Source organism: Schistocerca cancellata, chromosome 3 (genome assembly GCF_023864275.1).
Source record: "Schistocerca cancellata isolate TAMUIC-IGC-003103 chromosome 3, iqSchCanc2.1, whole genome shotgun sequence".
Lineage (NCBI taxonomy): Eukaryota > Metazoa > Arthropoda > Insecta > Orthoptera > Acrididae > Schistocerca > Schistocerca cancellata.
In genome coordinates this window covers 595,786,847-596,791,227 of record NC_064628.1, presented here as the reverse complement: position 1 = coordinate 596,791,227, position 1,004,381 = coordinate 595,786,847, and the positions used below count along the sequence as shown (strand labels likewise).

Sequence of the window (1,004,381 nt, the reverse complement as noted above, 5' to 3'; positions counted from 1 at the left end):
CTTGACCCAATTTTGTTTTTTTGAATTCCAGACATTTGCACAAAGCTTTCAACAAAAGTTATAGGGAACTGAATTTTGGAGAAATGATGATAATAAATAATGTTAACTGAAACTGTATGAATGTGTCAGATAATCTGCTTTTATTAAGACCATGGCACATGTGAATTCATGTTAGACCGGAAAAAACAAAGGTCATTCATATAGTTGCGGACCTATGTTTATATGAACTTTTTTCTTTAGTTTTACTTGTAGAATAACATATTAAAATATTTGCATATCTTCGTGAATCACCCTGTATATTAGAGTAATTTGATTGTTTGGAAATAAGTAGAGTTTAATATTTCTTTGTTCAAATGCGTTAAACAAGAACTAAAAAAAACCAAGCGCCCTTAGCTATCCTACACAAGTGTTTTCCATGCTTCTTCATTGATAACAATGAGAAACCACTACAATCGACGGTCGCATGCACCGCGTCGCCGTCCTGGCCGTCAGACAGTTGTGAAGTGTGCGCAGGCTAACCATTTGGGCAAGTGTACGTTTCACTTCACACGTCGGTGCATCAAACATATCTCAATGTATGCAGTTCGGGTCGGTTCGAGAATATTTCTGCACACAAGCAAGTTATCATGACTGCGAAGTAGTCTGTAAAATTTATTTAACAACCATTTCGATTGCCAATGAGGGTGTTCTATTGTTAACCCTTAACTACTACCGACCGTCTCTCAGACCGCTATGAAGTTTTGTGTCAAGATATTTCTCACACCCCTACAAAGCCAAATGGACTGTTCCTTGTACTTTCCTATTGGCTGACAAGCTACACGTGCCAGCATTCTTGCGTTGTTGCTCGTCTTTGTTTCGAAATTATTAGCCTTGAGAGGTCTCACAGACTTACCATAGTGTTTGCATGCCGTGTTTTTCTTGCATGCTACTGTTTCTCCATGGTGGGGAAAGCTGGACCTTCTATGCAATGTGTGTTATCTGAGACAGATGTGGACGTTCAAGATCGCCCCGTTGAATCTTCGGATGAAGACCTTGATGACAGCGATAATGACCCTGATTGAGATACTTAGTGATCACAACACTAATTCAGAGCAGGAAACTGAAAGTGATGAAGATGTGACAGCTGATGACGATGGAGCTTACTTCTTCGGTAAGAATCGATGTTTTCGATGGAGAGAAAAGCAGCCACCAGCTAACATAAGAACAAAGCAACACAACATCCTCTTGCAGCTTCCTGGACTGCGACAGATGGCGAAAAGTCTTGGAGAAAACACTGCTGTTTGGGAGGTATGGAAACTGTTCTTTATACCAGACATCATTCGATGGACAAATCTGAAAATATCTAAGCTTAGAGCACAGTATGCTAACGATCACTTATCCTATCTACAAGATGTTGATGTCATTGAATTGAAGGCTCTAGTTGGTCTATTAGTGTATTCAGCCATTTTCAAGTCGGGGAATGAGTCTGTTTACAGCTTGTTTGCAACTGATGGAACAGGCAGAGATGTTTTCAGATGCACTGTTAGCAAAGAAAGATTTATGTTTTTATTGCCTGCATTACGATTTGACAATCCAGATGATTTGGTGGAAAGAAATAAAATAGACAAATCAGTAACAATGTCGCAAATCTTTCTGCGTTTCATCGAAAACAGTCAACTTTGCTACTCTGTAGGTGCAACAGTGTGTGTTGATGAAATGCTTGTTCCTTTTTGTGGAAGTTGTGGGTTTAGCATATACATGCCAAACAAACCGACAAAGTGTGGCATGAAAGTTCAGTGTTCGACTGATGCTCATACAAATTACTTGTACAATGCGTACAGTTATTCTGGAAAAGACAGCAACGGTCATGCCCTTTCCAGCCATGGGACAGATCACAGTGTTCCCACACAGGCTGCTCTTCGATTGGTGAAACCCATTGAAAACACAGCGAGAAATGTTACAGGTGACAACTGGTACGCATCAGTAGAACTAGTCAATGAACTTTCAAAAAAAAAGGTCTCACGTATGTTGGTACGCTGAAAAAGAACAAAAAGGAGATCCCACAGAACTTCTTACCTAATAAGAAATGTGGTGTGAGGACATCTGTTTACGGTTTTACAGAAGACATGACTCTGGTTTCCTTCATGCCCAAGAAGTCCAGAGTTGCAATACTGATCTCTTCTATGCACCATTCAGTAAACAATGATCCTGAATCAGGAAAACCTGAGATCGTCCTGTTTTATAACACAACAAAAGGTGGTGTGGACTATCCCGACCACAGGTGTGCAGCTTATTCGTCAAGTCGATGTAGAACAAAATGGCCTTTGGGCAGTTTCTTCACATTAGTGGATGTTGCTTGCGGTGTAAATTGTTATGTGGTGCATCAAGCTTATCCAAAGGCAGAAGTAATGATGAGATTGAGATTCATGAAGACTCTAGAAAGAGGCCTAGTTGAACTTCATGTGAAACATAGAATTTCTATTGAACGCTTACCACAAGAGTTGAGTGACACCATCAGAAGAATTCTTCACTTACACGATGAGCCTCAGACATCGAAAGAAGAATTCGAAAATCGAAAAACGTGTGCCTTTTGCCCTTCTCGTCTGAAGTGGAAAACGAGATATGTGTGTCAACAGAGTGGAGTTCCGATTTGTTTGCAGTGCTCCAGTAAGGCCTGCGTAAAGCGTTTGCAGGTGCACATTGACTAAAGTATGATTCAGTGGCGTATGAGAACACATACTTAGTTTTTACTTGCAATTTTAGTAGTAAAATGTGGCAAAGTTTCTCCATTCATAGACTTATGGACTGAAATATGCGCTTTACATTGCAAAGATGAGTCGTAAACTGAAAGTTGACTTTGCACACAATTTATCGTAGGTCAAGTTGGATTTTTCCACCTAGTTATATCCTCCGATGATAATCTGTGTGTGAGTATAGAGCTAACTATTTGCTGTTATTTTCGTAACTCATGAAATAAAAATATACTCCAAATTTCACTTTGCTTTAACTGTTGAAGTGTTTAAAATACTGCATTGTTTAAAAACAATCAAATTTCTACGAAGTCCACCTCTAAGAAGTGCAATGAATGATAGAAAGCCAAGAAACTATATATATATTCAGCAAAATTCTAGTTTGATACATAAAATATAAAAATGCTGTCTGCGAGACCCATCCACAGTATTTGTGTTCCTGTTAATGACCATACTAGTTAAGGGTTAATGACAACTTGAACACAAAAAAGAATATACATAATCCGAAATACGAGGCTCGTGGTTCAAACATCACTACAGTCTTTGAAAAGGCTAAATCTGGCTCAGTAGAAAATCTGATTCGTGCAGCTGAAGGTACTTTGCTTTAACACACAGTTTTTCCACCACATGTTATTCAAGTCTTTGGACTGACAATTCCCTAAATCGAGTAATGTTCGCAGATTCAAATGCGGCAAAAATGTTGCGTGCAACTGCATGAAATCTACAGCTATTGTGAATAAAGTGTTGAAGCCATGCATCAAAAAATGGTTCAAATGGTTCTAAGCACTATGGGACTTAACATCTGAGGTCATCAGTCCCCTAGACTTAGAACTACTTAAACCCAGCTATCCTAAGATGCCAGAGGCAGGATTCGAACCTGCGATCGTAGCAGCAGCGCGGTTCCGGACTGAAGATACTAAAACCGCTCGGTCACAGCGGACGGCAAGCCCGTCATCGATGGTCGAAATTAAAAGTGGTCTAAAAGATATGCCATTAATCATTACTAGTAATTACGAAAGCAGTAGAAGCACTAAATTATTCCTCTCACATCAAAGCTACTTGAAATCGACAGTCACAAAATGAGATACCCTATATATTAACGGAGCTTATTCTAAAGCAACTGCGAAAGCATTATCTTCTCTCAAAACATCGGGAACACAAACTGGCCGAGGGTTTAGAGGTGGAATAAGTAATGTTTTCTATAAGCTGATAAGGAAACTTGATCCGAGTATCACTAGCATAGGATGTGGCCAAAAATATGGAAACACCAAAAACACAACTCATTATCGTGCCTAATACGGTGTAGGAAAATCGTTGGCACTCTAAACAGCTTTTAGCCGTCTCGGAATGAATAAATATAGGTTCTGCATGGCTTTCAAAGGAATATTGTACCAATCTTCATACAAAATAATAGCAAGTTCAGATAGCGAGGATAGAGGTGGAGAGCGATCACGTACCCTTTACTCTAAAACACACTACTGGCCATTAAAATTGCTACACCAAGAATAAATACAGATGATAAACGGGTATTCATTGGACAAATATATTATACTAGACCTGACATGTGATTACATATTCACGCAGTTTGGGTGCATAGATCCTGAGAAATCAGTACCCAGAACAACCACCTCTGGCCGTAATAACGGCCTTGATATGCCTGGGCATTGAGTCATACAGAGCTTGGATGGCGTGAAAAGGTACAGCTGCCCATGCAGCTTCAACACGATACCACAGTTCATCAAGAGTAGTGACTGGCGTATTGTGACGAGCCAGTTGCTCGGCCACCATTGACCAGACGTTTTCAATTGGTGAGAGATCTGGAGAATGTGCTGGCCAGGGCAGCAGTCGAACATTTTCTGTATCCAGAAAGGCCCGTGCAGGACCTGCAACATGCGGTAGTGCATCATCCTGCTGAATTGTAGGGTTTCGCAGGGATCGAATGAAGGGTAGAGCCACTGGTCGTAACACATCTGAAATCTAACGTCCACTGTTCAAAGTGCCGTCAATGTGAACAAGAGGTGACCGAGACGTGTAACCAATGGCACCCCATGCCATCTCGCCGGGTGATACGCCAGTATGGCGATGACGAATACACGCTTCCAATGTGCGTTCACCACGATGTCGCCAAACACAGATGCGACCATCATGATGCTGTAAACAGAACCTGGATTCATCGAAAAAATGACGTTTTGCCATTCGTGCACCCAGGTTCGTCGTTGAGTACACAATCGCAGGCGCTCCTGTCTGTGATGCAGCGTCAAGTATAACCGCAGCCATGGTCTCCGAGCTGTTAGTCCACTCTGCTGCAAACGTCGTCGAACTGTTCGTGCAGATGGTTGTTGTCTTGCGAACGTCCCCATCTGTTGACTCAAGGATGGAGACGTGGCTGCATGATCCGTTACAGCCATGCGGATAAGATGCCTGTCATCTCGACTGCTAGTGATACGAGGCCGTTGGGATCCAGCATGTCGTTCCGCATTACCCTCCTGAACCCACCGATTCCAGTTCTGCTAACAGTCATTGGATCTCGACCAACGCGAGCAGCAATGTCGCGATACGATAAACCGCAATCGCGATAGGCTACAATCCGACCTTTATCAAATTCGGAAACGTGATGGTACGCATTTCTCCTCCTTACACGAGGCATCACAACAACGTTTCACCAGGCAACGCCGGTCAACTGCTGTTTGTGTATGAGAAATCGGTTTGAAACTTTCCTCATGTCAGCACGTTGTAGGTGTCACCACCGGCGCCAACCTTTTGTGAATGCTCTGAAAAGCTAATCATTTGCGTATCACAGCATCTTCTTCCTGTCGGTTAAATTTCGCGTCTGTAGCGCGTCATCTGCGTGGTGTAGTAATTTTAATGGCCGGTAGTGTATACACCAAGGCTCAGTAATACTGAGATCTATTGACTGTGGTGGACAGGGAAGACGCGACATTCCATCCTCGTGCTCACAAAATCGGTCCCGGATGATGCCAGCTGTGTGAACAGGTGCGCTGTCATCTTGGAGTACAGCTTCAAACTGGGGTACAAATATTGTACCACGGGATACATCTGACAAGCCAAAATGGCCACATAATCTTTGGCAGTAAAGCGACCTTGCAGAGTACCCATGGGGCCCATGTAACAGCACGATGTGGCTGCCCAGATCATCACCGAACTCCGCCATGTTTCACTTTTGGCAAGAAGCAGTCTGCACCGTAGACACGGAACGACGTAGGCCAGACATGAACTCGACCTGATGTTTGAAACACTGTCGAACAATACTTATCCGCCATCGTTGTTCACGTATTTTCCTTCGCAATAATCTTCAATGATCGTCTGTCACGATTACTCATCACCAGTGTTGTAAAATTCCCGGTAATTTAAAAGCGAAGAAATATTCCCAGGGAATTAGCCCTAGAATTGCCAAACATCAATATTTACGACTCTTACGTTACCTACAACTGCCAACGTCAAAATAATTAACCTTTAGATAAACCGAGTTTATAATATTGATATGTCATCTAGTGAGTAACTGAAGTTACTAAAATACACAGGAAAGTTTGTTTATCAATTTGTTAAGTTTTCTGTCGATGTTATAGGTATTTTAGACTATAAAGTTTAAAATAAACTTGTGCGAATTTTGTCAACATTAGCCATTGAAAATGGCATTTCAGGGAAAAATTATGCGAGTAAACCGGTTGAGATTTATGATTTACTTGAAAATACACGTGATTTTATTGACACAGAACATGGTGAATTATTAATTAACAATTCTAAAAGTGGAAGTGATAGCAATATTTCGAAAAATAAATTTATAAATCATAATTCATCGCAGGAAATGAGGAGTCTTTGAATTCTGAAAGTGAAACACCTCTAGCCATTCGTTTGGAAAAATTAAAAATTACTATAGATAACGGCTGGTTGAGAATTACGCTTACAGAGAAATATTTTGTAAGTTTAGATTTCATTCAGAGAAATGTGGGCTTCAAATTACCTGAAAATAGTAGGCCTAGTGAATATTTTAAATTATTTTTTTTTGCCAGACTTACGGTAAATGATGTTTTGGCTGGACTCTGCACGGAAATTAATGTACGGAATGATAAATCTGGAATTAAAATGTTTGTACTTGCTTATTTAACCCAGTTTTAAGATTCATTAACTGTAAATAAGTGTTAAAACAATGGAAATCTAAAAATTTTCATAAATTCCCAATTTTTGGGAATCTTCCCGGGCCAAATAAATATTCCCGGCAATATTCCCATTTTATAAGTTCCCTACCACTGGGAATATACCCGGCCCACATCATTACTCATCACACACTTTCGCCTGCGTTGACTTACCGGATGATTTTTTTTTTTTTTTCTTTCAGCTTTCCCTGTATGAGGTGTAAATCATCGGTAGGGTGTCTCCTGAAACACCATACACTGCGGCTAGCTTGGTTACTGAAGAACCCACCATAAGACCACCAATAATTAGCCCACATTCGAATTCAATTAGCTGCGACACAGTGCACTCAGAACTATACAGATATCCGTTCTGACAACGAGTAACACTTGCAACGCGTTCAGGAAAATGTGCCGTTCGTTGTCAGATAGAAGAGCGCCAACTCCAGACTCGGCTAGATCTGAATTTATGTTCAAGCATGAATTTCTCAGGGTGTTTCCACATTTTTGTCTTTTTGTCCAACCTTTGTACGTATTCGAACAGTACAGGATTGCATTTCCTTTTCACCTTCATTAAACTTTCCATATTGAAAATAAGCTGCCATTGATGACGCCAAATAGAAATTCTGGCCAAGTCTCCCTGTAGCCTATCATCCAGCAGGTTCAAGTCATCATCTGGTATCCTCGCCTCCAACAGTCACAGAACGGCGACACTTTTCCGTAATTACAGTGTCGTCAACCAGTAGATTATTGCTCACCCAACCCATCACATCGTTTACATTTACAGAGAACGTGAGCAATCCTATCACACTCCCCTGGGGCACAGATTCGTTTCTGGTGAACACTCGCCGTTCGACACAAAGAACTGGGTTGTGTTATTTAAAAAGCCATCGAGCCATTCATATGTTTGAGCATCTATTCTGTGTGCTCGGATGATCTCTAACAGTCTGCAACGTGGCACTGCGCCAAAAGCTTTCCGGAAATCTGGGAATACAGAATCAGCATGTTGCCCTTCATCAATGATCCAAAAGATATCGTGTGAGAAAAATGCATTCTGAGTTTCGAATGAGCGATGCTTTCTAAATGCGTGCTAATTTGTGGGAAAAATGTTATCTCTCTCAAGGAAATATTTTATATTCGAACTTGGAATATGCTCAAGAATTCTACAGCAAACCGAGGTTAAGGGTATTGGCCTGTAATTTTACGAGTCGGTTCGTCTACCCTTCTTATACACGGCAATCGTCTGCTCTTTTTTTCCAGTCGTTTGGGTGTTTGCGCCCGGCAAGAGATTCGCCATAAATGCAAGCTAAATAAGGGGCCAGAACCGACGAATATTCTCTGAAAATGAGGCCTGGCCAGACAGAAAACGGTCTGGCGGCGCGGTTCACGCTGCGACAGTTGGCAGCGTTTTTCAGCAGCGAGGGACGCCACACAGGAAGCGCTTCCCACAGAGCGGCTGATAGCGGTACACGAAAAATTGAGTTTTCCGAATTTCTTGCTGTAAAATACACAGTATGTAAAAGAAGAAAAACCACGTCAATTCATGTAGTTAGTTTTCTGGATGAGACTCTCTTCTTTTAAAGCATTAAAAACCACTTCTTTCGGTTTTTTGTGTTTTCTTCACCATGAAATACTTCTCATTCGATTCTGAAAAAGCTAATTGGCACAAAAATTGATATTTGCATTTCTTATAGTTTCCCGTTATAGCTTCATGGTGAGTATCTGTTTCTTCGATGTTGGTCATAATTACTGTGATACCTACTTTCCAAGTACTACGTAGTATAAATTTTGAAGGGTTTTTGGTGGAACGTGATCGCTGGCTACTTTACGTTTCGTTCATTTTAGATTATATGTTGCTGCGAACTAAATTTAGCTAATGTATCGAAAGTGTTTTTAAAGATAAAATGGTTCAAATGGCTCTGACCACTATGGGACTTAACATCTGAGGCCATCAGTCGCCGGCCGAAGTGGCCGTGCGGTTAAAGGCGCTGCAGTCTGGAACCGCAAGACCGCTACGGTCGCAGGTTCGAATCCTACCTCGGGCATGGATGTTTGTGATGTCCTTAGGTTAGTTAGGTTTAACTAGTTCTAAGTTCTAGGGGACTAATGACCTGAGCAGTTGAGTCCCATAGTGCTCAGAGCCATTTGAACCAGCCATTTTTTGAGCCATCAGTCCCCTAAACCTTAGAAGTACTTAAACCTAACTAACCTAAGGACATCACACACATCCATGCCGGAGGCAGGATTCGAACCTGCGACCGTAGCGGTCGCGCGGTTCCAGACTGAAGCGCCTAGAACCGCTCGGCCACTCCGGCCGGCTGGAACGAAAGCCGTATCTCAGTACAGTATGGAGAAATGAAAAGTTGAAGTACGAGAGTTGCACAGAAAGTAATGCACCACTTTTTTTTTCTCAGCCGGAAACATTGCTATGAATGCGAAACGTTGCGTATGTAGCCTATTATTTGGTGTCTCCAGAGCGAGCGCGTCAAGTTTCCGTAACTTCCGACAAAAAGTGTACCTGCAGGGCAGTTTTAAAATGGCGTCTGTAGGTGATGTATGTTACAAGCAACGTGCCGTCATTGAATTTCTCACTGCAGAGAAAGAACGGAGGGTGAGTTCATCAGAAGGAAATTCGACGGAGCTCCACGGTGTTGCAGCGGTTAAGGCGTCATCGCGGCTGTCACACCTGACATGTTGCAGCGAGCTGATGTCATTCGCGAGGACAGGCGCATTACGACTCGGAAGTTGGCACTGCATCTGTCAATCAGCAAAGGAGGTGTGGATGCAATTATCCGCACTCTTGGATATTCAAAAGTGTGTGAAAGATGGGTCCCTCAGTGTTTTAACGATGGATCACAAATCGCACAGAAAAAACATTTGTCTTAATTTGTTGCAGTGTTTTAAAGCTGAGGGGGAGGCCATTCGTAGAAGACATTTTGAGGACGATGAGGCGGTGATTCACACAGTGAAGCACTGGCTCCGCCACCAGGACAAGGACTGGTATCGACAGGGCATACACGCCCTTGTTTCGCGCTGGACGAAGGCCGTAGAACGGGATGGAGATTACGTGAAAAAGTAGGGTATGTAGATAAAACACCGTTGTTTCGTGTGTGTAATTCTCATTATGTTCAATAAAGAACTGTTGAAGAAAAAATGCGGTGCGTTACTTTCTGCGCAACGCCCGTACTAGCGAGCGCGCTGCCTGAGCGAGCCACAGCCAGGCTCAGCCGCGACCAGTTCGTGGAAACACGCACCTTTTTTAAATTAGCGATCGCGAATTATTATTGTACTTACTGCTGGAAGAAAATGATGAAAAAGACATTCTTCTCCAACAGTTGCATAGTGGAAAGTTGAAAAATGAACTATCTTTCACAGTCGGCTCTCAGCCGTAGCAGCATGCGGACGGCCCCGCGCGCCGGCCAGTGCTCCGCTGCCGATGTTGTTTACTTCCGCGGCGTAGCTTTAAGGCTTGTGTCCGTCCACCGTGAACAACATGTCGAGCGCTTACCGCCGTGCGACCCTTAAAGTTTCCTTCCCAGCTGAACATGCGCGACCTCGTGCACATGAAGTTGAAACGTTCATACGTGAAGAAGTTCGTTTAGATCCTAACCACGTTCTCGGAATTCATTTTTCGATCATGAGCAGTGTCGTTTATATTAAAATGACAAACACCGAGGTGTGTGAAGATGTTATTCGCCGCCATGCCAATTGTGGTCTGATGGTCACGTCGGAGCTGTAACACTTGAACTCGCAGAGTACGGCCAACGCACGATTAGGGTGTTTGAACTACCTTTTGAAGTGCCGAAGGACGAAGTTGTCTCTGCGTTGCAACCATACGGTAATGTCATCAGTTACGTAGAGGAAAAGTGGCAAAACTTTCACGACCTACCATGTCCTTAATGGCGTGCGTCAGGTCAAAATTGAACTGGAAAAACATATACCATCATACCTGACAATTGGCGGGGTACGAGCCATTGTCATGTACGACGGCCAACCCCGAACATGTGCGGGTTGTGGACAAGAAGGCCACGTCAGATCTGCCTGCATGCGACGCCGCCTGATCCGACGCCGGTCGGCGAGGAAGCGTCCCCAGCGGTGATCACTCAGATCCCTGTCACATATGCCAAGGTTGCCAAGGAAGGTAGCACCTCTACACAGGGTCTACCGGCTCCGTTGACGTCGTCTGATCAGGTAAATGCAACCGCTACTGAGATTCCTTCTGAGGTGCCACAGACGCCAGATCCTGACCTGCCAAATCTTCGCTGCAATGTGCCTGCAAATGCTACTGAGATGGAAGTTGATCCAGGAGTGGTACCTACTTCTGCTTTCCTTCAGACTGGTCCGGAGTCGAGACGCAAGCCACCCGCAATCAGACTCTCAACGACATGTTCGAAAACAAGGGTCGACACGAAAGAGAAAGAAACGTAGCCGTACACCTCCTGATGAATCCGTTCTACGGATGGATACCAGGGATGCAGACCCGAAGATGGACGATAAACCGCTCTATGATGACCAAAAGTCTGATGCGAACGGTCCGCCACAGGCGACCATTGGCAACGAACACCCCTCCTTACTGGCGCCGTCGCCCCCACAGGTCGACGTTGAAGAGAGCCTATCCGCAGAGCCGAAAACTACGTCTACTCTCCACGTGGATGATGTGCACAGCCGATGCCCTACCGCAGTATCAGTCTCCTGGGCAGACGACGTGGAGATCGAAGGGAATGGGGTGGACGGTGCTGATGATGGGGTGCCCCCATCGGTTGCGCCCGCACCCGCAAACTCTCCACAATAGCAACCTCTTCCACGGACCGGCAAGATCGACGACCTCTCGCTCCTGAAGAAGGAGCCCCACCTGTGCCTATGGGACACCAACACAAGCATTATCGTGTCGCAACGATTAACCTTGCGACCATTCGTGCGCCCCACAAACTAGCGCTGCTCCTCGATATGATTTATGATGCGGACATAAATATTGCGCTTTTTCAGGAAGTGCATGTCGCCGATTTTTCACCACCACATGGCTTCAGGGCGCATCTTTCTCCCGCTTCGGACACCGGTAGTGGTGTTGCCATCATCTTACGAGAAGGTCCTCGTGCCGAAGATGTCCTATACCTCCCCAACGGCAGGGGGAGGTATCGTCAACATTTATGCGCCGTCGGGCTCCAGCTACCGTCGTGAACGCAATGCCTTCTTCGCGAATGAAGTTACACCCCTTTTTATGGGACCACACGATGACTGGGTCATGGGTGGAGACTTCAACTGCACCCAGCGACCTCAGGATCAATTGCCGCGTCATTCACCATGTGCAGCTCTGGAAACAGTCGTCACGCGGCTACAACTTGTCGACACGTGGAGTCATGTTCACGGTGATCTTTTGGGCTTTACGTACTACACTGCACCCTCCTCTAGCCGACTGGATCGCATCTACATCTCGCGATCCCTAATTCAACACACTCGACAGGCTGAAATCTGGCCTGTTGCTTTCTCCGATCATGAGGCTTACTTCTGTGATGTTGTTCTCACAAGACAGACAGTATGGCACGGACGTGGTTTATGGAAACTGAACACGGCACTTCTTAATTCACCTGACTGTCGACTTCTAATAGAAGACACTTGGATCACATGTAATCGAAGCCGTCCCACGTATCCGTCTACCATATCCTGGTGGATCTAGTGTGGAAAACCTGCTCTTCGAAAAACTTTGATCCGGTATGTCAAAGATGTTGTCGCCTGGAGGAAGAGCACTATGGACTTTTACTACAGGATCCTACGAGAATGCTCCACGATGCCAGCCTCCCCTGAGCGCCGTACAAGGTTGAACCATGCTAAGGCCCAAATCTCCAATCTCATGCGAAGGCATTTGGAAGGAGCGATAGTACGATCTCGTACTGCTGATCGCATGCCTCATGAACATCCGTCGATGTACCATATCATCCAAGAACGCCAACATCGACGCCGAAAATTGATTCACGTCCTAACAGACCAAGAAGGGCGTCGCTACGTAACCCAATCTGGAATAGGGAATGTGCTTCACGCCCACTACCAGCAGCTCTACGCCGCAATTCCACATTCCCCAGAGTTGATCGAGGAAGTCTCACAGCTCAACTTCGGTGGTATCCTAGGGGATGCGGCGATTGACTTGATGTCAGAGGGGACTGATGATGAAGTCTGCGATGCGATCCGAGCAGGAACCATCAATCGCTCCCCAGGACCCGACGGTCTTCCCCTCGAATTTTATCGCACCTTCCGTGATTTGTTAGAGTCCACCTTCACCTCCATCTGTCGGGAACTGATGTCTCCGAAAGTACCTGTGCCGGACGCTTTCATGGAAGGAATTATTATTCCTGTACATAAACCGCATGGTGGCAACAATATCAGTGATTATCGGCCCCTCACCCTCCTTAACAGTGATATGAAAATCTTCACTCGCCTTTTGGCGGCACGACTTAAAAACGTTGCCCGATATGTTGTGTCGCCAGACCAAGCATCTTTGTTAGGGGATAATAATATCCGCACGGCTTTATGCCGCTACAGGGATATGATCGCCGTTACCCAGGCACAACGCCTTTCTGGGGCACTTGCGTCTTTGGACTTTAGTCAAGCTTTTGATAGGGTTGACCATTCGTTCCTTACGGCCGTTCTCCACCATATGGGTTTCCCAGTCGCCGTTATCACGGTAGTGATGCGCCTTCTGCGGGGTGCCTCATCCAGGATTATGTACAATGGCAGACTCACTCCTCCGATTAAAATAGGTCGATCCGAACGTCAAGGTTGCCCTCTATCGGCGATTTTGTACGCCTTTTCCTTGGAATCCTTGCTATGTTGACTAAGACAACGTTTTGTAGGGTTGTCCATAGATTGCTACCGATTCTGTTGCACGGCCTATGCTGACGATGTAGTCATCTGTTTACGTAATGCCGACGAGGTTCGAGCTGTTTTGACGTGGGTAGCGACTTATGGTGAGGCTTCGGGTAGCTCTTTAAACGTGCGTAAGTCACAAGTTATGTTCATTGGCACGGGACTTCCCGTGGAGTGCGTTGATACCATTCGCTGTTTGAGAATAGATTTTTCATCTGATCTCCGGCGTTCAGCCACCATCAACTGCCGACACCTCCTTTTAATGATCAGAGCAGGTCTTATGGACCATCGCCATCGATCCCTAGTTATTCTCCAACGAGCTCGATATGTCAATATATATATCGCGTCCCGAGTTCCCCATGTAGCACAAGTTCTACCTTTCCCAGTTACTGTGGCACGTCGCATGTTGGCAGCGATGGCATCTTTCGTCAGCTCTGGGCTGTTGTTCAAAGTTAACTATGCAACCCTTACTCTTCCCCGTGAACGAGGTGGTATAGGTCTGTTTCACGGGCCGGATAGAGCTCGCGCCCTATTTGTCAGCTCCCAGATGACGGTATGGACACGTTGCCCAACGAGCCTCACTGGTCTCCTCCCGTCGGCATATACGCCGGTCTCACTGTCAGCCCCAGTGATGATCTCGGATGTTCCAGCCCAGTTCCATTATATACGATACTTCTTTCTTGAACTCAGTTATCTACGCCTCACCTTACCAAGACAGCTTTTACTCAAGACAAAGGCAGTATACAATGTCCTCCAATTAGGTCGTCCACCTAACCCGATTCAACAAACGTTCCCCCAGATTGACTGGCGTCATGTATGGCGCGCGGTTTTCGCCTGTTACCTTGACACGAATGTTCAATCTGTCTGGTACCGAACTGTCAATGGTAAGCAAATCAACCAATTTCACCTTCATCGTATCCACCTCGCCCAATCACCTCTATGTTCCACGTGTGGAGTGCCAGACAATGACGAACATCGGTTTGTTTGCGGACCGGCGGCGGAGGTTTGGCACTTGATTCGTCGTATTGTGGCTTTTCTAACGCGGGACATTCCGGATCGGATTACTCCCCTTTCATTATTATTTCCGGACCGTGACTATTTTCCTCGGACAAAGACCAATGCTGTGAATTGGATTCGCGGACATGCCATTCACTACCTATTTGGACAAACTGTAGACTATGTACTCAATTTTTGGACATACCTCAATGACCGTCATTATGTCGTTGTCCGTCACCCAAAATACAGACAATTTTTCTCGAACTTCCTTGGGAGTGCTTTCCACGACCCGCCTCGCAGCTGGAATGTGTTAAGCCAAGAGAGAAGAGAAAAATGGTTCAAATGGCTCTGAGCACTATGGGACTCAACTGCTGTGGTCATAAGTCCCCTAGAACTTAGAACTACTTAAACCTAACTAACCTAAGGACATCACACACATCCATGCCCGAGGCAGGATTCGAACCTGCGACCGTAGCGGTCGTGCGGTTCCAGCGCCTTTAACCGCTCGGCTACTTCGGCCGGCCAAGAGAGAAGAAAGTTTCCTGTTTGAACTAATGAACATTTCTGAACAATTGAACGGAACACATCAATTTCGAGAAGACGTGACTCAACATATTACCAGCGGGGCGCAGAAGGCCTCTGATCAATTACACAACAAAACTAAACAAACAAACAAAAAATAAAAATAAAAAACAATAAAAATAAAAATAAAATTCAGAGAAAGGAAGATTTTGTTTTGTTTGTAAGGATAGCCCTAACCTTGATTTCCCATATTTTCCCTGGTATATAGGCAGCTCTCTGGGGTAGGTTTAGTCAGGAGCCAACGACTGAAGTGGGCCGGATTTTTTTTTTCTAATAGGATGAAAAGTGGCGGTGGCACTTAGGTGTTTTTTTTAGTTCCGTTTTATTAAGGGGAAAATAAAATAAATAAACAAAAAGTAAAAAAAGAACAAAAAATGTTGGTAGAAAAAAATAAATAAGAAAAACAAAAAAAGAATGTCAATCCTAAGGGCCCGGGTTCGATTCCCGGATGGGTCGGAGATTTTCTCCGCTTAGGGACTCCATGTTGTGTTGTCCTAATCATCATCATTTCATCCCCATCGACGCGCAAGTCGCCGAAGTGGCGTCCAATCGAAAGACTTGCACACGGCGAACAGTTTACCCGACGGGAGGCCCTAGTCACACGACATTTTTCATTTTTATTAAAAGAACACGAAGTTCTGTGAGTTCTTCAGGTTAAATATTTCCCACTTCAATTTACCTGGATCTGATCAAAGAAGCTTTCGGGAAGAATTCATCAAATAAATAGTTGTATCCAATAACACCTGACATGAAATAAGCCGTAATAATAGCAAGAAAAATCAAAATACTTTGCCAACTACAGTGGTTTATTTATCATTTATTTATATTGTAAGTGGTGTTTCTTTCCGTATACCTGGCAAATATGAACAAAAGCAGAACAGTCACACTTTCACTTCAGATAGAGCACTCTACAGTTTTCAAGACAATAAAGAAAGTTTTCATTAAAATATGGCACGTTTTGCACAACTACATAACAAATTATCTGAACTTGGTCAATACTTACCAAGCTGAGCCTGTCGTAGACACACAGCCATTCTCTCTCTGATAACTCATAACGCAGTTGACTGCAGAAGTAGCTATGTTGGATTTTAAGTAATGGATAGTTTCGTAGACTACTACAGTATTACATTTGAATAAATGAATACCTTTAAAGGAAAGAGAAACATGCATCCAAGATTGTGTGTGTGTGTGTGTGTGTGTGTGTGTGTGTGTGTGTGTGTGTGTGTGTTTGTGTGTACTCTGCAAATCGCTGTGAAGTGCGTGGCAGTGGGTACGTCCTACTGTACCACTTGTAAGGGCTTCTTCCCGTTCTATTCACGTATGCAGTGCGGGAAAAAAGACTGTTTAAATGCTTCTGTGTGTGCTGCAATTAGTTTCACCCTGTCCACACGATCCACGTGGGAACGATACATAGGGGTGTGTAGTATATTCCTAGAGTCATCACTTGAAGCAAGTAGGCTTTCTCGGGCTATTTTACGTGTACCTTCAAGAATCTGCCGGTTAAGTTCTTTCAGTATCTCAGTGACACTCTCCCGCAGGTCAGACAAACCTGTGATCTTTCGCTCTGTCCCCCTCTGTTCAGTATGCCCAGTTAGTCCTGTTTGGTATGGGACCCACACACTTGGGCAATACTCAGGATGGGTCAGATGAATGACTCGTAAGAAGACGCCTTTGTAGACGGATTGCATTTCGCCAGTATTCTAATAACAAAACGAAGTCTGAAACCTGCTCTGCCCTACCCATGACTGGGTCTGTGAGACCGTTCCATTTCATATCCCCGCAAAGTATTACACCCATGTATTTGTACGACTTGGCTGATTCCAACTATGACTCGTTGATGTTGCGGTGATGAGATACTTCGATTTTTTTTTTTTTTTTTTTTGTGGGGGTACAGTTTCATATTTCTGCATATTTACAACACTTTACCAATGTGTGCACCACACTGAAATTTTAGGAATACCCTAGTGAATATTTACTCAGCTTCTTTCAAACAGTACTTCACAACAGAGAATTACATGATCTGCAAAACTCTCAGGCTTCTATTAATATTGTTCATAAAGTCATAAATACACAACATGAACAGCAAAGGTCTCAACACACTTTACATCAACATTTCTTCATGAGTCTTCATCCAATATAGGTTCCTGCGACTTTGTTAACAAAGACTCCTCACTCTGGTCACAAGTTTCATTTGGTATCTCATACGCTCATACTTTTGATAATAAGCATAGATGTGGTACTCAGTCAAATGCTTCCGGAAATCGAGAAATACTTCATTTACCTGACTGCCTTTATTCATGTCTTTCAGTATGTCATGTGAGAAAAGTGTGAATTAGGTTTCACGTGATCAGTATTTGAGAAATACCTTGCTGGTTGGAATGGAGGAGATTATTCTCTCCGAGATACCTCTGTATGTTAGAACTCAGAATGTGTTTCAAGATACAACAAATTTACGTGAAGGATATAGGGAGGTAGTTTTGTAGATTACTTCTGCTACCCTTCTCGTATATGGTTGTGTTTTACGCTTCCTTCCAGTTACTGGGCACGGTTTCTTGTTAGAGGGATCTACGACAGATTATAGTTAACAGGGGTGCTAATTCAGGCACAATATAAAATTTGATAGGGATTCCATCGGGCCCTGTGGCTTTGTTCAATTTCAACGAGTAGATAAACTCTTTACCGATTGGAAATGTCAAGCATACAATTCCTCGTAAGATAGGAGGTATTGCTTTAAATTGTATTACAAAAGAAGTGTATGGAATAACATCTTCGGTTGTTAGCGCTAGAAACAAGTGAGAAAATAATTCGTTTTGACATCAGTGGCTAGACAATTAATTTTCGTCTCAATACGGCACGTAATTGTCTTATATAAAGTTCGATTTTCTACATGTTACCGGCCTGGGTGGCCGACCGGTTCTAGGCGCTACAATCTGGAACCGCGTGACTGCTACGGTCGCAGGTTTGAATCCTGCCTTGGGCATGGATGTGTGTGATGTCCTTAGGTTAGTAAGGTTTAAGTAGTTCTAAGTTCTAGGGGACTGATGACCTCAGAAGTTAAGTCCCATAGTGCTCAGAGCCATTTGAATTTTTTTTCTACGTGTTGCTTCCCATTTTGATCACATAGCTGCTTACATACTTGCTGTAATATCTATCATATACTTTAAGATGTAATATACACTCACTGATTTCCAGTACTTAACACAGTACTGAACTTCATTTTATGTAACTTACTGCATGTGTGAAAATTAAAATTTTTCCAAAAATATTTATCATTTTGAACTATATCCCGCCATGTTTCAGCCTTATTCATAATGTTCTTATAATCTGCATCGCCTGTACCGTATACGAAGTTGTACTTACTCATCTGTCCGATAAGTTTTTCTGTTTGCATGACTTCTACTGAGTGTGCTGCACACTCGCCGATACGACAGATCTGCCTGCCGCCGCTGCTATGAGAACACGGAAAAAAATGTGGATGTAGGCGCTCACAGCCGTCGTCCGCAGTGGCGAATCTGTATTTTGAGACAGACTGGCGCTCGCCGTGGTGGCAAGACCGCCCTGTGTGCGACCGACACGATGCGCCAACATGCGTTTCAGTGACGCAGCCTGCCTGCCGTGGCTCAAGGTCGCAGACCGCGTTTTGTGTGACCAGGCGTTAAAACCGAATTGGGATTCCAGCTGGACATGGCAACTTGCTTGTTTTCACGGTCTGAGTTGCTTCTCAACACTAGGAATTTAAAACTTTATTTTTCCTTTTCTGTCTCCTATCGCCACACCATACTGTTCGAATAATGACTGAAAATAAGCAATTATGCATGAGAGCAAAGTTTTCTAGGATTCTCGGCAATGTCTTTCGCTAACGAATGACAGTGGAAGCTGTTGTGTGCTTTACCTGTTGCATTATTTTGATAGGAGGACTGTAGGCTGTGCTATGCTTTATTTGGACAGTTTAAAAGTTGATTTCGTGTCTGCACATCAGTGTACTGCATTATTTAGGAGTTTGCATGTCTGTAGTGCGTTATTTAGGAGTATTTTAAAGGTCTGTAGGTTGTATGACCCAAGCACATTAGGTCGACTGTTTTGTAACATTGTGATAAATATACCCTCTCAAATCGGTCTCTAAGTAAATTGTTCCAAAATAAATAAAGTACACTCCTTCCTTATGCTCTCCAGCAGCCCAGCGCAGGCTGAGTTATTTTCCCTTCCAGAGAGCCACCTTGGGTTACATCACAGGAGGGATGACAGCACGCTCTGGTGGTGGTACTGTGTACTAGACCAGTTGGACTGCAGACCTTGTGGTGAGCACACTGTTTCCCGCCATTTTCCCCCCACCATCTTGGATTACAGCACGGAATGGACGACAGCGCCCCCTGGTGGCAGCACTGTGCACTAGGTCAGTTGGACTCAGGACCCAATGGCGACCACACTGGATGGCGGTAGTGCTTCAAATCTCTTAAATGAAGACTGTTGCATAAATTCGAAAGTTGACGATTAGCAAGCATGTTTGCAGAGTCTTTTAGATGGATCATAATTTCGACGATTTAGGAGTTGTTTGGGTCTCTGGACATAAATTTATTTCATTATTTACAAGTAGTTTGCAGGTCTGTAGGGTGTACAATGTATTATTTTGGCTGTTTACAATTAGCAATCCCATCTGCAGAGCATTATACATGGGTTATTTAGGAGTACTTTACAGGTTTGTAGGCTGTGTGGCATGACTCCTAGCATGTCAGAGCGTGTGTTCAGTATCAGTGTAATAAATATACTATCTCTCAAAATCCATCCTAAATAAATTGTTCTAAAATAAACAAAGTACACTCCTTCCTCTCTCCAGCAGCCAAGTGCGGGCTGGGTCCTTTTCCCACTATTCCTATGACGAGGTGCCAGTTGGGTGACTTAGGTTAGTGGAGGTAGCCCAAGTGTCCTTTCTTTCCCGCCATTTTCTTAGGTTCTTAGGTTAGTAGAGATAACCCAATTCACCTATCTTCCTTCCAAAATTCATACTTCCCACCAGTGGAGGTGTGTCACTTTCCCACCATCTTGGATAATGGTACTTGTGTCATCAGCTGATGTCACGGCCGCCATCTTGGATGACGTCATCAGCTGATGTCAGTTGATGACGTCATCAGCTGACTTCAGTTGATGACATCATCAGCTGACATGGCCACCATCTTGGATAATGGTACTTTGTGCTGATGTCCCCATTGTCCCAATACTTTTGTATACCTGTTGGAAGAACAGACGTTCTGTTGCTATCCTACAATACAGGGTCAAAATTTAAACATTATACACTTTCTCCAGTCCATGTAAATTGAGGAAACCGGTTGGTTCTTTTGCATTAGGTGTGGTCTAGGGTGGAACTTGGTCGGCTTATGAAATCACCATTTCTTCCTGGATGATTCCTGAGAAAACCCGATAATCCATGATTTTTGGATACCAAAAGACGAATTGTGCAGATGGCCACTTCTGTAATTTCTATTAATGGCAGATCGTCGAAATTTTTAGCCCATGTATTTAAGATTATGTTCTTGTGAAACTCTTAAAGTTCTTTCGATATCATTATCCGTTACCAACTTCTCGAGTTTCTGAGTTGCAACACTTACGCAGAACATCGCAAATACCTGTTTTAAGCCTTGTTTGCACCGTGGGTCACCATTACCATTCTTAAGAGATGTTGTCGAGGAACCTTACAACTTCCGTTACTGAGATCCAGGAGTTCAGAGTTACCACAATATCTGGTGTAAAATTTGTTTTAACTGACGTACTGAACACCTATCAAGATTTCTAGGGTCATAGCAAGGGCTCGGAGGTCAGGAAATTATGTTTCAGTCAACACTGTGTCACCAATAAGACTTTATGACACGCCATCTCTATATAATGGGTGCCTCACACCTACCCTACATGCCCAAAGTGGTATTGCAGTGACAAAAAATAGGTTGAAAAAGGTCTTAACAACTTGAAATGACTGCCAAAAATTATGTAAATCTGGAAAGATTGAAAATTCTGTAAAACATTTCTAGTAACGTTCTTACACTTATAATACAAATTATAAACCGGGAGTTTCCGGTGAATTGCAGTAAATGAGCACTGTAACCAAAAAAATTATGTGAAGCAAATGATTTTGCGAAAACCTTATATTTCCATTCTTATTTGTTCTTTATAGGTATTAAATTATGTAAATGTGTCGAAGTATATAAATATACAATCAAAACTTTACTGACCTCAATAATTTAGTTTATATAATCAGCACACACAGCTATAGCAGGGAATAGAAGGGAACCAGCGTGAAAATTCTCCTATCTGAGCACAAAAAGGCGTATATGATCTTGCTTAATCTCTTCCATCCTGAGATAAACATGAATTCCTAAACAGGTATTTTTTGATGTTCTAAAACAAATTCATAAATGGAAGAAAATAATAACCATACAATAATTTCTGGCAAGTAATAATTTGCTGCTACCAGTAAATAAATCTTTACGTTCTATGATAAGTTTCAGTACAATTATTTTTCACAATACATTCCACATTTGACACACATGTCTCTTATCTTGGAATTGTAGCTATGTATCCTACTTTTTGAGGCATTCTTTGCCTCTACAAATTTCGGTACTTTGTCAACATTTGTAAACCTAAGTTCTGAAATCGGTTTCAACACAGCTGTTTTTGGCTTTTTATTCACATTTTCGACATCATCTATAACTTCACTGTCAGAGGGTTTCACTGTACAAGGACATCCTCTTCTCCTGGCTAGTGGCACGATGTCTTACCGATATTTTTGTTTGCCAGTCAGTTTCATCAAGTTCAGCTGGACAATCTTCGACCAAAAACGAGAATTCGTTAAGTTCTCAATCACATAATTCCGCATTGCTGCCATCAAGTAAACTTCCAATTGCTCATCAGTTAATACTTTAGGCAATGCTGTAGAGCGCAGAAATAACTGTTATTCCAATATTCCTGTATCATAGACCAAATTTAAATTAGCAAATATGCCTTATCACCTCAGGTCCACATATGACGTTCTTCAGAAAATGTTTAATTTCATAGTGACGAACAAAATTTATGCAAATATGAACTAATTTCAGTCTCTAGAAAGTTAGTGAACGTCAGGTAAAAAAACACATATTCTCAATCTAATATTTAAGCACAATAATTATTTACATACCTTTTCGATTTGCAGAAGTAACTAATTTCTGCTTACAACCAGCTGTAAACTAACACACAAATCTTTCTCTGCAAGGTGGTACAACCTGGTTCTAAAACTAAAAAGTAGAAGGTCCATACCCCTCGACCATCGGTCAATACACAGAAAAATGGGCCTATTTTTCGAAAAAGAAAATGATGAACGGAGATCCACATGTGTGGACCGAGGGTCCGAAGTGGCTATAAGACTCAGACAGAAAAGTGGGGAACACATCTGCACTTTTTCTGCTGGAAGAGACTAGCAGAGAGACAATGATGGCGGAAGAGAGAGGAGACAATGCCAATGGGAGAGAAAGAGAGAGGTGATAGTGATATTGGGGGACAGAAAGTGGGAGTGAAAGAGAAAGCGAGATGGACAAAGACCACAGCAGTGAGAGCTAAAGAGGGAGGAGATCATCATGATCAGAGGGAGAGTGGCAGTAAAAGAAAAAGAGAGATGGGTGGAGATAGTAGAAATGAGACCACAAGAGATATGGGACGGTGGGAATGAAAAAGAGAGACGAGTGGAGACCATACAGAGGCTTGGGTGTTTCAGTGCCTCCACTCCCCAGGTCGTCGAACTTTAACATGAAAAAATCTGCGCACTTACCCCATCCCCTTTACTCACAAGTTGAAGTTACCCAGTCTAGGGGTCAAACCCCTGAGCAAACCGTCCTCAAGGACACGTATAGGGAGGAGAGAATGGAGGTTGAAAAGTAAGACAAAGGACTGTAAGAGAGGAAGTAGGAGACAGTGGCAATTGGAGAGAAAAAGAATGGGTCAAGACTTTGGCAGGGAGACAGAGAGACTGTGAAAGTTCCAGAGAAGGAGACAATGGTAAGGAAGAGCTAGAGAAAGCGATGAAGACAGTGACAGTGGGAAAGGCGAACAGGAGAGATAGAGACATATATAGACAATGGGAGTGGGAGGAAGATGCTGAATACGAAGGCTCCACCACAATTACCAGGCCACTAAATCAGCTGTGGCTGACCATTGTATAGAGACTGGCCACACTATGGTCTATGAAAAAAACAAAATACTTTGTCAATCCTCCTACTTTTGCGACTGCATTACTAAAGAGGCCATCGAAATCCGGCTACAGGACGATCTAATTAATAAAGACAGCGGCCTTCATCTTAGTCAGTCTTGGAACCCTGCACTCAACCTGGAGAGAAAGATGCGGTCCCAGAGATCGAGGATCGCCCCCGACGGCGGCAGCAGGGAGACTGCAGACCCCAGTTCAGACGCAGGCGCCGCTTCCCCCACCACCTCCAGTAGCCGCCGCGCCGGCCGCACCGAAGACACCATGAGAGGAACGGTGGAGGGGGTAACGGCTAGTGTATATAGGGCATTAGTCAGGAACCACCTGAAGATGGCATCACGCACGTCTGCCGAAATATTGTGGAGAAATTACGACGCTACCCGATCGGATACCCGAGAACTGTTCAAATTGGAAATACGATGGGAAATTTGTAAGCCCGCACTCATTGTAAGTTACAATTCAGGCAGGGAGATACGTTCTCCGAACGATGTGTACATGTGGCAGCTGGAGCACCGGGACGATAAATTATGCCCTCCTGCCAACCTCAGCCACCGGACCGCCAGGGCGGACGTGTCAGATTAGAAGGACTAAAAGTTTTAATTTCTTTACTGGTGCTATGGAAAATGCGCTAGTGGTTAAGGCAAATAACTAATTACACATAAGGTATATAGTTTTATGTTATCTCAACACCATAAGTAAGCTTAAAATTTTATTGACTGTCCAGTCACATAAATATGGCCACCTGTCAAAATCGTGAATATCCACATTTTTCAGTGCAGACTGCTGTGAGACTTGCAGGAAGAGAGTCAGTGAGGTTCTGGAAAGTACCGACAAGGATGTAGAGTTTGGTTTGCCAGCGAAATATGGTAAACTCATCCTTGTACTCTTCGAACAATGCGAGCTGTGTGATATGTTGCGTTGTCCTGCTGGTGGATATCATTGTGATGAGAAATAACTAACTGCATGTAGGGATGAACGGGACCCAAGGACAGATGAGTACTTGTGTTGATCCATGGTGCCTTTCAAAATGACGAGATCACCCAGGGAATTCCACGAAAACATACCTCAGACCATAACGCTCCCTCCTCCGGCCTGGAGCATTCCGACGATTGTTGCAAGGTGTTTGCTTTCAGAAGCATAGAACGTAATTCATCCAGAAAGGCCAGCAGTCGCCCCTTAGTGAACGTCCAGGTGCGATACTGGCTGTAAATTCCACCATTTGTCGTCAGTGAACAGCAGTCACCACTGGATGCATGAACCAGGCTCTTGCTGCAGATGACTGAACGCTCATTGAGGAGAAGCTATTGCAAGGGCGCTTAGTTAAAAAGGAAATTGACTAGTATTAATGAATAAATGCAATAATTTTAGTAGCTGTGTGACCGGTTACGAAGTATCGTAACCGGTTGGCCCCGACTAGAATTAGCATGCAATCTGACTGCATAAAATAAAAATAAAGAATGACAAGGAACAATTAAAACTGATATGGGAACAATGGAAACACGGTTAGACTCACGAATAGGGACATGTTTTAAAAACATGAAGGATGAATTAAAGAAAGAAATTAGAGAAGAAGTACAACCGATTTTGAATGCTCACAATAATAGATTAAGTTCAATAGAAATTAGACAAAAGGAACAGGATAGAGAACAGGAAGAAAGAGATCGCGAGATAGTACAAAATTTTCAGAGTTAAATTTACAACGTGCACACGATAAGGAAGAAATATTTGAAAGAATCGAGGAATCCGTACCAAATGACAGAATAAATAACCTAACACAACAATATGAACAGTTAACTACTAAATGTGTCAATACTGAAACCCGAGTCGTGACACATACAGAAGATGTAAATAAACAGAAAGAACAAATAGGTGACTTATCGGAAAGAGTTGAGGAGATTTCAGATAAATTGACAAGTCTTAGTTTAAATGGGGACAGAGATTCAGATGATACAGCTCCATTGCCATGTGCAGAAGCAAAAGAGTACCAGAATATAAATAAACATGTTGAAAATTAGGGAAAATTTAGTAAACGCTTTAAAAGGGAATTTGAGGCTTTACGAAAGCAAGTTAAACAAACTGAAAGCGAAATCGTAGGAAAAGACAGTAGAAGAAATTTAGAATCACCGATAGCAGGGGGTTTTGAAGAAAATAATTTATTTCATTTACGAGATGCAACAAGAGAGCGCCAGGCGCGCGAACTTGACAATAATCGACATTCGGACTGGGACAGACGCGGAATGTCTTGGTCGCCACAAGGCGAAAACTTTGACTATAAACATTTTTTAACTGTTCGGAAATTTAAGATCTTTCGCAATTCTAATAATGACATACATCCATGTTCATGGTTAGATCAATTTATGTACGCACTTACACCTAATTGGCCACTAAGTCACAAATTGGAATTTATGTGTGGATATTTAGAAAACGAACCGGCGACGCGCATGCTCGCACCTATTAGAGATTGTAATAATTTAAATGATTTTTATCATGCATTTCTATCGGCATATTGGTCCGAAAACACGCAAGACAGAGTCAAACATAGTCTTATTATGCAACGTAATTTTAAACAGTCTGAGTTCCGCACGCCGGCAGAATACTTTGAAGGCATGATTCGAAAGAATCAATTTCTTTCCAACCCTTATAGCCCGACTGAATTAATTCGTATTTGTTTAACTAAGCTGCCACAATCGATAAGACACATTGCTTTAGCCGGAAGATGTAAAGACGACTTTTAAGACTTTGCTACAAGAACTTGAGTATGACAACGACGACGGAACTTCTTGTAATTTTTTCAGTAACGGTAATCACAATAGATATTCAGAGAAGGATAATGATCGGAACGGACGTTATAGCGGTAATTTTGAAAATGACAGACGAAACAGACAGGTTAATAGATACCAGCCTTATGACAATAACAGACGTTCTAACAGAAATTACACAGACAGCCGTAATAACAGAAATTCTTACCGGAATGATCAATCATACGGAAACAGTAATTGGTATCATCAAGACAGAAATTATTCGTACTATAATAGAAATTCTTACTACAGAAATTACCAGGATAGTAGACCTAACAATAATTTCGGAAGTGACAGTCGAAATTACACAAGAAGTAGTAATGCAGATAGCCATGAAAATAGAAATTTTGATAACAGACATAACCAAGAATTTACATCTAACTGACAGGAGGGACCTAATTGGCATCCTCCATGTGGCAGAAATTCAGGGAGACATGTGCAAATCGTAGAAATTGATACGCAAAGTGACGCGAATAATCAAAGACGTGACGCAAACAATCGACAATGACTTGTAGCTTCTGCTTCTGGCAGCAATATAGACGGTTCAGAAAGTAATGACACTACGACTTTACACTACGTACGCTTGGAAGACATGAGAGATATTTTGCTAGACGAAAAGTAAAATAATGTAGACGCATTTTTACATCCTGTTATTGAAGTATGTTTGAGTAAGAATAAGTTCACTGCAGTTTTAGATTCTGGGAGCCCATTGAATGTTATTAGTGAATCAGTTTTTCGTATACGTGTAAGAACTATTGCTTGTCCTGTGTTACCTGTTTCTAAAACCACAATTCGAGGAGCTATTTCTGGAAAAAGTGTGGAAGTCAAACAACAGACCAACTTAAATTTCATTTGTCAAGGATATGAATTTTCTGCTAATTTTATTATTGTTCCATTACTCAGTACACAAATTATATTATGTATGGAGTTTCTTAACATATATAAAGCAATTTTAAACTTTAAGGAAGGAAGTGTGAACTTGACTGTTGCCGGAATGCCGAGATGTTTAAATTTTTCGAGTGTGTAACGAAATCTGAATCAGACAGAAATTGTTTAAGGTTTCTTACTTCTGATGTTTTCGCTGAGTATTATGACGACAATGAGTTCATTCATGACAACGACAATAGATACAGAGACACGATGGATGATATGATTAATAGTGAAGAATTAATTAATGAAAAGGTTAACAAAGCTGAAGTGACAGATGACGTTTAATAAATTGATTTTGGTATACACATTTCAGCTATGCACACTTTGGTCCCAGAAAATGCTTTCATAAATCACGAGAAAATTGCTACTTCAGTAATATGGAAAAAGGTATTCGATTTGTTCTTGCTAAATGCAAATTATGTCAAAAGGCTAAGCCGCCAACTATTTCTCACAGACCACCGTTGTTTCGTATCATTCCAGCGAGATTAAAGGTGATGGCTGCAGTCGATTTGTTCGGTTCAGTGGTTCATTCTACTAATGGTTTTGCGCATATTATGGTAATAGTGAAATTGACATAAAAAAATGTGTGTTTTACACCTTTACGCAAATCAACAGCTCGTTCAGTATCTAATGCTATCATTAAACATTTTCTTAAAGAAGTGGGTCATGTTGATATTTATCAGATAATGGATCACAGTTTCCCTCTAAAATTTGCCTTCGTACTCTACGGCGTCGTAAGATTAAACCACTTTTCATTTCACTTTTTCACCCTCAATTTAACGCGTCAGAGAGATGGATGAAGGAAATTAATAAATTATGTCGTCTTTATTGTCATCATAATCACAGAACGTGGGATCAGTATCTTCATATTTTTCAAAACATTCTGAGCGAATTCCCTAATGATTCAACTTCTTTACTGTCTATATTGATAACAAAAAATAAAGCCCCAACAAGTCGTATTTCTGAAATCGTTCCTTTTCCACCTACACGGAAACTGCGGCATTCTGAAATTGTCAACCTGGCTCTACAAAATATGTCATCTGCGGGTGCTAGAAGAGAGAAATCAGCTAAACGTCCTGGTCGTTTAAAAACTTTGTCAGTTGGTCAAAAGGTGTTAATTAAGTCTCATCGTTTGTCTCACAAAGGAAAAAGCTTGCGTCGCAAATTTTTTCTGCTTCATAACGGTCCATATAGAGTTCGCAAAATTATTCATGATAACACTGTTGAAGTAGAAACTCTTGAATCACTGTCCAATATAGACTACAATTACTAAACTACAAATTACTACAATAATACTACTGTGTACTATTTTTATTATCAAAAGAATTCCAAGGTGCGATCCGAAGCAGCGATCGCCACGTGAATGGGGGCTTAATTAAAAAGGAAAGGGACTAGTATTAATGAATAAATGCCATAATTTTAGTAGCTGTGTGACTGGTTACGAAGTCTCATAACCGGTTGGCCCTGGCTAGTATTAGCACGCAATCTGACTGCATAAAATAAAAATAAAGAATGACAAGGAATTTCCATTAACACAATTGATTAATTAAGTCCCCTGCAACTATAAAAGCTACGAAACAACAAAACACAGGTGTAACTGTTCTGTGTGTGGTAGTGTGACTCAACGTACATGTATCTGGCTCGGTTCTTTCTCAATACGACAAAATATTTTAGACACCATTTGCAATGAACTAATTGATTGTTGACTGTACCTGTGAGCAAGAGGGATTGTCATTAAAGAAAACTGTAATACCTTTTTACCTCATTATATATTGATGAAAATATTCCATTACACCAGCATCATAAATCAAAAGCGAATGTCCTTTCTCAAATGTATTCTGACAACTGCAACTTCTTCCATCTATATAATACACCATCCGAACAGTGTCTACTCTCTCTCCCAACAGAACAACAACTGCCCTCGACATCCTCTGGACTACTACTGCACCAGCGGAGGCGGCGGAATAATAATCTTTGCGCAATCTCTGGAGCTGTGACTCAATGTAGCCACCTTTCATATGCCCAACTCCACGGGCTGGAATTTGGTGGTATATTTGCCAGCATTGGTGGTGAAAATACCACCAAATCTGTCCAAAAAACACAGACAAAAATAAAAGATGACATTAATAAGTAAATATCACATAACTAAATAAATTTTGGCCTTGCACTAATCCTTCAATAACCCAATATATAAAAATACGGTAAGGAATACAAATGCTTGCATACATGTGATTTTATATAATAGTTTACGCAAGTATCGCTTCTCAGAGTAGTTAAACAGTTCAATCAATGGCACCAGCAATGACGAATAGGTACAGGTAAGAGTCTCATAACATTTCATAAACAGTAAATACACAATAAATCAGTTTACACATATATTCACATAAAATCTTTTCAATATTTCAATAAACAAGTAGCACTCCTCAGAGTAGTTGACAGTTCCAACAGTAGCACCCAGCAATGGTCAACAGGTGCAAATAGCAGTCCCATAACATTTCATAAGCAGAATTTGAACAGCTCCAACTGTGGCACCCAGCAATGGCGAGCAGGTGCAGGCAGGAATGAGTGACATCACATCAATAGTTGCAGTTGCAACAGTGGCACCCAGTAATGGCGAGCAGGTGGAGACAGCAACAAGTGACATCTCATCAGTGGTTGAGCAGTTGCAACAGTGGCACCCAGTAATGGCGAGCAGGTGCAGACAGCAACAAGTGACATCTCATCAGTGGTTGAGCAGTTCCAACAGTGGCACCCAGTAATGTTGAACAGGTGCAGACAGCAACAGTTACATCGTCTCAGTAGCAGCAGTTCAACACTGGCACCCAGCAATGGCGAGCAGGTGCAGGCAGGAATGAGTGACATCACATCAATAGTAGCAGTTCCAACAGTGGCACTGGCACACAGCAATGGCAAGCAGGTGCAGACAGCAGTCCCATAAAATTCACCAGTAGTAATTAAACAGTTCCAACAGTGGCACCCATCAATGTTGAACAGGTGCACACAGCAACAAGTTACATCATCTCAGTAGCAGCAGTTCCAACAGTGGCACCCAGCAATGGCGAGAAGGTGCAGGTAGGAATGAGTGGCATCACATCAATAGTAGCAGTTCCAACAGTGGCACCCATCAATGTTGAGCAAGTGCAGGTAACAGTCCATAATATTCACCAGCAATAGTTAAACAGTTCATCAGATTTCATCAGCAGAAATTAAACAGTTCATCACATTTCGTCAGCAGAAATGAAACAGTTCATCACATTTCATCAGCAGAAATTAAACAGTTCATCACATTTCATTAGAAGAAATTGAACAGTTCATCACATTTCATCAGCAGAAATTAAACAGTCCATCACATTTCATCAGCAGACATTGAACAGTTCATCACATTTTGTCAGCAGAAATTAAACAGTCCATCACATTTCATCAGCAGAAATTAAACAGTTCATCACATTTCATCTGCAGAAATTAAACAGTTCATCACATTTCATCAGCAGAAATTAAACAGTCCATTACATTTCATCAGCAGAAATTAAACATTTCCAAGTGGCACTCACCAATGATAATAGGTGTAAGCACAAACCACAGTTTGAATGCACACACAATTACTTTTACAAAATTATTATCAATGCTCTTACACTAAACATACAAATTATAATAAACACACAAATGATATCAGATAATCATCATATTAACTATTACAAATACACAAATATCAGTAAACCTATAATATTTATGGGTGTCAGTGCAAGCCACAACAAATAAGTAAAATAATATTTAGGAGGTAGGTTGGTACTCATTATTTGGGATTAGGAAAGGAAAACACACGAAACACACTCACTCATCTTTCATCCACATACTAAGTATTATTGTGTAATTGAATAGTGTTAACTGTGTAAATGCAATTCTGTCAAAATTTCATGTTTAATATGTGTATCAATTAGTAGTGGCAGCAGTGTTTGCCTAGCCACATCAAAATATACAGTTGCTGAACAGCTGTCAGTTTGCCAACATATGCAAGTACTTCTTTCCCAAAAATAAAAAAGTATGTACTGATTATTGATTTAATAATGTGTGTGTGTGTAGACAATCTTCCTTCCACTGGAATGTTCTAGTCTGCCATCTTCATCCTTCTTGTTCTATATAACAAAAAAATATGCTCCTCACTTACCTTACCTCTTATCCACCAAAACTTCAATAATCATCAGCATCACACAATCTCAGTACTTCAATAATACCTCTTCAATACGTTGATACATATAAACCTTATCACAAATATCATTTCACTTCCATAACAATTCTTTCCTCTAGTCAGTCTCCTCGAACAAGTACAGATAAACTCGTAGTGCAAACTTCAATTCATCATCCCGTACAATCTGAAGACACAATGTCCACACACAACCTCTGTGTAATCCACCTGAGACAAATCTTCTACTCATTATGAATTATAAAATACATTTTGGTTACCTTGTCCATCATAAAATAAAAGAAATGCATACACGACTTCTAATGGCCTTCAATTTGAATATGTTTCAGTAAGTAGGTGCGAGTGTACAGTGTTAATGATCACATAAGAATTTTAATGAATAAATCGTAATATTTCACAATGTGTACACCACTTCAAGAATCATGCCGAAACAGAAGCAAACATGTGGAGTATTTCTTTGTGTCAAGTGTCACTTGTTGTTTCAATTGCTCACGAAGAATGCAGTGTAATAAATGTCAATGGTCTAAAGCTAGTGTTGGTATTTCGTGTCGGCAACTTCCTTTCTATAATAATGAATTTATACAGCTTCTATAAAACCCACAGTTCGTGTGTTTTCAATGAAGTTTCTTGTACCCATGTAGTTTGTAGAATTATAGCAGTTCATTTTCTTATTTTAAAATGTAAAGCACTGTGCGTAAGCAAAACATGCAGTAGCGAGTAAATATACCAGTAGAGAACAGAATGTCAACAAGTGGATGCAGCACAATCCCTACAACGAGGCTCTGCCAAGCGAACAATCTATAATTAATACCATATGTAACCTAAACTCTATGTTTGTACACAGTATATAAACATTTCTATGTACTAAATTAAAGAGTAGTTATGACAACAAAACAGTAATGTGTAAATATGCAATCCATACACAAAGCAGCAAATATATATGTTACATAATAAATAAGTCATTTGCATCATATCAGCATAAGCAAATAAATGTTCATACGCAATCATGAAGGCGCAAGCAGATAAATCGCAAAGTGTAACTTACATACATAGCCATATCAGCACAACTAATCAGGTGACAAATATAATTTAAATAAATAGGAACAGTAGGCACATAATGAAATATATGACATCAGTGAAAAAGCATAACAGCCAAGCGATGTATAATATTCACAAGTAACAACCCTGTTCATTAATAAAACATTGTCAAAATCATCAAATGTACGCAAGAATGTCGCTTCACAAGTAAATTCATAAAGCATAAAATTTAACACAAAGTATAAATCACGTAATCGCAAGCAGCAAATTACGTATAAAGTACATACCTAAATACAAATATGTTACCTGAAAAATAAACACAATTAATAGGTACCTTTTTAGTTTATTACTTTCTTCCTCGAAATTACATTCTTCCTGAAATTTTCTCGATAGCAAGTCTTCTTAATGTTGGACACGCAGAGAATTTACCTGTAGTTCTTAAAGATTTATACAACTGTATCCTGGAAAAACTGAACGTTAATAACATAAGTCATCAAGTCGCTGTAGCTTTATACTGAATTTAACAGGACAAATTAGACTGTGTATTTGTCTACGGCTGTCAGTGCATTTGCACTGAGCGCTCGATCAGCTGTAGGTAAACGGGACTTACGAAGTAATTGTTTGCCGTCAACGGCTCCCTTGTGCAGCGCATGGACTGACTGTCGCTTTTTGTATATACTGCTGCTAGGACACGGAGCGGTATCCCTGTGATCTCTGCGTGTTTACGTGTAACTGTTAATTTTCTCAAAACTATGTCATTCCACAAAAATTTTAACATTCGATATATGATGTATTCCCTTAGAGTTTGTAAACACAAAAGCTTAAAGACAGTGAGAGAAAACATCAAAATAGTCCATGTTTAAATCAAAAGTACTATTTCAACTAAAACATTTACCTATAGCAAGTAACACCAGACTTTCTGCTTCAGTTTGTGCTTCTGTAGATAACATGGTTCTCATTTTGACCCAAATTTATGTTTGTATTTCGATGAATAACAATACAATACACACATGCTACTCACAGTGTATTGATCTCCACATTATGGCTGACTGCCAAATCATGTCTTCAAATTCATGGCATTCAATAGTCTGGACACTTTCAGTATTTATCATCAACACTAGTATGTCAAACCTTCCACCTATTGAAGCAATCCTCATAACATCAATAATGCTGTCACAGGGGTAAGATGTTGAACACCCAAAATAAAGCATATGTCACAGTTATATTGTCTATAGCTGGCAAGAAACAACAAAATGACAAAATGAATGTGAAAATGGGTGAAAAAAACGGAGCGACGTGTCACATGTTAATTCACTGTCTCAAATCAGAACCCTGGATCCAAAAGACTTCATAAAGTTTTTTTCGCATGTTGCAACATACAATAAATTACTAGTGTTGATACGATATAAGGAAGAGAAATCAGTTACGTGAATGAGAGAGGCAATTGCAGCCAGCGAGAAATTAGGAGTAACTTAGAAATTTAGAACACAGGTATGTCATTAGAGTGTTTGAAATGTAGTTCTGTAGGCTAATATCAGGGAATGCAAGAACCTAAGTTGTTATGGAAACTTGTGAAGGAAGGATATTTTCAGATATTTAAAGAAAACCTGTTTTATTACAATTTGTTATAATTTGTTGAGAGTGATATGCACTTTACAGATGTCTTATTAGTCATTTTCTTACGGTTTGTGAACATTTGTTGAGACTGACATGCACGTTAGAGATATTGTCTTAGTCATGGCTTACGTATCAGGTGCTATCCGAAACAGAAACATTTTCACTTGCACATCCTCTAGCCCTGCACTGACCACATTACATATCCCTCTCCCCCTGACGTTATGTCACCAACTCTATTTGTTCATGGCCGAATTAACCAGTATCAATTAAAATTAAGAACATCATTACTGGCTCTGTACATACTTTTGTTTGTTACTGAGCTTCTAATGTTAAGTGACATTTTGGATTCAGCAATGCATTGCTACATGCATGTTATTATAAAATACAACTGAAAACTACAAGCCACATGAATACATGGTTTGGTCTGTATATGTACTGCAGGCTGCAGTTTGACAATCACTGATTTAGAGAGTAGAACAGTGAACTGTCAACATTTAGCAAAAGCAACAAACGAATAGAAAACAGTGCACAATGTGACGACATGTAGCTGATTCATGAAGCTCTGTTAACATCTGAATACCAAATATTGTCAAATCATCAATATTCGATCTCAGATATTCAGTAGCCTACATATTGAAAATACTGGGAATATTTTGGGAGACATCAATAATGCTTGTCAGTATTTCTACAATTGACAGTATGTCAATACATACCTTCAGATGGTCAACATACATTGTTGGTTTGGCAATATTATTGAACATGTGAGAGCCCCTTTAGGAACTTAGCAATAGATTCCAATGTTCCTCATTAGTCTAAGCTCGTTGGTAACTAGGTACTTCTGCAAGTAACTTCTGTTAACACTTGCAGAAATTTTTACATTAGAGCAAAAATTTGTGTAAGTTTACTTCTGCAAGTTGTTTCGTCAGGAACTTATTACATGTACTTGCAGAAGTGTTTCCACTCGAGGCATGTCATGAAATAGGCAAGTGGAGATCTACATTGTCATGTTTAAAAACCAGAGTAGCCACCACTGTTGTGGCATTATTATTATTTAAGAGAAATCTTGACAAAAACTGCCAAGTTAAGAAAAGTGATATGTTTGGACAAAGAAATGGTTACAGAGAAATGAATACTGGATTCTCCAGCTTCTTCCAAGTCATGATCAAACAGGTAATGCATGAATGACTGAATGTCAGTATCAAACAGCTACAATAATTCAGTAAGCGACCACATTCATCATCACATCTAATGATGGCCAGTCTGTTGTTAGAGTGTAATAAAGATCTTAGATGCAAGTACATAAAATCCTTAAACAAGAATTTTTTACAAATTCCATTTAACTCTGATACTGCTTTGTTATGTATGTGTGTAATTTGTTTTTACATGGTAAATGCTAAAACTTACAAATACCCGAAACATTGTGAGCATCTATTTTTTAACATAAAAATGAAATAGTTTGTATCAATCTATGTATGTTCTTATGTATCTAATATCATTACAGACATTGATCAAAGGATGAAAAATAAATAAATGGCAATGTGGTCACTTCCTGGAATATGCTCATTGGACACTGACAGCTGGCTGTTCACTTGCAGTTTATTTTGTCAGAGACGTACATATCAAAGCTATCAAGAAACACTTCTGAATGAACTAAAATCAGGGGGCTTTGCTCAGATTAAAATCATGCTAAGGGTGCCATATGGAACTTCCAAACAACTCTTATATACTGGAGAATCAAGTATTCAAAAGCAGGATACAAAATTGATATGAACCATATCACAAACTTATCACCTTTTAATTACTCTTCGACTTTTGTAAACAGTATTTATTACTTTTATTACACATGTAATACATTTATGTTTTCGCTAACATTAAAAAAATAGCTAAAATTCAAAGAAATCTGTGCTGACTTTCAACTTTCCCATCTGGTGAAATAAAGTAATCGGTAAATTCATTGCCCCAATCATATATTTTAGGGATTCCAGTAATTCATTTGTTTCAGCCCATTTGCCTTTTGAATCATTCTCCTTTTCGAAACTGATATTTTCATGATGGTTCTGAACACACAAAGCTTCTGCCAGTTTGAGAAGAACTTCCAGTCACTAGTAAGTTCAGATACTTAGAGCAAGACCCAAAACCTGTTTTCACCTGCGGAAGCTAATTGTGAAAGTTCACAAAACTTGTGGAACTCGACTTGCTGAGGAGTCTTCCCATGTCAAAGAATTTTCAGAAGTAGCTTGGTAGTGGACACATCGGTCGTCATGCATATAACATCGATATAAATTCCAGCTGTCATGTGTACATGCCAACGAGCTTCTCGTTGGTACATGTCTTTATTTACATAAACATTAAGGGAGGTACTGTGGCTGCGCCCCTTTCAAAAATGTACTTTGGCTGAAGCACCTGGGTTAGGCCATATCGCATTTTGTCAAGTTCGTGTTCGATGTGTTTTACATTATAACCACATTATAACTTATGACCTATAAATAAATGGTGTTACAAAACACTAGCACATCGAGGGTCCCTCGAAAAAGGTACAATTTATTGATATTAAATGTCAGACAATGAGTTACCGGCGTTTAATGCTTTCAAAAAGCTTATGAGGCAGGATAAAGGCCGAATTTGTGCATTGTTGTTGTGGTGCAGTGGATGACGTTCACAGTAGTGGATGAAGAAATGGAATTGCGAATACGGTGATTCTGGTTTGCATCCTGCCATTGCCAAAAATTTTATCATTCTCCTTCACATTTTGGTGAGCTTCTGGAACTTCTCATCGTCTATAATTTACAAATGAAATGCGAGTGGATATTCAAAACACATTGATTATATGGTAAAATCAAAATACCACTTGTTGCCAGAAAAAAAAAAGACTGATATATGAGAAAGAATCAAAAGCCTATAAATTATAAAAGAAAATTTACAAGCTAGTTTCTTTAGGAGGTTTCCCTTCCAAAGAACAACGTCTTCAAATAAAGTACGTATGCATACGAAATATATTCTAGTACTGGCACAGTCATATTCCTACTGGTGTTTTTTTCTCATTATTTCAGTTACTTTCCAGAGCAAAGGAATAAGTTTATTTTCCTGGCAGGAAATTGTAATTTTTTTACAATAATTAGAACATATTTCACACAAGCAACACATTTATTTAGCACTGGAGGAACTTCTTAAGTACAGTCCATGTTGCACAGCGCTATGTAAATAACGAGTGTGAAGTTGGTAGGTTCTCCCTTTCAAAGAAACAAAAGACAGTAATACTTTCCAAATTTGCCAAGAATTATCAGTTGAACATACAAAGGCTTCTGCTCTTATTCATCTGCTAGAATAGCTGCTGCACTCACGACGCCACCACAGTCTAAAGCTGGGTACAGGCACGCAACAAATGTGTCTCCACAGATAGTGGCATACTGCAGTTGCAATTAAGTTGCGTGTTTGACCTCAAAGTTTTTAGTGGTGCAACTTAAGAGACGCAACTACTGTCATGCCACAAAAAGTTCAACTTGGTTGTACTTTGATACATCACTTCCCTTCCACCATTGCTCCCTGGTGGAAGTGTTTCAAAACACGAGCATTCTGTTGCACAGTTATCATGGAGTAATTGCTGCTGTACTCCATTCGATGGTTTTCATTCTATAATTGGAAAAGTGTAAACAGTGGTCGGTTACACTAATGCAGCTTCTGGAACTACAAGAGCAGCAACCTGTGCAGCAGTATGTGTGTGTGGGTGGGGGGGGGGGGGGAAGGGAGCAATATTTGTAAACCAAATTCTACAGTCTTAAAAGATTTTTGGATCAATAAATAGATAAACATAATATATATAAACGAGACAGTGAAACGATAATCTTCGTAATTTGTGAGACCATGCATTACACAAATTGCGGATTATTTACAGGAAATAGCTCCCGAGTGTGATGTGGCAGTTGTCAAACTAAAATATGGGTTATCTGAAATATCAGAGAATACAGTACGATTCTAAAACCTTGGAAGAGTGGCTTGTCTGAAGACGATATTTACAGGGCATCTGTTGGTTAGTTTGCCATTGCAGACAACATTTTCATCTTCGAGTGTTATTTCTTTTAGAATTGTGTTTGTGGCCCCTGATTTATTCCTGCACGAAATCTATTTTCGGATCCATTTGGGGGTCATCTTCCTTGTATTTAATTCATGTCATAACTCTAGTGCCATAACCTCCCATATGATTTCAATTGACGCCATATTGAAAGCTGTGCAACTATGTAGAATTTGTGGCATCCCATGTGAACGCCAGCTCACGATGCAACTACACCAAGCCACAATCTATGGCGCCAATTAGTTGCTTATGTGATCACGGATTAACAAATGTATTAGACTGTGGCGATACATTGACAACTGTGACATCTGTCCAACTTATGTCTAGGGGCAGCAAATCTTGGTGACGATCGGGTAACCAGCCGATCGGCTGGCCTCGAATCTGCAGCAGGTAGCTTTCTATGGTGCCAGACAGTGAAGCCTTACACTAGAAGCCGGATTCACACGCACATGTAACGTGGCACCGCAACTTGTGGCTTTCTCTGGTGGCATCATGAGCTACCGTTCACACAGGACGCCATAAATTCTACATAGTTGCACAGTTTTCAATATGGCGTCACTTGAAATCATACGGGCGGGTATGAATCTTGTAGTGCAGGTTACTGCATTAGAGCAGTGTCAAGAGTTGAATACAAGAAAGACAAAACCCAAATTTTGGATCCGAAAATAGATTAAGCGCAGGGATAAATTGGGGGCCACAAACACATTTCTAAAAATGACAACACTTGGAGACGAAAATGCTATCTGCTATGGAAAACTAACCAACAGCTAACATGTAAATATCATCTGCACACACGTCACTGTAGCAAGACTTTTGAATATTATTGCATTCGTTGATATAGGCATTTCGAATAACTAATTTTTAGTTTAACAGCTATCACATCATACTCTGGAGCTATGTCCTACATATAATTCATAACTTTCTCTCAAATCACGAAGTTTATATAACTCGCTTTTTTTGGTGTATATATAAGTTTATTTATGTATTCATTCAAAATAAGGTTGTGGAATACATCATTCGTCTCCGCCCCCCCCCCACACACACACATACACACACTGTTGCTGCTGCTGCAGAAAGTCAAACATAAGTTGCTCTTCTTGTAGTGCCAGAAGCCGCGAAAGTGTACCTGCCGACCACTGTTTGCACTTTCTTCAGAAATAATATGAAAACACACTGATATGGTATGGAGTACAGCTTCAATTACTGCACGATAACTGCAACAGAACGCTCGTGTTTCGAAATACTGCCACAAGGGATCAGTGGTAGAAGGAAGGCGATGCATCAAAGTACAACAAGGGTGAAGTTTTTGTGGCATGACAAAAGTTGCGTTTCTTAAGTTGAACCACTAAAAACTGGGAGTTCACACATGCAACTGCAGTATATCACTTGCTGTGGAGACACTTTTGTTGCATGTGTGGCTCTGCCTTTATGTTAGTAGAGCTACCATCTGAAAAATGGAAAAATATAGTTGCAATTGATGTATGGTATGATATGGCAGTAATAAAAGATTATATTGCAAAACTGTCAAAGACAGAGGCATGGAATAAAAAATTTTCATAAAAATTAACATTACTTACCTATAGCTGTAACATTTTTCTTTACTTTAGGAGAGGAAAATTAGCTCGGAAGCTAAGGAATACAGCATTCTATTTAACCTGCAAGTCCATATAACAGGTTACACTTCAAATTAATTTGCCTTGACTTTTGATCTTGAATATCGTTAACCTTGCTATCCCTGAAAATTACGGAAAGAACTGTGTTGCCACAATGTTCTTCTACTCTCATAGTAAACATTGGCCTCTCATATGTGTAATTTACACCAAATAACGTCAAAATCGAAACTGATGAACTAAAAAATTTATTTATTTGATCTGTGGGACACATATTGAATCACTTGCTGTATTTGCAAATTAAATAGCCCATTTCTCAGGCACTGTTAAGTTTGCAACTCCAACCAAAGAAATCTACTGTCACCTACTTTGTCATCAAAAATGTGCTTTGACAATTTGCTCTACTTTTTTAACTCACTGTCGCTAGCAACGACAATTTTAATTTGCTTTTTATTTATCATCAGAATCACTAACGACAGTCAGACAGCATGGGCAGTATTTAGTCTAAAATTAAAACAGATGCAAAATTCCCAAGATTGGCGATCTTTTACAGAAGCTCGAAATTTAGCGCGGACTTCAGTGCGAGATGCCTATAATAGTTCCCACAACGAAACTTTGTCTCGAAACATGGCAGAAAATCCAAAGCGATTCTGGTCGTACGTGAAGTGTGTTGGCGGCAAGAAACAATCAATGCTTTCTTTGCGCGATAGCAATGAAGATACTATCGAAGACAGTGCCGCCAAAGCAGAGTTACTAAACACAGCCTTCCGAAATGCCTTCACAAAAGAAGACGAAGTAAATATTCCAGAATTCGAATCGAGAACAGCTGCCAACATGAGTAACGTAGAAGTAAATATCCTGGGAGCAGTGAAGAAACTTAATCACTTAATAAAAGCAAGTCTTCCGGTCCAGACTGTATACCAATTAGGTTCCTTTCAGAGAATGCTGATGCATTAGCTCCATACTTAACAATCATATAAAACCGTTCGCTCGACGAAAGATCCGTACCCAAAGACTGGAAAGTTGCACGGGTCACGCCAATATTCAAGAAATGCAGTAGGAGTAATCCACTAAATTACAGTCCCATATCGTTAACGTCGATATGCAGAAGGATTTTAGAACATATATTGTGTTCGAACATAATGAATTACCTCGAAGAAAATGGTCTATTGACACACAGTCAACATGGGTTTAGAAAACATCCTTCTTGTGAAACACAACTAGCTCTTTATTCACTTGAAGTGTTGAGTGCTATTGACAAGGGATTTCAGCTCGATTCCGTATTTCTGAATTTCTGGAAGGCTTTTGACACTGTATTACACAAGCGGCTCATAGTGAAATTGCGTGCTTATGGAATATCGTCTCAGTTATGTGACTGGATCTGTGATTTCCTGTCAGAGAGGTCACAGTCGTAGTAATTGACGGAAAGTCATCGAGAAAAACAGAAGTGATTTCTGGCGTTCCCCAAGGTAGTGTTATAGGCCCTTTGCTGTTCCTTATCTATATAAACGATTTGGGAGACAATCTGAGCAGCCGTCTTCAGTTGTTTGCAGATGATGCTGTCGTTTATCGACTAATAAAGTCATCAGAAGATGAAAACAAACTGCAAAACGATTTAGAAGAAATATCGAAATGGTACGAAAAGTGGCAGTTGACCTTAAACAACGAAAAGTGTGAGGTCATCCACATGAGTGCTAAAAAGAACGCTCTAAACTTCGGTTACAAGATAAATCAGTCTAATCTAAAAGCCGTAAATTCAACTAAATAACTAGGAATTACAATTACGAACAATTTAAATTGGAAGGAACACATAGAAAATATTGTGGGGAAGGCTAACCGAAGACTGCATTTCATTGGCAGGACACTTAGAAAATGTAACAGACATACTACGGAGACTGCCTACACTACACTTGTCCATCCTCTTTTAGAATACTGTTGCGCCGTGTGGGATACTTAGCAGATATGACCGACTGAGTACATCGAAAAAGTGCAAGGAAAGGCAACATGTTTTGTATTACAGCGAAATATGGGAGAGAGTGTCACAGAAATGATACAGGATTTGGATGGACATCATTAAAAGAAAGGCGTGTTTCGTTGTGACGGAACTTTCTCACGAAATTCCAGTCACCAACTTTCTCCTCTGAATGCGAAAATATTTTGTTGGCACCGACTTACATAGAGAGGAACGATCACAAAGATAAAATAAGGGAAATCAGAGCTCGTACGGAAAGATATGGGTGTTCATTCTTTCCGCGCGCTATACGAGATTGTATTAATAGAGAATTGTGAAGGTGGTTCGATGGACCCTCTGCCAGGCACTTAAATGTGATTTGCAGAGTATCCATATAGATGCGGATGTAGATGTAAACTCATACCGTTGTATGACACTAAAGCAATCTTAATTATAAATAATCCTGAATTATTGTAACACACCTTGAACCTTACAAGCGATTTCTGCATGCGAAAGATCTTTAGCAAGAAAATTTCCTAGGTTACTGCTACCGAGACTATACACTATAAAACAGTTACCCAAATTTTCGAAATACCGAAGTTCGTACACTAACAAAGTACATAAACAATGGTATTGTTTATATATTGTTCTAATAATATTCATTAAGTAGCTCATGTCACAAACCCTGTCAAAACTATTTCGGATTCTCCACTTCAGTGCTATACATTAATAAATGCTTCCGCATCTCCTGGATTGTGAAACATAATTACAAGTCTTCGTGTTACAAATCTTTAACATATTGCAGCGTGTCAGCAACTGTGAAATGTACAGCAAATAAACAATTTTTTCAGCCTTCAGTTGCAAGGTAATTTTACTCGTTTACCTAGGTTTCGATTCCAGTAATGGAATCTTCTTCAGAACCTATAAATTAAACCACATACGGACATATATTACTCACTAAAATGCATTATCAGTCTAATGATTGAATAATGAAGGAATTGTGATACTTACAAAAAATGAAATTATTTTGTGAGCCAAACAATGGCCATGTCACAGATTAAAAATTAAAACATTAAAGACGCATAATCATAAGATTATGTCAGTCAAAATTAAAACCATTAAGGCGAACGTAGACGGAGCTGCGCCGTCCATATATCAGGACCACACGTAAGCGGCTCGAAAACTAGGCGTCGTGAGCAGTTACGCGGCGAGGCTCGGCCGCGGCCAAGCGCATGCGCAAGCGCAAGCGCAGGGGCGAGAGACAAACTGTCTCAAAATTACTTAGAGCAAATATAAATATAAACAAAATGTGACTGAAAGCTGTCCTACAATTGGACAAACCTATCTATTGGTATAGCAACATTAAACAATTTACCTGAGAATAAACTACAAAGCCAAGGTATAAATTTTTTTTTCTTTAAATATTATAGTAAGAGGGCGTAGCCCCGCTACAGTAACTAAAAATTAGTGTCAAAACCATGCGTGCTAAGCATAAAATGTCTTTAACATAAAAAGGCCTTAGCAACTATGTGTCATTACCAAGCATATAACGAAATACAAAGACACACATGTACAATCAATTATAGAAACCAATTTGCGATACCATAAAAAATTATCGGCCCCTGAGATCGATGAACTAATGGTTCTGTTACGCACCACCCTCAAGTACAATTATTTCTCTTTCAATAATAAAATATATTCGCAACCCTGTGGTCTAGCTATGGGCAGCCCGTTAGCTGGTATCATGTCAGATATTTTTATAAACTCAATGGAGCAGATGTTTTTTTCGGAATTATCCAGATTTGGCAAATAATATAATATTCTATGCGAGATATGTAGATGATTTGCTGCTTGTGTTTGAAGGTTCCCATGAAGAGCTAGAACTGTTATTTACCACTTTCAATAACCTACATGAAAAAATCAATTTCACGCAAGAAAATCAGACAGCTGATAGGACCTTAGACTATCTCGATCTGACTCTATCCATTATTGGCAACAAAATAGATTTCAAAATTTTTCGGAAAGCAACCTATTCCGACATCATCATCCCAGCTGATTCCACCCATCCCTTGCCCAAAAAATGGCCTTTTTTCGCTCGAGTATCCATCGAGCTCTTTCCATTCCGCTTTTGCCAATCAACTTACAGAACGAATTAAAAGTCCTCGAAAACATCGCTCAGAATAATGGATATAATCCCAGTATAGTGAGACAGATGTTCAATAGAAAAACACGAAAGAAGACTACCACCCTTTCCAGTGCAGATACTCACAATCAACACCAGGCAACGAAATACATATCAGTTCCCTTTATAGGTAACATATCCTATAAGGTAGGTCGTTTATTAAAAAACCTAGGGTGTAAAGTTTCATACTCTACCACCAACAACCTCAAAAAGAACCTAGTTCATTCTCTGGATAAAGGTAATGATAAATCATCGCTGTCAGGTGTATATAAAATCACATGTGCTGAATGTCCTTCTTATTACATTGGCCAGACAGGAAGGGCCCTGTCTGTTAGGTTTAAAGAGCACCTGCCGACAAAAAGCGGTGATGGAACTCGAGGATCTACATTTGCTGAACATCTGGTCCAAAAGGCGCATGCTCCCAAGCCTCTAAAAGACGCAGAGCTTTTGCATAATGAAGTAAAGGGATGTAGGCTAGACACCCTCGAAGAATTGCAAATTTTTAAACATCTTAGTATTGATAGGGACAACTTATTTAATGATCAGCTGCAATTAAAAAATAGAAGTTATTTCGAAGGATTTCAACCTTTACTTCAGTGGAGTTGACCCACAGTCCGCCTCGAATGGCCGATGCTGTTTCCCTATCTGCTTTGTCCCTTTATTATAATGTGATTCTACATGTGTGTCTTTGTATTTCGTTATATGCTTGGTAATGACACATAGTTGCTAAGGCCTTTTTATGTTAAAGACATTTTATGCTTAGCACGCATGGTTTTGACACTAATTTTTAGTTACTGTAGCGGGGCTACGCCCTCTTACTATAATATTTAAAGAAAAAAAAATTTATACCTTGGCTTTGTAGTTTGTTCTCAGGTAAATTGTTTAATGTTGCTATACCAATAGATAGGTTTGTCCAATTGTAGGACAGCTTTCAGTTACATTTTGTTTATATTTATATTTGCTCTAAGTAATTTTGAGACAGTTTGTCTCTCGCCCCTGCGCTTGCGCTTGCGCATGCGCTTGGCTGCGGCCGAGCCTCGCCGCGTAACTGCTCACGACGCCTAGTTTTCGAACCGCTTACGTGTGGTCCTGATATGTGGCCGGCGAAGCTCCGTCCACGTTCGCCTTAATGGTTTTAATTTTGACTGACATAATCTTATGATTATGCGTCTTTAATGTTTTAATTTTTAATCTGTGACATGGCCAGTGTTTGGCTCACAAAATAATTTCATTTTTTGCAAGTATCACAATTCCTTCATTATTCAATCATTAGACTGATAATGCATTTTAGTGAGTAATATATGTCCGTATGTGGTTTAATTTATAGGTTCTGAAGAAGATTCCATTACTGGAATCGAAACCTAGGTAAACGAGTAAAATTACCTTGCAACTGAAGGCTGAAAAAATTGTTTATTTGCTTCGTGTTACAGGCAGATTCAGTCCACTGAAGGTAATGTTAAATAAAAATGCAAATCTTCTCGTAAACTGCTGTAGTTGGATCCGAACTTTTCGAGAAAACTACATAAAGTTGCTAGTTAAAAATCAAATTCGGCTTCAGGTTAATGAAGGAAACCAGCGTCCCTGACGTCTGTGCAGCCATTGACGATAAACACGGGATATACAATGCATATACAAATGTATATGCATTGTCCTCTGCAGTCATTTAAATAACAAGTGCTGGAACACTCTTCTCGCGAAGAAATACCCATGGCTTGGGGAGAATTTACTTATGTTTTTATTTGTGAGATATATTTTCGAGGGTTTTTTAGCAAATTCCTTCATTACCTTAAACTGTAGATCCTAAAAACTGAAAAGCCGCCCAGGCACTTCGACGCATTGCGATGTGGAGATTGCGACTACGCACATGAAATTAAAAAGTTCAGTAATCAACATACAGTTTTGAATTTCACATGGAAAGCTGCAGACCAGTAGGTGAGCCGATCGGCACGAAGGTTTGCTATCCCCAGAGACAAGTCAGCTATCGATGCCTTCGAGAGCGTCAAAGTATAACTTTGACAGAAGCGCAGCAACAGTACCTGTCATTACGATATATGTAAATAAAGGCATGTGCCATGTGACAGCTGTGTTTGTTTATGTTTTGAAGTTTTGCTACGCTTAGTAGTGTGGCAGGAGAAATGGCTGACTGTAACCAGCTAGTCTCTTATTACAGGTTGTAATTTTCTCCAGTAGAAATTAATTCTTTGTATCGTGTACGTGCGCGTAATTCAATAAACTATATTTATACAATGATGACATTCACTTTACAGAAAGAAACATCGAATTGATATTTACTCGTGGTGATGGCCAGATTGCTTCTTCTAAATGACATTGCCCTCTTTTACAGATTTATTTCTTTTTCTCTTGTAAATTAAACGAGTTCAGTTGATTTGTATTTATTTGTAGTTGAGAAGCCATAAATGCGAACATATTTCCTCAGGAGCCAAATACTACAATCACATGATGTGTGTACTACTATACTTATTTACATTGTAGACAGTAATTTTTTCAATAATATAATAAATATCCATTATAACTATGCAGGTACTTCTGTATTTATTTACAGGAAATTCCCGGGTCATCATGTAGAAGAATTGTGGAATAAATTAATGAAGAAAGGAGCCAAATCTGACCAATTACGAGATATTCTGTTGTTTTATATGTACAACTATTTGTATCCAACACCTCAGCAGAAGTATTTTGACTCATTATTACTGATATTTGCTAGTAAAGGAACGTCAAAGAAAACAAAAATTGTAGTCTTCCAAATAATAGAAGAGACATGTATGTTTCTGGAAAGCAGTATTGCAGAAACGGTGTGCTTTTCATCCAATTTTTCATCGATGATCGAGTTACTAAACTGCATACTTATCGGTGGTATGATACCACTTCTTGACGAAACTGCAGTAGATAAATTACTAAGGTAAGGATAATATTTTCTTAAACCAATTTTAATGTCTCGCCAAACCACTAATTATAGCCTTGGTTGTGATAGTTAGACAACATTAAGAACTTCTTGGGTAATGTATTCTACTCTAGAGCACATTTTTCTGTGATCAGTATGAAACAGTTGAATTACCTTTTCTGTTTGTATATAGGTTCAATGTATTGAGGTACCTCAATAGTAGTCGTATTAAAATAACGAAAGGACGTGAATTTCTTGAAGATAGTAAACATGTATGCATTTAGGCCCTTGAGTAGCACTTGCTTGCACTGGGTATCTAGTCTCTGCATTTGATATGGACAAAGACATTTCAGGAGTTAAACAAAAAGAATAGCCCAATGTTGACAGCTGTCACCTGTTCAACACCAAAAGTTTTCACAGGCAAACAGTATCCTGCCAAGTATCCAGAATCAGTTTTTCTTGCACTTTGTCTTTCATGACCCCAACTAACCTGTTGCATCTGTGAACTGGCAGTCAACCTGTACTCCCCGTCATCACCCAATCCTTTAAGCAACCACATCCTTCGCCAGAGCTTTGACTATCGGGAATTTCCCTTTTAATACATTCTACATCTGCATCTATATTTCACAAGCCCCATATGGTGTGTAGTGGAGGGTACCTCTGGCACCACTGTTGTTTTCCCTTGTGTAAATGGTGCATGGGAAGGACAACTGTCTGTCAACTTTCACATGAGCTCTTATTTCTCTGATTTTCTGGTTATGGTCATGTAAAAGGGGGAAAAGTAATATGTTGCCCAACCCTCTGAGCATACACTCATGATATTTCAACAGTAAGCCTCTCTGGGATACACAGTGCTGCTTTTTTAGCAACTCCCCATGGAGTTTGTTGAGCATCTCCACAACTCTCTCACATTGAATAAATGATTATTTTATGAAACATGCTGATTTTTGTTGCATCTTCTCTCTCTGTCCTAACTAATCCCACTTGGTAAGGACCCCAGACTGACGAACAGTACTCAAGAATTGTCAAACAAGTGTTTTGTTAGCTACTTCCTTAAGATTCTTCCTGTTTTATCTCAACCTGACATCTGCATTTCCTGTAGTTATTTTTGTGTGTTCATTTCACTTCAGTTCACATCCTCTAGATATTTTACAGTTGTTACAATTCCCAGTAAGTTTTCATCAATAGTGTGGATCTCACTATCGGGTCAATCCGTACTAAGTGGTCCAGCACTGCAGAAAAATTTTGTATTTGCTGGATGAATTCCCTAATGTGTTTATTATTTTGAAAAGGCGGCTATAATTGTTCCAGACTGCATGCGTTTTTTCGTATTTGCAAGCATCTACATTTCTTTACAATTATTCGGTAGTGGATTGTCCTAAGCCTTTCAGATAAAATGCATTTAGTTCAACATACTCTGGGCTACAAATTAACATCATTATCACTTAGGTGAATGTATTCTTTAATATATTTGTAATAGTTCAAAGTTATCAGTCACAAATTTAAAAAAAAAACTGAATTTTTGAACAGTAGTTTTCCAAAGAAAGATTAATTTCTCAGCTTTAATATTTTTTCTGATATTACTCTGTATAGTATAGTTACTTGTTATAGAGTATCAATGGTGAGCAGCTTACACTAAAAAAATTACACTATTTTAAAAAATGGTTTTTTAAAAAAAAAAATCCATTTTTTGGCCTGCAATATCTTTGTTTGGGGACCAGATAAAAATCTGAAAATTTCACAGTTAATAGATCTGTATAATATCAAACTTAAGTATAAATTTCAACTTTGAGATTCAATTGGAAGTTATGGAAAAAAAGATTACAAACACGAGTCAAAAATACGTTTTTTAACATCTGCGATATCTGGTGGGCTAATCAAATAAAGTATACCAATTGTATAATGTTACACACCACATTACATTAGGTAATGATTATTTGTCGAAACAATGCTTTGGTAATTGTTTCAGCAGGCTAACAATTGCATCTGCAAGGCTATAGAAGTCTGATTGTTGTCTTCCCCCTTACACGGACAAGTGTTTACTCACACTTATTTAGCTAGAAGTTCTTGAAGTGTGCAGTTGAAAAATGGTGTCTCAGTGCTCTGTAGGTGTTATTATTAATGAAGCATGTCATAAAAGTGTGTATGGAGTGTATCCTAAAGACATTCCGTTAATCGAAGACTACAGTGAAGAAGAAAAAGTGTTGTTTAAGTTACGAGTCGACCCAGAGGTCAAATCAACATGCAAGTACCATGAAATAAAATACTTAAAAAAATTTCATCACTTTTTTGGTCAGTTTTGCATGGACCCTTTTGAGAAACAGAATAACAAAAGGTTTGCGAGAAATAACATTTGATCATTATTCTAAAAACAAAAGCCCTTTTGTCAATCTCGTACCAGGAAAATCATTGTGTCCAACATGTTGTCTAAGATATTTGCAATTCACAAGAGAAAGGATAGTGAAACCTCAGATACAGAAATTTGTGACTTATCAGCAACCATTAAAATAGTAGATACAGCTTGTGAAATCCTGGTTATATCGCCTGCTAGTAAAATTAGAAAACTAAGTCAAGATAAAAGATCAAGTGCCTTGAATACAAAATTGAGAAAGTGGCAGCTACAGTCAAAAATAATTTGGAACTTTCATTTCAAAATACAGTTTGTACTAAAACAGATGGAAGTTCTAATACTTCACCAACCGAATATGATGATTGATAGAAAAACTAAAAACTAAATGCAGTACTTCAAACAAAGTGGATAAAATTAAGATTATCAATTTACTGCCGAATTCTTGGCGTTGAGCAAAAGTTAGTGATGAATTTAATGTGTCAGAACATCTTGTTAACTTAACAAGGCAATTAGGAAAAGGACAGGGAACTTTACCAGCATTACAAAAGAAAAGTGCATCTAATTTGCTAGATGAAAACACAATCAATAATGACGATGACAATAACAGCCATTTGATGTCTGGCAAAAAAGACTGTGTTTCTGTGAAAGAAAATGGCTCTAAGATTCAAATACAAAAAAGGAGAATATCGTGTAATTTAAATGAACTATTCACTGAATTTAAAAAAGAAGATCCTGACATTAAAATTGGAAGTTCACAGTTTTGCAAGTTGAGATCAAGATGGTGTATTGTTGCAGGGGCATCTTTGTGTTTGTTTGTATCAGAATGTAAAGTTGATAGATGGAGCCAATCTTTTTGAGTTGACTATAAAGACCTTTTGGAACTTATGGTATGCAATATTGACAGTTACAATTGTATGATCAAGGGAAAATGTGGAGATTGTCCAGGCAAACAAGCCTTACTTGACATATTTGAAGAATCCGAAGAAGATGATTTGATGCCTGACAATATAAAATACAAACAATGGGTGACTCAAGACATAACTGAAATGGTAACAGTCATAAAATCACGAGACGAGTTTTTTGAAGTGTTGGTGGCTAACCTTGAAAATCTTAAAATGCATCATTTTATTGCAAAAGGTCAAAGTAAATTTTTGAAAGACAACAAGCAAACCTTGGTGGCTGATGAATGCTTAGTTCTTCCTGACTTTTCGGAAAATTATTCCTTTGTTGTTCAAGATGAAGTACAAGGGCACCACTGGGTAAACAAACAGGCCACAGTTCATCCATTTGTATTCTATTATAAAGATGAAGATAAACTAATGAGCCACAGCTTTTGTGTTGTAACAGACTACCTTGAACACAACACTACAGAAGTGCACATTTTTCAACTAAAATTAACAAACTACATTAAACAGCACCACCCTTCCATAAAAAAACTGATTTGCTTTTTGGATGGGTCAGCAAGTCAATACAAAAACAAAACAAAATTATTAATATCTTTCATAAAGATTTTGGGTTTGATGTAGAATGACACTTTTTTGCTTCATGCCATGGGAAAAATGGTTGTGATTGTGATGGGGGTACAACAAAGCGAGCTGTCACAAAAGCAAACCTTCAGCGGACTGATGACAATCATACAATAACACCTCAAGAAATGTTTGAATTCTGTAAAAAACATATCAAAGGAATTACCTATGTTTTTGTACAATGTGAGGAAATACAAGAAGACTATGACAGTGTCTTGAAGGAAAGGTACAACACTTAGAAGATTAAAGGCACCTGATCTTTTCATTATTTTGTACCCCATTCGCACAACTTACTGAGGTGTAAGATCACACCAACTCCACCTGATACTGAGCTTCATCAGTGTGGAAAACTTTTACAACTGGTTCTTCAAAATAAAGACATAGTGGCTTGTGTTTACGATCAACAGTGGTGGATTGGCGAAGTTGACTGTCTAAACCAAGATGTACATGTTGTATTTTATCACCCTCCAGAACCAAGAATATCTTTTTAAAAAAATTGAGAAGGATCAAGTTTGGATGCCACTTAAAAATATACTAAGGAAGCTGTCTCCCATGGAATTTACCACTGTGACTGGGCGAACTTATCTAACACCCAAACTGAGTGAATACATTTCTCAAATGTTCAATGATCGATGTACTAAAAACAAATAACAAGAGAACAATATGATGTAATTAGTAGGCTTCTTTTCAATTAAAACTGTAAGTAATCATAGATATGATTAAATTATATACTGTAACTGATATATTTTATTCCATTAGCCTAAATATCGCGGATGTTAAGAAATGTGTTTTTGACTTGTGTTTGTAATTTTTTTCCATAACTTCCAATTGAATCTCAAAGTTGATATTTATACTGAAGTTTGATATCATAAAGATCCAATAACTGTAAAATTTTCAGGTTTTTATCTGGTCCCCCAATAAAGATATTGCAGGCCAAAAAATGGAAAAATTTTAAAAAATCCATTTTTTAAAAATAGTGTGTTTTTAGTGTAAGCTGCTCACCATTGATACTCTATAAAAAGTAACTGTACTATACAGTGTAATAGCAGAATCAATATTAAAGCTGAGAAATTAATCTTTCTTTGGAAAACTTCTGGTCAAAAATGAAATTAATCTTTCTTTGGAAAACTACTGTTCAAAAATTGAGGTTTTTTTTTTAATTTGTGGCTGATAACTTTGAACTATTAAAAATATATTAAAGAATTCATTCAGCTAAGTGATAATGTTGTTAATTTGTATCCCAGAGTGTGTTGAACTAAATGCATTTTATCTGAAAGGCCTAGGACAATCCACTACTGAATAATTGTAAAAAAATGTAGATGCTTTCAAATACGAAAAAAACGCATGTGGCCTGGAACAAATATGGCCACCATTTCAAAAGAATAAAGAATATTTTTGTTAAAAAATATTTTTGTGACTACTAAACATTGGGGAATTCACCCAGCAAATATAAAATTTTTCTGAGATGGTCAAGCAACCAATTATTTTTTTCTTGGACCACTTGGTATGGATTGACCCTGCCTTTATTTATGCACAATATGTTACATTTATTTACGTTAAAGGTCATCTGGCAGTCATTGCACGAGTCATTAATCCTCCACAGGTCTTCCTTCATTTCACTACAGTCTTCTGGCATTACCACTTTCATGTAGACAACAGTGTTCTTTTCTAAAAGCCTCATTGAGCTTTTGACATTATCTGATAGAGCATTTATAAATATTAGAAACAGTAGTGGCCCCATAAGATTGCCTCAGGGCACTTCAGAAATTGCCTGTGCCTGTGATAATTTCATCCCATAAAGAATAAATAACTGAGTTTTCTCTCTTAGAATCTCCCGAAGCTAGTCACAAATCTCGTCCAATCTTGGTTAGCTCATATTTTGTGTACCAAATAACAGTGCATACCGTATTGAATGAATGCTTCACGGAAGTCAAGGCATTCGACCTGGGTACCTTTGGGTATGGCACTCTGGGTTTCATGGTTGAACAGTGCGAGCTCTCTCTCTCTTTTTGGAATCCATAATTTTTGTAGTGGAGATATTTATTACACAGAAACATGATAATGTGTAAGTAAAAATGTATTTCATAATTCAAGGGATTGACATCTGTACTATTGCAGTCTCCCAAGGTTAAGTGGTGGTGGTAGTAGTAGTAGTTTATTCATCCAGAGACAGTATACATTGAATGTATTTTGTCAGAAAATACATGGCATAAAAAATACAAGGGTATACAGTACCCTACATACGACAAGTTGCATGGTATTCTACATCATATCACAATCAGAATTGCATATAAAACTCTGATTAATTAAAAAAATGTAAAGAAGTATTTTATATGGAATACATAACTGATATTAACATAAAACTAAAAACTGAGCCATAACACTTTTGTTCAGCATATAAATCTAAATTGCTGCTCTCTCCACTCCCTTTTCTTTCTCTCTTGCCATCCCCAAACCCAGATCTTGCAGTTAAGAATTATTTAGCAATTTCTGCTGAAAACCACTTGTTTTCCACCTCTCGTGATACCCAAAATAGCAGAACTCATAAACCACTTTTAGTGCAACATTTCATAATCTAGTTTCCTCGGCATTGTCGGATTTAATTTGAATGCATTCCAATACCCTTATTTTACTTTTGTCGTTGTTTGTTTTATAACCTCTTTTCAAGACTCTACCAATTCCACTCAACTTGTTTTCCAAGTACTTTCCTGTCTCTGACAGAGTTATACTTTCATTGGCAAGCCACGAAGTTTTAATTTCTTCTTTCTGAACTGTAATTCCCTTGTTGAATTTTTCCTTGGTTTCCTTCACAGCTTGCTCAGTGTACAGAAGAATAACACTGTGGTTAGGCTACAACTCACTCTCATCACTTCTCAACTACAACTTTCCTTTCATGCTTATTTAATAATTATTAGAGGCTTGATCACAGACACGAGGAAAAATATAGACACTAAAACAGTACTGGACCTAATAGTACTGCAACCTAAAAATAAAGATAGATAAACCCACCAGAGTAACAGAGCCTAGTGAAACTACTATTGGTCACATAATAACAAATGTTACCTCATTCTACTGTGACACACAGGTAATAAACTCCACATTAGCATAGATAGACATAGACATTAACATTGAGACTGATGGAAGTAATCAGAAGATATGGGAGCAAACCAGGCAGATTAACTCACAAACCTTGAGAAACAAAGGCATTATTCATTAAGATAGCTATAAGTAAAGGAGAAAATAACTGAAAAGACTTATGGTCCTCATAAATATAGAGAGAGGAAAAGTGACAAATTGAGCGGAGGACGCGCACATTGAAATGTGCCGGAAGTTTGTAGATCCTCTAGAAATAGCAAACACCTTTAATTGATATTATGTAACTATAGCACAGGAATTGATAACATAAAATAAAACAGTTGAATTAAGTACACCACCAAGAATTCCATTTATAAACCATACCATTGCATTCCTCACAGCAACTGATAGAAGTTTCAAACCTAATAAAGTAACTAAAAGTCAAACATTCATCTGGCTTAGATGGTGTTACAGTACATCTCATAAAGGAATGAAAAGAAAGTATATCAAAACCCTTAACACGTGTGCTGAACCTTGCAGTAGAGGAAGATATTATTTCCAGATTCACTAAAAGCGAGTGAGGTGAAACTAGTGTACAAACCGAGTGAGGTGGTGCAGTGGTTAGCACACTGGACTCACATTTGCGAGGATGACGGTTCAATCCTGCATCCGGCCATCCTGATTTAGGTTTTCCGTGATTTCCCTAAATCACTCCAGGCAAATGCCGGGATGGTTCCTTTGAAAGGGCACGGCCAGTTTCCTTCTCCGTCCTTTCCTAATCTGGTGGGACCGATGACCTCGCTGTTTAGTCTCTTCCCCCAAACAATCCAATCCAATCCAGTGTACAAGCAAGGAAATAGGTGACTTAGAAAACTACGGGCCAATATCATATATCTTCACCTTTGCAAAAATGTATGTAATGGTAATAAAGAATTGAATTGCACAACAGTAACAGCACATTCCGAGTTCACTTGATAGGCAGCAGAAGACCTGCAGGAACTTCATGGACCTGTCTAAAGCATTTGACAGTGTGAATAATTCCAGGCTACTGTAGAAACTCTGTCAGTATGGTCTTCGAGGGAAATGCTATGACGTAATCAGATCGTACATTATGATGGTGTGGAAAGTGCTTACAGCCTTCACATAAGTGATGTCAGTGGGGAGAGAGCGAAGTGAGGAATTTGGCAGATGATCCAAATCCCACCCTGCCACTTCCTGTCAGCACACAGGTTGCTACAAGTCTTGTGCAAAGTTGTCTCTGCCTGACTGCCTATGAACCGTTTGACCAAGAGACTCTCGCTAACTCCTCTTTCATTGTCACCTCCTTGGCAATTTTAATACACACCATTTACTGTGGGCTCTGCTACTCTTGCCCATAGGGATGTGTTGTTGAGATTCTTGTTAACAAAAGATGAGTGACAGAGCATGGGACTCCTCTTTCATTGTCACGTCCTTGGCAATTGTAATACACACCATTTGCTTTGGGCTCTGCTACTTTCTGCCCATTGGGATGTGTTGTTGAGATTCTTGTTAACAAAAGATGAGTGACTGAGCATGGGACGTAGCATACCCTCAGCACTGTCACACTGTTGTTTCCTGCAATCGATTTTGAAGTTGATCCACTTCCTGATCTGGATATAAATGTCAGTCAAAACAGAGTCTGTAAGAGAGTTGGTAATGAGGGTGCTGAACAAGGTTAACTGGATGTTGTACAGGTAGTTGGCTAGCAGGTGGATTATGTTACCAGCATAATACACCACACTGCAAATGCATGCATGCCAAATTCTTGAGTACAACTTAAAAGACAGACTGGTCCTTGGTGGAAGAAAAGAGTGACACTCCACTCAGAGAGACAGATATAATGTGTTGCAAAGGGTCAAATGCAAACCATTAGTTGAGGACCTGAGAAAATGTGTTCTTGAGGCCAAAAAGGAGACATTGCCCAGTCTATGGTGCAGCATTGGACTTGCATAACCACATTTGGCAGCCAAGATCCAGTCTTCCATCAGCATCAACTGATAGCTGAAAGGAGTTCTTTTCACTTTAGTTATGTTGATGATGACCTACACAACTACCCTTTCTCAATTTAAGAACTAGAGTCAACATTGTGATAAGTGATACATTATCATGTTAGACCAGCATTCATTAGAGCATATTGCAGCACCTCAGCGAAAATACTGAAAAAATTCTGCTTGGTGTGTTTAATTTCATTTTTGGAACAGGACAATTAACTGACAGGAAGAAAGAAGGTGTCTCAATTCTTGACCTCAAATCTGGGAATAGTCATGCATGTCTGAATAATTATTGTAGTGGTGTCCTCACTAGCTCTGTGGAAAAGACCTTGGAGTACATGATGAACCCCCATATCGTATGGATGGTAGAATCGACAGCTTTTTAGTCACTTTCTTGCTGGGCTCAGAATGTATCACTCTACCATTAATAACTTGACCCAGCTGGGGATACCTGTACAGCAGGCTTTCCTACACCTGCACACATAACATGAAGGCCTGTAATACTACTTTGGGGGGGGGGGGGGGGGGGACACAAATACTAAATTAACTTTACATATGGGACTTTCAGGTACATCTCCCAATTTTGCTTTGGCCTTCCATGCGTCCAGATTATTTTAGACATAAAATAGGTGGTTTGCTATCAGATTTTCTTATGCAAGAGAATGCTGTATGTCTACTTTCTTGCATTGTAGAATTGTATGCTTTCAGATTTCTTTCTGCCTTCTTTGCTCATTGCTTCTTCCCCCCTGCAGGTGTGGGGGTTAGAATAGGCCCGAGGTATACCTGTCTGTCGTAAGAGGTGACTAAAAGGAGTCTCACACTACTTTTCGGCCCTATGAGTTCAGGTCCCATTCTATGGTTTGACCTGCCACTTTCAAAATTCTACAGAAGTGCAGGCCGTATGGGGAAGGATGTCTTACGTGGTGCACATGTGCCCTTAGATTCGATCTCCTGAATCTCTTGTCATAGCTTTGCATCTCCACTTGCGATTCAACTATTTGGGTGAGAACACTTTCCAGGGTATGTCATCTTCTTCCGTTATCTCCTGTCATCTTTCACCCCCATGACAGTACTGGATTTCTCTGCATCCAATACCCAGGATGGTAGCCAGTCCATTGTGGTGGTGCTGTAATGTACCCATTTGGTGGTAGCCCCCTGACAACACAGGGATCGCATTGCTGATGCCTGAGCTGTGAACTCCCCATTTATGCCAAGGAGTAGATGGCTGTCTTCAGGGGGCATCAGGACTCCTGGTGACGGCAATCATGCCAGTTGGCCTTTGCTGTGGCTGGGTGGCACTCATGGGTAGAGAGCCCCTGATCGGAGTGGGTGGCAGCGCTATCCAAGATGCAAAACAGCACAGTCTTGATTAAGACAGCATCCCCATACCAATCCCGAGTGTTACTCACCTGTGACAAGCTGGGTGATATTTCTGTTTCTGTCACTCCCCATAAAAGCCTCAACATGGTCCGGAGGATTATTTTCCATCGTGACCTCCTCTTGCAGTCTGACGACGATCTCCACGCCAATTTAGACCAGCAAGGCGTTCATTCCATCTGGTACATTTACAGGGGACCCAAAGACAACAGGGTTGCCACCATTGCCTTCATCTTGACCTTTGAGGGTGATTCATTGCCTGAAAAGGTCAAGGTAACGGTTTACCGCTGTGATGTTGAACCGTATGTCCCTCTCCCTGTGTGGTGCTTTAAGTGCCGGAAATTCGGGCACGTCTTCCCGCTGCACTTCCAGTGCCACATGTGAAGACTGCAGACGTTCTCTGCACCCAGATACTCCGTGTGCGCCACCTCCCACTTGCATCAACTGTGGAGAGCACCACTCCCCCTGCTCGCAAGACTGCCTAGTACTCCAAAAGGAGCGGAAAATCATGGAGTACAAGACCCTGGACCGGTTGACATAAACAGAGGCTAAACGTAAATTCAAAAGATTACACCCCATTTGATTGACATTGAAATATGCTGCAGATACATCCCTATCGCCATCCCAAGTGCCAGTCGTTCCTCACTCTGTGCCACGAACAGTGGGCCGTCCGGGCCACCAGAATACATCCGCCCCCTTGGTGGTAGGGTGCAAATCTTCCTCCGTTGCTCTCAAAACATCTACTTCAGGAACAAGTGCCCCCTCCCCCCAAATGCAGGGGACATCGGTCCCCTCCCCCCTGCCAGAGAAGCAACAGCCTACTCTGCTTTGGAGAAATCTTCCCAGCAAGCCCCTAAAGTGAAGTGAGAGAGCAGGCAAACTAAGAAGTAGTCCGCTAAGAAACAGGACCCTCTGGTGACCCCAACACCACCACTCCCTATCAGTTCTGCATCTGAGGATGCAGTGGAGATCTTAGCGTCCCCTGTGGACCTGGATCTCACTGATGCCTCATCCACCATAGAAATGGCTACAAATACTCAGTCAGAGGCAGCAGGTGACCCTCAGGCATAACATGCCTCCTTGTGCGCTTCATGCCTTCCCAGCCTCATGATAATGTCATCCTCCAGTGGAATTGCGGATTTTTTTTCCACCATCTGGTTGAGCTATGGCAACTGTTAAGCTTTACACCTGCTTTCTGCATTACCCTCCAGGAAACCTGGTTCCCGGTAATTCGGACCCCTGCCCTTCATGGCTAGAAGGGATATTACAGGAACCATAGCAACTCTAATAGTGTGTCAGGTGGAGTTTTCGTCTATGTCCTGAACTCAGTATGCAGTGAATCTGTGCCCCTTCAAACCCCTCTTGAAGTTGTGGCTGTCAGGATAAGGACAACACAGGAAATAACTGTCTGCAATGTATATCTTTTTCCAGATGGTGTAGTACCCCTGAACGTATTGGCTGCACTGATTGAACAACTTCCTAAACCTTTCCTACTTTTGGGAAATTTTAACACTCATAACCCCTTGTGGGGTGGCTCAGTTCTTAGCGCCCAAGGCAGAGATGTCGAAAATTTACTTTCACAATCTGATCTCTGCCTCTTAAATAATGCAGCCACCACACATTTCAGTGTGGCGTATTGCACATATTCGGCCATTGATCTCTCGGTTTCCTGTCCTGGCCTTCTCCCATCTATCCACTGGAGAGCACATGTCGACCTGTGTGGTAGTGACCACTTCCTCATTTTCCTGTCAATGCCCCGGCATCAGGCCCACAGATGCCTCTCCAAATTGGCTTTAAACAATGCAGACTGGGAAGCCTTCACCTCTGTTGTCACCGTTGAATCTCCCTACATGGTAACATCAATGTTGTGGTTGAGCAGGTAACTACAACTATCGTTTCTGCTGCAGAAAATGCTATCCCTCATTCTTTAGAGTGTCCCCAGTGGTCGCCAGAAGTCTCTGAGGCAATTAAGGAGCGTCGGCAAGCTCTACAGCAGCATAAGCAGCCCCCTTCCCTGGAGTACCTTATAGCCTTTAAACAGCTCTGAGCCCGCGTTCGCCAGTTTATCAAAAGGCAGGAACAGGAGTGTTGGGAGAGGTACATGTTGTCCATTGGGTGCCATACATCACCTTCCCCAGTCTGGGAAAAGATCATAAGAGTTTTTGGGTACCAGACCCTAACAGGTGTTTGCAGAGTTAACATAAATGGCGTGTTATCTACCGACGCAAACACAATTGCCGAGCACTTCGCTCGCACCTCTGCATAGGAGAATTACTTCCCAGCCTTTCACACTCTCAAATGGCAAAGTCCTCTCGTTCACTACATGCCACAATGAACCCCAAAAATGCTCCATTTACAGAGTGGGAGCTCATTAGTGTCCTTGCACATTACCCGACACAGCTTCTGGGTCTGATCGGATCCACAGTCAGATGATTAAACATCTGTCGTCTGACTATAAGCGACTCATGCTTTTCAACTGGATCTGTTGCGAAAGCATCTTTCCATCACACTGGTGGGAGAGCACCATCATACCAGTGCTCAAACCTGGCAAAAACCCACTTGATGTGGATAGCTATTGGCCCATCAGCCTCACAAACGTTCTTTGTATGCTGCTGGAACGAATGGTGTGTCAGTGGTTGGGTTGGGTCCTGGAGTCACGTGGCCTACTGGCTCCGTGCCAGGCCGGCTTTTGCCTGGCTCACTCTACCACTGATAATCTTGTGTCCCTCGAGTCTGCCATCCGAACAGCCTTTTCTAGACACCAGCAGCTTGGTGCTGTCTTTTTTGATTTATGAAAAGCGTATGACACCACCTGGTGACATCATATCCTTGGCACATTATACAAGTGGGGTATCCGAGGCCCACCCCTGATTTTTATCCAGAATTTCCTGTCGCTTCATATATTCTGTGTCCAAGTTGGTGCCTCCCATAGTTCCCCCCATATCCAGGAGAATGGGGTCCTGCAGGGCTCTGTATTGAGTGTATCTCTATTTGTAGTAGCCATTAACAGTCTAGCAGCAGCTGTAGGGCTGTCTGTCTCACCCTCTCTGTATGCAGACGGCTTCTGCATTTCGTACGGCTCCATCAGTACTGGTGTTGCTGAGTGGTGCTTACAGGGAGCCATCCACAAGGTGCAATCATGGGCTGTAGCCCACAGCTTTCAGTTTTTGGCTGCAAAGTCATGTGTTATGCACTTCTGCCGGTATTGTACCATTCATCTGGAACCAGAACTTTACCTTACTGATGATCCCCTCACTGTAGTAGAGACGTATCAATTTTTAGAACTGGTTTTCTATGCCCGATTGACTTGGCTTCCTTACCTGCGTCAGCTTAAGCGGAAGTTCAGCACCTCAGTGCCCTTGACTGCCTGAGCAACACCAACTGGGGTGCAGATCGCTCTACCCTGCTGCAGCTATACAGAGCTCTTGTTCAATCCCATCTTGACTATGGGAGTCTGGTTTACGGTTCGACAGCACCCTCAGCATTGCGTTTACTCGACCCAGTGTTTCACTGTGGCGTTCGACTAACAATGGGAGCTTTTAGGACAAGTCCGGTGACCAGTGTCCTTGCAGAGGCTGGAGTCCCTCCATTGCAGGTCAGGCATGCACAACTGCTCGCCAGTTACGTTGCACACATACGTAGTTCTTCTGCGCATCTGAATTACCATCTCCTTTTCCCACCAACAGCGGTTCATCTCCCGCACGGGCGGCCTAGGTCAGGGCTTACAATTGTAGTTTGCGTCCGATCCCTTCTATCTGAACTGGAATCCTTGCCTTCATCATCTATAATTGAGGTCCAATCGCTTACACCTCCGTGCTGTACACCTTGGTCACGGCTTTGTCTGGACCTTTCACATGGCCCTAAGGACTCAGTTCACCCTGCAGCTCTCCGCTGTCACTTCATCTCAATTCTTGACATGTACCGAGGCCATGAAGTGGTTTACACCGACGACTCGTTGGCTGATGGTCACGTCAGCTTCCCGTATGTCCGTGGAGGACATACTGAACAGCATTCCTTGCTCGATGGCTGCAGTGTTTTCACTGCAGAGCTGGTGGCTATATCTCGTGCTCTTGAGCACATCCGTTCATGCCCTGGGGAGTCATTTCTTCTGTGTACTGACTCCTTGAGCAGTCTTCAAGCTATCAACCAGTGCTAGCCTCTTTACCCTTTGGTTTTGACCATCCAGGAGTCCATCTACACCCTGGAACGGTCCAGTCGTTCAGCGGTGTTTGTGTGGATCCCAGGACACATTGGAATCCCGGGCAATGAATTTGCTGACAGGCTGGACAAACAGGATACACGGCAACCACTTGTGGAGATCGGCATTCCAATAACAGATCTGTGTTTGGTTTTACGTCACCAGATTTTTCGGCTTGGGGAGATGGAATGGTATAGTCTCAGTACCCACAACAAACTGTGTCCTATTAAGGAGACTACGAATGTGTGGCAGTCCTCCATGCGGGCTTCTCACAGGGACTCTGTGGTTCCCTGCAGCTCCTCATTGGACACACTTAGGTGACCTATGCCTACCGCCTGCATCGTGAAGACCCGCCCCAGTGTCGATGTTGCGTCCAGTTGACAGTGCCCCATGTTCTGGTGCAATGTCCCATTTTGACTGCCCTGCAACGAAATCTTTGGTTACTGGACTTGTTTCCATTAATTTTACCTGACAATGCCTTATTGACTGATTTAGTTTTACGTTTTATTCGTGAGGGTGAATTTTATCATTTGATCTAAATTTTAGCACATGTCCTTTGTCCCTCTTTGTCCTCCACCCTAGTGCTTTTAGGTTGGAGGTTTTAATGTGTCACAGAGGGCTGGCTTCACCTTTTTTTCTCATGGTCAGCCAGCCATTGTAATCTGTTTTGTCATTTTAATCTCTTCTACCTGTTTTTTGTGTTTCTGTGGTTTTCATCTCCCCTTTTTTTCATTTAAGTGTTTGTTGCCCTTCTGTTGTTCTTGTCGTTTTTCCTTTCTCTCCATTTTGAGTTGCCAGTATTGCTTGTTTTATTCTCACCCCTGTGGCATTGTTTTATTCGGAACAAGAGACCGATGACGTGGCAGTTTGGTCCCTTCCCCCCTCTTTTAAACCAACCTCATTGCTTCTTAAGCACACAGTTTAGAAAGAAGAAATTTTTATTCCTCTTTCCTTCATTTACAACATGATGTAGTCTGTGTTACCAGGCTTGCACAGGTAGGTGATGGAGTGTATTTCAGCATTTGGCTTCTCTATCTCTTCAGGTATTTCACACTGAATGTTTTTATTGTACCAACTAATAAATTTTCTTTTCTTTGAGCTTTTTAGCAAGTTTGAATGATGTGAAGGAGCTGTCAGTCATTGTGTTACTTCCTTCGTTTAGAAATGTCTCCATAAGCTGCAGAACAACATAGTGGTTGTTCCTCTCCATGTGTATCTTCTTTTCCGGGGTTTGGAGGAGTACTGCATACATACATTCTTGCTGCATTAGCAAAAATCCAAAATTTGAGATCAGATTTGTAGGGTTTGCTGGGTGTAAACTGGTCTTTTTTGGTGATACAGGGTGTCTCAAAAGAAAATTTATATTTGATGTGTCAAGATAAAATAGAGGTTGAAGTCTATCGCAAAATCTTTATTTCTTATTAAAATATACAGTTTAGGAGTTTACTTCTTAAAAATAATGTTACTTTAATGCAATCCAGCATGCCTACAGCACTCATTTAAATGATAAACAGAATTTTGCGTGACAGCTTGGCACTGGAGTGGCTGCCACTTCATTGTGGATATTTTCTTTCATTTGCTCCAAAGAAGTTGGATTATTGACATAAACTACATATTTGACACATCCCCATGGGGGCTCAAATCTGGACTGCAAGGGTGCCAGTTTATGTCACCTCTCCAAGATCAGTTTGCGAGGGAAAATTTCATGAACACACAGTATAGGCACATTGGACCTGTGTGCTGTGGCTCATCTTGCTGATACCATGTTTTCTGGCTATAAAAAGTATGGCACAGTTATTCCTCGAGCTGACATCACAGCCGTACAGTAACTTTTAGCAAATGAAGGGGTTTCTCATGCTTCCCTTTAGGATTCTTTGCACTCCAGTAGTGGCAATTTTGCTTATTGATGTAAATGTTCAGGTCAAAATGAGCCTCATCAGAAAAAAGATTGAAGGGCAGTCAGCCACTCCATTAACGATCTACAGCCTGTGTTTGGTATCCTGAGGCTTTAATTCTTGCACCAACTGGATTTTGTAAGCGTGCAGTTTAAGGTATCTTTGTAGAATTGAGCACAGTGCTGATCTGTTCACATTTAAAGAACTTGCACGCTTATGAATGGAGAGGTTAGGATCTTCACTAACTGACCAATTTCCACTCTCCACTGATTTGCCTGTTCTCAAGGACCTCGGTTGCCTGCATTTTGATTTGACCACTGTTGAACCAGTCTTCTCAATCGTTTTGATCCATTTCCAGATGAGAGGAACCGTTGGAACATCATTTACATTATACAGTCCAGAATCACTGCAAAATTTCCTCCATGCTACAGTTGCCGAATCACCTTTTCTCTAAAATTCTGGTACACAGAACATGCGGTCCACACCCGAGAAGCCCTCCCTGAATTCCCAGAGGTCAAGCAAGTGAGAAAAGTATCCCTCACTCACCTCTGATTTGTTGCAGACATGCAGAGGGTGCTTCAAATGTAAACTTTCTTTTGAGACACCCTGTACTTGCTCAACCATGGTTATATTTTCTGCACAGCAGTAAGAATGAATACTGTTTTCTATGAGCTTTCTTCAAATTTCTTGTGCAAGAGTGAATTTGTTGGCGGGCAGGCATTCAGCTCGGGTTGATTTTTCATCAAAATGGAGAAACCTGAGAAACTACTGAAATCTGTCCCTTGGTATAATATCCTTGATGAAAGTAAGCCCACAGGAATGTGACCAAATATCATTTGCAGACATACCTTTTATACAGATGACACCCTGAGAAAAAGTGATGGCCATCAATTTTTCCAGTTCCTCAAGTGATACATTCCACTCAATGTTTTTTAGCACTTTTTAGCATTTGATTCTGTGTATTTCTTAATAATATTAGGACCTCCTTCCTGCTGGAGAACTTCACAGCCGTCCTCCTTCTAGAAGATGAAAAATTGGCAGGTTCTGTCCCTAGCGACCATCTTTTTAGAGGCATTCAACTGGATTTGCTGTGATGGATGAGGTGAGGAGTAATGTAGCTCAGCATCTGAATACCCCTCCACTAATCCTTCTTCATTCACAATATCTTCGTCTTCACTTGTCTCTGGTACCAAATCGTCATCTTCATTATCTAAATATATTCTGATTCAGGTTCAAAGTACTCTAAGAGAAATAACATTTCTTCATCAGAAAGTCCACATTAATGAGCTGTGTTCAAAAATTTCTTTCAAGGACAAAGTGTACTACGTGAATGTCACATTATAAACTGTGGCAGATTGGAATGTGCGTGTGTCAAGATGCAACAATTAACTCTACATGATTACTTATTTTTGGACTTCTTCTGTCCTAGGTATATTGAATGAAATTTCAAAGAAAATATAGGTACTTTGTAAAACCTAATATATCATTATGAAGAGAAGTTGAAAAGTAATATGATGTCATGAACAAAGTAAAAAAAAATGATTATAATTTTGAACAAAACAAATGTGACTGGTCATTTTGACCCCTTCACAGCTCTAGTGGTAATACTGGTTTTCTAGCAATAAGGCCTGTTGGGATTTATGCAGAGATTGCCCTGGGCCAGGAAAAGGAAGTATATTTTGTGGTTACCATGTCATGTTATAATACAGGAAAATGAGGAAGCTGATTAGCAGCTAAGGAAGCTTGTCATCCCTTTGTGAGCCATTTCATCACTTTTGAATGGGAAGGCCTTTGGAAAGAATAGTGACTAGAAGTGCGACCCCGATCCAGGTCTTTTACCCCCGGTCCCCTGACCCACGGGATTGTACTCTTGCAGCAATAGAACCCATCAGTGTATGTAGCATTTCAATACTCTTCTGTTTTAACTGTGTGTTTATATTCTGATGAGAGATCAGCTGTTAATTTTAAGTGGGGACCTGCACGGGATGAATGCGGTAAGAATTTTAAAATTTTGTGAATTATCCCGATTCCAGCCAGAACTCTCACATTGGAGGTATTAGTGTTTTGCAAAATAGTTGGTTCATTCATTTTTAGTTGATTAATCAGCCAGCCATATCATCTTCATGAAGCTCTTTATTTTAATAATTATTTTAAATCATTTGTGTGTGTGTGTGTGTGTGTGTGTGTGTGTGTGTGATGTAATAAGAAACTTCCTCCTCAGATATCTTTCCATCATCTGGGAATCAGTCATTTAAAACACGAAAGACTGGTGATCTTCCCATTACTGTGAAACTTGAGATTCTATGAGATGACTGGCACTCGACAACTAATGACACAGTTGGTTTACAAAAACAATGTGCATAAGATAATGAAAATCATTAATTCTGCAGGATAAAAGACAGGGGCCTTTATCATTATATTCAATTTGTTGGTTCTGCCCAGCTTTATAAAGGTTGGATTCATCCACCTTAAATCTCATTTTCAATCCAGTGAAGAGTCGTATAAATCAAAAGTATAGGATACCACACTATGTGAAGGACAGACAGCATTTGTAAATTAAGTTTTGTGATACCAGCACATAAGCAAGACAAAACCCGTTTATCTCTATACCTCTGCATAAATTTCTCAGGAAATAATCCTATGATGTAGATATTGTCTAGTTGTCCTGGGGAGGGACTGTTAATTTATGTTACGAGGGATGAAGAAACACAAATCATATGCCAAGACTAGAAAAACTTGCAAATTAATGCAGCCTACTACTTTTACCACATCTCTAGGTGCAGCCCTGGGGCAACCTACCCCAAAATGGTTACCTCAGATCAGGTTTCAGCATCTGATGGTGGACAGCACTGTCAGGAGGTTAAAATTCCTGTGATAATGGGTGTGGTTGGTGTACATTTCTTAGGTTAAAATGTAAATGAGATTTAGAGGAGTCTAGTATCAAATATGAAAGAAAATTGATTGAATAAGGTTATCTTAATACACCAGAATATTAAATAATTAAAAACAAGTTTAAAAAATATATACTTGAGGACTGTGGTTGCCAAAAAGAACATATTTAGCTATTAAAGTTTATCAGACACTACTAGGAAGTATTCAGATCATTCAACATTAAAACTTGGGTAATTATGGCCTTACTTGCCTGACAGCAGAAAACAAATCGTAACCTGTGGAGATTTGAAATTGTGTTTATTAATAAAAATGCAAAGCACGCAGTTCGTCTAAACCATGGTCACTTTACTTTGATCTCTCTCTCTCTCTCTCTCTCTCTCTCTCTCTCTCTCTCTCTCTCTCTCTCTCTCTCTAATGAGATTCCTTTGTTTATTGTAGTTAATGCATATTTGTCTTCTTTTCCATTAATAATGCAACATTTCACTAATAGCATATTTCTCCTTTCTGATTCAAACAGATTGCTAAAGGAAGAAAGTATAAATGACCAAGAACGAGGGAAGCTTGCCTATTTCATTTGTCAAACTGTGTCAAGTTATCCATCCTTACTTTCGGTGAACCAGGTTGCAAGCTTATGCCAAGATATAAACAAATGGCTTCAGATAGACCATTCAGCATCGGCTGTGTCACCCACACAATCAAATCTACGGACACAGAATCTGAATGCTTTTGAGGTGGATGGGACACCTGCTGGAGGGCTGCAAACAATACTCACACTAGGTACTGGATACAGGTGCTGCACCCCTTGTATACATTTATTGTTTATCTTGTAAAAACAGAAAATTTTCTGCAGGTGATGGTTGAAGTAATCACTGTAGCAAATATATCACATTTGAGGAAGTGGAGAAAATGGTCAATATATTGCAGTGCAATAAAGTGGCTGGGGTGGATGAAATAAGTCGGAACTCATCAAATACAGTGGAATGTCAGGTCTTAAATGGCTACACAGGATAATTGAAATGGCCTGGGAGTCGGGACAGGTTCCATCAGACTGGACGAAAGCAGTAATCACACCAATCTTTAAACATGGAAACAGAAAAGATTGTAACAACTACAGAGGTATCTCTTTAATCAGCGTTGTGGGTAAAATCTTCTCAGGTATTGTTGAAAGGAAAGTGCGAGTATTAGTTGAGGACAAATTGGATGAAAATCAGTGTGGGTTTAGGCCTCTTAGAGGTTGTCAGGACCAGATCTTTAGCTTACGGCAAATAATGGAGAAGTGTTCTGAGTGGAACAGGGAATTGTATCTATGCTTTATAGATCTAGAAAAGGCATATGACCAGGTTCCTAGAAGGAAGTTATTGTCTGTTCTACGAGATTATGGAATAGGAGGCAAACTTTTGCAAGCAATTAAAGGTCTTTACATAGATAGTCAGGCAGCAGTTAGAGTTGACGGTAAATTGAGTTCAGGATTCAGAGTAGTTTCAGGGGTGAGGCAAGGCGGCAACCTGTCTCCACTGTTGTTCATATTATTTATGGATCATATGTTGAAAACAATAAACTGGCTGGGTGAGATTAAGATATGTGAACACAAAATAAGCAGTCTCGCATATGTAGATGACTTAGTTGTGATGGCAGATTCAATTGAAAGTTTGCAAAGTAATATTTCAGAGATAGATCAGAAATGTAAGGACTATGTTATGAAGATTAACGTCTCCAAAATGAAAGTAATGGCAGTGAGAAAGAGATATAAATGGACTGAGTGCCAAATAGGAGGAACAAAGTTAGAACAGGTGGACGGTTTCAAGTACTTAGGATGCATATTCTCACAGGATGGCAACATAGTGAAAGAACTGAAAGCGAGGTGTAGCAAAGCTAATGCAGTGAGCGCTCAGCTACGATCTATTCTCTTCTGCAAGAAGGAAGTCAGTACCAAGGCTAAGTTATCTGTGCACCGTTCAATCTTTCGACCAACTTTGTTATATGGGAGCGAAAGCTGGGTGGATTCAGGTTACCTTATCAATAAGGTTGAGGTTACGGATATGAAAGTAGCTAGGATGATTGCAGATACTAGTAGATGGGAACAATGGCAGGAGGGTGTCCAAAATGAGGAAATCAAAGAAGAACTGAGAATGAACTCTATAGATGTAGCAGTCAGGGTGAACAGGCTTAGATGGTGGGGTCATGTTACATCTACATCTACATTTATATTCCGCAAGCCACCCAACCGTGTGTGGCGGAGGGCACTTTACGTGCCACTGTCATTACCTCCCTTTCCTGTTCCAGTCGCGTATGGTTCGCAGGAAGAACGACTGTCTGAAAGCCTTCGTGCGTGCTCGAATCTCTCTAATTTTACATTCGTGATCTCCTCGGGAGGTATAAGTAGGGGGAAGCAATATATTCGATACCTCATCCAGAAACGCACCCTCTCGAAACCTGGCGAGCAAGCTACACTGCGATGCAGAGCGCCTCTCTTGCAGAGTCTGCCACTTGAGTTTGTTAAACATCTCCGTAATGCTATCACAGTTACCAAATAACCCTGTGACGAAATGCGCCGCTCTTCTTTGGATCTTCTCTATCTCCTCCGTCAACCCGATCCGGTACGGATCCCACACTGATGAGCAATACTCAAGTATAGGTCGAACGAGTGTTTTGTAAGCCACCTCCTTTGTTGATGGACTACATTTTCTAAGGACTCTCCCAATGAATCTCAACCTGGTACCCGCCTTACCAACAATTAATTTTATATAATCATTCCACTTCAAATCGTTCCACACGCATACTCCCAGATATTTTACAGAAGTAACTGCTACCAGTGTTTGTTCTGCTATCATATAATCATACAATAAAGGTACCTTCTTTCTATGTATTCGCAATACATTACATTTGTCTATGTTAAGGGTCAGTTGCCACTCCCTGCACCAAGTGCCTATCCACTGCAGATCTTCCAGCATTTCGCTACAATTTTCTAATGCTGCAACTTCTCTGTATACTACAGCATCATCTGCGAAAAGTCGCATGGAACTTCCGACACTATCTACTAGGTCATTTATATATATTGTGAAAAGCAATGGTCCCATAACACTCCCCTGTGGCACGCCAGAGGTTACTTTAACGACTGTAGACGTCTCTCCATTGATAACAACATGCTGTGTTCTGTTTGCTAAAAACTCTTCAATCCAGCCACACAGCTGGTCTGATATTCCGTAGGCTCTTACTTTGTTTATCAGGCGACAGTGCGGAACTGTATCGAACGTCTTCCGGAAGTCAAGAAAAGTAGCATCTACCTGGGAGCCTGTATCTAATATTTTCTGGGTCTCATGAACAAATAAAGTGAGTTGGGTCCCACACGATTGCTGTTTCCGGAATCCATGTTGATTCCTACATAGTAGATTCTGGGTTTCCAAAAACGACATGATACTCGAGCAAAAAACATGTTCTAAAATTCTACAACAGATCGACGTCAGAGATATAGGTCTATAGTTTTGCGCAGCTGCTCGACGACCCTTCTTGAAGACTGGGACTACCTGTGCTCTTTTCCAATCATTTGGAACCTTCCGTTCCTCTACAGACTTGTGGTACACGGCTGTTAGAAGGGGGGCAAGTTCTTTCGCGTACTCTGTGTAGAATCGAATTGGTATCCCATCAGGTCTAGTGGACTTTCCTCTGTTGAGTGATTCCAGTTGCTTTTCTATTCCTTGGACACTTATTTCGATCTCAGCCATTTTTTCGTTTGTGAGAGGATTTAGAGACGGAACTGCAGTGCGGTCTTCCTCTGTGAAACAGCTTTGGAAAAAGGTGTTTAGTATTTCAGCTTTACGCGTGTCATCCTCTGTTTCAATGCCTTCATCATCCCGGAGTGTCTGGATATGCTGTTTCGAGCCACTTACTGATTTAACGTAAGACCAGAACTTCCTAGGATTTTCTGTCAAGTCAGTACATAGAATTTTACTTTCGAATTCACTGAACACTTCACGCATAGCCCTCCTTATGCTAACTTTGACATCGTTTAGCTTCTGTTTGTCTGAGAGGTTTTGGCTGCATTTAAACTTGGAGTGAAGCTCTCTTTGCTTTCGCAGTAGTTTCCTAACTTTGTTGTTGTACACGGTGGGTTTTTCCCGTCCCTCACAGTTTTACTCGGCACGTACCTGTCTAAAACGCATTTTACAATTGCCTTGAACTTTTTCCATAAACACTCAACATTGTCAGTGTCGGAACAGAAATTTTTGTTTTGATCTGTTAGGTAGTCTGAAATCTGCCTTCTATTACTCTTGCTAAACAGATAAACCTTCCTCCCTTTTTTTATATTCCTATTAACTTCCATATTCAGGGATGCTGCAACGGCCTTATGATCACTGATTCCCTGTTCTGCACATACAGAGTCGAAAAGTTCGGGTCTGTTTGTTATCAGTAGGTCCAAGATGTTATCTCCACAAATCGGTTCTCTGTTTAATTGCTCGAGGTAATTTTTGGATAGTGCACTCAGTATAATGTCACTCAATGCTCTGTCCCTACCACCCGTCCTAAACATCTGAGTGTCCCAGTCTATATCTGGTAAGTTGAAATCTCCACCTAAGAAAATTTATGTGAAATGTATTCCAAATTTTCTCTCAGTTGTTCTGCCACTAATGCTGCTGAGTCGGGAGGTCAGTAAAAGGAGCCAATTATTAACCTAGCTCGGTTGTTGAGTGTAACCTCCACCCATAATAATTCACAGGAACTATCCACTTCTACTTCACTACAGGATAAACTACTACTAACAGCGACAAACACGCCACCACCGGTTGCATGCAATCTATCCTTTCTAATCACCGTCTGTACCTTTGTAAAAATTTCGGCAGAATTTATCTCTGGCTTCAGCCAGCTTTCTGTACCTATAACAATTTCAGCTTTGGTGCTTTCTATCAGCGCTTGAAGTTCCGGTACTTTACCAATGCAGCTTCGACAGTTTACAATTACAATACCGATTGCTGCTTGGTCCCCGCATGTCCTGACTTTGCCCCGCACCCGTTGAAGCTGTTGCCCTTTCTGTACTTGCCCAAGGCCATCTAACCTAAAAAACCGCCCAGCCCACGCCACACAACCCCTGCTACCCATGTAGCCGCTTGTTGCGTGTAGTGGACTCCTGACCTATCCAGCGGAACCCGAAACCCCACCACCCTATGGCGCAAGTCGAGGAATCTGCAGCCCACACGGTCACAGAACCGTCTCAGCCTCTGATTCAGACCCTCCACTCGGCTCTGTACCAAAGGTCCACAGTCAGTCCTGTCGACGATGCTGCAGATGGTGAGCTCTGCTTTCATCCCGCTAGCGAGACTGGCAGTCTTCACCAAATCAGATAGCCGCCGGAAGCCAGAGAGGATTCCCTCCGATCCATAGCGACACACATCATTGGTGCCGACATGAGCGACCACCTGCAGATGGGTGCACCCTGTACCCTTCATGGCATCCGGAAGGACCCTTTCCACATCTGGAATGACTCCCCCCGGTATGCACACGGAGTGCACATTGGTTTTCTTCCCCTCTCTTGCTGCCATATCCCTAAGGGGCCCCATTACGCGCCTGACGTTGGAGCTCCCAACTATCAGTAAGCCCACCCTCTGCGACCGCCCGGATCTTGCAGACTGAGGGGCAACCTCTGGAACAGGACAAGCAGCCATGTCAGGCCGAAGATCAGTATCAGCCTGAGACAGAGCCTGAAACCGGTTCGTCAGACAAACTGGAGAGGCCTTCCGTTCAGCCCTCCGGAATGTTTTTCGCCCCCTGCCACACCTTGAGACGACCTCCCACTCTACCACAGGTGAGAGATCAGCTTCAATGCGGGCGGTATCCCGGGCAACCACAGTCATAGTCCGATCGGGGGATGCACTGATATCACGCATGGATTCAGCAGTAGAGGGTAGGAGGAGTCGGGGTAGACCAAGGAGAAGATACGTGAATTCAGTTAAGAATGATTTTGAAGTAATAGGCTTAACATCAGAAGAGGCATCAATGTTAGCACTGAATAGGGGATCATGGAGGAATTTTAAAAGGGGGACTATGCTCCAGACTGAACGCTGAAAGGCATAATCAGTCTTAAATGATGATGATGATGATGATGATGATGATGATGATGATAATGATAATGATAATGATACCAGTATTGCTGGCCCTTGTTTTGATCACAACAAATGTAAATTGTTCCTAAATGTCGGTCAGGAGCCTAAAGATAGTGTAATAAAATGCAGAAACTGTTTGCCAAATAAAATAAGGTTGGAAATGTTATGGCTTAAAAGTTTTAATTTGACATCCTCTATTGAACAGCCATGTCTTGCAACCATCTCTATAAAGATGGACGTACAGAGAAAATTAATCATCTAAATCTCATCTCATGCCCCATGTGGATTCTTCTTAACTGGATTTGTAGGTGAATCCTGTCTGTTCCTCCCAATTTTTTTCTGTATCACCCATTTCCTTCCTCTGCTCTTGCTCTAAAAAATGAATGTTCTTCTATTGGTTGTACTGATATCACCTTCTATTGTAGAAAGTAACTGCAACCATATCTTTATAGAAATTTAACTATATGTGTTTGCTTAACAAGAGTCATATGTTTGTAGCAATGCATTATGTATGGTGGTGGGCGTAGAAGATGAGTAAATACACATGAAATGCATTTCTTCAGGTAAATAGTGTAATAGAATAAGTCAGCAGAAAAATTTATGATCATATTCTGCAAAATATGTCAGAATAATAGTTAGCAGACTATAAAGTGTCAATGGCTTTGCCAAAGTGGTAACACCAGTTCCAGTCAGGTCACTGAAGTTAAGCACTGTCAGGTATGCCAGGCACTGTTGGCAAGCATGGTGCACTCAGCCCTCGAGCACTGTTGGCAAGCATGTTGCTCTCAGCCCTTGTCAGGCCATTGAGGAACTGCTTGACTGAGAAGTATCAGCTCCAGTCATGAAAGCTGACAACAGATGGGAGAGAGGTGTGCTGACCACATGCCCCTTCATGTCCATATCCAGTGTTGCCCATAAGCTAAAAATGACGTGGTTCGTCAGCACCTTTGGGCCTTCTGAGACCTGTTCGGATGAAGAATTTGAGAGACTAAAAAGTAATGTGGAGAATCACGAACAATATAAACAGTGATGACTTTATACTTGTTTATTCATTCACACATCATATTCCATAAATCTAACCACGAAGGAGAGCCTCTAGAACTTAATAATGAGTCTAGTTATCCTCTTCAGTTCTGCTGGTAGAAAAATATATTTATCCATCTAATATTTCTGTTATAAATAAAATAGAAAGGAACATTCCACATGGGACAAATATATTAAAAACAAAGATTCCATGACTTACCAAACGGGAAAGCGCTGGTAGACAGACACAATAAAAAACACACACACAGAATTTCAAGCTTTCGCAACCAACGGTTGCTTCATCAGGAAAGAGGGAAGGAGAGGGAAAGACGAAAGGATGTGGGTTTTAAAGGAGAGGGTAAGGAGTCATTCCAATCCCGGGAGCGGAAAGACTTACCTTAGGGGGAAAAAAGGACAGGTATAAGGCCTTTTAATATGTCTGCTTGTGTCTGTATATGTGTGGATGGATATGTGTGTGTGTGTGCGCGAGTCCGGTGACGTGCGTACTGGTGGAGGCTGGAGTCCCTCCATTGAAGATCAGACGTGCACAACTGCTCACCAGTTACATTGCACACATTCATAGCTCTCCTGAACATCCTAATTACCTACCGCCTTCTTTTCCCAACCATGGTGGTTCACCTCGCGCATGGGCAGCCCAGGTCAGGGGTAATGATTGCGGTTCATGTTCGATCGCTTCTGTCTGAACTGGAGTCCCTCCCTTCACCACCTCTCCTCGAGGTCCATTCACATACACCTCCGTGGTGTAGCTGTAGGCCAAAGCTTTGCCTGGACCTTTCGCGCGGCCCTGAGGACTCCATTAACCCTGTGGCTCTCCTCTGTCACTTCCTCTCGATCCTTGAAGTGTTCCACGGCTCTAAACTGGTTTACACCGATGACTCGATGGCTGATGGTCATGTTGGCTTCGCCTACATCCACAGAGTCCATTTTGAACAGCATACCTTGCCCGATGGCTGCAGTGTTTTCACTGCAGAGCTGGTGGCCATATCTTGTGCACTTCAGCATATCTGTTCATGCCCCAAGGAATCGTTTCTTCTGTGTACTGACTCCTTGAGCAGCCTACAAGCTATCGACCAGTGCTATCCTCGCCATCATTTGGTGAAGTCCCTCCAGGAGTCCATCTATGCCCTGCACCGGTCCCATTGTTCAGTTGTGTTTGTATGGACCCCAGGACAATCAACATCCTAGGCAACGAACTTGCCGACAGGCTACTCAGAAACTGCTTCTGGAGATGGGTATCTCTGAACCTGACCCACGTTCTGACTTTTGCCACAGGGTTTTTCGGCTTTGGGGGATGGAATGGCATTACAGTACGCACAACAAACTGCTTGTCATTAAGGAAACTACGAATGTGTGGAAGTCTTCCATGCAGGCCTCTCACAGAGAATCAGTTGTCCTCTGCTGGCTCCGCATTGGCCATGCTTGGGCTACCCACAGTTACCTCTTGTGCCGCGAAGACCTGCCTGAGTGTTGGTGTGGCGCCCAGTTGACAGTGGCCTATATTCTGGTGCACTGCCCCACTTTGCTGCCCAGCGACGAAATCTTGGGTTACCAGACTTGTTCCGCTCATTTTATCTGACAACGCCTCATTGGCTGATTTAGTTTTACATTTTATTCAGGAGGGTGGGTTTTATCATTTGATCTAAGTTTTAGCACATGTCCTTTGTCCCTCTGTGTCCTCCACCCTAGTGCTTTTAGGGTGGAGATTTTAATGTGTTGCAGAGTGGCTGGCTCTTCCTTTTTATTCTCGTAGTTGGCCAACCACTGTAATCTGCTTTCTTGTTTTACTCTCTGTTGTTTTCTTGTCCTCTTTTGTTCCTTTTAGTGTTTGTTGCCTTTCCTTCATTTTTGTGGATTTTCCTTTCTTTCCGTTTTGTGTTATCTGTCTCATCTGTTTTATTCTCACACTTGTCGTGTTGTTTTATTAGGAACAAGGGACTGATGGCCTCATAGTATGGTCCCTTCCCTCCCCTTTTAAACCAAGCATCCAACCAGGAGTTTTTCATTGTTTTGGTTTTCAGTTAAATTTTTGTAATCTTTAGAGGTAAGAACTAATACACTAACAAAGAATTTTACTTTAGCCTGCTACCGCAAAATAAAACTGCACCAATAAAGCACAAATGCAAGAATAACACCAAAATAAAACTTTAGTTGCAAAGAGAATGCATCATTTACAACAACATAACACAGTTCACACACAAGTGCCTGCCAACAGCAGAATGTGTCAAAGGCTTTTGGACGAAGACTACGCAATATTTCACAACAACAAACTACTTTTGATGAGCTTGATGGCACAGTTGTTTAAATTAGGTTTGTTTGAACAATTGCCAGTGAGCTCTTGCACACATGCGAAGCAGAAGTTGCATATGAGCAGCACCTTCTCCCGCTTCTCGCTGCAAAGTGTGGCTGTTGCTGTATAAGTAGTAACCGCAAGTGGGCAGATGCTTCTGGGTAAAATTATTCTGGTGCACCCAAACTCAGATTTGCACATGCACAGAGCAGTCAGAGTTGCAGTGGGGGGTAGTCTCTATGTGACCCATGTTTACATTTTTGATTTTACTGTTCTGATTTCCTTTACAGCTCTCAAGTCAAATGAAACCAGAGTGGATTTCTGTCAAATGAATACATTCACGTAATTGCAGAAAAGTAAAATATGTTATTAGTTTCCATTTTCTGATTTTTTTTTTTTTTTTCCTATGTATTATTGGCACTCGAACATTAATCACCTTACACAACAATGAAGTTATTTTTGTTGGTTTGTGAAAGAAATTTGGCTTTTATTAACCCTTTCCACAGAGGAAGTCAACTGAAATGAAGTGTTTCATTCTAAACTGTTGACTATTTTCAACTGTTCACTGAATTTTAATTACATGTTTTCATCTTCTTGTATGTATCACATTACGCCATAATAAAGAACCAACCATGAGATGAGATACAAAAAAATTGGCTTCCCGAAAACCACACTGAAAAGCTTAAGCAGAATTTTACATATCTTCCTTCTGTCAAACACAATATTTTTCAATCATAAGATATGTTTCAACATTTGTCTGCTGCTCCTCTAGGCACGAAATTATTTCTTAATTTGTGTTGTTCACATCTTAAGTTTGCAGAATGCCATTCTTCAGTAAGTTACAGAGTGGCAGCACACCATGTTTTATCATTGTAACTGCCCACAAGGCTTTGTATTTTCTTCTGGAATATAATATAAACTGGCCAATATACAGTTTCTTGGCTTCCCAAATAACTTTGTTCATTTTCTATACAGTTTGAAAAAGTCGTGAAAATTCTTATTCTTCTTAGTTCTGCTGTATACAAACAACATTTTTTCCCCCCTGAAGAAATTTGTATTCCTTCTTACCAGGTTTTTGCAGTGTTGTGTGAATTTAAACTTGATTGGAAATGCTACATAACAGTGTTGCAGTGTACAAATAAAAAAAAAATCACCACATAGAAAAATATTAGAGTCCTTTGAGTTGTAGAGTCTAGTTTTGAAATTAATCTTGTTATGTGTGAGAATGTGCAATGAATTTCTCAAATCACAGAGCATTTATTTTCATTTAAAACTTAACACTTTGAGGACCAACCACTTAGAAAAATTTGGGCCCAGAAGACCAGACACTTATGTAATTATTTAAAATTTTAGTACCACATTTGTGTTTGATATATCTTAAAGGGCAACACATGTAAAAAAAAGAGTAATATTATATGTGAAAACGTTGCTTTTCTTGTTGCCAAGCTATATGTATATGTATATTAAACATATTGTGGTTGCTCCCCCCCCTCCCCCTCCCTCCCCTTACACTTTTGTAATACAAAAATATGCAGCATACATGTTGCTGTGCATCAAAGATCTTTCCAAAATGTGTGTGTGTGTGTGTGTGTGTGTTTTTTTTTTTCTTTTTTTTTCGTTTCCTAAAGTGCCGGGAAATTTTACACTGGTGTATAAAATGTGTGTCATTGAAAGGTCTGGTAAGTTTTAGAATTCCAAGGAAATGTGTACTGTCACATAACATGGAGAATATGTATTTTCACATGGAAAAATGTGTATATTAATCTGGAAAAATGTATATTTTCACCCAGGAGAAAGTGTATTTTTAACTGTCAAATCCGAGGAAAATCCTGACCCCTTTTTTTTCCTTGTCTGCATATGCACCCTGTGTTAAAGCTTGCCAGTTTTCAGTAGCTTGTTGATGTTAAGTGCCCCCAAATGTTCTTGTTCTATGGAAGAAAAGATTTTAAGAAGCTCTGATCCTTGTCCGCATGACATTCCTGACCTGTCAGACTTTGATGATCAGGAGAAATCATACTGCATTTGCCCCAGAGTCAAGGATAGTTCTTGTGCAAGCATGCATTCCATCACACCAGTGGTGCAAGTTGAAAGTTTGTGCAAGGGTGATCATCTGGCATGATGACGTAATTAAAACTAGATTGCTGAAATCAAGCTGGCCGACAACTTTCTTACACTTCCTTTGTGCACCACCTGTTTTACTTTTTATAGTCTTGATCTTGACAACAGCTGCTGCTGAGGTACTCAATCTAAAGTGTAACTTCTAAAGACAGAGTAATAATACTCATACTATTATCATCATTAACACGGGAATAATAAGAAAATTTTAATGGGTTAGCAAAGTAATGTAATGTTTGTCAAATACCAAATAAGCCAATCACTGTGGATGCACAAAATAGAAACAAAATGCAACAGTACAGTTTTTGTAGCTGGAAATAACTTTGTGTGTATACCAGTTATCCATTTGAATGTACATTTTTTTGAGTTAGAGAATCCAAAATATATTGTGTGTTAATATATTAAAATGAAAAACATTTAGTGTAAATTACTATGAAATATTTTAAAAATATACTAAATATCAGAATATTAATTACAATTTTTGCTTAAATATTGAAAATGTACCAAAGAATTAAAACTCCAGGTAGGAATATGAACAATGTAGGAAAATGTAGATTGCTACTTACCGTAAAGACTGCCAAGTTGCAGACAGGCACTATTAAAAGACAGTCACATATAGCTTTCGACCACAGCCTTAGTCAGCAAAAGAAACACACACACACACACACACACACACACACACACTCACACACACACAAAGTATTCATTCTCTGATACAAATGCTTTTTGAACTATCATAAGAAAATGAACTGTACACAATAGAAGTAACATAAGTGTCAGAAATCCGGATCTGTAAAATGCCAAGTAAAAACTGATGTAAGTCTGGACTAAGGAAACCGTGGCAAAATATTATCAGAAGAAGAGACATTCTGTCAGATGTACTCCTATGGATCCAGAGTTCATTATTTTATTTAATTAAGTGTGAGGTAATATAGGCTGGAAGGAGTAGTGTAAAATAAAAGTTGGGTTCAGCGATAAGGAATATTGGCTGTTATGACTGTTTTTAGTACAAGGCAAGAAAAAATGATAGAAGTAAATGAAATCAATAAAAAATTGATGATAAAAATAATTTTCATATTTCATAAATAAAGTATTTCTATCAAATTAAGAATATTTTTTACCAAATTTTTCTCAAGTTTTGAGTTTACACAGTTTTCTGGTTACATCTTTTTTTTTTAATTTTAACTCACCTAAATAACTATTGTACACAGTTATTGAAACTAAATTCATCATTTGTTTCAGATAACAGTGTGGACACAAATCGATCCATGAGGCTGTATGCATTTTCTCTGATAAGAGAACTGGCAGAATGCCACACACTGCTGCATCACCATTTGGCTGAAGCAGTTTTCACTCATTGTGATATACTATCAGAACAGTGCTTTCGAACTGCAGCTAAAGAACATGATGTCTTACTTCAGAAATCAGTGAGTGATTACATTATAATTACTGTTACATTATAATGTCTGTTACTATTGAGATGTATTCAGTATTAAAATTTTATGCACCATATGGACTGACAGAATCTTGTGAAACAGACCAGACCCATATTTTCATATATAATAGGTTTCTTGTAAACAACTTTTTGGTTTCATATCAGACTGAAGCACTACCATACAGTCATCCATCCTGAAGCCTTATATGCTTCAAAATGTTTAATACTCAATAGGAAGGGACTTACTGAAAAGCTTGAAATCCAGGAGAGAAAGATAATGAGGGAGATACTGGGGCCAGTCAAGGAAGACGACAATTATAAAAGGCGACCCAACTGAGAGCTCTAAGAGTGCTGTGGAACAATCACAGATGTATCTAGGAAAAAAGTCTAGCATTTTATGGACAGTTTACAGGTTGCATTGTGATAGATTGACCAACCAGCTCCTCTGTTACTGGCAAAAGAGGAAGACCAAGTTACCATAGTTGATGGAAGTGGAGAAAGATCTTCAGGAACTGGGAGTAACAGAAGGAAACTTGAAGGCTCGGACAATACTCATGAAGAAGCTTAGACAAAAGAGGTTCCAGGACAGACTACCAAGAAAGAAGACTGGTGCCCTCTGGACACAGGAGAGGAAGGAACAACACAGCCAGAGGATGCATAACTACTGTGCAAATGTCAAAGCCCACTCCAAATGCAATAGTCGAATGTCGTGGTCCGTAGTTGGCCTATATGAAATAAGAAGAAGAAGAAGAAGAAGAAGAAGAAGAATACAAAAGTGTGAGGCTTATTTATAAAGTCAATGTATAGATGCTCCACAGCAAGACAAATAAGTGTAGTAGGAGAAGTTTCTGGACCTCATGATACATGCATTTCATATTTTAAATTTAAGAACATCACTTTAATGACAGTGGTATTGATCTCATTTTCAGCATGATCAAGAATAAGAAAAAAGAGAAAAAATGTGCTAACAAATCATTTGTTTCTGGATTTCTGTGAAAGACAGTGATGTAGGGAAACACAATGATGTGGAAGTCAATTCTGTTCAAAATAAGGCTTATTTATTTAACTATTTTTAACGACTCTGTATCTCAGAATATTATTCTAAATCAGTGGTAGTCAACCTGGTCCCTACTGCCCATTAGTGGGCATTCTAGCTTTCGTGGTAGGCAGTAGATGTTTTAAAAAAATTTTGACATAAAGATGTTCCATCCCAACTATACTGACATTGACTTTTCTGGCTTTACTAAGCAGTAGAATGTCACATAATAGTCTTTCTCTAAAACTACAACAATAGTTTGGCAAGCAGACTTCTGTGTGTTATAGTATTGTGCCAAATACGATCATATAACAGTCACACTGTTGTAACTATGTATGTGAGTGGCTCAAAGACTTCTTAAGTTGTAGAACCAAGTATGTTGTCATTGACAGCGAGTGTTCATCGGAGACTAAGATACGATCAAGAGTGCCCCAGGAAAGTGCGATAGGACCATTATTATTCTGTGTATACATAAATGATCCGGCTGACAGGGTGGCCAGTAATCTGAGTTTGTTTGCTGGTGCTATGGTGTACGGGATGGTGTCAAAGAGGAGTGACTGTGGGATGATACAAAATGACTTGGACAAAATTTCTAGTTAGTGTGATGAATGGCAGCATAAGCACAGAAAAATGTAAATTAATGCAGATGGGTAAGAAAAACAAACCTGTAATGTTTGTACACAGCATTAGTAGTGTCCTGCTTTACAGTCATGTTGGTTAAATATCTGGTCATAACATTGCAAAACTACATGAAATGGCAAATGTTTGAGGTTTGTGTGAGGGAAAGTGAATGACTGACTTTGGTTTATTGGCATAATTTTAGAAAAGGATGGCTTATCTGTAAAGGGGGCAGCATACGAGACACTAGTGCAACAGATTCTTGAATACTGCTTGAGTGTTTCAGATCTGTACTAGGTCAGATTAAAGGGAGACACGAAAGCACTTCAGATGCAGGATTTTAGGTTTCTTACCATTAGGTTCAAATAACATGCTAGTGTTCAGAAACTTAAATAGAAATCTCTGGAGGGAAGGCAACATTCTTTCAAGGAACATTATTGAGAAAATTTAGTGAACTGGCATTTGAGGCTGACTGCAGAATGACCCTACTGCCGCCAACGTACATTTCGAGCATGGACCACAATGATAAGATACAAGAAAATAGGGATCATATCGAGGCATGTAGACAGTCATTTTTACCTTGCTCTGTCTCCAAGTAGAACAAGATACGTAATAACTAATAGCAGTACAGGGTACCCATGCACCATATGGTGGCTTGCACAGTATGTATGTAGATGCAGCTAAAAAGTTATTTATTAGGGGAGTGCTCATGATTGTGAGCATCAAATTATTGGACATTAGTAGCAGTAAAAGGAGTCATTTCACAAAACATGGCATATGCAGAAAGAGGAGGCACAACCTGTGACCCCGGCAACAACATATCTGCCACTGTTTCCTGCATACAATGATGCAGCAGAAGACTGGGACACTTGCAAAAGATGCCTGCAGCAACATTTTGAGGCATTTGGGATAACAGACATAAACTTCTGTAAGGCCTTTTGTTGCTCATTTATTTAACCCTTGGATATCAGTTGTGTCAGTTTGCCCCTTATGAGGACCTTCAAGTATTTCTTTATCAGAAGTGTGAGTTATTTTCTACCCATCACTGTAAACATACTCACATTATTGCTGCTCGTGTAGAGTTTAACTGCTGCCAGAAATGCTCAAAACAGTCTTACAGGACATGGGCAGCTGAACTATATGGTCTTAGCCATTATTGTCATTGGGTGACAAATGTTCATAAGGAATCCTGTGCTGATCAAATGGTTTGTACTGCAATTGTATGTTATGCTCCTGATGGGGAAGTTCGAGAGTGAGCTCTACAGTGTGAAAATCCTATGCTTACAGAAATATTGAACATAGCTCAAAAAAACAAATTCTGTTAACTTCTATGTCTGCAAAAAACCACACTATAACAACTTTAAGTTAAACAATGAAACTATAGAATGTGTAGACTACACAAAATTTCTTGGTATGCATGTTGACAGTCAGTTAAAGTGGGAAGAACATATTAAAATACTTAGTAACAGAATCGCTACAGCATGCTATGCTCTGAGAATTCTGACTGCAGTTTGTGATACTACATGTGTCAGACCTGTATATTTTTCTTATATCCACTCTGTTATTACCTATGGAATAATATTTTGGGGAGTCAACAGTAAAAATATTCAAATAGTTTTCAAATTACAGACAAGAGCAATTCGTATAATAACCAAGAGTGGCAGTAGGGCTCACTGCCTTGAACATTTCCAAAAGCTGGAAATCCTTACTGTCCCCTGTGAATACATTTTTCAAAGTGTTATGTATGTAAAAAAAAATATTGACTGCTATATGAAAAATTCTTTAGTACACAGCTATGAAACTAGAAACCAATACAATCTGCATCTAGAGAGGAAAAATAAAGTTAAAACTCAGCAGAGCTTGTTGTACAATGCTGTTAAATTATATAATAAATTACCCCAAAAAATAAAAGATATTGACACAATCGGACAGTTCAAAACAAAACTAAAATTTTTTTTATTAAATAAAAGTTATTACGCAGTAATGGACTATCTGAATTAAAACATGTAGTGTAATTAAAGTAGCCTGCATTGTAATACATGAGGAAATAATTATAATATGAAATCAAAATTGTACAGTACTATAAGAAAATTACAAATTACACAAGGATATAAAACTAATTTAAGATACCTCAAAAATGTGTGTAAATACAAATTTTATATGTATAATTGTAGGTATATTGTATTGTATATGATTTTGCTGACGAAATCCACACAATGTAAATTGTTACATGGATTAATAAAGAAATCAATCAATCATTTGAAGTTTCATAGCCTGCAGATAGTCAGAAAGAAGCCTGATCCGAAGTTTCAGAAATCAGCTTCTCTCACCCATCCCGGCCTTCAGTCAGTTCACAAGGGAATGTAGACACTATTGCAAAGATCCAGCAGACGTCTGTATCATATAGATAATAGGTATTCCAAAAAACAACAGTCCGTGTCACAAACATGGCAGGCTGCTGCTCCACTGGCTTCATGCCCTTACTGCTTCATGTCCCAAGTGCCAGGCAACATGTAATAGGTGTCATAAGGAAGGACATGTTGCTCCTGTATGTAACCTCTTTCCAAACCTGAGTGAGGATGAAACAGACATGGATGTGAACAGTGTGTCAGCAGTGATGATGTCTCAAAGCAAATTATGCATTGAAGTGTGTGTGTTAAACAAGTCATTGAAATGGAGGGGGACACAGGTGCAGCAGCATTGGTGAATTCTCAAACTTATGTGCACTTGGGTTCTTCCCCTCTGACTCCAGTGTTACAGAGGGTGATGAGTTATAATAAACAACAGATTCCCATTGTTAGACAGTTTTCTGCATGTGTGACTTACAAAGCTGTGGTTCGCTCATTAAAATTCCTGGTTGTGAACAATATGTACACTGAAAATCTGTTTGGTTTGGATGCTTGTAAACTGTTTCGATCCTCTATTGATGATGAAGTGCATGCGGTTTATAATCAAGTTCTGTATCAATAGTTAGATGCTCTCTGTGTGGAATTTTCCTGTCTATTTTTTCCAGGACTGGGTTGTGCAACAGAATTTCACGCTGCTCATGTTACAATGAAAGTCTGCCAGCCCACACTTCCCCCCCCACCTGCCTCCATTTTCCCCTGGCCCACCTGATACTGGTAACTTTACCCAATCAAGTAAAAGCAAAATTAGATCATCTTCAATCCTCTTCTTCCAGTGAGTGGTCAGCACCATTGGTGATAGGGAAAGCACCTACCAGTAAATTATGCCTCGGAGGTGACTAAAAAATCTGTTAATCCACAGTCACTCACTGATACCAGTCCTTTGTCACGCCCTGATGATCTGTTCACAAATCTTATGTGGAGGGGTGAGGGGGGGGGGGGGGGTCATTATGGCATTATTTTTCAAAAATTGACCTAGTAGAGACATATTCACAGCTACTGCTCAACAAGGAATCTAAACACCTTCTATTTACAAGTACCCCATTTGTGCTTTATCAGTACTAGCATTTGCCTTAAGGTGTGGAAAGTGCACTGGCTATTTGTCAGTGCTCTTTAGAGCAACTCATTGTATGAGTTCCAAGCTGCATCAGCTATTTAGATGGCATAGTAGTGTCTGGTGCGTCTATAGAGGAACACTTGCCGCACCTTCATGCTCTGTTTTCTGTTTTACAGTATGCTTGTTTAAAGGGCAGTTTGGACAAGACACAGTTTTCTCAACCATACATTATTTGTTTGGGTTTTGAAGTGCTGTATGCTGACATTAAACCATTGCACCAGCATATTGATTCTATTGCTGCATTGCCACGCCTCACATCCATCGAGAAATTACAGGAATTTTTAGGTCAGATTGTGTTGTACCAAAAATTCATACCAGATGCTGCTGCCGTGGCACAACCACTCCATGCATTATTGTATAAAGATGTTCCTTCCCACTGGTCTGTGGTTTATGGCTGGACATTCAAATTGTTGAAATCCCAGCTGCAGTCGACTCCTTGTTTGGTCACTTTTTACCCAGGTCAGCATCTTGTGTTAGTGATAGACCATCTCAGTTTGACCTTGGTGCCGTCCTTGCCCATAAGTATGCAGATGGTTTTGAATGCCCTATTGCATACGCCTCTAAATCCTTAAATTCAGCGCAACAGCATTATTCTCAGATAGAGGAAGATGCTTTCACGGTGATTTATGCTCCAAAGAAATTTCATATTTTTCTGTAGGGTCGAAGTTTCACCTGATCACAGGCAGCAAACCACTGGTGTCTCTTTAACCCTTCTGCATCCTTGCCAGACAAAGCCGCGCATCACTTACAGCAGTGCTCCCTTTTTCTGTCACAATACAATTATGAGATACATTTTTGTCCTACAGCACAACATGCAGTTGCGTTTACCGATTGGTCCGGATCCAGAGTTTGATAAAGAGGAATTACTTAGTTTTCATTTAGACATGGAAACTCAAAATGTTATGGGTGGTTGTCTTATCGCTAGGAGTAAAATTGCAGCTGCAGTAGGCGTGGATCCTGTTTTAAGTCAGATTGTTTCTTTTGCATAACACGGCTGGCCAGACAAACCTCTGGGTCATGCTTCTGATCTTTTAAGAAATTATAAGTTTCCATAAGTGGTGCATTATCTGTCCGCTTCTGCGGCAGCAGTTGCAGAAAATGGCCCCCAGTTTGTATTGAGGAATTTGAAGAAAAGTGCTGTTTGCCGTGTTCCAGCTCCTCCTTTCCACCCTCAATAAAACGGGGAAGCAGAATGACTAGTATAAACATTTAAGATGAAAAAATGTGTTTCAGATGTGTCACATAAGTAGCTCTTGACTGGTTCCTCAGTTCTTATCAGTTCATCCCTATTGGCGATAAAAGTCCAGCACAGTTGCACGGTCATCGTCCCCATAACCTACTGCATCAGCTTTGGCCGACACCAGGCCGTCCACTGGCACTGTCGCCCCATTGCTTCTGGCCTGGCACAGCTTTTTGGGCTCACTGGTTTGGCAGCCGGCAGAAATAAGTGCTGGCAGTAATAGGAAGTACCCGTGACCAATTCCTCTGCATCATCTGCACAGCTGAGGGGGGACGTTGCAACACAGTGACTAGCTACGACCTGTTGTGGGCAACTGTGCACCGGGTATGCCTCTACCGCCCCCACATCCTGCCCCTACCTGACCATCTCCTACATTGTGGTCAGTGCCTTCGCTCCCCCCACCTCCGCTGCCGACATTTTCACAACTGTCTCCTCTGTTTTGGGTGCCCCCTTTTAGCTGTTGGTAGCTACAGTGGGATCCCAGCTCCCACCTTGTCACAGCTGATGCCACTGCCGCTACCACCTCCATTACGGCTGGTGCTGCCTGTTCCACCACCTTTGCTGCAAACTACTTCCTGAGGTTGGACTCAGACATGGAAATGGAAGCTGCGCCAGAATTGCATGTCCTACTATATGGTCTCCAACATTGGAACAGGTGCCGCACCTGTCCGCCCTGTCACCACTTCCAACCATATGCTCCAGTGGTAGCACGTCACATGAATCAACAACCTATGTCAACCACAGTCCCAATTCAACTCAACCTTACCAGATGCAACTAGGGCAACAGACCAACAAGTGGTGTAAGGTAAAAGTGTAAGTTAACTAACAAGTTCAGTTCAGCAAGTTATACTCTTAGAAGCACCTCTAATTGAGTTGACCTAAAGACAGGAATGTTGGCTTATTTTGCAATTTTTCAATTCCTGTCGTCTTACAGAAGCAGTGCACCCAGTCAAAATAAAGTGTTTGTTTAGCAAAAGCAAGCAGTAAAAATACTGTGTACAGTAAATAACCACACATCTTGCAGAGGTGTTTTAAAGGCTCTTGAACTTTTTACAGTCATCTAACCACTCTTCATATGAATTACCTGAGTATTTAGTTTCAAGGATTGAAAACTTCTGTTAGCTACAAGGCAAGTAGCAGTGTTCATTGTAAAACTGCATGACAAGTCCTAGGCATAGCGTATTGTAAGCAGGACACTGTTTTTGCAGATGTTGGTAATGATTTTGTTTGAAAATACCAATGTAGTTAAGTAAATATTAATCTGCCAATAGGAGATAAACAAGAGCTGCTTAATGCGAACCAAGAAGCAGCAGCTTTCTATCTAATATATTTGGTTAAATTTAGCACGAATACTGTTAAGTAGTGTAGTGAGAGTTTAATGTTAATATAGTGTGCAGATTAAGTTTGATTATTTGCTTGTTTTGCATTTGTGTACAGCTTGACTCTTATACATCCACGAAGGGTCTCCACCTTGATGAGATCTATGGAACACAATGACTGATGCTGGCTTTTTGTTGTGATTTTTGGCTTAATGACTGAGTATACACCATTTGTGCAACTGTTTCCTCTCTCGCATTAGCTGATAGGAAATCTCTGGTTTTGAAAACTAGCATTTATGTCATCTTTTATTTAGTCATATATCTCTTACCACCTTGAAAGCACAATTTTTTCCAGTATTTCATTTCATTTGAGCTAACTACATTTTTTCAGGTTCTTTGTGAAGTGCTGGACCTACTCAGTCAACTTGTCCACAGTGATAAACAGTGGGGTCCAAAAGCACTAGTAATTGTGAAAAGAATAAACAGTTACGTTACCGAAAGATTTAAAGGGCAACATTCTGATGTTTCCATCCTTATAAGAGCCCTAAATTTCCTTTTAAATATAGGTATGTATACAAAGTAAAAAATACGTACTTGAGAATATTATTGTAACTTACGCTATTAATGAACAATGATCATGACCAAGTTGACTTTAGGAAAATTAGAACTGATATAAAACTCTTGGATTTCCAGACAATTGAGCTCATTTCAGAAACTTCAGTGACCAACTGTTGATATTGGCTGCAAAGGATTTATTTTTAAAATTTATTGTACTGGACCATTATTGGACTGTGTAATCTTACCCTCCCACACATCACTATTAAAATTCTCTTAGTCTCTTCATGCTTCGAGAGGTGTAAGATATACAAACAAAAAACTTTTTACATATCTTCATTATCTCGTTGTTGTTGTTGGCTCCACTTTTTGTGTCTAGGGGTACATTCTTGTACCTGAAATTTCAATTTAACATTGTGGGTTCCTGATGACTAAATAACTGATGAAGATTTGCCTATATATTTCTTGAATTTTATTCTTTGTCACATTGTTAAATAACACAACATCTATACATTTTCCACATTTAAACAATAATTCCATTATGAGGGTGGTATCTGTTCTTTCGGACATGTCTGAAAGAACAGATACCATCTTCATATAGTTCAGGCTAACCAGCCAGTGACCTCCTTCTCCTGTGCAGATGCACACGCATTGCCCGAATTCTTACGGGACTCTGTAAGATTGTCTGCCACGAGTAATGAGTGTAATGTGCAGGGGCACTACGAATGTGGTGTGTGGACATTAAGTAGGGAATGTGGGTCTCACGGGCTCAGATGGATAGAGCGTCTGCCATGTAAGCAGGAGGTCCTGGGTTCTAATTCCGGTTGGGGCACACATTTTCAACCATCCCTGTAGATGTACATCAATGCCCTCGACAGCTTAGGATATTGATTTAATTATCATTTCAATAATTACATTGTTGCTGACAAACTTATGTAAATGTCTTCTTCCATCAGAGGCATGCCCACTAGTCCTAATATTCTGCCAAACTTACAATATTCCAAAGAGTTTACAAAGCAAAAGAGTTTACAAAGTTTATTGGCAAAAGAAGAATCTTCACCAAGTTATATCATTACTTTATAAACGAGTACAGAAATAAATTTAATAATTATTGTTAGATTGTGCAATTAATAATACAAATTCTAAGTATGCCAGAAAAACCATAAATTCAAATTTTTCTAAAACAAGAGCAATTTTAACTGTTAATGCATATCGATTGTAGCACATTAATTGCTTTTTATACATTTTTGCCTGTAATATAATACATCATATACAGAATCATATGAAATTCTTTTAGTTAAACACCAAGATTATGTTCACCTATACAAGAATTGATAGTATAAATGGTATCAGTTATTTCTTTTAAAAAAAGGTTATGTTAGAGGAGGGTGTCCCATTATAATATCCACCTTACAAAATTTGAAAACAGTATGTTTACAATATTTTGTGACAGACTATAAGGTTTGCCAAACAGTGTACAAACTGATACCCAGGATAGAATATGGGTGTATAGAAGTATCTAATACATAACATATTGCAGAGAACACAAGAAAAATATCTACTACAAAAATCATAATCTATACTTGTTTCAGGATATGGCATTCAAATTTTCAGATCTATGGAACATACTGTCACAAGAAAATACTACAAAATCAAAGCTACAACATTACACCACTAAACTATAGATGTAAATACAGAGACAATTTAAATTACTAGAATAATAAATTGTAAGTTAACATCCATACAATCAAACCTTCAAAATCTTCAAAAGAGAAGAGAAAAATTTCAGAGCCTAAGTGAATGAAAAACTCACGACGATGGGTACAGACCAGAAAAATATACTCAATCAAGAATTAGGAATCAATCAGCCACCTAAACCAGAGTATTCAAGGTTATGTTGACACATGAGAGAACAAAATGTTGGAAAAATATTAGGGACTAAGCTTACGAGTGGGGATCGACCCACAAATCCAAACCACACCTGTTACAAAACAGCAAAAAATGTTTTGACACAACAAAATGAATGAAGTTCATAATCATATCAATAATTCCAATTATGTGCAAAGAGTAACTGTAAGAAACATCTAACCTCAATCACACACACACACACACACACACACACACACACACACACACACACACACAGAGAGAGAGAGAGAGAGAGAGAGAGAGAGAGAGAGAGAGAGAGAGTGTTGCGATGACCAGGGGTACCCAAAACAGACCTAAGCACGAGTCTGTCCACAACTCAAGTTCCAGTCAGATACAATATTGCAATACTCAGGATAGATTCAAGTAAACATAGTCATAAATAGCTTTGAATAATGACACAATCCTGTAGCTTGAGAACCAAACTCAGAGTATGAAAGCAGACATGCATTCATCTTGCTTTATTATCTACACTAGTGAATGTGTACCACACCATTTGCTAAGTGTCCATACAAACTAAGCTACATATATAAAGACCTAGAAAATTCACTTACAAATGATAAAAACAAAATGCACACTAATTTTAAGTCATGTAATGTATTGTACTTGAAAACACGTTCATTTATGCTGTCTTTCACAGCCTTGACTAACAATTCACAAATATCAGTCACAACACAGATCCAGTCAACAGATGCTCAAGTACGTTATCCAGCACCCACGATCTCTTTTAAGTTGACTGATACGGTCAGATACTATTCCTCGTTGTTAGAGCACAAATTATAAACATTATCCCATTTTAAAATTGTAAAAGGATGTACTCATTTAGTCTCATACATGTATCAAATTCTAAAGTACATATCTATTAAAGCACGTATCTATATAGTGTATCATAGATTTTAACTCGGTCAGCAGATAAAACAGGACTTTAAAAATCACAACATCATACATACTACATTCCATTCAAACAAAACACAGCTATGTAGTCTTCTGCATATACAGATAGATTTAAACTCAGTCAATGGATAAGATAGAGCTCTAGAAACTACATGATCTTAAACACTAAATTCATGACAATGGAAAAAGAATGAACATACAAAAATCCAATCCAAACAACTTCATAGATTTTGGATACACAAGTCTGTATGCATTAGGATGTGGATTTTCATGAACCTCGAATGATCCAATATAAATATCAAAAAATGTCTTTATCTCAGATGTCAACATTTTAGATTTCTCTGTGGCTCTCACCAACACAAGATCTCCTACCTCAAACTTATAAAATCTGCCTTTACCATCCTGTCTCTGTGCTTTCTCCTATCCCCCTGGTTTTTCATCATGTCCCTAACACATTCTTCCCTTGCTTGTGGTGACAGACTCTCCATTCTACTCTATCCTGTGCAAGCTTCTTCATCTCCCAGTACCTACTGCAACCTACATCCTTCTGAATCTGCTTACTGTATTCATCTCTTGGTCTCCCTCTACGATTTTTACCCACCACGCTGCCCTCCAACGCTAAATTTGTGATACCTTGATGCCTCAGAACATGTCCTACCAACCGGTCCCTTCTTCTTGTCAAGTTGTGCCACAAACTCCTCTTCTCCCCAATTCTATTCAATACCTCCTCATTAGTTATGTGATCTACCCATCTAATCTTCAGCATTCTTCTGTAGCACCACATTTCAAAAGCTTCTATTCTCTTCTTGTCCAAACTATTTATCGTCCATGTTTCACTTCCATACATGGCGACACTCCATACAAATACTTTCCGAAACGACTTCCTGACACTTAAATCAATACCCGATGTTAACAAATTTCCCTTCTCAGAAACGCTTTCCTTGCCATTGCCAGTCTACATTTTATAGATCCATCATCAGTTATTTTGCTCCCCAAATAGCAAAACTCCTTTACTACTTTAAGTGTCTCATTTCCTAATCTAATTCCCTCAGCATCACCCGACTTAATTCGACTACATTCCATTATCCTCGTTTTGCTTTTGTTGATGTTCATCTTATATCTTCCTTTCAAGACACTGTCCATTCCGTCCAACTGCTCTTCCAAGTCCTTTGCTGTCTCTGACAGAATTACAATGTCATCGGCGAACCTTAAAGTTTTTATTTCTTCTCCATGGATTTTAATACCTACTCCGAATTTTTCTTGTGTTTCCTTTATTGCTTGCTCAATATACAGATTGAACAACATCGGGGAGAGACTACAACCCTGTCTCACTCCCTTCCCAACCACAACTTCCCTTTCATGTCCCTCGACTCTTATAACTGCCATCTGGTTTCTGTACAAATTGTAAATAGCCTTTCGCTCCCTGTCTTTTTCCCCTGCCACCTTTAGAATTTGAAAGAGAGTATTCCAGTTAGTCAAAATCTGTATTATCATCAAACACCTGATACTCACTGTGGTTCACAGTGTTTTGCAAATAGTTACAACTTTTCCCACAGTTTAAGAAACAGAAATTAGTTTTCACATAAATATTACTTTCAGGTTGCAAAATAAATAATTCTTTATCATTTTATCCAAAACAAGCCTCAACTTTCACTATCCAATCCATACTGATGATTATATTTTCTTCTGGACTGGGGATCACTAAGCATCGATGTTCAAAGGTTTTGCCTTCTGTACTAAACATTAAAAGTACCTGAGATTTTACCAATATGCTTTGCTTACCTGTAGCTCCTCTTATCTTTACACTTACAATGAACAGTTCCACAAAATTCTTACTATATTTAATCTTGTTTCTAAATTGTTCAGCTATACCACAAATTGGACTACCTGTATCAATCAAACGGTTCCCTTCCCATTGATCAATCTTAATCTTAATGAAAGGACATCCAAAATCTGAATTATCATCTCTGTTATTAGACACCTCGTGTAAGAAATCACTTTCAATTTCATCAAATGCTACATCTACACTGATTCTGCAAGGTTTTAATAACTTTACTGGTATCATATCATTACTTTGGTTACTCATGTTCTCAGGTAAAGATTGAATACACTGAACGGATTCCATGCCACAACTAACATCACTTATTACAGGAGGAACACAAAATATATTAATGTCAAAATTACATTTCCTACTTAGATCTTCTTTCACTTCATTCCACCAATTTGGATACAAATTCTGACTAACGACAGCTAACTTACTCCAGAATGCACATTTATTTACGTTATTGTCAATTTGGTTCCAAACAAATTTCAAGAAGTTTTCACCTTTATTCTCTAAGCTTACAGATAACTCATCTCTACTGTTTGGAGCATTACTCTGCATGACATTAATGAAAAGCAGCTTTGACTTGTCTGGTATTCCATGACTTTCACTTACATCATTAGATACATCACTTACCTCTGAAACTTCATTATTCTTAAACTCCACAAAACCTGATACTCATCATCATCATTATCATTCTTCCAAAATTGCTTCATTAATAACATCATTAAGACCACAAGTTCCATCTCCATTAAAGTCACACACCTCACCTACATTCATTTGCAATAAGCTACCAGTCTCACACTTACCTCCCTCAGTCATTTCACAGCTCTCATTCATATCTACATCAAAATTCAGATCCAATACAGTCATCACCTATTTTTCATACATCAATAACGCTGTTTTCGTAGCAAGAGAAGAAATCATTAGTACACACTACATCAAAATTCTCCCACCCAGGGGGTCCACAACTCTTTTGTGGATACGTGCGTAGCGAGCACGGGACCCCGAGCTAATGTTGCCCTCCTTCCTTTCCGGGCTGCATACCTTCCTTTTCTGCATCCTTCCCCATCCCCCATCTTTGCCCCCCCCCCCCCCACCACCTCTGCCTCTTTCCTTCCCTTTCTCCCCCTCTGGGAGTATGTTTTGTGCCTACGTCCGGAGACGGACGCTCGAAATTGTCACATTCTTCGCTTTCTCTGCTTGCAAGTCTTCGTCCTTCCTTTGTCCTTCTCTTTTCCTTACCTCTTCTCTTTACACTTTTCTCCTCTGCGGCGTTTGAGACCTCTCTTCTGTCCTTTCCCTTTCTTTGTTTTTCCCATTCTCTTTTTTCCTCCCTGTGCGTGTCTGAAGGCTGACCCACGCACTTTCGTGCGTAGCCAGTGACGGGGTAACGCGTAATTCCCCGCCCCAGGTAGACAGGTAGGACACGTACGTACCTCCTGGTAACGGCCAGGCCCAGGGAGGGGTGATTACCCGAGCTGATACCTTCCGAAAGTGCCGATTGGTCCCTCCATCCATTTCTCGGGAGGTGTGACCTGAGGTGTGAACAATTACCTAAAGCGGGAGTGCCCCCAAAGAGGGCCCTCACAAGGGAGGAGCGTGCCATCGGATACGCCGGTAATCACGGGGGGTACTTCCGCAATGGTTTCCTCATCTTCTACTATGTCTGCTCACAAGCGTAAGTTCAATGAGTCTCAGCCACAGACAGTTCTTCCATTGTTGCCACAGTTCCTTGTTGTTTCTCGGTCTGACGAAGGTCACGACTTCTCCACAGTCAACCCTTTCATTATTCAGAAAGGTGTCGACGCAATTGCAGGTCCTGTAAAGTCTTGTTCCAGATTACGGAATGGCACCTTGTTGTTAGAAACAGTCAGTGCCCTCCAGGCACAAAAATTGCCACGTACTTCACTGCTCCACACCTTCCCTGTCCGGGTGGAAGCGCACCGCACTTTAAATTCCTCACGTGGAGTCGTTTATACATGCTCCCTCGACGGATTGTCTGACAAGGAAATTCAAGACTACCTGTCTGACCAGGGCGTAACGGCTGTTCATAAAGTCATGAAAAGGGTTGACACGAACATCGTTCCAACCTGTACTGTCTTCTTGACATTTGACAGAGTTCAACTCCCATCGAAAATAAAAGCGGGCTGTGAGATAATTTCCATTCGCCCCTATGTCCCAAACCCTATGCATTGCTATCGGTGCCAGTGGTTCAATCATACCAGCCAGTCCTGTTCCAACGCGGCCAAATGCGTTACTTATGGCAAGGATGCCCATGAGGGTGCTTGTCCACCTCCATCCCCCCATTGCATCAACTGTATGGGTGATCACGCTGCTTCCTCTCAAGATTGTCCCATTTTTAAAGATGAAAAGCTCATTCAGGAAATCAGAGTGAAGGAAAAGGTGTCGACCTTTGCTGCTCGAAAATTATTCGCCAGTCGAAAGCCCACTGTGCCTCAGACAGGAAAATACAGCACTGTCCTTGCCTCTCCTCGGCCAACAAAGGAGGTGGCCACGCAGACTTGTGATCTCACCTTTAGTGCCACGGTCGTCAGATCGGCCAGTGCAAAGATCACCCGTTCAACCTCCCCACTTTCGCCTGCTCACTCTATGGCTCAACCTTCATCGGGTTCTGCTAAATCTCGATCCCAAAAGTCGGACACCCAGACTTGCAAAAAAGAGCATACTCGTAAAGATTTTTTACGTACCCCAACTTCACAACCATCGGTACCTCCTTCATCTAAACATCATGTTTCCAAGAAGGCTAATAAGAAACCCAGTTCCTCTCCTTCTCCGCCACGGCATGTCTCATCTACAGCATCACCTGGTGGTAACCGCCCTCGGCCATCTTCTGTGTCACCGAGGCGCACTGCTGGCGGCCGATCAAGCGGCCGATCGCTGGTGGCAGGAGCTGCTCCTGATCAACCTATGGTTCAGGATCTTCTGCCTTCGGCTGAGTGCCGTTCCACACTGTCGATTGCAACCTCCGAGCAGTCATTGAGTTGACGGCAACCTTGGTCACATTCTTCCATTTTCTGTCCACCCTATGTCCATTATCCATTGGAATATCCACTGCATTCGAGCGAATCGGGATGAATTGACGATCCTCTTACGATCCTACTCGCCGGTCATCTTCTGTCTTCAGGAAACAAAGCTGCGTCCCCATGACTGCTTTGTTTTCCCCCATTTTCAGTCAGTCCGATTTAATCTCCCCTCTGTTGAAGGCACTCCAGCACATGGAGGACTCATGATTCTTCTCTATGATACTCTCCATTATCACCCACTCCCCTTAAACACTTCCTTCCAAGCTGTCGCTCTCCGTCTTTCCCTTTCTGGATGCACCTTCTCTCTTTGTACTGTATACATTCCATCGTCCACACCAATGGCACAAGCTGATCTCTTTCATCTTCTTGGTCAGCTTCCACCCCCCTGTTTGCTGGTTGGGGACTTCAGTGCCCACCACCCGCTTTGGGGATCTCCACATCCTTGTCCGCGTGGCTCACTATTGCTAGGTATCTTCCACCAAGCGGATCTTGTTTGCCTCAACACTGGGGACCCTACGTTTTTGTCTGCCTCGACGACAAATTTCTCTCATTTGGACCTTTCGGTCAGTACTGTTCCGCTAGCTCGGCACTTCGAATGGTTTGCCCTTGCTGATACACATTCGAGTGACCACTTTCCATGTGTCCTTCGATTGCAGCCACAACTGCCATATATGCGCCCGAGACGCTGGAAGTTTGCCCAAGCCGATTGGACACTTTTTTCGTCTCTAGCATCATTCGATGACCATCACTTTCCTAGCGTTGACGATGAGGTCACTCATATTACAGACGTTATTCTTACAGCTGCAGAACGTTCAATACCTCACACCTCCGAATTGCCCCGGCGCCCCCCAGTTCCTTGGTGGAACGAGGCATGCCGTGACGCAATACGTGAGCTGCGACATGCTCTTCGCGTTTTCAGACATCATCCTACATTGGCCCACTGTATCCGCTATAAGCAGTTCCGTGCACGGTGCCGTTGCGTCATCCGCGATAGCAATAAGGCAAGCTGGGACTTCTTTACTAGCTCATTTAACACCTTCACTCCTTCCTCGGAAGTTTGGAGCTGGATTCGACGGTTATCAGGAGCACCTAGTTTCTCCCCGGTCTCTGGGCTCACTGTCGCGCTTGATACATTAGTGGACCCCGTCGCAATTTCTAACTCTTTGGGTCAACACTTTGCTGAGATTTCGAGCTCTTCAAATTACCCACCAGCGTTTCTCCCAAAGAAACGTGCAGCGGAAGTGCGACCTCTTGCTTTCTCGTCTCACAATTGCAAAAGCTACAATACTGTTTTCTCCATGCGGGAACTCCAACATGCACTCTCTTTTTCTCGCTCCTCCACCCCAGGACGGATGGTATCCACATCCAAATGTTGCTGCATTTATCATACCATAATCTGCGTTTCCTCCTTCACCTTTATAATCAAATTTGGACCGACAGTACTTTTCCCAGACGATGGCGGGAAGCTATCGTCGTCCCTGTTCTGAAACCTGAAAAGGACAAACATCTCCCCTCTAGCTTTCGCCCCATTTCTCTCACGAGTAATGTATGTAAGGTTTTGGAGCGTATGGTGAATTGCCGTTTAGCTTGGTGGCTGGAGTCCCGCAGTCTTTTAACACCTGCCCAATGCGGTTTCCGAAAGCATCGTTCTGCAGTTGACCATCTTGTTGCCCTCTCCACTTATATCATGAACAATTTTCTCCGGAAACGCCAAACGGTAGCAATATTTTTTGATCTGGAGAGAGCATACGATACCTGTTGGAGGACAGGCATCCTCCGCACACTGTTCTCTTGGGACTTTAGTGGTTGGCTGCCCCTTTTTCTTCACGAATTTATGGCAGAGCGCACATTTAGAGTGCGGGTGAACACTACTCTCTCCCGTACTTTCTCCCAAGGAAATGGGGTACCCCAGGGCTCTGTGCTAAGTGTTGTACTGTTTGCCATTGCCATAAATCCAGTTATGGATTGTCTCCTTCCTGATGTCTTGGGCTCCCTCTTTGTGGACGATTTTGTGATCTTCTACAGCTCTCAACGGACCAGCCTTCTTGAACGTCTTCAGGGCTGTCTCGATCACCTCCACTCTTGGAGCATCGAAACAGGCTTCTGCTATTCTCCCAGTAAGACCGTTTGTGTTAATTTTTGGCGTCGTACAGAGTTTCTTCCGCCTTCCTTACATCTAGGACCTGTCAACCTTCCATTTTCAGACATCGCTAAATTCTTGGGTCTTATGTTTGACAGAAAACTGTGCTGGTCCACCCACATTTCCTGTCTTTCGGCTCACTGTCTGCGATCCCTCAACACCCTCCGTGTCCTGAATGGTACCTCCTGGGGAGCGGACCGAGTGGTCCTTCTCCACCTCTATCGCGCCTTAGTGCACTAGAAATTGGACTATGGAAGCATAGTTTACTCTTCTGCTCGGCCATCTATTCTTTGGCGTCTTGACTCTATCCACCACTGTGGATTACGTTTAGTGTCTGGAGCTTTTTACACCAGCCCTGTGGAAAGCCTTTATGCTGAGACTGCTGAACCTCCGCTGTTCGGCAAGCTGTCCTTCTAAGTCATTATGCTAGCCATTTGTCTTCCATGCCTGCTAATCCGGCCCATGACATTTTTTTCGACGCCTCCTTGGATTTAGGGTATACAGGCCGCCCTTCCTCCCTACTACCACCGGGAGTCCAGTTCCGTCAACTGCTCCATTCGCTTTCCTTCTGCTTTCCTAAAACTATCTTGACAACTTGGGGTACAGCACCACCTTGGCTCCGTCCCCGGACCTACCTGCTCCATGATCTTTGTCAGTTTCCCAAGGATGGTACCCCTTCATTTGTTTATCGTCGGGCATTTTCTGCTCTATGCGCACAAATGAAGGATGCCACATTTATTTACACTGATGGCTCAAAAACATTGTTTGGTGTAGGGAGTGCCTATATTGTTGGCAACACCCCAAATCAATTTCGGCTTCCCGACCAGTGTTCGGTTTATTCTGCAGAGCTTTACACTGTTCTCCAGGCTGTCCAATACATCTGTTGCCATCAGCGGATACAGTATGTTATCTGTTCAGATTCTCTCAGCTCTCTCCTCAGTCTCCAAGCTCTCTACCCTGTCCACCCTCTGGTCCACCGGATTCAGGACTGCCTTTTGCTCCACTTGGGGGGCATCTCGGTGGTGTTCCTCTGGATTCCAGAGCACGTTGGTATCTGTGGAAATGAGGCGGCCGATATAGCGGCCAAGGCTGCAGTTTCTCTTCTTCGGCTAGCTATTCGCACGATTCCCTTCACCGATCTATGGAGTGTTTTATGTTGTCATGTTGTTCTTTTATGGCATGCGCATTGGTCGACACTTCCCCATAATAAATTGCGGGACGTGAAAGCTCTTCCCTGTGCTTGGACCTCTTCCTCCCGAATGCGTCGTCGGGAGGAGGTAATTTTAACTAGACTCCGGATAGGGCACTGTCTTTTTAGCCATCAACATATATTTTAAGCGGCGCTCCCCCCCCCCCCCCTCCCCCCACTCTGTCCCCACTGCTCTCAGCTGTGGACGGTAAGACACCTTTTACTTGAGTGCCCCTTTTTTACTCCGTTACGCGCCCGTCTACAGCTGTCGCCTGAAATATCGTCCATTTTAGCAGCTGACACGCGCTCAGCCGATCGCGTTCTCGAGTTTATTAGTGCCAGTGAGATGACGTCAGTCATTTGAAGCTCTTTTTGGGGACAACCAACCCCTTTCTGTAGTGGTTTTTTAAGCTTTCCTTCTGCTTTTAGTTTCTCCAATTTTTTGAGTTTCGTTCCCATTGCTGCTGGTTTCCATTTTCGTTTTTTACCTTTTCCTACGTCACAGACCGGGCGCTAAAGACCATAGCAGTTTTGTGCCCTAAGACCATAACAAAAAAACAAAAAAATATTAAAATAAAAATTCTCATTACTCTCACATTCTGGTCTGTGATCAGCACCTACATCATTATAATTATACATAGTATTCCAAAAATTTTGATCAAATCATAATTGAGAAATCTGATGTTCCTTCTGTTCAACTTCAGGCACCTGTACCATGTTGTTAGTACTGTTATTATTGTCTAATTGGAAGTGTAAATTGAGGGTCCTGTACTTGTTGTGTTTCCGCACCCCAAATTATTCTTATTCTGGTGATGTTCAAAATTTCTGTCTCTGTTGCCATTTTGACCCTGATGGAAATTACCATGATCTCTGTTTCTGTAGTTATTACTATTATGATCTCTATCATTTTGATCATCATGGTACATGCTTCTTTCTATTGCCCTATCGAGCCTGCCAACATATCACAAAAATTGTTCAAGGCAATCGTCAGGTTCATGTACTAAATCCCACGGCAACCTCTCTGGCAAACTCCTTTTTAGTGCATCAGTCAATGTCATTTTGTCAAATGGTTTGTCTAGATGAGCTAATTTCTTAAGTTGATTCTTACAGAACTCTTTCAAGGTACTGTTCCTATTCGTATAATTTTGACCATTCGTAAATTCACTTTTAATTACTTTTTTTTGAAACTTTGATACGTTTCCCACTGACTTAAATTTAGATTTACCCACGACAGAGCTTTGCCTTGAAGACACGTTTTAACAAATTTAATTTTTTTGGTCGTCGCCCATGCCTGACACAAAACTATCTCTACAGTGGTGTAGAAAATTGACTGGATGTAAATTGTCTGATGGAAAACTTCTTATTGGAATGTTGGACCACGCAATACCATTATTTGAATACAGACTGTTGTGAATGCAATTTTCCTGAACTACTGAAATTTTTGATGTGAAAGATTTACATTAGTTAGCATATTATTTTAAAATCTTTTATCTGAACTGCTAAAGTTCTGTTCCGTTTTTTCCTCTAAGACCTTCTGTTAAACTCTGACATCATTAACATTCTTCTCCTGTTATGAAGATTGTGCAACTAACTAATTTTTGAAAACAATAAATTTAGTTTCTAAGACATCAACTTTTTCATTCACACTTTTTAATTCATCTGACAACCCATTGTTAGTTCCAAAACCTGATTACTAAGTTGGTCTATTTGGTATTGTACCCTGTCCATTTCACTATTGTTTTCAGACTGTTCTGTTTTCATTTCCTATAATTTTGCTAAAATCAACTTCAAAATATCAGTTTTAAATGTTTCTATGTTGAATATACTTTCACTTGGTTTACACATGTCTTGGCTGGGTTCTACAGCTTTCACTTCATCACCCCTACCTTCATCTCTATTCATTTTCCTAGCAATCATGCGAATCCACCATGAAAAACTAATTTCACAAATAGTTTGTACGTATCTTTTCTGATATCCTTCATCGTAGTTGTAAAGTCCTCTTTCAATTCATCCGGTCCATCAAAGTTGATATTATCTCATCACTGTTGATACGACTTTGTTGTGCAGCTCTCAGGTCTTCTTTCGTCAAGTGATTGAAGCTCATTTACATAAAAACTGCAAATACAAATAGCTGTCCTTTCTTCTTTAGCAAGAGACAAAACTTCATTATCAGTCAACAGATCCCAGCTGGGATCCACACTTGTAATCTTACCCTCCCACATATCACTATTAAAATTCTCTTAGTCTCTTCATTATTTTCAAAAGCTTCGAGAGGCGTAAGATATGCAAATGAAAAACTCTTTACTTATCTTCATTATCTCACTGTTGTTGTTGTTGTTGTTTTTGAAGTTGTTGGATCCACATTTTGTGTCTAGAGCTACATTCTTGCAGCTGAAATTTTGATTTAATGTTGTGGGTTCCTGTTGACTAAATAACTGATGAAGATTTGCCTATATATTTCTTGAATTTTATTCTTTGTCACATTATTTAATATCACACTGTCTTTACATTTTCCACATTTAAAAAAACCAGTAATTACATTGTTGTTGACAGACTTAGAAAAAGTCTTCTTCCATCAGAGGCATGCCCATTACTTGCAACTTTCTGCCGAACTCACAATATTCCAGAGAATTTACAAAACAAAAGAGTTTACAAACTTGTGTTGACAAAAGAAGAATCATCACCAAGTTATATCATTATTATATAAATGAGTCCAGAAATAAATTTAATAATTATTGTTAGATTGTGCAATTAATAATATGAATATTAAGTATCCCAGAAAAATCGTAATTTCAAATATTTCTAAAACAAGAATGATTTTAACTGTTAGTGTGTATCGATTGTAACACATTAATTTATTAAATACATTTTTGCCTGAAATATAATACGTCGTATGCAGAATCATATGAAATTCTTTAAATAGGTAAACAACTGTGATAATGTTCACCTATACAAGAATCGATAGTATAAATGGTATCGGTTATTTCTATAAAAGAAAAGGTAATGTCAGAGGAGGGTGTCTCATTACAACTGGCTGCTTACCTTCAGGTGCACAATGAAGATGGACATAAGACCAGGTATTGGTTTGGCATAATAAATTTTAAAAAATTAAAGCTCTGCATCAATGTGACTTTTAGTGATCCTGAAGTTCCTGAGATTCATGCAAAGTGCAGAACAGTGTGTGTGCAACAGGTTTATTTCAGTTGGCAGATTTATTTCAACTGGCAGTTCAAGGACTGTATTTTAATTATGTCCAGGAAAATATCTTAACAGATATGGAGATTTTTACTTATTGTTTGAAAGTAATTAGGATAACTATTCTAAATTAATTTAAAAATATTATATTTTAACTATGTTTTGTGCTTAGTTGAAAATGTTGGATGTGTTGTGTCAGTTATTATTTCATGCTGTAAAAACAAATCTGATAATTGCACTATAAAACAGACATACAGGGTGAGCAGGTAGGCATAACTTCTTTCTTTTCAGAGTTATTTATTTGAAATTAATACAGTGTGTACACTGTTGATGGGAATACAATTGCATATGTTGGAACTCCATTAAATTTCTACGTAGGGACCTGTGGCATTGACCAATCTCCTCAACTACCTGGAATGGAATCCACATCTTTCTGGAGGAACTTGTGTGGAATGTTGGTAAGAACTCCCCAAATCTGTGCTTCCAGTGTGCGAGGTTTCATCCGGTACGCTTCCTCTTTTGCCCCACCCTACAAAAAAAAAAGCTCACAGGATGTCAAGACTGGACTTCTTGCAAGCCACTCGTGAGGTCCATGTCTCCCCAGCCAATGTCCTGGAAACTTCTCATCTAACCAGTTCAGCATGACATTTGCAAAGTGAGGCAGTGCACCATCTTGCATGAAGATGATGTCAGTATTTTCTCATCCACATACTGTGGGTCAAACATAATATTGAAGCATTTGAAGGTAGCTTTCCCCATTCATAGTGTAGTGCAGGAGATATGGGCTGATGACTTTTGTAGCCATTATTCCACACCGTATGGGCACTTTTGAATGAGAATGCCTCTTCTCCACCATAATTCCAGGATCGTGTGACACCAGCTAATGACAGTTCTGCCAATTGACAAAACCTCCCACATGGAATATGGTCTTGTTGCTCCAGATGATGTTCTGAAACAATTGAACCCAATGTGCATGCCAACCCATCAACTCTCTATTCTGTGATCAGAGTCTTCTGGTGTCAGCTGCTGCACATAATGGCGTTTCTGTGCTCAAAAGTTAATTCTTTATACAACACCTGATGCACAGCGTGTCTTGTGTGTCCACTCTCACGAACTGCCTGGTGTGTTGATTTCCCCAGGCTGCGATTGAACTTGTTCTGCACAATCGCCACATTCTCAGGTCACCAAGACATGAGTGGACGACCTGTTTTTGCTTCATCTTTTACCAAACCTGTACTCATTTAGCTTTGTGTGACAATTCTTTATTGTCTCCAGACAAATTGTGGTATTCCTTCCCTTCACCATAAGCCACCATCTCTGCACAAGAATGATCGAATTCCATACCTCATAATGTGAAGCAATCTATGTGTATTATCTAACTGTAAGGCCATCGGTCATCTTTGCTGATGTTGAGTGTACCATATCTTGCGGTCACTATTGGTATTACATGACATGAAAAATGACTATCCTGTTTAGTGTTCGGTGTGTTCGCACTATTTCCAATATTATTCTTTCAGCATTGAAAACTTAACAGCCCTTAATGATACCTAGTTACTTCCTGCCCACCCTGTGCAATCCTTCAGTTTCAAAATTCATTGAAAAGAAATGAGAGTGAAGTGTGTTTGTCTTTCGTGATTTGCTTGTATTAGCTTATAAGGTAATTATGCAGAATGTACTGATATTGATGATAGTTATTTTGCTTTTCAGAAGATGATTTAAGAAGATACTGGCTTATGTTTTGTTTGTTGATCAATAAAAATTCTTTGAACAGCCTTATTCTTATAACAAATGTTGTAATAATTTTTTAAACTGAAATGTGCTTGTCACTAGCTTACTGAACATTATGGAAATTGAAACTTCCTGGCAGATTAAAACTGTGTGCCCGACCGAGACTCGAACTCGGGACCTTTGCCTTTCGCGGGCAAGTGCTCTACCAACTGAGCTACCGAAGCACGACTCACGCCCGGTACTCACAGCTTTACTTCTGCCAGTACCTCGTCTCCTACCTTCCAAACTTTACAGAAGCTCTCCTGCGAACCTGCAGAACTAGCACTCCTGAAGGAAAGGATATTGCGGAGACATGGCTTAGCCACAGCCTGGGGGATGTTTCCAGAATGAGATTTTCACTCTGCAGCGGAGTGTGCGCTGATATGAAACTTCCTGGCAGATTAAAACTGTGTGCCCGACCGAGACTCGAACTCGGGACCTTTGCCTTTCGCGGGCAAGTGCTCTACCAACTGAGCTTCCGAAGCACGACTCACGCCCGGTACTCACAGCTTTACTTCTGCCAGTACCTCGTCTCCTACCTTCCAAACTTTACAGAAGCTCTCCTGCGAACCTGCAGAACTAGCACCCCTGAAAGAAGGGATATTGCGGAGACATGGCTTAGCCACAGCCTGGGGGATGTTTCCAGAATGAGATTTTCACTCTGCAGCGGAGTGTGCGCTGATGTGAAACTTCCTGGCAGATTAAAACTGTGTGCCCGACCGAGACTCGAACTCGGGACCTTTGCCTTTCGCGGGCAAGTGCTCTGGCTGTGGCTGTGGCTAAGCCATGTCTCCGCAATATCCTTTCTTTCAGGAGTGCTAGTTCTGCAGGTTCGCAGGAGAGCTTCTGTAAAGTTTGGAAGGTAGGAGACGAGGTACTGGCAGAAGTAAAGCTGTGAGTACCGGGCGTGAGTCGTGCTTCGGTAGCTCAGTTGGTAGAGCACTTGCCCGCGAAAGGCAAAGGTCCCGAGTTCGAGTCTCGGTCAGGCACACAGTTTTAATCTGCCAGGAAGTTTCATATCAGCGCACACTCCGCTGCAGAGTGAAAATCTCATTCTGGAAACATCCCCCAGGCTGTGGCTAAGCCATGTCTCCGCAATATCCTTTCTTTCAGGGGTGCTAGTTCTGCAGGTTCGCAGGAGAGCTTCTGTAAAGTTTGGAAGGTAGGAGACGAGGTACTGGCAGAAGTAAAGCTGTGAGTACCGGGCGTGAGTCATGCTTCGGCAGCTCAGTTGGTAGAGCACTTGTCCGCGAAAGGCAAAGGTCCCGAGTTCGAGTCTCGGTCGGGCACACAGTTTTAATCTGCCAGGAAGTTTCATATCAGCGCACACTCCGCTGCAGAGTGAAAATCTCATTCTGGAAACATCCCCCAGGCTGTGGCTAAGCCATGTCTCCGCAATATCCTTTCTTTCAGGGGTGCTAGTTCTGCAGGTTCGCAGGAGAGCTTCTGTAAAGTTTGGAAGGTAGGAGACGAGGTACTGGCAGAAGTAAAGCTGTGAGTACCGGGCGTGAGTCGTGCTTCGGAAGCTCAGTTGGTAGAGCACTTGCCCGCGAAAGGCAAAGGTCCCGAGTTCGAGTCTCGGTCGGGCACACAGTTTTAATCTGCCAGGAAGTTTCATATCAGCGCACACTCCGCTGCAGATTGAAAATCTCATTCTGGATTATGGAAATTGACGAGTACACTACCATGCAGTTTCAAGGTTGCACACATTTTCCAGTATTTTGCATGAGATCGTGACTATACAATTAGGGTACAAGTTCTTTGTTCACTTTGTTCCAAAAGTACTTTCTGGGAATGACAAAAAAGTGAACGTAAGACCGATTCTCTGGACTTTTTTAACAGAATGCAGAAGGAGAGGGCTTATGGAACATACTCATAAGTTCTGATGAGTTATAAGTTTTTGTATGCTAATGTAGAGACTGGATAGCAGTTGATGGTGTAGGAGTCACAGCAAAATGCCCAACAAACCAAATGAAAGTTTATTTTGGATAAATAAATCTTGTTTATGGATCTGAAGAAACATGGATGGACAATTAATTCTGAAATTTATTGTAAGGCATCAAGAAAATAAAAGAACCACTTGAACTAAGTGACATAATCAGTACTTATATAATGGTATCATACGTTAATAGATGCTGTATCACAAGAAAACTGATCAGGTTCTGCAGTCTGTCCAACAAAATCTTCTTTTTCAGGTGAGACAATGGGATATAACTCTTATCACATCAGTGAGCAACTGTTTGGAGATGCAGTGTATCACAGCTATTCTTCGGACATAGCTGCTATGGATATCATGCTTTTTATATTAAAGAACCAAAATAAATTAGCTACACTTGAACAAAATATGTTGAAAAAATACTTTCCTAATCTGCTTAAACTTATTGCTTGTCATCCTCATCTTGTCGTAGAAGAGTTTTTAGAAATAATCCCCACATTTGTTGTATCTGCAACTGTTGTTGAGGTAAGTCAGAATTGCTATATTTCTGTAATATCTGTTATTTTGAACTGTACACTGCATATGTTACTTAAATTTAAATCCTAAATACAAACATGTAGAAAAAATCTAGCCTGAGTGACAGAGGAGAAGCACCTACCTGCTAATTTTGGGATCTGTAAGGGTAGGAGAAGAACTGTTTGAAACATGAAAAGCCAAAGATCTTGATCTTTAACTTTTCTCTGTCACATATTGCTTAATTACGGGTACCGTTAAGACTTCTACATTTCTCAGTTTGAATTTGCTGAATACTTTTATTGTCTGATTTTATACATTGGTACTTTTTAGCACATACCTACTTGAAAGATTCACAAATATTAAAATTTCATAGAGGTGTGTTAACTGTGACAATTTAAAATACAAGACCTGAGAAAGAAAGAAATAAAACTTATTGCTCTACAACAGGCTTGCAGCATCATCACATTGAGAATGGGGTGATTGTTTAAATCGAGGCCATGTACAGCCTTTCATAAGAATAATGTCCACAGTTGTAATGCTTACTGGGTTCATTTCTCACTCTTTGCAAATGAAAATCAAGCAGAATAGTTGCATCATGTGACAAAAAATATTAATACATACAATGCTGCTCCCATAATTTGAACAGCACAAGGGGCCACAATACCAACATGCAGTTCCAAATGAGTACTCTCTATAGACATTGTTCACCCATTGTTCCAGCTGGGATTCATGGGTGTGAATGCTTTCGCAGTGGAGTTCTTGCATAAAAAGTTCTCGGTTTACTTGCCGTGTCAAGTTCAGATAAAATCCCAAGCTTTTAACAATGGTGAAACTGGCAGTTCTGCCTTTTTTATTTCCAGGGCAGAGCATCTTATAGGTTGGATTACGACATTGCACCAACACGGAATTAAAGATTACTGAGGTCGTGCCCTCTATGTCCATAGATTGTATTTGCATTCTCTATCAAGCATTGCTTGCAGTGCTATCCCTACAAAAAGTCTTCATCTGTGTCTTTTCCTTGTCAAGTACAAACTTCCTTGCATTGCTAAGTGGATAGCTAGTCTCTGTGTCCAATTAGTTCATGCATGAGCTAGTATTCTCGTTTGTTCAAACAAAACCTTGTATTTATTTCAAAGGTTGTGCTCAGCTACTGCTGATTTTTCTGAATTCTTGTGTTTAAGATGATACTGATGCCCAGTGTAATGAACGGCAACAATCCTTACACACTGTTCCACAGACCTTTTGCCACCCTTGCAAGAAATATAAATTTCCAGCACTCTCAGTCCGAGATTAACTTTAATGGATCACAACATTTCTTGAATTTTCCTGGGTGGCTGGGAGACTTGTCTGAGTCCTTGCCTGTGTATAACTCTACCTATCTTACTAGTTTTTGCAGAACTTGATGAAGTCCACACTTTGTGTTGGTTCTCTTGGCTTGTTTGAAGGGCATCATGTCTTGGTTTCCTCAACAGCAGTGGCCCCATATCAGGGACAGAACACATCTATATCTGTATTCTGCAAATGACCATGATGTGTATGGCAGAGGGTATGTCCCATTGTACCAGTTATTATGGTTCCTTCCCATTCATTCACGTATGGAGCATGGGGGCAATGACTGTATGAGTACCTCTGTGCCTGCAGTAATTATTCTAATCTTATCCTCACAATCCCTATGTGAGCTATACACATGGAATTGCAGTATATTCCTAGAGTCATCATTTAAAACCAGTTCTTGAAACTTTGTTAATAGACTTTCTCATGATAGTTTACGTCTGTCTTCAAGAGTCTTCCAGTTCCTTCAGCGTCTCTGTGACACTCTCCCAAGGACTGAATAAATCCGTGACCATTTGTGCTGTCCTTTGCTGTATACATTCAATAGTCCCTCTTAGTCCTATCTAGTAAAGGTCCCACATACTTGAGCAATATTCTAAAACTGGTCGCACGAATGATTTGTAAGCAATCTCCAGAATGAAATTTTCACCCTGCAGTGGAGTGTGTGCTGATATGAAACTTCCTGACAGATTAAAACTGTGTGCTGGACCAAGAATTGAACTTAGGACCTTTGCCTTTCGCAGGCAAGTGTTCTACTGACTGAGCTACCCAAGTACGACTCACAATCTGTCGCCACAGTTTTACTTTCACCAGTACCTTGTCCCCTACTTTCCAAACTTCACATAAGCTCTCCTGCAAACCTAGCAGAACTAGCACTCCTGGAACAAAGGATACTGTGGAGACATGGCCTAGCCACAGCCTGGGGGGTATTTCCAGAAAGAAATTTTCACTCTGCAGCAGTGTGTGTTCTTATATGAAACTTCCTTGCAGATTAAAACTGTGTGCTGGACTGAGACTTGAACTTGGGACCTTTGCCTTTCACGGGCGCTTCCCTGCAAAAGGCAAAGGTCCCAAGTTCAAATCTCAGTCTGGCACACAGTTTTAATCTGCCTAGAAGTTTCATGTAACCAATTTCCTTTGTAGACTGATTGCACTTTCCCAGTATTCTACCAATAAACGGAAGTCTACCATTTGCTTTACCCGTGGCTAAAACTGTGTGATCTTTCAATTCTTATCCCAGCAAAGTGTTACACCCAGATATTTGTATGAGTTGGCCAATTCCAACAGTGACTCAGTGATATTATAGTCACAGGAAACTACATTTTTTCATTTCATGAAGTGCAAAATTTTATGTAGTAGGAGCCCCTTATCAGTTAGAGGGTCCACCCAACAGACAAGCAAATTGGGCTGCCAATCTCCCTTCAAGAACTGATATCAAAACATTGCCAGTGAATGTAAACATCAAAAGACCTTCCACATAAACACGTCACAACTTTGTGAAAAGCCATGTGCCAGAGATCCACTAATTGGAACTAATATGACTAAGTGTAGCACTCCACAGAATCGGACTTATAAGCACTCCAGTAGAGTCAGACTGGCAGTGTGTACTTACAGCTAGGACAGCACCAGCCATTAGTTACGCTGGCTGTAGCCCAGTAGACTCTTGCCGTAGTCTTCTGTAAAAAATTGTATCTTGTTGGGTGTAACGCCACTTTGGAATTGTGTAGCATAGCATTTTAGTTGTTATTATTTCTTTTCATTGTCTTGTAACTTTTATCTGGTTTTTTCCACCACAAGATTTATTGTGTTTCTTGTTGTTCTTGAGTTTGGAAATTAGTGGACACCAAGATGGCGTTTTAGTTAAATAAAATGTGTTCAAACTTGATCATTAGTTCTTTTCTGCCGACCACAGGACACTACATTTTACATTGCTGAACATTTAGAGCAAGTTGCCGACCTCTGCACCACTTTGAAATCTTTTCAAGATCTGACTGAATATATATGCAGCTTTTTTCAGGCAGTACTTCATCATAGATAACTGCATCATTTGCAAAAAGTCTGAGGTTACTATTAACATTGTCTGCAAAGTCGTTAATATATAACAGGAACAGCAAGAGTCCAAACGCACTTCCCAGGGGCACACCTGAAGTCATTTCTACATCTGTGGATGACTCTCCATCTAAGGTAACATGATTCGTCCTCCCTACCAGAAAGGCCTCAACCCAGTCACAAATTTCACTTGATACCCCATACGATCGTACTTTTGACAGCAGACATATTTGTGGTATTGAGACAAATGATTTTCAGAAATCAATAAATACTGCTTCTACCTGACCACCTCGATCCCAAGCTTCCAGTATGTCATGTGACAAATGTGCGAGTTGAGTTTCACATGATCGATATTTTTGGAATCCATGCTGGATGGCATTGAGAAGGTCATTCTGGTCAAGATACCTCATTATGTTTGAGCTCAGAATATGTTCTAAGATTCTGCAACAAATCATTGTCAAAGGTGCTGTACAGTAGACATCTACTACCCTTCTTGTAGCCGGGTGTGCCCTGTGCTTTTTTCCAAGAACAGGCCGTGGTTTTTTGTTCAAGGGATCTACAATAGATTATAGTTAGAAGAGGGGCTAACCGAACTACAGATTTCGTATAGAATCTGATATGGATTCCATCGGGCCCCAGAGCTTTGTTCGATTTTAATGATTTCAGCTGTTTCTCAACACCACTGGCACTGATACTTATTCATGTTTTCAGTGGTACAAGTATTAAATTGGGACAGTTCTCTTGTGTTTTCCTTCATAAAGCAACATTTGGAAATGGAGTTAAGCATTTCAGCTTTTGCTTTCAAATAAAGGAAAATCCAGGATGGAATGTAACAATATAATGAAAAGGATAGTTGCTACTCACCATATAGCAGAGATGCTGAGTTGCAGATGTTCACAACAAAAAGAATTAAGTATTTGAATGTGTATGTATTTATTTCTGTGTGTGTCCCAATCTTCTGCACAGATCTAAAAATCCATACTAGGTCACCTGGATTGTAGTTTACAAATGGATGTTTGGCATGAGACTATCCTGTGTGATCAGGGTTAGAGTCTTGCCAGCTGCCTTGTTTTTTCAGGTCTGGTGATGAACTGTTTGATGTAATCAATCTGAACATTGCAAAGTTGAAATAGGAGCAAAGTATCCTGATATTGGTTTAGGAAAAAGATGTGAAATGGATATTCCCTTGCTTTGCTGTGTTGAATGCAAATGCCATGAGAGGCAGTATTGTATCCTAGTCTCACTGTTCTGCATCAGTGTATACAGAGTGTGTATCTGCAGGTAGTGAACAGTTTTCATCCAGTAGGTGATGTTGCATTGTGAAATTACCTCTGACACCAGTCTTAATTGAAACACTTTTCCATGATCAAAGACATACTCAGGGAGCTCCATGCTTCAAAATTATGTCTTCTACAATAAAACTGCCAAAATCCAGAAATTTGTTCAAGTGTAGTCACTGAGGTAGTCAGTGCTCACTATTACCCACTTATTACCCGTCTTGGGAAACCTCCTGAAGAGATCAGTGCCCTTCTGAGCAACTGCATTAGGGATTGGTAGCAGGTGTCCTGGGACTAACTGAAGCACATGCTTCCATCACTGGCTTACATAATGTCAGACATAACAGTAGAGACCTGGCAAATGATACCTGCTCCTGGTTCTGTTAAGGGTCTTCATAGGTCTTCAGATGACCTGATATAGGATTTGTAAAAATACTTCAGTATAACTGGTATAGTGTAATTATCTATCTTTACTATCTGATGACTGATAAAAATGAAATGTAAATAATTGAGTTGTAAGTTGAAATTAAAATAACCTATTGAAAAACCCTCATGAAGATGCAAGTGTGTCAGAGGGATGCTCAACTATTACACTACACTAATACTTGGAGTGTCCATATAAAACAGAGAAAAATATATCCATAGTAGTATTTGACTAAGGTCAATGAAATCGTAACAGGGATAATTCATTTGTCCAATTCATCAACCAAGATGAGTAATTTATTGGTGTAATGCACATTACAGGGTGGCACAGGTAGGGGCCAATTGTATATACATCTGTACTGTTTTACCTTCAAAGACTAAAATGATGATTTTTCTCAGATAAATTTACTTTTAATAACAGGCTGTCTACGACCCGGGACAACCGGGAGATCTGGGAAAAACCCGGGAATTTTTTCAAGCTGGGAGAAAACCGGGAAAAACCTGGGAATCTTTTTTAGTTCCAGGAATTTTTCATTGTTTTAGTTTTCAGTTAAATTTTTGTGATTTTGACTGGTAAGAACCAATACTCCAACAAAAAAATTTACTGTATCCCGCGTCTGCGGAATAATAGTGCAGCAACAAAACATGAACGAGAGAAAAAAAATGAAAATAAAACTTAAGTCGCAAAGAAAATGGGCCATATACAACAACAAAACACAGTGCTCATACAAGCGTCTGCCAACAGCAAAGTGTGTCAAAGGCTTTAGGACGACTGTGCAGTGCTTCTTAACAACAGATTGCCTCCAATGAGCGTGACGTGACAGTTTTTTTACATTAGATTCATTTTAATGCAAGATCTTTTAATGTTTCACACGTACGAACATGCAGGCTTCCTGCGTCATCGTAGCTGCACAAGTGCAGTGACGCCTGTTATCTGGTGCTCTGAGGCAACTGCTGAAACATACCTTTGTAATAAGTCACGGAAAGATATTGCGAATATTGCTTTGAAAAGTGTTACTTTTGAAGTAAATTTCCTTTTATGTAAGATAAACTATGTGAGAGAGTGTACGACGAACTTCTTACATCACGGAGCATTTGACTCTCATTTAAAAATCAACTCTTTGGGGATGACCATATGAAGAATTTCGAGCCCAGAAGATCAGACATTTACGTCGTTATTAAAATATTTTACTGGCACATTTATGTGATGTATGACGCGCAAAAAAGATCAACAATATATGTGGAAGCTTAGCTTCTCTTACAGCTTATTAATCTTAGAGACCAATATTATATGTGATAGCTTTGCTTTTCTTGTAGCAACGATTGTACATTAATTTAAGCCCTTAATTTTTCTTATTTGTGTGTTCGCACTACTTAAGAGTGATCTTGCTATTGGCTGACTACATCACGTGTCAAATGCTGTCATTAGCTGGCGAGATCATCTGACATGAGCTGTGACTGGCTTACAAAAGTGTGTTGCAATCTCGATTTTAATGCTTCGGAAAGTAACATGCGGTGTTTGGTGGAATTCGAATTTATACCTTAATAACACGGAAATATGCAGTGTATATGTTGCTGCACATCAAAGATCTTTCCAAAACGTGTTTTTTCCCCTGAGTTTCATTTTCTAAAGTGCCACGAAATTCTACGCCGGTGTATAAAACCATAAACCATAAAAGGATTGATAAGTGCCGAGAAAAAGTATAATGTCACTAAACACGGAAAAAGTGTATTTTCAACCGGGAAATCCGGAAAATCCAGGAATTATTTTTCCTTGTCCATGTAGACACCCTGAATAATGCATTGCAAACCACTAGCTGTATTGCTTTTGTGGTGTCACCGCCAGACACCACACTTCCTAGGTGGTAGCTTAAATCGGCCGCGGTCCATTAGTACATGTCGGACCCGCGTGTCGCCGCCATCAGTACTTGCAGACCTAGCGCCACCACATGGCAGGTCTAGAAAGGCGTACTAGCACTCGCCCCAGTTGTACGGACGACATTGCTAGCGACTAGACGTACGAAGCCTTCCTCTCATTTGCCGAGAGACAGTTAGAATAGCCTTCAGCTAAGTCCATAGCTACGACCTAGCAAGGCGCAGTTAACCATATCTGGAGAGAGTCTTACTTGTATTCACCATGGAGATGTACCACACAGGAGAATAAAGTTGAGTATACGAGAAGCTCCGTTCTTTTCTTTATAGCATTTATGAAGTATCCTGTTTCAGACTTAACGCAGGACGGCGTGAGTTGACGCGTGCCCTATTCGGCCCCTTCATAATAACACTGTGTCGGCACTTCTGTCGACACACATAACATTGGCGACGAGGATGGGATCCGAACCCACGCGTGCATAGCACATTGGATAGGCAAGACACACTTGACTGTGCTCAGGAATCTTTTGAAGCTTCGCCAGCAGTGTGTAACATTAACCGGCCCGCTGGACGCGCTGCGCGGCCCGGTAACCGGCCCTCGCGCACTTCGACGCAGCTGACGCCGCGCTCTAAACCAGGTGTGCCTCGCCAGCCCGCAAATGCAGTGAAATCATGCCCGCGGTGTGCTACTAGACATTCGCGTGAACATTGCCCGTCACGCCAAGCTATTTGCTTTTACTGTCACAAGAAAGAACATGTTCAAAGTCTTTGCCAGAAAAAGCTCAGATCAGACAATCACAACCGTTCCAGGCCCTTTGCTTCGCGCCGGAATCGAACCACGGACACTCAGGCTCGGGAACCTTCGCCCATGGACATTCATGTAGTTAATGCCACTCCGCCCAGTGTTCCTCTCTCTAACAGTGACTGTGTTCGTCCCGCAAAAAGTGTGCGTCGACGTCGACGGAAATCCCGTCACGTCGCAAGTGATTCTGTACCAGTGTCTGTTCAAGTTGCACAAAACAGTCGCTCTTGTCGTCAGCAGGACAATAAACTTTTTGTAGATTTGGACTTTGCCGGACAAGTGATACCATTCCAGCTCGATACCGGAGCTGCAGTTTCATTGCTCAATCACGCCACGTACAAACAACTGGGCGCACCGCCGTTGCGTGCCGCAAAAGTTCAGCTCACTAGTTATTCAGGACAGCATATCCCTGTGTTAGGACAGTGCAGCCTTCTTGCAACATACAAGGGACAAACAAAACTTGTGTCGTTTTACGTTCTTCGTTCTTCTGCTGCAGTGAACTTGTTTGGTTTAGATTTATTTCAATTGTTTAACTTGTCTATTGTGAATCATGTTCTCTCAGTGAACCAGACTGTGCCTTCAGCCAGTGTTTCTAGTCTATGTGAGGAATTTGCAGACATTTTTGCACCGGGCCTTGGTTGCGCTAAGAACTATGAAGCACATTTGGAACTAAAAGTCAACGCGCAACCGAAATTTTTCAGAGCGCGCAATGTTCCCCACGCATTGCGTGATGAGGTCGCAAGAACATTAAAAGATCTAGAATCGCAAGGTGTCATTGAACGTGTGCAGGCTCCCCTCGGACCGAATGGCCGGGTGCGGGTGGCACAGCCTCGCCTGTTGTTAGGCTCCCCACCTCTTCGCATACGTCAACATGGGGCCCTCCCCACGGCGGGCGGAAGCCTTATAACACGACCGTTCGCCGATTTGCGGGGGAGGAATGTGGTGTCACCGCCAGACACCACACTTCCTAGGTGGTAGCTTAAATCGGCCGCGGTCCATTAGTACATGTCGGACCCGCGTGTCGCCGCCATCAGTACTTGCAGACCTAGCGCCACCACATGGCAGGTCTAGAAAGGCGTACTAGCACTCGCCCCAGTTGTACGGACGACATTGCTAGCGACTAGACGTACGAAGCCTTCCTCTCATTTGCCGAGAGACAGTTAGAATAGCCTTCAGCTAAGTCCATAGCTACGACCTAGCAAGGCGCAGTTAACCATATCTGGAGAGAGTCTTACTTGTATTCACCATGGAGATGTACCACACAGGAGAATAAAGTTGAGTATACGAGAAGCTCCGTTCTTTTCTTTATAGCATTTATGAAGTATCCTGTTTCAGACTTAACGCAGGACGGCGTGAGTTGACGCGTGCCCTATTCGGCCCCTTCATAATAACACTGTGTCGGCACTTCTGTCGACACACATAACAGCTTTATTTCAAGTACTTGACGGTGTCTTTGGATTATTGTGATCACTCTAGCAGAGATTATTACCATTGTGATCTGAAATTTAAATACTATTATACTGGCCATAAGTCCATTTATATAGTGTGTCTTCTATTTGTCTGGATTCTTCCTTGAGAGCTTCTTTCATCTCTAACATATATGGTCTTCAGTAATGCTGGATCTTATTTTTGTTCAGCTGCAGCCTTCAATAGCGCAATGATAACTGAGATACCGAGATATCGTTAGTACTGTAATGTTCCCCCAACAGATTTTGTGAAAGGCAGTTGTTATCATTGTGTTTGCATAAATTTTTGTATTGTTACTGTTGTGACATCATACCCCTGAAGCTTCAGTGCCCATCGAACCATTGTCGTGCTGGATATGTTAGGCTTGTCATCCTACATGGAGGAGGGTGGTGGTCAGTCACAAAGTGAATGGCCTGCTATATAAATAGGGTCAGAATTTACAAATTCTCCAAATAACTGCAAGAGACTCTTTCTCAGTTGTATAATAATTTCTGCTGGACTTGGAGATTAATCTGTTGGTGTAAGCAGTCACACTTCCGTGCCTTCCTAGATTTGAATGAGTACTGCACAAGACCCACAACCACTAACATCAGTGTCCCAAGAAGTGGAAAACTTGTTATGGCTATTACGTTTTCTGGATCCAAGCATATTATGTTAACTAGATGCCCAAAGATTTTTGTTTTTTGGTTGATGAAGAGGCATTTTCTCAGAGTCTGGTGAAGACAAAGGTCTTGAACACATTTCAGTACAACTGTCAAATGACTCAGAAGCTCTTCAAATGCCATTCAAGTAGAAAAGACACAGCATCCATGTAACAGGTTGTTATTCATGAGTTCATATATACTTTCTCTACTTTGTGTGTCTGGGCAAGAGCATTTAAGTTCTCCTCTTCCAAAACTCTGCAGCTTTATTGACCTTGTCATTGCGCAGAAATAGATCATCTGCTGTGCAACCGAACTCCATCAACATGAGCAAATGTTCAATCCTCTTGTGTTTCTCCACATTCACAGTAATCATCTTTGTGGTCTAGTGGCTAGTGTTGCTGCCTCCATATCACGAGGTCCTGGGTTCTGAAGTGACACTTTGGGAGGAGTATATTTATTTAAACTCTTTGTCTTTAAATATGTCTTTAAATATGTCTGCTTGTGTCTGTATATGTGTGGATGGATATGTGTGTGTGTGTGCGAGTATATACCTGTCCCTTTTTCCCCCTAAGGTAAGTCTTTCCGCTCCCGGGACTGGAATGACTCCTTACCCTCTCCCTTAAAACCCACATCCTTTCGTCTTTCCCTCTCCTTCCCTCTTTCTACATCTACATCTACATTTATACTCCGCAAGCCACCCAACGGTGTGTGGCGGAGGGCACTTTACGTGCCACTGTCATTATCTCCCTTTCCTGTTCCAGTCGCGTATGGTTCGCGGGAAGAACGACTGTCTGAAAGCCTCTGTGCGCGCTCTAATCTCTCTAATTTTACATTCGTGATCTCCTCGGGAGGTATAAGTAGGGGGAAGCAATATATTCGATACCTCATCCAGAAACGCACCCTCTCGAAACCTGGCGAGCAAGCTACACCGCGATGCAGAGCGCCTCTCTTGCAGGGTCTGCCACTTGAGTTTGTTAAACATCTCCGTAACGCTATCACGGTTACCAAATAACCCTGTGACGAAACGCGCCGCTCTTCTTTGGATCTTCTCTATCTCCTCCGTCAACCCGATCTGGTACGGATCCCACACTGATGAGCAATACTCAAGTATAGGTCGAACGAGTGTTTTGTAAGCCACCTCCTTTGTTGATGGACTACATTTTCTAAGGACTCTCCCAATGAATCTCAACCTGGTACCCGCCTTACCAACAATTAATTTTATATGATCATTCCACTTCAAATCGTTCCGCACGCATACTCCCAGATATTTTACAGAAGTAACTGCTACCAGTGTTTGTTCCGCTATCATATAATCATACAATAAAGGATCCTTCTTTCTATGTATTTGCAATACATTACATTTGTCTATGTTAAGGGTCAGTTGCCACTCCCTGCACCAAGTGCCTATCCGCTGCAGATCTTCCTGATCTTTCCTGATGAGGCAACAGTTTGTTGCGAAAGCTTGAATTTTGTGTGTATGTTTGTGTTCGTTTGTGTGTCTGTCGACCTGCCAGCACTTTCATTTTGTAAGTCACATCATCTTTGTTTTTAGGTGTATTTTTCCTACGTGGAATGTTTCTTTCTATTATAACCATATTTATTTATTTATATTTTTCTCATTTGTTCAGTGCAAAAATTGTTAAATGATTTTTACTTGAAATCTATCACTCAAAGAAATTTAAATATACCCTTTGATTTTTTTTACTACTGAGTTATTTAACTATTTTAGAAAATTATTTCAAAATTGGTTTTACTTTTACGTAACTTGCAACTGAACAGTAAAATCATAAAACATAATGGACTGCAGAATGAGATTTTCACTCTGCAGCGGAGTGTGCGCTGATATGAAACTTCCTGGCAGATTAAAACTGTGTGCCCGACTGAGACTCGAACTCGGGACCTTTGCCTTTCGCGGGCAAGTGCTCTACCAACTGAGCTACCGAAGCACGACTCACGCCCGGTACTCACAGCTTTACTTCTGCCAGTAGCTCGTCTCCTACCTTCCAAACTTTACAGAAGCTCTCCTGCGAAACTTGCAGAACTAGCACTCCTGAAAGAAAGGATATTGCGGAGACATGGCTTAGCCACAGCCTGGGGGATGTTTCCAGAATGAGATTTTCCCTCTGCAGCGGAGTGTGCGCTGATATGAAACTTCCTGGCAGATTAAAACTGTGTGCCCGACCGAGACTCGAACTCGGGACCTTTGCCTTTCGCGGGCAAGTGCTCTACCAACTGAGCTACCGAAGCACGACTCACGCCCGGTACTCACAGCTTTACTTCTGCCAGTACCTCGTCTCCTACCTTCCAAACTTTACAGAAGCTCTCCTGCGAAACTTGCAGAACTAGCACTCCTGAAAGAAAGGATATTGCGGAGACATGGCTTAGCCACAGCCTGGGGGATGTTTCCAGAATGAGATTTTCACTCTGCAGCGGAGTGTGCGCTGATATGAAACTTCCTGGCAGATTAAAACTGTGTGCCCGAAGGTAGGAGACGAGGTACTGGCAGAAGTAAAGCTGTGAGTACCGGGCGTGAGTCGTGCTTCGGTAGCTCAGTTGGTAGAGCACTTGCCCGCGAAACGCAAAGGTCCCGAGTTCGAGTCTCGGTCGGGCACACAGTTTTAATCTGCCAGGAAGTTTCATAATGGACTGATTTACCTCCAAGAATATTACTTGAAAATGAAAATATAACAGTATTATAATTAGCCTCAGCGTATTTGTACTTTAAGAGCATGGATTCAAATATTGAAATTTATTGTGAACCCACACAACACTCAAAGAATACTTCTCTTACCATCATATCCAGGCTTTGGTAGTCGAATCCTGGCTCTCATGTAAGCTGAAAAGTAAAATCTTGAAACTAATGTTGTTCTCTGCTGCAGCTCATTGCTATGAAAAAATGTTTGTTAAATGTTAAGGTGGGTGATCTTTGCGCTTCCGCTATATAGGTTGACGAATAATGGCGTCCATTGAAGCATCGGCCGCTAAAATTGTATAAATGAAAGTATAGTCTGTCACAAAGACATTAGCCTTGTGTGTTTTGTGCTAAAGTTTCCACACTTTTAAAGAACACACACACAGTTTTTCGTGCACGATATTGTCATCTTCCATGTTTTTTTACTATATAACGTTCAATATCTGCACTTCTATGCCTACAACTTTCACAGTTTCTCTTAGTTTAAGATTGTCTCGGCTAGCAAATTCAACACTGACATTTTAAATTCCAGTCAGACCTTTTTTCAGTTCACTCAGGGTTATGCAGTTCTTTCTTTTATAAATTACAGTTCATAATTATGTTTCCATACACACAAAATGTCTCCGTCAGATTTTAGACAATACTATTGTATTTTTGTCCTATCTGTGGCGAGTCCCATGTCATGTCTGCACTTTTTGCCCACCTGTCTCCAGAGCCAGACTCGACTTTACAGAAACTTTGACCATACTGTTATCTATGAATTTTCCATTTATTTTTGACGTCTTAAGACATTCACATATGCTCAAAGTGCAAGCTCCTATGTTTATGGTTGTGTAACCAAGTGGAAATCAATCATAGTTATTCAAAGAAAAAATCTTAGTATTTTCAATCAAGGTCACATTTTACAAGGGTCTATCTTTAGACACGTATGTTAAATGTGTAATTTCCAGTACACACGACACATGAGATGTCTTTGGTGTCAATGCGCCCTACTCTCATGTGTGCCTTTGAAATCAGTGTTCACACATCTCCCATTTTTTTCAACATGTATGCTAAGGACATAATATACAACATTTATATCTACATACTTGGTTACTAACAAGAAATAACACTTTTTCTAGACAGTAACGGAAAATTCAAATTTAAATTCTTTCAGCATTCTGTGCTGTCATTTTTGCTTGAGTAAGTCTTTAGGATATATGCAAACTTATGGCATACATCATATTTTTCAAGATTTGAATTGATTTCAATAGCAGTAGTGCTCTGCACTTGATACAGTTACTCACATAAACTAACTTTTAATGCATGGCTTTCTCTACATACAAGTATTAAAATATTCTGTCTTCACGTTAGAGAATATATCACAAACTGCCTCCTTTTTGGACATGGGATGGTGTAGTTAGCATGGCAAAATGTGCTACAAAGCACTACTTCTGAGTTGTAGGTATATCACTTGATAGTACCTGGCCTCTCTGAGAACATATCCTCATATTGTATTAGCAACTGAGTCAGTTTCTTTTGTTGTGCAAATTCTGATTTATGAGTTCCCTTTTTTCTCTGGTGTTCTCATTTATAAATTCGTTGTAATATTCTTTTGTTTCACATAGCATGCATCTGAATGCATAACCTATAGACTTTCATAGTTTACTCGAAAGCTTCGGCAGTGCTTTCCATGGTTTCCTTGCATGCATGACATTGGCAATACAGTTCGCTTACCCTTGTTTACAAGACCTAGTTCTCTGCACAAGAGGTCGATTATCATGTCACTCTGGCACAGGAACTCTATTTCCAGGATGCAAGCAACCATCAACCCTTTGACTAGTAGGAACGAGCTCTTTATGACTTCATTTCCTGCTCTGAACTCAACTTGCACCTGGTGCCTTATCACTTGAGACTGTGCACCGATTGTGCTTGTCACTCAGCAATTTTTAATCAGTAAGACAGGTATACTGTTATTTCGATTTATGTGTTTATGCAGTTCTAGAGTCAGGATGTTCGTCGATGTGCTTGTGTCCACTATCACCTGGATCGGAATGCCGTAGATTTCTGCTTGTAATACGGCCTGCCCAACATCTTTATCGGTTTGTTGATGCTCTGAAGTACGTTCATTAATTCATCCTCAATGTTAACTCCATTATTGTACCTCAGCATTTTTAGATTTGCATCTTGTGTGTGGAATGTGCCCTCACTACATCCTCTCACAGCCAGCAGCGGAGAGCAGATTGTGGCTGGTTTTAGTTTGATGTGTCGGTTATAGTGGGTTGACTGTTGTTGGTCACCTCCACTATCCTCACGTTATGATTTTGATTATTATTATGATTGTTGGGTCGGATGGTTTGCCTTCCCTGTCGCGTAGTTTGATAAGCTGTATTATTTTGGCGTTGTTGGTGGTTGCTATAACCAGCTGTCACATTCAGGAGGCTGGTTGGAATTCTGTATCCATTGTGGCACCATATTTGGTTGCCACCCCACTGGTTGTTCATTTTACTCACGCCCTTGGTTACGGTTACTCTGCCACTGCAGGTTACCGTGACCATTGTATTCATTGTTCATGCGCTCGTCGTGACACCTTTTCCTACTTTGATTCATATACCTATTACCATTATTTCCCCCCATTTAGTTGCCTCCATTCGTTATGGTTACCATTACCATTAGGTGATTGTATAATACTGTTGCAGTAGTTTTTCAGATTTTTGCTGACTTCAACCTACATGATTAAGTTTACCTTCACTTTTCATGTCTTCGATAAGCAAATCTCCATGTCATATTCCAGTACATTATAAAGTACTTTTTTATATCACTGGGTAATTTCATTTTAATTAGCCGTATATGTCTCGGTCAGACAATGGTTCATCCCAGTATCTTGTCTTATTAATATACTTTTCAAAATACTTGCGGAGGGTTCCCAGTCTTGGATTGAACATCTGAGAAGTGTACAACTTTTTCCTTAGTCTTTCCTGTATACAAGGGGACCAGAACTTTTGTAAAAATGCGTACTCAAACTGCTGCACAGTATGGCATCTCTCAGATGCGTCCATTGCCCAGAGTGCCATGTCACTTTGCATTAGTGATACAATGAATTGAATTCTTTGTCTTTCCGTCCATCCCCATGGAAAAATATTACGAAAACTTTTAATGGTATGCTTTTCACTGTTGAACAGTTGTAACTGCCTATGTTTAATAACATTATGCTCTTTATGGTACAGTGAATTACCACTGTCCATTCCTATCCTCATATCAGGTGGTGAACTGTAAGGCAATCCGCACTGTGAATTTCTGTTGTCAACCAGTGGTGCATGCACATTAGTGCTCTGTGCATTGTTTATGTTATTGCTCGTTCAACTGAGCAACCTGATTGGCTGCTGGTCCACAACTGTCAGCTTGCTTTCCCAGTTCGGTTAGTCTCCGAGTGACATCTCTTTGCCAAATGGGTAACTCTGCTGGTACACGTGACTCTAGCTGAACTAATTCCGTTTAATTGCGGCAGCACCAGCATTGGTTTTTGTGCTCAGATCCACTGTCGCTTGTTCAGCAACTGATTTTATGTTTACTTTGATCTGTGATGAGATTTCATGATCCTCTACAGATAGCCACTCATCATACTCTTTTTCAACCTGTAGTGCTTGGGCGTCTAGATATTTGTCTACATTCTGACGTGCCTCAAGCTCTACATTTTTGACACGACTTGTCAAGTTTTGAACCTCGTCTCTAACACTAGTGTGAACTATTTGTAAATTTTTCATCTCACTAGTTAAGTTTTGGACTAGATCCGCTATTTCTTTGCATTCACCACGCATTTCCACAAGTTCAGAATGTATGCTATTCAGTTTTTTCTCTAAAATTTGTTCTCTTTGTTCAAGTTTCCTATTGCACTCTTGTTCCCACTCACTGAGCATTTAAAATAACCTTTGTTCTCTCTCCCACTCTAATTGATCGAGTCGTTGCAAAACTTCTGCAAAGGGGTCAGCAGTAGGTGAACACACATTGAAATAACTTTAATGTACTATATTAATAATCACTAACCTTCATGGTAAAGTATGCCTGCTTCCTATTACTAGAAACAAGTAAAGAGAGAGGGAGAGAAGAGCAATCTAGGAGCATTCTTCTCCCTTATTAATTGCATAGATGTTATTATATTTAAGTAGTTTACTCCTTGATACTAAGATTAAATTTAATATTTACTATAAAACAGGATAATTTTATGCCGCCTATGTGGTCGGTGAAACACGTAAGGTTAGTGTACATTTATTTCATCATGAGATACACTTCTTGTTTCAAGTTTTTTTAAATGTCTTTATGACACAATTGTCGTTGGGATGGCACAGTTCGATTCCCAGCCAGGTTGAGGATTTTCTCCACCTGGGAACTGGGTGTTTGTGTTGTCCTCATCATTTCATCAACATTAATGAAAGTGGTGAGATTGGACTGAGTAAAGATTGGGAATTTGTACGGATGCTGGTAACCACGCAGTTGAGTGCCCCACATACCGAACATCATTATCATCATCACAGCCGTTGCCTTCAGAGTAGCCCCACTTAACCATGTTCACATCGCATGTTGTGACTCTTGTTCTTAATCTATTCAGTGCTCTCCATGTACAATGGTGTCGTTGCTGCCCTTGTGTGATTTCCTCTTTGGGGTGCAGGTTTGTATATTGCAGAGAGTTCAACAATAAAGATAGGTGGAAAATCACAGATCAGCTTTCTAGCGAACGGGTTGGAACTGTTTCGTGGTTATATATTAAGTGCCATGGGGGTCAGTTTGTTGTTTTTTCCTCTTTGTTTCAGTGGCCAATTTGTTTCTGATATCTTATCTGCTATGGCCAGAAGTGGGTAAACTTTGAGGACAAGTGTAGGCCTCAGGCATCAGGTGATATGATAATTAAATCGAAACCCTTAGCTGCTGACAGGAGTTGTTGAAATACATCATCGGGAACAGCTGAAAATGTGTGCCCCAACCGGGACTCGAACCCAGAACACTACAAATGTAGGTTGTGGCCAGTTGGGAATGTGGGTCTCATGGGAAGCGTGCATGGGGTAAGTCCCTGCAGCCGCACTATCCTCTGTGCCCTCGGTGGCTCAGTTGGATAGAGCATCTGCCATGTAAGCAGGAGATCCTGGGTTCGAGTCCCAGCGGGTGCACACATTTTCAGCTGTCCCCATTGATGTATTTCAACAACTCCTGTCAGCAGCTAAGGGTTTAGATTTAATTAACACTTCATTTTAGAGAATCTGCACGGTCATCAATGGTATCTGTTCTTTCGGGAGCAAATACCATCTTCATCATGTGATAATCCTGTAATCCTGACGGTCTCGTTTAAAGCCATGTCTACTTGTTTGGTGTGGCTAGAAGCCCCCCCCCCCCCCCCCCATACTAGTCCCACATATTCTCTGGGTGCAAAACAGTCCCATTGCTGATGATCAAAGAACTTCAGGTTGTGCTCCCCATGCTGGACCAGTCACTTTACATATAATATTGTTTATTGCACTTTTTTTTTCTTTTAGATAATTGCATTGGTTTTTAAATGACAGTGTACAGTCTAGGGTGACTCCCAAGTATTTTTGTTTGGTGTAGTGTTGTAGTCTAACCCCTCTCCATTCTATTTCCAACTGTCTTGAGACTTCTCTGTTACGCAGTCGGAATGAGCATACTTGCATTTTTTTCTGGATTAGGTTGCAGGTGATTTTCTTCCTAGTAGTTTCCCAAAGTATACAAAGCCTTCTTCAATTTTCTTTCCACCTCTTCAAATGTTCTTCCCTGAGTAGTAATGGCAGTGTCATCTGCATAAATGAATCTCTCTCTTTCTGGCTGGTGTGGGTGATCATTTGTGTACATATTTTACAAAGCAAGGGAAAGAAAACTTCCTTGTGGTAATCTAATTGTTGATTTCTCCATCTACTTTTCTTCCTTTGGAGGGTTATGGAGAATTTTCAATTCTGCAACATGCCTCTTAACATGTAAGTCAGTCAAATGTCCTTTATTATTCCACAGACCTTTGTGAGGAGTTTTTGGTGCTTTAGTGTATCATACGAAGCAGAAAGGTAAACAAAGACAACAGCAGTTATCAATTTCCTTTCAATACCATCTTCAATGTGTTGAGTCATATTTAGTGTTTCATTAAAACATGCTTCCTCTGGACTAAATCCAGCTTTTTCAGGGATAAGTTTTGTATCGATTTTGGTAGCTATTCTTGACAGAATCATCCTTTCAAATAATTTATATGGCTGGTAGGTTAAGGAAAATAGGATGGAAATTTTCTGGCTCATTTGACTCTTTGCTAGGCTGTAGTAATGTTATTACTTGTGCTTTCCTCCATGGTGCGGGAATCTGAAATGTTTCCAAACATTTGTTCATCATCCTCAGTAGCCATTCATTAGTTTCTGGACCATACTGCTCTATTTGTTAAGTTTGTATTTCATCATGGTCTGCTGCTTTATTTTCTTTTAATGCTCACACTGCTCTTACTAGTTCTTCAAGTGAGAATGGGGTTTCTGCAGATTAGCACCCTCCTCCTCTGTTTTGCTTGAGATTCAAACTAGTCACTTTTTGTCTGGTCTTGCCATTTCGTAGCAGTTGATGAGCAGTCTGGTTCAGAGTGACGTTCGTACGTAATGGTGGGCTTGTAAGATCATTGCTAAGATTTTTCATCAGCTTCTGCACTCTTCGACTGTTCTGTTTCATGTCCAGATAAAGTAGTAGTTTAGTCCATCTCTCCCTTCTTTGTTCAGCTATGTTTCAGTGTAGTTCTACTCCCACTTCAGTTGTATCTGCTGAGAAATGATCTGCATTCTACTTGCTATGATAGTTGCTCAAGAAGTGCTGAACTTGACTCAAGGTTAGTTGTAGGAATATACCTCCTTAGGCCGGCCGCGGTGGTCTAGCGGTTCTGGCGCTGCAGTCCGGAACCGCGGGACTGCTACGGTCGCAGGTTCGAATCCTGCCTCGGGCATGGGTGTGTGTGATGTCCTTAGGTTAGTTAGGTTTAAGTAGTTCTAAGTTCTAGGGGACTTATGACCTAAGATGTTGAGTCCCATAGTGCTCAGAGCCATATACCTCCTTAAGATTTATTTACAATTTTGACAAGTGTTTTGTAGTTTCTTGGGTCTGCTTCTATATTTTCAACAACATTCAGTTCTCTGAAAGCATTATTTTAGCTTTCTTGAAATTGAAACAGCATTTGAAGGATACGCTTTCTACTCAGTCAACTTGAGAAACTGTACAAGATATAGGCCAATGTTGCATCCTGGGGAAAGGTTGTTCTACTGTTTTTGCAACATGATGAGCAACGTTCTCAGTGATGAAGATGTTATCAGAATTATACCATCTGTGTCGTCTGCCACTATTAAATGATGGTCTTAGTTTAGGATCAAAAATATGTTTCAGTCCATCACTTTCTTTCCAGCTGCTTAGTTCTTCCCCATTTTTATGAGTTGAATTATATGCCCAGTCAACACTTTGACAGTTAAAATCCCCCAATACAATCTTGATGTTTTTGCCATGAAATTTATTTGAGTTACGGAAGGAAAAGCAGTATTAGGTGTTTTGTACACTGATGTAATAGTACACAACTGTAGCTCAATTTTACTACTATCTTGTTATGAGGGCATTCTAATACCATCTTAATGCCTTCAGTTTTTGGACTTAGTCATTTATTTCTTCATGTGTTTCTTGCAATGCTGAACTGTGCCATGAATGTTGTTTGCTATTTTCTGATAGTTAGACTCCGTTCTCTTTTGACAGTCCTTCAATATTTAATGAAGTTGATACAATTTTTGGTCTTGAAGAGCTCTAATTAAATGTGTTTGCCATTTTTCTCAAGTGTTTTCCAACAGCAGAAGGATTAGCTGTTGACACTAGTTCAGTATTTTCAGGGTATGTTCACTCTACAGCAATCGTTCATGGGGGCTCCTTCCATGCACCCCATTTCAGATATGGTGAAGTGTTGCAGATACTAAATGGCATACCTCTGGGCTTGGAGGTCACATTTTATGAAAGCAGCCTTTTTCTTGTCAGCCTCATCGCCCTGTTTCTGCTAGCTTCCCGTGTGCATGTCCATAGTTCGGATAGTCCAAGATGTCATCAATATGTGGCAGTTTGCATACATCCTTTTTGGTAAGTTTGTTCAGCCACTGGAAATTGATGCAGGAATCCCATGTGCTGTCTTCCTTTTTCAAGAGGATCACAGGAAAGAAACAAGGACTCTGTGATGGCTGAACGATGTCGTCTTCCAGCATCTGTTTCCCTTTCTTCTGAATGGTCTATCATTCAGCTGTAACTACTATGTATAAAGACTGACTGATGAGAGAAAGGGTCCATGTGCCAATATGGTACTTCATATTGGGTTGTCTGATCTACCTTGTTTCTACTCAGGACATGGATGTATCCAAAAACTCACAGGCACTGAACAACATAGTTCATTCCTCTAGTGGGTAGTTGGTAGTGGAAGTGTAGCGTAATTTCCATCAGTGGCACCAAACTGCCTTCCTGGAAAACTGCCCACATGCACATAACTTTAGAAATGAGTAGTTGCTGTCCATGGCAGTTGGTGAACCAGAACTCTGCTTGTTCATTTGTATGATTATTGCTGGGCATATCAATTTCTTTTGTGCTGTACTAAAGTTTCTCAGCTGAAATGAGTGTCTGTACAGGTGATTAGAACTTGTCTTGTTAATAACTGTGGGATGAGTGCACCTTAGATTGTTGTTATCTGATCCTGTTGGTGTAACTTTGTCAGTCTAGAGCTCCAATCTTTGAGCTTGTGATGCCTGATAGAAGTTTCATTTCTGGGTGACATTATGCCCATCTTCTGATAAAACAACAGACTCAAAGGGCTGTGTACTATCGTTGATTATTATTTTCACAACACACAGATTTTTATCAGGTGGACATTTAGCGTTTGCAACCTTCAGCACAGTGGCCTCTGAGCCTCAGAACAGTCTTCTTAACCTAGTGACCATAAGTATTAAACATCTCAGAAAATGATTGGTTGTCAATGACAGTGTCAGTGTCATTTCCCAACATCTTGGCAACTGTCATCTGAAATATTTGTATTGATAGTGACCTAACCTTCATAGATGCTTGCCTCATTTATTTTTCCTGCAGGGTAAGGAACCAGACTCTCTGCCCAAGTAGTGCAACGGTTAACACACTGGACTCACATTGAAGACGTCAACAGCTCAAATCCCCTTCAAGTGTCCAGAGTTACATGTTATCTGATTTCCCTAAATTGCTTAAAACAGATATGCCAAGATGGTTCCTTTAAAAGGGCACAGCCAGTTTCCATCCCCATCCTTCCTTAATACAAGCTTGTGCTCCATCTCTGATGACCTCATTGTTAACAGAATCTAAACACTTATTTTCCTTTTTTTATGTAGAATCTCTGTGTGGTGAAGGGGAATGACTTCAGTGCACATTAGAATGACCTTAACAATGATATTGTGAGGGCCTTATCCCATAGGTTGGCTGTAGTTGTCTACATTTGCCTGGCTTTGATAGAATTAGCCTGTTGTACAACATCTTACTGTGTAATAATCTTGGAACACTCTTCTTCTTTCTGTACTGCAGTGTTCGATGTACCCTGGACATCTACAGTGGGAACAAATTGGCATGTTGTGCTCTGTTCCCTAAATGTCTGTTTTTGTGGTGAGAAGTTGGTTGTGTCTGTATTGTCGAGAACCTCGGATGTGCTGTGATGGTTGTGGTATAAATCTGGGGTATCCAACTTCATTCTGCAAGGTTGCTTCATTACTTTTCCTTGTAGGGATATGTACTAATGATAGAACTAACCTCTTTTTCCTGATTTTATATTCAGAGATGCTGCTTTGACCCATTTTGGTTCAAGCTTAAGATATCATAAACCCTTGTATTTCTTTTTGATGTTTTCCATTTTAGCAATATGAGATCCTGGTGGTCTTAATGAATGTCACTGGTACGACATATGAAAGTTGTTGAATGTCTTTTGACATACTATTTTCTGCTGCATTGCCTCAATGAGCTGGCACCACTTGATGATCTCCTCTGTTGTGGTAACACCCTTCAACAAAAGGTTCACTTCGTAGAATCCTCTGTGACATACTTTTTTAAGTGTTAAACATTGACAGCTTCCCTCACGTTCATGTTCACTGTTTGCCGGGGCCAAAACATATAGAAATCACTTTGTCATCGCTCCATGGTGTTGGGCTCTGTTTGTCAGTTGTACTTCAGCTATGTGAACATGCCTTTGGTTGTCATTAAATAATTTCTTAATTTCTACTCAAATTTGTGTCAGCAACTTGAACTTTCCTTGTTGGCAAGCTGCTGCTAGTCTGTGGCATTCATATGCAGGTGTTGGACAGAAATATGGAAACACCAAAATCACAACAAATTACCATGCCTAATACAGTGTAGAAAACCGTTGGCATTCAAAACAGCTTCCATTCATTTTGGAATGGATAAAAACAGGTCCCCGTGTGGTTTTCAAGGGAATATTATACCAGTCTTCCTGCAAAACAGTGGCAACTTCAGGTAAAGATGATAAAGATGGATAGTGTTCTTCTGTACAAAGTAGGCCGCAAAGGCTGAATAATATTGAGTGAGATCTAGTGACTTTGGTGACCAGGGGAACTACAGTAATTCCTCCCCATGCTCACAAAACCAGTCCTGGACAATGCAAGCAGTGTTAACAGGTGCCCTGTCTTCTTGAAACACTGCATCACCAGTGAGCAACAAATATCATACCATGGGATGGACCTAGTCAGCCAAAATGATCACATAATCCTTGGCAGAATTGTGACCTTGCAAAGTAGTCATGGGGCCCATGGAATACCATGAAACAGCTACCCAAATCAATACCAAGCTCCTGCCATGTTATACCCTTGGGACAAAAACTTGTCCTAAAGTTGAAAACAGTGCGAAACAAGGCTCACCTGACCAAATGACATTCTTTCGTTGCTTCATACTCCATGTTTTATGACTTCAGCATCATGTTTTTCTGTTATGGGTATTTGCATCACTGATGTGTGCTTTTGGAACTCCAGCTTGCTCTGCAGTTCCCAGCTTATGGAGCTACCTTCATGTTGTTTTGTTGCTGACAGGGTTTGTACAATTGCCGCATTCAATTCTGCAGTGACTTAGTGGATGAGGTTTTCCTGCTTTCCCTGTATGTGTTACAGATCTCCGACATAGTGCCTCTTGAAACACCAAACTCTTTAGCTACCTAGGTTACAGAAGCACTCACTATACAATCTCCAAAATTTGTCCACATCTGAATTCACATAGCTCCAACATAATATACTCACAACAATACAGAACATAGTTCTGATCATGACTGATACTTTGCAACATATTGAGGGCACTGCACATGTGCCATTCATGGTCAGATACTGACCACCACCTGCAGGCTGTGCTAGCATCTGCATTTATGTTCAAGCCTGTATTTCTCATAGTGTTTCCAAATTTTTGTTCAACCCTGTACAAGTAGACATTGTCAAGATACACCATGTCATCCAGCCAAATGTATTTAGTGGCACAATCAAATCTGTGTCGCTATTTCATCAGATTCTAGCCAGCATATCCAAAAAACACTACTGGATGCCTGCTATTTCTCTCACTCATTGATGCTTTTGTATCCATGAGTACCTTGACAATGAGGGCCATAGGAAGTACTCAGGTTCCTGCCCTTTTAACCAACAGTTTTTGTGTAATTTTATTGGAGTCATAGCTATGTAATTATCTGAGATACTCTGTGTCTTCACCAAACTATATCACATAACATCTAGGACCAAGTACTAGCTATGAGAGCATCATCATCAACAAGAACGAACAAAGTGAAAGTACATTTATTGAGCTTATACAAAAAGTGCATATGTAGCTGAGCTGCCTGCCTCAGCAGAGTGTCATCTCATTCAAATATACATAGAAAATTCTTCCAGAGATTTTTAATGTTTAATGATAAATAATTGCATGACATAGGAAACAAACTGGTGGCGCACACATCACTGGCCGTTGGCTCTAACCTAAACACCACTGCGGACGATGCACAGCATGCTGTAATATTCTAGGAAATCTTACTATGAATGCATGTCACTTACGCTAACCTACTCTGAAATCTCACTGTTCTGTCCCCACTGTTTTGCAACACACTTACCTAATCAGGCAAATCCTCTTCTGTGTGCCTCTAGCCACATCTGCTTCATCAAGTAACTCTTATTCCTGTTGTCAAGCTCCACTTGTGGTCCACAAGTGTTTCTTTCTCTCTCTCTAATCAAAACACCTTCACTTCTCAGTCCCACTCCTCATCCATGCTGTTACCAGTTAACCTAGCCTGCTTTTCTTTTTGTACACTCGCCTGTTTCATTGTTACTTTCACCGTTGCATCTACACCTGTTTCCTCTGACTTGCAACACTTTGTTTCATATTTCATGTTCTGTTGCCATTTCTCTCCTTCTGTTATGTGCATTAATCTCATGCCTTGTCAATTTCCCTTTACAACTGTTCCTTTTCAATTTTTTTTATATTCTTTTTTCTATCATATGTATCATTGTCAAGGGAAATGCACTTAAATTTCTTCCGTAATCTTGGTCAGAGTCTTTGCGTATAAAATTAACAATAATATTATTAGATATTCTTCGTATAGTGATTGTTGTGAATTTTGTCACTGTATCTGATCTGTCTCATTATAATAACTTATTTAAATCATTGTTTTTGCTACAAAATTCTCCATGTTTGATTATGGTACTCTCAGTTCCTCTGAGTGTATTTCTTTTCTTATTTTGAAGACTGTCCATGATCGAGAATGAAAGTGACCTGCTTGCACCATTCCCTACCTTCCTTTTGTTTGTTCACCAGTGAAAATTAATGACAGTCCCAAAAGCTGAAAAAAGTCCATTGTCTTTTTAATTGGCATTTCTTTCCCTTAATACATGTGTTTTGGAGGTGTCAGTTTGGGGTGTTTTATATAATTGTGTTATGGTATCTTACCTTTTCTATTATAATCTGCTGAAAGTATTATATATTTTCTATCTTTGTTCAGTATGGAAAGTAGAAGTATTGAGAAACATCAGCATCAAGAATATCACACTCATTTGTTGTTGGACACTATAGCATTGTTTTATTGCATACTCCTTCAGTACCCACCATTGCCCAAGCATGTATTTATTCCATCTTCTATTAGTCCATCTCCTCGTAACCTAACCCATCCTAACCTAATTTCTGTCCATCTCCTCCTATGTTTGTCCATTTCCTGCTTCCTCCTTCTTTCTCCACATTATCATCCCTTCTCTCTCCATGTTATCACCCCTTCTTTCTCCATGTTATCACCCCACATCAGTAAAAGGTAGATGGTTTTACCCTCACAATATTTCTTTCCAGATTGTAACTAACGTACACTCCTGGAAATGGAAAAAAGAACACATTGACACCGGTGTGTCAGACCCACCATACTTGCTGCGGACACTGCGAGAGGGCTGTACAAGCAATGATCACACGCACGGCACAGCGGACACACCAGGAACTGCGGTGTTGGCCGTCGAATGGCGCTAGCTGCGCAGCATTTGTGCACCGCCGCCGTCAGTGTCAGCCAGTTTGCCGTGGCATACGGAGCTCCATCGCAGTCTTTAACACTGGTAGCATGCCGCGACAGCGTGGACGTGAACCGTATGTGCAGTTGACGGACTTTGAGCGAGGGCGTATGGTGGGCATGCGGGAGGCCGGGTGGACGTACCGCCGAATTGCTCAACACGTGGGGCGTGAGGTCTCCACAGTACATTGATGTTGTCGCCAGTGGTCGGCGGAAGGTGCACGTGCCCGTCGACCTGGGACCGGACCGCAGCGACGCACGGATGCACGCCAAGACCGTAGGATCCTACGCAGTGCCGTAGGGGACCGCACCGCCACTTCCCAGCAAATTAGGGACACTGTTGCTCCTGGGGTATCGACGAGGACCATTCGCAACCGTCTCCATGAAGCTGGGCTACGGTCCCGCACACCGTTAGGCCGTCTTCCGCTCATGCCCCAACATCGTGCAGCCCGCCTCCAGTGGTGTCGCGACAGGCATGAATGGAGGGACGAATGGAGACATGTCGTCTTCAACGATGAGAATCGCTTCTGCCTTGGTGCCAATGATGGTCATATGCGTGTTTGGCGCCGTGCAGGTGAGCGCCACAATCAGGACTGCATACGACCGAGGCACACAGGGCCAACACCCGGCATCATGGTGTGGGGAGCGATCTCCTACACTGGCCGTACACCACTGGTGATCGTCGAGGGGACACCGAATAGTGCATGGTACATCCAAACCGTCATTGAACCCATCGTTCTACCATTCCTAGACCGGCAAGGGAACTTGCTGTTCCAACAGGACAATGCACGTCCGCATGTATCCCGTGCCACCCAACGTGCTCTAGAAGGTGTAAGTCAACTACCCTGGCCAGCAAGATCTCCGGATCTGTCCCCCATTGAGCATGTTTGGGACTGGATGAAGCGTCGTCTCACGCGGTCTGCACGTCCAGCACGAACGCTGGTCCAACTGAGGCGCCAGGTGGAAATGGCATGGCAAGCCGTTCCACAGGACTACATCCAGCATCTGTACGATCGTCTCCATGGGAGAATAGCAGCCTGCATTGCTGCGAAAGGTGGATATACACTGTACTAGTGCCGACATTGTGCATGCTCTGTTGCCTGTGTCTATGTGCCTGTGGTTCTGTCAGTGTGATCATGTGATGTATCTGACCCCAGGAATGTGTCAATAAAGTTTCCTCTTCCTGGGACAATGAATTCACGGTGTTCTTATTTCAATTTCCAGGATTGTATGTACCAAATTTGGTTGAAATTGTTCCAGAGTGTTAGGATGAGCTTTCTAACCATGGCATTGCTTGGGTACACATGTCAGATATATTTCACGTATATTTAAATATGTCACATGTATTTGTACACATATTTCATCTGTATCTCTAGTGAATTTCACCTGCAGTTTCATTTTCACATAGCACAATATTTATGATGTTGTATCTTCTAAAATACGTGTCGTTCAATGATATATTTTTGTAGGTTCATTCACCAGCATATGTGGATACTGTCTGCAAATGTGCTGCGAATAGAGATAATAGCAAAGAAGTAATAAATTTAAATGTCATACATGTTGCAGCAGTTTTTCATGCATCTCAGTGTTTATGATGTCATATTCCTGAACTGCGGTAGAACCCTGTTTCTATGTTTCTACATTTTACAGTTTCCCACATTTTATGTTCACTTTTATTGGTCCCAACAGATGTCCTATTCTCACAATTCACCGCTTGCTTTCCCGTCATTAGTGATTCCACGTCAGAACATTTCCTCTTTTGTAAGTTTTCTTTGACATTATCACAACCTGTAACAGTGATTTTCATAGTGATTTCCGCAAAAAGTGCATCATATTCCTGATCAGTCAGCCTTAAAACAAAGCAGAAAACACAGACTATGCACAAAGATATTGATCTTGGAACATAGCAGTAGTGCAGTAAATGAGGTTTTCATTGTCGTCATGCTGGGTCATGGCTGCCTGTAGTACATGTTCGCAGTATTTGGAAGAGTGATAAATTATGCTGAGTCACTGCCTTAATGATAATCACAATCTGATGATAGTGACTCTAAAAGTAACCTTCCTTGTGTTCATTGCACAGCTTTAATTTAATTTCACAGTCATTTACACAGATAAACACTGTTTTTGAAGATGGCCGTGTACAATGGACTTTCATGGATTGTTGTTACTTCCATGTGAAGTACACTAATCTGTACTTGGCACATGCAGTCTTAGGTTGGTATGACCTGATGTCAGACATAAACATTCTTCCCCAGGACATTCTGGCAAATGCTAATGATTTCTGCCTTCTTTCTCACGCTGGAAGTCCATGAACAAAGTGACCTCCTTGTCGGCAAAAAGCTGTAGATTTTGTGCCCATTGTTATCTGTTTATAGAGGCTGCCATCTTTTGTGTTTTTTAACCAATAGTGTATTAAAAGTTTTATTTGCTGTAATTTTATAATGATTATCAGTAATAAATCTCAAATAGAACATGGATATCTTTTTAATGTGGTTTCATGAAACAGCACAGCTAATTACTATAAGAAAGAAACAAAAACAATTAATTGTTTCGGATTTATTTAAATAGGCAAAATTTAAATTACTTTAATTTCATATTTTCAACAATATAAAGAGAATGACAGGAAAAGTAAGTTATTCATTTTCACTTGTCGTATTTCCTATGCTTTCCCATGTTTTACACTTTCCTGCATTTTACACTTTTTTGGATCAGTCAGCTTAAAAGTGTAAAAAAGGCATTTTACTGTACGTGTCATACAAAGATGTATTTTTGCTGGTACATCCAGTGGTATATGTGAATACTGTCTGCAAAATGTGTCACAAATACAGTTACCAGTAAAGATGTATAAATTAAAACGTTGTGCCTCATGTGGCAGTTGAACTACATGAACTGCTAAAATGTAGTAGACTTTCCTTTCCTTTCATTATTTTGTGGGGTGTTGTCAGTGAGGAAAAGTTTCTTAAAGTTTTGAAATTATGTGTAAACTTTGTTTCAAGACATTAAGTGCTCTCATTCTTTAATACTGGATGAATAAACTATGGATATTCATTCGTCAGTGGTCTACATAGCTTGTTCACCCCCACCCCTTTGATAGGTAGGTGGTTCTTATCCTCACAGTGATTACCTCCAGACAGTAAGTGATATGTGTACCAAGTGTGGTTGAAATCCCTCCAGTGGTTTAGGAGAAGATGTGGACACACACACACACACACACACACACACACACACACACACGTTCATATGTACATCCACTTTTATACTATGTATTTGTATAGTTACCTCAGCTACTCATATTTGGTGCAGACAGTCTAAGTTTACACCTCTGGTTATTATGATACCTAACTGTTACAGCTTCTGCACAGCCTGTTGGATCTGCCAGTTCTTGCTGCAAGCTTGTTACTGCATCAGGTACCCGCTGTGTTGCCCACAGAACAGAGCAGTAATAGTTGCTGGGCAAGTCTTGTGGTTGATGTACGATCTGCAGCTTTCCGATCTACCTTTAGTTATCTCTTAAGACAACAGAGCCAGAAAGGTCAACTCCCTGGAAGGTACATTTTCATTTAGCGTATCCACTTTAGTTTATTGCAGTACAGTACAATTTTACACATAACTTTTAATTTTTGGGCATGTTATGCACGGATTTATATTTTACATTTTTCTTGTTCGTCAAAGATGTGGTTAACGAGGAAACCACTGTGATGTAGATCGTAATTTAGAAAGTCTTCTCCTTAATTGTACAGAGTATTTCAGAACTGCCTAATCAATCTGCATTTTAAATCCATTCCTGTCATGCTCTTAGGGTGTCATACCATTTTTCTAATTTTTTTACACAAAAATATGTTGTTAAAATTGTTTAAATGCATCAGATGTATCAATGATGAAATGAAATGATATGATATGTTGACCTTGCAATTCCTCCACCAAATCCATTCTCCCAGTGGTATGACTTCTACATAGTGGTTTTTAGAAATTGTGAATGGGACCATCAGTGACAATAAAGTGGGATTCAGGCCTTGAGGCACACTCATATAGTCTAATGGTTAAGGCAAGTGCTCATGGTAACCAGGAAACCTTGCTTTGTGTCCAGGTCTGGCACAGATTGACAGTTGTCATTACATGTGTAAATGTTTTGTTAACATCGTTCCTGCCTAACACTAATCTTACTCGTGGTTTTGCCTTTATATAAATTATTCAAGGATTCCATCCATGTTACGTGGTTAATAATCTGCAAACTTTCAGCTGAAACAATTTCTACCTTTCTCAAGAATGATTATTATGTACATTGCCTGACCAAAAGAAGTGAAGCACCCATAAGAAATTGTCTAATGCCACTGTTACTTCGTACGTGTACACATTATTGGCAGGTGTGAAAATGATTTAGCGTCTCAGTTCTTCATGACAGGCAGAATGGCCATCAGAGTTACCAGGTCTGGTAGGATATATTAGAGGTGTGGGCAACGTTAGATTTTGAAAAGAAAACAGAGATGCCCTGTACTCAGGTGAAACACTGTTATCAGCACCTGACAGAGTCTGAAAAGGGCTTCACTTTAGTTTCCATTTGGCCAGCAGGTTGAATCGTGCAATATGCAGATTTGTGGAGCATTCAGATGTAACAGTGACCTAATGTTGGATTGCAAGAAAACATGAGGGCAGGCATACTCGTCGTAAGCATTCCAGTTGACCCTGTGTGACCACCACAATGGAGAATCGCCATATTGTGCACCAAGAATAGCTCATCACATCTTCATCTCACATCCGAGAACAAGTGTGAGAGTCCCTGCAACATTCTGTGTCATCCTACACCATTGGTTGTTGACTGAGAGCAGAATGGCTAGGGAATTACATTCCTATGTGTGGAGTGCCATTAAGACCACAACATAAATAGTTGCATTTAGAGTGGTTTTGTGACAGGGAAGCATGGGCTGCTGATGAATGGTGTCACACTTATGTTTAGCAATGAATCACAGTTCTGCATTACTATGGATTACAATTGCTGACGAGCATGGTGGCGACCTGGGTAGAAGTCCCATTCTTCCAAAGTTTTGGAGATGCACAGTGGTGGTACTCTTAGTGTCATGACTAGGGACCTGTTGGGTATGTTTTCAGGTCCTGGTTGGTGGTGTTTGAGGAAATTCTGACATCACAATGGTACATCAAGAACATCCTACAACATCATGTGTTAGCTCTCACATGGCAGTGTTGTGGTACCATTTTTCAACAGGACAGTGCTTGTCCACATACGGCACATGTTTCTGTGAACTGTCTGCATGATGTTGGAGTATTCCTGTGACCTGCAAGGTTCCCAGATCTGTCCCATATAGAACATGTGTTCGACCAGCTTCAACATTCTTGACATATTTTCTCAATCTATGAAGTTTCATTTTGTTTCCTCCTCCTTCAATTCTGGGTGCTTCAGTTTTTCTTGTCATGCAATATAATTTATCTGCTGCCCTTAATGCACATGTTGGGTTAGCTATTAGAAAGTCACTATTGGCTAACCTTTATAGTGTTTCTCTTTGCATTCACACTGTAGCATTTAGCTGCCTGCCCCCACCCCTTCCACCTTTTCATATATTGATGTGTTAAATGAATTTTAAACAAAGCTAAGTAGCACATTGCTAATTATCAGCAACCAGTAGAGATGCCCACATTCTTGGCCTGTGACTTGGCCAATGTTGTTACGTTAGGCAAATAAGTGTCATCAAAAATAGTCTATTAAGACCCAGTGTTAAATACACCAGTATCGGTAAGATAATGAGGTGGTTGCTAGACCTGTCTCTGTGGTATACGTGTCACTGGAAAGTCCATTTGCAATATGTACAACAAAACCCCAGATGAAAAACCATACTAAATGTGCAAGATAATTATAAAATTACTTGTTTCCAAAATAAACATAAGGAGCACAGTGGCATTAATGCACTTCTTTCCTATACAGTTTAATGCAGTTATAAATATGGATCATATTGTCCAAGAAGCAAAAAGTTCAGATGCTGGTGAAGAAAGTCACTCATAAAAAATGTTGCAAGACATAACAAGAATAATAATGAGAACATTTTCAGAAGTATTCAAAAATCAGTCTCCAGAGGAAAGCTCTGCAAAGACCGCCTATGTGCCGGTTGGTTATTATTAAACTGATAATGTTCCGAGAGCTGCAGTGTGCCAAAAAATGAAAGGCAAAGTGATGATGTATCCTATCTTCGAGCTTTGTTGGCGCACATTCTGATTCTTGTAAGGGTACCTATGTAAAATGTGCCATAAAATATTTGAAACTGTTGATCAGGGGACAGACAATTCCCTTGGCATAGCTTGAGCAGTGGCTGCAGAGTTTGAGATGTGCTGCACAATCAGCTACAGCTACAGAAAGTTTATCGTCAGATGCCATGGGAATGGACTGCCTCCCTCTCTCTCTGCTGCACCACGTAATTCCACCTGTTTCTTCAAACTTCTTTATCATATTCTTTAGCTCGTTTATAGATGTGATGCCTCTTTGCAGCTGTTTCTGCCAGTGATATTCCCACAGTGTAGCACTGCTATTGCTGCCATTCTGATAAAACAGCTTTACTAGTTGTGCATGCTCTTTCTTCTCAATAGCCATCACATTTCATGCAAAAAACTTCAACCTTCTTAACCTCAGACACCAACAGTCCTTACAGAAGAAGTCAATATTCTTTGCCAAGTCACAAACAGCATGCTAATGTCAAAACAGGAAACATTTCGCACTGTGACAGCTTACAGCATCATATTTTCACCTAGAGGCAGAAAGTGGAACTATTATTTTTTCAGTATACTCCACAAGCGCACCAATTAATGAACGTACCTACAATGTTTCAGCACCCTGTGATGTATACAGCCCACACTACATCACTTGGAACACCATCAGTTTAATTGTAACTACTGTATGCTGTGCATGAGATACAAGGTATTAATGTCATCCCTGTAACGCATGGTGAATTCAATTGGAATTTCAGAGTTTGCTTATAATTGTCCTGTGAGTTGGAGCATGCATCATATGACACACTTGTACCATCTGTTCAGTCAGCCAAAGTCTTTATATTTCATTGAAAGTGAATTTTAATTCTGAAATAGTTTGTTCATCCATAAATGTTCCTGTCAAATGATGTAGGTAGTGGTACTGAAAATGATGATGTGTTGCTCAGTGTTTGGAATGCAATTTGTACAATTACATACAGTCAGTTAATAAACAAAATGTGCACTTACAGAATATTGAAGTGGTGATGAAGCTTGACTGAGGCATAAATCTATGTTTCATCCTCAGTGAAAGACCTAAAAAAATCAAATCACCACTGCACATACCTCAACAAAATATAATAAAACCCTTACGTAATGCTTCATTGTAGCAGATGCTGGTTTTCCTTGGAATGGTAATAGAGGATAAGTTTTCTGTCATGTTAATGTACTATGTTCTTGTTAATAAACAAATCACTCTCCTGACTGATGACAGTTACATAAGATACACATAGCAATACAGAGAATAAAGAGTTCTTACCTCTGATCATTTTTATTTACATCTTGTCTTTATGTTATGTTCAAATTAAGAATTTCACATGGCAGATAAGTAATAACACTTTATATTTACCTTATTTTTCCATAATGTGATAAGTTAATTATAATGATTAGCCTGTAACATGCAGCATGTAGTCATCCATTATCAAATTAATTACATAATTCTGCCATTATGAAATAAAGTTTTATTTCTGTATCCAAAGGTTAGGCGCATACATCGATTTGCTTGGAGAACTGGCAACACAGTCTCTTGTTATAACCTGCAGTCAGATTGTGCCACTTCTGTTAGACAAGTTTTTCTCGGCCCTCATGCTTCAAGGTGATGCTGATGCTGCAGCTGATGTTTTATGTGCTCTTCTTACCAGACTAACACTTCTATTCAAAGTTCCTGGATACACCGATTCAGTTCATAAGTAAGTTTAAAGTGCAGTAAGTGAAATATACCTTATAACGTTGTCATGCGTTACACACACGAAAAACTTATTAAATTTAAGTATCTTGTAAAATTTCTGTTGTTCCATTATCTACTTTTGTGACACGATTCTACAGGAGTTTTTCTTTAGAGATACAGTTGAAGAATAATTTACCTACATATTAGCAGAATATCTGTAATGTATTTATATATTTTCCGTACAGTAACACAGGATTTGTTTTTGAATGTGGACGTATTTTACACTTTTCATCATATCTTTACCTTTACAAACAATAAAAAAGTTATGTATTTTGATTACTGGTACTTACATATACTATTGGTAAAAATGAAAGTCTTTTACTCCTCTGAAGAGAATTCCTTAATACTAGAAAAACATTTATTGGTAAGAAACTCCTGCAGTTCCGTTTAAAAGCAGCTTCTACTTGAGCTTTTCAAATTCTCTTTATATGTGTTGTAAAATCTGATTCCCGTGTAATAGGGGCTGTTGTCTCCACATTCTGCGTTGTGTGTTTCCAGATGATAATCGCTTGTCTACAAGTCTTATAAATGTGTAAATCTTTATTTAAATGATTAATGGAAAATCTCATATAAAGATGTGAAACAAATACTAACAAAGAGATAGAGGGGCTGGCCAGTACTTACCTCAGCTCAGTACAGCCGATAGATACACATAAAACAGAACCGAAAATTTACGTTCCTAGCTTTCGGAACAAATGTTCCTTCATCCGGGAGGAGAGAGGGGAAAGAAAGGGAAGAAGGGAAAGGAGATTCAGTTACTCACAAACCAGGTTATGAAGCAACAGGGAAAGGAAAATAGGGAGGGTAGCAAGGATGGAGGCATGGTTGTCAGAGGGAAGCCAAAGATATTCTACTGTAAGTACTGTGCCAGCTTCAAACCAAAGAGGATGCATACAGAAGTAAAGAGGTATATAGTATAAAGATAAACACAACTATGTAGGATGAAAAGATGTGTGAATGGCTAAAGAGGAAAGGGAAAGAGGAGAAGACTGAAGAGTGAATGGGAGTGAGGTTGTTTAACGTAGGTTCAGTCCAGGGGGATGGCGGGATGAAAGGATGTGTTGGAGTGCAAGTTCCCATCTCCGCAGTTCAGAGGGACTGGTGTTGGGTGAGAGAAGCCAAATGGCACAAATGGTTCCTAGGTCCCTAGAATTATGCTGGAGGGCATGCTCCGCTACTGGGTATTGGGCATCTCCTAGGCGGACAGTTCGTCTGTGTCCGTTCATGCGCTCAGCCAGTTTAGTTGTTGTCATGCCGATGTAAAAGGCTGTGCAGTGCAGGCATGTCAGTTGATAAATGACATGTGTAGTTTCACACGTAGCCCTGCCTTGATTTGTGTATGTTTTACCAGTAGCGGGGCTGGAGTAGGTGGTTGTGGGGGGATGCATGGGGCAGGTTTTGCAGCGGGGTTGGTTACAGGGGTAGGAACCGCTGGGTAGAGAAGGTAGTCTGGGAATATTTTAGGGTTTAACAAGGATGTTACGGAGGTTAGGGGGGCGACGAAAGGCAACTCTGGGTGGTGTGGGGAGAATTTTGTCAAGGGATGATCTCATTTCTGGGGTTGACTTGAGAAAGTCATATCCCTGGCGGAGTAATTTGTTGATGTTTTCGAGGCCAGGATAATATTGGGTGACAAGGGGGATGCTTCTGTGTGGTCTGGGGGTAGGAACATTGTTGTTGGACGGGGAGGAATGTATTGCTCGGGAAATCTGTTTGTGGACAAGGTCTGCAGGATAGTTGCGGGAGAGGAAAGCACTGGTCAGGTTATTGGTGTAATTGTTGAGGGATTCGTCACTGGAGCAGATACGTTTGCCACGAATACCTAGGCTGTAGGGAATGGAGCGTTTGATGTGGAAAGGATGGCAGCTATCAAAGTGAAGGTACTGTTGTGTGTTTGTGGGCTTGATATGGACAGAGGTGTGGATGTGAGCTTCAACAAGATGAAGGTCAACATCCAGGAAGGTGGCTTGGGTTTTGGAGAAGAACCAGGTGAAATTCAGATTCGAAAAGGAGTTGAGGTTATGGAGGAAATTAAGGAGTGTTTCTTCACCATGAGTCCAGACCACAAAGATGTCATCTATAAACCTATACCAGGCCAGGGGAAGCAGCTGTTGGTTCTTCAGGAAAGCCTCCTCCACGCGGCCCATGAAGAGGTTGGCATAGGATGGAGCCATCCTGGTTCCCATGGCCGTTCCCCTGATTTGTTTGTAGGTCTGGCCTTCAAAAGTGAAGTAATTATGGGTGAGGATGAAGTTGGTAAGTGTGATAAGGAACGAGGTTTTTGGAAGATCTTCGGGTGGGCGTTGGGAGAGGTAGTGCTCAAGGACAGAGAGACCATGGGTATGTGGGATGTTTGTGTAAAGGGATGTAGCATCTATGGTGACAAGAAAGGTTTCAGGTGGGAGAGGAGTGGGAATGGATTTGAGGCGTTCTAGGAAGTGGTTTGTGTCTTTGATGTAGGATGGGAGTCTGCGGGTGATAGGTTGTAGGTGCTGGTCTACCAGAGCTGAGATACGTTCAGTTGGGGCTTTGAAGCCTGCCACAATTGGACGGCCAGGATGGTTCTCTTTGTGGATTTTGGGTAATAGGTAGAAGGTAGGGGTATGTGGCTCAGGTGGAGTGAGTAAGTCTATGGAAGCCGTTGTGAGGCCTTGTGAGGGACCTTGGATTTTTAGGATTTTTTGCAGCTCAGTCTGGATGGAGGGAATGGGGTCCTGGGTAACAGCTTTGTAGGTTGAGGTGTCGGAGAGTTGACACAGTCCTTCTGCCACATACTCCACACGGTCAAGTACGACAGTTGTGGAGCCTTTATCCGCCGGGAGGATGACAATAGAGCGGTCTATTTTCAGCTCTTTAATGGCACGGGATCCAGCTGGGGTGATGTTGGGGGTTGTCGGGATGTTCTTCAAGAAGGACTGGAAGGCAACACTGGATGTGAGGAATTCCTGAAATGTCTGCAAGGGATGGTTTTGGGGGAGGGGAGGAGGATCCCTTTGAGAAGGCAGTCGGAACTGTTCTAGACAGGGTTCAACACTGGGTCCAGTATTTGGGGGCTGTGTTTGGGTAGTGAAGTGATATTTCCTGTTGAGGTTCTGGGTGAATGAGAGGAGATCTTTAACCAGGGCAGTGTGGTTGAATTTAGGTGTGGGGCTAAAGGTTAAGCCTTTTGATAGAACATATGTCTCTGGAGGAGAGAGGGAACTGGATGAGAGGTTTAGGACTGAATTGGGACTGGTGATATGTGGCATTTGACTGTGGTTATAGTTGAGATTTGGTCTGCGTGGGGTATGTGCTGGGATGGGGAGATTGAATAGGGTGGCTAGGCTAGGTTTGTTGGCTATGAAGGGGGTTTGTTGAAGGTTCTGTTGTGGTTGGTGTCTGTGAGGGATAGGGAGAGGGACCCCACTTCTTAGGTGTTGCACTAGCACTGTGGATAGTTTTTTCAGGTGGTGTGTGGCATGGAACTCAAGTTTGCACCTGGCTTCTAGGATGATGTTCCTGAGTGTGTTCTCCAAGCAAGGGTTTGAGAGGTGGAGGACTTTGAAGAGAGATAGGAGCTGTTGGGAGTGGTGGTTACATGAAGTAGTGTAGAGATTCAGGACAAGTTGGGTAAGGGCTAAGGATTGAAGGTTCTGGAAGTCCAGGAGAGACTGTTGGAAGGAGGAATTGCACCCAGAGATGGGAACTTTTAAGGTAAGCCCTTTAGGGGTAATTCCAAAGGTTAAGCAGGACCGGAGGAAAAGTATGTGGGATTGCAGTTTGGCTACGGTGAATGCGTGTTTCCGGAATGAATGTAAATAATGTGGTGTAGAATTAAGGTACATAGTGGGTAACTGGTGGGTAGGGAAATTAAATAACTAAAGTTGAAATAGTAATCATAAGAAGGAATAAAACACGGAGGGAAGGACGAGAAGGAAAGAAATTGTGTTGGTAATGTTCAATGCCATAGGAAGACCACTAAATAAGAAAAATACGGAAAAAGTTGACCAGACCAAGCAAGTATGTCCAGATCAGGGGAAAAGAACACATGTTGCTCAAAAACAGAGATAGCGAGTGGCGAAGAAAGATCGCGCGTGCCGCAAAAAAGATCGCGCATGCCGCAAAAAAGATCGCGCGGGCCGCAAAAAAGATCGCGGGTGGCGCAGAAATATCCCAAAAAAATTTTCTTGTGGCACAGAAAGATAGCCAATGGCACAAAAATATCGCCAGCAACAAGAAATCGACGGAAATGAATGATACTGGTAGGTGTGGAAGAGATTGTTGGCAGTGATTGTTGGCTGGGAAACAGCGAATAACGAACGTTAAAACTATGGAATGTTGAATAAATAAATCAATAAATAAAAAAGAGAAGAGGACTATAAACGGAACAAGATAATAGGAGGAAGATGAAACTAGCACAGTTGGTGACGAAAATATTTATTTATGTATATACAAAACATTGAAGAAGAGAAAGTGTTAAGATGACAGACGTAAGTGATAGCTAACAAAAGGGACAAAACAATGAAGGATGTGGACCATATAGGACTGTGGACTGAACCTACGTTAAACAACCTCACTCCCATTCACTCTTCAGTCTTCTCCTCTTTCCCTTTTCTCTTTAGCCATTCACGCATCTTTTCATCCTACATAGTTGTGTTTATCTTTATACTATATACATCTTTACTTCTGTATGCATCCTCTTTGGTTTGAAGCTGGCACAGTACTTACAGTAGAATATCTTTGGCTTCCCTCTGACAACCATGCCTCCATCCTTGCTACCCTCCCTATTTTCCTTTCCCTGTTGCTTCATAACCTGGGTTGTGAGTAACTGAATCTCCTTTCCCTTCTTCCCTTTCTTTCCCCTCTCTCCTCCCGGATGAAGGAACATTTGTTCCGAAAGCTAGGAACGTAAATTTTCGGTTCTGTTTTATGTGTATCTATTGGCTGTACTGAGCTGAGGTAATTACTGGCCAGCCCCTCTATCTTTTTGTTAGTATAAATCTTTATTTAGACTACTGTACTGCTTTTATTGTTAAATTATTTGAAGACTTGTTCCCAAGAGAGATACCTGTTTAATTTTGCTCAAAGGAAGACAGTTGTATCACCCAGTTTCATTTCTATTCCATCATTGACACAACATTCTGTTGCACACTGTCACGTTGTTGGTGTATGTGGAAGTCCATTAAGCTTAATCAGTTATTTTTAATGCCAAGTAAGAAACCAGAGTAATTCAGGACCAGATTACTATTGCTGGGTGCACAGTTAATAACTGTTGTGTCATCTGCATTGTTAAGTACTTTGTTGTTGGACACTATGGTATATCATTAACATCTAATATTAAGAATAGAGGCCACAGAACTGACCCTTAATGCACACTGCACTTTGTTACAGCTCAACTGAATCTGCCACTCTGTATGTCACTTGTGCAATATCATATCTGGCTTGTAGGTATGATTGTAACAGTCTTTTAGCTATTCCTCTTATACCACAAGTTTTCATTTTATCAAGCAGCAGGTCGTAAGATACTTTGTCAAATGCGCATGATAGATCCAGGAAAAACATGCTGTCCTTTCCCTCTCATCTAATTTCATTAACATTGTATGCTCTGGATTGTATATGGCAGGTGATGCTGAGTAGCTTTTCCTAAAATCATGTTGCATTTCTTACAGCACTTCCTGTTTGAAAAGAAAGTTTTCTAAGATCAGTGCAATAATTTTTTCTAATACTTTTACTTGAGATGAAAATAATGGGTCATTAGTTTTTGGCTTTGTTGTTACTATCTTTTTTAAGCAGTGTCTTGACTATTGTAAACTTTACTTCAGATTGAAACACGCCTTCACTTAAACTTTCATTGAACAGGTTAACCAGAGCAAAAATTTGTGTGTGTTTGCATCTTCTTAATATAATGGAGGAATTTTATCTCATCCAACAGAGACCTTATTCTGCTTTATTGTCTCTATTTCTGTTGTATATGTTTCATAAATATAAACTGATTTCTGTACCTGTAATGGCCTGTTTCCAATAACTAAAAGGAGGAAAATGGAGTGATGTTTGTGGATAAATTATGGCCAATGAGAAATAATGCAGTCACTGACAGGAAGTATAAATACATTCTTGTCAACAAAAAGCTGGGGCATTTGATGAGAGATGATTGGCTAACAGAGTGTGGTTGCAAACAGCAAATACACAGAGCAAGGAAACTTAATTCCAATTAATTTATCCCCACTCAAAAATAAGAAACAGACATAATAAACAATCATTAATAGGTGTATGTGTATGATGCAGTACAAAATCAAAAATTCTGTACTATGACATAATGTGGAACTGTTATTCCCTCACTCTACCTCATTTGGGCAACAATCTATAGAAATGTGCTTGATGTCTTTTAATTTTTAAACTTGAATCTGTAACAGACTCATACTTATGTTTAGTCCCATTTACAAAAAGGAGCTATACAGAACTGACTGTATTCATAAATTATAAATATTCTACAACTCAAGCCACAAAGTACAGAAATTCTACTTCTGTAGAAGATAATGCTACAGTACTTTGTTTTTCTAGTGCCCATCTTACAATGTTACCAAATAATTTGGTATTATAACCTGAAGTTGATTTTATAATTGAGCTATTGGCCCAATCACCATAAGCTACCACAGCTTCATTGTTGCTTTCATTTTTATAATGTACAGGTCTACTATAAATAAAATTATTCTTCATTGTTAAAGTTCTATATTTTCCAAAGTATAACGTATACAAATTTGACTGATGCATGAATAGAAACGTGAACTCACCAGATTTGCAATTTACACTATACAGATATTGTATGAGTGCTCCTCTGGCCACCACACAATGCCTGTCGAATCTGTGATCAAGTTTATTCTATACTTTATATAGCAATATCCTACAGTGAGCACAGCAGTATTGATGTGTTCTTTGAACTATTCCAGTGTTCCTAGCAATGGGGGTATGTAAATATGGTCCTTAATGTACCCAAAGGAAAAAGTCACAATGTGTTAGGTCAGGCAACCTGGGGCCAAGGAAGCAGTCACACCATCTTCGCCACCATGCCCAACCCAGCATTGGGGAAGTTCACCATTTAGAGAGTGACAAACATCAATGCTCCAATGAGGGGTGTCTTAGTGAAAGATGAAATTCTCGGCATCAACAGTCAGTTGGGAAGACTGCCACAACTTCAACTCATCAAGGTAGGAGACATTTGTCACAGCCCTCCTGCAGAAAAAAAAAAAAAATTCACCCCCACACCTTCGTCTGTGACATTGCACAGAAAACATTAATGTTAAGCGAATATACCACAATTTCATGAGTATTTTCAGAGACCCTTACTCTCACATTGTGATGATTAACCTTTCCAGATAAATGGAAGGTAGCTTCATCACTGAGTATCAGTTTGGGGCGAAACTCTTTCCTTGCTTTGTCATCATTTTGTCAAGGCACCTCATTCATAATACCAAGAGGTGTACACAATGCTAAGTTCGTGAGTTTGTAGTTATATTCATAAATCAGTCTTTGTGTATGTTATACATCGAAAAATATAGAACTTTGAAAATGAATGAATCATCTATAGTAGCCCTGTAATCTATGATATAATGTGTCTTTTGTGCTAATAGTATTCTATTTAAACCTTTCCTATATGCTTCCTTTGAATCACTCTGATAATGACTGAAATAATTAATGGCAAAGTGTAAATCAAGTCATGCTTTAGTCACATAAAGCAAACATCCTACTAGTTCTCTATAATGCACTTTCTCATTCATTTTCATATTCTCAACTTCTTTGTAATTCACTTGCATGTGTGTGTTAGGCTTACATTCATTCATGCTGAAGCTCTGCATCAAATTTTCTGACTCATAACTATCCCATTCTCCCTTTTATCTACTTTAACTATCAAAAACAGTCTCCTAAATCTTTCATTTTAAATCTACTTGTTAATGCTAATTTGAATTCTTCACTTTTTGTTCTGTCATTTCCCAAAATGTTGATGTCATCAATGTTCAGCAAAACATAAACCTTACAGATAAAGTTCCTGTGTACAACTACCTATAATCAATACTTTAAACAAAGCCTAGATCATTGACAAACTTGCCAAATGTGAAATTCTAAGATCTTGAGGCCTGCTTTAGACCATAAAATGCTTTGTTTAGCTTACCTGCACTACCTGGTTCTACATTCACTACTACCTGGAAATTATATAAATTTAATCTTCTACATTTTTTTAAAGGAAAGCACTTTTTACATTCAGACAGTTTGTAACCAGTTTTTCGCAATTCAGAACTGCACATAATGTCCTCAGAATTGTCAGTCTTGCTACAGGAGCATATGTTTCATTATACTCGAACCCTTTTCTTTGAGAACAGTCATGAATGAGAATAGCCCTCTTGTTTTCAGATAGGTCACAAATGTCCAGGTCTTAATTTCATTAACCTCTTCTACTACTGTGTGAAACCTGTGTTCTTTGTCTGTTCTGCTGAAAATGTCACTGAAATTCTCAGGAACATCGTTGATCTAACACTGCATAGTCTTTCCTCCATGGCGGGCATTTTCTCTCTCTTTCCCAAGTCTATGGCCTTCAGGAGATTTAACTCCTTCAGTTATTTTTGGCTGACATGAAATCATCTCGGTAGTCGATTTTGTCCTCATCAATGATAATTACAACATTTCTGTCTCTTTTCAAGAGAAGTGGTTCTCATTATTACGATCAAAATTATTTTAATCATACTTGACATCCCTTCCAAGAATGATGCATCTCTTTTCTGGGCACCAAAGCAATATTGAACCATTAAGCATTTCTTTATTCTGGCACAAAATTTTCTTGTAATCAGTTCTTCAAGAAGCTATAAGTATACCACACAACCAAACACTTCCAGTTTCTGCAGTTTCAGCATTTCACCATACCACATAAGGTGCTGGAACTTCCAGTCGATGGTGTTCTGGTTATCAGCTAAACAACAGTCAGTACTGCTTCTGGCTGAAATGATTTTCTGAATTTACTGTTCAAAAGCTTGCAGTGAGCTTGGTTTGTAATGTATTTATCATGTATTACATTTTGTTGTGTGTATTCCTTAGTAAATTAATACTGAATTCCCTTTTCTTTAAAAAAAGCTATTCATTTCATTGGACAACTATTCACCTTCATCATCGTAGTGAAATCTATTTATCCTCTAATTGAAATGAACTGTTGCCATTGCTTCATACTGTTTGAAATATTCTAGCATTGGAGCTTTATTATGTATCTTATAAACAGCTGTAAAATGAATATAATTTTCTATAAATGTAATGACATCTCTCTTTCTCGTATAACATATGGGAATAGTAGGACACATGATGTCATTGTATACTAACTCCAGTGGCTATTTTGCTATATCCATTTCTGATCATGTAGAAGTCTTGTCTGTTATCTTCCATACAGATTATTCTCCATTTTGGTGTCTATCTTTAGTATTCATTCTTTCTCTAATAGCTCTTGCCCATTTTGGTTGAGATTTTTAGCAGATCAGTCAGAAGTTTGTCTGCTACTATTAATCAAATTGAGAGCCAAAATATCTCCCTCTCACTGAAACTTTGAATTTGATTGACAGTTTTATACAAATGCTGATTTCCAGAAAGGTCAACAGATTCATAACTGTAGCACTTAATGAAATGAAAAGCCTTGTGGAAGATGGTATTATTATAGAAAAAGATTTCAACATTTTTGATGACTCTGTGAATTACATAAAAAGTGTATTTTAGGTCAGTATCGAGATAGTCAGAGTTGATCTTGGATTCATTGCAAAATCTGCTCACTGGACTGATGTTCAGGATTATAGTGTTTGCCTGTCTGCTTTCAATGAGAATTCACTAATCAGTGAGTTTGGACACATTAAGAACATAATAGAAAAACATATCAAAGATAGGGTAATGATGGAAGTGCCTCTAGGAGAGAGACGGACTACAATATTTGGAAAATATAGAGAAAATTGTTAATTTTGCATTGTGTGTACCAGGTACAAGTGCTGCAGTAGAAAAGGGTTTTCAGTTTGATTAATATGTATTGGCATGATGAAAAAAGTCATGTTGTCATTACAGTGAAAACTCATTGCAACCACACTCTGCAAGTCCACGGAACATGGATATCATGGGTCAAAGTCAGACCGCGCCATATCACAAGGGTGCACACCTATAGGTGGTCTAAGCTTGATGGAACAGTAAAGAGCTTTCCTGAATACCTTTTGTCTTGCTATAGCCACCTTACTCCGCTGAGTGATGCCTGTAGCCCTCACAAACTCACTGAACCCACAATGCCCAGGAGGGAGAGCGGAATGCCATTCTGACAATCCAAAGCATGGCCAGGTGTCAATCGTACAGACTTCGGCAGAGGGAGCTGCTGTGTCATTAGTGAAGTGGCTGGGATACCACAAATATAAAACACAAATAATGATGTGTTAATGTCCTAGTGCACTAGATCATCAGCACAACATGATTTATGTTTTATTTTTGTAGTATTTTATGTTTTACGTGCTGATGCTCCTTTCTACCTTTTATTGTAAAATGAAGTGTCACCACTATCTGGATTGCAAGTTTGTGAAGATCATGAACTTCTGTTAATATGTTACAAGACACAGTGATGACTACAAAGATCTGTTGAAACTGGTAATCAACAAAAAGATTTACAAGTGATCCTGGCAAACTTAATTATTTGACAAAAGAATTTAATTGAGTATATAAAAAGTCTACTCACCAAGCGGTGGCAGAACACAAACTTAAAAGGAGGTTGTAATTAGACAAGCTTTTGAAGCCAGTGGCTCCCTCCTCAGGCAGAAAGGTTGAAGGGGAAGGAAGAGGGTGAAAGGTAAGGACTGGAGAAGTCTAGGAAAAGGGGTAGATTTCGGGAAAGTCACCCAGAAATGCAGGTCAGGGCAGACTTTCTGCATGGGATGAGAAAGAAAGACTGATTGTTGGAGACTGCGTTCGACGAGATTTGAAAACCTGAGAGCTTAAAGGTGGAAGAGGGTAATATATAGGACATCAGTTACTGCTGAAACATCATGCACGAGTTAATAAGAGTGAAGAGCTAAGTGCACTGTACATAACAGAGGTGGGAGACGGGTGGTGAACAATAAATGGGTAAGACGATGAAAGATTTAGAAAACTAAAATGGAATGAAGGAAAGTGTAGTTACTGTGAAATAAATGCTGAGATGGGAGAAATTAACAGAAATTAAGGCCAGGTGGGAGGGGGGGGGGGGGGGGGGCAGAACCAAAGACATGTTGCACTGCTAGTTCCCACCTGCGGAGTTCTGAGAAACTAGTGTTTGATGGAAGAATCCAGAAGGCATATCTGGTGAAACAGGCACTGAGGTCACAATTGTCATGTTGTACAGCATACTCTGCAACAGGATATTGTGTGTTGCCAGGTTACACCATCTGTCCATGCCCTTTCATCCTAATTTATAATTTGGTACTAGTCATGCTGATGTAAAAGGCTGAACAGTGTTTACATAACAGCTGATATATGACATGTCATTTCATAGGTGGCTCTGCATTTGATAATATATGTGTTGCCAGTTACAGCCCTGCTATAGGTGGTGGTAGGAGGATGCATAGGGCAAGTCTTGCAGCAGGAATGGCCACAAGGGTAGGAGCCATAGGTAAGGGAGATGGGTGCAGAAGGAGCATAGAGCCTGACAAGGATATTGCAGAGATTGGGAGGGCAACGAAAATCTATTCTGTGTGTGGTGGGCAAAATTTCAGACAGAATGAATCTCATTTCAGGGCATGATTTTAGGAAGTCATGGTCCTCTCAAAGTAGCTGATTATACATTCCAGATCAGGACAATACTGGGTCACCATTGGTATGCTCTGAAGTCGTTTTTTGGAGGAATCAGCAGTACCAGGATTGGACATGATGGCTCAGGAAATTTGCTTTTGAACTAGGTTGGTGGGGTAATTACATGCAGTGTAGGCTGAGGTGAGAATGGCGGTGTATTGCTGGAAAGAGTCTGCATCCAAACAAATATGTTTGCCTCAGATACCAGGGCTGTGTGGTAGGGAACATTTGATGTGGAACAGATGGAAACTGTCACCGCAATACACCACCACTCTCACTTCAGCCTTCACTGGATTTTATTATCCTAACAGCCTAGTCCAAAAGCAGATTTCCCTGGCTGTCACATCCAGTCCTGGTACTGCTGATCCCTTAAAAAAAAGAAACTTCGGGGTACACCAGTTGTCACTTTGACAAGGCCATGACTTCCTAAAACCATGTCATGAAATGAGATCCATTCTGTCTGAGATTTTGCCCACCAAACCTAGAATAGCGTTTCATCGCCCTTCCAATCTCCACAATATCCTTGTCAGATCCTATGCTCCTTCTGCACCCATCTTCCTACCCTATGGCTCCCACCCCTGTGACCTTCCCCAGTGCAAGACTTGCCCTATGCACCCTCCTGCCACCACCTATACCATCCCTGTAACTTGCAAAACACATACTATCAAACAGAGAGCCACCTGTGAAATGACATTTCATATCCCAGCTGTTATGTAAACACTGTTCAGCCTTTTACATCAGCATGACTACCACCCAGTTATCAGGCAGGATGATTGGGCATAGGCAGAGGGTGTATACAGGCAAGATACAATATCCGGTTGCAGATCATGCTGTACAACGTGACAGTCATGACCTCGGCACCTGTTTCACCACATGCGCCATCTGGATTCTCAGTTTCTCATAACTCCGCAGGTGGAACTAGCACTTCAACATTTCTTTGGTTCTCACCCCCCACCTGGCCTTATTTATGTTAATTCCTTCCATCTCAGCATTTATTCATAGTAACTACTCCTTTCTTCACTCCATTTCAGTTTTTTATATCTTTCATTTTCTGACTTGTCTATTTTTCACCATCCCATTTCCTGCCTCTGTTACATATAATGCACTTAGCTTTTCACTCTATTGTTTTATTAGTAATCTTTGTGTCACATTTCACCCTGTCTTCCACCTTTAAGCTCCCAGGTTTTCAAATCTTGTCTGGTGCAGTCTCCAACAATCAGTCTTTCCTTCTCATTCTGTCCGATAAGTCTCCTTTACCCAGCATTCTGGGTGACTTTTCTAAGCTGTACCCCATTCCTAAAACCTCTACAGTCGTTTTCCTTCACCCTTCTTCCTTCCTTCCTTCTTCAACTCTTCCACCAGAAGAAGGAGCCACTGACTCCAAAAGCTTGTGAAAGTTAAATCCTTTTGTGTCAGATTCAGATGCAGTCCACAATTGGGCTCCAGTGGCCCTGTGTGTGTGTGTGTGTGTGTGTGTGTGTGTGTGTGTGTGTGTGTGTGTGTGAGAGAGAGAGAGAGAGAGGAGAGAGGAGAGAGTGAGAGTGAGAGTGAGAGTGAGTTCTATAGTTCTATTTCAGAGGAAGTACCTTTTGTTTATCTGAAAGCTTACATGTTTAGTAGTTTGCTACTCGGTAAAACTTAAATGTAACAAGTTTTACATAAATGGAAAAAGCCTAACACAGCTTTGTTTTCTTATACAATGTTTTTTAGAAAATTTTGTAAAGTATTGATGTTGAACAATTACATTTGAAGTATGTAAACTGCTGCTAAAGTGCTTAATTATTTTAATTACTACTATTAGCAAAATCAGTGCTAAAGTTACATTATTTTATACAACTAACAATCTTATCTATGTTAATGATTATTACCTGGTGTACTACAGTTTCAGTGGTGAGTCACAGCATTATGCAGTATTTTTCTAGAATTTTCATATCCTTAATTTTGCATACATTGTACAGTTACTGTATTGCATGAGTGAATTATTATCTTTTTGAATTAGAAATTGTTTTAACAGATTGTGAATGTGTATACATGAAATTCTATAGCTAACTTGTTATTTACAGCACATTCAGTTATTGCAAACAGTGTCAGATAATGAATAATAAATGTGAAAGTAGTAAACAGAAACATTAATATACAATAACATATTAAAAGTTGCAATGTATCAAGTAATTCACTACACTGGCTGAACTGGATCAGCATGTGTCTCTGTAACAGGAATAACTAAGTTTTTTAAATAATTGAAAAGTCACGATCACTTCAATCGTTTATTAGATGACCGGTTTCAGCACTCTGAAGGTGCCATCATCAGATCTGTGAAGGTATAACATAACAGGTTTGAGGGAGGGCTTACATGAGTTAACTATATACATTACAATTATTACAGAACCACATACCTGAAACGTCGATTAACATTTATAAAACCATATGGACATCATGGCATATGAGGAATACCATCTGATAAAATCATTGTCACAACCAATAAAAAAATAATAAAAATCTGCTCTTGTGGTTGTTCTTTCCATAAAATATAAAACTGAAGTCACCAGATGAAACTACCACTGCTCGCCTAACACCGGTCGGCATCATCACTGCCCTATTCCGCACAGGCTTACCTGCTGTGATTCTAGCGGTTCACAACCGGCCACCAGATAGCGCTGTCCAAGCAGCACATACACAGTCCTCAAACCTGTTATGTTATACCTAACCTTCACAGATCTGATGATGGCACCTTCTGAGTGCTGAAACCGGTCATCTAACAAACGACTGAAGACTGAAGCGATCGTGACTTTTCAATTATTTTAAAAACAGAGTGATTGTCCCACGACACACCATGTGTTCACTGCTAACTGTAAGTGTTTACACTGTTCTCTCAAACATACCTAATGGTGGAATTCTTTTTTTTTTTTTTTTTTTTTTTTACACACACACACACACACACACACACACACACACACACACACACACACACATTGAAAAAGAACTAAATTTAATTAGTCTTCATCAAATTCTCTCTCTCTCTCTCATGTGACCAGTCTTTCACCTTCATCTCTTTTGGTTGAATTCTTGCTTAAACATCACGTAAGAAGTGCCTTTTCTCCTACAAATCATACAATATTATTAGTGTCAATCAAACCAAGGGCATTAAAGATATAATACACATAAAAAAAACCAAATGTGTGGGTAAATAAGATACACACTTATTATTAATTGGAAATGTGTTCAAATTGGAACCATATATACGTAAGTTAATACACAAATGTAAGTGCAGTGTGAACAGAATGAGCTTAGTGTCATTAGTAAGCAGTTTTTTTTTTTTAATTCTTTTTCATTAGTACTAGTCTAATGTAATTTGATTGCTTAAATCACAAGTTACAAATAGATTTATGTCAGCTGTAGATACCATATGTGTCAAAAGTTGACATTGTAATTAAAAAGATTATATTATTCGAAAAAAGTAGCATATTACTGACAAGACATCACAATGCCGAAATAAATTCATAATTAGTATAAAAATTACAAAGTGCTTTTGTAAACAGATTACCCGTCTGGATAGTCGTGCACATTTGCACACCACTTGTGGGAGGTGCACTGGTCCTGGATCAAATCCATTCTGTGGATTAACAAGTGCCAGAGCCTGGATGTGGTTTTCAGGAGGTTTCCCACTTCTGAGGTTGGTGCCCTTGTCCTGCCTCAATTACTCAATTCACAAAATTTTGAAAATGCTCACACACTTTCACTTGCAATAGCAGTTGACACAGAGAGATGGGGTACATGTAGTCTGTCTCAGAGACGAAGGGGAGGGGGGGGGGGGTTGATAGGAGGACACCCAGCCACCCTCTATCATTAACATTACCAGCTCCAGGATAACATGCTGATGCTGTGAAAGACACTGGATAAGGCCCTGAAAAAGAAGACAACCTTCATACACGAATTATCCTATTGAAATAAACAACTGATTAGTATGTTCACTGATAACAGAGAAATAAAAAAGATCATTATTTTCCTCACTTCTCTTTGTATTAGTTGAGTCCATTTCCTACTGTATAAATTTGTTCTCAGAAATATTCACATACCCATCATCGCACAGACAAGTTAGTCCTTCACCATACTTGTGAATTAAAGTGTTTTAGTGACATGTTGAAACAGTCTCAAAATCTCTCAGTTTTTCATATGTATGTATTATACCACGAAAATGAAATGTGCTTAGGCAAGGATGAATGAGCATAGACAGAGGCTATATGCTGGCAACACACAATATACTGTTGGACAACAAGGTCTACAACATGAGTCATAACCTTGGTGCCCTTTTTACCACACATGCAATTTGGATTCTTCCTCCTGAAGCTAGTTTCACAGGTGGGAACTGGCCTTACAACATGTGCTTGGTTCTCACCACCCACTTGGCATAAATTTAAGTTAATTTCTGTGACATGAGCATTTCTTTTCAGTAACTATCTTTCATTTTTTTATTGTTTATTTTATGACCTGTCTATTTCTACCCACCCCTTCGCCTGTCTACAATGTATAATTCACGTGGATTTCTGCTTTTACGACTCATCTTCCATCTTTAAGTCCTCTGCTTTTCAAATCTCGTTGGTGAAGGTACCAACAATCTATCTTTCCTTCTCATCCCATCCAGTAAGTCTGCACTGATGTCGGTTCTGGATGACTTTTCCATAACTCTTCCCCATTTCCTAAGCCTCACTAGTCTTTCCCTTCAAACCTTCTGCCAAATGAAGGGAACCGCTGACTCTGAAAGCCCTTGTGTTTCCTCCTCTTTTCATGCCTTTTCTTGTACTGCCCCACTTGGTTAGCAGATTTTTTATTCGTCTACATTACTTTATCAAATATTGATTATTTTCATTGCTATATAAATGAAAGTTTGCCAGACTTGAACCTATCTACTAAGACAAAGCTAGGTAAGGGCACCATAGCTTAGAGTGTTCCTACATTTCTCTGGAAATAAAATTTATTCTTTCCCAAGATTGACTTTTACTGGCTTTTTACTTTCTTCTCTATATAATTCATGTTACTATTTTGCAACTGTGGTTTACTGAACTGGTGTTTTGGTAATACTAACACCTGTCAACACCTAACTTCTTTAGTACTGGAGTTATTGCATTTTCCTGTATCATAGGCCCTGCATACTATGTGGATCAGTTTTGTCGAGGTTGCTTCTCTTGAGGATCTAGGAATTTTGTCTGCTCTAGGTTTCTTGTTTATATTTATGTCTGTCAGTGCTCTGTCAAATTCATATTGTCTTTTCATGTAGCTGCTTCTCTTTTTGTCCAAAGGTTTCTTTAATTTTCCTACAAGTGGCATCTACCTTTGCCATCAACATGCATTCTTCTGTAGCTTTGCATTTCTTCTTTAGCTATTCCTGCTTTGCCACTTTGTGCTTTCTGTCAGTTTCATTTTTAGGTGTACTTATTCCCTTTTGCCTGCTTTGTTTTTATATTGTTCCCTTAAATATACAGTGTCAGTTCATTTTTCTTTGTCAAATAGCCAATGAATCATGCATATCATAACACAGCAGTTTACATACCACAAAACAGATCTGCAATAATTGTTCTCTTGCAGCAGGATTGCAATCTTCCTCTTTGATCACTCAAGAATTTTTTAATTCAAAGTACAACAAATTTTCCAATTACTGGATCAGGAAGGACATAAATTTGTTAAAGGTTTTCATTTCAAGTTTTGTAGAACATCACATGTGCATGTAAAATGGTTGACATTTATGTATTGAGTACATTTCCAATGACAGTGGACATGTTGAAAACATGTCAAGAAGGTAAACACAGACTTGACATTGTTCAGACTAGAATCTGTCTGCATATAGAAATGGACCAAAGGGATAATTTTTTTTCCATTATCCCTTTAACTTATCCCCATGTTGTCTTTTCATTTCTTCTGTGTATATTGTTCCCGATTTCTTATTTCTTTTGCATTGAAAGGCTTCTGAATTTAATATTTTATTCTTGAAAATATTTCTGTCTCTTATTTCTGATTATTTGATGATGTTTCTTTCTATACCTTTCCTTACTTCTGTAGTCCATGTTGTTGTCAATTTTTTCTTCCAGAAATACAGGAATATTTGTTGCGTCATCAAACTGTTGTAATTCGTTCGGCAGAGGTGTCAAAAAAAAATCTTCTTTTAGACATGATTTCCTCTATTTTTGGAGATCCCCTCGTCACTTCTCAGTTTCCAGCCATCTGTAGGTTTTATTGCACCCATTATTTTTCTAAATATCCATCTTTCAGGTACCTCTATTCTATTCAGCTTATAATTCATTGTTAGGAATTCATCCCCATATAAACATTTTGGTCATATCACTGTAGTATAGTGTTTTAGTTTTGTTTTTCTAGATGTGCATTTCTTTTTGTAAATATTCTTTGTCAAACCAGATGCTCTCTCCACATTGTTAACTCTTACATCTGCTGCAAAATTTTCTACTCGATGCTGTTGTAAAGTTTCTCAAAGATATTTGAATTTACTTACTCGCTCTATTTTACCTATTTGTTTTTCCAAGAATTTTATTGCATTTTTATGTTTGTCATGAATTTGGCTTTTTCATCTGAAATTTTGAGACCAGTGCTATTTCTTACATATTTATTTGAATAACTGTGTCTGTCAGATTTTCTGACAGTATTGCAAAACTGTGTGCAAAAGCCAGGCAGCTTACCTTAAGGGGAGTTAGAATGGAAAAAATTTTTTTCTCATTTTCGGATTTTTATCTCATTATAAAATTTGCAATTTTCCAAATAAAATGATATAATTTATAAAGTCACGTGAGAAGTATTTTATTTTATTTTTTAAATATAATCTCACCAGTTGAAAATGTTAAAATTTTTACATGCATTACTTCAAGATCAAATAAAATAGGTAATTTTTTTATGTAGAAGGCGATGGATTGCTGTGTTATAAAGGTTAAATTAGGTGTTTGTATTGGTAGCACAGTCAAAAACAGTATTGTATTGTTTCATAGTATAAACATGCATTGTATGTCAAAGTGCTAACATTTTTCTGAGGAAAAGTGACAGATAGATTGGTAAATCTCTCAAAAAGTAAAGTGTGACACCAAAAAGAAGTGTTTTTAAGAAACGTGGGTGTTGTGACTCGCCGATTATTCAAAGTGCGGCCGCGCAAGTACACACGTCCTCTACGTGCGGCGCTGTCTGCCAGCCATGCAGCAGCTGCGCCACCTAAGTGGCCAGCCGAGCAGCGGCCACTAGACTGAGACTCATTGTTTAATCGAATGCCGACTTGTACACAGGTCGACTTACTCAGTGACTTATATGTGATGTTGTGTTGTCCGAAATATGTGTTAAATTTGAAGATTTAACAATTGGCGACGAGGTAGTGGATTTTTCCTTTTCACCGTTGACTCACAGGGTTCCATGGCTACTGTCGAGCAGCTCTTGCAAAATCTCCTTGAACAGCAAACGCTTCTAACAGCGGCGATTCACGATTTCGTCACGGCGTCAAATGCGGGGCGTTTCTCGTCGTTGGCTGTACCTCCTTTTCCACCTTACGACGAGACGGCGGAAGACTGGTCTGATTATGAAAAACGTCTTCGACAGCACTTCTTGGCATTTCATGTCACGGACGAACAACCATGTAAGTCTCTGTTCCTTTCCTGGATTTCACCTCAAATGTATCGCTTGTTGTCGCAATTGGCTCCGTTGAAGGATCCTGTGTCTTTGTCCTTTGCTGAAATGTTCTCCCTTCTGTCTGTCTATTTTCAAAAGCAAACGCATGTGGTAGCCTCTCGTGTTGCCTTTTATCATTGTCAAAAACAACCAAATCAGTCCTATCGCGCTTGGGCTGCTGAACTTCACGGCCTCAGTCGAAAGTGTCAATTTGTTACTGACATTCACAAAGAATCCTATGCCGATTCCATGGTACAGGATGCTATTATCCGGTCGGTGCCCGACAAAGAAGTTCGGCAATGTGCCCTTCAGTTGGCGAATCCGACTCTAGATGAAGTTCTCTCCATTGCACAGTCTTTTGAAATTTCTCGCGCCGCTGGGGCGCAAATAGAAGTGTGGGGTGACGTCGGGGAAATACAACCTCTGTGCACTGTTGACGACGCGTGCGGCGTGTCCCCGCCGGCCGACGTGGCCGCAGTACGCTCCCACGCGCAGCCTCGGCCTAGCTGTAAACAACCCACTAAGAAACTGCAGCAAAATCCCCGGCAACTTCCTTCATGTCCGCGGTGTTTTACGAAACATCCACACAAGGATTGTCCCCAACGTTGGGCTGTGTGTCACAATTTCAAAAAGAAAGGTCATGTGTCTTCCGTTTGTAAATCCGACCGCATACGTGATGTTCATGAACATGACGCTGATTCTATGTTGTCTGTCAATTGCAATTCTTCCCTTTCAGGGAAGTTATTCCTCACTCTCCAAATCCTTGGTCGAGATGTTCGCATGCAAGTGGATACTGGTTCTGCTGCCACTATAATTAATTCTCAGACGTATCTTCAGCTGGGTTCTCCACTCCTGTCCCCTGTCACTCGGCAATTACGGACGTACGGTAAACAGAAGATTTCTCTCTTGGGACAGTTTAATGCTGAGGTATCTTACAAATCCGTCGTTCGCACTGTTCCCATATTTGTGGTCGACCAGAGGAACGCAGAAAATCTTTTTGGTTACATGCCTTTCGCGTTTTTGGGTTCTCCATAGATGACTCTGTCAATATTGTCTGTGACGGTATTCCTTATGCTCAACTGGATTCCTTGTCGACGACATTTTCGTCCCTTTTTTCTCCTGGGTTAGGCCGTGCAAACGACTTTGAAGCTCATATCACACTCGAACCCACTGCTCGGCCTAAGTTTTTTCGGGCTCGGCCCATTCCTGTGGCCCTTCGTGATCGGGTAAAAGGGGGTTGGATCGTCTCACTGCTTCAGGGGTCTTGCTTCCTGTCACTTCCAGTGAGTGGTCCTCTCCTGTCGTTGTAGTTGCTAAGCCCAATGGTGATATTCGTCTCTGTGGCGATTTCAAAGCCACTGTAAATGCTCAATGCCTCATCGACACTTATCCTATGCCCCGTCCTGAAGAACTGTTCACTAAACTCGCTGGAGGACAGTATTTTTCTAAAATTGACCTGTTCGAAGCTTATCATCGACTTTCTCTCGACGCTGCTTCCCGGCAGTTTCTGGTCCTTAACACGCCTTTCGGCCTCTATCAATACCAACGCTTGCCATTCGGGGTTGCTAGCGCCTCTGCTCTCTTTCAGCGATTCTTGGAACAATTATTGCTCCCTGTCCCGGGGTGTATCAATTACATGGACAACATTGTGGTCACTGGCTCCACCACTGAAGAACATCTTCAAAATCTCTGCACTCTTTTTCATGTCTTACAGACTGCCGGTCTTAAGTGTAATCTCCAGAAATCACAATTTTTTCCGGCATCTATCACGTACTTGGGGTTTCAACTATCTCGGGATGGTATTCATCCGCTTCAACACACTGTTGCGGCGATCGATGCCCTTCCTCGCCCTACAGCTGTTAAGGAACTGCAGGCTTTCTTGGGGAAAATAGCATACTATCACAAGTTTTTACCGTCTGCGGCGTCGGTGCCTCAGCCATTGCATCGCCTGTTGCATAAAAACGTGCCTTTTCACTGGTCCGCGTCATGTGACGCGGCTTTCCGGAAATTAAAGACTATGCTGAAACAGGCCCCGTGCCTGGCCACTTATCGACCTGGCCAACATCTTGTTCTTGCCACAGACGCCTCTCAATACGGGGTCGGTGCAGTCCTTGCGCATCGTTTTTCTGACGGTTCGGAACAACCCATCGCTTATGCCTCCAAAACGCTCACGGATGCCCAACAGAAGTATTCTCAAATTGAGAAAGAAGCTTTGGCCATCATTTATGCTCTTCATAAGTTTGGTGTTTTTCTCTATGGCTCAAAATTTCATCTTGTTACGGATCACAAACCACTTGTTTCCTTGTTTCATCCATCAACATCACTTCCCGACAAGGCTGCACACCGCCTCCAGCATTGGGCTCTTTACTTGTCCCGTTTCAATTATGAGATTCATTTCCGGCCAACGGCTCAACATGCGAATGCTGATGCTTTGTCTCGCCTTCCCATGGGTCCTGATCAGGCATTCGATAGGGACGAACTTTTGTGTTTCCACCTGGATGTTGCCGAGCAGCGGGTTGTGGACGGGTTCCCCATCACTGGGGACAGGCTTGCGGCTGCTATGGGTTCTGACCCTACCCTCTCCCGGGTTTTACGCTGTATTCAGAAGGGTTGGCCAGATCGCCCGTCCGCTAAGACTTCTGATCCGTTGCGGAACTACTACACTTTGCGCTACCACCTCACGGCTAGGGATGGTGTTAACCTCCTCTCCACTGACAATGCTTCGCTGCGTGTTGTGGTACCTGCGTCTTTGCGTGCTTCGGTCTTGCGCCTCCTTCACCAGGGGCACTGGGGTGTGTCTCGCACAAAATCTCTGGCGCGCCGTCATGTGTACTGGCCTGGCATCGACTCTGAAATCGCACACATGGTCGCTGCCTGCGGCCCTTGTGCGTCACAGACCGCTGCCCCGAAGTTATCTTTGTCACCGTGGCCTTCGCCTGAGAAGCCCTGGGAGCACATTCATGCTGACTTTGCGAGACCCTTTTTAGGTACTTATTGGCTCCTCGTAATTGACTCCTATTCTAGCTTTCCTTTCATTGTCCGTTGCACGTCACCTACCACCGCGGCAACCACCAGTGCTCTCGCCCACATTTTTTCTTTGGAAGGCCTCCCCTCTACTCTTGTTACTGATAATGATCCGCAATTTGCCTCTTCCGACTTTGCGAATTTTTGTGCTCGTCACGGCCCCACCGTTCCATCCACAATCCAACGGTGAGGCTGAACGACTGGTCCGCACATTTAAGGCGCAGATGCGGAAACTTCTGACTTCTTCTGCTGCTGGTGATGCACTTCTCCAGTTCCTGGCGTCTTACTGTTTCACCCCCATGGGCGATCACAGCCCGGCTGAGCTCTTACATGGCCGACAGCCCCGCACGCTACTTCATATTCTGCGGCCTCCCACCTCACGGCCGCGGGTGCCTTCACTTGGCCGGTTCACCGCCGACGACCTCGTCTGGGTATGGGAATATGGCAGGCGGCCAAAATGGAGCCCGGGCCGCATCTTACAACATCGTGGCAGACGCCTGTATGAAATCCAGATGGACACGGGTGTTGCAGTGCATCATTCGGACCAGCTTCGGCCTCAGGTGCCAGCAACGCCTGTTCTGAATGCCGCCACACCACCTTTGGCTCTACCTGATGCTCGGGATCTTGGCATCTCTCAATACTCACAACGCAGCCCTCTCACAGTCATCGCGATGCCAGCACCAGAACGGACGCCACCAGGAGACGTGCCCATGCAGGAACCGGAGGACCATCCTCTGTCAGAGTACATCTACTCGCCTCCTCCTCCAACGGACGCCGACACATCGCCCATGTCTCCTGTCATATCAACTGGACTTGCCGCAACGGGCAGATTGGTGCATGGGGCCCCAGCAGATTCGACCCCTACGTCTCCTGTCATCTCGACCCGTTATCATCGGGGACACTTCCGTCCGTACGGGAAGCCTCCTCCTCAAGACTTTACGGTGAGCCAAACAACGCCTATGGACGTTAGCCATCTCCAGGACACCTCCATCAAGACCAGTGCAACAATTTCAAAGTGGGGAAAAGTGTTGTGACTCGCCGATTATTCAAAGTGCCGCCGCGCAAGTACGCACGTCCTCTACGTGCGGCGCTGTCTGCCAGCCATGCAGCAGCTGCGCCACCTAAGCCGCCAGCCGAGCAGCGGCCGCTAGACTGAGACTCAGTGTTTAATCGAATGCCGACTTGTACACAGGTCAACTTACTCAGTGAGTTATATGTGTTGTTGTGTTGTCCGAAATATGTGTTAAATTTGAAGATTTAACAGTGGGTTTCATGGTAATAGATTTTCAAGTAAAGGGAAACATTGTGTTCCACCTGTGGCATGTGTAGTTACAGATAGTGAAATACAGGCAAACTCATCAGCATCTAGAGAAACACCCATTAGTACTTCGAAGATTAAAATAAAATGTTGTGATACACAGTTTTCCCGTAACAAAAGTGATGTAAATGGTAGGTTAGGTTATATTCTGGTAGATTGACACATCCTAACAAGGATGTTAGGTGAATGTGTGTGTTGCAAAATATATGGAGGGCCAGTTAGTTTACATGAAGACAGTGAGGTATCAAATGGACTAGCCAGGAAACTTTATCATTAATTGTACCAGTTGTAAATATACTTTTTCATTTTGGAAGTCTACTAAGTGTAAAGATAATTATTTTGAAGTAAATGTTAGGTGGTTTTATGGATTGAGAACTATTGGCAAAGGACACACTGCAGCAGAAACAATGTGTGCCGTGATGAATATGCCATGCCTACCTAGTAAAATTGACAAGTATGCAGGATTTATTGGAGCTGCTGTGGAATTTATGGATGTGAGTCATGAAGGGCGTTGCAAATAAAGCTGTTGAAATAAATGATGGTATGACTGACACACGAGTAGCTTTTGATGACATTTGACAGAAACGCAGCTACAGTTCTAAGAATTCTGTTGCTACAGTGACCAGTGTAGATACTGGAAAGGTAATAGATTTCCAGATTTTAACCAAACATTGTTATAAGTGTAAATCAGAGAATGAAGAAGGGCATATCTGTGACAGAAATTATGAAGGAACAAGTGGGGGTATGGAGGCCTCTGCAGCTATTGAAATTTTTAGTCTATCTGTGAATGAACGGGGAGAGTATTACACTAAGTTATTAGGTGATGGAGACTCAAAAGCATATAATAGTGTAGTAGCCCCTAAGCCTCATGGTGAGAAGATTATCACATAACTGTCCAGAAGAGGATGGGCATCAAGTTGAGGAAGTTGAAAGAAAGTTTGAGGGACAGGAAATTTTATGATGGTAAAACCATAAGAGGCAGGCTGAAAGACAAAATGATTAATGAACTACAGCAGTATTAAGGGATGGCCATTCCAAATAATACTGAGGATGTGTTGAAAATTAGGCAGGCAGTATGGGCTACCTTCTTCCACAGATTGTCAACCGATGAAGAACCAGTACACCACCTTTGACCTCCTGGACGTGATTCATGGTGCATTCCATCCCAACACCACTCACGGATATCATAAAACCTGTTTACAGATAACTGGCAAATCCTGAATTACTGAAGAAGTGTATGCATGGTCAGACTCAAAATCCCAATGAATCGATCAATAATCTTATATGGACTCGCTTACCAAAAAATGTTTTTGTTGGAATGAAGACACAACGTGGAGGGTGAGTGATGCTATTATTGCTTTTAATTATGGCAACATTGGTAGGGTGAAAGTGCTGTAGCATAAGGGAATTAATCCTGGAGCAAACTGCATCAGAGAACTTATGCTCTTTTGAAACTTTAGAAGCAGTTCCTAAAAATTTACGTTTTCTGTTGCATTTTCCCCTAAATCTCAGAAAACACTTCAAGTAGAGTATTCAAATTTTCAGGGACTAATAATGTACATATCCTGAGTCTACTGAATAAAAAGAAGAACATAATGTTATGTACAATTAAAATTAATTTTGTGTTTATGTTTGTGTGTGTATCGACGTGCCAGCACTTTCGTTTGGTAAGTCAAACCATCTTTGTTTTTAGATATATTAAAATTAATTAGGATAACATATAAAAAAGTACACAAAATTTTAAACGGGTAATTAAAAAATTATATTTCCGAAAGCAGTGGCTGAAATGCAATTGTTGTACTTCAGTAGAACATACAGTTTAATGTCCTGTAAAAGTTTCATATCAATGGCTACAGTGGTTCCTGAAGTACAGGGAAGCCAAGTCACTAAATTTAACATTGTCGGGATAGGACATTCCAACTCTCCTTAATTCCATTTGTGTTCCTTCCTAGAACTTTTTGTTCAATATTGTGATTCTTTAGCTCCAAATTCCAGATCCTATAGTTTTTCTTGAATGCTGTTAAACAGTGAAGGGTGATAAGCCATCCTCATGTCTAACAACAATTTAAATTTCAAATGGATGAGACAGTTCTCCTATAAATTTAACTGTAGACATAGTCTTTGTTAGATTTTCACGAATTATATTTGTTAATTTTGCTTTAACGCCAAATTCTCCAAGGATTTTACTTTAGTTTTAATATACTCTATGCTTAGGCAAACCACGACATACACGTGACATTAGCCATTGTTCATCTGCATAACGTTTCTGGCCTTCATGCATTTGATTCCAATTTGGACGTTCCCAAGGAGGCCAATCGTAATTCTGAAGGCAAGAAACATTACCATTACTCTGTTAATTTTATACACTAATTACGCATACAACATACCAAAAATATAAATATATATACCTTGTTTGGCATCAGGCTTCTTTGGATATAACACTTCATCCAATGTTTTTTCAACAGTATGTTTGATCTTTAAACCATACTTTCCAACAAATGAATGCTAATTGCCTGTTTCTTTCCATTTAGAAGGTAGTCGTTATGTAAAAAACATATTGTTACGGGAATACCATTTTAGTTTTTAACGATCTATCTGAATGAGACATTAAACTGCTCCATCCACATCCTTCCTCTCTCTCTTTTCAGATGTACTTTATTTTCAGGTGTTTATGGCATCAGGTCAAATACATCTTCAAGGAATTCCCAAAGCTTGTGTTACTGAAACATTCTGAGCTCAGTGATTACATTTCTATTCTTAATAACAGAAGCATCTGCCCAGAAGTGTATACTCATCTTGTCTGGGCCATTGGAGAGTACACATCAGCACAACAATGGTCAGTGCCATTATTTTATTCTTTTTCAATTTCTATATCAAGTGTGTATATGAAATAGCGATCAGCTTGAAATATGATCATATTTTCTTAGCCTGTCTTATTATGCTTGTCATATGAATAGTTTAGACAAAAAGAGAATACAAGCTTTTGAAATGTGGTGCTACATAAGGATGCTGGAGATTAGATAGGTAGATCACATAACTAATGAGGAGGTATTGAATAGAACTGGGGAGAAGAGAAATTTGTGGCACAACTTGACTAGAAGAAGGGATCAGTTGGTAGGGCATATTCTGAGACATCAAGGGCTCACCAATTTAGTATTGGAGGGCAGTGTGGAGGGTAAAAATCGTAGAGGGAGACCAAGAGATGAATACACTAAACAGATTCAGAAGGATGTAGGTTGCAGTAGGTATGGGGAGAAGATGAAGAATCTTGCACAGGATAGAGTAGCATGGAGAGCTGCATTAAACCAGTCTCTGGAATAAAGACCACAACAACAACAACAACAACAACGACGACAACAACAACATGAATATTCTGATTGTAATGTCGTACAATGCTTGTTGTTACCACAACATTTCTCCTATGACTACCACCCAGGTCACATCTTAAGGAAACAGTAATTTTGAAATCAGATTCCATCACTGAGACAGATTTGGTAAACTTGAATTTCATTTACACAGATGCGACACAGCTCAAACATATTCAGCAATGGCTGCTACTTTGTGACGGTACTGTTTATTGAAAATTCTGGTGGGCAAGGGCTGAAGGAGATAATTATTTATCCAAAAGCTTCCAATTTCTGCCGACTGAAAACTAAGGCAAGAAAGTGTCAGTGGCCACATAGAAAAGGTTACCTTCCTTGGCCTGTCAGCAACCACATTCATTGCTCCTAAATATAGTAAATGAATAGGCTAAAGTGTACCAATGGTGTCCACGGCTCTTGTGTTGCATGCTGATGTTGGCAATTTGTTGATGTTTGTCGCACAACCAATTGGGTGATAGTAAACAGTAGTCAGTTAGATATAATTGATTACATTTGTTTTCAGTAAGAATGGAAATTTTTTCCATTCATAAATGTGCTAACAGACTAACCTGTAGCATAGCCAGAGGTCTAGGTTAGGTTGAAATGTGACAACTTGCTTGTGAGTTGGTGAAGACAACAGGTGTCAGCAAAAATATGATTTCCTGTACCACTATAATAGACTGGTGTGTCATGTAGTCTTTGACATATGTTCATCATTGCAATAATTGACCTGTGCATCTCGCTTCCAATTTTGCCAAAAATTCCAACAATGTGGTTACATTCTAACCTAGTAGAACAAAATACCAGCTAACTTTATTTACAAACCATAGGAAATTATGAATGAGAACTCTTATTGGTTATCGACAACAGACTCCCGATTTGTCAGTTCCCACCATTCATCATGCAAGTTTTACCAATGTTGGCATGAAAGTGCACTTTTATCGAGGATTACATTATGTACTGCAAGTAAGAAATTACAGTCAACAGGCTTGTTTAAAATCCAAGCATGCAAAGTGAGAAACTTTTTGAAAGGTACATTACTATTTCTCATACTGTTCAGTCAGTTACGCAAATATCGAAATTAATCTCTTTGCGTGACAATTTTTAGCTTCAGTATTGTTTTATATTGATTTCTTAATTTATTTCAGTGGTGACCTATGTAAACTTGATGTCATTCTAAAATACTACGAGACCCTGGAGTGTGTTCTGTACGAGATTCTAATGTCACTGAACTCAGAACCAAATATGGACTTGAAATTATTAAACATCACCTGTTCTTCACTTGCTAAGGTAATTCCAGGAGTCATGGTGCAATGTTATCTTTAGTTATAAATGCTGCTGTTTGTAAAAACTGCAAAAATAATTGAGGTAGGGAATGAAAGGGAAACTCTCTCATTACAAGTAGCATATAAAACTGCTTAAGAAATGTATAACACTGTCTTTAGATGCCTTTAATTATTCAGTGAATTTGTGGCTGTGTGCAGTGGTTTTTATGTTACTGTTAGATTATGGTTTGTCAAAACTATAACTCCTAGTAAATTACCTTCGCACTAATCCATGGCAAAGAAATCTCCAAAAGGAGTCTCCTCACACCAATTGGTGATGTTTATGGCATTACTGTTTCAGTCTGATATATTTTAACAATGTCTTGTTTATTTTAAAAACCACACTTAGGAAGGGACAGAAAAAAATTATTTTACTTTACCATCAATTTGGTGTTATTTTCTGATTATTTATTTTTTAAGTTAGAAATTAAGAACAATCTTACCTCATTGTATTTCAGTATTACTCATATATGGAAAATAAATATATATTTATCAGTTACATTGTCCTTATTAGCTATTACACATCAAATTTATTTACAATATTGGACAGAAAGAGAATCATTAAGGTTAATACTAATGAACTGCTCAATTAAAGAAAAAACAATTACACACTTTTAATAATTGTTATAAAGCCTCAAGTTCTATTCTGGGAGATTATGGTGGCAATCTGTCAACTGTTCACTGGACAATGAAAATAGCCACACAGTCTATATTGAAATGTGCCAGCTAAACTGCAATCAGTGCAACAGTAGCAAATTGCAGGTTGTGCAGTTTAGCTGCCTACAGGCATTTGACAGTATCCACATATCCTACTGCAAGTTGTGTCCCTTGAAAATATCTGCAGTGGTATGACCTGCAATTCCAAGTACACATTGCAGACTCTTTGCCATGTCAACATCTTAAGTTCTTGGTTAACATCTTAGGCTGAGCACTGACTTGCATAGATCTGTAGCCAGGACAGCTGTCAGTCTGTGTGTTTGAATGTTTCCTGAAGTATCTGTGTCTTTACATTTTTCAAAATATTGCTGTTTCTGTACTAAAATTCCACTTCCCACAATGATAAAACCATCTTCCCCCTGCTTTTTAATTTGGAATATAGTTCATAAGAAGTAGGGTATTTTGAAGACTAATTATACACTCATATTCATTAAATCATTTACTTGGTCTTTTACAAATGTGGATGCCATTAGAATTCAGTTTACATCATCAGTAGAAAACTAATTAACATATTCAATTCCTGCTGCATTTTATCATCAATTCAAAACATTCTGCCACATAAGTGACTGTGGAAAGCAGAAAGTACCAACATGTCAACACTGAAAGAGGAAATATCTCTTCCTCTCCTTTAAATGCTGCGTATACAAATGCTTTCTCTTTCTAATGTTAGTTATTGTAGAGTTAAACTAAGAAATTTCCCTTGAAAAAACATTTGCATGACACAAGTGAAGCACCTAGAAGACATTGGAGGATGGATCACACAAGTAATTTGTAAGCGATCTCCTTTGTAGACTGATTGCATTTCCCTAGTATTCTACCAATAAACCAAAGTCTGCTATCTGCTACACCCACCGAGTGTTACACACAACTATTTGTATGAGTTTAAAGATCCCAAATGTAACTCACTGATGTTACAGTCATAACATACTTTTGTTGAACATTTGAAGCAAGTTGGCCATCTTTGCACCACTTCAAAATCTTATCAAGATCTGACTGAATATTTATACAGCTTCTCTCAGACAGTACTTCATTAGAGATAACTGCATCATCTGCAAAAAGTCTGAGGTTCCTACTAATATTGTCTGAAAGACAATTAATATATGAGGTGCGACAATAAAATAATGAGACTGATTTTCTTTGCAAGATGTGGCAACCCTGCAGGCTTGTGTAGGCACAATATCTTGTACCTTGGTCTATAAACTGTTTCTAGTCCAAGTGCACATCGATGCACAACTGCTCAGTTGTGAGTTGTGCTGTAGTAAGTTAACACGTGTTTGTGTCTCTCGTCACGGAAATGGAACCGCATAATATTGCGCAACAGTATGCCATTTATTTTTTGCGTTAAATTGGGTGAAAACGCGACGACAACTTATGGTAAGCTTCAGAAGGCTTTTGGGGAGGAGGTTATGTCAAAAGTTCAAGTTTTTCGTTGGCATAAAATGTTTAGTGAAGGCAGAACGAATGTTGAAGATGGAGACCACAGTGGACGACCCTCAACCTCATGGATGGATGTCAACTTGGCCAGGGTGCATGAACTCTTACAATCTGACCGAAGATTATCCATGAAAATAATTCCAGAAGAACCGAACATAAATTGAGAAGTGGTTCGTCTAATAATAACTGGATTCTGCATCACGATAATGCGCCATCCCGTACTGCTCTGTCAGTACAGCAATTTTTAACCTCAAAACAAATTTCAGTACTACCACAGCCACCTTATTCACCAGATATCGCTCCGTGCGACTTTTTTCTATTTCGAAGAGTTAAAACGGTGGTCAAGGGACACCATTTTCAAATAACACAAGATGTCCAAAAAGCTGTGACGAGGGTCTTGGAGCATATTACAGAAGATGAGTTCCAGAAATGTTACCATCAATGGCAGTAGTGCAGGAAAAAGTGTGTGCAATCAGAAGGGAACTACTTTGAAGGAGACAACACTTAACTCGACTAAAACAGTAAGCAACATCAGTCTCATTACTTTGTCGCATCTTGTATAACATGAATAGCGTGGGACTCTCCAGCCAAGATAACTTTCTGCTTCCTTCCTACCAAGAAATCCTCAATCCAGGGTGGTCACCAAATCAAAGGTCTTTATTACTTTTATTATTTTAACCTGGAAAACCTAAAAAAAAAAATCATGCATTACTAGTACATGCTCAATAGTGCATTTTAAATGGAAACATTATTTTGTTGTAATTAATATGCTTCTCTGAAAACCACAGAATTGTGAGTTATGAACAATATGATCAAAAACCAACAAATATATTTAGATGAAAACTACTTTCTCAAATGTTCAATTTCTGCCAACTTTTTTGTTTTCTTATATTCTAACATCTTAATTTCAGACTGCTTTCTTTTTTTGACAGATTCTTGTTCTTTTTGTTTTTCAGTTTCACTTATTGTTTCTTTGTATCATCTTTATACAATGAACTTGTATTATTCAGAGACAGAATTAAACTTTTATAGATTTTGAAACTGTCAACACTGCCAACATCATAGATATGGCTTTTAGCAACAAGACTGTTTTCATTCTGATTCTCAATAATACATTCAGAATTTGTTGAAAAACCATATTTCACAACAGCATTTCCATGTGACACTATTAAAATGATTTTTTAAAAAATCTACAAAGTTATAACATTCTTTCTGTGACAGTTTAATGACATTCATCCAAATGAGTTTCACTTCTTTTGAACAGTCTCATTTCTTATGGAATGATCATTGCTACAAATTTGACAAATTCATGTTTAACACGATCTGCTTTTACACCAGAGATGAGAACTTCAAGGCACAATGTCAACCTTCTTTCAGCCATTTCTTGATTTAATGCTACTGAAGGGTCCAAACATGAAATAGCATGTATAAGTTTATATTTCAATGGTATATCTTTCAAACAGCTTCTGTATCATGGCAATAACACCAGAATGAATTTTTCTTTACGCCTCAAGATGTCAGTTGGGTCCTTAACTTTCTTCAGTCTTCATGAGGGATTTTTCATTTACCAAATTGTCAGATCTGACAACTCGCTGCATTAAAGAGGTGGTAAGCATGAACAATTCGTGGTACAAAAAAGGAGCCATAGGTACATCACTTTAGAAATCAAGTTAAAAACCTTTGAATGCACGTGCAGTCACAGAAAAAAAAAATAGTCAATTTTAGACCTAAATATTTGTGTTTAACTGCTACAGATACTGTTTTAAAACTCGCTGAATTAGAGGGAGTTGTATTTTGAACCGACTGAGAAACATTTCTCAGACGTGGAAGCGTTTTTAAAGCTCGTTCCGCCACATCTGCATTTTCGATCAATCTAGTGCATCTGGGGAGGCTATATAACCTGTATATTAACTTCTTTGTGTAGGCAAACCATGAAACAAATTATATAAGGCTCTTAAAAATTGTGCAATTCCCCAGTTTGTTTGTGACATGCCAGTTTTGAGTGCTCCATGAACTACATGTGGACTGCAGCTACAAGGGGCATTTGAAAAGTCCGTGCAAAAATAAAAACTATTTATTTGTTTGAGTTAAATATTTTTTTTTATTTTTTGGCATAGTCTCCTTTTAGACTTATACACATACACTTCATCCAACGCTGTTCTAATTTGTTGATCCCTTCTGAATAACAGGAATTGTCCAAGTCTGAAAAATAGCTATCAGCTGCTGCAATCACCTCCTCGTTTCAATAAAATCTTTGTCCTGCCAGCCATTTCTTCAAATTGGGGAACAAATAGTAGTCCGATGGAGCCAAGTCTGGAGAATAGGGGGGATGTGAAATGAGTTGGAATCCTATTTCCATTAATTTTGTGACCACAACTGCTGAGGTGTGTGCTGGTGCAGTGTCATGATGGAAAAGGACATTTTTGCTGTGCAATTGCTGGCATTTTTCTTGCAGCTCAGTTTTCATGCGGTCCGATAACAATGAATAATATGCACCTGTAATAGTTTTACCCTATTCCAAATAGTCAATGAGGATGATCCCTTGCGAATCCCAAATGACAGTCACCATAACCTTTCCGGTCAAAGGAACGGTCTTCGCCTTTTTTGGTGCAGATTCTCCCTTGGTAACCAACTGTTTAGATTGTCCTTTCGTCTCAGGAATATAGTTATGTATCAATGTTTCATCCACAGTGATGAAACGACACGTAAAGCCCTGCGGATTTTTCCTGAACAGCTGCAAACCATCCTTGTAACACTTCACATGATTCCATTTTTGATCAAGCATGAGCAATCGCATCTTGCTGATAGCTTTCTCATGTCCAAATGTTTATGCAAAATATTATGTACCCGTTTATTCGAGATGCCCACTGCATTAGCAATCTCACACACTTTAACTTTTCAGTTATCCATCACCATATCATGGATTTTATCAATGATTTCTGGAGTTGTAACCTCCACAGGGCATCCAGAACGTTCAGCATCATTTGATCCCAAATGGCCGCTCTGAAAATTTTGAAACCACTTATAAACTGTTCTAATCGAAGGTGCAGAGTGACCGTAATGTTAAGCAAGCTTCTCTTTAGTCTCCTGAGGCGTTTTGCCTTTCATAAAGTAGTGGTTAATCACCTCACAAAATTGTTCTTCGTCCATTTTTTGACAGTCGTTTACTTACTTGATTCACATGAATGCCAAACACAAAGAAATAGACCGATATGGCTGAAATTTGGTGTGCATTCTTTCCAAAGATGCTACTATCTAAACATGACCTCGATACGTGTCGGTGGTGCCATCTCTCGGACTTTGCATGGACTTTTCAAACCTAACTGTAAGATTTCTGTGTTTTCAGAAATTTTTTCTAGCTCATTATTCAAGTCCTTCCAAACTTTAAAATTCACGTTTGGTCCATCCAGTGACAATTACAAAATTTTTGGAAGATTCCGTAAACCAAAAGAACCTTTCACAGCATCTAGAAAATCACTCCCCCCAGGGGCTCAGCATTCGTTTGCTGAGTACGGGCTTGGCGACCCCGGGGTCCTGAGCTGGGGACTAGTCGGCGCCGCCAGTTTCCTGTCACCGTAACCCCCGGACATGCTTCAGCGACCACTGTATGGCGCGGCGGTGGAATGTTGTGTGCTGCGGGGAATGGTAATCTTGGCTTGACCGCCTGGATTGCGAGGAAGGAAAACCTCTATAAAAACCCCTCAATCTTCCGGTGTGCTCCGCGCCTATGGGATGCATGGCTGTTGGGGTGGAACAGTCGCAAGCGGGCAACCTCTGGGGCACCTGCCGCACCCCAGTTGTATAAGGCTTACTCAGGCACGCGGGGCTCTGTCTGAGCGGACCTTTAGTTCCCTAGTAGCTGCTCGTGGGACCGCAATGGACCCTTAGACCTCTACATTTCCCCCTACCAGTGGCTCGGGTGGGCCACTGGTAGGAAAACACACCCCATCGAAGAAGCGACTTCGTGCTGCGAGTCCTCCAGCGCCTGGTGTTGATCGAGATTTATCAGACTGTCATAACAGAGCACATGCTGATAATCAGAATGTGTTTTTGATTATTAAACGGAAGGAGGGTAGCTTTGAGAGGGTTTCTCCCTTTTACATCCACAAGGGTCTTGAGGGGATTGCAGGAACACTTAAATCTGTGAAGCAACTTCGCAATGGGACTCTGTTAGTTGAGATTTCTAGTTCCCGTCAAGTCGCTTCTCTTAGGAAAGCAACCTGTCTCGGAGAGTACGCTATCGAGGCCGAGCTCCACTCCACTCTGAACTATAGTAAGGGTGTTGTGACATGTAGGGACTTGGTGGATATCCCCACAGATGAGTTAAAATCTGAATGGGCTGATGACGGTATTGTTGACGTGCAGCATATTATGAAACGAGTCGATGGGAACCTAGTCAAATCCGACTCGTTTATTCTCACGTTCAGTTGCCCGAGACTCCCAGAGCATGTTAAAGCGGGGTTCTTACGTTTGCCAGTAAGGCCATATTTCCCCAACCCAATGCGCTGTTTTAAATGTCAGCGCTTTGGGCATACTACGTTGGGGTGCAATGGGATAGCCACTTGTGGTAAATGTGGTCAGCCTGCCCATGAAGGAGCCGATTACAGTGGAACCTGAATGGGTTCAGGACGCATGTGGCCGAATTACAACTCCTTGTACGAGAGTGCCCTTTGTGCTTATGTCTCCAAGAGACACATTTTCGGGCCAGTGATGCTCCTTCTTTACGGGGCTATACCGTATATCGGAAAGATGATCTGACGGGGCAAAGGGCAAAGGGTGGTGTTGCGGTTTTTGTCCGTGACATGCTCCCCTCATCTGAGCTCCCTACCGTTACCGACTTGCAAGCAGTTGCAGTTGACCTTCTTGTGGGTCGGAGGCTCACAGTCTGTTCAGTCTACTTACCACCTCAGGATGTGATAGACTCTGAGGCTCTCACAGACCTTATTAGCCAACTCCCCCGCCCATTTCTTCTGCTGGGGGACTTCAATGCTCATAATGTCTTATGGGGCTCTCCGACTACTTGCCCCAGGGGTCGCATTCTGGAAAGCCTCATGATGTCTGAAGAACTGTGCATCCTCAACTCTGGTGCTCCCACTCATTTCTGTACTGCTTCCGGGTCGTCATCGGCTATTGACCTTTCCTTTTGCTCTCCAGCACTCACGGATTCTGCTCTGTGGGAGGTTGTTGCTGACCTCCATTCTAGTGACCACTTCCCCCTTTGGATTTGCCTCCTGGATGAGGCTGTGGCATTATTAGTGCCGCCTCGGTGGCTCCTCTGCAGAGCTGACTGGACGCTTTTCAGCCAACTGGCTGTTTTGGAACACCGTGCCAGCGTCCACGAATGGGTAGACCATGTTACAGCCGTGATCTCCCATGCTGCTGAATTGTCCATTCCACGGTCATCCGATAATCCCAAGAGGCGTCCTGTCCCCTGGTGGACCACTGAGTGCCGCTCCGCCATCCGAGCCCGCGTGCAGCTCTGCGCTGCTTCAAGTGCCGTCCCTCCGCTGACAATCTTGTGGCCTTTCGGGTGGCAAGGGCCAAAGCGCGGCGAGTGATTAAAGAGAGCAAACGACGGTCATGGCAATTGTTCTTGAACTCCATCTGCCGCTCCACTAATTCTACGAAAGTATGGGAAGCCATCAGGAGGATTTCCGGGAAACGCAGCCAACTACCTGTCACGGCATTGCTGCATCGGGGATGTCTCCTCACGGCGCCGAGAGACATTGCCCAGACACTGGCCATGCATTTTGCAGAATCTACCGCCACTATTAACTGTGATCCAGATTTCTGCCGCTACCGAACTGCCATCGAGAGGGGTCACTTGGACTTCCAGTCTCCAAATTCTGAACCCTACAACTGCCCCTTCACAATGTGGGAACTGGATTCAGCGCTGTCTGTGGCTCATGATACTGCGCCTGGTCATGATCAAATCCGGTACAGCATGCTGCAGCACTTGTTGCTGCCATCCAAGGAAGTTCTCCTGAGTTGTTTTAATATGATATGGTTATCCGGCACATACCCTGACTCGTGGAGGGAGGCGGTTTTGATTCCTCTCCTCAAACCGGGGAAGGACCGAACGCATCCCAGCAGTTATCGAAGTATTGCTTTGACGAGCTGTGTCGGGAAGACGTTGGAACGCATGGTCAACCGTCGCCTGGTTTGGCTGCTCGAGACCAGGCAGCTCCTTAGCCCCTCTCAGTGTGGCTTTCGGCGATGTTGTTCCACTATCGACAACTTGACCCTGCTTGAGGCGGCCATCCAGCAGGCCTTCCTACGTAACCAGCATTGTCTTGGTGTCTTCTTTGACATTCATAAGGCGTATGACACTACTTGGTGCCGCCATATCCTCAATCAACTCCATGAGTGGGGCTTTCGTGGCCGTCTCCCCATCTTCATTCGGTCCTTTCTTTCCCACCGCCTCTTTCGTTACAGGGTTGGTAATGTGCTATCTGATTTGTATGTGCAGGAGAATGGTGTTCCTCAGAGAAGCGTTTTAAGTGTCACCCTCTTTGCCGTCGCCATTAACAGTATCACGTCCACTATCCGGAGTCCTGTCCAATGCTCCTTGTTTGTGGACGATTTTGCTGTTTTCTGTTCTTCCTCCAATCTTGTCACTGCTAGTCGGCAGTTGCAGCTTACGATACAGCGATTAGAAGCATGGACTGCGAAGACGGGTTTTACCTTTTCTGCAGACAAATGTGTGTGTGTTCATTTTAATCGTTCTCGACGTCTTTTTACCTCCCCTGAATTGCGTCTGAGGGACACCATTCTTCCTTTTAGCGACACTGTGCGGTTCCTGGGCCTCACTTTTGATTCCAAGTTGTCGTGGTTGCCTCACCTTAAAGACCTCAAGGTGCGGGCCCTGAAGGCACTGAATATTTTGAAGTGTCTGAGCCATCGGTCCTGGGGAGCAGATCGGGCGCGTCTGCTGCAGTTCTATAGGGCTTTCGTCCGATCGCGTCTTGACTATGGTTGCACCGTGTATGGGTCAGCAAGGCCTTCGTATCTGAAGATTCTTGATGCAGTACACCATGAGGGTATCAGGCTGGCCACTGGTGCCTTCCGTACCAGTCCCATCCCCAGCCTGTGTGCTGAGGCAGGGGAACCGCCGCTCGCCATCCGGCGGAAACTCCTCATGGTGCGACGGGTGTGTCAATTCCTTGCCTGTCCTACCTCCCCTGCGTACCCTACCGTTGCCCGACCGCCTATGGAACGTCTCTTTTCCAGTCGTCCCAGGGCAACGAGACCGTTGGGGATTCGTGCCAAGCATTTGCTTGAGTCCCTTGGTGTGGAGCGTGTGGCCCCCCAACGACAAGGTTTTACTCGCCTGCCTCCCTGGTTGCTCCAGAGGCCCAGCGTCCTTTTAGACTTGTCGAAGTACCGGAGGAGTTGCACTCCTGCGTTTGTTTTTATCTCCTTATTTTCTGATATTTTAAACCAGCATCCCGACCATGTACCAGTATTTACGGATGGCTCTAAACAGGGGGACTCTGTTGGTTGTGCTGTTGTTTTCCCTGATCGAGTCGTCAAGTTACGGCTTCCTGTGGAGTTTACCATCTTTGATGCCGAATTGTTTGCGATCTTGCGGGCAGCGGGCATTGGAGCAGATGAGGTGTGTTCCCAGTCTTAAGTTCCTCATTTGTTCTGACTCCCTGAGTGCCCTTCAGACCATGCACCGCTTGTACCCAGCGGATACGGTCGTACAGAACATCCATGATGCCCTCCTCCACCTGCAACGGCAGGGGAAGGAGGTGTCCTTCTGCTGGGTGCCGGGGCACGTGGGTATTAGGGGAAACGAACTGGCGGATGTGGCTGCCAAAGATGCATGTTCCCTCCCTCACGTTGTTGAATGTGCCGTCCCCCTCCATGCTGTTACCTCCCTCCTACGTTTTCGTGTTATGTGTCAGTGGGAAGAGGAGTGGCTGGCAGTCGGTGACAATAAGCTGCGTCTGGTCAAGGCTACCACGCGGCCATGGCGTACGTCCTAACAGTCATGCAGGCGGGATGAGGTTCTCCTCACTCGCCTCCGCATCAGGCACAGTCCCTTAACGCATGGTTTTTTACTCCGGCGGGAGGACCCCCCAATCTGCAGTTCTTGTGGCGTCCAGATTACTGTCCGCCACATTTTACTTGAATATCTTTTATTCTCTGACCAGAGGGCGGTGGTTTCTTTGCCACCGGATTTGCCCTGTATTTTACAAGATGACGCAACGACTGTAGTTAAGGTCTTACGGTTTTGTGTCCTGTCCAATTTGTTGCCTCGGATTTTAGGGAGAGGGTTATAATGTGCTGCTGGGTGACTGGCTCACCCAGGTTTTAGGTAAGAGGTCAGCCAGTCACGATTACCTCCTTGTTTCCCTTCGGTTTCTGTTATCTTTTCCTTGTGTTTCCTTTCCATTTTAGTGTGTTCCTTCTCCTCTTGTTTTTCCTCTGTATGTGAGGATTTGGAACTGCATCAGGTCTGTGTCTTTTAGCCGTTCTCCTTGTTCACTGTTTGTCTTAGTCCCTTCACTGCCTGTGTTCCTGTTTTTATGCTTTTGGGTGCTGATGACCACGCTGTTTAGTGCCCTTAAACTTCAAAAAAACACACACACACACACACACACACACACACACACACACACACACACACACACACACACACACACACACACCATTGTTTAATCATATCCATAAGTTTACCATGAACATATGGAACAATACTATAAACAATACTGTATGCAATTTTTGTTCTGTGCAATTGCAATTTGACTATATGGAAATGATGATATGCAAGTAGTGGAATTCCATATTGACAAATGATTATAAATTGTACATAAGTACCCCAAAATTTCAGCTTTTGTGACATTTTCTGATAACAAAAATGACTTAACTGAGATGTTTTAGATGGCTAGTTTTTTTAAGCTGAAGGTGTCACACCTGCTTCTGTTGTACCAGTTGCCTGGGACGAAATTCTTCATGTTGTAATTCCTGTAAAATTTTAGTAGTGTTTAACGTATCCTACTTGTTAAATTATGTTCTTTGTGTCAACATATCTCAAAAAGAACTTCGTGATAAATGATATTATGATGTGCAGTTAAGAGTTTTAGAATAAGTCATATACTGACGCTATTTGACATGCATTTCTGCCAGTTATTTTCTCTAAAAACTGTGCAAGACAGCAGGAATCATTCTGGCAGACTGAATGCAATCAACACAAATAATTCAGAAATCAAAAGAGAGAACAGATAAGCATAATTTGTAAAAAATGACTTCAATTACAATTTGCATGGCTGCAAAGAAGATGAAATTTTAAAAAAAAAGGTGATGATAAAATAAATCACTGTACTCTTAAGGAAATTCTGTCATTTCGTAACCACACGTTTACGGAGGATGACACACTCGAGCATAAAAGTTTTAGTGTGTATCATTTTTAAGGCAAAGATAATTGTAATCAACATCGGCTCAGAGTGTTAAGGAATACAGTTCAACAAAGACACCTATATTTCGATTGTTTATCTAAGATGACATTGTGAAAACAACCAAATCTAATAAACAATAGGCTTACATTGTTAACTGCTTTGGGATTGAATTTTCATTGTGTCAGGTTCTTGGCATTGCATAAATATATTTATCTGAAAAGACTTCCATTTGTTTTGTAGAGTTTTATGTTTTGTGCTGCCCAAAGCACTTTTCCCCATTGTCAAAATATTTATCGTTGTGTTGCACCAAGAACATAATGCATTCATTTGTAATTTGGTGTCGCACATAACCTGTGGATAAATTGACTCATATGTACTCTGGTATCAAGTTATACTCTGTTTAGGCATGACTGAAAAACACTGCACTCCGAAAATGTTATGAACTTGTTCAACAGCGCAGGCAATTCACACTATCCGTCTCCATTACTGATGGTTTCCGTTGTGACCTTCCACCTCAGAAAGATGTAGATGGTATTAGTCTCAGAAGAGGTGGAACAATGGGTTCATTTAAGCAGCTGCCAGACAGCTACTTTCAAGCACTAAAAAAAAAACAGGTGTTAATGAGCATTAACAGCTACGATGACACAGAAACCTGTGTCTGGTCTTTCACTGCTTAAATGCTTCTCGTACCATTTCTGGTTAGATTCCCATGCATAGTGGTGGATAAACATCTGATATGCTTACCTTACTATTAACAATGAAGTGTAAATATGAAATAACTGAATACATGAACTGAAATAGCATAAAAACGATTGAAAAAATGCACCACAAACAAAACATGAGTTACATGAAGTGCATCCCACTAACTCTGTTATGTGCATGCACAAATCTGGCTGCTAGCTCTCACTGCTTGTACATCAAACAGCCATACTCCGAGCAGCCAGAAGCTGGAGAAGGTGCTGCTTATATGTGATTTCAGCTCTGAGCATGCGCGACACGCTGTCTGGTCACATTTACTGTTTACAAAAATCGCTGTTGAAGGAATAATTCAGAACTGAACAAAACCCACCTTCCGCTGAATTAATATATTTTCAAGGTTATGCTCACATCTTTTTTGGCTGGCAATCTGCATGTTAAAAAATTGCTACCAAAACTACTCAAAATTGTGTCTACAATTAACACTGCCAATGTAAAGTCAATTACAGGAACTACCTATCATTATTACTAGCAAAACATTAACACCAGCTCATATGAAGTTTTAAATTCGAATTATCAAAATGCTCACAAGCAAGTGTTTCCTGGAAGAGATATCCCAGACTCATGAAGGGAAAAAGAGAAAAACCAACTAACTTACCTATGATGAACAGATCTCATACTTGTGCAGTGTCTAAGATAGGTTTGTGTGTGTCATTTACTGAAATGTGAGCATTTAGTGTAGATAAATAATGACTTTCATTCAAGCTGCAATTTTGCAGAAATGGACACTCCAATGACATCATGTTTCTTGAACAGAGCCACATCAGGACAGAATTTATGTTGAGTCATATGGTTGAAGACATTGAGATAAAGACAGAAATATTCAGATAGTGTCAAAATATGTAGCATATTATTTGTACTCTCTTAAAACAATCATAAATTGAATTTAAAAAAGTTCTTGTATACAAAAATGAAGTTTCTCATGGAAATTCAGTCTTTTCCAGGTTTTTTCCGTACTTTTTCTTTTTTTACAAATTCAAGGCTGTCTTCCGGTTTTCAAGATTAGGTGGCCACCCTGACTATCCAGTCATATATTTTGTCTGATACCCCATATGAATATAGGTGTGGTACTGAGTCAATGGTTTTTGGAAACAGAGAAATACTGCATCTCACTGCCTTGATCCAAGGCTTCCAGGACATCGCGTGAAAAAAAAGTGCGAGTCGGGTTTCTCATTATCTTTGAACGCAGAATATATTCTAACATTCTACAACTAATGAATGTCAATGATACTGGACAGTAGCTTTCAGGATCACTCCTGCTATCTTTCTTGTAAACAGATGTGACGTCGTTTTGTTCCAGCTATTGGGCATGGTTTTTTGTTTGAAGGATATACAATAGATATAATTAATAGAGGATCTCGGTCAGCCACGAAGGGGGTCACTTACCATACTTTCCCGATTATAAGATGTGTTTTTTTCTTGAAGCCACCATTCAAAAAATACGGGGTCACCTTATATTCACAGATTAAACTATTGTTGCTGAGGTCCACATTTTTACATTGTTTAATATATTAATATAGGGGGTTATCTTACATTTACAGATGAAGCTTTGGTTATTGAGGTTTCGTACAAATTTATTCTGAACAATCCTGAAGGATAGGACATATCAGACAATAGTTGCATCTGAATAGGCTCAAGATATCCTGATACACCAAAGTTCTCTATACGGTATCAGCCTTGCTCGAACAATCATGTGACATTTGACTCTTGGCACTAATGCAAGGGATACGAGGGATACGTGAGAAACTATGAACTGGCCACTAAAACAACTAACAATATAATGTTCTGCTTAAAAATTGACAAATTTGTGAAACACAGGAGGGCATAACATTAAATTCTATCAACTTACTAACTGTTATTGTGTTTGAACAGGTTCACAATAAAAGTTCTCAAGCAAGAATTAATACCGAGTACGTACACTTATGCTGCTTTTTAAGTAAAGGTAACATTCAAAGGCAAAAATATTGCCTTTCAAAAACCATTACTTGATTCTGAACCCGAATCAATATTTTACTTGGTTATGACAATATTATGAAAAGGGTATTGCTACTCACCATATAGTGGAGATGTTGCATCACAGATAGATGCAAGAAAAAGTCTGTCAAACAAGTAAGCTTTCAGTCAAAAAGGCCTTCTTCCAAATTAAACACCACACCACACACACGGTCACTGGCCGGCCTCGACAGTCAGACACAGTGGCGGAGTGCGCATGGGTGTGCGCGCATGGTCTAATTCAGAAGAAGGCTTTTTATTCCTGTCTTTGATCACAATATCAATTCTTTTGATGATGACCTGTTTCAGTCAGTAATGACTGTCCTCAGATCGTTGCTACACCATGTCCTAAAGTGATAAGGCCGTATTTATATGTTTTGGCGATGCCATTACGGCCTATCTAAAGTGATAAGGCTGTAATGGCATCGTCAAAACATATAAATACGGCCTTATCACTTTAGGACATGGTGTAGCAAAGATCTGAGGATGGTCATTACTGACTGAAACTGGTCATCATCAAAAGAATTGATATTGTGATCAAAGACTGGAGTAAAAAACATTTGACAGTATTAGATCACTGTTCATACATGTGACTATGTCGCAGCTGGTGAAGGCTCTTTTTGGCCAAAAGCTTTCTTGTTTGACAGCCGTTTTGTTATGCCTATCTGTGACTCAACATCATCTCTACATGGTGAGTAGCAGTCTATCTTTTTCATAATATTGTCATTATTCCATCCTGGATTTTCCATTACTTGGTTATGAGAAACTAATGACTTACCATCTGGGTTGCAAATGAGAAATCCAGTCACTGTACGCATATTAAAATACCGGAGAAAATTATGACCAGCTTTTAATTAGCTTTGAAACGAGAAGGAAAATTAATCCAGAAGAAATTTCTAACAAACAAAATAAATCACATTAAACTGACTGTAATTGTTGTTGCAAGAATAAATGACAGCAGAAAGACTCTTTGTGAAGGTAGTACTAACAGTGTCACCAGATCATGGGAGGAGCAAAAATTTGGTAATTGGACTGAAAAGTGATTGTGAATCTTTTATTTATGTATTACTTGCTCTTTGTACATATGACCTGCACCCTAGAAGATATTGCTGGCCATGTATCGCCGTTGCTCAAGCACAGCACTATGGGAAGTTGGAGGGTGCGACAATGACCCAGCTTGGTTGAGAACTATGGTGAGTGCAGGGAGGGGAAGCAGACAGAAATGTCGTTGTGCAGCCAACCATGGGAATGTGTACTGCTAGCTTTGGCTTTTTATGAACATTTACCATGTTTAAACGGCAGTTACCTGAATCCATTTGCACTCGGAATTGAATTTATTTCAAAAATAGATAAATAATCAATAATAGCAGACATGTCTGTAGGAGATGTTAAAAGTCTAGATGGTGGGCAGTGGTGTACTCAACATGTTTTGTGCAGCAGCAGTGTTGTTGACACTCACCTTGAGGTATCATGGGAACAATTCGAGGTGTGTCAGCTGCTGGTTCTGCACAGCCAATGGGAGAGCAGCAGGAAAAGTATAGAAGCAGTGAAGTACGTTGTATGTTCAAAATAAAATAAAATAAAATAAAAAAAGCTGTTTTCTCAGTTCCCACAACCTCAAATTGCAACGTATTCGGAAGAAACAGCCAGACATTTGTGACAGTTGAGTTATAAGTTACACAGCTGTCCTGTTAAAATGATGGTGATTAAAAATAATGATATCACAGACAACAGGCTAAGTAAACAAAAAAGGCAGTGGAGACAGAAATTAATGTAAACAATTCCTTTTTGTTTATTTTATTTCTCCTAGTATTATGAAAGTGTAGAGAATCAATAAATGGCATAAATTTACAATAAGTGCAAAGTTAATTTTTAGACAGATACCTCAATAAAAGTTTATGTAATTTTGGTTAGTCAAAGATGCTAAAAAAATAAAGTCTTCTGAAGGAGCTGCTTCTGGTTTTGTGTGTGTGTGTGTGGGAGGGGGGGGGGGGGGGTGTTGGTCGTCCTATACTTGGATAACTATGGTATTTTGTGTAGTGTATCACAATGACAAATCTTAACAAATCAAATAAACTTTCTGATGAGATGTTTGGGGGGGGGGGGGGGGGGGGAAAGAGTTATTTTGAAACAATTTCAGAGCAACAAAAAGTGCTTTTGTTTAAGAAATGATAAAGAACTGGAGCAGTGGATATCAGATTTATCTGTTATTTGTAACTGTTTTATTCACACATGACAATTGAATGTTTTTATTGGTGTGAAGAATAAATACTTTAATTTGTTATTCATGAATAATAATTTTTAATCTCCTTTTGTTATGTGAATAAACGTGGCCAAGTGCAGTGCATGCTACACTACAAATTCACAGTCGATGTGCAAGTGGATGCATGCACTATCTGCTTAGCTGTGCACAAGCACTCACTTATGCTATTAGGCCAGGAAGCATCGTTCATATTCAGCAACTTCCGCCAATGTTTGCGAAATGTACTCTTGCTCTATGTCACACATTGGAGGCACATACTGTCATGGCTCTACACTGGAGAGAATTGGTATTGTTGATGTTCAGTATTGTTAAGAGGCCTAGTAGATTATATAAGGGATGTGAACAGCATCAGATGTTCAATGATCAGTGTTCAGGTCACAGAGGTACTTGTGTGAGACAGTGTAAGCAATGACCAGCTTGTCTTAATTGTGCAACATCCAGATTTGTGGGGCATCTAGATGTGACAGTGGCCCAAGGTTGGATTGATGGGAACATGAGGGAAGGCATACTTGTCATCAAGGTTCTCACCACCACACAGGAAGGATCACCATATTGTGCACCAACCACATCATCATCATACGCTCCTTCACATCTGTGCTTGCCCTCCAAGAGCAAGTCTTGGACCCTTGCAACAGTCTTTGTCATTCTGCACTGTTGGTCAGAGGCCAACAGCACTCAAATGAGGGAATTAACAATACCATGTGTAGGTTGCTGTTCACACCACAACACAAATGGCTGTGTGTGGAGTGTTGCCATGATCAGGAAGCACAGACTGCTGATTAACTGCACTGCATTGTTTCAGCAATGAATTGCACTTCTCCGTGCCCTGAATGACAAATGTGAACAAGTATGGTGACCAACCTGGCGAGAGGTCCCATTCTTCCAATGTTCTGAAGAGGCACAGCAGTATTAGTCCAAGCATCACAGTGTAGGGAACCTTTGTGTATGACTTCAGGTCATGACTGGTAGTAACTGAGGGAACTCTAATAGCACAATGGTAAGTTACAGACATCCTGCATCCTCATGAGCTACCTCAGATGCAGTGCAACAGGACAATGCTTTTCCCCACATGGCACGTCTCTACGAGCTGTTCCCAAGATGTATTCTCATGGCCAGCAAGACCTCCAGATCTGTCTCTGATAGAGTATGTTGGACTAGCTCGGACATCAGCCCCATCCCAGTGCCGATATTCAGGCAATCCAGGATCAGTTAAAACAGCTGAAGGCCAGTGTGCCTCAGGAAATGATACCATGGCTTTATGACACCATTGGGAGGGGGGAGGGGAGGGGGTTGTAATGTCATACTGATACGTGGCTTCATTGCAGTAACAGCATATACCCTCCCTTTTCTTCCTTCCCTTCATGTTGTATGTCAGGGAGTGTTAAAAGACTTTACCATTTTCACACTGAGAGCATATTGTGTTGAGGACCTATACACTTGCAACAAAAAGTTTTTGCTCATTTCAAACTTCAACTGTGTTCAGTAACAAAACAAAAACACAAGCTCTTTTGTCAGTACTAATATTGTTGCCAGCTAGTTCCTCCACCATCTCAGCCTTTTGGTAATTTTTTATTACAGGAAAAGATTTTATTACAACAGTGGTAACAGTACTTTAATAAATATAAACTGCTAACTGAAAAATCGTGCTGGTTATTGTAATCAATCGCAGCCTACCTTCAGTTAATTCATTTATCCACTGCTGATAATCTTCGTTTTCTAGTTGGTCTATCATTCTATTGACTTTCAGAAATGTTTATACAGTCCTACAAGCCAGATACTCTGCCGTTTTTCTTCTTCTTATCCACATTAAAGTTGCTGCTAATCAAAGATTTGAAGGTAATGTCCATGCACTTCTGTCACTATTAAATAAATTTTTCATAGTCGGTATATGGTATAATCCGAGTTCACAATTTGATAGATACAGTGTTCATTGTGCTTTTACATACGCAATCTATATCTACAACAAATATAGTCCTGTTCGAACTGTATCTTCAGAAGCTTTTATTGATGAGCAAAGGCAATGACTATTATGCTCTCTATGACCATCAAGCTTGTGCTAATGTGGAGGTGGCACATGGAGATAAACAGTAACGAATACTGAAACATTTCAAATTATTGGAATTTAAATTGCTTTACATATTGGTTTGTTCAATAATAGTACTGTGCCAAAACATTATGTACAGGGACAATGATGGAGGTGGATAACAATCAAGCACCTCTTTCTCTAAAGTAGATGACAAAGACAATGATATTGAGATCTGGTGTGGCCAGGGGAGATACTAGCATTCCTTTTGCTCACAAAACCAGTTTACATTGATGGAGAATGACCATCAGTTTCCTATTATCAACAGTCAGGTGAAATTGTTGGCAAGAGTAGAATCCATTTATTTAAGATGCAAATCTGTCACCACCATAAAGTTCAGTAATTACCTCATTGGTCTTTGCATCACATCACCTGACATGAGACCTGAGATCAGTTGTTTGCATGAGAAATGAAAGATTGTATATAAACTTCAACCTTGATGAAAAAGTATTTATGACATTTTTACACGGAAACTTGAAAACACCAACTTTTGTGAAATTAATTTTTATTAGACTAGTTTTCTCCCTAAACTATTCTAGACCGTAAGATTGCGTTAAACTGTCCTACTGGCTGGCTCATGCACTTTACATCAGTGACCAGCTAGTACCATTTATATTGTTGTTTGTTTCAGAATTAAACATTATTTTGTGTGTGTGTGTGTGTGTGTGTGTGTGTGTGTGTGTGTGTGTGTGTGTGTGTGTGTGTGTCAGTCATTGTATGTCATAAACATAATGAGAAATCTTCTGTAACACTGCACTAAGTCCTCCCCCCTTCTTTTTTTCCCAAAATGCTGAAAGTTCCAGTACTATCGAACATAGTAGGCACCTAAATCCTGAGGTATCCCCGAAATGAGGGATGTGTAACTGCTTGCCTTGAATATATGTACAGTCAGAGTTGCAACACTGCAATTGTTCTAAATATTTCCTGTATCATTTAGAATGTACATGATGGATAAAGAGTCTCCAAAATCTGTTGTTTACATTGAGGAAAAACATGCTGCTATTGTGGCACTTTTTTTTTTAATATAAAAAATTTAGTTACCACAAACAGTAAACCATAAGCATCTTTCAAATTTGTAAATGAAATTAACAAAACCTCATTTCTGTTGCAGTTATCAAGTAGATCAGAAGATCTTATTCCTCGAGCTCTTCTGTCCCCTGAGTAAGGTAAAGACAAACATTGCAGTGAGTTTGTTAAAAAGTAGTAGCGAGAAGCAGATAGTAATACAGCGTGTGGAAGAACTTACTTCTCTTCTAAATCAACCAAGGTCAGTCGTTTAAAACATTATAACCATTTCTGGTACATCAAACTTATTTGGGAAAGGAGTAGCAAACCTACATCCTTAACATTAGCTTATTGTTTGTGTTATCTTAGTCATGTCATACATTTCAATGAGCACTGCAATAGTCACTTGTGCTGGATATGATGTGAATTGTTTGACACCTGATTCCTTTTTGAACTGGAAATTTCTCTGCAATGGATGTTCACACACACCATTTCCAGTACTCACACCAGCTTTGCAATAAGGTTTTGACTTATTTTCTCCCAGTGCAGATGCTCATCATTGTTCCTTTAGTGTCCATTACAAATGTTATTTAGATGCATTCCCCGGAGTGTAACATCAGTCATTAATTTCATAGGTGTTGGAAATTATTTTATACAATAAATGGTGTGTTAAGAGTTTAATCATTAATCAACAGCACAATAATTAAGAGAACTGGAGTGAGAAACCACCTCAGCACTTGTCTTGGGCAGTTTAGAAATAACAGGGAAAACCTTAAGCTGCATGGCTGCACAGGGATTTAAATTGTGTTCATTTTCAGTCTGCGAAGAGAAGAAGGGAAAGGACACTATTTTCTTCAGAAATAAAAAAAGAACTGATACATACTTTATTATAATAGTATATACACATATTCTGCCATGTGTAATAGGTTTACTTTTGCTGTATTTGTGAGAAGAATGAATTGATTCTTGTAGTTCCTCGTCAGAAAGAAGATAATCATAAAATTCTGTACAAGATAGATTGCAGTGAGTTTTCACAGTAATAACAGCATGACCTTTTTCATCATGCCAATATATATTAATCAAACTGAAAACACTTTCTGCTGCAGCACTTGTATCTGGTTGACACAATGCAAAATTAATAATTTTCTCTATATTTTCCAAATATTGTAGTCTGTCTCTCTCCTAGAGGCACTTCCATCATTACTCTATCTTTGATATGCTTTTCCATTATGTTCTTAATATGTCCAAACTCACTGATTAGTGAATTCTCATTGAAAGCGGACAGGCAAACACTATAATCCTGAACACCAGTCCAGCGACCAGGTTGTTGCAACGAATCCAAGATCATTCTGAATATCTCGATACTGACATAAAATACACTTCTTATGTAATTCACAGAGTCATCAAAAAATGAAGTCTTTTTTTTATAATAATTCCATCTTCCACAACATTTTTCAACATTTCATTAAGGGGGTAGGACGTCAAATGGGCCGACTTGGAGTTTTGAATCTGTTGACCTTTCTGGAAATTAGCATTTGTATAAAATTGTCAGTCAAATTAGAAGTTTCAGTGGGGAGAGATATTTTGACTCTCAATTAATTTGTTTAATGGTAGCAGACAAACTTCTGACTGGTTTGCTAAAAATCTCAACTACGTTGGGGAAGTGCTATTAGAGAAGAAATTAAAATTTGAGGGCAGCTGTCAGGGGGCAAAAAGTATGACTTAAGTCCTTCATAAATATCCAGGACTCTCTGAAATGCAGAAAGAAGAGACAGCCAACTTGTTTTGCTGTTATTTAACAGGATCTTAGTATTCAACACCAATTACCTCACAGAATTCTTTTAAGGCACAACAGTGTACGTTTCAAAATATTTGTAAATTTTGAACAGAAGCACCTCAGTATCAATCAGCTGACCATCTGCTGCTGATTGGACACTACTGTGCAAAAAGAAAGCACCACAGCTAAAACCAACAAATAATTTATTTAATTTTGCTTGAAATTTCTTTATTGCATTATTGATTGTGATGTGTCAGCCATTTCATTTGGAACATTTCTAATATCCAATATTCTGACTTTTATGTCGAAACCAGGAATGTTATATTGAACCCCTAATAGAACTTGATTTGATGCATCAGTCATTATAGAAATATTTTTTGCTTTTTGTAATTCATTAGCTGTTGCTGTAGGAGTATGAGTGTGGGCAAACAAATTAACGACAATTGCTTCACTTTTAGTTCTAGCACAACAATAATAATCAGGCCTGTTGAAAAGCTTCTGAATCAAAGTAATAGTACAGTAATTTGAGTTGATTGTGAGAGATGGCATTCCTGGACTGTTTCTGTATAAAAAAGATTTCATCTCTAGCTACTTGTAGATGGCAATGATGCTTCCTTTGGAGGTGATTGTTTATGTCACTTCCTTTAAGAAACAGGATTTTTTTTTAACATTTCATTAAATGAACACTCCCCTTGGGCATTTTTGCCAGGCATCACACTTTCCAAGTTTAATATTCACTTTCACTGTCTACTGCAGAACTGACCTCCTATCAACTTTCACTTCTAAGTAGGAACTGTTGCCAGTTGCACCAAAAATCGGTAGACGCGGTTTTCTATCACTAAGTAAGTGAAATCTGCCAACAATGTACAGCTCTCTCATTTGATTGTTAGGGCAAGCGTGCATACATGCCAAACAATGAACAATGTGAACACATACACCACATTGCTCAAATTCTCCACAAAATTAACTTCCATATGGCTGTAGTTTCATTACGAGAAATGGTTGTGATGCTCCTTTGTGTACCACATGTGATTTTGAGTATACTTGTGTACGAGGCTATTAAGTGGAAGTCTGGCCAGTTAGGGGCGGTGGTAGATTATACCTGTTTTTTCTTTTCAACAAATCTGTTGCTTTTTCATTAGGTTTAAGTTGATTTAAACCAAATGTGATGTACATTGTAAAAATATATATTTTTGTAACATGCTGCTTTTAAGATTTTTTTCAGAAATATTTAATGAATTGGAAAACTCATACTACTGCACGCATTTTGTTTTTCAATTAAAAACCAGGACAATTATGTGTCCCGAATGATTTTATCAGGAGACTGGGACATTTATGCGAAAACTGGGACTTCCCAGCAAAATTGGGATGTCCGCTCAGCCTATTTGAGTGTTGTATATTAATCGCTAAGTGCTGTACTGTACATTTTAAACTCATTTTTCCAATTTCTTGCCATACCATCAATATTCTACCCCCTCTTACTCTCACAAAGGGAAGGCCTCGGACACAGCCAACTGTAAGGAGACTGCCTACACAACACTTGACCGTCCTCTTTTAGAATACTGCTACACGGTGTGGGATCCTTGCCAGATAGGACTGACAGAAGTTCAAAGAAAGGCAGCACGTTTTGTATTATCGCGAAATATGGGAGTGTGTGTCACAGAAATGATACAGGATTTGGGATGGACATCATTAAAAGTAAGGCGTTTTTCGTTGCAACGGAATTTTCTCACAAAATTCCAATCACCAACTTTCACCTCCGAATGTGAAAATATTTTGTTGGCACCGACTTACAGAGGGAGGAACGATCACCAAGATAACATAAGGGAAATCAGAGCTCGTACGGAAAGCTATAGGTGTTCATTCTTTCCGTGCGCTATACGAGATTGGAATAATAGAGAATTGTGAAGGTAGTTTGATGAACCCTCTTCCAGGCACTTAAATGTGATTTGCAGAGTATCAGTGTAGATGTAGATATTTGGCAGGTAACTTGTGTACAATGTAAAATGGAAAGTTCGAAGATGTTTTGACTCAACACAACAAAGTCAAAAAGGACAGGGATGCTGTTGGACCCAATCATCGTAATGCACGATATAACACCTGCCCCCCCACACTGTCATTTGGACAAAGGCTTTGGTTGGGACACACTGCAGCATCCTCTGTACAGCCTGGATCTTTCGTCATGTGATTCTTACACCTTTGGTGACCTGAAGAGATGTTTGTGGATGTTGGTTTCAGTCAATCGAGGAAGTGCAACAGTGGGTCTGTCAGCAGCTGACTGCAGTCTGCTAAACAGGAATTGATAGTCTCCTCTCCCACTGACATAAATGGCATATGGTGATTACTTTTGAATGGAAGTATTACATGATCCCATTATGGGGGTGTCCAATTTTGATTTGACTGCCCCCTTATAGTAATGAATTGAAATTTTACTCCTCGTTATATGAAAATAATTTCGAGTAAGAGTGCTCTGAAGACAAGCTTTCAACATACTGTAGCATAATGGAGAAAAATGATCCCTTGTCGCAGTGGGTAGTACACACATAACAACACATGGCACAATATCCCATCACAGTGTCTGCAAAAATGTTGTCGTGTTGTCTGAAGTTCTCTGTTGCTTATAAGGAACAAATGATTAATTTAGCTCTTTGGGTGTAGGAGAGGTCAATTGTTCAAGTGATTCATTTAAAAATGGTTTTTACTTGCTCCAAATCCGTAAATTAACAAAACATATCTTGAGAAGGTTTTAAAACCATTAGTTGGTAATAACATGTTTAGTCTGATATTCAATTCCTGGGATGGGCAAGCTAATACTGTCATTATAGATGGGAGGATCAGCCAACTTGCATGGTAGAGGTAATACTGCCAACACGTGTGCCAACAATGTGATGTTAATTTTTATCATCAAGTTAAAAACACTTTTTTTTTTTTTGGGGGGGGGGGGGGGGGGGGGGGATGGAAGCTTCACTTGCAATCTGCTTCTGGAGGCTCACAGAAATTGCAAAACTGCATGGAGCCAATAATGATTCACAGCATAATTCATGAGCTTTCCATCACCAATTTTTCAGGCAGTGTTATTGTATGCATAGTATGCATCAAAATTAATACTCAACAAATGAGATTTTTAAATGAAAACCAAGTCTGTTTTCTCTGAATACTGGAGAATATATAACAGAGTGAGTTAAAGAGACATTGTAAAGTGACCAGGATGAAATTTGTAATTCTTTACTAATCCAAGTCATCTGAGAAATTTATTTGCTTACCTTGTTACTGTTTTGTATTGATTTACTTACTTTATTAACCCTGCTATTCCTACCAATTTCAAAACGGGGAAAAATGTGTGAATGTTCTTGGCAATTGAACACAGGTTCTCTGCTCACCATTCAAATGCTTCTGGAGCTACACCAGCAGCACTTTTGCATGTTAGTTTGCAAAACATTTGGGTCGACAGCTCTGTCAGATACTTTTCAGTGGAGTACACAAAAACCTCTTTTACCTGGAAATATTCTAATAAATGCAAAAACTCTACATAATACACAAACTTTTTATAGACACTAACACACTACTTCAGTAAATAGAGTTTAAGTTTCTTTCATTTCGAACTTGCATGATCATGTAAACATTTCACTAACATCAGTTCATCTCCGGCTGATATTCTATGTGTACCATTAACTTTTTCCAGCTGTGCCGTTGCCCCACATGAGGCATTATTTCCTCCCCTTAAATGCCACTTTTATTGTCCACTTCATCATCACAGTCATTCTGCAACCAGGCATCAAAGTCACTACATCTACATCTGAACAACCAGGAAAGTTTACTGACATTTCAAGGAATTCAGAAATGTTGACAACTTCACAAATTTAAGCTAGACGAAGCCTTCTTGGTTACCCAGGCCTGCCAACCCAAAGTTTGGATCATTTGCTTCTTGAGGAAACCAAAATTTCATTTTTTGTGATGACAATCTATTGTAATTTGAGAAATGAATTTGTTGAACAGCCACAGCAACTCCCCCCCTCCCCCCCCCCCCCCCATTCTTCTTCTTCTTCTTCCTCCTCCTCCTCCTCCTCGTCCTTCCTGTGCAAAATCTACTTAATCTTCACATGTTACAGTGAAATCAAATTAATCTGAAAAGCAGGTACACAGCCAGAGAGCTGTGGATGACTTAACAGTCCTTTCATACTCCCAGGTACCTTGGAACTGCTCTGGACAGAACTTTTGACTCTCAAAAAAAGAGCCTACCACACGTACACAAAACAGGTGGTGGCCACAAGGAATGACATTTTATATACTGTTAATTTCTTGGGACCCGAGGTGTTTTCCACAGCAAAATGTGTGCTGTCCATTTGCCACAGGTCCACAGATGCATACGGTGTACCTTAAAGTGGTATTTCAAATGCAAGTGGAGTGTCAGTGCTGTTACATGCTTCTATGCACTTCACATCAGTGAGTTACAGATAAGTGGTTACCTATCCAGTCTCTATTGTTTCATAATAAAGAATGTGACGTGTAACAGCCTGTAGACCACAGTATTTTTACTTAAGATTTGTGTGTGTGTGTGTGTGTGTGTGTGTGTGTGTGTGTGTGTGTGTGTGTGTGTGTGTTTAGTTTAGCTTTCCGCCTGGCAAATTGCAATTCAACAATGATCTATCTTTGTACTGCAGCTTACATTGATTTGCTTTTAAATTCTAATGAAACTACTCATGCCACAAATCTATAACTGAAAACTGAATTATACTACAGTATTTAACTGCTTGTACACTTATTTATAAAACTATGTTGTAGTGCTTTTTCTTTTATAACTTAAATAACCTTGTCTCCAGATATTCTTTACTGTTCAGCAAAATCTCATTTTAGAAACATGTTACAGCATTGCTCGTGCTGTGTTGTCAGCATCGCACGATGGTAGCCAAGCAATGAGTGCAGCTGTGCGAGTCCTGGCTCAATTCATGGAATAGTGATCTGCATATAGAGACTGATGGCTTCTTATTTTATATTTTACCTGTAGATGTCTATGTTGTTTCATGTAGGATTAATAGCAGATTCCATACTTTTGTTTTGTATATATTCATTAAAATGATTTATTAAAATTAAAGGACAATTAATGGAATTATTGTATTAAATAAAGTTAATGTAAATATTTGTATGTTAATAAATTTTGTAGAATGATTTTAATTGATTATATAGTGTTAATTACTGCTTAGCTAACTATCACGAGGCTACTGTTTCAAGGAATTATGAATATTGGAACAGGAAGTCTTGTAAAATCTGTCACTGCCCATACGACTTTCAGCATCATTTGAAAATTCTTAGTGTTGGGATCCATCGACAAAATCCACGGTATCATTTCTGATAAAATCAGATCAAATACATCTATTTGAAATTGTAGCCTCTCTATTAACTGAAGATTTTCTTGAAGTTTCTGCCACTGTTTCTCATCTTTGTAAACCAAGTGTAATTTTTTATTAAGACCTGCAACACAAAAATACACAACTGTAAGCTACAACAAATTACAAAAGAGCAAGTAACTTCATGCCTGAAATATACGAATACACATTAGTTCTTTAAGTGAAATAAAGCCACTAATTCAAATACTATTTAGTTAGTGACTAGCAGTCTTTCAATCAGTAGATACATATTGAAACAAGTTTTCCTGGAAACACAGCGATTGGGAGAGAAACACCCGATATAAATCCAGCTACTTGTAGGCAGTATAGATAAAAAAATTACTGCAACTTGCTTTCAAGCAATGGACCACTCCAGACAGCAATATCAGTATTTCAACTAATTCTACATAATAATAAGCTGCTTTTGTGCAAGTTGCCTAGCCAGTCTGATTGGTGTTTGAAATTTTTTATTTTATTTATCATTTTGCATTTTAATATTCTTCTGTAATGTGCAAATACAATTCATTGTGGCCTGCATGCCAAGTCGGGGACTGTCACTTCAGCAAAGGTTGTTTGTCCTGCAAACAGGCCTACTACACTTCATTGTAGGTAGCTAATTGGGAGCATGGGAGGTAAACCACATTTTAACTGCTGGACGTTCTCTAGCACCAGCTTTCAACTTTTTCAGAATTTGTCCTGACACTTAAATTGATGCTGTGACAGGCTAATGGCATCAACAAACCAACGTAGGTGTATCCCATATACGGAATATAGTGAGTTTACTATCTTTTAACCAACTCTTTCATTTAAAAAATCCGTTCAGGTGCCCATATCCTAGCTGACTTTACGAGGCCTCCTGTGCACCTATAATTTCACACCTTTATTTTCATCTGCACACACTGACATAAGAGAAAACAATGTAAACCTTACAGGATTTGTGAAAGGACCACACAGAATCCCACATGTATTCTGTAAAAATCTAGCACATCTTCAAGTACTGTTTTCTTCCAGATTTTGACCAACTGCTTTGCAAGAAGAGGCATTATAAAACTGAAGATATAGTGTGCTTAAAATTAGTTGCAACTTTTGACATTTGGCTCACCAGAATGGATGTGACACCAATGGCAAGCCGGCTTTCCCACCACGCAGCCAACAGTTCAGTTGGAAAAGAACCCCTGTTGCCACGCAATAGATGTGTGAATGTTCAGCAGTTCTCATAGTGAAGTGGTATTTTTTGGTGTTGAAATGTTCTGCAATCAGGTGTATTGATTAAGTGTTTTATGTTGGCATTGCATTAATAAAAACAGTGCAGCCTGTCTTAACAAGAGATTCACAAAAGAAGAGGTCTCCAAGAAAACATTAATTCACCAGCTGCAAAGTTATTGAGCTTTGGAAGGGGAATTTCAATCTGTCCACAAGGTCACAAATTTGTGTTTTCTGTGCACAGTTATTTTGAAATTGAGTGCAATACTGGCAGTCCAATTTTAGATGTTGCAGTAGTGGTGGACAGAACAGCTATTGCACTTAGCATTCATCGATCTATAGTACTAAGAGCTGGGAAGGAGAAGGAAATGATTAAGCAACATTAACTTGTTCTTTAGTAGAAACCCTGGGCAAAAAAAGAAGTTACGACAGAAGGGTAACCAAGGTGGATGCATTTGTATGCCTATTATCAATGCAAGGAGTACCCCACCTTAAATAAACTGCTTTTCAATGTAAAGAAACAGAGCTGTTCAAGGGGAGTTGGTTATCACATCAAAACTGTCTTCAAGAGATTGGTTTATGGCAAAAGATGATTTCCTGTCAGACATTTATCATCGAGAGGAGTGACATACTGGCCTGGAGAGGTTGATATCTGTTTGCCATGAGGAGCGCATTCAAAGACATTGTTTGACTTGTGATTAACACATGTGACATGTTGACAAACAGGTGGACAGACTGCACAGCACAAGGAACAAGGAACAAAAAAAAGCACTGTGAGGCAGGGGTGGCAGGATAACCATCCTTCACACTGGCTCTGCTTGCTGCTTCATTCAAAACTTTTTATTGCTGTTCCGTTCCAGGCAGCAAAGCACCTATCATGAATAACTGAATGCCAGAGTTTTCATGAAGTGGTTTTCGAATACTCTGCTGCAAAATAGTCCTCCAAATTCAACAACAGTAACAGAAAAGTGTCATACCTTCCTATTGTGATGAATAAAACTGTAACAGTGCAGTGGAGGTAAGTGTATATTTTACTTCGGGTACCATATAAAGTTGCATCTAGCATGAATAAGGTGGAGTTAATGGAACTTGTAGCACAGTACAAGGCAAAAACTTTATGCTACCATGTGAACAAACTGGCTAATGGCATAGGGCAGTGTGTAACCAGGCTTCCTTCACATCATGCTCATTTAAATCTGATTGAGAATATATGGGTCTGGGTGAATGGCAATGTGGCACAAAACAAAAAGAAGTTTACACTCAGTGTTGCGTTTCTGTTCATTGCAGGTGACAAATATTCCAATCCCTTTGAGACATAACATATTCTTCTAGAAATGAAAATGTATATAAGTAAAGTTATTGCTATCAGACTATCAGTGGAATATAAACAGTCTGTATGGATGGTGTAACTCTGAATACTTATCTTGAGATCTGCTTGTTGTCCTAGAGTTCTTGTTGTGAACTGGATTCACATTTCACGTTCAAACAGTGTGTAATGTGAAACAAGGAATAGGTATACCTTAATTCATCTCATTGCAATTTATTGCACACAGTGACACAGATGGAGCAACACAAAATCTCTGATCAACAATGACTCCCAGTGAGCTGGCTCTCTCACTTATCCCTCTGAACAATGTTTCCTAATTGGTATTGTAAATTTTCAATATTACTGTTAAAAATAATTACATCCAATTGAACTGAATCACTTACATTATAGTTCTAAACACTCATCAGTTTTGGACATTCAATTCAGCCTTATTACAGGAATTCACGTCAAATATGTGAAGAAAAAAAAATGGTTTCTTAGTTTTCTTAATGACATGAAGATAAGAGTACAGTAAGTTCTTACCATGTTTTTGACTTCCATACAATCAGATCCTTTATTCGGTAAGTGCAATAATTCTGTTTGGTAATTTGTTCATGCATTTCAGACAGCATTATTTCGTGAATTATTTTAGTTACTTTGGGAACTAATGGCTTACATTACGTATATTTGTTTTATGGATTAACAGTAGCAATTCAGATGTTATTTCAGGTATTTTGACCAACGGAAGAAAATTAAGTAATACATTTCGTATAATTCACTAGGTGTGGATGACTGGTGTGAACACTGTATTTATCTTATAATTTTACCATTAATTGGAATCTGGGTGATTACATGACCTAAATAAACTAAGAGTTGTTGCATCAACCAAGGCAGTAAGCCTCTCTAACTGGTCTGTTACGTATCACCAGTGAGGTTGAAATGCTGGCAAAAGAAGTCATTGCAACTGTTTCCCCATAGGAGCCATCTGTCATACCAAGAAGGTAATTCAGGAGTACTGCTGGAAGGACAGACTGAAGAGACAGTCATTTCTGTTGGTTCAAGTACCAGTTCTGGGTTTGAGGATAAGGATAGGGACTTTTCTTCATTTGGGGACCTCTACTGTCATGAGTAGGTATAAAAGATTCATAGATGTAACTGCTCTGTTCAGTACTGCCATTTCTTTACCGCCAAAGGATGTTTGCCTGGCGGCCAGCGAATGGCCATGACCAAACACAGGCATGGTGTTATCACCACTTGCTGGCACACTTCCCTCCACTTGCTCCATATGAAACTGTCAAAAGCCACAACTTATTTCAAATGCACTATAAAATCATATATTGTAAATGATGCACAAAGATGCTACCCATACACTCTGAGCAGTCATGGTCTCACATGGTAGTCACACTTTTGTGTGTCACCTCAAAAAGAGACAACACCCCCAACTACCACACATGAGCAACCATACTTTCATTAACGTGTACGACAATAATAATATTTATCCTTGGTTATAACTATATTGGTACATATGTTAAGAATAACTGCTCAGACAATATCAGGATTTATCTGCTCACAAGTCCACTCGTGCTCTTCCCGCACTACGTGGCGGCAAGGTGAATTCTTAGCTTGACACTTATTATTCAACAGTTTCCTTTTGGGTCAATAAGCAATGGACATTTTTCCCAGTGAGTAGATTCCGTAATTGATGTAAGTTTCTATTAGATAAGCAAATTACACTTTTAGTTTTGCCTTTGCCAGCATCTCTTTATTAGCATCAGAAGTTTTCCAGCTGTTTCTTTTATCTATGAATATGGTGGAAATCAGAGGGCCAAGTACAGTGAATATGACAGGTACATTGCCAGAGAACCTTTGTGCATATATTTTGAGAATGCTGGTCTAACTCTACTATATTCTTTAGACAGAGCAAGTGGTACTAATCATTCATGTTCCCAAGTGGTTACATGCCATTTTTCAGTTTGGGCATTATGAGTGACAATGAGAGACACCATTAGTTAAGTATTGGCAGAACTTTCTTAGAGTGGGTATGTACAGAAAGTGCAGGTATGGAAGGAATGTGTGGGGCTGCTAAAATAGGGTTATAGAGTTGATGAGGTAGAATTAAGAAGTCAGAGTGCTAAAGAGCAGTTCAAGCCATGAACCCAGGGAATTATGAGGTGAACAGGCACTTAGGTTAAGAAACATAGAACAGTAAAGTGCTGATGTGGTGATTGGTGGTAACCCATGAACTCAAGTTTCTCTCTCACCCTTACTGTTCAACCTATATCTATCTGATCTTCGTCCAGACAATACTGCTATGCCAATGACCTGGCTCTAGCTGTGAAACACCAGGAAATGAAGACAACAGAAGAGATTCTAGCCAATGACCTGTCTGCATTAGATAATTACTTCAAAATCTGAAGACTTCAACCCAGTGTGAGTAAAATAGAAGTGTGTTGCTTCCATCTAAATAACCAGTTGGCGAACGTAAAACTGGAAGTAAGTTTCAGAGGCAGAATCCTTCATCATAATTGGAACCCAAAATATCTTGGTGTCATCCTGGATCGTACAGTAAGCTTCAAACAACACCTTGTTAACTTAGCCCAAAAGCTGAGGACTCTAAACAACATCCTCCGTAAGCTATGTGAAACTACCTGGGGATCTTCAGCAACCACCCTGCGATCTTCAGCTCTGGGCTTGGTGTACTCAAGTACTGAGTATTGTGCACCTGTTTGGATGAACAGTCATCATACAAGGCTTGTTGATACCCAGCTGAATATGACAATGCGCATACTATCTGGCGCAATCAGATCTACTCCAGTTTATTGGCTTCCACTGTTAACCGGTATAATGCCTCCTGATCTATGCAGATGTACTGCCCTTATGAGAGAATTCCACAAGATCTCCAGGAATTCTAATCTACCCATGCATAGCGACCTGCCACTTTTAAATCGCAAGAGACTGAAATCACGCCATCCAACTCTGTGCGATGCTGCTGACATGGTTGCTACGAATTTCAAACCTCTTGAAGAATGGAAAGGTCGATGGGAAGCAGTGACAGATATGCACCTGCATAACATCTTCTCAGGTGCTTAACTTCCAAGTGGATTCGACTTACCACGCAAGACCTGGTCTACTCTCAACAGTATCTGTACCAGTCATGGGCGATGCAGGGATGCTCCCATTAAGTGGAAGAAGCTGCCTGATCCAGCTTGTGACTTCGGGGCTCCATACCAGACTGTTCACCACATTGTCAGTGAATGCAGGATTCGAGCCTATCACGGCGCCAAAGAGGACTTCCTGCTAGCAACTCCATATGCAGTGCGCTGGATTGAAGGACTGGATATTCAGTTGTAAAGATAAACTTAAGTTTCTTGTGTGTCAATATGTACATATGTATAGGTAATTTAATTTCATGATATGTCTGTATTAGCCATACCCTAAATAATTACTGGAATAAATGTCCCACATAATAACAATAATGATCTGAATCTTCTATGATGTATTGAATGTTCTTAGCTTAATGCAAAACGTGGATGCTGAACATGTGATTAGTACTGTGTGTAGGCATTCAATAACAAGTGCCATGCTATTTGGAGTTTAAAATAAACTGACAAAAGAGAAAATTAACTTTCGTGAGAATAATAAATGCAGATCATTATGTATGATGAACTTTTAGTTACAGGCTATGGTCAAGAGTATGGCTTTCAGAGTGAAACTAATGGACTTAATATTGCAGATAAAACTACCCACAATTCCAGTGCCAAAGTGAAGAAAGTAATTTTACAAAATGCAGGTCTTGATTTTCGTTTCTTTGCAATCCAGGCTCTCTTTGCGATTGTTTTTCATCGAGCAGAACCTGAAGTCTAGTGAAGTATTCACAATTTGATTTAACTATGCACCAATAACAATCCCTTTATCATATCAGAAAAACACTAGTTTTAACATTTCCAACAAATGAAATCCAACTTCATCTTTTTTGGAGCAGTGTCAGTATCTTTCACTGTTTTCACTGCTGCTTGGTTTCTGGCATGGAGCAAATGATTCACAGCTGACCTGCATCATGCGTCGTTGATAAAAAATCTGCGGGACTTTTTTTTAAAATGGTCTAAACAAAGCGATAAATTGGTTTTCATATTTGCCTTTTGTCAGTATTAAACAAATGTGCTGACCATACTACACAAAGCTTTCTCATTGTTGATCTTTCATATAAAATGCAATGTGTGAAGATACATTAATTGATGCATTCTTTGTATACCCAGCCGGGCACTGTCTGCAATACATGGCTGTCCCATATGACTGCCAGCAAGAACTTTCTGACCACCGCTGTGGATCACTGCACTGAGATTGTTCACATGATTCTGCCACAATACTGCTTTCGATTCTAAATAAGACCATGTCTTGCATTGTAATATCGTTAATATCTGTTGACCCTGCTACAAATAAAATTTGACTGTCTTTTTGTTACAGAGTGCTACATCAGCCTAAATTTGCTGTGACAATCTCCTCACTGCTATGGATTTTCCTTGCTTCTTCATATTGTGCATAGTGTTACAAAAGCTCAGTTACGCTATGTTGTCCTGGCCACTGGAATGAACATTACTCTCTCAAAACTTCCACTTTGCTAGCTATGACAGTCCTGCTAAATTTTTCTACTATTTGGTGAGCAGTTCTATTCAGGAAATAAGCAGTATGCTGCACAGCTACCTCACATATAATATTAGTTATTTCGCAACTCTCTAATCACAGATAGTTCAAATATGACCTATGCTTGCTCTCAACATTTTCATATTGATTGTAGTTTTGGGACGTCCTTCATATGACTAACCACCAACAACATTGAAATGCTTTGTGTTAACAATCCAAGAAAAATAGTTTTAACGATGGAGCTGTATTCCTGGTTATCCATTCCAACAAAACACACAATTGTTTAAACAGCTGTTCTGAAGATGAAGTTCATACAAGAAACACAAAATTTAGTGAGCAAAGAACAGAAAATCCAGGGTGAAAATTTAACAATATCGTGAAAAGCATAGTTGCTACTCACCATATAGCGCAGATGCTGAGTCATAGACAGATAAAACAAAAAGACTTTTAGAAAATGAGCTTTCACAGCCAACTAGGTCTTCTTCAGAAACAACCACACACACACACACACACACACACACACACACACACACACACCACAGGCTATGAGTCTGCATGGTTTGTGAAAATGAATTCCCTGAAGGGTGGTCAATTTTACTGAGCGACACTGAACAAGACAAAGGCTTCTCCAGGTGATGATGCAGGATCAGAGTCCTGACATTGCTGAGAGAAGACTTGGTAAAATGGTCGACTCCATCTCATGTGAAGAGGGGTAATGTCTTCTGGATCGGTACCCAGATTTTTCCAAGGCCATTGCAAAAGTGGTCATGTGATGAAGATGTTAGCATTTTCTTTTTCACATCAAAGTGTGGTAAATGACCAAAGTGATTGTTTTCTTGGACTGACTGTTTCTTATTGAAAACTGAGCACTTTGACAAGCGGGATCATGTCGGTCCAGACTTCTGACACAAGTTTTAGGATGGACACAAGGTGTGATATCATGCTGGGTACATCCATAATTACCACAGATGAATTCATTGAACATCAAGATGATGTACAAACCAAATGGAAGCAAACAAAGCATTGCACATATGATGGTGCATAAGGTCTGATCATGGCCTCCACCTTTTCTGCACGTGTTGTCCCCTCAAACATTAGACTTCCATGTCAACTCTGTTATCTTTGGCCCCTTCTGGATACAGCGGGCAAACTGTGCCTCTCACCTGGAGACCGGCATGCAGTTTTTTATTCAATTACCAAGATAATGCTCTGTGATTTGTGTAAACTTATACGAGGAGTAAAAGACTCTGGATTGTCACCTATAGAAGTACAGCTCAAGTCTGACAAGCGTGCTGTCCTGATCAGGAGGAACCACACTGTGTCTTTTGCAGTGCTATTCAAACTTGTATTCAATGTGTAACACCAAGAACTGAGGTTTGGTCATTAAATAGGTGTCTCTCTCGGTGTCTCTCTCTGTGTCTCTCTCTCTCTCTCTCTCTCTCTCTCTCTCACTCACTCTATCTATCTATCTATCTATCTCTCCATTCCAATAGAGACTAGCTACTGTGTTGAGTAGAGTTCTCTATGCCAATGTCCTTGTCCTTTCTCCCACCGCATAGCAACTGGTGGAAACACTTGGGAGTTGTACTGCCAGGGCTTCACAACCACTAGCTTTAGTAAGTTTGAATCACTTTATGGCACACTGTCTGCTCTGGTGTCACCCAATCCAACTCAGCACATTCTGCCCAAGTGCCACTCAGCCACCTGGTATGGTGAGTGTTACCCTGAGTCCTAGTACTCCAGTGGGAATGGGCACCTACTCCTTGGCATGCTTAGACAGTTTACAGTGCAGAAACCAGAAGTGCAATCCCCACACTGTCAGTGGTCACAGACTATGTCTGTATTATGCACTGGCTACTATGTTAGGTTTTGGGAGAGGGAAGCAGTTTACCTAGAAGTGGCTGTCAGGATGGTCATGCCTGGGCAGATACACAAGTACAATGTTTATTAGTTACATGTTCCATAGATCATTTGAATGATTCTTTTATTGATTATGTATACACTAGTGTTGTTGATGTTTATGTTGTTTACTGGTCAGCAGTTTTTCAATAGAAATTCATCCATGGAACAGAAGTAGTAGTCCAGGAGAAATGATTTTAGGTTAGACTGAAAATCTGTTTTACTACCTGTCAGATATTTTGTGAGATTGGGCAAATAATCAAAGATTGTTGCTGCTTCGTACTGAACACCTTTCTGAACCACTGATGGGTTTAATAATGGCAAATAAAAGTAACTTTTTTAGATATGGACCTCACTGTTCTGTTCTGTACCTTTCCCTGCACAATTCACACTTCAGTCAAATTTGGAAAGTATGGACATCAAACCTGGGAAGGGACCAAGTTGAGAATGGTAGAAATTAACTTAAGGGGCCACAAGAATAAGCCAAGCTAAAACCTACGTGAAAGCCAGGTTGTCATCAGGAAAGTGGAATAAACTATAATGAGTGGGGGAATAAACTAGGGGCTAGCAACTGCAGTACAGAAAACGTGGAGTACTTCAATGACTCAGCACCCACACTCACCATGGCCATACCCACAAGAGTCATCATGAACCCCCTGGGGGTTGATCTAGTTGCCAACCGCTGGTTCTCAATATAAATTAATACCCATCTGTTACACTGAATCTTTATACTCAATCCTGCAAGCAGCTTTAAGTTCTGTCTCAGCAGAGTTCAGTTTCTTGCCTACTGTGACAAATACACCACCTCCCTTTCCCATTAACCTATCCTTTCAATGTACATTTAAGCTTGTCCCAAAAAATCTAAGGAAGGTCACCTTTCTTTACCTAATATATGTGAGCCCCTTTGCTGTTCAGGAGTGCTTCAAAATCTAGAACTTTGTCACTAATGCTTCAGCAGTTAATCACTAGCTTTTTTATAGTTATATCTACTGGGGTCATTTAGTTGGAATTTACACTAATACTTTAAGGTTTCCTACAGATATTGTTATCTGAACTGGATGGAGAGTTGCTTAACACACAAACAGCCTCTTCTCAGTCTCGGATGTGTGATGCACTTCTGACCCATTAAGGAGGTTGCTACAGTTCTGAAACTGTACGGTGCAGCACAGCTTGTCGCAAAAACCTCTTGTTAAAGCCTTCCATTCCACGCAGAATAAGGAAAACGGAGTGGGGGTCACAATATGATTCAAGTGTGACCTTTGAGCCCAGTCAACAAGAATTGTTCATTCTAACATGTGCTACAATCTGCAACTCATAATATCCTGTTTCCTCAATGGCTGCCAAAATAGCTTCTTTAACATGATAAACAAGGCATCCAGGCATATAAACAGAGAGCAAAAGATGATCTATCTCACCCTTGCCGCTAATTTCCTATGTGGCGTCATTATTCATTATACATCTGAACTGCTGACAATGAACAGACCCTTACCCTTCTGCACTTACTTCTCCTGGTGCATGACAAAGCAGGCCTCCCGACAAATGAAACACGTCTCACTGACTCATTTTCAGTGGGACAAAGAACTTTAAATTTGTTCGTTAGTTGGATGGGCATAATACTCTTATTTCTCCTGGCCTCTGCAATTAGACCTACCACTGACTTGCTACGCGCAGTTTAATTCTTAAGTAATGATACGCCGTGTATTTTCTGGAGAAGAGACAATACGCATGGAAAAGGAGAGTACTTGAAGTACATTCGATCTGTCTGGTATGTAAGACTTTTTATCTCACATACACAACCATTTGCAGCAGTTTCCAGTTGTTTGACAGCTGTCAGAGCGATTTCCACCCACTTGCCAACAGCAGACCCAGTGACTGCATTTTAACTGGTGTAATGTTTTTCTCCATAGTAAACAAATGGCTTTAGAAGTGAATCAACAAGCTTAGTTTAGTTTCTGGGTAAGTTACACTATGAGGATAAAAAGCTCTCCTTACAAAGTTAAGCAATTAAGCATCAACAAAAAGATTTTGTGTTATAATAAGAGTAAAAGCTGAGACAAAATTTAACTTCTTGGAACTTAAGTCTCGAATTTTTTGTTTTGATGGGATTATGCTCACTAACAAACTGTAAAATAGTGGAAATTTGCAATGAATGGAGACATTATAAATTGCTGTTGAAAGGGCAAACAAAACTGTGTACAATATGATAGTTACAATAACTGCAGAACACAATATTACACCACAGCAGTCATCTGAAGTACATTTATGCCACAATCATCATCTTCTAAATATCTCCTCAGAACAAACTGGGCAACAACTGGGAAAAGAAACAAAATCACACTAATTATGTAACTATCAACATTGCAATTAAGGATAAATTATTTTCCAAATCACAAAGTTGCCGAAGTCAGTTGAACACACAACTGTAGCTCACAAATATCAGTTTTCCACAAAATACATTATGTGCATGCACTCATAAGATTCTAAAATTTCTCAAAAATACATTATTATTTACACAAAAATACCTTAAAATTAGATGTAATAATTGAATGAACATACTAACAATGAAATTTGTAAAATGCACAAATGTAGAGTAGCAGTGATGTTATGTTACAAACTAGTGTTCTAAAATACAGAATATATCATGACATTCACACAAGTTTTGATATTAGTGGAGAATAGCGTATTAGTTTGTACATTAAATGTTAATATCTATAGATTTGAAGCTACTTCTTTGGCTTACATGTCTCATTTGTACAAAGGAAAAACTGTAAGTCACCTTGTGTATACAAATGTGCAAAATGCACAGACTTTGCACTTAGCTGATTTTCTGACACTTTATACTAGCTTGCTGTAGTGTCTGTCTATCCCATTAATAACAATGAAAATCATGGAGTCCAAGAAAGCATATCGAAGTGGATGATAACTTATCTCAAACAGTTCTCTCTCTCTCTCTCTCTCTCTCTCTCTCTCTCTCTCTCTCTCTCTCTCTCACCCCCCCCCCCCTTCATCATCATCTTCTTCTTCTTCTTCTTCTTCTTCTTCTTCTTCAATAGTGAAACCAATAAAAATGTTTACTTATATAGTTTGTGATTTGGAGAAAATAAGGTGAATATGTTGGACTGGGCTGTGCAAAACTCTGAAAAGAACCCCACTGAACATCTGTATGTGGAACCAGAGCAATGTGTGTCAAGAAGTAATTCCATCTCCATTATACAAGAACACAGTAGAGTGTCTTCTCTGATAATCAAACTGTAGTATTGTAGTAATGAGAGGAAGTCCCAGAACACTATTAGTTATGAGACAACGTTTCAGGAATAAACAGAAATGTGTGTGTGTGTGTGTGTGTGGACATTTTTGGCCACATACAGAAAATCTTTAAAATATGTCCACAATTATAAATATAATTTTCCATGAAATGACATAACATGTAAGAAGTATTATAATTATAATGACATACATGACCTTAATATCTATACAATGAATGACAGGTAAAAAGATGTAACTATCCTCATACCATCAAAAATAGTGGTCTTCCTCCAGTACCACAGTCCCATGTTCTGACATGGAGTGGTGTGTTTACTCCTTTGAGGTGTTGATCTTGATCTGCTCACAGTATGAACAATATTATCTTGATTTGACAGTCTTAAAAATTGTTTTTCCATTCTTTCATATATATTTCTCAACTCCAACTCTTCCTGTACGTCTGTTCTTGAAATACAACTATGTACATCAAATAGTTTATTCGAGAGACTCATAGTATCTGCAAACAAGCGTCCTAGAGGTTCTGAGAGGTTCTTGAGCCAGATTGTCTTATTCTGCAAAATTGATAAACAAAAATGTCAGAAGTTGTTCTGGCCAAATTAGCTACAAGTCAAGTATTCAAAATGAGACCTACACAGTACACTATTACACAAATAGTCTCCTCCTGTTATCCTTCTCCTCAACTGAATTAATTATTTTCATAACAGATGATGATTCAGCGCCAAAAAATATAACGTGATAAAATAAACAACCCCAGAATGTGGTGTCTGCAGCTCATAAATATCTGAAGAATGTCACATTTAATGCCAAGAGCTGCTGATAAAATTTCTCTACAAACCAGTTTTGCTCCACAAACCATCATCGGGTGTTCATAAAAGCATTTACATCGTATTAGGTGATATACAACCATAGGTGCCAGATAATAAAATTCATGAATTTGTCACTGTTATCACATAGTAATATAGAATACATCCAAACGAATGATGATGTAGTTTATATTACTATGTGGCAACAGTGACGAAATCATGGATTTTACCATCTGATGCCAATGATTTTATTCTGCCTAATATGACGTTGAAAATGCTTTTATGAACCTGATTATGGTCTCTGGACTGAAACTAGATGTTAATTAAAGAAATTTTATCGGCAGCTCTTGGAGGCAATCATGACGTTTTCATATTCAGTAAGTTACTTAGGCTCATATTTTTCATACTAAAATGCAGTAATATAACATTTACAAATATTTTGATACTTTGTACCCTCAATTCTATAAACACTATTTTATTTCAGGTTGCAGCTGTGTCACTTTTTATCCTTTAGCGCAAACAGCTTGCCTTCATTGCCAACTGTTTTACTTATGGTGGATGCTGAAACACTTTGGGAGCAAGCTGGTTGTGTCAAAAATCTATGCACAGCAGGTATGAATATCTCTTGTTGTTTCTCTTAACTGGCATATTTCTCTTCTTAAATCTCAGACATGCATTCAAACACATACAAATCTACTCACCTGCCCCCTCCCCCCCCCTTCCCACCCACCCACTCCATGCCGATTAAGGATAATTGGTTACAGAATGCAGTGTGACGTTTACACTATTGTTGAAAGAAAGAATGAATTAAACTAACCTAATACAGCTAACTAATGTAAATCCCCTTAAGTAAAATTTGATGCTGAGCTGAACATCTTCATGCAAAAATACAGATTACTACAACAGCATCACACATACTCCCACTATGAAGCACTAAAAAAAGGTGTTAAATTTAATCCTGTGCGCTGGTGCAAAATTTGGTAATCAAAGAACATTATCCCACAACTACCTGCCCTTCCAATCTATATCGTGAAGGTGAAAATTTCTTCATGTCCTAATTACACCTGTTTGTTTCTGATAAGAGGTTCCTTGCAGAACTAATTTCTAGAAGAATTCTGTGTAACAAGTGCTGTCTGTCCAATTCCTGAGACTCACAATATTTTCACTAGACCATTTTAGGATAAATTTCTGTGTAATATACAGCTGCCAGATACAGGTGCAACACTCAATCGAGAAACTAGAAACAGCAACTTCGATCGAACACAGTTTAACAATGATAAAATGTTTGGATTTTTCCGTAAAAGCGTAAGAAGCCTGTTAGACGAGGATAATGAGCTTCTCATATCAGGAAACTGAATAATCCAAAGTATTTCTACAGATATGCCATGCATAACAAATCATCAAGTGGAATAAATAAGAGAGAGACCAGATGTACCAACATGGTCATAATTTATCATCTCATTACTGTAGGCATAAAATGAGAAACGGCTGTACACATATAAAGTGGACTAAAATACCAAGCTATACAGCTAAATGCAAGTATTGCATTAAAAAGCTGTTTGAAAGCTGTGGAATAGTGAAACAAGGTGAGCAAAAGTAACTAGGTATTATGAAATGGTTACTAAGTTTTTAATATTGATGGAATAATATTGGTAATAGTGCAAACACACAGAACATTAAATACGATAGTCATTTTTCATGCCACATAGTACCAACAGTGGCCATGAGAGGTGGTACACTCAACAATAAAGATGGTCGATCGCCTCACACTTAGAGAATGAGCTGTAATGAATCACATTATTATTATTATTATTATTATTATTATTATTATTATTATTATTTCTCTCATTCTTTTCTTTTTATAAATATAAAATATATATAAAATAATACGTTATATAGTACCAGCGATACTACCCGTTTGTGTCTATAAGTGGTAGCAGGAAGACGTATAACAAATTCCTCCGCATCAATATTGTTAAAAAATGTGTATTCTAACTAGACATTAAAGAAGTGTTATTAGCTAGAGGAAGTTCATTTATAACCTCATCTGTTCATCATTTCACCCGCGTCAAGATTCCTGCACCAAGAGGACCAAAGCAGACAAGAATTTGCGTGAGCAGGTGGAGGGAGGGGGGGGGGGGGGGGGGGGCAGCAGCAGCGATCCTATCCAGAACCAGCATTGTCATACCAAGTTCTACACATAATGGCGGTAGTAAAAAAAAAAGTACATAAATTTAAATGCTGAATATATGTATTGAATATTGAGAGTCTTTTGATACTAGTAAGTGTGTGTTTTCTTTCTGTACACTGTGTTTTCCAGCGTGTTGTCCACGTTTCTTGTGATCACGATATCCAGAAAGGGTAAGCTTCTGTTCTCTTCTATCTCCATGGTAAATTTGATATTTCGATGTATACCATTGAGGTGTTGATGGAACTCTAGCAGTTTGTCCCTGCCATGTGGCCAAACTACAAAAGTATCATCAACATACCTGCAAAAGGCTTTTGGTTTGTGTTTAGCAGTGTCCAGTGCTAGCTTTTTGAAGTGCTCCATGTATAGGTCGGCTATGCCTGGTGCTAGGGGGGAGCCCATAGCTACACCATCTATCTGTTCATAGAACTTCCCACCACATTTGAAATAGGTGGTGGTTAGCACATGGTGAAAGAGCTTGATGATATCCTCCTCAAAGTGTTCTTCAAGTAAAGCCAGGGAGTCTTCTATTGGTACTCGTCTGAATAAGGATGACATCAAAGCTGACTAGTAGGTCTTCATTTTCCAGCCAGATACCCTGTAGTACCTTCACAAACTCAGCCAAGTGTTTCACATGGTGTGGACCGTAACCCACCAAGGGTTTTAGCATCTGTGATAAATGCTTAGCAATACCATATGTCGGCGAGTTAATAGTGTTCAAAATAGGTTGTAATGGAATGCCTTCTTTGTGGACCTTCGGAAGGCCATAGATATGTGGTGGTGCCGGTGCCCTCGGGTACAGCTTCCTGATGATATTCTTCTCTAGTCCCGAGTTGTTCAGCATCTCAACGGTCTTGCGAGTCACTGTTGTGGTGGGGTCCTTCCCTAGTCATTTGAAGACAGGATCCTGCAGGAGGGAGTCGATTTTTTGCCAAGTTTTCTGATTTAAGCAGCACCGTCACGTTCCCTTTGTCTGTTGCCAACACCACTGTGTCCTGGTCCTCCTTGAGTGCCCGTAGTGCCTTGTGTTCTGCCGCCGAAATTTTATGCAGTGCAAATGGATTTTGGGACTCAGTAATCAAAGAGTCCATAGAAATACGGTTACACGACAACCTAATCAACTGCAAGAGTGGCTACCATCTCAGCACAGCCTGGGAGCCTGCAATCAGGAAAATCAGAGAAGACGTTCCGTTCCACCAAGGGCCATGGACGGACCAGACAAAGACGGACGCCGGGACACAAACCCTGCACAAGCATCGCCCCCCCCCACCACAAGCCGCTCTACGTATATCGGGCGAATCCGCGGGCGTGTGATTGGCCGGCACTGGGAAGCGGAGAGCGGTCCAGCAGAGATATCAGCCCACGACCGACGGTATCCCGACACTTCACCTGAATATGATAGAGACGCATTCCATCGAAACGTTGCTACGAGACGATGACACTACTCGGTTGACAACCCGTGAAGACTTCATATAAGGTTAATGAATGAATATGCACATAAATCTAATTTAATTGAAAAGTACCAATATAAAGAAAATTTCATGTTTGAAAATCTTTTTTTCATAATTTTGTTAAACACTGTTCACAATGGAGTCAAAGGAAATGGCTACTCCACGATAAAGGATGATAGCCAAAAACAGTTGCAGGATAAAAATTTTATTATAATAGAAATAGAAATAAAAGAATTTTAATAAAAAAAAATTTATCCTGCAACTGTTTTTGGCTGTCATCCTTTATCGTGAAGAATTTCAACAGTTGCTGTTGCAGCCATGTTTAAAATCTTGAAATGGCTACTGTTGAGAACTCATTACAAAACGCAGTATGCCAAGATGTCAGAAATCCGAGCTTGGCAACAGTTGAAAGTAATGCACCAACTCATGAACTGGCCGATGACTACCAAAACCACCATGCTGGCAGCCTACTATTAAAAAATGATGACACTGGTAATATAACTAATCATGATATCACTTTTATGACGCTTGATGGGAATTTCTCAGGTCTCACCAGGAGACATTTTTTCACAGCGAAAATTCCTTGGATTATTTGCTCACAACATCTCGAACACAAGAACAGAAAGCAGTTCATAAAAGCAATGTAGCGACACACAATTTGACACAGCTCATGCAACTAACAACACAGCAGTTCACAAGACATCAGGAAAATATATGACAACAGTTTTCACAGCAAAATCAAGCATTTAATGATTTCAAGAATAGTATTAGACAACAGTTCAGTGAGGTGAGCAAAACTACAAGCACTGAATTATCTGACAAATTATCCGGGAAATTCACACAGCTCAGTAAACAACTAAAATAAGAAATAATTACCGACATATCCCACAATATAAACACATTACCAGAAAAAGAAACGTCCATAGACTATAAACAGGAACAACTTGCAGGTAAGTTACAAAACCTTAGTGAAGCATATTCTTAAATTCAGGAGATGCAATCTCTAGTGGATGCATTGGTAAAAAATGTGATGAACACAGTCAGCAAGCTGCAAGATGTATGCAAAAACCTACCCACAGATAAGTTATGTGCAGATTTAAAGGAAATAACCGAAAAAGCTGAAGCCAAGATGCTGGATATGGGCAGCACCCTTGTCAGAGTGCAAAATTTATGCAGATACTGTAGAAGCAGCTCAAAAGAGAAAGAAAGCCATCTTCTAGCTAAAATAGATTCGGGTTTAAAGGAAGCAGAAGAAAGGTTATAGAAAGGTTATGAGGCAGTATTGCTAAAACTACTGACATTCCAAAACAACATACGACAGAAAACAAACCTTTGCTTTTAGAGAAGTTAGATACCTTTACTGGTTACCCACAATATGGTGCTAGCCCATCGAAGGAAAATAGCAAAGGTTGCAGAATGCAAGAACACTTGCCGGCATTTGCACCTGTCAAGCAAGCGCAGTTGCCATTCGCTACCCCACAAGCGAATGTCACTGACAGGGTGGCATGTTTGTCAACGTTACTTGCAGATGAAGGATTACTTAGGCATCAACAATTTCCGATATTTACCTGGGAAGGGAAAAAAACACACCCTGTTGTCTTTATTAGAGCATTTCGAAATGTTTCACGTCATATCTGTAATGAAGCCCAGAAAATTAGATTTGTTGTTGGATACACATAAGGTGATGTTCTGCTATGGGCTACGGACATGGTGGAATGTTGCCTCTATTATGAACACTTTGAGAGAGCCTTTCTGGATAAGTATTGGCGTGAGGCAGTACAAGAGAGGCTCAGACGTGAAGTATTCAATCCAGCTCCATTCTCTAGCAAGTATGGAAGCTTAAGAGGCTATTTTGAAAAATATTTGAATAAAACCAGATACTGGACAAACCCAGTAACTCAAGTAGATGTGCTGAAAATTTTACAGAGCCGTCTTCCTTCCCACATTAGGGAAAAACTCATTACCATACTGGAACACGACACCGAATACTTTCTACCAGTACTGGACTCAATAGATTAATATACGAAGAGAGACCAGTACAACCCAAGCCTGTTAATACACCGATACTGCCACAGAGATTTACGGACCAACAAGTAAACAACGGACTCTTAGTACAACACGGATGACAACCTTGCCCCGAACAGACCCATGGAAATGGTAACGATAATCACAATGGCGATGGAGAAAGCCATAAATTCAAAGGCGGATATAAAAGAAATAGGCAAAAATTTAGCAAAAACAACTACAATGGGTGAGTAGCGTATGGCCATCCTGTACAATATGTACAGGTACAAGATACCAGCAACAATCAGCTGATCGCTTGGCAAAATCAAAACAATAACAGACAACCGAATAAACCACAGACAGTGGAATTCGGCTATCAAAGTAACACACATATGCCAAATAACACGCAGGGGCAAAGAGAATTTGAGTCGAGAGCCTCTCAGGACACTAATTGTCACAATCAAACACCAACAGTCTACATAGTTGAAGTTACGCCTAACTCAGAGACCAATGCCACCACGACGCCGGGAAACATGAACCAGTCATGGCAGGCCCCCATTCTGTGCCCTTGGAAGGGAATGGGGCCACAAGCTTGATTTACACTTGCTTTATCAGATACAATCATGGTAGTGATGTGAGAGACAATCTGTATCAAGGTAATGAGGGTACACTGAAAAACTTGGCAGAGGACAAGTTACAAACTGCTATTAAAGCTAAAATATTTGACCTTGATGTACCCATTGTGCTTGACACAGTTGCTATGACTAATTTGATGTCACAGTGATTCTTTCAAGAATTGAAGAAACATGGATGAATACCCACACTGCCAATGCAAAATTGCAAGGTACAAACTGCCGCTGGTCAGAAATTGAAAGGAGTCAAGATATAAGCCTTAATTCCCGTACAATTAGGAAACTTATCTGCATGATGCAATTTTTTAATAGTACAGAAATTAATAGTTGATTGTTTAATCAGTAAGGATACATTTAGGACACACCAAGTACATATTGATATAGGAAAAAGCCAATGTCATTTCACTGCAAATAACCAATTATTTGTAATAGACCTAATCAGGGGAAGTACTAACAGATGTAAAACTGAACTTACTCACAACTTTGAAGTTCAGTTGGTAAATCCCACAGTTATGTTTGTCAACACATACGATAACAAACAGTTGTCAGCAAAAGAAGTAAACGTCGACACAATAAGCACAACGGTAAGTCAATCCAAGTGCTTGTCGCAAGAACAGCAAGTGGAACTTAGGGGACTGATACTTGCTTATATACATGTATTTGAATAAAGACCAGGTATTATTGAGGTTTTAGTGTACAAAATGGAAGTGTATCCTCACGAAACCTTTTATGCTACCTCATACCCTATACCGTGGACAAAGAGGGAAGCAGTAAGGAAAGAGATTAACAGGATGCTTGAATGCGGCATAATACAAGCATCATTTTCCCCTTATTGTAGTCCTATCTTGGCCATGAGTAAGTCAGATGGCAAGGTGCACTTGGTCTCTGACACGTGTAACATTAATAAGATTATTGTACCAGTCCAAACATGGCCAGGCAATTTAGAGGAACAGCTTATGAAATACTGTGATGCTAAATTTCTTACTATAATTGACCTCCAGTCTTCATATTGGTACATAAAACCACATGAAGAAAGTCGGAAGTATACTGCCTTCATATATGGGGCAGAAGCTTCGAATTTCAAGTATTACCGTTTGGATTGAACATAAGAGCAGATGTATTTCTCTCTGCACTTGATAGAGTGCTAGGGCCCGCTTTTGAGTAAGGTAACAGTATACGTGGACGACCTTTTACTTGTTACACCTACTTGGGTAGAACATTTAAGATTAATTGAAAAAGTATTGAGCTGCTTTTCTGAATATGGAGTAAAAGCAAATCTCCAGAAAATTAATTTCGGACAAGAAAAGGTAAATTTTTAGGACACACAATCTCTTTGGAAGGCATACTGCCAGTCCTAAAAAACTTGATGCCATTTGGAACTGCCATGTTCCTCAGAACAAGAGATGATTAAAGGCACACTTAGGCTAGTGTCATTTTTTCAGGAAGTTCATCCCTAACCAACTAGTGAATAGTGATGCTTTACTCAATCTTCTCCAGAAAAACAGACTTCAGTTATGGGACAAGCAATGTCAAACCCATTTCGAAAACATCAAGCAAGCCTTATTAAATGGTAATATTTTATCTCAACCAGACATGAAGAAAGATTTTTGTTTATGCACCGACATGTCTTCCACGGTCTGGTTGCATGCCTTTTTCAAATGATAGAAGAAGAGGGAAATCTCATCCCTTCGCCAGTCACATCTTATCCGAAGCTGAACGTTCATATTCAGTCATGGAGTAGGAGAGTTTCACTATAATTTGATCCTTCAAAAAGTTTTAATATTTCATTTGTGATAAACATACAAAAGTACACTGTGAACACAGTCAGATAAGAATTATAAGAAGCCAAGCATGACATGGGTTACAGGTCAGATAGAAGAATATGTTAAGTTATTCACAGACTCCCTCAGAAAGATAAATTGGGACTTTGTTTATGAATATGACACAGATCAATCAACTGTTGAAACTCTATTTAATAATTTCCTTAAGGCATATACTGACTTATGGCACTCTTGCTCACCAATGGAAAGAACCAGTACTAAACCAAATAGAAAAGGTAAAAAGCTTAAATGGTACACTGATGATGTTCCTAGTATCCGGGATAAGATGCTTTCACTGTACAAAACACACAAAAACAATGGCAAATTTGGGACAGAACAAAATGATACTTACTATAAAGACTATCTGAAATGTAAGCCAACCTTAACATTGCCAAACAAGCTGCCTATAAAAGTTACGTAGAAAGAGCCCCAAACAAATGCAAGATTGCTTGGGATATTATAAAACAAGACATTCTACTTGAGCCGGAAGAGCTCAATAAATATTTTACAACTACAGTAAATGAATTAAAATCAAAAATTAAACAGTCAGACATACCAGCAATTGATATACTTGCTGATCAGCTACCTAGAGGGGCATGAATGTCACTGGGGCCCTGTCATACCCACAGATATAATAAATATTGTTAGAAAATTTTCAAACTCGAAAAGCATGGACTACTACTGGATATCTAACTACACAATAAAAAGAACAATATACCTCATTTACAATCCACATGTTTTTATTATGAATAAATGCCTAAAAGTTGGAATTTTCCCTGATCAGCTCAAAATTTCCAAAGTTCTACATATACAAAAGGGGGAAAAACACCTCCCTGAAAATTACAGATCAGTGTCTCATGTATCAATCTTTTCCAAAATATTTGAAGCAATTTTCCACAAACAGCTACGTAAGCAACTGTTTTGAAAGTATGACCACCTCTGTAATACACAGCACAGTTTTCGACAAGGGAAAAAATACTAACTCTGCAGTCCTTGAAATAGTTAATCAGACATTAAATGCATTTGAAAATAAACAGCCTCACTTGAACTTTGTGATCTGAGAAAGACATTTGATTGTATCACCTCTGACATCCTAGTAGCCAAACTAAAGTATTATGGTATAAATAATACACAGTTGGAAATAATCAACTCTTATGTAAATAACAGGAGACAATTTTGTGTCAATTCAAAATAGACACTCTTCCATGAATAGTGTCGCATCTGGCATACCTCAGGGCTCTGTCCTTGGTCCTTTCTTCTTCACTGTTGCAATTAATGATTTGCCATCTTATGTTGGGCCTGAGTGTGACGAAGCAAGCCTGAGTGTGACGAAGCAAGCTGGGATAATTTTAATTCCCCTCTTGTTTTGCAATCTGCCTTCTTAAATTCGTTTTGTTACTTTTAACTATTTACCATTAGCATACATTTTCAAAAAAGAGAAAAGTTGGCCCTCAGTTTTAAAGAATATAACACCAGATCTGATTTTGCTTAGTTTTATGAATGTAATTGATTTTCTAATTTATTTTGACTATTCCTAGTTAGTATCTCTTGTTATAGGGTAAAATCAGTAATTGTTTTGTAATGAAAATCTATTGTTGACATATAAATAAATATAATTTATGTAATAATTGAAACATTTGGAAGACAAAATGCTAGTAATCTTAAAGTATCTATTTGGCTCTCTATTCGAAAACATGTTAGCACAGCCACCCCTTAATTAATTCCAAAGTGATTAACAGTTTTGTCAAAAGCATTGTTTGTGTAATGATATTTGTTAATTTCATGATTTAAACAAATAATTCAGCCTAACTCTTGCAGTAGAAGAAACTGCTAAAAAGACGCAATTTTTCGATTTATTCTGTTAATTTAATTAGTTAAGTTTTAATTATAATTTCTCTAAATTTAACTTCAAACAATGTGTAGTTTCAGTACCTATTATTGGGAAGTTATATAATAATTTTTTGTCATGAGCCAGTCAGTCCACAGCAGAGTTTCAGACAAGAAACCTGTGTTGGTTAGAACAACAATACTTCAAAGTAACTGTGGAATAAGTGTTAAATAATTAGGCCGTGTGTAAAAACAATGACAGTGTCTGCTCCAAACTTACCTGATGTTCACCTGCAAACTATTATTGAGGCTTATGGAAAGTTAAGCAATAGTGCACTGGCCATATAAATGTGTATATTGAGGGGTTGTGAAAAGTGAAAGTAAAAGACAGTGAACACAACAATGCATTTGTCAGCTACATTATTTACAGTAGTCAGTGGCCAAACTACAACCCCATATTTCAGCCAGTACGCCAACACTGAGGACTGGAACAAAGAAATGAAAGGAGGCGGAACCACTACACGTCAGTTATCTGCTATGCAGATGATACAACCTTAATCAGCACAAATCGAGATTTATCGAAGCTACACAGAAATCACAGGACACTCTCACCTTAACACTAAACTGGTTCTTGGCTAACAAACTTCTATGTTGACCAGAGTAAACTCAGCATCTGCAGTTTGGAATTGCTAAAAAGGTAGAACCAAAATCCGTATAACTGCTTGGGATACACATTGTTTCCAAACTTAACTGGCAACCCCATATCAACCATGTCTGCAGAAAGTTATCAACGGTGTCCAACCTCATCTGGAAACCGTCTGATCTAGTACGTAACAAATCTCAGAACAGCTTACTTTGGACTTTTTCAGTCTCATATCTTATGGGCTGTTACTATGAGGCCACTCATGTCATGACAGTGATGTACTACTGATGCAGAAAAAGGTGCCACAAATAATGTGCAAGGTTGTTCCTAGGGAACACTACCATCCCTTATTCATCAAAATGAAAATAATGACAGTGATAAATCTTTATATTTATGCATCACTGATATAAGCTAAAAAGAACAAAACAAAATTTAACACCAAAGAGAACATACACTTTCATGACACCAGAAACAAAGAGAGTATTGACATTCCTAGACATAGAGTGACAAAAACAGGCAACTCTCACAAAGTGGACTGTTTGAAATTACTTAACAAATTACCACATAATGCACTCAATATAACTTTCAATAATTTTAAAAGTAAACTGCACAAATGGTTAATATAAAATTCATACTACCATCTTACAGAATTCTTGGATACTTGTAACATAGAAATTGAGTTTTAAGTCTATGATTGCAATTCTGTGCAATTGATTAATGTGGCATAAATAATTTGTACTTGTAAGGTAAACACTAACTAATATAGTAACTTCTTATGTATCTTGACATCATTATAAAGCCTATTTCACTACATGTGGTCATTGGCAAATAAAGAATCAGAATCTGAATCAGTCCCTATCATTTTTGTTAACTTGTAAATTGCTACACTGACGGATAGACAGGTGGTGTATGTATCGTCAAGAATTCGATTTTGAAGTAGTATACATAAAAGGAAATCAAAACATAATAGCTGATGCTCTTTCTCAACTACCACAAGGCTTAGAGGAATTCAACGATCTGGTAGAGCAGCTATGTCGTCATATGTAAACACATGGAGCAATTACAGGAGGAAGACACACACTGGAGTAAGGTAAGAGCAAAACCTACACATAACGGCGATGAAAAATTAAAAAGATTTTTCACTATACACATAGGTGTTCTGTTCCATAGGAACCCTCCTGAACTAGAAACGGCGTGTTTGCCAGAGGAATATGTGGATGATTTTATCTTAAATATACACAATACTTGGGGCCATTATAGCACTGCAAAATTTACTGATAAAATAGCTAAATATTGTTATTTCCCCAATCTTAGATGAAGAGTACTACAGGTGGTAATAAAGTGTATTGTTTGCCAGAAAGCAAAACATTCTAACATCTCCAAACAGATAGAACTTCATCCCACTGTGGCTAAGAAACCTCTAGAAATGGTATCATTAAATGTGGCTGGACCCTATCCCAGAGGTAAAGACGGAGTAAAATATATAGTAGTCCTGCATGATATTTTCATTAAAATATGTAAAACTGTATGCTGTACAAAAAGTTACAGCCAGTTCAATAATAAGATGAATTAAAGAGGATTATTTTGCACGAGTAGGAAAACCAGAAGTCATGTTAACAGATAATGCCTCACATTTTGTTGGACGTGAACCAAAAGAGTTTGTAGATTCCAACCAAATCAAAGACATTTTAGTGTTCAAATTTCATCCCGAAGCATCCCCCACAGAAAGGGTGTTTAAGGAATCCAACAGGTTTGTGAGGACCTATATAACTCGTAAACATACCAAGTGGACTGAATATGTCACACCTTTCTTACAAGTTGTTAACAACCTTCCAAAAACATCAACTGGATTTACACCAAATGAGCTGATGTTCAATTGCAAGCAAGTAGATGAATGGGAAAAACCTTTGCCCAAGATACTGATATCGTAATTATCACTGGACGATAAAATATGACAAGCAGTAATCTACCTTGAAACCTGGGCTAATGTAGGAAAGGAATTTACATTAGAAAGCTGAAATGTACAACACAGTTTTACATAGGACAAAAGGTATTACTTAGAACACATCCCAAATCCACAAAAATTGGAAAACTGAACTGTAAGTGGCAATTACTATACACCAGACCATACATAATTACTAAAATCTCCTACCCGGGAAAATACAGATCGGCACACACAAACACGGGTAAAGACAAGGGCCTTTACCCACACAAAGACTTGAGAACATTTATATACTGAAGAAGGGCTATATACCCTCTAAGTTGCACATATGTATGGCAATATTAGATTTAAGATGCTGGAAGATCATACTCCAAAATTTATGTTGTTAGTTGGTAAGGAAAATTTTTGTTTGTGTTGTTTTCCTTATATGTCAAACATTTAAATGATAAGGTGAGTGGATGTAACAAGAAAGAATTTTACTTGTGTGTGTCTAGAGATGACGATACTTTAAACACAACACTTCGGCTTTCGCGTAGCCCAGTTGTAAATGATTAAACAAACTTGTGAAATTCACAGTAGCGCACAATACAATACATAACTCGCCGTGACATTAGTGGTAACAGAGTGATGCAGCACATGCGCATTGGGGAGCAAGCTAGTCAACAGTGCATAGTGGGAATGTCCGTGTTACCGATAAGTCGTATATATGTACAGTATTTAATAATCACTTTCTGAATATAGCAGGTGAACTAAATAGAAACCCAGTCCCAACAGGGAATCATATAGCGCTCTTAGAAAAAAGTGTTCCGAGACTGTTACTTGAAATGCTCCTCCATGATACTGACAAGAGGGAGATTGAGTTAATAATTAAATCACTAAAGACCAAGAACTATCATGGATATGACAGGGTATCTAGCAGAATACTGAAGTATTGTTCTATGTATGTTAGCCCAGTACTTAGCCATATCTGTAACTTTTCCTTTAGGAGTGGTCAGTTTCCTGACCGATTAAAGTACTCGGTAGTGAAGCCACTTTATAAAAAGGCAGACATTGATAATGTTGACAATTTTAGACCTATTTCTATGCCATCAGTGTTTGCTAAAGTTATTGAGAAGGTTGTATATACAAGGTTACTGGAGCATTTAAATTCACATAATTTGCTGTCAAATGTTCAGTTTGGTTTTAGAAATGGTTTAACAACTGAAAATGCTATATTCTCTTTTATCTGTGAGGTTTTGGACGGATTAAATAAAAGGTTGCGAATGCTAGGTGTTTTCTTTGATTTAACGAAGGCTTTTGACTGTGTTGACCACAAAATATTACTGCAGAAGTTGGACCATTATGGAGAAAGGGGAGTAGCTTACAATTGGTTCGCCTCTTACTTTAAGAACAGAAAGCAGAAGGTAATTCTCCGCAATATTGAGAGTGGTAGTGATGTTCAGTCCCAATGGGGCACTGTTAAGTGGGGCAACAAAGGCTTTTGACTGAGTTGACCACAAAATATTACTGCAGAAGTTGGACCATTATGGAGAAAGGGGAGTAGCTTACAATTGGTTCGCCTCTTACTTTAAGAACAGAAAGCAGAAGGTAATTCTCCGCAATATTGAGAGTGGTAGGGATGTTCAGTCCCAATGGGGCACTGTTAAGTGGGGCGTTCCCCAAGGGTCGGTGCTGGGGCCACTGCTGTTTCTTATTTATATAAATGATATGCCTTCTAGTATTACAGGTGATTCAAAAATATTTCTGTTTTGCTGATGACACCAGCTTGGTAGTGAAGGATCTTGTGTGTAATATTGAAATAGTATCAAATAATGTAGTTCATGAAATAAGTTCGTGGCTTGTGGAAAATAATTTGATGCTAAATCACAGTAAGACTCAGTTTTTACAGTTTCTAACTCACAATTCAACAAGAACCGATATTTTGATCAGACAGACTGGGCGTATTATAAGCGAGACGGAACAGTTCAAGTTCCTAGGCGTTCGGATAGATAGTAAGCTGTTGTGGAAAGCCCATGTCCAGGATATTGTTCAGAAACTAAATGCTGCTTTGTTTACCATTAGAACAGTATCTGAAATAAGTGACACTTCAACACGAAAAGTAGTCTACTTCGCATATTTTCATACGCTTATGTCGTATGGTATTATTTTTTGGGGTAATTCTTCTGATTCAGAAAGGGTATTTTTGGCTCAAAAATGGGCTGTTCGAGCTATATGTGGTGTAAGTTCGACCCCTATTCAATAGTCTGGGAATTCTGACATTGCCCTAACAGTATATATTTTCTTTAATGTCGTTTGTTGTTAGCAATATTAGCCTATTCCCAAGAGTTAGCAGCTTTCACTCAGTTAATACTAGGCAGAAATCCAATCTGCATGTGGAATGCACTTCCTTGACTCTTGTGCAGAAAGGAGTGCAGTATTTTGCTGCATCCATTTTCAATAAGCTACCACAAGAACCCAAAAATCTTAGCAGTACCCCAAACTCTTTTAAGTCGAAACTGAAGAGTTTCCTCATGGCTCACTCCTTCTATTCTGTCGAGGAGCTCCTGGAAGAGCTAAAAAATTAAGCAAATTCCAGTGTTACATTATTGATTTTCTTTATTTAAACTTACGACTTGTCACCTGAATATGTTTTTTTATATTTCATTTTATCTGTTTCTAATATCGTGTTATAATTTCATGTATTGACTCGTTCCATGACCATGGAGATTTCTCCTTAATTTGGTCCCACGGAACAATAAATAAATAAATAAATAAAACCGCAAGCGCATGCGTGCCAGATAGACACAGCTGAAAATGTTGGAGCACCCAAAACAAACAAACCCTAAGAGCTACAGCCTGCACTAGCATTTTTAAAGCCTGTTGCATAAACAGGGACATAGAAAATTAAGGGAGAGTCTATACTACAACTATGTCTCTCTACACAATAAAGACAGAGATAAGCTAAGGGATTATATACATGGAAAGGGATCCTAAACTATGAGATATTTACTGAATTTATGCTACTATATACATTATATCTAAATACTTTCAAATTTAAGTACTGAAAGTACATACACTAATTATAATTGAGAGACCAGAAAACTCTTGCTGCAGGTAAACAAGTGAGTACAATATAAGTGGCAAACTGAATAAGAGGTTGCATCACGCTTATGATACACTTTATCTTTCAGATTTATAAGGTAAGTAGAGCCGCACACATGACATTAAATGAGTTTGTGAAAGCACGACTGCACACTGTAGTAAATAATATATGGTTGAATATAAGAAAGAGGTATTAGTGACCACTGGGCCACTTTACACTTATCTATGAAATCTTAGTTTTATGTTAGTATTAAGTTTTTTCTTCCAGGGAACCTTGAATTGACACATCCTAAAGTGCAGAAAGTACCATATAAACATAAGAAAGGACTGCAGCACAAGTAAATATAGTTGTAAAGTTATGTTATGTATGAATGTGATAATGTGAAAATACGTGTAGAAGAAAACAGTTGCAGTACATCACATATCAGGATGCTGAACTAAGGTTGAACACTACCAAATAATTAAGGGGTCTAACCAAACTAATGTGAACGTCGACTGCCCATGAAAGCGTCAAACATCTGATGTACTTTGAAATATTTATACATGTTGTTACTCGTATAAACACTGTTTTGCGCTCACTGTACATAACATATAGTATTCATGATACAACTCTGTATACCTCAGCATATGAAATTGTTCATCCTTTATACAATGAACATAACAAGTAAATATTGAGCTGCACTTTAAACACTGAATAAGTATTCGATATGTTTGGTATCGTCAGGTTCGCGTTGTGTTTATAAACAACAAACTAATTTGTTCTTGGGGACACAGTTGAGACCAGCAACGAGATGGAACTGAGCACATAAATGACTTTCCATGAAACTCCTTCAACCTTGTAGTGTGTAGAACCTTTCTGGAGAATGCTAGACAGGCGAGGCCATGCGTAGTTACTTGAGCTGCGCATAGAATCTATTGTAGCAACAATTGTTTACTTCTTTAATTCTTTGAAATTGATAAATGTGGTCTGACAAGAAGTCACTGTAAACTGAAATGAAAAGTATGTCAGTTTATGCCATAAAAGATAACAGAATCTATTATTGTATGAATGTTATGTAAAGAATATAAAACCAAATGAGAGTAAAAAGTATACTCATATAATTGGAACTGAACAATGTAATGAAATTATAATTTAACAGAATGTACTAAAACAAAACAACAATCAGACTATAATGTATACAGGGTGGTCCATTGATGGTGACTGGGCCAAATATCTCACGAAATAAGCGTCAAACGAAAAAACTATAAAGAACGAAACTAGTCTAGCTTGAAGGGGGAAACCAGATGGCGCTATGGTTGGCCCGCTAGATGGCACCGCCATAGGTCAAGCAGATATCAACTGCGTTTTTTTTAAATAGGAACCCCCATTTTTTATTACACATTCGAGTAGTATGTGAAGAAATATGAATGTTTTAGTTGGACCACTTTTTTCAATTTATGATAGATGGCGCTGTAATAGTCATAAACATATGGCTCACAATTTTACACGAACTGTTGGTAACAGGTAGGTTTTTTAAATTAAAATACACAACATAGGTAAGTTTGAACATTTTGTTTTGGTTGTTCCAATGTGATACATGTACCTTTGTGACCTTATAATTTCTGAGAACGCATGATGTTACAGCGTGATTACCTGTAAATACCACATTAATGCAATAAATGCTCAAAATGATGTCAGTCAACCTCAATGCATTTGGCAATACGTGTAATGACGTTTCCTTCAACAGCGAGTAGTTCGCCTTCCGTAATGTTCGCACATGAATTGACAATGCGCTGACGCATGTTGTCAGGCATTGTCAGTGGATCACAATAGCAAATATCCTTCAACTTTCCCCACAGAAAGAAATTCAGGGACGTCAGATCTGGTGAACGTGCGGTGCTTCGATGACCAATCCACCGGTCGCGAAATATGCTATTCAATGCCGCTTCAACTGCACACGAGCTATGTGCAGGACATCCATCATGTTTGAAGTACATCGCCATTCTGTCATGCAGTGAAACATCTTGTAGTAACATCAGTAGAACATTACATAGGAAATCAGAATACATTGCACCATTTAAATTGCCATCGATAAAATGAGGGCCAATTACCCTTCCTCCCATAATGCCGCTCCATACATTAACCCGCCAAGGTCACTGATGTTCCACTTGTCGCAGCCATCGTGGATTTTCCATTGCCCAATAGTGTACATTACGCCGGTTTACGTTACCGCTGTTGGTGAATGACGCTTCGTCGCTAAATAGAACGCGTGCAAAAAATCTGTCATCGTCCCGTAATTTATCTTGTGCCCAGTGGCAGAACTGTACACGACGTTCAAAGATGTCGCCATGCAATTCCTGGTGCATAGAAATATGGTACGGGTGCAACCAATGTTGATGTAGCATTCTCAACACCGACGTTTTTGAGATTCCAGATTCTCGCGCAATTTGTCTGCTAATGATGTGCGGATTAGCTGTGACAGCAGCTAAAACACCTACTTGGCCATCATCATTTGTTACAGGTCTTGGTTGATGTTTCACATGTGGCTGAACACTTCCTGTTTCCTTAAATAACATAACTATCTAGCGAACGGTCCGGACACTTGAATGATGTCATCCAGGATACCGAGCAGCATACATAGCACACACCCGTTGGGCATATTGATCACAATAGCCATACATCAACACGATATCGACCTTTTCCGCAGTTGGTAAACAGTCCATTTTAACATGGGTAATGTATCACGGATCAAATACTGTCCACACTGGCGGAATGTTACGTGATACTGCGTACTTATACGTTTGTGACTATTACAGCGCCATCTATCACAAAGCGAAAAAAGCAGTCCAACTAAAACATTCATATTTCTTTATGTACTACACTAATACATAATAAAAAAATGGGGGTTCCTATTTTAAAAAATGCAAACAGATCTGTTTTACCTATGGCAGCACCATCTAGCGGGGCAACCACAGCGCCATCTGGTTTCCCCTTTCAGGCTAGATGAGTTTCGTTCTTTGTAGTTTTTTCGTTTGATGCTTATTTCATGAGATATTTGGCCTGGTCACTATCAATGGACCACCCTGTATAAGTAATGATAATGGCATGTCAGCAAATGAATAGAATAAGTTTATTTTTATAGTTGTATTTGTATTTTTTGTTATGAGTATATTATGATTTGGAAAGGACACTGCAGAAATTTTGTGTAATGCAACAGTACGAAAGACGCTTAAAAAAAAAGCGTGCATGTGAGATATGTGGGTGTGCACGTGATAACTAAACATGACAATACTTAGTGTAACACGAATTTTCTAAGTTCGACAATGTCGTACAAGCAGTGAGGAACTTACTTTGTCGACAGAGATCAGATGTATAGCTGGTGTCGCCACTGAATAAGTGAGAGCGACAAGGTGAAATAAATTCCTCGGGCTGCTGATATGGAAACCAGTTTTCACCGTATCGAAGATTTCACAAAGGATCATGCCGCTGAGCAAAAGCTTCACAAATTTGTGCAGTGGAGGCTACTGTGAATGCACAACATGGACACACTGACTTTGTATTAAACATGTGAAAGTGAGCTGGGACGGTAATGGACGTCGAGCTGCGTACACATGCTCCGCAAACTTAACATTGGGCAGATACTGACTGACAATAATGGGACTACACAGTTACAGCAAGCACTTTGTTATGAAAGAAAACTTATGTATGTATGTATGTGTATGTATGTATGTGTATGTATGTATGTATGTATGTGTAGATATGTATGTATGTGTAGATATGTATGTATGTGTAGATATGTATGTATGTGTAGGTATGTATGTATGTGTAGGTATGTATGTATGTGTAGGTATGTATGTATGTGTAGGTATGTATGTATGTGTAGGTATGTATGTATGTGTAGGTATGTATGTATGTGTAGGTATGTATGTATGTGTAGGTATGTATGTATGTGTAGGTATGTATGTATGTGTAGGTATGTATGTATGTGTAGGTATGTATGTATGTGTTAAGGAAAGCTGACATGTCTGTATAAATCGATAACCATACAGGATAACTCCAATGGCTGAAAAATAAAGGCTACGCCCATACCGGCCAGAGTTATCAACCCATAGAACAGTGAAAGAAGCCCAGACACTGTGCACCTCCATATGACGTCAGTGCACAGTGCAGGCAGGGGGGGGGGGTTAATTGTAATGCATCATTATTATTATTACCATTATTATAAATATTAATATTATTTATCTCGTTCTTTTCTTTCTATACATATAAGATATATGTAAAATAATAAGTTATTCTGTACCAGGGATACTACTGGGTCACAAACAAAACAAGTAGAGATATGTTCTTCAATTGATTAATTTCTATATATTCACCTACATGTCTCTATAAGTGATAGCAGGAGAGGTATTACAAATTCTGCCGCATTAATATTGTTCAAAAATGTGTATGCTAACCAGACATTAAAGAAGTGTTATAAAAGTTATTAGCAAGACAGTTCATTTATAACCGCATCTGTTCATCATTCCGCCCACACCGATAATCCTGCATCAAGAGGATCGAAGCAAATGAGAAGAATTTGTGTGAGCAGAGAGCAGGCGATCCAGAACCAGTATTGTCATATGAAGTTCCATGCACAATGGCGGTAGCAAGAAAAAGAAGTACGTAAATTTAAATGCTGACTATATGTATTGTATATTGAAGGTCTGTTGATATTACTGCCAGTTAAAGTTCACTCAGGATGTGTGTACTTTCCAATTTCTTTCAATTATTCTTTCCAAATTTTTACTTATTCAAGCAGCAATTATTTAATCAGTTTCATTATATATTATATTTTATCCCCGCATGCCTATTCTTGCCACTACTCAGAGCAAAGACTGCTCCACACTATGAGGTGTGGAATTCATTCATTCTGGTGTAGAGATGGCGGTGTACAGTGAATGCCACAGTTCATCTGGAGACAATAAAGAATTTTCCCATGAACTCAATGACCAAAGGTTCAGTATAGGATGTAGCATAAACAGGTTGGCCATTCACAAAAATGGTTCAAATGGCTCTGAGCACTATGGGACTTAACTTCTGAGGTCATCAGTCCCCCAGAACTTAGAACTACTTAAACCTATCTAACCTAAGGACATCACAAACATCCATGTCCGAGGCAGGATTCGAACCTGCGACCGTGGAGGTCGCTCGGTTCCAGACTGTAGCGCCTAGAAACGCTCGGCCACCCCGGCCGGCAGCCATTCACATCTTGGTGTCCTGAGAATGTGATGATTGTGCAATGTTCAGTTATGGCCTGGGGAAATCAACATGCCAGAGCAGCCCTTGAGAGTGGACTCACAAGGTGCGATGTGCATCAGATGTTGCATTAAGAATCAGACTTTTGAGAATTGAAACCGCATTATGTCCAGCAGCTGACACCACAAGATTATCACAGAATGGAGTATGGGGAGTTGATGTTGGATTGGCACAGAGATTGGCCTCAATTGTTTCACAACATCCTGTGGAGTGATGAGGCCATTTTCTATGTGGGAGGTTTCATGAATCGGGACAACTACCATTAATGAACAGGATCCTGGAGTTAAGGTAAAAAAGATCCATTCTCATCAAAAAGTGCCTATGTGGTGTGAAATAACAGCTACAAATGTCATCGGCCCATATCTCCTACATGACGCAATGAATGGGGAACGCTACCTTCAAATGCTTCAGGGTTATGTTTGACCCACAGTTCTGGATACCAAAGACATTATCTTCAAGCAAGACTTGCAATTTGCAAGTGATGTGCAGAACTAGTTGGATGAGAAGTTTCCAGGACGTTGGCTGGGGAGATGTGGACCTCATGAGAGACCTGCAAGAAGCCCAGACCTGACATCCTGTGACCTTTCTTTATGGGGCTGCGCAGAAGAGGTGGTGTACCAGATGAAACCTTGCCCATGGGATGAACTGGAAGCACAGATTCTGGAAGTTCTTACGAACATCCCACACAACTTCCTCAGGAAAGGTGTGGATTCCATTCCAGGTTGTTTGAGGACACTGGTCAACATCACAGGTGGCTACATCAAAATTTAATGGACTCTAAACATATGCAAACATATTTCCATAAAACTGAGTACATACTGTATTAATTTCAAATAAATAACTGTGCAAAGATCAAAGTTATACATAAGTTTCAATACACAGTTATTTCCCGCCCACCTTGTAGAACTGGAACTATACAGGACTGAAGTGCACACCTGTAGCAGGAAATGGTTTCAACTTAATTAAGCAGTTACAGAAAGTACTAATAAAACTCACTAGAGATGGCTAGGAAGTCCTACTGTGTGGAGATTTAAATACCGATTTCATCTCAGATGCTACCGACTGAGGAGACATAGTGTTGCTGATGCCCAGCCTTTTTGTGTTCCCCATATGACCATTGCCAACAAGAACAGGACAGAGTAACAGTGACTGATTATTTATGTTTAAATTCAATTGTCTTTCCACAAACAAATGTGAGCCACATAGTACATAATTTGCTCGCCCATGGTGATCGAGTGACAGCAATATAACACCACCATCAATCTGGTATTTGCCAACTGCTTTTGCTTTTGAAATAGTAGTATCTTGGTCCTATACAACTGATTCAATTAAGACATACTCTTAGTAAGGCATTTTATAAATAGCATCAGCTAGAGGTTTGCTCCAACTTCTACGAACGAGTAAAGGACAACCTTTTCCAAAACTTGTAACCATTGTCTGATAATTATTATGAGTAGATTCAATGGACAGGGATTATTACAAGTGGGTACACTGATTTTTCAAACTTGTGTCATACAAAATCCCTCCCTAGTAGTGTAACTAACCTCTTACAGATTTTATTCAATGAAAATAATCAGTGTGTGAAAATATAACGTGGATAGATAACAAATCTACTCTCAAGGCAGCTGCAGATATGGAAATGCGCAAGCTTTCTGAGCCAGCAGCTCCTTTTTCAAGCAGAAGGGTTAAAGGGAAAGGAAGAGCCTGCCACCACTTGGTGAGTGAATTTTTTATCTATTACAGATTTTGTTAGTTTGGTTAGTAGGCTCACGACAGTAGTGAAGAAGACCCTGGATTTGCCTAGACAGAGTCTCTTATACCTCAGCAATGTTGATACAGTTGGATAGATGTGTTGCATAGGTGTTCCAGGAGCTTGTGCACAAACAAATGTCACATCAACCGTGCACTAATTCCTTTGATCCTTTGTGTACAGAAAATATACACTTTCACAAAAAAAGAGACATAGAATAAGGGAATTATCCAAATGGGATGGAAATTGGTAGATGTGCTGTACATGTACAAACAAACAAATGATTACAGTTTTAGAAAAATTGGATTATTTATTCTATCCAAGTTGTGAGTTAAATCATCAAAATCTAGAGATGGTTGGAGGGCCCTGCAAATAATGCTCTAAACATTCTCAGTTAGGGAGAAATCTGGCAACCTTGCTGGCCAAGGTAGGGCTTGGCAAGCACGGAGACAAGCAGTAAAAACTCTCACCATGTGCAAGTGGGTATTATCTTGCCAAATTGAACCCCAGGCTGGCTTGCCATGAAGGGCAACAAAACAGGGTGTAGAATATTGTCAACTTACCACAGTGCTGTAAGTGTGCCACAGAAGACAACCGAACGGGTCCTGCTATGAAAAGAAATGGCACACCCCAGACCATCATGACCGGTTGTCCGGCCATATGGCAGGAAACAGTCACATTAGTATCCCACCGCAGTCCAGGGCGTTTCCAAAAACATCTTTAGCCTGCAATCTCATTGAATGGAGTAAAATCGCCTTTAGTGTTGAGTCCCACTTCAAACTGAGCCCTTACGATGAGACTTGTCCAGAGACACCTGAGACAGCATTGCCTCCATGTAGCCCTGCACACACTGCTAGACAGCACTCTTCTCCCCCACCCATACCCTGCCATCCCTTCCCCTTCCCCAGCCCCAGCCCCTCCTCACCTATCCTTTTCCTTACACTGTTGACATTCCAACCTGTAGTCTCCATTATCAATTGCTAGTGTGGAAAACTATTTTGTGCTTCTAGTAAGATGCTGTATTATGCATCTTATTCAAAATAACTGAATTCTCAAAGCTACATGGCAAAGCTGCCACCACTGTACAGAATTTTAGTGGTCTCCTGAACCTGCAAAGTACCAAACAGCTTGCAGTATAGTGTATTACATGCTGCATCTGCAATTCTTCAATCGCTACAACAGCAACAAAACAAACAAACAAACAAAACTATTTTTCCATTAATCTTGTCTTTTTAAAATTCTTAAACTATAATAATTGAATATAAATACTATTTCAAACACTGAAATGATTATTAAGTTGTTTTACATTACCATAAATGTATAAACTTACCAGCTCTGAAAACAATTTCAGAAACGCCGCTGAAGCAGCAGCATTCTGTGCAGTAGCTGGATGACCCCTCTTCTCTTCTATATTGTGCAAGAAACTATAATGTAACCCGAAGTTACGAACCAGTTCTGAGGAAGTGGAGCAAATGTTCAATTTCTCTACAGCTTCCTCTAAGGTCAAATACATTGGTTTCACTTTGTTGTTTTCTAGTTTATCACCAACTGTGTTCAATTCTTTCAATTTCCCATTCTCTGTCTGTCTATTTCCATGTTTCTCATTTATATATTTTCTAGTCCTCTCACTTTTCACACCTGTCAAACTTTCACTGATATTTTCCTTTACTTGAGAATTTCTGGCTGTTATATTAATACTATTTGCATTTTGCAACTGTTTTGAATATGTTGTCGGTTTTAATGTTGAATAATCACTCTGATAAGTTGTCCTTGGTACTAATGGATTTTGTCTAAATTTCACAAGAATTTTCTTTCTTAAAGGATCTTTTGATTCAGATGCTGATGGCGACACATTTTCAGTCATTCTGTCTTTCTCTTGAATGCCTTTGTGCACCATGTTTGAATTCCCAGTTGATGAAGTAAATTCTTTTGACTGTGAGTGTACTGAAACACTTTTTTTATCTGTTGTCTCCCCTTGCGTTGACTTGAGGCAAGCACTGCTTCTACCAGCTACATTTTTTGTTTTGCTCGTAGTTTTCTTTGATGAATTACACGTTTCCTTGACTTTCTGGCCTTCTTTGATTCCATCATTCTTATTTGAGCACTCTGAATAAACAACTGCATCCAATTTAATACTTTGAGGTGGATTCCAGTTGTGCAACAGCTGATTCACTTCTCCACGGCTGTAGGAAAGTCTCTGCCTTGCATCAGAGGTCCATGTGACAGCTTCTTCTAGGAAATGTATTAACCTAGATATAGAAATATATTTTATTAGTACATGTCTTTATAGAGATTAACCAAAACCAAAAATATGGAAAATTTAATGAATTATTATTCTGTGTGAACCAATATGAAAGTAGAATGTAAGATTGGTGGGCTGACTTCCTCCTAATGCCAACTGAGAAGAACTATCTAATCCTTTTGATTTCCCATGTTATTGGCTCTGTACAGGTTCAGTTTCATTTATACAGCACAAATTGTACAATTGATACTGGCCAAATCAAAGAAAATTTGCAATAATACATAGAATTAGCAAATAGTAAGCAAATTAAAATTAGGTACCTATTCTTAAAATTTAATTTTTAAGTAACTTTTTTTGTTGCATATCCAGAAATTCTTTTAGGCCCTACAGCATAGAAACATTGCTTTTTGTTTAATTTTAAATACTGGATATGTAGCAAATTTTTATTTCTTCTGGTATGTTATTCTGTAGCATTACATCAATGTTAATTACACTCCTCTGATAGGCTGTTGTTCTGTGATATTTTTTTATGTATATTTGATTTCCCTCCAGTACAATAGTAGTGTACATTTTTGTTCTGTAGAGGGTAGCTTGTTTTCAAGAGGTAGCCTCTAGTGAACAAGATAATTTCATAAACTAATAATAATCTTGGAAAATTCAGAACACCAAGCTCAGTAAAATAATATTTACACGGCTCCATCTTTTCAAAATCATAAATTATTCTTAGAGCTCTTTTTTGCATTCTAAAAACCTTTATACTGTGAGTTGAATGTCCCAAGAAAATGATCCCATGTCAAAGCAATGAGTGGAACTGCACATAGTATGCCAGCAGTAATGTTGTTTTGCTTGTTGTTGACTTTAATATTCTTAGACCATAGCACATTGCACACAGATGAGAGTTTCCTAGACAAGTTATTTTATGTGTGCCTCACTTTAAATCTTGCTGAACCCACAGACCCAAAAATTTTGTGACACTTACATTTTCTAGGCAACAGACATTTGATTAGATGGAGGAAATAAACTAAAGTTGACACACAGCTTTTTTAGTATTTATAATGACTGTTTCTGACGAACCACTCAAAGTCTTTTCATAGAACTTTCTGCTATTGACTGCAAAGTTTCTGGGCTGGATTCAGTAAGCAATATGCTGGTGTCATAAGAAAATAGGATAGTTTTTCTTGCAAAAAATATATATGCAACAAAGTCGTCCACATAAATAAAGAAGAATAGTGGACCTAAGACTGAGCCCTGTTGTACGCCAAATTTTATTGGTAATTCGCTAGAAAGGAAGAAGTTGTTTCCTGTTTTATTCGTAGTGTTGAATTCATAATGAAGCCTTTTGCCTGTGCTTTTTTATGTACAAAGACAACCAGCTATGTGCTACACCTATTACTCCTTGTCTTTCTAACTTTTCAAGCAGAATATCATGGTCCAGTACATTGAGGGCTTTTGACAGCTCTAGAAAAATACCTGCAGCTAATGTACATTGATCAACACATTCTAACGCTGTCTAAAAATTAAAAAATCACAGTCTGTATGGATTCAGACTTTCAAAAACCATGCTGATGTACAGTAATAGGAGAGTATTTGTTTATGAAACTTAAGTGCCTGTCATAAAAGAGGTTTTCTAGAATTTTTGAGATGGAACTTAACCTTGATACTGGTCAGTAGTTTGATATTTTATCGTAAGAACCTTCTTTGGCAATGCTGAAACTTTTGCTACCAATATTTTGAGAATATCTGGAAAGACACCAGTTTGTACAGAGAGGTTGAAAATGTTTGCCAACTGTTTTGCTATTTGGTGAACGCATGCTTTTAATATGGAATCAGGTGCTTCATTAAGGCCGCTTCAAATTTTATTACTTAATATTTAATTTTACTTATAATTTCATCGGGATTTGTTTCATGAAAACACACACAAGCATCCAGAACCACTGATTTGCTAAAGCAGTTTGGGACTGATCCTTTACAGTTTACTTGAATGAGGTCTTCAGCTAGTGAAATGACGTATTCATTGAGCTACAAGTTTCTTTCTTCATAACAACTGTCATTCCACATAATTTTTCCTCTCTGACTACTTTACCATAGATTTTTAGGCTTAGAATAATCTGCAAATTCTTGGGTAACTCTATATTTCTTACAACAATACTGCAGAAATCTGTTTCTTTCACTGGAAATTTTTATGCCTTTAGTTACTCATTGCCTGTTGTTGTTAGGTTTTACAGTTTGTACATATTTTAGGAATGCTACATTAAAATAGTAAAGAAAGACATTCTGAAAACACATGAATATGCTATCAGCATTGTTCTGAATGGAGATGCTTTCCCAATTTTTCTTAGCCAGCAAGGCATTAAAAATTATAATATTAGCTTGAGAAGAGTGAGTTGCACTTGCCCCAGTGTTCCCAGTCTTCAAATACACACTGGAAACCATTTTTTGAGAGGTCCTTCAAAATCGCTTCCTCAGCCTTCACCACTGCTTCTGATGATTGATAATGCCTCCCACAAAAGCATGTCTTCATGTTAGGGAGTAGAAAAAAAGTCACATAGGGCTAAATCCAGACTGTAGGGAGGGTGAGGGATGCACTTCACGTTGATTTTTGCAAGATATTCAGCAACAACATTGATAATATGCAGCCACGCATTATCGTGGTGCAGCATCCAGCCTGCTTCATGGAAATGTGGTCTTTTGCATCTGATATGGACTTGCAAAGTTTTCAGGACATCCCTGTAGTACTGTCCAGTTACTGATGTATGTGCAGGTACAAGAAGCTAATAAACTTATCCATGGACATGTATGGATGGACATCAGGTGCATGTTGAGCTGTCGAGCTGCACAGCAAACAGATTTCTGCAGACACCTTATGAAGTTATGCCGGATGCATTCGACCCGTCTGTCAGATACTCGGGGATGGCCCAGCGATTTTCCTTTGCACAAACAACCCGTTTCTCGGAACTGCTCATGCCATCATCTAACGTTCTGTGCTGTAGGAGGATCCACACCTAGTACGAAAGTCGTGGTGAACAGTTATTACTGATCTGCGCTGTGCAAACGTAGTACACAAAATGCTTTCTGTTGCCCCAACACGATTTTTACCAGAATTCAAGAGAGCACACAATGCTGCTACCTAGTGGGAACCACGTGAAACTCTAGAGTTTGCTCTTTCCGAAAGTACACTGTTCATGCACATATCTCAACTAACATAACAGTTATGATGTTTTGAAATTGGATGATTCTTTTTGTAGCCTGTTACCTACAGTTTAATCATAGGTTGTGCTCATTTTAATTCTCAATATAATCAATCAACTTTTTTCCTATAAATTGGCATCTAATGATACAAAACACACCATTAAAACTATACCAATACTACTTCCCATCACCATAACTTTTTCTACTATTACTGAGATATTGAAGACAAAAGTCTTGAGGAAACAGCGTAGGATTAATGTGGTCAGTATGTCTCTTATTATTATTAGTATGGTGATGCACAGAAAGTGATCCCTCACTGTGAGGTAATGAAATTCCTTGAGGTTTAACAGATGGTGGGCTGATAGCATCCTTCAAGCCTTCTACTCAGCATGCAGCAATCTTTCCAGCATTTTTAATTTCCAAAACTCATTTTGTCTCCTGTCTATCATGTTAGTACTACAGACTAACAACACACAGAGCAATAGCCAGGAATCACTTTCACCCTGTTTCAATGACCACTTAGGTACATTTAAATAATGCTAATCTCAAAACAAATTGAATAGTTTTCCTTGGAATGGTTGTAGAAGCTGATTTCTCCAAGGCATCAATGAACTAGTCCTATGTCCAGTAAGCTGGCAAGGGAAGTTGATCATTTTGCCTTTACTTGTGCTAAATAACACTCCCAGTCATCCACAACAAGTTCTCTTTGTTTGACCCTTCTATTTGGAGCACAGGATCCAAGTTTGCCATCGCAGTGATCAGGATGAATAATGATCCAACCTCTTGGGGTATCTCAACCCTTCCCACACATATATCACACTAATAGATGGAGAACAGTTACAGATGTACACACCTTAGCTTCTTTGATAAAATGAAAATATCTTTGTGGGCAAAAGCTGTTTAAAAGTACAAGGTTTTAGTCTTCTGTTAATGAAAAAATAGCCATATCATTTCAGTCTGTTGCCAGGCAAACTCATGCTGTACCATCAGAATTACAGTTGGCATATGGTTGATTGTGTTTGTGGGAAGACTTCATGTCACACATGAGTTAATATGAATAAATGTTATGGACAGCAGAACGACAGGACTGCAAATGAGGTACCTGGTATTTTCACATGTGAAGCTCGAGCAGGGATGTTCACAGCATGTGCAGTGCCATTTATTGCTGGTATGCCATAGTTTCAACCCTGTCTTCTAGAAATATGTTACATCAGGAGAATCTAATCTGGGGGTTAGACTTTAACAATATCTCCACAGTCGCCAAAACTGACGGACGATTAATTTGTGTCACATGGGAGCATTTATCTTTAGCCAGATGTCACTGACTATGCAGACTACTGGAAGATTTTAAAACGCATTCCTAAACCTGAAGATACGGGTGATTACACCTTGAATGTGGCATGGCTTTTGGAACAATGTGGCCTCATGTAGCACGATGTAAGCAAGCTAGACCTAACCTGTGTATGTCATCAGTGATTTCATGGGTGATATTATGAGCTACAATACTGCCCATAACATGCTCTGAACTAGGCCAACTAGTTGCAGTAGGTTGCACCGTTTCCTATGAGATCAGCAAATACAAATTTTGGACAATCTGTAAAAATGGAAATTGTTATGGCTGGTGTTGAGAATAGGTTTCATAACTGTTGAGTTGTAGAGATAGTTAGCACCTTCTGCAGCTCTGCTTCTGTAGTTAATACATAGCACTGACTCATAATGCACCTCTATCATTGCTTGTGGTGTGGGTGAATGCAGGCTATAATGGGAGCATTCGAAGACTGTTGACATGTCCAGCATGACAACTAGGACTTAGCTGCTACTCATGATGGGTGGAAAGGATAAGTAATGTTGACCACTTTTAGCTGTGTTAACGTATGAATAATAATCTGCCAAAGCCTGGCATTCTTGTAATGAAATTTTGTAAGACTTAATTACAGACCCACATTCCTTCTATAATAATAGATACATGATCTGTTTATAGTGAAATGCTCATATTGGAATTGATACATTTAATATAATAAGTATTACTAAACTGAACTGGATAAGAACCATCACATTTAACCCTAAAGCAGGCGCACTCCTTAATGTTACAGAAGCATGATCATCATGTATGCTTTATTATTTATTGCAGTCATTTACATTACACCATATGGCAATTGCAAGTAACATTTAGACTTATGCTTAACAATACTTCCATACATGTTACAGATGCTAATTTGTTACATAGCAATAATTTACTTGCATTGGTTGGTGTTTTATATGCATGTCTTGAACTTTGTAACAATGCAGATACATGCTAACATCAGCTGGTAAATTTGGTATTGCGGCTCTTTCGATAAGATGTGGTTTCACAAGCTGAAAAAAAAGGTTCTATAGAAAAACTAAATGTGGACATTTCTTGCTCTTTTCATTTTCTTGAAATAACACCTGCACGTCGATATCAGCCACGTTCAACAATGGTGCCGTATAGCCATTGTCCATCTTCTTGTCATTCACGTTACTCAATATTTATTGCACATTTGGTCAACAGAGTCAGTCCCCACACTTTGTATAATTATAGTCTAGTGGTAAAGTTTCTTAGTGGCCTCATCTACTATCCCTTAATTGTGCATTGTAGAAATGATTACAACAGATTTGCTACATTTAGGTAAATATGACACCATAGTAACATCTTTCTGGTATCCAAAAGCCTCCGAACCAATTTCTCAGGCAGTATTTCATTTAGAGCCAGCAGACAGCTAGGATACGAATTATCTGTAGTCATATTTCTATTTGTGCCTTTTATTGGCTTGGTAAGTCTACACACAACATCAAATGGTTTATTAGAAACACAAAATTGTCCTTCAGGCTGTTTGCCACAATACACTTCCAACAAACCAGTGACTTAGCATCATATAGAAAATACTTTGATGCCATATTTAGCTCATTTGTTGGGAATATAATTATGAACCTGCAACGACCTCTGAAAGCTTCTAACACCTTTCTCGTTAATACTAAATAATTGTACTAAAAGATTGTAACTATTTGTGTAGTTTTTCACAAATGCATCCAGAAAGCTCCTAACAGCTGTTAACCTACCTGTTTCTCACGTCCCCAGTTTCTTTATCATCAAATCTAATACAGCTGAGAAGCAAAAAAAATCTCTTGTAATGCATGCAGGATCTCAAAACAATCATTCCTGTTCTCCCATTTGACCAAAGTTTCAGTACATATCTGTGGTTTCCAATCAAATAAAGAATACCTAATATTGCACAAATTTCATTGCAAACTGTCAACCCTGTCTCTTGAATAATTTTCTTCTTGCCTTTTTCTGTGAATGAATACATTTATAAAATGCATAATCTCATCTAGCATATCAATACTGATGATTTTACAGAATGATTCGATTTCCTCATAATACCTCGTGCTACCATTTTAGGGACTGGCCCTGGAAAGAACTTTATAACATTTTTTTCCTGGTACATGTGGTATCTTCTTACACAAATCAGTTTTCATCTATTTTGCTTGTTTCTTCCTACCAATAAATACTTTGTCTTTAATACCAAAAGAAGGTAATCATTCGCCATATTCAATTTCAGAGTCACTGTCATGATCACTCAGTAATATTGTTTCATTTTCTCCATCAGAAAAAAAAAAGCTTGACATCTACCCCATCATCTGCTCCTGCAAGACCTCTAAAAGAATCCACTCCAATTCCTCCTCCATCAAGTAGTTTTTCCCTACAATCAGAAACACAAACTTTTGTCAGCAGCTAATGAAGAATAATAATGGACGTTTCTGAAACAACCGCCTTTAAAGCACACCACTTCGTGTAAACATAGAAGAGATAATGTTGACAATTTGATATAGTACGTAAAGACCAGGCATGTGGTGAATACAGTACACCACTGTTGCAGTTCCAGAAGTAACTTTATCATTGTCCTTGATCTGTTGATGCTGCAATCACTCTGACATAGTTAAACATAAGCTAAACAATGACTAGAAAGGTATCCACCATTAGATAGCTATAAAACTTAGCCTTTTACTGAGAGAGGGTGAAAGGTGAGTCTGGTGTATAAAATAAACCAGCATGTCCTTCTCAGGATTAACACACCTGGTATAACTCTTAAATTGTTAACAAAGAGAGACAATTAAGGCATTGCCTTATACCAGGGATACATGCTGGCACCTGGTATCACAACCCACGAATAACTACACAATTTGGTTAATCTTAATAATCAAATATCGTTAATGAAATTTTCACTCTGCAGCGGAGTGTGTGCTGATACGACACTTCCTGGCAGATTAAAACTGTGTGCCAGACCGACACTCAAACTCAGGACCTTTGCCTTTCACAGGCAAGTGCTTTACCAACTGAGCTACTCAACCTGACCTGTCCTCACAGGAAGGTAGGAGGCGAGGTACTGGCGTAATTAAGGGTGTGAGGACGGGTCATGAGTTATGCTTGGGTAGCTCAGTTGGTAGAGCACTTGCCTGCCAAAGGCAAAGGTCCCGAGTTCAAGTCTCAGTCTGGCACACAGTTTTAATCTGCCAGGAAGTTTCAAATATCCTTAAGATTTGAAATTGAATAATGTGTGTATGCGTTGGGCAGAAGGGGGGATGGACGGGGGGTGGGGGAGGGGGGGGGGCTTAAAGTAGTTTCTCAATACTCCTAGGGTAAAGTTACCCTGAAACTTCTGTCCTGTCCTTCCCAAAAAAATCATAATTAGCACCACACCTGTGATTTTGTACATGTACTTCTAAATACATTTGCAGAGTTAACACTTGTTGTCGCTACGTCCTTGTTATTGGGTGAAGGACTGATGGAAACAATTTATAAGCCCTCTCGTATTTCTGAGTTTCTTGATTTTGTGATGCTCAGTGACATCATTGTTCTATCATTTTTAGTGCTGGGTCAGTCATGGCAATGTCTGTAACATCCCATGGTGTGACACATCTGCATCTGCATCTATACACTGTCAACCACTGTGAGACTCATCTATATCTACATATCTACATCTACATCTACATAGATACTCCGTAAGCTACAGTACTGCGTGTGGCGGACAGTACCCTTTACCACTACTTGTCATTTCCATTGCAGAGCATACATCCCATTGTTCCAGTTATTAGGGTTTCTACCTGTTCCATTCAAGTATGGAGAATGAGAAGGAGGATTGTTTGAATGCAAGCAATAATTATTCTAATCTTATCCTCACGATCCCTCTGGGAACAATATGTAGGGGGTTGTAGTATATTCCTAGAGTATCCATCAGTATCTCTGAGTCATTCCCTCATGGATTAAACAAACCTGTGACCATTCGTGTTGTCCTCCTCTGTATACGTTCAATATCCCCTGTTAGGCCTGTCTGAGATGCATCCCACACACTTCAGCAGTATTCTAAACCACTCACATGAGTGATTTGTACATCTTATCAAGATCTGACTGAATATTCACACAAATTCTTTCACATAGTACTTCATTATAGATAATTGCTAGATAATTGCTTTATCCTCAAAAACCCTGATTTTACTATTAATATTGTCTGCAAGGTCATTAATATACAAAATGAAAAGCAAGGATCCCAACACACTTCCCTGGGGAACACCTGAAGTTACTTCTACATCTGACGATGACTCTCCACCCAAGATAACATGATGGGTCCTCCCTACCAAAAAGTCCTCAATCCAGTCACAAATTTCACTTGATACCCCATATGACCATACTTTTGATAATAAGCATAGATGTGGTACAGAGTCAAATGATTTTCGGAAATCAAGAAATACAGCATCTACCTGATTGCCTTGATCCAAAGCTTAGTATGTCATGTGAGAAAAGTGCGAGTTGAGTTTCACGTGATCGATGTTTTCAAAATCCATGTTGTTTGGCATTTAGGTGGTCATCCTGATCAAGATACCTCATTATGTTTGAGCTCAGAATATGTTCTAAGAGTCTACAACAAATAGATGTCAAAGATATTGGACAATAGCTTTGTGGATCACTTCTACCACCCTGTTTGCAGACAGGTGTGACCTGTGCCTTCAGTTTTTTGTTCGAGGGATTCCATTGGGCCCTGGAGCTTTGTTCAATTTTAACAATTTCCGGTGTTTCTCAACTCCACTGACACTAATACTTTTCAGTGCTACATTTAAGCATTTCAGCTTTTCCTTTGCTACCCTCCATTTCAGTTCCTGTCTCATTCACAAGGGACTGGACATTAACTTTGGTACCATTAACAAGCAGCCTTTACATACAACCAAAATTTCTTTGGGTTGTGTGAAAGATCATTTGACAATATTCTGCTACAGTAGTAATTGAAGGCATCAGACACTGCTCTTGACAGCCAAATGCATTTCATTCAGTATATCTCTATCTCTAGCCCTACATTTTGTTTTACACCTATTATGCAGTAATCTCTCTACACCTATTATGCAGTAATCTCTCTACACCTATTATGCAGTAATCTCTCTACACCTATTATGCAGTAATCTCTGTTTCTTCAGAAGTTCCTTTACAGTGACTGTATACTATGGAGGTTACCTCTCATTATGAACTGTTCTACTGTGTACATATCTATCCAATGCATAGTCAACTATTCTTTTAAACTTGAGTCAGAGTTCCTCTAAATGTTCATGCCCTGTGTTTATGGTTTCACGTTCCTCTTTGAGATATGACACCACTGATTTTTTATCTAGTTTACTGAACATATATGTCTTTCTGCTTGTTTTAGTTGTCCTTTGTACTTTGGTAATCATTGTTGCCTCAACTGCATCACTGTCACTGATACCAGTTTCAATGCTGACATCATCAAACAGGTCTGGCCCATTTGTTGCCATTAGATCCAATATATTTCCATCATGAGTGGGGTTCTCAACTATCTGTTCTACGTAGTCTTCAGAGAAGGTATTTAGTAGTTTCACAGGATGTCTTATGCCCACCACTAACAGAACTGCAATTTTCCCAATTACTTGTTGGATGATTAAAATTTCCACTGATGATTACAGTACGATTGGGAAACTGTATGCATAAATGAACTGAGGTTTTCTCTAAAATTTTCAGTTACACCAGGAGATGAGCCAATTATGATTTTATGCCCATCCCTGATACTGAGTTTTGCCCAAACAATCTCACATGCAGTTTAAATTTCTATGTCGGTAGACTTGAGTTTCTTGTCTACTGTGACAAATACTCCACCCCCATTTCCCACTTATCTATTCTTTCAATATACACTTAAATTTTCCTCAAAAATCTCACTGCTATCAGTTTCAGATTTCAACCAGCTTTCTGTATCTGGTATTATGTGAGCTTCACTGCTTTTCATGAGCGCTACAAACTCACACTTTGCTGCAAATGCTTCGGCAGTTTATCATTAGGTTTTTAATACTCTCACCCGTGGGAGGCATTTCTTTTGATATTACACTGACCTTCAGGGTTTCCTACAGCTATGTTGCTTCTTGAGGCAAGAGACACAATTTCTGTGACTCAAAGTGAGTCAACTAGCAAACTGTGATCAGGAACAAAGTACATAACACTCCTCAAATGACACCAAATAATTCAGATGATTATAGTAGTAATCATTGAGAGAAACTAATATAGAATGGCCACTGCCTGACAGTCTCTTTCTTACCAAGCCTATAAACTTCCACCACTGTGCTTTAAAGTGTAATTTAGGTTCCTCTGATTGACTAGTAGTTTAATTAAGGTAAGCTATCTAAGAAAGCTTCATAAATCTACCCAATAAAGACCTGTATGTACTCCATTAAAAAGCGAAGAATCTATTAAGAAACATTTCAAATACGAGCTAAAAGCATATACTCCTGACATCATCATCCACTCAACAAAAAAATTTCTGGCAGCCTAGCACAAACCACTACTTAAAAAACTATGGGTAGCTTAAAATTATTGGGAAAGAAACATGTAAATGATCATCATCTTGACCTTTTTTCACTGGAAAAATGTGCTATATTTATAAACAAGCTGATCCATTCCACACCTTAGTCACAGGTCACAATTATAATCATGGAACATGTAAATAAAATATGCTGAACACTTCCAGCATTGTTTGGAAGTCGTCACAGATATGTAGCTTCAACCATTTTGTCAACTACAGTATCTTTTTGCTAGTGCAGGTAAAAGTTGACAACAGACAGGAAAATGGTTGGGTTTACCACGTAATGCTACACTATTTCTTAAAATGTTTATGTGCTCAGTTAAAAAACACACATACACAGCACTAAATTCTAAACATAAAAATACATTATTCTGATGACAAGCTCTCATGTTTCCGGCAAGGTGGGAATGTTGAAATAATGCAACATTGATAACAGTCATACTTGTCACTTCTGGCAAAGTGTCAAGATACTGCCACCTATCTACACTCTGAGTGGACTGCAGATGAGGGACAGGCAAAGGTCGCAATCAAATCTCTGAATGGTGTCACTTGATCCACCATGTGTCATCTACCATTCAGTGCACTAAAATGGTGTATGGTCCCAGGTGCAGGTTATCTTTCTACTGCAGGGCCAGATCGATACCATTTTTCCACACAAGTGACTTATCATTTGGTGCCACCAAATCCCCTCATATACTCTCATCCACATTTGTTTTCACTGCTAATTGTGATAAGTTCTGTATAGAAATCTCACAGCTGTTAGAACTCTGGCGCCCCTCTCAGTTTGGCGTGCCAAGAGGTGGCTTGTGTCACTTCTGCCTTAAACCAGCCCTGATATAATAGCTTCCAGGGGCAAAAAACATTTTCATTTCAACATTTCATATCGATCCATGCATGACAGTGTACAGTACCAATATGTTCCAAAAAGCCACATGCAAAAACGCAATTTTTCAGTTGCTCATAACTCCATTATTTTTGGGTATCTTATGTACCAAGTGTGGGGATGACCACTTCTGTAATTTCTGTTCACAGCAAGTCGTCAAAATTTTTATCATGTGTTCCTAACATGATATTCTCAGGGACCCTTGAAACTTTTTTCTGTATCATTATCTGCTACCAAGATCCAGAACTTCAAATTTACCATACTTATGTATGTAAAATGTGTGTGTAATACCTGGTCTGAGGTGTAAACATAGCTTTAAGTGACATAGTGAACATACGGAAAGGGTTCTGGGGTCACCGCAAGGGTTGTACGGTCACCAAACTAAGCTTTTAATCGCTATTTCTTTCACCAATAAAACTTTATGATGCACTGTCTTTGTATAATGGGCACTTTACAGCTATACATACTGTCTTAACCTGAAAATTAAGCATGGTGCCACCTGGAGGCATAAGTACAATACGAAATTCTTTGTACTGTACTTGCAAATCAGACACTGCATTTTTTGGTATACTGCACGTGTAGCCTAAAAATGTCTTGAATTTTTACGTAAAGTGAGACTATTTTTTTGTTACCATTATATTATGCATACTCATTTACTGTTTGTGTGTGTCAAAGTAAGTAAATATGTCTAAGTGTATAAATAAACTGTGAAAACTTTACTAACCCACAAAATTCATTTTATATAAGCAGCGCACCCCGCTGTAGCGGTGCAAGGGGTACCAAATTTGTTATAAGTCAGTAAATTACTCAATAGACAGTATTTTTCAGTACAGGTATTTCGTTCATTCCAAGCAAGTGTCGATTTGTGACGTCATTGTCCAGACACGAGTTGACTGCAATCTGAATCCGTTTTAGCAAACTAATAATTTCTCTCAGGCGATAAAATTTTATTGATTATGAAATATAAATTCTTGAAGTTTATTCAGAATCAGAAATGTTTAATTAGTAATTACATGCCATAATTTATTTGTATAATATAAAGGTGTTTTGAATTTTGTATGTACAAAACAAAGTGTGAATTTATGTGCGGCTTTTACTCTGAGACGAGTTATCACTTAGAGTGCTAAAAGCGCGCGTGTACAGTTCGCTGACCTATGTGGTGAATTTTATTTTGTGATCTTGACCCGAATGGAGAGTAAATCCAGTTTCATTTAAACTTTACGTGAGATACACACATCATGTTATAACAAAAGAGTCATTTAGCGCATTAGGGAAAACTGAAACCTGCTCTCTCGATTTGAAATATGTTACACGCCATTGCGTAATCGAGCCATCCAGTAAATCTAGTACAATAGTTGCAAATGCGTTTGGACTTGTGCACGAAGTTGGAAATTAATTTTGAGACAAGTGCTGATTTGGACAAAAAATTAACTGAAAGTTTATTCAAAATATCAAGGTCCAGTTTTAATTGAGACACGTATCGCGTTGTTGATTACATTGCCTAGCAACACTGTAAAGCAGCTTAATTAATTCATTAGAATGATTTGCGGCGTAGTAAGGCCCATTACACATACAAAATGTTACACAAAGTTTGCTGACCGCATGAGAGTATGAGAGAGTTTTTCTTTCCATAAATGCCAATAAACCTGCAGTTTCAAAGATTAATAATTTAACTGTTGTGTAACTTCATTGATTGTCCTACACCACTACGGAACTTCTTGTATCTTGTCTCTTTACAAGAGATCACAAGAAGCCGGGATAAACAAGAAGAAGAAAAAGACTAAAGAAGTGGCATCGGTATACCACTGCAACAGGGTAAAGAAGGGAAACAGCTGAAAAGAGACCATGTCAGTGCACAAAAAGATGAATATGCTCCTCTTGAGTAGCAGAGAGACAGTGAAAGAGGAGACAGTGCCAGTGTGAGATAAAGAGAGAGAACACAGTGATGGGCAGTGAGAGACAGTAGCAGTAAAAGAGAAAGAGAGATGGATGGAGATAGAAGTACATCTAACAAAATGAGACGGTGTAAATAATAAAAAGAGATGAGTGAAGGCCATACACCCATACATAGGTTTGGGGATGGGGTCAGGAACTGCCGGCCGCCAAACTTTAACATGAAAAAAAATTGCCCACTTTGCCCCATCTCCTATACCCACATGTTAAATTTTCCTGCTTTAGGGGGGGAAACCTCGAGCAGACCATCCCCAAGGACATTTGTGGATGGGAGACAATGGTGGTTGAAGAGAAAGACAGGAGACTAAGTGAGAAAAAGTGAAAGCACGTCAATGGGAGAAAAAAAAGAATGAGGAAAAAAATTGCAATGAAACAGAGAAAGTGGCAAATAAGGAGACAGTGGTAAGGGAGATCAAGAGAAAGGGATGAAGACAGTGGCATAGGAGAAAGCGCCAATGGGAAAGAAAGGAGAGGGCGAGTGTGTTTTTTAAGGCTGCGAGAGGGAGTTTCTGAGCATAAAGCACCCACTACAAAAAGACTGGATAAAAGGATATAGGATTATCTGCGTTAAATGAGTGGGAATATGTTCTCATGCCAAAACTTTTGGTGAGGGGGACGGAGTGAGGATTGAGGTAGCTGGTTCCCCACTGTTCTGTCACAGTCTTTTAAAGAGGAGCATAATTGTGTTTCTGTGCACAGACAGGAGCATTTTTCAGCTGCCAAATACTCACGAAATTTAAAATGCTATCCTAATCTATGCATCAATATATACAGTATTATGTTATATGTCTAACACATCAGTCATGGTCACGGTTTGGTCATGGATATTCATGCAGACAGACAGCTTGTTAGTTGTCATGATTATATAGAAAAAGGCACAGTGGCTGCAACTGGTCACCCTCATTAACTGTTTCTTTACACACAATTACTTCTCCTTTGAATGCATCACATACAATCAAAACCCATGGTACAGCAATGGGAATCTGCATGGTACCATTCTTTGCCAACCTTTTCATGGGTCATCTAAAAGAATCCTTCCTAACCACCCAGAATTCCAAACCCTCACCTGGGTCAGATTCACTAATGACATCTTCGTGATCTGGACATGACATTCTACCAGAACCTCAACACTTTCTTCCCAATTTCCTTCACCTGCTCCTCCTCAGCCCAACAAGCCATCACTCTCGATGTTGACCTCCACCTCAAGGATGGCTACTACAGTACCTACCAACCACCACCAACACGTCCACTAAGACAGCAGCCACCTATTCCATACAGCCTAGCTACCGATCATTGTTGCATCTTTTGTGACAAGCAGTGCCTCTCCAAATATAACAAGGGTCTCACTGAAGCCTTCACAGACCGAAATTACTTTCCCAATCTTGTCCACAAACAGATTTCCCGTGCCTTATCCCTCTAGTCGCTTATCTCCCACATACCACTGTCTGACCACAAAGTAGCACTCCTCTCATGACTCAGTACCAACCAGGACTGGAGTAACTTATTCACATTCTCTGCCAAAGCTTTGACTACCTGTCACCACATTCCAAAATGAGGAAAATCCTGCTTATCCGTCACACAGAGGTTTCCACTGCCCACTGAACCTGCATAACATCCTTATCCTCTCATACTTCACCCCTGCTCCCAATCACTTCCCCCAATCACATCCCTACAACAGACCTACATACAAAACCTGTTCCACACATCCTCCCACTACAGCCTATTCCAGTCCTGTCACAGACATCCCCTACCTAACCAAAGGCAGCTGCCATGTGATCTACAAACAAAGCCACAACTCTAGTGTCACTTCAAATGTCAGCATGAGAACTACCAAGCTGCCTGTCTGCATGAGTAGCCACTGCCAAACAATGCAAAGAAACAGCCAGACTGCCCAATGGTGAACATGCTGCCCAATATAATGTGCTTCACTTGAATCACTACTTCACAGTCTGCACCATCCCAATTCTTCCTACTAACACCAGCTTTTCCGAGCTCCACAAGTGTGAACTATACCTACAACACATCATTAGTTTCTGTTAACCCCATGGCCCCAACCTTCACTAGTTCTTATCCTCTGCCCTTCTTTCCTGCTCCCACTTCAGCACCATACACGCCACCTAACCCCATAGTGCTCATCCTAGTCTTTTCTCCTTCTGTATTTCTCATTTCTCCCCACCCAACAGAGCCTCCAAACACTGCACCTATCAGCCCCAGCCTATCCCCCTCACATCCATCCTGCACATTTGTACAGCCAACACAGCAGCTCTCCCCATCCCTACCCTACTATTCCTCCTGCTCTCTACCCCATGCATCCTCCTTATCCCCACCACCCACCCTAGCAGATCGCTGCTCACATCAGACGCAGCCACAGTCAAGCTGCAGTGCCCATAGAAAGTTGCCATGAGTGTGCGAGTGGTTTCTGTTTCAGAAGGAGGACTTTACCCAAAAGCTTAATATTTTAGCAGTCTCCTTTATTGTGCCTCTCTGTGATTCAATGCCTCCTCTATGTGGTGAGTAGCACACATTGTTATTCCACTCACGACTTTCTACTGTTTGATTTTGCCAAACAGTTTTCTTTCCTTCCCACAATCCAGCGCTGTTTTCCTTCGTTACTTTTCTCTAACACATTACTTCACTCAGTGTCTGTCCCTTCCTTTCTCTTCTTTCCTGTGTTTTATTGTCATCTTCCATATCGCATATGTTCTGACTTCCAAATGACCCAGTCTCAACGGTCTCATCTGCACCCAACACATGGCCACACGACCACATGGACTACAAGTACAGCATCTTGCGTCCCACGTTCTTTCCATCGATGTAGTTATTCCTGGAACTTCAAACAGATCACACTCCTTCCCTCTCCCCAGCACATTTTCTCTTTTTCCTGTACCTTCCTGTGACACATGTACTTTGTTGAACCCCATATCTAACATCAACTCTCTGTCCCTCCTCATCTCAGAATGCATATACTGACCTCACATAATCCAGTTACACCTGCTACCCCCTCTCTTCACATGTATTCACCTGCCGACCTGTATCCTACTATTATCATCTTTTAATTTAATTTTCTCTCTGATCTCATTTTGTTTTCACATCAATTTTGCATCATTTTTATTTTCACTATAGGCGCTACCCCCTCAAATTTTACCTCTTTCCCTATACTTCATCTGTTTTGTCCTTTTTGAGATTTTTTTTCCCACATTTTGTGTGTTTTTATCCTTCATTATGAATCCTTGCTCCTTCCATCTGCTAAAAAACAGAGGTTTCCCTATCCTTAGCCTACTACTGTTCCTATGTTGTTTTCTAGTACTTCGAGTCCTCCCAAATGGTCTGACCATCAATTTACCCATCCTTGGCTGCAACCCCTTCTTCCACAATGACCTCTATCTGTTCAGATTCTGTTAGTCTAAAGCCCTCTCAACCTAGATATGTAAAACCATGTAAATAAGGCCCAAAGCTCCTTGCACTATGTACTCTCCATTCATGAAATTCTCCAGCTCTGCAGTCTCAAAATCCTGCACCCCATTTCTCAGCAAACTCTAGCCCTCCAGGAACTAGAGCAGTATGCACAACATAACTCCAAAAAATTCTCCAACCTCTTCACCTTCTACTCCCACCTTGGACTACCACTGTGTACCACCTTTACAAGAGCCTCCCTCAAACCTCACTCCCATTCCACTTGTCACTGCCAAACCTTGCCTCGCAGTTATACTACACTTATGACAGCCTCAGAAACTCTCTCCAACCAGCATACAGAATCCACAATCCAGACTCCAAACGGAGTCATGAATCTAACCCCCAAACACTTCAATCCCATATAAGTCTCAGTCCTTACCAAAAGCCTTACGTCTTACAACACTCCCAAATTCAATTACACTTGGTTTGGTCATGACCTTCTCTTCTTCTCTTGGTCTCTATAGTGGAAACACTTATTTGCCACCAACCCTATCAATCAGACTTAATCCCAAACAAATATTGGACTCTGCCTGACTTAGTTCACTACTCCATCCAACTGTGATCCACCCCATTGCCCCAAATTGTCCCCTGTTAACTTACAAGAACTTTGTAACTTCAAACCACACTTCATCATTCCCAAATCTCTCAAATGCAAAGTAGCCTTACACTCACAGAAAGAATCATAATCCACCATCTAAAAACTGATCCTGACATTATAACCCAACTCGCCAGCAAAGGCTCCACCAACTCATGTTGTGATCCACGGGATTACTTGGCAGATTAACTCTGCCAGCTGTCACATACACCCACATTCAAACCCTGCCACTTGTGATCCCATTCCTGAAACTCAGCAGGATCTCCACTCCCTCCTCAAATCCTTATGTCCGCCCCAGAACATCTCCCCTCAGTCAATCTCTCTCCTCACAATCACCACACCCTGCACTCCAACCTTATATGTGCTTCTTAATATCCATAAAGTCAAACCACCCAAGACACCCCATTGTGGCCAGTTACTGCGCCCCCAGAGAAAGAATCTCTGCTCTATTGAAAACTACCTTCCTGAACACCTGATTGACTCCAAACATACAATCCACAAATCCTTCCTGGTCACAATGACCAACTATATCCTCACCCGCAATTACTTCTCCTTAGAAGGCATTGCCCACAAACAAATCCATGCTACAGCAAAGGGCATCCACATGGCATCTCCTTGCCAACCTATTTGTGGCCCACCTAGAGGAATCCTTCCCAGCCACCAACAATCCTAAACCTCTCACTTGGTTCACATTCACTGATGACATCTTTGAGATCTGGACCAAGGGTGAGGACACCCAATCCTGCAGAAACTCTTCTCCCCCATTTGCTTCATCTTGTCCCACTTAACCCAACAATCGAGGTCCCCCAATGTTGACCTCCATGTCACAGATGGCTACATCACTATCTCAGCCCTCATGGTTGATGCTTTGGTGCTCACGTAAACTATAAAGTTTTGCTTTTCATTTAACATTCTGCCTAAATGCCTATTGTATCTGCTCTCTGAACAGTCTCTCATCTGATCCTAATCATATGATCTCCGGGGCTGTTCTATGAGCTGCGGCATTTAATTTATTTTCTAAATGCAATTTCTACAGTATTTCCATTGTAATCTTCACCATGTCTTCTGTCTTCTAGATCTTTCAGTCACAATTTCAAATGGATGATGTGCATAAGACACACAGCATGCTACTCCTGGTATCTTTTTATCATGATCTTCATTATTTTTTAAATAAAAACCTATTTGTAACATGGTAGCTGATAAAAGTACAGGGTGGTGCACGAAATGTGTTACCATTTTGTTTTTGAATATAAACTTCATTGTCAATACAATCTGAAAGGAACATATACTACAATGAATAGCCGTCCATGGTTATTTGTTCTAACTCAGCACATGCTCAAATGTCCACCATTTCTTTCCTAACTTCATTCAAACGAACAATGAAGTTAGTGATTACCCTACGGCACATGTATTCCATAATTTCACTGCAAACTTGAATAAGTCTTCTGAGCTCCATTAAATTCCACAGCTTCTTGCTACTGCCTTGCCCTTCAACATGCAATGGTTCATGCAAGATGGAGCAAGGCCACATGCTGCAAACATTGTGTTGGAGTTTTTACACGAGCATTTCATTTCAACATGCGGATCATTCCACTCAGGTTTCCATGTCGCTTCAATGACGGACAAAACTGGCCCCCCTCAATCCATGTGACTTTTTTCTTTGGGGGTACCTAAAGGAAAAAATTTTCCCGAAACGTCCACGCGATTTAATGGAGCTCAGAAGACATTCTTCAAGCTTGCAGTGAAATTACGGAAGACGTGCCGTAGGGTAATCACTAACTTCAGTGTTCGTTTGAAGGAAGTTAGGAAACGAAATGGTGGACATACTGAGCATGTGCTGAGTTAGAAAAAATCTCCATGGACGGCTCTTCATTGTAGTATATGTTCCTTTCAGATTGTATTGACAATAAAGTTTATATTCAAAAACAAAATGGTAAAACATTTCGTGCGCCACCCTGTATTTGATTTGAAAATGAAAGTTCCACAGCTACATTTTGTTTTTATTTTGTCTATAATATTTCATTATTTGTGACTAGTTGAGACTAACCATGACTAATGAAGATGACAGGTTCCAGCTCAAAAGCTTGGCTGTGTACATGCATGGCCACTTGAGAATGTGGTTGAAATCCTGAAATTAGTGGCACAAAATGGTATAAAATTAATAAAATGAAAATGAACTATAGCTGTTGAGCAAAAGAAATACTTCTGAAACCACTGTCATTCATTGTCGCAAGAGCTCTATGCCTACATCCCAAAAAGGAGCCGGGTGAACATACTGTAGTTACTGCTTTTCGCTTTACTTCACTTTGGCAAGTAGAGCCGGTCATTAAACTTTTGTACTAAGTAGTAGGGCACTGCATATCACGGAGCTGTGAAAACACAAAAGGCCACAGCGGGTTGTTGAATGCTCCTGTGATGTCCACCATTATTCCCAGAGCACAAACATCTGCTGTGCCTTTTACAATGATCAGTTAATGGCATTTCCTGTTAATTTCTTTTTCTGTATTCCACACTGATTTTCACTGAGTCCCTTCAATTCTCTTGCCTCTACTAGACACTTAAAGGGCAACCTTTCTTGCATGTTTGCCTATTTGTTTATGAGGCATTGGATCAATAGGACTTCGGCAATGTGAGGTCCTTATCACCACCTTTCTAATGACAAACACGTGTCCAAACTTCCATGGACATGGGATTCTCCCTTGCATCACAGACTTGTTAAACAGACTTTTCAGTTAAGGAGCTATTTCGTCCTCCAGTAATTGATGCACTTCAGCCTTTATGCAAGCTATTTCTTCTCATAATAATCTCCGATTTTCATCTTCCTCATTCTCGATATCATCTAACTGCTACGCTTTCATCAGCTGACAAGTTAACTCTTCCCAATCTTCTATTAGATCATTATCTTCTCTTTTCAAATTTGACAGAAGCTTTGATGCTCCAATTTTGGCAATTAATTTAAAAGGCATGGCCCTGGGACTCAGTGACAGTTAACTTGATACATAATTCATCCACCAATCATTACATGCCTTAATTACTGTGTTTTTATGTGGGAGTCTCAATTGTATTTGTTTGCTTCTGACAGTTGACACTGCCTTGTCAGTTCCAAGTTTTACCGTTTTCCCGACCTAACTGTTCTCTTACCAAGGCTTAGATGACCTTCTTGTTCTTCTCACCAATTAAAACCTTCACTTACAAGTAAACAGTCATTTTTTTTGATACTGCCATGATGGATCTCTCACTTTTGTAAGCCTCTATCCTATTATGATCAACAACTGTATATCTTGTGTTAGCTCACTTATTGTTGACTCATCATCTACCCGCCACTCCAATCTCAAAGGCTTCTCGAGGCAAATGTTACATTAATATTTGAACAAGCTCCTGCTATTTTCATATGTTGGTGGATTTTTAGACTGGTTTACAGTCAATAAATTGGATTATCCAACATATATAGTCCCTTAGCATCAGGGCAGTAATCATCCTGCAATAAACAGGGTATCCAAGTGTCCATAGTTCAAAATGTTTTCTCCACATGGGCACCAGAATTTCAGTCTGCATGTGGTCTACATGTTCACTTACATCATCCTTACATTGAAATTAAGATTTGTTGTTACCAGTTAAGTAGAAATGCAAATAACTTCCACACTGAGCATGTGTTTACTGCAAACCTGCTCCACCTGTTAAACACTAATTATCCCTGTATTGCACATGGGTGACAACCCTTGAGTAGTTTAACTTCTCACAGATTTTGGAGAATCATGAAAGGAGTGATACTGGTCAGTGTTATGGACATCTGTAGAACCACCTTTACTAGAGAGAGGCATAAAAACAAAATATTTTGTCAGGGAAAATATCTGTGATGTCTAACTAAGAACATTATATATTATAAAGCCACTACTTTTTGGTGTAGAGGGAACACGGCTCCACAAAATAACATTGCTTGGGTTCCATGTAGGAAACACTTTGATTAGCAATCGGTCTGATGACTGTCTTGTTCGGTTGCTTGTACAGTGTATGTGTATATCATCAACAAAAGTGTTATACAGAGTACATGGATCAAGCGATTATTCATCATAATTGTATCCTAGACCCTGTGGATTTACAATGGTGACTCCTGACGATCATGATCACATGCAAATTTCAACATTCAGGACTATTGTTCCACAGCAATGCTGTTGGCTTGCTCACATTATGGCACAGTTTTCACTTATAGACAACATTTCTCATGCTACAGTGTCAGCCATTATGGATAACACCCCACACACAGCCCCTGCAATAAAAAGTGACAGTGACTCTTTCCTGGACAGTGCTACTTTAATGTGCAATATTGCTGAACAATGGAAGTTAACAAACAATGGACTTTACAAACTAGCACAGCACTCAGTTCCCCTTGCAGATCAGGCTACTCTTGTGCTACTGCAAACCAACCAGTCAGATTTGAGCTTCACTGCTTTTGAAGAGAAAACCCAACCACAGGTGAACATGATCGCATCACAACTCACGAAGCCAGCTGCATCAACGCCGCACATCATGTCATGCTGCATGTGAATAATTCATGCTCTGCTATTCTTCCACTACGAGCACCAGCCTGGCAATCTTCCGGCCATAGGACAAACCTCAAACTACCGCCTTTCCAGCCAGATCAGCTTACTTTGTGGTTCGCCATCATGGACAATATCGTCACATTGAGTGAAGTCTTCGGTGATGACTAAATTCATCACTTCATTAATATGGGTGAATGTGTGGATACAATAAGTGATATCATCCTCATCCCTGCCTCTGTCTCCAACAGACACCAAATATAAGATAGTGAAAACCACTCTGCTCCGTTGCCTAACCCGTTCCCCAGAGGACCAAAGCCATCCCGTCATTTGCAATGAAGTTTTAAATGACAAGACCCCATAACAACTATTCTGTCCCCTCCGCACACAGGTTGACACCCACATTATGCCCAACCACACATTATGGACTCTGTGGGTTGTGATACTCCTCATGCAAGTGCAGCTGGCAGTGGTTGCTAATGAACATGTACCCTTCAACGCATGCCTTAGGCTTGCCAATCGAATATGTTCAATCAACAACACTGACAGTACATCAACGATAATTACAACAATGGTAATGAGTATGACTTGCAACTTCAACTTCAAAGGCAGTATAAGAGGCAGACCGCTAACTATGAGGCAAGGTGATCCCGTCAACTTCCAGCAATGATGATATCACAGCATCCAGCTGGAGCAATGAACTTTGTGCAGCATCAACAAACCCCTAACCCTCTGCCTGGGCAAAACATTATCAGCTGTGTCATGTTGCATCCGCAACACGCCACCTATCGTGCAACACACATCTTTTTGTTGGTATCATGCAACATATGTTGATTCCACCTGCAACTGCTATTCTCCATGTAGTTTCCCAAACTACATGCATGGTTCAGCAGAGGCACACTGGACCGTGCAAGATTTTTAAATCACCTCACTCTTGTGTGGCCTAATGTACAGAAATACAGTAAACTTTGGGCTCACACTTGTAACCTGTGCCAAAAGAAAGAAGTCTCACATCATGTGCAACCTCCCATAGGCCATTTCCAATTCGCGAAAGGATGCTTTTAACACAAAACATACTAACCTCATAAGCCCACTCTCTCGACGATTAAACGGCTCACACGATGACTACATCTGCCCACAACGACAACAATGGAGCACATCTGCCCAGCCACCTCTATGATAAAAGAATTTTTTTTTTATGCCAACACTTCAGCAGCCAATCACACATGCACAGGCTCAGATGTCAGGATATCACTGCCATCCTCACCAGGTCAAACACCATTCCATGCATTTGTCCAATTCCATGTAGCAAATAATCCTACTATCACAGTCAATGGCTCACAAGACTTCAAGCTCATAGTATGTACACAAGGACCCACAAAAAAAAAAAAAAAAAAAAAAAAAAAAAAAAAAAAAAAAAAAAAAAAAAAAAAAAAAAAACACCACAAACAACCCTCCCAGATTTTTTTCCCAGATAAAAATGCTTTTTTCCTGGGTGAAAGTACATTTTTTCCATGTTAAGTGACAATATACTTTCCCTCAGAACTATGAAACTTATCAATCCTTTGCACACTAAAGGTTTTAACTACCAGCTAACAACTTCTCAGCATTTTAAGAAACGAAACTCAGCAAAAAAACAATGCATTTTGAATAGATCTTTGATGCGTGGCAACATGTACACTATGTATTTTCATATTATGGAAGTATAAATATGAATTCTACCAAATACAGCATAGTAGCTTCCGAAGCTCTGAAATCCAGATTGCCCTGTGCGATGCTTGTCAGCCAATCATAGCTCAGGTAACGTGATCTCACCAACCAATGACAGCAGATATTCCAAGCAAAGGGCACATGACGTCAGCCAACAGCAACATCACTGTTAAGTAGCGCAAACACACAAATAGGAAATGCCAATGGTTTAAATTAATATGTGCACAGTATAGTTACAGGAAAAGCCAAGCTTTCGCATATAATACTGGTCTCTTTTATCATGTGTTACCCTTTAAGATATATCAAACACAAATGTGCAAGTAAAATTTTAGATAATGGTATAAATGGCTGGTTTATGGGCCCCAAATTTTTATAAGTAGCTGGTTCTCAAAATGTTAAGTTTTGAATGAGAGTTAAAATTCGTCACACATTTTCACACGTAACACAATTCATCTTGTGTAAAAGGAAATTTACTTTGAATGAAATGCTTCTTAAACTACCATTCAGAACATTTTCACGCAAAATGTTCTGACATCACACTCATCGAAAGCAGCATGATGTTTCAAAGTATTGCGTAGTCTTCAGCTTAAAGCCTCTGACACATTTTGCTGTCGACAGATGCTTGTGTGTGCATTGTGTTTCATCATCATGAATGGCCCATTTTCTTTGCAACTTAAGTTTTATTTTGATATTATTCTCTCATTTATGTTTTACTGCTGCAGTATTATTCTGCAGTAGTGAGCTAAAGTAAAATTCTTTCTTAGGATATCAGTTTTCATCAGTCGAAATTACAAAAACTTAAACGAAAACTAAAACAATGAAAAATTCCCAGAATTAAAAAATTTCTGGGTTTCTCCCAAACAACAATATTCATGTGTTTCTCCCAGATCTCCGGTTGCCCCGTGGTGTATACACCCCGCACACTAGATCTTGGCTTCAGTGAGACATTTACCTGGACATTTAGCATCACAGATGCAGCAGAAACAATTGCCAGTGCAGACTTTCTCTGACACTTCCACTTGGTCCCAGACCTGACTAACAGTGTGCTAACACACACAGCCAGCTTTTGCTCTGCTGCAAGTGCTGTCGGACACCCCCTTTGGTGCCTCAACAACATGGCACGGCCTACTTTTCACGTCAGTCCCGGCCACATCAGATGGTCACTGGCTAATAAGGAGTACCTCCACACAATCAACCATTTCCTACCACCATCCATTGAGATGCCTACAGCAATGCTTCTAGATACCCCTACAGAGGTCAGTGCCACACCACCCAACTGCTCACCCACAGACGGGTCTTTGTGCACCCTCTCACCAGAACGATTTAGACAGTATGCCATTACAAACAGTGCAGTCCACAAGATCACCACCACCCTAGCTCCCCTTGTGCGTCACAGACCACATCAACTACCGCCAGATCTACTGATGGCCACCAAAGCAGCAGTAAATGAGCGCTTACAAACATGGATAGTTCCTGGGCTTCTCCCATTAAATTGGTCCCCAAAAAGAATAAATCTCCCACACTGCACAGTGATTGCAGAATCCTCAGTACTTGTACCATTATGGACAGCTGCCTGGTACCAAACGTCCTGGATTTCACGCTTTATTTAGTGAACAGCTCAGTTTTCAGTGTCACTGACTGTAAGATGTTGGTTTGTTTGAATTTATGTTCATGTCATACAAACTTAATAATGCGGTACAAACGTGTCAACACTTTGAGATTGTTTACTCTTCAAATTCTTATTCTCACATGCCTATCTGAATAACATTTTAATATTCTCACTGGATGAGGAATCTCACAACAAGCATCTCAAACAAGTGTTCGACACCCTCTCACACAGGTGTCATAATCAGTGAAGACAAATGTCAAGCTTCAATTCAAAGAGGTCATCTTCCTTGGACATACTTCCAATGCATTGGGCATCTGCCAGACACCACAATGTATAGAGACTTTCAAACAAATGGCCCCACCACAATGCAGGGTGTCCCAATCAAACCTCCCTGATTTCAAAGACCCAGGAGAGAAAAACCACAGTAGATACTACAATGAAAAATGCACCACATTGTAGAGAATCTCAAAGAATTTATATTCGCGCATCAGAAGTGCCAAGTATCATTACCAGAGTGCAGCATGGTCGCATGAAGTGAAAATGGCGACTCCACAGCAGTGTGCGCAAGCAGAAGTGTGGTTTGCAAAAACAAAATCACCAATTATTGTGCAAAGAAATTATCATCTTATATGTGAATGTGATCCACCTGATGTGAAAACAATTAAAGGATGGTATAGCAAGTTTCTGGAGACAGGAAGTGTTCTGAAACATTCTGGCAGTGCACGTTACGGAGCTTCAGAAGAGACAGTGGAGGACATCAGACAAATGTTTCTCAGAAGCCCGCATAAGACAATTCACCAAGCATCTAGGCAACTTGATGTATCTCAATCAACATTGCATCGTGTAGTTTACCAGCGTCTTTGTATGTATGCTTACAAAGTGCAAATTTTGCAACATCTGATGCCGAACAACAAACCACGCCAACAGCAATTTACTGTGGATATGCTGAAGCATACTGATATGGATGCCAGCTTCCTGGAAAGATATTTATTATCAGATGAGGCACCTTTTCGTCTATTAGGAAGGGTCAATAGGCACAATGTTCAGCTTTGGGGTTTGCAAAATAGCACATTGTCATTGAACATATTCGTGATAGCCCTAAGCTAAACATCTGGTGCAGGCTAATGCACGACAGGATCGTTGGACCGTTCTTTGCGGAACAAACAGTGAATGGTTCAGTGTATCTGGACATGTTGGAGCAGTTTGTGTACCCTCAGATACAAGACTTTGAACCCAACATCATTTTTCAATAAGATGGAGTTCCACTGCATTGGCCAACGACTGTTCACAAGTTCCTGGATAGGAAATTTCCCAATCATTGGATCGGACGTGGAGGACCCATTGCTTGGCCACCACGTTCACCCGACATTCCACCACTTGATTTCTTCATGTAGGGATTCGTGAAGGACTGCGTGTATGCGACCAAAGGGGATAATATTCCTATGTTGCAACATTGTATCACTAATGCGATTGCAACAGTAACAGAGGAAATATTACAAAAAACTTGGCAAGAAATTGAATATAGACTCGATATTCTTCATGCTACAAGTGGTTCACATATAGAGGTGTACTGATAAATAAAAATATTCTTTGAGATGCTCTACAACATGGTGCATTTTTCATTGTCGTATCTGCTGTGGTTTTTTCCTTTTTTACCTGGGTCTTTGAAATCAAGGAGGTTTGAGTGGGACACCCTGTATTATCAAGAACTTCATCAGTTCTTAGGCATGATAAATTTCTACAGAAGACGCCTTCAAGAGGCAGCCTACCTGCAAGCACCACTACCACAAGCCCTCACTGACAAGAATACCACCAGCAAGCAAAAGCTCATGTGGATTAATGACAGGCACTCTACTTTTGAAAACATTAAGGAGTGTCTTGCTCAGGCCATCACCTAGGCACATGTAACCCGGTGGCAACCCACCCTACACTATGATGTTTCACAAAATCGGATGGTTGAAACCTGCATACAGCTATCCCGATTTAGGTTTTCCGTGATCTTCCTAAATCACTTCAGGCAAATGCCTGGATGGTTCCTTTGAAAGTGCACGGCTGACTTCCTTTCCTAATACAATAGGACCAATGACATTGCTGTTTGGTCCCCTGCCCCAAACGAAATAACCAACCAAAAAAAATCAGACACGCTTCCTCATACCTCAATGATTCCACCATGTCATATTCGGCCAGCACCACAATTTAGCACATCCGGGCATTTTCCCAACCACTCGACTAGAGACAGATAGGTTTGTGTGGCCTAATGTACAGATATGCTGTAAACTTTGGGCTCACACTTGTATCCTGTGGCAAAAGAAAGAAGTCTCACATCATGTGCAACCTCCCATAGGCCATTTCCAATTTGTGAATGGGTGCTTTTAACACAAAACTTACTAACCTCGTAAGCCCACTCTCTCAGCAATTGAATGGCTCACACAATGGGTCAAAGTAACATCACTAAAAAGAGAATGACCTAATATACTGCCAAAGCATTTACTGAAACATGGATCTCATGCTCTGGCTGCCCAATGCCCATCACATCAGACCAGGGCAGGCATTTCAAATCTGCTCTCCCCCTCGAATTTAGCAACATGACAGATCCTAAGCATTTACAACTACAGCATACCACTCTCAACGCAATGGTTTGGTCAAGCAGTAGCAACACACACAAAAAGCAGTCCCCATGAGCCATCAACTATGGACTGATGTTTTCAGTAGGGTCTCCTGGGAGTCTGCGCAGCACAAAAACACATCATCAGAGCCTCACTGACCAAAATTCTATACCATGACACGCTCCCTTCCCCCATCTCCAGTAGACTTTGTGCTCCATGAATCACCACCTACAGCCTCAGATCTACTGGACTCAGTCGCACATGTTGTGTTACAGCACACCTCCTCATACCATCACACCTTCCACACTTGTCACCTAAAGTCTTTGTTCCCACAACACTCAGACTGTGATTTTGTAATGTTAAGAGATGACAATTTACAACCTGCCTTACATCCCCCCCCCCCCCTCTACTCAGAGCCCCACAAGGTGCTCCGAAGAGATGATCAAATATTCCACATCTTAATAAACAGAACAACCATGTCTGTCAACCGACTCAAACCTGTGTTGACACTTTAAAGTGCTCACCGGACGACAACAAGTGCCAAGCACTCCACCTCCAACACCTGCCTACTCTCCCACTAGTGACACCGTAGCGTCAACCTTCGTATTACAACTGGATGTCCACAACTTCCTTCCCAATGACCTCCAATTCAAGCTCATAGACTGCAAACCTCTTATCGAAGTTCAGCACACCAACCATCCAACTGCAGACTGCTCCACCACATAGCACTTCTGCAACACCAAATTGGCACGACACATATACCACAGGCCTCAAATCTTGAATGTCCAGCAAATTTATCCTCACAATCACTGTAGCACGTTTATTTCCGACAAACCCCACACCATTGCCGGAGCCACTCTACCTCTCCCCCTGATGCCACCCCACAGTCGCGCTATGGCTGGCCCCACCACATACCAGACCACCTCCATGATTACCACTTGGATGCCACCCAACGTATGTCACTGCCAGATATCCTCGACACTGAAGATGACAATGCACCTGGGAGGCCTACCTGTCTCTGTGCAACCTCTCGACTTTGACACTTGGCCTAGCCTCCCTCGCCCTACTCCACACTGGGGACATTGCTCCAGAAAATAATATCGCTGGTGCTCGACCTGAATCCCACAAAGGAAATACAGAGACGAGCAGTCAGTCTGGTGACTGTCACATTATGTTGCTTGTACAGTGTATGTTTATATAGCCAAACAAGTCTTATATACGGAGTATATGGATCCAGTGATTATTCATTGTAATTGTCTCCTATGCTCTATAGATCTACAGTGTCTTATTTGAAATATCTTCAACTCCATATTAATAATTTTTTAGAACTGTGACAATTTCTCCTTATTTTGGATGGAAATATATGAGACATTCTTTTCTCTAAATTTCTTCTGCATTCCTTCTTTAGTGTACCACACTGCTTACTTCTGTATACAGCTTGGTAGTAATTATTTATAAATAGCTGCTACACGTGAACTGCATTTATGAAGTTCCTGTTCTCTTTACCACACTGATTTGATTTTATTAAAGCGAAATAAAATCAGTATAGAGTATTGTCTGCCTATTTCTGGGCACACTGCTAGATCCTTTACAACTATTCTAAATGTGTTACAGACTGTTCGTAACATGAAAGTACTTCTATACCGTTACTTGTTCCTGACTATCTTGTGCACATACATTTTTCATTCTGAAGACATAAATAATGATCCAAGGTGACTTTCCATAATTTGCTTGGGTAAATTAGTCTCAAAAAACAATACAGATTCATTAATAAATATGGTGAATTTAAAGTTGGCATTCAGCTCATGGTAAACTTCATCCTAGTCAACATTTTTTTTTTTTTTTTTTTAAGTTTTCTAGGTCATTTTCCATTAGTCTGGCAAAATCACCACCAATATAGTTTTCTTTTGGGTGTATCTGGAGTGTACAAGCAGCTAAGTTATTTAATGTGACTGAATGCGACATGATCCATCGAGCCATTTGACACTGCATAGGCTTGTGCGTGTTAGCCTTTGCTAATTGTATGAATAAGATATTTCTGAGAAGACTACTTTCTTGAGTTAGTCAAGTAGGAAAATTGATGAAAATATGAAACTGTAAGTGGCTAAAAGCACCTCTAGATCACTTTTTTGTCAGATAACTTTAAAAAATTTACTTTAAAATCATCACAGGTCAATAAACTCTTGTATCTGACAAACAGAACACAACAAATCAGAAGTTTTCATGCAAATTTCCTAACTACCCAGAGTGAACTGTATACTGCAAAAAAAAAAAACAAGTTTTACAATGGGCAATATTAACCCACAAGCACATGCTTCTACATCCTGATCTATGAAAAGATTACTTTTACATTGTTGACTTTGTATTAATTTATTTATGATTGTAAGAACTCCTTGTCCATCCACATTAGAATGATATGATTATGTAGCTGCTATATAACCACCTAGTTTAAAATTATGAACCCTGTGGTTGTATTGTGCTCAGGCAGACAAATAACATCAGTTTCATTCCAACTTGTAAGATTCTCTAAAGAAACTATCAGTTATCCCCCTCTTCTTCCCTCGTACTGCGATTAAGCTGGTTGATTTCCTCTAACCCCTAATTTCACGTCATGATGTGTGTGTCACTTACATCTTACTTGATATTGTGTGTCTCATTCCTGATCGGGACCTAAAAGAGCTGTCGCATCATATTCTAATAATTACAGATATAACAATGAAAAGTTCAGGATGGAATAACAACAACATTACAAAAAGGATAGACTTCTACTATCCTTATAGAGGTGGTGGTGAGTTGCAGACAGGCACAATGATAAAGCTGCTATACATTTAAGCATTTGGCCAAAAGGCCTTCTTCTGAAATAGAAAACACAAGCATTCCCACAATCAAAATAGAAACACACACACACACACACACACACACACACACACACACACACACACACACAAAAAGAAACCGCTGCTGTAGCTGGCTACGACAGTGATTGCGTGCGTGTGCGTGTTTTCTATTTCAGAAGACAGCCTTTTGGCCAAAGTTTAAATGTATATCAGTCTTTTCGTTGGGCCTGTCCATGACTCAGCAAATCTTCTATATGGTGAATAGCAATATTACTTGTCTTTATCCCTTATATTCTGGTCTAAACCATGAAAAATGTATTACCATCTTTCTACAGTGTTCACTGGAACAGCATCCACCTAACATCGTGCAGCCACCCAGATCTTTATTTGCCTGCTTTCCAGCAATTGAATCAAGGATGGCCACGCTACCACAGGACCTTATTAAAATCCTTACTTGCATGTTCAGCATCTGCTTCTATTTTCTCCAATTCACAACTAATACTGTACTTTACATTTTTAGCCAGGATTTTTCCATCGCCCAACTATCGACACTTAATGGTATTTGCTAAAATTCTTAAATTTTTCTAACTATTGTTACCTGACCGATACAAGCAACAGGATTCACAAAACTTGTGACCTAGTATAATGATAGTAACTTTTCTTGTGAATGTTTGTGAAATTATGAGTCACTGTAATTATATTGTGCTCAGTCAGACAAATAACATCAATTTCTTTCCAACTTCATTTGCCCCAATATGAATCTTAGGTGTGGTGGCAGACTGCTCTGTACTGTAGCCCAAGGATTAGAATAGGGTGGGAAGTGTGGTAACACAGTGACCTGTAGGATATTCCAGGGTCTAAATTCATTTTTGACAACCTTTGCTCCATTTTGAACATACATCATCAAAAGCTCCCCTCAAGGGTGGATGAGCAAGCTGAGGTTAGGGCACACTTTTATCCTAGGGGTGAGAAATCACCTACAAAGGTGGATAAACCAACATATATTGGTCAACAGCACAGAATGGTAAAGGCAATGACAAACTATTCCATTGAAGATCTTACGAATATCCTGAGTACGCTGCAATCATGGACATTAATGAGGAATTAACTACTGATCATGGATCACGCAGCCCAACATCTGGCAGGAGAGGGAACAGGGCTTCTCAGATCATTATCAAGCAAAACCATTTCAATGCAAAGTAAATAAAATGCATTAGTGGTTTCCCATATAGGCAATAAGACAGCAGGAAATTTTGGGCTACAGGAAAACAAATGAAGGAGTTCAAAATTTGGTAGATTTCTGCAACCAAAATGGTATGGTTATTATAAACACATCATTTGAAGTGCCTCTTAGAAGGACGTACACATAAGAGACAACAGAAAACAGACGTTTCAGTTAGATTATATACTAATGGAGCAAAGGTACAGGAATTGGATAAAATCATGCCACAGCTATACCGGTCCAGACATAAGTAGTGACCATACACTTGTGCTAGCCAAGTGCTAGATTTAAAAGAATCAAGTGGTTTCTCTTTCTATCTGTTTTTTCTTTTTTTACAAAAAAGGAATGTAGAAGACTGAAAGATGAAGCAACAAAGATGGCTTCCTAGGGAACTATCATTTAAATAGCAATTGAAGTGATGAGCCAAAAGCAGTGGAATACAATCACGATGGAAATAACTGAAACAAAAATGAGCTTTTTAGAAAAAGAAACTGAAGTCCAGAAAACCCTGGACATTGGATGCATCAGATTCCACCTACCTGCTTTGACCCATCATGTAATGGTGGGTGAAGGGGTTGGGGCAACCTAGGTGAATTTGTCAGATGCTTTGATGGTATGTAACTTTTGTTTTAATCTACAGCAATTGTGATGTTTTGTCTGTTTTATATTTACGGTATTTCGGTTTTGTTTTAATTGATCTAGTGAATATGGGAGTTTTTGAGTTTTCAAGTTGTTAGGGTTTCAGTGGTGATTTGTGAGCTATGTAGGAGTTTGAAGTTTGTGGTTGTGGTTTCCCAGTAGGTATCAAGAGTTGCGTTTGAGCTATATAGTTCAAGGAAAATGTCTGATTCCACTGTTTGGAGTTGTAGGTGTTGGTCTTTTGGTATCGAGGGCTTCATGTGAGGTATGTAGATCAAGGGAAATGTCCGATTCTGCTTTTCACATGTTTGTTTTTTGGTATCATGGGCTTTGTTTGAGCTACATAGGTAGAGTCAAGTGTATAATTCCTGTTGGTTTTGTGGCTGCAGAGTAATGTCTTAAGTTTAAAGTTAAGAATTTTTCTTTTTTTAAATAATATTCAGTTTGGGATGGTGTGATGTTTTGTACTGTTATATACTTAGCTTGTCCCCACCCTAAACCCCATATTTCCCATAGTTTCCCATTAGTTTCATTGTATGGTTGGAGTGAGGCATTCATGTGGCGTCACGACATCGTCTCCATTTTCTATACACTGGAAGCAGGCGTTTCCAACATATTGACGACATCGTAGGTCAAAGCAGATGGGTGGAATTGGTCACTTCTCTAATGCTCAGAAGATACTAAACCCAATTCAGGAACAGAATATGCTCAGGAAGGAAAACACTGTAGATGACTACAAAAGAATTAAAAATGACATCACAACAAATGTGGAGAAGAAATATAGGTACGGACCAAAAGCATACCTAGAGACAAAGAAGATCAGAACAATAGAAAACAGAAGCAAGTTTATAAGAAAATTAGAGCCCTTCAGTATAAACCTACAATTAAATCTGTACTAGTAAAACATAAAGAGGGAATATTACCAATAGACAATCTTGAGATGTTCGTTCACTGGGAAGTGTATGCAATACAACTTTGTGATAAGGACACCAACAACTGAAGTAAGCTAAGTGATGGCATTAATGAGTTAAGAGAAATGCAACATCCTCCAATCATGTGACATGAATTGTAGCATGCTAGTCAAAAACTCATGGAAGAAAAAGCAGCTAGTGTGGGTACATCCCTGCAGAATTGCTGAAAAATTTAGTTAACAACATGAAACATCAATTATTCAGAATAATAAATTACTGCTGTGAAACATGAATCATGCCACAAGACACAACTAAAATGGGAAAGGCAGATGACTATAGAAGACCAATTTGCATTTAGAGAAACTGGAGAACAATGGAAGCAATTTTGGTCCAGCACATGCTATTGGACAGAAGGATGAATATGAATAGGAGAGCTTATCTTACTTCAGTGACTTAAAAAACCTTTTCGCAATGTGAGCTGTCAGCTAGTCTTTAGAACTATGAAAATATAGGACTTAACTGAAAGGAAAGAGGAATGATCAATTGTATCAGAACCTAAAGCCAAATATAAATATCAGTAACATAGTGGATGAAGCCAATATTAGAAAAGGAGTTAGACAAGGATGTCCCCAATCTCTGTATTTCTTTAATGTGTTCAATGAGGAACCTATTCAGATCATGAGGGCGAATCGAAAGGAAATAAAAGCCAATGGCAAAAAGATGGACCGTACCAGATTTGCTGATGACATAGTAATAGCTGGAGACTCAAACTGAAATGAAAAGTCCTAGCAGGCATTCTTAGCTATGGAAATTTAAAGTGAACAAACAGAAAAATTTGGAACAATTTTAAACCAATGTAGAAATTAGATAGGTCAGAACTGTTCAGGAGAAACAACTTTTTTATCTTGGTAGTATAATCACAGAGGACAGTAGATGTTTAATGGAAGTGAAGGGAAGATTGCATTGGCAAAACAAGCTTTTATGACTAAAAAAAACATTTTAACCAGCAAATGCATGCATACAGATCTCAGAAAATCCTCTGCAAAACCACCTATTTGGAGAACAATGCAGGCTGGATGAAAATAAAAACAAATCTGGAAGTCTTAAGGGTAGTCAAAAACTAGATAAACGGAAAAGAGAAAATGAAAATTTATTGGACATGTCACCAGACAACACTATCATTTTTGAAGGAAATGTGCTGGGACAGAAACCTAAAAAACAGCCTAGGATGAAGTATTTGGGAGACATTAAGAAGATGTTAGAATGTGACAATTACACAGAAGTGTATCAAACAGCCAGTGACAGAAGAATGGGACTGCATCAAGGCATTAGCATTTAGAATATATGAGGGTGTGTTGGAATGTAATGCCTCCTAAATTTTTTGTGGAAACTCTTAAATCCTTTTGAATGAAACAAATTTTATTTACATTCTATATCTTTATTCTTCGTGTCTATACATTTGCTTCTCTCTGCCGTTGGAGTGCTCCGAACTGTAGCATGTAACATGGCGATGTGTAATGTAACTTTGGCGGTGCATGAGAAACAGCATGCTGTAGCTGAGTTTTGAATTCAAAGAGTCTGTCCACACAGAGCACCCTCTCAGCACGACAATGCCAGGACACACAAGCACTGCAACACCTGCAAAAATCAGACACCTTGGGTTCATTGTCATCGATCATCCTCCATACAGCCCCAATTGGTCCCATGTTATTTTCATCTGTCAATGCTCCTGGAAGGACCAGCAGGTGTCCATAGTGTGTGAAGTGATAGTACATAATTTTCATACTACATTATTGTTCAATAGAAACCAACTGAATGAGGCAGGGCAGCATTAAGATATTGACCTCATATCCTGGAGGACAGTTTGCTCTATCTGATCATCCTGTTTGTCTTTGCAAAAGAATGTTTCTGCTGTTAGTTTTTTTTCCCTCTGTTTCAGATGCAGTTCAATACATATCTGAGAAGGGATCTGGTGGTAGCCAAGTTGTTACTGATATAATACCAGCAGGTTTTTTCATGTGTTCGAGCATTACATTTTCTGCAGTGTTGTGTATTGTGTTTGTGTGGTTTCATTTTTTCACATGTGTTTTATACCCAAGTTTCACGATTTAACTACACCACTGACTTACTTATTGTGCATGTTGCACTTTCCATCAGTGTTACGTAATGAATTCATGCATTTTCACTTTTTTGGTAGTGTTTTTATTTTCAAAACTTAATGTTCATTGCTTTACTTTGTTGTCCGCATTGCAGTCACAAGCTCGATTCTGTATTTGTGATTCCCTTTCCAATCACGTACCAAGCAAGTTGGCTGTGCCAATTGTAAATACTGGATTCGCATTTGGGAGGACTAGGGTTTAATTCCTGTCCAGCCATCCTGTCTTGAGTTTTCCATGGTTCCTCATGTTGCTAAGGTGAATGAATGCTAGGATGGTTACTTTGATTAGGCCATGGACGATTTCCCACCCTATCCTCACCTAATCCCGCCCTACTTCATTAATGTTTTATATATGTGTATACTATTTCTGTAATGTAAGACATGGCCAATACTGTTGTACTAAACAGTCTATGGACAAATAAATAATAAATAAATCCTGATTTAGGTTTCCCACAGTTTTCTTAAATCATTTCAAACAAATGCTGGGATTGTTCCTTCAGCAAGATCATGTTGAAATATGTGCTCTATCCTCATAAAATATGAGGATGAGTCAAATGAAAACCTTAAATTTGTAATAACAAATCAAAATTTCGTGCCGTTATCCTGTGAGTTGGTAAGCGTGCTACAAACAGCGTGCAGAATGGCCTATAGGTGGCAGCATAGTGCAGATGCACACATACCGTCGCAGTATCAGTATAAAGATGGCCGCCCCACTTGCAACTTACACCAGGGAAGAACAGCGTTCTGTTATTCAGTTTTTGCATAGCGAAGGTGTGAAACCTATTGAAATTCATCAACGAATGAAGGTTCAGTATGGTGATGCATGTTTGTCACAGCAGCAAGTCTACAAATGGAGTAGGAAGTTCACAAATGGTGTGACTTCAGTGGAAGATGCTCCTCGTCCAGGTCAGGCACAACGAGTTGTGACTCCACAGAACATTGCAGCAGTTGAAGCCATAGTGAAGGAAAACCGCCAAGTGAAACTGAATGACATTGCAGCATGTTTACAGATTAGTCATGAGTCAGCACACCACACTGTGCATGATGTGCTCCAGTTTCACAAAGTGTCCGCAAGATGGGTGCCATGATAGCTCACTCCTGAAATGATAGAACAATGTGTTGATGCTTGTGAAGAACTTCTTTACTGGGGACGAAACCTGAGTTCACTTCCACTAACCGGAAACAAAGAGAGCGAGCAAGGAATGGCGCCACTCCTCATCACCAAAACCAAAGAAGTTTTGAACAGAACAATCAGCAGGAAGGGTTATGCTGACACTCTTTTGGGACGAAAAAGGTGTCATTTTGGAGCATTACATGTCTAGAGGGACCCTGTCACCAGTGCATCATACACAGATCTCCTAAAAAAATCATCTGCAACCTGCAATCAAATCAAAGCGACAGATTGCTGTCAGCAGGTGTCCTTTTGTAACATGACAATGCAAGGCCCCACACTGCCCATACAACAGTTGCAACAATCACAGACCTGCATTTTGAGTGTCTTCGTCATCCACCATACTCACCAGACCTTGCCCCCAAGTGATTTCCATATGTTTGGACCACTCAAAAACACAATGGGAGGAACGAAGTTCCGTTCTGATGAGGTATGCCGTGCAGTGCACGAGTGGTTGCACTGACTACCAAAAGAATTTTTTTCTAAAGGAATTTATGCACTTTGTTGATACAGCTTTGTACCACTTCCGCACAATAAATAATATTTAAAAAAATATTTAAGGTTTTCATTTGACTCTCCCTCGTAGGTATATTTGAGTTACTCACTTCAATCTATTATCATGACAACTGCGAGAATGCCTGGATAAAGAACTAGGGTGAAGTGGGGTAAGTGTAACCACATTTTGGCGTAGTTCAACTTTGGCACCAAATTGCCAATTTGTTATTGAAGATATGATTTTGAAATTTCTCAAGCTTAAAGTATGACTTGTTGACTTTTAAACACTATACACTGTTTCTGGATTTAAAAAAAAAATTATATGGTCAAATAATTGTTTTTAAAATTTTGTGTTGTGAGGTTACACTTGCACCATGGTTCGAGGCAAGTGTAACCCCGCATTGTTGTACCCATACAGAGCATTGTAAAAGAGACTTGGGGTAAGTGACCTGATTACCCAATTTTCACTGAATTTGAGGATTTTTAAATTATTAAAATATCTTATATTTTACTTAAGATATGAACTTTTTTGCACACGCCTCTTGGTGTATTATGAAATACACAGAAAATGTTAGCTAAACTAAAAAATAAGTGTAAGCCTAAACCATAAAACACTGAAACAGAATACTTCATAGATGATTTATTTTTGTTTTAGGCCAGTAATTTAATAGTTTAAGTTCTACAACAGTAATATTTTTTTCTTTAGTAGGCAATTTAACAAAAATAATAATATATCCAGTATCAAGAGAAGAGAAAAATTCACTTTATAAGTTCACTTTCTATTATCTTTCATGGTAATTGAATTACAGTTGTTGGCAATTTGTGTTTAATGCTAAACTGCCCTAATTCAACTTATTATATTCACACTTAGGCCCTAACTATTATTTAGTCACTGAATGTTGTATGAATCAAATATAACACCAAATGTCAGGTCTCCCCTGTGACCCAAAGTAGGCTCAGGCAGCACTGAAATGACATCAGAGGATGGGACTTTCGTCTCATCTCTTCTATCAGGCCTGTAGAATGTGGTGCCATGCTGTCTTATTTTTGCATCTGAGGAAAATCACTTCTGGATCTCCTAAATCACAAATTTTGGTAACTTGGCCAATAAAGTGAACTTTTTACATTTTGTTGCAAAAGCTACCAGAACACAGTTTTATCTTTGGCTTCAAAAAAGTGTGCCTCTCCTTCACAGTTTATCATTTCTTTCCTGAGATCGTCCAGTGTTATTATGGTCCCATTTTCTTCATCACTACTTATTAAAGATAGGCCTCCTTCAGTTTCACTTTCTTCACTTGTTGATTCAACTTCCAGTCTATTTTTCTTGTTACCCACATGAGCAATCAGGGATTTTTTTCCACAACATTCCAAGATGCCATTTCGGATAAAGTAACAGCACTCTGTTTGGAAGATTTACTTCTCATTACCAAGCCCTTTTTTATGTCGATAATGCTTTTTTGTTTTGCTTTCTCCTTATTATTCTTGTTTCCTTTAAAATCTTTTTCTTTATTGACGGCATCTTGAAAAGTGATAACTTCAGCTCCTGGTGCAATCATTTTCTTCTTTGTTTCACCAGTGGGACTACACTGTCAGACTGTTTCCAATAATAAGCTTTCAAATGACAAATCAGAAGTTCCAGAACATAATGAAACATTGGTTAGCTCAGGGCTCAGTAGACATAGGCCAATAAAATTCTGGAGGTTGTTCAGCTGAAAGCTTCCCAAAAATCTGAGTACTTTCTGTTAGAGATGTAGCTTCCATACAATCTATGACTGCATTATCGTGAGCTGGCAATGGATTTGTTTCTGTCAAAGATTTGGTATGAGCTACATATATTTTATATGCCTCCAGATCATATTTAGTTTTATCTATTATTTCTCTACTGTAAGGGAATATTCCTGCTTTTTGAAAACCACTTTTCAACGATTCAGGTGGTGTTTCATTCCATACAGCAGTGAGGAGACTGGAAAAGTCACGTTTGTTAATTTTTACCACTTGATGATGTATCTGGTGACGAGTTAACTTTTGGTCCCAAGTATATTTCACACTCTTAAAACACTGCTACATCCATTGGCTGCAGGATGTGACTTGAATGAGGGGGCAGCTTTATTATTGTAATATCATTTTCAATAGCACTTTTAGTCACACGGTCATCAATGTGTGTAGTGTGGCCACCATGGATTAGAAGGATAGATCTACATGGACACAGAATTTCAAAAAAGATTTTTCAAAATAATTTAAAAAGTGTGACTCCATCCATCCATTTACTGAAGCAGCACAGAAGATTTCAGGAAAAGGAGATTGTGGTGGTGGTGCCATCCAAGTGCCCCAGACATTCTTACCCTTTAACACTATTAAGGCAGGCAGCTTATCCCCATCTGCATTACCACCAAGCAACACAGTGGTAGTTTCCTTAGCAGGTCCCACTGTGATTCTTGCAGAGGGAGAATTAGTTTTACCAACAACTTTTGTTTTTGTTGGGTCTAGAGAGAAACTAGTCTCATCAATATTAAATATCTGCTTTGGTTTGTTTTCAACGTCTAAGTCTCCGAGTGTTTGTTTCAGAATATCAAAATACCCCTCAATGATGAGAGGATCAGAGCCAGCTTTTTTCGTACATATTCAAGGGTCTGTGTCTTTTTTATAGACAGTTTATGTCTTTTCTTGAACTCCAGGAACCAGTCTGCTCCAGGTATACAATTCTTGAACAGGTTTGTATTTTATTTCTTCTTATGTACTTCCCAATCAATTCCAAAACTTCCTTCCTGCTTAGGCCCCACCCCCACTTTTCTAAACTGGTCAGTCCATTTGCTAAATGCTGCTCTTTTTCATATGGGATTACTGTAGATCGTCCTTGAGAAACAATTAACACCACAAGAACCTTTTATGTGTTTCTGAAGTGTTGAGTAGGGTATTTGATATTTAGCACTGGCCTGATGTAATTGTACAAATTCCTCTTTGTATATCATCAATTGCACTGGAAAACTGTTCTTTTGTGTAGGAAGTAGCACAGTTAGTCTTCCTCTGGTAGTTCCTAACAATTTTGGCACTTTATGTTTCACAGATAAAACTTGGCCTACCACACTAAGTCACAAATCTGAAATAAAACAATGGGGTAGATAAGTTATAAAAGATTAGGTTTACTCGTATGGAAACTAATTTTCTAAGAGAAATACATTCTAACCTTGCTGATGAGCCCTCAGTAGTCCAACCTCTCAATACACTGGCACACATGTGAAAAGACAACACAGAAATGAATTATCATACTCAACATTCTTGTCGGTCAAACAATGCTTGACATACTGTACTGTAATTGAAATTGTGACATTCTTTACAGTTCTGTGTCATATTTTATAAAAGGAAACGTGGTTTAAAAATATAATAGACTTAAATAAAAAATATATACATCACACAAACTCAGTAGGCCTACAAATCCAGGACATCAGGTATTCTGGTATCCATATGTACAGGAAGGCCAGTTTACTTGATCTAGTGTGATAGCAAAAACAAGGTTACAGCTTAAATAAATAAATCTGTTCCGGTAAGTTTGTTTGGGGCAAGTGTAACCGCCCCCCTGGTTACACTTGGTGCACATGGGAAAGAGTTGGGGTAAGTGTCACCATGCCCGGCATATCAAGAGCTTTATCAGCAGAGTAAAACGAATCTCATATTTGAAATTATCATGCAAAAGTTAGTTTGTAACCAAAAAATTGTGCAGTTATCTTTAAAACTGCAAAAATGACAGACCACCAAATTCTGAGCATGTCACTCAGAGTGAAAATGTAGACAATTCAAGTCCAAAAATTAATTACCAATTTATGTAAGATTTGACAACTTATGATTAAATATAACAAAGAAAGGAGCAAATTAACATGTGTGATAAGTCAGAGGTAAAAATACAGCTCCTTTAAGGCACCATAAGCCGTGGTTACACTAACCTCATGGTTACACTTCACCCTACATTAAATTCCCCACTTAAGTGGGTGTTTTATTAATTTTTCTCCAGTGCCAGATTTGCAGTTCCGTATAAACAATCAGATCTTCATTAGTTTTGACTCTGCTACAAAAAAGCCAATCTGATGAAGCTTAACATTAATATCTGAAAAATATTATAAATTTTCAATTGCTTTTCATCAGCTGGACACAAGCATCAATGTGTTATTAACTTTACATATATCTGCCAGTTCAGAGAGTGTTTTTATTAAACTCAGTTCCACCATCACACAACAGTACCATCTGAAATTCCGTTTACTATCGTTCCTCCTGTTTTTACTCTAGGCAGTCATGAGACTTTGGTTTATTAGCTGTTAAATGTAACAATAATTATCAATGAGATTTTGAAATTAGTGCTTTGTCAAATACGACAGCTGCGATCACTTAAATGTAACGAAATTCTCTTGTTACGATATAAGAGGTAGTTTCAAATGTTCACATTCATGTTACATCAAAGGGATTATATTTCCACACGAATTGCGATTTTGGTGCTTACAAAGTCTGTACAAAGTAAATGATTCTTCCAGTCAATATTGTGAGATACATTCATTACAAAGACTGTAACAAGATTGTGCTGAAAATGATTATCACATCACAGGTAGTTGTCATTAACACAGTTTACATTTACTTGACGGGCAGTAACATGAAATTCGTGCAGACAACCACAATAGCGTAAAAATGAAAATCGTACCAGAAGAAAAAAAACCTCTCGATAATTCAATTCAGGCTTCGGAGTTAACGAATTCGTATCGGGAGAACTGTACGATATCTGTTTGGGATTCAATATGTTTCTCCAAAATTGAGGAGTCGAATCGACAAATCAAATTACTTTTGAAACAGGCATAGAACGACGAGCTGATTCAACACTAAAGAGTTCCACAAACGAGAGCTTTGTATTTTATATTCTGCTAATAAGACAAACCGAAATGCAAAACTGTTTCGTCCAATACTCATATCACAATTGGCTCAGTGTTACAAAATGTTTACACTTATTTGAAACTTCTTGAACTGTAGTATACATTCAAAATTTTGACCTCTCAGCTGCGTACAGCGGCCGCTGATTATTTACGTTGTTACATCTGAGATATTTGGTAAGCAGCACAAAAATAAAAGGCTTTTTTCGAAGAATTGAAACACTTCTTGCAGGACTGTAATAACGAAGTCAAAAACACACAATTAACCATGGACATTCCCTGAAGTATACATCCCTGAACACCACTTGCAACGAGGAATCAGAGACGGCGATTCCGCAGAGGCTTAATATAAACTATAGCTCCTACGTACGTTTTGAAAGTAGCTTGGTGGGGACCTGCCATTCGTGTAAACTGCAGAATTAAAATTTAATTATTACATGTCACTAACACTACATGTGACACAAAACTGAATCTTCCCGCGAAAAAATTAACTTCCCTGTTCAAAGATGTTTCACATTTGAACTCCCGAATTTTCCACAAGAATGTGTATTCAATGTTAGCGCCAGCGAACAGGTCTTGCTTGTTCTTTATAGTCGAAGGACGCATCCCACATTTGCAGGACTTCATTCAAAGCACCATAAAAATTGAAAGTTTAGAGAGCTAGAGGTGGTGTATTTGTCGCAGTACAGGAAAAACTCGCAAATAACAGAGTCACAAATGCAAGTTACATGCGGAAATGATTACGATTGTTCTTCAGCCACTGACGTCAATGGAGGAGATTTTAATCATCCAACATCCGGCAGGAATAAGAAGGGTCAATGCACACGCCTCTGAAAGGCAACCAGTTGGTGATTTGGATTGGCACATTTTTATATCCTCTTTTGAAATACTTGGCTGAACAACAGACAAGAAATGTTCGAATTTTTCATATGACATTTTCAGCATGTTTTTAACCTGACCAAGTCCCCTACACTTTAAGGCAATTCACACTGGCCCTGACGTCACGTCACTGTCACGACAGGGTATTTTCACACTATCTGTCACGTCACGCCACATCAATTCGCTTAGCTGTTTACCGAATGGTGAAACTGATGTGCATTAATTCACCCTCTCCACAAAAATACGTGCAAAAACCGATCCAAATAATTACAGAGGAATTACACTGCTCCCTGTAATCTACAAAATTCTTTCAAAGTCTCTGTTCAACAGTCTATAAGAACAAGCAGACCAGTTAATAAGGGGAGTAACAGGCAGAGTTTCGCAAAGATCGATCTTGCATCGAACAGATATGTAACTTAAAAACAATTTTGCAAATGAGAAGATGTAGAAATACTGTGGTAACTTTTGTCGATTTGAAAAAGGCTTACGATTCAATAGAGAGACAAACATTATTCCACACTTTAGAGGAGTTCAGGATTGACAGGAAAACAAGGTCACTTCTTCAATAGGCATTAACAGATACAACCTCCAAAGTTTAACTCATTGGTGAAACATCAGAAGCATTTCATACTCATACTGGTGTTCGTCAAGGAGATGGAATGTCCCCCCTCCAATTTAACATGGTTCTGGAAAAAAAATTGTGAGGACATGGGAAAATGAAATAATAGGAATTCAGCTTGGGATTAAAAAAGAGCAGAGAATCAGGGTGAAATGTCTGGCTTTCGCGGACGATCATGCCATTCTAACGAACAATAGAGAGGAAGCCACACTTTCATTGGAAAAACTACACGAAATCTCACAGAAAACTGGGCTACAAATCTCCTATGAGAAAACACAGTGTATAGAAAACAAACCTGTAGATAATCTCCCCATTACTACCCAGCATGGGAAAGTGGCACAAGTTGCCCCCTTCAAATATCTGGGAGAGATAATCCAGCTATCAGGACTGAACCCAATAGCCAATAAAGACAGAATCTCCAGATTACAAAAAGCGTATAAGCTCACTTTGAATCACTATAATAAGAAATCTGTTTCTGTCAATGCGAAACTAAGGCATTACAACACAGTAGTCCTACCATAGGCACTTTATGCTGTAGAAACTACAGTGATTCATGGTCATACGAAAATCAGAGAGATTGAAAAGCAGGAAAGAAAAATTCTGAGGAAAATAAATGGACCAGTGCTTCAGGAAGAAATTTGGATGAAGAGGCCAACTAGAGAGATTTGCAAAGACATAGAAACAATAATAGACACCATTAGAAAGATAAGGATGAAATTTTATGGACACTTCAGCACGATGAGTAAAAGCAGGCTCACAAGGCAAATCTTTGCGATAGTAAACAAAAGCAGAAACAACGCAAAGTGGATCACTGAAACAGAACAAGACGTTAAAGAACTGGGGATCACACAGGACAACATAAACAATAGAGAACAGTTTAGAAACATCATAAAGAAACACACACTTGAACAAGATCACATGGAGAACAGAACGGGAAAAAGATGGTTGGCAGAACACAAGAGAGAACACAGTGAACATATGAAGAGAATTTGGGAAGAACGAAGAAAGAAGAAGAAATCATGACTACTCAAGTTCAATCGCTTAAAAGGGAATAATCGAAAATAATAATAATAAAACAACCATTAAAAGAAACAAAAGCAGAAAATCCACTATTATAACATAAGTGTGCGGCGAAAATTGGTTACATTTCAACTATAGCAAACGACAACACAATCAAAACTTTCCCCCAAGAAACCTTGACTTGACGTGACAGTCTGCTGATGGCCTGTATGAATGATGACATTTGAAATGCATTGTGGAATGTTTTCAAATAATGTGACGTGACATGATATGACACCCAATGTGAAATGACCTTTAGCAGAAAAATTTATAAAACACGAACACATTTTGAACATTGTTGTGCATTTATGTGGGAAAGAAAATCTAATTTGAAAGTAGAAAACCGGCTGCTACAGCGACAATCCTAGAATCAGTTTGGGGTTTTTAAATGAGCATATAAAGAGAAGCATACAAAGTAAATCCATAGCCATAATGTAAAGGAACACTACTAAAACTGGCTTAGCTGTTGGAAATTAATAAACAGCTTTAAGGATTGTAAGAAAAACCAACTACTGATGTTACCATAAATTATAAAGAGAGTATTGCCAAATGCCAATATCAGATCGCAAACATTTTTAATGAGTACTAATAACAGTATACTAGTAACAGTAAGTAACGCAGCAAAATTGATCTCGTGATGTGAATAATTCTCACAACACTCACTACTTATATGTTTCGTTTATACATCTTGTCACAGCGACAACACTCCCACACTGCTCCAGACGATTAATAAATATATACCATCTGATGATGAATCGCTAGGCGGTTCGAAACCGGTAATGGAATAACGCAAACTGAAAAACGAAATAAAAGTCGACTTGTTGCAGTAATTTCAGGAACAATTTATTCGTCACAGTCGCATAATGGATAAAAGTTTTACTTTTCTTCTGTTCAAAAATTCATCAATGACCATTCCAACAATCTTTAGTGTAGATATAAGGCTATCCCACTCAAATGAAGCATACGTTGGCCCCATCTAACACCAAAGAAATAAAATATTAGTTCACTAAAAAAATATAAAAGCAGCAGGCATGATGGACTGTCTACTAACACATCAAAAAAGTGTACCGACAACATATCTGATGCCGTGGCAGCAGCAGTAAATGATGTAACTGCATGAGGTAGTTTCTCAGACAGTGTAAAGGTAGCATAAGTAAATCCAATTTGCAAGAGAGGTGTTAAATTTAAAACCGAAAATTACCACTACATCTTAGCCTTACCTGCACTTTCTAAGGTAGTAGGGAAAGTTAGGCTAATGTCATTCCTGAGTCAACACAATCTCATATTTATAAATCAGAATGGCTTTATGAAAAACAGGTCACCCTCAGTAGCAACACCACAATTAATAATTGAAGTAATATTTGCCATAGAAAATAAAAATTATGTTACTAGAGTGTTGGCTGTTTAGGTTTTTATGTTGGTAACGCCACGTAGCGCTCTGTATGAAGATCACTGACTGTGCTATGTGCGGTCTGTGGCTAGTTGGCGTTGTTGGAATATTCGATATTGTAGTGTTGGGCAGTTGGACATAAACAGCGCGAAGTGATGGGCAGTTGGAGGTGAGCCAACAGCAGTGGTGGATGCGGAGAGAGAGATGCCAAAGTTTTGAGAGGTTACTACAAGCTGACGATCTAGACGTCTGTCCGCCAGAGAAAGGAAATTTGTAAGGATGGATGTCATGAATTGATAGATATATATATATGATGACTTTTGAATACTATTAAGGTAAGTACATTGTTTGTTCTCTATCAAAATCTTTCATTTGCTAACTATGCAAATCAGTAGTTAGTGCCTTCAGTAAGAATCTTATATTTAGCTGGCAGTAGTGGCGCTCGCTGTATTGCAGTAGTTCGAGTAACGAAGATTTTTGTGAGGTAAGTGATACATGAAAGGTAAAGGTTATTGTTAGTCAGAGCCATTCTTTTGTAGGGATTATTGAAAGTCAGACTGCGTTGTGCTAAAAATATTGTGTGTCAGTTTAGTGGTGATCAGAATAAGTATAGAGAAAACTACTTGAGTACGTTGAGTTTTACTCAACTGTTTGAAAATGAAGTAACGTAGAAGTTTACCAGCATAGTCATTCATAATTTTTCCAAGGGTAAGTTTCATATGTGGACCCTTAGCCGAGGATACCTCATTGGAATCTTCCGATATTTTCTTGTAGTTTGAGTAATTAGTGTAGTTATTGTTTGTTGCTAGCGCATAATTGTAGAGAAAATGTCCATTGTCGTTGTAGTTTTTCATTATTGTACTGTAAAATAGTTGTGGCATGCATGTAGATCTGCACCAAGTATTCGCAGGCGCGCTTGCAATTAAGTAGATATTATTTTCAGTGCTATTTTAATGTGTTTTCTTATTTTGCTCATCAAATTGCACTTTTCTGTGTTATCGTGAGAAATACGTTATAATTATGGCATGTTAAAAATGTGACACTACGCTCCAAAGTAAATTGAGAAATGATAGTGACGACGAGCATAGTTTATCAGCTCCACTGTGTAATGTATTAACTGACATTCAAAGTAGTAATTTGGTAATTGTGCATAGGGAAATGGACCAGGCGGCATATAATGGTGTAGCCAGTGAAACAATTAGTGAACAGGGAAGCATTGTCGATCGATCGGTTGGCAACAGATAGCCTCAGGAATCCGAAATGACAGGACAAAATTTTGCAAATACTGTAGATTCAGGTTTTGCGTCCTCACCTTTTTCTCAATTAAGTCAAGACACATTTTCTGCTTTTCAAAATACGAATACTCCTGGTGCAAATGCACTGCCGATAGGTACAAAGGAACAAGTTCCAGACACTAATAGCTTGTTATTGCAGATAATGCTACAGCATCAGAAGTTAGACATAATGGAACAAAATCAAAAACAATCACATCAACAAATGGAACAAAGTCAGGAACGAACACAGCAACAGCTACAAAGGTTAGACACAGTGGAACAAAATGTTCAAAAGTTAAACACAACGCTTAAACAAACATGTGAAGATTTAAGAAACGAGTTACCTAAAATCGAATCGAAATGTCAAAAAGTCTGTAATGGCGTAAAACACAAATTTGTGAGCATTTTCAACCTATTTTTTCGCAGCATGAAAATGCAGACTCACGAAGCAGCCATAAAAGAACTGCAAACCATTGTTCATGAAAATCACAACTTGCGGGCTAAAATTGACTCAGTTGCATCTACCGATTCGGTTACGCAACTTGCAAAAACTCAGGAAAACTTAAAGGACACAGTAGATACTCTGAAGCTTGGTTCAGAAAGACACACGGAGGAAACCAGTTCGTTATCAGAGAAAGTAGTCGAACTTTCGCATCAGCGAAGGTAGATGATAATCTGAATGACACAAGACCAGTCGTCTTTAATGACACAGAAGAATATGAACAAATTAGGAAATTCAAACAAAATCAGAATCAAATTAATACGCAACACAAAAGATAGATCCGGGAAGTACAAGATCAGCTGGCACAAGTAATACAAGAATTACGTATTTCAGAGGACACTCGAGCTCCAATGTGGGAAGAGGGTCTTTGAAGTACAGAAAAGCCACAAAATAATAACAGAGGGCGTTTCGGAAATTATTAAAGAAATTGGGAAGGCGCACCGAATATTGAGATGGAACCGCCGACACGTTGTAACAATGACCGATATGCGACTCGCCGTCATGATGACTTTGACTATAAGCTATTCATTACTACATGTAAATTCAAAACATTTAAGAATTCCAACAACCACATTCATCCACAAGCATGGCTTCCTTAATTCTCTCATTGTTTTCGTCCAACTGGTCATTAGAGCACAGATTAGAATTTATGTGTGGCTACTTAGAGAATGAACCAGCTATAAGAATGTGATCGGTCATTCAGGATTGTCACAGTGAAGGAGAATTTTATCATGCCTTCCTCTCAGCATAGTGGTCTCAAGCTACTCAAGATCGCATAATGATGAAGCATTTTCAACAGTCTGAATTTTCGAGTCCAGTAAAATATTTGAAGAGATGTTGCACAAAAATCAAACCCATACAGCCCCTCAAAACTCATCCACATTTTCTTAATCAAGTTGCCTGAACATTTGAGACATTATTTTGGTGGGACGTTCATTTCCCTTCACAGGAATTGCAGACATATTTTTTTAAAACGGTTTGGTAACTTGCTTGGTTGAGTAGGTTATCGTGATGTATCACTCTAGTGTTAAGATGTTGACATAGGTATTAGACATTTCCTATCTTTACTGTACTTCGTCATGTTTAAGTATAATTTATTGCATTGGCTGCTGCTGTTTGTCAGGCATAGTCTTACTGAATTTTACTTTGTATTACTCTGTTAAGCCAGTTTTACTACTGATTTGTTTTTCTTGTTGCTGCACATTGCCTTATATTAGTTGTAATGTTGCATTTGCTTTGCTAATTTAGATATACTGCTGCTTACTTTGCCAATTTGCATTTTTTTGTCATTGCTGTTTGTGTTAATTGTTTTGTGCTGCTGCAGTGCCTCGTTCTCTAGTATATATGTCTGAGCTCAGTAGATTTAAGTTAGCTTAAGAGGAGGTAGGCTATATAAGAGAATGAGTTGTGATGAATTTGAATAAGTGCATTGAAAGCTATAAGAAAAAGATTTGGCCAAACAAGTAGTGTACAATGAAGAATATTTAATTTGAAAGAGGATATGAACAAAAAAGTAGGGTTTAGGGACAACAGGTTTAGGTAGGATTTTCTTCGAAACTAATCATGAGGTAAGATAATGGAAAATAAATAATGAGGTAAGAAATATGTTAACATGTAAATACAGAAAGCATGCTTAGAAAGGATTTTTTTGTGGGAACAAATGTTGAAATAAGAGGACACATCTGTGGAATGAAGTTTTGGGTTGGACTGCAGTACCAAATGTTATACTGAAAACAAACCCTGTCTTTTCATTTTGCATTATTCCGCTATGTGTTTGTGTATCCTTGTATATTTGTGTTCTTCCTGTCTTTATGTGTTTGTCTGATAAGAGTTATGTTGTAGAATTTTTCTGATACTAAGCTACATTCACTATGATGAGAAATACTGTAATCCTCAAATATTTTGGAAAAATGTTTAGATATTATTTACTCTGTCATGTTTTCCTTTAATTGATCATATGTCAAATTAATGTTTGAATGTTCTCATTTATTTGCTTATCTTATAATTCCTGTAACACTGATGTAAATGCGTATTTCTATTCTTTTGTAAGACCTGTATTACTACTAATGTTATCTGTATTATTATGTTTTTTAACAATGTATTTTGTACCTTTGTAACTGTATTCTCATGGCATAAATTTGTAATTGTATAGACACCAGTTCTTAAAATTAAGTTTCATTCCACTGCACACGTTTCTTTTGGTCATAGTATATGCACAACATGTGAGAAGTTAAAAAAAGGGACTGTTAGTGCTTGCAAGTGTGTTGATGATTCAGCAAGAGACTGGTTAACAGCACTGTTGGTTCTAAGGACATTCCAAAACGTTTGTGAGTGCACAAGTGGTGGTTTATGGACTTGCTATATTATGTGCAAGACTCTTTGATGGTGATTGTGCAGCTACACAGTCGCAACAGATGGCTGCTGGCCAGCACTACAAGGACTACAGTGGGTCTGAACCTTTGATGAACCACCAATACCATCACCTCTACAAGGACTACATTAGGTGTACACCTTTGATGGCCCACCAATACCATAATCTCTACAAGGACTACAGTGGGTCTGCACCTGTGGTGGCCCACCAATACCATTATCTCTACAAGAAATACTGTGTCGCCAGCTCTGTGATGACCTACCTACCAATATTCTTCAAAACTTCGACTGACTCTGCTGTGGGTTTGCTCTGTTGCAGCTCATTACCTGTCTGTATGTCAAGAGTTAGCACTGTCTTTCTGTTGGGAGGACAATACTACTTCTTCAAGACTGTATGGAAATCCACTACTTCCATGTGCATTTTCTTTTACTGCTCAGACTTTGTGCTACTGTGATGAATGATCAGGACTGTCTTTATGGACTGTGAGAACAATTTTTGCTTTTGACCAACAGTGTAGCAGTAAGCATGTGCATCTGTTATCTTTGTTATTGTAATTACGAAAAACTTTTCAAATCGGTATTGTCCACTGCCCAAAACAATCTCTAAAAAATTTTGTGTGTAACAGGGACCGCTATGTAAGTAGGCTGTTTGCTATGTAAGTAGGCTGTTTAGGTTTTTATGTTGGTAACGCTATGTAGTTCTCTATATGAAAATCACTGACAGTGCTGTGTGCAGTCTGTGGCTGGTTTGCATTGTTGGAATATTTGCTATGGTAGTGTTGGGCAGTTGGATGTGAACAGCACGTCGCATTGTGCAGTTGGAGGTGAGCTGCTAGCAGTGGTGGATGTGGGGAGAGAGATGGCAGAATTTTGAGAGCGGACGATCTGGACGTGTTTCCACCATAAATTTGTAATATTGTATATCACGAACTGATGTATATATGATGAGTTTTGAATATTATTAAGATAAATACATTGTTTGTTCCCTATCAAAATCTTTAATTTGCTAACTATGCCTATCAGTAGTTAGTGCCTTCAGCAGTTAGAATCTTTTACTTAGCTGGCAGTATTGGCGCTCGCTGTATTGCAGTAGTTCCAGTAACGAAGATTTTTTTGTGAGGTAAGTGATTCATGAAAGGTATAGGTTATTGTTAGTCAGAGCCATTCTTTTGTAGGGATTATTGAAAGATTGTGTTGCACTAAAAATATTGTGTGTCAGTTTAGTTATGATCAGAATAAGTAAAGAGAAAACTGTTTGAGTACGTTGAGGTTTGCTCAGCCGTTTGAAAATCAAATAATGTAGAACTTTACCAGCACAGTCATTCATAATTTTACTAAGGGAAGTTTCAGTGTTACCTGAACTAGAAAAAACTTTTGTTTGTGTCAACATCACAACATTGCTCGACAAGCAGAGAAACCTGGACATTAGAGGGACTGGCTATGAGTTAATAAAATCGTATATGAGCAACGGAAAACAATTTGGTTTTAAAACAAACAGTGGATCTTCTAAATCCAAAATTACAAATATCAGGTATGGAGTGCTTCACGGTTCCATTTTGGAACCCCTTCTTCTTTTGATTTACGTTAATGTCCTGTAGTGTTGTTGTCCCAATCCTAAAAAAAATGTTGTACACAGATGACACATCACTCATGTGGAAACAAAGAGCTTATGATAGTTTCGAGGTACAGCGCAACACTGTAACCAGTGATACAGTCAAGTATTGCAACGAAAGCCGTCTAAATGTAAATTCTTCAAAGACTGTAATAATGGTATTTGACACCAGGAAACAAATAGAATTTGGTATGAAATTATCCACAGCAAATGACGTTGTAACAAAGGAAAAGTAGACAAAATTCTTGGGAATCACAAACCTCAGATGCGAAATTCATAAACGATTCCTTAGCCTGTATGTTATCAAAGACCATATTTACCTTAAACAAGACTAACAGATATTGTAATGGATATGTGTGACTAAAAACTGCTTATCATTCATTGGTTCAAATGGCTCTGAGCAATTTAGAACTTAACATCTGAGGTCATCAGTCCCCTAGAACTTAGAACTACTTAAACGTAACCAACCTAAGGACCTCACACACATCCATGCCCAAGGCAGGATTCGTACCTGCGACCCTAGCAGTCGTGCAGTTCTGGACTGAAGGGGCCAGAACCACTTGGCCACCATGACTTGCTATCATTCATTATTCTCAACCAAGTTAAAATATGTGTTAGAAATATGGGGTGCAACAACACATAGCAACTTAATCACATTGTTAACAGTATAGATAAAAGTTATCAGAATTATTTGTAGCTCAAATCCAGAGAATCCTGTCAGAATTTGTTTCCAAAATTTGCTGTACTTAGTACTTTAGGTGTATGTACACTAAAAGTAATATAGCTTTGTAAACAATAAATCAAAAATTTAACTGTGACCTACATTAGTATGATACAAGACAAAAATTCATAAGGCCATGTAAATAGCTACAGAACAGTTTTATATAAGCTGGGCTGATGCTAGCTAATGTCCTACTTACTATCAAACTAAAAGACGAACTAAAAAGAATTTTAAATGGAAATTTCATTCCCTAGATGGGAATTTTTTAATACAAAAACAATATTTAAATATAGCTTAACTGTGTTATGGTGTGACAATGAACGCAAAACACTAATTTGAGTGCAACGAATTGATATGGTGGCGAATGGCAGATACCGACTGCGAGAATGGAACGTTCCGTGCTGGCAGATACCGACTGCGAGAATGGAACGTTCCGTGCTACGAATACATCTCTGTGTCTTACTGAACCAAAGATTTTGTTTTAGGGACTCTTTACGAAGGAAATGGAAAGACTGGACATGTGAGAGGAGGAGAGATTGTGTTCTTATGAGAACACCATTTTGGTATATAGTAAATGTGCAAATAGCTTTTTGCACAAAATAAAATCCAATAATAAACATCCATACTGAAATTAGTTAACTATCATGGTACAGATATTGCGAGACATAGAACACTCAGAGGTGAAGTTTGGAATGATAGTGCGAACCTGCATTTTCCACTGTCGAAATTTGTCGAATGATTTTCTCCGAATTAATGAACTTTAACTTACTAAATTGTTGGACCTATTATCCAGACTCATCAAACTACATAGCGCACAGTTGTACCAATCCACCTACAAAGTGAGTGAAGGTTTTAGAGATTTCAGATAGAGCAGATAACGACGAGGAATTTCCACGAGATCGCTGCAGCGGAATAAATCTGTTGCTCTCTTGTGGTATTTTAAACGAATAATTTATATTTTCCAGGCTGTCAGGAGAGATAAGTTAAAAAGAAATAAGGAACTAAGGTAAACCAACTAAAACCAATAACTAAACCAGTAATTAAAATAAAAGCATTCATAAAGAATCTTTATTTATAATAATAAATAAATAAAGAATATTTTTAATTAACTAAACGTCCAATAATGATATATTGAGTGTGAAGTGAATCATAAACTTTCTTCATGTAATATGTCAGTAATAAGTGAAGTGTTCTTTATTGTCATCTATATTGTTATCAAGGAAAAAACATTTTTCAGATGCCAGTCAAATTCAATGTCCCAGGATGTGCAAGCAATTATCACTGTGCAGAGTCGACAAGACACGACTGATTTCCAGATCCAACAAATTCAGACACATACAGAGCAATTCTGAGGAAAGGCTGGATCAGTTCCAAGCTGTGGTCTATGTGAAGCATTTTTAAGGAGAAGAATTAATAACAGTGGTACTTTTAAAGTTCTGTAATGAAATTAATGGAGGTGCCCACGACCTTCACCAGATTTACTTGTAGTTTCGAGTCCAAGAATTTTCTCCATTCTATCACATTATTTACGTGTACTGACGAAATCTGAGTTTGGAAAAGATGCAAACGAAAGAAAGCTGTAGCGAGGAGAAAATATTCATAAGAGAAACGAAGAGTGGCTTGCAGAAAAAGGGATTAAAAGCTTCACTGAGGTGTGTGAAAAGTATGATGAAATGCATGATGTGCCAAGATGTACCATACAGCTACAAACTTATTATTTTCTTAAATATATCAACTGAAAATAAGTCAAATAAACCTGTACCTAAGTGATCCCATAATTTATTCAGGTATCTCTTTTTCCAGTTTTTACTTGTTTTGTCTACTTACAAAAAACGGTTGTGATAAAATAGAATTAAGCAAAGTATCTGGAAAACTGTACCATGGAAAACGTTATCATACTGTAAAACTTTTGAAAGTGTTGCTTAAAAGGAAGTTCTGTCCACATTCCACGTTTTTCTCTAAGGTCACTAATTTTTGAACTTTCCTTTTTAGGAATTGCTTCCAGTGATACAGGCACTAGAACTGAATCTATCAAAACAGCTCGCCAAAAGTAAATGTTTGTCAGATGAGACGTCTCTTCATGTATTATTATTTCTTAGAGGAAACTGATATTGAAATTTCTTTGAATGCAGCGACTATACCACAACATTACAAACCATTTGGTGCTTATTACATTTAATGCATGGCAGGATGAATCCATTGTGTTTAACATTTGAAGATTTGGAATAATTGTTTTTTAATATAATATCGCTGACTGGTGCTTATACACATGTTTTAATCATAGCACTGCTCTTGTCTACGTGCATACAAAACATTCCACCATATATACGACTTTGCACAATATATTTGTATTTGTATTTCTGTTTCTTTATTGATCATGTAAATAGTGATTTAGTACAGTTTGCACTAATGATATAGCACAAGTCAGGTTTGGAACATTAAATTTAGTTTATACGCCCTAGAAATTTTAAATAACGATTCAATATGTGTTGTATGTGACATAATTATAAAGAAAGATCTTTGGAAACAAAAATGTGGGTAGCTACATTGGATAAATTTCATTAATTTTATGGTGTTCCAAACATCAGGAACAGAACAGACAGTGGTCAAGTAATTAGTACTTCAGTTTCACTTTAAACTTATGGAAATTTGTTATTTGTTTCAAATATAATGGCACATGGCTACACAGCATAATGCTAGCATGCTTTACTCCTCCTTTACAAGTATTTGCACTTCCTGTATTGATATGTAGGGTATACTTCTGCCTAGTTTCATAAGAGCGAAAAATTGTAGTTATGCTTGAAGATATTTTCTTCTTTTAAGGTGTTTCGTTTTGTGAATCTTGGTGGTTCACTGACATTCAAGGCAGACACAGTAGGAGTATATTAAGACTTTTAAATATTAGTCTATAATAGTATATGTATTTAGCTTGTTTTATTATCCTGATGATATTTTTCTATAGTCTTAATCATTTGCTGCTAACTATGGAGTTCCACAAAAAGATAATGGCATATATCAGATTTGACTGGATACTCCCATGGTCCAATGTGATCACTGATGTGCAGCTTGTATTTTGTGTCAAATCCTTACAACATGTGTGAATGTATTCAGCATTTTATTTTGATTGTTTAGGTGCATGTCCCATTTCACATTTTCCTGAATTTTATGTATAACTAAAAATTTTGTCTCTCTTACTCATGAGACAGATTTGCCACAAATACTAAAAAATGCTGTTGCAAGGTTGAGGTTGTGTGCAATGTGGAAACTGACTGTCATGGTTTCTTTTTTCAGAATGTGTTTAAGCCTTTTAGTTTTGAACAATGACTTAAATTTTGTATTAGAACCCCAATTGTTTCTTGTAGGTTGTCGTCCTTACACGATCTATTTAGGATATTTGTATCATTCGCTAAGTGATTCAGATTAAGAATGAAAAGAATGAACCCTGGAATTGGCTCTTGATGGACTCCATATCTGAAATTTTGTGCACTACTATGACAATTAGAAGTTTTGTCTGTTTTTTTACCTTTGCGTTTTATTTAAGTTACTTGTTGATGATCATAGAGGCAAGAATGATTATCCACATTTGGTGGTCCTCGAATTCCATAATTTTTAATTTCTGCAACAAAATAAAATGGTCAGTTACATCAAAAGCCTCAATAAGGTCAAGAAATACACCAGTGAGACGTTGATTATTAACTACTGCAGTTAGTATTTCATTTGCCAGCTTGTAGGGAAGCAGCCTACTCACGCTGTAGTAAATTCACATCAGTTTCCATTGTGTGCCAGCCAGTCTGCTGTAACTAGCTCTGACGTCATAAATGTTGCGCAATACCTTAAAAATCAAGCAAATGACCTAAAACTTTTCTAGCATGTCAGGAATAATACTAAATTAATGTGTGTTAAAAATCAGTTCGATAACTTCAGCCATTTTTGAAATTTGGACGTTTTTCTGAAAAAATCATTGGCGCAACAGAAAAGAGCTAGAGACTTCAAAATTTATATTTAGATCCATCTTTCATAACGATTTAATAAAAACAGTACTTTGGATTTCACAAATTAAGACTTTAGTGGAAATTCATGATTTTCTGGTTTTCATCTCAAAACTGAAGGAAGCAAGATAGATTAGGTAGGCTAATAAATAAGGCTAGGATGTTTAGATTTAAATAGGTTGTAGGTCCGCTATGACTGTGAAGATGTGAAAAGTTTCTTTTGAATACCTATAAAATTATAGCGATAGCGGATCTCAAAACGGCCAGTTCAGAGCTCATCTACTGCGTGCAGTGTAATTTAATTAATTCTCTCGCCCAAAATATTTAACTTAGCCACGTCAAAATTTTATTATCAATACTTACCTGCGTGCTGAATGCACGTTTAAATTAAGAGCTTCATCGGCCATCAGCAAAAGAAGCTATAAATTATTATGTAACTTGAAGTGGTGCGTTACTAGCCCAGCGGCTAGTCGGGAGAGCCGATTTGATCAGGCGTTCCCTTAGCCGTCCGCACCGCGGCTATATATATAAGAGCGCTGCGCGAGGAAGGAAGGCCCCAGTTCTCTCCAGACGCTGAATAGCACGTCAGCTGTGTCGGGAGTCGCGTCACTTTGGTAGCACTGCTACAAACAGCCTCGGGTGCCGTATTAAGTTACTAGAGATACACGGAACCATGAAATCATTTCAAGTGAAGGGTTAATTCTGGGATGATTTTCATTATCTAGCTTCAGTTTGCGTATTGTCGTATTTTCACGTGCCGTCGCGGGACAGACATTCTACCAATTATTTAGCGTGGTGTTTGATGAAATATTCTCATCAAATCTTGGAGAGCATTCTTTTTAACATTTAATTCGGACATTTATAGTTGCATCAGCGCATTAGACTCTGAACTGCTCTGTTAGTTAGGTTGTAGGGATACTTGTGTTGTTATCAGTGAATTTCAGAATATACTCAACTACTTTGGAAAATCGTTTTTGATTAGAAATCCCGGACAATCTCCTAATTCCTCAGAGCTATAAGCTGCAGCTATAATGATATTCTCAGATGAAGTGGGCACTAGGATCTCTATTTACCGGCTTCACGTTTGGTTAAATCACTTTCTGGGAGCTAAAAAAGTAAATAGAGAGCCAGTGTTGAGAACGGCGAAAGACAGCATTAACAACATTCTAAAAGCCTGAAACTGATTCAACATTCAAACATTTTGTATTGCAAACATTTATACAGCAATTATTCTAATTTTCACGAGTTCAACCGCCGCCCCACTTATGGTGCATCGGCCGGGAAACTCAACTAAGTGAAAGTGATTTTTAACTATTCGGATTCGCGAGTGGAATGCGACACGCAGCTGAGTAATAGAACAGTGAAAGTGTTACGTGGGCATGTGGACAACGCAGTTGGATTAACAACGCATCTGGATTGACGGAGCTGGCACTGAGTCTAGCGGTGCTGCCGGCATCGCGAGAAGCCAGTTTCGCCGTACCGCAGTCGTCCGCCGCAGCAGCCGGTGCCGCGCCTGCAGTTACGGGCCACGCAAACACACAACAGCCGTCGGAGTGCCGTCTGCAGTTCAACGTGCCACGTCGCATCAGTAATACTGGTACGCCGCACCGACAACGTCTTGCAGAAGGAACTAAGTTAAGTGAAAAACTGTTAAAAATTTTACTAGTCTGCACTAAAAGACTGTCTGCGATGGAACCGCCAAAAGAAACTGAGGTTAAACTTAAATCAGAACCTATGTCTGTTGAAGGAACTGTACATCCAGACAGCGGTTCAAGTGTAAATATGCATGAAAGTAGTGATGTTAAAGTGAAATATGAAGTATTGTCTCCTGACAGTAGTGTGGGAAGGGGTAATGATTCAATAGTAGAGACCCCTGTAGTAAAGCAGAAAGTAGAAATTGAAAATTTATTGGATGATAGTTTCTCTGATGAATTAAAAATGAAACAGTCTTCAGAGATGGTAGAGTTTAAGAAGGAGAAGTTAAATATGACTAATCAATCACAAGTTTCATTTAGTTTTAATGATTCTGGTGTTGGAGCTAGTTTTTCGTCACCAGAGTGTGATAAAAAGCCAGCTAGTGAGCAACCCAAGGATACTGGGGCTATTGATTTAAATGTTATATTACAAGCAATAGCTGCCGATAATGCAAAAATAGCTGCCAGTAATGCTGAAATAAAATCTGATATAATTGAGGTAAATAACAGGATTGTGGCCAGTCAAACTAATTTTAATAAACGATTGGAGGTAATGGACGATACCTTCAAGGCTGGTTGCAATAAGTTGAAAGAGGATCTAGACAGTTTGAATTATAAAATTGACTACAACCATGAGGATATTAAGAAAAAGGTTGCTCAACAGTTTTCTGAAATGTATAAAACAGTTAAATCCGAAGTTGCTGAGGTTCGCAAAGACTTCCAAATGGAAGATGCGAAGCTGGAGCACAAGTTAACAGAAAAGATCGAGGCGGAATCTGAACTGAGCTCAGATAGATTTAAAGATGTTAATATTAAAGTAAACATATGTCAAGCAGACGTAGATGCAATTAAAACTGATACTACTCATATTGTACAAAGAGTAGATAATGTTGAATTGAGAGTAGAAAATATCAGTACTAACATTGCTAACATTGAGAGTAAAGTAGCTTCAGTAACTTCTGGTAATGGTAATATACAACAAGTTGTAGCTGCAAACGCCGCTTTTATCGGGTGTCGGCAGTACTTGCGATTCGATCCAGATAAAAATATCCACCCGCTAGATTTCTGGAACGATTTTGAAGATGTGATTCCACCAACTTGGTCTGAACGAGAGAAAATCTCATTTATTAGAAGCCATTTAGCAGGTGACGCCATGCGTTGGTCAGCTGATGTTATGTTGAAGTGTAAAACATTAGCGGAGTTTAAAACAGCTTTCATTAATGAGTATTGGTCTATCAATAAGCAAAATGAAGTGTTAAGAGAATTTTGGAGTGGAAAACGCTTCAATGCAGGCAAGGAATAAATTAAAGAGTTTGCTAGGTCATGGATTTCACGTTTGTCACATTTGGCGGAAAAGCTAAAGCCAGAAATGATTATACTAGGTCTTGAAGCCAAACTGCCATGGTATTGGCAAACTAGAATTATATCTGCCCCTAGAGACAATCTGGATCGTTTCATTGAGTATCTGGAACGTGTAGAACGTGTTGCTGCCAATGAGGAGCAAGCATGTAATAACAGAAATGCTAATAATAATAGTAGTAATTTTAGGAACGAGCAAAATGGCAATGTAAACATCAGAACAGTAGGTATTCGCCATCCTAAGAGAGGTAGGAATTGGGGAAATAATTATCAGAACCAACAATGGCGTCCAAGGGATAATAATTTTGTTCCAAACAGAAATATGCATGTAAACAACAGTACGGAAAGTAATGCTGTGCCAGTCAACTATAATGAAACTAAAGGAAATAGTAGTAGGCCGAGGCAGGAAAACTAGTTCCCGTCTATGAGGACACTGGCGCTCACCAGGCGGTTACTTTTCCTAAGCCAGTAGTTAAGGGAATTGGTAAGACAGATCAGAATACTCAGACTGAACATGTGGATGAAGAGTCGGTAGCATCTAAGGATACAACAGAAATATTAGATCACTCACAGTATTTGATAGATACCGTGTTAGAAACGCTTTCTAAGTGGGAAGAGAAAGAGAAGGCGCAGCAGTGTGACAATAGGGAGGAGCTACAAAATACTGAATTGACAGGTGAAGAAGCAGAAGAAATTCATGCTTATATTTACGATGAGGATGATGTGCTCTTATCTAAAGTGCCTGTGCAGGATGTTGATAATGTACTAATAGATTTAGGACGGGAGATAAGTGAGAATGTAGAGGGTAGGCTGTTGAGGGTCGATGAACCCAGTAGCTGTGACCAGTTGTCACTTGAGAAGGAAACCGACGATAATGGTGAAAGTGGTTTAGCTGTAACTAGTGTTATGCCCGGTCTGGAGACGCAGAATCGCTCAGACTACAGTAATTTGGGTTATGTTCAGCAAACTAAATGTAATGAAGTCGTGCGGTGTTTCGATTTAAAATTAATAGACCGACTGGAAAAGGCAGCTGAAAATGTAATTCAGGAAACCCCTACACACTGTGACCTAAATGTAATGAAGACAGATGTCGATCACTTTAGTTGGAGACAAATCCAAAAGGAACTACTAGATGAATTTGAGGAACCACCTGTACAACCTAGAATAAGCCACCCTATAATAATAGTGAATATGTTGGGTATCAATGTACGTTGTCTCTTAGACAGTGGAAGTGAGGTGGGTGCAATATCTCAGTCCTTCTTTGATGCATTACCTGGTAAAGACAAGCTTACAGTAATGAAGGTATCAGGACTAAGAATAATTGGTGCTACTGGCAAGGTTTCAAAAACGGTAAAGCAAGAAGCTTTACTACCCTTTAATATTAATGGTAATATAATTGATCATCCATGTTTAATTGTAAACAATCTCAGTATTGAGGTTTTAATTGGCATAGATTTCTTGTCAAAATATCAGAGTGTTGTTGACTTTGAAAGAAGCCAGTTAAAAATGGTCTTGTCAATAACCGGAGTAATTACAGTCCCTTTTAGTGATAAACATGTAGTAACTGATAATGAAACTTGGGAGCTGCCTATACGAGTTCTGAAAAATAGGAGGTATTGGGACGAAGGTGTTAATCTTAGTAACAGTAAGCTGAACACAGAAGAAGAAGAAGAAGCAATTATTTTAGACAAAATAGAAGCTAAATTGCAGGAAATCGATAAGATTTCTGACGATCAAAAGGAAGAACTGAGACAGGTTCTAAAGAGGCATCATAAGGTATTTTCAGATCGACCTGGCATAGTCAAAGGTTATGAATGTCAATTAAAGGTGAAACCTGGCCAAGTGTTTTTCAGGAAGCCATACCAAATACATGTAGCTAGGAAGGAGGCGGTTCGAAAGGAGATACAGAGAATGCTGGAGTGGGGTGTGATTGAGAAAGCGGTCAGTGAGTACAATAATCTTCTTGTTGTTGTACCAAAAAGAGACGGGAGTGTCAGATTGGTTTTGGACGCTCGTTGGTTGAATGAAATAGTGGTTAGGGAAAGTGATAGACCGCAGAACATGGACGAGTTATTGCAAAAATTCTGGGGAGAAAAATTCTTAACTACTATGGACATCACGTGTGGATATTGTAATTTGCCACTGGCGGAAAGTTCAAGGAAATACACAGCTTTCTTGTACGAAGGAGTTTGTTACCAATACCGTGTGGTACCTTTCGGACTTAATATCTCTGTTTGTACCTTCGTACGTGTGATGTGCCATGTTTTAGGACCAGCTTTAAGTAATAAAATAACAGTCTACGTAGATGATCTGTTAATAGCAACTCCTACCTGGGAAGAACATATAGCTTTATTAGAGGAAGTGTTAGAGGCTATTGAGAGAGGTGGTATGAAACTAAAGATTGAAAAGACAGAGTGCGTTAAAGAGGAAATAGGTTTCTTGGGATATAGGATAAGTGGAAAAGGTATTCTGCCTGACCCAGGCAAGTTAGCAGTCATTGAAAAATTTGAGGCTCCCAGAAACAAGAAGCAGTTGAGATCAATGTTCGGTCTGTTCGGCTTCTATAGACGTTTTGTTAGGGATCAGGCTTTTAATGCTCCCTGTCTTCACCTCCTGCTGAAAAAGAATACCCCTTGGGTTTGGACAGCAGAATGTCAACAGGCGTTTGAGGTGCTTAAACAATCTTCAATTAACAGTCCCATTTTACATCATCCTGATTTTGAAAATCCATTCTGTATGTCTGTTGATGCTAGTGGCTATGGTATAGCTGTGGAAATATTCCAGGTAGAAATAGAGAACGAACAAGAAGTGCACAAGACTATAGCTTTCGCAAGTCGATCTTTACAGGCAGCAGAGAGAAATTATGGCATCTCAGAACTAGAAGCATTGGCAATTGTATTTGGGGTACAGAAGTTTGAGCAGTATTTATTAGGTCACAAGATAATTGTTTACAGTGACCATAAGGCGTTGACCTTTTTAAAGACCTGTAAGTTGAGGAATTCTCGTTTGGTAAGATGGTCATTGTATCTCCAGCAGTTTGACCTTGAGGTTAGATATATTCAAGGGAAAGACAATCTGGTAGCTGATGGGTTATCTAGAAGTGCGGAGCTCTGTGATGACGAGGGAATTACAGCAACAGACCTAAATGAAGTTCGAATGTTTGCATTGCACGAAGTAAAGGAAGAAAGTGCATTAAAGAGAGTGTTTAAGAACTTGAGACGTGAGCAGAATGAAGATGACCAACTGAAATTAGTGAAGAGCTATTTAGGAAATGCGAACTATCCTAAGGTTTCGCAATACTATTGTTTGCATAAAGTATTCCTTTTAGGAGGAAAAAGATAGGTGTTTCTGAGTGGAAGCTGTGCTTTCCCTCACAACATGTAGACTTACTAATCGACTATGTACACCTGAGGTATGGGCACTACGGTGCAAAGAAGTGCATTGCAAAATTAAAAGAGAAGGTTGTGTTTGACAACATGTACCGCCGTGTGGCCAAGCGTCTAGCATCTTGTGTAGTGTGCCAGAAAGTCCGTGCTGCTAACACCAGAATACAAGGGGGTATGCATTCAGTAGAGCCAACTGAAACCCTAGAATTACTGGCTTGTGATTTGTTTGGCCCTCTTCCTGTTTCGAGAGGTGGTTGTACCCATGTTTTTGTTGTTGTGGATGGATTCAGTAAATACGTTAAACTATACCCAATTAAAAGAGCAAATGCAAAAACATTAGTTGAAAAGTTGGAAAAAGATTTCTTCGTGAACGTTGGCGTTCCGAAGAATTTGCTGTCAGACAATGGGCCTCAATTTACTTCTGATAGATTTAAGGAATGTCTAGATAAGGCCGGAGTGAAACATCTGAAAATATCTGCGTATTTCCCTCAAGGAAATATGAGTGAACGTATTATGAGGGAATCAAATAGGCTTTGCAGAACTTATTGTGCTCGAAAACACTCAAGTTGGGCAGAGCACATTAAGTATTTTGAGAATGTAATTAACAACTTAAGACATGATGCAACTGGTTTTGCACCTTGCCAATTGATGTTTGGCCAAGAACCGCACAATGTGATTGTAGATATGGTAGAATTCCCTATTCTAACGCAAATATCCACAGACGAGAAGAAACTAAAGGCTAGGGCTAATATGAGAAAAAGAGCGTTGGAAAGGAAGAAGCGTCATGACGCAAAAGCTGTACCTACTAGCTTTGAAATAGGTCAATTAGTTCTTGTTAAAACCAAAGAAAAATCAAAGAAAGTAAATGCAGAAACAAAGAAATTCATGTTCGTATACCAAGGACCTTTCAGGATCATAGGAAAACCACATGCCAATGCATATAGGCTAGAGTACCCTAAAAGTAAGAAGCTATTAGGTCTCAGGAATGTGATCGACCTAAAGAGATTCATAGTAAGCCAATGAATGCTGTAGGGAGGAGGTCGTTCTGTAACCTCTACACAGTGTGGCAGCTGCGCAGTCCCAGCTGTGTGAGATCTTCTTTCCCTTTCAGGTCTCACTCATTCTTCATCTTTCCTATCCTCAAAAATTTCGACCTTTTCTTTCCAAATAGTAAAATTTTCCGTCATGACTATCAAGTCAGCATTCAGCTAATGAATGCTGTAGCGAGGAGGTTGTTCTGTAACCTCTACACAGTGTGGCAGCTGTGCAGTCCCAGCTCTGTGAGTTCTTCTTTCCATTTCAGGTCTCACTCATTCTTCCTCTTTCCTGTCCTCAAAAATTTCGACCTCTTCTTTCCAGACATGAAAATTTTCTGTCATGGCTATCAAGCCATGAGTTCTGTAACCATTCTATCCACCGATTAGTGAAGAAAAATACCTAATGTGACAAACCTAATAGTGACAAACAATAGAGAAGTATGATGTAATTAAGATACAATGTACTTGAGTAACAAGTATGTATAGAACCCTGGTAATATGGTAAGTACAAAGTGTTGTTTTATTGGAAATGGTCCACCAACAGTAATTTAAAAAAATATATGAATTCATATACAAGCAGGATCTGAAGTGGTAGTGAAACCTAGTGTATGCATTAGAGCTAACTAAGAAATAGTAAAAAAGATTGCTTAGTGTTAGGAAAAATATGCAGATAAGTTGTAAGATTAAACTCACCTGGTGTAGCAGGGAAAGGCAGTGTAATAGAATTGAGCAGTGTTTGTGGTTGAGACGTGAAGGACACGTCCCTGAAGTATTTATAAGGTTGGAGCTGGCCATTATTTTAGTGTAGTTTGTGACAGGATACACCTACACATATTGAGGTTATGAGTTGGAGGCATGAATGCGACCATAGGTACCCTTATGTTAGATGAGACAGAGCAGCTCATGGTGTCCTATAGGTTTAAGGAATTTAGCATTACGCTCGTCCATAATTACTTGATGCACTTTAGTGGTAGGTCTGAGAGAGACTACCTGAGGTTTCAGCGTCCGATCGAGTCTAAATGGATTGCCACGTGAGCAAACTAATCAGCTGCAATACACTATGAATATGAAATAAATGTGCTATCCTATGCTTTAAATATTAATAGAGTGAGTGTTAAATAAGTACATACACTAGCAAAATAAATAAGTAACGTACTGGCAGACGTGAAACATTAATTTTAGCTCAGCATAAATACACTTCAAAGTAAGTAAGTATCTAATTGCAGATGTGGAACTAACACAACAGCAGAGGACCAATAAGTGGATTTTGTAGTCAACTAAACGTAGTGTGTTTTGAACACTCAGAACTGTACTATTACCAAAAGTTACTCACATGTACAAAGAAGCTGAGAAAACAACCACTAATCAAATATACTCATACTATCTCTAAGAATAAGGTAATCAAAGATGAGTCAGTTAAGTGCGTAATATACAAATGTGTCAGGAATGTACCGAGCATTGGTTCAGTGTTCCGGCCCAGAAATAATAAATTGATGTTAAATAGGATTCATGATTGTATGCCTTGAGCATAGATTTTCTCTAGTACGTGACTAACGGCGTTTTGAGCCATTTGTTTACCGATTTTATGACATTTAAGTAACCACGAGAGTAAAATTGAAAAAGTTCTGTTAACTTTGTTCCAGTAATATATTGAAGGATAAAATGTATATATACCCATTTCATTGTGACCCACCCTTAGATATTAAGTGAACAGAGTCTGAGGCACTCTTTTTGTTTGTTCTACAGGACAAACCAGATAATGGCAGCCTGGTAGCTGCGTGAAAGTGTGGAGTGACTTGGACACAACTCACAGTGACCCCTCCCCTTTCCCCCATGTAATTTAGAGAGAACGTGAAGGACGCACACCATAGCAACTTCCCCTCCTCTACCCTTGTGAATGGAAGTGTAGGACGCCAGCCAAAGCGGCTACAACCACGTGTGTAAAAATTATTTGTGAACTTTTCTTTCAGGTTTAGAAAAGACTGCTAAGAGATAATCATCTGTTTATGTATCATGTTATTTTCTTTGAATATGTGTATGTAAAAATGAATTTAATGTATTTAATGGATCTAAGATTTTCATAATTTTTCAATTTGTATGTGTTTGTTTATCTAAGGCAATATGTATGCCAAAATATTTCATTGACTTTGCTTAAAATTTTGAGTAATGACATTGTTTAAAAGGCAGTGAACATGCCCACAATTTAAATAATTAATGTAGGTAATCAGTTTTCTTTAATGTTTCTACATGTTTATATTTCAATTTTGATTTTTTTATAGGGAGTTAAACTGTACTCTTGCTTCCCTTTTTGTAATTAAATTTTTTTTTCATTCATTAACATTCATAAACAAAAAATTTAAGTAGAGGGTGATGTAGGGAAGCAGCCTACTCACGCTGTAGTAAATTCACATCAGTTTCCATTGTGTGCCAGCCAGTCTGCTGTAACTAGCTCTGACGTCATAAATGTTGCGCAATACCTTAAAAATCAAGCAAATGACCTAAAACTTTTCTAGCATGTCAGGAATAATACTAAATTAATGTGTGTTAAAAATCAGTTCGATAACTTCAGACATTTTCGAAATTTGGACGTTTTTCTGAAAAAATCATTGGCGCAACAGAAAAGAGCTAGAGACTTCAAAATTTATATTTAGATTCATCTTTCATAACGATTTAATAAAAACAGTACTTTGGATTTCACAAATTAAGACTTTAGTGGAAATTCATGATTTTCTGGTTTTCATCTCAAAACTGAAGGAAGCAAGATAGATTAAGTAGGCTAATAAATAAGGCTAGGATGTTTAGATTTAAATAGGTTGTAGGTCCGCTATGACTGTGAAGATGTGAAAAGTTTCTTTTGAATACCTATAAAATTATAGCGATAGCGGATCTCAAAACGGCCAGTTCAGAGCTCATCTACTGCGTGCAGTGTAATTTAATTAATTCTCTCGCCCAAAATATTTAACTTAGCCACATCAAAATTTTATTATCAATACTTACCTGCGTGCTGAATGCACGTTTAAATTAAGAGCTTCATCGGCCATCAGCAAAAGAAGCTATAAATTATTATGTAACTTGAAGTGGTGCGTTACTAGCCCAGCGGCTAGTCGGGAGAGCCGATTTGATCAGGCGTTCCCTTAGCCGTCCGCACCGCGGCTATATATATAAGAGTGCTGCGCGAGGAAGGAAGGCCCCAGTTCTCTCCAGACGCTGAATAGCACGTCAGCTGTGTCGGGAGTCGCATCACTTTGGTAGCACTGCTACAAACAGCCTCGGGTGCCGTATTAAGTTACTAGAGATACGCGGAACCATGAAATCATTTCAAGTGAAGGGTTAATTCTGGGATGATTTTCATTATCTAGCTTCAGTTTGCGTATTGTCGTATTTTCACGTGCCGTCGCGGGACAGACATTCTACCAATTATTTAGCGTGGCGTTTGATGAAATATTCTCATCAAATCTTGGAGAGCATTCTTTTTAACATTTAATTCGGACATTTATAGTTGCATCAGCGCATTAGACTCTGAACTGCTCTGTTAGTTAGGTTGTAGGGATACTTGTGTTGTTATCAGTGAATTTCAGAATATACTCAACTATTTTGGAAAATCGTTTTTGATTAGAAATCCCGGACAATCTCCTAATTCCTCAGAGCTATAAGCTGCAGCTATAATGATATTCTCAGATGAAGTGGGCACTAGGATCTCTATTTACCGGCTTCACGTTTGGTTAAATCACTTTCTGGGAGCTAAAAAAGTAAATAGAGAGCCAGTGTTGAGAACGGCGAAAGACAGCATTAACAACATTCTAAAAGCCTGAAACTGATTCAACATTCAAACATTTTGTATTGCAAACATTTATACAGCAATTATTCTAATTTTCACGAGTTTAACCGCCGCCCCACAAGCTCAGAATCGGTATTGTGAATCATTTATTATCATTTCTTTATTTAGGAAGCCTGCTAGCCTCTGAATGAATATCCTTCCAAGAATTTTGACAAAGTCTAAAAAAACTGATAAGAGACCTACAGTTTGCATCTTCACATTTGTCCCCTTTCTTGTACAGTGCTGCTACATTTGTAGTTTTCAATTTTTGGGGGGGAATATTCTGCTTGTGGATGACGAACTGTAAATATTTGTTAGTGGTTCTTCAATAAATACTACGTTTTCTTTGATGATAATATCTGGTAATTCATCAGCACCCACTGAATATTTAATGTGTAATGTACTTGCTATCATAGACAAATCCTCAGGTATTGTAGGAGACATAAATAGAGTCATTTTAAAAATTTTGAATCTGGTTGTAGTCTACTGCTATCTGGTTGTGTATTGTGACATTTGGCAATCAGGTGTTCTCCTACTTTGGAAAGGTAATGTAGAAGTCACTCACCACTATTGTCAGGTCAGCTATTGAAATGTAATTTCCATATGTTACTATGTTTTAATGACATTGTATTCATTTCTTTTTTGGTATATTTCCAGTATGCTCTGGTTCTGTTCCTTGACTTTTCTATTTATTTGTCATTTTCTGGCCGGCTGCGGTGGTCTAGCGGTTCTGGTGCTGCAGTCCGGAACTGCGGGACTGCTACGGTCGCAGGTTCGAATCCTGCCTCGGGCATGGGTGTGTGTGATGTCCTTAGGTTAGTTAGGTTTAAGTAGTTCTAAGTTCTAGGGGACTGATGACCACAGATGTTGAGTCCCATAGTGCTCAGAGCCATTTGTCATTTTCTGTCAGCTTTGCTTTTGACAGCATTTGTCTGATTATTCTTTTACATTGCCCACAACAGGATTTGTGGTTTGCTTTGAGTGTTCATATAAACTCATTTCATTTTGGCATGATATTTTCATTTTTACTTTTATAAACTTGTTTCATTTACATACACAATTTATTATTGATTTCTGTTTTGAGAAAGCAATTTTAAAAACATTTCTTTACATGATTATAAATTCATCAAAATTGTCATGTGTATTGTTTGCACTGTATCCGCCAGTCCAAGACTTTTCTTCTCAAGAGAGAAAAAAAGTAAGTTACATTTTCATTACAGAACTTCCTGATGTTAGTTCTGCTTTTTGTGGTTTTATGTCCTTTGGAATAGGTATTTTCAAAATTCTGATCTCTAAAACAAATGTTTACAGCTTGTGTTTTGCTCACATATTTTTCTCTATTTATAAAAACATGGTCAATGGTTGTTATATAACTACCAGTTACAGGAGCAGGAATTCTTACAGCTGGTTTTAAATTAAGGCACATCAGGAAATCTAAGGCATGATTCTTTAATTTATTGAATTTGGATTTATCAAAACTGAAATTTACATATATGAAACTATTTTTCTTGATGGTTCAAAATGGTTCAAATGACTCTGAGCACTGCAGGACTTAACATCTGAGGTCATCAATCCCCTAGAACTTAGAATTACTTAAACCTAACTAACCTAAGGACATCACACACATCCATGTGTGAGGCAGGATTCGAACCTGCGACCATAGCGGTCACGCGGTTCCAGAATCAAGCACCTAGAACTGCTCGGCCACACCAGCTGACCTCTTGATCGTGTTGAATTTTTCTAGTGGTCATTCCATACAAATACAAAAATCATTTTATCACCATCTGGTGATATACACAAACAGAAGTTCACAGTGTTTTGATTTGACAGTTCTACTGTTAAGTATTATATCGATCTTCCTGTGGATCAGCTGTCAAAATTGGTCATGTTACTGAATTATGTATTTTCTTGAATGTTAATCTATATTTTTGACGCCATGCATTAGTATTTCTCTACAAAAAGGGCCTCATAATTTATGCTGAGGTAACTATGACACTTCTAATAAGCTTTTATTCTACCAGTGCTCAGTAATACATGAAACATAAATATGACACATATTGTCTGATAAGATTTCTGTTTCAGTCATCTTGCTGGAGGGAGATCAAACATTCTGGATAACAGTTTAAAATTCAAAGTAGGAAACATATTGTTTCTTGTGTAATGCCACAGTCTGAGTTTTAACGAGAAAGTAATAAGAAGTTGTAAGATAGACATAAGAAGGACTGCATTAGTCACCATGGGTTGGATGCTACGTGTGTGGTGACATGTAGGACAGTGTACACAAACTGGCAAGCAGAGTGTGTTATGAAGGCAGCAGTCTCTGCTATGAATGATGAGACTAGCTGAAACAAATGGGCTGGAGAGAGATGCAAATACTGCTGCATTTTGAGGCAGGTCAGATTAATTATTGATTCGTCATCATGTTCTCTGTACTGCCACTGAGTTCTGCAACTCCACCTCAATGTCGGCGCTGTGCTGAGCTGTGGAAGAACAGAGCATCGCTAGCAGCAGCCATGGGTTTGAATCCAGGCTGCACCTGCCACTGGCAGGGCTGAGATACTGGTGGGATTTAGCAGCCCAGCGCTGCCAGTCTGCTGCTATTGCCTGCTATAGCCAGTACTGAGTTCCAAGGGAGCTCAGTGCAACAGTGTCAGTTACTGTCTGAATTCTGCCCAGGGTCAGTGTGTAAAGTTCAGAGCAGAGCAGGCTCCACATCTTGCTGCAGTGAATGCACATAGGCCAGAGAAGTCTTTCATAAGGGGTCACTACCAACACCGAGAGAAGCAGTGCAACACCGACTTCATGGCTGTGGCCTAGTAGACTGCTGGCTGTCCACAGGCATTCCATCAGAACAGCAGGATGCCAATACGGCATTGCATGCAGACGTTGCCGCCTGTCTGTCACTGCCAGCCAGGATCAACAAGGAGAGCCATGTTTGCCTCACTAAGCCACAAAGCAATAAATATGTAGTGAAGTTAATAACAGTCAACAGCCATTGTACTGGGCACACGACCCCATGACTCACCACCTGGATGCTTCAATTGCTTCATTACTTAACTCTTCTTTTTATCTAATGCTGTTAGCGTAAAAAAATCTTCCTTTTTTTCCAAAGGAGGTTGATGTCTTCTTATCAGCTGGTTCCCTACATTCTGGACCCTTCCTTTGCTGTGCTCAGGTGCTTCCAATAGTTGGTTGACATTTGTTACATTTCAGTCATTTGTTCTTCACTGCCTTTCAGATTGTTTTTATTTTGGTGAGACACCAATGTCTACACACAAATTTATTGGTTTAAACATAAAAGCACTCCATTTGTACAGTTACTAATTGTAATTAATGAAGGAAACCTATTGCATACTTGCTCCTTCTATTTTTTGTTCAGCTGAAAACAGATATGTGTAAATTTATCACTGTATGGACTTCTAATTTCAAAGTTAATAGATACTCTGCTTGTGTTGTACAATTTTCAACAGTTCACTGTTTGCACTAAATGATGTTAATTCACGCCAATTTTTAATTGATGTAGTCTTTGTCGAATCATTTAGGAAGTTGGTGTAAAATTACATTTGCGTTATTAATGAGATGAAGAACATTTTCTTAAACATTGTCAATATTTTTAAAAATATTATTATGTGAGTCGATGTGAATAATCGACCCAAGAAGCAACTGTAATGTGTTATCTTCAGTTAAATTTTATCTGTGGATCTACTCTCAGTGTTGATCCTTCATATCTCATTCACAAACGTGTATTTGTTTAGTTAGAAACTAAATGAAATTTTATACACTTCAGCATTGTGTATGTTATTTTATGTGGTGTATACCCATGCTGGTGCAGGCTTATACCCATAATTGGGGATCCTGATAACATAGAAGCAGTTATAAGTATGGACAGCTAACTATAGCACCTTGGCAGTAGAGGACACTTGTAACCAGTAACTGCTATCTTTGATGCCGTAAGATATTGATATTCTACTCTTTACATCTTGCTGGTTTTTGGAACTTTCAGAACCAAGTGCATCTTTCTTCTGAGGGAGCGTTGTCTTGATGTGTAATGACAGCTATGCCATAGTGCTGGTGGTCACGCACCTCTTCAGTGGGTGCAGAAGAATCGATATTGAACTCCCACTCAGAGTGATCACATGCAGCTACGTTGAGCATAAGCACCACGAAGAATTTGGTAGAAAGTGGGATTCATAGGTGATAGTGTTAAGTCGATTTGTAGAAGAAAAATAATTCAGTAATTCAGCTACTTTGCGGAAAGCTATGAGTGATTGATCATGAGATCCATGGCTGATACCGCATCACGTTTCAGAATCAGTAGTTGCCCTGGAGCAATATGTTGATAGTAGAGTGTAACTGAAAAGGCAATGGTTCCTTCAGTGTCAACGTGAAACAAACATAACTGTTAAATAAGATTGGATGAGCATAGTCATTTTTAGGAAAGTGTGTTACGTGCAAAAGGGACAATAAAAGAAAGTAATTTGAGTTGTACTGTTATTATTTCAAAGGGACACTTGTTCATCCTATAACTGAGTACATTTTATATTTGAAACGTAAGAGAGACACTTGTTCATGTTAGGCCCATGGTCAGGTTTCTTTCATAGCAAAGCATGTTCTCTATGTAGAGGTCCCATATGTGAGTCCAGTGACCAAAAAATTGATCCAAAACAAACAGGAAAAGGCATTTATTGATGAGAGAGGAGATTTACAAGTTGTGCACCATCCACGATGAAATTCAAGAATTTCGCCTTGAAATGCAAGTTAGGACCTCTCGCCTCCTGCATGCAGAAAGTGAACACAGTGCAGTGCAAAGAACTGAACACTAAAACAGTCCAAAGCCCTAGATCAGTTCAATGAACAGAAACAATAATGCCGACTAAATATTATCGTGCTTTTGATGTTTCTGCAATGCCACAAGGTAATTTTAAGCCACATTTTAAAACGTTGATTGTTCCAGTGATTTCTTCTGCACTGCGACCACTCTGAAAGCAATGAACATTCCATTTGTCAGCTCAAGCAATTCTTCCATGCCACACTTGCATTTATGGGCTCTGCCTTTTATCCCTGACCAATTAAAAATTTTGATCAGCGTCATAGAAAACACTTATGTGCACCAGCAAGTACCACATGATCATGAACAATTTACTCTATCAGTCAGCAATTTAAACCCTGAGGCGTCTGCATTGGTGTCAATCATTATTATGCATCCACTATCTCATCAAGCTTACCGTGCCTTAAAACTGATTGGCCATAAACAGTTGTAAGAGATAGTTGACGTGAAACCGAGCTATTGCATGTAAAAGGTGGTAATGATGTGCTTTATTCAAATTGGTCCATAGTTCCATGATAAACTGAGAAATAGCAGCTCTGTCTCTAATTTCAGATTCTTGCTAATGGCAGTTTTGTCAGGATGTGTGCATGTAAAAAGCGGTAAATGCGAAAAACATGGCTACCAGCAGCAGTAATGTATGTGTTGTTTGTTCCAGAAAAATACTTTTCCATGGCGATTTCTACAAATCTGAGAATGATGTCGATAACTATGACTCAGATAAAGGTCCTGAATACTTTCCTGAATGCAGATTTGTATACAAAGTATTTGTTAATCAGGTCAATTAAAACATTTATTTAAGCAAGTAAACAATGTTGAGTGGTCTCCTTTACCATAGCTTATGTGTCTTTATGTGACAGGGTGACGGTAGAAATGTTAAGAACCATCTTAATACTGGTTAGACGCTGTAGTAAGGGCCTTACTAAAATTAATTTTATACTTTGCAGAATCATAGATAAATTTTTGTTATACTTTATTACTGCAAAAAATTGTTATTGTAAATCTTTGTATCAAAAGTTGAAGCAATTAGGACCTTATAGTATTTGGGAGAACCTTTCAGTTTTTAGGAGGATTCACAGTGATGTTACTTTAATTCGTCCAGCAAGCAAATGGTGATAAGGCAACGCTTACCCACGTTAAGTACACTCATTTGGCAAGTAAGTAGTGGTAAGTACCCATTGACGAATTTTTAAGAATAAAATTTTGGGTAGAAGTACAAATTTCAAAATATCTCGTTACTGTAATTATTTTTGGAAGCAATGACTTACCCAACCAAAAAAGTCATATTGGACATACTTGAAATACATCATCTATGAGATTTCATTGAAACGTTAATGTGCAATTTCTTGAAACAATGACTTTGTCCCTTACACTGCTTACAGAAGAGGTATTCAATTAATTGCTCACACCACTAATCGCTAAATCAAATGCTCACACAAGTTCTTTATCAAGAACTAGAAGACAAAACGTTTAGAAATTTTAGTGGCATCTAGGATGTATAATACACACAATTATGGTTTTGGACGATTTATTGTTACATATGTCGAAACGGCAAGTACTGTCACACTTGATAGAGCGTGAAGATCAACCTATAAAGTAGTTGCTAAAAGTTGTTGACAGAGTATATGCAACACAGGAGTCACCAGCAACAACTGCACAGTTGCCATGATGTCATCGGCAGACGACAACCCAGCCACCTCCTTCTGATGGACGAAAAACTTGTCTGAACTGACGACACTGGGCTGCACCACCGTCATCCCTCGTTATCTGTTGAACGTTTCATAAGAGCTACGTAGTTTTCACACCACAGTTGAGATGCTGGCCAGCCAGGTTTAGGTGCAGCAGCAGCGAGGATGTAGTAAATTGCTGTGATCCTGATGCGTTACAATGCCGTAACCACAAGATTACAAACTACCTGGGGACGATTTGACTGCTGTTTGCTGCTGTCATAGGCGTTTCAGTCGATAAGCATAGAAATGCACAAGACAATGGCCTACCAAAAAGATGATCTCAACCTGGGTTAGGCAAGACACATAACAAGCTAAACAAAAAGCGCCAAAAGTCACAGATGCAAAAGAAACAACAGGCGGAAAGTCGTCACACAGCAATAAACAAACAGGACCCAGCTGGTTGGTATGTCCATGAGAGGAACAAAGCGTCTGCACAGCCTCCAGGAACATTACTGCTGCCAGCATATCCGCTGTATCACAACTGATGTGCAATCACTCACATGGACATGCCCTTTCTAATTGCCAGCAGCTTGGATGTCAGTAAGCTCCCAGTCCAACGGTCAACTGACAATAAGCCAGATGGACATTCACATGTGTACATTTGTAGCCGCTGATGGCGCCAAACCTACGTTACGTGGCTGTTTCCTTGCTCTTTATGCATTAGCGGCGGATCTGAGGAAAGCACGACTACAGAACACAATCGACAGCAGCACAGTAATTGGTACCCTGAAGGCACTCTTCTTATAGCACTGTACAGAGAATGGACAACGCCAGTGCTTAAGACAATTCACGGTAGACGTTGGTTAAGAACAAAAACAAACAAAACATTGTCACCTCAGCTGAGATATTAAAAACAAGTATAGAGAAGCTAAACACACTCAGGATAAAACCTAAACCTCCAGAATGTAATCTAGAAGATTTTTCACAATAAAAGAGTAATTGCCACACATTGAAAACTAATCTAAACGGCATAGAAATAAAATATGATTATGAAAAAAAGAAAATAAACAGTTATATGCTAAAAACCAATGTTTAAAATCCAAATTATCTTCCATGGAAAGGGAATTGAAAACTACTCAAATGGAAGTAGGAAAATTGCAAACAGAAAGTGCTCATCCTCAGAATCATTTGAGATTCTTGAAGTGAATTCCCTCACCAATTTATGGTTATCAGTACACAACGGCAACATCAAAGACAACACTGTGCATCTCATAGCACACCTGGGCAAAGTTTTGCAATCTACCCACAGAGTTTCCCCAGAGCGCCTACAAGAAACAAGAGTCATATTGGAAGAAATTCTCTAAGCTAGGATAATCCCTCGTTCTGAAGCCCATAATCTTCACTATTGCATATTGTTCACAAGAATATAGTTCTCGGCGCCGCTGTGGTGGTTAGTATGCTTTAAACGCCATTACAGTCCCAGGCAGGTAATCTTTATCCAGCGTTCAGGATTTTACATAAACCTTAGCTGGCACAAAAGTTTTCAACGTCATAGACTGTCCCAAAGTGTACAACTAAATACTTGTGTCACCTTGTGACAGCTTGAAGACGACTGCAATTACGCCTTTAGGCCACTCTGTATTTTTATTTATGCCATTTGATGTCAGAAAAGATACACATCCATGGCAACAATTTGTAGTTGCGGCATTAAACGAGCTCCTGTTTTGCTCTGCGTATGTTGATGACATCCTAGTTTTCTCAGCAAGCGTTCAGCTACACTAACATGTGCAGAAAGTGTGTCAGCAGTTGCATAGTGTGGTGAGCGTACTGTAAGACCTTCGGTACACACACCATCAGATTATTTGACTTGTCGCTCTAACGAAGTAGGTGAGTGTCAGCAATATGTCTCGTGGTTTTATCGTGGCGTTTTTATCTGCTGCCGTTAGGTCAGACGATAGAAATGCCACTTGCACGCTTAGAGTAGCAGATTGACAGTGACCAACTTTAAACAGACCTTGATTAATTTTCACACACATTTATTAAAATAATAAAAAGCGTAGACATTACGTAACTTAATTCTGGATGCTGTTTACAATTGACAATCTGAAGTTCCTTTTGTCTTGGTAATCTTATTCTCACATATCTCTGATACTTGAAAAAGTGTCTATTCATTTATTTTCGTGGCTATGTACAGGAATATGGTAATCTTATTAGGCGCAGACTGAAACTTGACAATAGACTGGTACAGACAAATGCAGACTGGTACAGACTGGTGCAGACAAATGCAGACTCATTCAGACTAATGCAGACTGACTAATCGGAGGTCTGTACACTCGCTATAATACCTCGCGCGTTCAGGTATCACTGCACGAGCGTGATCCGCGAGGAGAAAAGGTTCTACGTTAGCAGAAATCTCACTGGCTGCTTTACATATTAATACATGGAACGGCGGAAGCAGAATTTGGTCCGTCTCTAAGTCAGCTCCATCTCGTAGTGCGGAGATGGACGAGCGCTGCGCCTGCGCTGTTGTGCTTAGCTAGGCACGCTCTAGTGGGAAAGTTGTGTACGCACTGACTACGTGGAACTATGTACACAACACATAGCCAGTGCATAGTACTGTTTCAAGGGAAGTGCGTCTTTAACGAAACAGAAATGAACTTCCAAGGATGTAGATTTTTGGCAGTGGCCGCAGACTCCCAAGAACACATACTGAGATGAACAGCAATAAATAAGAGAAAAAAATGTGGAAAGCAACCATTACTAAACAAGATACCAGCTCTACAATTCCTTTGAAGTTGACGAACTATCAGTAGTTCTAACAGTCGTCGGAATGGTCAAGTTTTATAACTGCCATGTCGTAACAACGGCAGCTATGCAAACAACACTCACAGATGCACCCACAGTACATGACACCACAGGTGGGCCATACCTCAAGTGGACCTGGGAGACGCAGAAAGCTTTCTGCAATCTTCAAATGAGCCTAAATAGTGGGGTGCTAGTCGCTCAACCAGTATGTGTGCTCCTGGCAACAGTTATACATGCTAGTCAAAAAAACGATGGGTAGAGTCCTACACCAACAAATCGACTGACACTGGCAGCTATTAATCTTTTTTTGAAATAGTTGCAACCAGCGCAGCAGCAGTGGACCGCATATAAGAAAGAACTGCTTGTAATTTATGAAGCATTTAAATATTTCCACATAGAAATTGAAGTTCACCCTTTGGCAATTTACACTGACCAAAAACCGTTTGTCTCTGCTTTCCAGCACATCAGTGACAAGTGAGCGCTCCAAACACATAGAGTTTGTCAGCCAGTTTACGATTGAAGTTGTGCTACATGCAAGAATCAGAAAATATTGTGCAAGTCTGTTGTTTGGTAAATATGATGCACTATAAAGCATTCTCCACGACTAAGACCTTAGATCCACAACTATAACATTTATTGGCTCAAATGGTTCAAATGGCTCTGAGCACTATAGGACTTAATATCTGAGGTCATCAGTCCCCTAGACTTAGAACTACTTTAACCTAACGACATCACACACATCCATACCCGAGGCGGGATTCGAACCTGCGACCGTAGCAGTCGCGATGTTCCAGACTGAAGCGCCTAGAACCTCTCGACCATACCGGCCGGCCATTTATTGGCTTCGATAGTGTACACAGTCTGTCACACTGAGAAGCAAATATGATTGTCAAATTACTGACCGACCATTTAGTGTGAGCAGTGATTGAAGAGGATGCTCTTCACGTATTGAGTGCCAGCAGTCCAAAGGGGGATGACACAGACATACCAACATCAGGCAGTTATAAGGCTCTCCAGTGAGATTCGCCGAAGTTCACATCAATCAATAGCTACAGATACCTTTTCACAGCGGTAGACACATGTATTCGATCGGCAGAAGTTACAATCATTGCAGACATATTCCCTGAGTAATAGGAAAGATCTTTGTTGCTACTTGGATAGCACCATTCAGCTGCCCCGTCCACATCATTATAGATTAGAGTTGAATCTGTTTTGTTTCAAGAACTGTCGAAAATGTATGGTTTCTAGTGTCATCGTATGGAACGTTAGCATCCTTCCAGCAATGAGATGGTAGGAAGGTATCATTGGCTCTTAAACACAGCTCGCATGTGCCACAGCAAAAAACGGATGGACGTCCTTCTGTTAGTCCATTTAGGTATTTTCCCAGAGTTCAAGCAAGACATTGGATCATCATTAGCAGAAATAGTTAGGGGGAGATGTTACACATTGTGGCAGGCCATCTCATATCTGTACCATTGCCATTTCTAGCATAGCTGCCACATTTCAGGCAACAACTCTGAGACCACAGAGCCAAGATTCAACCTCTACCTGCTTTGTGCCACAGCAAACACACCACTATCATTCACAAAATTATGGATGACTGTACTCACATCATGCTCCTCACAGATCTTTTCGGATCGTGGGTCCAGCCTCCATTCAGTGGCTCCTTTCTCGTCTAGTGACGAGATCACACCATGGAGCTACTGTAAAATGGAAAAATCGATAAAGGTGTCTTTCATGCTAGTCAAGCAAGCATGAGTCCTATCTTCGTCCTTACCAGACACCACGCCGACACTGAAAGCCTCACCATGCATCGAGACACCAGGGCAGACCTCATCTGTGGTTATCACTCCCATCCAGTAGCTGGCAGCCATATTGTCGCTACAGTCAGAAGCTACCCTGATGCTATGGCCACATTCCGTACAAGAGCTGACTGGTAAATAAAGTTTAAATTTCCTTAGATTTCAGGTGTTCCACACTATAGGTGGGAGTTGGGAACTGAGTAGGATTCATTGCTCCAGCAATCTATTGTAGTGTGTGTTACCTTAGTTTAAAATTCATCTCTGAAGCTACTCTCAGTGTCTATAATTATATCCTATGCTGCTTACAAACATGTATGTGTTTTGTTAGAAATAAATGTATTTTCGCACCATTCGGTGCTGTGTATATTACTTCAGTATCGATTGACCAAACCATTAATATAACTGTATCATTCATAATCAAGCCTTCTGCTACTTGTCAATTCTTTTAAAAACTTTGTGGAGAGGAGCATTTAGCTTAAAAAAATTTTGAATGTCGTAGTTTGCTGCGAGCTTTTTTCTACAAAGTGTCTACAGCACTTGCCCTGACTCTCAATCACCATTAAAGTTAACAGATTCTGTACTGTATTTGTTGTCTTGTAAATTGATTTCACACGATTTGAGGCTTTACATTCTGGAACACTATCTCTAACCAAAGTTTCCTGCGCTTTTTCGTTTTCGCTGCTTGACATGAAACACTGTCTTTGACTGCACTTACGTGTTATGTTGTATTTTCCTAACAAATGTAGAACATTTTCTTTGTCTTTAGTACACTTTCTGTTCTGTGACCTTTTTTTCTGAATGGCTTTGGCACTGGAGGCCTGTTACTTGTCACTATTTATATAGTTATTTAGTTTTTGCTCTAACTCAGTGACTGCATTGGTGTAGCGTCTCTATTCTTAAATTACCTTGTCTTTTGATACTGAGTCTGTTACGAGATTTTGATTGTCTTGTGTCATCAGAATACAGTTCTTCATTCTCTTTCTCGTATACATACCCTCAAAGTTACTTAATTTAACAGCACATGATTAGTAGAGATGGTCTTTATTGTCACCATTTTTCAGATATTTCACTCATAATAAACAAGAATTTATATCAGTTTTGTGAGCTGTGAATAGAATACGATTTTATTCTGTGCTGTATTTATTTTACTCTGCAAAATATTGTTGTGAGGGTTCATGTTTCATGTTGTGTGCAGATGCAGGAGGAGTCCAAATGCACCTGGAAGCTTTGTTGGCCTCAGTCAACAGCCTCCACCGTGCCTGGGGCAGCATCTGCTGTACTGGACAGCTCTCTGTCACTGAACTGACCTCAGGAGCAACTGAGCCATCCAGCCCACTCTCACATCTATGTGGGTGGCGGACCGCGTCGAGTCTCAAACCTCAAGGCAAAGGCTGCATGGGGGACACAGGCTCCTGTCAAATCCCATACCCTTTGCTAATACATTCAGTGTGCTATCTGATGCTGGGGAGTGGTGGGATGGGGTGGGGGGAAGGCTGAGCCAGATCAAAATGCACCTTCTGCTAGGATAATGGCCACTCCTTCAGCAAGATCCGGACAGGCAGGTGGGGATAGTGGTTTGTTAGTTATTGGGAGCTCGAATGTTAGGCAGGTTATGGAGCACCTCAGGAACATAGCGGCTAGGGTGGGGAAGAAGTCCAATGTTCTCTCGATGTTCTTGCCAGATGGCCTTGTCTGGGATGTGGAAGAGACTCTTCCAGTGGCTATTGAGCGTGCGGGGTGCAGCCAGCTGCAGATTGTTGCACATGTTGGCACCAACGATGCCAGTCGTCGAGGTTCCAAGGAAATCCTTGGGTCCTTTCGACGGCTGGTTAAATTGGCGAAGGCAGCCTCCATCTCTCTATGAGTGGAAGCCAAGCTGACGATTTGCAGCATCGTACCCAGGGTGGACTGGGGTCCTCTGGTTTGGAGTCCGGGCATCTAAACCAGAGGTTACATCGACTCTGTGACGAAAATGTTTGTAGATTCCTAGACCTATGCTATGGGGTGGAAGGTTGTAGGACGCCTCTCAGTAGGTCAGAGGTGCACTACACACAGTAAGCAGCTACATGGGTAGCACAGTACTTGTGGTGTGTACATGTTTTTTTTTTTAGTTAGGTTCCTCCAATGGGAAACAAAAAGTTGGCCTGAAAAATTACCAGTTCATGACACTGATGTGGGTGTGCTAACAGTAAAAACTGTAAATTCACCTAAACAGATCTTCCAAAGGATTTAAATATGCTAAATCACATGTTCGTAAATTGTCGAAGTGTCTGTAGGAAGATCCCCAAGTTACTCTCTGAAATAAACGGTAGTAATGTCAATATTGTACTAGGTACCGAAAGCTAGTTGAAACCAGACACAAACAGCAGTGAAATTTTGAACTCGGATTGGACATTGTTTAGAGAGGATAGGACTGATGCTACGGGAGGTGGTGTGTTCATTGCAGTTAAAATCTGTTTAAATGCAGTTGAGATCATTACTGGGTCAGACTGTGAAATAGTCTGGATAAAGCTGTCAATCAGACAAGGAGTGACTATTGTATTAGAATGTTTTTATAGACCAACAGCATCCGCAACAAATGTCGCAGAACGTTTCAGGTAAAGTCTTGAGCATATAGGTAATAAATATCCAAATTATCCATTAGTTATAGGTGGAGACTTTAATCTGGCATCCATTGACTAGGAAAATTACACGTTTATCACAGGAGGCAGAAGCAAAGTCTCGTGTGAAGTTATTCTAGGAGCACTCTCAACGTACAACCTTGAACAATGGGCTAGAAAACCAACCCGAGTTGGGAACACATTAGATACCTTGGCGACAAACAGACCTGATGTTTTTGAGGAAGTTAATCTAGAAGACGGTATTAGCGACCATATCAGTGGAAGTTGCAAAAAAAGAAAATATTAAAAGTGTCATTAATGAATATCTTCAAAGTCAGCACCAAGCATTCACTGCAGGACTCAAAGATATTGAGCATCTTTGGTCGGAATTTAAAGGTATTGTCCACCACGTGCTAGAGAAATATGTGCCTGGCAAAAATATAAAGGAGGGTAAGAATCCACCTTGGCTCAACAAACATATTAGGAAGTTGCTGGGGAAGCAGAGAATTTTTCACATTCATTTTAAACATAGTCACTGCTCGCGTGGTAAACAGAAATTAGGCAAAATGAAAGCAGCTGTCAAAAGGTCAATGAGAGCTTCTTTTAACGAATTTGAAAGCAATATTTGACCTGCAGATTCTAAAAATTACCCCAAAAAATTATAGTCGTATGTAAAATCTTGAACGCTACAAATAATTCAATACCTTCTCTTGCTGACAGTGTGGGTAATGTAACAGATGATGATAAACAGAAGGTTGAAATTCGATACCTAACTTTCAAAATCTCGTTTACAGTGGAGGACTGCAGCACCATACCTCCTTTCAATTGTCGAACAAACGCAAGGATGACTGACATAGTGTTTAGTATATCTGGGATTGTAAAACAGTTATGATCCTTAGATGCCAGGAAGGCATCTGGCCCAGACGGTATCCCCGTAAGATTATATGTTGACTATGCTACATATGTAGCACCATTCTTATCCGTCATCTATCAGAGATCATTGGAACAGTGGAAAGTTCCGCGGTACTGGAAGTAGGCCTAGGTCATAGCAATCTACGAAAAGGATAGAAAATCGGATGCACATAATTACATGCCAATTTCACTGACATTGATATGTTGTATAATCATGGAACATATTTTGTGTTCAGACATAATGACCTTTCTAGAGTCTGAGAAGCTCATCTGCAGAAACCAGCACGGTTTTAGGAAACAGCGGCCATGCGAGACACAGCTGGCCCTCTTTGTACATGATATACAACAGGCTCTAGATACCGGTTCCCAGGTTGACGCCATATTCCTCGACTTTCGAAAGGCATTCGACTCAGTTCCGCACTGTCGCTTGCTCTAAAAAGTGAGCCCTTATGGTCTATCCGATGACATATGCAGTTGGATAGAAAGTTTCCTAACTGACAGAGAGCAGTATGTCGTCCTCAATGGGGAGACTTCAACAGAAACAAGCGCAACATCAGGTGTGCCCCAGGGCAGCGTAATTGATCCGCTGCTTTTTACGATTTACATAAACGATCTGGTTGATGGTATTGACAGCGGCATTAGACTGTTTGCCGATGATGCTGCAGTCTACAGAAAAGTAGTATCAACAGAAAGTTGTGAATAAATCAATGAGGACTTGCAGAAAATAAATGAGTGGTGTAATGACGGACAGTTATCTCTCAATATTAGTAAGTGTAACCTACTGCGTATAAGAAAGCGAAAACCCCATTAATGTACGACTACAAAATAAATGTCCAGTCTTTGGAAGCGGTAACATCCGTCAAAATGATCTCAAATGGAATAAGCAGATTACACAAGTAACAGGTAAGGCGAACTCTAGATTGCGGTTTATTGGTAGAATCCTGAAGTGATGCAGTCCTTCAACAAAGGGAATTGCTTATAATACTTTAGTTCGTCCAGTCTTGGAGTATTCTTCGTCTATATGGGACCATTACAAGTTGTGTCTGATTCAAGAGATTGAGAAGGCCCAAAGAAGAGCGGCAAGATTCGTGACTGGTACATTTAGCCATAGCGAGAGCGTTACAAATCTCATAGAAAGTTTGAAGTGGGACACACTTGCAGATAGACGAAGGGCTAAACGAAAGGGGCATATATTATTACCACCAACTTTTATATCGCGCAATGAGCACCATTCAAAGATAAGGGAAATTAGAGCTCGTACTGAGGCGTGCTGACGGTCATTTTTCCCTCACGTGATCCACGAGTGGAATAGATGGGGGGGTAGTATGACTTTGACACAAATAGTGCCCTCCGCCACACACCGCTTGGTAACTAGCGGAGTGTATGTGTAGATTTAGATGATTTTCGATATCTGTTAAAATTCCAAAATTCCATTTGTAGCATTTTAAATAAGGAGATATCAATGATTTGTTCTCTTGTACATGTCTTAAACTTACTACAATTGCATATGATAAAGAGTAGAATACCATTGTATTTTTATGTGCAGTGAGATGTCCATTCCGGAATTTTGCATGCTCTTATTTCACAGCTGTGCAATTTTGTCACATTCTCGCTAGTTTGTAGTACACTAGGGTGCTATTGTGTGTCCATCAATCCTGTTCACACGACACATTAACAAAACGAAATGCAAAGGCTGCCAATGTAACCATCAAATGGTGGCATGTTCACACCACACACAACATCAACACGACATCAGTTTGGTTAGATCAGTACCGAAAAGTGAAACTGAGGTAATAAAGTATCATTCATGATACAAAAAGTCAGTATGTAGTATCAGCGTTAGGGAACTAGTAATGATAAAGTTTATTAATGACCAAAGCAAACGTCATAAAAGATGTTTTTGACGAACGTTGTAGGATAAACTGCTGAGAAATGGGTCAACAGGAAAAGGATCTTTTAATCATACACCCACAAAAACGCATCAAATAATATTTATAAGGCAATACCTAGAGCCTGTTTAATTTATTCCATGTGATTTTTAAGTACCAAGCACTGTTAAAATAGGTTATTTAATGAAAAATGCTTCATCTATTTATGTTCTTCTTCATATATAATGCACACTTTTTCGCTGTCCAGTTATTGTAAAAACTGAACTATGTCTTACTCTCTCTCTCTTGTGGTGAACACTCAACTGAAAAAATACTTAAATTGTCATGGAACATTTACAATGTATATAAGGCTAAGAATGTGCAAAAGCTCGATTGCAAATGAGCAAGCATAACGAAAACGGGTTAACTTCTGATGTTAACAGATGACGACATTTGCAACATCAATGTCACTCTTCTTGAGAATCCTTGACCTCGGTATCCTGTTCCATTTTGTTGACAGCCTTTCTGAATGCTACCATTTCATGCTCATATTCATACTGATTCGTCAGCCATTGCCCATATAAATAATACGGGTTTCGACAAACATATTAATTTAACAAGTAAATACATTAATATACATACAAAAGTGTCTAGTGTACATAACTTACATCTCAATAAACAATATTAATAGCCAGGTAGAGCGATCAAGGGAATAAAAATATATGACACAATGTGCTACATGTACTACCACACTAGTCTGTATGAAACAAAAAATGGTTCACAGTACATTAATTTAGCACAATGGTGTTAGTTTCTACTTTTGTAACTGTATGACAACTTTCTTTGACCCTTTCCATTTCAGATGTTTCTCAAATGCCATGAGGTAATTTATTATATAGTTTTAATCCCTGCTATTCGATACTATTTTGAGTTCTCACTTCATGTTTGTTTTTTGTTTTTTTCTAGGTGCAGACATTCACTGGTTCTTGTGTTGTGTTTGCATATAGTTGTAATAATGGAATAGTGGCATATATTTTTCTGGATACGCATTAAAGTTTGGAAAATCCCTGGCTCTTTAAATAACTCTAGGTCTACTTGTTCTTTATCATCATTATTTTAAGAGCCCTCTTTTGTAATTTAAAAATTTTTCCTTAGTACTCACTGTTTAAAATGTATTGTGGAACGTTTTACATTTTCTGTCCCATTACATTAGGAGAGACTTGACTTTTAGTCTTTATTTTATTGTTTGCTTAGTCTTCATGACTCTTGGGGAAAGTTTCATGCAGCACTGGATATTTTCCCTTGATTGTTCTTCTGCAAAAGGTGTCATATATTAAAGTGAAAGTTATTTAGGTTCTACCACACCTGGAAAAATAAAACGCCTACACTGTCCATGAATAAGAACACAGGTTGATTAGACACATTTCATTACGTGTCCTTCTTATAACATTCAAAGGATCTCCTCTATTGGAGAAGAAGATATGGTTTTTTAGAACCTTGTTCGCTACTAAGAAACAAAACACAATCTACAAGGTAAAAAGGCTGTATGTATTGCATTCTAAATGTTGGCTGATATGTTCGTGTTTACATATTTTCTCTAGAAAATAAAAGTCCATGTTCTGAAATATTTGGATGACACTTTTCCCATTATTTTCGTTTTAAGCAGAATACCACACAAACTTTATCAAGAATACCCTTTCTCAAGTTTGCATCCACAATTAATAAACTTTGTTATTGCTAGTGCCTTAATTATGATACTATATTTTGACTTTTTTATGTCGTGGATGGTATCCCATACCTCACTTTCTCCATTCAATGTGGAGGAAAGGAAAGTGATGTTGTGTCGATATTCTGCCTAGTGTGAACTCACCTCTGTTTGATGGTGCCATCGCCTGTTGATATGTACACTCCTGGAAATGGAAAAAAGAACACATTGACACCGGTGTGTCAGACCCACCATACTTGCTCCGGACACTGCGAGAGGGCTGTACAAGCAATGATCACACGCACGGCACAGCGGACACACCAGGAACCGCGGTGTTGGCCGTCGAATGGCGCTAGCTGCGCAGCATTTGTGCACCGCCGCCGTCAGTGTCAGCCAGTTTGCCGTGGCATACGGAGCTCCATCGCAGTCTTTAACACTGGTAGCATGCCGCGACAGCGTGGACGTGACCGTATGTGCAGTTGACGGACTTTGAGCGAGGGCGTATAGTGGGCATGCGGGAGGCCGGGTGGACGTACCGCCGAATTGCTCAACACGTGGGGCGTGAGATCTCCACAGTACATCGATGTTGTCGCCAGTGGTCGGCGGAAGGTGCACGTGCCCGTCGACCTGGGACCGGACAGCAGCGACGCACGGATGCACGCCAAGACCGTAGGATCCTACGCAGTGCTGTAGGGGACCGCACCGCCACTTCCCAGCAAATTAGGGACACTGTTGCTCCTGGGGTATCGGCGAGGACCATTCGCAACCGTCTCCATGAATCTGGGCTACGGTCCCGCACACCGTTAGGCCGTCTTCCGCTCACGCCCCAACATCGTGCAGCCCGCCTCCAGTGGTGTCGCGACAGGCGTGAATGGAGGGACGAATGGAGACGTGTCGTCTTCAGCGATAAGAGTCGCTTTTGCCTTGGTGCTAATGATGGTCGTATGCGTGTTTGGCGCCGTGCAGGTGAGCGCCACAATCAGGACTGCATACGACCGAGGCACACAGGGCCAACACCCGGCATCATGGTGTGGGGAGCGATCTCCTACACTGGCCGTACACCACTGGTGATCGTCGAGGGGACACTGAATAGTGCACGGTACATCCAAACCGTCATCGAACCCATCGTTCTACCATTCCTAGACCGGCAAGGGAACTTGCTGTTCCAACAGGACAATGCACGTCCGCATGTATCCAGTGCCACCCAACGTGCTCTAGAAGGTGTAAGTCAACTACCCTGGCCAGCAAGATCTCCGGATCTGTCCCCCATTGAGCATGTTTGGGACTGGATGAAGCATCATCTCACGCGGTCTGCACGTCCAGCACGAACGCTGGTCCAACTGAGGCGCCAGGTGGAAATGGCATGGCAAGCCGTTCCACAGGACTACATCCAGCATCTCTACGATCGTCTCCATGGGAGAATAGCAGCCTGCATTGCTGCGAAAGGTGGATATACACTGTACTAGTGCCGACATTGTGCATGCTCTGTTGCCTGTGTCTATGTGCCTGTGATTCTGTCAGTGTGATCATGTGATGTATCTGACCCCAGGAATGTGTCAATAAAGTTTCCCCTTCCTGGGACAATGAATTCACGGTGTTCTTATTTCAATTTCCAGGAGTGTATATTGACTTTCAGTGTGAATTGGCCTGTATAGTTCTGTAAGTGGTATGCATGACAAGGCATACTATCTGACATAACTGAATGCCATATCTGGAAACTATCCAGAACAGATAGTTCAGAAGCTCACTCATAATGCAAATGTATTAGACCACAAGATTTAGTTGTTCAGTAAGCTAGATAAAGAGACAGTCAAATCACACCAGAAAGAGGAACTAAAATGATTTACTTCTGGGTAGGTGCAGATGGAGGGACTGTAGATCTAGCTTAAAACATTGGTTGACCATGAACTGGATAGAAACGTACCTGGTAGAATAGTTTATGATGAGGTAGAAATGTACCTAATAGAACAGTTTATGATAGAACGGACTCTCCTTGTTATACAGTCTGTGTATCAAGAGGAATCTGCAGTACCAACTGGGAGCTTTGTCCTGACGACTACAACCACTCTGCTGTTTGATTAGTGTTGATCTCATATGTGTGTTGTTTTTGTAAAATTTGTCGTAATCTCGTTCTTAGCGTAAATATGTTTTATAAATCCATTTTAGTATCACGGTTTTAATAGCATTATTAAGTTTTTTATTGTGGTAATATTTATGTAAAATTGACGCAATGTGCCCAGCCATGTCGAACAACATTGAATTGGCAACAAGCTGGTAAAATCATAGGAATGGCTGCTATTATTTCACTTTTTAACGCACACTTGGAATTGCATTTCTTTATGCTAATTCTCCAGAAGCTGTGGTGCTCAACATTATCATCAGAGGGCCCAAAGTAACAGGCAGCCTCAGCATAGTGTCACATGTATAGTCAATCGCCCCCTAGGTGGTGCTCCTGTAGTGAACTACCTTATGCTTCCGCTACATGACATTCAGATAGGTCTGCCAATTGTTACATCTTCCACCAAAGAGAATGCTGGAACTCGGAATTATTTTATGCATCTACCAAACATGGCACAGTTGTGCATTAATCCACTGAGTGTAAAATTTAAGCAACCGCATGTCAACACTCGGTCGACTCGTCGAGAATTCAAGGCATCTAAAGTTATTCAGATGCCTTGAGTTCTGGACAAGTTACTATCAGGTGCATGTAGTTATACAACAGCTATCGTCCAGCAGTTGCCAGCAATTTATCTACAGTTGCTGACAAGTTCCAGTTGTTGGATAGTTAACGCCAAGTGTCGAAGATTAGTTGAAATGATAGTCAAACGTTTACCTATTGAGAAACTGAATTTCTAAACTCTCTAACTGCAGTCCAAACTGAACTTCAGTTAGATTAGTTAGTCATCATTTATTGTGCTAGCTTAAATTAGGTTCAGAACTTAAGACCATTGTTACATGTTATCAACAAAACGTGAGCTAAGTATTTTTTGATGTACATTATTCTAATAGATTGTTGTACTTGTTTCTCATGTATAGTCCTAGCAATTTGGTCAGTGGCATAGATCCAGGGAGGCTAGGCCCAAGCATCCTCCCCCCACCCCCCACCCCAGAACAATAGAAGCATTTTGTTCAGCAGGTGTAAAATCCTGTGTTAAAATATGGAAAATATTAGTTGTAAAGAATATGAGATTAAATGTTAACTGTTCAACACTTGGAATCATTATTAAATTGCAAAGTTTGCACGGACAAGAAGTGCCTGATAGTAAGTTGAGTGTTGGCTCCCTATTTGTTATTGGTGTATGTCAGTACACTTTGTGACTACTTCTACATCATCTTATGTTTATGACTGCTGCCAATTTCAACGATCTAAGGGATGTAGCAAACTCGTTTTGTGTGTCAGCTGAAAAATAAGTAGTGTAATGAGTGTGTTTGAACATGAATGACTCAATGGTAAGCCTCCACATAAGATTGTTACTTCCATGTGCGATTTATGCCATAGGTAACGATTATTAGCATGCATGCAAGCTTAAAGTTGCATCAGTTTCAAGAAGACAGACAACACCTCCCTCCCCCCCCCCCTACATTCCTCCTGAACGTAGCGACAAAGTTCTGCTTCCTGCTTTCTCAACAACTTACAATCCCCTGAGATCGAAGTTTAACTTTACACTGACGACTTACACCGGATTCTGTCAATATCTGTAGAGTGGAACTATTCGGTCTGAGATCATTAAACATGAAGTAAAAGAAACATACTGGTTACGAAAGAACTTGAAGGCTTTTAATATGTCACCCTATAGAGTGTATCTAAGTTTCACTTGTATTTATGTAATTACACCTAATAGAACTAATGAAAGATCAAATACACAAGTTCAAGCTCTTTCAAAATGCATAATAACCAGTGACTGTGTGCTAGTGTCACTACTGTAACCAGTCACTGAGTTTGAGAGCGCTTGTGTGGGGGTTTAACGACGAATAGAATCTGTGGAAGTTTTAAAACGTTTCGTCATACTGGTAGAAAGAAGGGAGTTGCAGTACTTAGCGTCACAGAGATTTTGTTGCTTGTTCAGGTCACCTAAAGTGATATTTCCGGCTAAGTTTCTTTACTTATATTTCAGAAGAGCGAAGTGTTATTAAGTAATTGTGCTAGTTTAATTGTACTAACATTACATGAAAATAAATGCAGTTTTTGAATCATTTATTCAATATTTTTGGGTGTTGCCATTTAAGTAGAGCATAAATAGCATGCTGGAACACCATTAATAATTTGTCTGTAGTGACCTTCAAATGCATAAAAAATAAGGATAATACTAAAGAAAAAAGACCTGTTGGAAGAAGAAACACTTTAAGAGTGGACATGTGCCTTCACAGAATAGCATTGTGCTTGAAAGAAGCCACGGAAGTAGTTGAAGACTTTACAGGAGAATGGGAGATTCTGAGGTCTGATGCAAAAAAAAAAAAAAAAAAACACAGAAGTAAAATCTCTGAAGATTCCAGACATTCATATGCCATGGAAATACATCAATAACGCAATGAAGACATGTATCCAAATATCAATACCCTTCTGAAGACAATCACCTCACTTTGTGTAACTACAACATCAGAGACATCATCTCCAATTTAAAGAGATTTAAGACATACATGCAAAATTCAACAGGCTAGCCAAGCTTTAAAGTTTATTCTGTCATATGAAGTCATGTAGCAAATATTAGATTATCATTTATTAATCTTTACAAGATCTAAAAATAAATAAAGTACGCTGTTAAACTATGGATCAAAAGTATACTCACACCTGGTTGAAAATGACTTACAAGTTCGTGGCGCCCTCCATCGGTAACGCTGGAATTCAATATGGTGTTGGCCCACCCTTAGCCTTTATGACAGCTTCCACTCTCACAGGCATACGTTCAGTCATGTGCTGGAAGGGTTCTTGGGGAATGGCAGCCCATTCTTCACGGAGTGCTGCACTGAGGAGAGGTATTGATGTCGGTCGGTGAGGCCTGGCACGAAGTTGGCGTTCCAAAACATTCCAAAGATGTTCTATAGGATTCAGGTCAGGACTCTGTGCAGGCCAGTCCATTACAGAGATGTTATTGTCGCGTATCCATGCCGTCACAAGCCGTGCATTATGAACAGATGCTCGATCGTGTTGAAAGATGCAATCGCCAACCCCGAATTGCTCTTGAAGAGTGGGATGAAAGAAGGTACTTAAAACATCGATATAGGCTTGTGTTGTGACAGTGCCAGGCAAAACAACGAAGGATGCAACCCACTCTACGAAAAACACGACCGCACCATAACACTATCGCCTCCGAACTTTATTGTTGGTACTACACGTGCTGGCAGATGACGTTCACTGGGCATTCACCATACCCACACCCCACCATCAGATCTCCACATTGTGAACCAAGATTCGTCACAGCACATAACGTTTTTCCACTGTTCAATCATCCAATGTTCACGCTCCTTACACCAAGTGAGGCGTCGTTTGGCATTTATCAGCGTGATGTGTGGCTTATGAGCAGCTGCTGGACCATGAAATCCAAGTTTTCTAAAAAAAAAAAAACAAAGAAATGTTGAAATGTGTGTGAAATCTTGTGGGACTTCACTGCTAAGGTCAGCAGTCACTAAGTTTACACACTACTTAACCTAAATTATACTAAGGACAAACACACACACCCATGCCCGAGGGAGGACTCGAACCTATGCTGGGACCAGCTGCACAGTCCGTGACTGCAGCGCCCGAGACAGCTTGGCTAATCCCGTGCGGCAAGTTTTCTCACCTCCCGGCTAACTGTCGTAGTACTTGCAGTAGATACTCATGCAGTTTGGAATTCCTGTGTAATGGTCTGGATAGATGTCTGCCTATTACACATTACGACTCTCTTCAACAGTCGGTGGTCTCTGTCAGTCAACAGACGTGGCCAGCCTGTACGCTTTTGCGCTGTACATGTCCCTCATGTCCCTTACCGTTTCCACTTCACTATAAAATCGGAAACAGTGGTCCTAGGGATGTTTAGGAGTGTGGGAATCTCTCCTACAGACGTATGACACAAGTGACACCCAATCACCTGACCACGTTCGAAGTCTGTGATTTCTGCGGAGCACCCCATTTGCTATCTCACGATGTCTAATGACTACTCAGGTCACTGATATGGAGTACCTGGCAGTAGGTGGCAGCACAGTGCACCTAATATGAAAAATGTATGTTTTTGGGGGTGACCGGATACTTTTGATCACATAGTGTATATCAATTGAATTAAGTTGGCAATTGCACTTGATAGTTTCAGGCAAGATTAAATGGATTCCCTCTTGTCCGATAAAATAAAAAAAAAATGTCGCGTGACTAGGGCCTCCTGTCAGGTAGACCATTCGCCTGGTGCAAGTCTTTACATTTGACGCCACTTCGGCGACTTGCGCGTCGATGAGGATGAAATGATGATGGTTAGGACAACACAACACCCAGTCCCTGAGCGGAGAAAATCTCCGGCCCAGCCGGGAATCGAATCCGGGCCCTTAGGATTGGCATTCAGTCGTCCTGACCACTCAGCTCCCGGGGGCAGACTCTTGTCCGTTAATCATGCAGTATCTATTAGACCGTTGGAGATTATTCGTCCAGTATCTATTAGACCGTTGGAGGTGATAGGCAACCTCAGTAAGAGAAAGAAGAAACTGTATATGTCAGTATCAAGAAGATGCATGTTATTTCATCATACCTTTGTTTTACTTTTAATTATTTTAAGATATAATTATTTATTTATTCATCTTTAGAACAATATTCAAAGTCCAGTCACATTAACGTGACCACAGTCTATGTTCGGCATCATCGTGCAATTACCGCTCACAGACGGCGGGTGGCAGGACTAGCAGTGACGGGAATGTAAAGTGTGTCCAGAGAATGTGGAAAATGATGCAGCCATTGTTGTAATGCAGAAATGGAGCGATTTATTTCGTGTCCAAATTGGCATGGTCACTGGCTACTGGGCCAAGAGCAGAAACATCTCTGAAACTGATAAGTTTGTAAACTGTTCGTGTGGCACCATGGTTAAAGTATCCCATGTATGGCAAAATGACGTTATCCAAAACCAATGCCCTCACAAATGTGGAGCACCATGGGCCGCAGATGACAAGGATGGACGACAGCTGCAGAGATGTGTAGTGGCGAATAGATGTGCAATTGTTGAGCAACTGACTGACCAGATGAACCAAGGGCTACCAACAGTTGTCTCCTCAATGACTGTTCAGAAGACTTTGCTGTAAGGGCCTCCAGAACAGGCACCTGGTTTATGCACCCATGCTGACTACCATTCATCGGGAATGAAACCGTAATTTGCAGGTCTATACAGCTACTGGACGCCCACTGAGTGGCTACAGGTGGTCTTTTCAGATAGGCAGCCTTTTCAGATGAATCACGTTTAGTGCTACATTTGACAGAAAGCAAACAACCTGCAATAATCGTCAGAATCTTCCAGGCAAGAGGATTGAGTGTTGTGCTATTGGAAATATTTTCGTAGCATACCCTGGGTGATCTCATGTTAACCCAAACACAAGTATGCATTTATCCTTATGGACCACTCCTACAAGCAGTTTGTTTTCACCCAGCATAATGGGTATACCAGTAGGACAATGCACCATGGCATACAGTTCGCAGTGTAAGTGCATGTTTTGCAGAGCACCAGGATGAGTTTACCATTCTCGCCTGGCCACCAAACTCCCTGGATTTATAGAAAAGCACTGTTTTGCCATCATCTGTATATATATTAAATTTATTATTGTCAGTTTTGGTTATTGGTTGGTTGGTTGATTTGGGGAGGGAAACCAAACAGCAAGGTCATCAGTCCCATCAGATTAGTGAAGAATCGAGAAGGGAGGCGGCTGTGCCATTTTGAAGGAACCATCCCAGCATTTAGCTGTAGCGCTTTAGGGAAATCACAGAAAATCTAAATCAGGATGGCCAGACTCGGGTTTGAAGTGTAGTCCTCTCGGATGTGAGTCCAGTGTGCTAACCACTGCTCAACATCTCTCGGTTTTTGTTATTTCAACCATAATTAACTTGATGATAGCTGAAACAAAATGTCAAGAATAAATTTTATATATGCAGCTGATGGCAAATAAAACTGCTTTTCTATAAATGTCTCACAGCTGTAGCCAGTTAATTGGACAAATTTGTAATCCCTAGATTTAAGCCCAATTGAGAATCTGTGGGACCACCTAGACTGGGCTGTTCAAGTCGTGGATACTCAACTGAGAATCCTAGATCAGCTGACCACGACACTGCAATCAGCATGTCTCCACATCCCTGTCGATACCTACCAGATCCTCACTGACTATCTTCCTCCATGTCTCGCAACTGTCTGTACTCCAAAAGTGGTTATTCAAGGTTTGTACAGGTGCTCACATTAATGTGACTGGGCAGTACACTTGGTATGAATATCATCAATACTTTGCACAAAGCACAATGCACAAAACTTTTCAGAAACACTAATCCTCAGGCTGACTAATGACTTGCTCCCTTATTCAGATAAGGGCTATGTTTATAAAGTGCTTTCTTTCCAGATCAACTATGCTGAGAAGGAAAGCATTTAGATTACTGCTTAACGTACAGTTCATAGACGCCAGACACTCGTGATTTACACTGAGGTGACGAAAGTCATGGCATACCACCTAATATCGTGTCGGACCTCCTCACACGGGGTAGCACAGTGGTTAGCACAAAGGACTTACATCTGGAAGGACAATGTTTCAAACCCGCATCTGGCCACCCTGATTTAGGTTTTACATGGCTTCCCTAAATCGCTCCAGGCAAATGCAGAGATGGTTACTTCGAAAGGACGTGGCCGCTTTCCTTCTCCATCCTTCCCTAATCCGAGCTTGTGCTCCGTCTCTAATGACTTCACTGTCGACGAGATGATCACCTCCCTCGGCTCTCCTTTTGCCCATCGTACTACATCAGATCGATGGGGACATGGACTCAACAAATCGTCGGAAGTCCCCTGCAGAAATTTTGAACCATGCTACCTCTGCAGTCATCCATAATTGCGAAAGTGTCGTCGGAGAAGAATTTTGTGCACAAACAATCTCAGTTTTCCTCGTGAAATCTGTACCTCCCTTATGACCACACATAGTCTCATCCTTGTCATTTTCTTTCTAAACACTGGCACAGTAATGTTACGTTCCAATGGCATAACATTTCCGATTATTGTTTATACAGGGTGTTTCAAAAATGACTGGTATATTTGAAACGGCAATAAATACTAAACGAGCAGCGATAGAAATACACCGTTTGTTGCAATATGCTTGGGACAACAGTACATTTTCAGGCAGACAAACTTTCGAAATTACAGTAGTTACAATTTTCAACAACAGATGGCGCTGCAAGTGATGTGAAAGATATAGAAGACAACGCAGTCTGTGGGTGCGCCATTCTGTACGTCGTCTTTCTGCTGTAAGCGTGTGCTGTTCACAACGTGCAAGTCTGCCGTAGACAACATGGTTTATTCCTTAGAACAGAGGATTTTTCTGGTGTTGGAATTCCACCGCCTAGAACACAGTGTTGTTGCAACAAGACGAAGTTTTCAACGGAGGTTTAATGTAACCAAAGGTCCGAAAAGCGATACAATAAAGGATCTGTTTCAAAAATTTCAACGGACTGGGAACGTGACGGATGAACGTGCTGGAAAGGTAGGGCGACCGCGTACGGCAACCGCAGAGGGCAACGCGCAGCTAGTGCAGCAGGTGATCCGACAGCGGCCTCGGGTTTCCATTTGCCGTGTTGCAGCTGCGGTCCAAATGACGCCGACGTCCACGTATCGTCTCATGCGCCAGAGTTTACACCTCTATCCACACAAAATTCAAACGCGGCAACCCCTCAGCGCCGCTACCATTGCTGCAGGAGAGACATTCGCTAACAATATAGTGTACAGGATTGATGACAGCGATATGCATGTGGGCAGCATTTGGTTTACTGACGAAGCTTATTTTTACCTGGACGGCTTCGTCAATAAACAGAACTAGCGCATATGGGGAACCGAAAAGCCCCATGTTGCAGTCCCATCGTCCCTGCATCCTCAAAAAGTACTGGTCTGGGCCGCCATTTCTTCCAAAGGAATCATTGGCCCATTTTTCAGATCCGAAACGATTACTGCATCACGCTATCTGGACATTCTTCGTGAATTTGTGGCGGTACAAACTGCCTTAGACGACACTGCGAACACCTCGTGGTTTATGCAAGATGGTGCCCGGCCACATCTCACGGCAGACGTCTTTAATTTCCTGAATGAATATTTCGATGATCGTGTGATTGCTTTGGGCTATCCGAAACATACAGGAGGCGGCGTGGATTGGCCTCCCTATTCGCCAGACATGAACCCCTGTGACTTCTTTCTGTGGGGACACTTGAAAGACCAGGTGTACCGCCAGAATCCAGAAACAATTGAACAGCTGAAGCAGTACATCTCATCTGCATGTGAAGCCATTCCGCCAGACACGTTGTCAAAGGTTTCGGGTAATTTCATTCAGAGACTACGCCATATTATTGCTACGCATGGTGGATATGTGGAAAATATCGTACTATAGAGTTTCCCAGACCGCAGCGCCATCTGTTGTTGAAAATTGTAACTACTGTAATTTCGAAAGTTTGTCTGCCTGAAAATGTACTGTTGTCCCAAGCATATTGCAACAAACGGTGTATTTCTATCGCTGCTCGTTTAGTTTTTATTGCCGTTTCAAATATACTGGTCATTTTTGAAACACCCTGTATGTGCGTATAATGTCCATAGAAATTATTGTGTATCGACACCCACACCTGATGGGTATTGTTTTGAACTGCCCAGTGGCAAACCCCTCCTGCTACGTCGTCGTTATCACGTATTTGACGAGCAATAAAAGATGTCATTACAATTAAAAAGCCCTCGCGTCTTTTATTTATGTTGTGTACGTTCTTTCACGGTAGCCAACGTTCGCCAAAGCGGGAAGAAATGATACCCCAACCAAACCACAGAGCTCTGCTAATTTTCTTGAAATTCCATCACGTTCTGGCATCACTATTCTATAGTTAGAAGGCTGTTTAGTCCCCTATCCGTCACAAATTAGGGAGAGAGCTATCACTACGAGCAAAATAGCACAGTAACTTACGGGAGGAAGTTCACAACCACGCAGAGCATATGCAGACTGCACAAAGAAATTGAGAAGCGTTGCACCTACAATTCATCGATACCAAATGACAGTCTATAAATACCTCCTGCACAAGTCCTTATCTCCTTTATCGTATTCCTTGCTAAAAATAAGACAGTCTATTGGTGTCAGTCTTCGTTGACAGCACAGTCTCTCTCTCTCGCTCCTCATTATTTTTGTAACATCCAATGGAGTAAAACTACAAACTAGAAAACTTCGCTAACATCACTTGGCAGAGGACACATTAAGATTTTATCACACCTCTCTCTTCTGATGTATCGAGAATATATACAATCTGCATGTTGACATCTACCATGTGTGTGATCCCATCAAATATGTGTGTTGATCCATTGGAGCAAGCGGCGAGTGATCGAAGTCGCTTCCACGGACCTGCATAAGGCTTGGTCGCCTATACTGGAGGAAGACAATATCCCAGAGACAATCACAATAGAGGGTTCTTGTGTAGCTGTTTCATAAGCAGTTTAATACATTGTCCTTTGCTGTAACACATTCAAAGCAGTGTATGACTATGGCTGTGTACACAGCAATATATTTTGTCTTTCTACCATGACTCTGAGGTCTGTGTCAGGTACTAAATCAACAATAGCGCGTTTTGATTTCTTGACTCTCACAGAAAGCTGAACATCACGTGATGTAAACTCAGTTGCTCTCACAATACACTGAATGTTTGAAATAAAATACAGAGGCAGTGTCTCTTACTGACAAAAATGTGATAGACATCTCAATATATGGAAACTGGAAGAGTTTGCGGCATTGAGACAAAGAGTATTGATTCTTCATATTGGTGGTGATATTGCACTCAGGTAAGTGATCGCTGTTTGAGTGTCCTAGGCAGTAGTCACTCTGACCTCCAAATGTTTGGTAACTGCGTCTTTCATTTTTATGACTTAGAGTGCATAACAACATGTGGAACAAGGGTGGTATTCTGCAGGACTTAAACCCACAGAGTACAGATAGTATGCACCACCAATGGAGGGTCCGCAGCTCGTGGTCGTGCGGTAGCTTTCTCGCTTCCCGCGCCCGGGTTCCCGGGTTCGATTCCCGGCGGGGTCAGGGATTTTCTCTGCCTCGTGATGACTGTGTGTTGTGTGATGTCCTTAGGTTAGTTAGGTTTAAGTAGTTCTAAGTTCTAGGGGACTGATGACCATAGATGTTAAGTCCCATAGTGCTCAGAGCCATTTGAACCAGTGGAGGAATGGAAGAAGGCGAGAACGTAAGTACCCTCATCCCTCAATATCGTTTGCCGTATTTTCACCAATTTTTCATATTTTCTATCAACTTTCGTTATTTCCATATTTTCTTAACTTCAACGCATTTTACTCAACTATTCGAGGCCCAAACCACAACTCATAACGAATTGTCACGTCAACAGAACGTCTCATTGCGTCGATCTCGTATTGCTATCAGCCCACACAGAGGCATACCGACAATCCTTCTTTCCACGAACAATACGAGACTGGAATAGAAGGGAGAACCGATAGAGGTACTGAAGGTACCCTCCGCCACACACCGTCAGGTGGCTTGCGGAGTATGGATGTAGATGTAGATGTAGATGACATTACTGCACAGTTCCCAATTTCTGTATCGCTGCTAAGCCACCCCACCTTTACTTTGCGTGGGTCATATACATGTACACATATTGCGAACCCTATTATGCTGCCTACATCACATACCAGAAATACTGCTTTGTAGTGTAGGAAATAGCCATCAGCAGTGAGGAGGTATAAAAACACTTCATAAATTTAGGAAAACTATAATACGATTTGTCATCTCCCCCTGTGTGCATGGGAGTCACAAAGTATTTTCACATTCGAAGGATAAAGTTAGAATTCAAGGATCTAGCAGTCTGCCCCCTATTTCGAAACGAGCTACCCCTTCGTTGAATAAATCGGCTAAGGACTCTGTGCAAAACTCTAGATGCATCTCGCAACTTTTCATCTGTCTTTAATCAACCCACCCTGCAACATTGTCTGCGATTTAATTTGGAACTGACGAGACGTAGGAGGGTACTATATCCGCTATATCTGACGCGTTGTGAATGAATAGAACGAGCTGAGTTCCACATAAACAGTACACTTAGATATTCTGCTTTCGCAAAGAGTATAAAACATGTTCCACACTTGTAGCGACCAATGGTAGTGATACAGAAAGGTATTCTCATTCGAATACTGTAAATGCCGTTCTGGGAAGACTCTTCCATATCACCCTTATTCACGGCATCCATCCAATTACACATGATCTGTCTAGATGCTTGCATGCTGAGGAATTTCGTACTCCTTATTCGCGTACAGTAGATATGAGCCTGATACATGTGAGAGTACTGTGTAGATATAATAGACGATTAAGAAGAAGAAGAAACGTATGATTATTGCTCAATGGAGCTCCAGATGCAAGCTGGTGAGAGTGTGGATACGCCGTAATTTTTTCGGACGCTATAAACACATATTAAAGTTAATTGGAAAAGTTATGTTGCTGGAACATAACGTTACTGTGGTCAGTGTTCCGACAGAAAATGTGACTATATCTGAACATAATGGAAGTATGGATTTGATGTGGAAAACTGTGATTTCAGTGCATCGATAGCCATAAGAGGTATGACAGATTTTACATGGAAAATTATTATAAGGAGGATACAGTTTTACGTGGGAAACTGATATTTCCAGAGCCACACTCGTCAGGAGGAGGTATTTCCAATACTTTGCTCATTGTCAAACGTCGCCTGGTTGGTGCCGCAATCGTAATATTTAATTGTAATTAAACTGATAAATATGTGGCTGGCTTCCTAGGAAGACGTGCTTGTTGTGTGCAGTATGTGGCAGAGGTAGCTGATAACTAGAATCAATGGACATTTCTGGCTTAAGGCACAAGCCGCCACTGAGACTCCAAACTAACTGGGAAGCAGTTACCTGACTATATCGCCCTCTAGGAGGGTGAATAACGAACTAATACTCAGTATGTGTTGGGCAACCTTCTTGATCATGTGTGGAGGAGGTTATGGGAGGACTGGAGGGTTTCTCAGAAGGACAGATTATCCCCAGAGAGTTATAAATCAACAACCATGTGGTCATAATTCAATTAGTATGATAATAGGTTTGCCCCAGAAGATATGCTTGCCCCTTCTTGTGTGCAAAATGCACTAACAAAATGTGCTCATAATGGTTTTACCCTACTACTCACATCAACATGTGTTGGCACAGGGTGAGGTAGCATTCATAGTAGGATATTAAAAACACACCATCAGACAGTAACTGTAATTTATTTATTACCTCTTATGTCAATTAATAGTCAAAGGAATGCCATTTACTAATGTGTAAGTCATTGTCATTTGCAGGGATTACTTTTTGAATATGACTCCTGTCAAATGATGTCCCCTCTGTATGACACATACATCTAGGTGGTGTTGGAAGCTTTCTGTAACTTGACATAACATATTCCCTGGGACATTACGGATGGCAGTTCTGATTCAACCCTACAGTTCAGGACTGGAAGCACAACACGTTTGGAACACCTCTTGCTTCAGGTGGCCCCAAACGAAAAAGTCTGCACATGAAAGGTCAGCTGAGCGAGGCGGCCAGGAAATGTCACCAAAACGGAAATTACTCTACTGGGAAATGTCTGTCCCAAGAAATCCATGCAAATTCTGGCTGTATGCGAGTCTGCTCCGTCTTGTTGAAACTATAATTGTTCCCCATCCACATCGACCATACCTAATTGGGGAAGGAAGAAGTCATGCAGCATCTTTAGGTAGCGTTCACTGGTGACAGTTTCAGTCACACCTCTGTCGTCCTGAAAGAAGTAAGAGCCAATAATCCCAAAGAAAGCAACTCCACACCACATTGTGACACCAGAACAATGCATGGGCTTGATGTGCAGTTCATGCTGGTTTACATCACTCCAATAACACATATTCTGTTTATTCACTGAACCACATAACTCGAAATGAGCTTCATCTGACATCAGGATGGTGTGCAACATTTGTGGATCTTTTTGGGCTACGCAGTAGTGCAGCACGAACATTTTCCACAGCTTCTTGTGTCTCCACAGTTCTTTCACTTCTTCTTGGTTTGCCATTGCAAACTGAACCTGTTGTTCGAAATGCATGTATCTCACAATGGTCTGTCGATCTGGAACTTTCCCATGATGTCCCAAGTTGAAATGTTACCGAAATAGACGCTGGGTAGCAATAACAGAGTCGTTATTCTTGAAATAACTTTCAACAGCAAAGACATCATGCTGTGCACTCCAACGCTCCGTATCACTGTTACACTCGAAATGGCAGCTCAGTAGTACATGAGCTGGCACGCATTCCTGCAGTACGTCATTGTAGTACTCAAGTCAAATTACGGTATGAACGCTGCCACAGCCTGTATTTTTCTGCTACAGTGCTTTCATCTCCAGTCATTTGTATCTGTGACGGTTTAATTCCGCCTCATCACAAAACTGTTTGAACATCAACCCCCGCCCCCCCCCCCCCCAAATGACTCTGGCGTGTCCTCCATGTGTCACTGCAGAAGTGTACACCACAGTACTGAGGGTACTGAGGGGGCACTCTGAGACTCATTCTGGTGGCATGGCTCTCCAATCGTCATCTTCCCAGTCAAGTGACGAGCAAGAAAATGTCATCTGTCTTCCACCGGCAGCCATAGTTTAAGCATGCATTGTGCCGGTGAATTGGACTACCAACAAGATCTGCCACTGGCATATTACCTTGAGTTGATTTTGATTCAGTGTGGCTTGTATGAAATGGAACTCAAGTACATTGTGTTTTTGCTCACTAGGGACTTGTTGAAAACAGAAGTCCTATGAACTTCACTATTGACAATTTCTAGGTGACTGTGTTCTTTAATTGTATAAATGTTTTTCTGTTCATTACTGATGTTATGACAGTTCCATGTTGGCTTTCATTGCCATCTGAATGGCAGTAGTTGTTTTTTTCTAAGCCTATCTGTGATAACTAGTGGCCATACTTATTCCGAATGTTCTGAGAATTGAGTGTTTCGAGTGGCCCTATATTGTCTATACTGTGTTTGTCAAAATCTCTGATGATAACTGTTTCTGCATGGTTTTGTTTTTGGAAGGATGTGACTGGATTTGAAATAATAATGCACGCTAGGTAAATGTTTAAAAAAAGACAAATGTAAATGCTGCCCTAGATCTGAGATTTTAGGATATTTTAATTGTGGTACTGGCAGCTGGGTAGTGTGAGATTTAAATTTGATAGATTTCTGTGTAAGTAATTCTGTTCTATACTTTCTTTTAATGGTCGTGTTTGTATAAGTAATTCTGTTCTGTACTTTCTTTTAATGATCGTGTTTTGAGGTCACCATAAGCAGTGTATTGTATTGTGTGGTTAACTGTAAGGGGGAAGGTCGAGTAGAGAAGAGGGATATCTCATGATTTCAATCTGTCAGTTAAGATTTAATGTGATTAATAGAAATGTTTTCTTAATGCTGTTGCACACCTCTCAACTCAGCAGCACCAATCCTTGCTATCATCTTGGTATCAGAATTTTAATAAATGTAGCTTATATTCCTGTTTAACACTGAAACACTATATGAAAATATAGCTGCTGATATTTTTCAATACTGGCACTAATGTGAATGAACATCTTGTATTTGACAAGAACTGAACTCCCCCAGAAGAAACAATTATCTATACCCCCGAATTCAGTTTTCGACGTATTGTGGTTTGAGATTGTGGTAAGGGTGCAAGTAGGTCAGTTCCCTATATCCGACAGAACTGTTCAGATGATTGTTGCTTACTGCTACCTTTACGGTAGGCATTAATTTATTGAGAGATACAGCAGTTTGTAAAGCTATTTTGTGTCATATATTCATAGGTTTTGAGAGAAATTGCAATTTTGTTCTAATGTGTATCAAAAAACAAAACGCCGTCTCTTTGGTATTCGGACGAATTACAGTCTACAGTCTACAAATGGCTCTATGCACCTTGCATCTATTTACTCTGCAACTGTTCTTGTGACACATGCAAGTAGAGGCACACATGTAGGTGAATGCTTCTTTCTCAACATGTGCACATAACTTACTCCATTCACACCGAGAGAGAAGTGTTCACACTACTCCAGTGATCATCATGTCCGGTTTGCTACCGGCAACTGCACTCTGAGGCTGGTATTATTTTGACACAACGACGAATTAGTAGAAATAAGAACAAATGCTTGGTTAATGAATACGTTTTAGCATTGTAATGCATGCATGTTTCTTGAGGAGGAGATAAATATGGCAATCAGTATGGTGGAAAAAACTTTACATCTATATCTACAGTAATACTCCGCAAATCACTGTGAAGTGCACGGCAGAGGGTATGTCCCATTGTACCAGTTTTCCTGCTCCATCTACATATGGAGTACGACAAGAATGATTGTTAAAATGCCTCTGTGCATGCTATAATTACTCTAATCCTGCCCTCGTGATCCCTATGCGAGTTATATATAGGGGGTTTTAGTCAATTGCTAGAGTCACCATTTAAGACTGTTTCTTGAAACTTTGTAAGTAGGCTTTGTTGGGATAGTTTACATCTGCCTTCAAGTATCTGCCAATTCGGTTCCTTCAGCTTCTCTGTTACACTCTCTCACTAGTCAGACAAACCTATTACCATTTGCACTATGCTTCTCTGTACACATTCAATATCCCTGTTAGTCCTATTTGTTACAGGTCCCACACACTTGAGCAATATTATAGAATGGGTCCCATGAGTGGTTAGTAAGCAGTCTCTTTTGTAAGAGTATTCTACCAATAAACCAAAGTCTAACATCTGCTTTACCCATGAGTGAGCCAATGTGATCACTCCATTTCATAACCCTCCAAAGTGTTATGCCCAGGTATTTGTATGCGTTGGTCATTTCAAACTGTGACCCATTGACATTACACTCAGAACACACTGTGTTTTGTTTTGTGAAGTGCACAATTTCTGAACATTTAAGGCTAGTTGCGAATGTCTGCACCACTTTGAAATCTTATCAAGATCTGACTGAATATTTCTGCAGCTTCTTACAGGCAATACTTCATTGTAGATAACTGCACTATCTGTAAAAAGCCAGAAGTTACTATTCATATTGTCCACAAGGTCATTAATATACAACATAAACAGCAAGGGTCCCAACACACTTCCCTGTGGCACACCCAAAGTTATTTCTACAACTGTTGATGAATCTCTATCCAAGATAAGATGCTACATTCTAACTACCAACACGTTTTCAGTCCAGTCACAAATTTTACTTGATGCCCCATATAGTAGTACTTTTAATAACAAGCGCAGACAAGGTACTGAGTTAAACGCTTTTCGGAAATTAGAGAAACTAAATCTATCTGACTGTCTTGAATCAAAGTTTTCAGTATGTGATGTGAGAGACACGCAAGTTGGGTTTTACATGACCCATGTTTTCTGTTCGAGGCACCTTATTATTTCTGAGCTCAGAATATGTTCTAATTTTCTGTAACAAATCGATGTCAGGGATATTGGACAGATGTCTTTTGGGTAATTTCTACTATCGATTGTTAATGGGTGTGACGTCTACGTTCTTCTGACTATTGGGCACATTTATTTGTTAGAGGAATCTGTGATAGACTCTAGTTAAAAGAGTTGCTAACTCAACAGCACATTCATTGTGGAATCATATAGGAATTCCACTTCTATTGCACTCTGGGGAATCTTTCAATATTAAAGATTTCAGCTCCTTTGTATCGCAATTGACACTAATTTCTAATTCATTCATCTTTTCAGTGCTACAAGAATTATACTGGGACAACATTCCTGGGCTTATCCTTTGTAAGAGAACATTCGAAAACAGAGATAAGCATTTCTGCTTTTCCTTTGCTATCTTCAGTTTCTGTTCATGCCTCAGCTGCTAGTGACTGGATTTTATCTTTGGTGTCACTAACAGCCTTTACATATAAACTATACTTTTTTGGGTTTTGTGGAAAATCATTTCACAATATTCTGCTATCATAGTCATTGAAGGCTTCACACATTGCCCTTTCCAAAATAAATGGTTCAAATGGCTCTGAGCACTATGGGACTTAATTTCTGAGGTCATCAGTCCCCTAGAACTTAGAACTACTTAAGCCTAACTAACCTAAGGACATCACACACACCCATGCCAGAGGCCGTGCCTAGAACCGCTTAGCCACCCCAGCCGGCTACTCTTTTCACAGCCAAAAACTTTTATTTTGCATCTCTCTGTCTATAGCCCTACCAGCATGCTTTGTTTTACACCTTTTATGCAGTAATTTCTATTTCTTTGGGAGTTTCTTTATAACGATTTTATACTAGGGTGGGACCCTTTCATCATGAACTGTTCTACTGGGTGCATATATGTTAATTGTATGCTCAACTATTCGCTGAAACCTGAGCCATACTTCCCCTATGTGCTACTATCCTGTGTTAAAATTTTCACGTTCATCATTGAGGTGTGAGGCTCTAGCTTTTTTTATCTAATTTATTGAATATATATATATCTTCCTACTCGTTTCAGTTTGGCTTTCTATTTTGGTAATCATTGTTGCCACAACTACCTAGCACTCACTGACATTAATTTTGATGTGAACATCCTCAAGGAGGTCAGGTATATTTGTTGACATTAGATCTTATATATTTCTATCATGATACGGCTTCTGAACTTTCTGTTCTAAGTAGTTTTCATATGAGGCTTTTAGTAATGTTTTACAGGATGTCTTGCAATGCCCACCTATAACACAACTGCAATATTCCCAATTGATTGTTGGATGGTTAAAGTCTGCATCGAATGAGTGAATCCAGCATAATTGGGCCATTAACAGCAAAAGAGAAAACGAAATACAGGGATGCTAATCAATAGCGACAAGACTGGCTGCGACACTTAGGGATCTTGGTACTGGGACAAGGAGCATAGTATGATATTATAGTAAAAATATCTAGAAGAGCGATATCCAACATAATTTCAGAAGTTTGCATGCTCTGGTGAAATAGCTGGAAAGCTATATTCAGGTATGTTGATAACCATTTAATGTTCCTTTCGACTCTCTTTTCATCCTTAATGAATAGAGCCCCAGACTATGTGATTATGTGTTTATTTCAGAATATGTGTATGTTTGGTGAGAGGTGGGGGAAGGGCCTTATTTTGTTTGCAGTGTTTAAGTAGAGTTTTTGGTTAGGTTTTTTGTTTATCTTCAGCCCCTAGAGAAGAGCTGTTGGTTGTCATACAAGATTTTGATGTGAGGTGGAATTTCTCACACTGTTTGGGTGAGAAATATATGTTTTTGCAGAACCCACACAACAGTGGTAGCAGATATTTCGTGATCACTCGTATTCTTCAACATGTACACCCAAGGTGGTACACGCTTCACCCACTGTCCCTGCTGTCGAGACGTCTTCGCGGGTACCGGATGCGGTTGGGCCACCCTCTCCCCAAGGGGAGTGGCGGGTTCAGCGGCGTTTGCGGCGCACGAGGCGGAGGGTCAATGTCATGTGGCCACTCCTTCAGCAAGGTCCGAGCAGGTACACGGGGGGAGGGGTTTATTAGTTATTGGGAGCTCCAACATTAGGCGGGTGATGGAGCCCCTTAGGGAAATAGCGGAAAGGTCGGGGAAGAAGGCCAGTGTTCACTCTGTCTGCTTGCCGGGGAGGTCTCATCCGAGATGTGGAGGAGGCCCTGCCGGCGGCGATAGAGAACACTGGGTGCACCCATCTGGGTTCAGAGATCATCCTCAGTTTGCACGGGTGGTTGGCGGAGTTGGTGAAGGCGGAAAGCCTCGCTTGCGGGGTGAAATCTGAGCTAACTATTTGTAGTATCGTTCCCAGAACCGATCGCGGTCCTCTGGTTTGAAGCCGAGTAGAAGGCTTAAACCAGAGGCTCAGACGATTCTGCGGGGATCTGGGGTGCAAATTTCTCGACCTCCACTATCAAGTGCAGAAATGTAGGGGCCCCTCAATAGGTCAGGCGTGCACTAAACGCATGAAGCGGCTACAAGGGTAGTGGAGTACGTGTGAAGTGCACATGTGGGTTTTTAGGTTAGAGAATTCCCTCCCTAGGCCCGACAAGACGCCTCCTGAGATGCGGCAAGGTAGAAGTAGGCAAAATGTAACAGGGAATAACAATATTAATGTGCTAATAGTAAACTGCAGGAGCGTCAATAGAAAGGTCCCAGAACTGCTCTCATTAATAAACGGTCACAATGCCCACATAGTACTAGGGACAGAAAGTTGGCTGAAACCAGACATAAACAGTAATTAAATCCTAAACTCAGATTGGAATGTATACCACAGAGACAGGGTGGACAGTGAAGGGGGAGGCGTGTTTATAGCGATAAGAAGTGCAATAGTATCGAAGGAAATTGACGGAGATCCGAAATGTGAAATAATTTGGGTGAAGGTCACGGTTAAAGCAGGCTCAGACATGGTAATTGGATGTCTGTATACGCCCCCTGGCTCAGCAGCTGTTGTGGCTGAGCACCTGAAGGATAATTTGGAAAATATTTCGAGTAGATTTCCCCACCATGTTATAGTTCTGGGTGGAGATTTCAATTTGCCGGATATAGACTGGGAGACTCAAATGTTCATAACGGGCGGCAGGGACAAAGAATCCAGTGAAATTTTTTTAAGTGCTTTATCTGAAAACTACCTTGAGCAGTTAAACAGAGAACCGACTCGTGGCGATAACATATTAGACCTTCTGGTGACAAACAGACCTGAAATATTTGAAACAGTTAAAGCAGAACAGGGAATCAGCGATCATAAAGCGGTTACTGCATCGATGATTTCAGCCGTAAATAGAAATATTAAAAAAGGTAGGAAGATTTTTCTGTTTAGCAAAAGTGACAAAAAGCAGATTTCAGAGTACCTGACGGCTCAACACAAAAGTTTTGTCTCAAGTGCAGATAGTGTTGAGGATCAGTGGACAAAGTTCAAAACCATTGTACAATATGCGTTAGATGAGTATGTCCCAAGCAAGATCGTAAGAGATGGAAAAGAGCCGCCGTGGTACAACAACCAAGTTAGAAAACTGCTGCAGAAGCAAAGGGAACTTCACAGCAAACATAAACATAGCCAAAGCCTTGCAGACAAACAAAAATTATGCGAAGCGAAATTTAGTGTGAGGAGGGCTATGCGAGAGGCGTTCAGTGAATTCGAAAGTTAAGTTCTATGTACTGACTTGGCAGAAAATCCTAAGAAATTTTGGTCTTATGTCAAAGCGGTAGATGGATCAAAACAAAATGTCCAGACACTCTGTGACCAAAATGGTACTGAAACGCTACGGTCACAGGTTCGAATCCTGCCTCGGGCATGGATGTGTGTGATGTCCTTAGGTAAGTTAGGTTTAAGTAGTTCTAAGTTCTAGGGGACTGATGACCTCAGAAGTTAAGTCCCATAGTGCTCAGAGCCATTTGAACCATTTTTTGGTACTGAAACAGAGGATGACAGACTAAAAGACGAAATACTAAATGTCTTTTTCCACAGCTGTTTCACAGAGGAAGACTGCATTGTAGTCCCTTCTCTAGATTGTCGCACAGATGACAAAATGGTAGATATCGAAATAGACGACAGAGAAACAATTAAAATCGTTCAAAAGAGGAAAGGCCGCTGGACCTGATGGGATACCTGTTCGATTTTACACAGAGTACGCGAAGGAACTTGCCCCCCTTCTTGCAGCGGTGTACCGTGGGTCTCTAGAAGAGCGTAGCATTCCAAAGGATTGGAAAGGGGCACAGGTCATCCCCGTTTTCAACGCCGAACGGATGTGCAGAACTATAGACCTATATCTCTAACGTCGATCAGTTGTAGAATATTTGAACACGTATTATGTTCGAGTATAATGACTTTTCTGGAGACTAGAAATCTACTCTGTAGGAATCAGCATGGGTTTCGAAAAAGACGGTCGCGTGAAACCCAGCTCGCGCTATTCGTCCACGAGACTCAGAGGGCCATAGACACGGGTTCACAGGTAGATGCCATGTTTCTTGACTTCCGCAAGGCGTTCGATACAGTTCCCCACAGTCGTTTAATGAACAAAGTAAGAGCATATGGACTATCAGACCAATTGTGTGATTGGATTGGAGAGATAACAGGACGCAGCATGTCATTCTCAATGGAGAGAAGTCTTCCGAAGTAAGAGTGATTTCAGGTGTGCTGCAGGGGAGTGTCATAGGACCGTTGTTATTCACAATATACATAAATGACCTTGTGGATGACATCGGAAGTTCACTGAGACTTTTTGCGGATGATGCTGTGGTATATCAAGAGGTTGTAACAATGGAAAATTGTACTGAAATGCAGGAGGATCTGCAGCGAATTGACACATGGTGCAGGGAATGGCAATTGAATCTCAATGTAGACAAGTGTAATGTGCTGCGAATACATAAAAGAAAGATCCCTTATCATTTAGCTACAATATAGCAGGTCAGCAACTGGAAGCAGTTAATGCCATAAAATATCTGGGAGTACGCATTAGGAGTGATTTAAAATGGAATGATCATATAAAGTTGATCGTCGGGAAAGCAGATGCCAGACTGAGATTCATTGGAAGAATCCTAAGGAAATGCAATCCGAAAACAAAGGAAGTAGGTTGTAGTACGCTTGTTCGCCCAATGCTTGAATACTGCTCAGCAGTGTGGGATCCGTACCAGATAGGGTTGATAGAAGAGATAGAGAAGATCCAATGGAGAGCAGCGCGCTCCATTACAGGATCATTTAGTAATCACGAAAGCGTTTCGGAGTTGATAGATAAACTCCAGTGGAAGACTCTGCAGGAGAGACGCTCAGTAGCTCGGTATGGGCTTTTGTTGAAGTTTAGAGAACATACCTTCACCGAGGAGTCAAGCAGTGTATTGCTCCCTCCTACTTATATCTCGTGAAGAGATCATGAAGATAAAATCAGAGAGATAAGAGCCCACACAGAGGCATACCGACAATACTTCTTTCCAGGAACAATACAAGACTGGAATAGAAGGGAGAACCGATAGAGGTACTCAAGGTACCCTCCGCCACACACCGTCAGGTGGCTTACAGAGTATTGATGTAGATGTAGATGTAGATAGATGAAGATGTATTCATCTGAAATAAGAAAGAAGGCTTTTTTGTTTTGTTCAGATATGCATTTGTTGTTTCAAAGTTGTTTTAAGTTTGTAGGTCCTTTAGACAGCCATTTCGCTTTATTGTCTTTATAATCCACGGAGTTAACCAGACAGTATAAGGAAATTGACGACAATATTCTTCACATTTTATGTTTCTCGCTAGACCACTAAGCCAAAGAGTTAATGAAAAGCAAATTTGTATGTATGTGAAAAACTGAGTCTTTTAACAGTGAGACATAGTAAAACAAAGAACCAAATGAAGAAAACCATGAACAGATGCATGACTGTTGCACATGTCAGCCCAACTGGGCTGGGGAGACTCCTGAATCTGTGCATGGAGGCCTTTGCACTAGAGAATAAGTATGAGCTCTGTGCGCTCACTTTAAACTTGCCAGCACGTCCAACAACGTCATTTTTGAACTCGGCATCTGTGTGCTGAGAGATTCGATTCATAAGTTTTGAAAGTGGCACATTTGGCTGAAAACTCATCAAATGTCGGGAATCGACGCACACAGAAAGGAGAGCGACTACATGAATCTGCAGATACAACTGCAGACTTGCAGCATTGCTGCCGCATATGAAACACTTGAGCATGATGATTATCATACACCAATACAGTGATTGATTGGTTAGCAGTGATTGTTGCTATGATTATACAATAATTTATGTAGATGTATATATTACAAGTATATATCTGTGTATATGCTTGTGTGTGTGTGTGTGTGTGTGTGTGTGTGTGTGTGTGTGTGGGCGTGCCTGTGTGTTTATATGTATGTATCTCTGTATATGTACAAAAACTTTTCGAAGATTTCTGTAAATTAATTTTCAGAGAATGTTTGGCAATTACACTTACATATAAATACCTTTGATGAGTTACCAAATCTGTGACAACAGTACATATAAACATTACATGAAGATGAAGTGCATGCTATAAATGGTGATTAATTATTAAAGTAAATTTGAAACACTCTTCGAAAAGGTTACAGAAATGAGTAATAAACTATACAACTTGCTGTTAGCCTTAAACACAGAGACCAAAAGAATGCAGAAATAGCGTGCTTTTTGACCGTAGAGCCATAAAAGTGATGTTGCTCTGTGTCCAGTTTTCGTTTGAAGCAGCACATTTGGTAATATGTTTTCTCATGGTGGAGGTGGAATAAACAAGAATACAACCACGGTATTTGCATTGGATGGGTTGGTTCAAATGGCTCTGAACACTATGGGACTCAACTTCTCAGGTCGTTAGTCCCCTAGAACTTAGAACTACACTCCTGGAAATTGAAATAAGAACACCGTGAATTCATTGTCCCAGGAAGGGGAAACTTTATTGACACATTCCTGGGGTCAGATACATCACATGATCACACTGACAGAACCACAGGCACATAGACACAGGCAACAGAGCATGCACAATGTCGGCACTAGTACAGTGTATATCCACCTTTCGCAGCAATGCAGGCTGCTATTCTCCCATGGAGACGATCGTAGAGATGCTGGATGTAGTCCTGTGGAACGGCTTGCCATGCCATTTCCACCTGGCGCCTCAGTTGGACCAGCGTTCGTGCTGGACGTGCAGACCGCGTGAGACGACGCTTCATCCAGTCCCAAACATGCTCAATGGGGGACAGATCCGGAGATCTTGCTGGCCAGGGTAGTTGACTTACACCTTCTAGAGCACGTTGGGTGGCACGGGATACATGCGGACGTGCATTGTCCTGTTGGAACAGCAAGTTCCCTTGCCGGTCTAGGAATGGTAGAACGATGGGTTCGATGACGGTTTGGATGTACCGTGCACTATTCAGTGTCCCCTCGACGATCACCAGTGGTGTACGGCCAGTGTAGGAGATCGCTCCCCACACCATGATGCCGGGTGTTGGCCCTGTGTGCCTCGGTCGTATGCAGTCCTGATTGTGGCGCTCACCTGCACGGCGCCAAACACGCATACGACCATCATTAGCACCAAGGCAAAAGCGACTCTTATCGCTGAAGACGACACGTCTCCATTCGTCCCTCCATTCACGCCTGTCGCGACACCACTGGAGGCGGGCTGCACGATGTTGGGGCGTGAGCGGAAGACGGCCTAACGGTGTGCGGGACCGTAGCCCAGCTTCATGGAGACGGTTGCGAATGGTCCTCGCCGATACCCCAGGAGCAACAGTGTCCCTAATTTGCTGGGAAGTGGCGGTGCGGTCCCCTACGGCACTGCGTAGGATCCTACGGTCTTGGCGTGCATCCGTGCGTTGCTGCGGTCCAGTCCCAGGTCGACGGGTACGTGCACCTTCCGCCGACCACTGGCGACAACATCGATGTACTGTGGAGACCTCACGCCCCACGTGTTGAGCAATTCGGCGGTACGTCCACCCGGCCTCCCGCATGCCCACTATACACCCTCGCTCAAAGTCCGTCAACTGCACATACGGTTCACGTCCACACTGTCGCGGCATGCTACCAGTGTTAAAGACTGCGATGGAGCTCCGTATGCCACGGCAAACTGGCTGACACTGACGGCAGCGGTGCACAAATGCTGCGCAGCTAGCGCCATTCGACGGCCAACACCGCGGTTCCTGGTGTGTCCGCTGTGCCGTGCATGTGATCATTGCTTGTACAGCCCTCTCGCAGTGTCCAGAGCAAGTATGGTGGGTCTGACACACCGGTGTCAATGTGTTCTTTTTTCCATTTCCAGGAGTTTAGTTAAACCTAACTAACCAAGGGACATCACACACATCCATGTCCGAAGCAGGATTCGAACCTGCGACCATAGTGGTCTCGCAGTTCCAGACTGCAGCACCTAGAACCGCACGACTGCTTCGGCCAGCCACTGGATGGGATTTGTGTGTTTTCCATCTGAAGTGTGGTTTATGCCATAGAATTTATTCCATTGTCCCTCCTCTCTTAGAACACATTTGCAATTGTTTATACCACATCACTTAATTTTCGTCTTACACTCTCTACAGTATCACAAAACACACTTTCGTTAAATGCATTTAACATCGACAGTTGGTCATTTCGCCTTCTCAGTGCTACTTTCCATCACTAAGATTGCATATTCAACTTCTGTACTAAGTCACAACTAGTCTTACACTCCTGCATGCTTCAGTAAGAATGAATGAGTCGTTAGGTATGAAGCAACAGCGGCACAGATTTCAGACTCGTCATTCTCGCAGAACTACAGCCGAAGGAAGGAGTGCATGAGTTTGCACCAGTGTATGTGTCACCTTGCCCCTTTGTACAAAGGCCACATGCAACTAAGTGAAAGCAGTACGTTGCACAGATGTAAATGCTGGGGTAGTGACAATCTGCATGGTGATGCTGTTTATTCCTCCTCTCCCATACTCCTTGGAAGGTGTGTTAAGTTAAATTGCAGTAAATATTGTATAATATATTATTCGTCAATATATAAGTTTATTTTCCTCTACGATAAATATTGGTATTGTTTATTGTGTTCGTCACTAAGCTGTAATGCTATTTTTAAGATACACATGCCATTTTCTATTCGATAAATAGTTAAAGTTCTTCTTGCAATAAACGTTTCGATTTGCTACTGATAAATAACTCTGTTTCAGCTGTTTCTAGTAATATTTTTTCGTCATGTTGATATCACTATATGTGACCTTAATCAAAGCCATCTTTTACCAATATGGGGGAAAATTTGTTGAGCAGTATTTTTCATTATATGTCATTGTATGTTTTTGATAGTCAGAACTCATTTTTTAGTTGATGGTGTGTCTAGTACACAGTGAAACAATTGTATTGGAGTACATAATGAAACAGTGTGTACTCATGGATGATGAGAAATTCAAGTCTGCAAAAATGTATCAAGTTGCAGAATGTGCTGGAGAAAGTTGTCTTAAGGCAGTAATACCAACAAAAATAACTTCTGGGCTTAGAAACTGTGGAACTTATTCACTTAATGTCAACATCCCTGATGAGGCAGATTTATATTTCTCTGCAGTTTCTCACCACACTTAAATTATGATGATGTGCCTACTCAAGTATAACCCATCCTAACACTTTGGTAGATAACAGGCAAAATGCTGAGGCAGCTAGTTGAAGTCAGTGCACTAATAACAGCATCACCAGCGAGTACTATATCACGCTAAAAGAGTTTCATGGTGTCAAAAAAGCTCCACTAAGAAAAACAACTGGACACTCGAAAAGGAGAAGCATCATATTGACTTCAACACCTGAGAAAGTGTCTACTGAAGAAAAAACTTTAAGTTAAAGAATAAAATTGGAGGAGAAGAACAACAAGAAGTTGTTGCATTATATGTTTTTGAGGTTGATGTAGTACATTGCCTCTTATGTTTCTGTTTCACATGGATGCACACAAGATAAACTAAGGACCAGTGCGAGAAGAGCTGCGGAATGGTGTAGACCCTTCTACATAAGTCTGATTCTGCTTGCCACCAGCCACATGGCTTGAGCATATCTTTAGCTTCCCCCTACCTGCACGGGATTATCAAGACAGCACTGTTCATGTTCCATCTCACTACATTGTAACAGCAAAGTACACAACGTTCTAGGGGAGGGGGGGGGGAAGCAGAAAATGTTTAATGATTTCATCCACCCAAGTGTCCATTGTTTTCTGCACAGTTTGTGATTGACCAATGTTCAAATGGCTCTGAGCACTATGGGACTTAACGTCTGAGGTCATCAGTCCCCTAGAACTTAGAACTACTTAAACCTAACTAACCTAAGGACATCACACACATCCATGCCCGAGGCAGGATTCGAACCTGCGACCGTAGCAGTCACGCGGTTCCAGACTGAAGCGCCTAGAACCGCTCGGCCACCCCGGCCGGCGATTGACCAATGTGCTCGATCACTGAGTAGTGTACAACTTCTTGGAATAGTGCTTGAGCACATCTAATGCACAACTCACGCAGTTGTGAGAGCATAGACTGCGACTATCAAGAAATATTGGTAATTGGTTGTATATCCTTTGACCAAGAGTAAATATCAGTGTGTGGACACGTTTTCTGTAAATTAGTCACCATGTCCTGCACCCTGAAGACAGCGTGTGGATACAACCATGAAAATGGCCCACAGTACCACTAACTTGTTAGCAACGATCCTACACATTCCTGCTTTGTATAATTGTTGTTCATCTGTGTAGCATATTATACCATCTACATATCTGTACTAGTATATTAGTTCATATTTTTTGTTTCTAGTACTTCTTCAAAAATTCTGTTTCAAATGTGGTTTATTACTATATTTACTAGTATGTACAAGACTGAGCTCCACAATGGCAGGGCTTCCTTTTCTAAAAGGAATGTATCGTTAAATTGAAAGTAGTTTTGCCAGGTGATCACCTTTATGATATGTACAAGTTCTTCTGTAATGGCTTTTGGAATTTCTGGATGTCCTGTCACTTGTTCTCTTATTGTTTTAACTGTACCACCAAGTGAAGTGTACATGTCTTTCACATCAAAAGAAATTAGTTTGGCCATTATGGGATGTATGTGTATTTTATTTTTTTGAATTAATTCTAAGGAGTGTTTTTATACTTTTTTATCTCTAGTTTGAAATGTTCAGTTAGGTATTTTTTGTGTAAATTTTGAAATGTGATATGGGGGAGCACTCTTGAAGTTGATTAAAGGCCTCGTAGGAATTTCATGTTGGATTCTGAGCACAGGTGCTACTCCATTTTTTGTATAAAATTTTGTTTCTGTTTTTTTCTGTAAGTATGGTTTTGATATCTTTTAGTGTTTTCCATTTTTTCTGAAATCTATTAGTTGGATCAGATTTTATTTCTTCAGCAGGTATTAGACCTACTGTCACGGAATTTGTTTATGGTTGGAACCTCCGACTCATGAGATCTTTAAGTAAAAAAAAAATTCGTCCTCTTTGTTGGCCATATTTCCTCCTATGACAAGTAAATGTTAATGCCATGTGGCTAGGACCTCCCGTCAGGTAGACCGTTCAACTGGTGCAAATCTTTCGAGTGACGTCACTTCGGCGCCTTGCATGTTGATGGGGATGAAGTGATGATGATAAGAACAACACAACACCCAGTCCCTGAACGGAGAAAATCTCCGACCCAGCCAGGAATCGAACCCAGGCCCAGGCCATATGACATTCCATCGCGCTAACCACTCAGCTACCAGGGATGGACGCCTTAAAAATATTGCATAGCTAATTTTCGACGTTCGTTGGCGTCTAGACACATGTACACAAACGTTTTTTTCCATACAGATCTTGATATATATTCTCATGTCACTCTATGTATGGACATGGTCAGGTCATCATCACAGATAGTGTACAGAGGCCCTAGCGCCGTAGCGGTCGCACGGTTCCAGACTGAAGTACCAAGAACCACTCGGCCACACTGGCTGGCTAGAAGATATTGCTAAATGCTAAATCCTCTATGGCGTCTTTGGAATGTGTTAATCCTTCCTACTTGCTACATGGAGACGCAACAGAGGACTACCACTCCATCACTCGCCCAACACCTACACCAGGCGATGTGCAAGAAACCACTATTCCACCTTCGCTTGAGGATTCGCCACAGTTGGATGCTTCACCAGTGTTGCCAGAACCATAACCAGCTCGTACCAGAGCTGGTAGATTGGTACAATACAAATAGCCCTTTATCCAGAGTGTCACTTGTAACACCGAAAATGTAGTTAAATACCTTTTTCACCATTCAAAACTTTTCGCCATTTAATTTCTGTTGATAATTTGTACTGTTTTTCTGATTCTGAATCTGTAAGCTTTATTACAGAAATTATATTGAATATGTAATCGATGTAATAGTGTACATATTTCTGACTGTATATAACTAATTGTAGTTATGATCAAAATACTGTAAATTGGTGGGTAATAGCCAAGGGAACTTTATTTAATTGTATCGACAGCAACGACGAAATGGCAGTAGCTGTGCCCTTGTTTATCTTTGCGTATCGAGCGCCTCTGTTGCGTTGTGAGCATAGAGGAAGATCAGCAGCTTCAGTGATGAAAGAGTGCGGAAGTGTTTACTGGGCGCTCCCACAGATGCAGTGTGCAGATATACTCCCACCAGTGTAGATGCGCCTGCTCCGTTAACCCATGAGTATCTATGGCAGGACTGTACAGGCAGAGGAAGCTGAAATTCTAACTATTGCCTGTGCTATAATTATACATGGCTCTGGAGATGACTCGAGGTTCTCAAACAACAGCAGCAGCAACAGTGGCAGCTCAGCATTATCGTCGGCTACACTCTTCATTGGCTCCACAGCTACAACAGCGTAAGACTGTTAACTGACATACACAGTAATGTAGACGCTTTACCCAGTTGCATTTCTTTCACAAAGTATGAAAAACTTGAATAATAACTCGTAATAGTTAAAAATTATAGGGCTCCTGTGTTGTCATTGTCCTCAGACATTATTACAAGGCAGGGCCCCTTTCCTTTCCATCCAATCATTGTGTGTTTTAAATATATGAAAACTGATTAATTGTTTACTGCCAGTTTTGTTTGTTTCCTAATGACCAGTTCCAGTCTACATTTCCTGCCTCAGTAACTTTTCATTCTTGTGTTGCTTAGCAGAGGCTTAATTAAATTTCAGTTTTGACTATTGATTTCGTTCACTTAAATTAACATAGAATTTTACTGGCAAAACTAATAGCTGAAGATACAGCACAAATTTAAGAGTTCGTAATTTTATTTATTCTGTATTTAGCTTAGTGAGTGACTTCTGCAGGCTTGGTATGTATTTTATTGATGTTATTTTAAAAGGGAAATCAGTTGCTCATTTACTTAAAGTAAATTTAATACAATATTTCAATATTCAAAAGTAAATTGCTTTCCTTTTCATAAATTTTGCATTACATTACACTGAGGTTACTGAAAGTAGTCTTTTTACATACCAAAGTATTAGTTACATTTATTTAACCAATAACACCATTTAACTTTACTTTCAAAATTTAGTGTTTCAGAATAAATAACTGCAAACGCCATCCTTTCTGATTCATTTATTTTCTTGTGAACTGTTGTGTTGTGTAAAAACATGACAATCTTCTGTTGTCATGTCAATGATTACTTGCTTAAATGTCTTTGCCATTACCTTCCTTGAGATTCTGGAGATTCATTGCCCTAGAGCGCTAGGCATTGTTTAATTATTCCCTTTTTAGCTAAGCAGTGTTTACTTTGTATTATCAGTCATTCTTCCAGTAAATATTATGTAGTACACTAACCCCTCCTGCCCTTCCGTGTGGTTTGTGAGCAATTGCAATATATTCCATCCATTTCAAAATTATCATCAGTCTCCAACGAACTCATGTTCTGTTCCTGAGGTAACGAAGGCCTTACTCATTGTAAAGTTTCACTAAGCATATGCAATCACGGTCAGTTATATCGCAATCCAGTAGACCAGTTAGGGATGGGGAGGTTACACACTCTACAGGGTAAAGAGGACAGGGATGGGGAGGGGGGAGAAGGGAGGAAGCTGACTGTTCGGTGATATGATTAATAGATGACCATCCATGTGTGTGCTGATTTTGTATCGCTCTCTGTTTTGTATGTGAAATAATAAGTCCAAAATTTCCTACATCAGTTACTGTTCTCATCATGGATAGTGTTCCCACATGTTTAAAATCTTATTTATACTTGCTGCTTGCTGCCAAATGACGTTTGATAGTGTCTGATGGCGTATTTGTCTTTTTATTGATTTACTTGACACAGCTTGTTGATTAAGGTTGTCAAAAAACTCACTTCTGTTTTTTCTTCATAAATAATAATAAGGAATCGAAAATTGTTTTCAGTTAGATTATATAGCACTTAATAACTTATTGATGGAATAAATAAACATTTATATCACTTGCATTAATGTTGGTTCTTTTCTGATGAAAATATCATTTATTCATAAATCATAACACATACCTGCAGTTTTTTTTAATATTAATGTAGAGTAAGCTCATAAGTCCAATATTCAGTTGTATTTTTGACTTGAAGTTGTCACAAAATCTTAAGTTACTTTTATTTAGTATACTCAAGTGTCCTTGCTCACTGATTGTACTAAAGCCCTCAGATATGCAGTGGCATTGTTTGCATTCTCTCATTAACTGTATTCCATTCGTAACTATAAAAGCTTCAATTTCAGTGAATGATTTAGTGAAATTATTCTTCAGTCAATATCGCAGTCGAACTGAAATTAATGCTTTTTCTTCTTTATCATCTGCCTTTTTTCTCTTAGTCATCAAACCTAACTTCTTCACAGTAGATTCATATTTTATTACACAGTCACCACATGACATGGTTCCTTTTGGCAAAAAATCGAAAACTAGTCTTGATGTAAATTCACTTTCGGTATATTTCCCCTTAACTATTCCTCTGAACTTTTTGAATACGTTTCAATTACATTGTTACAGCTATGAGCATTTATTACATTAAAATGTAGGTCTTCATATATATGCTTTCAAGCGATCGACCAGCACATCGAAAAATGATACACAGTCAAAACAAAAGTCAGTATGTATTAATTCTTGCTAACAGTCATGGTCATCACTGTGCTAAAACTATGAACATTTATTAAAATCCTAAACACTAAGTCACTTCTGATATAAAACCTAATGCTCAGTTAAAGGACATTGTTTGTACAATAGATGGTGTGTAGGTACATGATGACAGACCCCCAGAATATCGTAAAGTTAAAATTTATTAAAACCAAAAAGTGAAATACCGATCGACACTGATTGTTGGCAAAGATGTTAACCACGTATGCGCACAAATGGAAAAACATTCATTCAATTTTTTTGTACATGATTTTGTTTCTCACTCTCTTGTATGTAGAAGTTCTGTTAAGAATCATTGTTCAGAATATGATGGGCTATGAGTGTTTTGTATCATACATGTTTGGATGTAAGAAAAAATTTTATAGCAGTATTAAGTATTTTTTATTCAAGAGAAATGAAACCAAGTAAGGAGGATATTCTTATTTATGACCTGCACTGCGGTACTTGAAATCTGCTCCTGCAACTACAATTGAAATGTAAGAGAAGAAGTCCGATAGTCTAAAATTCGTACAAGCACAGAACATTTCTAATAATCCAATTGTATGTTATCGCCTTTTAAATGTTTTTCATGTACATATGTATTTAATTTTTTTTAACAACACAACTGTCCACCTGTGTGCCAGGACTTCAGGGCACTGGTTGAGAGTAGGTTTTGTTAGCTATTGTTATAGTAAGATATTTATAAGACATTGTCATTAGTCATAACAAACTAATTGTCTGTATTTTTTGTTTGCATGAATCACAGTGGGGATCATGTGAAGCAAAAAGGAACAAACTGAGGAAAAACCTTTGGAAAGGAACAAGAATTGGACACCAATTACATAACATTTTCCATAGTAAGCTGTTTTATTCGGCGCAGCAAAGGTAGGACGGCTACACAAGTTCCTTGCATGGTTATACTTGGTAGATAGAAACCTTTTCCTCATTATTCCCTTCCTTGACTCTTATTTGCGAAAAATTTACAGTAAATTTTCAGTATGATACATACTGTCAATAGAACATAAAGAATTGCAATACAATAGTTTGCATACCTTAAAAGATGGAAAACAGGCTTTGAGATCGCGCAAATTACAATTAGCATATGAAATTTTAATGTTTATGTGAAATTTTTATTTTTGCGTACTCATACAACATGGCAGAAAAATGTATGTCCATTGTTGATAGCAATAGCGAAAACGCAGTCTGCCAAGATGTCGTAGAATTGTGCGATCGAGCAATTACAGTTCAGGCGCCATGCATCCCTGTTGCAGAAGGTTCAAGTAGATCAGAGATGAGTGTCGCAGGTGTGACAAATGATAGCGACGCTCCACAGCAAAATAAAATTGATGACACAATGTTCACAAGTGATGAGGCAATGTCAGGAATCTCCCAAATTGATATACTGCTCATGAAAGAAACATCGGAGAATGATCCTAATATGAATCTTGATAACATGTTACAAACACCACTTGTTCACAACACAGCCACTAGCTTGGAAAGTACAGCTGACAGTAAGAACAGTAGTACAACTGATGCACTGCTATGGCAGTTATTATCTAACACAAACGTGAAATTTGACAATATGAACACCAATCCCAGAGATATGAAACACAATATGAACACCAATCTTACTGATTCGAAACATAATATGAACACCAATTTCAGTGATATGAAACAGGATAAAAAAACCAAAATTGATAATTTGGCATACAATCTGAACACCATCACGTAAGATCAAAATACAATGAAACAAGAACAAAAACGAGTATTCAAGGTTTTGTAAGACACAGTCTCACAGAAATTCAATGACTTAACTAAAAATTTTCGAACTGAAATCGACGAAAATCTGAATATGGAAAAACAAGTAAAGTATGAAGTACTTTCTGAAGTTAACAGTAAAATTACAGAGTTAAAACAGAAGGTAATTTCTTTTCACGACCATCATGATCGAGTAGAACAACAGATAAGGAAAATCACAGACGCAAACATAAAAATTGAAGCGACACAAAACCACTTGTGTTCCACAGTAAAAAAGCTAACCACTGTCGTTAACAAATTAAATAAAGGCTATGAAAGTGTACCTCTGGCTGCAGAAGACCTTACGTTGAGAGTAGCAACATTAGAAGTTGAATGGCATGTGCTAAGAAGAAGAGTGAGAAGATCAATGAAAATCTCAGTGATATCATTAGTCAAGTTGAAGCAGGTACTTTAGATAAGGGTAATACTATTGCAGTAGAGGTAGAATCTTTTTTTCGTAATTTCATACCACAGCAAATGATGAACAGTGATGCATTGCTCAATATGTTACGAAAAAATAGCCTTGGTTATTTAATGATAAGCGTCAGGAGGACCTTAATAACATTAAGCAGGCATTAGTCAATGCAAACAGTCTTAGCCACCCTGATATGTCCAAGGATTTTTGTCTATGCACAGATGCCTCATCTCAGGGGCTGTGGGCGTACTTGTTCCAGATGCGAGAAGAAGAATATAAAGAAGTACCCAAGATCATCAATTTTGCTAGTCGCACATTATCAGAAGCAGAAAGAGCTTACTCTGTGTAAGAATTGGAAAGTTTGGCTGTAAAATGGGTATTTAAAAAGTTTGAATGTTTTTTGTGGTAAAAGAATACCAAAGTTTACTGTGACCATAATTCACTGTCCTTTCTTTTAACATGTGAACTATTGCACTGTAGATTAGCTGGGTGCTGTCTATATTTACAAGAATTTAATTTCGAGATAATTTATAATAAAGGAAGTAAGAATGTTATTGCAGATGCCTTGTCCAGGTTACCACAAGGATTAGAGCAGTTTGGTGAATTAACAGAGCAAGATGCAGAACTCAGAACGTTGTTAATGCAAGGTACAACAAAACAGTCTGATTACCATAAGTTTTGTTAGCAAATGAAAATTATACAACACCAAGATCGCAGATGGAGTAAAGTCATGTAAAGCCTTAAGCAGGATGAAGGTGGAAACGTAAGGAAATGGTACCATGAGTACAAACTCCTTTGCTTTCATAGGAAACACATGAAAAATCTGATCAGTGGTGTGTGTGTGTATTCCTGAAGATTATGTCGACGAATTGATACGATGCACACATGAAGTATGGGACATTATGGAGTAGGCAAATGTACTGAAAAAAATTGCAACACTCTGTTATTTTCCGAATCTGAGAAGGCAAGTCCTACAGGTATTAAGAAAATGTGCAATATGTTAAAAGTCAAAACAGTCGATGTGTCAAAATATACATAGCTACACACAATACTCACAAAAATTCTCTAGTTATAGTACCCTTGGCTATAGATGATCCATATCCAAGACGTAAAGTAATAATAAGATACATAATAGCACTATATGATATTTTCCAGTAGCACTACACGATATTTTCTCGAAACATATCAAAATGTATACCACTAAAAACGCAACAGCCACAGATATCAGAAAAAGAATTGAGGGAGACTGTTTGAGAAGAGCAGGTAAACCAAAGGTACTACTAACTGATAATGTTTCATATTTCGTTGGGTAAAAGTGGAAACAATTTAAGACTACACAGGGCATAAAGAACATGTTACAGAGCATTTTTCATCCAGAAGCAAGCCCAGCAGAACGAGTCTTTAAAGAATTTAACTGGTTTATTAGGACATACACCCCTCCCAAACACAGCCGTTGGGTAGAATATGTATCTCCTTTCATGCAATTTGTCAATAACCTTCCACATTCTTCAACAGGTTTCACACCTAACAAATTGGTGTTCAGGCAAAACAAACGAATGAATGAGAGTAGCCCATACCAAAGGTACCCACTACAGAAATGACACTACAACACAGAATCAAGCAAGCCATGGTTACACCAGAAAGCAGGGCCAAGTATAGAAAGAAAATTTATAATAAGAAACTGAAATGCGTCACACAGTTTTTTAAGGTCAACGAGTCCTCCTACGGACACACCCTAAATCGACAAAATTTGGCAAAATGAATAAGAAGTGGCAATTACTCTATTCAAGACTAATTGTAATTTCCAAAATACCATACCCTGGGACATACAGATTAGTCTATGGAGAGACAAGAGTCTCCACCGTCACAAAGATATAAAAGCTTTTGTAGAATGATGAAGCTAGGTAGCATTTTTTCTTTCTGTCACAAGATAATTATACATAGTGTACTTAACTCTAAGTCTAATTTTTATTCTGGAGTGTATTTTAAGATGAATTAATGTGTATAGGCATAAATATTTCTTTTGATTTGTACACATAGGAATAAAATTGACAGTAGTGAGAAGTAATACAAAGCTTCATGTGAAGCAAAAGGGTAAACAAAATTAGCTTTTGGCTCATCTGTTCGCGCTCAACAGTACGTGCTGACGTCAGTAGTAGGAGAGGATGCATTGACCTGTGCGCATGAGCAACAGACGGGCAGAAGGTGCAACAAAATAGGAATGCAATATGTACAAGTACCTAACTTAAATACAAAATAAACAGAAATACTAAGCAATTATGTCTACTGCCTAAAAACTTAGGAACCTATTGATATATGTACACAGGGATTTAATTAAATACTAAGCTATATACGACATATTTACAAGCAAAAGGAAGCATTTTGAAAAATTATATGAGATGTTTAAGCTAAGGACAAACGACAAGATACCATAAGAAATGTCAAACAATTTTCTTTGCAAGGTAAATGATCATAAAGGGTAACAGAATAAACGAATATCTATGAATTTAAACAAAGTATGGAAATATCTGCTGATGTATGCAATGACCAAATGTTTCAGTGGTCACCGAGCTACGTAATGAAATTGGTTTCACGTTAGTTTTAAGTTTTTTTTTTCAGCGACAAGTGCATCGTCACGGTGCAGAAGAAGGGAATTACGTTGAGAGTAGCAGGTACCAAATGAAGAAACAGGCTGCACCTCGAGTAAACAATTTAGTTATAAGGATAATTATACAAAGTCCATAAGGCAAATGAAAAATGAAATATGCATCATCGAAGTGTCTATCTGTGACAATTACCAGTACCTATTCGCTGCAGAGTACACATAAACATTTAAACATGAGTTTTGTAAAAACCAATCAATTTTTATCGTCTCTCATGAAAACTTGAATAATGAAATTTCCAGGTATTTGAGAAGGATAAGTCTATGATGGTTATAACATCATATTCCAGACTTAGCTTCACGTGAACTGAAGTAAATAGCACTAGCACACGAAGAAACAACATGATACTACGTGACTGATTAGTCAGTACCCATTATTTCCATGAAATAAAAGGTCCCTGTCAACTAGCCCATGACCATATGAGTAACATTTTCTCATAAATCCTTTAACCAGTAGATGAGTATTTCCTTTCTCCCTTCCCAAACAAAGGAGGTGGCTCCAAGCATAGTTAGAGTAGCAATGTGTAATGTTTTAGTCCTATTTCCAATGTTTTCCTCCCTCCTCTACCAATGGAAGAAATGAGCTCCCATAAATGATAATAGCCTGTCTATAAAATGAAGCCTAAATGTATGATATACTTGTATTTCCTCATGATAATGTGTATATAATTAATTTGTATATGTGATCTGAATGAAGAGAAGTTGGAGCTAACAAATAAACTGTAGTAACAGAACCCAGTTAATGAAAATTTTATGACGTTTTAAAACTTAAGACATTTATGTTCATAGTATAAGCGAAGGATGGAATGTCAGTCATAGATTTAAGCTATCATGTTGTGCATATTGTTGTAACTCAATACTTGTATGAATTTTCATTGCAAACCAAACTCCATACGAAGAAATGAACTGTAAAGGCAAGCAATTTGTATTATGGTTTGTATGGCTACATGTGTCTTTCAACAAGTGGATGGTCAAGTGGGGTGACATGAACATGTGTGTGCAACGAAATAATTTCTGAGTGTCATGGCTCACAATGCCTGACACATTAACAAGTGAACTATAGTTTCGAGCCGGTACTTACCTCATCAAAGTATGCTGCTGGTCAGGGTTCTCTCTGCTGAAAATGCGAGTACGACGGGTATTAATGACGCCTGGGCCGTAAAAATGGAGATCTTCTGCACAGCATAGGATTTTGAACAATAAGCACATACCCTTTGCACCCAGAATGAATACAGACACCACAGCAATTCTTCAATATGTAACACTCAGGTGAAAGTGTGACACTCAATGTGAAATCAACACTAAGAAAATGAGTGCAACCACGTGCAACGGTAGCAGCTGACTTGTTGAACATTAGCGATTAGCTCTTTGCACCAAATCTGCCAGTGTGCAAGCACGTAATCCGGCAGTGAGACTGAAGAAAACTTAACATTATTGTCAGCATGCTAAATTCAAATATGTAATGGACTATCATATTATGTATATAATCTTTTAATTTCCTGTAAAACCCAAGCATACATAGGATAAGCTGACATATTCATTCCATTAAATAAAAGAGAAGCCAACAAATAACCGGCATCGACCCCTATCACCAAATGTAAACATGTACAAGCAAAAAGCACTGTATGTCTCCATACTATGTCAACATACAGTGTGGGTGAAATTGTGTAGGTACATGATGAAAGACCCCCAGGTATCGTAAAGTTAAAATTTATTAAAAACAAAAAATTAAACACTGATCGACCATAAGTATTGGGAAAGACGTTAATTATGAATGCACAGAAAGGCGCAGGCAAATGAAAAATCATTCATTCAATTTTTTGTACATGACTTTGTTTCACACTCTCTTGTTTGTAGAAGCTCTGTTAAGAAGTGCCATTCGGAATGTGACAGGCTACGAGTGTTTTGTATCATAAATGTTTCGAAATAAAAAAAAATTTCATACAAGTATTAAGTATTTTTTATTCAAGTGAAGTGAAACCAAGTAAGGAGGATTTTCTTATTTATGACACACGCTGGTGTACCTGAAGTGGATGCAAGAGAAGAAATCCAATAGCCTAAAATTCGTACAAGCACAGAATGTTCCTAATAACGAAATTGTATATTATCTGCCTTTAAATGTTTTTCGTATGCATATGTACTTAATTTTATTTATTTATTTTTTTAACAATGCAAAGGGGAGACCAATGAATATACGAAAAAATACAGTGTCATGATTCTAGGTGGAGGAAATGACATCACAAAGAAATTTGAGGATTTCGAATGCATTCGAACTTATTCTCTTCAAAAAAACAGTTCATACAAAAGTAATCTTGTGCACAATTCCACAAAGACACAATGTGCAAAAACTGAACAACAGAATCTATGCTGCAAACAAAATCTCAATGAGCACTGTGAAAAATTACGAGCATGTAACAGCAACGGACGTCAATTCATTTCTCAGCATAAGCTATTATACAAAGCATGGACTTGACTTACAAAAGGAAGGCAAAGAGAAATTATGTTGATATTTACAACTAGCAGTAGAGAACAGTGTGCGATTTGCAGGGGGGGATTCCCCCCCCCCCCCTCTGCATCAGACCATCCCCTCCTCTGGTTTTAGTTTATGCATCCCAACCTGGGATGTTTATTTCCCACGCACTGGAAATCATCAGAATAAGTACAACTTTTCACAAATGTGCCTCTACGTTTTGAATTCCCCTCTTATATCTGTACCTGTATGTAGATGATTTTGTAAATAAGCTTTACCTATTATGTACTTCTAAAGATATAACAAGAGATGGCTTTTCTGATAGTGCATATGTGTCAATAGTGAGTTTCGGCTTTAACATCTATTTATAAATAGCTGTTTAACCATGCGTAATGCCACGGTCCAAGCTAGTAACATATATAATTCCACTAACCACCTAAGACAGCCCCCCACTGGTAGAAGCACAAATCGCACCGTGGTAGAGACCACTCTGCAAATACCAGCTCTAGCAAACATGGAATGTGAAGATGTTTCAGCAAATATGGAAGAGAAAACACAAGAAAAATTCACAGCAAAAATGGATTTATTCTACTCAACACTGATGAAAGAGAAACGAAGTGCCATATGACACCTTATCGCTCAAAGATGACATGGCAAAACAAAACTATCGGAGACCAAACCTAGATGTGAAACCAGCAACAGCATCTAGCCCAAAAATAGCAGCTCAACGAAGTTCCACATCTGAAGACGTTCATTACACAAAAACAAGAAATGTGCAGCTACACTCTGGATCATCATCATTGAAAGCAGTGACAAGATCTTACACATGACAATGCAAACTTTCAGCCTGCAACCGAGGTTTTCTGTGGGCAGAAACAGCAACAGGTCCCAGCTAGCAGCCTGTCAAAATACAACAGATGCAGAAAATAAACACCATAAACCTACATTAAAAGGAGAACTTTGTGAGTGGTGACTCAAAACGTCATCTACAGTCTAAAGCACATAAAAATCCCTGTCCCAACGGAAAACAGACACCAATACCTCTTAAAATATTACACTACAATGAGCAGTCAGTGTTTAGTAAATTGTTAGAAATAGATTCATTCCTGAAAGCTAATTTACAATTAGATGTTCTCTGTATCACTGCTCATTGGCTAACAAAAAATATAATTGAAAAAACACCAGTTGGAGAACATAATTTAGCGAGTTACTCATGTCAAAATTAAAGTAAGGGAGGTGGTACAGCTATCTACGTTAAAAAGAATGCGAACTACAAATGCTTCACCAAGCACAATAATATGGTAATAAAAAAATACTTTGAAGTTTCTTTGTCTTGACAGGCTCTGATGTCATGTATAGATCTCCCATATGAAATATTCAAACTTTCAGTCACTTCCTTGAAGCACACAAAATAAACTGTATTTAGTCAATAAAATTTTGCTAATATATGGAGATTTTAACATCGAATTCCTTAAACCTGGAAAAAGCAAAGATGAATTGCTAGATATTACTATTTAATTCCACTTATCCCTAACTGTTGGAACCCCAACCAGGAGCACTGAAAACCCTAAATCGGCTCTTGACCAGATCTTTATCAACATTCATAGACAATACTACTCAACTGAAATCATTAACACAGGTTACAGTGACCATGTAGCCCAGACACTAACAGTGGTTTTAAACTGCAAAAAACAATGTCCTGTAAAAACTACAGTGCAGTTTAATGAAAGAAACATAAGGCTTCCTCATTATCTTCTAAGGACTGAGAGGTGGTCAGAGGAATATGGAAAATATTACATGTTAATAGTGTGTTTAGTTCCTCTCACGAAATTTTTCAACACTGTATCAATATTGAATTTCCATTAAAGTCGATGAGAATTGGAAAAAAAACGCGCAAATTAAAAGGTAACAAAGGGATAAAAATCTCTAACCAAAAAAAGCGCCAACTGGAGGACTTCATGAAACACCATGAGGTGGATTATAAGTTTTACTCTACTGTCTACAAAAAAGTAATTCAGCAAGCAAAAAAAATATTTTATGATAAATTAATAACAGAATCTAAAAATAAAATGAAAGACATTTGGAAAGATGTGGAAAATGAAACTAACACAAGCACCATTATATAAACAAAACTCTGAAACTCAATCTAAATGATGAGTTGACATCAGAACCAGAAAAAAATCATAAATGCTTTTAATGACTATTTCACTACAGCAGCTGTAAATCTGAGAAAGAAGAACTGCATAGAGCCAGTACTCAATACCCAACTCATGAAGCAATCATCAAAGCAATAATATTTCTCCAAAAAGTCTAAAACACTGAAGTGTTCACAGCTGTAAAAGAAATAAAAAAATAAATACTTCACTGGCAGTGTCAACATACCAGATTTTATTGTAAGGAATTGTGGGGAATACATTGTAGAATCGTTAACTGTTATAACTAACACATTCTTTAGTAATGACCTTCTAAAGAGTGCTAAAGTTACTTCACTCCACAAAAAGGGATCAGAAAATAATATAGCTAATTACAGGCCAACAGCACAACTCAGCACATTTTCCAAAGATATTTGAGAAATTGTTTAACACCAGATTAGCAAGTTTTATTAGCAGATTGTCTTTAAAATTGGAGCAGTGTGGATTTAGAAAAGCTAACTCAACGACCACAGAAGTGTATGAATCACTAACAATAAAGAAATTACTGGTGTTTTTTAGATTTGTAACAAGTTTTGGGCGATATTGACCTCATCATATTCCTTAGAAAGTTAGCTAATAAAGGTGTAAGAGGTGCCACAAACCAATGGTTACAATCGTATCTGTCAAACAGAGTGCAAAAAGTTGAAATGAAGTTTGGAAAAAAAGAATGGTAATGTTCATCATTCTACTGTGCACTCTACTGAAAAAATGCCTGTTGGATATGGAGTACCACAAGGCTCAATCTTGGGACCCATGCTGTTTCTGTTATATATTGATGACATAAACAAGAAGCTTACTTCAGGGTGCATTACACTATTTGCAAATGACACAAGTGTTTTGGTAACAGGCACAGACAAAGCTGACCATGATCAGAAGATTAAACCATTCATGTCATTACTGAGAGAATTGTTCAATGAGAACAATCTCATCATAAATGTACAAAAAACAAGCTATGTTAGTTTCAGATCTCATCTCAAAAACGAGAAGTCTCTGGTTTGCTAAACAACCAAGAGCTCTCCAGTGCGAGACCTATTGAGTTTCTTGGTATATGGCTTGAAGAAAATCTTAAATGAAACACATGACCATTATATTTCAAATAAATTGTCAACTGTGTGTTATATTCTAAGGGTACTCAGCAAATCAGTCACAAAATTTGTCCTTACACAAGTATATTATTCTTACTTTCACTCCATACTACAGTATGGGATCATATTCTGGGGGAACTCACCCTGCAGCAGAGATATCTTTAAAATGCAAAAAAAGCCAATATGTATAATATGCTATCTGAGATATAATGAATCATGTAGGCAACATATCAAGAAACTTGGCATTACGCCAATGCCATCTTCTTACATCTAGAGTAGTATATCATTTGTTAAAACCTATCTATTAAGCAAAGACAGTCCATTAATACTACATGAACACATTCATAGCTATGAAAGAAGGCAGCAGTCTGACCCTTCAGTCCAGATCAACTTGTTACCAAAAAAGTGTCATGCATGCTGGGATATGGATGCATAATAACCCAATAGCTGAAATTGAAAAACAGAAATCACAAGAATTTTCACATATAAATTTAAAAAAATTCTTTTGGAGCAAAACGTTTACATTGTAAATGATTTTTTTCAAGAAGGTAATAAATGTTAACAAATTTCTTAATAATTCTAAAAAATAAAAAGTCAGGAGGCTTAGATGAAGTACCAATGTGTGTAATCAAACAATGCATATGGATTATACAAGGCCCCTTAACAAATCTATATAATAAATGAATCCTTCACATCAGGGATATTTCCAGAGTAGTTAAAACAGGCAAGAGTTATAACTTTGTTTAAACCAAGCAAGGTGGCGCTGTGGTTAGCACACTGGACTCGCATTTGGGAGGACAACAGTTCAATTCCATGTCTGATCGTCCTGATTTAGGTTTCCCGTGATTTCCCTAAATCGGTCAGGCAAATGCTGGAATGGTGCCTTTGAAAGGGCACGGCCGACTTCCTTCCCCATCCTTCCTTAATCCGATGAGACCAATGACCTCGCTGTTTGATCTCTTCCCCCAAACAATCCAATCCAATCCTTTGTTTAAGAAACATAATGCAGAAGACATAGAAAATTACCAGTCCATTTCCCTGTTGTCAGCATTCACAGAAATAATAGAAGCAATTATGAAAGACAGATTAATGAATTACCTGAATAAATACAATCTTTTAAGCAAATCACAGTTTGCTTTCTGAAGTGGCAAAAATACAGAGTCAACCATAGTAGAATTCAAAAAGTTGTACTTGATGCTCTTGATAAAGATCTTTCTAAGGCGTTTGATACAATCGACCACAAGATTCTATTAAATAAATTAGAAGTATTAGGAATAAGAGGGGTAGCTAATGACTGGTTTCGATTATACTTCAAATAGATCTAAGCATTCAGTAAAACATTTATCGCAACTAAAATACATTAATATAGGGGTAACTGATAGTGAGATATGAGTGCTCAGTGTGACAATACATTATTTAATAAGTTATTTGTAAAAAAAAGTATTGTATACCAGGAGTAAAACTAATGATTGCCTCTAACTAGAAATCTGTAAATATATGTGTAAACGAATTAGATTATTTTAAATTGATCTAAACTTATAAACACTTTGACATGTCCTATTTCCTTGTAAAAAGAGATCTTTGGATGAATAAATCTACTACTACTACTACTACTACTACTTAGACGTGACTATGGTCCATTCTTCCTTCAAGTATGAAGAAGTGAAAGTACAATGTAATGGCTATTACCTTCTTGTAATATAGGACAAAACTTTCAAGAAACAATTAAAACTGTAACAATATAGTTGTAAAAATTACTTGTAAAAATATATGCTGACCTGTCTAATACCACATGTGCAAATTGTACATTATTATTATTATTTGCATCAAAACAATACAATAAAACACAATGGTTAACACTGTTAACACTGAAATGATATGCAGATATTTTTCATAATTATTGTTAGATTATATCTTCAATGGTGAAGCTTAGCGTTGCCTACTCTGAGGCTCCCCTTAAGCAGTTAGTGCGGGTTTTGAAGTTGTTGTAACGTATAGGGTCTCCTAGCGAACTGCAACGACTCCACGCTGCCCAAAGAACACCGAAAACAAACAAAAAAATGATACAGCAAAAACAAATATTTGTACCAACATATCATATGCAAAAGTACGAGACACAAGTGTGTATTTGTGTACTGCTTATGGCATACCCTCTAACACAACATGAATTAACATTACATTTACTCATTTATAGACGATAAGTGCACAGAAAACTTAGCGTCTATGACTAGGGAAAATCCCGAATTGAATTCCGCAAGTTATATTCCTACACAGAATGAATATTTGCTGTTTAAACTCCAAGGGATATGCTGAAACGGAATTACTTAGTGAAATTCTACGAATTTACATCGAAGATCTTCGTTACCGTTATTGAAACTTTTGAAACAATTATGCCAGTTATCAGTTGCATTCTTTCGAATGTTAGGCTACCGTTCGATTACTACTCAAAACATCTTATCGATAACCGTATTAGTCGTTATTGGAAGCGAGAGATCAAGTAGTGCTAACGTGGCGTAAGCGCTAAATTCAAACAGTTGTTCGAAAATAAAATATTTCTAAGGGATTATCGACGGTAGATAAATAGAGTTGTAACTTCGTTACCAAATTACTAGCAACGGAGTTTAAAAGAAAACGAACCAGGAATATCAAGAACTGTTTTTAGCGGTGGTAAATTGAATATGATACCATCATTTGTATTTGTAGCTACTTTCATTTCTTAAAAAACTATATTTACAATTGTTTTGGACCTTGATTGTTAGTTTAAGGCAAGACCCATGTTCGTTTTTCAGTTTTTGTATGAGATACCTGTAATATGCTGGTACTTGGTCAGAGAAATATATAATTTTTGTTGCATAATTATCTGTTTGTATGCAGATAGTTTGCTTGAGTTGCACAGATTTATCCATTTAGAACTCGTCATTCGTTTGACAAAGTAAATGGTCTAACATATAGGCCACTGTAGACGCCAAATTACCATAGCGATGACGCTGATCAGTAGTTTAAGGAGGGCGTGAAAGCAAGTTTACAGATATTGATATTACATACTTTAGTAATAGTAATTTACATGCGTTAAAAACTTTGTGGTGTACAAATAATTGCCAGTCACTGACAATAACTAATTTAAATGATGATTGTTACAGAAACTCCTCTTTATTTACTATACAGTATGCCTTTACTCGTAATTTTTAAGTTAGCAATAGTGTGGAGTGAATGATGTCTTTTATCTGTCTGACTTCCTGCAGTGTAACACCAACTCCAAATAAGGAAAAGATCGCTTATTATTAACATTTCCTTTTAAACAGTTATAAGATGGCATCAGGTGCTGGCATTAAAAGATTACCAATTGAAGCCTTAGGACCCGGGACAAGTAATTACTTTGTAGTTGGAATAATAATAGCGAAGCAGAATCCGAGAAAAATACAAAGTCGAGGTAGCCTGTTCATTTTCAGAATATTTATCTGTTTTCATCACTTGTAGTGAAATGGCATGATTAATGTAGTACCTTTTTTGTTTACTTAAATCATACAGTCGGTTCTGCAGAAGAAAGAGGCGTGTGCAGTTTCACAATAAGAGATTCGCCATATGATTTTATAAATGTTAACTGTTGGGGATCATTACATTTCATTGAGACTGAAATGGAGAACTACAACATTGGTGATGTTGGTATGTGATCACTAAGTACTTAAGAATTTGTAATTATCTGCTTATTTATGAAAATATTTGTGTAACGCACCATAGTTCAACTATTGTGTGTTTTTGTTACTTAACTAGCACCTTTGACTTATTTTCCATAGTTGAAATCAGCAATGCCAGGGTTACACACCGTAAGCCAGATCAAGATGAGAAATTTAGTCCTACTGTGACAAGGTATGATAATTACCAATCATTTTAGTCATTGTTTTCTTAAATTATGTCTAGCTAACTTCAGGCTTAAATAACTGCTTCTACAGATACTCAGTTTTTATTGTGTTACCACAGTAATATAGAATCCAATTCAAAGCATTTGCTTGTCTAATTTGTATATGTGAACCAAACATTACCAGAGGCTGAGACTGGAGGAATTATTATTTTGTAAATGCAGGTGTTTCCTCAGGTACTGACTACCTCAGAAATTAAAATATGAAAGGGAGATGATGGCTAAATAACTTAGAAAGCAAGATTGAAATGGTATAATTCATGAGACTGAATTGAGATCTCTGCAAAATGTCTACTTGACATGCAGCTCCACACTTCCTGGAAGATTTGCTAAGGATAACTTATAATTTCAAATGATTTCAGCATGAGGAAATGGCAGTGCAATTGTTACACATTCGTAGGAACAACTGAAATATACTATTTGGGTAGTGATGGATTAAACTGTGAAGAACTTTGTTTCCTATACTCTGAGTTTCAAGTATTTCATGGAGCTGGTTTTCCATTTGTTACATATGCAAAAGTTGTATACCAGTCTGATTTATTTAAGTGATTACTCATTCATTCAGGGATCATCTCACAATCCTCAAACAAGAAAAATTCCTATGTACTATATAACCATTCACAATGAGATGTTACAATAACAGAAAAGACAACCTTTTATCAAAGTACCATGTACAGACTAACCTCACTTAAAATTACTTAAAATCTACCCAACCCTTGGTCTGGTCGTGCCTTCGTACGACTCATACCACACTTCTCGAGCTGACTACCAGAATAACAGGTCCTTTTTGACCAATACAGCAGGTTACTGTTCGTGCCTTATTTCCACCAAACCAAATCAACTTAGCTTCACAACACAGTTCTACACGGTTCTAGAATAAGATCCTTCATTGGGTGAAACTGAAATCAGTACCCTCGTTTTCAATGACCAAAAGTTTCAGAAGTTCCAAAAGTGACATACCATCATTCTACACAAGACAGCTACCATTGCGTGCTGTCTTCTTCCTCCGAACTAGCAAAAGTGTAAGCCTGTGCCTGCCTTCACACACACATACTCCTCTCCTCCCAGCAGCCACACCAAAGCCATTCTCCTTGCCCGCTTGCGCCCCCTCTCTCTCGCTGGCATCTCATGCTTCATCCATACTATCAAAGACATGCTATGAAGACAAACCTGTCAACTGATCCCAGCAGAAATCTCGAACCATCTAACTTTGTTCAACAAGATGATTTTTCACGCTTTCCACTACTGTGTCATATCCAACATTCATAACAGGAAAACAATATTATGATACTTCGTCCTCCTGTTACACTAAAAGCTGTTCTTTTTAATGCCTGCACATGTTTCATGGTAATACTGAACATGTTTCATCATAATACAGTGTCATCATAATACAATAGTAATAAACAGTTCAATGATATATATACAGGGCTATTACAAATGATTGAAGCGATTTCATAAATTCACTGTAGCTCCATTCATTGACACATGGTCACGACACACTACAGATATGTAGAAAAACTCATAAAGTTTTGTTCGGCTGAAGCCGCACTTCAGGTTTCTGCCGTCAGAGCGCTCGAGAGCGCAGTGAGACAAAATGGCGACAGGAGCCGAGAAAGCGTATCAGGACGAAGTTCAACAAAGATCCACCAACTGCTAACTCCATTCGGCGATGGTATGCGCAGTTTAAAGCTTCTGGATGCCTCTGTAAGGGGAAATCAACGGGTCGGCCTGCAGTGAGCGAAGAAACGGTTAAACACGTGCGGGCAAGATTCATGCGTAGCCCACGGAAAATTGGCTCATGACACAACTGGAGACCGACAGCGCCGACTTCATCTGTCAACAGGATGGTGCTCCACCGCACTTCCATCATGATGTTCGGCATTTCTTAAACAGGAGATTGGAAAACCGATGGATCGGTCGTGGTGGAGATCATGATCAGCAATTCATGTCATGGCCTCCACGCTCTCCCGACTTAATCCCATGCGATTTCTTTCTGTGGGGTTATGTGAAAGATTCAGTGTTTAAACCTCCTCTACCAAGAAATGTGCCAGAACTGCGAGCTTGCATCAACGATGCTTTCGAACTCGTTGATGGGGACATGCTGCGCCGAGTGTGGGGGAGAACTTGATTATCGGCTTGATGTTTGCCGAATCACTAAAAGGGCACATATCGAACATTAGTGAATGCCTAAAAAAACTTTTTGAGTTTTTGTATGTGTGTGCAAAGCATTTTGAAAATATCTCAAATAATAAAGTTATTGTAGAGCTGTGAAATCGCTTCAATCATTTGTAATAACCCTGTACATAGAATATATAAGGATGTTTTTATAAAGATGTTACAGGGGCCAGTTGTGGGTATTGCTGAAGGTATCATACTAGTATCTGCCTGAAATGGTTTAAGAAACCTACAGAAAAACTAAACAGGATGGTTGAACAGAGCAAACTCCAGCCTCTTGAATATGAGGTCAGTGTTTTGACACCTGCACTACCTCATTTAGTAGGTCCTTATTGTACAATATGGTTTAGATTATAAACAATTTGTCCAAAATAACTTATAATGTATAAAAATAAATTAAAAAGAAAGTTCCACTGTCTGTTACCATCTCCCCACACCATCACTGCACACATTATACACACCCGCTGGTGGCTCCAGGACCACAAATATGTGCTATACCCTATGCAGTCCCTTCATTTCATTCAGAAATTTGACTAAAAGTCCATAAACATCCTATTATACCCCAAGCAAATTGCCACATCCTTCCTTCAGACCATCTAGGAAACTAGTAAGCCAACATCCCCTATATGAATGAAATGCTGATTGCAGGAGAATAGGACATTAGTATCATGCGCTACATGTTATGAGCTAATCATGTTCTTATAAAAGTAGTATATTTTGATTCTGCATTCTAGTACAGAGGGTGTTGTAGTTGTCCTCTTTTGTTATTAAACAGAATCTGAGTCCTGTAAGTAATCTTTAATTGTGTAGTAGGCATTGTTTATGAAGTATGTTTTAGGTGCCTTTTTAAATAGATGTATTTTCAGTCAGTTTTGTCACATTCTTGGGCTGTTCATTAAACAATTTTACTTCCTGATAAAAAATGCCATTTTGAGTTGTTTGTTTATTTTTCCTTGATAAATACAAGTCTAAATTGGCTCTTGTCCCAGGACTACGAACATGTGATTCCCCTTCCAATCATGTACCGAGCGAGGTGGCTACACTGGTCTTAATGTACTGGACTTGCATTCAGGAGAACCGGCGTTTATTCCCTATCTGGCCATCCTGACTTGGGTTTTTTATGATTTCCCCAGGTTACTAAGGTGAATGCTGGGATGGTTCCTTTGATTAGGCTGTGGCTGACTTCCTGCCCTGTGCCTATTCTCATCTAATCCTATCCTACTTTGTTAACATATATAGTGAATCATTTAAAACGTGCTCTGCAATTATTGCGGAAATGGAAAGTGCTATTCATGTGCAGTTTTTCCACAGTGGGTTGGTAGTCAGGAGCCTGTATTGTTAGCCAATCAGCAGATTGTAATAATACTTAGAAAGTGTTTTTTTAATGTAAACATACACTTTTTAAATGGAACAATGCCTGTGTCCTTGGAGCAATGCCTGTTGGCATTAACAGATTCAAAGTAAATTAGAATGTCAGTGGTGTTTGTTGCAGGATTCTAATGTGAGTTGTTTATGAGATATTGTTCTTTGAAAAGTTCCCATACTGACACCTGTACAATGCCTGTGATAGCACACTAAAAGAGCAACACTAGTGGATACACTATTAAAGTGAACTGTGACCATTAATAAGACAATTGACCGTCACAAGTTGTGTTCAAACAACACATGCTTCCAGTATGGTATGGAACAATGCTGCACATTTACTAGCATTTCAGTGGAGATGTCCAAGCATTTTGCAGTAATACATCATTGTATATCATTGGGCGTAGTTGGTATGTCCTTGTGGGTAGCATCTTTCAGCTTTCCCTGCAGAAAGTCTGGGGAACAGGTCAGCCAAAGTGCAGATGCTCTATGTCCATCCCAACATTTTGGAAACAATTCATGAAGACATGCTGTAGTACTTTGTGCATTATGGACTGGAAAGCCATCATGTAGGTACCACAAGCTCCTCCTAGTCTGCAGAGGAACGTTTTCTAGCATCCTTGAAAGATCATCTGTTAGGGAGGCTGTGAAACTTGTGCACATTCAGTGTTCTGTCTATGAAAAATGGGCCAATGAGTTGATGGTTTGCTATCTCAAACCACTAATTTGAACTCCATGGGCACTGATGTTCCATCCAAAAAAGCCAATGGGGATTGTCAATAGACCAATAGTGCATGTTTTGGTGGTTTACCTGGCCATGTTTGCTAAATGTGGCTTCATCACTAAACAATATATATGATACATCTGGAATATACTGTCTTAATACTCATGTACAGAAGTTAACACAATTCTGGTAATCATTTCCATGCAGCTCCTGATGGAGAGAGATGTGATAGCGATGGAACCTATGTGGATGGAGAATGCGTAGGACACTCGCGTGACTCACGCCACTTCCTCATGCACTTGCATGGAGCTAACATGCAGATCAACTGCGACAGCAACTAGAACATTAATTTCTCACTCTTCTGTCACATCTGTTTCCTTCTGATACATTGTCTAGGTGTTACACTACAACTTTCACATAATTGGTTGAAGAGGTTGATAAATAATTGTAAAGATGATTGACATCTCTTGAGATATATGCCACATGTACCGTACAAGAACAAACTGCAGTCTTCCTACACTCTCCACACACAATGAGCATGTCATCTTTTTCTGCATTGGTAAATCCCATCATCCACTCATGACCTACTGCTTGGACAGTCACACAGTAACTGACTAGCAATTCACATTCTACTTAAGAAATGCACAACGATACTGTAAGCAAACATAACAACATTGTACCTAGCTACTTCTTGAGTTAAATGGCACAAACAAGTGTTGCTATGGAAACTTTTTATAATACGCTATCTCATAAATGACTTGCACTGGAATCCTGCAACAAACACCACTGACATTCTAATTTACCCAACTTTTAGGTTGTTAATGACAGTAGGCATTGTTCCATTTAAAAATGTTTAAAATACACTTTCGAAGTATTATTTCAATTAAGATTAAGGGCTAACACTGCAAGCCTCTGACTACCAACTCATTCTATGAAAACTGGATACAATAGCACTTTCCATTTCCACAATATTTGCAGTGCAAGTTTTAGGTGATTCATCCCGTATATATAATTTCTGCAGTGTATCTTGCATGTCTAATATTGTTGTGCTAAATGGCCTGTGGATAAATAAATAATAAACGGTCTGTAGAGCTGTTTGTGAAATAATGATATGCACAACAGACTGGTACATATGCTGACTTGGTACAGTAAGGATACAAATTTTTAAAATAGTTCTTTACAATGAACCCAATCACTACTTTCAGTTATTCTTATGGTGCAGTTCTAAAATTTGAAAATTATGTCCATGATTTTGAGCCTCTGCTCTCCAGAAAAGAAATACTTAGTTAAAAACTGGGTGGTAATAGGAATCATACATCACGACAAGACATTGGCTGTTACAAATTGATGGTAGGACTTGAAGAGCATAATGTACTGATGACATTCTTTTTGCCAGTATCTTTGTGTGCTCATTCCATATTAACTGACAATCAATATTCATACCAAAAACCTTTTTATTCATTCAAAAAATGTTTTGTAACACAATCTAAGTTTTATTGTCTGTGCTTAATGTGACTGAGTTGTCTTCCTTTTTTACTGAAATGTATGCTATTTAGTTTATTTAGGTTGTTTGTTAATTTATTACATGCTGTCCAACTGGAAAAATCCTGGACAGTTTCATTTACTTTCTCTATTAGGAGTTATCAGTGACTGTGATGTTGCTATAATCGGTGCAGATAACTTTTTCTCCATGTCTTATGCTGTCTGTAAAGTCATTTATATACATTAAGTACAGAGTTGCACCATTCTACCCCAGAAATACCATTTTTCCAACAATTGTTTTATTAAAAATTTATCATGAGCATACATGTGAATGTGTTCGACTCTGTTTTCCAGCTAAGACTGGAACCATTCACTTGCTATTCCTCTTACTCCTATTGCTTTTAGTTTTGTTTGGCAGAGTTTTATAGTCAACAGGATTGAAAGCATTGGACAAGACACAGTACTTCTGAGTTAACTGAAGGAAACCATTTCAAACATATGCACAACACTAAAAGAAAATTTCATGCTTCCCCCACATCACTTAGCACTCTCCCAACAGGCACAAATGTACATGGGAATTTGAAGTCTACAATAAACTCAAGGGTAGAGATGTACTGAGCATGGAGATGAGTTCACTGAAGCGAAAACTACAGGATCTCCTGGTGGAAAAATGCTGTTACTCAACTGAGGAATTCATGAGTGATGAGATGATCGTTTTAACAATGTGAGAATTTGGTATCATAATGTTGTGTATAATATTGTATCTATGAAATAAGACCTGGAAAATTTAGATACTATGTATCGGTTGTTGTTGTTGTTGTGGTCTTCAGTCCTGAGACTGGTTTGGTGCAGCTCTCCATGCTACTCTATCCTGTGCAAGCTTCTTCATCTCCCAGTACCTACTGCAGCCTACATCCTTCTTAATCTGCTTAGTGTATTCATCTCTTGGTCTCCCTCTACGATTTTTACCCTCCACGCTGCCCTCCAGTACTAAATTGGTGATCTCTTTATGCCTCAGAACATGTCCTACCAACCGATCCCTTCTTCTAGTCAAGTTGTGCCACAAACTCCTCTTCTCCCCAATCCTATTCAGTACCTCCTCATTAGTTATGTGATCTACCCATCTGATCTTCAGCATTATTTTGTAGCACCACATTTCAATAGCTTCTATTCTCTTCTTGTCTAAGCTATTTATTGTCCATGTTTCACTTTCATACATGGCTACACTCCATAAAATACTTCCAGAAACGACTTCCTGACACTTAAATCTATACTCGATGTTAACAAATATCTCTTCTTCAGAAATGCTTTTCTTGCTATTGCCAGTCTACATTTTATATCCTCTCTATTTCGACCATCATCAGTTATTTTGCTCCGCAAATAGCAAAACTCCTTCACTACTTTAAGTGTCTCATTTCCTAATCTAATTCCCTCAGCATCACCTGGCTTCATTCGACTACATTCCATTATCCTCGTTTTGCTTTTGTTTATGTTCATCTTATACCCTCCTTTCAAGACACTGTCTATTCCGTTCAACTGCTCTTGCAAGTCCTTTGATGTCTCTGACAGAATTACAATGTCATCGGCAAACCTCAAAGTTTTTATTTCTTCTCCATGAATTTTAATACCTACTCTGAACTTTTCTTTTGTTTCCTTTACTGCTTGCTCAATATACAGATTGAATAGCATCGGGGAGAGGCTACAACCCTGTCTCACTACCTTCCCAACCACTGTTTCCTTTTCATGTCCCTCGACTCTTATAACTGCCATCTGGTTTCTGTACAAATTGTAAATAGCCTTTCGCTCCCTGTATTTTACCTGTGCCACATTCAGAATTTGAAAGAGAGTATTCCTGTCAACATTGTCAGAAGCTTTCTCTAAGTCTACAAATGCTAGAAATGTAGGTTTGCCTTTCCTTAATCTTTCTTCTAAGATTAGTCGTAGGGTCAGTATTGCCTCACGTGTTCCAACATTTCTACAGAATCCAAACTGATCTTCCCCGAGGTCGGCTTCTACTAGTTTTTCCATTCATCTGTAAAGAATTCGCATTAGTATTTTGCAGTTGTGACTTATTAAACTGATAGTTCGGTAATTTTCACATCTGTCAACACCTGCTTTCTTTGGGATTGGAATTATTATATTCTTTTTGAAGTCTGAAGGAGTTTCGCGTGTCTCATACATCTTGCTCACCAGATGGTAGAGTTTTGTCAGGACTGGCTTTCCCAAGGCTGTCAGTAGTTCCAATGGAATGTTGTCTACTCCCAGGGCCTTGTTTCGACTTAGGTCTTTCAGTGCTCAGTCAAACTCTTCACGCAGTATCATATCTCCCATTTCATCTTCATCTACCACCTCTTCCATTTCCATAATATTGTCCTCAAGAACATCTCCCCTGTATGGACCCTCTATATACTCCTTCCACCTTTCTGCTTTCCCTTCTTTGCTTAGAACTGGGTTGCCATCTGAGCTCTTGATATTCATACAAGTGGTTCTCTTTTCTCCAAAGGTCTCTTTAATTTTCCTGTAGGCAGTATCTATCTTACCTCTCGTGAGACAAGCCTCTACATCCTTACATTTGTCCTCTAGCCATCCCTGCTTAGCCATTTTGCACTTCCTGTCGATCTCATTTTTGAGACGTTTGTATTCCTTTTTGCCTGCTTCACTAACTGCATTTTTGTATTTTCTCCTTTCATCAATTAAATTCAGTATCTCTTCTGTTACCCAAGGATTTCTACTAGCCTTTGTCTTTTTACCAACTTGATCCTCTGCTGCCTTCACTATTTAATTCCTCAGAGCTACCCATTCTTCTTCTACTGTATTTCTTTCCCCCATTCCTGTCAATTGTTCCCTTATGCTCTCCCTGAAACTCTGTACAACCTCTGGTTCTTTCAGTTTATCCAGGCCCCATCTCCTTAAATTCCCACCTTTTTGCAGTTTCTTCAGTTTTAATCTACAGTTCATAACCAATAGATTGAGGTCAGAGTCCACATCTGCCCCTTGAAATGTCTTACAATTTAAAACCTGGTTCCTAAATCTCTGACTTACCATTATATAATCCAACTGAAATCTTTTATTATCTCCAGGGTTCTTCCATGTATACAACCTTCTTTCATGATTCTTGAACCAAGTGTTAGCTATGATTAAGTTATGCTCTGTGCAAAATTCTACCAGGCGGCTTCGTCTTGCATTTCTTAGCCCCAATCCATATTCACCTACTACATTTTATGTATTGGTATATCATGAGAAAAACAATTTCATAATATTATTGTGTTCAACATAAAGATGTGCTGGTAAAATTAGTGTTAGAAAATTGGGTAACTGTGTACACCAAAAGCAAAGAAATGATATCTCTCTTGTACAATATGATCAGATGATCTGTAAAATGTATGTCATGAGACGAATAAAATACAGATACAAAGACTAAGAATATGCCTGTAATATAGGCATTTTTGTTAAGAACATCAACCACCACTTTTGTGAACTGTGTAATGGCCGCTATTATGCTTCTACTTCAGAAACAAACCTTTATTTAATATTTTTTTCAGTTGACTCATTAATCTATCTTTCATTATTAATGTAATCATTTTTTAGAATACTGACAGTACTGAGCCTTTACTCTTTGCATTACCTTTCTTTAATAAGGTAACAGTTGGTGCATGCTTAGAAAACTAAGAAAAAAATACATGAAGTAAAAGACTCATTTATTACATTTGTTAATGGGTTTGTACACTGCCTATGCACTCCTTCAGAGCAGAGACTGGAACATCATTTGTTCCTGCTGACTTCTTTATCTTTTTAAATTCTGTATTGTCTCATGGTCATTTACAAAACTTGCCACTTCCTGAGGATTTTCTGTTTGGTCTTCCATTTACATGTTATTATACTTGTTTCCAGTTTCATGTTTTATGACATCCGCAACTACTTTTATTTTATTTTCTGCATTATGTATTATTTTGTCATAAACAGTTGATCCCTGATTTGATTTGCCAGTGCCCTAGAAAAAATACGTATTGTGTGTTCTGAGATGCTCCTTTTATGGGCCTCTAGTTTTGTGCATTTTACCAGACATATCCTTAGCTTTATTATCTAACAGTAATGATGAGAAAGGCCAAGCTCCTATATAAATACTTTACAATTTTCCCTGTCAATATTTGTCAATACATGGTCTAAGACTGACAATGAACTTTTTGATAGCCTACTATCAGTTTTTATCATTTGTGCTAAGCCATATATTTTCACATATTTAGAAAGTTATTACTAAATTCGTTTGAGGGCTGAGCCTGTACTTCAGTTAATTTGTCGAAGAAAGTACACAGCACCACTAGGTGAGTGGTACAAGCACAGAATGATTAACTTTTTTGTGGATTTCTAGCTTTGTTAATTCAACAGCTGCCAATTCCAAACCTGTACCTACACTATTTGTGTCTGGACTGTTAACCCTGGAGTTAGGTCCCTTTACTCTCCAACCTAGCCATCACTAATTGTGATCAGATCTTCACTAGCTTTAAAATGTGAGCCATTTGTGACATAAATACATAATCCCCCATCCTTTAAGGTACCAGTAGCCCTACAGTAGCAACTTGCACGTACTTGTGATGATAGCACTATATGTTGTACTTCAGTTTCTCTAGAGCTGTGCTCTACAAGGCGTACCACTGTGCTCTTCAAAGACTTCAATTCAACTTCAAGCTGGTGTACTTCATTTTTAATAAAACCCTTGTTTGATGAAGAATATAATTCTGAGTAAATTTTGGTTGTGTTTGTCTGTATGATTTCCTTCCCTCTTTGATAATCCTGTAACTGGTGAGTGTGTACTCTGGTACAGTGCATTCTATCTTCCGTGTACACAGCGAAGAAATCTCCAAACAGATTGAAACACTTTTTAGGGAAGAGAGACTGTTCTCATGATTAGTCCTAAAAAAGGTGTAGTCCTACACACAAAAGGGTCTAGTCCTTCACACTGTGACAGGTATTTGGCCATCTGGCCCCATACCAAACTGCTACACTCACTAATTAGCTCCATCAACCTTTCCATCTCAGTCCTTTTGAGGTGCAGACTGTAGACGCACCTACTGATAGTCCCCACCAGCATCAGTGCAATGTGTACTGAGTCGGCAACCATCTATACCCCTTCCAGCTCTGCATTAACTCACCATAGGGCATTGCCAAGATGAGGCTGATAACACTGTCAGAACAGCTGAGCTAGGCACACTTTGGTGCTACCAGTACGGGGAACTGTCTTGCTCAGGTCACCACCTGTGTTGCACACTCCATTGCTGTCCAAGCTTTTCCCTTCCCCCCCACCCTCAACTAACATTATCTGATCATATTCCATGGATTTTTTACACAAACACCCTAAACCTCAATCACCTGTTTCAGCCCAGCACTGGGCTTGAAAATGTTGGTGATGTGATACTCTTCCTCTGATTTCTCTTGTAACTGAGAGCCTACAATTCTACCATGACTGCTGCGTAGCAGCAGTACTGTCATCTTCTTAAAATTAGTGGTATTCATAGCTTTCCTAATCATGGGCAGAGTCTGTTGCACATTTCCCACTCTTACACCACCGTGAGGCTCCTCTCCCGACAATATGATGAAATTATTTATGTGTATGTGACACAGTAGATAATGTTTACTGTATAACGTGTCACCTAGCAAATAGCTACCAGACAGTTATGTGAATTAACTGTGCAAGCTACTGAAGGAAGTGAAAGAGGTAAGGTTGTTTGTTGAGCAGTAGGTATTCCATGATCAGTAAGCACTACAGGTCCATGATAAAAGTCTCTAAATGCAAATTGTATGGTCTTTCACTTTATTGGAAGTTACCATTCTGAAAAGCCAATTTAAAAATTTTGTTTAATAGGGAACAGATAAACAGTAGTGCATTGACTTTGCCCCAGATCTGTTGCATTAGTTATATAACATATTTTGATCATCATTCATTCATTCACTCACACATTGTGAAAGAGAACTGTCAGGTATGTGGTACGAGTTGAGTTACACGTTGACAACTGTAAATTATATGTAGGTAAATTATTTCAACTCATAGTATTGTCATTGTGAATTGCTGAGTTCATTGTAAATTCACTGTTGTTATTTACCAGTAGTATATGTTTTGAAAATACATGTAAGAATCCTTAGGTACCTGAAGAGGCTTCTTCAAGAGTTTTGGTTACCAACTTTACATGATATTGCTACTACACGCTTGTGTAGGATAAATACTTTTTTGACTTTAGTTGCAATATTCCAGAAGATTATGGCACAGGATAGAACTGAGTGTAAGTGTAAAAGTATGCAACTGATCCTGTCTGCAGGTCAACATAGAGAGGGAGAGAGGTTTCCGAGTGTAAAACAGACAGAACTGAGCATTTTGCTTGTCTTATTCATTTATTATCCATCTGGATACCCAGAAATTCACACAGGAAACCTCATCCAGTATAAGCCAATTGATATCTGCTTCTGGGGCCTGTAAGTTGTTTTTATTTGTTTGGAATTGATCAATATGAGTTCTTGCAAGATTAGGGTAAGCTTAAGCAGTTGCCTATCAACCAATTCAAAGCCTAGTCATTATTCTCCTGGCTGTGTCTGGTATGAATGTGTTTGGGATCTTTATTAATATATGTGTGTCATCTGTTTCTTTAATTGTGATATTCCTGCCACCCTTGTTAAATCCTTGTTTTACTCACCTCATCACTGTTAAGACTCACTATGGATATGAAATGAAATGTCGTGTGGCTAGGGCCTCCCGTCGGGTAGACCATTCGCCTTGTGCGTGATGCACTCTGTAGTAACTGATGATTCCCAGGCTGAACTTAAGAATGCTTTACTCATGGCATAAATTCGCAATAAAGTTTGGCACAGGTTGCAACTAAAAAATTGTTTGTGAGCATTGAGAATAACAGAAACAAAGTTCACTGTCGTAATACCAGTTCTGAGGGAAACCTCATCCTGAGTGGCTGTAGAGCGGCTTCCGGGAGGGCATGTGGTATGGAGTGTTGCAGAGCAGTGTGGAGGTGGTGTGGTGTAGAGTAGAGCATCCAGGCTGGTCTCAGCCTGGGCTATGGGCTATGAGTGTAGCTGGCTCCTGGCCCGGGACTGAATAAGCAGTTGAGTGCTGCCACTGCAGGTTGTGCTTCGCCTTAAGTATCTGGCAAGTGGAACTATGTTCATGACTACGTGACATACTTATTCCCTTAATAGCAGTGCCGTCAGCTTTCTGATGGGTGCACTTCTTGGAAGTGTGGGTGATGTCCCCTGGTGGAACCTGTAACAAACAGTGAGTGAACCAACAGTTTGTACGCAGTATTGCGTCCACAGTGCATGATACCCTGGTAGTATTTGTAAATAGTCTCTGGCCTTTGGGCCAAGGGTAAGCAACCCACAGAGCGAAGACATGGTGCTGGAAGCAACACAGTCAGCGTATGGTCTATATACTACAGTCCTAATTTACTGAATGATTCATAGGTTTATTTTTAATCCTAAATTCTGGTTGTAGAATTTCAAAGAGAATATATGTGTAATTCATAGGGAAGCCATTATAGACTATGAGCTCCTGATGTCAGATCACTGAACATCCTCTAAGCTTGTCAGTTGGGTTCATATTAACTCTGTGCATGAGCCCAGAGATGCTGTGTTGCAGAAAGGCACAACAAAAAGACTGTCAGAAGTTAGCATTTGCCCAACAATGCCTTTGTCAAAAATAGACACACGCACACACACAACCACAGTCCAGGCAGCAGGAGCCACACTGTGAGCAGCGGGGAATTATGGGGAAGACAACTGGCTGGGGGTAAGGAGGAGGCTGGGGCAGGGAGAGGGAGGGGTAGTAGGGTAGGGGTGGGGGATGAAAGAGTGGGGCAGCAAGGTGCAGTCAAGAGGTTAGACAGAGGGTGAGGGAGAAGGGGGGGGGGAGGAGGTTTGCAGAAAAGGAGAGACTCTGCCCATGATTAGGAAGTCAATGAATATCACTAATTTTAAGGAGATGACAGTACTGCTGCTAGGCAGCAGTATTGGTAGAAGTGTGGGCTTTCAGTTACAAGAGAAAATACAGGAAGAGTATCAGGTCACCAACATTTTCACGCCCAATGCTCGGCTGAATCATGTGATTCAGATTTAGAGTGTTTGTGTAAGAAATCCATGGAAGATGATCAGATAGTGTTAGTTGGGGGTGGGGGAAAGGGAACAGCTTGGACAGCGATGGAGTGTGCAACATAGTTGGTGACCTGAGCAAGACAGTTCCCCTTAGTGGTAGCACCAAAGAGTGCCTAGCTGAGTTGTTCTGACAGTGCTATCAGCCTCATCTTGGCAGTGCTGTATGATGAGTCGTTGCAGATCTGGAAGGGGTATAGATGGTTGCTGACTGAGCACACATTGCAGTGGTGCTGGTGGGGACTACTAGTAGATGGGACTACAGTATTATCTGTTCGTTATCAAAATAAACAGTTTATTAAAAATGAAGTACAGCAGCTTGAATTGAATTACAGTCTTTGAACAGCACTGTGGTGTGCCTTATATAGTACAGGTGTAGAGACATTGAAGTACAAAGCATGTGCAAGTTGTTACTGTAGAACTATTGGTTTGGTGGATTGCGTGTTTATGTCACAGATGACACACATTATAAAGCTAGTGAAGATATGATCACAGTTAGTAAAAAGACTGAGTGTGTTTGTGAAATAGAGAGCTGCGTAGTGCTGGAATGGAAACAGGGAAGGAGCTACAGGGCTAAGAACAATGACTAATGAAGGTTGAGGCCACAAGGGTTATGGGAATGTAGGCTGTATTGCAGGGAGAGTTCCCACCTGCATAATTCAGAAAATCTGGTGTTGGTGGGAACACTTATTCCTCCCTCCCCCCTTCCCCCTTCAACCTCCCCTTGCCCTGGCCTCCTTACCACCATCCGGTTGCCTCTGCCCTAATGCCCTGCTGCTTGCAGTCTGACTCCAGCTTCCAGAGATGGTGGTTGTGTTGTCTGTTTTTGACAAAGTCCTTGTTGGCCGAAAGCTAACTTTCTGACAGTCTTTTTGTTGTGCCATTCTGCAGCTCAGCATCACCACTATATGGTGAGTAGCAACTACACTTTTCATTATATTGTTACATTCCATCCTGGATTTTCGATTGTTTGAATTTTGCCTGATGCCTTTTCTTCCATCCTAAACCAGAGCTGTTTTTCCTGTGTTACCATTTTCTAATGCATTACTACTCAGTGCCTGTCCTCTCTCTTCTTTCCTGTGTTTCTCTTATCACCTTACATAACTCATTGCACATTCTAGTTATGAGCCACACTGTGTCAACTATCTCAGCCATGCACAGTAGGCAGCTACAATACCAAACTGATTATTCGTGCATCATCTTATGTCCCACGTTACACCCCACCGATATCATTAATCCTATAGATTCATATTGATCACTCTCCATGTGTCATCCTCATGTATTTCAGCGTATTATTTCCCGCACCTTTCCTGTGACACACGAACTTATATCTCATCCTAACAACACCTTCCCACCCCCCACTCCTTCCTCTCTCTATTCCAGTTCACCTGTACTAATTTCACTTAATCTAGTCACTTCTGCAGTCCCCCTTTTGACACTTATCCACCCAAAGACCTGCAACCCATGTTACAAATGTTTTTATTTGTCATTTGATCTCATTGTGACTTCACGCCAACTTCAGTCTGTTTTCACCTTTCACTACCGGCCTACTCCCTCAGATTTCATCATGCTTCCCGTTATTTCACCCGTTTCTTCCTTTTTGTATTTTTTCCCACTTATCTGAGTGCATTTTTACAAATCTTTTTGGGCATAAGTCTACATTATTTACATATTTTTATTCATTTTTTCACCATCATGGGTGGTAGCCAGAGCCCAGTCCCACATACTGTTCCTGCTTTGTTGCATGGGTTATGGAATCCCCCCAAATGGCCTCACTCATCAAATTACCCATCTCTAACTGCCACCCTTCCTTCCACAATGACCTCCATCTGTTCAGATTCCACCAATTCTTAGCTCTCACCAACAAAGTCCCACAAAACCATATCAACCAGTTACAAACGTCCTTGTAATACCTTCCCTCCAGCTGTAAAATTTTCTTGCTATGCAATCCCAAATTCTTAGATCCCATAACACACATTGAAACTCTTGCCCTCCAGGAACTAGAGCAATATGCATAATTTCACCTCAAAAAACTGTCAAACATGCTCACTTCCTACTCTTCCCTTGGACTATCACTGTCCACAACCTCTACAATAACCTCCAACCCCCCCCCCCCCCCCCCAACATCCTCCATAGCTGACAACCCCTGTCTCATGGACCTGCTACACTTACCCTACCCTCCAAAACTCCCTCCCACCGTCACATAGAACCCAGAAGCTAAACAGACCCAAAAAACAGTCATGAATCTTGCCTTCAAAAGTCTTAGCCCCGCAGAAATATCAGCCCTTTCCAAAGGCCTCACCTTTTGCCCCACCCACAAATTCAATCATGTAGGACTTGTTAAAGGCCTTCTCATCTTCTCTCAGTACCTACAGTGGAAACACTTCTTCGCCACCTACCCTACCAATCAGACTCAAGCAGAGACCAACGTTGGACCCTGCTTGCCTCAGTTCACTCCTCCATCCAAACATGATCCAGCCCCACTGCCCCCAAACCACCCCCTGTTAACTTTCCAGAATTTCTTAACCTCTAACCTTGCCTTGCCACCATTCCCCAACTCCCTTAACATGCAAACTAATCTTACATCTGCAGAACTGTGTGCAATCCACCACCTAAAAACTGATCCCAATCCAATAACCCTACCTGCCGACAAAGCCTCCACCACTGTTGTTTTGAACCACAAGGATTATTTGGCAGAACGATTTCGCCAGCTGCCTGTTTGATCCCTCTACAAACACTGTCACAGTTACCTCATTCCAGAGATGCAGCAGGATCTCTAGTCGCCGGCCGGTGTGGCCGAGCGGTTCTAGGTGCTACAGTCTGGAACCGCGCGACCGCTACGGTCGCAGGTTCGAATCCTGCCTCGGGCATGGATTTGTGTGATGTCCTTAGGTTAGTTAGGTTTAAGTAGTTCTAAGTTCTAGGGGCTGATGACCTCAGCAGTTAAGTTCCATAGTGCTCAGAGCCATTTGAACCATTTGATCTCTAGTCTCTCCTCAAATCCTTAGGCCCATCCCAGAATCTCTACCCGGAGCCCATCTCTCTCCTCACCCCTACCATTCCTCGCACTCCTACCTTCTATATACTTCCTAAAGTCCATAAACCCAACCACACGGGATGCCCCATTGTGGCCTGTTACAATGTCCCCACTGAGGGAATCTCTGCTTTCATAGATCAACACCTTCAGCCTATTACCCGCAACCATCCTCGTATATAAAGGATCCCAACCATCTCCTCCATTGACTCTCCACAGTTCCTGTTCCCTTACCACATGGTGCCCTGTAGCCACTATTGATGCCACCTCCCTCTACACTAACATCCCTAATGCCCATGGCTTTACTACCATTGAACACTATCTGCCCCAATGCCCAACGGACTCCAGACCAACCACCTCCTGCCAAGTCGACATTACCAACTATATCCCATTCACAATTAGTTCTCCTTTGAAGGCATTATCTACAAACAAATCCGAAGTACAGCTATAGGCACCCATATGGCACCATCCTACGCCAACTTATTCATGGGCCATCTAGAGTTATCCTTCCTAAATACCCAGAGTCCCAAACCCCTCACCTGGTTCAGGTATAGTTGATGACATCTTCATGATCTGGATCGAGGGTGAGGACACCCTATCCACATTCCTCCAGAACCTCAGCACTTCCCCATTCACTTCACCTGGTCCTACTCAACCCATCAAGTCACCTTCTCAATGTTGACCTCTACCTCAAAGGTGGCTATATCAGTACCTCGGTCCATATCAAACCTACCAACCATCAGCAATACTTGCAATTTGACAGCTGCAGCTCGTTCCATACCAAGAAGTCCCTTCCATACAGCCTAGCTACCTGTGGCCATCACATCTGTAGTGATGAGCAGTCCCTTTCGAAGGTCTCACTGAGGTCTTTATAGATCGTAATTACCCTCCCAACCTTGTACAAAAACAGATTTCTCATGCCTTATCTTTCCAGTCACCCAACACCACCCAAAGCCCCACCATCTGGCCACAGAGGAGCATTTCCCTCGTGACTCAGTACCATGCAGAACTGGATCAATTGAATTACATACACCGCCAGGGTTTTGACCACCTCTCATCATGCCATGAAATGAGAAATGTCCTACCCACTATCTTTCCCACTTCCACCACAGTGGTATTCCGCCACCCACGAAACCTAGACAATTTCCATGTTCATCTCTACACAACCTCTGCTCTCAAGCCTTGTCTCATGGCTCATACCCCTGTAGTAGACTTAGATGCAAGACATGTCCCATACATCCATCACCACCTATTCCAGTCCTGTTACAAATGTCACCTATCCCATCAAAGGCAGGGCTACCTGTGAAACAGTTATGTGATTTACAAGGTAAGCTGCAACCAGTGTGCTGCATTCTACATGGGCAAGACAACCAAGAAGCTTTCTATCCACATGAACGGCCACTGACAAACTGCGGTCAAGAAACAACTGGACCACCTTGTTGCTGAGCACAGTGCCCAACATTACATCCTTCATTTCAATGTCTGCTTCACAGCCTGTATCATCTGGAGCCTTTCCACCAACACCAGCTTTCATGAACTGCACATGTGGGAACTTTCACGGCAATACATCCTACATTCCCTTAACCCTCCTGGCTTCAACCTTCACCAGTTATTGTCTTTACTCCTCTAGCCCATTCCCTGTTCCCATTCCAGCACTACACAGCCCTCTATTCCACCAACACACCCAGTCTTTTTACTTTCTCCTTTTCTGCTAATCCCCCTCTTTCCCATGCATTCTGTCTACCTAACTTCCAGACTGCACCTAGCTCCCTATCCTCTCTCCACCTCATCCCTGCATGCTCCCCAACAACACTTTACCATCCCCCACCCCTACCCTGCTATTCCTCCTCCTCCTTGCCCCAGTCCCCCCTTACCCTACCCAGTTTCCTCTCCCATAATGCCCTGTAGCTTTCAGTCTGGATCCAGCTGCCAGAGACAGTGGTCATGTGCATGTGAGTTGCATCTGTGTGTGTGTGTGTGTGTGTGTGTGTGTGTGTTTTGTCTATTTCTGACAAAGGCCTTGCTGGCCAAAAGCTAACTTTCTGACTGTTTTTGTTGTGCCTTTCTGCAACTCAGCAACTATCCTTTTCATTATATTGTTAGATTCCATCCTGAATTTTCCATTTTTGATTTAGCATTTTCTTTTCCTCTTTTCTGAAGGGATTGTGGCATGATTAATTACTGCTGCTACCCAGTCTTCCTTCCAACATGCTAATCAAAATATCTGAAAAAACTGGTTCATAGACAGTTTGTTGGCTGGTTTTATAGCAGACTGTGTGTGCTGAACGGGCACTATTTTCTTTTAAGAAACAAAATTTAGAATCTATTAATAAAAAAATACTGTTCATTGGCTTTTTCTTGTGACCTATCTGGGGCATTACGCAGTGTCAACTATTATATTCTTTTAAGGAAAGTGTAATTTTATGAATTAAATGAGGCCAATCGTTATGTAAATTAAAACCTACAAAAATAATAGAAATCAAAAGATGTATCTCAACAACAAGGAAACCGTAGATACCACCCTTGGTGAAATTCTTAATTTGTTCAACTCAAATGAAATGTCACTAAATGCAGAAAGCTCAGTGCGTTCATTTGCAATGATCAAGACTTAATGTGCATGGCATCATTTTGCTCCACTGGTAATGATTAATTAAAAGTTACTTATTGTGTTTGTTGTACGTTCATAGTCTACGCTAAACTTAGTAATTTATATCCTACAGTAAGTAAGGAGTAAGTGTTGTTTCTCTGTGATTACTTACATCACCTATCCTGTTGGGTTTTTTCTGTTCCTAATAATCTTAAGTCATTTGAATGTAGTCTTTATCTGCAAAAAAAGCCTAAATCAAACTAATTTGCTGTTTGTGCTATTTCTTCTCTTTGAGATTTTGTGCAGCAAAACCTCATATTACAACTACCTTCACATATTTTTATCACATAGCTTTATGTTCTCAGGGAACCAGTTTCAGGCAAGAAAGTATTTTTAGCACCAAAAAGAGAAAAATAGAATCGTGGCAATGGTTCATCTCAGTAACTCTAGAGGAACCTCCTTAGTGTGTTGGAAATTCTGACAAACATCAGAATACATTTGTTCACTAATTTGTTTTACTGGCAGTAGTCAGGTTTTATGCAAATGAAACAGCTCATATCACAATCACAATACAAGGACAGTAAACTACATGAACTTGAAAACCTCATCACAATGGAAAAAAGAATGTATTACACCACCACAAATGTGCTCAGTTATCTTCATATTCAGATTAAATTTGCTGTCAGTGAAACACAAGAAATGAAACAGCAACTTGAGTATTACCTAACAAAAAATGATGTTATGAAGTCTGAATAGTTGGGTGGCAGTGTGTCTTTGATTGCTGCATAATACTATTTGAGACATATAATGACAATAATAAATAAACAGTGTTCAAATGTTTGTTCAAGTGCTTCTTCAGGTATATCTTGCAAAGTTTTTGAAGGCTTATTGAATATTAATAATTTGTGCCCCAAGAGTTTACAACTATTAACTGATTTTGACAGTCTGTGATATGGTGTATAAATGCGTCTGTGGCTTCTTGTGTTGTAATGATGCACATTTTGTGTATGTATTGCTTCTGGTGACTTCTTTGTATATATTAAAACATAGTATATACACCATCATTCAAAAAGTTCTAAGACTGATTTTATTCCTGGCTCAGAAGGAACTACAGCACAGTACTTATGGTCCCAGACTGAACTAACAACAGTAAACAACAGATGTGCATTTGACTAGTCAGTTGGAAGGAGGCAGTGTGAAGTTAGTGTTATAACCTATACAGCCAGTGCACATAATAGCATGGCCTTACAATGGCACAGATGGCGCAGAAACTGCTGTGCCATGTGTAAACAGCCATATGTAAGCAGGTGCACCAGGCCCTCGGCCACTCTAAGCAGGTGCGCCAGGCCCTCGGCCACTCTAATGTTTTCATGACTTTGGAACACTTCACTGTTAGACTGTGCATTAATGCAATATCTAATTTGCATGTTGCTACTTATTACCACGCCATTCAGTGTGACTCTTTTTTCCCTTATGTGGAACAAATTAAAAGTTGGTTGGTAGGAATTGTAATATTGTGTTTGTGCAATTTAATAATATTTTTGGTAGCAAGTGCAGTATTCTACTCAGTGTGTTTCATTTTGCGGTTCACTATGGCCAATATGTCGATGGAAGAAATACTTCGATCACTTGTTGACCAGCAGAGAGCTCTCACCAACCAGCAGCAGGGTCTCTCTGTGACATTAAACAATTTGGCAGCTTCTTTGATGTGCCAGAGTTGACTGCCGTTGACACAATGCCAGCTGATACCTCCATATGGTGATACTGTGGAAGATTGGGATGCATACAAAAAACGTCTTCGGCAACATTTCCAAGCTCTTGGTATCACCAATGCCAACTTGTGTGAGGCTTTCTATCTAGCATGGATTTCTCCTTGTACTTATCACCTTTTATGTCAACTTGCTCCTCTGCAGGAACCTGCCTCTTTTGATGAAATGTGTCAGTTGCTCTCTAGATATCATTGCAAATGTACTCATGTTTTGCTGCTCGTGTTGAGTGCTACTGCTGTCAAAGGTGGCCACAACAGTCATACAGAATTAGGGCAGTGAAACTTAATGGACTCAGCCATCGTTGCCAGTTTGTTACTGAAGCTCACTAGGACTCTGATACTGATTTGATGGTTTGTGATGCTATAATCCACTTGGACCATGCTTTACAATGTGAAAATCTCTCTGACAGAGGTTTGAACATTTCCCAGTCTTTTGAAGTATCTAGGGTAGCAGGAAATCAGATAGAAGCTTGATTTGAAGTAGCTGCCATTGTTTCGCCACCTCAGCTGCTGTCTGTTCACTCTTAGGGGGAAGATGACATTGCGATCTTGCAGTTGCGGTCTCCACGTTGAATGGGATAGCACTATGCTAAACAGTAAAGGCAGTCAGCGTCACAACAGCAGCCAAGTGCTCTTTTCCCTTCGTACCCTTATTGCTTGCGGAAAAAATGCAAGTAGACATGACTGCAGCAGTGACTTTATTAAATTCTCAAGCCTATGTGGATCTTCATTACTGGTGTTGCCCCGTCTTTTTGTCAGTTGTGAGATACAACGAACAATAAATACCCATATTGGGACAGTTTTCAACTCCCGTAGTGTATAGATAAAGCAGTTGTTCAAACTATGACCTTTCTAGTGATAGATGATGCCATCTCTGAAAATTTATTTGAATTAGGTGCATTCAAAATATTTGGATTCTCTGTTTCTGATAAAGTACATCTGGTATTTGATCAAGTTCCGTACTAACAACTGGACGCGCATTGCACGGAATTTTCCTCATTTTTTTCTACAGTTTAGAGCATGTTATCAATTTCAACGCTAACATCACAATGAAACTGATGGCGTGCTCCAATCCCAATTGCCTTACAGAAGGCAGTCAAAGCAGAACTCTATCAACTTGCATCCTTGGGTGCTATTTTCCAGAAATTTTTGAAGCAACTCTTGACCTCCATGCCAGGGTGCATTAACTACCTGGATGATATTGTGGTCTCCAGTTCCTCAACAGATGAACACTTGCTGAATCTTCTGCTTTGTTCATGGAGCTGCAGGCTGCCAGATTAAAATGTATTTTGGACAAATCACAATATTTTCAGTCGTCTATTGTCTGTTTTGATTTTGAAGTTTTGCATGCTAGTGTGAAGCCTTTATGCCAGAATGTAAATGCAATTACAGCTTTGCTGCATCATACCAATGTCATGGAGTTACGGACTGTTCCTGGAAATATTGAGTACTACCATAAACTTCTTCCTGATGCGGCCATGGTGGCTCAGCCCCTTCCTGCTCTCTTATGTAAAAGTGATTCTTTTCACTGCTCCCCCACCTGCAAGTGTGCTTTTACACTATTGATGTCCAAATTGCACTTGGCATCTTGCTTGGTTACCTTCCAAAGACGCAAACATCTCTTTTTGGCCACAGAGATCCCCCAGAATGGCCTTGGGGCCGTTCTTGCACACAAATACGCTGACAGTTCCAGTCACCCTGTTGCATATGCTTCCAGAGCTCTAAATGAGGTGCAACAGCGCTACTCGCAGATAGGAAAAGAAGTTCCTGCTATTATGTATGCACTCAAAAATTTCATGTTTTCCTCTTCGGTTCTAAATTTTATTTGGCTAGTGATCATAAACTTCTAGTTTCTCTTTTCCATGCTTTGGCACCTCTTCCGGACAAAGCAGCCCATGACCTGCAATGCTGGGTTCTGTTTTTGTCATGCTATAACTATGAGATTTACTTCCACATCACAGGAGAACATCCTAATGCAAATGATCTTCTCTGTTGTTGATCAGCCTTGACCTGCCATTTTATCATGATGAACTGTTTTGCTTCCATTTAGACATCGAAGCCCAAAACATTGTGGATAGTTTTCCCATCACCAGTTCTCAGATTTTGGCAGCTGTCTTGGCCAATCCTGTCTTACGCTTGGTTGTTCAATTTGTCTGCCATGGCTGGCTGGATAAACCACCTGGCTGAGTGTCAGATCCCCAGTCAGGTGGCTTTCCGCCACCACCTCTCAGTTATTGATGGTGTGGTACTTTTAGCAACTGAAGAGTTGGCGCACAGGATTGTGATTGCATCTGTGTTGCAGCAGTACGTCATGTGCCTTCTCCAACTGGACCATTGGGATGTTTCTCGCATGAAGTTGCTGGCCTGCTGCCATGTGTTTTGGCTGGTTATTGACAATGAGATCACGTGTTGTGTCAGCCTGCCCACAATGCACCACATATCAGGTGGCACCACGGGACACTCTTTGCCTGTGGCCTGCCCCCCCCCCCCCCCCCAAATCCCCCACCTCTCCAACCCTGTCACTGCCCCTGAGAGCGTTTCATGCTGATTTTGTGGGTCCCTTCCATAACTCTCTTTGGATTTTGTAGTTGACACTTTCTCAAAATTTTCTTATGTGGTCCATTGCCCTTTCACATCATTGGCAGCTATGATCTTGGCTTTCACAAAGATGTTTTCCTTGGAAGGAATACCATCTATACTTGTGAAGGACAATGGCCCGCAGTAAATGTCTCAGGATTCTGAGGATTTTTGAACTAAGAGGGGCATTTGACTTCTGTGGGCCCCTCCATTGCATCTTCAGTTATTTGGTGAGGCAGAGTGGGTAGTCCATACTTTCAAAACTCAGATGAAAAAATACATCACACAATCTTGTCCTGAAGAATACCTCAGTAGATCATTGAGCTTCTTTAGGTTCACTCCCAATGGCGACTGAAGCCTGCTGAAGCTGCTTCATAGCTGATACCCCAGTACACTACTTCATCTGCTCTGGCCACCCACTAGTGCTTGCCTTGCAGCTGTTCTGTCTGGGCCTGGAGGTATGGCCAGCACTATAAGTGGATAATGATGGTTGTCCATGGCTGTTGAGGCTGCCACCTCTGCTTCATACATACCTCCAATGGCTTGGTGTCCTGCCACTATGACAAGCTCCACCTCCACGTGACCGACCACACGCCAGAGACCTCGCCGCCCTCATGGCTGCCTCTGCCATCTGCACCGGCCCCCACGGCAAGGCCAATGTCCCCTTCAGCTCCTGCACTATCTGTATTCTGGGTGCTGCCACTGCCATGTGGAGTAGTTAGTCCCGGATCACCTGTTGATGCCATTGCCTCCTTTGTCTTCTCTGCTGCCTCTGTGGCCAAGTGCCTGCCCAGAGGTGGACATGGATAAAGTGCTTCCATCGTGCTCCTCTGCAATCTCTCATGGGGAAGTGCATGCTGTGTCTGTCCATGTCTGTGCCATTTGTGATTATATTCTCCTGTGATGGCACAGCTCCAGCAGTCGTTTCATTCCGATGAAGACATGGTCATCTTGCTGGTGAACAGTTTTGCCCAAGGGGGAAGGAGTGTTGTAAACCTATGCAGTGAGTATGGATAACTGAACAGCATGTTCCTCTATGGGCTGGCCAAAGAGGCCACCTCACAGTGGCACAGACATGACAGCAAGTGCTGTGCTATGTGCAGACAGCTGTATGTAAGCCAGCGTGCTGGGCCCTCGGCTGCTCTAATGTTTTCTGACTTTAGAACACTTCACTGTTAGGCTATGCCTTAATGTAAACTCCGTGTCATGTGTTGGTACATATGACCATGTCATTCAGTGTGTCTGTATTTTCCCTAATGTGGAATGAATTAAAAGTTGGTGGGTTGAAATTCTAATATTGTATTTGTGCAATGTTACAATAATTAGTTAGTTAGTTTCATATTCCAGGGATAACTTAACCATTTTCAGTTTTTTTTTTTTTTTTTTTTTTTCAAATTTTACTCTGCTGTTTGTCAGACATTTTATATCAGTGGGTAAGTTATCAAAAAATTTAGTTGCAGGGTTATGTGCCTTTTTCTGCTAAAGACAACCTTAATGTGGAGTAATGAATGTCATTTTCATTCAGGTACTGTAATTATGTACATCATCATTACTTTTGAACTGCAGTGGATTATTTACAACAAACTTCATGAGGGAACAAATAGGCCGTGGTGCAACAGTCGGAATGCCAAACTCCTTAAACAGATGTCTACAAAATGATCATGGGTGAACACCATATATTACTCATATAGCATGTTTTGAAAAATGAAGACTTTCATTCTAAAAATGAGTTAACCCAGAAAATTAGTCCATATTATACTGAATGAAAATATGTCAACTTACTGATATGTCTCTCCCCTGGTTTGCAATGATTCTAGGTGAAAATGTGGCTGAACTAAGTTGTTTTACCGAATCCAGAAATGTGCTTTTACCACTTTAAATTCTCATCACTATGGACTGCTAAGAATGTTCAAGGTCCCACCCTATTTATTATTTCTTCACCATGTATTATGCTTATCATCAGTGTAGTTCTCCATGATGTACAGAACTGAATATGTTGTATCTTTTTGAAACAGAGGGTGAGACTTTTTACAGAAAACCAGTCAATGATATGTTTAAGAACATTGTTTACCAATTCTGCTCATTGTATATGAAATGGAAGGTCGTTTACATATATGGGGAACAATAGCGGACCTAAGGTTGAGCCTTAGGGAGTACCATATGTGATTTCTCCCCAGTCCTCAAACTACATTGGTTGTATTACTAACTACAACTTTCTGCATTCCTTTGGTTAGACCTGACATTATCCATTGGTTTGCTATACTATAAAGCACTTAAAACTTCAGTTTATCTAGGGGAATATTGTGATTCACACAGTTAAATGGCTTAGATAGGTCGCAGAAAATACCAACCAGCACTATTTTGTTATTTAATGTTTGTAAAATTTGGTGTGAACATGTAAATGGCATTTTCAGAAGAGCAGCTCTTCTGAAATCCAAACTATGATTTGCTGAAGATATTATTGTTGTTCAGGTGAGATACTATTCTAGAATAAATCATCATCTTGAAAATTTTGGAAAATGATATCAGTAGTGAAACAGGTCACTGCTTATTTACATCTCTTGTATCAATTTTTTAAAGAGGGATTGTGTTTGTGATACATCTAGCCTACATATTTCAATTAAGACATGGCTTATTAGATGGGAACAAATCTATTGGAAACACCACCAAAACCAGATGAGCTTTTATTTTTGGAAGACTAGATAATTTTCTTACATTCAGAAGGAGGAGTTGGTGATAGAATTTTACTACTATGTGTAAGAAATGATTATTAAATATATTTACTACCTGTGGCTCATCATTTATAGCCCTTCCATTCAGTTAGTAACAATGTTAGCCTGTTCTGTGGCTGGTTTTCCTGTGTCTTGTTTCACTACATTCCATTTAGCCAGAAGTCTATTGTTAAAATTACTGATTACTGACATTATGTGCATATTCCTTGATTTTGAAAATTTTTTGTAGTGTGCAACTACTTTAGGATCTCTACTCATTCTTGCCTACAAGTACAGTTAACTTTTCCTTTAATAAAATAGTTTAACCCCTCTTGTGAGCCATAATTTTTACATGGTTGTTTAATGCAGGGGTTACCAAATTGTATTCTGCAGAGCTCTGGTGTCCTGTGGGAAGTGAATAAGTGCATCTCGAAAAACTGTCAATAACACAGTGTTTCTACTTTCCATATTTTGATGATACTAATTATTTTTAAAAAAATTATTATGATCTCTTTGTTATTTATTGTGGTTTAAAACTGAAGTAATCACAGGCTAAAACAAGATTTTCTTATTTTTTAAATTTTATAACCCTTCAAAATAAACAAGGGGTTCCATTGGAGTACTAGGATCCTCAAACTGGTCTGTCAGAGGAAAAGTTTGGGAGCTCCTAGTTTAATGCCCTTTCTGATTACCTTATGTGAAAAGCTTTTTTCAGATAATGATATGAATTTACCATGGAACAGATTACATTTTATGTCAGGATTTGGTTGAACATTATAAATTTAATCTCAGGTCATCTCATGTAAAATGTTCTTACAAGTATTTCTGCTGGTGTCATTAATTATTCTAACTGATTTCCACTCAGGAGTATCCATAGTGTATAGCACTATCTTATTTATCCTACGTAACTGTGCAATATGGACAGAAAGAACATTTGTTACTGGGTGGACAGTCATTTTATTGCTTTGAGCTTTACCAAAACAACATTATCACTTAGGCTCCTACTGTCCTTATCCACCCATATTGAGAAGTTAATCACTGAGATCAAATTTTAGGATTGAAATAAACCTTCCAGATCAGTTTTCCTATCAGAATCCTTTAGAAAATCTGCATTGAAGTCACCACAGACTTTTAACAGCTTGACGCTGTTTGACAGATAGTTCAGAATTTCCCAGTAGGAATCTGTATACTGTTACAATTAAAAGTGAACTACTTTTCAGTGTTAATTCCACAAGCACATACTTCTGTGTGCTGATCACTACAAAATGCACTTTTCTGGATACGTGGCAGTAGTGTGTCAACATTGTAGTGCCACAAACCACAATGTAACAACTTCTCTAAATCAAGTGTTCAAGACATTCTCCAAAAAGCTTTGAAGAAAAGAAAAGTGTGTGCCAAGTTTGTTCCGTACATCTTGAGTCCTGAACAATAATGACAATGCATAGATGCTTGCTGTGGCTTGACTGAACTGCAGAACTTGGGGAATTCTTTGGGGGAGGAGGGGGGGGGGTAGGGAAAAAAAATTGTTGCAGGTGACAAGGCTTGGCATTATCAATATGAACCTACCACAAAATGACAAAGTGCAGAAATTCGCATGAAGGGTCAATGCTTTGATGACATAATCAAGACTGGAGCCATTGTGATGTGTGAGTTGAACAGCATCCCAATGAAGGACTTTGCTGACAGTTTCACATGGCTGTATGAACATAATGTGCATTGTACTCAAGTGGGGCAGACTTTGTTGAATGCCTGAAACATTAAAACTACCATCTTAATTTTCCTCTATTTTTTTTATTAATTCAATCTAGAAAAGTCATATGACCGGGTTCCTAGGAGGAAGTTATTGTCTGTTCTACAAGATTATGGAATAGGAGGCAAACTTTTGCAAGCAATTAAAGGTCTTTACATGGATAGTCAGGCAGCAGTTAGAGTTGACGGTAAATTGAGTTCATGGTTCAGAGTAGTTTCAGGGGTAAGACAAGGCTGCAACCTGTCTCCACTGTTGGTCATATTATTTATGGATCATATGTTGAAAACAATAGACTGGCTGGGTGAGATTAAGATATGTGAACACAAAATAAGCAGTCTTGCATATGCGGATGACTTAGTTGTGATGGCAGATTCGATTGAAAGTTTGCAAAGTAATATTTCAGAGCTAGATCAGAAATGTAAGGACTATGGTATGAAGATTAGCATCTCCAAAACGAAAGTAATGTCAGTGGGAAAGAAATATAAACAGATTGAGTGCCAAATAGGAGGAACAAAGTTAGAACAGGTGGACAGTTTCAAGTACTTAGGATGCATATTCTCACAGGATGGCAACATAGTGAAAGAACTGGAAGCGAAGTGTAGCAAAGCTAATGCAGTGAGCGCTCAGCTACGATCTACTCTCTTCTGCAAGAAGGAAGTCAGTACCAAGACTAAGTTATCTGTGCACCGTTCAATCTTTCGACCAACTTTGTTGTATGGGAGCGAAAGCTGGGTGGATTCAGGCTACCTTATCAACAAGGTTGAGGTTACGGATATGAAAGTAGCTAGGATGATTGCATGTACTAGTAGATGGGAACAATGGCAGGAGGGTGTCCACAATGAGGAAATCAAAGAAAAACTGGGAATGAACTCTATAGATGTAGCAGTCAGGGCGAACAGGCTTAGATGGTGGGGTCATGTTACACGCATGGGAGAAGCAAGGTTACCCAAGAGACTCGTGGATTCAGCAGTAGATGGTAGGAGGAGTTGGGGCAGACCGAGGAGAAGGTACCTAGATTCGGTTAAGAATGATTTTGAAGTAATAGGTTTAACATCAGAAGAGGCACCAACGTTAGCACTGAATAGGGGATCATGGAGGAACTATATAAGGGGGGGCTATACTCCAGACTGAACGCTGAAAGGCATAATCAGTCTTAAATGATGATGATGATGATCCAATTTTGAAACTTTCTGGACTGACATGATGTATTTGTACACACACACACACACACACACACACACACACACACACACACAGACTCCACACCGCACAGATATGACTTGATACAATCATCATGTGTAAAGAAGGAAATTATTAAGGCCAACAGAGAATTTCTTAAAATATTTAAAGCATGTAGAAACATGAACTGTGCAGAGATGCAATTCCTGCAAAGGACATGCTTCACAAGGCATCATATGCATTTAAACAGCTCTAGTAAAAAGTTACTGAGCTCTAAAGTAAATCAAATGGATGGAATTATGTGCAAAAATAAACATTTGTTTGTTATTGTATCAACACAAAAAGGAGTTGCCAGCTGATTAGTAATAATAATACAACCAGTAATAGTAGTAGTAGCAGAAGCATGAGTACCACCAACACCAGCAGCATCAAAAGTACCACCATCACCAGCTACAACAGCAGTAACAGCAGCAACCCCCCCCTGCGGGTTCGGGGGTTAGAATAGGCCCGCGGTATTCCTGCCTGTCGTAAGAGGCGACTAAAAGGAGTCTCACATGTTTCGGCCTTATGTGATGGTCCCCTCTCGGGTTTGACCTCCATCTTTCTAAATTATTCTGAAGAGCGAGCCAATTGGGGAAGGGCGCCTTACATGGTGCACTGTATCCGTCGTGCAATTAGACCTTTAGCCGTCTTTCTCGTCGTTGCAATGGTGTCCCGCTCGTTTTCGATCTCTTGGGCGATTACCACACTGCACTCTGCAGTGTTTCTTTTAACTGCGACGACGACCTTGGCCATTTTTGCACCTAAGATCCAGCACGGTAGCCAGCCCGTTGTGGTGGGGCCGCCATGTACCCTCTTGGTTGTAGCCCCCTGACAACACAGGGATCGCTCTACTGATGCCTGCGCCGTTCACTCCCCACGTATGCCAAGGAGTAGATGCCCATCTCCCTGGGGCATCAGGACTCCCGTTAATGGCCATCCTGCCAGGTGGCTATTGCTGCGGCTGGGTGGCGCCCGTGGGGAGGGCCCTTGGTCGGAGTAGGTGGCATCAGGGCGGATGACCCGCAATGAAGCGTGGTACATCATCTCTCGCTGGTGGGCCACCACCAGCAGTCTCTAAGCGATCGAGGTCTAACCTCAACGGCAGGAAATACGATCCACGATCATTTCCCTCCCTGGCCACTCCATGGGAGGAACGTATGGCAAAAGAAGGCAGTGGAGACTATTCACCCCGGTTCCTTGTGTGTACGCGAGTTGATGGGGAATCGTTTATGTCAACCAAGCCCCAGTTTTTTGTGGAGCATTTAGAGGACAAGTTCGGGGAGGTGGAGGGCTTGTCCAAGATGCGCTCTGGTTCTGTGCTTATCAAAACGGCATCCTCTGCCCAGTCACGGAGGTTGCTCAATTGTGACAAGTTGGGGGATGTTTCAGTTAACATCACGCCGCATAAGAGTCTGAACATGGTCCAGGGTATTATATTCCACAGGGATCTTCTTCTGCAGTCCGACGATGAATTACGCGCCAACCTCGAACGACGAGGTGTTCACTTCGTCCGGCGCGTCCATCGGGGTCCGAGGGATAATCAGGTAGCCACCGGTGCCTTCATCTTGGCCTTTGAGGGTGATGTCTTACCCGAAAAGGTTAAGGTGATGGTTTACCGTTGTGATGTGAAGCCATATATCCCTCCTCCGATGCGATGTTTTAAATGCTGGAAGTTCGGGCACATGTCATCTCGCTGTACTTCCAGCATCACGTGTCGGGATTGTGGACGTCCTTCGCATCCTGATACTCCATGTGCCCCGCCTCCTATCTGTGTTAACTGCGGAGAACACCATTCCCCCTGCTCGCCGGACTGTAGGATCTTCCAGAAAGAAAGGAAGATAATGGAATATAAGACCCTGGACCGCCTGTCCTACACCGAGGCAAGGCGGAAATTTGAGCGGCTACATCCTGTGCCAATGCCAACTAGTTATGCCGCTGCTGCAACACCAGTTCGATCTCAGCTCGGTCAGCATTCACCGGCCCCCTTGGTTGTGGGGGGCACTTCACTCCCTGTTGCTCCTGCTCCATCTACTTCAGGAGCAACACCACCCCAACCACCGGGGACATCTGTTCCCCCTTCACAGCCGGAGAAGCGTGAGCCTTCTTCGGCTCCTCTCGCTCGGAAGGGGTCCCGTGGGGCCCTCCCATCCCAGGCTTTGCCCAGTGCCAAAGCGGACACCCGCAAGTTTGTCAAACAACCACCGGTCGCTGGTCGTAGGGCGTCACGGTCGTCTTCAGTCCCAGAGACTGACCCAGTGAGGCCCTCCCAGCCAGAACCACCTAAAGCTCAGCGCGCAAAGCAGTCGAAGAAAAAGGCTCCCAAGCATCCTGAAATTGCGGTGGCACCTGTCCCACCGCACCCTTCTCCCCCTGCGTCCGAAGATGAGGTGGAGATCCTGGCGTCCGCTGAGGACATGGATCTCGCCAGTCCCTCGGATGCAATAGATAGCTGTTGTCCAGGTGGTGACTCAGTAGCAGCAGGGGCCCCGGAGGCGTAATCTGCCTCCCCAGTCCCTTCACGCCTTTCCCATCCATGGCTAATACCATCCTCCAGTGGAACTGCAGCGGTTTTTTCCACCATCTAGCTGAGCTCCGCCAACTTCTCAGCCGTCATCCTTTCCTTTGCATTGCTCTGCAGGAAACTTGGTTTCCAGCAATGCGAACCCCCGCCCTCCGTGGCTATCGGGGTTATTTTAAGAACCGAGCAGCTTATGAAAGGGTGTCTGGTGGCGTCTGCATCTATGTCCTTAACTCTCTTCACAGCGAGTTTGTACCTCTACAAACAGCTTTAGAGGCTGTCGCTGTTCGGGTGTGGACGCCACAGGCTATCACCGTCTGCAGTATTTACCTTCCACCTGATGGTGTTGTCGCACAGCATGTCCTGGCTGCTCTGATAGCCGAACTGCCGCCACCTTTTTTGCTGCTGGGTGATTTCAATGCCCACAACCCTCTATGGGGTGGGACTGTCTCCGATGTTCGCGGTCGGGCCGTGGAGCATGTGTTGGCTCAGCTCGACCTTAGCCTCTTGAACACCGGTGCTCCCACGCATTTCAGTGTGGCCCATGGCTCGTTTTCGGCCATCGATCTCTCTATTTGCAGCCCTGGCCTTGTCCCATCCCTCCACTGGAGAGTGCACCCTGACCTGTGTGGTAGTGACCATTTTCCCATCTATTTGTCACTGCCCCAGTGTCATTCTTCTGGGCGCTTGCCCCGCTGGGCTCTCCACAGGGCTGACTGGCCAGCTTTTACTTCCGCTGCAACCATTGAGTCTCCCCCACAGGGTGACATTGACGAGGTGGTTCGTGTTTTAACCACGTCCATCATTTCAGCGGCCGAGGCTTCCATCCCCCGTTCTTCTGGCCTCCCTCGGAGGAAGGCTGTCCCCTGGTGGTCGCCGGAGATTGCTGAGGCTATTCGCGACCGTAGGCGGGCTCTCCAGCATCATAGGCGGCACCCATCTCTGGGGACCCTCATCGCCTTTAAGAGGCTCCGTGCCTTCGCCCGCCGTCTTATTGCACGGCGTAAGCAGGAGTGCTGGGAGCGGTATGTTTCCTCCTTGGGCTCCCGTGTTTCCCCCTCGCTCGTGTGGTCCCGGATACGGCGGATTTATGGACACCAGACCCCTACGGGTGTCCCTGGGATCTCTTTGGACGGCGCTGTGTGCACGGACGCTGCCGCCATTGCTGAACACCTTGCTGCGCACTTCGCTACGAGCTCTGCGACTGCAACTTATCCCCCCGCCTTTCGCTCTCTCAAGGAGCGGGCCGAACAGACGCCATTATCGTTCCACACGCGTCGTTCTGAAACTTACAATGCTCCTTTCAGTGAGAGGGAATTCCTCGCTGCCCTCGCCGATTGCCCTGATACAGCACCAGGACCGGACTGCATCCACGCACAGATGCTGAAGCATCTCTCCAGGGACTGCCAGAGACACATTCTCGCGATATTTAATCGCATTTGGAGCGAAGGCGTGTTCCCGTCGCAATGGCGAGAGGGTGTTATTGTCCCCATCTTGAAGCCCGGTGCGGACCCACTGGCGGTGGACAGCTATCGTCCCATTACCCTCACCAACGTTTTGTGCAAATTGCTCGAACGTATGGTGGGGCGGCGTTTGTGTTGGGTCCTTGAGTCGCGCGGTCTCCTCGCTCCATCCCAGGGTGGCTTCCGTCGGGGCCGGTCTGCAGTGGACAATTTGGTGCGGCTGGAATCTGCTGTCCGTATGGCCTTTGCCCGACGTCAGCATCTCGTTGCTGTGTTTTTCGATCTGCGGAAGGCGTATGACACCACATGGAGGCATCACATCCTCGCCACATTGCATGAGTGGGGTCTTCGTGGTCGGCTCCCGGCTTTTCTTCAAAGCTTTTTATTGCGCCGCTCTTTCCGGGTGCAAGTCGGTGCCACCTCTAGTTCCTCTTACATACAGGAAAATGGGGTCCCGCAGGGCTCGGTGTTGAGCGTCTCCTTATTTTTAGTGGCCATTAATGGTCTGGCTGCAGCAGTGGGGTCGTCGGTGTCTCCTTCTTTGTATGCCGACGACTTCTGCATCTCATTTAGCTCCACGACTACGGGAGTCGCCGAACGCAGGCTGCAGGTCGCCGTTCGCAAGGCAGCATCGTGGGCTCTGACTCACGGTTTTCAGTTCTCTGCACCCAAGACTCGAGTTATGCACTTCTGCAGGCGTCGGACGGTCCACCCTCATCCTGAACTTTACCTCGACGGCCACCTGCTTGAAGTGGTGGACACTTGCCGCTTCTTGGGACTCGTGTTTGATGCCCGACTCACATGGGTTCCTCATGTTACTCAGCTGAAGCAAAAATGCTGGCGGCACCTCAACGCCCTCCGCTGCCTTAGCCACACGTCTTGGGGTGCAGATCGCTGCACGCTGCTGCGGTTGTACAGGGCCCTTGTGCAGTCCCGGCTTGATTATGGGAGCCTGGCCTATGGGTCTGCGTCCCCCTCAGTGTTGAAGTTGTTAGACCCCATACACCACTGTGGGGTTCGGCTTGCAACTGGCGCTTTTCGCACCAGCCCCGTGGATAGTCTACTGGTGGAGGCCGGGGTTCCCCCGCTGCAGATTCGCCGCCATCGTCTGCTCGCCGACTATGCTGTCCACGTACATTGCTCGCCAGATCATCCCAATCGTCGCCTGCTTTTCCCTGCCATGGTCCTTCATCTGCCCGAACGGCGACCTAGGTCTGGGCTTTCCGTCGCTGTCCGTGTCCAGTCCCTGCTGTCCGAACTGGGGTCATTCCCTCTTCTGCCTCCCTTCCGGGTCTGTACACCTACGCCTCCCTGGTGTTTGTCCCGGCCGTCCGTCCGTCTGGATTTGGCACAGGGACCTAAGGACTCGGTTCCGCCTGTGGCCCTCCGTCGCCGTTTTCTTGCACTCCTCGAATCATTTCCGGGCTGTGAGCCTGTCTACACTGATGGTTCCCTGGTTGATGGTCGCACTGCCTACGCTTTCGCTCACGCTGCCCATGTTGAGCAACGCTCCTTGCCGGTTGGCTGCAGTGTTTTTACTGCAGAGCTGGTGGCCATCTTGCGCGCTCTTGAGCATATGCGTTTCTGCTCAGGTAGGTCCGTCGTCATCTGCAGTGACTCCCTGAGCAGCCTTCAGGCCATCGACCGCTGCTATCCCTCCTCTCCTCTGGTGTCCTCCATTCAGGAGACTGTTTCCGCCATTGCCCGTTCTGGTCGTTCGGTGGTCCTGGTTTGGACGCCCGGTCATGTTGGCATCCCAGGGAACGAACGTGTAGACCGGCTGGCCAAAGGGGCGATCGACGCCCCGGCTTTGGAGGTCGGCCTTACGGCTCGCGACCAGCAGATGGTGTTGCGCCGTAGGCTGAATGGGGTGTGGGCTGCTGAGTGGCGTGGCATGACAGCCCCGAATAAACTGCGGGCTGTCAAGGGGACGACCGATGTGTGGCGTTCCTCCCTGCGGGCTTCTCGCAGGGACTCGGTGGTCCTGTGTCGGCTGCGCATCGGCCATACATACCTGACGCACGGCCATCTGTTGCGTCAGGAGGATCCCCCCTTGTGTCGGTGTGGGTCCCGGCTGACGGTCGGCCACGTTTTGCTGGAGTGTCCTCGACTGCGCACACTCCGGCAATCTTTTAATCTCCCGGGCACTTTGGCTTTGGTTTTATCTGACGATGCCTCCATGGCTGATGACGTTTTAAATTTTATCCGTGGTAGTCAGTTTTATGGTTCGATTTAGGGAGGTCCTGCACCTTTCCCTTTCTGTGTCTTTTGTCCTTGTGTCTGTTGCTGTTCTGGTGTGCCGTGAGATGGTTGACTCTTTCCCTTTTTTGTTGTCGTGGTCAGTCAACCAGTCTCCGGCCATCTTCTTCTCTTCTATTTCTTTCTGTCTGGTGTTCGTCCGTACTCTTCTTTTCTGTAGTGTTCGTTGCCTAATTTGTGTTCTTTAGCACCTGGGGGGGGGGGGGGGCAGTCTCCTTTCCCTTGGGGTTTTATCTGCTCTGCGACTTTGTCTCGCTTGTTTTTGGAATGGGGGACTGATGACCTTCGCTGTTTAGTCCCCCTTAAACATCCCAACAACCACCACCACCACCAGCAGCAACCACAGCAGCATGCCACAGATAACAGTAGCAACATTAAAAAGTATAGCAGTAGCATTTTCAACAACAGTCTGTACAGATGCATCAGGAAAGGAAACAGCCACACATGCAGCACGATAGAGCAGTAAGAATTCAGAAAAGAATTCCTCCTCCTTATCTGAAGGATTTTAAAATGAAGACATGAAGAAAAAGAAGTCACCAAGATAAGTAAATATCTATCAGTACTCCACCAAAATATCCAGTGCGCAAAAACGATGTGTAACAACTACAAGTCGAACTGCAATCTAAAGACAGTTAAGTTATCTGTGTCACAGAGGAGTGGTGCAAAAATATGAAATTGTACACATAAATCTAGCCTTATACTCAATGGAAGCTGAGTGGTTACGTATTTATGTTAAGAATGGTCTTACATGTCCAGCTCTGTAGCAGAGTGATCAACATGACAGATCCTCATTCAGTGGACATAGTTTTAATTCCCAGTACTGCCAGGGATTTTTCCTTTGTGGGAGGACTGGACTGTTGTCCACTCAGACTTGTGATGTCAATTGAGGAGGTACCTGATTGAGAGATAAGGGCTTCAAGTTTGAAAACTGACAATGACAGGGAGTGCGGGTTGTTGACCCCATACCACCCCATTCTGCACCTGATAATTAATGACTGAGGATGACATGGCAGTTGATTCATTATCGCATGGCCGTCAGGGCCTAGTTGCGGGGTTTCCTTTTTTATGGTCTTATATTTAAAGTATGAAATGATAGAGAAACATTTTGAAGTGGCAGCGAGAGAGAGAGAGAGAGAGAGAGAGAGAGAGAGAGAGAGAGAGAGAGCACTTTAGATATGTCAGAATAATTAGTTATATCAATCTAGAGATATTATTTGCAAAACTTATGAAGAACTTAGAACAAGTATCAACTCTGGAAGGTAATATCCTCTCTTGTAGGGGACTTAAAATGTTAACACAACTAAACTAGACGATACTAGTAACATATTTCTAGACATTCTATATAGTTAGGCAAGCACTAAGTAATCAGTTGTGCAACAAGAATAACCGCACACTCAACATCTTCTATTAATCAAGTAGATAGAGAAAATGGTGTCATGATTGTTAAAAATGTCAGACAATCTATGTCAAATTATAAAAGTAAAAGCTTCTGTTGAAAAACCACACAAACTGCATGAATATAAAATATCTTACTCTAAATTGGTTTTGCAAAAATTCTTTTACAGTTAGGATGTGCTGGATTGGAAGAAGCCTATGCATAAACAAATGTCAACAGGAAGTTCTCCAATTTCATGACATTACTTATGCTAAAATTTGAAAAAGCATCCCCCAGAATTAATGTCTACTGAAATGTCCACCAAACAGTTTACTAAAGGAATTAGAATACCTGCACAAATTTGTTACTATCTCAGCTTTATTAGAAGCAAATACAGTGATCCAGCAGTATTGCACAATTACCAAAACTACAAAAAAATTTTAGAAAGGCACTCTGTACTTCAAAAATTCAGCTAGTGATGGACTGATACATTCTGAAAATAATAAAAGTAAAGCTGCCTGTATTGTATCTGCTAGTGAAGTTAGCAATGGTACCTTAGTTCAAGTAGCCTTCTCGTGTTCTTTGCTATGTAGTTATTATCTGTGTTATAGTTGTTGGTGTGTGTGGAAGCATGTAGATAGCGAAATAAAGTGTACACTTTTCATATCTGTGTATTACTGAGCAATCCAATATAAAACCAGGCAACTGACTACGAGAATGTAGTGTGCACAAAAGTGTTATGGCATTGGTATGTGTTCCACTGTGCCAGACCAAGTCTCAGTGTATAAAAGTAGCATCATTAAACAAGTAGATGATGGCTCTGTTCTAGAGTTAATTGTGGATAGAAAGAAAATTCCTTTTGAGTTGGTTACAGGTGCACCTGCCACATGTATGACATATAAGGAATGGTGCAAATATTTCCCGTTAGATATGTTGTGCAAAATCAGTACAAAAATTATCCAGTAAGCTTACACTCATGTAAAGGGCTTTGAACATCTGGTTAATATTGTTGCTGAAGTTGACAAAGTAAGCTATTCTTTGCCATTACATGTTGTAGTCATTGGCTAGCACCACTGTACTGAAGAGAAACTGTCTTAGATCCATTCCACTTAACTGGGACAATCTTGCCAACATGCATAAAGTGAGACAATTAGAAATTTTCTGCCCAGAAATAGAGTCATTGAAAAAACTTGTGAAGGGATATCCTGAGGTCTTCATAAAATGCCAAGAATCTTAAATGGTGCCACAGGTATCCTAGTGCTAAAACAAGGGGCTCAGCCAGTTACCCTAGGTACCAGGTCAATTCCTCTGGCTCACCAATTTTATGTAGAAAATGGAACATGGAATATAGTGTTGAGGAAAAAATCCTTGTCAAGTTGTCAGACGAGAAATTACCCAGAGTTAGACATGCAACACCAATTGTGCCTATCATTCAGTTGGCTAAAGGGCAAATGCCTAAAGTGAGAATTTGTGGGGATTTTAAGCTAACCGTTATTAATCCTAACCTTGCCATTCCTTAATATCCTTTACCAAAGACAGAAGAAATTTATGAAGAAAGAAAGTCACCTGTACAGGGTGGTCCATTGATCGTGACAGAGCCAAATATCTCACGAAATAAGTGTCAAACGAAAAAACTATAAAGAATGAAACTTATCTAGCTTGAAGGGGGAAAGCAGATGGTGCTATGGTTGGCCCTCTAGATGGCGCTGCCATAGGTCAAATGGATATCAACTGTGTTTTTTTAAATAGAAACCCCCATTTTTTATTACATATTCGTGTAGTACATAAAGAAATATGTATGTTTTAGTTGGACCGCTTTTATTGCTTTGTGACAGATGGCGCTGTAATAGTCACAAACATATGGCTCACAATTTTAGACGAACAGTTGGTAGCAGGTAGGTTTTTTAAATGAAAGTACAGAACGTGGGTACGTTTGAACATTTTATTTTGGTTGTTCCAGTGTGATACATGTACCATTGTGAACTTATCATTTCTGAGAATGCATGCTGTTTCAGTGTGATTACCTGTAAATACCACACTAATGCAATAAATGCTCAAAATGATGTCCGTCAACCTCAATGCATTTGGCAATATGTGTAACGACATTCCTCTCAACAGCGAGTAGTTCACCTTCTGTAATGTTCACACATGCATTGACAATGCACTGACGCATGTTGTCAGGTGTTGTCGGTGGATCATGATAGCAAATATCCTTCAACTGTCCCCACAGAAAGAAATCCAGGGACGTCAGATCTGGTGAATGTGTGGGCCATGGTATGGTGCTTCGAAGACCAATCCACCTGTCATGAAATATGCTATTCAATACCGCTTCAACTGCACGCGAGCTATGTGCCGGACATCCATTGTGTTGGAAGTACATCGCCATTCTGTCATGCTATGAAACATATTGTAGTAACCAGTAGAACATTACATAGGAATTCAGCATACATTGCACCATTTAGATTGCCATCAATAAAATGGGGGCCAATCATCTTTCCTCCCATAATGCCGCACCATACATTAACCCGCCAAGGTCATTGATGTTCCACTTGTTGCAGCCATAGTGGATTTTCCGTTGCCCAATAATGCATATTATGCCGGTTTACGTTACCGCTGTTGGTGAATGACGCTTCGTCGCTAAATAGAATGTGTGCAAAAAATCTGTCATCATCCCATAATTTCTCTTGAGCTCAGTGGCAGAACTGTACATGACATTCAGAGTCATCGGCATGCAATTCCTGGTGCATAGAAATATGGCACGGGTGCAATCAATGTTGATGTATCATTCTCAACACCGACCTTTTTTGAGATTCCCGATTCTCACGCAATTTGTCTGCTACTGATGTTCGGATTAGCTGTGACAGCAGCTAAAACACCTACTTGGGTACCATCATTTGTTGCAGTTCGTGGTTGACGTTTCACATGTGGCTGAACACTTCCTGTTTCCATAAATAACATAATTATCCGGCAAACGGTCCGGACACTTGGATGTTGTCGTCCAGGATAAAGAGCAGCATACATAGCACACGCCCGTTGGGCATTTTGATCGCAATAACCATACATCAACACGATATTGACCTTTTCCACAATTGGTAAACGGTCTACTTTAACACGGGTAATGTATCACGAAGCAAATACCGTCCACAGTGGTGGAATGTTACATGATATCACATACTTATACGTTTGTGACTATTACAGCGCCGTCTATCACAAAGCGAAAAAAATGGTCCAACTAAAACATTCATATTTCTTTACATACTATACGAATATGTAATAAAAAATGGGGGTTCCCATTTTAAAAAATGCAGATGATATCCGTTTTGACATATGGCAGCGCCATCTAGCGGGCCAACCATAGCGCCATCTGGTTTCCCCCTTCAAGCTAGACGAGTTTCGTTCTTTGTAGTTTTTTCATTTGACACTTATTTCATGAGATATTTGGCCCAGTCACTATCAATGGACCAGCCTGTATAGTGCCTATTTACAGTTAGAAATGGATGAGCCATCTCAAGATGTGCAAACCATTATTACTCCTTTGGGCTTGTATAAGTTTACTAGATTTGCTATGGGAACTGCTTCCGCCGCAGTTACATGAGAAACAAAAATATTGGTCTTAAAAAAAAAAAAAAAAAAACATATCACTGTCTAGATGATACTATCATCACATGATTCTCCACCATAGAATACTGGTTCCATTTAGTTGTGTTAACTAGAGGGTATAAAGTTACAAGACTAACTGTGAACACTGAGAAAAGTAAGTTATTTCAAACTACGGTGGAATATGTGATTCAGTGTTGTGGTGAAAGTCTTTCTATTTGATGCCAGTTCAGTGATTTGCATGTCCATAACCTACCCTAATTATCCAATTGCAAAAAGGGGAGCTACAGTTTAACGTGGAATCCAAACCACGTGTCGTTTCTGGTGACTACTCACATTATTGAGAGGTGATGTCTAGGTTAAAACAAGGACTGAAAAATTTGTGGTCTGACAGATTCGATCCAGCGGCATCTAGGTTTCCAGGCACATGCTTTGCTGCTAGAACTGCAGGCCTGGCACGTTTGTATTTGGTGATTCAGGAGGAATGTTACATAATTTTTGAGGTGATTATACATGAGAAAATAAACTGAGGAAGCCCTATTAACATGTGTCCCATTTCGATCATTGCGGAACTGGAACAAGTAGAAGCCTGCACACATCCATGAATGAATATGAAGACAAGTGTGAATATTACTTACCTAAATGCTGTGTAGGCACTGTGGTGGACAGAATAGTGATGGGACAGATGACTGATCCATCATACAAGATGTGTAGGGATTCTCCAACAGATGGCAGCACTGTGACATCGCACCAAGGCAACAGCTGCAGGCGTATGCCTTGTCCAGTCGTGGGTTGGATCAGTGAGCAATTGTGAAGCCTTAGCCTTGTGTGTGTGTGTGTGTGTGTGTGTGTGTGTGTGTGTGTGTGTGTGTGTGTGTGTGATGCTTGAGTGTTGTTTAATTGAGCAAGTCCATTGTGCCCATGAATACCCACATGCCACATATGTTCACCCATGGAGAATATGCGGACATGTTTGTTTACTGGTACTGTAGCAATAGTGCCCTTGGGCTGTAACAGAATACCAGAGACGTTTCCCTGATCGACAAACCCCTTGTGCCAGGGTACTTCCTAGAGTTTTTCCAAACATTACACGAATCCAGACCCAGTGTACAAATAACATCAGAATTTGCTGGTGTCCTGTCAGTTGAGGAAAGGGAAGACGTTATTCAGTGGTACAATGAAGTCTCACCACCAGTACAAGGTGTCTTAGCTGTCAGCTCGATGTTTCACAAGCATGAGTGTGGCATACATTACATTGTACCCATTCCATGTGCAGCCCATGCAACATATGCATCTTGGTGACTCAGTAAGCAGACAACAATTTTGTGAATGCGTGGCTGCACACAAAGACATTATGCAGTATACTTTATTTACAGATGAGGCTACATTTACATGCAGTGGTGTCATGAACACCCACTATTCTCATATGTGGATTAGGAAAGGGTGGGGAAGGAGATTGGCCATGCCCTTTTGAGGGAACCATCCTGGCATTTGCCTGAAGCGAGTTAGGAAAATCGCAGAAAAACTAAATCAGGATGGTTGGATGCGGATTTGAACCATCGTCCTCCCAAATGCGAGTCCAGTTTGTTAACCACTGTGCCACCTTGCTCGGTACCGATTCACTGTACCAGACAAGTATCCCAGTATCTGAGTTACACATTTCCTGTGGTGGACCCATTAACTGGGCTGCCGGAGCATCCTACCTAACCCTAGTAGACTTCTGTTTATGGGGCTGGATAAAGGGGGATGTGTACGCTACAAAGGTGGATACATGTGAAGAACTTGTTGTTTGCATCACCAATGCTGTTGCCCACATTAAATCCTGCTGAAATAATGTTTGATGTGCAACACAACACACCCTCCTGCATGTTGAGAAGTGCATTGAGATGGGTGGGGTTATTTTGAACACCACTTGTAGGATGGATCAGTCATCTGTTCCACCATTATTCTGTTCACCACAGCACCTACACAGCATTTCAGTTAGTAATATTCACACTTGTCTTCATAATCATTCACAGATGTGTATAGTCTTCGACCCACTACATTTCTGTAACAATCAAAAGTCAGACGCATGTTCATTGAACTTTCTCGGTTTATTTTCACGTGTAGAATCAACTCACAAATTATGTGACACTCCTCGTGAATCACCCTGTAGACAATTCATGTATAGATTTTGATGAGTGAGTTTGCAAGCCTCAAAATATGTGACATACATCACCATATCTTTTGATTGCATTGACTTAAAAGCTTAAATTATGTAGCCTGCTAAGTGTCAGTACTCTTTAATATTTGACATAAATTTCAATTTGAAACCTGTGCCCATTCCTGAGAAAAAGGGGTCTTTACAAAAGACCATATATTTTGATTGCATTGTCTTGAAGCTTAAGTTTTTACACTGCCAAGGGACCATAGACTTTAGTATCTGACATAAATCTCAATTTCATAACTCTATCTGCTCATGAGAAAAAAGGGTACTGAAAGACAGATGAGCAAAAAAAGTGTGATCTAATTCCAAATTAATGTTTTTTTTGTATTTTTGCTTTATGTGTACTGTGAAACATTGCTTATTACCAAGTTTTATGATTCTAGTTCAATTGGAAGCACCTATAATTTTTGATGAGCGAGTTTGCAAGTATCAACATATATGGCTTATACTGAGGTGACATAGGTCATGGGACAGTGATATGCACATATGCAGGTGGTGATGGTATCAAGTACACAAGGTATAAAAGGGCAGTGCACTGGCAGAGTTGTCTTGTATACTCAGGCATTCATGTGAAAAGTTTCCATCGTGAATATGGCTGTATGAAGGGGAATTAACAGACTTTGAACACAGAGTGATAGTTGAAGCCAGCCATATTGAAAATCATTTGGGAGTTAGATTTTCTAAAATTTCCAGTGTCAAGAGTGTATCAAGAACACCAGATTTTAGGCATTACATCTCACCATGGACAATACAGTGGCCAACTGATTTGAGAGCAGCTGTCAGTGCTAATAGACAAGCACCACTGCTTGGGGGAAAGGGGGGAGGGGGGGAAGAAGACAACAACAAGCAAAGTCACTGCCCTAACGCGTACTATGTTCTGCCTGGATTCTGAGCTAAAGTCCACATCCGTCATCGGATATGAAAATTTGTCTAAGTTCAGTGGTCACCACTGAAAATTGTTCCAAGCCCAAGCAGGACCCACCCAGAAGTGCAACATTAATGGTGGATGGCGGTGAGCAGCGGATGGGGAAGCAGCAGCAGTGGTGACAACTTAGGAGGTGAACATCAGTCTACAGTGAATTTATGAACTGCCAGTTGCAGTCAGAGTATGGTCTTAAAACCTGGCTGTGTGGATACCTACAGATTTCTTATTCGCTGGTTCCCTTGTCGGTGGATGCATAACATAGTCCGATTGGAGTGGGCCACTGGCTGTTGCTGTGTTGATTGCTGGCTCAGTGTGGCCACTAGTCTCACCCTCTGGCAACCCGCTAGCTGACTTCTAGTTGCAGACCAAAGATCAGCTGCTGGCAGTGCAGAGTTGCGTGAGTTAAAATGCAGTGGCTCACAGATGGTCGGTTGTCAGTGCTTTACAGAATATGTGCCACAGCAATCTGTATCTAGGGGACATCACTTTACTGTGATAGTGTATCATAAATCACTCATCTATAACTTCAGTTCCGAAGTTTCACTGTCTTCCATTTGTGACAGGAGAATTTTTATCTCAGCATGATTATGACATTACATATCCTGAAACTGATTAAACTAGTAATACTCATTGTTTATCAATATTGTCATTACTTTGATAATTTGAAACTGATGATAGTGCTGTACATGTAAATTTCCTCATGTTTGATGGTGCCTCTGTTACAGTTAAAGAAATTACCTAAGAGACTGTCAAAGATAAAATACTGTCTGTTATGTGGAAATGTGTCAAAATGGCCAATGGCCAGACCAGGTGCCAGATATTCTTAGAGTATTCAAATCATTGCAATGAGTACTCTATTGATCATAACTGTATTGTTAGAAGGGGGAGAATTGTAATCCCAAATAGTCTAAAACCTCAGATTTCGTAAGAAATATACTTGGACCTTATGGCAATCACTAAAACAAAGTCTGTACGTTGAAGCTTTGTATGGTGGCCAGGATTGAATAAAGAAATAGAAACAAATCACAGCCACTTGCAACAGGTGTTCAAGAGTCAGTAGGGCTCCAGCCAAGGCCCCTCACTACCCACAGGAACTGCCAAGAGAGTCATGGGAGTGAATTCATATTGATCTCACAAAGTTTTCTAAGACCACATATCTAATCATATTGGATGACCCCAGAAAATGGCCAGAAGTACCGTAGTCAGAATGTCCTCTACCAACGCTTTTGCTCTAGTGATGCATTAATACTTTTGTTTGTTCAGTTTGGTCTTCCTAAAGTGACAGTCAGACAATGAGTCCAAATTAGTTAGTAAAGCAATTTTGAGGGAAAATTTAATGTTTGTGCCTTACAATCCCAATTTGAATGGCCAAGCTCACTGTGATGTCTAAAGTTTTAACCATGGACTGAAAGCTAGTATGTTTGATGAAACATCCAACCATGATAAATTAAACAATGGAAAATTCAGGATGGAATATAACAATATTATGAAAAGGATAGTTTCCATCCACCACCTAGCAGATATGCTGAATTTCAGATAGGCACAACAAAAATACTATTATAAAATAAGCTTTCAGCCAATAAGGCCTTTGTCAAAAATAGACAACATACACGTACAAATTCACGCAAACACAACTCACACACACATGCCACAGTCTCTGGCAGCTGGAGCCAGACTGCGAGCAGCGGGCTTATGGGGGAGGCAACTCAGTGGGGGTAAGGAGGAGGCTGGGGCAGGGAGGGGGAGGAATAGCAGGGCAGGGGTGGGGGACAGTAAAGTGCTGCTGGGAAGCATGCAGTGACAAGATGGAGAGAGGGTAGGGCAGCTGGGTGCAATCGGGAGAGCGTGGGAGTAGCGGAAAAGGAGAGAAGTAAAAAGAATGAGTGCTTTGAGGGAATAGAGGGCTGTGTAGTGCTGGAATGGAATATTAAAGTGACTAGATGGTTGAGGACAATGACTAACAAAGGTTGAAGCCAGGAGTGTTACAGGAATGTAGGATATTTTGCCGAGAGAGTTCCCGTCTGTGCAGTTAAGAAAATCTGGTGTTGGTGGTAAGGATCCATGTGGCACAGGCTGTGAAGCAGTCACTGAAGTGAAGAATGTTGTGTTGAATTGCATGTTCAGCAACAGGGTAGTCCAGTTGTTTCTTGGCCACAGTTTGTTGGTGGCTTTTCATGTGTACAGACAGCTTGTTGGTTGTCATGCCCACGCAGAGTGCAGCAGAGTGGTTGCAGCTCAACTTGTAGATCACATGACTGGTTTCACAGGTAGCCCTGCCTTTGATGGGATAGGTGATGTTTGTGACTGGACTGGAGTAGGTGGTGGTGTGAGGATGTATGGGACAGGTCTTGCATCTAGGTCTATTACAGAGATATGAGCAAGGGGTTGGGAGCAGGGGTTGTGTAGTGATGGGCAAGGATATTGCGTGAGTTCGATGGACAGAGGAAACCACTGTGTGTGTGTGGAGGGGGGGTAAGGATAGTGGGCAGGACAGTTCTCATTTCAGGCAACACTGTGCAGTGGTTGAAACCCTGGCGAGAATGTAATTCAGATGCTGCGGTCCTGGGTGGTACTGAGTTACAAGGGCAATACTCCTCTGCGGCCCGACAGTGGGACTTTGGGAGGTGATAGGTGACTGGAAAGATAAGGCGTGGGAGATTTGTTTTTGTACAAGGTTGGGAGGGTAATTACAGTCTGTAAAGACCTCAACGAGACACTCAGTATATTTTGGAAGGGGCCGCTCTTCACTGCAGATGCAACAGCCACAGGTTGCTAGGCTGTATGAAAGGGTCTTCTTGGTATGGAGCGGGTGGTAGCTGTCTTCTCTCCTTCCCCAAGAAGAAGTGGATTACTAAATGAATTAGGATATCTGCTGACCTCTGTACTAGCACCAGTCCAGCATATCATTTATGTGTTCATTTTATGAGTTTCTAAATAGAAGCGAGTTACTCATTTAGATTTGTCTTTGTGTTTGTGTGGTTTAATTGCAAATTTCTTGCTTGTTTGTGCAGTGTAGTTTTCCACGACCTTCAGTATGTACATGGACAGGAATGCTGCATTTGGATGCAAGCTGAGTTGGCGACCATTTGTGGTGCTGGCCTCAGTCACACATCTTGAAGCTGTAGCCAGAGGGATCACTGTGGGGTGCCAGACTTATCCCGTGCATCCCTCAATTGGTCCACTACTGTGGTCAGCCAGGTTACTGCCTGCATTAACACTGACCCTGCATCTGTGACCGAGTGAAGGATCACTTCAAGATGTGAGAGACAGTGAAAGACTCTCCAGAGGATGGATCAACAGGCCTCCTGGTTTGTCTAACAATCAGGTTTCAGATGCTATATATGGCTAATAAAGATCCTGAGCCAGATGCAGTTGCTTGGCCTGTTACAGAGAAATCCTCTTAGCCTTCAAGCTCTGGGCATTCATAGAGGGAGGCATTACTGGTATTTGGAAGCTCCAGTGTTAGGTACGCAATGGGGCACTGTAGGGATATGGCTGCTGAGGAGGGAACTAGTCCCGTGTGCACTCTGTGTGTATACCATGGGGTTGGGGGAAGTCATCTCAGACATGCAACGGGTCTTTCTGGATTCCATGAGGAGCACAGAGTGCAGCCAACTGCTGATAGTGGCTGATGTCCATACTAATGATGTGTGTCACTTTGGGTTGGAAAAGATTCCCTCTGGTGTCCTGCAGCTATCTGATGTAGTAAGACAGCCAGCCCTGCTTGTAAGATGAATCACAGCTCACTATCTGTATTATCATTGACCAGACTGACTGTGGGCAGAGCTCAGTGGAGCATCTGAATCAGAGACTCAAACAGTTCCATGACTGTAAGTTGCATATTCCTTGACTTGTGCCATAGGATGGCCAGGTATTGGTTTCCACACACACAGGAGTTGGCTACGTGGATAATGAGTGATGTGGGAAATAGGTTTGGGTGTCTTTTTTTAGGACAGATGCTTGCTGAAGGTTAAAAAGAGGGATTCAGTCTCAAAGGGTTTGGTTAATACACAGGGCAAGGGTACACCTAGGAAACATTGGTATTATAGTTGTAAATTGTTGTAGCTGTGTTAGAAAAAAATCAGAGATCCAAATTCTTATAGAAAGCGCTGATGCAGAAATCATTATACATACTGAAAGCTGGAGATACATTAAGCCAAAGCTTTTACCAAGGACTTGATGGTGTTCAGAAACAGTAGATTAAATTCAGTTGATGGTGGCATGTTTCTTGTTGTTAAAAGTAGTTTATCTTGTAGTGAAATTGAAGTAGACAGCTGTTGTGAGTTGGGTATGAGTGGAGATTATCCTTGACAACTGGAATAAATTAATAATCGGTTCCTTTTACTGACCTTCTGACACAGATGATGTAGCTGCTGAAAGCTTGAAGGAAAATTTTAGTGTCATCTCAAACAGGTGCCCAACTCATACAATATTAGTTGGGCGATGACTTCAATCTGCCTTCAATATTTTGGTGAAAATACATGTTTAAAGTCAGTGGTAGGCATTAAACCTCATTCAGAATTGTACTAAATACAAAATTAATTTGGGCAGTTAGTTCAGAAGACCATTCAACCTATAAATACCTGTGATAAAATACTTGACCTCTTAGCGACAAATAATCTTGAGAAAATAGGAAGAATCATGATGGAACAGGGTTTAGTGACCACAAGATCATTGTAGTGAGACTGAATATTGCAACATCCAGATCCACCAAAAGTAAATTCAAAAAATATATTCAAAACAGCAGGTAAAAATTCACTTGATGCCTTACTAAGAGACAGTTTCCATTCCTTCAAAACTAACTACATAAGAGTAGACCGGATGTAGTGTAGTATTGACAGAAGTTGAGACATTTGTACCAACACAAGTCACTACGCTGTTGGAGAAGCAACGAAGAAAGCATGCCAGATTTAAAAGAATGCAAAATCTCCAAGATTGGCAGTGCTTTACAGAATCTTGAAAGTTAGTGCAGCTCTCAGTGCAATATGCTTTTAATAGTCTTAAGAACAAAACTCTGTCTCAAAATCTGGCAGAAAATCCAAAGAGATGCTGGTCATATGTAAAGTACACCAGAGGCAAGAGACAACCAATATGTTCACCTCGTGATAGCAATGGTAATGTTACCAACGACAGTGCCTAAAAGTGGTTAATAAATACAGTTTCCCAAAATTCCTCCACCGAAGACAATGAAGTAAGTTTAATGCAATTTTGTCATATGATGACATGTTTGGAGACTGTGGCTGTGAAATGTCACATAAGTCACATCCCAATGCAAATCTATAACGCAACCATCTGTGTGGCATGCTTATGATTATGTATTATTTTGATTTTAGGACAATTAATCAATAAAAAATGCACCATGTTCTAATGAAAGTTGTCTGACAATGAATGGTAATGATTTGAAACCGGTAATGGTACCTTTTGAATAAAGGAGCTTAAGATGAAGTAAGTGTTTCAGAATTTGAATCAAGAACAGCTACCAATATGAATAACTTAAAGTAATACCCCTATGTGTTCAAAGCACTTTAGTCACTTAACCCTTTGCTCTCCATAATGCAGACGCTGGGTGTCTCCATGCACTGTTATTTAAATTGCCGCCACCCGGGCAGCGAGCGTGCCACAGAAAGTCACATGAGTCTCTTTGTGGAAACAATGAGGCCACTGACCAACAATTAGGGTATATATTAAAACAAAATGTGCACTTCCATTCAAATACATTTACAGAAGTATTACAATACAAAACTTTTCATTGTGTGATATTTTTTGGAACTCTTCAGGATGGACTGTTTTCATTGCAATTTCATTTGAATTGTTTACCAATAAGTCACTGTCATCATCAAAATCATTGTTACTTTTGTTTTTACTAAGACTTTCTTCCAAAAGCTCCACAATCTGTTCCTTGGAAAGGACTGTGTATGAAGAACTAGCCATTTCATGTCTGTTAACTTGAACTTAATAATTACAACTTTTCTCTCGACACAACTGTTATAGTTAGTCACTGATATAACACAGGCCTCCCGAGATGTCAGTACCATGCAGCACTGATGCCTTCTGTAGTCAGATTCGAGAATGGAGCATGTGAGACTACAAAAAATTGTCAGCGAGGCTTTACATTGAAGTGGAAAACAAATTTCACAATGTCAAGCACTACTCGCCACTCGAGCAGAAAGAGTTAATAAGGGCAAGTCCTCTGGTCCAGATGTCATACCAGTTAGGTTCTTATCAGAGTATTTTGGTGTAATAGCTCCATACATAGCAGCCATATACAACCACTTGCTTGGTGAAAGTTCTGTACCTAAGGATTGGAAAGTTGTACTGGTCGCACCAATACACAAGAAAGCAACTAGAAGTAATCTGCTCAATTACAGGTCCATGTCAGTGATGTTGATTTTTGGAACATTTTCTGTGTTTGTATATTATGAATTACCCTAACAAAAATTATCTATTGACACGTCAGCATGGATTCAGAAAACATAGTTCTTGTGAAACAAAATTGGCTCTTTATTCACAAGAAGCAATAAGTGCTGTCGACAGTGTGTCTCAAATTGAGTTCTTATTTCTGTGTTCCCAGATGGCTTTTGACACCGTTCCTCACAAGTGGCTTCTAACCAAATTGTGTGCCTATGAAGGACTGTCTCAACTGTGCAACTTGATTTGTGATATCCTGTCAGAAAAGTCACAATTCATAGTAATTAATGGAAAGTCACCAAGTAAAATAGAAGTGATATCTGCTGTTCTACTTATATAACCAATTTAGGAAACAATCTGTGCAGTCCTCTTTGGCTTTTAGCAGATGATGCTGTCATTACTATTTTGGAAAGCTATCAGATCAAAACGAATTTGCAAAATGATTAGGCAAGATAGCCATATGGCAGAAAAAGTGGCAATCAACTCTATACAAAAAAGTGTGTGATCACCCATATATCTACCTGTCAGGCAGCAATATCAAGGTTGATGTTATTTGTTTCACAGAGCACTGGTGCAAAAATCAAAATAGGTCATTCTTCAGCTTTTGAAATTACACTATTGGTAACTGTTTCTGCAGATCTAATAGCAGGATGTTGTCAGGGGGAGGGGCTGTCTAATACTTGTTAAGGAGGCCACAGTAATCTGCACATGCAACAAAACTGTCCACGTAAATATCAAGAAACATTTGGAACATTATGCTGTAGCTATCATGCAGCCTATTGTAATAATAGTCTGTATTTTCCATTCTTCTGTTGCCACCATATCCCAGTTTCTAAACAGGCTTGAAAGTGTCATATATTTTCACAAATGCAAGGGTAATAAGACCATATTTTGTGGGGTTTTAATGTAAATTTTAGTGACATTTCATGTACAGTGAGTGATGTCATTAACTTCATAGTAACTTTCAATATGTAAAATGTACTAAAGAATCCAAAGTACTGAAGAATCCAACTAAAATAACATGTAATTCAAACAGTTGTATGGATGCCATATTCCTGGACCCAGAATATCTCCCATTTATTAGTGTCCTGACTGATCCAATGGACTCTCAGAACATCAGGGTATTTTGTTATGGCTTAGTTTAGGACAAATATAACACAAATAATCAGCTACTTTCATCTACAGAAGACATATCAGCACATTTAAAAATCTACTTCAATCTCAGTCTTTGGATGTTATTTACAAGGAAGATAATGTAGATAAGAAAACTTCACTATTCTTTGACATAGTGTGTCATAATTTCAATGTGCCCTTTCAAGTAAAACAAATCAAAGTACAACATTCAGCCAGGAAAACTGATAATAGGTGGATCACAAAGGGTATAAGAATGCCATGTAAGACAAAGAGGTCACACTTTGTGCAATGTATGGAAACAGATGATCCAAATTTCCACAGTTATTTCAAATTGCCCAAGAAGGTCCTTTGTAAATTAATGTCTAAAGCAAAACAAGTAGCAAATAAAGCTTACATAAACGGGTCTAACAAAAAATGTAAAGCCATGTGGGATACTGCCAGAAAAATTTACAAACTGATGTCAAACAGAAAACAACAGGATCTCTTCAGTATAATGACCAACAAATAACAGACACCAAACATATTCGTGGTGAATTCAGTAAACACTTTTCTGGAATTTCTAGGTATCTTTCAGATTGTCACTCTCCACCAACATCTTTCCCTCCAAAGTGTAAAAGATCTGACAGTCACTTTTTATAATATCTGGAACTTTGGACGAGGTTCTCACAGTTATTAGGAGCATGAAAAATTCCGTCACATAGCCTTGGTGGTTTACCTAGCTGTGTAATAAAACAGGTTGCTGATGAAAACTGCTGAATGGGTACAAGCATTTTCCCTCAACCACTGAAAACTTCCAAGATAGATCCATTATACAAGAAAGGGGAAAAGTAGATGTGTCCAAAATAATAGAAAAAATTTTATATACTTCAGTAATGACCTTCCTTGATAATAACTCCAACCTAATAGCACAACAGTTTGACCTTCATAAAAATAAATCCATCCATGAGGCTCCCTTTTCATTTACTGATCAGATAATACTGCATTTAATGAAAAACACTATGCATTTGGACTTTTCATTGATCTGGCAAAGACATTTGATCTGATCAATCACACACTGCTCCTATGTGAACTAGATGCTTACAGTATAAGAGGAGTGTCCAATGAATGGTTACAGTCATATCTGTCAGACATAGGGCAGCTGGTAGATATAACAACACATTATGGAAGAACAAGCTGTTCAGTTACAATACCAGTCAAATCAGGAGTTCCACAGGGCTCAACCTTTGGCCCCTTCTCTTTCTTCTAATTATTAATGACCTTTCAGAACACCTACCCTCAACAACACCTGTGTTATTCACTGATGATACAAACCTCCTCTCTTGTAACATTTCTTCATAGCAGATGAGAGCCCATTTTGTTGACAACTGTGAAAGGCTCGTATATTGGCTCTATGAAAACAACCTCCCACTTATAGAAAAAACAGGTCATATGATATTCTGTCCATCAACGATCCATTCAACACATGTAGAATCATTAGAGAAGAAAGTTATTGAACTGGTCAATGAGAGCAAAATTCCTTGGGGTCTGGCTGGACAACGCACTACAATGTTTAACCTGCAGAGATAAACTTCTGTGTAAACTGATGCTATGCCTTTAGAATTCTCAGTCAAAGGTGTGACTTGACATTTGTCTGCTTGTGTCTGTGTATGTGCGGATGGATATGTGTGTGTGCGCGAGTGTATACCTGTCCTTTTTTCCCCCTAAGGTAAGTCTTCCCGCTCCCGGGATTGAAATGACTCCTTACCCTCTCCCTTAAAACCCACATCCTTTTGTCTTTCCCTCTCCTTCCCTCTTTCCTGATGAAACAACTGTTGGTTGCGAAAGCTTGAATTTTGTGTGTATGTTTGTGTTTGTTTGTGTGTCTATCGACCTGCCAGCACTTTCGTTTGGTAAGTCACATCATCTTTGTTTTTAGATATATGTATATACTGTCCTTTAAAAGGCATGTATATTTAGAAATCTATGTAAAAAAAGGTTTATGCTCCTTCAGCTGTGTATTGCTATAAGTTGTATTCCATATCATGAGGATGATTTTATGGATAAATAAATAAGGCATCTGTTAAATTTTGGTTACATGATAAATCTTACAAATTCAAAGGCTGTCTGCACAACTAAATACCTAGTAATCACATAGATAATGTAGGGGAAGATGAACCAAAAACTATGTTTCATTGGTAGAACACTTGGAGGGTGCAACTAATCTAAATACGCTGCTCACGCTACTCTTCTCTGTCCTCTTCTGGAGTACCGATGCACAGTGTGGATCCTTACCAGATAGGTGTGACATATGAGATTGAAAAAGTTCAAAGAAAGGCAGTTCATTTTGTATTGTTGTGAAATAGGCAAGAGGGTGTCGTGGGTATGATATGTGAGTTGGGATGACAGGCAAGTCATTTTTAATTGAGACAAGATCACCACTCTTCTCTTCTGAACGCAAAAGTATTTTGTTATGTCCACCTATGAAGGGAAAAATGATGGTAATGATAAAATAAGAGAAATTAGAGCTCCCACAGAGAGATTTATGTTCATTTTTCTGTGTGAATTGCAGTGACCACATAGATGTACATTCAATGGTATTCTTCCTACAGTAGAGGATGAAGTATGGAATGTTACAAGGCAAGAAAAAGCAAAAACTCAACAGGCCTAAATGATATCCCTGTGTGTGTGTGTGTGTGTGTTTGTGTTTGTCAAAAGAATACATAAACAGCCTCAAAGCCACATTAACAGAAAACCTTAATGAATCTTTCACAACTGGTTGCTTCCATAACTGTCTGAAGCATGCAAAAATATTCTGACTGTTTCTTGCGAGTTCATACTCCAGATCATAGTGTACATAAAAAAGACATAAAAAAATTAATACAAACTGCAACCATAGCACAGGGTCAGGCCACTGACTTCATCGGCACAAGAAAAAAGTAGGAGAAACAAAACAGTGCATTATATCAATGTGTAAAAGAATATAATAAATTTAGACAGGAAATTGAAGAAATAAATAACATCCACTCTTTCAGAAAAAAACTCATAAAGTGTACTTGCAAGAACACTGGCACTATACCACAAGTGAGCATTTTATTAAAAATATATGGAACTAACTGGGTGAAGTACTCAAAAAAATTGATAGTGGACAAAAAGTAACTGGCATATGCCTTTATCTGTCTAAGGCTTTCGACATCATAGACCACACCCTATTGCTGCAGAAGCTTGAAAGAATTGGTATCAGAGGTATGCCTAACAACTGTCTTAGATCATATCTTACTGACCGCTAGCAAGTAGTAGAAATACATTTTCACAAAGAAAATAAATCAACAAGACACTATTCTGATTATAAAGCAGTAAAATATGGAGTACTGCAGGGCTTGGTACTGGATCATGCAAATACTGTAATCGTTAATATTGGCTTATACATGTATTCAGTTGTAACTTCAAGTTTATAATGTGGTTTAATTATAACTTACACATTGACTTGCCCAGTATATGAAGTGCTGTAAAATTTTGTGAGCATAATTTTCTAGTTTCTAAAGTGTTTTAATTGTAAGATATACTTTGATCTGTCCAATATCTGATGTGCTGTACTGTACATGTAAGATTTACTGGACCAATAAATACAATACAATACATAGCTATCGAGATGGCTATTTATATCTGCTTATAAATACTTCAATACTTATATAAAAGGTGTTGTATATATATTGACAATATCTATATATTGTACAATGTCTAAAGATGGCTAAATAAATAAGAAAAATAAAAGTTTATTACCATAATGATTTTTTTGTTCACAAAACAAAGGTTTATAGTGGGTTGTATGTAAAGAACCAGTAATTACAATAGTGGCTCTCTTCTGCAGTATTAAGGTGTCATGCACACAAGTAGGGCTGCTCCACAAAATAGTACCATATGATATACTTCAGAAAAATGAAACCAAGGATGTTGTAATACATATTTCAAGCAGTACATAAGTTGCCATAACACATAAATTATTTTAAACAGATTAATACTAATATATTCTACACCTCGACTCCGAGACAATTTACTATCTGAATATACCCCCCAAAACTTAGTGTAAATTGGGTCATCTAAGGGAAGCTTGTGTTTTAGAGTAAAAACCATCTACTGAATTTTGTTTCCACTCAGCAAGAATCCACTAAACCAATAAGATGCTTGAGTGCTTACCCTTTCAACACACTTACCAAGGCTACTGAGGTCATTACTACTATGAAGGGAAGTTGTGTTGTCTGGATCTAGTACTGTAGGCTACAAGAGCTAATAAATGAGGGCAGGTCATTAAACTAGCAGTAACCTGTAAGAACTGTCAACCATCTATAAATTACCAGTATAATATATCTAAAAACAAAGAAGCTGTAACTTACCAAATGAAAGCATTGGTATGTTGATAGGAGACAATAAAAAACACACAAACCCACACACAAATTTCGAGCTTTCGCAACCTGAGGTTGCTTCATCAGGAAAGAGGGAAGGAGAGGGAAAGACGAAAGGAGCTGGGTTTTAAGGGAGAGGGTAAGGACTCATCCCAATCCCGGGAGTGGAACGACTTACCTTAGGTCTTTCCACTCCCGGGATTGGGATGACTCCTTACCCTCTCCCTTAAAACCCACATCCTTTCGTCTTTCCCTTTCCTTCCCTCTTTCCTGATGAAGCAACCTCAGGTTGCGAAAGCTCGAAATTTGTGTGTGGGTTTGTGTGTTTTTTATTGTCTCCAATCAACATACCAACCCTTTCGTTTGGTAAGTTACAGCATCTTTGTTTTTAGATATATTTTTCCCATGTGGAATGTTTCCCTCTATTATATTCTTACCTGTATAATAGTTACACATCTTAGAACATCCAGATTTTTTTAAAAATATCCATTACCCTGCGTCATTTGATCATGTTGTATTCATTATATTTTAAATCGATATTGTGATAATAATCTTTGCAAGATTATTTGGCAGTACTATTATAACTGAACAGTTTGGTGCTAGTGTGCTTTGGTTGTAGCTCAATATGGTACAAAAACTTATAATCTTTATGTAATCTTTAAAGCATCTATCACTTACCATTCAATTATCAAAATGCATTGTTTATCTCATATTGTGTAAGATTTTTAGTTTTTCTTAAATATCTATTAATTTGTTGGTTTGCTTAGGTTTTTTCACCTTACACAGTAATAATTTTGTTATAAGTCTTTCTTTACATGCCCTAAATCTAAATTAATTAGTTTCTGATGAGATACAGGGGATTAATAATTAATAAATTACCAGCAGTTCAAGTATTGATTGCAAATTTTATTGCACTTGCAGTCCATGTCAGCTGACAGTTTCTGAAAACCAAAATTCCTTGAAGTTATATGGAGGAGATGACTGCAGTGCATTTGAGCCTCTGCTGAATCTTACAACAAAGCCCCCAACAGATTTCTATACTCTTGCTGACATACACAGCAATGGGTCCAGCATGCGGGGAGAGTCAGTGAACCTACTTGCTGTTGTTCGTGATGTAAGTTATAACTTCCTTCTAAAGTTTTTCAGTTTTTTTGCTTCAATTACCTTTAGTAAAATGTTTGTGTAGTCATCAGTTTCTAACACGAATAGAAATTGAGAGAGAAAATATCTGTCAAGTGATATATGTCAGACACAGTAGACAATGAATCGTAAAGACAGGCTCTTGAGAGATGAATGAGATGTAAATTAGTAAAGACTGCAGTCATTTGAAATTCTCTGTCAGTTGTGTAAACTATCATATGAAAGAGAGTGGAAATTATATAGACAATATATGAATGTGAAGACAGCAGAAGAGTTAATGTATAGACAGCAAGGAAATAAATCGTGCTACAAGGTCCAAGACAGTACAGTAATAGTGGAATTATGATAGGATAAATCACAAACAGGTTCAAGAACATTCCAGGACAATCCAAACCATAACACAAGTTAAATACCGGCTTAACACAAACCTACTGAAAAGAAGGCCAGGCAGGAAGATAGTCAGTAGCATAGATCAGAATTCTGTCTCACCATGAAGATAGGCGTACTATTCAACAGTAAACACAGCAGTTATTGCTAATGAAACTTGTCATGCAATGACTGCAGTCACATGCTAGTGATGCACTAGTTGATCAACTGAGTGCAGTCAACTCTTGCATCTTGCAATCCACCAGGTATACTAAATCGCTCCCACCAGTAACTGGTCCATAAGTACTATAATGGCTGGAATAAAATCTGAACCAGTGGCATAGGAGCAATAGCTGAAGTGTCCGCAAAGGCTCCTTTGTGGAGCTTGTAAGGGTGTGCCAGATTTGACTTTACTTAGTATCATCAAAGGTGATGTTCAAGGCTGGTATGGGTCCACTGCAGAAAATACCAGAGAGCTGGATGTGTCAGTAAGAGCTGTCCATGTCCATTAGAGCCCATAATTGTTTATGTTATCACTCCTCATGGATGGGAGGCCTGCGCAAAAAAAGTGGTGACAGATAGTTGGGTCATTAGTGGCTATAGAAATTGTGCTGTGTAGTAGTTGGAAAAGGGATTGCATGCCAAGGAGATTGTTTGTAGTCATCATGTTCTGATAGTTGCAGCCCTGTGTCATTATGTTGGCATATGCAGGTCTTTGACTGTGGTGGAGAACATCTGACATCCTTGGTAGGTGATTGTTTCTGGTATCCATTCTGACATGAATCCAGATGTCCATACCTGGACCTATAATCCAGCATGGAAAAGCTGTCATTTGGCTTGTGGTACTGGATGCTGCAGGTGCAGGAGATACTGCATTAAGTGGTGAAAGCAGCTGTGTAAGATATGGACTGGTCTACATTATCAGTAGTCAGTATAATTTGCTAGGAAGCTTGTCTAAGTCTTTTAAGCGCCTTTTTAATTTGTGGCTTGAAGGCCCTCCCTTATCTCTAAAGCCTGGATTTGTGTTCTGGTGAAACTGACTGATTATGAGGTGCTGAATGCTGTTCCCACTGACGGGAGGTAAACTGAAAATCTTCATCAGAAATGTTCATAGTTGGTGCACCATTAATACAAGAATTGCCATTGCCTTGATGTCTGCCAGCGTTGTGATGGATGGCATGCCAGCCAGATGTGGGACATGGATAAAGCATCCGCATCAGGAGTCCAAGAGCCAGTGTAACTCATATATATGGGCTCCCAAGTGTGCTGTTGGATTGGCCAAAGCAAGTAGTAGTGGGATGACAAAGACCAGTTTTCTACACAGACTGTACATTCACAGACTGTCATGTTGATCTACGTATTGGTGCTGGGCCAGTTAACATGACACTGGACTATATACTGTGCTGTAACATGCCTCAACACAACAGATGAAGAAGCTACAGAAATAGCAGGCAGAGGGCCTCCGGAAAGTCCATCCTACAGTCAAGTTATTCCAAGACCTGCAGGAAGATGCTGTGCATCACTTTGGGACAGTGGAAAAGTGTATCAAATCTGTATTGTGAAGAACAGGCATCCATGGGCAGCTGAACTGGCCATGCTGTTTGACTGGATATGAGGATCCACCTAAGGGCTGGGTTCTTGGTAGTGATAGCAGCCACATCTCTTGATGTGACTGTAGAATCATCCTGCGACTGCTGTAAATGTTGCTTTAGCTGGAAGCAGAGTGCCTCTTTCACATTAAATTCAACAACTCCCCTCATTAGGAGGGACAATAAGGTACAGCAGAAAGATAAGAAGCTACTTATATGTAGCGTACAACATGCACTGAAGTTCTTGCTTGAGGCAGAGCGTATTACAGAGGAAATACGGAGATCATTCTCAGACAGAGGGAAGGAAAACTGAAGAGAATTGATGCAATACATTAACACAAAATGGATAAAATTGTTTTGATTAAAGATGAGGAAATAATTGAAAGTGGCAAAGCAAATAAAATTAGAGACTTTATGACCTGATCTTACAGGAAGAGGTGTCTACCTGCACACATGAACACAGCCTCAAAGAGCACCTACCACAAACAGACAAAAAGAAGAAAGTGTGATACCATTCTCTGCTATGTGAAATTTATGGCCATGGTGGCTACAAAACTGCATCTCAGTTGGATGTGGCAAATGATCTAACAGAAAATTATGTGACAGCTGAGTTCTGACAGTCAGTTTATGGAACAAATGTTACAATAGGATGTTAGTAAGTTGGAAAATTTGAAATTATTTGTGAGTGGACATACAAGTGCTTTATTAAGGCATGTGAACTGAAATAATAAGTTTCCTCGCCAAAGTTGCAACACTGAGCTTTAAAATATGCTAACCAGTTTATTTCAGACAAATTCCATTTCTTAGCCTCTTTTCAGGGGTGAAATGTTGTAAAGAATTTGACAGTGAACAGCTACCAGGGTAGAGGAGAGAACCATAGAAGGAGAAAGGACTATGCAGTGGGAACAGGGAAGAGCATAGAGGCAAGTGGAGGGCAGAGATCAGCAAAAGTTGAAGCCAGGGTGGGTTACAGGAATGAGGAATAGAATAGAATATTTTTATTAGCCTTTCAGGATTTTTCATACAATTGGCTTCGTCAAAATTTACAGAAGGATAAGTTACAGAAAGAGTTCCCACCTGTGCAGTTCAGAAAAGCTGGTGTTGGTGGGAAGAATCAAGATGGGGGTTCTTGTTGCAGAATGAATGGCAGCTGTTAAAATGGAGGTATTGATGTTGATTAGTAGGTTTGATATGGGCGGAGGTACTCGTGGAGTGATTCTTGAGGTGGAGGATGACATTGAGGAAGATGTCTTTTTGGGTTGAGGAGAACTGAGTAAGCAAATGGAGGAGAAGGTGTGAGGTTCTGGAGGTATTTCGATAGGGCGTCCTCAGTTTTGGTCCACAGCTTGAAGATGTTATCAGTGAATGTGAACCAGGTGAGGGGTTTGGGATTCTGGGTGGCTAGAAAGGTTTCCTGTAGATGGCCCATGAAAAGGTTGGTGTAGGATGGTGCCAAGTGGGTGCCCACGTCTATACTGTGGTTTTGTTTGTAGGTAATGCTTTCAGATGAGATGTACTTCTGGTTGAGGATGTAGTTGGTCACGAACTGCTGCACTACCTAATTGCCAAGCATGCCATACAACACATTGTGCTTAATTTTAACAATTACTTCATAGCCTGTGCCCTCTTGGTTCTTCCCGCCAACACTAGTTTTTTTTTAAATTGTGCAGTTAGGAACTCTACCTGCAATGTATCCCTTGTTTCCATAATCATCTTCGCCTCAACCTTCACTAGTTCCTGTCTTCCAGTTGTCCCTATGCTGTTCATTGCTCCCACTCCAGGCTCACACACTCTTTATGCCTCTCAGTGCAACTGCCTAGTCCTTTCTCCTCCACTGCTCCCTTCCCCCTCTGACCTCCCCATCCCCTCCGCCCTCAACACAGCCAACTGATGATGCATCTAGCAGCCCACATCTGTACACACTCCCCCTCCAAACCTACTCTGTAATTCCTTCCCCTTCTTATTTCTTTTATGCTAATCACTATCCACAACAGCCATGATCACTGCTCACTGCAGTTGGGCCCAGCACTCTGTGTGAGTTATGCTTGTATGGATGTGTTTGTGTAGTTTTCCAAACATTATGAAGATATTGTAGTCTATTTAGGTGTCTGCATCTAAATAAATATTCCAGAATGAACTGTATAGTGAATGGCGGATGGTACCACATTCCACAACTAGTCATTGGCTTTCCTGTTCCACTCGCAAATGGAGAGAGGGAAAAATAACTGTCTATATTCATGCTTATGAGCCTGATTTTTCTTATCTTGCCTTCTTCGTCCTTATGCAAAATGTATGTTGACAGCAGAAGAATTATTCTGTGATCAGCGGCAAAAACCTGTTCTCTAAACTTTCTCAATAGTGTTTCATTCTTTCCAGGGATTCCCATTTGAGTTCACAAAGTATGTCTCTAACACTTGTGTATTGATTTAGTCTAACAGCACATTACTGAACTGTTTCAATGTCTTCCTTCAATCCAGTGGTTGCTAATACGGGAATAATTGCCGCCTAAGGGGTAAAATGAAATTTTGTGAGGGATAAAAATAAAGAGGTTCAACTGTGTTTCAGTCATAAAACTAAATCATTTTTAAGAGTTCATTACTATTGTCACTATTTTGCAAGAGTATAATACTGATTATGTAATTTTTTCGAATGCTAATGTTAACACATTATCCAAAATGGTTGAAGTTACTGCTTGTAAAATGAATGTATGAATGTCTCTGTCACACAGTCCACACACTGCACACATGCTTTGTACTTTATACCTTGCATCTACAACAGCAAAGTTGAGACATATAATCATATATACTAATATATCTCCTGAAAAGGCCTCCAAGTTGTAGGTAGTTCCCTCAATAGACCAGAAGTTGCTTCATTATTCACTTTGCAACAGTAAATGAATCAACTTACAGCACAACACAGCAGTAACTATGTAATGAGTACTGCACTGCTGCACAGCCTATTATTACAGTGATGTACCTATTCAGTTGCCTTCTGAATAGTATCAGCAGAATAAAAACAGTAATACCTTTAAGCACACAGTCAGAGAAATACTGCAGAATAGTCCATTTTACTATGTAAATGAATTTACTGATTATTGCATGGAAAACCCAAAAATATGGTAAGAAGTAACAATCATTCAATTCAAAAAACAATATGAATGTATGTATGTAAATTTAAATGTAGGGGAAATAGTTATATACTGTGAAAAAGAACTGAATGCACTGTTCAGTATCATAAATGTATTATACTGTAATTTGTGCTATAAATATGATAAGCTGTAGAAAACTGTTGTTGTAATGAGTGTCCGGGAAGTAAGGACAAATCTGAATTCTGGGGCATTATGTCATATTCTACCATATCTTCCTTCGCCGTTGGCGTTGTCGTTGTTACCGTGAGACACCGTTATACCAAAAGGAAAGGCGCGTCGATCTTAGAGCATGAGATATGATGACCTTAAGCCATTGACACACACAACGGTCACGGTAGCACCTGATTCCAGAATAGCTGCGGTAGCTAAGACCTACGAACTATCCCCTGTTGACCAGGTCCCCAAAACTTAACTCGTAACAAGATCCCTTCAAAGCAAATTGTCATAACGATCGTCTATAAAGGCTTCGTACAACAAGAAGAAATGTTACGGTTGATGGAATAATAACAGATACAACCAAACTGTCTTGTCTCTTCTGCTTTATTTAACATAACTTCGTTCACAGTTTCATTTCGCATTCACCACTCATTCACCAAAACCCTTTGATGAACAGTTTTGGTTGCTTAACACCAACAGTCAATGATAATGATACAGCTTTTCTCCTTTTTATAAATTGAAGCCCACTCTCCGTGATATAATAAAAAAAAACTGGTCTCAATACCGCGTCCCTCGTGAGATGCGAATAGACTTATTCCGGAATTGACCGCCCTGTAGGTGTACTCAATTTAATGACCACACTTCGCTGTCCGCTATTTTGCGTAACTGAATGTCCATTTGCTAGTGTGATTATACACCGTAGCTATTTAAAATTCGCCCCTATATTTTTCACAACACACAATTAGCACTTCATTACTTATTTGTTTTCTTTCTAAGAGTAAACGGAAAAAAAGACACCGTATCATGGGCTTAGTCGACATAAAGCAAAACACCTTAATATGCCCAATTTCACCTCTTCTTATAGGATCGGCTACCTTACTCATTAATTTACTACATATTGTTTCCAATAACACTAAACAGGTATCGCCGTTATATTTTAATTGTATTCAAAAGCATGTTACTACTATTATGACCAACCAAATCGTCACAAATCGCGCGGCGTGTGTTTTTAATGATAACTTTGCGCTATTCAATTAAATCGCGCGGTGTGCGTTTTTAATGATAACTTTACGCTATTCAATTTCCGTTATTGCCATTTCTTATTCAGTCTTTTCCTGGTTGATGCTTTTGGGTGATTTCTCAATAAAATTTCTTCCCCTACATCATATGTGACTACTTTCTTCACATTTTTATCAAAACGGGTTTTTCTCAATTGTGCTTGATGCTTCAGGTTTTCGTAGACCTTCTTCACCATATCTTCTTTCTTGGTAATCTTTTGTTCTATCGCAGGTAATTTCTTCATCCATTCTGGCACAATACTTTCACCAAATACTATTTGGTTAGGTGAATAACCAGTCGATAAGTGTGGTAAGTCATTATACACTTTCTCAAATTCATAAATCCAATCGATCCATTTATAATGTTGTTTGGGTATGTACGTCCGTAAAAATCGGTTCAACTCTTGGAAGATTCTCTCAACCGGATTTCCACAAGGGTAAAATCTTGAGATGTAAATGTGCTGGATTCCTTGTTCTTTCATAGTGTCTCTCCATACTTTGCTTGTATAATAAGCAGCGTTGTCTGTTAAGACCATTATAGGTTTGCCAAGCTCAGTTATATAGTTGTTGATAAATTTGCGTAACATGGGTCGAACGTGGAGATTTTTCAAAGGATATAATTTCACATATTTTGAAAAGAGATCATAGAAAGCCAATACATATTTGAACCGTCCACGTGTCATGGGACATGGTCCACAGACATCACATGACACCAACATTAAAGGTTGTTGTGGGATGATAGGATGTAATTCTATCTTCCGACAATAGTTTATGGGTTTTGCCTTCTGACATATTTTGCACTTCTTAAGAATATTTGTAGCTATATGTCCCAAATTTGGATGATAGCAGTATTGTGCTATTTTGGCTGTACATTTAGCGGCACCAAAATGACCCCAATTCAAGTGAGTGTACCATACTAGTGATTCTAAATATTTATTTGGAACACAAACTTTCCAAACATCTTCTTCATCCTTCTTTCGATACAGTATTCCGGATTTTAATTGATACTATTCTTGAGAGTGACTTAGCGTTTTGCTTTCAACAGCATGCCTAATGGCTTTCCACAACTTATCATCTTCTTGCAGTTGTGGAAGACTTCGACATAGCTGTGTAATCTGCCTCTCACAATATTGCCTTGATAAATTCATGACTTTAAAGTCAATAGTCCGTTCTTCACACTCGTCGTCATTCTTTCTTTTCGGTAGTCTTGAAAGAGCATCGGCTATGATGTTGTCTTTCCCTCTGATGTATTTGAGCGTAATATCATATTCTTGCAGTAGCAAGGCCCACCGGGTTAAACGTGAATGGAACATCCTTCCTGTTAAAATAAAAGATAAAGCTTTGTGGTCACAGAATACAATGATCTTCTTTCCATATACAAAATAGCGAAACTTTCTAAGGGACCAGACCACGGCCAGTACTTCCAATTCAGTAGTACAATATGCACGTTCACAGCTGGAGAGTGTTCTGCTGGCAAACCCAATTATTTTGATGATACTGATATCTTCTGGATTGTCCATCTGGAAAAGAGTGACACCCAACTGATTGGGTAAAAATCGTCGAAAAAATGAAACTAAGCCGATAAATGACTTTAATTCCGTCCTATTTTTTGGATAAGCACATCTGTTAATCGCATCCATCTTTTTAGGATTTGGTTTTATCCCTTTAGGAGTGATTATATGTCCAAGAAATTTCAATTGGTTATGAGCAAACTTGGATTTGCTCAAATTTACTGTAACTCCGTATTCCAAAAATTTCGCAAAAACTCTTCTTAATAAGTCCAAATGTTCCTCCCAAGTTTCAGAAGCTATTAGCAAATCATCCACATATAACGTAACTTCATTCAAAAGGTCTCTGCCCAGTACGGTATCTAATGCCGATATGAAAACACCCCCGCTTATTTTCAACCCAAATGGCATGACGGTAAACTGGTAACTTCGGCCCAGAAAAATGAATGCAGTATATTTTCTAGATTCTTTTGATATTCTAGTTTGCCAATATGAACTATGCATATCCAAAGAAGTTAAGAAGCGGGCACCATAAAACTTTTGTACTAACTCTTCTAGGTTCTCCGGTCGCGTTTGTACAGGTATAATGATCTTATTGATCTCTCTGGCATCCAACACCAATCTGATGTCACCATTGGGTTTAATTACCGCCACAAGAGGGTTACAATATTCGGAATCTGAGGGCTCAATAATACCCCATTCTAACATTTTATTGATTTCCTTTCTGACTACTTCTTTCTTTGTCCATGGGATAGAATAGGAAGTACGACAAAAGGGTTTATGTGCATACGTCTTTATATGGAATTCAAAGTCTTTTATTATACCGGGACGTTTACTAAAAATCGACTGATATGCTTCCAACAAGTAGTACAGTTCGTCCCTTTGGATAACAGATAAATATTCTGATTCTAACACCTTTTCCTGCAATGACATTTTATCAATCATTTCTTCAGAACATTCAATAAGGCATATATCATACACATTTTCATCATCAATACTGACATATTTTACCATTAGATTCATACACAACTGATTTGGAATTACTCGGCCCTTTCTCAGGATGGCTGTCAAAACATTACCATTGGAATTAAATATGCATTCACCTTTCTCTAAATTAATGATTGCACCGGTCTCACATAAAAAATCCAAACCCCAGGTACATGGTACTGTCATTTTAGGAACAACCAGGAATGTACTTTCTATTTGAGCCCCCCGGATTGTAACGTCGACACGTACCTGTTTCACAACTTTTTGCATTTTTGCGCTGAACGCGCCAGACACGGTACATCCTGTGATAGGAAAAGTGGGTATTTTTACCCCTCGGCTTATCTGTTTTAAACAGTCCTGCGTCATGACACTAATAGTTGCTCCAGTATCAATTAATATTTCAACGTCAACATTATTTATACTTGATGGAATTATTGCCTGTAAAATTTGTCCACATTTATTAGAAACTTCAGGTTTTTCTTCAATTAATTCATTCCTTATATCCTGATCATTATTGTACCTTAATACTCTCAGTTCAAATTGGTGCCTGCCTTCCTTCTCTTTTCCAGTCATCCTAGGAAGGCATTTGGTGACTGGTATTAGTTTAATCTATCTCGTTTAGTCATCGGTGGGGGTTCATGAAATTCCACAATCCGTACAGTATGATCCGAGTTATGGTATTTACCCCGTCGCACATTGGAGGCTCCTTCGCCCATTGGTATAACTCCTTGTGCTGGATGAGGACTCGAGGCATTTGTTCCATCCTGCCGATGAACATTATGCTTCGAATTATCTTCCCAAGGTCGAATACAATTGGGATCATCACTTGGGTACCTGTTACTCGTATTAATATCACTACTATGCACATTCGCGTCACCATATCGAGGTTTACCTCTAGCACAGTAAGTATCTCTTCTATATTTATTATAATCATTGTTTTTATTGCAACCATAGGATGAAGATTGTCCACGCTCCTGTGATGCGGGTTTGACCTGGTTTTCGGTATTATTATTATCATACGTTAAATTATTATTATTATTATAATTATTCATATTACTATGAGTGTGAGTCGACATTTTATTACCACTCATTTGTCTTGCGTCTTCCATAATCATATCTATAGAGTCAATCACCGACAAGAACTGTTCTACATCGTGGTCAGGAACATTTATTAACTTTTCACGTATATTTATGGGCAACCTTCCCTTCAAAATTCTGATCACTTCCTTGTGAGAAATTGGATCACTCCAATAACGTGTCTTATTTATGTACTTTTCAAAATATTGCCTTAAAGTACTCCTTTTACCGTTAAAATACTCAGGTTGGTAAACCTCTTTTCTTAATTTCTCTTGTTTACTCGACGACCAGTATTTAGCCAAGAAAAGTTGTTCAAACTCAGCGCAAGTATGGCAACTTTCACTTACTTCAGCGGCCCATAAGGCAGCTTCTCCGGTAATTTTGGATACTATAAATTGAAGTCGGTCGTGTTCTGACCAGCTATGTGGAAATATTCTTTTGAAATTATTGATAAAGATTTTCGGATGCAGGTTGTTCTTTTCAGTGGAGAATGTTGGGAATTGTCTACTTTTAAAAATGCTGTTCTCCACCTTTAAAGAAGACAAATATCCTCGCTGACCAAAAGAATCATCATCTTTACCAACCGAATCATCAACTTCCCAATGCAAATTTTCACCATAATTATACTTCGTATTTTCACATGTTCGGTTGTTTTTCGACCTATTCTCCGAACGTTCGTCCTCTGTCAACAAATTTTGTGATGACTTTCGTTCTAACTCTGCCAATTTATGATTGGTTTCCTTTTGCCATTTAGGTAACTCATCAACTATTTTCTCTTTTATTTTCTGAATTTCGCTAGTGAAGAGCTTAATTAATTCATCATTTCTACTTAGGTGCTCATTGATATTTTCATTTGGCTGGGATCCAATAGTAGTCTTAACCTTGTCTACAATTTCATTTCCTTTTATTTCTATCCATTCAGATAGATCTTTGTCAAGTCTTTTAGTTTGACCTACTAAATACTTGTCAATCCCCTTACGAGCATTGGACTCAAACTCGACTATTTGTTTCGAAAGCTCTTCTATCTGTGCGCTAGCATTGAAACAGCTGCTTTCACACTTAACCATCCTATTGGACAGGCCATCATAACTCTTCGAAACTACCTCATATTTCTTTTCTACGTCATGAAGTTTTCCCATTAAATTATTATATTGCCTTTCTAAGGTGTTAGAAAACTCTACATCTAGTTCTCCAAATTTCGCATTTAATTGAGTTTCCCAGTCCGCCTTTAATTCTTTCTTAGTATTTTCCGGTTTATAATCAAAGGTATTCAGTTTGCTTTCCAAAGAATCCATTTTAACTTCTAATGAACCAAATTTGGCCTAAAATTTTTCGTTTAACTTTTGATTGTCCTCTTTTAATTGCTTATTATCTTTTTCTAGTGAACCAAGTCTTCCATTCATTACACCTATTTGAGTATTTATTGATACCAGCATATCAAACATTTTTTGATTAATATTTCCATTTTGAGGATCAACTTGCTGATCTACTTCCGAAACCACAAGATCTTTATGTTCTCCCCCGCTGCTTACCTTACTTATCATTGTATTTGAATCTCCTAACGGCTCTAAATCAATAACTGTATTATTATCTGTACATGTCTCCTGTCCCAGATTGAGCTCATGGGATGCATCATCCATATCCTCTTCACTTTCCTCTCTCTCTCTCTACTCATTACTCTACTCAACTGCACATTATTATGTATTCTTTTTGTTCGTTTTGACATGATTATTCACTACCAAGACATACACTTATTTTCACTATGTATTTATATATATTTATCTACCGAAAACACAAGTCTCAACTTCTTTTTTTTTTATAAATATACAGTTATTTTAATCATACCTGGTACTATCGCTCACTTTTAGCGATTATTGAAGAATACCTCTTTCATTGGACAGACTCACTGGCTGCTACTATATTTTCCAACTCTAGGGTTCGTGAATCCGGATGACACTCGACTCGATGCAGCAGTCCTCCTCGATCGATCGAGCCCCACGTTGGGCGCCACTTCTACCGTATCTTCCTTCGCCGTCGGCGTTGTCGTTGTTACCGTGAGACACCGTTATACCAAAAGGAAAGGCGCGTCGATCTTAGAGCATGAGATATGATGACCTTAAGCCATTGACACACACAACGGTCACGGTAGCACCTGATTCCAGAATAGCTGCGGTAGCTAAGACCTACGAACTATCCCCTGTTGACCAGGTCCCCAAAACTTAACTCGTAACAAGATCCCTTCAAAGCAAATTGTCATAACGATCGTCTATAAAGGCTTCGTACAACGAGAAGAAATGTTACGGTTGATGGAATAATAACAGATACAACCAAACTGTCTTGTCTCTTCTGCTTTATTTAACATAACTTCGTTCACAGTTTCATTTCGCATTCACCACTCATTCACCAAAACCCTTTGATGAACAGTTTTGGTTGCTTAACACCAACAGTCAATGATAATGATACAGCTTTTCTCCTTTTTATAAATTGAAGCCCGCTCTCCATGATATAATAAAAAAAAAAACGGTCTCAATACCGCGTCCCTCGTGAGATGCGAATAGACTTATCCCGGAATTGACCGCCCTGTAGGTGTACTCAATTTAATGACCACACTTCGCTGTCCGCTATTTTGTGTAACTGAATGTCCATTTGTTAGTGTGATTATACACTGTAGCTATTTAAAATTCGCCCCTATATTTTTCACAACGCACAATTAGCACTTCGTTACTTATTTGTTTTCTTTCTAAGGGTAAACGGAAAAAAAGACGCCGTATCATGGGCTTAGTCGACATAAAGCAAAACACCTTAATATGCCCAATTTCACCTCTTCTTATAGGATCGGCTACCTTACTCATTGATTTACTACATATTGTTTCCAATAACACTAAACAGGTATCGCCGTTATATTTTAATTGTATTCAAAAGCATGTTACTACTATTATGACCAACCAAATCGTCACAAATCGCGCGGCGTGCGTTTTTAATGATAACTTTATGCTATTCAATTAAATCGCGCGGCGTGTGTTTTTAATGATAACTTTACGCTATTCAATTTCCGTTACAGCTATCTTGACTCGTAATGTTACAATATGATGGTTGTCAGCCATGACTTTTTCTTGTTTGTTATCTGCAATCCTCTCCCATTAGTAGCCTGACAGATTTTGTGTGTTGAGCATTGTTGTATGATGTTTATTTCCGTCATGAAGCAGATGACAACTGAGCAACATATCCAAGTGGTAAAAATTTATTACAAAAACAGTGAAAGTTCCTTGTCAACCATCCATGAAATGCGTGTGACACTTGGACATAATGCTATTCCATCCGAATCGTCAGTTCAGTTGTTGATTCGGAAGTTTGAGACCACAGTTTCTGTTTCAAACATTAAAAAAAAGCACGACAACTGCATTCCTTCCGAACACAAGAAAACATAGCTGTCATGTGTGACAATGTGACTGTAAGTCCCAGAATATTGGTATGCCAATAAGCTCAACAATTGAATTTATCACCAAGTTCACTGCATGAAATGCTTTCTAAAGATCTGAAAATGCGTGTATACAAGATTCAACTTACGTAAGAACTGATGTCTGCAGCTCATGGAAAGACACATCAACTTGCTCCCTGGGTCTTGGCTTGACAAACAGAGAATGAGAACGTCACAAAAAGAATAATTTTCTCAGCTGAGGTGCACTTCCACCTCAGTGGGCACGTCAATAAGCAGAACTGCAGAATTTGGGGTAATGAAAATCTGGGAGTGACTGTGGAAGATAAAATGCATCCACAACACATGGCTGTGGGGGTTGGGTTCTGGGCGTGAGGAGTGATCGGTCCGTATTTTTTTGGAAATGATGAGGGAGCTGTGAATGATAACCATCACCAAACCATGCTTTCTGATTGGTTTTTACCACTTGTTGAAGAAAATGATGATTTTTTAGTTTCAACAAGATGGTGAGACATGTCACACATCCCATGAAATGATTGCTCTGCTGATGAAAAGTTTCTCAAAAAATTATCTTCTTGATTGGCAATCACAAATGGCCTACCAATCATGCGATTATACACCTCACAACTCTTTTTGTGGGTATTTGTGAAATCAAAAGTGCATTTGAACAAACCACAAACAATACGCCAACTGAAGAATGATATTATAAGGGTTATTAATGGCATCCCACCAGATGTATGTGAATGTGTCATCGAGAACTTCAACGAATGCGTTGGTCATTGCCACTCGGCCTTGGATGGTCAAGTGGAGAATATAATTTTTCATACATAAATGGGAGAAGTTACTTAATGTGTTTATTAAAAAAATAAATAAAAAATAAATTACATTTTCAATAAATTTAGCACTTAAATATTTGTCCCTACTTCCCGGACACACTTTATAACCAAAATGTCAGGGCCTATATGTAATTATACAACACATATCAACTGAAATGCACCAAATGGCTAAACAAATAAATAAATAAATATTATTGTTATTGGTGACAGTGGCAGACACAAAACATTGGCAACTTTAAGTCTTTCTGTTTTTGCCATATCAGAAGTAGGGAATCCTACAAACAAGTGATTTATAAACAATATAATGCAGACATTAGTTGATTTTGAACTGGGTGAAAGGTGCGGGTGAAGCAAGTGTAGCTATGAAAAGGAGTGGTACAGAGTAAACACATTTTTAATGAGCATCTGTCCTCAATGCAGATAGTCAGCTTTCTTTTGTGAGAAGCAGCTGCAGGAAGTACTCATGATTCACTGGGAATTACATCATCAGTATGTAAAAAGAAGGTTGTTAGAAAGTAGCAGTACCAATTTTCTCATTAATTTATGGTATAATAAAATGCTTACAAAAACTAAATATTATTTATCTTTTGTCATCTTAAAAATATAAGTATTCTAAGAAAATTCTTTTCATTCCAAAGTTTAGCTAGGTGCAAAGCGGAGGGGCAGAGGGAGATAATAACTAACATCTGATTGCACTCGGACTAATGGTCTCAGAAAAGTTGGGAAGCACTGCTTTAATCCATCCTGCTGGGAATCCCAAATACTTGAGCAGTACTCATGAATGGATTGCAACAAGTGTTCTATACATGATATCCTCTGTAAATGACCTACCTTTCCCTAGAACTCTTCCAATAAACCAAAATTGACCCTTCACTTTTGCTACTGCTGTCTTTATCTTCTTGTTCCATTGTATATCACTTTTGCAATGTCATGTCTAGGTATTTAATCAATGTCACTTTGTCAAACAGCACACCACTAATACCTTAATCAAACATAATGGGGTTATTTTTCCTACTGAACTGCATTGACTTATGTTTTTCTGTATTCAGAGCAAGCTGTCATTCATCACAGAAAATATAAATTCTGTCTGACTAATCCTGTACCCTTCTACAGCCAGTTGAAGACAATGGTTTCCTGTATACAGTTGCAGATTGCTGCTCACCCTGTCTGCCAGATCATTTAGGCATATAGAGAATGAGAGCAGTGTTATCTCACTTCTTGGGGCACTCCTGACAGTACTCTTTGAAGTGTATCATGCGTTTGTAATGGTCAGTTTGTGTACATCTTATGTTAGTAGCAGATTATAAACTTTACCTTTTGGATCTTGGAAGCAGTTGCAGAAGTTCTGTGGCCCAGGTATCTTGACTTCATACTCCTTTTCCTCCATTACAATGCCTTTGACAGTCTGGAAAGTTACTTAAGATACTAGCTATTGCTGAATGATTTTGGACTCTTCTTGTTTGAGGTGGTTTCTTATGTATGTCTGGAAACATGTTGGATCAGATTTCAGTTTTGTGATATTGTTATAGATGAAATCTTAGTTTTTTTGTATATATTGGTCTTTGTTGATAAGTTGATAAGCTTTATCAGTCCTTGTGACTAGGATGTTGTTAGATTGTAGTTTTTCTTTTAATTTCTTAGTGGTGTTGTTTTCTGTTTGAAGTTTACTGTTTTGCTCTTTCTTTGACATGGAGACTATGTTGTTTATTTCTTTCTTCACTAGTTCTTGTGTTAGCCCGATATTTATAGTGTTATTTTCTTGTTTCTCTTCCTCTGTCAGGATGCTTTCTGTTTCTACTAACAGATTTTTTCTATTCAGGTGGAATTTGTGCTGGTGGGTGTGTTATACTTCATCGAACTTTTCTTCCTGGTTATTTTTATTTGTGAGTGTTCTGATTTATTGTTTGTGTTTGTTCTGTGGACATTGCAATGTTCTTGCTGTGTTGTGTTCAATTTTTTGTATTATGTTGATCATCACTGTTGGGTTCTTAATAAATGCTAATAACTCAAGATGTACGTCATATAAAATTCTATTAAGCATGAATTTCTTGGTATAAAATTAGTTCATTTCATTCTTTAACCAAGTCATTTTTGCAAAAGATTTCATTCTTTGTGGTACCAAAGAGTTGTTTCTGACCTTTACATTAATGTATCTCAGAATTACATTATTTATTTTGCAAGTCTTATTGAATCTAATGTGTGGGATGATCTTATGGAGTTTGAGATGGTTTTTCTTGAAACTGTTGTATAACTTAATGGGAAATGCCTGATATGGCTGTATTATCGCCATTATTTTCTCTTTTCTGTCATTCCTTAGTTGCTTTATAATTCGTGGAGCTATGTTTCATCTATCCAACTAAATGAAAAGCAGTTTGTTTGTTGCCATAAGCATTTCACTTCTTCTATTTTTGAAGCATCTTCAGTGGCCCGTTATACACATTTCTTTTATTTGTAGAATAACAGTATTACATAGTAGTTACAATATGTTACTATGTTACATTTTGTTGCGTTCTTCTCTTATTTTTCAGATTAGAATCAACCTTTGTAGCTGGCCAGAGTGGCCGTGCGGTTCTAGGCGCTACAGTCTGGAGCCGAGCGACCACTACGGTTGCAGGTTCGAATCCTGCCTCGGGCATGGATGTGTGTGATGTCCTTAGGTTAGTTAGGTTTAATTAGTTCTAAGTTCTAGGTGACTGATGACCTCAGAAGTTAAGTCGCATAGTGCTCAGAGCCATTTGAACCATTTGGGCCAACCTTTGTAGGACAAATTTCATGAGGTGAAATTATTTTCATTGTTACTTGCGATTTCAAATGCTGTTAGCCTATTTGTGTGGACCTGGAGATGTGTTCATTAATCCCCATGCTCCAGATGGCCAATTTCTGGGGGGGAGGGGTATTCTTTAACCCACATTTGGTACAACACATCACTTCTATCACTTGCACTTTTCATTTTGTGATCAACATGTGTGTGTTTACAGTGAGTAGTGTTGCCAACTGTTGCTGTGTATTTGTCTCTCGTCTTGTTGATGTTGTGTGTGTGGTTTAATATTTTTCCTTTGTGTGTGTGTGTGTGTGTGTGTGTGTGTGTGTGTGTGTGTGTGTGAGTGAGTGAGTGAGTGAGTGTATGTGCGTATTTTGTTATGTATAATGATATCAAGTGTTGTTCTTTGTGAGAGCATGCGTGATTCTTTAAAATGGATATTTATGTGTGTGTGTTTGTGTGTGTGTGTGTGTGTGTGTGTGTGTGTGTGTGAGAGAGAGAGAGAGAGAGAGAGAGAGAGAGAGAGAGAGAGAGAGAGAGAGAGAAGCAGAAGATTCATTAATTATTTATTCTGGTTGTATTTCAGATGTTTGTTTGTTATTGTTTCAATGGCTAAGATGATCAGAGAATTATTGCTTATGTGGATTTAGTCATTAGGTACTGTATTTTTTATTGCAAGGGCTCTTTGTATATGAAAGTTTTCTTGTAATGTCAGAAACTTTTTGTTGTGATAGTTCACTGTAATAATTGTCATGTCTTGTTCCATGTTGGATGGTTCATGTCCATGTTTTATCAGGTGTTCGGCAAAGGTAGAATGGCTATTTTCATACTTCCAGCTTCTTATGTGTTCTTTATATGTAGTTATGCAGTTCCTACCTGTCATCCTCAAATATACTGATTCACATTCTTGGCACTCTAACTGGTATATAACTGCCCCTCGGTATTTATCAGGTTTGTCTGCTGTCTATAAATGTGAATGGAGTGTTTCCCCTGTGCCTTATGTAGACAATAGAGCTCAGGCACACATGTCCTCATTATTTCACTTAGCAGAATATTGAACTTCAAGGAACTGGACTATCCAGCTAAATTCTTCTGCCTTACTATCTAGAAGTAAGCCTTAGAATAACAATAGCACCCTACCATCATGAGACTGTCGAACACACTGCTTAATGCAGAAAAATACTTCCAATATAATCCTAAACTGACAAAACCAAAATCTAGAATTTGGCTAATGACATTTAATGTAAATTCTCTCTTAAAAATGGGAAAACTAAAAAACATCCTGGACAAATCCAGAGAACATAAAATCAAAATTATTGCATTTCAGGAATCACGATATACAGATGAAAATCCTTTTGATTCGGAAGGATACAGGATATACAAAGGAAAACCTGGAAAACGAGCCATGGCAAATTGTCCACAATTTGGAACTGGATTTATAGTAGATACATCAATACTTGATTCAGTCGCAACTTTCAAATCTTACTCGGGTCGGCTCTCCACAATGACAATAAAATCAGCTAATAAGATATACACCCTAATCAACGGGCATGCACCAACTAACATCACTAACAAAAACAAAATAGAAGAAGTAGAAGAATTCTGGAACCAATTAGATAATATTCTCCAAAAAATCCCAAATAACCATGTCAAAATCCTTTTGGGCGATTTCAATGCACAAATCGGTAAAGGAAAGAAATATCGATATTGGGTAGGTAAATGGTCAGGGCATACACAGACCAACCAGAATGGCATGCGACTCATTGAAATCTGCAAAAACCATGACCTATTTTTCAAATCAACATTTTTCAAGAAAAGAGCCTCGAAAACGAAAACTTGGATCTCACCTAATCCATTACTAGGTGAATATCAGTTGGATCATGTAATGATCTCCCGCGTAAATACAGTAGAAATCATGAAACTTAAAGTCCTTAATGGACTAGACCTAGATTCCGACCATTACCCAACAAAATTCTCCCTAGATGTCATTCCAGAAAAAAGAAAATTCACTAAGAAATCTCCACACCGTAAATATGATGTACAAAAGATAATGGCAATGAACAATTTACAAAAGAAATGCAAAATTTAAAACCACAAAATTGGCAACAACTGCAAGCGGGACTTTTAAATGCAGCTGAAACTGTAGAACCGCAAACAAGAACACGTAAACACCCATGGTGGACAGATGAGTGTGACCAACTGATAAATCTCAGACAACAGGCATGGCAAAATTGGTTGTGCAACAAAAATCAAAAGACCCTGGAAGATCTCAAAGATACCAGGAAAACAGTCACAAAAGCAATACGAACAGTCTGTAAACAACACGAAGACAAAAAATTGCAAGACATAGAAAATGATTTCAAGAAAAAAAATTCCCGAAATTTCTATAGAGTATTCAAACAAAAATTAACAAAGTGCTCTCCTCCATCACTCCAGTTCAAAAATGACCATGGGGAAATTGCTCATGTTGTTGTTGTGGTCTTCAGTCCTGAGACTGGTTTGATGCAGCTCTCCATGCTACTCTATCCTGTGCAAGCTTCTTCATCTCCCAGTATCTACTGCAACCTACATCCTTCTGAATCTGCTTAGTGTATTCATCTCTTGGTCTCCCTCTACGATTTTTACCCTCCACACTGCCCTCCAATGCTAAATTTGTGATCCCTTGATGCCTCAAAACATGTCCTACCAACCGATCCCTTCTTCTAGTCAAGTTGTGCCACAAACTTCTCTTCTCCCCAATCCTATTCAATACCTTCTCATTAGTTACGTGATCTACCCACCTTATCTTCAGCATTCTTCTGTAGCACCACATTTCGAAAGCTTCTATTCTCTTCTTGTCCAAACTAGTTATCGTCCATGTTTCACTTCCATACATGGCTACACTCCATACAAATACTTTCCGAAACGACTTCCTGACACTTAAATCTATACTCGATGTTAACAAATTCCTCTTCTTGAGAAACGCTTTCCTTGCCATTGCCAGTCTACATTTTATATTCTCTCTACTTCGACCATCATCGGTTATTTTACTCCCTAAATAGCAAAACTCCTTTACTACTTTAAGTGTCTCATTTCCTAATCTAATTCCCTCAGCATCACCCGACTTAATTTGACTACATTCCATTATCCTCGTTTTGCTTTTGTTGATGTTCATCGTATATCCTCCTTTCAGGACACTGTCCATTCCGTTCAACTGCTCTTCCAAGTTCTTTGCTGTCTCTGACAGAATTACAATGTCATCGGCGAACCTCAAAGTTTTTACTTCTTCTCCATGAATTTTAATACCTACTCTGAATTTTTCTTTTGTTTCCTTTACTGCTTGCTCAATATACAGATTGAATAACATCGGGGAGAGGCTACAACCCTGTCTTACTCCTTTCCCAACCACTGCTTCCCTTTCATGCCCCTCGACTCTTATAACTGCCATCTGGTTTCTGTACAAACTGTAAATAGCCTTTCGCTCCCTGTATTTTACCCCTGCCACCTTCAGAATTTGAAAGAGAGTATTCCAGTTAACATTGTCAAAAGCTTTCTCTAAGTCTACAAATGCTGGAAACGTAGGTTTGCCTTTTCTTAATCTTTCTTCTAAGATACGTCGTAAGGTCAGTATTGCCTCACGTGTTCCAACATTTCTACGGAATCCAAACTGATCGTCCCCGAGGTCGGCTTCTACCAGTTTTTCCATTCGTCTGTAAAGAATTCGCGTTAGTATTTTGCAGCTGTGACTTATTAAACTGATAGTTCGGTAATTTTCACATCTGTCAACACCTGCTTTCTTTGGGATTGGAATTATTATATTCTTTTTGAAGTCTGAAGGAGTTTCGCGTGTCTCATACATCTTGCTCACCAGATGGTAGAGTTTTGTCAGGACTGGCTCTCCCAAGGCTGTCAGTAGTTCCAATGGAATGTTGTCTACTCCCAGGGCCTTGTTTCGACTTAGGTCTTTCAGTGCTCAGTCAAACTCTTCACGCAGTATCATATCTCCCATTTCATCTTCATCTACCACCTCTTCCATTTCCATAATATTGTCCTCAAGAACATCTCCCCTGTATGGACCCTCTATATACTCCTTCCACCTTTCTGCTTTCCCTTCTTTGCTTAGAACTGGGTTGCCATCTGAGCTCTTGATATTCATACAAGTGGTTCTCTTTTCTCCAAAGGTCTCTTTAATTTTCCTGTAGGCAGTATCTATCTTACCCCTAGTGAGACAAGCCTCTACATCCTTACATTTGCCCTCTAGCCATCCCTGCTTAGCCATTTTGCACTTCCTGTCGATCTCATTTTTGAGACGTTTGTATTCCTTTTTGCTTGCTTCATTTACTGCATTTTTATATTTTCTCCTTTCATCAATTAAATTCAATATTTCTTCTGTTACCCAAGGATTTCTATTAGCCCTCGTCTTTTTACCTACTTGATCCTCTGCTGCCTTCACTACTTCATCCCTCAGAGCTACCCATTCTTCTTCTACTGTATTTCCTTCCCCCATTCCTGTCAATTGTTCCCTTATGCTCTCCCTGAAACTCTGTACAACCTCTGGTTCTTTCAGTTTATCCAGGTCCCATCTCCTTAAATTCCCACCTTTTTGCAGTTTCTTCAGTTTCAATCTGCAGTTCATAACCAATAGATTGTGGTCAGAATCCACATCTGCCCCAGGAAATGTCTTACAATTTAAAACCTGGTTCCTAAATCTCTGTCTTACCATTATATAATCTATCTGATACCTTTTAGTATCTCCAGGATTCTTCCAGGTATACAACCTTCTTTTATGATTCTTGAACCAAGTGTTGGCTATGATTAAGTTATGCTCTGTGCAAAATTCTACAAGGCGGCTTCCTCTTTCATTCCTTCCCCCCAATCCATATTCACCTACTATGTTTCCTTCTCTCCCTTTTCCTACTGACGAATTCCAGTCACCCATGACTATTAAATTTTCGTCTCCCTTCACTACCTGAATAATTTCTTTTATCTCGTCATACATTTCATCTATTTCTTCATCATCTGCAGAGGTAGTTGGCATATAAACTTGTACTACTGTAGTAGGCATGGGCTTTGTGTCTATCTTGGCCACAATAATGCGTTCACTATGCTGTTTGTAGTAGCTAACCCGCACTCCTATTTTTTTATTCATTATTAAACCTACTCCTGCATTACCCCTATTTGATTTTGTATTTATAACCCTGTAATCACCTGACCAAAAGTCTTGTTCCTCCTGCCACCGAACTTCACTAATTCCCACTATATCTAACTTTAACCTATCCATTTCCCTTTTTAAATTTTCTAACCTACCTGCCCGATTAAGGGATCTGACATTCCACGCTCCGATCCGTAGAACGCCAGTTTTCTTTCTCCTGATAACGACATCCTCCTGAGTAGTCCCCGCCCGGAGATCCGAATGGGGGACTATTTTACCTCCGGAATATTTTACCCAAGAGGACGCCATCATCATTTAATCATACAGTAGAGCTGCATGTCCTCGGGAAAAAATTACGGCCGTAGTTTCCCCTTGCTTTCAGCCGTTCGCAGTACCAGCACAGCAAGGCCGTTTTGGTTAATGTTACAAGGCCAGATCAGTCAATCATCCAGACTGTTGCCCCTGCAACTACTGAAAAGGCTGCTGCCCCTCTTCAGGAACCACATGTTTGTCTGGCCTCTCAACAGATACCCCTCCGTTGTGGTTGCACCTACGGTACGGCCATCTGTATCGCTGAGGCACGCAAGCCTCCCCACCAACGGCAAGGTCCATGGTTCATGGGGGGGAAATACCAACACCAAAAACTGTGAAATTCTTGCAAAATACTTTTCTAAATTACTGAATTGTGAAAAGCCTGCAGAAAAATTTGAGTTCCATCATACACAACGAAACCCAGACTCAAAGCCACCAAGTTTACAAGAGATTAAAGAGAAAATTCAGTCACTGAAAAATAACAAAGCATCGTGAGAAGACCAAATCATCGCAGAATTATGGAAAAATGCAGGAGAAAATCTTATTGCAAAACTCAAGGAAATTATACATGAAATCTGGAAAACTGAAAAAATCCCCACAGGTTAGAAGACTGCAATCATACATCCTCTGTGCAAAAAAGGAAGTAAAACAGACCCCAACAACTATCGTGGAATCTCTTTATTGTCAATAACATACAAAATTCTGTCTAAAGCTCTACTAAACCGCGCAGAACCTCAGCTGAATTCAAAGCTAGGCGAATACCAAGGTGGGTTCAGAAAAGGTCGATCTTGCATAGAACAAATCCTTAACTTGAAAAACTCAATGAAATATTTACATAGTACTTCAAACAAAAGTTATGTCATCAAGTTTGTTGACTTTAAAAAAGCATATGACAGTATAGACCGTGAATCCCATTTTGAAGTATTAGCAGAATTTGGACTAGATCAAAAGACAACAAACATCATAAAAGAAACACTCACGGAGACCAAATCCAAAGTAAAATTTATGGGAGAATTGAGCACAGAATTTGAAATAGACACAGGAGTACGACAAGGGGATGTACTGTCCCCAGTGCTCTTCAATTGTGCTCTTGAAAAAGTTGTTAGAGAATGGAAAAATGCAGGTGTAGCAGCACACAGATTGGGACCAAGACATAAGGGCTTAGAATTATACAGTTTAGCATTTGCTGATGACATGGCACTGATTGCACAAGACATTACCGATGCACAGAAACAGCTAGAATTATTACAAGAACAGGCAGCTAAAATAGGATTACAAATTTCATTTGAATAAACAAAATTTATGACTGACGTCAAAGATGCACCTTCTGATCTCAAAATTGGTAATAACTACATCTCTCGAGTAAAAGAATTTAAATATTTAGGTGAATGGATTGCAGAAAATTGTAATGAAAAGAAATCTGTCAGATCAAGAGTCCAGAAAATGGAGACGGCGTTTCAGTTAACAAAAAACATTTACAACAAAAAGAGTCTCTCGTGGAACTGCAAAATACGACACTACACAACAGTAATTAGACCCGAAGCTCTCTACGCATCTGAGACACTAAACCTTCAACACAGAACACTAAAAGAGGAATTAGAAGTGAAAGAACGTAAGATAATGAGGAAAATCCTAGGACCAAGAACTAAAGATGGGGTACATTATCCAAAACCCAATGCAGAAATATATAAAAATATCTCCTAAATAACAGACACAATGTGCATGAGAAGAATCCAATTCATGGGGCACTTAGAAAGAATGGACTCAAACAGGTTAACGCACAAAATCCATACATTTTTAAAGAACAAAACTACAAGACCGAACTGGTACAAACAGACGGAAAAAGACCTGAGAGAATTAGGGTCTCCAAATCTACATGATAGAAATGAAATCAGAAAAATCAAAAACACACGGGGTTTTGAGGAAGAAGAGAGAAAAAATAACCGACATACATGGTCTACGCAACGAAAGCTAGCCCATTCGTTGTTTATGAAGGAATACTGGGCGAAAAGGAAGGCCAACAAATGTTGATTACGCGTGGTCCTAAGTGATCCATCCGCGAAGAAGAAGAAGAAGAAAACTGACATGGTAATAATGTCCCCTTATTTCCTTTTGCTCCCATTGTGATACAGGTTCCCCTTCGAAAGGGTCCACCTGACAACTTTATATTGAGGTGCGTTATCTTGTACATGATGGGAGTATCTTTCTACCCTTCGACCACTTTTCTGTTCTCAAAGTAGCTTACTTCCCTTTACAGCTGGAGCTTATTTATGGATTGCCTAGCTTACTCATTACTGTGGCCCACATGCCTTCCTCTTTCCTGAGCCCACGTTAGAGACTTATGCTGTATCCCCGTCCTGTCCTAAGGTGCATAACTAGATGTTAGCTTGTAACTTACTTCCAAAGGTGGACATCTATTCTCTTGTCCCTCTCCCCAGTGAACATGATGATGCTAACATGTAGCACTTGTAACCACAGTAGAATATTATATATTATTTTATTTTGTTGTAGAGACTGACGATTACATAGGTATTATACTTTCCTCACATCTGTTTTACTGATGGGTTGCAATTTAAAAGGGTTCGCAGTACATTTAAATTATTCTCACTACTCATTAGTTTGTTACATTCATTATTTCCCCTCAGTGAAACTGTAAAAGAACATGTTATTATTATACTTACTTACTTACTTACTCACTGGTCATACCGGACTCGAGAGTCCATTACTGCAGCAACGTATTATTATTATACAGTGATCAAAATGTGTAATTATCTCTGAATAGATGTTATCCAGAGGCCTCCATTTATACATACTGTCATTAAAATTTAAAGAACCTAGAGTCAATTGCATCCTTTTGTTCTGTGCAATTTTTTAAAAAAATTATTCTAAGGTAGCCTAAGGAAAAAAGACTAAAATTAAATGAAACAGGTTCTCCTAGTCATTTAATTTAGTTGCACTGTTATCCTGGAGCATGATTCCTGCCCCAGAATGTCCTATGTTTCCTGACTGTTGATTGGAAAAGAGCTATCTGTAGATATCTGGATCTCTGTTGCTTAAATCACAAGAACTAATTATTTGGGAGCAATTATTTGTTTGGTTAATGCCCCTAGCAATGTTCTACTATGCATCTTAGAGAATTTAGTTTCTTTTATCTGTTGATACCTTGGTGGGTAATGAATGTCTTCATTACTTTAGCCGTGAGAGCTTTCACTGGGTATATAATCTCCAAGTTCCTTGTTAAATCTACCTAATCCATCAATAAATGTTAATAAATCGCTAACTGTGGACCATCCCTGTACCAAATTTCTTTCATGTTATTCTATGTATTTGTTATTACTCCCCCATATATTATTATAATACTTAGGATTGAGAAGTCCTAGTGTTGGTTTCTCCTGAGCACTTGGAAACCAGGCTCCTACTGCTGTCTCGTACACACCTGGTAAGGACAAATTACATATTTAGCTTCTTCTTAAATTTCGTGTGTGTTTTTTTTCTGTATTTAAGAGATTTATTCCCACATTTTGTAACTAAGTGTAATTTCAGGCAGTCAGTAACGCTATAGTTAATCATGTTTGTTTTGAAGAGCCAGGGACCGTTTGTTTTGAGCCTAGTAAGGATCAGGCAGTTGGCTACTGCTACGTGGTACACACCTGGAAAAAGCAAGTTACGTATTTAGCTTCTTATGTGTTTTCTTAGGAACATATTTCTTAAATTTTGTGTGTGTTTCTTCTGTATTTAAGTGGTTTATTCGTCTGGTAGACGCCTGGAAGGGGCAAGCCATGTATTTAGTTCCTTCTGTGTTTCTTGGTGGTATATTTCTTAAATTTCTTGCTTGTTATTTCTCTATTTAAGTGGTTTATTCTCTCATTTTTGTAGTTGTAGAGTGTTGTCATGTAGTCCGATAGTGCACTTATCTTTTCTACCGAACAATCAGCCACACAGCTCAAAGGCATCAGCCACCTTTGGCGACATGTCACGAGATTAGCAGGTTGCATATCTAGGTTTCTGTCTGTGCATTTTTAGTCAACTCTTAAGTTAGTAATACTGAGATGGGTAGGATGTGTTCATGCTGTGTGCAAACGCAGGTGGAGCTGACCGCAGTTCGTGAATAGCTGAATGTGCTTTTGGCTACAGTCAATAATCTTCCGACTGCTGCCTCAGGATGTAGCTGTGGCAGGGAATCTGGTATGTTGCATGAGACACTTCAGGCATTGCTTGTTTTGCCCACAGCCTCTGCTGCTGAGGCATCTCCCAGTTTACCTGATACAGCTGATCCGCCCTCACAAGAAGATAAGTAGCAGGTGGTAACGCATTTTTGTTACTCGAGGCAAACAGCCAGTGTGGAGGCTGGCCATCTGGCCTTGCCCTTCACCCTGTGAGTGGACAAGCGGCCACTCCTTCAACAGGGTCCTAGGAGGCAAATGGGGAGATGGGTTTACTAGTCATGGGGAGCTCTACTGTTAGGTGTGTTAAGAAGCTCCTTAGCAGATAGCATTCAGGGCTGGAAAGAAAGCCAATGTGCACTCAGTATGTCTGCAGTGAGAGGGGGGGGGGGGGGGGGGGGCCTTGCCTGCAGCTATCAAGGGTCCAGGGTGTGCAGTTGTCTGCAAGTTGTGGCTCATGTCGGCATCAACAATGCCTGTTGCTTGGATTCTGAGGCCATCCTCAGTTCAGACAGACGGCTGGCAGAGGGGTTGAAGGCTACTGGCCTTGTGCATGGGGCACAAGCGGAGCTCACAATTCGCTGCATTTTTCCCAGAATCAATTCATTTCCTTTGGTTTGGAGCCCTGTAGATAGTCTCAATCAAAGGCTTTGTTAACTCTGTGACGGTCTTGGCTGCAAGTTTCTGTACTTGGGTTATTATCTGGGGAACTGTAGGACTCCCCTTGTATAGATCAGGGGTACACTACATAAAGGAAGCAGCTACTCAGGTAGCAGAGTACTTGTGGAGTGCACATAATGTTTTTTTACTGTAGGTGTTAGGTTGAAGTTCTCTGACAAACACTTGCCAGATGACTCGCAGACAGTGAAATTAGGCCACGCTCAAAGGAGACACACTTTGACTGTCAAAATTTTATCTGTAAATTGTCAAAGTATTCATAACAAAGTTCCAGAATTTACTACCCTCCAGAAATTTTTTGGACTAAAATTATTCTCAGGACTGAGAGCTGGTTGAAACCCAAAGCAGGAAGCTCTGAAATATTGAGTGATTCGTGGAATGTGTATTGAAAAGACAGGTTAGATACTGTAGGAGGGGATGTGGTCATTGCAATTGACAAAAATACTGTCTCTACTGATGTCGAATTTGAGTGTGACAGTGAAGTTATCTAATCATGTATAGCAGGTCTAGGTGAAATCATTTTAATTGTTGGATGCTTTTACCAGCCATCCAATTCTGCTGTAATGGTTTTAGAGTCATTAACAGAAATTCTATGGTCAGTAGTGAGAAAATACCCAGATCATACAACATTAGTTGGAGGTGGCTTTAACCTACCAAGTATAGACTGCATCATCTATGGATATGGATTCATTGCAGGGAGCACAGACAGACAGTCTTCTGAAGTTCTCTTTAATACATTTTCTGCAAACTGTCTTGAGCAGCTAGTTCAATGGCCCATATGCAGTGGAAATATTTTAGACCTTGTAGATAAAAACAAGCCTGACCTAATCGATGATGTTTGTATAGAGTCAAGGGTTAATTACCATAATCTTATCACGGCAACTTTGGTTATGAATGTTAATAAGTCACTCAAGAAAGCTAGGAGAATATTTCTGCTAGAAAGTGTAGATTCACAGTTGTTAGCATCCCACGCAGACAATGAGCTGACATTATTTAGTTCCAGTGCAATGGACATAGATGAATTATAGGCAAAGTTTAACCAGACTGTAAATCACACGCTGGAGACATATGTGCTGAGTAAGGGGATTAAGGACAGAAAAGCTCTCAGCTCAAGAGAACACACAAATGATGACAAATGGAAGTTAATAGAAATTCGTGTGTCTGTAAAATGATCAGTGTATAAAGCTTACAACTACTACCACTGTCATACCTTAGGAACACATTTTGTCAAGAACTCAAGGAAATTCTGGTCGTACACAAAAGTGCTAAGTGGTCTAAGGCTTCTATCCAGTAATTTGTTGACTAATCTGGTGTTGCAATAGAAGATAGCAAAAGTAAAGCTGAAGCTGAAGTTTTAAATTTTGTGTTTAAGAAATCATTCACACAGGAGAATCATACAAACAGACCATCATTTGACCATCACACATACTCCCATTTAGAGGACATAGTAATGAGCATTGCTGGTGTAGAGAAAGAACTGAAAGAGTTCAAATTAAATAAGTTGTCAGGTCCTGATGGAATCCCAATTTGGTTTTACGAAGAATACTCCACAGCAGTGGCCCCTTACTTAGCTTGCATTTACCGCAAATCTCTCACCCAGCACAAACTCCCAAGCAACTGGAAAAAAGCACAGGTGACTGCTGTGTATAAGAACAGCAAAAGAATGGACCTGCAGGATTATAGACCAGTATCTTTTGAATATATTCTCACCTCAAATACAATGGATTTCCTGGAAAGGGAAAAGCTTCTGTCCACAAATCAGCATGGTTTTGGAAAGCATTGCTCTTGTGAAACTCAGCTTGCTCTTTTCCCAAATGAGATCATGCGAACTATGGATGAAGGGCAACAGGCAGATCCCATATTTTCCATAGAGCATTTGACATAGTGCCACACTGCCAATTGTTAACAAAGGCACAGGCATACAGAATAGGTTCCTGTGTTCTCGTTGAGTTACTGTAGAAGGATACAAAATTACATACAAAAAATTTCTAGCTGGTGTGACAAATGGCAGCTAGCTCTAAATGTAGAAACATGTAAGTTATTAGAGACTTATACAAAAAAACAAACCCATAATGTTCGAATACAGTATTTGTAGTGTGCTGTTTGACACTGTCATGCTGATTAAATATCTAGGCGTGATGTTGCGAAGCTGTATGAAATGGAGTGAGCATGTAAGGACTGTAGTAGTGAAGGAGAATGGTTGATTTCTGTTTATTGGGAGAACTTTAGGAAAGGAGAACACATATAAAACACTAGTGCGACCCATTGTTGAGTACTGTTGGAGAATTCGGGATCTGCCCCAGTTCAGATTACAGGAACACATCAAAGCGTTTCAGAGGCAGGGTGCTAGATTTGTTACTGGTAAGCTCAAACAACAAGCAAGTATTATGGAGATGCTTCAGCAGCTCAAATGCAAATCACTGGAGGGCAGTTGATGTTCTTTTTGATGAGCAATATTGAGAAAATATAGAGAACCAACATGTGGCTGACTGCAGAGTGAGTCTACTGCTGCCAATGTACATTTCGCATAAGGGCCATGAAGATCAGAATAGAGATAATAGGGCTCATATGGAGGCATAGAGACAATCATTTTTCCCTCACCCTATTTGTAAGTGGAAAGGAAAAGAAAAAACAGTTGGAGTCCCAAATGATGGAGGTTGAGTTTAGACTTGACTGCACACATACGTGTGTACATACTGTAAGTGTCACTTGGAACCAGCAGCAATTCAATCCCCATCCGTTTCTTGACCTGCATGAACTGCCATCATTCATAGCTCAGACTGTAATAGTGATACAGGGTACTCTCTACACCACACCATGGCATTCTCCTACAGCCAATGAACGTTCAGTAGTGTTCTGAGTGCTCTGCTGTGAATGTCACACTTGATACAAGCATTAAATGAGATTGTAGTGAATTACTTAGATAATTTCTATTCCATTTGTTGCAAGTTGTCGTAGCTGATGACATTTGTAAGCAACAAATTCTGCACAAACAAGTGACAGACATAATGTGCAGAATACATACTCATACCAAGTGCAAAGCACATGTGTGCATGTACTGTAAGTGTCACTTGGAACTGGCAACAATTCAGTCCCTGTCCATTTCATAACCTGCATGAACTGCCATCATTCGTGGATCGGACTGTAATAGTGATACAGGGTACTCTCTGCCATGCACCACACCATAGCTTGTGGAGTATGTATGTAGTTGTAGTGGAGTATTTTGATTTAATTTTTCTTGGAAATATCCCAAGAAGTAAACTGCTCAGAGTGTGCCCACTCAGGAGCCCTACCTTTCAAATAACTGAGTTCAAACATCTGTCTAAAAATCATCCCATTTAGAGAGCAACCTACAAAATACCCTTTGAAACTAAGTGGGTTGCACCTCACATCTGGTTTAAAATATGGGATTCGTTTGGATAAATTTGTCCCATTCCCTATTTGTAATTCTTTGAGCAGTTCTGGTGACAATACATTACCGGTGCTAGATTTCTTTTTGGTCATCATTTCAAGTTCCTCCCAATTTTTTGAAAATTCTCCTTCATGCTTGTCCAAATCTCCTTCACAATGGGTTGTAGTGACAATCAAATCTACTTTCTCTTGTACCTTTTGATCAACTGTCTCATTCACTTTCTCCTCCAAGTTAGTAAAAACAGATCCTGTGATGTCCATTAACTCTAAATCCTTATTTTGTTCTAACATTTCCAGTTTCCCACATGTATCTGAGATTTATTGAAGAATTGTTTCAAACTTCCATTTGTTAACCTCTTTCAATTGTGTATTTCCTCATTAATTTCTCAAAATTGTTTGTTGACTTTGTTTCTCACCAGGTTGCATTATTTCGTTACTTCTAACTACAACTCCTCATTTAATCTAATTATTGTTGTTTGTTAGTTAGGAATCAAAGTATGCATTCCTTTTTTGTCTTCTCTCAATTCCTTTGTATGTTTTTCTAATTTCTCATTTGTTGCAGATAATTCTATTCTAATATCTACTACATTTGAATCAAGTTTGGTAGACAATTTTATTCTAAGATTTACTATGTTTGTATTAAATCCTTCAATTGTCTTTTTGAATTTATTAATCACCTTCTCCATAAACACTTTTAGTACCTCTTCTACAGATTGTGACATACTTTGGGTGACTACTGGCATACATCAAACAATAACAAATCTACTGCCAAACCTTCACTGTATCCAACTGTCTCCTGGACAACTGCACTCCCAATTATCCCACCCATTCACCAAAACACTGCAGTTAGACAAAAAAATCATTTTGAGTTAAAAACAGCCAAAAGTCCATGGCGATCTTGCCACATACCACTGACTACAAAACACCAATGCAACATGGTGAGTGAACTGCTATGGTGTTGTTGCTGCTGCAGCTGTTGTTTAGTGAACAGCCGACCTGACCATAACCAGCTACTGTACACTGAGATGGAACCACTGGTATGGAAGCACTAATATCAACCACTTGACACCTCATGAATTTTCCATTTTAACTGCAACACTAATAATTACTCCAAGTAAGTGGAGTTGTTGACCAGTTGCTATGGACAACAATCGCAAATTCTGGAGAAAAATTTTCTTCATAAAGCAATAATTTCCTTACAATTTTGTCTTCTTCTCAATCAAAAGTTATTACTTACAGACATAGACACATCCAATCATCCTCATGCAGATGCCAGATATGCGATGTACGATGCATTTGTAATGGTCTGTTTGCCTGTGTCTTACAGTTTCCGTATGTTATAAACTTTACCTTCTGGTACTTGGAACCAGTAGCAGAAGTACAATGGCCCAGCTATTTTGGCTTCAGACTACTTTTCCTCTGTTGCAATGACTGTATCAGTCTGAAAAGTTACTTAAGATACCAGCTATGATGAATGATTTTGAACTCTTCTCTTTTGCTTTATGTGTATTCACTTGCCATTACAAACAAGTACATTGCATTTTTACATTTGGTTACACTCCACATTACATAAAATTGGCCTTGTATAACATGTTGGTATATTCTGGCTGTCAATCAATGACCAGTTTATCTTTTTAGAGAGATCAACAACCAAGTCTCTCACTCCTTGGGGGTTCCTTGGAGTGGAGTATATCTCCTAGGTGGGACATAAGCAACATGGAATAATTGCTCACTGAAGCAAGTACTGCAATATTGCCACCCTGTTTTGCAGGTATGCTGCATCCACTCCATCATACAGTACATGTACAAATAAAACAAAATTTCCATTCACAGAAGGTGTGTCGCAATCGCCTTATAGACTTAAAAAAGGAAGTTCCTTTTTAAAAGTTGTGGACATCATTCATCAGATTGAAAGAATAAGGTATAACACACCGCTTTAAGCCAGAGTGATCTGTTACACATCAACTTATCTCTAATGAACACAGCATTGCGGACAATGTACTGGGTTATATTAGGTAAGAAGTCTTTGAGTCACTCAGATACCGTGGAATCTACTCCATATGCTCGGACTTTGTTAACAGTCTGCAGTGGCGGACCATGCCAAATGCTAGCCAGAAATCTAGGAATATGGAATCAGCCTGTTAACCTTCATCCACAGTTCACAGGATACCATGTGAGAAAACATCATGCTGAGTTTCAAACAAGCTATGCTTTCTAAATCTACACTGAAGCTTTTCTGTCTCAAAGAAAATTTATTATATTCAGATTTAAAATATGTTCAAGAATTCTGCAGCATACTGGTGTTAAGGAAATTGATCTGTCATTTGGCAGAGCTTTTCTTTCACCCTTGTTATATACAGGAGTCATCTGCACTTTCTTAAAATCAATTAGGACTTTGTCTTGTGTGAAAGATTCATGATAAATGCAAGGTAAGTAAGGAGCTGATGCCATAGAGTAATCTCTGTGAAACTGAATTGGGGTTCTGCCCAGACTTGGGAAGTTATTCATGTTAAACTCTTTCAGTTGCTCCTCAGTGAAAGGGACACCTATTTCTGTGTCCTCCACATGGGAGTCTGTGTGACAGTCAAACAGTGGTATGTCCGTAAATTCCTCCTGCATGAATGATTTTCTAAACATGGAAGTTATGACTTCACTTTTCATTTTGCTGTCTTCTGTTGCCACAACGGACTGGTTGAGAAGTGACTGGATAGATGCCTTTGACCAGCTTATTGATTTTATATAGAACCATAATTTTCTTGCTAAGATATGATGATGGAAGTTGTATGTTTCATGCATCAGTCTTTTTATAGACTCATGAATTTCTGCTAACTGTCTGCCACTCAGTGCCTATTTTTTGTTGTGAGTAGCAGTCTGTCATAATTCATACTGTTCTTACCCCATCTCAGATTTACAACTTGTTACTTAGAACAATGCACAACATGTGCTATGTCATTTTAAACCTCTTAATAGTTATGACTAGAATGAAATGAATAGTTTTCATATGCCACATTAACTAAATGTGTACACATCATGTATTTCTATATAAATAAATTTGACCTAATTCTAGTGTTTACCCAGTAGTCTCCATAACTTCTTTTTTATTAACTTACAGCCCAGTATTTTGTTTCCTTCATTATTCAATCTTTCTCACTCTTACTTGCATTTACTGAAACAATATAGTAACAAGTTTGATTCCATGTGGAAATATAGTGCTGTAACTACCAAATTTGTGTGTGTGTGTCCCTTCATAGTTCGAGGATGAAGTCTGTGTTTTATTCGGCTACTTGAGGCCACATGCCCTGCTAGTATGACAGCAGTTGTGTGCACAGCCTGCCAGCCCCCTGTTAGAATGACTATAAAGGCTAGAGTGCAAGGCTCCACTGGCCACTTGTGTGTTGTCTGTTGTATGTGGTTATGCTTCTTCATTTAATAAAGTTACAGTGTTCTTGGATTATAACACTTTGGCAGTGAGTACTGTATTCAACTCTGCTTGTTCTTCTTCAGTCATTGGTCCTTTGAGTTTAATTTCCATGGAGGCAGTGCTTAAATCTCTTCTTGAGCAACAGTAGGTGCTGATAGTTGCTATTTCCAGTGTAACTACTACATTGACACAATGTGCAGCACCACCAATAACATATCCCCCGTTGTTCCCTGCATATGACGATGCAGCCAAAGACTGGGATGCTTACGAAAAATGCCTGTGACAACATTTCCAGGAATCTGCCCCCCTTCTTGCAGCGGTGTACCGTAGGTCTCTAGAAGAGCGTAGCGTTCCAAAGGATTGGAAAAGGGCACAGGTCATCCCCGTTTTCAAGAAGGGACGTCGAACAGATGTGCAGAACTATAGACCTATATCTCTAACGTCGATCAGTTGTAGAATTTTGGAACACGTATTGTGTTCGAGTATAATGACTTTTCTGGAGACTAGAAATCTACTCTGTAGGAATCAGCATGGCTTTCGAAAAAGACGGTCATGTGAAACCCAGCTCGCGCTATTCGTTCACGAGACTCAGAGGGCCATAGACACAGGTTCCCAGGTAGATGCCGTGTTTCTTGACTTCCGCAAGGCGTTAGATACAGTTCCCCACAGTCGTTTAATGAACAAAGTAAGAGCATATAGACTATCAGACCAATTGTGTGATTGGGTTGAGGAGTTCCTAGATAACAGGACGCAGTATGTCATTCTCAGTGGAGAGAAGTCTTCCGAAGTAAGAGTGATTTCAGGTGTGCCGCAGGGGAGTGTCATAGGACCGTTGCTATTCACAATATACATAAATGACCTGGTGGACGACATCGGAAGTTCGCTGAGGCTTTTTGCAGATGATGCTGTGGTGTATCGAGAGGTTGTAACAATGGAAAATTGTACTGAAATGCAGGACGATCTGCAGCGAATTGATGCATGGTGCAGGGAATGGCAATTGAATCTCAATGTAGACAAGTGTAATGTGCTGCGAATACACAGAAAGATAGATCCTTTATCATTTAGCTACAAAATAGCAGGTCAGCAACTGGAAGCAGTTAATACCATAAATTATCTGGGAGTACGCATTAGGAGTGATTTAAAATGGAATGATCATATAATGTTGATCGTCGGTAAAGCAGATGCCAGACTGAGATTCATTGGAAGAATCCTAAGGAAATGCAATCCGAAAACAAAGGAAGTAGGTTACAGTACGCTTGTTCGCCCACTGCTTGAATACTGCTCAGCAGTGTGGGATCCGTACCAGATAGGATTGATAGAAGATATAGAGAAGATCCAACAGAGAGCAGCGCGCTTCATTACAGGATCATTTAGTAATCGTGTAAGCGTTACGGAGATGATAGATAAACTCCAGTGGAAGACTCTACAGGAGAGACGCTCAGTAGCTCGGTACGGGCTTTTGTCAAAGTTTTGAGAACATACCTTCACCGAAGAGTCAAGCAGTATATTGCTCCCTCCTACGTATATCTCGCGAAGAGACCATGTGGATAAAATCAGAGAGATTAGAGCCCACACAGAGGCATACCGACAATCCTTCTTTCCATGAACAATACGAGACTGGAATAGAAGGGAGAACCGATAGAGGTACTCAAGGTACCCTCCGCCACACACCGTCAGGTGGCTTGCGGTGTATGGATGTAGATGTAGATGTAGAAATCTGGGTAAAGGTCATAAACTTGTGCAAGGCTCTTTTTTTTGTGGATCTCACCTCATGAGTACTAGTTGTTGTGTCAGCTTGCTCTTTTACAATAACCTTCAAGTATTTCTTTTGATCAGATGTGCAAGGTACTTTCTACCTATCACTGTAAATGTGCTCAAGTTATTGCTGCCTGTATGAAGTTTTATCATTGTCAGAAGCAACCAAAACAGACACACAGGGCATGGGCAGCAGAACTTCATGGACTTAGTCGGTGTCTTAATTTTGTGACAAGTATTCATAACAAATCCTATGAAAATCAAACGGTTCAAGATGCAATCATATGTCTTGCTCCTAATAGGGAAGTTCCAGAGTGAGCTATACAGTGTGAAAAATCCTACACCTAAGAAGTATTAAACATAGCTCAGTCATTTGAAGTTTCATGGCTGCAGGTAGTCAGATAGAAACCCATTCTGAAGTTTCAGAAATCAGTTTCTCTCACCCCTCCCAGCCTTCAGTCAGTTCACTAGGAAATCGAGAATCTATTGCAGCAGACCAACAGACCTCTCAGTGTCATATAGGTAATCATTATTCATGACAACAGTTCGTGTCACAACAGCAACAGCTTCATGCTCCACTGCCTTAATGCCCATACTGTTTTGCACTGCCTTAAGTCAGGTGATGCTGAGGGAATTAGATTAGGAAAGGAGACACTTAAAGTAGTAAAGGAGTTTTGCTATTTGGGGAGCAAAATAACTGATGATGGTCAAAGTAGAGAGGATATAAAATGTAGACTGGCAATGGCAAGGAAAGCGTGTCTGAAGAAGAGAAATTTGTTAACATCGAATATTGATTTAAGTGTCAGGAAGTCGTTTCTGAAAGTATTTGTATGGAGTGTAACCATGTATGGAAGTGAAACATGGAAAATAAATAGTTTAGACAAGAAGAGAATAGAAGGTATCGAAATGTGGTGCTACAGAAGAATGCTGAAGATTAGATGGGTAGATCACATAACTAATGAGGAAGTATTGAATAGAATTGGGGAGAAGAGGAGTTTGTGGCACAACTTGACTAGAAGAAGGGATCGGTTGGTAGGACATGTTCTGAGGCATCAAGGGATCACCAATTTAGTACTGGAGGGCAGCGTGGAGGGTAAAAATCGTAGAGGGAGACCAAGAGATGAATATACTAAGCAGGTTCAGAAGGATGGCTGCAGTAGGTACTGGGAGATGAAGAAGCTTGCACAGGATAGAGTAGCATGGAGAGCTGCATCAAACCAGTCTCAGGACTGAAGACCATAACAACAACAACAATGCCCATACTGTTTTGTTCGACATGAATGGACTGTGTACCCTGAGTGCTGGGCAATGTGTAATAGGTGCCATAAAAAGGGACACATCACTTCTGTGCGTGACTTTCTTCTGAACCTGAGTGAGGTTGAAACAAACATGGATGTGAACTGTGTGTCAGTAAAGACAGTGTCCCCAAGCAAGTTATACATTGAAGTGTGGATGTTTAATAAACCATTGAAAAGCATGTGGTCATTGATGCTGCAGCAATGCTAGTGAATTCTCAACCTTATGTGGGTTTGGGGTCACCTCTTCTGGCTCCAGTGTTACGGAGAGGCTGCTAAGTTATAAAAAACAACAGATTCCCATTCTTGGACAGTTTTCTGCACCTGTGACTTACAAGACTGTGGTTTGTTCATTAAAATTCCTAGTTATGGACAATGCTTACACTGACAATCTGTGTGGTTTGGACGATTTTAAACTTTTTGGATTCTCCATCAATGACAAAGTGCATTTGGCTTCTGATCAAGTCCCATATAAACAATTAGATGCTCTCTGTGCTGAATTTACCTTGTTATTTTCTCCAGGACTGGATTGTGCAACAGAATTTTAGGCCCATATTACAATGAGAGAGTCTGCCCGTCCCCGTAGGATGAAGTAAAAGCAGAATCAGATTGTCTTCAATCCCTTGATGTTATTCGATCTATTCCTTCCAGTGAATGATCAGCACCACTGGTGCTAATAAAAAAAAAATCTACGGGTAAGTTATGGCTCTAAGGTGACTTTAAAAAAGTGAAGTAATACACAGTCCGTCATTGAAACCTATCCTTTACCGCACTCTGACGAGTTGTTAGCAAAATTATCAGGGGTCCATTATTTTTCAAAGATGAGTATTTACTGCTGCCACTAGATGATGAATCTAAACACCTTCTAGTTATCAATACACTAGTTGGGCTTTATCAGTACCAGCATTTGCCTTTTGGTGTAGCACACCACCTATTTTTCAATGCGTTTTAGAGCAACTTAGTCCATCAGATCCAGGCTACATCAACTATTTAGATGACATAGCAGTGTCTGATGCCTCTACAGAGTAATATCTGCAACACCTTCATGCTGTTTTCTGTTTTACATTCTGCACGGGTTAAAGACACAGTTTCTTTGTCCATATATTAGTTATTTGGGTTTTAAAGTGTCATGTACTGGCATCAAACCATTGCACCAGCATATTGATGCTGTTACTGTGTTACAACATCCCATGTCCATCAAAGAATTTTTAAGCAAAATTTCGTACTACCACATATTCATACCAGATGAATACCACTCCAGGCATTATTATGTAAAGATTTCCTTTCCAGTGGTCTGCAGTTTGTGGCTGGGCATTCAAGCTGTTGAAATCTAAGCTGCAGTTGTCCCATTGTTCGGTCACTTTTCAGCCATGCCAGCACCTTGTGTTAGCCATGGACACATCTCAGTTTGGCTTGGCACCTCCCTTGCTCATAACTATGGGGACAGATCAGAACGTCCTACCTCTAAAACATTAAATTCAGCATGGCAGCATTATTCTCAGATAGAGAAAGAAGCTTCAGCAATTGTGTTTGCTCTAAAAAAATTCTATGTTTCTCTACAAGGATCTAAGTATCACCTGATCATAGACCATAAACCACTGGTGTTTTTTACACCCTTCGGTGTCCTCCCAGACAAAGTCGCACATCACTTACATCAGTGGGCTCCTCTCCTGTCACAATACAATTATGAGATAAATTTTCAACCTGTGAGACAATGTGCAAATGCTGACACCCTATCGCTTATCGCGTTTGCCAGTTAGTCTGGATCCAGAGTTTGAGGAAGAGGAATTGCTTTGTTTTCATTTAGATGTGGAAGCTAAAAATGTTATCGATGGTTTTCCTATTACCAGCATTACATTTGCAGTTGCAGTACCCATGGATCCTGTTTTTTAATTTCTTTTGTGCAACATGACTGGCTAGACAATTACAAAATTGTCTTCCTGTTTGGGACAGTGTTCTGCTGTTAGCTACAGAGGACACCACTCCCCTTGATGTAGTCCCATCTCCCCTTTGGTCTGATGTTGTGTATTTATTATATATGGCCTACTAGGTGTGTCATAGGCCAGCTCCACAGCGGGAAATGATTTCACATAGATTTTGCATGACCGTTTTTGTATTTCTATTGGCTTGTTGTAATTGATGCACATTCTAAGTCTCCGTATGTGGTGCGTTGTCTGTCTGCTTTTGTGGTGACAACAACTTCATCTCTGTCACAAGTTTTGCAATAGAAGGCCTTCCATGTATGTTGGTTGCAGACAATGGCCTCCAGTTCATATCTAAAGATTTTGAAGATTTTTGAATAAAAAGTAGCGTTCACAGTGTCACGGCTCCTCCTTTCCTCCTCCACCACCCTCATATTCTTTAGCTGAGTTGCCTGTCTCCTACATCATGGCCGGTGCCCTAACCCTCCCCCTGCTGTTGCTGATGCCTTTACAACTGTATCCTCAGCTGCATGTGCCCCCTTCAGCTGTCAGAAGCCACAGCAGGACCACAGCTCCTGCACTGTCACAGCCGATGCCTCCGCCACTGCTGCCTCCATCGCAGCTGGCACTGCCTGTTCAGCTGCCCTTGCTGCCGCCTCCTTCACCAGGACTGGACTCACAAGGGGACCATCAGAAGTGTAAATAACGAATTTTGATGGGTCTCGGTTATGGTGCAGAGGGACATGCCTGGAGTATGAGGCTATCCACTTTTTTTAGCGATGGGCCTTGATTTTCAAGAAAATTGATTTTGAAGTTCACTGCACACTGTAATATGCACAACATTAGCCATGCTACATCCAAGTGAGTGTCGCGCAGCAGTTTATGTCTACAGCTACCATGCTGCTCAGGTCCTTTCTGTGATTTTGCTTTTCTTAAATCAGAACAGTCCGACATTTTTCCATTTTATTTTACAGAATATCAACAAACAGTGTACATTGTGTGAAATTATTAAGAAATATTCAATTTTGCTGTAGTAATTTAATTTTCACATCATTATTACAAAATCTTACTCACTATTGCCTGCATTGCTTGCTATGCCACAACAGAAATCCAGATGATATTTGTCATGAAAGCAACCAAAACACAATACTTTTCAGCACCAAGCACATTTCATAAAAGCTACTGTCTTGCAGGCACACGGACTTTTTAAGAGTGATAACAGAAAACATTGTTCATTTACACTCAAAAAAGTTTGTCTTTCATCTGTTAACTTTGATGCGAATGATACATATTTGATCATATTCGGGAAAGCAGGTGCCCTGAATTGATGTAAAATTAAAGAGTGTAGTTTTATGGAATTGTCCCTGTACGTGATTGCTCTGTTGGTCTTCAACAAATCAGGAGCATTCTGAATTTTCTTTGTGAAAATTTTAATCTGTCGATAAAAATATACATCATAAGGCTGGCAAAGCAGAGTATGCTTTGGTGGGATAACTTTCATGGTGAAGGTGCATGCTGTCCTCTTACCCATGAGGATGTGATTGTATACCATCAGATGACTCTGCCCTCCCCATGTATCAATGATATAAAGAAACTTTTCCTGTCTCACGTACAGAAGAATTATATATTTTAAAAAGTCTTCGCACACCAGTTTCGTGAACTTCTCTGATTTCGTGCAGGACACAATTACATTTTTAAATTTGAGGGTTAATTCATCCACTATTTTCTGAATATTAGGGCCAAATTTTCCTGATGGTTCCTACGTACATAAGAAAAACATATGGAATCACTTTTCCTGATGCAGCTACAGTGTATTGTGGCCTGTACAAATGACTTACCTTGCTTAAATCTTTTCTCTGCATGAGAATGAATCTTGCCCCTTTCTCTGAGAGGGATGTATTGCATGTTGATTGATATTGACAACCTGTTTCATTGGTGTAGTCGAGGTTAAAATTACCAATAAGTATTTTTGTTTGTGTGCAGAATTCTTCCGCAGCTACTAAATACTTCTTCCTTTGTGGTACATTCTTTGGAACTGATGAACTTCATAACTTTCCTTTGCCTGATTTTATGCTTTCATTTAAATTGTTCAACCCAAGCCGAGCTGGCCACAAAATTAAAGTTATCCATTAAAAGTGGAACAGCAGCATTCATCGCCCATTGCTGTAAAGTTCTGGTTGTTTCCTGCTCATGAAAGAAATTATATTATTTCCACAAGCCAGTCTCTTTCTTACAATGTATTTGACATATATTTTGATATGATTTACCTGTGCCAAATTCTGTCTCACTTCGGCGAACCGTTCATCCATCTCACAGTCGATAGTGTTCCATTCATCACAAGTTCCATTTATCACAATGACTTCCACCTCATTTCACATCCTCTTTCCATCGATATAGCATTGATTTATGTTTTAATTGAGAGACGCCATGGGGCTGCAAACTCTTTAGGCTCCATTGTGGATGAGCTACTGCAAGAGCGACTGCTCGTTCTTTGTAGGATAGAAGCACATAATCTGCTGGTTCAAGTGTGAATTCGTCGGCGACAAAATTGCCATCTCCCTCTACTCCTGTAAACTGCAAAGTAAATAGTTTTATATTATGTCAATTTGTCTGCAAGAAAGAGAACATCCATATAAAAGTGAAACTTACCGCCTCATATTTGTGCACCTCATCTTCTTATTTGTTGTTTATTAATTCATTACCATTGATGATCCATCTCTTGGCCAACAAGTCTTGTTTTGCAATACATATCTCATTGCCAATTGCAGCTGAATTAGCAGAGATTGTGCTGGGCAGTGTATTTGTTACAAGATTGAAATCATGAAGAAACTTTTCAGTGTATTTGATGGCATTCATGATTTCGCCTCTCGATTGTTCATTCAACTCCTTTACCACTGATATATCTTCTTCTGCTGCTTTTCTGTATACACATTTGGGTCGTCCATTTCACTGTATTCTTTGAACATGCACAGCACTAACAACGCATTGTGAGCAATGGATGTTGAAGACAAATGCAAACTAGCAATTTAGGAGCTAGGTCACTCCCATTTTTTTTTACCATGGCGAAACATGTTCACAATACACAAAGGACTCTCCTTGCAAACACTGTGTATTATGAGATTATATCACCATAGCCAGATAAAAGGCGGTGACCAGAGCGATACATTGTCACAATACACAGAGTTCACATGGGATGTCAAAATCAATTTTCTTGAAAACCAAGGCTCGTCGCTAAAAAAGCGGATAGCATCATACTCAGGGCATGTCCCCTCTACAACATATCCAAGATGAATCAAAATCCATTATTTACACCTCTGATGGTCCCCTTGTCAGACATGGTAATGGAAGCCACACCAGCATCACCTGTCGTACCATAGGGTCTCTCACAGGGGACAAATGCTGCACCTGTTCCTGCTTGCACCACTTCCAACCCTACGGACTGGTGGCAATGGGTTTCATGACTGAACAACCATCATCAATGACAGAAGAAATGTACGTGGGCACATTGCTCACTTCTTCGCAAAGGAAAAGGAATGATGTAACTACCAATTTTATGTGTGTGCCACTTCATAGTTTGCATGTGAAGTTTGTGCTTGACTCAGCCACTAGAGACCACCTGGCCTGCTAGTAGGACAGCAGTTGTATGCGAAGCCTGCTGGCTGCACCTCCTGTTAGAACTAATAACTGTATAGGCTGGAACGTTTTGTGTGTACTTTGTCTCTCATGTGTTTATGCTTTTTCATGTAATAAAGTTACAGCCTTCTTGGATTAGAACATACAGTATGCTATCCCAGTGGGTTTTTGGACCAGGGATATAACTCTGTGTGGGAAGAGAGCACTAGAAGTGTTGTAGGAGCCCTAAATCTTGTAGTTTTAAGCATAATGGAAATGATTGTGAAAAGGGTCAGCACAGTGTGACATAAGTTAGGAAATCATTTAATAAAGTTTCTGGACTGATGGTAAGCCCCAGGGAAGGAACAAAGATTGGCGGAAGCTGGAACTGAAGAAAAATGTTGACAGACCGCCAAGATGTTCCCCCCGCCCTTCCCTCCCCCCCGTCCCTCAACATGCATCCCTCTTCCTATGATGAGTCTTATCTGCAAGAAAGGCTTCTCCATGTGGCCCAGAGGGATGTGACGTTACTCTTCCCAGAGAGGTATTCCCTACTGCAGCCTTGAAAAAGGTGAAACTGCAAAGATCCATGATCTACTCCAGATAATCCTCGATCCACAGCCATGTACTAGCCTCTTCTTAGCCTGTCAAAACATAAATAATCCCTCTTCCTGAATTTAAAAATATACTTAACTCATTTCTCGCCTAGTAATCAGACATTTGGTAACAAAATATTCTCCTTGATGGGTGAACAATTTATGAAATACAAAAAATCCTTCCCCAGTTAAAACTAACAGCCAGTAAATGGTCTACAAAAGCACAAAAATAAATTTTCTAATGTGCTGTTATACTGATTGTTGGTTTATTTCTAGAGTTATATGGGTTTTCACATTGGGTTTTTATTGAAGCACCTGATACTTCCTCTTTACATCTAGAGTTATATTGGTTCTCACTTTTTTTTTTTTTTCCCTGATACTTCCTCACATTATTGACAACTCTTATGAATGTTTGCTCAATTGTTGGCATGTTTTCGATGTAATAATATTGTTCACAGTTGGGTGTCACAGTACTCCTATATGGACTATTTCGTCTTTAATATTAGCAAAGTTTTCTCTCCATATGCTTTTTATTTTATTTTTTATTTTTAAAACATATGGATGGAAACTTGAAGAAACTACGCACAAGCAAACAAAATTATAAAATGATAGGGTTGCTGCACAGGAAACAAAGCAATAAGAAATACTATGCTTGCTTCAGGAACTTGTAGAGGCTAGTTACATATTCACAAAGAACATGAGGCACGCACCTGTATTTCAAAACTCAGGTATCAGGATTCTGTTATGTCCCTTTCTATGTTAAAGTCACTCATTACTTAACATTTGATTAAAACATGCTCAATACATCTTACAAATATGTATTATTCATTGAAGTGACTGCTTCAGTGGATCAGGGTTCATCCCACAGCCCACTCAGTTGTTTGTGATTTCGAGAGTTGTGCAATGCATGTTTGAATATTCTCAAATATATTATCAAAGGAATGGTATCTAGAGAATGGTTATCCATATGGCTATTGCTTTTCAAGAAACATTTCTCCCACTATATTGTGGCATTGCAAGTAGGAATTCTCATCCACTTTTTCTACACAGCCGGATAATGTTTCATACTATGGTTCACATATAATTTTATTGTATACCTCAACCCGTATTTTTAAGGATTCAGTCTCTTTTCTCTTGATTCCTATTTTGTCTTTAGTTCTAACATAGTCAATAAATTCTCTTCTGTGTCTGTATTATCATAAATTTCTATCCTCAAGTTTTCATTATTATCAGGGCATGCTGAAAAGTAGTGCCTCTGAATTTATGTGCAAACTCTTATTAAAGATTTTTAAATAAAATAAATATTATTAACATTTGTAGTCCTACCCTCCCACACATAACCTGTAGTTTTTCAGTCTCTTCAAAAAGACTAATTGCTTTGTTTCAAACACTTTGAGGGGAGTTAGATTTATAAATAATTTTGTTACTTATCTTCATTTTCTCTTTACTGGCTGCAGTTTGTCATGTCTAGGGGTAGATTCTTCAGTCTGAAATTTTTTAACTCTATGGGTTCCATTGGACATGATAACTGATGAAGCAATTTCTGTTTCGAGGCAATTTTTTTATTTTATCCCATTCCTCTACATCACACTGACTTTACAATCTCCACTTTAGAACACAAATTCACATTATTATTGCCAAACATAAAAACATGACCAATTCCATCAGAGGTATGCCCACTACTCTCAACTCATTCTGCAGTACTAACAATATTACAAAGAGTTTACAAAACAAAAGTGTTTACAAACTTTTGTGACAAAAGAAGGATCATCATCAAGTTATATCATTATTCTATAAATGAATCCAGAAATAAATTTAATAATTAGCATCCAATTGCTTAAATAATAATAGGAATTTTAAGTGTGATAGATAATTCGTAATTTCAAATATTTATAAAAGAAGAGTAATTTTAACCATGCATAGATGATGATGATGATGATGATGATGTTTGGTTTTTGGGGCACTCAACTACGCGGTTATCAGCTTCCGTACAAATTCCCAACCTTTGCTCAGTCCAGACTTGCAACTTTTATGAATGATGATGAAATGATGAGGACAACACAAACACCCAGTCATCTCAAGGCAGGTGAAAATCCCTGACCCCGCTGGGAATGGAACCCAGGACCCCATGCTCGGGAAGCGAAAACACGACAGCGAGACCATGAGCTGCGGACTAACCATGCATACAAAGTTAGCATATATTGACTGAAACAAATTAGTTTCTTTTTATACATTTTTGATTAAAATATAATATATTGCGTACAAAATCTTATGAAATTCATTTAGTTAAACAGCTGAGATAATGTTCACCCATACAAGATTCAAAAATATTCCTGGTATCGACTATTTCTATAAAACAAAGGTAATATTAGAGGAGGGTGTCCCATTACAATATCCCCCTCGCAAAATTTGGAAACAGTGTTTTTACAATATTTTGTGATGGACTATAAGGTTTGCCAAACGGTGTACAAAATGATGCCAAAAGTTAGAATACAGATGATTGAAGTATCTGATACATAACATATTCCAGAAAACATAAGAAAAATATCTACTATACAAGTCATAATCTACACATATATCAGGATATGGCATTCAGATCTTTAGGTCTGTGGAACATACTGTCAAAAAACAAATAATACAAAGTCTAAACTACAACATTACAACACTGAACTATAGAAATAAATACAGAAACTATTTAAATTACTAGAATTACAAATTGTAAGTTTACATCCATAGAATCATTCGTTCAAAATCTTCAAAAGAGAAGAGAGAAAAAATGTATAGTCTAAGTGTACGACAAGTGAGCCGACTGAAAAACTCACAACGGGTACAGACCAGAAGAATATACTCAGTCATGAGTGGGAATATAGTACAAAATAAATCAGCCACATAAGCCAAATTTAGTGCCTAAGTTTACGATGTGGGGACCAGCCCATGAATCCAAACCACACCGGGTACAAACCAGCAAGAAATGTTTTGATACAGCAAAATAAATAAAGCTCATAATCACATCAATAAGTTCAATCATGTGCAAAGAGTAATTGTAAGACACATCTAGCCTCAAGCAATGGTTGTACGCTCTCCTTGAGTACACACACAGTCGTGATCTAACGTTCTGCTGACTTTAAGTGTGAGTGTGGGTGTGGGTTATGCTGATTTCTTTCCCAAACCACATTCCACTTCTTTACGAGGTGACTTACTTGTAATTTTGCAGAACCTCTTCTTTACGGGATAGTCGGCTGCTGGAAAATTGCTTGACTTCTTCTCAGTCGAATAGAGCTAGGTACAAGAACTTTTAAGCCTCTTTCTACACTACTGGCCATTAAAATTGCTACACCACGAAAATGACATGCTACAGATGCGAAATTTAACTGACAGGAAGAAGATGCTGTGATATGCAAATGATTAGCTTTTCAGAGCATTCACACAAGGTTGGCGCCGGTGGCAACACCTATGACGTGCTGGCATGAGGAAAGTTTCCAACCGATTTCTCATGCACAAACAGCAGTTGACCGGCGTTGCCTGGTGAAACGTTGTTGTGATGCCTCGTGTAAGGAGTAGAAATGCGTAAAATCACGTTTCCGACTTTGATACAGGTCGGCTTGTAGCCTATCGCGATTGCGGTTTATCGTATCGCGACATTGCTGCTCGCGTTGGTCAAGATCCAATGACTGTTAGCAGAATATGGAATCGGTGAGTTCAGGAGGGTAATACGGAACACCGTGCTGGATCCCAATGGCCTTGTATCACTAGCAGTCGAGATGACAGGAATCTTATCCCCATGGCTGTAATGGATCGTGCAGCCACGTCTCGATCCTTGAGTCAACAAATGGGGATGTTTGCAAGACAACAACCATCTGCACGAACAGTTCAACAACATTTGCAGCAGCATGGACTATCAGCTCGGAGACCATGGCTGCGGTTACCCTTGACGCTGCATCACAGACAGGAGTCCCTGCGATGGTTTACTCAACGATGAACCTGGGTGCACGAATGGCAAAAAATCATTTTTTCGGATGAATCCAGGTTCTGTTTACAGCATCATGATGGTCGCATCCATGTTTGGTGACATCGCGGTGAACGCACATTGGAAGCATGTATTCATCATCGCCATACTGGCGTATCACCTGGCGTGATGGTATGGGGTGCAATTGGTTACACGTCTCAGCCACCTCTTGTTTGCATTGACGGCACTTTGAATAGTGGACGTTACATTTCAGATGTGTTACAACCCATGGCTCCACTCTTCATTCGATCCCTGCAAAACCCTACATTGCAGCAGGATAATGCACGACAGCATGTTGCAGGTCCTATACGGGCCTTTCTGGATACAGAAAATGTTCGACTGCTGCCCTGGCCAACACATTCTCCAGATCTCTCACCAATTGAAAACGTCTGGTCAATGGTGACCGAGCAACTGGCTCGTTACAATACACCAGTCACTACTCTTGATGAACTGTGGTATTGTGTTGAAGCTGCATTGGCAGCTGTACCTGTACATGCCATCCAAGCTCTGTTTGACTCAATGCCCAGGCGTGTGAAGGCTGTAATTACGGCCAGAGGTGGTGGTTCTGGGTACTGATTTCTCAGGATCTGTGCACCCAAATTGCGTGAAAATGTAATCACATGTCAGTTCTAGTATAATATATTTGTCCAGTGAATACCCATTTATACCTGCATTTCTTCTTGGTGTAGCAATTTTAATGGCCAGTAGTGTACTTATAAAATGAGTAGACATACAAACTTTCCTTTTTGTCAGTTAACAATGTATTTGACTTTCATGCACAACATAATTCACACTTTCAACATACATTTGCAACTTTCTGTAAGTACTTCATACCATCAAACATTAGAAACAAAATGAGTTACAGTTAAAAGAATGTTGGCTTGATTACCATGACTTTCTTAAAATGAATCGGAAATAAATCGTGCCCCTACCAAGGCTCAGTCAAGAGTCTGCAAGTGTACTTTTTCAACTGTTCTTATTTCACATAACAATAGTCAATGACACCATAAGCACAGAGTGGCATAAAAACTCCATGGTTCTTCCTTAAACATGCACTAAAACCTCCATGGATTGTCTAACAGGTACTTGTCAGTGCCGTTCGACCGCCACGTTTACTTTCTTCCCATGACTGATTTTAAACCTGCACACACAAACATGTGACACACAGTAGGTAGGATTCTACCATCGCACACTCATATCTAGAATATCGTGTGTTTGAAATGGTAGAAGGCTGAGTGGTTCTAGAATTTACACAGAAATTCTCGAATCACTACATATCCCCCCACCCTCATATCAAACATGCGATATTTTATACAAAATCATTATGCATATAATATCACTCATAATAGCATCTCATATCTTAACAGTATACATTTTTTACATAGCTTTATATACATATCTCTCCTTTCCATAACAATTCTCTGTCCTCTCTGGAACAATCTTTCGCTTTTGTTTCTCTATTCTTTTCTTATTTCACTTTGTGATTAAGACATGAGCATTTACTCTTGGTTTTAGTCAGCTTTGCTAATATATTAGGAATTGTGAGGACGCTTTTTCTTTCTTTTTTTTATTTCCTTTTTCAGTTGAAAACTTCAGATGTTTATGACACATGAGTAATCTATTTTCTATTCTTACCTTTTTGTACTACATTTTTCCTAGTATGTACTATTTTCATTAGTTCTAGCTTGGACAAAGTCTGCACAAAATGAAAGTATTCTTTTGACACTCATTTACTTCCATGAAACATAATAATGCTAGTTTTTATAGAATTTACACTTTCCAAAATAATTCCTATAAAATTTGTTACTTTTGTCACCATACTGTTCACTTCTCCTAGGATCAGCACCTATTCCTTGCTTGGGGTTGACCTAATGAGAGCACTTCCTCTTTCCATTCTGGTAGGTATGCCCCTTACAAAACATCTCAATTTTGTAAGCCACAGATCGTCCTATCTCCATGTAAGTATGTCTGCCTTTTATACTTTGTGAATGCCGGGTACGCCCCCCTTATCCTTTCTGAGTAGGCCTCACGGTTCATTACCCTAATATACATTTCTATGTATACCTTAATTAAGTATCTTCTGGTAAGGATATAAATCTATTTTAAACTTCTCATTCATTCTTTAATATATCATTCACTCCCTGCAGTTCTCCTCTACTTATCAACTTTATTACTTTCAATAGTTATTATGTCTATATATACTACTTATGCCCCGCTATCCTTCAATTCATCAGAGTTTTTAATGCACTGACGTTGCTAACACCTTTTTCTTATTTATCCAGTACACATTACTATTTTATAGTTGTTCATTATGTATGGGCACCTCTCCTTATGTATATTCGATGTAGAACCATCATAACTCCTCAGATATGTGTGCATAATTCCCTATGTACACACCTTTTCCCCTACAACACCTGGTGGTTCTCAGATCATGACAGTCTTTGTCTTATATAATTTAATGTTTGTGTAGAAGAGTATATTTGTGTATAAGTGGATGTGTGTTCATGTAGTCTGATTCTTCGGCCTTCTTATCTAAAGACAAGATGCAGGTTATTAGTAACCACGAAAATAAGGAAGGACTTCAGTGATAGAAGTTTATGAATGTGGAAAGAAGGAAAAGATAGACAGGTTCTCAAGATGAGAAGTAAGAAAGGAAAAAATAGATTTGGTTGCTAGGATCGAAGAAGAGAAAGAAGATAGCATCAAAGACAGGAAACCCTTCGCACCCCTCTACCCCTGGATCCCTACCTCTCAGGTACTAGAGTGAGACGCCGGAGGAGGTTTGGTGTTAAATCTTCTCCTACAGAATGGACTTGTCCCACCTTCACCTTCGAGGTCCCTAAAGAAAATCCTAGCAACCCTATGGAAACAGCAAATGATGAAGCATCAGGCGCACTTGTTTTTGAGGGTTGTTTGAAATGTGTGACATGTGTTTTGTGTTAGTCATGATTTATCTGTTCTTGTAAATCAAGCTTTTAGCTACAATACCCTCTCCTTTCAAAATTTATACAAACCCTCCCATCTATATTACATGTCATAAAAGGTATAAAATACTTTATACAAAATAGAAAAGCCATACAATTTCGTATAACAGTTGTTCAGTTAGTCACATCATATTACATTTTCCACAAATATAATGCTCTATTCAATTTATTTCATCTAGAAATCACTCTCCCCCCACCCCACCCCCACTTGAGTTGTTCTGTATTTTATGGTCATAATCAGTTTTGTTTTTAAGCAATAAGATTATAGGATAGTTTTACAGTTTAAAGGAATTCAGTGCAGGAAACTATTTAGAGAAAACACCAAAAACAATTCAGGATCTGATGGATGTTACTCCGACCATTAATTTAGAATGTTAACAACCCTGGGAGACATAAAATTTTACATCCTCTACATTGTATTCCCCCCCCCCCCCCCTCCCCTCACTGTGTTAAATTCCAATCGAAATATTTCATTATAGTACCCCAAGTATTATTATAATATTTTGGGTTCCATAGATCAAATATTACTTTTCTTGAGTTCTGGCAGGCCAGTACTTCTCTTTAATTTTCTTTTGAAAGCCTCTCCAAGAGGAAAAATTCTCAATATTTACTGCTCCCCATTGTGAGGCTTCCCCCTAGAAAGCACCCCACAGCAAATTCAATCTTCTTGGAGTCTTCCCAATTTTTTGGCAAAGCTTGGTTAAATCTTTTTAAGAAATGGGTCGGATGGACATCTCCGTCCAGCTTAAATTTAGGGAATTGTTTAGATAACCCTGAATTAGCTCCCCATTGCAAATCAGTCACCACTTCACTAGTTAATACAACATTAGGTGAAGTTACCCGTTTTCTACTTTATCTTGGACAAGCTTAATTTCTCCCCATAGGTCATCCATACCCTTCCTGGTATCACTAAGTTCAGAAAAAGGAATAGGCGATACGTTTCCAGATGTTAATCTCTCAGTAACCTTTCAATCTATAATATCTCCAAATTGTTCCTCCAAACTAACTACATTTATAATATCAGAGTTAGCTATTCTCTCTTTGAAATTTCTTTTGACATTATCTACCCGTGTTTTGACACCTGTAATTTGTGGCTGAATGACTGGCATTAATTCATTCTGCTTATCTACAAACTCTTTCAGAGTATTCAGCCCCTACCTTACATCATTATACTTAATATTGTACATGTTTTCAAAAGATCCTAACTTTTCATTTTGAAAAGATCCTAACTTTTCAATAAGTTGGAATTCTACATTATTACATTTTTTCTCAACGTTAAGTTCTAACCTTTTCGATAAATCTTGAAAACTGTCATTCTGTTCCCAACTAAGGTCAGTAAACATGTGATTTATATGAGTGGTCAAAGAATTTGTCAATTTGTTCTTTAAATCTACTTTTAAATTCTTATAGTGTCGAACTCAGTCTTGAAACCATCCATATCTTTGCATAGATTACTAAATTTTTTGCTTTGATAGTCGACTTTGGCATTTAGCAAACCTAAATTTGTCATTTGATTATTTAGAGTTTTACTCTGAGAATTTAATTGAGAATTTACTAAGCCTAGTTCCTTACTTAAGAGTTGCACTCTGAGCATGTAAAGCTTCACTCTGGATATTTAATTGAGAACTTAATGAGTTTAACTTAAGACTCTGAGCTTTGATTAAATTTATCAACGCAGCCCAGTCAGGCACTTCTTTGCTAATTTTCATGGCCATAGCTGGGTCTTGAGTTGCCCCAAACTGTTGTATATTTTCCATACTTTTATATGCCTTAGCTCTTGTAAGCATTTAAAACTAACTTTAAATATGATAATTACACAATAAAAGTTCACTCAACAGTATCTTGTACCACTTCATACTAAAGTAATCAAGTTTTGTTTTACGCTCACCTGGTGTAGATTTCTCATAGCGTAGGTGAGAGGATGTGGAGGCAGGTCAGCACCGGTGAACAGCAGCTGGCACCGCCGGCGTCGGATGTACACTCCTGGAAATTGAAATAAGAACACCGTGAATTCATTGTCCCAGGAAGGAGAAACTTTATTGACACATTCCTGGGGTCAGATACATCACATGATCACACTGACAGAACCACAGGCATATACACACAGGCAACAGAGCATGCACAATGTCGGCACTAGTACAGTGTATATCCACCTTTCGCAGCAATGCAGGCTGCTATTCTCCCATGGAGACGATCGTAGAGATGCTGGATGTAGTCCTGTGGAACGGCTTGCCATGCCATTTCCACCTGGCGCCTCAGTTGGACCAGCGTTCGTGCTGGACGTGCAGACTGCGTGAGACGATGCTTCATCCAGTCCCAAACATGCTCAATGGGGGACAGATCCGGAGATCTTGCTGGCCAGGGTAGTTGACTTACACCTTCTAGAGCACATTGGGTGGCACGGGATACATGCGGACGTGCATTGTCCTGTTGGAACAGCAAGTTCCCTTGCCGGTCTAGGAATGGTAGAACGATGGGTTCGATGACGGTTTGGATGTACCGTGCACTATTCAGTGTCCCCTCGACGATCACCAGTGGTGTACGGCCAGTGTAGATCGCTCCCCACACCATGATGCCGGGTGTTGGCCCTGTGTGCCTCGGTCGTATGCAGTCCTGATTGTGGCGCTCACCTGCACGGCGCCAAACACGCATACGACCATCATTGGCACCAAGGCAGAAGCGACTCTCATCGCTGAAGAGGACACGTCTCCATTCGTCCCTCCATTCACGCCTGTCGCGACACCACTGGAGGCGGGCTGCACGATGTTGGGGCGTGAGCGGAAGACGGCCTAACGGTGTGCGGGACCGTAGCCCAGCTTCATGGAGACGGTTGCGAATGGTCCTCGCCGATACCCCAGGAGCAACAGTGTCCCTAATTTGCTGGGAAGTGGCGGTGCAGTCCCCTACGGCACTGCGTAGGATCCTACGGTCTTGGCGTGCATCCGTGCATCGCTGCGGTCCGGTCCCAGGTCAACGGGCACGTGCACATTCCGCCGACCACTGGCGACAACATCGATGTACTGTGGAGACCTCACGCCCCACGTGTTGAGCAATTCGGCGGTACGTCCACCCGGCCTCCCGCATGCCCACTATACGCCCTCGCTCAAAGTCCGTCAACTGCACATACGGTTCACGTCCACGCTGTCGCGGCATGCTACCAGTGTTAAAGACTGCGATGGAGCTCCGTATGCCACGGCAAACTGGCTGACACTGACGGCGGCGGTGCACAAATTCTGTGCAGCTAGCGCCATTCGACGGCCAACACCGCGGTTCCTGGTGTGTCCGCTGTGCCGTGTGTGTGATCATTGCTTGTACAGCCCTCTCGCAGTGTCCGGAGCAAGTATGGTGGGTCTGACACACCGGTGTCAATGTGTTCTTTTTTCCATTTCCAGGAGTGTAGTTTGGTTAACATGTCTGTGTTCCCGCGATGTGTGTAAGATCTGTTTACTCCCTGCACTGCAGGACCTTCTTGGTTGAAGCGTTCTATGCGTACTACTTCTTAGGCAAATACGTCGAAATCTTCTTTACTATTTTTATCATTATGAATTTGTCATTTTTCCACAGTCTTTCCCTTCAAATTTTTCTCCATTTGATACTTAAACATATTCCAATGTTTTGGAGTGATTTCCTTGTCTTATTGTGTTTGGTTGCTGTGGCAACACACAACAGCTTCTTTCCTCGTTTTTGACTTAAAATCCCTGTTTTCTCAGTCCTGTCATGGTCGCCTCTTCTTTACAGGATAGTCGGCTGCTGGAAAATCTCTTGACTTCTTCTCTGTTGAATAGAGCTAGGTACAGGAACTTTTAAGCCTCTTTCTACTTATAAAATGAGTAGACATACAAACTTTCCTTTTTGTCAGTTAACGATGTATTTGACTTTCATGCACAACATTTATTTATTTATTTATTTATTTTTTTTGGGGCGGGGGGGGGGGGGGGGGGGGGGGTCGCAAAACTGCTACGGTCACATGCGCCCAGTCTGTGACTTAGGAAAATATAAAAAAATGAAACTGAAACCAGAAACCAGCAGCAATGGGAGCGAAACTCAAAAAAGTGGGGAAACTAAAAACAGAAGGAAAGCTTAAAAAATCACTATAGAAGAGGGGTTGTTTGTCCCCAAAAAGAGCTTCAAATGACTGACGTCATCTCACTGGCACTAATAAACTCAAGAACGCGATCGACGGAGCGCGTGTCATCTGCTGAAATGGAAGATATATCAGGCGACAGCTGTAGACGGGTGCGTAATGGAGGAAAATAGGAGCACTCAAGTAAAAGGTGTCTCACCATCTACAGTTGAGAGCAGTGGGGACAGAGTGGGGGAGGATCGCCACTTAAAAGATGTCGATGGCTAAAAAGACAGTGCCCTATCCGGAGTCTAGTTAAAATTACCTCCTCCCGACTACGAGTTCGGGAGGAAGAGGTCCAAGCACAGGGAAGATCTTTCACGTCCCACAATTTATTATTTGGAAGTGTCGACCAATGTGTGTGCCATAAAAGAGCAACACGACGATATAAAACACTCCTTAAATCAGTGAAGAGAATCATGCGAATAGCAGGCTGAAGAAGAGAGACTGCAGCCTTGGCCTCTATATCGACCGCCTCATTTCCACAGATACCAACATGTACAGGGATCCAGCGGAACGCCACAGAGACCCCCCCCCCCCCCCCCCCCCCCCCCAGTGGAGCAAGTGGAGGCAGTCGTGAATCCGGTGGACCAGAGGGTGGAAAGGGTAGAGAGCTTGAAGACTGAGGAGAGAGCTGAGCGAATCTGAGCAGATAACATACTGTATTCACTGATGGCGATGGATGTATTGGACAGCCTGTAGAACAGCGTAAATCTCCGCAGTAAAAACCGAACACTGTTCGGGAAGCCGAAATCGATTTGGGGTTTCACCAACAATATAGGCACTCCCAAAACCAAACGATGTTTTGAGCCATCAGTGTAAATGGATGTGGCATCCTTCATTTGTGCGCATAGAGCAGCAAATACCCGCCGATAAACAAGAGAAGGGGTACCATCCTTGGGAAACTGACAAATGTCACAGAGCAGGCAGGGCCGGGGTCGCAGCCAAGGTGGTGCTGTACCCCAAGTTGTCAAGAAAGTCGTAGAAAAGTGGAAGGAAAGAGAATGTATCAGTTGACGGAAGCAGACTCCCAGTGGTAGTAGAGAGGAAGGGCGGCCTGCATACCCTAAATCCAAGGAGGCGTCGAAAAAAATGTGATGGGCCAGTTTAGCAGGCATGGAAGACAGATGGCTAGCATAACAAATCAGATGGACAGCTCGCCAATGGGACAATGGTGGTTCAGCAGTCTTGGCATAATGGCTTTGCACAGGGCTGGTGTAAAAAGCTCCAGACACTAAACATAATCCACGGTGGTGGACAGAGTCGAGACGCTGAAGAATAGACGGCCGAGCAGAGGAGTAAACTATGCTTCCATAGTCCAATTTCGAGCACACTAAGGTGCGATAGAGGTGGGGAAGGACCACTCGGTCCGCTCCCCAGGAGGTACCACTCAGGACACGGAGGGTGTTGAGGGATCACAGACAGCGAGCAGAAAGATAGGAAACTGCCTAAATGTAAGGAAGGCAGAAGAAACTCTGTACGATGCCAGAAATTAACACAAACAATCTTACTGGGAGAAAAGCGGAAGCCAGTTTCGATGCTCCAAGAGTGGAGGCGATCGAGACATCCTTGAAGATGTCGTTCAAGAAGGCTGGTCCGTTGAGAGCTGTAGTAGATTGCAAAATCGTCCACAAAGAGGGAGCCCAAGACATCAGGAAGGAGACAATCCATAATTGGATGTATGGCAATGGCGAACAGTACAACACTTAACACGGAGCCCTGGGGTACCCCGTTTTCTTGGGATAAAGTACCGGAGAAAGTAGTGTTCCCCCGCACTTTAAATGTGCACTCTGCCATAAATTCATGAAGAAAAAGGGGCAGCTGACCTCGAAAGCCCCAAGAGAACAGTGTGCGGAGGATGCCTGTCCTCCAACAGGTATCGTATGCTCTCTCCAGATCAAAAAATATTGCTACTGTTTGGCGTTTCCTGAGAAAATTGTTCATAATATAAGTGGAGAGAGCAACAAGATGGTCAACTGCAGAACGATGCTTTCGGAAACCGCATTGGGCAGGTGTTAAAAGACTTCGGGACTCCAGCCACCAGGCTAAACGGCAATTCACCATACGCTCCAAAACCTAACATACACTACTCGTGAAAGAAATGGGGCGATAGCTAGAGGGGAGATGTTTGTCCTTTCCAGGTTTCGGAACAGGAACGACGATAGCTTTCTGCCATCTTCTGGGAAAAGTACTGTCGGTCCAAATTCGATTATAAAGGTGAAGGAGGCAATGCAGACTATGGTATGATAAATGCAGCAACATTTGGATGTGGATACCATCCGGTCCTGGGGTGGAAGAGCAAGAAGAAGAGAGTGTTTGTGTTGGAGTTCCCGCATGGAGAAAACAGTATTATAGCTTTTGGGATTTTGAGAGGAGAAAGCAAGAGGTTGCACTTCCGCTGCACGTTTCTTCGGGAGAAAAGCTGGCGGGTAATTTGAAGAGCTCGAAATCTCAGCAAAGTGTTGACCCAATGTGTTAGAAATTGCGACGGGGTCCACTAATGTATCATGCGCGACAGTGAGCCCACAGAACAGGGAGAAACTAGACGTGCCAGATAACCGTCGAATCAAACTCCAAACTTCTGAGGAGGGAGTGAAGGTATTAAATGAGGTAGTAAAGAAGTCCCAGCTTGCCTTCTTACTATCGCGGATGACGCGACGGCATCGCGCGCGGAACTGCTTATAGCGGATTCAGTTGGCCAAAGTAGGATGGTGCCGGAAAACGCGAAGAGCACATCGCCGCTCACGTATTGCGTCATGGCATGCCTTGTTCCACCAAGGAACTGGGGACGCCGGGGCAGATCGGAGGTGCGAGGTATTGAACATTCCACAGCTGTAAGAATAACTTCTGTAATATAAGTGACCTCATCCGATGCTAGGAAAGTGACGGTCATCGAATGTCACTAGAGATGAAAAAAGTGTCTAATCGGCTTGGGCAAACTTCCAGCGTCTCGGGCGCATATATGGCAGTTGTGGCTGCAATCTAAGGACACATGGTAAGTGGTCAGTCGAGTGTGTACCAGCAAGAGTGAACCATTCAAAGTGCCGAGCTAGCAGAACAGTACCGTCCGAAAGGTCCAAATGAGAGAAAGTTGTCGTGGAGGCAGACAAAAATGTAGGGTCCCCGGTGTTGAGGCAAACAAGAACGGCTTGGTGGAAGACGTCTATCAATAGTCAGCCATGCGGACAAGGACGCGGAGATCCCCAAAGCGAGCGGGTGGTGGGCACTGAAGTCCCCAACCAGCAAATTGGTGGAGGGGGGGGTGGGGGGGGGGGGGAAGCTGCCCAAGAAGATGAAGGAGATCAGCTCTTGCCATTGGTGTGGACGATGGAATGTATACAGTACAAAGAGAGAAGGTGTATCCAGAAAGGGAAAGATGGACAGCGACAGCATGGAAGGAACTGTTTAAGGGGATTGGGTGATAATGGAGAGTATCACGGAGAAGATTGGGGTTGGTTGGGTTGTTTGGGGAAGGAGACCAGTCAGCAAGGTCATCGGTCTCATTGGATTAGGCAAAGAAGGGGAAGGAAGTCGGCCGTGCCCTTTCAAAGGAACCATCCTGGCATTTGCCGGGAGTGATTTAGGGAAATCACAGAAAACCTAAATCAGGATGGCCGGATGCAGGATTGAACTGTCGTCCTCCCGAATGTGAGTCCACCATGGAGAAGAATCATGAGTCCTCCATGTGCTGGAGTGGCTTCAACGGAGGGGAGAACAAATTGGACTGACTGAAAATGGGGGAAAACAAAGCGATCGTGGGTACGCAGCTTTGTTTCCTGAAGACAGAAGATGACGGGCGAGTAGGATCGTAAGAGGATCGAGAATTCATCCCAATTGACTCGAATGCTGCGGATATTCCAATGGATAATGGACATAGGGTGGACAGAAAAGGGAAGAATGTGACCACGGTTGCCCTCAACTCAACTGCTCAGAGCCGGTGACCAACAGTGTGGAACGGCATTCAGCTGAAGGCAGAAGATCCTGATCCATAGGTTGTTCGGGAGCAGCTCCTGCCATCACCGATCAGCCGGTTGATCGGCCACCAGCAGTGCACCTCAGCGACACAGAAGATGGCCGGGGGTGGTTACCGCCAGGTGGTGCTGTAGATGAGACATGCCGTGGTGGAGAAGGAGAGGAGCTGGGTTTCTTATTAGCCTTCTTGGATACGGGATGTTGAGATGAAGGAGGAATCGATGGTTGTGAAGTCGGGGTACGTAAAAAATCTTCACGAGTAGGCTCTTTTTTGGAAGTCCGGGTGTCTGTTTTGGGGCTCAGGATTTAGCAGAACCCTATGAAGGGGGTGAGCCATAGAGTGAGCAGGTGAGAGTGGGGAGGTTAAACAGGCGACCCTTGCGCTGGCCGATCTGACGACCGTGGCACTAAAGGTGAGATCACAAGTCTGCATGGCTACCTCCTTTGTTGGCCGAGGAGAGGCAAGGACAGTGCTGTATTTACCTGCGTGAGGCACAGTGGGCTTTTGACTGGCGAATAACTTTCGAGCAGCAAAGGTCGACACCTTTTCCTTCACTCTGATTTCCTGAATGAGCTGTTCATCTTTAAAAATGGGGCAATCTCTAGAGGAAGCAGCGTGGTCACCCATACAGTTGATGCAACGAGGGGTGGAGGTGGACAAGCACCCTCATGGGCATCCTTGCCACACGTAACAAATTTGGCCGGATTGGAACATGACTGGCTGGTGTGATTTAACCGCTGACTCCGATAGCACCGTGTAGGGTTTGGGATGTAAGGGCGAACGGAAATTATCTCATAGCTCGCTTTTATGTTCGATGGAAGTTGAACTTTATCAAATGTCAAGAAGACAGTATGGGTTGGAATGATGTTCTTGCCAACCCTTTTCATGACTCGATAAGCAGCCGTTACGCCCTGGTCAGACAGGTAGTTTTGAATTTCCTCGTCAGGCAATCTGTCGAGGGAATGTGTTAAACGACCCCATGTGACAAATTTAAAGTGTGGTGTGCTTCCACCCGGACAGGGAAAGTGTGTAGCAGTGAAGTACGCAGCAATTTTTGTGCCTGGAGGGCACTGACTGTTTCTAACAACAAGGTGCCATTTCGTAATTGGGAACAAGACTTTACAGGACCTGCAATTGCGTCAACACCTTTCTGAATAATGAAAGGGTTGACTGGAGAAGTTTTGACCTTTGTCCGACCGAGAAACAACAAGAAACTGTGGCAACGATGGAAGAATTGGCCGTGGCTGAGACTCATTTAACTTTCACTTGTTAGCAGACATAGTAGGTGATGAGGAAACCATTGCAGAAGTATCCCCCATGATTACCAGCGTCTCCGATGGCACGCTCCTTCCTTGTGGAGGCCCTCTCTGAGGACACTCCTGCCTTAGGTGATTGTTTACACCTCAGGTCACACCTCCTGAGAAACGGACAGAGGGACCAATCGGCACTTTCGGAAGGTATCAGCTTGGGTAATCACCCCTCCCTGGGCCTGGCCGTTACCAGGGGGTACGTAAGTGTCCTACCTGTCTACCCGGGGTAGGGAATTACGCGTTACCCCGTCACCGGCTACGCGTGGGAATGCGTGGGTCGGCCTTCAGACACGCACAGGGAGGAAAAAAGGAGAAAGGGAGGAACAAAGAAAAGAAAAGGAAAGGAAAGGAAAGAAGAGAGGTCTCAAACGCCGCAGCGGAGAAAATGGTAAAGAGAAGAGGTAAGGAGAAGAGAAGGACAAAGGAAGGACAAAGACTTGCCAGCAGAGAAAGCGAAGAAGAGAGACTGTTTTACAGTTTCGAGCGTCCGTCTCCGGACGTAGGCACTAAACACACTCCCCAGAGGAGGAGAAAGGGAAGGGAAGAGTGGCGGGGGGGGGGGGGGGGTTGGGAAGGATGAAGGATGTGGAAAAGGAAGGTATGCAGCCCGGAAAGGAAGGAGGGCCACACTAGCTCGGGGTCCCGTGCTTGCTACGCACGTATCCACAAAAGAGTTGTGGACCCCCTGGGGGGCATGCACAACATAATTCACACATTCAACATACATTTGCAATTTTCTGTAAGTACCTCATACCATCGAACATTAGAAACAAAATGAGTTACAGTTAAAAAAAAGTTGGCTTGACTACCATGACTTTCTTAAAATGAATCAGAAAATACGTCTTGCCCCTACCAAGGCTGAGTCAAGAGCCTACAAGAGTACTTTTTCAACTGCTCTTGTTTCACCTAACAATAGTCAGTAAACCCAGAGTGGCATAAAAACTCCATGGTTCTTCCTTACACACGCACTGAAACGTCTATGGATTGCCTGACGGGTACTTGTCGGTGCCGTTCGACCGCCGCATCTACTTTCTTCCCGCAACTGATTTTAAACTTGCACACACAAACATGTGACACACAGTAGGTAGGAGTCTACCATCCCACACTCATATCTAGAATATCGTGTGTTTGAGATGGTAGAAGACTGAGTGGTTCTAGAATTTACACAGAAATTCTCGAATCACTGCAGCGATGACCAGGGGTACCCAAAAGAGAGTTAAGCATGAGTCTGTCCACAACTCAAGATCCATTCAGTTACAATATTGTAAAACTCAGGATAAATACAGGTAAACAGAGACATAGTTAGCTTTGAATTATGACACAATCAAGTAGCTTGCGGACCAAAATCAGTGTACGAAAGTAGACGTGTATACATCTTGTTATATTGTCTATACTAGTAAACGTCTTTCACACTATTTGCTAATTGTCCATACAACTAACCTACATACATAAAGACCTAGAAGATGCATATACAAATGATGAAAGAAATACATACTGGTTTAAGGGTACATAATGTATTGGAAAATCAATCTCCCTACTTGAAAACACACATATTTATGTGAAATAACACTGTCTTTAGCAATCTTGGCTAACAACTAACAAATATCAGTTACAACACTGATGTAGTAGATAGATGCTTGAGTACATTACCCAACATCTATGATTTCTTGTAAGTTGACTGGTCCAGCAGGGTACAGCCTTACAGCAGTCTGGGGAATGGATCCACCCACATCTCTCAGTTTCCTCCCTAGAGTTCTCATCACACGCTTCACCGATAGATAACTTCCTGTCTAGCATTCACATCAAATCCTGAAACATTGTTTTGTGTACTAAATACATTGTTCAATACCTTCTTCACATCACACAAGATATGCTCTCCATATTCATTTTTCAAAGTCAATTACATAAGATTTATGTCAGGTGTGATTTAAAAGTATTCACATATGTAACATTAATAAACAGAGTTAAATGCAGTGAAAAAGAAAAATGAAGTAAAAAGCTGATACACGCAGATTTAGATAATATCCCTAATTATTACATTACAAAATTGTAAAAGGATCTACTCATTTAGTCTCATGGCATATATGAGTCAAATTCTAAAGCAAAAATTTATTAGAAAACATAATTATCTAGTGTATCATAGATTTTAACTCAGTTAATAGATAAGACAGGACTTTAAAAATCATATCATCTTACATACTAAATTCATGACAATGGAAAAAGAACAAACAAACAAAAATTAAATCCTCGTGGATCATGTCTATATGCTGTCAGTTCAGCGATATTGCATAATCCAAAAAACCTCTTAGATTTAGGATACACAAGATTGTATGTATTAGGATATGTATTTTCAAGGATTTTGAATGGTCCAATATAAATATCGAAAAATTTCTTTATCTCAGTTGTCAACACTTTAGATTTCTCTTTGGCTTTCTCCAACACAAGATCTTTCACTTCAAACTTAGAGAATCTGACTTTACCATCATGTCTCTGCTTTCTCCTATCCCCTTCTTTTTTCATCGTCTCCCTAACACATTCTTCCCTCTCTCGTGGTGACAGAATTTTACATGGTGGAAACGCAACATTTTCAGAAATAAGGTTAGCTGGTCTGCAATTAAACATGATTTCAAATGGTGAAAAACCTATTGAAGAATGTTGTAAGCTGTTCATAAGATCTCAAAATAACTGATATAATCTATCCAACTGGTATGATTCTTACTACAATACTTACTAAACAGTCTTCCAGTCTCTCTCATATTTCTTTCTGCAGGGTTACTTGAAGGTTAGAAAATGCCTTATTTTTGCATGGTCAACAAAATCTTTCCAAACTTGTGATGGAAACTGATAACCATTATCAGATAAAATTGTTTTAGGAATACCAATCTGATAAAAATATGTGTTTTCAAACTTAGAGATAATCTGCTTACTGGTAGCTTTCTTAAGAGGAAACAGCTTTATGAACTTCAAAAATACATCAGCCACCACAAAAACAGAACAAAATCTGTTCTTAGACTTAGGTAAAGGTCCATAAACATCCACAGACACAAGATCAAGGCTACTATTAAGCAGTATGTTTTGCATTTGGTCTCTACTTGTTTGGTTATGTACCTTCACACTTTGAGATCTGTCATAGCTGACGATCTTCTTCTTGACTCTCCTTCCTATGTTATAAAAATAGATGTTTTCCTGAATATTTTATGTGTATTTGGTTGATCCACATAATTAAAGTATCAATACACTGTTCCAGTCAGCATAGTTCCAATCCTCTGATTCAGTCTTATATCTCCTGAATAAAATACCCTTGTGTACCTTATAATACCGTTGTCTTTTCTCCTCCTTTCTTACCCAACATGCTCTTAACCAATTTTGATCATGATTTTTATACCCTGCTGATGTATTTTTCCTCTTTCACACCTCAGAAGTACATAATTTTAAACTCTTTCGCTTCTTCTCCAAAGCTATTAGATGATTCACTCCCTAAAGGTAACCTAGACAAAGCATCAGCACTACATTGTCTGTGCTCTTAATGAATCTGATTCCATAATTGAGCTGCTCTAAAAACATGGCCCAACAAGTAGTTCTGTTATGGTACAGCTTACACACCTGAGGATAATATAATGCTTTGTGATTAGTACATATGATGATTTTGTGACCTAGTCAATAATTTTTTAAGTTTTTGAACGCCCAATGTACAGCCAAAAGTTCTTTTTCAGTTACAGTGTATGTCTTTTTACGTTTCTGCAATACTCTATTAGCAAATGCAAGAGATATATGTTTAGTAACACCATCAACTTCAAACTCCTGAAATAAATGAGCACCCAAACCAACATCACTACTGTCATAATACGAAAAGGAAGAGACAAATGTGGTCTGAACAATATCTGACTTTGACACAATTGTCCTTTGATCTCATCAAAAGCATCCTGACACTCCTGATTCCAATGTCAAATGGTATTCTTCTTCTAAAGTTCACACAAGCATGGAGCATTCAAAGCTTAGCTTTTACAAAATTTTCTATAAAATCCAGTTAACCCAAAATATGATTTAACCTGTTTTTTGTTGCAAGGAGTAGGAAAATTAGCAATAGCATCAAGTTTATCTTTATCGGGTGCAATTTCTTTTTCAGATATAACTTGTCCTAAAAGTTTAACTTCTTCCACAACAGATTTAGACTTACCTATTTTCAAAGTCATGCCTCCTGATTCCAATTTTGAAAGCACATCTCTTAAAAAGTCCAAATGTTGTTCCCAATCTTTTCAGTGTCCAGAATGTCATCAACATACACAATTAATTTTGAACTCATTTTACTTCCCAAGACAGAATCCAGAGCTCTTATGAATTCAGCTACAGATACATTTAGCCCAAATGGCACCTCCACACAAAAATGCTGTATACTTTCTAGAATTAATTTCAAGTGGGATCTGGTGAAATCCGGAGGTCAAGTCCAAACTACTCAAGTATTTTACATAATCAAATTTGTGTAACAGCTCCTCCATGTTCTCGAAATGGTCATTTCTCTGATAAGAAATTTATTAAGATGTCTAGAGTCAAAAACAATTCTCACTCCACCATTTCTCTTACTTACCACAGCTAAAGGATTATTGTAAATACTCCTACTTCTATCAATTACACCCCATGTTTCTATTTTCTGAATTTCTTTCTCTACATCTTTCCTTTTTGAAAATGTTATATTATATGATTTGAGAAAGAAAGGTTGATGATCTCTAAGGTAAAGTATGCACTGACAGCCTTTCACCTTCCCTGGTTTTTCACTAAACACATTTCTAAACTCCAATAACAAATTCCTAAGTGGTTCCTTTTGTAGGTCATTAAAAGTTGTAGCTTCCCTTACTTTAGAATCTACTACACTTTCAAACTCTTGATCCTCAATCTCGTCAAAATCTATATCATCATCAAATACCTGGCACTCAACTTGGTTCATAATGTTTTGCAAATAGTAACAACTTTTCCCACAGTTTAAGATACAGAAATTAGTTTTCACGTAAGTTTTACTTTTAGGTTCCAAACTAAACAATTATTTAGTATTCCATCTAAAACAAGCCTCCACTTTCACTCTCCAATCCATACTGAGAATTATATTTTCTTCCAGACTAGGGATCACTAAGCTTGTCTCTAAATTGTTCAGATATACCACAAATTAGACTACCTGTATCAATCAAAGAGTTCCCTTCCCAATGATCAATGTAAGGATACCCAAAAACTGAATCACCATTTCTGTTATTAGACACTTCATGTAAAAGATCACTTTCAGTTGCAGACGCTACATCCACACTGTTTCTGCAGGGTTTTATCAATTTTATTGGTATCGTAGGATTACTTTGGTTACTCATGTCATCAGGTAAAGACTGAACACACTGAATGGGTTCCATAGCACAACTAACATCACCTATTACTGAAGGAACACAAAGGATATTACTGTCAAAATTACACTTCCTGCTTAGATCTTCTTTCATTTCATTCCACCAATTTGGATACACATTTTGACTAACCACAGCTAACTTATTCCAGAATGCACATTCATCTGTGTTATCATCAATCTGGACTCAAACAAACTTCCAAAAAGTTTTCACCTTTATTCTCTAGGCTTACAGATAACTCACCTTTACTGTTTGGATCATTACTCTGCGTGACATTAATGAGAAACTGCTTTGACTGGACTGGTATTCCATGACTCTCACTTACATCATCACATACATCACTTACCATACCTGTATTCACAAATAATTCTGAAACTTCATTATTCTTAAACTCCATAGATACCTGATACTCATCATCATCATACTCTTCCAAAATTACTTCATCAACAGCATCATTAACAACACAAGTCTCATCTCCATCAACACCTCCATTCATATGCAGTAAGCTACCAGTCTAAGACTTATTAACCTCAGTTATTTCACAGCACTCATTCATATCTATATCAAAAATACCACCTAATTCAGATCCAGTACAGCCATCACCTGTTTTACATACATCAATAACACTGTCCTCTGACCAAGAGAAGAAATTTAGTACACACTACATCAGAATTCTCATTACTCTCATATTGTGGTTTGTGATTAGCACCTACATCACGATAATTAAACATAGTATCCCAAAACTTTTGATCAAAACATAATGAGAAATCTGATGTTCCTTCTGTTCAACTTCAGACAGCTGTGCCACATTATTAACACTGTTATTACTGTCTAATTGCAAGTGCAAATCGGGTGTCCTATACTAGTTGTGTCTCCACGACCCAAAACTGTGGATCTTCATTGCGGCAGATTGCCATTTCCCGAGTAGTAACTTCTATGATTGTTTCTCCTATTAAATTGCCCATGATTATCCCCATTCCTGTTCTGCTGATGCTCAAAGTTTCTGTCTGTATTATCATTTTAACACAGATAGAAATTACCATTATCTCTGTTTCTGTAGTTACTACCATTGTGATCTTTATCATTCCAATTGTTATGGTACGTTCTTCTTTCTGCTGCCCTATCCAGCCTGTCAACATATTGCAAAAATTGTTCAAAACAATCCCACTGCAACCTTTCTGGAAATATCCTTTTTAGTGAGCCAATCAATGTCATTTCGTCAAATGGTTTGTCGAGGTGTGTTAATTTCTTAATATGATTCTTACAAAACTCTTTCAGAATACCGTCTCTATTCCTATAATTAGGAACATTCACTTTTAACTCTCCCCTGTTCAGCTTCTGACCAAAATTTATTTAAAAATATTTTTTTTAAACTTTGGTATATCTCCCATTGACGTAAATTTAGATTTACTCAAGACATCTTTTAACAAATTTCATTTTTTGACTGTCACTCATGCCTGACACAAAACTATCTCTACAGTGGTGCATAAAATCCACTAGGTGTAAATTAACTGATGGAAAACTTTTGATTGGAGTGTTGGACCACACAATACAATTATTTGAATACATATTTTTGTGAATACAATTTTCTTGAACTGCTGAATTTTTTTTTTATCTAAGTTAGTTTGCACACTGTTTACAACATTAAAATTTTTTTTTTATCTACACTAGTAAAGTTCTGTTCCATTTTTTCCGCAACAGTCTTCTGTTCAACTCTGACGTAATTAATATTCTTCGTCTGTCTTGCAGATGCACTTACTAACTCATTTTCCAAAGCAATAAATTTATTTTCTAAGGCATCAGGTTTTTCATTCACACTTTTTAATCCCTCCGACAACCCATTTTTTAGCTCCGAAACCTGATTATGAAGTTGGTCTCTTTGGTATTGTACCCTGCTCATTTTCCCATTGTTTTCAGTTTTCAGGTCATTTAATTGAAGTAAATTTTTCGGTTAACTGATCATTAACTGCACTACATTTTCTATTGTTATCAGTCTTCATTTCCTCTAATTTTGCCAAAATCAACAGCAAAATATCAGTTTTAACTGTTTCTTTGCTGACTACACTTTTACTTGGTTCACACATGTCCTGGATGGGTCCTACAGCTTTCACTTCATCACTGCCCTCGTCTCTATTCATTTTCCTAGCAATCACGAGTCAAAAAAAAAAAAAAAAAAAAAAAAAAAAAAAAAAAAAAAAAAAAATTTCACAAATGGTTTGTTTTTCTTTTTGATGTCCCTCGTTGTAGTTGTAAAGTCCTCTTTTAATTCATCTGGTCCATCGTTGTTGATAGTATCTCGCCACTGTTGATACGACTTTGTTGGGCAGTTCTCGGGTCTTCCTTCTTCACGTGATCAGAACTTCATTTATATATAAACTGCAAATGACACAAATCACTGTCCTTTCTTCTTCTGCAACAGATGAAACTTCGTTATCAGTCAACTGAACCTGGATGACACCCACAATCGTAATCTTACCCTCCCACACATCACCTGTAGCTTTCAGTAAAAAGATTAAATGCTTTGTTTCAAATGCTTCGAGAGGAGTAAGATGTACAAATATTTCGGTTACTTATCTTCATTATGTCATTGTTGGCAGCAATTCGTCATGTCTAGGGGTAGATTCTTCAGGCTGAAATTTTTTAACTCTGTGGATTCCAATTGACATAATAACTGATGAAGTAATTTCTGTTTCTATGACTTTTTTTATTTTATCCCATTCTTCTATACCACACTGACTTTATGATCTCCACTTTAGAACACAAATTCACATTGTTATCGCCAAACATATAAACACAACCGATACCATCAGAGGCATGCCCACTACTCTCAACTCATCCTGTGGTACTAACAATATTCCAAAGAGTTTACAAAACAAAAGTGTTTACAAACTTTCTTGACAAAAGAAGGATTGTCACCAAGTTATATCATCATTCCATAAAAGAGTCCAGAAATAAATTTAATAATTAGCATCAGATTGCATAAATAATAAAAGGGATTTTAAGTGTACTAGATATTTCATAATGTCAAATATTTCTAAAAGGATAGCAATTTTAACCTTGCATACAGAATCAGTACATATTGATTGAAACAAATTAATTTCTTTTTATACAGTTTAGCCTGAAATATAATGTATCGTATACAAAATCACATGAAATTCATTTAGTTAAGCAGCTGAGATAATATTCACATATACAAGATTCAAAAATATTTCTGGTATCGACTGTTTCTATAAAACAAAGGTAATGTTAGAGGAGGGTGTCCCATTACATGTTCTACACCTTTATTCTTTACATGTACATATTTGCAAGTCTCTGTTGCTAGAGGGTTCCAAATTGTAGCATGTAACATGGTAGTCTATAATGTAACTACGCCGCTGCATGAAAATCAGCATGCTGTAATAAAGTTTTGATTTTGAAGAATTCATCTACCCATGGAGCACCCTCATCTTTAGCATGACAGTGCCAGACCACAAATGAGTGCTGCAACATATGCCTGACACCTTAGGTTCACTATCATCAGTCATCCTTCGTACAGTCCCAACTTGGCCCCATCAATTTTCACCTTTTTCCAAAATTTAAAGAGCACCTTCAAGGGCTTCACTTTGATAGTGATGAAGCGGTGCAAGCAGAGGTGAGATTATGCCTCTCTCGACAAAGTCAAACATTCTGTGGTGTCAGTGTCAACAAATGGTCTCTCATTGGGAGAAATGTGTTCATTGCCAGGGTTACTATGTTAAGAAATAAATATTTAGACATAAAGAATAAAAATGTAAAATGTTAATAATGTTTGTTTTATTTAAAAAGCTTTAAGGGTTGTAGTGTCACAAGGCTTAGGCCTGTCCCACCCCTCATTAAATCGACCAAGACTTATACGAATAATTGTAAGAACAGTTATTATTATTATGTTCTTTAAGTTTGTTTTTGGGTTTTCAGAAATACTGTGGGAAAAAAGTTTATTTATGTTGCAGATAACGTGGAAGACGTTGCCCAACAATCACCATGAAAGTTCGCGTAGCGGCAAGTGGACAAGGAATAAAACAAATGCTGAAAACTACTGCGAGCAATGGAAGAGCCTGGGCCGCGAGCATCGAGCTTCCTAGGTCGTTGTTGGACAACGTCAAAGGAAGAGATATTCTGCTTTCTCTTTGTAAACAGATCGATCGAGTTTTGAAATGTTCATGTAAAACGTATAGGGGGGTGACACATTAGGTGGGACCCGATGCCTGTTAATACTTCCACAGTTATTACAAAGTTGTTAAACAGCAAAACCAATAGTTCATCATTTATATGGATAAAAGGTAGTAAAGATATAGGAAAGGAAGAGTTGTGGCGTCAGAACGAAAAGTGATACATCGGTCAACAACGAAGAAGGACATAAACAGCGGGTGTTACGTGGTGAAAACAAATCAACTGATAAAATAGTAAGTCTGTAATTAAGCATAAAGCCACGTAACGCTGCAGGGTTTTTATAAAAAAATCCAGAAGCAATACTTTTCACCATGCCCTTGGATAAAAATGTCTAGAAAAGTTTACTTCTAATTTAATTAAGTTTCTGTTATTCATTTTAGGTCTCTTTGTAGCTGATCCTTTTTCATTCTCGAGTTAGGTGTTATCTCATGTGTTAAGGTCTAATCAGTGCTTTCCACATGACAAAATAAGATGTTTCTTTATTTAACTTCTTGTTACAATTTTAGAGTTCCTCAATTTTATTTTACATCTCCTTTTTAGTTCTTTATTTCCATTGTTTAAATTTTCAAACAGTCATACTACTTTGACCTCCATTTATGCTTAACAGTTTTTATAATTTTATTTACTGAGCCAAGTTCATTATTGTTAGCACTATTACTGTTAGTGTGATAAGTTCCTAATCCATCTATTCTGTTTTCCACAATGTAATAATGTAGTTTATCCACACATTACTTAAATTATCATATACCATACAGTGTATCAAATAGTGTTTTCTTGTGATGCCATTTTGAAAATGAATCATTGTATTTTTTAATCTGGCGTGACATGAATAGTAGAAGTCTAAGGTGTCATCTTGTTCCCTTCTTTTGCATCTTAAAAGCATGTTAAAAACATCCTAATTGTTGACTTTGCCAGTTCTACGCAGAAGTCCATAGCATTAGGGCATTTCTGCATTTCTTTTATACAGGTATGCCATAAACTATTAAACTCATAGTCTAATTATCTGCCCAGAAGTTTCCTGACACTCTGCTTATTATTCCTCTTTCTCTATTGATTTGCTTCGTATAGATCATGTGACAGCAATGGTAAGAAAAGGCATAAGTAGCTATTTCCAAATTAACTGCATTTGTTTTTAATGATACCTGATACACAATTTCTACCCAGTGTGATACCTTCATAATGTAGATGTAAGTCGATACAGAAGCATTTGTTGGTTTCCATGTGTCATGGAAATGAAGGCTTTCATTGAGTGTCTTCAGTTCTGTTGAAGTTTGCATGTTGGTCAGTAACATTTAATACATAGTAGAAATCACTACCTAAAGTAATTTTTTGTGGGTTCTTACACAATAGTTTAGCTCTCTATACCCACAAGGACCATATATATTCAGTATAAGTGTCAAAAGAAGTCCGACCATTGCATGGTCTGAACCCGCCTGTTCTAACTCAGAAAATGAAATTCCTTCTCTCACTAAAATATCTGACCTTCCTCTACATAAACTTCTTGTAGATGAGCTTGTTGCAAGTGAAGCAATAAGGAAAATCATCAAGGAATCATATTTTAAATTTCCTTTTTAGTTTGTTTACCTTTACTGTTGTAAAGTTATAGATTGGCTACATTAAATTGTAGTGTATTTTGGGATAAAAAATATTAAAAACCTCCCAATGAGTATAGAAGCTCATCTGCCCTTGGTCTGTATTTATGAATGTCGCCTATCTCATATCCTGATATTCCTATGTGTGCAGAACTTCAAGTGATATACCTAGTTTATCTATGTTTTCAACCTTACGTTTCTTTTAGGTGACACTCAGAATCTCAGTAGTCTTCCTTACTGTTTTTCCTTGTTCTTGCGGTGAAGCTCCACATTTTAATCTGTATCTTTCTCTGCAAATGACTGGTGAGGCTAGCCATTTTACTTGTATCACATTGATGTTTTCTTTGTTGCTAGCCACAGAAAACTTCTCCATTTCACAGTCCTCAGACCGAATTACATCCTCACATCTGTTCGCTCCAATTTCACTGTAACTTATTTGCCTGTCAATAATTTGTTCCTCACTTGCGGTTTCCATCATTTCCTTCTCATTTTCCATACTTACTGATGTGCTACTTGTTTCATGATCAAGGGCATTTGTCATTTCCATTTCATGAAATCCTTGCTGAACTGCTGTAGTTTATTCTATTCTGCAAACTTTCTTTTTTATTTCTGTGGATTCATTTGAATTTCCTTGATTGTGTTGCCCTGTACTATGAGTATGCATGTTAATTATTGGTATAGCGGTCTCAGATAGCTTGCTATTTTCCTTCATTTGTTTTTATAGCATTATTTGTTTCTTCTACTCTCTCTACTTGATTTGTCAGTGGTAAAGTGGCTGCCAGGAAACCGAGAATGGATGGGATGGAATCCATTTAGACCATGGAAATTTCTAAGTTCCCTTTAATCCAACTTTCACCTTTCAATGACATTGGGAGACACCAAGAATGACACATTGTTCAGATTCCACATTAAACTGTAGGCCCCTTCACATGGCTGGATAACTTGGGTATGTTAGGTAATCAAACATAGTTCTACCAGTATAGATACTCACATAACTGACATTATTAATACTTCTTTCAGGGCAGGGGTGTTCCCATCAAAACTAAAACTCTTCATAATAAAAGGATAGTACAGCTGACATAAATAATTATAGACGAGTGTCATTATTGTCAGCTTTCTCTAAAGTAATTGAAAGAGTAATGTATGAAAGGCTAGCTGAATTCGTGAATAAAAATAAAATATTAACTAATGCCCAAAATGGGTTTATAAAGAACAGATCCGCAGAAATGGCAGTCTTCCAATTCATGAAAATAGTTCTAAATGCCTTGGACAAGAATGAATTAAGCTGTGGAATATACTTAGATTTATCTAAAGCATTTGATTTAATCAGCCATGACTTATTGCTTATGAAACTAGAATGTTATGGGGTCCGGGGACTTGCCTTCAAATGGTTGAGGTCTTATCTCTCTGATAGACAACAGAAAGTACAAATATGTCATGAAGGCAAAGAGTATCTTTCAGATTTCAGAAAAACTAGCTATGGAGTGCCCCAGGATTCCGTGTTAGGCCCTTTGTTGTTCTTGGTGTACATAAACGATTTGCCAAACCATCTGACACTTGCAGAAATGGTGATGTTCGCTGATGACACTAGCATTTTTATAAAAGGATACACTGAGGATGATCTACAGCAGTGTCTCTAGGACAATAAATGAGACAGGAACATGGTTCAGTGATAATGCTTTGATCGTAAATAAGGATAAAACGGTATTGATGAATTTTGGTAATATTAAAAGTAAAGTAAGAAGAAGAGTAAAAGCTGAGTTAGGGAACTATGTTATTGCACAATCTCCATACACAAAATTCCTCTTTATATGGGTGGATGAGCACTTGAGATGGGAAAAGCATCTAGAAGTTTTAAGTAAAAAACTAAGTAAATGCTGCTATGTGCTAAGAATGCTTCGGGAATGCTGCAACACTGAATCATTGCTGTGTGCCTATTATGCTTACATAAACAGTTTGCTTAGATATGGTGTGATCTTCTGGGGAAATACAGCAACGGCAAAACAAGCTTTCAAACTTCAAAAAAAGGGTTATTAGAATAATGAAAGGGGTTCCCTGCAGAGTGTCATGCAGGGAAATATTTAAAGAATTTAACATTATGACTCTTCCTACCTTATACATCTATGAATGTGTATGGTTTCTGAAAACTCACCAGGAATTTTCGACATTAAATACTCAGGTTCATAACCATGAAACAAGGAACAGGGATGATTTTCACAGACACACCCACAAAGGAGCACTCTACCAAAAAAGTGTAAACTATCAGCTCAAAATACTTTTTAGTGCATTGCCTTCTTCAATAAGGAAAATTAAAGAATTCCATAAATTCAAGGTGGATCTTAAACAAATTATACTAACACATAGTTTTTATAGCATTGAAGAATATCTGAATTTGGAAAAATAATATTATTTATATATACTGATATAAAATATTTGTATTTATTATCCAAGTTTTTGAAACAAATTAAAGACAAGAAACTGTATTGTAATTGACTACATCCATACAACGTATATTGTTAACAGATGAATAAAGAGATTGAATTGAATTGAATATGCAAGTCACCAAAGTGACATCCAGTTGAAAGACTTGCATGCAGCCACTGACACACATACAATTATTGTTAAGATTTTTCTCAGACCTTAGGTCTGGTTAAAAATGGAAAGTGACGCGGACCTTGATCAAGCGTGACTTCCTATTAACTGTATGGTATATGTTACATTGCATTTAGGAACTTTCGGGTAATTGGACATGTATCAATAATTACAGATTTCTGTAGTTGTATATATACATTTGGATGTAGCTGTATTGCGTTGATGTACTGGTGGATATTGTGTGGTATGACTCCTGTAGTTGATAGTATAATTGGTATGATGTCAACTTTATCCTGATGCCACATGTCTTTGACTTCCTCAGCCATTTGGATGTATTTTTCAATTTTTTCTCCTGTTTTCTTTTGTATATTTGTTGTATTGGGTATGGATCTTTTGATTAGTTGTGTTAATTTCTTCTTTTTATTGGTGAGTATGATGTCAGGTTTGTTATGTGGTGTTGTTTTATCTGTTATAATGGTTCTGTTCCAGTATAATTTGTATTCATCATTCTCCAGTACATTTTGTGGTGCATATTTGTATGTGGGAACGTGTTGTTTTATTAGTTTATGTTGTATGGCAAGCTGTTGATGTATTATTTTTGCTACATTGTTATGTCTTCTGGGGTATTCTGTATTTGCTAGTATTGTACATCTGCTTGTGATGTGGTCTACTGTTTCTATTTGTTGTTTGCAAAGTCTGCTTTTATCTGTTGTGGTATTGGGATCTTTAATAATATGCTTGCTGTAATATCTGGTGTTTATTGTTTGATCCTGTATTGCAATCATGAATCCTTCCGTCTCACTGTATATATTGCCTTTTCTTAGCCATGTGTTAGATGTGCCTTGATCGATGTGTGGCTGTGTTAGATGATACAGGTGCTTACCATGTAGTGTTTTCTTTTTCCAATTTACTTTCTTCGTATCTGTTGATGTTATGTAATCTAAAGGGTTGTAGAAGTGGTTATGAAATTGCAATGGTGTAGCCGATGTATTTATATGAGTGATTGCTTTGTATATTTTGCTAGTTTCTGCTCGTTCTAGAAAGAATTTTCTTAAATTGTCTACCTGTCCATAATGTAGGTTTTTTATGTCGATAAATCCCCTTCCTCCTTCCTTTCTGCTTAATGTGAATCTTTCTGTTGCTGAATGTATGTGATGTATTCTATATTGGTGGCATTGTGATCGTGTAAGTGTATTGAGTGCTTCTAGGTCTGTGTTACTCCATTTCACTACTCCAAATGAGTAGGTCAATATTGGTATAGCATAAGTATTTATAGCTTTTGTCTTGTTTCTTGCTGTCAATTCTGTTTTCAGTATTTTTGTTAGTCTTTGTCTATATTTTTCTTTTAGTTCTTCTTTAATATTTGTATTGTCTATTCCTATTTTTTATCTGTATCCTAGATATTTATAGGCATTTGTTTTTTCCATCGCTTCTATGCAGTTGCTGTGGTTATCCAATATGTAATCTTCTTGTTTAGTGTGTTTTCCCTTGACTATGCTATTTTTCTTACATTTGTCTGTTCCAAAAGCCATATTTATATCATTGCTGAATACTTCTGTTATCTTTAGTAATTGGTTGAGTTGTTGTTATTATTATTATTATTGTCATTCATTTGATTGTATTTAATGGATTGCAATGCACTGATTTCATTTCGATTTGACAAAATAGTTGGGTACCTGCTTATCCACTAATATTCCATGTCACTAGGAAGTTGTATAGACCTATGATCCCAATAATCCCTTAAACACTCCAACAAAATTGAAAACAGTCAAGTGTAACTGTGATTTGCATATATGATATATGCTCGATGGCCACAAATAAGCAAATAAGATGTGATATGCTTCTGCAAATTCACTCTAGCTAGTATATTATACATACATTTATCTGACCATATATCTGCCTAACCTCGTAGACAGTGCCCTAAATCTTCAGACTGTCTCATATTTCATCAGGTGGAACTTGAAAGGGCAGATCATAAATTCTGACAGGTCATAAACTGACTTAAGTAATTGCAACAGTGCTTACCAAACCATAATCGTGTTTATCTTTGGACTCTGAGCATCGTCTTTGGACTCTGAGCATTGTCTTTGGGCTGTTCCGCCATGTTCAGTTCTTTGTGGGCCTTGCATGTGTTTAGGTGACTAAATTAACTAGTGCTAAATGGGTGTTGTTTGGTGTAACCAACCCGAACTTTTCCCTCACTGGTGACCCCGAGTTGTAACATCTTCCATTTTCACCATTTTACTGTGTTCACGACCTCCGCGTCGGTTATTTTCGCGTGTATTACATCGACACAGCATTCAAACAATGATGTCAGCCCAGCGCGTAACACCGGATTTTGTGATCAACATGCATCGTGTTGCGGGCGATGTACACCTGCCAGAACTGCAACACGATGCCTCTCACTCGATGATTCCGCCGATTTTGCTGGACATTTTCGAGCCTGCAACAATAAGTGAGGTTAGGAGTGTGCATGACTCCGGCTATCAAACGCCTTCGTTCCCTCCACATGTGCCCTCCCTCATCGACTCTGCAGTTACCTCTTACGGATCTCCGTGCAGTGCGGGACCAATATCAATTTCTACAAATGCTTCGTCTGATAACCTACTACCGCCACAACGACGATTTGCCACGCCGAAATCCGTGCAGTACCATGCGGATATCTGCCACGTGGCCGGAACTGCTTCGTCCACAGCTCAACCTCCTCAGCATCCGACCGCGCCCACGCCTGCCTCGGTTCAGCATCATGCCTTCCTACTTCAATACCTAATCCTGCAACAGGAACAATTACTTGTTATCTGTGCCTGACCCCACCTCTGTCCCACTGCTACACCTCAGTGTTTTGTGCCAGGACATTCACCTTATCCGCACACTGTTTTGAGTTATTATGAACAGTGAACATTCACACACCCCGTCCCATGTTTGACATCATTTCCCACACTGTGCTTTTGTACAGCCCGCACCTCCGCAGCCTCCCCGCAACACAGGTGGCCCCTGCTCTGGTCATACGTCGAGCTTTCCGCGGACTATCACGCGTTCTCAAACTTTGAACTTTTTCTCACCTGTCGCCCCCACGCAGGCTCCTGTCGAGCTTCCGCTACCGTTCTCGGCACATCTTGGTGCTTCATCCGCCTCGGTCTTCCGCGACGCGTCAATCCGAACGCATCCGCAACGTGTTGCGCTTCCGCAACTGCAATCGACACATTACGGTGTCTCACCCACGTCAGCCTTCCACGTCGCGACTGATCACGCTCAACCACAACGTGTCACCTTCACGCTACCACCCGAACAGCCATTGTTGCCACATCCCCTGGAGGCACACTCTCCTGGAATACTATAGCAACAACAGCTCGATTCAGGCAGTGCCACAATGAACTCAACTCAACCTGTTCTTCCAAACATTCTACAACGCTTACCGATGCTGCTGCCGTTTAATCTTGACAGAGCTACAACCTGGTTGAAAACTGTGGACGAAGTGTTCAACCATTACAAACTCAACGAGTCAACCAGGTTTCTGTGCCTCATCACGTACCTGCACGACGAGGAGGACATGATTGCTGACCTGGTCAACGCCCTGGACTCATCTACCCGGTACACTCTAGCAAAAAAGACAGTCCTACGTTGGCTTGCACGCTCAGCTGAGGCAGCAATATGGCAAGTGCTCCACGTCAAGCAACTAGGCAATGACAAACCTTCCCATTGCTGGAGACGGCTACGTGCCCTGGTCAGTGCGGATCTACTCTCTGACACAGCTCTACTCACCATCTGGTCAGATAAACTATCGCATCACATCCGGTTTGCTCTGGCTCAAAGGTCTCCCGAACTTGTCGAGCAAAGAATGACAATTGCTGACAGGCTACATGATGCATCACTACTCTATTTCGCCAGCCACTGCGTACCTGACAAGTCTCAAGTTGAGGCTCATCGTCCTGCAGCTGGGGCCGTACTGTGCCGACCGTTCCGCTCACTCCAGGAAGCAGTAAACATGCAACTGGGACATCACCGGCTCCACCCACGGTCACGCCCCCTCCTGCAACCGAACCTGATGCGGCCTCCGAACCTCTGCCACCGCCACTGGCAAAGAACATTCCACAGGAAATGCAACCGCACTACCCGTACTGTTATTTCCACACACGGTTTGGTGAGGCGGCACGGAACTGCAGACCATCCAGCTACTTCCCAAATGCCAGTCGCAGGTAGGTCCGGGTGCCGCCTCCTGCGCACAACATGACAGGCACCCCCCAGTGCTCCATTCTATCTGGGAACGACAGGTAATTGCGGACGACTTTACATTAGAGACATTTTGTTGGGATACCTTTTCCTAGTGGACACAGGCGCCGATGTTTCGCTACTGCCTACGTCCTTATCATTGTCGAACATCCGCCCTCATCATACTTCAGTGCAAGCCGTGAATTCAACTAAACTACAATGCTCAGGTTCAACTTCCCATGTGGTCTCACTCTCCGCAAACTGCAAACTCGATTGGACTTTTTAGTGTGCAAAATTGATGAACCTATACTAGGCATTGACTTCTTGCGACACCACAAACTTTCACTGGACCTAGTGCGAAACACCGTGTTTCATCATCCACCCAAGACTCTCTTCCCCTGTGCTCCGTCGAGCAAACCCCCCCGTGACACATCGGTCTGGGCTCATCTCATCCGTACATGCTCGTCTCTGTCGATGACATTACAAGAAACCACGCACAAGTGCCTTGTCGAGCTTGAACACGTCACTCGCCTACGCAAGGAAAATTTCGAGCTCTCCCTCTGGCTCCACGAAACACAGCTCCATCTCTCCGATCCAGTAAAGGAATGACAGACACTACAGCAAGGACAAAGCAAGGTCAGTAAGTGCGACGAATCTGTTTGCAGTCCCAGCAATCGAGCCTCCGTGTGTTTACCTCCTGCTACCCCTCGCAACTGTGCTATCAAGACTGCCATACCATGTACTGACAGTTCCGCAGGGCCACACCCTCCTAACACGGCAGCTTTTGACACTCAGCGGACACAAGTGCACATGCGCGATGAGCGTCACGCATTCCCGAACTGATGGCTCCTAACCCACCCCTCGCAGACAGCACCTCAAACTATGCAACTTTGGCTCCTGCGTGCTGCTGTGCGACCGCCACTGACAACCCAAACAGTGCACTTGCACCAAGCGTTTCGCCAGTGACCATGCTGCCACAGGCCGCACCCTCGGACAATGGACTCACTATCGGCTCACGAGCTCTACCGAGCTCACCCAACCACGGTGCCACTGCTTCAGGCCGGCGGCCATCTTGTCACGTCGACTCCTGGGATACTTTGCCGCCTCGGCTCCCGTCGGATCCGCCAAGTGGCTCCGAACACCATGACCACGCCTTGCCTGCCCCGCCTGCCACACATTGTAAACAAACCACCTCCAGCACCGCCGGCAATATTTCTGTCATCACCAACGGCACAGTTCACAAGCTTTGCCTGATGCCAGGTCCCCCGATCTCCAGCAAACCACGTCGACTTTGTCCAGAGTGCCTCTCCGACCTTAAAAATCAGATTTCTGAACTACTAAGCTCTGGCGTCATTGAACCCTCTGCCAGTAGCTGATCTATGCCCATACATATGACACCCAAGAAAGACAGGACCTGGCGCATGTGTGGAGACCATCATCGACTAAACGCACGAACAATTATGGACACCTACCCCACACCCAACATTGCCGACTTTACCAGTTCCCTCGCAGGTGTGACCACGTTCTCTGTCATTGATTGCAAACGGGCCTACCACCAGATCCCCATGGCACCTGAAGACATCGAGCAGCAATCACCACCACAATCGGGTTATTTCAGCTTCGATTCATGCCCTTCAGTCTGAAAAACGTAATCCAGACCTGGCAACGCTTCATCAATGAAGTGCTATTCGACATAAAATTCTGCTTTGCGTATCTTGATGACATCCTTGTGTTCAGCTCCTCCATAGAGGACAACATTCGAAATGAGCAAACTGTTATGAACACTCTCGTGGCAGCAGGCATCGAGACCAACCAGGACAAATTGCAGCTACATCAACCCGCTGTCACTTTTCTTGGTTTACAGGTCTCTGCTAATGGCATTTCACTGCCCCCGAGAAAGTACAAACAATACTTAACCTACCCAGACCCTCATCATTCAAAGAACTCCGCCGCTTTCTGAGGACGGTTAATTATTATCGTCGACATTTACCTCAGGCTGCAGAGATTCAGGCTCCACTGATGGATGCCTTGGCAGGCACCAACACTTCTGGATCTCGGCCCGTTCCATGGACCCCTGCTATGACTGACTCTTTCACTGCCCTCAGAAATCTTCTTGCCGAGGCCTGCACCATTGTGCATCCTCATCTCAATGTACAGCTTTTCATGACCACAGACGCGAGCGATACTGCCATCGGCACTGTCCTTAGCCAGACAACTGACGGCCAAACTTCGCCTCTGCAGTTCTTCTCACGCAAGCTCACCAATGCACAACGGAAATATTCCACATTTGACAGGGAGTTGCTCGTGGTCTACAAAGCGATCAAGCATTTTAAGACTGATGTTGAGGGATGTCCTTTCTATGTGTTAATGGATCACAAACCCCTGGCTGCAGCCGTTACAAACCCGCCAGCTGACCTGCCTCCTCGCCGCTTCAGATACATGGACTTCAAATCTCAGTTCACCACCGAAGTCGGACACATAAAGGGTGCTGACAATATAGTTGCTGATTTCCTTTCATGAGGTGATACCGTCCATTCGCTGTTAGACCTCTCTGAACTGCCTAACCTCCAACCTGCCGACGAGGAAACACAAAACCTGATTTCAGACTCTACTTCTTCACTACACTTTGTCCACACCACCTTCCCTGGCATCTGGTGTGACGACAGTACAGACACGTTATGCCCCTTCATCCCAACCACGCTCCGTCGAGCTGTCTTCAACGTATTGCATAATTTAGCCGACCCCGGTGTTCGTGCATCCAACCGCCTCGTAGCGGAGTGCTTTGGGTGGAGAAATGTCAACAAGGACTGCCAGCAATGGACACGCTCCTGCGTCACGTGCCAACGCTGCAAAGTACACAAGCACACTTCCCCCCCCCCCCCCACCCCCTCCCCTCTCCCTTGGCTCCTTTTCGATCCCTCCTGGGTGTTTCCAGCATATTCATATTGACATTGTCAGCCCTCTCTCCCCCTCTAATGGCTTTCATTATGTTCTCTCGTCTATTGAGCGAACATCTCACTGGGTCAAGGCTGTCCCCTTCCCCAATATTACGGCAGAAACTGTTGCTCGAGCTTTCGTCGAGTCATGGGTATCACGTTTCGGATGTCCAGCTATCATCACGACTGACCAGGGCAGACAATTTGAGTCGGCCCTGTTCAACGGGATTTTTAACATTTGCGGCATCCGGCGCATCCAACGGGCTAGTCGAGCGCTGGCACCGCACTCTCAAGGCGTCTCATCGATGCTGCAACTCTCTATGGATGGAGGCCCTTCCCCTTGTGCTACTCGGCATTCGTACGATCCATAAGGAAGACCTCAAAGGCACGATAGCTGAGTTCGTATACGGCCAGAACATTGTTGTCCCTGGAGAACTTGTGAGCCCTTCCGCTTCTCTCCCTCAGTCTGACTTACCTTCCTTTGTTGACGGCATCAGACGCCACTTCATCAACCTCCATATACCTCCGCCCGCCAGCCATTCCTGCCCTAAGGTTCACGTCTGGAAATCTCTGAACAATTGCGAGTAACATACTGGCCCATACTGAGTTCTCCGGCGCTCAGCCAACACCTATGACATCCAGATGAAAGATTCAGCTGTTACAGTCTCTATCAACAGACGTAAGCCTGCTCATGTCAAGCCTTCTTCTACCCTCCTTCAGGCCACGACCACGACACTCACTGTCGTGGCTCACGACGCTATGACCACTCCCTCCACATCGGACTTACACACTCGATCGAGTGACTTCCAGTTCCAATCGTTGAGCTCTCCTCCGACCTCGCCCTCTACTCCGGTCTCACGCACTCTGTCGAGTGCCCACATGTCGAGCTTACCTACAATCACGCCCTTGCCGTCGGGCCCTTCGCCGGTCCCTTTGACCTCTCCACCATCGCCTGCCTCGCCCTGTCGAGGTTTCTCACTCTCCCCCCCCCCCCCCCGCCCTCCTTGAACGTGCCCTCGCTCGAGGTGTTTGTGCCTGTCCCCATGGAAATAATCCACAACATTTCAATAATACTGTGCGATTATACACTGTTCGTCGTATGTTTCATTTCATCCTGTGCTCATGCCACAACCTCCACCATTCCCTGCCACCTGGTGAAATGTGTTCCCCTCCCGCCCGACGTTGACCTGGACATGCTTCGTGTGTTCACCACGCCAACTGGAGACACCGTCATTGTCACTCCGTTCCACCCACAAACCGCCGGCCTACCTGTCGCCACACGACCAGCACGCCCAGTACGACGCCCGGTTCGCTTCAACGACTTCCAAGTTCGGTGGCCGAACCTTCCTTCACGACATCTGCCCACACAGCTCCCTGACGATGCTGTTGAGCTGACCGTGGTCCGGCTCCCGTGTGCCATCCCTGCCGACGCCTTAGTCACCCCCCTCCCCCCGGCCTCTCAAGAGTACTCCGTACTGTGGGGAGGGGGGGAGGCTATGTTGCGCCAATGAGGTCGACACCAGCATCGATATGCGTTTGTCTTTGGATTCTGAGCATCGTCTTTGGACTCTGAGCATTGTCTTTGGGCTGTTCCACCATCTTCAGTTCCCTGTGAGCCTTGCATGTGTTATGGTGAATAAACGAACTACTGTTAAATGGGTATTGTTTGGTGTAACCAACCCGAACTTCTCCCTCATATTCTTTCATAAACATAGTCATATTCTTTCATAAACTTGTGTCAGTTCTGTTATATGTTTATGTGTTCAATGTGTCGATCTGCTATAGATGAGTGATTGTCTTTCCTTAGTTTTATTACTTACCCACTGATAAAAAATTGTGGCAGATAGCAAAGTAAAATTTGAAAACAAACTGAGAAAGTTTCAATTCACAACTCCATCTGTTCCATAGAAGAATTTCTATTACTCTATCACGTAAACGGTGGTGGATAGCAATTACCAACTCATATCTCTATATTTTTTTTCTTCTTTTAATTAAAAAAAAAACTTAGAAATGTTGAAAATGTAACCATATGTACAAATTAATTTGCGATGTGATTGTAAAATGGCTCATTCCTTATCATTGTGATGTATGATGCAAAATGATCCATGGAACATGTAAATAACTAACTAAGCTTTAATTTTGATGTATCTGTCAAACCTGCCTTTTTGTAACATTGTCCACTTGAACACCTAAAAACTCCTCGTCAACTATTTATACTTCACCCACCAGCCAGTTCCTAAAGGAGAACTGAGATGGACATCAGCATTCCTTTCAAAGATAAACTTCATCTTTATTATATGTGAAAAGAACATTTTCACTGCACTTAGAATTATTATGCTACACAACAAGGGTAAGTGACAAGTGTGCACACTGTAAACATAACTGATCCTTCACAGTGGCCACAGTGTGTGACTGCACACCAAGAATGGACTCTGAAACCACTGAGCCATTGAGAGACATTTTATGTATACATGTTCTAATAAACTCTAACTGGTAGATATTGGTAATTTTACCAGGTTCTCTTACAACATAGTTTCTAATTAAAGTTGTGGTAACTAATGGAAAAAGGTACTTTACATAATGAAACAAGTTACTGTAGTGTAACATCTTAAGATTACCGTATTTACTCGAATCTATGCCGCACGTAAGTGCCGTTCTCTTTGTTATAGGTGTTTACATCACTCTAAGGCTGAAAATGCATTACTGTACTGTGTCATGCATTGTTTGTCGCATTCTGATAATGAGTGTTTACGGCCTGTCGCCGCTCACGGCATGGCTTGCTTTTGTGCGCGCTACCGCCGCTTACAATGAAAAAAAAAATAGAGGAATTGTCTCATTAGCGAAACAATGGCAAGAGACTGCTATTTGTTGTTACTTACACTGCCGCTTTCTTTGATAATGATCAACAAGAACCAAATAATAAACTGTGTATGATAGAAGATGTTCTGAACGGGAGTTTAGCGAAAATTTTTCTCCGTTTAAAAATCTTTGCAGACGCCTCTTTAGTACATTACATTCCGCACAGAAAGTAGAGTCATGTTAGATTTAAAAATCTAGTCAATTGCCATGCTTCGTTTCTGACTGTATCACTATTAGGCGTAAGAATAATACGATAATAAACATGACATGATATGTATATTCTTCCACGTTTGCTGTTGTTGGATAATGTATGAGAATGCAGTGGTCGAAACTCAGGGCGGAGAAAAAAAGCTCGTCTTCCACTTTTTTTAATTTATTTACTGACGCAGGGGTTTTGGCGCCAGTATTTATCTTTGTGCCTGCAAAGCAAGCCTGAGTAGCGTTACATTTATTCGACGGCAGAAGTTAGTTGTGGCGGCACCTACCAACATTTTTCAGAACTTCCGCTTACTTTGCATTTGATTCTAAGCCGCAGGCGGTTTTTTGGATTACAAAGCTGGAAAAAACATGCGGCTTAGATTCGAGTAAATACGGTATACTGTGAGTTTGTTTCCTATAATGAATATAACTATCAAAAACATGTTTTTTCACCATAAATTTTTAATTTACAGATTGGTCCTATCAGAACAATAAAAACAAAAGATGGAAGAAGCATCATATGCCGGGATATAACAATAATGGATCAAACCAGTTCTGGACTGCCAGTGCAATTATGGAATGCTGCAACTGCACATCGTGCAGATTCTTGGGAGCCTCGCAACACAGGTAGGTGCCTGTTCTTCTGTGTTGAGAACTTGTTTTAACATATCAGCTGTGGACTGTAAATAACAATACATGTGAAGTCAAATGACACTTATTATTAAATGACTTACATTTCATTATGGGATTGAAATATTTGTTTCCAAAAAGTATCAGTCCAAATTACATTAATTTTAATTTTATTGGTGGTTGCTGGTTTTAATTATCTACAAACATCATCAGGCCAGTTTTTAAAATTCATAACACGAAACGGGTCAAAACTATAACAACAGCCAGGCCCTCAGACCGAAATTTTTAGATTTAGTAATATTATGTCACTGTTCACCATCTACTCTGCTTTACAAGAGCTGAAGCCTCATACAGTTTCGTGAATCTTCCTCTACTGTTTTTCATCAATTCCTTTACATCTGAAAGTACTTTCACTTGACTTTCAGTCATAATCAAGAATGAATAATATACACATAACCAAAAGTTTTAAATATCAGACTTTACTACAATGTCTTCTTGTGGTACACACATTGAGGTTTATTTACAAAATTATTTACAAAAATTATTCACAAAATAAACAGAAATCCTTATGAAAACAAGGATGATTTTGGTTAGGTACAAAAAATTGTTACAAAACAAAGCAGGCTGTATCCTAAGTGTACATCTTGAGGACAAAAACAGTGAAAATCTTTATCTCTTGGTGATGATTAGTAGTCTTTAGTAGTATGTCCTCCCCATATGCGGATGAGTGCTTCCACTCTGTAAGACATGCTCTGAATGAGACCATCAAGTTTATTTTGGGTTGTGAGGTCCCACTCCTCAATGGCAGCTTCAGTGAGCTCCTGAAAATAGACAGGTGGATTCGGATACTGAGCCATAGCCATTTTCGACAGGTCCCATTCATGCTCAATTGCATTCATGTCTGGGGCTGTCTGGCCAATGCATTTGGTTGATGTTGTATCTTTGAAGATACCGAGACACTGCTACAGGTATGGTGTAGTCTTGCATTATCATCGACTAGGATGAAGTTGTCACCAACTTTACATCTGGATGGCCTTCGTATCATTTGTAGAACCTCTTGGAGGTATCGGCAACCAGTCAAGTTGCAGTAGATGGGAATTAGAGGGGTCCACCATCTCATTGTTATTGCTGCCCAGAACATTACAATTCCACCTGCAAACGGATGGACTTCCTGACTGTATCTGTGTTCCTGGTGTCGTCTAGCACTTCCCCAAATCCTGACACATCTAGTGTCTGGTCACAAACCAAACCAGGTCTTGTCAACAAGGATGACATTGCTCCATTCTGCAATGGTCCAATATTGATGTGCAAGAGCCCAGGTCTTTCAATTGCTTCAGTTCCATTGGTGCAGTTCAAAACTTCTCATTGGTCTTCTGGAATGGAGACCACCTTAATGCAATCTTCTATGCACTGTTTGGTTGGAGATAAGAGTCCCTGTTGCCCAAGAGAAGTCATTTCCAATATTTTTGCCATTTGAAGTTGAGCATCAGCGAGCCGACAGTAGGAGGAAACAATCCTGCACTGGTGTTGTCATATAAGGGCGACCACTATCGTTCACATTTCCCATCTCCTTGTACTCTTTCCACACCTTAGACACAACAGTTTGAGTGACATGTAACCAATCGGCAAAATCTTGCTGTACATGACCTGCTGAAAGTAAAGCCACTATCTTGATTCTATCAAAGTGTTGTGTGCCTCTATGTGGCGTATTATTGCAGTACTGAACACAAACTGAATGAAATTTTTGTTGATACTGGACTGCTCATGGTGTGCCGCTGCAGCAATGGTATTTTTAAATGACTGGGAAATGGCCACTGAGCATGCCAGTAGTAAACACCATCCAGTATATGGGCTCTAACTGGATAAAGCATAAAGTGACTAGGTCAATGAGAGTTCTACTGTGGTAGACTATATTTTACAATAGTATTTCAAACTTTTGTTGGGAGTGTTTTAAGAAAGCATTTTGAGACTAAAAATTTCGATTGTATCTAGTATAATCCCAAACATTTTGGGATGGGGGATGGACCCTCATCCCCCCCCCCCCCCCCCCCCCCCCCCCCCCCCCGCCCTCCGTGCAAGCCTGACAGCCGTTTACATCCTAAATGCAGCATGGAATCATAATTCCTCCCACACACCAGGTGACAAAGTCACAGAAAATGAGTCAGGGGACAAGTTTCAGGGCTGTTCTGTAGCATTTCTGTCATCTTCTGCCACCGTCACAATACAGAAGTCACAAGTCTCAAATTCCTCATTGAACCTGTGACAATGTTATGGAACTTATTGTAGTCTGAACATTTTTCGGGGTCAGTTTCCACTTGCCTGCCATAGAGACAACATTGAAAATAATTGAAGATTTTCAAGTCTTACCATATCCTTGGGATGTGAAATCCCATGACTACAAAAATAGAAGAAGAAACAAAATTTGGCAAAAAAATTAAGAAATGTTGTCACATAACATAGGAAAAAAAAACACACAGTTGAAAATCACAATTCAGGAGAGGACACAATAAGTTGTGTGAGCCAAAAAGAAGAGTGGTTCTACTCCAAAAAAGTCAGACTGATTTAGTTACCATCCATTACAGCTTGTACTACAAGGCATGGAATCCAGGGGAAGCTGGCATACAATACATACTGAAATGAAGGTGATGAATATAGACAGACTTCCAGTGAAGTTGGTACGTCTCATTTTATTTCACAGTTTCTGCATTATGGTACACTGACATTTAGTTGTACTGTAATGAGATATATTAATTATACAGTGTGATTTTTTTTTCATGGGTTACAAATTCTAGGGATTGATCGATGAGAGGATACAGAACAAAAAAGTCTAATCAACTTATGTCTGGAATTACATAGTTTCCATGCTAGGGACCATTTATTCAATCATACTTTGTTACAATGACTGCGGTCTAATACGCGCTGTACCATGCTGCTACAGTTACAGTATGCAGTTTCCTCCTAGACAGTCGTACTGTTCCTCATACATTATGGCCTAGCACTCTCTTCTGCTGTAGTAATTGATAATGTTGTGTCCGATTCACTTGTCTTGCTGACTCATCTTGTAATGGATGTGATATAGCGTTGTACACAATGGTTCCGTATTTGAATCGAGAGGTTGCCGACATGGTGTTTACTTATGGAAAGGCAAATGGCAATGGGTTGCAGGCAGAAAGGTTGTATCAGGAGACTTATCCCCATCGACAGCACCCACAGCATTCAATGTTCGCAACAGTGTTTCGCCATTTGTTTGACACAGGGTCATTTCAGGAAGCAGTTAAATCATGAAGGACATATCCTAAATGTCTGGACATCAGACTTAGAGGAAAACATGATTAACACTGTACAGTGGCGGATTTACATATAGGCCTACTAGGTATGCGCCTAGAGGCGGCACCTTAAGGGGAGCAGTATTTTTTGCTCTGTACTCATTTTAACCTTTTACATTTTAAAATAACTGCACTTACAAATGACAAAAATGTTTAATATTGTTTAACAACTTGCTAGTTTAAATAAGCCTTAAGAACGAAGTTCGACAATACAAGCTTGGAAATATACATAGATTACTTGGTGACTGAATGGAAATTTAACATTGGGTTTCTGTCTGGTATCATCTTCATGACTGTTCAAAATATTCAGAAGTAAGCTGCCAGGACGGCAATCTATAATACAATAAATAAATGTAAATGTAGTGTGACTGGGGCCTCCCGTCAGGTAGACCATTCGCTGGGGATGAAATGATGATTATTAGGACAACACGACACACAGTAATTAATGTGAAAGCTCTGTGATCTTCAGTATCTGAGCTTTGATTTAATGGCACCCGTTTAACAATACATGTTGATATTGGGAGTGTTTTACATTTTTAAACACATGTTTTTACAAAAAGAACATAAGCAGAATATCTAATAATGTGTGAAATATGCTTCACAACAGTTTAAAAATTTTATTTATTTGTTTAGTATCTTTTTTTGGTGAAAAAAGAAGAAGAAACCAACTTTTGTTTCTTTCATTTATTGTGCTGCAGCCTGCACGATATCAAAGTTCCCACTCTGTGCAATCGAATAGTACCTGGCATTGGAAATTTTATATTAGACTTCTTAACTAAGCTTTTTTTTCTTCGAGGATAGGTTATTTTTATTCTATATTGGAACAAAAGGTGCATTTGCATGTAGACATAACAGCAGTGTTCACACAAATGACAATGCACCATATCAACTGCCAATAAAATTACTTAAACTTTGCAGTCTGTCTTCTCTGCCCACAGAAACCGCTAAAATGTTATAAGAATAAGTGGAATAAGAATCGATCCAGCATACCTCACTGCAAGAAATTTACTGCAAAAATTATTTGCTTTTTAAATTAGAAAGATAGTGTCAAGAATATTCAGAACATAGACCATATCTGCGTCCCAGCAAAAATTCCGGGAACGCGGGGAACAGAAACCAAAATTAGGGAATGTCCAATTTTCTTTACGAGACGAATTCCAGCCGGCAAGTGTGCTTATAGTGTTCACTGACAACAGAGAAACAGGCAACAATGCAATTGAATTATTCTGCATTGTGATTCTTTCACAGCACAGTTACGTCGAGTAATCCAATTTGGTCAGTTTATCACTCTATGTTTAAAGGAAAAATCTTTGTGCTCATGTGCCGTGTTTAAAGTAAAATGCTTTGTGTTCATGTGTGATGTAGTACAGTTGGAACTGGATACAGTCTTTCTTTCCTTTTACAATTTTTTTCTTTTGTTTTTTCTGTGTTCTGGCACAGTGTGTTGAAAAGGATTATTAAGTAGCCTAGTGAAGAAGCTGACAAGTCGTGGACTTCCACCACATGGACACGTTGGAAGATTCCATTACATAATGGTCAATTTATGATATCTCTTGAACTTATAGCCGACTTTGATCCTTTTCTCGCAGAGCACAGTGAATGATATGGAAATCCAGGGCAGGGACATACGAGTTATATTTCTTCAACAATCTGTGATGAAATAATAGAGCTTATTTCTGACCGAATAAAAAGAATTATCATAAGTGAAATAAATCAGGCCAAATATTTCTCTATAGTAGTACATTCTACTGTGGACATTTCACATATTGATCAGTTGTCTTTTGTATTAAGATATGTGAACAAAAATGGTGAACCTGTTGAATGTTTCCTTCTGTTTTTAAGACCTGGGACACAAGTCCGAAAACTTAGCTGAGACCAACTAAAAGTCCTGTCTGCAAATTTCATTGATATTACTGATCCTAGAGGCCAATCATATGACAACGCAAGCAATATGCCAGGAACCTACACTGGTTTGTAGGCACGCATTAAAGAACGATATCTGAAAGCGTATTGGGTGCCTTGTGCAGCACACTTAGTCTGCACTAGTGCTGCAAGCTGTTGTCAGGAAGATGTTCATCTTCCAATTTAGTGCAAAATCTTCTCTAACGGGGTCTTTTGGACGGCCGAGTAAAATGTTATTGCGTCCATATGCTGTTAGGATGCGATGCTTGGGCGGTAGTTCCAGGTAGTGCAAAATGTGGAACACGGAAAACGTAGTTTTACCATTTATTAATAAAGGCGGTGCGACAATCCATTATGCGCATCTCGTAACCCGTCATCACTGTGTCGAGAGTGATACGTGTTCGCAATTGGCCGGTCTCAGACTGACTGCTCTTTGTAGCCGGTGACTTTGTACACGCCATGGCACGCAACTCAGATTGCATTTCCCGTCCGCATTCCGTGTGATAAATAAAGCGCACAGCACGGCGACTCTGGCGCTGTCTGCTACGGCCGTACAATTCTGCTGTTACAATCACCCTCCCTCATGAAAACGAGCTACCGCAGGTTGCTCGAGACAACCTCCTGGGCGTCATGCATTTGTCCCGCCAATGGCGGCGTTGGGGGGCACTTCAACATTTATTCTGTTTGCAGACACAGTGACAATGGGCACTGACGAGCGGGTTTTCAGGACAACAATTTCATACATTACATAGGTTGTACACACAAGAGACATCAATAAAAGTACAAAGAACACAGCACTGACAATCAAATATGAATTAGCATTATTGGAAGATTCAATAAACTTAATTTTAGTTTCTACTTCTAAGAAATTTAACTCACTATTAGTATTTATTACACTTTCATGGATATCCACAATTAAATTGTCATCCTCAGGTAAGCTGGACAGAGAATGATTTGCATATGTCAGTAAGTACGATTCATTGTAATAAACAGGTAACAGCCTTGTTAAAGGGAATTTTGCATCTGCATCAAAGGTGGTTGGTAATACAGAAGGCATTTCAAACAGATCACGTGATAAATCACAGTGTGTAACATTCAGAATTAATCCACTACCAGTTAATTTGAATGTGAAAGGTAGTGCAGCTGTGTTAAATGTTTTACAGGTAAATGTGATTTCGAGAGTTGAGTTAAACAATATATTATACCTTCAGAATATCTTTTTTAAGGAATGGTTGATGAAGATGCATTAAAATCCTAGGGCAATCACCGCGAGGCGGATTGTTCATAAACAAATCTTTCTCACAACTGTACACTCTAGTATCTAAGAATACTGCCGTCTCTGGGCAAATTAGCTTATGACTACATTTACACTTACGAACATCGTGTTCATTCAGGGATACAAAATATCTTCTATCTTTACTTATTAATACATAATCCTTTAGCTGATACATTGCGTGAATACCTACTTGGTTCCATTTCACAGGGTAAGTATGAATTTTATACATTTTAAAATTATGCTTGGATCTGGCAATCGGTGTAGAAACAATTACAGTTAATTGATCTTCAATCACTAAAGAATATATGGTAGTAAATCTCTAATAAGCATATAAATTGTAGGAATTGACAGGGTAAATCACGGTAGATGATGCATCTAGCTTACGTTCAATCAACAGCAACATTTGTAAAAATTGGTCTGGATGCAATAGAACACTATTCAAGCACTCATTTGAACTACTTTCTAAGGCTACTCTTAAATTGAGAGCATCAAATTTAGCGTTTGATAAACTGTCAGTAATTCTTAACAGTAGGTGTTTAAATGTGCACTCACAGCTTGAAGAATTGCATATAATTCACGGATGGTTGCATTCATTTCACCACGAATTGTGTTAAAATGTGTAATGAACTCTTTCACAATTTGTTCAATAAACAATGTGTGATTAGTAACAGTCTTTTGCATATTCTTAACAAAATTATTTCATTGGAAAGGTTAATTGAATTTGTGTTAGACTGCTGCTCTAGAGCTAGTATTTTATCCTTTATGTCCAACAGATCTTGGCTAGTTAAGGTACCAAATACAGTACGAAGAACTCTACCTCCAAAATCAAACCAGGCACGTTTACGCCTAATCAAGCTTTTATGTGGCAAAAGTTTTAAGAAACAGTTAATCTCTTACTCATAGCTAGCGAAAGTGGATTCTACTTGCGTTTCTGCAGTAATCCAGTTGTTATACCAAGAGGTTCCAGTTTCCAAGACTGTATCATTATTTTTAATTGAACGGATCAAATCAATTTGTTTTTTTTTTTGTCTGAGATTCTCAGACAAATTATATTTAAGCGCAATTGTAGCACTGTGCATTGAGACTGCCATGTCTGATTGTGGTTCAAACAACACACCTGCATTCTGTGATACTACGTCTACAGCATTAATGGAACACACTAACATAACAAAGAATGGAATTACATTAAACATGATTAATAAGTTCTACACACTAGAATTAAGCAATGAATATGAAGAAATGTGCGTCTTCGGCGACATGTGGAACAGATGTTATTTACACTTGAGCACCTTGCGCAATAACTGCGATATTATGTTACAGAGCACATTTACATATGCACTCGGCTAAACGCAACACACCTTGCATTCACTCACACAACACACGCTTACGGAGGCTGTAAGTGTGCCTTGGGCTAGATCGCTGGGTTGGCGGCGGCGACGCCTCGGGCTCGAAGTCTGGACTGTGAACTCGTGGTGCTCCGCACATGGGTTTTGGAGCAGCTGGGCTGCTGCTTGGTCAGTCCTCGTCGTCGTCCTGCGTTGCTACAGGGAATCTACCCAGGTAGGGCTTTACACGGTTGACATGAACGACAACCGAACGAAAAGGCAGTTGGAGCTTTAGGGTGACAGGTGACACCACCTCCAATATCAGGGTATGGTCCCTTCCAAAACTTCTCAAACTTTTTGACCTGTGACTTCTTTAGCACTACGTTGTTCAGTCTCCCACTCGATACCGTGGCGCAACTGCTTGGCAATCATGTTGCTTGGCTTGCTGAAGGAAGGACTGATGATTCCACTGTTTCACTCCCCTCCATATGTCCTTCAGTTTGCGAACTAACTCCCTTACGTGTTCATTGCGGATTCCAGCTGTCGATCGTGTAAAGTCCAAGGGTGAAGGAATCTTCCGTCCATATACAATTTCATAGGGACTGAGGCCCATTGATGAGTGCATTTTAGTGTTGTATGCATTTACAACATATGGAAAACAGATGTCCCAAGTATCATGTTTGCTGCTTATATAGTGGCTAAGCATTTTAATGATGGTTCTGTGTACTATCTCTATGCGACCATTGCCTTCAGGGTGTGCTGGTGTGGTTCTCAACTGCGTTATTTGCATCAGCTTACATGTTTGTTTAAGTAAATCACTCATAAAATTCGTCCCTTGGCCAGTGATAATGCTTAATGGAGATCCAAACTTTAGAATCCATTCCTTCACAAAAACTTTAGCTACGGTTTGAGCACTTTGATCAGGTACTGGTACCATCATAAGATATCTGGAGAAACGATATAATATCGTCCATATGTACTTCTTTCCATCCTTAGTCTTCGGCAGGGGACCGACGACGTCTAACCCAATTCTTTCAAAAGGTTCACTACTCTCCGGCAGTTCTTGTAATGGTGCCTTGGTTCTTCCCGAATTATTCTGTCTGTTGTAGGAATCACATTGTGAAACAAACTCAAATACGTCAGCCTTACGACTTGGCCACCAGTACTTTTCAGCTACTTTGATATTTGTTGCCTTTTTACCGCAGTGTCCTGATAGTAAGGAATCATGTTGTTCAGTTAGGATTTGCTCTCTCATGCTTCCTGGAATAACTAGGCGATTCCATTTGTTAGTAACTTTGTACAGCAATCCATCTATTTTAACGAACTGTTGATCATTTTTCCATATTTCGCATTGTGGATCTTCTTCTTGGGCTGCTTTTAATTCCTCCTCACCGCTTATGGTGACACAAACACAAACCTTACGACTCATCGCATCAGTATTCACATGTTGTTTCCCAGGACGATGGATAACTGTGAATTGGTAAGCGCTCAGTTCTAACGGCCATCTTGTTAGTCTTGAACTGGGATCCTTTAAGCTCAACAGCCATTTAAGTGCAGCATGGTCTGTGATTACATTACAGTGAATTCTCTTCCTCTTTAGAAACATCTGTTTTGTTTGATACCAAAGACCAGAACACAAAGTTCCTTTTCAGTGGTAGTGTAGTTACATTCCGCCTTATTTAATTGCCGAGAAGCAAATGATACTGGACGTTCTTGACCATCAAATTTTTGGGATAAAATAGCACCAACTGCAAAATTTGAAGCATATGTGTAGAGGATGAAGGGCTTACTGAAATCTGAATTGGCCAAAACTGGAGCTGTAGTTAGAGCAGTTTTCAGTTTTTCCATTCCATTTTTGCATTCTGTTGACCAATTGAATGTGGCTCCTTTTTTAATTAACTGTGTCATTGGCCTTGCAATATCTACATAATGGGTTATGAAGCGACAATAGAAATTTGATAAACCCAAAAATGATTGTAATTCTTTGACTGTTTGTGGTTCAGGAAAAGTTTTGACAGCTTCAATTAATTTTGGATCAGGGCGGACACCTTCACTGGTTATAACATGTCCAAGGTACTTCACTTCACTTTGTGCGAAGTGACATTTATCTATTGATAAAGACAAGTTCGCACTTCTGATACGCTCAAATACTGCTTGAAGTCTCTCAATGTGTTGCCGCATGTTTATTATCACATCGTCAAGGTATACAAGAGCTTGTGTTGGGGTGAGCCCATGTAAAACAGAATCCATTAGGCGTAGGAAGGTAGCTGGGGCGTTAAGTAGTCCAAAGGGCATACGGAGGTATTTGTACACTCCTGTTGCAGTTATAAATGAAGTTTTTGCTTGATCATCTGGATGCACTGTTAATTGGTGATATCTGCTAGTTAGATCACAGACTGAGAATATGCGACATCTGCCCAAATAGTCCAGGGTTTCTACCAAGTTTGGTAATGGGTAAATGTCTGGTGTGGTGACGGCATTTAAAGCTCGGTAATCAACGCAAAATCGGAACTGTGGTTCTCCCGAAACAGATTTCTTCTTTACTACGACCACTGGTGATGACCATGGTGGATCAGCATGATCTCTTGGTTTAATAATTCCGGCCTCTAGTTGTTCCTTGACCATATCTTCGACCAATTCTCTTTGACGGAATGGAATTTGGTTAGGCTTCTGCATGACTGGTGCTGCACTTCCAGTGTGTATGCGATGCTGAACTAAGTGAGTAACAGGTAAATTTGAACGTTCTCTGAAAAGATATGAATACTCTAACAAAACAGGTGCTAAAATCTTCTGATCATCAGCTGACAAATGTTCAATCTTTTTCCAAATTTTGCTCTTTAATTCGATTTCATTTTCAGCTCCTTGTTTCAATGTTTCAATACCACTACAAGAATCTGTTTCCATGACTGCTACATCTGCTGCTTCGTTTGGAATCGGTATTACATCATCTTTACTTATGCTCGACACTTCAGCAACCTTCGTTCCTCGTGGCAAAACGACATCTGTATTACTCATATTCGTTATTGTTATTGGGACTCTCGCCACATTCAGCCTCACCATTGTAGCTAAGCCTATACTTCGGGTAACATAACAATGCATTGTGTCCAAAAATTCACAATTTTCCGACCGTTCGGTCAACAACAGAGCTCCTTTTCTGATCAGTGGCGACTTTACTTCAACATGGATTGTCTTTCCTGTTCCCTGGGGATTTTGCTATAGGTGAGTAATTTGTACTTCGACATGAAGAATGATTTTCCAGGTTGTAATTGTTACGATCTAGTCTGATCCTTCCTTCTGCGACAAATATCTCTGCCCCGTTAGTGGATAAGAAATCAAATCCAAGTACACCATCGTAGCGCGTTTCATTATTAGAAACCACTTGCACTGTTGCTGTGCATTTGTCCTGGCCTAGGCACAATTCTACGTCAACTTCTCCATAGTTACGTAGTTTCCCACCGTTCAGCCCCCGCACATTAAACATTTGCGGTCTCAGCTCGTCCCTTTCGTCTATAGAACACCACATCAATGAGGTCTGTGCTCCCGTGTCGATCAATAATTTAATGTTTTTTCCGCGATAAGCAGCACCTATCACGAAGTCATTATCGAATTGGTTTTCAGCTGCACTAACAGGAATCACTGCCTCAGGCAAGGGGCGGACGCTGTGGTGGCACGTACGTCCCCGCACTCGTTTAAAGATCTGCCAAGTTGTCTGCTGCTCACATTTGGTTTCTTTTTGTTGCGACAGTTCCTCGCTAAGTGACCCTGTATCCCACAGTTGTGGCAGGTCCTGTTCTCCTTACAGTCCTTGCGCTTGTGACTGGGCCTATTGCATCGGTAACATTCCACATTTGAGCTGAAAACGCGACGTTCTTCTTTTCGCATGTCATTTGGACGTCTCAATGCTTCGACAAAACCAACAGTTGCCTCTACTGCTTCTTGAAATGTTTTACAGCGTGCGAGTCTGACTGCTTTGTTTACTTCTTCCCCATACAACCCATGGTTGAATGTGTCAAGTGTTCTCTGATCGGCTTCGAAAAGCTGGATCCGGTTCTCATTTTCGTCCTCTACAAGCTCGTAAGTCTGAGCATTTATGTTTCGGATTCTATCGGCGAATTGCTCGATAGATTCGTCACGCCGCATGCGCAAACTATGAAGTTGCTCACGGTAGAATCTGATTGCATTTTTGCGTTTGAACCTCTGAACCACTACCGTTTTAAAATCATTGTAAACTTATGTTTTCACGCAAATCGGCTCCGCGCTAATGAAATCTTGTGCAGCCCTCAATTTAGCAACTGCTAGCTTATCTGAATCAGTCCACAAACCCAACAGAGCTGCGCCTTCGAGTTTCCGAAAAAATACTTTCACATCTTCCTCAGGTTTTCCACTGAACACTGGTACAGATGGCAACAGTGAAAAATTCTTTATTGGAACAGAAGTGCCGTTATGTGACAAATCAACCGGGAGGCTACGCTCGCTTTTAATTGTTGAATCTCTCTTCGTAGTTCTTTTATAACGGTTTGGAGTTCGACTGTGTTACTCGCGTTTGCGTCTACCATTTTGAATGCAGTCTATACCGGTCACTCAATACAGAAAAATTTAAAATCCGTCACTGCCTTTCGTTTTAGGCCAATCTGAGTAGACTAACCTGAATTCCAGTGCTGGATCTCCCCGTGTTGTCGGGCGATGTCCTTGGCTGCTGCTGCTTGCTGTGTTGTCATGAAGATGCTCCAATGTTAAGTTTACACATCGCTGCACTTTTCAGGACTGTAGGTTTTCCGAAAATAATCCCACACCTGGCACCACTTTTCTAACGGGATCTTTTGGACGGCCGAGTAAAATGTCATTGCGTCCATTTGCTGTTAGGGTGGGATGCGTGGGCGGTAGTTGCGGATTGTGCAGAATGTGGAACACAGAAAACTTAGTTTTACCATGTATTAATAAAAGCGGTGCAACAATGTAATACTTTTCAGGACTGTAAGTTTTCCGAAAATAATCCCACACCTGGCACCTTTTTTCTAACGGGATCTTTTGGACGGCCGAGTAAAATGTCATTGCGTCCATTTGCTGTTAGGGTGGGATGCGTGGGCGATAATTGCGGGTTGTGCAGAATGTGGAACACAGAAAACTTAGTTTTACCATGTATTAACCTTCTGTCGGGCGCGGTGTTTGTCGCAGCGAGATCGGGCGCGGTGTATCAAATTGATTACACCGTTTATTCACGTGATCATTTATTAAATTCTGTTAACAAAACATATTATGAGTGCCAAATATATTTAAAGAAAGACAAAGATGACATACGAGCACAACTGCAGTAGAAATATTCATCATTCAGATTTCTTATCGTCAATGTTGGGCTTTAGTAACAAATGATAAAAACGTTGCTTTTTCATTTGCTTCTTTATTATATTTCACTAATAAAACACATTACAAATGACAATTATCTTTACAGAAAGGCTATTATGACACTGGAGCAGAACAACAATGATATTACAACTCATTCATTTGTTTCATCGTCACTTTTTGACTGTGGTAACAAATGCGGAATTTTTCCGCATTCAGAGCAAAAAGGTTCAATGTGCATCAAACAGATAGGCTTCTGACACATTTTGCAACAATATTTTGTCAGTCTTTTTTCTGTGCAGGTATTACACCTTTTCCTCTTGATCCCAGTCCCTTGTTCTTCGTTTCTGCTTGTGTCTTCTGCTTCTTCTTCACACGTTGGCCTATATTGTTGTAGCCGCAGTTGAAGATCTCTGTGAATTCCTGAGGTGTCCAAGCTTCTACGAACCAAGTGAGGTAGAACTAATGCATGTGAGAGTTGCTTCAGGAATGCTTTTCTTCGGATAAAATTCTCGTTGTTGCCATAGTAAATTACTTGTGAATTGATTCCACTCATTTGATCATTGCAAAAAATATGACCATGGGCCAACGGCACACATTTCTTGCTACATTGTATGAAGCGGTCAACTTATCTGTAGTGTCGACTCCACCTTTGGTGCTATTGTAAAATGTTACAATGGATGGCTTCTGTTTATCTCCAGTGTCAGCATCTACTGAATTATCTCCATGCAAAGTTGATGCCAAGATAACACACTTCCCCTTTTTAGGAACGTAGGAAACTAGAGTACAGCCTTTCTTGAAGCCAAAAAGTGAACTATGGACAGCCCTGCCTTTACTGGTAGCAAACTCCAGAGGAATCTCACGCTTGTTTTTCTTCATCGTCCCAACAAAAGAAAGATTTTTTCTTCTTAGCTCTTCTATCAAATGGTTCAAATGGCTCTGAGCATTATGGGACTCAACATCTTAGGTCATAAGTCCCCTAGAACTTAGAACTACTTAAACCTAACTAACCTAAGGACATCACACACACCCATGCCCGAGGCAGGATTCGAACCTGCGACCGTAGCAGTCCCGCGGTTCTGGACTGCAGCGCCAGAACTGCTAGACCACCGCGGCCGGCAGCTCTTCTATCAAAACAATACTAGTAAACCAATTGTCTGCTGTCACATTCCGACCTGACTGATAAATTGGTTCACATAGTCGCAGAACAACATCTGAAGGTTTATTGCTAACGTGGTACAATACTTCCGGCTGCAGACCAGCGTATATTTCCAGATTATAGAGATAAAATACTTGGGAATCCACAAGATCATATATCTTAATTCCATATTTGTTTGGTTTACTAGGTATGTATTGGCGAAAACTGCACCTTCCACGGAATCCTTCAAGTTTCTCATCTACTGTAACGTTTTCTCCGAGGGTGTAGGATTTCTGGCAATTCTGTACAAACAGAGAAAACATTTCCCGAATCGCTGTTATCTTGTCTAATTTTCTCCTTTCATCGCGAGTCACACGATTGTCAAATCTAAGGCACCGCATGATGAATTTGAAACGTTTTATGTTCATAACGAGACGAAATTTTTCAATTCCATCCCCGTCACTTCCCCACAAATCTTCTAAGCTTTGTCTGTTACTTTTGTTAACACCAGCCAAAAACAGAAGACCAATGAAAGCTTTTAATTCAATAATATCTATAGGTTTTACGTCTCTCTCTCGCTGAAAAGAAGCTTTGATGCTCTCAATATACTGATTGGTATATAGAACTATAATCGACAAAATGTTGTCATCTATGAGGCAATTCCAACATTCCAAAGGCGATCTCAATGCTTTCGCCGCACCTACAGGGCCAGGTAACTTTCGAATAATATTGTGGGCCCTGAAACGTACTCTCTGCGATGGTGGAACTTTATTCCATTTTGTCTCTTTGTCCCTTCCAGTATAATAATGCTGGCTTTCTTCAAGTACTTCCTCGTCGTTTTCACTGTCGTTTTCCTCTGTTTCTGAATCTTCCTGCCGAACTTCAACTGCGTCATCACAATATGTGTCTACTTCATCTTCAAAATCCTCTTGAACTTCATCATTATCCTCTTCGAACAACATGTTCTGTATTTCTGCAACATGATTTGGGTCAAGGAGGTTGTACGCCTTACTGTAGCCTGCCATGATCAAGTGTCTCACACCTAAAATGATAAAATTCCTATAAAATAACGCAGTCAGGCGCAGTGTATCAATTTGATACCTGATACTCAAACATTCTTAACTGACGATTAAACGGTCCAAAAAGAAAATAAGTGCATTATCCATTGTACATTAACATTGTACTACTTACTAAGTTATGTTGATAACCAAAGAAACGAATTGTTGAAATGCAACGCGAACGGGCGCAGTGTATCAAACTGATCAATCAGCACATATATCGACAACAGAGCAGTCGTATCGACACTGAAGCACACAACAATGACAAACGTTCGGAAAAGACTAGCTACTAGCGAGTAGGCGTCAGTGCTGCCACTCGTTGGCAAATAATTTACTGTAAACTTCGAGGTGTATCAATTTGAACAGCCGCGCCCGACGGAAGGTTAATAAAGGCGGTGCAACAATGTATCACTGTGTCGGGAGCGATACATGTTCGCAACTGGCTGGTTTCAGACTGGCCTTTGTAGCCGGTGGCTGTGTACACGCCACGACGCGCAACTCAGATTGCATTTCCCGTCAGCATTCCGCGTGATAAGCGCACAGCGCGGCGACTCTGGCGCTGTCCGCTATGGCCGTACAATTCTGCCGTTACACTTCATAATGTTTTCTCTGCTTCTACACAGCGCTGGGATAAACTTCTTTCTTTCATGAAACCAGGAAGCAAATCTGTAAAAAGTCCATCAAAAACATGTTGGTCAGCAAGAGAGGAAGCGTGTGTAAGTCTATATGAAAACTGGGAGGGCGATATCAGTGTCCTCACACATATTGCCAAGAATACGTTTGAAAAACCACTTGTACGAAATGAGGCTCCAGCTTTATTGAATCTAGAAACTGTATCCATGATGACAATTTGGAAGGACGTACACCAGAGATTTAATAGTGTATATCTGAAATTGCAAAGTGTAAATATTGCTACTAGCATAGTGCATGGATTATTTGAATCACTAGGATTTATTGCATCTATTCGTGGCATGTTCGACCGTTATAAAAATAAATCCATGGAGACTGTGATTGATATCGACTATGAATGCACCTATAAAAGATCACGAAAACGCAAACTTCATGACGATGAAGAGGTGTACTGTGAAGAAGTTTTTCTGACTGGAAGGGTAAAATTTATAGAGTTTATACATCTCTCCCAGTACTCGACAACTTGTATGCCGAATTAGTGAGGAGGAAGGAAAGCTATAGAACACTGTTGGACTCCTTCACAGTTTCCAGTAACCTTAAGAACAGTTCACCTGACAACATTGCTGAACGTGCAGCAATGACACAGATTTAGAGCCTACCTTCTTTGGTGAACGTGTACATTTCGCGAAACTTTTGAAATCTTCTGAGATTAGTGATATACCAGTCGAAATGAGTAAATTTTTATGAAAAGAGAGGTTACAGTCCGTGTTTCCGAATGTTGACATTGCTCTTAGAATATTTCTATGTATGGCACTTACAAATTATTCAGCAGAACGCTCGTTTTCGGCCTTTAAAAGACTGATATCATACCTACGTTCTGCGTTGTCTGAGGAGAGATTGAACGCCTTGTCCATTCTTCACATCGAAGTCGACCTCTTAACTGATAACCGTCTGAACTATGAAGATATGACCAACGAGTTTTTTGCCGTCAAAGCCAGACACAAACTTTGCTGACTGGTGAGTTTATTTATTTATTCATATTAGTTTTAAAAATTTAAGATTATAATGTAATTTTTATTGTAACTTAGAGCACATTCATTGGATTTACAAACTAAGTATTACCTGTTTATTTTACAGTTGCCGATGGCAGAACGCGGAACTTAACAATACCCGAACGATCCTGGCCGCTCGGCGCTGTAGTCAAGTCATACTGATACTGTAGTACGGGGTGTTCAAAAAGTCTCTCCGCAGTGCCGTATGCCGCAGTGAATATACCGAAACGAAATGAGTGAAATACAGGTTGTTAATTGAATATTCATTTCTACTTACAAATTTTCACATTAAATGTTGGAAGTGTCCCCCCTGTTGTTGAACACACAATTCAATTCGTCTAATCATAAGGCACACGCGGCTAACAATCATACGGCACTGCGGAGAGACTTTCTGAACATCCCGTATTTTACAGCTGATGCGTATTCTTGGCGTCTGGTGAAATGTATAGTTATCGCGGAAAAATACGTTATTGGAGAGTACACTCAGATGAAAAAGTGTTAATAAATAACGTAGTTCATTCTGTCAATAAATACGTAAAAGCTTTGCTAATACCGTTAGAAAGAGCTATGGTGAGAGCAGTAGCTGCAGTACAAAACTATTCAGCCCTTACATGAATTAAAGGTATTGTGTACACTTATTATGCAGCATCTAGCTACACAGACCCTAATGCTTTACGCGCTAACTATTAGATTATAAAACAAAAATGATTTTTCCTCAATCGTCTGTAAAATTATGTAAAAGCAAATCCAGTTCTGTGTTTGTTCGTCTGTATTTAGTTATTATTTCGTACACCGAAATCTCTATTTCATTTTCTTACGCTTTCCTATAGATTGACGTATTAATACCGAACGTGTTTTTTTTACCTGTTAGACATTTTAAGTTATTAGATAGTAAAACGGCATTTCAATTTTGAACGCATCTCTGTAAAAGTACGTATTGCTTTCTAATGTATGACACGTTCGCTTTAATTTTTAGATCGTAAAGACAACTTTTTTATGTTCATTTTCAACGGTTTCGTGTAAAAGATATACTGAATCTTTCTGACATGGTATATTGTATAAATATGGATGAATATTATTATGGAATTGTGGAAATTTATGCTTTGGCTAGCGTAAATTACGATAGATATAACCTAAGTTATAGTATATTCATATATTGGCAATAGTTCAGAAATTGAATGACCGTTAAGCAAAATGTCTTCAAACTTAGTGAATCCCAATTAAATTTTCTGTTCTACTATTAGGCCAATTTAAATATATGCATGAGACTACTTACCTTTAATATTTAAATATTCACACACAAATATGAGTGCGTGGAATAATTAGAGATGTCACTCCTTATCCTCAATTAAAAGTAAATGAATTAGGTATTTCACACACACACACACACACACACACACACCCACACACACACACACGCCACTGTTTTTGACCGTATAATAAAAATTATTTTTATCAGAAAATGCACACAATACTATTAAACGCACAATATTATCACTTCACTTCTCAATTTATTTTACTCTTTTTTCCTTTTTTGCTTGAAGTGAAGATCAGTAGGCAGGCAGCGTGCTGAAAACCGGTTAGGCCTAATTTGTGTTTTTTTTTTTTTTTTTTTTTTTTTTGTAATCTCAGGGAAATTTCTAACTGTCTTCTCGCTTCGCGAGAAATTCAGAATAATTTAATTTAATCTCGTGAACACCGTAAGAAAAAAAAGTCGTAAAGAAATATCTACAACATTTATAAATTGGAAATTTGGGACTGCTGTTACGTAATGAAAGCAGAAATGTTAAACAATTATTGTTTAACGAAGTAAATAATTTGTACAGAAATCTAACATTTTATGAAGAATTCTCACAGTTTTGAACATAACAAAGAATTGTGCCATATTTCGGCGAAATACTTGGAAATTACAATGATCTTAGCTCAACTCTCGAGCGAAAGAATAAAGCATTCATAATAAGGTCATATTAATACTCGCAATTGGCGATGATAATAGAATGATTAAATAAATTCCAGCAGGAGTACAAGTTTATTTCATTCGAACAAAATGGAAGAAAATAGGAGTCTGATAGCGTAAGATGCTGTCGGAAAGGCGCGCGATTAAAGAAAATAAAAAAAGACAAGCGCGCATTCTTATATAGAAAAAAATACAGCTCTCATTATTCTGGGCGTACATATTCGCTGACTTGCAGCGCAGTTCATTGACTCAGTGGTTAAATTATATATTTAAACCTTAATATTCCGATAGAAAAACAAAATAGTATGTTATTGCGTCGCGGGCAGGGCACAATATCATAAATAACGTATTAAAAGTGAATATATAACAAAAATCCGTTGTCCCCTACACGCTCTGCTGAATTTTTAGGCCATAAAAGAAAAGTTATTTTCCTTATGTTCGCTTGTGTTGTTTTTCGACAGAACGTGTAACGTGTAACACAATGCAGTTTTTTAAGTTTGTTTTATCTGCTGCCGTACACCAAGTAGAGTTCAGGAACCATATTACATTTTGATTGAGCGTGACTAGATCACTGTCACATTCATCAGAACAACGAATAGCAGAGTACGGAAACAGTTCACAGCGCTCCCACCCAAACCAGCAATTGTGAATGATCAGGTAACAGTTATTATTTAAAATATGTATGGGGGGAGGGCATATAATATGGTGTGCCTAGGGACGCAAAATTTTTCAATCCGCCACTGACACTGTGGAAGGCGACTGCCATGTCAGTACCAGGCAGTTGGCCTACCGCTACAGGGTAAGCCAGATGACCATGTGGGACATTCTCCATGACAGCTGTTACTACCCTTACTACTTACAACATGTACAGGGCTTACTAGTGACAGGCTTTCCACATCAGGAACAGTTTTGTCACTGGTTTCTTCACCAGGCAACTACGATTGCGGGATTTGTGTTATCCATCCTATTCACAGATGAGGCCACCTTTAAGTGGAGTGGTATCTTCAACTTCCATAAAAGTCGTCTGTGGGATAGTAAAGGTATGGTGACAGTGAATCATCAGCATCGGTGCAGCTGGAATGGGGTGGGCTGTGTTAGTTGGCAACCGTATTTTGGGACAGGCCGGAACTGTCAGCATTTCTTGCTGATGACTTTGCTTCTCCTGCTGGAAGAAGTGCCATTGATGATTTAAAGTGTTATGTGGTGGTACACCATGGTGCTCCAGCCCACTTTGCTGTTAACATCCAGACGCATCTCAGCCATGTCTTCTCTGGTCGATGGATTAGACGAGGGTGTCCAGTTGCATGGCCTGCTTGTTCACCGGATCTCAACTCAGCGATTTCTGGTTATGGGGCCTTCTTGAAAGCGTCGTGTGGCAGAGCCGATTCCAGATGTGGAGAACTGGAGCAATGTATTCATGCTGCATCTGTCATTGTTCGGATGCAGCCTGGCTGATGTAAACATGTGAGACACCACATGCACTCATGCGTTGAGGCACATGGAAACCATTTTCAGCACTTACTTTAACTGTGGCTGCATAGTACAGCTCATATTAGACCTCAGTCTCTGTAACTATATATGATTGAATAAATGGCCTCTTAGCATGGAAACCATGCATTTTCGGACGTAAGATCATTAGACCTTTTTGTTCCATATCCTCTCATCGCTCAATCCCTAGAGTTAGTACATATATGTATACATATGTAAGTATTATTTCTAATTCCAACTAAAAATTGTATTTATACATACACAATAAATTAAATTAACTCATCCACATATTAACACCACATGTTATAATAGATAATTTTGTACCATCATTGTTGTTGTTTATCTGATCTTTGCTCCTTGACCCCAATTACAAACTGTTTCTTATAACATATGCTGAATTCTGTATTGCAGGTGACTCCAGAGGTATGGATGTGTGACTTTGTATAAGGACTGTTGTCAATACAGTGTATTGGGACTGTCATTATACAATGTCTCACTACATTATTGCTAGGTGTGTGTGAGACTTAACAACCTTAGTACAGGCTTGAAGTAACAAGTCCACATAGTCGGCATACAAAGCCACTGTTTTATTACCAAGTGGTATCCATCAGTAACTGCTGATTAGCTAGCTAAGCCTAGGAGTTAAAAAGGGAAAGCTTTGCCCTGTGTTATCTATACATAAAATGTTTAAATGTTTTGGCAGTTAACCTTAAAGATTTTAATACTCTTACCTGTGGGAGGCATTTCTTTGGATCTTTTACTAATACTTCATGGTCTCTCACAGCTATTCCTGTCTGGTATGGATATGGAGTCGCCTAATCTAGAAATCAAGAAACCCCATTTGTGTGCCCCACATACAGTCAGCTATCTGGGTAGCATTCTCTGATATGTAGTGCACATCCGACTAATCTATGGGGTCTCTACAGTTCTTAGCCCTTTGATCGAAGTTGAGGAAGTCACAGAATCATTGAAGTCTCTGGTTTAAGACTTCCTCTTGATTCAGAACCAGAAGACCATTGTCAGTTTTTGGACAGTCTCACAGATAATGAGCTTTGCTAGAACTCTGTGTGTTCTTCCCCATCATTTTCTGCCATTTCTCTAAGAGAACTATTATTCATTGCACATTTGACCATCCAAAAATTAATAGATCCCTACCCTTTTGTCTTTGTGCCCCACTGACTAGGGCACAGCACATTTTCCAACAAGTAGAGTGAGTCTCATTGCCTCAGTTTCATTTTCAGTGGATGGCAGGACCTCAAAAGCGTTGGTTCTGAGTAAGTGTAACACCGTGAGTTCCCCCTGATACCTGTCTTCCCTATACCTATACCTATACCTTATACCTACCACTGACCCACCACTTACGGTGAAGCGGATGAATAGTGGTAGATCCCTTACGTCCTACAGTGGAGAAAACATCCACAGGACACTATAGCACTTGTGGTATCTGTGATATCTCTGGTACATGATTCCTGTCAGGGCCTCCCAACACACCCTTTCAAAGCAGCTTACATTGGCTTGACAGTAGTCAGGATGATTTCCAGCCGCTTATGAACATCAACTAACTCATTGCGTGTCCGAGAACAGCATATCTGTGGGCTGCATTGTGGCTGGTAAAAAAAGTAAACAAATGATGTGAAGCTTGCTGGTTGTCTTTTAATTTATGGGTCTTCTGGCAGATATCAACCACCAAAAAACCAACTTTGAGTTTCGACTTGCAGACTTTCACGTATGTTCTTTGACATCTTTGTTTTTCTATGGTTTTTCTCTCATGTTCGTACTTTGTGTTTTGTTCTACAGTTCTGTACTAAAAGTGGTTGTTCAGTGTGTATTGAGTTGCTGGTTTCTGTTCTTTCATCATACAACAAAGGGACAGAATTTACCACATTGGTGACCCTGGACTTGGTTTTGCTTCTTCGCACTTTATTCTGGTGACTGTGTTTTGTGTGCACGTTACGAACTGCAAGCCATTTACTGTATGACACACTGCACTCCATGTTCTCTCATCACATTTCAAATTTAGATTGTGAACTCAGTTGTACTATATACTTCACACCACTCTCAAATTGGAACAGGAACAAATCCTTCCTCACGTGACACAAGTGAGTTCTCTAACCTATCCGAGTTCACAGTGACACAAATCAAGTGTGTTGTCTTTGATGTTTACACAAGGTCACACCTATCTCAGCTCTCCACAAGTTTCGCAGATTGGTGAGAACTAGTGTTTCAGATCTGATATTATCGATCAATGGGATAATGTGCTACATACGTTGCCGCCATCAATACTTAGTGGCCAACAAACTGTGAACTACTTCACTCAACATGTCACTCGAGGTAGTGTACATTTTCCGATTCTGCACATAACGCAACTTCTGCTATCACCTTTCACAGTCACAGATATATCACCTTGCCTCATCACTCTCAACATCTTAGGGTCCTCTGATTCAACTTTCACCTACATAGCATGTTCTGATAGTTAGGTTTCCTAAACGCCCCCCCCCCCTCTGTTAATAGACAATCCCTGGACCTGCTTTGCCTTGGTCAATGACTTCTTTGACATCCAAAGCATCAAGGAGATGACTCATGCTTTATGTAGTTCTCCGCCCACCTACTCACTCAAGAAATCTGTAGACACAGCCACAATAATTGAGCATTTGTCCACCCTCCACCTGAAGTTATTCATCATATCATACATGAACAAAGTTTGGAATCACTGACTTCATCCCAATTCTGGAGCCTGTATAGGTACATGGTGAAAGACCCCCAGGATATCATAAAGTTAAAATTTATTAAAAACAAAAAATGAAACACTGATTGACCATAACTGTTGGCTAAGACATTAATTATGAATGCGTGGTAAGGTGCAGACAAATGACCCTATCACTGCCAAAGGATCTTCCAATCACACAACAAACTCCACATGGAGCACAGTAGATGTCGTGCAAGCGGCATAGAATACCCCACACGCTGTGCACCACCTCTGTTGGTTCCACACTAGATTCAGCAATGCCACCTGGAACTGCCAACCTCCATGTGTATTTCCAAACTTTGCTCTTGGACCGGTTTAGGTGCCCTGGTCCGCACTGCTCCCATATTGTGCCTTATGAAACAATCATCGGTGAATACCACCTCTACTTCAGATAGTCATGTCTATGTGGTGGACCATACATTGGGCTTAAGGTTTGTAGTCGATGCAGGCATGGAGGCTAGCATCATACCTACAGTGTTAGCCCCCGCTCACACTTCTCTAACCTTAACTGCCACCAACAACTCTAGTATCAATGTCCTCAGAGTAGCAAATCTTCAGGTGCATCTCACTCCTGATCTAAATTTTCACTGTACCTCCCACATCACAGATGCCAATGAACGTGTGTTTGGCATAGACTTTCTTATATTTCCAATTATAAGGCTCCCTTGTACCGGGTTCGTTCAGGTCTTCTCATTTATTACCGACAAAGGACCTGTTCTTTAGCGCTCTCTCTCTGATTGCTCCACTTCAACGATTCAGCTCACTGCGTCATTGGACAAGCTTATGGTCAAGTGCTCCGCTTCTATCATCCTAAGAGTTCACAATGCTGTGCTCTGCCAGCTGATTGATGCAGCTTCCATGCAACTGGTGCAAGCTCATCAGACCCTATGTCAGCTCACCACTGTGAACTCATCGTGCTCTGATGACACCCTGACAGCAAAGCCCATTCTCACACTGGCACCACCTTATCCACAGGACTCTAAGGTAGTGACACTTTGCTCCCCAGTGATTCCTCCTGATGCACCCACATGTCGCAGACCTACAGTAACGATTCTCTCACAAGTTCAGACAATATGTGCATAAGTGTGATTACTAATGGTACTTGTCCAGGGTTGCCATAAGTTCTGGAAATTAGGGAATTTCAAATGTATCAGGGAAATTTGGAAAAAAATGCTGGAAAAATCTTGTTTTTGTCTCAGAGGAAGAAATGGTTTGTTTATTGAGAAGTCATGCATCATCGCTGACTGGGCACAGCTGAGTACGTGCGCCACTTCCCTACTCTCCAATTCCTAGTGCTTCTTCCCTTCCTACCACTCCCTTCAGCTTGCAGTCAATGCCAACACCACTTCTTGCTGCTAGCCTAGCAGCTGCTGACAAGAGGCAAGGAGACGTGAGGAGTGGTTTGTTTGGATCTGATTCTCAAGGACTGTAGGTGCAGTGGCCAGAGACAGTTGTCTTGCGTGCATGAGTTGTGTCTAAATGTAAGAATGCTCTCATTTTCTGACAAAGGCTGTGATCGAAAATATAGTTGTGATAGTGTGATTGTCTTTTCTTTGTGCCTGTCTGTGGCTCATCAATCATCTTATAGTGAGCTGCCACCTATCCTCATTACTGTTGATTCTCAGAGTATACACATAACTTACCTGTTGCATGGACTGATCACCCACCATGGTCTCATGTCATCAATATACCGTCTGCAATTTGTGAACCATTGGCCACACAAATCGATTGAACGGATCAGGGTTACCAATCTGAAGCCCATAATTTCTCACTAATGTGCAGGCCCAGCCCATCAGATCTGGTCTTGCCAATCTGCCCACAGGTCAGGTCTGTTTGTACGTGGCGTAATGCAGCAGATTTTCATGGCTTATCTATGGACTCCGGGATGTGGTGCTTCTCGACAGGCCAGAGACCATGGGCAATGGATTTTAGGAACTGCAAATGTCTCACTGCATTTACATTGTACAGTGTGGCATTTTAGACATTTGATTTATTCTAGTCCATTTTGGCACTTCAAAAGTAGTTTATATGTTAGAAAGTATGAATGATAAGAAGAAGAAAATTATGGCAGTCACTGGCTGTTTGTACGCTACATACTCATATATTTCTCAAAAGAAAAAACACACAATACCTGTAAAATAATAGACATAACACAAAGGGTAATAACTGACAATAATGAACAAAGTAGAACCAACATTTTATTAGCAGTCACGTATAGTGTTGGTTTACAAAACTGTTCCCCCACCTTATACACTTCTTTCAAGAGGACTAATTTTTTCCAAGGTAATGTCTGAAATCAGTGAAGGTATTTTAAATCTGTCTTGCAACTCCAAGAAAATGCGTATTTTTGTTACCAAATGTGTTTGATTTTATTGAAATAAGATAACATCAGTTATTATCTTTCTGAAACACATATGCTTGCTTTCTCCATCTAAAAACAGATTGTTACAAATGATGGTGACGTTTGTACTTAAGATTTTTGCTCGCATCTGTAAACGCCATCTGCTTGCAATTCCTTTTGAGATATTTCCTCATTTGGCACTATTGTTTCTTGCAGTGTAGCTGCCAAGACGGACTTAAAATAGCTTCAGTTATTATAAAGCGGCTATGTGCTATATGGTCGCACAAGTGAAGAATTTTTTTCTGAAACTCTATTTCAAATTTTGTAGCTTAGTTTTTATAACAACACTGTGGTCTACAGTTGGAATATTGTCTAGAAATTTTTCAACCATCTCTTTGTACCATCCTATTTCTTGCATTCTTGTTTGTGTAATGTTCATTTGTCAATTCTCACAAACAAGGTATTTCATGGTACAATTATATGTTTTTTGAAATGCTCATTGGTCCTGCCCATTCTTTATATTTGTAGCAACTAAAACTTTCTGTCTCTTGAAAACCACTCACTCAGAAGTTGCGAATTTTGAGTAACACCTACGTTTCTTTTGTTTCCTTGTTAAAATTTACTTCCATGGCAAAGGAAAGCGGATTTGCACAATGTCACCTCACTAACATCCTGAAACAATAGTTTATTAAACAAGGAAATGTGGTCAAGTCAGGTCAAAAGATTATGAAAAACCACATTTCCAGTATCAAAACAAACATATAATATTTTAAATTACCTTGTGCAAAGCCACATTTCAGCAGCTATCGAAGACTTAAAAAAATGACATCATTCCATTACCTAAGTCTACAGTTACCCGTATAACAAGGTAGAAAAATTCCACATGCTTATCATGTAGACACTCAAATATTATCATGCGGCCATTTGCCAAAATCTTGTTTCTATAACTCGGACGGTTTATGACGCATGAGGGATGCTATGAATATTTTGTTCTTGCATTCTGCAGGTATAGTCTCAAGGTCAGGCATCCACAAACACACAGGTAGGGGCTGTAGGTATCAAAGAATCCTCTGGAAATGTTTTGTGGCTCATCAGGGAAATCCGTTTTTTGTGTGGCATCCTGCCTTCAAAGGCGCAGCAGCTTTTGATTGTTGCAGGACTTCGTCAACAAACAATTCTCGCAGTGTTCTAGTAGTATCTCATGGTGAAAACAAGCAAGGTGAAATTCAGTGCTGAATGGCTGGAGATTTGATTGTGTCAAGAGACACAAGTCGTCAGAATTCCAGGAGTATTGTACAGTATGCAGCGAGTCTTTTGCTCACAGCAGCATGAGGAAGATGGACATAATTAGCCATGTGGAAAGAGCTAAGCACTCCACAGCAGTCACGGCGGTCAAGAAGACAGTGGACATGCATCTTTTTCATCGGTCCTCAGTAAGTGAAGTGCTACAACTGATAAGTGATGGCTTCACAACGTCTTACTGACCTTAATTGGATTTTATTTTCAATGGCTGCTTTTTTTTTTCTCCCTGCCTTTTGGTGATGCATTAGGCCATTAAAAAGGTATTCCAATAATGCTTTAAAACAAAAGTAAGGAGAACAGGAACGTTGGGCAAGCTGGGAAACCTTGCCAACAGAGTGGCATTTAAAAAGTGACTGACAGACTTTGACATTTTCAGGATACCCTTGTGCAGGTTGATGTAACCTATCCTTTTCTGTCAAGTTTTGGCATTCATCTTGAAAACTTGCCTTTGGTTTTTCAGTGAAGAGGGAGGACTGGCGATGTATGCTTCATCACCACTGCTTTCCTGATGTTTCTGTTCTTCTTGCTTCCTCTTTAGACAAAGGGGCTGATTTCATTAATCCCTTAGTCATCGCATGTGCATCCTGAAACTGGACATTTATTTATTTATTTATTTTATTTATCTTACAGCTCGAAACATGTATTTAACATGCATGGGCAATGTTATAATAATTACATTCAGATTATTGATACACAATATAAATAGATTACATGCTACTAAATAAAATATCATTGAAGTATATTTAATATAGCATTCCTGAGGTCAAATCATGTCAGCACCATACTGTATGGGCACTTCAATACAAGCCATTTTTTTAACTCGTTTTTAAAAATTCTACCAGACAGCTGTTTCAGGTTGTTTGGCAGAGAATTATAAAATATTGCTCCCTTAATGAATGGGGTATTTGTTGTTAGATTCAATCGTCTGCTCACCATATGAAAGTCTGATTTTTGTCTTGTATTGTAATCATGGATTTCCATATTCCTGTTTGTCACTTTTTTGTCTTTTTTTACTAATAATATTGATTGAAACATATATACTGCATAGATAGTCATAATATTAAACTTAATAAACAGGTTTTTACATGAAGTTCTGGGTCTTACTTTTGCCATAGTTCTTATTACTCTTTTCTGCAATACAAATACCCTTTTTATATTGTATTGGCTACACCCACCCCACAATACAATTCCATAAGATAGATGGGGAAACACCAACCCAAAATACGCTATTTTTATTGCTTCAATATCTAAATATTGAACTAATCTCCTTAGTAAATACAGACTAGATGTTATTTTACCACAGACATGATCTGTTTGCCCATCTATTGATAAGCATTATTCTTCTGCTGCTAGTACATACCTGCCAACTCTCCTGATGTAGGCGGGAGACTCCCAATTTACAGCTTTTTCTTGTGCCTTTCCAGTTATTCCATTATTTTTCCAGATTTTTAGCTAATGATCACCAAAGCTAAGGTGGCTGTTTTGAAAACCAATCATTTTGGTTTTTGGGCAATTGTGGAAGGTCCTTTTTTTCTCAGTAGCCTTTTTAGTCATTGTTCTTCTCAAGATGTGACATGTTATGATTGTACTTTTTCCTCTTTTGTGTGCATTTTGTAGAATGTATACTCATATTGCTGAGCTTTTTGCTCTGTTTGGACTTGCATTTGTGTGTTGTCACTATGCCAGCACTGCCAAGTTACTGGTTTTCCCACTATATCTGGTGGTTTTGAGTACTAATCTAGTGACTAGTAGGAATTAGAGTGATTTTAAACAAATTAGGGAAGTTTTACAGTAAAATTACTATTAAAGATCACTTGATCCATTCAACATACAGAAAATAGCACTATTTAAGTTATTAACATCCACTAGTTCTTGAATTTATATTACTTAACATGGTATTCTGTCTTCTTTCCTGTACTGTACACATTTTAGTATTAATAAATCTGCAGCTGCATGCATTGTGCATACCTATAGTGTCGGTATTAATGTGGCATTTTTTACATCACTGGTTATTGTTTCAGCACTAAAATAAGTAAAGTATAGGTACAGTATGCCCAGGAATGTCATACTGAATGGCTACACAATAGTAAATTTACAGATTGGTTAGAAAGAATTTTTGGCAATGACACAAGAATATCTTGCAAATTTTGTCATAGTACTTCGTTAGCACCTTATACCAACATATAAGCCATAGTGGTACAAAACACACACAAAACAGCCACAACACCGCAAAAAAAATACTGTTGTGACTCGCCGATTATTCAAAGTGCCGCCGCGCAATTACGCACGTCCTCTACGTGCGGCGCTGTCTGCCAGCCAGGCAGCAGCTGCGCCACCTAAGCGGCCAGCCGAGCAGCGGCCGCTAGACTGAGACTCAGTGTTTAATCGAATGCCGACTTGTACACAGGTCAACTTACTCTGTGACTTATATGTGTTGTTGTGTTGTCCGAAAAATGTGTTAAATTTGAAGATATAAAAATTGGCGACGAGGTAGTGGATTTTTCCTTTTCACCGTTGACTCACAGGGTTCCATGGCTACTGTCGAGCAGCTCTTGCAAAATCTCCTTGAACAGCAAACGCTTCTAACAGCGGCGATTCGCGATTTCGTCGCGGCGTCCAATGCGGGGCGTTTCTCGTCGTTGGCTGTACCTCATTTTCCACCTTACGACGAGACGGCGGAAGACTGGTCTGATTATGAAAAACGTCTTCGACAGCACTTCTTGGCATTTCATGTCACGGACGAACAACCATGTAAGTCTCTGTTCCTTTCCTGGATTTCACCTCAAATGTATCGGTTGTTGTCGCAATTGGCTCCTTTGAAAGATCCTGCGTCTTTGTCCTTTGCTGAAATGTGCTCTCTTCTGTCTGTCTATTTTCAAAAGCAAACGCATGTGGTAGCCTCTCGTGTTGCCTTTTATTGTTGTCAAAAACAACCAAATCAGTCCTATCGCGCTTGGGCTGCTGAACTTCACGGCCTCAATCGAAAGTGTCAATTTGTTACTGACGTTCACAAAGAATCCTATGCCGATTCCATGGTACAGGATGCTATTATCCGGTCGGCGCCCGACAAAGAAGTTAGGCAACGTGCCCTTCAGTTGGCGAATCCAACTCTAGATGAAGTTCTCTCCATTGCGCAGTCTTTTGAAATTTCTCGCGCCGCTGGGGCGCAAATAGAGGCGTGGGGTGACGTCGGGGAAATACAACCTCTGTGCGCTGTTGACGACGCGTGCGGCGCGTCCCCGCCGGCCGACGTGGCCGCAGTACGCTCCCACGCGCAGCCTCGGCCTAGCCGTAAACAACCCACTAAGAAACTGCAGCAAAATCCCCGGCAACTTCCTTCATGTCCGCGGTGTTTTACGAAACATTCGCGCGAGGATTGTCCCCAACGTTGGGCTGTGTGTCACAATTGCAAAAAGAAAGGTCATGTGTCTTCCGTTTGTAAATCCGACCGCATCCATGATGTTCATGAACATGACGCTGATTCTGATTCTGTGTTGTCTGTCAATTGCACTTCTTCCCTTTCAGGGAAGTTATGTCCTCACTGTCCAAATCCTTGGTCGAGATGTTCGCATGCAAGTAGATACCGGTTCTGCTGCCACTATAATTAATTCTCAGACGTATCTTCAGCTGGGTTCTCCACTCCTGTCCCCTGTCACTCGGCAATTACGTACGTACAATAAACAGAAGATTTCTCTCTTGGGACAGTTTAATGCTGAGGTATCTTACAAATCCGTCGTTCGCACTGTTCCCATATTTGGGGTCGACCAGAGCACCGCAGAAAATCTTTTTGGTTTCGATGCCTTTCGCGTTTTTGGGTTCTCCATAGATGACTCTGTCAATATTGTCTCTGACGCTATTCCTTATGCTCAACTGGATTCCTTGTCGACGACATTTTCGTCCCTTTTTTCTCCTGGGTTAGGCCGTGCAAACGACTTTGAAGCTCATATCACACTCGAACCCACTGCTCGGCCTAAGTTTTTTCGGGCTCTGCCCATTCCTGTGGCCCTTCGTGATCGGGTAAAACGGGAGTTGGATCGTCTCACTGCTTCAGGGGTCTTGCTTCCTGTCACTTCCAGTGAGTGGTCCTCTCCTGTCGTTGTAGTTGCTAAGCCCAATGGTGATATTCGTCTCTGTGGCGATTTCAAAGCCACTGTAAATGCTCAATACCTCATCGACACTTACCCTATGCCCTGTCCTGAAGAACTGTTCGCTAAACTCGCTGGAGGACAGTATTTTTCTAAAATTGACCTGTCGGAAGCTTATCATCAACTTCCTCTCGACGCTGCTTCCCGGCAGTTTCTGGTCCTTAACACGCCTTTCGGCCTCTATCAATACCAATGCTTGCCATTCGGGGTTGCTAGCGCCCCTGCTCTTTTTCAGCGATTCTTGGAACAATTATTGCTCCCTGTCCCGGGGTGTATCAATTACGTGGACGACATTGTGGTCACTGGCTCCACCACTGAAGAACATCTTCAAAATCTCCGCACTCTTTTTCATGTCTTACAGACTGCCGGTCTTAAGTGTAATCTTCAGAAATCACAATTCTATCAGGCATCTATCACATACTTGGGGTTTCAACTCTCTCGGGATGGTATTTGTCCGCTTCAACACACTGTTGCTGCGATCGATGCCCTTCCTCGCCCTACATCTGTTAAGGAACTGCAGGCTTTCTTGGGGAAAATAGCATACTATCACAAGTTTTTACCGTCTGCGGCGTCGGTGGCTCAGCCGTTGCATCGCCTGTTGCATAAAAACGTGCCTTTTCACTGGTCCGCGTCATGTGACACGGCTTTCCGGAAATTAAAGACTATGCTGAAACAGGCCCCGTGCCTGGCTACTTATCGACCTGGCCAACATCTTGTTCTTGCCACAGACGCCTCTCAATACGGGGTTGGTGCAGTCCTTGCGCACCGTTTTTCTGACGGTTCGGAACAACCCATCGCTTATGCCTCCAAAACGCTTACGGATGCCCAACAAAAGTATTCTCAAATTGAGAAAGAAGCTTTGGCCATCATTTATGCTCTTCATAAGTTTGGTGTTTTTCTCTATGGCTCAAAATTTCATCTTGTTACGGATCACAAACCGCTTGTTTCCTTGTTTCATCCATCGACATCACTTCCCGACAAGGCTGCACACCGCCTCCAGCGTTGGGCTCTTTACTTGTCCCGTTTCAGTTATGAGATTCATTTCCGGCCAACGGCTCAACATGCGAATGCTGATGCTTTGTCTCGCCTACCCATGGGTCCTGATCAGGCATTCGATAGGGACGAACTTTTGTGTTTCCACCTGGATGTTGCCGAGCAGCGGGTTGTGGACGGGTTCCCCATCACTGGGGACAGGCTGGCGGCTGTTACGGGTTCTGACCCTACCCTCTCCCGGGTTTTACGCTGTATTCAGAAGGGTTGGCCAGATCGCCCGTCCGCTAAGACTTCTGATCCGTTGCGAAACTACTACACTTCGCGCTACCGCCTCACGGCTAGGGATGGTGTTATCCTCCTCTCCACTGACAATGCTTCGCCGCGTGTTGTGGTACCTGCGTCTTTGCATGCTTCAGTCTTGCGCCTTCTTCACCAGGGGCACTGGGGTGTGTCTCACACAAAATCTCTGGCACGCCGTCATGTGTACTGGCCTGGCATCGACTCTGACATCGCACACATGGTCACTGCCTGCGGCCCTTGTGCGTCACAGGCTGCTGCCCCGAAATCATCTTTGTCACCGTGGCCTTCGCCTGAGAAGCCCTGGGAGCGCATTAATGCTGACTTTGCGGGACCCTTTATAGGTACTTATTGGCTCCTCGTAATTGACGCCTATTGTGACTTTCCTTTCATTGTCCGTTGCACGTCACCTACCATCGCGGCAACCACCAGTGCTCTCGCCCGCATTTTTTCTTTGGAAGGCCTCCCCTCTAATCATGTTACTGATAATGGTCCGCAATTTGCCTCTTCCGACTTTGCGGATTTTTGTGCTCGTCACGGCGTTACGCATGTCACGGCCCCGCCGTTCCATCCACAATCCAACGGTGAGGCTGAAGACTGGTCCGCACATTTAAGGCTCAGATGCGGAAACTTCTGACTTCTTCTGCTGCTGATGACGCGCTTCTCCAGTTCCTGGCGTCTTACCGTTTCACCCCCATGGGCGATCACAGCCCGGCTGAGCTCTTACATGGCCGACAGCCCCGCACGCTACTTCATCTTCTGCGGCCTCCCACCTCACGGCCGCGGGTGCCTTCACTTGGCCGGTTCACCGCCGACGACCTCGTCTGGGTACGGGGATATGGCAGGCGGCCAAAATGGAGCCCGGGCCGCATCTTACGACACCGTGGCAGACGCCTGTATGAAATCCAGACGGACACGGGTGTTGCAGTGCGTCATTCGGACCAGCTTCGGCCTCGGGTGCCAGCAACGCCTGTTCCGAATGCCGCCACACCACCTTTGGCTCTACCTGATGCTCGGGATCTTGGCATCTCTCAATACTCACAACGCAGCCCTCTCACCGTCATCGCGATGCCAGCACCAGAACGGACGCCACCAGGAGACGTGCCCATGCAGGAGCCGGAGGACCGTCCTCTGTCAGAGTACATCTGCTCGCCGCCTCCTCCAACAGACGCCGACACATCGCCCATGTCTCCTGTCATATCAACTGGACTTGCCCCAACGGGCAGATTGGTGCAGGGGGCCCCAGCAGATTCAACCCCTACATCTCCTGTCATCTCGACCCGTTATCATCGGGGACACTTCCGTCCGTACAGGAAGCCTCCTCCTCGAGACTTTACGGCAAGTCAAACAACGCCTATGGACATTAGCCATCTCCAGGACACCTCCATCAAGACCAGTGCAACAATTTCAAAGGGGGGAAAGTGTTGTGACTCGCCGATTATTCAAAGTGCCGCCGCACAATTACGTATGTCCTCTACGTGCGGTGCTGTCTGCCAGCCAGGCAGCAGCTGCGCCACCTAAGTGGCCAGCCGAGCAGCGGCCGCTGGACTGAGACTCAGTGTTTAATCGAATGCCGACTTGTACACAGGTCAACTTACTCAGTGACTTATATGTGTTGTTGTGTTGTCCGAAAAATGTGTTAAATTTGAAGATATAAAAAATACCTTTCAAAACCGTGAAAGAACCTTTAGAAGTGAATCAAGCTGAGGATTCCCTTGCATTTTTGCCATTGTGCGATCGTATCATGTGGTCACTTAAGTGAGTTGTACTTGAGTAAAGTCAGTGATGTAGCCAGAAAACTTCAAATACATAGAACGGAAGTGTAGTGCAGTCGTAAAAAATGTACTAAGGCCCTTTTTTTGTGGAAAATGGGCGGCACAATATCAGTGACAGCATATATAACATTGAATTGATGAATCAAGACATTAGCATGACTAATTTCTTAGGAATAACAACAATATATTACAGTGCAGCAACCAGTGCAATCATATCAACATTTTTGAAATCAGCCAACCCCAAACATTTACATCATGTTTTCTCAGAGCAATACTGCAACAGTTTCCATGCTTTATTGTGTCAAGGAGAGATTCAGTGTTTGCATTTTGTAATCTTTATCTATATGACTAGCCTGCAATTCACACTTAAGTGCCTGTCAGAGGATTCATTGTACCATTTTCAGATTATTTCTTTACCATTCTGCCTTGAATAGCAGGCAGGAAAAAGACAAAGCTTTTTTTTTTTCGATTCACCCTCTGATTTATTTTGTTATGATGAAACTTTCTCCGTATGTAGGTGGTCAACAAAATATTTCCACATTCTAATGAGAAAGTTGGTGGTTGAAATTTCATAAATAATTCTCATCGCAACAAAAGAAGGCCTTTGTTTTAATGATTGCCACCCCAACTCGCGTATCATTTACATGACATTCTCTCTGCTATATCGCAATAATACAAAACGAGCTGCTTCTCTTTGTACTTTTTCAGTGTTCTCTGTGCACAGTCTTTGGTTCACCTTTCCCACACATTATCTACATGATCTTTCCAATTAAAGTTGTTCATAATTGTAATTTCTTGGTATTTAGTTGAATTGGCAGCCTTTATATTCGTGCAATTTATCTTCTAACTGAAATTCGACGGATTTTTTTAGTACTCATGTTCTAACAGCTTTGGACGACAATTTAAGTGCAAAGTAAATATATTAACTTCCACTTCTTTTACGAGATGACTTACTTGACTTGCTCAGGTGACTTTCCTTGCTGGTTAGTCTGCTGCTGCAAACTCTCTTTCACTTCTTCTCCATAGTATGCTGCTAGGTACAGGAATCTCTTAAGACTCTTTCTATTATAAAAATAAGTAGGCATACAAAGTTTCATTTGCTTCAACTAACGACGTATATTTGAACTTCATACATTTTACAAATTTCCCTCTGCACATAAATATATACTACACTCCTGGAAATTGAAATAAGAACACCGTGAATTCATTGTCCCAGGAAGGGGAAACTTTGACACATTCCTGGGGTCAGATACATCACATGATCACACTGACAGAACCACAGGCACATAGACACAGGCAACAGAGCATGCACAATGTCGGCACTAGTACAGTGTATATCCACCTTTCGCAGCAATGCAGGCTGCTATTCTCCCATGGAGACGATCGTAGAGATGCTGGATGTAGTCCTGTGGAACGGCTTGCCATGCCATTTCCACCTGGCGCCTCAGTTGGACCAGCGTTCGTGCTGGACGTGCAGACCGCGTGAGATGATGCTTCATCCAGTCCCAAACATGCTCAATGGGGGACAGATCCGGAGATCTTGCTGGCCAGGGTAGTTGACTTACACCTTCTAGAGCACGTTGGGTGGCACGGGATACATGCGGACATGCATTGTCCTGTTGGAACAGCAAGTTCCCTTGCTGGTCTAGGAATGGTAGAACGATGGGTTCGATGACGGTTTGGATGTACCATGCACTATTCAGTGTCCCCTCGACGATCACCAGTGGTGTACGGCCAGTGTAGGAGATCGCTCCCCACACCATGATGCCGGGTGTTGGCCCTGTGTGCCTCGGTTGTATGCAGTCCTGATTGTGGCGCTCACCTGCACGGCGCCAAACACGCATACGACCATCATTGGCACCAAGGCAGAAGCGACTCTCATCGCTGAAGACGACACGTCTCCATTCGTCCCTCCATTCACGCCTGTCGCGACACCACTGGAGGCGGGCTGCACGATGTTGGGGCGTGAGCGGAAGACGGCCTAACGGTGTGCGGGACCGTAGCCCAGCTTCATGGAGACGGTTGCGAATGGTCCTCGCCGATACCCCAGGAGCAACAGTGTCCCTAATTTGCTGGGAAGTGGCGGTGCGGTCCCCTACAGCACTGCGTAGGATCCTATGGTCTTGGCGTGCATCCGTGCATCGCTGCGGTCCGGTCCCAGGTCGACGGGCACGTGCACCTTCCGCCGACCACTGGCGACAACATCGATGTACTGTGGAGACCTCACGCCCCACGTGTTGAGCAATTTGGCAGTACGTCCACCCGGCCTCCCGCATGCCCACTATACGCCCTCTCTCAAAGTCCGTCAACTGCACATACGGTTCACGTCCACGCTGTCGCGGCATGCTACCAGTGTTAAAGACTGCGATGGAGCTCCGTATGCCACGGCAAACTGGCTGACACTGACGGCGGCGGTGCACAAATGCTGCGCAGCTAGCGCCATTCAACGGCCAACACCGCGGTTCCTGGTGTGTCCGCTGTGCCGTGCGTGTGATCATTGCTTGTACAGCCCTCTCGCAGTGTCCGGAGCAAGTATGGTGGGTCTGACACACCGGTGTCAATGTGTTCTTTTTTCCATTTCCAGGAGTGTATTTTTTGTAGTTTGGAGGAACTCTGGGCAAAATGAAAGTGTTCTTTTTGACACTTGTAAACTTACATGAAACGTAAAAAAGCTAGTTCTACAGAGAATTCACTTTCCAGAATAATCCCTATAAAATTTGTGACTTACTTGTGACCTTATGAGAGCTTTTCTTCTAGGTACACCCCTTTATAAAACACTATTTCTTAGGTCACAGGTCGTCCTATCTCCATGTAGGTATGCCTGCCCTATACAGGGTGGCCCGTTGATAGTGACCAGGCCAAATATCTCAGGAAATAAGCATCAAATGAAAAAACTACAAAGAACGAAACTCGTCTAGCTTGAAGGGGGAAACCATGGCGCAATGGTTAGCCCGCTAGATGGTGCTGCCATTTGTCAAACGGATATCAACTGCATTTTTTAAAAATAGGAACCCCCATTTTTTATCATATTCATTTAGTACGTAAAGAAATATGAATGTTTTAGTTGGACCACTTTTCTCGCTTTGTGATAGATGGAGCTGTAATAGTCACAAACGTGTAAGTACGTGGTATCGCGTAACATGCCACCAGTGCAGACGGTATTTTCTTCGTGATACATTACCCATGTTAAAATGGACCGTTTACCAAATGCGGAAAAGGTCGATATAGTGTTGATGTATGGCTATTGTGATCAAAAAGCCCACGGGCGTGTGCTATGTATGCTGCTCGGTATCCTGGACGACATCATCCAAGTGTCCGGACCTTTCGCCGGATAGTTACGTTATTTAAGGAAACAGGAAGTGTTAGCCACTTGTGAAACGTCAACTATGACCTGCAACAAATGATGATGCCCAAGTAGGTGTTTTAGCTGCTCTTGTGGCTAATCCGCACATCAGTAGCAGACAAATTGTGCGAGAATCGGGAATCTCAAAAACGTCGGTGTTGAGAATGCTACGTCAATATCGATTGCACCCGTACATATTTCTATGCATTAGGAATTGCATGGTGACGACTTTGAACATCGTGTACAGTTCTTCCACTGGGGAAAAGAGAAATTACAGGATGATGACAGATGTTTTGCACACATTCTATTTAGCGACGAAGCGTCATTCACCAACAGCAGTAATGTAAACCGGCATAATATGCATTATTGGGCAACAGAAAATCCACAATGGCTGCGACAAGTGGAACATCAGCGACCTTGGCAAGTTAATGTATGGTGTAGTATTACGGGAGGAAGGATAATTGGCCCCCATTTTATCGATGGCAATCTAAATGGTGCAATGTAGCTGATTTCCTATGTAATGTTCTACCGATGTTACTACAAGATGTTTCACTGCATGACAGAATGGCAATGTACTTCAAACATGTCCAGCACATAGCTCGCGTGCAGTTGAAGCGTATTGAATAGCATATTTCATGACAGGTGGATTGGTCGTCGAAGCATATATATATATATATATATATATATATATATATATATATATATATATATATATATATATATATATATATATATATATATATAAAGAAAGATGATGAGACTTACCAAACAAAAGCGCTGGCAGGTCGATACACACACAATTCAAGCTTTCGCAACCAACGGATGCCTCATCAGGAAAGAGGGAAGGAGAGGGAAAGTTGAAAGGATTTGGGTTTTAAGGGAGAGGGTAAGGAGTCATCCCAATCCCGGGAGCGGAAAGACTTACCTTAGGGGGAAAAAAGGACAGGTATACAATGGCTGGTGTGCGCGCGCACACACACACACACACACACACACACACACACACACACACACCCGCATATATATATATATATATATATATATATATATATATATATAATGATATGTCTGCTTGTGTCTGTATATGTGTGGATGGATATGTGTGTGTGTGTGCGCGCAAGTGTATACCCGTCCCTTTTTTCCCCCTAAGGTAAGTCTTTCCGCTCCCGGGACTGGAATGACTCCTTACCCTCTCCCTTAAAACCCACATCCTTTCGTCTTTCCCTCTCCTTCCCTCTTTCCTGATGAGGCAACAGTTTGTTGCGAAAGCTTGAATTTTGTGTGTATGTTTGTGTTCGTTTGTGTGTCTGTCGACCTGCCAGCACTTTCATTTGGTAAGTCACATCATCTTTGTTTTTAGGTATATTTTTCCTACGTGGAATGTTTCCTTCTATATATATATATATATGTGTGTGTGTGTGTGTGTGTGTGTGTGTGTGTGTGTGTGTGTGTGTGCATATTTCCCTGTGTACACACATTCTTTCCCCTAAAATACCTGGCGAATCTCACTTCGTGATAGGCTTTTTAGTCTGTAATTTCAGTATTTGTGTCTAAATGTATTTTTGTGTATATGCAGATGTGTGTTCGTGTAGTCTTATTTTTCAGCCTTCTTATCTAAAGATAAGATGTAGGTTATTAGAAACCATGGAAACTAGGAAGGACTTCAGTGATAAAAGTTTGTGAATATGGAAAGAGGGAAAAAATAGATAGTAAGTAAGAAAGCAAAATATAGATGTGGTTGCTAGGATTGAAGAAGAGAAAGAAGATAGCCCCAAAGACAGGAAACCTTTCCCACCCCCCTTCCACAGGATCGCTACTCCTCAGGCACTTCAGTGAGACGCCAGAGGAGGTTTGGTGTTAAATTGTCTCCTACAGAACGGACATTCCCACCTGCAGCCTTGAGGTCCCCGAAGGAAATAGCAACCCTATGGAAACGACAAAGGCACATTTGTTTGAGGGTTGTCTGAAAGGTGTGATGTGTATTTTGTGTTAGCCATGATTTATTTGCTCTTGTAAACCATGCTTTTATTTACAGTACCCACCCCTTTCAAAACCTATACAAATCATCACATTTACATCTCATATCATAAAAGGTATAAAATACTCTATACAAAATAGAAAATTTATACATTATGGTATCAGAGTTGTTTAATTATTCACCTCATATTATATTATCTGTAAATATAATACTTTACTCATTTTATTTTATGTTGATATCACTTTCTTTCCTATTCTGTGATTTTCCTAACTTTTCTTCATCTTGTAGTCATATCCAGTTTTCTAACCACTATGATTATAGGATAGTTTAAGATGTTAAGAATAGATGACAGAATAGTTTAATATTTTAAAAGAATTTGGTGCAGGAAAACTATTTTGGAAGAAACACTGAAAACACTCTGGATCCAACAATCATCACTCCGCCCGTTAACTCAGGATGTGAATGTCCCTGGGGGAATATATAACTCCGCTTGGATCCCGTGGATCTGATATTAACTTTTCTTCAGCACTGGCGGAATAGTATTTCTCTTTAAATAAAGTTATAGGCATGGAGAAACACACAAAAAAAACTCTAGAAAAGATAATTAAAATGTGTACACAGTGACAAAACGGCGAACATTATCCTTGTCCTGTTCATTGAAACATCACATGAAGGAGGGAAAGAATGCAGTGAGTTTATAATCAGCTCATGAAATACGAAAAGATTCACAGCTAGAATGTGGTTTTGCATGACAGAAGCACACATACTATTTGCAAACACATGTCCAACTGATGGGAGAAGTGTACATGGCTACATGGCTTGCAAGGCATGGAAGAAGATACATGCTTGTGTGATGCCTACAAACTTTAATGGTGCTTCTCTCTAGGAGGATGATGGAGAGGGGATTCTCAGCGGCGTAACGCACATCTTGGCGTAAGGGGACAGAGCGGAGAGGTAGACGCAAGGGTGGAGGAAGGGCTAGAGAAGTGAGGTGAGGGTGGCACTTTCAGCACTCGGCACAACACATGTGACTGTTAAAGCGATATTGAAGAAAACATTTTTTGAAGCACAGATGGTGGTGTGCACCAGCAGTATAATGGTAGGTATGCGAAAAAACAGAGGAAGACAGTGCTGTCCAACAGACGGACAAACACCAACAATAATCCCCACAGAGTTATGCCAAATTTGTACATGCGAGTTTCTTAAGTTTTGTAGGACAAAACCTACTGCAAGGCAGCACAATAAACAATGTTTAAGAAGGCTCAGTTCAGAATGTTGGTACAATACTTGATTTAATTTCCAAACGGAAATAGGATGACAGAGTGCATCTGTGTTGAGTTTCAGCAAGCATAAAACGTAGAAAATGCTGGACAGTCGTTTTAGGAATTTGTTGTTCTGCATAAAAACTGCAACAGAGTTGTCTCAAGACAACAAAAACTTCGATAATTAAGGGTCGGAGTGTGGCAGAGTACTGCAGGAGTTAATATACTGAGTAAAACAAATAGGTAAGAAAAAAGTAAATGTTAATTTCACTGGACACAGGACAGGGAAGTTTTATAAAGAGAGACTGAAGGGGAAACGGTAGTTCAGTGGATATCATAATTAAAATGTGCAATTATTTTTAACTCATAGTGACACCTTGAAAGAAAACAGGGAAATAAATGCTCAGAACCGACAATGAAGTTAGCTCATCTGCAATGCAGTGGAACAGTGAAACATTGGTTAAAGTTAGATGAAAATTTGAAGCATCACAAACTATTGAACAATAAAAGACAAACAGAATAGACATCACAAAGTGGGGCTGTACATTCTAGGTTTGACAACAAAATGAAACATTCAATGAAGCAGACTAGTAACAAGTAGCATTGTGGAAAAACTTTAGGAAGGTAAACATGATGCATCCTTTTTTGAAAGACAAAATGAAAACCTTGTCAATAAGAGATGTACAAGTGAAATATAGTATGACATAAAAATTCTACAACAAAGCTGAATAATGCAAATAGCTTAATTCATCACATGACAAAGACCTATACATCAGGTGAGAGAGGTTACCTTTATACACCTCAAAATCTTCAGAAATATTTAAACTCTCCACAAAATATAAACAGGTAATAACTTGAGTCATCTTTCTCACAAAACTATTAATGTGTGCCTACAACCGCTTAATATTTATAATCCACATAACACTCTCAGTACATTGTCACTCAAAACCTATGCAATAAATGACTTACAAATCATATGAAAATTGTCTTAATTACAGAAGACAAGACAAAGAAGGGGAAGAGAAGTGGTAGCATGTGGGGAGTACGGCTAGCTTATCGCAAGTTGACAGCTGTGCCAGTCCACATGTTTGCACCATGCAGTCTCTGCTTACAGTAAGCGTTCACTGGTAAATTAGCCTACAATTTGTATGACTACAAAAATATTGCCTCAGCTGGAAACTCACTGCTTGGTAAAATGAATCATGGTTAACAGTTCTGCTCTGACTTCTGGGGATGACAGCATAAAATAGATCTTTTAACATCAGTAAGTCATCTCTCATACAATTAACAATGTAATTAGCATTCACTGTGCCCTCCACAGCTTCCACAACAAAAGAATGGAAACATCACTTAAAACAATTGACACAGGAACTCTAGCCTGCACATAATTACCTTCAACTACATTAACCACAGAACTTCTTGCCTGCTCACAAATAACCTAAATAAAACAACTTTATACGTATCTTCATACCAACAAAACTTTACTGCCCTCTGGGGAATAACAGCCAGAAGTCATCATATCCTCTTTTATAAACTTACAGGGGTACAACTGATAAATTCTCTTTCATCACTATAACTCTTCCGAATTACCAGTTAAGCAACTACCAGAAAAAAAAAAAGGGTATGGATGGAAGAAGAATAAAAGGTCAGGAACAAGAACGTAAAGAGTGGTGCCTCAGATCACCTAGTACCAGTAGTAGACTATGGACAATACCAGGATCATCAGAAACGAATGGTTTGTCACTTTTTTTAGAACACTTAAATGCTGATTTCGCACCTGTGCCTGGTCTTGCAATAAAAACAAACTTCCATCATGGTACAAGAATTTAGAGTACCAACGATTTCAGAAACCCAGCAGACTTGGTATGAAGGCACAGGGGGGGTTCACAGAGCCCTTAAAGTGCTCACTTCCGTGGAGTAAGGAGTAGGAACCTACTTTCATCAGAGGGCACAGAAATAATACTTTTAGGAAAGATGAAAGAAAATAGAATGGATCATGACAAGAAAAAGAAATGAAAGAAATGTCATGAACAGCTGGGAGACTCTGTGGTTGGTAAACACACTGTGAAAGCTGCACATCCCTGGAGATTAATCAAAAACTCTCAAAGATATATCTTTAAAAATTTTGCTTCGCAACATACAGAATGCGGCAGCGACAACTGGGCAACGGCTGAGGGCCTACGCACGCAGTACCTGTGTAGCAGCAACATGGACAGCAGGGAGGCTGAACGACAGCAAAAGTATGTGCCCTGAGCGATCATGCCAGGACCCTAACACAGATTGCAATGGGAGCTGTCTGGTGGCAAACGTGGGGCAGTACGGTGGCAGGTGGACCACATAGCTAGTCAGCAGCAACAGCAGAGCCCACAATGTGACATCTCAGCCTGCCACACTGCACTCAGTGAACAAGTGGTGTCAGTGGATGACACAGCTGGTACACGGCATCAGTGGCAGGGAAGCTGTGCCAATAGTGAGTTGTGAGCCCATGCTCTCAGGGAACCACGGGAGCAGTACGAACACCACTCGCATTTTTCTGTTATGCTTTGGTGCCTGGCTCAGGGTTAGTGGGCAGTGACTGAGAGACTGGGTTGGCTGCGATCGTCAAATGGGGCCGCTGCGTATGCAGCATGCATGTGCTCTGTGAAGCACAGCTCAGTGTACTCAGTGCTCACAATTTAGTGTGATGCGCTTTGACAGGCAGGCAGTAGACTTTGCCCCTGGCTCTGGAATGCGTGAAGACAGTGTGTGGTGCAGCATCATGGTCGACACACTGTAGCACTCAGGCTTGGCTCGCAGTGGTATAACAGTGCCAAATACTGACCGACCACACAACATCGAACATGAACCAAAAGTAAACAGTCGCCTTATGGACCGAATGGCAGGAAAGAATCACGTTTCTGACACCAATGTACAGGAGGTCGAGTAGTCAAAATTTGTGAGTGGGCATACAGGATTGCCATTAAACGACAGAAAAGAAAATTAGGTAAAATAAAAAGAATATATTTCAGTATATGGTATAGAAGGGGCACACATAGGATCGGAAGTTACCAGGCTGAGGCCAGTCCAGGAGGGTGAACAACTAAACAAGTGAGCAGCGGATTAGGAGGCAGTGACCTGTATCCCATGCTTGCTATTGGCTAAAACACATAACAAGAATTCACTAGCAATTTCAGCAGAGGTCTCAAGGTGTCTCTTGTCAGCAGCTTTAACTGAACTGAACTGCCACAGTTCTGAAAGGGAGGCACATCGGCACAGCAGAAGTTGCTCTGGAAAAAAACATGTAAAGATTTGATTGGGGCCTTTGAAATAAAATTTCTTAAACCAATTCCCTAAAATATTCCTTGGCTGGCTGCCACTCTTTACAGCTGTATGATCTGAGTTCAGAAAAGCAAAAGTGGCTGCCAAAGATATTTTAACTTTCAGGACTGAGTGCAGGGACTTTCTGATCAAAATGTGCACAAACGTCCTTCTTAAGTCATCATTGAAGTACAGCATTTGGAGATACATAAGCTTTTGTGATCCAGTTGTGAGAAATAGCAGCCCCAGAAATAGCAAGACTAGAATCTCGAAGGCCTTGCAGAAATTCCCGTCACAGAATTGGATAAGGACTGAGGACTCTGAAAAACTTGGGAAAGAATTCGTGCACCTTCTTGGTAAGGAGGTATTTTTGGATCTCTGTGCAAACTACAGGAGGACTGAGATGAGAATCGATCACTTTTGGAGAGACTTATTGGATGATGATTCCAGCTGTCAGCATTTGTATAGCTTTCTTTGAAAGGTTCTCAATCTGAGCTATGGTTGGACCTATGTAGAGCAAGATTTTTCCATTTAAAAAAAAGTGTATGATAGTCAACCAAGAAATCGAGTCATTGGTAGCCATATGTCAAGTATATGATGGCCTGAAATCAGCTGGCAGTGTCTTCAAGACTGATGTTAACAAGAGAATGATTCTGGACTATTGCAGTGCTTGAGATCAGTATGGTGAGGCTTTAAACCAGAAGCAATGTGCAGAAGATGAAGAAGCTGAGAGAGCTAGACAGAAGAGGCCCATCACCCAGCAACTTAAAGAACTGGAGGCCAAAAAGTCAGGGATACTGGTCAAAAGGGCCACTGTACTGAGTGCAGTTGATAGAGAGATCACTTTTCTCACAAAGGAGTTTTGACTGGTTTTCACTGATTGTTTTGAATTGTTTGTTTGACAAGATATAAAGTATTATTATTTGGCAGAGAAAAGTCACTAAACGTTCCCCAGTGCTGTTCTTATTTTTTAAACTTCAGTGTTAATTTATACAACATATTTCTGTCATGTTTGTCTGGCCTGACGCATTATCTTGCCTGGAAAGTTCATAAATCCTATATGGTAGGATGAAAGTGTTACCAAAGTATGAAACCTAATCAAAAAGGTGACTGAACAGATCCCTGTTTACATTTTCATTTTTAGTTTGCCAGGCTTGTCATGATGTGAATACATGTTTTGTATACTCTAGTTTGTGTCCATTTTTCCAAACCCCCTTGTAATATTTAGTGCCAGAACCTTGAGCGGAGTGGACAGCCCATAACATATTAATTTGGGGAAATAATGACCAGGCAGTTTATGTGGCCAGATTTAGACTGCACACAAAGAAAGGAAAATTCATAAAGAAATTAATTACAAAATGTGTGACACTAACTGATGCCAAAAAGTATTTCAAGCCATGTATTTTAAAATATTTGTTACTCCATTTCCATCAGTTGTGAAGGAGGCTCGCAACTATTTTTTGGATGAATCTCTTACTTCACAGCCTTTTCAGACACATCCCGTTACCAACATCAGTGCTTCAGTCTGTCAGTACCTATATCAACTTTCCAAATTCAGTTAGAGATCTATGCAAGAGTGTGGGTTTGTGTCCTAGCCCAGCAGACACTACTAAACTGTCAGGAGGGTGTGTGACAATTGGTAATCCCCTGTGGAAAGAATGACGTATTCTGAAGAGTAGTTTTTGATGTCATCTCTGCTTCAGTTTTTGTCCTCAGCCTATCATTTGAAAAATGACTTATTTGGTTTGAGGCAGAACTTAAAAGTGAGATAGTAGTAAATCAGTACTGTTAATGCACAGGTGAATTGTCGTTTCCAGCAACGTCTTACAAGGTTGTGTACTATAATTATAATTTGAATTGTTGTTAAAAATTCTTATTTTCTTCCTTAACAACTTTTCAGATAAATTGTGTTTGACATTGGGCAAGTAAACATTCAGTATTTGCTGAAAGGTAACTTCAAGTACAAATTTTAAATTTCCTATGCCTGTATCTAATAAAGTATGTGATAACTGTTGTATACAAAGGCTGAAGAAATGTACTGTTATTATTTTTGTGTGAATGTCTTGTCATGTTACTTTAGCACTTATATAAAGTTGTTCCATTTTCTTAGTCCTCCAATACCAGATGGTAGTTTTTGGGGCTGCTGATAATCATTGGGACTGCAGCTGTGTAAAAATGCACACTCTTATCATTTGAGACTGAATATAATGCCTGAATCCTTTGACTGCTCATTTTGTACATGCAGTGTGTTTTCTCACGGCTTAAAATTTTTTTAAATTTTACATGAAAGAACTGTAAGTGTCACTTGATTTGCTGAAAATTACTGAATTTTTGCATATTGTAAAACTTAGTGAAGAGGCAAAATTTCTGTTTATTTTTCATTTAATCATAAGATTGTCAGCACTTTAGATATAAAAGCAGTTTTTTGACCAACTTCAAATTTGTTATTGATTTTAACCTGATGAACAGTTTTCTGGCCATATTAAATTCTTGCACTGTGATTCAAACAGTTTGTATGATGATTTTATGATGTCACAAGGTTTGATCCACGGAAAATATGTTCTATCTTTAAAAGCATTGACAGAAGCTATAACATGGTCTTAACATAAACACCTTAAAATCGAAGTATTCAATGTAATGTAGGAGATTTTGGAGTGATAAATTGTAATTAATATTTTGTTCTTCCATAAAAGTTTCTTTTAAATTATGATTTCATAATATGTCACTGTCATAGCTATTAGATGAAAAACAGTTTTAACCAAGTAAAATTTTCTGTACACACCCTAATTCTGTGCTTTGATAAATTTGTGTTTTTAAGGATACATCATACACATACAGATGTGTGTCAATATTTGTTCTGCATTTGAAGAGGACTGATATTTTTGTAGCATTTTTACCTGAGTGTTTTAAAATGTAGTGTTCACCATGTATGTATTTAAAAATTGAATAAAGCAACTAAAAAAGTAAGCTAACAGTAACAGAAGGAAAGTTCTTGAATAAAATGTTTTTTGTCTCAAGTTTTTCTGATTTAGTGTCAGCAATTAAGAGTTGCTGTTAATTCAAATTTAGAATTAACTCATTAATAAAAGCAGAAATTCTTCATCTAAAAATGGCTTTTGTTTACAAGTTACCTGTTTACTTACCCTTCAGATGATAAATCCTATAAAGGAGATAACTTGCTGTTCATTCAAAACTTGAGGGCTAATAATCCGTTTAGAAGTTGTAGGAGTCCTTTACATTTTTTGTCTACTTACATCTTTAATTACCTTTCAGATCTCAAACTTTATGCTAAAACTTGTCTGGAAATCAATGAAATATAAGGGAATTTCACTTGGGGAAACTTATAGCAACCCTGTTGTCACATAATCAACACTACAGAGGGACGACTTGTGCGATATAAGGCTCGCCGCCTCAATTCCAAAAAACTGTGCCACACTAAAACACCTGTCGGTGAGCTAATTGATGTAGGCAATATACAACCATCAGATAGAAATTGATCTCCTCCCATGCATCTTGTCCGGAAAAAAGATGGTTCATTTTATCTGTGCTGTGGTTACAAAGTTCTGAACTCTCACTCTATTGTAGACAATTATCCAATCCCATATATTCAGGACTATGCTCAACTGCTCAATGGTGAGTGAGTGTTCAGTGTACTTGATTGCTGTAAAGCTTGCTACCAAATTCCCATGTTCAAGCACAACATTCCCAAGACTGCTTTACTCAACTGTTTTGGACTCTGAGTACTCTTTCATGCCATTAGGCCTCAAAAATGTGACTCAGCATGGCAGCAGTTTAGTGACTCTTTATTGTTCAACCTACTGTTTGCGTTTGCCTATTTGGATGACATCCTGATATTTTCCTTGACCGATTAGGAGCACGAACAATATCTGGCTCAAGTCCAGGCTACACTACATGACAATGGTGTTGAAATCAACCGCAAGAAGTTACAACTAACTCATGACAATGTAATGTTCCTAAGCTATACTGTGTTGGCTGAGGGCACCTGACAGACATCCAACAGCATTGAGGGTATCCATAACCTCCTTCTGCCCATGGACTAATGTGAATTTCCAAGATCCCTGGATATTATAAATATCTATTGTTGCCATCTGCTTTACACTGCCTCTTCCCAGGCACCACGTGCCAACATATTGATTATAGAAAACGCCTTGGGCACGAGGAAAATTCTATGGACTGACGACATGATTCAAATGTTCTAGGCCCTCAAGCCTGCCTTGTGCACACTGGCACACCCTGTACCTGATGCCTGCATCTCAGTCATTGCTGATGTGAGTGATACTTCTGTAGTCGCAGTTTTGTAACAGCACATGAACAATACCACTGAGCCTCTCAGATTTTCCTCAACAAACTTTTAGGAGCATGAGTTCACCATCTTTAACAATCACCTTCCACTTGCAGACACCATCTGCAATCCTGGTAAAGATGTTCCTCCTTGACATCTGCAGCAAATGGGCCTATTCAGCAAGTATTCTACAGATGTACACTATATACATGGCTCTGACAATGTTATTGTTGACTACCTGTCTCAGGTGAACATTATAACATCCCCTTTAAGATGGATGAGTTGATCCACCTGCAGACTAATGGCATCAAGCTTGTAGATATGTTAAACGATAAAAAATGCACACTGAGTCTCAAGCTGCACCTGCTGTTGGGCTCAGCCACTCCCATCGTCTGTGACACCTCGACAGGTACTCTTCAACCTGTTCTACCTCCCCCTCTCTGAGAAGTGGTGTGCAAATTGCTGTACGATCGCAGTCACCCATGCATCAATGCCACTATGAAAGTGATTACTGAATTATTTGTCTGGCCAGGAATTAAGAACAATTGTCATGACTGAATGTGGGTAGATACATACTGTCAATCAACAACCGAGCCGTGAAGTGGGTCAAAGCCATCCCTCTATTTAAAGTTACAGCTGATTTGGTAGCCCATGCAGTCATTAACTCCTGGACTTCTCACTTCAGTTGGCCTTTATCTCTAACCACAGACCAGGGCCACCAATTTGAATCATTTGCTATTCACCAGACTAAGCGAGCTGTAGGGTGTTGACAAGCTCCACATCACCACCTTAAGAGCAATGGCCTCATGGAGTATTGACACTGCACCATTAAGGTGGCACTTATGTGCCATGGCAGTTCCTGGTCAGAGGCACTATCATATATCCTCTTGGAACACATACCGCTCACAAAGAGGACTTACAAGCATCTCTTCCTGGCATCCACTATGGCAAACCGCACAGCCTACCTGCTGAATTTGTTGAACACTCTCGCCTCCAGAATGATGATGAGCTTCCCACCCTAGTTCATAGAGTACATGAACATATTTCACACACCAGTACTCCTCTACCAAAACTCCATTCAGTACCACGAGTGTTCATTCGCAAAAATCTCATTCTCTGCGATTGTGTTATGCTCCATGAAGACTCAGTCTGTGAATCTCTCCAGCCCCCATATTCAGGCTCTCACAAGGTCCACAACCATGGACAGAGCACATTGGACACACAACTAAATGGCAACAGCCATACAGTCTTGATGAATAGGTTAAAGTCAGCCTGTTCATTAATAGATGACCTACAGCTGTCTGTTTCCACAGATTCACAAGCCATAGTTGACGCCACTCCATGAGGAAAAGTGAATGAAGTGTATGGTGATTTTGCCCCTCAGCATGACACTCTTCCTCTCAACTCCTTCACTCTTATGTGATACAGTGTTTACCATCGACCACACTGATATCTACCTGGATGATCTCGCCATCAAGATTGGAGACAGCACTGTCTTTGTTTTCTCTGTCCTTCCACTTACACAACACAATGCTTCAGCCTCTCACATACAACTATTGAACTCCTTCAAGCTTCTACCGCAGACACTGAGCAGGATCTCATAGCAGTCAAAATCTTGGGCGAGAGCATTCTCTCTATTGATGACCCTCTCCATGCACACATCATGGACCTACCTTCAGGTGACAAATGTCCCCACTCTTGCATGGGATAGCACCTTCAATCAGCTACATGGCTTCAAGATTTTGTCGTGGACAACATCTCCAACCCACCTCCTTCCCCATGCTCCGCACAACTCAGGGGGAGGCTCTGTGGTGACTATTGACCACAGAAACAACATCTTTGAGTGTTAACTTGCAGACTCTTTGTTTTTTGCCATCTTTTTTTCCTGTGGTTTTTCTCTCATGTTTGTACTTTGTGTGTGTGTTCTAAAGTTACTTAATAAAAGTGATTTTCAGCATATATTGAGTTGGTGATTTCTATTCCTTCATCATACAACAGAGGGATGGAATTGACCACAGTCTGATATGTTATAAGTATTACAAGTTGCCTTTAAGAACTGAAGCAATTAACATTCAAAAAGAGATATCTGTTAAGACAAAAGAAAAACTTGAGATAGAATCTGTCTATTCCCTGAAACATTTTTGAGGTTATGATCGCTAACAAACTTGGAAATAGCATTAATTTGTGTTAAATAAAGACAATTTATATTCCTATTAAAAGAGAAAATATATGCAAGATGATATGTTAGTTGAAATACAGGCCCCTACACTACAGTAACTGTAAATCATAAATGCTGATTTACTATGAAATATGTTGTGCTAAATGCTCATAACATAAATAAATTCTCAAAAATAAACATTTATTCATGGAAATATGCACCGAAATATGCGGAAAACAATTCTTCTTCTTCTTCTTTTTATGATGCTGTCACTGCTAAAATTGTGTAAAGCTCAAATACTCACAGGTTTGTGATTGATTAGTTGGTTGGTTTGTGGGAGGGGACCAAACAGCAAGTTCAATGGTCCCATCGGATTAGGGAAGGAAGTCTTCCATGTCATGTCAAAGGAACCATCCTGGCATTTGCATGAAGCGATTTAGGGAAATCACGGGAATCCTAAATCAGGACAGCTGGACTCGAGTTTCAACTGTCATCCTCCTGAATGCGAGTCCTGTGTGCTAACCACTGTGCCACCTCGCTCAGTCACAAGTGTCTGAGCATTCTTAGCACCTAATTTTCCATGTGAATGTACTGTAAAATAGACAATAATTGTTTTTTAACAGATGCCAAAAATTTCATAAAGTTTCTGTTTACTGTTGATGATAGTACTATGAATCTATTACAGCATTTGCAAATATTCAAAAATACACAATACAAAATGATGGAGACAAGGATACTGGTACCATAGACTGATGTTACATTTCCCATGACTCGAAGACAACAAAATGGTCTAAAAATGATGCAGTTGGAGACTTCTAAAATAGCTTGTACAGACCAGTGTCACATTTCCTGAGATCTTACTACAACATACCAAACCAAAAATGACACATTTTGGAGAGATATTTAATGCAGTGTACCATTGGAATTGCATATTTTTGTACACAAGTATAAATACGAAAACCACTAAACACATCATGTTAGCTTCACAAACATGAAAATTAGCAAGCACAACTTTGGTCACTTGTCCTTTGCTGTGACTGTCTGACAGGAGCTCATGCCCTGTGCTGTAATGATGTAATTGGATGACAAAAGCATACAGAACAGAAAAGCATACAGCCACTGGTAAATCTACTGGGTTGTATGGTCATGGTGTGTGAAACTCTGCCATGTTGATTTCAGTGTTTGTGAAATGAACATATTTGGTGGATTTTGTATTTATACTTGTGTATTGCAAAAATATGCAACATGCTGCATCAAAGATCTCTTCAAAATGCATCATGTCTGATATAGTTTGTTGTGCTGAAGTGTTGGGACGTGTGTCACAAGTCTATAAAATCTTTAATCATATGAATCTTTACACAATCAAAGGTTGTATGGAAACAACATGAAAAGCAAAATATTGGAAGCTACAGTTTGATATATCTGGCCCATGTCATCTCATACAAAGGAATATTTTAAACTTGACTCATGTGTATAAATAAATCTGTGAAATGCCCCAATTTGTTACATCTTCTACACAGCAAAAAATGAACACTGCAGTGTCAGTTTATCTCAGGCTAAATAAAAAAAAAAATAGTGAAGCACAAACAAAACACATTGCCTGCTGGCGTAAGCTAACAGTGCACTTATTTCTTTCTTTATTTTTTTGTGTCCAGTTAATCATGATTTAGTAACTTGTTAGTATATATAGCATATGTGATATAGAGCAAGTCAGAAATAATATATGTAATTCATTATTGTAACAGATAAATAAGTTCAAAAGTTCAGTGTTGTTGTTGTAAATATGCAGAAGAACGTAATATAACGGAATAATATATTTGACCATGTTCAATCAGTTACATTTATTTACTACAGTGCTCCAAAAATTCAGAAACACTGTAGGAGTTGTCCAATTAAGCTTTCTAATTTCACTTTCACTATATTTAATGGCAGTATGCATCTCAAGTTAGAAGACACATGGTTGTGTGACACAACTCTGCTAGATATATTCCTATGTTATCTAGAAGCTGATACGAAGATACTTCCAAAGCAGTCCCTGCAAGAGTATTCTTAACAATGAAATTGACAAGATGAGGGAAGGATGTTGTAGTTGTGGTCTTCAGTTTGCAGACTGGTTTGATGCAACATTCCACACTACTGTATCATGTGCAAGCCTCTTCTTCTCTGAATAACTCCTGCAACCAAAGTTCATTTGAAACTGCTTACTGTAATCATTTCGTGGCCTTCATCTACAATTCCCACCCTCCACCCACTCCCCTCCATTACCAAATTGACAATTCTTTCATGACTCAGGATGGGCGTATCAAAACATACCTCCGTTTAGTCAAGTTGTGTCATAAATTCCTTTTTTTTTATCAGTTCAGTTGAGTACATCCTCATTAGTTACTCCATCTGCCTATCTGATATTCAGCGTTCCTCTGTAGCATTTTGAAAGTCTCTATTCTCATCTTGTCTGAAGTGGTTATTGTCCTCATAATCCAGACTAATATCTTCTGTGGGGACTTAGTAACACTCAAATTTATATTATATGTTAATACAAAACCTTTTTTCAGAAATTCTTTTCAAGATATAGCCAGTCTGCACTTAATATTCTCTCTACATCAGCCATCATCAGTTATTTTGCTACTGAAATACCAGTACTCATCTGCAACTTATAGTTTATTATTTTCTAATCTAATTTCCTCAGCATCACCTGACTTAATATAACTAGAGTCCATTACTCTTGTTTCATTTTTGTTTATGTTCATTTTATAATCTCTTTTCAAGGTACTATCCATTCCATTCAACTGCTCTTCGAAGTCCTTTATTATCTTTGACAGAATTACAAAGTGTTCTTCCTGAACTTTGATTCTGTCCAGAAATTTCTCCTTTAGTTTCCTTTACTGCTTACTCAGTGTTCAGGTTTAATAACATTGGAGATGGACAACAATGCTATCTCATGCTCTTTTCAACTACTGCTCCCCTATCCATCGCTTGCTTTCCCAAAGATCTCAGTAATTCTGTGGGAATGTCGTATACTCTAGGGTCCTTGATCTGATTTTGCTCTTTCAATGCACTGACAAATTCTTCCTGTAGTACCACATCTCTCATCTCATCTTCATTTACTTCCTTTTCCCTTGCCTTCCAGTTCATTACCTTGGTATAGCTCTTCCATATATTCCATCCATCTTTCAGTTTTCCCTTCTTTGCTTGGTACTGACTTGCCATCTGTATTCATACAGCTGCGTCTCTTGGCTCCAAAGGTCTCTTTAATTTTCCTACAGGTGGTATCTGTCTTTCTCCTAATAATGCGTGCTTCTACAGCCTTGCATTGTCCCTTAGCCATTCCTGCTTAGCCATTTTGCATTTTCTGACAATCTCATTTGCAGCATTTTATATTTTCTCTTTTCATGAGTTAAGTTCAGCATCTGTGTATCTACAGTAAGGACCATTCTGGCAGAATCAAAATAATTTAGGAGTAAAGCAAATCGCTCACAGAACAGCAGACGTGAATAGCAGAGGCACTGATTTGTTGACAGGCACACACAAAGAAGAATTAAAACTTTGCTAACTTTTGTTTCCAGAATTTGTCGGCATGTACTGGAAACTATTCTGTCAAGTTTCATAGAGTAAGAACACATTATGTCTGTGCCTGTCTATTACTCAATGACTCTGGTATTCAATGCAGAGTCTTCCTAACTCCTAAATTAAATTAAATATATCTTGTACTGTTTCTACATGGTCTTGTTATTCTACATGTCTGATTCTCTGCTGTCATTATTTTTTTCATCTCTGAAAGCTACCTATTCGTCTTCTATTTATTTTTCCCCCACTTCAGCCAACCAGGTCACAATTTTTTTCAAACCAAGTGCTAGTCTGGATCAGGTGACAGAGGATTTAGGTTCACTCTGTAAAGGATTTACCAGGGAAGACACCGTGGTTATTGTGGGAGGGCCAGGGAACAGCATCGACAGAGATCCTGGGTACAGTATAGAGTGTGACCTAGTAAAGATTGCGTTGGCATCGAGACACACCAATGTTGAATTTGTATCTGTCCTGAGATGCCATGACCGGCCTCATTTGAACTCTTCTGTTGGGAGAGTTAATTTGGAGTTGGAACGGCTGCTTGGGTCGGATGCAGGGGCTCATATTGGTGTGGTTCCTGTTGATTCTCTCAGTAGGTGGGACTATACCAGGCACGGCCTACATCTCAACAGGAAAGGGAAGGGGAAACTGGCTGAGGTAATAGCAGGGAATTTAAGGGGGGGAGGCACTGCCATGAATGGTAAAATACCAGTGGTTACAGGTGTTGGAGCAGCACCTTTTTTAGGATAGGTAAGGCAGAAAGATGTCAAGATCTGCGAGAGGTCAGGATTGAAACAAATCTTCAGTTTAGGAAAGAAATTAAACAGCGCAATTCTAGCACATTGGATCACCAATCACAGCTGTCAATTATAAATTTTCTCCAATCACCAGAAATTTTATCTCCACCGAGTTGTATCTCAGTCCTAGGTAATTGCATTGATGAATTAAAGTCACCCAACCCAGTTAACATAATCTGCCTCTCTGAACACCATGTGACCACTGGTATAGCAACTAGGCCCAAGCACAATGAGAAACTCAGACAGGAGAGTACTGCAAATGTTAGAATAAGGAAAGGTTCTCATAAAAGTATAATTAAAAATAATGTAAGTATATTTCATCAAAATATTGGGAGTTTAAAGAATAAAATAGATGAGCTTTTGGTTTGTTTAGAAGATTTAGAAGCTGAGGATGAAATTGATATACTATGCCTGTCTGAACATCACATTGTTACTGATATGGGTAAGGTAAATGTAAGTGGATATAAGCTCTCTGCACATGTATTGAGAGAAAATATGGAGAAAGGAGGAGTTGCCATATATGTCAAAAGTTATCATTGTGCAAAAAGTATAGAAACAAAAAAGTTTTGTGTAGAGAAACATATAGAAGCATGTGCCTGTGAGCTTAAATTAAATAAAGGCACATTTATAATTGTAACTGTATATAGGTCCCCATCAGGAAATTTTCATCTATTTGGACTCCTTGTTGTGCTGTCTGTCAGACAGGGGGAAGCAAATTATTATTTGTGGGGACTTCAATGTAGATTCTCTGAAAGAGGGTAATAGGAAAAATGACCTTGAAGTATTACTCGGTTCTTTCAATTTGACACCCGTTATTGATTTTCCTACTCGGATGGTAAAGGATAGCAGCTCACTGATAGATAACTTCTTTATAGACCAAGATAAGTTTAACCAGATAAATGCTCAGCCTGTTGAGAATGGTCTTTCTGATCATGGTGCACAGCTAGTTACAATATATGACATAGCTCCATTCAGCAATACTAAACAGTCCTCCAAAGTAGTACGTTCAGTCAACGATTTAACAATTGCAAATTACAGGGAAAGCCTACAGCAGTTAGACTGGGATGAGCTGTACCGTGAACCTGATGCCAATTTAAAATATAATTTATTTCATGGCATTTTTGTAAATACATTTGAAAATTGCTTCCCCAAGAAAATAGTTAAATATACTCGTAAGAAACCTTGTAACAAACCATGGCTTACTAAGGGTATAAAAATATCTTGTAACTGGAAAAGGGAAATGTATCTGACAGCAAGAAAGAGTAGTGACCCAGAAACTATCAAACATTATAAAAACTACTGTGTTATATTAAGAAAAGTTATTAAAAAATCCAGAAGTATGTGTATCATGTCTGAAATCAGCAACTCTGATAATAAAATTAAAACAATTTGGAAAATTATTAAAAGAGAAACAGGTCAACCAAGAGCACAGGAAGACAGTATTACCATCAAATTGAATGAAAACTTTATGAACAAAAAGTCAGAAGTTGAAAATATTTTTAATAATCATTTTCTAAATGTTGTGGATATAGTAGGATCCAGGTGTTCATTAGAAGATGCTAGGCTGTTAATGGAAGAGGCCATACATATGCAATTTGATACAATTGAAATCTCACCCACTTCTCCCTCTGAAATTAGGAAAATAATAAACTTGCTTAAAAGCAAAAACTCACATGGAATTGATGGCATTTCCAGCAAAATACTAAAAGCTTGTTCTCAACGGATAAATAAGATTCTCAGCCACCTGTGTAATAGCTCTCGGGAACAGGGCGTTTTCCCTGACAGACTGAAATATGCTATTGTTATACCTTTGCATAAAAAGGGGGATAGATCTGATGTCAACAATTACTGTCCAATCTCCCTTCTAACAGCTTTATCCAAAATTTTTGAGAAAGTAATGTATTCAAGAGTAGCTTCACATATCTGTAACAATGAAGTACTAACAAAATGTCAGTTTGGTTTCCAGAAAGGTTTTTCAACAGAAAATGCCATATATGCTTTCACCAATCAAATTTTGAATGATCTGAATAACCGAACACCACCCATTGGGATTTTTTGTGATCCCTCAAAGGCTTTTGATTGTGTAAATCATGAAATTCTGCTAGACAAGCTCAAGTATTGTGGCATGAGTGGGACAGTGCACAAATGGTTTAATTCATACCTAACTGGAAGAGTGCAGAAAGTTGAAACAAGCAGTTCTCATAATATGCAAAGATCAGCACATTCCTCAAACTGGGGAACTATGAAGAATGGGGTTCCACAAGGGTCAGTCTTGGGTCATTTGTTGTTCTTAATATATATTAATGACTTGCCATTCTATATTCATGAAGAGGCAAAGTTAGTTCTCTTTGCTGATGATACAAGTATAGTAATCACACCTGACAAACAAGAATTAACTGATGAAATTGTCAATACTGTCTTTCAGAAAATTACTAAGTGGTACTTTGTAAACGGACTCTCACTGAATTTTGATAAGACACAGTACATACAGTTCCGTACAGTGAATGGTATGACGCCATTAATAAATATAGACCTTAATCAGAAGCATATAGCTAAGGTAGAATATTCCAAATTTTTAGGTGTGTCCATTGATGAGAGATTAAATTGGAAGAAACACGTTGATGATCTGCTGAAACGTTTGAGTTCAGCTACTTATGCAATAAGGGTCATTGCACATTTTGGTGATAAACATCTTAGTAAATTAGCTTACTACGCCTATTTTCACTCGTTGCTTTCATATGGTATCATATTTTGGGGTAATTCATCACTGAGGAATAAAGTATTTATTGCACAAAAGCGTGTAATCAGAATAATAGCTGGAGTCCACCCAAGATCATCCTGCAGACATTTATTTAAGGATCTAGGGATATTCACAGTAGCTTCTCAGTATATATACTCTCTTATGAAATTTGTTATGAACAACCAAACCCAATTCAAAAGTAATAGCAGTGTGCATAACTACAATACTAGGAGAAAGGATGATCTTCACTATTCAAGATTAAATCTAACTTTGGCACAGAAAGGGGTGAATTATACTGGCACTAAAGTCTTTGGTCACTTACCAAATAGTATCAAAAGTCTGACAAATAACCAACAAGTATTTAATAAGAAATTAAAAGAATTTCTGAATGACAACTCCTTCTACTCCATAGAGGAATTTTTAGATATAAATTTAAAAAAAATAAAAATAAAAACACAAAAAATGAAAAAGTTGTTATATTAACTTAACTATATTGTTAAATTAACTGAATTATGTCATGTATTGGAAAATTTGACTTGTTCCACATCATTACGAAATATCGTATTCATGATCCATGGAACTAGTATTAATCTAATCTAATCTAATCTAATCTAGTCTAATCTAATCATTACCTTTTGGTCCTACTGAAAATCTCAAAAGTCTCTAGTTCCTTTGATTTGTACATGCCCCATCTCCTTAATTTTGCATCTTTTTTTAATTTCTTCAGTTTAGTCAGCAGTTCATAATGGTACATTTCATATCTGCCCCTGAAAATGCCCTACAGTTTAAAATCTGCTTTTGATACCTGTATATTACTATTATATAACCTATCTGAAACCTTCCAGTGTCTCTAAGTCTCTTCAATTCATATCAATAGTCCTTTTTCTAATTGATTATCAGACCTACTCCTGCTGTGTTTATAACCCTGTACTGGCCTCACCAGAAGTCTTGTTCTTTTTGCCGCGCCACTTCCTAATTTCCACTTTATCTAAATTCAACATATCAATTTTCCTTTTTAAATTCTCTAATGTACCTGTCTGGTTAAGGGAACTAACATTCCATGCCACTCTGACCTGCAGAATGCTAGTTTCATTTTTCCTTGTGACGACGTCCTCCTGAGTAGTTCCTGCCCAGGAATATTTTACCCAGGAGGCTTCCATTATCATATTAGACGACAGTAGATCTGCATGCTCTCAGAAAAAATAACAACCATACTTTCCCCTTGCGTTTAGCCATTCACAGTACCAGAATAGCAAGGTCATGTTGGTTGATGTTACAAGGCCCAGTCAGCTGATCATCCAGACCGTTCTTCCAGAAACAGCTGTAAAGACTGCTGCCCCTCTTCAGGACCTATTGATTTGTCTGGCTTCTCAGTTGCGGTTGCAACTGTCATATTGCTATCTGTGTTGTTGAAGCTTGCAAGCTACCCCAATTTCGCAGGGTCCTTGGTTCATGAAGGGAAGATATAAATTAAGAAACGGGACACATTGGCAGCCATACAAAATTCTCACTTTGTGTAATACACCTTGAGCTGTTTGAGACTTTCCCAACAAAATATCTGCTATCGTAGTTCATGGGTGTTTCATCAGATAGGGTTGAGTGAACTACACAATATTTTTATGAGGCAGCTACTTATTATCTTCTGGTGCTATTGACACATTGCTGTTGTGCTCACCAATTTATACACTGCTTTGCTAGACAAGCAAAGGCATCAAGGGGCAGAGCTATAATGTAAATGAAGACAAATCCTATGGAACAGGGGTGGGCAATAGTTTTGGCTCCTGAGCCAATTTGTTGAAGCATAAGTCAGCAGACGGTTGCACCTTTTAAAATGACTGCATGTGTTAGTTAACTTCTCATTTCAGAAAATCTATAAATTGTTACATAAAAATTCTGACAGTCTTGGCAAGCTGCACAAAACCATTAGGAGGACCTCCGGTGGTTGAGTATTTACCCACACCTGCTATAAGATAACAACATCCAGAGCCCCCTGATGAACTAATAGATTGCTGCCTTGGTGTGTACAATGCTGGGGAAGGCAGCTGCTGAACAAAAAGGTTGCTGTCTTGGTGTGTACAATGCAGTGGAAGCGGCTGCAAACTGTGGACCCCGTGTACTTGTGCTAGCACGGTATTGGCACTAACCTTAACCGTCCTGGCATTGATTCCCCATCTTTGTTGACTTCATATGCCTGCAGTCAGTTATTCCTTAATGCCACCAATGCTGGTTCCCATGCTTTATCGAGTTTGTGTTAATTAAGTCATTACTTACATGTATTGACCACCTCATTAACGATGGCATCTCACAAGCCATGCCCATGTCAAGACATTATTCAACAACAGCAAATTTTTCTGGCCGATGCAGTCTGGTGTTGTGTTTATGTTCATCACATCTGTCTTTAACCATGTGACACTTTTGGCCAAAGTAAGATTTCCCACACTAATATGGGGTTTTGTACATTTATGGTCTCCTTAGACTGAGGTTATCTGTAATGTAACCCAGTGTTGTTTACACTTGCACTGGAGAGTGGAAGACAAACTTTATTCAGTGTTTCTTGAATAGCCTGCCAATCTTGAAGGACATGCCACCACCATAAAGTAGATGAACAATCGTCATAGAGTTCTCCATTTCTTCTGGTTGCTCATGAGGTTTGATGCATGTTGGTTGAAATGTATTGTGAATCTGCTTTTCAGGTGCTACTTACACATTGCTGTTGTGCTCACCAACTTATGACCTGGCTCACTAGGAAAGCACAGGCACAAAGTGATGGGGCTACAGCATCATTGAAGATGATGTGCAATATTCACAATCCCTGCCAGAGAAACATCCTCTAAGATTCCTCTATGTTGATGTTTTAGACTCGTCTCTTAGTGCGTGAGCTTTTCTAGTAAGCCAGCACGTAATTGGTGAACACAACTAAAATCCACTAGTGGCACCTGAAGTTGACAAGCTGCCTCGTGGAAATATTGTGCCATTCACACAACACTATCCAACATAACACTGCAAACCATTCAAGCAGATATTATGCTAGGAAAACCTCAAAAAACACCTGTCATTCCTCTACAGGGAGGAGATGGCCAACGAAATACAACAGTTTTATAAACTCTATAACCTGAGAAAAAAATTGTTAGACTCTCTCGCATTTCATTAAGATTTTGGGATGAGCAAACTATACTGATTTTTGTCAAGTTTACACTTTATATAAACCCTGCAGCTGCTAAGAGGCTTGAACAGTGAGCTAGCAAGGCACTAGTGAGAAAAAGAATTTGTTATCCAAGGTGAGAATTAGAGAGAACCTCCAGAATCTATCTTTCACTTCATCTGAATACCTTGTCATGTCTGTCAGTGGATTCCTGGGATTTTGCTCACCGATTATTGCAAGAAGATAAATTATGCAGATGGGCTGTATTTAATTTCACAGGTAAATCACTGAGTTACAGTGTGATATCAGTGTTGGAAAAGGACCCATTTTACACCCATTCCAGGGACTTCGCCCATCAAGATTTTATCAGTGGCACTGAGCAATCTGTCTTAAAACTTCTTAGTGAGACTGCCGAAAAACTAAGGAGAGGGACTTGCAGGACCATAACTAGGATGCCTGCACCCATAAAGAACATCACCACTGCAGAAAGAAAAGCACTCCATTTTTTAAGAGAAGAAACAGAGATACTAATTTTACCTGCTGAGAAGGGAAACACTACTGTTCTGCCTGAAACATTTTGGTAATATGACAGATTTACTGCTGGATTCAGCATACTGTCATCCCAGAAAGATCCAATGGATGCAGTACAACAGAAGACATTCACTTTCCTTACTTCCAGCCAGTTTATTGACCACATAAAAAATAGTTTAAGAGTACAAGTGCCAGTTTTACTTTGAGTGGGCTGCCAAAGGTACACAAAGAAGGAGTTCCAATTCACCACATTATGAGTGTTATAGGAGCCCCAACAAACTACCTTGCAAAACATCTGGCATCTCTTTTGAGCCTTTTGTTAGGGAAATGTGAACACCATATTTGAAATTCAGAAGATTTTATACGGTTACTTAAGAACCTGCATCTCAAACCGACCAATGTATTAGACAGTTTCTATTTGGTGTCTTGTTCATACAAATGTATCTGGTGAATTCACAATAACCCATCTGTATTTTTAAGCTACTATCCTGGGAACCAATACCACTTGCAGGTTGCCTATTTGATGGCTTCCAAGGGCAACAAAAATTTGATTTTCAATATTTCGTGTAATTACTGACTAAATTTAAAATGCTGTCTGTGTACACATGGAGAGGTATAATCTTATGTTCGGAGTTTAACTGAATGAGATAAGTATTGCATTTAGAAACTGTTCATTTATCTTTAGGCAGTGTAACTGATGACATGCAAAGACCCAGACTTACTCATCCAGTATTTGAGAATGAGAGAGCACTTAGCAACTTCCAACAAGCTTTTTACATAATTACAGACCTTTACAAAACTTTTTCTTGCTGACATGTCTCATAAAAAATGACTAAAGGAAAAAAGTTTCTTGTTTACGAAATGTTTGCCATTCATGCAATTAAACTTCAGCATCAGATATGAAGTTTTAATTTATTATTTATTTACTAACAAGTCTATTAGCAACACAGTTTCCAGACAGTATCCACATACATTACTGAATGTACCTGCAAAATTATATCGTTGTATGACACATAGCTCAGGAGATATGACTTCAGTAAACTTTTAGAAGCATGAAAATCTATCTTTTGCTTAAAATGTTGTGGAGTAAAACTTCAGCATCAGGTATGACATTTTAAGTTTTTACTTCCTAACTATTAACTCTATTCACACCATACTATGCAGATATTATATAAATATATCACTGAATTTATATGCAAAATTTTATCACTGTACACCACATATTTCAGGAGATATGACATCTCAAATATTGAGATGCATGAAAAACTTACTTTTGTTTAAAATTGAGCATGAATTACACAGACTATAGTCATGCTGTTTTGCATAATGAGAGAGCACTGAGCAACTTCCAAGAAACCTTAAGCATAATTTCAAACCTTTTCTAAACTTTTCCTCATTTCCATGCTTAACACTAAATACTCATTTGTTAAGTAATCAGATTGTTACGGCACAGAATAGCAAGGGCTAGAATTTAGGAAATTTCATTAAAACTTGCTCTCACTGCCACACAGCAAACATACGTCATGGCAGAGATAGAGGCAGAAACAAGCCAGTATGTTGCAAGACGGTCATTTCATAGACACATTACGACTCTGTCATGTGATGGATGATACACATTCAGCAGAAAGGAGGCAGAAAACCAAAGGAAGTGAAACAAGCATATTCATTAGCTCATAAGTCGTGTTGCAAGAAACTCTATCTCTTTCACAAGAGCACATAGCAAGACACTGACACAGCAATTAACAGCCAGTTAAGTGAATATACCAGAATAAGGAGGAAACATACAATCATTACAAACAAAGCCTTGTGTCATAGCCTCAGGCTAGTTCCCTTTAAATACCCCAGCTCTCCAGTCCTGAGTTGATAACTGGGATTGATGGCATTCACAGTAATGGCACTCGATTCCATGATTAAGATACTGTAGTGAATCTGTGTCCTAGATGTTACAGCACAATCTATGAACTATCCAAAGATGGCCTTCACCTGATGAACTTCATGCTTGCCTTCTACTGCTGGAGGAACTGACTGTTGTCGGACAACACCATGTTGAAGGATACTACCAGCACTGAACTGCAACATGGAAGCCAGCAGCAGGGCCTCTTAGAGTCCCTATTCTGGTTCAACACTCAGGCAAATCCAGGTGCTGAAACCTATGAGATGTAGGGAGGAGATCAACCAATCACCTGACAAACGACACCAGGTGTCACAGATGAGTCATAAAGGGCCACTTTAGAATTTGAAGTGGGACTGAGGACTCTCCAGCAGCAAGCAAGAGACCAATTCACACTGGACGATGGCCACAGTTTCTTGCTGGCAACTTGCTGCAGTGCCAGGGTCTGTTTAACTTTGCATGGGCATGCAACCGGGGAACTGGCTGGACAGATGTCAGCTAAAATCCAACACCCAGCTGAATGAGCAACAGCCGAGGCTAGTGTGGAAGAATGAGGGCTTGTAAACATTCAGAGTATCTGATTGAACTCTAATAATGTGGTACTAGCATCATCGATGCTTTGCAGGTACCCAACAACTATCCTCACTTTGCGCAGAGGTGTCTCCGGTTGGCCCTCTGTAAGATGTTTGCGGATATTTTATACATGGGAGTTCGATTCTTTAAAGAATTAAGACTTTACTGGTAGGAGCTAAAATGGAAGAGGAGATCTTGCACCTTCTTAAACATGTGTCTACCTTGACTTACTGTTTATTTAACAACCAATATTTTGAGCAAATTGACAGACTGATAGTATTGCTATGGGTAGCCCTCTATCTCACATAGTACCTAAACTCTTTTATGGAAGATTTCAAGGATGAAGCACTGGAGGCGACAATTGTGAAATCTAAATGTTTTTGGAAATATGTTGATGATATCTTTGTGGTACATCCACATGGGACAACAATACTTCCTTCATTTTTAGAACAGCTTAGCTTCCTCCATCCAAGCATTTGCTTCACCATGAAAGCGTACGAAAATGAAGACCTCTTGTTTCCGGAGGTTTGGTTTGCAGAAAGGAAGATGGCTCCTTGATTTGTAAACCTGCAGATACTGACTGTATCTATGAGCTGTCATCTCCTATCCCAATGCAGTGATGGACTGTGGACTCTCTTTCATTAGGCTAGATCCATTCCAGACCCAGAGAGTTTATCAGCACAGCTTAGCCATCTCTGCTCTGTTGTACTCCGATAAACAGATTCGTAATGTGTTTTGACCAAAATGCACTAAATCTCAAGAGGAACCAGAAGAAATGGAGAACTCTATGAGAATGAGAATGCTTCTTATACCTTAAGTTGGTGGCATATTTTTCAAGTTCAGTAGGCTATTCAAGAAGCATTGAATAAAGTGTGTCTTCCACCCTCCACCGTAAGTGCAAACAATGTGGCTTTTATTAAAGACAACCCAGTCTAAAGAGACTAGGAATATATATGAAATCCCAAGAGCAGTGTGGGAAATCTCACATTGGCCAGACATGTCACATTGTTGTAAACACCAGATTGGGTTGGCCAGAACAATTTGCCCTTGCTGAACGTTATCTTGACACAGGTACAGCACAGACTATGAAGAGATCAAAATTCTCTCATCTGCCTCCACATATTAGGACTCTATAATTAAAGTGGCAGTTAAAATGGCTTAATTAACAGAGACCTGATTTCAACTCATCAAAGCATGGGAACTGGCACTGGTGGCACTATGGCATTGTTGGCCATGTACAAACGGTTGCAACGACTCAACATATAGCAGAATAGAAGCCAGGATGGTTGAGCTGTACACTTAACACCTTGGCAGCATGCATATAAGAAGCCCATGGCTTGCAGTTGCTTTTCCATGTTCCGTGCATGTGGATGCCGCAGCCCTTTCTCTGGCAGGGGACTCTGGATGTTGATGTTCACTACGATTAATTGCAATGACATTGTAGCTCCACCTCTTGGTGTCTGCACTTTTCTTGTGAACCTGGGCATAAAATGCTGAGCACAATAGCAATACATCAGTAAGCACCTGGAGATAATCAGCATCTGCCTTGTGGAAATATTGTGCAGTTTACACAGCACTATCTGACGTAATGCCTGTGAAGTGTTCAGCATAATACAGCTTGTTAAAAAATTCTTTACATGTTAAATAAGAATGCAGAGTTCTTCAGTTTATGATACTTCACTTCTCTTATTATTTGTCATAAATAACAGTACTCAGTAAATGTATTGACATGAAGGTGTGAACACTCAATAATTCTTTGAGAGGACAATACAATATGTTCAGTTAGCAAAATTATTATTTTTTGATTAGACATCATGTGTGTGGGAGGAATCATATCTCCTCGTGATAAAGCAAATGGTAGAGGCTGAATAACAGTAGCGAAGGTAAATTCAGGATCGGGGAACATCAAATAAAGCTTTCTTACATGGCTTGGTACATTTTCTACTATTAGCAGAGTTTTTCTGCACAAATGAGCTACCTGAATCATTAAAATGCATGTCATAAATTTTAATATTCACTGATGATACTAATAATTCAGCAGAATGTTCAAACCACTTGCAGCTCACTCAACAACAGAATAGATTTTTATTGGTCCTCAGCAAGAACTTTTACTCTCAGCCTTAAAATTGTGTCTTACACAGTTTCAAATCATTAGCAATGATTTACAAGTCTAAGAAATAGATGTTAGTTACTACTAACTAGTTATTACTAACTAGATGAAACTTAGTGGAAGCATTGAGCAGCAAACAGGCACACTGAAAGAAGATGCTTAGATATTATAAGCTATCACCCAGAGCTTTTCTTCAGATGGAGAAACACACACACACATCCACTGTCACCTCAGAGCATTTAAGGTCCTATTGCAGTTAGCAGCAATCTATGGTGGAGCAGATAGTGAGGGTACGGAAGAGACGTTTTGGCAGGGGGAGAGAAGGATAGTAGGGTAATGGTGGGGGAAGATGCTGTAGTGCTGCCTGTGGTAGTGTGCAGAGGCATGTCAGGGACAATATAACAATATACAATGGTGGGCTGGTAGGTGCAGCATCAGCTGGCTGTGCCTTGGGTTGGGGTTCAGGCAGGGAAGAGTTGCTGTGTCACCTGGAGACAAGAATGGTTATGTGTGTATAGTTAATTTTTTCTTCATCTCATGGACTTTGTCTAAAGGCTGAATAATATCCAACGGTCTACTTTTAAATATATCTGTCTGCCACTCAATGTTTATGCATGTGGTGAGTAGAAATCCATCCAATTCCTGTTGCTTTTGTTACTCCTTTCTGGTTTTCCATTATATGTAAGGTCTGTTGGAATTATGTGCACAAAAGCTTAAAGCTAACCACCATCATATCCCTAAATAATTTCAGGAAAATATTAGGAGTGATTTCTTTGGCAACCCAATGTCTGATTTTTTATGCAGTTCAAACCACTCTATGCTGTTCAACTTTTGTAGTCCTGTCTTCCTCAGTTGCGTGTAATGTTACGGTATATTGATAGTTTTCAAAAAATTTTTAAAATTATCAATATACCATAACACTCTGTGCTGTGTTTAATGGGGTATTAAACTCAAACTTTTAATTCTTCTTCCTTTTAAAACATGTTTTACGCCATATATTGCTATAATCTAAGAGTATAAGGCAAGTATTCACTGAGTCTTATAACTGTTGATCTGTATATGATTATCACTGTGTTGGATGACAGTAACATCTACCAGAGCTTGCATCCATTTTTAGAGCTTATTCTGATTCTTCAGTATAATGGTTTTGCTTTGATTTCTTACTTGTAATGTATTTTTAATTGCCATAAAAATATATGCTACATGTGTTTCATAAATTCATGAACTGTTCACAGTGTTGTTTTTAGTAGACATGAGAGTTGAATGGAATGCTTTTAAACGTGGAATGGTAGCTAGTGATGGACTGCGCACTATAATAACAGAGAATCCTGACACTTCTGAAGCAATTATGCTTCGAGCATTTGCAAGAACAGCCCCTATTAAACCTAGTGCAATTCTGGAGCAGCTTGCTAGCACAATACCAGACCGTATGTATTCAAAATCTTCAGTGCTCTATTCCCTTCTAACTTTATTCTCTCTAATATATTGAGTAGTAAATATCTATGAAGCAAATCATTTTAATGTTCTGTGTATGACTTTTATAAGAATGTGTAACGAGTGTTATGGTTTTTGAAGTAATTTTACTTGATGATCATGTGGAAAGCTACCTTCTATTACCCATTTTTTATTATAATCGTATAAACTGGCCTAATAAACAACTTAAGTATGGTATTTTTAATAGCTGAAATTTTCTTAGCTTAAAAACTCAGAAGATCACAATATTCAGAAAATACAGCAGTTATTTTGAATATCCTTAACTTTTAATTGAGATATTTTAGGTTTGGCTTAACTGTAACCATTATGAATAGCATCTAGAAATACACTGCCATGGTCACATTTATTATATTTTCCACTGATCATTTTGGAGGGCTATATCTCCATAATCAAGTGGAGTTATGTCAATTATTAAGGCATGGATGTATTAAATGTATGACTTTTGGTTAAATTGTTATGCATTCTTTAGTGGACACAAGTCTCAGGTTACCAAAAAGACATGTCTTACGAATTGAAATGAATCCACCTGACTTGGAAGTATAGCCCTCCAAAATGATTGTTGTTGTTGTTGTCTTCATTCCTGAGACTGGTTTGATGCAGCTCTCCATGCTACTCTATCCTGTGCAAGCTTCTTCATCTCCCAGTACTTACTGCAACCTACATCCTTCTGAATCTGCTTAGTGTATTCATCTCTTGGTCTCCCTCCACGATTTTTACCCTCCACACTGCCCTCCAATGCTAAATTTGTGATCCCTTGATGCCTCAGACCATGTCCTACCAACCGGTCCCTTCTTCTTGTCAAGTTGTGCCACAAACTCCTCTTCTCCCCAATTCTATTCAATACCTCCTCATTAGTTATGTGATATACCCATCCAATCTTCAGCATTCTTCTGTAGCACCACATTTCGAAAGCTTCTATTCTCTTCTTATCCAAACTATTTATCATCCATGTTTCACTTCCATACATGGCTACACTCCATACAAATACTTTCAGAAATGACTTCGTGACACTTAAATCTATACTCGATGTTAACAAATTTCTCTTCTTCAGACACGCTTTCCTTGCCATTGCCAGTCTACATTTTATATCCTCTCTACTTCGACCATCATCAGTTATTTTGCCCCCCAAATAGCAAAACTCCTTTACTACTTTAAGTGTCTCATTTCCTAATCTAATTCCCTCAGCATCGCCCAACTTAATTCGATTACATTCCATTATCCTTGTTTTGCTTTTGTTGGTGTTCATCTTATATCCTCCTTTCAAGACACTGTCCATTCCGTTCAACTGCTCTTCCAAGTCCTTTGCTGTCTCTGACAGAATTACAATGTCATCGGCGAACCTCAACATTTTTATTTCTTCTCCATGGACTTTAATACCTACTCCGAATTTTTCTTTTGTTTCCTTTACTACTTGCTCAATATACAGATTGAATAACATCAGGGACAGGCTACAACCCTGTCTCACTCCCTTCCCAACCGCTGCTTCCCTTTCATGCCCCTTGACTCTTATAGCTGCCATCTGGTTTCTGTACAAATTGTAAATAGCCTTTCACTCCATGTATTTTACCCCTTGCCACCTTTAGAATTTGAAAGAGAGTATTCCACTCAACATTGTCAAAAGCCTTCTCTAAGTCTACAAATGCTAGAAATGTAGGTTTGCCTTTCCTTAATCTATTTTCTAAGATAAGTCGTAAGGTCAGTATTGCCTCACGTGTTCCAACATTTCTGCGGAATCCAAACTGATCTTCACCGAGGCTGGCTTCTACCAGTTTTTCCATTCGTCTGTAAAGAATTCGCGTTAGTATTTTGCATCTGTGACTTATTAAATTGATAGTTCGGTAATTTTCACATCTGTCAACACCTGCTTTCTTTGGGATTGCAATTATTATATTCTTCTTGAAGTCTGAGGGTATTTCGCCTGTCTCTTACATCTGGCTCACCAGATGTTAGAGTTTTGTCAGGACTGGCTCTCCCAAGGCCGTCAGTAGTTCCAATGGAATGTTGTCTACTCCCGGGGCCTTGTTTTGACTCAGGTCTTTCACGGCTCTGTCAAACTCTTCACGCAGTATCGTATCTCCCATTTCATCTTCATCTACATCCTCTTCCATTTCTATAATATTGTCCTCAAGTACATCGCCCTCGTATAGACCCTCTATGTACTCCTTCCACCTTTCTGCTTTCCCTTCTTTGCTTAGAACTGGGTTTCCATCTGAGCTCTTGATATTTATACAAGTGGCTCTCTTTTCTCCAAAGGTCTCTCTAATTTTCCTGTAGGCAGTATCTATCTTACCCCTCGTGAGACAAGCCTCTACATCCTTACATTTGTCCTCTAGCCATCCCTGCTGAGCCATTTTGCACTTCCTGTTGATTTCATTTTTGAGACGTTTGCATTCCTTTTTGCCTGCTTCACTTACTGCATTTTTGTATTTCCTCCTTTCATCAATTAAATTCAGTATCTCTTCTGTTACCCAAGGATTTCTACTAGCACTCGTCTTTTTACCTACTTGATCCTCTGTTGCCTTCACTATTTCATTCCTCAAATCTACCCATTCTTCTTCTATTGTATTTCTCTCCCCTATTCCTGTCAGTTGTTCCCTTATGCTCTCCCTGAAACTCAGTACAACCCCTGGTTCTTTCAGTTTATCCAGGTCCCATCTCCTTAAATTCCCACCTTTTTGCAGTTTCTTCAGTTTTAATCTACAGTTCATAACCAATAGATTGTGGTCAGAGTCCACATCTGCCCCTGGAAATGTCTTACAGTTTAAAACCTGGTTCCTAAATCTCTGTCTTACCATTATATAATCTACCTGATACCTTCTAGTATCTCCAGGATTCTTCCATGTATACAACCTTCTTTTATGATTCTTGAACCAAGTGTTAGCTCCAAAATGATCAGTGGGAAGTAATATGATAAATGTGATCAATCGTCACAATATATATGTCCAGTTGATGCTTCAACTGGTACTATTAAATGTTGATATCTAAAAAATTTCAACATTATATTGCTTTATTTCAGACTACCAGCTCTTAAATCTATACTGTTTTCTTCTGTATTCTTACAGAATAAAGTTTTCTGTCCCACATACACCCATACTCTTTGATTAAACAGCTAATGTCATGTTGCAAAATGGTACCACAAAACTGGTTACATCAGCTATCACAATATGTGTTATAAAAGTAGACAGAAATATTGAAAAGTAGAGGGTTGTTATAAATAAACTTTTGCTACTTGAGAGGAGCTCCATGAAAGATGAGTGACCCTATGAAAATGGAACTTTGTGGAAACATTTGTAAGAACATGCAGAAGATAAGTAACAAATTAAGTGTGGAAAGAAACGCATTTTAGTGTCCACATGAGAGGATTGAAATCTGGTGATCTTAGTGGGTGCACAGTTTAGGATGATTGAACAATGATTCAGATTTCTTCAGATGTGTTATGGAGTAAGCAATTGACCTCACAACCAGTGTGAGGTAGAGCTCCATTGTGCATCAAAACAGTTGAGTCCAAAGCACCTCTCTGCTTAGAGCAAGGATCACATGTCAGTGAAGCAGATCACAGTAATATGTACCATTCACGCTGCATCTTCTTGGTACTTGAGGCCTGAGTTCCTCAAATAAGAATGGATCAATCATGAGCTTTTCCTTGGAGCCCCACAACACAGTGACGTGTTCACTTTGCAGGAACTTCATGAACTTTCATTGGTGGTTACAGTCCTCAAATGCGACTGCTGTGAGTGTTCACAGCCCAGTGAAAGTAAAGTGTGTTTTATCACTCTACAAAATGTTACAAGGCCACATGTCATCAACTTAAACCCATGCAAGAAATGTAAGAGCAAAGTCTGTTTGAATGTTTGCGTCATGTGGCAAAACAAGTGAGTAATCAGAAGTTTTTATGGATACCATTTCAAAATTGTTCACAGCACTTTCAAATGGTGGGCATTGGAATGTTCAGCTGTTGTGACACAGCTCAAGCTGCTTGAAGATTGTGCATTGCAAACAGCTTCTCAGCCATGGCAACAGTAACTTCTTCAACAATTTGTGGTGCAACTGGCCATCGGCACCTCCCAGGAGTAAACCAAATCATTGGCCAGTCATTCTAAATTGCATAATCACCAAGATCACTGGATTCTAACCCCCTCATGTGGAAATTACAATATGTTTCTTTCAATGATTTATTCATTTTTTCTCTTCGTATGTCCTTACAAATGTTTTGACAATGTTTTACTGTCGTACGATCACTCATTTTTCATAGAGGCCCTCTCAAGTAGCAAAAGTTTCATTATAACCGACATGTATTCTAAAGATGCAGGTTTTGAAATCAAATGTTTCTGTTTATTGATCCACAGAAAGAGGAGGAAGTAAAGATATATTGAGATGACTACGCACTACACCAAAGTATAAGTTAGTGATACTCTCCAGTTAGGAGAGGTACTAAAAGAACAAATTATTTTAGAAACAAAACAATAACAAGTGAAGCTGATAGCTAAGTTCCTTCAAGGTGTATTGTGTATTGCCAGAGAGAAGGTAGAACTGGTGTAGATAACTGATTCGGACAAAAAGTGTGTGGAAACTAAGTGGAGAGAATAAGCAGGGAAAAAGGATTGTTCAGTCTCGGTCATTGTAAATTAATTTATTCACCACACTACATGTTACATAAAGCTGGCTTCCATTGTGAGGTGTAGGAAGCTAAATAATTAATCTATGTGCAGTGGAAGAGGTTGACATTCCTTTTATCCCTGCTTATTCTCAACCTGCCACCTTTTTGGGATGGGTAAGTTTTGAGTGGAGTGAGTTGGAAATTTATGACGCTGTAGGACAAGGTAGAGAGAGAGAGAGAGAAACAGGTGGCTATGTAGAAGAGTGTTGAAGCCCAATGTGTCCTTGAGAGTAGATATCCCTAGGTGAAATTCTTAAGTGTAGGCGGTGATAGAAAGTAACCACTCTTGATATTCGTGTTGGTACATTCTTCATTAGGAGCCTACGCATTGTTATTATTGTTGTTATTGAAATCTTTGATCTCAAGCCTGCCTTAATGCAGCTCTTCACATTAGTCCGTCCATTGCAAGTGTCTTCATTTCCACATGATTAATGCAACCTGCTTCTTTCTGAACTTGTTTACCATAGTCAGATCTTGGTCCATCTCTACAAATTTTACCTTGCACATCTCATCGGGTACCAGTTTAACTACTTTTTGATGCCTCAGGATGTACCTATCCGCTTATCCCATCTTTTAGCCAAATTATGGCATGAAGTCATCTACCTCAAACTCAGTTCAGAATAAATCAAACAAAGGAAAATCCAGGATGGAATAATGACAATATCATGAAAAGGATAGTTGCTACTCACCATATAGCAGAAATGCTGAGTACACAGATAGGCACAACAAAAAGATTGTCAAACAAAGTTTTCCGCTAAACAGGCCTTCATCAGAATTAGAGCACACACACACATATGTGCGCATGAGTTTTGTTTGCATGAGTGTGTATATGTATGATGTATAATTCTGATGAAGACCTATTTGGTTAAAAACTTCGTTTCACAGTCTTTTTGTTGTGCCTATCTGCGACAGATCATCTTCAACATATTACGAGTAGCAACTATTCTTTTCATAATACTGTTGGTTCATTATATTTTTATTGGTTATCCAACCTATCTAACTTCTGCATTCTTCTGTAACTCTACATTTCAAAAGCTTCTATGGACCGATGGCCTTTGTAGTTTGGTCCCTTCCAAACCAACCAACCAACCAACCAAAAGTTTCTATTCTCATCTTGTCCATGTTACTTATCATCAATGTAACAGTTTCATATGAGACTGCATTCATATAAATACTGTCAGAAAATACTTTGCAATATTTAAATTTATCAATTTTAGCATCTATACTTTGGAAAGCACCTAAAATACAATGTGATTCGTAAACCTAAAATTGTAACAATAGTTTGGCACAGACTATTCATCTTTTAGGTTTTTTAATGTGTTTTTAAGGTTATTATTAAAGTTTTCACTTTTTTTTACATATTATTCCAGAAAACTTGAAAAGACCATAAAGTTAGGTTGAAGTCATATTTTTGTTTATGTTTTGATGCAATAAACTTATAGAATCCCATTTAATTGCTCTTTTTTTTCAGAAATTAAGTAGAGCATATCCCTTCATCGTTAAGTTCATATTTCTAGAAAGTAGCACGAATCTTGTTTGATTCAGAAACTTTACTCTAGCAGTTTGTTTCTCTACTGTTTCTCTACACTGAGTTTACATTAAAAGTTACATTTTAATGTGAATAAGTTAATTAACAGATTCAACAGTTAAGTGAGTGATGAGTTGCTGTTTTAAGCAGAAATATTTAACCTTTTATGTTATGTTATATACTAACCAGTAGGTATAATTTTTGCGACTCACAAATAACAAAAATTCATATAGTGTAAAGTGTGGTGAGGGATTAAAAAAAATTGAACTAGCAAGGTTGAAGGGGGAGAAAAACAGTGAGAGCTGGGTGAAGGTAATAAGCAATGGGCAGAAAGGGAAAAGCTCTTCAACTTGTTCATCTACATCTGAGGTTGCAGTATCAAATAAATCTGAGTTGTTACCGGACATAGGAGGGGAAGAGCCTCATCCAGCTGTTGGTCACATTAGAGTGCAGTAGACCTCTAGCAAAGAAACTAAGTAGGACAGTACCAAAAGATAGTGGGAAGAAAAGACTCTTGCTGCTTGGTAGTATCCATGGGAGGGGCATGGGCCAGATGGTACAGTACAAATTAGGAACAGGGTACCAGGTGACAAGTATTGTGCAGCGAAATACTAGCCTTATCCAGGTGACAGAGAATGTAAGGAATTTGTGCAAAAATTTCGGCAAAGAGGATCAGATTATCATAGTATGTGAAGCAGGGAACAGCCTGGCTAAAGGCAGAAATTACAGCATTAGGGATAATATAAATGAAATTGGAGTAGCAGCTACACTTGCATTGAGCAGGCTCCTACTGACTGAAATGAAATCGCAAATGAGTGCAGTGCCCTTGCTACAGTTCGGAGATGGAGATATACTAGTCACAGCCTACACCTGAATAAGAGAGAGAAAGATAGGATGGATGAGCTACTTGCTGAAAATGTACAGGAGGTGACAATCACACAAAGCAAGATTCCCTTGGTTAATGGCGTCAGGTTAGAATCCAGATTCAGGCACCTTGTTAGCAAGGAAGTTAAAGTTACATAAGGACCCCACAAATCACTTAAGAATGCACAGAAATATAAGGTTAGCACATTTCATCAGAATAACAGACAACTGAGTAATAAGGCAGAAGAGCTTGTTGCCTGGAAAATTTAGACAGCTCAGAAAAAATATACATCCTCAGCTCCTTTGAGCACCACATAACCACAGGGTTAGATAAGTCACATATAAAAATGTTTACTCTAGCAGCTTACTCATGTTGAATTAATGTGGGAAAAGGAGAAGTTGTTACATGTACTAAGACAGAACACAAGTTCAAAAACACTGAGACAAGTAGATAGAAGTGTGTTATTGTGAGTTAATAATGGAAACAGTTCATTTTTAATTGCAAGTTAAATAGATCCCCAATGGGAAATTTCGAACTATTCATGAGGAATTTGTATTCCTTACTATACTGTCCATCAGACAGCAGCAAGCAGTTAATAAGTTAATAGTCTGTGGCGATTTCAGTGCAGATTTTTATATAGAATTCTGATAGGAAAAATTATCTGGAAACCTTATTTGTATCCTCAGTAATTAACTTTCCAACATGAGTGGATAAAGATAATAGAACTCTGATTGACAATATTTTGTTTGGTGACATTCAAATAAGAAAATAACTGTACACCCAGTAATAAATGTCCTTTCTGATCAGTTAAAATAAATAAGATAGTGCCTTACAGTATTGATATTCCTCAGTGGGAATCAGTTAGAACAAATGTATTGATTTACAACCTCTTTTATATCTTTTTCATTATGTAAATGTTTGGCAGAACATTGTATTCTTCACATTTACACACCTCTTTTATATCTTTTTCATTATGTAAATGTTTGTCAGAACATTGTATTCTCCACATTTACACAGCAAATGAACACAGCTTCAGTGCCTCACATATTGTTATACTTGTCTTTACATGTAATGAACAGTTTACTATTCATCCAATATCTTTATTTAAATGTTGATTGCAAAGTGCTATTAAAAAGCTGTGCTAATTTAAAAGAGGTCAGTTACACATGTTAGTGGACACCACAACTGAAAAGTGCACCAGAAGAAGCTTCAGTCAAACATGCATAAATAAGTGTTTAAGCAATTTTAGCAACAATCTGTTGTCATTTAACATAAATACAATTGCGTAAGAACACTGGCTTATTTATTAATGAACAAACCTTTATTTATAAGTACTGTGAGTATGCTGAGTGTAAGCAAATGTTTATGATATTTCTTTATTCAAATATTGTTATCACATATTAATTTAGTCTGGGAAATGTGTTGAATCAAATCATGTCTGTAGAGCTAGAGAACGATTTATTATTGGTGGGGATGGCCTTCAGCCGATGAGAGTCACACAGTGGTGGAACACTGCTGGTGTCAAGTGGAGACTGGGACTTTTTGAGTGAAGAGCTCAAGGGAACGATTCTGGACACATTTTCTCAAATGTTGGAAGAGGCAGAGCTGCCTATGGTAACGTGCATGATTCATTCATATAGGTGACTGATTCTGGGCGGTGTAGGCCGCTACAATACCTAAACTTCTGACGGGATTCTGTATTTTGAGAGGTCTGATTGTGCATTCCATAATAGGACTCTAAACTTTTTCTGGCTGTATTATGGAGCTGAGAATAGACAGACTATGAGTTCCCACCATTTGCATCATTTGTGTTAATTTTTGAATCATCATGTGGAGCTCTGATATGTTTTGAGTCTCTGTCATCTTCATCAACTGCAGACATTAAAACAAAACCCTTTTATGAAATTATTCATTTATCTTTTATTTTATATTTCTGTGTAATTTATTAATTCACAGCACTAGCCAGTGCATTAACTATCTGACTGCAGGATCACATTCACAGGCTACTATTCGGAGCATATTGGCTGCAGGGCATGAAAGCAGGCATAACTATTTTTAGCTCTTCTTTTGAAACACAGCCGTGCATAGCCCCAGTGCCTAAAGTATATGTAATCACAGGAAAAGACGCAACTGGTTTGGTTATATGGACTGCTGTTTGGAAGGGCAACTACTCAGCAGTAACTGTCAGGTACAGTCGCACACGGGATGAAATTTGTAATGAACCATATGCTGGTATATAATTTAGTCTATTCCATGTTAAATTCATATCACTATTTGAAAATAGCTTTCCACATAAGCTAATCGGAAAGGACATTAAAAACCCATGTAATAGCCCCTGGATCACTAAAGGGATTAAAATATCTTGTGAAAGGATAGGGGAAATACAGTTGTTGGCAAGAACAACTCAAAATTACCAAGAAAATTTGTTTTTACCATTAGTATTTGTACCATTTGTCATTGTAATTTTCATCTCATTTTTTCCGTACATAGCTTACATCAAACATCCATAAGAAGGGCCATAAATGAACCCTACAAAAATTTTCACGATCAGATCATGGTGAAAGATATATCAGAAAATTCTAGGAAGTTCTGGATGTATGTAAAGTCAATGAACAGGTCCAAACCATCCATTCAATATCTGATGGATCTGTTTGGTGTTGAGACTGAAGACAGCATACAGAAATATGAAATATTAAACTTCCTATTCATGCATGAGGATACCAATGAGAGATGTCTATATTAGCAACCTGGAATTAGAAAACACTTAGACAAATAAAAGTGAACAAGGCATCAGGCCCCAACATAATTTGAATTACATTTTACATTGAACATGCTGTGGAATTAGCAATGTCCCTAGCAACTTTGTATTCAAAATCTCTTGCAGAATAGATAAACTTGTGTGACTGGAGAGGAGCACGTCACTCCTGTTTGCAAAAAGAGTGAGAGATTTGATGCAACAAATTACCACCCATTATCTTTGACTTTCATCTGTTCCATGAGTCTACAGCATATTTTAAGGTCCAACATTCCTGGAGGAAAACAAAATTCTCTCAAAGAATCAACATGCACTTAGGAAAAACCACTCATGTGAAACACAGCTTGATTTATTCATATACATTGTTTAGCAAATAAAAGATACGACCAACAGGTAGCTTCCATCTTCCAAGATATCCAAAAAGTGTTTGACACTGATCACGTCATAGACAATGATACAGAATATCTTTGCAAATATGTGACCAGCTTGAATATTTCACATGTGGAACTGACATTAGGTGGTGCTGAAAGTAAGTATAATAAAACGTCTAAGGTTCTCAGTATACATTAACAATTTATCAGATAGGATCAGCAACAGTACAAGGTTATTTGCTGATGATGATGCAGTCTAAAGTAAAGTACCTTCATTGGAAGATCATAAGGAAATGCAAGAAGGCTTTGGGAAAAAGTTCCTCTTTGTGTAATGAATAGTATCTCTCTTTAAATGAGAATAAATGGAAGATAATGTCTATAACAAAAAGAAAGTCCCTTATGGTGTCCAGTTACAAGATTAGTGGTGAACATATTGAGTATGTCACATTGTATCAGTAATTAGAGGTAATATAAAGAAACTTGTATAATAAGTAATTAGAGGTAATATGAAGAAACTGTAAGTAATGGTATAATCATGTAAATTCAGTATTAGGGAAGGGTAATGGAAGACTTTAAGTTTATTTTACAGATTCTGCAAAAGTGTGCTGTATCTGTTGGAGAACTTGTATACATGATGCTAGTGCAACAAATTGTAGAGCATTGCTCCAATATTAGGAATCCTTATCAAGTAGTCATGACAACAGACATCAAACAGATGCAGAGGCATACTGCTGGGTTCATAACACAGTGGTATAGCCTATAAGAAAGAATAACAAAAATGTTAAGGAAATTTAAATGGGGATCTTTGGGAGAAAGATGCCATAGTTCTTGTGAAACCTTGTTGGGTGAACTTAGACAATCTGTGGTTGAAGAATGTGACCATTATGCTGACACCATCGTATATCCCATGTAGGAACCATGTGAATAAGGTAAGAGAGATTAGGACCTGTACACAGGTATACAGTGTGTCACTTTTCCTTCACTCAGTACATGAACTGATAGGACAGAAAACTGATGATAGTGGTATGATATTCCCTGTGCCATGCACAGTACATTGTTTTGTGGGAAATATATTTGTTGATGCAGACAAAGCAGAAACTTATAGTGTGTCTGTTTAGTACAACATAAAAAAAACAAAGAATGCGATACTACAACAGGAAGCTTATGTGAAGTATCATACATACATATATATATATATATATATTAAAAAGAAAGATGATGAGACTTACCAAACAAAAGCGCTGGCAGGTCGATAGACACACAAACAAACACAAACATACACACAAAAATCTAGCTTTCGCAACCAACAGTTGCCTCGTCAGGAAAGAGGGAAGGAGAAGGAAAGACAAAAGGATATGGGTTTTAAGGGAGAGGGTAAGGAGTCATTCCAATCCCGGGAGTGGAAAGACTTACCTTAGGGGAAAAAAAGGATAGGTATACACTCGCACACACACACATATCCATCCGCATATACACAGACACAAGCAGACATTTGTAAAGGCAAAGAGTTTGGGCAGAGATGTCAGTCGGGACGGAAGTACAGAGGCAAAGATGATGTTGAAAGACAGGTGAGGTATGAGCGGCGGCAGATTGAAATTAGAAATTAGCGGAGATAATTTCTAATTTCAATCTGCCGCCGCTCATACCTCACCTGTCTTTCAACATCATCTTTGCCTCTGTACTTCCGTCCCGACTGACATCTCTGCCCAAACTCTTTGCCTTTACAAATGTCTGCTTGTGTCTGTGTATATGCGGATGGATATGTGTGTGTGTGCGAGTGTATACCTATCCTTTTTTTCCCCTAAGGTAAGTCTTTCCGCTCCCGGGATTGGAATGACTCCTTACCCTCTCCCTTAAAACCCATATCCTTTTGTCTTTCCTTCTCCTTCCCTCTTTCCTGACGAGGCAATCGTTGGTTGCGAAAGCTAGATTTTTGTGTGTATGTTTGTTTGTTTGTGTGTCTATCGACCTGCCAGCGCTTTTGTTTGGTAAGTCTCATCATCTTTCTTTTTAAATATATTAAATATATTTTTCCCACGTGGAATGTTTCCCTCTAATATATATATATATATTAGAGGGAAACATTCCACGTGGGAAAAATATATTTAATATATTTAAAAAGAAAGATGATGAGACTTACCAAACAAAAGCGCTGGCAGGTCGATAGACACACAAACAAACAAACATACACACAAAAATCTAGCTTTCGCAACCAACGATTGCCTCGTCAGGAAAGAGGGAAGGAGAAGGAAAGACAAAAGGATATGGGTTTTAAGGGAGAGGGTAAGGAGTCATTCCAATCCCGGGAGCGGAAAGACTTACCTTAGGGGAAAAAAAAAAAAAAAAAAAAATATATATATATATATATATATATATATATATATATAATAAATTAAAAACAAAGATTCCATGACTTAACAAACAGGAAAGCGCTGGTAGGTAGGCACAATAAAAAACACACAAACACAGACACAAAATTTCAAGCTTTCGCAACCAACGGTTGCTTCTTCAGGAAAGAGGGAAGGAGAGGGAAAGATGAAAGGATGTGGGTTTTAAGGGAGAGGGTGAGGAGTCATTCCAATCCCGGGAGCGGAAAGACTGACCTTAGGGGGAAAAAAGGACAGGTATGCACTCGCACACACACACATATCCAGTGTGTGTGCGAGTGTATACTTGTCCTTTTTTCCCCCTAAGGTCAGTCTTTCCGCTCCCGGGATTGGAATGACTCCTCACCCTCTCCCTTAAAACCCACAGCCTTTCATCTTTCCCTCTACATCTACATCTACATCTACATCCATACTTCGCAAGCCACCTGACGGTATGTGGTGGAGGGTACCTTGAGTACCTCTATCGGTTCTCCCTTCTATTCCAGTCTCGTATTGTTCGTGGAAAGAAGGATTGTCGGTATGCCTCTGTGTGGACTCTAATCTCTCTGATTTTATCCTCATGGTCTCTTCGCGAGATATATGTAGGAGGAAGCAATATACTGCTTGACTCTTCGGTGAAGGTATGTTCTCGAAACATTAACAAAAGCCTGTACCGAGCTACTCAGCGTCTCTCCTGCAGAGTCTTCCACTGGAGTTTATCCATCACCTCCGTAATGCTTTCGCAATTACTAAGTGATCCTATAACGAAGCGCGCTGCTCTCCGTTGGATCTTCTCTATATCTTCTACCAACCCTATCTGGTACGGATCCCACACTGCTGAGCAGTATTCAAGCAGTGGGCGAACAAGCGTACTGTAACCTACTTCCTTTGTTTTCGGATTGCATTTCCTTAGGATTCTTCCAATGAATCTCAGTCTGGCATCTGCTTTACCGACGATCAACATTATATGATCATTCCATTTTAAATCACTCCTAATGCGTACTCCCAGATAATTTATGGTATTAACTGCTTCCAGTTGCTGACCTGCTATTTTGTAGCTAAATGATAAAGGATCTATCTTTCTGTGTATTCGCAGCACTTTACACTTGTCTACATTGAGATTCAATTGCCATTCCCTGCACCATGCGTCAATTCGCTGCAGATCCTCCTGCATTTCAGTACAATTTTCCATTGTTACAACCTCTCGATACACCACAGCATCATCTGCAAAAAGCCTCAGTGAACTTCCGATGTCATCCACCAGGTCATTTATGTATATTGTGAATAGCAACGGTCCTATGACACTCCCCTGCGGCACACCTGAAATCACTCTTACTTCGGATGACTTCTCTCCATTGAGAATGACATGCTGCGTCCTGTTATCTAGGAACTCCTCAGTCCAATCACACAATTGGTCTGATAGTCCATATGTTCTTACTTTGTTCATTAAACGACTGTGGGGAACTGTATCGAACGCCTTGCGGAAGTCAAGAAACAGCGTCTACCTGTGAACCCGTGTCTATGGCCCTCTGAGTCTCGTGGACGAATAGCGCAAGCTGGGTTTCACATGACCGTCTTTTTTGAAACCCATGCTGATTCCTACAGAGTAGATTTCTAGTCTCCAGAAAAGTCATTATACTCGAACACAATACGTGTTCCAAAATTCTACAACTGATCGACGTTAGAGATGTAGGTCTATAGTTCTGCACATCTGTTCAACGTCCCTTCTTGAAAACGGGGATGACCTGTGCCCTTTTCCAATCCTTTCGAACACTACGCTCTTCTAGAGACCTACGGTACACCGCTGCAAGAAGGGGGGCAAGTTCCTTCATGTACTCTGTGTAAAATCGAACTGGTATCCCATCAGGTCCAGAGGCCTTTCCTCTTTTGAGCGATTTTAATTGTTTCTCTATCCCTCTGTCGTCTATTTCGATATCTACCATTTTGTCATCTGTGCGACGATCTAGAGAAGGAACTACAGTGCAGTCTTCCTCTGTGAAACAACTTTGGAAAAAGACATTTAGTATTTCGGCCTTTAGTCTGTCATCCTCTGTTTCAGTACCATTTTGGTCACAGAGTGTCTGGACATTTTGTTTTGATCCACCTACCGCTTTGACATATGACCAAAATTTCTTAGGATTTTCTGCCAAGTCAGTACATAGAACTTTACTTTCGAATTCATTGAACGCCTCTCGCATAGCCCTCCTCACACTACATTTCGCTTCGCATAATTTTTGTTTGTCTGCAAGGCTTTGGCTATGTTTATGTTTGCTGTGAAGTTCCCTTTGCTTCTGCAGCAGTTTTCTATCTCGGTTGTTGTACCACGGTGGCTCTTTTACATCTCTTACGATCTTGCTTGGCATATACTCATCTAATGCATAATGTATGATGGTTTTGAACGTTGTCCACTGATCCTCAACACTATCTGTACTTGAGACAAAACTTTTGTGTTGCGCCAACAGGTACTCTGAAATCTGCTTTTTGTCACTTTCTCTAAACAGAAAAATCTTCCTACTCTTTTTAATATTTCTATTTACGGCTGAAATCATCGATGCCGTAACCGCTTTATGATCGCTGATTCCCTGTTCTGCGTTAACTTTTTCAAATAGTTCTGGTCTGTTTGTCACCAGAAGGTCTAATATGTTATCGCCACGAGTCAGTTCTCTGTTTTACTGCTCAAGGTTGTTTTCAGATAAAGCACTTAAAAAAATTTCACTGGATTCTTTGTGCCTGCCACCCGTTATGAACGTTTGAGTCTCCCAGTCTATATCTGGCAAATTAAAATCTCCACCCAGAACTATAACATGGTGGGGAAATCTACTCGAAATATTTTCCAAATTATCCTTCAGGTACTCAGCCACAACAGCTGCTGAGCCAGGGGGCCTATAGAGACATCCAATTACCATGTCTGAGCCTGCTTTAACCGTGACCTTCACCCAAATCATTTCACATTTGGGATCTCCGTCAATTTCCTTCGATACTATTGCACTTCTTATCGCTATAAACACGCCTCCCCCTTCACTGTCCAGCCTGTCTCTGCGGTATACATTCCAATCTGAGTTTAGGATTTCATTACTGTTTACGTCTGGTTTCAGCCAACATGGGCGTTGTGACCGTTTATTAATGAGAGCAGTTCTGGGACCTTTCTATAGACGCTCCTGCAGTTTACTATTAGCACATTAATATTGTTATTCCCTGTTGCATTTTGCCTACTCCTACCTTGCCGCGTCTCAGGAGGCGTCTTGTCGGGCCTAGGGAGGGAATTCTCTAACCTAAAAAAAAAACCATGTGCACTCCACACATACTCTGCTACCCTTGTAGCGCACACCTGACCTATTCAGGGGGACCCTACATTTCTCCACCCGATAGCGGAGGTCGAGAAATTTGCACCCCAGATCTCCGCAGAATCGTCTGAGCCTCTGGTTTAAGACTTCCACTCGGCTCCAAACCAGAGGACCGTGATCGGTTCTGGGAATGATACTACAAATAGTTAGCTATGATTCCACCCCGCGAGCGAGGCTTTCCGCCTTCACCAATTCCGCCAACCGCCTGTACGAACTGAGGATGACCTCTGAACCCAGACGGCAGGAGTAATTGGTGCCAACATGAGCAACAATTTGCAGTCGGGTGCACCCAGTGCTCTCTATCGCCACCGGTATGGCCTCCTCCACATCTCGGATGAGCCCCCCGGCAAGCAGACAGAGTGAACACTGGCCTTCTTCCCCGACCTTCCCGCTATTTCCCTAAGGGGCTCCATCACCCGCTTAACGTTGGAGCTCCCAATAACTATTAAACCCCTCCCCCCGTGTGCCTGCTCGGACCTTGCTGAAGGAGCAGCCACATGTCCACTCACAGGCAGAGCGGGTGATGCCACACGGCCAGCCCTCACATTGACCCTCCTCCTCGTGCGCCGCGAACACCGCTGAACCCGCCACTCCCCTTGGGGAGAGGGTGGCCCAACCGCGCCCGGTACCCACGAAGATGTCTCGACAGCAGGGACAGTGGGTGAAGCATGTAACACCTGGGGTGTACCTTTTGACGCACCAGACTCCCCACTGCTGCTACACTCCGAGGCAGCAGCCTGAAGACAGCTGACCACGGCCATCAACACGCTCAGCTGTTCGCGAACAGTGGCCAGCTCCTCCTGCGTCCGTACACAGCAGTCACACATCCTATCCATCCTAAGGAATCAATTTACTGAAGAGAGTTAATCAACCTTTAACTAGACTGCTAATTCACTAAAGGTGGCTGTTTATTGACTAAACTGTGGTTGATAGCCACTTCTTGTAGAAAACAATGAAAATAGCACTACCTGTCTGTGGACTGTATTGAAAACAAACACTAGCACTACTGGCACTATGGTTGACTAAAGGTACTTTCTCTGACTGTATTCAAAACAAACACGAAATCTATGGAACTATTAATAGCACTTGACAATTAAAGCTTCCTAAAAGCAAAAACACACTGAAGAAGAAGTGACAAGTAAGAAAAATACATTAATACTTAAATTAAGGTAGCTCGCTGCACAGCAGACGTGAAGCAGACGGCAGTTAGGACGACACTGACACTACTCTCCTTCCCTCTTTCCTGACGAAGCAACTGTTGGTTGCGAAAGCTTGAAATTTTGTGTCTGTGTTTGTGTATTTTTTATTGTGCCTATCTACCAGCGCTTTCATATATATATTTAAAAAGAAAGATGATGAGACTTACCAAACAAAGCGCTGGCAGGTCGATAGACACACAAACAAACACAAACATACACACAAAAAGGACGGGTATACACTCGCACACACACATATCCATCCACACATATACAGACACAAGCAGATGTCTGCTTGTGTCTGTATATGTGTGGATGGATATGTGTGTGTGCGAGTGTATACCCGTCCTTTTTTCCCATAAGGTAAGTCTTTCCGCTCCCGGGACTGGAATGACTCCTTACCCTCTCCCTTAAAACCCACATCCTTTCGTCTTTCCCTCTCCTTCCCTCTTTCCTGATGAGGCAACAGTTTGTTGCGAAAGCTTGAATTTTGTGTGTATGTTTGTGTTCGTTTGTGTGCCTGTCGACCTGCCAGCACTTTCATTTGGTGAGTCGCATCATCTTTGTTTTTGGGTATATTTTTCCTTCATGGAATGTTTCCTTCTGTTATAACTATATATATATAGACACACACACACACACACAGTATAGTTTGTAATGAAAAAAGTGCGAGTTTCTAGTGAATAATAATCTAAAGATAACTACATAAACATAAAAATATGAGAGATCTCGAGCAAGAAACTGAAGTCGTTAGCACTCAAAACATTTCATTAGGAGTCCCGTACAACTATTAGCAAATTCTAACGACCACTGCAGATGGAGTAACATCTTGCAGCTACATGTTTGCCTAGCAACGAAGTCCAGAACAGCAGTCGTATGACAAGTTTCAGGGCAGTCCATGACATTTTTTGTGTATTCCACAACTGCCACGATACAAAAGTCACAAATCTCAGGTTCCTCATCAAAATTGAGAACATGCTACAATATTGCGTGTCTTGTTGTAGTCCGTACTTCTTTTTAGTCAGTTGCTAATTGCCTGCCACAGAGACAGTATCAAAATTAATTAAACTTTTTGGGCCCTCCTGAGAACTTGGGAGGTGACATTCACAAGACTACAAAAACGAAAAAGCCAAGTGAGGGATCTATGGAGCATCTTGTCAGAAAAAAATGAGTCATGTGGAGATAGAAGAATAATACACAATTTAAAATCACAATTCAGGAGAGAACACAAGAAGTTGTAATAGGCAGAAAAAGAAGTCATTCTTTGATAAAGCCAAACTGGTTTGGTTACCACCAATGCATGAGTCCTGGAGAAGTCACGATAGAGACTGCAATGTAGGAGATGAAGACGGATGGATTCTCAGTGAAGTAAAGTATATTTTACTTTATTTCACAATTTATACACTATGGTACACTCACTTCTACCTGTACTATAATGAGAGATATTAATTCAGAAATTATTAAATATTGGCCGGCCAAAGTGGCCGAGCAGTTCTAGGCACTACAGTCTGGAACTGCGCGACCACTACGGTCGCAGTTTCGAATCCTGCCTCGGACATGGATATGTGTGATGTCCTTAGGTTAGTTAGGTTTAAGTAGTTCTAAGTTCTAGGGGACTGATGACCTCAGAAGTTAAGTCCCATAGTGCTCAGAGACATTTCAACCAATTATTAACTATTAATGCAGAAGTTTCGAAATAGATTGAAAACCTATGAACGAATGGTGTTGTACGCTGTGCAGCTCGTACAGTATCAGCATGCATAATTAAACTCGCCTACTGCAAACAGTCTTTGCAATCATAACACAATCTTTTCAAAATGCCTACCAATAGCAGTTGGGAGTTGGCACAAAGAAACAATGAAATTTGCCATCAAATTGTGTAGTGTCTCAAAGGAAGTGGATTCAGATGCCACAGACATCACCAATCGGAGGTCATCCAGTGTGGTGCGATGGTTCCAGTAGACACTGTCTTTCAATGTGCCACACAAAACGTAGTCATAAGAAGTCAGATCAGTCGAATGTGAAGGCCAGTCCATCACTGCACCTGTAATTTTCATAATCCAACGAAATAACACTATTCCAGAAGTATTCATCAAGAAAGCAAAACACCTGTTCAACATGAGTGGGCCTAGCTCTATCTTGTCCAAACCACTCTGTGCCTGGCTGATCCTCCAACGCTAGCTTAGTGACAACAAAATGTTTCAAAATTTCAGTGTGTTGTTCACTAGTGATCGTTTCTCAAATGAAAAAATGGCTAACAATGTCTCTGCTGCATAATGCAGACCAAACAATAAATTACAGAGAAAACTGTACTTCCCCTTCACACAAATAGGGATTTTCGGAACCTTAAAATCATCTGTGTTTCCTTTTCACAACTCCATTCAGGTGGAAGAGTTTTTCATCTGCAAACCGGATGCAGTCAACATCAAAACCATCATTATCAATTTTGTGAGAATTTGTTACACAAAATCAGCCCTCAGTCGCACAGCTCGTACAGGTGTGGCCTGGTGACTTTGGATTTTGAAAGGAAACATGTAGAGGCTCTGTATCCAGTATTTTCTGGATATGTGAAAAGAACTTACGTAAAAGACCTCATACACGAGATGCTAGCTCAACAAATTCTAGAGTATTGCTCCAATATTTGGAATCCTTATCAAGTAGACATGGCAACAGACATCAAATGGATGCAGAGGCTTACTGCTAGGATCATAACACAGTAGTATAGCCTATACAGCTTTACTGTATGATTAAATGATGGTGGTGTCCTCTTGGGTAAAATATTCCAGAGCTAAAATAGTCTCCCATTCGGATCTCCGGGCGGGGACTACTCAAGAGGATGTCATTATCAGGAGAAAAAAAACTGGCGTTCTACGGCTCGGAGCGTGGAATGTCAGATCACTTAATTGGGCAGGTAGGTTAGAAAATTTAAAAAGGGAAATGGATAGGTTAAAGTTAGATACAGTGGGAATTAGTGAAGTTCGGTGGCAGGAGGAACTAGACTTCTGGTCAGGTGACTACAGCATTATAAATACAAAATCAAATAGGGGTAATGCAGGAGTAGGTTTAATAATGAATAGGAAAATAGGAATGTGGGTAAGCTACTACAAACAGCATAGTGAACGCATTATTGTGGCCAAGATAGATACGAAGCCCACGCCTACGACAGTGGTACAAGTTTATATGCCGACTAGCTCTGCAGATGACGAAGAAATTTAAGAAATGTATGATGAAATAAAAGAAATTATTCAGATAGTGAAGGGAGACGAAAATTTAATAGTCATGGGTGACTGGAATTCGTCAGTAGGAAAAGGGAGAGAAGGAAACATAGTAGGTGAATATGGATTGGGACTAAGAAATGAAAGAGGAAGCCGCCTGGTAGAATTTTGCGCAGAGCACAACTTAATCATAGCTAACACTTGGTTTAAGAATCATGAAAGAAGGTTGTATACATGTAAGAACCCTGGAGATACTAAAAGGTATTAGATAGATTATATAATGGTAAGACAGAGATTTAGGAACCAGGTTTTAAATTGAAAGACATTTCCAGGTGCAGATGTGGACTCTGACCACAATCTATTGGTTATGACCTGTAGATTAAAACTGAAGAAACTGCAAAAAGGTGGGAATTTAAAGAGATGGGACCTGGATAAACTGAAAGAACCAGAGGTTGTACAGAGTTTCAGGGAGAGCAAAAGGGAACAATTGACAGGAATGGGGGAAAGAAATACAGTAGAAGAAGAATGGGTAGCTTTGAGTAGTGAAGGCAGCAGAGGATCAAGTAGGTAAAAAGATGAGGGCTAGTAGAAATCCTTGGGTAACAGAAGAAATATTGAATTTAATTGATGAAAGGACAAAATATAAAAATGCAGTAAATGAAGCAGGCAAAAAGGAATACAAACCTCTCAAAAATGAGATCAACAGGAAGTGCAAAATGGCTAAGCAGGGATGGCTAGAGGACAAATGTAAGGATGTAGAGGCTTATCTCACGAGGGGTAAGATAGATACTGCCTACAGGAAAATTAAAGAGACCTTTGGAGATAAGAGAACCACTTGTATGAACATCAAGAGCTCAGATGGAAACCCAGTTCTAAGCAAAGAAGGGAAAGCAGAAAGGTGGAAGGAGTATATAGAGGGTCTATACAAGGGCAATGTACTTGAGGACAATATTATGGAAATGGAGGAGGATGTAGATGAAGATGAAATGGATGATACGATACTGCGTGAAGAGTTTGACAGAGCACTGAAAGACCTGAGTCGAAACAAGCCCCCCCGGAGTAGACAACATTCCATTGGAACTACTTGACGGCCTTGGGAGAGCCAGTCCTGACAAAACTCTACCATCTGGTGAGCAAGATGTATGAAACAGGCGAAATACCCTCAGACTTCAAGAAGAATATAATAATTCCAATCCCAAAGAAAGCAGGTGTTGACAGATGTGAAAATTACCGAACAATCAGTTTAATAAGCCATGGCTGCAAAATACTAACATGAATTCTTTACAGACGAATGGAAAAACTAGTAGAAGCCAACCTCAGGAAAGATCAGTTTGGATTCCGTAGAAATAGTGGAACGCGTGAGGCAGTACTGACCTTACGACTTATCTTAGAAGAAAGAATAAGGAAAGGCAAACCTATGTTTATAGCATTTGTAGACTTAGAGACAGCTTTTGACAATGTTGACTGAAATACTCTCTTTCAAATTCTAAAGGTGGCAGGGGTAACATACAAGGAGCGAAAGGCTATGTACAATTTGTACAGAAACCAGATGGCAGTTATAAGAGTCGAGGGACATGAAAGGGAAGCAGTGGTTGGGAAGGGAGTAAGACATGGTTGTAGCCTCTCCCCAATGTTATTCAATCTGTATATTGAGCAAGCAGTAAAGGAAACAAAAGAAAAATTCGGAGTAGGTATTAAAATCCATGGAGAAGAAATAAAAACTTTGAGGTTCGCCGATGACATTGTAATTCTGTCAGAGACAGCAAAGGACTTGGAAGAGCAGTTGAACAGAATGGACAGTGTCTTGAAAGGAGGATATAAGATGAACATCAACAAAAGCAAAACGAGGATAATGGAATGTAGTCGGACTAAGTCGGGTGATGCTGAGGGAATTAGATTAGGAAATGAGACACTTAAAGTAGTAAAGGAGTTTTGCTATTTGGGGAGCAAAATAACTGATGATGGTCGAAGTAGAGAGGATATAAAATGTAGACTGGCAATGGCAAGGAAAGCGTTTCTGAAGAAGAGAAATTTGTTAACATCGAGTATAGAGTTAAGTGTCACGAAGTCATTTCTGAAAGTATTTGTATGGAGTGTAGCCATGTATGGAAGTGAAACATGGACGATAAATAGTTTGGACAAGAAGAGAACAGAAGCTTTCGAAATGTGGTGCTACAGAAGAATGCTGAAGATTAGATGGGTATATCACATAACTAATGAGGAGGTATTGAATAGGATTGGGGAGAAGAGAAGTTTGTGGCACAACTTGACTAGAAGAAGGGATCAGTTGGTAGGACATGTTCTGAGGCATCAAGGGATCACCAGTTTAGTATTGGAGGGCAGCGTGGAGGGTAAAAATCGTAGAGGGAGACCAAGAGATGAATACACTAAGCAGATTCAGAAGGATGTAGGTTGCAGTAGGTACTGGGAGATGAAGAAGCTTGCACAGGATAGAGTAGCATGGAGAGCTGCATCAAACCACTCTCAGAACTGAAGACCACAACAACAACAACAACAACATAGCCTATATATAAGTATAAGAAAAGTGTTTAGGGAATTTAAATGGGAATCTTTGGGAGAAAGGTGCCATAGTTCTTGTGAAACTTTGTTGGGTAAACTTAGACAATCCGTGGTTGAAGAATACCATGTGACCATTATGCTGACACCATCATATATTCCACATAGGAACCATGAGAATACGGTAAGAGAGCTTAGGGTCTGTATACAGACATGTAGTATGTCACTTTTCCTTCACTCAGCATGTGAACTGATAAGACAGGAAACTGATAATCGTAGTATGATGTTCCCTGTGCCCTGTTTTGCGGAAAATATATTTGTAGACATAGACAAAGCAGAAATTTATAATGTAGCAGAATAGTGCTACATTTACTGAAACTTCGATTCTGCTGATCATAACAAAGAATGCGATATTACAACATGAAGCTCATACATAAATGCAAGAGCTTGAATTGTAGCAGTATTGGAGTCCTCTGTCGAAGAAAATAAGTCAGCTTAAGATTTGTCTTCGATGTACAATAACCACTCACAGAGGGCTAGTGGCTGCACTAGCAGTGTAGGGTATATAAAGCGTGTTGGGGAACACAGATAATAGTGCAGTTGCTTTCATAACGCAGAAACAAAGCAGTTTATCTCGTGTGTACAAAGGCAAAATCACTGGCTTTCAGGCCAAGACTGGGACCATTTTTAAAAGGCTAAGTTTGTATTTTTAAAACGCTAAGTTTGTAAAATGTTGACATGCCGCCATGATGAAAGTATACTGTGCTTGGAAATATGTCACAATCTGAAACAGGTGCTGAGGCAACTGTGGTGCAGATGAACCATGGAGAGTACTGACAGTGTCTCCTTAATGACTGTTCAGTGAATGATGCTGCATGTGGGCATCCACGGCAGGCTCATGGTTCTTTCACCCATGCTGACTGCTGTTCATTATTAACCAAGGCTGGAATTTGCATGCCAGCACTGCATTTGAATGTCAGATGAGTGGCAACAGGTGGCCTTTTCTAATGCCAGATGGCCATTGGTGTGCAAGGTATGAAACATCTAAAAGCAAAGACCCTGCAACAATCTTCGGAAGGTTCCAAGCCAGAGGAGGGAGCATTAATGTATGGGAAATGTTTTTGTGGCGTTCCTTGGGTGATCTCATCATTCTGGAAGGCACAGTGGATCAGCACGAGTATACATCTATCCTAGGGGACCATATCCACCCATACATACCAGTTTGTTTTCCCCCGGCATGATGGAATCTGCCAGCAGGAAAATGCAACATGTCAAATAGCTCACAATGTAAGTGCATGGTTCAAAGGGCACTCATCTGGCTACAAAACTCCCTTGATTTAAACCCAATCGAAAAGCTGTGGGACCACCTTGATTGAGCTGTTCATCACATGAATCCTCAACCAAGAAACCTATTGCAGCTGCCCATGGTAGTGGAGTCAGTGTGGCAGTACCTTCCAGAACCTCACTCAATCTCTTCCTGCACATCTCACAGTGGTCCTCAGTGAAAAAGTTGGTTATTCAAGCTTCTGATATGCGGTCACATTAATGTGACTGGACAGAGTAAAAATATGTCAAAAATAGTGTAAACAAAAGTCCAATTTATCATTCATGTAATTCACATGTAGAAAAGTGATAGTAATTATGAAGCAGCCATCTGTAAAGACACAGGATTTGTGTTCAGAACTGAAACAAAAGTGTATATGTAAACCAATTAACAATTAAAATTAAAACACTCTTATGGATATACACACTCATATAATTTTGATATGAATTATAATTTTTCTACATGATACCTGTATAGAAACATGGCAATGAATTGTAAAGCCAAATTCCATAAACAGTTTTGTAAAAGCATTGAAATCTTAACTGTGAATTCCAATAAGTTTGATTGAAACAATGTATAAAGTAACTTTGCAATTCTTGGTATCTATTTAAGAAGCAACAAGAGTAGTTACATCAGTCCTACATCAGATTTTAGGCACATAACACATGTCAGTTTTATCTGTATTAAGATGCAATAAACATATTTTAAATGTATTTTGACTGTTTCAACTACATTTTTTATTTGATTAATTCAACAAAAAGCACGTGATATGTTTAAGGGAAACTGGTCCCAGATGTTATTTCAGTTGGAGGATATGCAACAAATCTGAATTACATACCTCAGTCAACATCTTCGATCATCAAGAAGTTATGTATTGGAATTGAAGCCCTGAAACTGAGTTGATTTGTAGACGCAAGCTGTTGTTTTGATTGAGTATTGTTTGGAGTCCACAAATTTTCTTCGCTGATACATTAATGTTTCTCGAAATTGCAGTGTGTGGAGAAAATGACCTGGAAGAACTCAAACTCAGAGGATGTGTTGAATATTGTACTACCAACAAGTGATTAAGATTAAATAGTTGTAGCATGCAAATAGGCCCTCCAAAGTCCACTCTTGTGTGACTAGAATGGTTAGTGTTATGCCAAGGTCAATGGCCAGATTTTTAAAAAAAGTGTAAATTTGTATGAAAGTACCAATATGCATCATTGATATCAAAGGATGAAATTCCAGCTATTGGGGATTTAAAATGGAGCAGAATGATTGCTCTCCGGGAAATAGATGACTTTCTTATGCCATGGTATTTTGGCTAATTCATTGTATGCTGCTAACATACAAGGATTGGATAAAAAGTAGTGGTAACACTGTCATAACTTGAAAGATGTGCGTTGTGTGGCATGCGCACTGTCTGTAGCTGATAGCAGATGGTTAGTTATGATGGCTGTGTTTGAGTCAGTTACAGTGTGTACTGTCTGAAAGTGCAAGAGGCCAGCCCAAGCACCCTATCAGTATGTTTAGGAAACATGAACAACATGCATGGATCAAGATTGAAGTGACACACAGGAAGAGCATGTAAAAATGTTTTCAGGGATTGTGTGAGGAATGTCGTGATGCAGCATTGCCATATCGTATGGTGGTGAGGACCTTGCCTTTGGTGGGGAGGCTTGCTTTCTTAAGCGATACAGATAGCCATACCGTAGGTGCAACCACAACGGAGTGGTATCTGTTGAGAGGCCAGACAAACATGTGGTTCCTGAAGAGGGGCAGCAGCCTTTTCAGTAGTTGCAGGGGCAACAGTCTGGATGATTGACTGATCTGGCCTTGTAACACTAACCAAAATGGCCTTGCTGTGCTGGTACTGTGAACGGCTGAAAGCAAGGGGAAACTACAGCCATAATTTTTACCCAAGGGCATGCAGCTTTACTGTATGGATAAATGATGATGGAGTCCTCTTGGGTAAAATATTCCGGAGGTAAAATAGTCCCCCATTTGGATCTCCAGGCGAGGACTACTCAGGAGGACGTTGTTATCAGGAGAAAGAAAACGCGTTCTACAGATCGGAGCAAGGAATGTCAGATCCCTTGATTGGGCAGGTAGGTTAGAAAATTTAAAAAGGGGAAGTGGATAGGTTAAAGTTAGATATAGTGGGAATTAGTGAAGTTCGGTGGCAGGAGGAACAAGACTTCTGGTCAGGCGAATACAGGGTTATAAATACAAAATCAAATAGGGGTAATGCAGAAGTAGGTTTAATAATGAATAGGAAAATAGGAATGCGGGTAAGCTACTACAAACAGCATAGTGAATGCATTATTGTGGCCAAGATAGATACGAAGCCCACGCCTACTACAGTAGTACAAGTTTATATGCCAACTAGCTCCGCAGATGGCGAAGAGATTGAAATGTATGATGAGATAAAAGAAATTATTCAGATAGTGAAGGGAGACGAAAATTTAATAATCATGGGTGACTGGAACTTGACAGTAGGAAAAGGAAGAGAAGGAAATGTATTAGGTGAATATGGAATGGGAGTAAGGAATGAAAGAGGAAGCTGCCTGGTAGAACTTTGCACAGAGCATAACTTCATAGCTAGCACTTGGTTCAAGAATCATAAAAGAAGGTTGTATACATGGAAGAAGCCTGGAGATACTGGGAGGTATCAGATAGATTATATAATGGTATGACAGAGATTCAGGAACCAGGTTTTAAATTGTAAGTCATTTCCAGGGGCAGATGTGAACTCTGACCACACTCTATTGGTTGTGAACTGTAGATTAAAAGTGAAGAAATTGCAAAAAGTTGGGAATTGAGTCGATGGGACCTGGATGAACTGAAAGAACCAGAGGTTGTAGAGACCTTCAATGAGAGCATTAGGGAACGATTGACAAGAATGGCAGAAAGAAATACAGTAGAAGAAGAATGGGTAGCTTTGAGAGATGAAATAGTGAAGGTAGCAGAGGATCAAGTTGGTAAAAAGACGAGGGCTAATAGAAATCCTTGGATAACAGAAGAAATATTGAATTTAATTGATGAAAGGAGAAAATACAAAAATGCGGTAAATGAAGCAGGCAAAAAGGAATACAAACGTCTCAAAAATGAGATCGACGGGAAGTGCAAAATGGCTAAGCAGGGATGGCTAGATGACAAATGTAAGGATGTATAGGCACATATTACTAAGGGTAAGATAGATACTGCCTAAAGGAAAATTAAAGAGACCTTTGGAGAAAGGAGAACCACTTGCATGAATATCAAGAGCACAGATGGAAACCCAGTACTAAGCAAAGTAGGGAAAGCAGAAAGGTGGAAGGAGTATATAGAGGGTCTATAAAAGGGTGATGTTCTTGAGGACAATATTATAGATATGGAAGAGAATGTAGATGAATATGAAATGGGAGATATGATACTGTGTGAAGAGTTTGACAGAGCACTGAAAGACTTGAGTCGAAACAAGGCCCGAGGAGTAGACAACATCCCATTAGAACTAATGACAGCCTTGGCAGATCCAGGTCTAACAAAACTATACCATTTAGTGAGCAAGATGTATGAGACAGGTGAAATACCCTCAGACTTCAAGAAGAATATAATAATTCCAATCCCAAAGAAAGCAGGTGTTGACAGATGTGAAAATTACTGAACTATCAGTTTAATAAGCCATGGCTGCAAAATACTAACATGAATTCTTTACAGGCGAATGGAAAAACTGGTAGAAGCCGACCTCAGGGAAGATCAGTTTGGATCCCGCAGAAATATTGGAACACGTGAGGCAATACTGACCCTACGACTTATCTTAGAAAATAGATTAAGGAAAGGCAAACCTACGTTTCTAGGATTTGTAGACTTAGAGAAAGCTTTTGACTATGTTGATTGGAATACTCTCAGGGGTAAAATAAAGGGAGCAAAAGGCTATTTACAATTTGTACAGAAACCAGATGGCAGTTACAAGAGTCGAGGAGCATGAAAGGGAAGCAGTGGTTGGGATGGGAGTGAGACAGGGTTGTAGCCTATCCCTGATGTTATTCAATCTGTATATTGAGCTAGCATTAAAGGAAACAAAAGAAAAATACGGAGTAGGTATTAAAATCCATGGAGAAGAAATAAAAACTTTGAGGTTCGCCGATGACATTGTAATTCTGTCAGAGACAACGAAGTACCTGGAAGAGCAGTTGAATGGAATGGACAATGTCTTGAAAGAATGATTTAAGATGAACATCAACAAAAGCAAAACAAGGGTAATGGAATGTAGTCGAATTAAATCGGGTGATGCTGCCAGCATTAGATTAGGAAATGAGACACTTAAAGTAGTAAAGGAGTTTTGCTATTTGGGGAGAAAAATAATGATGATGGTCAAAGTAGAGAGGATATAAAATGTAGACTGGCAATGGCAAGGAAAGCGTTTCTGAAGAAGAGAAATTTGTTAACATCGAGTTTAGATTTAAATGTCAGGAAGTCGTTTCTGAAAGTATTTGTATGGACTGCAGCCGTGTATGGAAGTGAAACGTGGACAATAAATAGTTTAAATAGATTAGACAAGAAGGGAATAGAAGTTTTTGAAATCTGGTGCTACAGAAAAATGCTGAAGATTAGATGGGTAGATCACATAACTAATGAGGAGGTATTGAATAGAATTGGAGAGAAGAGAAATTTGTGGCACAACTTGACTAGAAGAAGGGATCGGTTGGTAGGGCATATTCTGAGGCATCAAGGGATCACCAGTTTAGTATTGGAGGGGAGCGTGTAGGGAAAAAATCGTACAGGGAGACCAAGGGATGAGTACACTAAACAGATTCAGAAGGATGTAGGTTGCAGTAGGTACTGGGAGATGAAGAAGCTTGCACTGGATAGAGTAGCATGGAGAAATGCATCAAACCAGTCCTTGGACTGAAGACCACAACAACACAATGGTGGTGAGATGGGTGAAAAGTGTTTCGGTATGGCAGGGATGTCTTTCAAGTCCAGGCCCATACAAGAAGGCTCCCGATGCACAACTTGACAATTGAGCCACTTGCCTCTCTGCTAGATGTCGATCCCGATGGACTGTGCATGAGCTAGCTGCAGAGGTAGGCGCGTGCCATTAGTGCTTCACATTGTACATGATATTCTAGGTTTCCACAAATTTTCAGCGGGTTGGGTACTGCACGCAGTAACTGACGTGCAACTGGGGTACTGATACGCACTTGCAGAGAAAGTGCTCAATTGCTACCACAGGAAGAGTGAAGTCATCCTTGGAAGGATCGTCAGTATGGATGAAACCTGGGCAGGGTCATAGACACCATGATTAAAGCAGCAATCCTATGAATGGAAATGTCCTTTTTCTCTTCGCCCAAATGTGGGCAGTGAACCAGTTGGTACCAAAGCGACGGTTATTGTGGCTTATGATATCCATCAGTCAATCCTGCATTAAGCTGTACCACAGGGGTAGACCATTACTACAGCCTACCATTGCAATTTCTTGTGACATCACCTTCATCCCGTCACTGAGAAGTATGCGTGAGCACCTTTTGACACTTCATACCAATGTTGTTCATGACAATGCGCAATGCCACACGGAGAACCCCATGCAGGAGCTCCTCTGTATGCAGGGGGATGGGGGGGGGGGGGCGTGGGGGGGGGGGGATACTCGAACATCCACCGTATTCACCCTGTATGAGCCCATGTGATTATGACCTGTTCACCTAATGAAGGAATATCTTGGTGCATGTTACAACACAAGAGAAGACATCACCTGTGCCAAATGGCAGTCCTTGTGTGACATTGATAGCGATGGACATGCTGATGCTGTATGGTGCCTTCCATCTCTGTGGTGGAAGGTGATTGGGATGAAATGAAATTTCGTGTGGCTAGGGCCTCCTGTCAGGTAGATCGGCTACCTGGTGAAAGTCTTTTTAATTGACGCCACTTCAGCTTGAAGAATGATTATATTGAGGTCATGTTGATACATAACAGCTCATAATACAATTTTGAAGGTAATTTGGATTGCATGATTAACTGTTACATCATTAGGTAGCATCCATATAAGCAATTTTGCATTTTGAGCTCTGTAACATAATTTTCAACAACTTCATATCAAAGTACAAAGTACATCCTTCCATTGGTAGGAACATGTAACATTGCTGCATTTAACTACAAGTAGCACTGTTCATTTGTAAACAACTGGATAACAAAAAAGCACCAAATACACTGCATTTTATAATATTGAAAACCTGTAACAACTCCGTTTGTCACACTGTCAACTTGCTACACCATTGTTTAATGTGAATGCACCTAATTACTTCATAATTATTGTAATTCACAATACAAAACTAAATTGAGAATGTAAATGACGTGTTTTTTAGGCTACTGGATTATATATCGAAATTCTGCCTACACTAAAATATAATGTGCTCATATTTGAAGCAGGAAACATGGTAGGAATACTTGGGATAATGTAATTTCATTGCATTTAACAAAAATATAATCAGCATTGTTTCTTTGAATCATTTCACTTATTTTTCCATAAAAATGACAGATGTGTATGTCACCATGTATCCTATTTAATTAATGTTAATTGCAAGTACTCGATGATAACATTTTATGTAATTTTTAACAACTTCTGCGATTGTAATTAACAAAATTACTGCATGTAACAATGTCCTGATTGTCAGCATATAAGACCCACGAGAAATTACACAAGGGAGTGGAGGGGGGGGGGGGGGGGTGCAATGTCAGATTTTGAGCTGATCTGTGTGATGTAACATCAAGAAACAAACACTATTCAGAGTTCAAAATCTGCTTACACCTGGTTCACTTTTTGAATTTTCACATTCTTAGAGAACTGTGGTGTTCTCTGGCCAGTCATCACTTAAGAAATTTATGGGAAGAATCAACTACAGCAGAGCGACAAAAAGAAGTTAAGTTCATGCCAACATTTTCTTTTAACAATCTGATTTACACTCGTCGAACTTCAAGAACTTTTATTTCAGCTGCCTCCTACAAGATTAATATTCCTAAATACTTTTACTTTGATTTATTCATTTTTTGATAATTATTATCCACAGCAAGGTGTTTACATCACAATATGGTATTAGGAACTGGGATCATGATTTAATTGGGGTCAAAGTGCTAAAGTCGAATAGTGGTTTCAGATGTATCATTCTAAAATTACGATTAATAGATGATTTTATTTGGGAAGCAAAATTTTGAGCTGGATGCTGAAACATTCTTGAACTAAAAAAATTATGAGGACAAGGAAACTGAACTGTGGAATTGTGAGTACCAGCAGCTACAATCAGTTTGGACATCACAACAACTGACATACACCATCTACAATTATTTAATTGTTTCTACAACATCATCAATACAGTAGGCTGTGTGAAAATCTTTGTTATTTATGTAGTGTTTTTCTTCTTTTGTGTGTGTGTGTTTCGTATAATACATTCATGATGTGTGACGATAGTAGGGTTGACAATCAAGGGCTGGAGAAGGTAGAAAATGAGATACAAGATAATGAGGAGACAGTTGAAATTAATTTTAGCAGTGTAGAATCAGAAGGAGAAGAAGCAGGTGGAGATTCAGACAGTATTTGTTCACTGATTTAAGGTTTTAGTCATGAGGTGATAGTTGGCAATAGTGGCAATCTTTTTAATATGCTTGCGAAACTCACTGGAGAGAAATTAGATAAGCAAAGATAGAAACTTGACAGCAGGATTAGGAAAAAACCTTGACAAACGCAGCAAAAAGTTAGACAAGAAGTTGGATCAACAAGGGAAAAAATTAGATTGTTTGGATGAAAATGTGGAGGGGCAAGGTCAAGCAGTAAAATGTATCTGAATAGTTTCAGACGATGTCTAAGTTCAGGTAGAGAAAAGTGCAGAGGCAGCTGAGGGATTAGAGGCAGATTTAAATGATTTTAAAACACAATATAAACACAGAGCACAGCAAATTGGAAACAAGCATTATTTCTGTAGAAAACAAAACTGAGAAGGTTGAAAACAACCTGATCAATGAAATAAAGAGCAATAATAGGAGCCTAAAAATCTTATGTTCTATGATTAAAAATGAGAGTGACAGTATTAATTTGAAATTGAGTGAAATAATTAATTTGAAATTGGGTGAAACAGATAGAATATTTAACAGAGAACTGTCATGTGTGAAAGATGAAGTTGATGCATGTGATAGTAATATTTCAAATGTTATGGTAAAAGTAAACACAGTTGAAGAAAATATTGCAACTAGAAATTTTCGTGGTAACAACAGAAGTATTGGGAATAGTAAAAACATAAAGAACTTTCCTGGGGAAAACAAAATGTACCCAGTGGACTTCACTTAGCTGTGTAAGGTTAATTTACCAGCCGTAAGTCAGACAACATGAAAATTAAATTTGTAAAGAAATTTTTAAATGGAGAGGCTCTGTTGTGGACTAATCAGAATATACATATTCTTATGGCTTTTGTAGACTTTCAAAAAAATGGATTTTGAAACAATTTTGGTCTGAAACAAAGCAAGCTATGGATCAAATCAGAATTTTTGAGCAGAACATGTTTCAGAGTAGGCACCATTCGCATAAAAGACTTTTGTGAATGGCAACTTAAAACACTTGTGCACTTAGATAAACCATTAGATGAGATAATACAAACAGGTGCTTTAAAGAGATGATTGCCACATAAAGTACAGTTGGGGTTAGTATATGGACCAGACAATTCTATTGAACAATTTTAAAAATATGTTGATGAATTAGATATAGCATGGGAAAGAAATAGGAGACAGGGATGATGACGGGAGAAATAATAATTGGAATGATAAACATAGGGGTGACAAAAGATTAGGAATTTTCAACATTGAACAATTAGGTTCATAACTACAAAACAAGAAACAGAGATGATTTTTACAGAGACGCCCAAAAAAAACCCTTTACCAAAAAAGTATACGTTATCAACCCAAAGTACTTTGTAGTGCATAAATTCAATTTTTAATACTGTATAGCTTTTTAACATTGAAGAACATCTGAAAGTGCAAAAGTAAATGTTTTTACAGATACTGATGTAAGATTATTGTATTTTCATATAACATTGTAAACAACTGAAATATAAGAAATTTTATTGTAACTATTCCTGGCTAGGAATTGACTACAGCCATACAATGTATATTTTTAACAGACGAATAAAGAAATTGAATTAAATTGAATTGAATGAACAAAGAAGTAGGCAACAGGAAAGTAATTATAGAAGATTTGATGATGGGAATTTTGAATAGATCAGAAAACTAGACCACGTCTCATGGAGAGCATGTTGGTTTCGGGACGAGAATAAATAAATACCAAAATCAGGCTACTAATTTTAGAAGAGGAAGAAGTAATTTTCAGAGGGAGTTCCACAGCACACATTACAGTAATTCACACCAGGTAAATAGGATAGAGTTTAGTAGGGAATTTTGGGAAGATATATTAAGAGAAATGAAAGAGAAAGGAAATAGAAAGCAGGGGGCTGAAGTTGATCTTGATGATGGAGTCTTGCCTACTTTATTTGATGAATCTTGTAGTTCTATCAGCATTGTGATTAAAGATACTGATGATGATAATTGTGATGAGTTTGGTCTTGTGAGGTTAATGAATAATGAAAATATAGAGAAGAGTGATGAACCTATTCATGTTGAGGTTGAATGTTGCCGAGACTGAGAATCGTACTTGAGGGGGGCGAAGATAGGACACATACTAATTATGACAATACTGAAGCTTTTTCTGTGAATAATGATGTTATTGATGATCATTTAGGTAATGATAATAATAGTGTTTCTGATGTTGACAGCGATGATGATATAATACTTCATGAAGAATTATATTGGATGATTTATGCTAAGACTACAGAGGACACATACTAATTATGACAATACTGAAGCTTTTTCTGTGAATAATGATGTTATTGATGATCATTTAGGTAATGATAATAATAGTGTTTCTGATGTTGACAGCGATGATGATATAATACTTCATGAAGAATTATATTGGATGATTTATGCTAAGACTACAGAGGACACATACTAATTATGACAATACTGAAGCTTTTTCTGTGAATAATGATGTTATTGATGATCATTTAGGTAATGATAATAATAGTGTTTCTGATGTTGACAGCGATGATGATATAATACTTCATGAAGAATTATATTGGATGATTTATGCTAAGACTACAGAGGAAAAATTGATGAAAGATGATGATAAGAATACAATGGTAGGTCTTGATGACAATTTAGTGAAGAATACATAATTACACAAAGATTTGTTTATACCAGATAATATCCATTTGTTTTTATGGCAGTAAGTGAAATGAGTTGATTAGTAATGAGATTTTGAAGGTAACTTTTGATTATTTTGATAATGTTAGTAATCATAATGAAATACACAATATTTTGAAGGGAATTTGTCGGGACATACATACAGAGTGGGAGGAGGGAGGGGGGGGGGGGGGTGAATTTTGAGCCTAATGAAGAGCCAGTAGATTACAATGTAGTTTGGAAAGCTTACAGCCCATGGAAAATGGAGAATCTGTTGAGAAGGAAAAAGGTATTAATTTCAGAGGATAGAAGGGAATTTGTTGTATGAATATGAAAACATTCATAATTTTGATATACAGGAGAGTTCATACATTTGTGTTCAAACTGTTAATTGGAGAGGTAATTGCCTAATTGATACTGGGAGTCCTATTTGTGGAATATCAAAAAAGCTAAGAGACAGAATAAAAGGGGAGATTTTGCTGAGTTTCCTGTAACTGGAGTCAAAATTAAAAATACCACTGGAAAAAGTAGTAATGAGATCATCAGACAAGTCTTATTGTTTTCAAAATAAATTATGCTTTTTTTATGCAGCGATGCAAAGTGATAGAGGATTTGAATGAGTGAATTGGATTGTCAAGGCTAAAGTTAGTTTTAATTGGAGTGAGGTGGGAACTTCTGGGGAGACAAGTAGTATGATAATAAATAATAGTAACAGCAATCAAATTAGAGGGTAGATGAATTTGATGATAGAGGATACCTTGAGGAAGATGAAGGATTTTGTGATGGGGAAATAACTAATGATTCTTACATTGGATTTGCGTTGAAAAAGATGGGGGAAGCTGAAGCTTTGAATACAGAGAATAAAGAGGAACTAGAAAACTTTTTATGGGAATGTAGTGATGTTTTTGATGAGAGACCAGGTAGAGAGAAGAAATATCAGTGTAAACTGAACTTGAAACCTCATGACCCATTTTTCATTAAGGCTTATACTGTACCCATCTGTAAAAGAAAAGCAGTTGAAAGGGAGTTACAGAAAATGCAAAAGTAGTTGTAGTCAGTATAATAACACGTTGGTGGTAGTTTCTGAATGAGATGTTGGGATTAGGCTACTTCTGGACTCGAGACATTTGAATAAGTACTTGGAGTGAGAGACTGATTACCTGGAAAACAGATGAATTACTGAAAAAAATCTGAGAATGTAAAACACATGACTAGTTTTGATTTAACTTCTAGTTTTCATGAAATTGAATCAGAATATGAATCTAGAAAGTATACCATATTATTATATAATGGTAAGTGTTTTCAGTGTTGTGTGGTCCCTTTTGGGCTGTAAGTTTCTGTTGCTGAACTTGCCGGGGGTTGAATTTTGTTTCGGAGAAGGAACATTTACACATTTAACTACTTGTGTAGATGATAGTTTGTTATCCACTAAAACCTGAAAGGATCATACATGTACTTTAAGGAAAACTGTGGAGAAACTGAGACAGGGAGGTATGATTTTGAAATAAGATAAGATGATTTTATTATCCCGAAGCTTATTAAATACTTTATAGCCCACTAGTTCATAGCTATTGATTGACTTTGATATCTATGGTGTGACATATGTAATGGAGTTATTTTTTCTTGTGCTGTGACCATGAATATTATTTCTACGTTTTGCTTCACATAGATTCTTTTTTGTATAGGTTAACACTTGGTATATATATATATAGATTTATAACATTCATTATTTTACATTCAGAGAACAAGGGCTTAAAATGTGCTTCATGCTGAGAACATGTAATGACTTCCTTCTGTAGAAGTAAAATGTTTTGAACAAGGCTAAGTCCATATGACATAATACTTTGAAAAAATGCAAAATAAGATGTTTTAACATAAGCTTCTGGAACACATTTCATAAGACATCTCAATAAGTAAATTACTCTGGATAATTTACCACTGATGTATTTTATGTGTTGATGCCAGGACAATTTGTCATCTAAGTATATCCCAAAGATCTTTATATAATGGGGATCATTAAAAGGACTTTTGTCCTTTAGACTAAATACCATTTTTTGTGTTTCGTTCTTGTTCAGGACAAACCCATTTAACCTAAACCAATATGATGCTTCGGCTAGTGTATTGCCGACAGAATCTTTTAACTTAGTTAGATCATTATTATAGTTTAGCAAGGTAGAATCATCTGCAAATAGCACTGTATTGGAACTTATAAAGGAGAGTAGGTCATTGGGCATTACCAAAAACAAAAATTGCCCCAACACAGATCCCTGTGGAACTCCCACCTTAGTTTTTTTCTTGGTAGACTCTTATGTGTCAATACATACAACTTGCCTAAGGTTTTGGAGATAAGGCTTAAGTAGTTTTAGGCTGTTATCCCTGATGTCATAAAATGGAGTTTCTGTAGAAATGTATCATGTCCTACACAGTCTAAGGCTTTGCTCAGGTCATAGAAAATAGCCTGAGCAAATCACTTCTCCTCAAACATTTAAGGACAGATTTAATTACACAGTCTATTGCATCAACTGTTGATGATTTTTTTCTAAATCCATATTGTGCTACATTAAATATTCCAAGTTTTTCAAAACAGACAACTGATGGTGAATGATGTGTTCTATTAATTTGGCCATGACTGGAACTACTGATATTGGTTTGAAACTTGGAGAGTTGTCTTTGTCATCCTTTCTATACACAGGAACCTAGATAATTTCAGCTCCTCTGGAAAGTACACCTCTGATAAATGTTTATTTATGCAGCGAGTCAGTGGATAAACAATGGGATCAATGACTTTCTTCAGCAAATTGCAAGACATATCATTAATATCAGCACTATCTGATGACTTATAGTTCCCCACTATTTTTAATACAGTACTAGGTGTAACATCAGAGAAAGTGAGAATACTATTGTAAGGTGTCCCATGATAATTTTTTTCTAAAAGTTGTGATGGACTTATATCTTAGGTGACTCATTATTTGTTACACAATTATTACCATCATTTGTCTGACAGGACCTATATCTATCTGCAAGGTTTTTCCTGAACTTGTCAGTTTTTCCACTGATCATTGCTCTTGTGATCATTTTTGTATTGGTCATGTCACCACTAAGATTGACTGAGCTGATCCTGTTAGCATATATTAAGGACACTGATTTGTGGTCAGAAAAGGGAAACATTGTTATATCACATTGAGCTTGGACACTTGTCTAAGCATGCTTGTTATGGTAGACTTATTTTTTATATTCATTAAACTTTATCCTTTAAAGAAAGTTACTAGTAGAAAAATTATAAGCAATATTACAGAAGACTATTTTCACACTGTTGGAATTTCAAATGCTATTATTTCTGACAATGGAAGTTAGTTCACATCAAAAAGACTGGAATGATTGCACTGGTGATTACAATACAAAATACATACTTACTTCTGTCCATTCACCATCTTCTAATCCCACAGAAAGATATGTGAGGGAGGTGCAGAACTTACGGTAGCAAATATCATTCAGATAGTATGGGCTATATTAGCTGCTTCAGAAGAGGTACCAAACAGTTTACGACACACTACAACTGGATTTGCTAGATATTAAATTTTATATGATAAGAAACCTGCCTACCTCATCAATGACTTTGTTGACTTTCTATTATGTAAGAATATTTCTGCAGCTGAGACATAGTTAGGAAGACCATGGAACAGCACTGTAGTAAAATGGAACAGAGACACAACAACAGAGTGAAACCCACAAAATTTAAAACTAGAGATCTCATGTTAACTACGAATTTTGGCAAATCAAAGTTTATAAACAGATTAAAAAGTTTTTTGATATTTAAGGAAGTCTACATCCAAAAGCATACAGACTTATCTATCAAAAATCTAGGAAGCTATGGACTTAATAACACAGCTGAAATTAAACAGACATACAAACTGGACTAATGGTTGGTATATAATGATTTGTTTATTTGAAATTTCAGGATATAATACACTTTGCAGCCCTCAAAGGGATGCACACTCATTCACACATCATGTGTGTGGCAAGCACAAGAGCCACAGCCATGTGACATTTACTTCCACTGTAACATATTTCTGATGTCACATATTTTCTTAGACCACACGTTATCACTAATTTACACACCTAGGTATATACACTTGAATATTTGATTTATACATTTTGATCTTTGGATAGAGACATACTTGATATAAGATGGAACTTTGATCATGAAAATGTACTTGGTTTTTCCCTACACTCATATAGTATACTGTTCTTATCGCATTTGTACTAGCAATAATGTTATGCTGAGGTGATTTTGCTTACACTATATGATAGACATATAAGTATATATATCATTCGTTTACTGAAAGTTTTTTAATTAACTAGACACAAATATATATAAAGGATTACAAATGTTAAATGTCCATATTTACAGTATATACAATTACATATTTTGTTCAGAGATAAATTCAGAAGATGACCGTTTTCACTTGGCTTGACATTTATACACATACTCGGGAACATCCCTTATTACAGTACAGCAGTAATTGGTTAAAATACGAGTAGCAGGGCTCCACTTTCTGGCATACCTCTTCTCAAATGTGGCAATATCTTGATGAAATCGCTCCCCATGTTCATCACTTTCTGTACCACAATCTTTGTGGAAGAAGTCAAGATGACTATGTAAGAAATGCATTTCAATGACATGTTGCAACCACTTTTTTCATAAGATGACAACATGTTATCTGCAATCTCCTTGTATTTTATTGATCATTTGTTCCCTAAGAACTGGAAACAGACAATCTTAAAACATCCCTGTGCATGCTTCTATCACATTGTATGATTTCATCAATAGTATCATCTCCAAAAGGCTCTCGAATCTGTGGGCCTACAAAGATGCCCTCCTTTACTTTGGCATCTCTTAAGTAAGGGAATTTTTGCCTTCAGTACTTAAATGCATTGCCATCTTTGTTCATTCCCTTAACAAAGTTTTTCATGAGACCTAACTTGATGTGCAAGGTAGGAGCAGAATCTTTTTAGAGTTTACTAGAGGTTCACTCTAAATGTTCTTCATACCTGGTTGAAGAGATTTTCTGGTGGGCCATTCATGTTTACTGTAATGAGGTGCACAAGCTTGGCTATCCCATTCACAGAGAAAGCAGCAATATTTAGTATACCCTAACTGCATACCTAATAGCAGTGCAACCACTTTCAAGTCACCACAAATCTGCCATTGAGAGTCACTATACTTGATGGCTGCTAGTAAAATATTCATGTTTTGGTATGACTCTTTCATATGCACACTACGCCCAACTGGAATAGAAGGAAGCTATTACCACTATGTAAAAGCACTGCTTTTAAGCTCAACTTTGACGAATCAATAAAGAGTCTTCACTCATCAGGGTTGTAATTAATTCTGAGAGCCTTCATTAGACCATTTATGTCTACTCATGCCTCAAGACTATATTGCATGTTAAAAGAAGGAGTTTATTGTTGCTCTCTTCTGCAGTAGAATGAAACATGTACATTGCTTTCCAGAAAATTGCACCTGCTGCTATCTTGATGCTAAAATCTCAGCCTTAGAGAGCCTTTAGAGAGCTCCAAATCTCTAATGAGATCACTTAAATCATTTTGAGACAATTTTTGTGGATCATTAGTTGATGATATATTTGGAAGGAACTCTGGATCTTCTGATGTACACAGTTCAGGACATTCAGAATCCCCGTCAGAAGTAATCTCCTACTCTGTCGGTGATTCAGGTATTGGCAATCCTTCCCCATGTAGAACTGGATGTATAGCAGATGGAATGTTAGGACAGATCACTGTCCGCTTCTTCTTCTTAGATATTCCCTTCTTGATAGGAGGAACCATACGAAAGTAGCAGTCACTGACATGGTTAGTTGGCTCACGCCAGATCATGGGCACTGCAAAGGGCATTGAACATCCTTTCCCATGCATCCAGTTCCTGAGGTTGGTGGCACAAGTGTTACAGGTCACATGTGGAGCCCAGGGTTTATCCTGATCACCTATTTTGCGCTCAAAATAACAACTGTAAGCTTTTTTAATCATTGGAGTTATTTGCTGTTTTTGTGAAGCAAATGTCACTTCTCCACACACATAGCAAAATATGTCTGCACTGTTAACACAAACCCGTGACATTTTGTTCACTTCAGTAGCACTCAACTTGAACAACTGGTAGTTAATCTGGAAACAAATGTGCAAAAATTATTACATGCATTAATAAAGTTGCTGAAGCTGAAGAGGAGGGAGACAAAAAGATCACTAAAATTGGTATCAAAATGTTTACTTCCAAAATATTGCACACAAGTAAGACCAGGGACAATAATATAATTAACTTAAAAATTTTTATATAATTATCTCACCGTAATAAAACTGTGTAAAATGAAAACTAAAGCTAATTTTGAATTGTCTTTGTGATATTCATGATCAGCACATTAGAATTGATAGGAACTGGCTATTTTCATTCTATTTACATTTTCATTGTTGCACACACACATATGTGCAGATGGACATGTGTGTGTGTGCGTGAGAGTGTATACCTGTCCTTTTTCCCCTTCAGGTAAGTCTTTCTGCTCCCGGGACTGGAATGACTCCTTACCCTCTCCCTTAAAACCCACATCCTTTCGTCCTTCCCTCTCCTTCCCTCTTTCCTGATGCAGCAACCTTGGGTTGCGAAAGCTTGAAATTTGTGTGTGTGTTTTTTATTGTCTCTATCAACATACCAACACTTTCTTGTTTGGTAAGTTACAGCATCTTCGTTTTCATGTATGAAAGCACTGAATTGCACATTGCCCACATTTATAGATTATTTTCCGTGTTAATGAAAATATTTTCTAGTTTCTTCTCTTTTAAATCCTCAAATGAATTGATTACTGCATGGCATCGAATAATTAGTTAACTTCATTTTGTCTTGCTTCCATCCTGCCAACATGCACAAGAACGCACACAGACAGTCAATTTTGAGGTGCAAAGATTTCCAATATCGTACTGTTCCAATGAAATAAGCTTTAGTTGAAAATTATTAATGTTAAGTATTTTATTCCTCACATGCTGTATCCTGCATGAGCGAAACTAATATCACCAGCTTTGATATCCCTACATTGTTATTATATGACACCACACTTACCTGTCTCCTTCCACACCGGAAATGTTACAAAATGAGGACTTCTGGTTTAATGTAATTTATTGACTTTAATACATAGAGCCTACAAGTTGAAGCTTTGAATATGGATAGTTTTGTTGGTTTAAATTTAATTGCATATCTCAAAACTCACTTTCTATTATCATTAAGTCCTCCATGAATCCATACGTGGTCCTCAAAATGTGCAGTGTGCCTCCTCGCTGTATATCATGCACTGAAAAGTATTCACACAGTTTATTACATGCATTTACCATATGGAATTAAACAACAACAATGAAACTCACTGCACCACCATTACTTATTGTGGCTTGACATTAACACATGAATTTCTGACGAAATAATTGAATGAAGAACCACCTATAAAAGGAAGAGAAGTGAGATATAAGGCATTAATAATACCATTAAACAACATAGTGAAGTATTTTAATCCAATCGCAAACTATAGAGACAGTTTTGTGCCATATTAGTGTAATAGAAAAGTCATCATTTTAAAAACAGTCATATGCCTTCTTTGCTGTCGAGCATGAAATGTAAATTGTGGATATTGTAGGAGCACCACTCGACAGCATTAAAGCATTTTATACCACCCAAAGCAATTGGCGGTAGCAGGCGCCTTCAACAAGGGAGCACAGCATCAGCATGGCAGCCACTGCTGGGAACTAGTAAATAGGTCCGGATACTGTGGTATGTGTGGTGTTCAGAGACAGACAGTCTGCCAAGCAATCAGTGAAATTCATTTCACTCATGACTTCAACATTCAGATGAAAGGCGCTATCATGAGATTTCACTTTCGGACGTGATGTGTTTTATCGTTAGACCAAGGCCACAGGTGGAACAAACTCACCTGAACTGGTAGCAAGACTTCCTTCAGGAAGTGCCATGGTGTACAGTGTTTCCAGATAGTGCAGATTGTTGGACTTGGAATATTTATCAGTGTGGCCAGGTTATTTGTCCCAACGCGCGGTTGGCACAGATTTAGGCTCTGCAGCAGCCAGCCAGGTTTCATGTCAAGGAGTGTTCATATTTATTTACTGTTTTGACAATTATTTTCCAAAATTTTAACCACAGTTTGTCTACATGCCCAAGCCCAGAGCAAAATGTTTTGAGTTCTTCCTTCAGAGATGATACTACTACTGCCTCTTTATTTACTTTATTGAAATGGAAATCTTTTTGTTTGTTTTAGTTCATCTTCTTAACTTGCTAATCATTATTGCTACAACTTCCTAATGACCATTGATGCCAGTTGCAATGTGAACATCCTCCAATAGTCAGATGTATTTGTTACCATTAGATCTAATATATATTCATCATTGGTAAGCTTTCAAACTATCTGCTCTAAGCAATTTTCAGTGGAATGATTTAGTTAATTTCACAGGAAGTCTTATCACAACAACACTCCATTCATCTCAATTGGTTGTTCGATGATAAAGTCTCTTAAAATAATCAGAGAATTATTAGTAAATAAATAATACATACTATTGAGTTATATCTTGGGGCAGAAAGTGGTGGTCAGTAGAATGGCCAAGTTATAAATTATGCCCACAACTGATACTGAGTCCCGCCCAAACAATCCCATATGCAGATTCAATTTTTTCTCAGAGGATCTGAATTTTTTTATCTGCTGTGACAAATACATTACTTCCATTCCCATTAGCCTATCCTTCCAATAGTTTGAGATAATGCAAAACTCTCACTTCTGTCAATTTCAGGTTTTAGTCAGCTTTCTGTATCTTGCATTATGTGGAGCTTCCACTGCTATTTAGGAGCACATCAAACTATGGAATTTTGTTGTAAATGCTCCAGCAGTTGATCATAAGGATTAAAATAGTATTATCTGTGAGGGGCATTTCTTTGTGTCTTTATACTAATACTCTGGAGTGTTCTTCAGCTATTGTTATCTGAACTAAATGCAGAGTTATGTTAGTTAACACTTTTGTGTGCTCATCACACACAGTCAGCCAACTGAGTAAGAACCTCTGATATTCGGTTCACACCTGACCCATTTTGAGGGACACTAAAGTACCCAAACCCATGGCACAGGTCAAGAAAGTCACAGCCTAGCTTGTCACAGAACCTTTGATGTCTTTCGTGCACGCCTTCCACCAGGAGGTATGATCAGTTTTGTTGATGATGCTGCAGACTTTGGGCTTCATTGAAATTCTGTAAGCAAAGCTCGTCGTCTTTGCCAGTCACAGTATGATCTCGGAGCTCAGATGACAGACAACATTTGTCCCAACATACACCACAATCCTCTGGGGTGTTGCACCCTGCTCTCTCAGTGGTTGTCAGAACAGCTACTTCACTATGTTTAATGCGGCCCACAGACACTGAAAGCACAACACAAGATTATTCTTTTTATATCTTGCTGTCATTCCCATAAGGGGTACCACTATTAGCTGTATGTTCCAATTTCCAACAATCAACAGATTCTTACTTTTTTGCATTCGCTTCCTCATGACTCAGGATGCAGCAGGCTGCCCTACAGCTGAAGTGTGTTGCATTGGTTTAGTTACCATTTCCATTGGAGACAGCACCTCAGACCTATTAGTAATGGGGATGAGTGTAGTACCTGGAGCTCTCCTTTGTCCCTGTCTCCCTGTACTGGACCCTCCTATCATTGACTCACCATTCACTGTTTACTTGGTGGGCAGAGGTAGATCCTTTGCTCTGTGGAATGAAGGCAGTATACACAAGAGAGGATGGTGCTTGGAGCAGAGATAGGTCATCTAATCTGTGGAATGGAGACAATATCCACAGGAGAGAATAATGCTTGACATACCTTTGGTACGTGACTCTTGGTAGTTAAGCTAGTACATCTACTTACAGCAGTGTCTAATCACATGACAGCAATCTAGGCAGTTTCCAGCTGTGTAGAGTAAGTAACTCTTTCCATGCCTGAGAATAGCATTCATAGTGAGGCTGCATTCTGTCTAGTGCAGTGTGGCATTGAACAGTAAACAATTAGGGCCTAACTTGAAAATTAAGCTCATAGATTCCACAAACACAATATTATACCATGGCTGTAAACTTTGTTTGAGCTGTGTTTACATAATGATTACGAGATACTGGACTTCCTTAGAGCAAACTGGTCATTGAGTCGGAAAATGTGGAATATATTGCACTAATGTTGTAAATACCTAATGTGATTGCAGGAAAATTATTTTCCAAGAAAGATACTGCTGTCAAAATAAACAGAATACACAACTGTAGCTCACAAGCCTAAATTTACTTTGAAATATGTTGTATACAGAAATCATGAACTACCAAAGATCCTCAAAAATATATCTTTAATTATGTAGATATGCACTGAAATTAAGAGGAACAGTTGTATAAATGAGGACACTATTGGAAAAATTTGGAGACTAACGTGGTTCTACTCACACACAAAGGGGGGAAAAACCAGGATGTTGGCTTACAAACATAAATAAATACACAAAATGCACAGATTTTGTTCTTGGATGATTTTGTGACAACTTCTACACTAGAATGCCAAAGATGAATGCTGCTATACTGTAGGAGAATCTCTGGTTGAAATGGTCAGAAATAATAGCCGGAAGCATCAGTGACAATAAAAGTTTATGTTAGTATTGGAGGCTTGCCTAATGATTATGACAACAACTTGGAAAAAGTAAGAAATCTGCATTCGAGTCCTAGTATGGCACAAATTTACAGTTTCACTACATATTCATTACATTGTTAGTTTGGCACATCTGAACAGTTTGCACTGTTATCATTTAATTCACTTCATATACCACCATTTTGGCAGCTTAAGCCATGTCCTCCACTGACTCCATTGCCCCACTTGCTGTTATTCCCATTCACACAGTGGAAAAACCTCTGATACTAGTGTCAGTCCAGACAGTTATTCCTAGATAATTGTAGAGTGTTACTCTTCAGGTGACTTATTGCTAATCATTTAATCAAATATTAATGGATCTTATCACTATTTATGTGCAATATGTTACGTTTATTTATGTTGAGGGTCAACTGTCAGTTCCTGCCCCAAGCACAACTTTTGGTATGTTCTCCCATTTTTTTACTACAATTTTCTAACATTAGAACTGTCCTATATATGCAGTAGCATCAACCACAAATAGCCTCATGGAACTTCCAACTTCCATAACATCACTTATATTGTTAGCAACAATGGCACTACAACACACTTTCGATATTTCCAAATTTATTTTTACATTTCATGATTGTACTGTGTTAAGAACAATCCTTTACAGCTGTCTAATTAAAAACTCCATCTAGTACAATGTAATGGTCAGGAAATTTACATGTGATATTCTCCAGGATTTTTCTTAGGAATTCTGCCTTTATAGTTTGCTGAAAAGCTGATATTAGTCTTGACCACTGTATTTATTAATTTTATACTTTGTTATGCATTTTGGTCTTATGCCATTCTCAAAGACTCTACAAGAGAAATACATGAAAGGTATCAGTAAAAATTCATTGTTACAGTTACATAAAACATACTTTGTACAAACAGAAGAAGCAAGCAGTCAGTAAAAAAACATTGATAAAGTACAGGAAATGCACATCTCAAAAATGGAGATAGAACTCGCCAAAATATCTATAACATATTATTAGGTAAAAACAAAACTGGATCTGTCTTAACATGGACACAAAATATCTGGTCCACATTATTTGGTGACATCTTAGTGCAGACTGACTTGCTGCACAAATCGAAGTATTTGGTGAAGAAGCCGCCAGATGGCAACACTGTGGGATGTTTATGAAAAATTTATGTTTTGAAATACATAAGTATTGAAACAAATGACTGACATGTAGTTTCAAATGCCAAACAACATTCTATTATAGCTATTACATCACCCAGTTTATTATCTAACAAATATCCATCTACCGTAAGGGGACTGACAAAAATTGTCACAGCAAGATGGTGTCAATGTATAAAAATGTAATTAAAATAAGTGAACATCTTTCCATTTAATGAAATTAATATATTACAATAAACACTTAACACAAGGCTGATTCTCAAAAAAAAAAAAAAAAAAAAAAAAAAAAAAAAAAAAAAAAAAAAATAATAATATTACAACCACAGTATACTAAATTGAGTAAACAAGACAAAAATGTAACACATAGTACATAGGGATAATATACTATAAAACTACCACTGGCAACACAATTATAAATGGTAAATCACTGTTGGTACACATTTGGGATAGACCCAATTCCATCCATATTAATGACTATATATCTAAGTTAACAATAAAACGTTCTTTTATATGACCTGCAAAAATTGTTTCAAAAGCTGCAGATAAGTAACTGAATATTTGTGCAGGTGCATAGAATCCTAGACAGAACAGTTTACAAGAACCAAATTTGTATATTGCAGCCATATGTATAGTTGCACCAGTATTCAGACACGTACATGTAGGAGGTAAATAGTGACATACATTTACAGGCTGAGCATTCCATATTCTGCTGAGTAGCACAAGGGAATATAGTCAGCGAATTGAGCATTTGAATTACCAAGAGTATTATCCGGGGGCTATATCTTGATGTTGGCACTGTTGACAAACTCATACAGTATTTTACACAGTGTTATATTGTTGGATGCTAACAAGGTTTGGAGGCTGCTTGGGAACTGATGACCAAGAGCCCAAAGATTACTTGCAAGTATGTTTATGTGATAAGCGTTCCAAGGACATAGTAGAAATGTTTGGTTTGGATCTTCTTCCTCTCTGCAAATACATAGAGGGGTGGCACTTAGGTTGAGCTGATAGAGGTGTCCGTTGAACTTCCAATGATTAAATTTCAGCCATGCTGTAACTGTTGTGAGGCCCCTTGATGTTTGCGCCTTATTATACCATGGCACTCTTGGAATCATGGGATGAATTAGTGCATAACGACTGCCTCTGATTTTAGATCTCCACGATCATTCCTCTCCCCAGTCAATGGACAACCACTTGCTGAGCATGGGTATCATATGTGTGAGAGGGAGTTTATCATATTTAATAGCTCCATGCAGAGATACCTGCTTTCCCAGACACCTGCTTGTTCATTTCCACATATTCCAGTCTGGCCCTTCATCCATATCATCAAGATGATGTGACTGTTCCTTTGCATCCAAAACACAATATCAACAGTTGCTGCAACTATGGGGTTGGCACAACTATTATGATGGTTGATCAGTTGCAGGGCTGACATACTATCAGAGATGATGACTATTGTGCCTGCTGTGGTTGTCTGTGTGAACAGTAGGGCTTCCAAAATAGCAATTAGCTCAGCTGTCATAATAATGGAGTGTTGATCCAGCTTGTGGAGGCCTTGTCCTTTGCTTCAGGGTACTCAGTAAACACTACCAGCACCGTTACTAGGCTTGGACCCATCTGTATACACCACAAATGCATCATGATACTGAGACAGAAATTCCATTGCTATTGCATTAGTTTCTTCCTGATTTTGAAAAGTTAAATTTGTTCTGTCATCAACCTGCGGAGTAGATGTTTCATGTGGTCTGTTGTAGTGCAGGAGAAAACTTTTCCACACCTAGTGCCTTAATGCCTGTATCTCCATGTATTCAGTGGATACAGGTTGGGGTTGCTTATTTATCCAATATCTTCTTCATTCACAGTAGAATGTTAATTACCAGATTTTTTTGTCAGGGGGCTCATATTTGACAAAATAAAGTCATGAGAGAAATTTCTTGCAGGAGTATTCATTGCAGCTTTAATGGTGGGTCATTCACTTGAACCAGTAATATGTTGGTTAGAGTTGACACAAATGCTCGTGTAACTATACGCAAGGCTTTGTACTTCATAGTGTCAAGTCTTTGGAGCATGTTGTCTGATGCTGATCCACAGCACAGGTGTCATAGAGTGTCCTATGGACCAGTATAAATTCATTGCTGTCTGCCAATCAGAGCCCAACCAAACTATAGTTGTTGCTCCAATGAGACTGCAGGCTTTTTGACATCTGGTAATGGTGTGTTGGATATGAGGAGACCATCTTAATTTATCATCAATAATCATCCGAAGAGAGTGAGTTGTTTTCCCCACAACTGGACAAATATGTTGTCACAGTTGCATTGTTTGGGTAAGTGGAATCCTACAGCGAGTAAAGACCATAAGCTAGGCTTGCTGTCAGATATTTTGAAGCCATTTTCTGTACACCACTCATGCAGATGTATGAGATGAGCCTGCATTTTCAGATGACAGGACTGAAGAGTACTGTCTTCAGAATATACACATAAGTTGTCTGCATATCGTAATATTTGGATGTCACTGGCAAAGAGGTCATGAAGGTCTGCAATGTAGAGAATAAATAATAAGGGAGCCAAGGCTGATCCCAGTGCGAATCCTCTGCTAGTTTCTCCGGGTTCTAGTGTAGTTCCATATTGCAACTTAATTTTTTCTCATTTCTCAGGAAACTTACAATGTTACACATGGTGGTTTTGGAATCTGGAGTTTCTTCAGTTTTTTCCCCTAAAATTGACAAGGTAACATTATCGTATGCTATAGTCAAGTCTATGAATGCAACTATCATATAATTATTCCAAGAGAAATTTAGGTGTCTGTCAACAGCTAACCATAAAAGGATTTCAGTCATCCCCTTTCCTTGTTGTTTTTAAGTAATATTTTCTTTTTTTCACTCCACCATTCTAAGTGCTGTTTAATAATCCTTTCCATTATCTTCACCAAACACAGTAAAAGGTGACAGGCTGATACAACTCCAGTTTATCACATATTTTACCCGAGTTTTGGATGGGGGTGTCATGACAAGTTTTCAACGAATCAAATTTTGATCTTTTGTGCCCATACACTATTGTAAATTTTATCAGCATCAGGAGTTTAACTTTGCATGGGATTAGTCGTAGCATTTTCCCTTGGGAGAGTGCAGTGGTTTACGTACTCTTTCCTCTGTTTTTGATACATAACTCATAAATAAGCCAACTAAGAGTTTCCTCTAATCTAAAAACAACCATGTACACTCATAATGTACTCTGCTACCAAAGTAGTTTCTTTTTGTGTGTAGCAAACTCTTGACACATTGAAGGAAGCCCCATAATTCTTTTCTTGAAAATGGAGGCCAAGAAACCTCCAACCTGTGTGCAAGGTAAGCTATCTTTCTCAATTCAGTCAGGTGATCAAAGTAACGAAGGATGGCCTCAGTCCAGCCAGTGAGTGACATTCATGCTGATATGAGATACAAGTTTCAACAAGTTGCACCTGTTGTGTTCAACAACTCATTTAAATCTCGGAAGAGGCCTCCTGGCAAACGTATTGATGGCTTTTGGGTTTTTTTCATGACTTGCGTGGTATTTTCATAGGGGAATCAACATTCAATTAATGCTGTAGCACAGAAACCCAGCACACACAATCTTTGCTTTTGTCTTGACTGTGCAGCAAAATTAGCCATTGGTGCAAAAAACTAGGCATCCCATGCTAGCTCAGATGCAGTATTACGATGGATAATACCATATATTGGCCGTTAAGGCATAAGGGAACAGCTGTGTGGCCAGTATACACATATGTCTTGAGCCCAGTGGTTTGTTAACTCAGCACCGTTCACCATTCACCAGACTGGCCAAACCATATACATTGGAAGGTGATGCAGTATCAGCATTTCCAAAGGTAAGTGAGGTACCACAGCTATAGTATTGAAATGTGGTCTGTTAGGAATGAAAACCAGGGAATTACCATGAATCCTGGTGTCTTTTATGTGGCAGTAATGGCAATAAACTACATAGTATAAGCAGTGGCAGTAACACCACTATAGTGCACACACACACCTCTCAAATGTTATTAGTAGTGCTCTTTTCTCTTTTTATGAAGATGCGTCTGTTCTGCCAGAGCTGTATCTTCATTCTAACAGAGCAGTTTTTGGGAGTGGGAATCCTGTGCTCTCTTGATGGATGGGGTATTGATACCTACCAGTGGTATGTCCAATCTGCTAAGAGTTTATGCGCTAGTAAAATTTCAATATTTTATTTCATTTCTAAAGTTGGTGGGGAACAAGAGGCTAATTTAGACAAAGTCCCAGTTATCTGGAAAAGTTTAATGTAACTTAAGTATGGAAGGTACTGCAGAGTTACCAGTAATTTATTTAACAGTTTTTTCATGTGAACGGATATCGATCTCATGGTCAAGCAGTTTACATTGATTTCTTTTTATAGAGACATGTACCATCCATGGTGTTAAACCAAGATCTCTCCTCTCCAAGACACTATGTCTTGCCAACTGTGCTAAATTGCCCAGGATTTACAATATTGTAGGATGGTAGAATTGAAAAGTAAGCAGCTCATGAACCCTGGGTGTTCCAGACCTGTAGCCAGCTATATCTGTCAAGTTCTATGGGATGCTTACCATTTAGGGTGACCAAGGCCCACATCCAGGTTTGAGATGAAAATTCCCCTTCCCTGCTCCCTCTAAAACGAAAGAGACATGGCAGAGACAAATGCAGAAAATATAGCCTGATACATAGCATTAACCTGTCAGAGATGTTTGAGGCAACATTCTATTTGTAATTACTCACCTATTCATATGACTTTAAAACTGGAGCATTCTATTTGTAATTACTCACCTATTCACATGACTTTAAAACTGGAGTTGAAAACAAGAGTTATTTTTTCCTTTTCTACTTCTTCCATACTTTTCATACCAACCAAATGTGTGTTGCTGTACTGTATCATTCCATTCCCCCTCCCACTTCTCATCTGTTCTCAAGATGCCAATTATCCTAACTATAATTTACTTTTCACATCACACCATCCACAGAACTTAACTAGACTGCTTTCTATTCATTTTTGTCTGCATGTAGCCAGAACCATTGTCTTCCATTTGATACATCTGAATTCATTTGTATTCACTGATGTGCGTCTCTGACACAAATACATAATAAATGTGGCACTTAATACATACTTTTTCATTATTTTTTGTGTGCATCATCTTTGTAATAAAGACCTTAAACATTTTAAAGAGTGCTCTTATAGTACATTTTTTCCTCTGGTGTAATTGTCACTGAATGTACCTTACAGTCTACTTATCTTTACAATGTTTGGTGTGGTGTAGATAATAAATTAATGTTACAATTAGTGTTCAAGGCTTCATTGAGACATAAGTAATTTATAGCATAAACACATAATTAGGCCTCATAATTATCAGAACTATACTATTACTTGAAAGAAATTAGTCATTTATTGTGACTGTAATGCACTAGCCTAAAAAATTATAGCAAGCACAATAAATTTTTGCTCTAGCTGGCAGCATCAGGCAAGTAATGACAGTGCAGCAAGTCTTGGATCGTACTTCAGTTAACTATGCAGAAGCAGCCAATACAGAAGATAAACAGTTCACTGCTTTAATTTATTGTCTTGTGACTCATCTTGATCTGGATGGCACCTCACGCATTACTGCCACGAGATGGTAAGATTTGTGCAGAAGCATTGGTAGAATGTTAATCCTTAACCGACGTACTGATATGCATTATTTTTGTTATCTACTTTACATGTTCAATATAGTACAAAATATTTGAAGGACAAACAAAAGAAGTTCAACATGGCAGAATATAAAATATTAAAGTATGTATGTTATAGTGTAATGCACTGTCTGCATGTGCTGAGTTTTTTTTTCTTTTTGTATCAGCTGTGATCTCTTTGTCTCTTTACTTGGGTGCTACATATTGTGCAGTGTGTATCATAGTGGGTAATGTGTACATACATGCATGCACAAATTAGTGACTTATTGTACAGGAGACTTGTCAATCAATGTAAGTAAAGTAAATGAGATACATACAAAGTTTCAAGAAACACTACATTAAATTTAATTTACAACCATCATTACAAGTTTATAAGATTACTCAACAAAGATAGCCTTATCACCATTTAAAAATTCCATGACTGAACAATAACATTTTTGCTCAAGGATGTCACATAGGTTTTTTTTCTTTTCCCCAGTAAACCTAGTTCCACACTGTGATAGTTTTCCATTTTAATTTATTATAAATTTTCTTTACTCTGTGAGATGATAAAGTAAAATTTCCTGTTTTTTAGTATAACACATATGTTGAAAATGAATTACTTGAAATAACTATGAATTGTTGTTATAAATATAAATACTTCATAAATATAAAAACATGGAATAGATAAAATATTTAGATCCCTAAATAGTGGACAATATGATCCCTAGGCTTTATATTACACACATTTTGAATTATAGTTTTCTGTATTTATCCTTTTTGTGCCACTTGCATTCCCCTAAAAGATTATTCCATATCTTACAATATAGTCAAAGAAGCTGTGATACACAATTTTTCTAGAGTCCATGTCACATTCATAGGATGGTGGTATCACTGCAAAAGCAAGATTGTTTAACATGGTTGCCAAGTAGCATATGTGAAATGGCCCTGATACCTTTTCTGCTATAAATATCCCTGTGAATTTTACAAAATCTGCTTCCCTAAGTTCCTGATTTTTTTAGCAGTTTAGAAGCTATTAGATTTTGATTATTTAGCTTTGAATGGTATTACTTGGGTTTTTGACATGTTTTATTTCAGTCCACTGAGATCACACAAATGTTCTAAGCTATTTAGAGTATCAACGACTCTTTTGGAAATTTTTCCAGTGGTTTCAGTTTCAGTTTACAGAGATACCTTGTCTGCAAATAAAACTGAGTAGGATGTTACATTAAGAATTTACTCATTTACATCAAATAAGAATAGGACTGGGCCTAAAGCAGAATTTGTGGGATTACCTGTGAAATAATGTTCCAGTCTGAGAATCTGTGTTCTATGCCTGATGTTACAACTGCTGTTCTCTTTCTCTATAAATACAATTTGAATTATTTCAAAACTCTACCATTAATTCTGCATCTTTCTAGTTTATGGAGCACAGGTTTACACAATCAAAAACCTTCACAAGGTCACAAAACATTCCTGTTATGTTTTGAGACTTGTCAGGAGATAAGGAAACTTTCTCAACAAGAAGTTTTGGCTTTATGGAAGGCAACCTAATTTAATGTGAATGATATTAGATTTTGCTATGAAAGTTTATATCTGTGTTCCAAGATTGCATGAAGACTGGCTGGTTAGTAGTTTCTGACAGCTTTACTATTACATACTTTACAGCATCTGAGAAGCATTCTTCTTCAAATGACTGATTGATTATTATGGTTAGGGGTCCTGATTTATACTGGAAACTGTTTTATTTAATGATGTACAGAATCCTCATTTGGGATGGCATTATGTGGGGCCGACATGTGCCGCTGGTGGTCATGGAAGGCACAATAACAGCTGTATGATACGTGAATGCCATCCTCTGACAGATATTGCAGCATGTTGGTGAGGCATTCATCTTCATGGACGACAGTTCATGCCCCCATCGTGTACATCTTGTGGATGACTTACTTCAGGATAACAACATCGCTCGATTAGAGTGGCCAGCATGTTCTCCAGACAGGAACCCTATCAAACATGCCTGGGATAGATTGAAAATGGCTGTTTTTTGGATGACATGACCCACCAATCACTCTGAAGGATCTACACCAAATTGCCATGGAGGAGTGGGACAATCTGGGCCACCGCCTCTGAAGGTCTCGCTGTATGGTGGTACAACAACACACACACACACACACACACACACACACACACACACGTATGCGTGCATGCAAAAACAACGATCAGTAGGAATGTGGGGAGGACAGCAATTGTACAATCGAGTCCTGTGATACATGGGTACCAGAAACAGTGAGCTGCAGTGCATGATGAAGATGTCAGGGAAGTGTATTGGGAGAGAGTGGTAGGTCAGAGGAAGAAGGAGCTGTTAAGTTGAGGGGAGGGGGACAGTGAATTAGCCGATCCTGAGGACAAGGTGGTCATGAGAGGAAGAACTTGTTGCAACAATAAGTCCTATCTGCATAGATCATGTGATGATTTCCACAGTATCTGAGCAAGCATTCAAAAACCGTTAAATTCTATATTTACAAACTATTCATTAACTGATGAAAAGTGCTATCAGGTCTGACTGGAAATGTAAAACTGAGTAACAGAGAGAAATTATGCTATAATTGCCTGAAATGATAGTGAAAACTAAGTTCAATTTCATTCCCTTCACTTCTGAAATTGTGTGTTGGGAAGGGACTTGGTAGCAAATGCAGGCATAAACAGGTGACGATATAGAACAAAATTTTTCTGCATAGACTTTTCTTCCTTTAATAGTTATAGCTAGACCTAGCAAATTTCACTTATTATGCACCCTGTTGCCACATATAGTGCAGCTAATTTTCTACAGCTCTTCTCAGTTGAGGAACATTATATGTCGCTTCAGGCCAGGCTGTGGTTTTTGAAGATTTCATAAAAGGTGAGTGCTTTTTTTATGAATAGGAAAGCTTAACAATAACCCACACCACTGCAACACAAAGCAATTAGTTTTATGAACAGCTGGAGATGTTATACAATTTTGCATTGGCATGAAAATATGCTGAGCACAGGGGATGAATTTTCTTCCTTTCTGTTTTTTCTTCATTTTTATTCCATTAATACAATTAAATGAGGAAACAATCCCAGCTAGATAAAAACGGGGAGGATTATCAAATGCCGTAAGCCAAGTTAACAGGAATCTATCATAATCACTGCCTTTTAACATACAAAGGAAACCAGAGTAATAGTATTAGTCTCATATGACAAGCTTTTATTGCAGATGCATATGTGTTGCTCTTATAAACTGAACCAAGAATAAACACTGTGTTCAGCATTTAACTTGTTTTATATTGGTGCTATTAAAACTTTTTTTGAATAACAATCACTAATTACAGCAACAGTACCAGGAAAGATTCCCATGCCTTCAATGAAAACAGTAATAACAATAATAATATCATCTATGCACTATTTATTGTCACCCATCAGTGCAGTTTGCCTTACTGCATATAAACTGTTTTAAATAGTATTAAAGTTTTGCAAACCAAAGGAAATTCTTCTTCATTGTTATTTTTCCTGGTTCTGGCCATATGTTTTATGTCAGACGAGTATGTTCATTTTTTGGACATATGAAATTCTTTCTGTCAAGTGTGCCAAACACTTCAGCACATTCAAATGCCAAATAATATTATAATTTGTGGTACTTCATCACAAAAGTGACTATATTAATTATGAAATTTAATGTAGTTCAAGATGCCAGCTGCCAATTGATGGGATCTGTATAAATCTGGAGTGTCCTGTGGGATCAGGAGCTGAAATTGCTGCTCCAGACACTATATTTGATATAAGAATGAGACTTACGGATCACACTGGATCACTGGAAAACTGTCGTTTAACAGGCACCGCTGCTGAAAGAGTCCTCAATTGCACAGTAAGGATAACTATTCAAACTGGTTTTTGTTTCTAATAATGGTTTGTTTTTGTAAGTTTATGGAAAATACATTTGTCTGAGTTACATAGAAAATTAATTGTGTTTATTACTGTGGAAATCATTTTAAACCTTATTATGTAAATATTTTAGAATTAAAGGAGAACACTCACCGAAATATGCCCTCACATGGTGCCAACTGGACTGACGGTTCCAATGATATTTTGTGGTAGGTGGACTAGTTGTGGTGGAGGTAGTGGTGGGTGGAGTGGGTAGAGGGAGAGGAAGGTGGTAGGCAGGAAGAGGAACGGGGCTGAATGGCTAGCAGCTCAGATGGAAGCAGCCAGTTTGGTGACTAGGAAAGCAGGATGGAGTGATGGCAGGTATAGGGGCTGGCATGACTGTAGTGGCCAATGGGAAGTGACACATGCTAAAGGCAACTTGGGGATGTGAACTGGTAGGGAGTGACAGGATGGAGGAAGGGGAGACCATTGGGAGAAGGTTGTGGGGACAGTGGGTTACCTGATTACAGGGGGGGAGGATGTGGTTTAAGGATAACTCCCCTCTGCAGGATGACTCAGTTTGTGAAGCAGCCATTGAAATTGAGCATGTTATCTCAGCTGCATGTTGTGCCTCCAGGTGGTCAACTTTATTCTTCAAAACAGATTGGCAGTAGCCATTCATTCTAGGTGGGCAGCTGGTTGGCAATCATACCAACATAACAGGTTGCACAGTGTTGGTATATTAAATGGCTGCTTTCATGAGAGGTCCAGCCTCTGATGGTATATGATAACCCTGGAGAAGGGACTGGAGAAGGAGGTGCTGGGTGGGCGGCTTAGGCAGGTCTTGCATCTTTGTTTGCCACAGGAATGGACTAGGGTATTGTGTAAGTTAGATGGGTGGTGGAACCCCACTCTAGGAGGGGTAGGAAGGGTCTTGGGTATGATGTCCCTTATTTCAGGGCAGTGTGAGAGATAATCAAAGCCCTGATGAAGGACAGGGTTCAGTTGTTCTACTCCTGGGCAACAATGGGTGATGAGCGGGGTGGTACTTTGTAGCTTAGCTGACTCTTGGGGTGGTGGGAGTATTGGGTGGGGGGAGAGGGTGGAATGGGTTGAGGATATGGCACAGGACATCTTTTTGTGGTTGGATTATATTTGGGGGGGGGGGGGGGGCTGCTGCATGTCTGTGAAGGCCTTTTTGAGGCTTTCAGCATACTGGGCAAGGAAGTTCTCATCACCACAGATACATTGTCCATGGGTGGCTGGGCTGTATAGGAGGGGTTTTTTGGTGTGGAAGTGATGGCAGCTGTCAAAATGCAGGTACTGTTGGTGTTCATTGGGTTTAATATAGACAGAGGCGTGGATGGAGTCATCTGCAATGTGGAGGTCAACGTCCTGGAAGGTACTCTGTAAACTGAAGATGGGGGGTGGGGGTGGGGGGGGGGGGGGGGTGAAAGCAGCTAATGACATTAACTGCATCGAGACTTTATGTGGAATCAGTGGTGACAAGTGAAAATGTTTGCTGGACTGGGACTCGAACTTGGGGTGCGCTAACAAGGTGTTACATTAACCACTGCACCACCAAGACACAAAAGTTTTGCACAAATGCACAGATTGTCTTGGCATGCTCCCTGGCCAACTCATGCTCCCAACTTAGCACCATGTATCTGCAGTTGAACAATGAGGTGCATCCTCACTGAAGACAACTAGGATACATATTCCGTAAATTGAAGATACTTTATGCAGAATCGGTGGCGATGAGTGAAAATGTGTTCCATACCGTGACTCGAGCCTGGGATATCCTGTTTACTACGCAGTTGCATTACCCACTGCACCACCCGAATGCAGTGTTTATCACAAATGCACAGACAATTTTGGCGTGCTTCCTGGTCAACCCATACTCCCACCTAGTGCCGCCTGTCAGCAGTCCCTTCCATGTCCTTCATGGTCATTAATTTTAGATTCCCACCAGAGGTCAAACATTGATGTGCATCTGCACTGAAGATTGTGGATTCATTGCCCATTGAGGCGAATCTGTTCTTTCAGACATGTGGATAAGGTATCTTGGTCCTGAACCCAGATCATGAAGATACCATCAGTGCCTGAACCAGTGTAGGAAATTGTCTAGATGTCCCATAAACAGTTAGGCATAGGAGGATGCTATACAGGTGCCAAAGGCTGTGTTGCAGATTTGTTTGTAAACCTTCATTTCAAAAGAAAAATAGTTGTTGGTCAGGATATAATTGAAAAGGTGTATAAGGAATGAGGTGGTTGGTTTGGAGTCTGAAGGATGTTGGGTGCGGATGAGTTCGATGATGGCAAGGCCGTGGGCATGATGGTGTTGGTGTAAAAGGTGGTGGCATCAACAGGAACAAGTAGGGATCCACGAGGTAAACGGGTGGGGACAGTGGAAAGTCAGTGAAGGAAGTGGTTACTATCTTTGGAGTAGGAGGCTATGTAAAGGGCAGTTGGTTTGAGGTATTGGTCAACAAGAGTAGAAATTCTTTCAGTGGGAGTACAACAGACAGCTACAATGGGACATCCAAGATAGCTGGGTTTGTGGATTTTGGCGAGTATGTAGAAGGTGGATGTGCTGGTTGTTGTTGGGGTGAGGAGGGGGATGGACTCAGCTGAGAGGTTCTCGGAAGGGCCTACTAATTCCATGTAGCAGGTAAAGTCTGAATTGAATTGAATGAAATTTCAATTTCATTTAGCTATTACAGCAATTTACAAAGTCAAGTTACATATATACAAGTTATACAGTATATATACATGAAGATCAATATGTCACTATTGGTTTTCCATAAAATACAATATTTAAAATCAAATAATACGAAAACATTGCATCAAAAATTACTCAGTTAAAGAAATTATGCTGTACTCTCCAAACCGGTACCTCGATGACATTTTACAGTCATAAAATTCCTGAAGTGAGTAGCAAGGATTTGCAGCTAACCAACTGAATAATTTGTCTTTAAATAAACCAAATGGAGCTTCTACCTTCTTGGGTAAAATATTACAGAGGTAAAATAGTCCCCCATTCAGATCTCCGGGCGGGGACTACTCAAGAGGACGTTGTTATCAGGAGAAAGAAAACTGGCGTTCTACGGATCGGAGCATGGAATGTCAGATCCCTTAATCGGCAGGTAGGTTAGAAAATTTAAAAAGGGAAATCGATAGGATTTAATAATCATGGGCGACTGGAATTCAAGAGTAGGAAAAGGGAGAGAAGGAAACATAGTAGGTGAATATGGATTGGGACTAAGAAATGAAAGAGGAAGCTGCCTGGTAGAATTTTGCGCAGAGCATAACTTGATCATAGCTAACACTTGGTTTAAGAATAATCAAACAAGGTTGTATACATGGAAGAACCCTGGAGATACTAAAAGGTATCAGATAGATTATATAACAGTAACACAGAGATTTAGGAACCAGGTTTTAAATTGTAAGACATTTCCAGGGGCAGATGTGGACTCTGACCACAATCTATTGGCTATGAACTGTAGATTAAAACTGAAGAAACTGCAAGAAGGTGGAAATTTAAGGAGATGGGACCTGGATAAACTGAAAGAACCAGAAGTTGTACAGAGTTTCGGGGAGAGCATAATGGAACAATTGACAGGAATGGGGGAAAGAAATACAGTAGAAGAAGAATGGGTAGCTTTGAGGGATGAAACAGTGAAGGCAGCAGAGGATCAAATAGGTAAAAAGACAAGGGCTAGTAGAAATCCTTGGGTAACAGAAGAGATATTGAACTTAATTGCTGAAAGGAGAAAATATAAAAATGCAGCAAATGAAGCAGGCAAAAAGGAATACAAATGTCTCAAAAATGAGATCGACAGGAAGTGCAAAATGGCTAAGCAGGGATGGCTAGAGAACAAATGTAACGATGTAGAGGCATATCTCATTAGAGGTAAGATAGATACTACCTACAGGAAAATTAAAGAGACCTTTGGAGAAAAGAGAACCACTTGTATGAATATCAAGAGCTCAGATGAAAACCCAGTTCTAAGCAAAGAAGGGAAAGCAGCAAGTTGGAAGGAGTATAAAGAGGGTCTATACAAGGGCGATGTACTTGAGGACAATATTATGGAAATGGAAGAGGATGAAGATGAAATAGGTCATATGATACTGTGTGAGGAGTTTGACAGAGCAGTGAAAGACCTAAGTGGAAACAACGCCCTGGGAGTAGACAACATTCCATTAGAACAACTGACAGCCTTGGGAGAGCCAGCCGTGACAAAACTCTACCATCTGGTGAGCAAGATGTATGAGACAGGCAAAATACCCTCAGACTTCAAGAAGAATATAGTAATTCCAATCCCAAAGAAAGCAGGTGTTTGACAGATGTGAAAATTACTGAACTATCAGTTTAATAAGTCACAGCTGCAAAATACTAACGCAAATTCTTTACAGACAAATGGAAAAACTAGTAGAAGCCGACTTCGGGGAAGATGAGTTTGGATTCCGTAGAAATGTTGGACCACGTGAGGCAATACTGACCCTATGACTTATCTTAGAAGAAAGATTAAGGAAAGGCAAACCTACATTTCTAGCATTTGTAGACTTAGAGAAAGCTTTTGACAATGTTGATTGGAATACTCTCTTTCAAATTCTGAAGGTGGCAGGGGTAAAATACAGAGAGAGAAAGGCTCTTTACAATTTGTACAGAAACCAGATTTGCAGTTATAAGAGTCGAGGGGTATGAATGGAAGCAGTGGTTGGGAAGGGAGTGAGACAGGGTTGTAGCCTATCCCTGATGTTATCCAATCTGTATAATGAGCAAGCAATAAAGGAAACAAAAGAAAAGTTCGGAGTAGGTATTAAAATTCATGGAGAAGAAATAAAAACTTTGAGGTTTGCCGATGACATTGTAATTCTGTCAGAGACAGCAAAGGACTTGCAAGAGCAGTTGAACGGAATAGACAGTGTCTTGAAAGGAGGGTATAAGATGAACACCAACAAAAGCAAAACAAGGACAATGGAATGTAGTCGCATTAAATTGGGTGATGCTGAGGGTATTAGATTAGGAAATGAGATACTTAAAGTAGTAAAGGAGTTTTGCTATTTGGGTAGCAATATAACTGATGATGGTTGACATAGATAGGATATAAAATGTAGACTGGCAATGGCTAGGAAAGTGTTTCTGAAGAAGAGAAATTTGTTAACATCGAGTTTAGATTTAAATGTCAGGAAGTCGTTTCTGAAAGTATTTGTATGGAGTGTAGCCATGTATGGAAGTGAAACGTGGACAATAAATAGCTTAGACAAGAAGAGAATAGAAGCTTTTGAAATGTGGTGCTACAGAAGAATGCTGAAGATTAGATGGGTAGATCACATAACTAATGAGGAGGTATTGAATAGAATTGGGGAGAAGAGGAGCTTGTGGCACAACTTGACTAGAAGAAGGGATCGGTTGGTAGGACATGTTCTGAGACATCGAGGGATCACCAATTTAGTATTGGAGGGCAGTGTGGAGGGTAAAAATCGTAGAGGGAGACCAAGAGATGAATACACTAAGCAGATTCAGAAGGATGTAGGCTGCAGTAGGTACTGGGAGATCAAGAAGCTTGCACAGGATAGAGTAGCATGGAGAGCTGCATCAAACCAGTCTCAGGACTGAAGACCACAATAACAACAACCTATTGTAGTGGCAGTTTGTTAAACATATGCCTACCCACCCCTTCGTAGCTGTTCAGTGACTTGGATAACTGTAGCAAGGTATGTCAAGACGGCTACTATTTCTGGTTCCATGAGAGTGTACATTTCTTCTACGCTGGTATTCTGATAAGTTGGTCCTTATATGCAGTAGGGCAATGTAAATATACAATTTTATAACAGTTAATATTTTTAAGTTGATAAACAGTGGTTTGCAGTGGCCCAGTTCATCTCTGTTTGTGATAATTCGAATTACTTTCTTCTGAAGTAGCAAAATGTCCTGAAGGTGTGAGCTATTGCCCCATATTAAAACCCTATAAGATATAATGCTTTGAAAAAAAAAAAGCAAAGTAGGCTGATCTTACATAGGCCACAGGTACATGGTTTTTTAAATTCCTTAACAAATACACCAATCCAGACAGCCTTGCACTAATGTATTTAATGTGTGGCTCCCAAGTCAGTTTACTGTCTATAACAATACCTAAGAACTTAACACTATCCATGAAATCTGCTATTGGCAGATCTCTTAAACTAAATACTATCTTTTGAGTTTTACTCTCATTAAGCAGGAACCCGTTAGCTCGAAACCAGACTGATGCTTGTGATATTGTGTCATTTGCCATAGTTTGGAGCATATCCATGTCTGAGGTGATATTAAAAAAAGTGGTATCATCTGCATAGAGGATGGAGTGAGTGTTTATGTAAGATGGTAGATCGTTTGTCATTAGGATAAATAGCAGAGGTCCTAATACTTAGCCTCGTGGCATGCTGCACTTAACTTCAACTAGTTGTGAGCTCTGTTTACCAATACAAACAATTTGTTTACGGTTGCTGAGGAAAGATTCAAAGATGTTGTCAACTTCACTGTTTGTGATTCCATAATAAACTAGTTTGTTGAGGAATGAAATATGCTCCACACAATCGAAGGCTTTTCTAAGATCACAAAAGGTAGCCTGAGCAAAATTTTTTCCTTCATAAGCATTAAGCACTTTTGTAATCAGGGAGTCAATGGCATGGACTGTGGATTTGCCCTTCCTAAAGCCAAATTGTACTGCAGTAATAATGTTATTACATGTCAGATAATCACACAACTGGGAGTTGAAGTTGGATTCCAAAACTTTAGTTAAAATAGGTGTCAGAGATGTTGGGCGATAGCTAGATGGGCAATTTTTGTCTCCTTTGTTGTAAATGGGCATTGTCCTGGATAATTTTAATACATCTGGGAATACTTCTTCAGTTAGACATCTGTTTATACATTTAGTAAGAGGATATACTATGTTTCCAATTATCTTTTTTAACATAATACAAGAAATACCATGTATATCTTACCTATCAGAGGGCCTAAAATTATTTACAATAGTTAAAACAACATCTGGTGTGGCCTCTGTTAAAAGGAATCTGTCTTTCAAGATGTAGTCTACATTATGATATTTAATGAGATCAGCTACAGATTCTTGCTGTCTCCCAATGCTTTCCCTAATTTGGTTAACAGATTTTATACAGTAGTTATTAAATTCAGCTGCTGAAATTTCTACCTCAGCTTTCTACTTGCTTTTGGGCACTGAATTTATTATAGTCCATTTTTTTGCATTTATTTTTTGATGACTCAATGCTGACTAGGTTATGTTGTTTTTTTGGCCTCATATAAAGCATACTTATATTCCTTTTGTGCTCTTGAGTACCTTTGTTTAGCCATATCAGTTTCCTGAAGACTGTAAGAATCTCTATACAACAACAACCTCCTTTTCATATTGGCTAGTTGAGTGGTATACCATGGATTCTTATCCCTATGTCTATTACTGTTACTTTTAGGTTTAACTTTAGATTTGTATTTAGGGCAGTTGGTCTCGAATATATTCAACTAAGAATGAAAAAATCTATTGAACAATGTATTGGCAGAGCCCTGGGCATTATTGTTAAACATATGTGACCAGTCATAATTACTCAGTGAGACCATGCAATTAGACAATTTTTCTTGGTCTTGTGATGACTCTTTTAGGCTCTTTAAACTCCTTATAGTCCATATTAGGCCTATCTGTGCCTATTTTTACCCAATTGTTATTGTGTATACTACCAAAATTATAGCAATTTCTTTCCATGCATTTTTGTTCACTGCAGGCCTCTGCTTTAAGTTCCAGGTGACACCAGATAATTTTACTTCTAACATGTATGTCAATGTGTGTGAATGTTTCCTTGCTGGCTACTAATAGTAAATTTGCAATTAGTGCAGTAATGTCAATACGTTTCCTGTTTTGTAGCAATGTCAGTGTTTTGTTCTATTAAGGTAGTTTCATGAATAAGTGTGAGTTTAACTTTAGCACTAATATTTTCTCCCGTGTTTTTCACAGAAAGGGTTGTTGAAGCTACAGCAGTTTTTATAGTACTTTCAGTCCTCTCCATTCTAGATTCAGTATCCCTCTGATCATGAGTTTAACTAATCATAATTTCTTTTCTTGTCAGTTTTGCTTAGTTGACAGTTGAGCACTATTGGTGGACAAATTACCACTATTTGTTTGCATGTTATTCTGCAGTTCTCCTAACTTTCCTAAGATTGTTCTTAAAATCTCCCACTGGTCAAGTTTCTTATCCATTGGCTTGTAACTTTCCCTTTCAAAATTATCTTGACTGCCCCTCTACTACACAATTTTTATGTCAATTTTGTCACTCATTGTAACTTTGTGGGTTAGCACTTATCTCCAAAATATTGTAATATTCAGTATGTATCAGTACTTAGCTTGATTTTTATTCTATTGCGTGGTATAATGACCCTTCAAAATCTTTTCATTTATCTTCATCTAATGAATACTCCTACATCTTTGTGCTTCCGTGGTTATTCTGTGTTGTGAAATTTCTGCTCTTTGAATTAACGGCGATTTCTCTTCTTGACATTGTTAAAATTTGTTATAAAATATTAATTTGTGGTTCTTTTATTTAATCTGCAAGTAAAACATGATTAGATTCCAACAATGATTATTCTAGCCACCCCTGTGCTGAGCGCCACATATGACAATTCGTACTGAATATGTCAGTAGTGATTTTACATCTCAATTACCTGGCAAAATACTGCAAAGCACTTTGTTGCTCGGATAAATATTCAGCTCATAAATCATCTTCACTTATCTTTTCAGTAGGCTGGCCATTGTTTTATTCATTTTGTTAAATTCATAGTAAATTTGTGGGTTCTTTAAATAACTTGCATGGACTCAAGTATTGTTTTATAATTTTGCACTTTCATTAAGTTATTCTCTTTAACTACATCATACATGTAAATACCATTGTGTGTAGAATGAGATTTTCACTCTGCAGTGGAGTGTGCACTGATATGAAACTTCCTGGCAGATTAAAACTGTGTGCCGGACCGAGACTCGAACTCGGGACCTTTGCCTTTCGTGGGCAAGTGCTCTACCAGCTGAGCTACCCAAGCACAACTCACACCCCGTCCTCACAGCTTTACTTCTGCCAGTACCTCGTCTCCTACCTTCCAAACTTTACAGAAGCTCTCCTGCGAACCTTGCAGAACTAGCACTCCTGAAAGAAAGGATATTGCGGAGACATGGCTTAGCCACAGCCTGAGGGATGTTTCCAGAATGAGATACCAACAGAATAGTTCACCAACACTTCTTAGCCACTATGACTGATGAACTCTGTCATAGAATTGAAGGCACCATGGAATGAGGTACTCATATATATCATCTTAGCTCTGTCCCACTCAGCACCTACCGGTGCTGCAATTTTCATGACTGTACATAATATAATGAGTCCTTACTTTTCCGGCAAGCCTTTTTTCACTAAAGAGGAAGATACTGTGCGTAAATGAATACATAATAGGAAATAAACATTATGATAAATAGTGACTTCAAAAGTAAATAGAATATTGATGTTTACATAGTCTTCAGTTTTACATCCTCTCTTTTGTGTAGTATTACATTATTAGCCTTTTCTATTTTTTTTTTCTCTTTATTTTTATTCAAGGTTAATGAATTTCTGGCCATGAAAGATGATTCAAGAACAGCACTAAAGTGGTGCTTGCTTATGGAACGCTGTGCAGCAAGAATTATGGTGTTGCGGCCATCCTCAGAGCAACGACGTCCTCTTGTTTCTGTATTGGCATGTTCAGTTGCAAATCCTGTAGAAGTTGCAGCACATATTCCAATTTTTTAGTCATTCTACAAAGTTTTATGATATAAAATTTAATACTATGTCATGCTGTCTGGTACTGTCAATATGTTGTACCAAATAAGATTAAATGTGAATTCTTATTTTTTTTAGCTTTAAGTAGGTTTCACTTAATGAATTATTGTCAATTATTGTCATTGAACTTTAATTTTCTGTAAATAAATTGTATATATGTATTGCTCAAATGTCAATGAAATGAGTTTATTGCCTGGTAACTTGTTAAGTCACCCAATAGCCAGCACAGCCATCACACCACACTAATACATGTAAAATGAGCTCACCTACTGGATGTGTGGAGAGGGGGAATGGCCCTTCAATGACAGGAGAGCAGGTAGGGGTGAAAGCACTTTGTGATGTGCTGAAAATATACTTTTCATGCAGATGATGTGCTATGACCGAGATGACATACAGAAATAGAGCAAGGGATTTCCAACAACATATTGTAAAGACTTTTGTGTTCAAATCTGACATGATTCAGTTGCAACAACTCCATACACTACTCATGTACATACTTAGCATCACACACACCACACACTGTAGATCGTAAAGACTGGCAGCAGTGATAAGAGGACGTGAAGCAAAATTGTACCACCTGAGCTTTCTTTCAGATTTACATTTTACACAGTTCATACAAATTCACTGAGCCGGCTTCTAATAAGCTTGTAATGCCAACTGGGAAAGTAAATCATTTTTTCATGTCTCTGTTTCTCTCATTGAGCCTAAAGTAACACTTTAATGGCGGTGACCATATGACGTGCGGCATAAGAAAAGTATCAAACAGTAACAGCAATGGTGATAAAATTTATCATTATGCAGATGTCCACATTTATGCTTATGGTTTAACCACTTACCATTGGCTGTGATGATTTTGATTTAGTTCAATATGTTTGTCGATTTTTGCTTTTTTCTGGGTGAGCAAAAAGTATTATCTCGCATAACGTGTTTTGATTGTATATTTTGTGGTCGTAGCATGTTGGAAAATAGCTTAATTACCTTGTACCCAGACACCGATTCCAATTTTTTGATGAGCTTTTACTTGCTGTTACACACCTGTGATTTTTTAAGAACTGATGAAATTCTTTACTACAAATTATTCTTTAGGCACTGTTTTGTACATTCAGTTTCCTTCACTTAGACAGATGTTATACAAAATATTGGAGGGGATTGTGATTTTTAAACATATATGCCAATTGTGTGCATTTTTGCTTGTATTTTGAGGGGGTTTTAACATTTTCCTCAATTTTGCATTTTTTAAGTCTGGACTGCATGAAAACAAAAAATAGGGGTCTCACTGTATTGCCTGTTGTGACATTTACACATCACATAGCTTTTAAGACACTACAGGTCTCACACCGTTTTCCTTGATCCCCAGTCAAGAAGCTGAAACAACACTGAATACTTTGTTTCCATTTCAGCTTGATGATGCTGAAAGAGATTGTACCAAACAGCTCATCATTCAGATGGAAGAAGCAAAGCATTACCATTCAAGAAATAATATCTGCTGGTGATCTTGATGGAAGTAACTCCATTTGAACACTGCAGTGATCATGAGGATACGACAACATGATCAGAATTTAAAGACCCACCATTGCTGTCAAATAAACGACCACTGGCTAGATCCAGATCTAGGTCTGTCCCGTAAAACCAGCAGTTCGGCATTTGGCAAGGAGGGGGAGTAATGAAAAGTACTGAACATTATGCACCGTTGTGTAGAGGTTGCAGTAATTGCTGGCTTGTGATGTGTGGGTTACTGCCTACTTTAATTATTTATCAATTAAGATTTTTAACTTCTGGAAGCTCCTGGAACTTAGTTATTAGACTATTCTTTGTATAAATATGAGCACTCTGCTGGGGCAGAGGAATGCCTCCATGGGTGAGAGTATTAAAATTTCAATGATTAACTGCTGAAGCATTTTCAAAGAAGTCACAGCATTTGAAGCACTCCTAAAAACCAGTGGATCTCACGTAACTGAAATCTGGTAAAACTTGCAATTGATAACATTGAGATCTTTGGTGAAAATTTGTTTATATCAAATGAATGGACTGTTGGGAAATGAAGGCGTTGTATTTGTTTCAGTAGACAAGAAACTCAAATCCAACAAGATGAAAATTCAAATTGCATGCAAGAGTGTTTGAGCAAGACCTAGACTGTCTGGACAAGACTCACAATCAGTATCATGGCTTCACATAAACTTGTTACTGGATCTTTCTATGGACCACCAGTCCCACCCCCAGATGTCACCAAATACTTTAGAGAAAATATACGTTCACTAGTACATATATTTCCCAGTCATTCTTTAGCAGTCAAAGGAGACTTTAACCATCCAACAATCTATTGGGATAATTAGATCCTATTCACAAAGGGATACTCAAATCAGGTCTCCAGCTAGCAGACAACCAATTGACTAGGAGATTGGACATCTCAAATAGCTGATAACATTCACACAGGCGTGACCTGAGTCTCCTTCACAGTCAAGTCACTTGTGGTGTGAATAGCAAATTAAATCAGTTTCATTGGCTGTGGGCAAAGGATGTATGTAGTGCGCTTTTTTGTGTGCCGTGACCGCAGTAGTACAATGTCCAGCAACAGTATTACAGATAATGATATTATAATACAGCATTATAATTACTGCCAGTACAGAAAGAGAAAAGTGAGAAAGTTGTGGGTTCGTGCTTACACTGAGAATAATATAAATTGTAGGTAAAAGTTGCCTAACTGCTTGGATGCATTGGATGGGAAACATATCGAGAAATTACCTGGGGCAGGGTCAACTAACTTCAGTTGTAAATAATACCTCTCCACAGTATTGCTGGCATGCAGTGATGCTGATGGTTTATTCATTATCATTGAAACCGATTATGCAGGTAGAAACAGCGATGGAGGATATTTTGTCCTTCAGCAACCAAACACTGGATTACAAATGAAAGAATAAACTTGGCATTGCTTTCGAGATTACCAAATGATGAAAATGAATATAATATCCCTTATTACTTTGTAGGAGACAAAGTGTTTCATATATCACACTAATTGATGCAACCAAACCCACAAAAAACACTCGATAATCTATGGAATGTGCATTTGGAATGGTGACACAGAAGTTCCAAGTCCTGAGATGAGCAGTCCTATTTGTTCTCAAACTACAGAAAGAGTAGCGACATAATAAAATCCATGTGCATACTGCATAACTTCATTCAAAAACATGAAGGTACCCAATACAGTTGTGGTGAACAACAATGCAACAACTGCAAAACATCCACAGTCAGAATACAGCCAAGGAGAGACACTGAACTGCATGCTCATTCTGTTACTTATAAACTAAGGAATTATTTAGCCCACTACTTTCTGACACCCCGTGCTTCCCTCCCATGGCAATGGAAGTAGCATCAACAATACCCATGATCTACTGTAGTTGTCTTTCTTTACAAAATTTTATGTGTGTAATGTGTATTTCTGTAAAACTTATAAATGGATTTATGTACATTTTTCTTTACATATTAATCTAATTAAAAATGTTTTAGTTGCACATTTATTGTATAGTGGGTCCTTATAAATCATTGATTAGTTTTTCAGTAAAATGGATCTTAAAGCACAATGAGTAGGGTGTATTTATTTTATGTTAAAAATTTTAATTACTGATAATGAACTTTTCTGATAGATCAACCTCATTGGCTACTTCATGCCCTGCTCTCTCTGTCACCTCCTTCCTTATCACCCATCCAATTTGTGATTTTATAGTTCCGGATATTTCTTCACTTCTCCGACAAATTTCAAATTAAACTTTTGTTCATAAATTGCACAACCCAATGGTACAAATGCAACTGAGAGACTGGGAGACTTGGCGACTAATGCATCGAGTCGAATAGTATCCAAGTCGCAGCAACTGTGGGACGCCTCTACTGTAGAATCCCTGTCTGAACAAACCCACCTAATTACACATGCCAGGTCTCTCGGTTGCAAAGTATCTCAGTCACTCGGAGTCTTAAGTATCCCCGTGTGAACAGGGACTAACAGCTCTGTAAGTGGTAAGTATGACAAGACATCTGGGGAAACAATAATAAATGCCTTCTCTAAAAACTACTTTGAACAGATAATTTGGTAGCCCACTGGTGATAGAAATGTATTATGTATATAATAGAGGGAAACATTCCACGTGGGAAAAATATATCTAAAAACAAAGATGATGTGACTTACCAAACGAAAGTGCCGGCAGGTCGATAGACACACAAACATACACACAAAATTGAAGCTTTCGCAACCAACGGTTGCTTCGTCAGGAAAGAGGGAAGGAGAGGGAAAGACGAAAGGATGTGGGTTTTAAGGGAGAGGGTAAGGAGTCATTCCAATCCCGGGAGCGGAAAGACTTACCTTAGGGGGAAAAAAGGACATATATATATACACACACACACACACAAAAGACATTTTCATTGTGTGTATGTTTGTGTGTCTATCGACCTGCCAGCACTTTCGTTTGGTAAATGTATCATGTATAATGACAACAAATAGAAATGACCTCTTTGAGGATGTCCGCAGTGAATCTGGTACCAGTGACCATGAGGCAGCTGTAGCAGCAATGATTATTAAAATACAAAGCTTTACTGAAACAAGCAGTAAGATGCACATTTTCAGAAAACTAGATAAGGGGGGAGTAGTGTCTTACTTTGATAGTGAACTTGACACTTTAGTTCTGGAGAGGAGTGTTTTGAAGGACTGTGACTCAGATTCAGAAAAATATTTGATCAAGTGCTTGATAGATGAGTACTTAGTAGATCAGTTCATGATGGAATGGACCCTACATGGTATCGGTCACTGTAAAGCAACTTTTAAGGGAACAAAGCTCCAGTGGGTTTTGGAATTCCTGTCAAGTTCTATACAGCATTTGCAGCTGAGTTAGCTCCCCTTATAACCATATTATACTGTAGATCCCTTCAACAAAAAACTAGCCCAGCAGGTGTAAGAAAGCACAGGTCTCACCTATCTAGATGGAGTGTAGCAGAAGTGATCCACAAAACTACCATCCATTATAATTTACAACCATCTGCTGTAAAGTTTTATAGCATTTTCTGAGCTCAAATTTAATGAGATATTGAGAACTGAATGATCTCCTCCATACAACAAGCTTGGATTCCAAAAATCAATCATGCAAAATCCAGTTTGCATTTTTCTCATATGACATCCAAAAATCCATGAGTCAAGGCAATTAGGTAGCTTTTGACCAAGTACCACACCTATGCTCACCATCAAAAGTATAATCATATGGAATATCAAGTGAAATTTGTCACTTGATTGGGGATTTCCTGGAAGGGAGGACAGAGCATGTCTTCTTGAAGGGACAGACATCAACATACATAGAAGTAACTTCAGGCTTGGCACAGGGAAGTGTGTTGGGCCTTTGCAGTTCATGTTGTATATTAATGACCTAGCACACAATATTTTCACACATGATGCAGTTACCTATAATGAAGTCTCATCTGAAAATACGCAAATATTCAGCAGATCTTCATAAGATTTCAAAGTGCCACAAAGACTGACAACTCGCTTCAAGTGTTTAGAAATGCAAAGTTATGAGTCTCTCATAGGGCTTACGAAGACAAGATTAAACAAAGTACAATTAACACATCTAAAAAATTCTTACCTATACAAACAAATGGTGGATATTAGTTGGAAGTACCAGTTTGGCATACTACAGGTACCTGTTGCAGGTGAAAGGTTTCACATCTGTCTGTAACATCTTGGATTCATCCTGCTGCAGTGACTGGCTCAAAAAGTAGTATTTAAATGTTTCATTGCAGTCGCCTTTAACTTCAGACTGGAAATCCATCAGATCAAATAAATGGTTGGTAATAATAAATTAAAAGGTTAGTCTTGTTAATGTGTGAGCTGCTTTGGAAGGAACACATTAGGTTGACTGATGGCGAAACAAATGCGAAAAAGAGGATTTAAGGCTCTAACTATTGGCACTCCCCCCCCCCCCCCCCAAATAAGGCTTCTATAAGGATAATTGCTTTGGAAGGAACACATTAGATTGCTCTGATGGTGAAAGAAATGGAAGAAACTGATTTTAAGGCTCTTTAACTTTTGGCATGCTTTTTCTTTTTTTCCCCCAAGTAAGACTTCTGTTAAGATAGGCATATCCTATTATATTGGTTGTCTTTCATCTTTTCTTTGTTCAAGTTACAATAAAGCAATTTCCAGGATGGTTCCGTAACCTAGGTCATGACCAAACACCTGTCCTATTCCCATAGGCTACCAGGCCTATCGTCTAAAGGCATTTTATGCACGTTGTGTGATATTTTAGCCTCTTGATTGGCACTGTCTTACCTTTGCAAACAAAAACAATATATATATATATATAGTGTGTGTGTGTGTCTTACCTTTGCAAACAAAAACCCAAATCCTTTCGAATTCTATCTGGGATGTGAAAAGTGGTAAAAGATGTACATTCCACACAATCAAATGGTTTTCCATTGCTGTAATTCAGTGCTATTCTAATGACAAACTAAAATTTAAAGCATTTCTAAACAGTTATGTGGCAATGAAGTGTACATGGTTCTCCAACAGAGTGTTCTTTCCTTCAGACTTAACTCCACCGCATTTTTAAATGACATTTAATATGCTCTGGTAGGGTGCTGAATAGATTTATATTCATGCAACTGACTTCTTTCCGTACTGTCAACCCCTTCAGTTGGATCACACTCAGAATAAGGTAATCAATGGGGGACGTTTAAAATCTCTCCGTTTTTCTCCACCCCTCCCACTCCTTGCCACAACGTTAAACAGAATGACAGTGAATAGTGATACTGATTAATGTATTCACCCATCCAGTCTCGAATTCCTTATATATTTTCTTGCACGAATATCGAGCCATATTTCGACAGTTTTTTGTACACTAGTTAATTGTTGAAGTAGGAACGTCAAACAAATCACAATACCGATAAGTTGCGTTGGTCTGGAGGACGCAAGTGGCACCATAATGAAACATAGATGCCTTCGGAATTGTTGGGAGTACTGAAAATTTCCATTACACTTTAAATTTCGAGTGTTACCACTACGTTCTGCCCTGGTACGGACTTCGTTCTAAAACAAAGCGCTTGCTAAATTAGTTGGAATTACACAATGGAATAAATGCGTACGACAATAATACCCGAAATGCGCAACGTTTTTCTATATTAAGCCTTTTTTAAGCCTGACGTTGAACGGCGTTCTTTCTAATCTTCCTCTCTCTTGTCCTCAGGCCCGTGTGGTTACTTTAATTGATTGGCTGACAAAACAAGCAATTGCTTCCACAACACCTCTGGTGCAAGTGAGGATTGATGAAAATACAAGTTTGTCCTGCATCTGTGAAATTTCGAGCATTTTATTTACACTTCCACTGTCAGTGCTGTTCTAGCATTTATCGCTATTCTTTCGTTTCTACTATCTCTGTGTTAAATTCGTAGTTACATCGGATGTCAATTGTTTTCTGCTAGGGGAAAGTGTGTGATGTATTTTCTCTGCGTATGTTTGTGTTGAAGTGATTAAGAGGGATTGAATTGTCGCTGAGCAATCGTGTAATAAGTTGTGAACTTATTAGTGCAAGTGTGTATTAGAATACCCATTAATACCGTCCGTAATACATATAAAGTACCTTCGCGCAAAGATGGCTGCAAACTTGGATGAAGAACAGAGTTTGCGCGAATGTGAGGCTTACGTTCAGAAGCACAACATTCAGCAAGTCCTAAAAGATTGCATTGTACAGCTTTGCGTTTCAAGACCGGAAAACCCTATATCGTTTTTGAGGGAATATTTCCAAAAACTAGAAAGGGTAAGTGGTGTCCACAGCTTTATTTATTTGTATGTTTTACTTGCTGCAGCAGTTTCACAAAGCTGGACTTAAATTTATTGTTAAGTAGACCTTCTGAGGAACTTTGTCCACACATATTCTCGCTCTGACTTTGGAAGACAATGAGGTCCAAAAGCACTCAATGTTATAGGTAGTGTTAAATTTCAAAAGTAGTTTGTTTGCACCAGAAATTTGTCATAATACTTAATAAGTGTTGTCTTACTTTCAAAAATAACGAGTCATTTGGACTTGTTGTTAATAAGACTTAAAATCGTAGTGACGAGAACAAGTAGGCCTACTGCTTCACTTTTTGCACATAATTTGTCTTTAGTTGGAGAATAGTATCTCTGTAATATTTTTGATTAGTTCATTTTTGCTTGTAGTCATTTAGAATTGTTCTTCAGCATTACTGAAATTGTGAAAGGCTTATTTCTTATTTGCTTCAAGTTTGGTAGTATTCTATTTGGCATGGAATAGCAGACAGTCGTGAACAGGCAGGTCGCTATAAGAATAGGCAGATAAAAAAAATTATTATTGAAATTAGTGATGGCGGTAGTGTATGGCTGCTGTTTATATCTGAGTGGAAAAACTCTCGTAATTTGATAAGAATCATCTAGATGTAATGGTCTCATTGCTTGCAGTTTTTAAAAAGGAAGCATGACAACTCTACAGTTTCAGAAAACTGCCAATCAAAAACTAATTAAATCTAATGCCAGGTAATTGCTGATACTAATACACAGCTTTCTTTTAATTGTAAAATATGGCTTATATTTTGCTTGTGTCCACGTGCCTTTTAAGGTTCCTGTGATATTATTAACTGTGATTGACTAGTGTGAAACATTTACCCATTTCCTTAAAACTGCACAACCTTGCATGAACTAGAATTCCTAAACATCATGAGATAAAGAGGAATGTTTGATAAGAGTTGTCAGTTTTGACCAGTGACATAGGGAACATGCAATAAATGCTGTAAACAACATGGTGACTGTAATGCAATGTTAGTGATGATTTTTTCAAACACATTAAGGTACAGATCAGTCTGACAACATACAGTTTTTTGCCAACTCACACCCATACTTTTACCTTCCAACGTGACATATACTTTGGGCTAAGCCACAGGTCAGTGTGTCACCACAACCATTTTTATTTATTTATTTGCTTTCAAATTCACTGGCTTCACCAACTAACAACAAAATTGTAAATGTGTACACCAAAAGTTGATGTGACAGAAGCCATTAACATTATGTCACTGGCCAAAGCTGATGATTCATATCAAACCTTCTTCTTGGCCCACCCTCAGGCTACTCTCCAGGTCAGTCTGTCATCACAACTAAGGGGCTCTCTAGTCTAGAACAGTTCTTCTATGGATCAGTCATGTGACTCCTTAGGTAAGTAGTACGCCCTACGTCATGTACTTCACCAGTAACAGTAACCAGTTTTCTGCTCAAGGAATTATGGGGATAGGAGTGGAGACATTCAACTTGCAGATTTCTTGTAGAATCTGACAGGGACTCCACCAAGTGCAAGGGCCTGTTGATTGTTAGTGTGTTCAGATTATTCTAGAAGTGCCAGTACTATTTACAAATGCAGATGCTTTGTTCACATTTTGGCAGTTTACATGCAATGAATGTCATCCAACAGAATAATTAGGTAAATGTCAATAAAGACAAGAAAATAATACAGTGTATAATTAGGTAAATGACAGTAAATAATTAGATAATTGATTACGTAGGGTTGATGCCCTGCATACTTAGATGAATGACAAAGACAGTAAGGACAAAAAGTACAAGACATTTTAAAAAAAATTGATAGGGTATGTGGCAGGACTCCTGGGTATACAATAAAGTCTACTGTTTATTTAATCTGTTGGTTGTTTATAGTTCATTCACATGAGAATTGTAGGCTATTGATCACACACGCCTGGAATTCCTGATGACAGCAAAATTCAGTACTTTTCAACCATTTTGCAGTGCTAATTTTAAATTTATTTATTGACATTGTCTATGCATTTTCTGTTGATTTGTTGAAGTAGGCAAGAACAAAAAGTTTGTGGTTTTTGTGTGTCTTTGTCAGCCTGGCTTAGTGTATGTAAACTGTACAGGTATTCACCAGGAGCTTAAATGTAACTGTGGAATGCCTAATGTATATTACTCCATTCACAATCTAATGTAGGCCTTAGACTATACCACAGATCAGTCTGTTACCGCAAAGCTTGTTTTTGTTTGCAAAAATGGCTTTTTATTATGACACATTCATTGTTTTGTCAACACACAACCAATCTATCACATTCCAACCTCACCTGGATCATGAGCTGTACGCAGTCTGGACTGTCACCCCAGTGCCATCAAAAAACAATCTTTTAGAGGTATAGTAGGCTTATACAGAGTACAATCCAAAACATTGTTCTCCTCAATGTATCACTCTCTCACTAGATCTATGTTGGTCTGGTAAACTCAAGAGATCTGCACTATGAGATCAAAACTACCCACACCCCCAAAAACATATGTTTTTCATATTAGGAGCATCGTGCTGCCGACTGCTGCCAGGTACTCCACATGAGCAACCTCAGTAGTCATTAGACATCATGAGGGCACAGAATTGGGCACTCCGTGGAACCCACGAACTTGAACGTGATCAGGTGATTGTCAATTATGTCATATGTCTGTAAACGAGATTTCCACACCCCTGAGCATCCCTAGGTCCACTGTTTCCGGTGTGATAGTGAAGTGGAAACATGAAGGGACATATACAGCACAATTGCGTTCAGGCCGACCTCTGTTGACTGACAGAGACCGCTGACAGTTGAAGGGGGTCATAATGTGTAATAGACTCACATCTGTCCGCAGCTCGTGGTCGTGCGGTAGCGTTCTCGCTTCCCACGCCCGGGTTCCCGGGTTCGATTCCCGGCGGGGTATGGGATTTTCTCTGCCTCGTGATGACTGGGTGTTGTGTGCCGTCCTTAGGTTAGTTAGGTTTAAGTAGTTCTAAGTTCTAGGGGACTGATGACCATAGATGTTAAGTCCCATAGTGCTCACAGCCATTTGAACCATTTTTTGACACACATCTATCCAGACCATCACACAGGGATTCCGGGTCGACAGAAGCGTCCGATCCCACGCGTCGGCTTTGACCCGTGACGTAAGGGTGTTGTCGTGTGTGACGTCATGACGGCGCGGAGTTTGGTTTGAGTGTGGCTGTCTCCAGTTCTGTTTTATCTTATTTTATTTACTTTTCTGATCTGTTCGTTCTATCTCGTGAGATTTTTTTTTTTTTTTTTAATTTAAAAACGCTTATTACTTATTTTAATTACCTGTTTCCCCCAATTTCTGTTTTAGTTTATTATATTTATCTTTCTGATCTGTTCGTTCTATCCCGTGAGATTTTTTTTTTTTTAAAAGACAAAAAACACTAATCAGCTACTGAAGCATCTTTATCTTCTATGGGTTGCTGGGGTTACGACCCCTGGGGAGGTGGGTGGGTACTCATGCATGGCTGTCTTCACTTACACGTTGTAGCTACGCAAGGCATCTAAATTTGTTTATATTTAGTTTGCCCCCCCCCCACCCAAACACCCCATTTCCCGCGCTTGTCCCGTTAGTGTCATTAGGCTTCTTGTGGAAAGTGTGTGTGTTTGTTTTTGTTTCCGCCATATTTGTGACATCATGGGTCAAAGCAGACGGGCGGGATCAGACGCTTCTGTATTTCCGGAATTCCAAACTGTATCAGGATCCACTGAAAGTACTATGATAGTTAGGTGGGAGGTGTGAAAACTTGGATTTCTTGGTTGAGCAGCTGCTCATAAGCCACACATCATGCTGGTAAATGCCAAACGACGCCTCACTTGGTGTAAGGAGCATAAACACTGGATGATTCTACAGTGGAAAAACGTTGTGTGGAGTGACGAATTACAGTAGACAATGTGGCGATCCGATGGCAGGGTGTAGGTATGGTGAATGCCAGGTGAACGTCATCTGCCAACGTGTGTAGTGCCAACAGTAAAATTCGGAGGCAGTGGGGTTATGGTGTGATCGTGTTTTTCATGGAGGGGGCTTGCACCCCTTGTTGTTTTGCATGGCACTATCACAACACAGGCCTACATTGATGTTTCAAGCACCTTCTTGCTTCCCAGAATTGAAGAGCAATTCGGGGATGGTGACTGCATATTTCAATACAATCGAGGCAAGGCCTGTGGTGGGACACGACAATAACATCCCTGTAATGGACTGGCCTGTACAGAGTCCTGACCTGAATTGTATAGAATACCTTTGGGGTGTTTTGGAACGCTGACTTCGTGCCAAGCCTAACCAACTGACATCGATACCTCTCCTCAGTGCAGCACTCCATAAAGAATGGGCTGCCATTCCCCGAGAAACCTTCCAGCACCTGACTGTCTGCGATAGTGGAAGCTGTCATCAAGTCTAAGGGTGGGCCAACACCATATTGAATTCCAGCATTATTGATGGAGGGTGCCAAGAACTTGTAAGTCATTTTCAGACAGGTGTCCGGGTACCTTTGATTACATAGTATAAATTAGAACTGAGTAAAACACAAAACTTTGATTTGAAACCGAAACATACAAATAAGAGCATCCCAGATACATATGTAACATGATGACAAACTTCTGATAATATATTGACAGCTAGCATTGTTCACTAAACCTTCACTGTTACAATTTGGCACACAGGGTACTGCAATATTGAAGGAGCACTGCGTCGTTCTCGTCTTGTGCCATCATTCAGTGTAATCAAATGCCCTGCACCCTGTTGGAGTAAGCCGATTGGAGAAACATAATGCTTGTATTAGTGAAGTTTCGTGTATAAAGGGGTGTGACTTGCTGTCAAGGTGTGGACTTACGACTCTAGAAGCAATGAAGGAAGAGGAGGGATTAGAATGTAAGATTTTCATTGAATTTATCCATATTTAGGACATTCACATATTAGCTCCTATATATAAATGTCTCCAGTTTGTCTGCCAGATTATATTGACCACATCTGATTAGAAGTAATTTTTCTGTATCATTATACACAGTCATCTAAGGATGAATAAATAATATTATTAGGTTGTTATTTTTGATTGTCAGTGCTGAGTGGCATATCTTTAATGCACCAGTCTCCCAGATAGTGCCTATAGTGTCTACTTTTTCTGGTTCGAGTTCCTTTTCTTCATTAATTAGTAGCTTCACTATTTTCAGGAGGCTAAGTGTCACATTTTCTAGTCCTTCCAGGAAAATATAGTTTCTTCAGTTATGCTAGTGCTGTTGTAGCAGTTGTGGTCTTTGTTCAGAAGACTGGTTTGATGCAGCTTACAAGGCTACCCTCTCCTGTGTAAGTCACTCCATCACGTGTAACCTGTGCAACATACGTTGTGCATCTACATCTATACTCTGCAAACCACTGTGAAGTGCACAGCAGAGGGTACGTCCCATTCTAGCATTTATTAGGGTTTCTTCCCGTTCCATTCATGTATGGAGCACAGAAAGAACGAATGTTTGAATGCCCCTGTGTTTGCTGTAGTTATTCTACTTGTATCCTCGTGATCCCCATGTGAACTGTAATATATTCCTGTAGTCATTATTTAAAGCTCGTTCTTGAAACTTCGTTACTAGACTTTCTCGAAATAGTTTACATCTATCTTCAAGATTCTGCCAGTTCAGTATCTCTGTAACACTTTCCCATGGATCAAACAAACCTATGATCGTTTGTGCTGCCCTTCTCTGTATACTTTTAGTATCCTCTGTTCTATTTGGTACAGGTCCCACAAACTTGATTAATAATCTAGAACTGGTCGCACACGTATTTGGAAGCAATCTCCTTTTTAGACTGCCTGCACTTCCCCAGTATTCTACCAATAAACTGAAGTTTACCACATGCTTTACCCATGACTGAGCAGTCATTTCATATCCCTACAAAGTGTTACACCCAGGTATTTCTATGAGTTGGCTGATTCCAACATTGACTCATTAACCCTTTTGGTGCTCTGGATGTGCTAACGCGCGCGCCTTTGTACATGTCCCTGTGTGCTCTGAACATGTTAACACGCGCCACCAGTCCTTCTACCTGGTACTCTGAATGTGTCTACGCGTAAACTGGTGGTGCACGTAAACACATTCAGAGCACACAAGGACAGTTACTTTCAGACAATAGTTCATTATAGATAAATGCATCATCTGCAAGAAGCCTGATGTCAGTATTAATACTGTCTGCAAGGTCATTAATATACAACATGAACAGTAAGTGTCCCAACACCCTTCCCTGTGGCACACCCAAAGTTACTTCTACATTTGACGGATGACTCTCAATCCAAGATAACATGCTGTGTCTTCCGTATCGGAAAGTCTTCAGTCCATTCACAAATTTCATTGGATACCCCATGTGATCATACTTTTGTCTGTAGGTGTGGTACTGAGTAAAATGCATTTCAGAAATGAAGAAATACTGCATCTGCCTGACTGCATTGATCCATACCTTTCAGTATGTCATGTGAGAAAAATGATAGTTGTGTTTCACATGATCAGTAGTTTCGGAATCCATGCTGCTGGTTGGCATGGAGGAGGTTGTGCTGTAAAAGATACCTCATTATGTCTGAGCTCAGAATATGTTCTATGATTCTACAACAAATCAACATCAAGGGTACTGGATAGCAGGTTTCTGGATCACTTCCATTACCCTTCTTGTAGACAGGTGTGACCTGTGCTTGCAACTACTGGGCATGTTTTTTTTTTTCTTTTTTTGTTTTTCTTTTTTTTTCCACAGACCTACAACAGATTATGGTTAGAAGAGGGACTAACTCAGCTGGAAATTCAGTATAAAATCTGATAGGGATTCCATTGGGCTGTGGAACTTTGTTCAATTTTAACAATTTCAGCCGTTCCTTGACACCACTGACACTAGTACTTCATTTCGGCCATCTTTTCCATGGTACAAGGATTATGTTAGGGAAATTCTCCTGTGTTTTCTGTTCTAAAGGAATATTTGAAAACAGAGTTAAGCATTTCAGATTTTGCTCAGTTTCACTTTGTCTGATTTGCTAGGGACTGAACACTAACTTTGGTGCTATTAACAGCATTTACATACGACGAGAATTTCTTTGGGTTTTGTGAAAGATCATTTGAGAGTATTCTGCTATGGTAGTCATTGGAAGCATCATGCAGTACTCTCTTCACTCATTCAGCATCTCTATCTGTAGCCCTATGTTTTGTTTTACACCTATTATTCATGTGAACCTGCTTACTGTGGTCAAGTTGTGGTTTCATTCTACAATTTTACTCCCCCCCCCCCCCCCCAAAAAAAAATTACACACACACACACACACACACACACACACACACACACACACACACACACACACACGCACACACACACACCTCCATTACCAATTTGACAATTTTTTCTTGATACCTCAGGATATGTGCTGTAAACTGATTCCTTCTTTAAATCAAGTTGTCTCATAAATTTCTTTTGTCACCATTTTAACTCATTTCATCCTCATTGGTTGTCTGCTGTGTCCATCTAATATTAAATAAGCATTCTTCTGTAGAACCAACTGTTTAACATCCATATTTCACTTCCGTAAAAGTCTACATATCAGACAAATACCTCCAGAAAAGACCTCCTAGCACTTAGATTTATCTTCTGAGTTAACAAATTGCTCATTTTCAGAAATCTTTTTCTTCATATTGTAAGCCTGCATTTTATATCCTCTTTCGTAAGTAATTTCACTGCCCACTTGTAGCATATAATTTCCTAATCTGATTCCCTCATAATCACCCGATTTAATGTGACTGCAATCCATTGCCTTTCTTTTACTCTTATTGACATTCATCTTATAACCTCGTTTCAAGACACTATAATTTCCATTCAACTGATCTTCCAAATCCCTTGTAATCTCTGAGAAATTTCAATGTATGTTTGTTTAATTGTTTTTCCCTGCCTATTAAGGAACTGAATGGCATTTGGGATAAGGATTTTTCGTATGACATATAAACTGAAAGGTGGAAAAATGGACTGGCTTTCATAACCAGCAAATCATTTCATACAACACCTAATCAGATGTCATCAACCATTGTAAACTACTGTAACAACTATCCTTCATCAAAATATCTTATTTTTAAAACTACTTATAAAATTCTTTGATAAATGCGACATTACTGTAAAACTCCAAAACAGAGAGATGGCTGAATAACTTAGAGGCTAAAAGTCACAAAAAATAAATAAAACCAAAGATTAGTTCAAAGAACGGGAATGGAAAACAAAATGAAAGTAATAATACAGATTTTATGTAACTGTTTCAAATAAGTGGAATCATTGGGTCGTGGTTTGATTCTCAGCTGGGTTGGGGATTTTCTCTGCCCGGGGTCTGGGTATTTGTGTTGTCTTCATCATCATCATTTGTGCCAGTGGCTAGACTGGATTGTGTAAAAAGTTGACTGTGTGAGAATTGGGACTTTGTACAGGTGCTGATGGCCGCACATTGGAGTTCCTGGCAAACCAATCATCATCAAATAAGTGGAATAAAAATTGCCGATAACTGATATAACCACACTTACAAATGAAAAGAAGAAGTGGAAGAAGCAACAGACTCAACGAGAAAGTCAGTATAAAAAATGGAGATATACAGTAGTCAACATTCATTAGTCCAAGTGTCTAATGTGCTAGGCTGTAATTGATGAGTGAATAAGGAATAAGGAAGACATGTCAAAAAGCTTAACAAAAGAGACATTTTAATTAGTGAAAGGAGCATGTCTGGAATCAACCATGGATGTAAATTTAAAGAGGTGGTTTCTGCAACTGAAGATTTGCAACACAGTACTGCATCTTAGAAAAAATGGTAGTTGTGGTAAAATTAGAAAAGAATCTGTGACGGACCTTGTAAATGTATAATTTAAAGACTTTAAAACTAATTAAATGCATTATAAGTGAAGTGACAAACCTTTAGACAAACATGTTATGGAAGTTTACAAATTAAACCCTCCTTAAGAAAGTTAGAGCGTACTGGCCCATAGATGAAGGTATTATGTAATCTGGCCATGGGAAGTGTATAAAAAAGGAACAATATATGTAAAAAAATTGTAAGTTTTGGGTGTGGCAGATATGAAGATATTGACACAGGTGAGAAATAAATTAAAAACAATATTGAAGTATTGAGACTTGCTAAGAATTTGCTCTAAAAGAGAAATTACAGTAATTAAATCAGTATTAACTTTATCAAATTATCATGTAAATAATTAACTAACATTGAAATGTGACAAATGTATGGTTCCTCATCCACTCTTTTCAGTTAATTTCATGAGAACCCCTTTAGAGAAGAGATGACTTGACTCAAGATCTTAAATTATGGTAGTAAAATTGTTATAAATAATTTTATTATTGCATTCATTCATTCATGCACACACGTGCTATACTCACTTACGACATCACGGAGCATTTTTAAATGATGATTGTGAATCTTAAAATATTTGTACCAGCTAATCTTTGTGTGTACCAAGAACAAATTAAATGGAATATTTTCTGAGCTGCTCACTATTATTTATCAATGAGGTCCTTTTTGGTAATAAGCCAGAAACTTTTGTGTGTGTGTGTGTGTGTGTGTGTGTGTGTGTGTGTGTGTGTGAAAGGAACTCAGAACATTGACCTCTCAAATTTAGGCATTTTGTGCTTCCCAAAATCATGTCAGACAAATGCTGGTATGGTTCCTTCAAAAATTTACTCGCATGTGGGAAGAGTGGCAAGAAATTCCCACGGGGACAGCCAGAGTTAACTTTTCTATATTTACTATTAATTGCCAGCTTTCTGTATGACCCAAGCCCAATCTGCACTCATCGATGAGGCGCTAAAACTCGTATGTTCTTTACTTCCATCAGATAAACCAAAGCCAATTTTCTTCTCTTTCCTTGTCCAACCAATTTAGCACTCAGTCTCTAAAGATGTCTATGTGACGTTGAAGTAAACTCGTACTACTTATGTTGGCAGGAGATATCTAGTGTCTCTCATAACTGTCAAGTTTTCTTCCACCTTTTTAGGTAGATACATAGTGAGGAGTAGGATGCAGTTAGAGTTTTTTAGGCGCTGGTGTAGTGCCAGGTCCCAGTAACTTACTGTTTCGTTTAAGCATCAGAGTCAAAAAATGCTCAGTAAGACGTGGGAATTTTATACAGCGTTTTGCCACCTCACAGTTTACCGATGCCAGTGCGTCAGTTAACATAACGCAAGCAGTGAATTGAACATCCTGTTGTGAAATTGGCCTCTCTGTCCCGAGTTATGGTAATGGGCGAGTTTGTAAAGTCGTTACCGAAACTAAAATTCGATGACGCGGGGTTAACTAGGTTAGTGTGCTCACTGCTACAGCTTGCCAGGGCGGGAAGATCAGTTCGCTGAAGTCGTCAGTTTCTGTTGTTGCCTGACACATCATTGCAGTATTGCTCCCTCTCTCTGTTCACTTAGTAGCAATCAAGTTCAATTATATTCACATGTTCCGGAAAAATTAAGTTTGCGTGCGTGACAAATTCCGCTCGCCGGTATGACGACGAGTGATCTGCCACATAGAGCAGCTTCGTGCTGTCACAAGATATTTAGAGTGGCAGTTGGTCAGTCCATTGTACGTTTTGTCTTTAGTGGAATTAAACTTCAACATAGGACTGAAGCATGTTTCGAAAGCAGAGCAGAAAATCAGTATACGAAAGTAATGTATAATGAACACACGGAAATGAAAATAATACTAGTAGAAACAGTTCACCAGTTTTTCTGTTTGAGGCAGTAGAAGACGACGACTGGATGGACAGTAAATGAAATGAACTGCAGAGTGAGAACAGCTTATACTATTAGTTAACCAAATAGAATTTTCAAAACGAAGCTCCATTGCGTCTGAAACGAAAAGCTTACGATCCGTTTTGCCATGCGGTAGTGAAACAACTTTCAGTGTGAATACCATTCAAAAACTGGGAGTTGCTCGGCGAGCAATGGGAGATGCTTGTTGAGAGATAGCAGTCCGCAAGGATTATCCATTTGCATTATTTTTGGCACCAGAATTAATTTTAGAGAGGAATGCTTTAAAGAGAACGTGCAGGTGTAGGTAATAATCACATATAGGCGTTAGAAATGTGTGTCTGACAATAGTACTCGGCGAAAGAAACTCTTGACAAGTGACGGGCAGCGTAAATGTAATAAGGCTCGCTGCGAGGAGCTTTGTGTCGGCGAAGAGCATCGAGGCTGCTTAAACTTACACTTGCTTTTAGGTCCTTAAATTTCGCAGGCAGTAATTCTCATTTGAGTTACCCAGGCAAGCCTTGTTGAATTGCATACCTGAAGAAAATTTTCCATTCGGTATATATACGTCTGTTTTACATACCGGGTGATCAAAAAGTCAGTATAAATTTGAAAACTTAATAAACCACGGAATAATGTAGACAGAGAGGTAAAAATTGACACACATGCTTGGAATGACATGGGGTTTTATTAGAACAAAAAAAAAGTGTTGCTAGACGCGTGAAGATCTCTTGCGCGCATCGTTTGGTGGTGATCGTGTGCTCAGCCGCCACTTTCGTCATGCTTGGCCTCCCAGGTCCCGAGACCTCAGTCCGTGATTATTGGCTATGGGGTTACCTGAAGTCGCAAGTGTATCGTGATCGACCGACATCTCTAGGGATGCTGAAAGACAACTACTGACGCCAATGCCTCACCGTAACTCCAGACATGCTTTACAGTGCTGTTCCCAACATTATTCCTCGACTACAGCTATTTTGAGGAATGATGGTGGACATACTGAGCATTTCCTGTAAAGAACATCATCTTTGCTTTGTCTTACTTTGTTATGCTAATTATTGCTATTCTGGTCAAATGAAGCGCCATCTGTCGGACATTTTTTGAACTTTTGTATTTTTAAATTTTTTTTTGTTTTGTTTTAACAAAACCCCGTGTCACTCCAAGCATGTGTGTTAATTTATACCTCTCTACCTACATTGTTCCGTGATTTATTCAGTTTTCAAATTTATACTGACTTTGATCATCCGGTACTAGTCGCATTCTGGCTTTTAGCTCCTTGCGCAGTTATTACTGGCAATTTCTGGACATAAAACGCTGTCTTACAAAACTGGAGTTGGAGCTCGACACCTTCATCTATATTAACGGCTTAAAAAAGAAATAACATTGTGTTTGCAAGTTAGACAGTTGGAATCGAAAAGAGTGTTCAGCTCAACATTCTTGTAAGAAGCAAAGGACAATGACAGAAGTAAGGTTACCCGAATTGACCAACGTTCGTTTCCAAATAATAGTTAACACCATAGGTTTGTCACTGTATGCTTGTGGAAACCAGCGCTCCACTTAGCTAATTTTAGCTGTTCGAGTCAAGCGACTTTGCGTGTTCCTCATCTACCCCCGTTACTGAACCTAGGAAAGGGGACCTACAGTTTAACGTGGAATCCGAACCACATCTCGTTCCTGGCGACTGCGGACATTGTTGGGAAGTGAAGGCTGTATTAAAGGCAGATTGAACATTTCCATGGCTCCATCGAGATTCGATCCCGCGACCTCTCAGTTTCCAGGTACGTGCTTTACCACTAAACCAGCGGGTCCGATGTTTAGAAAATAATGTCGTGAATATATATAAGGTGTTGACGTGGCTTTACTAGGTTAGTGCTGCATGAAATGCCGGTTCTAGATCAGCAGCACCAAGCTGTGACCACCCAGTCAATTGCCATAATTAAAAAAGGCGATCCGGGGTTGTAGTGCGCGGATGTGCAGCTCCAAGTTGACTTATTGTAGAAAGTTTAATCACAAGGGTTATTGTTGTCTACGTAGCGGCATGTAAGGAAATTTAACATGTCGCTAGTGAAAATATACTTTATGCAGCAGCAGTAGTTCTCAAGAAAACTTTCTTGATCAGAAACTGCAAAAGTTTTGGATACAAGAAAGAACTTCGACAAATTTTGTCAACAGCGCAAGAGGTAATGCTTCCAGCTAATGTTTCGTGGCCGCTTATTATTTTAACAATATCATTTGGCCTCAGCGAGCTGCGTGGACAACATTCCAAATTCCGCTCACCCGAAAAACGAGATTCTTACCGTCAGCGAAAGGTCTCCGCGAAGGAATATTTGTTATTCTTACGATAAATCAAATCACATTTGCTAAGATTCACCGAGGTTAAATTATTTTTCTCGGCTCCAGGGTGTACACGAGTGGCGTAGTTGAAGTCGAGACGAACAAATTGCTATAGGATACTTGTAGTCCATATAGCCGTGAAACAGCCTCAAATTGGGCTACACCGCATGCGCAAATTGGATGCTACACCGCAAGCGCACCGCGACGGGTTTTGGATAAAACCGTTCGTGAAAAATATTTAAAAAACTTTGTTCTTGCACTAGAAAAATGTAAAATTGATTGCCCTGTAAGGATAACGGAAGAAAGGACCTTTGTAAACGTCGTACAAAAACTAATTACATTTAAAATTCGGTTCTAATTTAATTCGTAACAAGCACAGTGGTTTCGTTGTAAGAATACAAGGGGAAAAAATGTGGTTGATTTTATGTTGTTAAAATTCACAGTATTTCCAGCAAAAATTTACACAAACATTTTTCTGCATTTTGTAAGTGCAAGAACAAGAGGTTTTCAGTAAATGGGCACAGGCTGCAGGAAATGGTCGCCGAGAGGGTAAGGAGCAAAAAAGTCGTGACATAGGCTGGAAACGCGTTATAAGGTAGTACTTTCACTTGAATATGGTGAAGATAAAAGTGTGTCAGCGATTGAAAACATCCATGAGAACACACAACTCAGTAGAAATGTTTCGTCCATGAGGGCGGCGCGCTCACGCATCTAAAGGGGGCGGGGGGGTGAAGAGGATGCGCAGGTGGTTGTGTGTGTGTGTGTGTGTGTGTGTGTGTGTGTGTGTGTGTGTGTGTGTGTGTCTAGGCCGTGAAAAATATTTTATGACGCAAAGCCAGACGAAAACATAGGTGTTACATGCTTGACGTAACTGAGTATTGTAGTCGAAGAAATCGATATGAAGAGCGCATGCGCATAATTTCACCGAACCATCTGTCACAGTAGTCTGCGTATCGTTTTGTCAATAGCTGACCCCTTCATTCTGTGCGGTATTACTTGCACCTTTGGTACTGCGATTTTGAATCTCTTACATTATTAACAGCGTTGTGTTTAGTCTACCAGGGTGTTCTCTTCAATGGAAAAAATACTAAAAAATCACAGTTGTGGGGGCATAGATTAGGATTCTGGCTCATTGTACTCAAGAATTCGAGTTGTTACTTTCAGTATCTACTCTGCTGGGTTTCTGTCAGACATTTAATTTTTCTGTTAGTTTGTTTATTCTTAGGTTCCAGTAATTTTCTTTATTACATGGAGGAGTTACTGGATTCCTTAGGCTTATTTGTTCCCTCATTCTTCAATAATTTGCACAAAAGTTAGGTATACCTACTTGACATCGTTATTTGCGCGTGAACCTCTCGCGCTTTTTTATTGCAGGAAAAACAAAAAATTAATATTTTCGGATATTCAGTTTTCGAATGTTAGTAACTATCATTGATCTCCGTTAAGCAAGATTACATCAGTCCATTTAATGAGGCTGCGTTATTGTGTAGTGGAGTGGGGAGGAGACTGAGGGATTTCGCTTTTGGGAACACTCTTAATCGATGCTTTCCGTCTAGTTCAAGAATTGTTCAACTAAGGTCACGCATGATTCATTTCCATATCTGGCAGCATATGTTTGACCCCACATTACATCGTAAAGAGAAGCATCGGTGTGAGTTGCCTCATTAATATGTAGAACTTTGATAAAGGCAGCATGTTCCGTGCAGTGATTATGAGAAATGTGACTCCCCAGAGAAGTTTAGTAGACGTAAACTGCGGACATAGAAAGCTGCCAATATATGATGGTTTGTGAACATGGGGATCAAAGTGGTATTAGAAATACAAGCACCTTTTTCGACTTAATTGTGTGTAAACTCAAAATAATGAGGAGAAACTGAATCCATTCCTGATCTTCACATAATACACTGTATTGTGGATTTTCCTATTTCCCATTGTTTCGTGTGCTGAACAAGTACAGAAAAGCGCACATTCCTTATCTCGATTGCTTGACTGTGAACAACGCTGTGAAAGAAAATAATAGTAGCGTTATATGAAAAAAGAAGCGTCCCTTTTCGAGACTGGTCGTGTCATTTTTGTTTAGACCCTGTATGGCCCTTCTGTTGATCTCCGAAGACAAATTAATGCCCAGTTACTACGTGAAGATCGTAGTAAACAAGTAAAAATCACGATATAGATGATTCCATTCAGACATGTACATTAGCTTCGTAACCAAGAATGTTTCCTGACCAAATGAGTGCTCTAATTCAGTATTGTCTGTGTTCTTGTGCCAGATGGGATATAGAACATGAAATATTACTTTTTCAATTCGTAGTACACCCCTTCAAGGTGACATTCCTAAATGCACCCATGCCCTCCCTAGCGCAGGTTTATATGGAAGCACTATATCTTGTGAAATGGTGTGCTACTCTTCTAACGGGAAGTAAATATCTTGTTTTCTGAGTAAGTCGTCGAATTTACTACGTTTTATAAGTCACAAAACATTCCACTGCTGTGGTGCTCACAGATGCAAGGAAACTTATTTGCTATCGCAGAATCAGTTCTGTGCATCAGACTGTCACCATTCCGCGCAACCGACGTTGTTAACGTGCTCTGCGGTGAATTGAGGTTAATGGAAGTGATTGTTGCACATTGTTCAATAGAGTCCTGCCGGTTATGCGAAATAGCGGATGCACTCACGCACCATTTTGTTAGTAACGCAAAAAGCAGATAGAAAGGCAGATGTTGCCAAGAAGCTCTTGGGTGCGTTGCAGTATCGTTATTCGGTTAATCTCATGGGATTCCAGCGCTGCAGCCATTAACCACGATAATCCTCCTCGGATTGTATTTATTGTTACCGTATTTCAATTAGATTGCTGTTATGTCTGCGTAGCTGTCACCATTAGCAGCTGACAGGATTTAAGTCGCTTCTCTTTGTCTGCGAAACATGAGACAAGTCAACGGACTTCAAACCTTAGACTATCAGATGGCTTGTTCCAACTTCCCATTTGATACTGGTGGGTCAGAGCAAAATCCTTGTCCAGTTCCTGTGTGCGAAAGTATGCAAATCAGTTTGAGAGGGACTGTATAAATAAGTTTTTGTACATGTATTCCTCGTCTAGTAGCGGCTTTTCTAGTGATCGGTACATTTTTCCTCAAAGTAATGATAAATCGATAGCGTCACATAGTATTTAGAAGTTCGGCGAAAATTCTAAGTTGCTGTAATGTATAATGTTAGTTATAAAAACTTGTATCATAATGTAGGCGCGTTTCATATGAAGCTAAACGCGTCGATGCGCGCCGAATGTTGCAAGAACAGTTCGATCGCCCGAAGATTCGTGACGCTGCGTGAAAATAGGCTGACGGGAGCATTTGCTTAAATATTTCAGCGGCGCAGGGCATATAGCGTGATCAGGTACTCTTGCGATGGTTAATCAATGTTTGACAATGACATAGTTAGTCCTAAAAGCCTTTATTTTGTTGGTCAAGTTACGTAAACTGGTGTGAGCATGGGGATGTTGGCAGTACTGGCACGGGGCCCCTTATCTCTCGTTAGCGCAGTCAGTCGTACAGCAATGGGCAACAGACTGGGCGCCGTCCTCAAGATATTTAGGAGGCGGGTAAGTTTCACTGCTGCCAACTAGTACCATCTTCTTCGTCCATGAAGCTTCAGTGTAGCTACACCCACGTGTTAGAAAAAGAGGAAATGGTTAAAGCGCCTTTTCGAGGTCCAGTTAGCCTTTTTCTTTGACTGACAGTGAATGGAATGTTTCTTTAACGTCAAGCGGTTATTCATCGCCTACCAAATTGCGGGAATCAAAAATAGTCCAGGCAACTTTGAAGTGAACGGTGGTGTTCGAAAAGGATTTATTCATATTTGTAGTGAAATGCGATACACATGCAGTATGTACGGGTACGCTAATTTCACGTTAAACAATCTTTGGTGATGTGACACAGTAAGAGTGATATTTCTGCGTATAGTGAGGATTTTTCTTTCATCTTCAGTGCAATACACGGCACACCAGTGCACTGAAAGTCAGTCTGTACAAGTACTGCATTTTTAATGTGTGTAGTGGGATAATGTGCGAGAGAATGTCAGAAATTTTTCACATTATTTGCAGAGTTGTGAAATTTGTGTTCTTATTGTTTTTTATATGAATGTAATAACAGTTCCATCGCCAGCCGGTGTGGCCGAGCGGTTCTAGGCGCTTCAGTCTGGAACTGCACGACCGCTACCGTCGCAGGTTCGAATCCTGCCTCGGGCATGAATGTGTGTGATGTCCTTGGATTAGTTAGGTTTAAGTAGTTCTAAGTTCTAGGGGACTGATGACCTCAGATGTTAAGTCCCATAGTGCTCAGAGCCTTTTGCACAGTTCCATCGTGTTGCCCCCGAGCGTATTGCTTCACTGTTTGCCGTACGACTACGCCAAGCGGGAATCGTAACAGATGCGGCGTCTGTGTTTACAGAACAGCTGCCGCTAAGCTGCGGCACTGCTGTGGTGGACTAGGTATTCCTCTCCTGATTCCTCAGATCTGTAATTCTGATACAAGCGCATCTGCTGTTTGTAGCAGCAGCACTCAACGATTTTCATGAACAGTTTTCCAAATTACGTTCCCTTTTCCACGTTTGTGAGTCTGTTGCTTTGATCTAGTGTTTTTAACTTTTCTCGTATATCAGACATAATTTTCGCCGTCTGAACTACACGAATTCATCAAAAAACAGACTATTTTGTGATTTATTATAAAATTCTGTCGGTGTGTGTGGGTCTGTCTGTGTGGAGAGAAAAACCTGATTACGAACTGGACTGTGATCTCGATGTCCCTTGCCGTCAAAGATTTGTAGAAGTGGCTTGTTGTTGTTGTTGTTATGGTGGTTGGAGGAGGAGGAGGAGGAGAAAGAGAGGGCAAGGGGCTGAGAAAGACGCTGAAGCTTCCATTCGAGCCACCAACGGCATTGGGCAATATTCTACGATTTGCAGGGACTTTATGACCAATTATGGTTACTAGTACCGGTTACAGTTTTGTTGTATAATTGTAGTAATTTCACTATTCGTACTTTTTCTGAATCTTCCACTCGCAACTTCAAAACTTGAATATATCTGTCAGAATCATGTTTTTAAATAACAGATGTAGTCTAGTAGTGCCAAAGGAGCAATTCATAACGCACAAATGAAGGGTCAGCTATTGACGAAACGATACGCAGACTTCTGTGTATCCATTGGACAAATAAAGAAACCTTACCAAGACAATAGAAGACTCTTTAATTCGCTAACCGTTCATATGAGGAATTCATTCTCCAAATTCATTGTCGCTATGCTTCTCCCAGGAAGTGAAACTGGAAGAGTAAGTGAAAAAGATGAACAGCACCTAGAAGCTACAAAAATGTTGACATGGAGAGAAGTTACCGGAACTAGCTGGACTCAGAGAAAAAGCAAACCTGGACGGACTGAAAGAAATAAAGGAAGAGAATAAGCTCCTCAAGGAAATAAAAAGTGGAGAGCTAAAATTTCTGGGCTTTACACCGAAGCTAATAGATTGACAAGTCATTTCTGAAGGCAAAATAGTGGGTAAAAGTATCAGAGATAGGCTCAGACGAAGGTCTTCGAAGAACTAATGAGGATACTGTAATACCAAAACCAACAAGTAATGAAAAGTAATGTGGGTGACTAAAGAAAGTGATTGCGTCAGAGATTAGCCCTTGAAGTATGAGAGCGTATTAACGACGTGGTTTCCTTTGATTTTGTCAGTGACGCAGTGGTTAAGGTACTGAACTCGCATTCTGGGGTAGCTACTTTCAAACCAACAAGATTAGGGTTTTTCTTGGGTACCGTAATTCAAACAAGCGGATGTCTGAAGGGTTCCTTTAACAGGGTCATTGCGTTTGAACTATTGATTACTCTCTGTAATTGTGGAACGTAAAACTTTAATATTTCTTGCTTTTTCCATTGTTTGTGTCTCAGTATTTTGCAGAAAGACAAATCACATTTCTACATGGTCCTGTGTTAGGTTTAAAAATTCTCAGTTTAATTTGTGGTGGCTTAGAAGATTACGAATTCTTGAGCTACGGCATAAAACATGAGATACTTTCAATAAAATAAGTATTTTTAAATTGTATTCTTTCCGTTATCGAGTGTAGATTAGAAACATACAGAACTTCCGTAGGACTGACGTCCCCGAACGTCTCCAGTTGACTATTCCTGTTTCCCTTTGCAGGCTTTTCTGATGTAAAACCGATTCCCGATTTTAGCTCCCTGTGACGTCGCGCACAGGCACTAATGAATTGAGTTTGGTCCCCAGTTGCTGCCCCGAGCTGAAATTTCGTTGCTACAGTCTCCCAAGCTGTCTGCGACGTGGAAATACGATACAGGAGCTGCCACCACGCCCTCCCGTCTCGCCTTACTCGCTTTCTGGAGAATGTGACAAATGCATAGTTGCTGTTCGGCGTTTTCTCGTGGAACTGTGTTACGTGTCCAGTATGTTACAATTTTCCTCGCTGTCAACTATGTTCCACTGCCACTGTGTTCCCTGTTTCACACTACCATTGTCTCCGCTCTTTCTATACCACAACCGCTGCCTACTACTTCCAATTTTTATCACCTTTTCATCTCTTTCCCACTCAAAATTTACTAACTATAGTTACTGTGCATGAGTGAAATACAGTTTATGGATGATTAAAAACACAAATTAATGCCTTCAGATGTGGTTATTTCAAAACATATTGTAAAAAGAAACCGAGGAAAAATTCCTAATAAAATGTGAAAGACATGATGGCAACGATTATGATAATTACATAACATGCTTGAGACGGATAACTTAAAAGATATGCATGCATTGGAAGTCCGTATGGAACATTATTCCTGGCTGGAATTGTTGGAAACAATACACTTAAAAAAAATGAAGGTACTTTGTTAGTGACAAATCATGCTATGTCGTTCTACTGGATCTTCACCTCAACCCTCAGATTTATGTTCTTTCTTGGTTAGGTATGGAATCAACTGCCCTTAGATAATTGTTTTGAAATGTGCGTAAAACGTATAGCAAAGCATTTATTCCATCTCACCTAGTGCCATGAAATTGCTATAGTCCAGAGTTGTGCTTGCCGTTTTCGGAATGATAAATTTCTTACTAGAGCACAATTGATCTAGAAGGTTCAGAGAAATGTCAACTATTCTTTTAAAATACAGCAGTTGTTTAAATTATCAGTTCTGTTGTCTCACCATATATACTGTTCCATGCAAGATAATCATCATCCGCTTCCACGATAGACTCCTGTTTTAATGGCGCAACTATTTTCTTCGCCAAATCCTGTCGTGTCTGAGCGTAAGTATTCACTTAAAGACGTCAACGTCTGTAAGAAAAAAAAGCGTTGTTTAATAAAGTTTCGTGTATATTGGATAAGCTGCTTCATTCTCTTCTTTCTGAGCAGCATTTTCAAATCATGTTTTAGGTCTGTGTTATTTATGACTCTTCATTTCACGGTTATTATTGTAATCAAGCCACCTCTCGTGTATTCTGATCAGTTCATTTTTTATTTATGTTTATTAATTTCATTATTTGTTGCTTTTGGTATTACGGTATCCTCATTAGTTCTTCGAAGAACTTCGTCTGAGCCTATCTCTGATACTTTTACCCATTATTTTGCCTTCAGAAATGTCTTGTCAATCTATTAGCTTCGGCGTAAAGCCCAGAAATTTTAGCTCTCCACTTTTTATTTCCTTGAGGAGCTTATTCTCTTCCTTTATTTCTTTCAGTCCGTCCAGGTTTGCTTTTTCTCCGAATCAAACTGGTTCCGGTAACTTCCTCCATGTCAACATTTTTGTAGCTTCTAGGTGCTGTTCATCTTTGCAGTTATAAATCACAGAATGGCTGAAGTTTCAAATACAGAATGACTATTATTCTGCCTTTGTGTGTGTGTGTGTGGGGGGGGGGGGGGGGGTAGGGGGGTGGACACCGTGCAAGGTGACCTCATAGGTACCAAACCCAGTTTACGGAGGAAAGTTTTAGCCATGATTCGTCAGCAAACAGACTGTTCCCAGCCATCAACTGTGTAATAAGCATGCTTGTGGCGTGCTGCGACTCGTTTTCGTTAATGAACCCACATTAGGTATGGGTGATGTAGTGGGTGTCTGCTGCAATAGCCACTACGTGCGCGTGTGCTGCGCATCGTGATCAGGGATATGTTTTCAAGCTGACCATTGTTCAGTTAGGGGGTTACCAGTGCTGTTTGTCAACACATCAGATGCATAACCTTACACTGCCCCCTCCCTCCTCTCCCGCTGCCATATAAATATTTCACTGTCCACTCCCCCTCCGATAGTTGGTCTTTTTCATGGATTTATACCAATATCTATGAATATCATTTAAGACGATTTCAATCATCACGCAGCTGCAGAAGTTTTCTAGGTCAATATACCGGCGCTATGGCTTCCCTCCGTGATGTTTTAAAATCTTACGTTTATTAAGTCATTTTCTTCCCACTAAGCGCTACGAGCTCGCAGGATGTTGCCGCACTACCGAGCTTTACGTACAAGGCGTGTTGATCTTCTATTACAGGGATAGTCACCCTTTTCCACCCACCGCCCAATTTTGTTCCTCCTTTAGTAGTAAAATTTTGTAACCGCCCAACAGTTCCACAGTATCGGTGAGTTATAAAGTGGAGAAGTAACTTTATAAAGTTTATAATGTTTAAGCCGTATGTCAACCAGTTGTTTCTGGGAAAACCGCCCTCTACTGTCAACAAACGAAAAAGAACAAACATCCAATAAATTTGTATATGAAAAACTATTATTTCTTGTTTATAATTAAAGGATTGAAAAGTTCTGGTCACAGTCATTCTAAGTAATTCTAACGGCAAGTAGGTGCTTGTTACCATATACCGCGTTTAGTCTTATCACAAGCCGCAAATTTTATGACAAGTTTTAGCTCCGCTCTCTTGCTCGATCACAGTTTAAAACTACTCATCCATATACACAACCACGGGGATAATCGGTACGCGTGCGACAGCATGCGCCATCTTAATATGTTCCAAAACGCCGCGCATAAAAACGGAATTCTTCAGGAGCTTATACCTCGAGTTCTGTCGGTGATACAAAGGCGAGTCAAGTGTTTTGAATAGCCCTTGTGTTAGGACCATTTGTATACCCAGCAGAAGAATCGTTCTAAGGTCACTATCCTACAATAAAGGCTCAGACACGAATATTACACTCTTCATCCTACTTAGGCAAATAGAGCAAATAGTTTGGTTCATTTTGCATTTAATGTGATGTACTGTGGGCCTTAAGGGCTTGTAGAGGCACCATTAGTTCGTGGGTCGTTCCTTAGAAAGACCCCACAAAACGTATTTTACCATTTTTTTGTACCAAAGACGAGCCGCAGATTCCAGAACGGCTATACACGGCAAATGGCTGAAATGTGTACAATATATTCCTAAGCTCCCCATCTCGAACAGACTTGAAAATTTTGTTATCCTTGTCCGTTTCCGAGATGGAGAGGTTAAAGTTACCCTACTTACGCAGTTAAAATCCGGTTGTGATTGGAAAACATAGTTTATAAATTGACATAGCGCGGAGAAATATTCTGCAAACTGTCCCCATTACCATCAGAATTTTGTTGTACTGCAACACATGCAATATTTTTTTGCACGTATACTCTGGCCTGAGGTGTAAAATTAATTTTGTATCAATTTCACGTAACTACCAAATTTTTACTGATCTATAAAGTTCTTTTCATATGAGTAGGATTCCCTGTTGTCGCAGGGAAAAGAAGGGCCCATCGGAAAAGTGTGCTCTATCCGAGCACAAAAAAGCAAATATTCTCATGTTTAAAGGACTCTCATTGATAAGTTGCACCAGCTGCCTCATTCTACCTTGCTCAGCATCTTTAAAAATATTCCCAAAATTTTGACATGCGAACATATTCGCCCTTTTTCATACTGAGAGTGAAGGAAAGAATGGCAGTGGGAAAGAGACGAAAAGGTAATAAAAATTGGAAGATAGTAGGCAGCGGTTGTGGTATAGAAAGAGCGAAGGAGACAATGGTAGTGTGAAAGAGGGACATAGTGGCAGTGGAACATAATTGACAGCGACAGAACAGTGCTAGGAAAATAATGAAGGAAACACTCCCATTGGAAGAGGAATGGAGAGACGGAGAAAGTGGAAGTGGGCGAGAGCCAGTCATAGTGAGAGACAGCGATAGTGAGAGCAAGAGTATAGGACAGTGACAACGAGGAAGAGGAGACAGTGAGGAGAGTGAGCAGCAGTGGGAAGGAGTGAGTGATATACAGGGTTATTACAAATGATTGAAGCGATTTCACAGCTCTACAATAACTTTATTATTTGAGATATTTCCACAATGCTTTGCACACACATACAAAAACTCAAAAAGTTTTTTTAAGCATTCACAAATGTTCGATATGTGCCCCTTTAGTGATTCGGCAGACATCAAGCCGATAATCAAGTTCCTCCCACACTCAGCGCAGCATGTCCCTATCAATGAGTTCGAAAGCATCATTGATGCGAGCTCGCAGTTCTGGCACGTTTCTTGGTAGAGGAGGTTTAAACACTGAATCTTTCACATAACCCCACAGAAAGAAACCGCATGGTGTTAAGTCGGGAGAGCGTGGAGGCCATGACATGAATTGCTGATCATGATCTCCACCACGACCGATCCATCGGTTTTCCAATCTCCTGTTTAAGAAATCCCGAACATCATGATGGAGCACCATCCTGTTGAAAGATGAAGTCGGCGCTGTCGGTCTCCAGTTGTGGCATGAGCCAATTTTCCAGCATGTTCAGATACACGTGTCCTGTAACGTTTTTTTCGCAGAAGAAAAAGGGTCCGTAAACTTTAAACCGTGAGATTGCACAAAACACGTTAACTTTTTGTGAATTGCGAATTTGCTGCACGAATGCGTGAGGATTCTCTACCGCCCAGATTCGCACATTGTGTCTGTTCGCTTCACCATTAAGAAAAAATGTTGCTTCATCACTGAAAACAAGTTTCGCACTGAACGCATCCTCTTCCATGAGCTGTTGCAACCGCGCCGAAAATTCAAAGCGTTTGACTTTGTCATCGGGTGTCAGGGCTTGTAGCAATTGTAAACGGTAAGGCTTCTGCTTTAGCCTTTTCCGTAAGATTTTCCAAACCGTCGGCTGTGGTACGTTTAGTTCCCTGCTTGCTTTATTCATCGACTTCCGCGGGCTACGCGTGAAACTTGCCCGCACGCGTTCAACCGTTTCTTCGCTCACTGCAGGCCGACCCGTTGATTTCCCCTTACAGAGACATCCAGAAGCTTTAAACTGCGCATACCATCGCCGAATGGAGTTAGCAGTTGGTGTATCTTTGTTGAACTTCGTCCTGAAGTGTCGTTGCAATGTTATGACTGACTGATGTGAGTGCATTTCAAGCACGACATACGCTTTCTCGGCTCCTGTCGCCACTTTGTCTCACTGCGCTCTCGAGGCAGAAACCTGAAGTGCGGCTTCAGCCGAACAAAACTTTGAGTTTTTCTACGTATCTGTAGTGTGTCGTGACCATATGTCAATGAATGGAGCTACAGTGAATTTATGAAATCGCTTCAATCATTTGTAATAGCCCTGTAGGAGCAGTTAAGAGAGAACAAGAGGGAGGGAGAGACAGAGGAGCTGTGCACCTTGCGGCTAACTGCCGTACAGTGTGTAAACTTTTAGATGGCAGACCTCTCCCTAGTCTTGAATCGGTAGAAGTCGCTAAACGTCGGGAGGCTTCGGTAGGCACGCAGTTTCGACTGCTGCCAACATTACGTAGCTGACTGTGTTGTGCAAGGTAGCCATTATCGTCTGCTTCGTTATTGTTTTGCGCTGTACTGTTCTGCGTGTTTTTATTGTGCAGTTGTGCTAAACATTATCAAAATGAGTAAAGAGGCAGTTGCTGGCATTAATGTACATGACGATTTCAGTTTCGTTTACGAACAACATTTAAAGCGAGTTTTACTTCCAAGCCTTTCGTCTGCTTTCGTGTAAGCATGACGTGTAATTTGTAGTGCCAGCACTGCAACTGGTAGGCGTGCCTTATCCCCCCACCCCCCTCCCCCGAACGGCTCCACACCCTCGCGAGCCAGTGCTTGCTTCGTCCTCTCCCCGCACTCCCCTCACATCATTGATGTCTTACAGTTAACGCACTGTACTGCTGTGCTTGCCCGCACACGCAAGTATAGTCTCCCTGGCTGCGCCCCCGTGTGCACAATTTTGAGGCATGCGCGACTTTGCACCGGCGCTTGTGCCTCCTTGCTTTTTCGTGCATCAGCTGCATGCGCCTAGTGTGCACGGAAAGTCACACTAGTGTAAACGCACCTTTAGAGACACAGAGAGATAATGCCAATGAGTTGGGCTGAATGAGTGAGTGCACACGCCCACTCCCACTTACCCATACGACCGATTTACAGAGATGGACTAGTAGGTGTGAGCGAGTTAGTCAGGCAATCTTAAGGGAGTGAGAGGTGAGTTCACCATGTTCAAAAAAGCGCGGATGTGTTTGCTTGCCAAAATTTTTAAAGGTGCTGTGGAAGGTTTCTGAGGCAGCTGGTGCCCTTCTTTCCAGTCAAGTCTATTAAACGGGAGAATATTCGCCTTTATAATGGTCTGATAGAAGCATTTTGCACTGGTGACTTATTTATTCGTGACTTGGCATTACTGTGGCATAGAACGTGTAAAACACGCAGTCATAAAAATATTAGTTCTCGTCGTCGACGGGACGTCAGATCTTAATCTTCCTTCTTTCGTTTTGGGCTGTCTGTAATATTTCACAAGTTTGCAATATTCCGCGAGAGTTATCCATGGAACGTGAAAATGTCAGACGGCAATAAATTAATGGTATGTGGAAGGACACAAACTTCTGAATTTTGTAAGGCTACGAGCGTACCCAGGATTATTATTATTATTATTATTATTATTATTATTATTATTACTATTATTTATTGCTGCTCGATACTTGCAACGTTAATAATGCACGTTTACATGAAAAAGTATTCTGACTTCATTTTTCCTCGCACGTTTGTTGGTCCATGTTAGGTTTGTAAAAGTAAAGCAAAGGAACTGACAGATTGAAACTTGACGTGGTGAGCTTGATGAGGTGAGCATTTGATAAGTACACCAATGATCTGGATTCGAATCTTAGCCCGGTACGCATTTGTAATCTGCATTCATTGCAGCGTACAGTCTTTCCAATATTAGTAAGATGTGCTTGAATGAAGACGATAACGTACTTGCTTTAGTAACTACATACATGAGATATGGCCCGTCTCGCTTTGAGTGCCTTGAAATAATAACCCACGGACGTGCGAGGTTAATACCCGTCAGAAGAACAAGAAGAATGTTGTTTTAATGAGAATTAATCTAGCCTAAAACAGAAGTTTTTTTTTACAAGCTTAAGCATCGTTATTTGCCATTACCCCGTAACTAACGTCTTCCGCTTTGTTCAAAAGGGAACCATTACTACTAGAGTCGGCAAGAGAAGATCCCCTACAGTTGCAGTGGGGATGACGCGGCTGCTGCTTTGCATGTTTTGTATCAACTGGTCACGTAACACGATTTTGTGTAAGTCTTTATGGCAACGCGTCAGTGTTGTCGCATTAAGACCGCTATTGTTTCTGCCTGCAGCCGCTTGCGCTTCGTAGTTTAAAGCTGGCACCATTGCTGCCAGCTGTCGGGTATCCTCTCACCGGCTTTACTATAGCAGAATTAAAATACGTCGTAACGTTGATTCTGATTCATGCTGGGACCACTGCGGCTAAAGGAGAGATTGCGAGTGCGGACACATGGCAGAGTCGGGTTCCCGCAACTGATAATCGCGACCACACGAGCGTTTGCCCGCTGCAGCCACACCAAGAGTCGTGACAACTTGTGTTATTCCTGCGTACTAGGAATGTCGTTTTGGAATTCTGTGATTCGATAAAGCGGAAGGTTTTCCATGCCATGAACAACCAGCAAAACGCTCAGTGTCTTCTGCGTACCCTTTATAGCCCAGAGCTTGCTACATCGTTGTTCGTAAAAAGGTTTTTATAAATTTCTTTACATGACAGTTAAGATACATAGGGCGTAAAAGAACTACGTCCATAAAATTTGAGTGTTTTTAGAGGTGATAAACACTATTTTATGTGATAAAAATGTCACAGGTGCTCCGGTTCCTCGCTTAGAGGTCCATGAAGCTTTTTTTATGCTAGTGATATGCAGAAGGGACGGTGTTAAAACTGCCGTGTGATGGAAATTGTTTTAGAGGTAGTGGTCAAAATATATTTATTTTCATTAATACACAACTGGCACGTGTATGCTAGCGTCTAACACACTCAGAACAACTACTTGTTGTACGAATAATGGCTGCAGCGTAAGCCAAACAGGCAACCAACTCCTCTGGAGTACACAGAAAGCTTCAACTCCCTCCAACAGAAAGAAATCCATATTGTGTGATCGCGAGCAGGGCCAGGGAACTGCCTCAATACTTCCAATCCCCCTCCCCTCCCCCCACCCAGTGTAGGGGGGGGGGGGGGGGGAGAGACGAAGCGTTTGGTGTACCAGCCATCGATACACTCAGCAGTTTGCCCGCTTGTCGGAAGCTGCAGTCATTTTTCGTAGAATACATTTTTTTTTTTTTTTTTTTTTTCGTGTCAGTCACCAGCATGGAGATGCTAGTTATGCATTAATGTAAACGGATGGCATTTTGAGCAACAATCTGTAACAGTATTTGTCGTATCCCCTTAGGGGGCACACGACTCTTTCGTGAATACGTGCGTGGCGAACACGGGGGCCCCAAGCTATTGCAGCATCCACAACCTTTCTTGTGTTGCAAGCACTCATCTCAGATTATCCTTCCTTCTCTTCCTTTCTCATGATACAGCCTTTGATGCTGACTCCGCTATCTCTAGTGTCTGCTTTCCTTTCTCGACATTTTCGTTCATTTACAATAGCTTTCGTCTGAAGAAAGTTTTGATACCATCTGGATTTGACCTACATTCTGAATTTTTTTTTCATGGGGTGTGGAACGACTGGGGAAGAACGCCTTAAATAGCACCTACTGCATGCAGTATTAAAGATCATCTGCTCACAATACATGCGCTTAAAAGCAAACGCGTCCGACGTGATGGCGTCGTTATGAAACTTTTGGTACATCATCCTGACACCACAGGACTCACACTAGTGATGCCTGATCTGCTGGCTCTTCACGCAAGCCAAGCAATAGATGCCCGCCATCCTAGGGCATCAGGAACCCTGTCAACGGACGTTGTTCCAGATGACTTTTGTTTCGACTGGGTGACACCCGTAGGGTGGACCCTTACCGGAGTAGGAGGTATCAGGGTGGACTTTTCGCACATAAACATCAAATTCAGTAAACCAGCCGTTATGATCCCTCCGTCTCATCAGATAAGTACAGAAATCTCAATGAGAATAGTTATAATGCTACTTCTTTCCCCATCCTGGCAACCCCATGGGTCGGATGGAGGTACTTCTACTGCTAAAAAACTATTATTTAACGTGGACCACAGTGAAGATAAATTTGGAGGAGTTGAGTGATTGGAAAAATGCGCAATGTGCTATTACTAATGTAAGCCTCCTCTGTACAATCAATAGCTCTTCAGGCATGTGAGTGTCTGGGTGACATACCAGTGACCTTTGCCCCACATGGACCAAGGAGTCGTATTCCACAAAAACCTTACACTCAAGATGGATGAGAAGCAACGGTCTAATTCTGAATGGCAAGGCGTACATTTTGTCCGGCATATGCTAAAAGTTACTGAGCATGAAGGAACAGACACAGGAACATTCGTTTTAGTCTTTGAAGGGAATGTTTTCTCATAAAGTAAGTCATTGTATACATCTGTGACTCGAAACGTTACGTCCCACCAACCATGAGGTGTTTCCAATGCTTACGTTTTAGTAATCTGCCATCCTGCTGCATGGCGGACCTGAAATACGGAAGCTGTGGACGATAACTGCATGAAGGTAGTTCTTGTGAACAACCGCCTTTGTATATCAATTGTATGGAACACCATCTTCCTCTTTCACCAATTCGCACTGTCTTTAAGAAAGAAAATACAAGAATATAAGTCAACTGACTGTCACATATCAAGGCGTGAGAGAAATATGAATACCTACATCCTTGGTCACTAACGATGCGAAGTCACCGCCATCAAATCCCCCCCCCCCCCCCCCCCCTACTGCGGTACCGTCTGTGGGAATCACTTCCCACACCTAACTAGAGAAGCAGATCCTTCCTCCTGCGTCTACCGGTTACAGGACTTCTTCTTGGGGCTCCTCTCCCAAAAATCCGCAGATTAGAAGCCTGATGCCAACTAGTGGCTGACGGAGCTGCGCATTTTTCATATCCTCGTGCTCATTGCGGATAGGCCCTCGCAAGAAACTCGGCCAGCAGAGGCTTTGAAGTAGGAGGGGGAAAGAGTAGAGGAGGAGGAGGAAGAGGAGAACTGGGAGAGGGCTACTTTGGTGACCCTGGAGATGCCGTAGATTATCTCCTCCCCCCCCCCTCCCCCCCTCCCCCCCGCCACACACACACACACACACACACACACACACACACACACATATATTTATAATCAGATTCTGCACTAGTGATCATCGATGTAGTTCCATCCCGAATGGTGACAGGCTGTAATCCTGGGGTATGACCGGTCCTACTGGCCCCCTCCACGCCTTTCCGGGATATGATTATTCAGTGTGTAACTTCCCTCTTCCTAATCGGCCCACTGGATTGGAATATAATTGATCGTGATGGCGTATGCCTAGTGAAATTTTACAGTGTGTAAAGCTATCGTTATCGAAGAAAAGTAACACCGGTTAGTAGGAGGAAAGTGTACAACAGACGCTTCTGAAGGAAAAATCCATTCTAAACACTGATAATTTTGAAATGAGTCGAGGGACATAAGTGCAATCTCTCACGAACCACACAGGCGGGAAAAAAGGGGTACCACGTAATATTTAATACTAAGGAAATACTGATAATAGAAAAAATACTTATTAGACACGAGGGCAGTGAATCTCCAGAATCTTAGGAAAGGTAATGGCAAAGAAAATTAAGCAGGTAATCATCGACGTGGCAACAGAAGCTTGTCACGCTTTTCTAAGTTACTGGTTATGTAAATGACTGGCGTTAAGTAAAATTTTGTTACGCAAAAAATGACTTTCAGCAACCTCAGTGTAATGTGTTGCAAAATTTAGAAAAAGGCAAGCAATTTACTTTTGGTTATTCAAAGATTGAATTGAATGTACTTTAAGCAAATGAGCGATAAAATATGTACCAAGTCAGCAGAATTCACTCGCGAAGCTAAATACAGAAAAAATGAAATTGTACAGCACAAGTTATCAACAGTTGTTAAAAGGTGAATAATTTTGGATGATGCAGAAGGTATTTAATCTTCATTTTCGTGCTGCAGGTTGAACAGTAATAGATATTACTCTTACGTGCCGAAACTACAATACCTTATTTTCACGTCTCCTGATATTTACATTGCTCTACAAGAAAAACGCTTCACAGATGATCCTTAACGCCCCACAGTTACCGTGCATTCTGCCAGAACCCTCCCCCCCCCTCTCTCTCTCCCTCCCTCCCTCCCTCCCTCCCTCCCTCCCTCCCACCCCCTATCCTGCCCCTTTTCTGATTCACCAGCTTCTTACCGACCATGATCTGTATCTCAATGATGGTACTCCCACCCATTTCAGTGCCGCTCATGGCACATTTCCAGCTATCGATACAATAATTTCTTTCCCCAGTCTCGTGGCTTCATTACATCCGATTTTCGCTTATATTGGTTTCCTTTGCTTCCTAAGAACACTACTCCAGCATCGCTCTATTGCCTTCAGTTTCACGACCGTCGCATGGAACTTGTCGATAGTACCTTTGAGTACACTGATGGCTATCGGATGTGTCGGGTGTGGCTTCGTCATTGGCGCCGACGTTTTTCCCTGTCAGCTTCCGGATCACTGCTCTGTATTTACAGCAGAGCTCTTCGCCCTGTACCAGGCCACGTAGTACATTCGGCGACGCAGGCTTTTCAATTGCGTCTTCTGCTCAGACTCTCTCAGCGCCCTTCAAAGTCTCTGTGTGCCGCACACCGTCCATCCCTTAGTGCAACGGATCCAGGAAAGCTGTCACTTGTTCACCCTCGGTGGAACCACTATGATGTTTATTTGGATTCCTGGTCATGTCGGTCTGTCAGGAAACGAGGCCACTGACGCTGCTGCCAAGGCTGCAGTCCTCGCACCTCAGCCCGATAGTTCTTACATTCCCTCCCATGATCTCTGTGTTGTCGTCTGTCAGCAGGTGGTGTCACTTTGGCATCACTATTGGCCCTCTCTTCATGGGAACAAGCTCCGGCCTATTAAGCCTCTCCCAGCAACTTGGACGATACCCTCTCGGCCCTCTCGCTGTCGACCACGTTTTACTTTTTATCCGTCGTAGCAATACGGCGAAGTCCATTTAATTTTTAGTTCTGGACATCCATTTCTCTATGGCGTATTTATAGATCTTTCACCACGTCCCTGTTTTTAGCTGTCTTCTCTTCCGTCGATTGGGATTGACGTATAGTCGTTTTAAACTCCTCTCTTTGTCTTCGTGTTCTACAATTTTGACATGGGCGCGTATGACCCTAGTTGTTGTTGCGCCCTAAAACAAAATTTAAAAAAAATGCTGAAACCGCTCAAAATAACCGGTTTCTGGGATAACCGATTTCCTCCTTTTTATTCTTATTAATTAATTCCTGTAGGCCTAATAAACGCAGATAGCGAATAAAGATTGAAAAATTGTGAGTCCGTCAGTTTCAAGATGCATAGAATTAGAATGTTAACTAGGCAAACAAAAGGAAACTTAGTCCGTCCCCCATTCGCTGCTTTTCTTAAAAAGTTATAAATGATGGAATAATAGAAGAAATCACCGCTGGTCTTATATTGATTCATATTTTTTTTGAAACTCTGCTCATAAGTCAAGTTGTAATCGAGGCTTATACCGCTATTTGAGCATTATAAACAGTCAGTGCTACAGGGTGACAACTGAGTTTAAGAAAACTGAGATTCGTTCGTTTCAAAAGCTATAAGGATAAAAGCATATTATGTAGACACAGGTAACAGATAGCTACTTCTATTTTTATTGTAAACTATGAATGGATTGTTAAGTTTTAAGTTTTCTCCTTTTATGATGTCGCAAGTTTGTTGTGGCTCCCCCCATTCTTAATCTTTTAAAGCAAATGAGACATTGTAATTCATTGCTGCCGCGTTTTGTAAAATACTTCCAGAGTAGGGATGTTGTCATTCGTAATATAACTAATGACCGTTGACAACAGCTAGAAATTACCATTTAAACCAGATAGGGCAAATGTCGCACATTGCGTATACACGCTTACCATCCAGTAAGCCACGCTAAATAGTAACATGTACATAATTCTCTCAGCAATTCTATACCAAGTCTTATAACATGTGTTTGTATTCGGTTGTGTCGGGATTGATATTAAAATAACGCTGATGGCTTTAACCCATTTTCCGTAACAAACAGTATTTAAAAGCATTGGAAATCTTACAAATAATTATTACTCCCTTTTTTTTTTACAAAATGTTTACTTACAAGCAAAGTATTTTAGCACTGCTGCTATGACTAATTTAGATTTCTACTTTTTACACGGTTATTAGTAAAAAAAATATAAAAGCACCTGTTATAACTGAAACCAAATAAATACCCGAAAGTACCAGTTATTCAGAACTAAAATACCGATATCGATTTTGACAGGTCGGCTTTCCCATCCCTACTAGACGGACCGACTTCCATGCCTAGTGCTTCGAAAAGCCAACTAACACCTGTATGTCTCTCCTGTTACCTTCGCCCCCCTGCCTGTCAGACTGCATCGACGAGGTTATGCAGGACGTTTCCGACGCGGTCACGTGCGCCGCTGGAACTACTGTTCGCCCCCCTTTTTTTCCAGGTCCCCTCTGTCGCCAGCTATTCAGGATCGTATCGGGTGGCATCCTTCACAGGCCACCCTCCTCACTTTTAAGCGATGCTGCACTAATGCTCGTTATCTACGAGTAATTAAGCGTAGTAAGAAGTAATGCTGGGAGTGCCGCATCTCCTCCTCGCGAACGTATGTCTCTTCTTACCAGGTTTGGTCCAAACTCTGTAGGCTTTGAGGTACACCAGATATCAAGAACTGTTCAGGTTCTTGTCCTTCAGGGTAGTCTTCGTGCCAACGTGTCGTTTCTTGCAGAGCACCTTGCGACTCACTTTGACAGCATTGGCGTCCTCTTCTTATCCAGCTACCTTTCTACTGCAAAAACGAAAAGCTGAAGACGGTCTCCTATGTTTCGCTCCCCACAAAGCCAAATTATATAATGGAGCTTTCACTGACTGGGAACTGCTCCGGGCCCTTGACTTGTCTCATGATATGACTCCAGGTTCTGATTCAGTACATAATCAAATGATCCATTCTCTGGATGTTACTCAAAGACTACGTATTCTCAGGGTCTTCAGCTATATATAGCTCGAAGGTGTCTTCCCTTCTGTAGTGCCGGACGAGAAAAATCGTGACCCATCCTCGTCGGCATTATAAAGGTCCTAGCAAGCCTAGATTTGTTTCTGGGGGAGGTTGACCAGATACAACACACACATAATAGTAGATCACTGTACTAGTATTTGAACAATACTAAGTACTTAACATGCAAACAGCCCGTGTCCACATGAAAGACAATGTGTATTTGTTACTGTCGCTGAATATTAAGACTGTTATCACCTGATACAATGCAAAATGATAGTTTCATCTCAGGCGCAGTTGACACTAAAATTTATTCACAGTTCTGGATAATAGTTCTGTTAGCTTGCAGCCGGATCTGATGAGCTACGATGCCACCATCGTACGCGACGATTACTGAGGAGGCTTCAGCGGCGCAGCGCTCCGACATTGGCAGCGTATGGAAACACTAGGGCGTGTATAAGCCGTGTCCTTCGTTGCTGCGTCGGGTAGCGACTTTCCTTGCTTGTGATTCGGTGGTGAGGTACCAACTTTGACATGAGTCCTCGTTCTTCGGACGACAGCACACCTTCGCAATAGCGTGATTGTATCATTGTCCAAATGCTGAAGCCAGGCAATAACTTAAAAGTGTCTCGACAGCTGTTGATCACTTAGCCCCATCAACGTCCTATGGGCACTGCTTGAAACAATGGGCGCCAGCAAATTATTCTCGGTTGACGAATCTTAGAAGCGCAGTATCAGGGTGGCTTCGGGAAGGAATTATCCAAAACCTACCATCTATTCTGTTTGGAAACAGCAATTCAAGAGGCCTTTCCTAAACGCCAACCCAGCAGTCTTTTTTGACCTACATAAGGCATACGACAGCGCTTGGTGTCGCCGCATGTTACTTGCCCTCCGTCGGGTTTCGAGGTTCCCCACCGGTTTTTATTCGTGGGTTCTCATCCCACCATTTGTGGGTTACAATTGGTACTGCACTAAGCTCTCCGCGGGCGCAAGAGAACTGCGTCCCAGAGGGCCCCGTATTAAGTGTCAAACTTTTCCTCGTCGTCACCACTGGGCTAGTGAGCTCTGTCGGATCGGTGGTCACCCCTGCACTGTATGTCGACATCGATTGCGTTTGGTACAGCTCTCATTCAGTAGCCTTGGCTGAACGCCACCTCCAAGGTGGGGTCTGAAGGCCCTCAACACTTTTACCATGATTTCCAATTATCTCCTGCGAAAACGCGCGTCATGCATTTCTGTTGTACCACAGGCTATCGTGCTCCAAAACTCCACTTGGATAACCAGTGCCAGGACTTCGTTTCACAGTCTCGTTTCCTGGGCCTCATTTTTTATATAAATCTGACTTGTGTGCCCCATATGCGTCAACTAAAGACTCGTTGCAAGTAGAAGCTTAACCCTTTCTGCTTTCTTACCCACACCTCTTGGAGTGAGGATCATGGCACTCTTCCCTGTATTTACCAAGTCCTTGGTATCGTCCCGACTGGACTTGCTTGCCAGGTTTATGGCTTGGCGGCACCTTCAGCTTTTAAATTGTTAGGCGCAGTCCATCATCGTGAAGTGCGACTGGCCACTGGTGCCTTCCAGACCAGTCCCTAGACAAGACAGTCTCCTAGCCGAAGTGGGGATATTCCCCCTTGAGTTCTGATGGTACCAGTTTTTGGTCTCCAATGGGCCATTCCATGCCAAGTGGTCTAATTTCGGAAAAATTCCCGCATGACCATCACTGGTTTGGCTGAAGTTTTGTGTGACCTTTCGCACATGTTCCTAATGAGCATTGGTAGAGTTTTACTTCCGCCAATTGTCATTTGTTTGACCCCATAGCGCAGCTGTCATCAGTGTACCCGTGAGTTTTCGGCATCTCTATCAATATTTTTTGGAAAGAAACAAACTAGGCCATCTTGTACAACTTTTTGCGCTCTCTTAATCGAAATAAAAATAAAGATTACCTGAGCGATTTGCATATGGATCACTTGAAGCAAAGTCTTCCGAAAAATAGACATTCGAAAAAAATGTGAAGTTTAGCTATTTATATCTCCGGAAGTAGTTGCGGGTTACAGCTGAAACTTTGCACGTAGCTGCTGTTCCACACCTATTGGGCGTGGCCCCTGTGGCAAAGGTAAAGCTGGTCTTCGCTCTTTAAAAGGAACCAGCAGTGATCAAGCCACAATGTGCGTTATGAACACACTTATACAATTTTTCATGTGTACACTAATATTCCACATTAACTGCAAACTATGCTAACACAGAGTACGCTAGACATTTAAACTAAAATTAAACAAGCACGTCAATAGCATTACACAATAAAAAACATACTAATAATTCTCTATAGCATGAATCCATTGCAAAGAAATATCGGGATGACTGCTGTGAACTTCACCAAAATTTACACAGTATGACAATGGTGTAAAACATGAAGGTTGTTTACACGATGTGTGCTGCGCTTCTTACGAAACAATTTTGCTACCATGCTCTCCACTGCCTTGGTAACGTATAGTTATATTGCGAAATTTATAACCAGTTGCTTTCTGTTGTTATAGCAGAAAAGGCTGAAATGTTTCATGATGAGTCGTGACAAAAGTCATCCCTTTTTTTAAGTTTTTAGAGTTATTCGCACTTTATCTCACTTCCTAGACACAAAGACTTTTGATATTATCTTCCACAGAGAGTACTAAACAATTGTGTAACATAGTAAAAGATGTCAGACTGAATACTAGCGGCATATGGGCCCATTTTCAATGCACCTCGACTTTATCGTCGTTTTTACGGCCTTTTTTGGTCGTCGCATTGCAGAACCAAATATAGTTATAGGTGGTTCAGGAGCAAGGTTTTTCTAATTAAAATGGTTTAAAATAGTTTGCAGAAGACTTTTTTTTGTAGGAGTGGGCAACTAAGGCAGTTTTGGCATTTTTAGAAAAATCGTCAGTTTTGCTCTCAATTTGGAAATCACTGAAAAGCAGTAGCCAAATGAAATTTTGTATTCTAAGAGCTTGTTTTGGTGAGTTATTACGTGGAAGATCCAGGTGTATCCCATAATTACTTCCGGAGATATAAATACCTAAGCTTCACATTTTTTGCGAGTGTATTTTTCAGACGATTTTGCTTCAAATTATCCCTGTGCAAATCGCTCAGGGATTAGTATTTTTAATATTTCGCTTAAGAGAGCGAAAAAAGTTTTTCATGATGACCTAGTTCTGTTTGTTTCAAGAAAATGTTACCGGAGATACTATATCTCACAAAGTTGCCGAAAATTCACGGTTGCACTGATAGCTGCGCTATGAGGTCGAACAAATGAGTAATGATCGTGAAACTTTACCAGTGTTCATTGGGAACAAGTGAGAATGCTCATACAAAATCTCATCAAAATCTGTGATGGCCATGCGGGAACCTCTGGATCACCGTGCAATCGCCAGTCGACAATTTCCTGATCATCCAACATATCCCATTCTTTTAACATGTTTGGGTATTGACCCCGTGACATCCGCCCTGAGGTCGAAATATCAGTTGGAATGCGCCTTACAGCCCCCTACCAGGACCTCCACCTCTCCTCCCTACAATCTACTCCCTGTTTTTCCTCGCGCACCCCTCTTTTGGTTGTACTCAGATCACGAATTAGAACTGATCCATTTCAAGGTCCTAAAATCTCAGTCGCTCCCAACGATCCTCCAACGCCTGTTACGTTCAGTTCTTCATGAGTTTCAGGGTACTACTATCTTTCAGACTGACAGCTCTAAAGCCGTGGATAAAACGGGATATACATCTCCTGCTGGTCAGCAACAACATTCGTTGTGGATGCAAATAAGACATCTGCTGACAATGGAACGACATTGATGTGCTACTGCCCCCTCTAAGAAATTCAGCATTGTCAAGGAGACTACTGCTGCATGGCGCCTTTCCTTCCGTTCCTCACCATGCTAAGCCGTAGTATTGTCTTGTGTAACGGGGCACCACACCATTGTAAAATTGTGCAGCCATACAGACAGTAGCTCATATCCTGATAGAATGCCCCCTCCTTCAGGCTCTTCATGGTCTTCCGAATTTTTTGCCTGTATTATTGGCGGACAATTCACGGACGGTTTAACGCGTTCTCCGCTTTCTCCGAGAAAGTGGTTTTTATTGGGATGTAGAAGGTTTTAAGCTGCCTTCGGTGTGGTTGGGGCGCCTACCGCTGCAAGCAGTTATCAGCTCACTCTTATTCTTTTTTACTATGTTTTAATACTGTTTGCGCCCTTTTCTGCCATTCCGTAGTTTCCTTGTTGAATGCAGTCGTGGTGAGTTCCACCTGCTGCCTTACCCGTTTCTCATCTTGTTTTTATTATACAGGGTGATTCACGAAGATATGCAAATATTTTAATATTTTACGCTACGAGTAAAACTAAAGGAAAAGGTTTACATAAACAACTTCCCTAATACGAAGCCATCGCAAGCTGTACGAGGTTAAAGTAAAGCACGATTTCCATTTATTTTGTTGTTATTGGTTTGGTGAATCTAATAAAACATGTCCCAGACGTGCATCTGCAGTAATTTTCCAGAACATCCAGAGAATCAAAGATTATTATACAAGTGAATTTGTTTACTTTCCATTAAGAATGTAGAAACGTTTATGTCATTGTTGGCAACAGTTAATGAGTTGTTTCCTAACCTTGAAACGGGTTAGTTTTCTGTATTGTTCAGTGAAAGAATGTAATAACTACAGTATGTACATTGTACACATTCCTTAACACTGAGCTTTGTTTTTTTTCGGTTTAACGTGAACACACGTGTACTATGGTATTAAAAAAAGCAGATTATCTGACACATTCATACAGTTTCAGCAAACGTTATTGCCATTATATATGTGAGGTGAAGATAATGAAGAATTGTATTGTTGTGCGCATATACGCTTCCACAAAAATGCCCTGCACCTGCAGTAATAAACCGTATGTCTTTTGATACATTTATACAGATGTTGCATGCGGTTCAAGAAGGCGACCATTGACTAAACAAGCACATGCCTTGTATTTTGGGTCTCGAGTTGGAGACCAAGATAATTTATGGGCCCTGTACATGAGTTGCAGCTTTTCGGCTACACTGAATGCTTGGATGCAGGGTAAAAGTGTCTCCACGAAGTTTGGTGTGCGTTCTATTTGGCGTGAACCCACAAATGTTGCGTCGGATTGTTATTAACTTTCGATACCGAGACGATCCACCTGTATTCGCCCTGTGACTGATGGCAAATGGTTGCCATTTCCTGTTCCCCCATATGTACTACCATCGAGCAGTGTTAGCGATAGTGCTGAACCGATACATACAGCCGTTTAAAAGGTGCAATCATGCGCCATGACACCCTACATTTACACCAACATCGCTGTCTTGAGAACAGAATCACACATTGAGAACTCATTTAGAACTTCCAAAACGTAAAGCCGAGCTCTTGGCCTTACGACTGCAGCAGTGGAATCTCCTCCTCGCTAATACACAAAACAACTTCTAGTGAATCTGAGCAAAATTGTTCTCCCACCATTGCAACTCGGGATTCATGACAGCATTTAATAAGGTTGTGCACAGAAATGAAGCAGCTTTTCAGTATTTGTGTCAGAAGTTTCCCACGACTCAGCACAGAGATCATTACAAAGGGAATTGGCCTACAGATGAACCAACTGTTGGGGACACACTTGGAGTTCACTCCAACCCCTCATCAGCTGCGTGCGTGGCGTTGTTTTCGTAACGTGACAACAATTTTCTTTGGGAACAGGAGAGCCGATAATTACAGGGACCTCATTCAAGCTTATAAGGTCATTGCTGCAACATGACTCTGAAGATGCATTTCCTTTACTCCCACTTCAGTGTGTTCTCAGAGAACTGTAGAGCATTCAGTGATGACGGCGAACGATTGTACCATGACATTCCTCTCGCGCAACATCGGTGCGTAGTACGTTGACTACTGTTCGTTGGCTGATTTCTATTAGCTGCTGCAAAGAGATACTCCAGGCACCACTCACAAGAGGAAGGCAAAGAAACGGCTCGAAAAAACTAGCTAAGTTCAGTTAATGTACACTGAAGCGCCAGAGAAACTGGTTTAGGCTTGAGTATTCAAATACAGGGATGTGTAAGCAGGCAGAATGCCGCGCTACGGTCGGCAACGCCTGTATAAGACAAGTGTCTGGCACAGTTGTTCGATCGGTTACTGCTGCTACAGTGGCAGTTTATCAAGATATAAGTGAGGTTGAACATGGTGTTACAGTCGGCGCACGTGCGATGGGACACAGCATCTCCGAGGTAGCGATGAAGTGGGGATTTTCCCGTACAACCTTTTCACGAGTGTACCGTAAATATCAGGAGTCCGGTAAATATCAAATCTCCGACATCGCTGCGGCTGGAAAAAGATCCTGCAAGAACGAAACCAACGGCGAGTGAAGAGAATCGTGTAACGTGACAGAAGTGCAACCCCTCCGCAAATTGCTACAGATTTCAATGCTGGGCCATCAACAAGTGTCAGGGTGCGAACCATTCAACGAAACATCATCGATATGGGCTTTCGATGCCGAAGGCCCACTCGTGTACCCTTGATGACTGCACGACACAAAGCTTTACGCCTCGCTTGGGCCCGTCAGCACCGATATTGGCTGTTGATGACAGGAAACATGTTGCCTGTTCGGACGAGTCTCATTTCAAATTGTGTCGAGCGGAGGGACTTTTACGGGTATGGAGACAACCTTATGAACCCATGGACCCTACATATCAGCAGGATACTGTTCAAACTGGTGGAGGCTCTAATGATGTGGGGTGTGTGCTGTTGGAGTGATTAGGACCCCTGATACGTCTAGATATGACTCTAACAGGTGACACGTACGTAAGCATTCTGTCTGATCACCTGCATACATTCATGTCCATTGTGCATTCCGACGGACTTCGGTAATTCCAGCAGGACAATACGACACTCCACAGGTCCAGAATTGCTACAGAGTGACACCAGGAACACTCTTCCGACTTTTAAATACTTCCGCTGGCACCAAACTCCCCAGACATTAAAATTATTGAGCTTATCTGGGATGCCTTGCATCGTGCTGTTCAGAAGAGATCTCCACCCCCTTGTACTCTTACGGATTTATGGACAGCCCTGTAGGATTCATGGTGTCAATTCCCTCCAGCACTACTTCAGACATTAGTCGAGTCCATACCACGTCGTGCTGCGGCACCTCTGCGTCCTCGCTGGGGCCCTACACGATAGTAGGCAGGTGCACCAGTTTCTGTGGCTCTTTAGTGTATATATCATATTGATTACGGTAGGAACCCATGTGAAACTTGAAATCCCAACTTATTTGTAACCCTGACGCATGACAGTTTTAATCGTGATATTCGCGTTCAGTGCATCGAAATCTATGAAGACCCTTACTTTGGTATCTGAAAAAAAAAAATCCACTGTGAACCACTGTAATTAAATAAAATTTGGCGAATCCTGGAAGAGCTAACCCATGAGATGACGATGTAAATGTTAAGGAAAAGCAAAGCCGGCCGGAGTAGCCGAGCGGTTCTAGGCGCTACAGTCTGGAACCGCGCTGCTGCTACGGTCGCAGGTTCGAATCCTGTCTCGGGCATGGATGTGTATGATGTCCTTAGGTTAGGTAGGTTTAAGTAGTTCTAAGTTCTAGGGGACTGATGACCTCAGAAGTTAAGTCCCATAGTGCTCAGAGCCATTTGAACCATTTGAAAAGCAAAGAAGATTGCAGCTCATTATTTCTTAGAAGAAAACTGGCTACTTGACTTAATTCTCCAGAAAAGTAAATAGTATTTGCCATCTTATGTTGTTTTGATATTTATTATCTTTGATAATTTCTATCAAGTTAACTCTCCGTTGAACGAGCGTTTAATTGTTAATACACATACCCCATTTTTGCCCTTACCCATATAAATTTCGTCAACATTGACTTTTTAGACAAATCACAGATGTTTGTCAGTAACGCTGTAAATCTTTGTCTCGTTTCGCGCTGCGTGAAATTGGCTATCAGAGTTTTTGGTACCAAATGAAAGTGAAACGAACTGATGCGGCGCGCATGCGGGGGCGGGCGACGCTTCTTTCGGCAGAGGGGGCAGCAGCGGCAGTGGTGGCGGCGTATTGAGCCCTGCCGGGCAGGCAGCGATCGCGTCGCTTGCCGGGTCAAGGCCGCAGGGATGATGCTCCAGCTGGTAAGTCGCGTGTCGCGCAAACTGGCCGACTGGCCGCTTTTCGTACAGTTGCAGGCACGCCCTGTAGCATTACCAGCCCACGCCCTCTAATGCTGCCATTACTGCACTGCTCTCATCTTGAATGAAAAACGCACAGTATTGCAACGCTAACGTGGCATATCAGCATTTTTGTTGGCCAGGTAGGATTATCAAGGCTTCCATAAGTGACGTAATGCCAAAGTGATCACACGTTACGTGGTGACCCTGCCACAATTTTGCTTTTTTATTCAGGATGGTATATTCAAGCCCATAGAAAGTCAACAGTGATTAGTTGATTGTGTTTCATTGGCCCTATCATATTGCCCCTTCTTGAACACCAGTTTAGATCCACAAATTAGCCTTAAATAAATCCCCCACCTCATTATATACGTATACTGTCTACTGTATTACCTTGTTTTCCATATACTCATAATAATCAGGCAATTGTTTGTTTATTTGTCTGTGTCAGAAATTCTGCATTTGCAGTATTTATTAAGGTATAATTAATATTTAACATCAGGTAACACGTGGAGCACACAGTTCAGACTAATGCTGCAACTGTAAACTGTAGCCATGCACATTTCACTATTGGTTTCAAAACTCAAGTATTTCTTCTCCTCACTCATACTTGTATAAAGATGAATGATACATAAAACCTCATTGCTTCTTGTCAAGAATGATAACTAGGAATGATATTGCAATATATATTGAGTTGAAACAAGACTGGAAATGGGTCTAATAGCTTGGAATAGTGTGTTTTAAAGCAGGTGTTAATAATAGTAATACTAAATAATAATAATAATAATAATAATAATAATAATAATATTACCAAGCAACAAACCTAGGAACCAACACAACTGGATACAGACCACAAGTATACACAACATTTATTACCAGATACCCGGAATTAAAATTTTTAACAGAACAACGACTAGCTGATCAGATCCGTGTAATAATCAAAAATAACAGGATACCCCAGTCAGAATTAGAAAACATCAAACAACAAGTACAACAAATACTGGAACAAAATAATGTGCAATCAGAAGAAGAAGAAAATACAGTAATGGACTCAAACATCCCAGAGCAAACAAACAAAGACCAACACGCATCAATTAAACAATCAGAGGAAAACGAAATCTTAAGACAGCCACCAGAACAAGCACAAATAGAACACGAAGAGACACACGTGTTAGATATAGAAGAGAAATTTCAGCTGATATATATAGAATACAAAGACACAAATACAGACATTAGACCATTCTTGCATAGACCGCCAAATAACCCACAAGTCGAAACAACAATAAAAACTATCAACACAATCATACACAACAAAATAAATGAAAACACAACTATGGAAGAGTTACAACTACTGGTTTATATAGGAGCACTCACTACACTAAATATACACACTAGGCAGAGATCAGAACAAACCAACACACAGAAGAAACGCACAAAACCAGCATGGCAACACAGGTTACAGATCAGAATAGAAAAACTGAGAAAAGACATCGGACAGCTAACACAATTTATAAGAAATGAAATATCAGACAAAAAACGAAAAAGGTTAGGTAAAATCTCACAACAAGAAGCAATAGAGCAATTAGATGAAAAAAAGCAGAAATTGCAAGCATTGGCCAAACGACTTAGAAGATACAAAAAAAGTGAAAATAGAAGGAAACAAAACCAAACATTCAACACAAACCAAAAGAGATTTTACCAAACAATGGATAACACACACATTAAAATAGACAATCCACCAAACATAACAGACATGGAACACTTCTGGAGCAGCATATGGTCAAACCCGGTACAACATAACAGGCATGCACGGTGGATACAAGCAGAAACAGACGCATACAAGATGATACCACAAATGCCTGAAGTGATAATTTTGCAACATGAAGTCACCCGAGCAATTAATTCTACACACAATTGGAAAGCCCCTGGAAATGATAAAATAGCAAATTACTGGCTAAAGAAGTTCACCTCAACACATTCACATCTAACTAAGTTATTTAACAGTTACATTGCAGACCCATACACATTCCCTGATACACTTGCACATGGAATAACCTATCTGAAACCTAAAGATCAAGCAGACACAGCAAACCCAGCTAAATATCGCCCCATAACATGCCTACCAACAATATACAAAATATTAACTTCAGTCATCACACAGAAATTAATGACACATACAACACAGAACAAAATTATAAATGAAGAACAAAAAGGCTGCTGCAAAGGAGCACGAGGATGTAAAGAGCAACTGATAATAGATACAGAGGTGACATATCAAGCTAAAACTAAACAAAGGTCCCTACACTACGCATACATTGATTACCAAAAAGCCTTTGATAGTGTACCCCACTCATGGTTACTGCAGATTTTGGAAATATACAAAGTAGATCCTAAATTGATACAGTTTCTAAACACAGTAATGAAAAACTGGAAAACCACACTTAATATCCAAACAAATTCAGATAACATCACATCACAGCCAATACAGATTAAGCGTGGAATATACCAAGGAGACTCATTAAGTCCTTTCTGGTTCTGTCTTGCTCTGAACCCACTATCCAACATGCTAAATAATACAAATTATGGATACAATATTACTGGAACATACCCACACAAAATCACACATTTGCTATACATGGATGATCTAAAACTACTGGCAGCAACAAATCAACAACTCAACCAATTACTAAAGATAACAGAAGTATTCAGCAATGATATAAATATGGCTTTTGGAACAGACAAATGTAAGAAAAATAGCATAGTCAAGGGCAAACACACTAAACAAGAAGATTACATATTGGATAACCACAGCGACTGCATAGAAGCGATGGAAAAAACAGATGCCTATAAATACCTAGGATACAGACAAAAAATAGGAATAGATAATACAAATATTAAAGAACAACTAAAAGAAAAATATAGACAAAGACTAACAAAAATACTGAAAACAGAATTGACAGCAAGAAACAAGACAAAAGCTATAAATACTTATGCTATACCAGTATTGACCTACTCATTTGGAGTAGTGAAATGGAGTGACACAGACCTAGAAGCACTCAATACACTTACACGATCACAATGCCACAAATATAGAATACATCACATACATTCAGCAACAGAAAGATTCACATTAAGCAGAAAGGAAGGTGGAAGGGGATTTATAGATATAAAAAACCTACATTATGGACAGGTAGACAATTTAAGAAAATTCTTTCTAGAACGAGCAGAAACTAGCAAAATACACAAAGCAATCACTCATATAAATACATCAGCTACACCATTGCAATTTCATAACCACTTCTACAACCCTTTAGATCACATAATATCAACAGATACAAAGAAAGTAAATTGGAAAAAGAAAACACTACACGGCAAGCACCCGTATCATCTGACACAGCCACACATCGATCAAGACGCATCCAACACATGGCTAAGGAAAGGCAATATATACAGTGAGACGGAAGGATTCATGATCGCAATACAGGATCAAACAATAAACACCAGATATTACAGCAAGCATATTATTAAAGATCCCAACACCACAACTGATAAATGCAGACTTTGCAAACAACAAATAGAAACAGTAGATCACATCACAAGCGGATGTACAATACTAGCAAATACAGAATACCCCAGAAGACATGACAATGTAGCAAAAATAATACATCAACAACTTGCCATAAAACATAAACTAATAAAACAACACGTTCCCACATACAAGTACACACCACAAAATGTACTGGAGAATGATGAATACAAATTATACTGGAACAGAACGATTATAACAGATAAAACAACACCACATAACAAACCTGACATCATACTCACCAATAAAAAGAAGAAATTAACACAACTAATTGAAATATCCATACCCAACACAACAAATATACAGAAGAAAACAGGGGAAAAAATTGAAAAATACATCCAACTGGCTGAGGAAGTCAAGGACATGTGGCATCAGGATAAAGTCGACATTATCCCAATTATACTATCAACTACAGGAGTCATACCTCACAATATTCACCAGTACATCAATGCAATACAGCTACATCCAAACATATATATACAATTACAAAAATCTGTAATTATTGATACTTGTTCAATTACCCGAAAGTTCCTAAATGCAATATAACATATACCATACAGTTACAAGGAAGTCACGCTTGACCGAGGTCCGCGTCACGTTCCATTTTTAACCAGACTTAAGTCTGAGAAAAAAAAAGTAAAGATAATAATAATAATAATAATAATAATAATAATAATAATAATAATAATCTTTACAATTTCACGTACAATGTTGCATAATGTGAGAGCTACTGAAAACTAAGACACAATATTTATAGTTTTTGTCTCCACTTGCCATAAATTTCCTGTTTGTCCTTGTTGCAATCACCAGCCACCAGCATTCCTGAGCAGTGTGAGAGTTTTCAGTCTTACAGTTGAAACAGTTATGTTATAGGTATATCAGGCAAACAGTACTGTACCCATGTTGACAGCAGAGGTGATTTTAAAAAAAAATATTTATTTCAGATAAACATTTGCAACATCTTGTAACTGTGTGCTGCAGTGGTATTTGTCCCAAATTCCTGTCTCTTTCAAGGAATGTGCTACCAGTTGTGCTCAGCCTCACAGACCAACCCATAGTTTTAAACTGTCACTTACACTGAGGTGACAAAATTCATGGGATACATCCTAATATCATTATGCTCCTCCTTTTTGCCCGACATAGTGCAGCAACTCAATGTGGCACAGACTCAAAAAGTTGCTGGAATTCTCTTGCAGAAATATTGAGCCATGCTGCCTTCATAGTTACCCATAATTGCAAAAGTGTTGTCGGTGCAAGATAGTGTGAATGAAGTGACCTCCCAGTTATGTCCCAGAAATGTTCATTGGTATTCATGTCAGGCGATCTTGGTGGCCGAATCATTCACTCAAATTGTCCAGAATGTTCTTCAAACTAATTGGGAACAATTGTGGCCCCATAATTTGACGTCATTGTTTGGAACACAGGGTCCGTGAATGGCTGCAAATGGTCTCCAAGTAGCCGAACATAACCATTTCCAGTCAATAATTGGTTCTGTTAGACAAGAGGACCCATTCCATTCCGTGTAAACACAGCTCTCACCATTATGGAGCAACCATCAGCTTGCACAAGTGCCTTGTTGACAACTTAGGTCCATGACATTGTGGGGTCACACAACACTCGAACCCCACCATCAGCTTTTACCAACTGCAATTGGAACTCATCTGATCAAGCCACAGTTTTCCAGTTGTCTAGGGTCCAACTGATATGGTCATGAGCCCAGGAAAGGTGCTACAGGCTATATTGTGCTTTTAGCAAAGACACTCGCATTGATCATCTGCTGCCATAGCCCATTAATGCTAAAATTCACAGACTGTCCTACTGGGTATGTTCCTCTTACGTCTCACATTGATTTCTGTGGTTATTTCACACACTTTTGCTTGGCTTTCAGCACTCACAGCTCTAAGCAAATGGCAGTGTTCCTGGTCATTAAGTGAAGGCCGTTGCCCAATGCATTGCACGTAGTGAGAGGTCATACCTGAAATTTGGTATTCTTGATCTACTCTTGATGCTCTGGATTTTAAAATATTGAATTCCCTAACAATTTCCATATTCTTCTTGAAGTCTGAGGGTATTTCGCCTGTCTCATACATTTTGCTCACCAGATGTTAGAGTTTTGTCAGGACTGGCTCTCCCAAGGCTGTCAGTAGTTCTAATGGAAGAATATGGCAATTGTTAGGGAATTCAATATACGACTTATCTTAGAAGCTAGATTAAGAAAAGGGAAACCTACGTTTCTAGCATTTGTAGACTTGGAGAAGGCTTTTGACAATGTTGACTGGAATACTCTTTCAAATTCTGAAGGTGGCAGGGGTAAAATATAGGGAGCAAAAGGCTATTTACAATTTGTACAGAAACCAGATGGCAGTTATAAGAATTGAGGTTTATGAAAGGGAAGCAGTGGTTGGGAAGGGAGTGAGACAGGGTTGTAGCCTCTCCCCGATGTTATTCAACCTGTATATTGAGCAAGCAGTAAAGCAAACAAAAAAAAACAAAAAAAAAAAAAACAAAAAAAAATTCAGAGTAGGAATTAAAATCCATGGAGAAGAAATAACTTTAAAGTTCGCCGATGACATTGTAATTCTGTCAGAGACAGCAAAGGACTTGGAAGAGCAATTGAACGGAATGGACAGTGTCTTGAAAGGAGGATGTAAGATGAACATCAACAAAAGCAAAACGAGGATAATGGAATGTAGTCGAATTAAGTCGGGTGATGCTGAGGGTATTAGATTAGGAAATGAGATACTTAAAGTAGTAAAGGAGGTTTGCTATTTGGGGGGCAAAATAACTGATGATGGTCAAAGTAGAGAGGATATAAAATGTAGACTGGCAATGGCAAGGAAAGCGTTTCTGATGAAGAGAAATTTGTTAACATCAAGTATAGATTTAAGTGTCAGGAAGTCATTTCTGAAAGTATTTGTATGGAGTGTAGCCATGTATGGAAGTGAAACATGGACGGTAAATAGTTTGGACAAGAAGAGAATAGAAGCTTTTGAAATGTGGTGCTACAGAAGAATGCTGAAGATTAGATGGGTAGATCACATGACTAATGAGGAGGTATTGAATAGAATTAGGGAGAAGATGAGTTTGTGGCACAACTTGACTAGAAGAAGGGATCGGTTGGTAGGACATGTTCCGAGGCATCAAGGGATCACCAATTTAGTATTGGAGGGCAGCGTGGAGGGTAAAAATCGTAGAGGGAGACCAAGAGATGAATACACTAAGCAGATTCAGAAGGATGTAGGTTGCAGTAGGTACTGGGAGATGAAGAAGCTTGCACAGGAAAGAGTAGCATGAAGAACTGCATCCAACCAGTCCCGGGACTGAAGACCACAAAAACAACAACAACAATTTCCATAATGGAATGCCCCATGCATCCAGCTCCAACTACCATTTAGCGTTCAAAGTCTGTTAATTTCTGCCCTGTGGCCATAATCATGTTGGAAACTTTTTCACGTGAATCACATGAGTACAAATGACCGCTCCACCAGTGCACTGCTCTTTTGTACCATGTGTATGCAATACTACCACCATCTGTATATATGCATATCACTACCCCATGACTTCTGTCACCTAATTGTATTTCCCTTGTGTCACAACATGTGCACATTTAAAGAGTAGAAAATGTTGGTACTTCATATAGTTTCTAGTGACAATCCCTTTATATCGTGCAACCTGCTAGCACTCTCAACTAGTAGTACAATGCTTCTGTGCCAATTTCTTCTTCATTGACATCTTTAGGAGTCATCATTGCAAGGCTTTCAGATGGCTGGTCTTCTGGGTAAATGGTTTGAGTTTCTTTCTAGCTGAGGAGCATTGGTGCTGTTTCGGCTATAGGACACATTGTATAGTGCAGTGGTGATGTACTCATCAGCTATTTCTCATCTAAGAATGATTAATTTGTTTAATTTGGCTAATTCCATTATAATTTTAGCTTTATTGATCAGCATTATCACCTAAAACTGATTTAATATTTCCAAGGATTTATGCTACTTACTGTAGCACTCATTTACAACTAAAAAAAAATAACTTTGTGATTTATTTATTTATTTATTTATTTATTTAGCATACAGAGTGTACCCATTTTACGCTTCTTACAAATGTTTAAACAAAGATATGCATAAAAACACAATAAAATATGCTATATGAGAAGTATATAACATACAGGTAATGGGCAATACAATTAAATACAAACAAAGATTATGTATAAAGTCTTTTGCAGTTTCTTGCCATCAGAAAATCACTGAACTTGCCATTGTATGCTCTTCTGTCGCACTCTTGGACAATGTGGTATGGAGGTTGTTTAACAGCAGTTATGTACATGATATTAAGCAGAGAAAACATAGTGAATTACTGCACCTCTTTATAGGAATCTCATCAATTTTATTATGTTCCATACTTATATGCAACATGATTGTAATGTTCCAAAATTAAATAACATGGTCCACCATGCAGAGTTCAAGAATTTACAACAGTCACGACACATGCTGTTGTGTAATATATGGTAGCAGTAAACATATTGTGAGGCTCAGTATGTAACTGGGATGTAAGTACTAGAGCTATTTTCAGAAGGGCCACTTCCTTTGGAACTGAAAACGGGGGAAAAATACTGAAGTTTGGAAAGCTGTTGTTCCTGAGCCAATAAGAACATAAGATCCTGTAACTTACCACCCTGAGAACTTCTTTGCAGAACATATAAATAACATAACTGAAGATCAGAAAGCAATGCCCATGGCACAATATCTTTTCACACTTGCTGCAAAGTATTGTTACAGAAAATTTTCTCTTTATTTTAACAAAGGATACATAGCAAGTAAAGGCACTGGAAATATGATCATGTGTCATTGAACTGCTTGTTTGCATGTCAGATAATTACTGAATTGTGAATTTCCCTAGGAATGGATTCACTGTGTTACCAATAACTCCAAATGTATTAAATGTGATGCCATGTATAAAAAAAATTGGAGTTTTTTCAGTCAAGGTACAAACATTTGCCTTAAAATATTACACACAACTTTGGATGTAATTCACAAAATTTTACGCATTTTAGTTACGGCCGATTTTTTTTATTTTATGAGCAAAAAGCATTTCTTTCAAATTCCTCTACGGCACTTATATTTATTTACGAATGTTTTATGTGACTAGTCAAATTGTAAAACAATTTTTCAAAGTTTTTGTTCAAAAACTTTCATAGCATTCTGCCTTAGGTTTCCTGAAAGCTCCTTCACACCTTATTTGTATGTCAAATATTGCTTTCCTGTTTCACACTTCCTTCCTGCTTTTTTGATTCTTCTTTAAATACAACAGTCTTCCCAAGATCACTAATTGTTGCAGTTGTCTTAGTAAGTAAGCTAATCTTTTGTTTTCCATGGCCATTTTTATCTCGTGAACCAAGTTGTTGAAATTTCAGTGGTGATAACGTAACAGCTGATAAAGCTGTCTTCAGATCTTACAAAATATTGATCTCACCAGCTTCATCTGGTTGAGACAATGATGTCTATGGATTTTATTTTGCATTCAGTGTTAGATAAAGGTCACCTCCAGACTTCTCATGCATTATAGACTTCTGCTGTAAACAATCGTGTTGTTTATCACAAGTCCATCATTAGCTACTTACATGAACTACTTAATGTTGGTGTTGTGGTCTTCAGTCACAAGACTGGTTCAGCGCAACTCCCCATGTCAGTATATCCCGTTCAAGCTTCTTCATTTCTGAATAACTACTGCAACCTACACCCTTCTGAATCTGCATACTGTTTTCACTCTTTGGCCTCCGTCTACAATTTTTCCCCTTCACCCTTCCCTCCAATCATAAATTTGTGAACCCATGATGTCTCAGAATGTCGTATCAACCGATTCCTTCTTTTAGTCAAGCTATGCCACATATTTCTTGCCTCCTCAATTCTATTCAGTAACATGTCATTGGTTACATTATCTACCCATCTAATTTTCAGCATTCTTCTCTAGTACCATATTTCAAAAGCTTGTATTCTCATCTTGACTGAGCTGTTTATCACCCACATTCATTCCACACAAGGCTACACTTCAGTTGCTTCCAGAAAATACTTCCTGGTACTTAAATCTTTATTTGATGTGAACAAATTCCTAGTCTTCAGAAATGATTTTCTTGCGATTGCCAGTCTACATTCTGTATCTTCTCTACTTCAGCCATCATCACTTATTTTGCTGCCCGAATATCAGAACTCATCTACTATTTCTAGTGTCTTGATTTCTAATTGAACTCCTCAGCATCGTCCGGTTTAGTTACACATTTCATTACCATTGTTTTGCTTCTGTTGATTTTCATGTTAGATCCTTTTTCACGACACTGTCCATTCTGTTCAACTGCTCTTCCAAGTCCTTTGCTGCTCCAGACAGAATTACAATATCATCAGCAAACCTCAGAAGTTTTAATCTTCTCCCTGTGATTTAATTCCTCCTCCAAATTTTTCTTTGGTTTCCATTACTGTTTGCTCAATGTAGAGATTGAATAACACCAGCAATGGCTTACAATCCGGTCTCATTTCCTTCTTAACTACTGCTCCCCTTTCATGCCCCTCGACTCTTACAACTGCTGTCTGTATTTTACCCTGCTACCTTTAGCACTTCATAGGCTGTATTCCAATTGATATTATCAAAAGCTTTTGCCAAATCTACAAATGATAATAACTTGGGTTTCCTTTACCTGTTGCCTAATCGTCTAAGATAAGTTGTAGGATCAGTATTGCCTTGTGTGTTCCTACATTTCTCTGGAATCCAAAATGGCCTTTCCCAAGCTCAGCTTCTGCCAGTTTTTCCATTCTCCTGTAAAGAATTTGTTTTAGTAGTTTACAACGATGATTTAAAATGGTAGGTCAGTAATGTTCACTTGTGTCAGCACCTTGCTTTATTTGGAATTGGAAATATTAAATTCTTCTTGAAGTCTGCGGATATTTTGGCTGTCTCTTACATCTTGCACACCACTTGGAATAGTTTTGTAATAGCTGGCTCTCCCAAGGGTATCAGTAGTTTTGAAGGAATATCATCTACTCCAGGGGCCTTAATTTGACTTAGGTCTTTTAGTGCTCTGTCAAATTCTTCTCACTTTCCCTTCTTTGCATTGTACTGGTTTTACCTCTGAGCCCTTGATATTCATACAGTTTCTTTTGGTTCTTCCAAACATATCTTTCATTTTCCCATAAGTAATATCTATCCTTTCCCAAGTTATATATGTTTCTATATCTTTACATTTGTCCTCTATCCATTCCTGATTAGACATTTTGAACTTCCTGTCAGTCTCATTTTTAGACATTCATTTTTCCTTTCACATGATTCATTTTTATATTTTCTCTGTTCATCAGTTAAATTCAATATTCCTGTGATAATCTGAACATTTCCATTGGGCCTCTTATTTTTACCTGTTTGATCCAATGCTGCTTTCACTATTCATCTCTCAAAGCTATCAATGCATCTTCTACTCTATTCCTTTCCCCTGTTTCATTCAGCTGTTGCCTAATCTCCCTCTGGTTCTTTCAACTTATGCAGAGCCCATCTCCTTAATTTCTTACCTTTTTGCAGTTTCTTTAGTTTTAATCTACAGTTCATAACCAATAAATTACGTTCAGAATGCACATCTACCCCTGAAAATACCTTTCAGTTTAAAATCCAGTTCCAAAATCTCCCTCTTACCATTATAAATAATCAATCTGAAATCTTGTGTCGCAAGGTGTCTTCCACGTGTGCAACCTTCTTTCATGACTCTTGAAACCAAGTGTTAGCAATGATTAAATTATGCTCTGTCCAAAATTTACCAGGCAGTGTCCTCTCTCATTCCTCCCCCCCCCCCCCCCAGTCCATATTTACCTATTACTTTTCCTTCTCTTCTGCTTCCCACTACTGAATTCAAGTCCTCCATCACAGTTAAATTTTCCTTTCCTTTAACTATACAAATAATTTCTTTTATCTCATCATACATTTCTCCCATCTCTTCATCACCTGCAGAGCTTGTTTTCATTTGAACTTGTACTGCTGTTATGGGTATATCATGGCTGTGATAATGTGTTAACTATTTTGTTCATAGTAGCTTACCTGCATTTATGATACAGTAGAGTTGAGAAAAATAAATGCTGTAGTATCCCCTTGCTGCATTACCAGCACAGCTGGACAATATTAGCTATGTCACAAAGCCAGAGCAGTCAGTCATCTACACCATTTCCCCCTGCAACTACGAACAAGGGTACTACCTCTCTTCAGGAACCACACATTTGTTTGACATCTCAACAGATGGTCGTTCATTTTGGTTGCACCTACAGTATAGCTATCTGTATTGTTGAGACATGCTAGCCACTCAGCAACAGTGGGAGGAGGATTGATCATGGGCTACTCATGTTGAGATTAATTTCGTCAGTAGGTCATTGCCTAAAAACTTTGTAATATGTGGGAGGGAAAATATTTGTAATATATAAATGAAATAACTGGTACCAGTAGATGTGTGAAGAAATTAACGTAGCTTATCAGTTGTAGTCATATAAGTTAATTGTTGATTAATATGGTTTGTAAAAAAATTATATACACGCAATATCCATACAAACTAGTTTATATGTCTTAATTTCCTGAACAGCCAAAACAAAAATATTCCTTCTGTCTAGTGTGCCATTGTTTTCCTTCACTGTGACAGCTGAAATCGAGTGAGCTGCAGAGCAACTGCAACATATTTGCTTCGCTAATCGATAGCAGAAATGTAGTATATGTTTTCTAATGTTACCTACCCATCTTCAGTGTATCTAGGAAAGAACTTTGTTGGGACATCTATCATCCATCCTTTATCTGCTACTTTTAATTTTTGTAAGTCGTAATTAAAATGTTCCACTCCGATCTGTTCTCTGGATCCATTTGTATACTTTCTTGTATTTACAGCAGTTCTCAACCTGCATCTCTCTTCACTGAGCAACCTTGCGTTTTTAACAGTTTTCACAATAAAAGTTCATACCTACTACCACAAGTCAAAACTTATAATGGTTGTAAACTTCTGTTTAGGACACATTAGAAACTTAGTATTGAAAACTGTTTATAAAAAAACTACTATTGGCCATTATGTACACTGTTTATTTATTTCACTGTATTTCGACTCAGTGTGGTAGTCCATAAATGTGCTGAGAGTTCATTGCTAATTTGTGCAATGTTCTTTTTTGTGGATTTCTTGCACATTATTTTTTGTATGTCCTGGAATTAAAACAAATAGGTGTTATGACTCTGCATTGCACTAATTCATTTAACAACTCATTCCATTGATAGCCCTGTCAGACTCCACATGGAAAAAATAGTTCAGTGTAAATACTTCGGTGAACAGAAGCTTATAGGTTGTCTTCACAAGTTACCTAATTTGGCATCATCCAATTGAAAACTTCAGAATCTCTGTTTTGAAAACTGGGTAGGGGTTCCAATTTATCTTGCTCCACTGCTAATGTATCTTACTCCTTTGTCTTTAGCACTCAGGATACTGATCGCAGAACACTTGAATTCCAAGTTAACAATGTAAATATTAATTATTTTTGAAGCTAACAATATAGGAAAAGACAGATTGCTACTTATTGTAAAGACGACACATTAAGTTGCAGATGGGCACAATTAAAATAAACTTATACAAAGCTTTCAGCCACAGCCTTCATCAACAAAAGAGAAACACCCACCAGTCATACACATAAGCAAGCACACATGACCACTAACTCCAGCAGCTCAGGCCAGAAACAAATCATCTTGGATGAGAGGAAAGAAATAAAAATAAAGTATTATTAATGGTTACCTTCACTTAACCACGAAAAGTTCATCTTTTGTATCTATGAAAACTTCCGAATTTGTGTTTACGTCAAATAATGTTAACATGTTTATAGGTGCACTGCCTTATTTGAATGGTACACTTCAATGTGTGTGATTGTATTGCTTAAATAAGTAAACGTCATATTATAGTCATTTCCATACCAGATGAAATGAAATAAAATAAAGTGGCGATGTTTAATATAATATTTACATTTTTAATAGACAATACATGATTCAGACATTAGACAAATTGCCATTTTACAGTAGGCCTAGTCCATCTCTTGTAATGCCTTTCTACATTTCTTCTCCAGTGCATTTGTAACTGGGAGCCTTTACCAGGAGTCTTTCTCTATTCATGTTCCTTCCATTTCCTGCAGTTTCCTTTTATTTTTTCATTTATGTTGTATATCTCTAAATCATTTTTTATATCCCCATTTCCTTTTATATGAGCTGTCTTGTACACCGTTCCACTCTTTTTAGAAACCCCGTTTCTTGAATGTGAATTCTATTTTCTTGTTGTCTGCTGTTGATAAACATATAATTACTGTGTCTGAGTGTTCTTACAAAGCTATATTATCTTTTTATGATTAGTGAACACAAAGAAAGTGCGGTTATAGTAGCCCAATGTGGAGAAGTGACAGGGAGTGTGGTATGGAGAGGGGAGATAGAATAGGGATAAGGTGTGATGTAACATGATGGATGAGAGCAAGATACAGCATAAATAAATAATCATATCTTTTCCATCACTTCCTCCCTCTCCTTCAGTCTACCACTACTTTGATTTATTGAATGTCTTTGGATGTAAATCAAATCACCATTGCCAGTTATAAAAAGAATGCAAAATTGATTTGCTGAGAAAATCTGTCCTATAATTAGACTGTTATTGGCAAACATCTTCGTTGTGTGCTAATAAATCAGTATATAAGATGATGGCGATGATGATGATGATGATGATGATGATGATGAGTTGGAGCATGTGTGTTTCATATAGTCCAGCAATAAATAAATAAAAGTAAATTCTATTGGGTATTTCAGGTGTACGTGCAAATGAAGGTAACTGTTAATAATGCTTATATTTGTTTTCTTCATTCATACAAGATTTTTTTTGCATAAAACTACGCTATTCATTTATGATTAAGTGATAAACTGATGCAGATGTAATGCTGAAAAACATAACTTTCCCTGAAAGTTGAGTTGCAACTCCCAAATGCATTGGTTTAAAACAGGAAAATAAAATACTGTGACTGAACAATGTATATTACAAACAAAAAGAGTCTTAATCTAAAAGTTAATTGCTATTTAAATTATTGCTGTGGTCTGATTCATGTGAGCGGAGAGGGGATTAGTAAGTCACAACAATGAGATGGTCTTGTACCTCCTATCCTTGTCATGCTGAATATCTAATGATCTTAATATACTGTTTCCTGGAATTTTATTATAATGGCTTCTACATTACGTGATTATCTCAGTTCACATGTCTGCGCCAACTGATGTCATTCAGAGAGAATTTGCACAAATTAAGGACCAGTTAACCATGATAGAACACAGTAGCCAAATATTAATATGTTGACTGCTGCACATGCATATCAATTGATGTTTCATAGCAGGCCAGGCTATGGCATCTGGCATGAGGCTCTACTGTGGCCGCTGGCAGTCATCGTGTTAAATATTTCTACACTTATTTCTGGTGATAAATTATTTATAATAACTGCGCACAAAACTAAGACAATAGTGGAGTTGACCAGTATTTTTATTTATTTGAAGTAAATATCTCTTGTTTCTTGTAGAGGGAACATATGAGAATCTGAAATTCAAAACCAGAGAAGAAAGTTTATTTGAGGCAGATGGGGGAAGTGGAGTTTCTCTAATTTTGGAGCATGAGGCTGACACATTGTGTATTGGTGAAAACATAAATAGGATTGTGTATCATTACAATAGTTATTGTATAAAAAATGCTATTTGCCTGCCTGTCATGCATGCCGCCCCCCCCCCCCCTCTCTCTCTCTCTCTCTCTCTCTCTCTCTCTCTCACACACACACACACACACACACACACAAAACAAATTATTTCCCCTTTCTAAACATGAATAAACAGTTGTCACTCTCTTAATAACTAGGAGTGGACTTTCTGAAGAACAGTCCAGTGGGATTTATTATTGTCGCATTTGCCTAAAATTTCTCATCTGTAAACTGAGAGCGAGTTGCATACAAAGCAGCATAAAACAATTCATCTCGTAGAGTCAAATTGTGTTTCCACTATATTAACGTATTTGAAAGGAAATACATCAATATTAATAACTTCCTGTCATGGAATTACAATGAAATCCAGACCATTAGCTGCTCACAGGCTTTGATAAATATAAATGGGGACAGTTGGAAATGTGTGCCCCGACCGGGACTCGAACCCGGAATCTCCTGCTTACATGGCAGATGCTCTATCCGACTGAGCCACCGAGGACACAGAGGATAGTGCAACTGCAGGGACTTATCTCTGGCACGTACCATGTGAGACCCACATTTCTAACTTACTGTCCACACTCCACATTTGTAGTGCCCCATGTCCAAAAGAACAGATACCATCTTCATATAGGTAGGCTTACTGACCAGTGATCATCTTCAGTGCGGATGCACTCACATTGCTCAAACTCTTAAGGGAATCGTAGATTGACTACCACAACTAATGAGTATAGTGGGCAGGGGCACTACAAATGTAGTGTGTGGACAGTAAGTTGGAAATGTGGGTCTCACGGGGAGTGTGCCAGAGATAAGTCCCTGCAGTCGCACGATCCTGTGTGTCCTCGGTGGCTCAGTCAGAGGAGATCCCGGGTTCGAGTCTCGGTCGTAGAACACATTTTCAACTGTCCCCGTTGATATTTATTAACACCTGTAAGCAGCTAATGGTCTGGATTTCACTGTAATTTCATTCTTAGAGAGCTGCAAGAGCTTCATTCCTGTCATGTCTTGAACAAGTGGCGCTCTGCAGCTTGCAAATATTGGAAATATTTGGATGTCTTGCCAATGACAATTATGTAATGACTTTTTTTCTGTACTGCACTCGGAAACTTCTTTGCATGTTCCTGCACAAGTGGTGGACTGCAAGAAAGTTTTACAACAAAGAAAGCAGAACAATGCAGCACCCACCTCACACATTGAAAACATCATGAATAAATGGCATAAGACATGAACAGCACATTTGAAAAAGAGGAATCATTTCCTGAAACATGACATGCACATAATATCCAAAAGAAATAAGCTGGTCAAAAAAAATCTTTTGCATGTGCCAAGAAACCAATCTATAAGATTCTGCTGATGAGTGGTACGCACCCAATACCAGCTTGGCAATAAATAAATAATCGCAACTGTGTAGCTTATATATATTTTCAATTTCAGTTCAGTACATTTTGTGTGCTGGTCACAGTTTACTACAGATATTTTCCATATCTCACAATGTACCTTCCACTGACCTAACAATGAAATTGATATGACATTTCATGTATTTTTAATGTTTGGTATTGTTTTCCGGCATTCTTTCCAAAGTACTTTATGAGCAATTGCAAAATCAACTAAACATGGACAATGCTTTTTTACCTGTAAATTATAAAAAACTGAATGACTTATTACAACAAATGCTTAGCACTGGCATTTATAAGAAGTTTCACATACATGTGAAAAGCTGTTAAATAATATGAAAGAAATATCTAGTAGGAATTCATGGTGTCAGATATTTCTACAAATGGCTGACTTGATTTTTCAAGTGTGGAGGTTCTTGTTAGAGACCCAATAAAGTTCAGGTTTCACTTAGCCAGAAAAACTTGGAGATTAGTATACACAGAAAATGTAGGTAATGCAATAGTTTTAATTCCATAGTATTTATTTACACAAATTTTATATACAAACAAAATAAATTCATCTGTGCTGAGGTATTATACTTTCGTTGATTCTAGTTGATGAATACTGAAAGATCATCACTGTGAAAGAGCATTAGGTTACCCTGTGCAAGTGTTATAAAAAGGAACACTTTCAGTCTGAATCGAGTAATAAAGCACACCTCATACCATGTTTAATATAAAATGTCTATATACATATATGCTTACAAAATGTAACAACAAGGAATGTATTCTCTTACATAAAAATAGGCAACAGTTAAAGAATACTGCAGTTATAATCTTAGAATCTGTTTCATGTTACAACTTGTTGAATTGCTGTTCTTAATTTAGAAAAATATATATACCCAGTTGTTATTTATATTTCCTTTAAAAACAAAAAACAATTATTCATCTTTTGTAGCTGTGATTGTGACTATTCAGTACACAGGTGTGGATAAAACACCTTCAGTCACAATTTTCTCGTGTTTTATTGTCAAATTACACAGTGTGTTTCTTTTTTTTTAATAACGATTTTGACCGGTTTTTTCCCCCATTGTTTCCACACTCGGTCCACGAAATACAAGCCTATTGTCTAACTTTTTCATAACAGGAAAATGCATTTCACCTCACTCAAGACCAAATGTAGATTATGTGTTAGACAGTTTGCACCTGAAGATGGACCCACAGAGTCAGAAATGCATAATGTAGTTTAATAATAATACATAACGAAAAAATTGTGACTGTATACATTTTTATTAAGACTTTCTGTGAATTTTTGATTTGTATATGGACTACTACTGAATGAGAAATTGTCATTACTTTAGAATTTACTTAGATTCCCCAAGTAAATGGCTGCAGGTGACAAAATACAAATTATTGACATAACTCGACTGACTTCTGTCTGTGCATATCAGGCAGTTTATAACCACACTTTAAAAGCAACAAACTGCAATTTCTACAAGTCATAATAAACAGAAATTAAGTCTTATCTCTTAGTTCATAAAATACTGGATGTTTAAAAACCTTACATACAAAAATAAATAAATAAATAAAATTTGGCAGATATATCACTGCTGCAAATAATTGAGACAGTTTGAGATGGTTTCAGTTCTTGATGTATAAAACATTGGCAAGCCTTTTTATTTTAATCTGATGCTACAAAACTTGTTACACCTAACTATTTTATGAGAAACATGATTGTCCTACATAATTGAGCACTGTTAATGCCATGCATCTGCTGCTGTTTAATAGCTTGTAGGTTTTCATTTTTAAAGACTGCAGCATCAATGTAAATTTAATAGAGAGCAGTGCATTCCTGTCATGTAACAAAACCAATGAGGATGCATGCAATCAGGGACATGTAATAAAATCTTTATCAACACATTTCTTTATATGGTGAGAAACATATAGCATTAAAAATCTACTCATACTATAGTTTTACATACCTAATATTGCACAACAACCTGAGACCATAAGTATTTGTACATTCCTTATAAATTGTGAGCTTTTGAGGAAAATATTGACAGATATTAAAATATCAAACTCATTGTTTTCCTCTTGTAGAATATCAAAATATTTCCAAAAATATAAGTTGTTCTTTGAAAAGTGAAAAAAAAAAATGTTGGTGTCTGCTTCAGGCACAGAATATTTAAATCGCTGTGTTAATATACTCTGGCTTCCACAGCTGATTCATAAAAAAATTATCCACTAGGGCAATATCATGCTCTCTCTCCTTGAGTATTGTCACATCAACTTCTGTCGTGTTACGTGGGATAGTCATGTCTACAGGTTCGTCAGCAGACTGCAAAGGCAGCTTATTTGTAGTAAAGACATCATGGGGATGCCTTTTGTGTTGCACATGGGGAATTCCTTTTGTGCCCATAACTTCCACAATCAGCTTCTCACGCTGTAATCTAACTCGTTTCTCAGTGATGACAAAAATATTCATAAACGCTTTTTGGCAGACTTCTATTAATCTCGCACCAGTTGGACTTGTTCCTGTAACCCAACAGACTGTGGTGGATACAGGTTTCAAAACAAAGTTTAAGATTTATTATTTGTGTGAGTACTTACCAGGCCCAATATGCATATCGGTCTTCGAAAGTAAAGGAACCCGATATTTGCAGCTTACTCTGCGTTTTGCTCTCTTCAATGGTTTATTGTCAGGTGATCGCTTTTGTACAGCCCGTGCATTAATGTGAGCTCGTAGAAATTCGTTCTGTCTAATTTGGTCTCCAAGTTTGTAAAACTCCGAAAACAGTTTCATTCTGTCTTCAGTCGATATTTTTTCATTGCAGCGCTGAGGACAGCTGCAAAGCACATCTGTAAAATGTTAAAAGCAAGCACACGTATTGCAGATACGCCAAAATGAGAATTATTTGCTAAAGAATGAAAAATGTATTGTCACGACCGACAGAGAATTGGTAAAACCAAGAATTGCGCAAGGTCAACCGTAAATGTCAAATATGTAATCATGTTAAAATCTATTTTAACATGAACTCGTGCGCATTAAAAAGTTAAGCATAATAGATTATCGTGAAGAATATAAAACTCGCAAATAAAACAGAATTAAATTGAGACTGAATATTCTATTCACGGCATTGTGTCAAATAAATAATTACCTGGCTGGATTTTAGCTGGCACAAGTCGACCAGATCGGGATATATATTCTTTACCGAAGTCACGTAGTTTCTTTTGTAGTTCGCGATCTTCTTCTGCAGTTAATTTAAATTCAGCACTGTTTTCCGCAAACATTCCATCCGTCGCCATCTTTACATTTCCGCTATGACTGTGGGGGAAATGTCCAAAACAATGTCAGCGATACAGAAGTGTGAGCTATCTGACGGGCAATGCGAAAACTTGGAAAGCATCATACGCGATATGGGTAACGGCGTCGAAAGTAGTCTACGAAGTCGCTCAAAGATAGCGCTAGCGGTTCCCACCAACCGAGGAGGTTATTCTAACGCGTCCTTCACACAGTAGGTGGCTCTGGGTTTGCTGCGGTGCAGCAGGCAACTGTTGCCACTGGTCATTGTGATCAGTGGAAGCTTATTATTAAATGCATCTTGATTCTACAAACATTTGGACGATACAGATTTTGTCGTTGTCTTTCTTGTAATGTATTTTGTGAAGGAAAGATACTTTTTTGCCCCTATGAGCAGAATTTTAAACGATAGAACAGAAATGCTGCGATAAAAAAAGGCTTATCGATACTACATGTACACATTTGTTCAGCTCGCGAGTGATAGAGATGTACGTCTGTTATCAGTGATGGTTACAAAGAAAAAAACACCTAAATTAATGAAATCTTCTGCATTACCCATCAGTGGAACGCTGCATTTTAGTACGATTTAACAGCACGCGTACGCAATAATGATTAGCAGACGTAACTGTTAAATGATGCCATACTTAGGACCCTCTTACGAATTATGTCGTTTTCATAGAACACCTGTTGTTTATAATCAGCCACTAGATATTATAATGCACATTCATTGCGCTCTTCGTTGACTAAAATGTTTCGGTGAGAGAAGTTTATGTTTCTCCTTTTCTTCCATGAAAGGAATCGAGAATTACAAATTTGTTCTTACCTTACATTTTGATTACGCTAAAATGAGAGGGACCGTATTTTCCTTCAGCAAGAGAATGAAGAGAGACTTTTTAACGACAGCCCTGCATTGTGATAACTGTGATCCCCTTGTAATGTTTGTAGCGCTAGTCTTGTGGGTGATTTTCAGCTTCCTGTCATAACTATAGTAATCGTGAAATCTTTTATTACTGGTCTATCTTTCGTTAAATGTTCCAGGTGGGTGTGTTCCGCAACACTACAGACTTCCTTAAAAAAAATCTGAATATGTAGACTAATAACCCTTACCCGCTTAGAACTTTTAAGTCGGGTCGTCGTCATTGCACATTCCGGAGCAAATGGTCGAGGTCAAAATTCAGTAGCTCTTGAAGTAGCTGTAAAATTTCATTTTTTTAATTGGTAAAAAGTTGTCTCCCAGAATTTTTTCTTAATTCACCCAGTGCTACAAAGATAAATTCAGTGCATCAAAATCACCAATTCGTTTAAGATAGAAACTCATGTTCAAGTTTTAATGATGCACATATTTTTCGGAAATCCACGTTTGAAAAATATAGAAACGGCGACAACTTACATTCGGTATAGATGAGTTTGTTTAATGTTTCGAAAATGTAAACGGTTTTAACATTGTGAAATTAATCTTTTCTTTTCAATAAAGGGGTCTTCCCAGTAGAAGCAGTAAGTTTCCTGATTGAACATAACTGTATTCTTTCGTTCTCCTTTTTCCAGAACGTGGTTTCGCAAGGGAGCTTTGGCATAGTGTGTATTTACATTTACTCGAATGCAACGCTCTAAGAATATAGAATTTGACCGTCGTACTTTCTCCTTTTTTTCTCGATCATTTCGTGTCGAGGTAGTAATAAATTTAGTTTCGAGAGCTACGTTGCAGATGTGGAAAACAAGAAAAGTAGGATTTCAAATAAAATGCTAAAATCTGTGAAAATGAGAAAACAAGCGCATAATGGCTCACGTGTTCCAATCAAGAGAATGCCCGCTTATTAGTGGACGGTTTTCATATCTAGGCAAAGGGAAACAGCTAGCTCATGGGGCACCATTAGACGTAAACATCAGGAGGAAAGCAGTTGAAGCAATCAATTGCGATGGATGTGCTGTAGAAGCAGGCTGTACTAGACACTATGGATTGCGTAAGTTTCCCAGTCGAACGTGGCTATCGTAGTTCATAGCATGTCTTGGCTGCCGCCAAAAGTTTGAGATATTTCGTGCTGATGGTGACTGTCATTCTCGCAAGATAACTAAGATTTACTCTTCGCCTGCAGAGGTAGATTTGTTTTTCATTCATGAGATGTCAAAGTTTTCCACTATTTCCTTCGTGGCATCTTAAGTTAAAAAGAACTGAGGGATCTGAGTCGGTAGGTTATTAATTCATTTTGTGTTATTTTAACAGATAGTATGTTGTCGGAGAAACTATTCTGTTGGGCTAGAATTGCAACTTCCTGCAGCGTCTTATCACGTCAGGGAATTGAGGATTACACGAGATAGCCTGTGTTCGACGCCTAACGTAATGCAAGATCACCTATACTGAATTAAGATGATTCTTTCAACAGTGGTTCAAATGGCTCTGAGCACTATGGGACTTTACAGCTGAGGTCATCAGTCTCAACACTGGTAATGCTTTAGAAAGTTCTACGAAGAACGTGTCATATTTAGGGACACTAGAATTCATTGGTCAACGGATTTTAACGTTTGATACATACTGAAATGGATTACGGAATCACGTATTTATTTTACGGTGGAGGAATCTTTTTGACGCCGGTAATATTCTAGCCAGTGACATGCTCACGTCACTTGACTGTACAGCTTCATTTCCCCTACCCACAACCTTTGTATTTTACGTTACTTGACAAACTGCACTTTGCGGCGCCAGGAAAATGTGGAGTCTCTTAATATTTTGTTGTTAGTTGTGCAACCTCTGATGATGATGGTTGGAATATTACACTTTCGTAATTTTTATTGCTGTAATATATATATATATATATATATATATATATATATATCTTCCTGTTCATACTAGATCTGAACCTGATCTGCAGCGCAACCAGAAGTCGTTAATAAAGGAAATGGTCCAGACGGTATTTGTTTATTAGTTCTGTAGTTCTGAAATAGTCGTGACGCGAGATAGAAGGCTTAAAATAATATATTTCTTGACTCCTAATTTAGCGCTGTAGTACATTAGCAAGTTGCCTTTGTAGAACAGGCTAATCTCAAACGAACGTACGTCGGGAACACGTTCTTGTAGCATTGTTAGATGCCAAAGACTGACATAGGGTTGCATTCCATCTCTTCACGTTTAAATATTTTTCTTATAAAGAGTCATGGACAGCATTTTGCTAAAAAGATGAATTTGTACATCTTAACATCAAGTAATAATAGAACTACATTTTTACAGAGCATTCAGTATACTGAGAAATTCGTAACACCCATCAGTACTGCTCGACTATTGTTTTCTTAAATTTGTTTTGCAGCATTAAAAGGATCGTCATTTAATCTGAACCTTTGAGAAAACTCCCTAACGTTTAAGCCTGCCGAATTAAACGGTGCTTGAATTGCATTAGTTATATTCTGACATGCGTATTCAGAGCTTACCTTGAAACTTTTGAGGTTATTGCTTATGTGTCAGAAGTAGAGGAGGAAAAACGAAACTAGATCACAGGCATCGTGGAATTGATTCTATGACACGCAGCTACCGTATTATGTTAAGGCCCTTCTTCAGATAAAGTTTTAAGTACTTAACGAAAATATATCGTCCCCATAAGAACGTACGCAATATAAGCATAACATTAGAACTGATACGTACAGACTTTGAATACAAATTGGAAGACGGGAGAACAAACTTTCAGCGCGTCACATCAAATAATATGCGATTAGAGATACCGGACGTCGGCTTATATCCGTGTTGGATTGATGTGGCGTGTGGCGTCATAAAGCGCAAACAAAAAACAGAATACTGACATTTATATTCCTTTTATATAATTATTGGAAGGTAAGTAAGGTGAGAGAAAGCTGTCAACTACGCGTAGCGTTCTCGGACAGTTACCCATCCAAGGACCGGTGCTCTACACCTACAGCAGTACACTGCGAGCCACCCGAAGGTGTGTGGCGGAGGGTATTTCTGGTACCACTGTCTGATTATCCCCTCCCACTTTCCCTGTTCCATTCGCGAATGCCACGTGGAAAGAATGAATGTCATTAAACATCTACTATTTTTTAGTTCTGATTTCTCGAATTTCGCGAGATGTGTGCGGAAAGTAGTAGTAATATGTTGACTCTTCCCAAAAAGTACTCTAGAAATTTCAATAATAAACCACTCCGTGATGCGTAACGCTCTCGTGCCGACGAAACGACCCCGTCACTAAACCCAGTTTTATATGGATCTTCTCTCTCTGTTCTATAAAAGCTGTGTGGTAAGGGTATCAGATTGATGTATAGTACTAAAAAAAATTTTTTTTAAATGGCTCTGAGCACTGTGGGACTTAACTTCTGAGGTCATCAGTCCCCTAGAACTTAGAACTACTTAAAACCTAACTAACCTAAGGACATCATACACATCCATGCCCTAGGCAGCATTCGAACCTGCGACCGTAGCGGTCACGCGGTTCCAGACTGTAGCGCCTAGAACCGCTCGGCCACTTCGGCCGACGTACAGTATTAGAGGATCGGTCATATAAGTGCCTTGTAAGCCACTTCTTTAGTGGATGAATTACATTTCCTTAAGATTCTTCCTATGAATCCCACTCCACCAAATGCTTTTACTACTATTTATTTTATGTGGCCATTCCCCTTGAGGTCGCTCGGAATCGGTACACTCTATTTTGCTGTGATTATTGTTTCCATCAATTTGTCATTAGTGGTGCAGTTGCACAGTAGTGGATTTCGTACCCTATGTATAGGTAATACCTTATGGTCAGTGCCCTGGCGGGAACAGGTGCATTCAACGACGCAAGGCCGTTGGCTTTTGGAAATTTCTGTTACGTTGGAATGTTACAGTTTCATTGTGAATTGGAAAAGGCAATGAATGTGATGTTAAGAGGATAACCATAATTATTGTTACGTGGCGTATTTTGCGTATATTGGATATCTGAGTGGTTTCTGTCCGCCATTTTTATGTCATGACTCAAAGCAGACGGGTAGTATCAGTATTCAACGTCCGAGCGACGGAATCGTGTATATTCGTTCGCGATCCTCATATTCATTGTTTTATAAAATTTGCAAGTTGATCATGTTTCTTTATTTGACACACTTGGCGGTTTTGTCTCCTGCAGTTATGCGCACAATAAATATGTTTATAATAAAGCATTAACCGTATAGTAAGTTGCGAATTAAAAAGTACAAATTATTTTAGTTCCAATCCAATTAGAAAATATCCGTAAGTAAATGTAAACACATGTATTGTATATCTTGTTTTTAGACTATCAATTCAGTGTGTCGTGGGCTGCGTATACTGTGAATGTTTCTGACACTTCAAAGTATCACTTTCATAGAATCTTCAGAGCAGTTGTCTTTCTGACATTTAAAATACTATGGCGTCTTCTCAAAGACAACAAAAGCAGACAAGACGTACATACTTCATTTTCTACCATAGCCATAGTTTCAGCCCCGTATCTCACAACTTCTCAATATAAATGATTCATCCTGCGGCTTTATGTACTTCACTAACGATCAGAAATAAGTGAAATACTCCTGATTACGATTACTTAAGAGTACCTATGTTATATTCACTTTTTTGGCCGTCGCACTGGAATTATTTTATTGCCCAAGTAAAGTTCTCACCCTCTTGCCCTTGTACCCAGCTGAATCTGTTTCGTGAGGAAGTTATAGAGGAAAGAGATACGATCTACTTGTAACCGCATGGATGTAATAAGCAGATGAAGCGAGGTGCGTGCTCCTTGGTGCGAACGAGCACTGTTGCTTGAAGTAATGCGTTGTTACGCCAGAGCGCTCAGCGACGCGACAGTATGTCGGCGTGTGCAGAATCGTTGCTTCCCGTCCTTCGATTTTCACTGTAATGGTCTGTTCAGGTAGTTCGTAATTTGTAAGTGTGCTCCGTGTGACGCCGCTTTCTTTGTTCTATGAAGCCCGCTAACTGTTTGCTATATTCAGTGGAAGCACAACTCCACTTGATATACGTTTCGTGCAGCCTTCACATTGTTCGTAAGTAATGATTAAAAATATGTAAGCACATACAGATAACATAGTAGCTGATAAGAGTTCATAACATATCGTGACAACTGACAAAAAATACAATTCTTCTGATCAATTCAAAAGTTAGTTAGTACAAGGATGGTTTGACAAGTCTGGTACATTTCCATGAAAGAATGGAACATTTTTGTTGTACGAATTGGTCAGTGTATTGATGAAGACTGAAAATGGAGCAAACAGAGTTTCGTGGTATTTGAAGGGTTCGTCTGCCGTACTTACCAAAACAGAATTGGATGAAGTTCACACGGGACCCTGCACAATCATTGAAGGCCATTTCTTTTGGAATAATGAATTTAAACGTGGTCGGACAATTACCAAAAAGAAGCGCGCCCCTTCCTTCCAACTGAGGTCACCACAAAGGAAACCATTGACAGAATCGATGATACGGTAACGCAAGACGGGCGAACAAAAATTCGTGATATTGCTGGGACTGTAGGCATCTCAACTGAGCGATTGCGTAATAATCCTGTTCGGTGAATTGGCTAGGAAGAAGCCGAGTGAGAGGTGGGCGCTGCGATTGCTCACGTGGACCAAAAGCGCAACGAGCACAACATGGCAGCAAAACGTCTGACGATGTTTAATCGCAATCCGCAAGACTTTTGTGCCGATTTATGACAGTTGATGAAATCTGGATCTGTTATTATCTATTATTTTATCTACTGTACACTAATGAATAAAATAATAGAATAACGCTCCCAAAGAGGATTAATATAATAATGGTATCCAATACAATAATACCACCCAGCATCTTTACACTCACTTATCCACGAACCCCTCCACAGAGTATTGAAACGAAAACACAAAATCATCTCTCACCAAAGCTTTCAACCACTCGCTAACAGCTAGTACAACACCATACAATTCGAATCACCTCTCCGCCCCCCCCCCCCCCCACCCCACCCATTCACAAAAAACCTCTTCAGCGCTCGCTCTCTCTCTCTCTCTCTCTCTCTCTCTCTCTCACGAATTAACGCCATGAATAGAAGTTAGTCCTGGACATATACTTCGTTAGGTTGGCAACAAGCAGGTAAACAGCCCAAAGAGGAGGAAACACATAATGGAGTTGCAATATTTACGATTTGAAAAGCAGTGTGCGGCGAAATAGTTATATCGAGAGGCAAAAGAACAATAGTGCACCACAAAAAGAAAGAGAAACACGGGGAACAGTGAGAAGGAGGTCAGAACGCAAAAGTTGTGCTGATATATCAGTAATAAAGTGGCAGTGCGACCTCCAGACCAGATGAGAGGAAACGAAGATCAGCAAATCATAAGTAATTACTTTTTTACATATATGGCGACGTGACCGGCTAAATATTCCAGAACTAACAAAACTGTGTCGGTATAGATCCCACTGTGATGCCTTAGAACAAGAAAAAGGCGAAACGTGTCTGGGATAAATAAAGTGGCAGTAGCAAAACGCGGTTTTGTTTACAAAATAAGTATTTCTTTGTTTGCTGCGGAGGATGGCCACGCAAACAAACTTGCTAATCTTCGTTTTAGCGGTTCTGTTACACTTTCTTGGCGCACTCCAAAGGTTACTTTGCCTCTGGCAAAAACACGCTTTCCTACATAAGTAATAAGTTCTACCCACGAAAAATTTGAGACAGTTCTATGTTTGGTTGGATGGCCGTCTTTCGCTTTAGTTGTTGTACTTTGTATTCAATTATAGTTGTGGTTTTTTTTTTCGTCTTAAGCGTACTGCAGTCTGCGAATGTTTTACACCAGACACGTTTCGCCTTTACATACAAAACATCATCAGTGGTTGCTGGTGTTTATTGTTCCTACTGACAAGTACGGAAGTCGACAGGAATTTCTCTTGTTGTTAGAGGAGATTGAAGTCGAAGAAATTTTGATTGCACGTTTCACCGTCGTAGGTGTTCGACCTTTTGGAAACCGCATATTCGTTCGCGATGTTTGCGATTTTGCGTCGTACTTTTGTAAAATACCGCAGGAGTAGTCATAAAGATTTTACTGTGGTTGAAACTTTTTTGCTTTAAACCTCTGCCAACAGGAAAAACCTGTCGATTTCTAAACATGTAGAAAGAACAATAAACAGCAACGCACAGGGATGTATTTTGTAAATAAAAGCGAAACGTGTCTGGCATTAAACTTTGTAGTTGCAGAACGCTAAAGACAGAAAAAAATATTAGTTCAACGTATTTAAGAAACTAGACCAGAGTACTGTGTCTTTACCATTCGACTGTAAGAATATCTAGGTAAACGGAAGTCACCCGCTCATCGGATTCTACTGTTCGAAAGATATTGTGTCCGAAAATAAGCCATGTTTCATGAGAGCACTGTTTTCTGAGCCCCTGCTGATTCTTTGAAATAAGCTTAATTTCCTCGAGAAGTGAGGTACACTTGGTTTATGACAGTTTGTGTGTTGGTTGTTCATGGCTATTTGTGTGTACAGCTATTCGAGCGAGTAAGTTGCATTGCACACTTTGAAAGGGATGAACCGTAAGATTATAGTTAAATGGTACTTCGTACATTAAGACAAATATGGGAGGTAGAATAATTGCTGTCCAAATTCGAAACTGCATCCAGGCTTCCTTTCTGAATGCTGGTTGAAAATGCTTTACTCCAGGCTCTTTAATAATCCACGAGATCTCAAAGACACGATGTCCGTACTGTGGAACAGTGGTGCGATCACTGTTTGTGGCTAAGGACGATTAATGAGACAAGATATTCATCGTTGTCGTGTTGCGTGGATGATATACAGCGTAAAGCCATGTTTCGGAAAACGAAGACTTAACTGTGAAAGGCAGTGAAAGGGGAAGTGACCCAATGTATGATGTGGTTAGTTAAACGTCCATTACCTGTACCTGCAAGACTTAAACTATAATCAAAGACACTTCCTTGTCCTGAAGTCTACATTGCAGTATAAGTTTTAGTCAGTTAGGAATGTGTCACAGTGACCGATTTGGCGGGTTCATTGAGTGCTTGGAGTTATTACTTACCGAAATAAAAAAAATTAATATTAGCTTTAACAAGCAGTTGATAGCGAGGTCATTAGCGACGAATAAAGAAATGCAGAACTATTTCGTAGGCAGTACAAATGAAACAGACAAAACACAATTTTCAGGCCTCTGAGGATGCAGTACCAGACATTTATTTTTTCCCTCTAAGAGTACGTGACAAAATTTGTTCTTGATGGCCGATACTGCAGTTAGCGAATAGAAACAAACGGTAACGTATAGAAGTTGCAAATCCAAGTAGCAGGAAACCTGCAGCTATATTGCTAATATTAAGTGTATGTCCTCGCATTTGACCCAAATTGTGCGCAACCGAGTCACTGGGAAACGTGTGATAGAAGCATGCGAAAGAAAAGCAGTAATTAAATTGCAAGCACACCGCGATGTAAAGTCATATGACAAGGAAGTTTCTATAGCGGGCTACCACAGTTAAGGAAAAGTAATTATCTTCAGGAAAGATAAACACTGTTTATAGAACTTGCTATTGGGCATTGAATATATAGGTGCTACAATTCTTATCTCAGAGATATGGAGGGAAAACAGAATCTTCGGGAAGCCCATATCAGCGTCCGCGAAGTATTGTGAAATTCGTTTTATTTAAGAGTGAGGGCGTCATCTACTCAACGTCGTTAGGCTGACGTCTGCAACCTTTAGCGTCATTATCTATGGATTGATAAAGCAACCATAGAATGGAATAAAATTAACGTCACTCTAGTTCGTCTAGCCTCGTAAACGCATTATACCAAACGGGACTCAATAGGAGTGAAATAACTAGTACAATTTATAAGGACAGCAGTTGCCCATCAAGGATGAAGTAAATCTATTATGCATATTTTAATTAACTGACATCCTACGACCGGGAATAGTTCACATGTTTACTTGAACTGGAGTTCCTGATTCTCTGACTGAGGACCTCTGCAACCGAAATAACTAAGCTAATAGTTGTTTGCATGAATAGACTACTTATTCTTATCGCAAATATTGGAAAAACTAAATTGGTTGCTGTTACTGTTGACATCCAGAAGATTTTCATTCGATTGCACGTCTTCGTGAACATATGCTGGACACAGTACACCAGATGTCACATAGCGAAGAAAGCTCGGAGCTTGCTCGAAAAAGCTAAAGTCTGGAGCCACGGTTAATTTCTTTCAGCCGTCCCAACCTATAATTTTTGTAGTGATGCCAAACGTAACGTGGAAGATCTGACATTTCATAACCAGATAAAGACGAGGAAAGAGTTTTCGTAAAGTGATTACATGTTAAGGGAGAAGACTCGTTTGTTTCTAATATTTGCAACCTTTTACCGGTTTTACACCTGAATTGTGATGGAACATTATACGTTTTGTTAGCGGCATTACAGAACACCAGTAAATAAAAGTACGACGATATAACGCTTGTTAAATCATACATAAAACAGCTGAGAAAGGAGGAAAATATTAAGTCATCTTTATATATCATTAAGATTCAGAGCCATTAACTATTGTTTATAGTAATTCATATGAGCCGGCCGGGGATGGCCGAGTGGTTCTAGGCGCTACAGTCTGGAATCGCGCGACCGCTACGGTCGCAGGTTCGAATCCTGCCTCGGGCATGGATGTGTGTGATGTCCTTCGGTTAGTTAGGTTTAAGTAGTTCTGAGTTCTAGGGGACTGATGACCTCAGAAGTTAAGTCCCATAGTGCTCAGAGCCATTTAAACCATTTTGAATTCATATGAAACAACGCTGTATTGCTAAACCTTACGCACTTAGCTTAACGCCTTTTGCGAAAAATTTCGTTTAAGATATTGACAAATGCTATGTCACTACTCAGGGATAATTAAATTGTTCAGTTTTTAAAAGTACTTGCTTCATTGTGTCCTTAGATAAATACAGAGCCGGTGCATGATTTTCTGCGTGAACTGACCTCTCGATTATGTCTCATAAATGTTCGATGGGATTCATGTCGGGTGATCTGTGTGGCCAAATCATTCGCTCGAATTGCCCAGAATGGTTTTTCAAACCGGTGTGATGCATTGTCATCCACAAAAATTCCATCGTTGTTTGGGAAGATGAAGTCCATGAATGGCTGCAAAAGGTGTCCAGGTAGCCGAACGTAAACATTTCCAGTCAATGATCGGTTCAGTTGGATCAGAGGACCTATTATATTCCATGTAGACGTAGCCGAAACCAATGTGGAGCCGCCACCAGCTTGCTCAGTGCATTGTTCACAGCTTGGCTCACAGGCTTCGTGGGGACTGCGACGCACTCGAACCCTACCATTAGCTCTTATCAACTGACATCTGGACTCATTCGACCAGGCTATTGTTTTCCAGTCGTCTAGGATCCACCCGATATGGTCACGAGCCCAGGAGAGGCGCTGCACTCGATGTCGTGCCGTTGGCAAAGGCACTCGCATCGGTCGTCTGCTGCCACTGCCCATTAACGCGAAATTTCGCCACACTGCCCCAACGGATGCGATCGTCGTACATACCACATTGGTTTCTGGAGTTATTTCACACGCTGTTGCTTGTCTGTTAGCACAACTCTACGCATAGTCGCTGCTCCCGGTCGCTAAGTGGAGGCTGTCGGCCACTGCTTTGTCCGTGGTGAGAGGTAATGCCTGAAATTTGGTATGCGTCCACAGTCAGGTCACATGGATCACCTAAATACAAATGACTGCTCCTCCAAAGCATTGCCCTTTTAAACTTCGTCTACGCGATACTACTGCCCTCTGTATGTGTGCATATAGTTAAAACTCCAGGCCTCCTGAAATATTTTAACGAGCACACTTTAGGTATCAGCTGACACTTTCGAATCCCGAGAATGCTTTTCGTTCTTAGCTACCATACAAATGATGGACATAAAAACTAAGAGGGGTAACGTGGTAAGCTAGAAGTAAAAACATTTCTGCCGTGAACATGTGGTGGATAATCTTAATGACTTAAAGTAGTTGCTTATGTGAATTCACAGAGCAATGCTGGGTCGATCTAATATGCTTTTCTTGAGGTAGCTTCAGTTATGGAAGATTTCAAGAATTTCACTTGCGCATAATTTTGGAGAACGTAAAAAATTTACATCTAAAACAAACGTTTAATTTGCGAGAGTAGTGTTTAGTCCAATTTACATATAAATTAGGTCCACACTTAGTGAAAAAAAGTGTTTGTGGTCGTTCTGCTGTTTTCTCTGTCTCGCTTGTCGTAGGAGGGATTATTGTGGTGATTACCCCCCAGAATAGAGTTAGCAACATTGTGAAGGCTCTGCAGTTGCCTGGTAGTTTCATAACAAGGCTTAGCTAGGGAACTTCCGTCACATAGAGCTTGTCGTGAACTGTTGGCGGCACGTTAAGTCTAATGATGTACATGCAGTACAGGCACCACATCAACACTTAAGAGCGTTGCCGTTAGCGAAACTATCTTGCTTGGTCATGTTTTTGTCGCTCGTCCAACTGAATCGATTCAAGTTGAACATGATGCAGACATTCGCTGCACGGCGTAGCGTCTACACCGCGGTTCGCGTCGCAAGAAGTCTGCTCTACCTGTACGCACTGTGCAGACGTTGACGTGCTTCGCCTGGGAAAGCACTGATGCCCGGAATTTCTTGCTGCGTCGTGGTAGCGGTTTTAAATATAGAGCGTCCGGTGCCTTAATATAGTCCCCGCCGCAGCGCGAACACAGTCAATTCCGAATACCCGAAGTTCATAACTGCTTCTTTCGAGAAACACGCTTTTAGTGGGCAGCGGAAAATTGTTCCGGTAGCGCAATGCCCTATGTTTAATTTATCATGTTATTGTCTTTATTGATTCTTCTGAGGTAACGAAAACGAACCATTTCTCTAGAAGTAGATTCGGGGTGAGCAATGTAACTTGACCTCGGCAGTAACCACTTCGTTTTCAGCATATCGGGTTTTTCACTACTCACCCATGTCTGCCATCTCATCATATTTCGACAGAAAAGTGGAAGTGTAAATTCATCATCACTCCGGTAACTGGCACGTAACGCAAGTTTCTAGGCGTACAGTGCTTTGCTGTAAGTCTTGGAGCAACAACCGAAAATAATTCTTGGTGTCGTCGTGTGTCCGAGGGTGCAAAAGAAGAAACCTCGGATAACACGGCAACACCGGACTCACTGTTGTTTCACTCATCAGCCCTGTGGTTTGTTCGATGCAGTCCTCCAGCCTTGTGATATGCCAGCTATCTTCCTCATTTCAGCTGCATCTTTATCGTCAACGATCTGCCTCATGTGCTCATATCTCGACCTCCCCTTGCGGTTCTTTCCTTCCACCTCACTTCATTTACAATATTCAGCAATAGATGCACACCCATTCCATCTCTTCTATTTTTGTACTAAAAATATTTTTTCCTCGTTACATCGTTGCATGACTCTTCATTCCTTACGCGATCAGCCCATCTTTTCTCGTCTCCTCTAGCAACCCATTGCAAAGGCATATAATTGTTTCAGTTATACTTTGGCCATTGTCCATCTTTCGCACTCATACAGAGATGTCTTCCAAACATAGCTTTCCATTAATATTTTTCTAATCTCATGATTTATATTTTCGGGTGTTAATATACGTTTGCATCTGTAGAAGATCCTTTTGAGTAGTGCATTCCTCGGTACTATATGTGTCTTGCTCCTCCCTTCTTTTTTTGTTCTTCTTTAGAGACAGCACAATTCAACCACATTTTGTAGTCTCAGATCAAAATTGAACATTAATCCACCGAGCATGTTCACTCGCTGCGTTTGCTATTACATTGATTATTCATTAAGGTCTCTACTCAATTTCTGTTCACTTTTGGCGATCACTGCAATGTCATCAGATCACCACCACGTACATTTTCTTTCCGTGACAGGCAGTTCTTACATCTAGATAGAGCCTAGTGCTGTACTACTCTCGTTGCTTTTTTGGTTTGTAAATGATCAGAGGCAACACCCTATACCTTTCCTGTGTGGGCTGTGGTACATTCTGTCACTGTTGATTAGTACAGGAAGTCTAGCACAGTTAGTTAATACCACGCTGCCAACAAAGCATATCTTTAAGAAGACAATATCTTTATACACACGAAAAAATTAGGCTTCTAGTAGACCAGCACTTACGGTAAACGCCCGTTACCACACTCACCAAACAATTAAATATAGAAATAGCGTGACTCTTAGCAAAATAAGTGGTCAAGGCCATAGAGGTTTCCACTTTACCATTTCTCATTTTGTTCAAATTTGGGGTGCAAAAAAAACCAAAGGAAGATAAGTATGTTTTAATACTTCGTTAGCCTCGTAAGTAAAGAGTGCCAAAATGCTAGTGTATTTCAGAAATTTTGGACATGTTTGATGTGTTGCAATTCAGTAAATAAATGCAGTAAAGTGTCAAAACGTGTCAGGATAACAGAACTGTGCCTTTAGTGCAGGCATACTGTGTGAAATATATGTCATTAGGAGCCCGCATCTCGTGGTCGTGCGGTAGCGTTCTCGCTTCCCACGCCCGGGTTCGATTCCCGGCGGGGTCAGGGATTTTCTCTGCCTCGTGATGGCTGGGTGTTGTGTGCTGTCCTTAGGTTAGTTAGGTTTAAGTAGTTCTAAGTTCTAGGGGACTGATGACCATAGATGTTAAGTCCCATAGTGCTCAGAGCCATATGTCATTAGGTGCACTATTTTTGCCCCAATTGGTACTCTGCAATAAATTTTGCCGTGCCACGAAATTTCTCCCGAATGAAATATATTGATATCTTAAAGTAGAATTGGTTTGTGACGCTAGTTCGTAGTAGCTTGTTTATGAAACATGTATGTTTTATTACTTTTGTTTTCATTTTTTTTAATGCGTGACGGTGAAGTTGACGGATTTTTGAGCACGTATATTCCAGTAGGTTCACCTGACCCATACTTTTCTTTAGCTACTATTTGAAGTAGCATTTGTTCCTGTACATTATATCAAATTTTTCACTATTGTTTATGGCAATAAACAACAAGTATTTCTGTGACATGCTGGCTCGTTATTTTTTCCTCAAAATGAACTGTAAGAAATTGATTTTCGATTGTTCAGGCAACTTTTGTAGCCGAAAAAAGCCTTTCTTCCTAGAATAACACAATGGATTTTTGTCTGAATTTTCATAGCCGAACGAAGAGTGGGAAATCGACAAATAGTCTAGTTTTTAAAATAAGACTTGATTGCGCGAAAGTAATCAGGATAATAAAGAATCAAACTTGACGATAAAAATTGAAGGAAAAATGACATTGTTTTATTAAAACAGATTAGAGACATTCGACACATCTTTGAATGACGCTCGTAATGACGTACAGCAAATCAGGTGCCAATGGGAATATAAAGTTCAGTGTTTAACTAAAATTTCTAGTAATACTGGAGGACATTTGTATGTTGACGTACTATTGCTGTACATGAATTTGAGCATCATTTAAAGGCACATCAAATGTTTCTCAAATCTATTTTACTTCTGACCTTAAGACAAATAATTTCACAAAATTTTTGACTGATTTTTTTTCCCCAAAATTTATTTTCAAGTTACGCTCACAGAATGTGTACCAAAATATCTGAATGGACTATGGTTTAACATTGCAGCCAGGAAAGTATGCTGCATTCATGTGGTACAACAGTTGGTGGATTGGTAATCTTCGAAAAATTGTTATATGATTCCAAAACGTAAAAAAATTGCAGAATAACCAGTAGGTTTTAAGTTTTTCTCCTATGCAAGATTATTTACCTTCACTTACTAAAACTTTCTAATAAATTGTGTGATCTTAGAACATGACATGCCGAAGTAGTGATTTGCTTCAGAAACTTCATTCCACAATAATGTACCGTCTGAAAAAAGAAAACAATCGTCGGATTTTGCAGAGGAAAAAAGATAATTGTTTCAAATGACAGTTGCCGCAAGTATGGATCAAACGTCATTTTCAGGTATAGAGGATCAAAAAATTACCTGTACTATTAAGTGTACTTCGTCCTCATCTATTTAAAATACCGTGAAACCAAAAATGACAAATCTTGCTGGTTTTATAAACCTTCTAGTCGAAGAGCACAAGCCACTTCGGCTTGGGAAAAATTTTTTCACTACATAATTTATGGAAGACTGTTCTTCTTGGACAAAATGGTGAACAAAATAACGTTAAACTCACACTTTTATGAACATATCGAAATATTGGATGCGATGTGGCGTCAATAAAAGACCAAAAAATTAATGTAAAAAGTTAGATAAAATATGTTTAATTTTCAGATTAATCTTTTTTACTTGTCTCATTATCATATAACAACTAAAAATATTACCTAGCAAATGTTGATAAAATTTAAAATTATATGACACGTTTTTCTGCGAAATATATTGTGTATTTTCTGATCGGACCTTTTGACAGAAACTAACTTTGCGTTTAATTATTGCTTTGGCTATCACACTCAAAATGCTGATAAGCGCTACCGCTTCGCTGTCGCAAGTTGCAGCCCTCTGCGGCTGGAGGGCTCAGAATTGTGGCATGCAAATGGCGAAATGTAACGCAACAATGTCCAAGTACTGCGAGATCGTTAGAAAACCGAAGACACGCATTCGAAGATTTCGTCCACACATGGAGCAGCCCAGGGCACACTGTTATATCATTCTCCTTACCGTCCCGATCCGATTTTCATCACTTTCCAACTCTAATCGCCTTCGAGGACTCACTTTGATAGTGATGAAGAAGCACAAACAGAGGGTTTTTTTTATGTCATGTGGCGAGGGCCTCCCGTCGGATAGACCGCTCGCCTGGTGCAAGTCTTTCGATTTGACGTCACTTCGGCTACTTGCGCGTCGATGGGGATGAAATGATGATGATTAGGACAACACAATACCCAGTCCCTGAGCGGAGAAAATCTCCGACCCAGCCAGGAATCGAACCCGGGCCCTTAGGATTGACAGTCTGTCGCGCTGACCACTCAGCTACCGGGGGCGGACACAAACAGTGGTGATTTGGTTCAGTCAACGAAGTCAAACATTTTAGTGACCGTATAAACAAACTGGTATCTCGGGAGAAATTTGTACGGCGTCAGGGTGACTGCAGTGACAAATACGTAGACATGAAGAATAAATATGAAGAATATTAATAGAATTTGTTTTATTTGAAAAGCTTTAAGAGTTTTCACATAAATTACTTTTCAGCACGCTGTCGTAGATATCGGCGAAGGTAAAAAAGGCGCATTTTGCCAGAAAAAAGGGAATAATAGTTCCTCAAAACGCTTATTCAGCAGATGGTTATAAACATTTGGCGAGTGTACGTTCGTGAGCAATTAAGGTACACACAGCTACATACTAGCGTGTAGCTAGCCTTTCGCACTGTTGCGAAGAGAAAACATCCAGTGAAGTGCATGGTTCCTAATTGTTCTGATAATCAAGTAAAGAGCATAAACTTTCCACGCAATTCTGTAAGGGTGAAGTTGAAGGAACTTATATACAGAAAAGCGAAAATGGAAAGAAGGGAAAATGCGTGAAGCATTCGTGCCTAAGGTACCACTAAGCCATTCTCCACAGTGGACGGAAAAGTCACAATATTGCAATATTGCTACGAGGCAATATCTTGCACCATACTTGACTGACCTACTGAATGTGAAGAGATGGAGGGCTCACATTCTGAAGTCGACAGATTATTTGTATATCCGACGCATCAGCCCTGTTAAATTGCTTGCGAAAAGTAGCTGTACAGTTCTCATTACAGAAAGTTCCTCCACAAAACATTCACGGTTTACAAAATGAGTTACATCCTTAGCTATTTAGAGGGATGATAAGTACAACGGTGCATTTTTAAGGACATCAACGATGTTTTGGTTCTCGTTCTCTCTCTCTCTCTCTCTCTCTCTCTCTCTCTCTCTCTCTCTCTCTCTGGTGTTTCGTATAGTCGATTTCACAAAATTCCGTAGATTTCGTGAGGGGGAAAAAATTTTTCATAAATTTTCGATGCAACAAACATTATGAAGATAAGGGCGAAGTTGAAAATGAGTAGCAGTGGATCCGTTAAGAGAAAGAGGATTCCAATATTAAACGTTGCGCCAGGCTGGAAATCGATGGACTTACGGGGACTGGCAGCAAGCCGTAGGCCCAGTTATCATACCGAAGTGATGCTGCGCTGCGCCAATGGCAGAACTGCTAAATTTACCCCTCCCCCTTTCTCCGTCCACTACGTTCTAAATTTTTCTTTCTTACAATTCTTCCCTCTTCGGAAAACTACCTTCTTCCAAATTTTATAGCTTTGCACCTAGGTTTAAAAATGTATCACTGGAGTAAAATACTACTTTGATGAACAGTAGGTATTAAATACGAATTAAAAGTATCACAACGCTGAATAAATTATGGATTATACTTCTTGAGAAAAAAGTAAAAAAATATTTTTTCGCCATGCTGTGCTTGCACCCATGGCGGGAACCAATCGCGCCACCCCCTCGTTCGACCCTGCGTAGGCGACGTGTCCATATTACTCACACAAGAAATAAAATCTTTTTTATTGATAGTGGCTCTTTTTACCAAGATGGTAGAGAAATAGAATGGGACTTTTTTGCACTGAATATCGGAAAAGCACAATTCATACACAATAAAATAATCTTGTCGATAGTGAATTTAGTTTTAACACTTGTCCATGTTTTCGGTGTTTCGAAATTTTTTTTTAAATGCCCGCGAATAGGTCGTAACATCAAGAGAACCAAATTGCAGAATAGTTTACATAATGCCGTATGGTGTGACAACTCAGCATGACGTCGACTATGGAAAATGATTTGAACCGCGTTGTTTACATCGCGGGCCACAATTAACTGATATTTGTTTGATGCGTTTGCACGCTAGCGGATCCGGAAAAATACTGTGTGTTCCTATCTAACAAACGAGGTCCACTAAACATTTGTTAAATTCTGCAGAATAGCAGTGAGACGAGATTATCATATTCCTTAATCTAAGATTTTTATATCTTCTTCTACGTGGATACACTTCCGCTTTCCGTAAGTGCATGCGAATTACATAAATTGATGCTTATTCTCTCCTACGTATATGCTACAAATAAATGTGTGGAGGAAGTTCAGTGGATCTAGTTCATGAATAGAGAATCCATACTTACATATGAAAACATTTATACTCTACACATAGCCTTGATAGAAGTCATTGCACGTGGACTACGCCATACTAAAATAGATGGTCGTGAATGCGTGCACTGAAATACCGTTGTTAATCGTCTGTATATCCATACTCCACGGAAACAAGTAATTGACTCATTGCATTATCTGTTTGTGTCGCTGCCTCGGCATTCAATTCATTGTCTGTGTGTGTCATTGTGTAGTTTGTATAACTAAAAACTGACCCTGTTAGTCTACGTTGCTCATTTATAACTAGACCGATCCAACAATTTTGGACGTTCGCACAAAGTTTTGTGGCCGTGGGCATGGGGACCAGCCGTTTCTAACTGCAGTGAATTTGTCCGTGTTGCTAACGACAAAACTGAAGTTCGGAGTCTTCAACGATAGTAGCTTGTAACTTACACTGAAAATAGTATTGAGCCTAGTGAACCTAATTTTTATTAGCGTATAGTCAGATCCATAAATTTTTAGTGTGCTCTTCCTCAATTCCAGTAAGATATGTTAGTTTATTATTGTTGTCCGCTACGGAATATAGTGCAAAATAAGTTTCCAGGTTATCCGTATAGAGAAACATACACTATAAGTTTCTCGCTAGAGTCTGGGTGGCTTTCTGCAAAAGTAAGAGTTGTCAACTCGTATTGCTGAGCAGTCGAGCTGTGCACGGTGGTTGTACGATGGACGTCCGCTGCCACGCACCGTGCGAATCGAAATCCATAAGCACCATAGTTTTCCTGTGATATTATCACCATTCTTCATTGCTTGCAAACAGATTTTAAGTATAAAAAATGTCGAGCTATTAACGGAGCCGCCCGCAGCTGCATGCGTAATGTTGTAGTTTTGTAATTGCGGAATTGGTGGTTCGATTCTCGCTAGACTAAACGTTTTTATTTTTTAAGTTTTATGTTTATCATCACATGGAAATGTTAATTACAAATATTTAATGATGATTGTCTAAAAATTAACGTATTTTAAATATTAATTGCATGAAAATGAGAAATATCATTTACACACATCAAAAAAGTTTTGCATCACCACGCTTCCCAGAACTCTTGAAAGTAGACGTTGACTGTGGATATTGCATCACACACACAGTCCTTTTGACTGTTCAGAGAGGTAACTTAACCCTTCCATAGATTGTAAACAACCATGCGTGAGGAGCACCTATTAGACCGAGGGGGTCTGACAGCCGATCAGTTCCAGTCCTTCCACCAGGCAGGAGGTATACGGCTCGTGTTGTCTGTAGTGCAACCAGGCCTAGACGATCAATACCGCGGTTCGATCGCGTCCGCATTGTTACTTTGTGCCGGGAAGGCCTCTCAACTAGGGAAGTGTCCAGGCGTCTCGGAGTGAATCAAAGCGATGTTGTTCGGACATTGAGGAGATAGAGAGAGACAGGAACTGTCGATGATATGCCTCGCTCAGGCCGCCCAAGGGCTACTACTGCAGTGGTTGACCGCTACCTACGGTTTATGGTCGGAGGAACCCTGACAGCAACGCCACCATGTTGAATAATGCTTTTCATGCAATCACAGGACGTCATGTTATGACTCACTGTGAACAATACGCTGCATGATGCGCAACTTCACTCCCTACGTCCACGGCGAGGTCCATCTTTGCAACCACGACACCATGCAGCAAGGCACAGGTGGGCTCAACAACATGCCGAATGGACCGCTCAGGATTGGCATCACGTTCTCTTCATCAATGAGTGTCGCATATGCCTTCAACCAGACAACCGTCGGAGACGTGTTTGGAGGCAACCGGGTTGGGCTGAATGCCTTTGACACACCGTTCAGCTATTGTAGCAAGGTGGAGGTTCCCTGCTGTTTTGTGGTGGCGTTATGTGGGGCCGACGTACGCCGCTGGTGGTCATGGAAGGCGTCGTAATGGCTGTACAATACGTGAATGCCATCCTCCGACCGATAGTGCAACCATATCGGCAGTATGTTGACGAGGCATTCGTCTTCATGGATAACGACATCGCTCTACTAGAGTGGCCAGTATGTTCTCCAGACGTGAACCCTATCGAATATGACTGGATAGATTAAAAAGTGCTGTTTATGGATGACGTGACCCACCAACCACTCTGAGGGATATACGCCGAATCGGCCCACTGAGGAGTGGACAAATCTGAACCAAGAGTGCCTTGATGAACTTGTGGATAGTATGCCACGACAAATAGATACATGCATCAATGCAAGAGGACGTGCTACCGGGTATTAGAGGTACTGCTGTGTACAGCAATCTGGACCACCACCTCTGAAGGTCTCGCTGTATGGTGGTACAAGAAGCAATGTGTGCTCATCATGAGCAGTAAAAAGGGCAGAAATGATGTTTAAGTTGCTCTCTTTCAATTTTCTGTACAGGTTCCGGAACTTTCCGAACCAAGGTGATGCAAAACTTTTTTTGATGTTTGTAATTCATTTAATAATGTCAGTATTACTTCCTTATATCACGATTATATTATTTAAAAATAAATAATGTACCAAATTTCAATGTACGAGGGTCGTCCACAAAGTTAGTTCCGTTTCTATTTCCATCCACTGCAGAGCTACGATGGCAGTTCCGAGCTGCGCGGCAGTTACTCTGACTCAAGGAGAAGACATGAACGCCATTTTCAGATCGCTGCTGCCGACGTGTTCTTTGTAGTGCTTCTTTATAATGTCAGCCGTATTTGAAAATGCCGCCGCGTGTGAAATCAGATCTGTGATTCGTTGTCTAAATGCAAAGAAAGTTAAACCAAATGAAATTCATCGGCAAATCTGCGAGGTTTACGGACAAAATGCTATGAGAGATTCAGTGGTTAGAAGATGGGGCAGATCAAGTGCACGATGAAGAACGAAGTGGACCCCCGTCTGTGGTTACTGATGAACTGGTTCACAGAATTAAAGAGAAGATTAAGCACAACCCTAAGTTTACACTTAGTGCCCTTGCTATGGAAGTTCCGCAAATCTCACGATCACTGAAACTTCCTGGCAGATTAAAACTGTGTGCCGGACCGAGACTCGAACTTGGGACCTTTGCCTTTCGCGGGCAAGTGCTCTACCAACTGAGCTACCCAAGCACGACTCACGCCCCGTCCTCACAGCTTTACTTCCGCCAGTACCTCGTCTCCTACCTTCCAAACTTTACAGAAGCTCTCCTGCGAACCTTGCAGGACTAGCACTCCTGAAAGAAAGGATATTGCGGAGACATGGCTTAGCCACAGTCTGCTCAGGATCACTAATTCATAAAATTGTTACTGAAAAACTGAAATTTTGGAAACCTTGCTCATGTTGGGTACCCAAAATTCTTACTGAACAACACAAAAAATAACGGATGGGCAGTGCACTTCAGTTTTTGACACGCTACAATGAAGAAGGCGATGGTTTTCTTTCTGGGATAGTCACGGGGGATGAAACTTGGGTATCGTACGACTCCCCTGAATCAAAAAGGCAATCAATGGAATGGAGGCACACCTCATCTCCAACAAAGGTTAAGCCTAAGAAAATCTTGACACCTCGGAAAGTCATGTGCACCGTTTTTTGGGACAGAAAGGCATTTTGCTGATTGATTTCTTACCACGAGGCCAAACAATCAATGCACATAGTTACTGCGAGACCATTAAGAAATTGCGACGCGCAATACAGAACAAGCACCGAAGGTTACTGTCAAATGTGGTGGGTTTTTTTTTTTTTCCACGATAATACCCGACCTCACACGGAGAATGCGACCAAACAACTCTTACGGGAATTTCACTGGGACGCGTTTAATCATCCTCCGTAGAGCCCGGACCTCGCTCCTAGCGACTTTCATCTCTTCTTACACCTAAAATCTGTCCTTGGTGGTCAACCCTTCAGCTGAAAGAACATGTTACCACATGGTTGAATACACAGGCGTCAACCTTCTATGAAGAAGGCATTCAAAAACTTGTGCCACGCTATGACAAGTGCATACAAAATTTCAGAAGCTATGTAAAAAAAGTAGTTTAACTGTTGTAGATTTTTGTACAATAAACATTTTTTCTGTGTCTGTACACGTTTGTTTTAGATAACCAAACGGAACTTACTTTGTGGACATACCTCTATTTTGAAAATTCACATTTTGATGATGCGATTAGTAATTAAAATAAGTATTTTTAATAGAAAATGCCTATATACAGCAATACAGTATTTTTAGTTGATATTTCAATGACTGTATAAGGGGTAATCAAAAAGTTTCCGTTCGAAGGCCGTACAGTCCAGCATCGTTATGCAAAACCACCGTGAGGATAGAGGCAATCAAGCCCACCGACACACCAGACTGAAGATACCCGTTTGTGCTGCTGGGTGAAGCAGCCCCTAACTGCCTGCTGCACATCCTCGTCCGACAGCAATCGTCGACTCTTCAAGACCTTTTCTAAGGTACCGAAGGCGTGATACTCGCATGGGGAAAGATCATGAATATAGGACGGGTGCTAGAGTTGGTGTAACTTCTACCGTCCAGATCAGCCGGCGTCTTGGGTCGAATCGCGACCAGCAACATCCCACAGCGGTGGTTTTCGATAAACGTGCTGCCCCATACACATTCTTCATTGTGGGATGGATGTCTACTTGTGCTTGTCCTTCGGCAGCCGAGAAAAGAATAACAGCTCGTTGCTCCTGCTTGAGCCCATCTGGTACTAACGAAACCAAAGTTTACGTTTCCATATTTACCGCACGCACGTTGGTAAGACATGAATACCACACTAATAACCTTGGCTACATGTCTGTGCTTATACACCCGCATCGGAGTCGCGCTACGTTGTAAATACGCTGCGTCAACGCCTTCAAACGTAAACTTTTTGATCGCATCTGATACACCAGATGTATGAAGTCGGTATTTCCCTATCGATGGTGCTAGCCGTCAGTGTAGGGCCCGTGAGACCGAGTCTCCAGCGCCATCTGCTTACTGTAAAGGCTGACGACGAATGACAACACACAGTAACCAAAGTTACACACATCGGTATCTGTTTTAAACTCGTAAACATGTCGAGTTTTGCGCCTACGAACTACGATTTGCGGACAGCATTGGTTTTCTGGTATCATTTGAAGAAAACTCGTGCATAATCGCATCGAATGCTTGTCGAAGCTTTTGGAGAACTATCTGTTGGGAAAACGCAGTGTTTCGAGTGGTTCAAAAAATTCAAAAGTGGTGATTTTGACGTGAGAAACGACGAGCGCGGGAAACCACCGCAAAAGTTCGAAGACAACGAATTGCATGAATTGCAATTCATGTATGAATTATTGTATGAAGATGATACCCAAACTCAACAGGAATTCGCGGAACAATTGAAGGTGACGCAAAAAGCCGTTTCTTTTCGGTTGAAAACTGTGGGAAAGGCCCAGGAAGTGGACAGTGGGTTCCGCATGAACTGAATGAAAGACAGCAAGCAAATCAAAAGACCACTTGTGAAATACTGCTCGCCAGATACAAAAGAAAAGCGTTGCTCCATCAAATAGTGGCAGGTGACGAAAAATGGATATATTTTGAAAATCCTAAGCGTGGTTCAAATGGCTCTGAGCACTATGGGACTTAACACCTGATGGGACTTAACATCTGAGGTCATCAGTCCCCTAGAACTACTTAAACCTAACTAACCTAAGGACATCACACACATCCATGCCCGAGGCAGGATTCGAACCTGCGACCGTAGCAGTCGCGCGGTTGCGGACTGAAGCGCCTAGAACCGCTTGGCCACCGCGGCCGGCCTAAGAGTGGTAAAGCATGGATGAATCTAGGCAAAACATCGACATCCACTGCAAGACCAAATCGCTTTGGAAAGAAGACAATGCTCTGTGTTTGGTGGGATCAGAAGGCCGTAATCTATTTCGAGCTGCTAAAACCAGGTGAAACTGTTAACACCGATCGCTACCAACAGCAAATGATTGATTGAAATCGAGCATTACGTGAAAAGCGATCGGATTATGAAGAAGCCAACAGTCATATTACTCCATGATAACGCCCCACCACACAAAGCAAAAAGGGTGAGGGAAACGATCGAAGCGTTCAGTTGGGAAATAGGGCATGCGGCTTGTTGTCCAGACTTGGCTCCGTCCGATTATCATCGCTGTGCAATGCTTCAATTCGTATGAAAATGTACGATAGTGGCTCGCAGACTGGCCCGCTGCCGGAGAAGTGGGAGACATGTATAAATAGCAGTGGAGATTATTTTGAATAAAATTTTGTTTACCGGTGTCAAACAACAGACGTGTAATTATTGCAACCAAATTCCGGTTTTATACTTCTGCGCCTGGTAACTGAAATGAAATTTAAAAAAAGAAAAAAAAAGCTTAGCCAGAATAGAATCAGCGACCTCACAGCCGTCGAATCAGCGTTGTTAAATAGCGAGAATTTTTTTATACTTAACAGCGCTCGAAGCTTCAGATTTTTGAAGTAGATTCTCATCCAGTGTTTTTGAGGATTGGAACGTACTCTTCAGGAAACTGATGCCCTGCCACTGACGTTAATGTTCTTAAGTATAAACAAAGCCGAAGAAGGGCCAGTCCATAAGATCCCCTTGTGAAACAAATCTAGGCGTTTGCTGGCAGTTCAGTTAAATTCAATTGGAGGTGTCATTTCACTCGACTGTTCCGTAAGTCGCTTCAGCGATTCGTTTGGTTCGCGTGGAACAAGGAGACATCAGCCACTGATGTTTTTTGTCGTATCGTTCACGGAAGAGGCTGCGAGAAAAAGACTCGTGTGTTTATACTGGTTGGCGCCTTCGTCTGCGTCCGGCGGCGGTCGGCGCGTGTCGGGGGGTGCGCGCCGCGACGCCAGGCAGTCGCCGTCCCGCCGTCGCCCGCGCAGCACGACAGAGATGCCCAACAGCCGCGACCAGGTCAGCGCCGCCACACGTGCAGCCGCCGCGCCCGCGCGCTCGCCCGCTCGCGACGGCGTGTGAATCTTACCCCTAGCAAAACCACACACTCGGTGCGCTGGCCTACCCCACTGTATGGAAACTGTTTCACGCTAGGGTAGATTGGATACCTGTTGCGTTTAATATTAAGGTGGAGAACTCGAGTCCAACTGACAACAAGTGTGGATGAATGCCTTGGTTCGTGCTGCTTCACTTAAGATATCGGTCACAACTCGAATCTCGGTGTTGGTCAGAGATTGGAACATTTGTTGTGTTTTGTCATTAGGGGACGTGATAATTTCAGAGTTCAACGTTAACATTGTATTAATATGACGTAATCCTTTAAATCGTGTAACTAGTTTCTTGTCGTACTTGGCACGTCATCGGACTATAGGTGAAATTTCTGTGATGTTTATGTTTACTGAAATTTGTTAAGTGTTTTTTTTTTAAACAGCTTGTCGATTGCATTGAAAATCTGCCCCACTTTACCGAGTAAAACTGTTTCACCAGTAATTATTTCGTGCAAGTGCCAGCCATTCCTTTTCTGAAACAGTTTCGTTCGATCGGTTATAAGTTTCGATTAATTTTGATGTTGTTCTGAGCTAGCGCTTTTGTTTGTTTTTTTTCTGCAAAGTACCAATCAGTAAGCGCCACTATGCAGTGATAATACGGTTTTGAGATTAACACAATACAAGAAGATACTCCGATAGCAGGTAATACTCTACGCTTTCCTGATTTGTGTTTAATTGGCTTTCTGACTTGTGTTCAGGTCAAACTGTAGTGTTACATTACCTGAAGAGTGCCCTGAAATGGGTCGTAATGGTTTACGGTGATCAAATGAATTCATCATTAATCAGCTACAAGACCTGCACGTTGTTCATTTAGCTGTACAGAGTTGTAGCCGTTGGTCCTTTAGGAATCATGTGCATTATGTGATTCTCTATGACTACTGATAACATTGGCTTCGATAAGTGTGTCACATGCTCCTGATGAGCCATGATGATGATGATGATGATGACGACAAACGATGATGATTACGAACGATGATTTCAATTCGACGTCTGGAGAAACATTCAGTAAGCAACTTCTTTAATAAGGAACAGATACTGAAAACACAGCTACGGGCAGCTGTCGGGTATAGTCGTCTGTAGGTGATTGAACACCAAACATTATGATCGTACCGCAAAATAAAATTATGTTTTGTAAAAATTGTGGAATTTCTGTGTTATTTGGAACATGTGCAGCTGCCAGCTCTGGTTGGCACGGAATGCCGGGTCGCCCGTGAGAGGACTCCTTAATAATGTCGAGAAATCGCGACGTTGCCCGGTGCGTGCCTGGACAGTTTCTCCTTCCCGGCAAGGCCGGCGCGCGTCTGCACACAGGACTAGCATTTCAATACCCTCCAGATGACCTGCTCCACGCGCTGTTCGTCACATCCGTGGAAACGCGTTTTCGTCGTAGCCGTGCACACAGCAGTATGGTCATATACTCGTAGTTTGTGATAGCGCTGTCGATATGCCATGTGGGCTGCATTTCGCGTAAACGCAAGAGTAGCGGAAGCGTATTAGTTTGGGTCGCGTACACTTCTCATGAACGTTGTCTTACAGAGTGGGTTAAGGCGCTGAATTCTCTTTACTGTGTGGGAGTGAAGTAACCACGCTGCTCTGCAAAACGTAAGGACGAGGTGGGTGAAATAACATACTAACTACTCCGTTCAAATGATTGGAAGTGCGGGAGCATGTTGCCAGAAGTCTCGCAGTCGTTAACAAAAAGTTGGACGTCATGTGGCGTGAGGTTAGCGTTTCATAGCGTCAGATGGGGTTGGCTCCGTAACACGAGGCACTTGCAGCAACGGGAAAAGACAGTGTGTGTCAATGAGCTAGCAGTTACGGTGCGCTGTAGCGGTGTGCCTCATTACAACACGGCCAGGAGACGATATTTGGGTGATAGCACACGGGGAAGAATCATCGTGAAACTGGAAGAAAGGTGAAGTGTGACGTGTGTAGCCAAGGAGTTAGGTGTTCCTCAAAGCATTGTTTCCCGTCTGTGGGGAGCGCTCCGAACCACAGCCACTGCTGCAAAGAGGTGGTGATGGACCGCTGTCAAATTACAGCAGCATATGACCGCTACATTGTGCGACAGTCAAGAAGGGGTATTCAGGACAGCAGTCCGGGCGCTAATGACCATAGCAGTTTTGCGCTCCGAAACCAAAAACAAAAAAGGTACAGCAGCGGGTGCAGTTGCAACCACGTTTAACTAGACTGCAAGGCACGCAATCACTCGGTCCTCAGTGGCATGTCGACTGCATGGGGATGCTGTCCTTGCCCGACGAGTAGTTAAGGATGGTGCCAAGAGCGGGACTGCACCAACGTCAAGTGGGGCCACATGCCCTTCTCTAGTGCATCCAGAAAGGGTATCGAGCCGGCCGATGTGGCCTAGCGGTTCCAGGCGCTTCAGTCCGGAACCGTGCTGCTGCAACGATCGCAGGTTCGAATCGTGCCTCGGGCATGGATGTGTGTGATGTCCTTACTTTAGTTAGGTTTAAGTAATTCTAATTTTAGGGGACTGGTGACCTCAGATGTAAAGTCCCTTGGTGCTTAGAGCCATTTGAACTAATTGTTTTTGAAGGGTGTCGAACATGATCATTCTGGTGGTTCAGGTGTTAGGTGTGGGGAGGCATAATGTTGCATGGGCGCACTGACTTCAAAATCTCTGAATATAGTAAAATCGCAATTCAGTGTTATTGTGACATGTAGTCCTCTTGTCTTTTCAGGCGTGCGTGCGGCCCTGGCTTCATTTTTACGGGTGACAGTGCGCGAGCGCATCGAACTGCGCGTGTGGGGGAGCTCTTGGTACAATAGGATATTCGGTGAATGGACTGACTTGCCCTTTCCCCCGACTTACATCCCATACATCCCACATAGCGACGCGTTTGGGACACTTATTGCAGCACGTCCCCATGCACTAGTGACCTTCCAGCAATTGTCAACAGGAAGGATGAATAGAATGCATTACCACAAGAACTCCTCACCAACCTTTAGGCCAGCATATGAGCGCGTTTCAGAGCATCGATTGTCGTCCATAGTAATCATACACCCTATGCCTTTTGTGATGCTCAGGTGACCACCATAAATCGCGATGACTTCAGTGTAACTATAGGTTGCAACAGAATGTCATTTCTGTTCAGCTGCTTGCGTATGTCTTTTAGTTCATCTGCTTGCGTATTTCTTTTAGTTCAAATGGCTCTGAGCACTATGAGACTTAACATCTGAGGTCATCAGTCCCATAGAACTACTTAAACCTAGCTAATCTAAAGACATCACACGCATCCATGTGCGAGGCAGGATTCGAACCTGCGACCGTAGCGGTCGCGCGGTTCCAGACTGAGGCGCCTAGAACCGCTCGGCCACACCGGCCGGCTTTCTTTTAATTACCTTCCGTATTATTCTGTATCTGTTCGTTCTATGTATGATCTAGGTTTCATCGAGCTATGTACTTGACAGTGATACCTGATACTTTCTTCCTTAAGTTTTGCACACCAGTGTTTTTTCCAATTATCATGGAGGCTACAGGAATTTCAATTTGTATGACAGTCCGAGATGAAATCAGTAGAATGTTGCGAGATGTTTCCATCATCGATTCTTCATCGTTCTTGTGACTGATGACACTGCTCTACGCCAAACAATCTCGAACTCTACGGGTTCTTTGACCCCTCATGTCCTCCAGCAAATAGCCGTATATTAGAATTAACCATGTTGAGAGCTTTTGTTCATCATTATGGAAGTAACAATACTTTCGCATTCCTGTGTGAAGTCTTCCACATGCCATTCACATCGCGTGTTTCTTGAGTACATTGCGGAAGTAGGTCCTGAGGAGCGTCAGTTGGAAAAGTCTTAAGAGCCTTATGGTTTTGGTGTATAATTACTGGCTAAGTAATATTTCGAACGTGTGCATAGCGTGCGTGACTGCGAGCAACCTGACGCCCGGTTCCATCACGCGAGGTGGGCGCGAACGGAGGAAAGAGTGCAGATGAAGCCCCGGATTAGCCATTTCAATTATCCTAGCGCTCTTTTAGTACCCTGGGTAGGTGTGGTAGTAGTGGGGTTTGGTAGCAACTTCCCTGAGAGTCATATTGGTTGAGATATAAATCAGCATTGGGCTTCATTGGCTTTTCTTTGCTACTCTGTAGCAATGTGTAGCGCGGAAAACTGATACGAGGGCTATCCACAAAGTACATTACGTTTTGGAATTAAAAATAAATAAAGTATTGAAATTTTTTTATTATATACAGATGAAAGCCACACTTAAATACTACTTTTCTACATAGTTGCCATTTAAATTAAGGCACTTATCGTAGCGATGGACCAGCTTGGAAATTCCTTCGTCGTAAAATTCGGCCTACCTCTTCTTGAAGCTGTGCGTCGTCATCAAAACGCTGCATAGCCAACCACTTTTTCATTGCTGGGAATAAGTGGAAGTTGCTCGGTGCCAGGTCGGGACTGTACGGCGGATGAGGAAACAACTCCCACTTAAAAGATTCGAGAACTTCACGAGTGGCATTTGCCGTGTGGGCCCGGGCGTTGTCGTGAATCAGCAAGATCTTTGAGCCCAACTTTCCCCAGCGCTTGTTTTGTATTGCTCTTCTGAGGTTGTGCAGAGTTTGGCAATACCTTTGAGAGTTTATTGTAGTGCCTCTTTCCAGGAAATCCACAAAAATCACACATTTTCTGCCCCAAAAAAGGTAACCACGTGGTTGAAGGCGCAGGCGGCCGAATTTGTGTGGTAAAGCTGTAGCTTCTCATTAAAAGTCGCTGGCTAAGAATTGAGTCCATCGCTGTCTTAATCTCGTATTTGTATTGTATAATGGACATGGATTGGTAAATGGTCATATGGTATGCCAGTTCCTACGCACACAGCCATTTGTAAATGTGGGCTGGAGCGCATTGTAATATGCGGAGCGATGCTAAAAGTGTTGATTGGCGTTTATTACTAGAAATGGTCCCAGGGTCACCAGAGGATCGAATCCCGAGCCCTACGATTTGTTGTCAAACAGATACCAATGTGCAGTCATGTAGCCGCAGATTGTTCATATAATTAGGTTACTACACATCACTATTCGCAGACAAGGAGCTGTTTTCACTAGCACAACTCTCCAACCTTAAAAAATAAAAATAGAGCTGGCGCGGAATTGCTACTGCTACAGTTCCTTGCAACTTTTGATGACTCGATAGCGTATCGCATCGTCAATTGCCGGTAGGCTGCCTGACCTGTTAGAGGCTGGTGTAAGCGGGGTAATATTTGTCGCGCGTTAAAACGTTTTTGAGGCGGTCGACGAGCGGATTTACGCTTTACGGGCGCCATTAATAGCTTGTACCTCGCAACGCGAGAGTAGGCGGGCCCATGCATCCTCTTTAAGCGCCAGTCGTGCCTTCTTTCCCGCATCGCGTGTGCTGCTCTCATCGGTTTCTGTCGCCTCGCGTATTTACAGCGTTGCTGCGGCCCGCCGTTCCGTGGGCAATAACAGTTTACAGCATACTTCCATTAGACATTGCAACTTAGGACAGCTAAGGGTGAGGGGGACATGTTTCCTCATTTTATGTTCGCTATCGACGTCGTGTCGTTCAATATCTTGCACTCGTGAGTGTTCGAACTTTATTATACTTCGTAAACTAGGGTGACCTGCAATTAATTCCTGCATCCAACTGCTATTTGAAATGGTTCTTGACTTACGTAGCAATTTGAATTTATCCAACCGTATTTCTTGATGCAGTAATCTTGTTCGTTGGTGGCTACCACATTCATTCCATTTATTGGAAAGTGGAGTGCCTTTCCGTCTGTTTTTTTGCCACGTCGCTTGTGATTTAGGGAAGTCACGAGAGTGCTAAGTCGGAAGCCTGTTCTCCGGGTAGTGGCTTTTGGCAAGCAGACGGGAGCGACGAATTTTTATTTATAATCTGTTTGGCAGACGTCCGTGCCTGAAACTCGTTATGAAATGTTGCTGGAAGTGGGTGAACGTTATTGATGACCTGTATGCCTGAACTTAAATATACACAGTAGTGGAAATTAGTATAAAGGTAGGATTTCTACGAAAGTTACAGTCGAATTTATTATGAAAGTAGTAGATACATGTAAGACATAAAAAATCACAACAGAATTACTTAGTTTCTTATATAACACGAATAATAAAATGTGTTTGCATTTCCTGGATGGAAATTGGTATACAGGCACTCACTGTCTTGGTATTGCACTTATAGTACTTTGTCCAACCTCCTGTCTTCCTAATTACATCAGTTGATTTTGTTGGGATTTGTAGTTCTTGTAGTGAAATTGTCGCCCATTCTTCTTGTATCACCCTTTTCAGCTCACCTACGGCCACGAATTGCCTTCCGTTGTGATAAACACGCCTCGCAAGTATTCTCCAGAGGTTTTCCGCGGGGTTCAGATACGGGCTATGTGCAGGCCAAGTCAAGAAATTAATACCTTTATCTTCAAACCACTTTTTGGTTGTAGCAGAAAATACACAGATGCACAATGTTGTTGAAACATTAGACTTTAGTGACCCAGATCCTCATACATTCTAATATAGTCTGTCTAGCATTTCAGTGCACATGTTAAGAGTTCATTCTAGTGTTCAGGCAAGCAATGTCCTTAGCGCAGAAGGCTGTCCAAGTTATAACGCTTCCACCATCAAAAATTCTGCTCATTCTTACTTGCTGCTTTGTTCTTATATCATGCCAATAATATTGAAATCCCATCTAAATTAAACATCTCATAACTGAAGATCACATTTATCCTATTCTGAAGTACATGACATACATCTGTCATGTGACAAAATGTCGTACTCATCGGGCGGTTATTGGCGATTGTAAATTAACAAGAAGTTGAGAAAAATAATCGTTTGTGGCCTTTACTTTTTACAAAAATAACCGTTTCGATGCCTCAGATAATTTTCTGCTTTGCCCATATTTTCCGTTCTTTCCATACCGTGCGCCCAATCCGACAAAATTATCAATCCCTGTACCTGAAAGGGTCAACTTCCTGGCGATTTGATAATTAGCGTGTCCCATATTCTCGTGATGCACCGATTTTTACTTGTGCATTAAATGCTCTCCTCGTGGCATTGTCACAGTTGTTTTTAATGTACGCCGGCTGGAGTGGCCGTGCGGGTCTAGGCGCTACAGTCTGGAGCCGAGCGGCCGCTACGATCGCAGGTTCGAATTCTGCCTCGGGCATGGATGTGTGTGATGTCCTTAGGTTAGTTAGGTTTAATTAGTTCTAAGTTCTAGGCGACTGATGACCTAAGAAGTTAAGTCGCATAGTGCTCAGAGCCATTAGAGCCATTTTTAATGTACACAACAGGTAGTCGCAAATGGTGCCGTGTTTGCTATATGCAGTAAAGGCGTGTACGCACACACTAACCCAGCACAGAGCCGACTGCCTTTATACCGAGTTCCACACTCTACCACCTGAATCGTTGATGTCTTATTACTGTGTACTACTGAGATCACAAGCGATACTATTGCATATACACTGTGCATAACTATTCCAAACAACATTGATAATTTTCCTACAAATATCCGTGCCTTTATACGGATCTCCACGACTGTAGTTTCCGTTTAATGTATTTTTTTGCACACAATGATTATTACCCCTCGTATAACACTTCATGTGTTGTACATTTGGTAAAAAACTTTTTAGTTATCCTTAAACGAAGAACAGTTACTACACCTTTTCGATTCTTTGAGAGATACTAGCAAGGTATAGTTTATATCTTTCATTAATTAAAGAAAAATACTAAGAATAAGAAATCAAGGTTGAAAAAAAAGGTTCAAATGGCTCTAAGCACTATGGGACTTAACTTCTGAGGTCATCAGTCCCCTAGACTTAGAACTACTTAAACCTAACTAACCTAAGGTCACCACATACATCCATGCCCGAGGCAGGATTCAAACCTGACCGTAGCAACAGCGCGGTTCCGGACTGAAGCTCCTAGAACCGCTCGGGCACCGCGGCCGGCAAGGTTGAAAATCGGTTCCCCATATGCCGATACATTTCTTAGCTCTTGATATGCATTACTTTCAGTTCTCAAGTGAAGAGACCGAGCACGGTTCCGCAGTGTTAGCACACTGCTGTTTAAACTGCCTTCCGGCGGTCCAGCTTTAAGTTTTACTTGGTTTTCCGAAATCGCTTAAAGCAAATGTCGGAATGATTCATTAGAAAAGGGCACGACCAATTTCCTCTCTTCATACACCCCTTTATCCGAGCTTGTGCTCCATCGCTGACGACCTCGTCGTCCACGGGACGTTAACCCCGAATCCTCCTTCCTTTTCAAATGTCTTGGCTTAGTAACTGAATATTATGCGTTGCGCTCGCAAGACCTCTTTAATGTTCGCGCGTACAGTGTTTCAGGGCACTTACTATACAGACTATACAAGCCCCCAACGTTGTACGTCTTTGTGCACATGCATATTCATCCCCACCTTGAGGTTCGCGAGTGGGAAAAAGTAAGTAGGATGCTATTATTAAGCTATAAACTGCGTAATTATTAAAGTTTCTTGGGTCTTAGGTGTTGCTGTTCATTCTAGCTGAAAAAGCAGAGACTTAGTTTGAAGTCTTGACGGCGCCAATTAATCCAGCCACGGATGTTGTAATATTACAGCAGCAGTTCTTCGTCGTTCGCTATGTACTCAAACAGTTCGCCAGGTATCTCGAAAAACAGTACGACAGACCTTGCTGACGGACAATCACAATTTCGTATTTGCGGGAGATACTTCTGAAATATCATTCCATATTTAGACCACTTCTAAACCTGCCGATTGCTCCATTGTAGCAAATTTCTGCAGATTTTGCAGTTTCGAGCCTTAGTAACAGAATACCACAGAACGCTCTTATATCTACTATATTCAGTTTGATAGTTCACTGATAAAGGGACTGCCGTAGCTATCGCTTTACGCGAAGTGGGTCCAAACCTAAGTGCCAAGCACACAGCGTTAACCGTTTGAATTTTGTGAAATAGAGCACAAAACAAGAAAACTTGTTTATAGTTTACGGATTGTTGTTTCTTGAAGGACATTATTTCTGCTGCAGAACCTTTTTCAAGTGGGCACGACTGTACAAAAACCATGAAAGCAAGTCATATGACATGTTGCTGTTTAGTTGCGACGTATTTCGCATTCCACTAATTTTCTGTCTCGCTTTTTGTACATGTAGGAAATCAACATCAGACTGTTTGTGACACCCACCAGATTTTGCATCCTTCGGGCTTTATCTAGGTAAAACTGTCATCAACCCGAAGGTTTGTTTGAACACCGCTGTACTTTAGTAAACATGGTTCAATTCCAGGTGGTACACCACTGCTGTCTGCTTGTGACTATGAACTGACCTACCTAGCCAGTTATAGAGGGCCTAGAATTTGACGAGGACTCCGAACCGAGGTGTAACTTGACATGTTTTCACGTTAACAGCCATTGCCAGAGGTACGTTTTGCCAAGTTACAGATAAAAATTCGCAGATCGAAAGCCAGAGCTTTTAAATTCGCAGCCACAGTAGTCTTCTCTCGTTAGCCGTATGCATTATGTCAGTTTCCAAGGATGTCGCTCGGGAGTTGGCCGCCTTAGCGTATCTAGCAACATGTCACTGTCCCTTATTATCATACATATAATTTCCATCACACCGCTGTTGCATTTGCCTTTTTTCTGATTAAATTTCAGTTTATTTTAGAGATGTTTGCACGAATGCAGTACCGTTAGAACTTGCTGCTGTATACCCTATATCAGATATTTGTAGCATATTGTTTATATTCGTCAAAGTATGCTCAGACAGTTTACAGTGTCGTGGATCTTCATTTTCTCATCAGTTCTGAAAGAATTCGTCCAATAAATAAATTGAATTTCTTGTTGGGTTAAGTTCTCTCTGAAAATGTCACCACCGTTTAGTTCCAGAATTTGTTTTATTGAGATAATCAGTACTTGCCACTCAGCATTCTGAAAGATGACATGATACACTGTTCGTGAGGTGTAAATTTCTGTAGTGTAACGCAAGGCATCAGTAAATTGGACGAAAGAAATCTGTCAATCAAAACGGACACAGTTCACTGCTGTCACATTTGCCCCAGCGAGCTCAATAATGGGGTTATATTTATCCACATTGGTTTGCAAAACTTAAGAACGAAAGTAAATATCCCTTTGCATGTCACTGCCAAGTAAACTTGGACCGTACAAGAAAAACTGCTGCAGTATAGTACAGAAGGTAATTGAAAGACATGCCCAATGATAAACAGAAATTACTCTGATAAACAGAAATTACTCTTTTATTCAAAGATATTAATTACAATGAAGTCATCGGGATTTATTATGGTCCCCAGGACAATACAGATGGCAGGACATGATTCTCAATAGGGTGTGTGATCATCTCGTATGCCAGTTCTTGCTCTGCAACGTGCTTCTATGCTAGTCGCAAGGTTGTTAATAATGAGTTCTTGTGGTAGGGCTTTCCATCCATCCACCAGCGAGGTTGACAGCTGCTGGATGGTCTTTGGTGCATGTGTGTGTGCTGCAGTACACATCCCCAATGGATCCCACACGTCGTCGTCATCAAGGATTCTCTGGAAAAAAATGTTTTGACAATGACGAGAGAGTAGCGTCGTCTGCAATCATCGGAATTTAAGCCTTCTCGACTCTCTCGTTCATATTGTAGTTTTTATTTTGTGCTTTTGCGGTTTGTTAATCTTCATTTTATTGCTCATTTTTGTCTTTGTGATACATACAAAGGTTCCAGGAGGTTTGTATTTGTTTCCTGCTATTATTCCCTCACAGAAGACCTGTTATCCGAAAGCTTGTACGTTACTTGGACTGAGGAATAGTCTACACAGAGCACAAATAAGAACTTACGTTTAATGAATATTACTCAAGTAGGGAAAAGTCTGCTCTATTGAGCAAGGAAAATGTTCAGTTTCTCTGACGTTGTTTGGTAGTCGTTGAAAGCAAGAGGCAAAGGATACAATAAATAGGCGCTGTTTGCTGCCTTCTGAATGTTTTCTGTGTCTTAAGTATAGATTTTCTCGGACAAAGAAATGTTTTATTCTTTCAGTCCCCAGCGATATGTAGAATTAACCACACGATCATTGTCAAGAACACGCGTTATGACTTTTTCTTTGGCCATTACTAGTAGCCAATTACTAGTTCGTAATGCTGATGATATATTCTCACTTTTTGGTAGGTGTATTGCCCTTCTTTAGCTAGCTTTCGCCCGGAGGTACTTCGCTGCTCGACGTTACTTAAAAGGGGAGGGTCTGACACTTGGGCGACCGATTTGCATCAAGTGTTTCAAGGATGTTCTATGTTGAAAATTTCGGCGTTTTGCTAGACACTAAGTAACTATTGAAAAAAATCGATGTCGGGGTTGATGAAAGTTCATATTTTTAGTGCTCTATATCTAAAGACCGTCTAAGAGCAAATTATTTTTAGTAAGACAGTAAGTTAATAATTTTAAGAGTTATTAGCGTTTTTCGTTTTCATACTGTAGCTTGGGTGCCCCTCGTAATATGTATGTAAAAGAATAACGTTGGTGGACGAGCGGCCAAGTCCTTATACTACCAAACTCTTGGTCCGTGTTCGTTTCTTGGTCGTGACATTTTTTCTTTCGATTTTTGTTTTGGTGTTTCTGATAATATTCTGATAATCGAAATACTTTCCCTTGCCTTATGTGTGCTTAAGAATGAAATAAGTATGTATAATGTATTGACACTTACTTTCATCGTGATAAATAGAACAAAAATACATCTAAAGTATATTAATGCGTAATCATAACTGATCGTCGATTCGTGAGCATACTCACAATCAGCGGCAGTGAAAACGTTTCATAGAAACAGGCATTTCTCGCACTGCGTGCAACACTCAAACGAAGTCACGCAGCATTCGCTTATTTTCCGGCAATTGTTCATGGAAAACGTATCAGACTCACTTTGCTAAAAACGGATGTGTCATATTATAACAATTTGGATGTGTTCCAAGCGTATAAAGTCATATCTTGGTAGACAGGCGCGGACAATTGCTTATCTACTGTGAGGTCGCATGATTTTGAAGTCGTGTACGATGAAATTCTTTACCTGTCCATAAAAGTAAACGTCATATGGTTCACATAGGTAAGCCACGTTTGGTGGTACCAGTTTCACGGTGCAGTTCGGTTGAGCATCATCGTCTAAAAAAGCCCTGCCATGAAAGTAACTATCAATACTTCATGTATACTTGAGTATTAATCACACCTCCCGATGTTTTACTTCAAAAAAAGGGAAGCCACGAACAAGAATCGAACACAGAACAGCAGTTTGGTCGTCGAATGCCTTGACGACTCGATCGCCGAAGTAACTCTGCTAGACATGTAAAGTGGCGGGACCCAAGCTACAGCATGAAAAACAAAAACGTTAATAACTCGAACATTATAAAAACTCGTCAAATATAATAAAAATGATTGGTTTTAGACGATCTTTCGATGTAAAGCATTGAAAATATGATTTGTCGTCAACTTTGACTCCGATTCTTTCAGAAACTAGGAAGTATCCAACAAAAACCCGAAACACGTGTATCTTTGTTTTCAATGCAGAACGCCTTTGAAAAACTTTATGAAAATCGTCGACCCACATGTCAGGTCCACCCCTTGTTAGTGTTGAACGTAAAGTCCAGTATAAACCCAGTACCTTTTAACGGTTACGTTCCATTGACGTCCAATATGAAACAGCCTTTAAGCAATACGTACCAATATGTTGTTGTGGTCTTCAGTCCTGAGACTGGTTTGATGCAGCTCTCGATGCTACGTGCAAGCTTCTTCATCTCCCAGTACGTACTGCAGCCTACATCCTTCTGAATCTGCTTAGTGTATTCATCTCTTGGTCTTCCTCTACGATTTTTACCCTCCACTCTGCCCTCCAGTACTAAATTGGTGATCCCTTGATGCCTCAGACTATGTCCTACCAACCGATGCCTTCTTCTGGTCAAGTTGTGCCACATACTCCTCTTCTCCCCAATTCTATTCAATACCTCGTCATTAGTTATGTGATCTACCCATCTAATCTTCAGCATTCTTCTGTAGCACCACATTTCGAAAGCTTCTATTCTCTTCTTGTCTAAACTATTTATCGTCCATATTTCACTTCCATACATGGCTACACTCCATACAAATACTTTCAGAAACGACTTCCTGACACTTAAATCTATACTCGATGTTAACAAATCTCTTCTTCAGAAACGCTTTCCTTGCCATTGCCAGTCTACATTTTATATCCTCTCTACTTCGACCATCATCAGTTATTTTGCTTCCCAAATAGCAAAACTCCTTTACTATTTTAAGTGTCTCATCTCCTAATCCAATTCCCTCAGCATCACCCAACTTAATTCGACTACATTCCATTATCCTTGTTTTGCTTTTGTTGATATGCATCTTATGTCCTCCTTTCAAGACACTGTTCATTCCGTTCAACTCCTCTTCCAGGGACTTTGCTGTCTCTGACAGAATTACAATGTCATCGGCGAACCTTAAAGTTTTTATTTCTTCTCCATGGATTTTAATACCTACTCCGAACTTTTCTTTTGTTTCCTTTACTGCTTGCTCTATATAGAGATTGAATAACTTCGGGGAGAGGCTACAACCCTGTCTCACTCCCTTGCCAACCACTGCTTCCCTTTCATGTCCCTCGACTCTTATAACTGCCATCTGGTTTCTGTACAAATTGTAAATAGCCTTTCGCTCCCTGTATTTTACCCTTGCCACCTTCAGAATTTGAAAGAGAGTACTCCACTCAACATTGTCAAATGCTTTCTCTAAGTCGACTAATGCTAGAAACGTAGGTTTGCCTTTCCTTAATCTTTCTTCTAAGGTCAGTATTGCCTTACGTGTTCCAATATTTCTATGGAATCCAAACTTATCTTCCCCAATGTCGGCTTCTACCAGTTTTTCCATTCGTCTGTAAGGAATTCGTGTTAGTATTTTGCAGCTGTGACGTACTAAACTGATAGTTCGGTAATTTTCACATCTGTCAACACCTGCTTTCTTTGGGATTGGAATTATTATATTCTTCTTGAAGTCTGAGGGAATTTCGCCTGTCTCTTATATCTTGCTCACCAGATGGTAAAGTTTTGTCAGGACTGCCTCTCCCAAGGCCATCAGTAGTTCTAATGGAATGTTGTCTACTCCCGGGGCCTTGTTTCGACTTAGGTCTTTCAGTGCATAACAAAAATAAATTTTCATATCGTCGCCATCCCCGTGCCGGACCGAAATCTTTGCACTGTCCTTTTACTGTGCGGTGTTCCTTTGATACGACACATGCGGAGGTAAAAACTGGTCAACTGATATGCGCAGTGCTGTGCCATGTACGGTACACGAAATGGTGGAGTGGGGTGGTGGCCGCCGGCAGCCGGGGTTAGTCGTCAGCGGCGCGAACAATGGCGGGCGGGCTTTTTGTGCTGAGCCGCCGCCGCCACCGCCGCCCCCTCGGGCGCGTCGCGCAGCTCGTGCCACCGGCGACGCGCACATTCTCATCTCAAGTTCCACCCGCTCTGACCTAGTTCCCGGCGCTGCACTCATCTGTCGCCCGCTTCCCCGAACACATTCCCTGCTCCTCCACAACGAGCCTACTACTCTTCGACCTTTGTTTCTTTTTTCCTTCTTTTCTGTTGATTACGGCTGTTGCAAGTACACACATGGAGTACCGCTTCGTCGGCAGGATGCAATACGTTTCGTTATTTGCAGTAGTTTTCACAATTCGTCACGATCTGGCCGAGTTGGTAGTTTTCGAAGCGTTTCGGTGCCTCTTTCGTTTGTTCTTACCATGTTCATGCTTGTTCATAGAACAACTGGACACTGGACTCGCATTCGGGAGGACGACGGTTCAGTCCCGCATCCGGCCATCCTGATCTAGGTTTTCCGTGATTTCCCTAAATCACTCCAGGCAAATGCCGGGATGGTTGCTTTGACAGGGCACAGCCGACTTCTTTCCCCGTCCTTCCCTAATCCGAAGAGACCGATGTCCTCGCTGTTTGGTCTCTTCCCCCAAACAACCCAACCCTAGTCTTCAGTCCGAAGACATGTTTAATGCGGCTATCCATGTTTCTCTAGCCTATGCGAGCCTCTTCGTCTCCGAATAATTACTGCAACCTACTACTTTCTGAATCTGCCTACTATATTCATCTCTTGGTCTCCCTCTACGATTTCTGCCCCCCACACTTCCCTCCAATATTGCATTGGTGTGCCCGTGATGCCTCAGAATGTGTCTTATCAACTGATCTCTTCTTTTGGTCAAGTTGTGCCACAAATATCTTGTCTTCCCAATTCTGTCCAGGACCACGTCATTAGTTACGTGATCTACCAATTTAATGATGATCACACTTCTGCAGCCACACATTCCGAAAGCTTCTATTCTCTTTTTGTCTAAACTGTTTATCGTCCATGTTTCACTTCCATATATGGTTACACTCCAGACAGATAGTTTCAGAAAATACTCCCTACAAGTTAAATCTGTATTCTATGTTAACGAAATCCGTTTTTTGCAATTGCCAGTCTACGTTTTACATCCTCTCTACTTTGGCCATCATTTGCTATTTTGCTGCCCAAATAGCAAAACCCATCTACTACTTTGTCTCGTTTCCAAATCTGATTCCCTTAGCCTCAGCCTGATTTAATTCGACCATATTCCATTACCCTTGGTTGCCTTTCGTTGTTGTTTTCAATCGTATATCATCTTTTCAAGATAGCGTCAGTACCGATCAGCTGCTCTTCCAGGCCCTTTGCTGTCTCTGACAGAATTCCAGTGTCATCGGCAAACCTCAAAGTTTTTTTTCCTTCTCCCGGAAATTTAATGCCTTCTCCAAATTTTTCTTAGGTTTCCTTGACAGATTGAATAACGTCTGGGATAGGTTACACCCTGTCTCATTCCTTATTCAACCCCTGCTCCCCTTTCATGCGTCTTGACTCTTTAACCGCCGTGTGGTTTCTGTACAACTTGTAAATAGCCTTTCGCTCCCAACATTTTACCCCAGCTACCTTCAGAATTTCAAAGAGAGCATTCCAGTCAACATTGTTAATACCTTTCTTTGAGTCTATATACGCTATAAACGTCGATATTCCTTTCCGTAATCTGTTTTCTAAAATAAGTCATAGGGTCATTGTTGCCTCGTGTGTTCCTACATGTCTGCGGAACCTTCCCCGAGATAGTCTTCTACCAGTTTTTCCATTCTTCTGCAAAGAATTCGTGTTAGCATTTTGCAACCATGTCTTATTAAACTGGTAGTTCGGTACTTTTCACACCTGTCAACAACTACTTTCTTTGGAATTGGAATTGTTACATTCTTCTTGAAGTTTGAGGGTATTTCGCCTGTCTCATACATCTTGCACACCAGATTGGAGAGTTTAGTCATGGGTGGCTCTCCCTAGGCTACCAGGAGTTCTGACGGAATATCGACGCCCACTTCCCTTTCTATACTATTGCCTTCAAATTGATAGGCCTTGTATAAACCCTCTATATACTCTTCCCATATTTCAGCTTTCCCTTCTTTGCTTAGGATTGGTTTTCTATCTTGGCTCTTAAAAATAACACAGCTGCTTCTCTTTTCTCCGAAGGACTCTTTAATTTTGCTGTAGGCGGTATCTATCTTTCCCCTAGAGAAATATAGTTCTAAATCCTTACATTTGCCCTCTATCCATTCCTGTTGTTTTATGAAGATAAAAATTGAGACAGTTCCAACAGAGGACATTCTCAGTGCAGTTCAGTAAAGTGTGCTGTGCCACGAGTTGTGATCGGGCCTTTGCGGTTCGTGTACACTTTTGTCAGTTGACGTGCCTCGAAGAGTCGATTAAGGTGCAGACATTGTTACTTTACAGAAAGAAGGTTGTCAGCATGGGAAGTTGTCTCCTGAATAATCGGTATGCACCATTGCAATGTCATACGAACTTTGTACCATAATCGTAGGACACACAACATTGATGCTTTGCCAAGGAGTGGGTGGTCGCATCACCACCCCCACCAACTTTGCCTCGTAGGTATCCCGAGGAAAATGCAACAGAACTGTGCGTTGCATTTTTTAAAAATAAATTGGAGTCGTTTCGACCTAGACCCCCGTTACGAATAGTAGCATAAAATCACGAGCATCGTGATGTGCGAAGAAAGTGGTATGCGAAACACCTGGTTTGATGGCGTGGGTTCTTGTTCAGCAATGAATCCAAACACCAGTCCATGTGTCAGGTCTACCAGGAAGGCGGACTGTTCGTGTGTTTGGCCGGTATCAGGTGCGCATGTCGGACGCCCCTCTTCGCTTTTGAGAGTCATTTGACACCTCGGTCGCTTCGTGGATAGCATGCCAACGTAGATCAAAGCCCCTTTCAGTACACGGGTGGAGCAGCACGTTATAAAATGTTAACCACATAGTTTGCATCCTCCTGGCGTAAGGTGCAGGGTGTCCAGAAAAGGACTCCCTAATTTCAAAATTAAATATCTCGAAAACAAAGATCGATAGAGGAAGGCAGTAAACGGTATGTTTATTGTGAAAGCTGTAAGAAGTTTATACAGCAGTTTGAAATAATAGTTGCAAAACCTGCCAACAGATGGCTCTGTAATCGCCATACGTAATGCCTAGTATAAATAGTGATCCGAAGCCCAGAGCGATCAGTTCCACTATTGAAACGTGAAAGGAGGTTAGCGTACCGAAGGAAGAGATTAAAACCATGTACTCCATTGAACAACGCGTTTTTCTGGTGCTAGAGTACCACAGGTTAGAAGAGAGTCCTACGGCAACAAGGCGAAGTTTTCAAGCACGATTTAATGTTCCAAAAAGACCCGATGCGAAAACCATTCGTACGCTCTTCGCAAAATTTCAACGAACAGGCAGCGTAACTGATGATCTAGTGGGGCATGTTGGCCGCAAGCAAACCGCAGTTACGCCTGAAAATATCGCCACAGTTTCTGGAATTATACAGCGAAATCCAATGTCATCCGTCCGTAGAATTGCATCTGAGACTGGTTTGAAGCGTTCCAGCACGCAGAAAATACTGAGAAAGAGCCTACATATGTTTCCATTCAAAATTCAAACGCACCAGGCCATACCCGTACGAGCTGTGCAACAAAGGGTTGCCTTTGCTAATCTGATGCTCACAATGATTGATAGTGAAGGATTTGATGTTGGCTGCATCTGGTTTACGGATGAAGCACACTTCCACCTGAATGGATACGTGAATAAGCAGAACTGGCGATTTTGGGGGTCCGAAACGCCACATTGGTGTGAAGCGAAACCCCTGTATTATCCTAAAGTTACTGTGTGGGCTGCAGTATGCAGCAGAGGCATTATTCGAGAAACGGTCACTGGTGCACGTTACGTTGCAATTTTGGAACAATTTGTCGCCACACAGCAAGCGTTAGAGGATCGACCAGGTACTTAATGGTTTATGCATGGTGGAGCCCGACCACATCGGACCCAACAAGTGTTTCGCTTTCTTGAGGAATACTTCGGGAATCGAGTCATTGCTTTGGAATATCCAAAATTTACTGGTGCAGGCATGGATTGGCCTCCATATTCGCCGGATTTGACTCCGTTCTAAAACAAATTATAACTATAATCCACCGCCGCCTCCTCCCTCCCTCATCCATTACATCACTTCTCGCGAGTATGTCAAAAGAAGATCTACGCGTTCGCTACACCAATAGTAACGGCACGTCAGGTGTGTTAAAAATGTCATTCGTAAGTAACAGTGAGTATTCCGTAACGATTAGGTGACTCGATAGTGCCGAATGTACGAAGTTCAGAATTTGTTTAGTAATACAAACCTTTCCACCGAAAAGAAGCAGAGTAGCGTACACAAAATGTAGACGGTATTTTGAAAATTAACGTTATCACACCTAGCACATTTTCCGAATTACCCGTAATATGCTCGGATTTGTGGTGACTTTTACGTTTGAATAATGTGTACCATTGTACCATTATTGTCTTCTCAATATTAAGGGTTGTTAAACCAGTCTGCCTGCTAGCAGAAACAAAATTTTATGATCTTATGATGTGGCCGAGCGGTTCTAGGCGCTTCAGTCTGGAACCGCCCGACCGCTACGGTCGCAGGTTCAAATCCTGCCTCGGGCATGGATGTGTGTGATGTCCGTAGGTTATTTTGGTTTAAGTAGTTCTAGGGGTCTGATGACCTCAAATGTTAAGTCCCATAGTGCTCAGATTCATTTGAACAATTTTTATTATGATCTTACCCAAATCTTTTTCACAACATTTGGCACCGCCATTGCGCGTTTCTTTATTCATTTTACGTCTACATATGTATTTAATAGGCCTCTGTACACAACACGGTGGAGAGTATTCCATTCGCATATTGAGCGAGGGGAAATATGACTGTCTAAATGTCTCTGTGCGCCCCATAAGATCACATGTTTTCTCATCATCACTACGCGAGATATAATTTTCCATTGATACCAGCACAAGGTTGCGGTCATCTTCGAATACATGTTGTCTAAGTTTACCCAATAGCAGTTTCGCGAGAACTGCGTCGCATTTCTTCCAAGGACGCCGATTTAAGTTTCCCGAGCATTTCTGTCACACTTTATTATGGGCTATATCGACCTGTTACTATCCTACGAGCGCGTCCCTGAAATCGTTTAATATCTGTTGTCGTGCCTACTAAGGACTACAAACCTAGAACGATATTCTATAATCGGCTGTAATAGCGTTTTGTGTGGTACTTCCTTTATACATGCACCACTCTTTCCCAGTTCCCTTTCAACAACAGTTAGTCTTGCATTTGCCTAGCCTAATGCTGATTTTACATTTTCATATCGCATCTTAGAAACGCAGGAATGTAGAGACCAGTAAATTTATCACTACTGTTTACATCATATTCAGCGAAACTTCTGCGGTGTACTCGAAACAGCGTTGACAACATCTGGGCGGGGATTGTCCTGCAAGAGAATTTGGCTTGATGTCCTGCTTCAATTTTTACAAGGTGCCCACGTACCGCTTGCGTTAGTGGTGACGCCGTGTTCCAGAAAGTCAATGAGCAACGGGCCGTTGCAGTCGAGGTAAAAGGTCGTCACGACGTTCCCGTAGATGGCGTACCTGTTTCTGCTACGCTGCAGAAGTTCCGGTGGGAAGATGTTGCACATCCTCCATACAGTTCAGACTCTCCACATGCGATTTCCATATTTTTGGAGCCCTGAAGAAATACGTTCGTGGCTGTTGATTTACAGTGTTATGTGCACGATTGGTGGTACAATCGTGGTTCCGTAAGCAACTTCAAACATTTTTCCATGAAGGCATTGGCCGTCATGTCTCACAACGAGATTAATATATTAAAGGTTGTGGCGATTACTTTCGAAATAATAAAACAGTTTACTTACTTTTTTTTCACACGTCTCCATTTCATTTGACTGCCCCTTACACTTTTTCCAGTGACCGCCTATCCACTTCACCAGTAAGTCTACAACATACGCGACAATAGGAAGCTCACCAAACATTTGATCGGATATTAGACATAAAATGCAAGATCGAAGAAATACATTAACCCGTTAAGAAACACTGGAAAATACATATACCACTGGACTTACTATATATGGCCTAACTATGTATACGACTGGACTTAACTATGTGTAATTCTTTTGCTCCTGATTCATTGGTATGAATATTTGCCATACCATACATCGTGGTAGACTTTAAAATACACAATAAACTGTCCATGTTTATTCATTGCTAACTTCAACTTAAAGTAGAAAATTTGCAAAATATATACTTGGCATGAAAAGCAATCCATTTTTTCAATATGAACAAATTTTTCATCTCTGTATAAACCTTAAATTTGTGTATGCATTGGCTTATATTTCCGTTCTTCTCTTTAAAGATATTTAAATAGTCCCTTTATGTATAGGTGGACAACAGCTGTATATTTTTTAAGGCAATTCATTTTCCTGCTTACACTGTTGTTTTATTTTGAAATAAACACTTTGTTTCATAATTTAGCGATTACAGTGACTCACAGAAGTATTCGGCCACCAGTGTCGTGTTTTATTTTTACTTCATTATATACAGGCATCACGTATTGCAAGAGTAGTCTCGGCACAAAATTGTATAGAGGTGTATGTAATAAGCAACAGGACAGCATTTTCTTATTTGCAAACTTAACTCCAACAACATAAACAATAATACATAAAGAAACATTCTCACTATCACAGCCACAAGTGTTTTCGGGAGGCAAGTATAACAGTCACAAGCTTGTACATTTTAATACCTTTTATGGAGTCCTTTTTGCCGAATCACTTGTTCCAAGCGTTTAGGCATGCTGCGAACGAGCTTTCGCGTATACTCTGGACGTATTTGTCACCATTCTTCCAGTATTCGTTCCTTTAAAGCTTGTTTTGATGTCACTGTCGATTGTCGTACTTTTCGCTTCAATTTACTCCAAAGGTTTTCTATTGGGTTCAAGTCTGGACTCTGAGGAGGAATATCCAAAAATCTTAGGGCAATTATACAGCGTCCATACTCTCACAATATCCGCTTTATGCTTCGGATCATTGTCGTGATACAATTTTAACGTCCTCGACAGCCATAAACTTGTAGCACTTGGCGGTAAGTTCTATTGTAGGATGTTCAGATATTTCTGCTTGTAAATTGTACCTTCAATGAATGCTAATTCGCCTACCCTAGATGACGACATGGAACCCCAAATCGTGACACCTCCACCACCGTGTTTAATTATGGGTTGCAGGTGCTTCGATTGAAATTCTTCACGTGGTTTTCTCCAAGTCATAGGTCTTCCGTTTGAGGAGAACATCTGCACTTGACATTTATCGATAAAAATTACTTCGCCCCACGGACTGACACTTTCATTTACGTACTGCTTCGCGAAGTCCAGTCGTCCCTTTCTATTCCTCTCATTTATCACAGACTTCTTCCTGCTTACTCGACCATTATACACCTCTGTTCTGATAATTCGTCGGACTGTTTCAGGGCGCACGTCCTTTCCATATTCCTGTTGCACTGCGGCAGCAATTTTCGTTGCCGACAACCTTCGATTTGTTTTAATTTTTCTTATTTCTCGAGTTTCCTCTCTTTTACTCCGTCTCTTTGGTCGCCCTGTTTTTGATTTATCTTCAATTTTATCTTCTCTGTTGAATCGTCGTGTAATGTCACCTACAGTACTCTTACTCATTTGTAACAATGCGGCAATCTGTCTTTCGTAACGTCCTTTAGCGTTATGGAAAATAACAAGTCTCTTTTGAACTGACGTATTGTTTCGTTTCCGCCCCATCGTACTGTGCACCATGCGTGTTGACAACACGGAAACGCAGCTCAGATTGAGCCTGTTCGGTCTACAGCTAGCTCCACCGCCGCCTATGCGGCATGTGCCCGAATAATAAAGTGACTGCATGTTGTGGTGTCTTATAATGCAAATATACATTACACGTAGTTAAATATACAGCGACCTGCTTGTGGTACATTGTCAGCCAATATTCAAACTACAGAATGGACCGGCAGTTGCTTCTCGTGGGCCTCAAATGTTCGAAGAGAACTTCACATTTTAAGAACAATGAGGGTGGTCGAATACATTTTTGGTGTGCTATAGGTAATTTCCCCCCCCCCTCCCCCACCTGCTGTTCGTTATCAGGCTAACAGTAAATATTAAATGCATATACAGGGTGACTCACGAAAAACAGGCCCCGAGTAGCAGACTACTCATTGTCGCCCGCTAATTGTCATCTATTGTTTAGAGTCTGTGGGGCCTATGTTTTGTGTTGTAATAATTAGATAATAAAGAAATACTGAGATATTTATCTATTTGTTGTTGTATCTGCTGATGGCAGGCAACAAATCCTGCGTAATTGGCGAGCGCTCTGTAGTCGGGGCCAGTGTGGATTTCGCACAACCAGAGTGGATATGGACACAACTGTCTCAGACGTGAAATCTGTATGTAAATGGAAGAAAATGCAACACTCGTGCGGGTTTTGTCACTGTACCAACATACAACACTTAAAAATCCTTATTCAGAAGTACGCAATGCTGAGATGCGCTCAGAGATGTCTGTACCAAGTTGCGTGTGGTCATCGGCATGTTTCTTCTTAAACAACACCTCTGGTCGTCAGTTGATTTTGTGACGTTGTTGCCGAGGGAAGCTTCTGAACTAATAAACCTGGAGTGCCATCTATTATCGTGGTTGCTACAAATTTCGTAATCTCTCATCAGCATTGTACTTCATAAAGCTTTTGATGTACCAGAAGTGTCAGCGTACTTACAGCGCCGTCGGTTCAGATAGTACAACGTCCGAATAGGTAGCATAGAAGCCAGGAAACAGCCTGCGTGAAGGGAAGATAAAACGTTCATCGGAGTTTATTTCCCGCAACATAAAAATATCATTGCAACTTGTCAATATTTAAATATTCGTATTCTTTTGCAAATTAAAAAAAATGTTCAAACAGCGAGCTAATAACAGAAAGATGTGAAATCAAGTAATTATTGTGCTCTTTAGAATTCGTCGCAATTTTTTGTCACACCAGTCGGAAACGCGGCTAGATGTAATTAGCTTGCAAGCACTCAGATAGCATGTTTTGCTTTTCTTCTATTTTTATCTTATTTATGAAACCTCGTACTAGTGAATCCCTTCGTGTAGACAACTCTGAAAAAAATTCTGCTGTAGGATCTCTTGAGAAATGTATTTGAAAGCTCGTCGCCAGGACAACTCAGTGGCAGACCTTCAAAAACCGGCGAAACCGGTCGTAAATTTCAATCCTTTGCTGTTTGTCTTGTTAAATTTCCAGTTTGTGACCGCTGTTAATCAATCTGTTTGCAGAAATTTCTCTTCCATGGCAGTTTCTAATTGGAGCATACATGCAGTCGAATCCCGGTCGGAGTGCTATAGTCGACCAAGTATCGAGCCACTCCACGTTATGGGGGGAAAAAATCACTTTATAACTTGTAATACACAAACTGTGGATAGCCAAGGTGTCGTTCTGATCGGCAGGCACCGAAAGAAAACGTTTTGAAGAGTCTCTTGTGTAAGATGTCTTATGTGACTGGATGCGCATTAGTGTTGCATTTGTCTTTTATCTTCGTGCCTGAGCTGCGACGGACGTTTTCTGCAGCATCGACAAGGTTGTCGGACTTAACCCAATATGCTTTGGCCTGGCGATCCATCTCAGTAAATTTCAAAGACTCACTCAGAGCGGCAGTTGGATTTATTGCTGTTTCACAGGTACTTCACATACTGTGGTTCCGGGCACACTGACTCCCATTAAATTTCTCTGAATTAACGCCCAGAAACGATGGCGCTTTAATCATATTTCGCTGCAGATCACTCATTTCTCTCTGTTGTCTCCAAAACCTTTGATGTTGCTGAGCTATGTATGTAATTACGTACCGTAGGATGCCAAGACTGACATCATTTCAGTTCGAAACTTGTGGATACATGGTGCGTGGTTCTGGTTAACTGTAGCTGCACCGCACTACTTCTCAAGCCTTTGGGAGGTTCTTTCTGGGAAATCTAGTCCAAACCTCTGCTTATACGTATGGCTCATTGGCTCATGAATTATAACAATGTATGTAACCCAATCACACATTTCTACGATTGACTTTACAGAATCTTTGATGAATCGTAATTTTTCTGTGATTGTCCTAATGGCGTGGTTCATAGACGTCTTGTATGTGTATTGAAATAATTGAAAGCGTAAACTCTCTGAAGAGGTTTTCTTGGGGGACCGTGAAGAGGTTTTCTTGGGGGACCGAAATGAAAGGTGCAATTAGCTACTTTCTTCTTTCTGTGACATTTGCACGCAGTTGTCACCGAAATGGTGTCGGGATCCAAGATTGCGGGGGTGACTCATTACATATAGTGCGGTATAATTGTGTGTATAGTAGCGTGTCGTGTATTGTTTTGCCTAACAGACATAGAGTACGGCTGTTCCGTAGAGTAACTCTGCTGAATCTGCAGGAAACAGAAATCTTTTAGGTGTGTAATCTGGGTTGTCGCCAGTTAGCTTTGGAAAATACTGTGGGGTTAGCAAGTAGATGGCTGTGCGCCAAAGGCGGTGCGCTAGCTCGCCAACTGGTTGATTTCGTGTTTACTTCAAATACTTCTGCCATGTATGCAGTTTCTTCCCAACCTTCATGGGAAGTTCCCACCCAACTTGCCTTTCCGAACAATTACCGTATTGCATAAGCGCGTTAAAATCAGTACATCGGAGGATTGATATGCCTACGGTGTTTCTAGTCAAATGTGGCGCAGCGTAAACACCAATATGATTTTATACATAACTTTGATGCTGTCATCTACCATCAGACCTTTGTCCGTAGCGTTATTAGTAGTCGGTATTGTTCCTTACGTCCGGCAGCCTAACTGAGTGGTGCTTTCTTTCAGAACTTGTGAAGCACACTAGTTATAATAATTTTTAGCCACAGTTAAAAAATGTTGTAAACTGCCATATCACTTCAGTGCAGGTATATATCGTAAGACCCGAATTGAAAGTCTCAGCATTAAATACTTTTATAATTTCAACTTTAACCTTTAAGTTTCTTGACAACTACAGGGATGAAGGAGAACGGTAACTGTGTCAATTTGAGGTAAGGAACCCTAGCCCGGGAACGACTGAGTCGAAAATTATAAGCTAAAATCGTTGTTACCTTTGACACTGAAATACGTTTATCGCTACTGTTGTAGTTAAGATTATAGGGTAGAAAACTTTCAGTGGTGGTAGTATGTGCCAAAACAAGGAAAAAAGTCTAGTAGACTTGAATTCTAAAATATCTACCTTTGGAGCTGTGAGCACTTACTCATCTTCGCTATTGTGAAACACCTCTCTTCTACTGAACAGGAGCCCGTAGCTCGTAAGGTATGCATTTTAGAGCCCGTATTTACTACGCACCTTACTTATTTGGTCCATACTATCACCTCTGTTACTTACCGTACAGTCTTACCACCACCACCACCACCACCACCACCACCAATGGTACATTTATTCCACTGTCAGAGGTATCACAACGATTTTCACTTTAACTTTCGACTCGTTTATTTCAGGACAATGATCCCTTTCCTCAGATTGATAAATTTACCCTTCTCTGTCATTACTGCATATTTGTATCATCACTGAATCACCGCATATAATCACACGTAGAGAGGTTTTCGTAACCACAATTCAATGATTCACCGAACTAAAGGCATGCCATACAGCCTTTTCCATGGTGCTACGTGTATATTTCAGCCAATGTGAACTATGTACATCAGAAATCTTATGTCACCCACGTGTGTATGTACGAACAGCAACATAACTACTCAGAGAAAGGGACAAATGCATCGGCTACAAACGCAGTTTGAACTGTGAGAGGAAAAAATATTAATTTCGACACAAGATTTCAACATTAAATGGATAGTATTCTTCTGAATTTAATATTGGTGAAAACTGAAATGAACGGTCTTTTTTGAAATCTTTTTTGAGGTACCAAAAAGTGTACAACCGCAAACTGTAAAATGTTTGAAGTACACTAATACAAAATTTCAGTGTTAAGAGTGTTAATATTCATGTACGATGTTTGACATTAATCAGGTGGCATCCTTGCTTTGACCCATGATTACCATCAAGGGACGCCAGTGAGTCATGCTGTAGTAACATTTTTATTAATCTACGGTAGGCTGTATATTGCTGTAATTATTAATACTTTTCGTGTTCTGCTTCCGAGTACATCGCCATCACATCTCACTATCTCAGAATCCTTAAATCATTAAATTCTGAAATTATCGTGCCTTTGTTTGGCTAAGACGGGGAGAGAAAGTTTCTACTTCTTTTCAATGCTTCGAGACTAGAAATGCTTTTTAAAGTGATTATTGTCACAGAAGATAATATTAATCAAAAAGAGGAAGAAAAGTCCTAGAAACATATGCCGGGAAGCATACTCGAGATAATATGTGGGCCATTTTACTTCGGTCAGTACTCAGTCGTGTAGGCTGTCTTTCTGTGGACATTCAGTGCTCGTTTCGTATTGGTTTTGTACGCAGCTCGTGTTCTAGTGGCTAGCGTTGCTACCTCTGGATCACGAGGTCCCGGTTTCGATTCCCGGCCGGGTTGGGGATTTTCTCTGCCCGGAGACTGGATGTTTGTGTGGTCCTCATCGTCTCATCACCATCATTCGTGACCGTGGCTAGACTGGATTGTGAAAAAAATTGGACGGTGAAAAAATTGGGACTTGGTCCGAGCGCTGATCACCGCGCAGTTGAGCGCTCCACAAACCAATCATCATCATCTTATTGGTTTTGTTTATCCGTTACTGTATCTACTGTATGTCATCTGTAGCGCATACATTTTATCTATATCAGTATAGCGTGTGCACGCTGTCGGGCCATAAGACCACGATGTTAAATGCTCTTTCAGTGTGTTCTAGAATGGAGTGCTTAAGATCCACAGTCACAGCTTGCATTTTATTTACGAATGAAGAGGAATCAACACAGAATGGGATAATTAGCAGAATAACCACGTGTGGGTAGATGCTAGTCCTCGAACTGTCGCGGAAACAAGGCATCTGATACGCTTTAGTATCAATGTATGGGCAAGAATTTCAGGTGTCAGATCAGAAGGGCAAACTAACAGGTGCTTTATATGAGTGATTTCTGTGCGACAAATTACCTGCGTTGTTGGAGAACGCTATCCTTGCAGAAATACAACGTACATGGTTTATACAGCGGAGCACTACCCCATTTTATATCCCCTTGTACGACAAAATCGAAAACAAACGGTTAATGAGGGGACTGATTGGTCCAGTAGCATAGTCTCCCCATTCACTGACCTTATTCCGTTAGATTCCTGACTGGGAGGGGGGGGGGGGTGAGGGAGGGGATTTGCAGCATTGGTATATTTCACACCTATCAATAACATCCAAAGTTATAAATAAAAGGGCATGTGCCCCGTGGAGATGAGCAAGTCAGAGATCAGTCGGGTGTGTTCGCACGAGTTGTGACTGAGGAGATGGACTGAAAGATACGTAAGAATGTGTGGTAACCACGTTGGACACCTCTTTCCAGCGTCGACAGACAGATGTCTGCAATAGGACGGAATGGTCCATATCTAAGAATCTTCTGTTTCTGGACATATGTTTATAGGGCCTTTTTTCCTGGTTTTGATCTTTACTTTTTCCTGAAGAATGTGGGACACTGGTTTTAAATCACTGTTTCCTCGAAAATTGTCATAACATACCTTCGAACCCGGCTCTCTGGTCTTAGTGCAGCAATCCGAAGCGATGTTCTTCGTTTCTAACGGAGAGAAGTTACATTATACTGTTTGCCTGACTGATCAACTCAGTGCAAAGTAGTTGTGTGCATTGAAATTATAGCTCACGACACTATCGGTTTAAATCGCCTGTTCCTTCTCATTGCGCTTGTATACGTACATATACGTACATGTGTAGCCTTGAAGCTTGCATTTACTTTCCCTGAAGCTGCGTAACCAGTAAGTTATTGGTTTAGTAACAGCGCGATCATACCGTTAGCTGCAATGCTGCTTCTTATTGGCTATCAGAAATTGAGGCTGCTGTTGCTACACGTTGCGTTGTAGCACGGAGGTGGCGGAAAGTGATTTATGTCGGTCGAGAAAGTGCAGAAACATGTTCAGGGACAGAAAGACAGACGTCCCGTAAGGCGACATTTATTCTAAAGCAGGTTGACACGCTGCGGAGGAAATGTAAATACGTGCGAGTTGCCTTCCTCTACACACCAAGGATATTTATTTTGCTGTCCACTTCTCAACGTAATGAAACTAAATACGGTTGTTTTCATCCGAAATTTTGTAACATAAGTGTTCAGTTAATACTCGTATTATGCCTTATTAACCGAGATTGCTAAAGCAAACTAGTGATAAACTGTTAGAGGTTAGACTGTGGGGACATCCTATTAGAACCCGATGGTTGAAGTGTCATAGTCAGTTTGTGGTCGGGAAGGAGCAGCAAGGCGGTAGCACAATTGCTGACAACCAGACGCTGCACCAATGTCATGAGTTACACTGTAAACGTCTCCGACGTGTTCTATAGTACGAGGCTAAAACATGCGGTCGGGCCATTGTCCCTTCGCTTCATTCTGTATCGTTGTAATGCACCGGCCCCTGGTATGTACATGACGAGCTGCGTAAGACTTAACGCCCTTTGTCACAGTTACGCACACTATAAACTGATACTACCTGTACAATATGCAGGGTGTTACAAAAAGGTACGGCCAAACTTTCAGGAAACATTCCTCACACACAAGTAAAGAAAACATGTTATGTGGACATGTGTCCGGAAATGCTTCATTTCTATGTTAGAGCTCATTTTAGTTTCGTCAGTATGTACTGCACTTCCGCGAATCACCGTCAGTTGGCCCAATTGAAGGAAGGTAATGTTGACTTCGGTGCTTGTGTTGACATGCGACTCATTGCTCTACAGTACTAGCATCAAGCACATCAGTACGTAGAATCAACAGGTTAGTGTTCATCACGAACGAGGTTTTGCAGTCAGTGCAATGTTTACAAATGCGGAGTTGACAGATGCCCATTTGATGTATGGATTAGCACGGGGCAATAGCCGTGGCGCCGTACGTTTGTATCGAGACGGATTTCCAGAACGAAAGTGTCCCGACAGGAAGACGTTCGAAGGAATTGATCGGCGTCTTAGGGAGCATGGAACATTCTAGCCTATGACGCGCGACTGGGGAAGACCTAGAACGACGAGAACACCTGCAATGGACGAGGCAATTCTTCGTGCAGTTGACGATAACCCTGATGTCAGCGACAGAGAAGTTGCTGCTGTACAAGGTAACGTTGACCACGTCACTGTATGGAGAGTGCTACGGGAGAACCAGTTGTTTCCGTACCATGTACAGCGTGTGCAGGCACTATCAGCAGCTGATTGGCCTCCACGGGTACACTTCTGCGAATGGTTCATCCAACAATGTGTCAATCCTCATTTCAGTGCAGATGTTCTCTTTACAGATGAGGCTACATTCCAACGTGATCAAATTGTAAATTTTCACAATCAACATGTGTGGGCTAACGAGAATCCGCACACAATTGTGCAATCACGTCATCAACACAGATTTTCTGTGAACGTTTTGGCAGGCATTGTTGGTGATGTCTCGATTGGGCCCCATGTTCTTCCACCTACGCTCAATGGAGCACGTTACCATGATTTCATACGGGATACTCTACCTGTGCTGCCAGAACATGTGCCTTTACAAGTACGACACAACATGTGGTTCATGCACGATGGAGCTCCTGCACATTTCAGTCGAAGTGTTCGTACGCTTTTCAACAATAGATTCGGTGACCGATGGATTGGTAGAGACGGACCAATTCCATGGCCTCCACGCTCTCCTGACCTCAACCCTCTTGACTTTCATTTATGGGGGCATTTGAAAGCTCTTGTCTTCGCAATCCCGGTACCAAATGAAGAGACTCTTCGTGCTCGTATTGTGGACGGCTGTGATACAATACGCCATTCTCCAGGGTTGCATCAGCGCATCAGGGATTCCATCGACGGAGGGTGGATGCGTGTATCCTCGCTAACGGAGGACATTTTGAACATTTCCTGTAACGAAGTGTTTGAAGTCACGCTGGTACGTTCTGTTGCTGTGTGTTTCCATTCCATGATTAATGTGATTTGAAGAGAAGTAATAAAATGAGCTCTAATATGGAAAGTAAGCGTTTCCGGACCCATGTCCACCTAACATATTTTCTTTCTTTGTGTGTGAGGAATGTTTCCTGAAAGTTTGGCCGTACCTTTTTGTAACACCCTGTATTGTAAATTTGCTACCTCTACGTAGTCTGAAGGAATAAGGGAAAGCCTGCTGACGATGTCAACTAATTCGAAGCGTGTTTCGATAAAAGAAAACATCGAAGGAAGCGGACTCTGTTAAATAATTTTCAAATAGCGCATAAACAGAGTTAATAAGTCTGAAAATTATAAACGGTTGCACTGTACTCAACCTGCGGAAGTAGCGTCACGTCGAAAGGGTTGCACTAGACCATAAGTCATATTAGGAAATAAAAAAGCGATCGCTACGACACAAGATGTACACCGTCCAATCACATGTGACAACCGCATTTGATGTCAACGTACAATAACCACTCACAGAGGGCAGGTGGCAGCACTAGCATTGGAAAGTACGTGATGCGTGACACGGTTGGGTGGGGGAGACCTAGGAAAATAGTGCAGTCATGATTGTAATGCGGACTGGAGCGATTTATTGGTTGGAGCATACTGTGCATGTCAAAATGGCGCTATCCAAAACCGGTGCCGAGGCAACTGTGGTGCACCACGGGCTATAGCTGACGGGGGTGAATGACGGCTGCGGCCATTTGTACAGGCAAATAGACGCGTAACTGCTGAGCAGCTGACCGCCCAGATGAACCAAGAGGCTACCTGCATTGTCTCCTCAATGACCGTTCAACGAACGTTGCTGCCTATGGGCCTCTGCAGCAGGCGCGTGGCTCATGCACCCATGCGGACAGCTGTCGTCTTGCGACGGAGGCTGGAATTTGCACGCCAGTACCGCAACTGGACGTCTACAGAGTGGCGACCGATGGCATTTTCAAAATAATCAGGTTTTATGTTCCATCGGACAGATTGGCTGTTTGCGTGTATGGTGGCGTGAAACGTCTGAAAGCTTAACACCCTGCAACAATCGTCGGAAGCGTGCAGACTGGAGGAGGGAGCGTTATGGTCGGCTGAATGTTTTCGCGGCATTCCCTTGGTGATCCTGTCTTTCTGGGTGGTACAGTGGATCAACCCAAGTATGCATCTATCCTTGGGGACAATGTCCACCCCTACATGCAGTTCGTTTTTCCTCGACACGATGGCGTCTACCAGCAGGACAATGCAACGTGTCACACAGCTTGCAGTGTACAGGCGTGGTTCGAAGAGCGCCAGGATGAGTAGTTTACCGTACTCCGCTAGCCACCAACAACTCCCCCCCCCCCCCCCCCTCCTGAATTAAAACCCAGTCGAGAATCTGTAGGACCACCTCGACCGGGCTGTTCACATCATGGATCCTCATCCGTCAAACTTAGCCCAGCTAGCCATGGCACTGGAGTCGGGATGGCTCCAATTCCCTATCGGTACCCTCCAGAACCTCGTTGACTCTCTTCCTGCTCGTCCGCTCTCCAAAAAGGTGGTTTCTCAGATTCTTGCCAGGTGGTCACATGTGACTGGACCGTACAGCTCAATGTGTTACTACGTAGGACCAACTTTTCTGTGAGTGACCTTGTTGTTATTGTGGTCTTTAGTCCTGAGACTGGTTTGATGCAGCTCTCCATACTACTCTATCCTGTGCAAGCTTCTTCATCTCCTAGTACGTACTGCAGCCTACGTTCTTCTGAATCTGCTTAGTGTATTTGGTCTCCCTCTACGACTTTTACCCTCCACGCTGCCCTCTAATACTAAATTTGTGATCCCTTGATGCCTCAGAACATGTCCTACCAACCGATCCCTTCTTCTGGTCAAGTTGTGCCACAAGCTCCTCTTCTCCCCAATCCTATTCAGTACCTCCTCATTAGTTATGTGATCTACCCATCTAATCTTCAGCATTATTCTGTAGCACCACATTTCGAAAGCTTCTATTCCCTTCTTGTCTAAACTATTTAAACTATTTATTGTCCACGTTTCACTTCCATACACGGCTACAGTCCATACAAATACTTTCAGAAACGACTTCCTGACATTTAAATCTAAACTCGATGTTAACAAATTTCTCTTCTTCAGAAACGCTTTCCTTGCCATTGCCAGTCTACATTTTATATCCTGACCTTATTGTAGGCATTTTGTGCTTGTAAGCTTAGTTGTCATGAAGCATTCCTGCATATATCGCAAATGATAGGCCTCTTAATAGTTAAGTATAACTGAATCATTGAATTTGAATGCCTTAGTTTATCTGTTTAAAATTATACTTTGTGGACTTTATTATATTGGTAATTCGTAATTAAATTTTTAAACTAGTTCTTCGGTTATCTTTCACTTAATGTTACTGCGCGTGTCTGCTCTCAGTACCGAATGTGCATAGCGCACGCTGCCAGGAAGTCGTGTGTATACTTCATTAAATCTCTAACAGTACTTTCCGAACACCAACAAAATTTCTTAGGTTGTACAGGGACATTTTCTGAGTATTCTGGTATAAGAAACCGCGGTCTCCTGTAGCTCATTAGCGAGCAATCATGTAATTATCATTTATCCTAATTTGTTACCCTAGATTCCCTCTGTTTCTGTCAAAATACGTCCACACCTGTGAAACAGCCCATAATATGCAATCACCAAAGCGTACAATTAAAGAAAGTAATATAACAACATGTACAATTTCATCACAGAGTGGTGAAGCGTCCCTTTAGTATACGGTAAAGCACGTAACACATGCAAAACTGTTCCTTTACATTTTATTCAAAGTGACCACCATGATCACGGCACTCTGAACAGTTACTGTTCATGTACAACTAACACTGCCGACAAAACAAACCCAGTTTAGAACCGAGCCTTACTGAATGCATACTTGAGGCCCAAGAGTAAAGTGGGCATTGCGCTTGTCAACCGGAAGTACCGTGAGTGAATGGAGCACGTTTCCAAAAGAGACACACAACCACCCATACCGTCGACATTTGCAGATTGTGCTGATATTTTCAGTGCAATCCAAATATAAAAATCAAAGAGCGTAACGAAACGCAAATGCCATGTAACGAGCCATCGGAGACAACGGATGCCAAATACCAAAACTCTCAGAAAAAAATACTGAACAAACTCAGAAATTTTAGCGGCAAAGTTCAGGTTGACCTTGTATACTGGGTTTCAAAAAAAAATAGTTCAAATAGCTCTGAGCACTATGGGACTTAACTTCTGAAGTCATCAGTCCCCTATAACTTAGAAATACTTAAACCTAACTGACCTAAGGACATCACACACATCCATGCCCGAGGTAGGATTCGAACGTGCGACCGTAGTGGTCGCGCGGTTCCAGACTGTAGCGCCTAGAACCGTTCGGCCACCACGGCCGGCTTACTGTGGTTCCATTTATCTTTAGCACAGCAAATAACTTTTGTCCAGAAACAAAATTTAAAAAAATGCATCAAATAAATAAAGTTTATCTACCAGGGTGCAATTAACCAGCATGATCGCCTTTGTTGCAGTTGCGTTACGAAGATATGAGCAGTTGTACGTCACTTTTGACAATCGACTTCCTCTTCGCAAGACATATTCAAAAACACATGACAGTATACTATTCATGTAAACCTCACGTTATTAAAACAGTAACACAAAGTTGATTTTGAGTGCCCTGTACTGGCGCACGGCGCATGTAGTCCGAGTAACTCATCCACTCACTTCGTGGGGCGTTCAACACCTAACGCAACACATTTGTTTTCTCGACCAATTTATGTTGAAAAAAAGGCGTAATTTGTTGTGGAACATCGTGGAATATTCCCGCTTCAGTTCCTATAGTTTAATGGAGTTACGATAGGTGGCGGTGCTATACGTAGCCTTCAAAATGACGTTTGTAAAGGAGGTGCGTTCCAAGTAGAAAGCTGGCAATAAGTTTCTTTTATCAATAAACCAGAGCATTGCAGATGTTCACAGGCACATGCGGAAGGTCTACAGAGACATGGCAGTGGACGAATACACGATGAATCGTTGGGCGAGACATCTGTCATCGGCGCAAGCAGCTCGCGTAAACATGTCCGATCTCCCGCGTGCCGACCGGCCGCACACAGCTGTGATTCAAACAGTGCAGGAATGTACGAACACACTCTTTGAAGTGATCGGCGGATCGCAAACAAACACCTCCTGTTCAATTGAACATCTCTGTTGGTAGTGGTGACAGACTCGTCAACCAGTTGGGGTCCTCAAAGGTTTGTGCCCGCTGGGTTCTTAGTTGCCTGACGAAGACTTACACATGTTTGGCCCAATGAAGGATGCACTTCGCGGGAAGCAGCACTTGGATGATTGGGGCGTTAGTGATGCAGCGAGACGTTGCCTCCGATGTCGACTAGCAGAGTGCGAAATGCGGGCCCACCGACGCTCCCAATATGGTGGTGTAAGGCAGTCGCATTGAACAGATATTATGTTGAAAAATAGGGTTTTGTAGCCAGAAGAGTTGGAATCCTGAAGGAAACAACATACTTGCAGAAAAAAAGGGTCGCGTTACTTATTGAACGTCCCTCGTAAGAGTTGATTGTAATCAAATGAAAACACAAGGAAAATCCACACCAGTCATTCAGTCAATCGTCTTCAGTTGAAGGTTTGTTTGAGTATAAGGTAGGCCTACGCCAACGAAGAAAAGTTAGAAGTGATACTCATTATTAAACTGAATGTTGTAGTTAAGTGAGTATTTGATACGTATTTGAACAGTTCTTGACGAGAAGTGAATTACCGAATAAAATACGTAGGATGTTACTTAAAGACATATTACTGTTCATTCGTAACGACCAAAGGTACTAGAAAGGCAGTCCAGCTGGTTAATGTCACCTGGTAGCTGAACGTTGTTTGATTGTTACATTTTTTTATGAAATTTATATCAAAAATGAGTGTAGCCATGTATGGAAGTGAAACATGGACGATAAATAGTTTGGACAAGAAGAGAATAGAAGCTTTCGAAATGTGGTGCTACAGAAGAATGCTGAAGATTAGATGGGTAGATCACATAACTAATGAGGAGGTATTGAATAGAATTGGGGAGAAGAGTAGTTCGTGGCACAACTTTACTAGAAGAAGGGATCGGTTGGTAGGACATATTCTGAGGCATCAAGGGATCACCAATTTAGTACTGGAGGGCAGCGTGGAGGGTAAAAATCGTAGAGGGAGACCAAGAGATGAATACACTAAGCAGATTCAGAAGGATGTAGACTGCAGTAGGTATTGGGAGATGAAGAAGCTTGCATAGAATAGAGTAGCATGGAGAGCTGCATCAAACCAGTCCCAGGACTGAAGACCACCACAACAACAACAATATCAAAATTTTAGGATACACCGTTAAATACAATTGGAAATGGCTGGTCCAAAATTTGCGCTGCATTCCTCTTCCATTTACGTCTGACGCCGCTCTCGAAATGCACAGTCATCTGCGTACAATTTTACGAGAGTATCTGAATTTTTAGGAAAAAGTATCCCCTTTAACGGGATAGCCGCGTTACCTGCAGTTGCGAGTGTGTAGAGTGCAAAGGGACGGCTCGGCGGCGACCTTCCCCCGTCGCAGCTGGGCGACTCTCAGTCGCCACTTCTCTTGTGCAGCCAAGGCCCCGGCCTTCCGAGAAGGCCTAAAGAAGCTGGCTAATTAAATAATGTTCCCTACATGGCGGCCTGCTCGCTGCGACCCACTTATCTGTGTCATTGCAAGTATCTTGTTCAGATGCACGCGGACATTTGTTTTCTCTCGTGCTTGCCTGTGTTGCAACGCCATGTCTTCTCGCGATGCGAAATCTCTCTGCTGCATTCAGCGAACGGGCGCGCCGAGGCACTCCGTGCGTAGATGATCATCATGGTGGCGGTGGTGCTGAAAATTCGCGTATATTGTCGCTTCGGCGATTTTGTTATAAGTCTTTTTTTCTGAAACGTTGAATGTCGTGTCACGAGGTCAGAAAAATCTTGATAACGAACGGAATTATTCATAGTGTAACATTAAGGTGTGAAATTTTCATAATAGAGCATCAACCTTGGTGCTTTGTTATCCTTCAAAGTAAGCAACCCCTGGTGCTACTTGCTTACATAATAATGCAGCTTTTAGTTCAAAATGTTCAAATGTTTGTGAATTTCTAGGGTATCACACTGCTGAGGTCATCGGTCCCTAGACTTGCACACTAATTTAACTTATGCTAAGAAAACACACACACACACACACACACACACACACACACACACACGCGCGCGCGCGCGCCCGAGGGAGGACTCGAACCTCGGGTGGGAGGGACCGCGCAACCCGTGACCTGGCGCCTCTAACCACGCGGCCAGATTTTAGTGCTTCTTCGTATGCTACTATACTAGAATCGTTCAAACTTGGGAAACCACTCTCCCCAGAGGCTGCGTTTGTGCTACAGCGAACAATTACTTCTGGATGCCAAACCAGACATGTGAGGAGAATTCGAAGGGGTCGATGGAAGGAAGTGTTAACCCTTGATTTCATTTCGGAAGGATTGTGGTATCAAGATACGTTGTGTTTTCGTATGAACGACATGCCGGTTACTAGTACCTCTATATACGCCACTAGAAAACGCTGTCATTACATTTGTCTTAATCAGTTTATGTTCCTGTGTTTGAATTTAACCACACCTATGATACACAATAACGTAAAATATGCGCTTGTGGATTAGCGTTCTTCCGGCGACCGCATCAGTTGTTCAGCTATATTTCCCGGTAAGAAGTTACAATGCATTTTGTACCGAAGCATTTTCAAGACTGAATAGAATTTATTTAATTCTACTTCTTATCTGAGTTTGTGCACATTGAAACGGATGAAGTTGCTGAGAAGGGGATGACGTTGGGTTGCAGCGTGTCCTCAGGTTATTGTGTCTGTACACACAGTGGGGAGGACAAAAATATGGGCACACCAAAATCATAACGCATTTCCATACTGAATGCGATGTACGAAAACCGTTGGCATTCAAAACAGCTTCCTGTCGTCTCGGAGCGGATAAAAGCAGATCCTGTTTGGTTTCCAATAAAATCTCAATCCGTTCTTCCTGCAAAATATTAGGAAATGGAGGTAACATTGATGGAGATGGGTGGCGATCGAGTTCCCAGTGTAGACGACAAAGACTCAATTAATATTGAAGCCTGGTGACTGTGGTGGCGAGGTAAGTGGACACAATTCATCCCCGTGCTCACAAAACCAGCCATGGACGACGCAAGTTGTGTGAACAGCGACCTTGTCGTCCTGGAACACAGCATCACCATTGGGGAACAAATAGTATACCGCGAAATGGGCCTGATCAGCCAAAATGGTCGCATCGTCCTTGACAGTAATTCGACCTTACAGAGTAGCCATGAGAGCCACGCAGAACCACGATATGGCTCCCCAAAATGATCACCGAACACCCGCCAGGTTTTATTCTTGAGACGTAAACTCGAATAGTACTTCGAAACAGTGTGAAACAAGACACATCCGACCAAATTACTTCCTTCCATTGCTCCATATTGTATAGCTTCGACATCACATTTTCCTGTTATGGGTATTTGCATCACTGATGTGTGGTTTCGAATTACAGCTCGCCCTGAAATTCCCTGCTTCTGTAGCTCCCTTCGTGCTGTTTTGGTGCTGACAGGGTTCACGAGTGCAACATTCAGTTCCGCAGAGACTTTTGCAGCTGTCGTTACCTTATTTTTCGTCACCGTCTCTTCAGTAGCCATCTGTCACGATCACTAGACACACACTTCCGTCCGCGTTGTGAGTTAGCGGATGCTGTTTTTCCGTTTTCCCCGTATGCGTTTTAAATATTAGATGCGGTGCATCTTGAAAAGCTATAAACATTTTGGTTCCATTGGTTACCGAAGCACCCACAAGCTCCAACAATTTTCCCACGTTCGCATTCATTTAAATCCGACAGAATGCATTCAAGTCACACAGAACACTGTTGTGACCATGACTGACACTTGCAACGTATTGAGGACATTGCACATATGCAATTCGTGGTCAAATTCGACAGTTCAAACTTCAGGCTTGGCTAACACCTGCATTTATGTTCAAGCTTACATTTCTCGCGGTGTTTCCATATTTTTGTCCAAGCACCACAGGGCAACCGGTAATATAAACCAAGGGGATATTTCTAAAAGGACTTAAACAAAAATTTTGGCCAATAACATTTTAATTGTGTTATGGACGGCAGAGGACTTGGAAGGACATTTGAACGGAGTGGGCCATGCTTGAAAAAGATGGTGTAAAATGAAAGCAGCCAAAGTAAAACCAAGGTAATGGAATGTAGTCAAATTAAATCAGGTGACACTGAGAGAATTAGATCAGGAAATCAGACAATAAAACTAGCAGAAAAGCTGTGCTGTTTGGGCAGCAAAGAAACTGATGATAGGGGCCCGTAGGGAGGATGTAAAATGGAGAATGGCAATAGCAAAGGCAAAAATTTCTGAAATGTATTAACATCCAATACAAATTTAACTCTTTGGAAATATTTTTTTCTGAAAATAATTGCTGTAGTGTAGCATTGTAAGGAAGTGAAAAGTTTACCACAACAGTATGGCACCGAGAATATTAGCAGCTTCTTAAATATGAAACTTCCTGGCAGATCAAAATTGTGTGCCGAACCAAGACTCAAACTCTGGACCTTTGCCTTTCGCGGGCAAGAGCTGAGCTAACCAAGCACGACACAAGACACGTCCTCACAGCGCGCGCGCGCGCGCGCGCGCCCGTCCGTCCGTCCGTCCGTGTGTGTGTGTGTGTGTGTGTGTGTGTGTGTGTGTGTGTGTGTGTGTGTCACAGAGTGGGGGTGGAGAGAGAGAGGGGGGAGGATAAAAATCCTGTAGGCCAAGAGTTGAATACAGTAAGCGGTTTCGAACTAATATAGAGTGCAGTAGAAGATGAGGCTTGCACAGCCTAGAGTAGCGTGGAGAACTGTTCGATTCAAAACCAATTTTCCGTTTGAAGACAACAACCACCACCCTTGTTTTCAACGCGCCGCTGCAGTCTAAAGGCAATCAGGTCTTATTCATAACATCACATTTTTATATTTGTCACTCGTTACACCATTAAGGAAATGTTCCGTATTCATCTCTCTAGTACTGGTTGATCTAACAAACGGCGACAAAGTGGTTTAAAGTAAGACGCCTTACTGAGTAAGCAGTATACGCATAGAGTGCAGGCTTGTGATTTAATCGAACGAAACTGGCACTTAGTGGGTAGCAAGAAACATAGTGTTGTTCGAGGCAGATTGGCAATGATGCAGTCGATATGATAATTGTCAATTAAAATGGACAAAAGGTTTTTAGAAATACTGTAACTTATTAATTTGGAAGCTATACTTCGGTTGTATTCTATAGCTGTCGCTAGTTCCGACCAGTTTTGCATGATTTGTATTTATTCGCATGTAAGCTTACTTGCTTTGTTCCACATTTTGTATGGAGGCATTAGCTTACGTAGCTAGTTTCTTCTGTCTCCTCTGGCGTAATTTACATTGGCGGAAACTCGTTTCGTTAGATACATAATGGAGCTGATTTGAATTTTACATTGTAGTAACATTGCAGTGCATCTTCCTTCTTGCAGTAAGCCGCTGTGCCCGTATCAGTCAGACGGTTCTCTACAACGCAGCACCTCTGCCAAGGCTGCAGAAAAAAGTGTGTCTTTATTGAACGTCGGGCTTCACGCAACTTTCGTGACCAATTCCAGATTCTACTCTGTTACATCCACAAAGTAGATAAGTGCCGCCACGACAGCATGCAGGCTCGCACGCTAGCCCTGTTGCATAAGTATTACATACTGTGAAGCCACAGAAAGACTTCCAACGAACATACTTCATTTATTTATATTGTACCATTTATGACAAAATAACAATACAAATGTGCAAGCATAAAATGAATGACATAAGGAAAAGTCAGATGCAAAAAAGTGAAAATGAAAATTATATGACGAAAATAGTGTGGAAAAAAATTAAATAAACCTTTAAAATATTCATAAGTTGATGTCTGGCTGGCTATTTCCATTTGCCTTGATACACTCGAATTGAATACTCTCTGGCAACATGGTTGATACTTTGCCGCGCCGCTCCGCACTAATATGGAGATGGCTGGGGGGAAAAGCGCCCATTTATGAACAGAATGCGTGCATTTTCTGTAACAAATTCTTATTCTGTTCAATCCAACGCAGTCCTTGCACGGTAGTTCAGATCCTGCCGAACATTTTTTCTGTAAATGCGCCTTATATTATTTGGCGCAAGAGTAGACAAGGGCGAGAGAGCCGATTTGTAGACTGTGGTCCGTGGCTCCCCAGATGGAACAGCACAGTTGCTGTATAATGGTATTTCGATTTTTTTCAGCGCCTTTGGTCAGATGTTTCTTGAAATAAAGTGTGCCGTCTAGGATAATTCAGAGTCTTGGTGATTGCAGTGGCGTGGAAATAAGAGACGTCAGTTTTTCATGCGTGGGACAATCAACGCCATTAAAGGAATATTCGTTTAAAACTGTTAAATCGTTGGCTAAGGACAATACTCACGCTGTTCAATTTTCTTCTTATTGGTTGTAAAGTTACAATAGAACTGGAGAAACGGATGGGCCTGTTGACACACTGCATACTATCCAAAATATCCCCGTTACTGGTCCGGGATGCATAAAGCTTTTCTCTGGTGGTATAGTTGATGTTTCTCTTGCCGTTATTCGCACTAATGCTAACCGAAATTTCCCTAAAAGCTGTGCAAGAATATCTTCTTGTTTTCACGACAGGGTTGCACAGAACATGGCAGGATGTTCCTCAGCCGAAATGTCAGAAGAAGAGAATAATGACTTAGAACTTCTCTCCGGAGCTTCTGTAAGTCTCGATGTATCTCATTGGCTGCCTTGATTATAATGATTTTATTCTTCGGCATTGAGTTTCCCACATCTTGGTCCCTGTTTTGCGCTCATAGGCAGCACACCGCGCCTGGTACAGGCGGCGCTCGGGGACCATAGCACAGCTACATCTGAAGATGGGCTTATAACCGTCCGAAACCGGTCGTGTGAAAATAAAGAAATTTACAATTGAAGCAGTATTTTCAACCTCTACCTGTGTGTTTTGTTGCCAGTGAGCTGTTGTTGAAGGTGTCCTTGGTTAGTCGGTGGTGTTTTCAGAATCTGGTAGCTTCGTGTAATTTATCTTAGGTGGAGAATATTTACTCCGGAAGATATTAAATTTTGTTGTTGTTTCGAAGAGATTAAAAGCTATCCTGTGGCTTAGTTGTACTGTACTTCGTGTTAGGTCCGTGGGAACCCATAAAGGCTGATACTGAATTTCCAAAATTATAAGTGGGGTACGAGCTGATATTATTTACCTCGCCGTACCTTGCATCTTAGCATTTTAATGAATGCCGCGACTAGTTATTTTGATCTGTATCCGTCTTTGACACCGTTCGAAAACTTCAGCGTGACAGTCTCTACGCTTTCAGGTTGGTTTCGGTAAAGCTGTGATGTCGGGACATTAGTAGGTACATATTGAGTGCCTTTGGCGTAGTCGCCCTATTTTAAAACAAAGCTTAAAATTTTTTGTGTAGTGTTCAGCTCCACACCTTCAGTCCGGTGCGGATTTCAGCCTCAAAAATAATAAGGAAGTGACGATGGAATTGGCAAGTAATATTACTGCACAAAGTGTTCTTATGGGGCAGCCGGACCTGCAAAATTCCCTTTTGAAAAAATGAAGAAAACCGCAGGACAGTTGCTTAATCCACAATATTTTATTGGGTACACGACCGGTTTCGGAACACACGTTCCATCATCTGGTGTAAACTGCCATAGGAAAAATATTATGTTACACGCGAAAGGGAGAGGCATCAGGTCTGCAATATCTTATAAGGAACTGTCTCTAAAATTACAAAATTAAAACAAATGAAAAGAGAGTCAAGACGTTAATTACAAATAAAATCACCTAATCATCTAAGGTCATCATCACCGCAATGTTGTCAAAAAAAAGTGACGTAAAACAATCCAAAAAAAGCAGACATCACGACCGGACACTAAAAGTTACAAAAATTGTGAAACATGTAAAAGGCAATGAAAATGTGGTGGTGGGAGGGGGGTGGGAGAAATCACATAATTACATGGAATTACTTACAAAATACCATAACAGCCGTTCTCTCGTGCTGCGAGGCCGCGAACGCCAACAGGAGAACTACGTAACTGTAAATACTATCCGTGAGTACTGAAGCCGCACACAACACAAGCGCAGGCGCGGTACGAAACAGACAGGAGATTGATGAATTCTTTAAAGAGGAAAAGCGGGAAGTAACAGCAGAAAGGATACGGAACCATCACAACATTAACACTATGCCGTCCGGCGACACCACAGTGGTGTCATACGCGAAATAGCGGTCAACGCCGGCGACACCACAGTGGTGTCTTGTACATTGTATCGCGCAGTGGCCGGCGACAGCACTTCAGTGACTTTTGCATTCTGTTGGTGTTTCGTTTAGGTAACAATAAGTTATACACGTGAACAAGTTTTTTGTTTTTAGAAGTACAATGCCCTTTCATCATGGCAGACGAAATAGACGATACGATTATTTACGATGAATACGCGGACGTCTTGTCTGACGTTCCGGACGACTTGGCCGATTGGGAAGAAGACACTGGATATCAAAAAAATGGGAGTGAAGCAGAATCGTCGGAAGATAGTGAAATACGTCCAAGAAGAATTCGGCGAACGCTACGGTTGCCAAGTGATTCGGTTGAATCAGACGAAGAAGACAGTGCACAGTGGTCATACTTTGAGTTACCGAGGACCAATAATAAATTTGAAGGATCTCCGGATGCAAACATATTTCCTACAGATACACAGAGCGTCGAGGATATCGTAGAATTATACACTCCTGGAAATTGAAATAAGAACACCGTGAATTCATTGTCCCAGGAAGGGGAAACTTTATTGACACATTCCTGGGGTCAGATACATCACATGATCACACTGACAGAACCACAGGCACATAGACACAGGCAACAGAGCATGCACAATGTCGGCACTAGTACAGTGTATATCCACCTTTCGCAGCAATGCAGGCTGCTATTCTCCCATGGAGACGATCGTAGAGATGCTGGATGTAGTCCTGTGGAACGGCTTGCCATGCCATTTCCACCTGGCGCCTCAGTTGGACCAGCGTTCGTGCTGGACGTGCAGACCGCGTGAGACGACGCTTCATCCAGTCCCAAACATGCTCAATGGGGGACAGATCCGGAGATCTTGCTGGCCAGGGTAGTTGACTTACACCTTCTAGAGCACGTTGGGTGGCACGGGATACATGCGGACGTGCATTGTCCTGTTGGAACAGCAAGTTCCCTTGCCGGTCTAGGAATGGTAGAACGATGGGTTCGATGACGGTTTGGATGTACCGTGCACTATTCAGTGTCCCCTCGACGATCACCAGTGGTGTACGGTCAGTGTAGGAGATCGCTCCCCACACCATGATGCCGGGTGTTGGCCCTGTGTGCCTCGGTCGTATGCAGTCCTGATTGTGGCGCTCACCTGCACGGCGCCAAACACGCATACGACCATCATTGGCACCAAGGCAGAAGCGACTCTCATCGCTGAAGACGACACGTCTCCATTCGTCCCTCCATTCATGCCTGTCGCGACACCACTGGAGGCGGGCTGCACGATGTTGGGGCGTGAGCGGAAGACGGCCTAACGGTGTGCGGGACCGTAGCCCAGCTTCATGGAGACGGTTGAGAATGGTCCTCGCCGATACCGCAGGAGCAACAGTGTCCCTAATTTGCTGGGAAGTGGCGGTGCGGTCCCCTGCGGCACTGCGTAGGATCCTACGGTCTTGGCGTGCATCCGTGCGTCGCTGCGGTCCGGTCCCAGGTCGACGGGCACGTGCACCTTCCGCCGACCACTGGCGACAACATCGATGTACTGTGGAGACCTCACGCCCCACGTGTTGAGCAATTCGGCGGTACGTCCACCCGGCCTCCCGCATGCCCACTATACGCCCTCGCTCAAAGTCCGTCAACTGCACATACGGTTCACGTCCACGCTGTCGCGGCATGCTACCAGTGTTAAAGACTGCGATGGAGCTCCGTATGCCACGGCAAACTGGCTGACACTGACGGCGGCGGTGCACAAATGCTGCGCAGCTAGCGCCATTCGACGGCCAACACCGCGGTTCCTGGTGTGTCCGCTGTGCCGTGCGTGTGATCATTGCTTGTACAGCCCTCTCGCAGTGTCCGGAGCAAGTATGGTGGATCTGACACACCGGCGTCAATGTGTTCTTTTTTCCATTTCCAGGAGTGTATATTGGAAACGATCTGTCGGAATATATTAGCAACGAAACCAATAGGTACTACAGCCAAAATTGCAATAGAACCACACTGTGTAAAAAAAATGACATTTGTCGGCGTTACGGGACCAGAACTTAGAAAATGGTTTGGGCTTGTTATCCTTATGGGAATTGTAGAAAAAGCAAGCATCAATGATTATTGGTCAACGAATCCGTTGATAGACACACCGATATTTCTCAAAAAGATGTCCCGAACCGATTCAGACAAATACACTCCTGGAAATGGAAAAAAGAACACATTGACACCGGTGTGTCAGACCCACCGTACTTGCTCCGGACACTGCGAGAGGGCTGTACAAGCAATGATCACACGCACGGCACAGCGGACACACCAGGAACCGCGGTGTTGGCCGTCGAATGGCGCTAGCTGCGCAGCATTTGTGCACCGCCGCCGTCAGTGTCAGCCAGTTTGCCGTGGCATACGGAGCTCCATCGCAGTCTTTAACACTGGTAGCATGCCGCGACAGCGTGGACGTGAACCGTATGTGCAGTTGACGGACTTTGAGCGAGGGCGTATAGTGGGCATGCGGGAGGCCGGGTGGACGTACCGCCGAATTGCTCAACACGTGGGGCGTGAGGTCTCCACAGTACATCGATGTTGTCGCCAGTGGTCGGCGGAAGGTGCACGTGCCCGTCGACCTGGGACCGGACCGCAGCGACGCACGGATGCACGCCAAGACCGTAGGATCCTACGCAGTGCCGTAGGGGACCGCACCGCCACTTCCCAGCAAATTAGGGACACTGTTGCTCCTGGGGTATCGGCGAGGACCATTCGCAACCGTCTCCATGAAGCTGGGCTACGGTCCCGCACACCGTTAGGCCGTCTTCCGCTCACGCCCCAACATCGTGCAGCCCGCCTCCAGTGGTGTCGGAGGGACGAATGGAGACGTGTCGTCTTGAGCGATGAGAGTCGCTTCTGCCTTGGTGCCAATGATGGTCGTATGCGTGTTTGGCGCCGTGCAGGTGAGCGCCACAATCAGGACTGCATACGACCGAGGCACACAGGGCCAACATCGGCATCATGGTGTGGGGAGCGATCTCCTACACTGGCCGTACACCACTGGTGATCGTCGAGGGGACACTGAATAGTGCACGGTACATCCAAACCGTCATCGAACCCATCGTTCTACCATTCCTAGACCGGCAAGGGAACTTGCTGTTCCAACAGGACAATGCACGTCCGCATGTATCCCGTGCCACCCAACGTGCTCTAGAAGGTGTAAGTCAACTACCCTGGCCAGCAAGATCTCCGGATCTGTCCCCCATTGAGCATGTTTGGGACTGGATGAAGCGTCGTCTCACGCGGTCTGCACGTCCAGCACGAACGCTGGTCCAACTGAGGCGCCAGGTGGAAATGGCATGGCAAGCCGTTCCACAGGACTACATCCAGCATCTCTACGATCGTCTCCATGGGAGAATAGCAGCCTGCATTGCTGCGAAAGGTGGATATACACTGTACTAGTGCCGACATTGTGCATGCTCTGTTGCCTGTGTCTATGTGCCTGTGGTTCTGTCAGTGTGATCATGTGATGTATCTGACCCCAGGAATGTGTCAATAAAGTTTCCCCTTCCTGGGACAATGAATTCACGGTGTTCTTATTTCAATTTCCAGGAGTGTATTATAATTTTTACATTTTTCCGACAGCAACAATGAACCGGATAATGCCGAACGGCTTTTCAAAGTACAATTCGTAATTGATTATTTTTCCAAAAAGTTTAAAGAAACTTTTAATCTACGTCAAAATATCTCAGTTGATGAAGAATGACACCGTGGCGTGGACGGTTAAATTTTAAACTTTACAATACGCCGAAAATTACGAAATATGGCATAATTATTCGGATGCTCTGTTGATTCGAGTACGGAGTACATTTCCTCGTTCAAGATATATTCCGGCGCTGGACAGCCTTCAGCAAAGACAGTGATGGAACTATTGACACCTTCTTATGGGAAGTGGCACCACCTCTACAATTTCATGAAAGTAGGGGAACAGGGTTGTGAACTTATGAGAACTAACTATGAGATGAGTAAAACTTAACAATTTATAATCTCCCGATAATGTCAAGAACGGCCGGCGACAAACCACGTAATCCGAATTCGCACTGCCGGCGCCAAGCGAATCAATTTGTACGAGACGTGCGGACGGCAAAGTGTTAAGAGAGAAGACCTGTAAATTTAAAAACACAAGAAAAAATATATTACGTGGACACCTTAATCTGACTGGATAATGTCGTAATTAAGTAAAATATTTGTGTTACAGAGGTCTGTTCATTCATTAATTGCATCGGGAGGATGGGAATGAAGACCTCTAAAAACTTCAATTTCTTCCAGAACAGTCTGTGTTATAGAATCTTGTAACTTCGTTGAAATAACGCTTCTGAGTCGTAGTTCTAGTAGGACGAGAAACCTGAAACTGGTCGTGTTTAAATCCACGATACGTCATACAAAATGTTAAACATTTTGTTATTTGCTTAATTTTTTGGAAGTTCAGTGTTGTACTTTGTTCAGTACGAATAAAACAGATTTACCATTTAAGAATACAGCAACTGCAGGTTTTAGTTTAGTAAACGAAGGAAAGTGAGAGGAAAAATTTGTGTGGACGAAAATTTTTGTGCAGTGATAGGGGGACTCATGAAGAAAATACTAAAAGTCCAATCTGATGGGGTGTGAGCTTGGGGGAAGGGAGGTCACGTTTTAAAGTACTCTTGAATATCTCGAAATAGGCGACATCCAGCGACATTGATTCCCAGTACATCAATAACCTTCATTAAATTACCGCAAAAAAGGTTCCTATTCATTTTTCTTCTAGAACTGATACTTTCCTCGTTGCAAGGGATGAAAATATAGATCATTAAAAATAACAGTATAAAATCAGTGTATATTTTTCAATAACTGGGGTTATGAATGAATATTAAATATTTGCACTACCATATATGTGCAGTAGAACTGTATTGAGGGATAAGTTTTGTTTTGGGGGTGTAACGGAGTGGAAAAGCGTAGGTGGGAGGTTAGATGTGTGAGGCAAGGTAGAGCATCGGATTGTGCTGATGCACTTTATTTAACTCCTTCACAGGTCAGCAAAATGCCGAACGAGCAGGCAATTCCGCATGGGCTCTACCTCATTATCCTCACAAAAAGCAGCTACGGGTGTTCACCAACGTTATACTGAACCATCCGCAAGTCGCGTTATGAGTCACTGACGACCTAGTCTCCAGACCTGTCTGGGGGTGCTTATTTTCCACAAAATGCGTTAACACGACTTTGAACACAGATACGAATTACTAGTAATACCAACGCAACAAACGCATATGGATAGAATCTATTTAAATCGCTGCGAACTGTTCTATACTGCAAAAGGAGAATTTTATTTTTTGTCATCCTGTACGGTAGCTGTAAGGTTCTTCCGGGAAAGGCAGCTTCCACGACCACGAGTGCTTCTCGCTTTAAAGTTTACAAACTAGCTGTACCTCTCCATCATTTCCTGTCCAGTCCTGTAGTGTGGGTAGACAAAATAATCACTCAACTCGTGTAGGGAGTTATATTCAGTGTATTAAGTTTTTTTTGTCGTTGTTAAAGGAGCCGTCACGAAAAAAGCTCAACAGTTAGTGCTATCAACTGTCCACCACACTGAAGAGCCTGCCCCCCAAGTGTAACATGTTGCCAATATGTATCCGACAACTTCGATTTCTTTGTCTCCGCAATCAGTGGCTGGGATACTTTTCGCAGCTTGAGGGTATCAAATGCATCTCCCCGCCTCAGCTCTTCCAACATCAGAAGAGCCTCAGCGACTTATTAAATTAGCCCAACTACAAAACAAGTAGGTCAGCTAAGTGTTGTGGAGCTTCAGATATTTCATCACAAGTCACGCAATGCATTACAGCAGATTACTGTTCTAGATTTGTACGTAATCCGTCCGATTACATGGAACGTAATGACACCGTGTAAGATTGACTGTGGATGCGTGGTAAGTGGCTCCACTCCCTGCAGCCCACTCTACAGGTGCCAGCAATTTATGAATAGAGATTTATAGACTCCGCCAGTAACACAGTTAAAGGTGAGAGAAGTGCCGTAACTGTCTGGCCATTATTTAATTCACCACCAAGTGACTACAACGCGGTTACATGGCTTTACAATACCCTGTCAACCATATACAGCAGCAAGCCGCCACATTCACCAATCGCATTTCTTTTCCGTCAACACTACATACGTCACACTTAAGCACTTCTCAGCCATTGTTTATAGGAACATATTTTGTATAAAAGGTCACTTACGTGCCAATAAGCACTCATTCAAGAAAATGATAGTAACTCCTCTATATAAGCAAGAACTCACTGACGTTATTTTGTCTACTTACATTAGAGAACTGGACAGGAAATGCTGGGGAGGTATAGTTGGTCTGTATATTTGAAGGCGAGCAGCTGTCGTTAGGAATTTGCCTTTCTCGGAAGAACACTAAAATTTAATTTTCCTGTAGCATTGTAGAACAGTGTGCAGCGATTTACGTAGATTCTGGCCATGTGTGTCCGCCTCCACAGCTGAGCGCGGTTGACGGCCACGGGGAGGACACGGGTTCGATTCCCGGTGCTGCCAGGGATATTTCCTTAATGGAGGGACAGGAATAGGGCGCGCTCAGCCTCGTGAGGCGTACTGAGGAACTACTTGAGTAGCCGTTCCACGGCCAAGAAACTCATCAGCGATCCATCTCGGTTCCGCATCCAGTGACGCATTTGGCAGAATATGACACGTCGGCCGTTCAGGTCCGATTGGCCCTTGTAGGTCCATAACTTGACTCTTCATCGCGTCTTTTCGTAACCTATATCTGTGTGTTTCTTGCGATGGTATTATTAGTAATTCGTATCTGTATTCCATTTAGTGTTAACACACTGTGGAAAATAAAAACCCCTGGGCATATCTGCACACTGCGCCGCCAGTGATTCTTAAGACGAGTTCCCGAAGGGTCGATATAACATTGCGAAATACTCGGTAGTTGCTTTTGTGACGTAGTGCGGTATAGTGGTTCAAATGGCTCTGAGCACTATGGGACTCAACTTCTGAGGTCATCAGTCCCCTAGAACTGAGAACTACTTAAACCTAACTAACCTAAGGACATCACACACATTCATGCCCGAGGCAGGATTCGAACCTGCGACCGTAGCGGTCGCGGTTCCAGAGTGTAGTGCCTAGAATCGCTCGGCCACCCCGGCCGGTGCGGTAAAGTGAATGCGGAATTATCTGCTCGCTATTTATTTTGCAGCCCTGTGAAGGAGGGGAGTGCATGAGCACAATTTGGTGTCCTACCTTCCCTCGCACCTCCAACCTCCACCCCCACCTTTGCACTCTGTTGCACAACTTATCCCTTAATAGGGTTCTACTGCTATTAGATGTGGTACAGATATTTAATATTCGTACGTAGCCCAAGTTAATGATCTAAGACATTTACATCCCTTGTAACGCGGAAAGTATTACTCCTAGAGAAAAAATGAATAGCACTTATTTGTAGGAAATGTAATACGGATTAAAGTTGTACTTGGAACATATTAGAGAAATACCAAAAAAGTGGTCTATAAACTCTCCCCCACGCCACCTAAACGTTCACTGCCCACCGGTCAGGATTTTTGAATTTTTGGTACGTATGTCGTTCGTGACTTCCCCCTTCCACTACACAGAGTTTGCGACTTCATAAATCATTTTCCCCCAGTCGAGAAGTTTTCGTTTTCATTGACTGGGCTATTTGTTAGACATTCTGGCTCATAGAAGTTGAGCCGGTCTTAAATGCTTCGTTGGTTGTCTAAAATGTTAGTAGTTGATTACAATGAGAGATCGCCAACACCTTTATCTTCCTTTGTCATATCTAGTATTCCTTGTTTTAGTGTTCAGGAAACCACCCACATCTTTTCTGTAATAACATTCTTATGCCACAACGATAGATGCAAAAGGATAAAAGACTGCGACACGAATTAAGCACCAACATCCGTGTGCAGTCACCTGAGGGTATTACCTAAAGCTTAAACTCCAATATGTCACGGAAAACGTTCTTGGTTATAGCTCAACATGTGGTTTTCCATAATTTCCCTAAATTGCTCCAGGCAAATGCCAGGATGGTTCCCTTGAAAATGGCACTTCTGATTTCCTTCCCCATCCTTCCGTAATCAGAGCTTGTGCCTCGTCGCTAGTGGCCCGCTGTCGACTGAATGCCAAAAGAAAAGGGGGGAAAAGAAGAGACTTCGAAGCAACTGAGAGATATACTTCTAGAGAACTGCCTGCTGCGCCCGTGTCTAATTAGACATATGGAGGACAGTCGGACACCTTCTAGTAGTCCAGGACAGTGTCAGGTTCTTCACTGGCTACGAAGATCGCCACTTTGAGATATCTACTGCAGCGACATAAACGGAGCTGTGAACGTGTATCCTTGGGTCTTGCGGCTGGTCTCCTCTATGTAATTAAATGTTGTTATTGCATGACGTTAAGAAATACGCCTGTATTAAATTATATTACATCGCCCGAATCTGGTTTTTGGCATCAGTATTGTGTTTCTGTGTCTTTTTTGAATGCTGACTACTTTTCTCTGGCAATCTTTTCTGTGGACGAGACGTGGCTACATAACATAGCTTGGAATGAGAAACCGCATCTGTTTGTAATTTCGTCAAGTATTCAAAAACTAGATAGCGTTTTTATCCGCAGGATTCTTTGAGTACGTATACTTTTCCTTGCCCTGAGAAAACGTCGCAAGATCTACTTACTAGTAGCTCACACCCAAGCCCAATACCACTGTACTTTGAATCACATGGTGATTAAGAGAGTAGGACAGACATATCTGACAAGAATGCGTCAGGTGTAGCTGAGACGCGAAGCCTTTCTGCGTACATTTGTTTCTATATCTCTACTCTGCAAAACAGTGAAGAGCATGGTTGAAGTTACTTAGAGATTTTTCCCTTTCCGTTCATGCATGGAACGCAGGAAGTAGCTCTGTCATGGGCTGCAACCGGTTTGCCTCCTAAATTCCATGTTCTCTGAAGCTCCGGCTTGCTTTCTTTTCAGTCAGGTTCGGTTTCTGCTGACTGAACAGCGCCAACTCCTGTAGTAGCACGCAAAATATGAGGGCGAGATGACAGTTCTTGGGTAGACATGTAGACTGCTTTTTACATCAATTTAAAAAATATATACGTTGTTTCTACATGTTCCGCAGTAACGTAAGTGAGGTGTCAGATTTCTAAAGAAGTATTGTTTATGTGATTTCTTAAAGTAGTATTATATTGCATATTACGTTAAAGCGGGTAAAATGAAAATCCGCGCCTTCGTGTCATTATTACTTTGTTCTGAACGTTTTGTCGGCGAACAAAAATGCATCCAAAATTAGCGAGATTGAGAAATGATCGGCAAAATTCAGCTGGCCGTATACCTTTTGAATACGATTCACGTGAATGACGCCACAAAACAAGAAACACAGACGAAAACACGCGAAAGGTGCACGAGATCACATTGGGTGATTGCAATTTCATGTGCGTGACATGAATGATGCCATTGGAATTTCAGAGGATGCGCTATTGAGAATTGGTGCTACGTTTGTGAATGTTGGTTGACAGGAAATCCGAAATTGATTTTCCTTGTGGAGGGTAAAAAAGTCACTGGCTGTAATTTTAGAAGACTTCTGGATCAACTAGACGAAATGTGGAAGAGGGCATGTTGTAAAGATGCTTCGACAGTGGAAAAAAGGATGTAAAGTACCAATTGTTGGAACGTCCATCCCATTCCCAAATTTATCATTCTCCAGCTTTTACATTGGCACATAAAATAATTACTGGAAAACGACATTAAGTCCATTAAAGAAACTATGATGTAGATGTTTATTTTTCAGACCATCTGGATTCGCACTTTTAGATGTGATGTCGAATCTACCCAAAAAACAAAAAAAAAAAAAAAACACGAATTACTTGGTGTTAACTGATTGCGACGAAGGATTAGTGAACTTGTTTTCGTCTTTTTATCACCAGCACCAGTGGATAATGTGTGTTTGCTTGCCTCTGTTTTTTCATTCTACTTTTTACATGAAATAAAGTTGTAGAATTCTGTATTGTCACTTCGGAATCTCAAATTAGTACCACTGACCAGTGGCGAAGAACACGAAAGGTGCTGCTTGGGAGGGTCCTCGCGTAGGCGTTGGTCCTAATTTTCTCTGCTCGATAACTTCCAAGGAAGGAGTTTCCATAAATGGTTTCCTATTTTCAGTTTGTTTCTCAAGGCACCATGTGACCTTTTCGGCAGCCATTGGGCTGTCATTCCAAGACTTCAGTATTTTATACTCACTGCAGACTTCAGTATTTTATACTCACTGCCCTGAGATTTTTCAGTCACTTACCGTGACTCTCACGTCGAGAATGCTTTTTATCATGGTATGTGAAAAATGCCAACATGAATAGTGTAGATTTTATCTAATGTGAAAAATTCCGCTTGTAACTGGCCGAGTCTCCACATTATCACGTCGATTTTTTTTTTATATGGAAGCGAGGAAACCAATGGATTAGCCCGGGGTACAGATAACGTGTTTTTTTTTGAGGCGGTGTCTGTAAACTCCAGGACCGCACTAGAGAAAGCTGCATTGAATGTAACCGTGGTGTAACAACAACAGACTCTTTATTTTTGTCAGGAAAATGGTGAATATACTGTACGAAAGAAAATTTTTGTATACCGAAAGCCAACTTTGTCAAAGAATCCCTCGTTACCTAGAAGACCATCTATCGATATTGAGGAGTTCATTAATGATGGATTAAATTTCTATCATGTCATCTTGCCAACAATCAAAGTAAGTAGAGTAATACGCAAGTCGGCACGAATAGAACAAACTGTCTCCGCAGATGACCAAGGGATACCATAACGTTACCTTCACCACCATTGCGAGCTTTGCAATTACTGCATGGGCACTACTTCTGCGTGTGGTGTGGGTAAACCGCAACGTGCGCAGAGAAGTGTGTTTCTTAGATTAACAGGAGCTTTGTGCACCACACCAGTGGATCGCAAATATGTAGTCAGCCTAGAAAAGAAAACTGAGATAAGTCATGTATGTAGCTGCCTCGTACTGAGAAAAAGGGTGGTCCGCAAAGAGATATAAGAATAATTAGTTGGAGTCTTGGAGACAAAATACAGCTATTTTACTGGGGAGTGGGGCCTGGCAGTTGGTAAGATGTCACACCCATTTTCCGAAGTGTGTTTGTGTAGTGGCTAATAAAAGTAATGACCGTAGAGAGAAGCAAAACGTGTATGCTAAACAAAAGGCTAAAATGTGACTCAATGGCCACTTCAAAAACATGTTTTCTAAACAGGAGGCTTAAGTTTATCTCAGTGGCCATTTCAAATGGTTTTTGTATTCATTGCTGTCGCTAAACACATACAGGGGTTAGCATAAGTTCACAGTTCCGTAAATTCATCTAAATACAATAGTACTGAAATCGTAACATGAATTAATATAATAAAGATCAAATAGATGTCAGAGAACGAGATGGCAAGGAATAGTGGAGCAATAGAGACAGACTGACAAAGGAAACTTTTTTTTTTTGTATTCGTACTATACTTGTTTATCGTTAATTCTCGGATAGTGACAGCACAGAACTACTGAACTTCCTGGAGAAAGCTTAAATGTCTATTGCAGATTTTATTCATTATAAAGAAGAAATCGTGAGTAACTTGAATCATACAGTACCAAAAGTTAGAGCTGGATTTCAGGCTCCTCTAATGGGTCACTAGTGAATAACGAGACAGTATAATCCACACTCGATTACAGTATTGTTACCTGTCTCATTCTGCTACACAGAATGTTCAACTCCTTCGGCACTAGTAGAGGTTTTCTGTTCCTCCCCAGCCCCCACGATGAGGGAACCCCCTCCCCCCCCCCCCCCTCCCACTTTCAGGACAGCTGCTGTACAGGGCATCCCTCTTACAGCATTTTGCGCACTTGAAGTACACCAGATCGCATCATAATAGGGTTCTTCTTCCTCCTGCATGCTATCCCTTATGAATGTATAGATAAGTTGATGATTACATCGGAGAAGTGAAGGGAGTCACACTGGTGGAGGCATTTAAATAACTGTTGCTGTTGTGGTCTTCAGTCCTGAGACTGGTTTGATGCAGCTCTCCATGCTACCCTATCCTGTGCAAGCTTCTTCATCTCCCAGTACTTACTGCAATCCACATCCTTCTGAATCTGCTTAGTGTCTTCATCTCTTGGTCTCCCTCTACGATTTTTATCCTCCACGCTGCCCTCCAATGATAAATTTGTGATCCCTTGATGCCTCAGAACATTTCCTACTAACCGGTCCCTTCTTCTTGTCAAGTTATGCCACAAACTCCTCTTCTCCCTAATTCTATTCAATACTTCATCATTAGTTATGTGATCTACCCATCTAATCTTCAGCATTCTTCTGAACACCACATTTCGAAAGCTTCTATTCTCTTCTTGTCCAAACTATTTATCGTCCACGTTTCACTTCCATACATGGCCACACTCCATACAAATACTTTCAGAAACGACTTCCTGACACTTAAATCTATACTCGATGTTAACAAATTTCTCTTCTTCAGAAACGCTTTCCTTGCCATTGCCAGTCTACATTTTATATCCTCTCTACTTCGACCATCATCAGTTATTTTGCTTCCCAAATAGCAAAACTCCTTTACTACACTCCTGGAAATGGAAAAAAGAACACATTGACACCGGTGTGTCAGACCCACCATACTTGCTCCGGACACTGCGAGAGGGCTGTACAAGCAATGATCACACGCACGGCACAGCGGACACACCAGGAACCGCGGTGTTGGCCGTCGAATGGCGCTAGCTGCGCAGCATTTGTGCACCGCCGCCGTCAGTGTCAGCCAGTTTGCCGTGGCATACGGAGCTCCATCGCAGTCTTTAACACTGGTAGCATGCCGCGACAGCGTGGACGTGAACCGTATGTGCAGTTGACGGACTTTGAGCGAGGGCGTATAGTGGGCATGCGGGAGGCCGGGTGGACGTACCGCCGAATTGCTCAACACGTGGGGCGTGAGGTCTCCACAGTACATCGATGCTGTCGCCAGTGGTCGGCGGAAGGTGCACGTGCCCGTCGACCTGGGACCGGACCGCAGCGACGCACGGATGCACGCCAAGACCGTAGGATCCTACGCAGTGCCGCAGGGGACCGCACCGCCACTTCCCAGCAAATTAGGGACACTGTTGCTCCTGGGGTATCGGCGAGGACCATTCGCAACCGTCTCCATGAAGCTGGGCTACGGTCCCGCACACCGTTAGGCCGTCTTCCGCTCACGCCCCAACATCGTGCAGCCCGCCTCCAGTGGTGTCGCGACAGGCGTGAATGGAGGGACGAATGGAGACGTGTCGTCTTCAGCGATGAGAGTCGCTTCCGCCTTGGTGCCAATGATGGTCGTATGCGTGTTTGGCGCCGTGCAGGTGAGCGCCACAATCAGGACTGCATACGACCGAGGCACACAGGGCCAACACCCGGCATCACGGTGTGGGGAGCGATCTCCTACACTGGCCGTACACCACTGGTGATCGTCGAGGGGACACTGAATAGTGCACGGTACATCCAAACCGTCATCGAACCCATCGTTCTACCATTCCTAGACCGGCAAGGGAACTTGCTGTTCCAACAGGACAATGCACGTCCGCATGTATCCCGTGCCACCCAACGTGCTCTAGAAGGTGTAAGTCAACTACCCTGGCCAGCAAGACCTCCGGATCTGTCCCCCATTGAGCATGTTTGGGACTGGATGAAGCGTCGTCTCACGCGGTCTGCACGTCCAGCACGAACGCTGGTCCAACTGAGGCGCCAGGTGGAAATGGCATGGCAAGCCGTTCCACAGGACTACATCCAGCATCTCTACGATCGTCTCCATGGGAGAATAGCAGCCTGCATTGCTGCGAAAGGTGGATATACACTGTGCTAGTGCCGACATTGTGCATGCTCTGTTGCCTGTGTCTATGTGCCTGTGGATCTGTCAGTGTGATCATGTGATGTATCTGACCCCAGGAATGTGTCAATAAAGTTTCCCCTTCCTGGGACAATGAATTCACGGTGTTCTTATTTCAATTTCCAGGAGTGTATTTTAAGTGTCTCATTTCCTAATCTAATTCCCTCAGCATCACCCGACTTAATTCGACTACATTCCATTATCCTTGTTTTGCTTTTGTTGATGTTCATCTTATATCCTCCTTTCAAGACACTGTTCATTCCGTTCAACTGCTCTTCCAAGTCCTTTGCTGTCTCTGACAGAATTACAATGTCATCGGCGAACCTTAAAGTTTTTATTTCTTCTCCATGGATTTTAATACCTACTCCGAACTTTTCTTTTCTTTCCTTTACTGCTTGCTCAATATACAGATTTAATAACATCGGAGACAGGAGGCTACAACCCTGTCTCACTCCCTTGCCAACCACTGCTTCCCTTTCTTGTCCCTCGACTCTTATAACTGCCATCTGGTTTCTGTACAAATTGTAAATAGCCTTTCGCTCCCTGTATTTTACCCTTGCCACCTTTAGAATTTGAAAGAGAGTATTCCAGGCAACATTGTCAAAAGCTTTCTCTAAGTCTACAAATGCTAGAAACGTAGGTTTGCCTTTGCTTAATCTTTCTTCTGAGATAAGTCGTAAGGTCAGTATTGCCTCACGTGTTCCAATATTTCTACGGAATCCAAACTGATCTTCCCCGAGGTCGGCTTCTGCCAGTTTTTCCATTCGTCTGTAAAGAATTCGCGTTAGTATTTTGCAGCTGTGACTTATTAAACTGATAGTTCGTTAATTTTCACACCTGTCAACACCTGCTTTCTTTGGGATTGGAATTATTATATTCTTCTTGAAGTCTGAGGGTATTTCGCCTGTCTCATACATCTTGCTCACCAGATGGTAGAGTTTTGTCAGGGCTGGCTCTCCCAAGGCCATCAGTAGTTCTAATGGAATGTTGTCTACTCCCGGAGCCTTGTTTCGACTCAGGTCTTTCAGTGCTCTGTCAAACTCTTCACTAGGGGACTCAAAAGGTAACAGTATGGTGAGCTACTTTTAAATTAGAAACGTACAAAGCTTGAGAGCGCTCTTGCTAGAGGTGCTAGTTGAACATAATTCTTTTAGTGAGAACAATCGACGTTTGTCCTGTCGTATCTCTACGCTTGCGATAGAAGAAAATTAGTTCGTCCTATGTATTAATTATTTAAATATAACGTTAACATCTGAGATAGACAACAGAATTAAATACGCTGATTATTTACCTTTATCAGTGTTCCCCAAGGCACACGAAATTTTCGTAATTCATTGTTGTGATTCAGATCATACAACTAATATGTATCCAAAGTGAAGAGGTTGTTGTTGGAGAGTATAATAAATGATTGAAACGTGTCGTCATTACAAAACGACTAGTTTAATTGCTTATCTCTTCTTCTGATAACAATCTTGGTTATCTCATCGTCACAGTTACAGCACCGTAATGTCGTTAGGAGTTACATAGTTCTGTCGTATTTGCGCTGTGTATTTGCCCTGAAGGACTCTGCCTTTCAGCTTTATACTATTTTCAAACTGAAAGTTCTCTCTGATGCAGAAGTTTTAACGACGTCTCAGTTCTGAGAGATAACGATGAGTAACAAAAATCTGATATTGTAACACGTTGAGTGAACTATGAAATTGGAATTTTCTGGTGTTTTTAGTTTAACGGGATTTTTTAATGAATAAGGACATTTCTGTTGAAGATGGATTTCTTTTTCTAGTATATAATTCATCAATTAATCGTTTTCTACAGATATAATGTTTGTGTCTCCTTACCCTCACCACACAGTCTGGTAGCGTAAGAACTGTTGACGAGTAGACACCCTGGTTAGATTCCTCACACCTGTATTTAATAACATTTTGTGTATTTCTGCTATAGCAGAAATTTGCCTATAGCTGATTCAAGACACTGCAACTGCGGATTTACTTGGAAACCAATTGCAGCAATTGACGGCTTTGGCAGTATGTCGTGAATATCTGTCGAAGAAACCAGTAAGTTTCACATTTTCTTTGTAAAAGACATTAAAAAGCGTGGACATAAACGCAAAATAGTTTCTCTTGTACATATCTTATTTTAATGGTTGTTTTGTCTTATTAAAGTTTGAAAAAAAAAATAGCGTAGTCCAGATTGAGAGTACAGCGATCACTGTGAGTAATACTTTATTATGCGCCTTGCTTGCAACGATGTGTACAATAATTAACGGTAATTAAGTAAACTTCTAATAAATTAAAAATATTACTTACTTGAAGTGTCTGCTGATGCTATTGATTGTTATATAAATACAAGGAGTACAGAAAGAGGGCATTCTGTTGTGGTTACCGTTTTGAGTGAATGCTGTAACACTTGACAGTAACAGAAAAGTGGAAGTGGAAAACGTTCCAAGTGCCTTTTTTTCCTTCAAAAACGGGTTTTCAGTGCTGTTGTGTTCTCGTTACTCTGGTCCCTAACTCGTTCTAAGTGTCAAATAATAGAGAAGATTTTCAAACATTTACTACTACAAGGTGCATCGGCTTTATACCAAGCAGTGGTTCCCGCAGGAGTTCCAAATGCCACCCCAGTGTATACAGCTGACTTCTGTTTTAAAGATTCTGAAACATTGTTCTCAATACGGGAGTGTAAGAGCTCCAAATGCTGTATGATCAAAATGTCTCATACTCATCCACCTCGGATAGCTATACAAATTCTTAGTCTGAAATAAAAGAATTGGAAAATGACAATTTATTCAAAAGAGGTACGATTATGGCAGCTGTATGCCATGCTGTATTTCATCTGAAAGATTGGTCATTGTCTGTCAGTTACAAAACAGGAAGACCTGTTGACGATGTTGCCATTTCTTCCTCAACGGCACAGGTAGTTTGCTGCAAAACTTTCCATCATATGATCCCAAGAATTGAGTTGTATAAGAAACAGAAGTCAGTACTAAGAGATCTTTTCATGAATTTGTTTTATTTATTGTCTTGTAAAAAAGTGAAATAAATGAGAAATGGGTTTCTGTTACTAAAAATATTTCTGCTGTATAACTGCACTTGTATTATCACGAATAAGACGTAGTGCCTCTGTCTGTGGCAGACGGAACAAAAAATTTTCTAATTTGCCACTATTTTTGCTGCAGTGAAGTGGGCAGCATAATTCTGTGGTGTCAGAGTAGCGTGTCAGTTTTTGGATGCAAATAGGCTACGTACAAAAAGAGACATTTTTGATTCTCTTGACGAGTGAGAGATTTGGCACTTAGAACATTTTTTGCATCCACTCTTAATTTGATGACGCAAACATGGATGCCACTTCTCGGTGTAAATTTGTTGCATTAGCATTATGCTGATGATTTGGCACATGATGAACATGGTTGTAACCTTTCCATGTTTTTAAACTGAATGGATATTCCATAAAGTACTGTTATTATGTTCCAGTTTCCCTGTTTCCATACGTAAATACATGTTTTTGTTCGCATTAAAACTACTACACAGCTTCGTTTAGCGCCTTGTTTCCTGTAACATAACACACTTACAGGGTTTTCTGTCATTAGTTGTTGCTTTGCTGCCTTAAGATTTATGCTTCATTACATTACGAAAACGAAAAGTCATATTTCTTCTAGATAGCTATAAATTATATTTAGTTGATGTTCGTTGTAGTACTCAAATCTTTTACAGTAACATATCTTCGAGAAAGAGGCTTATAAATTATGAGTTCAAGCACAGAAAAGAAGGGTTATTCGTGCCAAAACGGAAAGCAGGTTAACTGAACTAGTGTAACTGAATGATAAGTGGTGGCTGGTTACGCCCCTAGCGTTGGTGACGGCGTTGGCAAACTAATCTTCTAAGTGCTCCGCGTTTGTTCTCGCGTCGATCGGTAAACCTGAAACATCCCTGCCATCTGCAAATCAGATCCCATGAGACCAAACGCGAACGTCATCGTTGGACCGTCTGGACTGAATTAACTCCGTGCTCTCTGATGTGAAGCTTTTCTTAACGCACTGATACCTCACACCGTTAATAACGTGTCACCATTTAAAAGTGGCTACCCCAAATACTTCGTAAACGACATAAGATGTCGAAACCAAGTTCGCGACATTTTATAGTACGCAAAACCATTGTATCGCAAATACTTTCCTCTTTATCCGTCACGATATTGAGACAACTTTCTTTTTTTCAGTAAAAGGTACTTTTTAACTGTCCTTGTTCAGCGATATAACGACTGTAAGTGTTAGTAGAGAAACGTTTCGGAAAAGTTGTCGTAAATTGTGATGCGACGTCAGATCCTGCTGCTACTGTCCTGTTTGTACTCAATTTTCAAGTAAAGATATAATGGTGCGCTTCATTTGAAGGAGTTAGAAGAAATTATTCCAATTAAAAGAACTGGTCTGCTTCGTAATCTCTCCGTAGGAAAAAGTTGCTGTAGTTGAACACACACCGCTTTGCGTGCCACCACTTGATGGACCCTCGTGTCGATTATCTTGAGCAATGTGTATATTACTTATGAACAATAACATTGTAGAAACCTACTCAGTTGGGCTGTGTTTGCTATGTCGCCACAACGAATGGAATAGTTCGGGGTTTCACATGTCTTTGATGTCGTCAGACAAACCCGCTGGCCATCAGCACAATGAGATAAAGTGCTGTAGCTTTTCACATGATCGCGGACAGATCGTCGGTACCCGGGCGTTTCGGGCTCTCCATGTACGAGGACCTATAAACACTTTTTCTCACGTCCCACCTCGTCGTGGGTGTATTCGATTCGGCAATTAGCTGTCATGGGCAAAAACGTGTTGATGGTATGGACCGTCATAGATTATCAGGAACTGTAAAAGCAGTTAAGTAGATTATTATTATTATTATTATTATTATTATTATTATGTTGTTGACGAGGGCCTCCCGTCGGGTAGACTGCTCGCCTGGTGCAAGTATTTCGATTTGACGCCACTTCGGCGACTTGCGCGTCGAAGTTATTTAGTTAAGTAGATTATTCAAAAGAAGTGATAGCCATTCCATCTAGCTCCACCTTTCTATGAGGTACAGGAGGCCATTATCGTACAAATGTTGCTCTGCTGACTGCAAGTCACAGGACAAAAAAGTATAGTCGTTCGAAAACCGTCGTTGGTTGCTCCAGACACAGAAATATATCGCGTGAAGTGATGAGTGGCGGCACAAGTTTCCACACGCCATTGACAGGGTACAAGAATGTCGGAAACTGCTCGTAGCGATACATCCCACTTACCAGTAGGGCGCCATTCATGCAGTCACTTGTGGCCTTTTCATATTGTTGCTCAAAGTATAGGATGAAATGGACTCTTGAGGAGTCTGTCGGCAAAGGAAATGAGAAACTCCTGCCCCATTGTGCGTATCCTTGTATTCGCTTACTTTGTTCCGCAAGCGTCATGTATCTTTAGCAAGACAGTGCGCCAGCACATCGCTCTCGAAGTGTCGTCTGACTGGGTGCTTGGGTGGCGTTCAGGTCATATGACTTACTCATTGGGACGCCATCGAATGAAATGGCGTACCTTGCACACTGCTGCGACCATGGTCCAAACATCGAGAAGCCGCGTACTCGGTATTATATTTAACCGAACATTTTACCCTAAAAGCTGGACTACGTATTTAACATTTAAACAGTGAGCTGGGTATTTTCAGTTGTGCATTAATCAGTTATTCTTTTTTTTCTTTTTTTTTCTTTTTGCAAGATCAGCCTCAAACGTGCTTCAACAAAAAAAAAGGAAAAGAGCCTTATAATAAGACAATTATGAAAGCAACTAGGTACTCTGCCTTCTTAATTTCTCTGTCTTCTTCCTAAGGTAATTTTGTGCCAGAGCAAACGAAAAGTTCCTCATTAAAGTTTTGGCGTCTGCAAGCATTTTATTCTACACTGAACAGGTCCGTAGTGGGTTCTAGATCACTTGCTCCTTTCTTCTGAACTGAAACATTTATGTACTGGAACCGCCCATTGACTCTTGGAACATCGATCCACTTTTCCCGTATCCGCGTCGCTGTTTTGTGAGCCAATAGAGGTCAATTCGTAACGCCGCGTGAACGACTTGAGCGCGTGATGCGGGAACTGGGCCGAGGACTTCCTGGCTGCCGAAGCCAGTACCATGCGTCACACGCGCTGTCTTAGCCTCTACGTCACAGCGTCCACTTATTTCCACTACTGCCTGAACGATTCTGTCGCTATCAGACACTAGTCACGCAGGATGAACAGACGTAAGACGTCTTTCATGATAACAAACCGTCGTTGGGCTATAATCGGGCTACATTTACGAGGGGGCGTTCAATAAGTAATGCATCACTCTTTTTATCGACCAGTTTCGGCTGAAAAAAAATCCGTATTTTTTTGTGGGACATCGTTAAATATTTCCGCTTCAGCCCTTATAGTTTCTTGAAGTTCCGATAGGTGGCAGCGTAGTAGGTAGCTTTCAAAATGGCGTCTGTAACGGAGATGGGTTCCAAGCAGAGTTTCTTTTGGCAGAAAACCAGGGCGTCACTGATACTCATAGGCTTTTGCAGAAGCGTTACAGAGACCTGGCAGTAAACAAAAGCACGGTGAATCGGTGGGCAAGGCGTCTGTCATAATCGCAACAAGGTCGGCAGACCTGTCCTGTCTCCCGCGTACCCGCCAGCCGCACACAGCTGTGACTCCCGCAGTATTGGAACTTGTGTACTATCTCATCCGAAGTGATCGACGGATCGCGATTAAACACCCTGCTGTTCAACTGCACGTCTCTGTTAGTAGTGTTGCCATACTCGTTCACCAGTCGGGGTACTACAAGGCGTGCGCTTTCTGGGTTCCTCGCCACCTAACAGAAGACCATAAATAGCAACGATAGACCATATGTGAGGAATTGCTTGCGCTTTGCAAGGCTGGTCGTGACAACTTTTTGTCGAACATCGGCACAGGCGATGAAACATGGGTTCATCACTTCGACCCATAAACAAAACGGCAATCTAGCAAGTGGTGCCACACCACCTCTCCTCCAAAGAAAAAGTTCAAACCCGCACCCCCAACCGGTAAAGTAATGGCGACAGTTTCCGGGACTCTGAAGGGGTTATTCTGTTTTATATCCTTCAGATGGTTCAAATGGCTCTGAACACTATGGGACTTAACAACTGAGGTCATCAGTCCCCTAGAACTTAGAACTACTTAAACCTAACTAATCTAAGGACATCACACACATCCATGCCCGAGGCAGGATTCGAACCTGCGACCGCAGTGGTATCGCGGTTCCAGACTGTAGCGCCTAGAACCGCTCGGCCACCCTGGCCGGCTTATATCCTTCCTCCTGGTGCAACGATCAACTTGAAAGTGTATTGTGCTACCCACAGGAAACTGAAATGACTAGAGCGTGTTTGTAGCCACAAAATTGCAAACGGACTTCTCCATGACAACGCGAGGCTTCGCCCAAGTCTGCACACCCTAGAGGAGCTCACAGAATGCATTGGAATTTTCTTCCTCATCTACCCTACAGCCCGGATCTCGCTCTTTGCAAGTCTTTGGCCAATGAAGATCCTCTCAGCGGGAGACGGTTCGTGGATGATGGGTGGTGTGGTTATTGATGCAACGCGATGTTGGCTCCCACGTCGACAAGTAGAGTGGTACCCTGCAGGCATACGGCGCTGCCAATAACGTGGCATAAGGCTATCGCATTGAACGGAGATTTTGGGAAAAATAGGGTTTTGTAGCGAAAAGATTATGATGTAGTGGAATCCTGAATAAAACCAGTATGCTCCAGAAAAAAGTGTTACATTACTTAGTGAACGCTCCTCATCCCTTCACGCAGCGTACCGGCTGGTGCTGCAGAATATGCTTTATACTGCGTCGAAGAGAGCTCTCATCGAGCTGAACTAAACATGCACAACCGATTGTTTGTGAAACTTACAATAAGTTCTGCTTGTATATCTCGTCAGCTTTCTGTTTATTAATAGTAATCCGTATTAAATAGCTGAGTTTACACTATGACATAAGAGATCAAAGATGACAGTTTTGATCTGACAGTCGAGAACTGTTTACGTTAAAAATACGTTTATTTTTCTGTGTAGTCAGTGTGTAGATTACTACATTTTGTCAAAGATAGTAGATACCATCCCTGAAATCCGGTTCCGGAAGTTTTACAAAATATTCATCTTCAGCTACAATTACTTCTACATTGGACTCAAAATATGTTCTCGCTACATATTCCTCCAGATGGAATGCGAGTCAAGTCAAAGGATGTGCGATTCAGCGATAAGCCCTTCAGATTTCACATTCCCAGAGCACCTTTATGGGTAGCTGCTTGCCCTGTTGTAATACGATTTTATCCTTTCATTTTTAGTTGGGTCTCTCTTATGTAGTTCATTATCCAGTTTGTCCAGAAGACTTTCGTACTAATCGCCAGTTAATTATTGTTTCACCATTTCCAAGGAATCGGTGATAACAATCCCATTTGCTTCCTAAATATCACTTTAGTTCACGGGCACATTCAACAAAAACCGAACTCACATTACAAAAAGCATTATGCTGGTTTAATTCCTCACATAAAATGCACCTTGATGTTTCATAATCTTGTAATCGTCGCATCAAGTATAGTACTATGCATTTTCACTCTCATTATTCACAGGGGACTGACGACCTCAGAAGCTAAGTCTCATAGTGCTCAGGCCATTCTTCAAGTGAATCTCACTGGAGGAGGAGGAGATTAGTGTTTAACGTCCCGTCGACAACGAGGTCATTAGAGACGGAGCGCAAGCTCGGGTAAGGGAAGGATGGGGAAGGAAATCGGCCGTGCCCTTTCAAAGGAACCATCCCGGCATTTGCCTGAAGCGATTTAGGGAAATCACGGAAAACCTAAATCAGGATGGCCGGAGACGGGATTGAACCGTCGTCCTCCCGAATGCGAGTCCGGTGTGCTAACCACTGCGCCACCTCGCTCGGTAATCTCACTCGAGAGAAGTAAACTACGTTTGAATTCAGCCACGTATTTTTTCTCGTCGTGTAGACAATCACTAACTTTGCACAATATATGGTCACTGGAACCTCTTCCAAAGCATGTAACTTTATGATGACACGGTAGTCTACTTTAGTATTTTTGCACACACACACACACACACACACACACACACACACACACACACAAGCGCTCGCGCCCTGTACTATGATTTTTCAGATTGTAGATGTAGATTAGAATTGAATGTGTGACGAAAATGGAAGCAGAGAGTGACGTAGCAGCCAGAAGGGTTTTTAAATCTATTGCAGAAGCCGCGCACGGCTGCGAGGTCTGCCTACGGCTTCCCTGGTAGTCTCGCGGCTGGCACTCAATTCAGCACACGGCTCGTCGACTCGTACTCACACACAAGCACGACTACAAGCCTTTAACACGCGCCGTCTGACATCGCTGTCGTTAGCGTACTGAGCGAGGTGGGAGTAATGCCAAGCATTCATATTTCCCAGACGTTTTCGTTATTGAGCGTCGGATGTCACAGGGGCTTTCTCTCTCTTTAATTTCTATACAGAGCAATATTCATTCATCCCGGTAGAGTTTGCTGTTTGTTTAGCAGAGATATACACTATTAACATACTTCACGTTTCTAGCGCGTCAAAAGTTCGAAATACAGTACATTTTGTATAATTAAGGATGGCATATTCTTCTTAACGTGTTCTCGGCGGTAAAATTCAAATACACAGAGATTTTCATTAACATTCGTTCATTACATCTGTTGTAGAAGTGTTACAGTATATACTCTTATATCTGAATGCAGACAAAATCAGTCTTCAAAATTACACGAAAGGAACCTAGAGCCGTTCACTGATTGCCGGTAAAGTCAGCACTCTGTTAAGCAACAAAAAAACCACAGCAGAAATAAGGAAGGAAATTTAAAGAATACAATAGGAATGAGGAGACCAGAGAGTGTTTCGAAGTGACAAAGATACTGATTCCCCGGTCGACCAGAAGGCACCTGCCAACCAACTAGAACAAAGAACGCAAGTTAACAAAAGAGCTTTAATTGCCTTTTAAGTTCAGCGTTATTAGGGAACATATGCAGGCTACTGTGTCCCTTGTATCGCAGGCGTATTGCTATGACGAAGGCCGTGACAGAAAAAGATTTAGTCTCATAAAAAGGTACAGACAGTATGACAAATGTATCAGAGATATGCAGTTATGAGGTGTATTCAGGGTTCAGTGACCAAGAATCCGATAAAGAATACACATCATATGAAAATAACCCGGCTCATCAGGTCACAATCACCCGAAATGTACATTGGAGGAATACCATGACCAAATAATTTGTGAATTGCGTACAGCTAAGATAGAGATTTCTTGCATCTTTTGACCGACCAGCATTGTTGCTGTTTCATCGGCATAATGTTTTAGGGACATCAGTTACTCTATAGATCCTACGAGCTACTTTCAGTAGAAATCTTTCAGTGCCTTGAAATGTTTTCAGGAGAAAGAGAGATTTGTGTGTGAAAAGCGATGAGGCGGCGGTATGTGTAATAACTGTGAAATTAAATTATAGGACATTTCACGTGTCTATTATACCTAAAAGTTTTAATAAGGACCCTGGAGTAGTGGCTCGAAAGAGCAGCGTGAATGACATTTTGTGATTCGAATTCACGTTCAGAAACCTTTCCTTTAGTACGATGCGGTATCCAAACAAACGAGATGAGTGTTGAAAAGTAATCAAACATTCTCCTTTATCTGTTGGGTTCCTAGTAAAATTAATTTGACTACAGGATTCGAAGATTGCCTGGGTGTCTCGCTGTATCGGATTCCAACAATAGAAAACACAGGATTTCGAGATCGTGCTGGGACTCAGTCCTTCGTAATATTCCAAACAAGGAACTGAGAATGAGTTAACTTGTGAGTGTCAGAACATGAATCACAAATCTGCGGTTACACCTCCAAGTTGTTAATAATCCCGTGGTATGTAATAATCTGGCTCACATCTCTGAGAACAACGTGTGTTTTTCGAAGCCACGTCATTCGTAAATTCCAGGCATACTAATATCCCTCGCGTCGGAATACAAATAGTAATTTTTATTCGTTCAATAGTTATAGTAAATGGTGAAAGGACAAAGACGACAGAAACGACCACGAAACACATTGCATAAGAATAGGGAAAGTATTGCTGAGATGATGATGTCTCTGTTGCGTGTGCCTAGGCTTAAGGTACGAATGTACGTGCAGTGTACAAGACCTGCCCCTACCTGATATATACGTCAGTTGCTCGCTATCGTCACCGGACATCAACTATATTGCAGAATGGCACCAATTCTAGATCAGAAATATTTTTACGAAGAGACATAGCAATAAAATACTTCTTTTGCTTTAAAAGATTAAAGATTTGTGTACCAATTCTGTGAAATAATAAGAGGCAGAAATTATGGTAACAGTGATAAATTAAAAACGTAACAATTCATACGTGGTATACAGTAAAAATAGAAAGTAATTGATATGTTGCCTTTGTGTACATAATATGCCCTTATCTGCTTTTAGCACTTGAAAACGGACAAATAAATACGATACTCATTCAACCTCAGTTTTCACCCTTTAGCACTGACTATTCGAAATCCATAAATAGTGCTATCAATCCCAATGAGATGATTTTTTAGCAGAGTTTCAAAACATTTGAATCAATAGAATACTGACGATTTTTTGCGTATTCAACCAGTTTTCTTTTCCAGAAAATCAGCGAACGATGGACGGAGTAAGTTTTCTTTTATTTGCCCACTTCATGTAATATTTTTATTTCTGAGTGTCTTAAAACTGAATCGAAATATTTCAATCTTTGTTCGATTTCTACGGTTTTTTTTTTTTTTTTTTTTTTTACTGCAGGAAATGATAGAAATAAAATGCAGAAAGTCGATTATTTCAGAAGCGGTTTCTTTGAGCGGTTTTAAATCAGGTTAAACTGGTGTGGAAAGAAAAGACGATATACCCGAAAACCGGTTGTTTTAGGGATAACCGCCACCCTAGTCACAGCAACTTGTAGGCAGGCTAGTTGGCACCGACGCTGCAGCCCAACAATTGCCCACTCACCATGAGACGGCTGATGCTGAAATAACTTCACCAGTCGTGTTTAGCATGAGCACAGGGCACTGTTTTTCTGCCGTTCACCTCTCGTCCCTCCGATCAGGGGCGACTGCTGTGTAAGCGCACAATAGCATGTGAACACCCAAACTTTCGACACTTTGCCGATTTATTGGGTATTTTCCTCTCATTGCTGTTAAACGTAACATAGATGCTGCAATCTGAAAGATATGGCATTAAGTCTACCGCGCTACTGCTCCTCTAGACTCCGTTAAACTTGCATCAGGGACGTGAGCACAGCTCCAGCTGTGCACGTTTTAAGCTTCTTTTGCGCATGCGCAATCCGCGTGACATAATTGTCGTACGGGCCAGATAGATACGGATTTGATAAACAAAGTGCACGGTTTGCGATGTACACAGTTGCCCTTGCCACTCATCCAGAAGTTGACGTCAGTGCAACCAGGTGGTAGCACACTGCGGCGGACGTTTATCTCATTCGCTCGGCATAAATCCTGCTAGATGATAGTACACTTCTTGCTAATTCACTCACTATAAACTGTAGTGCAATTAGATCGGATGTCAGTATATGTTAAAATTGTATTGGCAGTAAACCTATTTTGTGGTTTTTTTAGTGAGTTGTATATTAAGTTATGGATTTAATCCTACAGTAATCCATTTGAGGTGCTGACGGGGGATACGCCCCACCGCACCCTCCTCAGACTTAGTGGTAATATGGCCCAGTGGATAGCAGTCAGAAACTGAACATAAATCAAGCATGAAAACAGGAAGAATGTGGTGTACTGAACTGAAAAAAAGCAAAATAGAAACAGTGAACGTCCAAGCTTGACAAGTGCAACACAGCAAGACAGGCTAACGACGGCGTCGTGGGTAAGTGGTCATGGTGTTGGACTGCCATGTGGACGAGCTGGGTTCAAAACTTCCTCGTGCTATTTTTTATTTTTCACAGCATGACGAACTGTCCGTCTAGTTATTGAAGTGTTTGTTCTCTTTCTGCAGTCTCGAGAGTTGTCATACCTCGCATTGGTTATAGAATAGGAGTCACGTGGTAAGAATATATTACCGTCACACGTAAATGTGATGAATAGTGAGCGCAGGCGAGATACCATATAGACGTCTCTCACAGAAATGGAAACATCAGATAAACGGATGTGAACTATGCTGCAACAAAGGAATTCAGGAGTGAAAGCTTTCAAAACGGAATGTAATTTCAGAAACATGCTTTGATAGACGGAGGGAAAACGGTGTGATTGTGAAACTGTTGCGTTCATTTGTTGCAGCTTATGTGACAAACTATTAAGTTTTAATCATGCTTTGGGAGTGATAAAATTCACGTTCATACGAACACCTAAACCGGGCAAGGAGGCATATCTCACTCAATCACTAGGCGTCGATAAGAGATTCCTATCATGTGACACACGTACTGTAACTAATGTCGTGTATGACACACCAGACGTGTTTCCAGGTGGAGGATTCGATTAACTTATCGCCTTGTTAGCAAACTGTTGCGGTTCTCAATCGAAAGCCACTTCTTTTCAGCTGCTAATCACCGTTGATTGTGCGATTGTAGCATTTATTCATGCTTCTAAAAATCTGTTGATTTTTATGGCGAGTCAGGTTTATCTATGCTGTATAGGCCCACATTGTATATGTGAAAATTCACAAAAAACTATATCACTGGTTTCTCTGATCTTCACTTAAATGCGGGATCGACGGCGGTGTGCTTTAGGCCTTTATGGATCTCAGCTCCTCATTTGTATTCTAGTCAGGTAACCGTGTTTGAGTACCTCTATCGGTTCTCCCTTCTATTCCAGTCTCTACATTGTGTTTGGAGTTGGTTATTTACTGGGCGGGAAACGGCTTCCGTGTGCAGTGTAAACATGAACTGTGTGGAATCTATTTTAAATGCTAACACAAAAATAAAAACTGTGAGGACGCGTCGTGAGTCGTCTTGGGGAACTCAGTCGGTAGAGCACTTGCCTGCGAAAAGCAAAGGTCCCGAATTCGAGTCTCTGTTCGCCGCGCAACTTTAATCTGCCAGGAAATTTTATATCAGTGCACACTCCGCTGCAAGTGTATTTCAGTTCGCACAAGTTGTTCTGCGGGTGCAGCGTAAGGATATCTGATTTTCAGCACGGAAGTAATTTCGTGAACTAATACATCTGTTAGGGTTCTTGTACATCTGTCCGAAAACAGGGAAAGCACGAAAACTCCCACTTATACAAAAATGTGAAGTGAAGAGTTGCGAAAGCTTACACATTCGTTATTGCGCTAAACTTACTCAATTATGTACAAAACAACAAAATTCCACGAACAGTTTTTTGTTTTGTCAGATAAGTGATACATATTATTATTATTATTATTATTATTATTATTATTATTATTATTATTATTATTATTATTATTACTGTTGTTGTTGGCAGTGGCAGAAATTGTATAAACTTGTTGATAAGCATAACTGTTATACAGCAGATGCTATTAATTTCACACTCTCCAATCTTTCTGAATCTAAAAATTTGTGAACTCGCGGAATGTATATTCACGAGCCGCCATTGCCACTGACTCCAGCATTACCGTATCGCAACGATGGTAGTTGCTGTGCTTGTACTCACTTGGACCATGCCTAGTAAAGCACTGTGCGAAACAGCGAATCTTCGGGGTAATGAATGTTGTACACACATTTGAAACAAACCACCCTTTTTTTTCCTTTGCCTTGGAAGGTATCCGTAGTTGGAAATGAATTTTTGTAAATAACACGGGTGATGACACCTGCACAACCTGGGTGAATGTATTGTGGTTGCCCGAGTAGTAATGACTGTTGTTGCTTGAAAAAATTGAAAGCTGCATTGTCTTTGCAAGATTACACGTTCGAGGCGAACTGTACCCGAAAAACATTTCTCGATACAAGATATCACTGAATAAGGGTAATTTACGGCTACTCATGGGCAGTATAGCTTCTTTCCTTTTCACGAATTGCGTCAAGGATGGTAAGGCGTCTGTGAGTGCAGCGGCGCAGTTGCAGGCTGTAGCAACTGGAATACTCTTGGACAACGTCTTCCCAAGACTCCAGCGGGCAGCTAATGGAAGCTGCGGCCGGCGGTGAGTCACGGACCCGCTTCGCCATGAATGGCGGTTGCTGTCCTCGCCATTGTCTCCGCCTGTCGCCACAGCCAGCGAGGATGAGAGCCAGCTCTCGCGCACTAACGTCGCTATCCTCGTCAGTTCGAGACTAGGCTTTGTTTTCCAAAAATGCTTCTTTTCAGCGAGTCAGTCAGGTGTTCATAAATTACGGACATTCACAGCTACCATTTACGTTTATTGGAATGGTTCGTACTGAACAACAAACAGTTTGCCTATTTATGAAAATTAATTCCGACTTCACAGTGAAACTGTCAGCTGGGTCCACGATAATGCCACGAGAGAGGAGCTGTCCTCCGTGTTAAGTATGACGCGTCATAAAAATTCATCCAAATTTAAATTTCCCCTTATTTCACTCAACCCATTTAGACAAGTTTTCCAGAGATCCCTAGGAATGGCACCGCCTATTTCATTCCCTGACCTTGTCTTATCGTAGCGGTCGTAAGTCGTTCTAAGCCCAATTACTTTTGTACCGTAGTAGCTCAGTTTTGTTACACTTATCGTGTAAAAATGTTTCCGGACAAAGCAGTGATATTCTCCAACAGCGGAAGAATTTGGTAGAAGAAGAAAAAGAAAAAAAGTAGGTTACGGTTTGGCGACGCGATCATTATGCACAGAGGGCAAGGACATGGTAGGAAGTCAGCCATGCCGTTTTCAAAGGAACCATCCAGGTATTCACGCTTAATCCATCTATTGAAACCAGAGGAAATCAAACTTTGATGACCGGACGGGGATTTGAACCTCGCGCCTTGCAAATGAGTCAAATGCTTTACCACTGTCACATGTCACTTGATTTTTCATCTGTTTGATTGCATTAACGGCACTTCCATTGTCCAGTCCAGTTGTTTGTTTCTATCATTCCAACGATATGGCTTATGTGAGTCTCAGGGTAGTTTCACTTTTATTTCAAGAGGAGAAAAGACAGACTGCACGTACTTACGATTTACAAGTGAATGCGTCAGGTTCTCTGCTAAATTTGGATGAACTTGTGAAGACGAGAAGGCACATCTGCAAGAGCACTGATAGCGGAAAAAGATGAGTGAATGCCCGTTGCTTAAGGGTTTCTATCTCCATGCAGGATAATTGCTGAAGAACAGACTACTTGTATTGGTAGGGTACCAGTTAGCCTCACTTATTCCTGCTTGTGTCTGCGGAACTGTAGGACACGGAGTTCATTCTGTGAAGCTAGAGAACGGAATATAAATTACTTTCTTCCTCTGACAGGCACTGCTGTACTGCTAATGGTGAAATACATAATCGGCAGTGTTGTAGCAACGTACACATGACCCAAATCCGTCATGAAACATGCCTGTCGAAAGGAATTTTGCTGCAGAGAAAATGTGGGCGCCGCCTTGCCGCGAATGCCAGTCAGTGCCTACATGGTTGCAGTAACCGGCATGACGCACTTCCCGAGCTTCGTGTCCACATTCAGAGATAGACTCGGGGCAAAGATATTCGTGTCCTGTGTCGTTACATTCATGTGCACACTAAAAAATCACAGCATCTAGATACTCTGCGCTTTCGCATTCCTGCCTCCGAATTCGCCCTTGGCACAGAAATTGTATCTTTCTTGAAGTTTACAGCTCCTGCGCAACTACTGATTTATTGTGTTTTGAAAGTTCATTCACTTGTACTGTGGTGAAGTATACCAAGGAAATTTGTTATAGTGCTCGAAAATCGCGACACCGAACTCTGGGAGTGGACCGAGGGTAATTTGCTATGCTAACCAACCACTATGTTACCCTGGTCATTTGGACGCATTTGATCGAGTCAGGTCTCTTCGTCGTTTTTGTCACGTTTGCAAATAACCTATACTTTTCGGTCAAGTAGCACCCCATTTCCCCTCAATAGGCAGAGCGCATTCAGTTTCAGATTTTCCACCAACCCGCAATCTCCATAAAACGCACCAAGGTACTTGGTATGGCAGCGTTTTGGAAGTGCTCACACACGCCCGTAGCATGACTTTTTAACACTTTTTCTCTTTCCGTATTGCATGACTTTCAGCATAACTCTGGGTCGCAGATCTTTTCTCGCATTTCGACAGCTAACTTTCATACAGACACGAAACAACAATGCAACTACGGAAATAACAAGCACTAACATCCATCTTTAAGGAACTTATTACAAATTCGATGTTCCCGAGCATTATAATTAAAATGCCAGTGTTGAATATTGAGTTGATACACATTAACTAATTTGACAAATCCGGTGAACAGTCTTAGTATCTGCCTCCTCAAGTACTTGACAAGTCAGATCTTGATTAATTGTGTAAGAGTACAATGTTCAACCCAATATTCATAGCACATGTCGTGATTAATGTAGATAGTTTTGTCCGCGATAATAGGCGAGATGGATTTTTGTATAACTTTCAAGGCATTTCGGCCCTGCGACAAGCTCGGGCATATACTAATTACCTTATCACATGTAACAAACTCAGCAGGATTCAAGGAGTCGTTTCCCATCGGGGCTTGAGGCTGTAAACAGGCTAAGAACAGCGTGCTACTTTACAGCGACGTGGAGCACATTTTGTTCGTCGCATTCAGAGAAGACCTAAGGATAATAGGATTGACACTGGAACTTTCATCCTAGCCTCTGATGGAATCGTTTTACCTGAGCAATTTAAGGTCGTGGTTCATAGGCGTCATGTCAAATCCTGTTGTCTTTCCTATATGAAATATTCTAGATAGAGTTTTGGACACACATCCTCCCTCTGTCCTAATGAAGCTACTTTCAGGACGTATGGAAGGACACTACGTGAGGGCAGTCCTTGTGAACGATCCCCTACATGTGTGAACTGTCCAGACCACCATCACCTTTTCGCCGACTTGTTGTTTTCAAAGAAAATCCAGTATCATAAAATTATTTGACCTCCTGGCTTATCAAAACGCTAAGAAAAAGTTTGAATCCCTCCGCCTATTCGATATGACGTCAAACTTTGCAAACGTTATGTTAAAGACCACACCCAGCGCAATAAAACGGTCTCAAACAGCAAATCCTGGCCATAGCCACATGTCAAAGCCTGTTTTTTAATTGGGGAGGCGACTTCCGCTCCATCCACCACCAAACCCACAGCATTGGTGGTAACCGCCCCATCGGTGCAGCCTGCGATGCCTCGTCCTCCTCTGGTATCACCAGGGAAAGAGGACACCTGCTAAGGCGCCTCTCAGGACGGAACATACAAGAAGTCTACCACCAATCAGTGGCTGAAAGTCACAGGCGGGCCACTTCTGTTCCAGAACTCAAGACTGGAGAATCAACCCCCACAGCGACAAGAAGGAAAAATCGAAAGTAAAACCGAATCCTGAATGTTTCGCGGCACACTTCGTCGAAGTGCCCACATGCAGTAACTCCGTAATTTCCTGATCCGGAAACGCCTGGCAGAGCGAAACTACTTTTCTTTTCATACACAAGAAGTTGAATCATACAGTGTTCTGTTTAGTGAATGAGAGCTCCCCAGCGCTTTAGCAATGTATCGAGACACTCCCTAAACCCGGTAGAATCTAGAATCAAATACTTAAACACCTTAGCCATGACGGCACAAAACACATACTCGGGTTTTTCAGTCGTATTTCGCGGGGAGTTTCCCTCCCAATGGGAGAAGGATATTATTTCTATCCTGAAACCGGGAAAAAATCTTCAAATTTTGGCTAATTATTGTTCAGTATCTCTAATGAACGGGCTGTGTAATTTATTTGAAAGAACGGACAACCGACGACTATGTTGGTGCCTAGAAGCCAGAGTGCATTTGAAGAGTTGAAATTGAAAAGTTCTAAGTGCCATTTTTTCATAAAATGCGTTTTTAGTGTTACTAACTTTCCAGTGCTCTGATGCACACCCTTGACTTCATCCAGGTGCAACAGTAGACTTTCAAGCATGCATTAGCAGACGGCGCATCGTTTTCGTGCCAAGCTATGCTTCCCTCTGGACTTCCAAATTTAAAAGATACGAGAAATGGCTTTTGTTGACTACAGCTCTATCAATTACAAAATTAATGCTGTATTGCTCCAGTTGTATTATCACGAATAAAACGTAGAGCGTTGGTATTGATGGCACTAGCACCAAAGACTTCCTTCCTGTTATTTTGTAGAAAACTGACAATTTTGAGACCGTGTCTGTGTACACAATATAAGTTGGTTCGGGAAAAGAAAAAAGCCGCAACCAACCACTGTTAATAATGCTGTTTATTTACACAAACAGCCCCGTCACCAATCTCAAACCGACAAGTTTTCACAGTTTCCACGAACGGCACTTGTCTCATTTTGTGCGGTGACACGGCGAGTAGCATAATTCTTGGTGTAAAAATACCATCTCAGTTTTTTGGGTGTTTGTGTTGTCCTCGTCATTTCATCATCATTCATGAAAGTGGCGAGATTGGACTGAGCACAGGTTGGGAATTTGTAAGGGCGCTGATAACCGCACAGTTGAGCGCCCCACAAACCAGACATCATCAATTTTTTGGACTCAAATCAATTATGTACAAACGGAAATACATTGTTTTTTATTCTCCTGACAAGTGTCATATTTTGGCAGTTACAACATTTTCCATTTCCACTTTTCGTCTGTCGCAATTTCAAAGTGTCTTTATGACACTCCGGTCCACACTAGACCAACTTACTCGTCTGGAATTTTCAGCGCAGCGCCAGCTCGTGTTCTCTGACCACCAGAAGGTGAACGAAACCACCTGACGCCTTCACCTCCTGCATCAGTGGTACTTCGGGGCCTTATTACCGGTTTTTTCCCAGAATTTCCTATCCATTCATTAGGATATCAACACCAGTTATTTCCGGTTTAATCCACTGATACGGGGGTATCATGTAAAACCCCGAGTGGTGTTCAGGGTCACCGCCCCCACACTCCTTCCCCTCTCGTCCTAGACCAGTAAGTTTCAAACACCCCTGCCCGTCCTACTTCTACAACTGGAATACTTGAGTGGGTGAGCTCATTCTAGAGCTGTGCTCCCCTAGGAACTCATCAGTATGTGGTTGTTTGTTAATGACAGATAAATGTTATTGTAATTTCGCTAGGTCACATCACTCGAGGTCAACGGTGTGGGTATTTGTTAATAACAAATTAAATTTAGTATTATGCTGTTGTCATTCGAGGCACCAGCAGAGACCGCACACAAGCTGATATGCAAGTATTCTCGTTTTCTCCAGTTTCGCTCATTTTTCCATGTTTTTAGAATTTTTCATCTTTTTCAAAGTTTTTCCATATATTCCACAAATTTACATATTGTCTCTGTCGGTCCATTACGGCCACGGGACATCGGCTGGTACGTACTTCTCAGTTCAATAAACTTTACCAACTGCAGTATACTTTAGGTTATTTTATTTCGAGCGCAACCAGTTTCGGTAATATGAATTGCGGAAACTGGTTGCGTTCGAAATAAAATAAAATAACCTAAAGTATACGGCTGTTGGTAAAGTTTATTGAATTGAGAAAAATGTACATATTTTTCACAAATTTACAACTTTCCGTAGTTTTCCACAATTTAATCATTTTTACGTACTTTTCACATTATTGCTATTTTACATATTTTAATCCAACGTAACGTTATGTGGCGTCATTATGTTCTCTGCGGAATGGCGGTGAATAAATGTAGGGTGAGACATGACGCCAAACACAGAGTACTTAGAAATTAAAAAAAGCGTTATACAGATGAAGTAATTGGTATAGAGGGGATGTAACTACAAGATCTGAGAGAGATAATGACACTACACGAGCTTAAATAGTGGAAACACGTTGCATTCTAGACAGACATGGTAACAGCACGAAATTCTCAGGCTGCTCCTAGTTCTGTGTGCGTGAGGCAATGATGATGTTATTTTACTCTCAATCTGGTGCTCTTAACCAATACGTCGCTAGACAAGTGTATTTGGAATGATTCCTAAACTGAATAGCGATACACATGGATCACAATTTGACGTTGCTACAGGTGAAATCACGAGAAGTTTGCTGATAATTATGAATCACTACACGGATTGCATACATTTTATGTTCATAACTTAGATTAGCAGCTAATACTACAGCTCAGCGTTTGTCTGATTTTTTAAATCATTTATCGTACATTTAGCTATTTTTTTTATTCTTCTCTCCGACAGCATCAGTTGTGGAAAGTTTACTGCTTTCGACACGTATACAAGTGTCTGTTGTGGAGGAGAGTGGACACACATTGGAGAGAGACGGTTAGATATGCAGTCGGTGCAGATACGGTCCATATCTCATCGTCACTGTGTGGAAAGTTGGGCCCAACACTGCTGATTCATCAGCCTGTGACCTCCTGTGATACTCCTGTGGTTTCAATGTTTAACATTTTACCGTCATGCATTATTATTTTTTAAAGTAAGATCATGTGACTGGATGAGTTGACATCATGATCTTTACCTGAAAGTTCTTGCTACTGGTGCAAATAATCATCAGATGCAAAAAGCAATTCGTATTGGTGGACATTCTAATCATATTTTTATGCTAAAGCACAGCCAGTTGTTTGTCCTGCACGTTTACGAATACTAAGACAGACTGATATGGGATCTAAAGCATCATCTTCCGGAGAATTAAAGCAAATACTGTTGACTTGTGTGGAAGTACACGTATCCCAGGTAATGAAGGCCAATACTAGATTAGAAAACTATGCTCGGTATGTCTATAGTTACAATTATTTGTCGTGGATATCGAGAGGTTTCTTGTTGGTGTTGAAAATACGGAAAATTTTAGTCACAGTAAATCTGAGAATGCAAAGACAGTTATGCATCTCTAGAATCTTCACTCTTTTGCTTGCAAATATATAGGTACATGAAGGAGTCAGTGTGTCGAGAGCTTTCTCGATTGTGCAGCGTAGCTGGGGACAGTGATAAGTGTATAGCTTCGCATCACTTTTTTATTTTTTTAAATAAATTGCCTTTCCTATCCTACTCCTTTTTATGACAAAATTGTTAGCATTGCACCAGTTGCATACCAATGTGCTGAAACGTTCTCTCAGTAATACGAACACCCCTTAAGAAGAAGAATGTTTGATGCTGCCTTAAGACGCAGGATGATTCTATTGTCATAGCGGTAAAGCGCTTTGAAGATGGGCAAGGTTACATATCTGTAGCAACAATTTACCAGTTTGACACACATGGCTGTACGCAATGCAATTAGGAAGTGATGTGTCGCTCGTCTGGGTATCTCACATCTATATTTATCACCTGCATACCACTTGTCTGGTACTGGTACGGATTTTCAGATGCTTTGGTCAAGGCAGTGCAACAAATAAACATTTGCCAGTCAAAGTGTGTAATTATTCTCAAAAGGGGATATATACACACATCATGATTCTCAATGTATGTGCCGGTCCATGTGGCGGAGCGGTTCTAGGCGCTTCAGTCTGGAACCGCGCGACCGCTACGGTCGCAGGTTCGAATCCTACCTCGGCCATGGATGTGCGTGATGTCCTTAGGTTAGTTAGGTTTAAGTAGTTCTAAGTTCTAGGGGACTGATGACCTCAGATGTTCATAAAAATTCTTGCCAGAAAGGACTTCCTGGTTTATAGCGACTCCATGACCAGCCTACAAGGCGTATCTCAGTGGTGTCCCATAAACTTTCGCTGACATCCTAGACTTATTGGTTGACTTCCAGAGCTCCGGAAGCACTGTAACATTCATCTAAACACCGAACGACGTGGGTAATCTGGGAAATCAACTCGCTAACAAATTAGCTAAAGAAGTAACCACAGAAAACAAACTTGAATTCGGAGTACTGGACACAGACCTAAGACGGCAACCGCGACGGCAAAATTTGAAAACGGGAGATAGATAATGAGAGGCTACCACAACCATTAACAAGTTAAAGGCAATCGAAGGGACCACCAAGGGTCTCGGAATGAAACCGTCGAAATATAATCGACGATTTCCTTCTATTTCAAGAACACTCCTCAAGAACATAGCTGCGGTATTCATCTTCACGTTAGCCCATATTCTCGCAGTGTGTGCTCTGCTGGCTCATACGGGGCGAGCCATCATCATGTCTTACTTCCGTACCGCAGAAACTACAGGATAGTAACTAACAGCCATTGGCTTCCCGAGGGAAATAGGACTTTTTCAATAAAATTTAATGCTCCCCAACGTTTGGTGTCGGTGGTGGATGTGGAAGGAGTAAATCGCGCTGCTGCGTGTGCCCTGTGTGAGGTCAACCTATTTTCTCCCTCTCATCCCAGCCGGCCAATGTAGCCGAGCGGTTCTAGGCGCTTCAGTCTGAACCCGCGCGAGCGCTACGGTCGCAGGTTCGAATCCTGCCTCGGGCATGGATGTGTGTGATGTCCTTAGGTTAGTTAGGTTTAAGTAGTTCTAAGTTCTAGGAGACTGATGACCTCAGAAGTTAAGTCCCACAGCGCTCAGAGCCATTTGAACCATTTAAACTGTGCAAATTTCAAACTTCAGGTCAGTTTTTGGGGTGCCACACAGATTTTTCAATCAATTTTCCACATGTTACGCGCCGGGAGAAGTTAGTCAGTTCCGACAAAACCTCTTGAACTACCATAAGCGATAACAAGCACTCCAAACTTTTTCCTTTACTGAAATACACAAACCAGTAAGTAGTTGGTAGCCTAGTCTCTGACAGACAATGAGTGGACAAATAACTAATAATAAAAATTGAAGCTCCCTCCTAGAAATGTGAAATGTTACACGTCACATTGTGAAGAGATTCACACACCCTTCATCCCCTCCACCCGCCCCTCTTCATCTTCTCTCGTTATCCAAGTGTTCCCCGTTAATTATTCGGCGCGGGGCCCTCCGTGAACACTCCCTCGTCGGATATGCTACATCACGCGGTTTACTCTGCCACGAGCGGACGTCTAGCAGGCCCAGAATAGGAGCCACTGGAATAGCTTGAAGCCAGCAGGCGTTAGTTAGCATTTGCCAGCTTACATATTTCGGCTGTGTATCTTTGGTCTGTTCCACCGATGTGCAGCTGTCTCGGAGTTCTAAACGTGTCTTTGAACCTATTTCACCTTTTACATAAATTTGACACAGAGCCTTCCTGAATAGTAAAAAATATGGAGAAGCGTAGTACCAGTTTGAATGCATCCCATTCAATTTTACATTCTTTCACGAGGTTAAAGAAGTATTGTTAGTGTAGTAGAACGGCTACAGGAATTGCAACTGAAATTGTCTTTTGAACGTAAATCTATCTTTCGGGAGATACGTGGGCTGCTAGCTAACCCACCTATGGTGGGCTTAAGACGTACAGTGGTTTCCATAAATCTCTAGACAGGATTAAAACATGTCAGTTAAAATTAAACTTCAAATAACATTCGAATGTATGTGAAGTTTATCCCTTCTCTTAAACGAAACATTTCGGATATTTGTGCTTAGAGAATCGTGAATTTTGCTCAAGATACATTTCTTCTACAAGGGCGATTGTGCCTGTTGCTCATTACTACTCTAAAAATATAGGAAAGTACATGTAGTAACTGACATGGTATTTAGTTAAGAGGATTTTAAAAAGTCTTTTTCTGTAGTTCTGATATTCTAGTAATTGAAGGTAAATCCCTGTCAATCGCGGTCTCATTCGCACGCTTTCGTCAAGTCCCGTATGATGTGTTTCAAAATTGAATGTTAGTGAGATCGATTTGTTCTCTTAAACATTCGTATCTAACCTGAACATTTTCTTTGAGGTGCCAGTTGGACAGAGTGACTCTGTTGTGTACTATGAATGAAAAAAGCCATCGGTCATGGAGGGTATATACTTGCTTTAGGCACTTGCAAACCTTGGTCGGCTGTGAAGCGACCACAGGGTAAGGTGGGGCTTTCTGAAGCATGGGGCATCTGGATAGAAAGAAGAAAGATATTTTAACCAAACAAACACTGTTTTTTGCCTTGTTTCACAAATTTTGTTATTAATGTTACTGCACAACCTAGGTTTAGGGTTATAAGCCCGTTTTCAAGAAATGTGTTTGAAAATGGGCTTATAACGCGAAACTTGGGTCGTGCAGTAACATTAATAATAAAATTTGTGAAACAAGATAAAAAACAGTGTTTGTTAATTTACAATGTTTCACCAAGAACCCACAGTTGATTCAATTAAAAAATATTTTACTGCGCAGCCTGTGTGCGCATTTCGGACTTCGTTATGTTGCAGAAACACAGGCAGCAATCATCCAGAAGGATGTAGAAGAGGTAAGACAGTACTGCGTACAAAAATCCGCCGTACAACATTAAGTCTGAAATAAGACCTAGTGTTGGAATACATGAATGCTAGTTATAAATCAGTTGTATAGGGACCATCAGATCGGGTAACCGAACAACTAGCGACATCTGTAGCAAATTTGAGCAACTGCGTACATTTTAAAAGTAATAAGGCGATGGGGCTGTGAATCAGTCTCCGTGGGGTTTCTGAATCGGAATATAACATGTATAATTTTGTTCTTTATTGAAGAATTCGCGGAGCCTAATTATTATAGCTTACAACAATAACTCAATTATGTTCTAATTTAGACTATAGTAATTAGCAGTAGATACCAATTTAGTAATTATGAATTTTTTATTTTTCTCTTTCAAGTGGTAAGAACATGCCATTCATGTTTACAATGGTCAGAAGACTCATTGGCAAGCGCTACAACCTGTGTTTCAGAAGGACATATAAGCATGCGCGCTACAGCTGGGCTTTATAGTGTGTCATTTACGACGCTGCATAGACGGGTTCAATAAACTTGTTTCCTTCGAGGAATGGAACAGTATCAAATGCATCAAGTGATCATTCAGAGAAGAAGAAAAATCGGCCGTGAAACTGTGTTATCAGCAGAACAAGGAAAGGATTTGGTCGAAAGATTGAAAAGTTTATCTAACCGTGATTTTGGACATACCTCACTCAGCATTAGAAGTGCAGTGTGCCAGTACACAAAAAAATGGCATTGTGGTTCCATGGGGAGAAGATTCGAAAGTGGCTGTTAACGATTGGTTCCTTTCTTTCATGAAGCGACATACAGAAGATACTTCATTAAGGAAGTTTGAGGCACTTTCTGAAGCTCGAGCCATGGTATTAAATGAGAAAGCAGTTCAAAAAATTTACAATGTTTTGAAATCAGTCTCACATTTGAAAAATGAACCACAAAACATATGTAATGTGGATGAAAACGGGTTTCCTGAACAATAGGCCTCAAAAACATTGTGGGGGGAAAACTGATTATGGAAATTTCTAGGACACTACAACCAGACTGAAAAAAGGTTGTAATAAATAACAACAGTTGCTGGTTTCGATCGGGGACATCCAATGACGCTACAATCGAACCCCTGCCCTATCCCCAGGGGTGGGAGGGGGTCAGCTATGAAATTTTCATTAGTAACTCCCAATTTTTATTACTGATTCGGATTCTTCGGAAGTATGGAACAGTTTTATTGTTGCGTGATGCTTGGCGCAGCAATCGACACAAACCAAAACGGATTAGAAACTGTTGAAAAGTGAATGGGGAATGTTCGATATGTCAGCCATTGTATGCGATACATTTTGTATCATTTAAATAACCGTCTATGATGCACAGACGGTGAACATGCGTCGGAGTCCTTGGTCAGATGCAACACATGTAGATGCACGGATGTAGTTCCATTGTGTCGAGCGTGACTGTGCCGTACCGTGAACGACGGACAAGGAAATGGCGGTGTGAAGCGGTTGCGGTTCACTTTCCTGCGAACATTCGAACCGCAAACATCGTCTCCTACGTGCGCAAGGGTGTTGACAATTGCAGAGTGTGTAGATATCATTGCTCCGTAGTTTGCGCTAAATAGGCATGTAGGAGAATCTCGTCGACGGTATGCGAACCTGTACCCTGAGAGGAATGTTACCTCTGCAACGACATTTCGCAGTTTATCCAACTGTTTTCTGCAACTGGAAGTGTTCAATCCACACGAAGAATCCGACCACGGCCTGCGACGAACGAAAATGCCGCAATGAATGTTTCAGTTGTAACTGCTGCTTATCCTCACATTAGTTCACGGCAAATCGCACAAGGTGCAGGAATTCCGCGACGAAGTGTTCTGCGCATGCTGCATGAACACAAATACCACCCTTATCCACCTGTCGTTGCATCGAGCCCTATCTGGTGGCGACTTTGCAAGTCACTTGAACTTTTGCAATTGGATATAGCAGCAGCTAGCAGCCAATGATGATTTCCATTCACAGGTACTTTTCTCTGATGAGGCAACGTTTACTAATCGTGATCACGTGATTCGATATAATATGCATTATTGGGCAGTGGAGAATCCCCACTGGCTAAGGGGACATTGTATGTCCTTTGCCGCCAATGTTAAATTATCGAATTTTGTTACCCATTATCTTGGAAACTTTTTAAGACACCAACTTACAATTTTGCTTAATTATTGAATGCACTTTTCTGGATACACTGAACTAGAATTATTACTAAATTTGTATTTTGGGGCATGGTATCTTTTTTTCCAAACACTCAATTTTTTGACAGAATTTTGTAAATAAATGAACATAAAAACAAAACAACTTAGGATATTTTAATTATTCTAGTTCCATATGTGTTGAATCTCACACATGGCATGCTGTGAAAAATTCATATCTCTTCCATCAGTACATTTTTAGAAAACGGGTCATTTATTGCAAAAAAAAATGTAGTTCAGAGAGGTTTAAAACTTTATTACAAATCCTTATACAGACTTACATTTCTGCATCTTTTATGCACTAGAATTGCCCTGGCCCATAGTCTGTATCTTCTTCAGTGTTAAAACAGCCCAGTGCTTGCCGCCTCCTTTTCTTTCTTGCTTCTTTTGTCATTTGCTGAGCAGCTAACTCTGTGTCACGTACACGAAGCTCATCCAGTTCCCGCAGTCCTTTAGCTGTGTTCTGTCCGAATCTTATCCCTAACTTCTCCTCCAGGACCTGAAGTCTTTCATAGTTCCCACCATTAAAAGTTATTACAGCATGAGACACTACTAACTTTAGAGTCATAAGGCCAACAAATACATTTTTAGACACGGCTCCACACAACATTATTGAAGGACTCATCCACATTCTGGGTCTTCCCATGTAAATACTTCTTTAGTAGCTCAGGATTTGTCAAATCTTTGTAAATAGGTTTGATTGCCACAATATCATTACTTTTACCACTGTTACCTGTTTCTAAAGTTACTTTCCTTTTCGGTGCACTAGTGGTCGTGGTCACTTCAGAAACATTATCGTGACTTCCTTCATTGCTAGCACACTTGTTTTCAAGAACTTAAGAAGAAAATTCAGGTCTCACGTATGTTATCCGCAAATTAGCGTTTCTTGAAGTTACTTTTACGCTTAGTTATTTTATTCACGTATAAAAAGCTATAGAAGTTAGCTTACTACAAAAATAGCCGATAATCACTCTACTTTCAACGAAAATTAGTATCAGAAACAAAGGATTGATTTGTTTATTCGTAATGCCAACGTCCGAGACGTAGCAGTAGGCACAAAACAAAGCAATTCACAGTCTTCTAGACACTGTAGTTCCCTAGATATGACTGCTCAACTGTGGCAGTGTACGCGTAGCCAAGAAATTTGACAGTCACACGTCAACATTCAAAATATTATTTGAAGATGTCAAAATTGTCTGATTTTAATGTATTATATACAAACATGTTCAGTAAAATCCAAAGTACATTACGGAGTAGAAAACAGAAAATATCAAATTTCAACGAATTTCACGTACAATGCCCCCTAAAAACAAGTCGAGCTTCAACGCCCCTGTACTCTCACAGATCCGTGCGGTCTGTTAGGTACCCGGATGTTGTTGTTGTTGTCGTCTTCAGACCTGAGACTGGTTTGATGCAGCTCTCCATTCTACCCTATCCTGTGCAAGCTTCTTCATCTCCTAGTACTTAATGCAACCTACAACCTTCTGAATCTGCTTAGTGTATTCATCTCTTGGTCTCCCTCTACGATTTTTACCCTCCACGCTGTCCTCCAATGCTAAATTTGTGATCCCTTGATGCCTCTGAACATGTCCTACCAACCGGTTCCTTCTTCTAGTCAAGTTGTGCCACAAACTTCTCCCCAATTCTATTCAATACCTCCTCATTAGTTATGTGATCTACCCATCTAATCTTTAGCATTCTTCTGTAACACCACATTTCGAAAGCTTCTATTCTTTTCTTGCCCAAACTATTTATCGTCCATGTTTCACTTCCATACATGGCTACACTCCATACAAATACTTTCAGAAACAACTTCCTGACACTTAAATCTATACTCGATGTAAACAAATTTCTCTTCTTCAGAAACGCTTTCCTTGCCATTGCCAGTCTACATTTTATATCCTCTCTACTTCGACCATCATCAGCTATTTTGCTCCCCAAATAGCAAAACTCGTTTACTACTTTAAGCGTCTCATTTCCTAATCTAATTCCCTCAGCATCACCCGACTTAATTCGACTACATTCCATTATCCTAGTTTTGCTTTTGTTGATGTTCATCTTATATCCTCCTTTCAAGACACTGTCCATTCCGTTCAACTGCTCTTCCAAGTCCTTTGCTGTCTCTGACAGAATTATAATGTCATCGGCGAACCTTAAAGTTTTTATTTCTTCTCCATGGATTTTAATACCTACTCCGAACTTTTCTTTTGTTTCCTTTACTGCTTGCTCAATATACAGATTTAATAACATCGGGGACAGGAGGCTACAACCCTGTCTCACTCCCTTCCCAACCACTGCTTCCCTTTCATGCCCCTCGACGCTTATAACTGCCATCTGGTTTCTGTACAAATTGTAAATAGCCTTTCGCTCCCTGTATTTTACCCCTGCCACCTTCAGAATTTGAAAGAGAGTATTCCAATCAACATCGTCAAAAGTTTTCTCTAACTCTACAAATGCTAGAAACGTAGGTTTGCATTTCCTTAATCTTTCTTCTAAGATAAGTCGCAGGGTCAGTATTGCCTCACGTGTTCCAACATTTCTACGGAATCCAAACTGATCTTCCCCGAGGTCGGCTTCTACCAGTTTTTCCATTCGTCTGTAAAGAATTCGCGTTAGTATTTTGCAGCTGTGACTTATTAAACTGATAGTTCGGTAATTTTCATATCTGTCAACACCTGCTTTCTTTGGGATTGGAATTATTATATTCCTCTTGAAGTCTGAGGGTATTTCTCCTGTCTCATACATCTTGCTCACCGGATAATAGGCTCATACTTCATATACGGTAATGTGGATGATCGAATGTATGGAGACTTCTTAGATAATATTTTGCCAATACCACTGGAAGACGACCCACTTCAAACAAGAATTGATATGTGGTTTAAACTCGATGGCTGTACAACGCATTATTCATGCATATCTCAAGTTCTGAATTGACACTATTCTGGTCAATGGATTGGAGGAGGTGGTCCTCGTGAGTGGAATGTGCGTTCGCCCGTTTCGACGCCTCCCGATTTTTTCCTGTGGGGAATGCTGAAAGAAAAATGTTACATGGACATACCAACAACCCCTGCAAATATGCGACAGCGAATTATCACAGAATAAGAAGAGAGACTTACAGATGTAAGACTGTCTTTCAGAAATAATTTTACAATGGGTATTGCAGCAAACGAGCACCGTTTCGAACATTTGCTTCAGTAAAACATGAAGATTTGAGAGAGCAAGGGGGCGCATCTCGATGAGAACAAAACACTACTACGTCTGTGTCGTTGTTCCTGGGTAATGCTAAATATAGTTGTTACTGCATTGATAAACAAAGCATTGTCCTGTTCCAATCGTTTTCCGCTTCAGCACCATATGTGAAAATAATTACACTAATAATTTACCTGGAGAATCACGTCGGTTTGCTATAAAATACCAGTGTCGCACTACAGAATGTAAGAATAACGCCCTTCCATCCTCCTGGGATCCTAATCTGTTCGGTAATTTCCTGAGTTACTATCATGTTTCAGCAGATTGTAACCCATTTTGATTTGTTTCTGTTTCAGCGCCATCTATCATGCAACGATAGAACTGTTCCATATAAAAGTTACGTAGTTTTCGCGGAGACTCTGAATCCGCAATAAAAACTGGGGATTCCTATTAAAGATTTCAAAGTTGGCCCCCTTCCGACCCTCGGGGGGCGGGTTCGAGTGTAGTGTCATTGGATGTCCCCGTTCGAGATGAACAACTGTTATTACAAACCTTTTTGTAGTCCGATGTGTACGTTCCCATACACTTCCCAAAACAGTTTTAAACACAACACCCTGTATAATTGTAGATAACAGTTGACTACACAACCATGTTCTGTTTTGTTTCCTCCTTCGTGGCCATTTTACAGAAAACCGGAACGTTGTATTTATGGCTTGTGAGCTTATGATTAGAATACTATTACTACCAGGGGGAGAGAGCGAGGGGGGGGGGGATAGGGCTAGGAGAGGTTGAAATTCAGTCTTCATAAAAAGCAGTTTTAAACCCTTTTCTGAGCAATTTAAAAGTGTGAATATATCAGTTTTGAGTCAGCCGCAGCAAAAGTTCTATCGTACCAGGTGTCAAAACCTGGCGGTTCTGATGTTTTTAGTCAGAGGTACCAGCACAGGGTAGCGGTGCGTACCGTCACAAATCAAGCACTCCTCTTACCCATTGACAGATCTCTCTCTCTCATACCCTATATAACAATGACCCCAATTCATTTACGCTTTTATTTTAAGCGACTTCAATTTCCAAACAAGATTTCGTTTGGTGTAACAATAAACAAGGCTGAAGGTGAGAGAGAAGGGAGGAGATGTAGAGGGGGGTGGGGGGTGGACAGAGACCGTGAGGGGTGGGGAGGTGATGGAAAGGGGGGGGGATTTAGGATGTATATCGAATTTCCGCACATATTTAGCAGTTGCGAAGTATTTCTGAGTTTGGTAGTAAGAATGTAATTACCAACCGACCGGCACTTCGTTGTCTCTTTCATATGTCAGCCGTGTCTGCATGTTCCTGGGCAGAGTCTCTCTGATCAAGGTTCTACAAGTACATAGTGTGAGAATCGTAGCCTATTTTCTTCTTACCTACCTTTTATTTAGTCCATGTTCTTCGTGTCAATGTGGTAGTCCACTTTACGTTCGTTTTCTCTTCATTTGTGAACAAAAAGTAACGCGTTACAGTATGCTCACTCTAAAGAAGGCTGTCTACATCTAATGGAAGGTACAGTTTCGAAAGAATCCTGTGGTAGTTACCAGTATTGACCTTTCCTTGTCTCTGCTAACTTTAGCTACCGAATAACGCTGTATTTAATGCATCTACACTACGAATTGAGAAGCGACACGCCGAGTTTACGATCGATGAGATATTATGAGTAATTGCGTATCGATTCATTGTATTTATAGACATTTAGATGCGTTAAATACAGTGTTTTCTGCTAACTAGCATTGATAGTGAGTGGAAAGGGACCACCGTCATTCGATCTCTTATCTATTCGGCTTGCCGGCCGCGGTGGTCTAGCGGTTCTGGCGCTGCAGTCCGGAACCGCGGGACTGCTACGGTCGCAGGTTCGAATCCTGCCTCGGGCATGGGTGTGTGTGATGTCCTTAGGTTAGTTAGGTTTAAGTAGTTCTATGTTCTAGGGGACTTACGACCTAAGATGTTGAGTCCCATAGTGCTCCGAGCCATTTGAACCTATTCAGCTTCTCCCATCAAGTTGTCTCCTTGGAGTACCCGTGTAGTATATCTGATGTGGACGTCTTTGCAGCGTTGTCATAAACGCTACGCTCTAAGTATTTGTGAATCCAGGGCACCTGTGAGGCAGAAGGAATGGAAAGAAATACCGATGGAAAGGTTAAATAATTTGCATTAGGCCAATTTCTTTGCTGCTAATGTACGTGGAGCAGACCCAGATTAAATTTTACGTCTCCTTATATACGGCAAACTGTGCTCGTGGGGGTGAACACCGGTCACGAGCGTGCTGGACGCAGTCTGATAGCATTGGTGGGAGGCGACGCGTCCAGCGGCAGTAATTACCGCGGCGTGTTGCGGGGTCAGAGTCAGCGTCAGCTGTGCGGCGTAGCGTCGCAAGGAGCGCCGTGCCCCACTCCGCCCCTTCACCCTCCCGTATCGATCAGCGAGCGCCTTTTGTGCTGTGCACCGAGGGACAAAGAGCGGTCTCTCTCGGCACCTGCGCAGCTGAAATATCCTGTCCCGCCAGTTTCTGAACCTGTTTGCTCTCGCTTTTGTGCTTGCTTTCGCACCATGTCCCCTTGGCAGCTCCCGTTACCAACATACGCGACACAAGGCAGTTTATCACAAGATCTTTAACGATTATTTCCCCAGTTGGAGGTTGCTTTAGCACTCGTTCTGGTCTAAAACTATTTCCCATTCTCATTCAGAGGAATTCTGACACATCACGTCACAGTATTCCGAAGGAAATTTGTTGACCAGGGCAAAACTGTCAGGATCCATAGTACCGGGTAGTTCAGCAGAGAATTGTGGATTAATGGATGAAAATAACCAGAAACCTAATCAGCTGACGGCGTATGACATAATAACCCTACAGAAATTCCACAAAGATGCTACATTTACATCTACCTCTGCATAGCTACTCTGGCATAGGATTCATCGAACCACTTCCACATTCTGTTAGTCCACTCTCGAATAGCGCGGGAAAAAGGAAAAAAACACGTATATCTTTCCGCGCGAGCTCTTATTTCCCTTGTTTTATTATGATGATCGTTTCTCCCTATATAATTCGGCGTCAACAAAATATTTTCGCATTCGGAGAAGTGAGATGGTGATTGGAATTTCGTGAGAAGATCCCACCGCAACGAAAAACGCCTTTGTTTTAATCATTTCCGCTCCAAATCCTGCATCACGCCCGTGATACTCTCTCTGTTTCTCGGTAATACTTAACGTGCTGCCTTTCTTTGAACTTTCTCGATGTACTCTGTTAATTCTATCTGCTGATTCCCACACCAAGCAGCAGTACTCTAAAAGAGGACGGATAAGCCTAGTGTAGGCAGCTTGTTTGGTATATCTGTTGCATCTTGTAAGTGTTCCGCCAATAAAACGCAGTCTTTGGTTCGCCTGCGGTAAATTACTCCCGTGTAGCGCAGAAATAAGGCGTGCATAGTCGTCACAAGAACAAGAAATCGCCTGATGGTCTCATGCTGATGAGTTTCAACATGAATATAACTCTCACTGTTTATTTACGAGATTAAACTCTGCCGCGAGAAAAATAAACATAGATGGCAACAGGGAATGATGTACTGCACCACGCCAAGAGCATAAAACAACATAACTGCACGGTAACGAAATCAGATAAGATGTTGATTTTGTGCTAGTTTAGAAGCATAATTCAAGTACTTGTCTTCAACACGAGCTTGCTAAGTTTTACATTGAGCGACGTTGTTGTTGTAATCTGAGAGGGAGCAGTGTTATTTCTAAGCGAGGTCACACGCTCAATAACACGACTGTAGACTTTCACTCCCACAACACTTCTAAAAGACGTCAAGCCAGCCGTTGTAAAAGAATCTTACCTAAAGAAAATGAAGGAAGATAACAGGTTAATTGTTATAAAAGTAAAAAGCAGCACACCGCCACTGTTAATCATGCTGTTTATTAAAAATAGATAGCGCCATTACTGGTTGCAGAGCGACATGTTCACCACCATACTGCTGTTCAAGTTTATTTGTATTCGTTTATTTTTTATTTAAACTATTAGTCGATTTTTTGGCTGTGATGAAAGTGTCTTGTGGGAGGTGGTACGCTATACCCCCAAAAATCTGTCGCCGCAGCCAGAAACGGACACCTTATTGTTTGAAGCAAAATTTAAACGAAAGATAAACTTGAAGAGCCTTCGGTTTATGAAGCTGTCGGTTAGAAACTGCTAATAGCGCTATTTGTTTTTAAGAAGTAGCATTATTGACGGCAGTTGGTTGTTACTTTTTATTGTAAATAAGAATTAACATTTATCTATAAACAGTATGTGAATTTCCGACAAAATATCTTAAGCTGTTTGCACCCATGTCTTAAGTCATCTACCCAAGTCCCATTGGTATTCGTCCCGATCATTTCTGATATCTTCGAAAATGGCGGACGGCGACACTCTGGGTCGTCTATTATCCATTCGTCCGGGTGTATTTCCCACCCATCTCTATTTCATGTTAATTGCAGTCACTTTAGTTTGTATTTCTTGCTGCCTGCCGTCGTGAATATGAACATGTGTCTCCACATTGCTTGCTGAGCGACCCTTAATATTTGATCGGTTTTTACAAAAAATTCCATTCCTTAGAATTAGAAGTCTAAACTGTTCACACGCTGGTTGTAAAGTTACCTTTCCTTTTCACACACATAGAAGGCTTAGTTTTGAAACACTATGTAGTCTATCGAAAGCATTTCAGCCCATTTTTAGTCGTGTGTTTCTTTTCATTTCGCTGTCTTCACCTGTCTTAAATATAAAAAAATTGAGTCTAATCCTCGTTGTTAATTTGTTTCCTTTTCACTATATATATGAAACATTATTTTAATCTCGTCATAATAGATCTTCAAGCCTGCTTCCAAACTTGCTGTATCAAATTATTCCTTTCGTTGTTGAAATTTATATGCTCTAGACGCAGTAAGTACATTGGCAACAGCAAAACAAAAGGTGGTTCACGTCTGTGTTTCTTATCTTTTCATTTTCTCAGTTTAAAGATATGAGAGCATCCTCTAGGAATGTTGAAAATAGTTTTGGTGATATGGGAGCGCTTTGTCATAATGTCTTTCGATTCTAAATTTCTCACGATCCTAACGTATTGTATTTATTCTCTGGCAAACTAACACAGGTGGGATCAATATTTTGTCCCTCAGTGCCTCTAACGAAAGATTTTTTTGAAAATAAGTCGAAGCTCTCTTAAGATCTTTGACACCTATACGTATATTAGATCAACGCGATTTACTTGCGTGCGTATTTCATTTCGAGTTCCTGAAGATCAAACCCTAGAAAGGCTTCGAAATCGACTACAAATAAAGTAAACAACAAATAAAGCTGAGTTGAAAATTAGTAAGAAAACCGCCCCTGTGTTCTAAAACACGAGAAATACACTGATAAGCCAAAACCTTATTACCACTTGCTTAATAGCTTGTTTGTCCGTCTTTAGAATGATATACACACTAATTCTGCCTATCAGGGATCAGTTTGTTGGTAGGTTTGTTGGCGGTACGTGGCATTAGATGCCTACGCATAGAGTATGTAATTCACGTAAATTACGGGCTGCTGATTAGCGGACGCGGTGACCGTACACGATAGTGACACACATGGGTTCCATAGGATTTACATCAGGAGAATTTGGTCGCCGAGATATCAACGTGAGTTCATTATAATGCTGCTCAAACCACTGTAACACGGTTCTGGCTCCGAGACATAGACAATTATACTGCTGAAAGATGACATCGCCGTCGGGGAAGATAGCAAGCGTAAAGGGATGCAGGTGGTTTGCAAGTGTAAGCGTGTCTTGGGATTACTGCCACAGATCCCAGACAAACGCTGGAAAATGTCTGCCATAGCATAATACTGCTCCCACCAACCTACGTCCGTGGCGCGCTGCGCGTTTCGAGTCAACTTTCACCTCGATGACGGCGTTTGTGGAGACGACCATCGACCTAGCGTAGCAAAAATGTGATTCATCTGAAGAGCTGACACGTTTCCATTGATTGACGGTCGAATCCTGATGGTCCCGTGGCCACTGCAATCGTAATTGACGATGTCGTCGGCTCAACATGTGAACACGTAGGGGTGGTCTGCTGCAGAGATTCATGTTCAACAACATGCGATGAACAACGTACTCCAAAATACTCAAACGTGCACCAGCATTGTGCTCTTTAGGCAGAGATGCCACAGATGACCATCTATTCTATTTACGGAGCAGACAAGCCTCGAAACCGCACGTTCTGTGAAGAGTCTTGGACGTCCAACCACTTAGCTCCTAGTGGTAGTTTCACTGTCCTACCTCTTTCGGTAGATGCTCACGACAATAGCACGTGAACGTTCGACAAGCTTCGCCGTTTTCGAGATACTCGTTCACCGGCTCTGCGTAATAATAATCTGCCCTTTGTCCAAGTCGCGTATCTCAGTGGCTTTTCACATTTGCGGCCCAATCTTGGCTAGGGTGATCCCGCGTCCGTGGCTGTTCCATATACATACTTTTCTTACAGCGTCACGTGCCCGTAACGCCACCAGGCGGCATCCAACGTCGCGGTGGGCAGTGGTCATAATGGTTCGGCTTAACAGTCTAAAAGTTTGGTGGGTTTAGGTCCGAAGAATGTTGAGACTAATGAATTGGGCCGCCTTTTCCTGTCCGTTCGTCACGGAATCTGTGATTTAGAAGCAGATGGCCATTTAACTGTGAAATGTGGAGTTCCATCGCGGTAGAATTGCGTGTTCTATTGCGTTGATAGAGGCTTCTTGTAGCAAATCAGTTAGCGTATTCTCTGAGAAAGCATTATAAATTCGTGCATTCAGCACAATGGAAGAACATATGACACTACAGGTCTACTGGCCCCAACAGTGACAAAAAAATCTTCGTCGTTAACGTGCTGCCAAAAACCGCGTGAGGATTCTTGTTAATCCCATACGTTCTGATTGTTAAAATACACAATTTGATGATATTGAAACGACGCCAAATCACTGTACAGCGCAGTTTAAACCTTTGAGGAAAATCAATTGCTGAATCTGCCTTCACATACTGTAAATAATAATACGGATACAGGAATAAGACGCTGAAGTAAGTCGCATGACTACACTATCTTTTGTGAAACGGAGCCCAAAACACTAGCAATGAATCCAAGAATTTTGACGTGACCAAGAGGGTGTTTTGAACTTTTTACGTAAGACAGTGTTAATTGTGGTATTCTTCCTCGTTCTACGTTTGTAGGTTTCACGTGATGTATATACTTTGAAAAGTTGTAGAAATACACGGAAATAAAATGATCCCCTGCCTATGTTCATGTAACATTTCCTTCTTCTTGTGTCGAGATGTTTCCTGTTAACACCTAGCGTAATTTCGTTGACGACTTGCAAATGGTCCTTTGTGCTACATCCTCCTTTATAGCCGGCTGGTTCGTATGCTGGGTTATAACATTAATGCGAAACATATTTTAATGTTGTATCAAGTTACATAAAAATGATCTCTCTGTACGAGTCCTCTAACGAAATGTCGTGACCACACCTTAATATCATCGATCACTACGCGATGGCAACAGGTGGTGTCTATTATTACACTGTTTCGTAGCGTTTGCTAGATATTTGCTAAACAAACATGCTGAGTGAATGGGTTCTCCGTGAGCTCACAGAAGGCCTTTAAATGACACTCTTGCTTCTCCCTCGAGCCGTAGTCATCCAGTATTTTCCCGGAGGCAGAATGAACAGTAAGAATTACCTAACACTTCTGGCGTAAATTGCTCGCATATTGAGATTCGTAGTTTGGACTAATCAACAGTACTACTTTACGATTGTGCGAAGCATTACACGGCAACCGAAATAAAAACACAAAACTTACACAGATTCTTCTGACTTCGCAACATACCCACATGTATCGCTACCCAACTACTATGATGATTGAACATTAAGAACTTTTCTGACAACGGATAATTTCACGTACTAAATCAATCGCCACTAACTGATTTATCCTCTGCAGAACGTGGAAGTGACAAGGAAATTACTTGAATGTACAAATAATTCGCTAGAAGTTTTCTCTCTCTGTTGTCTAATAACAGGTCATGTCCAAGGACTTGGTGCTGTTTTTGCATCCATAGCAGACACTAATTCTTTGGTACCTAAATATTACTGCTGTTTAAATGAAACGAGGGAAAAAAAGAAAAAGCAAAAGTACGGCAGCATTACTAGAGTATGCATCATAGCTGAACGAGGAGTGCAGTAAAGGAACAAAAGACAGACAGAGGTTGTCTTCACACCATTTGCAACCCATCATAAGGTTCATGGCGTTTGAGGCCGGGTTTAGACCTTACTTTCAGTATCGTCATTACCTATACAGTCTTAAACTGAGAGTCGGAAGACACTTTACAGACATAAAACTGTCAACTTCATTTTTTTAAAAAAATCTTCGTTAGAACTATTTTACTTGTAGCTTGTATACGTTACACTCCACTTTCACAAATACCCTACTGTTTGTGACGACATCTCGTTGGAATACGCAGCAAACAGTTGTAATATATTGAGACAGGTTCATATGGCTCAGTAACTCCACTGGCGTCCCAGCCAGAATTCCTTGATCTACATCATTCTAATTTACTGCCTTCTGTAAATGAATAACCATTTACTTCTCTAGCGTATATTTATTTTTATTTCCTTTTTAGATTTAGTAATGCATTCATAGCAAGTGGACGTTCATTTTGAGGTCTTTGAAAAAAGTTGTCTTAAAATGACACCTTGATACTCGGCTGTTTCTTTACATAATTTATCACATGTGCGTGGAAAGGCTTCCTGTCTAGTAGTATAAATCCGAAACCAAGGGACAGCTGAGATTTCACAAACTGAAATGCTTAAGCCACTTGTCTGCCTGTTTTCCCAATTACATTTATGTGTAGTAACGATTTGTTCGTAGTTGAATTGCGAACTATCAAGACAGAAGTCACATTTGGGACGAACGACAAACCACAGTCGGCCGACCCTCGTAAATTTCAGTAGACCTAAGCGAAGTGGTTTGTTGTCCAACTGAAATACCGGTTCTATCTTTTATCCCTGAGCGGTTAAACAATCTCTCCGCAGCTCTATATTCTTACATCTTTCTTCCGCGCTTTCTCCTGAGCTTGAAGTTTTGATTCGATGGATGTCACAAATTTCAGCAGAACACCTCAAGCAGTTGTTTCAAAAACCGGGTGGAATAGTATTTACATAAACGGTTCGTTTTATACTAAGTGCTGCGAAAGCCAACATTTAATGACCACAGCCCATCGCAAAACTGTTTACCGAGTGATGGCTTTCGGGAATGTGACGCCTCAAGGAAAATGTGCTGTGTGTTTCAAAAGATATGGTACGAATTTAATGTGTTATAGCATCCATACTAATTAAGATATTCGCCCTATATTTGGCTCTAGTGACAAACTATCTCACAAAATTTTAACGTCATTCAATCCATTTCAGCATGTGCGCCCCTGCTGGCATGTGCAAAGTTCAGCCTGTACTCAAGCTTTATCCATACTTGGCGCAACATAATTGCATCAACAGTGGCAATGGCAGCAACAATTTGCTTCTTTAAATCATTGATGTGGTTGACAGGCATTTGGTAGAACATATCCCCATAGAAAGAAGTCCATAGATGTAATGTAGGCGGCCTGGTAGTCCAGGGAATTGGACCACTGCTGCCAATCCCGCGATGTAGAAACATCTGGTCTGAACACATCCCGCAGACTTAGTCCAGTGTGGCGGTGCACCATCTTGTGGAAAACCGCCGTCTTGTGGTAACGCAAACAGCTCCCGCACATCAAGGTAATGGAACCTGCGTGTCCGATTCCGTCTAATTATGCTTCACTTACGACAAACTGGAACACACACAAACAAAACTTTGTGAGTTAGTGTGTTACATAAGCCAAGCATGGTGTGAGTATCTTAATTAGTGTGGGTACTATAACACATTGGATTTATAGTGTACCTTTTGAGACACTCCGTACATAAGGGGAGCAGAGACGAATGGAGAATCAGCGAAGCGGCGTTACGGACCTCAAATGGGAAAATCCACTTACTAACGACATCGACAAAGGGAAGGGTGTTATGTGTTATGGGTCGACGTCGAGGAACGAGCTATCTCGGGAACGATAAAGCTGGTCGATTGTACGCATGCCACAATCGTAACCATTTGTGGAAAGTGGTTGTAAGGCGGCGAAATCATGAGAGTAGGCAATGTGTTGGGACGTCCACGCCCCATCACAGAACATGGTCAGAGGCTTGCCCATTCGATAAAGCTAGATAGGGGACAATCTGTGACATATCTCATGACAAAGTACAAAAAGTAATCCCTTGGTTCTTCAGAGAATCGAACCCCCATGTATACGTTAAGCGTCGGTTCACTTCACATATGACTTAATGTTCTAAAAATTTGACGTTAAGCGTGTAGGAAAGAGTGAACTTAGAAAAGGTTCGAAATTTTTATTCAAAGCTTGTTGGAAGTCGTAAGTGCTCTCATTACGAAACGCTGGATGACTATAGTCTAGGTAATTGCCCTTTTTGGGCAAAATTTAGTTTTTCACGCAACTCGACGTTTATGAACTTCTGAACTGTGTGTCATACAGTGATATAATTTTGCAGGTACCTTCAGTGGTGTATCTACAGGGTGTTTCCGTAAAGGTGCAAAAAATGTAACAGAACATAGAGAATACTCCACTGAACAATTTGAGGTAGGAAACCTGGAGCCGGAGAAGCCACCTTAAGGAGATTTGGAAGTAAAGTTTTCTATCGTTATGTCTAGCGTTACTATTTTCCAGGTTATTTACAACTAACGTGCGTACAAGTTTACACGTACTGTGCTATTTATTTACATGTACATTCTTTATTGCCTGCAAGGAAACAAGGAGGATGAGCCTTATTACTAGGAAGTCGTGATGCAGGTGTCTTTTTACATTTCCATAAGGTGGGTCTTTTGTATCATATTGACATTGTCCCATGACAGAATTTGCTATGAATCAACAGTATGACGATGCACCACATCACTTCAGTGTGGGTGTCCGTGACCAACTGAGTACTGTATTTCCTGCGCACAGGATTGGAAGGGGAGATCCTATTCCATTGCCTGCGAGGTCACCTGACCTGCATCGCCTTCATTATTTGCATTGAGGATATCTTAAAGTCACTTGTTTATGAGACCCCAGTGGATATGGAGAGGGAATTAGTTGCCGGAATTGTACCTACCTGTTATGTGATTCGAAACACATGTTCGCCGATGTCAATGCTGCGAGAACAGCGGAAACACAGTAAATATATATGGGGTGGGACTGTCGGCGAGAAAAAGTTTCGTTTGAAATTGTGTTTAAAGTTCGTTCGAAGTCGCCAACACCGGATGGGTACAGTCAGGGTAATTTAAGCTTAGTGAGCTACGCGACTTCGAGGTATACACAGTTTCTGACTGTAACATTTGTCTTATTGTGTTAAACCTTCAACGGAATTACATACATCTTAATGAGTAGGTCATGACAGCATATTTAAATTTTTGAATTCAGTCAGTGTTTATATGAAGTATTGAAAATCAAATTTTAATTGCCTCAGGAAGCCGTTAGATAGGCAACGTGTTACTGGGACCGTGGACCGTGAATATGGTTTGTCGGTTATTAATGTACCGTAAGCACAAGTGTTTTGGAGCACACCGTTCAAAGCACGCTGTTAAACGCGGGATATCGCAGCAGACGACCGCTACATGTTATGTTGACCATCGATATCGTCAGTTAAGTTTGCATTGGGTACAGGATCATAGAGTTTGGACCTCGGATCAGTGGCAACGTGTCTTCTGGTCGGATGGACTCAAAGTTCTTGTTACACTAGATCGATGATGTTGTCCATATATGCCGTCATCCAGGCGAACCGCTGCTTAAACATGAACCACGCTACGGACACAGGTCGATAAAGGCAGTATTATGCTATAGAGGACATTCGCCAGGGCTTCCATTAGACCTATGGGAGTAATCGAAGGCACCAGCACAGCTGCGGAAGACAATTGCGGAACTCCCTTATCCCTTCGTGACTGTGACGGCATCTTTCAGCAGGATAATTGTCAATGTGACAAAACCAAACTTTGGTGGTTTGAGGAGCTTGATTTGAACTCACGTTGATGTCGTGGCCACGAAACTCGCCCTATCTGAAATCGATAGAACATGCACGGCAGCTCCGCGCCAAAAAAATTGCCGGTCCTTAATTTACGGGAATTGGGTGACCTGTGCATAGATATTTTGTGTCACATACCTGCGGAATCCTCCTAACTCATGTGAAGCAGAATGGCTGCTGTGCTGGGTCCTGAAGGTAGAATAAAAATCTGTCAAGCAAATCAGCGGCTTTGGCAAATGGAACCGCTGTGTTGTCAGATGCATTTGTGGAAACTGTGTTGTCAGATGCATTTGTGGAAATCGCCTTCGGAACGTTTCCCTGATATTTTTCCCGTGTTACAACCTTTCCGCTACCCTATTAAGGTCCCGCATTAGTAAAATATCTTAGAGAAATTCAGATTTTTTTCGTATTGATGTCATCCCAGAGCTCATCACGAATGATTACGTCAAGTCATTTGTTCACATACTGCAAATTCTGTACTTATGAATGAGTCCCAAAACGCCGTATCCCTTCTATGTCTGAACGGCTTGTTTATTCTAAAAAGATAAATTAGAAAAAGTAAAACCGGTACTCTGTGGGGTCAGAGCGTTGAATGTTAGATCCCTTAATCGGTTAAGAATGTTAGAAAACTGAGAAAGGGAAATGGATAGGTTGAAGTTAACTGGGAATTACTAAAGAACGATGGCAGAAAGGACAGGACTTCTGGTCAGGTGAGTACTGGACACGAAGCCAGCAACCGCCACAGCAGTAAAAGTTTATATGCCAACTTGCCCGACGGATTATGAGGTAAAGGAAGTTATTCAGGTAGTTAAAGCATATGAATTTCAGCCCTCCGTCACAATTAAATTTTCGAAAGTGGGAAAAGGAGGAGAAAGAAAAATAGGAGAATGTAGACTGAAGGAAAGGAATGAAAGAGGAACCCTTCTGGTAGAATTTTGCTCAGAGCATAATTGAATCATTGCGTGGACAACGAAATTCCATTTTGCCGACAATATATCCTGACAATCCCGGAAATGTTGTCAGCCACATTTTCGGCAAAATTGGCGGCCATTGTTCCCCGACAATGTTAATAGAAATAGATTTACTGGCAGTGATTCTTTGACGGGCATGTTAGCGGCAGATTTCTGGGGCAGAAATATTTAGACGGGCGCGCTACAGCCACGAAATGGACGAAAGCTACGTAATGAATATGCGTTTCGCAAAGAAAAAAAGTTGGCAAGGAAAAAGAAATCCAGTGTTCTTTTTTATGTGAGCGAGCTGCTTCATAAAGTATAACCTGCAAAATGATACTTGAAACAAAACAGTTTCCAGAAGTCTATAAGACGATTTCGAATATATTGTTTAAAAGCTGCTCGTCTTAGAGTTGTTTAGAGCATAGGAAATAGTAGTATATACCAGTTACAACTAGACTAGCGATCACCCTTCAATTTTTGGTTACTGATGATTGATATCAAACTTTCATTTAGCTCTTTAAATGTGTGTTTCTCATCGATGTCTCTCAGTGTCAGACGTTTGCAACGCTTTGGTGGAAGAACTTAGGAATTTATTAAACTAGTTCTAAATAACAATTTAGTGTTTATGTTAATATTTCTGTGCCTCGCCAGTGCAGTGATAGAACCATGAATTTCATGAATGAATGTGATGCGTCTACGGTCAGAGTTATCGGACGTGAAAGGTAATCTACACAACCACCAATTCATAAATTTCACAAATATGACACAGTACATCTACGACCAGAATTATTGGACGTGAACGTTAATGTGCAAAATACTATAATAAAAAAAGACCGATCCAAATAGCTGACGATCACGGAGGGAAACAGTAATAACTTATGTATAATACAATAACAACTCACATCTGAAAGTCATCAACTACGACTGTAGCGGCCAGAATATCCTTTTTCAGACTTCGGCATTTTCGGCCAAAAAATTTTGCTTTCCAAAAATTTGTGGAATTCTAGAAACTGTTTTGAACTCTCAAGTATGCCTCCAGTATGAATAATCTGAGTTTGTCCTGATTACTTGAGTGTAGCTTCAGCCGTTATGAAAATAAAACCACCAAAATTTCGGACTTTTTTCCCCAGTTATTTCGGATTAATATTTTAACTAAAGAGCCAAGGCTACCAAAAACGTACAACATTAAATTCTGCATCGATTGAGTGCCAAAACGTTCCTTTTGGATCAAATTTTCTTATAGAAAAATTACAGCAGAAAACAGTAGTTTTTCACGCTTTTCGAAAAAGACTCGTTTCGTCGCCATAAAATGTGGAGCCTTTGAGAACTGGCTAATTTGAAGTAGCTTTTTATAGAAGAAAGCTATAGAGCATACATTTGTTTTCAGAAAGACACAGAAATTGACAAAAAAACTTAGCTTATAAGGAAATATAGCCATTATTCTGTATAAGTAAATCACCTTGTTAACGACCAACATCAACTTTTTGCTTTCAATCACTGAATTTTTCCGAAGTTCGTTTCTTTATTTTTATTATTGCTACAGAATATTTAGCCTATACGTTATCGATATAAGTTTTGAAAACTATGAAATGTACATAATACTAGTGTATTACATAAGGACAAAATATTTGTATACAAAGCCGATGATTGAAAAGAAGTACGTTAGGTTTATTTTTCTGTTAGGAATAAATAAACTTAATTTAACCAACAATAAACTGAATTACCTTTGATTATATAAAACTGCGTTAAAATAATACAATAAAACGAAGTATCTTAAGAGCGAAAGATTGTTTAGATATGTACAATTTGTATTTCTTAATTTTACAGTGTTACTTCTTCACACCCTTGGAGGATGAGGATCCGCATAACATTAAATCTTATTCTTCCATTTTTTCCATGTTCATATCTTCGGTGGGATCTCTTCTTCCTCCTTCCAAAATCTCATTACCTATGTCACCGCGATCGAGGTCAGTATTAGGGATGTCAATTCGAACATTGGGGCAGGTTTGGCCTTGACATAGTTTGCAAATGTTGTTACACGTAATGCATGTAATTCTGTTGTTCCTCCAGGAACTGGCAGGAGGCCGAAAATTGAAGCATTGCAGTGGATCTGTCTCTTCCAAGCTTGAACCTGCAAATGCTTTCTCAGAGAATGGTATCGAGCATTTGCTTCTGTAGGAGGCAAAGGGGTGAGATTGAGTGATGTCCTTGAATACACTTTTCAAAGATTTCGTAACGAAGGACATTTAATGGCTTCGTTTCCCCTTTGCAGTACAAAGCTGCTATGGACTTCTGTCCAGCTCATCAACCTCATCAGCAGCAGAACTGGAATTGCTGAATATCTATGCTGCTTTCTGTAGGTTGTTCTTCGTAGACAATGTCTTTAGGAGTTTGTTTTCCGTAGCCAAAAAACGACGAAGTTTTATCGCAACCACTGCAGGCATGTAAGAACAGGATGTTGTCTTTCGATATTTGAGAAGACTTGAAGTTTGGGGGCTATAGACTACGTCGTCTTGTCTCCATTTATCTAAATTCAGTAGAAAAATGTTGAGGGATAATGGAGCTGAAACAGTCTGCATCACAAGGACGGTGTCCTTCCCCAACAACGACGACAACACAGTCCTGAGCAACGTCAACAGAAGTAGCTACAATTACACTTTCGGGGTTCTCAGCAGCTTGCTTAATACTTATTGTAATATTGAAGTGCTCACCCTCAAGTTGTGCTATCAGTGAAGAAATGAGGCGCTGTATCTTTTGTTCGTTGGACAGAAACAAATCATTTGCTGTGCTTACTGACACGCAGTAAAGGTGACGGCTTAGGCAGTTCTTTCGGTGGCTCTGCGCACCCGCTCAGCTGATTCCGTGCTCCTATCATTTGTTCAAGTGTGGTATACATCAAATACATTCGTGACCGTTCTGCCATACCAACGCTTGATGTTATCTACATACTTTGTAGTTGTGGAAGGAAACAGTTCTTTTGCCTCCCAAGTCAATTCTGTGCAACGGAAATGCTGCATCTACAACACACTATCTTTTCGAAGTCGTTTGGATATTTAAAGACAATCATATAAATTTATTGAAAGAAGATACAGGGCTGGGTTTAGTGTTGTTTCGTAGGGAAACACATCAAGTTTTTTATCTTAAACTAAAGATTTTGTGTGTGACGTCAGTTTCTTCCCAAACTCGCTGTAGCATTGCAGGTGTAACTTGCTCAGTGGCGGCGTAAATTCGTGTCCCAAGTTCGGGTAGAGAAGCTGGTACAGGAGGTACAAACACTATATCCATGATGAATCCCCATTAAAAAAAAATAGTGTGTGGTCAGGTCTGGGGAAAGTGGGGGCCATAATATTGGCGCACCATGGCCAATCCACTGACCTGGAAAGCGGTCTCTTAGAAAATCCCGGATGTCAGCCATGTAGTGGGGTGGTGCACCATCTTACATGAAGTAAACATTTCGTTGTTCGTCATCCTTATCGATCTTTTATGTGTCTTTCTTTCTTTCCTCCCTCGGGCCTTGTCCCGCGCCAACGTCAGCCTTATTATTACGGAATTGGCAGTGTTAGTTGCAGAGGGTGGCCGGATGTCCATCCTGCCGCCACCCAGAACCCCCTGTGACATAAGTAGTATACCCCAGCTGTCTGCGTCTAGTGTAAGCCATGAAATAGTGCGAACGTGTTCAAAAGTCTGTGATTCGTGTAACTGAGGCGGAACGTGGAGACCAGCCCGATGTTCACCTAGCGGGATGTGGAAAACCGCCTAAAAACCACATCCAGGCTGGCCGGCTTACCGGCCCTCGTCGGTAAAAAAAAGGAGGGGCCGTACATTTTGTTCTTGCTCAATGCACAAAAAACGTTCAGTTTAGGGCTATCACGAACATGTTGCAATGTTTGATGTGGATTTCACTGCTCCAAATCATAGAGTTATGTGTTAACCTTGCCACTTAAATGAAAGTCGACTCGTTAGAAAAGATGATTTTGTCCAAGAAATAAATGTTCATCCTCTTGTAATCGATTTAACATATCCGGACAGAACTTCTTACGAGCAATTTTATCTGTTACTTTTATTGTTTGTACGATAGTCAATCTGTACGTTCTCAAATGCAAAAGGTTTCTCAACACACGCCAAACAGTCGTATGCTGTATCTGCAGTTCGCGAGATGCACTACTGGTCGATTTCGTAGGGCTGTTGACAAAAGATTCTCACTCGCTCAGCAACTTCGTCAGACGTGCTCCATGTCTTACCGAACACCCTGTTTCTATAAAACATTTATGCCCTCGTAAGTTGTAGGCCTACTAGGGGGATCTTTAGCGTACTTGGTACAGAAATTGCGCTGAACTGTTGTCGCCGACATCGATTCTTCAAACCAAAACAGCTAGCACGCTCTGGTCCAGTGAAGGCAGCCAACTTTAACGCAACTGCCACTAGCGCTCCTTATGATGCGATTCGGCACTAACGAACTACGCGAGACAAAACTTTATGGTTTTTTCCTACAAATTGACACTATAGTCATCTCTGTAGGTGCTGTGAATTAATTTATACGAATTTTCAAAATAGTAATGTCCTTTTTGAAACACTCTGTATTACTTTTTATTACTACGGTCGTAGTTACAGAATGTGTGGTTGTCTCATTCGCTCACTGCTGAGTTCCTGTAGATAACAAACAACAAATCTAGTACAGCATCTTTCGAACTGAAGTGACATGATATTGTTCCAATGCTCAGATTCTATGATTCTGCGCTGCAGTGCTGGTGGCATAAGAGAGAGAAGAAAGGTGAGTGTGTGAAGGAAGCATTCATAAACAAGAACAGATGTAATATTGCACGGTCTTACGAAATATTCTCTACCGATGGTTGCGGCAATACGTTGGCAACTTCCTACAACGGGTTTCTCCATCAGGAATATTGTCCAGCCATAACGCATTACTGCCATGTCTTGCAACCATATAGCATCAAAGTTGATGGCAACGCTATTGCAGCCACATATTGCCATATAGTATGGCCCTTCTGAATGCACACCGCCTTAACACTTGGTTTAAGACGGTTGTGTAGGCTACGTGGAAACGACATGGAGACAGGGAGGTTTAAGATGGCTCACTTAATGGTAAGGCAGAGTTTGAAGTGTAACATATTTTAAGGAGCTTATGTGGACTGTAACTATAATTTGTTTATGAACTGTAAGTTAAAACCTAACGGAAATTAAAGACACGGGACCTGTTTCAGTTGAAAAAACCAGAGGTTATCGAGGGTTTCAGAGGGAGTGTCAAGCAACGTTGGAACGTGACAGGGGAGAGGAATGCAATAGAAGACGAATAGATGGCTTTGATAGATGAAATAGTGAAGGCAGCGGAGGATCAAATAGCTAAAAAGTCAGGGCCTAGTAGAAATGCCGGGATAACACGAGAGGTACTGAATTCAACGCAGGCGAAAGGCACTACAGACGTCTAAGAAAATGAGACTTAAAAGTACACAACAGCTAAGCAGAAATGGCTAGAGGACAAATGCAAGGGTATAGAAGCATGTGCCTCTCGAAGAAAGACAAGTGCTGTCTGTAGGAAGACTGAAAAACTTTGGGAGGAAAGAGAAGCAACTGTATGAATACAAAGAGCTGAGATGGCAATCCATTAGTAACTGAAGAAAGGTAAACTGTAAAGTGGAAAAAGTATGAGGGGCTATACAAGGGAAATGAACTTGAAAGCAATATTATAGAAGGGAAGAGGGCGTACATGAAGAAAAAATGGGACATATGATACTATGAGAATAATTTGACAGAGCGCTGAATGATAGAAGAGGAAACAAGGCCCCTGGCGTAAACGATATTCCCTCAGAATTACTGAGATCCTTGGCGAGCAGCCATGGAAAAATTATTCCACATAGTGTGCAAAACGTTTGAGACAGGCGAAATACCGTTAGACTTCAAGAACATTGTAATAATTCCAATCGCAAAAAGCAGAAGCTGCCAAATGTGAATATTATCGAACTATCAGTTTAATAAGGCATTCCGCTTTATACGAGCGGTTCTAGGCGCTACAGTTTGGAACCGCGCGACCGCTACGGTCGCAGGTTCGAATCCTGCCTCTGGCATGGATGTGTGTGATGTCCTTAGGTTAGTTAGGTTTAAGTAGTTGTAAGTTATAGGGGACTGATGACCTCAGAAGTTAAGTCCCATAGTGCTCAGAGCCATTTGAACCGCTTTACAGAAGAATGAAAAAACTGGTAGAAGCCAGTGTCACGAAGATCACTATCGGTTCCAGTGAAATGTAGGAACACGCGGGGCTATATAGACCGTACGACTTACCTTAGAAGATAGATCGAAAAAGGGTAACTTAAGTTTATAGCATTTGTAACTTAGAGAAATTTTCTGGTAATGGTGTCTGGAATTCTGTCTTTGAAATTCTGCAGGTAGCACTGATAAAATATAGAGAGCGAAACGTTATTCTATTTGCTTTTACTAAACTTTTAGAGAAACGAAAGTGCAATTATGACTCGAAGGGCATGAAAGGAAGGAAGTAGTTGAGAAAGGAATGAGACACGGTTGTATCCTATACCCGATTTGGTTCGACCTGTTCATTGAGCGAGCGGTAAAGGAAAGCAAACAAAAATTCGGAGAATAAATTGATATACAAAGAGAAGAAATAGGAATTGACATGGTAATTCTGTTAGAGACAGGAAAGGACGCGGAAGAGCAGTTGAACGAAATGGATTGTCTTGAAAAGAGTTTCTAAGATGAGCACGAACAAAAGTTAAATAAGGGCAGTTGAATTAATTTAGGCAATGCTGAGAGAATTAGATTAGAAAATCAGACACATGATTTTTGTTATTTTGGCAGCAAAATAACTGATTATGGCCGAAGTAGAGAGGATATAAAACGCAGACTGGCTATAGCAAGGAAAGTATTTCTTAAAAAGAGGAATTTGTTAACATCAAACGTAAATTTATATGTTGAAGTGTTTTGCGAAGGTTTTTTCTGGAGTTGCCATGTGTGGAGTGAAACATGGACAGTCAACAGTGTTGACAAGAAGAGAATTGAAGCTTTTAAAATATGGTGCTACAGAAGAATGCAACAGAATAGGAGGGTGAATCGCGCAACTAATGAAGTACTTTGTAGAATTAGGGAGAAAGATATTTTCGCATAACTGTACTAAAAGAAGGGGTCGGTTGATTAGACACATTTTGAGCCATCGAAGGATCACAAATTTTCTATTGGAGGGAAGTGTGAGAGTAAAAATAGCAAGACGAAGGAATGAAGCAGGGCCGAATGAATGTGGATTGCTGTAGTTGCTGGTAGATGAAGTGGCTTCCAAAGAACTGACTGGCGTGAAGAGCTGCCACAAACCAGTAATTGGGTTGATGACGACGACGACGACGACGACGACGACGACAACAGCAACAAAAGATATGAAGTGTCTTGGGCTGATTCAGTGCGACTCAAGTCATTCTCTTTGCTGTGAACATTATGAAATATTGTAGCCAGTATTTGTCCTCTACTATATTTGACGAAAAGAGAGCTATATCGTAAATACGGATGATGAAGGAGCTACAGGGGAAATAACGAAGAGTGTGTAATTCCCACGCAATGACGGCTATCGCAATTTCTAGAAGTCTAGTGCACGATGGTCTATTTTGTGACATGAACAGGTTCTTAGCGGAGGCTAGATACATAGATTAATGGTAGCGGTTGCTGTTTTATGGGGGCACGCTCGTAGAAGAACACGGACGGAGCGTTTCGTTTTTTTTTTAGGCCCGGCATGATTTAGACATCGTGTTCACCGCGGCTGATCACATATCTGGCGGCATGAATAACGGGCGGCGCGACGTGCGACACGACTGCCCCCTCGCCGCCATTTATCTCCCTGCGTCTTTTCGCAATGGCGCGGCGCTGCGCTCAGATATCCGTGCCTCTGTAGCGCATGACACTCTCTCCAGCAAGGCGAGGCGTGTAGCTTTCCACTTTCCTTCGCTTACCGTATCAGTTTTAAGCAAACTCGGAAATCAGAAGATTGTTAGTTCCTCTGGGGAAACTTGAAAAGATCTGAAAAGCTAAGCATTTTCACAATATTGATCGAAAAATCTTAGACATATCAATAAAAATTAAGGCGTAGACAGTTTTCTGTTTTGACAACATGTATCCTGGCACTGATAGTAAGGCCAGGTGACTGAATATTAGTACTCCCTTAAAAAGAACACACTGCTCGCTTAGGAGCACAGTAGATGGTGTAGAAGGGGTGACGGGTGGCCATTTTATCCCTCCTCTGCAGGCATCAGTCGTGTGTGCGTGTTCGCTCGCTTTAGAATTGCCGGTGTATCACCGCAGACGGTTCAAGGTACTTTCGAGGAATGATGTATCATTCGAGCCTTGTAGCACGGCGAAAATTGTGAAGGAAGCTGTATGCAATGGACACTTGGAGTTGAATGCCTAGCAAAAGCCTATTGCTCATTGCTGGCTTCAAATCCAGACGTCATCAGTGAGCCAAAAAGCACAGAAACTGGAAAGTAGGTGACTACAGGCGTGTAGTCTGGTCCGACGAGTCGCGATTTTGCCTCTTTTTGAAATGTGCAAGACGTCGAGTGTGTCGACCGCCCAGCGAGACGTGCAACCTGCGGCGTGTCGAGTTGTAGCGCTGGCCGAGGGTGATGCTTTGTTGTTTTGTGGGTGTTTTTCGTAACTTGACTTGGGTCTACACATTCGGATTACCGTGACATGAGCCAGATTGTTTATTTCAACATCCCCGGCGACCAAGTCTTTCTTCTGCATGTTCGTGAAGACGGGGCTGTGCACACACGTATTCTCAGAGCTGTTCACGGGGCTACACGGATTCCTGGTTTGACGTACACCCAGGCACCCTATCTCATCTCGACAAGCCCACCAAATCAACCGATCTGAATCCCATACAAAATGTCTGGGATTGTTTGAAGTAGCAGGTGAAACGCGCCAATGAACTTCACTGCTGTTTGTTAGATCTGCAGTACTCTTCGTCAATACAGAGCCTCAGCTGGATGTAGCGTACCTGCAGAAACTTATGGACTGTCTTCCTTGCCGAATTGAGGGAATTAGCTAGGTTACAGGCGGTGTTACATGTTATTAGCACGATCTCTCTTGGTGGTGGTAAATTTTTTGCCCAGTGTAAATCAATAACGCTATGCTGCTGATTACGTGGATGTAAACACAAAAATTGCACTTCTCGAAAGTGTCTAGTATCATTGGTATTACAGTGCTCAAGAGTTGAAAAGAAACACATCTTTATATGAGAAAGAGTAAGTTCCAAAAACTGTTGAATGTGGCCCCGGGCAGTACTCCCAAACGTGTCAAAGGCGTTTGACAGCTTGTGGCAGATTTACTATGTTGGGGGTCCCGGTATGCCACGGTTCTCAAATCCTATCTGAGCGAGCGAAGTTTTCACGTCCGCGCTGATGACTGCAACTCTACAACGCGACAGATAGGGCGCGAGTGCCGCAGGAGTCCCTACTTGGCACCCTGTTATACAACCTGGACACGTCTGATATGCCTAAAACGCCAAGAGTCGAGCTGTCACTTTACGCAGACGACAGTGCATTCTTCCCGCTTGGTATTAACGCGCAACTAACGAGACTTCGTCTTCGGCAATCATGAGATAACTGCGATCATGGGCCACCAAGTCGAGAGCTCAAGATGAATGTGGCTAAGGGTCAGGTCCGTATAATAACAAGGAAAAAGCTGCCAGAAGATTTACGTCCGGTCCGAATTACGGGAAGCCCCATCTCAGCGTCGCGGACCGGAAAATATCTGACATGGGGACCGCACGCCTGTGAGGTGAAGGGTAAAGCGTCGGGTGGATGAAGCGTCGGGTGAGTTATGAAGGCTTTACCCCCTCCTCAACCTGATGTCGACGCTTCCCACACAATGTGGGGTCACACACTACTTGGCACTAATAAAGCCAATAATAGAATATGTCGCTGTGGTATGGGGCAACGCTGCTAATATCCACTTCAGAAAACTACAGAAAGTGCGGTAAAGAACACTCCAACCTCCTCTGCGTCTTTCCAGTCGCTATCCAACACGTGACTCTCCACGAGGTATCCGGAATCCCGATGCTCATGGATCACTTTAAACAGACTGCTCGCTGATTCGATGCATCGGCGCAGAAGTCTGAGTGCAGTTTTATTCCCAGTATGGCTACCCAAATTCACTAGAGACCAACCACACTGTGGACGGATCTGCTGCGCGTTTAATTGCACGCTATGAGAAAATTGGGTAGTTACTGATTGACACAAGATATAACAAACACATCCGAGAAGGACAAACAACCAGAAAACAGAGCAATAAGTAGGCAACGAATTCAGATGGCCTATACTACGAACAAAAAAGACTACAGTAGTTTCCAGAAGTCAAGTGACTGAGTGGAGAATTCTGATTGGTTATGGCCCGATGAAGCAAGGTTCTGCGATGAATGCACAAAATTCGCGCATTTAGATTACGGAAAAAGCACATCGACTGCACAGGTCATCTCTACACAAACGAAACTGCTTTCTGGTGAGCAGTGTAAAGTAGGCGAACGAATCTTCTAGACATTCTTTTATGATACATAGAACAGTGAGCGCTACGTACAGATGGTACAGCAACACTGTTTCTGAAGACCGTCTACAGTACACGTGGTTTCATCCGGAAATTTGTGCGATCCGATAATTTTTTCAAGTTTAGAGCAAAACTAGAAGAAAATTTCTTGATCTGCATTATGCCAGTGAAGTTGATTCAAACTGATGTAGGTTGCAGTAGTTATGCAGAAATAGAGAGACTTGCAGAGGATAGACTAACGTGGTGAGCTTGCATCAAACCAATCTTCAGGTTGAAGTCTATTTTGATAGGACTGATCGGATTTTCCCTGTTCCTGGAAGAGTCATTCGGAAGCCACTTCGTGTTTGTCCAATAAACCACCTTTTGTCACATCGTCTGATAAATTGTATCTGGATTATTTTTTCCCCCTTCTTGCTTGATATCCAAAATAAGTTTGAGGCATCTGCATCATACTGGACGACTGCTGTAAGGAGTTAAATTGTACTTTTGTTATCGGACATGATTACAAGTTTTTGAGATGATACTATCCTGTCATACAGCACTGCTTCTCGAATGGCATATGCTTCCGTGGAGAAAACAGAATATTCCTGGGAGAGAGAAATTTTATGGCGATAGCCGCTGTTTCACGGAGAATAGCACAACCTACATTACGTATGTCAGGGGCTTCTGGTCCTTGAGTAAAAATTTCATAGATACTTTTCTACTTGTCAAGAATGACATTTCGGATTTGTGATTCTCCCTTGTGTATGTGGCAGATAGCTGCTGTTAGTATAATGAGCTTTCAGTGCATTTATTATTGCAAAATATTCTGGTGAGTAGGATGGCTACGGTATTTTTCAGTGCGTCATGCATTGGGGTCTCCTCGCGTGGGAAGAACGACTGCTTAAGCTTAATCCCCTCTGTGCCCGCTGTTGCTAGCCTAATCTAACACTTCTGGTCCTTGCAGAAGGAGCACAATGGGGGCTGTTGTATTTAGATTCCTCGATTAACATTGTATCTTCAAACATTGTAAGTACGATTTCGCTGGATAGTTTGCGTGTATCAATAACCGTCTGCCAGTTCAGATTTTCAGCGTCTCCGTGATTCTCACACATGGGCTAAACAAAATTCATTAGTTCCGTTATTCATTGTGTGCGTTCAATATTTCATTTTGGTCGGCTTTGGTGTTGGTCTCCAACACTTAAGCAATATTCTAGAGTAGACAGCATTAGTTTTTGATAGGCATACTCATTTGTAGAATGATTGCATTTTCGCATTATCCTCCCAGTGTGCAGTATTCTGCCATATGCTTCACAAACAAATGAACCTGTGTGACCATTCCATTCCATATCTCCACAAATCGTTACACACAGAGGCCGGCCGGAGTGGCCGAGCGATTCTAGGCGCTACAATCTGGAACCGCGCGACCGCTACGGTCGCAGGTTCTAATCCTGCCTCCGGCATGGGATGTGTGTGATGTCCTTAGGTTAGTTAGGTTTAAGTGGTTCTAAGTTCTAGGGGACTGAAGATCTCAGAAGTTAAGTCCCATAGTGCTCAGAGCCATTTGAACCTTTTTTTTTACTCATAGGGATGGAAGTTTTTTCGTTTTACATAGTAACACATTTTAAATTTCTCAATATATAAAGCAAGTTGCCAATCTTTGCACTAAGCTCTGCCTAGATATTAGTAGAATTTTCCAGTGCTTTAGTAAGAAAAGAGGTTCTGGTACTGTGACCTGCGTGGTGAAATTGAAATTTAGACGTCTTAAAACATTAATTTAATGCTTTTGTGAAAACATTAAACGTGCGAATACAACGGTTTTGCTTCAGCCGCAGCAAAAGTTATCGTGCCACATCTCAAAATCTGCGATTCTACTTTCTTTTTCCACCAGAGGTACTGGTACGGGGAGTGCGTAGCGCCACAAATCGAGCACAGATTTTTTCCAGTTATTTCTTAATTATAGGTGACTGCATCGTCTGCAAAAGTTTCGAAGTTAGTATTAATATTGTCTGCTAGGCCGTTAATATACACTGTCCAGTCACATTAATGTGACCACCTGTCAAAAGCCTGAATAACCATGTTTGTAATGCAGAGCGCTGCGAGACGTTCAGAAAGAGACAGTGAGGTTTTGGAAGGCCGACAGGGATGTGGAGCCATGCTTACTCCAGTGCCGTGGCTAGCTGCGCTGTTTTTCTCGTATGAGAATCCTGGCGCCAACACTTCGATCGAGGTGGCCCACAAGTTCTGGATTGGGTTTAAATGCGGAGAATTTTGTGGCTCGAGGAGTATGGTGTACTCATGCTGGTACTCTTCGAAACACGCGTTGCATTGTCCTGTTGGTAGATTCCGTCGTGCCGAGGAACAACTAACTGCATGTAGGGATGGTGCTCAAGAACAGAGGCATGTTTGTATTGACCCATTACGCCTTCCAGAATTACGAGATCACCCGGAGCACATTCCCCAGGCCGTAATGTTCCATCCTCCGGCCTCGACCCTTCCAACGATTGATAGAGGGTGTTTGCTTTCAGCCCGACGGAGCATAAAACGTGATACATCTAAAAAGGTCAGCTGTCGCCACTGTGTGTAAGTCCAGTAGCGATATTGGTGTGCAAATTCCATCCTTTGTTACATATGAGCACCAGTCAGGATGAGCGCATGAACCAGGCGCCTACTGCGGAGGCCCATGTGCAGCAACGTTCGGTGAATGGTCGTTGAGGAGGAACTGTTGGAAGCCCCTTGATTCATCTGGGCGATCAGTTGCTCAAAAATTGCACGTCTCTTTGCCCTTACACATTTTCACAGCCGTTGATCACCTCTGACGTCTACGGCCCTTGGAACATCCACAGTTGCCTCAGCGCTGGTTTTGGATAGCGCCATTTTGCCAAGCACGACTTACTTTAATCATGGCGGCATACGAACAGTGTGCAAACTTAGTCGTTTCGGAAATGCTTCCATCCTTGGCCCGAAAGCCAGTGATCTTGCTCCTTTGAGTGTCAGAAGGCTCGCTCCGTTACATCAACTCACAGTTTTCCGCATCCCCCGATATGCTCTTAGTGCTGGTGCTGCCACCTGCCGCCTGCTTTCTGTGAGGAATTACTGTAAGTTGACGTCGAACATAGGTAGTGGTCACATTAATCTGACCAGACCGTGTGTAACGTGAACAGCGAGGGTTCCAGCACACTTTTTTGTGGTACCCCAAATTTCGTTTAGCATCCAAGATAACGTGCTAGATACTCCCCACAAAAAAATTTTCAGTCTAGTCGCAAACTTCTTTGATACCCCGTATGATCATATATTGGTTAATAACCACTGGTGTGGTAATGAGTCCAATAAATATTGATTTCCCTTTCCATGGCGTTGGGGAATTATTTGTGAGATAAAACTTAAATTAAAAATTTAGAAAAAGCCCGACAAAAAACCTCCAAAAGTAAAAAAAAATATTTATTGTTCTTTATAGTTTAATGTAAGTAGTAATATTTTGATCTAGACGTCGTCGCGACTGGGGCCCGCTAAGAAAATAAAAATAAATAAAAAAACAAGGAAACAGCAATTATCCCTCGTAGAATGGCATACTTCCATTATTGCTAGGTATAAGCCTCTTCTGTTTGGCGTCATCTCTTCCAGTCATGCGCGTCCCGCATCCGCACCTCAAAACAGCTGGTCAAGTTATTATTACTTATTATGTAAAATATGAAAACGAATCCGCCTTTATTAAGCCTAACATTGTTAAAGAATAGTTGCATATTGATTTTACATCAAATTTTTACATAATTAGGTACCATCTTAGTTTCATGCATTAATCCAGCTTACTTGGTTTATCTCCTCCAGTGGTTTGACGACGGGGTAGTAAGTAACTCACGCTTCATTAAACCGCGAGCGCGAGGCGTGCCGTGCGCTGTATGCGGCGCGCGGGGCGCGACCAAGTGCGAACCGAACGGGCAGTCGCGCGAGGGCAAGCGTCGTTGACTGTTGCCTACATTGCGAATTTTCCGGAGGAAATTAAGACTTAGGCACAACGATTTCATAGGGTTGTTTTGATATTTGCATACGTTGCCTAGGTAGCTGACTTATATTCAAATTTCGTACTTTACCTTTTTTTAGATGTATTCTGTTTTTATTTATTTACTCTGCGGTCCGCAGACTCAAGGCTTGCATTGAAATATTACTACTTACATTAAACTTAAAGGGGCAATACATATTTTTTTTATTTTTAGCTGCTTTTTGTGTCGGGTGTTTTTTAAATTTTTAATTTGGCTTATTTCATGCTTTTTAAACCTTATATATCAGTAGTAGACGCGGTACAATCGACACACTATCCTCACATTCACAGAAATACTTTCAGAGACAAAACCGAAATTGCGATGCGAGATCTTTTTCACTTGCGTGATTTACGCGTTTAATTTTTAATTTCATTGATTGTTTTACTATATATTTAGCCAATTTAGGTAACATAAGTAATGAGCAGTAGCCATAATTCTGAATTAAGTCTGAAGAACGCAGGCCGCATTGCACTGTCTTGCACTAGGCTGTCTAAACTATTAAGGCAAAATCATGTGATCTAGTACTGAATTGTAGACCTCAAAAAGAACTACAAGAAAGTCTCAGAGGGCGCATATTTATCTTTTACAGTTGATTCACAATCACCCTTTTTCTGCTTTGTAGGTGCTGGAACTGCCTACTTTTAAAATCCGGAAATCATCATTGTTGGTCAACCGTGAAAGATAAATGTGTGTTCTCTCGACCTGTCATATAGATCATCTTGAGCTCTACAATCTGGTACTACGTAACTTGATGTATCTGTTACGTATCAAGTAGCGTGTCAAGAGAGTGCGCCGACGGAAAACATTTTCACTAATTTAGCTGGTGAAATTCAAAAGTTTGAACAGACTTCCATGGAACATAGCTAAGAATCGATTTTTTTTAAGTGTGTTAACATCGGAGCTACAATGCTACAGACATACATACGTTAAACTTAAAACACCCACTGTTTGCGTCGTTGGTTAATAATCAGGAATCCGGTTTCATACCGATGTTTCCGCAAACGATCGGCGTGGAGGAGGTCATTTTGTTAGAGATACCCCATTAGTCATCACGTTTGATCTTAGTATGTCTTCTACGATTCTACAACGACTGAATTTACATGAAGTTTTAAATATCGTTTTTTTTTTTTTCGTTTGAGGTATGTATGGTATATTATGCTTAAGAAAGGAGCTGACACAGTTGCAGACTTCTATAATATCTGATAAGAATTGCATGCAGCTGCTTGGGCCTTACTCAGTTTTACCAGTTTCTGCTGTTTCTTCAACGCAACTTCGTTTTTGACTCTATGAGCTAATTTTTTTGTGTGGTGCTTCATGAAATTGAATTGTTACCGTAAACTTGTTACCGCTAATTTGACTAAATTACCGTTATGGGAGAAACGTAAAGTGAAGTTAGCTTTTCGCATACAGTATTCACATTCCATAACAAAGAGCTTGTCTGTGGAACATCTTCACATGCCAGAAGAGGTACAACCACCTAAACACATGTCAGGTGAAATGAAAATGTCACCAGTACTCTAGTGGATGGCGTTACAGCCGTAAGCCTTGCATTCACTTCCTACGAAGGTGTGGGCATTAAAAGTCAGCACTATTTTATGCCCGCTTAGGGGAAGAAGGAGGGGGGGGGGGGAGGGGGAGGAGACACCTCACTGCAGATTTAGCCCCGAGACACTACACAATCTATTCTTCACACCTGAACCCTACATCGACAACAAAATATATGTTTCTGTCATTTCACATAAGATACTAATTGCATATACCAGGTTGCCATTCTTACCTTTTGAACAATGACATTTGAATAGTGGTAGGCTACTTTAAGCGTCATGTATATACACATATGAAAAAAAGTTTTACAACACCTCGGTTTCGAGAGTTCCGGGACCTGTACAGAAAACTGAAATAGAGATCAACATAAACATGATTTCCGCCCTTTTTATTGCTCATGAAAACCACACATTGCATGTTGTACCACCATACAGCGAGACTTTCAGAGGTGGTGTCCAGATTGTTGTACACACCGGTACCTCTAATACCCAGTAGCACGTTCTCTTACATTCATGCAAACCTGTATTCGTCGTGGCATACTATCCACAAGTTCATCAAGGCACTGTTGGTCCAGATTGTCCCACTCTTCAACAGCGATTCGGCGTAGATCCCTCAGAGTGGTTGGTGGGTCACGTCGTCCATAAACTGCTCTTTTCACTCTATCTCAGGCATGTTCGATAGGGTTCATGCTGGAGAACATGCTGGCCACTATAGTCGAGCGATGTCATTACCCTGAAGGAAGTCATTCACAAGATGTGCATGATGGGGGCGCGAATTGTCGTCCATGAAGACGAATGCTTCGCCAACATGCTACCGATATGGTTGCACTATCGGTCGGAGGATGACATTAACGTGTCGTACAGCCGTTACGGCGCCTTCCATGACCACCAGCGGCATACGTCGGGCCCACATCATGCCACTCCAAACAAGCAGGGAACGTCCACCTTGCTGCACTCGCTGGACAGTGTGTTTAAGGTGTTCAGCCTGACCGGGTTGCCTCCAAACACGTCTCCGACGATAGTCTGGTTGAAGGCATATGCGACACTCATCGGTGAAGAGAACGTGATGCCAATCCTGATCTGTCCATTCGGCCTATGTTGTTGGGCCGATCTGTACCGCGCTGCATGGTGTCGTGGTTGCAAAGATGGACCTCACCATGGACGTCGGAAGTGAAGTTGCGCATCATGGAGCCTATTGCGCACAGTTTGAGTCGTAACATGACGTCCTATGGCTGCTCGAAAAGCATTACTCAACATGGTGGCGTTGCTGCCAGGGTGCCTCCGATCCATAATCCGTGGGTAGCGGTCATCCACTGCAGTAGTAGCCGTTGGGCGGCCTGAGCGAGGCATGTCATCGGCGGTTCCTGGCTTTCCGTATCTCCTCCATGTTCGAACATCATCGCTTTGGTTCACTCAGAGACGCCCTACCTGGCACAAAGTAACAATGCGGACGCGATCGAACTGCGGTATTTACCGTCTAAGCATGGTTGAACTACAGACAACACGAGTTGTGTACCTCCTTCCAGGTGGAATGACTGGAACTGATCTGTTGCCGGACCCTCTCCGTGTAATAGGCGCTGCTCACGCATGGTTGTTTACATCCCGGAACAATCAAGGGGACCGTGTGTGATACAACATCCATAGTCAACGTCTATTTTCAGGAGTTCTTTGAACCAGGGTGATGCAAAGCTATTTTTGATGTGTGTAGTTCAAAGCTTATGATAGTTTTATCTCTAGCAATATATAAGGAGCAAACATTATTAGCAAAAATCTCGAATAGTTCGTGACCGATTCATTTCAAATTTTCACACAATACTCTAATAAACATTCCGACGAGCGCTGTATGTTTTTTAAAAAACAATGTACATGTTTTATGTTAAACTGAATGCGAGAAATAAAATATTGTACTGTACCAATTCTTTCTTTCTCGCGTCAGTTTCCATTAGAAAAACCGTTTTTCCCATATAGGTTGCATCTTCCCATCTTCACAGGTACTTAAAGTCTAGAGGTCGCTCTCACGCCTTGTATACCAGTGATTCTAAGCGATTTACATTCGTTTTAAGCAGCTTCAGTTCCCAAATAAGGTTTCGCTTGCAATATACAAGGCTTAAGGTCATATATTCAGATACGTTGAAAGTGATGTAGGATGAGTGTTTTTCGCATTGTCAGTGGTATGTTGCCGTTTCATAGACTGGTAGTTCGGAAAACCAGTTCATACCCTTATCACATAATATCTAAAAAATGTTTTGTATTCTGAAGTTTTGTGTTGTGTAATTCAAAAAACCTTAAAACTGTAAAAACGAAAACAAAGGAGGGTTTTTTCACAAAAAGCGAACATTATTCTCCGTTCTCCACTTCATATTTCAGTTTGCCTACACTCGATGAGAACTAGTGTCGCCAAAGTTGAACACGCCGAAAGTGTATAGTTTCACCGAGTTACGCAAACTCCGGCGCGCATGCGCAGTGGCTGATAGCGCAGTTGCCTGCAACGTAATGTCGTCGTGTAAACTAGACTTTACGTTTTCGAGCGTTTGCTTCAAGTGTGTTCTTTTGTTCCGTACTTGTCGTAGGACTGATTTAGTACTACATTGACGGAAAAAATCGCAACACCAAAACATAATAATATACAGCAATGAAATTTCGGGACTACATTTGTCAAAATAACATATTTAAATGGTGAACATTGCAAGATCGCAGGTTAATGTAAGCACGAGATAAGGCATTGCAAATGTGAAATGCTGGTATTTTAATAACCGGTGTAACCGCCAGAATATTGGATGCAAGCTTGTTGGAGACAGATATGATGATGGAGCGGGCCAAGGCAACATGTCGATACGTTATACAGCATGTTGGGTTACAGCAGCAGTATGAGGTCGAGCGTTATGTTGTTGGAAAACACCTGCTGGGACACTGTTCATGAATGCCACCCCAACAGGTCGAACATCAGAAATACGTACAAATTTGCAGTCAGGGTGCGTGGGATAACCATGAGAATGCTCCTGCTGTCATACGAAATCGCACCGCAGACGGTGACTCCAGGTAGGTGTAGGTCCATGCAGACAAGTTGGTTGCAGACCCTCAACTAGCCCGCTCCTAACCGAAGTAGAGAAGATATAAAATGTAGACTGGCAATGGCAAGGAAAGCGTTTCTGAAGAAGAAAAATTTGTTAACATCGAGTATAGATTTAAGTGTCAGGAAGTCTTTTATAAAAGTATTTGTATGGAGTGTAGCCATGTATGGAAGTGAAACATGGAGGACAACTAGTTTGGACAAGAAGAGAATAGAAGCTTTCGAAATGTGGTGCTACAGAAGGAGGCTGAAGATTAGATGGGTAGATCACATAACTAATGAGGAGGTACTGAATAGGATTGGGGGAAGAGGAGCTTGTGGCACAACTTGACTAGAAGAAGGGATCGGTTGGTAGGACATGTTCTGAGGCATCAAGGGATCACCAATTTAGTATTGGAGGGCAGCGTGGAGGGTAAAAATCGTAGAGGGAGACCAAGAGATGAATACAGTAAGCAGATTCAGAAGGATGTAGGTTGCAGTAGGTACTGGGAGATGATGAAGCTTGCACAGGATAGAGTAGCGTGGAGAGCTGCATCAAACCAGTCTCAGGAGTGAAGACCACAACAACAACAACAACAACAACAACATTTCTGCTAAGTCTTTCTGTAGTGTCGCAGAAGGAACATCTAGCTTCATATAGCCCCATTACACGACCTCGTTCAGACTCCGTGAGATATTTACAATGGCGTCTTTGTCGGTTTATAGGCATTCTTGACTAACATCGCCGGCCGCTGTGGCCGAGCGGTTCTAGGCGCTTCAATCCGGAACCGCGCTGCTGCTACGGCCACAGGTTCGAATCCCGCCTCGGGCATGGATGTGTGTGATGTCTTTAGGCTAGTTAGGCTTAAGTAGTTGTAAGTCTATGGGACTGATGACCTCAGATGTTAAGTCACATAGCGCTTAGAGCCATGTGAACCATTTTTGACTAACATCAACTCACCACGTCTAATCTGGAAGGTGACACCCTCACGACCATTAAAGCGTGTATTTAAACCTAACTTGATTTGTATCATCATATTGGCGCTACTAGCGTCACTCTTATGCGACAGGCGTGAAATTTTTATAGACGTCCCTATCCAGGTGTAGAAATCCGCCTACCTACTTTCGTTGATGTCGCAAGTCTCCTCCTTGGTGTTGTGATATTTTTTGCGTCAGTGTACACGGAATGAGATTTAAGTTTGGTTACACGTTGAGATGTGCTATTATTGTTGGTGTAAGACAGTAGCCAGCGCACACGCCTCCCGCCTCGCGCTGCCGGTTGCAGCTCTCGCAGGGCGCACTCCGCTGTAGTGCGTGGCGTGGAGGGCGGCGCTCGGCTCATTAGCGGCCGGGGTCAAGGGCCACGCTGCTGACGCCGCGCCCGCCGCGTGCAACACCGCCTCATCCTGGCCTCCCTTGCTTGCAGGAGCAGGCCCACGATGCGAAGCAGCAGGCAGCGTCTCCCGAGGACACCGACGACCTGTCCCCCCTGCCGTCGGCCGCCCAGCAGCCGGCCAGGCGCAGAGGAGGCATATCGGCAGAGCCGGTCACGGAGGAGGATGCCACCAGCTATGTCAAGAAGGTGAGTACATTAAAAACTAAAATGGTCAAATATCTAAATAATTACCATTTAGATGTAAGCATTCATCATCGGCAAGTTCCGTCTGCCCCGTGACAGCACTTGCAGTTCTTCGTCTTACAAGGAGAGGACCCCACGGGTGCTATCGAGTGTTTGAAAGAATCTATACGGTGGTGTAGGTTAGGGTCCCAGATATCTCAGCCAGCAGCCATTCACCCTGGTGGGCCCTCGTTTACGACTAACTGACGAAAAGAAAATTCGTAATTTTGAGTACAATTCTAGAGCCCTCCTTAAAATTGACATTTGTGTACCCGATGACGTTGTAGCGTATTGGTTAGCGAACGAGCTTGCTTGTGTGTTCGAATCTTGTCAGATGCTTCAAAATTTTTCATTTGCAAATAGTTATGGATATGACTTTGATCGTTGATTTTTAGTTAATTCGTTTAAATGTATTATTTTAATTTCTAACACTTAACACGCAGTTTTAATCGTCAGTTAAATTCATCTACTTTTCATTTTTTGTCATTTATTCATTTGAAATCTTTGTGCATGCGAGTTTAATTTTTTTGTTACTTTCAATTTAATTTTTTTTTCAGTTTCATAATATTATATTTTCGTCCGTTCATTATTTTTTCCTCATTTTGCGCATTTGTTTATAACCCCGTCTTTCGTATTTGTATTATCTTGTCGATAGTGCAACACGAATTTGCATTTTAAGTGTTTGTACGACAAGTACTGCAAAAAAGAAATGCATATCTTGTACTTTTGACACCATTGCACAGCCAATATGATTAGATTATTTCGTCGTTTTTAACCGATGGATACGCATTTTCAGACGTTTAAATACACAAATAAAAATAATTAAAATCAAATGCACAAAGATTCAAAATGATAACAGAATGACATGAAGGGAAAAAATAAGAGCAATCGAAGAAGTTAATATGAAGCATCTTATGAGATTTGAACTCACGACCTTGTGCGATGCAGCCCCATATGCTAATCACTATGCCACAACGCCACCAAATCTAAAACTTTCAATTTGAACACTCTAGAAAATTCTCAAAATAACGAATTTATTTTTTGGTACATACAAACGAGGGGTCACCAGGGTGAATGACTGCAGAAACCTAATATACATCACCTTATAGATCACCTTGTCATGTGCATGATGAGGTGGAAATCACTTGGAGCCCAGTGTGTGTTTCTGGGCGAGTGTATAAGAACCTCGGATTTGAACTGAAGTCACACTTCTGTGTTTGATGTTCGGGCGCTGATAACCACGCAGTTGAGCGCCCCACAAACCAAACATCATCATCATCTCTGTGTTTGACGGGCAGTGTATGCCCGAGAATTGTCCGCTGTGTTTGCCGGGCAGTGTTTGCCCGAGAATTGTCCACGACACCGGTAGTCAAGCGACCGCGTCGCTTGTTTTGATAGCCCCGTTTCGGGTTTCTGTATTTCACACAATGCCCCGTCAGAAGCGTATGTCGTTCCCAATCCGTAAAACACACAAACAAGGTTTCTTTAGCGTCACCAAAGGTCGTTAGTCATAAGCTAAGTCTGGTATAGCTTGCGGGCTTCTTTGGGTGGGGGTGGGGGAGGGGAGGAGACCTTAGACGGTATGATTGCACATCGGTAACTGTTGTTTTGTCTCCCTTGACTTTTCACCAGTCCCGATCGTGGGCAACACCAAAAATAAAAGTCAGTAGTTCGAACCAAAGAGCGCGGAACTTGTGGTAACTTGTTTATTTAACCCTTTGAGTACCAGTGGTTTCTGCCTGAAACAACCATTTTATTTTTTTTATGTATTGGTGTGACTGGCATGAAACCACCGATAATATTGCAAGAGAGAGACCTCTAGTGGTACATGAAAGTATTTCTACGAATTTAGTGCATTGTAGTACTCACTTAACAGCGTTCAAAGCAACAGTCGGTGCAGAGATTGCACAACCGAGTGTAGAAGATTGTCACCTTTTTTAAAAAAAATTGTGGTCATATTGTGGAGACTACTATCGCTGAAAATAAGTATATCTAAAGTGGCTGTAACGAAAATTTATTTTTCTATTACTGCTGTTATGAGTACTGTCGAAATGAAATCACTGGAGCAGTAGATACTTTTGATATAAATTTACGAAATTTTAGACCAATTTTTGTTTGTCATTTAGGACTATAATTTGTTTTAGCGATTTAAGAATTACGAGTTCACGGGAGTTTTGAGATGTGGGATTGTGTCTACGAGAAATGCAAAATTGCTTTCCAATACATTCCATGACATTAAGGGTGATTAATACTATGTTCCAGTTGTTACAAACGGAAACCACAACTTGAAAACAATAGATTTCTTTACTTTTTTGCTAATTCTTTTTATATTCATTGCTTACTATGAAATATGGATTTTGTGAAAATTATAAAATTACATTTTTTGCATTATCAAAGGGTTAATCATTGTTTCATTGAAAACGTTTCGCCAAGTCTGCAGGTAGTTGCCTGAGTGTTGAATTACCGAAAAGCGCAAGTTTTCACAATTTTTTTTCGCAAACTTCCTGTACCAGTTCGATGCTGCTACAGGCAGCCAGACAATTCTGTCGTCGTCGTCATCATCATCATCATCATCATCTTGAACATATGTTCATTCTTGCCCTCGTCAAGAGACGAGCACATTGAGGATCACAACCTGCACTCATCACATTCAGACTAAACAAAGATACATTTCGTGATGAATGTTATCAGCGTTGAGGTTTTTTTTCCGCCAACTGAAAGTAGTATTTCATAACTGATTTCACATTTGGTGGGATTTTCAGTTGCAACATTCTGTTCGCACAGCTACATTAGGCAAACGAGAAGCAGTGTGGCTTTCTCGCTGTCGCAGCTGTAAGCACACTCCGTTCCCTCCAGTACTTCCCATGCAACATGAAAACAGCGGTTACTTTCTAGATAGCTCTCGTAGAATATCAAGTGCTACTCTGTAGTGTGTGCTGTAGCTTTCCATTGGCTGGGAGGGAGTACTGTTGTTGCACCAGTCTCTTTCATTCTTCCTCTGCCAACCTTTCTGTATTGTGGCTTTAAATCATTGACTCGAAATTAAGTAGTTCAGGGTCCTCAGGCAGTAATTATTCACATTTAACTTTCCTAACCATGTTCTGTCCCTATATCGCAAGAAATTTGCATTAGTATGTCACCAATCAGGCAACACGTCCTCTTTGTGTGCAGGAATTCCTCTGAAGTAACAACAGTAGCAAATTATCACTCACTTGTTGCGAAAAAAGACAGTTGAAGAGTTACATTAAATATAACTACCCGTGCATTGTTCAAAAACCCTAAATCTAGAACTGTGCACAACAAAAACGAAGTTGGAACGCACTAAGTCCAGAGTCTCGTCGAAGTAGTTTGTCCAAAATCAGACGCGATTCTTCCAAATCTAAACTGTGGAGCTGACGTGAGTGAATATCGATAAACTGTATCTAATGAGTGACTTCCAAACCGCTCGGCCGTGACGGACCGTGGCGCGCTCTTTGGATTCGAACTACTTACTTTTATTTTTTGTGTTGCCCACGATCGGGACCGGTGAAAAGTCAAGGATCTCCTATGCTAACATGGAGACAAAACAACAGTTACTGATGTGCAATCATACCGCTTAAGGTCTCCTCCCCTCCCCCACACCCACCCCCACCCAAAGAATCCCACAAGCTATACCAGACTTAGCTTATGACTAACGACCTCTGGTGACGCTAAAGAAACCTTGTTTGTGTGTTTTACAGATTGGGAACGACATACGCTAGCCACGACATATGCTAGCCACGATGACGTACTTCACCGTATGCCTACTCCCTCGCTTGACATCAAATGGAATTCCTTTCTGTCTTCAGTAACCCGCAGTCAGGTCGTTGTATAGTGGATATATTAAGACGTGGTATTCTTTCTTCTGACGTATTAAAAATTATTAAATATTCTTCAAGTGGCTTCTTTCTCTTTATACACTAAGGTGACAAAAGTCACACGATAGCGATATGCACGTATACAGGTGGCTGTAGTATCCCTTACACAAGATATAAAAGGGCAGTGCATTGGAAGAGCTGTCATTTGTACTTAGGTGATTCATGTGAAAAGGCATCCGACGTGACTTATGGTCACACGACGGGAATTAACAGACAACGCGGAATGGTAGTGGAGCTAGATGCATAGGAAATTCCATTTCGGGATTCGTTAGGGAACTCAGTATTCTAAGACCGACAGTGCCAAGAGTGTGTCGAGAATACCAAATTTCAGGCATTACCTCTCACCACGGACAGCATGTGGCCGACTGCCTTCACGTAACGACCGAGAGCAGCAGCGTTTGCGTAGTGTTGTCATTGCTAACAGACAAGCAACATTGAGTGAAATAACGGCAGAGATCAATGTGGGACGTACGACGAACGTATCGGTTACGACTGTGCGGCGAAATTTGGCGTTAATGGGCTATGGCAGCAGATGATCCACGCGAGTGCCTTTGGTAACAGCGCGTCATCACCTGCAACGCCTCTGCTGGGCTCGTGACCATATCGGTTGGACCATAGACGACTGGAAGACCATGACTTTGTCAGAGCAGTCCCGATTTCAATTGGTAAGAGGTGATGTTACAGTTCGCATGTGGCGCAGGCGCAACGAAGCCATGGATCCGGGTTGTCAACGATGCAGTGTGCAATAGAATGGGTCGTTCGCGAACTAACGGGTCCAAAGGAACGGTTCACAAAGATGAACGGAACGAGCGAGGAACGAATTCTAAGGAACGGTCTTTCACAGTTCACTTCGGGAGCGGCTTTCTACTTAGATTTCCCGGAACGGGAAACGGTCGGTCTCGTTACCGCAACGGCAGTTGGGCCCGTCTCGTTCCAGCCACGGTCCCGTCTGTCTCGGTCTCGCTCGGCCGGACTCGTCCTTCTTCGCGTGGCCACTCGTCGCAGTTCCACTGCCGACTGCTCGTAGTTAATTCAGTATCGAGTTGTTATTCGTTTCGTTTGCTTAGCACGCCCATTCTAGATCTGTTTCAAACCTTTTTTTGAACTCTGAACTTCTGGTTCCTTTCGTATTCTATTCAGCGACCACGACTGGTAATTAAAGTTACGTTGTGCAAGACGCGACAGTTGGCTGCGACTGCGACGCTGCCCCCTCCTCTTTTCCCACCCTGGCAGACGGCGACACGGCCGCAAGACGACTGGAGTCGTCGCTGTTTCCCAAGCTCCGGTCGGCGGCGGCGGCGGCGGACTCAAATACATAAGAAAAATAAGAATTCCGATTTTCTTGCTGTAAAAAATACTGTATGTTAATGCAACAAAGTTACATCGGCTCCCAGAGTTAGTTTTTCGATACAGATTCTCCTTTTACTTTAAAAAATTGAAAAGTATCTCTTCCGGTTTTGCGTGTTTTTTTCGCTGTATATTACTTCTCTATCAATTGTGAGGAGAAAGTAAAAGGCACAAAAAATTGATGTTTGCGTATCTTACAGTTTCACATCACAGCTTGATAATGAGTTGTCTATTTTTCCGATATTCGTCACAGTTATCCCGATACTTAATTTACAAGTGACCTACTGCATAAAATTTGAATTGTGTACAGTGAAAAATGTGTTCGCTGGCTACTTTACGTATGGTTTACGTTAGGTCATACATCGTTGCCGATGAAAAGAAGCTAACATATCGAAATTATTTTTAAAGTTGAGATCAGAATGATATCGAACTCCGTTACCGAGATTTGGGCTCATATATCTCCGGGAGCGTCGCGACTAGCCGCCAGTTCTGTCGACGCGCAACGAGAATCGTGTGGTCATCACACGATAGAGAATGCATTTGTTTTGTTTCGCTGACACATTTGGACCTAATGAAACCATTTCATGTCATATTTCTCCGGTATGAGTTACTAATATTTCTCCATATGCTCTTGACAATTTCATTTAAAATGCCACGAAATGTAGGTTTCTTAAACCCAAGTGATCAAGCAGAACCCATTTTCGTGGTTTTGCTGGGGCATCTGAACCTGTTCCAAGCTTTCTTTCTCGTTTATTTCTCTGATACGAGTTCCGAATATTCATCCATCTGTTTTTGCACATTTCACCTAAAATTCCAATGAAAGATAAGTTTATTAACAATAAGCGCACGCTTGCGTCATTGCATTGTTTCAAGTTCTTGACAACAAGATAGGGTTACACCTTAAACATCTCTAGAATTTTCATTCTGAACGTCTCCAGTATACACTGGCAGAAATGTGGAAGAAATAATGTCCGTGCTTGTTCACAAAATTTCCCCAAATTATACTTGTCAGTTTCTCCCATGCAGGAACTTTTGGAACAAGCTAAGGCAACTTTCATAGCCGACTGAGTCTTTATTCCCATCCAAATGAACTTCCATATTCTTATATTCTGACAGCATACATCGTTATGGATTACATGAACATTTAATCTTGCCAAGCTGCACTCAAAAGATGACTCCAGGATTTACAAAAGACGAATTTCAATTGTGAACTGTGTCAGACCAGAAGGGCCTTGTAAAACAGTAGTGCACTTTTGGCACAAGTTTTTTGAGCACCATCTTCTGCCAATGAATTGAAGTGAATGTGACAAATTACTTATTGCAGCATACTATTTGCGCAATCTGTTGAGAAACGCCTTCCTCAAAAACGAGCATCTATTGATTACAGAAAGCTGTACAACAATCTGGTGGTGGTTTTTCACAACTAGAAGGTGTCATCAAGACACCAATCTACCGTTTACTTTCAAAGTGAAGGTATAGTAAAATGTAACTTTCTCGTTGTACTTTAGATTGTTCATTTTATAATGTACTTGCCGTTTTCAATTTTTATCGTCACAAAAAAGAGTAATGCGAAAATTGACCTTCAAGTTCATTTTCATCATTCTAATTCTACATCTGCATGGATTATACTGATTTTCATAACAGGCCTGAAAAAATTTGCATTAATGGGAAAATATTATATATTTCACTCACCTGCCAGTTTCAACTGTGCACCAATTTCTTCCCAAATTCTGTCTCTGAACATAGTGTCTCTATATTTAGGGTTCTTCAAATCGTAAAGGCAAGGATGTTGCGAGACCAGCTTACAGAGAATCACATCCTATGAGTGGCTTATTTCAGTTTTCCTTTACTGGCACGACATCTTTCTGGCAGCCGTACGTCTTTGTGTCGTGCGACTTCCGTCGCAACACTGCTCACTGGTGCAGTGCTGCGGCAGCTGCCGCAACAGCCGCGCGTCGCATCCCAAACTCGAACTGCGCATGCGCCAGCAAGCAACTTCTGACGTCACGTAGCGACCCGTCGCAGTCGCTAGTGTGCGTCACGTCTTGGACAACGTACCTTAAAATGTATTTTATAATTACGGAAATTACATAAAAATTACGTGGTATGTAATACATATATCTTTTCAGGTAACAAAACGGCGTATCAGCTTACTTCACTATTTCGGTAAACAGCAGAAGTAATACTTGTAAAAAGGCAAGATTTTTTGTTATTACACATGCAAAGGACGTCAGCACGACACACACCAGTGGCCATTTTCCTTCTTTTTTTGATCCAAGGTAAAAGAGCATGTTCATTGTTATGGAAGTCAGACCGACTTACAACCGAATGAAGCCCGCGCTTCGTAATCGATTGTATGGTATCGCATTTTGATAACTCCTACAATATTATTTCAGTCGTATAGGGTGGCACACGAAAAATCGGCTCCGAGTACTAGACTGCTCATTGTCGCTTACTAATCGTTGTCTGTTGTTTCGAAGTTGTTTGCATTAGCTTATTTGTTATTTCTTCACTGCCTAATTATTACATGTTTATCTATTCTGCTCCTAGCGGCCAAAAAATCGTGCGTAATTGGCGAGCAGTCCCTACTCGGGGCCGGTTTTTCGGGCGCCACCTTATATTATTATTTCATTGCGATCAGCCACACAACGCTAAAGTTGGCTAAACGAGATGTTTTGCAGAATCACGAAAATTACAAGTGTGTGAGAATTCTGTTATGAACAAAAACTCTGTTCTCTAGGGGGGAGGCAAGTGCCCCCTGTTGACGCCTTCCATCTTCAGTCACCTATGCTACTAATTTTCAGTTTTTCATAAGAACCATACACCAAGCACAGTCTACGGTAAACGAGGAAAAAAAAAGACCTATCACCAGAGAACTAGTACCCAAGGATGAACGACTTTGCCCATCTCTAATGTGCAAGCATGTGGTAACTCCATAATGGTGTGGGCTCTGTTATCATGGAATGAACAGGGTCCACTGGTCCAACTTAACCGATCATTGACTGGAAATGTTATTTTTGGCTACGTGCAGACTATTACAGCCATTCGTAGACTTCATCTTCCCATACAACCATGCAACTTTTATGGATGACAGTGCGCCAAATCACCGGGCCGTGGTTGTTCAGATCGGTTTGAAGACCATTCTGGACAATTCGAGAGACTGATTTGGCCACCCAGATCGCCCACCATAAATCCCATCGAACATTTATGGGATATAATCGAGAGGTCAGTTCGTGCAGAAAATCATTCACCGGCCACACATTCGCTCATATGGACGGCTTTAGAGGCAGCATAGCTCAATATTTCTGCAGGGGACTTCCAGCGTCTTGATGAGTTCATGCCACGTCGAGTTGCTGTACTACCCCGAGCAAAAGGAGGTACGACACGACATTAGGAGGTATTTCACCTCAGTTGCAAATGACCATGTTAATCGGTGGGACTGCACCTCATAGCGAAAGATTCTTTCACCCTTATTACGTCACGCTTTGTCCGATTTTCAAGACTTCTATACAAAATTTCAACAGCATATGTTACGTCTGGTCATACCCCACATTTCCGATACATCGAGTATCCAACTGCTTGCCTATAAGGATATTCAGTGTTGGTAGGGTTCTCTTCCATGCTGTCGTCGTTTGCAATTGGAGCTATAACAGCTCTACAATCACTCAAGCCAAAGTGCGCCAAAACCTTCTTGGTGTAGTGAGTCTGACTTTAGTGGACCCATCTTTTTTTTTAACACTTTCCATTCCTGAGAAACATGATGCCGGTTTGATTTTATTTTGAATTCTCTTTCAAGATCTTCAATAAATTCAATTTCACTATCATTGTTTGCCACAATCAATCCGTCATCAACGTATCTTGTAAGAATCTTTGTCTCATAAAGAGGCTTCATTCTCTTAAATCGTAATTCCGTGAAGTAAGCAGTCAATCTACCATTCCAGCAACGGGGTACCTGTTTCATGCCGTATTAGCTTTTCATTAATGGATAAACTTTTCTAGAATCATCATTATAACCTTCAGGTTACCGTAATTAAAAGCAGTAATTACTTCTATTTGTGCATCGTTCGTCTTCTCCTTGACTGCAGCGCTGAATAATGTTCGAATAGTACATCTTCGCCGTGAGGCTGAAAGTTCGTTAATGACATACCCATTCCTTTTGAAAAAAATCCTTCGATAACCAGTCTTCGTTGTGAATCTGTTAACCGAGCCATCAGCATTTGTCTTAAGTTTGCAGATCCACTTACATGGAATTGACCTTTTCCCAGGAAGTAAATCTTCCAAAGTCCAAATTCAATTTTTTTGATGTGCCGTCATTTCTTCATCCGTTTCTGCTTTGCAGTCGTGTCGTTGACTCTATTTCATTGCGTCTCAATAAGATTCTTATTCATCTGAGGTCGTTAATTGCATTAGGAAGTCTTGAAATCTTTTTGGACGTTTTAGCGTTAAAACTTTTACGCAGTTGTGGCCTAATCCTTTTATCGTCAGACTTTTCTCTTTCTCTTCAGTTCCATCCTGTAAATCACTATACGGTGACTGTAGAGCTAATATTCACTTGAAAAACTAAATTTCGCTTTGCTCTTGACTTTTGAGGCGTGCAATGAAGGAGATAAAGAGCGTCAGAAACTACTGGACTTTCCTTTTGCATAATTTTTTCTTCAAAAGTAAGATCCAGTAATCTCATTAGCTGACGATTATCTTCACACAAGATGTGATAACCATCATCATGGTCATATTCTCTTTTACTGCTTTTCGATCCATTTTCATTCTTAATTGTTTTGGAATGTAAACATCATATTTGGACTTTTTATTTGTAGGTACTTCACGCCAGTCTTCTTTCGATGCCATATTTCATTTGGAGACGTCCCGTTCGATTTAGGATGCATGCTGCAGAACTTACCATTTTAGCCCAAAACGACAGAGTAATGATTCCGTGAGCATGCATCATAGCCCTGGCTGTTCAACAACAATATGATTTTCTCTTCTCTTTCACTGCATCCGTTTTGCTGCGGAGTTTGCAGCATAGTGAAACGTTGGACTATGCCCTTTTTCTGTACCATCTCCCTTGTCTGTTTATTGTTGAACTCTCCTGCATTATCGCCTATCTGGTTTTTAATTGCATTTCCAGCATTCTTTGTTTCGGTGATAAATTGCCTTAGTTTATTAGGGACTTCTGATTTTTCCCTGACGAAGTAAAGATCGAGACTTGGATTTTTGAAAAGGCCCGCAGACATCCGTATGAACCAGCTCTCCCGGTTCAGAAGCTCTCTTCAGAATGCCAAATGGAAGTCAATGTACTTCACCAGATATACAACCTTCACAGAGCTCAATGTCCGATCCCACGCTTATGCATAAGATCTTGGAGATTAACGTCTTGAAGTATCTTCATGTTACAATTATAGTAAGTTTTCTCGACTGATTTCATTTACTTCAGCAGGAATAGGTGGTTTAACGCCTCTCATCCTTAATTTAAATAGTCCTCCATAACAATCTCAATTGCAAGCTATGCCGCTAATACAGGAAAGAGATTCTTTTTAATTTTTGGTACATACCATACACCACTAAAAGTGATTTTGTGCCACTTTCATTTATTGCTGCTCCACTTTCTGGAGCGTCCTTGCCACCAGCTTCGACAGTGCCACTATCTGCTGATGTAAATGTGTATGTTGTAGAAAATGGTTCAGATGTCATGAAGAAATTGTCAGTATTGGTGATACATGTTGCACCATTATCTACAAGTCAACTACCAATATAACACTCAGATAACATAAGAACAGACATTTCATCGAAGAGAACAGTGTTTGTATTTGGAGTTTCAGAAGCTTCGGACACATCACTTTTCTGAGGCTTTTGTGGTCGATCATCCACAATACACTTTCGGCATTTCTTCATCACATGATTCGGCGCCTTACAATAATGACACAGTTTTCTTATTTTCACTGTGGTTGAGGCTTTTTCAGTGAGTTACTTAAATGTGCCATTTGAGATTCAGAATCTCCTCCTTTACGCGACAATGCTTTCTCATTTGCTAAAAGTTGAGTTTCAAGTTATCAGCAGTCCTATCACGTTGTGACATAAGCATCAAACTTGATTTGAATGAAAAATACACATTTGTTAGTGTGCCTAAACTTTTGAGTTACTACATCATCAATAGAAAGTTTTATAAATCCAAAAAATAGTAAAGATAAAAAAGATAGCATCAGGAACACTGTCAAATAATTTATGCAATTGTGCCCTTACTTCCCGAAATGTATTCAGACACGTTATTTTCTGCATTTTTCCTCTTGTCATATTCGTTGTCAGTATAGTTAAACCATTGCTGTCAGCCGAAAGATAATTATTTAATGCGTTCTTATATGTCTCTCCCTTTATTGAGATGTAGCATCTGGCTCAGGTTCTACAGATTTGACTAACCTACCTTCAGTAAAGTCGAGCGCTGCAAGGATACCACGTAGAAGACATTTTGTTTGTATTTCCATGTATTCCGGTTTAAATGTCCTTCCAGTAAACTAATGCTTACCACTTTTGTTGAAACCATTGTCGAAATTCGCGAACTGACTCCAAAAGTTACTCCGATGTATGGAAGTAGCAGTACACTAATTTCAAAATTAACACTTGATTTATATATGTAACTAATAATTTGTGTTTCTCCAATTCACATAAAATTACGCAGTAGCACACCTGGACCCATAGCCTGTTTGATTAGACGCAAGTGCTTCTTCGTTCAAAAACATTGGTTTATTGAACGCCTGCGCATTAACGTTTAACGACACTAAACTTCTTCTATTGTGACAAAGAGCTTGAAACGATGTCTGGTAAGACCAGAGATGTTTAAAAGTCATTCAAGTTATTAAATAAACTGTTCACAACACAAAAACTCAAATGCACTGAGGTGACAGAAGTCATGGGACACCTAATACGGTGTCGTACCTCCTTTTTGCCCGGCGTAGTGCAGCAGCTCGAGGTGGCATGGACTCAACAAGTCGTTGGAAGTCTCCTGCTGACAGACTGAGCTATGCTGCCTCTGTAGCCGTCCATAACAGTGAAAGTGTTGCCCGTACATGATTTTCTGCATGAACTTAACTCTCGATTGTGTCTCACAAATGCCAATGGGATTCATGTCGTGCGATCTGGATGGCCAAATCATTCGCTCGATTTGTCTAGAATGTTCTTCAAACCAGTTGCGAGCAATTGTGACCCGGTGACATGACGCTTCGTCAGGATAAAAATTCCATAGTTTCTTGTAAAGATGAAGTTCATGAATGGCTGCAAATGGTCTCCAAATACGCAGACATAACCTTTTCCAGTCACTGATAGGTTCAGTTGGACCAGACGACCCAATGCATTCCATGTAAACACTGCTCACCCCATTATGGAGCCACCACCAGATTGAACAGTGGTTTGCTGACGAGTTGGGTCCACGGTTTCGTAGTGTCTGCGCCGCACCTGAACCGTACCATCAGCACTTACCGACTCAAATCGGACTCATCTGACAAGGTCTGGAAAACCAGGCTCATAGGGTCCAAACAATATGGTCACGAGCCCAGGAAAGGTGCTGCAAGCAATGCCGTTCTGTTTACAAAGGCACTCGCGTGTTTATTTGCTGCCATAGCCCATGGTTCAAAATGGTTCAAATGGCTCTGAGCACTATGGGACTCAACTGCTGTGGTCATAAGTCCCCTAGAACTTAGAACTACTTAAACCTAACTAATCTAAGGACATCACACACATCCATGCCCGAGGCAGGATTCGAACCTGCGACCGTAGCGGTTGTGCGGGTCCAGACTATAGCGCCTTTAACCGCTCGGCCACTCCGGCCGGCCATAGCCCATGAACGCCAAATTTCGGCACAGTGTCCCAACAGATACGTTCGCCGTACGTCCCAAATTGATTGGTGTGGTTATTTCATGCAGTGTTGCTTGTCTGTTGGTACTGACAACTATGCAAACGTCGCTGCTCTCGGCCGTTACGTGAAGTTCGTCGTCCGCTGCATTGTCTGTGGTGAGAGGTGAAGGTCGTCGGCCACTTCGTTGTCCATGGTGAGAGGTAATGTCTGAAATTTGGTGTTCTAGGCCCACTTTTGACACAGTGGATCTCGGAATATTTAATTCCCTAACGATTTCCGAAATGGAATGTCCCATCCTTCTAGCTCAAACTACCATTCCGCGTTCAAATTCGGCTGATTCCCGTAGTGCGGCCATAATCATGTCGGAAGCCTTTTCACATCAATCACCAGAGTACAAATGACAGTCGGCCGCTGTGGCCGAGCGGTTCTAAGCCCTTCAGTCCAGAATCGCGCTGCTGCTGCGGTCGCAGGTTCGAATCCTGCCTTGGGCATGGATGTGTGTCATGTCTCTATGTTAGGTTTAAGTAGTTCCAAGTCTAAGGGACTGATGACCTCATATGTTAAGTCCCATAGTGCTTAGAGCCAGTACAAATGACAACTCTGCCAACGCACTGCCCTCTTATACATTGTGTACGCGATACTACTGCATTTGTATTGTGCATATTTGACTGTTACCTCAGTGTTTTTCTTAATGAAAATTGAATGTCAATTTCTTCTTATATACAGCAGGATTGTTTAGTCGGCCTTGTCGCGAAGCAACTGCCTTTAAAATTTCTCGTAAATCGTCGCCGTCGTACAAGAACTGCTTTTCCCGTTTCACCAAAAACAATGATACACCACGTCGTGCCTACCTGCGGGCCCAGGGCTTAGAAAAGGCCCGAGGTATTCCTGCCCGTCGTAAGAGGTGGCTAAAAGGAGTCTCACACCTTTCAGGCTTTATGTGATGTTCCCCTGTAGGGTTTGACCTACATTTTTCAAAATTTTTCCGAAGAGCGAGCCAGTTGGGGAAGGACGCCTCACATGGTGCATCGTGTCCAACGTGCATTGAGATCGTTAGCCCACTTTCTCGTCGTGGCATTGCAGTTCCTCTTATCCTCCACCTCTTGAGCGAGGACATCTTCCTGGCTGCGTTTTCCTCCACCCACTACGCAGTGTCGTTTTCTGCGCCGACAAGGACCTTGGAATTCTTTGCACCCCATGTCCAGCACGGTAGCCAGTCCATTGTGGTGGGGTCGCCATGTACCCTGTTGGTTGTAGCCTCCTGACTACACATGGATCGCTTGCTGATGCCTGCGCCGTTAACTCCCCACGTATGCCAAAGAGTATGCCCATCACCCTGGGGCATCAGGACTCCCGGCAATGACCATACTGTCAGGTGGCCTTTGCTGCGGCTGGGTGGCGCCCGTGGGGAGGGCCCCTGGTCGGAGCGGGTGGCATCAGGGCAGATGACGTGCGATGAAGCGTACCACGTCATCACTTGCTGGTGATCAAACACCAGCAGTCTCTAAGCGTTCCAAGTCTCATTATAATGCAAGGAAGTATGATCCTAAATCGTTCCCGTCCTGGCCACTCCATGGGAGGAACTTCAGTCCAAGGATGGCAGCGAACCTTATTTGCCCCAGTACCTCATATGTACGAGAGCTGATGGGGAATCCTTTGTTTCGATGAAGCCTCAGTTTTTTGCACAGAGTGTTTAGAGAATAAGTTTGTGGAAGTGGAGGGCTTGTCCAAAATGCAGTCAGTGTTAGTCTTGATGAAAACGGCAACCTCTGCCCAGTCACCGGTATTACTCGCTTGTGGCTAGCTGGGGGATGTTTCCGTTACCATCACGCCTCATTAGAGCTTAAATATGGTCCACGGTATTATATCCCACGAGGCCCTTGTTTTGCAGTCTTGACGACGAGCTGCACGCCAACGTAGAGCGACAAGGAGTTCATTTCGTCCGGCGCGTCCATTCGGGTCTGAGGGATAACCATGTTGCCACTGGTGCCTTCATCTTAGCCTTCGAGGGTGACACATTACTCGAGGAGGTCAAGGTGATGGTCTACTGCCGTGATGTCAAGCCATATATCGTCCCCCCCCCCAATGCGGTGCTTTAAGTGCTGGAAGTTCGGCCATATGTCTTCCCACTGTACTTCCAGCATCACATGTCGAGATTGTAGACGTCCATCCTATCCCAATACTTCATGTGCCCCGCCTTCATCTGTGTCAACTGCGGAGAGCATCATTCCCCTTGCTCACCAGACTGCAGGATATTACAGCCAGAAAGGAAAATCATGGTATATAAGACCCTATACTGACAGACCTACACTGAGGCCAAGAGGAAATTTGAGCGCTTACATCCTGTGGTTATGACCACCGCTTATGCCACCGCTACGAGAACCATCGGGGACATCATTCCCCACTTCTCAGCCAGAGAAGTGTAAGTCTTCTTCGGCTGCTCTCGCTAGGAAGGGATCCTTTGGGTCATTCCCTTAGCAGGTTTCTGCTAGTGGGGAAGATGACACACCACCAGCGGCTGAAGTGCCCAAAAGCAGCTGGTCGTAGGGCTTCACAATCAGCCTCAGTCCCGGAGTCTGCATCAGTGAAGCCCTCTGTCAGAGAAACCCAGGAATCACCGAGAGAAATCCAGAAAGAAGACCCCCAAGACCAAGGGAATTGCAGTGGCACCCACACCACCGCTGCCTACAAGTTCTGCGTCTGAGGATAAGGTGAAGATTTTGGCGACTGCTGAGGACCTAGATCTTGCCAAACTCTGACACAGTGGATATAGGTTGTTCAGCAAGTAAGTCGGTGGCAGCTGGTAGACTTCCTCATTGAGTGTTTCATGCCTTCCCAGTCTCACGATCACGTCATCCTCCAGTAGAATTGCGGCGGTTTTTTCTACCACCTGGCTGTGCTACAGCAACTGTTAAGCTTTACACCTGCTGTCTGCATTGCCCTCCAGGAAACCTGGTTCCCAGCAATGCAGACCCCTGCTCTTCGCGGCTACAGGGGATATTGCAAGAACCGTAGCGAACATAATATAATGTCAGGTAGAGTTTGCATTTACTTCCTGAACTCGGTATGTAGTGAACCTGTGCCCCTTCAAACTCCTCTTGAAGCTGTGGCTGTCAGGATACGGACAATGCAGGAAAGTTCGGCAATATACATCTCCCTCCAGATGGTGCGGTACCCCTGAACGTATTGGCTACACTGATTGATCAACTCCCTAAACCTTTCCTGCTTTGGGGAGATTTTAACGCCCATAACCCCTTGTGGGGTAGCACCATGCTTACTGGCCGTGGCAGAGATACCGAAAATTTACTGGGGCTGCCACACATTTCAGTGTGGCTCATGACACATATTCGGCCATTGAGCTCTCGGTTTGCAGTCCCGGCCTTCTCCCATCCATCCAGTGGAGAGCACGTGACTACCTGTGTGGTGGTGACCACGTCCCCATCTTCCTGTCACTGCCCCGGCATCAGGCCCACGGACGCCTGCCCGGATGGGCTGTAAAGAAGGCGGACTGGGAAACTTTCACCTCTGGTGTCACCGTTAGATCTCCCCCACATTAACATCGATGATATGATTGAGCAGGTCACTACAACGATAATTTCTGCGGCGGAAAACGCGATCCGTCTTTCTCTAAGGTGCCCCCGGCGAAAGACAGTCCCTTGGTGGTCGCCGGAAGTGGCTGAGGCAGTTAAGGAGCGTCGGCGAGCTCTACAGCGGCATAAGCGGCACCCTTCCCTAGAGCTCCTAATACCCTTTAAGCGGCTCCGTGCCCGCGTTCGCCAGCTTATAAAACGACGGAAACAGGAGGGTTGGGAGAGGTACGTGTCGATCATTGGGTGCCATACGTCATCTTCCCAAGTCTAGACGAAGATCAGACATATTTTTGGGTACCAGACCCCAACAGGTGTCCCTGGCATTAACATCAATGGTGTGCTCTCTACCGACGCAAACCCGATTGCTGAACACTTTTCTGAGCACTATGCTCAAGCCTCTGTGTCGAAGAACTAGCCCCCAGCCTTTCGCACCCACAAATGGCGGATGGAAAGGAAAGTCCTCTCGTTCACTACACGCCAGAGTGAACCCTATAACGCCCTATTTAAAGAGTGGGAGCTCTTCAGCGCCCTTGTGTCGGTGGTTGGGTTGGGTCGTGGAGTTACGTGGCCTACAGGCTCCATGTCAGGGCGGCTTCCGCCAGGGTCGCTCTACCACTGATAATCTTGTGCCCCTCGAGTCTGCCATCCGAACAGCCTTTTCCAGATGCCAACACCTGTTTGCCATCTTTTTTGACTTACATAAAGCATACGACACAACCTGGCGAAATCATATCCTTGCCACTTTGTATGAGTGGGGTCTCAGGGGCACACTCCCTATTTTTATCCAAAACTTCCTGTCGCTTCGTACTTTCCGTGTCCAAGTTAGTGCCTCCCATAGTTCCCTCTATATTCAGGAGGATGGCGTTCTACAGGGTTCCATATTGAGTGTGTTTCTATTTTTAGTGCCCCCCCCCCCTTCCCCATGAACCATGGACCTTGCCGTTGGTGGGGAGGCTTGCGTGCCCCAGCGATACAGATGACCGTACCATAGGTGCAACCACAATGGAGGGGTATCTGTTGAGAGGCCAGACAAACGTGTGGTTCCTGAAGAGGGGCAGCACCCTCTTCAGTAGTTGCAGGGGCAACAGTCTGGATGATTGACTGATCTGGCCCTGTAACAATAACCAAAACGGCCTTGCTGTGCTGGTACTGCGAACAGCTGAAAGCAAGGGGAAACTACAGCCGTAATTTTTCACGAGGGCATGCAGCTTTACTGTATGGTTAACTGATGATGGCGTCCTCTTGGGTAAAATATTCCGGAGGTAAAATAGTCCCCCATTCGGATCTCTGGGCGGGGACTACTCAAGAGGACATCGTTATCAGTAGAAAGAAAACTGGCATTCTACGGATCGGAGCATGGAATGTCAGATCCCTAAATCGAGCAGGTAGGTTAGAAAATTTAAAAAGGGAAATGGTTAGGTTAAAGTTAGATATAGTGGGAATTAGTGAAGTTCGGTGGCAGGAGGAACAAGACTTTTGGTCAGGCGAATACAGGGTTATAAATACAAAATCTAATAGAGGTAATGCAGGAGTAGGTTTAATAATGAATAAAAAAATAGGCGTGCAGGTAAGCTACTACAAACAGCATAGTAAACGCATTATTGTGGCCAAGATAGACACGAAGCCCACGCCTACTACAGTAGTACAAGTTTATACGCCAACTAGCTCTGCAGATGATGAAGAAATTGATGAAATGTACTATGAGATAAAAGAAATTATTCAGATAGTGAAGGGAGACAAAAATTTAATAGTCATGGGTGACTGGAATTAGACTGTAGGAAAAGGGAGAGAAGGAAACATAGTAGGTGAATATGGATTGGGGATAAGAAATGAAAGATGAAGCCGTCTGGTAGAATTTTGCACAGAGCATAACCTAGTCATAGCTAACATTTGGTTCAAGAATCATAAAAGGAGGTTGTATACATGGAAGAATCCCGGAGGTACTAAAAGGTATCAGATAGATTATATAATGGTAAGACAGAGATTTAGGAACCAGATTTTAAATTGTAAGACATTTCCAGGGGCAGATGTCGCCTCTATTGGTTATGAACTGCAGATTAAAATTGAAGAAACTGCAAAAAGGTGGGAATTTAAAGAGATGGGACCTGGGTAAACTGACTAAACCAGAGGTTGTACAGAGTTTCAGGGAGAGCATAAGGGAACAATTGACAGCAGTGGGGGAAAGAAGTACAGTAGAAGAAGAGTGGGTAGCTCTGAGGGATGAAGTAGTGAAGGCAGCAGAGGATCAAGTAGGTAAAAAGTCGAGGGCTAGTAGAAGTCCTTGGGTAACAGAAGAAATATTGAATTTAATTGATGAAAGGAGAAAATATAAAAATGCAGTAAATGTAGCAGGCAAAAAGGAATACAAACGTCTCAAAAATGAGATCGACAGGAAGTGCAAAACGGCTAAGCAGGGATGGCTAGAGGACAAATGTAAGGATGTAGAGGCTTATCTGACTAGGGGTAAGATAGATACTGCCTACAGGAAAATTAAAGAGACCTTTGGAGATAAGAGAACCACTTGTATGAATATCAAGAGCTCAGATGGAAACCCAGTTCTAGGCAAAGAAGGGAAAGCAGAAAGGTGGAAGGGGTATATAGAGGGTCTATACAAGGGCGATGTACTGGAGAACAATATTATAGAAATGGAGGAGAATGTAGATGAAGATGAAATGGGAGATACGATACTGCATGAAGAGTTTGACAGAGCACTGAAAGAACTGAGCCGAAACAAGGCCCCGGGAGTAGACAACATTCCATTAGAACTACTGAAGGCCTTGGGAGAGGCAGTCCTGACAAAACTCTACCATCTGGTGAGGAAGATGTATGAGACAGGCGAAGTACCCTCAGACTTCAAGAAGAATATAATAATCCCAATCCCAAAGAAAGCAGGTGTTGACAGATGTGAAAATTACCGAACTATCAGTTTAGTACGTCACAGCTGCAAAATACTAACACGAATTCCTTACAGACGAATGGAAAAACTGGTAGAAGCCGACATTGGGGAAGATCAGTTTGGATTCCATAGAAATATTGGAACACGTAAGGCAATACTGACCTTAGAAGAAAGATTAAGGAAAGGCAAACCTACGTTTCTACCGTTTGTGCACTTAGAGAAAGCATTTGACAATGTTGACTGAAATGCTCTCTTTCAAATTCTAAAGGTGGCAGGAGTAAAATACAGGGAGCGAAAGGCTATTTACAATTTGTACAGAAACCAGATGGCAGTTATAAGAGTCGAGGGACATCAAAGGGAAGCAGTGGTTGGGAAGGAAGTGAGACAGGGTTGTAGCCTCTCCCCGATGTTATTCAATCTGTATATTGAGCAAGCAGTAAAGGAAACAAAAGAAAAATTCGGAGTAGGTATTAAAATCCATGGAGAAGAAATAAAAACGTTAACGTTCGCCCATGACATTGTAATTCTGTCAGAGACAGCAAAGGACTTGGAAGAGCAGTTGAACAGAATGGGTAGTGTCTTGAAGGGAGGATATAAGATGAATATCAACAAAAGCAAAACAAGGATAATGGAATGTAGTCGAATGAAGTCGGGTGATGCTGAGGGAATTAGATTAGGAAATGAGACACTTAAAGTAGTAAAGGAGTTTTGCTATTTGGGGAGCAAAATAACTGATGATGGTCGAAGTAGAGAACATGTAAAATGTAGACTGGCAATGGCAAGGAAAGCGTTTCTGAAGAAGAGAAATTTGTTAACATCGAGTATAGATTTAAGTGTCAGGAAGTCATTTCTGAAAGTATTCGTATGGAGTGTAGCCATGTATGGAAGTGAAACATGGACGATAAATAGTTTGGACAGGAAGAGAATAGAAGCTTTCAAAATGTGGTGCTACAGAAGAATACTGAAGATTAGATGGGTAGATCACATAACTAATGAGGAGGTATTGAATAGAATTGGGGAGAAGAGGAGTTTGTGGCACAACTTGACTAGAAGAAGGGATCGGTTGGTAGGACATGTTCTGAGGCATCAAAGGATCCTCAATTTAGCATTGGAGGGTGAAAATCGTAGAGGGAGACCAAGAGATGAATACACTAAGCAGATTCAGAAGGATGTAGGTTGCAGTAGGTACTGGGAGATTAAGAAACTTGCGCAGGATAGGGTAGCATGGAGAGCTGCATCAAACCAGTCTCAGGACTGAAGACCACAACGACAACATCAACAGCCTAGCAGCAGCTGTATGGCCGTTGGTCTCCGCTTCTCTGTATATAGATGACTTCCGCAGTTCGCATTGCTCCACCAGTACTGGTGGTGCAGAGCGGCGCCTATGGGGAGCCATTCACAACGCGCACTCATGGGCTCTAGACCACGGCTTCCAGTTTTCAGCTGCTAAGTCGTGTGTCGTGCACTTCTGTCGGCATCGTACCGTTCATCCGGAACCTGAATTTTATCTTAATGACGATGCACTTACTGTATTGGAGATGCATCAATTCTTATGAGTGGTTATCGACGCCCGATTGATTTGGATTCCTCACCTTCGCCAGCTTAAGCAGGATTGCTGGTATCACCTCAATACTCTCCGCTGCCTGAGCAACATCGACTGGAGTGCAGATCGCTCTACGCTGCTACAGCTCTATGGAGCCCTTGTTCAATCCCGCCTTGACTCTGGGAGTCTGGTTTACGGTTCGGCGGCACCGTTAGCATTGCGTTTCCTGTGCATTACTGGCGTTCACCTATCGACGGGAGCTTTTAGAACGAGTCCGGTGACCAGTATCCTGGTGGAGACAGGAGTCCCTCCATTGCGGATCCAACGTGCACAACTGCTCGCCAGTTATGTTGCACACATTCGTAGTTCTCCTGAGCATCCGAATAACCGTGTCTTTTCCCACCCGCGGCAGTTCATCTCCCGCGTCGGCGGCCCAGGTCAGTCCTTCTCTCCGAAATGGTCATTCCCTTTACCACCTCTACTTGAGGTCCATTCACGTACATTTCGGCCGATGCTTCGTCTGGACCTTTTGCATGGCCCTAAGGACTCCGTTAACGCCGCCGCTCTCTGCTGTCACTTCCTCTCGATTCTTGACTTGTTCCGGGGCTCTGAAGTTGTTTAAACCGACGGCTCGATGGCTGATGATAATGTTGGCTTCGCCTATGTCCACAGAGGCCGTATTGAACAGCATTCCTTGCCCGCTGGCTGCAATGTATTCTCTGCAGAGCTTGTGGCCATATCTCGTGCACTTCAGTACATCCGTTCCTGTTTTGGTGAGTCGGTTCTTCTCTGTCCTGACTCCTTGAGTAGCTTACAAGCTATCGACCAGTGATACCCTCGCCATCTTTTGGTAGCGAACACCCAGGAGTTGATCTCTGCTGTGGAATGGTCCAGTCGTTCAGTGGTGGTCGTGTGGACCCCACGACACGTTAGGAATCCCAGGCAATGAACGTACTGACAGGCTGACCAAACAGGCTACGCGAAAATCGCTCCTGAACATGGGCATCTCTGAAACTGACCTGCGTACTGTCTTACGCCGCAAGGTTTTTCGGCTTTGGGAGGCGGAGTGGCATAACAGTACACACAACAAACTGCGTGCCATTAAGGAAACTGCGAATGTGTGGAAGTCTTCCCTGCGGGCTTTTCACAGGGAATCAGTTGTCCTTTGTCGACTCCGCATTGGCCACATGTGGCTCACACATGATTACCTCCTCCGTCGCGAGGACCCACCTCAGTGTCGCTCTGGCTCGCAAATGACAGTCGTCCACCTCTTGCTGGACTGCCCACTTTTAGCCGCTCTGCGGCGGACTTCTAACTTTCCCAGAAACATACCTTCGGTGATGGGCGACAATGCCTCAACAACATCTTCAGTTTTACGTTTTATTCGTGAGGGTGGGTTTTATCATTTGATCTGAGTTTTAGTGCATGTCTTTTGTCCCTCTGTGTCCTCCATAGGGCTTTTAGGGTGGAGGTTTTAATGTGTTTCAGTGTGGCTGGCTTTTCCTTTTTTTATTCTTATGGTCAGGCAGCCATGGTAATCTGCTTTCTTGTTTTTAAGCACCTCTCCCTGTTCCTTGCGTCTCTCTGTGGTTTTCTTGTCGTGTTTTGTCTATTGTAGTGTTTGTTGTCCTTCTGTCGTTCTTCTGGTTCTTCCTTTCTCCTGTTATTGTGTCGAATGTCGTCTTTATTTTCTTCTTTCCCTAGGGTAATTGTTCTACTGGGCACAAGGGACCGATGACCCCGCAGCTTGGTTACCCCCCCTTAAACCAACCAACCAACATCACGTCGTGAACTTCGATCAGCCACAGATAATGTTTAAAAGCGGTGTCGTGTAGCATTTGCTATGAAAATTTCAGTTAATATCTTCGATGAGAATGTGAGCTCTATTACTACTCTTAAATGCCGAACACACATCTGATAAGGAACTGGTGATAAGTAAACAGCGCAGGTTCTATTACTGGAAGCAAAGTTTGTGTAACGGTATTGTTCGGAGAGTTGAGTTACCAACAAAATCAAATTTGAACTCAAGCAATTAAATGAAATTATGTCGCTGTGTTTTTCAAAATTAGTCACTTTCGGAAATGAAAAAAAAACTTTAATTTTACAAAATTATGATTCAGGTGCTTATAGGTGAAATTTTGGTATGTGGTCCGACGTATTTAAATGTTCTCCAAACTAACTTTACTACTAATAACTTTAACAGCGTTCCCAACTGATCAACAAAAGGTTAAATTTAAGTCTTTATCTTCCATTATAATCAGTGACAGGCTTTTCAAAGTTCAATATAAGTAGTCACCACTTATTTCAAATAACACTTTTTTTTATTTACAGAGCACTGAAATAACATACAACGCTCATCACAAGCTCGAGACCTTTAGTGAACTGATACATTTACATAGATTAATTTCAGACATCAGTTGTATGTAATGTGCTAAGAAGATGCTGACAAGATGTTCTCATCGTCGCGGACCGTCGACGTTCTTGCGGTTAGACTCGCACTGCCCATTTCTGGTTCACCTGCCAGGATCTCCCCCGTGCGACGTGAAACAAACTTAAAAAAAATCATTTTAGTACAAACATCACACGAGAATAATTCGGAATTAAGTATTACGTAAATTGAAGAAGTAGGGGCGGAGAAAGAAAAGTATAGGAAAGGGAAGGAACTGTTGATATCAGTTGCATCGGGACTTTTAAGCGGAATCAGCGTCAACGAGTGAAAAATATTTGCTGGACCGCAGCTGGAAACCGGGATCTCTTGTTTGCAGTTGCGTTGACCACTGCGTCATCCGGACAGTTTATCGCAAATGGCAGACTACCTCGGTACCCTTCTTGGCCGACTCACATTTCCACCTAGCGGCACCTGTCCGCAGTCTCCATCCATGTCCTTCGTGCTCACTAATTTTAGATTCCCGCTTGAAGGTCAGACGAAATATGCATGTTCACTGAAAATTGTGCGTTCATTGCCCATTGAGACGAATTAGTTATATGAGTGAGTGGTGTCTGTTCTTTTGGACATCTTCGAAATGACCGACACCACGTATTCGAATAATACGTAATCAAATGGTATGTATCCTGGCCTGTTTGATGACCCTAAGCGAAAACTAAGGGCTGTGTTGCTCACTGAAATCTGGAGCAGCACAACCGCCTTTCCTTTTCTCCTAAAATTTGATTACCTAAGTCTGAAAGTTGGTCAGACTGTTGTAAAACGAACTTCGTTCTTTTCAAATAAGTACTGGAAGTTCGGATGCTTGGTAAAATTAATATGATACTCAAACTCTTGCCGTACACGTACCAACCCCTCGGGGTCGATGTCAGTTACAACAGTATTTATCCTTCCTTGCAATTCTTACAGATTAAGTACCAGTGGAGGCATCTACATACACACCCACAAGCCACCGTAGGTGCATGGCCGACGGTACATTGTACCACTCATCTCCCTTCCTTTCCCACTCGCAAATAGAGCAAGGGAGAAACGACTGTCTATATATCTCTGTAAAACCCCTAATTTCTTTTATGTTCGTAGTACTTACGAGAAATACACGTTGGCGGCAGTAGGATCGTTCTGTTGTCAGCTTTAAATGCCGGTTCTCCATAACACTTGTTTGTTGATCGAACCTTCCGGTAACGAATCTAACGGTCCGTTTCTGAATTGCTTCGATGTCTTCCGTTAATCCGACCTGGTGGGCATCCCAATACTCGAACATACTCAACAATTGGTCGTTCTGCTGTTCTGTATGCGGTTTACTTAACAGATGAACCAAACTTTTATGAAACTTTCCCAATGAACCGAAGTCAACCATTCGGCTTCTCCACTACAATCGTTACATGCTCGTTCCATTTCATATCGCTTTGCAACCAACATTACGCGTAGATATTTAATCGACCTGACTGTGTCATGTAGCACACTACTAATTCCGTATTCGAACGTTACAGGATTGTTTTTCCTACACATCTGCATTAACTTACATTTTTATGCATTTAGAGCTGGGTCCCATTCATCACACCATCTAGAAATTCTGTCCAGGTTGCCTTGTAACCTCCTATAGTCTCTTAATGACGACACATACCCGCACACCACAGCATCATCAGGAAACAGTTGCAGATTTCTACTCTCTCTGTCCGTGAGGTCATTTATGTATATAGAAAGTAATAGCGTCCCTCTCATACTTACGTGGGACTCTCACGACGACATCCTTGTCTCTTATGAACACTCGCCTTCGAGGACAACTTAACGGATCCGCTAACCTATGGGGGAACCTACCCCGTATCCTTGCACCTTCGGTAACAGTCTGCATTGGGACATTGTGTCGAACATTTTCCGGAAATATAGCAATATGGTATCAGTCTGTTGCCCTTCGTCCATAGTTGGAAGAATATCATGTGAAAAAAGGGCAAACTGAGTTACACACGAGCGATGCTTTGTAAAGCCGTGCTGGTATGTGGACAGGACCTTTTCCGTCTCAAGGAGCTTTATTACATTCAGAAAGAGTATATAATCAAGAAGTCTATAGCAAACTGATGTTAACATTATTGGTCTGTGCTGTAGCAGGTGGGTTCTTTTATGCTTCTTATACACAGATGTCTTCCGCTCTTTTTTCGAATTGCGTAGGACTGAGCTGGGCGAGAGGTTCTCGATAAATGCAAGCTAAGTAAGGCAACGATGCTGTAGGATATTCTTTGTAAAACCGAATGGGCATTCCATCCGGCTCTGTTGAATTTGTTTTCAACTCTTTCAGTTGCTCCGCTACGCCAGGGGTGCCTATTACTAAATCATCCATGCGGGAGTCTGTTCCACGGGTCAGACGATGGTTAGTTTGTAAAATCCTCCCACGTGAATCATACCTTAAATGCGAAATTTAAAACTTCACCTTACCTTTTACTGGAAATCGCATGGAGTTCAGACAGGTGACCGTGAGGGGCCAATGAAGAACCAGAGAGTCATGAGGGTACGTCCAATCCATCGCTGAGGCAGTTCGTCATTCGGGTAATGACAAACGTCTAAAAGAAGTGTGGAGAACCGTCTTGTTGCAAAATGAAGCCTCCACTCTCGTGCTGCACTTGTGGCATAAGCCATTGTTGCAGCATGTCCAGGTACACGAAACCAATCAGTTTCTCCTCATAGAGAAGCTGTCGACAAACTTCTGAAGAAATCATGGCACAGAAGACATTAACGGTAGGTGAATCCCGAATGTGTTTCATAATCTGGTGTATGTGTTCTGTGCCTCAAATGCGCAGATTATGGCTATTCAACTTTCCAGGCACATGGAACGTGGTTTTATCGCTGAAAACCAACTTGTGCGAAAAATAACAATAACAGCACTCAATAATCATTCATATTAAAATTACAACAATTAAAAGTCAAGAATGGTAGGATGTTTCCAAAAGCCGCGTAGCTGTGTAAGGTGCTTTATTCGCAACTACCGGTTTCACGTCAGTATAGACGCATCTTCTGGTTTATAATGGTTTTATTCCATAATGTAGATGGAGAATTTCAGAGTCCCAGCTTTCAGGAAGTTAACCACTTAAAAAGTCATACCACAATGGTTGCCTGCCATAATAAAATTAAAGTCCACCCGAAAGATGCTTGTAATAATGTACAAACCATGACTGCTAAACGATCAAAATCGGGACAATACCACTTAGGATGTATTATAAGAACCGGTAGACACCAACTGGCTTTTGGCACCATGGCCTTCCGGTGTATTACTATCCTCCACGGGCTGCTTCCACCACATCAGCCAGCTATCGATATGGCGGAAGTACACAGATTACACGAGACTTTAAGTTTTACTCCATTGCTTTTATACCGTTGGTGTCTACCGGATCTTACTGTATATCCTACTTGGTGTTATCCGGCCTGGCTCATTCACCAGTCACGCTTTGTACAATTTTACTCAATTTTGTTATGGTAAGCAACCATCGTGGTTTGACTTTTATCGTGGATAATTTCCTGAAAGCTGGGACTCCATAATTGTCCGTCTGCATTATAGAATAAAACCATTATAAACCTGAAGACGCATCTATACCGACATGAAACCAGTAGTTGCGCACAAAGCACCTTCACGCATATATGCGCCTTTGGGAAACACCTCACAATTCGTAGCTTCTAATAGTTGTAAATTTTTTTGATGATTCGAATGATTACTGAGTGTTGCTATTGTTATTCATAAGGTCTCTGAGCTGCAGCTGTCGTCCCCAGAAAGTTTTTTGTGCGAAAACCCCTCTTCTGTAATAGCTGCTGCAAATTACTTCTGAAGTCAGAACGGAGCTCATTGTCCCGAGCAGTCAGCACATGTAGTAACCTCAGCCGGTATGGTTTTACAGGCAGACGTATGCGAAGAATGCCCCAGACAGTTGACTGCGGTAGCTGCAGTTCTGTGCTTGCACGGATCGTCAGTTTCTTTCGGCTCTTGAGAAATGATACCTGCATAAAGACCACCTTCTCTGCCGGTGGTCCCGGCCCGCCTGTCCTCTTTGAAAAACAGAAGTAGCCAATCTCACGGAATATAGTCTACCGCCCATAGATTGTTTTTACTGTTGAAGATTTTACGTCATATTTGTCGTCACTGAGCCGTCACAATTGACTCAAATTTGGCAAATTAAGGAACACAAAACGCACGGCATCGCTCCGATAACCCATTCTACTGACGCGCCTGTTTGCTTGTAGTGCGCCCTGCAACTACACTACGCAGCATTTTACGAATTGAAATATGCAGAAATACTCTGATCACCGATTTGTGTCATTTCTCTGTGTGTCTTTAGTTTCCGCATGGTTGTCTTCAGAAACCACAGATGTACTTACGGATAACCCTGTATTGCTCTTAGTATTAAAGTATTAAGATTGCTCTTTTTCTTCACAGCAAAATCCTGTTTGCAGAGTATGATTGAAATGCACTGTGTTGTGGCACATCAATTACTTCGTCCCTTACGGTACCTTCATGTGCTGCTTTAAGGAATGTCTGTGCTAATTTTATGTACGCTTTCTTTTTATAAACAAATCGTATACAATAGACAAATTCATTATTTTTGCTTAGATACAGTGAATAATAGGCAATTATGCAACTAGATTCTTATTCTACATTACATTAAATTTAACCTATTGTTCATGTCCCTACTGCACATGTTAGAGAAATTATGGCTTTTTAAATTTATGCGATTGTTTGTCTTCATTGATATATGACTCTTGAACAAATAAAGCTATATACACACAGAAGCGCCAAAGAAACTGGTTCAGGCATGCGTATTCAAATACAGGCCAGCCTAGGTGGCCGAGCGGTTCTACACGTTACAGTCTGGAACCGCGCGACCGCTACGGTCGCAGGTTCGAATCCTGCCACGGGCATGGATGTGTGTGATGTCCTAAGGTTTAAGTAGTTCTGAGTTCTAGGGGACTGATGACCTCAGAAGTTAAGTCCCGTAATGCTCAGAGCCATTTGAACAATTTGAACCATTCAAATACAGGGATATGTAAGCAGGCAGAATACGGCGCTGCGGTTGGCAACGCCTGTATAAAACAACATGTGTCGGGCGCAGTTGTTAGATCAGTTACTTCTGCTGCAGTGGCAGGTTATCAAGATTTAAGTGTGGTTGAACGTGGTGTTATAGTCGACGAACAATGGGACACAACATCTCTGAGATAGCGATGAAGTGGGGATTTTCCCATACGACCATTTCACGAGTGTACCGTGAATATCAGGTATCCGGCAAAACATCAAATCTCCGGCATCGCTGCGGCCGGAAAAAGATCCTGCAAGAACGGGACCAACGACGACTGAAGAGAATCGTTCAGCGTGACGGAAGTGCGACCCTTCCGCAGATTGCTGCAGATTTCAGTGCTGGGCCATCAACAAGTGTCAGGGTGCGAACCATTCAACAAAACATCATCGATATGGGCTTTCGAAGACACACTCGTGTACCCTTGATGACTGCACGACACAAAGCTTTATGCCTCGCCTGGGCCTGTCAACACCGACATTGGACTGTTGATGACTGGGAAACATGTTGCCTGGTCGGACGAGTCCCGTTTCAAATTGTATCGAGCGGACGTGAATGGGTATGGAGACAACCTCATGAACCCATGGACCCTGCTTATCAGCAGGGGACTGTTCAAGCTGGTGGAGGCTCTGTAATGGTGTGGGGCTGTTGGAGTGATATGGGACCCCTGATACGTCTAGATACGACTCTGACAGACGACACGTATGAAAGCATCTTGTCTGATCACCTGCATCCATTCATGTCCATTGTGCATTCTGACAGACTTGGGCAATTCCAGCAGGACAATACGACACCCAACATGTCCAGAATTGCTACAGAATGGCTCCAGGAACACTCTTCTGAGTTTAAATACTTCCGATGGTCACCAAATTCCCCAGGCATGAACATTATTGAGCATATCTGGGTGCCTTGCAACGAGCTGTTCAAGAAGAGGTTTCCACCCCCTCGTATTCTTACGAATTTATGGACAGTCCTGCAGGATTCATGGTGTCAGTTCTCTCCAGCACTACTTCAGACATTTGTCGAGTCCATGCCACTTCGTATTGCGGCACTTCTGCGTGCTTGCGAGGGCCCTACACGATATTAGGCAGGTGTATTGGTTTCTTTGGCTGTGCAGTGTATCAGTGTGATGTCTTTGCATCTTCGAGACCATTTCATTAAAATATCGCACTTCTCTGTACTCCTTAGGTCGATACATGATCGCTGTGTGAACGATGATTTTCCATTCTCGCGGTTGCTCGCTACGCCTGGGTACATGTTAGGCGTGCAGACGATGGCTGCGCTGCCCATTTCTGCTTGCTGTTGACCACTTTCTGTACCTGGACCGGCTACTCTGGTCCCCAACAGTGGACGTGAATGGTCCCTGTCGTCTGCATCAACCACCCGTGCTCTAAGAGGTCGAGCATTATCGTCCATCAGTACGAAGTTTGGGCCCACAGCACCTCGCAAAAACCCCATATGATGTACAAAGATCTCGTCACGATGACTGACAACAGCTAAACCTTGCCGATACACCCGTACAATTTCGTGAAGAGGTGTTTGTGTGGTTAACATAATCCCTGCCCACACCTCCTCAATATCGGTCTCTTTCCACAGTGTTTGGGTACCGAAATAGAGTTCCACGTTCCCCCCAGTTGCAAATCCATCGAGAAATCATTCTCCAGACCAAATCGGAACTAATTTGTCAAAAGAACATTGGCTCACTGTTGGACTGTCCAGGTGACATGTTGACGACTCCACTCTAATCTTCCCCTTCTGTGAAGACGCATCAGAGGTACACATACAGCAGGTCTCTGACAATAAAGGCCACTCTGCCGAATCCTTCTGCCGTTTGCCTCGATACATGTTCAGTGGATGCTGCGGAGTCAGATGCCAGTTGCCGCACAGTACTAAGGTGGTACCATCGTGCCGTGACGGTCCTGTCTGATGTCACAAATGGTCGGCCCTGCCCTGGTCTTTGGGATACAGTTTCGGTCTCCATAAAACTTTCGCCACATCCGAGAAACAACAGAGCGATTCACATTAAGCCATGGGGCCACATCAGTTTGCGACTGTCCTGCTTCTGTTCTTTCTATGGCCCTCCACCGCAGAGTCTGGTAGGCCTCTTCTCTGTGCCATACTGCACGGTATCTGTATCTGACTGTGTATACAGCAATTGTGATTGAGTACCCCCAGGGGGTCCACAACTCTTTTGTGGATACGTGCGTAGCTAGCACGGGACCCCGAGCTAATGTGGCCTTCCTTCCTTTCCGGACTGCATACCTTCCCTTCCCTTCCCGCATCCTTCACCATCCCCCATCTTCGCCCCCCCCTCACCTCCACCTCTTTCCTTCCCTTTCTCCCCCTCTGGGAGTATGTTTTGTGCCTACGTCCGGAGACGGACGCTCGAAACTGTAACAATTTCTTTGCTTTCTCCGCTTGCAAGTCTTTGTCCTTCTCTTTTCCTTACCTCTTCTCTTTGCCCTTTTCTCCGCTGCGGCGTTTGAGACCTCCCTTCTTACCTTTCCCTTTCTCTTTTTTCCTCCCTGTGCGCCTCTGAAGGCTGACCCACGCATTTCTATGCGTAGCCGGTGACGGGGTAACGAGTAATTCCCCGCCCCGGGTAGACAGGTAGGACACGTACGTACCCCCTGGTAACGGCCAGGCCCAGGGAGGGGTGATTACCCGAGCTGATACCTTCCGAAAGTGCCGATTGGTCCCTCCGTCCGTTTGTCGGGAGGTGTGACCTGAGGTGTGAACAATCATCTAAGGCGGGAGTGCCGTCAGAGAGGGCACCCACAAGTAAGGAGCGCGCCATCGGAGACGCCGGTAATCATGGGGCATACTTTCGCAATGGTTTCCTCATCTTCTACTATGTCAACTCACAAGCGTAAGTTCAATGAGTCACAGCCACAGACAGTCCTTCCATCGTTGCCACAGTTCCTTGTTGTTTCTCGGTCTGACGAAGGTCACGACTTCTCCACGGTCAACCCTTTCATTATTCAGAAAGGTGTCGGCGCAATTGCAGGTCTTGTAAAGTCTTGTTCCAGATTACGAAATGGCACCTCGTTGTTAGAAACAGTCAGTGCCCTCCAGGCACAAAAATTGCTGCATACTTCACTGCTACACACCTTCCCTATCCGGGTGGAACCGCACCGTACTTTAAATTCATCACGTGGGGTCGTTTATACTCGCTCCCTCGACGGATTGTCCGACGAGGAAATTCAACACTACCTGTCTGACCAGGGCGTAACGGCAGTTCATAGAGTCATGAAAAGGGTTGACACGAACATCATTCCAACCCGTACTGTCTTTTTGACATTTGACAAAGTTCAACTCCCATCGGAAATCAAAGCAGGCTATGAGATAATTTCCGTTCGCCCTTACATCCCAAACCCTACGCGTTGCTATCGGTGTCAGCAGTTCAATCTCACCAGCCAGTCTTGTTCCAATCCAGCCAAATGTGTTACATGTGGCAAGGATACCCATGAGGGTGCTTGTCCACCTCCATCCCCTCGTTGCATCAACTGTATGGGTGACCACGCTGCTTCCTCTCGAGATTGCCCCATTTTTAAAGACGAAAAGCTCATTCAGGAAATCAGAGTGAAGGAAAAGGTGTCGACCTTTGCTGCTCGAAAATTATTCGCCAGTCGACAGCCCACCGTGCCTTAGAAAGGCAAATACAGCACTGTCCTTGCCTCTCCTCGGCCAACAAAGGAGGTGGCCACGCAGACTTGTGACCTTACCTTTAGTGCCACAGTCGTCAGATCGGCCAGCGCAAAGATCGCCCATTCAACCTCCCCACTTTCGCCTGCTCACTCTATGGCTCACCCTTCATCGGGTTCTGCTAAATCTCGAGCCCAAAAGTCAGACACCAAGACTTCGAAAAAAGAGCATACTCATGAAGATTTTTTATGTACCCCAACTTCACAACCATCGGTTCCTCCTCCATCTAAACATCATGTTTCCAAGAAAGCTAGTAAGAAACCCAGTTCATCTCCTTCTCCGCCAAGGCGTGTCTCATCTACAGCACCACCTGGCGGAAATCGCCCTCGGCCGTCTTCTGTGTCGCCGAGGCGCACTGCTGGTGGCCGATCAACCGGCCGATCGCTGGTGGCAGGAGCTGCTCCTGAAGAACCTATGGATCAGGATCTTCTACCTTCGGCTGAATGCCATTCCATACTGTCGGTCGCAAGCTCTGAGCAATCGCTGAGTTGACGGCAACCTTGGTCACATTCCTCCATTTTCTGTTCACCCTATGTCCATTATCCACTGGAATATCCGCGGCCTTCGAGCCAATCGGGATGAATTGTCGATCCTCTTACGATCCTACTCGCCAGTCATCTTCTGTCTTCAGGAAACAAAGCTGCGTCCCCATGACCGCTTTGTTCTCCCCCATTTTCAGTCCGTCCGATTTGATCTCCCCTCTGTTGAAGACACTCCAGCACATGGAGGACTCATGATTCTTCTCCATGATACTCTCCATTATCACCCAATCCCCTTAAACACTTCCTTCCAAGCTGTCGCTGTCCGTCTTTCCCTTTCTGGATATACCTTTTCTCTTTGTACTGTCTACATTCCATCGTCCACACCAATGGCACGAGCTAATCTCCTTCATCTTCTTGGTCAGCTTCCACCCCCCCCCCCCTATTTGCTGGTTGGGGACTTCAATGCCCACCACCCGCTTTGGGGATCTCCACATCCTTGTCCGCGTGGCTCACTATTGCTAGACGTCTTCCACCAAGCGGATCTAGTTTGCCTCAACACTGGGGACCCTACATTTTTGTCTGCCTCCACGACAAATTTCTCTCGTTTGGACCTTTCGGTTGGTACTGTTCCGCTATCTCGGCGCTTCGAATGGTTCGCCCTTGATGATACACACTCGAGTGACCACTTTCCATGTGTCCTTAGACTGCAGGCTCAACAGCCATATATGCGCCCGCGACGCTGGAAGTTTGGCCAAGCTGATTGGACACTTTTTTCGTCTCTAGCGACATTCGATGACCGTCACTTTCCTAGCGTCGACGATGAGGTCACACATAGTACAGACGTTATTCTTACAGCTGCGGAACGTTCAATACCACGCACCTCCGCATTGCCCCGGCGCCCCCCAGTTCCTTGGTGGAACGCGACATGCCGTGACGCAATACGTGAGCGGCGACGTGCTCTTCGCGTTTTCCGCCACCATCCTACTTTGGACAACTGTATCCGCTAAAAGCAGTTCCGAGTGCGATGCCGTCGCGTCATCCGCGATAGCAAGAAGGAAAGCTGGAAATTCTTTACTAGCTCATTTAACACCTTCACTCCCTCCTCGGAAGTTTGGAGTCGGATTCGACGGTTCTGAGGCGCGCCTAGTTTCTCCCCGGTCTCTGGGCTCACTGTCGCGCATGATACGTTAGTGGACCCCGTCGCAATTTCTAACTCATTGGGTCAACACTTGGCTGAGATTTCGAGCTCTTCAAATTACCCGCCAGCGTTTCTCCCGAAGAAACGTGCAGCGGAAGTGCGACCTCTTGCTTTCTCCTCTCAAAATCGCGAAAGCTATAATACTGTTTTCTCCATGCGGGAACTCCAACACACACACTCTCTTCTTCTTGCTCTTCCACCCCAGGACCGGGTGGTATCCACATCCAAATGTTGCTGCATTTATCATACAATAGTCTGCGTTGCCTCCTTCACCTTTATAATCGAATTTGGACCGACAGTACTTTTCCCAGAAGATGGCAGGAAGCTATCGTCGTTCCTGTTCCGAAACCTGGAAAGGACAAACATCTCCCCTCTAGCTATCGCCCCATTTCTTTCACGAGTAGTGTATGTAAGGTTTTGGAGCGTATGGTGAATTGCCGTTTAGCCTGGTGGCTGGAGTCCCGAAGTCTTTTAACACCTGCCCAATGCGGTTTCCGAAAGCATCGTTCTGCAGTTGACCATCTTGTTGCTCTCTCCACTTATATCATGAACAATTTTCTCCGGAAACGCCAAACAGTAGCAATATTTTTTGATCTGGAGAGAGCATACGATACCTGTTGGAGGACAGGCATCCTCCGCACACTGTTCTCTTGGGGCTTTCGAGGTCGACTGCCCCTTTTTCTTCACGAATTTATGGCAGAGCGCACATTTAGAGTGCGGGTGAACACCACTCTCTCCCTTACTTTCTCCCAAGAAAACGGGGTACCCCAGGGCTCCGTTTTAAGTGTTGTACTGTTCGCCATTGCCATACATCCAATTATGGATTGTCTCCTTCCTGATGTCTCGGGCTCCCTCTTTGTGGACGATTTTGCGATCTTTTACAGCTCTCAACGGACCAGCCTTCTTGAACGACGTCTTCAAGGATGTCTCGATCGCCTCCACTCTTGGAGCATCGAAACTGGCTTCCGCTTTTCTCCCAGTAAGATCGTTTGTGTTAATTTCTGGCATCGTACAGAGTTTCTTCTGCCTTCCTTACATCTAGGCAGTTTCCTATCTTTCTGCTCGCTGTCTGCGATCCCTCAACACCCTCCGTGTCCTGAGTGGTACCTCCTGGGGAGCGGACCGAGTGGTCCTTCCCCACCTCTATCGCGCCTTAGTGTGCTCGAAATTGGACTATGGAAGCATAGTTTACTCCTCTGCTCGGCCGTCTATTCTTCGGCGTCTCGACTCTATCCACCACCGTGGATTACGTTTAGTGTCTGGAGCTTTTTACACCAGCCCTGTGGAAAACCTTTATGCTGAGACTGCTGAACCTCCGCTGTCCAGTCAGCGAGCAGTCCTTCTGAGTCGTTATGCTAGCCATCTGTCTTCCATGCCTGCTAATCCAGCCCATGATATTTTTTTCGACGCCCCCTTGGATGTAGGGTATGCAGGCCGCCTTTCCTCCCTACTACCACCGGGAGTCCGCTTCCGTCACCTGCTCCATTCTCTTTCCTTCCGCTTTCCTAAAACCTTCTTGACAACTTGGGGTACAGCACCGCGTTGGCTCCGTCCCCAGATCAACTTGGGGTACAGCACCGCGTTGGCTCCGTCCCCAGATCTGCCTGCTCCGTAACCTTTGTCAATTTCCCAAGGATGGTACCCCTTCACTTGTTTATCGTCGGGCATTTGCTGCTCTATGTGCACAAATGAAGGAAGCCACATTTATTTACACTGATGGCTCGAAAACATCGTCAGGTGTAGGGAGTGCCTATATTGTTGGCGACACCCCAAATCGATTTCGGCTTCTCGACCAGTGTTCGGTTTATACTGCGGAGCTTTACGCTGTTCTCCAGGCTGTCCAATACATCCGCCGCCATCAGCGGATACAGTATGTTATCTGTTCAGATTCTCTAAGCTCTCTCCTCAGTCTCCAAGCTCTCTACCCTGTCCACCCTCTGGTCCACCGGATTCAGAACTGCCTGCACTTGTTCCATTTGGGGGGCGTCTCTGTGGCGTTCCTCTGGCTCCCAGGACACGTTGGTATCTGTGGCAATGAGACGGCCGATATAGCGGCTAAGGCTGCTGTCTCTCTTCTTAGGCCAGCTATTCGATCGATTCCCTTCGCCGATCTACGGAGCGTTTTATGTCGTCGTGTTGTTCTTTTATGGCACGCACAATGGTCGACACTTCCCCATAATAAATTTCGGGACGTGAAAGCTCTTCCCTGTGCTTGGACCTCTTCCTCCCGAACGCGTCGTCGGGAGGAGGTAATTTTAACTAGATTCCGGATAGGGCACTGTCTTTTTAGCCATCGACATCTTTTAAGCGGCGATCCTCCCCCACTCTGTCCCCACTGCTCTCAGCTGTGGACGGTAAGACACCTTTTAATTGAGTGCCCCTATTTTACTCCGTTACGCGCCCGTCTACAGCTGTCGCCTGAGATATCGTTCATTTTAGCAGATGACACGCGCTCGGCCGATTGCGTTCTCGAGTTTATTAGTGCCAGTGACATGACGTCAGTCATTTGAAGCTCTTTTTGGGGACAACCAACTCCTTTCTGTAGTGGATTTTTAAGCTTTCCTTCTGCTTTGTTTCTCCAATTTTTTGAGTTTCGTTCCCATTGCTGCTGCTTTCCATTTTCGTTTTTTACCGTTTCCTAAGTCACAGACCGGGCGCTAATGACCATAGCAGTTTTGCGCCCTAAAACCAAAAAAAAAACAAAAAACAAAAAAACAAAAAAATTGTTAATGAGGGAGTACCCGGCAAACACTACCTCGTTTGAAAGGTGCCCTGACGTCATCGTTGGCGTGATTGTCTATTGACTGAATGCCACCTTTCATGCAGAATACGATCGTACGAACTTCTGTTGACAGTTTGTATGATTATATAGTGAATTAGATACTGGACGGGGAAATACCGGTTTGTTGCTTTAATGTTTGACACCAGTGTATGTAACAGTGACCATGACAAAACGATGTTCATAAAAGGATGTTTGTTGTGATTACGCCACAAACTAATCAGTACCGATTACAAAATAGACACCAAATTTAAATGCGATTCCATGTACAGGTATATCCGTTTGAGATGAGAGAATTCAGTACCGGGTAATAACTATAACCCACTTACCTGAAATTAAATAAACCCGTTGCAGCACTTTAATTATGTGAAGACTGGCAGCCATGTAAAGGGTCACTAACTCTTTTACAATGTGTAGGTTTACACTTTGGCAGAGGGCGTAACAACATAAAAATTCGATTAAAGAAAGAAAAAAAAAATCTGTGCAGACCAAATAGTTTGCGCGAGCGAAACGGCGGGTGCTAAGCTGCATTTGTATATTTAGCGATACTCTTACTTTTATATATCTAACTAAAAAGACATTACATCAGTGGAAATAATTTGAAAAGGACAGCATGCTAGCACACATTTGCAGACTAGTTTTCAGACAACTGTGTAATCTGCATTGCTTTTTATGTGGATCCAGTTTAGTTTTCGCGAATGACTAGATGGCGCGAGAGAGAAATTTCAAGTGAATGCAGCTAATGTGACATTGATCCATTGTCCTCCTTCCCACATAAACAAATGATGCAATATTATCTGTTGTTCTGATTTCATCAATGATTGTCGGCAAAAACGTTATTATTGTTTTAAAATTTGTCACTTGCTAATGTTATAACAGCAGCAACTCAAGTAACAATGAACATATGAAAAAAATTGTTGTGAAAAAAATTAAATTCTCGGGTTAAGGTTATGGTCATAGGTGTCCCCCGGTTTAGAGTACAGAGGTTTTATTCATTACAGAATTCTCATAGACAATGAATAACAATAAATTCTCTGGTATATAATACATTTTGTATCTCAACAATAAAATATATAGGTCTTTTGGCATGATATGTCACATGACAGAGCAGCTCATTTATATAAAAAATTACAATTTAGAGTCTGCCCCCTCCCCTACATAATTTTCTACTGATATTCATGATTGTGGTTGCATGAATTCTTTTTTTTTATCTTGTATGTTTATTTACGATTTTCATAAAACCTATTTCAACATCAGCATCTTGGATCATTGTATTCAACTTTTGTTGCTGGTAATCAATTACCTTCAGAAAAGATAGTGTATAATTATTTTGTTTTGATGAACCAAAGTCTGTTTCTGTTCCAAATAAAAAAGCAGTACTGTGCGCAAAATACTATAATGCCCTAAACCACAGTTTACTATGCACTACAGCTGGTATGAAGTGATCCCATTCTGTGCCGAACTATTAAGTACATGTGTAGTGCCAGCACAGCAGTGCGGCTTCTTCCCCCGGTACCACCACTCCATCCATAGTGCCCAAGTGCTGGGCGGAGCTTCCTTTCACTGCTCTCTACATCCGCCCCCTCCCCCGCGTACCACCTCCAGCGCCACTACCTCTCAGAGAATTCTTTCGGGGAGTTGAGATCAAACTGTAGTTGAATATGTGTACATTTAATTTTGCAAGAAGATTAAGCAATGAGAAGATGGATTCCACACAATTTTATCAAAGCTCAGACTCAGTCTTATGAATCAGTTGGTGGAGTGAAATGCCCAAAATATTCTACCAAGGAAATACAACAGGTGATGGAACTTGGATATATTGATGCAAGCCAAGAAGGACCAAAATCGAGAAGTGCTGCGTTGACAATATCCTTCCAGGAAGATGATAGCTTAAAATTGTAAAGAATGTAGCAACATAATTTATTTATCTTGTTGCAAATCGATTTCGACTGGTATCAGTCATCATCGGTGCATTTTTCTAACCGATATATGCCATAAGTAGAAGTACTGTCCTTGGCAGATTTCTATCACAATTATTCTTTGTAATTTTATATTCCATGGTCGCTGCACAGAAAGGGAACCTTATGGAGCCCAAAATTCAAAAGATGATAGCTTGTTTCTTTAGTTACGCTGGACATGTTGAGGCTGTTGCTTCAGAGGATTTGTTTCCCGACAGTCATCGATCAAATCATAAAAAAAACTGGTAATGTCACATCATTCTTCACCTTGACAATGCCAGCTGTCACACAGCATGTCAACATTGTTTATGTGAGGGAAAAGGACATTGAATAAACATCACATTGACTGAATTAATCAGGAATTTCACGTAACTGCTTTCTTAATCAGGCTGTTCCATCGCTGCTTCATGGGCCTATGGCAACTGATTACCCATGAACTTGTTTGCGGGCAGGTGCAATTAATGTAGGTTACCCACTAAGCAATTGTTTAGCACACGGCCACTTGGCCGTACACTAACGGTGAGTCTACCAGATAGCCCCGGCACCAGTGGGTGAGCATTCTGACTGGAACATCCTGCTCTTAGATCTTTGTTGCAACCTAATCATTACGGCAGCCCACATTGGCCAATGGATGTTGTGAAAGAAGGATGTGTTATTGTCCCAAATTGTTGAAGTAGTACATTGATAAGAGCTATCGTGTATCCCTGCATATCCAACGATCAAGTGTACTGTGCTTTTCGTCGTTTGCGATTATACCTGAGAAATTAATTACTTTATGTCCAGGCACATGGAAGCCCATTTGCAGACCAGGCATTGTTTAGTTTTTTTAGACAACTTTAAAACGGTGGATACCTGTATACAGATGAGGCTCTGATGTACCTTTCACAGTTATTCATCCGATTCTAATTAAGTTTCCTCAAATAATTTGAAGATCACAAAGCAATCTTCTTGCGAAAGTTGTGCTTGATAGTTAGCTCCATGAACAGAACATCGATAAAAATATTTTTAGTTTCCTTTAACAAAATGTACTAATTTGACACAAGGAATTTCAAGCTGCTGCTGCTTTTTTTTTTTTTTTTTGGGTTCTCCAGAAGAAATAAAAACGTTTTTGTGAACAAAATTTTAAAAACTGGTTGTGTTCATATTTAGCAGTATGTGGAAGTGTGCACAAATTTGGGGCTTCTACATCTTAATAACTTCTGTAATACTTACAAATAGCTACTGCAACTTGGTACACATGATAAGTAACTTCTCTAGTAAAGGGCACTCAATATACTTTGTTAAAAATCACTGCAGTCACAAAAATGATTGAAAAGTAGTTGCAGTTGATTTTTTTCCTAACTTGGATAACATAAAAATCGTGAAGGGTAGTCTTGGAAATTTAACATTATGTTGAGCACAAAAATTTCCACATCTAGTCCACATATCTCCCTTGCATAGCCATTAATTTCAAATTAAAGCCATATTAAGTTTGTCCAAAACTGTAGTGGGTCTTGCCAGATTAATTGACTGTTATCACTTTTGGCTCCGTTCCAGCGATTACAAGAATTCCTCTCACCATATGAAGTGAATTAGTCTAAGTGTAGACAGTAAGAAAGGTTGTCAACTGTTACATGAAATTTCTCCAATTGTCACATTAACCATAAAATTCTGAGGCTGCAAATTGAGTGGCTACTGCCTATAAGTTCTAATTTGATGTTCGGAGCTGGATCTCCTGATGGTATATATTAGAATGAATTGAATATACTGTGTTACTCCCTTCATCTCATCTGTCATTTCAAATTTGGTTTTAGTTGTTAAAGTGTGTGCAGAAGTGAGATTGAGAAATGACTATGTTCAACTTGAAGCTCATTCCACGTTAAAATGATACAGTAAATAAACTTTGTCCTTCTGTTTCTGACAGGTAGTACCAAAAGACTACAAGACAATGGCCGCACTATCAAAGGCCATAGCAAAGAATGTTCTATTTTCACATCTAGATGAAAATGAACGTTCGGACATATTTGATGCTATGTTCCCAGTGAATGCGTTGCCTGGAGAAACAATAATCCAACAGGGTGATGAAGGAGACAATTTCTACGTAATTGACCAAGGTGAAGTAGAGGTAAGTACTTCCTCTACCATTTTCATTCTTTAAACGCAGCTTGGCCAAGATTTGCACTCCCTTTGCAAATGCATCAATGCTCCAGCTTTCCCCATCATTGCACTATTCAAAGAGGTGCGCAAGTAAGGACTGCAGTTGGGATCGCAGCAAGCTGGAAACAGTGAAGGGAGTTTGCAGAACACAAAGGGATGACTTCTAGGAAAGGAATATTACAATTTTACTTTCAGTGTTTTGCCTTTACCAGTAGAATAAACTTTTATCTCGATTGAGGAAGTTTGTTAGATAATTACGATATGAGAAGCAGAACTATACCTGTTATGTGCAGGGTGGCAAAAAAGTCTCTTTACACATGAACTAAATGTGTGTAATAGAGTAAGATATTTAAGATTTGAACCTCCAGTGCTGATAATTGTTTGTACGCTTCACGTGAATTGCAATGCGATTGTTACATAACTATCACATGACTGCACAAGGAGGAAAATAAAGTCTGTATTTTGACTGATTCATTGTTTGCCTTTCTGTGTTTGCAAAAGAACAATGGCAGATACCAGTGACTTCATTTGGAGTAGTACTTCATAGTAAGTGTGCAGGTCAGTGAACAGAAGTAGAACAATGAAAATTTAGCACAGATGATAAAAAGGTTCAGTGAACAGTTCGGCAAGGAGCAACCAAATTATTGGTCTTTGATCCATCTACATCCTCACTCTACAAACTACTGTGAAGGGCATGGCAGAGGGTATGCCCCAGCGTACCGGTTTTTAGCTTTTTCTTTTTTCTATTCCATTCAGATATGGAGCACGGGAAGAATGATGTTTAAATGCTTCACATGCGAAGAGAGAGCATTTCACCTTGGAAGTGTTTTGGATGGCCCCCTCCCCCTCTTGTCATCCATCAGCTTGAAAGGAAATGTGTGCAGAAGTTAGTGCATCAGCAATTGGTTCACCCTGCCAGTCGACCAGAAAGCATGTTGCCGAATTTTGAATTAAAAGGAACACAATGCAACTCTACGTGAAACTGGACCTAGGCTTGCAAACATTGTGGCCAGTGGCCACCATTCAACTAATGGCTGATGACTTAAACCAGTGGAGGCACATCAGGCTATGCAGGGATAAAGGTGGTGCACATATGGACATTTTGGATAAATAACAGTAAGAGTTATTAAAGTTACAAGGAAATAATTGCATGTGTAAAGGAACTTTCTGGTCACGCTGTATTAGACAAAGCATAGTAACATACAGACATTCAGCCCAAACATACATTGTTCATAAATTTGTACACATTTTTATTTTACTGTATATGAGAAAAACGGGACATAGGTTGTGAAATGGGCAAACACCCAGAGTTTTGCAGGTTTAAGACAGAACAAGGGTGGAGCTAGGTAAATTTCATTAACAATAAGTGCACATGTGTTGATACAAACTTTTAAATTTGTATAAGACCTAGCCTGCACAGTCAGACATTACTCTTTAGGTAATATTTTTGAAAGAAATGAGAAAATAAGTCGTTGGACCTACACTGGTACTACACTGTAGGTCCATCAACTCGAACTCAGATTAATGTGAAACACCATTAGCTAAACATGAGGCCAGTTTAAGTCAGTCAGGCATGTTGTGTAATTTTGGAACATCTTTGAAAACTTTTTATTAAGTGATTAAAGTGTTGAAACATAGCCAGTCATGTATTTTTTACAACTGACTGCTCCAGAAAATATTGTCATGAATACGAATTTGATTTTTACATTAAATTTCTGTTCGAAATCATCAATATTTTCCTCCAAATATGTAATAAAATGTTTGTCTCTTTGCATAGAGAGACTTACGGAAGCAAAATAATTGTTGTCAACCATAAGAGTGAGTTCAACATCCCACTGAGGATCACTGAGATACTTGTGCACTTTCCAAGGAATGTTGTAAGAAGACAAGTGCTTTACATCACCTTTGTGTTATTTCTGGTATTGTAATGGTGTTGCAAACAGTATCTTTTCCAACACATAATAGTGTGGTGGCATATTAAGCTCTCTTCTTGGGTGTCGAGGGATACAAAATAGAGAAGCATTTCCCACTCAATATTGAATGATCATGCCTCTGCACTTACTGCTCTTCAGAGAATTGCGTGCAGTTTTTTGTACTTAATGCAGAACCTTAATACTGTGTAAGACACCTTGTAAAGTGAGCAAATATTTGGATATGTGGCAAGTAGAGAAGACTATTTTGGAGGCTGAGAAGGTGATTGTACTGCTCTAGCTGTTTTTGGCTAATATTTTCCTTTTCCTCCTCAACACTCCATCCAACACTTCACTGCATTTTGAGCATTATGCAAGAGTATTGCTGGAGCATATCATCCTGACAGAGTTCCTATCAATACATAACCAAATACTTTAACCACAGTTGGAGACAAGTGTGAGACAGCACTTGTTCCTCTTTATATTCTAAAAAAAGGGAAATATTACTCTTTGTGACTTACACCATCAGATATCTTCTTTACACTAAGAGACAAATGCAAGACAGTGCTTTTTCCTCTCTATATTCTGACGCACAGCATGTGTCAACCATTACTCATTGGTACTAGAATAGACTTTATATTGTTCATTCTTTTTTAACAGGCAGAAAACTCAAGATAATAATTGTTGCCAGGTTCTTATCTCACACTCAGTTGTCCTCCAAAAAAACAGTCTCAGCATCATATTGCAGCAGTATTGAAGTCTCACTCTATAGTGACTTTTATGTTCGGCAAGGGCATTGCTCCTTATGACTACTAACTGTGACCGCTTTCTGCCAACCACTCCCGATTGTATTCCTAACTTCCAACTGTTGACTGCCTTTGATCCTCTGCCCCAGTCACTTATGTATTGATTTTTCGTGGATACTTGTGAGCATTTCTCCCGTACAGTTTTTTTCCCATGACTCGCCCGGAGTCCTTCAGATGGACCTCTATGCCTCCAGAACCTTTTAGAAAGTGTTCAAACAATATAGCCGTTTGCCAGCATCTGTTAATCACCTTGGCGCATGTGGGTGTTGTCCTCACTAGTCATTACGGGACCACTGTTTCCACGTCAGGCTGTCAAAAAGTCTTACTTCATACAGAGCATGCGGCCCAATTCCAGATTCCCATGTGACACCACATTTTGTGTGTTGTCTTAATATTATTCACAATAAAATTTTTCTCCTTCCCCCTTAGCCATGCCAGTTCTTACATTCATAAAACTTAATAGCCACGATAGTGCACCTACAGTGCTGTTTTGGCCATGCTTGCCTTAAACCTTCTGTAAATATAGTGTCAGAAGTGATATCATAATAATAATAATAATAATAATTATTATTTCCAGGTATTTGTAAACTCAGAACTGGTGACAACTATTGGTGATGGTGGAAGCTTTGGTGAGTTGGCCCTTATTTACGGCACACCTAGGGCTGCCACAGTGAGAGCTAAAACAGATGTTAAGCTGTGGGGAATCGACAGAGATTCTTACAGGAGAATTTTAATGGGCTCCACAATTCGTAAGCGAAAGATGTACGAAGAATTCCTTTCTCGAGTTTCAATTTTGGGTATGTGCACATTTCATCTACATGTTGTTTTCCTGTACAATTCATGACTTTAATAACTTCAGAATCTTAAGTTATGGATTTAAACTAGACCTGTGCATGAGCTTTTATTTCAATTTAGGTTTTAAATCTGTAATCACCCTGCACCTTACATCAAACAATGTATTGATATGTCTGTCTGTCAGTGTGTTTTATTGCGATGTCTTAACCATCACAAAATCTCTTTCAATAGTAGTAGTAGTAGTAGTAGTAGTAGTAGTAGTAAAACTTTATTATAATTTAACTGAACCTTCATCTCAACAAATGTTTTGAATTCATGTTTAATTGTTGTAGTTCCACTGTACAGTGCTTTGCAATTTTATTTTTGCTACATCAGTAATTTTGATTGTGGCACCAGAGCGAGTCCTAATATATCAACTCTCACCTAGTGGATCAATTCAAAGCTTCAAATTGGCACTGTTGCTTCTTCATTTTTCCAAACCTTAAAAGGCACATGTCAATGTTTAAGTCCTGGTGTAATGTACTATTTTAACTTGTGATAAGTCATAATCACAGCAAATACTCTACCGATATTAAATGATCATCATCTTGAAATAATAACCTTAAAAACATTCACTTTGTTTCTTTCCGATGCCTTGCCACTTATGACAGCCAGGTTAAATTGTGTATTATATGGGTGCAGCCTCTATTGGAAATAATTTTTCTGTGGTTTTCCAGAACATATATAACATTTTCATACTATCTTTGCACTTTTAGAGTGTACGTCTTCTTACTTTTTTCCATAATAAACACACTTGTGTATACATTTTATGAGTCTTTGTATTAAGAGTAATGTTGCAGTGTCATAGTGTATTCCACCTTTTCCCATAGCCAATTTATCATTGCCTCACAAACTTAGTCGTCTTGTGCAAAAGTCAGCATTGAGATATTCCTTTAGTTTTTGAAAGAAAGAAATTTTACTTGATGTGAAAGCTGGGTTGTGCGATATGTTGCCTTACAAACAGTTTCTGCTAATCATTTCGTGAACAAGATTCCATGTCACATACGGGGGATTGTTAAAATTGATTGATAACTAGATGTTTGCCAGCTTGGCTGTTTTTTTCAGTCTTCATGATAATTTAATCAGTAACTATGGACATTATTCACTGAAGTGCCAAAGAAACTGATTCAGGCATGCGTATTCAAATATGGGGATATGTAGGCAGGCAGAATACGGCGCTGCGTTTGGTAATGCCTATATAAGACAATAAGTTTCGGCACTGTTGTTAGATCAGTCACTGCTGTTACAATGGCAGATGGTCAAAAGTTTTACAATTTTACACTTTTTATCTGAAGGCTATTGATGGCCCATGTGTGTAAAAATATAACTGAACTCAAGATCATGATAAAAGGCTAAAATGAAAATTTTGAAAACTTTTCAGAAAGTCTTGATAAATGGGAACGATTGACAGTTGCTGATGCACTCGAGCCAGTATCATTTGAAGATGGTGAAACAATCGTGAGGCAGGGAGAACCAGGCGATGACTTCTACATCATAGTTGATGGCACAGCTTTGGTGCTGCAGTACAGAGCAGAGGGGGATGAACCTGTGGAAGTGGGCCGTCTAGGCCCTTCAGACTACTTTGGAGAGATTGCATTGCTTTTGGACCGGCCACGAGCTGCCACTGTTGTAGCAAAAGGCCCCTTGAAATGTGTCAAGCTAGACCGTGCCAGGTATGTTGAAACATTATCACTGTAAATACTTGTAGCATATATTGGATTGAGTACCATTTCCTTTCATGTTGGTCATAAATACATCATGCACACAGATATTGTGCCACAGAGATGGTCAAGTGACATGCTTTTTGTTGTTGAAATAATTACTTAGTGTTTGTGAAAATCTCCTCATCTCACTGTCCCCCTCCCCATCCCGTATAACAGTAATGTTACATTTTCTTTGTGATATTTTTGCGGCAGTAATGTGATCAATCTTTGTTTATGACAGTGTTCCTCCATTTTTTTGCGTGGAATATAGTGTTCACCAGTTCATAACTGAAAAAGAGGAAGTTATATTCTAAAGTGGTAGTACTGCTGGCTCCCTGTTCTGTCTGTCCAAACACTGAATACTTTTAGGCTCCTATCTTCACAGTTCACAAATTTATATTTGTTTCACATTCAGTAAATGTGTTGACAGTTTCAGTACTAATAATTTTCAAGGTTGTTATTTGTAAGAGGAGTAGTAAAGGCACCATTCACTTCAGAACTGAGGTGTCGAGCAATTGACTGGCACACAGAGCTGAAGTGGTGCTGAATTTTGAGTCAAAGTTTTCCTTTAGGGGTAACAAAAACATACAGAAACAAGAAACCTATATTTGCCAAACCTACTGCATCGCTCCAGTGCTGCAATGAAATTGAGTTGCAGTATCAGTGACAGAACAGCATAGTCGGACTGAAAAAAAAAAAAAAATAAAACACACACACACACACACACACACACACACACACACACACACACACACACACACACACAGGGATGCTATATTTACTGTGACCCTATGTCACAGTTAAATCTACAAGCATAGTTTCTGTGATTTTCTTTTCTTTGTAGTCATATTGAAAATATGACAGACAAAATTATTTCAGTTTGAAACTAGCTTTATTGGTACAGTAGACTCTCCTATCCAGCTTAATGTGGCAGAAGGTCAAACCAGGTAACAAAAAGCCAGATTGGCCGGAGGTAAATAAATTATCTCTTCAGACCCCAGCTGTACCATTCAAGACACTCTCCTTGTACCAAAACCCAATTTTATTGACATTTTCTGACTTTTAACGTAGACATGTTAGTTATAAGTGTGTGTTATGTACGCATGTATCCTTCAAAAATCATTACAGGAAACGCAAAAGATCTGCACTTTAAAGTTAGGCCGGGCCTAACAAAAAGCATGACACTTACAGGTTTGAGGTCTTAAAAATATCTTTGATATATGATTATTTCCCTCCTTCAGATTTCTTCGGGCTGCAGTATCACTCCACTTATGCAAACAGAAGATTTCAGCTTGCATTGCTTCCTCCTGTTAACTTACTTATTGTAGTGCTGCATCAGTCACCTGGAACCCTTCCGAATGTAGAGTTAGATTCCTTCTGCCTCCTCTTCTGTTACTTCCTCCTGCATCACCATTTTAACAATATGATTGTCAGTTCGTTTAATCAACTTCATTATTTGCCATCCATTTTCTGCGATAGCCTCTGCGCTGACATCATCACAGCCCAGTACATCATGGAGGACTATTATTATGATATTAATTATGTAACCTGGATAGCAAAGAGGCCAAATAGTAATGAGCCAAATAGTTCAGAGTCTACTGTATCAGAAAAGAGGTTATTACTTCAGATATTTGATTTGGAATCAGACTTCTTCTTCTTCTTCTTCTTCTTCTTCTTTTTTTTTTTTAAATGGGTTTAGATGTATAGAATACCTGCTCTTTCATTTGAATTCGGTTGTATTATCAGATTGCAGTTTCCCCTCTTACTAATCTGTATGCAGGACATGAGTGCTAGACTCCTTCAGAATACTATAACCATTTAATGACAATGAAGCAGAAGGTATTTTTCCAAATTCACTTACTTTTCAACTAGAAACAGAGACATTTCAGCAACATGATGGTTCCATTTCATGTACTCTATGGAAGGTCTTTGTTATAAGGCAGAAATTGTTCCTGAGAACTTACTAACGCTTACTGTAATTTATAATATAAATGTAATAAAGTCCCTTACCAACTGAGATGTTCTTAAATTTCTTGCTTGTTTTTGTGTGATTGTATAGTTTAATTCTCAAACTAGTTGTGTTTTTGTACTTCAGAGAGTAGTCTCACAGATCAGTCTCACAGATTTAGTATTTTTACAGACTACATACACACACTGTATAGCATTGGCAGAGCATCTTGTGTGTCCCATGGGACACCTCAGATGTTGCTTGTTTTGCCCACAGGCTCTGCTGCGGAGGTACCTCACAGAGTGTGTGTGTGTGTGTGTGTGTGTGTGTGTGTGTGTGTGTGTGTGTGTGTGTGTGTGTGTGTTGCAGGGGAATCAGTGTTAACTGCAGGATGAGTGACAGATTGTAACAGATTCGTGTCAGTTGAGGCGGGCAACTGTTTGGCCTCGCCCATTAACCCGTCCAAGCAGGCACATTGGGAGGGGGGGGGGATTTATTAGTTATTGTGAGTTCCAATGTTAGGCAAATTATTGAGCCCTGTAGGGAAGTGGTGTCGAGGACTGGAAAGAAAGTCACTGTGGACTAAACATGTGTGCAATTGGGAGGGGAGGGGAGGGGAGGGGGGGGGGAACCTCATCGGAGATGGGGAGGAGGCCCTGCCTGCATCTATTGAGCCCATGCAGGGGCAGTCATTTGCAAGTTATGGCTCACATCAGAACCAGTGACACCTGTCACTTTTGTTCTCAGGAGATCCTCAGTTTGTACATTCGGATGGTGAAAGTGTTAAAGACTGAGAATTGATTGGGTTCCTTTGGTTGTGAGCTGAGTGGAGAGTCTCGCCCAAAGGCTCCATCGATTCTGTGATGGCCAGGCTGCAGATCTCTGGACCTTTGTTGTGGGGTGGTGACCTATAGGACGCCCTTTATAGTCGGGGGTGTACTACGCAAAGCAGTAGTTTTGGTGTCCACTGATGAATGCTAGCCAATCAATAAGTGCAGAGAGCAAAGTCAGACGATGTAGAAAGTAAAGGCACTTTAACAGGTAAAATATTAACGATAAACTGTTGGAAGTATTTCTAACAAAGTTCCTGAATTTACTGCTCTTCAGGAAAGTTGTCTAAAAATTATTCTCGGAACCGGACCTGGCCGAAACTTGAAGTAGAAAGCTCTGAAATATTTAGTGAGGCGTGGAATGTTCATCAAAAGGACAGATCGCACACCATAAGGGGGCGAGTGTTCATTGCTGTTTACAAAAATATTGTATCTATCAAGGTCTAAATTGAATCCGACTGAAGTTATCGGGATTTGAATAGTAGGCCTAGGTGAACTAAAGTTGATTATCGGATATTTCTATTGTCCAAACTATTCCACAGTAACAGTTACAGAACTGTTCAAAGAAATTTTACCGTCAATAGTGCAGAAATATTCATATCGTGGAATATTTGTAGGAGGCAACTTTAACCTACCAAGTATAGACGGGGACATCTATGGAGTTTTTGCAGGTGATATGGACAGACAGTTTTGTGAAGCACTTTTGAACATGCTTTCTGAAAATGGTCATGAACAGCTAGTTAGACCTTTTACTACAAACAGACCTGACCTTATCGACAGTGTCAGTCTAGAGACAGGGATTAGTGATCATGATGTCATCATAGTGGTTGTTGTGGTCTTCAGTCCCGAGACTGGTTTGATGCAGCTCTCTATGTTACTCTATCTTGTGCAAGCTTCTTCATCTCCCAGTACCTACGGCAACCTACATCCTTCTGAATCTGCTTAGTGTATTCATCTCTTGGTCTCCCCCTACGATTTTTACCCTCCACGCTGCCCTCCAATACTAAATTGGTAAAGTTGCTAAAGTTAATGAATCTGTCAAGTAGTGTAGGAGAGTATTTATGCTGCAAAGGACATACAAACAGTCATTAGCATCCCACTTCGGCAGGGAATGGACAACATTTAGTTCCAATATTACAGACCTAGAGGAATTATGGACAGAGTTTAAAGTGATTGTAAATTGCTCCATGGATAAGTATGTGCTGAGTGGATGGTTTAAGGGCAGAAAAGACCCACTATGGTATAATAATAAAATTGGGAAAATGGTGAGGAAGCAGAGATTGTTGCGCTCTCAGTTAAAAGGGAACACACTAATATTGCCAGACAAAAGTTGAAATTCAGGTGTCTGTAAGAAGATCAGTGCATGAAGCATCCAACTTACACTGTCATATCGTAGCAAAAGATCTTGTCAAGAAAGTTCTGGTCTTATGTAAAGTCACTAAGGATTCTATCCAGTCACTAGTGCACCAGTCTGGTGTGGTAATAGAAGACAGCAAAAGGAAAGCTAAGGTCTTAGCATTTGTGTTTAAGAACTCATTCATGCAGGAGGATTGTATTGACATACCTTCAGTTGACTGTTGTACAGATTCCCGGATGGAGGACATAGTGATAAGCTTCTCTGACCTAGAGAAGCAACTGAAAGAATTCCAAACAAAATAAGTCGCCAGGTCTGGATGGAATCCCAATTCAGTTTTGCAAAGAAAACTTGACGGCACTGTCCCCTGACTTAGCTTGCATTTATTTTGAATCTGTCACCTAGCGCAAAGTCCTAAGCGACTGGAAAAGGCACAGGTGACTGCTGTATACAAGAAGCATAAAAGAACTAACTTTCTGTATTGCAGAGGAATATCTGTAACTTCAGTTTGCTGCAGAACTCGTGAACATACTGTCAGTTTGAATATAATAAAGTTCCTTGAGATGGAAAAGCCGCTGCCCTCAATTCAGCACAGATTTAGTAAGTGTTGTTGGTTTGAAACTCAGTTTGCCCTTTTTTCCACATGACATATTGTGAACTATGGGTCAAGGGCAACAGGCAGATTCCATATTCCTAGATTTCTGGAAAGCGTTAGACACAATGGCCCACTTCAAACTGGTAATGAAGTTATGAGCATACAGAACAGGTTCCCAGATGTGTGAGTGTCTCGAAGATGTCTCAAGTAACAGGACACGGTACATTGTGCTGAATAGCAAAGATTCATCAGAGGCAAAGGTATCATCAGGAGTGGGCCAGAGAAGTGTGGTAGGACCACTATTATTCTTTATATGCATAAATGATCTGACAGACAGGATGAGCAGCAATCTGGCTATTTGCTGATGATGCTGTGGTGTTTGGTAAGCTGTCATCATTGTGTGACTGTAGGAGGATACAAAATGGCAAAGTTTCTAATTGGTGTGACGTCTGGCAGCTAGCTCTAAATATAGAAAAATGTAAGTTAGTGCAGATGAGTAGAAAAAAATTCCTTGCTGTTCAATACAGCGTTAGTAGTGTGCTGCTTGACACAGTCACGTTCTTTTAATTCCTGGTCCTAACATTGCACAGCTACATGAAAAGGAATGAGCATGTAATGATGGTAGTAGGGAAGGTCAGTGGTCAACTTCGGTTTATTGGGAGAATTTTAGGGAAGTGTAGCTCATCTATAAACAAGAAAATGTATAGAAAACAGTGTGACCCATTCTTGAATTCTGCTTAAATGTGTGGGATACCCAACAGGTGAGATTAAAGGAAGACGTAGAAGCAATTCAGAAGCATGACGCTAGATTTATCACTGGTAGGTTTGATCAGTGCACAAGTATTTCAGAGATGCTTAGCGAACTCGGATGGGAATCCCTGGAGGGAAGATAATGTTCTTTTCACAAGCCACTATTGAGAAATTTGAGAACCGACATGTGGGACTGACTGCCGAACAGTTCTATTGCCACCAACATACATTTTGTGCAAGGATCATGAAGATAAGAGTAAAGAAATCTGGGCTCGTATGGAGGCATAAGACAGCTGTTTTTCCCTCACTCCAGTTGCGAATAGAACAGGAAAGGAAATTGCTAGTAGTGGCACAAGCTGCACTCTGACATGCATCATACAATAGCTTGTGGAGTATGTATCTAGATGATGACTTTAGTATTATACTAGACATGGTCTTATGCCATTTAACACTTCTGATTGTAAACTATTGTACCCAGGGAGGTAAAAAGAACTGATACGCAGTTAAAGTTTCACATATATAGGGCATTGCTTCACATGAGTGAGTGGTACGGCACAAATTTATGATTATCAGCGACCATACTCTCAATGACCCAACTTTTTGTAACATGTTAATGAAAGTGAGTAAATGACTAAACAAAAATTGGTCTTCTTGCATTCCACAGTTATGTTTTAATATTTAGGGTAAAGAATCTTTGAACAGTAATAACAGTGAGCGAGAGAAGAGCAGCTGGTGCAGACCAGAGAGAGAAGTAATTTAAAATTATGATTTCAGAGTTTCTGAATGTTCATGCACCAGAGGAAGCCAGCACAAAAAAATGTATATTGACATGTTGAATGTTGCTGCATACTAACTCTCCTTTCCCCACACATGTAACCAGCATGACAGCTTTACTGGTTGAAGAAAAGATTATGAAAGAACATTTTACTTTGTTTTGTATTGACTAATTCCTGTCATTTTCTTTTTCTCAAGCATTTCGTGTCTTAGCTAGCTGTAGGGAAACTACATTTCACATGAAGAGTACAGTACTAATTTCAGCTAAGGTAAAAGTTTTTCTTTCCTTTCTTGTCATTAATATTCTCATGTGTTGTTTCAGATTTGAAAGAGTACTGGGACCATGTGCAGATATTTTGAAGAGAAATATTACACAGTACAACAGCTTTGTGTCCTTATCTGTTTAATGGTGCTGCAGTTGGAATTGTAGGTTTAATAGCTTGACATTCACTGGCAGTGTTAATGTGCCTGTTATAATGTCTCAAACAAATAATTACTTACGGTTTGCTAATTACAAGTTCGTAAAAAGAAGCTCAAACTTTTTAATGTAGGCGAATATATACTGCATGTGAAACTCTGATGAATGTTTTTCCCATATTTCCCATACTTCATGCAAAAAAGCTGCTTAATTTACTTACACAACAATTTCAAACAAATACAGACTAGTGCAACTGAATGTGCATTTGTTTTTTTGTTTTTCTCTGAAGATGGAAAAAATATTTATGTACATTAAAAGAAACTTTTGTTATAAGATAACTGGGGAAGAGGTTGTTGAATGCAGCTCTTTTTTTTTTTTAGGATAAGGAATTTTAATCATATAAAATATTACAAATTAAAAATATCATATTTATTGACAAAGTTATAAAAGCACTATGTATGTACATTTTCAAGAAATAAAGTTTTCAGCCATTGAATGAATGATAATTATTACATTCTAGTAGTCTTGTAACATCTTAATATGTAATTCTGGATTGAGCTTGGATGTTTCTTCCCATGATCATACCTGTAAAATAGCAATTTTATACCGTTCTAAGTTTTGTGTATGTGTTAGTCATGTGCATAACTTAGTGAAGTTGAAATTCTATCGGTGGACAATAAGTAGCTCATACAGCTCATACAGTCTTCATTCCTATATAAAATCAGTAAGTCATATTAGAGCAGTCAGAATCAGTTCTAGTTCACTTAAAATTTTTGCTGCACTCATACCTTACCTTGTCTCCAGCAAGGTCGCTAACAACATTAACATTAAGGGTTAGGGAAATCCATGAAAACCTAAATCTGGATGACTAGACTGAGATTTGCTACCACTGGGCCATCTTGCTCGATGTACCTGCGACGACTAAAGATGCACAGACATAAAACGTTTATGCCCCACACATTCCAAGCCACATGTTCATAATCCAATACCGTGACTTCATTGCTCTGTGAACTTTGTTACTCATAGCAACTGGGAAAAGCTATACACACACTTTTCATTTGCATTTCATGTATCACAAAGTCACTTGCTTGGAATTGTGAAATGAATACTGAAAACATGCAATGAAAAACTCCCATTTATTTTTATCCCAACTGCAAAAATAAAATTCCTTCTTGCAATAATTAAAGGATTAGAAGCAGTTAGGAATTTCCTAAATAGCATTTCAGTGATGGTGAAGATGCTATTAAAATACAGTCCACCATACATCACCAATTTTTGGTACTGATATTTACGGAAATGTTGCATTATGCGTGTGGAAGAAAGAGAAATTTTTCAAAATGTCAGCTACCTGGAAACACAGAAGATTCCTTGTGTATGTGGGGAAACTTGCATTCGTTGAGTATAATAGATGCTGTTTTAATTAATGTTTTCTATGTCTCTATGAAAAATATCATCCCGCAACTTAAGTTAAAATGTCGAAAGCACATCCAATAATTAATCCCCCCCACAGTCTGGTATTTTGTCACTCACCATTGTATTGAATAAAGTTAATTGCACCTTTATTTATTTATGTTCTACTTAGACTTTTAAGTCTGTCCCTTGTCCTTAGAACCTGTGTCTGCAGATTGGAGCACCGAAGTGCAAAGCAGTTCGTGGTACCTTACCCAACTGCACATATATGTTGTTGTTGTGGTCTTCAGTCCTGAGACTGGTTTGATGCAGCTCTCCATGCTACTCTATCCTGTGCCAGTTTCTTCATCTCCCAGTACCTACTGCAACCTACATCCTTCTGAATCTGCTTAGTGTATACATCTCTTGGTCTCCCTCTACGATTTTTACCCTCCACGCTGCCCTCCAATACTAAATTGGTGATCCCTTGATGCCTCAGAACATGTCCTACCAACCGATCCTGTCTTCTGGTCAAGTTGTGCCACAAACTTCTCTTCTCCCCAATCCTATTCAATACTTCCTCATTAGTTATGTGATCTACCCATCGAATCTTCAGCATTCTTCTGTAGCACCACATTTCGAAAGCTTCTATTCTCTTCTTGTCCAAACTATTTATCGTCCATGTTTCACTTCCATACATGGCTACACTCCATACAAATACTTTCAGAAATGACTTCCCGACACTTAAATCTATACCCGATGTTAACAAATTTCTCTTCTTCAGAAACGCTTTCCTTGGCATTGCCAGTCTACATTTTACATCCTCTCTACTTCGACCATCATCAGTTATTTTGCTCCCCAAATAGCAAAACTCCTTTACTACTGTAAGCGTCTCATTTCCTAATCTAATTCCCTCGGCATCACCCGACTTAATTCGACTACATTCCATTATCCTCGTTTTGCTTTTGTTGATGTTCATCTTATATCCTCCTTTCAAGACACTGTCCATTCCGTTCAACTGCTCTTCCAAGTCCTTTGCTGTCTCTGACAGAATTACAATGTCATCGGCGAACCTCAAAGTTTTTATTTCTTCTCCATGGATTTTAATACCTACTCCGAATTTTTCTTTTGTTTCCTTTACTGCTTGCTCAATATAAAGATTGAATAACATCGGGGAGAGGCAACAACCCTGTCTTACTCCCTTCCCAACCACTGCTTCCCTTTCATGTCCCTCGACTCTTATAACTGCCATCTGGTTTCTGTACAAATTGTAAATAGCCTTTCGCTCCCGGTATTTTACCCCTGCCACCTTTAGAATTTGGAAGAGAGTATTCCAGTCAACATTGTCAAAAGCTTTCTCTAAGTCTACAAATGCTAGAAATGTAGGTTTGCCTTTCCTGAATCTTTCTTCTAAGATAAGTCGCAAGGTCAGTATTGCCTCACGTGTTCCAGTGTTTCTACGGAATCCAAACTGATCTTCCCCGAGGTCGGCTTCTACTAGTTTTTCCATTCGTCTGTAAAAAATTCGTGTTAGTATTTTGCAGCTGTGGCTTATTAAACTGAAGAGTTTGACAGAGCACTGAAAGACCTGAGTCGGAACAAGGCCCCCGGAGTAGACAACATTCCATTGGAACTACTGACAGCCTTGGGAGAGCCAGTCCTGACAAAACTCTACCATCTGGTGAGCAAGATGTATGAAACAGGCGAAATACCCTCAGACTTCAGGAAGAATATAATAATTCCAATCCCAAAGAAAGCAGGTGTTGACAGATGTGAAAATTACTGCACATATATAGGATTTCACAAATCACAACAGGCATACAGTTTCAGGTAAATTTCTTGTGTTTAGTTTTAATTGTTGATAATTATAAATATAATATCTATTGTGATAACAAAAGTTAACAAACAACCGACATTGGAAATTCAATAAAAGTTCATGAAAAGACACGTGTCTTTTCATGATATTACCTTTCAAAAGTAATATGTTTGACTTAATATGATTAGTGCTCTATCGCCATTTTCTCAAGATTACCTAAATAGTATGCCTTACTTGCACATCATTTCGTCCTAATGGACTACTGTACGAGCACAAAATTTTGAAGAAAATCTGCGATCTGAACTTTGTGGCGGTAAGATGTGATAGAGGACCTAATGTTACTGTACATAATTGTACAAGAAAAAGCTTTCAAATTGTCAATTCATATGATAATATCATGTTTCAGAAACAGTGCTTACACAAACACGTTATATTGAATCCTACAGAAGTTCCACGACTAACTAAAAGCCTTACCTTCAGCCCCACAATCCAGTTCAATCATAGTCATCAAGGACACACTCCCTCCTGATGCCTACACTGTAAACACTTTTGCTAATAATCCAACCAAATCTAATTTAATCCTAAGATTTTGCATTGCCTCTACCAGTTCATACCATCATCCAACCATAACACCCATCCCCCTCTCCCCCAGTTATCTTTCAGGAATTTAATATCTCCAACATGGCCTCACCATTCTATCCCACGTCACTTCTTAGAAACGCAAACCTCTGTCTGATGGGTATTAGTGTCTTTAAAGACTAATAGTGATTTGCCACAATAATATAGAGTTTACTCAGAAGATGAACTGGAAAAGGTGTTTTATGCAATCACTTTTAATTGTATTCAGATGTAAATGTGATCAAAGAACCTTGTTTTGCTTCAAATGATTTTGATGCACAAGCATAGGAATTTTTGTATTTGTTGTGAAAGCAGTAAATAAATGTTCAGAAACAGATCAGTGTTGTAATTCAAACATTATTTTACAAGAACCTTTAACTGATTTTCTTACAATTATCCTTTGAAGCTGATTTCGCCATTAAGCAGCAATCGGCACATAGCTGTCATTTTGGTAAATTATAGATACTAGTTAAAGGCCATAGAAAATAAACAGAGACAAATGTTCACAAGGAATTGAACTTTCAAACAGTGGAAACTCCCAAGTTGAAATATGAACAGTATAAGGAAAGATAGATAGCTACCTCCTGTAAAGATGACATGTTAAACTGCAGACAGGCACAATGAAAAGGCAGTTATATATTAACTTCTGGCCAAAGCCTTCATCAGAAAAGAAAAACACTCACACGCCATGCACAAATGATCACCATCTCTGATGGAATGCCATTAATCTCTGACATAGCAAAATATATTAATTTGTTACACACTGTATCTCACTTTCTGTTTGGATACCAGTCCAAACTGCTGGAGATGGCAGTCATGTGTGCATGTGGGGGATGTGTTTGCTTTGTGTGGGAGGGGGGGCAGGCGTGCGAGTGCTTTCCCTTTTGTGATGAAGGGTTTGGCTGAAAGTTAACGTGTAAGTGTTTTTTGTAGTGCCTGTCTGTAACCTCACGAACTGTATCTTCACCATTTTCTGTCAGTAAGGCCATTCAATGGTTTGAGCTCGACTTTAAGCACTGCTTCTGTAGTTTCGTGTTTTGCTTTTCAAAATTATTGATGCATGAAGTCTCCTCCTTATTACCTTTTGTTTCATGACTGTCTTCATGTAAGGATATAGGTTCAGTTATATTTTTTTTTATTTAGAAGCGATTGGTCCACAGTCCTATACTAATGATACAGAGTTAGTATGTCTTTCAGCTATTTAACTATGTAGAGAAGCAACTGGTTTGGTGATGTGTTGATTATGCACCATCATGTACACATTTGCGTTTCTACAAGTTGGACCTTGTAATCTATATTTCTTATTGTTTCTGTGTAATAAAAATGATTTGTTGCATTTTACTTCATATTATCATGGTCTGCCACCACCAAGCTTTTCTGCTCTCCAGTGACCACATTGCACCTTCTAATGGGACCCTGTCTTGGCCTGTAATTGAAATATTGTTAAATAACTGATGAAACAAAAGTCAGATACAATTCTGTCAGAATTTTCCAGGCACAGAATTGATTAAAGTTAATTGCAAGGCGAGGAATCTAGGACAGTTTTTGCTAACACTGTTAGTCGTAGAGTGCCAACAGTGACAACAATTTTACTCATCTTTCTGTTAGAGCCCATAGCTGCTGTTGTATCTTGTTGCCCTAAAAAACAATCAGGATATGATCTTGCTGAGAGGTTTCATGGCAACTGTAAGTGGTTAATGACAGTATGTTGATCGTCATCTTGCAGTCAGCCTTGCAGTGTAATTTCTTCATTCGATAAATTTATCATTAATGTCAATTAACAGAGTTCAAGTTACTCTGCTATAAATTCTTCACGTAAAAAAAGGACACTTTTTTTTCAACTAATGAAACATTAACAATAGACTGGTGAGCCAAAACATGACCCATCTCATTAATAACTTGTTTGTCTGTCTTCGGAACAAAGAAGGTTTGTGGAGGTATGTGCCATTAGATGTCTATGCACAGATCATGTAATTCGCGTAAATAACAGGGCACTGATTTACATACACGGTGATGGCACCCGATAGCAACACAAATGGGTTCCACAGGATTTACATCAGGTAAATTTGGTTGCCAAGACATCGTGGGTTCACTATAAAGCTCCTCAAATTCCTGTAGCATGGTTGTGCTTCAAACCATTGTAGCATGGTTCTGGCTCTTAGGCATGGACAGTGATAACGCTGAAAAATGATGTTGTCGACAGGAAAGACATCAAGCATGAAGGGGTGCATGTGGTTCGCAGCTGTCAGTGTGTCTTTGATTACTATCACAGTTCCCATGCAAGTGCAGGAGAATGTCTCCTTTTGCATAATACTGCTCCCACCAGCCTGCATCTGTGGGGCGCTACCCATTTTGAGCCACCATTCACCTTGATGACAGTGTTTTTTGGAGATGAACATCATCCTAGTGTAGCAAGAATACGATTCACCCAAAGAGCTGACACATTTACGTTGATTGACGGTCAAAGTCTGATCATCCTGTGCCCAATGCAATCATAATTGGTGATATCGTTGGATCAGTATGTGAACACGTAGGGGCGGTCTGCTGTGGAGCTCTGTGTTCAACAATGTATGATGAATGGTGTGCTCCAAAACACTTGTGCGTGCACTAGCATTGTGCTCTTTCAGCAGAGATGCCACAGATCACCATCTATCCTACTTTATAGAGCAGACAAATTTCCAAACACCATGTTCTGTGAATAGTTGGGGTTGTACAACCATTTAATGCTTAGTGGTAGTTTCACTGTCCTACCTCTTTCGGTAAATGCTAACTATAGTAGAATGTGAACATTCGACCAGCTTCACCATTTTAGAGATACTCGTTCACCGGCTCTGCATAATAATAATCTGCCCTTTGTCTTAATCATATGTCATTTTTATTTAGAATGAATACATCACAATAGAATTACAGTTTCTGAAGTCTGAATATTAGATAGGTTTTTTTGGAAAGGTTTTCAGAATAAAAGATAGTAAATAACAAAACATAAAAATATAGCTCTCCAGTTGTATTATCGTCAATAGTACTCCAGGGTTACAGAGGTATAGTCTCATTATAACCTGACTCTAAAAGAAATCAGAAAACAACTAATAATAGAGCCTTCTTTGGCCTGGTAGGAGTTTTTAGTACAAGGTAACATTAAAATTCTGATTATCAATGTTTTTTTTTAATATGCTCCTACTGTGGTCACTGTGATGAACAATTTGCTTCGGAGGTTACATGTTTGCTCTTTGAGGAATACTTCTTAAATAAATTTTCTATTTTATCTAGTTTGACATTTTCATTAATACTTTGTATTAAGTATGTGTGGCTTTTGTGTAGAGTGTGGAAATTTTTTTTCGGAATTTTAATTGCATTTATAGATTTCTGTAAATTAAGATTTTTGTTTAACTGCTAAAGTGTGATACATTTTGCTGCCAAACTTTGTGCATTTCACCAATACGTAATGAATTCTGGGTCCTATCCAGATCAAAGTGCAGAATTTGTATGTAGAGTACCGAATATATAATTACTTAGAGTAACGATGACTGGAAAAGATTCAGACTTTTCTGAATGATTTCATGATGCCTTCATCTGCCATTCTCTTTACTTGATGTAAGACTGTACATTTGCAGCATTAGGCCATTTTCAAGTAGCTAAGATGGAAGCATTACAAATTTGATGCTTTACTGTGTCTCATGAATTTAAAATAGCATTAAGTCATACCCCAAGATATAGCATGAGGATTGTAATTTACTTTATGGTTGATTCTTTAATGGTATATTTTGAAATGTATGATCGCATGCAATTGTCATAAAATAAATTGGTAATAGTTTTTTCACTATTTTAGGAGCATGTTACTTTTGAGCAGTTGCTGCAAAGCTCTATATATGAATTTCGATGTGTTTAATGTAATTATATTTGGAATGTTATAATTATTTTAAAGAAATTTGTTACTTACGCTATATATGTCTCTTGTTCTCAATTGTATTTAATTATCATTCATTGTTGGTGTAAATGTGACTGAATGTCATTTTCTTCAAATAAATTCTAAATCTTTGTTTCATTACTTTAAGAGCACATCATTTTCGTACAGTTGTTACAAAGATCTTGTGTACAGGGTGACACAGAATAACTGGAGTGTTTGAAATGAGTAGTGGCAGCAATGGGGAGGTGGCAGCACTGTGGGTTCATGACAATTAGCGAGTAAACAATCCATCATTTCGGTAATCATGGATCAGCGGAACGGACAACAGTGTGTGTTAGCCATGATAATGTTTTATAAAAGCCGGCCAGAGAGGCCGAGCAGTTCTAGGCGATACAGTCTGGAAACGAGCGACCGCTATGGTAGCAGGTTCGAATCCTGCCTCGGGCATGGATGTGTGTGGTGTCCTTATGTTAGTTAGGTTTAAGTAGTTCTAAGTTCTAGGGGACTGATGACCTCAGAAGTTAAGTCCCATAGTGCTCAGAGCCATTTTTTGTTTTATAAAAACAATGATAGTTTGGTAGTGGCGCAGAGGGAGTTAACATTTTTATAATTTAGGATGTCATGATGCTGTTCTTTCGAAATACGCCATAAAATGTTGGATTAATAACTTTGAAGAGACTGGATCTGCCCTCAAGAAGAAACCAACAGGACGACTAAGAAGTGTGCGTTGTCCAGCAAACATTGATGATGTACGCAAATCTGTCTTACGGAGTCCACAGCATTCAGTTCATAAGTGAGCAGTAGTGGTTGGAATGTCCTGGGAGAGTGTCCGCAGAATTCTGCATCTTAATTTAAAATTCCATCTGTACAAACTACAGATTGTACAACAATTGAAGGACAATGATTACCAGCTACATTTAGGAATCTGTCAACAAATGATAACAATAATAAACAATGACGATGAATTTCTAAACAAGTTGTGGGTGGCAGGTGAGGCACATTTTCATCTCGCAGATTATGTGAATAAACAGAACTACGGTTACTGGGCAAACACAAATCCTAATGAAATTCATGACCGCCCTTTACATGCTAGTAAAGTGACAGTATGGTGTAGTGTTTCATCACGTTGATTATCGGACTGTATTTTTAACAAATGAACAGGGGAAAAACAACAACTGTCAATGCTGATCATTAATGACAAATTTGTGATATTTCAATTACTATGAATGCAATTTCTTTCCTTCATCACTTCTAGTTTTATTGGATTGTGGAAATGTTCCCATTTTTCTGTGTCGCCCTGTATAAAATCAATCACAGTACTCTAACGTACTGAAAACCGTGAAAATCGTGTCAGACCTTTCATGACCTGCGTGATCTTTCACATTACATTCATATTTATTAATGAGTAGAGCAATAGTTCTATATTCTATGGTTCTATAATGCATCATCATAGAACTGTTAGAAAAGGATCTCGAAATTTTCAATTTTGCAGGTGGATGGGCTAATGTCGCTTATTTTCATGTGTTCTTTATATCTTGGGATATAACTTGTTCCTACATTAAATTCATAAATGGTATTAATGTATCCAGTGTACCAATGCTTCTGTTTTAGATACCTGATAGTCATACATCACATAAAGAGAATGACAGCTGAAGGAATCATGAAATCATTCAAAAAATTCATAGCATCTGCAGACCGTCTTGGAATGAATATTGTAAATTCAGACTTATTTTTGATTTATCCAAATAATATCATTAATAGTGGATTTTTCTTCCTTTTGCATTTGAGTGTCTGGAAGTTGAAACCTGTGGACTTCAATTTCATTTGTAAGATTCTTAGAAGGGACAGGAGTGAAGTACTTGAATATGAATGAATTCATATTCTAAAGTAGAGCAGAACAATCTACATGTTTGTGGTGCTCATTGTTAAGAGTTACGAGAACCCTTCATTTCAGATACAGGACAAAATTTATGGGGAGAGACAACATACGGTGTTCCATATTTCTAAAAGGCATATTGAACATCGAATTAAGACAGTGAGTCTTATGAATAAAACTGAAGCTCAAGCTTGAAAGGTAGAAGCAGAAGTCAGAGCATTTACTTGCAAGCAAAAGGAAATAATGAAGCTTTTGCTTCAGATTGTATGAATAACCGTTACCTTATACTTCTACACAAGAGTAAAAGCTTCTAGCGATCAGCTTTGTCAGTTTTGTCAGCAACCTTTGTTGAGTAAGCATGGGCATCTCATTTTTCTGTTTTGTTGGCTGGAAGACTTCCTTTTGCGTTATTTGTTGTGAGTGAGTACAGGTGATTAGTCGATTGAAGATGTCCTTATCGGATTAAGATGAAAGCTCGGTATTTACAGAAATTACAGTGGTATTTTTAGCCACAGCTTTAGAAACATCTGAATTATTACAAAAATCACAACTTCTTGAAGTAAAAGGAGAGATGAATTAACTTCGAAAGTTATACACTTATTTGAAGCCAATTTCATCACACAAATTGCCAGAAAACTAGCTAAAGGAATTTTGTAACATGAAAACCAGGTTTAAAAGGAAGATGGGGTGATTTCCAAGAGTGCTTGTAAGCAATGGGTGATTCAAAAAGAATACCACAACTCTAAAAATGTGTATTTAATGAAAGAAACATAATACAACCTTCTGTTATACATCATCACAAAGAGGATTTAAAAAGGTTTTTTATCACTCAAAAACAAGTTCAGAGATGTTCAAAATGGCTCCCTCCAGACACTCGAGCAATATCAACCCGATACTCCAACTCGTTCCACACTCTCTGTAGCATATCAGGCGTAACAGTTTCGATAGCTGCTGTTATTTCTCGTTTCAAATCAATGGTGGCTGGGAGAGGTGGCCGAAACACCATATCCTTAACATACCCCCATAAGAAAAAATCGCAGGGGGTAAGATCAGGGCTTCTTGGAGGCCAGTGATGAAGTGCTCTGTCACGGGCTGCCTGGCGGCCGATCCATCGCCTCGGGTAGTTGACGTTCAGGTAGTTACGGACAGATAAGTGCCAATGTGGTGGTGCTCCACCCTGCTGAAATATGAATTGTTGTGCTTCTTGTTCGAGCCGAGGGAACAGCCAATTCTCTAACATCTCCAGATACTGTAGTCCAGTTACAGTAGCACCTTCGAAGAAAAAGGGACCAAAAACTTTATTGGCTGAAATGGCACAGAAAACGTTCACCTTAGGCGAGTCACGTTCATACTGAGTTGTTTCCCGCGGATTCTCAGTGCCCCATTGTCGTCGATTCACTTCTGCCGTACTCAATAACACAAAAAGCTTTCTGTTGAGCGGTCGCCATCTTAGCATCAACTGACGCTGACGCCTAGTCAACAGCGCCTCAAGCGAACAAATGTACAACTAAATGAAACTTTATAGCTCCCTTAATTCGCCGACAGATAGTGCTTAGCTCTGCCTTTTGTCGTTGCAGAGTTTTAAATTCCTAAAGTTGTGGTATTCTTTTTGAATCACCCTGTATATCGGATGTTCCACTGTCACAGAGTAAGATACTGATTTTGTTTACACTGGTGACACACAGTCTGCAACAAAGAATCTTGCTTCCAGCAACAGCATTGACATGGAACAAGTGGTAAAGAATATTTATTTTGAGTAGTCTCTTAGAGCTGACCGAAGCAGGTACAGTTTCCAGTAGTATTAGTCTCACAAGGCGTGATTTGATTCCTAGGTTGAGTACTGTTGAAAACTCTTTAGACTTCTGTTGGGAATACCATCTGCTACCAAATCACGGCACTAGAAATTACATGGATTGCTGTGGGGAGAACTACATCAAACTTTGTTCAAAAAGTAGCGATCGTGAGTTCCTATTACAATTGTATTGTAGCAAATGACAGAAAAGAAGTGTAAGGAAAAACATACAGTTTCATAATTATAAACTGACAATACAGCAGATCATCATCTTGGTATCCTGCTGGTTTAAAGATTACGTATTGGAAAACACTGTGTCAGAAACTGGACTGTTGATTGATACTGTTTGCAACTATTACGGTGTCGAGAAGTGTGTTATGTAAGTGTGATTAATGACAGTGGTCCAATAGGTGGTGTCAATAAGATTGTGGAAATACATGAGTTTCGTATAACAACTCGAAAATACAGGAAAGAATGACTTCAAGAACGGAACTGAACAGATTTGGATACTTGAAGGCATAGAAAGAGACTCAAGAAAATATTTCATTGTCAAAGTGTATTCCAGGACAAAACAAACTTTCTAGTGCCTATTACAAGGGAAACTCCCCATCGGACACCCCCTCCCCCCTTGTCAGATTTATTGCTAAGGCGACCCAATGGATAGCCCGTCAACAACTGAATACAGATCAAGCTTGAAAACGGGAAGAACGTGTACCGAACTGTGAAAAAAGAATCAAAATAGAAACGGTGAACAGTCCAGGTTTAAGATGGCAACATCAAGTGAATTTAAACAGCCAATGCGTTCTGGTTATGGGTTCTGGCGCTGCAGTCCGGAACCGCGGGACTGCTACGGTCGCAGGTTCGAATCCTGCCTCGGGCATGGGTGTGTGTGATGTCCTTAGGTTAGTTAGGTTTAAGTAGTTCTAAGTTCTAGGGGACTTATGACCTAAGATGTTGAGTCCCATAGTGCTCAGAGCCATTTGAACCATTTTTTTCGTTCTGGTTATGCGGTCACGGTGTTTGATTGTGAATGGGGAGATCTGTTTTCAAGTCTCCCTTGTACTCAAATTTATTTTCTCACAAAATTGTGAACTGCTCATCCGGTCATTGATGTCTGTGTTGGCTGTATTCAAATTTCTGTCTGTGTCATGGTGTAATGTCCATTTGCAACACTGAGGTGTAAGAAAGGTACCTCCAGACATTACAAACCTTCTATTTGTTCTACACAGGTACCAAATGTTGACTCTGCATTCCGTTTTGGAATTTTTTACTCTTTGATTTCCTTTGCTATAATATAGCTCACACCCATTTACTTGTTGTTTTCATTTCTGTGACAGGTCTTTGTGGCATCTCGCCTCCTCTCACTATTCATCACATTTACTTGCGATGGTTATATATTCTTGTCACATGATACATATTCTATATCCAATGTATACTATTACAATTGCAGAGACTACAGAAGGAGAACAGACATATCAATGACTGGACATACAGTTTGTAATTTGGGGGTGCGGCGATACTGGAGCACAAGGGGATTTGAACATGGATCTTCCTCCTCCATAGTCCAACACCGTTACCACTTAACTATGACACCGTGGCTCTTTGGATGCCATTGATGTTGAGCATCTTAAACTTGGACCGTTCACTGTTACTATTTTGCTTCTTTATTCTCAATTCAGTACGCCTTCTTCCGGTTTTCATGCTTCATCTGTATTCAGTTTTAGATGAGCTATCCACTGGGCCAATGTATCACTAAATCTGGGGGAGGTGCGATGGGGAGTTTCCCTTGTTAAAAAGAACTTCATTTTGCCGCACCAAAGTCGTTAAAGATGAACAGAAATTGTACGACTCTTTGAAGGAAGAGGGGTTTCACCACGAGTTCGTAAACCATTGTGTCGAACTCAAGTCTTCGGATGATCCGTCTGTGCAGAAAAATAACATAGAGTGATTATGGAAGCCCATGAAATCTCCCATCAAAAGAGTACGATGACGGGGATACTGAGAGAAACTGCATACTCTTGAATACATCTACTTCCGCAATTTGGGCTTACGTGGTATAAAACTTCCCTGTGAGACTTTGCCAATTTTCTTAAGAGATACTGCTATAGTGTCGTTTCCCGGCTATGGAAAAAAAGGACTTCTATCGGTAGTATACACATAGTGTGGAATTGTCCAGCATGAAGATATCAATGACTAGTAAGATAAGTGAAATTCATTTAATGTAGTCAATGGACAATTTTCATGTATTGTTTTTGTCTTTGCCAATGCTATAACAGACATCCGCTCATCTTTTGTCATAGTAGTACCAATCGCCGTAAACAAAATCGGTAGCTTGCTCAGCGACCGCCACGCGTTCGATATACATCGCTTGCAAGCGTTCTTGGTACATACTGAAAATGGATAGTAACAGAATAGCAAATAAACCAACTACTTTAAATGTTTTAGAGAAAAATCTTACAGCCTTTACAAGGACATCTACATCTACATCCATACTCCGCAAGCCACCTGACGGTGTGTGGCAGAGGGTACCTTGAGTACCTCTATCGGTTCTCCCTTCTATTCCAGTCTCGTATTGTTCGTGGAAAGAAGGATTGTCGGTATGCCTCTGTGTGGGCACTAATCTCTCTGATTTTATTCTCATGGTCTCTTCACGAGATATAAGTAGGAGGGAGCAATATACTGCTTGACTCCTCGGTGAAGGTATGTTCTTGAAACTTCAACAAAAGCCCATACCGAGTAACTGAGTGTCTCTCCTGCAGAGTCTTCCACTGGAGTTTATCTCTAATCACCGTAACGCTTTCGCAATTACTAAATGATCCTGTAACGAAGAGCGCTGCTCTCCGTTGGATCTTCTCTATCTCTTCTATCAACCCTGTATGGTACGGATCTCACACTGCTGAGCAGTATTCAAGCAGTGGGCGAACAAGCGTACTGTAACCTACTTCCTTTGTTTTCGGATTGCATTTCCTTAGGATTCTTCCAGTGAATCTCAGTCTGGGATTTGCTTTACCAACGATCAACTTTATATGATGGCAAACCCACAATGAACCAGACCCAGGTAAGTTAAAACATGAACTGAACTGCCTGTATCATTAATATTTAATTTGATGTAGGTTAAACAAATTTCACACATTCTGCAATGTTAAAATAAGTGTTTTGTAGTTTTCCCCAAAACCATTATTTTGTGGACCAGTGCCTCTGGGCAGTTCACAAAATTATGTGCTAAGATTTTTAGTTTTTCTCCATTTTACACCATCATGACCATTATTATTGTTATTATTATTATTATTATTATTATTATTATTATTATTATTATTATTATTACTATTTCTATTGTTTGTTATTATTACTATTTCTATTCTTTGTTATTATTACTAGTTCTATTATTTATGCTTTGTGTTTTAGTTCAGAAATATTGAAGTATAATGTATTTTGAAGGCACCCACAGCTGCTTATAGGCTATTCTGTGCTATTTAAAATGTTTCATTCGTTGATAGAGATTCCTATTTGATTCCTGATTATAGTAATTATATGTGCGTATTCTGATGGGTAAGAACCATGTCTATTATTCAGTATCCATAAGTGCCATTGCCAAAGTTAACTTAGGCCGCCAATATTTGTAACCCTTCATGAAGGAATGTATCTGCTATTATACACTCCTGGAAATTGAAATAAGAACACCGTGAATTCATTGTCCCAGGAAGGGGAAACTTTATTGACACATTCCTGGGGTCAGATACATCACATGATCACACTGACAGAACCACAGGCACATAGACACAGGCAACAGAGCATGCACAATGTCGGCACTAGTACATCTACATCTACATCTACATTTATACTCCGCAAGCCACCCAACGGTGTGTGGCGGAGGGCACTTTACGTGCCACTGTCATTATCTCCCTTTCCTGTTCCAGTCGCGTATGGTTCGCGGGAAGAACGACTGTCTGAAAGCCTCTGTGCGCGCTCTAATCTCTCTAATTTTACATTCGTGATCTCCCCGGGAGGTATAAGTAGGGGGAAGCAATATATTCGATACCTCATCCAGAAACGCACCCTCTCGAAACCTGGCGAGCAAGCTACACCGCGATGCAGAGCGCCTCTCTTGCAGAGTCTGCCACTTGAGTTTGTTAAACATCTCCGTAACGCTATCACGGTTACCAAATAACCCTGTGACGAAACGCGCCGCTCTTCTTAGGATCTTCTCTATCTCCTCCGTCAACCCGATCTGGTACGGATCCCACACTGATGAGCAATACTCAAGTATAGGTCGAACGAGTGTTTTGTAAGCCACCTCCTTTGTTGATGGACTACATTTTCTAAGGACTCTCCCAATGAATCTCAACCTGGTACCCTCCTTACCAACAATTAATTTTATATGAGCATTCCACTTCAAATCGTTCCGCACGCATACTCCCAGATATTTTACAGAAGTAACTGCTACCAGTGTTTGTTCCGCTATCATATAATCATACAATAAAGGATCCTTCTTTCTATGTATTCGCAATACATTACATTTGTCTATGTTAAGGGTCAGTTGCCACTCCCTGCACCAAGTGCCTATCCGCTGCAGATCTTCCTGCATTTCGCTACAATTTTCTAATGCTGCAACTTCTCTGTATACTACAGCATCATCCGCGAAAAGCCGCATGGAACTTCCGACACTATCTACTAGGTCATTTATATATATTGTGAAAAGCAATGGTCCCATAACACTCCCCTGTGGCACGCCAGAGGTTACTTTAACGTCTGTAGATGTCTCTCCATTGAGAACAACATGCTGTGTTCTGTTTGCTAAAAACTCTTCAATCCAGCCACACAGCTGGTCTGATATTCCGTAGGCTCTTACTTTGTTTATCAGGCGACAGTGCGGAACTGTATCGAACGCCTTCCGGAAGTCAAGGAAAATGGCATCTACCTGGGAGCCTGTATCTAATATTTTCTGGGTCTCATGAACAAATAAAGCGAGTTGGGTTTCACACGATCGCTGTTTCCGGAATCCATGTTGATTCCTACATAGTAGATTCTGAGTTTCCAAAAACGACATGATACTCGAGCAAAAGACATGTTCTAAAATTCTACAACAGATCGACGTCAGAGAGATAGGTCTATAGTTTTGCGCATCTGCTCGACGACCCTTCTTGAAGACTGGGACTACCTGTGCTCTTTTCCAATCATTTGGAACCTTCTGTTCCTCTAGAGACTTGCGGTACACGGCTGTTAGAAGGGGGGCAAGTTCTTTCGCGTACTCTGTGTAGAATCGAATTGGTATCCCGTCAGGTCCAGTGGACTTTCCTCTGTTGAGTGATTCCAGTTGCTTTTCTATTCCTTGGACACTTATTTCAATGTCAGCCATTTTTTCGTTGGTGCGAGGATTTAGAGAAGGAACTGCAGTGCGGTCTTCCTCTGTGAAACAGCTTTGGAAAAAGGTGTTTAGTATTTCAGCTTTATGCTTGTCATCCTCTGTTTCAATGCCATCATCATCCCGGAGTGTCTGGACATGATGTTTCGAGCCACTTACTGATTTAACATAAGACCAGAATTTCCTAGGATTTTCTGTCAAGTCGGTACCTAGTATTTTACTTTCGAATTCACTGAACGCTTCACGCATAGCCCTCCTTACGCTAACTTTGACATCGTTTAGCTTCTGTTTGTCTGAGAGGTTTTGGCTGCGTTTAAACTTGGAGTGAAGCTCTCTTTGCTTTCGCAGTAGTTTCCTAACTTTGTTGTTGTACCACGGTGGGTTTTTCCCGTCCCTCACAGTTTTGCTCGGCACGTACCTGTCTAAAACGCATTTTACGATTGCCTTGAACTTTTTCCATAAACACTCAACATTGTCAGTGTCGGAACAGAAATTTTCGTTTTGATCTGTTAGGTAGTCTGAAATCTGCCTTCTATTACTCTTGCTAAACAGATAAACCTTCCTCCCTTTTTTTATATTCCTATTAACTTCCATATTCAGGGATGCTGCAACGGCCTTATGATCACTGATTCCCTGTTCTGCACTTACAGAGTCGAAAAGTTCGGGTCTGTTTGTTATCAGTAGGTCCAAGATGTTATCTCCACGAGTCGGTTCTCTGTTTAATTGCTCGAGGTAATTTTCGGATAGTGCACTCAGTATAATGTCACTCGATGCTCTGTCCCTACCACCCGTCCTAAACATCTGAGTGTCCCAGTCTATATCTGGTAAATTGAAATCTCCACCTAAGACCATAACATGCTGAGAAAATTTATGTGAAATGTATTCCAAATTTTCTCTCAGTTGTTCTGCCACTAATGCTGCTGAGTCGGGGGGTCGGTAAAAGGAGCCAATTATTAACCTAGCTCGGTTGTTGAGTGTAACCTCCACCCATAATAATTCACAGGAACTATCCACTTCTACTTCACTACAGGATAAACTACTACTAACAGCGACGAACACTCCACCACCGGTTGCATGCAATCTATCCTTTCTAAACACCGTCTGTGCCTTTGTAAAAATTTCGGCAGAATTTATCTCTGGCTTCAGCCAGCTTTCTGTACCTATAACGATTTCAGCTTCGGTGCTTTCTATCAGCGCTTGAAGTTCCGGTACTTTACCAACGCAGCTTCGACAGTTTACAATTACAATACCGATTGCTGCTTGGTCCCCGCATGTCCTGACTTTGCCACGCACCCGTTGAGGCTGTTGCCCTTTCTGCACTTGCCCGAGGCCATCTAACCTAAAAAACCGCCCAGTCCACGCCACACAACCCCTGCTACCCGTGTAGCTGCTTGTTGCGTGTAGTGGACTCCTGACCTATCCAGCGGAACCCGAAACCCCACCACCCTATGGCGCAAGTCGAGGAATCTGCAGCCCACATGGTCGCAGAACCATCTCAGCCTCTGATTCAGACCCTCCACTCGGCTCTGTACCAAAGGTCCGCAGTCAGTCCTGTCGACGATGCTGCAGATGGTGGGCTCTGCTTTCATCCCTCTAGCGAGACTGGCAGTCTTCACCAAATCAGATAGCCGCCGGAAGCCAGAGAGGATTTCCTCCGATCCATAGCGACACACATCATTGGTGCCGACATGAGCGACCACCTGCAGATGGGTGCACCCTGTACCCTTCATGGCATCTGGAAGGACCCTTTCCACATCTGGAATGACTCCCCCCGGTATGCACACGGAGTGCACTTTGGTTTTCTTCCCCTCCCTTGCTGCCATATCCCTAAGGGGCCCCATTACGCGCCTGACGTTGGAGCTCCCAACTACCAGTAAGCCCACCCTCTGCGACTGCCCGGATCTTGCAGACTGAGGGGCAACCTCTGGAACAGGACAAGCAGCCATGTCAGGCTGAAGATCAGTATCAGCCTGAGACAGAGCCTGAAACCGGTTCGTCAGACAAACTGGAGAGGCCTTCCGTTCAGCCCTCCGGAATGTCTTTCGCCCCCTGCCACACCTTGAGACGACCTCCCACTCTACCACAGGTGAGGAATCAGCCTCAATGCGGGCAGTATCCCGGGCAACCACAGTCGTAGTCCGATCGGGGGATGCGTGGGACGAGCTGGCCGTCCCCGACAAACCCCCATCCGGACCCCCTACAGTGATGCCCATTGGCAACAGCCTCAAGCTGTGTGACCGAAGCCAACACTGCCTGAAGCTGGGAGCGAAGGGATGCCAACTCAGCCTGCATCCGAACACAGCAGTTGCAGTCCCTATCCATGCTAAAAACTTGTGCAAAGAACGTCTGAACTAATCTACAGAGAGCGCAAACAAAACGACACAAAATTGAAGCGGTTATTAAAATACAAGATTGCCTAGTAAATGCAGTAATGCTGCCACTTGTGCACTGCTGACACACTGCTCGGCGGCGGAAGGAGACTACGCGATTTAACACTATTCGAGTACTAAAACGTGATGCTACAACTCTCAAATACTATAATACGCCCGAAATTTATGAATTAAACAATGCAAGTACCAAAAACACGTAAAGAAATTAAGAATTAAACTATGTAACAAATGAGTGAGCTAGGAGTATACGACTTGCTGCTGCAGCTGCTTATCCAACGGCGGCAGGGAGCACACTGACTGTGACCAACCGACACTGGCCGTTCAAAACAAAAACAGATGACAGACGACTACGCGAATTTACACTATTCAGGTACTAAAACGCGATGCTACAACTCTCAAATACTATAATACGCCCGAAATTTATGAATTAAACAATGCAAGTACCAAAAACACGCAAAGAAATTAAGAATTAAACTATGTAACAAATGAGTGAGCTAGGAGTATACGACTTGCTGCTGCAGCTGCTTATCCAACGGCGGCAGGGAGCACAGTGTATATCCACCTTTCGCAGCAATGCAGGCTGCTATTCTCCCATGGAGACGATCGTAGAGATGCTGGATGTAGTCCTGTGGAACGGCTTGCCATGCCATTTCCACCTGGCGCCTCAGTTTGACCAGCGGTCGTGCTGGACGTGCAGACCGCGTGAGACGACACTTCATCCAGTCCCAAACATGCTCAATGGGGGACAGATCCGGAGATCTTGCTGGCCAGGGTAGTTGACTTACACCTTCTAGAGCACGTTGGGTGGCACGGGATACATGCGGACGTGCATTGTCCTGTTGGAACAGCAAGTTCCCTTGCCGGTCTAGGAATGGTAGAACGATGGGTTCGATGACAGTTTGGATGTACCGTGCACTATTCAGTGTCCCCTCGACGATCACCAGTGGTGTACGGCCAGTGTAGGAGATCGCTCCCCACACCATGATGCCGGGTGTTTGCCCTGTGTGCCTCGGTCGTATGCAGTCCTGATTGTGGCGCTCACCTGCACGGCGCCAAACACGCATATGACCATCATTGGCACCAAGGCAGAAGCGACTCTCATCGCTGAAGACGACACGTCTCCATTCGTCCCTCCATTCACGCCTGTCGCGACATCACTGGAGGCGGGCTGCACGATGTTGGGGCGTGAGCGGAAGACGGCCTAACGGTGTGCGGGACCGTAGCCCAGCTTCATGGAGACGGTTGCGAATGGTCCTCGCCGATACCCCAGGAGCAACAGTGTCCCTAATTTGCTGGGAAGTGGCGGTGCGGTCCCCTACGGCACTGCGTAGGATCCTACGGTCTTGGCGTGCATCCGTGCGTCGCTGCGGTCCGGTCCCAGGTCGGCGGGCACGTGCACCTTCCGCCGACCACTGGTGACAACATCGATGTACTGTGGAGACCTCACGCCCCACGTGTTGAGCAATTCGGCGGTATGTCCACCCGGCCTCCCGCATGCCCACTATATGCCCTCGCTCAAAGTCCGTCAACTGCACATACGGTTCACGTCCACGCTGTCGCGGCATGCTATCAGTGTTAAAGACTGCGATGGAGCTCCGTATGCCACGGCAAACTGGCTGACACTGACGGCGGCGGTGCACAAATGCTGCGCAGCTAGCGCCATTCGACGGCCAACACCACGGTTCCTGCTGTGTCCGCTGTGCCGTGCGTGTGATCATTGCTTGTACAGCCCTCTCGCAGTGTCCGGAGCAAGTATGGTGGGTCTGACACACCGGTGTCAATGTGTTCTTTTTTCCATTTCCAGGAGTGTATTTATAAAATACATCTTCATAAAAATGCGAACAAGTGTTAAATTCTATCGCTGTACATATCTTTGTCATACATTTATGTTTATAGGAACAGATGCCTCGTCTAGAGCAACTTCATACAATATGCTGCCACCCTTCAAGAAAGCAAAATGTTTGTCAGAAACAGATGAGACAAAGGTGCTAAGTACCACAAAATTACACTGGCTGGTGCTACTGGAACTATTAAAATTGACAAGAATGCAAATGGAAAAAGAAGCTACAATAATTTAACTTCACACATTGACTGAAGTGTGATCGCTGTCAGCCACAGCAGAGCCTCACACTTAATGCCATGTGGTTTGCAGTGAAATATACATCATTAAGCATGTGACAGTGAACGTGTTAATTCAAAGATGAAAAACAAAAATGATGTGCAAGAGGAGAAAAATGAAAATAGTTGTAATATACAGAGGGGTCCAGAAAAATTATACATTCTTTGATAGTCAGTAGTAGGGGAACAAAAAGACATACCGTTGCAATTCTTGCACGGGGAAGGTAATTTTGCGTGTTTAAAATGACCTCCGTTAGTAGCCAAACTATGTCGATGCTGCTGAACAGCTGACTGAACTGCGGCTGTCACTGTTGTCGGGTGATTTCTTGTAGCTTGTTCAGTGTAGCTGACTTCTGCTGATAAACTTCATTTTTCAGGTAGTGTAAAGTCTGTCGACCATGGTGGAAACTCAACAGCTCCTCTTCGACGTATCCATCATCCACGTAGATTTTAATCCAAGTAGGCTCTGACATCTCTGTGGTAGTAAGGTAGAGCACTATCTTGTAGGTAAGATCTTTCATTTCCAAACGCCTCTTGTACGGCAGGTGAAATTGATGTTTGCAGGACACACCTCACCAGTTATGATACCTTTAAAGAAGAATGGGTCAATCAAACCCGCGATGATAGACCATACTACACATCCGATAGACGAACATGCTCGTCCACGTGAACGCGAGAGTTTTCAGACAACCAATACAAGCAGTGATGCCGGTTTACAGTACTGTTCAGTTGTGAATTATGGAGGAGGAGGAGATTAGTGTTTAACGTCCCGTCGACAACGAGGTCATTAGAGACGGAGCGCAAGCTCGGGTGAGGAAAGGATGGGGAAGGAAATCGGCCGTGCCCTTTCACAGGAACCATCCCGGCATTTGCCTGAAGCGATTTAGGGAAATCACGGAAAACCTAAATCAGGATGGCCGGAGACGGGATTGAACCGTCGTCCTCCCGAATGCGAGTCCAGTGTGCTAACCACTGCGCCACCTCGCTCGGTCTGTGAATTATGCATCTTCAGACCAGATAACCATTCTTGCAAACTGTTCGTCCTCGCGAAGCATACCTCCAAACCACTCACAGTACTCCATCCTTCGATCTGGGTCGTCTTCATTCATAGCGTGCTGTGGTCTTGGCATGTATACGCTCCACTTTGCTGCCTTCAGAAATCCTCATACGCTTGATCGGTTTACCCTGCTTTCACGTGCACCCTGCAGATTTCTGAAGTGACCTTGTAAAACGTTGCAACCCAGCAGCGCTGGAAACTGGACTTGATGTTTTTGCTCGGCCTGGCCTTTTCTTATCGCTACCTCAGAGTAATACTGAAACAACATAAAACGAAAGAATAACGCCAAAATAAAACTTAAGTTGCAAAGAAAATGCGTCATTTGCAACAGCGAAGCACAGCACGTACTCAGGCGTCTGCTGACACCAAAATGGATCAAAGCTATTAGGACCACTACTACGCAATTCATCGTAACAACAAACTGCTTTGAATGAGCGTACTGTCACAACTGTTTACATTTCTAACAGGTTGTGGGACAGCATTGCGAATGGTGCTTTGTGGAGTGTTACTGTCAAAGAAAATTTACTTTTTTCGCAAGATGAATTATGTTACGTGTGAGAATGTCGGATGAATTTGTTAAATCATGGAGCGTTTGACTCTCATTCAAAACTTAGACCAACCACATAGAAAAAATTCGGACCCAAAAGACGAGCCATCTATACCAATATTTAAAATTTTACTGGCTCATTTGTGTTTACACGTCTTTTTTTTTTTTTTTTTTCGTTTCGTAAAAAGTACTACGCCGGTGTATAACACCATTACCATTCAAAGGCTTGATAAGTTTTACATATCCGATGAAATTTATATTGTCACTAAGTACGGAAAAAATGTATTTTTAACGAGGAAATAGCGAATTTTTTTGTCTTATTCGCATGTACATCTCGAGATCAAGTAGTTATCCTGCACATCCCACAGAAGACATGTTAAGGATACTGCAAATACAAAATTAGTTTCGAAAATAAGACAAAGGCTAGACAATACATAAGACAAAATTCAAAGTACTGTCAATAGGCGAAAATGAAAGTACAAAAAATTATCACAGCTTTTGGATTTGTTAGTGCCTTACACCTCCCTTAGGAGGTCTTATTTTCGAAACTAATTTTGTATTTGCAGTATCCTTAACATGTCTTCTGTGGGATGTGCAGGGTATCTACTTGAACTCGGGATGTACATGCGAATAAGACAAAACGGAAATAAAATTAAAATTATTTGAACGTCCGCTAAAACGCTCCATTCGAGTCGTGTGATGTCCGTGACATCACTGGCTACCTCACCGCTCCTGTATAATACCAATTCACAGTGATGCGTGTTGTATTGAAATTTGCGTTTCGGAAAATGGGTTGCAAATGGTGTATAGTGCCGTACTGTACAAATGCATATATAAAAACAACTGGAAAGTTGTTATTTAGTATTCCAGAGAGTGAGAAGATGCGTAAAATGTCGTTGCACTGTACTGACAAATTGCCACCACGTGGACGTACATGTTCACCAACTTAATTAAAACTATGTTGCACTGTGAAGTAAACATTAATTTATGTCCTAGATATGCTCTTCCACCGTTACAACGAAGGATAGTGTCATTAAACGAAATTAAACACCTAGCGAAAATTGTAGTTTTACCTAACTACACGTCAATTATTCGAGAGTTCAGTTGTCCATAGATCGCTAGTTCAAATATAACCCAAAAGACCATTTTAACTTATTTATAAAAGGACTCGACAGTGCTCTCATATGAAAACCAAATCAGTCACAAAACTTCTCCGCACCGATCAGAAACAGGATATTATTGTATTTTCGTTGCTGTTTATATGCGCTTACATTTGCAATCGTTGTTCCCCGTTGTCACGTCCAAAAAGACATTTTCTAGTTAATGTGTCCACGCACTTTCTGCTTTATTAGAAACAACGCTTTTTTTATCTTCGTACTCTACTTATTGTTAAAACTAATGCAGTTTCAACATATTACATAAATATAAAGTAAACCTGCTTCAGACGGTAACGTTCGTTTACATTCACAAACATCACAGCCTTTACATTTGTGTCACGTGAATGTTGTATACCCTTTATACATCTCCATGTAACCTCATCGTTCTACACCTTGTTGAACTGTGGACGCGTGGTTATACAGGGTGTTTCAAAAATGACCGGTATATTTGAAACGGCAATAAAAACTAAACGAGCAGCGATAGAAATACACCGTTTGTTGCAATATGCTTGGGACAACAGTACGTTTTCAGGCGGACAAACTTTCGAAATTACAGTAGTTACAATTTTCAACAACAGATGGCGCTGCAAGTGATGTGAAAGATATAGAAGACAACGCAGTCTGTGGGTGCGCCATTCTGTACGTCGTCTTTCTGCTGTAAGCGTGTGCTGTTCACAACGTGCAAGTGTGCTGTAGACAACATGGAGTATTCCTTAGAACAGAGGATTTTTCTGGTGTTGGAATTCCACCGCCTAGAACACAGTGTTGTTGCAACAAGACGAAGTTTTCAACGGAGGTTTAAGTAACCAAGGGACCGAAAAGCGATACAATAAAGGATCTGTTTGAAAAATTTCAACGGACTGGGAACATAACGGATGAACGTGCTGGAAAGGTAGGGCGACCGCGTACGGCAACCACAGAGGGCAATGCGCAGCTAGTGCAGCAGGTGATCCAACAGCGGCCTCGGGTTTCCGTTCGCCGTGTTGCAGCTGCGGTCCAAATGACGCCAACGTCCACGTATCGTCTCATGTGCCAGAGTTTACACCTCTATCCATACAAAATTCAAACGCGGCAACCCCACAGCGCCGCTACCATTGCTGCACGAGAGACATTTGCTAACGATATAGTGCACAGGATTGATGACGGCGATATGCATGTGGGCAGCATTTGGTTTACTGACGAAGCTTAGTTTTACCTGGACGGCTTCGTCAATAAACAGAACTGGCGCATATGGGGAACCGAAAAGCCCCATGTTGCAGTCCCATCGTCCCTGCATCCTCAAAAAGTACTGGTCTGGGCCGCCATTTCTTCCAAAGGAATCATTGGCCCATTTTTCAGATCCGAAACGATTACTGCATCACGCTATCTGGACATTCTTCGTGAATTTGTGGCGGTACAAACTGCCTTAGACGACACTGCGAACACCTCGTGGTTTATGCAAGATGGTGCCCGGCCACATCGCACGGCCGACGTCTTTAATTTCCTGAATGAATATTTCGATGATCGTGTGATTGCTTTGGGCTATCCGAAACATACAGGAGGCGGCGTGGATTGGCCTCCCTATTCGCCAGACATGAACCCCTGTGACTTCTTTCTGTGGGGACACTTGAAAGACCAGGTGTACCGCCAGAATCCAGAAACAATTGAACAGCTGAAGCAATACATCTCATCTGCATGTGAAGCCATTCCGCCAGACACGTTGTCAAAGGCTTCGGGTAATTTCATTCAGAGACTACGCCATATTATTGCTACGCATGGTGGATATGTGGAAAATATCGTACTATAGAGTTTCCCAGACCGCAGCGCCATCTGTTGTTGAAAATTGTAACTACTGTAATTTCGAAAGTTTGTCTGCCTGAAAATGTACTGTTGTCCCAAGCATATTGCAAAAAACGGTGTATTTCTATCGCTGCTCGTTTAGTTTTTATTGCCGTTTCAAATATACCGGTCATTTTTGAAACACCCTGTATCTTCACTACTAGCAATGCTTTCCATACAAGTGAATTATTTATTCGCAAAGTAAATGCATTTATCCTGTGTTGTCTGTTTCTCCGACTAAGACTAATGTGAAGCTATGTATAACACATCCTGCAATCGAAACAACTGCTGAAACCAGTTCTTGTTACCGCTATTTTCGTATTTCGTTTTAAACTTTCAAATGTATCACCATATCAGGAATGAAACGTGTGACATTTTACGTCGCAGTCGAATGCGCTGTCAGTTGCGCTACGGAACACCTGACAAAAATAATGTGTCTGCTGCGCGTGGAAATAAGCACTGAGTTTTACCAAGAATAATTTGTGCTTTGGGTAGTAGTTCCTGACTGATAGTCGACAATCTAATTATAAAATACGGACACATTTGCTAAAGCTCTACAATTCCTTGTTTTGAGCGAGTTTAATGACGTTAAAAGGAGCAAGAAGTTAATGTCCGTCGTTACACATATCGTCGCTCTAAGCGGGTGGAGCATAAACGCATCAATTTTCGCAAGGCTTCCACTATCAGCGTTCACATAATTTCTTTCTATTATTGCTTAAAGGTTGAAATTGCGTTTTCGACCACTTAATAGCCAAACTGTATGCAGTAAAAGTAAGTAAAAACGCCGTAACTTCGGCTAACGGTGCTATAAACAAAGTATAGTTAGAATAAAGGTAGCTATAGATTACTGTAGCCCAGAAAAAACAAGGAATATAGACATTAACCCTCCATTTCTCAGACTGAAATACACTACTGCAATTCCTAATATCTTTGTAACGCTTGTGTCGTTTGACTCGTCAATAATTCCCTATGTCTTCTAACAATGTCTCAAAATGGGAATCCAGCACAAACTTCATTAATGCACTACATTTTGTTCTGCGCGCTGAATATTTACTGCAGTTGGACTGTCACTGAACTTGATTTGCAGAGTTCACCAAGATCGTCAGTACTTAATACCAGTTGAAGACATACAGCAAAAAGTGTGAGAGGAGCTTCAGCGGTTGTTAATTTTTTTAGTCCGTGTTTTAATGCAACAAACTGGTGCAAACTTCTTGATGTACTAAATGCACTGGATGATACTGTATGTTTTTTAGTTTTAGCATGCTGAATAAGGTCGCTGCGTTTTGCGTTAAGGAATGCTTTGCAAAATTTGCACTCAACTTCGTCTTTATCACTCGACTTCACCAAAAGCCAATCAGTAAATGAAGGGTCAGCAAGCCATGCCTTACGAAAATGCTGCTGGTATTTTGGTAGCATTTTACACAAATACTAATTCCTCTGTGTATAATAAAACGTTAACAGTTAACGCACTACAGTGGGGGATTCACTGTAACCAGACTAAAGGTTGCGTCACGTTGGAAGACGGCCCAGTTTTCAGCAGTTCTGCGTATCCCCCTCAACTAGTCACTGGCAGCCAATAATATTCATTCTCTTTCCGAGCGACTAGCAGCGGGTTAGTTAGCGAGAATCTCACTCCTTCATGCTGCACTGTTGCCGCACTTTGTGACAACCGAATTATTCATTCAACTGTCAGGTTATTTTGTATTTTTTTTCCTTTTAGCAGTGTAGGTGTGAATGTGTATCTGTAATTAAGTGCGATTAAAAAAAAAGCCTGGTGACGGCAATAAATGTGAAGTGCTTCACAAGCAGGCAAGGGGGATTATTTACTGCATTTATAACTTTTTCAAACGTGATTTTGAAAGCAGGTGTCCTACTGTTGATAGTATAAACCAGACTACTGCCGATCTCCTGCATTTCCTTAATTTATATAAGTCACGTGACAAAAGTACGAACTTGACTTCCTTGCACGTAAATGGGGTCACACAGTTTTGCGTTTACCTTTGCGTCATTGTCAGTTTAACCCTATTAAATTAATTTGGGCAAAGGCTGAGACTATGTGGGAGAAAAAAAATTCATTCTAGATAACATTCACTAACCGCTTGTGCGTGAGGCAATAGGTAACATCCCACCTGTAGCGTGGGCACAGTCTGTACGGCATGCTTAAAAGCTTCAGAAAGAATAAATTGACAGGGAAGTGATGATGGATATAAGCCTTGAACCTATCACCGTAAATTTACAATCAGATTATTCAGAAACAAATTCAAATAGAAGTGACAGTGGCATTGCGATGTAGACTTTGGAACAAAGTAATAATATTTCTTAGTTTTAAAGACTCGTTGTTTAAAAAATGTGTTAACACATCTGTTGCTTACATAATAATATTAATAACAATAATAATCTTCCCCGTGGAGGCCCGGGAAAAGAATAGGCCTCCGGTATGTTCTGCCAGTCGAAAAAGGCGACGAAAAGAACAAACCACTAATAGGGCTAACCCTCCTTTTAGTGTGATTACTTGGTTCAGGACAGAACTAAATAAGCCTCGGACAAGCGCTGTCATGGTCGGGGACGACGCTTGAACCCTATGCCCGCCCACAATGGTAACGACACTGCTAGCCAACTGGAAAATGATTTAAATCCAAATAGAGGTGTTTTGCAGGATATGCTTCCTGCAACCACCCTAGAAGGAAAACAAAGACAGAGGATGAGATGGTCAGATGAAGTTAATCGACACCTCATGTTCTGTTATTACCAAGCAACAAACCTAGGAACCAACACAACTGGATACAGATCACAAGTATACACAACATTTATTACCAGATACCCGGAATTAAAATTTTTAACAGAACAACGACTAGCTGATCAGATCCGTGTAATAATAAAAAATAACAGGATACCCCAGTCAGAATTAGAAAACATCAAACAACAAGTACAACAAATACTGGAACAAAATAATGTGCAATCAGAAGAAGAAGAAAATACAGTAATGGACTCAAACATCCCAGAGTAAACAAACAAAGACCAACACGCATCAATTTAACAATCAGAGGAAAACGAAATCTTAAGACAGCCACCAGAGCAAGCACAAATAGAACACGAAGAGACACACGTGTTAGATATAGAAGAGAAATTTCAGCTGACATACACTCCTGGAAATTGAAATAAGAACACCGTGAATTCATTGTCCCAGGAAGGGGAAACTTTATTGACACATTCCCGGGGTCAGATACATCACATGATCACACTGACAGAACCACAGGCACATAGACACAGGCAACAGAGCATGCACAATGTCGGCACTAGTACAGTGTATATCCACCTTTCGCGGCAATGCAGGCTGCTATTCTCCCATGGAGACGATCGTAGATATGCTGGATGTAGTCCTGTGGAACGGCTTGCCATGCCATTTCCACCTGGCGCCTCAGTTGGACCAGCGTTCGTGCTGGACGTGCAGACCGCGTGAGACGACGCTTCATCCAGTCCCAAACATGCTCAATGGGGGACAGATCCGGAGATCTTGCTGGCCAGGGTAGTTGACTTACACCTTCTAGAGCACGTTGGGTGGCACGGGATACATGCGGACGTGCATTGTCCTGTTGGAACAGCAAGTTCCCTTGCCGGTCTAGGAATGGTAGAACGATGGGTTCGATGACGGTTTGGATGTACCGTGCACTATTCAGTGTCCCCTCGACGGTCACCAGTGGTGTACGGCCAGTGTAGGAGATCGCTCCCCACACCATGATGCCGGGTGTTGGCCCTGTGTGCCTCGGTCGTATGCAGTCCTGATTGTGGCGCTCACCTGCACGGCGCCAAACACGCATACGACCATCATTGGCACCAAGGCAGAAGCGACTCTCATCGCTGAAGACGACACGTCTCCATTCGTCCCTCCATTCACGCCTGTCGCGACACCACTGTAGGCGGGCTGCACGATGTTGGGGCGTGAGCGGAAGACGGCCTAACGGTGTGCGGGACCGTAGCCCAGCTTCATGGAGACGGTTGCGAATGGTCCTCGCCGATACCCCAGGAGCAACAGTGTCCCTAATTTGCTGGGAAGTGGCGGTGCGGTCCCCTACGGCATTGCGTAGGATCCTACGGTCTTGGCGTGCATCCGTGCGTCGCTGCGGTCCGGTCCCAGGTCGACGGGCACGTGCACCTTCCGCCGACCACTGGCGACAACATCGATGTACTGTGGAGACCTCACGCCCCACGTGTTGAGCAATTCGGCGGTACGTCCACCCGGCCTCCCGCATGCCCACTATACGCCCTCGCTCAAAGTCCGTCAACTGCACATACGGTTCACGTCCACGCTGTCGCGGCATGCTACTAGTGTTAAAGACTGCGATGGAGCTCCGTATGCCACGGCAAACTGGCTGACACTGACGGCGGCGGTGCACAAATGCTGCGCAGCTAGCGCCATTCGACGGCCAACACCGCGGTTCCTGGTGTGTCCGCTGTGCCGTGCGTGTGATCATTGCTTGTACAGCCCTCTCGCAGTGTCCGGAGCAAGTATGGTGGGTCTGACACACCGGTGTCAATGTGTTCTTTTTTCCATTTCCAGGAGTGTATAAATACATCGGCTACACCATTGCAATTTCATAACCACTTCTACAACCCTTTAGATCACATAACATTAACAGATACGAAGAAAGTAAATTAGAAAAAGAAAACACTACATGGCAAGCACTCGTATCATCTAACACAGCCACACATAGATCAAGAGGCATCCAACACATGGCTAAGAAAAGGCAATATATACAGTGAGACGGAAGGATTCATGATTGCAATACAGGATCAAACAATAAACACCAGATATTACAGCAAGCATATTATTAAAGATCCCAATACCACAACAGATAAATGCAGACTTTGCAAACAACAAATAGAAACAGTAGATCACATCACAAGTGGATGTACAATACTAGCAAATACAGAGTACCCCAGAAGACATGACAGTGTAGCAAAAATAATACATCAACAACTTGCCATACAACATAAACTAATAAAACAACACGTTCCCACATACAAGTACACACCACAAAATGTACTGGAGAATGATGAATACAAATTATACTGGAACAGAACGATTATAACAGATAAAACAACACCACATAACAAACCTGACATCATACTCACCAATAAAAAGAAGAAATTAACACAATCAATTGAAATATCCATACCCAACACAACAAATATACAGAAGAAAACAGGAGAAAAAATTGAAAAATACATCCAACTGGCTGAGGAAGTCAAGGACATGTGGCATCAGGATAAAGTTGACATTATACCAATTATACTATCAACTACAGGAGTCATACCACACAATATCCACCAGTACATCAACGCAATACAGCTACATCCAAACATATATATACAACTACAAAAATCTGTAATTATTGATACATGTTCAATGACCCGAAAGTTCCTAAATGCAATATAACATATACCGTACAGTTAAAAGGAAGTCACGCTTGATCAAGGTCCGCGTCACTGTCCATTTTTGACCAGACATAACGTCTGAGAATAGAAAGAAATAATAATAATAATATAATAATAATAATAATAATAACTTCCTAGCCTTTTTTATTAGATCTTTCTATCCTTTGAATTATGCCAGACTATAACGTTCAACATATTGTCCAAGGAGAATTTAAGCTTTTCCCAACATTTTGTATGCTCTAATAACATGCGAGAATGCAGCTGGATAAATGCATCAAAAGTCCGATATTTCCACGTGTAAACCCCTGTCATTTTCAAGGCATGAACTGGATAAGGCACAAAAATGACAGTAACTGTTACTTATCGAGATATCGGTAGTTTTCGATGTTATGGTCATCATTCCCTGGAGTTATTTGCAGATGATGGTTAATTGTTTGCTTGTTGAGTGGATTATAAATGCGGTCTCTGACTCTAATGTCGAACAAGTTAGCTTACACTCATAATGCCCATTAACAGTTAAAAATATGACAACTTACTGACCATTTTATGATAGTCTTTTAATTACCACTGATTCTTTTTTACGCACAGTGATTACACTTAACTAAAGTCAAACACATCAACACACACACCTTATTCACATTTTTAAAAATCTTATTGAGTAGAAGCAGTTGTCAAGCAAATGTAGTAATTTCGGTTTGTGCTTGAAGTTAATTTTGTTGGGTATTAAATTTTTCTTATAATACAGTTCAAATCGCAATAAATGATAATTATTGCAAGCAGTTTTAATGATCTTGTCGTTAGACACTTGTCATTTTGAGAAAAATTGTACTTCACGTCTTCACAAAGCAGTGTCAGCTGTTCTCGCCTCCCGACTTTACGAAGAGTAAATTTGTGGAGCAGTGGACGCAATGTCGTCAAGAGGTGAATTAATATTTCTCTCATGACGACCGATTGAAATTGGTTTTGATATTTACCATTCCCCTCATAGATTTGAACGTATAGTATGGTGTACCGTAGGCAAATGAGCCTGACTGTTGTCCGCAGCAGTGCAGTTCAGCAACGTGGCCTTTGTTAGCCCACTCATCCCTTCGCTGCTCCGCTTCTATGATGCTGCTCTCATCTTTTTTTCCCCTCTTTGGGGAAGTGTGAGGGGGAGTTTGTAGCCTTTCGGATTTTACTCCCCCGTGTACGTGTGTGTGTGATTTTTTCTGTACATTTTCGGTGTCTGTGATGTGTGATGATTGTTCTGTATGTGTCTGGTATTTGCCTGCCTGAGGTTGGCGAGATGTTTGGTGTTATATGGGAAGGAGCAGGATTTGGGATTTGGTATTGGGATTTTCTCTTCGACTTAATCGTCGAAGATCGTCATAGGGCGCTTGTGCTTGTCGCGGGTCATGTCATACCGACCTAGGGAGTGGATGAGGGCGTTTCCTGATCTGGAAGAACCCTCATAGAAGGCCCTTGCCAGGTCTTGGAAACGCTCTCTCAGGAGTGGGATTTCGGCTGCGGCGTACAGTCATCTGTGGGGAATCCAAGAGGTAAATGATGCAGTGCCCTCCTGAGGGCGCGGTTCTGCAGCCTCTGGAGTTTGTCCAGGTGCTGCTTTGCCGCATATCCCCAGATAGGGCACGCATATTCCATTACTGGCCGGATCAGGGTCTGGTACACATTTACTGGTACTGGGCAGTGAAAGGAGCTGGTTGAATTCAGGATAGGGTATAGGTTGGACATTCGGGCGCAGACCTTCCAGTCGACCTCGTCTATGTGGGGTTTCCACGTAAGACGAGAGTCCAAGGTTACGACAAGGTACTTGGCGGTTCTGCGCCGGGGGAGTTGGGTTCCATTTAGGTGAAGGTGGAGGGGGACGTTGAGGAGGTTCGCGCCTTCCGAGCCTGCGGGTAATCAGCATCGCCTGCGTCTTTTCAGAGTTGATGGTGATGCGCCAGTGACGGGCCCAGGTTTCTGTGTCGTCTAAAACCCTTTGTAGCCTACGAATGACCAGGTCCTTGTTCGCATTTCTCGTGGAGAAGGCTGTGTCGTCAGCGTACTGTGCAGTGTGCACCAGGGGGGCCGTTGGAGTGTCCGCAGTGTACAGACTGTATAAAACAGGCCCCAGGACCGATCCCTGTGGCACCCCAGCATGAATACACCTTTTGGTGGAGGTGACAGTTTCTACTTTGACGGAGAAAGTTCTATTCGTGAGATAGCTTTTGATCAGCTGAACTATGCTCCCAGGAAACCCTTTTGTGTACAACTTGTAGAGTAGCCCTCTATGCCGTACTGAATCAAAGGCTTTGGCTACATCTAGTAGCACTATCTCGCAGTAGCCTCTGTGGTTGAAGCCCTCTGTGGCTGCCTCAACCTTTCTCATGACCTGTTGTGGGGCAGAGTGGTTCTGCCGGAACCCGAATTGGAAATCCGGTAGAATTTGCCCTCTGGTAATATGTTCTTGTATGGGTATTAGCAGGAGGCGCTCATAGATCTTGCTGAGAGTTGGCAAGAGGCTAATCGGCCTGTAGTGCTGCGGGAATAGAGGTTATTTCCCTGGTTTGTGAATCGCGACCACTTCCGCATGTTTCCAGCAAGCTGGGAACTCGCGGGAACGAGTAATCTCGTTGAGGGCGTTCGCGAGATGTGTGATCGCTGTGGGTGGGAGATTTTTGACTAACTGGTTAGTGACACTGTCGTGCCCTAGCGCCTTTTTTGTAGGGAGGGACCTGATTACTCTTGCCACGTCCTCGGGGGCAAAAAGTATGGGTTCGTCTTCTGGGTCCTCCTCAGCATTGAGGAAGACAGCCAGTTGACTACTGACTACCTCTTCATGCTCTTCATCCTGGGGTTCTGCCTCTTGAAACTGCTTCTCGAAGGAGTCGGCGAGGGCGTTGGCCTTCCCAGCATGGCTGTAGACCAGTCTCCGCTCGCCGTACAGTGGCGGCATCCTAGCGCTTTGTGAACTGTTTGGTTGCTTGCCATAGTGTATGATCGTCTACTTTGAGAGCTGTGAGGCGGTTTTGCCATTGCTGGTTTCTGTGCTCATTGAGCGCTACCTTCAGTTCTCTCTTTAGACGATTGAGCAGCCTCCTGGTGGCCTGATTTCTGGTGATCTTCCACTCTTTTGCCACTCTGTTCTTATGTCGAATTTGAGCTAGCAAGTGTTCCGGGAGCTGTGTTTGCGGCGGTGGGCCATCCCTTTGTGGAGGGGTGGTCTCTTCCGCTGCCTACAAGATGGTGCCTGTTAAGTCTTGTAGCGTTTGTTCTACTGTTTCGGCAGTAGGTGGCGGAGCGCGAGCGATATCAGAGGCGACAGTTTCTCGGTATCGCTCCCAGTCTGTACGTTTGTAAGACGTCTGGTACCGTGGGAGTGCTATCCATTCTCCCACATCGACCTCTAGAATCACTGGGTTGTGGTCGGAGGACATTCTGTTGATTGTCCTTGCGGCCACAAGCCCTGCGATCCTCCTAGTGAGAGCTATGTCTAACACATCGGGCCTGCTTCCGTTTTTCGGAAAATGTATGGTCTCGACTGGACCCCATGTTTCGAAATGGTGGGTGCGCGCTAGATGTTGCAGTTTGGCGCCTGCTCTGGAGGTTACTCTAGAATTCCAGTCAGGGTGTTTGGCATTGAAGTCTCCCCCTATTACGAGTTTGCCTTCAATTTGCCCTAGAGCAGCTATGTCTCCGTCATCTATCTGGTCATGTGGGGGTCGGTAGACTGCAACAATTGTTAGGGGTCCGGTGGCAGTGGTTACTTACACCGCCACTGCTTCGATTTTATTGGTAGCTGGTAAGGATACCTGGTGGTGGGGGATCCCTCTTTTTATGTATATGGCCACTCCTCTGCCTTGGGTTGGCCTGTCTTTGCAATAGCTAACATAGTTGGGGATTGTCACTTTTATTCCCAGTTTTAGGTGGGTTTCCCCCATCGTGCATATGTCGATGGAGAACTCCTTCATGACTTCTCTGAACTCGACCTCTTGATTAACAATGCCGTCTGCGTTAAAGACGCACATTGTCAGGCCTTGGGTGTTTGATCATCTATTCATGATGGGGTTCTGAAACTACTGAGGAAGTCACAGAGGGGAGCGACTGCTGGACTGCTGCCTGAAGGGCAATGAGGATCTGTGTGTTGTACCTCTGGGCTTCCCTGAATTTCTTCACCACCATAATGCCTAACACCTGATCCGAGGGTGTGAGCTGTGTGTGGGGTTCCCTAGAGCTTTCTCTGTCGTGGTGGACCTGGTCGTTGTTGCTGTGTGTTTCCCGGTGTTGTACTTGGAATGGCGTCTGGTGTTGTGGTGATGGGGCTACGTTTCCATGGCTTCTCGAAGGAGAAACACTTATGCGTAAGTTGCCCTTGGTGTGTCCGGCCTTGGTTTTACCCAGGCCTTGTCCGTGTGTGTTGTCGTGTTTTGTTTTCTTGTGTGCCTGGATGGGATCGTGGTGTTTTGTTTGCGTGTGTGGGCGGCCTTTGCGCCCTTTGCCTGCTGTGTGTGTCGTTTATGGACCACACAACCTCGGTAACCCGCTGTGTGGTTTTTGCCACACATCGCGCGCCTTATTTGTGGGTCCGTGTGTTTTATTGTGCATGTCCTTGTGTCATGGGCCTCGGCGCTTTTTCTGCACCTTACTGCCATGCTTCTATGTGTGGTTGCGTCGTCTTATGTGACACGAACTTAGTTCACAGTCACAGTGCATACAGCACAAAGCAGAATGCACGGCGTTGTACTATGCTTGCATACTGGAAACTACAATAATGTCCAAAATCAAAACAACAAACCACTATTTTCCTATCCTGTGTCTAATTCACGATATAATCGTACAGACTGTTAACAGATGTCTGTACGATCGTGTTCTGCACGGAAGACGGAATTTCGCTCAGCCGGAAAACCACACCAACGATGACGTCACGGCACCTATCAATCTTAGTAATGTTGTCTGGTAGTCCCACATCCACAATCGGCTTGTAAGGCCACAGATGGTGCAGTGTGGCACAGAGCAGACGCCTACCAGGCTCTCAGCAGTGGAGGGCCATAGGAATAATGGAAGCAGGACAGTCGCAAACTCATGTGGCCCGATAGCTTAATGTGAATTGATCTCTATTGTTTATCGGACATGGCGACAGTTCATAGAAACCGAAACAAAACCCCAAAGACAAGGGCAGGGCCGACCAAGTGTAACTTCAGAAAGAGAGAACCATTATTGGGTTGCAAGGGCACGATGGTACCGCCTTAACATTGTGCGGCAACTGGCACCAGACCTCGCACCATACACTGGATGTGTTGTATTGAGGCAAATGCTTCGACAGAGTGGCGTTTATTGGCAGAGACCTGCTGCATGTGTGCCCCTGACGCGTCTTCACAGAAGGAACATCTAAAATGGAGTCGTCAACATTCCATCTGGACAGTCGAACAGTGGGACAACGTTGTTTTCACAGATGAGTCCTGGTTTGGTTTGGAAAGTGATACTCGATGGATTCGCATCTGAAGGGAATGCGGAACACGATTTAGAGAGTCGAACATTGTGGAAGCAGGCTGATATCTAGGAGGGTAGTTAATGATGTGGGTAGGGATCATGTTGGCCACTTGAACACCACTTTATGAAATTGTACAGTTGGATTGGAAAGGTTTAACTGCTGTCAGGTATCATGATGATGTCTAGGGACCTCATGTACGGTCGTTGCGAGGTGCTGTGAATGCAGACTTCATGGACAATAATGCTCGACCTCAAAGCACAAGTGGTTGATTTTTTTCTTGGAAATGGAAGATACAGTAGGCATGGTGTGGCCTGCTCGCTCTCCAGATTTGAATCTCAAAGAGCATGCCTGGGATGCACCAGAGAGACAGGTTATCACGCCAGCATCCTCTACTACTCTTTCCCCAGGGGGCACCCTGCCCTTTGTTCGGTTTGTGCTTGGCTATCACAGAGCCCCAGCCTTTGCAGCATCTTTCCCCTTCCATGCTGAATGTCTATCCTCTTGCTGCTCTCTTTCACTTCCCTTGGGAAACATGTCTGGCCTGTTTTTAGAAATGTATTCTGCATTTTAGGTAGTCAGTATCAGAATACTCTCCACTGTTTTTCGTTCCTTTTTTCTTTCTTCGTTCACCTTCTCCTATCCTTCCCCCGCTTTGGCGTTTGAGGTTCCTATTTTTCTTCTTCCTCCCTGTGCGCTCCTGAAGGCCGACCCAGGCATCTGATGCCTAACAGGTGACTGGGTAGAGCGTAATTCCCAGCCCTGGGTCTACAGGTACGGTTCGCATGTAGCCGTTGGTACAAGCCAGGCCCAGGGAGGGGTGATTGTCTGAGCTCCTACCTTTCCAAATTGCCAATTGGTCCCTCTGTTTGGTGTTAGGGAGGTGTGACTTGAGGTGTTGACAATCAGTTATGGCGGGTGCACCCCCTTCTGGAGGGGGCCCCCAGTTGGAAGAAGTGCACCTTTGGAGGTGCTGGCAATCATGGGGGATTTTCTTGCAATGAGCCAATCATCTTCACAGTCAATAGACACGAAACCTAATGGAATGAGGCTAACGATTCAAAGACCCACCCAGCTGCACCATGGTTCCTTGTGATTTCATGTATTGAAGACAGCCAATCCTTCAGTATAGTAAATCTGTTCATCGTTCAGAAAGGTGTTGATGCAGTTGTTGAAATCCTGCTCTCGTTTATACAATGGCACTTTGCTTTTGGAGACTACTTCTGACTCTCAAGCACAGCACCTGCTTGCAGCTTCGCTTCTCCATGACTATCTTGTTCATGTCGAGGCCCATCAAACACTGAATTCTTCCTATGGTGTTATATTGTATTTACACAAGGCTGCTCGATGGTCTGACTGAGGCAGAAATCCAAACGTACCTCTCTGATCAGGGTGCCATTGTAGTCCATCAGGTGATGTAAAAAGTAGATACCTCCTTAGTGCCCACATACACACACTGTTTTTTTCACTTTTGTTAGAGTGGTTCTTCTGCCAAAGATCAAAGCAGGTTATAAAGTCCAAACCCGTGCACTGCTATCAGTGTCATTGTTATGACCACACTCAAGATTCCTGTCGACACCCAGCCAAATGTGTAACCTGTGGTAGAGATGCTCACAAGGGTGATTGTTCGCGTCCTTCTCCCCGCTGCATCAACTGCAACGGCCACCAAGCCGCCGCCTCCCACGATTTTCACATGTATCTCGATGGGGGGCTGTCCTGGAGATCCACGTGAAGAAAAAAGTGTCTTGCACGTATGCTCGCAAGTTTTTGGCTAGTCGTAAAACCTACACTCTATCACCTGTCACATATAGTACTGTTCTTGCTACATCTCGCTCCACAAAGGACATGGCCATGCAGACATGCGACCTCAAATTTAACACCGCTGTCGTGAAATTGTCCAGCGTCATGGTAGCGTCTCCATCTCCTCCTCCAGCTGTGCAACATGCCACCAAACTTTCGCCTCATGGGCCGAAGTCACCAGCTCCACAACCAGCAGGCTGGAAAAGACAGAAGGAATACTCCCATAAAAACTTCCTGTGTCCCTCCAGCTAACCAACATCTGAATCTTCCTCTGATAACCGGAAAGGCTCCAAGAAGTCAAACAAAGGCAAACAGCCTTATCCTTCGCCGACTCAACGATCATCTTTGATGGTGTCGCCATGAGATAGATACGTCAGCCGGGCGACCTCTATATCGCCGGTGCACACCACCGACCATTTTTCTGCACTGGACTCTGCAGGCCGACAGAAGGAGAATGCCGACGCTTCTATAGACCTCATGGAGCAGGATCCTCTTGCCTCTATGCCTTGTAGCAGCGAGTCATCGAAAGATGGAACTTGGCAGCTGCTGAGGTGACACCCCTTCCTTTCTTCCTTGTCATGACTCTGCTCCAATAGAACATTCGCCGTCTTTGATCCAGCAAAGATGATTTACAGCTGCTCTTGGAATTGCAGCGTCCACTTGTTCTCTGCCTTCAGGAAACAAAATTGCGCAATCACGACCACTTTGAGCTCTCCTGTTCCTTCCAAGTCCGTTTTGACCTCCCCCCCCCCCCCCCCCAAATGATGGCATTCCATCTCATGGGGGAGTCATGCTGCTCATACGAGATGACGTTCATAGTCATCCCATCTCCCTGACTACCTACCTTCAAGCTGTTGAAGTTCGCCTTTTCCTTCCTCATTTGACCTTTTCGCTTTGTACTGTTTACTTCCCTTCATCATTTAATGTCAGCAGGATGGACTTCCTCCAGCTTGCTGGGTAGCTACCTCACCCCTTTCTGATGCTTGGTAACTTTTAATACGCATCATCCACTGTGGGGTTCTCCCTGAATCTGTACGAAAGGTGCCCTCTTGGCTGTCCTTCTCAATCAACTTAACTTCTTCTGCCTTAACATGGGAGCACCTACGTTCCTTTCAGATTCCACACACACCTATTCCCATTTGGACCTATCCTTCTGCACTGTCCAGCTTGCCCATCCTCTTGAGTGGTCCGTTCTATCTGGCACATACTCGAACGACCATTTCCTGTTTGCTATCCATTTGCTGACTCCTACCCCACCCATGTGCACACTCAAATGGAGCTTAGACTTTACCCCTCCCTGGCGACCTTCGACAAACAACATTTCCCCAATTGTGATGAGCAGGTAGAATATCTTACAAACGTTATCCTTACTGCTGCGTAATGTTCCATTTCTCGTACTTCTTCATTATCACGCTGTGTCCCAGTCCCTTGTTGAACTGAGGCGTTCGTGATACAATTCGCACTGGAGATGTACACTCTGCACTTTTAACCATCATCCTACGATGGCAAACTGCATTCATTATAAACAGTTGCGTGCACACTGTCGTTGCAGTCTTCGGGATAGCAAAAAGCTAGCTGGATTTCATTCACTAATTCTTTTAACAGTTCCTCTGCATCTTCCGTCGTGTGGGCCAACCTCCAATGGCTCTCTGGGACCAAGACCCATTTCTGAATTTCCGGTCTGAGAACAGCAGACTATGTCACTGTCGACCTTATTTATATCTTCAACACCTTGGGTAGCCTTTTGCGAAGATTTCGAGCTCCTCCCTCTATCATCCTGCTTTCCTCCATCGGAAACGCTCAGAGGAGTCTTGGGCGACACCCTTCTCTTCTCAGAATCGTGAATGCTACAATGCCACCTTTGCTATGAGGGAGCAAGATCATGTTCTCACTTCATTCCGACCCTTCACCCCAGGGCCAAACGATATTCACATTCATATGGTGCAGCACCTTTCTCTTGTGGGCAAGCACTTTCTGCTTTCCGTACTCTCTACACGTGGGCTTCTGTGGCCTTCTGCCCGTTCCCTCCAATAATTTTTAAAAGACCGAGTTTTCAGTGTATGTACGTGTTCTGCCTTGTCAGACACCTTTATCTAGGGAAACTGTGTGTCTCATGGTTCCGTCCTGAGCGTCGTCCACTTTGCTATCACCATTAACTCTGCAATAGTCTGTCTCCCACCGCATGTCTACGGATCCTTTTTCGTTGACGATTTTGCTATCTATTGCAGGTCTCCACGGACTTGTCTCATTGAGCGGCGTCTTAGCGATGTCTCAAAAAAAAAAAAAAAAAAAAAAAAAAAAATGGCTCTGAGCACTATGGGACTTAACTGCTGAGGTCATCAGTCCCCTAGAACTTAGAACTACTTAAACCTAACTAACCTAAGGACATCACACACATCCATGCCCGAGGCAGGATTCGAACCTGCGACCGTAGCGGTCGCGCGGCTCCAAACTGTAGCGCCTAGAACCGCTCGGACACTTTGGCCGGCAGCGATGTCTCGATCGTCTTTACTCATGGAGCATAGACAATGGCTTTGTTTTTCCACTGACAAAAACTTTTGTATGAATTTCTGGTGACGCAATTGGTTTCTTCCACCATCTTTAGATCTTACGCATATTGCTCTTCCGTTCGTTGAAACTACGAAATTTCCCACATGTCCTCAGTGGTACTTCCTGGGGAGCAGATTGAACCACCCTCTTCTGTTTGTACCAGTCCTTTGTCCATTCGAAACTAGACTACGAGCATTTTGTTTATGTGTCTGCACGTCTATCCCTCTTATGCCGTCTCAATATTATCCACCATTGTGGCAACCGTTAGGGAGTGGCGCCTTTTACACTAGCCTGGTTGAGAGTCTGTATACAGAAGCTCCTGAACTACTGCTGTCATATCGCTGTAACTTTCCGCTCAGCAGATATGCATACCATTTGTCTGCCATGCATAGCCACCAGTCCTATGCCTCCTCCTTCGATGACTCCTTTGATCGCCAGTATGAGGCAAGTCCCTCTTCTCTGTTACCTCCTGGAATTCGCTTTCAGCTCTTGCTCCGCCAGCTTAACTTCCCGCTACCTGCAACTTTCCCAGTGGGTGTAAACCCTTCACCACCTTGGATTTGTGTGGCGGCTGGTGCTCACCTTGGCCTTCACTCGCTTCCTAAGGACACTATTCCAGCTTCGCTCTATAACCTTGCATGGAACTTAGCAATAATACCTTTGTGTACACTGATGGCTCTCGGACTGACTGTGGTCTCCGGTTTGCTTTCGTCATTGGCACCGACGTTTTTCAGTATCGGCTTTTGTAACACTACTCAGTATTTACAGCAGAGCTCTTCACCCTGTATCAGGCAACGCCATCTGGTAACACAGGCTTTTCAATTGTAACATCTGCTCCGACTCTCTCAGTGCCCTTCAAAGCCTCTGTGTGCTGTACACCCTCCATCACGTAGTGCAGTGGGTCCAGGAAAGCTGTCACCTGCTCACTCTTGATAAAGACACTGATGTTTATGTGGGTTTTTGGTCACATTGATCTGATAGGAGACAAGGCGTCTGACGCTGCTGCCAAGGCTGCAGTCCGCGTACCCCAGCCATTAGTTCTTACATTCCCTCCGATGATCTCGGTGTTGCCGTCTGTCAGCAAGTGGTGTCATTTTGGCATCACCACTGGTCCTCGCTTCATGGGAACAATATCGGGGTTATTAAGCCCCTCCCAGCGGCTTGGACGACCTCCTCTCGGATCTCTCGCCTTGAGATCATTCTAGCTAGGTTGCATACCGGGCACTGCCTTTTTAGCCATCGCCATTTGTTAAGGTTTTTGTGTGTGTGTGTGTGTGTGTGTGTGTGTGTGTGTGTGTGTGTGTAAGAGATGGAACCCCTCCACGCCCACAGCGGCATGATGGCCAACTCAAAAGGTCTACTGCCATCTCTTAGTTTTCACGAAAGTGAGGTCTCGCAGGATGTAGGTTCTGCAATGTTTGCGTGGTCTTAAGTTGAACGAAGGACAGCGGCTTGAAGGGTAGAGGGGAAAAAAGTGCCAAGGGAAAAAAAACCTCCGCGATAGATTTGTTAAGTGGTATTCCCCCATCACTTCGTACTCGTTGCACTCAACCTTTGACGGTCCGCCATTTCCTGACGGAATGCCCTTCTTTTAACAACTTAACGTTCTCGTTCGTGTTTTCCGTCTGAGTTATCGGCCGTTTTAGCGAACGACGCGCGGGCTGTCGACCGCGTTGTACTTTTTATTTGTCTTAGCAAGCCAGCCGCGGTGGCCGAGCGGTTCTAGACGCTTCAGTCCGGAACCGCGCGACTGCTACGGTCGCAGCTTCGAATCTTGCCTCGGCCATGGGTGTGTGTGATGTCCTTAGGTTAGTTAGGTTTAAGTAGTTCAAAGTTCTAGGGGACTGATGACCTCAGATGTTAAGTCCCATAGTGCTCAGAGCCATTTGAACCATTTTAACTGTCTTCTCTCCCGTCGATTGGGATTGACGTGTAGTCGTTTGTAGTTCTTCTTTGTCTTCGTTGTAACGTCGACCATATGACCCTAGGTGTTTTTGCTCCCTTAAAAAAAAAAAAAAAAAAATAATCTTAGACTTACGAGCAGCTCCGCAGGAAGAATGACCGTTATTGCCTCAACATGACGATGATGACTTTATTCACAGTAAGTTCCGACGTTGTCAGGCCTGAATTGCTGCCGGAAGTGGTCATACCCCATGGCGAGCACATTAACCACTTGTTGGAATGTGTGTGTGCATTTCGTCTACTGCTACGTATGGTGAAGTTGTTATCGTTCTGTATTCATTACATTGTTTCTTCTTTGGTATTGCCTTTTTATACTATTTTGTGGCAAAATAAACGCAACTTTGCAAAATTTCCATTTGTTTCTTTAATTTTGGACATAAGTGTATATTGGCACGGCCGTATGGGATTCCCCGTAGGTGAGTATTATTTGGACACTTTTATGTGCCGGGTTTGGGGTGTGTGTTTGGGGGGGGGGGGGTGTTTTCATAAATGGTTGCATAAGGTAGCGGTAGAGATCGGGCCTGAACTAATACGTTTACTCCAGTGCCAGTCTCAGTGAACAATTTAGTTGTCAGCGTTACCAAATGCCTTGTGTACTCCGCTTTGTTTTGAGTTATGCGTTATTCGTCGTTTTCTTTTCTTATTTTTAAACAAGTGAAGTAACTAATCCTGGTCCGTCAGGGGATTCGAATACGACTCTTTCTACGTTAGAAGGGATCGGCGACCCATGTGACCATTATGTCAGTTCTGCTTTTTCGCAGGAGTACAAAACACTGGTGTAGGCTGCCAGCCCTGCGGTAGAGGCGGAGCTTGTTTCCCACACCGCTCCTCTCTCCTTGCGGAGTCAAAAGTTTTACTTTGTTTACACACACGGCCGACTGCCAGGATATAGTTTCTGCATAGTACCAACCAAGCCACTACCACATATGAATGTGGTTGAACTTGCAAGATATCGCTTCTCGAGTGCTACCAAAACAATCGTGGGGTGCCTAAGTTGCATAGTCACGTGCCAGCAATGGAGTTTTCCTATTTTCTTCAGGGATTAAAATAGCATATAAAAGGCAGAAAAAAGTTAAAATTCCCGCCAAGTAGGAAAAATAATTTTTTGCCGCTAACACGAACATTAAAAAAGCTGGATTTAGCGTGAAAAAAGCTAAATTGGCATCACTGGGAGGAGGGGTAGTAAATAGTATGGCCACCGCGGGGTTGGACGATTTGACAGGGGGAGGGGGGAATGGTTTATTGTTTGTCTTCCAATGATCACAACCTATTGGGGCACTGATCAGCAGCTCTGACATAAATTTCGAACGAAAACAACATGGATTCGAGAAAGCACTCTATAGAGATGGCGATCTTCAGATACGGTGTGTATTTTTAGCAATAAATATAAATTTAAAATTACGGATGTTGTGTAAAAGAGCAATGAAGAGATAAAAAATGACATTCAAAACATTTTTTTGTGATCATGCGTCATATTTTAATTTCATATAAGTACAATTAGTGTTGTGATCGGTAGATTTTCTCGGCATCTTATATATTTATGCTCTTCACGGGTATGCTGCCGGACGATCATATCCGGCAGCATACCTGTGAAGAACATAAATACAATTAGTGTTATTAATACTCTCCAATCCCGTCCATTTCCGGAATGAGAAAATTTCTTTAGATTGCCGATCCCGACCAGTGACGAGGCGGGAAATCTCCCGCAACTGCAAAATTACCTATGTTAATGGACTCAGTGTTCATTGTTTTGTGAGGGACATGCAGTTTATAAAATAGTTGTGTGTTGTCTGAAGTCAGGCTGTTGGAGGGTAAAGAAACGAAAGACATGGCTTCACTTTTCATACGGACGACGAAATTTCACGTCGTTGGAGCAAGATTTTGTTGACAATGACAGTAACGATTCCGGGGATTCGGATGATGATTGTGACTTTAAGCAAGAAGAAATGATCAAACTTCAAGAGAGCATTTTTTTATTTTGCAAAACGTTAGTTGAAACGTTACGTTCATTCCTTATGTTTCTACATTTTCTGAAGCGTGGAACACTTTATTTACTTTAGGCTAACTGGAAAGGCTACAAGAAGACAGTGCATACCAGTGCATTGGAGTGCAGTGAATGCAAAATAGCCATGTCCAAGAAATCTTGTTTTCAAAGCATATCACAGAAAAAATTGTACTACATGAAATGGTTCAAATGGCGCTGAGCACTATGGGAAACTTCTGAGGTCATCAGTCCCCTAGAACTTAGAACTACTTAAATCTAACTAACCTAAGGACAGCACACACATCCATGCCCGAGGCAGGATTCGAGCCTGCTACCGTAGCGGTCGCGCGGTTCCAGACTATAGCGCGTAGAACCGCTCGGCCACTCCGGCCGGCTACTACGTGAAAGAAATGTAGCCGTGCGGGCTAGGGCGCCTTACCACGGTTCGCGCGGCTCCCACCGTCGGAGGTTCGAGTCCTCCCTGGGGCATGTGTGTGTTGTCGCTAGGGTAAGTTAGTTTAAGTTAAATTAAGTAGTGTGTAAGCCTAGGGACCGATGACCTTAGCAGTTTGGTCCCATACGAACTTACCACAAATTTCCAATTTTCAAAATTTTATTCAATAAATCGCCTGTTCACACAGACAACAGAAGAAGAGTTTGTTAGGGGATTAGTGTCACAACTTTCGGCCCGCTCAGGTAGCAGCAATCTAAAGCAGAGAACAGTTGATACGGAGTGTTCCGAATGCTGTTGACATTTAACAATCAGTGCTTGGTGACCGGCAAACAATTTATCGCGCGCTTACTATAGCCAATATACTGGAGGCTCATAATATATTAATTTATGTAGGATATCAATTAATAATAAGACCGCGCATGTGCGGCCCGAGATACCGTATTAGCTCCCTTGAGGAAAAAAGTTTTAAGACCATGGATGGGAGTAATCTATTGTGAGGGCGAGGGCAAGCTTTTATATGGAGGATTTACAGCACTTTGCGCGCCCTACTCAAACAGGAATCATAGTGACTAATGAAAAAGACAACACGCATCCTCTTGCTTTTGTTGAGGTGTATAGAAAATAGGAAAATTGTGTCTTGGTACTTTGAAGGGAGATCTCTGTAAAGATAAACCTATCACAATTCTGAAAAACTGATGCAATACTAAACATTAACAGGGAGTGTGCAAACACAGTCCCAGTATGGATCAACATTGTAAGTGCTGTCCCAGACATACTGTAATTAACAACTTACTATCGCCGCCGTTCTTCGTCAAACAGCTGTTGAATGTCAGTCACTTTGTTATTCTGATCCAAGTATACATCAAATTGTAGAGACTAGGAAGTAAGTTTAGTTTGACCAGTTGATTTAATATATTGATTGTCGCGATGCTGCCACCGTCCATAGCAGAGCCTCCCTCGTCTCTGGCACTGTGTGCCCACTTGCTTGATGGTGAAACATCACTATGCATGCGGCAGTGTGTTAATTAACTGTTGTTTGTCATCTCTCAATGCCAGACACATCGTTCAACAGTGGGACTTACAAATCGTTCCACGCAGGCCTTCGAGGCTACTTGCTAGGTTCCCCACATTCCCAAGTGCCTCAGTAACCTTCCTCCCACCACATGATACATATTTTACGTGCTAATATAGCAGAAGTGTGTCTTGTAGATTTGGGTCAGTTTTTAGGTACATTTATTGAATCACCATGGGAATATCAACAAACGAGAAACTTCTTACTTTATGTAACATCTACAGTATATTCAGAATACAATAGGTTTTATATTTACAGTAGAGTGTCGATTATCTAAACGTCGGCCAACCGAACGACCACTTAACCGAACCTAATAGTAATTGTTCGTGCTCTTTTACGATCATTTGTGTCAATTTTGCCACATAAAGTAAACTGGTGATATAAAATGCCGAGAGATAAATGCGAGATTAAAGGTTAGAGAAAGGTAACTCTGCAACCAAGTTAATCTAATAAGGTTGATAACTCAACAATTACAGATATTAAAAAAAAGAAAAGAACTATGAAGTTCGCCATGATCATAGATGATGTTTACAAGTGGTTTACACAAAAACGATCACAAAGAGAACGTATCTTTGGTGTCATTCTATGTGAAAAGACAATCCAATTTAATGACAATCTTGGAGGGCTGTCAAATTGTAAAGCAAGCATGGGCTAGTTGAAACACTAAGGCAAGACACAGATTCTTGAGCTTCAAATATAAGGAAAAAAAACTGGTGATTCTTTCAAAATCAAACTAAGGAGCATATTGATGGAAGAAGACAGTTTACAATGCTGACGAAAATGAACTCAATTGGAAAGCATTGGGCGGGGGGAGGGGGGGGGGGAAGCTCTTGCTTCACCTCGCGAATTAGCAGGATCTAGTCCTATAACAAGCAAATGTCGTATTACTGTTTTAACTTGTGCTAATGCTACTGGTATTCACTGACTGCCTATCCTCGTCATAGGTAAACGTAAGTAACCACAGTGCTTCAACACATTAATATATGTCTGAGATACCTAATGTTTGCTGTTGTGGTTTTCCGACTGAAGACTGGTTTGATGCAGCTATCCATGCTACTCTATCCTGCAGGAGTCTCTTCATCTCCGAATACGTGTACTATAACTACTGCAACCTACAACCTTCTGAATCTGCTTATTGTAATCATCTCTTGGTCTCCCTCCATGATTTTTACCCCCCTCCCCATTCCCCCTCACACACACACACACACACACACACACACACACTCTCTCTCTCTCTCTCTCTCTCTCTCTCTCTCTCTCTCTCTCTCTCTCTCTCTCTCCTCCCATACTACATTGGTTATCCGTTGATGTCTCAGAATGTGTCCCATCAACCTGTTCCTTCCCATCAACCCGTTCCTCCTTTTGGACAAGTTGTGCCACAAATTTCTTGTCTCCGCAATTCTAATCAGTACTTCCTCATTAGTTATGTGATCAACCCATCTAGTCTTCAGCATTCTTTGTAGTACCACATTTTGAGAGCTTCTATTCTCTTTTTGTCCAAACTGTTTATCATCCATGTTTCACTTCCATACAAATACCTTCAGAAAAAGACATTCTAACATTTAAATCTATATTCGATGTTCACAAATCTCTCTTGCTCAGAAATGCTTTTCTTGCCATTACCAGTCTACATTTTATGTCCTCTCTACTTGCCATCGTATGTCATTTTGCTGTCCAAATAGAAAAACTCATATTTTACTTTAAGTGACTCGTTTGCTGACCTGGTTCCCTTAGCGTCACCTTTTTTATATCGACTACCTTCCATTATGCTTGTTTTGCTTTTCCTGATGATCATCTTATGTCCTTCTTTCATGACACTGTCCATTCCGTTCAACTGCTCATCCAAGTCCTTAGCTGTTTCTGAAAGGATTACAATGTCATTGGCAAACCTCAAAGTTTTTATTTAATAACTTTAATTCCTATTTCAGATTTTTCTTTGGTTTCCTTTACCGCTTTTCAGTGTACATATTGAATAACAATGGAGGTAGGCTACAACTCTATCTCATTCCATTTTCAACCACTGCCTCCCTTTCATTTATAACCACAGTCTGGCATCTGTAAAAGTTGTAAATACCTTTCGCTCCCCGTGTTTTGCCCTTATTACCTTCAGAATTTCAAAGAGAGTACTTCAGTCAACACTGTCAAAAGCTTTCGCTATGTCTATAAATTTGTCCTTCTTAACCTATCTTATAAGATAATTCGTAAAGTCAGTATTACCCTGCATGTTCCTACATTTCACCGGAATCCAAACTGATCGTCTCTTAGGTTGGCTTCTACCACTTTTTCTATTCTTCTGTAAACAATTTGTGTTAGTATTTGGCAACCATGACCTATTAAAGTGATAGTTCGGCAATTTTCATACCTGTCAGCAATTCTTTGGAATTGGAATTACAACATTCTTATTGAAGTCTGAGGATATTTCGCCTGTCTCATATGTCTTGCACACCAGATGGAAGAGTTTTGTCGTGGCTGGCACTCCCAAAGCTATCCGTAGTTCTGACGGAATATCATCTATCCCTAGGGACTTGTTTCGACTTAGATCTCTCAGAACATTCTCAAATTCTTCTCGCAGTATCATATCTCCCATTTCCCTTTCTATAATATTGCTTTCAAGTTCATCTCGCTAGTACAGACATGCTATACAGGGTGGTCGGAAATTCCCGTTAAAAACTTCTAGGACATGTAGAGGGTAGTGAGTACACAACATTTTGAATAGGAACCCATGTCCGGAAACGTATCGTTTCCGTCCTACGACAGTTTCAATGCAGATGATTAGCTCATCCACACCTACGTAAAGAATGTACGTAGGCGTGACCCAGTACAATTGTTGCAATCCATTTGAAAAGAATACTGACTCGTTCCGTTATTACTTACGCATTTGCATTACAACTTCCACCTTATGGTTTACATCAGTCGACAACAAGAACCCAGCATCTACGGCACCAGCCGCAACGTACCGATGCATTACAACAGCGGCTCGATGTGGCGACCACCAACGTTATTACACACATTGTACCTCCGAAGCATGTTCTGGTACACTCTCTCCATCCTACCTGGTGTCTCTTCAGTGTCTTGTGCGGCCAGAACTCGTGCCAGCAGATCTTCCTCTCTCTCTACAGGTGTCTCATAAATTTGGCTCTTCATACAACCCCACAAGATGTAGTTCATAGGGGTTGAATCCGGCGATCGTGGCGGCCACCCGGTTGGACCACCACGGCCTATCCATCTTTCACCATACCGTCTGTTGAGATGTCTCCGGACAGCCAGTGAAAAGTGATGTGGTGCTCCATCATTCTGAAACCACATTTCCTGAAGGACATTCAATGGCACAGCTTCCAAGAACGGGTCCATTACGTGTCGTAGGAAGACTAAGTATGCGGGACCCGTGGGCGTGGATGGAAGGAGCTGTGGTCCAATCACATGACCGTCCAGAATACCCGCCCACACGTTAATTCCAAACCTGTCTTGAAATCCCTGAACGTGCGTGGCATGAGGGTTTTCGTCCGCCCAGACATGGCTATTTCGAGCATTCAGAACACAATCCCTTGTGAACCTATATTCATCTGTGAAGAAAATTCGACATGGAAACAGGGGCGCGTCGATGCAACGGTGCAGGAACCATGTAGAGAAGGCGACACGTTGTGGAAAGTCTGCTGGCCCCATAGCTTGTACCGTCTGTAAGTGGTACGGATGTAATTGTTGCTCATGCAGGACGACCAAGACAGTACTGTGACTAACAGCCATTGCACGCGCAATTGTTCGCGAACTCGTTGACGTTGCGACGCAGTTCACCTGCTTCAAATTCGGGAGTGCGGCGTCGCCGTGGAGCACCACAGTCCTGCCTCCTCACGGTGAAGGTACCCGTTTCTCGTAGCCGTTGTGTAACTTGGCCAAACAGTTTGTGCGATGGAGTGTGACGGTGTGGAAAATGTTCGTGATACAGCCGACTAGCAGCTCCTCCGTTACCGCTTCGCCATACACAAGGAGCATGTCTGTGTATTCGCAAACGTGTGCTGTACCGTGTTTCCTCTATCGGTGATTCACAAGTATTGACTCGGTCTCACAGCAAAGCAGGCAATAAGTGACATCTGGTGATCGTTTGACGTAGTACCCGTCATTGTGTCTACCCTGTTGCATACCAGGACAGGGAACTCTGAGACATTTCTCTTGCCCTAAGCAGACGTTGACGAGGTACACATCTGAACTGAAACTGTCGTAGAACGGAAACTATACGATTTCAGACATGGGTTTCTATTCAAAATGTTATGTACTCACTACCCTCTACATGTACTAGAAGTTTGTAACGGGTATTTCCAACCACCCCGTATATTCTTTCCACCTTTCGGCTTTCCCTTCCTTGCTTAGGGCTGGTTCACCATCTGAGCTCTTGATATTCATACAGCTGCTTCTCTGTTCCTCAAAGGTCTCTTTAATTTTCCTGTAGGCAGTATATATCTTTCCCCTCGTGAAACGTGCTTCTAAATCCTTACATTTGTCTTCTGGCCATTCCTGCTTAGGAATTCTGTGCTTCCTGTCAGTCTCATTTTCTGACGGTTTGTATTCACTTTTCGCCTGTTTCATTTGCTGCATTTTTAAATTTTCTCCTTTCATCAATTACATTCAATATCTCGTGTGTTATCCAAGGATTTCTTCTAGGCCTTGTCTTTTTACCTATTTGAACCTCTGCTGCCCTCTCTATTTCTTCTCTTAGACCTACGCATTCGTCTTCTGTTGTTTACACTTCTCAAAAGTAATGGCTTATGGAAATATTTGTACCCTCTGTAAAAACTCATTAGCTAAAGAATGGAAAAAAGGAGAAAACGCTTCTGCCCCTCCCTGACAATTCACTAATTCATCCATCATGCGATATCTTAAACAAAAAGAACACTTTCGTAAAAGTGACGTTTCTTCCACTTGACAAAACGTTCTTATTACAGCTCATGGATCAAGGCGTTATTGAGACTTTCAAATGGTATTACAGAAAAGAATCGTTACGCAAGTTATTGTTAGAAAGAGAAAAGGAGGGATACCAAAGTCTGTTAAGAAATCGTAAAAATATTGCTTTGAAAAATGGCCGGAGCAGCATCCGATAGTGTAAATGAATCAAATTTTGGATGTGGAAGATAGTTCTCAAAGTCTAATGGAAAATTATGAAAGAATGATATTTCCGAAATGCTCAATATGCTAAAAGAACACGGTTGCCAAGAATGAGATGTTCAAAAATGGCTCAGCATCTACAATGCAGATCCAGGGCACCGAATTATAAACCTCGTCACTGATACAGCTGACACTGCCAGCATCTCATGAACTAGTGGTCCAGAAAATGAAAACATACCAGCTGCTCCTGTAGCATTTAAGTGTTCAGATACTGCTTTGCGATAGTTTGAAGCCCATGATGAAAGCAATCAGTATCAGACATTTATCCGAAAAAAAAGAGCGTGACTTTGCTGCTCATAAGCGGGTAGACTTGATTAGACAGACCAAAATTAATAACTTTTTAAACATTAATTCTACACATGTGAACTGTATATGCAAAGGCATATGTATTACATTTTTTTCTTTACTAGGCTGTACTGCTTATCTCCTACTCGTCTTTGTAGTAATAAGAGAGAATCATGTTATATGTATTTTTATTGGTAAATAAAAGTGTGCAGTTAGATTACCGATATAAACCGGTTTTCTGAACACTCAAGTACCCTTATTAGTTTGGATAATCGACACTGCCGAATCAATTCGGCAAGGAGACAAATCATGAAGATACAGCTGCGGAAATGAATTTAACACCCGATTGAATTGGGGTTAGTAAGTACCTCCAGGATTTCAGAAGTCAACTGTACGAAAACAAAAACACGCAGAGGAGTAGTTGGAGCACACCACTAGGGAGCAGATGAGTCTCAACATGTAGACAAATCATCTGTTCCATATCGTCACCTCAAATTAGTTCTCACCTGCAGATAAGCAACGCAACGAACATAGTACCAAAACAGGCTGCTGTTTTGCCTTGTAGAGTGACTTCAATGAATTGCAAGCATGAATTAACGTTAGCCATATAACGAATGTTGTCCATAAGAATACACCAGTAGTGTGAGTTAAAAACTTGGGAGATGATCCGTACACTAATATGCCATTTTTGTGTATGTCTTGTAGTCGTCTTCAGAAACCCCGGAGTACTTGTGAATAACCATGTATTTACTACAATAAAAAGCATTCCGCCGAGATATGCCACAAAAAATTCAATTAAGGAGAGTCTCGTTGCAACTGTACCATCTTGTGGGATATGCTGACCCCGGATCCACACATTGTGTGTTCCACTTAGGTAAAATGTCAATTCATCACTGAAGATGACACGACACGATCCAGAAAATGTTCATTATACAGCAACATTTCGTTTGCTAAGTTGGCATGTAAACCACAGTCAATAGGCTGCAAACAATAACGTTGTAGTTGTGTCTCCTTAAGTCTCCATACAGACATCACTGCTAAATCATGACCCACCTTCTGAACTAATTTCGTGGGGCTACACGTGAAAGACTCACTCGTTCAACACGTCCTTCAGTAACTCTTCGCAGTTCCGTACTCTTTCCTTTGCACACAGGTATACAAACAAAACTATCTGAGTTGCTCTTCCATTTCATGTATTACTTATAATAGAAATCTGAATGTAACAAATGCAGCAAAGCCTTAAAACTCGTATATTCATTTTGAAACACCCCGTACATTTCATTTCTCTTCCACTTTATGTCTCTCTCTCATCCTTGGTCCGCTTAAGAATTAATTATTTTTGACTACCTACTTCAACTCCTCATTCACCACGCGCGCGCGCCTGTGTGTGTGTGTGTGTGTGTGTGTGTGTGTGTGTGTGTGTGCTTGTGTGTTTTTGCAAGTACATGTGTATGCGTCAGCAGTGCTATAAATTCCGTCTCCTAATATAAAATGTCCATTAAAAGCCTGATGTATGAGAGCAAATGACCTGATGAGGTAGCAGCTATCATACACAGAGTTGGAAAATATAGCAATTGATGTGATACTATTACCAGAAAATCCATGTTACGTGACACTGTCAGGATGGACAGGGGAAGATTATGAAGGGAGCCAAAAAACTGACAATTGTATCAACACAGTGAAAAATGATTGTCACACAGGTAGAAACATACAATCGTAAATATTTACAATTCACAAGAATAAAAATATGGAAGGAGCAATTCAGTGGCTCCAGAAAAGATTCTGAAAAGTCTATATTACAGTTTATGTTGCTTACAGGAATACATTCCCTTAACGCTGTGTCAAGTTTGTACAGTTTAGTCCATATGGTCGTGCGATGTTGCGAGTGGTTGGCTTTACATTGTGGCCTTTTTAACACCTGCAGTTTCATCCTGCAGATATAGTTAGTTTGCATTCATCGATGGCACAAAAATACACTTTGTATCACGAATATTTAACTTTTGAGAAGAGATCTTTGCAGTTTACTTCAGTACATTGGTCGCTGGGACTGATTTGCTCGAAACACTATGTTGGGATTTTATTGATCAGGAAATGAATTAATTATTTACCTCTGAAGAATTATTACATAGTTCAGACTAGTCTATACCACGTGGAGCAGAGGAACCACAATCAACTGCAGCTTACTCGCTAGGTGGGTGTAGGTGATAACATCGGCTTGCACGATAGCCATATTTCATAGTCTTTAAGCCTTATTTGTCATGTGTATACAGCCTCTCACTGATATAATGGGTTGGTGCATAATTCGTAACGTTTTTCCACAAGTTTCAACACAAGTGGTACACTTTCGTCATTAAGAATACACACATAAAAAAAAAGTTTTGCATCCCCTCGGTTCCGAGAGTTCCGGGACCTCTACAGAAAATTGGAATAGATATCAACAAAGCATTATTTCCGCCCCTCTTATCACTCACGAAAACCACACATTGAATGTTGTACCACCATACAGCGAGACCTTCAGAGGTGGTGGTCCAGATTGATGTACACCCCGGTACCTCTAATACACAGTATCATGTCCTCTTGCATTGATGAATGCCTATATTCATCGTGGCATACTATCCACAGCTTCATCAAGGCACTGTTGGTCCAGATTGTTCCACTCATCAACAGCGATTCGGCATAGATCCCGCAGAGTGGTTGGTGGGTCACGTCATCCATAAACAGTCCTTTTCAATCTATTCCTGGCATGTCCGATAGGGTTCATGTCTGGAGAACATGTTGGCCCCTCTAGTCGAGCGATGTCGTTATCCTGAAGGAAGTCATTCACAAGGCGTGCAAGATGGCGGCGCGAATTTTCGTCCATGAAGACGAATGCCTCGCCAATATGCTGCCGATATGGTTGCACTATCGGTCGGAGGGTGGCATTCACGTATCGTATAGCCGTTACGGTGCCTTCCATGACCACCAGCGGCGTACGTCGGCCCCACATCATGCCACACCAAAACAGCAGGGAACCTCCAACTTGTTGCACTCGCTGGACAGTGTGTCTAAGGCGTTCAGCCTGACTGGGTTGCCTCCAAACACGTCTCCGACGATTGTCTGGTTGAAGGCATATGCGACACTCATTGGTGAAGAGAACGTGCTGCAAATCCTGAATGGTCCATTCGGCATGTTGTTGGGCCCATCTGTACCGCGCTGCATGGTGTCGTGGTTGCAAAGATGGACCTCGCCACGGACGTCAGGAGTGAAGTTGCGCATCACGCAGCCAATGGCGCACAGTTTTAGTCGTAACACGTCCTCCTGTGGCTGCACGAAAAGCATCATTCAACATGGTGGTGTTGCTGTCAGAGTTCCTCCGACCCATAATCCGTAGGTATCGGTCATCCACTGCAGTAGTTCCCCTTGGGCGGCCTGAGCGAGGCATGTAACGTAGAAGTAAATATCTTCGGAGTAGTGAAGCAACTTAAATCACTTAATAAAAGCAAGTCTTCTGGTCCAGACTGTATACCAATTAGGTTCCTTTCGTAGTATGCTGATGCATTAGCTCCATACTTAACAATCATATACAACCGTTCGCTCGACGGAAGATCCGTACCCAAAGACTGGAAAGTTGCACAGGTCACATCAATATTCAAGAAAAGTAGTAGGAGTAATGCACTAAATTACAGGCCCATATCGATAACGTCGATATGCAGCAGGATTTTAGAACATATATTGTGTTCAAACATTATGAATTACCTCGAAGAAAACGGTCTATTGACACACAGCCAACATGGGTTTAGAAAACATCGTTCGTGTGAAACACAACTAGCTCTTTATTCACATGAAGTGTTGAGTGTTATTGACAAGGGATTTCAGATCTATTCCGTATTTCTGGATTTCCGGAATGCTTTTGACACTGTACCACACAAGCGGCTCGTAGTGAAATTGCGTGCTTATGGAATATCGTCTTAGTTATGTGACTGGATTTGTGATTTCCTGTCAGAGATGCCCGCATCTCGTGGTCGTGCGGTAGCGTTCTCGCTTCCCACGCCCGGGTTCCCGGGTTCGATTCCCGGCGGGGTCAGGGATTTTCTCTGCCTTGTGATGGCTGGGTGTTGTGTGCTGTCCTTAGGTTAGTTAGGTTTAAGTAGTTCTAAGTTCTAGGGGACTGATGACCATAGATGTTAAGTCCCATAGTGCTCAGAGATATTTGAACCTGTCAGAGAGGTCACAGTTCGTTGTGATTGACGGAAAGTCACCGAGTAAAACAGAAGTGGTTTCTGGCATTCCCCAAGGTAGTGTTATAAGCCCTTTGCTGTTCCCTATCTATATAAACGATTTTGGACACAATCTGAGCAGCCGTCTTCAGCTGTTTGCGGATGACGCTGTCGTTTATCGACTAATAAAGTCATCAGAAGATCAAAACAAACTACAGAACGATTTAGAAAAGATATCTGAATGGTGCGAAAAGTGGCAGTTGACCCTAAATAACGAAAAGTGTGAGGTCATCCACATCAGTGCGAAAAGGAACTCGTTAAACTTTGGTTACACGATAAATCAGTCTAATATAAAAGCCGTAAATTCAGTTAAATACCTAGGTATTACAATTACTAACAACTTAAATTGGAAGGAACACACAGAAAATGTTGTGGGGAAGGCTAACCAAAGACAGCGTTTTATTGGCAGGACACTTAGAAAATGTAACAGACCTACTAAGGAGACCGCCCACACTACACTTGCCCATCCTCTTTTAGAATGCTGCTACGCGGTGTGGGATCCTTACCAGATTGGACTGACGGAGTACATCGAAAAAGAAAGGCAGTACGTTTTTTACTATCGCGAAACATGGGAGAGAGTGTCACAGAAATCACCAACTTTCTCCTCCGAATGCGAACATATTCTGTTGACACCGACCTACATAGGGAAGAACGATCACCACGATAAAATAAGGGAAATCAGAGCTCGTACGGAAAGATATAGGTGTTCATTCTATAGCCATGCGCTATACGAGATTGGAATAATAGAGAATTGTGAAGGTGGTTCGGTGGACCCTCTGCCAGGCACTTGAATGTGATTTGCAGAGTATCAATGTAGATGTAGATGTAGTTCCTGTCTCTCTGAATCTCCTTCACATCCGAACAACATCGCTTTGGTTCACTCCGGGACGCCTGGACACTTCCCTTGTTGAGAGCCCTTCCTGGCACAAAGTAACAATGTGGACGTGAGCGAACCGCTGTATTGACCGTCTAGGCATGGTTTAACTACAGACAACACGAGCCATGCATCTCCTTCCTGGTGGAATGACTGGAACTGATCGGCTGTTGAACCCCTCTGTCTAATAGGCGTGCTCATTCATGGTTGTTTACATCTTTGGGCGGGTTTAGTGACATCTCTGAACAGTCAAATGGACTGCGTCTGTGATAAAATATCCACAGTCAACGTCTATCTTCAGGTTTGATGTGTGTATGTTCTCCTTCTCTATTTACAACAGTCAGTCAACCCTGGGGTAACTTTTCGATTCCTCGACAGTAGAAATCATGTGGTTTTGAGGCAAAAGACTCGTCGAGCCATGTTTGAAGCGCATTTTCGTCGGGAAAAGAAACTCCTTGAAAGTTGTTTGATAGAGAGCGGAAAAGGTGAAAATCTGGGGCACAAGATCAGGTGAATAAAGTTGTTAGCATAAAGACACAATTTGTCGTCACCAGTGGTTGGTGTTATACACGAGCCAATTGATGACGAGCATGCAGAGATGCACATATGGCCTCCCACTGACTGTTGTGAGTCTGTGGTACCCCATTGTATGCAAATGTCGCTCAACGGTGGAATGATCACAGTTCATCACATCTGCCAGTTGTCGAGTGTACTGATGTGGACTAATGTGTTCAAACGATCTTCATCAATCCCCAAATGTCTTTCTGAGCATGAAGAGTCAGTAATGTCAAAATGAGCCTCCTTCAAATGAGAAACCCTTTTTCTTGCCGTGCCCTGTCCCCATATACGGCGCAAAGTTTCTTGCTGCCTCCGCCTCTGTCACCCCTCTATTGATTTCAAACATAAGATGTGTCGGAAATGTTCCTATTTCTCGCTTGGTACTTCATTTTCTAGCGTCCACAGCTCTCCACTCACTATCTCCAAAAATAAATATATGGCAACCAGAATACCAATGCGCAAAATAAAAACGCTAAATACTTATGCACCAACCTAATAATAGCAATAGCCACACAATATGGCTTCATGTGGTACAACATCGTCTGCACAAGTCAGCTCCAATGTGCACAAAAATGATTTGCCTTTTGGCGAGGACATGTCCTCGTTGTTCAGTTATGAAAGGTTTTGTGTTTAAAGTATCGGTACATGGAGTAAAATTAATGCATTTGTGAATAAACTCCAATTTGAAAGGAGCTCAGTACAATAAACCCATTTTTTATAATGACTTCCGAATAATCTCCAGGAATGTTACACAGTTTATCACTAGAACACTGTACAACTTCACCTAAGTTTTGAAGCAAGGTTTCAGCACTTTATAACCTAGAAATTGAATTTAAGATAGTTAACACTCTTCTGCTCTCTACCTTTGAAAATAACAATTACAAGTGTGTGCTTAAAAAAGCCGTATTTCTGTTAAATGCAGGTATTGCAGCAGTGCGCATTGGTACACGTAGAAGAACATCCCAAGGTTCACAGAAATACAACAGACATATCGTATGTTTGGGTAAGCTTTTTTTCCCATGAAAAATGATAAAAACTACAGAAAGATCTTAACTCTCTGATCGAACACTGAAGAGCGTCTGAGTCTTGCAACAACTTGGGTCCAGCACCAAATATTTCGTCATTTGAATGAAAAGAAACGTCATGTTCCACAGTAAAAATAAAAGGAATTTTTACTTTGATTTTATTTTTGCGTTAAACCAGCACTGCTAGGTCTGATGATGTTGGCATCTGCTTTAAAAAAATACGATTTTTTTCAGAGTTCTTGATAGATATGCTATAGTTCGATAGTTCTCTGTACAACAGTTCTGCCGAATTCAGAAAAAAATAAAGAAAACCCTAAAGATTTTTCTGTGCTGATAATAATTTATGAGACAATTGCAATAATGAGGGACACATTTTCACTAAAAAATCTTACAACAGTTCTGGATAGCATCCAAATAATTCTACCGAAAATGATCAGTTAAACCCTTGTGTGTATTGTGTATTTATTGAACCGGATACCTAGAAACGACGGAGAGGCCTCGTCCCTCAGTGGTTCACAATCCCTCAACAGTCCACCCACCTCACCGCCACCCCACACCGAACACAGGGGTATTGTGCGGTTCGGTCCCGAGTGGCACATTTTATTAATTATTCAAAAAGCAACCTTTCAACATGGCTTGTTGTCTAACTCACTAATAATGTGAAATACGTTAATTCCTGTAGTATGAAGTCAACTTCATTTACTAGTTTCTTATTTCACTTGATCTATCTGCGTTACCGGCATCTGTAATACTCTGGAGAAGCAAGAAATTTAAACACAGCAAGCTGGATGCTGTAACAGTGTCTTCACTGGCCGGTGTAGCCGAGCGGTTCTAGCCGCTTCAGTCTAGAGCCGCGCGACCGCTACGGTCGCAGGTTCCAATCCTGCCTCGGGCATGGATGTGTGTGATGTCCTTAGGTTAGTTAGGTTTAAGTAGTTCTAAATTCTAGGGGACTGATGACCTTAGATGTTAAGTCCCATAGTGCTCAGAGGTATTTGAACACTGTCTTCAAAGAAGAAGAGGCGGTAAATAACTTCAAAGCTCGAAAAACTATCATCTAATAATCCAATATTATATGTTACACATTTTTCGTGTCTACAAAACAATCATAAGCCTGACTGTCTGGAGTATCCGTTGCTGTGCGCAGATTTGCTCAGAGCGAACTCACTACTGTTGCGGCTCTTGTGCGGCGCCAGCAAATTTCCATCGTAATTGAAGAGCACAAGGCAAAAATGATGATAGTCACTTTTTTGTAACTTTTCAGGACGATGAATTTTCTGCTCTAGTCTCTCGTATATCATAAACGTTCACCGTATAATTATCACAACAATATTTTTATTGTTCTATATCTATTTGTTTAGGTAATAAAGGTAATACAATAAACACATTTTCAATTTTAAGGTACTTTATTAATTAAGAACTTAAATAGGTACACAAAAAAACATGGTAAAAGTGATGGTAGTCATAAAAATCGTGGTAAAAACGATGAAAGTCCACTATCTTTCTGTGCTTCTTCAGTGGATCTTGTAACCTGTAAACAGATTCTGTTTACTGTTTATTTTATAAGATTTATAATATTCTAGATTTTAACACATTAGGCCCATATAGATTTTATTTCAATACTATTACTTACAACTTATGTTTTGTCAATGAGGAAGTTCTTCAAAGTACTTTTGAGCAGATGGACTGCAAAACTGCTTCAGGTGCTGCAGGTCTTCCAGGTTTTAGTCTAATCAGATCTGGAAATAAGCAAACTTTTGGGTTAAAACAAGTGAACCTGCTGGTGGCTTTTGTCATAAAATAGTAACCTACCTACTTACATAGCGAATTATGAATTTAACTAATAACCTAACTAAATATCTGTTGCAATAACGGCATAAATATTTCCTGTACTGATAAGTTTTCATTACTTTCAAGGTTACACTATTGTTATGAGGTATTATTCTATAGCTCATTATAGATCTATAGATTATTGATATGTGAAAGCAAAGGTAAAGTGTTGAGTCATTTTCTCTTACCTTCACGCAGAAGTGGTGGTAAAGAGAAGGGCGTGTTATCGCCAGGGTCTTCTGTCTCTCTTGAAAGCTTGGTAAGTTGGTGTTGTGTTAGGATCGGTGACATAAGAAAGTACCCAGTGTAAGATGATCTGTGTACAACTAACCTACAATGGTCTTTTGAAAATTTTATTTCCCGCATTGGTCGTGTAGCAAATGGGCATTTCTTGTGATAGTAATTTTCCAAAAAAAGCAGTCCATTTTCTAAATAGGTTTTGGTCAGCTTCAATCACAGTGAAAGGCGAAGGCTTTACTCTGGCATTCTTTATTTCATTTACGCAATGTTCTGGTATCTCTGCGGGAGTATGATTGTTATGCAGTCTAGTTTTTTAGGATTTGTACCACATTATGACAGACGCGAAACATGGTGCAGTTCTTGTTCTGTCCGCTACAAGAATCGCAAAATATGTACAAGTTTTTGACATTGGACTGTAACATGGTGATGATGTAGTGCAACATTGATACTACTTCGTCTGCACCTTTACCTCCTCCTGTTTCTTGGTAAGCAAAAAAAGTTGCATTTCCCATAGATAGGCTGTGGACATTGAACAAATACAATGACAGTTGACGGCGGTAGTAAACGTCATTTGTGGTCTACATCTACATCTACATTTATACTCCGTAAGCCACCCAACGGTGTGTGGAGGAGGGCACTTTACGTGCCACTGTCATTACCTCCCTTTCCTGTTCCACTCGCGTATGGTTCGCGGGAAGAACGACTGCCGGAAAGCCTCCGTGCGCGCTCGAATCTCTCTAATTTTACATTCGTGACCTCCTTGGGAGGTATAAGTAGGGGGAAGCAATATATTCGATACCTCATCCAGAAACGCACCCTCTTGAAACCTGGACAGCAAGCTACACCGCGATGCAGAGCAACTCTCTTGAAGCGTCTGCCACTTGAATTTGCTAAACATCTCCGTAACGCTATCACGCTTACCAAATAGCCCTGTGACGAAACGTGCCGCTCTTCTTTGGATCTTCTCTATCTCCTCTGTCAACCCGACCTGGTATGGATCCCACACTGATGAGCAATACTCAAGTATAGGCCGAACGAGCGTTTTGTAAGCCACCTCCTTTGTTGACGGACTACATTTTCTAAGGACTCTCCCAATGAATCTCAACCTGGCACCTGCCTAACCAACAATTAATTTTATATGATCATTCCACTTCAAATCGTTTCGTACGCATACTCCCAGATATTTTACAGACGTAACTGCTACCAGTGTTTGTTCCGCTATCATATAATCATACAATAAAGGATCCTTCTTTCTATGTATTCGCAATACATTACATTTGTCTATGTTAAGGGTCAGTTGCCACTCCCTGCACCAAGTGCCTATCCGCTGCAGATCTTCCTGCATTTCGCTGCAATTTTCTAATGTTCCAACTTCTCTGTATACTACAGCATCATCCGCGAAAAGCCGCATGGAACTTCTGACACTATCTACTAGGTCATTTATATATATTGTGAAATTAGGTAAGCTTAATTTTTTTTGAAAATCATTGTTAAGTGATTTTTCCTTGAAATTTTCCTACATTTTCTCTTTGTGTCATAAAACATCTTAACTTTCCTCAAGTGTAGTTCATTCTCATATTGTTTTGTGTTAATGCTGCTTAAAATGTTTGCTTTTTCCTTGTCATCATTAGTCTGTTCCAGCTGGAGGTTTAGAGTTTTCATTCCTGCTTGGTACCTGTCACATGCACTGCAGGTGTCGCTTCTGGGATATCCGAAAGCTATGTTAAACTTAGATACGAATATCTGTCTATAATATTCATAGGACACAATCTTACCACTACGCCTACCTGCCTTGTATAATGTGTAAATTTTTTTCAAATTTAAAGTGTCTGGCAAGTATGTTTTTTTAGTTTTATTAAAACTATAATGGCTTGTATGGCCCTTAAACGATGCAATGTGGTCAACTTTGCTTAACTTCTTCTGAGGTCTTACAATGTTTTTGGCTATACTTTCCTATCTTGTCTGTTGGGGGTTCACCTATTTCTTTCTGACTCGTTTGAATAGTTAAAGCCCTTCTCCCAGATACACCAAAAATAGACAAACGTTCTTTATAACACACAGGGGTATCAACAAAATATTCACCATCCTTCATTCTTACTTTGTAGGTGTAGCTCTTATTATTAAACCAGATTTATTTTCAGGCTTTCTTGGTCTGCGATTTTTGTTGTCATAAACATTGATAAGCCCATCAAGTATATGGACTGAGCATCATTAGATCCTAAACTATTCAAATGAGAATTTAATCTTTTTCTTTCACCTTCACAAACTCTATCAAAACACTGTGGTCTTTTACATCTGCAACCGGGTCCAGTTTCGTGAGTACACACTTTAAGTTTTTTCATCACATCTCTTACCCTTCCATGGAATTTTCTCTTCTTTGTGCTAGGCTTACTGACCTTCTCACAATCATCATCCACACTTGACTCACTTAATTCACTCATTTTCACAGAAACTACTACCAAGAACACAAGCTATAAACTTCGGCAACTTTCTAACCACAAACACAAAGTAAACAAAAGAATGAAGACCGCAAGTTGAACTCCTGATCAAGCAGGTTTCGCTAACCTTATAAAATGACTCTCATCATATGTGCCGTGAACACGGATGACATTCATCGGTTTTACCGTGCACAACAAAAATAAAATGGCAAATAACTCAGTAACTGCCAGCATTCTTGCCTTGTACGCTCGCCTACAAATTCGGCCGTATTTGAGCTACAAATTCCTGTACTAACCTGAAAATGGGAAAAAAATTGACTATCATCATTTTTGCCTTGTGCTCTTCAATTATTATTCCTCAAATTATCAATCAATCAGCAAAAGAGGAACCGGGGAATAAAAAAATAGTCATTGTGATGTTAGCTGTTACAGCCTATGGGGGAAAGTTATCCCCTTAATGTCATTCTGAGGAAAAACACCATGCCCACAGAAAACTATCCTATCCGCTTACAGAAACACTTCCCAAGGATGGATGACAATGCAACTAATGGTTGTAATTGCAGGCCTGGGGCACTGCTTGCTAAGAGAGCCATGCTAGTTTTGGGTGCTTTGAAGAGACATCTAACAGCTGAAGTAAAAGATAACTTTTTGCACTTACGCCTCATCTCGTCGTAATACCTGGAGGAATGACTTCAAAATTACAGGTACTAGATGTGGCCGTACACAAACCGTTCACGGACAGCCTCCGAAAAATGAATTAGAGATTGGCTCCTGGTAGAATACCACGTCCTTACAACATATGATAAGATTCAGCCCCCAGTTCCCCTTTTGTTCAAGTGAATTCTTGCTTTACGGTCCTCAATATCATGAGTTCATCACCAAGGGGTTCAAGAAATGCTGCATGTCAAATGCGCAGAATGGTAGTGAGGGTAACATACTGTGGGAAGAGAGCGATGAAGAGTAAACAAGACAAAATATGTTGCCAATTGTTGTATCAATCATCTTGATGTTGAAGCTCTTTTTGTCTGTGTTTGCTTTAACAATAACATATGTTTTGAGTGGGGTCCGCCTTTAGCAAAACACAATTTTGTTTTTTTGTCCCAGACATGTTTCACTGCAGTTGCAGCATCATCAGTTTGTTTTTTATTATTGTAGCTGTTAAACATAAGGGATGTTCTTTACTGTTTAAATACATATAAATGAAGGGGTGAGAATGATATAACCCAAAGCCACACTTTTCTCAAAATACGTTTTTTGTGTTAGTTCAATTTCTACTCAACAGAGGAAGCTGCTGCGTAAATATTTTAACTTTCCCTTACTAGATGGTAGAGCAGTTCACATTTGTTGTTCTCATACTGTGAGGAAACAGTCTTTTTAGCGTCTGAAACAACCCAAAGCCACAGTACAATGGCGCTTCCAAAGAAGAGGTTACTTCCATGCATAAGCGAAAAAGAAGATCAGATAGAGAAATGGCTAGTTCTGAAGACGATTTTTCGTCCAGTGGCAGCAGTTATTGTCCCTCTGATGAATTTTCATCTGAAAATGACATGGTAAGTCTAAAATACTTACTTTTTTAAACATTTAAAATATTGAGGCTTAGGTCTGTATCAAATTGAAACATTATTGCGTAATTATAACTGTTATATACTCGCTAATTAAAATATGTACATGTGATTCATGAACAAACTTTACTTCTCCTATTAATTACTGCATTATTGATAATAATTTAAATATTATAAGCCTATTTGTATATATTAACGTATGGTATATGTGTTAAAGTGGCTTTAGTCTTTCTCATTCTGAATACTTTATTTGGCTTAGGATGCTGATGAAAGTGAAAGGTCTCCTGAAGTATCACCTGCTAAATAACATAAAGGCAGAAAAAATAGGAGAAATATGAGCAATTGGAAAAGGGATAAATTTAAAGGTCGTAGAAATTATGGCAGAAAGTACATATCTAATAAAACAGGACAAATTGTTGGTGCTAAAGTTCTTGGTCCTGGATGTAAGTGTAAAAACAAGTGTTGGAGCAAAATTCATGAATGTGTAGAGCAGATACTCAATTCTTTTTGGGATATGGGTGATTTCAATTGCCAAAATAATTACCTTCTGAGCCAATATTAAGATGCAACAAGTGCAAAGGAGGTATCTATGATTAATGATAATTTGAAATTGATTTTTATATCATGTACTTTTTATAAATAAAATATTATTATTTTGATTAATAAATTTCAATTTTTAAGGTACCCAAATAAAAGGAAAAGCACAATTTCACGGCGAATAGTAACTTTTTCGTACCAGGTTAAGGTTAATGGCTGTAATATTTTGGTATGCAGAGAAGCATTTTTCAGTGTGCATGGGCTTCAGAACAATCAAGGACGTCTTAAGAACTTACAAAAATACTTGCATGAGGGACACTCCAATTCTCCAAAAGACAGAAGATGTATTTAACGATTAAACTAACGCCGCTTCCAAGAAAAACCATAATTTTGTTCTGTTGTGCTTATTTATCCAGTGTTTTTCTTTACATATCATATTCAGTCACAAATTCACTAAATTTGTCTGACATGGTTATTTACCTTTAAAATCACTTTTTCTTTTTCTTCGTTTCCAAGAAAAAAAGGGAACCCATCAAGGAAAATTTCACAAGAAGCATTTCAGATAGTTCACAATTTTATAAATAATATACCTAAGTATGCCAGTCACTACAACCACTCACGGAACCCCAATAAAGTGTACTTCGACCATGACATGTCCATTTCTTCATTATATCAAGAACATTATTTGAAATATTGTGAAGAAAATAATGCACCACAAGTAAAAGTTTCGAAATTTCGAGATATATTTAACCAAGATTTTAATATTGGTTTTAAATTGCCTCATTCAGACACATATCATGTATGTGACAAATTTCAAATTCAAATAAAAAATACACAGTTGACCAACTCTGAAGATATTATTAGAAGATTAAAAATTGATAGGGACCTACATCATGCCAAAGCATCTGCTGGACAAAATATGATTACACAGCTTTCCAAATTAGCTAAGGAAAATCCTGAGGAATATCTTACAATATCCTTTGATCTACAACAAACCTTTCCAACACCAAGGCTTACATCTAGGCCATCATTCTATAAGAGGAAGCTGTGGACGTACAATTTTGGTATTCATGATTGCGGGTATGAAAAGGGACATATGTTCGTGTGGAGTGAAGATGAAGCAAAGCGTGGATCTGATGAGATAGGAAGCTGTCTGATAAAATTCTTGTTGTTGTTGCTGTGGTCTTCAGTCCTGAGACTGGTTTGATGCAGCTCTCCATGCTACTCTATCCTGTGCAAGCTTCTTCATTTCCCAGTACCTACTGCAACGTATATCCTTGTGAATCTGCTTAGTGTATTCATCTCTTGGTCTCCCTCTACGATTTTTACCCTCCACGCTGCCCTCCAGTACTAAATTGGTGATCCCTTGATGCCTCAACACATGTCCTACCAACCGATTCCTTCTTCTAGTCAAATTGTGCCACAAACTTCTCTTCTCCCCAATCCTGTTCAATACTTCCTCATTAGTTATGTGATCTACCCATTTAATCTTCAGCATTCTTCTGTAGCACCACATTTCGAAAGCTTCTATTCTCTTCTTGTCCAAACTATTTATCGTCCATGTTTCACTTCCATACATGGCTACACTCCATACAAATACTTTCAGAAACGACTTCCTGACACTTAAATCTATACTCGGTGTTAACAAATTTCTCTTCTTCAGAAACGCTTTCCTTGCCATTGCCAGTCTAAATTTTATATCCTCTCTACTTCGACCATCATCAGTTATTTTGCTCCCCAAATAGCAAAATTCCTTTACTACTTTAAGTGTCTCATTTCCTAATCTAATTCCTTCAGCATCACCCGACTTAATTCGACTACATTCCATTATCCTCGTTTTGCTTTTGTTGATGTTCATCTTATAGCCTCCTTTCAAGACACTATCCATTCCATTCAACTGCTCTTCCAAGTCCTTTGCTGTCTCTGACAGAATTACAATGTCATCGGCGAACCTCAAAGTTTTTATTTCTTCTCCATGGATGTTAATACCTACTCCGAATTTTTCTTTTGTTTCCTTCACTGCTTGCTCAATATACAGATTGAATAACATCGGGGAGAGACTACAACCCTGTCTCACTCCTTTCCCAACCACTGCTTCCCTTTCATGTCCCTCGACTCTTTAACTGCCATCTGGTTTCTGTACAAATTGTAAACAGCCTTTCGCTCCCTGTATTTTACCCCTGCCACCTTCAGAATTTGAAAGAGCGTGTTCCAGTCAACATTGTCAAAAGATTTCTCTAAGTCTACAAATGCTAGAAACGTAGGTTTGCCTTTCCTTAATCTAGCTTCTAAGATAAGTCGTAGGGTCAGTATTGCCTCACGTGCCCCAACATTTCTACGGAATCCAAACTGATCTTCCCCGATGTCGGCTTCTACTAGTTTTTTCATTCGTCTGTAAAGAATCCGCGTTAGTATTTTGCAGCTGTGACTTATTAAACTGATATTTCGGTAATTTTCACATTTGTCAACACCTGCTTTCTTTGGTACTGGAATTATTATATTCTTCTTGAAGTCTGAGGGTATTTCGCCTGTTTCATACATCTTGCTCACCAGATGGTAGAGTTTTGTCAGGACTGGCTCTCCCAAGGCCGTCAGTAGTTCTAATGGAATGTTGTCTACTCCCGGGGCCTTGTTTCGACTCAGGTCTTTTAGTGCTCTGTCAAACTCTTCATGCATTATCGTATCTCCCATTTCATCTTCATCTACATCCTCTTCCATTTCCATAATATTGTCCTCAAGTACATCGCCCTTGTATAGACCCTCTATATACTCCTTCCACCTTTCTGATTTCCCTTCTTTGCTTAGAACTGGGTTTCCATCTGAGCTCTTGATATTCATACAAGTGGTTCTCTTATCTCCAAAGGTCTCTTTAATTTTCCTGTAGGCAGTATCTATCTTACCTCTAGTGAGATAAGCCTCTACGTCCTTACATTTGTCCTCTAGCCATCCCTGCTTAGCCATTTTGCACTTCCTGTCGAACTCATTTTTCAGACGTTTGTATTCCTTTTTGCCTGCTTCATTTACCGCATTTTTATATTTTCTCCTTTCATCAAGTAAATTGGGTTGGGTTGGGTTCTTTGGGGAAGGAGACCAGACATCGAGGTCATCGGTTTCATCGGATTAGGGAAGGAAGGGGAAGGAAGCCAGCCGTGCCCTTTCAAAGGAATCATCCCGGCATTTGCCTGAAGCGATTCAGAGAAATCACGGAAAACCTAAATCAGGATGGCCGGACGCGGGATTGTACCGTCGTCCTCCCGAATGCGAGTCCAGTGTCTAACCACTGCGCCATCTCGCTCGGTCATCAAGTAAATTCAGTATTTCTTCTGTCACCCAAGGATTTCTACTAGCCCTCGTCTTTTTACCTACGTGATCCTCGGCTGCCTTCACTACTTCATCCCTCAAAGCTACCCATTCTTCTTCTACTGTATATCTCTCCCCCATTCCTGCCAATTGTTCCCTTACGCTCTCCCTGAAACTCTGTACAACCTCTGGTTTAGTCAGTTTATCCAGGTCCCATCTCCTTAAATTCCCACCTTTTTCCAGTTTCTTCAGTTTTAGTCTATAGGTCATAACCAATAGATTGTGGTCCGAATCCACATCTGCCCCTGGAAATGTCTTACAATTTGAAACCTGGTTCCTAACTCTCTGTCTTACCATTATATAATCTATCTGAAACCTGTCAGTATCTCCAGACTTATTCCATGTATACAACCTTCTTTCATGATTCTTGAACCAAGTGTTAGCTATGATTAAGTTATGCTCTGTGCAAAACTCTACCAGGCGGCTCCCTCTTTCATTTCTTACCCCCAATCCATATTCACCTACTACGTTTCCTTCTCTCCCTTTTCCTACACTTGAATTCCAGTCACCCATAGCTATTAAATTTTCGTCTCCCTTCACAATCTGAATAATTTCTTTTATTTCATCATACATTTCTTGAATTTCTTCATCATCTGCAGAGCTAGTTGGCATATAAACTTGTACTACTGTAGTAGGTGTGGGCTTCGTATCTATCTTGGCCACAATAATGCGTTCACTATGCTGTTTGTAGTAGCTTACCCGCATTCCTATTTTCCTATTCATTATTAAACCTACTCCTGCATTACCCCTATTTGACTTTGTGTTTATAACCCTGTAGTCACCTGACCAGAAGTCTTGTTCCTCCTGCCACCGAACTTCACTAATTCCCACTATATCTAACTTTAACCTATCCATTTCCCTTTTTAAATTTTCTAACCTACCTGCCCGATTAAGGGATCTGACATCCCATGCTCCGATCGGTAGAACGCCAGTTTGCTTTCTCCTGATAACGAGATCCTCCTGAGTAGTCCCCGCCCGGAGATCCGAATGGGGGACTATATTACCTCCGGAATATTTTACCCAAGAGGACGCCATCATCATTTAACCATACAGTAAAGCTGCATGCCCTCGGGAAAAATTACAGCCGTAGTTTCCCCTTGCTTTCAGCCGTTCGCAGTACCAGCACAGCAAGGCCGTTTTGGTTAGTGTTACAAGGCCAGATCAGTCAATCATCCAGACTGTTGCCCTTGCAACTACTGAAAAGGCTGCTGCCCCTCTTCAGGAACCACACGTTTGTCTGGCCTCTCAACAGATACCCCTCCGTTGTGGTTGCACCTACGGTACGGCTATCTGTATCGCTGAGGCACGCAAGCCTCCCCACCACCGGCAAGGTCCATGGTTCATGGGAAGGATAAAATTCTTAGAAATACAAAAGTCTCAGGCAAACATGCTTCACATTATTAGTGATAATTACAGAGGCCAAGGCCAAAACTGGGCAATTGCTGCACTAGAGAGATCACTAGTGCGTTCCAGAAAATTTAAAGCCATTGAACATTGGTTTCCACAAGTTGGACACACTCGACTGCCCTGTGACCGAGATTTCGGACGAATTGAGAAGCACGTTAAGAATAGAAACCCCACTGTGTACACCCCTCATGACTGGGTTACAGTCATTAAAGAATCGTGCAAGAATAAGCTATTTACAGTCGTTAAAATGAAGGAAGCAGACTTTATAGATCTGACACCCCTGCAGATAAATATTGCAAAAAAGGACAAACATGACGATGGATTTCAGTTCCGATTTTCTGAAACGACAGCTTTTCGTTTTGATGAGGGAATGCCATCACATTTAAAAGTGAAGTATCAGCACACTGGATTTGAAGAATTCAGAACTGTGAATATCACTAAAAAAAAAGGACGAGCACATCAGGAGAGTAATTCGTTCCAGCTCTCAAGGAAATATTTAAAGCCCATTCCAATTTGTGACAAAAAACTCAAAGATGTTATGTCATTAATGCCATACATACCAGATGTTTCGAAGGGATACTTCAACAGTCTGAGTGAATCAAAGGAACAAAGTGATGAAAATGAAACAGAGGTGATAGATATTGGCTATATTGTGTGAAACACTGTAGTGACTATCATTGTAAGTTATGTTGTATATTGATGTACAAATTTTTGTAAACTTTGTGTAAAGTTAGTATGAGACAGGCCAAAACCCCATGTTGTGTCACCCAGGGATAAAATATTTTTTTAATTACAATGTTTAACTTTGTTCACAATATAACTATGCAAACATGTATATTAACACATTAGAGAAATAAACTAGTTTTGTCAGAAAACCTGAAAAATTGAAATATGACTTATGGATTTATTCGAAGTATTAAAACGCTCCCCTGAAAAATTTACATTTTCTGGCCTTGGATTATGTCATTCTCACTCCTTCAAATATTAATTCCTAAATCTCAATTACAGCAATTATCAAAACACAATTTTGTTTTTTGTCCCAGACATGTTTCACTGCAGTTGCAGCATCATCAGTTTGTTTTTTATTATTATGGCTGTTAAACATAAGGAATGTTCTTTTCTGTATAAATACATATAAATATTAATTTCAAAATCGTAATTACAGGTTTTTGAAGAGCACATACTTTCTTACCACATGGTGTGGTTTTCCTGCTGTAAAGAAAAACAGTCACTGTAAAAACGTAATACAGCAGGAAAACCACACTAGTCACTCGCCTGCCACTCAGCTGATGTGATGCTTTCTGAGAAAACATGCAGCTCAGAAAATCTAAGAAAACTACTTAACTACATTATATAATCAATGAATTTATCATGCAGATATAATATTTTGCGTACTTCATATTTTTCATGAAATTTATCTACAATCCATACAACATACAAATAAAGAAAGAAAAGCCAACGGGTAAAACTGATGGTTCCCAAAAAGTAGCGATCACCAGTGAATGAATGAGTTCGCCAGTCTCTATAAACAGCAATGCAGAATTGTGATATTAATTTTTTCGTGGAATTCTGCAGAACTACTCAAATTTTGTACAGAGAACTCTAGAATTATAGCGTATGTAGATTCTTTAAATGGCCTACACATAAAAATAAATATTTGTAATAATTCTTATTCGTGCAGTCCCAGTGCGGCAAGGATATCTGAGTAAGATAACAGAAAATTGAAGGTTATATTAGTACTGGAACAACGTTCGTACCACCCCACATTCCGTTATCCAAGATGGCAACGATGATGTCATCCAAGATGCTGGCTGTGACGACAATCAAGATGGTGCAGTATGGCGGGAAATTTGAATTTTGGCGGGAAAATGCCACGCCCCCCTCCCTCCAGAAAAATGGCGCGAAGTTCAATTTCCAGTAGGATAATGCACCACACTTCAGTTATCTCTACTAAGCAAAGAAAATGCCGGGAAGATAGCTCACTTGGCGTACCTCCACTAACCTGTCACCCGACCGCCACTTCCTCCTAAGAACTGGCACAAAGTTTGAATTTTGGTAGTAAACAGAGCTCACTTGGGGTTTCGCTACCAACCTAAGAAAGTTGTGGCAAAGAAAGGACTCTTGTACTAACCTCAGGCACCCGACCGCCACCTCCTTGTAGTAACTGTCGCCAAGTTTGAATTCTGTCAGTAAAGAAAGGTCACTTGGCCTTTCGCTACCAACCTAAGAAAATTGTTGCAAACAAAGCTTACCTCCACTAACCTAAGTCACCCAACTGCCACTCACTACCAACCTAAGAAAACTCTTGCAATCGAAGCTCACCTCCACTAACCTAAGTCACCCAACCGTCACCTCTTCCTAGGGGTTGGTGGTAAAAGGACTCGGCCTGCATTAGGCTGATGGAGAGAGGAAGAAGTGTACTTGATTTATTTTGGAGGAATTTACTTAGGGGTGGAGTATATTTATCACAGAACACACGCTCTGACATGCTCCACAGCATACGGACCTGCAAACTACTCCTACATAACTCTTGTATAAGGCTCTACACACACGCTTGCTAATTGTAAACAGTCAAAAATAACGCATTGCACAGCCTAATGACATTCAATCCACTCGTAAATAATGCAATACATTTACGTCCAGAGAACCAAACAACTCTTTGTCAAAATAGTAATTCAACTAAAAGACCCTGCAAACATGCTACTCATCAACTGTCGAAACCATACACCAGTCTTTATTTAAACAATTAGAGGCAGCGTATTCGCCACTGCGTCCAGAGCCCAACTGGCTTAGTTCATATTGTAGCCACCCGAGAGCGCTACCGTGACGTCAGGTGATGACGCATGTACAGTTATCAATGATGGCGTCAAACAGTGTGTTCTCCACGAGGTCTAGCACTCAGTACCGAACGCTATCGCCCGTTTCATGACGTAACCCAAGATGGTTGCAGTAAATGCCATGAAAAGGACTCTGGACACAAGTCCACCGCCACCTGTCCAATAATGTACACAGGAGGTAGCGATAAGTAACACATCCGTCAGATGTCAAAGCGGACACAGTTGCCCACAAGCATGAGGTTGTGGCATCGCCATTCATACTTCACACCTTAGAAATTCCTATCATCTAGACGCAGATGATGACGCGATCGCACCGGAGCGAAGACATATTTACAGAACGCACATACGATCGAAGCTGATCCACGCACACCACAAACCCCACGAGGTGAGGTGGATGTCGGCTGTCAAAGCACACACAGGCCCTCGCTTGGCTCCCGCACGCTCCGTCACAGCTACAGCTAGCCGCAGTCATCGAATGCAGGTGAAAGTTGCATGCCTCTGTACAGTCACGGTTATACTGAGGTCATAGCATTCCAAGGCACACTCACGCCAGTCTCATATGCCAAACATCTCCAGGCCCCACTAGTATTTACCATTGAAAGCAGAATAGCACAGGGCGCGCGTATCTGCCCAAACGTGGCTCTATCCTTACCCACATGGCGACTCAGCATCTAATACATTATCATATACGTACCAGACACTAAATATTACAACTGCTGCTACAGTCTGACACCGATCAACGTGCAGCTAATGTCTCCTCTTGACGATTGTGCTTCAATATCTATAGTACATATAATTTTCCACATAAAAAATCTCCCGTGGTTATCCAAGTACTGAATCTATATGTTCTTCACAATGGAACACACAGTCATCCTCTCTAGTCATCCCATAACATAAAGCATACTAACTTTACAATGCAATATATACGCAGTTCACATAGTGTAAGCCACAGTAACTTTACAATACAATATATACACATTTTACACAAACAGTGCAGTTATCTTTTATACTTGTACAACAAAAATTAAACTATGCCTACACTCACACCGTCTATCTGTCACGATCTCCCCTCCCCCCCCCCCCCCCCCCCCAGTCCTAGGGAAGCACTGTCAGCCTTTTCTGTCATTCTACAGACACGACATTCAGCGGTAGTAAATTATTTTACACTGATCACCATATTGCATCGTCAACTAAACCTCGCAAAGTTTTCTACAGATCATCAAATAATACGAGACTTGCAAGAATATTGGGCCGTGAACCCGATCTTCATCCCAGCAATGTATCACCGAGTAGCGTCTCGATCTAGTAAACAAGTAATTCATATCCCCCATCATACAAAAAAAAATGGTTCAAATGGCTCTGAGCACTGTGGGACTTAACTTCTGAGGTCATCAGTCCCCTAGATCTTAGAACTACTTAAACCTAACTAACCTAAGGACATCACACACATTCATGCCCGAGGCGTCATTGCGCCTGCATCCGTGCCTCGGTGACTTCTAAATCGTATGAGGTTTTATAGTTCGTAATTTTTATCTGTTGGACTGATTGATTTGAATGGACATGAATATATAGTGCTTGTATCTAGTTTAGGGACATATCACATTGCGTGCATTTCCCGCGAATGGTCAAAACTCCGTCCTGTTGCAGTAACTCAGGTCGTTCTGTTTCTACAGAGGTTGCTGAAGGTGGTGGATATGTCTTTCTGCGACTTCTGCTCAGTTCAGACTTAAACAGGACCGATCACATTCGCGTAGCTGTAGAAATGGGAGCAGTTGCACGATGTGCTGGGGGTGACCAAAACCACATTGGAATTTTATTGCAGAAGCTAGGTTTGGGAAAGGTGACTCGTTTCGATATATGAGAGTGCCAGAAATATGACCGAGTAGTGGTTGTAATCCGATGCAGGTACGTGCTTGAATGGAGAGAAGTGATTCCAAATGATTGACGTCATTTCGAACAGATAGCGTAACACTAGAGATCTGAGAAGCTAGTGTACATTTTTCTTCTTATGACCTCAGTCAGCACATAATTTACTACTACTGTTTGTGTTCCTTCTCAATCAGTGATCACCTATAACTAGGTGGATATATGGCGGAACCTCTGATATGATGTCGAGACAGAGTGCGCTACAAATACTAAAGAATTATCTAGGGGGCAGTGTCAGGGAGTCGCAAATACCACGTACATACCACGTTCCTTAGCCGAATCACTTTCAAAGTTCAGTGATTTTATCCCGAGGTTGCATACGTATTCCTACGATCACAGTCACGGTATTTGTCCAGAATAAACCACCTTATTCAGAGGTAATGTCGTACCTCGATTCGTAAAGCGGGTACTTGTGTGCACCTTTAGAGGCAAGACTGATTGAGACAGTAACGTGTGGTAGTTGCTGGGATCGGTTTTTTCTTTAACATCTCGCCGATTATGTGTCTCTTTCTAGGACACAGTGGCAGGACACAAAAGAAGAACTTAAGAGACATACATGCCAATCACTAATTTTCGATCAGTATTATTTGGTATCATAGGCAATCAGTTGTTAACGAAGTAATATACCTAGTAGTATTGGTGGGTGCATGATATGTTCGCATTTGAGCACCATGTTTATAAAGTATGTGTGTTTTTGGAAAGGAGATTACTATGCCCTGGTGTATGGAAGGTAAGGATTTTACTCGGAGTACAGTGATAGCAAAGGGGGGAGTATGTCCCGTTGTAAGGAAGGTACAGCTATTTCCGAGCCACTGTCGACAAGAGGGTGTATTTCGGATACTTCGCTCATTCTCGAATGAAGTTCAATTGAGAGCGCGATCGTAACATTTAATTTTAAGTTTGGCTGACTTTTTGTGCACATTTCGCACGTTTATTTAGTTGAGGGGAGATCGAATGTGGTGTGTGGGAGACACGTTTGCCTGTTCTCTAGACATGGGAAAGACCTTAGTTGACCTTTAAACTATATGGATGACTTGGGATAAGTTACATGACGGACTTCGGTATTTGAGAGTGGAAATAGCAGTTTCCTCTATTTGTTTCTAGTTACTTTGTGGTTTACAGCGTGCTGCACCTCGCTAAAGTTTGGGGTTTGCAGAGAAATAATTTCCCGTCTATATGTCGGGAACTATGTTGCGGTAGCGCTTGGTAGGATGCCGCCTAGTGGTTTATATCGGGAAGTATTGCAAAATAGTATAATATTATGGCGAAAATACGTGTGTTCTTGAAATCCACGAGTCTGGAGATGTGAGTAGAAAAGCGAGCAGGCAAGGAAGCAGAGACAGTTACGCGTTTGTGCCGAGGGGACAAGACCTCGAATTTGTAGAAGAGTTCTGAGAGCGACTTCGGCTTGCTGATGTAAAAGGGATGAGTTTGTATGGTGGGACCGCTACGGTCGCAGGTTCGAATCCTGCCTCGGGCATGGATGTCCTTAGGTTAGTTAGGTTTAAGTAGTTCTAAGTTCTAGGGGACTGATGACCTCAGAAGTTAAGTCCCATAGCGCTCAGAGCCATTTGAACCATTTTTTTGTATGGTGGGGGATATAAATTACTTGTTTGCTAGATCGAGACGCTACTCGGTGATATATTGCTGGGATGGAGATCGGGTTCACGGCCCAATATTCTTGCAAGTCTCGTATGTATTTGATGATCTGTAGAAAACCTTGCGAGGTTTAGTTGTCGATGCAATACGGTGCTCAGTGTAAAATAATTTACTACCGCTGAATATCGTGTCTGTAGAATGACAGAAAAGGCTGACAGTGCTTCCCTAGGACTGGGGGGGGGGGGGGGGGGGGGGGAGGGATCGTGACAGATAGACGGTGTGAGTGTAGGCATAGTTTAATTTTTGTTGTACAAGTATAAAAGATAACTGCACCGTTTGTGTAAAATGTGTATATATTGTATTGTAAAGTTACTGTGGCTTACACTATGTGAACTGTGTATATATTGCATTGTAAAGTTAGTATGGTTAATGTTATGGGGTGACTAGAGAGGATGACTGTGTCTTCCATTGTGAAGAACGTATAGATTCAGTACTTGGATAACCACGGGAGATTTTTTATGTGGAAAATTATGTGCACTATAGATATTGAAGCATAATCGTCAAGAGGAGACATTAGCTGTACATTGATCGGTGTCAGACTGTAGCAGCAATCGTAATATTTAGTGTATATATGATAACGTGTAGACAACTTTGCGGGTTTAACTGTCAGTGCACATTAGCGATCTGTGCAAAATAATTTTACCTCTGAAAGCCACATAAAGAGAAGGTGTCTGGTGCTTCCATTCCGATGGCATCAGTAATTTGGTGGGTAAATTCGATAAGAGCCAATCATAATGCTCCATCTTTTGTGTTGGGATATAGGAGCCTCTACATACTCGGGGGGCCGTTTACGTATGTTGGGAGCAGGAAGAGTGCAATCGATGTTATTTTCGTAAACAGGTTCTGTTAGGGTAAGAATTTTCGTGCATACAAGCTGAGACGTAAAGAAAGCGAGCGTTAACTATTTCTGGAGCGCTTTACAATTCCTGAGAGGTCGACTTGGTTGTCATCTTTTTCACAAAGCCATATGATGTAAGAATAACATTGAGAAAGTTTTAGATGCTGAGTCGCCACGTGGCTAGGAGAGAGCCACGTTTGGGCAGATACGCACAGCTGAATGCATGTGTCAATGCGCCCTGTGCTATTCTGCTTTCATAGGTAAATACTAGTGGGGCCTGGAGATGTTTCGCATATGAGACTGGCGTGAGTGCGCCTTGGAATGCTATGACCTCAGTATAACCGCGACTGTACAGAGGCATGCAACTTTCACCTGCATTCGATGACTGCGGCTAGCATGTGGGAGCCAAGCAGGGTCCTGTGTGTCCTTTGACAGCCGACGGCCGCCTCACCTCGCGGGGTTTGTGGCGTGCGTGGGCCAGCTTCGATCGTATGTGCGTACTGTAAATATGTCTTCGATCCAGTGCGATCGCGCGTCATCATCTGCGTCTAAGTGACAGGAATTTCTAAGTTGTGAAGTCTGAATGGGGATGCCACAACCTCATGCTTGTGGGCAGCTGTGCGCAGTTTGACATCTGATGGATGCGTCACTTATCGTTACCTCCTGTGTACTCTACTGGCCAGGGGGCGCGGCGGACTGTGCTTAAATGCATTGATTGTATTATTTCGCGAGCATGTCTGTAGGCCGTGCTATGCGCTATTTGGACAGTTTACGATTACTGAGCATGTCTACACATCAGTGTGAAGCATTATTTAGGAGCAGTTTGCTATTTTGTACTGAAATTAGGTGTTGGTTGCGTGTCTGTGAGCTGTGCAACATAACCCCAGAAATATCAGGGTGCGTGTTTTGTATCAGTGTGATAGATATACTCCATCCCTAAATAAGTTGTTTCAAAATAAATAGAGTGCAATCCTTCCTTACTCTCCCCAGCAGCGCAGACCGAGCGAGGTGGCGCAGTGGTTAGACACTGGACTCGCATTCCCTAAATCGCTCCAGGCAAATGCCGGGATGGTTCCTTTCAAGGAGCACGGCCGACTCCCTTCCCTGTCCTTCCCTAATCCGATGTGACCGATGGCCTCGCTGTCTGGACTCCTTCCCCAAAAATAACCAACAAACCAGCAGCGCAGAGCAGGCTGAGTCATTTTCAAGCCGTTTTCCCCACACCATCTTGGATTAGGTCACAGGAAGAAAGCATCATCTGGTGACAGTACTGTGTACTAGGACAGTTGGACTCTAAATCTCGTGATGGAGAGACTGTCTGCAAAATAAAGGCTTGTGTCCAGAGTCGTTTTCCCGCCATTTACCCCTACCATCTTGGATTACGTCATGAAACGGACGATAGCGTCCTCTGCTGGTGGTACTGAGTGCTAGACCTCGTAGAGAACACACTGTTTGACGCTATAATTGATAAGTATACTTCCGTCATCACCTGACGTCACGGTAGCGCTCTCAGGTGGCTACAGTATGAACTAAGCCAGTTAGGCTCTGGAGCACGTGGTGAACACACTAGGTGACGCCAACTTAGATTATGGACTTGCATCATCACCTGACGTCACTACAGCGTCCTCTAGTGGCATCGATATCAACTAAGCCAGTTGGGCTCTGGACTCGGTGGCGAATACACTGGGTGGTGATGCTGCCTCTAATTGTTTAAATAAAGACCGGTGTATGATTTCGACAGTTGATGATTAGCATGTTTGCATGATATGATTTTGACAATTTAAGAATTTGTTTGGCTCTCTGGACATAAATGTATTGCATTATTTACGAGTAGTTTGCATGACTATACACTGTGCAATGCATTATTTTTGACTGTTTACAATTAGCAAGCGTGTGTGTAGAGCCTTATACAAGAGTTATGTAGGAGTAGTTTGCAGGTCCGTATGCTGTGGAGCATGTCAGAGCGTGTGTTCTGTGATAAATATACTCCACCCCTAAGTAAATTCCTCCAAAATAAATCAAGTACACTTCTTCCTCTCTCCATCAGCCTAATGCAGGCCGAGTCCTTTTACCACCAACCCCTAGGAAGAGGTGACGGTTGGGTGACTTAGGTTAGTGGAGGTGAGCTTCGATTGCAAGAGTTTTCTTAGGTTGGTAGTGAGTGGCAGTTGGGTGACTTAGGTTAGTGGAGGTAAGCTTTGTTTGCAACAATTTTCTTAGGTTGGTAGCGAAAGGCCAAGTGACCTTTCTTTACTGACAGAATTCAAACTTGGCGCCAGTTCCTACAAGGAGGTGGCAGTCGGGTGCCTGAGGTTAGTACAAGAGTCCTTTCTTTGCCACAACTTTCTTAGGTTGGTAGCGAAACCCCAAGTGAGCTTTTTTTATTGCCAAAATTCAAACTTTGCGCCAGTTCTTAGGAGGAAGTGGAGGTCGGGTGACTTAGGTTAGTGGAAGTAGGCCAAGTGAGCTGTCTTCCCATCTTTTATTTTTGCTTAGTAGAGATAACTGGGGTGTGGTGCATTATCCCGCTGGAATTTGAACTTCGCGCCATTTTTCTGGGGGAGGGGGTGTGGCACTTTCCTGCCTAAATCCACCATCTCGACTGACGTCACAGTCGCCATCTGAGATGATGTCATCGTCGCCATCTTGGATAACGGTACTTTGGGGTGGTACGAACGTTGTTCCAATACTTATGTTTTCAACTAATTTATGTACCTCAATTGGTTTTTTTCCACCGATCTTGGGGTCTGTCAGTCTTTTGAGCTGGGGCGATGAAGACGTATGTAATTGGGCTCTCCCAGTATGATGTTAATTATAAGTTATAATATGTGGAAGCTGCAAGTTTTCATTCTCGTACCTAGCTATGTTCTATTCTCCACCTCCAGATGCGAAGAGGACTGCAGCATTGTTGTACATCGTTGGAAAGACAAGGTAAATATTAAACTGTACACCAAAATTCAAAGGAACGAACATTGGATTAAAGTTCTAGACTGCCATAACATTTCCTGAACTGCCACAACGTTTCTGCCATACCAGCCCGTGTTTCTGGGCATATAAATTATGGTGCGACTGATACCTGGCGGCCTATACTAGGACATCGCCATCGGGAGTGAATTAGCACGTTTGCAGTAATTTAAAATAAGTATGTAATTTAGTAAATTTTCTGTTATGCTAATTGTTCTTCCTCTTTTTCATGAATGGATACTATATTATCACAAAGAGGATGGAAATCAGATGATGTGCAAAAGATTAAACCTAATCAATTGGAGAATTTATCCCAGAGGGAGCGAGAAAGCCAACGAAAATGTAGGAAAACAATGAAAATGTAAGAAAATTCACAATACATTGCGTGCATTACTGCGCTTTAATAGCGTCTCTCCCAACAGTGATCGTAGTAGCTTTCCAAAGAGATTTCCCAAATTGAAGCACTCTTGTAAAATACTCAGACATTTAGACAGAAAATTAATTTTAGGGAGAGAAATGTGTGCATGCAATTGATTTATGTCGACAATTAATTATTAAATCATTCTTTGTCTGTCACACTTACGCCTCATGCAAACGTGATTGTACAGGATGCATTGCACACACCGGAAACCCCGAACGTGATGTTAATATTACAACAGTTATTTAAACATAGCTTCAATGATTTTAAGAACGAGTTTAAGGAAGGGCAAAAACAAACGCTCAAACAAAGTATTGATTAAAAATTTAATGAATTTTCAAAACAACAAAACAAAAAATTTAATTTGCTTAATGAGCAAAATCAAACACTTAAGCGAAGTATCGATGAAATTAATGATTTTACAAAACAACAGACACATACACAAATGGAATTACTTGCAAGGCAAAAGCAAATGCTTCGAAGCTTCCAAAACCGACGTAACACAACTGTTTAATGACTTAGCAAAAGAATTGCTTGCTGATCTTTGTAATGAATTACCGGATAAACTTGTAAGTATGGGGAAAGACCTAAAGACACAATTGCTCACTGATATGTCAAAGATATAAATAATTTAAGCCAGAAAGTGTCACCAGTAAGTGAGACAAAAGAACAGTTCACGGAAAAAGTGAAGGAGGTATGTGAGGCTCAGACAAAAATGCTTCGGGAGTTGTCACAATATAAATACACTCACAGGTACCGTTGACGGGTTGCAAACAGCGTACAAAGGTCTACCTGAACCGTCGCAGGACCTGTCATTGCAACTAGTATAAGTTTAAACACTCAGTTCACAGAAAGGAACACGAAAGGATAGACATTAAAGAAATAAAGAACAGAGTCGAGGCAGGTATGCTAGACCAAGGCAGTACTCTGGCGCAGAAGGTAGGCCAGGAAAACAAAGGTTACGTAGATGTGATGAAGGTACAAAAGGCAGAACTAAGGGCTGAAACACATCAGAGGTTGAATGCAGCGGAGGACAAAACGCGGACTAACATCGTCATTAACACTGAAAAGGACAGGAAACAAACTATTAGGTGTCAATAGACAGGACAGATAATCTGAACATCTATCCGCACTTGAATACTAACCTGTCAGGTGAAATAAATTGCAACTATAATACACAGCGGGCGGTCCCGACTTCTTTCCCTTTCGCACATAGGTACTAGAAATAGAATCCGATAGAGTTTTTCTTCCGAAAGTAAGGTCTTGCCAAGGAACTGGGCCGAAGTGCATACGATACGCTTCGTGCTAAATTATAAACAGAGTTATGTGTTGCTGTGGGCCACTGACATGGCGGAAAATATTACACCAACGAACAGTTTGAAAGGGCTTTCCTAGACAAGTTCTGGTCCATTACAGTACAAGAGAGATTGAGACAAGAGGTGTTTAACCTGTCGTCGTTCCGCAGTAAACATGGAGGGCTCAGGAGATACTTCGAGAAGCATCAAAATAAAACTCGCTACTGAACAAACCCAATATCACATGTAGGTGACATAAATGTTTTGAAAAGCTGACTATCAGCTAACATATGTGAGAAATTAATCACCACTCCTGAGCAATGGTGGATACAGAAAAACCTCAAGGAGGGGGCGCTAAAGATATCTTGAGCTACCTTTACTTTTACTGTAATAAAAGAAAATCAAGTCATACGTGAAGTTTAAAAAAGTTTTATTTAAACTGATTATACATGTATACAAGACAATGCCATCTTATGATATAAAACAGTTACAATTTTGGTTCGCTTCCTTAAATGATGAATTCTATGCGCCTATTCTTCCTGGCAAATTAATTAATCACATCATCAATAGTACAATCAATGTCAGGATGAGTGTTCAACAGAGCTAAGCCATTAAGTGGATCCTCCTCCATTGTTGACCTCAGCCTCAGCAGGCCGCTATGTTGAAAAACTTCTTTCTACTGTAGCAATAGATGCAGATATTTTGTACAGCGTGTGCAATGTAGGAGTCAGATCTAGGGCAAACAGACAATGCTTGCATAACAGAATCATGATCATTAAGGGCGTTTATGCTCGTTTGCTTGTATTGAAGAATTTCTCCTATTACTCTCTTTTTAATCACAAAACGTGATTCTTCTTCAAAGAACGGGAGCACCAGAGGTGGCAATGTGGGTGGCCCCGAAGGGGGGGGGGGGGGCAGGGGCGCGCCCCCCATATGTAGTCCGCTTCCTCCTGAGCATGGTGTAGAGAATTTCATTTCGATTCTCGATTCAATTGATCTTGTCTACAAAGAGAGACAGTCAGCAAGCGTACAATGCGCCACTGACTGGGGGCAATGACCCGAACGGTAACTGGCAAGGGCAGAACGCAACAGAACAATCTGCTGCCACCTGACTATAATCAGTACAATCAAAATTACGTTTTGAATAGGGGCCAGTGACAATGACACTTTGAATCGAGAGCAGCACAAGATACTAACTGGCTAAACCAGACGGATAATGTGCACATAGCTGAGATACCCCTCAAGAAGTGGTCAGTGCTCAGGGTAATATGGAAAACTAACCGGTCTTGATAGGCCCCTGTTTGATGACCAATAACAGGGTGGAGGCATGGAACTAGTTAAAAGCTATTTTCTGATATGCATCTGTGGTGATATCAAAGATGACCTGTGTCAGATGTAGATGAAAATGAAGACATAGTACAGGCACTAATCAATGCACAAATACTCAGTTTAAGGATAGTCATAGTACTGGACACTGGTGCTAGTGCAAATATAATTTCACAGGGTTTGTTTGACCACTTATAAAAACAAGGACACATACTGACACTTCAAGTCCAAAAATGTAAAATCCAAACAGCTGTAGGGGGTAAGTCTAAAGGCATAAAGCTGCAGACATGGATTCCTATTTAAATTGATAGCTTGTGTTTACAATGCATTTTTATTATGGCTGAAAGGCTAATAGTAAAATGCCTTATGGGCACAGACACCTTTAGGAAGTACCAAGCACAAATTGACAGTGGCAAGGGGAGGTGTCATTTCGTTGTGAACGACCAACAATATTCTGTAGACCTAGTAAAGTCAAATGCCAGAGAAAGCAAAACAAAACACATTGCTGACGTTCGAATACAATTCTTCTACCCCACCGTCATGTTTGTAAACACACAGGAAATTGGGCAATCACAGGAAGAGGCAATATGCCCTAAGATCGAGCACAATAAGGTGAGTGAGTGAGCATGTCTTACGGAAAAACAAAAGGAAGAACTGCAGGAGCTTTTAATATGTTATGCTCATGATTTTGAAAAAATCAGGAGTTGACTACTAAGGAAATAAAACGTCTACGCTACTGGACTAAACTAAAATTAAGAAATTAGGAAGAACTAAGCTAAGAAACATAAATACAGATGATGAAGTACACAGTATCTATGGTAACTAGCTATGCTCATGTACAAATTATTTACATTTATGCAATACGTACATTTACACGCTACACGAAAGGGGATATCTACATGAGGGGTGAAGAAATATAAATTAAGTCTTGAATATACTATGAGAGATAGGATTGTGGTCCTCCTCCAGCGACACTTTTCTTTGCAGGTGAAGAAAGGTAAGTCAAAACACAAGTGTAGTACAACTCATAAAAAAATTGATAAAGAAAGAACTGCAAACAAATAGAAATTGAATATATGTATATAGAAAGTGTGATGCATTTGTAGGCAGCAGGCAACTATTATGCATTTAGTTTTAAGCTAGTATTCAAGTGTCTTTCCAGCGAACGATGCAGTCTCATCCTGGCTAAAACAAGGAACACAATAGTTAGGTGTTTGGTACCAAAGCATAATGGCCGAACCGTGTGTGTGTGTGAAACCTACAGCACGCCAGATGTATATAAAAAAAAATTGTTTTACACTTGTTCATTGGCACAATTCACATACAGACATACTCATGCACAACAGAATACACAAGAATATCATGTAGCAAAAGGAAGTATAGGTCACCGACATTGAAGTACAACTTTTTCAGTCGATGATCACACTTCTAAAACACAATATTGTACTGTCAGAATGTATCAGTAGATAGTAAACCCGAAGTAAGTACCATGAGTAGACAGTCATGAAATATGATCAATAGTTCTCCCTTGATGAACGTAGGATTACAGTGGTAGAATAAAAATGAATGATTCTTCCTGCCCATAACACTGTCTTGTAGTCCAGTAGACACATCCTAGTAAACTTGTCAGTGGTGTAACTAAGTGTAGTTATGTAGGCTTATCACAATTTCACGTTACTTAGCTTTACTTCTTCAGCATCTGTAACGATGGATACTCACATCAGATGGAGTGTGTGAACTCAAAACTTAAGCACATCGTGTGATAATTAATACTGTATGCAAATATTTTGTCAACACTAGAAAACCAGATTGAAAAAATGACAACCTGTGTGATGTTAGAGTAAGATGAGGCTATGAATACAGATTGTTCATAAATGAACATTTGGAAGGGTAACACCCGATAGCAAAATATGATAAAAATGATCATGTAAAAACTAAAAAAATTTACGTGACAAAATCACAAGAAATGTGTGTAATATTAACTGCCTTGTATGTCTAATTTCTATACAGTGTTTAGGTAAATTTTTGTACAATACCTATTTGAAGAAAGGTAAATTCCATATGAAAATGTATACGTACGGAATGTCAATATCTTTTAAAAAGTAAATACTTAGCATAACGTAACAATCATGAAATGTAAAAACCTTAACACAAGGTAAATTGATTATGTTTTCCGGGAATGCTACGAACATTTTGTGAAGCTTTGAACCCCGTAATTCTGTGTGTGTTCCCATAAAAAATGTGTGCCAGTGCAGGGGAGTAACGAACATTTATATCTTAGGTAGGCTCAGGTATCGGCAAGTCATCCTACCAGTGAAAGGGTATGGAAACGAATGAAGGCATTGGAGAACTTACCTTGAAACCATTCTATTGTCTTCGGAATGCTGATAGCATGAGGCTGGTTCAACCACTGAAACTCATGGATTACGACAGGAACAAATGCCACGGCTCTTAACGATGAACCACCTCGTCACCGCATTGATAGTTATTATGCACAAGCCTCAGCACACCACACCACATTGCAGCAATGGGATGAACACTTTTATCAACTTTGGGGTAAACAAGTGAAATTGTAGCACACAGCTCAACTTAACTGCATCCTTGACTCTACACCCACCAAACATGGGCAAAAATTGCACATACATTTTTCCTTTATTGAAAAATGGCAACACATATCTGTGTTTATGGGCCTTTTTCTATTTATCTTTCATCTTATAAAGTACTATAGTGTACATTTCCGTGGTTAACATTTCAAAAACTGCAAATAAAAAAATATAAATTTTATGCATAAATGTCACATTTTGCCCTTTTTTGGTACTATATGTGACCATTACTTTGTCTTCTCTAAAATCACCAAGCATAGACAAAAATTGCCCATACAGTTTCTTTTATTAAATTTCATTTGACAACCTCGAATGTGAATTTTACAGTGCCTTGTTGCGAGTGCAGTTGTCGAGTTTCATTGTCATTGTTGAGTACTAACCATTATTACTACCAATTTGTCACAGTAGAGCAAAAGCGTTTCTTGTAATAGGATGCCAAAAATTTTTAAAAATTGATTTTTCGAAAATTTGGTCATCCTGTTGCGCACTTATTTTGAAGAGTTTGATAAATAAAACACACATATTCGAGGAAATATGACATGTTATTTGGTCTTAAGTGTGCCGAAGTGCAGTGCCACGCCTCTTTACACAGTATTCTTCTATCGCACATCACTGTATTTTTGTCTGTGGAATTCAAACGTGTATATTTAATAATGGAAGCCATTAAACCTATATTCAGGGCAGTGGAAATTACAATGTCCTGTGGTGCCTCTCCTGCTCCCACTCAGGCAGTTTGACATCCTGCCCCCCTGTAACACCCTCACAATTGGTACTGAGTGGGATTATTTGTAACCAGGACAATTAGAACTCTTCACAAAATTTGCAATCCTTATTGCCCATTAGCTAATAACTTTCACTTTTGTGTGACATAAAATTAAATATAGGACACATCAAAGCACTTAAGAGACAAACAAGACTGTACACATTCCTTCAATACTTAGGTCCCAGCATTTTTTTTTCCTCTCTGATCTTGCTACAGCTTTACACAGCATGCTTTCCTTTCTGTGAAAGAATCTATAAATAAGCGAGATTCTTTTGGCACAAATGGTCATTTTATCTACCACATTTACATAAATAATACGACATAATATAATTCACACAGTACCAATATCAAATACCTATTAGGCCTACTTCAAGGAAAAAGTTTTATGCTAGGAAATAGTTTCACATGTCATCCGTATGCCCCGGTTTCTCAAACATGAGATCAAAAAGTAGTAGTAGTACGAAATTTTTATACAAATTCTCAATTGTCATGCACATAATTTGTATGATGTCCCCATTTCTTCTCCTACCTTGTTCTAACAATCTTGTCATCACTAATTCTGTAAATATTACTACCATTGTTAAAATGTATTCTCCAGTTAACTTTGCTAACCATGCCAGAATCACTGGTTCAGTCAACCCGCATTTATTCTCCCGTTAGGCATTAGTGTAACAATAGAGCTCAAGCGGTTGCTAGCAAGGCCCTTAGTAGTGCAGTGATCTGGCAAAAATTTTCTGTTAAAATTTCGTTTCCTTGGATAGGCTGAGAAGATAATATGTAATCTTCCTTACCTATGATTCCTATTAGTCGTTTATTTTCACTCTGGTAGTCCGACACTGTGGATTTCGCTAATAATAATAATAATACCTATCATTCGCACATCCAATCAGCCACAGAAACAAACAGTGATTGGTATTCACCCATTCTCATATAGCCCCGCCCCTTTTGTCAATGTGAAAGCTTTTTTATTTCTCGATGCTACAGGGATTCCCACAGCAGACACATCACATACACTATGCCGTATTCAAAAGTCGACTTATGATTTGTTCAGGTATCAACCTAGAATATGTTCGAAAACCAACAGTGTGCATTTCAAAATCATATGAACAACTGATAGACCACTGTGCGCTGGGTGCTAGGTGCTTTGTGAAACGAGGTTTTTTCCTTCAAGAATAAGAATTTGGCACCCCCTTACATTGGTGCCCGGGGCAGAAACCCCGGTTTCAATCGTCCTAGATCCGGGCCTATATAGCTGCAGTAAACTTATACACACTGTTCAAGATGAATATGCCTAAGTGAAACAAATGTTGTGGTCCTCAGTCCAGTGGCTAGTTTGATGCAGCTCTCCATTTTACCCTATCCTGTGCAAGCATCATCATCTCTGAGTAACTACTGCAACCTACATACTTCTGAATCTGCTTAGTGTATTCATCTCTTCATCTCCCTCTACGATTTTTACCCTCCAATGCAAAATTTGTAATCCCTCGATGCTTCAGAACATGTCCTACCAGCCAATCCCTTCTTCTAGTCATGTTGTGTCACAAATTCCTCTTCTCCCCAATTTTATTCAGTACCACCTCATAGTTACACGATCTACCCATCTAATCTTCAGCATTCTTCTGTACCACCATGTTTCGAAAGCTTCTATTCTCTTCTTGTCTGAACTATTTATCATCCATGTTTCACTTCCATACATACACTTTGTGATCAAAACATACGTTTTTCATATTAGGTGCACTGTGATGCCACCTACTGCCATCTACTCCATATCAGCAACCTCAGTAGTCAGATATCGTGGGAGAGCAGAATGGGGCACTCCATGGGACTCACTGACTTTGAATGTGCTCAGGAGATTGGGTGTCACACGTCTGCATGCAAGATTTCCACATTTATAAACTTCCCTAGGTCCACTGTTTCTGATGCAATAGTGAAATGGACATGAGAAGGGACAAGTACAGCACAAAAACGTACAAGCCGATGTCTGTTGACTGGCGGAGACTGCCAACAGTTGAAGAGGGTTCTAATGTGTAACAGATCTATCTACACCATCACACAGGGATTCCAAGCCGCATCAGGATCCACTGCAAGTACTATGACAGTTAGGTGGGGAGGTGAGAAAACTTGGATTTCATGGTCAGGCAGCTGCTCATAAGCCACACCATGTTGGTAAATGACAAACGACGACTCGCTTGGTGTAAGGAGCGTAAACATCGGATGACTGGACAGTGGAAAAACATTGTGTGAAGTGACGAATCACGGAACACAATGTGACAATCCAATTTCAGTGTGTGGGTATGGCGAATGCCCGGAGAAAGTCATCTGCCAGCGTGTCTAGCGCCAGCAGTAAAATTCGGAGGCGGTGGTGTTATGGTGTGGTTGCAATTTTCATGGAGGGGGCTTGCACCCCTTGTGTTTTTGCATGGCACTATCACATTACAGACCTACATTGATGTTTAAAGCACCTTTTTGCTTCCCACTGTTGAAGAGCAATTCGGGGATGGCAATTGCATCTTTCAGCATGAATGAGCGTCTGTTCATAATGCACGGCCTGTGGCCGAGTGGTTACACGACAATAACATTCATGTAATGGACTGGCCTTCACAGAATCCTATAGGACACCTTTGGGATGTTTTGGAGTGCTGACTTCGTGCCAGGCCTCACCGACTAACATCGATACTTCTCCTCAGCACTCCGTGAAGAATGGATTGCCATGCCTGAAGAAACCTTCCACTACCTGACTGAACGTATGCCTGCGAGAGTGGAAGCTGTCATCAAGGCTAAGAGTGGGCAAACGCCATATTGAATTCCAACACTACCGATGGAGGGCGCTATGAACTTTTAAGTCATGTTCAGCGAGATGTCCAGATACTTTTGATCACATAGTGTAGCTACACTCCATACAAATACTTTCAGAAAGGACTTCCTAATGATTCTGTACCTGTTGTTAGCAAATTTCTCTTCTTCAGAAACGCTTTCATTTCCATAGCCAGTCTACATTTTACATCCTCTCTATTTCAACCGTCATCAGTTATTTTGATTCCCAGATAGAAAAACTCATCTACTACTTTGTGTCTCATTTCCTAATCTAATTCTCTCAGCAACATCTGATTTAATTTGACTATATTCCATTATCGTTGTTTTGCTTTTGTTGATGTTCATCTTGTATCTTCCTTTGAAGACACTGTCAATTCCATACAACTGCTCTTCCACGTCCTTTGCTGCTTCTGACAATTAGGTCAGCAACAAACCTCAAAGTTTTTATTTCTTCTCTGGACTTTTATTCCTAATCCAAATTTTTCTTTCGTTTCCTATACTGCTTGCTCAATACACAGACTGAATAACATCAGGGATAGGCTACAACCCTGTCTCACTCCCTTCTCAACCACAAGTCTACAAATGCTAGAAACCTATCTTCTAGAATAAGTCGTATGGTCAGTATTGCCGCGGGTGTTCCAACATTTCTACGGAATCAAAACTGATCTACCCAGAGGCCAGCTTCTACCAGTTTTTCCATTTGTCTGTTGAGAGTTCATGTTAGTATTTTGCAGCTGTGACTCATTAAATTGATAGTTCGGTAATTTTCATGCCTGTCAACACCTGCTCTCTTTGGAATAGGAATTATTACATTCTTCATGAAGTCTGAGGGTATTTTGCATGTCTCGCACATCTTGCTCACCAGGTGGTAGAACTTTGTCATGGCTGGCTCACCAAAGACTATCAGTAGCTCTGATGTAATGTTGTCTACTCCTGGGGCCTGGTTTTGACTTAGGTCTTTCAGTGCTCTGTCAAATTCTTCATGCAGTATCATATCTACCATTTCATCTTCATCTTTGACCTTCCATTTTCATAATATTGCCCTCAAGTAAATCACGCCTGTTCTCGTCAACCATTCCTTAACACTCTCTCAGAAACATTATAAAACATCTGGTTTTTTCAGTTTACCCAGGTCCCATCTTAAATTCCTACCTTTTTCTGTTTCTACAGTTTTAATCTACAGATGCTCCATATGCTCAAAGAATGCAAGTAACCAGAGAGGCAGAGACATCATCATAAAAACCAAGTTAACATGTGAAAGCTGTAGTCTTCAACTAAGAGTTATTCAGAATCAATCATATTTTGTGCAGGAAGTAAATGTCATCTGTAAGTAACAGTATTCTCGGCAAGTGAAGAGCATGTTTAGAATGTTTTCAATGTACCATGACCTATATTTGTGGAAGTGTTTTTATTTCTGTTTCTGAAACTTTCTGTCAAGGTGAAAATTGAACTACTTAGGTGTTAAATCAAAAGGTGCTTAGAAACTGGACAGCCTGTTTATTCAAGTACAGACGTTATGTTCCTAGTTTATACAGACTTTCGTTGCCCACAATTTGACCATTGTTGCTTGTTATATTCACCGTGTGTGTCCAAAAAAATTACGTTTTTAGCTATGTTGTCTATTTGCCGTTGAACTGATTTCAAAATGGGAACACAATTACTTAAAATAAATACATATTACAGCTTACTGTCATTGGTAGGTGCTCCATGTAAGCTAATACCGTGGTGCTCCTAGAGTTAACAAAATCAAGTGCATGTGCAGTATGTGTCAGGTGGGATGCGCATGCTGAACAATACCGCAATAGCAGCGGTTAGATTCCAATAATCAATCTGCAGACTGAATACAAATGCACCTGCTCAGGCAACCTTAATTTTTTTTTCCATAGTAGTAGTAGTAGTAGTAGTAGTAGTAATTACTAAAGTGACTTTGAAGTTGATAACTGAAAATCTAATCCTGCCATGAGCTGTAAGAAATGAGCTGCTTGCGACATTCTTGCAGCTTATGAACAGTAAGCAATAAACACCTGGAGGAGAATTTCACCTATCGGAAAGTGTTTTTCTGGTACTGAAGCTTGAGAGCAGCGTGTTTACGCTTTGTCCAGTTCAGCAATTTTTGCAGACAGGTAACCATCAGAAGAATAATCACAAAGTTCGAATGTCACTGAACAGCTAGTTCTGGAAGGAATTAGTGCTGTGGGTACTGGAAGCAAATCAAAAGAGAGAGAGATCATAGAATATTTAGTTGCAACTACATTGGAGTGGAATAAAATAGAAAGACAGCAGGGATATAGACGTATTGTGTGTGAGATCCACCTGGAACACACACAAAAAGAACAGTCGTTATCGTAAAAGAGAATCAAATACACTGATGGGGGAAAAAAAATCTCAACATCGAGGAGTTGTGCACGATAAACGAAAGTTAGTAGACATGTTTCTACACCAAAAGATGACTTCCCTTTAGCTCGATCAAGTTCTGATGTCTCACAGATTGACCGTGACCTACAACTGCTTGCAATCGCTAACCGAGAGGCCACTGCCTAGCGAAATCATTACAGAAGAGGAACAGAAACAGGCAGAGTAAATGCTGCTGCACCCGCAGCCCCCTTAATCCCCTACGCTGTCATACTGCACATGTCAGCAACAATTAAACTATGCAAGCTTTTAGTTGCATGTCCATCGTTTCAGTTTAGCTTTCTATTTATTAAACATGTTTACAACGCGTAGTGTGTGATGTGTTGTATGCCATGCTAACTGAAATAAGAAACATTTTGT

The 1,004,381-nt window shown here is 40.7% G+C and overlaps 5 protein-coding genes, 1 long non-coding RNA gene and 2 other non-coding genes across 12 annotated transcripts; 4 read left to right on the top strand and 4 right to left on the bottom strand.

Moving 5' to 3' along the window:
* The first annotated feature begins 45,939 nt into the window (after nucleotides 1–45,939).
* LOC126175483 (AP-5 complex subunit zeta-1-like) lies at nucleotides 45,940–195,033 on the top strand. Of its 2 annotated transcripts, XM_049922299.1 has the most exons (12): nucleotides 45,943–46,103; nucleotides 46,497–46,853; nucleotides 66,678–66,937; nucleotides 78,944–79,128; nucleotides 87,263–87,437; nucleotides 105,602–105,867; nucleotides 135,323–135,519; nucleotides 139,699–139,908; nucleotides 166,409–166,579; nucleotides 168,254–168,395; nucleotides 188,191–188,346; nucleotides 194,729–195,033. In XM_049922299.1, exons 1-11 carry the CDS (start codon nucleotides 46,069–46,071, stop codon nucleotides 188,242–188,244), a joined length of 2,052 nt encoding a protein of 683 aa, XP_049778256.1. In that variant the 5' UTR covers nucleotides 45,943–46,068; the 3' UTR covers nucleotides 188,245–188,346; nucleotides 194,729–195,033. The 2 variants fall into 2 exon arrangements, with proteins under 2 accessions (XP_049778257.1, XP_049778256.1); XM_049922300.1 differs by lacking the exons at nucleotides 188,191–188,346; nucleotides 194,729–195,033 and having other exon boundaries at nucleotides 45,940–46,103; nucleotides 166,392–166,579; nucleotides 168,254–168,390.
* Nucleotides 123,483–123,557, top strand: Trnat-ugu (transfer RNA threonine (anticodon UGU)). Its single transcript has one exon. It is a non-coding gene; the product is annotated as a tRNA-Thr (tRNA).
* On the bottom strand, nucleotides 194,960–276,455 carry LOC126175484 (uncharacterized). Of its 2 annotated transcripts, XM_049922302.1 has the most exons (5): nucleotides 276,334–276,441; nucleotides 274,995–275,155; nucleotides 232,305–233,223; nucleotides 207,809–208,109; nucleotides 194,960–195,330 (listed from the first exon to the last, which is right to left on the bottom strand). In XM_049922302.1, exons 2-5 carry the CDS (start codon nucleotides 274,997–274,999, stop codon nucleotides 195,086–195,088), a joined length of 1,470 nt encoding a protein of 489 aa, XP_049778259.1. In that variant the 5' UTR covers nucleotides 275,000–275,155; nucleotides 276,334–276,441; the 3' UTR covers nucleotides 194,960–195,085. The 2 variants fall into 2 exon arrangements, with proteins under 2 accessions (XP_049778259.1, XP_049778258.1); XM_049922301.1 differs by lacking the exon at nucleotides 274,995–275,155 and having other exon boundaries at nucleotides 276,334–276,455.
* Nucleotides 276,456–366,728: 90,273 nt separating this feature from the next.
* LOC126175479 (meiosis-specific with OB domain-containing protein) lies at nucleotides 366,729–642,177 on the top strand. The gene is made up of 10 exons (XM_049922294.1): nucleotides 366,729–366,877; nucleotides 367,453–367,640; nucleotides 367,739–367,873; nucleotides 368,005–368,077; nucleotides 424,848–425,040; nucleotides 509,106–509,259; nucleotides 576,278–576,469; nucleotides 628,277–628,442; nucleotides 632,176–632,359; nucleotides 641,989–642,177. The coding sequence occupies exons 2-10, from the start codon at nucleotides 367,520–367,522 to the stop codon at nucleotides 642,175–642,177; spliced, it is 1,407 nt and encodes a 468-aa protein (XP_049778251.1). The 5' UTR covers nucleotides 366,729–366,877; nucleotides 367,453–367,519.
* On the bottom strand, nucleotides 614,977–647,984 carry LOC126175482 (uncharacterized). The gene is made up of 3 exons (XR_007535574.1): nucleotides 647,826–647,984; nucleotides 618,185–618,265; nucleotides 614,977–617,093 (listed from the first exon to the last, which is right to left on the bottom strand). It is a non-coding gene; the product is annotated as an uncharacterized LOC126175482 (long non-coding RNA).
* A 1,631-nt stretch (nucleotides 647,985–649,615) lies between these two features.
* Nucleotides 649,616–912,565, top strand: LOC126175480 (cAMP-dependent protein kinase type I regulatory subunit). 3 transcript variants are annotated; one of them, XM_049922296.1, is made up of 6 exons: nucleotides 649,616–649,994; nucleotides 859,085–859,240; nucleotides 899,911–900,111; nucleotides 903,437–903,656; nucleotides 905,075–905,366; nucleotides 911,970–912,565. In XM_049922296.1, the coding sequence occupies exons 1-6, from the start codon at nucleotides 649,830–649,832 to the stop codon at nucleotides 912,052–912,054; spliced, it is 1,119 nt and encodes a 372-aa protein (XP_049778253.1). In that variant the 5' UTR covers nucleotides 649,616–649,829; the 3' UTR covers nucleotides 912,055–912,565. The 3 variants fall into 3 exon arrangements, with proteins under 3 accessions (XP_049778253.1, XP_049778254.1, XP_049778252.1); XM_049922297.1 differs by lacking the exon at nucleotides 649,616–649,994 and adding an exon at nucleotides 666,627–666,699; XM_049922295.1 differs by lacking the exon at nucleotides 649,616–649,994 and adding an exon at nucleotides 737,496–737,699.
* Nucleotides 707,540–707,613, bottom strand: Trnat-ugu (transfer RNA threonine (anticodon UGU)). Its single transcript has one exon. It is a non-coding gene; the product is annotated as a tRNA-Thr (tRNA).
* LOC126175481 (uncharacterized) lies at nucleotides 709,536–711,944 on the bottom strand. The gene is made up of 3 exons (XM_049922298.1): nucleotides 711,643–711,944; nucleotides 711,095–711,343; nucleotides 709,536–711,019 (listed from the first exon to the last, which is right to left on the bottom strand). The coding sequence occupies exons 1-3, from the start codon at nucleotides 711,788–711,790 to the stop codon at nucleotides 710,670–710,672; spliced, it is 747 nt and encodes a 248-aa protein (XP_049778255.1). The 5' UTR covers nucleotides 711,791–711,944; the 3' UTR covers nucleotides 709,536–710,669.
* Nucleotides 912,566–1,004,381: the final 91,816 nt, after the last annotated feature.

Excerpts from the sequence above, each read along its gene's own strand:
- LOC126175483 (XM_049922299.1), top strand. The coding sequence starts at position 46,069 with ATGGCTGACTGTAACCAGCTAGTCTCTTATTACAG. Across the intron at positions 46,104-46,496 it reads CAGCTAGTCTCTTATTACAG|GAAATTCCCGGGTCATCATG; the intron begins GTTGTAATTTTC and ends ATTTATTTACAG. Across the intron at positions 46,854-66,677 it reads GCAGTAGATAAATTACTAAG|ATTGCTAAAGGAAGAAAGTA; the intron begins GTAAGGATAATA and ends TGATTCAAACAG.
- LOC126175484 (XM_049922301.1), bottom strand. The coding sequence starts at position 276,365 with ATGGCAGGTCCCCACCAAGCTACTTTCAAAAC. Across the intron at positions 233,224-276,333 it reads CACCAAGCTACTTTCAAAAC|GTTAATACATTTCCTAGAAG; the intron begins GTACGTAGGAGC and ends TTCTATATCTAG. Across the intron at positions 208,110-232,304 it reads TGAAATTGTTTTCAGAGCTG|AATAAGACAATCTGGCTCAA; the intron begins GTAAGTTTATAC and ends TCAATTTTGCAG.
- LOC126175479 (XM_049922294.1), top strand. The coding sequence starts at position 367,520 with ATGGCATCAGGTGCTGGCATTAAAAGATTACCAATTGAAGCCTTAGGA. Across the intron at positions 509,260-576,277 it reads TTGGGAGCCTCGCAACACAG|TGTTGTTTTTAGTAGACATG; the intron begins GTAGGTGCCTGT and ends AACTGTTCACAG. Across the intron at positions 576,470-628,276 it reads TGCTAGCACAATACCAGACC|CTGGCAGCATCAGGCAAGTA; the intron begins GTATGTATTCAA and ends TTTTTGCTCTAG.
- LOC126175481 (XM_049922298.1), bottom strand. The coding sequence starts at position 711,790 with ATGGCGACGGATGGAATGTTTGCGGAAAACAGTGCTGAATTTAAATTA. Across the intron at positions 711,344-711,642 it reads GCCAGCTAAAATCCAGCCAG|ATGTGCTTTGCAGCTGTCCT; the intron begins GTAATTATTTAT and ends AACATTTTACAG. Across the intron at positions 711,020-711,094 it reads CGATATGCATATTGGGCCTG|GAACAAGTCCAACTGGTGCG; the intron begins GTAAGTACTCAC and ends GTTGGGTTACAG.
- LOC126175480 (XM_049922295.1), top strand. The coding sequence starts at position 737,511 with ATGTTTTTTGTCGTATCGTTCACGGAAGAGGCTGCGAGAAAAAGACTC. Across the intron at positions 900,112-903,436 it reads TTGACCAAGGTGAAGTAGAG|GTATTTGTAAACTCAGAACT; the intron begins GTAAGTACTTCC and ends TATTATTTCCAG. Across the intron at positions 903,657-905,074 it reads TTCTCGAGTTTCAATTTTGG|AAAGTCTTGATAAATGGGAA; the intron begins GTATGTGCACAT and ends AAAACTTTTCAG.